The following is a 1,039,790-nucleotide window of genomic DNA, read 5'->3' on the forward strand; positions in this document are numbered from 1 at the left end:
TTGGAGCACCCTTTAAAGATGGCACCCAAACCTCTGTGGAGTCAGCCTTGCCGGCTCTATCAGGCCCCACCCCACCAGAGTGACGGTGCAAAGCACGCCCCCAGTTTTTCTGTGCACTGAGTGCCAGAAAATATGGTCTTAAAACTCAGCTGTGCATCTGGATGGATACATGCCAGTTTTCAGTCAAAGCCTGACACTCTGACAAATTTTGGTAAAAGTCCACCCAAAGAGCCCAATCATCTTGGTTATCTGTGATGATCCTCGAAAAGAGCAACTTACCCAGTCCCTCTCCATCACCTTCTTCCTGTAAACCTACAAATTCCTCATCTTCAAATAATGATCCAAATCTCTTTTGAAAGGCATGTTTAATCTGCCCCCCATACCACCACCACACACACACACACACACACACACAGGCCGTGCATTCCAGTTCTGCATAGAAAAAGATTTCCTTCAAGTCACTCTTGCTACTTTTCCCAATCTCTTTAAAATCGGTGTTCTCTGGCTCTCAACCCTTCCACCAACGGGAACAGTTTCTCTCTATCTACTCTGTGCAGACCCCTCAATTTTGAAAAACTCTATCAAATCTCCTCTCAACCATCTCTTCTCCAAGGAAAATTATCCCTATTTTTCCGAACTATATTCATAACTGAAGTTCCTCATCCCCCAAACCATTCTTGTGAATCTTTTCTGCACCCTACCTATTGCCTTCACATCCTTCCTAAAGTGTGGTGCCCAGAACTGGACACAATACTCCAATTGAGGCTGATCTTGCATTTTAGAAAGGTTTAATATAACTTGTTTTTGTAATTAAAGCAGCAATTTATTTTGGATCCCATATGCTTTATTAACCTTGCTCTCAACCTGCCCTGCAACCTTCAATGTGCAGTGGGTCCTCCGGGACCCTTTGTTCCTGCAGCCTCAAGCAGCACTCCCAGCCCCAGACTGACCCCCCACCCCCACCCCCACCCCCACCCCCCACCCCCCACCCCCCACCCCCCACCCCCACCCCCACCCCCTCCAGGAAACAGACAGAACTGTGAACATCCTGCAGCCCCCATCAAGATGACAGTGTGACTCCCTTTAAGGGTTTTACTTGCTGTTCAGGCAGTATTACGGAGAATATACACAACCTTCCCAATCAACTCCGAGACCCAGCTTCAGTTTACCCTCATGAGCTTCCTCCCACCCCATCAGCATATCGATAGAACCCATTCACCCATTCCCTACAGTGCAGAAGGAGGCTATTCGGCCCATCGAGTCTGCATCGACCCTCTGAAAGAGGGTCTATCCCCGTAACCTCACCTAACTTGGACTGTGGGAGGAAACACATGCAGACACACAAATTCCAGTCAACCAAGGCCTGAATCAAACCTGATCCCTGACCCTGTGAGACAGCAATGCTAGTCTCCCTTCAAAATGTATTTATAAAATTTGTCTCAGCCACTCTATACGGTACTATCGCATGCTAATCTTACTCTGGATTAAGAGAACTACCCTGGCTGGTCCAAGCCCTCTCCCCCAAACCACCTGCCCCGCCCCTTGTTAGGTTCACTTACCCAGATTGGGGAGGTGACGGAGGGTGTCTCCATCCACCCCTAGCTCCTCGACTCTGCACACTTCAGCATCCGAATTACCCTGGGTGAGGGGCGTGGATCTCTTCTGGAACATCTTCCATAACCGAGCTGGGACAGGCCTGGGATCAGAGGGCTGGGGTCTGCTCCACAAACCCAATGCTTTTAGAAAGGCCTTTTCCTGAACCTGAGCATCCAGCAGCTCACACAGTCCGACAGAGCAAAAGAAAATCACTGTGAAACATATCGTGAGCTGACCCAGAGGAGCCATTGCTGGCTTCCACACTCAAGGAGTGATAAAGAACAGAGAGAGACCTGGACCCAGCTCCTGTTACAAGCCAGGACCAGTTTCAACAACCATGCTGATTGGTGATTAAATCTCTCTCTCTGCAATTACCATTTCAATAGGGAGCTCCCAAGCAGCCTCACATTGAGGGGCAGGGAACTTCCCGCCCTCCTTCAAACAGATGAAATCCTGACTGTTGGTGTCCCTGGGCCTGAATGTCTGAAATCAGCTTCCAACAGACATCAATCCTCACTTGTGGTTAGTTTTCAGTGGCACTTCAAAGGAGCTGAATGAGAGTGTTTGCATCTGAAAGGATTTCCCTCCTTATCCCAGACGGTCACTGCTGGACTTGATGTCCACATCCTAAGCTCCCCTTTGACTTCGACGCCTCCTGTGGCTTCTCCCAGACTGAAGTGTGTATTCCTGACATTCTTGAGGGAATGGGGCTGCTAGGAGAACTTTCAAATCAGAAGAGAAAGAACAAAAAGAGATCAGAGTATTTTCTAAATGATGAGAAATTAGGAGCTGTGAAGGAGCAGAGAGATTTAAGGAATCCAAGTACAAAAATCACAAAGTTAATGAGCAGAGACAAAAAAAGTCAAAAGATTAATGGAATGTTGAGCATTATCTTAAAGAGGCTGCAGTGGAAAGGGGTGGAAGCGATGTTAGTTACATCATTAATAAAAACAGACAATGCTGCATGAACTCAGAAGATCAGAAGGGGCAGCACGGTAGCATTGTGGATAGCACAATTGCTTCACAGCTCCAGGGTCCCAGGTTCGATTCCGGCTTGGGTCACTGTCTGTGCGGAGTCTGCACATCCTCCCCGTGTCTGCGTGGGTTTCCTCCGGGTGCTCCGGTTTCCTCCCACATCCAAAGATGTGCAGGTTAGGTGGATTGGCCATGATAAATTGTCCTTAGTGTCCAAAGTTGCCCTTGGTGTTGGGTGGGGTTACTGGGTTATGGGGATAGGGTGGAAGTGTTGACCTTGGGTAGGGTGCTCTTTCCAAGAGCCGGTGCAGACTCGATGGGCCGAATGGCCTCCTTCGGCACTGTAAATTCTGTGATAATCTGGCGGCATCTGTGGCGAGAGAAACAAGTTAACATTTCGAGTCTGGCTTCTTCAGAACTGAATTATATCAATCTCTGGTTAGACCAACTACTGTCAGGTCTGGCCACAGAAAGGATAAATCGATCTGGGAGGGGACTTGGCAGATTCATCAGAAAGATAACCTGGCCAAAAGGGTTAAAATTCTGTGAGCTGGTTGCACAGTCTAGGTTCATATTTCCTTGCCTCTTGAAGATCGAACTATTTCAGGGTGGCAGCCTAAACTAGTGGAGTGCCACAGGGATCAGTGCTGACGCCACAATTATTTACAATTTATGTTAATGACTTGGACGAGGGAAGTGAATGCACTATTTCCAAGTTTGTCGATGAAACAAAAATTGGTGGGAAGGCAAGTGGTGAGGTTACATGAAGAGTCTACAGCGGGATATCGACAGGTTAAATGAGTACATTACATACATAGAACATACAGTGCAGAAGGAGGCCATTCGGCCCATCGAGTCTGCACCGACCCACATTAATCCCTCACTTCCACCTTATCCCCGCAACCCAATAACCCCTCCCAACCCTTATGGACACTACGGGTAATTTAGCATGGCCAATCCACCTAACCTGCACGTCTTTGGACTGTGGGAGGAAACCGGAGCACCCGGAGGAAACCCACGCACACACGGGGAGAACGTGCAAACTCCGCACAGACAGTGACCCAGCGGGGAATCGAACCTGGGACCCTGGCGCTGTGAAGCCACAGTGCTAATCACTTGTGCTACCGTGCTACCCTACTGGGCAAAAACTTGGCAGATGGAATATAATGTAGAAAAATGCAAAGTTATGCACTTTGGTAAGAAGAATAAAGGAGCTGAGTATTATTTAGGATGGTATTTTCCGATTACCCCGCCACGTGTTTTGCGGTAGGGGAGGCAGCCCACAAGCGGGATCTACCGGTCCCAACATTTACAACAGGATTTTCCGTTGAGAGCATCCCTTGTGAAGCGCAACAATTACTCACTCAAGTCGAGAAGAGATGAAATCAATCGAGGCTTTAATAAGCAAGACATGTTCCCCAGCAGCTCAGTTACAGAATGCGGCTGCTGGGAGAACTTGAGCTCTTCTCCTCCGCCTTCAGGGCGGAGCCAGCAGGCGGCAGATCCAACCAGGACCCGGGACCTGTCAGCCAATAGCCTCTCGGTCTGGAGGAATTTGCGGAGGTTGGCGTCGTGGTCCTGCTGGTCATGGCCGCAGATGGTTACATTGTCGAAATACGGGAATGTGGCCCGCAACCCGTGCTGATCAACCATTCGGTCCATCTCCCGTTGGAAGACCGAGACCCCGTTCGTGATGCCGAATGGGACCCTGAAGAAGTGGTAGAGCCGCCTGTCTGCCTCGAAGGCCGTATACTTGCGGTCACTCGGGCGGATGGGGAGCCGGTGGGATGCGGACTTGAGGTCCACGGTGGAAAAGACCTTGTACTGTGCAATCCGATTGACCATGTCGGATATGCGGGGGAGAGGGTACGCATTGAGCTGCATGTACCGACTGATGGTCTGACTATAGTCTACGACCACCCTCTGCTTCTCCCTGGTCTTCACAACTACCACCTGGGCTCTCCAGGGACTATTGCTGGCCTGGATTATGCCTTCCTTCAGCAGTCGCTGGACTTCAGACCGGATAAATGTTCGGTCCTGGGCGCTGTACCGTCTGCTCCTAGTGGCGACGGGTTTGCAATCCGGCGTGAGGTTCGCAAACGAGGAAGGCGGTTCAACCTTGAGGGTCGCGAGGCTGCAGATAGTGAGTGGGGGTATTGGGCCTCCGAATTGGAAAGTAAGGCTCTGGAGGTTACTCTGGAAGTCTAACCCCAAGAGAGTGGGAGCGCAGAGTTGGGGAAGGACATAAAGCCTATAATTCTTAAACTCCCTCCCTTGCACCGTTAGGTTCACGATGCAGAACCCTTTGATCTCTACTGAATGGGACCCCGCAGCCAGGAAAATCTTTTGGGTACTCGGACGAATAGAGAGAAAACAGCGTCTTACTGCGTCCGGGTGGATAAAACTTTCCGTGCTCCCAGAGTCGATTGGGCATGGCGTCTCGTACCGTTGACCAGCACCGTTGTCGTTTGGAGCGTCCGGGGCCGCGATTGGTCCAGGGTCACCAAAGCCAGTCTAGGTTGCAGCACCGTGGCGTTTTCTTCCGACCCCGTGGAGCCGTCTATGCTGGGGTCCTTGGCTATCAGCCAAGAAGGCGGCGTCCATGGATCGCACGTGGCCGGGGGGTCACAAGATGGCAGCGCCCATCCTTCCCTTGTGGTGTCCGGGGCCCAAAATGACAGCGCCCGCGGGCCGCACATGGAGCGCTGGGGGGTTTGAGTCTGCTGTCCCCGTTCTCCCCCGGAGATTGCGGTGACCCCCCAGGACTGGCACACCGCTGCGTAATGCCCCTTTTTGCCGCAGCTTTTACAAATAGCTGCGCGGGCCGGGCAGCGCTGCCGGGGGTGATTCGCCTGCCCGCAAAAATAGCAGCGGGGCCCACCGGGATGGTCTGGTGCTCTAGCCGCGCAGGCTTGTGGGGAGTGCCGGGGAGTTGGTCGCAACGGGGGTCCACGGAGCCCAAGGGGCTGCCGCGCGGTCGGGCCGTAGGCACGGGCATTTTGTGAGGCCACGTCGAGGGAGGCCGCAAGGGTCCATGCCTCTGAGTCCTAATGAGTCTCTCTCTAACAGTCTTTGGCGAATTTGAGAAGAAGTCATACCTGCCACAAAAGCATCCCTGATTAGGAGTTCCGTATGCTCGTTTGCGCTCACCGACGGGCAGTTGCAGTTCCTTCCCAGAATCAAGAGCGCGCTGTAGAACTCGTCGAGCGATTCTCCGGGGATTTGCCGTCTAGTCGCGAGTTGGTGACGTGCGTAGACCTGGTTTATGGGCCGAATGTAGACAGCTTTCAGCATGGCGAGCGCCGTCGGGAAATCCTCCGCATCTTCGATGAGCGTGTAGATCTCCGGGCTCACCCTGGAATGCAGGACCTGCATTTTCTGATCTTCCCTGGTCCGGCCGGGGGCCATTCGAAGGTAACCTTCGAAACATGCTAGCCAGTGTTTAAACACGGCTGCCGAGTTTGCTGCATGGGGGCTGATTCACAGACACTCCGGGGCGATCCGGAGCTCCATAGTCTTTTAAGCTTGCTTAATAAATTGTAGCGCAACAATTACTCACTCAAGTCGAGAAGAGATTAAATCAATCGAGGCTTTATTAAGCAAGACTTGTTCCCCAGCAGCTCAGTTACAGAATGCGGCTGCTGGGAGAACGCAAGCTCTTATACTCCACCTTCAGGGCGGAGCCAGCAGGTGGCAGATTCAACCAGGACCTGGGACCTGTCAGCCAATAGCCTCTCGGCTTCACAGGTACCATACTACCCCTAATACATACCACCACACCTTGTCACCGCGAAACCTGTGCACGGCGTGGGACCAGAATGTGCCGCTGGCGTGAACAGTTGGTAAATACTGCCTTTAAATTAAGACTGCAGAAAGCTGCAGCACATAGAGATTTGGGGACCCTCGTGCATAAATCACTAAAAGCTAGCATTCAACATCAGCAGAAATTCAGTAATTAGGAAGGCAAATAGAATTTTAGCCTTTATTTCGAAGGGAACGGAGTATACAAAGAACAAAGAACAAAGAAATGTACAGCACAGGAACAGGCCCTTCGGCCCTCCAAGCCCGTGCCGACCATACTGCCCGATTAAACTACAATCTTCTACACTTCCTGGGTCCGTATCCTTCTATTCCCATCCTATTCATATATTTGTCAAGATGCCCCTTAAATGTCCCTATCGTCAATATATCAATAGGGAGTCTTGCTAAAACTATACAAGGCACTAACTAGTTAGAACACACCTGGAATACTGTGAACAGCTTTGGTTCCCTTATTTAGGAAAGATATACTGGCCGTTGAGGCAGTCCAGAGAAGGTTCATTAGGTTCATCCCAGGTATGGAGGGATTTTCTTATGTGAGTTAGGTAGTTTTAGCATGTACTCATTGGTGTTTAGAAGAATGAGAGATGACCTTATTGAGACATTTAGGATTCTCAGGGGGCTTGACGAATAGATGCTGAGAGGATGCTTCTTTTGTGGGAAAGTCTAGGACCAAAGGGCATAATCTCAGAGTATGGGATCACCCATTTAATACAGAGATGAGGAGGAATTTCTTCTCCGAGGGTTGTGAATCTGTGGAACTCTTTACTGCAAAGGGCTGTAGAGACTGGGTTGTTCAGTACGGTCAACACTGAGATCGACAGATTTTTAATCAGGAAGGGAATCAAGGGTTTTGGGGATAAGGGAAAGTAGAGATGAGGATTATCATTTCAGATCAGTCATGATCTCATTGAATGGCAGAGCAGACTGGATGTGCCAAGTGGCCTACTTCTGCTCCTGTGTCTTATAGTCTAATTGAGATATTTAAATGATTAAATGACTTAATAGGTTAGATAGGGAGAAACTATTTCTTGTTACAGGGGAATCCAGAACAATACAGCATAACCTTAAAATTAGAGTTACACCATTCAGGAATGAAGTTGGGATGTCTTTTTTCATAAAGATAGTGGAATCTAGAATTCTCTCCTCAGAAAAGCTGTTGAAACTGAGATGGGTAGTTTTTGTTAGATAAGGAATACAGAACCAACACAGGTAAATGGAGTTAAGGTACTGATCAGCCTTGATCCAATTGAATGGACTTGATGGGCTACCGCAAATTCCTAATCTAGAAAATAAGTCCCTATCACAGTGATTCCTCCCCTTGAGCAGTGCAAATGAAAAGTTTGGTTGCTAGCAATTGTGCAATTCATGTACCAGGTGCTAACACGATCAGTGACCATTAAGGGCATTCATATAGTCATTGGATAGACATATGGACGATAAGGGAATAGTGTAGATGGGCTTTAGCGTAGTTTCACAGGTCGGTGCAACATCGAGGGCCGAAGGGCCTGTACTGCGGCGTTATGTTCTATGTTCTATCTGGGATAGCCAGAAAACACCTTTCAGATGCAAACACTCTCATTCAGCTCTTTGAAGTACTGCTGAAAACTAACAACAAATGAGGATTGATGTATGTTGGCAGCTGATTTCAGACATTCAGGCCAAAGGGACACCAGCAGTCAGGGTCTCATCTGTTTGAGGGAGGGAGGGAAGTTCCCGGCCCCACAATGTGAGGCTGACCCTGGGAGCTCCCTCAAATGGTAATTGCAAAGAGAGAGAGCTTTAATCACCAATCAGCATGGTTGTTGAAACGAGTCCTGATTTGTAACAGGAGCTGGGTCCAGGTCTCTCTCTGTTCTTTATCACTCCTTGAGTGTGGAAGCCAGCAATGGCTCCTCTGGGTCAGCTCACGATATGTTTCACAGTGATTTACTTTTGCTCTGTCGGACTGTGTGAGCTGCTGGATGCTCAGGTTCAGGAAAAGGCCTTTCTAAAAGCATTGGGTTTGTGGAGCAGACCCCAGCCCTCTGATTCCAGGCTTGTCCCAGCTCGGTGCTCCACTGGCCCAGTCACCAGCGCACAGAAAATGCCAGCTTGGCATGTCGGCAGTGCCAACCTGGCACATGGACAGTGCCACATGGGCACCTTGGCAGTGCCAGACTGGCACCCAGGTAGCACTAGGCTGGCACTGCCAAGGTGCTCAGGTGGCACGCCACCCTTCCCAATGGGCATGCACCTGGGGCTTCCGATCCCCCGGGAGACCCCGATGAGTACCATTCCATCTGGTCCCCATTTGTACTGAGGCAGTTCAGAGGTTGATTCCAGGGATGAAAGAGTTGACGTATGAGGAGAGATTAACCAGTTTGGGCTTTACCTCGCTGGAGTTTAGAAGGATGAGAGTGGATCTGATCGAAGTGTATAAGATACAAAAAGGGATTTATAATGTAAACGTAGACCAAGCATTCCCCCTTGTGGGGCAATCGAGAGGTCGTAGATATAGGTTGAGAGGCGGTAGATTTAGAACTGAGATGAGGAGGTACTACTTCTCACCGAGGGTGGTGAATTTGTGGAACTCGCTGCCCCTAGTGCGGTGGAGTCAGAGTCATTAAATGGTTTAAAGAAGGAGATAGATATATTTCTGTTGAAAAATGAGTTAAAGGGATATGGGGAACAGAGAGGGAGGTGGATTTGAGACCAGGAAGAGGTGGTCTGATTGGTGGAGCAGGCCCGAGAGGCTGATTGCTTACTTCTGCTCCTAATTCCTATGTTCGAGGACTAGTGGGGCGGCACAGTAGCACAGTTGCTTCCCAGCACCAGGGACCCAGATATGATTCCCGGCATGGGTCACTGTCTGTGTGGAGTCTGCACGTTCTCCCCGTGTCTGCCTGGGTTTCCTCCGGGTGCTCCGGTTTCCTCCCACAAGTCCCGAGAGACGTGCTTGTTAGGTGAATTGGACATCCTGAATTCTCCCTCCGTGTACCCGAACAGGCGATTAGAGAATTTTCACAGTAACTTAATTGCAGTGTTAATGTAAGCTACTTGTGACACAAATAAAGATTATTATTGTTAGTATTAATTTTAAAATGGCAACTATGAAGGCATGAAAGAGAGAGCTAGCTAAAGTGCCCTAGGCGCAACTATCTTCATCTGCTTCTTCATTGTCCTTCCTTCCACGACAAGGTGAAAGTGGGGATGTTCGCTGCTGATTGCACAATGTTCAGCACCATTCATGACTCCTCAGACATTGAAGCAGTCCACATGCAAATGCAGCAAGACCTGAACAATATCCAGGCTTGGGCTGACATTTGCACTACACAAGTGGCAGGCAATGACCATCTCCAACAAGAGAGGATCTAACCATTGCCACTTTACACTCAATGGCATTACCATCACTGAATCCCCCACTATCAGGATCCTGGGGGTTACCATTGACCAGAAACTGAACTGGACTATCCATATTAATACTGTTACTTAGAGCCATGAATCCGACAGCGAGTAGCGCACCACCTGGCTCCCCAAATCCATAGGCTGGATTCTCCGATTCAGGGGCTATGTCCCCACGCTGGGGTGGGGATGGTGGCGTTTTACGCCAGAAAAACTGGCGCAAAACGGCCACCCTGTTTTGCTGGGGGCTAGCAGGACGGCAGTGTGGAGCACCCGGCTCTAGCTGCCGATACGTTCTGGAGAATTGCCGGATCTGTGGCCACGTAAGGCGGCGGCCTACAGTGGCCGTGCCGTGCTACATGGCGGATGCAGCCCGTGGACCGGGCCTGTGAAATAGTGCCCCCCCTTTGGCCGGCACCCCCCCCCCCCCCAGAGTGCCTGTGAAATAGCGCCCTAGAACACCCCCCCCACCACAGTTCCCATAGCCCCGAATAATGTCTCCCCTGCCCATGGATCGGCCCTCCCCCGACTGTGGCGGCGCTGGACTGAGTCCGCAACGGCTATGCTGAATTGCCGACGGATGAGACCATGAGAGACCCACGGCGTCAGTAACTCAGCCGGTCGGGGACGGTGCATCGGGGGGGGGGGGGCCTCAGGCAATGTCCTGAGGCCATCGATACCTGGTGTGGTGTACTCCTAAAGAGGCTAATGTGGAGGGGGCGGAGCATCGGAAAAGCAGCACCGCCCCGATTTGGTCGTAAACTTGGATTCTCTGGCCGTTTGCCGAACGCGATTTCAGTGTCTGCAACTGGAGAATCCAGCCACTTTCCTCCATCTACAAGGCACAATTGAGGAGTGTGATGGAATACTCTCCACTTTCCTGGATGAGTGCAGCTCCAACAATACTCAAGAAGCTCAACATCGTCAAGGACAAAGCAGCCCACTTGATTGCTCCCCCTTCTACAAACATTCACTCTCTCCACCACCGACGCACAGTCTGTACAATATACAAGATACACCACAGGAACTCATCAAATTTCCTTTGGCAGCACCTTCCAAACCCACGACCACTACCATCTCGAAGGAAAATGGCAGCAGATACATGCTGCCCCCCCCCCCCCCCCCCCACACACACACACACACACACATACTCCTCCAAGTCACTCACCATCCTGACTTGTAAATATATCACCGTTCCTTTTCTGGTGCTGGATCAAAATCCTGGAATTCCCTCCCCAACAGCACTGTGGGTGTATCTCAACCAAAGGGACTGCATGGGTTCAAGAAGGCAGCTCACCACCACCTTCTCAAGGGCAACTAGGGGTAGGCAATAAATACTGGCCTAAACTGCGAAGCCCATATCGTGTAAATGAATAAAAAACTGAACTGGCAAATTAGGTTAAGGGATGGGTTAATAAACAAACAATTTTTAAAAAAATTTAGAGTACCCAATACATTTTTTCAAATTAAGGGGCAATTTAGCGTGGCGAACTCTGCACATCTTTTGGGTTGTGGGAGCGAAACCCACGCAAACACAGGGAGATAGTGCAAACTCCACAAGGACAGTGACCCAGAGCTGAGATCGAACCTGAGACCTCGGCGCCATGAGGCAGCAATGCTAACCACTGCACCACCGTGCTGCCCATTGATAGACATACAATGGCAGACATTTAAATGGATATTTCAAATTACACAATAGATACATTCCAATGATAAATACAAATTCCAAGGGGAGGACCCACCTTCCATGGTTAACTAAAAAAGTTAAAGATAGTATCATACTTAAGGAAAACGCATATAATTGCGCAAGGATAGGTGGCAGGTCAGAATATTAGACAGAATATAAAAAATGTCAAAGAATGACTAAAAGATGAATAAAATTACAATCACCAGGGAAGTGATACTCGGCCAATAGTTAGAGCTGTAGGCTGACCAGTCCCTGGCTCCTGATGGACTTCTCTCTCTGGTCTTAAAAGAAGTGGCTCGTGAAATAGCTGGTTTTAATTGTCCAAAATTCCCTAGATTTGGGAAAGGTTCTATTAGATTGGAAAATAGGAATTGTGACTCCTTTATTCAAAAAGGGCGGGAGACAGAAAGCAAAAACTACAGACCAGTTATCCTAACATGTGGCATAGGGAAAATGTTAGAATTTCTTATTAAAGATGTTATAGCAGGGCACTAGAATAAATTCAGGGTAATCAAGCAGAGAGTCAGCATGGTTTTGTGAAAGGGAAATCATGTTTAAACAAGATTGTGGTGTTGGGTGCTCTGGTGCACAGATGAGCCAACACAGTTGTATGTGGTACAACTCTATTTTATTATAACTCTTATAATACAGTTCGTTCTGGATACTCTGCACGTGCTGTCTCCCTGAGTGTCTTTGGCAATAGCTGTGTCCTGGTTCTCCTCTGCAGCTCTTACTGACTACCAGGGGTCGTGTCTGTGCTTTTATATCTTTCTGTCATTGGTTGTGGTGTTGTGTGTTCTGATTTGTCTGTTGGTGTGTCTATCATGATGTGTGTGTTTGAATATCATGACATCCCCCCTTTTTTACAAAGACAAGTGCCTACGTGGTTATAAATATAATTGTGTCGTGAGTGCATCTAAGAGTGTGCATTTGTGTTGTGTACAGCGTGTGTTTATGACGTAACTATTTACATGGGGCGATGTCGGGTGCGTCACACTAACAAGGTTGTACCATAACAAAACTTGGATGCGAGAGAAAAAAAAACTTGAACATTGGTCCGGTCAGACGATATCTGGAACAATAAACAACAACAGGTTATAATACAGAAGTGTTTGACTTTTTGAACGTATTAACAGCGTTATAAGTCCAGTCTAATGGGTGACCGCCTCAAGAATGGGCTGGTCCTCAAGCCGGTTCAGCTGTGGAGATTTGGGGTCACACTGGTTCACCTTGGACTGTTGGAGGTGATGCTGTTGCCGAAGTCTCTACTTTACCATTTGTTGTACTTCATGCAGTGCTTGGTTTTTTTCATTCTTGCAAATATAACATTCAACATCTTTGTTAGTGGTGCCCTGGCTGTGGTTTGGTTCTGGTGGCGATGGAAGGGGCATGATCCGTGGCATCTCCACGAAGTCATCCTTGGGAACCAGTGGAGGATCCGGCGTGTGCGTACGGTGCAGTTGCGAGCGTGGAAGGCGGCACAAAGCCCGCTGATTGCGCCTACGCACCAATTCATCCGCCCTGCATGCCAGGAACAAGGTGGAGTCTGTTTTCTTTTTATGTTTGTGGTGGACGGCATCTTGTAGCCGATGGGTCGTTGCCATCGAAGTAGCACCATCACTAATATCATGCAAGGCGATGACTGTGCCAGATGTGGAAGTTGGCCAAGACCGTGTACGCTGGTTCCGGCCTTCTGCTGTGCCGGAAGGGCGACTCCGCAGAGAAACGTCGAAGTATGTCGCCTTGGAGAGAGAATTGTTGCTCGCATCAACGTCTGGCGATGGCGCGAATTGGTGTGTCCATCTTGGACCGCCGGTGCTGGTTGCCACTGCCGACCCAGTGGGACTGCCACGCGATCCATTCCCTGTCGCCGTGGCATCTGCCGTCACCCTGAGCGTGCCATCACCGAGGCCGCGACACCGCCCGTCCGGAGCAAGGTCTGGCGTGCGCAAATCAGAGTCGGCGCTTGGCTGCTCCCCATCTGGAGTCCGGTCTGCCTTCCGCCGATGCCCCCCGTCCGGAGTCCCAACAGGTTCACTGGAGGCAGCCGAGATTCCCTGAAGCTGCACTTCTGGAGTCGGAACATGCAGGAATGCACCAACCAGTGGAGAGGCTCGAGCCATCGAGGGTGGAAGCGGTGCGCCGCCACCGCAGTCGTCAGTGGTCCCACCGTGATCGTTGAGTGCCTCGGTACGCACTAGGCGAGGTCTGTCACCTTGCACCTTTTGCATGGGAAGTGGGATGCTGTCGTCACTCGTCTCACATCCCGTGGATAGATCGTCATTAGCAGCTTGCTGTTCACTAGGGTTGGGTAAATTGTCAGAGTTTTCATCTGGTGGTGCACACCATGTCGGTGGACTGTCATTGTCTTGCCATTGTCCTTCATTTGGGCTTTTCTTCTTTGGAACTTTAAATCTTCCCCCAGACATTGCAGAACCTTGTTTATTACCCCCAAATTCTCCCATATGTATGGTCTTGAATATAGGATCCACTGTTTCTATCGACATTGTACCATTTTCCAAAGAACATTCCGTTTCACTTTTCTTCTCAGGTACCTCATATGTAACTTTGTTTAATGTACATGCCTTCATGGTCTCTGGGTCTGATTTTGCTGGGACTGGCATGGTCACGGTCTCTCTTTTACTGTTCTCAATTGCCCACATTATACTCCCCATACATAACTGCTTAATCACTGGGGTTAGTGTGGTACAATGGACAATCGGGTCGACCTTATCTGCATCTTCACCATTAGTGGAAAGCACACTTGGTTCACTTGAAACTGCTGTAGGTTTTAAATTCGTTATCTGGCTACTCGATGTCGGTGTCCTCAGGATTCTTGCTCCAATGTTCTGCTCAATAATCAGTGGAGTGTGTATAGGTTCAATGCAATTAATGTTCCCCTCCAGGTTTGAAGAGTCATTACTGACTAACTGCTGGTCTCCGAAGTTGGGATTTTGCGGCATTGTGTTGAAGGGAGACATTTGTCCCTGCTGTAGATATGATTCAGGTTGTGTTATTTCCATTACCTGAGGATCAATGTCTTGTCCATTTTTTCGATCCGTACTAAAACACTGGCAATTCTCAGTCTGCTCCTTGCAAGTTAAACATTCAATTAATTTTGTTAGCAAATCCTCAGCATCCTTCTGTGGCCGTGCAGCATTATTAATCTCTGTTCGGCTACAATGATCCTGAAGGTCAGCGCATAAACCTTTTTTCTTCGGCCTTGGACGAGGCGATTCCTTTGGCTTGTCTTCAGTTGGGCTTGAACAGTCTTCAGCGCTGTGCCCTTTATTGTAGCATGAGAGACCGTCATGGTCATGCTGCTGTGTAGTGGAGCATGGTAGGCTGTTATAGCCTTCTTGCTGTTCACGGGAGCATGGCAGACTTGCATCGTCTGCCGCTGGTTGGTCAGGAGAGGTTGCTAGACCCTCATGGTCTTGTTCCTGCAAGGACTGCGCTCTGGAGTCTTGCGTTCCTTCCATCGTGGAGTCCGTCCACGAGCTCTCTGTGGAGGCTTGTGACACTGGAGTCACTTCTTGTTCGTGCAAGGACTGCGCTCTGGAGTCTTGCGTTGCTTCTATCGTGGAGGCTGTCCACGAGCTCTCTGTGGAGGCTTGTGACACTGGAGTCACTTCTTGTTCGTGCAAGGACTGCGCTCTGGAGTCTTGCATTTCTGCAATTGTGGAGTCTGTCCACGAGCTTGCTGTGGAAGCTTGTGACACTGGAGTCACTTCTGGTTCATGCGAGGACTGCACTCTGGAGTCTTGCATGTCTTCTTTCATAGAGTCGGGAACGTTGAGCGGGACGTGGACCACGCTCTGTGTGGCAGCAGGGCACTCTCCGTGTGCTTGCACCGCTCCCTGTCTGTTAATGTCAGGCTGCAGCATCATCCGGTACTGATAAGTTGGAACGTCATATCTGCTGGATTGAAGATCCTCAAATCCGAAAAATGAATCCGCATCTGCGTCGGATTCAATGTGGGGGCCGCCAATGTGCAACACGAAAGGTTCGTCCGAGTCATAGTCATATAGGACCACGGAGCTATCATTGGGCTCGCGAGGTCCGGAAACACTGTAAAAATCGTCATCGAAGTATTCAAGGTCGGAATCATCGGCTTGTGCGTAGGTAACTGCTTGTCGGAGGGTTCTTCGGAGGTTAAATTCATCTCCTGGGTCAATTTGCGGCACTGTGCTGTCATTCCAGGTGAAGGAAGGTTGTTTTACAGCTTTAACAGATTTTTGTTTTTTTGATTTGGGACGTTTCCCTTTTAAATTGGATTTGGGACATTTCCTTTTTAAATTGATCCAATCTTGGGCCTCTGACATCCTGACGCTCGGTATGTAGCACGTAGGAAGCGACTGCACATGCTCAGATCGCTGTTCCTTTACCGATGGTCGTTTTCTTGACTGCGCATGCGCAGCATCTCGCGCATGCGCAAACGAAACTTCCGGTTCTGCGCACTTCTCGCGCAACTGTGCTAGCGTTATACCTTTAGCAAGATGGCCGCCGACCTCGACCCAGCCTTTTCTCAGGCCCGGGATTTCGGGCTCCGGGATCCCAGCCACGAGGTGAGTACTGCAGCTTTTCTTACCTTTAAGTCCCCATTGGATTGCGTATTCTTGACAGTACTTGCCGAATTTGCCCATGACTGCCTGGTAATCGTGCCTTTGCTGCCTCCTGAAGAACCTGAACCTTCTGAACATTGCTCTTGCCCTTGCACCGGCGACGGTGAGGAGAAATTCAATTTTTTCCTTATCATCCAGGTCCTTGAGTTCAGCTGCCGCCAGGAACAACTCGAACATTTGCCGGAATCGCCGCCAGTTTTCGTGGAGGTCGCCGTCGCACTGGAGCGCCTGCGGAACCGGGAGCTTGTACATCATGCCTGGGCACTGCTGGTTGTCTGTGTACACTGAGGTATGCCGGCAGGTATCGATCCACTCCTGTACCATGTGGTGTTGGGTGCTCTGGTGCACAGATGAGCCAACACAGTTGTATGTGGTACAACTCTATTTTATTATAACTCTTATAATACAGTTCGTTCTGGATACTCTGCACGTGCTGTCTCCCTGAGTGTCTTTGGCAATAGCTGTGTCCTGGTTCTCCTCTGCAGCTCTTACTGACTACCAGGGGTCGTGTCTGTGCTTTTATATCTTTCTGTCATTGGTTGTGGTGTTGTGTGTTCTGATTTGTCTGTTGGTGTGTCTATCATGATGTGTGTGTTTGAATATCATGACAAAGATGTGGAGATGCCGGCGTTGGACTGGGGTGAGCACAGTAAGAAGTCTTACAACACCAGGTCAACGTCCAACAGGTTTGTTTCAAACACTAGCTTTCGGAGCACTGCTCCTTCCTCAGGTGAATGAAGAGGTAGGTTCCAGAAACATATATGTAGACATCTATATATATATGTTTCTGGAACCTACCTCTTCATTCACCTGGAGTGTCGAAACCTTTAGGTATTTTAGTGGAGCAGATGTTTTTTTTAATAATCAATGACCATTTCATGATCACCATTACTGAGACTAGCTTTATATTCCAGATTTATGAACTGAATTTCAATCCACCAGCTGCGGTGGCATTTGAACCCCTGCTCCTCCCAACTCCTGGGTCTCTAAATTTACTAGTCCAGTGACATTACCACTGTGCCACCATTTTCCCACTAAACTGAGCCACAACTGGCAGGGACATCCTTCTATTTAAACTAAAGAAAAATCAGAAGAAAGTTAGGTCTGACAAGAGTGTTTTAAACCTACTCCGAGCTATAACATTGGTGTAACACCCCTGTTCCAGATGAGTTATGGTGACCTTTACAGGACACGAGGAAAGGGTTTTCACTTCATTATGTTTCTACCTTGATCACTTTGTATGATAGCGTCTAATTAGCAGGTTCCGAGTTACAAATCATATGTTGCAGTAATCTACAAAAGTCAACAACAGTTTTGGCTTTAATAATCTTATCAAATCTCACCTTTACTGCACATGCGATAGGAAACTTTATTATGCAGTCACATGATGGTGGTAGTGTTCTGCTGCCCTTGATCTACTAAGTAGTTGAGGTCGTGTGTTTGGAAGGTGCTCTGGAAGGAGCAGGTCCTTTGTAATGAATGAGGCAAGAACATTAATGTCCTTTCCTTTCACTACCAAGTAACTCCCCAGCTCCACTTCAAAACAGTGCCTCTGATGCCAACCTGAGAGGGCAGATAAGGGCCGGAATTCGCCGGACGTTCACTGACGTCGGTATTCTTTGGTTTCCTGGTGGCATGGGTTGGCTTCAATGGGAAATCCCACTGACCGAGGCGGGAGCAGAGAATCCCACTGCCAGTGAACAGCTAGCCACCTAGAAACACGTGTCTGGGGGGCCAGAGAATCCAGCCCAAGGCCTTGGTTTAGTGTCTCATCTGAAACACGGCACCTCCAACAGCACAGCACTCCCTCAGTATTGGAGTGCTAGTTTGGGTATTATAGTCAATTACCTGGTTTGAGATTGAGGACAGTTTTCCAACAGAAGTGGTGAAATTCACTATCCTCACTTTATAAAGCGAATTTTGGTCTGAGTGACTAGCATCTACAAAATAAATTGTGCAACAAATTAGTAATGAATGGGTCATTGACCAGTTTTTCCCTATCTGTCCTGTCCAAACCCCTTGTGATTTTGAATGCCTCTCAGCATTCATTTCTCTCAGGAAAACAGTCCTAACTTCTCCAATCTATCTTCATAACTGAAGTTCCCCATCCCATTCTTGTGAATCTTGTCTGCACCCTCTCGAATGTCTTCACATCCTTCATAAAGTGAGGCACCCAGAACAGGACTCAACACTCCAGCTGAGGACAAACTAGTGAATTGTACATGTTCAACACAACCTCCTTGCTCCTAATCCATGCCCAGATTAAAAATGCCTAGAATACTGTATGCTTTATCTTCGACTCTCAGCTGTTTCCCAAGTTGCAGCTATGGTCGTTGCACCTGGGGGAACCACAGAATAGTTGAGACCCACCCACAGGAAGGGGAAATGACCTGAGTGGCAGTGCCTGCTGCAAAACAGTCAGCAAATCAGGAAACATCTGGAAAGGGAGGCCTAACCCTTCATCTGGCCAAGCAAAGTCGGAAACAGCTTCCTTTCTCCACAGGGGCTGCCAGGCTGGCAGAGTGTTTCAGCATTGACTGTTTGAATTGCCTGGCGCCTGGTTTGTTGCAGGAACTAGTTGTGGAGTGCTGAACACACATATTAGGGGCTAAGTGTGTTGTCACTGATGTTGCACTGTGTGTGGAGGTTTCAGTTGGGTGGCTGTAACATTAGTGGTAGAGAGGGTATGGGAGCCGCACTCTCACAACCTGGATTCCCATTGCTCTAGTTGAATTCAGAAAATCTGGTAATTTGTAGACTCTAACATGACCAAGAAAGCTGACGAGTTGTTGTAAAACCCTAACTGGTTCACTCATGTCTTTCAGGGATACCCTTGATCTGGTTTGATCTGCACATGACTTCAGTCCCACGCTGCATAGTTGACTCAGTGCTTCTTGGACAAGGAGGGATGAATATTAAATACCACCCTTACCAGTGTCCCTCACCTCCCAAGATGCATTTGTTTTAAAAGGGAGGCATTTGTTGGCAGGAAATTAAGGTCAAGATGTAAATACTGAGATGGGTGGTTTATTGAAAAGCATGGGAATATTCAGAGCAGGCTTGTACAGGGAAAAGTGTGTGTGGCGAATCAGTTAAAGTGGCCAGTTTAATAAACCTTTCACTGAAAGATGTAAAATACTGGATGACAGAAACATGAGGAGGCCTCGACCAATGCACGTTCGGGCATTGAACTCTATCCGCCATAACTTTGCCAACCCACTTAGTTGTCTTTGCCTCTGGCTCTCATGCACACAACTTCCTGGATACCCTTTAAACACTTTTTAAGATCCCATTCTTAATGTTACAAGCCAACGCAGAGTGGACAGGGCAAGCCCTTAATCCATCTCATTACTTGCTCCAAAAACCAATTCAAATTCAATTAAATTCATGGTCTCCACAAGAGAGACATACAAGATCCAAGCTGACAAGAAAAGGCATTGCACCTCATCTTAGGCTTGATCTGATGCTTGAGCTTAGCCAAAAGGCTGAGATGTCACCCTCACATATAGAACAAAGAACGATACAGCGCAGTACAGGCCCTTCGGCCCACGATGTTGCACCGAAACAAAAGCCATCTAACCTACACTATGCCATTATCATCCATATGTTTATCCAATAAACTTTTAAATGCCCTCAGTGTTGGCGAGTTCACTACTGTTGCAGGCAGGGCATTCCACGGCCTCACTACTCTTTGCGTAAAGAACCTACCTCTGACCTCTGTCCTATATCTATTACCCCTCAGTTTAAAGCTATGTCCCCTCGTGCTAGCCATTTCCATCCGCGGGAGAAGGCTCTCACTGTCCACCCTATCTAACCCCCTCATCATTTTGTATGCCTCTATTAAGTCTCCTCTTAACCTTCTTCTCTCCAACGAAAACAACCTCAAGTCCATCAGCCTTTCCTCATAAGATTTTCCCTCCATACCAGGCAACATCCTGGTAAATCTCCTCTGCACCCGCTCCAAAGCCTCCACGTCCTTCCTATAATGCGGTGACCAGAACTGTACGCAATACTCCAAATGCGGCCATATGGAAAGTAACGCCATAATTCCATGCCATGGCAAAACGCTGGTCCTCACAAACAAGTCAACTAGGATTACATCAAGGGCAGCACAGTGGCGCAGTAGTTAGCACTGCTGCCTCCAGCGCTGAGGACCCGGGTCCCTGTCTGGAGTTTGAACATTCTCCCCATGTCTGCGTGAGTTTTACCCCCACAACCCAAAGATGTGCCGGTTAGGTGGATTGGCCATGCTAAATTGCCCCTTAACTAGAAAAGAATAATTGGGTACTCTTAATTTATTTTTAAAAATTAGGATTACACCCAGCCAGTTGGAGACTGCTCTCTTTATCCTGAATCTTCTCAACAATTGACCAGAAATGGGATTTTCATGAACTCCCACCTGCCTCAAGCAACATTTACCTTTGCTGTCCTGCGCATATGCACATGGGAAATGCAAGAAGGAAGTCTCCACCCATTCTTGACTGTGCTGTGAGATTGTCAATGGATTCCAATGGGAGCTACAGGTGTCCATCCCCTGCCTGAAAAGAGGGAGTAAAATAGATCAGGAGGAACTGATCTCCAGTGAGTTTAACATTCCATTATAAGTCATCTGTGCATAATGGGGAGGAAGATCATCCCCGTAATCTCATTTGCTCAGCTCATTTCAGCAGCCACAATTGGAAGTCAGCTTCTTCTCCTTTGGGGCCTTCAGTGCATGATCTCCAAAGGCCTGCCAGGGAGAATGTCAGTGACAGTGGTGCAGGGTGTGGAAGTTGATGGTGGTGGATGGGCTGCCTTTCAAGTGGCCTGCAGGGTGTTGAGTATTATTGGAGCTGCACTCATCCCGGCAAGTGGAGAGTATTCCATCAAACGCCTGACTTGCGCCTTGTAGATGGTGGATAGGCTTTGGAGAGTCAGGAGGTGAGTTACTCACACAGAGGGCGGGATTCTCTCAGCCCGGGGCCGGGCCGGAGAATCTCCTCGACCGGCGAAAATCGTGCCATGCTGCCCCAACGCCGGGACGCGATTCTCCGCAGAGCAGAGAATCGGCGTCATTGGCGCCAGCGTGGTCGGCGCGGCACCGGCCAGGGGCCGCTCTACTGAGCTCCCCCAGCGATTCTCGGGATGGGCCGAACGGCCGTGTCAACAAACCCGAGTCCCGCCGGCGCCGTTCACATCTGCTCTCAGCCGGCGGGAACTCGGCGTGGAAGGGTCGGGGGCAGCCTGTGGGGGGGGGCTCCGACCCCGGGGGGGGGGGGGGGGCCCTCCGATGTGGCCTGGCCTGCGATCGGGGCCCACCGATCGGCAGGCCGGCCTCTCTGGCAGAGGGCCTCCTTTCTTCCTCACCGGCCCCGTAGCCCTGCGCCATGTTGCATCGGGGCCGGTGCGGAGAAGGGAGACATCACGCGTGCGCACGTTGGCGTCGGTGCTACTACACATGCGCGGGTTGGCGCCGGCCCCACTGCACATGCGCGGACCCTGCGGCGCCCAGTTCACACCAGGATCAGCAGCTGGAGCGCCGAGGGTCGCTCCAGTGCCATGCTTGCCTCCTGTAGGGGCCAGAATTGCTGATCCTGAGGCTGCGTGGAAGCCGACGAGAAATGTGATGGCGTTTCCGACGGCATCAACATTTAGCCTCAGGATCAGAGAGAATCCCGCCCAGAATTCCCAGCCTCTGACCTGCTCTTGTAGCCACAGTATTTATATGGCTAGTCCAGTTCAGTTTCTGGTCAATGTTAAGTCCCAGGATGTTAATTCTCTTGTGTTGGCAATGGCCATTGCCTGACACTTCTGTGGTGTGAATCTTACTTGCCATTTAGTTCATTGTTCTACCAAAAGCTGTGACAACAGCAAACATTGTGCACCCAGTATTTTAAGGACATATTTGCTTCTAGATAGAAGGATAGCGCTGAGCAATTGGTTGGTTTTCTGGTACCATGTCGAGTTAAGTTGCAGCTCAATGGTGGGAATTTCACTGGGTTAGTCAGACTACATTGAAGGGCTGGAGTGTGCAAGGTTGGTGATGTGGCTCTCGGCTGGGTACCATGCCATCTGCTGCCTCACGGCACGAAATGTCAGGTGCTCATTATCCCCCCAACCACTACAATGTCTTTTGTTCAAAAGTGAATGAGCGACCAATGAATTTTGTTTACATAAAAATCATCAAGCATGATATAGTTATCACCTCTTGTGTCACAGGAATATTATCAACTCTCCAACGCACGTTTTGGAAAGTTGCTTCATGTGAACTCAGTTAGTTATTGACATTTGCACTAATCTAAACAGTGCTGATATCTTTGGAATGCCATTAACTCCTGTCATTAACGCAATTGGTTAGAGCTCTGTGTCACCACTTCACTGCTATAAAATATTGCTCAGTTTCTCCACCCTCCCCCAACTCCTTCATTTGTTCCACTTGATATCGGCCCATTTAGAACAATAACTGTTCCACTTGACATCGGCCAATTTGGAACAGTAACTGGGGAAAATGGCTACCTTCAATGAAAAGAAGACATGCAGCCAGCGCATGGAAGGTTTCAGACGCTTTCTCTGGAATCCAGACACAAAAGAGTTAATGGGACGGACACCTAAAAACTGGGGTATGTGAGACCTCGAGACAACTCGTGGGGTTGGACGGCATCCGGGAACAATTGAGTTTATTTATTTTTTATAAATTTAGAGTGCATAATTCATTTCTTCCAATTAAGGGGCAATTTAGCTTGGCCAATCCACCTACTCTGCACATCTTTGTGTTGTGGGGGTGAAACCCACGCAAACACAGGGAGAATGTGCAAACTCCACACGGACAGTGACCCAGAGCCGGGATCGAACCTGGGACCTCGGCACTGTGAGGGAACAATTGAGTTAACAAACTCTCAGAGGGCACAGAGTGCAGGATGAGAGAAGCAATGATGAGTTTATACAGAGCATTGCTTAGTCTGCAGTTAAAGGACTGTGGCCTGTCTGTTATAGAAAAGACATTTAAAATATTTATTGAGAGTGTACGGCATAGATTCACCACAATAGTGCCAGGGAAAGGAAAATATAGTTTTCAGTAAATAATTGAAATACTGCAACTAATTCTGGGACTGTGGAGGATTGTTTAGGATTGATTGGGGGGAGAGTGGAGCAGTGGGATTAGTTTTGGATTGATACCAGACTATGTGGAGAGAGCGGGGCTGTGAGATAAATTTGGGTTTGATACAGGGCTGTGAGAAGAGAGTGGGACAGTGAGATTAGTTTGGAGTTGATACAGGGCTATGTGGAGAGAGTGGGGCAGTGGGATTCATTTGGGGATTGATACTAGGCTATGGGGAGAGAATCGGGCAGTGAGATTAATTTGGGTTTGATATCGGGCTATGGGTAGAGAGTGGGACAGTGAAATTAGTTTGGGGATTGATACAGGGCTATGGGTAGAGAGTGGGCAGTGGGATTCATTTGGGATTGATACAGGGCTATGAGAAGAGAGTGGGACACAGATTAGTTTGGCGTTGATACAGGGCTATGAGGAGAGAGTGGGCAGTGGGATTCATTTGAGGATTGACACAGGGCTATGGTGAAAGAGTGGGGGCAGTGGGATTAGTTTGAAGGTTAATTCAGGACTATGAGGAGGAAGTGGGGCAGAGCTATTAGTTTGTGATTGATACAGGGCTACGGGGAGAGAGAGGGAAGAGGCATTAGTGTGGGATTGATACAGGGCCTGGGGAGAGAGAAGGGCAGTGGGATTAGTTTGGGATTGGTAAAGGGCTATGGGGAGAGAGTGGGGCATGGGGATAGGTTGGGATTGTACTAGTCTGGAAAGAATTGGCACAGTCACATTGGGCCAAATTGTGCTGTAATATTCGTTGGTTTGAATTACTTTTCAAAAATTGCTGATCTTTCAGTGTTTTGCACATCTGTCTGTAAACCTTTTAAGGTAAGGTAGCCTTCCAATCCATTCTGCATAGCAGGAAATTTAACAAGAAATAATCTCAAACTTTCAATTGATAATCAGTTACAATTCCAGGTAACAGCCTCTAAATGTTTCCATTAACTGTGCAGATAATGTATATCTATACAAATCCGACAAGTAACATAAAAGTTTGTAAGTGTGATCAATAAGGACTGATTTTAAATTTTTTTTAAAAAAAATTTAGTGTACCCAATTAATTTTTTCCAATTAAGGGGCAATTTATCGAGGCCAATCCACCTACACTGCACATCTTTGGGTTGTGGGGGCGAAACCCATGCAAACACGGGGAGAATGTGCAAACTCCACATGGACAGTGACCCAGAGCCGGGATCGAACCTGGGACCTTGGCGCCCGGAGGCCGCAGTGCTAACCCACTGCACCACCGTGCTGCCCATAAGGGCTGTTTTTGGCACCCTTTCATATAAGAGAAGATATTTCATGAGAGGAGTTCATTTTCTGCAACAATGCAAGAGAACTATTCTTGATCTTCTATAAAAATCTGGGGTGGATTCTCCGTCCCGCCGTGCCACATTTCTGTTTCACCTCGCCGGCGGAATGCTCCGTTACGTCAGCTGGTCAATGGGGTTTCCCATTGTGGTGCAGCCTCATGCCATCGGGAAACTCCCGGGCTGCCGGCAAAATGGAACATCCTGCCGGCGGAGAATCCAGACCATGATCTATTTATGGCCTGGAGCTTTTTGTCAGCAGCGATACCGCTTCTAACTTTGGAGAGAGCTGCCCATAAAGATTTAGCGGCACCATATTTCCCCCGATTGTGACATTAATTTGATTCTGGCACACCACCTTTGGGGATCTCTGGTTGCCCTGCAAGCAGGCTGTTTGGCCAATCAGAATGAAGAACTCTTAGACAGCAAACCACAAATAAAAAAAAACAAAACATTGCCATTCATTTTTGTATAATTTTACAGAGAGTGAACGAAAGTTTGGGATACAGAGCACGGGGTTATTGGTAGAATCCGAAGTATGAGCAAACATGCATGATTTTTAAAATCATTGGAATGTTTATCATGGAATGGAGGGGGTGATAGTCCAGTCTTCTAAGACTAGTGTTTCCAGGCCAGCGAGAATGTTGAGCAGTAACTGTAACTTCAGTGTTAAAGAACCTCATTAGTGGTGCACTGGTTAGCACTGCTGCCTCACGACACTGAGGACCCAGGTTTGATCCCGGCTCTGGGTCACTGTCCTTGTGGAGTTTGCACATTCTCCCCGTGTCTGCGTGGGTTTCACCCCCACAACCCAAAGATGTGCAGGCTAGGTCGATTGGCCACGCTAAATTGCCCCTTAATTGGGGAAAAGAAAAATTGGGGACTCTAAAATTTTTTTTAAAAACTCATTCAGCTTAACCTTTTTAAAAACAACATACTGTGGATTCTGGAAATCAGAAATAAAAGAAAGGGAAGGTCTGTGATTCGGTGGAGAGATTTCATGACCAAACAGTTCATGATGCAGGATGAATGGCAACGCAGCTGCCATCAAAAAGCAGAGAAAAAGACAGACAAGGGAAAAGCTAAAACAAGCAATAAGAAAGGAAGCAAAATTGAAGCAGACAGTAGTATCTGTAATTGTTGACCTCCGTGTTGAGTCCAGAAGGCTGCAAAGTATCTAGTCAGAAGATGAGATGCTGTACCCTGAGCTTCCCTCCAACTTCATGAGATGAGCGCAGGACGCTGCCAGAGAGGGATTTCCAAAACGTTTGTATTTGTTTTTACATCTGGAACAATGGGGGCTGGTTTAGCCCAGTTGGCTGGGTGGCTGGTTTGGCATGCTGAGCAAGGCCAGCATTGTTCAATTCCCTGTGTTGGTTGAGGTTCTCCATGAAGGCACCACCTTTAAAAAAAAACATTTTATTAAGGCATTTATGGTTTTATAACAATAAACGATACAAATACAAATGTAAACATAGTTCAGTGCGTAACCCAACCCTCCATCTCCCACTGTTCCCACCTACTCGAAACAAAAAATAGCCTAACTCCGCCCCTACACCCCTTTATTCCCCCCCCCCCTTATTGAATCTGCTGACAGTTTAGTTTTCTCCGAAGAAGTTGATAAACGGCTGCCACCTCCGAACGAACCCTAATGTTGATCCTCTCAGGGCGAACTTCATTTTCTCAAGCCAAAGAAACCCAGCTATGTCACTAACCCAAACCCCTGATTTTGGGGGCTTCGAGTCCATCCATGCTAGCAATATCCATCTCCAGGGTACCAAGGAGGCAAAGGCAAAAATGTGAGCTTCTCTCGTCCCCTGGACTCCCGGATCTTCCGACACTCCAAAAATCACCACATCTGGACTTGGCGCCACCCTTGTTTTTAACACTATGGACATGACATCCGCAAATCCCTGCCAGTATCTCCTAAGCTTCGGGCATGCCTAAAACATGTGGACATGATTTGCGGGCCCTCCCGCGCACCTCACTCACCCATCCTCCTCCCCAAAGAACTTGCTCATCCGGGCCACCGTCATGTGTGCCCGATGAATCACCTTGAATTGCATCAGGCTGAGCCTGGCACAAGATGAGGACGTGTTGACTCTGCTCAGATCATCCTCCCACAGACCCGCCTCTGCCTCCCCACCCAGCTCATCTTCCCATTTAGCCTTAAACTCACCCATCTGGGTTTCCTCCCACTCCATAAATCCTTTATAGATTGAAGGCCCCGCCTTTTTAACCTTGTCACTCGCCTTGAGGTGTTGTGATCCTCAGGTAAAATCACCCCCAGTCAATTCTCCCCCCTAAAAGGGGAAAGCAGCCTATGGTCATCTGGGACTATGGACACTTTACTTTATTACTTACATCTGGAACAAAGTTCACATCAAATCACAGCTTCTGCACTGATTTGATCAGCGAAGGTTGTAGAAGTGATCCAAGGGGAGAAGCAGCTTCTAATTGAGAGCCAAACCAGCATTTTCACTTTAAATAAAAATCCAATTAAGGGCAATTTAGTGAGGCCATCTTTGGGTTGTGGGGGTGAGACCCAAAGAGAACGTGCAAACTGCACACAGACAGTGACCTGGAGCCGGGGTCAAACCCGGGCCTTTAGTGCTAATCACTGCACCACCATGACGCCCAGCACTTTCACATTCAACTGATTGTGCCGACACTGGACGTTGCCGTCAGTTTCGCACAGTAATGACACTGAACACTTACAGTTTAAGAGTTAATGTGAGCACAAATTCCAGGCCATTAAAGACCGCAAGTGTCTTGTCCTACCAGATTCGAAGGAGCTGTGGAATTTCAATTGGATGTTTTTAGAGTTTGAACAAGGTTAGAGGATCAAGGATAGAGAAGCTTATGTGGGAGAAGGGAATACAGAGTTAAACTGACAGATTCAATGCTGGGAGGAGGCTTGAATGGAGCAACAAGGAGTAATTTTGGGGCCAGCGCCGTATATCCATATCTAATTCTATACATCGTTTTGTTTCTCCTATCCCAGTTTTCATCAGTCTGTACTATGCGGCCTTCTACGTTGTAATGTGTGCATTGTTCGCACTGTCCCTCTTTGTGCTGTTGTACACGACAGATCCATACACACCAACATATCAAGACCGGCTCAAAACACCAGGTAAGGTGCAAGGTTCAAACATTAAATGGTCAGTGTGTCTCACTGTGATATTCAGCACTGTGTAATGGTCAGTGTGTCTCACTGCGATTCTGAAACTGGGTAATTATAGCGTGTCTCAATGTGATTCTCATCAATCTTTAATTGTCAGTGTCTCTGAGTGTGTGGTTCTCAACACTGTCAAAAGGCCATTGTGTCACGCTCTGATTCTGAGGCCTGTTTAATGGTCAGTGTGTCTCACTGTGTAATTCTGTGCACTGTGTAATGGCCAGAGTGTCTCTGTATCTTTCTCAGCACTGTGCAATGATCAGAGTCTCGCTGTATTTATTAGGATTGTATAATGGTCAGTGAGGCAAACTGTGATTCCCAGCACGGTGTATTGGTCAGTGAGTCTCACTGTGCGATTCTCAGCACGGTGTAATGGTCAGTGAGGAGAACTGTGCGATTCTCAGCACGGTGTAATGGTCAGTGAGGAGAACTGTGCGATTCTCAGCACGGTGTAATGGTCAGTGAGGAGAACTGTGCGATTCTCAGCACGGTGTAATGGTCAGTGAGGCGAACTGTGTGATTCTCAGCACGGTGTAATGGTCAGTGAGGCGAACTGTGTGATTCTCAGCACGGTGTAATGGTCAGTGAGGCGAACTGTGTGATTCTCAGCGCTGTGTATTGGTCAGTGTGTCTCACTGTGATTCTCAGCGCTGTGTAATGGTCAGTGTGTCTCACTGTGATTCTCAGCACTGTGTAATGGGCAGTGTGTCTCACTGTGATTCTCAGCACTGTGTAATGGGCAGTGTGTCTCACTGTGATTCTCAGCACGGTGTAATGGTCAGTGAGTCTCACTGTGCGATTCTCAGCACGGTGTAATGGTCAGTGAGGCGAACTGTGTGATTCTCAGCACGGTGTAATGGTCAGTGTGTCTCACTGTGATTCTCAGCACTGTGTAATGGGCAGTGTGTCTCACTGTGATTCTCAGCACTGTGTAATGGGCAGTGTGTCTCACTGTGATTCTCAGCACTGTGTAATGGGCAGTGTGTCTCACTGTGATTCTCAGCATGGTGTAATGGTCAGTGAGTCTCACTGTGCGATTCTCAGCATCGTGTAATGGTCAGTGAGGCGAACTGTGTGATTCTCAGCACGGTGTAATGGGCAGTGTGTCTCACTGTGATTCTCAGCACTGTGTAATGGGCAGTGTGTCTCACTGTGATTCTCAGCACTGTGTAATGGGCAGTGTGTCTCACTGTGATTCTCAGCACGGTGTAATGGTCAGTGAGTCTCACTGTGCGATTCTCAGCACGGTGTAATGGTCAGTGAGGAGAACTGTGCGATTCTCAGCACGGTGTAATGGTCAGTGAGGAGAACTGTGTGATTCTCAGCACGGTGTAATGGTCAGTGAGTCTCACTGTGCGATTCTCAGCACGGTGTAATGGTCAGTGAGGCGAACTGTGTGATTCTCAGCACTGTGTAATGGGCAGTGTGTCTCACTGTGATTCTCAGCACTGTGTAATGGTCAGTGTGTCTCACTGTGATTCTCAGCGCTGTGTAATGGTCAGTGTGTCTCACTGTGATTCTCAGCACTGTGTAATGGTCAGTGTGTCTCACTGTGATTCTCAGCACTGTGTAATGGTCAGTGTGTCTCACTGTGATTCTCAGCACTGTGTAATGGGCAGTGTGTCTCACTGTGATTCTCAGCACCGTGTAATGGTCAGTGTGTCTCACTGTGATTCTCAGCACTGTGTAATGGGCAGGGTGTCTCACTGTGATTCTCAGCACTGTGTAATGGTCAGTGTGTCTCACTGTGATTCTCAGCACCGTGTAATGGTCAGTGTGTCTCACTGTGATTCTCAGCGCTGTGTAATGGTCAGTGTGTCTCACTGTGATTCTCAGCACTGTGCAACTGTCAGTGTGTCTCACTGTGATTCTCAGCACCGTGTAATGGGCAGTGTGTCTCACTGTGATTCTCAGCGCTGTGTAATGGTCAGTGTGTCTCACTGTGATTCTCAGCACGGTGTAATGGTCAGTGTGTCTCACTGTGATTCTCAGCACTGTGTAATGGGCAGTGTGTCTCACTGTGATTCTCAGCACTGTGTAATGGTCAGTGTGTCTCACTGTGATTCTCAGCACCGTGTAATGGGCAGTGTGTCTCACTGTGATTCTCAGCACTGTGTAATGGTCAGTGTGTCTCACTGTGATTCTCAGCACCGTGTAATGGTCAGTGTGTCTCACTGTGATTCTCAGCGCTGTGTAATGGTCAGTGTGTCTCACTGTGATTCTCAGCACTGTGCAACTGTCAGTGTGTCTCACTGTGATTCTCAGCGCTGTGTATTGGTCAGTGTGTCTCACTGTGATTCTCAGCGCTGTGTAATGGTCAGTGTGTCTCACTGTGATTCTCAGCACGGTGTAATGGTCAGTGTGTCTCACTGTGATTCTCAGCACTGTGTAATGGTCAGTGTGTCTCACTGTGATTCTCAGCACCGTGTAATGGTCAGTGTGTCTCACTGTGATACTCAGCGCTGTGTATTGGTCAGTGTGTCTCACTGTGATTCTCAGCACCGTGTAATGGTCAGTGTGTCTCACTGTGATTCTCAGCACCGTGGAATGGTCAGTGTGTCTCGCTGTGATTCTCAGCACCGTGGAATGGTCAGTGTGTCTCACTGTGATACTCAGCGCTGTGTATTGGTCAGTGTCTCTCACTGTGATTCTCAGCACGGTGTAATGGTCAGTGTTTCTCACTGTGATTCTCAGCACCGTGTAATGGTCAGTGTGTCTCATTGTGATTCTCAGCGCTGTTTAATGGTCAGTGTTTCTCACTGTGATTCTCAGCGCTGTGTATGGGTCAGTGTGTCTCACTGTGATACTCAGCACCGTCTAATGGTCAGTGTGTCTCACTGTGATTCTCAGCGCTGTGTATTGGTCAGTGTCTCTCACTGTGATTCTCAGCACTGTGTAATGGTCAGTGTTTCTCACTGTGATTCTCAGCACCGTGTAATGGTCAGTGTGTCTCATTGTGATTCTCAGCGCTGTGTAATGGTCAGTGTTTCTCACTGTGATTCTCAGCACGGTGTAATGGTCAGTGTGTCTCACTGTGATTCTCAGCACTGTGTAATGGTCAGTGTTTCTCACTGTGATTCTCAGCGCTGTGTATTGGTCAGTGTCTCTCACTGTGATTCTCAGCACTGTGTAATGGTCAGTGTTTCTCACTGTGATTCTCAGCATGGTGTAATGGTCAGTGTGTCTCACTGTGATTCTCAGCACTGTGTAATGGTCAGTGTTTCTCACTGTGATTCTCAGCGCTGTGTATTGGTCAGTGTCTCTCACTGTGATTCTCAGCACTGTGTAATGGTCAGTGTCTCTCACTGTGATTCTCAGCGCTGTGTATTGGTCAGTGTTTCTCACTGTGATTCTCAGCACTGTGGAATGGTCAGTGTGTCTCACTGTGATTCGCAGCACCGTGTAATGGTCATTGTGTCTCACTGTGATTCTCAGCACTGTGTAATGGTCAGTGCGTCTCACTGTGAGTCTCAGCGCTGAGTAATGGTCAGTGTCTCTCACTGTGATTCTCAGCATTGTGTAATGGTCAGTGTGTCTCACTGTGATTCTCAGCATTGTGTAATGGTCAGTGTGTCTCACCGTGATTCTCAGCACCGTGTAATGGTCAGTGTGTCTCACTGTGATTCTCAGCACTGTGTAATGGTCAGTGTGTCTCACTGTGATTCTCAGCACTGTGTAATGGTCAGTGCGTCTCACTGTGAGTCTCAGCGCTGAGTAATGGTCAGTGTGTCTCACTGTGAGTCTCAGCGCTGAGTAATGCTCAGTGTGTCTCTGACAGTGATTCTCAGCACCGTGTAATGGTCAGTGTGTCTCACTGTGATTTTCAGCATTGAGTGATGGTCAGTGTGTCTCACTGTGAGTCTCAGCGCTGAGTAATGGTCAGTGTGTCTCTGACAGTGATTCTCAGCACCGTGTAATGGTCAGTGTGTCTCACTGTGATCCTCAGCGCTGTGTAATGGTCAGTGTGTCTCACTGTGATTCTCAGCACGGTGTAATGGTCAGTGAGTCTCACTGTGCGATTCTCAGCACGGTGTAATGGTCAGTGAGGAGAACTGTGCAATTCTCAGCACGGTGTAATGGTCAGTGAGGCGAACTGTGTGATTCTCAGCACTGTGTAATGGGCAGTGTGTCTCACTGTGATTCTCAGCACTGTGTAATGGTCAGTGTGTCTCACTGTGATTCTCAGCGCTGTGTAATGGTCAGTGTGTCTCACTGTGATTCTCAGCACTGTGTAATGGTCAGTGTGTCTCACTGTGATTCTCAGCACTGTGTAATGGTCAGTGTGTCTCACTGTGATTCTCAGCACTGTGTAATGGGCAGTGTGTCTCACTGTGATTCTCAGCACCGTGTAATGGTCAGTGTGTCTCACTGTGATTCTCAGCACTGTGTAATGGGCAGTGTGTCTCACTGTGATTCTCAGCACTGTGTAATGGTCAGTGTGTCTCACTGTGATTCTCAGCACCGTGTAATGGTCAGTGTGTCTCACTGTGATTCTCAGCGCTGTGTAATGGTCAGTGTGTCTCACTGTGATTCTCAGCACTGTGCAACTGTCAGTGTGTCTCACTGTGATTCTCAGCACCGTGTAATGGGCAGTGTGTCTCACTGTGATTCTCAGCGCTGTGTAATGGTCAGTGTGTCTCACTGTGATTCTCAGCACGGTGTAATGGTCAGTGTGTCTCACTGTGATTCTCAGCACTGTGTAATGGGCAGTGTGTCTCACTGTGATTCTCAGCACTGTGTAATGGTCAGTGTGTCTCACTGTGATTCTCAGCACCGTGTAATGGGCAGTGTGTCTCACTGTGATTCTCAGCACTGTGTAATGGTCAGTGTGTCTCACTGTGATTCTCAGCACCGTGTAATGGTCAGTGTGTCACACTGTGATTCTCAGCGCTGTGTAATGGTCAGTGTGTCTCACTGTGATTCTCAGCACTGTGCAACTGTCAGTGTGTCTCACTGTGATTCTCAGCGCTGTGTAATGGTCAGTGTGTCTCACTGTGATTCTCAGCACGGTGTAATGGTCAGTGTGTCTCACTGTGATTCTCAGCACGGTGTAATGGTCAGTGTGTCTCACTGTGATTCTCAGCACTGTGTAATGGTCAGTGTGTCTCACTGTGATTCTCAGCACCGTGTATTGGTCAGTGTGTCTCACTGTGATTCTCAGCGCTGTGTAATGGTCAGTGTGTCTCACTGTGATTCTCAGCACGGTGTAATGGTCAGTGTGTCTCACTGTGATTCTCAGCACTGTGTAATGGTCAGTGTGTCTCACTGTGATTCTCAGCACCGTGTAATGGTCAGTGTGTCTCACTGTGATACTCAGCGCTGTGTATTGGTCAGTGTGTCTCACTGTGATTCTCAGCACCGTGTAATGGTCAGTGTGTCTCACTGTGATTCTCAGCACCGTGGAATGGTCAGTGTGTCTCGCTGTGATTCTCAGCACCGTGGAATGGTCAGTGTGTCTCACTGTGATACTCAGCGCTGTGTATTGGTCAGTGTCTCTCACTGTGATTCTCAGCACGGTGTAATGGTCAGTGTTTCTCACTGTGATTCTCAGCACCGTGTAATGGTCAGTGTGTCTCATTGTGATTCTTAGCGCTGTTTAATGGTCAGTGTTTCTCACTGTGATTCTCAGCGCTGTGTATGGGTCAGTGTGTCTCACTGTGATACTCAGCACCGTCTAATGGTCAGTGTGTCTCACTGTGATTCTCAGCGCTGTGTATTGGTCAGTGTCTCTCACTGTGATTCTCAGCACTGTGTAATGGTCAGTGTTTCTCACTGTGATTCTCAGCACCGTGTAATGGTCAGTGTTTCTCACTGTGATTCTCAGCACCGTGTAATGGTCAGTGTGTCTCATTGTGATTCTCAGCGCTGTGTAATGGTCAGTGTTTCTCACTGTGATTCTCAGCACGGTGTAATGGTCAGTGTGTCTCACTGTGATTCTCAGCACTGTGTAATGGTCAGTGTTTCTCACTGTGATTCTCAGCGCTGTGTATTGGTCAGTGTCTCTCACTGTGATTCTCAGCACTGTGTAATGGTCAGTGTTTCTCACTGTGATTCTCAGCATGGTGTAATGGTCAGTGTGTCTCACTGTGATTCTCAGCACTGTGTAATGGTCAGTGTTTCTCACTGTGATTCTCAGCGCTGTGTATTGGTCAGTGTCTCTCACTGTGATTCTCAGCACTGTGTAATGGTCAGTGTCTCTCACTGTGATTCTCAGCGCTGTGTATTGGTCAGTGTTTCTCACTGTGATTCTCAGCACTGTGGAATGGTCAGTGTGTCTCACTGTGATTCGCAGCACCGTGTAATGGTCATTGTGTCTCACCGTGATTCTCAGCACCGTGTAAGGGTCAGTGTGTCTCACTGTGATTCTCAGCAGTGTGTAATGGTCAGTGTGTCTCACTGTGATTCTCAGCACTGTGTAATGGTCAGTGCGTCTCACTGTGAGTCTCAGCGCTGAGTAATGGTCAGTGAGTCTCACTGTGAGTCTCAGCGCTGAGTAATGCTCAGTGTGTCTCTGACAGTGATTCTCAGCACCGTGTAATGGTCAGTGTGTCTCACTGTGATTTTCAGCATTGAGTAATGGTCAGTGTGTCTCACTGTGAGTCTCAGCGCTGAGTAATGGTCAGTGTGTCTCTGACAGTGATTCTCAGCACCGTGTAATGGTCAGTGTGTCTCACTGTGATCCTCAGCGCTGTGTAATGGTCAGTGTGTCTCACTGTGATTCTCAGCATGGTGTAATGGTCAGTGTGTCTCACTGTGATTCTCAGCACTGTGTAATGGTCGGTGTCTCTTACTGTGATTCGCAGCACTGAGTAATGGTCAGTGTGTCTCTGACAGTGATTCTCAGCACCGTGTAATGGGCAGTGTGTCTCACTGTGATTCTCAGCACTGTGTAATGGTCAGTGCGTCTCACTGTGATTCTCTGCACTGTGTAATGGTCAGTGTCTCTCACTGTGATTCTCAGCATCGTGTAATGGTCAGTGTGTCTCTGACAGTGATTCTCAGCACCGTGTAATGGGCTGTGTGTCTCACTGTGATTCTCAGCGCTGTGTAATGGCCAGTGTGTCTCACTGTGATTCTCAGCACTGTGTAATGGCCAGTGTGTCTCACTGTGATTCTCAGCACTGTGTAATGGCCAGTGTGTCTCACTGTGATTCTCAGCGTGGTGTAAGGGTCAGTGTGTCTCACTGTGATTCTCAGCGTTGTGTAAGGGTCAGTGTGTCTCACTGTGATTCTCAGCACCGTGTAATGGTCCGTGTGTCTCACTGTGATTCTCAGCACTGTGTAATGGCCAGTGTGTCTCACTCTGATTCTCAGCACCGTGTAATGGTCAGTGTGTCTCACTGTGATTCTCAGCGCTGTGTAATGGCCAGTGTGTCTCACTGTGATTCTCAGCACCGTGTAATGGTTAGTGTGTCTCACTGTGATTCTCAGCACCGTGTAAAGGTCAGTGTCTCTCACTGTGATTCTCAGCGCTTAGTAATGGTCAGTGTGTCTCACTGTGATTCTCAGCGCTGTGTAATGGCTAGTGTGTCTCACTGTGATTCTCAGCACTCTGTAATGGTCAATGTGTCTCACTGCGATTCTCAGCGCTGTGTATTGGTCAGTGTGTCTCACTGTGATTCTCAGCACCGTGTAAAGGTCAGTGTCTCTCACTGTGATTCTCAGCGCTGAGTAATGGTCAGTGTGTCTCACTGTGATTCTCAGCGCTGTGTAATGGCTAGTGTGTCTCACTGTGATTCTCAGCACTCTGTAATGGTCAGTGTGTCTCACTGTGATTCTCAGTGCTGTGTAATGGTCAGTGTGTCTCACTGTGATTCTCAGCACTGTGTAATGGTCAGTGTCTCTCACTGTGATTCTCAGCGCTGTGTAACGGTCATTGATTCTCACTGTGATTCTCAGCGCTGTGTAATGGCCAGTGTGTCTCACTGTGATTCGCAGCACCGTGTAATGGTCAGTGTGTCTCACTGTGATTCTCAGCACCGTGTAAGGGTCAGTGTGTCTCACTGTGATTCTCAGCGCTGAGTAATGGTCAGTGTGTCTCACTGTGATTCTCAGCGCTGTGTAACGGTCAGTGTCTCTCACTGTGATTCTCAGCACCGTGTAATGGGCAGTGTGTCTCACTGTGATTCTCAGCACCGTGTAAGGGTCAGTGTGTCTCACTGTGATTCTCAGCGCTGAGTAATGGTCAGTGTGTCTCACTGTGATTCTCAGCGCTGTGTAACGGTCAGTGTCTCTCACTGTGATTCTCAGCACCGTATAATGGGCAGTGTGTCTCACTGTGATTCTCAGCACTGTGCAACTGTCAGTGTGTCTCACTGTGATTCTCAGCGCTGTGTATTGGTCAGTGTGTCTCACTGTGATTCTCAGCGCTGTGTAATGGTCAGTGTGTCTCACTGTGATTCTCAGCACGGTGTAATGGTCAGTGTGTCTCACAGTGATTCTCAGCACTGTGTAATGGTCAGTGTGTCTCACTGTGATTCTCAGCACCGTGTAATGGTCAGTGTGTCTCACTGTGATACTCAGCGCTGTGTATTGGTCAGTGTGTCTCACTGTGATTCTCAGCACCGTGTAATGGTCAGTGTGTCTCACTGTGATTCTCAGCACCGTGGAATGGTCAGTGTGTCTCGCTGTGATTCTCAGCACCGTGGAATGGTCAGTGTGTCTCACTGTGATACTCAGCGCTGTGTATTGGTCAGTGTCTCTCACTGTGATTCTCAGCACGGTGTAATGGTCAGTGTTTCTCACTGTGATTCTCAGCACCGTGTAATGGTCAGTGTGTCTCATTGTGATTCTCAGCGCTGTTTAATGGTCAGTGTTTCTCACTGTGATTCTCAGCGCTGTGTATTGGTCAGTGTGTCTCACTGTGATACTCAGCACCGTCTAATGGTCAGTGTGTCTCACTGTGATTCTCAGCGCTGTGTATTGGTCAGTGTCTCTCACTGTGATTCTCAGCACTGTGTAATGGTCAGTGTTTCTCACTGTGATTCTCAGCACCGTGTAATGGTCAGTGTGTCTCATTGTGATTCTCAGCGCTGTGTAATGGTCAGTGTTTCTCACTGTGATTCTCAGCACGGTGTAATGGTCAGTGTGTCTCACTGTGATTCTCAGCACTGTGTAATGGTCAGTGTTTCTCACTGTGATTCTCAGCGCTGTGTATTGGTCAGTGTCTCTCACTGTGATTCTCAGCACTGTGTAATGGTCAGTGTTTCTCACTGTGATTCTCAGCATGGTGTAATGGTCAGTGTGTCTCACTGTGATTCTCAGCACTGTGTAATGGTCAGTGTTTCTCACTGTGATTCTCAGCGCTGTGTATTGGTCAGTGTCTCTCACTGTGATTCTCAGCACTGTGTAATGGTCAGTGTCTCTCACTGTGATTCTCAGCGCTGTGTATTGGTCAGTGTTTCTCACTGTGATTCTCAGCACTGTGGAATGGTCAGTGTGTCTCACTGTGATTCTCAGCACGTTGTAATGGTCAGTGTGTCTCACTGTGATTCGCAGCACCGTGTAATGGTCAGTGTGTCTCACCGTGATTCTCAGCACCGTGTAAGGGTCAGTGTGTCTCACTGTGATTCTCAGCACTGTGTAATGGTCAGTGTGTCTCACTGTGATTCTCAGCACTGTGTAATGGTCAGTGCGTCTCACTGTGAGTCTCAGCGCTGAGTAATGGTCAGTGTGTCTCACTGTGAGTCTCAGCGCTGAGTAATGCTCAGTGTGTCTCTGACAGTGATTCTCAGCACCGTGTAATGGTCAGTGGGTCTCACAGTGATTTTCAGCATTGAGTAATGGTCAGTGTGTCTCACTGTGAGTCTCAGCGCTGAGTAATGGTCAGTGTGTCTCTGACAGTGATTCTCAGCACCGTGTAATGATCAGTGTGTCTCACTGTGATCCTCAGCGCTGTGTAATGGTCAGTGTGTCTCACTGTGATTCTCAGCATGGTGTAATGGTCAGTGTGTCTCACTGTGATTCTCAGCAATGTGTAATGGTCAGTGTCTCTTACTGTGATTCGCAGCACTGAGTAATGGTCAGTGTGTCTCTGACAGTGATTCTCAGCACCGTGTAATGGGCAGTGTGTCTCACTGTGATTCTCAGCACTGTGTAATGGTCAGTGCGTCTCACTGTGATTCTCAGCACTGTGTAATGGTCAGTGTGTCTCTGACAGTGATTCTCAGCACCGTGTAATGGGCTGTGTGTCTCACAGTGATTCTCAGCGCTGTGTAATGGCCAGTGTGTCTCACTGTGATTCTCAGCACTGTGTAATGGCCAGTGTGTCTCACTGTGATTCTCAGCACTGTGTAATGGCCAGTGTGTCTCACTGTGATTCTCAGCGTGGTGTAAGGGTCAGTGTGTCTCACTGTGATTCTCAGCGTTGTGTAAGGGTCAGTATGTCTCACTGTGATTCTCAGCACCGTGTAATGGTCCGTGTGTCTCACTGTTATTCTCAGCACTGTGTAATGGCCAGTGTGTCTCACTGTGATTCTCAGCACCGTATAATGGTCAGTGTGTCTCACTGTGATTCTCAGCGCTGTGTAATGGCCAGTGTGTCTCACTGTGATTCTCAGCACCGTGTAATGGTCAGTGTGTCTCACTGTGATTCTCAGCACCGTGTAAAGGTCAGTGTCTCTCACTGTGATTCTCAGCGCTTCGTAATGGTCAGTGTCTCTCACTATGATTCTCAGCGCTGAGTAATGGTCAGTGTGTCTCACTGTGATTCTCAGTGCTGTGTAATGGTCAGTGTGTCTCACTGTGATTCTCAGCACTGTGTAATGGTCAGTGTCTCTCACTGTGATTCTCAGCGCTGTGTAACGGTCAGTGTTTCTCACTGTGATTCTCAGCGCTGTGTAATGGCCAGTGTGCCTCACTGTGATTCGCAGCACCGTGTAATGGTCAGTGTGTCTCACTGTGATTCTCAGCACCGTGTAAGGGTCAGTGTGTCTCACTGTGATTCTCAGCGCTGAGTAATGGTCAGTGTGTCTCACTGTGATTCTCAGCGCTGTGTAACGGTCAGTGTCTCTCACTGTGATTCTCAGCACCGTGTAATGGGCAGTGTGTCTCACTGTGATTCTCAGCACCGTGTAAGGGTCAGTGTGTCTCACTGTGATTCTCAGCGCTGAGTAATGGTCAGTGTGTCTCACTGTGATTCTCAGCGCTGTGTAACGGTCAGTGTCTCTCACTGTGATTCTCAGCACCGTATAATGGGCAGTGTGTCTCACTGTGATTCTCAGCACCGTGTAATGGGCAGTGTGTCTCACTGTGATTCTCAGCACCGTGTAATGGTCAGTGTCTCTCACTGTGATTCTCAGCGCTGTGTAATGGTCAGTGTGTCTCACTGTGATTCTCAGCACTGTGCAACTGTCAGCGTGTCTCACTGTGATTCTCAGCGCTGTGTAATGGTCAGTGTCTCTCACTGTGATTCTCAGCGCTGAGTAATGGTTAGTGTGTCTCGCTGTGATTCTCAGCATCGTGGAATGGTCAGTGTGTCTCACTATGATTATCAGCGCTGTGTAATGGTCAGTGTGTCTCACTGTGATTCTCAGCACCGTGTAATGGTCAGTGTGTCTCACTGTGATTCTCAGCACCGTGTAAAGGTCAGTGTCTCTCACTGTGATTCTCAGTGCTGAGTAATGGTCAGTGTGTCTCACTGTGATTCTCAGCGCTGTGTAATGGCTAGTGTGTCTCACTGTGATTCTCAGCACTCTGTAATGGTCAGTGTGTCTCACTGCGATTCTCAGCGCTGTGTATTGGTCAGTGTGTCTCACTGTGATTCTCAGCACCGTGTAAAGGTCAGTGTCTCTCACTGTGATTCTCAGCGCTATGTAATGGTCAGTGTGTCTCACTGTGATTCTCAGCGCTGTGTAATGGCTAGTGTGTCTCACTGTGATTCTCAGCACTCTGTAATGGTCAGTGTGTCTCACTGTGATTCTCAGCGCTGTGTAATGGTCAGTGTGTCTCACTGTGATTCTCAGCACTGTGTAATGGTCAGTGTCTCTCACTGTGATTCTCAGCGCTGTGTAACGGTCAGTGTTTCTCACTGTGATTCTCAGCGCTGTGTAATGGCCAGTGTGTCTCACTGTGATTCGCAGCACCGTGTAATGGTCAGTGTGTCTCACTGTGATTCTCAGCACCGTGTAAGGGTCAGTGTGTCTCACTGTGATTCTCAGCGCTGAGTAATGGTCAGTGTGTCTCACTGTGATTCTCAGCACTGTGTAATGGTCAGTGCGTCTCACTGTGAGTCTCAGCGCTGAGTAATGGTCAGTGTGTCTCTGACAGTGATTCTCAGCACCGTGTAATGGTCAGTGTGTCTCACTGTGATTTTCAGCATTGAGTAATGGTCAGTGTGTCTCACTGTGAGTCTCAGCGCTGAGTAATGCTCAGTGTGTCTCTGACAGTGATTCTCAGCACCGTGTAATGGTCAGTGTGTCTCACTGTGATTTTCAGCATTGAGTAATGGTCAGTGTGTCTCACTGTGAGTCTCAGCGCTGAGTAATGGTCAGTGTGTCTCTGACAGTGATTCTCAGCACCGTGTAATGGTCAGTGTGTCTCACTGTGATCCTCAGCGCTGTGTAATGGTCAGTGTGTCTCACTGTGATTCTCAGCATGGTGTAATGGTCAGTGTGTCTCACTGTGATTCTCAGCACTGTGTAATGGCCAGTGTCTCTTACTGTGATTCGCAGCACTGAGTAATGGTCAGTGTGTCTCTGACAGTGATTCTCAGCACCGTGTAATGGGCAGTGTGTCTCACTGTGATTCTCAGCACTGTGTAATGGTCAGTGCGTCTCACTGTGATTCTCAGCACTGTGTAATGGTCAGTGTGTCTCTGACAGTGATTCTAAGCACCGTGTAATGGGCAGTGTGTCTCACTGTGATTCTCAGCACTGTGTAATTGTCTGTGTGTCTCACTGTGATTCTCAGCACTGTGTAATGGTCAGTGTCTCTCACTGTGATTCTCAGCATCGTGTAATGGTCAGTGTGTCTCTGACAGTGATTCTCAGCACCGTGTAATGGGCTGTGTGTCTCACTGTGATTCTCAGCGCTGTGTAATGGCCAGTGTGACTCACTGTGATTCTCAGCACTGTGTAATGGCCAGTGTGTCTCACTGTGATTCTCAGCACTGTGTAATGGCCAGTGTGTCTCACTGTGATTCTCAGCGTGGTGTAAGGGTCAGTGTGTCTCACTGTGATTCTCAGCGTTGTGTAAGGGTCAGTGTGTCTCACTGTGATTCTCAGCACCGTGTAATGGTCCGTGTGTCTCACTGTGATTCTCAGCACTGTGTAATGGCCAGTGTGTCTCACTCTGATTCTCAGCACCGTGTAATGGTCAGTGGGTCTCACTGTGATTCTCAGCGCTGTGTAATGGCCAGTGTGTCTCACTGTGATTCTCAGCACCGTGTAATGGTCAGTGTGTCTCACTGTGATTCTCAGCACCGTGTAAAGGTCAGTGTCTCTCACTGTGATTCTCAGCGCTTAGTAATGGTCAGTGTGTCTCACTGTGATTCTCAGCGCTGTGTAATGGCTAGTGTGTCTCACTGTGATTCTCAGCACTCTGTAATGGTCAGTGTGTCTCACTGCGATTCTCAGCGCTGTGTATTGGTCAGTGTGTCTCACTGTGATTCTCAGCACCGTGTAAAGGTCAGTGTCTCTCACTGTGATTCTCAGCGCTGAGTAATGGTCAGTGTGTCTCACTGTGATTCTCAGCGCTGTGTAATGGCTAGTGTGTCTCACTGTGATTCTCAGCACTCTGTAATGGTCAGTGTGTCTCACTGTGATTCTCAGTGCTGTGTAATGGTCAGTGTGTCTCACTGTGATTCTAAGCACTGTGTAATGGTCAGTGTCTCTCACTGTGATTCTCAGCGCTGTGTAACGGTCAGTGTTTCTCACTGTGATTCTCAGCGCTGTGTAATGGCCAGTGTGTCTCACTGTGATTCGCAGCACCGTGTAATGGTCAGTGTGTCTCACTGTGATTCTCAGCACCGTGTAAGGGTCAGTGTGTCTCACTGTGATTCTCAGCGCTGAGTAATGGTCAGTGTGTCTCACTGTGATTCTCAGCGCTGTGTAACGGTCAGTGTCTCTCACTGTGATTCTCAGCACCGTGTAATGGGCAGTGTGTCTCACTGTGATTCTCAGCACCGTGTAAGGGTCAGTGTGTCTCACTGTGATTCTCAGCGCTGAGTAATGGTCAGTGTGTCTCACTGTGATTCTCAGCGCTGTGTAACGGTCAGTGTCTCTCACTGTGATTCTCAGCACCGTATAATGGAAGTGTGTCTCACTGTGATTCTCAGCACCGTATAATGGGCAGTGTGTCTCACTGTGATTCTCAGCACCGTGTAATGGTCAGCGTCTCTCACTGTGATTCTCAGCGCTGTGTAATGGTCAGTGTGTCTCACTGTGATTCTCAGCACTGTGCAACTGTCAGCGTGTCTCCCTGTGATTCTCAGCGCTGTGTAATGGTCAGTGTCTCTCACTGTGATTCTCAGCGCTGAGTAATGGTCAGTGTGTCTCGCTGTGATTCTCAGCATCGTGGAATGGTCGGTGTGTCTCACTGTGATTATCAGCGCTGTGTAATGGTCAGTGTGTCTCACTGTGATTCTCAGCACCGTGTAATGGTCAGTGTGTCTCACTGTGATTCTCAGCACCGTGTAAAGGTCAGTGTCTCTCACTGTGATTCTCAGCGCTGAGTAATGGTCAGTGTGTCTCACTGTGATTCTCAGCGCTGTGTAATGGCTAGTGTGTCTCACTGTGATTCTCAGCACTCTGTAATGGTCAGTGTGTCTCACTGCGATTCTCAGCGCTGTGTATTGGTCAGTGTGTCTCACTGTGATTCTCAGCACCGTGTAAAGGTCAGTGTCTCTCACTGTGATTCTCAGCGCTATGTAATGGTCAGTGTGTCTCACTGTGATTCTCAGCGCTGTGTAATGGCTAGTGTGTCTCACTGTGATTCTCAGCACTCTGTAATGGTCAGTCTGTCTCACTGTGATTCTCAGCGCTGTGTAATGGTCAGTGTGTCTCACTGTGATTCTCAGCACTGTGTAATGGTCAGTGTCTCTCACTGTGATTCTCAGCGCTGTGTAACGGTCAGTGTTTCTCACTGTGATTCTCAGCGCTGTGTAATGGCCAGTGTGTCTCACTGTGATTCGCAGCACCGTGTAATGGTCAGTGTGTCTCACTGTGATTCTCAGCACCGTGTAAGGGTCAGTGTGTCTCACTGTGATTCTCAGCGCTGAGTAATGGTCAGTGTGTCTCACTGTGATTCTCAGCGCTGTGTAACGGTCAGTGTCTCTCACTGTGATTCTCAGCACCGTGTAATGGGCAGTGTGTCTCACTGTGATTCTCAGCACCGTGTAAAGGTCAGTGTCTCTCACTGTGATTCTCAGCGCTTAGTAATGGTCAGTGTCTCTCACTATGATTCTCAGCGCTGAGTAATGGTCAGTGTGTCTCACTGTGATTCTCAGTGCTGTGTAATGGTCAGTGTGTCTCACTGTGATTCTCAGCACTGTGTAATGGTCAGTGTCTCTCACTGTGATTCTCAGCGCTGTGTAACGGTCAGTGTTTCTCACTGTGATTCTCAGCGCTGTGTAATGGCCAGTGTGCCTCACTGTGATTCGCAGCACCGTGTAATGGTCAGTGTGTCTCACTGTGATTCTCAGCACCGTGTAAGGGTCAGTGTGTCTCACTGTGATTCTCAGCGCTGAGTAATGGTCAGTGTGTCTCACTGTGATTCTCAGCGCTGTGTAACGGTCAGTGTCTCTCACTGTGATTCTCAGCACCGTGTAATGGGCAGTGTGTCTCACTGTGATTCTCAGCACCGTGTAAGGGTCAGTGTGTCTCACTGTGATTCTCAGCGCTGAGTAATGGTCAGTGTGTCTCACTGTGATTCTCAGCGCTGTGTAACGGTCAGTGTCTCTCACTGTGATTCTCAGCACCGTATAATGGGCAGTGTGTCTCACTGTGATTCTCAGCACCGTGTAATGGGCAGTGTGTCTCACTGTGATTCTCAGCACCGTGTAATGGTCAGTGTCTCTCACTGTGATTCTCAGCGCTGTGTAATGGTCAGTGTGTCTCACTGTGATTCTCAGCACTGTGCAACTGTCAGCGTGTCTCACTGTGATTCTCAGCGCTGTGTAATGGTCAGTGTCTCTCACTGTGATTCTCAGCGCTGAGTAATGGTCAGTGTGTCTCGCTGTGATTCTCAGCATCGTGGAATGGTCAGTGTGTCTCACTATGATTATCAGCGCTGTGTAATGGTCAGTGTGTCTCACTGTGATTCTCAGCACCGTGTAATGGTCAGTGTGTCTCACTGTGATTCTCAGCACCGTGTAAAGGTCAGTGTCTCTCACTGTGATTCTCAGCGCTGAGTAATGGTCAGTGTGTCTCACTGTGAATCTCAGCGCTGTGTAATGGCTAGTGTGTCTCACTGTGATTCTCAGCACTCTGTAATGGTCAGTGTGTCTCACTGCGATTCTCAGCACTGTGTATTGGTCAGTGTGTCTCACTGTGATTCTCAGCACCGTGTAAAGGTCAGTGTCTCTCACTGTGATTCTCAGCGCTATGTAATGGTCAGTGTGTCTCACTGTGATTCTCAGCGCTGTGTAATGGCTAGTGTGTCTCACTGTGATTCTCAGCACTCTGTAATGGTCAGTGTGTCTCACTGTGATTCTCAGCGCTGTGTAATGGTCAGTGTGTCTCACTGTGATTCTCAGCACTGTGTAATGGTCAGTGTCTCTCACTGTGATTCTCAGCGCTGTGTAACGGTCAGTGTTTCTCACTGTGATTCTCAGCGCTGTGTAATGGCCAGTGTGTCTCACTGTGATTCGCAGCACCGTGTAATGGTCAGTGTGTCTCACTGTGATTCTCAGCACCGTGTAAGGGTCAGTGTGTCTCACTGTGATTCTCAGCGCTGAGTAATGGTCAGTGTGTCTCACTGTGATTCTCAGCACTGTGTAATGGTCAGTGCGTCTCACTGTGAGTCTCAGCGCTGAGTAATGGTCAGTGTGTCTCTGACAGTGATTCTCAGCACCGTGTAATGGTCAGTGTGTCTCACTGTGATTTTCAGCATTGAGTAATGGTCAGTGTGTCTCACTGTGAGTCTCAGCGCTGAGTAATGCTCAGTGTGTCTCTGACAGTGATTCTCAGCACCGTGTAATGGTCAGTGTGTCTCACTGTGATTTTCAGCATTGAGTAATGGTCAGTGTGTCTCACTGTGAGTCTCAGCGCTGAGTAATGGTCAGTGTGTCTCTGACAGTGATTCTCAGCACCGTGTAATGGTCAGTGTGTCTCACTGTGATCCTCAGCGCTGTGTAATGGTCAGTGTGTCTCACTGTGATTCTCAGCATGGTGTAATGGTCAGTGTGTCTCACTGTGATTCTCAGCACTGTGTAATGGCCAGTGTCTCTTACTGTGATTCGCAGCACTGAGTAATGGTCAGTGTGTCTCTGACAGTGATTCTCAGCACCGTGTAATGGGCAGTGTGTCTCACTGTGATTCTCAGCACTGTGTAATGGTCAGTGCGTCTCACTGTGATTCTCAGCACTGTGTAATGGTCAGTGTGTCTCTGACAGTGATTCTAAGCACCGTGTAATGGGCAGTGTGTCTCACTGTGATTCTCAGCACTGTGTAATTGTCTGTGTGTCTCACTGTGATTCTCAGCACTGTGTAATGGTCAGTGTCTCTCACTGTGATTCTCAGCACCGTGTAATGGGCTGTGTGTCTCACTGTGATTCTCAGCGCTGTGTAATGGCCAGTGTGACTCACTGTGATTCTCAGCACTGTGTAATGGCCAGTGTGTCTCACTGTGATTCTCAGCACTGTGTAATGGCCAGTGTGTCTCACTGTGATTCTCAGCGTGGTGTAAGGGTCAGTGTGTCTCACTGTGATTCTCAGCGTTGTGTAAGGGTCAGTGTGTCTCACTGTGATTCTCAGCACCGTGTAATGGTCCGTGTGTCTCACTGTGATTCTCAGCACTGTGTAATGGCCAGTGTGTCTCACTCTGATTCTCAGCACCGTGTAATGGTCAGTGTGTCTCACTGTGATTCTCAGCGCTGTGTAATGGCCAGTGTGTCTCACTGTGATTCTCAGCACCGTGTAATGGTCAGTGTGTCTCACTGTGATTCTCAGCACCGTGTAAAGGTCAGTGTCTCTCACTGTGATTCTCAGCGCTTAGTAATGGTCAGTGTGTCTCACTGTGATTCTCAGCGCTGTGTAATGGCTAGTGTGTCTCACTGTGATTCTCAGCACTCTGTAATGGTCAGTGTGTCTCACTGCGATTCTCAGCGCTGTGTATTGGTCAGTGTGTCTCACTGTGATTTTCAGCACCGTGTAAAGGTCAGTGTCTCTCACTGTGATTCTCAGCGCTGAGTAATGGTCAGTGTGTCTCACTGTGATTCTCAGCGCTGTGTAATGGCTAGTGTGTCTCACTGTGATTCTCAGCACTCTGTAATGGTCAGTGTGTCTCACTGTGATTCTCAGTGCTGTGTAATGGTCAGTGTGTCTCACTGTGATTCTAAGCACTGTGTAATGGTCAGTGTCTCTCACTGTGATTCTCAGCGCTGTGTAACGGTCAGTGTTTCTCACTGTGATTCTCAGCGCTGTGTAATGGCCAGTGTGTCTCACTGTGATTCGCAGCACCGTGTAAGGGTCAGTGTGTCTCACTGTGATTCGCAGCACCGTGTAAGGGTCAGTGTGTCTCACTGTGATTCTCAGCGCTGAGTAATGGTCAGTGTGTCTCACTGTGATTCTCAGCGCTGTGTAACGGTCAGTGTCTCTCACTGTGATTCTCAGCACCGTGTAATGGGCAGTGTGTCTCACTGTGATTCTCAGCACCGTGTAAGGGTCAGTGTGTCTCACTGTGATTCTCAGCGCTGAGTAATGGTCAGTGTGTCTCACTGTGATTCTCAGCGCTGTGTAACGGTCAGTGTCTCTCACTGTGATTCTCAGCACCGTATAATGGAAGTGTGTCTCACTGTGATTCTCAGCACCGTATAATGGGCAGTGTGTCTCACTGTGATTCTCAGCACCGTGTAATGGTCAGTGTCTCTCACTGTGATTCTCAGCGCTGTGTAATGGTCAGTGTGTCTCACTGTGATTCTCAGCACTGTGCAACTGTCAGCGTGTCTCACTGTGATTCTCAGCGCTGTGTAATGGTCAGTGTCTCTCACTGTGATTCTCAGCGCTGAGTAATGGTCAGTGTGTCTCGCTGTGATTCTCAGCATCGTGGAATGGTCGGTGTGTCTCACTGTGATTATCAGCGCTGTGTAATGGTCAGTGTGTCTCACTGTGATTCTCAGCACCGTGTAATGGTCAGTGTGTCTCACTGTGATTCTCAGCACCGTGTAAAGGTCAGTGTCTCTCACTGTGATTCTCAGCGCTGAGTAATGGTCAGTGTGTCTCACTGTGATTCTCAGCGCTGTGTAATGGCTAGTGTGTCTCACTGTGATTCTCAGCACTCTGTAATGGTCAGTGTGTCTCACTGCGATTCTCAGCGCTGTGTATTGGTCAGTGTGTCTCACTGTGATTCTCAGCACCGTGTAAAGGTCAGTGTCTCTCACTGTGATTCTCAGCGCTATGTAATGGTCAGTGTGTCTCACTGTGATTCTCAGCGCTGTGTAATGGCTAGTGTGTCTCACTGTGATTCTCAGCACTCTGTAATGGTCAGTCTGTCTCACTGTGATTCTCAGCGCTGTGTAATGGTCAGTGTGTCTCACTGTGATTCTCAGCACTGTGTAATGGTCAGTGTCTCTCACTGTGATTCTCAGCGCTGTGTAACGGTCAGTGTTTCTCACTGTGATTCTCAGCGCTGTGTAATGGCCAGTGTGTCTCACTGTGATTCGCAGCACCGTGTAATGGTCAGTGTGTCTCACTGTGATTCTCAGCACCGTGTAAGGGTCAGTGTGTCTCACTGTGATTCTCAGCGCTGAGTAATGGTCAGTGTGTCTCACTGTGATTCTCAGCGCTGTGTAACGGTCAGTGTCTCTCACTGTGATTCTCAGCACCGTGTAATGGGCAGTGTGTCTCACTGTGATTCTCAGCACCGTGTAAGGGTCAGTGTGTCTCACTGTGATTCTCAGCGCTGAGTAATGGTCAGTGTGTCTCACTGTGATTCTCAGCGCTGTGTAACGGTCAGTGTCTCTCACTGTGATTCTCAGCACCGTATAATGGGCAGTGTGTTTCACTGTGATTCTCAGCACCGTGTAATGGGCAGTGTGTCTCACTGTGATTCTCAGCACCGTGTAATGGTCAGTGTCTCTCACTGTGATTCTCAGCGCTGTGTAATGGTCAGTGTGTCTCACTGTGATTCTCAGCACTGTGCAACTGTCAGCGTGTCTCACTGTGATTCTCAGCGCTGTGTAATGGTCAGTGTCTCTCACTGTGATTCTCAGCGCTGAGTAATGGTCAGTGTGTCTCGCTTTGATTCTCAGCACCGTAGAATGGTCAGTGTGTCTCACTGTGATTCTCAGCGCTGTGTAATGGTCAGTGTGTCTCACTGTGATTCTCAGCACCGTGGAATGGTCAGTGTGTCTCACTGTGAGTCTCAGCACCGTGTAATGGTCAGTGTGTCTCTGACAGTGATTCTCAGCACTGTGTAATGGTCAGTGTGCCTCTGACAGTGATTCTCAGCACTGTGTAATGGTCAGTGTGTCTCACTGTGATTCTCAGCACCGTCTAAAGGTCAGTGTGTCTCACTGTGATTCTCAGCACTGTGTAAGGGTCAGTGTGTCTCACTGTGATTCTCAGCACCCTGTAATGGTCAGTGTGTCTCACTGTGATTCTCAGCATCGTGTAATGGTCAGTGTCTCTCACTGTAATTCTCAGCGCTGAGTAATGGTCAGTGTGTCTCACTGTGATTCTCAGCATCGTGTAATGGTCAGTGTGTCTCACTGTCATTCTCAGCACCGTGTAATGGGCAGTGTGTCTCACTGTGATTCCCAGCACGGTGTAATGGTCAGTGTGTCTCACTGTGATTCTCAGCATCGTGGAATGGCCAGTGTCTCTCACTGTGATTCTCAGCATCGTGTAATGGTCAGTGTCTCTCACTGTAATTCACAGCGTTGAGTAATGGTCAGTGTGTCTCACTGTGATTCTCAGCATCGTGTAATGGTCAGTGTGTCTCACTGTGATTCTCAGCACCGTGTAATGGGCAGTGTGTCTCACTGTGATTCCCAGCACGGTGTAATGGTCAGTGTGTCTCACTGTGATTCTCAGCATCGTGTAATGGTCAGTGTCTCTCACTGTGATTCTCAGCACTGTGTAACGGTCAGTGTGTCTCACTGCAATTCTCAGCATCGTGTAATGGTCAGTGTCTGTCACTGTGATTCTCAGCACTGAATAATGGTCAGTGTGTCTCACTGTGATTCTCAGCACCGTGTAATGGGCAGTGTGTCTCACTGTGATTCCCAGCACGGTGTAGTGGTCAGTGTGTCTCACTGTGATTCTCAGCATCGTGTAATGGTCAGTGTGTCTCACTGTGATTCGCAGCATGGTGTAATGGCCAGTGTCTCTCACAGTGATTATCAGCATGGTGTAATGGTCAGTGTGTCTCACTGTGATTCTCAGCACCGTGTAATGGTCAGTGTGTCTCACTGTGATTCTCAGCACCGTGTAAAGGTCAGTGTCTCTCACTGTGATTCTCAGCGCTGAGTAATGGTCAGTGTGTCTCACTGTGATTCTTAGCGCTGTGTAATGGCTAGTGTGTCTCACTGTGATTCTCAGCACCGTGTAATGGTCAGTGTGTCTCACTGTGATTCTCAGCACCGTGTAAAGGTCAGTGTCTCTCACTGTGATTCTCAGCGCTGAGTAATGGTCAGTGTGTCTCACTGTGATTCTCAGCGCTGTGTAATGGCTAGTGTGTCTCACTGTGATTCTCAGCACTCTGTAATGGTCAGTGTGTCTCACTGCGATTCTCAGCGCTGTGTATTGGTCAGTGTGTCTCACTGTGATTCTCAGCACCGTGTAAAGGTCAGTGTCTCTCACTGTGATTCTCAGCGCTATGTAATGGTCAGTGTGTCTCACTGTGATTCTCAGCGCTGTGTAATGGCTAGTGTGTCTCACTGTGATTCTCAGCACTCTGTAATGGTCAGTCTGTCTCACTGTGATTCTCAGCGCTGTGTAATGGTCAGTGTGTCTCACTGTGATTCTCAGCACTGTGTAATGGTCAGTGTCTCTCACTGTGATTCTCAGCGCTGTGTAACGGTCAGTGTTTCTCACTGTGATTCTCAGCGCTGTGTAATGGCCAGTGTGTCTCACTGTGATTCGCAGCACCGTGTAATGGTCAGTGTGTCTCACTGTGATTCTCAGCACCGTGTAAGGGTCAGTGTGTCTCACTGTGATTCTCAGCGCTGAGTAATGGTCAGTGTGTCTCACTGTGATTCTCAGCGCTGTGTAACGGTCAGTGTCTCTCACTGTGATTCTCAGCACCGTGTAATGGGCAGTGTGTCTCACTGTGATTCTCAGCACCGTGTAAAGGTCAGTGTCTCTCACTGTGATTCTCAGCGCTTAGTAATGGTCAGTGTCTCTCACTATGATTCTCAGCGCTGAGTAATGGTCAGTGTGTCTCACTGTGATTCTCAGTGCTGTGTAATGGTCAGTGTGTCTCACTGTGATTCTCAGCACTGTGTAATGGTCAGTGTCTCTCACTGTGATTCTCAGCGCTGTGTAATGGCTAGTGTGTCTCACTGTGATTCTCAGCACTCTGTAATGGTCAGTGTGTCTCACTGCGATTCTCAGCACTGTGTATTGGTCAGTGTGTCTCACTGTGATTCTCAGCACCGTGTAAAGGTCAGTGTCTCTCACTGTGATTCTCAGCGCTATGTAATGGTCAGTGTGTCTCACTGTGATTCTCAGCGCTGTGTAATGGCTAGTGTGTCTCACTGTGATTCTCAGCACTCTGTAATGGTCAGTGTGTCTCACTGTGATTCTCAGCGCTGTGTAATGGTCAGTGTGTCTCACTGTGATTCTCAGCACTGTGTAATGGTCAGTGTCTCTCACTGTGATTCTCAGCGCTGTGTAACGGTCAGTGTTTCTCACTGTGATTCTCAGCGCTGTGTAATGGCCAGTGTGTCTCACTGTGATTCGCAGCACCGTGTAATGGTCAGTGTGTCTCACTGTGATTCTCAGCACCGTGTAAGGGTCAGTGTGTCTCACTGTGATTCTCAGCGCTGAGTAATGGTCAGTGTGTCTCACTGTGATTCTCAGCACTGTGTAATGGTCAGTGCGTCTCACTGTGAGTCTCAGCGCTGAGTAATGGTCAGTGTGTCTCTGACAGTGATTCTCAGCACCGTGTAATGGTCAGTGTGTCTCACTGTGATTTTCAGCATTGAGTAATGGTCAGTGTGTCTCACTGTGAGTCTCAGCGCTGAGTAATGCTCAGTGTGTCTCTGACAGTGATTCTCAGCACCGTGTAATGGTCAGTGTGTCTCACTGTGATTTTCAGCATTGAGTAATGGTCAGTGTGTCTCACTGTGAGTCTCAGCGCTGAGTAATGGTCAGTGTGTCTCTGACAGTGATTCTCAGCACCGTGTAATGGTCAGTGTGTCTCACTGTGATCCTCAGCGCTGTGTAATGGTCAGTGTGTCTCACTGTGATTCTCAGCATGGTGTAATGGTCAGTGTGTCTCACTGTGATTCTCAGCACTGTGTAATGGCCAGTGTCTCTTACTGTGATTCGCAGCACTGAGTAATGGTCAGTGTGTCTCTGACAGTGATTCTCAGCACCGTGTAATGGGCAGTGTGTCTCACTGTGATTCTCAGCACTGTGTAATGGTCAGTGCGTCTCACTGTGATTCTCAGCACTGTGTAATGGTCAGTGTGTCTCTGACAGTGATTCTAAGCACCGTGTAATGGGCAGTGTGTCTCACTGTGATTCTCAGCACTGTGTAATTGTCTGTGTGTCTCACTGTGATTCTCAGCACTGTGTAATGGTCAGTGTCTCTCACTGTGATTCTCAGCATCGTGTAATGGTCAGTGTGTCTCTGACAGTGATTCTCAGCACCGTGTAATGGGCTGTGTGTCTCACTGTGATTCTCAGCGCTGTGTAATGGCCAGTGTGACTCACTGTGATTCTCAGCACTGTGTAATGGCCAGTGTGTCTCACTGTGATTCTCAGCACTGTGTAATGGCCAGTGTGTCTCACTGTGATTCTCAGCGTGGTGTAAGGGTCAGTGTGTCTCACTGTGATTCTCAGCGTTGTGTAAGGGTCAGTGTGTCTCACTGTGATTCTCAGCACCGTGTAATGGTCCGTGTGTCTCACTGTGATTCTCAGCACTGTGTAATGGCCAGTGTGTCTCACTCTGATTCTCAGCACCGTGTAATGGTCAGTGTGTCTCACTGTGATTCTCAGCGCTGTGTAATGGCCAGTGTGTCTCACTGTGATTCTCAGCACCGTGTAATGGTCAGTGTGTCTCACTGTGATTCTCAGCACCGTGTAAAGGTCAGTGTCTCTCACTGTGATTCTCAGCGCTTAGTAATGGTCAGTGTGTCTCACTGTGATTCTCAGCGCTGTGTAATGGCTAGTGTGTCTCACTGTGATTCTCAGCACTCTGTAATGGTCAGTGTGTCTCACTGCGATTCTCAGCGCTGTGTATTGGTCAGTGTGTCTCACTGTGATTTTCAGCACCGTGTAAAGGTCAGTGTCTCTCACTGTGATTCTCAGCGCTGAGTAATGGTCAGTGTGTCTCACTGTGATTCTCAGCGCTGTGTAATGGCTAGTGTGTCTCACTGTGATTCTCAGCACTCTGTAATGGTCAGTGTGTCTCACTGTGATTCTCAGTGCTGTGTAATGGTCAGTGTGTCTCACTGTGATTCTAAGCACTGTGTAATGGTCAGTGTCTCTCACTGTGATTCTCAGCGCTGTGTAACGGTCAGTGTTTCTCACTGTGATTCTCAGCGCTGTGTAATGGCCAGTGTGTCTCACTGTGATTCGCAGCACCGTGTAATGGTCAGTGTGTCTCACTGTGATTCTCAGCACCGTGTAAGGGTCAGTGTGTCTCACTGTGATTCTCAGCGCTGAGTAATGGTCAGTGTGTCTCACTGTGATTCTCAGCGCTGTGTAACGGTCAGTGTCTCTCACTGTGATTCTCAGCACCGTGTAATGGGCAGTGTGTCTCACTGTGATTCTCAGCACCGTGTAAGGGTCAGTGTGTCTCACTGTGATTCTCAGCGCTGAGTAATGGTCAGTGTGTCTCACTGTGATTCTCAGCGCTGTGTAACGGTCAGTGTCTCTCACTGTGATTCTCAGCACCGTATAATGGAAGTGTGTCTCACTGTGATTCTCAGCACCGTATAATGGGCAGTGTGTCTCACTGTGATTCTCAGCACCGTGTAATGGTCAGTGTCTCTCACTGTGATTCTCAGCGCTGTGTAATGGTCAGTGTGTCTCACTGTGATTCTCAGCACTGTGCAACTGTCAGCGTGTCTCACTGTGATTCTCAGCGCTGTGTAATGGTCAGTGTCTCTCACTGTGATTCTCAGCGCTGAGTAATGGTCAGTGTGTCTCGCTGTGATTCTCAGCATCGTGGAATGGTCGGTGTGTCTCACTGTGATTATCAGCGCTGTGTAATGGTCAGTGTGTCTCACTGTGATTCTCAGCACCGTGTAATGGTCAGTGTGTCTCACTGTGATTCTCAGCACCGTGTAAAGGTCAGTGTCTCTCACTGTGATTCTCAGCGCTGAGTAATGGTCAGTGTGTCTCACTGTGATTCTCAGCGCTGTGTAATGGCTAGTGTGTCTCACTGTGATTCTCAGCACTCTGTAATGGTCAGTGTGTCTCACTGCGATTCTCAGCGCTGTGTATTGGTCAGTGTGTCTCACTGTGATTCTCAGCACCGTGTAAAGGTCAGTGTCTCTCACTGTGATTCTCAGCGCTATGTAATGGTCAGTGTGTCTCACTGTGATTCTCAGCGCTGTGTAATGGCTAGTGTGTCTCACTGTGATTCTCAGCACTCTGTAATGGTCAGTCTGTCTCACTGTGATTCTCAGCGCTGTGTAATGGTCAGTGTGTCTCACTGTGATTCTCAGCACTGTGTAATGGTCAGTGTCTCTCACTGTGATTCTCAGCGCTGTGTAACGGTCAGTGTTTCTCACTGTGATTCTCAGCGCTGTGTAATGGCCAGTGTGTCTCACTGTGATTCGCAGCACCGTGTAATGGTCAGTGTGTCTCACTTTGATTCTCAGCACCGTGTAAGGGTCAGTGTGTCTCACTGTGATTCTCAGCGCTGAGTAATGGTCAGTGTGTCTCACTGTGATTCTCAGCGCTGTGTAACGGTCAGTGTCTCTCACTGTGATTCTCAGCACCGTGTAATGGGCAGTGTGTCTCACTGTGATTCTCAGCACCGTGTAAGGGTCAGTGTGTCTCACTGTGATTCTCAGCGCTGAGTAATGGTCAGTGTGTCTCACTGTGATTCTCAGCGCTGTGTAACGGTCAGTGTCTCTCACTGTGATTCTCAGCACCGTATAATGGGCAGTGTGTTTCACTGTGATTCTCAGCACCGTGTAATGGGCAGTGTGTCTCACTGTGATTCTCAGCACCGTGTAATGGTCAGTGTCTCTCACTGTGATTCCCAGCGCTGTGTAATGGTCAGTGTGTCTCACTGTGATTCTCAGCACTGTGCAACTGTCAGCGTGTCTCACTGTGATTCTCAGCGCTGTGTAATGGTCAGTGTCTCTCACTGTGATTCTCAGCGCTGAGTAATGGTCAGTGTGTCTCGCTTTGATTCTCAGCACCGTAGAATGGTCAGTGTGTCTCACTGTGATTCTCAGCGCTGTGTAATGGTCAGTGTGTCTCACTGTGATTCTCAGCACCGTGGAATGGTCAGTGTGTCTCACTGTGAGTCTCAGCACCGTGTAATGGTCAGTGTGTCTCTGACAGTGATTCTCAGCACTGTGTAATGGTCAGTGTGCCTCTGACAGTGATTCTCAGCACTGTGTAATGGTCAGTGTGTCTCACTGTGATTCTCAGCACCGTCTAAAGGTCAGTGTGTCTCACTGTGATTCTCAGCACTGTGTAAGGGTCAGTGTGTCTCACTGTGATTCTCAGCACCCTGTAATGGTCAGTGTGTCTCACTGTGATTCTCAGCATCGTGTAATGGTCAGTGTCTCTCACTGTAATTCTCAGCGCTGAGTAATGGTCAGTGTGTCTCACTGTGATTCTCAGCATCGTGTAATGGTCAGTGTGTCTCACTGTCATTCTCAGCACCGTGTAATGGGCAGTGTGTCTCACTGTGATTCCCAGCACGGTGTAATGGTCAGTGTGTCTCACTGTGATTCTCAGCATCGTGTAATGGCCAGTGTCTCTCACTGTGATTCTCAGCATCGTGTAATGGTCAGTGTCTCTCACTGTAATTCACAGCGTTGAGTAATGGTCAGTGTGTCTCACTGTGATTCTCAGCATCGTGTAATGGTCAGTGTGTCTCACTGTGATTCTCAGCACCGTGTAATGGGCAGTGTGTCTCACTGTGATTCCCAGCACGGTGTAATGGTCAGTGTGTCTCACTGTGATTCTCAGCATCGTGTAATGGTCAGTGTCTCTCACTGTGATTCTCAGCACTGTGTAACGGTCAGTGTGTCTCACTGCAATTCTCAGCATCGTGTAATGGTCAGTGTCTGTCACTGTGATTCTCAGCACTGAATAATGGTCAGTGTGTCTCACTGTGATTCTCAGCACCGTGTAATGGGCAGTGTGTCTCACTGTGATTCCCAGCACGGTGTAGTGGTCAGTGTGTCTCACTGTGATTCTCAGCATCGTGTAATGGTCAGTGTGTCTCACTGTGATTCGCAGCATGGTGTAATGGCCAGTGTCTCTCACAGTGATTATCAGCATGGTGTAATGGTCAGTGTGTCTCACTGTGATTCTCAGCACCGTGTAATGGTCAGTGTGTCTCACTGTGATTCTCAGCACCGTGTAAAGGCCAGTGTCTCTCACTGTGATTCTCAGCGCTGAGTAATGGTCAGTGTGTCTCACTGTGATTCTTAGCGCTGTGTAATGGCTAGTGTGTCTCACTGTGATTCTCAGCACTCTGTAATGGTCAGTGTGTCTCACTGCGATTCTCAGCGCTGTGTATTGGTCAGTGTGTCTCACTGTGATTCTCAGCACCGTGTAAAGGTCAGTGTCTCTCACTGTGATTCTCAGCGCTATGTAATGGTCAGTGTGTCTCACTGTGATTCTCAGCGCTGTGTAATGGCTAGTGTGTCTCACTGTGATTCTCAGCACTCTGTAATGGTCAGTGTGTCTCACTGTGATTCTCAGCGCTGTGTAATGGTCAGTGTGTCTCACTGTGATTCTCAGCACTGTGTAATGGTCAGTGTCTCTCACTGTGATTCTCAGCGCTGTGTAACGGTCAGTGTTTCTCACTGTGATTCTCAGCGCTGTGTAATGGCCAGTGTGTCTCACTGTGATTCGCAGCACCGTGTAATGGGCAGTGTGTCTCACTGTGATTCTCAGCACCGTGTAAGGGTCAGTGTGTCTCACTGTGATTCTCAGCGCTGAGTAATGGTCAGTGTGTCTCACTGTGATTCTCAGCGCTGTGTAACTGTCAGTGTCTCTCACTGTGATTCTCAGCACCGTATAATGGGCAGTGTGTTTCACTGTGATTCTCAGCACCGTGTAATGGGCAGTGTGTCTCACTGTGATTCTCAGCACCGTGTAATGGTCAGTGTCTCTCACTGTGATTCTCAGCGCTGTGTAATGGTCAGTGTGTCTCACTGTGATTCTCAGCACTGTGCAACTGTCAGCGTGTCTCACTGTGATTCTCAGCGCTGTGTAATGGTCAGTGTCTCTCACTGTGATTCTCAGCGCTGAGTAATGGTCAGTGTGATTCGCTGTGATTCTCAGCACCGTGGAATGGTCAGTGTGTCTCACTGTGATTCTCAGCGCTGTGTAATGGTCAGTGTGTCTCACTGTGATTCTCAGCACCGTGGAATGGTCAGTGTGTCTCACTGTGAGTCTCAGCACCGTGTAATGGTCAGTGTGTCTCTGACAGTGATTCTCAGCACTGTGTAATGGTCAGTGTGCCTCTGACAGTGATTCTCAGCACTGTGTAATGGTCAGTGTGTCTCACTGTGATTCTCAGCACCGTCTAAAGGTCAGTGTGTCTCACTGTGATTCTCAGCACTGTGTAAGGGTCAGTGTGTCTCACTGTGATTCTCAGCACCGTGTAATGGTCAGTGTGTCTCACTGTGATTCTCAGCATCGTGTAATGGTCAGTGTCTCTCACTGTAATTCTCAGCGCTGAGTAATGGTCAGTGTGTCTCACTGTGATTCTCAGCATCGTGTAATGGTCAGTGTGTCTCACTGTCATTCTCAGCTCCGTGTAATGGGCAGTGTGTCTCACTGTGATTCCCAGCACGGTGTAATGGTCAGTGTGTCTCACTGTGATTCTCAGCATCGTGTCATGGCCAGTGTCTCTCACTGTGATTCTCAGCATCGTGTAATGGTCAGTGTCTCTCACTGTAATTCACAGCGTTGAATAATGGTCAGTGTGTCTCACTGTGATTCTCAGCATCGTGTAATGGTCAGTGTGTCTCACTGTGATTCTCAGCACCGTGTAATGGGCAGTGTGTCTCACTGTGATTCCCAGCACGGTGTAATGGTCAGTGTGTCTCACTGTGATTCTCAGCATCGTGTAATGGTCAGTGTCTCTCACTGTGATTCTCAGCACTGTGTAACGGTCAGTGTGTCTCACTGCAATTCTCAGCATCGTGTAATGGTCAGTGTCTGTCACTGTGATTCTCAGCACTGAATAATGGTCAGTGTGTCTCACTGTGATTCCCAGCACGGTGTAATGGTCAGTGTGTCTCACTGTGATTCTCAGCATCATGTAATGGTCAGTGTGTCTCACTGTGATTCGCAGCATGGTGTAATGGCCAGTGTCTCTCACAGTGATTATCAGCATGGTGTAATGGTCAGTGTGTCTCACTGTGATTCTCAGCATCGTGTAATGGTCAGTGTGTCTCACTGTGATTCTCAGCATCGTGTAATGGTCAGTGTGTCTCACTGTGATTCGCAGCATGGTGTAATGGCCAGTGTCTCTCACAGTGATTATCAGCATGGTGTAATGGTCAGTGTGTCTCACTGTGATTCTCAGCACCGTGTAATGTTCAGTGTGTCTCACTGTGATTCTCAGCACTGTATAATGGTCAGTGTGTCTCACTGTGATTTCCAGCACGGTGTAATGGTCAGTGTGTCTCACTGTGATTCTCAGCACGGTGTAATGGTCAGTGTGTCTCACTGTGATTCTCAGCACCGTGTTATGGTCAGTGTGTCTCACTGTGATTCTCAGCATGGTGTAATGGTCAGTGTGTCTCACTGTGATTCTCAGCACGGTGTAATGGTCAGTGTGTCTCACTGTGATTCTCAGCATGGTGTAAAGGTCAGTGTGTCTCACTGTGATTCTCAGCATGGTGTAATGGTCAGTGTGTCTCACTGTGATTCTCAGCACCGTGTTATGGTCAGTGTGTCTCACTGTGATTCTCAGCATGGTGTAATGGTCAGTGTGTCTCACTGTGATTCTCAGCACGGTTTAATGGTCAGTGTGTCTCATTGTGATTCTCAGCACGGTGTAATGGTCAGTGAGTCTCGCTGTGATTCTCAGCAGGGTGTAATGGTCAGTGTGTCTCACTGTGATTCTCAGCACGTTGTAATGGTCAGTGTGTCTCACTGTGATTCTCAGCACCGTGTAATGGGCAGTGTGTCTCACTGTGATTCGCAGCACCGTGTAATGGTCAGTGTGTCTCACTGTGATTCTCAGCACTGTGTAATGGCCAGTGTGTCTCACTGTGATTCTCAGCGTGGTGTAAGGGTCAGTGTGTCTCACTGTGATTCTCAGCGTTGTGTAAGGGTCAGTGTGTCTCACTGTGATTCTCAGCACCGTGTAATGGTCCGTGTGTCTCACTGTGGTTCTCAGCACTGTGTAATGGCCAGTGTGTCTCACTCTGATTCTCAGCACCGTGTAATGGTCAGTGTGTCTCACTGTGATTCTCAGCGCTGTGTAATGGTCAGTGTGTCTCACTGTGATTCTCAGCACCGTGTAATGGTCAGTGTGTCTCACTGTGATTCTCAGCACCGTGTAAAGGTCAGTGTCTCTCACTGTGATTCTCAGCGCTTAGTAATGGTCAGTGTGTCTCACTGTGATTCTCAGCGCTGTGTAATGGCTAGTGTGTCTCACTGTGATTCTCAGCACTCTGTAATGGTCGGTGTGTCTCACTGCGATTCTCAGCGCTGTGTATTGGTCAGTGTGTCTCACTGTGATTCTCAGCACCGTGTAAAGGTCAGTGTCTCTCACTGTGATTCTCAGCGCTGTGTAACGGTCAGTGATTCTCACTGTGATTCTCAGCGCTGTGTAATGGCCAGTGTGTCTCACTGTGATTCGCAGCACCGTGTAATGGTCAGTGTGTCTCACTGTGATTCTCAGCACCGTGTAAGGGTCAGTGTGTCTCACTGTGATTCTCAGCGCTGAGTAATGGTCAGTGTGTCTCACTGTGATTCTCAGCGCTGTGTAACGGTCAGTGTCTCTCACTGTGATTCTCAGCACCGTGTAATGGGCAGTGTGTCTCACTGTGATTCTCAGCACCGTGTAAGGGTCAGTGTGTCTCACTGTGATTCTCAGCGCTGAGTAATGGTCAGTGTGTCTCACTGTGATTCTCAGCGCTGTGTAACGGTCAGTGTCTCTCACTGTGATTCTCAGCACCGTAAAATGGGCAGTGTGTCTCACTGTGATTCTCAGCACTGTGCAACTGTCAGTGTGTCTTACTGTGATTCTCAGCGCTGTGTATTGGTCAGTGTGTCTCACTGTGATTCTCAGCGCTGTGTAATGGTCAGTGTGTCTCACTGTGATTCTCAGCACGGTGTAATGGTCAGTGTGTCTCACTGTGATTCTCAGCACTGTGTAATGGTCAGTGTGTCTCACTGTGATTCTCAGCACCGTGTAATGGTCAGTGTGTCTCACTGTGATAGCGCTGTGTATTGGTCAGTGTGTCTCACTGTGATTCTCAGCACCGTGTAATGGTCAGTGTGTCTCACTGTGATTCTCAGCACCGTGGAATGGTCAGTGTGTCTCGCTGTGATTCTCAGCACCGTGGAATGGTCAGTGTGTCTCACTGTGATACTCAGCGCTGTGTGTTGGTCAGTGTCTCTCACTGTGATTCTCAGCACGGTGTAATGGTCAGTGTTTCTCACTGTGATTCTCAGCACCGTGTAATGGTCAGTGTGTCTCATTGTGATTCTCAGCGCTGTTTAATGGTCAGTGTTTCTCACTGTGATTCTCAGCGCTGTGTATTGGTCAGTGTGTCTCACTGTGATACTCAGCACCGTCTAATGGTCAGTGTGTCTCACTGTGATTCTCAGCGCTGTGTATTGGTCAGTGTCTCTCACTGTGATTCTCAGCACTGTGTAATGGTCAGTGTTTCTCACTGTGATTCTCAGCACCGTGTAATGGTCAGTGTGTCTCATTGTGATTCTCAGCGCTGTGTAATGGTCAGTGTTTCTCACTGTGATTCTCAGCACGGTGTAATGGTCAGTGTGTCTCACTGTGATTCTCAGCACTGTGTAATGGTCAGTGTTTCTCACTGTGATTCTCAGCGCTGTGTATTGGTCAGTGTCTCTCACTGTGATTCTCAGCACTGTGTAATGGTCAGTGTTTCTCACTGTGATTCTCAGCATGGTGTAATGGTCAGTGTGTCTCACTGTGATTCTCAGCACTGTGTAATGGTCAGTGTTTCTCGCTGTGATTCTCAGCGCTGTGTATTGGTCAGTGTCTCTCACTGTGATTCTCAGCACTGTGTAATGGTCAGTGTCTCTCACTGTGATTCTCAGCGCTGTGTATTGGTCAGTGTTTCTCACTGTGATTCTCAGCACTGTGGAATGGTCAGTGTGTCTCACTGTGATTCTCAGCACGTTGTAATGGTCAGTGTGTCTCACTGTGAGTCTCAGCGCTGAGTAATGGTCAGTGTGTCTCTGACAGTGATTCTCAGCACCGTGTAATGGTCAGTGTGTCTCACTGTGATCCTCAGCGCTGTGTAATGGTCAGTGTGTCTCACTGTGATTCTCAGCATGGTGTAATGGTTAGTGTGTCTCACTGTGATTCTCAGCACTGTGTAATGGTCAGTGTCTCTTACTGTGATTCGCAGCACTGAGTAATGGTCAGTGTGTCTCTGACAGTGATTCTCAGCACCGTGTAATGGGCAGTGTGTCTCACTGTGATTCTCAGCACTGTGTAATGGTCAGTGCGTCTCACTGTGATTCTCAGCACTGTGTAATGGTCAGTGTGTCTCTGACAGTGATTCTAAGCACCGTGTAATGGGCAGTGTGTCTCACTGTGATTCTCAGCACTGTGTAATTGTCTGTGTGTCTCACTGTGATTCTCAGCACTGTGTAATGGTCAATGTCTCTCACTGTGATTCTCAGCATCGTGTAATGGTCAGTGTGTCTCTGACAGTGATTCTCAGCACCGTGTAATGGGCTGTGTGTCTCACTGTGATTCTCAGCGCTGTGTAATGGCCAGTGTGTCTCACTGTGATTCTCAGCACTGTGTAATGGCCAGTGTGTCTCACTGTGATTCTCAGCACTGTGTAATGGCCAGTGTGTCTCACTGTGATTCTCAGCGTGGTGTAAGGGTCATTGTGTCTCACTGTGATTCTCAGCGTTGTGTAAGGGTCAGTGTGTCTCACTGTGATTCTCAGCACCGTGTAATGGTCCGTGTGTCTCACTGTGATTCTCAGCACTGTGTAATGGCCAGTGTGTCTCACTGTGATTCTCTGCACCGTGTAATGGTCAGTGTGTCTCACTGTGATTCTCAGCGCTGTGTAATGGCCAGTGTGTCTCACTGTGATTCTCAGCACCGTGTAATGGTCAGTGTGTCTCACTGTGATTCTCAGCACCGTGTAAAGGTCAGTGTCTCTCACTGTGATTCTCAGCGCTTAGTAATGGTCAGTGTCTCTCACTGTGATTCTCAGCGCTGAGTAATGGTCAGTGTGTCTCACTGTGATTCTCAGCGCTGTGTAATGGCTAGTGTGTCTCACTGTGATTCTCAGCACTCTGTAATGGTCAGTGTGTCTCACTGTGATTCTCAGTGCTGTGTAATGGTCAGTGTGTCTCACTGTGATTCTCAGCACTGTGTAATGGTCAGTGTCTCTCACTGTGATTCTCAGCGCTGTGTAACGGTCAGTGTTTCTCACTGTGATTCTCAGCGCTGTGTAATGGCCAGTGTGCCTCACTGTGATTCGCAGCACCGTGTAATGGTCAGTGTGTCTCACTGTGATTCTCAGCACCGTGTAAGGGTCAGTGTGTCTCACTGTGATTCTCAGCGCTGAGTAATGGTCAGTGTGTCTCACTGTGATTCTCAGCGCTGTGTAACGGTCAGTGTCTCTCACTGTGATTCTCAGCACCGTGTAAAGGGCAGTGTGTCTCACTGTGATTCTCAGCACCGTGTAAGGGTCAGTGTGTCTCACTGTGATTCTCAGCGCTGAGTAATGGTCAGTGTGTCTCACTGTGATTCTCAGCGCTGTGTAACGGTCAGTGTCTCTCACTGTGATTCTCAGCACCGTATAATGGGCAGTGTGTCTCACTGTGATTCTCAGCACCGTGTAATGGGCAGTGTGTCTCACTGTGATTCTCAGCACCGTGTAATGGTCAGTGTCTCTCACTGTGATTCTCAGTGCTGTGTAATGGTCAGTGTGTCTCACTGTGATTCTCAGCACTGTGCAACTGTCAGCGTGTCTCACTGTGATTCTCAGCGCTGTGTAATGGTCAGTGTCTCTCACTGTGATTCTCAGCGCTGAGTAATGGTCAGTGTGTCTCGCTGTGATTCTCAGCATCGTGGAATGGTCAGTGTGTCTCACTGTGATTATCAGCGCTGTGTAATGGTCAGTGTGTCTCACTGTGATTCTCAGCACCGTGTAATGGTCAGTGTGTCTCACTGTGATTCTCAGCACCGTGTAAAGGTCAGTGTCTCTCACTGTGATTCTCAGCGCTGAGTAATGGTCAGTGTGTCTCACTGTGATTCTCAGCGCTGTGTAATGGCTAGTGTGTCTCACTGTGATTCTCAGCACCGTGTAATGTTCAGTGTGTCTCACTGTGATTCTCAGCACTGTATAATGGTCAGTGTGTCTCACTGTGATTTCCAGCACGGTGTAATGGTCAGTGTGTCTCACTGTGATTCTCAGCACGGTGTAATGGTCAGTGTGTCTCACTGTGATTCTCAGCACCGTGTTATGGTCAGTGTGTCTCACTGTGATTCTCAGCATGGTGTAATGGTCAGTGTGTCTCACTGTGATTCTCAGCACGGTGTAATGGTCAGTGTGTCTCACTGTGATTCTCAGCATGGTGTAAAGGTCAGTGTGTCTCACTGTGATTCTCAGCATGGTGTAATGGTCAGTGTGTCTCACTGTGATTCTCAGCACCGTGTTATGGTCAGTGTGTCTCACTGTGATTCTCAGCATGGTGTAATGGTCAGTGTGTCTCACTGTGATTCTCAGCACGGTGTAATGGTCAGTGTGTCTCATTGTGATTCTCAGCACGGTGTAATGGTCAGTGAGTCTCGCTGTGATTCTCAGCAGGGTGTAATGGTCAGTGTGTCTCACTGTGATTCTCAGCACGTTGTAATGGTCAGTGTGTCTCACTGTGATTCTCAGCACCGTGTAATGGGCAGTGTGTCTCACTGTGATTCGCAGCACCGTGTAATGGTCAGTGTGTCTCACTGTGATTCTCAGCACTGTGTAATGGCCAGTGTGTCTCACTGTGATTCTCAGCGTGGTGTAAGGGTCAGTGTGTCTCACTGTGATTCTCAGCGTTGTGTAAGGGTCAGTGTGTCTCACTGTGATTCTCAGCACCGTGTAATGGTCCGTGTGTCTCACTGTGGTTCTCAGCACTGTGTAATGGCCAGTGTGTCTCACTCTGATTCTCAGCACCGTGTAATGGTCAGTGTGTCTCACTGTGATTCTCAGCGCTGTGTAATGGTCAGTGTGTCTCACTGTGATTCTCAGCACCGTGTAATGGTCAGTGTGTCTCACTGTGATTCTCAGCACCGTGTAAAGGTCAGTGTCTCTCACTGTGATTCTCAGCGCTTAGTAATGGTCAGTGTGTCTCACTGTGATTCTCAGCGCTGTGTAATGGCTAGTGTGTCTCACTGTGATTCTCAGCACTCTGTAATGGTCAGTGTGTCTCACTGCGATTCTCAGCGCTGTGTATTGGTCAGTGTGTCTCACTGTGATTCTCAGCACCGTGTAAAGGTCAGTGTCTCTCACTGTGATTCTCAGCGCTGTGTAACGGTCAGTGATTCTCACTGTGATTCTCAGCGCTGTGTAATGGCCAGTGTGTCTCACTGTGATTCGCAGCACCGTGTAATGGTCAGTGTGTCTCACTGTGATTCTCAGCACCGTGTAAGGGTCAGTGTGTCTCACTGTGATTCTCAGCGCTGAGTAATGGTCAGTGTGTCTCACTGTGATTCTCAGCGCTGTGTAACGGTCAGTGTCTCTCACTGTGATTCTCAGCACCGTGTAATGGGCAGTGTGTCTCACTGTGATTCTCAGCACCGTGTAAGGGTCAGTGTGTCTCACTGTGATTCTCAGCGCTGAGTAATGGTCAGTGTGTCTCACTGTGATTCTCAGCGCTGTGTAACGGTCAGTGTCTCTCACTGTGATTCTCAGCACCGTAAAATGGGCAGTGTGTCTCACTGTGATTCTCAGCACTGTGCAACTGTCAGTGTGTCTTACTGTGATTCTCAGCGCTGTGTATTGGTCAGTGTGTCTCACTGTGATTCTCAGCGCTGTGTAATGGTCAGTGTGTCTCACTGTGATTCTCAGCACGGTGTAATGGTCAGTGTGTCTCACTGTGATTCTCAGCACTGTGTAATGGTCAGTGTGTCTCACTGTGATTCTCAGCACCGTGTAATGGTCAGTGTGTCTCACTGTGATAGCGCTGTGTATTGGTCAGTGTGTCTCACTGTGATTCTCAGCACCGTGTAATGGTCAGTGTGTCTCACTGTGATTCTCAGCACCGTGGAATGGTCAGTGTGTCTCGCTGTGATTCTCAGCACCGTGGAATGGTCAGTGTGTCTCACTGTGATACTCAGCGCTGTGTGTTGGTCAGTGTCTCTCACTGTGATTCTCAGCACGGTGTAATGGTCAGTGTTTCTCACTGTGATTCTCAGCACCGTGTAATGGTCAGTGTGTCTCATTGTGATTCTCAGCGCTGTTTAATGGTCAGTGTTTCTCACTGTGATTCTCAGCGCTGTGTATTGGTCAGTGTGTCTCACTGTGATACTCAGCACCGTCTAATGGTCAGTGTGTCTCACTGTGATTCTCAGCGCTGTGTATTGGTCAGTGTCTCTCACTGTGATTCTCAGCACTGTGTAATGGTCAGTGTTTCTCACTGTGATTCTCAGCACCGTGTAATGGTCAGTGTGTCTCATTGTGATTCTCAGCGCTGTGTAATGGTCAGTGTTTCTCACTGTGATTCTCAGCACGGTGTAATGGTCAGTGTGTCTCACTGTGATTCTCAGCACTGTGTAATGGTCAGTGTTTCTCACTGTGATTCTCAGCGCTGTGTATTGGTCAGTGTCTCTCACTGTGATTCTCAGCACTGTGTAATGGTCAGTGTTTCTCACTGTGATTCTCAGCATGGTGTAATGGTCAGTGTGTCTCACTGTGATTCTCAGCACTGTGTAATGGTCAGTGTTTCTCGCTGTGATTCTCAGCGCTGTGTATTGGTCAGTGTCTCTCACTGTGATTCTCAGCACTGTGTAATGGTCAGTGTCTCTCACTGTGATTCTCAGCGCTGTGTATTGGTCAGTGTTTCTCACTGTGATTCTCAGCACTGTGGAATGGTCAGTGTGTCTCACTGTGATTCTCAGCACGTTGTAATGGTCAGTGTGTCTCACTGTGAGTCTCAGCGCTGAGTAATGGTCAGTGTGTCTCTGACAGTGATTCTCAGCACCGTGTAATGGTCAGTGTGTCTCACTGTGATCCTCAGCGCTGTGTAATGGTCAGTGTGTCTCACTGTGATTCTCAGCATGGTGTAATGGTTAGTGTGTCTCACTGTGATTCTCAGCACTGTGTAATGGTCAGTGTCTCTTACTGTGATTCGCAGCACTGAGTAATGGTCAGTGTGTCTCTGACAGTGATTCTCAGCACCGTGTAATGGGCAGTGTGTCTCACTGTGATTCTCAGCACTGTGTAATGGTCAGTGCGTCTCACTGTGATTCTCAGCACTGTGTAATGGTCAGTGTGTCTCTGACAGTGATTCTAAGCACCGTGTAATGGGCAGTGTGTCTCACTGTGATTCTCAGCACTGTGTAATTGTCTGTGTGTCTCACTGTGATTCTCAGCACTGTGTAATGGTCAATGTCTCTCACTGTGATTCTCAGCATCGTGTAATGGTCAGTGTGTCTCTGACAGTGATTCTCAGCACCGTGTAATGGGCTGTGTGTCTCACTGTGATTCTCAGCGCTGTGTAATGGCCAGTGTGTCTCACTGTGATTCTCAGCACTGTGTAATGGCCAGTGTGTCTCACTGTGATTCTCAGCACTGTGTAATGGCCAGTGTGTCTCACTGTGATTCTCAGCGTGGTGTAAGGGTCATTGTGTCTCACTGTGATTCTCAGCGTTGTGTAAGGGTCAGTGTGTCTCACTGTGATTCTCAGCACCGTGTAATGGTCCGTGTGTCTCACTGTGATTCTCAGCACTGTGTAATGGCCAGTGTGTCTCACTGTGATTCTCTGCACCGTGTAATGGTCAGTGTGTCTCACTGTGATTCTCAGCGCTGTGTAATGGCCAGTGTGTCTCACTGTGATTCTCAGCACCGTGTAATGGTCAGTGTGTCTCACTGTGATTCTCAGCACCGTGTAAAGGTCAGTGTCTCTCACTGTGATTCTCAGCGCTTAGTAATGGTCAGTGTCTCTCACTGTGATTCTCAGCGCTGAGTAATGGTCAGTGTGTCTCACTGTGATTCTCAGCGCTGTGTAATGGCTAGTGTGTCTCACTGTGATTCTCAGCACTCTGTAATGGTCAGTGTGTCTCACTGTGATTCTCAGTGCTGTGTAATGGTCAGTGTGTCTCACTGTGATTCTCAGCACTGTGTAATGGTCAGTGTCTCTCACTGTGATTCTCAGCGCTGTGTAACGGTCAGTGTTTCTCACTGTGATTCTCAGCGCTGTGTAATGGCCAGTGTGCCTCACTGTGATTCGCAGCACCGTGTAATGGTCAGTGTGTCTCACTGTGATTCTCAGCACCGTGTAAGGGTCAGTGTGTCTCACTGTGATTCTCAGCGCTGAGTAATGGTCAGTGTGTCTCACTGTGATTCTCAGCGCTGTGTAACGGTCAGTGTCTCTCACTGTGATTCTCAGCACCGTGTAAAGGGCAGTGTGTCTCACTGTGATTCTCAGCACCGTGTAAGGGTCAGTGTGTCTCACTGTGATTCTCAGCGCTGAGTAATGGTCAGTGTGTCTCACTGTGATTCTCAGCGCTGTGTAACGGTCAGTGTCTCTCACTGTGATTCTCAGCACCGTATAATGGGCAGTGTGTCTCACTGTGATTCTCAGCACCTTGTAATGGGCAGTGTGTCTCACTGTGATTCTCAGCACCGTGTAATGGTCAGTGTCTCTCACTGTGATTCTCAGTGCTGTGTAATGGTCAGTGTGTCTCACTGTGATTCTCAGCACTGTGCAACTGTCAGCGTGTCTCACTGTGATTCTCAGCGCTGTGTAATGGTCAGTGTCTCTCACTGTGATTCTCAGCGCTGAGTAATGGTCAGTGTGTCTCGCTGTGATTCTCAGCATCGTGGAATGGTCAGTGTGTCTCACTGTGATTATCAGCGCTGTGTAATGGTCAGTGTGTCTCACTGTGATTCTCAGCACCGTGTAATGGTCAGTGTGTCTCACTGTGATTCTCAGCACCGTGTAAAGGTCAGTGTCTCTCACTGTGATTCTCAGCGCTGAGTAATGGTCAGTGTGTCTCACTGTGATTCTCAGCGCTGTGTAATGGCTAGTGTGTCTCACTGTGATTCTCAGCACTCTGTAATGTTCAGTGTGTCTCACTGCGATTCTCAGCGCTGTGTATTGGTCAGTGTGTCTCACTGTGATTCTCAGCACCGTGTAAAGGTCAGTGTCTCTCACTGTGATTCTCAGCGCTATCTAATGGTCAGTGTGTCTCACTGTGATTCTCAGCGCTGTGTAATGGCTAGTGTGTCTCACTGTGATTCTCAGCACTCTGTAATGGTCAGTGTGTCTCACTGTGATTCTCAGCGCTGTGTAATGGTCAGTGTGTCTCACTGTGATTCTCAGCACTGTGTAATGGTCAGTGTCTCTCACTGTGATTCTCAGCGCTGTGTAACGGTCAGTGTTTCTCACTGTGATTCTCAGCGCTGTGTAATGGCCAGTGTGTCTCACGGTGATTCGCAGCACCGTGTAATGGTCAGTGTGTCTCACTGTGATTCTCAGCACCGTGTAAGGGTCAGTGTGTCTCACTGTGATTCTCAGCGCTGAGTAATGGTCAGTGTGTCTCACTGTGATTCTCAGCGCTGTGTAACGGTCAGTGTCTCTCACTGTGATTCTCAGCACCGTGTAATGGGCAGTTTGTCTCACTGTGATTCTCAGCACCGTGTAAGGGTCAGTGTGTCTCACTGTGATTCTCAGCGCTGAGTAATGGTCAGTGTGTCTCACTGTGATTCTCAGCACTGTGTAATGTAATGGTCAGTGCGTCTCACTGTGAGTCTCAGCGCTGAGTAATGGTCAGTGTGTCTCACTGTGAGTCTCAGCGCTGAGTAATGCTCAGTGTGTCTCTGACAGTGATTCTCAGCACCGTGTAATGGTCAGTGTGTCTCACTGTGATTTTCAGCATTGAGTAATGGTCAGTGTGTCTCACTGTGAGTCTCAGCGCTGAGTAATGGTCAGTGTGTCTCTGAAAGTGATTCTCAGCACGGTGTAATGGTCAGTGTGTCTCACTGTGATCCTCAGCGCTGTGTAATGGTCAGTGTGTCTCACTGTGATTCTCAGCATGGTGTAATGGTCAGTGTGTCTCACTGTGATTCTCAGCACTGTGTAATGGCCAGTGTCTCTTACTGTGATTCGCAGCACTGAGTAATGGTCAGTGTGTCTCTGACAGTGATTCTCAGCACCGTGTAATGGGCAGTGTGTCTCACTGTGATTCTCAGCACTGTGTAATGGTCAGTGCGTCTCACTGTGATTCTCAGCACTGTGTAATGGTCAGTGTGTCTCTGACAGTGATTCTAAGCACCGTGTAATGGGCAGTGTGTCTCACTGTGATTCTCAGCACTGTGTAATTGTCTGTGTGTCTCACTGTGATTCTCAGCACTGTGTAATGGTCAGTGTCTCTCACTGTGATTCTCAGCATCGTGTAATGGTCAGTGTGTCTCTGACAGTGATTCTCAGCACCGTGTAATGGGCTGTGTGTCTCACTGTGATTCTCAGCGCTGTGTAATTGCCAGTGTGTCTCACTGTGATTCTCAGCACTGTGTAATGGCCAGTGTGTCTCACTCTGATTCTCAGCACCGTGTAATGGTCAGTGTGTCTCACTGTGATTCTCAGCGCTGTGTAATGGCCAGTGTGTCTCACTGTGATTCTCAGCACCGTGTAATGGTCAGGGTGTCTCACTGTGATTCTCAGCACCGTGTAAAGGTCAGTGTCTCTCACTGTGATTCTCAGCGCTTAGTAATGGTCAGTGTGTCTCACTGTGATTCTCAGCGCTGTGTAACGGCTAGTGTGTCTCACTGTGATTCTCAGCACTCTGTAATGGTCAGTGTGTCTCACTGCGATTCTCAGCGCTGTGTATTGGTCAGTGTGTCTCACTGTGATTCTCAGCACCGTGTAAAGGTCAGTGTCTCTCACTGTGATTCTCAGCGCTGAGTAATGGTCAGTGTGTCTCACTGTGATTCTCAGCGCTGTGTAATGGCTAGTGTGTCTCACTGTGATTCTCAGCACTCTGTAATGGTCAGTGTGTCTCACTGTGATTCTCAGTGCTGTGTAATGGTCAGTGTGTCTCACTGTGATTCTCAGCACTGTGTAATGGTCAGTGTCTCTCACTGTGATTCTCAGCGCTGTGTAACGGTCAGTGTTTCTCACTGTGATTCTCAGCGCTGTGTAATGGCCAGTGTGTCTCACTGTGATTCGCAGCACCGTGTAATGGTCAGAGTGTCTCACTGTGATTCTCAGCACCGTGTAAGGGTCAGTGTGTCTCACTGTGATTCTCAGCGCTGAGTAATGGTCAGTGTGTCTCACTGTGATTCTCAGCGCTGTGTAACGGTCAGTGTCTCTCACTGTGATTCTCAGCACCGTGTAATGGGCAGTGTGTCTCACTGTGATTCTCAGCACCGTGTAAGGGTCAGTGTGTCTCACTGTGATTCTCAGCGCTGAGTAATGGTCAGTGTGTCTCACTGTGATTCTCAGCGCTGTGTAACGGTCAGTGTCTCTCACTGTGATTCTCAGCACCGTATAATGGGCAGTGTGTCTCACTGTGATTCTCAGCACCGTGTAATGGGCAGTGTGTCTCACTGTGATTCTCAGCACCGTGTAATGGTCAGTGTCTCTCACTGTGATTCTCAGCGCTGTGTAATGGTCAGTGTGTCTCACTGTGATTCTCAGCACCGTGCAACTGTCAGCGTGTCTCACTGTGATTCTCAGCGCTGTGTAATGGTCAGTGTCTCTCACTGTGATTTTCAGCGCTGAGTAATGGTCAGTGTGTCTCGCTGTGATTCTCAGCATCGTGGAATGGTCAGTGTGTCTCACTGTGATTATCAGCGCTGTGTAATGGTCAGTGTGTCTCACTGTGATTCTCAGCACCGTGTAATGGTCAGTGTGTCTCACTGTGATTCTCAGCACCGTGTAAAGGTCAGTGTCTCTCACTGTGATTCTCAGCGCTGAGTAATGGTCAGTGTGTCTCACTGTGATTCTCAGCGCTGTGTAATGGCTAGTGTGTCTCACTGTGATTCTCAGCACTCTGTAATGGTCAGTGTGTCTCACTGCGATTCTCAGCGCTGTGTATTGGTCAGTGTGTCTCACTGTGATTCTCAGCACCGTGTAAAGGTCAGTGTCTCTCACTGTGATTCTCAGCGCTATGTAATGGTCAGTGTGTCTCACTGTGATTCTCAGCGCTGTGTAATGGCTAGTGTGTCTCACTGTGATTCTCAGCACTGTGTAATGGTCAGTGTCTCTCACTGTGATTCTCAGCGCTGTGTAACGGTCAGTGTGTCTCACTGTGATTCTCAGCGCTGTGTAATGGTCAGTGTGTCTCACTGTGATTCTCAGCACTGTGTAATGGTCAGTGTCTCTCACTGTGATTCTCAGCGCTGTGTAACGGTCAGTGTTTCTCACTGTGATTCTCAGCGCTGTGTAATGGCCAGTGTGTCTCACTGTGATTCGCAGCACCGTGTAATGGTCAGTGTGTCTCACTGTGATTCTCAGCGCTGTGTAATGGTCAGTGTGTCTCACTGTGATTCTCAGCACCGTGTAATGGGCAGTGTGTCTCACTGTGATTCTCAGCACCGTGTAAGGGTCAGTGTGTCTCACTGTGATTCTCAGCGCTGAGTCATGGTCAGTGTGTCTCACTGTGATTCTCAGCGCTGTGTAACGGTCAGTGTCTCTCACTGTGATTCTCAGCACCGTATAATGGGCAGTGTGTTTTACTGTGATTCTCAGCACCGTGTAATGGGCAGTGTGTCTCACTGTGATTCTCAGCACCGTGTAATGGTCAGTGTCTCTCACTGTGATTCTCAGCGCTGTGTAATGGTCAGTGTGTCTCACTGTGATTCTCAGCACTGTGCAACTGTCAGCGTGTCTCACTGTGATTCTCAGCGCTGTGTAATGGTCAGTGTCTCTCACTGTGATTCTCAGCGCTGAGTAATGGTCAGTGTGTCTCGCTGTGATTCTCAGCACCGTGGAATGGTCAGTGTGTCTCACTGTGATTCTCAGCGCTGTGTAATGGTCAGTGTGTCTCACTGTGATTCTCAGCACCGTGGAATGGTCAGTGTGTCTCACTGTGAGTCTCAGCACCGTGTAATGGTCAGTGTGTCTCTGACAGTGATTCTCAGCACTGTGTAATTGTCAGTGTGCCTCTGACAGTGATTCTCAGCACTGTGTAATGGTCAGTGTGTCTCACTGTGATTCTCAGCACTGTCTAAAGGTCAGTGTGTCTCACTGTGATTCTCAGAACTGTGTAAGGGTCAGTGTGTCTCACTGTGATTCTCAGAACCGTGTAATGGTCAGTGTGTCTCACTGTGATTCTCAGCATCGTGTAATGGTCAGTGTCTCTCACTGTAATTCTCAGCGCTGAGTAATGGTCAGTGTGTCTCACTGTGATTCTCAGCATCGTGTACTGGTCAGTGTGTCTCACTGTCATTCTCAGCACCGTGTAATGGGCAGTGTGTCTCACTGTGATTCCCAGCACGGTGTAATGGTCAGTGTGTCTCACTGTGATTCTCAGCATCGTGTAATGGCCAGTGTCTCTCACTGTGATTCTCAGCATCGTGTAATGGTCAGTGTCTCTCACTGTAATTCACAGCGTTGAGTAATGGTCAGTGTGTCTCACTGTGATTCTCAGCATCATGTAATGGTCAGTGTGTCTCACTGTGATTCTCAGCACCGTGTAATGGGCAGTGTGTCTCACTGTGATTCCCAGCACGGTGTAATGGTCAGTGTGTCTCACTGTGATTCTCAGCATCGTGTAATGGTCAGTGTCTCTCACTGTGATTCTCAGCACTGTGTAACGGTCAGTGTGTCTCACTGCAATTCTCAGCATCGTGTAATGGTCAGTGTCTGTCACTGTGATTCTCAGCACTGAATAATGGTCAGTGTGTCTCACTGTGATTCTCAGCACCGTGTAATGGGCAGTGTGTCTCACTGTGATTCCCAGCACGGTGTAATGGTCAGTGTGTCTCACTGTGATTCTCAGCATCGTGTAATGGTCAGTGTGTCTCACTGTGATTCGCAGCATGGTGTAATGGCCAGTGTCTCTCACAGTGATTATCAGCATGGTGTAATGGTCAGTGTGTCTCACTGTGATTCTCAGCACCGTGTAATGGTCAGTGTGTCTCACTGTGATTCTCAGCATCGTGTAATGGTCAGTGTGTCTCACTGTGATTCGCAGCATGGTGTAATGGCCAGTGTCTCTCACAGTGATTATCAGCATGGTGTAATGGTCAGTGTGTCTCACTGTGATTCTCAGCACCGTGTAATGTTCAGTGTGTCTCACTGTGATTCTCAGCACTGTGTAATGGTCAGTGTGTCTCACTGTGATTTCCAGCACGGTGTAATGGTCAGTGTGTCTCACTGTGATTCTCAGCACGGTGTAATGGTCAGTGTGTCTCACTGTGATTCTCAGCACCGTGTTATGGTCAGTGTGTCTCACTGTGATTCTCAGCATGGTGTAATGGTCAGTGTGTCTCACTGTGATTCTCAGCACGGTGTAATGGTCAGTGTGTCTCACTGTGATTCTCAGCATGGTGTAATGGTCAGTGTGTCTCACTGTGATTCTCAGCATGGTGTAATGGTCAGTGTGTCTCACTGTGATTCTCAGCACCGTGTTATGGTCAGTATGTCTCACTGTGATTCTCAGCATGGTGTAATGGTCAGTGTGTCTCACTGTGATTCTCAGCACGGTGTAATGGTCAGTGTGTCTCATTGTGATTCTCAGCACGGTGTAATGGTCAGTGAGTCTCGCTGTGATTCTCAGCAGGGTGTAATGGTCAGTGTGTCTCACTGTGATTCTCAGCACGGTGTAATGGTCAGTGTGTCTCACTGTGATTCTCAGCACCGTGTAATGGGCAGTGTGTCTCACTGTGATTCGCAGCACCGTGTAATGGTCAGTGTGTCTCACTGTGATTCTCAGCACCGTGTAAGGGTCAGTGGGCGAAATTCTCCCCCAACGGCGGGATGCCCGCCGACTGGCGCCAAAGCCGGCGCAAATCAGACGGGCATCGCGCCGGCAAAAAGGTGCGGAAGTCTCCGCATCTTTGGCGGCCTAGCCCCAACATTGAGGGGCTAGGCCGACGCCGGAGGGATTTCCGCCCCGCCAACTGGCGGAAATGGCGTTTGTTGCCCCGCCAGCTGGCGCGGAAATGCGGCGCGGGAGCGTCAGCGGCCGCTGTCAGTTTCCCAGCGCATGCGCGGGAGCGTCAGCGGCCGCTGTCAGTTTCCCGCGCATGCGCAGTGGGGAGAGTCACTTCCGCCTCCGCCATGGTGGAGACCGTGGCGGAGGCGGAAGGGAAAGGGTGCCCCCACGGCACAGGCCCGCCCGCGGATCGGTGGGCCCCGATCGCGGGCCAGGCCACCGTGGGGGCACCCCCCGGGGCCAGATGGCCCCGCGCCCCCCCCCAGGACTCCGGAGCCCGCCCACGCCGCCTGGTCCCGCCGGTAAATACGAGGTTTGATTTACGCCGGCGGGACAGGCAATTTCTGGGCGGGATTTCGGCACATCCGGGCCGGAGAATCCAGCGGGGGGTCCCGCCAACCGGAGCGGCCGGATTCCCGCCCCCGCCCAATCTCCGGGCGCGGAGACTTCGGCGGGTGCGGGGGCGGGATTCACGGCGGCCAACGGCCATTCTCCGACCCGGCGGGGGGTCGGAGAATGACGCCCAGTGTGTCTCACTGTGATTCTCAGCGCTGAGTAATGGTCACTGTCTCTCACTGTGATTCTCAGCACCGTGTAATGGGCAGTGTGTCTCACTGTGATTCTCAGCGCTGAGTAATGGTCAGTGTGTCTCACTGTGATTCTCAGCACCGTGGAATGGTCAGTGTGTCTCACTGTGATTCTCAGCACGGTGTAATGGTCAGTGTGTCTCACTGTGATTCTCAGCACCGTGTAATGGTCAGTGTGTCTCACTGTGATTCTCAGCACCGTGTAATGGTCAGTGTCTCTCACTGTGATTCTCAGCGCTGTGCAACTGTCAGTGTGTCTCACTGTGATTCTCAGTACCGTGTAATGGTCAGTGTGTCTCACTGTGATTCTCAGAATCGTGTAATGGTCAGTGTCTCTCACTGTGATTCTCAGCGCTGTGTAACGGTCAGTGTGTCTCACTGTGATTCTCTGCACGGTACAACGGTCAGTGTATCTCTGACAGTGATTCTCAGCACCGTGAAATGGTCAGTGTGTCTCACTGTGATTCTCAGCACCGTGGAATGGTCAGTGTGTCTCACTGTGATTCTCAGCACGGTGTAATGGTCAGTGTGTCTCACTGTGATTCTCAGCACCGTGTAATGGTCAGTGTGTCTCACTGTGATTCTCAGCATCGTGTAATGCTCACACGGAGAGACACACTGACCATTACACGGTGCTGAGAATCACAGTGAGAGACACTGACCATTACACGATGCTGAGAATCACAGTGAGAGACACTGACCATTACACCGTGCTGAGAATCACAGTGAGAGACACTTACCATTACACGATGCTGAGAATCACAGTGAGAGACACTGACCATTACACAGTACTGAGAATCACAGTGAAACACACTGACCATTACACGGTGCTGAGAATCACAGTGAGACACATTGACCATTACACCGTGCCGGGTATCACAGTGAGAGACACTGACCATTACACGGTGCTGAGAATCACAGTGAGACACACTGACCAATCCACGGTGCTGAGAATCACAGTGAGACACACTGCCCATTACACGGTGCTGAGAATCACAGTGAGACACACTGACCATTACACGGTGCTGAGAATCACAGTGAGACACACTGACCGTTACCCAGTGCTGAGAATCACACAATGAGACACACTGACCATTACACAGTGCTGAGAATCACAGTGAGACACACTGACCATTACACCGTGCTAATAATCACAGTGAGACACACTGACAGTTGCACAGTGCAGAGTATCACAGTGAGACACACTGACCATTACACAGTGCTGAGAATCACACAATGAGACACACTGACAATTACACAGCGCTGAGAATCACAGTGAGACACTGACCATTACACCGTGCTGAGTATCACAGTGAGACACACTGACCATTACACAGTGCTGTGAATCACACAGTGAGTCACACTGACCATTACACAGCGCTGAGAATCACAGTGAGACACACTGACCATTACACCGTGCCGGGTATCACAGTGAGAGACACTGACCATTACACGGTGCTGAGAATCACAGTGAGACACACTGACCATTACACAGTGCTGAGAATCACAGTGAGACACACTGCCCATTACACGGTGCTGAGAATCACAGTGAGACACACTGACCATTACACGGTGCTGAGAATCACAGTGAGACACACTGACCGTTACCCAGTGCTGAGAATCACACAATGAGACACACTGACCATTACACAGTGCTGAGAATCACAGTGAGACACACTGACCATTACACCGTGCTAAGAATCACGGTGAGACACACTGACAGTTGCACAGTGCAGAGAATCACAGTGAGACACACTGACCATTACACAGTGCTGAGAATCACACAATGAGACACACTGACAATTACACAGCGCTGAGAATCACAGTGAGACACTGACCATTACACCGTGCTGAGTATCACAGTGAGACACACTGACCATTACACAGTGCTGTGAATCACACAGTGAGTCACACTGACCATTACACAGCGCTGAGAATCACAGTGAGACACACTGACCATTACACGGTGCTGAGAATCACAGTGAGACACACTGACCATTACACCGTGCTGAGAATCACAGTGAGACACACTGACCGTCACACCGTGCAGAGAATCACAGTGAGACACACTGACCATTACACAGTGCTGAGAATCACAGTGAGAGACACTGACCATTACACCATGCTGAGAATCACAGTGAGACACACTGACCATTACACAGTGCTGAGAATCACAGTGAGAGACACTGACCATTACACGATGCTGAGAATCACAGTGAGAGACACTGACCATTACACCATGCTGAGAATCACAGTGAGACACACTGACCATTACACGGTGCTGAGAATCACAGTGAGACACACTGACCATTACACGGTGCTGAGAATGACAGCGAGACACACTGACCATTACACGGTGCTGAGAATCACAGTGAGACACACTGACCATTCTCAGCATCGTGTAATGGTCAGTGTCTCTCACTGTGATTCTCAGCACGGTGTAATGTTCAGTGTCTCTCACTGTGATTCTCAGCACTGTGTAATGGTCAGTGTGTCTCACTGTGATTCTCAGCATGGTGTAATGGTCAGTGTCTCTCACTGTGATTCTCAGCACTGAGTAATGGTCAGTGTGTCTCTGACAGTGATTCTCAGCATGGTGTAATGGTCAGTGTCTCTCACTGTGATTCTCAGCATGGTGTAAAGGTCAGTGTGTCTCACTGTGATTCTCAGCACTGTGCAACTGTCAGTGTGTCTCACTGTGTGATTCACAGCACTGTGTAATGGTCAGTGTGTCTCACTGTGATACTCAGCACGGTGTAATGGTCAGTGTCTCACTGTGATTCTCAGCGTGTGCAACTGTCAGTGTGTCTCACTGTGATTCTCAGCACCGTGTAATGGTCAGTGTCTCTCACTGTGATTCTCAGCGCTGTGCAACTGTCAGTGTGTCTCACTGTGATTCTCAGTACCGTGTAATGGTCAGTGTGTCTCACTGTGATTCTCAGAATCGTGTAATGGTCAGTGTCTCTCACTGTGATTCTCAGCGCTGTGTAACGGTCAGTGTGTCTCACTGTGATTCTCTGCACGGTACAACGGTCAGTGTATCTCTGACAGTGATTCTCAGCACCGTGAAATGGTCAGTGTGTCTCACTGTGATTCTCAGCACCGTGTAAGGATCAGTGTGTCTCACTGTGATTCTCAGCACCGTGTAATGGTCAGTGTGTCTCACTGTGATTCTCAGCATGGTGTAATGGTCTGTGTGTCTCACTGTGATTCTCAGCACGGTGTAATGGTCAGTGTATCTCACTGTGATTCTCAGCACCGTGTAATGGTCAGTGTCTCTCACTGTGATTCTCAGCACCGTGCAATGGTCAGTGTGACTCACTGTGTGATTCACAGCACTGTGTAATGGTCAGTGTGTCTCACTGTGATACTCAGCACGGTGTAATGGTCAGTGTCTCACTGTGATTCTCAGCGCTGTGTAATGGTCAGTGTGTCTCATTGTGTGATTCTCAGCACTGTGTAATGGTCAGTGTGTCTCACTGTGATTCTCTGCACTGTGCAACTGTCAGTGTGTCTCACTGTGATTCTTAGCACTGTGTAATGGTCAGTGTCTCACTGTGATTCTCAGCATGGTGTAATGGTCAGTGTGTCTCACTGTGATTCTCAGCACTGTGTAATGGTCAGTGTTTCTCATTGTGTGATTCTCAGCACTGTGTAATGGTCAGTGTCTCTCACTGTGATTCTCAGCACCGTGTAATGGTCAGTGTGTCTCACTGTAATTCTCAGCACCGTGTAATGGTCAGTGTGTCTAACTGTAATTCTCAGCACCGTGTAATGTTCAGTGGGTCTCACTGTGATTCTCAGCACGGTGTAATGGTCAGTGTGCCTCACTGTGATTCTCTGCACGTTGTAATGGTCAGTGTGTCTCACTGTGATTCTCAGCACCGTGTAATGGTCAGTGTCTCTAACTGTGGTTTTCAGCACTGTGTAATGGTCAGTGTGTCTCACTGTGATTCTCAGCATGGTGTAATGGTCAGTGTGTCTCACTGTGATTCTCAGCATGGTGTAATGGTCAGTGTGTCTCACTGTGATTCTCAGCATGGTGTAATGGTCTGTGTGTCTCACTGTGATTCTCAGCACGGTGTAATGGTCAGTGTATCTCACTGTGATTCTCAGCACCGTGTAACGGTCAGTGTGTCTCACTGTGATTCTCAGCACTGTGCAACTGTCAGTGTGTCTCACTGTGTGATTCACAGCACTGTGTAATGGTCAGTGTGTCTCACTGTGATACTCAGCACGGTGTAATGGTCAGTGTCTCACTGTGATTCTCAGCGCTGTGCAACTGTCAGTGTGTCTCACTGTGATTCTCAGCACCGTGTAATGGTCAGTGTCTCTCACTGTGATTCTCAGCGCTGTGCAACTGTCAGTGTGTCTCACTGTGATTCTCAGTGCTGTGTAATGGTCAGTGTCTCTCACTGTATTTCTCAGCACTGTGTAATGATCAGTGTGTCTCACTGTGATTCTCAGCACTGTGCAACTGTCAGTGTGTCTCACTGTAATTCTCAGCGCTGTGTAACGGTCAGTGTGTCTCACTGTGATTCTCAGCGCTGTGTAATGGTCAGTGTGTCTCATTGTGTGATTCTCAGCGCTGTGTAACGGTCAGTGTGTCTCACTGTGATTCTCAGCACTGTGTAATGGTCAGTGTCTCTCACTGTGATTCTCAAAGCTGTGTAACGGTCAGTGTGTCTCACTGTGATTCTCAGCGCTGTGCAATGGTCAGTGTCTCTCACTGTGATTCTCAGCGCTGTGTAACGGTCAGTGTGTCTCACTGTGATTCTCAGCGCTGTGCAATGGTCAGTGTCTCTCACTGTGATTCTCAGCGCTGTGTAATGGTCAGTGTGTCTCACAAAAATTCTCAGCACTGTGCAACTGTCAGTGTGTCTCACTGTGATTCTCAACACTGTGTAATGGTCTGTGTGTCTCACTGTGATTCTCAGCACGGTGTAATGGTCAGTGTGTCTCACTGTGATTCTCAGCATGGTGTAATGGTCAGTGTGTCTCACTGTGATTCTCAGCATCGTGTAATGGTCAGTGTCTCTCACTGTGATTCCCAGCATCATGTAATGGTCAGTGGGTCTCACTGTGATTCTCAGCACGGTGTAATGGTCAGTGTGTCTCACTGTGATTCTCTGCACGTTGTAATGGTCAGTGTGTCTCACTGTGATTCTCAGCACCGTGTAATGGTCAGTGTCTCTAACTGTGGTTTTCAGCACTGTGTAATGGTCAGTGTGTCTCACTGTGATTCTCAGCATGGTGTAATGGTCAGTGTGTCTCACTGTGATTCTCAGCATGGTGTAATGGTCTGTGTGTCTCACTGTGATTCTCAGCACGGTGTAATGGTCAGTGTATCTCACTGTGATTCTCAGCACCGTGTAACGGTCAGTGTGTCTCACTGTGATTCTCAGCACTGTGCAACTGTCAGTGTGTCTCACTGTGTGATTCACAGCACTGTGTAATGGTCAGTGTGTCTCACTGTGATACTCAGCACGGTGTAATGGTCAGTGTCTCACTGTGATTCTCAGCGCTGTGCAACTGTCAGTGTGTCTCACTGTGATTCTCAGCACCGTGTAATGGTCAGTGTCTCTCACTGTGATTCTCAGCGCTGTGCAACTGTCAGTGTGTCTCACTGTGATTCTCAGTGCTGTGTAATGGTCAGTGTCTCTCACTGTATTTCTCAGCACTGTGTAATGATCAGTGTGTCTCACTGTGATTCTCAGCACTGTGCAACTGTCAGTGTGTCTCACTGTAATTCTCAGCGCTGTGTAACGGTCAGTGTGTCTCACTGTGATTCTCAGCGCTGTGTAATGGTCAGTGTGTCTCATTGTGTGATTCTCAGCGCTGTGTAACGGTCAGTGTGTCTCACTGTGATTCTCAGCACTGTGTAATGGTCAGTGTCTCTCACTGTGATTCTCAAAGCTGTGTAACGGTCAGTGTGTCTCACTGTGATTCTCAGCGCTGTGCAATGGTCAGTGTCTCTCACTGTGATTCTCAGCGCTGTGTAACGGTCAGTGTGTCTCACTGTGATTCTCAGCGCTGTGCAATGGTCAGTGTCTCTCACTGTGATTCTCAGCGCTGTGTAATGGTCAGTGTGTCTCACAAAAATTCTCAGCACTGTGCAACTGTCAGTGTGTCTCACTGTGATTCTCAACACTGTGTAATGGTCTGTGTGTCTCACTGTGATTCTCAGCACGGTGTAATGGTCAGTGTGTCTCACTGTGATTCTCAGCACCGTGTAATGGGCAGTGTGTCTCACTGTGATTCTCAGCGCTGTGTAATGGTCAGTGTGTCTCACTGTGATTCTCAGTACCATGTAATGGTCAGTGTGTCTCACTGTGATTCTCAGCACCGTGTAATGGGCAGTGTGTCTCACTGTGATTCTCAGCACCGTGTAATGGTCAGTGTCTCTCACTGTGATTCTCAGCGCTGTGTAATGGTCAGTGTGTCTCACTGCGATTCTCAGTACCGTGTAATGGTCAGTGTGTCTCACTGTGAATCTCAGCACCGTGTAATGGTCAGTGTCTCTCACTGTGATTCTCAGCGCTGTGTAATGGTCAGTGTGTCTCACTGTGATTCTCAGCACTGTGCAACTGACAGCGTGTCTCACTGTGATTCTCAGCGCTGTGTAACGGTCAGTGTGTCTCACTGTGATTCTCAGCGCTGTGTAATGGTCAGTGCCTCTCACTGTCATTCTCAGCGCTGTGTAACGGTCAGTGTGTCTCACTGTGATTCTCAGCACTGTGCAACTGCCAGTGTCTCTCTCTGTGATTCTCAGTGCTGTGTAATGGTCTGCGTGTCTCACTGTGATTCTCATCGCTGTGTAATAGTCAGTGTCTCTCACTGTGATTCTCAGCGCTGTGTAATGGTCTGTGTGTCTCACTGTGATTCTCAGCGCTGTGTAATGGTCAGTGTCTCTCACTGTGATTCTCAGCGCTGTGTAATGGTCAGTGTGTCTCACTGTGATTCTCAGCTCTGTGCAACTGTCAGTGTGTCTCACTGTGATTCTCAGCACCGTGTAATGGTCAGTGTCTATCACTGTGATTCTCAGCGCTGTGTAATGGTCAGTGTCTCTCACTGTGATTCTCAGCGCTGTGTAATGGTCAGTGTGTCTCACTGTGATTCTCAGCACTATGCAACTGTCAGTGTGTCTCACTGTGATTCTCAGCGCTGTGTAATGGTCAGTGTGTCTCACTGTAATTCTCAGCACTGTGCAACTGTCAGTGTGTCTCACTGTGATTCTCAGCACCGTGTAATGGTCAGTGTCTCTCACTGTGATTCTCAGCGCTGTGTAATGGTCAGTGTGTCTCACTTTGATTGTCAGCACTGTGTAATGGTCAGTGTGTCTCAGTGTGATTCTCAGTGCTGTGTATTGGTCAGTGTGTCTCACTGTGATTTTCAGCGTTGTGTAACGGTCAGTGTGTCTCACTGTGATTCTCAGCACTGTGTAATGGTCAGTGTGTCTCACTGTGATTTTCAGCACCGTGTAATGGTCAGTGTCTCTCACTGTGATTCTCAGCGCTGTGTAACGGTCAGTGTGTCTCACTGTGATTCTCAGCGCTGTGCAATGGTCAGTGTCTCTCACTGTGATTCTCAGCGCTGTGTAATGGTCAGTGTGTCTCACAAAAATTCTCAGCACTGTGCAACTGTCAGTGTGTCTCACTGTGATTCTCAACACTGTGTAATGGTCTGTGTGTCTCACTGTGATTCTCAGCACGGTGTAATGGTCAGTGTGTCTCACTGTGATTCTCAGCACCGTGTAATGGGCAGTGTGTCTCACTGTGATTCTCAGCGCTGTGTAATGGTCAGTGTGTCTCACTGTGATTCTCAGTACCATGTAATGGTCAGTGTGTCTCACTGTGATTCTCAGCACCGTGTAATGGGCAGTGTGTCTCACTGTGATTCTCAGCACCGTGTAATGGTCAGTGTCTCTCACTGTGATTCTCAGCGCTGTGTAATGGTCAGTGTGTCTCACTGCGATTCTCAGTACCGTGTAATGGTCAGTGTGTCTCACTGTGAATCTCAGCACCGTGTAATGGTCAGTGTCTCTCACTGTGATTCTCAGCGCTGTGTAATGGTCAGTGTGTCTCACTGTGATTCTCAGCACTGTGCAACTGACAGCGTGTCTCACTGTGATTCTCAGCGCTGTGTAACGGTCAGTGTGTCTCACTGTGATTCTCAGCGCTGTGTAATGGTCAGTGTCTCTCACTGTGATTCTCAGCGCTGTGTAACGGTCAGTGTGTCTCACTGTGATTCTCAGCACTGTGTAATGGTCTGTGTGTCTCACTGTGATTCTCAGCACTGTGTAATGGTCAGTGCCTCTCACTGTCATTCTCAGCGCTGTGTAACGGTCAGTGTGTCTCACTGTGATTCTCAGCACTGTGCAACTGTCAGTGTCTCTCTCTGTGATTCTCAGTGCTGTGTAATGGTCTGCGTGTCTCACTGTGATTCTCATCGCTGTGTAATAGTCAGTGTCTCTCACTGTGATTCTCAGCGCTGTGTAATGGTCTGTGTGTCTCACTGTGATTCTCAGCGCTGTGTAATGGTCAGTGTCTCTCACTGTGATTCTCAGCGCTGTGTAATGGTCAGTGTGTCTCACTGTGATTCTCAGCTCTGTGCAACTGTCAGTGTGTCTCACTGTGATTCTCAGCACCGTGTAATGGTCAGTGTCTATCACTGTGATTCTCAGCGCTGTGTAATGGTCAGTGTCTCTCACTGTGATTCTCAGCGCTGTGTAATGGTCAGTGTGTCTCACTGTGATTCTCAGCACTATGCAACTGTCAGTGTGTCTCACTGTGATTCTCAGCGCTGTGTAATGGTCAGTGTGTCTCACTGTAATTCTCAGCACTGTGCAACTGTCAGTGTGTCTCACTGTGATTCTCAGCACCGTGTAATGGTCACTGTCTCTCACTGTGATTCTCAGCGCTGTGTAATGGTCAGTGTGTCTCACTTTGATTGTCAGCACTGTGTAATGGTCAGTGTGTCTCAGTGTGATTCTCAGTGCTGTGTATTGGTCAGTGTGTCTCACTGTGATTTTCAGCGTTGTGTAACGGTCAGTGTGTCTCACTGTGATTCTCAGCACTGTGTAATGGTCAGTGTGTCTCACTGTGATTTTCAGCACTGTGTAACGGTCAGTGTGTCTCACGGTGATTATCAGCACTGTGTAATGGTCAGTGTCTCTAACTGAGGTTTTCAGCACTGTCTAAGGGTCAGTGTGTCTCACTGTGATTCTCAGCACGGTGTAAAGTTCAGTGTGTCTCACTGTGATTCTCAGCACTGTGTAATGGTCAGTGTGTCTCACGGTGATTATCAGCACTGTGTAATGGTCAGTGTCTCTAACTGTGGTTTTCAGCACTGTGTAAGCGTCAGTGTGTCTCACTGTGATTCTCAGCACCGTGTAATGCTCAGTGTGTCTCATTGTGTGATTCTCAGCGCTGTGTAATGGTCAGTGTGTCTCAGTGTGATTCTCAGCACTGTGTAATGGTCAGTGTGTCTCACTGTGATTCTCAGCACCGTGTAAAGGGCAGTGTGTCTCACTGTGATTCTCAGCGCTGTGTAATGGTCAGTGTGTCTCACTGTGATTCTCAGTACCATGTAATGGCCAGTGTGTCTCACTGTGATTCTCAGCACCGTGTAATGGGCAGTGTGTCTCACTGTGATTCTCAGCACCGTGTAATGGTCAGTGTCTCTCACTGTGATTCTCAGCGCTGTGTAATGGTCAGTGTGTCTCACTGCGATTCTCAGTACCGTGTAATGGTCAGTGTGTCTCACTGTGAATCTCAGCACCGTGTAATGGTCAGTGTCTCTCACTGTGATTCTCAGCGCTGTGTAATGGTCAGTGTGTCTCACTGTGATTCTCAGCACTGTGCAACTGACAGCGTGTCTCACTGTGATTCTCAGCGCTGTGTAACGGTCAGTGTGTCTCACTGTGATTCTCAGCGCTGTGTAATGGTCAGTGTCTCTCACTGTGATTCTCAGCGCTGTGTAACGGTCAGTGTGTCTCACTGTGATTCTCAGCACTGTGTAATGGTCTGTGTGTCTCACTGTGATTCTCAGCACTGTGTAATGGTCAGTGCCTCTCACTGTCATTCTCAGCGCTGTGTAACGGTCAGTGTGTCTCACTGTGATTCTCAGCACTGTGCAACTGTCAGTGTCTCTCTCTGTGATTCTCAGTGCTGTGTAATGGTCTGCGTGTCTCACTGTGATTCTCAGCGCTGTGTAATAGTCAGTGTCTCTCACTGTGATTCTCAGCGCTGTGTAATGGTCTGTGTGTCTCACTGTGATTCTCAGCGCTGTGTAATGGTCAGTGTCTCTCACTGTGATTCTCAGCGCTGTGTAATGGTCAGTGTGTCTCACTGTGATTCTCAGCACTGTGCAACTGTCAGTGTGTCTCACTGTGATTCTCAGCACCGTGTAATGGTCAGTGTCTCTCACTGTGATTCTCAGCGCTGTGTAATGGTCAGTGTCTCTCACTGTGATTCTCAGCGCTGTGTAATGGTCAGTGTGTCTCACTGTGATTCTCAGCACTATGCAACTGTCAGTGTGTCTCACTGTGATTCTCAGCGCTGTGTAATGGTCAGTGTGTCTCACTGTAATTCTCAGCACTGTGCAACTGTCAGTGTGTCTCACTGTGATTCTCAGCACCGTGTAATGGTCAGTGTCTCTCACTGTGATTCTCAGCGCTGTGTAATGGTCAGTGTGTCTCACTGTGATTCTCAGCACTGTGTAATGGTCAGTGTGTCTCAGTGTGATTCTCAGTGCTGTGTATTGGTCAGTGTGTCTCACTGTGATTTTCAGCGTTGTGTAACGGTCAGTGTGTCTCACTGTGATTCTCAGCACTGTGTAATGGTCAGTGTGTCTCACTGTGATTTTCAGCACTGTGTAACGGTCAGTGTGTCTCACTGTGATTCTCAGCACCGTGTAATGGTCTGTGTGTCTCACTGTATTTCTCAGCGCTGTGTAGTGGTCAGTGTGTCTCAGTGTGATTCTCAGCACTGTGTAATGGTCAGTGTGTCTCACTGTGATTCTCAGCACTGTGTAATGGTCAGTGTGTCTCACGGTGATTATCAGCACTGTGTAATGGTCAGTGTCTCTAACTGAGGTTTTCAGCACCGTGTAAGGGTCAGTGTGTCTCACTGTGATTCTCAGCACTGTGTAATGGTCAGTGTGTCTCACTGTGATTCTCAGCACGGTGTAAAGTTCAGTGTGTCTCACTGTGATTCTCAGCACTGTGTAATGGTCAGTGTGTCTCACGGTGATTATCAGCACTGTGTAATGGTCAGTGTCTCTAACTGTGGTTTTCAGCACTGTGTAAGGGTCAGTGTGTCTCACTGTGATTCTCAGCACCGTGTAATGCTCAGTGTGTCTCATTGTGTGATTCTCAGCACTGTGTAATGGTCAGTGTGTCTCACTGTGATTCTCAGCGCTGTGGAATGGTCAGTGTGTCTCACTGTGATTCTCAGCGCTGTGTAACGGTCAGTGTGTCTCACTGTGATTCTCAGCACTGTGTAATGGTCAGTGTGTCTCACTGTGATTTTCAGCACTGTGTAACGGTCAGTGTGTCTCACGGTGATTATCAGCACTGTGTAATGGTCAGTGTCTCTAACTGAGGTTTTCAGCACTGTGTAAGGGTCAGTGTGTCTCACTGTGATTCTCAGCACGGTGTAAAGTTCAGTGTGTCTCACTGTGATTCTCAGCACTGTGGAATGGTCAGTGTGTCTCACGGTGATTATCAGCACTGTGTAATGGTCAGTGTCTCTAACTGTGGTTTTCAGCACTGTGTAAGCGTCAGTGTGTCTCACTGTGATTCTCAGCACCGTGTAATGCTCAGTGTGTCTCATTGTGTGATTCTCAGCGCTGTGTAATGGTCAGTGTGTCTCAGTGTGATTCTCAGCACTGTGTAATGGTCAGTGTGTCTCACTGTGATTCTCAGCACCGTGTAAAGGGCAGTGTGTCTCACTGTGATTCTCAGCGCTGTGTAATGGTCAGTGTGTCTCACTGTGATTCTCAGTACCATGTAATGGTCAGTGTGTCTCACTGTGATTCTCAGCACCGTGTAATGGGCAGTGTGTCTCACTGTGATTCTCAGCACCGTGTAATGGTCAGTGTCTCTCACTGTGATTCTCAGCGCTGTGTAATGGTCAGTGTGTCTCACTGCGATTCTCAGTACCGTGTAATGGTCAGTGTGTCTCACTGTGAATCTCAGCACCGTGTAATGGTCAGTGTCTCTCACTGTGATTCTCAGCGCTGTGTAATGGTCAGTGTGTCTCACTGTGATTCTCAGCACTGTGCAACTGACAGCGTGTCTCACTGTGATTCTCAGCGCTGTGTAACGGTCAGTGTGTCTCACTGTGATTCTCAGCGCTGTGTAATGGTCAGTGTCTCTCACTGTGATTCTCAGCGCTGTGTAACGGTCAGTGTGTCTCACTGTGATTCTCAGCACTGTGTAATGGTCTGTGTGTCTCACTGTGATTCTCAGCACTGTGTAATGGTCAGTGCCTCTCACTGTCATTCTCAGCGCTGTGTAACGGTCAGTGTGTCTCACTGTGATTCTCAGCACTGTGCAACTGTCAGTGTCTCTCTCTGTGATTCTCAGTGCTGTGTAATGGTCTGCGTGTCTCACTGTGATTCTCAGCGCTGTGTAATAGTCAGTGTCTCTCACTGTGATTCTCAGCGCTGTGTAATGATCTGTGTGTCTCACTGTGATTCTCAGCGCTGTGTAATGGTCAGTGTCTCTCACTGTGATTCTCAGCGCTGTGTAATGGTCAGTGTGTCTCACTGTGATTCTCAGCACTGTGCAACTGTCAGTGTGTCTCACTGTGATTCTCAGCACCGTGTAATGGTCAGTGTCTCTCACTGTGATTCTCAGCGCTGTGTAATGGTCAGTGTCTCTCACTGTGATTCTCAGCGCTGTGTAATGGTCAGTGTGTCTCACTGTGATTCTCAGCACTATGCAACTGTCAGTGTGTCTCACTGTGATTCTCAGCGCTGTGTAATGGTCAGTGTGTCTCACTGTAATTCTCAGCACTGTGCAACTGTCAGTGTGTCTCACTGTGATTCTCAGCACCGTGTAATGGTCAGTGTCTCTCACTGTGATTCTCAGCGCTGTGTAATGGTCAGTGTGTCTCACTGTGATTCTCAGCACTGTGTAATGGTCAGTGTGTCTCAGTGTGATTCTCAGTGCTGTGTATTGGTCAGTGTGTCTCACTGTGATTTTCAGCGTTGTGTAACGGTCAGTGTGTCTCACTGTGATTCTCAGCACTGTGTAATGGTCAGTGTGTCTCACTGTGATTTTCAGCACTGTGTAACGGTCAGTGTGTCTCACTGTGATTCTCAGCACCGTGTAATGGTCTGTGTGTCTCACTGTATTTCTCAGCGCTGTGTAATGGTCAGTGTGTCTCAGTGTGATTCTCAGCACTGTGTAATGGTCAGTGTGTCTCACTGTGATTCTCAGCACTGTGTAATGGTCAGTGTGTCTCACGGTGATTATCAGCACTGTGTAATGGTCAGTGTCTCTAACTGAGGTTTTCAGCACCGTGTAAGGGTCAGTGTGTCTCACTGTGATTCTCAGCACTGTGTAATGGTCAGTGTGTCTCACTGTGATTCTCAGCACGGTGTAAAGTTCAGTGTGTCTCACTGTGATTCTCAGCACTGTGTAATGGTCAGTGTGTCTCACGGTGATTATCAGCACTGTGTAATGGTCAGTGTCTCTAACTGTGGTTTTCAGCACTGTGTAAGGGTCAGTGTGTCTCACTGTGATTCTCAGCACCGTGTAATGCTCAGTGTGTCTCATTGTGTGATTCTCAGCACTGTGTAATGGTCAGTGTGTCTCACTGTGATTCTCAGCGCTGTGGAATGGTCAGTGTGTCTCACTATGATTCTCAGCACTGTGTAATGGTCAGTGTCTCTCACTGTGATTCTCAGCACTGTGTAATGGTCAGTGTGTCTCATTATGATTCTCAGCACCGTGTAATGGTCAGTGTGTCTCACTGTGATTCTCAGCACGGTGTAATGGTCAGTGTGTCTCACTGTGATTCTCCGCACGTTGTAATGGTCAGTGTTTCTCACTGTGATTCTCAGCACGGTGTAATGGTCAGTGTCTTTAACTGTGGTTTTCAGCACTGTGTAATGGTCAGTGTGTCTCACTGTGATTCTCAGCACTGTGCAATGGTCAGTGTGTCTCATTGTGTGATTCTCAGCGCTGTGTAACGGTCAGTGTGTCTCACTCTAATTCTCAGCACGGTGTAATGGTCAGTGTGTCTCACTGTGATTCTCAGCACTGTGTAATGGTCAGTGTGTCTCACTGTGATTCTCAGCGCTGTGTAATGGTCAGTGTCTCTCACTGTGATTCTCAGCGCTGTGTAACGGCCAGTGTGTCTCACTGTGATTCTCAGCACGGTGTAACGGTCAGTGTGTCTCACTGTGATTCTCAGCACTGTGTAATGGTCAGTGTGTCTCACTGTGAGTCTCAGCGCTGTGTAATGGTCAGTGTCTCTCACTGTGATTCTCAGCGCTGTGTAATGGTCAGTGTGTCTCACTGTAATTCTCAGCACTGTGTAACGGTCAGTGTGTCTCACTGTGATTCTCAGCACTGTGCAACTGTCAGTGTGTCTCACTGTGATTCTCAGTGCTGTGTAATGGTCAGTGTGTCTCACTGTGATTCTCAGCGCTGTGTAATGGTCAGTGTGTCTCACTGTGATTCTCAGCATCGTGTAATGGTCAGTGTGTCTCACTGTGATTCTCATCACTGTGCAACTGTCAGTGTGTCTCACTGTGATTCTCAGCGCTGTGTAATGGTCAGTGTCCCTCACTGTGATTCTCAGCACTTTGCAACTGTCAGTCTGTCTCACTGTGATTCTCAGTGCTGTGTAATGGTCAGTGTGTCTCACTGTGATTTTCAGCACTGTGCAGCGGACAGTGTGTCTCACTGTGATTCTCAGCGCTGTGTAATGGTCAGTGTGTCTCACTGTGATTCTCAGCACTGTGTAATGGTCAGGGTGTCTCACTGTGATTTTCAGCCCTGTGTAACGGTCAGTGTGTCTCACTGTGATTCTCAGCACCGTGTAATGGTCTGTGTGTCTCACTGTAATTCTCAGCACTGTGTAATGATCAGTGTGTCTCACTGTGTTTCTCAGCACTGTGTAATGGTCAGTGTCTCTCACTGTGATTCTCAGCGATGTGTAATGGTCTGTGTGTCTCAGTGTGATTCTCAGCACTGTGTAATGGTCAGTGTCTCTCACTGCGATTCTCAGCGCTGTGTAATGGTCAGTGTGTCTCACTGTGATTCTCAGCACTGTGTAATTGTCAGTGTCTCTCACTGTGATTATCAGCGCTGCGTAATGGTCAGTGTGTCTCACTGTGATTCTCAGCACTGTGTAATGGTCAGCGTGTCTCACTGTGATTCCCAGCGCTGTGTAATGGTCAGTGTGTCTCACTGTGATTCTCAGCGCTGTGTAACGGTCAGTGTGTCTCACTGTGATTCTCGGTGCTGTGTAATGGTCAGTGTGTCTCACTGTGATTCTCAGCGCTGTGTAATGGTCAGTGTGTCTCACTGTGATTCTCAGTACCGTGTAATGGTCAGTGTCTCTCAATGTGATTCTCAGCACTGTGTAATGGTCAGTGTGTCTCACTGTGATTCTCAGCACTGTGTAATGGTCAGTGTGTCACTGTGATTCTCAGTGCTGTGTAACGGTCAGTGTGTCTCACTGTGATTCTCAGCACTGTGCAACTGTCAGTGTGTCTCACTGTGATTCTCAGCACCGTATAATGGTCAGTGTGTCTCACTGTGATTCTCAGCATCGTGTAATGGTCAGTGTGTCTCACTGTGATTCTCAGCACTGTGTAATGATCAGTGTTTCTCACTTTGATTCTCAGCGCTGTGTAACGGTCAGTGTGTCTCACTGTGATTCTCAGCACTGTGCAACTGTCAGTGTGTCTCACTGTGATTCTCAGCGCTGTGTAACGGTCAGTGTGTCTCACTGTGATTCTCAGCACTGTGCAACTGTCAGTGTGTATCACTGTGATTCTCAGTGCTGTGTAATGGTCAGTGTGTCTCACTGTGATTTTCAGCACTGTGTAACGGTCAGTGTGTCTCACTGTGATTCTCAGTGCTGTGTAATGGTCAGTGTGTCTCACTGTGATTTTCAGCACTGTGTAATGATCAGTGTGTCTCACTGTGATTTTCAGCACTGTGCAACTGTCAGTGTGTCTCACTGTGATTCTCAGCGCTGTGTAATGGTCAGTGTGTCTCACTGTGATTCTCAGCACTGTGTAATGGTCAGTGTGTCTCACTGTGATTCTCAGCACTGTGTAATGGTCAGTGTCTCTCACTGTGATTCTCAGCACTGTGTAATGGTCAGTGTGTCTCACTGTGATTCTCAGCACTGTGCAACTGTCAGTGTGTCTCACTGTGATTCTCAGTGCTGTGTAATGGTCAGTGTGTCTCACTGTGATTTTCAGCACTGTGCAACGGTCAGTGTGTCTGACTGTGATTCTCAGCGCTGTGTAATGGTCAGTGTGTCTCACTGTGATTCTCAGCACGGTGTAATGGTCAGTGTGTCTCACTGTGATTTTCAGCACTGTGTAACGGTCAGTGTGTCTCACTGTGATTCTCAGCACCGTGTAATGGCCTGTGTGTCTCACTGTAATTCTCAGCACTTTGTCATGGTCAGTGTGTCTGACTGTGATTATCAGCACAGTGTAATGGTCAGTGTGTCTCATTGTGATTCTCACCACTGTGTAATGGTCAGTGTCTCTCACTGTGTTTCTCAGCACTGTGTAATGGTCAGTGTGTCTCACTGTGATTCTCAGCGCTATGTAATGGTTAGTGTGTCTCACTGTGATTCTCAGCGCTGTGTAATGGTCAGTGTCTCTCACTGTGATTCTCAGCGCTGTGTAATAGTCAGTGTGTCTCACTGTGATTCTCAGCACTGTGCAACTGTCAGTGTTTCTCACTGTGATTCTCAGCGCTGTGTAATGGTCAGTGTGTCTCACTGTAATTCTCAGCACTGTGTAATGGTCAGTGTGTCTCACTGTGATTCTCAGCACCGTGTAATGGTCTGTGTGTCTCACTGTAATTCTCAGCACTGTGTAATGGTCAGTGTGTCTCAGTGTGATTCTCAGCACTGTGTAATGGTCAGTGTGTCTCACTGTAATTCTCAGCGCTGTATAATGGTCAGTGTGTCTCACCTAATTCTCAGCACCGTGTAATGGTCAGTGTGTCTCACTGTGATTCTTAGCATTGTGTAATGGTCAGTGTGTCTCACTTTGATTCTTAGCATTGTGGAATGGCCTTTTGTTTTTTATTCTTTCGCATTTGATTGGCGTGTTTGGCAATAAATGTTGCTTTTGCCAATCTCTAATTGCCCTTGCGAAGTTGTTGATGAGCTTCTGCCTTTACCATTGTCATCCATGTGGTCTCGGTATACCCGTCGTGCTGTTAGTGATGGTGATCTTAGATTTGGCATTGTGACTTAGAATGAACGGCTGTATAGTTCCAAGTCAAAATCGTACGTGACGTGCCTGGGTACTTGCAGCTTGGTGGTCTCCCTGTTTTTTCTGCCCTTGTCTTTCTAGCTTGAAGAGGTCACGGGTTTGGATGGCGCTGTGGAAGATGCGGTTGTTGCAGTGTATCCTATATATCGTACATGTTGATGCCGCTATGTGTCAGTTGTCAATTGGGTACCAGTCAAGCAGGCTGCTTTGCTCTGGATGGTGTCAAGCTTGACAGTTGTTGGAGCTGCTCTCATCCAGACTAGTGCTTCCATCACACGCCTGATTTGTACCTTGTAGATGGTGGACAGCCTTTGGGGAGTCGGGAGGTGGGTTACTCCTCAAAATTCCCAGTTTCTTGGATCCATGGAGATTTGGGCACCCGAGGGTGAAGGAGTTCTCCTTCTACTCACACGTGCATAAAATGTACTCCCGGATTGATTTCTTTATTTTGAGCAGGGCCTTTCTGGCTGGGGTGTGGACACGGGGTAATCGGCGATTACAATCTCAGACCATGCACCGCACTGGGTTGACCTGCAGGTTAGTAAAGACGTTAACCAGCGCCCGCACGGGAGGTTGGATGTGGGACTCATGGCGGATGACGGGGTGTGCGAGCGGCTGAGGAAATGCATTCCGAGCTACATTCAGGTCAATGACACGGGGGAAATTTCAGCAGTGGTGATGTGGGAAGCACTGAAGGCGGTGGTCAGGGGGGAGCTGATCTCGATCCGGGCTCATAGGGAGAAGATTGACAGGGAATAGACGGACCGACTGGAAAAGGAGATATTACAGATTGATAGGATGTATGCGGAGACCCCAGGGGCAGGGTTTTTAAGGGAACGGCGGAGGTTGCAGGCGGAGTTTAGCTTGCTGACCACAGGGAGAGCGGTGGAGCAGCTGAGAAAGGTGAGAGGGGTGATTTATGAACATGGAGAGAAGGCCAGCAGAATGCTTGCACAGCAGGTTGGGACGAGGAAGGCAGCTAGGGAGATAGGGAAAGTAAAGGACGGAGATGGGAACCTGGTTGATGATTCGGTAGGGGTGAATAAGGCGTTTAGGGATTTCTACAGCAGGCTGTACAGGTCGGAACCCCCTAGGGGGCCAGAGGGGATGAGGCACTTCTTGGAGGGGATGAATTTTCCAAAGGTGGACGGGGAGCGGGTAGAAGGGCTGGGGGCCCCGATCGGGTTGGAAAAGATAGTGGAGGGCTTGAAGGCCATGCAGGCGTGTGAGGCCCCGGGTCCGGACGTATACCCAGTGGAGTTTTATAAAAAGTTCTCGGGGATACTGGGGCCAGTGTTGTTGAGGATGTTCAATGAGGCAAGGGAAAGAGGGGTGCTGCCCCCGACGATGTCACAGGCAATGATTTCGCTGATTCTTAAATGGGACAAGAACCCGGAGCTGTGTGGGTCCGACAGGCCGATCTCCCTGCTGAATGTAGATGCCAAGTTGCTGGCCAAAATCTTGTCCTCCAGGATTGAGGATTGTGTTCTGGACGTTATTGGGGAGGACCAGACGGGGCTTGTTAAGGGTAGGCAGTTCATGGCCAATGTAAGAAGGCTGTTAAATGTGATCATGATGCACCCGGAAGGTAGGGAGGTGGAGGTAGTGATCGCAATGGATGCAGAAAAGGCAATGGCTGCAGATCGGGTAGAATGGGATTATCTGTGGGAGATACTGGGACGGTTCGGATTCGGGCAAAGCTTTATTGACTGGACCAGGTTACTATATCAGGCTCCTGTGGCAAGTGTACAGACGAATAGGACAACTTCGGACTATTTTAGACTGCACAGGGGGATGAGACAGGGATGCCCCCTCTCCCACTGTTGTTTGCACTGGCTATAGAGCCATTGTCAATTGCTCTGAGAGCCTCAAGGGGCTGGAGAAGACTGGTCCGGGGGGGCTGTGGAGCACAGGGTTTCGCTATATGCGGATGATCTGCTTCTGTACGTTTCGGACCCAGTAGAGGGGATGGAAGAAATCATGAGGATTCTAGGGGAATTCGCCGGCTTTTGGGATATAAGCTAAATCTGGAAAAGAGTGAGATGTTTGTTTGTCCAGGCGAGGGGACAGGGGGGGCAACTGGGAGAGCTGCCATTTAGGTCAGCAGGGGAATGTTTTAGGTACCTGGCATCCAAGTGGCGCGGGAATGGGAGCGGTTACATAAATTGAATCTGGCCCGGCTAGTGGACCAAATGAAGGACGATTTTCGGAGATGGGACGCGCTTCCGTTGTCTCTGGCCGGGAGGGTGCAAACGGTGAAGATGATGATCCTCCCGAGATTCCTATTTGTATTTCAATGTCTCCCCATCTTTAGTCTGTGGTCCTTTTTTAAGCGGATCAACAGGGTGATCACGGGCTTCGTCTGGGCGGGCAAGACCCCGCGGGCAAGGAAGATAATGCTTGAGCGGAGCCGGGGAGAGGGCGGGCTGGCGCTGCCAAATTTTAGCAACTATTACTGGGCGGCTAACATAGCCATGATCAGGAAGTGGGTGGTGGGGGAGGGGGTCGGCATGGGTGCGTATGGAGGAGGCTTCTTGCAAGGGCACCAGTCTGGGGGCGTTGGTAACTGCACCTCTGCCGCTCCCACTAATACGGTACTCCACCAGTCCAATGGTGGTGGCGGCCCTGAGAGTTTGGGGCCAGTGGAGGCGGTATGTGGAAGCAGTGGGAGCATCGGTCTGGGCCCCAATTTGTGATAATCACCAGTTTGCCCCGGGGAGTATGGATGGGGGGTTCCGGTTATGGCGGAGAGCAGGGATTGAGAGGATGGGGGATATGTTTATAGAGGGGAGCTTTCCGAGTATGAGGAAATTAGAGGAGAAGTTTGGGCTGGCGAGGGGAAACAAATTCAGGTATCTGCAGGGGCGAGACTTCCTTCGTAAACAGGTGTCAACCTTCCCGCTCCTACCGCTGAGGGGGATTCAGGACAGGGTAATTTCCAGAGGGTGGGTAGAGGAGGGGGGCGTCTCGGACATCTATAAGGAACTTATGGGGTCGGAGGAGACGCGGACCGAGGAGCTGAAGCGCAAGTGAGAGGAAGAGCTGAGAGGTGAGATAGAGGATGGTCTATGGGCGGACGCGTTGAGTAGAGTCAACGTGTCTGCAACATGCGCCTGGCTCAGCCTGATACAATTTAAGGTTGTTCACCGGGCTCAAATAACAGTGGCCCGAATGAGCAGATTCTTTGGTGTGGAGAACAGGTGCGCAAAATGAACGGGAGGACCAGCGAACCATGCCCACATGTTTTGGACATGTCCAAAGCTTAGGGGATTTTGGCAGGGGTTTGCAGATGTCATGTCCACGGTGTTAAAAACAAGGGTGGTGCTGGATCCAGAAGTGGCGATTTTCGGGGTGTCGGAAGATTGGGAATCCAGGAGGAGAAAGAGGCAGACGTTCTGGCCTTTGCTTCCCTGGTAGCCCGGAGACAGACACTATTAGCATGGAGGGATTCAAAGCCCCCGAAGTCAGAGACCTGGCTATTGGACATGGCTAGCTTTCTCTGTATGGAGAAAATCAAGTTCGCCTTGAAAGGGTCACTGTTAGGGTTCACCCGGAGGTGGCAACTGTTCGTCGACTTCTTTGCGGAAAATTAATCTTCAGCAGACGGGGGTGCGGGGGGGGGGGGGGGGGGGGTGGGAGTAGTTTAGGTTAGAGTAGGGGGTAATAAGGGTGGGGCCTGTGTCATAATATGCACATCAGTATATGATGGTGCAGAGACACACACTGACTGACACACTGCAAGACCAATCAACACACACAACACAGCAGCCAATCACCAGTTAGGGCACGGTCACTATAAAGACTGAGGGCACTAGTTTTCCCGCTCATTCGGGATGCAGCCTCAGAGACAGACAGAGCCCGCAGTCAGTAGCACAAACATCCACCATGTGCTAGCAGTATAGGCTGGTCAGGTTAGGCATAGGTCTTCAGTCAATCTAACATAATGTAGACCCACAGTGCAAGTATGTTTAACAGCTCTTAGTTAAATAAATAGAGTTGTACTATTGCAAGTGTTGGTAGCCTGTCTATGTTACTGCTAAGGTAAACACAGTCTCCACAGATGCAGAGTACCCAACACAGCAACCTGTACGAAAGGTAAACGGCTTTTGCACTATGTTTATGGTTTCATGTATATTGTTTATTTTGTTGTTGTTACTATACCAAAAATACCTCAATAAAATGTTTATTTTTATTTTTTTAATTCCCAGTCTCTGATCTGCTCTTGTGGCCACAATAGTTATATGGCTCGCCCAGTTCCTATTCCATCTAGTTGTTTAATTGTCCACCACCATTCACAACTGGATCTGAACTGCTGATTGTGGAATCACTTAGTTCTGACTATCATATGTTACTTCTGCTGTTTGATGCACCTGTAGTCCTGAGCCATCGCTTGACCAGATTGAGTGTTTTGCACACTCCTTTTGTGTGCTGTCCTATACTTCCTCCATTGTTCTTGCAAGTAACATCTTTTACAGCCTTCTTTAAGAATATTTGTGGGCAGTTTTTAAAAAAAAGCTAATACAATTAGCAAAAAATCTTAATCCACTTTTCCTGGTAAAATTTAGATATATTGAATTCTTCATGGTGAAATGGTGGAAGATGATCGCTCCCTTTGGGGGCATTGCCTGTTTTATCATCTGCAATAGTTTTACACTGTGTCCCATTCAACTCTGGCCTGTTTCAGGTGTGACAGTACAACCACAACCGAAAGATTTGAAGATCTCCTTTAATATATCAAATCCAAAATCCTGGAAGTATTATGTCAATGCTCTTCAAGATTTCCTTTCAGGTAGGAACAAGTGCACCTGTCCGAACAACATGTGAGTAAATAATTGGAAGTTTGGATTGATTTAGCTTTTGGCCAATTTTAGGCCAAATGTCTGACACAACTTCAATTGTTAATTTGGATTGGCATTGTTCCTCTGACGGACTTACATATAAACAGACCAGGTCTATACACCCTGTACTCCTGTATTTTCACTGTTTTCTCTCTATGAATTACACTCTGAGTTGAATCTCAAAACCTAGACTATCATTAGCACGATGGCAATCGTTCACTCATCTTTGCTCTGCCATGCAGGACAGAAAGAACAGTAATGAGTCATTTTCTCTCTTCTTTCTTACTTCAAACCAGCTTCTTTACATCCTTCACCTCGGTCCAACCATTGCCCAATCGAGCGATCCATGTGGAATTGTTTTCTTCATCCCCGTCCCATTCCAAAGCCCTTTGGCGTTTTTTGTGCCTGACTTGGACATATCTCCCAATTATTGACAGTTCCAGAGTTATTATTGAAGTCATGACAGTACTGAAGGAGGTCATTGGGCCCCTTGACTCAACTCCTATCTCTGTTCTAATTTGGTTTGCTCTCTTCCAAATCTGAAGTGTCAACAGACAGGATGATCTGGTCCAAACTCATTTGCATAATCCCCACAAACTCAAAGGAGTACAAATTCAAAGGAGTGACACTGGTGAAAGGAGGGGAGAGTTGATTGGCGGGGTATTGTAAAAGGGATGGGAACAATTTAGAGGGCAGCATGGTGGCACCATGGTTAGCACTGTTGTCTCACGGCATCGAGGTCCCAGGTTCGATCCCGGCTCTGGGTCACTGTCCGTGTGGAGTTTGCACATTCTCCCCGTGTTTGCGTGGGTTTCACCCCCACAACATAAAGATATGCGGGGTAGGTGGATTGGTCATGCTAAATTGACCCTTAATTGGAATAAATGAATTGGGTACTCTAAATTTATTTTACAAAACTCACCCCCACCCCCCCGCCGACAATGACCAATTCCTTAAAGTGCAATATAAACGGATGCCATTAAGATAGAACCCATCAATTGACCCCTCACAGTGAACTTTACCTTTTCGAGGTACAGAAGCTCCATCAAGCCACCTAGCAGGCTGAGACATGAGGTGGTGCCGCCTGCCTCAGCGTAATCCGCCACCGAGTAATCAACAAGGTGAATGCCAGGGCATCCGTCCCCACACCTGTCCTTAACTCTGACTGGTCCATCACCCCGAATATATTTACTAATGAACAAGGCTCTAACTCAACATTGAGGATTGCCAATATGGTGCAGAGAAAAGACCCCCAAAAACCCACCAATTTGGGATAGGACCAGAACATGTGCGTGTGGTTTGCAGGCCCTCTCGAACACTGCTCAGACCTATCCTCAACCACTGCAAAAAATCGGCTCATCCTGGCCTTGGTGAATTGTGCCCTAAACATCACTTTGAGCTGTACCAAACTCAACCTCGCACAGGATGATGGAGCATTCACCTTGTGGAGGGACTCCTCCTTCAGAATGGGTCCCAGCACCTCCTCCCACCTGGCATTCACTTCTTCCACCGAAGCTGGCTCTTACCCCAAGATCCATCTATACATCCCAGGCGTGCTGCTCGCTTTCGACCCCGCACAGGAGAGTACCCTCTCCAATAAAATAGATGGTGGCGCTACCAGGAATGTCGAAAATGACCGCCGTACAAAGTACCTGAACGTATCCGCCTGCCCAAGTCCTGCTTTCTCCTTCAACTACTCCAAGCTGGCAAGCCGCCCCTCCAAAAACAAATCCCTCACCCTCTCCAGCCCCCTTACTTTTCCACCCCCCAAATGTATTCGCCGGGTCAAACAAAGGATTCCTGCAGTTAGGAGCCCATCTTGACACTGCCCCCAGCTTAAAATGCTGACTGAGTTGCCGCCACACTTTCAAAGTGGAAACAACCACCGGGTTCAAAGACTATTTCACTGGGGCAAACGGCAGAGATGCTGTCACCCTGCCACCATCCACACCCAAGAAACATCCTATCCCCACACCACCCCAACACCTTCTCCGCATTCACCGCACAATAAAACATCAAATTCGCAGGAACCCCCCCCCCCCCCCACCGCCTGCCTATCCCTCTGTAGGACACCCCTCCGAATCCGAGTTCTCCCTGCCCATATGAAGACTGATATGAGCCGCTCCAGCCCCCGAACAAACAATTAGGTAGACAAATTGGGAGTCATTGAAATAAGAACACAAACCATGGCAAGATATTCATCTTAATGGATTGAACCCTCCCCGCCAATGATAGGGGAAGGCTGTCCCACCTCTATGGATCCGCCCTGACCCTAGGCTAGTGTAACTCAAATTTGCAAAGCTGCATACAATCCTGAGCCACCTAGACCCCCAGATACCGGAAACTAGTCCCAGCCAAACGGAACGGCAGACCCTCAGCCCAGCTCCTCCCCCTGAATGGCTAACCACAAAATATTTGCTCTTTAGTTTATACTAGCGTTTAATTTATACCCCGAAAAGGAGCCAAACCTCTTCAATATACCCATGATATCCCGTATAATTGGCCCCCGGATTCCTTACGTACAACAAAAGGTCATCCGCACACAGGGGCACCCTATGTTCTACCTTACCCCTCACAATTCCTCTCCACTTATCTGAGGCCTTCAAAGCGATAACCAAAAGAGGAGACATAGGACAACCCTGCCTCATCTCCCTATGCAGCCTAAACAACCCCAAATTCATGGTGTTAGTACACAGACTAGCAGACGGAGCTTCATATAACAGCCGCACCCATGACAGAAACCCAGGACCCATCCCAATCCTCTCCAGGACCGTAAAAAGATAGCTCCACTCAATCCTATCAAATGCTTCTTCTGTATTCAGAGACATGGTTATCCCAGCTCTGTCCCTGCTGCCGGTGTGGATCTTCATTGAAGTTGCGTTCCACAATGTAACTCGGACTTCTACAGCTCTCTGTGAACTCTCGTAAATCCCAAATCAAACAGCCCAGGGTCAGGATTTGGTTAAGTGGTAGGGACAGGGTTTGTTAAATGTGTACACCTATCTTCTGAATGTAGTAGCACATCTGTTTTTTAAAATAAATTTAGAGTACCCAATTATTTCTTTTTCCAAATAAGGAACAATTTAGCGTGGCCAATCCACCTAACCTGCACATCTTTGGGCTGTGGGGGTGAAACCCACGCAGACACGGGGAGAATGTGCAACTCCACACAAACAGTGACCCAGGGTCGGTATCAATCCTGGGTCCTCAGCGCCGTAGGTAGCAATGCTAATCACTGTGCTGCCCCCATAGCATTTCTGTTAACCACCAAGCCATCTTCCCTGGCTCTGATTCCTCTCTTTCCGCCTCAGCATATAACGAGTCCGTGCAGGCTAAAATCAACCGGAACTGCACCAGTGGGAACTACACCATCCAGTCAGGATATGGACCAAAGTCAAAGTTCGCTTGCCAGTTCAATCGGGAGATGCTGAAGAACTGCTCTGGGCTCGAAGATCCCACCTTTGGATACAAGACTGGTCAACCCTGCATCCTAATTCGAATGAATAGGGTATGTCTTATGGTCTGGTTGCAAAGAAAGAATTAGCATTTCTGTAATACCTTTCATAGCCTCGGGACATCCCCAAGCACTCCAAAGCCAATGAAATACTTTTTGAAGTGTAATCAACCATGTGAAGTCGGGTTCACAGCAGCCAATTTGGGCACAGCAAGCTCCCACAGACAGCCGTGAGATAAATGAGCAAATCATTTGTTTTGAAGATGTTGGTTAAGGGATAGGAATATTGCACAGGTCGCTCAGGGTTTTACTTAGAAATACTGACACGGGACCTCTTTCCAACTACTGGAGTGGGACATTGGCCTTCAGTTTAATATCTCGCCAAAAGACAGCACTCCCTCAGTACTGCACTGGGGTTGCAACCTGGACTCAGGCCTCTGGAGTGGAACTTGATGATGTAGGATATTGCCCGATTGGCTGAAGATCCTCTGAAGGGAGAGGGTGAACAACCACTGGTCATGGTCCATATCGATACCAAAAATGTGGAAAAAGGGGATGAGATCATTTGGCAGGATTTAGGAAGCTGGGGGAGAAATTTAGCAAGCAGGACCTAAAAGTTAGTAAATCTGCAGATTACCCCCAGAATCAAGAAGTAGTGAGTGTAGAAGTCGGAGAATAAAGCAGATTAATGTATGGCTGGAGCGCTGGTGCAGGAGGGAGGGCTTTAGGTTCCTGGAACATTGGGACAACTTCTGAAGGAGACAAGACCTGTATTGTGTTAAATCCATTAATAACATATGGTGGAGGAATAAGTCAGAAGCCTGTCGGGGTGGCATGGTGGAGTCGTGGTTAGCACTGCTGCCTCACAGCGCCGAAAAGCCGGGTTCGATCCCAGTCCCGGGTTACTGTCCATGTGGAGATTCTCCCCGTGTCTGCGTGGCCCCACAATCCAAAGGGGTGGCACAGTGGCATAGAGGTTAGCACTGCTGCCTCACAGCTCCAGGGACCTGCATGGAATTCCGGCCTCGGTTGACTCTCTGTGTGGTGATTGCATTTCCTCCCCGTGTTTGCATGGGTTTCCTCCGGGTGCTCCGATTCCCTCCCACAGTCCAAGATATGCAGGTTAGGTGGACTGACCATGCTAATTTGCCCCTTAGTGTCCAAAACGATTAGGTGGAATTATTGGGGTACGGGGATAGGGTGGAGGCTTGGACTTAAGTAGGGTGCTCTTTCCATGGGCCAGTTCAGACTCAATGGGCCGAATGGCCTCATTCTGCACTGTAAATTCTATGATTATATGTGCAGGTAGGTGGATTGGCTAAATTGTCCCTTAATTGGAATTTTTTTAAATGTCTGAAGCCTGCCTTTGACCTTAAGAAAGTTGACTCTCAGACCAGCGGAACACCAGCCGCATAGACATACGTGCTGAGTGGGAAAGACAAATAGCACAAAAGTAAGAAATACAAAGGTTTTAGGTGGGGGCAGATTGAGAAGAAATGTTATCAAACCTGAATTCATGTTACTGTACACAATAGTGAATGGGCAGAATGTGGGAAATAAGGTTGGTGATCGAGCCACATGCACTAAAAACAGCGTGGGATGATGTTCGAGTGATAATGAAGACCTTGTTCAAAGAAGGACAGGGCTAAAATTCCTGGATACAAGGTGTTCAAGAAAGGAAGAAAAGGAGGAGGAGTGGCCATATTGAGTAAGGTGAACATCTACAGTGCTGGAGAGAGAGGATGGCCCAATCAAGGACACAATCTATTTTATAATAATAATAATCATTATTAGTGTCACAAGTAGGCTTACATTAACGCTGCAATGAAGTTATTGTGAAATTTCCCTCGTCGCCACATTCCGGCTCCTGTTCGGGTACACTGAGGAAGAATTCAGAATGTCCAATTCACCTAACAAGCACATCTTGCGAGACTTGTGGGAGGAAACTGGAGCAACCGGAGGAGACCCACGCAAACACGGGGAGAACGTGCAGACACCGCACAGACAGTGACCCAAGCCGGGTATCGAACCTGGGACCCTGACACTGTGAAGCAACCATTGTGCTACCGTGCTGCCCTACAGCTAAGGAACAAAAAAGGTGCAAGTATATTGCTCAGTGTAGTCTATAGGCCACCGACTAGTGAGAAAGATATAGAAGAACAAATTTGCAAAGAAATTAAGAACAGGTACAAGAATTATAGAGTAGTTATAATGGGCCTCTTTATTTATCTGAAGGTAGACTAAGGTAGCAATAGTGTAAAGGATAAAGAGGGACAACAGTTCCTGGAGTGTGCTCAGGATAATTTCTTTTTTACATCTGTATGTTTCCAGTTGGACAAGAAAGGAGGCATTACTGGATCTCGCTCTGGGGAACAAGGCGGATCAGTAGCATTCTAAGGTTTAGGTTGGCTACAGAAAGGACAGGAGATATCAAGAGTAAAAATCTAATTAGGAGGGGGGAGCAATTTCAGTGGAATGAGAATGGATCGAGCCCAGGCTAATTGGAATCAAAGATTTGCAGGCAAAACTGTTACTGAACTATGTGCTTGATTAAAAATAAATTTAGAGTGCCCAATTATATTTTCCCAATTAAGGGACAATTTAGCATGGCCAATCTACCTACCCTGCATAGCTTTGGGTTGTGGGGGTGAGACCCTCGCAGAAACGGGGAGAATGTGCAAACTCCACATGGACAGTGACCCGGGGCTAAGATCGAATCCGGGACCTCGGCGCCGTGAGGCATCAGTGCTAACCACTGTGCCACCGTGCCACTCTACTGAACTATGTGCTGCCTTGAAAAAGGAGTTAGTTTGGGTACAGTCAAGGGACATTCCCACATGGAGGAAAGATAGGGCAAACAAATCCAGAGCTCCCTGGATAGCGAAAGCGAGAGCGAGCAAAATGAAGCAAAGGGTGAGAACCAGATGGAATTTGGAGTTTAGAGGCGAAGTGTGGAAACAAATAGAGACTATGAGATATGATTGGCAACTAACATTTAAAAAATCACAAATTCTTATAATAGAATCATAGAATTTACAGTGCAGAAGGAGGTCATTCAGCCAATCGAGTCTGTACCAGCCTTGGAAAGAGCATCCTACTTCAGCCCACACCTCCACCCTATCACCGTAACCCAGTAATCCCACCTACCCTTTTTGGACATTAACGGGCAATTTAGCATGACCAATCCACCTAACCTGCACATCTTTGGACTGTGGGAGAAAACTAGAGCACCCAGAGGAAACCCACGCAGACACTGGGAGAACGTACAAGTTCCACACAGACAGTCACCCGAGGCCGGAATTGGACCCGGGGCCCTGGAGCTGTGAGGCAGCAGTGCTAACCACTGTGCCACCCTTCTAAGAGTATAGAAATAGAAACAGCATTGTAAATGGAAGAGTTGGGCTATTTAGGGACAAAAGGGGGCTATGCATGGAGACAAAGTGGTCTGGTTGAGGTACCATCTGAGTACTTTGCATCTGACTTTACCAAGGAGAAGATGTTGCCTAAATCATTGTGAAAGATGAGATAGTTGAGACACTGGATGGGTTAAAAATTGCTAGGGGTGATATAATAAATGCTATATATACTTAAAGTTGATATGTCATTAGGACCAGACGCGATGCATCTCAGCATACTGTAGGAGGTAAGGATGGAAATTGCAGAAGCACTGGCCATTTTCCAATCTTCCTTAGATACGGGGTGGTGTCAGGGAACAGGACAATTGCAAATATTACACCATTGTTCAAAAAAGTGTTGAAAGGATAAACACAGTTACGACAGGCCAGTCAGTTTAACCCCTGTGGTGGGAAAGCTTTGGAAACAATAATTTGGGACAAAATTATCAGACACTGGACAAATGTGGATTAATTAAGGAATGTTAGCATGGATTTATAAGAGCACATTGGGTTTAACTAACTTGCTTGAGATGTTTGATGAGATAACAGGGAGGGTAGATAAGGGTAGTGTGGTTGATGCGGTGTGCATGGACTTCCAAAAGGCATTTGATGAATGTTACATAACAGGCTTGTCAGCAAAGCTAGAACTCATAGAATAGAAGGGCACAAAATTGACAGAGTGTTAAGAAGCAGTGGTGAATTGGTTGTTTTTCCAAACCGAAGGAAAGTGGTTCCCAGGAGATCAGCGTTCTGACCTCTGCTTATCGTGATATACATTAATGGCCCAGACCTTAGCACACTGGGTTAAATCGCTGACTTTTAAAGCAGACCAAGGCAGGCCAGCAGCATGGTTCAATTCCCATACCAGCCTCCCCGAACAGGCGCCGGAATGTGGCGACTAGGGGCTTTTCACAGTAACCTCATTGAAGCCTACTTGTGACAATAAGCGATTTTCATTTTTCATTTGGGTGTACAGGACACCAGATCAAAACTTGCGGATGACACAAAATTTGTAAGTATTGCGAGCTGTGAGCAGAATAGTTCTAAACTTCAAAAGGACTGAATGGACAGACTGATAGAATCAGATAACGGATGCAATTTAAAATAGAGAAGCGTGAAGTGATTAATTTTGGTAGGAAGATCAGGGAGAAGCAACATAAAATAAAGGGTACAATTTTAATAAAGGTATAGGAACACAAGTGGCAGGGCAAGTTGAGAAAGCACGTAATAAACTCCACTGGATCCTGGGCTTTATAAATGGGAGCATAGAGTACAAAGGCTAGGATTAAACTTTTATAAACACTGGTTCATCCTTAACTGGAGTATGCATCCAATTCTGGGCACCGTACTTTAGGAAGCATGTGAAGGCATTGGAGAGAATGCAAAAAAGATTCACATGAAAGGTTTTGGGGATCAGGAACTAGTTATGAAGATAGATTGTGGAAGTTAGGACTGTTTTCCTGGGAGAAGAGAAGACTGGGAGGAGATCTGATCGAGGTGTTCTAAATCATGAGGGGACTGGACAGAGTGGATAGATAGAAACTATTCCCATTGGTGAAGAGAACGAGAGGGCACAGATTTAAGATAATTGGCAAAAGGACCAGTGACATGGGGAAAAACACATGTGCAGCAAGTGGTAAGCATCTGGAATGCACTGTCTGAGGGTGTGTTGGAGGCAGATTCACACAGCAAGTGGTTAGGATCTGGAATGCACTGTCTGAGAGTGTGGTGGAGGCAGATTGACACAGCAAGTGGTTAGAATCTGGAATGCACTGTCTGAGGGTGTAGTGGAGGCAGGTTCACACAGCGAGTGGTTAGGATCTGGAATGCACTGTCTGAGGATGTGGTGGAGGCAGATTGACACAGCAAGTGGTTAGAAACTGGAATGCACCGTCTGAGAGTGTGGTGGAGGCAGATTTAATTGTGGCTTTCAAAAAGGGAATTGGGTCATAATCTGAAGAGGAACCAGTAGAGAAGAGGTGGGATGGAGGGGTGTGAAATCAGAGAGCTGTCATGGACATAATAAACTGAATGGCCTCCTTCTGTGATGTAACCATTTTATGATTCTCTCAACATAGTGAGCAGAGTTCTACCAATAGAGCCAGAACTGATAAATGTCGATTAAATCGGTGGAATATATCCAATTGTTCATAACCGTTGAATAATCAGCAACTTTATTCAGATAATGTTTGCGAACGATAAAGTCCAACTAACTAGTTTTTTATTGGAATTTCAGATTATCAACTTATTGGTTGGAGAAGGAACCACTCCAAATGTGACATGTGCTGTTCTGGTGAGTTTAGGCGGGAAGGGGTTGTTGTTTGTGGATTTGATGAGGCCAGACATTTTCTGGGGACTGCTTTTGCTTTGCAGCCTGGCATTCAACATTACTACGGCAGAATTCTTAACGCATGTGCATACGAGATTTCGGCTGCCACTTCCAGTGGAGTTACACCAGCGGAGCTGGCAGGAAATATAGCCCAAGGAAAAAGGAACCAATTAAAGCTTAAAAAAATTTTTTTTTGTAATTTGGAGGACCCAATTTTTTTTTCCAATTGAGGAGCAATATTAACGTAGCCATTCGCCAACCTTGCACGTCTTTTTGGGTTGTGGGGGTGAGGCCCGCGCAGACATAGAGAGAATGTGCAAACTCCACACGGACAGTGACCCGGGGCCAGGATTGTACCCGGGTCTTCGGTGCAGTGAGGCAGCAGTGCTAACCACCGTGCTGCCCCAAATGAAAGTGTTTGTGTAACCCACCAGCAGCGATATCAGGAAATCACACTTGCCAATGTCCAAACATTATCAACCTGGAATGTTTGCAGGAGTTCTTTCATTATCCTCCATAGTTCTGAAATAGACAGTTCTAGTTCCTGATGGTAATGCCATTGACATCAAGGGGAGATGATCAGATTCCCTCTTATTGGATACAGTCTTTACCTGACACTTGTTTGGCATGAATGTTATTTACCACTTATCATCCCAAGCCTGAATGTTGTCCATGTATTGGTGTATGTGGGCATGGATTACTGCAGTATGTGAGTGAGGAATCGCGAATGGTTTTGAACACTGTGCGAAAATCAGTGAACACCCTCTTTCTGGCCTTATGCTGGAGGGATGATCACTGACAAAGCAGCTGAAGATGATTGGGTCTAGGACACCTTGAGGAAATCATGCAGCGATATGCTGGGACTGAGACGATTGTCCTCCAACAATCTTCATTTGTGTTGAGTATGACTCTAGCCATTGGAGAGTTTCCCCCTGATTCCCATTGACTCCAGTTTTGCCATGGTTCCTTGATGCCACATTTGGCCTTGATGTCAAGGGCAGTGACTGTCGCTTTAATATAATGTCTCGGTTTTTCAATTCTCTTCCTCAGGAGTTGGACCCAGCTTTTGATATGAGTTTGTTAATCTGCACTGCTACATTTGATCCATTTGCTCACCTCCCCCATCAGATTTTTTCCCCCCCAGGATAAGAGGCTCCTAATTCCTCCTACCAAAATTTACCCCTCAAATTTATTTATACTGAAATTCATTTACCATTAACATGGTTATTTTTGCAAGTTTATTAATACGTTGTGTCTTTTCCCAATATTCCTTACTGCCATTACATGATTTTTCCTTTTCTTATATTTTAAGTTTGTAGATCCTTTCATATTTAATCTTTTGTTTAAGGATTCCATTATATTTCCCACTCTTAACTATTGACCCCCAACTTGATGTAATCACAAATTTTAAAATTGTATTTCTGATTCCCAAGTCCAAGTTTTTTCTGTAAATAATGAACAACAATGGTCCCAGCACTGACGCTTGTGGAACACCACTTCCCATCTTCTAGTAGTCTGAATAACTACCAGTTTCCTGATCTATAGCTTGCTCTCCAGTCTGCTACATGTCGCTGACTCCACAAATTCTGACATTAGTCTGCTGTGAGGTACCTTATCAAAGACCTTCTAGGAAGCCTTGTGGCGCAGTTGTAGCTCTGGGTTCGAGTCCAATGGCAGGACCTGTTAGCCACAGAAGGACCATTCATAATGTGGTTCACTGGGCTGATAATCAGCTCAGGAATCCTTACACCGCTTGCCCCACTATTCCCCTAAAGGTACAAAAACAGTTTGGGTGTGAAGATAGGCTTAAAAAAAAGACCTTCCACAAGGCCATAAATATCACATCCACTGCGTTACCCATATTCATATTACATTGTTTTGGTTTATTAATATCTTGTCAATTACATTGTTAATGTTAAGAGAAGCATATGATGAGTATTGATTGTCTTTGAACTGGGTGGCACAGTGATTAGCACTGCTGCCTATAGCGCTGAGGACCTGGGTTTGAATCCCTGGATCACTGGGATCCCTGGGTCACTGTCCGTGTGGAGTTTGCACATTCTCCCCGTGTCTCCAGGGGTTTCACCTCCACAACCCAAAGATGTGCACGGTAGGTGGATTGGCCACGCTAAATTGCCCCTTAATTAGGAAAAGAAATTGGGTACTCTATTGTCTTTGAGCGCATATAAATAGGGGATGGCTGGGACACTGGGCTCTATTGGAGGAGCACTGTGAGACTGAACAAGTTGATAAACTCTCTCAATATAATACAGCTCTGTGTCTTGGCTTTGGCTTGAATTCATTTAACAATTCATTCTTTTGGTTTCTTCAAGGAATTCAGTAAGATTGTGAAGCATGAATTTCCTTTTGGTATCCGTGATGGCTACTCTTTCTTACTTTTTAAGTTTTGAGATATCTTTCTGAATACAAAAGCGGGTTAAAGGGAAAAGGGGAAGAGGCGGGGAGGTGGATTTGAGGCCAGGAAGAGATCAGCCATGATCTGATTGAATGGCAGAGCCGTCTCAAAGAGCTGAATTGCCTACTTCTCCTAATTCTTTGGCTCTGTGGCATCTTTTGAGTAAGGATCTGATTATCTTTCAGACCATTGACATTAGGTAAATTACAGAGAACTGTAGACACATCTTCCTTTTTACTTTAGGGAATAGCTTTTCTGTCCACTAATCCTCAGGTCCACTATTCCTTTTGGATAGACTGGAAGTCATTTGTGATTGTCATTGTCCACATTGGAACTGCCCGCATGCAAAAGGTGGATGTTTGGCCAGGTATGATCAGTCAGCAGAGAACCTGATGCATTTCCAGTTCTGCAAAGGTCAAGTTGGGCCTCGGGAATTTGCCCAACTTTCCCCATATCCCTGCAACATTTGCTCGGGGTATTGTTGCTTATTTATATTTGTTAGAATCATTAAACGGATCATTATCTATTTGTTGAAGTCTCATAAAGACCTGTGTGGTGTTATGGTTGAACTTGGTGCTGTATATTTTCATATTGGGGGGGGGGGGGGAGGGGGGGGGGGGTGCAGGGGTAAAGTCCCTACCAGTTTTCACTCTCCCAGATCAATTAATTGGGAATTTGCTACAGTTCAGAACAATTGCTTCCCGACTAGAAATTCCTCTCGACCACTTCCTCGGTATCATCTATAAAGAGGCTTCAGACAGTAGACTACCGTCAAAGAGTTAGTTATGGTACAAAGGGAGACCATTCAGCCCATTGAGTCCATGCCAGACCTCCATGGAGAAATCCAGTCAGACCTGTCCACCCCGCTCTATCTTTGCTGCCCTGCAAGTACCCAACCAGTTTCATTAAAAATCATTGATTATCTCCACTTCCATTGCTCTCATAGGCAGCAGGTTCCAGCTTATTAACACTCACTGCGTAAAAATGTATTTCCTCACATCACACCACGTTCTCTTGCCCAAAGCCTCAGCTAATGGGAGCAGCTTTGCTGTCTCTACTTAATCTAAACCTCTCATGATCTTGTTCACCTCAATTAAATCTCCCCGATGTCTCCTTTGCTCCAAGGAAAACAACGCAACTTCTCCAACTTAGCTTTGTAACCAAAAACCCCCAAATCCCAGGAACAATTCCGGTAAAGCTTCCTCCGCAGCCTCTCAAGGAACCTCACACCCTGCTGAAGTTTGCGGACCAGAACTGGACGCAATGTTCTAGTTGTGGCGGCATGGTGGCACAGTGGTTAGCACTGCTGCCTCACAGCGCCAGGGACCCAGGTTCAATTCCGGCCTTGGGTGATTGTCTGTGTGGAGTTTGCAGATTCTCCCTGCATCTGCGTGGATTTCGTCCGGGTGCTCCGGTTTCCTCCCACAGTCCAAAGATGTGCAAGTTAGATGGATTGGCCATGATAAATTGCCCTTCAGTGTCGAAAGGTTAGGTGGGATTTGGAGATAGGACGGGTGTGCGGGCCTGGGTGGGTGCTCTTTCGGAGGGTTGGTGCAGACTCGATGGGCCGAATGACCTTCTTCTGCACTGTAGGGAGTCTATAACCAGAATTTTATAAATGTTCTGCATAGCTTCACTTATCATAGCCAATACCTCCATTTATGAAATGAGTCCCTCACTGGTTTAGCACAGTGGGCTAAACAGCTGGCTTGTAATGCAGAACAAGACCAGCAGCGCGGGTTCAATTCTCGTACCGGCTTCCCTGAACAGGCGCCGGAATGTGGCCACTTGGCGCTTTTCACAGTAATTTCATTGAATCCTATTTGTGACAATAAGCGATTATTATTCTGTTTCCTGTCAGTTGCCACTTCTGACCCAACCTCCCAGTGATCATGTCCCTGTATACCTTTATGGGCTTTTTGAAATTTACAACTCAGGATTTTCTGTATGTCAAAGGACACTGGCCAAATGTCTAGGGCCAGGGCCCAAGTGAATTACCAACCATTTATAAGTGATCGGTCACATGTGAGTAAATGCTATACCTCAAAAGAAAATTCCATTTTCAAATCTTAATTGATCATTTTGCAGAGAAATACATGGAATTAAAGTCATGCTAATCAAAGATTTTTATTAACAATAGCATGCCTACCCGGAGAGTATTGGAAATATGGCATTTTACCCTGAAAATGGCACCTTTGACCTGTCATATTTTCCTTACTACGGTCGACAACCGCAGGTATGACATCTCATTCTATTTCAAATGGTTTTTACATTTATTGTCCTCCTCTTCTTTGCCTATTGAATACCACAATCCTTTATATTTCTGTACAGCCAACCTACACCAATCCTTTAGTTGCAGTGAAATTTTTGACTCTGAAAAAGAACAGAGAACTTGAAATTCAGTGCAAGATTAACGGACCCGGAATCATCAGTGACAACCCGTACGAAAAGTTTGAAGGAAGAGTGATCTTTCATCTGGACATCAAAAAATGAAGATGAGCTTCACGGAGGAAGTTTCATGTGGCACTTCATGTGTTTTCTGTATATTTATATCATTGGCTGTGCTGCAAGGAATATAGACAATGTTATAGATTATGTACTTGCACTATCTATAGTTAAACATTATTCAACATTATCTCTGTAATAATGCAAATGTATTACACATATATAGAAACATGCATGTGCCAAGTGTATATTAAGAGTGATGAATGACTTGGCACTATCTTCGGCACACTGCAGTACTTGTTACGCTTGCAGGTGGCATTGTTGTGTGATTTATTTTCAAAGTTAAATGTCACCTCACCCTTTCTTCATCCCCTTGTTCTTGTCCTCTTTCGCTCCTTCTAAACCATCTACATTCAGCCTGGTTGTCATTTGTATTAATCACCATCATACACACCCTTTTCTGCTTCAGCTTGCTCTCTCTTTTGTCATCCAAGGAGCTCTGGCATTGTTTAATGTACCTTTCCTCTCATCGAATGTACCTTGACTGTATCTGAATGATCTCTTTAAATACAACCCATTGGTCAGGTCTCCCCTCAGCCTCTGTCTTTCTAACAAAAATAATCCGAGTTTATTGAACCTTTCCTCATAACTAACAACCTCCAGATCAGGCAACCTGGTAAACCTTCTTTGCACTCTCTCCAAAGCATCCACGTCCTTCTAGTAGTGTTGCGACCAGAAATGCACGCAATATTCCAAATGGCCGAAATACTTTCCTTTCTGGATGTCACTTTTTTTAAAATTTAGAGTACCCAATTTTTTTTTTTTTCCAATTAAGGGGCAATTTAGCGTGGCCAATCCATCTAACCTGCCCATCTTTGGGTTGTGGGGGTGAAACCCATGCAGACATGGGAAGAATGCAAACGCCACACTGGATGTCACTTTTAAGAGTTCTTTTTGTCCTTACAATTCCAAGAACCTCTTCATTTGTCTTTTGGTCTGTACATAGAATTTTTTAGCACATGTCTTAGCCTTGTCTTATGAAGAGATATTGAGCAGTTTAGACCGATACTCTCCTGAGTTTAGAAGAATGAAAGGAGATCTAATTGAGGTATATAAGATGATCGTAGGTATTGACAAAGTAGACATAGAGCAGATGCTTCCTCTTTGGGGAAACCTAGAATGAGATGTCATAGTTTTAAGATGGGAGTTAGCAGATTTAAAACAGAGATGAGGAGAAATCACTACACCAGAGGGGAGTAGATTTCAGGAGGAGATGGACAGATTTTTAATTCAAAATGGGTTGAAGGGTTATGGGGAACGGGTAGTAAAGTGGAGTTGACGCCAAGAGGAGATCAGCCATGATTGTATAGAATGGCGGAGCAGGCACGAGGGGCTGAATTGTCTACGCCTGTTCATATCCATATTACAAAGCCTTGATTTTCTTCCATAGGTCTTTATTTAGTGTCCAGGTTTCTGAGGCAGATAGGGAAGTGGATAAAATGTAGCATCTTATTTCCTTGTTACAAGCTTGAGTTTTCTTGTTGTTAACACATCCTTCATCTTCACAAAATTACTTCTGGCTATCTCTAACCTTCTAATTTTGACATTGCATCTACCATTATCAGTTAACATTTGTCCCTAAATACGAACACCTACTTGTTCCAATGTGACATCATCCACTTCACTCATCTAGTGTATTCCTTCTAACTACCATTATTTTGTCATTTTGGTGTTCATTCTCAGTCCACATTCCAAACTTCTAGATCTTCATCTCTGATATTTTGTGGGGCGTCTTCTGATTCTGAAGTTGTGCTGTGTTGTCAGAGTACCGCCAGTGTGTTATGCTCTTGCCTCCAGGAAGTACAATTCTCCGAACATTTGTTCTGTGTACAGATTGGATAATTTTGCCGACAGTGCACAGCCTTACTGTACTCCTCTCTTCTTCACTTGAAACATATTTCATTGTCTGTCAGCATGTTGCTCACTATCTGGTCCCAAAATAGGCTGTGGATAATTCTCACATCTTTCCTGTCAATGTCACATTTCAACAACATGTCTATTAGCTTTGGATGTTAAACATGATCGAATTATATTTTACTAAATATTTATGGAAGATTGTTCTGAGGTTAAATGTTCCCTCACTTGTTCCTACCCTAGATCTAAATCGAGACTGATTCACCGATTTCTGCTTCAAATGTACTATTTCTTTCTGTTTCGATTTTCAAGATGAATGAGATGACTTATTCAGATTATAGTTCTAAAATGATTGCACTCCTTGCTTTGATTTTTTTTGGGTAATTTGATAAATAATGAATGTTTCAAGAGACTTGGCATATATTTGATCACAAATTTCTGTTATCACTTCTAATTCTGTTTCTCCAAAGACGTTTAGATGTTATATCATCTATGCCTGGATTGTTTTCTCATCAATTATATGATGATCAATGTTCCCCTACCGGCACTTGACCCACATCATTCCCTAGCACCAGAAAGGAAAATAATGTGCAAAGACAGATGGAGTCCCATGACATCGCCTCAGGAGTTCCTCAGCGTAATATCCTATGCCCTACCAAATTCAGCTGCTTCATCAATGATCTTCCCCTCCACGCTAAGGTCAGAAGCGTGGCTGTTCGCTGATGACTGCATAATATTCAGCAGCATTTATAACTTTTCAGATACTGAAGTAGCCCATGCCCAAATGCAGCAAGACCTGGACAACATTCAGGCCTGATAAGGGGTAAGTAACAGTCATGCAACACAAAGGTGTGCAGGGTAGGTGGAATTGGCCATGCTAAAATTGCCCCTTAGTGTTCAAAGATGTGTAGGTTAGGTTGTGGGGATAGGGCGGGGTAGTGGGCCTAGATAGTTGTGGGCCTAGGTAGAGTGCTCTTTAGGAGGGTCGGTACAGACTTAATGGGCCAAATGGCCTCCTTCTGCACTGTAGGGATTCTATGGATTCTCTGAACACAAGCCAGGCAATGATCATCTCCAACAAAAGAGAATCGAACAATTTCCCTATGACTTTCAATGGCATTCCTATTGTTTAATGCTCCACTATCAGCACCCTAGGGGTTACCATTGACCAGAAACTGAACTGGACGAGCCATATAAATACTGTGGCGACAAGAGCAGATCAAAGTCTGGGAATTGTATTTTTTTAAGCATTTATTCAGAATTTTTTTTCAATTATCACAGACAGAATAGTCACGCAAATTGATAGACTTTTATAAAAAAATCCCTCCTCCAACCCCCCCTCCCGCCTATCCAGCCCCCCTTTATTTGCTGATGACAACCACCTTCTTAAAGACGGTAACGAACGGCATCCACCTCGAGTAGAACCCCTCCTCCGATCCCCTCATGGCATACTTATTTTTTTCCAATTGCAGAAGTTCTGACAAATTCCCCAACAAAACCGGCACCTTGAGTGGCATCGGTGCGCTCCTTCCGAGCAAGACTCACCTCCAGGCTCTCCCTGCAACCCCGGCAAAGTGTGACACTCCAAAGATCGCCACCATTGGGCACGTCTCCACTCTAACTTCCAAAACCTCCGACATGTTTCGAAGAAGGAAACCCAGAACTTAACCAGCTTGAGGCAAAACCAAAACATGTGCAAGTTGTTCACCGGTCCCTTTGAACAACGCTCGCATCTATCCTCTACCCCTGGGGAGAACCCACTCATATGTGGCCTGGCCCTGTGCAACACTTCATTTCTTTTTTATAAATTTAGAGTACCCAATTCTTTTTTCCCACTTATGGTACACTTTAGCGTGGTCAATTTACATACACTGCACATCTTTTTGGGTTGTGGCAGTAAGACCCACGCAGACACGGTGAGAATGTGCAACCTCCACCTATGCAACACTTTAAACTATTAAACTTAATCCCGCACTGAGGAGGTAACATTAACCCTTTGCACAACCTCGCTTCACACACCCCGCCCCCCCCCAAAACCAAACCTACCTCTTCCTCCCATTTCCCCTTTACTTCCTGCAGCAAAGTCTTCTCCATCGCCACCATCTGCCCATATGTTTGCTATTTTTCCCTATCTTATCAAGAGACAACACCTTATCCATAAATGAAGGCGTCGGCAACGCAGGAAACGAAGAGAGTTCCTTACAAAGTTTTGCACCTGCAAATACGTAAACTCATTCCCTCTCAGGAGTTGGAACTTCTCCACCAATTCCTCCAGTGCAGCAAACCTACCCTCCATGAATAAATCTCAAAACTTCTCAGACCCTTCCCTCTTCCAGATCTTATAGGTCAAGACCATCCCAGCCGATACAAACCTATAGGGCGCTATTCTCTCCCCCCATGCCGGGTGGGAGAATCACCGGAGAGCCGCGCGAATCGCGCCACGCCGCCCCGACCCCCGCACGCGATTCTCCCACCCCCTGGAAACCAGTGGCGCGCGATTTGCACCGGGCCGGTCGGAGAACCGGCGATTCTCCGGCCGCTACGACACGACAGGTTCCCGCCGGCGCCGTCCACCCCTGGCCGCTGCCGGCGGGAACTCTGCGGGAACGCTGGGGGGGCAGCCTGTGTGGGGGGGAGGGGGGGCTCCTTCACCGGGGTGGCCTCCAGTGGGGTCTGGCCCGCGATCGGGGCCCACCGATCGGCGGGCCGGCCTCCCCCCCCCCCCCCCCCCCCCCCACGGGCCTACCTCCTTCCGTGCGCGGCCCCAGAACACCGATGCCATGTTGGTGAGGGGCCGGCATGCGTAAGACGTTCCCCGCGCATGCGCAGGATGGCGCGGCCCAACTGCGCATGCGCAGGATTGGGCTGCCCCAACTGCGCATGCGTGGGTTGGCGCGGCGCCCATTTGGCACCGCATAAGGACGCTGGAGTGGCGTGAACCGCTCCGGCGCCGTGCTGGCCCCCTGCGGGGGCCAGAATAGGTCATGCCCGGGCCCTGTTCGCGCCGTCGTGAAACGCAACGACGTTCACGACGGCGCGAACACTTGGACTCCATATCGGAAAATCGCCCCCATGGTTCCCATAGATCGATGCCTGCAGCGACATAAACACTAATTTAACGTGCTGTCTGAATTGATTTCATATTCTCACTATCACCACTGGGCTCGAAGAGAACCTACCCGAAGAGAACAGAAGAGGAGCAGTAACAAATGCCATTAAGCTCAAACCTATACAAGAAGCCCGGATCCTTAAACCCAGCCCCCCGCTTTTTCAATGTTTGCTGCCCAGTAATAATTAGGTCATGTCAATCCCCCTGACTGCCTATCCTTCTCCAAGAAACCTTTTGAATCAGGAGGATGTCTTACCCGCCAAATAAACTTCAAAATCAACTTGTTGACCCTACTAAAAAAAGACTTGGAAGAAAGACTGGGAGACATTGAAACACAAGCAAGAACCTTGGAAGAAATGTTCATCTTAACCGTCTGCACCCTTCCCACCAAGTGTCATGATATCCATATTAACATATCATGGTGCATTCACACACACACACTGATGGACAGGTCGACGGACCAATCAACACACACGCAACATCACAGCCAATCACCAGTGAGAGCACACCCACTATAAAACCGGGAACACCACAGTTCCTGCTCATTCCACCAGGAGACAGCTCAGAGCACAGAGCTAACAGCGTGCCACTCAGACATACACCATGTGCTGAGTGCCTCTCTAAGATAGTGCTAGGACTGGGTCCACAGGTTAACTGGTGAAGTACGAACTACAGCCAGAAGCTAACAGTTGTTATTGTACAGAATAATAAAACAGTTGTACCATCCACAACCGTGTTGGTTCGTTTGTATATCGGAACACCCAACACGACACCAAGGTTAAAGGGACGGATCTGACCTCTTCAAGTCTGCTTTCATCCCCTCTACCAGACTAGCCAGGTTCAACTTATGTAATGAAGACCAGTCATGAGCCACCCGCACTCCCTGATACCTAAAACTAGTCCTGGCCAGCCAAAACGATAGCCTCTCCAGATCTGCTCCCATCCCCAGAGGGTTCACCGGAGAAACCTGGCTCTTGCCCATTTTCAAACTATATCTGGAGAAGGAACCAAACTTTTTAAGCATCTCCATTATCCTCCCCACATTAGAGAGTGGATCTTTGTCATATAACAACAGATCGTCCACACACAGGACACCCTATGTTCTCTATCACCCCTCTCAATACCCTTCCTCGGCCGATGACCAAAGTGCAATGGCCAGCGGCTCAATCCCCAAAGTCTTGCCTCCCTGCCTTGTACCCCTATATAACTGCAAGTACCCCAAACCCAGTCCATTGGTTGGATGTTTGCAGTGGGGATCTGGTACAAAATCCAAATCCATTAAATAAATTTAAGTCCAAAGCCGAATCGTCCCAATACCTCCAAAAGGTACACCCACTCCACCCAGTCGAATGCTTTTTCCATGTCCATGGAGATGATTACCTCTGGATCGACCCCCAATGAGGGCGACAACACCACATTCAGCAGTCTCCTAATGTTGGCCGACAACTGTCTTAACAAAACCTGTCTGATCCTCAGAAATTACCCCCAGCAGGCACTCCTCCAAATGGGTTTCCAGCACCTTGGCCAGCAACTTTGCATCTGTATTGAACAGAGAGATGAGCCGATATGACCCACACTCCTTGGGATCCTTATCCTTTTGCAAGATCAACGAGATCGATGCCTATGCCAGTGTGGCCCATAATATCCCCGGGACAAAGAATCATTAAACATATTCAACGGGTGTGGTCCCAACACAGTCACGAACCGTTTGTAAAATTCCACAAGGAATCCGTCCGGGCTCGGTGCCTTGCCCGATTGCATTGAACAAATACATTTCATAATTTCCTCCAACCCAAGCGATGTCTCCAGTACCTGCCTTCTTTCCCATTCCACCCCAACCCATCCAGAAACTGTATCATAGACTAGTCTTCCTCCGGAGGCTCAGACTTGTACAGACCCAGTAAAAGATCTCAAACACCCTGTTGTTTTTTTCCGGCTCAAAAACCAACCCCCCCCCCCTCCGAGTCCTTAACCTGGACTATAACCAAGAGGCTGCCTGATGCCTCAACTGGTGAGCCAATAAATGGCTAGCCTTCCCCCATACTCATAAAATGTCCCCCTCGCACGACAAAGCTGGCCCACCGCAATCCCCGTCGACACCAGCTTAAAGTCCATTCTTCCTCTCTGCTAACAGCTCCGCCATTGGGGCACTAAAATCTTGGCGGTCCACCTCAAGGATGGAATCCACCAACCTCTGCCTCCCCAGCTTACCAGAATTATCTCTATGGGCCTTAAATGAAATAATCTCCCCCTTAATGACTGCCTTCAGTGTTTCCCAAAATGTGGAAGGTAAAACCTCCTCATTCTTATTAAAATCCACATAAGTTCCAATTGTAGAAGTTATCCTCTCACAAAACCCTTTGTTCGCAAGCAGTCCCATTTCCAATCTCCACGGGGGTCTCTGAAAGTTGCCCGTCTCCAGCCAAATATCCACATAGTGTGGGGCATGATCTGATATTACTATCACCGAATACATCGCCCCTACAATCCCAGAGAGTGACGACATCCCCACTACAAAGAAATCAATACGGGGGGAGACCCGATGCACACTCAAAAAGAAAGGTAGCTCCTTCTCCCTCGGATATCTAAATCTCTATGGGTCCCACCCCCCATCTGTTCCATGAATACTAGCATCTTCTTAGCCACCCCCAGTGCTGTAAATAATTTGGAGCTCAACCTATCTAGACTGGGGTCTAACAGGGAATAAAGGTCTCCCACCTCCACCGTGATTAACTGATGAGTCAAGCTCGGGATGGCCGCCAGCCAATGTCATCCCAGTTTGGCTCGTATACGTTCACCAAGACCACCAGAGCACCTGCCAATACCCCACTCACTATCATATATCTTCCCCTTAAGTCCACCAAAATATTAGCCACCGAAAGGGCGCCCTCCTATTAATCAGCACCACGGTACCCCTCTAAGCTCGTTAACTTAATGAACAAAAAAACAAGAAACCTCCCCCCTCCAGGTAACCAGCCGCAGCTCTCTCCCTCACTTTGCTTCCATTAACTACCATAACTGTTAGCAGCATGACCCCCACCTGAGGAAAAATCAAAGTTATAAACCCAATGAATCAGTAAACAGTCCCCCTACCCGAACCCAACTTTAATGACAAACATCTAGGAAGATAAACTCTCTCCCCCCCAACAATACCAACAACTTCCAACAATACAATAATAAACGTAACACCAATAATTCAGAAAAAATACAACAAAATAACAGAAACATTCGGTTGTAGCCAACAACTTAATTCAGTCCTCCCCAGTCCATGCTTCTTTACAAAGTCATTCGCCTCCTCTGGCATATCAAAATAATGATTCCTGACTCTGAATGTGACCAGAAGGTGAGCCGGGTACACCACTCCAAACCGCACTTTGCACTTGTACAGGGCCGCTTTGACCTTATTAAACCCAGCATGCCTTTTTGCCAGTTCTGCCGTAATCGTAGAATTCATAGAATTTACAGAGCAGAAGGAGGCCACTCAGCCCATCGAGCCTGCACCGGCTCTTGGAAAGAGCACCCCACCCAAGGTCCACACCTCCACCTTATCCCCATAACCCAGTAACCCCACCCAACACTAAGGGCAATTTTGGTCACTAAGGGCAATTTAGCATGGCCAATCCACCTAACCTGCACATCTTTAGACTGTGGGAGGAAACCGGAGCACCCGGAGGAAACCCACGCAGACACGGGGAGAATGTGCAGATTCCGCACAGGCAGTGACCCAAGCCGGAATCAAACCTGGGACCCTGGTGCTGTGAAGCAATTGTGCTATCCACAATGCTACCGTGCTGCCCCCAAATGTCCTGATAAATTCTCACATGGTGGTGTTCCCATCTACATTCTCGAGTGTCCTGCGCTCACATTGGGATCATTTCCTTATCCAAAAACCTGTGGAATCAGACGACGATGGGCTGTGGTGGCCCTCCAGATCTGGGCTTCTGTGCAACAACTGGTGGGCCCGGTTTACTTCAGAAGGGTCCACGAAGACCCCCTCGCCCACCAGCTTCCTAAACATCTTTGCCACATAATCTGTGGCACTCGCACTTTCAATGCCCTCCAGCAGCCCAATGATCCTCAAGATTTGGAGTGTGGAGCGATTCTCCAGGTCATCGGCCTTGGCCTTCAATATCTTCTGCCCCTTCGCCAACATCGCCATCTCTGCCTCCAAGGAGGTGATCCAATCATATGGTCCATGACTGTCTCCTCCACTTCTGAATCGATGAACCATGCACTTCCAGTCATTGTTCCAGCCTGTCCAAAGTTACATGAATGGGTGCCACCTCAACCGCCTTCACCAGGTCATCTGTTTCTTAAACTCCTCCGTTAGGAATTCCATCAGCCTCTCAGTTAACCACTGAGAGGACAACGGCAACACAGGGGCCTCCGCCATTTTCTCTGTTCTGTCACCTTCCAAGTCAGATGTGGACCCCTTATTCAACTTGTTCCTCGTATTATTATTTTTTTTCCCCAATTAATTGGCAATTTAGCGTGACCAATCCACCTAACCTGCACATCTTTGGGTTGTGGGGGCAAAACCCACGCAAACACGGGGAGAATGTGCAAACTTCACACGGACAGTGACCCAGATCCGGGATTCGAACCCAGGACCTCAGCATCATAGGCAGCAGTGCTAACCACTGTGCCACGTGCCGCCCCTGTTCCTCGTATTATAACCTCCAGATATCACATGCCAGAGGAGGAACCAAAACTCTCAAACTACACCACTTTTCTTCCTAAACAGCACTCGTTAAATGGGCAAAGAGGTCCAAAATCTGAATCCCCAAGTAGGTGCCATCTTATGTGTGACCGTTCACCTCATGGCCACCACCAGATGTCAGAGTCTGAGAATTCTAATGGGAAACAACACACCACTTGACTCCATAAAATCTTTACCACTGATGCACAGTGGCAGCAATGTGTGCCACAGCCAAGGTGCACTGCAGAAACTCACAAAGACTTGTTTGACAGAATCTCCCAAACTTGCAACCTGTACAAGAGGAACAGACGCAGGAGGCACCACCACCTGCAAGTTCCCCTACAAATTACACACCAACCTGACGTAGAAATATATCACCATTCCTTCAATGTCACTCAGTAAAAATATTGGAACTCCCTTTCTAATAGCACTGTGAGTGTACCTACAACTGGCGCAGAGTAGCAATTCAAGAAGGCAGCTGACTACAATCTTCGCAAGGGCTATTAGGAATGTACAAATAAATTACAAAAATTGTCAAAGGGATATTCCTATCCTGTGAATGAATCAAAGGACATTGGGTGCGATTTAACAGATATGAAACAGAGGCCCATTTTGTGTACGTTTAGGTACCTCCAGCGCGAACATATTGAAGTGAGATTAACTGCAAACGTAAATATGAAAATCTATGTCCCATGCATTGAGGGTGCTACCCAGATTGCAACGCTTTGTGAGATCTAGTTAGATGTTGTGAAGCATAACAAACTTTGTGAATCTCCTAAGACTGGCCCCATCGCATCCCGAATTTGAGGGAACATAGCTTTAAATTGAGGGCAGATAGATATGACAGATGTCAGAGGGTGATTCTTTACTCAGAGAGTAGTAAAGGCATGGAATGCCCTGCCTGCAACAGTAGTGGACTCGCCAACACTAAGGGCATTCAAATGGTCATTGGATAGACATATGGACGATAAGGGAATAGTGTAGATGGGATTTAGAGTGGTTTCACAGGTCGGCGCAACATCGAGGGCCGAAGGGCCTGTACTGCGCTGTAATGTTCTATGTTCTATGTTCAAGCCACTCGGTTCAAGAGCAATTAGAGATGAATAACAATTAGAGATGAATGCCAGCTGGCCCAACCAGTGGCAGAATGAATGACAAAGAGGGTCTTGAACTGCCAAATTCATCGAGACACTACAGTGCAGAAGGAGACCATTCAGCCCATTGAGTCTGTACCAACCCTCGCTTGGCCCACACCCCCACCCGTTCCCAGTAACCCCACCTAACCTGCACGTCCCTGGACACTAAGGGATAATTTAGCATGGCCAATCCTGCTAGCCTGCACATTTTGGACTGTGCAAGTAAATCGGAGCACCTGGAGGAAACCCACACATAGGAGAGCGTGCAAACTCCACACAGTCACCCAAGGCCGGAATTGTTCTATGTTCTATGAATCAGGCATGGCAGGGCCATTAGATTGTGCCCATATTATCATTCACAAAGGCACCCAGGGGGAAGGTGACACAAGACTAGAAAGGACAGCATAGCTTGCTACAAATGTAACAGACAGTGACAGAGTTATAACATTAGAGAGCAACACCGTTGTAACATTAGAGAGCGACACCATTGTAACATTAGAGAGTGATAAGTTATAACATTAGAGATACGGTTATAACATTAGAGATACAGTTATAACATTAGAGATACAGTTATAACATTAGAGACACAATTATAACATTAGAGACACAATTATAACATTAGAGATACAGTTAAAACATTAGAGATACAGTTATAACATTAGAGATACAGTTATAACATTAGAGAGCGACACCATTGTAACATTAGAGAGTGATAAGTTATATCATTAGAGATACAGTTATAACATTAGAGACACAGTTATAACATTAGAGACACACTAATAATATTAGAGATACAGTTATAACATTAGAGATACAGTTATAACATTAGAGATACAGTTGTAACATTAGAGACACAGTTATAACATTAGAGATACAGTTATAACATTAGAGATAGTTATAACATTAGAGATACAGTTGTAACATTAGAGACACAGTTATAACATTAGAGATACAGTTATAACATTAGAGACACAGTCAAACATTGGAGATACAGTTATAACATTAGAGATACAGTTATAATATTAGAGATAGTTATATGAGAGATACAGTTATAACAGAGATACAGTTATAACATTATAGATACAGTTATAATAGTAGAGATACAGTTATATCTTTAGAGATATAGTTAGAGAACCCCAAAGTGTATCATGGAGTTCACCTGACCCACAACTTTTAATAGATTGTGGTATAGGGAGCACACGGCCCACTCTACAGGTGTGGTACAGCAGAAATGGAAAAGTATTTTTTAAAACAAAACAATGTTTATTCTATGACCTCAAGTTAACCTTTTTAAAACATACAGTGAACATCTTAGCAACCATTAATTCAAATATAACCCCCAAAGACTACAACACTAAGTAAACCTTTAAGCTTTCCTTTTTTAACATCCAGAAGACTTAAAATAAAACCTTTAAACAGAAGCACATTAGGTTAAAGTCACTTCTGTTCTTAGTTTTAAATCACCAGGATCGGTTTACAGTCTTTAGATTACAGAGAGAAACTCATACACCTTCTGGCTGTGACTGCAGCTATCCAGCTCTGAAAACGAAACTAAAACACACCCTGCAGCTTGCTCAAAAATGAAAGTGAAAAGCTGATAGGACAGCCCAGCTCCACCCACACTCAGACATCACTGCAGTAATATGAGCAGCCAAACATTTCTTAATTCTCATGACACTTCCCGCCAAGACAATAAAAATAAACCATCAACTTCAAGATGGTTTCATTTTTCACCTTTTCACCATTCTTTAAGAAATGCACACAGTAAATATACTTTTTCGTTTCAAAAAACAACACACGCAAACAGGTATAATAAGATAGTCCATTTTGTTTCCCGTACTTCCTCCAACTGAATCCTTCCTGATTGACAGTCTCTTTGAACAAGAAGGTCTCTGTAAGATCCGCCCATTTCTCTACACCTCGGCATTTCTCTTTAGAATCAGGGGCGAGATTCTCCGACCCCCCGCCGGGTCGGAGAATCGCCGGGGGCTGGCGTGAATCCCGCCCCCGCCGGTTGCCGAATTCTTCGGCACTGGATATTCGGCGGGGGCGGGAATCGCGCCGCGCCAGTTGACGGCCCCCTCCCCCCCCCCGAACCGCGGGCGGGCCTGTGCCGTGGGGGCACTCTTTTCCTTCCGCCTTCGCCACGGTCTCCACCATGGCGGAGGAGACTCCCTCCACAGCGCATGCGCAGGGATGCCGTGAGCGGCCGCTACCGCTCCCGCGCATGCGCCGCCCGGAGATGTCATTTCCACGGCAGCTGGCGGGGCACCAAAGGCCTTTTCCGCCAGCTGGCGGGGCGGAAATTAGTCCGGCACGGGCCGAGCCCCTTAAGGTTGGGGCTTGGCCCCCCAAGATGTGGAGGATTCCGCACCTTTGGGGCGGCGCGATGCCTGACTGATTTGCGCCGTTTTGGGTGCCGGTCGGCGGACATCGCGCCGATACCGGAGAATTTCGCCCCAGATACTTTAGTTCAATCTGATCACAGAGTCCCTTGCAATTCTTCAACACATGTGCATTGGTTATCACAGCTTTCAGGCAGTCAAATGCCTGTTGAAACTCTGCTGTCCATTGAAATTTTCGACGTTTCTTCAGCAAATCCATTAGTGGAGCAATCATGCTACAAAACGTTTTCACAAATGTTCGATGAAATCCACTCATGGCATTGTTTCCCTTTGTCTTGAGGGTATCGGAAACTCCTCAAGAAAAGTGACTTGGGCTTTTCCAAATTCACTTTTGGCTAGGTTTATCACCAAACCCGCCTCCTGAAGTTGATTGAATAACCCCATCAGATGTTTCAAATGTTCTGTCCATATCTGGCTGAAAATTACCAGATCGTCGATGTATACCGCACAATCCTGAAACAACTTTGTTAGTTAACCGTTGAAATGTGGCTGGTGCGTTTTTCATGCCAAATGGCATAACTTTGAATTGGTATATACCATCTGGAGTCCGAAAGCTGAAATCTCCTTCGCCCTTTCGGATAAAGGTACCTGCCAGTAACCTTCAAGTAAATCCAGTTTAGAAATAACAGCTGATTGTCCCACTTTCTCAATGCAATCCTCCAAACGTGGGATAGGATAAGAGTCCGTTCTTGTAACTGCATTAACATTTTTATAGTCCACACACAACCGTTGAGTACCGTCTGGTTTTGGTACCATCACTATGGGTGAGCTCCATTGGCTGCAACCCACTTCAATTATGCCATTTGTAAGCATACTCTCAATCTCTTTGTTAACCTGTCCCAATTTTGAAGGGTTAAGTCTGTATGGATGTTGTTTGATCGGAACAGCATTTCCCACATCTACATCATGTATAGCCATTTTAGTACTTCCCAATTTATCTCTACAAACTTGCCCATGTTATATCAATAACTCTTTCAGGTCAGTTTGTTTTTCCTCTGGAAAGTAACTCAACAATTTATCCCAATTTTGAAGAACATCCTCATTTTTCCAATTTAATTTGAGGTATGTTAAATTCACAGTCATCTAGATTTGGTTCAACGCTTTGAGTTAGAATCATTAAAACTTCCTCCTTTTTCTCTCCTTCACTTTCAAAGTACCTTTTAAACATATTCACATGACACACTCAGTGAGTCTTCCTTCTATCTGGTGTTTTTACCACATAATTCACCTCACTTAATTTCCTTTCAATCTGATAAGGTCCACAAAACCTAGCTTTTAAAGGTTCACCTACCACTGGTAACAATATTAAAACTTTATCCCCACTGGCAAAACTACGAACTTTGGATTTCTTGTCCGCTACCCGTTTCATCACATTTTGTGCAAATTTTAAATGTTGTCTAGCCAATTCACCTGCTCTGTTTAATCGTTCCCTAAAATTTGACACATAATCCAATAATGTAATTTCCGATTTCTCACTCACCAATTTTTCCTTAATCAATTTAAGTGGTCCTCTTACCTCATGACCAAAAATTAGTTCAAAAGGACTAAATTTGGTTGACTCATTAGGTGCGTCCCTAATTGCAAACAGTACGAATGGAATTCCTTCATCCCAATCCTCTGGATAACCATGACAATAAGCCCTCAACATTGTCTTTAATGTCTGATGCCACCTTTCTGAGGCTCCCTGCGATTCTGGATGGTACGCAGTTGATTTAAATTGTTTTATTCCTAAACTATCCATAATTTCTTTGAATAACCTTGAGGTAAAATTTGATCCTTGATCCGATTGTATTTCTGTGGGTAGTCCATATCTAGTAAAGAATTTAAGTAACTCCTCCACAATCTTTTTAGCTGTAATATTACCTACTGGAATGGCCTCTGGAAACCTAGTAGACACATCCATTATAGTCAAAAGATATAGATTCCCACTTTTCGTATTAGGAAACGGTCCTACACAATCAATTAGGATCCTTGTAAAAGGTTCCTCAAATGCTGGAATGGGTATTAAGGGCACTGGTTTTACCACTGCTCGAGGTTTTCCTATCACTTGACATGTGTGACATGATTGACAAAATTTAACTACATCTTTATGTAGTCCAGGCCAATAAAAATGTTTTGGGATTTTAGCTTGAGGTTTCCTTATCCCCAAATGACCTCCCACTGGTACCTCATGTGCAACTCGCAACACCTCCTTTCTATACCCTACTGGGAATACTACTTGATGAACTTCTGCCCACTTTTCATCCGCCTGCATATGTACGGTAATAACACTTTGGTATACATGCAGATTCCTCTTCCGTGTATGCTTTCTGATACATCCGTTTTATTTCTATATCTTTTTGTTGTAACTCCACCAATTTTCCTGAACTAAAAATATCTGCCTCATCCTCCACCTGTTCTTGTTCTTTTTTTTAAAAAAAATATTTTTATTCTGTTCCTTTTTCACATTTTCTCCCACATTTACACCCATCAACAATAAACAATAATCAGCAAGATATGTCAATCCCCATAATAACAACGATCCCATCCGCCCACCAACCCCCAAACATCAGCCCGCATGTTTACATAAACAAATGACAAAAGGGAATCAGGGATTACCCATAGTCACCCCCCCCCGCCCTCCCCACCCCCCACCCCACCCCCACCCCCACCCCCAACTAATGTTCGATGTTATCCAGTTCTTGAAAGTGCATAATAAATAGTGCCCATGACTTGTAGAACCCCTCCGAGCTTCCCCTCAGTTCGAACTTAACCTTCTCAAGGGTCAAGTATTCCAACAGGTCCCCCCGCCACGCCAGGGCACTGGGTGGAGAGGCTGCTCTCCATCCCAGCAGGATCCGCCTTCGGGCGATCAACGAGGCGAAGGCTATGATATCTGCCTCCGCTCCCGTTTCCAACCCTGGCTGGTCCGACACCCCGAATATGGCCTCCTGGGGACCCGGGTCCAGTTTCACACGCACCACCTTGGAAATTACCCTAAACACCTCCTTCCAGTACTCCCCTAGCTTTGGACAGGACCAAAACGTATGAACGTGACTTGCGGGCCCCCCTCGCAACGCTCACACACATCCTCTACTCCTTCAAAAAATCAGCTCATCCTCGCCCTCGTGAGGTGCGCTCTATATACCACCTTCAGCTGTATCAGCCCCAACCTCACACATGAGGTGGAGGCATTCACTCTCCAGAGCACCTCACACCAGACCCCCTCCTCTATAACCTCTCCCAGCTCTTCCTCACACTTTGATTGATCCCTTCCAGTGGTGCCTTATCCTCTTCCAGAATAGCTCCGTACACCGCTGACACTGCCCCCTTCTCCAGTCCCCTTGTCGTCAACACCTCCTCCAGCAATGTGGAGGCCGGTTCCTCTGGGAAGCTCTGTATCTCCTTCCTGGCAAAATCCCGAACCTGCATGTACCTAAACACTTCTCCCTGCTCCAGCCCATACTTCGTTTCCAGCTCCCTCAATCCTGCAAACCGACCCCGAAGAAACAAATCTTTTAGCGTCTTAATCCCCTTCTCTTCCCATTTCCGAAAACTTCCATCCCACCTCCCTGGCACAAATCTGTGGTTCCCCCGAATCGGCATTTCCCTTGACCCTAAACCCAACCCGAAGTGTTGGCGAAACTGCCCCCAGATTTTCAATGAAGCTATTATTACCCGACTCCCTGAATATTTCCCCAGAGCTATCAGGAGCGGCGCTGTTGCAAGTGCCTTCAGCCCCGACCCCCTGTACAAACTCTCCTCCATTCTGACCCACTGAGAATCCGACCCTCTGACCCAGCTCCGCACTTTCTCCACATTCGCCGCCCAGTAGTAGTACAACAGGTTCGGGAGACCCAAACCCCCTGCCTGCCTTCCCCTCTGTAGCAGCACCTTTCTCACTCTGACGACCTTCCCTCCCCATATGAATGAGGTAATCTTTCCCTCAATCTCCCTGAAAAAAGACTTTGGCAGGAAAATCGGTAGGCATTGAAAAATAAACAGGAATCGCGGCAACACATTCATGTACCCGACCCGCCAGTGACAGGGGAAGGCCATCCCACCTTGCCAGATTGGCTTTCACTCTCCCCACCAAACTAGTGATGTTGTACCTGCGAAGCCTCCCCTACCCCCGGGCAACCTGCACCCCCAGATACCTAAAATGAGTCCCTGCTCTACGGAATGGCAGCCCCCCCACCCCTGCCCCCACCCCCGGCCGAGACACCACACTGGGGCTGTTTAGCACAGGGCTAAATCGCTGGCTTTGAAAGCAGACCGACGCAGGCCGGCAGCACGGTTCGATTCCCGTAACAGCCTCCCCGAACTGTGGCTACTAGGGGCTTTTCACAGTAACTTCATTTGAAGCCTACTTGTGACAAGAAGTGATTTTCATTTCATTTTTTTCACAAAGTACTCACTCTTGTCCAGGTTCAACTTGTACCCCGAGAAAGACCCAAATACCCGCAGTAGCTCCAATATTCCTCCTATCGGCGCACTCGGCTCCGACACATACAGCAGCAAGTCGTCGGCATATAAGGCCACCCTATGCTCTATCCCCTCCCGCACTATTCCTTTCCATGCTCCCAAACTTCTCAATGCGATGGCCAACGACTCAATCGCAAGTGCAAACAGCAGGGGGGACATAGGGCATCCCTGTCTCGTCCCACGGTGGAGAGAAAAGTATCTCGAACTGATATTATTTGTGCGAACACTCGCCTTCGGTTCCTTATACAATAGCTTTACCCAGTTCACAAACCTTGGTCCAATCACAAACCACTCCAGCACTGCCATCAGGTACCCCCATTCTACCCGGTCGAACGCCTTCTCGGCGTCCAATGCCACAACTACCTCTGTTTCCTTTCTTTCTGCCGATGCCATAACAACGTTCAAAACACTCCTAATGTTCGAAAGCAGCTGCCTCCCTTTCACGAACCCCGTCTGATCCTCCCCTATCACCTTCGGAAGGCACTCCTCCAGCCTACCCGCCAGTACATTCGCCAACACTTTTACGTCCACATTCAGAAGGGATATGGGCCGATACGACCCACACTCCGTCAGATCCTTATCTTTTTTTAGTAACAGGGAAATCGATGCCTGCCCCAAGGTTTGCGGCAACACCCCCTTCCCTATCGTCTCCTCAAACATTCCCACCATCAGGGGTGCCAACCTATCCTTAAATTTTTTATAATATTCCACCGGAAACCCATCCGGCCCTGCCACCTTCCCCGACTGCATCCTCTCAATCGCATCCTTTATCTCCTGCTCCACTACTGCTCCTTCTAATGTAGCCCTGTCCACCTCCCCTAGCCTCGGGTACTCCATCCCATCTAGAAATTCCTCCATCTCACGGTCTCCCCCGAGTGGCTCTGACTTGTACAACCTCTCATAAAACTCCTCAAAAACCTTGTTAATCAGCACTGGGGCCACCACCAACTACCCTACCCTATCCTTCACCTGAAGAATTTCCCTTGCCGCTGCCTCCCTCCGGAGCTGACCTGCTAACATACGCCTTATCTCCATGTTCATAAACTGCACCCCTTGCTCGTCTCAGTTGGCGCACCGCCTTCCTGGTGGACAGTCGGTCGAAGCTCGCCTGTAGTTTTCCTTCCTCTTTTCCAGCTTTGCCGGGTCCCCATCCTCTGCATACCTCCTATCTACCTCCAACATCTCATCTATTACCCTCTGCCGCACCAACCTCTCCTCTTTATCCACCCTGGCCTTAAACAAAATTACCTCACCTCTCACCACCGCCTTTAGAGCCTCCCAGACGACTGCCTTCGACACCTCACCCGTACAATTGAAACCTACATATTCCTTAATTACCTTTTCAATTTTTTAAGCAGAACACTTGGTTCCCCAAAAGTCCCACATCCAGTTTCCACCCCGGTCTCTGCGCTGCCCCCTTCTCCAGCACCATATCCACCCAATGTGGAGCGTGATCTGACACTGCAATTGCAGAGTATTCCGACCCCTTGACTCCAGCCAGCAAAGCCTTCCCCACCACAAATAAATTGATCCGCGAGTATACCTTATGGACTGCTGAGAAAAACGAATACTTCCATTCCCTTGGGTGCAGGAACCTCCAAGGGTCCACCCCTCCCATTTCCACCATTAGCCCAGCCAGCACCTTCGCCCCCCCCCGATGGGACCAGCGAGCACGGCCGTGATCTGTCCAACCTTGGCTCCTGCACCAAGTTCCAGTCCCCCCCCACAATCAGCTCATGCGTGTCCAAGTCAGGAATAGCCCCAAACACATTCCTCGCGAATCCCACATCGTCCCAATTGGGACCGTATACACTTAACAGCGCCACTAATCTCCCCTCCAGTGCCCCTGTCACAATCACATATCTACCCCCCTGATCTGCCACCACCTTCTCCATCTGGAAGCGTACCCTTTTGCTGACCAGCACCGCTACCCCTCGAGCCCTTCCATCAAATCCGGTGTGAAACACTTGGCTAACCCAGCCCTTTTTAAGTCTCACCTGGTCCTTCACCCTCAAGTGAGTCTCCTGCAGCATTGCTACATCGGCTTTCAAACTTTTAAGATGTGCAAGCACTCTTGACCGGACCTCCTAGCCCTCTCACGTTCCACGTGACTATCCTATCTGGGGGTCCCTCACCCCCTCCCCCCCCCCACCTTTCTTATCCACCATCACCATACCACCGGGCCCTGCCCCATAAGCCTGACCCGCCCCTGTCCATTGTTAACATCGAACCCCTTCCCCCCCTCCCAAGAACCCCCCCTACAAAACCACCCCCCAACATCCATCCCTCCACACCCTCTTGCTCGCCTCGTAGGCCCATTGAAGCCTGCTATCCAGGCTCCAACATCCGCAGTCAAAGAACAAAGAACAAAGAAATGTACAGCACAGGAACAGGCCCTTCGGCCCTCCAAGCCCGTGCCGACCATGCTGCCCGACTAAACTACAATCTTCTACACTTCCAGGGTCCATATCCCTCTATTCCCATCCTATTCATGTATTTGTCAAGATGCCCCTTAAATGTCACTATCGTCCATGCTTCCACCACCTCCTCCGGTAGCGAGTTCCAGGCACCCACTACCCTCTGTGTAAAAAAGGTCCTCCTCTCACCTCACCCCCGTTCACTAACTGACTTTAGTTAGCTAGCGTGGGTGGCTCCCCCTGCCAAGACCTCTCGCCCCCTTCCACCCAGTCCCAGAGAAAGAAACACCAAAACAAACCCAACAATCCAACCACTACAATTCACTAACATAACATTTAACCGTCGCAACACAGAACGCCATTAACTTGAACTCTGTAACAATGCAAAGAGAAGTAAATTTCAATACAAATCAGTAAAAAGAAAGTTGTAACATTTGTACATTTTCCAGCCGCTCAAACACAGTCCACAGTCTCTCTTCCAGTTCCGCTCTTCACGTCTGTCCCAAGCCTTCTGCCCTCACGAACGCCTCAGCTGCCTCCGCTGTCTCAAAATAAAAGTCTTTGGCGTTATATGTTACTCTCAACTTCGCCGGGTATACCACACCAAATCGCACCCCCTTCTTAACAAAGCCGCCTTCACTCGCCCAAACGCCGCTCGTCTTTTTGCCAACTCCACCGTCAAGTCCTGGTAGATCCAAACCGCAGTACCATCCCACCGCACCTCACGCTCCTGCTTCGCCCAGCTTAATACTTTCTCCTTCATGCAAAACTTATGGAAGCAGATAATTACTGCCCTTGGCGGCTCGTTCACTTTGGGCTTCGGCCTTAATGACCGATGAGCTCGGTCTAGCTCGTACAGGGTGGGGTTCTCACCCTCCCCCATCAGCTCCGCCAACTTCTTAGTGAAGTATTGCGTTGGCCTGGGGCCCTCTGTCCCTTCGGGCAAGCCCACAATTCTCAAACTGTGCCGCCTTGGGCGGTTTTCCAAGTCTTCCAGCTTTGCTCGGAGCCCTCTGTTAACCTCCACCACCCTCCGCAGCTCGTCTCCCATCGAGGTGACCTGGTCGCTGTGTCGTGTCACGGCCTCCTCCACCTCCTTCATCTTCTCGCCCTGCTCTCTCACCTCGGCCGATGCCTTTGCCACCGCCACCCTCATCAGGCCGATTGCCTCCTCCAACAATAACCTCAACACGACCGCCATCTCTTTCCTCAAGGCTTCCATATGCCTCACCAAATGTTTTTCCAGCTCCACCGCCATCACCTCGATCATCTTCTCCACCGTTAGTGCGGCCCCGCCTTGCAGTTCAGCTTCCGCCATCCTGTCAACACTTTTGCTCATCTTCTCCTTCGGCGGCGAACCCGCGTTTCCTCCTTTCTTTGACGCTGCTCTTCGCATCCTTTAGCGGCTTATTGGTTCTTATCTTCTTTCTTTTCTTCTCTCGCCCCCATCACCCTCCTGCCCTTCATCAATCTGACATTCTTGTTTTTTGAGAAAAAAAAAGGGGGAGAGAGAAAAAAAAACTTTCACCAAACTTCCTTAAATCTTCTTTCTCCTCTGCATTCATCTGGGACCAGGCTTCAACCTTCTTTCTTCTTCCTAGGTGGGAACCATCCGACGTGGAGCACCCTCCCTACATGGTGCCCTGGCCTCGGGCCTCCTCGTAGCTCTGCCCCCGCTACTCTGACCTGCCGCGCTGGGCCCGGCGCCTCAGCCCCCCGCCGCCCGACACCCACGCGTGGTTCTTCGACGGTTTTTAAACCGGCCCCGCTGGCTGCTCGTGGCGGCCCCAAAGGCCGACGATAGTCGGGGGTGCGTGGAGACTCGGGGATTTCCCTGAAATCGCTGCGAATCGCGGCCACCGGCGGGAGCTCTTGTTGCTGCGGCCACCCTGCTCGCCCACGCCACTGGAAGTCTTCTTGTTCTTTTTCAACCATCTGATCAAAAATTGTGCCTGATAATTGCAATTCCACTTCATCTACACTCTTTGATTTCTCCTCTTGTCTTAACCTGTGACTTTGCGACATTGTTACTTCACAATCCGGAAAAATCCCAGGATATTTGTCCTTCAACCCTCAGTTGTCTGATTTTCCACTGGCTTATCCACCACAGTAGGCATCACTCCCACCTGCGATCCAGCTATATCATTACCCAAGATAAACTGTGTTCCTGGACAAGATAGTTTCTCTATTATTCCTACTACCACTTCACCACTATTCACTGGACTTTCCAACCTTACCTTATATAATGGAACACTACTCCTCTCACCTTGAATTCCACATATTACCGCCTTTTCTGGCAACATTCTTCCCAAACAACATAACACCTCATCTCTTACCATTAAAGATTGACTGTTAAAGATTTACACAACAATAAAGCAATATAAATAACAGTGGCCAGTTTTAAACAAATAAATAAATAATATATAAACAGAAACAGAAACAAAACTGAATGGCAACTGCCTTGTCCAAAATAAATACTCTCCAAAAATACAATCCAACAATCCGATTCCCACCCACCCCCCCCCCCCCCCCCCCCCCGCCCTCCCCCCTGGGTTGCTGCTGTTATCTACTTCTTTTCCATTCCCTCTATCTTTCTGTGAGGTAATCGACGAACGGTTGCCACCGCCTGGTGAACCCCTGAGCCGAACCCCTTAACACAAACTTAATCCGTTCTAACCTTATAAACCCTGCCATGTCGTTTATCCAGGTCTCCACACCCGGGGGTTTGGCTTCCTTCCACATTAACAATATCCTGCGCCGGGCTACTAGGGACGCAAAGGCCAACACGTCAGCCTCTCTCGCCTCCTGCACTCCCGGCTCTTCTGCAACCCCAAATATAGCCAACCCCCAGCTTGGTTCGACCCGGACCCCCACCACCTTCGAAAGCACCTTTGCCACCCCCTCCCAGAACCCCTGTAGTGCGGGCATGACCAGAACATGTGGGTGTGATTCGCTGGGCCTCTCGAGCATCTCGCACACCTATCCTCTACCCCCAAAAATTTACTAAGCCGTGCTCCAGTCATATGCGCCCTGTGTAACACCTTAAATTGTATCAGGCTTAGCCTGGCACACGAGGACGATGAGTTTACCCTACGTAGGGCATCAGCCCACAGCCCCTCCTCAATCTCTTCCCCCAGCTCTTCTTCCCATTTCCCCTTCAGCTCATCCACCATGATCTCCCCCTCGTCCCTCATTTCCCTATATATGTCCGACACCTTACCATCCCCCACCCATGTCTCTGAGATCACTCTATCCTGCACCTCCTGCGTCGGGAGCTGCGGGAATTCCCTCACCTGTTGCCTCGCAAAAGCCCTCAATTGCATGTACCGAAATGCATTCCCTTGGGGCAACCCATATTTTTCCGTCAGCGCTCCCAGACTCGCAAACGTCCCATCTACAAACAGATCTCTCAGTTGTACTACCCCAGCTCTTTGCCATGCTCCAAATCCCCCATCCATTCTCCCCGGAACGAACCTATGATTGTTTCTTATCGGGGACCGCACCGAAGCTCCCGTCCTTCCCCCATGCCGTCTCCACTGCCCCCAAATTTTCAATGTAGCCACCACCACCGGGCTTGTGGTGTATTTCTTTGGTGAGAACGGCAACGGTGCCGTCACCATTGCTTGTAGGCTAGTCCCCCTGCAGGACGCCCTCTCCAATCTCTTCCACGCTGCTCCCTCCCCTTCTCCCATCCACTTACACACCATTGAAACATTGGCGGCCCAGTAGTACTCACTTAGGCTCGGTAGTGCCAGCCCCCCCCTGTCCCTACTACGCTGCAAGAATCCCCTCCTCACTCTCGGGGTCTTCCCAGCCCACACAAAACTCATAATACTCTTCTCGATTCTTTTGAAAAAAGCCTTCGTGATCACCACCGGGAGGCACTGAAACACAAAAAGGAATCTCGGGAGGACCACCATTTTAACCGCCTGCACCCTACCTGCCAATGACAGGGACACCATGTCCCATCTCTTAAAGTCCTCCTCCATCTGTTCCACCAACCGCGTTAAATTAAGCCTGTGGAATGTACCCCAATTCTTGGCTATCTGGATCCCCAAGTACCGGAAGTCCCTTGTTACCTTCCTCAACGGTAAATCCTCTATCTCTCTGCTCTGCTCCCCTGGATGCACCACAAACAACTCACTTTTCCCCATGTTCAGTTTATACCCTGAAAAATCCCCAAATTCCCCAAGTATCCGCATTATCTCTGGCATCCCCTCCGCGGGGTCCGCCACATATAGCAACAAATCATCCGCATACAGAGATACCCGGTGTTCTTCTCCCCCCGAGTACTCCCCTCCACTTCCTGGAACCCCTCAATGCTATGGCCAGGGGTTCAATCGCCAGTGCAAACAATAACGGGGACAGTGGACATCTCTGCCTCGTCCCTCTATGGAGCCGAAAATAGTCAGACCCCCGTCCATTCGTGACCACGCTCGCCATCGGGGCCCTATACAGCAACTGTACCCACCTGATAGACCCATCCCCTAAACCAAATCTCCTCAGCACCTCCCACAAATAATCCCACTCCACTCTATCAAATGCTTTCTCGGCATCCATTGCCACCACTATCTCCGCTTCCCCCTCTGGTGGGGGCATCATCATTACCCCTAGCAGCCTCCGTATATTTGTATTCAGCTGTCTCCCCTTCACAAACCCAGTTTGGTCCTCATGAACCACCCCCGGGACACAATCCTCTATCCTCATTGCCATTACCTTGGCCAGAATCTTAGTGTCCACATTCAGGAGGGAAATGGGCCTGTAGGACCCGCATTGCAGCGGGTCTTTTTCCTTCTTTAGGAGGAGAGATATCGTTGCCTCTGACATAGTCGGGGGCAGCTGCCCCCTTTCCCTCGCCTCATTAAAGGTTCTCATCAGTAGCGGGGCCAGCAAGTCCATATATTTCCTATAGAATTCAACTGGGAATCCGTCTGGTCCCGGGGCCTTCCCCGCCTGCATGCTCCCAATCCCTTTCACCACTTCCTCCGTCTCAATCTGTGCTCCCAGTCCCACCCTCTCCTGCTCCTCCACCTTAGGAAATTCCAGCTGATCCAGAAAGCACATCATTCTCTCCTTCCCATCCGGGGGCTGAGCTTCACATAATCTTTCGTAAAATGCCTTGAACACTCCATTCACTCTCTCCGCTCCCCGCTCCATCTCTCCCTCCTCATCTCTCACCCCCCCTATCTCCCTCGCTGCTCCCCTTTTCCTCAGTTGGTGGGCCAGCAACCTGCTCGCCTTCTCCCCATATTCGTACTGTACACCCTGTGCCTTCCTCCATTGTGCCTCTGCATTACCCGTAGTCAACAAGTCAAATTCAACATGTAGCCTTTGCCTTTCCCTGTACATTCCCTCCTCCGGTGCCTCCGCATATTGTCTGTCCACCCTCAGAAGTTCTTTCATCAACTGCTCCCTTTCCCTACCCTCCTGCTTTCCTTTATGTGCCCTAATAGATATCAGCTCCCCTCTAACCACTGCCTTCAGCGCCTCCCAGACGACTCCCACCTGTACCTCCCCATTATCATTGAGTTCTAAGTACCTTTCAATACACCCCCTCACCCTTAAACACACCCCCTCATCTGCCAATAATCCCATGTCCATTCTCCAGTGTGGACGTTGTTGTTTTTCTTCCCCTATCTCCAGGTCCACCCAATGTGGAGCATGATCCGAAATGGCTATAGCCGTGTACTCCGTCCCCGTCACCTTTGGGATCAGTGCCCTTCCCAAGACAAAAACATCTATTCGTGAATAAACTTTGTGGACATAAGAGAAAAACGAAAACTCCTTACTCCTAGGTCTACTAAATCTCCAGGGGTCTACTCCTCCCATCTGCTCCATAAAGTCCTTCAGCACCCTAGCTGCAGCCGGCCTCCTTCCGGTCCTGGACCTCGATCTGTCCAGCCCTGGGTCCAGCACCGTATTAAAATCTCCACCCATTACCAACTTCCCCACTTCTAGGTTCAGGATTCGTCCTAGCATACGCCTCATAAAGTTGGCATCATCCCAATTCGGGGCATACAGGTTCACTAATACCACCGCCTCCCCTTGCAATTTGCCACTCACCATCACGTGTCTGCCCCCACTATCCGCCACTATAGTCTTTGCCTCAAACATTACCCGCTTCCCCACTAGTATGGCCACCCCCGTTTTTTGCGTCTAGCCCCGAATGAAACACCTGCCCCAGCCATCCTTTGCGTAGTCTGACCTGGTCTATCAGCTTCAGATGCGTCTCCTGAAGCATAACCACATCTGCCTTAAGTTTCTTTAGGTGTGCGAGTACCCGTACCCTCTTAATCGGCCCGTTCAGCCCGCTCACATTCCACGTGATCAGCCGGGTTGGGGGGCTCTTTACCCCCCTTGACGACTAGCCATCTCCTTTTTCAATCCAGCTCCTCACCCAGTTCCCACGTAGCCGTATCTCCCCCAAGCGGCGCCCCCCCGCCCCGACCCCCCCCCCCCTATACCAGCTCCCCCTTCTCCCCAGCAGCAGCAACCCAGTTAACCCCCCCCCCCCCCCCGGCTAGATCCCAAACTAGCGTAATTGCACCCCCCATGTTGCTCCCAGAAGTCAGCAAACTCTGGCCGACCTCGGCTTCCTCCTGTGACCTCGGCTCACACTGGTAGGAGGAGCGAGGCCCCCTCCTACCTGCTTCCCTGTTCCCGCCGTGATTACCATCGCGCGGGAACAAAGCCCGCGCTTCCCTTTTGGCCCCGCCCCCAATGGCCGGCGCCCTCAGCTCCTCATCCTCCCTCCCCCCCTCCCCCACGACATGGGGAAGAGAGAAAAGTTACAGGGTCGCAGGATTAACAACTTGGGAAGTCATCTCTTCCCTCTTTTCCCCCCCTTCATCCCACATATTCACCCCCCCCCACTTTGTCCCAAATGTTCTTTTTCTGGCCCGCTCACTCGTTTCTCCTCGACAATAAATGTCCACGCCTCATCTGCCGTTTCGAAGTAGTGGTGTTTCCCTTGATGTGTGACCCACAGTCTTGCAGGTTGCAGCATTCCAAATTTAATCTTCCGTTTGTGCAGCACCGCCTTGGCCCGATTAAAGCTTGCCCTCCTTCTCGCCACCTCCGCACTCCAATCTTGATATACGCGGATCACCGCGTTCTCCCACCTACTGCTCCGAGTTTTCTTTGCCCATCTGAGGACCATCTCTCTGTCCTTATATCGGAGAAATCTCACCACTATGGCTCGAGGAATTTCTCCAGCCCTCGGTCTTCGCGCCATAACTCGATAGGCTCCCTCCACCTCCAGCGGACCCGTCGGGGCCTCCGGTCCCATTAACGAGTGCAGCATCGTGCTCACATATGCCCCGACGTCCGCCCCTTCTACACCTTCGGGAAGACCAAGAATCCTTAAATTCTTCCTCCTCGCATTATTCTCCAGCACCTCCAGCCTTTCCACACACCTTTTGTGTTGTGCCTCGTGGATCTCCTTTTTCACCACCAGGCCCTGTATGTCATCCTCATTCTCAGCAGCCTTTGCCTTCACGACCCGAAGCTCCTGTTCCTGGGTCTTTTGCTCCTCCTTTAGCCCCTCAATCGCTTGTAATATCGGGGCCAACAGCTCCTTCTTCATCTCCTTTTTGAGTTCTTCCACGCAACGCCGCAGGAACTCTTGTTGGTCAGGGCCCCATATTAAACTGCCTCCTTCCGACGCCATCTTGCTTTGTGCCTGCCTTCCTGGCCGCTGCTCTAGAGGATCCACCGCAATCCGGCCACTTTCCTCTCTTTTTTCCATCCGTGTCCAGGGGGGATTCCCTTCTGGATTACCGCACAGTGTTTTTTGCCGTTAAAATTGCCATTGGGGCTCCTATCAAGAGCCCAAAAGTCCGTTCCACCAGGAGCTGCCGAAACGTGCGACCTAGCTGGTCATCGCCACACCCGGAAGTCCGGATTTCTTTTTTAATCTGAGGTACACTCTCCTTATTATCTGCCATCAGATCACCTTTACCTTTAGCACTTGAGTATTTCTCATGTCCCCAGTTTCTATCCCTCACAGGCTGAAACTGATGTCGGAAACGAAGCTTTGATTTATGAACTAATTCATAATCATCTGCTAATTTCTGCTGCTAATCTCGCAGTTTTAACCCTCTGTTCTTCCACATGACTTCTCAATACATCAGGAATTGAATTTTTAAACTCCTCCAAAAGCATAATTTCTCTGAGCTTCATACGTTTGGTCTATTTTCAAAGCCCTTATCCACCGATCAAAATTACTCTGTTTGAGCCTTTCAAACCCCATGTATGTTTGACCAAATTCTTTCCTTAAATTTCTAAACCTTTGTCTGTAGGCGTCAGGCACTAGTTCATATGCACCCAAGATGGATTTTTTCACCTCCTCATACGTCCCAGATACCTCCTCCGGTAGTGATGCAAACACTTCACTAGACCTACCTACCAGCGTTGTTTGAATCAGTAATACCCACATGTCCTGTGGCCATTTTATTTGTTTAGCTACCCTCTTAAATGAAATGATAAAGGCTTCCACTTCCTTCTTGTCAAACCTTGGCAATGTTTGGACATATTCAAATAGATCCCCACCAAGCCTTTGACTTTGACTCTCTTTCTCACTATCCTCATCACTATCATCCAACTGTACGTTTCCCTTTACGTCTGCCAATTTTAACTGACTGTCATGTTTCATGGCTATTTTCTGAAGTTCAAACTCTCTGTCTTTTTCCCTTTCCTCTCTATGTCTTTCCTTTTGTTCTGCTAGGGCTATTCTTTCTTTGTTTCTTTCTTCTCTCTCCTTTTCTTTTTCTCCGATCTGTATCTCCCTCGCTCTTTCTTTTTCTCTCATTGCATATTCAAACTGCTTTAATTCTTTTTCATGTTCAAGTTGCTTCATCTGCAACTGGATGTTTGCCATTTCTAATGAGTCAGACTGTATCTCAGGCAACTTTAAATGCTTAACCACCGCCATAATTACCTCATCTTTTCGCATTTTGTCAGGTAATGTTAATTGCAATGTTTTTGCCAAATCTAACAGTCTGCTTTTAGTCTCTGTCCGTAAGGTACTGCGTGTGACCGTCTCTACCCCCAAAAACCTCTGAGCCTCTGAAAGAGCCATTGTCCGCAACACACTCCCCACTTAAACTAAAATACCACACCTGAAAAGCAACCACAATATGCTCACACCTCACTGTCTTTAAGTTCACTCAGCCAATCCAATAGATAGACTTTTATCCCCCTCATGCCCCCAATTGTTATGGGCCAGGGTTTAGAGAACCCCAGTTTATCATGGAGTTCACCTGACCCACAACTTTTAATAGATTGTGGTATGGGGAGCACACGGCCCACTTTACAGTTGTGGTACAGCAGGAATGGAAAAGTATTTTTTTAAACAAAACAATGTTTATTCTATGAACTCAAGTTAACCTTTTTAAAACATACAGTGAACATCTTAGCAACCATTAATTCAAATATAACCCCCAAAGACTACAACACTAAGTAAACCTTTAAGCTTTCCTTTTTTAACATCCAGAAGACTTTAAAAAAAAACTTTAAACAGAAGCACATTAGGTTAAAGTCACTTCTGTTCTTAGTTTTAAATCACCAGGATCGATTTACAGTCTTTAGATTACAGAGAGAAACTCATACACCTTCTGGCTGTGACTGCAGCTATCCAGCTCTGAAAACGAAACTAAAACACACCCTGCAGCTTGCTCAAAAATGAAAGTGAAAAACTGATAGGACAGCCCAGCTCCACCCACACTCAGACATCACTGCAGTAATATGAGCAGCCAAACATTTCTTAAAGCACCATTCTGACACATTAGAGATAGTTATAACATCAGGGACACAGTTATAACGTTAGAGATAGTTATAACATTAGAGACACAGTTATAACATTAGAGATACAGATATATCATTAGTGATCCAATTATAACATCAGAGATACAGTTATAACATCAGAGACACACTAATAACATTAGACATAGTTATAAAATTAGAGATAGTTATAACATTAGAGACACAATTATAACATTAGAGATACACTAATAATATTAGAGATACAGTTAGAACATTAGAGATACAGTTATATCATTAGAGATACAGTTATATCATTAGAGAGACAGTTATATAATTAGGGACACATTATAACATTAGAGACACAATTATAACATTAGAGATAGTTATATCATTAGAGATAGTTATATCATTAGAGACACATTATAACATTAGAGATAGTTATAACATTAGAGATAGTTATAACATTAGAGATAGTTATAACATTAGAGACACAGTTATAACATTAGAGATATAGTTGTGACATTAGAGTGACACAGTTCTAATAATAATAATCGCTTATTGTCACAAGTAGGCTTCAATGAAGTTACTGTGAAAAGCCCCTAGTCACCACATTCCTGCACTTTTTTGAGGAGGCCGGTACGGGAATTGAACCCGCGCTGCTGGCATTGTGCTGCATTGTTCTGCATTACAAGCCAGCTGTTTAGCCCACTGTGCTAAACCAACAATAAGAGTGATTCACTTATAACATTAAGAGTGGCAGAGTTATATCATTAGCGAGTGATACAATTAGGACATGGGGGAGTGACTATGTTTTAACATTAGAGAGTGATATGTTTATATCATTCGTGATTGACAGCGATATAAAAGGAAATGCACAGAGGAGACAGGAATTACTTGGTGTGGGAATTATTTATAAGTGGATAATGTCTTTATTTAAGATGTTGACTCAGGATTATTTCTGTTGCTGCTATTCGTTCTTTCTAATAAAGTCGGACAAGCATTGGGTGAGATTAAGATTAAGGGAGCTGAGAGAGTGTAATATGAATCACACTCTGGGCTCAGTCAGGCATGTCAGTGGCACAGACAGTCATCAGATTTCCTCTATTACTTTGAGTTGGTTGGATGTTGAGCATGCTGTAGTCTCTCAGACCTTTGGGATCTCCAGGAGTTTGCTGCTCCGTGCTGTTAGTATCATTTGTCTCATGTTTTCACTCTGTTTGAAGTGAATCAGCAACAGAAGAGATCAGGATGGATTTGGGAAGTCTGGAAACAGTGGTGGCTAACTCTGCCTACATCTCCGCCCGGGGCAGTTTCGATGGGAGCTCCAATGTGCAGATGACTAGAGATAAAAAATATCGAGCCAAACTCAAACTCCCTCACATCACACAGAGCGAGACCCTTAAAGACAAGATTGACTTGGAGTTTGAAAGCATCTGTGTCAAACAGCCCATTGGGAAGAAGTTATTCCAGCAGTACTTAGACACGGTGACAGAGTACCAACCGGCCTATGAGCTCTGGAAGGCCATTGAAGATTACGACACAGCAGAAGATGATGAGAGGCTTCAGAAAGCTCAAAGTGTGGTTAGCAAGTTCTTGGAGTCAGGGGCTGAGTTTTTCTGTAGTTTTTTGGAAGAGAAATGTGTCTTGCGGGTCAAGGAAGACTACGTGAATGTCAGAGAGGATCTATTCAAGAAATGCAAGGAAGCTACCATGATATTTTTAAAGGGTGGCCATCCCTTTGAGGGCTACAAAGAGAGCATGTATTTCATGAGGTTCTTGCAGTGGAAGTGGCTAGAAGCTCAACCCATCGGAGAGGACTGGTTCCTGGACTTTCGGGTCCTGGGGAAGGGAGGGTTTGGGGAGGTGTCTGCCTGTCAGATGAAGGCGACCGGGAAGTTATACGCCTGCAAAAAGCTGGACAAGAAAAGACTGAAGAAAAGAAAAGGAAATCAAGTAAGATCGAGTTGCGTTAAATCTAGAACTTTACTGTACCAGAGAGCAAAATGAAATTGATGTTGAGATCCTTTGCAGAATGTGGGTTAGAGTAATTGGATAAAGGGTCATGATAACCTCCTGAAAGGATCATCTCAATAACCTTCCTGTGAACCTGACCTCGGAACAGATTAGCTGGTTGTCAGATTCAGATGCCTCTGCAGCTTTTTGTCATTTCAAATGCAACACACAAACTTAATTTAGTGGCAGGAACCGATGCAGTTTGTAGATAAATTGATCAACGCAAGTAGAAATGATAATTTTCAGAATTCTACATAATTGCTCGAATGACACTTTGTAAAAAAAATATTTTTATTGGTTGTACAATTATTCATATTAACATTTGCCAGGGTAGGGCGGCACGGTGGCGAAGTGGCTAGCACTGCTGCCTCATGGCGCTGAGGAACCGGGTTCTATCCCAGCTCTGGGTCACTGTCCGTGTGGAGTTTTCACATTCTCCCCGTGTCTGCGTGGGTCTCACCCCCACAATCCACCGATGTGCAGGTTAGGTGGATTGGCCACGCTAAACTGACTCTTAATTGGGAAAAAAAATAATTGGGTACACTAAATTTAAAAAAAACACGAGCCAAGACTATCACACAATAGTGAGGGGAAATCGGTATACAAAAAAGAAAAACATAGAAGACAGACAAACAGGTGTACATCCAAAATTAACATACGTAGAGATGTGGGGCCTCAGTTTTTGGGCCCCAGTGATTGGTTACTGCAACCGTACTGGTTTAATTCTGTACACGAAGCCCTCTGGTATTAGAACATGCCGGGGGTGCGTTTGGTGTCAACCGGGAGCGTCTTGGTGTTGCGGATGTGGTCGCACCCATGTGTTCATCGTCACTTGTCCTTTCTGGCCCCTCTGTCGCCAACCCGCCCAACCCCCCACCCCACACCCTTGCTCTTTTTCTTTCAGTTGTCTGTCCCCCCCCCCCCCCCCCCCCACATTGGTTGAGTCACAAAACAAGTCCTGGAACACGCAGGTGCATAGTTTCCACGTGTTGTGCAAGCCTTCCTCCGATCCCCGAATGGAGAATTTTATTTTTTTCCAATTTAATGAATACTGCCAAGTCAGACAGCCAGCCTGCGGGCTAGGGTGGTGCTGCTGATCTCCACTCGAGCAAGAGTCTCCGGCGGGCGATCAGGAAGGCAAAGGCTAGGGGCGTTTGCCCCTTTCCCCATAAAGAGTTCTGGCTGTTTTGATACCCTGAAGCCCGTGACCAGTGGGCACGACTCAACCCTCACCTCCACAACCCTGGACATGGCCTTGAAAAAGGCAGTCCAGTACCTGACAAGTCTGGGACAGGGCAAGAACATGTGGGTGTGGTTGGCTGGGCCTCCCTGGCACCGTTCACATTTGTCCTCCACCTCCGGGAAGAACTTACTCATTCGGGTTCTGGTTAAGTGAGCTGTGTAGGGGCAGCACGTGGCGCAGTGGTTAGCACTGGGACTACTGTGCTGAGGACCTGGGTTCGAATCCCGGCCCTGGGTCACTGCCCATGTGGAGTTTGCACATTCTCCCATGCCTGTATGGGTTTCACCCCCATCACCCAAAGATGTGCAGGTTTGGTGCATTGGCCATGCTAAATTGCCCCTTAATTGGAAAAAAAAATAATTGGGTGCCTTAAATTTAAAAAAAAGTGAGCTCTGTGTTCCACTTTCAGCTGCATTACGTTTAGCCTCGTGCAAATGGAGGTTGAGTTGATCCTGTGCAGTGGTTGGCAGCACGTTCATCTTGATTGTTTGCACTCTCCTTGCCAGGAAGAGTGCGAGCAAGTCCCACCTCCACAGGTCCCTCTTTACCTTTCCACCAGATCTGACAGGTTCCATTTGTGGGGCGGGATTTCTCCGACCCCACGCCGGATCGGAGAGTCGTCGGGGGCTGGCGTGAATCCCGCCCCCGCCAAATTCTCCGAAGGGTGAAAAGTCGGCGGGGCGTCAACCGCGCCGCCCACCTCGGAGAATGGCAGGGGCGGGCGGGAGACAATGGACTCCGGGGCTGCCCATATTCTCCCGGCCGGATGGGCCGAAGTCCCGCAGAGTGCTGATGGTTGACGCCATCCAGCGTGGAAGTAGGTCACGGCCTGGGGGGTGGCCGCAGGAGAGGTGATGGCGTGGCCGCAGTCTGTGTGTGTGGGGGAGAGGTGTGTGTGGGTGTGTGTGCGGCATGGGGGGGGGTGAGTGCCAGGGGGGGGGGTGAGTGCCGGCAAGGGGGGTGGGGGGATGAGTGCCGGGGACGGGGGATGCGAGGGCAAGGGAGTTTGTCCGCCTGGCCAGGTGCCATCCTCCAACAGTCGAGCCCATGCAGCCCATGCCACCTGGCTGGGGGGAGGTGGGGTACGGGCAATGATGACATGTCATCGTTTCCGCCCCCCGTCATTTTTTCTGATCAGCCAGCGATGTTGGCCGCCGTGGCGGCAGCCGCTATTCTCCATGTTGCCCTGGAGGAGGAGGAGGAGCGTGCCAGAGAAGCGGCGCACGCTGCTGCAGAGGGGCAGGCGGCAGCTGCCTAGGCTGGAGGGACACCCGCCCAAAAGGACGAGGAGTAGGAGCACGTAGGAGGAGGACGTCGCGGCGCCATGGCAACGGAGGCACCGGAGGAGGCCCCGTGTGTACCGGCCCCGGCTGTCGTACCAGGACCTCACGGACCAGGAATGCAGGAGACTCCGGATAAGCCGGGAAACCGTGGCACTCATCTGCCACATGCTGGCACACTTGGCACCGCGTGGCACTGGGGGGGGACACACCCTCTCCCCGTGTCCGTCAAGGTTACGGTGGCCCTGAACTTTTATGCCACGGGGTCATTCCAGACGCCAGGTGGGGACCGGTCCGGCATCTCGCAGACATCGGTGCATCCGGGCAGTGACAGACGCCCTATATGCCATTGCAGACCACTACATCTGCCTCCCTGTGGACCGGGACAGCCAGGGTGCCCGGGCCGTGGGCTTCTCTGCCGTGGCCAGATTTCCCATGGTCCAGGGCGCGATCGATGGGATGCACGCGCCGTGCGGCCATCTGCAGATAACAGGATGGAAGGGGACCTATTCCATGAACATCCAGGTGGTCTGCGATCACCGCATGATTATCCTGCACGTCTGCGCCCGGTACCCGGGAAGTGTACATGTCTCATACGTGTTGTCGCGGTCTTACATCCCCGGCATGTACGAGGGACGCCACCCCCGGCTGAGGGGCTGGTTGCTGGGCGACAGGGGTTACCCGTTGCGATCGTGGCTGATGACGCCTATACGGAGGCCACGCAATGAGGCGGAGAACTGCTACAATGGTGCCCATGGAGCGACACGGGGTGTGATAGAGAGGTGCTTTGGCGTGCTCAAAATGCGTTTCAGGTGCCTGGACCTCTCTGGGGGCGCCCTCCAGTATCCGTCACATAGGGCCGGCCGCATCGTTGTGGTGTGCTGCGTCCTGCACAACATAGCCCAGCAGAGGGGCGATATTCCGCAGGCAGAGGAGGGCGGAGTGGAGGAGCAGCAGGAAGAGGCGCAGAGCTCCCCAGATGAGGGGGATGGGGGCAATGGTCAGGCCAGACGGGCTAGACGTGGGCGGGTGGCTGTCCACCGTTACCGGCTGGGCCAGCGGGCACGGGACAGGCTGATAGCCGCCCGCTTCACTGACTAGGGGGCGTGGGAATCGGCGAGTATGGCCGCATACCACACACCATGGCAACACCCGAACACGCTCACCCCCCCCACCCAGCCAGCACCCTCACCCCCAACTACACCCACCCCACCCGCATGCACACCACCCCTCCATTGCAGATCCACCAGCGGCACGACGGTCGGGCTCTCACGGGCACGGGTGGAAGCGTGTCTATTGCAGGCCATGGAGGATGATGACAACCCGCTCTACAATGAGCTCCTGGCTCCACATCGTTGGACTATGTCTGACCCATGGCCACAGTACCACCATCCACCCGGACCATCCCTGCATGCGGCTGTGACACTGCAGCGCACAGTCCCATCCTCTGCCCGGGGGGATGGTGAGGGCGGCCCATGGGGAAGGGGGCAGACTCACCTGAGGCCGACGTAAGACCACCCCTCACACACACACTGGCGCTCAACGTACATGACACCCCCGCATGCTTTGGACAGAGCACAAAGGCAGCTTCTGTAGGTGTTAAAGTGATTTTAATAACAAACAGTGCATACACGTGCCCCAGCCCCTATAACTAATCTGTGCCCTGCACCCGTGCCAACTTGGTCAGTGTCTAATTGTTTGGCCTTGACTACGCCTAGGTGGTTCCCCAGACAGTACAGCAGAACTGGAGGTGGACTCCTGCAATTCCTGCCCTCTGTCTTGGGATCCCTTTGGCGGCCGTTTCCTGGGGTGTCCTGGCCTAGATGGGCCAGGCTGCGGCCCGGGCGACTGGGATGGCGAGCGGCCAGCCTGTCCTGCCCGTTGCCCACCCGATGCACCTGGGACGGAAGGTGGGGGTCCGAGGTGCTGCAGTGTTCCTGGACCTCCCCTACAGGGGGACCAGGGACGGGCGCCAGCAACTCCTCCTCCCTCGGGGTGTCCAATTGCCTCCAGGCCTCTACATGGGCCGGGGGTGCGAACGGACCGGCCATCCGATGCCCCTCCGACACCTGGCGCTGCCAGTCCTGGAGGCCCGTGCTGGTATCGACAAGGGTCTGCAGGTTTGCAGCCATGGAGCTCAGGGAGTTGGCCATCCCTGTCTGTGACTGTGTGACGCCGGCTAGCACATGGGCAATGGCGCCGATGCCCTCAACGATGCCTGCTGAGACTGGGCCATGGCCTGCAAGGATTGGGCCATTGCCTGCTGAGACAGGGCCACGGCGTTGAGCGCCTCTGCCATCTGCCGCTGGCGCTGGCTCATGGCCTCCTGTTCGAGGGCAGCCATGGCCTGGGCCACAGACGCCGCCTGCACGGAAAGCCCCAGGCCTCGCAAACCGCTCCCCATGTCTGACACCGCCGCACCCATTGCCTCCACTGTGGACGCTACCCATGCGGTGTCGGTCTGGGTGGCACGCATGACCGGCACCACTCCCAGCTCCTGGACGCGGGTGCATTCCTCCACCTGCGACTGCAGCCGCTGCAAGCCGGCCGTCACCCTCTTCGCTCGTCCCTTGTTCGGTGGTTGCATCGGGGCTATGGGTGGGTGTGGTAACTCAAGGAACCCAGGATCCATCTGGGCGGCAGATGTTCGCTTGCGCTAGGATGCCCTCCAACCCCCCGGCCCCTCTGCTGCTCCGACCTCCACCTGCTGTACCTGTACGGCTGTGTTGTGCGCACCAGTGAGTGTACCAGACGCCTCATCACTAAAGTGCCCAACCGAGGTGAGTGTCTCTGCGATGGTGGATGGTGTTGGAGACAGCAGTGGCGTTGTGTCGTGTGCATCGTCCGACTCTGAGTCCATGGCACTTTGGGGTGGGGGTTCGTCTCCACCCATCCACTCTGTGTCACTGTCCTGTATTTCGGTTTCCTGGGTAGGGGTCTCCTGGGTAGGGGTGTCCTGGGTAAGGGTCTCCTGGGTAGGGATGTTCTGGGTAGGTGTCCTGGGTAGGGGTGCCCTGGGTACTGGTGTTGTGGGTAGGGGTGTCCTGAGTAGGGGTGTCGTGGGTAGGGGTGTCTTGGGTAGGAGTGTCCTGCGTAGGGGTGTCCTGGGTAGGGGTGTCCTGGGTAGGGGTGTCCTGGGTAGAAGTGTCCTGGGTAGTGGTTTCATGGCTCAGCTGCGACGGGGGCCTGTGGCTGCCCCGCTCGTCGCTGGGTGGCACACGCCTGCGTCGCCGCAACCGCACGAGACGGGGGCGTCGTCTCCTTATTGCTCCAAGTCTCTCCGTCTCCCGTGGTCGCCCTGGGGCATCCTGCGGGCGTCGCGTGCCAGAGGGTCCGGGTCTCGCTGTATCCCGTGGTCGCCCTGGGGCATCCTGTGGGCGTCGCGTGCCAGAGGGTCCGGGTCTCTCCGTATCCCATGGTCGCCCTGGGGCATCCTGCCGGCATCGCGTGCCAGAGGGTCTGGGTCCTCTCTGTATCCCGTGGTCGCCCTGGGGCATCCTGCGGGCGTCGCGTGCCAGAGGGTCCGGGTATCTCCGTATCCCGTGGTCGCCCTGGGGCATCCTGCGGGCGGTCGGCATCTGCGGGGATGGATGCCTCGACGTTTGCTCCTGCAATACACAATGAAGCATGCATGGTTAGACACGCAGGCGGTGATCAGGTGATACGGGGGAGGGGGGATATGGGGGAAGGGGGATATGGGGATATGGGGGAAGGGGGATATGGGGGTAGAGGGATATGGGGGAGGGGGTATATGGGGGAGGGGAGATATGGGGGATATGGGGGAGGGGGGATATGGGGGAGGGGGGATATGGGGACGGGCTGTTGGTGGCTCACTTGTTGGTGGGCCCCCGACCTATACATCGGCAACCTCCCGGTCCTCAGGTCCGCCAGCCAGTTCCAGGGCCCTTTCCTCATGTACGGTCAGTTGCCTCTCATCGGCTGGGCCCCCTCCAGTCCTCTCATGCTCCCTCTTGTTGTGTGCGCACTTCGCCTGTGGGGGCAGGTGGATGGCAGGGGTAAAGGGCAACATTGTTAGACAGTTATGTGAATGCACGCCATCGGTTGTGCGTACAGTGCAGAGGTTAGGGTTAGGGTTGGTTTCACCTGGGGGTGTGCCGCACATTGGGCGGGGGGGGGGGGGGGGGGGGCGACGACTCACCCTGGCTGCCCTGACGAGGTTGTTCACCTTCTTGTGGCACTGGGTTCCTGTCCGTGGTGTCAGAGCCACAGCGCTGACGGCCTCTGCCACCTCCCTCCACAGACGACGGCTGAGGCATGGGGCGACCCTGCGGCCGTGTCCGGGGTACAGGGACTCCCTCTTCTCCTCCACTGCGTCCAGGAGCGCCTCGATGTCGCGGTCCTGGAACCTCGGGGCTGCACGGCGGGCGGCCATCCTGTCGGGTCTTCTGGGGTGGGGGGCGCGTCTTTTGAACCTTCACGCCATGCGGCGTCATCGCACAGCGTCACAGTCCACGTCGGGTGACGCCATCGCGGGTCCCGGACATCGCGCCAGTTTTCGGAGAATCACGCCCGTGGTTCCGTGTCCAATCGTGGGCTATTTAATTTGGACATTCTCAATTTTCCCTCTGTGTACCCGAACAGGCGCCGGAATGTGGCGACTAGGGGCTTTTCACAGTAACTTCATTGCAGTGTTAATGTAAGCCTATTTGTGACAATTTGAATGGCAGCTTCCCAGCTCTGATCCTCCCCCTAGTGGTTCACGAGGAACATCTCACTGTTGCTCAGGTTAAGTTTGTAATCTGAGAAGGCTCCAAACTCCTTCAGGAGTTTCATTATTCCTCCCATGCTGGCTAGGGGATTCAAGACATAGAGGAGAACCCACTGGATGCCTCTCCACCCATTTGCTGATCTGAGAGTGATAGCCAGCGACTCAATTACCAGGGCGAATAGCAGTGGGACAATGGGTATCCCCGCTTCATGCCTCTGTGCAGTTGGAAGTATTCAGAGCTGGTGGTGTTCATCCATACGCTCGCCATGTACAGTAGTCTCACCCACGAGGTGAATCCTGGCCCAAACCCAAATCGTTCCAGTACCTCCATGAGGTACCTCCATTTGACTCTGCCTTCTCTATGTCTGGAGATAATCACTCCTGGTGTCTCCTCCTTGGGTGGGGTCATAATCACATTCAGCAGGCGCCTGATGTTCGCCATTAGTTGCCTGCCCTAGACAAAGCCCATCTGATCCTCTGCGACTACCTCCAGCATGCAACGCTCCAGTCGCCTCGCCAGGGCCATCGCCAGTACTATGGCATCAGTGTTCAGGAGTAAGTTGAGTCTGTATGACCCCCACTGCTTCGGGTCTTTGTCTTTTTTAGGGATGATGGGGAGATGCCGGCGTTGGACTGGGGTGAGCACAGTAAGAAGTCTTACAACACCAGGTTAAAGTCCAACAGGTTTGTTTCAAATCGCTAGCTTTCGGAGCACTGCTCCTTCCTCAGGTGAATGAAGAGGTAGGTTCCAGAAACATATACATATGGATAAAGTCAAAGATGCAATACGATACTTTGAATGCGAGCCTTTGCAGGTAATTAAGTCTTTACAGATCCAGCGAGAGGAGTAATCCCAGGTTAAAGAGGTGTGAATTGTCTCAAGCCAGGACAGTTGGTGGGATTTTGCAAACCCAGGCCAGATGGTGGGGGGGTGAATGTAATGCAACAAAATCCAAGGTCTCGGTTGAGGACATACTCATGTGAGCAGGAACTTGGTTATAAATTTCTGCTCGGCAATTCTGCGTTGTCGCACGTTCTGAAGGCCGCTTTGGAGAACGCTTACCCGGAGATCGGAGGCTGAATGCCTTGACTGCTGAAGTGTTCCTCAACTGGAAGGGAGCATTCCTGCCTGACGATTGTTGCGCGATGTCCGTTCATCCGTTGTCGCAGCGTCTGCATGGTCTCGCCAATGTACCATGCTTCGGGACATCCTTTCGTGCAGCGTATGAGGTGGACAACGTTGGCCGAGTTGCACGAGTATGTACTGCATACCTGGTGGGTGGTGTTCTCACGTGTAATGGTGGTACCCATGTCGATGGTTCTTTTTTAGGGACCAGTGATATCGGGGCCTGAGCCAGCGTGGGTGGCAGGGTCCCTCTCGATAGTGAGTTGTTGAACTGGCTAGGTCATAGAAGGCAGAGAGTAGCAATGGTAGGGTGCTTTTCTGATTGGAGGGCTGTGCCTTGTGGTGTTCCGCAGGGATCAGTGCTGGGACCTTTGCTGTTCGTAGTATAGAAAATGATTTGGGGGAAAATGTAACAGGTCTGATTAGTAAGTTTGCAGACGACACAAAAGGTTGGTGGAATTACAGATAGTGATGAGGGCTGTCAGAGAATACAGCAGGATTTAGATTGTTTGGAGACGTGGGCGGGGAGATCGCAGATGGTGTTTAATCGGACAAATGTGTGGTAATGCATTTTAGAAGGTGTAATGCAGGTAGGGAATATACAGTGAATAGTAGAACCCTCAAGAGTATTGACAGTCAGAGAGATCTAGGTGTACAGGTCCACAGGTCACTGAAAGGGGCAACACAGGTGGAGAAAATAGTCAAGAAGGCCTACGGCATGCTTGCCTTCATTGGCCGGGGCATTGAGTAGAAGAATTGGCAAGTCATGTTGCAGCTGTATAGAACCTTACTTAGGCCACACTTGGAGTATAGTGTTCAATTCTGGTCGCCACACTACCAGAAGAATGTGGAGGCTTTAGAGAGGGTGCAGAAGAAATTTACCAGGATGTTGCCTGGTATGGAGGGCATTAGCTATGAGGAGAGGTTGAATAAACTCGGTTTTTTCTCACTGGAACGACGGAGGTTGAGGGGTGACCTGATAGAGGTCTACAAAATTATGAGGGGCATAGACAGAGTGGATAGTCAGGGGCTTTTTCCCAGGGTCAATTACTAGGGGGGCAAGGTTTAGAGCAGATGTACGAGGCAAGTTTTTTACACAGAGGGTATTGGGTGTCTGGAACTCGCTACCGGAGGAGGTGGTGGAAGCAGGGACGATAGTGACATTTAAGGGGCATCCTGACAAATACATGAATAGGATGGGAATAGAGGGATACGGACCCAGGAAGTGTAGAAGATTGTAGTTTAGACGGGCAGCATGGTCAGCACAGGCTTGGAGGGCCGAAGGGCCTGTTCCTGTGCTGTACTTTTCTTTGTTCTTTGTATCTCCCACAGGTGCGGGACCAGTGCTGTCACAAGTTTTTTATAGAAGTCTACCGTGTATCTATCCTGACCAGGTGCCTTCCTCAACTGCATGGAGTTACTACTCTCCATGACCTCCCCCAGTTCTGTTGATGCTTCCAGACTCTGTTTCTTTTCCTATCCCACCACTGGTATGTCCAACCCATCGAGGAACCGTCTCATCTCCGAGTCCCCCTTCAGGGGCTCGGAGGCGTACAGCCCTCAGTAGAAAGTCACAAAGGACTCAGTGATCTTGTCTGACGCTGTGACTAGCTTGCCGCACCTGCCTTTCGCCTGCGCTTTTCCCCTCGTTGCTGCCTGCTTTGTCAACTGGTGAGCCAGCAGGTGGCTGGTCTTGTTTTCAATTTCACTAAAGGTCCCCCGTATCTGGCAGAGCTGGTACTCTGCTTTCCCGGTGGAGAGCAGGTCAAAGTCCATTTGTAATTTTTTCCCTCTCCGCCAGTAGTTCAATGGCCGGGGCTGTGGAGTATCGCCGGTCCACCTCCAATACAGAGTCGATCAACTGTCGCCTAGCCACCCTCTCCTTCCTGCCCCTGAGTGCCCCGCATACTATTATTTCTTTTGAAAAATATTTTTTATTGGGAATTTATAGTAAAAAGATTTGTATATATAAGAAAGAAACGAGGCAACAATTGCTGCATATCCATCTGGACAAACAGTTGTCACGTTGCCTGTGACCAATGTTCCTGTGCTCGCATTCTGTTGTTTACATTCATAATTACAGTCCATGTCGGTACTCTTGGTTTTCTTTATATGTGCATTTGTTCTGATGGGGGAGTCCTTTTTCCCTATTGTGTTCTCGAGGCCGGTTAGTATAACCCACCTCCCCGGTTTTCCATGTGGGGGGAAAGGGGCCGGAGGGGGGGACGGGACTGTCCCACCCTGGCTAATTGCCTCCTTCCCCGTCTCTCATCTGCTGCATGCAAGCTCCCTTCTGTCCCCCCCCCCACACTCCTTCTCCATTTCTGACCCCCCCCCTCCTCCCTATTTGCACCATCCTCTTCTCGTTAGTTTATGTTCGCGAACAGGTCCTCAAAGAGATTTGTGAACCTCTTGCAAGTGTCATGACATTTCTCCTTGGACTCCCAATCGAGAATCATATCTTTTCTAATTTCAGGAACCTGTCAGCTCTGAGAGCCACTCCAAGGCCCTAGGTGGCACTGCCGACTTCCAGCCTAGCAGAAATCTCCGCCTGGCGATCTGTGAGGCGAAGGCTAGGGTGTCCGCCTCCTTCCCTGTCCAGAGCTCTTGATGCTTTGACACCCCGAAGGCCATCACAAATGGGCACAACTCCATCTCGACCCCCTGGACATGGCCTCAAAAAAGGCCGTCCAGAACTCGCCAAGTCTGGGGCAGGATCAGAACATGTGGGTGTGGTTGGCCGGGCCTCCTCCGACACCGCTCACACATATTCTCCACCTCCGGGAAGAACATGCTCATGCGTATCTTAGTAAGATGTGCTCTGTGCACCACCTTGAGTTGGCTCAGGCTAAGCTCGGCGCAGGAGAAGGTGGAGTTGATCCTGTGCAGCGCCTCGATCCAGAGTCCTCCCACTATCTTCATGCCCATCTCCTCCCCCCATTTCCGTTTGGTCTTGTCCAGTGGGGTCTTGACGCTCATGACATCATGGCCAGGATTCTCCGAGCCACCAGCCGCAATTGCGCTAGGTGCGGGGGCGGAGAACATAGAACGTACAGTGCAGAAGGAGGCCATTCGGCCCATCGAGTCTGCACCGACCCACTTAAGCCATCATCCACCCTATCCACCCGGTAACCCACTAACCCCTCCTAACCTTTTTTGGTCACTAAAGGCAATTTATCATGGCCAATCCACCTAATCTGCACATCTTTGGACTGTGGGAGGAAACCGGAGCACCCGGAGGCAACCAACGCAGACACGGGGGAGAACGTGCAGACTCCACACAGACAGTGACCCAGCAGGGAATCGAACCTGGGACCCTGGCGCTGTGAAGCCACAATGCTAACCACTTGTGCTATCGTGCTGCCCATCAATGGGACGTCGGACCCGATCGCGGGTTCGACGCCTTCCCGCAATTCTCCGGTGACCAGAGAATCGCCGGCAGTTGTGCATGCGCAGTCGACGCGGCGCCGGTTGGGGGCTGTTGAAAGAGGCGTGGTTCACGTATGGTTCCAACCGGCGGGAGCTTGGAATCACAGCTGCGGTAGGCGTCCTGGTGGGGGGGGGCGGGGGGATCCGTCACCGGGAGGGGGGGGGGGGCTCCAAGACGGCCAGGCCCGCGATCGGGGGCCACCGATCGGCGGGCGCGCGTGATCCGGGGGGGCCTATTTCTCACGGGTGCGGGGACATAGCCCCATTATTGGAGAATCCGGCCCCTTGTGTCAGCAGTTCCATCCACTGCCCTGTCGGTGGGTGGGTCGGCGTTTGTGTTGGTGATCTGCTCGGTCCGCATGTCTGCAGTCTGGATTTTCCTCTCCAGACTCTTGCTACTCTTACTGTCTTTATGGTTCCTTGGCTGATTTGAGGGCATTTCCTCAGGTGATTGTTGCTACAGTGTGAGGGTTTGATGGTTTAGTGATCAATTTTGAGGTTAAAAGGGCCTAAGTTGAAATTTCCAGGGGAGAGCCACCTTTCATGCGGCTGCACAGCACATTCCTGCCATCGGAAGTAGTCGAATAACACTTAACATCCAATGCATATGGTGGAAGAATCACAATAAAACAGTAAATCGCTTTCAGTGTAAATGTAAGATACGGCAGTGGTTAGCACTGCTTCCTCACTGCGCCAGGGACCCGGTTCAATTCTGGCCTTGCGTGTCTGTGTGTGGTTTGTATGTTCTCCCTGCGTCTGCGTGGGTTTCCTTCAGATGCTACGGTTTCCTTCCACAGTCCAAAGATGTACTGGTTAGGTGGATTAGCCATGCTAAATTCGCCCTTAGCGTCCAAAAGGTTTGGTGGGGTTAGGGGGGGTCAGAACTAAGGGAGTATGACTTTGAAATTAGCTTGACAGTTCAGGGATGCTGTTCAGACCAATCGCTTCTTAACCTAATGGGTAGAATGAGAATTGAGAATGTTCAAACTGAGATTGATCAGATTTTTGCTGGGCAAGGTTATTAAGGATTACAGAAACAAAGCAGGTATATGGAATTAAGATACAGATCAGCCATGATCTAATTAAATGGTGGAACAGCTAGGCTGGAGTGACTTACACCTGTTCTGAAAACCTTATGCTCTTTGAATATGTTCGATTGCTGAGGAAATACCCTTTCCGGACTCCTAATGACACTCTAAGTGAGGGTGTTCGCAATTGTATAGTGCGGCCAGTTGCCCAAAATATTTTGTGGGCCCCACCTGCTCTTCCCAAAAGTGGGCCAGCTTGGTTCCATTGTCCCTGAAGTTTGCCTGAATGAGCACTGCACAAAATAGCAATCAGTATCCGATTTGTTTCACAGGACCTTGGATTCCATATTAACAGGGGCTGTAGTGCTGGGAACAGGAAACAGTTTGGATACGCAGCAGGAAGCTTCTTTCAAAATGTATTGCAGGCATATATAGAACGTACATCTATTACTAGCCTTGGCTCAGTTTGGCTGACACATTCTGAGCTGGCTCCATATACATGTGAGCTCCTTTCTACTGAACCAAAAGCACCTGTTGAATCGCAGCTAGTCTCCGGTGAATCCACCAGCAGTAGACCCCTTTGCCGAGCTCGGTTCAGCTTTGTGCTCATTATAGAATTGTGCTCATTATAGAGTGCAGAAGGAGGCCATTCAGCCCATCAAGTCTGCAACGGCTCTTGGAAAGAGCACCCTACCCAAGCCCACACCTCCACCCTATCCCCATAACCCAGTAACCCCACCCAACACTAAGGGCAACTTTGGACACTAAGGGCAATTTATCATGGCCAATCCACCTAACCACATCTTTGGACTGTGGGAGGAAACCGGAGCACCCGGAGGAAACCCACTCACACACGGGGAGAACATGCAGACTCCGCACAGACAGTGACCCAAGCCGGGAATCGAACCTGGGACCCTGGAGCTGTGAAGCAATTGTGCTAACCACCATGCTACCGTGCTGCCCAATTATATTTGGCTGCAAACGTTTAACAAGACTTACCACAAGGTGTAGTCAGCATCAGCAAGTTCTGCTGACATGGTCTGTTCGGAAATATAAATCATAGAATGATAGACTTCCTACAGTGCAGAAGGAGCCCATGCAGCCCATCGAGTGTGCACCGACCCTCCAAAAGAGCACCCTACCTAGGCCCATTCCCCCACGCTATATCCATAACCCTATCTAAACTGCACATCTTTGGACACTGAGGGGCAAATTATCATGGCCAATTCACTTAACCTGCACATCTCTGGACTGTGGGAGGAAACCAGAACATATGTTCTTCAGATGTTTTCGGACTGTTGCATGCTTCTTCTGGTGGTTGCATCACAAACGGTTGCCATGCTTTGAGCAAAGCTCTTCTATTCCTTCTCAAGACAACACCTTCATATGTAACAATTAGATACAAGTTTGGACCTGCTTGTTGAAGTACCTTCACCTGCTTAGACCAACCATTCCCTTTGGAATCTTCTACTCTCACCGTATCCTCTGGTTGCAGAGGTTGATGTCTATTGGCAGACCTATCATAGAATCCCTTATGCCTTCTTTTCTGAGAGGTTAATTATCTTGCTGACGGGTGGTTCACTAGCTCTTGAGGAATACGAGGTAAAGTCGTTCGCAGTTGCCTGTTCATGAGCATCTGAGCAGGCGAGAGTACATTGACTGGTGGCACCGAATGATAGCTTAGGAACGTGAAATAGGTGTCATCTTGGCTGTCTAGTGCTTTTTATAGGAGCTGTTTAACGATATGAACTCCCTTCTCCACCTTGCCATTCGACTGAGGGTATTGCAGGCTGGAAGTAACATGTTGGAAATCATACAGCCATACAAATTCTGTCCATTCAAAGCAGTCAAAACAAGGACCATTATTGCTCATGACAACATTTGGAATGCCGTGGCGCGCAAAAATCTCTGACATTCTTAATGACATATCTGGCCGTAGAATTGGACAGCTGTGCTATCACCGGGTAGTTAGAGAAATAGTCTATGACCAGAAGGTACTCCTTCCCATTGAAATGGAACAGATCCATGCCAATCTTCTGCCACGGAGTTGTGACTGTCTCGCCCATCATTTTAATTGAAATGTATTAATCTTTCTTCTAAAGTTTTGTTTTTTGTTACAGTTCCCCTTTACTTTATTTTTAAAATAAATTTAGAGCACCCAATTTTTTTTCCAATTAAAGGGCAATTTAGCATAGCCAATTCACCTACCCTGCCCATCTTTGGGTTGTGGGGGTGAAACCCACGCAGACACGGGGAGAATGTGCAAATTCCACATGGACAGTGACCCGAGGCCGGGCTCGAATCCGAGTCCTCGGAGCTGTGAAGATGCAGTGCTAACCACTGCCCTCAATGCACCTTTGAAAGGTCTTTTAATTTGTTAATCGGTTTTACTGGTAATTTATTTTATTGGTTTGAAAAGAGCATATAAATAGGGGAACCCTGGGATGAGTGGATGGCGCAGTGGTTATCACTGTTGTCTCACAGCGCCAGGGACCCGGGTTCAGTTCTGATCTCGGGTGACTGTCTGGAGTTTGCACTTTCTCCCCATTCTGCCCTTTTCTCCCCGTGTCTGCGTGGGTTTCCTCCGGGTGTGCCGGTTTCCTCCCACAGTCCAAAGATGTGCCATGTGGATTGCCCATTCGAAAGTGCCCCTTAATGAACAAAACGTTGGGTTGGGTTACGGGAATATGGTGGGGGCCTGACCCTAGCTTGGGTGCTCTTTCAGGGAGTCGGTGCACACTCGATGGGCCGAATGGTCTCCTTCTGCACTATAGGGATTCAATGTGTGGGAAGAGAGTTATGAGACTGATCAAGTCAATAAACTCTGTCCACATAGCAAACAAAGCTCTGTGTCTTGGTTTTGGCTTCACCAGCTGTTTGGATCCTATTACGATGCCCATCCATGGCTTTGCGACCTGTATTTTTAACTGTCTCTGTCTTGTCCACACATCATTCTTTGCATGTTGACCTACATTAGCTCCTGATCTGGCAACACCCCAAGTTTTAAAATCCTTGCCCTCGTTTTCAAATCCCTTCTGGCTTCGCCCCTTCCTTCCTATCTCTGTAATCCCCATCAGCTCTGTAAGAGCTCAGCATTCTAATTCTGGCCTCTTGAGCATCCCCGATGTTAATCGCTCCACAGCCAGTGGCTGGGTCTTCAATTACCACGGATGCTGGCTCTGGAATGCTCTCCTTTCCGCCTCTCGATCAATCTCTTTGCTTTCATTTCAACTTCATCTTTGATGTCAAAGATGGTCTTTTTTTCTACTGTGCATTACACACCTTGGAGCAATTTGCTATTTTAAAACCACTTTCCAAATGCAAGTTGTTGTTTCTGAGACTTCTTCAAAGAATTCATTCCGGCTGGTCTATCATAACCTTTCCTTGTGAAATCAGGTCTAATTCTGCTTCGTTAGGTCTTCAGTCTCCGAGTTAGATCTCTGAGGATCGGAATCTATTATCTTTCTTGCCGTCAGAAACCCAATGCTCTGGTCATTGAAATTCTTGGTGCCTCTCACTGCATCAACCGGTTATCTCAAGGGAGTCACAAACTATTGCAACAGAAGGTTTGCCTTATCACCCAATAACCAGCCATGCTCATAGTGCGGACCTCAGAGCTCTGCAAAATAAAAGTCTCATTAGAACTGTATTATGACAGCTCCTTGGATTTTTTTTTAACTCTTTCATGGCTTGTGAGCGTCGCAGGCTGTGCCAGCATTTATTGCCCATCCCTAATTGCCCATGAGGGGGCAGTTAAGAGTCAATCACATTGCTGTGGGTCTGGAGTCACATGGAAGGTCGGCAGATTTCTTTACCGATAGGACATTAGTGAATCAGATGGGTTTTTATGACAATCAACAATGGTTTCATGGCCTTCACTAGACTTTTAATTCCAGAATTTTTTAAAATTTAATTCAAATTTCCCATCTCAGTGGCGGGTTTTGAACCTTGGTCCCCAGTGCAATACGACTGATTTACTAGTCTCGAGCCAATACCACGGTGTCACTACCTCCCCCAGGATAGCAGGCATTTAGCAGCCTATGGTCAGAGGCAAGCTGTACATTGAGGGAATGAAATGCCTTCTTTGCATCTAAATGGGGCAGTGGTCTAGTGGCCATGTCACTTGATAGAGCCCCAGTTTAATGCTCTGGGGGATATGGATTCAAATCTCACCACAGCAGCTTGTGGGAATTAAATTCAAGTAATAAAATCTGGAATATAAAGCTAGTCTCAGTAATGGTCTCCAATTCCCCATCTGATTCCCGAATGCTTTCTGGGAAGGAAAACTGCCATCCTTACCTGGTCTGGCCTACATGTGACTTCAGATCCCACAGCAATGTAGTTGACTCTTAAATAAACTCTGAAATGGTCAAGCAAGCAGAGGGCAGTAAGTGGAGCTGCTGATTGGCTGTTGCGGGGGAAATTTGCATACGTCCGTGTGCTCACCCTAACTTGAAGGTGTACCTCAGCAAGAGACCCTAGCTGTTCAAGTGAAGACAAGCATCCAGAAGAGGGCAGTAGAGCGGAGCTGCTGATTGGCTGTAGCGGGGAAATTTGCATACGTCCGTGTGCTCACCCTAACTTGAAGGTGGTTTGTGGAGGAGCTGTTGTCAAGTGACACTTAAACCCGAAACACTTCTTCAGTGTTTCCCTCCCTAACCCCTCCTCTAACTAAAAAAAAAACAACCGCTGTAAAGATCAAGAGGAAGGCTCGAGGGCAGGTAGAAGTCGAAAGAAGTTGAACTGTGACATCACAGCCTGCAGGTAAGGGACTGGCTGGTAAGTAGTTTTTATTTTATTTTCCCTCAGGTGTTATCGTGTGGGGCGCAAAGGTTGCTGAGTGAGTGCTTGATGAGAAGGGGAGTGAATAACAGGTAAGCTCTTTTTCTTTTTTTTATCTAGAGGGGATGGCAGGGAAGGTAGTGCAATGTTCCTCCTGCAGAATGTTTGAGGTGCAGGACGCCGTCAGTGTCCCTGCTGACTTCATCTGTGGGAAGTGCACCCATCTCCAGCTCCTCAGAAACTGCATTAGGGAACTGGAGCTGGAGCTGGATGAACTTTGGATCATTCGGGAGGTAGAGGTGGTCATAGATAGAAGCTTCAGGGATGTAGTTACTCCGAAGAATAAAGATTAGATGGGTGACGGTGAGAGGGGCTGGGAGGAAGCAGTCAGTACAGGGATCCCCTGTGGTCGTTCCCCTTAGTAACAAGTATACCGCTTTGGATACTGTTGGGGGGGGGGGACTTACCAGGGGTAAGCCATGGGGTACAGGTCTCTGGCACAGAGTCTGTCCCTGTTGCTCAGAAGGGAAGGGGGGAGAGGAGTAGAGCATTAGTTATTGGAGACTCCATAGTTAGGGGGATAGATAGGAGATTCTGTGGGAACGAGAGACTTGCGGTTGGTGTGTTGCCTCCCAGGTGTATGATGTCTCGGATCGTGTTTTCGGGATCCTTAAGGGGGAGGGAAATCCATTTCTCGCTTGTGGTATAGTACCTGGCCAATACTTCTTAACATCTTAACAGAGTGTTATCGACTATTTCAAAATAGAAAATATTACCACTCAAACTATCCATTGACTCGGGTGGGGGTGCAGAGGTGATTCACCAGGATGTTGCCTGGGATGGAACATTTAAGTTATGCAAGGAGGTTGGATAGGATTGGATTGTTTTCACTTGAGTAGAGAAGTTTGAGGGGCGACCTGATCGAGGTGTACAAGATTATGAGGGGCATGGACAGGGTGGATAGGGAGCTGCTGTTCCCCTTAGATGAAAGGTCAGTTCCAAGAGGACACCAGTTCAAGTGAGGGGCAGGAGGTTTAGGGGGGGGATTTGAGGAAAAGCGTTTTTCCCCAGAAAGTGGTGATGGTCTGGAATGCATTGCCTCGGAGGGTCGTAGAAGTGGGTTGCCTCACATCCTTTAAAAATTACCTGGATAAGCACTTGGCCCATCATAACATTCAAGGCTAAGTGCTGGCAAATGGGATTAGGTAGGCAGGACCGGTGACTTTCATGCGCGATGCAGACTCGATGGGCCGATTCTGCAATTCTGTGATTCATTACATTAAGGTAATCGAGAGTCCATCAGTGGTTCCATGGAGATTTGATTTACAATATTTTTGCGTATATGTATATGCTGACAACAGCAATGCCCATTTCTGCATCCGGCTCGCTGCTAGAGATGGAATAGTAGCAAGGCTAAGTTTGGATCAAAGTGTGTCAGGATTTCTGACTTTAGTAATGCCTCCGTAGCTTGTACAAAGGCCTTCCTGCACTGACATAATGCCAAATGGAAGATTTTTATATCTGAATAGTCCTTTGTGTGTAACGATTGTTAAATATTGTCGTGAATCTGGATCCGAGATAAGAGTGACTAAGGTCAACTTTACTGAAATGCTGGCCTCCAGTCAACCCAGTCAATAAATCAACAATTAAAGGCAGAGTACTGCTCTGCACACAGTACTGGATTGATAGTGGCTTTAAAATCACCACATGTGTATACCGAACCATCTTTCTTCATCACGGGTACAATTGGTGTGGCCAAACACTTACATTAACAAATTTGAGGACCTCTATCGTGACCCGTCTCTCTAATTCTGCCTCAACCTTAGGCCTGATGGTGTATGACACTGACCTAGCCTTCAAACATCTTGATTGGCTTGCATCCTCAATCTTTAGCTGGGTTAGCTTCCCAGTTCTCCATTAAAGACTATAGCAATTTCCTGTCTTCTGCCTCCCTCCCTTCTTAAACAGTGGTGTTCCATTAGCCACTTTCCAGTCCCCTTGGACTCTCTCTGCCTCCAGTGATTCTTGAAAAATCACCACCAATGCCTCCACAATTTCCTCAGCTATCTCTTTTAGAACCCTAGGGTGTAGTCCATCCCGTCCAGGTGAGTTATCCATCTTCAAACCTTCCAGCTTCCCCAGCACCTTCTCCTTAGTGATGGCCACTACACTCACCTCTACCCCCTGACACTCTTGAAATTCTAGTATGCCACTGGTGCCTTCCACTGTGAAGACTGATGCAAAGTGCTTGTTCAATTCCTCTGTCTTTTATTTATTTTCTATCACTTCTTCTCCAGCCTCATTTTTCAGTGGTTCATTCTTGCCTCTCTTACCTTATATCTATTGAAAAAATCCTTGTGATCTTCATTTATATTACTAACTAGCTTACACTCATAGTTCATCTTCTCCCCCCCTATTGCTTTTTTAGTTGTCCTCTGCTCACTTTTAAAGGCTTCACAATCCTTTGGCTTCCCACTAAGGTTCGCCACATTGTATGCTTTTTCTTTTGCTTTTCTGCTGTCCTTGACTTCTCTCGTCAGCCATGGATGTTTCCTCCTCCTCGGGATGAATTTCTGTTGTGCCTCCTGAATGACTCCCAAAAATTCCTGCCATTGCTGTTCCACTGTCTTCCCTGCTAGGCTCTACTTCCAATCAACTCTGACCAGTTCCTCCCTCATGTCTTTGTAATTACCTTTATTTAATTGTAATACCGTTACATCTGATTGCAGCTTCTCCCTCTCAAACTGCAGGGTAAATGCTATCATATTATGGTCACTGCCCCCTAAGGGTTCTTTCACCTTAAGCTCCCTAATCAGGTCTGCCCCATTACACATCACCAAATCCAGAATTGCTTCTTCCCTTGTGAGCTCAACCACAAGCTGTTCCAACCAAAAACATCTCATAGGCATTCCACAAATTCCTTTTCTTGCGAACCGCTACCAACCTGATTTTCCCAGTCCGTCTGCATATTGAAGTTCCCCCATCATTATTGCAATATAGCCTTTCTTATATGCCTTTTCTATCTCCTGATTTATTTTCTGCCCCACATCCTGACTACTGCTAGGGGGCCTGTACATAATTCCCATCAGGGTCTTTTTTCCTTTGCGATTCCTCAACTCCCCCACACAGATTCTATGCCTTTCGACCCTATATTGCTCACATTTAGGTACAACACCCTCAGTCCTGCATTGGCCGCCCTCTTCATATAGTTCTCCCTTTATTGAGTCTGCACCGGCCCTTGACAAGAGCACCCTTCTTAAGCCCACGCCTCTACCCTATCCCCATAACCCAGTAGCCCTATCTAACCTTTTGGACATTAAGGGGCAATTTACCATGGCCAATCTACCTAACCTGCAGATCTTTGGACTGTGGGAGGAAACCGGAGCACCCGGAGGAAACCCACACAGACACGGGGAGAAAGTGCAAACTCTACACGGACAGTGACCCGAGGCCAGAATCGGACATGGGTCCTCAGCACCGTAGGCAGCAGTGCTAACCACTGCTTCACCATGCCGCCTAGGTTTTTAACATCTTAATCGTTTTTGGATGACTGCGATGTGGATTGAAAATTTTTCTTACTCCACTGGATTTCTGTCTGCAGTTCATTTTCTGATTTTGCAGTGTGGATTCTCATCTCATCGCCAGTTTTCTTTGAGGAATTTTTAAAGGATAGGCTTGCAGAATACGAAAGTACAAACAAACAAGAGCTTTATTGGAAAGGTGTCGCCTCACAGGCTGCAGATTAGACTGGTTGTTAGCCCGCCTAAACTGCCGATGATGTCATTAATCTGACACGTGCTTGAACTCCTACAGTGACCTTATTCGAACTATGAACCAACATAAATACACAAGAATTAAGCTTATTCCAAAATATTACATTGATGTTTACATCACAGATCTCTGTCACAATCATCACATCAAACATGAAGGCTGTTAAGAGTCAAACGCATTAGTGTGGGTCTAGAATTACATGCAGGCCAGACTGGGTAAGGACGGCAGATTTCCTTCCCTAAAGGACATTAGTGAACCAGGAGGATTGAAAAAATTCATTCAGAGGATATGGGCATCGCTGGCTCAATCAGCATTTATTCTCCATCCCTAATTGCCCTTGAGAAGGTGGTGGTGAGATGACTTTCTGAACCACTGCAGTCCATGTGGTGTAGGTACACCCACAGTGCTGTTAGGGTGGGAGCTCCAGGATTGTTTTTTTTTCTTTTTTAAATTTAGAGGACCCAATTATTATTTTTTTCAATTAAGGGGCAATTTAGCGTGGCCAATCCACCTAACCTGCACATCTTTGGGTTGTGGGGATGAAACCCACACAGTCATGGGAGAATGTGCAAGCTCCACACGTACAGTGACCCAGGGCCAGGATTCAAACTCGGGTCCTCAGCGCTGCAGTCCCAGTGCTAACCACTGCGCCACATGGAGCCCCAGGATTTTAACCCAGCGACATTGAAGCAAAGGCAGAATGCACTATAACTCAGTCAGGGCGTGCAGTGTGTACCTGAATTGTTGTATACTTTATGTCAGTCACTGAATACATAGGGTAGCAGGTTTGTTGTCCACTGTAACTCAGTCACTGTGTACAGAGTGTCGCTGGGTTGTATACTGTAACCCAGTCATTACATCCAGAGTCTAGCTCGGTTATTGTATCTTGTAACTGAGTTACTGCATCCAGAATGTAGCAGGGTTGTTGTATATGGTAACTCAGTCTCTGTGCAGAGTGTAGCCGGATTGGTGTACACTGCAACTCAGTCACTGTGTATGGTGTGCAGCTTGGTTATTGTACACTGCAACTCAGTCACTATATACAACATATAGCTCTGCTGTTGTGTACTGTAACTCAGTCACTGTGTACACAGTGTAACTGGGTTGCTGTATACCAGAACTCAGATGCCGTGTATAGAGTGTAGCTGGTTTGTTGTATGCTGTAACTCAGTCCATACATACAGTGTAGCTGGCATGTTGTGTACTGTAACTCAATCATAGTGTACAGACTGTAGCTGGGTTGTTGTATACTGTAATTCAGTCACTGAGTATGGAGTGTAACTGGGTTTTTGTATACTGTAACTCAGTCACTGTGTGCAAAGCATAGCTAGGTTTTGCTATTGTGTAACCCAGTCACTTCGTACAGCGTGAAGCTTTGTTGCATACTGTAACTCAGTCACTGTGTAGCTGGGCTGCTGTGCACTGTAACTCAGTCACCTGTACAGAGTGTAGCTTGGTTGTTGTATACTGTAACTCAGTCACTGTGTACAGTCAGTAGTGGGGTTGTATCCTGTAACACAGTCGCTGAGTAAAAAGTGTAGCTGGTATATTGTATACTCTAACTCAGTCAATGCATTCACAGTGTATCTGGCATTTTGTATACTGTAACTCAGTCAATGCATACACAGTATATCTAGCATTTTGTATCCTGTAACTCAATCATTGTGTACAGACTGTAACTGGGATTTTGTATACTGTAACTCGGTCACTGTGTACAGAGTGTAGCTGGGTTGTTGTACACAGTAACTCAGTCATTGCGTACAGAGTGTAGCTGGGTTGTTGTATACTATAACGAATCACTGCAGACAGCATGTTGTTGCATATGGTAACTCAGTTACTGTGTAGAGTGTAGCTGGGATGTTGTACACTGTAACTCAGTCATTACGTACAGAGTGTAGCTGGGTTGTTGTATCGTAAACTCAGTTACTGTGTAAAACGTGTAGCTTTGTTCTATATGTTTTGTTATGCTCTTGACGTTGCATAAGCTGCTTCCTTGTTGTACACTCTGACAAAGGAAGGTTCAGACTTGGAGACAGCTTTAACACATTTATTGAACTGTTAACAATTATCCTACTTGGATTCGACTCTCCTGTTAATCCTGCTATAGCTACTCAGACTAACTAACCAGTTTGCTACAATCCACGTGGTGGGTGTAATGTGTTTCAATCAATCCTGTCTGTACTCACTAAGTGTCTCCACTGGAACGAGACTGAGCATGTGTGCTGTGTCCTTTTATATGGGTAGTCACCTCTGTGTGTGTCTTGAATGCCCATTGGTCGTGTCCTATCTTACTGACCCATTGGTTGAATGTCTGTGTGTCATGATGTCTCTGGTGCTCCCTCTAGTGTCTAGCTAGGTGTAGTGTATATAAATTAACCCCTTGTGTATTTACAGTGATGCATATCACCACATCCCCCCTTTTCTCGTGTTACATATTTTCTGTACACGATTAAAGAAAATTGAACAAAATAGATAGATAAATGATGATATGTTCAAATCCTGACAGTGATTATGAAACAATAAGTCCAAATCATATGTATGAGTCCAAAGTTCATTAATTAATATGGTCGAGTGGCTTTCTTGTTTGGTTGGTGAGTTGGTGATGTTGATGGTGGCATTGCTTTGTAAACGCCATCAGTGTCCCTGTGCTGAAGGAACCAAGAAGTGGTCAAATCACTTTGTTGTCTGATTTGGACTCTTTTTTTCTTTCAATGTTTGTGGTGGCGATGTATGCAATCTGTGTCGTCCTGCCATGGTATGTCATTGTACTGAGCTGAGCAGTAACAGTGTCCCTCATGGGCAGAGTTGTACCATGTCGCACCAGTCATAGTTCCATTGGTGTTGTTTTTGTCATGCTTGTTGTCGACGCTGTTGCCTTTGGTATGCTTGTTGTTATTGTCTTTGATGTTGTTGTTGTGTTGGTTGGTTTTGTTGCCGTGTTTGCTGTGCTGAAGGACCACTCTGTGGATAATACGAGTCCTTCACATAGTTACTCGTGTCAGCTTCCTTTGTGGCATCTGCTGTGAACTTGAGCGTGTTGTCACTGAGTTCGCGGCGCACCCCATCTGGAGTCATGTCCGGCTTACTTGAATCAGCTTTGGCTTGTGGATGCTCCCCGTCTGGAGTCGTTTCTGGTTCACCTGTGTCAGCTGCGTTTCTTGATGCTCCCCGTCCGCAGTCATTTCAGGTTCACTTGAGTCAGCCGAGGTATCTTGATGCTCCCCGTCCGGAGTGAAAACGTTCAGGAATGCATTTGCTTATGGAGAGGCTCGAGCGAATGAGGTTTGAATTAACGTGGTGTCATCGGAGTCACCAGTAGTCTCACTGTGATTGTTGAGTGCCTCTGTACACAATAGCTGAGGTTTGTCACGTTGTACATCTTGTGTGGGAAGTGGGATGCTGTCGTCACTTGTCTCACATACAGTGGGTAGAGCCTCAGTGTCTTCTTGTCTTTCACTTGAGCTGGGTAGACTGTCAGAGTCTTCTTCTGGTGGCTCAAATAATCTGGGTGGACTGTCATAGTCGCTTTGTTGTTCACTTGAGCGTGGTAGACTGTCATAGTCTTCTTGCTGTGCACTTGAGCGTGGCAGATTGTCATCGTCTGCTGCTGGTTGCTCAAAGGAGGTTGCTAGACCCTCATGGTCTTGTTCATGCAAGGACTGCGCTCTGGAGTCTTGCGTTCCTACCATCGTGGAGTCTGTCCATGAGCTCGCTGTGGAGGCTTGTGTCACTCCCTCTGTGGAGTCTTGCAGCGTTCCCTGTGTGGAATCGTGCATTGGTCTCGCTGTGGAGACTGTCATCACTTCTTGTTCATGCAAGGACTACGCTCTGGAGTCTTGCATTGTTTCTATCGTGGAGGCTGTCCACGAGCTCGCTGTGGAGGCTTGTGTCACTGGAGACACTTGTGTGGAGACGTGCAATTGTCTCGCTGTCGAGTCTTTCATCGCTTTCTGTGTGGAGGCTTGGACCCTTCGTGGTGCATGGACCACTCTCTGTGTGGCAGAAGGCCGCTCTCTGTGGGCTTGGAACACTCTCTGTCTCTTGGCATCAGGCCGCAGCATAATCCTGCACTCACAAGTCGAGATGTCATATATGCTGGGCTGAAGATTCCCCAATCCGAAGAACTCGTCGTCAACGTACAACACCTCGAGTTGCGGTTCGGATTTGGTACTGGAGTCGCCGCGTCCAATGATGAAATCTTCGTCTGAGTCGTAGTCTTCTAGGACCATATCGTCACTTTTTGTGTCGGAGCTGGCATTGGGCTCGCGGTGTCCAAAGAAGAAATCAAGATCTGAGTCGTAGTCTTCAAGGACTGCAACATCTCTTTGGGCTGTGCTAACTGCTTGTTGCAGAGTTCTGCAGAGGTTACTTTCAGCTTCTGGTCGAAGTTCAGGTATTGTGCTGTCGTTCCAGGTGAAAGAATCGTGTTTTACGGCTTTAAATCTTTTTTTCACTTTTTTCGGGCGTTGCCCCTTTAAGTGGGCGTGGTCCGGGGCCTCTGACATCATGACACTGGTGATGTAGAGTGTAGGAATGGATTGCGCATACGCAGATCGCTGTTCCTTTACTTTGCGCCCTTCTCTCAACTGCGCATATGCGGCACCTTTTCCAAGATGGCCGCCAATCAAAATTGTTGTTCGTTGCTCGCCTATCTCGGCCTCGTGGTTAGTATTGGCGCCTCTTTTACCGTTTTCTGGGGATTTTTTTGTGTTTTCCTCGCAATATTGTTCGAACTTGTCCAGGATTGACTGGAAGTCACTCTTGTGTTGCCCTTTGGAGAACTTGAATGTTTTGAAGATTCCTTCTGCACTTGCACCCGCAATTGTGAGCAGAAGCTCTGTCTTTTCAACATCGCCCACGTCTTGTAGGTCGACTGCTACCAGGAAGATCTCAAACCTTTGCCTGAATGCAAGGCAGTTTGCACTGAGATTGCCGTGGCATCTGAGCCGCTGTGGAACCGGAATCTCGATCATCTTGCCTGGGTGCTGTTGCTGGTTGTCACTGTTTGCTGAGTTGTAACTATATGGATTTAAACAAACACTCACTGGTACCATGTTTTGTTATGCTCTTGACGTAGCATAAGCTGCCTCCTTGTTGTACACTTTGACAAAGGAAGGTTCAGACTTGGAGATAGCTTTAACACATTTATTGAACTGTTAACAATTCTCCTACTTGGATTCGACAGCTACTCAGACTAACTAACCAGTCTGCTACAATCCACGTAGTGGGCGTGATGTGTTCCGGTCAACCCAGTCTGTACTCACTAAGTGTCTCCACTGGAAAGAGACTGAGCATGTGTCCTTTTATTTGGGTAGCCCCCTTGTGGTAGTGTCACCTCTGTGTGTGTCTTGAATGCCCATTGGTCGTGTCCTATCTTACTGACCTATTGGTTGAATGTCTGTGTGTCATGATGTCTCTGGTGCTCCCTCTAGTGTCTAGCTAGGTGTTGTGTATGTACATTAACCCCTTGTGTATTTACAGTGATGCATATCACCACACTATACATTTACTCAGTCACTGTGTATGGAGTGTGTGGTGATATGCCTCTGGGCTATATCACAGTTGGGTGGTGTGTGACCTCCAACCAGCAGGTGGCGGTACAGACACACCATAAGGATTCGAGACCAATGTCATGTGACCTGTGACTTGGAGATAAAGGGAGACACATCTGACCACCTTGACACGAAGATTGAGAGGGTAATAAAACACACATGCGAATGGTCAGTGCCAGGTGCAAGTTCCAGAAGAGTAGTTAGCAGACTCCAGGATGACATGTTCTGTATCATTTTGCTATCTTACCACGCGAGACTCAATAAAAGATTCTGGTTTGGACAAGTCCAAGTGTTTAGTGAGTTCCTTCATGAAATACAAAGGACCAAACACAACAGAGTGTATCTGGGTTTTTGTAAACTTAACTCAGTCACTGCGTACAGAGTGTAGCTGGGTTGTTATATACTGTAACTCAGTCACTGTGTACAGAATGTAGCTGCAGTGTTCTTTACTGTAACTCAGTCACTGCATATAGAGTGTAGTTGGGTTGCTGTATACTGTAACTCAGTCACTGTGTACAGAATGTAGCTGGGGTGTTGTTTACTGTAGCTCAGTCACTGTGTACAGAATGTAACTGGGTTGTTGTCTACTGTAGCTCAGTCACTGTGTACAGAATGTAACTGGGTTGTTGTATACTGTAACTCAGTCACTGCGTACAGAATGTAACTGGGTTGTTATGTACTGTAAATCAGTCACTGTGTATAGAGTGTAGCTGGGTTGTTGTGTACTGTAAATCAGTCACTGTGTATAGAGTGTAGCTGGGTTGTTGTGTACTGTAAATCAGTCACTGTGTATAGAGTGTAACTGGGTTGTTGTGTACTGTAAATCAGTCACTGTGTATAGAGTGTAGCTGGGTTGTTGTGTACTGTAAATCAGTCACTGTGTATAGAGTGTAGCTGGGATGTTGTGTACTGTAAATCAGTCACTGTGTATAGAGTGTAGCTGGGTTGTTGTGTACTGTAAATCAGTCACTGTGTATAGAGTGTAGCTGGGTTGTTGTGTACTGTAAATCAGTCACTGTGTATAGAGTATAGCTGGGTTGTTGTGTACTGTAAATCAGTCACTGTGTATCGAGTGTAGCTGGGTTGTTGTGTACTGTAAATCAGTCACTGTGTACAGAGTGTAGCTGGGTTGTTGTGTACTGTAAATCAGTCACTGTGTATAGAGTGTAGCTGGGTTGTTGTGTACTGTAACTCAGTCACTGTGTACAGAGTGTAGCTGGGTTGTTGTGTACTGTAAATCAGTCACTGTGTATAGAGTGTAGCTGGGTTGTGTACTGTAAATCAGTCACTGTGTATAGCGTGTAGCTGGGTTGTTGTGTACTGTAAATCAGTCACTGTATAGAGTGTAGCTGGGTTGTGTACTGTAAATCAGTCACTGTGTATCGAGTGTAGTTGGGTTGTTGTATACTGTAAATCAGTCACTGTGTACAGAGTGTAGCTGGGTTGTTGTGTACTGTAAATCAGTCACTGTGTAGAGTGTAACTGGGTTGTTGAATACTGTAACTCAGTCACTGCGTACAGAATGTAACTGGGTTGTTATGTACTGTAAATCAGTCACTGTGTATAGAGTGTAGCTGGGTTGTGTACTGTAAATCAGTCACTGCGTACAGAGTGTAGCTGGGTTATTGTGTACTGTAAATCAGTCACTGTGTACAGAGTAGCTGGGTTGTTGTTTACTGTAACTCAGTCACAGCATGCAGCATATAGCTGTGTTGTATACTGTAAATCAGTCACAGAGTGTAGCTTTTTTTTACATTCATTTATGGGATGTGGGTGTCGCTGGTTAGGCCAGCATTTAATGCCCATCCCTAGTTGCCCTTCAGAAGGTGGTGGTAATTTGTCTTCTTGAACCGCTGCAGTCCTGGAGGTTTAGGTACACACACTGTGCTGTTAGGGTGAAAATTCCAGGATGTTGTCCCAGCGACAGTGAAAGAACGGCGGTATATTTCCAAGTCAGGTGGTGAGTGACTTTGAGAGGAACGTGCAAGCGGTGGGGTTCCCAGGTATCTGTTGCTCTTGTCCTTCGAGATGGCAGTGGTCAAAGGGTTTGGAAGATGCTGTCTGAAGAAGCTTGGTAAGTTACTGCAGTGCACCTTGTAGATGGTACACACGGCTGCCACAGTTTATCGGTGGTGGAGGGTTTGAATGTTTGTGGAAGGAGGAGCAATCAAGCGGGCTGCTTTGTCCTGGATTGTGTCGAGCTTCTTGACTGTTATTGGAGCTGCACTCAGCCAGGCAAGTGGAGAGTATTCCATTGCACTCCTGACTTGTCACTTGTAGATGGTAAACAGGCTTTGAGGAGGCGGGGGGGGGGGGCCTCAGGAGGTGAGTTACTTGCCATAGGATTCCGAGCCTTTGATCTGCCCTGATAGCCACGGTATTAAATGGCTTAGTTTCAACTTAGTTTCTGATCAATGGTAACCCCCAGATGTTGATTGTGGGGGATTTGGTGATGGCAATGTCATTGAATGTCAAGGGGTGGTTAGATCCTCTCTTCCAGGAGATGGTCATTGCCCAGCACTTGTGTGGTGCAAATGTAATTTGCCACTTGTCAGCCCAAGCCAGGATATTGTCCAGATTTTGTTGCATTTAAACATGGACTACTTCATTATCTGAGGAGTCGTGAATGGTGCTGAACATTGTGTAGTCATCCGCAAACATCCCCATGTCTGACCTTATGATGGACGGCAGGTCATTGATGAAGCAGCTGAAGATGGTTGGGCTGAGGACACTATCCTGAGGAACTCCTGCAGTGATGTCCTGGAGCTAAGATGATTGACCTCCAATCACCACAACCATCTTCCTTTGTGCCAGGTATGACTCCAGCCAGCAGAGAGTTTTCCCCTGATTCCCATTGACTCCAGTTTAGCTAGGGCTCCTTGATGCCATACTCGGTCAAATGCTGCCTTGATGTCAAGGGTACTCACTCTTACCTCACCTCTGGGTTGTTGTATACAATAACACAATCACTGTAAGCAACATGTAGCTGTGTTGTTGTACGCCGTAAATCAGGCACTGGGTACAGAGTGTAGCTGGGTTGTTGTATACTGCAAATCAGTCACTGTGTACAGAGTACAGCTGTGTACAGCTGGTTGTTGTATACTGTAAACCAGTCACAGCGTGTGGAGTGTAGCTGCGTTTATGTGTATGGAATGTAGCTGTGCAACACGGTTGCATAATGGTCATCACTATGGCTTCACAGCGCCAGGGTCCCTGGTTCGATTCCCGACTTGGGTCACTGTCTGTGTGGAGTCTGCACATTCTACCCGTGTCTGTATGGGTTTTCTCCAGGTACTCCGGTTTCTTCCCACAAGTCCTGAAAGAGGTGCTGTTAGGTAGTTTGATATTCTGAATTCTCCCTCTGTGTACCCGAACAGGCACCAGAATGTGGCGACTAGGGGCTTTTCACAGTAACTTCATTGCAGTGTTAATGTAAGCCTACTTGTGTCAATAAAGATTATTATTATACTGTAACTCTTTCACCACATACAGCATATTGTTGTATACTGTAAATCAGTCACTGCATACAGAGTATAGATGGTTTGTCGTACACTGTAACACAGTCCATGCGTACATAGTGTAGCTGGGATTTAATATATTGTAACCCGATCACAAGTACAGAGTGTAGCTGGGTTGTTGTATACTGTAACTCAGTCACAGCATGCAGCCTATTGCTGTGTTGCTGTATATTGTAAATCAGTACTGTAACTCAGTTACTGCGTACAAGAGTGTAGCTGGATTGTTGTATACTGCAAATCAGTCACTGTGTCTAGAGTGCAGCTGGTTTGTTGTATATTGTAACTCAGTCAATGCGTACAATGTATAGCTGCTAATTTTTATATTGTAACTCAGTCACTGCATAGAGTGTAGCTGGGTTGTTGTACACTGTAACTCAGTCACAGCGTACAAAGTGTAGCTGGGTTGTTGTATACTGTAACTCAGTCACGGCGTACAGAATGTAACTGGGTTGTTGCATAGTGTAGCTCAGTCTCTGCGTATAGAGTGTAGCTGGGTTGTTGTATACTGTAACTCAGTCATTGTGTACAGGGTGTAGCTGTGCTGTTGTATACTGTAACCCAGTCACTGCGTACAGAGTGTAGCTGGGTTGTTGTATATGTCATGATATTCAAACATACATCATAACACATACATAATGATAGACAGACCAACGGACCAATTAGCACACATAACATGACAGCCAATCACAGACAAGAGCAGACACAGTATAAGACAAGAAACACAACACTTCCTGGGCAGTCCATCTGGAGACAGCACAGGGCCAGGACCTCATAGCAAGACACTCACACAGTCACAACGTGCTGAGTACCAAGTCAGATGTATAAATAGTTAGATGGAATAAAACTGCGTTGTACCAATCACAACCGTGTTGGTTCGTCTGTTCCTCAGAGCACCCAACACCTCATGATGCCAGGAGTGAACTCAGTCACTGTGTACAGAATGTAGCTGGGTTGTTGTATACTGTAACTCAGTCACTGTGTACAGAGTGTAGCTGGGTTGTTGTAGACTGTAACTCAGTCACTACATACATAATTTGGCTGTGCTGTTATAATATTATAAAGAACATAAGAACTATGTTCTTATGGCTGGGAACAGACGAAGCCTGTGTGGAATATAAGGAAACTAGGAAGGAACTTAAGCAAGGAGTCAGGAGGACTAGAAGGGGTCACGAAAAGTCATTGGCAAATAGGGTTAAGGAAAATCCCAAGGCTTTTTACACGTACATAAAAAGCAAGAGGGTGGCCAGGAAAAGGGTTGGCCCACTGAAGGATAGGCAAGGGAATCTATGTGTGGAGCCAGAGGAAATGGGCGAGGTACTAAATGAATACTTTGCATCAGTATTCACCAAAGAGAAGGAATTGGTAGATGTTGAGTCTGGAGAAGGGTGTGTAGATAGCCTGGGTCACATTGAGATCCAAAAAGACGAGGTGTTGGGCATCTTAAAAAATATTAAGGTAGATAAGTCCCCAGGGTCTGATGGGATCTACCCCAGAATACTGAAGGAGGCTGGAGAGGAAATTGCTGAGGCCTTGACAGAAATCTTTGGATCCTCACTGTCTTCAGGTGATGTCCTGGAGGACTGGAGAATAGCCAATGTTGTTCCTCTGTTTAAGAAGGGTAGCAAGGATAATCCAGGGAACTACAGGCTGGTGAGCCTTACTTCAGTAGTAGGGAAATTACTGGAGAGAATTCTTCGAGACATGATCTACTCCCATTTGGAAGCAAATGGACGTATTAGTGAGAGGCAGCATGGTTTTGCGAAGGGGAGGTCGTGTCTCACTAACTTGATAGAGTTTTTCGAGGAGGTCACAAAGATGATTGATGCAGGTAAGGCAGTGGATGTTGTCTATATGGACTTCAGTAAGGCCTTTGACAAGGTCCCTCATGGTAGGCTAGTACAAAAGGTGAAGTCACACGGGATCAGGGGTGAACTGGCAAGGTGGATACAGAACTGGCTAGGTCATCAAAGGCAGAGAGTAGCAATGGAAGGATACTTTTCTAATTGGAGGGCTGTGACCAGTGGTGTTCCGCAGGGATCAGTGCTGGGACCTTTGCTGTTTGTAGCATATATAAATGATTTGGAGGAAAATGTAACTGGTCTGATTAGTAAGTTTGCAGACGACACAAAGGTTGGTGGAATTGCGGATAGCGATGAGGACTGTCAGAGGATACAGCAGGATTTAGATTGTTTGGAGACTTGGGCGGAGAGATGGCAGATGGAGTTTAATCTGGATAAATGTGAGGTAATGCATTTTGGAAGGTCTAATGCAGGTAGGGAATATACAGTGAATGGTAGAACCCTCAAGAGTATTGAAAGTCAGAGAGATCTAGGAGTACAGGTCCACAGGTCACTGAAAGGGGCTACACAGGTGGAGAAGGTAGTCAAGAAGGCATACGGCATGCTTGCCTTCATTGGCCGGGGCATTGAGTATAAGAATTGGCAAGTCATGTTGCAGCTGTATAGAACCTTAGTTAGGCCACACTTGGAGTATAGTGTTCAATTCTGGTCGCCACACTACCAGAAGGATGTGGAGGCTTTAGAGAGGGTGCAGAAGAGATTTACCAGGATGTTGCCTGGTATGGAGGGCATTCGCTATGAGGAGAGGTTGAATAAACTCGGTTTGTTCTCACTGGAACGACGGAGGTTGAGGGGCGACCTGATAGAGGTCTACAAAATTATGAGGGACATAGACAGAGTGGATAGTCAGGGGCTTTTCCCCAGGGTAGAGGGGTCAATTACTAGGGGGCATAGGTTTAAGGTGAGAGGGGCAAGGTTTAGAGTAGATGTACGAGGCAAGTTTTTTTACACAGAGGGTAGTGGGTGCCTGGAACACCCTGTGGTGGAAGCAGGGACGATAGTGACATTTAAGGGGCATCTTGATAAATACATGAATAGGATGGGAATAGAGGGATACGGACCCAGGAAGTGTAGAAGATTATAGTTTAGTCGGGCAGCATGGTCGGCACGGGCTTGGAGGGCCGAAGGGCCTGTTCATGTGCTGTACATTTCTTTGTTCTTTGTTATTCTAGGAGAAGGCCTACAAGCCTGCTCTGCCATTCAATAAGATCACGGCTGATCTTCTTATTGTGGACTCAGCTCCACTTCCCCGCCCGCTCACAGTAACATTTGATTCCTTTACTGTTCAAAAACCTATCTGCTTTACCTTAAAAGTATTTAACGAGGTTGTCTCAACTGCTTCACTGGGCAAGGAATTGCACAGTTGTATACTGCAAATCAGTCACTGCCTACAGAGTGTAGCTGGATTGTTGTATACTGTAAAACAGTCGCTGTATATAGAGATTAGCTGGGTTGCCATATACAGTTAATCAGCCATTGTGTATGGAGTGTGACTAGGTTTTTGTATACTGTAACTCAGTCACTGCAGGCAGCATATGGTTGAACAGTTGCATGTTGTAAATCAGTCACTATGTACAGAGTACGGCTGGTTGGTTGTATATTGTAACCAGACACTGTTCATACAGATTGTGGCCGGGTTGTTGTCGAGTAACTCTGTCACAGCCTGCAAAGTGTAGCTGGGTTGCTGTATACTATAACTCAAGTCACTGCATGCAGAGTGTAGTTGGGTTGTTGTATACTGTAACTCAGTCACTGTGTATAGAGTGTAGCTGGGTTGTTGTGTACTGTAACTCAGTCACTGTGTACAGAGTGTAGCTGGGTTGTTGTGTACTGTAACTCAGTCACTGTGTATAGAGTGTAGCTGGGTTGTTGTGTACTGTAACTCAGTCACTGTGTATAGAGTCTAGCTGGGTTGTTATATACTGTAACTCAGTCACTGTGTATCGAGTCTAGCTTGGTTGTTGTATACTGTAAATCAGTTAATGAGTATGGAACGTAGCTGGGTTGCTGTATACGGAACTCAGTCACTGCATGCAGCATACAGCTGTATTGTATACAGTAAATCAGTCAATATGTACAGAGTGTAGCTGGGTTGCTGTATACTGTAACCCAGTCACCGTGTATAGAATGTAGCTGGTTTGTTGTATACTGTAATTCAGTCGATGCGTACACGGTATAGCTGCTATTCTTAATAATTCAGTGAGAGCGTACAGAATGAGCTGGGTTGTTGTATACTGTAACTCAGTCACTGCGTACAGAGTGTAGCTGGATTGTTGTATACTGTAACTCAGTCACTGTGTACAGAGTGTAGCTGGGTTGTTGTATACTGTAATTCAGTCACTGTGTACGGAATGTAGCTGGGTTGCTGTATACAATAACCCAGTCGATGCGTTCAAGGTATAGCTGCTATTTTTAATACTGTAACTCAGTGAAGCCGTACAGAGTGTAGCGAGGTTACAGTCTACGATAACCCAGTCACTGTGTACAGAATGTAACTGGGTTGTTGTATACTGTAAATCAGTCACTGTGTACAGAGTGTAGCTGGGTTGCTGTATACTGTAACTCAGTCACTGCAAACAGAATGTAGCTGGAATGATGTATATGGTAACTCCGTTTCTGTGCACAGAGTGTAGCTGTGTTGTTGCATATTATAAATCAGTCACTGTGTACGGAATGTAGCTGGGTTGCTGTATACAATAACCCAGTCGATGCGTTCAAGGTATAGCTGCTATTTTGTAACTCAGTGAAACCGTACAGAGTGTAGCGAGGTTACAGTCTACGATAACCCAGTTACTGTGTACAGAGTGTAGCTGGGTTGCTGTATATAGTAATCAGTCACTCTACAGAGTGTCGCTGGGTTGCTGTATACTGTAACTCAGTCAGCGTGTATGGATGCAGCTGGGTTGCTGTATATAGTAATCAGTTACTCTGTACAGAGTGTCGCTGGGTTGCTGTGTACTATAACGCGGTTGCCATGTACAGAGTGTAGCTGGGTTGCTGTATACTGTAACTCAGTCACTGCAAACAGAATGTAGCTGGAATGATGTATATTTGTAACTCAGTTTCTGTGTTGTTGCATATTGTAAATCAGTCACTATGTACAGAGTATAGTTGGGTTGCTGTCTACGATAACTCAGCCACTGGGTACAGAATGTAGCTGCGTTGCTGCCTACAATAACCCAGTCACTGGGTACAGAATGTAGCTGGGTTGCTGCCTACGATAACCCAGCCACTGGGTACAGAATGTAGCTGGGTTGCTGCCTATGATAACCCAGTCACTGGGTACAGAGTGTAGCTGGGTTGCTGTCTACGATAACCTCAGTCACTGCGTACAGAGTGTAGCTGGAGTGCTGTCTACGATAACCTCAGTCACTGGGCACAGAGTGTAGCTGGGTTGCTGTCTACGATAACCCAGCCACTGGGTACAGAGTATAGCTGGGTTGCTGCCTACGATAACCCAGCCACTGGGTACAGAGTGTAGCTGGATTGCTGTCTACGATAACCTCAGTCACTGGGCACAGAGTGTAGCTGGGTTGCTGTCTACGATAACCCAGCCACTGGGTACAGAGTGTAGCTGGAGTGCTGTCTACGATAACCCAGTCACTGGGTACAGAGTGTAGCTGGATTGCTGTCTATGATAACCCAGTCACTGGGTACAGAGTGTAGCTGGATTGCTGTCTATGATAACCCAGTCACTGGGTACAGAGTGTAGCTGGATTGCTGTCTACGATAACCTCAGTCACTGGGCACAGAGTGTAGCTGGATTGCTGTCTACGATAATCCAGCCACTGGGTACAGAGTGTAGCTGGGTTGCTGCCTACGATAACCCAGCCACTGGGTACAGAATGTAGCTGGGTTGCTGCCTACGATAACCCAGTCACTGGGTACAGAGTGTAGCTGGATTGCTGCCTACAATAACCCAGTCACTGGGTACAGAATGTAGCTGGGTTGCTGCCTACGATAACCCAGTCACTGGGTACAGAGTGTAGCTGGATTGCTGTCTACGATAACCTCAGTCACTGGGCACAGAGTGTAGCTGGGTTGCTGTCTACGATAACCCAGCCACTGGGTACAGAATGTAGCTGGGTTGCTGCTTACGATAACCCAGTCGCTGGGTACAGAGTGTAGCTGGATTGCTGCCTATGATAACCCAGTCACTGGGTACAGAGTGTAGCGGGATTGCTGTCTACGATAACCTCAGCCACTGGGCACAGAGTGTAGCTGGATTGCTGTCTACGATAACCCAGTCACTGGGTACAGAGTGTAGCTGGGTTGCTGTCTACGATAATCCAGCCACTGGGCAGAGTGTAGCTGGGTTGCTGTCTACGATAATCCAGCCACTGGGCACAGAGTGTAGCTGGGTTATATGCTGGAGCTCAGTCAATGTGTGTAAGGTATAGCTGCTATTTTTTCTACTGTAACTCAGTGAAAGCTTTCAGAGTGTAGCCGGGTTGTTGTATACCCTGACTCAGTCACTGCGTAGAGGGTGTAGCTTGGTTGTTGTATACTGTAACTCAGTCACTGTGTATAGACTCTAGCTGGGTTGTTGTATACTGTAACTCAGTCACTGTGTATAGAGTCTAGCTTGGTTGTTGTATACTGTAACTCAGTCACTGTGTATAGAGTGTAGCTGGGTTGTTGTATACTGTAATTCAGTCAATGAGTATGGAGTGTAGCTGTGTTATTATATACGGAACTCAGTCACTGCATGCAGCATATAGCAGTGTTATATACAGTAAATCAGTCAATATGTACAGAGTTTAGCTGGGTTGCTGTATACTATAACCCAGTCAATATGCATAGAGTGTAACTGGTATGTTGTATACTGTAATTCATTCGATGCGTACAAGGTAGAGCTGCCATTCTTAATAATTCAGTGCGAGCGTACAGAGTGAGCTGGGTTGTTGTATACTGTAACTCAGTCACTGCGTACAGAGTGTAGCTAAGTTGTTGTACACCAGCTCAGTCACTGTGTACAGAATGCAGTTGGGTTGTTGTATACTATAACTCAGTCACTGTGTACAGAGTGTAGTGGCTTGCTGTACACTGTAACTCATTCACCGTGTACAGAGTGCAGCTGGGTTATTGTAAAATGTAACTTAGTCACTGCAAACAGAATGTAGCTGGAATGATGTATATGGTAACTCCGTTTCTGTGTACAAGAGTGTAGCTGTGTTTCATATTATAAATCAATTACTGTATACGGAATGTAGCTAGGTTGCTGTCTACGATAACCCAGTCACTCTATACAAAGTGTAGCTGGGTTGCTGTGTACTATAACACGGTCGCCATGTACAGAGTGTAGCTGGGTTGCTGTATACTGTAACTCAGTCACTGCGTACAGAGTGTAGCTGGGTTGTTGTATACTGTAACCCAGTCACTGCGTACAGAGTGTAGCTGGGTTGTTGTATACTGTAACCCAGTCACTGCGTACAGAGTGTAGCTGGGTTGTTGTATACTGAAATTCAGTCACTGCGTACAGAGTGTAGCTGGGTTGTTGTATACTGTAACCCAGTCACTGTGTACAGAATGTAGCTGGGTTGTTGTATACTGTGAATCAGTCACTGTGTACAGAGCATAGCTGGATGGTTGTACGCTATAACTCCGTCACCATGTACAGAGTCTAGCTGTGTTGCTGTATACCTGGCATTTCAAAGTATAGCTCGCGTAGCCGTCCATCGCGGCGTTCCCGATCACGGGAATTCACGCGCAACGGCCGCAGCAGCTGGCATTTAACAATGCCGGCTGCGAGCGGCTTTAAAAATGACAGCCGCAACCAAGTAAAAAAATGCGGGCGCACTGTGCATGCGTGCCCACTTATCAGTGCGCATGTGGTCCGAGAGTGTTGGGACCTGAACCCGGGGTGAACGTCCGATAACGGATTGGTGGCGGCTGACTGCATGGTGATCACCGATGATGAACAAGGCTATGTCCTTGATCTGTTTTGAATCCCTAAACATCGATCTGGAGAGAGTATATATTCCTCATGGTTTAATCATGGACAGAACTGAATGTTTGTCAAGGGATATAATGAAAGCCATGGGAAATCATCACATCTCACCCTCTGTGTACTGAAGGGTGGCTGTAAGTTTTTTGCTGACCTTTTAGACTACATTAAAGCATTGAATTTAAACAGTGACCAGTCAATCCCAATGACGGTGGACTTCATCCGCTTGAAGAGTTACAGTAATGATCAGTCAACAGGGGAGCTACTCGGAGTGTAGGAAATCCACGCTTTCCTCCTCGAGAAATTGTCCTCTCTGGCTGATTCGTTTGCTGATGAAACTTGGATGCTAACTATGTCTTACCTCTTCTCCTGTGAATCTGATTGGAGTGAGATCGTGAGGACCAACCAAGCTCATCTCTCTCATTAAAGATAAGAGAAAATGGTGGATCCTGAAGGTTGGCCGGATGGTAAAAATGGGTCCCCGGAAAAAAAGTTTGAAAAATACTGCTGTATACTATAACTCCGTCGCCATGTACAGAGTGGAGCTGGTTTATTATATACTGTTACTCAGTCAATGCATACATGGTATAGCTGCTATTATATACTGTAACTCAAGCATACAGCGTGTAGCTGGGTTGTTGTGTACAGTAAATCAGTCACCGTTTATAGAGTTTGGCTGGTTTGTTGTATACTGTAACTCAGTCAATGTGTACAAGGTACAGCTGTTCTTTTTTATACTGTAACTCAAGCGTACAAAGTGTAGCTGGGTTGTGTATACTGTAACTGAGTCAGTGCGTACAAGGTATAGCTGCTATTTTTTGTACTACAACTCCGTCACTGTCTTACAGAGTGTAGTTGGATTGCTGTATACTGTATCTCAGTCACTGTCTATAGAGTGTAGCTGTGTTGTTGTACACAGTAATTCAGTCGCCATGTGGTGCACGATCAGTGACCACTAAAGCGAGGTTGTAGTCCAACTGAAGGCTTTAATAAGCTAGATGTTTCCCCTGCAGCTCAGGTACAGAATGAAGGACACTGGAGCGACACGGGTTCTTATACCCCGCCTAGCAGGGCGGAGCTATCATACATTCTAACCAATAGAAAGCATACAGTTTCCACCAATGGTTCTTTAGCCTATCAGGTACTGTAATACCTATAATACCACAGTCACCACCTGTTAAAAAGAGTCCGGCGGGGGTGGTGGCCTGAAACTACAAAACATGGCAACGTAGTAGAATTAGTTCTGGAGGTACCATAATACCTCCATACAGTGTTTTGTAACTATTTACAATTCTGATAGCTATGTACATTTGCTGGTTTATATTTACAGTTTATAATTAAAATGAAGCAATCATCGATTGGGGGCCCTGGTCGTCCTCTGTGATCGTCGGAGCTTCGATGGTGACTCCGGTGGAGGCTCGGGCGTCTGTGACTCTGGGAGCGTGGCTTTGATCTCCATGGCAGCTTCGTCACCCCTAGTTGGCGCTGGTGGGGAAAACGGTTGACCTGGGAAGGGAGCACCTGCGGGGGGCGTCAGTGGATGGGGGGGCCTAGACGGGGCCGACGGAAGGACCGATCCTCCTGTAAGGTGTCCCGGTGGAAGGGAGGGTGGGACTGGTGGCTGGGATGTGCATGGGGTTCCGGCGGGCGCCAGGTCCCATAGGGAGACCAAATCTTGTCGGTCGTCGGGGTACGCCACGTAGGTGTACTGGGGGTTAGCATGGAGCAGATGGACCCTCTCGACCAACGGGTCCGACTTGTGCGCCCGCACGGGTTTTCGGAGCAGGATGGGTCCGGGAGCTGCCAGCCAGGTTGGGAGCGAGGTCCCAGAGGAGGACTTCCTCGGGAAGACAAGGAGACGTTTGTGAGGTGTCTGATTGGTGGTCGTACAAAGCAGTGACCGGATGGAGTGGAGGGCATCCGGGAGGACTTCTTGCCAGTGAGATACTGGGAGGTTCCTGGGCCAGTAGGACAGTCTTCCAGGCTGTTCCGTTCTCCCTCTCTATCTGTCCATTACCCCTGCTCGAGGCGATGCCCTTGCTGAGCAGGAATTGACACAGTTCATCGCTCATAAAGGAGGACCCCCTATCACTGTGTATGTAAGCGGGGAACCCGAACAGTGCAAAGATGCGATGGAGGGCCTTGATGTTGGTGGTTGCAGTCATGTCGGGGCAGGGGATGGCGAATGGGAACCGGATGTACTCCTCAATCACGTTCAGGAAGTACGTGTTGTGGTCGGTGGAGTGGGGGAAGCCTTTGAAGTCCATGCTGAGGCGTTCAAAGGGACGGGAAGCCTTTATCAGGTGCGCTTTCTCTGGTCGGTAGAAGTGCGGTTTGCATTCCGCGCAGATTTGGCAGTCCCTGGTGGCTGTCCTGACCTCCTCGATGGAGTAGGGCAGGTTGCGGGTCTTGACAAAATGGAAAAAGCGAGTGAACCCCGGGTGGCAGAGGTCCTCGTGGAGGGCTCGGAGGTGGTCCACTTGTGCGGTGGCACATGTGCCGCGGGACAGGGCGTCACGAGGCTCGTTTAGCTTCCCGGGACGATACAAGATCTCGTAGTTGTAGGTGGAGAGTTCGATCCTCCACCGCAAGATCTTGTCGTTTTTTATCTTGCCCCGCTGTGCATTATCAAACATGAAAGCAACCGACCGTTGGTCCATGAGGAGAGCGAATCTCCTGCAGGCCAGGTAATGCCTCCAATGTCATACAGCTTCTACTATGGCCTGGGGCTCCTTTTCGCCTGAGGATTGGCGGATTTCGGAAGCATGGAGGGTACTAGAGAAGAAAGACACGGGTCTGCCCGCTTGGTTGAGGGTGGCCACCAGAGCTACGTCGGACGCATCGCTCTCGACTTGGAAGGGGAGGGACTCGTCGATGGCGTGCATCATGGCCTTTGCAATGTCTGATTTGATGCGGCTGAAGGCGTGGCGGGCCTCTATCGACAGGGGAAAAGCTGTGGATTGGATCAGGGGACGGGCCTTGTCCGCGTAGTTGGGGACCCACTGGACGTAGTAGCTAAAAAAAACCAGGCAACGTTTCAGGGCCTTGGACCAGTGAGGGAGGGGGTACTCCATAAGGGGGCGCATGCGTTCAGGGTTGGGGCCTGTAACTCCATTTCGTACTACGTAGTTGAGGATGGCTAGGCGGTGGGTGCTAAACATGCATTTATCTTTGTTGTATGTAAGGTTAAGGATTTTAGCGGTCTGGAGAAATTTTCGGAGGTTGGTGTCGTGGTCCTGCTGGTCATGACCGCAGATGGTGACATTATCGAGATACGGGAATGTTGCCCGTAAACCGTACCGGTCAACCATTCGGTCCATCTCGCGCTAGAAGACCGAGACCCCGTTGGTGACACCGAAGGGAACCCTTAAGAAGTGATAGAGCCGCCCATCTGCCTCGAAGGCAGTGTATTTGCGGTCACTAGTACGGATGGGGAGCTGGTGATAGGCGGACTTGAGATCCACCATGGAGAAGACCTTATAATGCGCGATCTGTTTACCAGGTCGGATATGTGGGGGAAAGGGTACGCGTCCAGCTGCGTAAACCTGTTGATGGTCTGACTGTAGTCGATGACCATCCTATGCTTCTCCCCGGTCCTTACCACCACTAGTTGAGCTCTCCAGGGACTGTTACTGGCTTCAAAGACCCCTTCCCTCACTAGCCTTTGGACCTCTGACCTAATAAAGATCCGATCCTGGGCACTGTACCGTCTGGTCCTGGTGGCGACGGGTTTGCAATCCGGGGTGAGGTTCGCAAACAGGGAAGGCGGGTCGACCTTAAGGGTCGCGAGGCCGCAGACAGTAAGGGGGGGTATAGGGCTGCCGAATTGGAAGGTCAGACTTTGAAGGTTACACTGGAAGTCTAAACCCAGGAGTGTGGCCGCGCAGAGGTGGGGAAGAACGTAGAGACGGAAATTTTTGAACTCTCTTCCCTGGACTGTGAGGTTTGCTGCACAAAACCCCTTTATCTCCACTGATTGGGAACCGGAAGCCAGGGAGATTTTTTGATTAATGGGGTGGATGAGGAGAGAACAGCGCCTTACCATGTCAGGGTGTATGAAGCTCTCCGTGCTCCCAGAGTCAATTAGACAGGACGTCTCGTGACCGTTGATGAATACGGTCGTCGTAGCAGTTGAGAGTGTTCGGGGCCGAGACTGATCCAGAGTCACCGAGGCTAATCACAGCAGTTGAGAGTTCTCTTCGGGCAGTGCGTGGTTAGCCGAGCTGGGGTCCTGGGGGTTCATCCAAGATGGCGTCTCCCATTGGTCGCACATGGCTGGGGGTGCACAAAATGGCACCCATCCCTCCAACATGGCGTCCGCGGAACAAGATGGCGGCGCCCGGGGTCCGCACATGGCCCTGGAATATGAAGATGGCGGCGACTGCTGGCCGCACGGGGCCCGTGGAAAAGTTTGTGGTTGTGGTCCGCATTCGCCGCCGGAGACCGCGCAACCGCACAGGCCTGGAATACCCCCACGAAATGGCCCTTTTTACCGCATCCCTTGCAGGTGGATGCGTGGGCCGGGCAGCACTGGCGGGGGTGCTTGGCCTGCTCGCAAAAGTAGCAGCGGGGTCCCTCGGGGTTGCCAGGCCGCCTTGCAGCGCAGGCCTGAGGGGGAATGGGGGAAGTCTCGGGGTCGGCCGCGGAAGGGTTCCACGCTGCCCAGGGGGCTGCCGCGCGGTCGGGAATGTAAGCGTGGGCGTTCCTGGAGGCCACGTCCTGGGAGCTGCAACGGCCCGTGCCTCCCTGAGACCCAGGTTGTCCTTCTCTAACAGATGCTGGCGGATTTGTGAAGATAGCATACCTGCTAAGAGAGCGTCCCGGACTAAGAGTTCCGTGCGTTCGCTCGCCGAAACTTGCGGGCAGCTGCAGCTTCTTCCCAACACCAGGAGTGCACGGTAGAATTCCTCCAGCGATTCCCCAGGGGTTTGTCGCCTTGTTGCAAGCAGGTGCCGGGCGTAGACCTGGTTTACCGGGCGAATATAGTGTCCTTTTAGCAGCTCTATTGCTGCATCGAAGTCTTCCGCTTCCTCGATGAGGGTGTAAATCTCCGGGCTCACCCTTGAGTGCAGGACATGCAGTTTCTGCCCTCCCGTGGGTGCGTTTTCGGCCGTCCTGAGATACCCTTTAAAGCACGCCAGCCAGTGCTTAAAGATTACCGCTGAGTTCGCCGCGTGGGGGCTAAGTTGCAGACACTCCGGCTTGATTCGGAGCTCCATCCCTTCTTAAAAAACTAGCTTATTAAATTGATGCACGATCAGTGACCACTAAAGCGAGGTTATAGTCCAACTGAAGGCTTTAATAAGCCAAATGTTTCCCCCAGCAGCTCAGGTACAGAATGAAGGCTGCTGGGGCGGCACGGGTTCTTATACCCTGCCTAGCAGGGCGGAGCTATCATACATTCTAACCAATAGAAAGCATACAGTTTCCACCAATGGTGCTTTAGCCTATCAGATACCGTAATACCTATAATACCACACCGTGTACAGAGTGTGGCTGGTTTGTTGTATACTGTAACTCAGTCAATGCGTACACGGTATAGCTGCTATTTTTCATACTGTAACTCAGTCACTGTCTTAAAGAGTGTAGCTGGGTTGCTGTATACTGTAATTCAGTCACTATAGAGTGTAGCTGGTTTGTTATATACTGTAATTAAGTCAATGCGTACAAGGTATAGCTGCTATTTTGTATATTGTAACTCAGTTACGGCATACAAAGTGAAGCTGGATTGTTGTATACTGTAACTCCCCCACTGAAAGCTGCTATTTGAATTGACAGTCACATCCCTCCCAACAGTGTGCTCTGTGGCATAAGCCATGATGCCATTTTGATGGACTTGGCTAGCAGCCAATCCCCTCTTCTTAAATTCTGAGACTTTTCTTTTTCGATTGCAATTGCTGGAGCCCATCAGAAGCTTTTTGAAGATTCTAGAGAACCCAGGCAGGTTCCATTTTGACTTTCAGTTTCTGCTTAAGACCTGGAAAGCAGCACACTGCAGGGCTGAGCTCTCTTTATCACCTCTCTGCCTAGCAATTTTACATGCTTCCAATCAGCGTTTGAGAAGTTCTACTGGAAGCTGTAGCAGATCTCTCTCAGCTGAGGGCCTGTGGTAAAAATATCTTCCTCTCTCTCTGCACAGCTTGGTAGCAGTGGACAATTAATAAAAGGATAAAAGCAAATTACTGCGGATGCTGGAATCTGAAACCAAAGAGAGAATGCTGGAAAATCTCAGCAGGTCTAGCAGCATCAGTAGGGAGAGAAAAGAGCTAACGTTTTGAGTCCAGATGACCCTTTGTCAAAGGAGTCTCAGCAGTGGACAATTAGTTATTTCTCTTCTGATTAGGCATCGAGAGAAGCCAGAAGCAGGTTTAAAAACACTCCATCTATCTAGCCAGACCCGTGCAGGTAACTTCTGATTAAAAGGTATGGGAGCTAAATCTGATTTATTTCTGCTGATGGCCTGTGTTTAAAGACTTTTCAGTTCAACCTGTGCGAGGGTCCAGTCCAGCGTCCCCTGCAGGATAAAGGGGTTGGTTAAAATCCCAGTGACATCTTCAGGTGAAGAATTCTAATAGTATCTCAGTGAATCTGGCAGCCAGTCTGGTGGAGGTCTTTCAACTGAAAGTGTCTCCCTAGAAATAATTCTACAGCTTGCATGCTCTAATTGAAGACAACCATTTGAAGATCCAAACCAACCAATTATTTGAACACTCAACATCCTTGGGAGATCACTAACCACAGAGACTACAGCCTCAGCAGCAAAGATTAATCTCTCATACCCAATTAAATCTTGTTATTATGAACCTTTCCTACCCCCTCCCCATGTGTCTGTCTTGTGTGTGTCTGGGGTGACAGTGGGATGGGATATGGGGAATAGTTAGATTAGTAGAGCATTGCTCTATTATTTCGATTACATGTTTATCTTCTGTTATAATAAACAGTTTTTAAATGTTGTACTTACAAATCTGGAGCCTGGAAGTCATTCGAGCAGTCAAGGGTCAAATATTTCAGGAAATACAAATTACTGGTTAACTCAATTATGTTGGGGCTCTAGGGTCTGTGGGGCTGGAATTTACCGCGGACTCGCACAGGGTTTCGTAACATAAATTGGGGGCTCGTCCGGGATTGGAAATGTTAGACAGCGAATTTGTGGTGTAAATTAATAAAGAGACACCAGAGTTGCAGTAATATAACAGGATGTGTATGGAAGCTTCTAAAAATTTTCTCCAGGTTGCAAACTTGACTGGTTTACTTATTGAGGCTTAATAAAGACAAACCCGTTGAGTTGCTAGATGAATTGCAAATGGTGGCACTAGCTAAAGCTACAAAGGCCGAAGCAGTTAATGTGATTGCTAAACATTTACATTTGATGCAGGTGCCAGGAGTCCAGGGAAGCCGACGAGCAAGTGTAGCATCATAGACGTCTTCTGGTGGGGAAACGGAGCGGGCTAAAACTCAGATGCAGTTAGAGCGTGAAAGGGAATTTTTAAAAAAGGAGATGAAACTGAAAAGAGAGGGAAGAGAGAATTAGGAAAGGGAATGGGAAAGAGAGAGAGAGGAACGTGAAAGAGAGAGAGAGTTCCATCCTGCAGGACAGCACGGTGGCGCAGTGGGTTAGCCCTGTTGCCAAACGACGCCGAGGTCTCAGGTTCAATCCCGGCTCTGGATCACTGTCGGTGTGGAGTTTGCACATTCTCCCCGTGTTTGCATGGGTTTCACCCCCACAACCCAAAGATGTGCAGGCCAGGTGGATTGGCCACGCTAAATTGCCCCTTAATTGGAAAAATGAATTGGGTACTCGAAATTTTTATTTTTTTTAAAAGAGCTCCATCCCGCAGTACTGAAAAGGAGTGGGAAGCTGCCTCATCCTAGAACATAACTCAGCGAAGAGGTGATATGTTTAAGTTTATGCAGGCTCTTCCAAAATTTGTAGACAAGGAAGTGGAAACAGTTCTTGAATAGCAACCCACATGGAGCGGCTAAAAGAGAAGTGGAAATCACCCCTGCAGAGTAAGTTCGCAGGGAGGGCACAGGATGTTTTTTTAAAATATATTTTATTCAAATCATTTTCATGTAAGCAAAGAAAAGCAGAAGAACAACAAAGCAACTTTATAAATAGCTAACACACACGCCCTCCCTGCTCCCCTAATACCACAACATTCTCACATCCCATTCCCCATTTTAATCCCCCCTCCCCCACCCACTGACCTTTCAACCTCTTGAACAAAATCAATAAACTGCTTCCACCTCCAGGTGAACCCATTCGGCGACCCCCTCAAGACGAACTTGACCTTCTCCAGCCACAGGAATTCCACCAGGTCGCTCGCCCACACCCCCACTTTTGGCGGCTCCGAGTCCCGCGACCTGAGCAAAATCAGTCTCCGGGCTATCGGGGAGGTAAAGGCCAAAAGATCGGTTTCTATCACCCCCCCTGGACTCCCGGGTCTTCCGACACCCCAAATATCGGCACCTCTGGACTGACCACCACAGCCATAACCGCGGACATCACTTCTCAGAACCCCTGCCAAAACCCCCTCAATCTTGGACACACCCAGAAGGCCCCACGCACCGCCCACACATATCCTCTACCCGCTCAAAGAACCTGCTCATCCTTTTTATTTCCAATTAAGGGGCAATTTAGCGTGGCCAATCCACCTACCCTGCAGATCTATGGGTTGTGGGGGTGAGATCCACGCAGACACGGGAAGAATGTGCAAACTCCACAGGGGTTGTGACCCAGGGCCGGTATCAAACCCGGGTCCTCAGCACTTTGAGGCAGCAGTGCTAACCACTATGCCACCATTCTGCCAGAACCTACTCATCCTTGCCACCGTCATATGTACCCTCTGTGTCACTTTGAACTGTGTGAGGCTTAGCCTCAAACATAATGAGGAGGCACAAGGTCTCAGCCCTCCCCTCCCCTCACAGCATCTCCTCCCACTTATGCTTATTGTCCCCCACCAGGGTTCCCTCCCAATCTATCAACCCCTTGCAGACATCGGACACCTTCCCCTCCCCTATTTCATCCCTTGACAGCACCTTGTTTTGCAGCCCAGGAAAGGACGCCATCTCTCTCCTTACAAAGTCTGAGACCTGCAGGTATCTAAAGCCATTCCCCCTGGTTAACTCGTACTCCTCCAACTTCACAAATTTGCCAAGCCGCTCAATCCCTGCCTGCCGAAACTTTGCATAAAACCCGCCCCCCCCACCAGCACAAACCTATGGTTGTCGCAGTTCGGTGCCCACACCTAGGCACCCTCCAGCCCCAAATGCCACCTCCACTGCCCCTACACCCTTAGGGCTGACACCACCACTGCGCTCAAGGAGTACCTCGTCAATGAGAATGGCAGAGGAACTGACAACAAAGCCCTCAAACATGTTTCCCCACACGCCACCGCCTCCTCCATCTGATCCCACGCCAATCCCTCCCCCACAACCCAGTTCCTAACCATAGAAATGCCGCCCAGTAGTAATTTCATCATATTCGGCACCGCCTGTGCTCCCCCCCACCCCCCACCCCCCCCCCCCCACACCCCCCACACCCCCACTCCCCCTTGCCCCATTCCAAGAAAGTCCTCCTAATCCACGGGGTCTTCAGCGCCCACACAAATCCAAGGATCAGCACACTGCCTTCTTGAAAAAGACTTTGTGGCAAAGATAGGGAGGTACTGGAACACAAACATAAACCTCAGCAGCACCGTCATTTTTACTGTCTGCACCCACCCCGATAGCGGCAGCGCATCCCATCTCTTGAAATCCACTTTCATCTGCCCCACCAGCCAAGCCAGGTTCACCTTGTGCAGCCCAATCCCGAGTCACCTGGATGCCCAAGTATCTAAAGCTCACCCCCACCACCCTAAACGCAATTCGCCTAACCTCCTTTCCCGCCCTCTAGTCTCAATCGGGAACACCTCGTTCTTCCCCATATTCAACTTGTATCCCGAAAACCGGCCAAATTCCTATAAGATCCCCATGATGTCTCCGATACTGCCCAATACAGCAACAGGTCATCCACATGCAATGAGACCCTGTGCTTGATGCACCCTCCCCTCTCCCGCTCAATCGCTCTCCAGTCCCTCAACACCCGAAGCACCATTTCCAGCGACTCTATTGCCAAGGTGAAGAACAACTCGAAGTACCCCAAACTCACTCGGTTCGTCCGCAAACTCTCGACTGGCAGCTTATATAGTAACCGGACCCAATTGACAAACGCTTGCCCGAACCCGCACCACCCCAACACCTCCAGTAGATTCTCCCACCTCACCCAATTGAACGCCTTCTCCGCATCCATCACCGCTACCTCCACCTCCTGCCCCTCTGAAGGCATCATGATTACATTAAGCAGCCTCTTCACCACCACACTCAGGTCACAAGCACCATAACATTTAATGCTTGAACCATTTCTAATCTCTCAGATATTTTGTGATTTCTTCTAATCGGCTGAATTTGTAGATTTTTAAAATCAGTCATTCTGATTAAATTGGCTTTGGCACCAGTGTCTAACTTGAATTGGAGCACTGTACTGTTCACTTCAAGTGGTAGCAGCCATTTGTCCTCATTAACCACATTTATTTTAAATGGAGCATCAGTTAGCATTTTGTTAAGTGCTGGAGAATTATTTGATGTCTCCAAAAAAATATTCTTCTCTGTTATTACTCCAACAAACAGTGATGTTTCATCACTGGAGACTGGGTCTTCCACTGTGCTGACTGATCTGGGGTTGAGCTTAGAGTAACAATTCTGAGCAAAGTGATTGTTTCCTTTGCATCTGGAACAAAACTTGCCAAATGTTGGACACTGCCTTAATTTGTTCCTTTGACCACATCTTTTACACAGAAATACATTATCCTGATCTTTAACCTGTTTGTTGCTGTGTGAGGAGCTGCAGGAACTTTCTTGCCTATTTTGGGAAGTTTCCTGTCCTTTTGGACAAAGGACAGTAACCGGAGTGCTTTTCTCCAAGAAGACGCCATCATTACTGAGAAACATTTTAGAATGCTGTGCTGCTTGCTCGTGAGCCTGATAAACCTTAACTGTTAGTTCCAAAGACAGCTCCGATTCCCTCAGCAACCGTTCCCTCAGCTTATTTTCATTCACACCAAACACAATCTAGTCCCGGGTCATGGAAGATTCCACCGCAGAAATATGACAATTTTTAACTTTAAATCAGTGATTAAATGATCTATGGACTCTTCTGTATTCTGTAAACATGATCTAAACACATAACGTTTTTTTTAAATTCTGGGAGTGCAATCTGCTCAAATCTTTGAATTGCTTCGTTAAAATTTTTACTATCTTCATCTTTTGCAAATTTAAACGTATTAAACACAGCAATTGCTTCCGGCCCTGCCGCTGTTAGGAGAATCGTTATCTTACATGAATCTGATTGATCTTCTAAAGTCACTGCTGTAAGAAACAGATTAAATTGCTGTTTAAACACACACCAGTTGCTGTCCACATTACCATGAAATCTGAGACTCATTGGTGGCTTCAACGACTCCATGTTGTTAATTCTGGCAGCCTGCAAAATCTTCAAATCTCTGTGGACTTTGTGGCAGACTGATAGTTTTTTCTCAGTGTTTAATACCATCCAACCCTGGTACTGTGTAATGGCCTGATTTATAGTACAAGAACACTTGCAGCTAAAACTATAAATAATTTATTGACATTAACTGTGGGTAAAATATATACAAAAGAACTGATGAATAACAGTATGATCATGCACAAGCAACCTCTCTTTTCAGTTTCCTCTAGCCAGTCCAAGGGGTCACCTGACTCGAGCAATCACTTATATACTAGTGAGACGCCTAGTGGTCAGTTGGTGAATTACAGCACAACCATGATGTCACTACAGTCTTCTGCTTGTCCCTCTGGTGGAACAGGGTGTTCGTGATGACCAGCGCATGTTCTAAACATTTTGTCAGGAGGAGGACTAGGTTGGCGTTTGTTTTCCCCACACCTTCCCTGCCTAGCATGCCTTTTCAAAGGTTTGTCTCCTTCCCGACTTTAGCATTGAAATCGCCAAGAAGAATCGGCTTGTCTCCCTTTGGGATGCGGGTCAGCGATTGGCCAAGACGGGAGAAGAATGCCTCTTTGTCTCATCCGTTACATCTAAGGTTGGGGCATAGGCACTGACGGCTGTGATGTGCTGTTTCTGGGCCAGGGTGAGCAGTAGGGCCAAGAGTCGCTAGCTCACTCTGCAGGGGGGGGTTGTAGAGACATCCGACCAATTTGTTTTTTGCAGTAAAGCCGACCTCGTACAGATGGCGTTCTTCTTCTGTTTTGCCTTTCCAGAAGAAGGTGTATCCGCCACCTTGTTCTTTAAACTGGCCTTTCACTACTGCGATAACACAAACACTCATCCTCCGCTCAAATGCCTGTCAGTGATATTACATTTAAAGCAGGACGTTTCACCTCTGCTGCTCCTCTCCCCCCGCTGCTGCACCCCTCTCCCCGCTACTGCTCCTCTCTCCCCGCTGCTGCTCCTCTCCCCCGCTGCTGCTCCTCTCGCCCCACTGCTGCACCCCTCTCCCCGCTGCTGCTCCTCTCTCCCCGCTGCTGCTCCTCTCCCCCACTGCTGCTCCTCTCCCCCCGCTGCTGCACCCCTCTCCCCGCTGCTGCACCCCTCTCCCCGCTGCTGCTCCTCTCCCCCCGCTGCTGCACCCCTCTCCCTGCTGCAGCACCCCTCTCCCCGCTGCTGCTCCTCTCTCCCCGCTGCTGCTCCTCTCCCCCCGCTGCTGCACCCCTCTCCCTGGTGCTGCTCCTCTCTCCCCCGCTGCTGCACGCCTCTCCCCGCTGCTGCTCCTCGCCCCCCGCTGCTGCACCCCTCTCCCCGCTGCTGCTCCTCTCTCCTCCGCTGCTGCACCCCTCTCCCCGCTGCTGCTCCTCTATCCCCCGCTGCTGCACCCCTCTCCCCGCTGCTGCTCCTCTCTCCCCCGCTGCTGCACCCCTCTCCCCGCTGCTGCTCCTCTCTCCTCCGCTGCTGCACCCCTCTCCACGCTGCTGCTCCTCTCTCCCCCGCTGCTGCACCCCTCTCCCCGCTACTGCTCCTCTCTCCCCGCTGCTGCACCCTCTCCCCGCTGCAGCACCCCTCTCCCCGCTACTGCTCCTCTCTCCCCGCTGCTGCACCCTCTCCCCGCTACTGCTCCTCTCTCCCCGCTGCTGCTCCTCTCTCCCCGCTGCTGCATCCCTCTCCCCGCTACTGCTCCTCTCTCCCCCGCTGCTGCTCCTCTCTCCCCGCTGCTGCTCCTCTCTCCCCGCTACTGCTCCTCTCTCCCCGCTGCTGCACCCTCTCCCCGCTACTGCTCCTCTCTCCCCGCTGCTGCTCCTCTCTCCCCGCTGCTGCATCCCTCTCCCCGCTACTGCCCCCCTCTCCCCGCTGCTGCTCCTCTCTCCCCCGCTGCTGTACCCCTCTCCCAACAGCTGCTCTTCTCTCCCCCGCTGCTGCACCCCTCTCCCCGCTACTGCTCCTCTCTCCCCGCCGCTGCACCCCTCTCCCCGCTACTGCACCCCTCTCCCCGCTACTGCTCCTCTCTCTCCCGCTGCTGCACCCCTCTCCCCGCTACTGATCCCCTCTCACTGCTGCTGCTCCTCTCGTCCTGCTGCTGCTCCTCTTTCCCCGCTGCTGCACCCCTCTCCCTGGTGCTGTTCCTCTTTCCCCTGCTGCTGCACCCCTCTCCCCGCTGCTGCTCCTCTCTCCCCGCTGCTGCTCCTCTCGTCCCGCTGCTGCTCCTCTCTCCCATGCTGCTGCACCCCTTTCCCCACTACTGCTCCTCTCTCCCCTCTGCTGCTCCTCCCTCCCTGCTGCTGCTCCTCCCTCCCTGCTGCTGCTCCTCTCTCCCCGCTGCTGCTCTTCTCTCCCCGCTGCTGCTCCTCTCTCCCCGCTGCTGCTCCTCTCTCCCCGCTGCTGCTCCTCTCCCTCCGCTGCTGCTCCTCTCGCCCCGCTGCTGCTCCTCTCCCCCCGCTACTGCTCCTCTCCCCCGCTGCTGCTCCTCTCCCCCACTGCTGCTTCTCTCTCCCCGCTGCAGTTCCCTCGCCCCACTGCTGCTCCTCTTTCCCCGCTGCTGCTCACCTCGCCCCGCTGCTGCTCACCTCGCCCCGCTGCTGCTCCTATCGCCCCGTTGCTGCTCTACTCTCTCCCGCTGCTGCTCCCCTCGCCCCGCTGCTGCTCCCCTCGCCCCGCTGCTGCTCCCCTCGCCCCACTGCTGCTCCTCTCTCCACGCTGCTGCTCCTCTCTCCCCATTGCTGCTCCTCCTGCCTCGTTGCTGCTTCTCTCTCCCCGCTGCAGTTCCCTCGCCCCACTGCTGCTCCTCTTTCCCCGCTGCTGCTCACCTCGCCCCGCTGCTGCTCACCTCGCCCCGCTGCTGCTCACCTCGCCCCGCTGCTGCTCCTATCGCCCCGTTGCTGCTCTACTCTCTCCCGCTGCTGCTCCCCTCGCCCCGCTGCTGCTCCCCTCGCCCCGCTGCTGCTCCCCTCGCCCCACTGCTGCTCCTCTCTCCACGCTGCTGCTCCTCTCTCCCCATTGCTGCTCCTCCTGCCTCGTTGCTGCTCCTCCCCCCCCGTTGCTGATCTATTCTCTCCCGCTGCTGCTCCCCTCTTCCCAAACAACAAAAGAACAAAGAAAAGTACAGCACAGGCACAGGCCCTACGGCCCTCCAAGCCCGTGCCGACCATTCTGCCCGACTAAACTACAATCTTCTACACTTCTGGGGTCTGTATCCCTCTATTCCCATCCTATTCATGTATTTGTCAAAATGCCCCTTAAATGTCACTATCGTCCCTGCTTCCACCACCTCCTCCAGCAGCGAGTTCCAGGCACCCACTACCCTCTGTGTAAAAAACATGCATCGTACATCTACTCTAAACCGTGCCCCTCGCACCTTAAACCTATGCCCTCTAGTATTTAACCCCTCTATCTTGGGGAAAAGCCTCTGACTATCCACTCTGTCTATGCCCCTCATAATTTTGTAGACCTCTATCAGGTCGCCCCTCAACCTCCGTCGTTCCTGTGAGAACAAACCGAGTTTATTCAATCGCTCCTCATAGCTAATGCCCTCCATACCAGGCAACATTCTGGTAAATCTCTTCTGCACCCACTCTAAGGCCTTCACATCCTTCTGGTAGTGTGGCGACCAGAATTGAACACTATACTCCAAGTGTGGCCTAACCAAGGTTCTATACAGCTGCAATCGACACACCCTTCTCCAGACTCAACATCCACCAATTCCTTCTCTTTGGTGAATACTGATGCACAGCACGGTAGCATTGTGGATAGCACAATTGCTTCACAGCTCCAGGGTCCCAGGTTCGATTCCGGCTTGGGTCACTGTCTGTGCGGAGTCTGCACATCCTCCCCGTGTGTGTCTGGGTTTCCTCCGGGTGCTCCAGTTTCCTCCCACAGTCCAAAGATGTGCAGGTTAGGTGGATTGGCCATGATAAATTGCCCTTAGTGTCCAAAATTGGCCTTAGTGTTGGGTGGGGTTACTGGGTTATGGGGATAGGGTGGAGGTGTTGACCTTGGATAGGGTGCTCTTTCCAAGAGCCAATGCAGACTCGATGGGCCGAATGGCCACCTTCTGCGATGTAAATTCTATGATAATCTATGAAGTATTCATTTAGTACCTCGCCCATTTCCTCTGGCTCCACACATAGATTCCCTTGCCTATCCTTCAGTGGGCCAACCCTTTCCCTGGCTATCCTCTTGCTTTTTATGTACGTGTAAAAAGCCTTGGGATTTTCCTTAACCCTATCTCTCTCTCCCGCTGCTGCTCCCCTCGCCCTGTGTGGTGAATGTAAATACAGTTAATTCACCAGTTATGTTCTATGTTATTGACCCTGTGGGTTTTATCTGTGGGCCATTGTATGGCTTCACCCACAGTGGGAGATGCTGGAGCATGTACGGACTCAACCCATGGCTCCACCCCTTTGAAGAAGTGTAAGAGTAGCTGGCCTGTGGGACACACTGTCCTCAGTATGTACCAGTCGCAGGCAGGCAAAGTTGATAGTTAATTAAAACCACTGTTTTACTCCGACACAAGTCCATGAGTGAATTGATGGTCGCATCACCCTGCTGCTGCTCCTCTCTCCCCACGGCAGCTACTCCCTCCCTGCTGCTGCACCTCTCTCCCTGCTGCTGCTCCTCTTCCCCCGCCGCTGCTCCTGCCCCCTGGTGCTGCTCCTCTCTCACCGCTGTTGCTCCTCTCCCGCAGCTGCTGCTCCTCCCTCCCCGTTGCTGCTCCTCCCTCCCCGCTACTGCTCCTCTCCCCCGCTGCTGCACCTCTCTCCCTGCTGCTGCTCCTCTCTCCCCGCTGCTGATCCTGCCACCTGGTGCTGCTCCTCTCTCACCGCTGTTGCTCCTCTCCCGCAGCTGCTGCTCCTCCCTCCCCGCTGCTGCTCCTCTCCCCCGCTGCTGCTCCTCTCTCCCCGCTGCTGCTCCTCTCTCCCCGCTGCTGCTCCTCTCGTCCCGCTGCTGCTCCCCTCGCCCCGCTGCTGCTCCCCTCGCCCCGCTGCTGCTCCTTCCTCCCTGTTGCTGTTCCTCTTCCCCCCACTGCAGTTCCCCTCCCCCGCTGCTGCTCCTCTCTCACCGCTGCTGCTCCTCCCTCCCCGCTGCTGCTCCTCTCTCCCCGTTACTGCTTCTGTCTCACTGCTGCTGCTCCTCTCCCCCCGCTGCTGCTCCTCTCCCACAGATGCTGCTACTCTCTCCCCACTGCTGCACATCTCTCCCCGCTGCTGCACCTCTCTCCCCCGCTGCTGCACCTCTCTCCCCCCGCTGCTGCTCCTCTCTCCCCGCTGCTGCTCCTCTCTCCCCACTGCTGCTCCCCCCACCCCGCTGCTGCTCCTCTGTCCCCGCTGCTGCTCCTCTCTCCCCACTGCTGCACCCCCCACCCCGCTGCTGCTCCTCTTTCCCCGCTGCTGCTCCTCTGTCCCCGCTGCTGCTCCTCTCTCCCCCGCTGCTGCACCTCTCTCCCCCCGCTGCTGCTCCTCTCTCCCCGCTGCTGCTCCTCTCTCCCCACTGCTGCTCCCCCCACCCCGCTGCTGCTCCTCTGTCCCCGCTGCTGCTCCTCTCTCCCCACTGCTGCTCCCCCCACCCCGCTGCTGCTCCTCTTTCCCCGCTGCTGCTCCTCTGTCCCCGCTGCTGCTCCTCTCTCCCCACTGCTGCACCCCCCACCCCGCTGCTGCACCTCTCTCCCCCGCTGCTGCTCCTCTCCCCCCGCTGCTGCTCCTCTCTCCCCGCTGTTACTCCTCTCTCCCCGCTGCTGCTCCTCTCTCCCCACTGCTGCTCCCCCACCCCGCTGCTGCTCCTCTCTCACCGCTGCTGCTCCTATCACCCCCTGCTGCTCCTCTCTCCCCGCTGCTGCTCCTCTCTCCCCGCTGCTGCTCCTCTCTCTCCGCTGCTGCACCTCTCTCCCCCGCTGCTGCTCCTCTCCCCCCGCTGCTGCTCCTCTCTCCCCGCTGTTACTCCTCTCTCCCCGCTGCTGCTCCTCTCTCCCCACTGCTGCTCCCCCACCCCGCTGCTGCTCCTCTCTCACCGCTGCTGCTCCTCTCACCCCCTGCTGCTCCTCTCTCCCCGCTGCTGCTCCTCTCTCCCCGCTGCTGCTCCTCTCTCTCCGCTGCTGCACCTCTCTCCCCCGCTGCTGCTCCTCTCCCCCCGCTGCTGCTCCTCTCTCCCCGCTGTTACTCCTCTCTCCCCGCTGCTGCTCCTCTCTCCCCACTGCTGCTCCCCCACCCCGCTGCTGCTCCTCTCTCACCGCTGCTGCTCCTCTCACCCCCTGCTACTCCTCTCTCACCGCTGCTGCTCCTCTCTCCCTGCTGCTGCTCCCATCCCCCCGCTGCTGCTCCTCTCTCCCCGCTGCTGCTCTTTCCCCGCTGCTGGTGTTCTCGCCCCGCTGCTGCTCCTCTCTCCCCGCTGCTGCTCTTTCCCCGCTGCTGCTCCTCGCTCCTTCGCTGCTGCTCCTCTCTCCCCGCTGCTGCTCCTCTCTCCCCGCTGCTGCTCTTCTCTCCCCGCTGCTGCTCCTCTCTCCCCGCTGCTGCTCCTCTCTCCCTGCTGCTGCTCCCCTCCCCCGCTGCTGCTTCTCTCTCACCGCTGCTGCTCCTCTCGCCCGGCTGCTGCTCTTTCCCCGCTGCTGCTGTTCTCGCCCCGCTACTGCTCCTCACTGCTTCACTGCTGCTCCTCTCACCCCGCTGCTGCTGCTCCTCTCTCCCCGCTGCTGCTGCTCCTCTCCCCGCTGCTGCTCCTCTCCCCGCTGCTGCTCCTCTCACCCCGCTGCTGCTCCTCTCGCCCTGCTGCTGTTCCTCTCGCCCCGCTGCTGCTCCTCTCTCCCCGCTGCTGCTCCTCTCCCCCGCTGCTGCTGCTCTCCCCCCGCTGCTGCTGCTTTCCCCCCGCTGCTGCTGGTCTCGCCCCGCTGCTGCTGCTCTCGCTCCGCAGCTGCTGCTCTCCCCCTGCTGCTGCACCTCTCCGCGCTGCTGCACCTCTCCCCCCGCTGCTCCTCTCCCCCCACTGCTGCTCCTCTCCCCCCACTGCTGCTCCACTCCCCCCGCTGCTTCTCCTCTCTCCCCGCTGCTGCACCTCTCCCCCCGCTGCTGCTCTTCACTCCCCCCGCTGCTGCTCCTCTCCCCCCAGCTGCTGCTCCTCTCTCCCCGCTACTGCTCTTCTCTTCCCGCTGCTGCTCCTCTCCCCGCTACTGCTCCTCTCTCCCCGCTGCTGCTGCTCTCTCCCCACTGCTCCTCCTCTCCCCCCGCTGCTGCACCTCTCCCCGCTACTGCTCCTCTCTCCCCGCTGCTGCTCTTCTCTCCCCGCTACTGCTCTTCTCATCCCGCTGCTGCTCCTCGCTCCTTCGCTGCTGCTCCTCTCTCCCCGCTGCTGCTCCCCTCCCCGCTACTGCTCCTCTCTCCCCGCTGCTGCACCTCTCCCCGCTACTGCTCCTCTCTCCCCGCTGCTGCTCCTCTCTCCCTGCTGCTGCTCCCCTCCCCCCGCTGCTGCTCCTCTCTCAACGCTGCTGCTCCTCTCTCCTCGCTGCTGCTCTTCTCACCCCGCTGCTGCTCCTCGCTCCTTCACTGCTGCCCCTCTCACCCCGCTGCTGCTCCTCTCGCCCCGCTGCTGCTCCTCGCTCCTTCGCTGCTGCTCCTCTCGCCCCGCTACTGCTCCGCTCGCCCCGCTGCTGCTCCTCTGTCCCCGCTGCTGCTCCTCTCGCCCCGCTGCTGCTCCTCTCCCCCCGCTGCTGCTCCTCTCCCCCCGCTGCTGCTCCTCTCTCCCCACTGCTCCTCCTCTCTCCCCGCAGCTGCTCCTCTCGCCCCGCTGCTGCTCCTCTCCCCTCGCTGCTGCTCCTCTCCCCCCGCTGCTGCTCCTCTCCCCCCCGCTGCTGCTCCTCTCCCCCGCTTCTGCTCCTCTCCCCCACTGCTGCTGTTCTCGCCCCGCTGCTGCTCCTCTCCCCCCGCTGCTGCTCCTCTCCCCCCGCTGCTGCTCTCCCCCCGCTGCTGCTCCTCTCCCCCCGCTGCTGCTGCTCACCCCCCGCTGCTGCTCCTCTCCCCCCACTGCTGCTCCTCTCTCCTGCTGCTGCTCTTTCCCCGCTGCTGCTCCTCGCTCCTTCGCTGCTGCTCCTCTCTCCCCGCTGCTGCTCCTCTCTCCCCGCTGCTGCTCTTCTCTCCCCGCTGCTGCTCCTCTCTCCCCGCTGCTGCTCCTCTCTCCCTGCTGCTGCTCCCCTCCCCCCGCTGCTGCTTCTCTCTCACCGCTGCTGCTCCTCTCACCCCGCTGCTGCTCCTCTCGCCCCGCTGCTGCTCTTTCCCCGCTGCTGCTGTTCTCGCCCCGCTACTGCTCCTCACTGCTTCACTGCTGCTCCTCTCACCCCGCTGCTGCTGCTCCTCTCCCCGCTGCTGCTCCTCTCACCCCGCTGCTGCTCCTCTCGCCCTGCTGCTGTTCCTCTCGCCCCGCTGCTGCTCCTCTCTCCCCGCTGCTGCTCCTCTCCCCCGCTGCTGCTGCTCTCCCCCCGCTGCTGCTGCTTTCCCCCCGCTGCTGCTGGTCTCGCCCCGCTGCTGCTGCTCTCGCTCCGCTGCTGCTGCTCTCCCCCTGCTGCTGCACCTCTCCCCGCTGCTGCACCTCTCCCCCCCGCTGCTCCTCTCCCCCCACTGCTGCTCCTCTCCCCCCACTGCTGCTCCACTCCCCCCGCTGCTTCTCCTCTCTCCCCGCTGCTGCACCTCTCCCCCAGCTGCTGCTCTTCACTCCCCCCGCTGCTGCTCCTCTCCCCCCAGCTGCTGCTCCTCTCTCCCCGCTACTGCTCTTCTCTTCCCGCTGCTGCTTCTCTCCCCGCTACTGCTCCTCTCTCCCCGCTGCTGCTCTTCTCTCACCGCTACTGCTCTTCTCATCCCGCTGCTGCTCCTCGCTCCTTCGCTGCTGCTCCTCTCTCCCCGCTGCTGCTCCCCTCCCCGCTACTGCTCCTCTCTCCCCGCTGCTGCACCTCTCCCCGCTACTGCTCCTCTCTCCCCGCTGCTGCTCTTCTCTCCCCGCTACTGCTCTTCTCATCCCGCTGCTGCTCCTCGCTCCTTCGCTGCTGCTCCTCTCTCCCCGCTGCTGCTCCTCTCTCCCTGCTGCTGCTCCCCTCCCCCCGCTGCTGCTCCTCTCTCAACGCTGCTGCACCTCTCTCCTCGCTGCTGCTCTTCTCACCCCGCTGCTGCTCCTCGCTCCTTCACTGCTGCCCCTCTCACCCCGCTGCTGCTCCTCTCGCCCCGCTGCTGCTCCTCGCTCCTTCGCTGCTGCTCCTCTCGCCCCGCTACTTCTCCTCTCGCCCCGCTGCTGCTCCTCTGTCCCCGCTGCTGCTCCTCTCGCCCCGCTGCTGCTCCTCTCCCCCCGCTGCTGCTCCTCTCCCCCCGCTGCTGCTCCTCTCTCCCCACTGCTCCTCCTCTCTCCCCGCAGCTGCTCCTCTCGCCCCGCTGCTGCTCCTCTCCCCTCGCTGCTGCTCCTCTCCCCCCGCTGCTGCTCCTCTCCCCCCGCTGCTGCTCCTCTCCCCCCGCTTCTGCTCCTCTCCCCCGCTGCTGCTGTTCTCGCCCCGCTGCTGCTCCTCTCCCCCCGCTGCTGCTCCTCTCCCCCCGCTGCTGCTCTCCCCCCGCTGCTGCTCCTCTCCGCCCGCTGCTGCTGCTCACCCCCCGCTGCTGCTCCTCTCCCCCCACTGCTGCTCCTCTCTCCCGCTGCTGCTCCTCTCCCCCCATTGCTGCTCCTCTCCCCCCGCTGCTGCAGCTCTCCCCCCGCTGCTGCTCCTCTCCCCCCGCTACTGCTCCTCTCCCCCGTTGCTGCTCCTCGCTCCTTCGCTGCTGCTCCTCTCGCCCCGCTACTGCTCCTCTCGCCCCGCTGCTGCTCCTCTGTCCCCGCTGCTGCTCCTCTCGCCCCGCTGCTGCTCCTCTCCCCCCGCTGCTGCTCCTCTCCCCCCGCTGCTGCTCCTCTCTCCCCACTGCTCCTCCTCTCTCCCCGCAGCTGCTCCTCTCGCCCCGCTGCTGCTCCTCTCCCCTCGCTGCTGCTCCTCTCCCCCCGCTGCTGCTCCTCTCCCCCCGCTGCTGCTCCTCTCCCCCCGCTTCTGCTCCTCTCCCCCGCTGCTGCTGTTCTCGCCCCGCTGCTGCTCCTCTCCCCCGCTGCTGCTCCTCTCCCCCCGCTGCTGCTCTCCCCCCGCTGCTGCTCCTCTCCGCCCGCTGCTGCTGCTCACCCCCCGCTGCTGCTCCTCTCCCCCCACTGCTGCTCCTCTCTCCCGCTGCTGCTCCTCTCCCCCCATTGCTGCTCCTCTCCCCCCGCTGCTGCAGCTCTCCCCCCGCTGCTGCTCCTCTCCCCCCGCTACTGCTCCTCTCCCCCGTTGCTGCTCCTCTCTCCCCGCTGCTGCTGTTCTCGCCCCGCTGCTGCTCCTCTCCCCCCGCTGCTACTCCTCCCCCCCGCTGCTGCTCCTCTCGCCCTGCTGCTGCTCCTCTCGCCCCACTGCTGCTCTCTCCCCGCTGCTGCTCCTCTCTCCCCGCTGCTGCACCTATCCCCGCCTCTGCTGCTCCTCTCCCCCCGCTGCTGCTCTTCTCTCCCCCCACTGCCGCTCCTCTCCCCCCGCTGCTGCTCCTCTCCCCCAAGCTGCTGCTCCTCTCCCCCCGCTGCTGCTCTTCTCTCCCCGCTGCTGCTCCTCTCTCCGCTGCTGCTTCTCTCCCCCCACTGCCGCGCCTCTCCCCCCGCTGCTGCTCCTCTCCCCCCAGCTGCTGCTCCTCTCTCCCCGCTACTGCTCTTCTCTTCCCGTTGCTGCTCCTCTCCCCGCTACTGCTCCTCTCTCCCCGCTGCTGCTGCTCTCTCCCCACTGCTCCTCCTCTCTTCCCGCTGCTGCACCTCTCTCCCCGCTGCTGCTCTTCTCTCCCCGCTGCTGCTCTTCTCACCCCGCTGCTGCTCATCGCTCCTTCGCTGCTACTCCTCTCTCCCCGCTGCTGCTCCCCTCGCCCCGCTGCTGCTCCTCTCCCCCGCTGCTGCTCCTCTCCCCCCGCTTCTGCTGTTCTCGCCCCGCTGCTGCTCCTCCCCCCCGCTGCTGCTCCTCTCGCCCTGCTGCTGCTCCTCTCGCCCCACTGCTGCTCTCTCCCCGCTGCTGCTCCTCTCTCCCTGCTGCTGCTCCTCTCCCCCCGCTGCTGCTCTTCTCTCCCCGCTGCTGCTCCTCTCTCCCCGCTACTGCTCTTCTCTTCCCGTTGCTGCTCCTCTCCCCGCTACTGCTCCTCTCTCCCCGCTGCTGCTGCTCTCTCCCCACTGCTCCTCCTCTCTCCCCGCTGCTGCTCTTCTCTCCCCGCTACTGCTCTTCTCATCCCGCTGCTGCTCCTCGCTCCTTCGCTGCTGCTCCTCTCTCCCCGCTGCTGCTCCTCTCTCCCTGCTGCTGCTCCCCTCCCCCCGCTGCTGCTCCTCTCTCAACGCTGCTGCACCTCTCTCCTCGCTGCTGCTCTTCTCACCCCGCTGCTGCTCCTCGCTCCTTCACTGCTGCCCCTCTCACCCCGCTGCTGCTCCTCTCGCCCCGCTGCTGCTCCTCGCTCCTTCGCTGCTGCTCCTCTCGCCCCACTACTTCTCCTCTCGCCCCGCTGCTGCTCCTCTGTCCCCGCTGCTGCTCCTCTCGCCCCGCTGCTGCTCCTCTCCCCCCAGCTGCTGCTCCTCTCTCCCCGCTACTGCTCTTCTCTTCCCGTTGCTGCTCCTCTCCCCGCTACTGCTCCTCTCTCCCCGCTGCTGCTGCTCTCTCCCCACTGCTCCTCCTCTCTTCCCGCTGCTGCACCTCTCTCCCCGCTGCTGCTCTTCTCTCCCCGCTGCTGCTCTTCTCACCCCGCTGCTGCTCATCGCTCCTTCGCTGCTACTCCTCTCTCCCCGCTGCTGCTCCCCTCGCCCCGCTGCTGCTCCTCTCCCCCGCTGCTGCTCCTCTCCCCCCGCTTCTGCTGTTCTCGCCCCTCTGCTGCTCCTCCCCCCCGCTGCTGCTCCTCTCGCCCTGCTGCTGCTCCTCTCGCCCCACTGCTGCTCTCTCCCCGCTGCTGCTCCTCTCTCCCTGCTGCTGCTCCTCTCCCCCCGCTGCTGCTCTTCTCTCCCCGCTGCTGCTCCTCTCTCCCCGCTACTGCTCTTCTCTTCCCGTTGCTGCTCCTCTCCCCGCTACTGCTCCTCTCTCCCCGCTGCTGCTGCTCTCTCCCCACTGCTCCTCCTCTCTCCCCGCTGCTGCTCTTCTCTCCCCGCTACTGCTCTTCTCATCCCGCTGCTGCTCCTCGCTCCTTCGCTGCTGCTCCTCTCTCCCCGCTGCTGCTCCTCTCTCCCTGCTGCTGCTCCCCTCCCCCCGCTGCTGCTCCTCTCTCAACGCTGCTGCACCTCTCTCCTCGCTGCTGCTCTTCTCACCCCGCTGCTGCTCCTCGCTCCTTCACTGCTGCCCCTCTCACCCCGCTGCTGCTCCTCTCGCCCCGCTGCTGCTCCTCGCTCCTTCGCTGCTGCTCCTCTCGCCCCGCTACTTCTCCTCTCGCCCCGCTGCTGCTCCTCTGTCCCCGCTGCTGCTCCTCTCGCCCCGCTGCTGCTCCTCTCCCCCCCGCTGCTGCTCCTCTCCCCCCGCTGCTGCTCCTCTCTCCCCACTGCTCCTCCTCTCTCCCCGCAGCTGCTCCTCTCGCCCCTCTGCTGCTCCTCTCCCCTCGCTGCTGCTCCTCTCCCCCCGCTGCTGCTCCTCTCCCCCCGCTGCTGCTCCTCTCCCCCCGCTTCTGCTCCTCTCCCCCGCTGCTGCTGTTCTCGCCCCGCTGCTGCTCCTCTCCCCCCGCTGCTGCTCCTCTCCCCCCGCTGCTGCTCTCCCCCCGCTGCTGCTCCTCTCCGCCCGCTGCTGCTGCTCACCCCCCGCTGCTGCTCCTCTCCCCCCACTGCTGCTCCTCTCTCCCGCTGCTGCTCCTCTCCCCCCATTGCTGCTCCTCTCCCCCCGCTGCTGCAGCTCTCCCCCCGCTGCTGCTCCTCTCCCCCCGCTACTGCTCCTCTCCCCCGTTGCTGCTCCTCGCTCCTTCGCTGCTGCTCCTCTCGCCCCGCTACTGCTCCTCTCGCCTCGCTGCTGCTCCTCTGTCCCCGCTGCTGCTCCTCTCGCCCCGCTGCTGCTCCTCTCCCCCGCTGCTGCTCCTCTCCCCCCGCTGCTGCTCCTCTCTCCCCACTGCTCCTCCTCTCTCCCCGCAGCTGCTCCTCTCGCCCCGCTGCTGCTCCTCTCCCCTCGCTGCTGCTCCTCTCCCCCCGCTGCTGCTCCTCTCCCCCCGCTGCTGCTCCTCTCCCCCCGCTTCTGCTCCTCTCCCCCGCTGCTGCTGTTCTCGCCCCGCTGCTGCTCCTCTCCCCCGCTGCTGCTCCTCTCCCCCCGCTGCTGCTCTCCCCCCGCTGCTGCTCCTCTCCGCCCGCTGCTGCTGCTCACCCCCCGCTGCTGCTCCTCTCCCCCCACTGCTGCTCCTCTCTCCCGCTGTTGCTCCTCTCCCCCCATTGCTGCTCCTCTCCCCCCGCTGCTGCAGCTCTCCCCCCGCTGCTGCTCCTCTCCCCCCGCTACTGCTCCTCTCCCCCGTTGCTGCTCCTCTCTCCCCGCTGCTGCTGTTCTCGCCCCGCTGCTGCTCCTCTCCCCCCGCTGCTACTCCTCCCCCCCGCTGCTGCTCCTCTCGCCCTGCTGCTGCTCCTCTCGCCCCACTGCTGCTCTCTCCCCGCTGCTGCTCCTCTCTCCCCGCTGCTGCACCTATCCCCGCCTCTGCTGCTCCTCTCCCCCCGTGCTGCTCTTCTCTCCCCCCACTGCCGCTCCTCTCCCCCCGCTGCTGCTCCTCTCCCCCAAGCTGCTGCTCCTCTCCCCCCGCTGCTGCTCTTCTCTCCCCGCTGCTGCTCCTCTCTCCGCTGCTGCTTCTCTCCCCCCACTGCCGCTCCTCTCCCCCCGCTGCTGCTCCTCTCCCCCCAGCTGCTGCTCCTCTCTCCCCGCTACTGCTCTTCTCTTCCCGTTGCTGCTCCTCTCCCCGCTACTGCTCCTCTCTCCCCGCTGCTGCTGCTCTCTCCCCACTGCTCCTCCTCTCTTCCCGCTGCTGCACCTCTCTCCCCGCTGCTGCTCTTCTCTCCCCGCTGCTGCTCTTCTCACCCCGCTGCTGCTCATCGCTCCTTCGCTGCTACTCCTCTCTCCCCGCTGCTGCTCCCCTCGCCCCGCTGCTGCTCCTCTCCCCCGCTGCTGCTCCTCTCCCCCCGCTTCTGCTGTTCTCGCCCCGCTGCTGCTCCTCCCCCGCTGCTGCTCCTCTCGCCCTGCTGCTGCTCCTCTCGCCCCACTGCTGCTCTCTCCCCGCTGCTGCTCCTCTCTCCCTGCTGCTGCTCCTCTCCCCCCGCTGCTGCTCTTCTCTCCCCGCTGCTGCTCCTCTCTCCGCTGTTGCTCCTCTCCCCCACTGCCGCTCCTCTCCCCCCGCTGCTGCTCCTCTCCCCCCAGCTGCTGCTCCTCTCTCCCCGCTACTGCTCTTCTCTTCCCGCTGCTGCTCCTCTCCCCGCTGCTGCTCCTCTGTCCCCGCTGCTGCTCCTCTCGCCCCGCTGCTGCTCCTCTCCCCCCGCTGCTGCTCCTCTCCCCCCGCTGCTGCTCCTCTCTCCCCACTGCTCCTCCTCTCTCCCCGCAGCTGCTCCTCTCGCCCCGCTGCTGCTCCTCTCCCCTCGCTGCTGCTCCTCTCCCCCCGCTGCTGCTCCTCTCCCCCCGCTGCTGCTCCTCTCCCCCCGCTTCTGCTCCTCTCCCCCGCTGCTGCTGTTCTCGCCCCGCTGCTGCTCCTCTCCCCCCGCTGCTGCTCTCCCCCCGCTGCTGCTCCTCTCCGCCCGCTGCTGCTGCTCACCCCCCGCTGCTGCTCCTCTCCCCCCACTGCTGCTCCTCTCTCCCGCTGCTGCTCCTCTCCCCCCATTGCTGCTCCTCTCCCCCCGCTGCTGCAGCTCTCCCCCCGCTGCTGCTCCTCTCCCCCCGCTACTGCTCCTCTCCCCCGTTGCTGCTCCTCGCTCCTTCGCTGCTGCTCCTCTCGCCCCGCTACTGCTCCTCTCGCCTCGCTGCTGCTCCTCTGTCCCCGCTGCTGCTCCTCTCGCCCCGCTGCTGCTCCTCTCCCCCGCTGCTGCTCCTCTCCCCCCGCTGCTGCTCCTCTCTCCCCACTGCTCCTCCTCTCTCCCCGCAGCTGCTCCTCTCGCCCCGCTGCTGCTCCTCTCCCCTCGCTGCTGCTCCTCTCCCCCCGCTGCTGCTCCTCTCCCCCCGCTGCTGCTCCTCTCCCCCCGCTTCTGCTCCTCTCCCCCGCTGCTGCTGTTCTCGCCCCGCTGCTGCTCCTCTCCCCCGCTGCTGCTCCTCTCCCCCCGCTGCTGCTCTCCCCCCGCTGCTGCTCCTCTCCGCCCGCTGCTGCTGCTCACCCCCCGCTGCTGCTCCTCTCCCCCCACTGCTGCTCCTCTCTCCCGCTGCTGCTCCTCTCCCCCCATTGCTGCTCCTCTCCCCCCGCTGCTGCAGCTCTCCCCCCGCTGCTGCTCCTCTCCCCCCGCTACTGCTCCTCTCCCCCGTTGCTGCTCCTCTCTCCCCGCTGCTGCTGTTCTCGCCCCGCTGCTGCTCCTCTCCCCCCGCTGCTACTCCTCCCCCCCGCTGCTGCTCCTCTCGCCCTGCTGCTGCTCCTCTCGCCCCACTGCTGCTCTCTCCCCGCTGCTGCTCCTCTCTCCCCGCTGCTGCACCTATCCCCGCCTCTGCTGCTCCTCTCCCCCCGTGCTGCTCTTCTCTCCCCCCACTGCCGCTCCTCTCCCCCCGCTGCTGCTCCTCTCCCCCAAGCTGCTGCTCCTCTCCCCCCGCTGCTGCTCTTCTCTCCCCGCTGCTGCTCCTCTCTCCGCTGCTGCTTCTCTCCCCCCACTGCCGCTCCTCTCCCCCCGCTGCTGCTCCTCTCCCCCCAGCTGCTGCTCCTCTCTCCCCGCTACTGCTCTTCTCTTCCCGTTGCTGCTCCTCTCCCCGCTACTGCTCCTCTCTCCCCGCTGCTGCTGCTCTCTCCCCACTGCTCCTCCTCTCTTCCCGCTGCTGCACCTCTCTCCCCGCTGCTGCTCTTCTCTCCCCGCTGCTGCTCTTCTCACCCCGCTGCTGCTCATCGCTCCTTCGCTGCTACTCCTCTCTCCCCGCTGCTGCTCCCCTCGCCCCGCTGCTGCTCCTCTCCCCCGCTGCTGCTCCTCTCCCCCCGCTTCTGCTGTTCTCGCCCCGCTGCTGCTCCTCCCCCGCTGCTGCTCCTCTCGCCCTGCTGCTGCTCCTCTCGCCCCACTGCTGCTCTCTCCCCGCTGCTGCTCCTCTCTCCCTGCTGCTGCTCCTCTCCCCCCGCTGCTGCTCTTCTCTCCCCGCTGCTGCTCCTCTCTCCGCTGTTGCTCCTCTCCCCCACTGCCGCTCCTCTCCCCCCGCTGCTGCTCCTCTCCCCCCAGCTGCTGCTCCTCTCTCCCCGCTACTGCTCTTCTCTTCCCGCTGCTGCTCCTCTCCCCGCTACTGCTCCTCTCTCCCCGCTGCTGCTGCTCTCTCCCCACTGCTCCTCCTCTCTCCCCGCTGCTGCACCTCTCTCCCCGCTGCTGCTCTTCTCTCCCCGCTGCTGCTCTTGTCACCCCGCTGCTGCTCCTCGCTCCTTCGCTGCTGCTCCTCTCTCCCCGCTGCTGCTCCCCTCGCCCCGCTGCTGCTCCTCTCATCGCGCTGCTGCTCCTCTCTCCCCGCTGCTGCTTTTCTCACCCCGCTGCTGCTCCTCGCTCCTTTGCTGCTGCTCCTCTCTCCCCGCTGCTGCTCCCCTCGCCCCGCTGCTGCTCCTCTCTCCCCGCTGCTGCTCCTCTTCCCCCAGCTGCTGCTCCTCTCGTCCCGCTGCTGCATCGCTCTCCCCGCTGCTGCTCCTCTCGTCCCGCAGCTGCACCTCACTCCCCGCTGCTGCTCTTCTCTCCCCGCTTCTGCTCCTCTCGTCCCGCTGCTGCACCGCTCTCCCCGCTACTGCTCCTCTCGTCCCGCTGCTGCTCCTCTCGCCCCGCTGCTGCTCCTCTCGCCCCGCTGCTGCTCCTCTCGTCCCGCTGCTGCACCGCTCTCCCCGCTGCTGCTCTTCTCTCCCCGCTGTTGCTCCTCTCGTCCCGCTGCTGCTCCTCTCGCCCCGCTGCTGCTCCTCTCGTCCCGCTGCTGCTCCTCTCGTCCCGCTGCTGCACCGCTCTCCCTGCTGCTGCTCCTCTCGCCCCGCTGCTGCTCCTCTCGCCCCGCTGCTGCTCCTCTCGCCCCGCTGCTGCTCCTCTCGTCCCGCTGCTGCACCGCTCTCCCTGCTGCTGCTCCTCTCGTCCCGCTGCTGCTCCTCTCGCCCCGCTGCTGCTCCTCTCGTCCCGCTGCTGCTCCTCTCGTCCCGCTGCTGCACTGCTCTCCTCGCTGCTGCTCCTCTCGTCCCGCTGCTGCACCGCGCTCCCTGCTGCTGCTCCTCTCGTCCCGCTGCTGCTCCTCTCGTCCCGCTGCTGCTCCTCTCGCCCCGCTGCTGCTCCTCTCCTCCCGCTGCTGCTGCTCTCTCCCCGCTGCTGCTCCTCTCGTCCCGCTGCTGCACCTCTCACCCCGCTGCTGCTCCTCTCGCCCCGCTGCTGCTCCTCTCGTCCCGCTGCTGCACCGCTCTCCCCGCTACTGCTCCTCTCGTCCCGCTGCTGCTCCTCTCGCCCCGCTGCTGCTCCTCTCGCCCCGCTGCTGCTCCTCTCGTCCCGCTGCTGCACCGCTCTCCCCGCTACTGCTCCTCTCGCCCCGCTGCTGCTCCTCTCATCCCGCTGCTGCTCCTCTCGTCCCGCTGCTGCTCCTCTTGCCCCGCTGCTGCTCCTCTCTCCCCGCTACTGCTCCTCTCGTCCCGTTGCTGCTCCTCTCTCCCTGCTGCTCCTCTCTCCCTGCTGCACCTCACTCCCCACTGCTGCTCTTCTCTCCCCGCTGCTGTTCCTCTCGCCCCGTTGCTGCTCCTCTCTCCCTGCTGCACCTCACTCCCCGCTGCTGCTCCTCTCGTCCCGCTGCTGCACCGCTCTCCCTGCTGCTGCACCTCACTCCCCGCTGCTGCTCTTCTCTCCCCGTTGCTGCTCCTCTTGTCCCGCTGTTGCACCTCACTCCCCGCTGCTGCTCCTCTCTCCCCGCTGCTGCACCTCTCTCACCGCTGCTGCTCCTCTCACCCCGCTGCTGCTCCTCTCTCCCCGCTGCTGCTCCTCTCACCCCGCTGCTGCTCCTCTCACCCCGCTGCTGCACCTCTCTCCCCGCTGCTGCTCCTCTCGCCCCGCTGCTGCTCCTCATCTCATCCCGCTGCTGCTCCTCTCGTCCCGCTGCTGCTCCTCTCGCCCCGCTGCTGCTCCTCTCGCCCCGCTGCTGCTCCTCTCGCCCCGCTGCTGCTCCTCTCGTCCCGCTGCTGCACCGCTCTCCCCGCTACTGCTCCTCTCGCCCCGCTGCTGCTCCTCTCGTCCCGCTGCTGCTCCTCTCGTCCCGCTGCTGCTCCTCTTGCCCTGCTGCTGCTCCTCTCTCCCCGCTACTGCTCCTCTCGTCCCGTTGCTGCTCCTCTCTCCCTGCTGCTCCTCTCTCCCTGCTGCACCTCACTCCCCACTGCTGCTCTTCTCTCCCCGCTGCTGTTCCTCTCGCCCCGTTGCTGCTCCTCTCTCCCTGCTGCACCTCACTCCCCGCTGCTGCTCCTCTCGTCCCGCTGCTGCACCGCTCTCCCTGCTGCTGCACCTCACTCCCCGCTGCTGCTCTTCTCTCCCCGTTGCTGCTCCTCTTGTCACGCTGTTGCACCTCACTCCCCGCTGCTGCTCCTCTCTCCCCGCTGCTGCACCTCTCTCACCGCTGCTGCTCCTCTCACCCCGCTGCTGCTCCTCTCTCCCCGCTGCTGCTCCTCTCGTCCCGCTGCTGCACCGCTCTCCCTGCTGCTGCACCTCACTCCCCGCTGCTGCTCTTCTCTCCCCGTTGCTGCTCCTCTTGTCCCGCTGTTGCACCTCACTCCCCGCTGCTGCTCCTCTCTCCCCGCTGCTGCACCTCTCTCACCGCTGCTGCTCCTCTCACCCCGCTGCTGCTCCTCTCTCCCCGCTGCTGCTCCTCTCACCCCGCTGCTGCTCCTCTCACCCCGCTGCTGCACCTCTCTCCCCGCTGCTGCTCCTCTCGCCCCGCTGCTGCTCCTCATCTCATCCCGCTGCTGCTCCTCTCGTCCCGCTGCTGCTCCTCTCGCCCCGCTGCTGCTCCTCTCGCCCCGCTGCTGCTCCTCTCGCCCCTCTGCTGCTCCTCTCGTCCCGCTGCTGCACCGCTCTCCCTGCTGCTGCTCCTCTCGTCCCGCTGCTGCTCCTCTCGCCCCGCTGCTGCTCCTCTCGTCCCGCTGCTGCTCCTCTCGTCCCGCTGCTGCACCGCTCTCCTCGCTGCTGCTCCTCTCGTCCCGCTGCTGCACCGCGCTCCCTGCTGCTGCTCCTCTCGTCCCGCTGCTGCTCCTCTCGTCCCGCTGCTGCTCCTCTCGTCCCGCTGCTGCTCCTCTCGCCCCGCTGCTGCTCCTCTCGTCCCGCTGCTGCTGCTTTCTCCCCGCTGCTGCTCCTCTCGTCCCGCTGCTGCACCTCTCTCCCCGCTGCTGCTCCTCTAGCCCCGCTGCTGCTCCTCTCGTCCCGCTGCTGCACCGCTCTCCCCGCTACTGCTCCTCTCGTCCCGCTGCTGCTCCTCTCGCCCCACTGCTGCTCCTCTCGCCCCGCTGCTGCTCCTCTCGTCCCGCTGCTGCACCGCTCTCCCCGCTACTGCTCCTCTCGCCCCGCTGCTGCTCCTCTCGTCCCGCTGCTGCTCCTCTCGTCCCGCTGCTGCTCCTCTTGCCCCGCTGCTGCTCCTCTCTCCCCGCTACTGCTCCTCTCGTCCCGTTGCTGCTCCTCTCTCCCTGCTGCTCCTCTCTCCCTGCTGCACCTCACTCCCCACTGCTGCTCTTCTCTCCCCGCTGCTGTTCCTCTCGCCCCGTTGCTGCTCCTCTCTCCCTGCTGCACCTCACTCCCCGCTGCTGCTCCTCTCGTCCCGCTGCTGCACCGCTCTCCCTGCTGCTGCACCTCACTCCCCGCTGCTGCTCTTCTCTCCCCGTTGCTGCTGCTCTTGTCCCGCTGTTGCACCTCACTCCCCGCTGCTGCTCCTCTCTCCCCGCTGCTGCACCTCTCTCACCGCTGCTGCTCCTCTCACCCCGCTGCTGCTCCTCTCTCCCCGCTGCTGCTCCTCTCACCCCGCTGCTGCTCCTCTCACCCCGCTGCTGCACCTCTCTCCCCGCTGCTGCTCCTCTCGCCCCGCTGCTGCTCCTCATCTCATCCCGCTGCTGCTCCTCTCGTCCCGCTGCTGCTCCTCTCGCCCCGCTGCTGCTCCTCTCGTCCCGCTGCTGCTCCTCTCGTCCCGCTGCTGCACCGCTCTCCCTGCTGCAGCACCTCACTCCCCGCTGCTGCTCTTCTCTCCCCGTTGCTGCTCCTCTTGTCCCGCTGTTGCACCTCACTCCCCGCTGCTGCTCCTCTCTCCCCGCTGCTGCACCTCTCTCACCGCTGCTGCTCCTCTCACCCCGCTGCTGCTCCTCTCTCCCCGCTGCTGCTCCTCTCACCCCGCTGCTGCTCCTCTCACCCCGCTGCTGCACCTCTCTCCCCGCTGCTGCCCCTCTCGCCCCGCTGCTGCTCCTCATCTCATCCCGCTGCTGCTCCTCTCGTCCCGCTGCTGCTCCTCTCGCCCCGCTGCTGCTCCTCTCGCCCCGCTGCTGCTCCTCTCGCCCCTCTGCTGCTCCTCTCGTCCCGCTGCTGCACCGCTCTCCCTGCTGCTGCTCCTCTCGTCCCGCTGCTGCTCCTCTCGCCCCGCTGCTGCTCCTCTCGTCCCGCTGCTGCTCCTCTCGTCCCGCTGCTGCACCGCTCTCCGCGCTACTGCTCCTCTCGTCCCGCTGCTGCTCCTCTCGCCCCGCTGCTGCTCCTCTCGCCCCACTGCTGCTCCTCTCGTCCCGCTGCTGCACCGCTCTCCCCGCTACTGCTCCTCTCGCCCCGCTGCTGCTCCTCTCGTCCCGCTGCTGCTCCTCTCGTCCCGCTGCTGCTCCTCTTGCCCCGCTGCTGCTCCTCTCTCCCCGCTACTGCTCCTCTCGTCCCGTTGCTGCTCCTCTCTCCCTGCTGCTCCTCTCTCCCTGCTGCACCTCACTCCCCACTGCTGCTCTTCTCTCCCCGCTGCTGTTCCTCTCGCCCCGTTGCTTCTCCTCTCTCCCTGCTGCACCTCACTCCCCGCTGCTGCTCCTCTCGTCCCGCTGCTGCACCGCTCTCCCTGCTGCTGCACCTCACTCCCCGCTGCTGCTCTTCTCTCCCCGTTGCTGCTCCTCTTGTCCCGCTGTTGCACCTCACTCCCCGCTGCTGCTCCTCTCTCCCCGCTGCTGCACCTCTCTCACCGCTGCTGCTCCTCTCACCCCGCTGCTGCTCCTCTCTCCCCGCTGCTGCTCCTCTCACCCCGCTGCTGCTCCTCTCACCCCGCTGCTGCACCTCTCTCCCCGCTGCTGCTCCTCTCGCCCCGCTGCTGCTCCTCATCTCATCCCGCTGCTGCTCCTCTCTCCCCGCTGCTGCTCCTCTCTCCCCGCTGCTGCTCCTCTCTCCCCGCTGCTGCTCCTCATCTCATCCCGCTGCTGCTCCTCTCTCCCCGCTGCTGCTCCTCTCTCCCCGCTGCTGCTCCTCTCTCCCCGCTGCTGCTCGTCTCTCCCCGCTGCTGCACCGCTCCCCCGCTGCTGCTCTTCTCTCCCCGCTGCTGCTCCTCTCGTCCCGCTGCTGCACCTCACTCCCCGCTGCTGCTCTTCTCTCCCCGCTGCTGCTCCTCTCTCCCTGCTGCTGCTCCTCTCGTCCCGCTGCTGCTCCTCTCGTCCCGCTGCTGCACCGCTCTCCTCGCTGCTGCTCCTCTCGTCCCGCTGCTGCACCGCGCTCCCTGCTGCTGCTCCTCTCGTCCCGCTGCTGCTCCTCTCGTCCCGCTGCTGCTCCTCTCGCCCCGCTGCTGCTCCTCTCGTCCCGCTGCTGCTGCTCTCTCCCCGCTGCTGCTCCTCTCGTCCCGCTGCTGCACCTCTCACCCCGCTGCTGCTCCTCTCGCCCCGCTGCTGCTCCTCTCGTCCCGCTGCTGCACCGCTCTCCCCGCTACTGCTCCTCTCGTCCCGCTGCTGCTCCTCTCGCCCCGCTGCTGCTCCTCTCGCCCCGCTGCTGCTCCTCTCGTCCCGCTGCTGCACCGCTCTCCCCGCTACTGCTCCTCTCGCCCCGCTGCTGCTCCTCTCATCCCGCTGCTGCTCCTCTCGTCCCGCTGCTGCTCCTCTTGCCCCGCTGCTGCTCCTCTCTCCCCGCTACTGCTCCTCTCGTCCCGTTGCTGCTCCTCTCTCCCTGCTGCTCCTCTCTCCCTGCTGCACCTCACTCCCCACTGCTGCTCTTCTCTCCCCGCTGCTGTTCCTCTCGCCCCGTTGCTGCTCCTCTCTCCCTGCTGCACCTCACTCCCCGCTGCTGCTCCTCTCGTCCCGCTGCTGCACCGCTCTCCCTGCTGCTGCACCTCACTCCCCGCTGCTGCTCTTCTCTCCCCGTTGCTGCTCCTCTTGTCACGCTGTTGCACCTCACTCCCCGCTGCTGCTCCTCTCTCCCCGCTGCTGCACCTCTCTCACCGCTGCTGCTCCTCTCACCCCGCTGCTGCTCCTCTCTCCCCGCTGCTGCTCCTCTCGTCCCGCTGCTGCACCGCTCTCCCTGCTGCTGCACCTCACTCCCCGCTGCTGCTCTTCTCTCCCCGTTGCTGCTCCTCTCGTCCCGCTGCTGCACCGCTCTCCGCGCTACTGCTCCTCTCGTCCCGCTGCTGCTCCTCTCGCCCCGCTGCTGCTCCTCTCGCCCCACTGCTGCTCCTCTCGTCCCGCTGCTGCACCGCTCTCCCCGCTACTGCTCCTCTCGCCCCGCTGCTGCTCCTCTCGTCCCGCTGCTGCTCCTCTCGTCCCGCTGCTGCTCCTCTTGCCCCGCTGCTGCTCCTCTCTCCCCGCTACTGCTCCTCTCGTCCCGTTGCTGCTCCTCTCTCCCTGCTGCTCCTCTCTCCCTGCTGCACCTCACTCCCCACTGCTGCTCTTCTCTCCCCGCTGCTGTTCCTCTCGCCCCGTTGCTGCTCCTCTCTCCCTGCTGCACCTCACTCCCCGCTGCTGCTCCTCTCGTCCCGCTGCTGCACCGCTCTCCCTGCTGCTGCACCTCACTCCCCGCTGCTGCTCTTCTCTCCCCGTTGCTGCTCCTCTTGTCCCGCTGTTGCACCTCACTCCCCGCTGCTGCTCCTCTCTCCCCGCTGCTGCACCTCTCTCACTGCTGCTGCTCCTCTCACCCCGCTGCTGCTCCTCTCTCCCCGCTGCTGCTCCTCTCACCCCGCTGCTGCTCCTCTCACCCCGCTGCTGCACCTCTCTCCCCGCTGCTGCTCCTCTCGCCCCGCTGCTGCTCCTCATCTCATCCCGCTGCTGCTCCTCTCTCCCCGCTGCTGCTCCTCTCTCCCCGCTGCTGCTCCTCTCTCCCCGCTGCTGCTCCTCATCTCATCCCGCTGCTGCTCCTCTCTCCCCGCTGCTGCTCCTCTCTCCCCGCTGCTGCTCCTCTCTCCCCGCTGCTGCTCGTCTCTCCCCGCTGCTGCACCGCTCCCCCGCTGCTGCTCTTCTCTCCCCGCTGCTGCTCCTCTCGTCCCGCTGCTGCACCTCACTCCCCGCTGCTGCTCTTCTCTCCCCGCTGCTGCTCCTCTCTCCCTGCTGCTGCTCCTCTCGTCCCGCTGCTGCTCCTCTCGTCCCGCTGCTGCACCGCTCTCCTCGCTGCTGCTCCTCTCGTCCCGCTGCTGCACCGCGCTCCCTGCTGCTGCTCCTCTCGTCCCGCTGCTGCTCCTCTCGTCCCGCTGCTGCTCCTCTCGCCCCGCTGCTGCTCCTTTCGTCCCGCTGCTGCTGCTCTCTCCCCGCTGCTGCTCCTCTTGTCCCGCTGCTGCACCTCTCACCCCGCTGCTGCTCCTCTCGCCCCGCTGCTGCTCCTCTCGTCCCGCTGCTGCACCGCTCTCCCCGCTACTGCTCCTCTCGTCCCGCTGCTGCTCCTCTCGCCCCGCTGCTGCTCCTCTCGCCCCGCTGCTGCTCCTCTCGTCCCGCTGCTGCACCGCTCTCCCCGCTACTGCTCCTCTCGCCCCGCTGCTGCTCCTCTCATCCCGCTGCTGCTCCTCTCGTCCCGCTGCTGCTCCTCTTGCCCCGCTGCTGCTCCTCTCTCCCCGCTACTGCTCCTCTCGTCCCGTTGCTGCTCCTCTCTCCCTGCTGCTCCTCTCTCCCTGCTGCACCTCACTCCCCACTGCTGCTCTTCTCTCCCCGCTGCTGTTCCTCTCGCCCCGTTGCTGCTCCTCTCTCCCTGCTGCACCTCTCTCCCCGCTGCTGCACCTCTCTCACCGCTGCTGCTCCTCTCACCCCGCTGCTGCTCCTCTCTCCCCGCTGCTGCTCCTCTCACCCCGCTGCTGCTCCTCTCACCCCGCTGCTGCACCTCTCTCCCCGCTGCTGCTCCTCTCGCCCCGCTGCTGCTCCTCATCTCATCCCGCTGCTGCTCCTCTCTCCCCGCTGCTGCTCCTCTCTCCCCGCTGCTGCTCCTCTCTCCCCGCTGCTGCTCCTCATCTCATCCCGCTGCTGCTCCTCTCTCCCCGCTGCTGCTCCTCTCTCCCCGCTGCTGCTCCTCTCTCCCCGCTGCTGCTCGTCTCTCCCCGCTGCTGCACCGCTCCCCCGCTGCTGCTCTTCTCTCCCCGCTGCTGCTCCTCTCGTCCCGCTGCTGCACCTCACTCCCCGCTGCTGCTCTTCTCTCCCCGCTGCTGCTCCTCTCTCCCTGCTGCTGCTCCTCTCGTCCCGCTGCTGCTCCTCTCGTCCCGCTGCTGCACCGCTCTCCTCGCTGCTGCTCCTCTCGTCCCGCTGCTGCACCGCGCTCCCTGCTGCTGCTCCTCTCGTCCCGCTGCTGCTCCTCTCGTCCCGCTGCTGCTCCTCTCGCCCCGCTGCTGCTCCTCTCGTCCCGCTGCTGCTGCTCTCTCCCCGCTGCTGCTCCTCTCGTCCCGCTGCTGCACCTCTCACCCCGCTGCTGCTCCTCTCGCCCCGCTGCTGCTCCTCTCGTCCCGCTGCTGCACCGCTCTCCCCGCTACTGCTCCTCTCGTCCCGCTGCTGCTCCTCTCGCCCCGCTGCTGCTCCTCTCGCCCCGCTGCTGCTCCTCTCGTCCCGCTGCTGCACCGCTCTCCCCGCTACTGCTCCTCTCGCCCCGCTGCTGCTCCTCTCATCCCGCTGCTGCTCCTCTCGTCCCGCTGCTGCTCCTCTTGCCCCGCTGCTGCTCCTCTCTCCCCGCTACTGCTCCTCTCGTCCCGTTGCTGCTCCTCTCTCCCTGCTGCTCCTCTCTCCCTGCTGCACCTCACTCCCCACTGCTGCTCTTCTCTCCCCGCTGCTGTTCCTCTCGCCCCGTTGCTGCTCCTCTCTCCCTGCTGCACCTCACTCCCCGCTGCTGCTCCTCTCGTCCCGCTGCTGCACCGCTCTCCCTGCTGCTGCACCTCACTCCCCGCTGCTGCTCTTCTCTCCCCGTTGCTGCTCCTCTTGTCCCGCTGTTGCACCTCACTCCCCGCTGCTGCTCCTCTCTCCCCGCTGCTGCACCTCTCTCACCGCTGCTGCTCCTCTCACCCCGCTGCTGCTCCTCTCTCCCCGCTGCTGCTCCTCTCACCCCGCTGCTGCTCCTCTCACCCCGCTGCTGCACCTCTCTCCCCGCTGCTGCTCCTCTCGCCCCGCTGCTGCTCCTCATCTCATCCCGCTGCTGCTCCTCTCGTCCCGCTGCTGCTCCTCTCGCCCCGCTGCTGCTCCTCTCGCCCCGCTGCTGCTCCTCTCGCCCCGCTGCTGCTCCTCTCTCCCCGCTACTGCTCCTCTCGTCCCGTTGCTGCTCCTCTCTCCCTGCTGCTCCTCTCTCCCTGCTGCACCTCACTCCCCACTGCTGCTCTTCTCTCCCCGCTGCTGTTCCTCTCGCCCCGTTGCTGCTCCTCTCTCCCTGCTGCACCTCACTCCCCGCTTCTGCTCCTCTCGTCCCGCTGCTGCACCGCTCTCCCTGCTGCTGCACCTCACTCCCCGCTGCTGCTCTTCTCTCCCCGTTGCTGCTCCTCTTGTCCCGCTGTTGCACCTCACTCCCCGCTGCTGCTCCTCTCTCCCCGCTGCTGCACCTCTCTCACCGCTGCTGCTCCTCTCACCCCGCTGCTGCTCCTCTCTCCCCGCTGCTGCTCCTCTCGTCCCGCTGCTGCACCGCTCTCCCTGCTGCTGCACCTCACTCCCCGCTGCTGCTCTTCTCTCCCCGTTGCTGCTCCTCTTGTCCCGCTGTTGCACCTCACTCCCCGCTGCTGCTCCTCTCTCCCCGCTGCTGCACCTCTCTCACCGCTGCTGCTCCTCTCACCCCGCTGCTGCTCCTCTCTCCCCGCTGCTGCTCCTCTCACCCCGCTGCTGCTCCTCTCACCCCGCTGCTGCACCTCTCTCCCCGCTGCTGCTCCTCTCGCCCCGCTGCTGCTCCTCATCTCATCCCGCTGCTGCTCCTCTCGTCCCGCTGCTGCTCCTCTCGCCCCGCTGCTGCTCCTCTCGCCCCGCTGCTGCTCCTCTCGCCCCTCTGCTGCTCCTCTCGTCCCGCTGCTGCACCGCTCTCCCTGCTGCTGCTCCTCTCGTCCCGCTGCTGCTCCTCTCGCCCCGCTGCTGCTCCTCTCGTCCCGCTGCTGCTCCTCTCGTCCCGCTGCTGCACCGCTCTCCCCGCTGCTGCTCCTCTCGCCCCGCTGCTGCTCCTCATCTCATCCCGCTGCTGCTCCTCTCTCCCCGCTGCTGCTCCTCTCTCCCCGCTGCTGCTCCTCTCTCCCCGCTGCTGCTCCTCATCTCATCCCGCTGCTGCTCCTCTCTCCCCGCTGCTGCTCCTCTCTCCCCGCTGCTGCTCCTCTCTCCCCGCTGCTGCTCGTCTCTCCCCGCTGCTGCACCGCTCCCCCGCTGCTGCTCTTCTCTCCCCGCTGCTGCTCCTCTCGTCCCGCTGCTGCACCTCACTCCCCGCTGCTGCTCTTCTCTCCCCGCTGCTGCTCCTCTCGCCCCGCTGCTGCTCCTCTCGTCCCGCTGCTGCTGCTTTCTCCCCGCTGCTGCTCCTCTCGTCCCGCTGCTGCACCTCTCTCCCCGCTGCTGCTCCTCTAGCCCCGCTGCTGCTCCTCTCGTCCCGCTGCTGCACCGCTCTCCCCGCTACTGCTCCTCTCGTCCCGCTGCTGCTCCTCTCGCCCCGCTGCTGCTCCTCTCGCCCCGCTGCTGCTCCTCTCGTCCCGCTGCTGCACCGCTCTCCCCGCTACTGCTCCTCTCGCCCCGCTGCTGCTCCTCTCGTCCCGCTGCTGCTCCTCTCGTCCCGCTGCTGCTCCTCTTGCCCCGCTGCTGCTCCTCTCTCCCCGCTACTGCTCCTCTCGTCCCGTTGCTGCTCCTCTCTCCCTGCTGCTCCTCTCTCCCTGCTGCACCTCACTCCCCACTGCTGCTCTTCTCTCCCCGCTGCTGTTCCTCTCGCCCCGTTGCTGCTCCTCTCTCCCTGCTGCACCTCACTCCCCGCTGCTGCTCCTCTCGTCCCGCTGCTGCACCGCTCTCCCTGCTGCTGCACCTCACTCCCCGCTGCTGCTCTTCTCTCCCCGTTGCTGCTCCTCTTGTCCCGCTGTTGCACCTCACTCCCCGCTGCTGCTCCTCTCTCCCCGCTGCTGCACCTCTCTCACCGCTGCTGCTCCTCTCACCCCGCTGCTGCTCCTCTCTCCCCGCTGCTGCTCCTCTCACCCCGCTGCTGCTCCTCTCACCCCGCTGCTGCACCTCTCTCCCCGCTGCTGCTCCTCTCGCCCCGCTGCTGCTCCTCATCTCATCCCGCTGCTGCTCCTCTCGTCCCGCTGCTGCTCCTCTCGCCCCGCTGCTGCTCCTCTCGTCCCGCTGCTGCTCCTCTCGTCCCGCTGCTGCACCGCTCTCCCTGCTGCAGCACCTCACTCCCCGCTGCTGCTCTTCTCTCCCCGTTGCTGCTCCTCTTGTCCCGCTGTTGCACCTCACTCCCCGATGCTGCTCCTCTCTCCCCGCTGCTGCACCTCTCTCACCGCTGCTGCTCCTCTCACCCCGCTGCTGCTCCTCTCTCCCCGCTGCTGCTCCTCTCACCCCGCTGCTGCTCCTCTCACCCCGCTGCTGCACCTCTCTCCCCGCTGCTGCTCCTCTCGCCCCGCTGCTGCTCCTCATCTCATCCCGCTGCTGCTCCTCTCGTCCCGCTGCTGCTCCTCTCGCCCCGCTGCTGCTCCTCTCGCCCCGCTGCTGCTCCTCTCGCCCCTCTGCTGCTCCTCTCGTCCCGCTGCTGCACCGCTCTCCCTGCTGCTGCTCCTCTCGTCCCGCTGCTGCTCCTCTCGCCCCGCTGCTGCTCCTCTCGTCCCGCTGCTGCTCCTCTCGTCCCGCTGCTGCACCGCTCTCCCCGCTACTGCTCCTCTCGTCCCGCTGCTGCTCCTCTCGCCCCGCTGCTGCTCCTCTCGCCCCGCTGCTGCTCCTCTCGTCCCGCTGCTGCACCGCTCTCCCCGCTACTGCTCCTCTCGCCCCGCTGCTGCTCCTCTCGTCCCGCTGCTGCTCCTCTCGTCCCGCTGCTGCTCCTCTTGCCCCGCTGCTGCTCCTCTCTCCCCGCTACTGCTCCTCTCGTCCCGTTGCTGCTCCTCTCTCCCTGCTGCTCCTCTCTCCCTGCTGCACCTCACTCCCCACTGCTGCTCTTCTCTCCCCGCTGCTGTTCCTCTCGCCCCGTTGCTGCTCCTCTCTCCCTGCTGCACCTCACTCCCCGCTGCTGCTCCTCTCGTCCCGCTGCTGCTCCTCTCTCCCCGCTGCTGCTCCTCTCTCCCCGCTGCTGCACCGCTCTCCCTGCTGCTGCACCTCACTCCCCGCTGCTGCTCTTCTCTCCCCATTGCTGCTCCTCTTGTCCCGCTGTTGCACCTCACTCCCCGCTGCTGCTCCTCTCTCCCCGCTGCTGCACCTCTCTCACCGCTGCTGCTCCTCTCACCCCGCTGCTGCTCCTCTCTCCCCGCTGCTGCTCCTCTCACCCCGCTGCTGCTCCTCTAACCCCGCTGCTGCACCTCTCTCCCCGCTGCTGCTCCTCTCGCCCCGCTGCTGCTCCTCATCTCATCCCGCTGCTGCTCCTCTCTCCCCGCTGCTGCTCCTCTCTCCCCGCTGCTGCTCCTCTCTCCCCGCTGCTGCTCCTCATCTCATCCCGCTGCTGCTCCTCTCTCCCCGCTGCTGCTCCTCTCTCCCCGCTGCTGCTCCTCTCTCCCCGCTGCTGCTCGTCTCTCCCCGCTGCTGCACCGCTCCCCCGCTGCTGCTCTTCTCTCCCCGCTGCTGCTCCTCTCGTCCCGCTGCTGCACCTCACTCCCCGCTGCTGCTCTTCTCTCCCCGCTGCTGCTCCTCTCTCCCTGCTGCTGCTCCTCTCTCCCCGCTGCTGCTCCTCTCCCCCAGCTGCTGCTCCTCTCGTCCCGCTGCTGCACCGCTCTCCCCACTGCTGCTCCTCTCGTCCCGCTGCTGCACCTCACTCCCCGCTGCTGCTCTTCTCTCCCCGCTGCTGCTCCTCTCGTCCCGCTGCTGCACCGCTCTCCCCGCTACTGCTCCTCTCGTCCCGCTGCTGCTCCTCTCGCCCCGCTGCTGCTCCTCTCGCCCCGCTGCTGCTCCTCTCGTCCCGCTGCTGCACCGCTCTCCCTGCTGCTGCTCCTCTCTCCCCGCTACTGCTCCTCTCGTCCCGCTGCTGCTCCTCTCGCCCCGCTGCTGCTCCTCTCGCCCCGCTGCTGCTCCTCTCGTCCCGCTGCTGCACCGCTCTCCCTGCTGCTGCTCCTCTCGCCCCGCTGCTGCTCCTCTCGCCCCGCTGCTGCTCCTCTCGCCCCGCTGCTGCTCCTCTCGTCCCGCTGCTGCACCGCTCTCCCTGCTGCTGCTCCTCTCGTCCCGCTGCTGCTCCTCTCGCCCCGCTGCTGCTCCTCTCGTCCCGCTGCTGCTCCTCTCGTCCCGCTGCTGCACCGCTCTCCCCGCTGCTGCTCCTCTCGTCCCGCTGCTGCACCGCTCTCCCTGCTGCTGCTCCTCTCGTCCCGCTGCTGCACCGCTCTCCCTGCTGCTGCTCCTCTCGTCCCGCTGCTGCTCCTCTCGTCCCGCTGCTGCTCCTCTCGCCCCGCTGCTGCTCCTCTCGTCCCGCTGCTGCACCGCTCTCCCTGCTGCTGCTCCTCTCGTCCCGCTGCTGCTCCTCTCGCCCCGCTGCTGCTCCTCTCGTCCCGCTGCTGCACCGCTCTCCCTGCTGCTGCTCCTCTCGCCCCGCTGCTGCTCCTCTCGCCCCGCTGCTGCTCCTCTCGCCCCGCTGCTGCTCCTATCGTCCCGCTGCTGCACCGCTCTCCCTGCTGCTGCTCCTCTCGTCCCGCTGCTGCTCCTCTCGCCCCGCTGCTGCTCCTCTCGTCCCGCTGCTGCTCCTCTCGTCCCGCTGCTGCACCGCTCTCCCCGCTGCTGCTCCTCTCGTCCCGCTGCTGCACCGCTCTCCCCGCTGCTGCTCCTCTCGTCCCGCTGCTGCTCCTCTCGTCCCGCTGCTGCTCCTCTCGCCCCGCTGCTGCTCCTCTCGTCCCGCTGCTGCTGCTCTCTCCCCGCTGCTGCTCCTCTCGTCCCGCTGCTGCACCTCTCTCCCCGCTGCTGCTCCTCCCTCCCCGCTGCTGCTCCTCTCGTCCCGCTGCTGCACCGCTCTCCCCGCTGCTGCTCCTCTCGTCCCGCTGCTGCTCCTCTCCCCCCGCTGCTGCTCCTCTCGCCCCGCTGCTGCTCCTCTCGTCCCGCTGCTGCTGCTCTCTCCCCGCTGCTGCTCCTCTCGTCCCGCTGCTGCACCTCTCTCCCTGCTGCTGCTGCTCTCTCCCCGCTGCTGCTCCTCTCGCCCCGCTGCTGCTCCTCTCGCCCCGCTGCTGCTCCTCTCGTCCCGCTGCTGCACCGCTCTCCCCGCTACTGCTCCACTCCCCCAGCTGCTGCTCCTCTCACCCCGCTGCTGCTCCTCTCGTCCCGCTGCTGCAGCGCTCTCCCCACTACTGCTCCTCTCGCCCCGCTGCTGCTCCTCTCGTCCCGCTGCTGCACCTCACTCCCCGCTGCTGCTCCACTCCCCCCGCTGCTGCTCCACTCCCCCCGCTGCTCCTCTCTCCCCGCTGCTGCTCTTCTCGTCCCGCTGCTGCCCCTCACTCCCCGCTGCTGCTCCACTCCCCCCGCTGCTGCTCCACTCCCCCCGCTGCTCCTCTCTCCCCGCTGCTGCTCCTCTCTCCCCGCTGCTGCTCCTCTCTCCCCGCTGCTGCTCCCCTCCCCCTGCTGCTGCTCCTCTCTCCCCGCTGCTGCTCTTCTCTCCCCGCTGCTGCTCCTCTCGTCCCGCTGCTGCACCTCACTCCCCGCTGCTGCTCCACTCCCCCCGCTGCTGCTCCACTCCCCCCGCTGCTGCTCTTTCCCCGCTGCTGCTGTTCTCGCCCCGCTGCTGCTCCACTCCCCCCGCTGCTGCTCCTCTCCCCCCGCTGCTGCTCCCCTCCCCCCGCTGCTGCTCCTCTCTCCCCGCTGCTTCTGGAGTCATTGATCGAGCATCAACTTATTGGACTAGATTTTAAAGAATGGAGCTCCGAATCAAACCGGAGTGTCTGCAACTCAGCCCCCACGCGGCAAACTCTGCGGCAACCTTCAGACACTAGCTGCCGTGTTTCAAAGGGTACCTCAGGACTGCACCCATGGAGGACCAGAAGATGCAAGTTCTCCACTCAAGGGTGAGCCCAGAGATATATACCCTCATCGAGGATGCGGACGATTTCGAGGCCGCGATGGCCCTGTTGAAAGGACACTACATTCGCCCAGTAAACCAGGTTTACGCCCGACATCTGCTAGCGACAAGACGACAAATCCCGGGGGAATCACTGGATGAATTCTACCGTGCGCTTCTGGTACTAGGTAGGAACTGTGACTGCCCGCAAGATTCAGCCAGCGACCACACAGAACTTTTAATCTGGGACGCATTCGTTGCAGGTATGCTGTCCTCCCAAATTTGTCGGCGGGTGCTGGAGAAAGAGACACTAGGCCTCAAGGAGGCAAGGGCCCTTGCTAGCTTCCTAGATGTGGCCTCCCGAAACGCCCGCGCGTACGTCCCCAACCCGCGGCAGCCCCTTGGGCAGCGTGGTACCCACCGGCGGCCGACCCCAATACATCTCCCATCCCCCCACAAGCTTGTGCCGTGCGACTACCAGGCAACCCCGGGGCGCCCCTCTGTTATTTTTGCAGGCAAGCCAAGCACCTTCGGCAGTGCTGCCCAGCCCGCTCCTCCACCTGCACTGTGGCAAAAAGTGCCATTTTGTGGCGGTATGCCAGGCCCGGGTGGTCGCCGCTGTCTCCGGGAGCGAACCAGGGCCACCACCACAACTCTCTCCATGGGCCACGGGCGCCGCCATCTCCATTTTTCCGAGCCATATGCGGTCCCGGGCACCGCCATCTTGTTCCCCAGGGGCCACGTGCGATGCGTGGGCGCCGCCATCTTGCCCACACCCTGCCATGTGCGACCCGTGGGCGCCGCCATCTTGGCTGGAGTCTCAGGACCCCGATTCGGATGACCACACACCGCCCGAGGAAAAGCTTCAACTTTTACCACGACTCGCCTCGGTGATCGTGGACCAGTCTCGGCCCCGACCGCGACGGCGACCGTGCTCATCAACGGGCGCAAAACATCCTGTATGATCGACTCTGGGAGCACAGAGAGCTTCATTCACCCCAACACAGTAAGGCGCTGTTCTCTTCCCATACATCCAGTTAACCAAAGAATCTCCCTGGCCCTCACTCCATAGAGATCAAGGAGTTCTGCGTAGCGGACCACACCGTCCAGGGAAGAGAATTTAAAAATTTCCGACTCTACGTCCTCCCTCACCTCTGCGCTGCCACGCTCCTGGGATTGGACTTCCAGTGCAACCTCCAGAGCTTAACCTTTAAATTCAACGGCCCTATACCCCCCTCACTGTCTGCAGCCTCGCGACCCTCAAGGTCGACCCGCCTTCCCTTTTTGCGAACCTCACCCCGGATTGCAAACCCGTCGCCGCCATGAGCAGACGGTACAGTGCCCAGGACCGGACCTTCATTAGGTCAGAGGTCCAGCGGCTACTGAAGGAAGGTATTATCGAGGCCAGCAACAACCCCTGGAGAGCCCAAGTAGTGGTTGTAAAGACCGGGGAGAAGCACAGGATATTCATCGATTATAGTCAGACCATCAACAGGTATACGCAGCTCGACGCGTACCCTCTCCCCCGCATATCTGATTTGGTCAATCAAATTGCACAATACAAGGTCTATTCCACGGTGGACCTCACATCTGCCTACCACCAGCTCCCCATCCGCCCGGGTGACCGCAAGTACACTGCATTCAAAGCAGATGGGCAGCTCTACCACATCCTAAGGGTTCCCTTCGGTGTCACAAATGGAGTCTCGGTCTTCCAACAGGAGATGGACCGAATGGTTGACCGGTACGGTTTGCAGGCCACATTTCCGTATCTCGACAACGTCACGATCTGCGGCCACGACCAGCAGGACCACGACACCAACCTCCGCAAATTCCTCCATACCGCAAAAACCCTTAACTTAACCTACAACAAGGACAAATGCATGTTCAGCACCGACCGTCTAGCCATCCTCGGCTATGTAGTGCATGATGGAGTCATAGGCCCAGATCCCGAACGCATGTGCCCCCTCATGGAGTTTCCCCTCCCCCACTGCTCCAAGGCCCTGAAACGTTGCCTGGGATTTTTTCCATATTACACCCAGTGGGTCCCCAACTATGCGGACAAGGCCCGCCCACTAATCCAATCCTCGGTTTTCCCCCTGTCGGCAGAGGCCCGCCAGGCCTTCAGCCGCATAAAGGCCGACATCGCAAAGGCCACGATGCACGCAATCGATGAATCCCTTCCCTTCCAAGTCAAGAGCGACGCGTCCGACATAGCTCTGGCGGCCACCCTCAACCAAGAGGGCAGACCGTGGCCTTCTTCTCACGCACCCTCCATGCTTCAGAAATCTGTTATTCCTCAGTTGAAAAGGAGGCCAAGGCCATAGTAGAAGTTGTGCGGCACTGGAGGCATTACCTGGCTGGCAGGAGATTCACGCTCCTCACTGACCAACGGTCGGTAGCTTTCATGTTCGATTATGCACAGCGGGGCAAGATATAGAACGATAAGATGTTACGGTGGAGGATAGCACTCTCCACCCACAACTATGAGATCTTGTATCGTCCCGGGAAGCTAAATGAGCCTCCTGATGCCCTATCCCCTGCCGTGCGCGGCACGTGCCAACGCACAAGTAGACCAGCTCCGGGCCCTCCATGAGGACCTCTGCCACCCGGGGGTCACTCGATTCTTCCATTCTATCAAGACCCGCAGCCTGCCCTACACCCTCGAGGCGGTCAGGACAGCCACCAGGGACTGCCAAATCTGCGCGGAGTGCAAGCCGCACTTCTACAGGCCAGAGAAAGCGCACCTGATAAAGGCTTCCCGTCCCTTTGAACATCTCAGCATGGACTTCAAAGGGTCTCCCATCCACCGACCGCAACACATATTTCCTGAACCTGATTGACGAGTACTCCTGGTTCCCATTCGCCATCCCCTGCCCCGACATGACCGCAGCCACCGTCATAAAAGCCCTCCACAGTATCTTTACACTGTTCGGGTTCCCCACGTACATACACATTGATAGGGGGTCCTCCTTCATGAGCGATGAACTGCATCAATTCCTGCTCAGCAAGGGCATCGCCTCGAGCAGGATGACCAGGTATAACCCCCGGGGAATCGGACAGGCAGAGAGGGAGAATGGAACGGTCTGGAAGACCGTCCTACTGGCCCTACGGTCCAAGAATCTGCCAGTCTCCCGCTGGCAGGAGGTCCTACCCGATGCACTCCACTCCATCCGATCACTGCTGTGTACCACGACAAACGAAACACCTCATGAACGTCTCCTTGTCTTCCCTAGGAAGTCCTCCTCCGGGACCTTGCTCCCAACCTGGCTGGCAGTTCCTGGACCCAATCTGCTCCGCAAACACGTGCAGGCGCACAAGTCGGACCCATTGGTAGAGAGGGTCCACCTCCTTCATGCTAACCCTCAGTATGCCTACTCAGTACCCCGATGGCTGGCAGGATACGGTCTCCCTACGGGACCTGGCGCCCGCTGGATCCCCCCCCCACCAACCCCACGCTCCCTCCCACCAGCGCACACAGCGGCTTCCCCCATTCCCAGATGGATCGGCTCTTCCACTGGTCCCACCCAGGGGTGATGAAGCTACCGAAGAAGCCAAAGTCATGGTCCCAGAGTCACGGATGCCCGAGCCGGCGCCTGCATCATGTAATAAGGCAAAACACTGTACCACCGACGGGTACCACCAGAACCTCTACCACTGTATGACGCGAGACGACCACCCCCGCCGGACACTTTTTTTTAACAGGGGGTGAATGTGGTTGTCGGTATTAGGGGTATTATGGTACCTAGGTTGAGGCTGTAAGGTCATCCCCGCTGCTGCTCCTCTCTCCCTGCTGCTGCTCCCCTTGCCCCGCTGCTGCTCCTCTCTCCCCGCTGCTGCTCCTCCCTCCTGCTCCTCCCCACTGCTATCCTCTACCCCCGCTGCTACTCTCTCCCCGCTGCTGCTCCTCTACCTGAGACAGGAAGATTATTAGTGAACCTGCCTGCTGGTTCCGCCCAGTAAGGCGGAGTATAAGAGTCTGTGTCTCCCTAGCAGCTGCATTCTGTACCTGCGCTGCTGGAGGAACCATCTAGTCCAATAAAGCCTTCAATTGTCATCCAAACTTGCTTCTCGAGTCATTGACCAAGATCACTGCTGCTCATCTCTCTCCCGCTGCTGCTCCCCTCGCCCCGCAGTTGCTCCTCTCTACCCGCTGCTACTGCTCTTTCCCCCCTGCTGCTCCCCTCTTCCCGCTGCAGCTCCTCTCTCCCCACTGCTGCTCCTCTCCCCCCGCTGCTGCTGCTCTCCCCCCGCTGCTGCTCCTCTCTCCCCGCCGCTGCTCCTCTCTTCCCGCTGCTGCTCCTCTCTCCCGCTGCTGCTCCTCTCTCCCCGCTGCTGCTCCTCTCTCCCCGCTGCTGCTCCTCTCTCCCCGCTGCTGCTCCTCTCTCCCCGCTGCTGCTCCTCTCGCACCGTGGCTGCTCTTCTCACCCCATTGCTGCTCCCCTATCGTTGTTGCTGCTCCTCTCTCCCCACTGCTGCTCCGCTATCCCCGTTGCTGCTCCTCTCGCCCTGCTGCTGCTCCTCTCTCCCCGCTGCTGCTCCTCTCTCCCCGCTGCTGCTCCTCTCTCCCCGCTGCTGCTGTTCTCGCCCCGCTGCTGCTCCCCTCGCCCCGCTGCTGCTCCCCTCACCCCGCTGCTGCTCCTCTCGCCCCGCTGCTGCTCCCCTCGCCCCGCTGCTGCTCCCCTCACCCCACTGCTGCTCCCCTCTCCCCGCTGCTGCTCCCCTCACCCCACTGCTGCTCCCCTCTCCCCGCTGCTGCTCCCCTCACCCCGCTGCTGCTCCTCTCGCCCAGCTGCTGCTTCTCTCTCTCCCGCTGCTGCTCCTCTCTCTCCGCTGCTGCTCCTCTCGCCCAGCTGCTGCTTCTCTCTCTCCCGCTGCTGCTCCTCTCTCCCCGCTGCTACTCCTCTCATCCCGCTGCTGCTCCTCTCTCCCCGCTGCTGCTCCTCCCTCTCTGCTGCTGATCCTCTCTCCCCGCTGCTGCTCCTCTCTCCCCGCTGCTGCTCCTCTCTCCCCGCTGCTGCTCCTCTCTCCCCGCTGCTGCTCCTCTCCCCGCTGCTGCTCCTCTCGCCCCGCTGCTGCTCCTCTCTCCCCGCTGCTGCTCCTCTCTCCCCGCTGCTACTCCTCTCCCCGCTGCTGCTCCTCTCCCCGCTGCTGCTGTTCTTGCACCGCTGCTGCTCCTCTCTCCCCGCTGCTGCTTCTCTCTCTCCCGCTGCTGCTCCTCTCTCCCCGCTGCTACTTCTCTCATCCCGCTGCTGCTCCTCTCTCCCTGCTGCTGCTCCTCCCTCCCCACTGCTATCCTCTCTCCCCGCTGCTGCTCCTCTCCCCCTGCTGCTGCTCCCCTTGCCCCACTGCTGCTCCTCTCTCCCCACTGCTATCCTCTCTCCCCGCTGCTGCTGCTCTCTCCCCGCTGCTGCTCCTCCCTCTCTGCTGCTGCTCCTCTCTCCCCGCTGCTGCTCCTCTCTCCCCGTGCTGCTCCTCTCTCCCCGCTGCTGCTCCTCTCTCCCCGCTGCTGCTCCTCTCCCCGCTGCTGCTCCTCTCTCCCCGCTGCTGCTCCTCTCTCCCCGCTGCTGCTCCTCTCTCCCCGCTGCTACTCCTCTCCCCGCTGCTGCTCCTCTCCCCGCTGCTGCTGTTCTCGCACCGCTGCTGCTCCTCTCTCCCCGCTGCTGCTTCTCTCTCTCCCGCTGCTGCTCCTCTCTCCCCGCTGCTACTTCTCTCATCCCGCTGCTGCTCCTCTCTCCCTGCTGCTGCTCCTCCCTCCCCACTGCTATCCTCTCTCCCCGCTGCTGCTCCTCTCCCCCTGCTGCTGCTCCCCTTGCCCCACTGCTGCTCCTCTCTCCCCACTGCTATCCTCTCTCCCCGCTGCTGCTCCTCTCTCCCCACTGCTGCTCCTCTCTCCCCGCTGCTGCTCCCCTCACCCCGCTGCTGCTCCTCTCTCCCTGCTGCTCCTCTCCCCCCGCTGCTGCTCCTCTCTCCCCGCTGCTGCTCCCCTCACCCCGCTGCTGCTCCTCTCTCCCTGCTGCTCCTCTCCCCCCGCTGCTGCTCCTCTCTCCCCGCTGCTGCTCCCCTCCCCCCGCTGCTACTCCTCTCTCCCCGCTGCTGCTCCTCTCTCCCTGCTGCTGCTCCTCTCTCCCCGCTGCTGCTCCTCTCTCCCCGCTGCTGCTCCTCTCTCCCCGCTGCTGCTCCTCTCTCCCTGCTGCTGCTCCTCTCTCCCTGCTGCTGCTCCTCTCTCCCCGCTGCTGCTCCTCTCTCCCTGCTGCTGCTCCTCTCTCCCTGCTGCTGCTCCTCTCTCTCTACTGCTGTGTGTTGCTGGGTTGTTGTGGACTGTAACTCAGTCCCTGTCTACATGGTATAATTGGGTTGTTGTTTGGGTGTCACGATAGCATAGTGGTTAGCACTATGGCTTTACAGTGCCAAGGATCCAGGTTCAATTCCCGGCTTCGGTTGCTGTCTTTGCGGAGTCTGCACGTTCTCCCGGTGTCTGCGTGGGTTTCCTCCGTGCACTCCGGTTTCCCGGCAAATTGGACATTCTGAATTCTCCCTCAGTGTACCTGAACAGGCGCCGGAATGTGGTGACTAGGGGTTTTTCACAGTAACTTCATTGCAGTGTTAATGTAGCCTACATGTGACACTGTTAAAGGGTATTATTGTACTGTAACTCACAGAGTACAGAGTTTAGCTGGGTTTTGTATCCTGTAACTCAGTCACTGTGTACAGAGTTTAGCTGGGTTGTTGTATATTGTAACTCAGTCACTGTGTACAGAGTATAGCTGGGTTTTGTATACTGTAACTCAGTCACTGCTTACCGGAACAGCGCGGGATGTGGTGAAGAGCACTTTCAAAGGGACGGTGCAGACTCGATGGGCCGAATGGCCTCCTAGGGGCTGGTTTAGCACAGTGGGCTAAACAGATGGCTTGTAATGCAAAACAAGGCCAGCAGCGCTGGTTCAATTCCCGTACCGGCCTCCCCAAACAGGAGCCGGAATGTGGCAACTAGGGGCTTTTCACATTAACTTCATTGAAGCCTACTTGTGACAATAAGCGATTATTATTTTTATTATATTATTATTCTGCATTGTAGGAATTGTCTGGAATTGTATTCTAAGTACAGTGACTGAAACCCATGGGCTAATCAGGTTGGTCTTTATTTTCCAGGGTGCTATGGTGGAAAAAAGGATCCTTGCCAGGGTACACACTCGATTTATTGTCTCCCTAGCTTACGCCTTCCAGACCAAAGCAGAGCTGTGCCTAGTGATGACCATCATGAACGGAGGAGATTTGAGGTAAACACTCTCCTCACTCAAACAAGGTCTAAGAAACAGGAATAGAGAGGAAATTCATGTCACTGGGTCATCGCAGAGCTTCACAATTAATCAATGTTCTGGAGACAAACAGAGCATCCAATTAGCACAAAGCAAGGTCCCACAAATAACCAATGAAATGACTGAGCTGCTAATCTGTTTTAGTGGTGCTAGCTGAGGGGTGAATATTGGCCAGGACAATATTCTTCTTTTTTTCCTTGGGATGTGGACGTCACTGGCAAGACCAACGTTTGTTGCCAATCCTTGATTGTCCTTGAACTGAGTGTCTCGCTCGGCCTTTCAAAGTGTGTAAAGAGTCAACCACTTTGCAGGGTGGCATGGCCACACAGTGGTTAGCACTGCTGCCTCACAGCCCCAGGGCCCTGGGTTCGATTCCGGCCTTGGGTGAAGGTCTGTGTGGAGTTTGCACGTTCCCCCCATGTCTGCATGCGTTTCTCCAGGTGCTCCAGTTTCCTCCCACAGTCCAAAGATATGCAGGTGAGGTGAATTGTCCATACTAAATTGCTCCTCAGTGTGCAAAGGTTAATTGGGGTTGCGGGGATAGGGTGGGGGTGTTGTTTCAAACGGTCGGTGCAGACTCGATGGGCCGAATGGTCTGCTTCTGCACTGTAGATATTCTATGATTCTATGTTGTGGATCTGAAGTCACATGTAGGACAGACCAGGTAAGGATGGCAGATTTCCTTCCCTAAAGGACATTAATGAATGAGATGGATTTCTATAACAATCGATGATAGGTTCATGGCCACCATTAATGACTAGCTTTAAATTCCAGAGTTATTTATTGAATTTGAATTCAGCGAGTTGCCGTGGTGGGATTTGATCCCATGTCCCACTCCAACATCATTAGTCTGCTCAACAGTGCTTTATAACTGCAGGACAGGTCGACGTGAAGCATGACAGCTCCATGCTGACATGGTTTTCGGGGGGTGCCCCATCCATCCCCTAATTATTCCAACCTATGTTCCCACCCAGCTTGAATTTCACCTGCAGACAGCAATTTATTGGAGATCAGTCACTGAACAAGGAAGGATGAGAAAGCAGAAAATTGGGGCATGTTCCAGTAGTCCTGGGGCCGACTGGGAGGGAACAAGGACAGGAACCTGGTGTGTATAAAATGCGCACTATCGGATAGGCCGTCCATGATGCACCCATTGGCTTCAGATACTCCCGCTGAAGTAAATTGTTCCCACAGAAAGTGCAGACCACAACGGGCTGACAGGATTCCAACTCCAAGCACCAGGCCCAGTCGGGGAAAAACAGAATGGAAAACAAATGACAACAAAACATGACCAGAAACTGTCAGCAAAAGCAGAAAGGTGGACAGGAACTGATTGATAAATGATTGATTGATAGGAAAACTCAGACCAATTTGTGCAACTAATGAGAAGACTTCAATTTATAGTGACCCCTATGGCTTCAAGCTATCTCCAATTTGTTCACACTGTAGAAACAAATGGATAGATGAGGATAATGCAGTGGATGTAATATAATCTTTATTATTGTCACAAGTAGGCTTACATTAACACTGCAATGAAGTTACTGTGAAAAGCCCCTAGTCGCCACATTCTGGCACCAGTTTGGGTGTGTTCTGGGAGTGCCCCATTTCATGGCTGTGCTGATGTGATATTGAACAGAAGCAGTTCAAACCAGTCCTTCTGGACAGCATGGCAAGTTAAGGATAAATGACGGAATTCTCCGCTCCTGAGACTAATGTTGACACCGGGGCAGGATTCGTGGAGCACCGTACCTGGAAGATTCAGTGACTGTGGGGGGGCTAGCACAGGCGCCACATGGAACACAATTGATTCCAGGGAGAACTCCGGGTCCATGATTGACTCATGGGAGGCTGACAAGCTGCAGCCACATATACACACTTCACTCCCCACACACACACCAACCCAGCCAACAAGATGGCACTTGTTATGCTGAAGTTCCCCCAATCCCACTGATGAGTCGGCTGGGGCCAGAGGGAACCAAGGAGGGGTGCCCTGGGGGAAACCCATGCGACCAATGGCCGTAAGTTTATAGTGGGCAGTCAGCGGCATGTGCAGCTGCATGGCTGCCTTGCAGGTTGCAGCAAAGGTGTTCCATGCCTGTCCACCGAAATCCCACAGCCCACCCCCTGGCCACATCCCGCTACTCACCCCAGCTCCCTGGCCAGCGGCACAACTGTCAGCAAGCTATGGCAATGTTGGACACTTTCCGTTGTTATGGGCCAGGGTTCAGAGAACCCCAAAGTGCAGCATGGAGGTCACCTGACCCACAACTTTTAATAGATTGTGGTATGGGGAGCACACTGACCACTCTACAGGTGTGGTACAGCAGAAATGGAAAAGTATTTTTTAAAGCAAAACAATGTTTATTCTATGAACTCAAGTTAACCTTTCGAAAACAAACAGTGAACATCTTAGCAACCATCAATTCAAATACACCCCCAAGAATACAACACTAAGTAATCTGAACTAAAAAAGCAGAAGTAGAGCTCAGCTCCACCCACACTCTGACATCACTCCAGTAACATGAGCAGCTCCATTTCTTAAAGGTACATTTCTTAAACACCCATTTCTTAAAGGGTACTCTCACATGACAAAGCTAATAGCGTGATTATTAACAACATCTGGAAACCAAAATACAACAAGAACACACAGCATACATGGACTTCCAAAAATGTTTTTAAAATGGTAAAACATCTCAAATCACATCACAGTACTGTTCATGATAAAATATTGAGGAAACACTGTGACAAAATAAATGGGAAAATATAAATAAGCTTTCAGTTGGGAGACTAAATAACAAATCGATTTCCCTATGGAAAAGCATACGGCAGCACATTTTTAAAAATAAATTTACAATACCCAATTTTTTTTTACAATTTGGGAGGAAAAATATGGAGGCTCCTATTCCTTGGGAAGTAAATGGACATGAGCTTCCCAAATTATTTGAGGTATTGAAGAAGGTTAACAAATCCTGAAAATGTGTAAACCGAGTGTTTCACATTCAAAGACAGCATTGCTTTCTCTTTTTTTTAAAAATAATTTTTATTAAAGGTTTTCATAAAATATCAATAACAAAATGAGAAAGAAAAAAGAACCCAACAGGGTTAAGTACAAAACACAATCTAAAAAAGCAACCCCCCAAACCCCTCCCCCCGTACATAAATAATAAATTAACATTAACACCCCGACTTAACACAACAGGTGTATACACCCCCTCAGACCCTCCAGTGTAAATAACATAAACAAAAATAAAGTAAACCCCCCCCCCACCCCCCGAGCTGCTGCTGCCATTGACCAATGTCTAGACAGCATTGCTTTCTCAATGAGCGCCTCTACTGAGTTGATGGTTGACATGTTGCATCTCAAAACCCAAACATCCTCCTTTTCATAATGAATAAAAGATCCAGACATCCCCCTTTTCCTAATGAACGGAAGACTCATTAGCATGCTCAGTCATGTGTAACGGTGAGTTAACCAAGTTATGTATTATTCTCATGCATTGAATTGAAAGTCTCCATAGTCCCAGATGACCATAGGCCGCTTTCCCCTTTGAGCGAGAGAGCTGACTGGTGGTGATTTAACCTGAGGGTTGCCACACCTCAGGCAAGGGGAAAGGTTGACAATGCGGAGCTTTCATGAATAACCTCAGCCGGTACTGGAATTGAGCTGTGGATTTGTTGATTGTGTCAATGCAAATCAGAATGCAAAGTACATGTGTGTTATATGCCTGGAAGTACTGGTAAATGAAAGTTTAAAACCCTCAAAACTTCAAAGGCATTTGAAGACTAAGGATGGTGAGTTCAAGGACAAGCCTCTTGATATTTTTAAATGGATGCAGTGATAACTTAAATCATCAGCTGAAGTCCTTCGAAGAAATGTAACATCGAGTGACAAAGTAAGTGAGATCGTGAAGCCCAAGCAGGCTCATCTGACATATTAAAGAGAAGAAATAATGGCCGGTCGGTGTGGGTCATGAAGGTTGGTTGGCATGGGTCATGATGGTCAGTCGGTGTGGGTCGCGAAGGTCGGTCAGTGTGGGTCGCGAAGGTCGGTCAGTGTAGGTCGCGAAGGTCGGTTGGTGTGGGTCGCGATGGTCGGTCGGTGTGGGCCGCGACGGTCGGTCGGTGTGGGTCACGAAGGTCGGTCGGCATGGGTCATGAAGGTCGGTCGGCATCGGTCCCGAAGGCTGGCCAGTTGGTATAAGTGGGTCACGGAAAAAAAAGTTTGATAAACACTGATATAGAACTTTAATTCTTCCGTCTTTCCATTGCATTGGACCCTCAGGCTAATTTGTTCTCTCGGGTGTGAATATTGTGCCATCGTGTAGCCTCAACTTTGCTTGTGAGTGCTTCATTTTCAGATCACCAAGTTCAACTACTTTGCACAGGTCTGTGGCGGTCATTATGTTGCATGACGCACCAGTGCCACTTGACACTCTTCCAGTTATCATTGTAACAGTGACAAACCATTTGCCACCCATAGGCTTTACGAAACAGCACGGTGGCACAGTGGTTGGCACTTTTGCCTCACAGCACCAGGGACCAGGGTTCAATTCCGCCTTGGGTGACTGTGTGGAGTTTGTACGTTCTCCCCGTGTCTGCGTTGGTTTCCTTCGGGTGCTCCAGTTTCCACCCACAGTCCAAAGATGTGCTTGTTAGGTGTCTAGGGATGTACAGGTTAGGTGGATTGGCCATGCTAAATTGCATCTCAGTGTTTAGGATGTACAGGTTAGGTTACAGGGCTAAGGCGAGGAATTGGGCCTAGGTGGGGTGCTCTTTTGGGGGATTGGTGCAGACTCGATGGGCCAAATTCCAGGGTTCTTAATTCTATGGAACCGACCTATTCTATGGTGTGCAGTGCTCCATCAGATCCTTCTGCTGATAGTCACTGGAGAGCTATCTATTTCGGCTTGCTTAGCTTTTTTCTCGCCAAACACTTGTGTGTGAATTATTTTGCTTCCTGCAGTTAAAACATTGCTTTCCTCAAGCTGAACAGCCCTGCTTTTCCTTTGTACTATGTCCTTTGCAGTATTTGCATCCTCCCCTTCGTCTGTGATAGCTCTGCTCTTTCAGCCTGCTATGTCTCTCAGCATAACGTATTTCCTGGTCTGCTCTGCCATACCTGAGTCCTAACTGATTTAATTTAATTTTAATAATCTTTATTGTCACAAGCACGCTTACATTAACACTGCAATGAAGTTACTGTGAATAGCCTGTAGTCGGCAGACTTGGTGCTTGTTCGGGAACACAGAGGGCGAATTCAGAATGTCCAAATTTCCGAACAGACACGTCTTTCGAGACTTGTGGGAGGTTTGGGCAGCACGGTAGCACAAGTGGATAGCACTGTGGCTTCACAGGGCCAGGGTCTCAGGTTCGATTCCCCGCTGGGTCACTGTCTGTGCAGAGTCTGCACGTTCTCCCCGTGTCTGCATGGGTTTCCTCCGGGTGCTCCGGTTTCCTCCCACAGTCCAAAGAGGTGCAGGTTAGGTGGATTGGCCATGATAAATTGCCCTTAGTGACCAAAAAGGTTAGGAGGGGTTATTGGGTTATGGGGATATGGTGGATGTGAGGACTTAAGTGGGTCGGTGCAAACTCGATGGGCCGAGTGGCCTCCTTCTGCACTGTATGTTCTATGTTCTATGAAACCGTAGTACCCGGAGGAAACCCATGTAGACATGGGGGGAACGTGCAGACTCCGCACAGACAATGACCCAAGCCGGGAATCGAACCTGAGGCCCTGGCGCTGTGAAGCAACAGTGCTAGCCACTGTGCTATCGTGCCGCCCTAGGGTTGTAGTTTGGATTTCTGCTTTCAAAGTTAATTTTTCAGTGATTTTCATGATTTTGTCAGAGGAAACAGTAAAACGTTATGTTCCGTACACATACACATCACAGATACATGCATATGCACATACATATATAATACATACAAACAAACACGTACCAATAGAACACCTTCAGCTTGCTCACTCTTGCCCCTTTCTTTTTCTGGCACGTTCTCTTCGAGACTTGATTCCTCAGATGAGCACTCCATAACTGAACCCTCCGGTCCAAAACACATTCAAAGTCTTCTCCATGTTTTCTCTATTTCATTAAAGCTCCCAATTGATACCACTGGCTGCTCCTTTCAACCTTGTGCAACAGTCTGGATTAGTTATGATGGCATATGCCGTTTAAAAAACTTTCAGCACCGTTCTATATCTGGATATTTTGAAGATTATCCCGGCATGGAGAGCAAGGAGTCAATCAGAAGAGGATTATACAGTGTGCATCTGAAACTTTTTAAACATCTCTAGTCTGAGAGAGGGCCAGGAACGTGACAAACTCTGAACCTGCACAACAGTGAATGTTCATGTTTTTCTGCAGAATGTAATCTGTTTTGGGTATTTTAAAGTTAATCCAATCATGCTCCTGCTTTTATCTCCCTGCAATGATGTTATCGCTCTAACTTCATTTGGAAATGGCTGGTTTGGAAACACCTGCTCTGCATTTCTGGGGCATGTATGTTTAATGAGGTTAGACAAGAGCCTTGCATTTAGTCTTTCACACTTTCCGCTTGCATCCCATTTCAGCACCAGTGAAAATTGTGTTCAGCAAGATATTATTAATGTTTTGCACTAATATGGTTACATATTACCAACTAACTTTCAAAAACTGTGCATGCAAGACAATAAAGTGGCACGGAATCATATTGTACAGCATTAACTACCGTGTGTCATGCTGTACTTCAAATGCCATTTTATTCTAATTTCCAGTTAATTCCTTCATGCATCCAGGAAAACCCCGAATTCACAGTGAGCACTTTAACCTATTGAGAAAGGTGACCAGACAGATTATTCACTCATTGTGGGTCTGAAGTTTCATTACCTTTTAGCAAGTGCCACCCTTTGACACTGAAACTTTGATCATGGAACAGCAACCTGTTCTACACACTGCTATACTGATCAAAAGCTCAACCTGAAAGACAAGTTACAGCCCTGTAGGTGAACCGTCACCACCTTTTCTTCCATAAGTCAGCTGATACTGTATTCATACAACCTGCCTCTCTCTCTGAGCTTAGGAAGAGAAACCATTGTCGAAGATGCTGTGAAAGGGTGTAGGTTTGATAGGAGAGAGTGAAGCATTAAATTCTAAGAAAGGTAGGCACTGATTTTCATGCAACATCATGTTCAAAACTTTGGAGAGGAAAGGGAGATGGAGCATAACGTTCATGAATTGTGGGGTCTAAGCTGGATGATGGATCTAGGCTGGGTGGTTACGCTGAGGAAGGGAAGAATACATGAAGCATGGCATTCATTTCCATTGGCTATGGTGGGTAAAGAAAAGGGGGGGGCGGGGGAACGGCAGAGGCAGCTAAGCAGATGATCTCAATCTTAGTCACAAAGATGTCCATGAGCTCCTTGCACTTATTGTTGGTGATAATAATAATTTTTCCCAATTAAGGAGCAATTTGACGTGACCAATCCACCTAACCTGCACATCTTTGTGTTGTGGGTGTGAAACCCACGCAGACATGGGAAGAATGTGCAAACTCCACATGGACAGAGACCCAGGGCCAGGATTCGAACCGGGTCCTCAGCACCACAGTCCCAGTGCTAACCACTGCGCCACATGTCGTCCTATAATTATTATTATAATAATAATCTGCTACCCACTGTGCTACCAAGCTGCCTATGAGGCTGCAGGGGCCAAGGGAGAGAGAGGAATTTAAGTAGCCAGTTAGCATTGGAGTAGGGAAGTCAATGATTATCTTTTCTCTGCAGGATGTTCCTGGAACAGTAGACTAGACCAGTTGTAAACCTTATGTATTCTGGTTTACTCTCTTGAACTTGAAGGAGTGAAGGTGGAAAAGACTGGGATTGGAGGCAGTAAATATTTTGATGGGAACAATGGTATCAAGGGTAGAGTAGAATTGCTACAGAGATAGTATGAATGGAAGTCCAAAGACCAGGCACTTGGGAGCTTGAAAGTGCAACTGTAAGTAACTTGCAGGAGAATTTTTTCTCGGGGAGATGAGAAAGTAAGTGGATTTGGAAAGTGGAATGGAAATGAGTGATGACAGATACAAGATAGTAGTCAAGATGGTTTTGTCTGTGATCACAACCATGCGTGTAGAGAGGTTACATGGGGTGGCAGTACCGAGGGGTGGCTGAGAATATAGGTAGCAAGGTTGAAACAAACAAAGGAGAACAGGAGTGGAGTGAAATCAATGCAAGGTGGGGTGAGAAGAAGCTGACATCGCCAAGGCCTATCAGCGTGAAAGCTGAAGGATAATATCCTGTGGAGAGACACAGGAAAGAGGTTGGGGAAGTACTAGATACCACAAATTTTAAAGGAGAGGCAACAGTGATGTAAGAAGCCAAACTTTGAAACAAGAGAATAAAGTGTCAGATAAGCTGGGGAAGGCAGCAAGATGCAATTTGGTGATAAAGGCACCCTGCCAACATGGAAGTTTGGGGAGGACAGGTGGAGGAAAGTATAGCTGGGGAGAAACTTTAATTATGGATAAATGCCACAAACCAGTCAACCAAGGTTTAGAAAGAGAAAATGCTGGAAAATCTCAGCAGGTCTGGCAGCATCGAAAGGAAGAGAAAAGAGTTTTGAAAAAGAGTAATTGGACTCGAAACGTTAGCTCTTTTCTCTCCCTACAGATGCTGCCAGACCTGTTGAGATGTTCCAGCATTTTCTCTTTCGTTTCAGATTCCAGCACCCGCAGTAATTTGCTTTTATTTTTTTTTCAACCAAGGTTTAGTCAAAGTATGATATCAATGCAGTCAAGCACAATAAGGTCAGGAATGGTCTTGTTTTACAAGCACTGTATTTAGACACACGTCAACCATTTTCCTGAGCCTAAGTTTCTCCACTTTTAGGAGATTTTCTCCCACTAAGCGCTCTCAAATGCCTAAAGAGTATTCCATTTTTCATCCGATCATCTTTGAGCTGTCCAAATTCACATGATTCTGCTTACTGTGTTACTGCAGTGACATGCTGTTCAATGGGTTATCTTTTCCCTTGAACTCTTGTGTTGAACGCAGAGCATTCCATCAAGGCTTTCATAATCTCTGTTGTCTGTTTTCTTTGTTTGTTGGATAGATTTAGGGTGGTAGCAGTCACTCCCAGCAGTGTTACAAATATGGCTATTCTTATCAGTTCTGGCTTGTTAATCAAACCTGTTGCCAGCTCGTAGTTTTGCCATTGCAAGTGAAAAACTACCAGTTCTGCCACATATCAGCTTTCATTTTGACAGGAGCTGGGAGGGAGAAGTTGAGAGCCATGTTAACTCACCCACCGTTTTACTTGTAGCCTTGCATTCGGTATGCGTTTGCTTCTCCTTGCCCTTTTTTTAAGCAGATTTTTTCAACCAGATTTGAACATTTCATTTTTTAAATAAATTCAGAGTATCCAATGGCGCCGTGAAGCAACCGTGCTAACCACTTGCGCCACCGTGCTGCCCTGAACATTTCTGTGTGCCCTTCTGAAGTGTGTCTTCTCTGCAGATTTCCAGGATTTCAAATCTGTATTTCATCTCCACTTCCTGAAGTGAGCGTAGGGTGGCAGTTTACAGAGCTTAGATCATGACCAAGGTCACATGACTACAGCAAGCCAGATAGATCATGTAGTTTTGCTGCATTGTAAAACCCAAATATGTTCTTTTTCATAATGAATAAAAGATCCAAACACAGCTCATTGTTAATTTTTAGAGCAATAAAATTGAAAAGCCGAGAGATTATGTTAAACATATGAAGACTTTGGTTAGACCACATAGAGTGCTGTGCATAATTCTAGTCTCGATATTATATGAAGGACAGTGCAAAAAACGATTTAGAAAGATGATAGGAACTGAACTGAGGGATTACAGCCATCAGGAAGACTTAACTGGTGGGAACTTTTCTACAGAAGAGACTAATAGGTGACCTGGTAGAGATCATTAAAATGATGAAGAAGTTTGATGGAATAAACATAGAGTAGGTATTTCCATTTCATGGGGGGGCGACTCCAAGACCAAGGGCCACAGAGGAGAGGTTCCCCAACTGTGGTTCATGACTAACAAACAATTGGGGCCATGGGCTCCAAGGCAGCGATGGCGGCTAATGGAGGCTCAGATTTGACAGTCCTGGGATTGTCTTTTTTAAATTCATTTATGGGATTTTGGCATCGCGGGTTGGACAGCATTTATTGCCAATTCCCAGTTGTCCTTCAGAAGGTGGTGGTGAGTTGCCTTCTTGAACCACTGCAGTCCTTGATGTGTAGGTACACCCACAGTGCTGTTAGGGAGGGAGTTCCAGGAAGTTGCCCCAGTGACAGTGAAGGCACGGCGATATATTTCCAATCAGGATGGTGAGTAACTCCCGGTGGTGGGGTTCCAGGTATCTGCTGTTCTTGTCCTTGTAGATGGTAGTGGACGTGGGTTTGGAAGATGTTGTCTAAGGAACCTTGGTGAGTTACTGCAGTGCAGCTTATAGATGGTAGACACGGCTGTTCATCGGTGGTGGAGGGTTTGAATGTTTGTGGAAGGAGGAACAATCAAGCGGGCTGCTTTGTCCTGGATGGTGTCGAGCTTCTTGAGTATTGTTGGAACTGCACTCATCTAGGCAAGTGGAGAGTATTCATTACACTCCTGACTTGTGCCTTATAGATGAAGGATAGGCTTTTGGGGGATAAGGAGGTGATTACTCGCCGTAGGATTCCTAGCCTTTGACGTGCCCTGGTAGCCACAGTATTAATGTGGCTAGTCTAGTTCAGTTTCTGATCAACGATAACCCCCAGGATGTTGATTGTGGGGGATTCAGCGATGGTAATGCCATTGAATGACAAGAGGCGGTGGTTAGATCCTCTCTTGTAGGAGATGGTCATTGCCTGGCATTTGTGTGGTGCAAATGTAACTTGCCAATTGTCAGCACAAGCCCTATTAAACGTGCACAATCTTTTTTTGCCAATGGGCGTGGTCTAGTCCAATGATTTGGAGTCCCAATTGCTGACACCAGCAGAGCCTGCAAAATGGTAGGTTCTTTATTGCTCTTTTTGTGTCTGTACGCCTGCTGTTGAATCCTGCCTGCGCCACCCCCCCCCCCCCCCCCCCCCCCCCCCCCAACCCCCCGCCCCCCACTCCGTTATGAAACTGCTCTCCCAATTCTCCCTATGGGCTCACACCAAGTGTGAAACATAAAAAAGGAGTCACAGCATAGAACAGTATGAGAAGCACTGCCATTGTGAAAAGACAGTAAGTAGTTAACGATTCAAATAAGCTAATAAATTTAAAATGCCCAATGCAATTGGGTAGCACCTCATCTTCTCCACCTTCATCCCTTTTTATTTCTATCCATTTATTTTCATTTCTTCCATCGACCTGTTTTTCCTCACCATTGTCTTCCCTGCCCCCACCCCACCTATGAGGGCCAATTTTTCCCTGTTTCAAGTTGTCCTTTGACACATGCTTATCCCTGTTCTGCCATTGACACATTCCGATCTCTTAATATGCCCCCATCAGCAACCTTCTTAGTCATTATCACCACCATTTACATTCCCTTTGTCTTTCTCAATCTCCACTATTTGCTGGCCCTCTATCCAGTCTCACTTCTTCACCTCCCCCCTGAAAACCACCCCCTCCCCCCACAACAGTACAAAGCTCGTCCTATTCCAGCTCTCTCCAGCTTTGACAAAATGTCATCCCGACTCAAAACGTTAGCTCCCTTCTCTCTCCACAGATACTGTCAGACCTGCTGAGACTGTCCAGCATTTTCTGTTTTTGTTTCAGGTTCCAGCATCCGCAGTAATTTGCTTTAATCTTAAATCCAATAAGGAATTCAGAGGAAATTTCTTTACATAGAATAGCAATGTTTTTGAATGAGGAATCTAGCACCCTCAGCTAATGTTCACGTGGATATGTCAATATAGGGACTGGGAGAAGTTAAATTCAATTCATTAAATGAAAAAGCTAGTCTTGGTAATAATGGTAATTACACTATCAGCGATTGTTGTAAAAACCCATCTGGTTCACTAATGTCCTTTAGGGAAGGAAATCTGCCATCCTTAGCTGGTCTAGCCTACGTGTGACTCCAGTGAGGTTAACAAAGAACAAAGAAAAGTACAGCACAGGAACAGGCCCTTCGGCCCTCCAAGCCTGCGCCGACCATGCTGCATGCCTAACCAAAAACATTCAGCATTCCGGGGTCTGTATCCCTCTATTCCCATCTTATTCATGTATTTGTCAAGATGCCCCTGAAATGTCACTATCGTCCCTGCTTCCACCACCTCTTCCGGTAGCGAGTTCCAGGCACTCTGTGTAAAAAACTTCCCTCGCACATCTCCTCTAAACTTTGCCCCTTGCACCTTAAACCTATGCCCCCTAGTAATTGACTCTTCCACCCTGGGAAAAAGCTGCTGACTATCCACTCTGTCTATGCCCCTCATAATTTTGTAGATCTCTATCAGGTCGCCCCTCAACCTCCATCGTTCCGGTGAGAACAAACCGAGTTTTTCTATCATCTCCTCATAGCTAATACCCTCCATACCAGGCAACATCTTGTAAACCTCTTCTATACCCTCTCCAAAGCATCCACATCTTTCTGGTAATATGGCAACCATAATTGAACACTATATTCCAAGGTTGACTTATAATTGCCCTCTGAAATGGCCACTCAATTGGATCAAATTGCTCTAGAAAGGTTAAAAAGGAAGAAAATTAGATGGGCCACTCGACATGGGCCTAGTACTGGAAATGACAAAGATACACTATGCCAGCTGACCCTGCAAGTTGCCTTTATCAACACCTGGGGGTGGGTTGGCACGGTGACGCAGTGGTTAGCACTGCTGCCTTACGGCACCGAGGAGCCGGGCTCAATCCCGGCCCTAGGTCACTGTCTGTGTGGAGTTTGCATATTCTCCTCGTGTCTGCATGGGTCTCATCCCCAAGACCCAAAGATGTACAGGGTAGGTGGATTAGCCATGCTAAATTGCCCCTTAATTGGAAATAAAAAATTGGGTACATAAAATTTTTAAAAATCAACACCTGGGGGCTTGTGCCGAAACTAGGACTAATCGAGTAACATAGTACCCAATTCATTTTTTTCCAATTAAGGGCCAATTTTAGCATGGCCATTCCACCTACCCTGCGCATCTTTGGGTTGTGGAGGCGAAACCCACTCAAACACGGGGAGAATGTGCAAACTCCACACGGACAGTGACCCAGAGTCGGGATCGAACCTGGGACCTCGGCGCCGTGAGGCAGCAATGCTAACCACTGCGCCACCGTGCTGCCCCTAATCGAGCAACATAATCATTGTCATGGAATCATATCTTACAGACAATGTCCCAGTCATCACCGTCACTGGGTATGTCATGTCCCACTGGCAGGACAGACCCACCAGAGGTGAAATGAAAATCGCTTATTGTCACAAGTAGGCTTCAATGAAGTTACTGTGAAAAGCCCCAAGTCGCCACATTCCGGCGCCTGTTCGGGGAGGCTGGTACGGGAATTGAACCGTGCTGCTGGCCTGCCTTGGTCTGCTTTCAAAGCCAGCAATTTAGCCCTGTGCTAAACAGCACCTGGTGGGCGGCACAGTGGTATACCATTCAGATGGAATGGTCCTGGGAGTCCTCAGCATTGCTTTTGGACTCCATGAAGTCTCCTGGCCGAAGGTAAATCATGAGAATCATAGAATTTACAGTGGCAACCATAGAGCCCATTGAGTCTGCACCTGCCCCTGGAAAGAGCACCCTACTTAAGCCCACACCGCCACCCTATTCCTGTAACCCAGTAACCTTTTTAATTTGGACACAAAGGGCAATTTATCACAGCCAATCCACCTAACCTGCACATCTTTGGATTGTGGGAGGAAACCGGAGCACCCGGAGGAAACCCACGCAGACACGGGGAGAACTTGCAGACTCCGCACAGATAATGACCCAAGCCAGAATCGAACCTGGGATCCTGGAGCTGTGAAGCAACTGCGCTAACCATTGTGATACCGTGCTGCCCACTGTGCTGTCGTGCCGCCCATTGTGCTACCGTGCCACTGTGAAACCTCATGCTGATTTTCATTAACAGCCCCACCCCATCAGCTGATGTGTCAGTGCTCCTCCATGTTGAAAATCAATTGGAAGGGGCACTGAGGGTGGCAAAGGCACAGAATATACTTACAGAATTATACAGTACAGAAGAAGCCCTTCGGCCCATCAAGCCTGCACCAACAAAAAAACTTACTCTAATCTACACTCGTCCTACTTCCCAGCACTTGGCCCAAAGCCTTGATTGTTATGACATTTCAAGTACTCATCCAAGTACTTCATAAAGATTGTGAGGTTTCCTGCCTCAACTACCCTCCTAGGCAGTGCATTCCGGATTCCCACCGCCCTCTGGGTGTAAAACGTTTTCCTCAAATCCCTTCTAAACCCCCTGCCTTTTACCTTAAAATTAAGCCACTTTGTTATTGACCCTTTAGCTAAAGGGAACAACTGCTTTCCTCCCACCCTGTCCATGTCCCTCAAGCTTATACACCTCAGTCTGGTCCCCCCTAAGCCTTTTCTGCTCCAAATAAAAACAATCTGAGCTTATCCAGCCTCTCTTCATAGCTAAAATGTTCCATCCCAGGCAACATCTTGGTGAATTTCCTCTGCACCCTCTCCAATGCAATCACATCCTTCCTATAGTGCGGTGACCAGAACTGAACACAGTACTCCAGCAATGGCCTAACCAAAGTTCTGTACAGCTGCAACATAACCTCCCCGCTTATATCTGTGACATGACTGATTAAGGTATGTGTCCCGTTTGCCTTCTTAACTACCCTATTAACCTGTCCTGCCGCCTTCAGGGATCTGTGGACAAGCACGCCAAGATCTATCTATTCCTCTGAGCTTCCTAGTGTCCTGCCATTCATTGACCACTCCCTAGTCGTGTTACTCCTTCCAAACTGCATCACCTCACGCTTTTCAGGGTTAAATTCTATCTGCCACTGATCTGCCCATTTTTGTTTTATTCATTCATGGAACATAGGCATCGCAGGCTGGCCAGTGTTTATTGCCCACCCCTAATTACCCTTGAGGGGGCAGTCAAGAGTCAACCATCTGATCAATCTGTCTATATCCTCCTGTAAGCTAGGACCTTCTTCACTGTCAATCACCTGACCAATCTTCATGTCATCTGTAAACTTACATAACACCCCCTCACATTTTCTTCTATATTGTTTATATATAATCACAAACAAAAAGGGACCCAGCACAGATCCCTGCGGTGAGCCACTGGACACCAGCTTCCAGTCGCACAAACATCTACCGTCACCCTCTGTCTCCTCTGACTAAGAGATTTTGGATCTAACTTGCCACCTCACCCTGGATTCCATGCGCTTTTACCTTCTTTGTCAGTCTCCCATGTGGGACCGTGTCAAAGGTTTTGCTGAAATCCATATAAACTGCCCTGCCCCCATCTACATACCTGGTCTCCTCCTCACAAAAATCAATCAAATTTATTAGGCATGACCTCCCTCTGACAAAGCCATGCTAACCATCCCTGATCAAACTTTGCCTCTCCAAGTGGAGATTTTGTCCGTCAAAATTTTCTCCAATAGAATCATAGAATCATAGAATTTACAGTGCAGAAGGAGGCCATTCGGCCCATCGAGTCTGCACCGGCCCTTGCAAAGAGCATCTACCTAAGCCCATACTTCCACCTGAAACCACACCTTCACCCTATCCCCGTAACCCCACCAATAGTTTCCCTACCACTGACATATAGTTCTCTGGTTTATCCCTACTACCCTTCTTGAAAAGTCAAACCTATTAGCCATTGTCCAGTCCTCTGGTATCTCCCTGTGGTCAGAGAGGAATTCAAAAATTGTGTTCCAGCCCCTGTAATTTTCTCCCTTGCCTCCCACAGCAGCCTGGGATACAATTCATCTGGATCTGTTGATTTGTTCACTTTTAAGCCCACCAACAATTCCAGTACCTCCTCACTCCCTATGTACAACTGCTCAAGAACTTCAGTTTCTCTGTCTGAATTCAGCACCCATATCCTCCCTCTCCAACTTGAAGACCAATGTGATGTACCCATTTACAACCTACCAATGTCATCCAGCTCAACTCACAGATTATGCCCTTGGTTCCTAAAGGAACATACTCTTTCCCTAGTTATCCTCTTTCCCTTGATATACTAATGGAGTATCTTGGGATTTTCCCTAATCTTAGCACCAGTGATTTTTCATATCTCCTCTTTGCTCTCCAAATTGTTTTTAACACTCCATGAGGGCCTTTGTAGATTTGCTCCCTTTGTACCTGTCAAAAGCCTCACTTTTCCTTTCCATCCAGTCCTGAATATTCCTAGACATCCAGAGTTCTCTGGATTTGTTACTCCTACATTTCATCAAAAGGGGACATGTTGGACCTGTATTCTCGCCATGCCCCCCACTGTTCTGCTGTCGATTAACCCAGAGGTAGCTGCTCCCAGTCTACTACTCTGGCCAGATTCTCCCATATTTTAATAAAATCAGCATTCCCCCAATCTAAAACCTTCCCCTACTCTGGGTAGGGGTTGTCAATGTCCATCACCAAGAGTGGCTCGGTATCACCACGATTGACTGGGCTGGCTTAATCTGGAAGGACGTAGCCTGCGGCAGGTGGTAAGGGTTAAAGCTTGTAGATTACCCAGTCAAATGTTCGAAAACCATGCTGCCCACCATGTTATGTTCTTCTTTTCGATATAAATGTGCAATTATACAACAAGGACGAGTAAAATAATAATCTGGGTTCTTTATTTGAAAATAAGACTATATACAAATATAGGAGGCTTGAATATACATGTTTGACTTCTCCCATCTATTGCTGTAGACTGAATATAAATTCAGCAGATATTTGGGAACCCCACCACCTAGAGTTTCCCCTCCAAGTCACTCACCATCCCGACTCGGAAACATACCGCCGTTCCTTCACTGTCGCTGGGTCAAAATCCTGGAACTCCCTCCCCAAATAGCCCAGTGGGTGTACCTGCACCTCAGGGACTGCAGCGGTTCAAAAAGACAGCTCACCACCACCTTCTGAAGGGCAATTAGGGACGGGCAATAAATCCTGGCCTAGCTGACGACGTCCACAACCCTTGAAAGAATAGAAGAAAACACAGAGTGCAACCTTCTTCTCATGTGTGACATGTTGCACTGTGGCTTGTTAAGTGGATTCCCTTAACGTCTACCACTAATTCTGGGTGGCTGCATTCATTCGTAATGTGGGGAACCGTCTGGTCGAGGTGACCACAGCCACAGTCTGGGGGAGTCCTTGATACCCTGTTTGTGGAGGAGGTCTGTTGTCCTTGCATGGAGAATGTGGATCACTGTTTACAAGGGAGGTCGGAGCCTGGAGGTTTCACTGTTGGATCCCTCACCCGATTTTACTTGTCATATGTAGCAGTGGTTGGAATATAGAAATCCTTGTTGCCAGGAGTAGTCGAATCAAATAACAGATAGATTTAAAGGGAGACTTTAAAAAAAAGGCATGAGAGAGAAACAAATCGTAGATTTTGTTGATCTGGTGAGCTGAAGGAGGATAAGAGGAGGCTGGTGTGGAGCACAAACACCAGGTTAGACCAGGTGGGCCAAAGGGTCTGTTTTTGTGCTGAAAATTCGATGCATTTCTCTGTAATCCTGTGAGTTGCCCTTTCTTGAATGTTATTTTGTCAAACAATGCCTGTGCTATTGCTCCTCTCACTTGCTCTCTCTCCAGATATCACATCTACAATGTTGATGAAGACAACCCGGGTTTTGATGAGGAGAGAGCCTGTTTCTACGCAGCCCAGATTGTCTGTGGCATGGAGCACCTTCACCAGTCCAGGATTATTTATCGGGACCTGAAGCCAGAAAACGTGCTCCTCGATAACGATGGTGAGCTGTCACCGGTGTGGGGGGTGGGGGGGGGATGGTGTGTGTGGAGTTTGAACCACGAGAGAATTCCATGGGGAGCGAGGGGGGGGGGAGCGAACTGGTGGCTCTGGTTGATTGATTAGACGCCATCAGGGTCAGAAACCACTCCGATTAGAAAGTGTATTTGAACTTTGACCTTGAACACTGAGGTTTAGAGGGTCACTGTGGATGGTGTGCAGTGGTGATGCAGCAGTGTGCAGAGATCACCACAAGAACACAAGGGTTAGGAGCAGGAGAATACTCACCACTTGCCTGGATGAGTGCAGCTCCAACAACACTCAAGAAGCTCAACACCATCCAGGACAAAGCAACCCACTTGAACAAATATTCACTTCCTCCACCACCGGCACACAGTGGCACCATGTAAACCATCTACAAGATGCACTGCAGGAGCTTACGAAGTCTCCTTACACAGCACCTTCCAAACCCACGACCACTACTATCTAGAAGGACAAGGGCAGCAGATACATGGGAATCCCACCACCTGGAGGCTCCCCTCCAAGTCACTCACCATCCTGACTTGGAAATATATCGCTGTTCCTTCACTGTCGCTGGGGCAAAATCCTGGAACTCCCTCCCTAACAGCACTGCGGGTCAAAGGTGTGCATGTGTTGGGGGGAGGCGGGGGGGGGGGGGGGGGGGGGGGGGGGGGGGCAGTTTATCAGTCGGCTTTGTTTCAAGATATTAGGGGATGAGGGTGGAGACATTGTGAAGTATTCGGCGAAGTGGAATGGGAGACTGCAGGATGTGGGTTCAGAGGGTTGAACGAGGTGAGATTGGGCTGGGGCGGTCAGCGGGGGAGCTGAGCATCGAGGGGCGCTCAGAGTTGGAGTAGTGCTCAGGTCTGGGGTGGCTTAGGGTGGGTGGTTGCTGAGGGTAGGGGTTGCGCTCAGGGTGGGGTGGTGCGCTCAGGAGCTGCTTAGTGTGCAGGTTGGCTCGGCTCAAGGTGCGGTGTGCTCAGTGTGGAGGAGGATCAGGGTGGAGGAGGCTCGGTGTGAAGGAGGCTCTGGGTGGAGGAGGCTCAGGGTGGAGGAGGCTCAGGTTGGAGGAGGCTCAGGTTGGAGGAGGCTCAGGGTGGAGGAGGCTTAGGGTGGAGGAGGCTCAGGGTGGAGGAGGCTCCGGGTGGAGGAGGCTCGGGGTGGAGGAGGCTCCGGGTGGAGGAGGCTCCGGGTGGAGGAGGCTCGGGGTGGAGGAGGCTCGGGGTGGAGGAAGCTCCGGGTGGAGGAGGCTCGGGGTGGAGGAGGCTCAGGGTGGAGGAAGCTCCGGGTGGAGGAGGCTCGGGGTGGAGGAGGCTCAGGGTGGAGGAGGCTCGGGGTGGAGGAGGCTCGGGGTGGAGGAGGCTCAGGGTGGAGGAGGCTCGGGGTGGAGGAGGCTCCGGGTGGAGGAGGCTCGGGGTGGAGGAGGCTCCGGGTGGAGGAGGCTCCGGGTGGAGGAGGCTCGGGGTGGAGGAGGCTCAGGGTGGAGGAAGCTCCGGGTGGAGGAGGCTCGGGGTGCAGGAGGCTCAGGGTGGAGGAGGCTCGGGGTGGAGGAGGCTCGGGGTGGAGGAGGCTCAGGGTGGAGGAAGCTCCGGGTGGAGGAGGCTCGGGGTGGAGGAGGCTCAGGGTGGAGGAGGCTCAGGGTGGAGGAGGCTCAGGGTGGAGGAGGCTCAGGGTGGAGGAGGCTCAGGGTGGAGGAGGCTCGGTGTGAAGGAGGCTCGGGGCGGAGGAGACTGGGCGAGGAGGAAACATGAGCTCCATTCTCTCTCCACAGATGCTGTCAGACCTGCTGAGATTATCCAGCATTTCCCGCTTGTGTTTCAAATTGCAGCATCCGCAGTCATTTGCTTTTATTAGATTTGAGAAAGTTGATGCTCCTCCCAACATCTTTTTTCACCCTGACCAGATAAGGGTACCCTGAAGAGCAATAACACAGACTTTAATATAATTAAATGTCCCATTGGAACAACAATTTAAGAGACCGCGACACAAAAGGAGATATTAGGTCTGATGACCAAAAGCTTGTCAAAGTCGTGGGTTTTAAGGAGAGTCTTTAAAGATCGAAAGTGAGATGGAGATGTGTAGGGAGAGAATTCCAGAGCCTGAGACCGAGGTAACTGAAGGTGTGATTATAATCACAGATACTCCAAAGGCCAGAATTAGGGAGACTCAGCGATCGTGGAGTATAATGGAGGAGATTACAGAGGTAGGGAGGGGCGAGGCCCTGAAGGGATTTGAAAATGAGAATTTTAAAATTGAGGTGCAGCTTAACTGGGAGTCAATGTAAAGGGAACAGGATTGTTGTGATTCAGGACGTAGGCAGCAGGGTTTTAGATGAGCTCAGGTTTATGGAGGGGAGAATGTGGGAGAACAGCAAGGAGAAGGTTGGAATAGTCGGGTCTGGAGTAAACAAATAAATGGATGAGGGTTTCAGCAGCGGGTGTGCTGCCACGGGGGTGGAATCGGACCCTCCGGTACAATCTGCATTTTACAGAGCAGCCATCCAGTCACCATGCCACCCACCCTCCCAGTCACAAAAGAACATAAGAACTAGGAGCAGGAGTGGGCCATCGGGCCCCTCGAGCCTGCTCCACCATTCAATGAGATCATGACTGATATTTTGTGGACTCAGCTCCACTTTCCAGCCCGAACACCATAACCCTTAATCCCTTTATTCTTTAAAAAACGATCTATCTTTATCTTAAAAACATTTAATGAAGGAGCCAAAACTGCTTCACTGGGCAAGGAATTCCATAGATTCACAACCCTTTGGGTGAAGAAGTTCCTCCTAAGCTCAGTCCTAAATCTACTTGCCCTTATTTTGAGGCTATGCCCCCTAGTTCTGCTTTCACCCGCCAGTGGAAACAACCTGCCCGCATCTATCCCATCTATTCCCTTCATAATTTTATATGTTTCTATACGATCCCTCCTCATCCTTCTAAATTCCAATGAGTACAGTCCCAGTCTACTCAACCTCTCCTCGTAATCCAACTCCTTCAGCTCTGGGAAATTACCTAGTGAATCTCCTCTGCACACCCTCCAGTGCCAGTATGTCCTTTCTCAAGAAAGGAGACCAAAACTGAACACAATACTCCAGGTGTGGCCTCACTAACACCTTATACAATTGCAGCAGAACCTCCCTAGTCTTAAACTCCATCCCTCTAGCAATGAAGGACAAAATTCCATTCGCCTTCTTAATCACCTGTTGCACCTGTAAACCAACTTTTTGCGACTCATGCACTAGCACACCCAGGTCTCTCTGCACAGCAGCATGTTTTAATATTTTATCATTTAAATAATAATCCCTTTTGCTGTTATTCCTACCAAAATGGATAACCTCACATTTGTCAACATTGTATTCCATCTGCCAGGCCCTAGCCCATTCACTTAACCTATCCAAATCCTTCTGCAGACTTCCTGTATCCTCTGCACTTTTTGCTTTACCACTCATCTTAGTGTCATCTGCAAACTTGGACACATTGCCCTTGGTCCCTAACTCCAAATCATTTATGTAAATTGTGAACAATTGTGGGCCCAACACTGATCCCTGAGGGACACCACTAGCTACTGATTGCCAACCAGAGAAACACCCATTAATCCCACCTCTTTGCTTGCTATTAATTAACCAATCCTCTATCCATGCTACTACTTTCCCCTTAATGCCATGCATCTTTATCTTATGCAGCAACCTTTTGTGTGGCACCTTGTCAAAGGCTTTCTGGAAATCCAGATATACCACATCCATTGGCTCCCCGTTATCTACCGCACTGGTGATGTCCTCAAACAATTCCACTAAATTAGTTAGGCACGACCTGCCCTTTATGAACTCATGCTGCGTCCGCCCAATGGGACAATTTCCATCCAGATGCCTCGCTATTTCTTCCTTGATGATAGATTCCAGCATCTTCCCTACTACCGAAGTTAAGCTCACTGGCCTATAATTACCCGCTTTCTGCCTACCTCCTTTTTTAAACAGTGGTGTCACGTTTGCTAATTTTCAATCTGCCGGGACCACCCCAGAGTCTAGTGAATTTTGGTAAATTATTCACACACCCTCTAACCCACCCAGTCACCATGTCACTCAGTCACCATGTCACCCACCCACCTACCCTCCAACACACCCAGTGTCAACAACCCAGTCACCCAACCACAACCCAGTCACTCGCTCAGTCACCTACCCACAACACAGTCACTCACTCAGTCACCCACCCACAACCCAGTCACTCGCCCAGTCACCCACCCACAACCCAGTCACTCGCCCAGTCGCTCGTCCGTTCAATCATTCACTTGCCCAGTCACATAGAATCATAGAATTTACAGTGCAGAAGGAGGCCATTCGGCCATTCGAGTTCGCACTGGCCCTTGGAAAGAGCACCCCACTTAAGCCCCTCACTCATGCACTCATCCAGTCACTCGCCCAGTCACCTGTCATGTCAATTATTCACCCACCCAGTCACTCGCCTAGTCACTCGCCCAGACACACGCCCAGTCACTCATTCACCCGCTACGACACATGCCCCGTCACTCATTCACTCGCCCAGTCACTCGCCCAGTCACTCATCCATTCACCCGCCAGTCTCTCACCCTGTCACTCGCCCAGTCTCTCACCCAGTCACTTGTCTAGCCACTTATTCACTCGCCCAGTCACTCATTTACCTGCCCAGTCACCCGCCCAGACACTCGTCCATTCACTCGCCCAGTCTCTCACCCAGTCACCTGTCTAGTCACTTATTCATCTGCCCAGTCACCCTCCCAGTCAGTCATTCACCCGCCCAGTCACCTGCCAGTCACTCCAACAGTCACCCTCTCAGTCAGTCATTCACTCGCCCAGTCACTCTCCCAGTCAGTCATTCACTCGCTCAGTCACCCTCCCAGCCAGTCATTCACTCGCCCAGTCACCCTCCCAGTCAGTCATTCACCCACCCAGTCACTCTCCTAGTCACTCGCCAAGTCAGCCATTCACCCGCTGAGTCACTCATCACCTGCCGAGTCACCCTCCCAGTCAGTCATTCACCCGCCCAGTCACCCGCCAGTCACTCCCACAGTCACCCTCCCAGTCAGTCATCCACCCGCCCAGTCACCCACCTACAACCCAGTCACTCGCCCAGTCACTCGCCCAGTCTCTCACCCAGTCACCTGTCTAGTCACTTATTCATCTGCCCAGTCACCCTCCCAGTCAGTCATTCACCCGCCCAGTCACCTGCCAGTCACTCCAACAGTCACCCTCTCAGTCAGTCATTCACTCGCCCAGTCACTCTCCCAGTCAGTCATTCACTCGCCCAGTCACTCTCCCAGTCAGTCATTCACTCGCTCAGTCACCCTCCCAGCCAGTCATTCACTCGCCCAGTCACCCTCCCAGTCAGTCATTCACCCACCCAGTCACTCTCCTAGTCACTCGCCAAGTCAGCCATTCACCCGCTGAGTCACTCATCACCTGCCGAGTCACCCTCCCAGTCAGTCATTCACCCGCCCAGTCACCCGCCAGTCACTCCCACAGTCACCCTCCCAGTCAGTCATCCACCCGCCCAGTCACCCACCTACAACCCAGTCACTCGCCCAGTCACTCGCCCAGTCATTCATTCACCCGCCCAGTCACCCTCCCAGTCAGTCATTCACCCTCCCAGTCACTCGCCCAGTCACCCGTCTAGTCACTCATTCACTCGCCCAGTCAGTCATTCACCCGCCCAGTCACTCGCCCAGTCTCCCGGCCAGTCACTCGTCCAGTCACCCGATCTTACTGGTACTGGGTGAAAATGAGCTTGTGGTTTACTGATGTTTTTAAGACGATAATGGAACTAAATTTTAGCAAGGAATGATCCTATTAATGAATGTAGAACATTGAGATTGAATTGCTGATTTGAACCGTCTATGAAGTGAAATAGAATGAAGGCTGATCCAGTGAGTCTGACTGATCAGCAAAGTGTAAAATGGCGACTGCTACCTCTAGCTGAAATGAGAAAAAGAGAGATTTGCATTTATTTAGCACCTTTCACACCTTTGGGACATTCCCAAGTGTTTTATAGCCAATAATTAACTTTTAACATAAGAACATAAGAACTAGGAGCAGGAATAGGCCATCTGGCTCCTCGAGCCTGCTCCACCATTCAATGAGATCATGGTTGATCTTTTGTGGACTCAGCTCCACTTTCCGGCCCGAACACCATAACCCTTTATCCCTATATTCTTCAAAAAACTATCTATCTTTATCTTTAAAACATTTATTGAAGGAGCCTCAACTGCTTCAATGGGCAAGGAATTCCATAGATTCAGAACCCTTTTTTAGTTGGTTGCAATGTAATAACATAACAGCCAATATGCATACAGCAAGATCCTAGAAGCAGCAACGAGATTGTCATGGAAATTATAATAAAGACTAATGCTTCGAGCTTTGATTCAGGAAATTTATTTGTCACAAATTTGCGGAGAGGGCCGTGTTTGGCTAAATAGCCATTCCACAGTACTCAGAATTATCCAGTTGAAAACCATTATATTTATAGTGTGAAATAAACAGTTATAAAGAAATAAAACCTTGGGAACATACGCAAGAGGAAATACGAATATTTTTCCCTTTGTTTAAAAACAATTCTCGTACTCCTTTGTTATCCTTCGGGAGGACAATCATAATAAGGCCAGGAACAAAATATTACGGAGTATCTTATTCCGTCACCTGACCTTCTAAATTTTGTTCAGAAGCAGTGTTAAAAAAAATATAGTATAACAATCCTATCATGCTTTAAAGTGCCGATTCCTTTAATAGCAACTAGATATTAATGTATGCTCTAAGTGGGCAACTAATCCTCACATTAATTTCCCTTCCACAGAGATGAATTATTGGATAATGGGTTTGAGGTGTTGGCTGAGGGAAAAATATTGACCCGAGGGCAGAGGAGAGCTGCTGACCTCTTCTCCAAATAGAAAGGGAGCAACTTGCAGGCACCAGACAGTGACTTAAAAACACAGAACACACCCAAACCAACTTTCCAAACTCTCCTTGTGCTAATGTGAGGAGTTCAGAATGTTGTGAAATAAGCCTTACAATAGGAGAGAATCTGCAAAATTGGCTTGATGACAGAAAGCAAAGGGATGTTGTAGAGGGTTGTTTTTCAAGCTGGAGGCCTGTGACCAGCGGAGTGCCTCAGGGATCTGTGATGGGTCCACTGTTATTTGTTATTTATATTAATGATTTGGATGAGAATTTAGGAGGCATTGTTAGTAAGTTTGCAGATGACACGAAGATTGGTGGCATAATGGACAAGAAGAAGGTTATCTAGGTTTTGTGAGGGCCACGAAGAATCCAGCACGGGTTTTAAGGATACAAAGTAATAACATTTATTTACAATAACATATATATAACAGCAGCAGCAACTTCCCTTGCTGCACACTCCTTCCTGCTGGTTCCAAACTGGCCAGCTTTATTTATACTAGGAGTTTACTAATGGTTTCTCTGGCCCCCTCATTGGGGAAGCTCATACTCCCACAGGACTGTGGGATTGTCATTAGTCCCCAGCCAATGGTAAGTAGGCAGGTTATAACACTAGGATTGCAACAGAATCTTGATCAATTGGGCCAGTGGGCCGATGATTAGCAGGTGGAGTTTAATGAGCTGATGCATTTTGGGAGATCGAATCGGGGCAGGACCTATTCAGTTAATGGTAGGGTGTTGGAGAGAGTGTTCGACGGAATTAAGGCTGAGTTCTAGAGACTGTGATGAGCTTCAAGGAAAAGTCTTTATTGTTTCACATGCATGTGGGAGACAGAGAGAGCTCGGCCCTGAACGATGCAGGTCCCCCGAGTCAGTGTTTCTCCCAGATTGTACATCGCAAGATCAGTTATACTGTTCAATGTCGTAAGGTTCCGTATTGATATGGTAATTGTTTACTGAATACAGATAGTTTGAAAAACTTCGCAAAACCTTATACTAACATATTGATTTGTTTTACTGAATGCCGGATGGTTCACATAATCTTGTTAAATACAGACATTGTTTGAAACAGTCCCGATAATCGCATCTCCGGACGATTTCTGGCCCTCATTTAGCATGTCAAAAGGAAATTTCAGTTATGAGGAGGTGTTAACGGCCTTCCCTACCTGAATGTCCGAGGATAATGATCTTTCTTGGAGTCTGGCTGTCTCCATGTGGTATCCCTAATTGTGTTGCTAATGAAAATTGGTTTCCCAGACTTTTGCCATTGTGGGTGCTGATGGCCTGTGTGATTGCTGCCTGCCTGGATGTCTTGAGTTAACCCTTCCCTGTTTTCTAGTGAGGTCTGACTTGCTTTTGTGCATTTGTGCCTTTAATTGTGCGATTTAGACAGAATATGAACAGACATGGGAATAAATACATATATCTAAAAGCATGGTCGCCGATATTCCTACAACAAGAGTTATAGAACAAAGAGATCTAGGAGCACAGGTTCATGGCTCCTTTAAAGTGGAGCCACAGGTGGACAGGGTGGTGAAGAAGGTATTCGGCATGCTTGGTTTCATTGGTCAGAACATTGAATACAGGAGTTGGGACGTCTTGCTGAAGTTGTACAAGACATTAGTAAGGCCACACTTGGAATACTGTGTTCAGTTCTGGTCACCCTATTATAGAAAGGATATTATTAAACTAGAAAGAGTGCAAAAAAGATTTACAAGATGCTACCGGGACTTCATGGTTTGAGTTCTGAGAGGCTGGATAGACTGGGCCTTTCTTCCCTGGAGCCTGGTGGCTTAAGGATGAACTTATAGAGGTCTTTGGTCTATAAAATAATGAGGGGCATAGATTTTTTTTAAAAATTTAGAGCACCCAATTCATTAGCGTGGCCAATCCAACTACACTGCACATCTTTGGGTTGTGGGGGCGAAACCCACGCAAACACGGAGAGAATGTGCAAACTCCACACGGACAGTGACCCAGGGCCGGGATTGAACCTGGGACCTCGGCGCTGTGAGGCAGCAATGCTAACCACTGCGCCACCGTGCTGCCCCATGAGGGGCATAGATAAGGTCGATAGTCAACACCTTTTCCCAAAGGTGGGAGAGTCTAAAACTAGAGGGAATAGGTTTAAGGTGAGAGGGGAGAGATACAAAAGGGTCCAGAGGGGCAATTTGTTCCACACAGAGGGTGGTGAATGTCTGGAACGAGCTGCCAGAGGCAGTAGAAGAGGCGGGTACGATTTTGTCTTTTAAGAAGCATTTAGACGACTTCCGGGTGCGGCGATGACCAGCTGAGTCGCACGTTTCGGCACCTCCCGTTGGAACGGACTTTTGGGCTCTTATTAGGAGCCCCAACGGCAATTGAAACGGCCAGAATTACTGTGCGGTAAACTAGAAGGGAATCCCCCCGGATACACATGGAAAAAGGAGAGGATAGCGGCCGGATTGCAGAAGATCCTCTGGAGCAGCGGCACGGAAGGGAAGCTCGAAGCAAGATGGCGTCGGAAGGCGGCCGTTTGTTATGGGGCCCAGAGCAACAAGAGTTCCTGCGGTGCTGTGTGGAAGAGCTGAAGAAGGAGTTGAAGAAGGAGCTGTTGGCCCCGATATTACAGGCGATTGAAGGGCTAAAGGAGGAGCAGAGGACCCAGGAGCTGGAGCTTCGGGTCGTGAAGGCAAAGGCTGCTGAAAACAAAGATGAAATACAGGGCCTGGTGGTGAAGACAGAGACGCACGAGGCACAGTACAAAAGGTGTGTGGAGAGGTTGGAAGCACTGGAGAATAATTCGAGGAGGAAGAATTTAAGAGTCCTGGGTCTTCACGAAGGCGCAGAGGGGGCGGACGTCGGGGCATATGTAAGCACGATGCTTCACTCGCTAATGGGATCGGAGGCCCCAACGGGCCCCTTGGAGGTGGAGGGTGGTTATCGAGTTCTGGCGCGAAGACCAAGGGCTGGAGAAATACCCCGAGCTATAGTGGTGAGGTTTCTCCGCTACAACGACAGAGAGACGGTCCTCAGATGGGCGAAGAAGACTCGGAGCTGTAGGTGGGAGAACGCGGTGATCCGCGTATACCAGGATTGGAGTGCGGAGGTGGCGAGAAGGAGGGCAAGTAAGTTTCAATCGGGCCAAGGCGGTGCTGCACAAAAGGAAGGTTAAATTTGGAATGTTGCAGCCGGCGAGACTGTGGGTCACACACCAAGGGAAGCACCACTACTTTGAGACGGCAGAAGAGGCGTGGACATTCATTGTGGACGAGAAGTTGGAATAGTCTGGCGAGAGAAAGAGCTTCTGGGATAAAGTGGTGGGGTGATTATGTGGGATGAGGAAGGGGAAGGGGGGGGATAATTTTTTCAATTTGTTAATCCTTCGACCCTGTGACTTTTCCCTCTTCCCCTCGTTGGGGGGGAGGGGGGAGCATGAGGAACTGTGGGCGCCGGTGGGAAGGAAAGGGGAAGGAGAAGGGAAATGCGCCATTAGGGGCGGGGCCGAGTGGGAAACGCGGGCTTTGCTCCCGCGTTATGATAATTGTGGTGGGAACAGGGACGCAGGAAGGAGGGGGCCTCGCACAGTGGGGGGCCGAGGGCAAAGGGGGAAGCCGAGGTCAGCCAGAGTTCGCTGACTTCTGGGAGCAACATGGGGGGTGCAACTACGCTAGAGGAGGATCTAGCGGAGGGGGGAGGGGGAGTTAACTGGGTTGCTGCTGCCAAGGAGAAGGGGAGCTGTTATGGGATGGGGTGGTCGAGACGGGGGGGCACCGTCGGTGGGATATACAGGTACGTGGGAACCGGGTGAGGAGCTGGTATAAAAAAGGGGATGGCTAGTCGACAAGTGGGGGGGGGTAAAGAGCCCCCCAACCCGGCTGATCAAGTGGAACGTGAGAGGGCTGAACGGGCCGATTAAAAGGGCACGGGTACTCGCACACCTAAAGAAATTAAAGGCAGATGTGGTTATGTTGCAGGAGACGCACTTGAAACTGATAGACCAGGTCAGACTACGTAAAGGATGGGTGGGGCAGGTTTTTCATTCGGGTTTAGATGCGAAGAATAGGGGGGTGGCTATCCTAGTGGGGAAACGGGTATTGTTTGAGGCAAAGACCATAGTGGCGGATAGTGGGGGTAGATATGTGATGGTGAGTGGCAGATTGCAAGGGGAGGCAGTGGTTCTGGTGAACGTATACGCCCCGAACTGGGATGATGCAAACTTTATGAGGCGAATGTTGGGGCGTATCCCGGACCTGGAGGCGGGAAAGTTGGTAATGGGGGGGAGACTTCAATACGATGCTTGATCCAAGGCTGGACTGGTCGAGGTCCAGGACCGGGAGGAGGCCGGCAGCAGCCAGGGTGCTCAAGGACTTCATGGAGCAGATGGGAGGAGTAGACCCCTGGAGATTTATTAGGCCTAGGAGTAAGGAGTTCTCATTTTTCTCCCATGTTCACAAGGTATACTCACGGATAGACTTTTTTGTCTTGGGAAGGGCACTGATTCCGAAGGTGACAGGGACGGAGTATACGGCCATAGCCATTTCGGACCACGCTCCACATTGGGTTGATCTGGAGGTAGGAGAGGAAAAAGAACAGCACCCACTCTGGAGAATGGATATGGGCTTATTGGCAGATGAGGGGGTATGTCTAAGGGTGAGGGGGTGTATCGAAAGGCACTTGGAGCTTAATGAAAACGGAGAGGTTCAGGTGGGAGTGGTCTGGGAGGCGTTGAAGGCAGTGGTCAGAGGGGAACTGATATCCATAAGGGCACATAAAGGGACGCAAGAGGGTAAAGAAAGGGAGCGATTGTTGAGAGAACTTCTGAGGGGGGACAGGCAATATGCAGAGGCACCGGAGGAGGGACTGTACAGGGAAAGACAAAGGTTACATGTGGTATTTGACCTGCTGACCACGGGTAAGGCAGAGGCACAGTGGAGGAGGGCACAGGGTGTACAGTATGAGTATGGAGAGAAGGCGAGTCGGCTACTGGCCCACCAATTGAGGAAGAGGGGAGCGGCGAGGGAGATAGGTGGGGTGAGAAACGAGGAGGGAGAGATGGAACGGGGAGCGGAGAGAGTAAACGGGGTGTTCAAGGCATTCTATGAGAGTTTATATAAGGCTCAGCTCCCGGAAGGGAAGGAGGGAATGATGTGTTTCCTGGATCAGCTGGAATTCCCGAAGGTGGAGGAGCAGGAGAGGGCGGGGCTGGGAGCACAGATTGAGATGGAGGAGGTGGTAAAGGGGATTGGGAGCATGCAGGCGGGGAAGGCCCCGGGACCGGATGGGTTCCCGGTGGAACTTTATAGGAAATATATGGACCTACTGGCCCCGCTCTTGACGAGAACCTTTAATGAGGCCAGGGAAAGGGGGAAGTTGCCCCCGACTATGTCGGAGGCGACGATATCGCTACTTTTGAAGAAGGAAAAAGACCCACTGCAGTGTGGGTCCTACAGGCCAATTTCCCTTTTGAATGTAGATGCTAAGCTCCTGGCCAAGGTGATGGCGACAAGGATAGAGGATTGTGTCCCGGGAGTGGTCCATGAGGATCAAACTGGGTTCGTTAAGGGGAGACAGCTGAACACGAACATACGGAGGCTGCTAGGGGTGATGATGATGCCCCCACCAGAGGGGGAGGCGGAGATAGTGGCGGCGATGGACGCCGAGAAAGCATTCGACAGAGTGGAGTGGGATTATCTGTGGGAAGTGTTGAGGAGATTTGGCTTTGGAGAAGGGTTTATTGAATGGGTACAACTGCTATATAGGGCCCCGGTGGCAAGTGTGGTCATGAACAGGCAGAGGTCTGACTACTTCCGTCTTTATAGAGGGACGAGGCAGGGGTGTCACCTGTCTCCGTTACTGTTTGCATTAGCAATTGAGCCCTTGGCCATAGCACTGAGGGGCTCCAGGAAGTGGAGAGGAGTACTCAGGGGAGAAGCACATCGGGTATCATTGTATGCAGATGACTTATTGCAGTATGTTGTGGACCCGGTGGAGGGGATGCCAGAGATAATGCGGACACTCAGGGAGTTTGGGGAATTCTCGGGGTATAAATTGAATATGGGGAAGAGTGAGTGCATTCGGGGGAGCAGAGCAGGGGAATAGATGATCTACCGCTGAGGAAGGTAGCAAGAGATTTCCGGTACTTAGGGATTCAGATAGCCAGGAGTTGGGGAATCTTACATAGGCTTAATCTAACACGATTGGTGGAACAGATGGAGGAGGATTTTAAGAGATGGGACATGGTGCCCCTGTCACTGGTGGGTAGGGTGCAGGCAGTCAAAATGGTAGTCCTCCTGAAATTCCTTTTTGTGTTTCAGTGCCTCCCGGTGATGGTCACGAAGGCTTTTTTCAAGAAAATCGAGAAAAGTGTTATGAGTTTTGTGTGGGCTGGGAAGACCCCGAGAGTGAGGAGGGGGTTTTTGCAGCGTAGCAGGGATAGGGGGGGACTGGCACTACCGAGCTTAAGTGAGTACTATTGGGCCGCCAATATCTCAATGGGAGTAAGTGGATGGGAGAAGGGGAGGGAGCGGCGTGGAAGAGATTGGAGATGGCGTCCTGTAAAGGAATCAGCCTACAAGCACTGGCGACGGCGCTGTTGCCGTTCTCCCCGAAGAAATACACCACAAGTCCAGTGGTGGAGGCAACACTGAAAATTTGGGGGCAGTGGAGACGGCATAGGGGAATGACGGGAGCCTCGGTGCGGTCCCCGATAAGAAATAATCATAGGTTTGTCCTGGGGAGAATAGATGGGGGATTTAGAGCTTGGCAGAGAGCTGGGATTGTGCAACTGAGGGATCTGTTCTTAGACGGGACGTTTGCGAGTCTGGGAGCGCTGACGGAAAAGTATGGGTTGCCCCAAGGGAATGCATTTCGGTATATGCAACTGAGGGCCTTTGCGAGGCAACAGGTGAGGGAATTCCCGCAGCTCCCGACGCAGGAGATTCAGGATAGAGTGATCTCGGGGACATGGGTGGGGGATAGTAGGGTGTCGGATATATACAGGGAAATGAGAGACGAGGGGGAGATCATGGTGGATGAGCTGAAGGGAAAATGGGAAGAAGAGCTGGGGGAAGAGATTGAGGAGGGGCTGTGGGCAGATGCCCTACGTAGGGTAAACTCTTCGTCCTCGTGCGCCAGGCTTAGCCTGATACAATTCAAGGTTTTGCACAGGGCACATATGACCGGAGCAAGGCTCAGTAAATTTTTCGGGGTAGAGGATAGGTATGGGAGATGCTCGAGGAGCCCAGCAAACCACACCCACATGTTTTGGTCATGCCCGGCACTGCAGGGGTTCTGGGTGGGGGTGGCGAATGTGCTTTCGAAGGTGGTGGAGATCCGGGTCGAGCCAAGCTGGGGGTTGGCTATATTTGGGGTTGCAGAAGAGCCGGGAGTGCAGGAGGCGAGAGAGGCTGATGTTTTGGCCTTTGCGTCCCTAGTAGCCCGGCGAAGGATATTGCTTATGTGGAAGGAAGCCAAACCCCCGGGCGTGGAGACCTGGATAAATGACATGGCAGGGTTTATAAAACTAGAACGGATAAAGTTTGTACTAAGGGGTTCGGCTCAAGGGTTCACCAGGCGGTGGGAACCGTTCATTAACTACCTCGCAGAACGATAAAGGAAATGGGAAGGTAACAGCAGCAACCCGGGGGGGAGGGGGGGCTCAGGTGGGTCCTCAGGGGTGTTTTTGTATAGATATTTGTACTTGGTTATGTATACTGGATTATTTGATTTTATTATTTGGGAGAGCTATTATTTTTGTTATGGCAGTTGCCATTTAGTTTATATATTATTTATCTATCTGTTAAAAAACGGTCACTGTTATTTATATTGTTTTATTGTTGTAAAAAGGAAAAATCTTTGTATGGTTTTGTTTGGCCGAAAAATTTGAATAAAATATATTTTTTTTAAAAAGAAGCATTTAGACAGTTATTAGGAAAGATGGTTGTAGAGGGATATGGGCCAAATGCGGGCAAATGGAACTAGCTTAGTGGTAAAAACTGGGAGGCTTGGACAAGTTGGGCCGAAGGGCCTGTTTCCATGCTGTAAACCTCTGTGACTCTAACAGTTCTGCTGTAACTGGTTATGTTTCAGGTCATGTGAGAATCTCTGACCTTGGACTCGCTGTGGAATTGGCCGATGATCAAACCAGGATCAAAGGTTATGCAGGAACTCCAGGTGCACATCATAATTCTTCCTCTGCAGTGGGAATGCAGGAGAGCAGGGGGAGGGAGAGAGAGAGGGTGGAAGAGGAAGGGCAAGAGATGGAGGGGAGAGAGGGAATGGAGGGGGGGGGGGAGATGGACAAGAGGGAGACAGATGGTGAAGAGGAGAGGAGGAAGAGAGAGAGAGATGGAAGGAAAGAGGGAGAGAGAAGCGGAGAGAGATGGGGGAGAGATGGAGAGAGTGAGAGATCGGATCAGAGGAGGGAAAGGGAGGGAGGGGAGAGAGGGAGTGGTAGAGACAGAGGGAAGGTGAGAGGGAGATGGAGAGGGGGGCGATGAAGGGAAAGAGGGAGAGAGCAGGAGAGCGAGATGAGGGAGGGTGAGAGACGGAAAGAGTGAGACATCAAGAGAGCAGGAGGTAAAAGGAGAGAGAGCAGTAGGAAATAGAGAGAAAGGGAGAGGGAAGAGAGAGGGAGGCGTGGTGTGGGGTTTGGTGGGTGTGGGTGACCATGTTTCCAGATCTTTCTGGGGTTTCAGCAGTTAGAATGGTGGATTTCCATTGGGTAATGATCTGTTATGTTTCAATTTCAGGTTTCATGGCGCCAGAGTTGCTTAAAGGTTTGGAGTACGATTACTCTGTTGATTATTTTACGTTGGGAGTCACATTGTATGAGATGATTGCAGCCAAGGGTCCATTCAGATATCGGGGGGAACATGTAAGGACATCGTAAGATAATCTTTAGTTAACCCTGTGTCATGGGAGTGTCCCTTTAAGAAATGTTTTGCCTTATCACATGGCTTCAGTGATGCCATTGTGTGGGTGGAGCTGGGCTGTGGTCCTGGGTTTTACCTTCGCTTTGGTTTGGGGCTGTTTTGTGGCTCTGAGATTTTTGCTTTTGTTTTCACATATGGCTGCTGAATTCAATCAGAGAAGTCTTGTCCTCTCTCTCTCTGCATTTTAAAAGCTGTTTCCAGATTACTTGATAACTTGAAAAGAAATAATTGTTATCTGGAAGAAATTCAAACCTACTGTTTTGGAAAGGACACAACAGCATCTAAACCAGGTCTTGAGTGCTGTGTGCTGAGTCACACCTTTGAAAAGGGTTTTCTGGTTTATGGGATCTTGTTATTAAATTGGAACAGTTTAAGGGGGAAATTTATTAAGGGTTATATACAGAGTACTGTAACAGTGTGGGGTATTTATGCTTGTAGTTGATAAAAATGCCTACTGAGTGTGTTTATAAAAATGTTAACTAAATTCTTAAAATAAACTTTGTTTTTGATTAAAAATGCTGAAAGGCCTCTGTTGGATAACACCTGAAAGACAGGCTCTTGTGCTCCTCGGAACCAAAATTAATGAACAGTTGTAGGTCAGGTGAACTCCATAATATACTTTGGTGTTTTCTAAACCCTGGCCTATAACACCTGCTACATAAAACCCTGTTACGTACAAACCTCCATTACCCACAACCCATTATACAGAAATCCCTGTATGCATGACCCCTATTACACACATCCCGTTATACAGAAACTCCAGTTACACACAACCCTCATTACTCAGAAACTTCAATGTGTTCGTGATTTGAATGCCACATTTCTGACTGCCTCTCCCGCCCCATACCTGTTGACTCTCTAACTCAGCCTTGAATAGCTTCAATGACCCAACATTCACTGTTCTCTGAGGTAGAGAAATCCAAAGGTTGAATGACCCTCTGAGAGAATAAATTCCTCCTCGTTTCCATCTGTCGTGATTTTAGTCCTTATTTCAAGAATAATCAGGACAAAAGTAAACATTGCAACTGTCCTTTATTGCTTCAGCAATCGAACAAAAAGCATGGATCCTGTGACCCCATAATGCAATGGTTTGCAAAGTACAGTAAGACATACAACATATTCCTCCCCCCTTCTCACAAATGTCAGTTTAACAAAACATTTTCTGAATTGTGGAAATGGATAGACTGCCTTAAGGTTCACCTTAACTATTTAGTTCCATTGTATGGGCCGGGATTCTCCGAAATCCCGGCCAAGTGTTGACGCCAGCGTCAAAACCGTCACGGGTGACGCTGGTGTCAATGGGCCTCCAGGCCCAGGCATTCACCCCTTCCTCGGGGGCTAGAACGGCGGCAGAGTGCTGTGCGCTGCTTCGGCACCGAAAGCTGGCGTGCCACGGCCCGCGCGGGTCCACGTATACGCTAGCCATGGCCGGCGTGGGTCCACGCATGCGCGTCACGGCTGTCGCCGCACCGTCCCCCGGGCAATATGGCGGAGCCCTACAGGGGCATGGCGCGGAGAAACATAGGCTTCCCCCGGAATGAGCCCGCCAGCCGATCAGTTTTCCCCGATCGCGGGCCTGGCCATCGTAGATGCCCCCCCCGGAGTCGGCTCCCCCCGCCCCCACGAGGATGGCCCCCACAGCCAGAATGACGTGGTCCTGCCAGGTAGGACCATACGCAAACGACGCCGACAGGCACTCGGCCCGTCGAGCGCGGAGTATCGCTGGGGGGGGGGGGGGGGGCGCTTTTAATGGCCCCGACCGGCGCTGTGGCGGAGATTCTCTGGTCGCCGGAGAATCGGCGGACCGGCGGCGGAGCAGTGTGGCTGGATTTACGCGCCTCCCCGACTCCTTTCTTTGGCCAGGTCTGTCTCTGGTGAAGTGTTGATTTTTTTATAGTTCTGTAATTCTCCTGCTGTGCTCCTTCTTGGATCTTTCATTGCCCTCCTTTTGGGGTCTTTTGTAGTCTCCTTCTGTTCCTTAATCTATAGAATCAATATAGCGCAGAAGGAAGCCATTCGACCCAACGAGTCTGCAACGACCTTCCAAAAGAGCACCCCACCCAGGCCTACTCAACTACCATATCCCCCTAACCCCACCTAACCTTTTGACACTAAGGGGCAAGGTAGCATGGGCAATCCACCTAAACCACACCTCTTTGGACACTAACGGGCAATTTAGCATGGCCAAACCATGTAACCTGCACACCTTCGGACTGTGGGAGGAAACTGGAGCACCTGAAGGAAACCCTTCGCAGACATGGGGAGAAAGTGCAAACTCCAAACAGTCACCCGAGGTCGGAATTGAACCCAGGTCCCTGGTGCTGTGAGGCGGCAGTGCTAACCACTGCGTCACATTAGGGTAAACAAGGAAAAACTGTTTCCGATGTTGGATGGGTCAGAAAGCAATGCAGCATGGGGAAACGTTAATTTTTACCCCATAAGTTGCTGTGATTTGGAATGGGCAGCCTCAAAGATTGAATAATAGCTTTCTAAAGTACATTGAATAAATATTGGAAGGGTAAGAGATTACAGAGACATAGGGAAACACCACAGGAGTGGGAATCATTGGTACCTCTGTCAAAGATGGATTATGTTGTACTTTGCACAATTATCTCGGTTTTCTGTCCTGTCACCAGGTTGAGAACAAGGAGGTGAAGCGGCGGATTTTGAATGACCCGGCGACTTATAGTGAAAAGTTCAGCGAGCCGAGCAAATTATTTTGTGAGGCCTTGCTGGAGAAAGATCCTGAAAAACGCCTTGGATTTAAGAATGAAGGTTGCGATGAAATAAAGGCCCATCCTTTCTTTAAGAATATTAACTGGAGAAAACTTGAAGCTGGTAAAGTATAAAAATCAACTTCTTTAATTCTGCAATTTTGTGAGGCATTGGGATCACATTTTTATGAGAGCCCTAGTCTAGAACTTCCTCCAATAATATTCCAAAATACGGTTCAGAATCTATCCTGTGAATGTCGGACTGTTTCACCTTGACACAAGCCCACATTTGCGTTAACTGAGGCAAGAGGTGCCAAGGATAAAATTTGTGTTTTCTTACTAAAGGCCCAAGAAGTGAAGACAATTCAGAATGAGGTACAGCAAAGATGTCAGGAATGTGTGTGGGCGTATGGGTATATGGAACCGGATATCCCAGCTATGATAGTGGGAGAATAACTATATTGGACTTTCTCAGTTTTGGCACTAGTTAATGAGGAGCACTTTTCCAGATCAAATGGATTGTGTATGTATTTGTCGCATCCAAATTCAATGCCTACATCAGTGACGAGTGCTCCTTCTGGTTTTATTAGAACGCAAGAGCATTTCAGGGGGAGTTAAGTGTCAGCCACATTGCTGTGGGTCTGTAGCCATGTATAGCCCAGATTGGATAAGGACGACTGATTTCTCTTCTTGAAGGATATTAGAACTATAGAACCATAAAAAACATTTGTCGCAGAAAGAGGTGTTTGTGTCTGTGCCAACTAAAAAGAAACTAGCTGTATCATTCTAATCCTACCTTTCAGCGCATGGTCCATAGGCTTATGGGTTACAGCACCTTGAGTGCAGATCCAGGTACCCTTTCAATGAGTTGAGAATTTCTGCCTCAACTACCAATCCGGGCAGTGAATTCCAGATATCCACCGCCCTCTGGATGAAAAAGTTTTTCCTAATTCTTGGGTTCTTAATAAGTCCAAAGATTTGCAGGTTAGGTGGATTGGCCATATTAAATTGCCCCTTAGTGTCCAAAAGGGTAGCTGGGGTTATGGGGATAGGGTGGGGATGTGGGCCAAGGTAGGGTGCTCTTTCGGAGGGTCGGTGCAGACTCATTGGGTTGAATGACCTCTTTCTGAATTGTAGAGATTCTATGGTCCTATGATTCTAATATCCCCTCCAATCCTTCTACCAATCACCTTAAAGCTGTACCTTCTGGTAATTAAGCCCTTCCCTAGCAGGGGGGGGAGAGGGGGGGTGGGGGGAGGGGGGGGGGAGGAGAGCAGGGGGGAGGGCGTGGGAGGGGAAGTTGGGGGTGGGGAGGGGGTGGATTTCAGCAGCTCTGGCATCATCTGAGAGATAAACTGGAGACTGGATTCTCCGCCCCACATTTTTGTCCCGACCCGCTAGCGGGATTCTCCGTTACGCCGGCCGGTTAATGGGGTTTCCCATTGTAGGGCAGCCCCACGCCGTCGGGAAACCCCCGGGTGCTGGCAAAATGGAGAATCCTGCCCAGGGTCTAGAAGCATCTGTGGAGAGTGGAACAGAGTTTTTGAGTCCAATAGTCAAATCCATGGACGTGAATCCTTAACTTTGTTTTCCTTTTCACAGATGCTGCCACCTAGTGAGGTTTTCCAGCATTTTGTTTTTATTTCATATTTCCAGCATCTGCAGTATTTTGCTTTTATTATCTATATCTGTCTGTTAAATAGCAGCTGAAGTTATTAGATAGAGCCCAGTATCAAGATCCTAAAGGATATATAGTTTGTAACACTCCTATCGAGGTCAGATCATGGGCAGCACTGTGGATAGCACAATTGCTTTACAGCTCCAGGTTCCCAGGTTCAAATCCTGACTTGAGTCACTGTCTGTGCGGAGTCTGCACATCCTCCCCGTGTGTGCGTGGGATTCCTCCGGGTGCTCCGGTTTCCTCCCACAGTCCAAAGATGTGCGGGTTGTGGATTGGCCATACTAAATTGCCCATAGTGTCCAAAATTGCCCTTAGTCTTGGGTGGGGTTACTGGGTTATGGGGATAGGGTGGAGCTGTGGACCTTGGGTAGGGAGCTCTTTCCAAGAGCCGGTGCAGACTCGATGGGCCGAATGGCCTCCTTCTGCACTGTAAATTCTATAATTCTATGATCATTAAGCACAAGATTCAGCCCTAGGCCTGAATTGAATGGGAATTGTTGGCAGGAGAAACAATGGCCAGGCATCACAATTGCAGACAATAAGGTTTGCAGCTGTGGAGTGTTTGTTCTGTAAAAGAAGTTTAACAATATTCACACATAAATGTATTTATATTGTGTACAGAATAAAGACACAAAGGCCCTACATTTATATAACATCTGAGAAATGTCTCAAGGTAACTCCCCCAAATTGCTTTAGAATTGTAGTCCCTGTTGCTATGTGGGCTAAACGCCAGCAGCTAAATGTTACACAGCAAGCCTCCACAACAGCAGTTCAATTGTTTCACTTGTTGGTGCTGGTTGAAGAAGGGGCAGTGGACCAGAAAACTGGGAGAACTCCCTCTAGTGGAACTTTGGAATCTTCAGAGAGCCCAGGCCAAAAGCTCTGGTACTCAGGGCAGTACTCTCTCGGAGTTGTACGGGACTCTCATTCGAAAGGGGAAGTGTAGGATTTTCAACAGGAAAATCATGGGGTGTATTAATGTTGATCACTGTTGATTCTTTGCCCGGTCCCTTGCAGGTATACTCCTACCTCCATTTACGCCAGACTCTAAAACAGTGTATGCAAAGGACATTCAAGATGTGGGCGCTTTCTCAACTGTGAAAGGCATTAACCTTGAAGACGCAGACAAGGTTTTTTTTGATGAATTTGCGACTGGTAACATCCCTATCCCGTGGCAAGAGGAGATGATCGAAACTGGCATCTTTGATGAGCTCAATGTGTGGGGGGTTAATGGTGTATTACCAAATGATCTAAGGAGAGAATCCATTCTGGAGGCACCGCCCTCCAAATCAGGAGTGTGTTCCATTTCTTAAACGGGCAAATACATTGTTGCAGGTTCTACATTTTAAAGAATAGCGGGCTAAGATGTACAAATTGAAGCATAAGTCAACAGATCCTGTTAAAAGTTTGATATCTCTGTAATACTGTAGTGAGCCTCAGGCATTGTTCGTTAAATTGTCAGATCCTAGTATTAGTTTAAACTAATCACTGGGCACGCAGGTCAATCAGGAACATTGGCAAAATATTGTGGCCCAATCCCAGTAGCCGTGATGGTCAATTTCCTCATCCATTAATCCCATCTTGGCTTCTATATTGCTCACTCCATGTTTCCTCTAGGGCTTGCACTAAACTGTGGGCCACCCTCTTTACCTCCCCCCAAGTCCTTTAACTTCATGCTCTCTATTGTGAGAATGAATCCTAGCAACATCACAAAGATCATTACCAAAAGGCCAGTATGGGTGGCGGGATTTGGGGTGATGTTTTCAGCCTCCGTTTTATCAAGGAACCTTATCATTCAAAGATTTCAAAAATAATCCTGTTGTACAAAAGATAAGTTTTGCCGGTAAATAGCCTGGTAACATTTTAATAGTGGTTTAAAATCTCTGCTTTACTTGGAAGAACAATGTTTTAATTAAAAGCCTCAATCTGGATTTAAAGCAGATAAATTATTACATTTTTTTAAATTTAGGAATTCAGGAAGATTTTTTTTACACGCAAACCTGAAGTAATGTTGCACGCAATCGTTTCATTCCAAGAATTGCTTTGGGAAGCGATTGCTACAGCTAGGGTTAGAGACAATGTGCATGATTAAATATGTCTGAAGACTTTCCATATCTGTATCATTCTTATAATCTTAAAGGTCTGAGGTTTGGAAATCTGGCTAATGTTGTAGCCCGCATCTCACCGGCCCTCCTACATGTCTAGTGAGGCTCCGATCTCGAGCCGAAATGGATTATCTTTTGCCCTTGTTGGACTACAGTTAACTGTGGGAATGAAAGACTGTCACAATCAGGGGAATCGAATTACTGAGATCAAATGGTAGTGGATAATGCAAGATCATTCAATGTGGTCAGAGGGCAGTTGTAACTAGATAGATTACTTGCCCACTTATTAAGATTAATTTATTTGTTATAATGGATTAATAGAATGTGGAGGGCATAATTAAAACCAAATATAATAGGAAGGCATTGAATTCTAAAGCACTGTAAATCTTTTGTATTTCAATGGAAGACAGATAATATTTCTATGGAAGACAGAGAATAATGTGTCTGTGTTAAAAGGACTTCTGACCTTCAATAAAAGCTATTCTGCATGGACCGATTGTATATGATGTTTCAAACAGTAGAACTTGGATGCAGGCTTTTCAGACTGCACTGGGCCTCACTCATAAAAAAATCTGTCCAGGGTGGCAGATGGAAAAATTGTCGAGAGTTCACCGTCGGTACTAAACTGACAGCAGCTGCGGGAATCTTCAGGCTAGTTCAATGGCAGGTGGTCCATTTGGTTTTATTCTTTTTCAACCTTTTGGTGGGAGTTTAGTAGAATTGAGTGACCTGCTGGGCCATTGCGGAGGGCACTTCAAATTCACCCATATTGCTGTGTATCTGCAGTCACATGTAGGCCAGACCGGGTAAGGACAGATTTCATTCACTGAAGATTAGTGAACCAGGTGGGTTATGACAATCTGGTAGTTTCTGGCCATTTTAACTGAGACAATAGCTTTTTATCCTCGGTTTATTAATTGTTTGCTTGAATTCAAATCCCACCAGTCGCCACGGTGAGGTAAACTGGTGTCTCCTTGCCCCATATCGTACTTGTCTAGGAACAGTACCATTATGCGACCATCGCCACACATTCACGTTGTGCAAGGTTAAACAGGTTCATACTTGGAGAGGGAGAGTACTGTATAGTTCTGGCCGATATATTATGAAAAGAGGCACTTGAGAAGGTGCAAAATATATATATTTACTAGAATACCAGAACTGAGATTATACCCATCAGGAATGACTGAATACTTTGGAACTCTCTTCTCCTGTAAAGACTTGAGGAGAGACCCGTTGGAGGTTAACATTATGAAGGGTTTCATGAGGTACATGTAGAAATGTTTCACTGTGCAAGTGCAAAAGTAGGGGCCATAAATTCAAGATCGTCACTAATGAATCCAATGAGGAAAAGAGTAACTTCTTTCCCGAAGGTGATTAGAATGTGGAACTTGCCACAACATGGAATGGTTGAGACAATTAGCCTAAAATGAGACAATAATCAGGGGGCATAGGTTTAAAGTAATTGGTAGAAGGGAACAAGAGGGGGCGGGGATGGAAGAGACACTTACTCACTGAGGCCAGGAATAAACTGCCTGGAGAGTGGTAGAGGCAAAATCATCCTACCTGGAAACATTGTGACCTTGAGTTGGAAAGTGGGATTAAGAGGTCATCAAGACAATGTGTGCACCATCATCAATTTTCAATTTTTCTATTTGTTTAAAGCGAAGCTGGATAAACACACAAGGGAGAATAGGCTGTGTCAGAACTAGTGGGTGGCACAGTGGTTAGTACTGCATCCTCAGCGGCAGGGACCCGGGTTTGATTCCGGTCTTGGGAGATTGTGTGGTGTCTGAATGTTCTCCCCATGTCTGTGTGGGTTTCCCCCCTCAGTCCAATTGTGCAGATTAGGTGGGGTTTCGGGGATAGGGCGGGGGAGTGGGCCTAGGTAGGGTGCTCATTCAGAGTGGCCTACTACCAGCAAGTTTTTTCTGAAGGAGCTCTATTTTAAAAAAACATGAAGACAGGTCTCGTAGAGCATGAATAGTTAGGCCAAAGAGGCCTGTTTGTGTGTGACATATTCAACGTAATTCTGGGCTATATTCTCAAGCAATGATAGATTTCAAGGATAAAGGCAGAGACAAACAGGTTTAGCCACACAAAATCAGGTAGCAGCAATGGGGTACAAAGTATCTATGAATCAAACAGATGACTATCCGGTCATTTCATCTTTCTCAATACATTGTTACTGGAAAGAGGTCAACCTTGTGCTGCTTCAACATAGGTCCCCAGCAAGTTACATGAACGAGGAGAGCACCTCAAAGCTGACAAAATGCTGGAACATTTCTGTGAAGCAACATTAGGAAAACAAAAGTCCTACTACACAATTCTTGATTATTCGGCAAAGAAACAATATCCAGCTAGCGGCCTCAGTTGCCATGGAATGTGCATGGCAGCCAAGAGGGAGGCAGCAATATTATGTTCTTGGCTGCTTTGCACAGTGTGGCAATGTGCTAGGCTGGAGCACAAACATGAGTTGCAAGGTTTCATTACAGGCACAAGACGAATGCAGAGGAAGAGAAATTAACTGAAGGCAAGTTTCCCAATGCTGAAGGAATGAACTACTGTGGGCAGCACGGTAGCATAGTGGTTAGCACAATTGCTTCACAGCTCCAGAGTCCCAGGTTCGATTCCTGGCTTGGGTCACGGTCTGTGCGAAGTCTGCAGGTTCTCTCCATGTGTGCATTTCCTCCAGGTGCTCCGGTTTCCTCCCACAGTCCAAAGATGTGCAGGTTAGGTGGAGTTACGGGGATAATGTGGGGGTTGGGCCTAGGTAGGGTGCTCTTTCAGAGGGTTGGTGCAGACCCAATGGGCCGAATGGCCTCCTGTAATGTAGGGATCCTCTGAGGAGAAAGAAATATATGTATATACTGTTGGGTCTAGATGAAGGATTGGAGGAAGCTTGCATGGAGCAGAAATACCTATGCAGTTACTGTGCTGTAAATACTATACAATGCACTCCACCAAGACATACAGATGGTTAGTGAAATTTTCTCAAGGTCTAACATATAGACAAACCAGCTTACACCATATTTGCCACTGCGTCATGGCAATAAAAATGACGCGGTCTCCAACCAGGCAGATATTAAAATAAACAACCTGTTTTTCCTATTCAAAAGAACAGTACCCCAAAAGCACTACCTTGTGCCCAAATATCTGCGGGTCAAGAATCTTCCTGCTCAGTCACCTGAAGGAAGACCCATGGCAGAAACTCACAACTCTCGAGTAGGCATCATCCTCGAACTGAGAGACTGCTGCTGTGGACCACCCCAAATCACTTACATATTTCTTGGCTTAACCAGTTTGAAATGATCATCCACTCCTGATGAGACTTTTGAGTTATACTTGCACTTTAGTAATGATATGCACCCACATCATAATGGCCCAACAGGAAAGTGGCAGCATCAATACGACCCAAGTCTTATAGGAGATAGAGTGATAAACCGTGACCTCTAGCTCATAATGAAATCAGCTAGCCCAATATAAACTTGCGTGATGTCTCCAGCATTTTCGTCAAATTGGCAAAACAAGATTCAGTCTATTGGCACTTTGCTGAAAGAGGCTTGAGAGATTTTGGTTGCTGCTTGACATTGTCTGTGCCCAAGCCCAGGATCTTTGCTCGTGTCTGTGCCCAAGCCCAGGATCTTTGCTTGTAACACTTTACTCAGTCGGCTCCATTTTGATATCTTCATAATTCAACATCTAAAATTATCCTTCCTTAATTGTCTCATTGCTGAAAGACAGAACTGAAATCTCAGATTAACCTGGGGCCCATCACAACTTGCTCTTTATTCTGTGACGTAAAATGGAGAACAAATAGGAAGCTAAGACACAAGGAAAGGAAAATCGCAGGGTATCATTCTAGTGCACAATTTGCTACGCTTGGTGAATCTGCCCATGCAAAGTGGCAAATCTATTAGAATTCATTGGGACATTACACAACAAACTTACAATTATACTGTATCTCGTCCCGAGTCACTTCACAGGAGCTTTAATCAAATAAAATTTGACACCAAGCCACATCAGGAAATTTGGGCAGATATCCTAAAGCTTGGTAAGAGAATCTTTTGTCATAGACCAATCGGACTATGCATTTAATATAAACTTAAAAACATGTTTGGCAGACAGAATAGAAATAATTTTATTGGTGCACAAGTACAAGTCAGGAAAATTTTCATCTCAAACATCAAACTAGATTACAGAAACAAAAAAACTCAAAAAAGCAAAGTACAAAAAAGAAATGGAACAGAGTGCAAACAGGTCAAATCAAGCAAGTCATGTAAAAACTGAGCAACTTGCAATGTTGATGAAAATATTTCTTGTAAAACAAAACAGCTCTAAATATGCTGCAGGAAATCATACAAGCATAACTTCAGACTTGATGTAGTTACATGGTCAAGAATGTTTGCCTCCTCCTTCCCAATACAAAGAGTTCTAACCAGATGCAATCTTAGAAACTGACTTTCTCCACAGCAAATGATCAACACTTGGTAAGTGATTGTGCGACAAAAGATTCCCTTTGTTATCCTATCAGGAGAGTTGGCCAAATGCCTTTAACAGAAGAAGGTAAACCAGCACATAGCCCTTTGAGAAACAAATTCTTTATTAGCACGGTTATAGGCAATGCATACACCTTATGTGCCAAGTCTTCAGTCAACAGTCCCAAACAAGCTCTTAAGCACGATTGGCAGGCTGAAATTTCTTTATACGGTAAGACATGCCTGAAAAAGTGCAGTCACAAAAAAACGCACACGGTTTAATTGATTAAAACAAAAGGGGGAGAGTGCCAGCTCCTAACCATTTGCAGAGCACCCAATCAAGATCACCCAAAAGCATAAATCAACAGCTTAAAAATATAACCCAAGAAAAAAGTTAAGTACCATAAACCAGATTTAAAACAGGTGGCCATCAAGTTAAACCAAGCTTAAATTATATTTATATTGAGAGCATTGGTGAGAACAGTGCATGCTAAATGCGCTGGGGTAAACTTTAGTCCAACCAAGTTTACAGATCAAAGTTCACACAACACGTATATGAGATGACTACCATTTGAACTAGTTTGAACCCTAGATTTGATTCACATTCAGCTGGGTTAATCTATCAGTAATTAGTGAAGCTGTTTCAGGTTTAACACTGATTTATACAGAAAAAGCTGCTCACACCCAATGCACTTTGTTTTATATCCATACAATCACTGTGAATGGTAACAACAGTGAAAGGCTACCAAGGTGAGAGCAATGTTATGCTTTGCTTCGCAAAAAGGTCAAACACTGCGACACAATCTACACCAAGGTGTATTCTTTCTTGAAGGGGGAAAAATGTCAAGGAGCAGATGACAAGTCCTTTCCTAAAGGTATCATTCCAATGATTAAAGAATACGCAACGCAAATTTAAATCTACAAATGGCAACTATTGTAACTTATTTATAATGCTATTTTAATTTGGGGGGGTGGGGTGGGTGGGGGGGGGGGGGGAAGAGAAGAAAGAGGATGGGAGCATAATTAGCAAATAGCCTAATTTACAGGCACACGTGTTTGTGTATGCATATATACACCCCTATGGAAAGGTTACCTCTAATTAACCAAAAAAAATCACGTTCGCACAACACACCGTTATTTTTGTAAAGCAGAAATTAACACTCAGTTACACAGAAGTGTGAAATGTTATTAATTTACTTGCAAACAGTCCTTTTCCTAAGGTGTTTTTGCAGTATAGTAGCATAGCCTCTGCTAAAAAACTGGTCTCTTTTGGTTGGCTGCACTTTATAATATAAACAAGCCCAGTCTCTTTCCCTTGCCCACAGTGCATCTGCTCTTGGGATAAAGGAACCAGTTGGAGAGCAGAACTGTGGAAAGTTGGCACCCGGTTGCCACTCCCTCACAACCCAAATTAAGTGTGCAAACCTTCCTGGAAACACTGCATTTTCTAATTGGGGTAGGTCTTGGGTTTCAGTTTACATTTAACTACCATGTATTTATTTCCCAATTGGGACACCTACCCCAGAGTTGGATGCTGGATTGATTATACCCCATCTTAAGGTCTAGGGGTGATGGGGCAAGGGCGTGTTGGGAAATGATTAAAACATACAATGTTAGAAGCAAGTTGTCAGGCAGAGGACTCCATTTGTCAGTAAACGTTTTTCTCTTAACTCCCTTTAACGCAGGTCCATGCCCAAGATTCCAGAGAGAATGTGTGTGCATTTCTTTGAAAAAGAATTAGTTACAGAGGTGGAATAGCTAAATCTATGTGAGGTTAGATGGTTTGATATCCAGCGTGGCTCCTCTTCCTTCCAATCAGATAAGCAATCAACACAATCAGCACAAGGCCAGCAAGAGCTGCACCAACAATGATTGGGATCAACATATTATCTTTATCCATTTGGCATTCTTCAGCTGTTAAAAAAACAAAAAGAGTTAACAATTAATTGCTTAAAGCTACCTTCAGAACCTTGAATAATGCAGAAGACACAAAGTAGTTAAAATGCATGCATTTAGCACCATGGTCAATGCATCTTTCATTTCTATACACCAAGCTAATTGAGGCCAATATGTTATATTTTATAGTGCAATTGAACACTTCTGCTACCAACTTAGCATTAAATCTTCATAAAATTATTTGAAGATATGCATGACCAAAATGTCTAGGAGATAGTCTCTTAACTACCATGTCTAGGAACACAAAACGTGATGTAAAGGGGAGATCAGAAAGTACACAATTAATTACATACCACTTGCAACACAGCAAGCTGCACTTCTGTTCACATGATGCAGTTAGCAAAGTATTAACATCTTAAAACTGAACCTACCAGTTGCATATTTTGAGTCGTTTACTCTGAATGGCTGAACTTGGATCTCAAATGCATTGATGGAGAAGTTTGGGTTCACCTGCAGTGTCTGCTCAGAACGGCACACATAAGATTTGCCTAAAGTCGTCTGTAGATAGTTCAGGCTTTCATTTTTGGCCATAAAAGGCTTCCCTAAATGTGAAAATCAAAGGAACAAACTTCAGGCTGTTGCAATGTCAAGGGAGGCAATAGAAAGTGAAAAATAAAAATGTTCCCATAGTAAACAGTATCAAAGTTATGAATATTAGCCTTCCATTTGGGGCAATTGAGGAATGACAACTTATTTCATACCGAGCCCTGTACTGGAGTTGTTTTGAGATCAGTGACATTGGCATTTTGTTGCCCATTTCTAGTCATTGAGGATATTAGGGCTCAAGCACAGAGTGGTGCTAAAGTTACATGTAGGTCAGATGCCCTGAAATACATTTTGTGAACTAAATTGGCTTTTAAAGTTTATGATTTGTTTTTCCTGGTGCTGATCGACATGTTACCAGAGGTTTACAGAATTCAATTTTCCAAATGGCCCCGGTAGGATTTGGAACTAATTTCTGGATTATTTGTCCAGTACCACATCAATTAAGACACCATCCGAATTATTTCCTCCAGTCGACAAGTTATAATGATTAGTTTGGATTAAGCAAGAATCTTAAATAGAGGTACAATCTCAATTTCGACCAACATCAAAAAGTAGGAAGATGAAAAATAACTAAGTTCAAAACAAAGGTTTCTCACTGCAGATAAATCTTTCCCTGCATATATCGGTTCTTCTTGTACAGTTCACGAGCCTTCGATTTCTTGAGCGAATCACCATTACTCAACCAAAGGAGATAACCTGCCCCGTTAAACTAACCGTTATAAATTTTCAAAACTTTGAATGTTAGATCTTTCCTATTTCTGTAATGATAGTATACTGTCCGTAGTTTGGGTTGCAACTAGAGCTTAACTAATATTTTACCATAACTTGTATAAACAGGGGAATAGATTACAAGTGAAAGGAAGTTACTTTTTATAGCTTTATCCTCCTCGGCACACCCTGAATCACATCTTTCCATTGAGGATATTCCTCTAAACACCCCCACAACTCCCCAATATAAATTACCTCACTCCTCCACAGTAAATTGTACTGTCACCTGCTTCCTTTTGCATTCACCACAATATAGGTCAAAGTCTGTTACAATACTCACCATCAGTTTGCCAGTACCCGTGAAAAGCACAGGAGAATACATATTGGCAGAAGAGATAGGGAAAGGCAACACACAAGAGAAAAATGGCACAGTTCTAAAGTGGTGTAGGGGCAGCAGAACTTGGAGATAAATCTTAGTATGGGGTCGTTAAAAAAAAATTGAATGCAAACAAAGATTTTGAACAACATTTTGCTACTAATTAACAATTATAAACATTGCTAACATAGATGAAACCAGGAAAGAATAGTGCAGCTAGGAACATGTCCTTGCAGTGTACTTGTTGCTCAAACACTAGAAATTCAGCAGTGAGCCAAATATGACATCACATCCCTCAGTTTTGTCACAACAGAGATCCTCCTCCAGACTAATGAATCCCCCCCACCCCACATGCTGCTAACTCCCAGCAGTCAAATTGCAGGACCCAGTTGCAAGTTCTACAAATATTCTCAATAACATTTTGCAACTTCTGAAATTGAGTGACATTGCATATCCATTAATTTAAGATGCATTAAATAGAAGCCTGGTAGTAACATATCACTGTCCCATCTATAAATATCTTGCCCAATGTTTAAGTGACAGCTCCTTCTAGAAGATTTTGAGTTTTTCAAATCCAAATAGCGTACACCTTGGTCAATCTGAATAATAGAAAACTACCTACCATTTCAACTGCACCAGGATGCATTTTCAGAAAGTTGAAACTTACCCCGAGCAGCAGGCAAATCAATGGAAACGGAGAGCTCCTTCAGATAAAACTTGCTGGTGGTAGCATTCTGAACAAAAAAAGATACCAGATTTCACATGACAAGCTGGGTATCATTCTGCAGTCACATTTGAGTAACAGAGAGCTAGTTCTTTACAAAGCCAGTGGGCATTATTTTGAAAAGACTTTGTAGAAAATAATAGTAAAGTCAGCAATTCTTTGCACAACAGAATATTGCCTCAAGTAGAATATCAATTTAAATGAATAGAACCAGTACAACATCAGTTACAATCCTTCATCCACAGAGAAAGGACAGCGTTGTACATTTAAAACTTAATAGGGCAAGACAATGTTGAGGCAGGCTAACCCAATTTGCCATTTAAAAAATATATATTTTTATTGAAGCATTTGTAATTTTCACAGTTTTAACAATTTAACATTTCTTAAACAACCAAGCGGGGCGACACACGCAACAACACTAAAATAAAATACCAAACCCTACTACCCCCTTCCCTATCTCCTGACCACCCTTATGTTAAGTTCCCTGTCCTTGTCTTACACTACTATGCCCCAATTTGCCATTTAATGGTTCATTTATAATGACTGGAGAAGATTACTTATTCTCGATCCCTTGGTCTCCAAATTCAATGTATCTATTACATACCCATGGACTGAAGTTAAACTCCTGACCAATTGAGGGAGGAAATCAGCCGTCAATCTTTACTCAGTTTTAGATTTATTCACATTTATTCAGAGTGAAATTTAGCAATTTACTGCTAACTCTACCAAAGAGAAAACACTGGAAAATCTCAACAGGTATTATTTTTTTACTCCTACCTCTACTCCCCCACTAGTGTCAATAAGTGTCTCTATGGATAACTACTTGAGCATATTTAATCACCTGTATATACTTAACCCTAATTTATAACCGCCCAACCCCCTGCCAAGGACTACATAACTGACAATCCAAAAACTGAAATGGATAACTCTATTATTGTGACTCCATTTAACTGAATTTGAAAAGTTGTTTTATGACCAAGGATTCAGGCTATTTCAGTAGAAGGAGCCAATGGATCTGCAGGTAAATATATATATGTGCAGACCTTATATGATACAGGCCATATAAAGTCCTAAATAGGTTCCTTGTCTGTAATCAGTTAGTAATTCCTATCGTGGGGTGCAGAAGGGGAACTATGATTGTCTCAACAATTTCACGATAGGTAGAAAGTTAATAATTTCTTAATACTATCTGATGATTCCAAGTGGAGCTCCAGAATCAGCTGAAGCCAAGGAAGGCCTGAGCTCTAATGCTCCAGAAATTGGTAATGCACGGAAATTGGGCGGCACTGTAGCACAATGGTTAGCACTGTTACTTCACAGCGCTAGGATCCCAGGTTCGATTCCCAGCTTGGGTGGAGTCTGCATGTTCTCTTTGTGTCTGCAAATTCCTCCAGGTGCTCCGGTTTCCTCCCACAAGTCCCGAAAGACGTGCTGTTAGGTGGATTAGACATTCTGAATTCTCCCTCTGTGTACCTGAGCAGCCATCAGAATGTGGTAACTAGGGGAGTTTCACAGTAACTTTATTGCAGTGTTAATGTAAGCCTACTTGTGACAATAAAGATTTTTTAAAAATTTTAAATTTAGAGAACCCAATTATTTTTTCCAATTAAGGGGCAATTTAGTGTGGCCAATCCACCTATCCTGCACATCTTTTGGGTTGTGGGGGCGAAACCCACGCAGACACGGGGAGAATGTGCAAACTCCACACGGACAGTGACCCAGGGCCGGGATTCGAACCCAGGTCCTCAGCGCCGTAGGCAGCAAAGCTAACCACTGTGCCACCGTGCTGCCCTGACAATAAAGATTATTATGCTTATTTTATGTTCATGCATGAAGAAAGATCAAAGGCAGCTTAACCAAATAGAGCACCGCCAATGGATTTTACTCAACACAAAGCTATCACTTTAACAAGAGGCAGGGAAATGGGAGAAAACCCCACGGTTTCTTCCAAAAATACAAAATGAATTTGTATAATGTATATATTTAATTCAGAACATCCATAACTCACCACAACAAATACAAAATTCAGCTTGGTCAGGCCATCTGTCAATTGAAGAGATGCATGATCACTGGTGCAGTTTCCATCTGCACCTGTTGAGTTTGGCTGGATGTTAAAAACTTTCAATGCAGTCTATTGAGAAGAAAATAGACACATTCACATTCTACTCTGCAATAATGCAGGTAGTTATTATAACAAGTAACCAAGCATGATTTTACTTCTTCCATTTTTTTCTCCAAGATATTAACACCCCCGTTCATATGTAATTCCTCCATCTCCACCGCCGTTCTCAACCCTGCGACCACCGTCAAGTCATGGATGAGTTACAACCTCTGAACATAAGACCAAACACCACCATAAACCCCAATGCAGTTTGTGCCTTTCTGATTCAGGGTCTGCATAAGGAAATCTTTTTGCACAACAACTGAATGACCCGCAGCATAACACATGACCCTGGAGTCTCTAGAAAGGCTGTATCTCAGAGCATCCTCAGGCCAACACACACACCTAAAGCATATTATCAATATTTAAATAGTGTATTTTCCAAGAACTCTGGTTGAAGGACTATTTTAGTTGATGTCATTGGCCACAGATGTAAAGAGTAGGCTCGATTTCTCAGCACCTACCCAGCCGAGTGCCATTTCTGTTGAGAGTAGAAGCACGAATTTGCCAACAGCAGCAGCTAGGATAGATAGCAAGTGATGTGATGATGCCAGTCTATCACCATGGGTAGGTCGAAAGGGAAAACAACTCCCTTGGCTGTTGTAGAGTTGTTTATTACACTTGACACATGCCAAAGCTCTTTGGAATTTTACATCTGCACAGGCCACCCTTTATGCAAGATTATGTATCAACAAATCTTCAATTGTTACACAGATCAGAGGGGATTTCCAATACTGTCATCTCCCCACCTCCAAAAAGAATTGTAGATTTGTTCCTATCTCCGACAAGACAAAAGGCGGCTCCCATTCTGGCACCATTTCCCTAACAAATTTAATAAAAATATGATTGATATATATTTATTAATATGCCAGAGGATACAACTCGTGCCTACCACAGTTGTGCATGGCACTATAGCTCTCACAGGAATAATATCAAACACAGCTATCTGATTTGGTGAGATAAAACAACAACATGAATTTCAGTACAGTGGCTAAGAAGTTAAACGCTGCATCCTCTGACAGCTTGCACTTGATTCTTAACAAAGGACAGTCACTGTAACACTCTTGGTGAACTGTCACCCACTGATCATTTCAGCAACAGAGCTCATCTCTCTACTTGCAGTAGCAGCCACAAGGGTGTGGGTTCCACTGCCAAGCCCAGCATTTGTTGCCCATTCCCAATTCTCCTTGCGGGTCAATTTCAGAGGGCAGTTAATAGTCTGACATATGAACATATGAATTAGGGGTAAGCCACTCAGTCTTCAAGCCTGCTCTGCCATTCAATACATAGCACATCTGACTGTAAACCTCAACGCCACATTCCAACCTGTCCCCAATAACCTTTCACCCCTTGCTTATAAAGAATCTATCTACCTCTGCTTTAAAAATATTCAAAGACTCTGGATGGAATTAATGGAAATATTTCTACGCTCAAAATAAATTCCAGCAAAAATGGACAATCGCACATGTTCCCACATTATGGGCACGATCCTTTTGCAGCCTCCTTATATGCTCTTCACATCTTACTTTCCTATCTATCTTTCTCATCGGTAAATTTAGCAATCATGCCATCAGTCTGCATTGCTGAGAGTCTGGAGTCACAAGTAGGCCAGACCAGGTTATTAATGGTGGAACCCTGTTACAATGAAGTGCATGCTTTAGTTTGTAAGTGAGAGGGCGGCACAGTTGTTAGCACTGTTGTCTCATGGCGCAGAGGACCCGGGTTTGATCTCGGCCCACTGTCCGTGTGGAATTTGCACACTCTCCCCGTGTCTGCGTGGGTCTCACCCCCACAAGTGTGCAGGGTAGGTGGATTGGCTACGCTAAATTGCCCCTTATTGGAAAAAATAATTCGGTACTCTAAATTTATTTTTTAAAAGTTTGTAAATGAGAACAGCTGTTACTAATTGGGGAAAGATTATGGAATTATGCTCAAGTATGGAAGGAAAAGGAGTCTACACCAGTGCTTTGCTGGTTTGTAAATAAGGACTAGACTGTCTCCATGTCATCCTTTACTCAATGAATGAACACCGAGTTGTAAACACAGCTAAGGAAGGCAGGTTTTGATCTCTAAAGACATTAGTGAGCCAGATTGTTTTAAAAAACGACAATTGATAAGAGTTTCATGGTCACCATTTCTGAATTTCCCTTCAAGTCCATTCTTTTATTAATTAATTGAATTTAAGTTCCACTAGTTCCCATATCCTAGAGGATTAGTCTGGGCCTCTGAATTACATTACCTGCCATCATCTCCTGCAGGGTTTATACACCCAGCAGCTAAATTCAAGAATGTCATTTTGAGTGTTATAAATGGAATTTAACACAAAACAAAGAAGTTATAATTAGGCTATAGGTAGTGTACATAGTTTTGGACACTCCATTAGGCGCAATTTCAAGGAACTTGGTGAAAATGGTCTGTCTATTTAAAATCTGGAATGGGTTAATTATAATTTAAGCTCTCTCTTTAAACCTTCTGTTCAAGACAAAAAAGTAATTTCATGCGGAATACTCCATACATTATCCTGTCTGCTTTGAAAAGGTGGATGATGCCACACCATCAGACCAAGATACAGAAACAAAATCTAATTTCCACAGAAACTGAGTAACCACAAAAATATTAAATCAATATTTAGAAAACGAAGACCGAGTCTGTCCACAAGGTTTAAAATGACTTAGCTGGACTGTAGTTAATACACAGTCTGCTAAAGCTCAAACAGCAACTCCTTAAAGAATGTATAACCACTGAATAGAAGGTAATTCAGCCATTTTGAGTCTGTACCGGGACTCTTAAGAGCAACCCAGTTAACACCATTTAGTGCCTCTTTCCTTGAATCTTTCTCCTTTAAAATATTTTCAATTCCCTTTTGAATGCTGCTTCTACCACCTATCATTCCAAATCCTGACCACTCGTTGCAAAAACAATGTTCCTTTGCCTCTAGTTTTAAAGTGTTACAGATTAATACTCACAACTACTGCTCATCAACCTAGATTACATATTTACATTTGTAGAGTGAGGCATTACGTTTTTGCTCAGGTGCAAGAGTACAACCAACAAAAACATGGCCTAAGCAAGTGTTGCTGTGAAAACTAATGTTAACATGGTGCAAGCAATATTTATAAAATTTAACAACACTGCTAAATTACACAAATGTTGATCTACAATAGATGTGAAGACAATATAATGCATTTTAATAAAATGCATGAATCTAAGTTCTGTTAATTAAATAATTAGTTTCAGGCACCTGTAACAAAGAATATTCCATATTTATACAGTCATTCAATCGATGAGCTGAACCCATGAATGCAGATGTGAAACAGTTCCAAAATTACTACATATCATATGCATTCCCCCAAACAGCTGATGATAAAGTTATTTGACTAAAAGGGAAATAGTCTCAACAAGTTTATTTCATACATTTACCTGGTATCTGCTCAAAGCTAATCTACATTAGATCAGTCCATGGAATATTTGATTTTATCCAACCAAATTACAGTAAACAGCACATTATCCATAGAACCATATGTGCAGCATAGAAAGAGGCCATTCAGTCCACCGTGTCTGTCCTGGCAGACTTAGTCCATCTGCAACTTTGCATCTGATCAGGTACTTCCTTCCCAAGGAACGTTAGCTCGGATGGACTGCATATATTTTGGGGCCAACAAACATGACCCAAATCATTCTATATGGTGCATAAACCCAATGGACTCCCTCTGTGCTATAATGACTTTGTATGCAAGCCATGAAATAAGGCAATCCCATGATCGAGTGAGTACAGGACACGCTCATCCAAGTAGACTGATGCAGTTGTCCATGCTATGGTGAAATGGGCTTGATTATACTACAATCATTCCGTAGGTTACAGATTAATTCTTTTCAAAATTACATATTGGATGCTCAGAGGTTTTCCTTTGTAGGAAAGATTAGAACTACGGGACACAGTTTAAAAATAAGCGGTGTTCCATTTAAGACAGAGATGAGGATAATTTTCTCTCAGAATTCTCTTCCACAGAGACCAGCGAAGGCTGGGTGATTTGAGTATTTTTTAAGATGAATTGGACAGATTCTTGATTGACAAGTCAAAGGGTATAGAGGGTAGACAGAAAGATGGGAGTTGAGGTCACATTCAGTTCAGGCAGTGTCTTATTAAATAGCCGAGCAGGCTCAAGGGAAATAGTGGCCTGTCCCTATGGCAAAACACGGAATTACCTCCCGCTTTAGAACATAGAACATTACAGCGCAGTACAGGCCCTTCGGCCTTCGATGTTGCGCCGACCTGTGAAATCACTCTAAAGCCCATCTACACTATTCCCTTATCGTCCATATGTCTATCCAATAACCATTTGAATGTCCTTGGTGTTGGCGAGTCCAATACTGTTGCAGGCAGGGCATTCCATGCCCTTACTACTCTCTTTGAGTAAAGAACCTACCTCTGATATCTGTCCTATATCTATCTCCCTTCAATTTAAAGCTATGTCCCCTCGTGCTAGACATCACCATCCGAGGAAAAAGGCTCTCACTGTCCACCCTATCCAATCCTCTGATCATCTTGTATGCCTCAATTAAGTCACCTCTTAACCTTCTCTCTAACGAAAACAGCCTCAAGTCCCTCAGCCTTCCCCCATAAGATCTTCCCTCCATACCAGGCAACATTCTGGTAAATCTCCTCTGCACCCTTTCCAATGCTTCCACATCCTTCCTATAATGAGACGACCAGAATTGCACGCAATACTCCAAATGCGGCCGCACCAGAGTTTTGTACAGCTGCAACATGACCTCATGGCTCCGAAACTCAGTCCCTCTACCAATAAAAGCTAACACACCATACGCCTTCTTAACAACCCTCTCAACCTGGGTGGCAACTTTCAGGGATCTATGTACATGGACACCGACATCTCTCTGCTCATCCACACTACCAAGAATCTTACCATTAGCCCAGTACTTAGTCTTCCTGTTATTCCTTCCAAAATGAATCACCTCACACTTTTCTGCATTAAACTCCATTTGCCACCTCTCAGCCCAGCGCTGCAGCGTATCTATGTCCCTTTGTAACTTGTAACATCCTTCCGCACTGTCCACAACTCCACCGACTTTAGTGTCATCTGCAAATTTACTCACCCATCCTTCTACGCCCTCCTCCAAGTCATTTATAAAAATGACAAACAGCAGTGGCCCCAAAACAGATCCTTGTGGTACACCACTAGTAACTGGACTCCAGTCTAAACATTTCCCATCAGCCACCACCCTTTGTCTTCTTCCAGCTAGCCACTTTCTGATCCAAACTGCTAAATCACGCCGAATCCCATGCCTCCGTATTTTCTGCAGTGGGGAACCTTATCAAACGCTTTACTGAAATCCATATACACATCAACTGCTTTCCCATCATCCACCTGTTTGGTCACCTTCTCAAAGAACTCAATAAAGTTTGTGAGGCACGACCTACCCTTCACAAAACCGTGTTGACTATCTCTAATCAAATTATTCCTTTCCAGATGATTATACATCCTATCTCTTATAAAGCTTTCCAAGACCTTGCCCACAACAGAAGTAAGAATCACTGGTCTATAGTTACCGGGGTTGTCTCTACTCCCCTTCTTGAACAAGGGGACAACATTTGCTATCCTCCAGTCTTCTGGCACTATTCCTGTAGACAAAGATGACTTAAAGATCAAAGCCAAAGGCTCAGCAATCTCCTCCCTAGCTTCCCAGAGAATCCTAGGATAAATCCCATCTGGCCCAGGGAGACTTATCTATTTTCACACTTTCCAGAATTGCTAACACCTCCTCCTTATGAACCTCAAGCCCTTCTTGTCTAGTAGCCTGGATCTCAGTCTTCTCCTCGACAACGTTGTCTTTTTCCTGTGTGAATACTGACAAAAAATATTCATTTAGCACCTCTCCTATCTCCTCGGTCTCCACGCACAACTTCCCACGACTGACCCTACTCTTACCCTAGTCATTCTTTTATTCCTGACATATCTATATAAAGCTTTAGGGTTATCCTTGATCCTATCTGCCAAAGACTTCTCATGTCCCTTCCAAGCTCTTCTTAGCTCTCTCTTTAGGTCCTTCCTAGCTAACTTGTAACTCCCGAGCGCCCTAACTGAACCTTCATGTCTCATCTTTACATAAGTCTCCTTCTTCCTCTTGACAAGTGTTTCGACTGCTTTAGTAAACCACGGTTCCCTCGCTCGACCACTTCCTCCCTGCCTGACAGGTACATACTTATCAAGGACACGCAGTAGCTGTTCCTTGAACAAGCTCCACATTTCCATTGTGCCCATCCCCTGCAGTTTTCCTCTCCATCCGATGCATCCTACGTCTTGCCTCATCGCATCATAGTTGCCTTTCCCCCAGATATAACTCTTGCCCTGCGGTATATACCTATCCCTTTCCATCACTAAAGTAAACGTAATTGAATTGTGGTCACTATCACCAAAGTGCTCACCTACCTCCAAATCTAACACCTGTCCTGGTTCATTACCCAGTACCAAATCCAATATGGCCTTGCCTCTCGTTGGCCTATCTACATACTGTGTCACAAAACCCTCCTGCACACACTGGACAAAAATGGACCTATCTAAAGTACTCTAACTACAGCGTTTCCAGTCAATATTTGGAAAGTTAAAGTCCCCCATAACAACTACCCTGTTGCTTTCGCTCCTATCCAGAATTATCTTTGCAATCCTTTCCTCTACATCTTTGGAACTTTTCGGAGGCCTATAGAAAACCCCTAACAGGGTGACCTCTCCTTTCCGGTTTCTAACCTCAGCCCATACTACCCCAGTAGACAAGTCCTCATCAAACGTCTTTTCTACCACCGTAATACTGTCCTTGACTAACAATGCCACCCCTCCCCCTCTTTTACCACCTTCCCTGAGCTTACTGAAATATCTAAACCTCAGCACCTGCAACAACCAACCATTCCTGTCCCTGCTCTATCCATGTCTCCGAAATGGCCACAACATCGAAGTCCCAGGTACCAACCCATGCGGCAAGTTCACCCACCATTTTCCGGATGCTCCTGGCATTGAAGATGACACACTTTAAACCATCTTCCTGCCTGCCGGTACACTCCTGCAACTTTGAAATCTTACTCATGACCTCACTACTCGCAACCTCCTGTATACTGGAGCTACAATTCAGGTTTCCAATCCCCTGCTGAACTAGTTTAAACCCTCCCGAAGAGCATTCGCAAATTTCCACCCAGGATATTGGTACCCCTCTGGTCCAGGTGTAGACCATCCCGTTTCTAGAGGTCCCACCGACCCCAGAATGAGCCCCAATTATCCAGAAATCTGAAACCCTCCCTCCTGCACCATCCCTGTAGCTTTATACTACTTCAAATGTAAAGAATCAAATTGATGACCTTATTATCTGGGGTTGTGTACGTAATGTTGAGCTGTAGTCCCATCTTGGCAAGCAAACAGATCCCATTGCTATCGGTGACATTATAATTTCCGGTCATAGGATTCTGAGGTGTTGGAGGTGCTGCCGTAGTTGGAGTCAGGGTCGTAACCAGCGTTGTTGTAGGTCCAGTTGGAGTCACATCAGCAGGACATTGCGTTTCTAAAAGTAAAATCGATCTGATTATAAATACATGAAAGAAATTCAACTACCGTCAAACATTATTTAGTTGAAAAATTTGATACTGTGTCAAAGCCGAAAATGCTTACTTACCATTTTTACTGAAATTATTATTTGGTGGAAAAGCTTCCATTCGAACATGGCTCAAAGTTAGGTTTACATTATTCATGTGCATGGTAGAATCACTTGTACACTTATATGTTGTATTTATTTTTGCACTGATGTCCATCGACCTTGAAGATTTTATCAAAAAACCTGGAAATGTTTTCAAAACAGTAATTTTACAACAAAAATAACTTAGCGGAATCATGAGAAATCATAGAATGTTATCAAAGCACAATTCAAATTTTCAATCCACAATAAAATTAAAAAGGTCACATTATTGAACTTGATTTTGTCCTTCAATGGTCCTCATTACGCACTTGCAGAATGATTTATGTAATTTTTAGCGTGAACATATATGGTCACTTACCAAACAGGAAATACAAAGGGTAGACATTCAATAAGACCATGGTTGATCTGAATGTGACCGTAACTCCACTTTCCTGCCTGCCCCATATAACACTGGACTCCCCTATAGATCATAAATCTGTCCAACTAAGCCTTAAGTACATAAAATACCCTCTGATCTCCAGGTGACAGAATTCCAAAAATGAAACACCCTCAAGAGACAAAATTCCTTTTCATCCCCATCTTAAATAAGAGACTCATTTTCTGAAACTTTGTCCCCTAGTTCTAGATTCTCCAACAACGGGAAACAGCATACGTACTACAGCATTCTGCAGTCTCTCTCCATTTAAATAATATTCTGCTTTTTTATTCTTCCCAATAAAGTGGACAGCCTCACATTTTCCCATATTATACTCCAACTGCCAAATGTTTTGCCCACTGTAACCTATCTATATCACTTTGCTTAATGATAATATGCTGGCACTGCCTCAGCAGAGCCTCTTCCAGTTCACACCATAAACTGCCAAAAGCATTTTATCCAATAAGCCACATCCACTCCATTACATTTGCTCAAGATTAATTCTTCAAACAATTCAGTAAGGGTGTCATAACCTATAGAAGTCCATTGACAATCTCGTTCAGTTGCTATTTCTCTAAACGTCTGTGATTCCACTCTGTATTGTAGGCTTGTAATTTATGAAATGAAAGCCAACTGGAGTATAATTTCTAGCCTTATTTAAGAGATCTTCATGTTTACGGTCCTTTGGCACCATTTTCCTTTCCAAAGGAGTTTTGGAGAATTAATCAAGTTGTTCTTTCAGCCTACACTTTCCACGTGATCATTAGCATCAGATTAATGTATATCTGAGTCACCAACAATCCCACCTTATTAAGGTTTTAAAATGTCAGCACCCACCACTGCTGTGAAGAGACAGCATTTGTGATTGTCAATACACATCTGTCTAATTTAATCAACTTTAATTCTACTGCCTGTTAGCAAAGTGACTGATGCTTTGCAATCCCCCAGCTCAATCAAAATAAATTCTACCTGTTCTCCCCATTTAAATCTGGATATTTTAGCTTTATCCTACTGTCTGAAACACCACTGCTCTTCGTTTTCCACCTCTACAATCAGTAAAGTGCCATCCTGACCTAGCCATAGGAATGCTCCAACCGTCAAAATTGCATTAATCTGTATGTCTGAAGCATCTATAGTTACAGATAATAACTTACCTTTGGAACTTGCATTTGGAAAATGTGTATGGTCACTCCAATTGCAAGAAATAGTTAGTACATCCATTTTGTATGATGTGTTGACCCTAGAGAAATTCATGCTGAGAGAATGACCACCCTCAAAGCTGATTACCAGTAATGGTGCAGTCATGTTGTTACAATTACTGCGGTTGCTTACTTGTGCATCCTCTGGGAGGGAAAACAAAACAGTAGCCTGAAAGAGAAAAAAAATTGTTCCAACAACTCTTCAAAGATTTAAATCATTCAGCAAATAATTCTGCATAAATGGTTTTATCCTCCATATCAAATATTTGTTCAAAAACATGTTCATTATTGTGCATTTGGTTTTGAAAATTCTGCCGTGCGTGAAGTCATTTCAGTAATTTCCACAGCTTTACTGTGATCATAATTTACTATAATTCTTAAACTTATTTCAATTCTTTATTCATAGTTGAAAATAAATGTACTAAAACTTACTCGAGACTTCACTCTCCATTTTGTCCGATACAGTAAAACTGCTAATCCTGCAGCTAATAATATACACAATGCAAAAATGTTTCAAAGTATACGTAGCTAGCATTTTATAGATTTCAGTTAGCTACAGCTAACACGTCCTTCAGTGGCTGAGGGACTCATTGTTTCCTCACATCAAGACAACTTATTTCATTTCTAGTTTACCTGTGAACCACAGGGCTATTTTTAATGCAGTTCTCCATTTATGGATCCAAACCAAATCGCAGTTCACAGATTCAAGATTAACCAAAGCAAAAGCAGATTTCATCAAGCCAACTGGACTAGACATAGTGCCTACCCTCTACAGCAAACATAATCAATGATGAAATTCAAAAATCTAGGTAGAGAAAATGGCCCAACACTTAAAAAGAGGTCATGTGGGTTAGCCCTGCTGCCTCACAGCGCCGAGGTCCCAGGTTCGATCCCGGCTCTGGGTCACTGCCTATGTGGAGTTTGCACATTCTCCCAGTGTTTGCTTGGGTTTCGCCCCCACAACCCAAAGATGTGCAGGCTTGGTGGATTGGCCACATTAAATTGCCCCTTAATTGGAAAAAAATGAATTGGGTGCTCTAAAAAAAAAAAAAAAGAGGTCATGTCTCTTGCGGAGGTAAGATTGAGGAGTCACTTCAAACTCAGCATATCTGAAAACCATGGCCTGCAAGGCAAGATTAATCTCTTGATATTCTTGAAATTAATGAAACAGAGAAAGCAAGTATAAAAATAGTCAGTCTCCAAAAGGAGACTATGTTCACCTGCCCAGAGCTTGGTTGATCTGATCCACATACGCCAGTTATCTGAATTACGTGAAGTAATGTTGACAGCAGAGGGAAGCATCTCTTCCAGCAAGTTTCAGGGGGAAAATTCTTTCAACTCGCACAAAGGAAGATGGTTGTGGTGGTTGGACGTCAATCAGCTCTGTCCCGGGTCATCACTGCAGAGATCCTCAGGGTAGTGTCCTACGCCCAACTATCTTCAGCTGCTTCATCCTTCCATCGTAAGATCAGATGTGGGGATGTTTGCTGATGATTGCACAATGTACAGCACCATTTGCGACTCCTCAGACACTGGAGCAGTCCACGTGCAAATGCAACAAGACCTGGACAATATTCAGTTTTGGACTGACAAGTGGCAAGTAACATTTGCGCCACACAAGTGCCAGGCAATGACCATCTCCAATAAGAGAGAATCAAACCATCACCCCATGACATCACCAACACTGAACCCCACAATATCAACATCCTGGGGGTTACCATTGACCAGAACTGGACTAGCCAGAGCAAGTCAGAGGCTAGGAATCCTGTGGTGAATAGCTCACCTCCAATGGGGATCCTATTGATGTAGTACATCTGGACTTCCGGAGGCATTTGATAAGCTGCCGCACAGAAGATTAATTCAAAAAGTGAGATCATACGGGATTAGGGGTAATTTATTAGCTTGGTTAGAAGACTGGCTGACGGACAGGAGACTGAGTTGGGATAAATGGGTCTTTTTCTTGATGGCAAGATGTAACTAGTGGGGTGCCACAGGGTTCGGTCCTTGGGCCCTAGCTATTTACAATCTATATTAACGATTTGGATACAGGGATAGAAGGTTCGATAGCCAAATTCGCAGATGACACAAACCTTACAAATAGATAGGTTAGGAGAGTGGCCCAACATGTGGCAGATGTGGATGTGTGGGAGGCAATGCATTTTGGTCAAAAAAATGGAAAGGCAACTTATCTAAATGAGGAGAGACTTCAGAGTGCTCCAATGCAGAAGGATCTGGGTGTCCTTGTGCATGAGTCACAGAAAACTAGCATGCAGCAGAGAAGGAAAGCAAATGGAACATTGGCATTTATAGCGAAAGGAATGGCGTACAAATATAAGGAAGTATTGTTGCAACTATACAAGGCATTGGAAGACCACACCTGGAGTATTGTTCAGTTTTAATCCCCTTAGTGAGGAAAGATGTAGTGGCATTGGAGGCAGTTCAGAGGAGGGTCCCGAGATGAGGGGTTTGTCGTATGAGGAGAGATTGAACAGTTTAGACCAATACTCTCTGGAGTTTAGAAGAACGAGGGGAGATCAAATCGAGGCAGGATACAAGATGCTAAAAGGAAAAGTAGACGTGGAGCAGATGCTTCCCCTTGTGGTGCATTCTAAAACGAGAGGTCATAATCTTAGAATAAAAGATAGCAAATTCAAAACAGATTTGAGGAGGAACTACTTCGCCCAAATGCGTGTGAATCTGTGGAATTCGCTACTCCAGAGTGCACTGGATGCAGGGGCAGTGAGTAAATTTGAGGAGTTAGACAGACTTTTAATTGGTAATGAGTTGAAGGATTATGGAGAATGGGCAGGACAGTGGAGTTGAGGCCATGATGGGATCAGCCATGATCACATCGAAGGTGTTTAGGCTCAGGATGCTAAATTGCCTACTCCTGCTCCCAAGTCATGTGTTCTAGGGAGGAGATGCTCTGGCTGATTTTGCAATCCAGCTCTTGGTCTGTAGCATTGTGGGTAACAAATGAGGAACATATCAGCCATGATAGAATGGCGGAGCAGACTCAATGGGCCGAGGCCTAATTCTGCTTCTATATCTTATGAACTTAAAAACACACAAAAAAAGTTTGAAAACTAGTGAGTGTAGAACGTTGTTTTCCAGACTGCACAAAACATGGTCTGTCCATCAGCACTGGGAGGTAGAGTACCAGGGGAAATCCAACAGATAAACAACCGAGGCAAGATGCACTTGCCTACCAAAAGATTTCCTCAGAACAATTGATTAGCCTATTCAACATCAGCAATGTGCAACAGATGCTAAATAACCCCATGAATCCCAGCATTCAAGTTATAAATATGCTAGGAAGAACAGCACGGTGGCGCAGTGGTTAGCATTGCAGCCTCACGGCGCTGAGGACCCAGGTTCGAATCCCGGCTCTGGGTCGGTGTCTGGGTGGAGTTTGCACATTCTCCCCGTGTTTGCGTGGGTTTCACCCTCACAACCCAAAGATGTGCAGATAGGTGGATTAACCACGCTAAAAATTGCCCCTTAATTGGATAAAATTAATTGGGTACTCTAAATTTATTTTTAAAATAAATATGCTAGGAATGAGAATGTCCAAAGACAAAAAGGTCTGAAGTTTATTTGCAACAAGTAGTATATAATTATGGCACTTCATTGATCTGTGGTAAAATGCCAATGTTTCTAGGCCATTTTAAAGAGGTGGAATTATTAAACTTTAAGTGGGTAGTTTTCCCTTTGTTGCCCTTTTATCAACACTGTGGACCAATGCATTTCTACAAAATCACCAAAATTCAGCATTTAATGTAGTTAGTGCATGTAATGCAGGATGAAGTCCACATGAACAAAGGATCATGATCTTGCTGGGTACGCATTGACAAAGTCAAGCAAAGGATTACGGCACTGCTTTGTAAATGATTTCCCAATGTGACCCCATTTTAACTCACCACCACCTTCTCAAAGGCAATTAGGGATGGACAATATATGCTGACCTTGCCAGAGATGCTCACATTCCATGAATGAATAGAATAAAAGCTCTGAAAGTTACGTCACCACAAATACCAGTAAAAACAAGCAAGGAAATAGCCCAATAACTTTCAGTATATTAAAGTTCATGTGTTGTTTTTAATAACAAACACTATCTCATAAATATCTCAAATCTGTTTTCAAATTACATTGCAGAAATTATTTTATATGCTCATGTTTCAGCTAAGTTCTCCATGTTCTCTGGAGGCAGGAGACAGTAAAAAATATCTTCCACCCACCCTCACTGTAATCAGCCCATCTCCTGCACCACGTTCTTCCCAACACCCACCCCCCTCACTCAGCAGCCACTCTTCCCAACACCATCCCCTCACTCAGCAGCCTCGCTACCCCTCACTCAGCAGCCGTTCTTCCCAACACCAATCTCCCCACTCAGCAGCCCTGCTTCCCTCCTCACTCAGCAGTTGCTCTTCCCAACACCACCTCCATCCCAAACTCCCTCCCCCCTCTGAATCATTCAGCAGTCCTTCTCCTCAACACCCCCATTTTCTGCACTCTCACGGTTCCTAAACCAGCCACCACCTCGCAGACTTTGAATTCATTGCTCCCTACCCCCTGCTGCCCCACTGTGGCCCGTCAAACCATGCGGATCCACCAAGCATCCAGCAGAGGAGCGCACCTCCCAGTGTGACATGTGACAGCAGCTAGATCCAGGGTGACGGGAGACTGAATCGAAGCTCCCTCGTGTCCTGCTCCTAGCCTCATTAGAGGATTTTCCAGACATAGGCCATCTGCTGAAGGCTTTGGCTACATGGAGGCAGCTGCAGATGAGGGGCGGCAAAGGTCAGAAAAAAAAGTTGGAATTTTACTGAATGGCAGAAATTTCTCATTTCAGAATATGCCCATTTTAACAATAACTTTAGAAAATTTTCAGTATACAGGCTCACCATTATTTTATTTTATTATTATTTTTTCTGAGTTACAAAGCCAGGGCTCAGAGTGTAGACAGGGGCGAACCCCTAATCCAGCTCCTTGCCTGTTCCAAAAACCAATTCAAATTGAATCCAATTCATAGTCCCACAAGAGACATATCAGATCTGAGCCAAAAGGCAGAGCAGATACTACACTTGATCTTAGCCAAAAGGCCGAGAAGCGACGGGCTCACCATTATTGAGGAGTATACTGGATTGCAACCACTGACGCCCACACTTGCAGTTTAGAAACTTTTTTTTTCTTCATTCATTCTTGGGATGTGGGCGTTGCAGGCAAGGCCAGCATTTGTTGCCTGTCCCTAGTTGCCTTGAACAGAGTGGCATTTTACGAGACAACCACATTGCTGTGGATCTGGAGTCACATGTAGGCCAGGCCGGGTAAGGACGGGAGATTTCCTTCCCACAACAGACATTTGCGAACCAGCTGGGTTTTACGACAATCAACAATGGTTTCATGGTCATTAGATTTTTAATTCCAGATTTTTTATTGAATCCCACCTGCCGTGGTGGGATTCAAACCCGGATCTTCAGGGCATTACTCTGGCTGTCTGGATTACCAGTCCAATGATAATACCACTACGCCATCGCCTCCCTGCCTTAAATGCAGAATCCCAAAAACTGTCTGATTTTCGCTCCTCTTCATCAAGTTATGCTCTTTCCATGTGATTTGGCGCTCAAACACATGAAGGTGTGAAGTTGCGGTACATATCCACTGGATATTCATCAAACATGCCAGAAACTGTTGAGGCTAGTGCATTTTGGTTGTTAGTGTATTTTTTATTAAATTCAATAAATTTTAAATATTGCCAAACAGCCTCTCCAGATTTACAAATTTATTCTTTGTGCAGGTACTTTAGATTTTAAGCAATAGTGAAGATATTTTAAAAAGCTTTAATTTTTTCCCTTTGTCTCATCACTATCAATCCTGCCTTCCCCTCTCTTTCTTTTGCTTTCTCTACATGATTTTACATGAAATGCTCTAACTTGCATTACCTGGTATAAATTGCATGCTTCAGCAAAGATTTGGAGACACATGGTTGCTTGCTTCGTACATACATGCCCAGATCGCCTTAGGGAACATATTTACTGACTTAACAATTGGCATGAAAGCCCGCAAAAAGTGTTTGGACAGCTGTAGGTGGATTGGTGGGTGTGAGCTGTTTGTTAATCTGGGCCATTATTTAGACCGTAATAGACTTTAACATTTAAAAAGATTTTCTCTTTTAGACAATTTAGAAAACTAAACACCAACGTGAGAGATAAGAAGGAATTATTTTCCAATGTAAAGAGCTTATATCGTCACCAGTGTTGGAAAGCACATTTACTGGAGGAAAATATCAAGCTTGCATTACTCCGGGTTCACCATTGCTTTGAATGCTGAACTGTAAGGCTGTTGTTTGACCAAACAGGATCACGGTGCATAAAAGAGAAAGCACATGTTATGCAGACAGAAATGATTTCCAATTCTCATCATCTGTCAATAAGTTTACTTCCTCTTTCCTGTCAAAAGGTCATATTCTCCTTCTGCTGCAGCATTAACACAACTTCAAGCCTTATTCCTCTCAATTTTAATTAAAAGCTCTGCACTGAAATTATAGCCACACAACACAGGATAGCTATTTATACCGAACCCTTGCTCGGTCAGGCACAACAGTGCTGGTCCTTGTGGTAGGTACATGATTAAATATAGACCCAAAAGAGATTGCACTCTATCCATGTGACCCAAGTACCAGTCAACTGTTCACTCCATCCAATGTTTACTCCATTCTGCTCTCTCAAACTAAACGAAACGCCTCTCTCTCTCTCTCTTCTGAGTTCTAGAGTTGTAACAACCTCAAATATGTTCTCAGGGTTTAATGTTTCCATAACAGTGAAACTTCCAGAATATCTCCTAACAGCTTGTTTTTCTCTGCTATAACCAATCTCAAGACTTTCCACCTCTCCTCATAGCTCAGATTTCTTTACAAAGAACAAAAAAATGTACAGCACAGGAACAGGCCCTTCGGCCCTCCAAGCCCGTGCCGACCATGCTGCCCGACTAAACTACAATCTTCTACACTTCCTGGGTCCGTATCCTTCTATTCCCATCCTATTCATATATTTGTCAAGATGCCCCTTAAATGTCCCTATCGTCCCTGCTTCCACTACCTCCTCCGGTAGCGAGTTCCAGGCACCCACTACCCTCTGCGTAAAAAACTTGCCTCGTACATCTACTCTAAACCTTGCCCCTCTCACCTTAAACCTATGCCCCCTAGTAATTGACCCCTCTACCCTGGGGAAAAGCCTCTTGACTATCCACTCTGTCTACGCCCCTCATAATTTTGTAGACCTCTATCAGGTCTCCCCTCAACCTCCTTCGTTCCAGTGAGAACAAACCGAGTTTATTCAATCGCTCATGATTAAATTTAGCTTGCAATCAGTCTGGTTGTCGTCTATGGTACAATTTCCAATGCCGGGATATCCTTGCTGCGGCATTTGGAACTGGACACAGGTGGAGCTGTACCCATACCTGTGCAGATTAAGCTCTGAAGGTAGCAAAGCAGTCAATAAGGTATATAAAATTCCCAGCTTTCTAAGGCAGAGTATAAAAGTTAGAATAAAATAGAATCCCTATAGTACAGAAAGAAGCCATTTGGCCCATTGAGTCTGCACCGACCCTCCAAAAGACTACCCTACATTGATCCTATTCCCGGCCGGTAAACTCAACCCAAGGGGAATTTAGCATGTTATGCTAAACGTGTAAAAACACTAGTTTGCCCCCAGCAGGGGTACTGCATCCAATTCTGGACAGCACACTTCAGGAAGAATGTGAAAACATTAGAGACCATACAGAAGAGATTTACTCAGATGGTTCCAAAGGATGAAGACTTCCAATTAAATGGAAAGTTACAAAGCGTAAATAAAAAGAATGGCTGAGTGGGCAATAACTAGAGGACACAGATTTAAGGTGAAGTGATTAAGATTTGGAATACATTGTCTGAGTAGTGGACACCGATACAATAGCAGGACATGCATGAATGAGAAAGATTGCAGGGATATGGGGGAAAAGAGAGGTGGAGATAACTAACTTGGTGAGCTGAGTGTCCTCCTTCCATGCTGTAGTATTATTTAATCCAATGATTAGGACCTAGAGGATTTATTACTCTATTTCACCAACTATAAGTGAAAGATTCAACTGTCTGTTCAACACTGCATGCTGCATTTCAGTAAGCTATCCACCAATATCCCATGGACTCGTGTTGCCTTTTGTAGCCTCTGGTCAATTAGTTTCTAATTATCATTCCTCCTGTTAATATTTCCCAGAAAGTACTCAATATCTGAAGAGAGCCAAGCGCATCAAACTTGCCCTGAAGGTAAACACAAACAGTTCAGCAAGTCAAAGGACATTTCAGTTAGTTGAAGTGCAATCCAAGCAATTGGTTAGATTTTAAACACTATCCAGTACTGCACATTAATACTCAATTCTGTTATTTTCAAAACACAGAATATCGCTCTGTATCCACTTTGACAAAAATCAAATTAATTTTCTGTTCACCAACACCTTTTGTGAGCTTTTGTTACATTTTGTGTAGGCGATTAGTGGATGTGAATTTTAATCATCTTGAGAGCAGGAGACAGAGATTGAGAGCCAAATGGAAGTAATTATGTTACTCACCTCCTTTTTAGCAGTGGTTTCGTAGTTGACGGAAAAGTTGGCTGATAATTCAGCCAGCAAGCATATTTTACTTCCATCTTTCACCTCAAATCTCTTCACTAATGCAACCTGTAAAAAACCTGCACAAAGAACATTTTGCAATTAAAAAAGGAAAACATTGAAACACTCACTAGAAACAAATACTTGCTAACGTTCACTCAATAGAAAGTAACATATTTGAGGAAAGTTGTTGTGATGTTGATGGCAGTTCAGAGGAAGTTCACTAGGTTCATTCCAGAGGTGAGGGGTTTGCATATGAAGAGATATTGAACAGTTTAGGCCTAAACTCTCTAGAGTTTAGAAGAATGAGGGGAGATCAAATTGAGGTATACAAGATAATAAAAGGTATCAATAAAGTAGACGTGGAGTGGATGCTCCCCCTTGTGGGGCATTCTAACAAGAGGTCATAGTCTTAGGATAAGAGGTAGCAAATTTAAAAGAGTTGAGGAGAAACTACTCCCAAAGGGTTGTGAATCTGTGGAATTTGCTACCCCAGAGTGCAGTGGGTGGGACAGTGAGTAAACTTGAGGAGTTAGACAGATTTTTAATTGGTAATGGGTTGAAGGATATTGGAGAACGGGAAGAACGGTGGAGTTAAGCCAGGTTGAGATCAGCCATGATTGAATGGCAGAGCAGACACGATGTGTCAAATTGCCTAATTCTGCTCCTATATTTTATGAATTTATGGACTTTTGAAACCCAGATCTGCTGTAAACACCGAAGGTTCAGTAACACCACCGCTTTATTTCTAAAAGGAGATAACTCACACGGTCCTCTCATCTGCTCGGACAACAGTACAACCCAACAATCTTACAATAGAATCCCCGTATGACCTAAAATGGACAAGTGTAATATTTTATGTGACTGCTTCTTCAATTTCTCTAAACAGTTAACATTTTGCAAAGCACATAACAAATTATTTCACAGCAAACATGTACCGACCACGAATGGATTGTTTAGATGACTTAAACAAGCCTCCTGTTACTTCAGAATATGAGCCAATGATAGAATTCTAATACACCATAATCAGTAACTGCTTAGTCTGACTATTGTCACAAGTAGGCTTACATTACCACTGCAATGAAGTTACTGTGAAAAGCCCCTCGTCGCCACATTCCGGCCCCTGTTCGGGTACACAGAGGGAGAATTCAGAATTCTCAGCTGGTACAGGAATTAAACCCGCGCTGCTGGCATTGTACTGTATCACAAAACCAGCTGTCTAGCCCACTGAGCTAAGCCAGCCTTCTATAAATATGATGGATGGAATACTCTCTTGCCTGGAAGGGTGCAACTCCAACAACATTTAAGAAGCTCAACACTATCCAGGACAAAGCAGCCCACTTGGTTGGCACCCATCCACCATCTGTACAATGGCTACAAAATGCACTGCAGCAGCTCTCAAAACTCCTTCGACAGCATCTTCCAAACCTGCAACCTCTACCACCTAGAAGGGCTAGAGCTGCAGATGCATAGCAGCTGCGAGTTCCCCTCCAAGTCACACATCGTCTTGACTTGGACATATATTGCCATTCCTTCACTGGTGCTGGGTCAAAAACCTGGAACTCCCTCCCTCACCACAGTGTAGATGTATCCACACACAATGTGGTAGATCATGATGGCAGCTCACTAGCACCTTCTCAAGAGCAATTAGGAATGGGCAACACAGTAAATGCCGGCCTTGCCAGTAACGCTTGCATCCTGCAACTGAATTAAAAAGAATTTCAGACTTTGTTTTCCTGAAATATTTACAACTCTCTTCAAAACTAATTGCCTTCAGTCTTCTCAGTTCAGAGCCCGTCTCTACCTGTACCTCTCATTCCTTTCTGCCCCCACCTTCAGAGAAAACAGCAATCAAAAACCCTGATGAAATGTTGGCCCTCATCTTAGACAAGCTGGATTACAATAGAGAGGAAGCTATTCTCTGGTTGTATAAAGTCTTGGTCGGACCTCATCTGGAGTACAGTACTGGATTACACCTCAGGAAAGATATAATAGCAATGGGAGTGTGTGCGCATGTTCAGCTTAGATTCACCAAATACCATTGGTTAGAAATAACATTGTGAGAATGGGTTGTTTACAGTAGTTTGATTTCCCTGTAGTAAAGAAGATTGAGAAAGTGATCTAGTCAAGTTGTTGAAAATGTTTAAAAATTTAATAGGGGGTGGATATATATATATTCTAAAAACAAATTGCCATGACCAGACCAAGGTGAAGAATATTAGAGCCAGGACATTTAGGGCTTGGGCCATTTCATTACATTAAAGGCGCTATATAAATATAAGTTGTTGTTGTTCATTTATTAACTGCCCTCTAACCTCAGATCTTATTTTATAAAAAAGACAGCATTCATTAATTTCCTGGCAAATCTTCAGTAAGAAGATTTAGCTTGTACCCTCCTATTTCTCATCTATATGCTACCCCATCATCCAAAATCATTGTATTATTTTTCCTCTCACAGTGATGACACCCAGCTCTTCCTCGCCCCAACTCTCACGACCCTTCCATTATTGCTAGATTCTCAGACTTCTTTTCCAACATCTAGTACTGGATAAGCATAAATTTCTCCCAATTTCTCTTTCCAAGGGTGAGTGAACTGTAGGAATTCTATGAATTAACTACTTGGAAGGCTGAAGCCATTGTTTTTGGTCCCTATTCCAAAGTTCATTCCCTAGCTACCAATTCCATTCCGCGCCCCCCCCCCCCCCCCCCACACCACCCCACAATCTCAAACTATTCTTAATTTTAGTACTGCATTGACCCTGAGATAAGCTTCTGATTTTATATGTTATTTCGTCAAAGGTGTTGTATAAATATAAGTTGCTGTTGATGAAAGTCAAAAGATCCTCAAACGCAAGTATAATGTTTGCCAGGAGAACAATTCAAAACACTGCTCTACAGCAAGTTGTATATGGAAACATTAAACAGAAGGCAATAACATACTGTGAATCAAGTGGAACCGTGATTAGCCAACTTACATGGATGGTTTGTCACAATGACTTCCTTGAAGAAACTGTTGAAGAGATTGTCATCCTTACAAATGGTAAATAACTTGTACTTGGTGTCTGCAACAGTGGGATCCAAAGGCTTTACAAGGAAGAATTATTTAGACTGTCAAGTCGGAATACTTTAAGGTTGCAGAAGAGTAGCAAAACAGGTAGTTAATGATACCTGTTGTGATAAAGAGGAAGTGTAAGGAGTGATGGCCATTTTACTAATGATAGAGAGAAAGCCAGAATCTGTAAATTGAAAGGCGTTAGGATGGAGCTCTAGGTGAGTCACTGAGGGATTTGTAACAGAGCACGAGGATTTTAAAGTCCAATGTTGAAGAACAGGATGTCAGTGAGAGTGACGGTCAAATTCGACTTTAAAATGTAGCCAGCAGAGTTTTGGAGTTTTTGCAATTAGTGTAGGATGGAGTTCAGGAGGATAATGAAGGTGGCACAGGAAAAATAGAGCTTATGTTAACCAAAGCATGGATAAGTGTTGCAACTACGGGCAGCACTGCTGTCTCATGACGCCAAGGATCCGGGTTCGAACCCGGCCCCGGGTCACTGTCCGTGTGAAGTTTACACATTCTCCCAGTGTCTGCGTGGGTCTCACCCCCACAACCCAAAGATGTGCAGGGTAGGTGTATTGGCCATGCTAAATTGCCCCTTAACTGGGAAAAAAATGAATTGGGTACTCTAAATTTTTTTTTAAAGTGTTGCAACTATAATGGGAGCATATTATAAAGGTAGCCTTAGTTTGCTCAAGATCAAACAGTACACAAGAAGTTTTATTGAGCTCTACTTCAGCAGCCAGACAACCACGGAATGGAATCAGCATCTAGGCAGTTATTGCAGATGCTAGTAAGACATCGTTAATCTTTCCAGAATTTAATTGTCTCATCAACAACTTGATAACTATGCCCATGCATTATCTCATGAACAATTTGAAATTAGGACATGCAGATATTGTCACAATGCCAGAGAACCAACATTTCTCCATGGCTAATAGGGAGCTAACATTCTCCAGCCAGAGAATCTGGAAAGCAGTAGTAGAAAAAATTTGTCTCACATGAGAAGTTTTTGAATATCTGAACTCTGCAACTGATATGCCTGCAATGAAAACCTAAGAGAAATACTGAAAAAAACAGCAAATGGCCTGAATGCATAAAGCAATCAAAGGACAAGTTTTTCCTCGCATGATTTCAAAACACTGCTTCCATGATTACAAGATTTACAGAAGATGCACAACCAGTGGCATTTTGCTAAATTTGAAACTGGAGGGATTTTCTTGGTGAAAATAAGACAACATTAAAATATAAAAGCAAAATACTGCCAGAAATCAAAAACAGAATATGTAGTAAATACTCAACAGGTCAGGCAGCATCAGTAGAGAGAAAAACAGACGTAATGTTTCAGGTGGATGGCCCTTCAACAGGACATCAAAATGGATGTTCTTGAGATCCACACAGCTAAGCCGTCATCAGGAATAAATGGCTGAAGCAGAAAATATTCTGAGGGAGCTTGGCAGGTAACATGTTGAGAAGATATTTTCTCTTGTGGATGAATCTAGAACCAGTTTCAAAATAAGGGGTCTCCAATTTAAGACAAGAGATGAGGAGGAATTTCTACTCTCAAGGACTGCTAAACTTTGGAATTCTCTTCCCCAGACGGAAGGGGAGGCTGGCTTATTGAATATATTCAAAGCTCGAGTTAGACAGATAAAAAAATATATATCTTTATTCAAGACCTTTTACATGTACACATGAAAATATCAGAAGACCAACACATCAACATGAACAGAAACCACAAATCCCCAACCTCCCCGATACCAACACCCCACCTTTCTAATCTTATCCCCTTATCCCACCGCCCCCCCAGCTGACCTCTCAATCCATTTGGAAGAAATCAACCCCCTTATCCCACCGCCCCCCCAGCTGATCTCTCAATCCATTTGGAAGAAATCAATGAACAGTTTCCACCTCCGGGTGAACCCCTCCTCTGATCACCGCAAAGCAAACATGACCTTGGAGGTCACTCACCCATAACCCTGCCTTCGGCAGCTCCAAGTCCCACCAACAGAACAAAACCCGTCTCCAGGCTTATCAGAGATGCAAGGGCCAATACAATAGCCTCTCTCCCCAGCTGGACTCCCAGATCTGCCGACACACCGGATGGGGCCACCTCCGCACCCAGAATCTCAGACATAACATCAGAGAACATCTTTTTTTTTCTTTTCTTTTCATGTACTTAATGATCTGTTGAGCTGCTGGCATGAAAATACTTTTCACTGTACCTCGGCACACGTGACAATAAACAAATCCAATCCAATCTAACACCTGCCAGAACCCCCTCAGCTTTGGACACGCCCAAAACATGTGGTGTGATTCATGAGCCCCCCCGCCTGCACACCATCCACACCGATCCTCCAACCTGCAAAGAACCGGCTCATCCTCGCAACCTTCCTGTAGACCCTATACACCTCCGTAAACTGGATGAGGCTGAACCTCACACACGACAAGGACACGTTGACCCTCTGCAAGGCCTCTTTCCAAGTCCCTCACATCCCCTCCCAACTCCTCCTCCCATTTGCGCTTAATCTCCTCCAATGGGAAACCCTCCCTTCCCATCAATATATCATTCTCCGACGACAACCTGTCCTGCAACATTGGAAGCAACAGCCCCAGGAAGGACAGCATCTCTCTCCTCACGAAATCGCTCACCTGCAGATACCTAAAACCATTCCCTCTCGGCAACTCATACATTTCCTCCCACTCCTCCAGATCTGCAAACTTGCCCCCTATGAACAAGTCCCTAAGTACACTATCCCGACCTGCCACCGCCCTTGGAACCTCGCAGGCACAGATCTATGGCTGTCACATATCAGTCCCCACAGCGACATGCCCTCCAGCCCGAAATGCTGGCTACTGGCTCCACACTCGCAAAGTCGAAACCACCACTGGGCTCACGGAGTGCCAGCGAGAATGGAAGAAGCGCCCTCAAACTCATCACCCTACAAAACAACGCCTACATCCGCCCCCACACCGATCCCTCCTCCACCTTTCATTTCCTCACAATTATAATGTTCGCCGCCCAATAACAATTTATCAAATTCGGCAACACCAGCCTCTCCCCCCCCCCCCTCCATAAACACCCACCTCACCCATAGGGTCTTCCCCAACCACACAAACCTCCAGATTATCCCGTTCACCTTCCTGAAAAAGGACTTGGGAACAAAGATCCATTGCAGTTCGGCTATCACCGGAACCGGTCCACAGCAAATGCTATCTCCCTGGCTCTACAATAAACACTCGAACACCTCGACAACAAGGGCACCTACGCGAGACTGCTGTTCATAGACTACAGCTCCGCCTTCAACACCATTATCCCGACAAGACTTATAACCAAACTCTGCAATCTTGGACTTGACCCCTCCCTGCGCAGCTGGATCCTTGACTTCCTCACCAACAGACCGCAATCTGTGAGGATAGGCAACAGCATCTCCTCCACAATAGTCCTCAATACCGGGGCCCGCAAGGATGTGTGCTCAGTCCTCTTCTGTACTCCCTATATACACATGACTGTGTGGCACGATTTAACTCCAACTCAACCTATAAGTTCGTGGATGATATGACTGTGGTGGATCGTATCTCAAACAACGACGAATCAGACTACAAAAGGGAGATAAATCATTTGGTTGCATGGTGTACCGAAAACAACCTCTTGCTAAATGTCGGAAAGACCATGGAACTAATCATTGGCTTCAGGAAGCGTAGCACAACAACCCCCCTCCCCCCGCATCAATGGTTCCGAAGTTGATGCAACAGTCAAGAAAGCCCAACAACGTCTCTACTTCCTACGGAAGCTAAAGAAATTCAGCATGTCTGTATCGACTCTCACAAACTTCTACAGATTTGCCATAGAGAGCATCCTATCCGGCTGCATTACAGCTTGGTATGGCAACTGCTTGGCCAAGATCACAAGAAACTGCAGACTTTGGTTAACTCAGCCCAACGCATCACACAAGTTTGCCACCCGCATATTGATTCTGTTTACACCTCCCGCTGCCTCAGGAAGGCAGACAGCATTATCAGAGACCCCTCCACCCAGGCTTTGTCTTCTTCCAGACTCTTCCATCAGGCAGAAGATACAGAAGTCTGAAGACCCGCACATCCAGACTTAGGAACAGCTTCTTCCCCACAGCTACTAGACTCCTCAACGACTATCCCTCTGACTGATCTGTTCCCTGTAAGACACTATTCACGTACGCTGTTCTTGCTCATGTATTTGCTTTGTTTGGCCCCTTTCCTCACTGTAACCAATCACTGTTTGTCGATGTACCATTTGTCAATGTACTCTGTCGATTATTCTTTTTTTTGTCTACTATGTACTGTGTACATTCCCTTGGCCGCAGGAAAATACTTCTCACTGTACTTCGGTACATGCGACAATAAATCAAATCAAAATGGGAAGTTCTGGAATACAGCCATGAACCTGAGCAGCATTGTCATTTTCATCATCTGCAGGCGTCGCGCCCAGCCAGTGACAGCGGCATCACATTCCACCTCATGGGCTGCACGGTAGCACAGTGGGTAGCACAGTTGCTTCACACCTCCAGGGTCCCTGGTTCGATTCCCAGCTTGGGTCACTGTTTGTGTGGAGTCTGCACGTTCTCCCTGTGTCTGCATAGGTTTCCTCCGGGTGCTCCGGTTTCCTCCCACAAGTCCCGAAAGGCTGTTAGGTGAATTGGAGTTTCTGAATTCTCCCTCTGTGTACCCGAACAGGCGCCGGAATGTGGCGACTAGGGGCTTTTCACTGTAACTTCATTGCAGTGTTAATGTAAGCCTATTTGTGACACTAATAAACATTATTAAAATCCACCGTCACACCCTCCACCAGTCGTGCCATGTTCAATTTGTGTAGCTGGACCCAGCTCCGCTCTACCTGGATTCCTAGATACCGAAAACTCACCACCACCATCCAGAATGGCAACTCCTCTAACCTCCTCTCCTGCCCTCGATCATATATCAGGAACACCTCGTTCTTCCCCATGTTCAATTTGTACCCCGAAAAACGGCCAAATTCCCTCAGGATCTTGGTGATTTCCTTCATTGCTGCCCACCAGGTCCGAAATGTGCAACAACAAATCGTCCGCATAGAGCGAAACTGTGCTCAACATCTTCTCCCCCCTCCCCCACCCCTTGCTCAATCCCTTTCCAACCCCTCGATGACCTCAGTGCCATTGCCTTCCCAAATCCCATCTGCTCTTCCCCTATTACCGTCGGCACACAGTCCTCTATTTGTTATGCCAGCACCTTCGGCAACAACTTTGCAAAGACATTAAGCAGTGATATCGGGCGGTACGATCCACACTGCTCCGGGTGCATATCTTTCTTCAAAATCAGAGCGATGGAAGCCTGCGACAATGTGGGGGGTGCTCCCTCCTATCCCTTGCCTCATTGTGCATCCTCTCTAGCAGCTACACACCAAACATTTTGTAAAGCTGGGAACCCGCTCTCCCCAGGGCTTCCCCTGCCTGCATTGCTCCTACGCCATCCATCATCTCCCTCAACCCAATCGGGACCCCCAGTCCCTGCACCCTCTCCTCCTCCACCTTGGGGAACTCCAACCCGTTCAGGAACCCCCCCCCTCCCCCAACCAGGCAGGGGCTCCAACTCGTACAGCCTCCAATAGAAGGCCCCAAACACCCCATTCACCCCCTCTGGGTCCGTCACCACCGTACCGCTCTCATTCCTCATCCTGCCAATCTCCCTTGCCGCTGCCTGCTTCCTTAGATAATGGGTCAGCATCCTACTTGCCTTTCCCCCGTACTCATACACTGCCCCTCTGCAACCGCCCTACCACCTTTCCCGTAGACACTAACCCTAACTCCAGCTGGAGCCATTGCCTCTCCTTCAACACCCCATCTCTGGCGCCACCGAGTAACTCCGATCCACTCTCAGTATCGCCTCTACCAGCCTTGTTTTCTCCTCTCATCCCACCCTCTCCCTATGTCACAGAATTTACAGTGCAGAAGGAGGCCATTCGGCCCATTGAGTCTGTATCGGCCCTTGGAAAAGAGCACCCAGCCTAAGCCCGCACCTCCATCTCACACTCCCACTCTATCCCCGTAACCCCACCTTACGTTACCTTTTTTGGACGCTAAGGGCAATTTAGCATAGCCAATCCACCCATGCCTGCACATCTTTGGACTATGGGAGGAAACCGGAGCACCCGGAAGATCCCCACGCAGACACGGGGAGAACGTGCAGACTCCGCACAGACAGTGACCCAAGCCGGGAATCGAACCTGGGATCCTGGCGCTGTGAAGCCATTGTGCTAACCACCATGCTACCGTGCTGTCCAAATGTGCCAGGATCGAAATAAATTCACCCTTAATTAACTGCCCCCACAGCGTGGCAGCTGTGACCTCAATCAGCTCCACATAGCCCCAAACGGCAGCCCTCACCCTCATCAGCTAACAGCCCCAAATCTAACCGCCATTGTGACCATTGGGCCTCCCCCCGAACCACCCAATGAGGCGCGTGGTCAGAACCATAAATCGCCGAGTAATCCAAGTCTACCACCTCCACCTTATCCATCACAAAGAAATCGATCCGGGAGTACACCCGGGCAACATGTGAGAAGTACAAGAACTCCTTCTCCCTCGCCTCCCAAACCTCCACGGGTCGGGTCACCGCCACTCCCCTCAATATGATCCATGAATCCCCGCAACTTCCTAGCCACTGCTGACAACATTGATGACCGGTCCAACCTCAGATCTAGGACCATATTGGAATCCCCATAACCAGCCTGTGTGTCTTCAGGTCTAGTATCCGCCCGAACACCCACCTCATGAAGTCCACATCATCCCAATTCAGGGCATAAACGTTCACCAGGACTACCTCACCTCCAATTTCTCACTGACCATCACATACCTACCCCTGGATCAGCCACAATGCCCTCCCACCTCAAACGCCACTCCTTATTAACCAACACCACCACCCCCTCGTCTTCATATCTAACCCAGAGTGAAATACCTACCCCACCATCCCTTCCTCAGCCTCGTCTGATCCCCCAACTTCAGGTGCATCTCCTGCAAGAACACAACGACCGCCATCAAACTCGTCAGATGCGCAAAAACACGTGGTCAATTAACCGGTCCATTCAGTCCTCTCACGTTCCACGTGACCAGCCTGGCCAGGGGGCTCCCCGCCCCCCTCCCCTGCCAATCAGCCATACACCTTTTTAAGCCGATCCCCAGTTTGCTCATGTACCTCTCCAGGCTCACCCCCAGATGTCCGCCGCCATCTCTCCTTTCCTAACTGCGCCACACCAACCACACGCATGTCAGCAACATCCCCCTACGACACAGCCAAACAAAGAACCAAACCGTTTCCTCTCCTCCACATCTTCCTCCTGACAACCCCCCACTTTACTCCCGTTAACTAGCCCGCCCAGGTAGCATGGTGACCCCTGCCCAAGGCCTCTGACTTCCCCTCACCATCCACCCCTCTCCTCCCAACCACCAACAAAGAAAAACAAAAGGCACACTCACCATCTCCGCTCCCCCATCATGACCTGTCCCAATCCTCCACCCAAAATGCACCACAATTTAACATAGAACTCCTCTCCAAAATCCTCACACTCCTCCCAGTCCACGGTCTCTCATAAAGTCGATCGTCTCCTCCGGCAAGTCAAAATAATTGATGCGATATCCGCAAGCGGGCAGGGCACAACACCACGAACTTCACCTCCTTCTTGTAGAGGTCGGCCTTTATCCGATTATACCCGGCCCTCCACTTGGCCACCTCTGCACCCAGGTCTGGTAAATCCACAGCTCACTCCTCTCCCAGGTGCACTTTTTGGTCTGCCTCACCTACCTCAAGATCTTCTCTTTTTCCAGGAACCGATACAGCCTCGCCCCCATCGCCCTCGGCAGCTCTCCCACCTGCGGCCTCCTCCTCAGCACCCTGTGCGCCCGATCCACCTTGAGGGGACGATCAAAGGCCCCCTTCCCCATCAGCTTCTCCAACATGCTCGTCAAAAACGTGGTGGCCTCCGCACCTTCGGGCATTCCAACGATCCTCAAATTCGGTCTCCTGAACCGGTTCTCAAGCTCCTCCAGCTTCTCTCCCTGCCTTTTCTGGCTGCTCATCACCATCCCCATCTCCAGCGAGGTCAGCCAATCCTCATGCTTAACCACCAACTCCTCCACCTTCTGAATCGCCAGGCCCTGAGCCTCTGCTCCACCCGCTCGATCACAGTCCTAAGCGGCACCGGCATCATGGCCAAATAGGCCTCTTTCCTCTGCTGCTGGAATTTGCCATTTAGGAATTCCACCAGCTGCTCCATTGACCACTGGGAGGGCACCACTGCCCCCTTGTCCTCCGCCATTTTCACCTGTGGCGCTTCGCAAAAACATTCCTGCTCTAGTTGCTCTCTCTTCCTTGTGGCACTCCTCGTCCGATGAACCATACACCAGCCCTACCAGATAAGTATTACCTTCCCTGGGCACCTTTTGCCCTCAAACACCACACAATTTGGGTGGGGAAGGACTGAAACAATCATAGATTTATCAAACTGAAGATCAGATAGCATTCTCCCAGTTCTCAACAGGATCACATAAGAGAATCAGATACATTTCCATTCCTGAAACGATTGCTTGGGTAAACAATTTTGACTTCTGTGAACACCTATTTAACTAACATGAAGACCATCATGAATATTGACCCGAGTGACCAGATACCAGAGGGTAATGGATATATGTAAAATTGCATCATAAGATGTTAACAGTCAGAAAATGTATTGACAGGGAATTAACATAAAATGTATATAGTATTGTTAGTTTACACAAAGGTAAATTAGCATCAAAACAGAGACTCAGGAGATTGAGTACTGGTTCGTATTACTACATGGTTCAAAATGGAGGTGTTACAACGGAGCATTAAACCAAATTGAACCCAATTAAGTCTGTTTTTTGATCCAATTTTTTCTTGGCACACTATAGATCTTTAACCTTCAAAGGTATCTGTCTCTGCAAGCTTATACGAAATATAATTTAGCATGAACGCCTCTTATACTGTACTTATCCCAATTTAAGTTTGTGTTTTACCTACTCACTTCTGAACTGGATTGTTACAGAATAGTGCAGAAGAGGCCCTTCAGCCCATTGAGTCTACAATGACGCATAAAAAACTGACCTGCCTACCTAATCCCATTTGCAGCACTTGGCCCATAGCCTTGAATGTTATGACGTGCCAAGTACATTTTAAAGGATGTGAGGCAACCTGCAATAATACAATTCCTGAGCTTGCGATATCCCAGAATTCTGTTAAATTTATAATTTCACACTCTCAAGATCCGAAGTACACATTTATGAAAGGCATTTATCCAGCTCAGCAAGAACAATTGCTCTTCTGACCATGTAGTTAACAATACCTCACTCGTGATCGCTGTGCTTGTTTGTCAAATAATGGTACAATGTTTCATGGAGAAATTTCTCACACAATTGGTTAAGACAGTCTCCAGCTTCTGAACTTCAAACTACCGATTGTGTACTTAACGGCAACAAGGTCCGTTATTAGCAAATGCTCAGCATTAGAAGTACAACTTAGAGGTGAAAACCATTACATTACAAATAACCATTTGCAGTGCCCTAGATAGAAAAACAAACTCCTTAGAGTAAATGAGAAAGCGAAAAGCCTAGAACTAAAGCCAGAAACAAAAAACTCCAGCAAGTTAGTTAAACACAATTTATCCCTCAAGAAATCCAGGCTGGCATTTCTTAATTAACCAGCATTTATTCATGTGACTATTAATGTTGTCCCTAACACTGAAGTTAAACCTATTGGCCTATAGTTGCTGGGCTTACCTTTACCCCTTCAAATTTTGTAATTTTGCAGTCCGCTGGCACCACCCAAGTCTAGGGAAGTCTGAAAAATTATGGTCAGTGCACCTGCAATTTTCACTCTCACTTCCCTCAGTAGCCTTGAACGCTTCTCATCAGATTAACTTTACGTATAAATGACCTACCAAGTATCATCTCCTCATCAACCCATCTAGTGTCTGAATCACCTCATTTTTAATAATAATAATCCTTTTTGCCATGTTTTGGGTCCAGACAGATGCCAAGCCCTCTATCTACACATGTAAATCCCCTTTTTGGTCCCTAATAGGCTCTAGAGCCATTTGTTAATACCGTTTTGCTATTTAAATGACGTGGAAGCTTGTGAGATTCCCTTTTACATGAGCTGCAAGGCACTTTTCATACACCCTCCTAGCTTCCTCACCTCCCCTCTGAACCTTCAATATTCAACCTGGTTCTCAAAGTTCTGAGAACGACACAGGGTATCAGGATTCCCTAGCCATCCAAAAGGACATCGGGAACAGGGGCTCCCCCTCCATATCACACCGGGTTTAAGGTTCCCCTCCCACCCACTCCCAGATCACACCAGGTGTAATGGTTTCTCCCTCCCCCAGATCACACTGGGTATGATGGCTTGCCGTCCCTCCCAGATCACACTGGGTGTAATGGTTCCCCCTCGCCCCCCCCAGATCACACTGGGTGTGATGGCTCCCACTCACCCCCAGATCACACTGGGTGTGATTGCTCCCCCTCCACCCCGGATCACACTGGGCGTGATGACTCCCCCTCCCTCCCAGATCACACTGGGTGTGATGGCTCCCCCGCCAGCCCCGATCACACTGGGCGTGATGACTCCCCCTCCCTCCCAGATCACACTGGGCGTGATGGCTCCCCCTCCACCCCCGATCACACTGGGCGTGATGGCCCCCTCTACTCCCCAGATCACATTGGCGTGATGGCTCCCCCTCACCCCCAGATCTCACTGGGAGTGGTGACTCTCCCTCACCCACAGACCACACTGGGCGTGATGGCTCCCCGTCCCCCCCAGATCACACTGGGCGTGATGGCTCCCCCTCCACCCCCCGATCACACTGGGCGTGAAGGCTCCCCCTCCACCCCCCGATCACACTGGGCGTGATGGCTCCCCCTCCCTCCCAGATCACATTGGACGTGATGGCCCCCCCTCCCCCAGATCACATTGGACGTGATGGCTCCCCCTCCCCCAGATCACATTGGGCGTGATGGCTCCCCCTCCCCCCCAGATCACATTAGGCGTGATGGCTCCCCCTCCACTCCCCGGTTCACATTGGGCGTGATGGCTCCCCCTCACACCCAGATCACATTAGGCGTGATGGCTCTCCCTCCACCCCCGTTCACACTGGGCGTGATGGCTTCCCCTCCCGCCCAGATCATATTGGGCGTGATGGCTCCCCCTCCCCCCCAGATCACATTAGGCGTGATGGCTCCCCCTCCACCCCCAGATCACATTGGGCGTGATGGCTCCCCCTCAGATCACACTGGGCGTGATGGCTCCCCGTCCCCCCCCAGATCACACTGGGTGTGATGGCTCCCCGTCCCCCCCCAGATCACAGATGTGATGGCTCCCCCTCACCCCCAGATCACAGATGTGATGGCTCCCTCTCCTCCCCCGCCCCCCCCCCCCCAGATCACACTGGGCGTGATGGCTCCCCCTCACTCCCAGATGTGATGGCTCCCCTTCACCCCCAGATCACAGATGTGATGGCTCACCCTCCCCCACCCACCAGTTTACAAGAGGTCTGATGTCCCCCTTCCCCAACAGACACCCAGATCACACCAGGTCTGATGTCCTCCCTCAGGCCAAGATCATACCGGGCGTGATGGTTTCCCCTACACCCCCTCACTCTCAGCTTACACCAGGTGTGATTGATCCTCCTCCCATCGTCACACCAGGTGTGATGGATCCTTCTCCCCCTCCTTCCCCAATCCCAGAGCACACCGCGTCTGTTGTAATGTCCTTCGCTCTGGATGGTTCCAGGCCTCACGTGACGAACATCTCACGTGACCACTGGTAACGGTCAGTCCTCGCGCAGCGCTCCCTCCCCACCCCACGCGCGGGGACAGCTCGAGCGGTGCGTGACGCACCCTCCAGCCCTGCTTCTCAACGGAACCTCCGACCGCTCCAGAAGGCCAGGCCGAGGCCTGAAGCCTTTTCTTACCCAGCAACAGCAGAGGGGCCAACAGGCGGTACGAGCTCATGGTGACAGTGGCTGCGGGCAGGGGTGTCGGCGTCTGCACTCTCTCGGGGGTCTCCTCTCCCGTGGGTATCTCGTTCTCCGCTCCCGGCCTCTGGCTGCTCTCTGCCTCGGATCCAGTCCCAAACGCTGCTTGCTCATGTGACCGATTGCATCAGGAGGGGCGGGGCGGCCTCCTGTCAATCACCCAATTTACCGGCCACGCCCCTGCCCAGGCAGCCTGGCCACGCCCCCTTCCCAGAGGCCATTCAGCCCACCCCACCCCTGGTTGCCCCTCTCGCGAAGAGAATCACGCAGCCGGTCTCATTCCCCTCCCTCCAACTGAACATGCCCAAGAACCAGGGCGTCACCCATTTAAAATCACGGGCGAAAAGGGAAAGTGATGTGAGAGAAAAATAATTTTCACGGGGGTGTGGGTGTGGGTGGGGATGAAGTTTGGAACGAACCTCGCACAAGGACGTGGAGGCGGATTCGATCGAGGACTTGGAAAGGAAATTGGGTTGCTAGCTGGAAACACCGTGCAAGATTCTGCAACTAAGGCAGGGGAGTGGGACTAGGTAGGATGCCATTTCAGAGAGCCAGTACAGACTCGACAGGCTGAATGGCCTCCATCTGCACTGCAAAAAATCTGTGATTCATAGTCTAGTTGCTCCCTGCTCTCTCAACCTGTTTAAACTGAATATGCTATAGCGAGACATTCGGCCCGTCCTGTCCCTGCTGCCTCCCTGCAAGAGAGTAACATACCTGGTATGTTGCTCCCTGCCCTCTAATCCTGCTTAACCCAAATATTGCACTTAAGAGAACAGAATCATAGAATGGTTGCAGCACAGCCCATCCTGTACCAGCAAGAGAGTGATTCACCTGGTGCCCCTCCTCACCCTCAAAATCCAATTATTCCCTGCTCACTAATCCTGTTTAACCTCAATACTGTCTCTCTCTCTCTCTCGCTGTTCATGTACCATGCCCGAAGAGAGCATTGGCAAATGCGGACTTGCATGTGTTGGGCCACGGTTATGCTTGGCAAAGTACTACAGTGGTGTGCCATCGCTTCCTGTAGGTTCTGGCTCACTAGGGAACTCTCCCGCTCCTTTCCATAGGCATAAGACTATAGGACCATAAGACATAGGAGCAGAATTAGGCCACTCGGCCCATCAAGTCTGCTCTGCCATTCAAACATGGCTGATATATTCGGATCCCCATTCTCCTGCCTTCTCCCCATACCCCTGATCCCCTCATTAATCAAGAACCTATCTATCTCTGTCTCAGTGACACTCAGTGATTTGGCCTCCACAGCCTTCTGCGGCAAAGAGTTCCACAGATTCACCACCCTCTGGCTGAAGAAATTCCTCCTCATCACTGTTTTAAAGGATCGTCCCATTAGTCTGAAATGGTGTCCCCTGGTTCTAGTTTTTCCGACAAGTGGAAACATCCTCTCCAAATCCACTCTATCCAGGCCTCACAGTATTCTGTAAGTTTCAATAAGATCCCCCCTCATCCTTCTAAACTCTAACGAGTACAGACCCAGAGTCTTCAACTGTTCCTCATATGGCAAGTTCTTCATTCCAGGAATCATTCTTGTGAACCTCTGGAGCCTTTCCAAGGCCAGCACATCCTTCCTTAGATACGTGGCCCAAAACTGTTCACAGTACTCCAAATGGGGTCTGACCAGAACCTTATACAGCCTCAGAAGCACATCCTTGGTCTTGTATTCTAGCCCTCTTGAAATGAATGCTAACATTGCATTTGCCTTCTTAACTGCCGACTGAACCTGCACGTTAACCTTAAGAGAATCGTAACAAGGACTCCCAAGTCCCTTTGTGCTTCTGATTTCCTGAGCATTTCCCCATTTAGAAAATAGTCTATGCTTAAATTCCTCCTTCCAAAGTGCATAACCTCATACTTTTCCACATTGTATTTCATTCTCCTAGCTTGTCCAAATCCTTCTACAGCTCCCTTACTTCCCCAATACTACCTGTCCCTCTACAGATCTTTGCATCATCTGTAAACTTAGCAACAGTGCCTTCAGTTCCTTCTTCCAGATCATTAATGTATTTTGTAAAAAGTTGTGGTCCCAGCACAGGCCCCTGAGGTACACCACTAGTCACTGGCTGCCATCCTGAAAAAGACTCCTTTATCCCCACTCCCTGCCTTCTGCCAGTCAGCCAATTCTCTATCATTGCCAGGATCTTACTCTTAACACCATGGGCTCTTAACTTATTTAACAGCCTTCTATGTGGCACCTTGTCAAAGGCCTTCTGGAAATCTAAGTAAATCACGTCCACTGGTTCTCCTTTGTCTAACTTCCTTGTTACCTCCTCAAAGAAATCTAACAGATTTGTCAGACATGACCTCCCTTTTGACAAAGCTGTGCTGACTCAGTCCTATTTTACCATGCACTTCCAAGTACTTCACAATATCATCTTTAATTTTTTTTTTTTTTAAATATTTTTATTCTCCTTTTTCACATTTTCTCCCACATTTACACCCATCAACAATAAACAATAATCAGCAAAATATGTCAATCCCCATAATAACAACAATCCCATCAGCCCACCAACCCCCAAACCTCAGCCCACATGTTTACATAAACAAATGACAAAAAGGAATCAGGGATTACCCATAGTCACCCTTAACCTACACAGCCCCCCCCCCCCACCACGCCCCCCCCACCCCCCCAACTAATGTTCGATGTTATCCAGTTCTTGAAAGTGCATAAGAAATAGTGCCCATGACTTGTAGAACCCCTCCGAGCTTCCCCTCAGTTCGAACTTAACCTTCTCAAGGGTCAAGTATTCCAACAGGTCCCCCTGCCATGCCAGGGCACTGGGTGGAGAGGCTGCTCTCCATCCCAGCAGGATCCGCCTTCGGGCGATCAACGAGGCAAAGGCTATGATATCTGCCTCCGCTCCCGTTTCCAACCCTGGCTGGTCCGACACCCCGAATATGGCCTCCTGGGGACCCAGGTCCAGTTTCACACGCACCACCTTGGAAATTACCCGAAACACCTCCTTCCAGTACTCCCCTAGCTTTGGACAGGACCAAAACATATGAACGTGATTCGCAGCCCCCCCCCCCCCCCACCCGCAACGCTCACATCCTCTACTTCTTCAAAAAATCGGCTCATCCTCGTCCTCGTGAGGTGCGCTCTATATACCACCTTCAGCTGTATCAGCCCCAACCTCGCACATGAGGCGGAGGCATTCACTCTCCGAAGCACCTCACACCAGACCCCCTCCTCTATAAACCTCTCCCAGCTCTTCCTCCCACTTTGCTTTGATCCCTTCCAGTGGTGCCTTATCCTCTTCAAGAATAGCTCCGTACACCGCTGACACTGCCCCCTTCTCCAGTCCCCTTGTCGTCAACACCTCCTCCAGCAATGTGGAGGCCGGTTCCTCTGGGAAGCTCTGTATCTCCTTCCTGGCAAAATCCCGAACCTGCATGTACCTAAACCCTTCTCCCTGCTCTAGCCCATACTTCGCTTCTAGCTCCCTCAATCCTGCAAACCGACCCCGAAGAAACAAATCTTTTAGCGTCTTAATCCCCTTCTCTTCCCATTTCCGAAAACTTCCATCCCACCTCCCTTGCTCAAATCTGTGGTTCCCCCGAATCGGCATTTCCCTTGACCCTAAACCCAACCCGAAGTGTTGGCGAAACTGCCTCCAGATTTTCAATGAAGCTATTATTACCGGACTCCCTGAATATTTCCCCGGAGCCATCGGGAGCGGCGCTGTTGCAAGTGCCTTCAGCCCTGACTCCCTGCACAAACTCTCCTCCATTCTGACCCACTGAGAATCCGACCCTCTGACCTAGCTCCGCACTTTCTCCACATTCGCCACCCAGTAGTAGTACAAGAATTTCGGGAGACCCAAACCCCCTGCCTGCCTTCCCATCTGTAGCAGCACCTTTCTCACTCTGGCCACCATCCCTCCTCATATGAATGAGGTAATCCTTCCCTCAATCTCCCTGAAAAAAGTCTTTGGCAGGAAAATCGGTAGGCATTGAAAAATAAACAGGAATCGCGGCAACACATTCATTTTAACCGCCTGTACCCAACCTGCCAGTGACAGAGGAAGGCCGTCCCACCTTGCCAGATCAGCTTTCACTCTCCCCACCAAACTAGTGATGTTGTACCTACGAAGCCTCCCCCACTCCCGGGCAACCTCCACCCCCAGATACCTAAAATGAGCCCCTGCACTACGGAATGGCAGCCACCCCCACCCCTGCCCCCACCCCCGGCCGAGACACCACAAAGTACTCACTCTTGTCCAGGTTCAACTTGTACCCCAAGAAAGACCCAAATACCCGCAGTAGCTCCAATATTCCTCCTATCGACGCACTCGGCTCTGACACATACAGCAGCAAGTCGTCGGCATATAAGGACACCCTATGCTCTATTCCACCCCCCCCCCCCCCGCACTATTCCTTTCCATGCTCCCGACCTTCTCAATGCGATGGCCAACGACTCAATCGCAAGTGCAAACAGCAGGGGGGGACATAGGGCATCCCTGTCTAGTCCCACGGTGGAGAGAGAAATATCTCAAACTGATATTATTTGTGCGGACACTCGCCTTCGGTTCCTTATATAATAGCTATACCCAGTTCACAAACCTTGGTCCAATCCCAAACCGCTCCAGCACTGCCATCAGGTACCCCCATTCTACCCGATCAAATGCCTTCTCGGTGTCCAATGCCACAACTACCTCTGTTTCCTTTCTTTCCGCCGGTGCCATAACAACGTTCAAAACCCTCCTAATGTTCGAAAGCAGCTGCCTCCCTTTCACGAATCCCGTCTGATCCTCCCCTATTACCTTTGGAAGGCACTCCTCCAGCCTACCCGCCAGTACCTTCGCCAACACTTTTACGTCCACATTCAGAAGTGATATGGGCCGATACGACCCACACTCCGTCGGATCCTTATCTTTTTTTAGTAACCGGGAAATCGATGCCTGCCCCAAGGTTTGCGGCAACACCCCCTTCCCTATCGCCTCCTCAAACATCCCCACCATCAGGGGTGCCAACCTATCCTTAAATTTTTTATAATATTCCACCGGAAACCCATCCGGCCCTGCCACCTTCCCCGACTGCATCCTCCCAATCGCATCCTTTATCTCCTGCTCCACTATTGCACCTTCTAATGTAGCCCTGTCCCCCTCCCCTAGCCTCGTGTACTCCAACCATCGAGAAATTCCTGCATCTCACGGTCTCCTCCGAGTGGCTCTGACTTGTACAACCTCTCATAAAACTCCTCAAAAACCTTGTTAATCAGCACTGGAGCCACCACCAACTTCCCTGCCCTATCCTTCACCTGAAGAATTTCCCTTGCCGCTGCCTCCCTCCGGAGCTGACCTGCTAACATACGCCTTCTCTCCATGTTCATAAACTGTACCCCTTGCTCGTCTCAGTTGGCGCACCGCCTTCCTGGTGGACAGTCGGTCGAAGCTCGCCTGTAGTTCCTTCCTCTTTTCCAGCTTTGCCGGGTCCCCATCCTCTGCATACCTCCTATCTTCCTTCCACATAAGTAGGATCCTTTGCCGGGCTATCAGGGACGCAAAGGCCAGAATATCGGCCTCTTTCGCCTCCTGCACTCCCGGCTCTTCCGCTACCCCAAATATAGCTAACCCCCAGCCTGGCTTGACCCGGACCTTCACCACCTTTGAGATCACCTTTGCCACTCCCCTCCAGTACTCATCCAGTGCCGGACACGACCAGAACATGTGTGTGTGGTTCGCCGGGCTTCCCAAGCACCTCCCACACCTGTCCTCCACTCCGAAGAACCTGCTCAGTCTTGCTCCCGTCATATGTGCTCTGTGTGGAACCTTAAATTGTATCAGGCTAAGCCTGGCACACGAAGACGAGGAATTTACCCTGCTTAGGGCATCAGCCCACAGACCCTCTTCAATCTCCTCTCCCAGCTCTTCTTCCCATTTTCCCTTCAGCTCCTCTACCAGCACCTCCCCCTCGTCTCTCATCTCCTGATATATTTCGGACACTTTGCCCTCCCCGACACATACCCTGGAAATCACTCTATCTTGGATCCCCTGTGTCGGGAGCAGCGGAAATTCCCTCACCTGTTGCCTTGTAAACGCCCTCACTTGCATGTATCTAAAATTGTTCCCCTGGAGCAACTCATATTTTTCCTCCAGCGCTCCCAGGCTCGCAAACGTCCCGTCTATAAACAAATCTCTCAGTCTTCTAATTCCTGCCCGTTGCCAGCTCTGGAACCCTCCGTCCATCTTTCCTGGGGCAAACCTATGGTTGTTCCTGATCGGGGACCACACCGAGGCCCCCGTCACCCCCCTGTGTCGCCTTCACTGCCCCCAGATCCTTAAGGTTGCCACCACCACTGGGTTCGTGGTATACCTTTTCAGGGAGAGCGGCAGCGGCGCCGTCACCAGCGCCTTTAGGCTCGTTCCCTTACAGGACGCCATCTCCAGCCTCTTCCACGCCGCCCCCTCTCCCTCCCTCATCCACTTACAAACCATCGCCACATTGGCGGCCCAGTAGTAGTCGTCCAGGTTCGGCAACGCCAGTCCCCCTCTGTCCCTGCTATGCTGCAGGAACCCCTCCTTACCCTCGGGGTCTTCCCTGCCCACACAAAGCTCATAACGCTCCTGTCTATTTCCTTGAAAAAGGCCTTTGTGATCAGAATGGGGAGACATTAAAACACGAAAAGAAACCTTGGGAGAACCATCATTTTTACCGCCTGCACTCTGCCCGCCAGTGAGAGCGGCAGCATATCCCACCTCTTGAAATCCTCCTCCATCTGCTCCACCAGCCGCGTCAGATTAAGTTTGTGTAGAGTTCCCCAGCTCCTAGCTACCTGGATCCCCAAATATCGGAAGCTCCTTTCCACTCTCCTTAACGGCAGGGTGTCTATTCCTCTTCCCTGGTCCCCAGGGTGTATGACAAAAAGCTCACACTTCCCCATATTTAGCCTGTATCCCGAAAAATCTCCAAACTCCCTCAATATCTGCATAACCTCTGTCATCCCCTCTACAGGATCCACCACATATAGCAGTAGGTCATCTGCGTAGAGTGACACTCGATGTTCCTCTCCCCCTCTAACCACCCCCCTCCATTTCTTAGAGTCTCTCAACGCTATGGCCAGTGGTTCAATTGCCAATGCGAACAGTAATGGGGACAGGGGACACCCCTGCCTTGTTCCCCTAGGTAACCGAAAATACTCCGATCTTTGCCGGTTTGTGACTACACTTGCCACTGGGGCCCCATATAGGAGTCTGACCCAACTGGCAAACCCCTCCCCGAACCCAAACCTCCTCAACACCTCCCATAAATACTCCCACTCTACCCTATCGAATGCCTTCTCCGCATCCATCGCCACCACTATCTCTGCCTCCCCCTCCGCTGGGGGCATCATTATCACCCCCAACAGCCGTTGCACGTTGACATTCAGTTGTCTCCCCTTTACAAACCCTGTCTGGTCTTCATGCACCACCCCTGGGACATAATCCTCAATCCTCGTCGCCAGCACTTTTGCCAGCAGCTTGGCGTCTACATTTAGGAGTGAGATAGGCCTATATGACCCGCATTGCAGCGGATCTTTATCCCGCTTCAGGATCAGTGATATCGTCACCTCCGACATTGTCGGGGTAGAGTCCCCCCTTCTCTGGCCTCGTTAAAGGTTCTCGCCAGCAGCGGGGCCAACAAGTCCACATATTTCCTGTAAAATTCCATCGGGAACCCGTCTGGTCCCGGGGCCTTCCCTGCCTGCATATTCCCCAGCCCTTTAGTCACCTCATCCACCTCAATTGGCGCCCCCAGACCTGCCACCTCCTGCTCCTCCACCCTCGGGAACCTTAGTTGGTCCAGAAACTGTTCCCTCTTTTCCCTCCGGGGGTTGGGACTTATATAGCCTCTCATAAAAGGTCTTAAACACCTCATTTACCTTCCCTGCTCTCCGCTCCGTAGTTCCCGTTTCATCCCTAACTCCCCCAATCTCCCTCGCCGCTATCCTCTTGCGCAGTTGGTGGGCCAGCAGCCGGCTCGCCTTTTCCCCATACTCTTATCTCACCCCTGTGCCTTCCTCCACTGTGCCTCTGCCTTTCCTGTGGTCAGCAGGTCAAACTCCGTCTGAAGTCTTCGCCTCTCTCTATATAGTCCTTCATCCGGGGCCTCCGCATATCTTTTATCCACCCTCCGAATCTCCCCCACTAATCTCTCCCTTTCTTTGCCCTCCTGTTTCTCCTTGTGAGCTCTAATGGAGATCAACTCTCCCCTAACCACCGCCTTCAGCGCTTCCCATACTACCCCCACCTGGACCTCACCATCGTCATTGGCCTCTAGGTACCTCTCAATACATCCCCGCACCCTTCCACAGACCCCCTCATCCGCCAATAGTCCCACATCCAGTCGCCAGAGTGGGCACTGCTCCCTCTCCTCTCCTAATTCCAGATCCACCCAGTGCGGGGCATGGTCTGAAACGGCTATGGCCGAGTACTCCTTTCCTGCCACCTTCGAGATCAGTGCCCTAAGCAGAACAAAGAAATCTATTCGGGAGTATACCTTGTGGACATGGGAGAAAAAGGAGAACTCTTTGGCCAACGGCCTAGCAAATCTCCACGGATCCACTCCCCCCATTTGCTCCATGAACCCCCTAAGCACCTTGGCCGCTGCCGGCCTTCTTCCGGTCCTGGATCTAGACCGGTCTAGCCCTGGATCCAGCACAGTATTGAAATCGCCCTCCCCATTACCAGGCTTCCCACCTCCAGGTCCGGGATACGCCCCAGCATTCGCTTCATAAATCCCGTGTCATCCCAATTCGGGGCATATACATTTACCAGCACGACCTCCTTTCCCTGCAATCTACCACTCACCATCACATATCTACCCCCGTTATCCACCACTATATTCCTAGCCTCGAACGACACCCGTTTCCCCACCAATATCGCCACCCCCCTATTTTTCGCGTCCAACCCTGAGTGGAACACCTGTCCCACCCATCCTTTCCTTAACCTAACCTGATCCGCCATCTTCAGATGCGTCTCCTGAAGCATAACTATATCCGCCTTCAGTCTTTTTAAGTGCGCAAACACTCGGGGGCCCCCTTAATCGGCCCATTCAGTCCTCTCACATGCCACGTGATCAGCCGGATTGGGGGGCCACCCCCCCCGCCCCCACCGACCAGCTATCCCCTATTCTAGGCCAGCCCTCCGTCCGGGTCCCGCGCACCCACCCATCCCCCAGGCAGCGCCTTCCCGTACCGACCACCTCTTCTCTTGCCAGCTTCCCCTTGCTCTCAGCACCAGCAACCCAGTTACCCCCCCCCCCACCCCGCTAGATCCCCATCTAGCATGGTTACTCCCCCCATGATGCTTCCGAAAGTCAGCTAACTCTAACTGACCCCGGCTTCCCCCGTTCTCTCCTTGACCGCCCTGTGCGTGGAACTCCCTTCCTGCGCCTACCTTCCCGCCATCATCTCCATAGCGCGGGAAAAAAAAACACGCTTTCCTATCGGCCCCGCCCCCTATGGCACAGCTCCCTCATTCCCCATCCCCCCTCTCCGTCCCTTTTTCCACCGTCACCCACATTTCTCCGTGTCCCCCCATCAAGAGGAGAAAAATTCCCCGTCTATCGTTTCAATACTATAAACCTCCCATTCCCCAATTTTCATTTCTGTACTACAACCTCGTTGTCTCCCCCCCAACATCAGTCTCTCAGTTCTAGTCCAGTTTCTCTTATTGGATGAAGGTCCATGCCTCATCCGCCGTTTCGAAGTAATAGTGCTTGCCCTGGTGCATGACCCACATTCGCGCCGGCTGCAGCATCCCAAATTTTATTTTCTTCCTGTGAAGCACCGCCTTGGCCCGATTGAAGCTCGCCCTCCTTCTTGCCACCTCCGGCCTCCAGTCCTGATACACTCGTATCACCGCATTCTCCCACCTGCTACTCCGTACCTTCTTGGCCCAGCTCAAGACAGCCTCTCTGTCCGTGAAGCGGTGAAATCTCACCACTATCACCCTTGGTAGTTCTCCAGCCTTTGGTCTTCTCATAAGGACCCGGTGAGCCCCTTCCACCTCCAGGGGGCCCGAGGGGGCCTCAGCTCCCATTAGCGTATGGAGCATCGTGCTCACATAAGCCCCAACGTCAGCTCCCTCCATTCCTTCGGGGAGACCTAGAATCCGGAGGTTCTTCCTCCTCGAGCTGTTCTCCAGGGCTTCGAGCCTTTCGATACACCTCTTATGTAGCGCCTCATGCGTCTCCGTTTTTACCACAAAGCCCTGTATCCCCTCCTTTTCAGCTGCCTTTACCTTCACCCCACGGAGCTATATCGCCTGGGCCTTTTGTGTTTCTTTCAGCCCATCGATTGCCAATAACATCGGCGCCAGCACCTCCTTTAGTTCCTCCACACACCGTCGGAGGAATTCCTGCTGGTCCGGGCCCCATGTCGTCTGGGCTCCATCTGCCGCCATCTTGCTTCTTCTCTTCTCTGCCACTGCTCCAGTGGATCCTTCGCAATCTGGCCACTGCCACTGGTCTTTTCCATACACACCCGGGGGGACACCTTCCTTCGTCACCACACACTGGGTTTGGTCTGAAAAATGTTCTGTTGGGGCTCCCGAAAAGAGCCCAAAAGTCCGTTAGAACGGGAGCTGCCGAAACGTGCGGCTTAGCAGTGCATCGCCGCAACCGGAAGTCTCTCTCTTACCTTTTATATATTGAAAGAAACTCTTCCTATCTTCTTTTATATTACAAGCTAACTTTGATCTTCTCTCCCCTTATTGCTTTTTTAGTTGTCCTCTGCTCGCTTTTAAATTATTCCCAATTCTCTGGCTTCCCACTAATCCTTGCCACTTTGTATGCTTTTTCTTTTACTTTTATGCTGTCATTGACTTCCCTCGTCAATCATGGATGCCTTGTCCTGCCATTAGCATGTTTCCTCCTCCTTGGGATGAATTTCTGCTGTGCCTCCCGAATAACCCCCCAAAACACCGGCCATTGCTGTTCCACTGTCTTCCCTGCTAGTCTCTTTTTCCAAACAACTCTGGCCAGCTTCCCTCATGTCTTTGTAGTTACCATTATTTAATTGTAATACCGTTACATCTGACTCAAGCTTCTCCCTCTCAAACAGCAAGGTAAATTGTATCATATTGTGGTCACTGCTCCCTAAGGGTTCCTTCACCTTAAGATCCCTAATCAAGTCTGCCTCATTACACATCACCAAATCCAGAATTGCTTGTTCCCTCGTGGGCTCTACCACAAGCTGCTCCAAAAAAACATCTCTTAAACATTCCACAAATTCCTTTTCTTGGAATCCACTACCATATTAGAAGGATTTACAGATTGACAGTCAACCTGCTTAGCCATGCCACAAACATATCTTCCGTGACATCAAATCCTGGGGTGGGACCCGAACATGGAGTTTCTGGTTCAGAGGTAGGGGCACCACCATTGAACCACCTGACCTAATCTGTAATCTGCATTTAGAGAATAGAATCAAAGAATGGTTACAGCACAGGAGGACATTCAACCTAACCTGTCCCTATCACTTCTCTGCAAGAGGGTAACTCATCTCGTGCCAACCACTCTACTGCCTTTTCCCCATAGCCCTGCAAAATTATTTCCTCTTCAGATAATGATCCAATTTCTCTTTTGAAAAAACATAATTGAATCTGCCTCTACCACACCCTCAGGAAGAGAACACTGGATCCTCATTCTTCCTCCAAATGTTTTGTTTTCTTTATTCTTTTATGCAATGTGGGTGTTGCAGCAGTAAACTTCATGGAATGCCCGGTAGGCTGGATAAGAACAAGGTTTATTTACTCTATACACAATAACCACAAGTGTGACAACTCCTCAGCCCGAATGGACATCTTCCCCGACCTGCACCCAGACCAGGGTTTATACACTGTGAAGCTTCTGCCAGTCAGGGAGAGGCTCCACCCCCTAAATTACCAGGGAGTTCATATAAGAAGAAGAATCTTTATTAGTGTTACAAGTAGACTTACATTAACAATGCAATGAAGCTACTGTGAAAAGCCCCTAGTTACCACACTCCGGCGCCTGTTCGGGAACACAGAGGGAAAATTCAGTATGTCCAATTCACCTAACAAGCACGTCTTTCAGGACTTGTGGGAGGAGACCTAGTCCCCAGAGGAAGCCAACTCAGTCCCGGGAGAACGTGCAGACTCTGCACAGACAGTGACCCAAGCCGGGAATCGAACCTGGGTCTCTGGTGCTGTGAAGCGACAGTGCTAACCATATTCCAAGGTGTAGGAGGGAAATCGGATGCTACATAGTGCTTAGCACCTGAGGGAGTCGTAATACTACTTCCCCCTAAGTCTGGAGAAATGTCCATTGCCTCAGGCGGCGGTAGAGGTCCCCTCATCCACTTGGGGAGCAGACGGTGGTCCTTTGATGGTAAGGCCAGCCCGGGAGACATGTAGCTTCCTGGTGATCGCCGTTTCCGTGTAGATCATCAAGGTGAGAGTGGCCGGGCCGGTAAAGGTGCTGGTGCCAAAGGTGCCTGGATGCTGTCGGGCGGGCCGGTGTCCATGCCGTCGTCGGATGGCCCTGAGTGTGTGTTGGGCACTTCAGCCTCAACAGTTAGAATCTAAAAGTAGCTTTTCATGTTGAGGTTACCTCTTTTTGTCAATCTCTTTAAATTAGTGACCTCTGGTTCTTGGACCTTGCACTAATGGGAATAGTTTCTCTCTGTCTACTTCTCCAGACTCCTCATGATTTTGAATACCTCTATCAAATGCCCTCTAATCCTTCTCTTCTCCATAGAGAACAGTTCCAGCTTTTTCAACCTATCCATGCAAGTGAAGTTGGTGCAGAATATTGAATTGGGCGTTTGGCCAGACAATGGCCTAATAGAACAAAATTAAGAAATATGACATTCAGGTTAAATTCCATAGAATCCCAACATTGCAGAAGGAGGCCAATTAATCCCTTGTAACATTCTCATATCATTTCTGTACCCTCTCCATTGCTTTCACACTCTTCCTAAAGTATGGCTGTGAGAGGGAGAGTGTCAAGTCAACGCGTAACCCTCAACTGTGACCAATTCCACTAGAAACCAATAAAAAATATTTTTATTGATAAAAGACGTATTCTCGCTCAGATAGTAACGTGCGGGGGGGGGCCTTGAAAATAAAAGAGAAATATATCAACAACCAACTGTGCTTTTCTAAACTCCTCATACCTTATTAAGGATTGCTTTGTACTCTTTGAGCTGGAGAAACAAATTCATGATACAGGTTTTAAGGTTATATAATAAAAAGAAACTGCAATTCTTTAGTCTATCTCAATTTCTGGACATCCCAAAGCACTTTGGATAGAACATACAGTGCAGAAGGAGGCCTTTCGGCCCATCAAGTCTGCACCGACCCACTTAAGCCCTTGCTTCCACCCTATCTCGTAACCCAATAACCCCTCCTAACTTTTTTTGGACACTAAAGGCAATTTAGCATGGCCAAACCACCAAACCAGCACGTCTTTGAACTGTGGGAGGAAACCGGAGCACCCGGAGGAAACCCACGCAGACACGGGAAGAACGTGCAGACTCCGCACAGACAGTGACCCAGCAGGGAATCGAACCTGGGACCCTGGCGCTGTGAAGCCACAATGCTACTCACTGTGCTACCATGCTGCCCAATGAATTGCAGTAAATGCAGTTAATGAATTACTTTTTAAGTATTGTTACTGTTGTGATGTAGAAAATGTAGCTGCCAATTTATGCACAGCAAGTGCCCTCAACCAAACCAACAATAAGATAAATAACCAGGTAATCTGCTGCAGTCAATGGTTGAGGGATAAATGTTGCTCAGGACACCTGGGAGAGATCCCCATTTTTTTCCTCAGAGTAGCCTCATGTGATCTTTCACACACATCAGAGACGCCAGAGAGGATCGCAGTTTCATATCTCATCTGAAAGATGGGACCTCTGACACTGTATCTGGGGAGTGATGGCATAGTGGTATTGCCATTGGACTAGTAACCCAGAGACCATGGGGACCTGGGTTTGAATATCACCACAGGAATGGTGAAATATTGACCACAAAACCATTGTTGAGTGTTGTAAAAATCCATCTGGTTGACTAATTTCCTTTGGGGCAGCATGGTGGCACAGTGGTTAGCACTATTGCCTCACAGCACCAGGGTTCTGGGTTCAGTTCCGGCTTTGGGTGACTGTGGGGAGTTTGCACCTTTTGGGTGTCTGTGTGGGTTTCCTCCGGGTGCTCCAGCTTCTTCCCACAGTCCAAAGATGTGCAAGTTAGGTGGCTTGGTCATACTAAATTGCCCCTTAGTATCCAAGGATGTGTAGGTCAGGTGGTGTTATGGAGTTAAGGTGGTGTAATGATTTGCACCAGCAATTCTGTATAATTAATATGTTAGACCGCCAACCAACAGGTGGCAGTAGAACTACGCCATGTGACACTTACAACCTCGAGGGATCTGAGTGAGGATAGTCATGTTTTGTATTAGCTCCCGTATTCTAGTTGTTAACAGTTTACAGTTCGTTAGTAGTATTAGTATTGTTTTCTACCCACGTTATTGTAATTTAATAAAACTTAACTTGTCAAAAACTAGATGTTCTTTGGTGCACTGACTCAATCATTGCAACGCACTAGAACGTAACATGGTACCAGAAGTGGTGATCTATGAATTGAAGATCTGAAGTAAAGAACTTAGGAAGCGGTACTACTAAAAGAAAAATCAAGTAATCGATGAAGAGCATCAATAGAACACATCTCAATGCTCAACTGGTCACCGAAGATAAATATGAATAGCTTGGAAACACTACAAAGTCTTTGTGTAACTGGTAACGTAGATGCAAATTGGCACGCTTTTAATGACCATGCTAAATTGCCCTTAGTGTCCAAAAAAAAAGGTTAGGCGTGGTTACTGGGTCACGGGGATAGGGTGGAGCTGTGGGCTTAAGTAGGGAGCTCTTTCCATGGGCCAGTACAGACCCAATGGGCCGAATGGCCTCCTTCTGCACTGTAAAGTCTATGATTCTATGAGAAGTTTAGGCACGGAAATTGGGAATGGAGCCAACGCCATAAACATGACGTACCAAAAAGTAAAACGTGGTCTCAACAGCAGCAGCCATTTTAAACGATTGCCAGATGCCACCATTTTGTGTAAGCGGTGTGGAAATACACACTTACAGAGGCAATATCCTGCCTTCACCAGACGTGAGAGAGGCAGTAATATTGTTGACTGTGGAGCATATATTTATGAAGTGATAAAAAGCCCCCCGCAGCCCCCGGACACTAACATTTTTGAACAATTGGTAACCCTAGTGGAGCAACACTTCAATTCTAAACCGTCCATAATAGTGCATAGATACCGTTTTAGTACGGCAGAGAGGACCCCTGAGAGTCCGTAACCATGTTTTTCACAAGGTACGAAAAAAGCCAAATTTTGTGAATAGGGAACTTTCCTTTCCGAAATGTTGTGCGACCATTTGGTCTGCGGCATAAGTAACATGGCTACTTAGAGAATGTTGTTAGCCAAATCATCCCTAAACCTTCAGTAGGCCTTACAAATTTTGCATTCTCGCAAAAGCACCGAGAGAGGAGTGCAGGAGATTCAGGGAATGGAGGTAAACATCCTAGGACGTGCTCCCTACTGGTGAGATCCCCCCCCCCACAGACTGATACCCCGCCCTGGACCAAATGCCGTAGGGGCCAAGTCCTTGGTCAAAGACCGAGTCATCCCAATGGGATACCTACCCTGAGTCTATAGAGGGAGAGCAAGACGTTGTACTAATAATAATGATTATTATTGTGGGGTATGTAGGCACAGAAGCCAAAGGTAGCATAAGGCACAAGGCAACCAGAGGCCCAGGCAGCCTGGCAAGGCAGGCGCTAATTATGGGCTTGCACTTTCACCTGGACCAGCCAGAGGAGGCGTGTATGCAACTGAATTGTGTTATAGCATCCTGAGTGGCCCCCATCAAGATAACTGTGTAGGTTAATGGGCATCCATTAGACATGGAGCTAGTATGGCGTATGTCAGGTTCACCAGTAGCTACCACCAGCCACACCCCTTCACCCATAGGAATGGCCAGGTTGCAGTCATATGCCGTCTTTGCTGGCCTGTTTCAATTATGCTGAAAAATTGTGCTTCTCCTTCAGTACACATACCCCAGAGGTGTTGGTTACCGACAATAAAACGCCTTTCACAAGTGAAGGGTTTTCAGGATTCCTGAAGGTTAATGGGGTGTGGCACATCCATATGGCCCCATATCACCTGGCTTCAAATGGGCTGGTGGAAAGGGTGGTACAAGTGTTCAAACGTGGACTAAAAAAGCAGACTTCTGGATTGATGGACACAAGACTGGCCAGGTTCTTGTTCTGCTATAGGACCAGTCAGCATGCCGTGACCCAGGTGGCACCGGCTGAATTGCTAATCGGCCGGAGGTTTCAAACCCAGCTTAGTATGGTTTTCGTTGATATAGGTGGGAAAGTACCCCACTGCCAGCAGCTGCAAGGGGGTTGCGCTGTTTGACGAAAACCACCCAGACTTGTAGCAGGTGATACAGTCTATGTTTGAAACTTTGCAGACGGCGGCCAATGGATCTCTGGGACGATCGTCCACCAGACAAGGCTGGTACCTATCAATTTCAGGCACAAGGGTCACTTCATGAGAAAGCACCTTGATCGCATAAGGTCCAGACGACCAGTTCTGTGCAAAGTTCCTCGGGAGAGGAAAGTTACAGTCAAACCAAATGCGAGGAGGCTAGAGAATTACCCAAGATGGCGAAATGAGAGAGGTGGTCGATATGGATTCTAACATGGAAACTCAGGTGTTTGAGGTCTCCGACAGGGAGCAAGCAGCGCAGCAGCCTCAGACAGTGCATCCACCACGACATTCCAATCGGAAGCGGCGATCACTGTCCAGACATACACTGTCAGATCCAGCACCACGAGCACAAGAAGCACAGCCAAGTGCAAAGAGAATCCCACCTGCTCCTTTCCCTCCTCCGCTGTCGTCAGAAGAGTCTTCCTGAAGTGGGGGTGTCTCACCTAATACGAGCTCCCCTGCTAAGGTGGCAGAGAGCCCTAGATCATTCATGGTTAAGATCTGTACAAAGTTGGCCAGGTCTGGAACCAACAGAGCAGACCCAGCTGGGATCTGATGCATATTGTAAATATAATTGTTTTGAAATAAACTTGCCTTCAAACAACTACCTAACTTCAAACAGACGATTGTTCGCAGCAAACTGCCTAGCCTTTAGGAGCACAGCAATCACGACACCACACAACCCTGGCACAGCAACCTCTACAAGACATGCCGGATCATCGGCATGGATACTACCATCCCACGTGAGAACAACATCCACCAGGTACATGGTACAGACTCATGCGATGTTGCCAACATTGTTTACCTCATTTGTTTACCTGTAAAGACTCACATTCCAACCATTCTTCACATTCCAATCTGTAATTATCTTGCAATTGTGCCTCTGCTTATATATGCTGTGTTTGTGAACCTGCCTCCATTTCACCTGATGGAGGAGTAGCGCTCTGAAAGCTTGTGATTTCCAATAAACCTGTTGAACATTAACCTGGTGTTGTGAAACATCTTACTGCGGCCACCACATCCAGCGCTGGCGACTCCACATCATGCAATAAACCAAGTTTTCTGTTGACTAACTTAGTTCAGACTCATTTGTGGTCTACAAAACTATCTATGTCCCTTTGTAGACTCTTTATATCCTTTTGCCAACTTACTTTCCTACCTATCTTAGTGACATCAACAAATCTATCTGTCATACATTCGGACCCTTCATCCAAGTCTTCATAGAATCCCGAAAGTGCAGATGGAGGTCATTCAGCCCATCGAGTCTGCACTCACCCTCTGGATAGAGCACCCTACCTCGGCCCACTCCCCTGCTCTATCCCATAACCCCACCTAACCTGCACATCTTTGGACTGTGGAAGGAAACTGGAGCACCTAATGAAACCCACATCATTGATATAGTTAGTAAATAGTTGAGACCCCAGCACTGATCATTGTGGCATTCCACAAGTTAGATATTGCCAACCCAAAATGATCCTTTTATCCCTGCTTTCTGCATCCCGTTAGTGAACTGTTATAACCTGCCTACTTACCATTAGCTGGGGACTAATGACTATCCCACAATCCTGTGGGAGTATGAGCTTCCCCAATGAGGGGGGGCGGAGAATCCACTAGTAAACTCCTAGTATAAATAAAGCTGGCCAGTTCAGGAACCAGTAGGAAGGAGTATGTAGCAAGGGAAGTTACTGCTACTGTTATGTATATATGTTATAGTAAATAAATGTTATTACTTTGTATCCTTAAAACTCGTGCTGGATTCTTCGTGGCCCTTACAAAACTGGCGACGAAGGTTAAAGTGAATAGCTGTCTACACTGCTGAAGCCACCTCCCTGGATTTTTGTTGGATACAGGTTGGAAGTTGTTTTCTATTATACCATGCCTCTGTACGGACGTTTGGATGTTTTTGATGCTGCGCTGGAAAGCTGGAACCAGTACACACAACGGATGCGTTACTATTTCCGGGCAAACAATATCACCGAAAACGAGCGCCAGGTGGTCATATTGCTCACCGCCTGCGGCCCGCATACGTTTGGGGCGATTAGGAGCCTTACGTACCCAGCTGCGCCGGACACCAAAACGTTTGATGAACTTGTGAATATAGTGGGGCAACATTTTAACCCAACCCCATCCACGATAGTCCAGCGTTACTGGTTTAATACCGCTGAGAGGACCCCTGGAGAATCCCTTGCCGATTTGCTATCCAGGCTACGCAGGATTGCGGAGTACTGTGACTATGGTGAGACCTTGTCAGAAATGTTACGCGACCGTTTGGTTTGCGGTATTAACAATGCGGCCACCCAGAGAAAGTTGTTAGCGGAGCCAACATTGACTTTTCAACAGGCCATTCAAATAGTATTGTCCCGAGAGAGCGCAGAGCGAGGAGTACAGGAGCTACAGGGAATGGAAGTGCATGCCTTGGGGCGCAACCCCTTCCGTCCGAAAACGTCCCCCTGCACTCCTGCGGTACCTTGGGCGAGGCAACGTCCGGACCGACGCCAGTGGCCGTCGGTCATTCCTCCCCGAAGGGAGCCTTCTCCAGAGCCAATGGATGAGGAGCCATGTCCGTGTCAGACTTGTAGGCGCCGACCCCGTCGTGGACGGCGGTCCTGGGGGCGCCAGAGGCGCCATCGTTCCGACCGAAACTGGGACCAGCCCAGGGGCCGTAACTGGGACCAGCCCAGAGGCCGTACCTTCCATGTGGATGAACCTGTGGCGACTACTCCTGAGGACGTGGAGACGGAGGACGACTGCCTGCAGCTGCATTGTGTGGCAGCTCCCTGTGTGGCCCCCATTAAGGTGTCAGTACGGGTCAATGGCCACCCGCTTGAGATGGAGTTGGATACTGGCGCAGCGGTCTCCGTGATCGCCCAGAGGACATTCGACCGCATCAAGCAGGGTATACAGACCCTTACATTAACCGACTCACAGGCCAGGTTGGCCACCTACACGGGGGAACCACTGGACATTGCAGGAACTACAATGACCCCTGTTGTCTATGGACGCCAGGAGGGGCGTTTCCCAGTTATCATGGTGCGCGGCCATGGGCCCAGCCTGTTGGGTCGGGACTGGTTGCGCCATTTGCGGTTGCAATGGCAGCACATCCTCCAAACAGTTTCTGAAGGGTTGACTGAGGTGCTAAGACGATACCCAGATGTATTCCAGCCTGGTTTGGGGAAAATAAAAGGGGCCGTAGCCCGTATCCAAGATGAACCAGGAGCCACGCCGCGCTATTTCCGGGCACGCCCAGTGCCTTACGCCTTGCTCGAGAAGGTAGAAGGGGAGCTCACTCGTTTGGAGAGTTTGGGTATTATCAGGCCCGTCCGTTTTGCTGACTGGGCAGCACCAATTGTACCTGTAATAAAGCCAGATGCCACAGTTCGCTTGTGTGGCGACTATAAACTTACAGTGAATACGGTTTCCCGACTCGACCGATATCCAATGCCTCGCATAGAGGATCTCTACGCGAAACTTGCAGGTGGACTCTCGTTCACAAAATTAGATATGAGTCACGCCTACCTGCAGTTGGAGCTGGACCCTGCCTCCCGGCCATATGTAACGATTAATACACACCGCGGCCTGTATGAATATACACGGTTGCCCTTTGGAGTATCCTCTGCCTGCGCAATTTTTCAACGTGTTATGGAGGGCATTTTGAGAGGTTTACCACGTGTGGCTGTCTACCTAGATGACGTTTTGATTACAGGGACGTCGGAGCAGGAACATTTGGAAAATCTGGAGGCTGTCCTTAGACGTCTTTCGGAGGCTGGAGTCCGTTTACGTCGCACAAAGTGCATATTTCAGGCAAAGGAAGTAGTCTACCTAGGTTATCGGGTGGACCGCGAAGGTCTGCACCCCATCGCAGAGAAGGTGCGTGCAATTCAACATGCCCCCGCCCCGACTGACACTTCGCATCTTTGTTCTTTTCTCGGTCTCGTAAACTATTACGGGAAGTTCCTCCCCAATCTGGCAACTACACTGGCCCCTTTGCACCTTCTGCTAAAGAAAAATCACACCTGGGTTTGGGGTCAGCCGCAAGAAACCGCTTTCCGGCGGGTAAAGCAACAATTGTCGTTGTCTGGGTGACTAACCCACTATGATCCTGGAAAGCCTTTGCTCGTCACATGTGATGCATCCCCGTATGGTATTGGGGCCGTCCTGTCCCACAAGATGGAGAACGGGGCCGAGCGACCGATAGCTTTCCCCTCCCGCACATTGACTGCAGCGGAGAAAAAATACGCGCAGATCGAGAAGGAGGGCCTGGCAGTGGTTTTTGCGGTGAAACACTTCCACCAGTACGTGTACGGCCGCCATTTCACTATTGTGACTGATCATAAGCCCCTGCTGGGACTTTTCAGAGAGGATAAGCCAATACCGCCCATTGCTTCTGCACGGATCCAGCGCTGGGCTTTGTTGCTTGCTGCATACGAGTATTCTCTGGAGCACAAACCAGGTACGCAGATAGCAAATGCCGACATTGAGAAGGTGGCCCAAAACTGCTCCATTTGCCAGGAGCATCAGAAGCTTCCGCCAGCCGCACCCCTACATCACTGGGAATGGCCAGGGCAGCCTTGGGCACGCTTGCATGCAGATTTCGCAGGCCCTTTTCAAGGACCCATGTTCCTTCTACTAATTGACGCCCAGTCCAAATGGCTAGAGGTGCATAAGATGCAGGGGATAACGTCCTGCACAACAATTGAAAAGATGCGTTTATCGTTTAGTACGCATGGCCTCCCCGAGGTGCTGGTCATGGATAACAGCACTCCATTCACGAGTGAGGAGTTTGCGAGGTTCACGAAGATGAATGGCTTCAAATGGGTTGGCAGAGCGCGCAGTGCAGACATTCAAAAGAGGCCTAAAGAAGCAGTCTTCCGGATCAATGGACACGAGACTGGCTCGCTTTTTGTTTACGTACAGGACCACCCCCCATGCAGTGACTGGGGTAGCTCCCGCAGAACTCCTAATGGGCCGGAGACTTCGCACCCGCCTTAGTATGGTTTTCCCGGACATTGGCGCAAAAGTACACCGCACACAAGAACGGCAGGGACAGGGATTTTCTCGGCATCAGCCAATTCGGCAGTTTGCGCCCGGTGACCCAGTGTTCGTTCGGAATTTTGCTGGTGGTGCCCAATGGGTTCCTGGTGTAATCTTTAGCCAAACGGGCCCTATATCTTACCAAGTGCAAGCCCAGGGTTGTCTCCAGCGAAAACATGTAGACTACGTTCGGTCCATAAGACCATCCCCTCAAACGATTCTCCGCCCCTGGAGCTCATTTCAACAGCCGCAGAGACCAGAGACAAGGGAAGGTACTCCTCACAATCTTCCACTGGTGCCTCACTCGAAGCCTGCGCAGGTCGTTACGGGACCGAATGGAGATAGAGACGCTGACATGACGGAGCCAGCAGACTCTGACTGCGAGATGGAGACACAGGATGCATCAGAGGGGGAATCCTCGGGTCCACGGGCCGTGGATGTACAACCGCGCCGTTCATCACGGAAGCGCCGGTCTCCGTCTCGTTACACGCCGCCTGATCCAGCGCCGCGTGCAAATGGTGTCCGGCCTGCGGCCAAACGAGTCCGACGCCCTCCTTCGCCAGGGTCTTCGGTGGATTCCTTGGACTTTGGTGGGGAGGGATGTTATAACCTGTCTACTTACCATTGGCTGGGGACTAATGACTATCCCACAATCCTGTGGGAGTATGAGTTTCCCCAATGAGGGGGGCGGAGAAACCATTAGTAAACTCCTAGTATAAATAAAGCTGGCCAGTTCAGGAAGGAGTATGTAGCAAGGGAAGTTACTGCTACTGTTATGTATATATGTTATAGTAAATAAACGTTATTACTTTGTATCCTTAAAACTCGTGCTGGATTCTTCGTGGCCCTTACAAAATGAACCAAACCTCTGTCCATGCTATTATGATACCCCTACACCATGAGCTCTTTTTTTATTTGGTAACCTTTGATGTGGCACCCTGTCAAACACCTTTTTGGAAATCCAAAAACAGCACATTCACAGGGTTCCCTTTTATCCATCTTGCTTGTTAGTCCCTCAAAGAATGTTAACAAATTAGTCAAATACAATTTCCCTTTAAAACCATGGTTGACTCTGTCTAATTGTATTACAATTTTCTAAAAGTCTTGCTACAACCTATTTAATAATGGATTCTGGCATTTTCCTTATGACAGATGTTGGACTAACCCAGGGGTTCCCTAACTGAGGTCCGTTGACTTCAGGGTTCCGTGATTGGTCTCCAGGGGATCTGCAGGGTGAAGCTGGTGGCTGTCATCTGACCGAAAAACACAAGTTCAAACGCACAAAATGAAAGACTTAGAGGAATCAAATGGGCCAACCAGAGAAAGGCCTCTCGGAGCTCTGGATGCTTATGGGCTGACTAGTTTATTCCATTTCATCATCTGCTGGGCAGAATAGTTCACGGCCAACAGCAAGGCTGAGGTGAGGCAGGATCTGGCAGGAGGTGAATCGGCCAGAGGCTGGGCGCCGGCAGTAAGGAAAGGCTACAAGAAGCTGGGCCTCAGGAAAGGAGTTGGTGGGGTTCGGGCCTTGAGAAAAGAGCTGGTGGAGTTCGGGCCTTGGGCATGGAGCTGGTCTGGTTCGGACCTCGGGAATGGAGTTGGTCCGGTTCGAGCCCGGGGAAAGGAGCTGGTCTGGTTCGAGTTGCGGGAAAGGAGCTGGTGAGCTTTGGGCCTTGGGCATGGAGCTGGTCTGGTTCGGACCTCGGGAAAGGAGCTGGTCCAGTTCAGGCCTCGGGAAAGGAGCTGGTCCGGTTCGGGCCTTGGGAAAGGAGCTGGTGAGGTTCGGGCCTCGGGAAAGGAGCTGATGGGTTTGGGTCCCGGAAAAGGAGCTGGTGGGTTTGGGTCTCAGGAATGGAACTGGTGCGGTTCGCACCTCGGAAAAGGAGCTGGTCCGGTTTGGGTCTTGGAAAAGGAGCTGGTGAGGTTCGGGGCTCAGGAAAGGACCTGGTGAGGTTTGGGCCTCGGGAAAGAAACTGGTCCGGTTCGGGTCTCTGGAAAGGAGCTGGTGGGTTTGGGTCTCAGGAATGGAACTGGTGTGGTTCGGGCCTCAGGAAAGGAGCTGGTCTGGTTCGGACCGCGGGAAAGGAGCTGGCCCGGTTCGGGCTTTGGGAAAGGAGCTGGTGCGTTTCGGGCCTCGGGAAAAGAGATGGTCCGGTGCGGGTTTCGGGAAAGGAGTTGGTCTGGTTCGAGCCTCGGGACAGGAGCTGGTCCGGTTTGGGGCTCAGGACAGGAGCTGGTCCGGTTTGGGGCTCAGGAAAGGAGCTGGTGAGGTTCGAACCTCGGGACAGGAGCTGGTCCGGTTTGGGGCTCAGGAAAGGAGCTGGTGAGGTTCGAACCTTGGAAAAGGAGCTGGTGCGGTTTGGGCCCTCGGGAAAGGAGCTGGTCCGGTTCGGGCCCCGGGAAAGGAGCTGGGCTGGTTCGGAGCTCAGGAAAGGAGCTGGTGAGGTTCGAACCTCGGGAAAGGAACTGGTGAGGTTTGAACCCTCGGGAAAGGAGCTGGTCCGGTTCGGGCCTTGGGAAAGGAGCTGGTGCAGTTTGGGCCTCGGGAAAAGAGATGGTCCGGTGCGGGTTTCGGGAAAGGAGTTGGTCTGGTTCGAGCCTCGGGACAGGAGCTGGTCCGGTTCGGAGCTCAGGAAAGGAGCTGGTGAGGTTCGAACCTCGGGAAAGGAACTGGTGAGGTTTGGGCCCTCGGGAAAGGAGCTGATCCAGTTCGGGTCTCGGGAAAGGAGCTGTTGCAGTTTGGGCCTCAGGAAAGGAGCTGGTCTGGTTCGGACCTCGGGAAAAGAGCTGGTCCGGTTCGGACCGCGGGAAAGGAGCTGGCCCGGTTCGGGCTTTGGGAAAGGAGCTGGTGCAGTTCGGGCCTCGGGAAAGGAGCTGGTGCGGTTCGGGCCCTCAGGAAAGGAGCTGGTCCGGTTCGGGCCCCGGGAAAGGAGCTGGTCTGGTTCGGAGCTCAGGAAAGGATCTGGTGAGGTTCGAACCTCAGGAAAGGAACTGGTGAGGTTTGGGCCCTCGGGAAAGGAGCTGGTCCGGTTCGGGTCTCGGGAAAGGAGCTGTTGCAGTTCGGGCCTCGGGAAAGGAGCTGGTCTGTTTCGGACCGCGGGAAAGGAGCTGGCCCGGTTCGGGGCTCAGGAAAGGAACTGGTGCGGTTTGGGCCTCGGGAAAAGAGATGGTCCGGTGCGTGTTTTGGGAAAGGAGTTGGTCTGGTTCGAGCCTCAGGAAAGGAGCTGGTCCGGTTTGGGGCTCAGGAAAGGAGCTGGTCTGGTTCGAGCCTCGGAAAAGGAGCTGGTTCGGTTCGGGCCTTGGGAAAGGAGCTGGTGCAGTTCAGGCCTCGGGAAAAGAGATGGTCCGGTGCGGGTTTCGGGAAAGGAGTTGGTCTGGTTCGAGCCTCGGGACAGGAGCTGGTCCGGTTTGGGGCTCAGGAAAGGAGCTGGTGAGGTTCGAACCTCGGGAAGGAACTGGTGAGGTTTGGGCCCTCGGGAAAGGAGCTGGTCCGGTTCGGGTCTCGGGAAAGGAGCTGTTGCCGTTTGGGCCTCGGGAAAGGAGCTGGTCTGGTTCGGACCGCGGGAAAGGAGCTGGCCCGGTTCGGGCCTTGGGAAAGGAGCTGTTGCCGTTTGGGCCTCGGGAAAGGAGCTGGTCTGGTTCGGACCGCGGGAAAGGAGCTGGCCCGGTTCGGGCCTTGGGAAAGGAGCTGGTGCAGTTCGGGCCTTGGGAAAAGAGATGGTCCGGTGCGGGTTTCGGGAAAGGAGTTGGTCTGGTTCGAGCCTCGGGAGAGGAGCTGGTGCGGTTTGGGGCTCAGGAAAGGAGCTGGTCTGGTTCGAGCCTTGGAAAAGGAGCTGGTGAGGTTCGGGTCTCAGGAAAGGACCTGGTGAGGTTTGGGCCTCGGGAAAGAAACTGGTCCGGTTCGGGTGTCTGGAAAGGAGCTGGTGGGTTTGGGTCTCAGGAATGGAACTGGTGCGGTTCTTCAGGTCTTCAGGGGATGTCCCGGAGGACTGGAGAATAGCCAATGTTGTTCCTCTGTTTAAGAAGGGTAGCAAGGATAATCCCGGGAACTACAGGCCGGTGAGCCTTACTTCAGTGGTAGGGAAATTACTGGAGAGAATTCTTCGAGACAGGATCTACTCCCATTTGGAAGCAAATGGACGTATTAGTGAGAGGCAGCACGGTTTTGTGAAGGGGAGGTCGTGTCTCACTAACTTGATAGAGTTTTTCGAGGAGGTCACTAAGATGATTGATGCAGGTAGGGCAGTAGATGTTGTCTATATGGACTTCAGTAAGGCCTTTGACAAGGTCCCTCATGGTAGACTAGTACAAAAGGTGAAGTCACACGGGACCAGGGGTGAGCTGGCAAGTTGGATACATAACTGGCTAGGCCATAGAAGGCAGAGAGTAGCAATGGAGGGATGCTTTTCTAATTGGAGGGCTGTGACCAGTGGTGTTCCACAGGGATCAGTGCTGGAACCGTTGCTCTTTGTAGTATATATAAATGATTTGGAGGAAAATGTAACTGGTCTGATTAGTAAGTTTGCAGACGACACAAAGGTTGGTGGAATTGCGGATAGCGATGAGGACTGTCGGAGGATACAGCAGGATTTAGATTGTCTGGAGACTTGGGCGGAGAGATGGCAGATGGAGTTTAATCCGGACAAATGTGAGGTAATGCATTTTGGAAGGTCTAATGCAGGTAGGGAATATACAGTGAATGGTAGAACCCTCAAGAGTATTGAAAGTCAAAGAGATCTAGGAGTACAGGTCCACAGGTCATTGAAAGGGGCAACACAGGTGGAGAAGGTAGTCAAGAAGGCATACGGCATGCTTGCCTTCATTGGCCGGGGCATTGAGTATAAGAATTGGCAAGTCATGTTGCAGCTGTATAGAACCTTAGTTAGGCCACACTTGGAGTATAGTGTTCAATTCTGGTCGCCACACTACCAGAAGGATATGGAGGCTTTAGAGAGGGTTCAGAAGAGATTTACCAGAATGTTGCCTGGTATGGAGGGCATTAGCTATGAGGAGCGATTGAATAAACTCGGTTTGTTCTCACTGGAACGAAGGAGGTTGAGGGGAGACCTGATAGAGGTATACAAAATTATGAGGGGCATAGACAGAGTGGATAGTCAGAGGCTTTTCCCCAGGGTAGAGGGGTCAATTACTAGGGGGCATAGGTTTAAGGTGAGAGGGGCAAGGTTTAGAGTAGATGTACGAGGCAAGTTTTTTACGCAGAGGGTAGTGGGTGCCTGGAACTCGCTACCGGAGGAGGTAGTGGAAGCAGGGACGATAGGGACATTTAAGGGGCATCTTGACAAATATATGAATAGGATGGGAATAGAAGGATACGGACCCAGGAAGTGTAGAAGATTGTAGTTTAGTCGGGCAGCATGGTCGGCACGGGCTTGGAGGGCCGAAGGGCCTGTTCCTGTGCTGTACATTTCTTTGTTCTTTGTTCTTTGTTCTTTGAAAGGAGCTGGTGAGGTTCGGGTCTCAGGAAAGGAGCTGGTCTGGTTCGGGCCTCGGGCCCCGGGGCTCGGGAAAGGAGCCGGTCCGGTTTGGGCCCTGTGGAAGGAGCTGGTACAGTTCGGGCCTCGGTAAAAGAGCTGGACCGGTTCGGCCTCGGGATAGGAGCTGGTCCCGTTTGAGCCTCGGGAAAGGAGGTGGTCCGGTTCAGGTTCGGGAAAGAGGCTGGTCTGGTTCGGGGCTCAGGAAAGGAGCTGGTCCGGTTCGAGCCTCGGAAAAGGAGCTGGTGGGATTGGGTCTCGGAAAAGGAGCTGGTGGGATTGGGTCTCGGAAAAGGAGCTGGTGGGTTTGGGTTTCAGGAATGGAACTGGTGCGATTCATCTCTCGGGAAAGGAGCTGGTCCAGTTCGGGTCTCGGGAAAGGAGCTGGTGTGGTTTGGGCTTCGGGAAAGGAGTTGGTCCGGTTCAGGACTCGGGAAAGGAGCTGGTCTGGTTCGGGGCTCAGGAAAGGAGCTGGTCCGGTTCGGGCCTCGGAAAAGGAGCTGGTGAGGTTCAGGCCTTGGGAAAGGAGCTGGTCCAATTTGGCCCTTGGGAAAGGAGTTGGTCCGGTTTGAGCCTCGGGGAAGTAGTTGGTCCGTTTCGGGTCTCGAGAAAGGCGTTGATCCGGTTTGGGCCTCGGGAAAGGAGCTGTTCTGGTTCGGAGCTCAGGAAAGGAGCTGGTCTGGTTCGAGCCTCAGGAAAGGAGCTGGTGCGGTTTGGGCCTCGGGAAAAAAACTGGTGCGGTTTGGGCCTCGGGAAAGAAACTGGTCCGGTTCGGGTCTCGGGAAAAGAGCTGGTGGGTTTGGGCCTCGGGAAAAAAACTGGTGCGGTTTGGGCCTCGGGAAAGAAACTGGTCCGGTTCGGGTCTCGGGAAAAGAGCTGGTGCGGTTTGGGCCTCGGGAAAAAAACTGGTGCAGTTTGGGCCTCGTGAAAGAGCTGGTCTGGTCCGGTTCGGGCCTTGGGAAAGGAGCTGGTGAGGTTCAGGCCTCTGGAAAGGAGCTGGTCCAGTTCGAGCCTCGGGAAAGGAGTTGGTCTGGTTCGGGCCTCGAGAAAGGAGCTGTTGCAGTTCGGGCCTCGGGAAAGGAGCAGGTCTGGTTCGGACCTCGGGAAAAGAGCTGGTCCAGTTCGGACCTCGGGAAAGGAGCTGGTCCAGTTCGGACCTCGGGAAAGGAGCTGGTCCAGTTCGGACCTCGGGAAAGGAGCTGGTCCAGTTTGGACCTCCGGAAAGGAGCTGGTCTGGTTCGGAACTCGGGAAAGGAGCTGGTCCAGTTCGGACCTCGGGAAAGGAGCAGGTCTGGTTCGGACCTCGGGAAAAGAGCTGGTCCGGTTCGGACCTCGGGAAAGGAGCTGGTCCAGTTTGGACCTCGGGAAAGGAGCTGGTCCAGTTCGGACCTCGGGAAAGGAGCTGGTCCAGTTCGGACCTCGGGAAAGGAGCTGGTCCAGTTCGGACCTCGGGAAAGGAGCTGGTCCGTGCGGGTCTCGGGAAAGGAGCTGGACCGGTTCGAGCCTCGGGAAATGAGTTGGTCCGGTTCGGGGCTCAGGAAAGGAGCTGGTGGGATTGGGTCTCGGAAAAGGAGCTGGTGGGTTTGGGTTTCAGAAATGGAACTGTTGCGATTCGTACCTCGGGAAAGGAGCTGGTCCGGTTCGGGTCTCGGGAAAGGAGCTTGGCCGGTTCGGGTCTCGGGAAAGGAGCTTGGCCGGTTCGGGTCTCGGGAAAGGAGCTGGTGCGGTATGGGCCTCGGGAAAGGAGTTGGTCCGGTTCGGGCCTCGGGAAAGGAGCTGGTGAGGTTTGGGCCCTTGGGAAAGAAACTGGTCCGGTTCATGTCTCGGGAAAGGAGCTGGTGAGGTTCAGGCCTCGGGAAAGGAGCTGGTACAGTTCAGGCCTTGGGAAAGGAGCTGATCCGGTTCGAGCCTCGGGAAAGGAGCTGGTCTGGTTCGGGGCTCAGGAAAGGAGCTGGTCTGGTTCGAGCCTTGGGAAAGGAGCTGGTGAGGTTCGAACCTCAGGAAAGGAGCTGGTGAGGTTTAGGCCCTCGGGAAAGAAACTTGACCAGTTCAGGTCTCGGGAAAGGACCTGTTGCAGTTCGGGCCTCGGGAAAGGAGCTGGTCCAGTTCGGGCCTTGGGAAAGGAGCTAGTCCGGTTCGAGCCTCGGGAAAAGAGCTGGTCCGCTTCGGGCCTCTGGAAAGGAACTGGTCTGGTTCGGGCCTCGGGAAAGAAGCTGGTCTGGTTCGTGCCTCGGGAAAGGAACTGGTCTCGTTCCGGCCTCGGGAAAGGAGCTGGTCCGTTTCGGGCCCCGGGAAAGGAGCTGGTGCGGTTTGAGCCTTGGGAAAGAAACTAGTCCGGTTCAAGTCTCGGGAAAGGAGCTGGTGTAGTTCGGGGCTCAGGGAAGGAGCTGGTGGGTTGGGTCTCGGGAATGGAGCTGGGGGAGTTCGGACCTTGGGCATGGAGTTGATGTAGGTCGAGCCTTGGGCATGGAGCTGATTGATGTGGATCTCGGGAATGGAGCTGGAGGGGTTCAAGCCTTGAGAAAGGAGCTGGTGGATTTGGTCATCGGACATGAAACTGATGTGGGTCATGCCTTGGGCATGGAGCGAGTTTGGTTTGGGCCTCGGGAAAGGAGCTGGTCTGGTTCGGGCCTCGGGAAAGGAGCTGGTGCGGTTCGGGCCTCAGGAAAGGAGTGAGCAGGGGTGGTTCGGGCCTCAGGAAAGGAGTGAGCAGGGGTGGTTCGGGCCTCAGGAAAGGAGTGAGCAGGGGTGGTTCGGGCCTTGGCAAGAGGTATGTGAGTGTGTTTGTGTGAGAGTGGGTGTGTGTGAATGTGAGAGAGACGCGAGCGTGTATGAGGCTGAATTAGATATGAGCGTGTGTGAATATGAGACAGACGTGATTGTGAATGTGAGCGAGAGACGTGAGTGTGTATGAGTGAGGGCGAGGAAGATGTGAGTGTGCGTTGTGTGTGAATATGAGACAGAGACATGAGCATGTGTGTTAATGTGAGAGAGACGTGAGCGCGTGTTGTGTGTAAGACGTGAGCATGTGTTGTGTGTGAATGTGAGACAGAGACATGACGTGTGTGAAATGTGACAGATGTGAGTGTGTGTGTGAATGTGACAGATGTGAGTGTGTGTGAATGTGAGAGAAAGACGCGAGTGTCTGAATGTGAGACATGAGTGTGTGCGAATGAAAGACGCGAGTGTGAGTGAATTGAGAAAGATGTGAGCATGTGTGTGAATGAGAGATGTGAGCGTGTGTCGTGTGTGAATGTGAGACTGAGACATGACAATGTGTGTGAATGTCAGAGCAGTGAGTGTGTGTTGTGTGTAAATGTGAGAGACATGAGTGTGTGAATGTGATTCCAGCTAGCTCAAGGCAACAAACTCAGATATCTGCATCTTAAAAACTTTGTACGGAAGGAGACAAGGAAATACCCCTTGACCACCACGACAGACACTATTAGAAGAGCTACTAGGTGCAGACATCCTAGGCAGAGGGAACTGTAGTGACATGTACGAACGACTGATAGAGAGGGCCGACACTGAACTGGACATGACAAGGAGGAAATGGGAGACTTGGGATTCGAAATAGGGTGGGGACTCTGGAGCGAAGCACTGCACAGGGTCAACTCTACCTCCACATGCACGAGGCTCAACCTAACGCAGCTAAAGGTGGTCCAGAACCCAAATGAGCAGGTTCTTCCCGGAGGTGGAGGATAGGTGTGAGCGGTGCCAAGGAGGCCCGGCCAACCATGCCCACATGTTCTGGTCTTGCCGCAGACTTGCTGGGTACTGGACAGCCTTCTTCGAAGCAATGTCCAAAGTGGTGAGGATGAGGGTGGAGCCATGCCCGAAAGTGGCGGTCTTCGGGGTATCAGACCAGCCACATTTTCATGGGGAGGAGGGCGGACGCCCTTGTCTTTGCCTCCCTGATCGCCCGCCGTTGAATCCTGCTTGGTTGGCGATCAGCAGCACCACCCAAAGCTGCAGACTGGCTGCCCGACCGATCAGAATTTCTCCAAATGGAGAAAATCAAATTTACCATCCATGGGTCGGAAGGAGGCTTCCACAAAACATGGGAGCCATTCACCCGGCTGTTCCGAGACCTGTTTGTGGCCAACACATAAATAAATAAATAGCCAGTAGCCAGGGGGAAATAGCCGGGACAAGATAGAATGAGGAAAGCGAGGGAGGACCGGGGAGAGGTGGGGGTGGGGGAGCAAGGCGAGGTAGCAAAACCCGGCAAGAAAAAATGGGGAACAGCAGTGAAAAAGAGGGGCAGGTAGGGGGGAGTCAAGGGGCGAGGAATTGGGGGGGTGGGGTGGGGGGCTAGGGAGGATTGTAGGCTGTGACAGCCAGGCGGCAACAGACTGTAAATAGAGAAACCTAAGAAGGAACCTTGGTGACTGTACAATAAATGAAAACAAACAGCAATGTATATAATTTTGAAAATGCCAATAGATTTTTTTTAAAAAGTGTGTGAATGTGAGAGACGTGACTGTGCATGTGAATGAGAGATGTGAGTGTGTGTGAATGAAAGACATGAGTGTGTGTGTGTGAATGTGAGAGACATGAGTGTGAATGAGAGTGTGTGTGTGTGTGAATGAAAGACATGAGTGTGTGTGTGTGAATGTGAGACATGAGCGTATGTGTGAATGAGAGTTGAGAGTGTGTGTGTGAATGTGAGAGACATGAGTGTGAATGAGAGTGTGTGTGAATATGAGACAGAGACATGAGCATGGTGTGAATGTGAAACGTTAATGAGTGTGAATGTGAGAGCAACATGGGCATGTATGTGTATGAGAGACAGTGAACATCGGTGTGAATGTGAGATACGTGAGCATGGGTGTGAATGTGAGAGACATGAGTGTGTGTGGGAGATACATCAGCGCGAGTGAATGTGATAGACGTGTGTTTGAATGTGAGAGCTGAGTGAGTGTGTGAGAGACGTGAGTGTGTGTGTAAGTGAGAGACGTGACTGTGTGTATGTGAGAGACTTGAGAGTGTGTGAATATGAGAGACTCGAGTGTGTGTGTGAATGTGAGACGTGAATGTGTGTGAATGTGAGTGTGTACGTGAGAGACGTGAGAGTGTGTGAATGTGAGAGAGAGAAACAGTGTGTGTGAATGTGAAAGAGACATGATAGTGTGTGAATGTGAGAGACGTGGGAGTCTGTGAATGTGGGATGTGTGTGAATGTGAGGGAGATGTATGTGTGTGTGTGAATTACAGACGTGAGCATGTGTGCGTGTGAATTATAGGCATGAGTGTGTGTATGTGAGAGACACGAGTGTGTATGTGAGACGTAACTGTGTGTATGTGAGAGACTTGAGTGTGTGTGTGTGAATGTGAGACGTGTGTGAATGTGAGAGGCGTGAATGTGTGAAATATATGAGAGTGTGTATGTAAGAGACGTGAGTGTGTGTATGAATCTGACAGTGAGAGACGTGTGTTTGAATATGAGAGTGTGAATGTGAGTCGTGCATATTTGAATATGAGAGACGTGTGTTTTTGAATATGAGAGAAGTGTGTGTGAATGTGAGAGTGTGTGAATGTGAAAGAGACGCGAGTATGAATGTGAGAGACGTAAGCTTGTGTGTGAATGTGAGAGATGTGAGCATGTGTGAATGTGAGGGACGTGAGCATGTGTGTGAATATGAGAGTCTGTGTGAATGTGAAAGAGACGTGAGAGTGTGAATGTGAGAGACGTGAGCTTGTGTGAATGTGAGAGATGAGCGTGTGTGTGAATGTGAGAGACGTGTGTGTGAATATGAGAGATGTAAGCGTGTGTGAATGTGAGGGACGTGAGCGTGTGTGTGAATGTGAGACGTGAGTGTGTGAATGTGAGGGACGTGAGCGTGTGTGTGAATGTGAGACGTGAGTGTGTGAATGTGAGCTTGTGTGTGAATGTGAAAGACATGAGAGCGTGAATGTGAGAGACGTGAGCTTGTGTGTGAATGTGAGAGATGTGAACTTGTGTGTGAATGTGAGACATGAGCGTGTGTGTGAATGTGAGAGTCTGTGTGAATGTGAAAGAGACGTGAGAGTGTGAATGTGAGAGACGTGAGCTTGTGTGTGAATGTGAGAGATGTGAGCTTGTGTGTGAATGTGAGGGACGTGAGAGCGTGAATGTGAGAGACGTGAGCTTGTGTGTGAATGTGAGACATGAGCGTGTGTGTGAATGTGAGAGACGTGTGTGTGAATATGAGAGATGTGAGCGTGTGTGAATGTGAGGGACGTGAGCGTGTGTGTGAAGGTGAGATTCTATGTGAATGTGAAAGAGACGTGAGAGTGTGAATGTGAGAGCCGTGAGCTTGTGTGTGAATGTGAGAGATGTGAGCATGTGTGAATGTGAGGGACGTGAGCATGTGTGAATGTGAGAGTCTGTGTGAATGTGAAAGAGACGTGAGAGTGTGAATGTGAGAGACGTGAGCTTGTGTGTGAATGTGAGACATGAGCGTGTGTGTGAATGTGAGAGACGTGTGTGTGAATATGAGAGATGTGAGCGTGTGTGAATGTGAGGGACGTGAGCGTGTGTGTGAATGTGAGAGTGTGTGAATGTGAAAGAGACGTGAGAGTGTGAATGTGAGAGCCGTGAGCTTGTGTGTGAATGTGAGAGATGTGAGCATGTGTGAATGTGAGGGACGTGAGCATGTGTGTGAATGTGAGAGTCTGTGTGAATGTGAGACTTGAGAGTGTGAATGTGAGAGACGTGAGCATGTGTGAATGTGAGAGTCTGTGTGAATGTGAAAGAGACGTGAGAGTGTGAATGTGAGAGACGTGAGCTTGTGTGTGAATGAGAGATGTGAGCTTGTGTGTGAATGTGAAAGAGACGTGAGAGCGTGAATGTGAGAGACGTGAGCTTGTGTGTGAATGTGAGAGATGTGAACTTGTGTGTGAATGTGAGACATGAGCGTGTGTGTGAATGTGAGAGACGTGTATGTGAATATGAGAGATGTGAGCGTGTGTGAATGTGAGGGACGTGAGCGTGTGTGTGAATGTGAGACGTGCGTGTGTGAATGTAAAAGATGTGAGCATGTGTGAATGTGAGGGATGTAGCGTATGTGTGAATGTGAGAGTGTGTGTGAATGTAAAAGAGATGTGAGAGTGTGAGAGTATGAGACAGAGATGTGAATATATGTGAGGGTGTGTGTGAATGTGTGAATATGAGACACGTGAGAGTGTAAAATGTGAGATGTGACAGTGTGTGAATGTGAGAGACATAAGCGTGTGTGTGAATGTGAGAGATGCGAGCGTGTGTGAATGTGAGAGGCGTGAGCGTGCGTGTGAATGTGAGATGTGAGCATGTGTGAATGTGAGAGATGTGAGCATATGCGTGAATGTGAGACGTGAGCGTGTGTAAATGAGACACGTGAGTGTGTAGATGTGAGAGTGTGTGAATGTGAGAGACACGAGTGTGTGAATATGTGAGACGTGAGCCTGTGTGTGAACGTGAGACACGTTTGAGTGTGTATGAATGTCAGAGAGATCTGAGGGGGGGGTGTATTTATGAGAGAGAGATGTGAGCGTGTGTGAAGTGGGAGAGAGATGCAAGTGTGCCAATGTGAGAGAGAGAGACATGAGTGTGTGTGTGAGGGAGAGAGAGAGAAATGCGAATGTGTGTGAATGTAAGATGTGAGCGTGCGTGTGAAGTGGGAGAGAGAGATGCAAGTGTGTCAATGTGAGAGAGAGACGTGATTGCGTGTGCGCGAGGGAGAGATGTGTGTGTCCGACATTAGAATTTTTTTACCAGCATAATTCCTCCCATTAAAAATGACAAAAGGTAAAGCTTATATATTTTTAATCAAACTTGTTTACATTTGATTACTGTGCTCGCACCTATTTGAGGCAAAGTGAAGGGTACCGACATGATAAGAATGCTTGGGGTTTCCCGATGCTCTTGGTAGTTCGCTAGAGATTCCACGGCTTGAAAAATTTGGGAAACCCTTGACTAACTGACCTATAGTTTCCTGCTTTCTGAACCCTCCTTTCTTGAATAATGGTCTTGCGTTGGCTATTTTCCAATCCTCCAGTATCCAGAGAATTTTGGAAGATTACAACCAATGCTCCTAATATATCTACAGCCATTTCTTTTAACACTATTTGGTAAGAGACAACAGGTCAGCGGACTTGTCAACCTTTAGTGCTAATAGTTTTTTCCAATCCCTTTTCCAAGTGATTGTTTTAAGTTCCTCCCCTTGTCCCCCACCTTTTACCTCTTGGGTTTCAAGTGTTCTTGGTATGTTTTTTGTGTCTTCAACAGTGAAAACAGACACAAAATATCCATTCAATACTTCTGCCATTTCCACGTTTCCCATTATTAATTTCCTATTCTCATCCTCTAAGGGACCAACACTCACTTTAGTTACTCCTTTCCTTTTTAAATACTTGTAGACACTCGTGCCGCCTTTTTTTTATATTTCTCATGAGCTTTCTCTGGTATACTAAGTTTTCCCTCATTATTCTTTTAGTCATTCTTTGCTGATTTCTAAAATCATTCCATAATCTTGGCAGTGTTGTTTGCCTTTACTTTCAATTTTATATTGTTCTTAACTTCTTTAGTTAACCAGGGATAGTGCATCCTTCTCACAGAGTCTTTCTTTCGCAATGGAATATATTGTTGCTGAGAGTTATCTCTTTAAATGTCTGCCACTGCTTCTCTACTATCCTACAATTTAACCTACTTTCTCAGTCCACTTTAATCAACTCTGTCCCCATACCCTTGCAATTGCCTTTATACTCAAGTTAAACCCACACTTCTCACCCTCAAACTGAATATGAATTTCTGTCATATTATGATCACTGTTGCCTAGAGGCACATTTACCATGAGGTCATGAATTCTTTCTCATTACATATTGCAGGGTCTAAGATAGCCTGCTCCCTAGTTGGCACTAGAACATAATGTTCTAAGAAACTGTCCCCAGATGCACTCTGAACTCATCTTCCAAACTGCCTTTGCTAATCTGATTCATCCAATCCATATAAAGATTAAAATCACCCATGATTATTGCAGTGCCCTTCTTAAAAAAAAACATTATTTCTTCCTGCTCACTGTCCCAGAGTGTGACTATTGTTAGGGGGGCTGTAAATTACTTCCACAAATGACTTCTTACCTTTCTTATTTCTTATTTCTATCCAAACTGATTATACAAATTGATCTTCTGAACTAAGGTTCATTCCTGTATTAATGTCATCCATAATTCTCAAAGCCATCTTTTCCTAGTTTCCTTTCCTTCCAAAATACCAGTAACCTTGGATATTTAAATCCCAGCCTTTGTCACCTTGCAGCTACATATCTACAATAGCTATCAAGTCATATTTATCTTTATTTGTGCTATCAATTCATTCATTTTGTTATGAATGTTGTGCTTTTTCAGATACAGATACCTTTAATTTTGATTTGTTGCCATTCTTGCAAACTCTGTCCTCAGCTGTCAGTGCACTTTTAAGTGTATACGCTCTTTCCCTTCCTGCCAGACACTGGTCATCATTATCCAAGTCACTACCCTGCTCTATCGCCTTGCTCCTACTCTTAATTTCACCTCATCTCCCCTCACGTGATCCCTCAACTCCACTATTTAGTTTAAAGACCTCTCTACCACCCTGTTATACGACTGTCCCAGCAGGTACAGTTGAAGACTGTCCCATCGGTACAGCTCCCAATTTCCCCAATACTGGTAGCCAGTGTCGTGTTAATCGAAACCCATTTACGCCATACTTTGAGACATGCAGTCACTTCTGTAATCTTATTTAACCTACGCCAATTCACTCACGGCTCAGGTAGTAAACCAGAGATGATTACCTTTGTGGTTCTGCTTTTTCATTTAGATCTGAGATACTCAAAATCCATAAACAGAGAATCTTTCCCAATCCTATCTATGTCATTGGTACCCACATGCATCACGACCGGGCAGGCAGCCCAGCCATCTGGACTCCCACTCTCGGCTGTAGAGAACTGTGTCTATCCCCCAAACCATACAGTTCCCTGCTACCACTACATTTCTATTTACTCCTTTAATACCTTCCTGTACATGGTGCCATGGTCAATTTGCTGGCTGTTTGTGCAACAAAACTAGTAGCTGAAGTATTGGTTAAATGGCTGAATGTCAGCCTGCAAGTAATTGGCAGGAATTTAGCACAAGGTCAAGCAGAGAAGCTGCTTTTCAGGGGACACCCAATCCGAATGACATATCACTTTACGACCGAACATTCAGAAACCAAAGAGGGAGGCTTTCACAGCAATTTACAAGTCAGTGAGTGTTGGCATTTCTTTCCGCTCTTGCAGTGATTGTGTCACTTTTGTATCGGAACCTGATTTCACACTCTGTATTCCATGAATTGATGAGGAAGCAGCAGCTTCCTCTTTCTACAGTCCCACCGCAACTTGGCACAATCCTCTCGACAACTTCCTTCAAACCTCCATCGGGATGATCCCGGAGCCAGGTTGTGCCAGTCAGGTTGGCAACCACTGTCCCAGCTTTCTCAGCATCCTGTTGCAAGCTGCCAGGCAGATTTGACAGCTTGTACAAGAGTGGCCGGTTGCACTGGAGGTACTGACCATCTCTGTAACCTCTGCACTGGAGCTGGATCAAAAAGGAGGCACGGTCAGAGGTGGAAAACTGGAACACCTGCTCTATTCCTTCGTCAATAGCCACAGGATCCCGCACACTCCGCACACCGTAAAAGCTTGCATTGCACTGATACATGTGAACCTCTTTAAAAATAAATTGGAAGCAGTGTGTTTCATTGGTCTTCAAATATTCAGCTAAGGAAATGAAGGTGTCACAATGAAGGCTCAGAAACAGAGGCTTATTGCATAAGAAGGGATCAAACTCAACCAGCGACAGGAGGCGCGCCTTCACACCAGAGTCAAAGGAACTGCATCCAAAGTCTTCAGTCGCCAAGATCCTTCTGAGTTCCTTTGCAACATTCTGTTTGTCCACGCATCTTCCATGTTTTGATATCACTTCATTGGACTGATAGTCCTGGAGCCGTTGAAGAATGTCAGCAGTTTTCAGACAGATGTGTGTGAATTCTCCAGCTAGCAGCTCCCGGTTCCCACAGTTTGTCCTTTCCTCAGTCATGGGCAGTATAGATTTGGGTTGAATCACTTTCAGAATGATCCTTGCTGGAAGTCCTGGAACAAACACATATGGACTGAAATCTCAGGCAGCCAAATACAAGGTTAATAATTTCTCCACCAGTCTGTACAATGAATAAGGACAGAAGCAAATTACTGCGGATGCTGGAATCTGAAACTAAAGAGAAAATGCTGGAAAATCCAGGATTTTCCAGCATTTTCTCTTTGGCAATGAATAAGGACAGCAGTTTGTGCTGCTGGATTCCTGCTCACTGCCTTCTATGTGCTGCATACAACAACTTGGATTTAAACAGTGTCCTTATTGTTATAAAATATCCCAAGGAGCTCCCCAGGAATATTATCAAATGAAGTTTGGCACCAAGGCACGATGGATGATAAGATATGTAATCACTCGTCTCAATGATATTTAAAGAAGGAAAGAGACGGAACTTCCGGTGGCGGCATGTAGGTGGAGTTCGCACATTGGGTGGCTCCTGATAGAGTCTTCGATTTTTGGACCGTCATGCGCAGTCTCAGAGGTACTTTTTGGATGATCTGGTGTGGGAAGTTCTAAGTAATCAGTGGAACGTAGAAGTTCCAGAAGAAATGTCAGAGAAGGAAGGGGGCGAGCGAAAGGCCAGCAGGAGGGAAGATGGTGGGTGCTGGTTCATCAGGTGGGGCTGCTCCTACGCTCCAGTTATGATTGAAACTCTGGCCGAGGTGGTATCTGGGGAGTTTGAAAGGTTGATGGGGGAGGGGGAAGAGCCCTCCCTCTACGAGCTAGACAGGGCCCATTAGTAGCTCTGGTTGAAACCTAAAATGAATGAATGAATGGGCTGTGATAGTCTGCTTCCACGGTTATCTGGTGAAGGAGAAGGTTTTGAACTGGGTGAAGCAGAAGCGAGATGTGAGGTGGCAAGGTGTTATACGTATATACCAAGATCTTATGGCGGAGTTGGCGATAAGGCCTTTGTATTGGCCTTTGATCGCGTGAAGGCGGCGTTGTACAGCAGCAACCTGACGTTTGGAGTGGTCTACCAGGCGAAGCTGAGTGTGACTCACAATTCAAAAGACTTTTATTTTGAGATAGTAGAGGTGTTCGTGAAGTCTGAAGGACTGGGACTGGATTTGGACTTTGATGGTGTGGACTGGGATCTTTTTTCTTCGATTTTTTTAACTGTTTTTTGTTGTTTCTTTTCTTTTTTGGTTTTTCAGATGTTGTATTCTCCCCACTCTGGTGGGAGTGGAGGGTGGGGCCTTGGAGGGTTTTGGGCATGGGGTGGGTCGGGTTGCTGATTGTGTTTCTGGGAGGAGGAGGGGCTCTGCCAGGGAGAGGAACGATACTGGGTGAGAGGAAGTGGTTGGCGAGATTCTGGGAAGGGGGGGGTTGTGGGTTGACAATGACTAGAGGAAGGTGTGGGTCCCGCGGATGGGCGGGCCTGGAGTAGTGGTGTTGGTGGATAGAAGAGCCGGGGTGTGTGTGGGGGCGGGGGGGGGGTTTGAGAGGCCCCGGTCAGAATGGTGACGTGGAACCTGTGAGGGTTTGGGGGGACCAGTGAAGAGAGCCAAGTTTTCTTGTATTTGAAGAGTTTGAAAGCTGCTTTGGTGATGCTACAGCAGACCCATCTGAGGTGAAGGACCAGATGAAGCTTAGAAAGGGATCGGTGAGCCAGGTATTTCACTCGGGTTTTGATCATTTTGCATTTTGGAGAGCAGTTAAGGGGGGGGGGTCTTCTTGTGTTGGGGGTTTAATATGTTGGGCATGTTTTTGTTATTGTAAAATGCTGAAAATTGGAAAAAATACTTTTTTTAAAAATAGAAGGAAAGAGACGTGAAGAATTCAGGAGGGAATTTCAGAGCTTAGCATTTAAAAAATAAATTTAGAGCATTTATTTTGATTTTTTTCCAATTAAGGGGCAATTTAGCGTGGCCAATTCACCTACCCTGCACATCATTGGATTGTAGGGGCGAAACCCACGCAGACACGGGGAGAATGTGCAAACTCCACACGGACAGTGACCCGGGGCCAGGATTGAACCCGGGGCCAGGATTGAACCCGGGTCCTCAGAGCCGTGAGGCAGCAGTGTTAACCACTGCACCACCGTGCTGCCCGAGAGTTTAGCAGTTAATGAGGTATTAGAGCTGGAGGAGGTTACAAAAGGATGAGACTGTGGAGGCACTTGGAAACCAGGTTGAGAATTTTAAAATTGAATGTTGCTGGACCAGGATTCAATGTGAGCACAGGGGGAATGGAAATAGGTGGGCGAACAAGGTACATTCAGCAGAGAGTTGGGGGAGCTCAGATTGATGGAAAGGTCAAGTTGCAAGGCTTGCCAGGAGAATAATCAATTTTGTCGGTAACTAAAGCCACTTACATCGCCTTTTCAGCAGCAGATATTCTGAGACAAGGGTGGAGGCCAGCAACATTGCAGAGGTGGAAGTAGGTTGTTTCGGTGATAGAACGTAGAATCCTCAAAGTGCAGGAGGCCCTTCAGCCCATCGAGTCTGCACCAACACTCTGAAAGAGCACCCTACCTAGGTCCACTCCCCCGCCATATCCCCATAACCCCACCTAACCTGCATATCGTTGGGCACTAAAGGGCAATTTAGCATGGCCAATTAACCTAACCTGCACATCTTTGGCTGTAGAGAATATGGGAGCGGAAGCTCAAGCTCGGGATCAAGCAGAATACCATGGTTGAGAACAGGCTGGTTCAGTCTCAGGCAGTTGTCAGGAGAGGGATGGGATTGATGGCTAAGGAATAGACTTTCTGGAGGGACACTGAAGATAATGGTTTTAGTCGTCCTAATTAATAGAAGAAAACATGCTGATCTAGAGACAGTGGAAGGGTTAAGGGAGTTGGTGATGTTGGTGCCTTCCGTGGTATATACAGAACCTGACATTGTGCTTGTGGATGATGTTGCTGGGGGCAGCATGTAGAAATAAGTGAGGGCCATGGATAGATTCTTGAGGGATGCCAGAGGTAACAGTGCAGAAGCAGGAAGAGAAATAATTGAAGGCCATGTCTGGATAGATATGAATGGAACTACAAACTGAAATCTATTCTCCTCGCAATGGGTCCTGAGGCCAAGGGTGTTAGGGGGCAGCGTGACATCACATAGATGGGTTACCTCTAGCACTCTGCCCACCCCCGACCACATGTCTTTTTACAGTGGGGCAGGCAGGGATTAGGACAGAAAGCCCTCCTTTGCCCTACTAAGGCCCTTAAATGACCACATAAAGGCTTTTTCACACCCGCCCTCAATTTTCAGGCCGTCGGGCACCCTATTACTGATGGTGGAAAATAGAGAAAGTTCTCACCTTCGTTGTCGGGGGTGGGAGGGGGGCTCCATCAGATTTCTTATGACTGAGAGCACCCTCCCCTCATGGACAGGAGATCACTGGATCTCCCAATCCACCAACAACGAGATAACCCCCCCGCTGCAGTACCCATTCCAGCCACTGCAGCACTGTAACTGATTGCGTGCTGTCGGCTCCAAGCCAGGACTTCCTTCCATGTGAAATCCCGCCTGCTGTCAATCAGCACTAATTTAAGTGTGAAATGGCAGTGTGGGAATACAGCCTGCTTCCATTACAGACAATAAGTAGCATTGTAATGCCTGCCATTCAGTCCTCCCAGCACTGGTGGTGCTGAGCCAAGTCATTCACACAACCTGCTATTTTGTTTTGCTGTTTTTAAAAAAAAGGTAGTTAAGCTTAAAATTCTTTAGTTTACATAATTTCATTAATTTGTTCAACCACCATCATATTCCATAGTGACTGCTCCTATCCGCCCAACTTGATCCTCACTGCCAATCCCAGCTCCAATTTGCATTTTTTAATATATCGTTCCCAGATTTCCTCATGACTGTCGGAACCCAATCTCCAGGCCCCCTCCTTCAATTAAAGCTTCCACCCGGGGGAATTTACCCTGCAGCTCAGCCCACTGCGGGGGACTCCACTATCCGTGTTCTCCATCACATGACCACCTCAAAGTTGCAACTGCTCACCCTCTGAGACCCCTCACTTGTCCCCAGTGCATTGGTACACATACCCTGCCCCATCTCTACTCCTGACCCCCACTGTCCTTCTTGCCAAATTCCTGGATCTAAATCTTGTACTCCCTTAATCTCCCATCACAATTCTGCTGACAAATCATTGTCCCCATATCCCTTCTGTCCAAAACCTGAGGCTAAAGCCCCACCGGATACAGAAAGGGTAGCTGACTGCAGAATATCTCCTTTGTACATCTTTAAGAGAATGAAATAAAGATTTTCATCCACCTTGTGTTTTCCACAACCTCAGATGTCTCAAAGCGCTTTAAAGCCAATCAGGTACTTTGGAAGTGTAGTCTCTGATGTAATATAGAAAACGTGGCAGCCAATTGGTATACAGTACGATCCCAGAAACAATAATGAGATAAAAATCATATAATCTGATCTGTTTTAGTCATGTTGAAGGATAAATATCGGCCAGGATACTGTGGAGAATGTCCCTGCTCTTTTTCCAGATAGTACTATGAGATCTTTTATGTCCACCTATATAGGCAAACGGATACTTTGTTTAATATAACATCCAGAAGACTCAACTTTGACAGTGCAGCATTCCCTCAGTCCTACACTGGAGGGTCAGACTAGTTTATGTGTTAACCTTCTGGTTCGGGCAAGATTGCTACCACTGCACTACAGTAGATTCAATGATGTTGGACTGTTAGAAAGACTGGAATATAGAACATATAGACTGGTTTGTTACGGAAACTATGAACAGGAGTGTTGAACATTATTGCTTCCTAAAGACAGCTTTTGGAAGGAAACTACTCATTACCTTTAAAGCTGGTAATTCGTTTCACTGCTCGTGGGTGGCAACGATAAACACCACTCCGGACAGGAACTGCATCAAATTCCACCGAGTCCACGAAAGGGAAAAGATCTCTGACAAGCTGAGCAGTAAATGGAATGCTCCTGCGGAAGGTTTCAACTGTTCCCTCTGTCCAGAGCTCGGCCAGTTCCTTGAGGATTGTCACATCCACACGGCCATTCCTTTGCAGCCTCTGAAGGCATCCCATGACATCCAGGGTTGATACCTCAGAAGCGTCTTCTTCTACTTCAGCCAGGCAATCCCTCAGAATGAAAAGACAGATGCTGCTGAAGTGCTGAGTGAATTCTTCACCATGGTGACAATCGTCCAGCCCACTTTGAAGAAGTTTCAACAACAATGCCGCTCGTCGTGACAGGAACAAACCTGAGGAGGGGAACAAAGAACAGGAGAGTCCATCACCCTGAATAAACTTGCCAGCATTTCTGATGCATGGAGATGCAGTTGGTTCAATGGAATAAAACTCCCATCATGCTGTGATGCTGCACAGTGCCTGCAGGGAATGGCCATCATGAAATTATAAGCAGTCAGCCCACGACTAATCTTCCACTGGAGGTAGTGGATGGAAAATCACAAGCTCTGATCTTGCCATTGTGTGATGTGTGCTACAGGTGGCATTTGCGGGAGTTTTAACCCATTGTACATTCTGCTGTTATCTTGAATGTTAGATTGTACAGGCAACACGGTAGCATAGTGGTTAGCACTGTGGTTTCACAGCGCCAGGGTCCCAGGTTCAATTCCCTGCTGGGTCACTGTCTGTGCGGAGTTTGCACATTCTCCCCGTGTCTGCGTGGGTTTCCTCCGGGTGCTCCGGTTTCCTCCCACTGTCCAAAGGCATACAGGTTAGGTGGATTGGCCATGCTAAATTGCCCTTAGTGTCCAAAAAGGTTAGCAGTTATTGGGTTCGGGGGATAGGGTGGAAGTGAGGGCTTAACTTGGTCGGTGCAGACTTGATGGGCCGAATGGCCTCTTTCTGCACTGTATGTTCTATTCCAAAATACTGTAGTTCCCTTCAGTACATTAAACATACAAATAGAGCGAGGGATTCCAGACAATCTCGTCTAATGATTTCAACTTGTGTTGGATATTACAGGATCTGGGAGTTCTGAAAGTCTTTTATTGGGTAAATTCAGTGTTCCCAGCAAGGTATTAAGAGGCCCTCAGCAAGATAGCAAGCAGAAATAGAGGTGGGAAGAGAGTTAACGTTTCAGGTCAATGACCTTTTGACAGACCTGCAAAAGGGAAGAGATGTTAGCTGGTTTTAACAAGTACTGAGGTAGGGACAGATGGCAACAGAGGAAAGAACACAAGGTGTAAGGTTTGTTCCCTGTTTAGTTCCTTATTCGCCTTTCTTTTATTTTTACCACTACATTCTTGATCCATGGAGATTAATGGACCTCTAACCTTAAGGCACAACTTGTAAGTGGCCTGTGCCTTTAAATTCAAGCAGAGGATTGCAGCAGCTGGAGAGATCAGTGATGACTTGATTTAATTGATTTAGCTGATGGCTAATATATTGCCTAAAGGAGCGGTGCTCTGCCTGGTAACAGTGAAGATTGGGGACTTCCGGGTGCGGCTATGCAGAGCTAGGTCGCATATTCGGTAGCTCCCGCTTGGAACGGACTTTTGGGCTCTTTTACAGGGCCCCCAACGCATTTGTTTGACATTTCCTGGTGTGGGAAGGAGACTGCAACATTCCCCTGACAGTGTCCCCCAGGAATGGGATGTCTTTTGGTTACCAGACCCGGCAGAAACAGTAAAAGATTTGGCTGCAACTGCAGGATAAACAGGGCCTCTTCCAGCATGCAGGCAGGGGAAGGGCAAGCTTAAAGCTGCAAGCTGACCTGAGGGCCTTTATCAAAGGTGAATTCTAGCAGCAGAGGGAACAACTGTGAAAAGATCTCACCAAGGCCACTGAAGAAGCGGGGACGAGGCTTCCGGTGGTGGCCATGGAGGAGTAGGTCGCGCATTCGGCAGCTCCCGTCTGGAACGGACTCTTAGACCTTTTTCAGGAGTTTCCACAGACATTTTGGGGCAGATTGGTGAAACGAACACTGCCAAAAGGATTCCCTCCCGCAAAAACGGACTTTTGGGCTCTTTTCAGGGCCCCCAAGGGCACTTTTTTGACGTTTCCCGGTGTGGGAAGGAGTTAATAATAGCTCCCCGTCAGTATATGGCCTTAACTAGGAGCGGGGCGACAAAAAAGGTGGTGGTGGACCAGAAGAAGGGAGGGAAGAAGGACAAAATGGCGGCGGGCGGAGACCAGGCAGCGTGGAGGCAGTGGGCAGAGGAGCAACAGGAGGGTATCCAGCGCTGCCTCGGAGAGATTAAAACGGACCGGCTAGAGCCGATGAAGGCTTCTATTGATAAGCTGCTGGAGACACAGTCGGCCCAGAGGGTGGCGATCCGAGAGGCTCGACAAAAGATCTCTGACAATGAGGACGAGCTCTTAGGCCTGGCGGTAAAGGTGGAGGCGCACGAGGCGCTCCACAAGAAATGGCAGGAGCGGTTCGAGGAGATGGAGAATCGGTCTAGGCGGAAGAATCTGCGGATTCTGGGCCTCCCGGAAGGGCTGGAGGGGCCGGACGTGGGGGCCTATGTGGTCACCATGTTGAACTCGCTGATGGGAGCGGGGTCCTTCCAGGGGCCCATAGAGTGTTGGCGAGGAGGCCCAAGGCTAACGAGCCTCCGCGGGCGGTGCTGGTGCGGTTCCATCGGTTCGTCGATCGGGAATGTGTGCTCAGGTGGGCCAAGAAGGAGAGGAGCAGCAGGTGGGAGAACGCGGACGTTCGGATATATCAGGACTGGAGTGCAGAGGTGTCGAAGAGGAGTGCCGGGTACAATCGAGCGAAGGCGGTGCTGCACAGGAAGGGGGTGAAGTTTGGCATGTTGCAGCCGGCCCGACTGTGGGTTACCTACAAGGACCGGCACCATTATTTTGAATCTCCGGAGGAGGCGTGGGCCTTTGTTCAGGCCGAGAAGATGGACACAGACTGAGGGTCGGGATCGGCGATTGGGGACTGCGGTGGATATGTTGTGCCTATTTTTGGTTCGGGGGGGGCCTTTGCATTGTTTTGGGTTTCTTTTTCTCTGTGTTTTTCTCTTTCGGGTTGGGGAGGGTGGATGGGGTGGGTTGGGCACTGTTTTGGTTGGTGGCGGGGCCTGGTCGGTGGAGAGCGCAGTCTTTTTTCCCGTGCCGAAGACTGGGCGGGGCCGGGTCGGGGAAGTGAGGATTGTTTCCCGCGCTTAGAACGGAGGGGGGAGGGGGAGAGCCTGTGAATGGGGAGCGGGAGAGGAGGGTGCGCCACACAATGGGAGGAGTTGAAGGGGAAGCGGGAATGGCCAGGGTCAGCAGGGGTCAGCTGACTTGAGGAAGTACAATGGGGGGAGTAAACCAGCTAGGATGGGTCCTAGCCCGGGGGGGGGGGGGAGGAGGAAATCGAGTTGCTGCTGCTAAGGTCAAGGAGGAGCTGGAGCGAGTGGGGGGGTTGAGACGGGGGTATGCCGCTGTGGGGAACGGGCCCGGTGTGGGCGCGTGGCTGGCCGAGGAGGGGTCGTGGCTAGTCGGCGGGGGAGGGGAGTGGGTAGCCCCCTGATCCGGCTGATAACCTGGAATGTAAGGGGACTGAATGGGCCGGTTAAGCGGGCCTGCGTGTTCGCGTACCTGAAGGGGCTCAAGGCGGATGTGGTTATGCTCCAGGAGACACACCTGAAGGTGGCAGACCAGGTAAGACTGAGGAAAGGGTGGGTGGGTCAGGTGTTTCACTCGGGGCTAGATGCCAAAAATCGAGGAGTGGCGATCTTGGTGGGAAAGAAGGTGTCATTCGAGGCGTCGAGCATTGTGGCAGATAATGGCGGTAGGTACATAATGGTAAGTGGTAAGTTGCAGGGAGAGAGGGTGGTACTGGTCAATGTGTATGCTCCGAACTGGGACGATGCGGGTTTTATGCGGCGTATGTTGGGTCGGATCCCAGACTTGGAAGTAGGGGGCCTGATAATGGGGGGCGACTTTAACACGGTGTTGGATCCTGCACTGGATCGCTCCAGGTCTAGGACGGGTAGGAAGCCGGCGGCAGCTAGAGTGTTGAGGGGATATATGGACCAAATGGGAGGGGTGGACCCTTGGAGATTTGCAAGGCCGGGGCTAGGGAATTTTCATTCTTCTCACATGTCCAAATGGCTTATTCTCGAATCGACTTTTTCATTTTGAGTAGGGCGCTGATAGCGAGAGTAGAGGATACTGAGTATTCGGCAATAGCCATTTCGGACCACGCCCCGCATTGGGTGGACTTGGAGATGGGGGAGGAGAGGAACCAGCGCCCGCTGTGGCACTTGGAGGTGGGGCTGTTGGCAGACGAGGAGGTGAGGGAGCGGGTCCGAGGAAGTATAGAAAGGTACTTGGAGACCAACGACAACGGGGAGGTCCAAGTGGGGATGGTATGGGAGGCACTGAAGGCGGTGGTAAGTGGAGAGCTGATCTCCATTAGGGCCCACAAGGAGCGGAGGGAGCGGGGGGAGAGGGAGAGGCTGGTGGGGGAGATGGTGAGGGTAGACAGGAGGTATGCGGAAGAGCCTGAGGAAGGATTGTTGAGGAAGAGGCGCAGTCTCCAGGCCAAATTCGACCTGGTGACCACCAGGAAGGCGGAGGTGCAGTGGAGGAAGGCCTTTGCCAGATGGCAGGTGGTGGAATTCCCGCGGCTACTCGGGGGGGGGGGGGGGGGGTGGGAGTGGGGAAGATCTCGGAAACTTACCAGGTGATGCAGGAGGAGGAGGAGGCCTCGGTGGTGGAGTTGAAAGGTAAGTGGGAGGAGGAGTTGGGAGAGGAGATCGAAGAGGGGACGTGGGCAGATGCCCTAGGGAGGGTGAACTCTTCCTCTTCATGCGCGAGGCTCAGCCTCATACAGTTTAAGGTGCTGCACAGGGCACACATGACCGGGACAAGGATGAGCCGGTTCTTTGGGGGTGAGGACAGGTGTGTTAGGTGCTCAGGGAGCCCAGCAAATCACACCCATATGTTCTGGGCATGCCCAGCGCTGGAGGAATTTTAGAAGGGCGTAGCGAGGACGGTGTCGAGGGTGGTAGGATCCAGGGTCAAACCGGGCTGGGGGCTCGCAATATTTGGGGTGGCAGAGGAGCCGGGAGTGCAGGAGGCGAAAGAGGCCGGAATCCTGGCCTTTGCGTCCCTGGTAGCCCGGCGAAGGATTCTCCTTCAGTGGAAAGATGCGAGGCCCCCAAGCGTGGAATCCTGGATCAGCGATATGGCAGGGTTCATTAAATTGGAGAGGGTGAAATTCGCCTTGAGAGGGTCGGTACAAGGGTTCTTTAGGCGGTGGCAACCGTTCTTAGACTTTCTGGCAGAACGATAGACATTGGTCAATGGCAGCAGCAGCTCGGGGAGGGGGGGGGGGGTTACTTTATTTTTGTTTATGTTATTTACACTGGAAGGGTCTGAGGGGGTGTATACACCTGTTGTCTTAAGTCGGGGTGTTAATGTTAATTTATTATTTAGGTATGGGGGGGAGGGGTTTGGGGGATTGCTTTTTTAGATTGTGTTTTGTACTTAACCCTGTTGGGTTCTTTTTTCTTTCTCATTTTGTTATTGATATTTTATGAAAACCTTTAATAAAAATTATTTTTAAAAAACAGTGAAGATTGGTTCTGATTGGAAGATTGGTTATGGGCAGCACGGTAGCATTGTGGGTAGCACAATTGCTTCACAGCTCCAGGGTCCCAGGTTCGATTCCCGGCTTTGGTCACTGTCTGTGCGGAGTCTGCACATCCTCCCCGTGTGTTCGTGAGTTTCCTCCGGGTGCTCCGATTTCCTCCCACAGTCCAAAGATGTGCAGGTTAGGTGGATTGGCCATGATAAATTGCCCTTCGTGTCCAAAATTGCCCTTAGTGTTGGGTGGGGTTGCTGGGTTGTGGGGATAGGGTGGAGGTGTTGACTTTGGGTAGGGTGCTCTTTCCAGGAGCCACTTCCAAATTCGAAGTGACTTAACCACTCCGGGAGAACCCAAAAATTTGAATTAGAAATCCAATTGGGAACAGAAAAACCACAAGTGTTCAAGCAGTTCTGATCAATCCTTGTAATTCGGAAGTGTGTTAATGCATGCGTAACTAACAGGGCTATGAGGTAAAACTGATAGATTTTTGTGGCGAAAAACTGTCGGAGTTTGTATTCCGGAAAATAGTGAAAGCCGTACCCGTAATTACAGCACCGCCTTGGTACCCCTCGTTCCAAATTTTAAGAGAGTATTTAGAGAGGAAAGATGGCAATGCAGGCAATGCAACGCCTCATGAACCCTGAAGGATTCGTGGTCGCAGCGACCAGCAGCAGAGAAGGACCGTGTCCCGTTTGGGGACTGCGTTCTGATCACTTGGATCGATTTCTCCAATACTGGAGTTGTTCCCTGATCGCTGGGCGGTCCCTAAATGTCCGTTGGCCGCCCTTTGTCTTGGCTCCTGCTGACGCCGAGGAGTCTGGCTTGGCCTTATTCACCTGAAGTGTATCAATTGTGCCTGGGAATCGCTCATTACTATGCAGATGGCTGCTGGTTTCAGTGCTGTCTGGTTTTTGCAAGTTCCAATACACAGGATTTCTGCACTTGCTCGTTTTTGCCTGTGTTGGCTGAATTTCCCTTTAGTCTTTGCGGTTCTCCATTTTAAGTCGGGAAGTGGCCAACCCAGGTGGCTACAGCTCTCTCAGGTAGATTTCATGTCAGTATTTGAAGTCAAGGAGAGGAAGGTGCCTGGCTAAAATTGATCCTATAACCAACATTACTAAAACAGATTATCTAGTCATTTATCTTAATGCTGCTTTTAAGAACTTGCTTAATTCAATTTAGTGAATATGCTTCACTTCAAAATCCACTTCAAAATCATTTTGTTAATGTGAAATGTGTTGGGCAAGCTGATATTGCGAAATACTCTATATAAATACAACTTTGTCTTTCCTTTTCACTAACAGTCGTGACACATAACATGGGCAGCAATTTGAACCATGCAAAATGTCACAAAATACTGGGTGGGATTTTCCAGCCCTGCCTGCCACTGTGCCCGTCCGGTCCCACTGAAAGTCAATGGACTTTGGTAGGGCCACCTCCTGTAGCGGGTCTGGAAAACCCTAACCATCGTCTTTGCAATCTACAGGATTATGAGTATCTGGTCTTACGATATCTGTTAGCAGAAGCCATCTTTTGCCTGAGTCTCTCCTCATCATTGGTTTTTTCCATGAAGATATGGATCACCGCAGCAAGCTGGTGAAAATCTTCGGCACTTTCCAGCTCGAACAGGCAGTCCTGGACAACCTTCCGTGGTAGTCCCAGCAACAGGCCAAATTCACAAACATTTACCGACATGCCCCTGCCAGTGCCCAACTGAAGCAATGTTAATGCGTCTCTGACGAGCTCTAAATGAAGAAAAATCAACAAGAATAAAGGTGAATGAGCTGGTGTGTGGGTTTGAACCAAACTCTTATGACAGAAATTCCTCCCTCATTGTTGGATATTACAATCCAATGTGATAAGGTCACAGTGTAAGAATGGCATGGGCTTATGGCAACCTAATCCTGGACTTCCTGGCACTATGTTTGCAGTCTCACTCATACAGACCACAGAAGATATAAAACACAGAGGGATTTACATATGGGGAGCGGGCTCGAAGGGCTGAATTGCCTACTCCAGCGCCTAGTTATAATGTTCTTATGCTGACATTTTATGAAGCACAGAAACCAAGAGTAGGACATTCAATTCCTCAAGCCTGTTCTATCACTTTACTTGATAATGACTAACTGAGTGAACATTGACAAAAAATATATACACTGTCATTATATGGGTAAATAAACCAACATAGAGCTTTGTTATATAGGTTAAACTAGCATTCAGGTGCAGCAGGTAATAAAGAAAGCGAATGGAATGTTGGCATTTATAGCTAAAGGAATAGTGTTTAAAGGTAAAGAAGTATTGTTGCAACTATACAAGGCATTGGTGAGACTGCACCTGGAGTATTGTGTTCAGTTTGGTCACCTTATTTGAGGAAAAATGTGGTGGCATTGGAGGCAGTTCAGAGGAGGTTCACTAGATTGATTCCAGAGATGAGGGATTTGTCTTCCATAGATACAGAAACACAGAAAATAGAAGCAGGAGGAGGCCATTCGGCCCTTCGAACCTGCTCCTCCATTCATTATGATGATGGCTGATCATCAAATTCAATACCCTGATCCCACCGCCCCCCCCCCCCCCATATCCCTTGGTTCCTTTAGCTCTAAGAGCTATATCTAATTCCTTCTTGAAATTACACAGCGTTTTGGCCACAACTACTTTTTGTGGTAGAGAATTCCACCGATTCACCACTCTCTGGGTGAAGAAATCTCTCCTCATTCAGTCCGAAAAGGTTTACCCCTTATACTCAAACTATGACCCCTAGATCTCGACCCCCCACCGTCATTTTTTCTGAATCTATCCTGTCTAATCCTGTTATAATTTTGTAAGTTCCTATGATATCCCCTCTAAACTCCAATTAATATAACCCTAATCGCCTTAATCTCGCCTCATATAACAGTCCTGCCATCCCAGGAATCAGCCTGGTAAACCTTCACAGCGTTCCCTCCACTGTAAGAATATCCTTCCTCAGATAAGGACACAAAACTGCACACAATACTCCAGGTATGGCCTCACCAATGCCCTTTCATCATTTTCACCATACAAAAGCGAAACAGAAACGAAACAACCCCAACAATATAAAAATGAAAACAGTCCCCCCTGATGCACAATCAATAACTACTAAAACGAGGTTGTAGCACAACTGAAGGCTTTAATAGACTAGAACTGTTCCCCAGCAGCTCGGTGTACAGAATGAGGGCTGCTGGGACGGCACTGACTCTTATACCCCGCCTATCAGTGGTGGTTGGGGTGCGCGTGGGGTTCCGACGGGCGCCAGGTCCCGTAGGGAGACCGTATCTTGTCGGCCGGGTCGACCTTAAGGGTTGCAAGGCCGCAGACAGTAAGGGGGGGTATAGGGCCGCCGAATTGGAAGGTCAGACTTTGCAGGTTACATTGGAAGTCCAACCCCAGGAGTGTAGCCGCACAGAGGTGCGGAAGGACATAAAGGCGGAAATTGTTGAATTTCCTTCCTTGGACTGTGAGGTTTGCTAGACAGAACCCCTTTATCTCCACTGAGTGTGAACTGGAGGCCAGGGAGATTCTTTGATTTACAGGGTGGGTAAAAAGTGAACAGCGCCTTACCGTGTTGGGGTGTATAAAGCTCTCCATGCTCCCAGAGTCGATCAGGCAGGATGTCTCGTGGCCGTTGATGAAGACCGTCGTCGTTGCTGTTGAGAGTGTTCGATGTCGAGTTTGGTCCAGAGTCACCGAGGCCAGACGCAGTAGTTGTGAATTTTGATCGGGCAGTGTGTAGTTGGCCGGGCTGCGGTCCCATCCAAGATGGTGTCTCCCATGGGTCGCACATGATGGTCGGAGATGGACAAAATGGCGGCGCCCATCCGTCCAGCGCGGTGTCCGGGGACCAAGATGGTGGCGCCCGTGGGTCGCACGTGGCCCTAGGATACGGGGGTGGCGGTGACTGCTGGCCACCTGGGGCCCGAGGAGAAGTTCGCTGTGGCAGTCCGGAGTTGCCGCTGGAGAACACGACCACCGCTCGTGCCTGGCAGACCCCCACAAAATGGCCCTTCTTGCCGCACCCTTTGCAGGTGGATGTGCGGGCCGGGCAACGCTGGTGGGGGTACTTTTCCTGCCCGCAGAAGAAACAGCGGGGCCCATCAGAGTTGGCGGGCAGCCTTACAGCGCAGGCCTGCGGGGACACGGGGAAGGTCTGTGGGGCTGCCGCTGCGGGAAAAGGGTTGTAGCGTTCCTGGTTGCCTCCAGGAACGCAGTCGGGCGTTCCTGGAGGCAACGTCCATGGACCCTGCCAGGGCCCGTGCCTCCCTAAGTCCCAGGGTGTCTTTCTCTAAAAGACGCTGGCAGATCTCTGAGGAGCTCATACCTGCTACGAAGGCATCCCGGACTAGGAGTTCCGTGTGTTCGCTCGCCGAAACTTGCGGGCAGCCACAGCTTCTGCCCAGCACCAGTAGCGCGCGGTAGAACTCCTTCAACGATTCCCCGGGGCTTTGTCGTCTCGTTGTAAGCAGTGACGTGTGTAGACCTGATTTACTGGGCGGATATAATGTCCTTTTAAAAGTTTGATTGCTGCATGAAAGCCTTCCGCCTCCTCGATGAGGGTGTAGATCCCAGGGCTTACCCTTGAGTGCAGGAGATGCAGTTTCTGCTCCCCCGAGGGTGTGCCTCCAGCTGTCTCAAGGTAGCCTTTGAAACACGCCAGCCAGTGCTTAAAAATCGCCGCTGAGTTCGCCACGTAGGGACTGAGTTGCAGACACTCCAGCTTGATTCAGAGATCCATCCTTTCTACTGAAGTCTAGTCTATTAAATTGATGCACGATCAATAACTACTAAAAGAGGTTGTAGCACAACTGAAGGCTTTAATAGACTAGAACTGTTCCCCAGCAGCTCGGGTACAGAATGAGGGCTGCTGGGACGGCACTGACTCTTATACCTCGCCTATCAGTGCGGAGCTACATACTATACAGCCAATGGTAAACCCCCAGGTAAACCCTTCAGCCTCTCGGGTACTGCAATACCTGATAATACCACACCCCCTCAAACCCAGCCCTCCTCCCACCCTCAACAATCAACGGCAACCAACTCCCGAAAATGCATAATAGACAAACACCAGGAATTGTAGAACCCCTCCTTTGGCCCCCTCAGCTCAAACGTCACCTTCTCCAGGGTCAAAAACTCCAACAGGTCCCCCTGCCACGCCGAGACACAGGGTGGAGCAACTGACCTCCACCCCAAAAAGACCCGCCTATGAGCGATCAGCGAAGCGAAGGATAAACATCTGCCCCCAAATCCGCCTGCAACTCGGGCCGGTCCGACAACCCGAAAATGGCTTTAGGCAACCAGACTCCACATCCATGTGCAAGTCTCCACATCCATGTGCAAGACTCCTGAGAGTGTGCTAAATACTGCCCTCCAAAACCTTTCCAGCTTCAGACAGGACCAAAACATGTGAACGTGGTTTGTGGGGCCCCTCCCACATCACTCACAGACACCCTCCACTCCCTCAAACAGCCGGCTCATCCTTGATTTAGTGAGGTGCGCCCTATGCATGACTTTCAACTGTATCAGCCCCAACCTCGCACACGAGGTTGAAGCTTTTACCCTCCACAGCACCTCACACCACAATGCCTCTTCCATTGCACCCCCCCTAGCTCTTCCTCCCACTTTGCCTTAATCCCCTCTATAGACAGCCTGTCCTCCTCCAGGATCCTCCCATAGATTGCCAAAACAAACCCCCTTCCCAGCTCTCCTGCTGACAACACCGCCTCAAACAATGAGGTGGCCGGGACAGAAGTCCACTTTCCCCTTGCTTAGCCGGCCAGCAGTGCTATCTGGCTGTAGAGCAGGTTGGTGTGAAGCATGTGGGCTCCACACCAACGTCACTTCTGGAGGCGAAGCATATAAAGCATTATATGGATCAATAAACCATTGTATATTGTCAGTAAATGGGTAATTATATCACAATAGACTGTCATTATATGGGTAAATAAATCATTATAGACAATTATTATAAGGGTATTGAGCCACTATAGAACATCTTATACCTAGGTTCAATTCCCCGCTGGGTCGGAGACTGCACGTTCTCCCCTTGTCTGCGTGGGTTTCCTGCGGGTGCTCCGGTTTCTTCCCACAGTCCAAAGACGTGCAGGTTAGATGGATTGGCCATGATAAATTGCCCTTTGTAACCAAAAAGGTTAGGAGGGGTTATTGGGTTGCGGGGATAGGGTGGAAGTGAGGGCTTAAGTGGGTCGGTGCAGACTCGATGGGCCGAATGGCCTTCTTCTGCACTGTATGTTCTATGATATTAACTTGAGTTCAAAGCCTATCACAAATGTATCTAAGTTGTATAGAGCGTGAATATGTAAAGGATGTTCAGTTCAATCTAACATTGTACAAATAGAAATGGGGAACACTTTGTGATTTATATTTTAAGTGAAAGACGCTGCTAAGGATTTGATTAGAAGAAGTCTTCCTAGTGAAACTCTAACAGCAGAGGCAGTTTGTTTAAAATTGATTTGGCCTTAGATTTACAGTTGCTATGGTACTTGGTAGAGCATTTAAACTTTATGTACCACTTTGATTTAATTTGGTGAAAAGCTTCTATAAGTACATGTCATGCAAGAGTGCCTTTAAGAAATGGATGTGTAAGCAATGTACCTTTAAGAAAACAGTGATGTCAGAGAGTGGGTGGAGCTCAGCTCAGGTCAGCCATTTTGCAGGTTTTTAGTTTCAGTTTAAAAACTGTGTGTGTGTGTGTGTGTGTGTTTCCAGAGAGCTGCAAGTTTTGAAAAGAGCTGGGTGTGGGTCGGTGTTTTGCAGTGAACTGGATGTCTGCCATGAACGACTATCTCTGGATCATTTGGGTGATTTAAAGTAAATCCTTTAACCTGATGTGATTCTGTTTAAAGGTGTTAAGTCTCTTGGAAGTTTGAAGGAACATTTTAAGGAATTATTTACTGCTGCAATATTTTCTGAGTTATCTTTGAAGTAAGGGGTGTTAAGAGATCCAATGTTTATTTAAGGCGTTAAGTTGAGTTCATGGAATAAACAGAGTTTTGTGTTTAAAAACCCACGTGTCCATAATTGTAATACCACACCTAGGGAAAAAGCCGTGTGCTCGGAAAAGCAACAAAATCCATTAAAGGGTTGGTTGAACGCCATGATACATTTTGGGGTTCTGAAAACGCCTCGCCCATAACAACTGGGGGCTCGAGGGAGATAAAAGTCTATCTATTGGATTGGCTTTTGTGAACTTAAAGACAGTGAAGGATTGTTGCTTTTCCAGTGTGATATTTTAGTTAAAGTGGGGAGAGTGTTGTGAACAATGGCTCTTTCAGAGGCTCAGAAGTTTTTGGGGGTGGAGAATGTTACACATAGTACTTTACGGACAGAAACGAAACGCAGACTGTTAGATTTGGCAAGAACATTGTCATTATCTGACAAAATGCGAAAAGATGAGGTAATTATGGCGGTGGTTAAGCATTTAAAGTTGCCTGAGATAGAGTTTGACTCATTGGAAATGGCAAAAATTCAGTTGCAAATTAAACAAATGGAACATGAGAAAGAATTAAAGCGGCTGGCATACGAGAGTGAGAGAGAGGAAAGAGAAAGAGAGAGGGAGGAAAAAGAAAGAGAAAGAGAGAGAGAGCGAGGAAAAAGAAAAGGAGAGAGAAGAAAGGAGAAAAGAAAGAATAGCCCTAGCAGAACAAAAAGAAAAAGAAAGGGAGATACAGATCAGGGAAAAAGATAAAGCGAGGGAGTTTGAACTTCAGAAAATGGCCATGAAACATGACAATCAGTGATAATTGGCAGATGTAAAGGGAAACGTACAGTTGGATGATAGTGATGAGGATAGTGAGAAAGAGCATCATAGTCGAAGGCTTGGTGGGAATCTATTTAAATATGTCCAAACATTGCCAAGGTTTGATGAGAAGGAAGTGGAAGCCTTTTTTCATTTCATTTGAGAAGGTAGCGAAACAAATGAAATGGCCACAGGACATTTGGGTGTTACTGATTCAAACAAAGCTGGTAGGTAGAGCTAGTGATAGTGAAGTGTTTGCATCACTACCGGAGGAGGTATCTGGAACGTATGAGGAGGTGAAAAAATCCATCTTAAGTGCATATGAGCTAGTGCCTGAAGCTTACAGACAAAGGTTTAGAAATTCAAGGAAAGAATTTGGTCAAACATACATGGAGTTTGAAAGGCTCAAACAAGAGTAATTTTGATAGGTGGATAAGGGCTTTGAAAATAGACCAAACGTATGAAGCTCTTAGAGAAATTATACTTTTGGAGGAGATTAAAAATTCAATTCCTGATATAGTGAGAACTCATGTGGAAGAACAGAGGGTTAAAACTGCGAGATTAGCAGCGGAAATGGCAGATGATTATGAATTAGTTCATAAATCAAAGATTGGTTTCCAACATCAGTTTCAGCTGGTGAGGGATAGAAACTGGGGACATGAGAAATACTCAAGTGGTAAAGGTAAAGGTGATCTGATGGGAGACAATAAAGAGAGTGTACCTCAGATTAAAAAAGAAATCCAGGAGGGTGAAAAAGAAATGAAAAGTTTCAGATGTTTTCACCGTAATAAACTAGGCCATGTAAAGTCACAGTGTTGATGGTTGAAGAAAAGCACTGGGAAGGCTGATATGGTAAAACAGGATAAGACAGCGGGTTTTGTTAGAGTGGTAAAGGAAGGCCCAAGGGAAGCGAAGGAGGTGCAAACGATTGTACAGCCTGTTCAAGAAGTAATTGTTAAGAAGGTGCCAGATGTCTTTAAAGAATTTACTTGTGTGGGTAAAGTTTACTCATGTATATCAGGAGGAGCAGGTAAAGAAGTCACAATTTAAAGAGATACAGGAGCTAGTCAATCTTTAATGAGAAGAGATGAGGAGTTATGTAGTTTGGGAAGAATGTTGCCAGAAAAGGTGGTGATATATGGAATTCAGGGTGAGAGGAGTAGCGTTCCATTATATAAGGTAAGGTTGGAAAGTCCAGTGAAGACTGGTGAAGTGGTAGTAGGAGTAATAGATAAACTATCTTGTCCAGGAATACAGTTTATCTTGGGTAATGATATAGCTGGATCGCAGGTGGGAGTGATACCTACTGTGGTTGATAAGCCAGTGGAAAATCAGTCAACTGAAGTGTTGAAGGACGAATATCCTGGGATTTTTCCGGATTGTGTAGTAACAAGGTCGCAAAGTCACAGATTAAGACAAGAGGAGAAATCAAAGAGTGAAGATGAAGTTGAAGTGCAATTACCAGAAATGATTTTTGATCAGATGGTTGAAAAAGAACAAGAACAGGTGGAGGATGAGGCGGATATTTTTAGTTCAGGAAAATTGGCGGAGTTACAACAGAAAGATGTAGAAATAAAACGGATATATCAGCAAGCATATACGGAAGAGGAATCTGAGAGTATACCAGAGTGTTAATACCGTAAAAATGATGTCTTGATGAGAAAATGGAGACCTGTACATATGCAGGCGGATGAAAAGTGGGCAGAAGTTCATCAAGTAGTATTGCCGGTAGGGTATAGAAAGGTGGTGTTGCGAGTTGCACATGAGGTACCAGTGGTAGGTCATTTGGGAATAAGGAAAACTCGAGCTAAAATCCAGAAACATTTTTATTGGCCTGGACTACATAAAGATGTAGTTAAATTTTGTCAATCATGTCACACATGTCACGTGATAGGGAAACCTCAAGCAGTGATAAAACCAGCGCCCTCAATACCCATTCCAGCATTTGAGGAACCTTTTACAAGGGTCCTAATCGATTGTGTAGGACCGCTTCATAAACAAAAAGTAGGAATCAATATCTTTTGACTATAATGGATGTGTCTACTCGGTTTCTAGAGGCCATTCCAGTACGTAATATTACAGAGGATTGTGGAGGAGTTACTTAAATTCTTTACTAGATATGGACTACCCACAGAAATACAATCAGATCAAGGATCAAATTTTACCTCAAAGTTATTCAAAGAAGTTATGGACTGCTTAGGAATAAAACAATTTAAATCAACTGCGTACCATCCAGAATCGCAGGGAGCGTTAAAAAGGTGGCATCAGACATTAAAGACAATGTTGAGGGCTTATTGTCAAGATTATCCAGAGGATTGGGATAAAGGAATTCCATTCGTACTGTTTGCAATTAGGGATGCACTTAATGAGTCTACCAAATTTAGTCCTTTTGAACTAATTTTTGGTCATGAGGTAAGAGGACCACTTAAATTGATTAAGGAAAAATTGGTGGGTGAGAAATCGGAAATTACACTATTGGATTACGTGTCAAATTTTAGGGAACGATTAAATAGAGCAGGTGAACTAGCTAGATAACATTTGAAAGTTGCACAAAATGTAATGAAACGGGTAGCGGACAAGAAATCCAAAGTTCGTAGTTTTGCCAGTGGGGATAAAGTTTTAGTGTTGTTACCAGTGGTAACAACCAGAGCCTTTAAAAGCTAGGTTTTGAGGACCATATCAGATTGAAAGGAAATTAAGTGAGGTGAATTATGTGGTAAAAACACCAGATAGAAGGAAGACTTACCGAGTGTGTCATATGAATATGCTTAAAAGGTACTTTGAAAGGGAAGGAGAGAAAAAGGAGGTTTTAATGATTCTAACTCAAAGTGACGAACCAAATCCAGATGACTGTGAATTTGACATACCTCAAATTAAATTGGAAAATGAGGATGTTCTTAAAAATTGGGATGAATTGTTAAGTTACCTGCCAGATGAAAACAAACTGACCTGAAAAAGTTATTGATATCACATGGGCAAGTTTGTAGAGATAAATTGGGAAGTACTAAAATGGCTATATATTATGTAGATGTGGGAAATGCTGTTCCTATCAAACAACATCCATATAGACTTAATCCTTTAAAATTGACACAGCTTAACAGAGAGATTGAGAGTATGCTGAAGAATGGCATAATTGAAGTGGGTTGCAGCCAATGGAGCTCACCCATAGTGATGGTACCTGAACCAGAAGGTACCCAATGGTTGTGTGTGGACTATCGAAAGGTGAATGCAGTTACAAGAACGGACTCTCATCCTGTCCCACCATTGAAGGATTGCATGGAGAAAGTAGGACAATCTGCTTTTATTTCCAACTTCCAGACATGGAAAGAACATTTAAAACATCGTATGGAGTTCTTCGATCGACTTCAGGAGGTGGGTTTGGTGATGAACCTAGCCGAAAGTGAATTTCGAGAAACCCGAATCACTTTCCTTGCGGAGTTTTCGTTATCCTCAAGACAAAGGGAAATAATGCGATTTCTTAGCATGAATGAATTTGATCGAACCTTTGTGCAAAAGCTTTGTGGCGTGATTACTCCACTGATGGAATTGCTGAAGAAACGTAAAAAAATTCAATGGACAGCGGACTTTCAACAGGCATTTGACTGCCTGAAAGCTGTGATCACCAATGTTCCTGTATTGGAGAATTGCAAGGGAGAATTCTCCAAGAGAAATGCTGAGGAATGGATGGATCGTGCAGAGACTTTGTTCAAAGAGACTGTCAATCGAGAAGGATTTTGGTTGGAGGAAGAACAAAGAAAAATGGACGATATTATTATGCCTGTTTTCGTGTGTTTTTTTTTTGTGAAACGTAAAAGTATTTTTACTGTGTACATTTCTTAGTAGATGGTGCAAAAGTGAAAAATGAAACCATCTTGAAGTTGATGGTTTCTTTTCTTTTCTTGGGGGTACGTTCTGTACCACTTTGATTTAATTTGTTGAAAAGCTTCTATAAGTACATGTCATGCAAGAGTGCCTTTAAGAAATGGATGTGTAAGCAATGTACCTTTAAGAAAACAGCGATGTCAGAGAGTGGGTGGAGCTCAGCTCAGGTCAGCCATTTTGCAGGTTTTTAGTTTCAGTTTAAAAACAGTGTGTGTGTGTGTGTCTGTGTGTTTCCAGAGAGCTGCAAGTTTTGTAAAGAGCCGGGTGTGGGTCGGTGTTTTGCAGTGAACTGGATGTCTGCCATGAACGACTATCTCTGGATCATTTGGGTGATTTAAAGTAAATCCTTTAACCTGATGTGATACTGTTTAAAGGTGTTAAGTCTCTTGGAAGTTTGAAGGAACATTTTAAGGAATTATTTACTGCTGCAATATTTTCTGAGTTATCTTTGAAGTAAGGGGTGTTAAGAGATCCAATGTTTATTTAAGATGTTAAGTTGAGTTCATGGAATAAACAGAGTTTTGTGTTTAAAAACCCACGTGTCCATAATTGTAATACCACATCTAGGGAAAAAGCCGTGCGCTCAGAAAAGCAACAAAATCATTAAAGGGAGAGGTTGGTTGAATGCCATGATACATTTTGGGGTTCTGAAAACGCCTCGCACATAACATACATAAAAGGGAAGAGTCGCTAAAGTGATTGTTAGTTCCTTGGAAGATAAAACCAGAGAGTTAATAGTGGGGAATACAGAAATGGCGGATATGATAAATCAATATTTTGCCTCTGTTTTCATGGTGGAGGACACTAGTACCATTCCTATAGGAACGGGCAATTCAGAAGTAATAGAAAGGGTGGAACTTAGAGCAATCAGCTTTCAGTAGGGAATCGGTACTGAAGAAACTATTGAGTTTGAAGGCAGACAAGTCCCCAGAGCCCGATGACCTACGTCCTGGGGTATTAAAGGAAGTGGCAGTGGAGATAGTGGATCCATTGGTTATAATATTCCAAAATTCCCTGAACACAGGAAAGGTTCCAGTGGATTGAAAAAATGCTAATGTAACCTTATTCAAAAAGGGGGGGGGGAGGCAGAATGGGGGCGCACAATATCACAGTGGTTAGCACCGTTGCTTCACAGCGCCAGGGACCCGGGTTTGATTCCCAACTTGGGTCACTATCTGTGCGGAGTCTACACATTCTCCCCATGTCTGCATGGGTTTCCTCCGGGTGCTCCGGTTTCCTCCCACTGCCCAAAGATGTGCAGGTTAGGTGGATTGGTCACGCTAAATGGCGGACCCACACCGTGGGCCCGACAATATAGGTTCCCCCCGAGACCACGGCACGCCCTCCGATCAGTGGCCCTCGATAGCGAGCCTGGTCGTCCTGGAGGCCCCCCCCCCAGTGACAGATCCCCCCCCCCCCCGCCCCCCCACCAGGGTGGCCGCGGACTGAGTCCATAGCTGCCATTCCGAGCTTCCACCATGGAACCATGAGTGAACCACACCGGCAGGAACTCGGCCAGTTGTCAGCAGAGAATCGCCGCGGGGGCCTCTTCCAATGGTCCCCGACCGGCGCTGCATCGATCGCGTCGCATCCGGTCGCCGGAGAATTGCGACCCGGCATCGTGGGCCATCTCAGCGTCATCTCCGATTCTCCAAGCTGGCGCAGGCTCAGAGAATCCCGGCCCATAAGTTTCTATGAGATTTCCTCTCACTCTTATAAACTCCAATGAATATAATCATAACCGACTTAATCTCTCCTCATATGACAGTCCCACCCCATCCCAGGAATCAGCCTGGTAAATCTTTGCTTCACTCCCTCCATAGCAAGAATCACTTTCCTCAGATAAGGACATCAAAACTGCACAGAATACTTCAGGTGTGGCCTCACCAACGCCCTATACAAATCCAGGGAAACATCCCTTTTCCTGGACTCAAATCCTCTCATTATGAAGGCCAACATACCATTTGACAGAGGCATGGTTATCTGTAGTGCTGATCTGAAGCTAAATAATTGAAAGAGGATGTTAGCTTGGCTCTGTGTGAATTCTGTTACCTCATTAGATGTCATGGATTTCAACATTGCTCCAAAACTGATGTTAAAAAATAGAATCAGTTGCTAAGCCAGTGGTTCTCAAAGTATTTTGACCATGGTCCACTTAGACGGGGCATAAGACCTCACGGACAACCTGCAGGTCTTATCCCACGTAGTTTTGCTCATCACTGCAAATAATTCATTTGTATTAATGGGAGGAATGGGTGACACCAGTGAGGTGACACCTGGTTCCAGGCTAGAGAATTTCAGTCTCATGGTGGACCCCACATTCAGCTTTGTTCTTCTTCGTTTTCAGTTACTCATCCTTTGAATATTTGGACTGTACCTGGAGCCAAATGTCCATCAAATGTCTGGGCAGCATGGCAGCACAAGTGGCTAGCATTGTGGCTTCACAATGCCAGGGTCCCAGGTTTGATTCCCCGCTGGGTCACTGCCTGTGCAGAGTCTGCACGTTCTCCCCGTGTGTGCGTGGGTTTCCTCCGGGTGCTCCGGTTTCCTCCCACAGTCCAAATACGTGCAGGTTAGGTGGATTGGCCATGCTAAATTGCCCTTAGTGACCAAAAAGGTTAGGAGGGGTTATTGGTTATGGGGATAAGATGGAAGTGAGGGCTTAAATTGATCAGTGCGGACTCGATGGGCCGAATGGCCTCCTTCTGCACTGTACGTTCTATGTTCTAAATCTTTCTCGTTGAATACCACCTTCAGTGATTTGCATTTTGGCCCAGCTCGCAGAATGGCTACAGATCAAATGTTGGAAAATGGGATTAGAATAGATGGGTGTTTGATGATTGGTGCAGACACGATGGGACGTAGGACCTCTTTCTGTGCTGTAAAGACCTATCACTCTATGACCACCTGTGTCGTGGAAATAAGATAGTCAGATGCTTCTAGCTTCGTTTCAGGTAATTTATTTGGACACGAATCGTGGAGGGGTTGAAATGATCAGAAGGCCACTCCAAAACCAATATTAAGAGCATATATTTGTACCATGAAATAAACAATCTCAAGGACAAAAACAGGAGGCGGGATTCTCTGATCCTGAGGCTAAGTGTTGACGCCATCGTAAACGCCGTTGCGTTTCCCGACGGCGTCAACATGGCCTCAGGATCGGCAATTCTGGCCCCTACAGGGTGCCAGCATGGCACTGGAGCGACCATGCCGCTCCAGCTGCTGATCCTGGCGTCAACTGAGTGCCGCGGGGTCCGCAAATGCGCAGAGGGAACGGCGCGATTTCCGCGCATGCGCGATGTCTCCCTTCTCTGCGCCGGCCCCGACACAACATGGCGTAGTGCTACAGGGGGAGGTGGCGGGGAAGAAAGGAGGCACCCAGCCCAAGAGGCCGGCCCGCCGATCGGTGGGCCCCGATCGCGGGCCAGGCCACAGCGGAGGCCCCCCCGCAGGCCACCCTCGGATCCTTCCACGCCGAGGTCCCACCGGGTAAATCCAGGTTAGAACGGTGCCGGCGGGACTTGGGTCTTTTGGTACGGTCGCTCGGCCCATCCTAGGTGGAGAATCGCCGGGGAGGGCCCCGTAGAGCAGCCTCCGACCGGTGCCACGCCAATGGCGCTGATTCCCCACTCTCCTGAGAATCGCGTCCCGGCATAGGACGGCCTGGCGCAATTCACGCCGGTTGCGGCAATTCTCCAGCCCGGCCCCGAGCTCAGAGAATCCCGCCCAGGCTTCTGCGGGCCATGTTTACACAAAACAAACCTTGGGGAAGTTCCTCAAAAGTTATCTGGTATGTTTTCTGTCTCTGGCTAAAACAATTTTAAAGCAGATTATCAGCAGAAAAATAGTGCAGCTGTAGCATTTGTTTACATTATTCTACCTTCCAAGAGTTTGTAGAGAAGCAGAGAAAAATATAGCCAAGTATCCCATCATGCTTTTAGCAAGTGCCTTTTCTGATAAAATATAGCCAAGCAACTAGATATTAATGAATGCCCTTAAGCGGGCAACTAATCCTCACACTAAATTCCCTTCTGCAACCTGGAAGATCCTGACAGACCACACTTTGAGAGCCACTGCATCAGGCTCAATCATTCCTCATCAGCCTTCACCCTGCTCAAGCAAATAGGACAAGTACACATTGTTCCCCAGACATCATAACTCAAATGGTATATGAGTATTGCTGAAGCAAGGCTACAACTTTCAAATTCCACTGTAAATGTCTGACTCGGTGATGCTTCCCTCTCCCTGGAAAGCAAGGGTGTTCTCAACACTTTCTTCTGCCCCTCTGAAGTGCAATGGCCTGTGTCCTGGGCGCTGAACCCTAAAGCATTAAAGACACTGGGGAAGCCTCCATCAGTAGGTGTGGAAGGAGCTGTACAGTTGCCCACTTCAATACACTGCCCTCATCTACTCGGCATCACCTGTGGCAATTTTTGAGACATTGTATACCCTGCCACGCACTGACCTTTCTCCTTTTGCTGCAGCTGAATTTCTTTGTCAAATCCACACTCCAGCTTCAAATCTTGCAACACTGAAAGATAATAAATGAAAAATAAATTTCAGAGAGAGCTGGGCTGACACTGTCTGTGGTTATCGCTCACATCACTGATGATATTTGACACAAATCTCTACACTGCACGAAAGAAAATGAGTGTTTACCAGAATCACAGAACTATTACGATATAGGAGACCATTCGGCCCATCATGCCCGCACCGGCGCTCCAAATGAGCATTGTGACTTGGTGCTATTTTCCTGCTTTTTCCCTTGCTCTTGCACCCCTATTAATAAGCTCTCAGTAACCACTGACCTTCTATTCTGCTCCAGACCCTCTTAAACAGTACATAATTCATCACATTTCTCCCTCTCTTTAACTCTGAAGAAGAGTCCAACGGACTCGAAACGCTAACTCTGTTTTGTCTCGACAGAGGCTGCCGGTCCTGCATTTTTCAAGCATTCTCTGTTTTTGTTACCCTATTAATAAAATCCAGGATACTATATACTTTATTAACTGCCCTCTCCACCTGTTCTTCCACCTTCAATGATCTATTTACAGATTACACCCACGTCCCTCTGCTCCTGCACCCTCTGAAGAACTGTACCCCTATATTGTGGCGACTAGGGTTTTTTCACAATAACTTCATTGAAACCTACTTGTGACAATAAGCGATTATTATTATTATTATTATTGTCTCTCCATGTTCTTCTACCAAAAAACATCATGTCACCCTTCAAAATTTCAGTCCTGAATGTGAATCATTGGAATCTCAGCAGAGTGCAGACTGGACAACTCACACAGGACGATCACTGAGCAGCTGGAAAGGTTCAGCAATGCACCCAAATAGTAACCTTAACACAAGCCTATTGTCCCAAACCTGCCTTCATGCTCATGTGTGGAACATGGAATGCAGAGGAAACAAAATATCTGCCTTCAGCATAGTTTCAGGACTTCCCAATTAATTACCTTCTCAAGTGCTGGCAATTTTGGAGCATCCATGACAATTCACTGAACAAATCAATGAGTAGTCAACCTGGATGCTGTTGGTGGAGGAAGGAATGATCCCTGGGAATGTTCTTCTTTGAATGGAGTCCTGGGATCATTTCCGTTGTTCTGAGCAGGCGGACAGGATCTTCCTTGGCCATTCTACCATTGAAGTTCTTCCAATGCTAGATAATCCTATCTTCCCCATCAGTGGTTGAGCCTTTATTCCGTGATCGTACTCTCTGGAATTCTCTCCCTAAATCCTTCATTCGTGTTGCATCTCTCTTCAAATGCTACTTGAAAACCGGCCATAGTCACTCTTCAAAGAATCCATAGGGCAGCACGCTGGCACAGTGATCAACTGTCTTATAGCGCAAGGGACCTGGGTTCAGGTGATTGAAGCATGCGCAGTGAGGGTGATGGCAATCGAGAAGGGCTGTGTCTTCACATCCGAAATTGGCTTTGCGCAAGTGAAGGAGACACAGCCGGAGTGAGATATATCCAGATGGGAATTTGGAACTTGGTAATTTGGTGCAGTGAGGTAATTCGATGCAGAGTGGGAGAAGGTGCTTTTTCCCTACTGTTTTGTTCTCTCGTTTTCTTCTGGCCTGTAACTTTTAATCTGCAGGGAGAGAACCAGAGAGCATCTGAGACCCTCGGAAGGTAAGAAAGTGATTTTTACTCATTTTTACTTTTATTGCCTTTTCAAATTGTGTGTGGGGGGTGGGGGGGGGGGGGCAGGAACTGAAGTGACATCACAGAAAAGCTGTGACCTGATTGGCTGGTTGAGAATCTACACTACATTAAAAAAATTAAGCATTGTAAACTAATTAAACATAATTACTTAATTATAATTTAGAGGGGTACCTAAGCCAGAGATCGGAGAGTACTGTATTTAGCTTTCACATTTATAGTAGAAATCTAGTGCTAGGAAACACATAGTTAACAGTAACTTTTTTTTTAAACTTTAAATTTAATTTACTAATTTATTGACACAATGTCAATTAGAGGGGTGCAGTGCTCTGACTGTGAGATGTGGCAGGTCCGGGGGGCTTCCAGCATCCTGGATGGCTTTATCTGCAGAAAGTGCACCCAACTGGAGCTCCTCACAGACCGCATGGTTCGCTTGGAGCAGCAGTTGGATGCTCTTAGGAGCATGCAGGCGGCGGTAAGCGTCATAGATCGCAGTTATATAAATGTGGTCACACCAAGGTGCAGGCAGAGAAATGGGTGACCACCAGAAAGGGCAGGCAGTCAGTGCAGGAATCCCCTGTGGTTGTCCCCCTCTCGAACAGGTATCCCCCTTTGGATACTGTCGGGGGGGATAACCTATCAGGGGAAAACAAAAACAGCCAGAGCAGTGGCACAACGGCTGGCTCTGATGTTCAGAAGGGAGGGTCAAAGCGCAGAAGAGAAATAGTCATAGGGGACTCTATAGTCAGGGGCACAGATAGGCGCTTCTGTGAATGTGAAAGAGACTCCAGGATGGTATGTTGCGTCCCTGGTGCCAGGGTCCAGGATGTCTCCGAACAGGTAGCAGGCATCCCGAAGGGGGGAGTGCAAACAGGCAGAGGTTGTTGTACATATTGGGACTAACGTCATAGGCAGGAAGGGGCATGAGGTCCGGCAGCAGGAGTTCAGGGAGCTAGGCAGAAATTTAAAAGACAGGACCTCTAGGGTTGTAATCTCGGGATTACTCCCTGTGCCACGTGCCAGTGAGGCTAGAAATAGGAATATAGAGCAACTAAACATGTGGCTAAACAGCTGGTGTAGGATGGAGGGTTTCCGTTATCTGGACCACTGGGAGCTCTTCCGGGGCAGGTGTGACCTATATAAGAAGGACGGGGTGCACCTAAACTGGAAAGGCATAAATATCCTGGCCGCGAGGTTTGCTAGTGTCACACGGGAGCGTTTAAACTAGTATGGCAGGGGGGTGGGCACGGGAGCAATAGATCAGAAGGTGAGTGCGTTGAGGGAGAACTAGGGAATAGGGCCAGTATGGCTCTGAGGCAGAGCAGACTGGGAGAAGTTGCTGAACACAGCGGGTCTGGTGGCCTGAAGTGCATATGTTTTAATGCAAGAAGTATTATGGGTAAGGCAGATGAACTTAGAGCTTGGATTAGTACTTGGAACTATGATGTTGTTGCCATTACAGAGACCTGGTTGAGGGAAGGGCAGGATTGGCAGCAAAATGATCCAGGATTTAGATGTTTCAGGCGGGATAGAGGGGGATGTAAAAGGGGTGGCGGAGTTGCGCTACTGGTTAGGGAGAATATCACAGCTGTACTACGGGAGGACAGCTCAGAGCGCAGTGAGGCTATATGGGTAGAGATCAGGAATAAGAAGGGTGCAGTCACAATGTTGGGGGTTTACTACAGGCCTCCCAACAGCCAGCGAGAGATAGAGGAGCAGATAGGTAGACAGATTTTGGAAAAGAGTAAAAACAACAGGGTTGTTGTGATGGGAGTCTTCAACTTCCCCAATATTGACTGGGACTCACTTAGTGCCAGGGGCTTAGACGGGGCAGAGTTTGTAAGGAGCATCCAGGAGGGCTTCTTAAAACAATATGTAGACAGTCCAACTAGGGAAGGGACCTGGTATTGGAGAATGAGCCCGGCCAGGTGGTAGAAGTTTCAGTAGGGAAACATTTCGGGAACAGTGACCACAATTCAGTAAGTTTTAAAATGACAAGGATAACAGTGGTCCTAGGGTGAATGTGCTAAATTGGGGGAAGGCTAATTATAACAATATTAGGCGGGAACTGAAGAACCTAGATTGGGGGCGGATGTTTGAGGGTAAATCAACATCTGACATGTGGGAGGCTTTCAAGTGTCAGTTGAAAGGAATTCAGGACTGGCACGTTCCTGTGAGGAAGAAGGATAAATACGGCAATTTTCGGGAACCTTGGATAACGAGAGATATTGTAGGCCTCGTCAAAAAGAAAAAGGAGGCATTTGTCAGGGCTAAAAGGCTGGGAACAGACGAAGCCTGTGTGGAATATAAGGAAAGTAGGAAGCAACTTAAGCAAGGAATCAGGAGGGCTAGAAGGGGTCACGAAAAGTCATTGGCAAATAGGGTTAAGGAAAATCCCAAGGCTTTTTACACGTACATAAAAAGCAAGAGGGTAGCCAGGGAAAGGGTTGGCCCACTGAAGGATAGGCAAGGGAATCTATGTGTGGAGCCAGAGGAAATGGGCGAGGTACTAAATGAATACCATGCATCAGTATTCACCAAAGAGAAGGAATTGGTGGATGTTGAGTCTGCAGAAGGGTGTGTAGATAGCCTGGGTCACATTGAGATCCAAAAAGACGAGGTGTTGGGCGTCTTGAAAAATATTAAGGTAGATAAGTCCCCAGGGCCTGATGGGATCTACCCCAGAATACTGAAGGAGGCTAGAGAGGAAATTGCTGAGGCCTTGACAGAAATCTTTGGATCCTCACTGTCTTCAGGTGATGTCCCGGAGGACTGGAGGATAGCCAATGTTGTTCCTTTGTTTAAGAAGGGGAGCAAGGATAATCCAGGGAACTACAGGCCGGTGAGCCTTACGTCAGTGGTAGGGAAATTACTGGAGAGAATTCTTCGAGACAGGATCTACTCCCATTTGGAAGCAAATGGACGTATTAGTGAGAGGCAGCATGGTTTTGTGAAGGAGAGGTCGTGTCTCACTAACTTGATCGAGTTTTTCGAAGAGATCACAAAGATGATTGATGCAGGTAGGGCAGTGGATGTTGTCTATGTGGACTTCAGTAAGGCCTTTGACAAGGTCCCTCATGGTAGACTAGTACAAAAGGTGAAGTCACACGGGATCAGGGGTGAGCTGGCAAGGTGATACAGAACTGGCTAGGTCATAGAAGGCAGAGAGTAGCAATGGAAGGATGCTTTTCTAATTGGAGGGCTGTGACTAGTGGTGTTCCGCAGGGATCAGTGCTGGGACCTTTGCTGTTTGTAGTATATATAAATGATTTGGAGGAAAATGTAACTGGTCTGATTAGTAAGTTTGCAGACGACACAAAGGTTGGTGGAATTGTGGATAGAAATGAGGACTGTCAGAGGATACAGCAGGATTTAGATTGTTTCGAGACTTGGGCGGAGAGATGGCAGATGGAGTTTAATCCGGACAAATGTGAGGTAATGCGTTTTGGAAGGTCTAATGCAGGTAGGGAATATACAGTGAATGGTAGAACCCTCAAGAGTATTGAAAGTCAGAGAGATCTAGGTGTACAGGTCCACAGGTCACTGAAAGGGGCAACACAGGTGGAGAAGGTAGTCAAGAAGGCATACGGCATGCTTGCCTTCATTGGCCGGGGCACTGAGTATAAGAATTGGCAAGTCATGTTGCAGCTGTATAGAACCTTAGTTAGGCCACACTTGTATGGTGTTCAATTCTGGTCGCCACACTGCCAGAAGGATGTGGAGGCTTTAGAGAGGGTGCATAAGAGATTTACCAGAATGTTGCCTGGTATGGAGGGCATTAGCTATGAGGAGCGGTTGAATAAACTCGGTTTGTTCTCACTGAAACGACGGAGGTTGAGGGGCAACCTGATAGAGGTCTACAAAATTATGAGGGGCATAGACAGAGTGGATAGTCAGAGGCTTTTCCCCAGGGTAGAGGGGTCAATTACTAGGGGGCATAGGTTTAAGGTGAGAGGGGCAAGGTTTAGAGTAGATGTACGAGGCAAGTTTTTTTACACATAGGGTAGTGGGTGCCTGGAACTCGCTACCGGAGGAGGTGGTGGAAGCAGGGACGATAGTGACATTTAAGGGGCATCTTGACAAATACATGAGTAGGATGGGAATAGAGGGATACGGACCCAGGAAGTGTAGAAGATTGTAGTTTAGTCGGGCAGCATGGCCGGCACGGGCTTGGAGGGATGAAGGGCCCGTTCCTTGTTCTTTGTTCAATTTTGGCATTGGGTGACTGTGTGGAGTTTCAATGTTCTCCCTGTGTCTGCGTGGGTTTCCTCCGGGTGCTCCGGTTTCCTATCACAGTCCAAAGATGTGCAGGTTAGGTGGCTTGGCCAGGATAAATTGCCCCTTTGTATCCAAAGATGTACAGGTCAGGCGGGGTTATAGGAATAGGGCGGGGAAGTGGGCCTTGGTAGGGTGCTCTTTTAAAAAAATAATCTTTATTGTCACAAGTAGGCTTACATTAACACTGCAATGAAGTTACTGTGAAAAGCTCCTAGTTGCCACACTCCGGCGCCTGTTCGGGTACACTGAGGGAGAATTCAAAATGAGGTGCGAGGGGCAAGGCAGCAATCCAAGCCGGGAATTGAACCTTGGACCCTGCCGCTGTGAAGCAACAGTGCTACCCACAGCTATCGTGCCACATAGAGCATGCTCTCTCGGTGTGTCAGTGCAGACTCAATGGGCTGAATGGCCTCCTTCCGCACTGTAGGGATTCTATGATTCTATAGTCATTTGGAGCTGTTGATCAAACTGTGAATAATAGGAACCCTACTGCAATAATGAACCAGCCCAAATCCAGTATTGGTACTCCTGAAGCTTATGTCATCAAGTGAAATAGAAGACAATCCTTTTTTAACAATCTAGCCTATTTACTTTTAAATAGTTAAAGGGCAGAGTTTGAAGTGCCGTAACACCTTGACATCTCCCTTTGACAGTTCACCTTGACACTTTTCACAGTAGTTTTTGACGGTTCCAATGAGCTTCACAGTTCCAATGAGTTTAGGAGCTTTTTACTCACCTTCATGCCTGCTTTTAGAATTTAAAAGGGCATTGTACCTTTACCATAGGTGTCGCAGGATCATATCCAAACAGGTACCGTACCTATTCAAAAAGGAATACTGGCTATCCAAATAGTTCCATGAAGTTCAGACCTGCTCCTTCACCTCTAATCCGCACACACTGGGTTTTAGAGACCAAAATCTCACATGAGTGGAGGCATCTTCAGATTCCCAGGGAAAGGAAAGCTAGGCCCGGAGCTCAGCAGAAGAGGCCTGGGTCCGGAAGTCCCTCCCTCACAAAAAATGTTAGGTACTGAGTTTGGGTTGCCAGGGGGTGGAGGGCGGCCTCAGTTACCATTCGTTACTTTCCCCATCAATGATGCACATTGAAGAGACTGGGAAAAAGTATGTCCGCGACACATAATTATGACCCAGGCAATCATTACAGAACGTCTTTACTCACAGAATGATACTGGCTGTGTTTCCTCTTGTGGAGTAGGAACAAGAGATGATAACAAAGGAGGATGTTCTGTATCTGCAAGGGAAGAAGTGAGAGCTGCTAGCTTCACAAACACAAGTACACCAGAGCAATTACAAGCCAAAGGACTATACACCTTTATCATACACCTACCCTCCTTGCAGGAAAACATTGCTCACAGGGAATGTTTTCTTTGAAATTCTGCATACGTGCTGGGCATTTGACTTGGACATGGAATTACAGGGTGAACTTCTCATTGAAGAGCTGGTCTACATATTGTGACCCATGATATATCTCCTTTACAATGTCAATTCTTAGTTATTTTATTTGTCATTTCCTAAAGAGCTGCAGCAATCCCTGGTTGCCAGGACATGTGTACACAAGTTGGTGACAGATATTGAGTTAGGTGCTGTTGCTCGTTGTGTCTTTACTTAATTTGCTCTGTTTTATAACCTTTTCTCTAGAGTCGCCAGGTATCTTTATGATACCACCACGAGGCTCAAGTTCAAGTACTGATCAATAACTCAATACACCAGTCAGTAAGTTTCAAATCAAAACACATTTATTATACAAGGTCAATCACTACTCATGTATAAAACTCCACTTACTAGACTATCTCTAACACTAAAAGGCCTATACTTAGCTTTGGAACTGGCCCACCAGGTCAGGGGAACAAATGGCCTTTCGTTCGATTCTGAGTCTGTAGGCTTCAAAGCTGGTATAGACTGGTGGCTAGGAGCGCCTATCTCGTAGCGTCCGTTGACTGGAGACTTACTTGGATGGTGCAGCTGCTGGGCAGGTCACGGTCAAGGGTTGTTTCGAGCTGCTGACAGGCCCTGCCAAGAAGGACGAATTGAACTTGGGGACTCTATTTTATAGTTTTTTGGGCGTTCCCCGTACCTGGTTCCAAGTGATTGGACTACGTTCCGATCACTTGGATTGATTTCTCCAATACTGGAGTTGTTCCCTGATCGCTGGGCGGTCCCTAGGTGTCCGTTGGCCTTCCTTTGTCTTGGCTCCTGCTGGCGCCGAGGAGTCTGGCTTGACCTTGTTTAGTCTAACTGTTTCCAATTGTTCCCGGGGATCGCTCATTAATATGCAGATGGTTGTTAGTTTCATTGCTGTCTGGGTTTCTACAAGTTCTGATACACAGGAAACTTTGCACCTGCTGGTTTTGCCTGTGTTGACTGAATTTCCCTGCATTCTTTGCGGGTCTCTATTTTAAAGTCGGGAAGTGGCCAACCCAGGTGGCCACACTGCATTCTTAGCGGATCTCCATTTTAAAGTCGGGAAGTGGCCAGGTGGCTACAGTGCTTGAGGTTGATTTAATTGGTGTATGCTGAAAGGATTCAGCAGGGTTAATTCAGAAATGAATTCCTGTGGTAGGGGAGTCTAGAACAAAGAGGCACAATCTCAAATTTAAAGCTGGGTGTGAAATCGGGAAGGTTTGTTTCTACACAAAGGGTGGAGGAAATCCCTCTCCTCCCCCTCAGGAACACCCTCCCCTGACGTCAAGTCAATCCAATCCCTCACTCCTTTCTTCTTGGAGTACTCTTCCCCCCCATCTAGGAAACACTCTGCCCCTCACTCTTTCCATTACCCCCCACCCCCACCCCAATCCTTAGGGACATCCCATCATTCCCCTCCATGCACCCGCTCCTCACTACACTTCTCCCCCCTTTTCAATGCCAAACCACACGGGATACTTCCTTGTTCCCCTCGGGGACACTCCCTTTCCTTACCCGGGCTGGCCATCCAGCTTTGGACACTTTATACTCCGTGGGACATGTTCTCTTCCCTATTCCAGCTCCCTTTCTTTCCCTCACCATCTGCCTTGGGACACTCCCTCTTTCATAAGAACATACGAGATAGGCGCAGGAGTAGGATGCTCAGTTTGCCAACCTGAAAATGACCCGATTATCCCGACTCTCCGCTTCATACCAGTTAGCCAATCATCTATCTATGTTAATACAGGTATATTACCCCCAACACCAGGAGCTCCCATCTTGTGCATTAACATTAAAAAAAATTTTTTTTTTTAAATTAAAGTTTTCACAAAATATCAACAACAAAATGTAAAAGGAACCCAATAGAGTTAAATACAAAACAAAACAAAACAACCCAGTGCCCCCCTCACCCCTATGCATAAATAATATATTAACTCCAGCCGAAACACATAGCAAACAGAGCAAGTATATACACTCCCTCAGATCTCCCAGTATAGACATACAAAAATAAAATAGAACCCACCCAACCCCCTCCCACTCGGGTTGCTGCTGCTGCTGGCCATTGTCTACCGTTCTACCAGCAAGTCCAAGAACGGTTGCCACCGCCTGAAGAACCCTTGCACCGACCCCCTCAAGGCAAATTTCACCCTCTCCAATTTAATAAACCCCATCATATTGTTGATCCAGGATTCCACGCTTGGGGGCCTCGTATCCTTCCACTGAAGAAGAATCCTTCGCCGGGCTACCAGGGACGCAAAGGCCAGAATACCGGTCTCTTTCGCCTCCTGCACTCCCGGCATCTCTGCAACCCCAAATATTGCGAGCCCACAGCCCGGTTTGACCCTGGATCCTAACACCCTCGACACCGTCCTCGCTACGCCCTTCCAAAATTCCTCCAGCGCTGGGCATGCCCAGAACATATGGGTGTGGTTTGCTGGGCTCCCTGAGCACCTAACACACCTGTCCTCATCCCCAAAAAACCGGCTCATCCTTATCCCGGTCATGTGTGCCCTGTGCAACACCTTAAACTGTATGAGGCTGAGCCTCACGCACGAAGAGGAAGAGTTCACCCTCCCTAGGGCATCTGCCCATGTCTCCTCCTCGATCTCCTCCCCCAACTCCTCCTCCCACTTACCTTTCAGCACCTCCACCGAGGCCTTCTCCTCCTCCTGCATCACCTGGTATGTTGCCGAGATCTTCCCGTCTCCAACTCACGCCCCCGAGAGCACCCTGTCCTGTACCGTGCGTGGCAGCAGCAGCGGTAATTCCACCACTTGCTGCCTGGCAAACGCCCTTACCTGTACATACCTAAAGGCGTTTCCCGGGGGGAGCCCGTACTTCTCCTCCAGCTCACCAGGGCTCGTGAACTTCCCATCCACAAACAGGTCCCCCAACCTTCTTATCCCTGCCCTGTGCCACCCCGAAAACCCTCCATCTATTCTCCCTGGGACAAACCGGTGGTTCCCCCGTATCGGGGTCGACACCGAGGCCCCCACTTCACCCCTGTGCCGCCTCCACTGCCCCCAAATTTTGAGGGCAGCCGCCACCATCGGGCTCGTGGTATACCTCATTGGAGGGAGCGGCAGCGGTGCCGTTGCCAGCGCCTCCAGACTCGTACCCTCACAAGACGCCGTCTCCAGCCTCTTCCATGCCGCCCCCTCCCCCTCCATCATCCACTTGCGCACCATCGCCGCATTGGCAGCCCAGTAGTACCCACAGAGGTTGGGCAGCGCCAGCCCCCCCCATTCGTACTCCGCTCCAGGAACACCCTTCTCACCCTCGGAATCCCTCGCGCCCACACAAACCCTGTTATGCTCCTGTTGACCCGTGTAAAGAAGGCCTTTGGTATAAGAATGGGGAGGCACTGGAACAGGAACAAAAACCTTGGGAGCACCGTCATCTTGACTGACTGCACTCTACCCGCCAGGGACAGCGGCAACGCGTCCCACCTCTTAAACTCCTCCTCCATTTGCTCCACCAGCCTCGTGAAATTAAGGACCCCCCAGCTCCTGGACCCCCAAATACCTGAAGCTCCTCTCCACCCTTTTTAGTGGGAGCTCGCCAATCCCCCTCTCCTGGTCCCCTGGGTGAACCACAAACAACTCGCTCTTCCACATGTTGAGCTTGTACCCTGAGAAATCCCCGAACTCCCTGAGGATCCTCATTACCTCCGGCATTCCCCCCACCGGGTTCCCCACATATAGCAGCAAATCGTCCGCATAGAGCGACACCCTATGCTCCTCCCCACCCCGCACCAGCCCCTTCCAGTTCCTAGACTCCCTCAGTGCCATAGCCAGGGGTTGAATCGCCAGCGCGAAGAGCAGGGGGGACACGGGACACCCCTGCCTCATCCCTCGATGCAAACGAAAGTATTCAGACCTCCTCTTGTTCGTGGCCACACTCGCCATCGGGACCTCATACAACAGCCTAACCCACCTGACTAACCCCTCCCCAAACTCAAACCTCTTCAGCACCTCCCACAAATACCCCCACTCTATATCCTATCGAAGGCCTTCTCAGCGTCCATCGCTGCCACTATCTCCGCCTCCCCCTCCCTCGCCGGCATCATAATAACGTTCAGGAGTCTCCGCACATTCGCGTTCAACTGCCTCCCCTTCACGAACCCCGTCTGGTCTTTGTGGATGACCTGCGGCACACAATCCTCAATTCTCCTGACTAAGACCTTTGCCAGCACCTTGGCATCTACATTTAACAATGAAATCGGCCTGTAAGACCCACACTGCAGGGGATCCTTGTCCCCCTTCAGGATCAAGGATATCAGTGCCCGGGACATTGTCGGGGGCAACGCCCCCCCCTCCCTTGCCTCATTGAAGGTCCTAACCAGCAACGGGCCCAACAGGTCCACATATTCTTTGTAAAATTCAACCGGGAAACTGTCCGGCCCCGGTGCCTTTCCCGCCTTTATGCTCCCTATCCCTTTGGTCAGCTCCTCCAACCCAACCGGGGCCCCTAATCCCGCCACCAGTCCCTCCTCCACCTTCGGGAACTTCAGTTGGTCCAGAAAGCGGCCCATCCCTCCCTCCTCCAGTGGGGGCTCGGACCGATACATTTCCTCATAAAAGTCCCTGAAGACCCCATTGATGCCAACCCCACTCCGCACCACACTCCCTCCCCCCCCCCCACCCCCCCTTAACTCCCCCAATCTCCCTAGCTGCGTCCCGCTTCCAGACCATCCCCACTCGGACCTCCCCCCCCCCCCATCCTTAACTCCTCCAATCTCCCTAGCTGCGTCCCGCTTCCAGACCATCCCCACTCGGACCTCCCCCCCCCCCCCCCCCCCCCCCCATCCTTAACTCCCCCAATCTCCCTAGCTGCGTCCCGCTTCCAGACCATCCCCACTCGGACCTCCACGTTATCGTTGGCGTCCTGGTATCTCTCTATGCTTCTTCGGACCCGCTCGCTCACCTCCTCATCCGCCAATAGCCCCACCTCGAAGCGCCATAACGGGCGCTGGTCCCTCTCCTCCCCCAGCTCTCGGTCTACCCAATGTGGGGCGTGATCCGAAATGGCTATCGCCGAGTACTTGGTATCCTCTACTCCCGCAATCAGCGCCCTGCTCATAACAAAAAAGTCGATCCGGGAATAGGCCTTATGAACGTGCGAGAAGAATGAAAATTCCCTAGCCCCCGGCCTTGCAAATCTCCAAGGGTCCACCCCTCCCATCTGGCCCATAAACCCCTCTCAGCACTTTAGCCACCGCCGGCCTCCTACCCGTCCTAGACCTGGAGCGATCCAGTGCCGGATCCAACACCGTGTTAAAGTCCACCCCCCCCCCCCCCCCATTATCAGGCCCCCCACTTCCAAGTCCGGGATCCGACTCAACATGCGCTGCATAAAACCCGCATCGTCCCAGTCCGGGGCGTACACGTTGACCAGCATCACCCTCTCCCCTTGCAGCTTACCACTTACCATTACGTACCTGCCGCCATTGTCTGTCACAATGCTCAACGCCTCGAACGACACCCTCTTCCCATCAAGATCGCCACCCCCTGATATTTGGCATCTAGCCCCGAATGAAACACCTGGCCTTCCCACCCCTTCCTCAATCTTACCTGGTCTGCCACCTTCAGGTGTGTCTCCTGGAGCATGACCACATCCGCCTTCAGCCCCTTCAGGTGTGCGAATACCCGGGCCCGCTTAACTGGCCCGTTCAGCCCCCTTATGTTCCAGGTTATCAGCCAGATCAGGGGGCTACCCGCCCCCCTCCCCCGCCGACTAGCCATAACCCCTCCTCAGCCAGCCACGCGCCCGCACCCCACGCCTGGCTTGTTCCCCACGGCGGCAGACCCCCGTCCCAACCCCCTCTACTCGCTCCAGCTCCCCCTGGACCATACCAGCAGCAACCCGGTTCTCCCCCCCCCCACCCCCACCGACCAGCTAGGACCCCTCCCAGCTGCATTGCTCCCCCCATTGCACTCCTGCACGTCAGCTGACTCCAGCTGACCCTGGCCGCTCCCGCCTCTTCTTCGACTCCTCCCATTGTGGGACTTCCCCTCCCCCTCCATTACCCACCAGCAGACTCTCCGCCTACCCCTTCCATCCCAAGCATGGGAAAAAACCCGCGCTTCCCAGCCCGGCCCCGCCCCCTCCAGTGCGGGAAAAAGCCCGCGCTTTCCACCTGCCCGGTCCCACCTCCTTTGTCGCAGCTCCTTTTACAGACCCAGTCCCCTGACCCCCGACCCGGGCCTCCCCTTGAAATGAAAAATGAAAATTGCTTATTGGCATAAGTAGGCTTCAAATGAAGTTACTGTGAAAAGCCCCTAGTCACCACATTCTGGCGCCTGTTCGGGGAGGCTGTTACGGGGCTCCCCCACGAGGCCCCATCCCCCCTACCGGCCATCCACCCCCTACTCCGTTTACTTGCCCCCCTCCAAGAGCTCACCCAACAGACCCAATCAAAACAGTGCCCAACCCACCCTAACCACCCACACCGAACCAAAACTAAACAAGAACAAAGAACCCCCCTCAAAATCTAACACAACAACACAATCCCCGACCATCCCCACGTCCGACCCCCCATCCCGACCCTCAGTTTGTGTCCAGCTTCTCGGCCTGAACAAAGGCCCACGCCTCCACCGGGGACTCAAAATAATGGTGCCGGACCTTGTAGGTGACCCACAGTCGCGCTGGCTGCAACATGCCAAACTTCACCCCCTTTCTGTGCAGCACCGCCTTCGCCCGGTTGTATCCGGCCCTCTTCTTCGCCACCTCCGCGCTCCAGTCCTGATATACTCGAACCTCCGCATTCTCCCACCTGCTGCTCCTCTCTTTCTTGGCCCACCCGAGTACGCACTCCCAATCAGCGAACCGATGAAACCGCACCAACACCGCCCGCGGCGGCTCGTTAGCCTTGGGCCTCCTCGCCAGCACTCTGTGGGCCCCTTCCAGCTCCAGGGGCTCCTGGAAGGACCCCGCTCCCATCAGCGAGTTTAACATGGTGACCACATAGGCCCCCACGTCCGACCCCTCCAGCCCCTCCGGGAGGCCCAGGATCCGCAGATTCTTCCACCTCGACCTATTCTCCATCTACTCAAACCATTCCTGCCATGTCTTGTGGAGTGCCTCGTGCGCCTCCACCTTTACCGCTAGGCCCAAGATCTCGTCCTCGTTATCTGAGATCTTTTGTCGGACCTCGCGGATCACCACCCCCTGGGCTGTCTGGGTCTCCAGCAGCTTATCAATAGAAACCTTCATCGGCTCCAGCAGGTCCGCTTTGAGCTCCCTGAAGCAGCTCTGGATAACCTCCTGCTGCTCCTGCATCCACGCTGCCTGGTCCCAGCCCACCGCCATCTTGCTCTTCTTCCCTTGCACTTTCTTTGGGTTCACCACCACTTTTTTAGTCACCCCACTCCTGGTCCAAGCCATACACTGTCGGGGGAATGTTGCAGTCTTCTTCCCACACCGGAAAATGTCGAAAAAATTCCATTGGGGGCCCTGAAAAGAGCCCAAAAGTCCGTTCCAAGCGGGAGCTGCTGAACGTGCGACTTAGCTCTGCATAGCCGCAACCGGAAGTCGAGCATTAACCTTTTAAGCAGCACTTTATTGAATACCTTCTGGAAAACCAATTACACTACATCCTGGTTCTCCTTTATCCACCTTACTTTTCACATCCTCAAAGAACGATAAATTGGCCAAACTCTATTTCCCTTTCACAAAACCATGTTGACTTTGCCCGATTATGATTTTCTAAATCTCCAGCTATTACTTTCTTCCTAATGGATTCTAGCATTTTCCCAATGACAGACATTAGGTTCATTGGCCTATTTGCTGCTCTTTTCCTCCCTCCTTTTCTGAATTGAGATATTACATTTGCAGTTTTGCAATCTGCTGGGACCTTTTCAGAACCTAAGGAATTTTGGAATATTACAATCAACGCAGCCAGGACATACTCCATCTCTCTCCCTCTGTTGTCCACCTTTCTTTCTCTCTCTGGGACACACTCAGTCTTCTGGCAGTATCGTTCTCAAGGGCACTCCCCCCACGCACCCCCCCCCCCCGATCCTCCCCACTCCCCCCCAACCCCCCACTCATTCAGGGACACTCACTCTCTTCCACCAACGTTCCGACCTGTTCAGGGTCATTTTTCCACCCCTCAAAGATGGTTCCTCTCTCCATCCCCATGCTAGAGTTCAACGGGAGCATGCTTCATGGACTGGCTGTTGTATTGATCAATTTTGAGGTTGAGTAGGTTAACCTGAATTTCAGCTCCTCCAATAGCAGTCTGAAGAATACTGAATGCAGCTTACATGTAATAAGGAAAACTCAGGTACTTCTCAACTGTAATATTTTCCTGGCTGGACGTATGAGGGATTACATTCAACACAAATACAACTGGGGAGACAAACAATATAGTTTGTAAGTTATACCACTCCCTTCTGTTGGTCTCCAGTATTGTATAGTATTACAAGAATGGAGATCAGTGAAAGGTATGCAAACATGACAGTGGAATCATTGCAAACTGTAAATCGCATCAATACTTCACTATGGGACAAACAGTGGGACAAGGAACATCACTGTGGTCTGCAACGTACTACCAACATTGCAGCATTGGGCGAACAATTTTGACATACATTCTGTAAATAACTAACCCTGCTGTTGTCAGGTATTTTGTGTAGAGCTCTCCTACCTTGCTGTAGCTGGATTGGAAATGTTGGCTCCCTCTCATTAAAAACTGCTGTAAAGAGAGAGAGGCAAAATTATTCACAAACTTTCAAGATTGGGATTGGGTCCAATGACATGCTGATTCCACATGATCATGTGCTTAATGACATCACCCACCTCTGGGATAGGCTGGCTGTTCAAAAACATCACCCACCTCAGGGACCGTGAGACTGTTCAGAGGCAACAATCACTTCAGGGATAGGCCATATGATCAAAGACAATAATCACCTCAGGGATAGGCTGAATGTTCACAGACATCAACCATCTCAGGGATAGGTTGAATGCTCAGTGACAACTTACAATTATATAATGCCTTTGAAGTAATAAAACATTGAAAAACACTTTACAAGAGTACCATAAGGTAAACTGAGACCGAGCCATACAAGGTGATATTAGGGCGAATGGCCAAAAACTTGGTCGAAAGAGGTAGGTTTTAAGGAGCATCTTAACAAAGAAAAATGAAGTTTCAGAACATAGAACATAGATTTAGCAAGGGAATTCCAGAGCGTAAGGTTTCGTGAGCGATGGAGCAATTAAGAAAAGGGAATGGGTGGAGCAAATAAAAGAAAGGAATGCTCAAGAGGCCAGAATTAGAGTCAAGGTATCTCGGGGGGCTCGAAGGTCGGCGGAAATTACCTTGGTGGGATCAGAAACAAGGAGTCGAGTTTTAAAAATTGTGGGGTTGCTTAGCCAATGTAGGTCAGTAAGCACAGGCAGATGTTGCGAGAAAGCACTTAGGCAGCAGAGTTTTGGATGACCTCAAATTTGCATAGGCTAAAATGTGGACGCTTCTCAGGAGTGCATTGGCATAGTCAAGGCTAGAGGTTACAGAAGCATGGGTAATGGTTTTGGCAGCAGATAAGCTGAGGCAAGCATGGAGTTGGACAAATGTTGTCAGGGTGGAAATGGCTGGGGGGGGGGGGAATTGACTAGCCACCTTGCCCGCCAAAGTCGACGGCGATTTACATTCCTCAACAGTGTTAGGATCATCTTCAGCGGGATCCTCTGGTCCCGCTGGCAGTATGGGCTGGAGAATTCCCCCCCAGGGTCCTAGTGATGGTGCAGATATGTGATTCGAAATTTAATTCGGGAGACAGATATATCACCAAGATTGGAGACAAGGCGGGTTCAGCCTCAGACAGTTGCTCAGGAAACGGATAATGTCTTTGGCGAGGGAATGGAGTTTATGATGGTCTGAAGATAAAATGGCCCACATCTTCCCAATCTTTAGTTGGAGGAAATTTCTGCTCATCCATGGATGTTGGACAAGTAGTCTGATAATTTAGAGTCAGTGGTTGGATTAATAGAGTTGGGAGTGGGGAAGTGCTCGGTGTTATCAGCATACATGTGAAAACTGATGCTCTGTTTTCAAATTGTTGAGGCACATTGGAGTGTGTACTCATCGGAGTTTAGAAGAATGAGGGGCGGCCTCATTGAGTCATATAGGATTCTCAGGGGGCTTGACAGGTAGCTGCTGAGAGATTGTTTCCTCTTGTGGGAGAGTCGTGGACCAGAGGGACAAAAACTCAATTTAAGACAGACTTGAGGAGGAATTTATTCTCTCAGAGGGTAGTGAATCTGTGGAATTCTTTACAGGCCGTATTAACTATGTTCAATGTTGAGACAGACAGATTTTTAATCAGTAAGGGAATTAAGGGTTTTGGGGATAAGGCACGAAAGTGGAGTTGAGGATTATCACATCAGATCAGCCATCACCTCATATGAATGGAGGATAAGACTCGATGGGCTGAATGGCCTACTTCTGCTCCTATGTTTTTTGCTCTTATGGCAGTTAAGTAGAGAAATAGGACGGGATCAAGGATGGATAATTTGGAGATACCAGAGATAATGGTTTGGAGTGAAAAGAGAAGTCATTGATGGGTGATTCTTTGGCCACAACGAGATAGACAAAACAAAAGCAGGCGATGTGATAGAAAAGAGAACATGAAAAGGCAGCTGGAATGGGCGGATACATGGCCGGTGAAATTTAATGCAGAGAAGTGTGAAGTGATGTGTTTTGGTCAGAAGAATGAGGAGACACAATATAAAACAAAGGTACAATTCTAAAGGTGGGTGCAGGAGAAGACACATGTCCACAATTCATTATAGGTTTCAGGGTAGATTGAAGAAGCAGCTCAAATTTTATGGGATTCTAAGCTTTATAAATAGAGGCATAGAGTACAAAAGCAAGGAAGTTATGTTGAACCTTTATAAAACAACTGGTTTGGGTGGCACGGTGATGCAGTGGTTAGCACTGCTGCCTCAAGGCGCCAAGGACCCAAATTCGATCCGGCCCCGGGTCACTGTCCCTGTGGAGGTTGCACATTCTCACTGTGTCAGCATGGGTCTCACCCCCACAACCCCAAAGATGGGCAGGGTAGGTGGATTGGCCACGCTAAATTGCTCCTTAATAAAAGGAAGTTATAGAAAAACGAAACAACTGGTTCAACCTCAATTGGAGTATTGTATCCGACTCGGTGCACTGTCCTTTAGGAAGGATGTGAAGGCTTTAGAGAGGATACAGAAAAATTCCTGAGAAAGATTCGAGGGATGAGGGATTTCAGTTACATGATAAATGGGTCAGGACTCCCTACTGGACAGATTATTAACCGCGGGCGAACTAGGGGATGGTAACTACGCTGACTTGTACGGACGACTATTAGGGGTGGTATGGTCACCATGGATGAGACAAGGGAGAAATTGGAGGAAGAGCTAGGCATGGAGATAGAGGAGAACTCTGGAGTGAGGCACTGCCGAGGGCGAACTCCACCTCCTCGTGCGCAGGCCTGAGCCTAATGCAGCTGAAAGTAGTGCAAACTGTGCACTTGACAAGAATACGCATGAGCGGGTTCTTCCCGGAGGTGGAGGACAAATGTGAACAGTACCAAGGAGGCCCGGCTAACCACACCTACATATTCTGTTATTGCCCCAGACTTGTCGGGTACTGGACTGCCTTCTTCAAGGCCATGTCCAAGGTTGTGGGGGTGAGGGTGGAGGTGAGGGTGAGGGGGTGCCCCAGTGTTGGTCTTTGGAGTATCGGAATAGCCAGAACTCTTTTCGGGGAGAGGGGCAGCCGCCCTAGTCTTCGTCTCCCTGATCACCCGACGGAGACTCCTACGCGGCTGAAGATTCACAGCATCACCCAAGGCCATGGACTGGCTGGCTGACCTCGCAGAATTGCTCAAATTGGAAAAAAATAAAATTTTCCACATGGGGATCGGAGGAAGGCTTCTATTACACGTGGAATCAATTCACCAGTCTGTTCCAAAACCTATTTGTAACCGACAACCAATAGGGAGTGGGGGGGGGCGCCAGACATGCTCCATGGTATGTTTTAATACCAGGGGGTGACACATACAAAGTAAGTCTGTCATGGAGGGGCTAGTCGATGACGGGAGACCTGAAGCCAGGGCCCCATATCTGTATCTATACACATGCTATCATTATATACATACTAGTGTAAGCTTCTATAGTGATGTTTTTTCATTTTTCTTTCTTCGCTATTGTATATATTTATGTATATTATATATATATATTATATACCTATTCTGTAGATATCTCTACATTACTGGACAATGTTCCTTACAATGTTACTATAAATGCAAACCAATAAATATACTTCACAAAAAAGTGAGAATCTGGTGTTGTTCTATTTGTAGAAGGGGAGTTTGAGAGGAGAATTGATGGAATTGTTCAAAATCATGAGGGATTGAGACAGAATTGATAGAAACAGTCTCAGGAAGCATGTGAAGCCTTCAAGAATAGTTCCTGGGGGGACTTTGGTAACATGGATGGATTGGAGAATCAGGGCTGTTCTCCTTCGAGGCAAGAAGGTTGAGAAAAGAATTTGCAGGAATGTTCAAAATTATAAGGGGTGCAGACAGAGTGGAAAGAGAGAAACTGTTCCCATTGCAGAAGGGTCTCAAACCACAGGTCACAGATTTAAACAGATTTAAAAGAACCAAAAGCGACGTGAAGATAAACCTTTTGTGGATGGTTTTCATCTGGACTGTAGAGTTTGGTGGAGGCAGGGCTTTTAAAGGGGAATTTAGCAAGTACGTACTGAAGGGGAAAAGCTTTGTCGGACTGTGGGGAAAGGGGACTAGCTGAGTCGCTATTGCAGAGAGTTGGTATGGATTTGACAGGCCAAGTGACCTCCTTCTGTGATTCTATGCCGGTGGAGAGGTATTGGAACAGAATTTTGTTCATTGACTATCTCCACCTCAGAAATAGGCAGGTTACTCAGTGACATCCTCAGGCACCCTCCTCGGGCATCATGTGACTGTTGACATTGCTTGTAGCCATTTCCTAGGTTAGTGACCCTGTCGACAATGCCCAAAAGTCCAAGAGCCGGAACCTAACTCTTTAATAGCAAAAGCATTTTTTTGGTTCAGCTCATTTATAAGAACTCAAAGATACCTCATGGTGCACAATCAAAATCTTTAACGACCGAATATTCACTGTGACTTCTTTCCTGCATCTTAACTTGGTATTGATACTCTCCATCTGTGACCCCCAGGCCAACTCGTATTTAGCTAAACAATGCAACATACCCTCACCATCGATGTCTTCCGCCAGGATTGTGTCTTCTTCATGTAGAGCCTCATAGAGTTTCTGGCAGGAACGTTCTCCTTTCTGCAGGCAGATATTAATCAATCGCTGGGCTTGACAGTAAAGTGTAGTCTCCCCCTGCACAATGTCTAGCTCGTACTGTGAAATCATTTCATTGGAGAATAACCTCATGGCGATGGGAATAACCAGGTGCCCAAGCCGTTGACACACAACATTTGCTTGTTTTTGTAGTTTCTGCTCTACAGAGATACAAATTTACCCAGGTTACAGACTTATTCACGCTAATGTTATTCCGTCTACAAGCGGTGCTCTGCAAAGCAAATGGAAAAACAGGAACATGCTCTTTAAACAAGCTATCATCACAACCTCACTGCCAGGGCCCCCTCTAGAGAAGGGTAACATCGATATCATTCTCCCACACATTGGTTGTTCTATCATCAATGGGTTCCATTTATTGAGGTCCCCAGCAGCATCAGAACATCTGGATAATACGTTCCTTGCCAAAGCAGGCATGAGATAACAGAATAAAAGCAAATTGCTGCGGATGCTGGAATCTGAAACCAAAGGGAAAATGTTGGAAAATCTCAGCATGTCTGGCAGCATCTGTAGGGAGAGAAAAGAACTAATGTTTCGAGTCCAGATGACCCTTTGTCAAAGCTAAAAGACTTAGAAAGTGGGAAATATTTATACTGTGGGGTGAGAGAATGAAAGATGAGTCATAGCCACAGAAACCAAGGGAACAGAGTGCTAATAGCCACAGAAACCAAGGGGAAAGAGTGCCTAACCGGAAAATGAGATGTTGTTCCTCCAGTTTGCGTAGAGCTTCACTGGAACATTGCAGCAGGCCAAGGACAGACATGTGGGCATAGGAGCAGGGTCTTGTATGAAAAGGCAAGCAACGGGAAGGTCAGGATCCTGAATGCGTACAGACCGAACGTGCTCAGCAAAGCGATCACCCTGTCTGCGTTTGGTCTCTCCGATATAGAGGAGACCACATTGGGAGCAGCAAATGCAATAGACCAGATTGAGAAAGGTGCAAGTGAAACGCTGCTTAACCTGGAATGAGTGTTTAGGGCCTGGGATATTAAGCATGGAAAATGTAAAGGGGCAGATGTTACACCTTCTGTGATTGCATTGGAAGGTGTCATGGGTGATGGGAGAAGTGTTGTCTATGGTGGAGGAGTGGACTAGATTATCCTGGAGGGAACGGTCTCTGCGGAATGCTGACAGAGGAAGTGAAGGGAAGATGTGTTTGGTGGTGGCATCACGCTAGAGTTGGCGAAAATGCCGGAGGATTATGCTTTGCAGAACAGAAGAAGTGTGACTCTTCCTACGGTACTTCACTCATTCTAGAAACCTCAACTATTGCAAGTCTTTCCCAACCAACCTTCCACCTTGCACCCTCTGTAAAGTTGAGCTCATCAGTAGCTCACTAGATAACAATCTTGCCTATAAGTCACAAGGTTGGGGGCACAAATCCCACTCCAGAGACTTGAGCACAAAATCCAGGCTCACACTTCAGTGCGGTATTGAAGGTGTGCTGCACTTCTCTTTTATTCTTTCATGGATTGTGGGCATCGCTGGTTGGGCCAGCATCTATTGTCCATACCTAATTGCTCTTCAGGGGGAATTTTAAGAGTCAACCACATCTGGAGTCACATGAAGGTCAGACCAGGTAAAGTAGGCAGATTTCCTTCCCTAAAAGACATTAGTGAAGCATATGGGGTTTAGCAACAATCGGCAATAGTTTCCTAGTCATCATTGGACTTCATCCAGATTCATATTCAATTCAAATTTCACCATCTGCAGTGGTGAGATTTGAACCCGGGTCCCCAACTTCGGTCTCTGGAATAGTAGTCCAGTGACAATATCATTACGCCACCACTTCCCCAGGATGCAGTGGAGGAGCCATCTTTTGGATGAGGTGTGAGAGGTGGGGGTCCTATCTACCCTCTCAGATGTAGAAGATCTCATGGCACAGTTTCAAAGAAGGGCAGAGGAGTTGACCTGACGAAAGTTTATCCCTCAACAGCACTGAAAAGAAACCAGAGGTCATGATCTAATTGCTATCTGTGGGAGCTTGCTGTGCGCAACGGCTGTTGTGTTTTCTACATCACACCAGTGATCACACTTTTAAAAGAACTTCATTGGCAAAGCATTTTGTGACGTGTTAAGTCCTAACAAGGTAAATAAAGACACATCTATCTCCCTTCTCACCCAAAACTCTGCTACCCATCCCACACAAAGTCCCATTCACCATCGCCCCTGTAACCACCGACCTGCATGAGCCTTGGGTCCAGCAATACCTTGAATTTGAAATTCTCATCCTTTTCTTCATATCCATCCATGGCCTTGCCAGATATCTGCACTTCTCCAATTCTGATCACTTGCAATCCCAGGTTTCCTTTGCTCCAACACTGACAGTTGTGCCTTTGTCTGCCTGGGCCTGAAGCTCTGAAATTCTGCCCCTCAACCGTCTCTGGCTGTCTCTCTCTCTCTCCAGCTAGTACGGGAATTGAAGCTGCGCTGTTGACATGCTCGGCATCACGGGCCAGCTGAGCTAACCAACCCCCATTTTCCCTATATGCTTTGTCAAAACTCCTAGTAACTTTGAATGCCTCTATTAAATTTCCCTTTAACCTTCTCTGCTTTAAGGAGAATGATCCCAGCTTCTCCCATCACTTCCCATAAACAAAGTCCCTCATTCCTGGTGTAATCCAGGTAAGCCTCTCCACAATCTTCTCCAGATGTGTGGGTGCCAGAATTATATACAATGTATCAATTGAGGCCTCATCAGTGATGCGTAAAGGTGCAACATGACTTCCTGGTTTTGTATTCAATGCCCCATTTATAGATCGTGTCTCCGATAAGCTTTCACAACGCCTTATTAATGTATTATTTAAAGACTATAAATTTGCAGTACAGGCACAATATAAATGCAAGTTATTGATGGGCCTGGAGGCAACAATAAAGTTAAAAATGTGAACAATAAAATTCCAGTAAAAATCAGTAACACTGGCACCGGCAATACTGGAGTTTCATTTTAAGGTATTCAAGACCAGTTCGGATGAGTTCCACTGGTAGCCTTTGTTTAACAGGTGCATCCATTTACTGAATCAGGCAACAGAATACATCTTGAGATTCACAATTGTTTTATTGCTGTACTATAGTTCAGTACAAATACCACCTTCCACTCTTCCCTTCTGCACCCTCTCCCTGTCCAGAAACACCTCCCTCTACTGCGTAAAAAACACAGCTCTTAAATACAAGCTTCAATCAACATCAGCTGCTGTCAACTCACTCTGAAGATAGTGCCTGGTTTACTCTTCAAGGGGCTGGCATTTCTAACATTGTTGCCCTTCATTTCCAAGTTTTATTGGTTTTCCCTTCTTCAGGCTCTATCAGCGATAGCACAGAAATTCCCCATACCTTTTCTTTTCGCAATTTATTAAATATTAGGGCAGATGACCAAAAGCTTGGTCATGGAGGTGGGTTTTCACACACATCTTTGGGGAGGTAGAGAGAGATGAAGAGGTTTAGAGTAGATATTCCAACCAGAGCACCTTGGCAACTGAGGCCTGGCAGCCAATGGTGGACAGATGAAAACCATAGAAACAGGAGTAGGCTATTCAGCCCCTCAAACCTGCTCCACCATTCAATGAGATCATGGTTGATCTGTGGCCTAGCTCCATATACCTGCCTTTGGCCCATATCCATCCCTTAATACCTTCACTTGACAATATTTATCTTTCTCAGATTTAAAATTAACAACTGATCTAGCATTAAGGAGTGCATGGGGGAACTGCAACAATTGTTTCTTCCTTTCTGGCACAAAAGTAGAATGGGAAAGGTGGCCAATCCATGGCTTACATGGGAAATTAGAGATAGTATTTGATTCAAGGAAGAAACATACAAATTGGCCAAGAAAAACAACAGGTCTGAGGATTGGGAGCAATTTAAAATTCAGGAAAGAAGGACCAAGGGATTGATTAAGAAGGGGAAAATGGAGTACAAGAGTAAGCTTACAGGGAACATAAAACTGACTGTAAAAGTTTCTATAGGTACTTGAAGAGAGAAAGATTGGTGAAGACAATTGTAGGTCCCTTACAGTCAGAAATAGGGGAATGCATAATAGGGGATAAAGAAATGGCTGAGCAACCAAACACATACTTTGGTTCTGTCTTCACAAATGAGGTCACAAATCAGATACCAGAAATGTTGGAGAATGCAAGGTTTAGTGAGCGGGAGGAACTGAAGAACAGCAATATTAGTAAAGAAATGGTGTTGGACAATTCATCAGCCTGTTCAAAGACCTGTTCGAGGCCAACAGCGACTAGGAAAGGGGGATGGGGTGGTGAGGGAGGAGGACAAGGGAAGGTACACACAAGAGAAAGGGGCAGAGGGGGGAAGGGAAGGGAAGGGAACCCAAAGGAAGGACTAAACGAAGCATGGGAACAAGGGAGGAGGGTAAGGGCCACGCAGATTCCCCCCTCCCCACCCAACAATAAAAACTAAAAACCCCAGCAGAAAGAAGCAGAGCACAATAGCCCAGGGCAAATGACAACTCTAAGAGGGGAACTAAACTACCAATGAGGGGAGGGGAGGGGAGGGAGGGGGGTCCTCATGTATAAGACACAAACTTGTTTGTAAATACCACATACACATGAGCTGTTACGCTGTAAAAAAAACACCATTAAATATATTTAAAAAAAAGAAATGGTATTGGGTAAATTGATGGTTGATAAATCCCCAGGGCCTGATAATCTATCCCAGAGTACTTAAGGAAATGGCTCCAGAAATAGTGGATGCATTGGTAGTCATCTTCCAGGATTCTACAGACTCTGGAACAGTTCCTGCAGATTAGAGGGTGGCTAATGTAACTCCGCTATTTAAAAAGGGAGGTAGAGAGAAAACAGGAAATTATAGACCAGCAAGCCTGACATCAATGGTGGAGAAAATTATAGAATCCATTATCAAAGATTTTATAGCAGAGTACTTTGGAAATAGTGGGCGGATCGGCCAGAGCCAGCATGGGTTTTTGAAGGGGAAATCATGCTTGACAAAACTGTAATTCTTCGAGGATGTACAGTTACCGGGGGGGGGGGGCAGTGGATGTGGTATATTTGGACTTTCAGAAGGCTTTTGACAAAGTCGCGTATAAGAGATTAGTGTGTAAAGTTAAAGTGCATGGGATTAGGGGTAGTGTATTGAGATGGATAGAAAACTGGTTGGCAGACAGGAAACAAAAGGTAGGAATTAACAAGTCTTTTTCAAATTGGCAGGCAGTGACTAGTGGTGTATTGCAGGGGTCTGTGCTAGGACCCCAGCTATTCATAATATATATTAATGATCTAGATGAGGGAACAAAATGTCATATCTCCAAATTTTCAGATGACACCAAGTTGGGTGGGAGGGTGAGCTGTGAGGAGGTTGCGTAGACCCTTCAGTGTGATTTGGACAAGTTGAGTGAGTGGTCAAATGAATGGCAGATGCAGTATAATTTGGAGAAATGCAAGGATATCCACTTTGGTGGCAAAAACGAGAAGGCAGACAATGATCTGAATGGCCATAAATTAGGAGAGGGGAATGTGCAATGAGACCTGGGTGCCCTCATACACCAGTCACTGGAGGTAAGCAGGCGGTAAAGAAGGCAAATGGTATGCTGGCATTCATTGCAAGATGATTCGAGTAGAGGAGCAGGGATCTCTTGCAGCAATTATACAGGGCCTTGGTGTGGCCACACCTGGAACATTGTGTGCAATTTTGGTCTCCTTATCTGAGGAAGAATGTTCTTGCTCTGGAGAACGTGCACAAAGGTTTATCAGATTAATTTCTGGAATGGTGGGACTGACGTATAAGGAGGGATTGAGTCGGTTAGGATTGTTTTCGCTGGAGTTCAGAAGAATACATAGATACGTAGATACACAGAAGATAGGAGCAGGAGGAGGCCTTTTGGCCCTTCGAGCCTGCTCCGCAATTCATCACAATCATGGCTGATCATCCAACTCAACAGCGTAATCCTGCTTTCTCCTCATAGTCTTTGATCCCATTCTCCCCAAGTGCTGTATCCAGCCGCCTCTTGAATATATTCAAAGTTTTAGCATCAACTACTTCCTGTCGTAATGAATTCCACAGGCTCACCACTCTTCGTGTGAAGAAATGTCTCCTTATTTCTGTCCGAAATGGTTTACCCTAAATCCTCAGACTGTGACCCCTAGTTCTGGACACACCCAGCATTGGTAACATCTTCCCTGCATCTACCCTGTCTAGTGCTGTTAGAATTTTATAAGTCTCTATGAGATCCCCCCTCATTCTTCTGAACTCCAGCGTGAACAATCCCAATCTAGTCAATCTCTCCTCATATGACAGTCCCACCACCCCTGTAATCAGTCTGGTAAACATTTGCTGCACTCCCTCGAGAGCAAGAACATCCTTCCTCAGAGAAGGAGACCAAAACTGCACACAATACTCCAGGTGTGGTCTCACCAAGGCCCTGTACAATTGCAGCAACACATCCCTGCTTCTATACTCGAAACCTCTCGCAATGAAGGCCAACATACCATTAGCCTTCTTTACCACCTGCTGTACCTGCATGCTTACCTTCAGCGAATGCTGCACAAGGACACCCAGGTCCCGTTGCGCACTCCCCTCTCCCAATTTACAACCATTCAGGTAGTAATCTGCCTTCCTGTTTTTGCTTCCAAAGTGAATAACCTCACATTTATCCAAATTATACAGCATCTGCCATTGATTTGCCCACTTGCCCAACCTGTCCAGATCATGCTGTCGGATCCCTGCATCCTCGTCACAATTCACCCTCCCACCTAACTTGGTATCATCTGCAAACTTTGAGATGTTATATTTTGTTCCCTCATCCAAATCATTAATATATATTATGAATAGCTGGGGTCCCAGCACCGATCCCTGTGGTACCCCACTAGTTACTGCCTGCCAATTTGAAAATAACCCATTAATCCCTACTCTTTGTTTCGTCTCTGCCAACCAGTTTTCTGTCCATCTCATACATTTCTTCAAATCCCATGCGCTTTAATTTTGTACAATGATCTCTTATGCGGGACTTTGTCAAACGCCTTCTGAAAGTCCAAGTATACCACATCGACTGGCTCCCCCTTGTCAACTGTACTGGTTACATATTCAAAGAATTCCAACAGATTTGTCAAGCATGACTTTCCTTTCATAAATCCATGTTGACTCTGACTGATCTTGCCACTGCTTTCTAAATGTTCCGCTATAAAGTCCTTGATAATGGATTCAAGCATTTTCCCCACTGCCGATGTTAGGCTTACTGGTCTATAATTAACTGCTTTCTCTCTATCTCCCTTTTTGAATATCTGAGTGACGTGAGCTATCCCCCAATCTGCAGAGACAGTTCTAGAGTCTATAGAATCCCGGAAGATGACCACCAATGCATCCACTATTTCCAGACCCACCTCCTTAAGCATTCTGGGATGCAGATTCTCAGGCCCTGGGGATTTAGTCGTCTTCAATCCCATCAATTTTCCCAGCACCATTTCTGTACTAATGTCGAAACCTCAGTTCTTCCCTATCTCTAACCTTTCATTCTCCAACATTTCTGATATCTGATTTGTGTCCTCTTTTGTGAAGACAGCATGTATTCAATTGCTCAGCCGTTTCTTTGTCCCTTATTATGCATTCCCCTGTTTCTGTCTGCAGTGGGCCTACATTTCTCTTTACCAATGTCTTTCTCTTCACATATCTATAGAAACTCTTAGTGTCAGTCTCTCCCTGCAAGCTTCCTTTCATACTGTACTTTCCCCTTCTTAATCATTCCCTTCGTCCTCCTTTGCTGAATTCTAAACTGCTCCCAATCCTCAGACCTATTATTTTTCTTGGCCAATCTGTATGCTTCTTCCTTGTATCGGATACCATTTCCAATTTCCTTTATAAGCCATGGATTGGCCCTCTTACCCCCTTTGCTTTTGTGCCAGACAGGAATGAACATTTGGTGTAGTTCCCCCATGCGTTCCTTGAATGTTTGCCATTGTCTATCCACTGTCATCCCTTTAAGTAACTCCCCCCAATCTATCAAAGCTAACTCATATCTTCATAGTCCCCTTTATTAAGATTCAGCACCCTAGTCTCCGAATCAACTACTTCACTCTCCAACTTGATAAAAAATTCTATCATGTTATGGTCGGTCATCCCCAAGGGGTCTTGTACAGCCAGATTGGCAATGACTCCTTTCTCAGGGAGGGAGGATCTCCTAGAAACCTATAAAATTCTCACAGAATTAGACAGAGTAGATGCAGGAAGGATGTCCCCAGTGGTTGGGGTGTCCAGAACCAGGGGTCACAGTCTGAGGATACGGGGTAGACCATTTAGGACAGAGATGAGGAGAAATTTCTTCACCCAGAGAGGGGTTGGCTTTTGGAATTCATTATCACAGGGAGAACTGGGGCTCAAACATTGCATGTTTTCAAGAAGTAGTTAGATATAGCACTTTGGGCGAAGGGAATCAAAGGATATGGGTGGGGAAGGCGGGATAAGGCTATTGAGTTGGATGATCAACCATGATCATAATGAATAGCGGAGCAGGCTCGAAGGACCAAATGGCCTCTTCCTGCTCTTATTTTCCATGTTTCTATCAATTTCCGTTTGTGGAAGAAAATTCCAAAGCTCTACCACCCTTTGTGAGTTGAAGTGCCTCTTCACTCTCCCCTGAATGATCGGGCTCTAATTTTTAAACTATGACCCCTCGTTCTAGAATCTCCAAACAGTGGAAGCAGTTTATCTTTATCTACTCTGTCTTTACCTATTACCTTTAAGTCTTCTATCAGATCGCCCCTTAACCTACTGAAGTCTAGAGAAAACAGGCCTAATTTGTATAATCTCTCCTCGTAACGTAACCCCTGATGTCCAGGTATCATTGTTGTAAACCTATGTTGTACTCCCTCCAAGGCCAAACCAGTGCACAAGTGACCTGATAGTGTAAAACTGCAGGTATTTTGGAGGGTTGTGGGGCTGCGGGAGGTTGCAGAGGTAAGGAGAGGGTGGAATGTGGAATGTGATACTGCGTATTCCAAAGATATTGCCGAGCGGAAACATGTTAAAATATCTAACAAGTGTGTCATATCCCACACGGGGCTTACAGGGTGGGAATGATTATCTTTCCCGTGGTTCTCGCGGAGTATGAGCTGCCCCGCTGAAGGGTGGGGTAACGCCCTTCAGCTCTGTATAAAAGGTTGGCCAGTAAGGCACCGACCATGATGAGGTCCGTAGGGATTTACCGGGAGTTATATTTAACGTAACTGTAAATAAACCAAAGTTCTTTATTCTTACTCGGTGTGGACTCCCCGTGTCCTTATTAATGATTTATTTGGCACAGTGGTTAGCTCTGCAGCCTCACAGCGCCGGGGTCCCAGCTTCGATCCCGGCTCTGGGTCACTGTCCATGTGGAGCTTGTACATTCCCCCCATGTTTGCGTGGGTTTCGTCCCCACAACCCAAAGATGTGCAGGGTAGGTGGATTGGGCACGTTAAATTGCCCATTAATTGGAAAAGATTAATTGGGTACACTAAAAAAAAATAATTAATGATTTATTAGGGGGGATGGTGCCAACCAGCACTAGCACAGACACCTGGAGTGGCAGCCACGGACAGGAGCATTACGTTTGCAGCTCAACCCCCATCATAACCCAGCTTCACCTTTACTCACGTTAGCCTATCCCTGCAGTTTGAGCGACATGATAAGACAACATACCTGTCGGTCCACGTATGATACCTGTAAAGATAGAAAACACATTCTCGAATCAATGAGTAATACAAGCTCAATTACTAGTTACTCCAGTCTCAAACGAGATCGCACAAAATCAAATTTACCAGAGGAGCTACCCGAGTGTGACAGGGTGGGGGAAAGCACAACAAGATGTCTTAAAGGAATTGACATCAAACAGGAAGCATACGCAGTTGCAAGATTTTTGAAGATAGACAAGAAAGGTATAAAACAAAAAAACCTCAATAGTTTATTACAGCACATAAGACCATAAGATCATAAGACAGAGGAGCGGAAGTAAGGCCATTCGGCCCATCGAGTCCACTCCACCATTCAATCATGGCTGATTTCAACTCCATTTACCCGCTCTCGCTCCATAGCCCTTAATTCCTCGAGAAATCACGAATTTATCAACTTCTGTCTGAAAGACACTCAACGTCCCGGCCTCCACCGCCACGTGAGAAACTGTGAAATGCATTGCAGTCCCAGCCAACCATATCCACAGCGTTAGTTGCTTGAGCAACATTGGCTCTGAGTTGCTGAGCTGGGGTATGAATTGAAGACATTCCAGGGCATTGGGGAGGGAGGAGAGTTACTGTGATATGTCTTCCAGGGGGCAGCCACATTCCCAGGTTAGGCACAATTTTAGAGCTGGTCACTGGTTAGGAACAGGAGGACGTGACTGTGAGTCAGGCAGTATGGGGATCCAGTGCATTGTGATGGCGGAACCTCAGCCCTTAACTTTGACCAACAAGTAGGACGCATCTGTACCTTTGTGAATGAGAACAAGGGCGACAGGTTGGATGAGCACCATGGTGCAGGATGCATTTCAAGTGATGGGATGAGGAGGAATACGGTAACAATAGAGAACAATATAGTCAGGGAGATAGATACTGTTCTCTGCAGCCATGACTGGGGACTCCAAAGGTTGTGTTGCCTGCTTGCTGCCAAGATTAAGGACATCTCCCCTCGACAGACCTGGAGTGGGGGTGATACAGGTCCACGTAGCAACCAATTACATCGGTAGAATGAAGAATGATGAGAGAGTTCAAGGAGTTAGGATGCAAATTAAATCACAGAACCTCAAAGGTAATATTTTCTGGATTGCTAGCTGAGCCATGTGCCAATCGGCTTAGGGTCAAGCAGATTAGAGATTTAAATGCTGCGGCTCAAAAAGTGGTGTCAGGTTTCCATTCATTGGTCACTGGCACCAGTACTTGGGAAAGAGGGATCTGTTCAGTTGAGCTGGACTCCACTTAAACTAGGCTGGAATCAGGCTCATAAAATCACAGAATCCCTATGGTGCAGAAGGAGATATTCAGCCCATCGAGTCTGCACCGACTCTATGAAAGAGCATCCAAACCTTAGCCCACTTCCCCACTCTATCCCCATAGCCCCATTATGCCACTTAACCATTGGACACTAAGGGGCAATTTTAGCATGGCCAATCCACCTAACCTGCATATCTTTGGATTGTGGGAGGAAACCGGAGCACCCTAAGGAAACCCACGCAGACACGGGGGGAACGTGCAAACTCCACACAGTGACCCAAGGTCAGAATTCAACCAGGTCCCTAGTGCTGTGAGGCAGCAGTGCTAACCGCTGTGCTACAATGTCACCCTATGATTCATTCAACTGAGATTGCATATGGGGCTTTAAACAAAGAGCAGGGCAGGGGTCAGATGTGGGGAGATTTAGAAATCCAAAGAGAAAAGTCAAGACAATACAATGCGAGTAAAGACAATCAGAGTGGGACAGGAAGGAACTAATACACTGAAAAAAGAGTGGGAGGAGGCCTAAGTTCAATAAGGTATGAGCATGAATGTAGGTATAAGTTGCAGAGGGAGAAGCAGGTGCTGCTCTACATAGTTTTTTCAGCCTCCAGAAGCTGATGAATGTTCAAGGCTTTAATCAGATGAGCTGGTAGGGGATTGGTGATTTTTAAAAAAGATATTGGCCAGGATTCTCCGTAGCCCGACGCCGAAATCGAGACCAGCTGTCTGGCGGAGAATGGAAACCAGGGGCAGCGCCGGTTTGACTCCAGTTCACCATGCTCCGCTCCCTTCAAACTGCCATCATTGTGCCATGGGCCGCGCACCGTTTCTTTTTAAAAAAATATGTTTTATAGAAATTTTTTTCCCAAACAACAATTTTTCCCCCCTTACAAGGCAAACGCAACAATAACAATACAGAAATTTTTAACAAAACACAAGTAACAAAACCCCTTTATCTTTGACCTAAACTAAACTAACCCCCCCCTCCTCCCCCTCCCACCCCCCCCCCCCTTCCCCCTGGGTTGCTGCTGCTGGTCATCTGTCTTCCCTCTAACGTTCCCCTAGGTAGTCGAGAAATGGCTGCCACCGCCTGGTGAACCCTTGAGCCGATCCTCTCAGGGCAAACTTTATCTGCTCCAGTTTAATGAACCCCGCCATATCATTTACCCAGGCCTCCAGTCCGGGGGGTTTCGCCTCCTTCCACATGAGTAGGATCCTGCGCCGGGCTACTAGGGACGCAAAGGCCACAACGTCGGCCTCTTTCGCCTCCTGCACTCCCGGCTCTTCCGCAACTCCAAATAGAGCTAACCCCCAGCCTGGTTTGACCCGGGCCTTCACCACCCGCGAAATCACTCCCGTCACTCCCTTCCAATACCCTTCCAGTGCCGGGCACGCCCAAAACATATGTGCGTGGTTTGCCGGGCTCCCGCCACACCTCCCACATTTGTCCTCCACTCCAAAGAACCTGCTCAATCTTGCTCCCGTTATGTGTGCTCTATGTAGCACCTTAAATTGAATCAGGCTAAGCCTGGCGCATGAGGAAGAGGAATTTACCCTGCTTAGGGCATCAGCCCACATACCCTCCTCTAACTCCTCCCCTAGTTCTTCTTCCCACTTTCCTTTTAGTTCGCCCACCGACTCCTCCCCCTCTTCCCTCATCTCTCGGTAAATCTCTGACACCTTGCCCTCTCCGACCCACACCCCTGAAAGCACCCTGTCCTGTATCCCCTGTGTCGGGAGCAACGGAAATTCCCTCACCTGTTGTCTAGTAAACGCCCTCACCTGCATATATCTCAAGAAATTTCCCCGGGGCAACTTATACTTTTCCTTCAATGCTCCCAAGCTCGCAAAAGTCCCATCTATAAATAAATCTCCCACCCTCCTAATTCCCAACTGGTACCAGCTCTGAAATCCTCCATCCATTCTTCCTGGGGCGAACTTATGGTTGTTCCTGATTGGGGACCCTACCAGGGCTCCCCGCACCCCTCTCTGTCGCCTCCACTGTCCCCAGATATTCAATGTTGCCGCCACCACCGGGTTCGTGGTAAACTTTTTAGGTGAGATCGGTAGCGGCGCCGTCACCAGTGCCTCTAAACTCGTCCCTTTACAGGACTTTCTCTCCAGTCTTTTCCACGCCGCTCCCTCACCCTCCATCATCCATTTACGTATCATTGCCACATTGGCGGCCCAATAGTAATCGCCCAAGTTCGGTAGTGCCAATCCTCCTCTGTCCCTACTACGCTGAAGGAACCCCCTCCTTACTCTCGGAACTTTCCCTGCCCACACGAAGCTCGTGATGCTCCTGTCTATTTTATTAAAAAAGGTCTTGGTGATTAGTATAGGGAGACATTGAAATACAAATAAGAACCTCGGGAGGACCATCATCTTAATTGCTTGCACCCTGCCCGCCAGCGATAGAGGCTGCATGTCCCACCTCTTGAAGTCCTCTTCCATTTGTTCTACCAACCGTGTCAGATTAAGTCTGTGCAAGGTTCCCCAGCTCCTAGCGATCTGAATCCCCAGGTATCGGAGGTTTCTTTCCACTTTCCTTAGAGGCAAGCCTTCTATCTCACTACTCTGGTCCCCTGGATGTATCACAAATAATTCACTCTTCCCCATGTTTAGCCTATACCCCGAGAAATCCCCGAACCCCCTCAAAATTCTCATAACCTCTATCATGCCCCCCGCTGGGTCCGACACGTATAACAATAGGTCATCCGCGTATAACGAGACTCGGTGTTCTTCTCCCCCTCTAATCACCCCTCTCCATTTCCTGGAGTCTCTCAACGCCATGGCCAGAGGTTCAATTGCCAACGCGAACAACAATGGAGACAGCGGGCATCCCTGTCTTGTTCCCCTATATAGTCGGAAATACTCCGATCTATGTCGACCTGTAACTACGCTTGCCGTTGGAGCCCCATAAAGAAGTCTAACCCAGCTAATAAAACCGTTCCCAAACCCAAACCTCCTTAACACTTCCCATAAATACTCCCACTCCACCCTATCAAATGCCTTCTCTGCGTCCATTGCCGCCACTATCTCTGCCTCCCCCTCCACTGGGGGCATCATTATCACCCCTAATAGTCGTCGCGCCGCGCACCGTTTCAACAGCATGAGTGCGTCATTGACCGGCCCACCCGTGATGCTCCACCCCTGATGGGCCTAATTCCTGATGGCGTAGGCCCCGTGTGGTCCCAACCGTGTTGGAGCCAACGGCATGCCGGGTGCGGACTGTGTCCAGCACCGCCACAGTTGGCCTTGATCCATGCCGCTGGCTGGGGGTGGCTTCTGCTATGGCTAGGGAGACTGGTGGAGGGTGGCCAGGAGGTGGGCTGTGGGGTCACGGTTGGCGGGTTGGGGTCGCACATGGCCAGCGCCATGTTGTATTGTGCGACTGGTGCAGGTTGTCAGCCGTGCGCATGTGCGGCCCGGGACCCGACCATTTTCCGGCTGTTTTCGGCGGAAGTTTCAGTCAGCGCCGGTGCAAACCCCTCACTCGTACCGGAATCGGTGAGGGTTTTCTGCCGATTTTTTGGTTGTGAAAGACCACACATGCTCCGCTGGCATCAGCACTTAGTCTCCCAAACGGAGAATCCAGCCCATTATCCCTCTAAATGGGAGCAATAGTTTAAACTACAACTGGGGAGATAGAACTACTGCATCCATTTTAGAGCTTAACTAGGTAAACTACTGGGTATAACTACAGGCAAAAGTTGAGTGAAACTTAATTCAATAAATTAAACACATTAAATGCCAGGGCAGGTGATGTGTTGCGGCTGTAGTGTTTGGGTGCTGGTAGAACTAATATGATGCACTGCAATCACATCCACAATAAGTGTCTTCAGGTCAAAGAACTCTGGCTCCAAAGTGATGAGCTGCAGTCCGAGGTTCAGACATTGTGATGTCTCAGGGAGAGAGAACGTTACCTGGACACTTTATTCCAGGAGGCTGTGTTGGTCAGACTTGGTCAGGGGTCAGGGACAGGAGGATATGACTTTGAGTGAGGCAGATATGATGTAGAAGAGATTCAGCCTTTGCAATTGGCCAACAGGTTTGAGATTCTTCCAACTTGTGCTGCCAAGAGTGAGGACTGCGGGGAGGATGAGCAAACTGGCCATGGCACTGTGGTGTGGGAGACCATTCAAATGGGGGAGTGTAAAAAGGAACATAGTTGTAGTCGGGGAGATGGATATTGTTTTCAGGAGCCGAAAGCACGAGTCCCGAAGGCCTTGTTGCCTGCCCAGTTCCAGAGTTAATGACATTGCCTCAGGGCTGGAGAGGAACTTAGGAGTGGGAGAAGAACGATATAGTTGTTGCGGTCCACCTGGGTATCAATGACATGGGTAGGACTAAGTGTCATGGATCTGCCTAGTAATAGTAGTAAAATAAATTTAACAAGGTATGAGAGGATGCAATCTGCCAGCAACAGATGGAAATCTGCCTTGCAGAGACTTCTGGTGGCGGCATATAGGAAGAAATCGTACGTTGGGTGGCTCCTGCTAGATACTTGATTTTTTAAAGAATTTAATGCCTGGACCCAGGGGCAATTTTTCATGAAATAAGTGCAGCAAGACATAAGGAAGGAGGATGCCCAAAAACGAAAAGAAAGCCGCTGTGAAGAAGGGGGCAAGTGAAGGTTCACCGTTGAGTGCAAGGGTCTGCTTGGCAACTGGAAAGAGGGCGGAGGCTGGGTCGCTGGGTGGGGCCGCACTGTTCACGGCAAAAAAGCTGACCGAGGTGATGGTTTGGGAATTTAAAAAACAGTTTGCAAAGCACATGGAGACGATGAGGAAGGGGATGATGGCAGCATTGAAGGTACTGGTGGAGGAGGCAACTGCCCCGGCGAAGGCGGCGGTGTCAAAGACATTGGTCGAGGTGCGGGAGCAGGGTGAGAAACTGAAGGGAGTGGAGGAGGTCTTGTCACAATTCAACGATCAGCTCACCTTGATTGGTGAGGCGATGCAGAAGGTGGTGGAAGCCAACAAGGGTCTGCGAGCTAAAGTGGAGGACCTGGAAAACAGATCTAGGCAGCAAAATTTGAGGATCATGGGCCTGCCTGAAGGGTCGGAGGGCCAGAGGCTGACAGAGTACTTTGCTAAGGTGTTGGCAGAGCCATTGGGGGAGGGGTAAGATCCCTCCCGGTACAAACTGGATCGGTCTTATAGGTCGTGGAGGCCTAAACCATAGGTGAATGAGCCACCAAAGGCAGTGATTATTTGTTTCCATAGGTACCACGTGAAGAAGAAGGTCCTGAGTTGGGCAAAGCAGAAACAGGAGGTGCAGTGGACTGGAGCTGGTAAACGTATATACCAGGACATAACCGTGGAGTTGGCAAGGAGGAGGGCGGCTATCGGCCAAGTGAAACGGCATTGTATAACAGCGGTGTGCGGTTCGGCGTAGTGTACCCAGCTAGGTTGGGAGTGACCTACAACTCCAAAGACATTTATTTTGAGACGGTGGAAGCGGCGGAGGCATTGGTGAAGGCAGAAGGACTGGGGCAGAAGTGAGAAATGGGACTGAGGATTGATCTTGGACTGAGGGTAAGGAGGGGTTTGGAAGATTTTATAAAGTTCTATTTTTTATTTCATGTTGTTATATGTGTTAAATGAGGTGAAGTTGCCTATTTGGACAAGGTAGGAGTTGGGATATTTTACAATGATAGTTTTTTGAGGTTTGTTTGTTTGCACTAGGTTTGTGTGTTTGAAGGGGGTTTCTTTGTTTTCAAGCGACCAGGTGAGGAGAGGGGATTGGAGGGGAGTGGGGCCTGGGCAGGGACCGCCACACTGGCAAGCTCAAGCTGGCTAGTGAACGGGAGTGTGGTGGCAGGAGGAGCTGCGGTCATTGAAGTCTGGTAGAACAGGTTTCGATGGGCCTAGGTGTGAAAAGTTGGGGGAGAGGACCGATACTGGGTGAGGTATTTTCGAGGGGATGGGGGATTCTGGGAAGGGGGAGGGGTTCCATGGTAACAATGGGATGGAGCAGGCCAAGCTCAGTGGCAGGGCCTGGAGTTATGATGATGGCAGATAGGAGGGGCGGGGGTGGTGAGAGACCCCAGTCTGGACAGTTACATGGAATGTGAGGGGTTTGTTGAAGGGAGGTTTTCAGTGTCATCTTGGAGGTAGTGCTCTTAAACTTGGAACCAGGGCCCTCGAGAAGCCATTTTCAGAGTATTAATCATAGAATTTCTTTACAGTGCAGAAGGAGGCCATTCGGCCCATTGAGTCTGCACCAGTTCTTGGAATGAGCACCCTACCCAGGCCCCCCCCCCACCCTATCTCCATAACCCAGTAACCCCACCCAATACCAAGGGCAATTTTGGACACTAAGGGCAATTTAGCATGGTCAATCCACCTAACCTACATATCTTTGGACTGTGGGAGGAAACCCGAGCACCCGGAGGAAACCCACGCACATATGGGGAGAACATGCAGACTCCGCACAGACAGTGATCTAAGCCGGGAATCGAACCTGGGACCCTGGAGCTATGAAGCAATTGTGCTGCCCACTATGCTACCGTGCTGCCGGTATCGGACCGGCTCGGGCTGCGGGCGATCAGAGGTTTTAGCCTTCGCCTCGCTGATTGACCGGAGGCGGGTCCTGTTAGGTGGAGGTTAGTTTCTCCACCCTGTGCCACGGCTTGGCGGGGGGACCTACTTGAATTTTTTGACTCTCGAGAAGGTGAAGTTTCAGCTGAGGGGGATGAAGGAAGGGTTTCACAATTCATGGGGGCTGTTTATTATGCACTTCCGTGAATTGGTTGCGATTGAACATTGCGGGGGACTGGGGGGCGTCAGGGTTATTGTTGTCTTTGATTTTTTTAAATTTAGTCTGGTATTATTTAGCATAGTGGTAGTGCCACACAACACAATGGAGGGTATCCTCAGTGTGAAGACAGGGCTTTGACTTCACAAGGACTATTTGGTGGTCACTTCTACTGATACTTCACATATCATTGTTCTTAACGGAATGAGCCCTAACCTTCCATGATCTTTGAATCTGCAGCTGTGTATATGCACCATAATACATTCCATCCTGTGTTCCAATTCCTTTTAGAGGTGAAGCAGTCAACGGGCTCCCTTCCTTCAATGTGCTGCTGCGAAATCCAGCATATCCCCCACTCTACCATTACCACCAAGCCAGGGGATCAACCCTGGTTCAATGAAGAATGCAGGAGAGCATGCCAGGAGCAAAACCAGACACACCGAAAAATGAGGTGTCAACCTGGTGAAGCTGCAACACAGGACTACTTGTGTGCCAAACAGCATAAACAGTATTTGACAGAGCCAAGCGATTCCACACCAACGCATCAGATCTAAGCTCTGAAGTCCTGCCACATCTAGTCGTGAATGGTAGTGGACTACTAAACAACTGACTGGAGGAGGAGGCACCGCAAATATCCCCATCCTCAATGATGGGGGAGCCTAGCACATATGTGCAAAAAACAAGGCTGAGGCATTCGCAACAATCTTCAGCCAGAAATGCCGAGTGGATGATCCACCTCTGTCTCCTCCAGAGGTCCTCAGCATCACAGATGTCAGTCTTCAGCCAATCTGATTCACCCCATGCGATACCAAGAAATGGCTGAAGGCACTGGATACTGCAAAGGCTATGGTCCCTGACAATATTCCAACAATAGTACTGAAGACCCGTACTCCAGAACCTGCCACACCCCTAGCCAAGCTGTTCCAGTACAGCTACAACACTGGCATCTACCCAGCAATGCAGAATATTGCCTAGTTGTGTCCTGTACACAAGAAACCAACCCAGCCAATTACCGCCCTATCAGTCTACTCTCCATCATCTGCAAAGTGATGGAAGGAGTCATCAACAATGCTATCAAATGGCACTTACTCAGCAATAACCTGCTTACAGATGCTCAGTTTGGGTTCTGCCAGGGTCACTCAGCTCCTGACCTCAATACAGCCTTGGTTCAAACATGGACAAAAGAGCTGAATGCCAGAGGTGGGGGTGAGAGTTACTGCCGTTGACATCAAGGCAGCATTTAACGTGTATGGTATCAAGGAACCCTAGTTAAACTGGAATCAATGGGAATCGGGGGGGCAACTCTCCGCTCTTTGGAGTCATACCTGGCACAAAGGAAGATTGTTGTGGTGGTTGGAGGTCAATTATCTCAGCTCCAGGACATCACTGCAGGACTTCCTCGGGGGAGTGTCCTAGGCCCAACCATCTTCAGCTGTTTCATCAATGACCTGCCTTCCATCATAAGATCAAAAATGGGGATATTCGCAGATGACTGCACAATGTTCAGCACCATTCACTCCTCAGATAATGAAGCAGTCCATTGCAGCAAGACATGGACAATATCCAGGCTTGGGCTGACAGGTGGCAAGTTACATTCGCGCCACACAAGTACCAGGCAATGACCATCCCCTACAAGAGTGGATCTAACCATTGCCCATTGACATTCACTGGCATTACCATTGCTGAATCCCCCACTATCAACATACTGGGGGTCACCATTGATCAGAAACTGAACTGGACTATCCACATTAATACCATGGTGATGAATCCTATGGCATCTAACTCACTAACTCACCTCCTGACTCCCCAAAGCCTGTCAACCATGTAAAAGGCACAAGTCAGAAATGTGATGGAATACTCTCCACTTGCCTTGATGAGTGCAGCTCCAACAACACTCAAGAAACTCAACACCATCCAGGACAAAGCAGCCCGCTTGATTGCTCCTCCTTCCACAAACATTCAAACCCTCCACCACCGAACAGTGGCAGCCATGTGTACCATCTACAAGATGCATTGCAGTAATTCACCAAGGTTCCTTGGACAACACCTTCCAAACCCACGACCACTACTATCTAGAAGGACAAAAGCAGCAGATACCTGGGAACCCCACCACCTGGAGGTTCCATTCCCCTCCAAGTCACTCACCACCCTGACTTGGAAATCGAGAGCCATTCCTTTGCTGTCGCTGGGCCAAAATCCAGGAATTCCCTTCCTAACAGCACAGTGGGTGTACCTAACCAGAAGGACTGCAGTGGTTCAAGAAGGCAACTCACCACCACCTTCTGAAGGGCAACTAGGGATAGGTAATAAATGCTGGCCTAACCAGCGATGCCCGCATCCCGTAAATGAACTAAAAAAGACAGGGCTTTGTCTCCACAAGGACAAAACTGATACTGTCATGAACAAATGCATTTGTGGCCGGCAGGCAGGATGTCAAGTATATTTTCCCCTCTTGTTGGTTTTCTGACCATCTGCTGCAGTCCCAGTATAGCAGCTATGTACTTTAGGACCCAGCCAGCTTGGTCTGTATTACATGAATAGGATGGAAATAGAGGGATACGGACCCAGGAAGTGTAGAAGATTGTAGTTTAGTCGGGCAGCATGGTCGGCACGGGCTTGGAGGGCCGAAGGGCCTGTTCCTGTGCTGTACATTTCTTTGTTCTTTGTTCTTTGATGGTCCCCCACCCATTTTCTGTGCCCTTGTCACCCTCAGTGCTTCTTCCAGGTGGAATTTACACGGAGTAGTACTGATTCATCAGCTGGGGGGCATTGGTATGTGGTGATCAGCAGGTTTTCTTGCCCATGTTGACCTGATGTCATATGACTTCATGGGGTCTAGAGTCAATGTTGAGGATTCCAAGGGAAATTCCCTCCTGACTGTATACCACTGTGCCGCTACCTCTGCTGAACGTATCCTGCCGGTATTTCAATAAGCATGACTATGATAGCTTGACCAGTCTATCAGACATATCTCCCAATTATGCCACTATCCCCCAGATGATCGAGCACGGCGCAGTGAGGCCGATAGAATCCGGGAGACTCCGCTCCCATGATCTACCCGGCTCTCAATGCCTCGCGAGAACTAACCCGATCTTGTGAGACGTTGCAATGTAAACCCCTCCCATTGTGCGCGAGATCACTTTTTGGCGAATCTGCACATTAAAGCGAGACAGCTAGTAAGAAGGACGTTGCAGGATCGATAGGCCTGACATGTAATTTCTGGTGCCATGGTCAATGCTGGGTGGTCTGTCCAGTTTCATCCCTTGCAGACCTTTCAGCAGTTTGATACAACTGAGTAGCTTACTAGGCCATTTCAAAGGGCATTTAAGAGTCAACCTCATTGGTGTGGGTCTGGTGTGACACGTAAATCAGATTTTCTTCCTTAAAGGGTATTAAAGTGAACCAGATGGGTTCTGTACAACAATCAACGATGGTCATCATTGGGCTTTTAATTAAAGTTTTTATTGGGAACCCGGGTCTCCAGAGCATTACCCTGGGTCTCTGGATTACTAGTCCAGTGACAACACCACTATGTTTCTGGCTCCCCCTATTAGCAGGGATGTGAGACTTCAGTTTCCAGGAGAGATTGGAAAAGTTAGAACTGTCCTCTATGGCAATCTGATATAGGTTTCTAAGATGCAAAGGGGTTTTGACAGATCACCTTGAGAAAAACTATTACAGGGCGAGGTACTAAATGAATACTTTGCATCAGTATTCACCAAAGAGAAGAAATTGGTAGATGTTGAGTCTGGAGAAGGGTGTGTAGATAGCCTGGGGGTCACATTGAGATCCAAAAAGACGAGGTGTTGGGTGTCTTAAAAAATATTAAGGTAGATAAGTCCCCAGGGCCTGATGGGATCTACCCCAGAATACTGAAGGAGGCTGGAGAGGAAATTGCTGAGGCCTTGACAGAAATCTTTGGATCCTCACTGTCTTCAGGGGATGTCCCGGAGGACTGGAGAATAGCCAATGTTGTTCCTCTGTTTAAGAAGGGTAGCAAGGATAATCCAGGGAACTGCAGGCCGGTGAGCCTTCCTTCAGTGGTCGGGAAATTACTGGAGAGAATTCTTCGAGACAGGATCTACTCCCATTTGGAAGCAAATGGACGTATTAGTGAGAGGCACCATGGTTTTGTGAAGGGGAGGTCGTGTCTCACTAACTTGATAGAGTTTTTCGAGGGGGTCACTAAGATGATGGATGCAGGTAGGGCAGTGGATGTTGTCTATATGGACTTCAGTAAGGCCTTTGACACGGTCCCTCATGGTAGACTAGTACAAAAGGTGAAGTCACACGGGATCAGGGGTGAGCTGGCAAGGTGGATACAGAACTGGCTAGGTCATAGAAGGCAGAGAGTAGCAATGGAAGGATGCTTTTCTAATTGGAGGGCTGTGACCAGTGGTGTTCCACAGGGATCAGTGCTGGGACCTTTGCTCTTTGTAGTATATATAAATGATTTGGAGGAAAATGTAACTGGTCTGATTAGTAAGTTTGCAGACGACACAAAGGTTGGTGGAATTGCGGATAGCGATGAGGACTGTCAGAGGATACAGCAGGATTTAGATTGTTTGGAGACTTGGGCGGAGAGATGGCAGATGGAGTTTAATCCGGATAAATGTGAGGTAATGCATTTTGGAAGGTCTATTGCAGGTAGGGAATATACAGTGAATGGTAGAACCCTCAAGAGTATTGAAAGTCAGAGAGATCTAGGAGTACAGGTCCACAGGTCACTGAAAGGGGCTACACAGGTGGAGAAGGTAGTCAAGAAGGAATACGGCATGCTTGCCTTCATTGGCCGGGGCATTGAGTATAAGATTTGGCAAGTCATGTTGCAGCTGTATAGAACCTTAGTTAGGCCACACTTGGAGTATAGTGTTCAATTCTGGTCGCCACACTACCAGAAGGATGTGGAGGCTTTAGAGAGGGTGCAGCAGAGATTTACCAGAATGCTGCCTGGTATGGAGGGCATTAGCTATGAGGAGCGGTTGAATAAACTCGGTTTGTTCTCACTGGAACGAAGGAGGTTGAGGGGAGACCTGATAGAGGTCTACAAAATTATGAGGGCGATAGACAGAGTGGATAGTCAGAGGCTTTTCCCCAGGGTAGAGGGGTCAATTACTAGGGGGCATAGGTTTAAGGTGAGAGGGGCAAGGTTTAGAGTAGATGTACGAGGCAAGTTTTTTACGCAGAGGGTAGTGGGTGCCTGGAACTCGCTGCTGGAGGAGGTGGTGGAAGCAGGGACGATAGTGACATTTAAGGGGCATCTTGACAAATACATGAATAGGATGGGAATAGAGGGATACGGACCCAGGAAGTGTAGAAGATTGTAGTTTAGTCGGGCAGCATGGTCGGCACGGGCTTGGCGGGCCGAAGGGCCTGTTCCTGTGCTGTACATTTCTTTGTTCTTTGTTCTTTATCTGGCGAGTGAGTCAATAACTAGAGATGCAGCGACCTGAATCATTAACTCTGTTTCTCTTTTCATTAACGTCACCTGCTAGACGGACATAATTTCCTGTTTATATTCATGGCCCCTATGTTCTGACCCCTTGTAAGGTGAAACATTGCGCATACGCAACATCGAGAGCCGAAGGGCCTGTACTGCGCTGTAATGTTCTATTGATCGAACGGCTATGCTGCGCCAAGGCGCAGCGTGGCCGATAGAAGCTGGGAGACCCCGCTCCCGTGATCTATCGGCTCGCAACGCCTCGCGAGAACTAACGCGATCTCATGAGACTTTGCAATGTAAACCCCGACCACTGTCTCGCTTCAATGTACAGATTCCTGAGTTACCCGAAGCGTGGGATCAATCTCCTTTGCCTCGGAGACCTCGGGCGAGCGTTGTTCAGTACTGATCTCCACAAACGGGGACCAGACGGAACGGCACTCGTGGGAGTCTCCCAGGACTTCTATAAAGTTATCTCTCAGTCATTTATTTTCGAGATAAAACAGCCCCAGCCTGTTCAATTGTTCCAGATGGTTGCACTCTCTCAGTTTTGATATCATCCTTGTAAATGCCTTTTTTTAAATAGAATTTACAGTGCAGAAGGAGGCCATTCGGCCCATCGAGTCTGCACCGGCTCTTGGAAAGAGCACCCTACCCAAGGTCCACACCTCCACCCTATCCCCATAACCCAGTAACCCCACCCAACACTATGGGCATTTTTGGACACTAAGGGCAATTTATCATGGCCAATCCACCTAACCTGCACATCTTTGGACTGTGGGAGGAAACCGGAGCACCCGGAGGAAACCCACGCACACACGGGGAGGATGTGCAGACTCCGCACAGACAGTGACCCAAGCCGGAATCGAACCTGGGACCCTGGAGCTGTGAAGCAATTCTGCTATCCACAATGCTACCGTGCTGCCCTTTTTCAATGCTGCTTTTCAATGCTGCTATATTCTTCTTACAATATGGAGAGCAGAACTATTCATGTTCAGTATGATCTAACCAAGGTGATGTAGAGTTGAACAAACTTCTCTGGTTCTCAATGCTATTTCCTCTAGAATTGAGCCACAGTCCTTGGTATGCATGTTTTATCACCTTGTTAACCAGTTTATTGAACATGTTTTGACATCTTAAATTACTGTAGCTTCGTTTCAATCAGGACACAAAACTAACCAGTGTCTCCTGCCAGCCAGTCTTTCAGACGGGGGTAGTGGTGTTTGCATCTCCTCAGGCACTCTACAAATAGCCGCACATCATTTTCATTCATCTGAAGCTGCACAATCTCCAGCAGCTTGCGTGCTTTCTGGGGTGGGATCTTCTCAGTTCGAATTTCGTAGTAATTCTCATGGGTTAATAGCTGTGAAGCAATCATTTGGTCGAGTAGTGGGTCTATGTTGTACAGTGCAGACACCAGGGCATCGTGTGAGCTCTGGAGGTACATCTTCATGGCGTCTCTAGCCTTTCCTGTAGCAAAAGGGCAAAGAAAATAATGATGTTTGGCAGAAGTAACAACTTCTCGAACTTGAGAACAGAAGTTGAGTAATGCTGATAAAAGAGACATGCTGTCAAGTTTTTTTTCTTGCACTCATCAGGACAGATGACAAGATTACCAACAGTAAAGGGAACAACAGTTTATGCTGCATGAGAAGAATGTGCTGATAGGTTGGCAAGAGGACTCTCATTGGTAGAGATATAAGAATATATCCAGGCGTTGCACCATTTTCAACTAAACAAAAGCTTGGGATACAACCATTCTCTGGTTCATTCCCCATGGCAATGCCTTGACCAATCAGAGTTGATGTGCCTGATTTGAATTTGAACAAAAGCTAGCAGTTAACTGTCCCCTGCTGCCTTCTCCATAGCAATGCCTATACCAATCAGAGTTCTCTTGCCATCCAATCCGCACTCTCTCCTCATTCAATACAAATTGTTGTTTCTTTTACTGTTGGTAATTTCTTTTGAACTGTCCTGATGATTGGAAGATGAAAAGCTTTGACAGTATGTCTCTTTTTTTCAGAAATACCTTGTTTATTCTTTTCAATATACCATCATTCCAACTGGAGCAAATCATGAGAAGGTTGACCTTGTAGGGAAAATTGTTTCTCAAGGCTCTGCTGCCTTAGCCTGAGACACTGCCCAGTGCAAAACCTGAGAGCACTGGGACATGAAGGAAAAAAAACATAGTGTCACCTCAGCTTCTGGCAGTTACAGTACTGTCACAGCCACAGATGTGAGGTTATGAGGTTAGGTGGGCCTTCTCAAGCCCAATGGTCTTCTGAAGATCATCTGACACTTGGGGAGGCTTATCCACAGCCCCTGTCTGTTGTAGGGTTTGCAAACCCTCCAGGATTCTCCTGGACTCTCCAAGGATTGAAGTTTAAATGCCAAGGAATTAGTGGGAGCAACCTGGGAGAAAAATACAATTATGGGGACTTTTCACAAAAAAAGTCTTGCAAGACTTTTATTTATTATGTCCAAAATTGTGAGGTGTTTGGATGATTAGAAAGAAAGAAACTGTTCCCTTTGGCAGTAGGGTGAAGAGCACTGATTTAAGGTGAATGGCAGAAGAACAAAAGGCGACATGAGGAATACATTTTTCTAAAACACAGTACGTAGTTAGTATCTGCAATGCGCTGCCTAAGAGTGTGATGGAGGAAGATTCAATGACGGTTTTCAAAATAGAATTGGATAATTATCGGAAGAGAAATAAAATTACAAGGCAAGGGTGAGTGAGTGGGACCAGATGAGTTGCTCTTGCAGAGAGTCATGAAGTGTCAAACACAGTCATGAAGGGCTGAATGGCCTCCTTTTGTGCTGTAACCAATCTATAATTCAATGTTGGGAGATGGAGATGTGTTTGAATGCCAGTCGAGGATCCTATAATCAGGTAATGAGGAAACTGTTCACTTTCCAGTTGGCACGAGAAGGTGGAGCACCGCGAGGTTGGGTGTACCGAGTGAATGATGGGGTTGTGGGGGGGTGACTGTCATGTGATGGGACCTCCAGGAATACATCCAATCAAATTGGCAACTTGCAAGGCCTACACCGCTGATTTTGTTTTGGACATCACATACAACAGATACCAGAACAATCCCCTCAGATGCCGCAATGGATGTGCAAGAGGCAAGACCAGTGGTCCATTTCAATCCAGAATTTTTTTTTCTTTTGGAACTGTAGTCATCTGGGATGGCCACTTCCAACTAGGTACAGAGAAACTCGCAAAGCCTGGCGGGTAAAATGGACAAGTCAAGACTCAGGCAGGCTCAGAGCTGAAATACATTTTTGTAAGCAAGAAGTCCAGACGGTATCGAAACTCCGTCCAATTAGCATTTTAATGGGGCCGATTAGCATTTGATGGCCCAGCTTCACCAAAACAAAGGACTGGTACTCAAGCAACCGGGACATCCCCAGACATTTCGGCGCCACTCCCTGTCCAAGTGAAACGCAAACAACGGGGTCAGTGACCGCTTGGGACACGCCCAGCCATCCAGATCCCCGCCCACTTATTGGCTAAGGAATCGAACTGAGTGATCAGGGATCACCCAATTAGTAAGGCCCAAATCGAAGGACCACCCAAAAGAGCGCGAAAACTCCCCAAGTATAAGAAGAAGAGTTCGCCATATGTTCGCTCTCTCTTGGTCCTGGTACCGTGGTCATGGCCATCGCCAAGTGCAGCAACACCAGAAGCAAGTCCAAGTTCAACGCCTACTACCAGACCAGACAGATGAGCAGCAGTTACTCCTTCAAACCCGATAGATCCAGAATCGAACAGCGGCCACTGTTTTCTGACCTAAGCCGGGTGCCCGAAGTTAAGTACAGGTTGTCTTAGTCGATAGGTGTAGTTAACTAGTAGTGTTTATATTGCATTACTAATTGTGTGTAAATAAAGTACACTTGACCTTGAACTAACTAACTTGTGTTTGACTCTTGTGGTGGTATCATTTGATACCTGGCGACTCTAAGCATTAGGACATAGATAACATAGAAAGAAGGGTAAATTCACTGATTGCCATAATTGGAACAGAGCCACAGAAAAGACAAGTAAAAGAAAGCACAACAGAACAAAGGAGATTATTGGACAATCAGTCGAGATGTTCAAAATTATTATTATTTTTTTAAATTTAGAGTACCCAATTCATTTTTTTTTCCTATTAAGGGGCAATATAGTGAGTCCAATCCACCTAGCCTGCACGCCATTGGGCTGCGGGGGCAAAACCCACAGACAGGGGCACAATGTGCAAACTCCACATGGACAGTGACCCAGAGCCGTGGTCGAACCTGGGACCTCGGCGCCGTGAGGCATCAGGGCTAACCCACTGCGCCACCATGCTGCCCTAGGTGTTCAAAATTCTGATGGGATGGGGCAGAATTGATTGGAAAAAAAAGCCTGTTCTCGGTGACTGAAGAATCTGGACTGAAGGGCCACAGACAGTAGATTAAATGTGAGAGATTTAGAGTAAAATGGTGAAAAGGTTCCAAAAAGTGATGATAACATTAAATACCAAGAGCCATGGAGATACAAAAGGTGTGGTGAATAAAAATTACAAATTACATGTGGGAGGAGCAGTTTGTCAGTGTACCTGTCTGGTAAATTTATATGAGGAAGAAGTCATTTTGAAATAAAATGCACCAACTTACCTGCAAGCGGAACCCCTTCAAATTGTGCCATTATTCAGCTGAAAACAGCTTTAATCTCTCTGTAAAGGTAAAAATGAAGTCACAAAACCATGGAAATAAGAGAGAAGTAAACAAATTATTTCTGAGACTCTGGCCCCAGATAGAATCAGTTACATGAGAGTTATTATTTTGTAGTCTGAGGTCAGCTGAATAAGGGAAAGAAAATACTTTCATCTATACAGCAATTGTTCACCAATGTCCAAAGATTGAACAGCCACTGAAGTACTTCTGAAGGGTAGTACTATGACTGAGTCATCGGACTTGAAACGTTAGCTCTTTTCTCTCCCTACAGATGCTTCCAGACCTGCTGAGATTTTCCAGCATTTTCTCTTTCATTTCAGATTCCAGCACCCGCAGTAATTTGCTTTTATACTTCTGAAGGGTCACCACTGTTGTAATGTAGGAAATGAGGCAGCCAACATGAGCACAGCAAGATCCCACATCAGCAATGTGATAATGACCAGTGCGTGGTCATCCATTTTGGACAAGAAAAGAATAAATCGCAGTAATTTGTACATGGTGAAAAGCCAGGAATAGTGGAGGTTCAAACAAATGCAGGATCCATGTACTCATATCAATAAAATGTAGGCATTGGTTGTGGAAACACATGTTAGGGTTTAATAGAGCCTGTCGGAGTAGACGAGGAGGCGGGCAGGCCAGCATCATCATGGGGGAGACTGGGCAGCCCATTCATGCCAGTGGGAAAAATGACTCCCTTCCCATTTATTTAGCGGTGGGAGCGGATTGATGTGGGGCGTCTGTCCGCCAGCTAATCATGTTTATTATTGAGCCACTTATAGACCTCTTATCGTTGAGCCCTTGAATGTTAAAAAATGTCGGGCTGTGTCTTTCTACGATAAAGGAATGGAAGCAGAATCAGTGTGATGGTAAAATTCTCAAACAATTGGGCAGTGTGTACTTTTCACCCACACCATCAAGATATAACCTGTGACCTTGCACAAGTTTCCCATGCCTCCTGAAGGGCACCCAGAAATTTCTATCAGCTGGCTTCCAAAGGGGAGGGAGAACTGGGGGGGGTGTTCCCTCTTAGTGCCCCGTGACCCAGCCCTCAATCTGTCTCCAGTGATGATACCTGGTGAACGCCTGGCTCCCTGGTGACACTGCCTGTGTTGTAGATCTGTTAGCCTTTGATTGGCCAGCTGTTTGCAGGGGGTCACATTTCCATCCTACTGGGGACTTAATTCTGAGGGAGGCCCAACACTTAAGTGCCTGATTGCACTTAAGTAACCCTGGGTACCCTTGGAGATGTGACACAGGATTCCCACCGATGGGATGAACCTTCATCACCTACACTAAATTCTGCCGATGAGTCTGATCTGATATATGTCAGTGTTATAAAAAATCTATAAAGATCCAGGAACTAATTGTTATGTGAATCGATATTCCAGCGTTCCACATTTTACTGCTGCACTGCAATCACGTGCCGAGTAACAGTGGGCAGGATGTTCCAGCCCTTTCCATCGGTGGGATTGTCCAGTCCTGCCAAGGCGCTCCCTCGTGGTGGAATCCCCCACAATGTGGCCAGCGGGCAACACAAATGGCTTCAGCAGGAGCAGAAGCTTCTACCGGCAGCTAATTGGGAGCTGTCTCCGCTGCCGGAAAAAAAAGCAGCGGCAACAGGGAGGGGCGAAAGAGTCCGGAAAATCCCGACCAATGTCTATCACTTCACCCGCTACACAGAAAGAAGCAATAAAAACACTCGATGAAGCTCCAGCATTTTGGGTCAAAGTGTGATTATTTCTAACCTATGCGAATCAGAACACAGTGGTCATTGACCTGAAACATTGGACGTGTTTCTCCCTGCACAGATATTGCCAGGACTTGGGCCAGAATTTTTCAGCCCTTCACGCTGGTGGAATCTTCCTGTTCGCTGATGTTACATGCTCCTAAGTGCATCCAATTGCTGCTCGCTGGAAGCCTCCCGGACCTGCCACATCTCACAGTCAGAGCACTGCACCCCTCTAACTGACATTGCGTCAATTAATTAAAATTAAAAGTTTAAAGATTTTTAAATTATTTAAAAATTTTTTTTTTTTAAAGTTACTGTTAACTATCTGTTTCCTAGCACTAGATTTCTAATATAAATGCGAAAGCTAAATATAGTACTCTCCGATCTCTGGCTTAGATACCCCTCTAAATTATAATTAAGTAATTCTGTTTAATTAGTTACCAATGCTTAATTTTTTAAATTTTGTGTAGATTCCCAACCAGCCACTCAGGTCACAGCTTTTCTGTGATGTCACTTCAGTTTTCCCCCGACACACACAATTTGAAAAAGGTATAAAAGTAAAAATGAGTAAAAATCACTTACTTACCTTCTTACCTTCTGAGTGTCTTAGATGTTCTCAGGTTCTCTCCCTGACAGAGACTGCTCCTCCTCCTCCGAATGGCTCCCGAAACTAGTCTGCGATCTTTTAAAATATCCGCTCTGACTCGCAGCTCCTGCGCTTTTTAAATCTCCAGCGCTTTTAAAATCTCCCGGCTCTCTTTCCTCTCGCGATGTTTTCAATGTCCCGGCTCTCTTTCCTCCCGTGCTTTTTAAATCGCCCGCGCTTTTTAAATCTCCCGGCTCTCTCTCCTCCCGCACTTTTTAAATCTCCCGGCTTTCTCTCCTCTCGCGCTGTTTTCAATGTCCCGGCTCTCTCTCCTCCCGCGCTTTTAAAATCTCCCGGCTTTCTCTCCTCCTGCGCTTTTTAAATCTCCCGGCTCTCTCTCCTCCTGCGCTTTTTAAATCTCGCGGCTCTCTCTCCTCCTGCGCTTTTAAAATCTCCCGGCTTTCTCTCCTCTCGTGATGTTTTCAATGTCCCGGCTCTCTTTCCTCCCGTGCTTTTTAAATCGCCCGCGCTTTTTAAATCTCCCGGCTCTCTCTCCTCCCGCACTTTTTAAATCTCCCGGCTTTCTCTCCTCTCGCGCTGTTTTCAATGTCCCGGCTCTCTCTCCTCCCGCGCTTTTAAAATCTCCCGGCTTTCTCTCCTCCTGCGCTTTTTAAATCTCCCGGCTCTCTCTCCTCCTGCGCTTTTTAAATCTCGCGGCTCTCTCTCCTCCTGCGCTTTTAAAATCTCCCGGCTTTCTCTCCTCTCGTGCTGTTTTCAATGTCCCGGCTGTCTCTCCTCTCGTGCTGTTTTCACTGTCACGGATTTCTCTCCTCTCGTGCTGTTTTCACTCGGCCCGGCTGTCTCTCCTCTCGCGCTGTTTTCAATGTCCCGGCTGTCTCTCCTCTCACGCTGTTTTCACTCTCCCGGCTGTCTCTCCTCTCGCGCTGTTTTCACTCTCCCGGCTGTCTCTCCTCTCGCGCTGTTTTCACTCTCCCGGCTGTCTCTCCTCTCGCGCTGTTTTCAATGTCCCGGCTCTCTCTCCTCCCGCGCTTTTAAAATCTCCCGGCTTTCTCTCCTCCTGCGCTTTTTAAATCTCCCGGCTCTCTCTCCTCCTGCGCTTTTTAAATCTCGCGGCTCTCTCTCCTCCTGCGCTTTTAAAATCTCCCGGCTTTCTCTCCTCTCGTGATGTTTTCAATGTCCCGGCTCTCTTTCCTCCCGTGCTTTTTAAATCGCCCGCGCTTTTTAAATCTCCCGGCTCTCTCTCCTCCCGCACTTTTTAAATCTCCCGGCTTTCTCTCCTCTCGCGCTGTTTTCAATGTCCCGGCTCTCTCTCCTCCCGCGCTTTTAAAATCTCCCGGCTTTCTCTCCTCCTGCGCTTTTTAAATCTCCCGGCTCTCTCTCCTCCTGCGCTTTTTAAATCTCGCGGCTCTCTCTCCTCCTGCGCTTTTAAAATCTCCCGGCTTTCTCTCCTCTCGTGCTGTTTTCAATGTCCCGGCTGTCTCTCCTCTCGTGCTGTTTTCACTGTCACGGATTTCTCTCCTCTCGTGCTGTTTTCACTCTCCCGGCTGTCTCTCCTCTCGCGCTGTTTTCAATGTCCCGGCTGTCTCTCCTCTCACGCTGTTTTCACTCTCCCGGCTGTCTCTCCTCTCGCGCTGTTTTCACTCTCCCGGCTGTCTCTCCTCTCGCGCTGTTTTCACTCTCCCGGCTGTCTCTCCTTTCGTGCTGTTTTCAATGTCCCGGCTGTCTCTCCTCTCGCGCTGTTTTCACTCTCCCGGCTGTCTCTCCTCTCGCGCTGTTTTCAATGTCCCGGCTGTCTCTCCTCTCGCGCTGTTTTCACTCTCCCGGCTGTCTCTCCTCTCGCGCTGTTTTCAATGTCCCGGCTGTCTCTCCTCTCACGCTGTTTTCACTCTCCCGGCTGTCTCTCCTCTCGCGCTGTTTTCACTCTCCCGGCTGTCTCTCCTCTCGCGCTGTTTTCACTCTCCCGGCTGTCTCTCCTCTCGCGCTGTTTTCAATGTCCCGGCTGTCTCGCCACTCGCGCTGTTTTCAATGTCCCGGCCCTCTCTCCACTCGCGCTGTTTTCAATGTCCCGGCTCACTCTCCATTCGCGCTGTTTTCAATGTCACGGCTTTCTCTCCTCTCGCGCTGTTTTCACTGTCCCGGCTCACTCTCCACTCGCGCTGTTTTCAATGTCCCGGCCCTCTCTCCACTCGCGCTGTTTTCACTGTCCCAGCTCACTCTCCTCTCGCGCTGTTTTCAATGTCCCGGCTTTCTCTCCACTCGCGCTGTTTTCAATGTCCCGGCTCACTCTCCACTCGCGCTGTTTTCAATGTCCCGCCTTTCTCTCCTCTCGCGCTGTTTTCACTGTCCCGGCTCACTCTCCTCTCGCGCTGTTTTCTCTGTCCCGCCTTTCTCTCCTCTCGCGCTGTTTTCACTGTCCCAGCTCACTCTCCTCTCGCGCTGTTTTCAATGTCCCGGCCCTCTCTCCACTCGCGCTGTTTTCGCTGTCCCGGCTTTCTCTCCTCCCACCCTTTTTAAATCTCCCGCTCTCTCTCCACTCGCGCTGTTTTCAATGTCCCGGCTCACTCTCCACTCGCGCTGTTTTCACTGTCCCGCCTTTCTCTCCTCTCGCGCTGTTTTCACTGTCCCGGCTCACTCTCCTCTCGCGCTGTTTTCACTGTCCCGGCTCACTCTCCTCTCGCGCATTTTTCGCTGTCCCGCCTTTCTCTCCTCTCGCGCTGTTTTCACTGTCCCAGCTCACTCTCCTCTCGCGCTGTTTTCAATGTCCCGGCCCTCTCTCCACTCGCGCTGTTTTCGCTGTCCCGGCTTTCTCTCCTCCCACCCTTTTTAAATCTCCCGCTCTCTCTCCACTCGCGCTGTTTTCAATGTCCCGGCTCACTCTCCACTCGCGCTGTTTTCACTGTCCCGGCTTTCTCTCCTCTCGCGCTGTTTTCAATGTCCTGGCGTTCTCTCCTCTCGCGCTGTTTTCACTCTCCCGGCTGTCTCTCCTCTCGCGCTGTTTTCACTCTCCCGGCTGTCTCTCCTCTCGCGCTGTTTTCAATGTCCCGGCTCTCTCTCCTCTCGCGCTGTTTTCAATGTCCCTTCTCTCTCTCCACTCGCGCTGTTTTCACTGTCCCGGCTGTCTCTCCACTCGCGCTGTTTTCAATGTCCCGGCCCTCTCTCCACTCGCGCTGTTTTCACCGTCCCAGCTCACTCTCCTCTCGCGCTGTTTTCAATATCCCGGCTCACTCTCCACTCGCGCTGTTTTCACTGTCCCGGCTTTCTCTCCTCTCGCGCTGTTTTCACTGTCCCGGCTTTCTCTCTTCTCGCGCTGTTTTCAATTTTAGACTTTCACCTAGAGGTTTGAGGTGGTTGTTTTTGACCAGCGCAGACGCGATGGGCCGAAGCGCTTTTTCTGTGCTGTATAGCTCCATGACTCTAGGGTTGTGTTATAAAGTGGAGAAATTGTTTTTACACCTACACTAAGCCCTGGTTACACTGGGCGCGATCAATGGTCATGCTGCGCTTGCAAAGCAGCTCACGCAGTGGTAGAGTGGTCGAAACAAGCCGGGAGATTCCACTCCTGGGATCTACCCAGCTCGTAACGCCTCGCGGGATCCAACACGATGTAAATCTCGCCCATTGTGGGCAGGATCACTTTTTGGCAAATCTGCATATTAGAGCGAGACAGCTGGCCTCATTCTAATGTGGAGATTCCCGAGGTACCTGAGGCTTTTAGATTCATCCCCTTTGCCTGGGAGACCTCGGGCAAGTGCTGTTCAGCACTAATCCCCACAAACGGGGACCAGATGGAATAGCACATGTGGGGGTCTCCCAGGGGATTGGAGCTGCATGACTTTTGGGCAGGGTGGTATGCTGGTGCCAGGTTGGCCTGTCAAGGTGCTAAACTAGCATATTTTGTGTGATTAGGCTGGGAGTGCCCTGTGTGTGTGTGGGTGAGCTTCCAACAACATACCCAAGCCAGCAGCGAGGTTGCTGTCATCTATCTCTGTAATATCGCCCAACTCTGGCCTTGCCTCACCTCATCTGCTGGTGTATCCCTCACCCAGGCCCTTGTTATCTCCAGATTTAAAGATTCCAATGCTCTCCTGGTCAGGTTCCCATCTTCCATAACCTGAAGTTCACCAAGTCCAGTTCTCGCTGACTGACACAGGTTTCCAGTCAAGTAATGGCACAATTTTAAAATTCTCAACCTTTTTAATCCATGACCTTGCCCCTCCCTAGCTCTGTACCTCCTCCAGCCTTACAATCTTCCAAACACTCTGCATTCCTCCAATTCTGGTCACCTGGTGAGATAAGTATTCCCAGCTAGGATTGCACTGGGAGTGAGATGCTGCGCTATGCAAACCCTTATAAATATTTGTAAATGTATCTTTAAAACATTCAGTGTCAGCCTCCTCTGCGTCATTATAAGGGGTTAAAAGAGATTGATAGGATATAGAGGGAAATAGTTTCCTTCGCGCGCAAGACTAGGACAAGGGAACATACCAGCTAAATTAAAACCAACCCAGTTAGGAGACAAGTTAGGAAATTCTTCATGCAGAATGTGGTGGAAAAAATGGAACTCTCCCTCACAAGAAGCCAATGTTCAATTTATAATTTTGGGTGGGGCAGCATCCAATTAAACACAAGATTTGATCCAGCAGTTCACTCAGGACAGCTGCAGTGGATTCATTGCTGGACCTGACCAAAACAGTTTTTATACCTCTCGACTACTTTAAGTGACTTACTCTCAGATAAGGGGCAATCTCTCATAGCTATCTCGCTTATTTGAAATGGAGCATATTCTGCAATCGCAACCCTTACCTTCCCGGAATGTCACTGAACATGCAAGACAGAAAGGGAACAGCTGTTGTTCAACTTCCTTGTCAATGAGTTTGAATTTAGGTGGACAACCAAAATCACGCCCAGGACAAAAACTTGAGACATGTTCAAACCTCGGCTGTGCACTCAGAATTGTCAGATCAACCTGCAAATCTTTGCACTGCTGCATATTCCCCAGGAGAGAATGTGAAAATAACTACTCTCACTGTATTCAAATCCACTGAACTTTTCTGGCGTAGATCCAAATGCCTTGGTTGCAGTACTCTGGTTCTGTGGTTTACTAACTGTGTAAGCCCCCCCACCCACCCCATGTACCCAACCCTTGTCTCGACAGCAGGCAGCGTAGTGGCCCATCTTGCCACAGCGGAGGCATTGTCGGTTTTTTGCTGGACATAGCCGCTTTAAATGTGCGGCTCCGCAGTTGCCGCACGTCGTGACGTCATGCCGTTCATTGCGCCACCGCGCATGCGCAGAGCGGTCTTGCGTCGAGCGCGCCTGCACATCACGTCCTTCTGTGTCGATGTCTTTTTTGGCGCGCACAAACGCGGGAGGCCGCGGAAAGCGCGCAAAATGGACGCCCTCGTCCGGGCTGCGGGCCAGGAGGAACTCGCTCGCCTGGACCCGTTCGGCCTCGTAGGACGCCTGCCTTGCCGATCCGGCCGCGTAGGACCCCCGCCGCGCCGATTCGGCCGCTTGAAATTGGGAGTAGTGGCTAGTCGCGTCTTCATGAAGGACACAGGCTTCGATTGTGGAGGCTAGGATGAGGCCTTTAATTTTGAGGAGCTGCTGGCGTAGGGTGCCCGAGGTGACCCCAAAAACAATCTGGTCCCGAATCATTGAATCGGAGGTGGTGTCGTAACCGCAGGACTGCGTGAGGATATGGAGGTGTGTAAGGAAAGATTGAAAGGGCTCATCCTTATCCTGAAGGCGCTGCTGGAAGAGATACCTCTCGAAACACTTGTTTGCCTCAACGCTGAAGTGTTGGTCAAGTTTGAGAAGGACCTTCTTGTACTTGGTCTTGTCCTCACCTTCCGCGAACACCAGGGAGTTGTAGACATGGATGGCGTGTTGACCTGCCGTGGAGAGGAGGGCGGCGATTTTCCTGGTGTCTGAAGCGCTCTCCTTTTCGTTGGCTTCCAGGAAGAGCTGGAAGCGCTGTTTGAACAGCTTCCAATTGACGCCAAGGTTTCCAGCGATTTGTAGCGGCTGCGGCGTGCTGACGGTGTCCATGGTGCAGGATGGCAGATTCCTGAGGATTCGTAGGTAGGTCTCACAGTTACCGGGTTCCAATCCTGGTACTATGATGTGTTGGGTGCTCTGCTACACAGAAGAACCAACACAGTTGCGGATGGTACAACTCAGTTTTATTACTAACATTTATTTACAGTGGTAAACTGGTTACTGTGGTTCGATCATAACCCTTGAATCTGTGGACCTATTCCTAACACTATCTTGGAGTGGCACTCAGCACATGGTGGATGTCTGAGTGGCTTGCTGTGAGCTCTGTGCCCTGAGCTGTCTCCTGCTGGAATGAGCGGGAAGTGTTGTGTTCCCCGTTTTATAGTGTGTATGCTCTTGCCTGTGATTGGCTGTGGCGTTGTGTGTGTATTGATTGGTCCGTTGATCTGTCCATCAGTGTGTATGTGTGTTTGCACCATGATGTTTACCTGAATATCGTGACACATGGAGTTTGCACTTTCTCGCCGGTCTCCATCGGTTTCCTCCCACAGTCCAATGAAGTGCAGTTTAGGTGGATTGACCATGCTAAATTGCCCCTTGGTGTCCAAAGATGTGCAGGTGAGGTGGGGCTAAGGCATTATGGGGATAGGATGAAGGAGGGGGCCTAGGTAGGGTGCTCTTTCAGAGGGTCAGTGCAGACTGATGCTCGATCAATAACTCATGAGACGAGATTGGAGACAATTGAAGGCTTTATTTATTGCACTAGATGTTTCCCCCAGCAGCGTAGGTACAGAATGCAGCTGCTGGGGAGAGTCAGGCTCTTATACTCCGCCTTACTGGGCAGAACCAGCAGGCAGGCTTCACCAATGAAAACAGCAGTCTCATATACTTCCCACACCAATGGTCTTACAGCATTATTCAGGTTACCGTAATACCCCTAATACCAACTACCACATTCACCCCCTGTTAAAAAAAGAGTCCAGCAGGGGTGGTGGTCTTGCGTTATACAGTGGTAGAGGTGTAGGTTACGGTGGTACCCGGTATACATTAGCACAGTGTTTTGCCTCATTACATGTCTCAACTATTTACAATAATTATTTACAGTCAGAACGAAGCAATTAGTCAATCGGGGGCCCTGGTCGTCCTCTGCGATCATCGTAGCTTCGGCGGTGATGCAGGCACTGGCTCGGGCATCCGTGGCTCCGGGAGCGTGGCTTCGGCTTCTTCGGCAGCTTCATCACCCCTCGATGGGACCAGTGGAAGGACCGATCCACCTGGGAAGGGGGCAGCTGTGGGGTGCGCCGGTGGGAGGGAGGATGGGGTCGATAGTGGAGATGTGGGTGGGGATCCAGCGGGCGCCAGGTCTTGTAGTGAAACCGTATCCTGTTGGCCGTTGGGGTACGCCACATAGGCGTATTGAGGGTTAGAGTGCAGGGGGTGGACCCTCTCGACCAATGGGTCCGACTTGTGTGCCCGCACGTGTTTGCGGAGCAGGATGGATCCAGGAGCTGCCAGCCAGGTTGGGAGCGAGGTCCCGGAGGAGGACTTCCTAGGAGACGTTCATGAGGGGTTTGGTTGGTCGTGGTACACAGTAGTGATCAGATGGAGTGGAGTGCATTCGGGAGGACCTCCTGCCAGTGGGAGACTGGGAGATTCCTGGACCGTAGGGCCAGTAGGACGGTCTTCCAGACCGTTCCATTCTCCCTCTCTACCTGCCCGTTTCCCCGGGGGTTGTAACTGGTCGTCCTGCTCGAGGCAATGCCCTTGCTGAGCAGGAATTGACGCAGTTCGTCGCTCATGAAGGAGGACCCCCTAGCGCTGTGTATGTAGGCGGAGAAACCAAACAGTGTGAAGGTACTGTGGAAGGCTTTTATGACGGTGGCTGCGGTCATGTCGGGGCAGGGGATGGAGAATGGGAACCGGGAGTACTCGTCAATCACGTTCAAGAAGTACGTGTTGCGGTCGGTGGAGGGGAGGGGCCCTTTGAAGTCCATACTGAGACGTTCAAAGGGACGGTAAGCCTTTATCAGGTGCGCTTTCTCTGGTCTGTAGAAATGCGGCTTGCACTCCGCGCAGATTTGGCAATTCCTGGTGGCGGTCCTGACCTCCTCGATGGAGTAGGGCAGGTTTTGGGTCTTAATGGAATGGAAGAATTGAGTGATCCCCGGGTGGAGAGCCCGGAGGCGGTCCACTTGTGCGTTGGCACATGTGCTGCAGGATAGGGCATCAGGAGGCTCGTTTAGCTTCCAGGGACGATACAAGATCTCATAGTTGTAGGTGGAGAGTTCGATCCTCCACCGTAAGATCTTATCGTTCTTTATCTTGCCCCGCTGTGCATTATCGAACATGAAAGCAACCGACCGTTGGTCAGTGAGGAGAGTGAATCTCCTGCCGGTAAGGTAATGCCTCCAGTGCCGCACAGCTTCTACTATGGCCTGGGCCTCCTTTTCAACTGAGGAATGGTGGATTTCTGTAGCATGGAGGGTGCGTGAGACGACCACGGGTCTGCCTGCTTGGTTGAGGGTAGCCGCGTCACTCTCGACTTGGAAGGGGAGGGATTCGTCGATTGCATGCATCGTGGCCTTTGCGATGTCCGCTTTGATGTGGCTGAAGGCCTGGTGGGCCTCTGCCGACAGGGGGAAGACTGAGGATTGAATTAGTGGGCGGGCCTTGTCTGCATAGTTGGGGACCCACTGGGCATAATACGAAAAAAATCCCAGGCAGCGTTTCAGGGTCTTGGAGCAGTGGGGGGAGGGGGAACTCCATGAGGGGGCGCATGCGTTCGGGATCTGGGCCTATAACTCCATCATGCACTACATAGCCGAGGATGACTAGACGGTCAGTGCTGAACACACATTTGTCCTTGTTATATGTTAGATTATGGATTTTTGCGGTAGGGAGGAATTTTCGGAGGTTGGTGTCGTGGTCTTGCTGGTCGTGTCCGCACATGGTGACGTTATCAAGGTACGGAAATGTGGCTCGCAAACCGTACCGGTCCCCCATCTCCCGTTGGAAGACCGAGACTCCATTTGTGACACCGAAGGGAACCCTTAGGAAGTGGTAGAGCTGCCCATTTGCTTTGAATGCAGTGTATTTGCAGTCGCTAGGGCGGATGGGGAGCTGGTGGTAGGCGGATTTTAGATCCACCATGGAAAAGACCTTGTATTGTGCAATCTGATTGACCAGATCAGATATGCGGGGGAGAGGGTACGCATCGAGCTGCGTATACCTGTTGATGGTCTGACTATAATCGATGACCATCCTATGCTTCTCCCCGGTCTTGACAACCAGTACTTGAGCTCTCCAGGGACTGTTGCTAGCCTCAATAATACCTTCCTTCAGTAACCGCTGGACTTCCGACTAATGAAGGTCTGGTCCTGGGCACTGTACCATCTGCTCCTGGTGGCGACGGGTTTGCAATCCAGGGTGAAGTTCACAAACAGGGAAGGCGGATCGACTTTGAGGGTCGCGAGGCTGCAGACAGTGAGGAGGAGTATAGGGCTGCCGAATTTAAAAGTTAAGCTCTGGAGGTTACATTGGAAGTCTAACTCCAGGAGCGTGGCAGCACAGAGGTGAGGAAGGACGTAGAGCCAGTAATTTTTAAACTCCCTTCCCTGGATCGTGAGGTTTGCAATGCAGAACCCTTTGATTGCTACCGAGTGAGACCTGGAGGCCAGGGAGATTTTTTTGGTTGACTGGGTGGATAGGAAGAGAACAGCGCCTTACCGTATTGGGGTGTATGAAGCTCTCTGTGCTCCCGGAGTCGATCAGGCAGGATGTTTTATGCCCGTTGATGAGCACGGTCGTCGTTGCAGTCGAGAGTGTTCGGGACCGAGACTGGTCCAGGGTCGCCGAGGCAAGTCGTGGCAAAATTTGGGTGTTTTCCTCGGGCGGTGTTTGGTCATCCGAGTCGGGGTCCTGAGAGTCCAGCCAAGATGGCGGCACCCACTGGTCGCACATGGCTGGAGGTGTACAAGATGGCGGCGCCCAGCCGTCGCACGTGGTCTGCGGGGGACAAGATGGCGTCGCCCGGAGGTCGCACATGGCCCTGGAGAAGGAGGATGGGGGCGCCCGCTGGCCGCACGTGGCTCGTGGAGAGGGTTGTGGTGGCAGTCCCGGTTCGACTCCGGAGACCGCGGCGACCGCCTGGCCCTGGCATACTGCCACGAAATGGCCCTTTTTGCCGCACCCTTTGCAGATGGATGAGCGGGCCGGGCAGCGCTGCCAGGGGTGCTTGGCTTGCCCGCAAAAATAGCAGCGGGGCCCCCCGGGGTTGCCGGACAGTCTCGCAGCACAAGCTTATGGGGGGATGGGGGATGCATCGGAGTCGGCCGTGGGGGTGTTCCACGCTGCCCAAGGGGCTGTCGTGCGGTCAGGGACGTATGCGCGGGAGTTTCGGGAGACCACATCCAGGGAGCTAGCAAGGGCCCGTGACTCCTTGAGGCCTAGCGTCTCTTTCTCCAGCAATTGCTGCCGGATTTGGGAGGACAGCATATCTGCAACGAAAGTGTCCCGGATCAAAAGTCGCTGGCCGAATCTTGCGGCCAGTCACAGCTCCTCCCTAACACCAGGAGCGCACATAGAACTCCTCCAGCGATTCCCCGGGCATTTGTCACCTCGTCGCTAGCAGATGTCGGGCGTAGACCTGGTTTACAGGGCAAATATAGTGTCCTTTCAGCAGGGTCATTGCCACCTCGAAATCGTCCGCATCCTCGATGAGGGTGTAGATCTCTGGGCTCACCCTCGAGTGGAGAACGTGCAGTTTCTGGTCCTCCATAGGTTCAGTCGTGGCCTTCCTGAGGTACCCTTTGAAGCACGCCAGCCAGTGTTTGAAGGTTGCCGCTGAGTTTGCCGCGTGGGGGCTGAGTTGCAGACACTCCGGCTTGATTCGGAGCTCCATGCTTTAAAATCTAGTGCAATAAATTGATGCTCGATCAATAACTCCTGAGATGAGATTGGAGACAATTGAAGGCTTTATTGCACTAGATGTTTCCCCCAGCAGCGCAGGTACAGAATGCAGCTGCTGGGGAGACTCAGGCTCTTATACTCCGCCTTACTGGGCGGAACCAGCAGGCAGGCTTCACCAATGAAAACAGCAGCCTCAGGTACCTCCCACACCAATGGTCTTACAGCATTATTCAGGGTACCGTAATACCCCTAATACCGACTACCACACAGATATGGGGGGCTGAATGACCTCTTTCTGTACTGTAGGAATGCTATGGTTCTATGGACGTTCCCAGGTAAGGGTTTACCCAGCAATTGTCCAGAAGCGCTAACCTCCCCTGGACAATTGCACTGGGCTGGAAACCATTCAATGAAGCAATTTAAATTGTTAACTTTGGATGATTCTGTCAGCATTACACAAATAATTATTCTGAAAGAGTTAGAAGAAATGAAAGCATTTCTATTTTCAGTGTAACTATTTGAAAGACCCAGACCAGTTCCCAAATGGGACACCCCGAACACTCCAGAGTCCCCAGGGGACTATCCCAACTTAGCACCCCACACCCCCATGGTATTCCTCATCTACATAAGATTCCCCACCCCCCCTGACCTGACCCCCCCCCCTTGTCTGGCTCCCCTATCCTCCATGTCCGACTCCCTGACCTCCCGATATTCCGCCAATGACCAACCTCTCCATCCTCGCAACCCCATCCAGATACCTTAGATACTTACTTGCTCCCTGGCCTGTAACTTTCAAAGGGACCTTTAAACTCACCTGTTTTTCGGTAGCTAGTGTCATGAAAAAGGGGACATGTCCTCCATCACGCCACTTCTTTTGGACTTCAACGCTTGAGCTGGGGATGCGTTCCCCTGCTGAATCCCATCCGGTCCAAGTGAGGAAGGTCAGGGGAGACAGGTACTTCAGAGATTTAGTGGATACAGAGTGGCAAACCGATGCTGATTGCCACTCTGAGGAAGTTTTGGCCCCTCATATCCTTGAAGCAACGAGGGGTTCAAGGACATGATTCAAGGTTCGATTTAGCAATGTGACAAGTTTAGTTTACAACCTAAAAGTGGGTGAACATTTAATCATAAAACAATCAAGGTCGTGTTTATAAGTGCAAAACAGTTTCTCGGATTCTAGAGTTCAGCCACGATGATTTTAATGTGATGATTTAGAGACTATCCGCAGTAAACTGGACAAATTTATTAATGGGTAAATTGACAATGGATCATTGAGAATTGTTCAGAAAAAAAACTTACCATGATGCGGAGACATGCTATACTCTTGGGGAGCAAGAGATTGACTTGCTAAAATAATAGCCATGGACAACTAACAACTACAGAAAGAGATAGCATCAAACCAAAAGAAAAAGTAAAATAACCATGCAGAATATAGCACAGATCCTGGAAAGGAGAGACGCAGAGAACAGTAAAATAAAGGCAACAGGAACAAATATTTTGCAATTCTATTAGGAACAAGAGAGAAGACAGGAGCAGCGCTGACCCATTGAAAACTGATAATGTTGATGTTGGCTGAAATTCTCAGTTTGGGAGAACATGTTCTCCTGCAGGAGATAGAATCCCTACAGTGTAGAAGGAGGTCATTTGGCCATCAAAGCAGCACCAACCCTCCGAAAGAGCACCCCACCTAGGCCTGTTACCCCACCCAACCTTTGGACACTAAAGCGCAATTTAGCATGGTCAATCCACCTAACCTGCACATCTTTGTATGATGAATCGCAACGGATTTGAGCTTATGCTGGGAGTGCAATTCCAGAAGTGATTTACTATTCCTTTCCATGCAAATCTATGCATGGCGGCAATTGCGAGGGTTACCCATGAATCCCGTTAACAGTCAGCCATTTTGTTAGTCTGCAGCACGGCCTCCGCCACAACCCAATTCTGCAACCCCCCCCCCCAAGATTTTCTCGGTCACCCTTGATGTGTTGGGTATGCCGGGTCTGCGAGGGTTGCGTTTACTGCAGCAGTGAGAGAGACAGGCTTCCAACACTTGAAGCAATGCGACTCGATTTTAATGAACTCTTAACTATCATACATACTTTAACTGTGGGTTGACACTATGCCGACTTGACTGGAGGCCTGAGGCTAACCTGACCAGACTATCTTACTACCACATGGTGTATGTTCTAGTTGCTACTCATGGGCTCTGACTGTCTCAAAGGCTGGATCCCCAGAGAGCGGGAAAACTAGTGCCCTCTGGCTTTATAGTGGTCATGTCCTGTCTGGTGATTGGCTGCTGTGTTCTGTGTGTTCACTGGTCATCCTGTGTGTCAATCACTGCCTGTCTGTGCACCATCATATACCTGTGTGTATATTATGACAACCCTCTCCCCTCACGACTCCCCACCAGAGACCCCCATGAGAGAGACCCCCACCAGAGACACCCCATTACAGAGAGCCCCACCAGACACCCACCAGGAAAGAGAACCCCACCAAAGACTCCCCAATTACAGAATCCTTCACTAGGGACACCCCATGAGAGAGAGCCCCATCAGAGACACTTCATGATAGAGACCCTTGCCTGGAAACCCCCCATAAACCCAGCTGATGTTTTTCGCTTTCCAGAAATTGGCAGGTGCGGCTTCCTCTGCCTGAGCAAGCAGGTGACTTTTAAAGCAATGATTTGTTCCACTGCCTCTGCTTGGACTGCTCTCTATCTTCCAGGCAAGGGTCTCTCTTATGGGGCTTCCAGGCAAGGGTCTCTCCTGTGGGGGGCCTCTTGGCAGGGGTCTCTCCTATGGGGAGTTTCCAGGCAGGGTTCTTTCTTATGGGGGGTGGTCTCGCTCATGCATGGTCTCTGGTGGGGGTCTCTCTCATGGGAGTGTCAGGGTCCTTCCTGTAATTCAAAAGTTACAGGAGATAACACTCTGTTAATCTCTGCTAGTTTGAACAGAAGCTTCAGACTTTTCGGCACCAGAGAGCGAGTTGGGGTGCGACTCATTCGACTGATTGGCTGATGGCCAATGAATTGGCCAAAATGTCATACACTACCCAGTAACAGGTGGTGATTGGATCCTATCCCATTGCGATGGTTCTCAGAGACTGAGGGGGCAGTTTGACACCTGAAAGCAGAGAGACAAGGGCTATCTCTCTCCTCTCTTTCTCCAGAAAGGCTGTGAGTGCTGTATTCATGAAGTTGCAGATAACCTGAACAAATGAATCTACAGGGAAACCACAGCAGGCTGCAAGCAAAAACCAGGACTCTCGCTCTCTCCAGAAAGGCTGTGAGTGCTCTATTCATGAAACTACAGAGACCTGAAGGAATCTAGTTAAAACTTCAAATTGAAAGCAAAGTTTGAAGGGGAGTCAGGTGCTAGAAACACCCATCTGAAACAAAGACTTTTTTCTCTTTTGCTTATTTTTTTTACCCCTTTCCTCTCCCCCGTGTTTGACTGTCTTGTGTATGTGTGCAGAGGGTGGGGGCAAATTAAAATGGGGAATTAGGAATTAGATAATAGTTAACCAGTTGTATTTTCTGCATATTTTATTAGTGTTTTTGTTATAAATAAACAGTAATTGTGTTTAAACTTACACACCTGGTGACTGTAATTATTGGTCAGTTAGGGGCCAAAGACTTTGGGTATTTTTTCTATGAATTATTGGTTACTTTTTGTTAAAATGTATTTATTATTGTAGCCATTTGAGATGACCACCTGCGAAGGACCATGGGGATTATGGGCAACCCAGGACTCAGACAGATACAGAGCTCCTGTGTATTTGAAACGCAGGTAGCTAGACCTGATCAAAACCCCCACTCATTTGCATTTTAATGGCCCGTTTCCCAGAACAATTGGACTCCAATCAAGAAACCGATACAGCCATAGGCTGATCGGCACCACTCCCTTTACTCAGAGAGCCCAACTGCCAAGGTCAATGACCGCTAAGGACCCGCCCAACCACCAAGGCACCCGCACCTTTATTGGCCGAAATTGAAGGAAGTGATCAGAGCCCTGTCGAACTATCGGGTCCAAGGTTAAGGACCGCCCCAAAGAGCACAAAATCCCAGAGGGATTTTGGTTCCGGCCTGTGCCAGCCTCCTTTGAATACGGCCTGTGCCAGCCCAACTGCAGCATAATGACCAGACAGCCAAGTTCAAGACCAACGATCGCTACCTGACGGATGAGCTCAGCAGAGACAGAGCCACTTCTTCAAACCAGCCATGTGATCAAGATAAAGGCCTTAGCCACTTGCACAGTGCCGGTCGCCTGAAGTTAAGTATAGGTTATTGTAGTTGATAGGTGTAGTTTAACTTGTAGTATATTGTGCTTGCATGTCGAAGTAACCCTTGTGTGTAAACAGACCACCTTTGAACTTGAACTGACTAACGGGTTGTGTGGTCATTTGACCGATATACGGGAAAGCCTTGTGGTTCAGTAAGAGAAATAGAAACACCCACAGTATTGGCGACGCTGTTGGGACATAACATCATATCATAAAAAGAGCCTCAGTATCATATCGGCGACTCTAAAGAGCAACATTATTATAGTATTCCATTAAATTGGCAACATTACAAACATGTATCAAAACAGGTTACAGCGAACAAAAACCCCGGGAAACATAGTTTCAAACAATCAACTATACAGTTTTTATCGATTTTTCCTCTTTTTCACCCCCTATCCCCCGCATCAAACACCCCCCACCTTTCCTCAAACCCCCTGAAGAGCCCTTTAACTCATACTTTATCTTCTCTAATCGCAGGAAGTCGTACAGGTCACCCAACCAAGCCGCTACCCCCGGTGGCGATGTCAACCGCCACTCCAGCAAAATTCGCCGCCATGCAATCAGAGAGGCGAAGGCCAAGTCATCTGCCTTCCTCCTCTCCATCAGCTCCGGCTTCTCTGAAACCCCAAATATCGGCACCGAAGTATCCAAGTCCACTTCCTCCTCCACTATCCTGGCTAAGACCGCAAACAATCCCACCCAGATTCTTTCCAATTTTTCGCAACCCCAAAACATGTGCGTGTGATTCGCTGGCCCCTGCCCACACCTCTCACACTCATCTGCTACCATTATTGGTTAATTCACGTGTTGTGGCTCCAGCCCAAGTGGGACTGGAATTGACCACGCACTAGCCCAGGGTGCGTTACATAACTTGGGGCTCGTCTGGGATCTTTGGAACGATTAACGGCAAAGTTTGGGTACAGTATAATTTTTAAAAAAGAGTCGCCAGGCTTGTTGTGATATAACAGGATGGCTCTGGAAGCCGATAAGGGTTTTCTTCAGGTGGACAACTTATCTCTGGTTTATGTAAAAAGACAAGCTAGTTGAATTGGCAGGGAAACTAGGGAAGCTAGAAAGGTGGAGATAACGGAAGTGATTGCTCAACATTTAAATTTGAAAGCGGTGTTAGGAACACAGGAGGGCTCACAAAGTAGTGAAGTGTCAAAGACCTTTTCTGGTGGGAAAATTGAGCGCGAAAGAATTTGGTTGCAGTTCGAGCATGAAAGGGAATTAAAAAGAATAGAAAGACAAATGGACATGCAGCAAAAGGAAATGGAGATGCAGCAAAAAGAAAATGGAGATGGAAATGAGGGAGTTGGAATTAGAGAGAGACGAAAAAGCAAAAGAGAGAGAGTTCCAGCAGAAGGCACTGGAAATTAGAGGGGAGCTGCCAGAAATTAGACAGGAGCTTTAACTTAGAACAGAACCTAGTGGTGATCTGTTGAAATTTATACAGGCCCTTCCAAAATTCAAAGAGAAGGAGATAGAAACCGTTTTAGGGCTTTTGAGAAAATAGCTCAACCTGCTCAGCAGCGATAGTAAAATTGTGGTTTTGAGACTTCTCCCCACTTTTCCTGAACCTGGTTCCCTTGATCAGACACTGGGTGTATTTGATCAAGGGGTCTGCCCTGGAAGTTTGCAAGCAACCTCCTACAGGATTTTCTTCTCGGGTTTCCTGCATAGCGAGAGCCCAGTCCCTGTTGGGTGAATACCAGCAGCGACAACAATGAGACTCTTAAATAGGAATTACTTACCCACTGAAGGGGCCCAATGGCAAGAGAGCAGAAAGGCCATTTACAGGTCTTCCCATGTCATGGACTTAATTGGTGCCAATGCGGGATGGCAGCGGGGTTCCCACCCACCTGTGCACCCAATCACCTGCATCCCATCAGAAAATGCACCATGGGGGGAACCATTCAATTCTGTCTCTTTTGGGTCCTGCTAGTGTCAGTTAAAACCGCTCACTATTCCAGGGTCATTCTCTCGACTGCAAACTGTCTCCTTGAACCCCTCTTCCCTTCACCCTCACACTCAATAATTAGGTGGACCTCATGGACATGTCACTAAGATTGAGACGATCTGACCAGTTGCCTCCCCCACACTCCCTCCTCAGTCCTGAACTCACACCTTTCTCCAGTTTCACTCCTATCCACCTTCTCGGAGTTCAGCCTATGCATGAATCCACCTCCTGATCATTCTATGCTATTTCCACTAAACTGCTGGTCAAAGCTTCTCCTCCTGGTCATCTGTTAAGTTGATATTGTAAATGGTTCTATTCAGCTGTTGTCCCTCTCTCATTTACATCTTCCAGCCTCAGCCCTTTTGTTCATTTAAAAAAAAAACTTTGATCCCCATCCCCTGCCGTCCTTGTAAACTAACATTCCATCTCTCACCTCCCTTTCGCTCCAAAGTCTTTGAACATGTTGTTGCATCCCAAATGCAGCCATCTTTCCTGGAACATCATATTTGAATTCCTCCAGTTTTCCACCCATCACATTATCAAAATCGCTCTGATCAAAATCACAAATTGTACCCTGTATGACAAAGGTGAACATTGCCTCTTGACCCGTCTGCAGCCTTTGACACGGTGACCACAATATCCTCCTCCAACATCTCTCCACTCTTATCCAGCAGTGGGTCTGCTCTCACCTGGTTCGATTCTTATCTACCTAATTATAGCTTAATTCTTATCCACCTAATCATGTGCAATGGCTTCTCTCCCACACCGATGCATCTAGTGTCCCCAAGTATCTAGCCTTTGCCTACAGACAGACAGCGGGAAAAATAAAGTTTGGGTTGCCTCTGTTCCCTGTCCACATCGGCTGCCACTGTGCATCGGTGGTGGAAATGAAATGAAAATCGCTTATTGTCACAAGTAGGCTTCAAATGAAGTTACTGTGAAAAGCCCCTAGTCGCCACATTCCGGCGCCTGTTCGGGGAGGCTGTTACGGGAATTGAACCGTGCTGCTGGCCTGCCTTGGTCTGCTTTCAAAGCCAGCGATTTAGCCCTGTGGGTTGGGGGGACAAGGGAGGGAGTGAATGTTTAAGTTGGTGAATGGGGAGCCGATCAAGCGAGCTGCACAGTCCTCGATGGCATCGAGCTTCTTGAGCATTGTTGGGAGTTGCACTCATCCAGGCAAGTGGAGAGTGTTTCATCACACTCCTGACTTGTGTCCTGTAGGTGCTGGACAGGCTTTGGAGAGTTAGGAGGAGAGTTACTCACCTCAGAATTCTCTCTGAATGTTTGATGTTGCCACAGCATTTATATGGCTGGTGCAGCAGGTTTCTTGTCAATGGTGATCCCCCAGGATGTATATAGTGGGGGATCCAGTGATAGTAATTTCATTGAATGTCAAGGAGAGATGGTTAAATCTACTCTTGTTGGAGATTGCCATTGCCTGGCACTTGTGTGGTGCGAACGTAACCTGCCACTTGCCAGCCCAAGCCTGGATATTGTCCAGATCTTTCTGCATTTGGACATGGGCTGCTTCATTATCTGAGTCTTGAATGGTACTGAACATTGTACCATGGAATATTGAACAGACTCCTGAATGACCCTCTTATGAACTGAACTGATCTCTCCACATATCTTCTCTATTGAGTAATAATACTCTGTATGCTTCACCCGATGTCTATGTATTTGCATTGTGTATTTCTTGTATGTCCTATGTTTTTTCATGTATCGAACAATCTGTCCGGACTGTATCCAGAACAATACTTTTCATTGTACCTTGGTACACGTGACAATGTCTGGGGGGGGGGGGGGTTATGGGGGTCTGGGGAGGGGGGGTTGGGTGGGTGTCTGGGGATGGGGGGTTGGGTGGGTGTCTGGGGAGAGGGGGTTGGGTGGGTGTCTGGGGAGGGGGGGTTGGGGGGGGTGTCTGGGGAATGGGGGTTGGGGGGTCTGTGGAGGAGGTTTTGGGGGGGTCTGGGGAGGGGGGTTAGGGGCAGTCTGGGGAGGGGGAGTTTTGGGGTGATCTGGGGAGGGGGGGTTGGGGAGGGGGGTTTGGGGAGGAGGGGGGTTTGAGATGGGGGAATTTGGGGTTGGGGGGATTTGGGGGTGTCTGGGGATGGGGGGTTGGGGGTGTCTGGGGATGGGGGGTTGGGGGTGACAGGGCAGGGGGGTGACAGGGGAGGGGGGGTTTGGGGGTGACAGGGGAGGGGGGGTTTGGCGGGTGACAGGGGAGGGAGGGTTTGGGGGACAGGGGAGGGGGGTTGGGGGGGACAGGGGAGGGAGGGAGGGGGGTGGGGGGGACAGGGGAGGGAGGGAGGGAGGGGGGTTGGGGGGGACAGGGGAGGGAGGGAGGGGGGTTGGGGGGGACAGGGGAGGGAGGGAAGGGGGTTGGGGGGGACAGGGGAGGGAGGGAGGGAGGTTGGGGGGGGCAGTGGAGGGAGGAAGGGGGGTTGGGGGGACAGAGGAGGGAGGTTGGGGGGACAGGGGAGGGAGGGAGGGAGGGAGGAGGACAGGGGAGGGAGGGAGGGGGGGTTGGGGGGGACAGGGGAAGGAGGGGGGACAGAGGAGGGGGCACAGGGGAGGGCGTTGGGAAGACAGGGGAGGGAGGGGGGTTGGGGTGGACAGGGGAGGGAGGGAGGGGGTTTGGGGGGGACAGGGGAGGGGGACAAGGGAGGGGGGTTGGGGGGGACAAGGGAGGGTGTTTGGTGGGGCAGGGGAGGGGGGCAGGGGAGGAGGGTTTAGGGGGGACAGGGGAGGGGGGGTTTAGGGGGGACAGGGGAGGGGGGTTGGGGAGGGGGGAATTTTGGAGGTCTGGGGAGGGGGGGTGTTTGGGTGGGGAGGTGTTTGGGTGGGGGGTCTGGGGAGGGACAGGGGAGGGGGGGACAGGGGTTGGGGGTTTGGGGAGGGACAGGGGAGGGGGGGTTGGGGGGGACAGGGGAGTTGGGGGGGGACAGGGGAGGGTGGGTTGGGGGGGACAGGGGAGGGGGTCTGGGGGGACAGGGGAGGTTTTTTGGGGGGGCAGGGAGGGAGGGGGGTTGGGGGGGACAGGAGGGGGGGTTGGGGGGGACAGGAGGGGGGGTTGGGGGGGACAGGAGGGGGGGTTGGGGGGGACAGGAGGGGGGATTGGGGGGACAGGAGGGGGGGTTGGGGGGACAGGAGAGGGGGGGTTGGGGGGACAGGAGAGGGGGGGTTGGGGGGACAGGAGAGGGGGGGTTGGGGGGGACAGGAGAGGGGGGGTTGGGGGGGACAGGAGAGGGGGGGTTGGGGGGGACAGGAGAGGGGGGGTTGGGGGGGACTGGAGAGGGGGGGTTGGGGGGGACAGGAGAGGGGGGTTGGGGGGGACAGGAGAGGGGGTTTGGGGGGGACAGGAGAGGGGGTTTGGGGGGGACAGGAGAGGGGGGGTTGGGGGGGACAGGAGAGGGGGGGTTGGGGGGGACAGGAGAGGGGGGGTTGGGGGGGACAGGAGAGGGGGGGTTGGGGGGGACAGGTGAGGGGGGGGTTGGGGGGGACAGGGGAGGGGGAGGTTGGGGGACAGGGGGGTTGGGGGGCACAGGGAAGGGAGGGAGGGTTTTTTTGGGAGACTGGGGAGGGAGGGGGTGGGGGGGGACAGGGGAGGGAGGGGGGTGGGGGGGGACAGGGGAGGGAGGGGGGTTGGGGGGACAGGGGAGGGAGGGAGGGGGACAAGGGAGGGAGGTTGAGGGGGACAGGGGAGGGGGCTGGGGGGACAGGGAGGGGGTTGGGAGGGGACTGGGGAGGGAGGATTTCAGGGGTCTGGGGAGGGGGGGTTGGTGGGGTGGGGTCTGGGGAGGGGGGGTTGGTGGGGTCTGGGGAGGGGGGGTTGGTGGGGTCTGGGGAGGGGTGGTTTGGGGGGTCTGGGGCGGGGGGCGTGTTTGGCCGGGGTCTGGGGAGGGGGTGTGTTTGGCTGGGGTCTGGGGAGGGGAGTGAGGTCTGGAAAGGGGGTGGTCTGGTGGTTTGGGTGGGGGGTTTGGAGGGGTCCAGGGGGCTTTGGGGGTGTCTGGGAAGGACGGTTTGGAGTGTCTGGCGAGAGGGGGGTTTGGGGGTTCTGGAGGGAAGGGGAGATTTGGGGGTTGTCTGGGGAGGGAGAAGGGTTTGGGGGGATCTGGGGAGGGTAGGTGGGTTTGGGGGGGTTTGGGGAGGGGGATAGTTTGGGGGGTCTGGGGAGGGTTGGGAGGGTTTGGGGGGGCTGATGAGGGGTGCTGTTTGGCTGGGGGGGGCTGTTTGAGTGGGGGTCTGGGGAGGGGGGCAGTTTGGGTGGGGGTCTGGGGAGGGAGGCTGTTTGGATGGGGGGTCTGGGGAGGGGGGGTGTTAGTTTGGGTGGGGGTCTGCAGAGGGGGGTCTGCAGAGGGGGGTGTGGGGAGGGGTGGGGAGGAGTGGGAGCGGCCACTCAGCGGGGGGGAGGGGAGACACGCACCAAACCGCATCTCTAATTTCTCTTTCCTCACCCTGAGCTGCACCGGGATTTCCGTCAGTCCCGGATGTGGACGTTACCCCGGCAACCGGTCAAACATGGAGCAAGAACTTGGTGAGTTAAATATCGAGTGAGAGGAAGCGTGTGATAAAAAGTGTGAGTGAGAGCGGAAAAGTGTTTGTGAATGAGAGTTTGTAAGAAATTGTGTGAGAGTGAATGAGAATGAGTGTGAGAGAGAGAGAGAGAGTATGAAAGAGTGAGTGTGTGGCTGAGAGTGAGTGAGTGGGTGAGAGTGAGTGGGTGAGAGTGAGAGAGAGTGAGTGAGAGTGAGTGAGTGAGAGTGAGTGAGTGAGAGTGTGTGGGTGAGAGTGAGTGGGTGAGAGTGAGTGAGTGAGAGTGAGTGGGTGAGAGTGAGTGAGTGAGAGAGAGTGAGTGAGAGAGAGTGAGTGAGTGAGAGTGTGTGGGTGAGAGTGAGTGGGTGAGAGTGAGTGAGTGAGAGTGAGTGGGTGAGAGTGAGAGAGAGTGAGAGTGAGTGAGTGAGAGTGAGTGGGTGAGAGTGAGTGAGTGAGTGAGAGTGAGTGAGTGAGAGTGTGTGGGTGAGAGTGAGTGGGTGAGAGTGAGTGAGTGAGAGTGAGTGGGTGAGAGTGAGTGAGTGAGAGAGAGTGAGTGAGAGAGAGTGAGTGGGTGAGAGTGAGTGAGTGAGAGTGTGTGGGTGAGAGTGAGTGGGTGAGAGTGAGTGAGTGAGAGTGAGTGGGTGAGAGTGAGTGAGAGAGAGTGAGTGAGAGAGAGTGTGTGGCTGAGAGTGAGTGAGTGAGTGGGTGAGAGTGAGTGAGTGAGAGTGTGTGGGTGAGAGTGAGTGAGTGAGAGTGAGTGGGTGAGAGTGAGTGAGTGAGAGAGAGTGAGTGAGAGAGAGTGTGTGGCTGAGAGTGAGTGAGTGAGAGTGAGTGGGTGAGAGTGAGTGGGTGAGAGTGAGTGAGTGAGAGTGTGTGGGTGAGAGTGAGTGGGTGAGAGTGAGTGAGTGAGAGTGAGTGGGTGAGAGTGAGTGAGAGAGAGTGTGTGGCTGAGAGTGAGTGAGTGAGAGTGAGTGGGTGAGAGTGAGTGAGTGAGAGTGTGTGGGTGAGAGTGAGTGAGTGGGTGAGAGTGAGTGGGTGAGAGTGTGTGGGTGAGAGTGAGTGAGTGAGAGTGTGTGGCTGAGAGTGAGTGAGTGAGAGTGTGTGGCTGAGTGAGAGTGAGTGAGTGAGAGTGAGTGAGTGAGAGTGTGGCTGAGAGTGAGTGAGTGAGAGTGTCTGGGTGAGAGTGAGTGAGAAGTACGCAAAAGAGTGTGCACTGGGCCGGAAAATGAGAAATAGAAAGCATGTCCAAGAGAGAGGGATTAAGTATGTCTGAGGGGGTGAGTGTGTGAGAAGGGTGTGAGGAGGGAGAGTGGAAGTGTGCAGGTAGTTCTCGATATTGACATTCGAGTTACAACAAACTGCACTTACACTGCTTGTCAAGTGACACCCTGGGCGTGATTCTCCACTCCCGCGCCAGTTGGGAGAATCGCCTGGGCCCCCAGAATTTCCCACGACGCCGGTCCGTCGCCCTCCCGCGATTCTCCCAAGCGGCGAGAACAGCCCCGTCGAGCTCCGCGCGGCGCAGGCCGGAGAATCGCCCGAGACACCCAAAATGGCGATTCTCCGGCACCCATGCTATTCTCAGGCCCGGATGGGCCGAAGTCACGACGGCGTGACCCCAGTTCACGCCGTCGCCGTTCACACCTGCTTTTGATTGGCTGACGCTGAGCAGGGAGGTGGTGAGCGGACTGTTGCGCAGCGCCTGGAGACCGGGTCGGCTTACCCGAGAAGGCTGCGGCCAAAGGGGGGGTGCGGGAGAGTGTGCAGGGGGGTGGGGGTGGGAGAGTGTGCAGGGGGGTGGGGGGTGGGAGAGTGTGCAGGGGGGTGGGGGGTGGGAGAGTGTGCAGGTGGGGGGGGGGTGTGCAGTTGGGAGGGGGGGTGCGGGAGAGTGTGCAGGTGGGGGGGGGGGAGAGTGTGCAGGTGGGGGGGGTGGGAGAGTATGCAGGTGGGGGGGTGGGAGAGTGTGCAGGTGGGGGGGGGAAGAGTGTGCAGGTGGGAGGGGGAGGGGGTGTGCGGGAGAGTGTGCAGGTGGGGGGGGTGGGAGAGTGTGCAGGTGGGGGGGGTGGAGAGTGTGCAGGTGGGAGGGGGAGAGTGTGCAGGTGGGAGGGGGGGTGGGAGAGTGTGCAGGTGGGAGGGTGGGTGGGAGAGTGTGCAGGGTGGGGTGGGAGAGTGTGCAGGTGGGAGGGGGGGTGCGGGAGAGTGTGCAGGTGGGGGTGTGTGTGTGGGAGAGTGTGCAGGTGGGAGGGGAGGTGTGGGAGAGTGCAGGTGGGGGGGGTGGGAGAGGGTGCAGGTGGGAGGAGGGGATGAGGGAGTGGCGTGCAGGTGGGAGGGGGGTGAGGGAGAGTGTGGATGGTATCGTCCATCCGCGGATGCCACAGGTCAGCCGCCCTGATATGGCAGGCCGGTGATGAGGACACGGCCGCAGGGTGCGTGTGGCTGATGGGCACAGGAGAGTGGCACACTGGTGAGTAGTACGGTGTGAACTGACCGTTGGGCGCAGACAGTGACCAGGTTTGCCTTACGTCTACCACTACGTCTAGGTGTGTTCCCAGATGGTACAGCAGGAGTGGAGGTGGACTGCTGTGAGTCACGCCCTTCGGCATGGCTCCCCGTCGGCACGCGTTTCCTGGGGCGGCCCGGCTTCGATGGGCCAGGCTGCTCGGGCGTGCTGGATGGCGTGATGCCACCCTGACCTGCCCGCTCCCCACCAGATGCGCCAGGGACGGAACGGGGAGAGAACCTCCTCCTCCCTCGGGGAGCCCGGTGGCCCCCGGGCCTCACAGTGACCCGGGAGCCTCATCACTTATCTGCCCAACCGAGGTGGGTGTCTCTGTGATGGTGAACGGTGTGGGAGACAGCAGTGCCGCAAGCTCGAGGTCACCATCCGTCAAGAGGTCTGGTGTGTACTGGTCCCCCTCATGGCCTGGCGCAAGCTCCATGCGGGCCATGTCGTCTTGACCTCCAGTTCGATCCAGCGGGTGTGTGGCCGTGATGTGGGCTTCGGCAAGACTGTCCACCCTGTGCCCCTCACTAATGTCTGTCCCGGAGGTCTCAGCGTCCCGGTCCTGTGTCCCAGACTGTGGGGTCTGCCCTCCTGTCCGACCGACTGCCAACCTCTTGCGTGCGTCCTTGGGTGCAGTTGCGGTGGGCGATGTTGCGCTGCTTCCTGGGCGAGACGTCCCTGAAGGTTCGGCGGATGGCCCTAGAAAAGATTCGGGATTCGTTAGACACGGTGGCCCGGGTGTATGGTGGTGGTGGGTGCACAGTGTGAGGGGGGGGAATCGGGGGTGCAGTGGCCAGAGTGTGAGGGTGGATGGGATCGGGGGTGCAGTGGCCAGAGTGTGAGGGGGGATGGGATCGGGGGTGCAGTGGCCAGAGTGTGAGGGGATTGGGGGTGCAGTGGCCAGAGTGTGGGGGGGAGGGGATCGGGGGTGTAGTGGCCAGAGTGTGAGGGGGGGCGATGACGGGTTGGGGGTGGGGAGGACATGCAGGGTTCTCTCACTTGCTTCTGCGCCTCCGACCTGGCATGGCGCGACCTCCCGGGTGGCGGATCCCCCAGCGAGGTCCAGGGCCCTCTGCGCGTGAACAGTTGGGGGGTGCAGGACCGGAGAACCCCCTCCGGTTCTCATGCACTCACACTGGTTGTGCGCTGTCTTGTCCTTGGGGGGGGGGGGGGGGGGGGGTGGCGGTTGGATAAAGCATCATCATCAGACGGGTATCATCAGGGCTTGCAGATATAGACAACATTGTTGCTGGTTCAGGAGACAGCACGCCATGGCTTCGCTCCAGGGGGGTCCCGGGGCTCATGTGTGGGTCGAGTAGATAGTTGGGCACCGTGACCCCCCCAAACATCGCCCCTGATGCCCCAGTCCCCCCCAACACTCACAACCGCTCCTGGTCCCCCCCCCCCCCAGCACTGCCGCTGATGCCCCAATCCCCCCAACATTCCCAACCCCCCCCCCCCGTGCGGGGGGGGGGGGGCGCTGGGGGCACCCTCATGGCACTTAGCCTGGCAGCCCGGGTGAGGTCTTCTTGCGGCACTGCTCCCCCGTCCGGGGGGTCTGCCCCACAGCACTGACTGCAGTGCCCACCTCCCGCCAGCCGCGCCTCACCGGGCTGGATGGCTGGCGATGCCCGCGTCTTGGGCAGAGGGTGTCCCTTCTCCGTTCCACCTCATACACCAGGGTGTCCAGGTCCGTGTCCCGGAACCTGGGTGCGGCTCTTCGGGGCTCAGCCATCTCCTCTCGTCTCCTCCGGGTCCTCTGTGCGCGGATCGCGCAATTTATGACGCAGCGCTGCACCATTTGGGCGTCGCGCGGTGACGACGCGGCCTTCGCGGCACGCCCCCCGAGGTTCTCGCGGCCCCGATCCTAGCCCATTTTCGGGCCCTGAATCGGTCGGGATCGGGGCCGTTTCACGACGGCGTTCACGATGGCGTGGGCACTTCGGCGCGTGAGTGGAGAATCCCGCCCCCTGTTTCGGATTTAAGACATTGATTCAGACTTTACGACTGTGCCAGCTCATTTATATTTGTATTATATGTATATACTTCTCGTCGTAAATGCAGCCTTGTCTGAAACAGAGTAAAATAATCCAACATCTGGTCAATGGGTTGCTGAAGCAGAAAGAGTGGTTTAAAGACAGGGAGGAGTAACCCCATTATAACCTAAAAAGGAATGAATTTTAAATATTTTCCCAAAACAGGTTTGGGGGGTGGAATTCTCCGGCGTTTACGACGGCGTGGACACTCTGCCGCGGGATTGGAGAATCCTGCCCGGGATTCTCCGGGCCCCTAGGCGCGTGTTTCTCGGTCGCGCACCGTTCGCTTGCAGCAGGATTCTAAAGTTCCGCCGCTTGTCACTGGGATTTCCCATTGAAACCATTCCACACTGCCTGGAAACCCGTTGGTGGGAGCGTGCTGCCAGCGGGAAAAGTGAATCCTGATGGCTGAAGAATTATGACCCTGGTTTTTCGGATGTGAAGAGTTCACACTTGACTGACTCAGCTCAGAGCTGTGCCGTGCTATCCAGTGGCTGTGTGATGGTGCCAGGCCCTCAAAATATTGCAGGTTATAAACTTTCACACTAGGGGCGAAATCTCCATTCAAAAAGGACAAGGAGCATCACAATGTAACACTGCTAGGGCCACGGTACATCAGGGATGTTGGATGACTGGGTCATCCTGATTTTAATGTAGTCGATACCTGGAAATGTGTGAAAGTAGACTGCGTGAGCATGGTTTAGTAGATTATGTCCTTTGTTGATTGTTACAATACATCAGATTTCCTCCTTTTTCTGTTTGTCAAAATAAACAGAGAAAAAAGATGATGATACAGCCTTTGAGACCCAAGCTTCTGATGATTTTGATTACCTGCAAGATGAAAATTATGCGCAAGAAGCTGAAACAGCAGCTCCAATTGAAGAAGGAGGTGAGAAACCAGGACCATTGTGTCTATGTCTTTTCAGATTTTTTGTCATGCTTCATTGCAGGAGTCTGTACACGTTTATTCAGTCTCTTCTTTTCAAAATACCCTCGTCCTTTTTTCAAGACCCTCCTGGGCTTTGTCCCTCCCTAACTCTGTAACCTTCTCAATCCATGAAACCTCTGAGCTCCAATTTGGGCCTCTGGTGCATCCTTCATTTCAATTGCTCCACCCTTGGTGGCCATGCTTCAGGTGCCTGACCAGAAATCTCTCCCGCTCTGACTGCTAGCTGTTAGCGCGTTTTGGATGGATTTTGCAGGTTGATAATCCACCTGGTTTGCTGCTATATGAACCCATCTTCCTTGACCACCAAGTCCTGGGGTAGGAGCCGAACTTGAAGCTTCTGGCTCAGAGGCAGGAACACTACTCACTGCACCACAAGACCTATCAGTAATAGTACTGAAGGGGAAAAAAATTGGCACAACAGCTTACGGCAACAAATGTATCTCCAGATAAAAGAAAATGTAGGAGATAGGTTAAGATCTTTCTGAAATGCAAAAAAATACTGTGACCTCATCCAGGAACATTGGAACACAAGTTGGCGATTCAGGTTCTTTAGCCAGTTCTGCCATTCGGTCAGATCAATGCTAATCTATACCTCAGCTTCATTTCCCTTCCATTGATCTATATCGTTAGGTATTCTTTATCAGATTTTTTTTTTTTAATTTGGAGTAACCAATTAATTTTTTCCAATTAAGGGGCAATTGAGTGTATTCAATCCACCTACCTTGCACATCTTTGGGTTGTGGGGGCGAGACCCACGCAAACATGGGGAGAATGTGCAAACTCCACACGGACAGTGACCCAGAGCTGGGATTGAACCTGGACCTCGGCGTCGTGAGATTGCAGTGCTAACCACTGCACCACCGTGCTGTCCTCTTCTTTATCAGATATGACTATCTTTATCTGCTCATTGTCACTGAAGAGCTCTGGGCACCCATTCTGTCACAGTGATTTGAAGATTACATCCAACATCCAGATTTCAATTTCCAGAACATCCTCCCCTACAATGATTGTTTAAATGGCGTAGTGGTATTATCGCTGCACTAGTAATCCAGAGACCCAGAGTCATGCTCTGGGAACCTGGATTTGAATCCCGTCATGGCAGAGGGTGAAATTCGAGTTCAATAAAAATCTGGAATTAAATGTCTAACGGTGACTGTGAAACCTTTGTCGATTGTCGTAACAACCCAACTGGTTCACTAATATCCTATAAAATATTATAGAATCATAGAATTTACAGTGCAGAGGGAGGCCACTTGGCCCATCGGGTCCGTACCGGCTCTCGGAAAGAGCACCTCACTTAAGCACTCACCTCCACCCTATCCCTGTGAACCAGTAACCCCACCTAACCTAAGAGCAATTTAACATGGCCAATCCACCTAACCTGCATATCTTTGGACTGTGGGAGGAAACCGGAGCACCCGGAGGAAACCCACGCAGACAGGGGGAGAACGTGCAAACTCCACACAGACAGTGACCCAAGCCGGGAATCGAACCTGGAGCTGTGAAGCAACCGTGCTAACCACTGTGCTACCGTGCTGCCCTGGTCTGGCCTACATGTGACTCTTAAATGCCCTCCGGTATGGGCAATAAATGTAGGCACAGCCAGCGTCACCCACATCCCATGAACGAATGAAGAAAAGTTAAATTGTCTGTGGCTTGATCTAAATGCTGGATCTCCATGACCGCAAACTGCATCTAATGTAATGTGAATGGAATTCTGACAACTCCCGTCTCCACCCAGTTTTCCAGTTGCAATCGTCTGATTTGCGTGAATAAATCCGATGAACTCAGGAAAATCCCTCCATATCTACTTGTTGCCATGTTGTTTTTACATTTATTCCTGGTGTTTTTGGCAGAATGGGCAGCACAGTGGCCTCACAGCGCCAGGGACCAGAAGTCGATTCCAGCCTTGGGTGACTGTCTGTATGCAGTCTGCATGTTCTCCACGTATCTGCTTGGGTTTCCTCCAGGTGCTCCAGTTTCCTCCCACAGTCCAAAGATGTGCAAGTGTTGCATGGATTGGCCATGTTAAATTGCCCTTTGGTTAGGTGGGGTTACTGGTTTACGGGGTAGGGTGAGGTGAGGTGCTCTTTCCAAGAGTCGGTGCAGACCCAATGGGCCAGGTGGCCTCCTTCTGCACTGTAAATTCTATGATCTATGAAAGTTAAAGAAAAAAAAGCAGCATTTGTGAGTTTCGTCTGAATGACTATCATACTTACCAGGTGAAATTAAAGAAACTTATTTGCAAGGTAGATTGAAGATCAAGGTCGGAAAGCTGATGCATTGTGAGGAGAGGTGGGAGAGAAGCTGGGACTGGTAGAGAATGGCAGGGAAACTGTGAACTGGGTGCTAAGAAGTGTGAAAGAGCAGAAAACTGTGGAAGTCATGAGTTGGTTCAAAAACAGATTCAGGAACTGAAAGATCATTTGAATCAACGGCAGAGCCTTCTGTTTGCTGTAATGGGTCAACAGGTGGAGAATAGAAAAGATCAGGGGCGGGATTCTCCCATTCGGTGGCAGAGTGTCCACACCGTCTGAAACGCCATCGCGTTTCACGACGGTGTGAGCGGGCCACTGGGAGTACCGATTCTGGCCCCTACAGGGGTCCAGCACGGCGCTGGAGAGGTTCACGCCGCTCCAGCCTCCCATCCCGGCGCGAACTGTGCGCCGTGGGATCCGAGCGTTCGCAGTGGCGCCGGCGCCAACCAGTGCATGCGTGGTGGCCTCGCTCAACGTGCTGGCCCCGCGCAACATGGTGCGGCAGTTCAGGGGCCGGCGCGGAAGAAAATAGGTCCGGGGAGCGAGATGCCGGTCTGCCGATCGGTGAGCTCCAATCGCGGGCCAGGGAGAATCCCGCCCAAGGGGAGGAAATAGAATATACTGAAATATGGATTTGGATTTTGTTTATTGTCACGTATACCGAGGTACAGTGAAAAGTATTTCTCTGCGAGCAGCTCAACAGATCATTAAGTACATGAAAATAAAATAAAAGAATAGAAATACATAATAGGGCAACACAAGGTATACAATGTAACTACATAAACACCGGCATCGGATGAAGCATACAGGGGTGCAGTGTTAATGAAGTCAGTCCATAAGAGAGTTGTTTAGGAGTCTGGTAACAGCAGGTAAGAAGCTGTTTTTGAGTCTGTTCGTGCGTGTTATCAGACTTTTGTCTCCCCTGCCCGATGGAAGAAGTACAATATTATTCAGTATGGCTGTAAGGTTCAGGATTTTGAAGTACAAAACCCTTCTAATTAAGACAAACTCTTCAATCTGAATGCTTTATTCCCAACACTAGGTTCCTTAGCTGTGTTAGACCTTTACAAGGTACCAATAATTGGTATTTATGAATCAAGTGGAATTTATTAAGCAAGATTTTACATATACTTAATAAAAAGCAGTGAAGACAACATAGAAGTTTCTCATAGAAAACCTACAATGCAGAAGGAGGCCATTCGGCCCATTAAGTCTCCACCCACTCTCTGAAAAAGCACCCTAACCAGGCTCCCACCCAATCCCTGCAACCTCATACCCCAATTTAATCCACACATCCCTGGACACGAAGGGACAATTTGGCATGGCCAATCCTCCTAACTTCCACACCTTGGACTGTGGTAGGAAACCGGAGACCTCCGAGGAAACCCACGCAGACACGGGGGGAATGTGCAAACTCAACACAGTCATCCAAGGCCAGAATTGAACCCGCTCCCTGGTGCTCCATTGTGCCTCCATGCCGTCCATTCTCATCTCTCAAGATCCCTGGAAAGCTTGGTGTTGTCAGCATAGGCGATGTCTCTCTTCTCTGTCTTTGAAATGATGTTGAACTGTGTCTAGAAGAGTCATTCCCCAGAAGCCATGGTCATACTATGTCAATGGGTACTCTAATTCCCTAACTTTTATCCTCACAACTCACTATCCGGCACTCCCTTTTTTGGAGATGGTCTAAAGTTCACTCCTTCTATTGGCTTTAGGATGCAATTCACCTTGTGATACCCCACCTTTGCAACATCCTTACTTTTTGGGCCATAAACTCCAGAAGAAACTATTCCATGACAAACAAGTGGCATGTTTCCTCTTGATCGCAAACAGAGATAAATAAAAGGGGTGATTTAATGGCCACATCGCCCTCGAGTGAGAGTGCGGCGCGGCCGTTAGATAGCGAGTGCAGCCAAAATCAGGAACCGTGCAGGGTGCCAATCAGTTTGGGATCTAACCGGCTCGCTCCTGTTGGCAAGATGAGGATCCCGCCACGACATGGCGAGAAACCAGTAATCACCAATTAAAGCCAATTTCCATACAATTAACAGGATTGGCACCCTATCTAACGGCCTCCGTGAACTAACTGCCTTCCTCCGCAAGTGGTCATGTGGGTGCTGATTAACACCTTTTTAAAAACGTGAAGCTAGCAGAGAAGCTACTATGGCGATCCGAGGAGGTGAGTAGCCATCGCCGCTCCCGACTGGGGTTGTTGGTCCAGCGCTCGGGGCGGCAGGGGTGGGTGGGGAAATACAACAGGACGGGACAGGGTGGGAGGAAAGAGGGTGAATATCCCAGGAGGGGACGAGGCCGTGGTGGGGGCGGGGGGTTATGGGACTGGGGCGAAGAGCCCCTGAGTGCAGAACAGGGGTAGCCTGGGTGGGGGGTTATCCCTGGGCAAGGGGTGGGTGGGTGGGGCTCCCTACACCATAGGTCCACCGTGCCACCTCCTGGATCGTTCGTATGCCTAATGGGGCAGCTCTAGCTACTGCCTATCTGTCCCACTGACCTCCCATCATAACCCACACTGACCATGGTGGCCTACGGGCACACAGCTGAGGGCTATGCCAATAGGGAATTGGCAATCGTAGTAATGTGAGCACTTCACAACCCCCAAGTGGATTCCTGTGGGTAGATGTGCCATGTTGCATGTGAGAGTTACTGTCCCGCATCCAAACCAGACCGTGAGGCCTGAACACGCCGCCTGAACATCAGAGGCTTCAGTACCACAGAGGCAGAAGCCAACATCCAACACCCCAGAGCTGGGCCTCAGCACTGGCGACATCCCTGCAAACAGAGGGTGGGTGTGTGGACTGGGGTGTGAACTAGTGCCCGGTCCAGGTAATGTTATCAGCGGGTGTCTGGGGTCCGGAGTCAGGTGCCGGGGGCTCCCGCTGTGTCCGGGGACTCGTGTGCAGGGCGTGTTGGATGGCACCCTGAGGGATGGCAAGGGATGTGAGGTTGGTGGGGGAGGGGATTGGGGTGGTGGTGGTGGGGGAGGGGGGGGGGGTGGAGCCGTGGGGGAGGGGGGGTGGAGCTGTGGGGGAGGGAGGGGGTGGAGCCATGGGGGACTGAAGAGTACTGGCCTGGAAGCCATAACTGATCCTCACCCTTGTCCATGCCTTACAGATATTACACGAGATGGATGATATCTTGGATCCTGCCCCTGCAGAAGCTGCCCTCACAGTGCTGGTGGCAGGCGAGACCGGACACCAGAGAAGGCAGAGGCAGCAGCGTCAACAGAGGCTTGAGGTGGTGGCTCATGTGCACGGGCCTGTCCCGGACCCTCAGGACCCGATTGCCCATCAGGCCAGGGAGGAACCCAGAGGGGAAGGCCGGCGACGGCCCAAGGTGTACGAGCATTGCTGGTCCTTCGAACAGATGACAGATAACATGTGCTGCAGGAGGCTCTGCCTCAACAAGGGGATGGTGCAGCACCTGTGCCATGTCCATGTGGAGGAGGAGGATACCCGCTCCCAGTGGCCGTCAAAGTCACCACAGCCCTGAACCTTTACACCTCGGGTTCATTCCAGGGCTCGGGTGAGGACTGTGTGGCATATAAGGGCAGCACGGTAGCATAGTGGTTAGCATAGTTGCTTCACAGCTCCAGGGTCCCAGGTTCGATTCCCGGCTTGGGTCACTGTCTGTGCGGAGTCTGCACATTCTCCCCATGGCTACCTGGGTTTCCTCCGGGTGGTCCGGTTTCCTCCCACAGTCCATAGATGGGCAGGTTAGGTGGATTGGCCATGTTAAATTGCCCTTCGTGTCCAAAAAGATTAAGTGGGGTTCCTGGGTTACGGGTGTGGGCTTAAGTGGGGTGCTAATTCCAAGGGCCAGTGCAGACTCGATGCACTGTAAATTCTAAGATTCTATGATATCCCAACCAACAGCCCACAAGTGCATCCGTGAAGTCATGGATGCCCTGTTTGCCAGGGCAGTTAACTATATTAACTGTGACCTGGACCAAGCCGAACAGGCTGCCCGGGTAGCAAAATTCTCCACTGAAGCCGGAATGCCTGAGGTCAAGGGGGTAATAGATGGCGCGCATGTACCCTTCATCAACAGAAACTGGTTCTACTCCCTGAATGTTCAACTTGTGTGCGACCACCATTTGAAGATCATGTACAAGTGTACACGCTTCCCAGATGGTATGCATGACAGTAGTGCATGGGGCAGTTGGAGGTCCCCGGCATTTTGAGGGACACCCCAGGGTGACCAGTTGGTTCTTGGGGTGTAAGGGGTACATGCTGAGGACCTGGCTAATGACGCCAGTGCGGAGGCCAGAGACTGAGGAAAAGACCCGAAAAAATTAGGCCTATGTGGCCACCCGGTCTGCCATTGAGCGGTGCATCAAACTGCTTAAAATTTCTTTCCGATGCCTCAACCAATCCAGTGGTGCACTGCGGTAATTCCCCCCAGAAGATCCCCCGCTTTGTACTGGTCTGCTGTGCCCGCCACAACCTGAGTCAGCAGTAGAGATGGAGGAGGAGGGACATATGGCCTCATCAGAGGAGGACGAGGATGAGCTGGACCAGGAGGGACTGGAAGACGAGCCCAGAGAGGACCCACAGGACCAGCCGGAGGATGGAAATCAGGCTGCGGTAGCAAGGATCTGGCATACCTGGAGGGCCAAAGAGGCCTCATCCACCCCGCTTCACATAAGATGCTACTTTGTCTGTCATCTCACTCTCCCCACCCCTCTGCTACCCACAGTCCCAACACACCCATGCCCCCATCACCTGCCTGGCCCACCTCAGCTTCCTGCCCCCCCACCCATTCCCCACCCCCCAACTGCCGTGTTTCACCCTCCCAGGGTTTGTGTTACATCACTCCATGGTAATGGTCTGTGTCGGCACTGTCAGCGTGTCCATGTCAAAGGCAGGAGTGTGATGATAACCCACTGTGAGCTCAGCATTGGTGCTCGACTCTCTATGAAATAGTCTGACTCCGGTCTATCTGCTAAGTGCACGCTCAGGCCCGTCACCTGCACGTGGTGGAGGGGAGAGGGAGTTGAATAACGTGCCAGAGGCTTCACATGTCTCGGGTGCAACATCTTTTATTGTTGTACACTTGTGACCCCAACTGTTCCAAACCCCGATGGTGTGGCTCCCCTTCCACCCCCGTTCCTTCCCTACAGCACACCCCTCCGCCTTCTCTACCTAGGTGCCCTTTCATCGATCCTCTAGCTGTTTGGCCCTCCGTGCAAAGTCGCTACATCAGTGATGGAGGCAGCTTGCTGCTTACCACGTCCTGTGGCCTTTGATGCCCCTGGCACATGTCCTCTTCAGGCATTGGGGCCGGAGCGCTCCAGCCCATCTACCAGCGGTACATGCCCTACTGTGCCACGTGTTCTGGACGCTGACTCTGAGACGCATGTTTGTCAGGTGGGGGAGACTTGGGGGGAGCGCAGGTGCTGGAGCCGCTGTTGCCACCCCATAGGGAAGCTCCAGGTTGGCATCAGCTCTCCCTCCCCCCGGTCGGTGACTGTAGGGTCCTGGGGGTCACCTTGAGATGGAGGGGCAGCTGAATTGAGCTCCAGATGTCCCTGCATCATCTGGCTCTGCCAGCCCTGGTGGATCCCCCATGTCTGCACCATGGTGTCGATACCTTCAATGGTGCCCCTCTGTGAGCAGGTCATGCTCTGCAAAGCCTCGCCAATGTCCACCTGCACCTGGAACATGGTCCTCAGCGATTGGGACATGCTCTGGAGCGCCTCAGCAATGCCCACCTGAGAATGGGACTCTGCGCAGCGCCTTGGCAATGCCCACCTGAGGCAGGAACATGCTCTGCAGCACCTTGGAAAGGTCCACGTGTGTCAAGGACATGCACCCCAACAACTAGGACATACTGTTGAGGCGCTCAGCCATAGCCGTCACTGACTGAGCCATGCCTTGGACACCACCCCTGTGAGGGTGCAGGTCAATCATTATATTCTGTTCATCCATGTATAACTCCGGCAGTGGCCACCACACTGCGGAGGCTGCCCCACTGTCAGCACTCTGATTTGACCGGCAACTTTGGGAGTGGGCCACTCTCTTTAATAGGATGGTTGGCCCGGCAGCAGGCGCCTAATTGGGCTTCCAACCCTGGCGGAGGGACTTCACCTAGGCAAAATTGAGGCCTAATAGTAAACATTGCTACTTTATTATTTTTTAGGCTGTAGACTCAAGGTGATCCAGCTAGTAGGTTAACACAATTGAAAATACATAAACTAGAGTTCAGAAAGATGTGCTGCATTGGATGAGGTGGGGAGGTTGGTGGTGCATTGGAAATTTCAGAATCTGCTTTTGTCATTCTCGCTAGTCAAACCATTTTCAGCTTTTCAAATCATCCATTTTAGGTTGTTCACATCCTAAGTGTGGTGAACCACTGTATTATATTGTACTTACTGTTCTTACTTATTGTACTTACTGTTCTTACTGTTTGTTACATGTCTGGGTTTGTCCCTGCTGGCTCCGCCTGTGGCTCCGCCCCTTGGGCTCAAGTATAAAGGTGGCTAACCCCCAAGCCCTGCCCTCATTCTGGGACCGGCTGCTAGCCGGTATCTTTTAGCTGATTAAAGCCACAGTTTACTCTTCCGACTTTCGTCTGTTGTCATTGATGGTACATCAATTTAATCAGCTAAAATTTTAAGATGGATCCATCGCTCAAGCCTGATCGCCTGGAGCTGGACTCCCAAGCAACCGACGCCACTGCCACGTTTGAACACTGGCTAAGCTGCTTCGAATCTTACATTGATTCCTCCGCCGCCGCCGTCGCTGAGACCCCCAAGCTGCGAGTCCTCAACTCCTGGGTGAGCCCGCAAGTTTTCCTTCTTATCAGGGACGCTTCCTCGTACGAGGATGCGATAACGCTGTTGAAGGGGCAGTATGTTAAGGAAGTCAACGAGGTGTACGCTAGGCATCTCCTTGCCACGAGTCGACAGCGCCCCGGAGAATCGCAAGCTGAATTTCTGCGTGCCTTGCGGGTACTCGGCCGGAACTGCAGTTGTAAGACGGTATCGGCTGTCAAGCACACCGAATTGCTGATCCGGGACGCCTATGTCGCAGGCATAAAATAGAATTACATCCGCTAGCGTCTACTAGAAGGGGGTACACTCGACCTCCAAGACACAGTACAGCTCTCGGACCCGTTGGAAGTGACCTTCCATAACATGGATGCCTACACCTCCGATCACGCGGCACCCTCGTGGACGTCGTGGGCGCCGCCATCACCCGACCCAGGGGTGCCGCAAGCCTGTGCCGCGCAGCTACCCGCCAACTCCGGAGGCCCAAAATGTTACTTCTGTGGCCAGGTTAAGCATCCCAGACAACGCTGCCCAGCAAGGAGGGCGATCTGCAACGGGTGCGGAAAGAAGGGCCACTTCTCGAAAGTCTGCCAGGCCCGACCTGTTTCTAAACCCAGCAGCGCTGCGTGTAGCCCGTGGGGACTGCCCCCATCTTCCACGTCATCCGCCACGTGCGACCCGTGGGGGCTGCCATCTTCGACGCCACATGCGACCCGTGGGGGCCGCCATCTTGGCTGCCATCTTCGACGTCACTCACCACGTGCGACCCGTGGGGCCGCCATCTTCGACGCCACCCGCCACGTGTGACCCGTGGGGGCCGTCATCTTAGAATCACCCCTCCGCCTCCCAGAACCCCTGCTCACCAGATCGTACGCTGGCCTCCGCTATCCTCGATCAGCCCACCCACCTTCCGAAGCTCGCCTCCATCACCCTCGACCAGTCTCAACCTCTACCACTTCCTCAGGGTCCCCTTCGGCGTCACCAATGAGGTCTTTGTCTTCCAACGGGAGATGGACCGAATGGTTGACCAGTACGGGCTGCGGGCCACGTTCCTGTACCTGGATAATGTCACCATCTATGACAATGACCAGCAGGACCATGACGTTAACCTCCAACATTTCCTCCACATTGCCAAGCTCCTTAACCTCACAAACAATAAGGAGAAATGCATTTTCCGCACAACCCGCCTTGCCATCCTTGACTACATTGTAGAAAACGGAGTCCTAGAGCCCGATCCCGACCGCATGCACCACCTCCTGGATCTTCCACTGCCCCATGGCCCTGAAGAGATGCCTGGGGTTCATTTCCTATTATGCCCAGTGGGCCCCAATTATGCGGACAAGGTCCGCCCACTCATTAAATCCACCATTTTCCCCCTGACGGCTGAGGCCCGCCTGGCCTTTAACCGCATCAAAACAGATATTGCCAAAGCCACAATGCACGCAGTAGACGAGTCCATCCCGTTCCAGGTGAAGAGCGATGCGTCTGACTCAACCAGGCGGGCAGGCCCGTGGCTTTCTTCTCCTGAACCCTCCAGGGCTCCGAAATTCGACACTTCTCCGTCGAAAAGGAAGCCCAGGCCATTGTGGAAGCTGTGTGACATTGGAGGCATTACCTGGCCCGCAGGCGATTCACTCTCCTCACTGACCAACGGTCGGTTGCCTTCATGTTCAATAACACACAGCGGGGCAAGATCAAGAATGACAAGATCCTAAGGTGGAGGATCAAACTCTCCACCTATAATTATGATATCTTGTATCGACCTGGGAAGCTCAATGAGCCCCCAGATGCCCTATCCCGCGGTACATGTGCCAGCGCACAAGTAGACCGACTCTGGGCCCTCCACAATAACCTCTGTCACCCGGGGATCACCCGTTCTTTTCATTTTATCAAGGCCCGCAACCTGCCGTACTCCATCAAGGAGGTCAGGACCATGATCAGGGACTGCCAGGTCTGCGCGGAATGCAAAGCTTCTATTGGCCGGATAGAGCACACCTGGTAAAGGCCTCCCGCCCCTTTGAGCGCCTCAGCATCGATTTCAAAGGGCCCCTCCCTTCCACTGACCGTAATGGGTACTTTCTCAACATTATTGATGAGTACTCACGTTTCCCTTTCGCCATCCCGTGCCCTGACATGACCTCTGCCACACATCAAGGCTCTGCACGGCCTCTTCACCTTGTTCGGTTCCCCACTTACATCCATAGCAATCGGGGTTCCTCCTTCATGAGTGATAAGCTGCGTCAGTTCCTGCTTACCAAGGGCATCGCCTCAAGCAGGACTACCAGTTACAACCCCCGGGGAAACGGACAGGTGGAGAGGGAGAACGCGATGGTCTGGAAGGCTGTCCTTCTTGCCCTACGGTCTAGAAGTCTCCCTGTCTCCCTCTGGCAGGAGGTCCTTCCCGATGCGCTCCACTCCATCGGGTCGCTCCTGTGTACCGCCACCGATGCGACACCTCACGAGAGATCCTCAGAAATCTTTGGATCCTCGCTGTCTTCAGGGGATGTCCCGGAGGACTGGAGAATAGCCAATGTTGTTCCTCTGTTTAAGAAGGGTGGCAGGGATAATCCCGGGAACTACAGGCCGGTGAGCCTTACTTCAGTGGTAGGGAAATTACTGGAGAGAATTCTTCGAGACAGGATCTACTCCCATTTGGAAGCAAATGGACGTATTAGTGAGAGGCAGCACGGTTTTGTGAAGGGGAGGTCGTGTCTCACTAACTTGATAGAGTTTTTCGAGGAGGTCACTAAGATGATTGATGCAGGTAGGGCAGTAGATGTTGTCTATATGGACTTCAGTAAGGCCTTTGACAAGGTCCCTCATGGTAGACTAGTACAAAAGGTGAAGTCACACGGGATCAGGGGTGAACTGGCAAGGTGGATACAGAACTGGCTAGGCCATAGAAGGCAGAGGGTAGCAATGGAGGGATGCTTTTCTAATTGGAGGGCTGTGACCAGTGGTGTTCCACAGGGATCAGTGCTGGGACCTTTGCTCTTTGTAGTATATATAAATGATTTGGAGGAAAATGTAACTGGTCTGATTAGTAAGTTTGCAGACGACACAAAGGTTGGTGGAATTGCGGATAGCGATGAGGACTGTCTGAGGATACAGCAGGATTTAGATTGTCTGGAGACTTGGGCGGAGAGATGGCAGATGGAGTTTAACCTGGACAAATGTGAGGTAATGCATTTTGGAAGGGCTAATGCAGGTAGGGAATATACAGTGAATGGTAGAACCCTCAAGAGTATTGAAAGTCAAAGAGATCTAGGAGTACAGGTCCACAGATCACTGAAAGGGGCTACACAGGTGGAGAAGGTAGTCAAGAAGGCATACGGCATGCTTGCCTTCATTGGCCGGGGCATTGAGTATAAGAATTGGCAAGTCATGTTGCAGCTGTATAGAACCTTAGTTAGGCCACACTTGGAGTATAGTGTTCAATTCTGGTCGCCACACTACCAGAAGGATGTGGAGGCTTTAGAGAGGGTGCAGAAGAGATTTACCAGAATGTTGCCTGGTATGGAGGGCATAAGCTATGAGGAGCGATTGAATAAACTCGGTTTGTTCTCACTGGAACGAAGGAGGTTGAGGGGCGACCTGATAGAGGTATACAAAATTATGAGGGGCATAGACAGAGTGGATAGTCAGAGGCTTTTCCCCAGGGTAGAGGGGTCAATTACTAGGGGGCATAGGTTTAAGGTGAGAGGGGCAAAGTTTAGAGTAGATGTACGAGGCAAGTTTTTTACGCAGAGGGTAGTGGGTGCCTGGAACTCACTACCGGAGGAGGTAGTGGAGGCAGGGACGATAGGGACATTTAAGGGGCATCTTGACAAATATATGAATAGGATGGGAATAGAAGGATACGGACCCAGGAAGTGTAGAAGATTGTAGTTTAGTCGGGCAGTATGGTCGGCACGGGCTTGGAGGGCCGAAGGGCCTGTTCCTGTGCTGTACATTTCTTTGTTCTTTGTTCTTTGAGAGAATGTTTGTCTTCCCCAGGAAGTCCACCTCAGAGGTCTCGCTCCCGTCCTGGCTGCCGGTTCCAGGGCCCGTCCTCCTCCGGAAGCATGTGAGGAGTCACAAGTCGGATCCCCTGGTCGAACGGGTCCTTCTCCTCCATGCTAACCCCCAATATGCCAACGTGGCACACCATGACGGGCGGGAGGACACAGTCTCCTTTTGGGACTTAGCACTCGCAAGTTCCCCAGCGACCATCACCACTACCCCCGACTCTACACTGTTTCCCTCCGTTGCTACTCACGACTCTACACCGTCTCCCTCTGTTGCTACTTATCCGGAAGACGACGACACTCCTGGACACGCAGGCCTCAACACTTCATCTGACACCAGTGTCCTCACCACAGCTGGGACTGAGGCGATCACAGCGGAAGGTCAAAGCCCCCGACAGGCTCGATCTCTAATTCAACCCGTCCACTTCACCCCCGCCCGGACTCTTTTTTAACAGGGGGTGAATGTGGTAAACCACTGTATATTGTACTTGCTGTTCTTACTTATTGAACTCACTGTTCTTACTGTTTGTTACATGTCTGGGTTTGTCCCTGCTGGCTCTGCCTGTGGCTCCGCCCCTCGGGCTCAAGTATAAAGGTGGCTAACCTCCAGCCCTGCCCTTATTCTGGGACCGGCTGCCAGCAGGTATCTTTTAGCTGATTAAAGCCACAGTTTACTCTTCTGACTCATGTCTGTTGTCATTGATGGTACATCACTAAGACGTTGATAAACTAAAATTGGTTTAAATATCACAGTTTGACAGTAAGAATAGGGGACGTCTAGTAGATAAGTAGCCAAGACATCTGTTCTTTGTATCATTGAAACAGCTATTATTTTGTTGCCTGGAATTTTGTGTGGAAGAATCTCAGTTTCTTACACATTGCTGAGCATCAGGTGACAGAACGTGATGTCAAAGGAGAAGGTTCAGGACTCAGTGGGAAGGCTAAGTAGCGTTTCCCTAGAATAGTGAGGGCCAAATCGACACAGGTGGTCAGAAGAAAAACTCCTACAGAACTCACCTGATCATCTTGGGTCTGCAACAGGAGGTCTAAGTTTATTTTGTAACCATATTAATTACTGTATTGGTGAAAAAAGAGACGTGCTTTTGAATCTTTTTGTCCAGCTCTCAGGACAGATTCACAAGAATACCAAATCACAAAGCAAACAACAGTTTATAATGTGTGAGAAGAGTGTTAGCAGGTGGAGGCTTTGCCATAGGGAATGTACCAGAGAATAGTTAACTGCCAAGCTTTTTAAATTCACATTTAAATTTGACTCTGGTCAAGGCATTGTCATGAAGATTGAATCAGGGAATGGTTGTCCCCCATTACTGAGTAGTAAACTTGTATTTGGACAGTATATACTCAAGTTTGATCCCCTCAGAACCATTTAACTAATCAAAGGAGAGTTTCTTACACCAGGACACTTGAAAGCAGGTTGCTAATGCTTTGACTCATTTAAACAGCTGTGGCAAAGCCCACTCTTGCAGAAATTTGGTTTCTGACCTTCTACAAGTTTGACTGTTTTCATAGAATTTATCATAGAATTTACAGTGTAGAAGGAGGCCATTTGGCCCATCGAGTTTTGACTGGCAGTCTGATTTAAAAATTCCACCCAATTCTAGTCTGTGTCAGGAACTTGTGCTCATTATTCGATAGATGTCTCGATTATGTAAGCGGAAGTGTACAGTTAACTGAAATAACTATATGAGCACTGCTTGCAAAAGAACCAAACATGTGGTGTTGTTTTAACTACAGTGGAAGCTGCAGAGAAGGAGGGTGCAGACAAGGCAGGAAGCAGAAAACCATTAGAAAGAGTTCTTTCAGCTAACTTTTTCTACGAGTATGAAGATGTATACTCAAAACCATTCATCACCCCGGACTCCGAAATTCCGGAAGATCTCCTCACCTTTTCGTATCCTTCAATAAAACAGCAAAAATGCTTCACATTCTGCAGAAACATTTTCTGTCAGAACATTATATCCTAATGTAGAATAATTAAAATTTATTCCCCAATTAATCCCAGTGTACAGTGAATAGTACATTCTGCTATTTCCCAAATTAATATGTGTAAATATTTGTCAAATTCTCAGTGTACACTAAATGTAATTGATGGTATGGTTAGTTGACTATATTACAGTTTGTTTCCCCCTTCCAACTTCCTTTGACTCTTGTCTTGCTTAACTATTTCTGACCCCCAGATATTCTTTTGGCTACGACTGCACTCGGCGTGTGAACATTCAACTCATAGATGAGCAAACCATATTGTTTGTGGCTGGTAACCGGGTAATCCTCATGGATATTAAGACCAAAGAGCAAAGAAATGTCCAAAGCAGCACCGGAGGAGGCATTGGCATTGTGATGGTATGTTAGAGGGTCAGCTGTGGCTCAGTCACAAGATTCCAGTCCAAATTCTGTTCCAGGACCTGAGCCTGAAATCAAAGTCCAGTACAGAGGGAGCGTTGTACTGTCAGAGGGGTCATTTTTGGATGAGACATCAAGCTGAGGCCTCATCTGCCTGCTCGGGTGGATGGAATAGGTCCCATTGCACTATTTCAAAGAAGAGCATGGCAGTAATCCCAGGTGTCCTGGCCAATATTTACCCCTCAGTCAAAATAACAAACATGCTTTCTGGTCATTGTGACATTGCTGTTTGTGGAAGTTTGCATGAGCAGCTGGCTGCTACATTCCTGACATTAGAACAGTGACTACACTTCAAAAATGCTTCATTGGCTGTGAAACAATTTGACATGACCAGTGGTAGTGAAAAGTGCTTTGTAAATTAAAGGCTTTCCTTTTTTAGTCTCACTTAATCTCCCCAACAACATAAATAAAACAATAACACCAATAATAATAATGCATTATAACCTCTTCAAACTGGAATGTTTGGGACCAAAATTTTTCTCGTGTCTGCGTGGGTTTCCTCTGGGTGCTCTGGTTTCGTCCCACAGTCCAAAGATGTGCAGGTTAGGTGGATTGGCCACGCTAAATTGCCCCTCAGTGTCCAAAAGGCTAGGTGGGGTTATGGGGATCGGGCGTTGTTCTGGGTGGGGCGCTCTTTCGGAGGGTCAGTGCAGACTCAATGGGCCAAATGGCCTCCTTCTGCACTGTTGGGATTCTATGAATACAGAATGACCTTAGAATGCCTAACTCCAAGTGTGTGAATTGGAAAACACTGTGGATATAAATATTTACCTGAGACATAAAACAGTGCTAAAATATTATAAAGCAGTGATTAAAAAATTGTTCACTTTATCCAAATACTACATCTTCCCTGTTTCCGCTCCCAAAGAACAGTGGCAGAATTGTGAGAGATTGAAGAACTCTGAGGTGCAGAGAGATCTGCGTGTCCTGGTACATGAATCAAGAAAGATTAGTATGCAGGTACAGCAAGTGATTAGGAAGGCAAATGGAACGATGCCGTTTATTGCAATGGGAATGGAATATAAATGTAGGGAAATTTTGCTCCAGTTGTACAGGGCATTGGTGAGACCACATAAGACCATAAGACATAGGAACAGGAGTTGGCCATTCAGCCCTTCAAATGTGCTCTGCTATTTAATAAGATCATGGCTGATCTAACACTCCACTTTCCTGCCTTCTCTCCATAACCCTTAATTCCCTTCCTGATTAAAAACCTATCGATCTCAGCCTTGAAAATGTTCAAGGGCTCAGCCTCCACAGCATCCTGGGGTAAATAATTCTAAAGATTCACCACTCTTTGAGAGAAGAAACTCTTCCTCAAATCCGTCTTAAATCTGACTTATTCTGCAACTGTGCCCTCCAGTTCTACATTCACCTGTGAGCAGAAACATCATTTCCTCCCAACAGTCCAAAGATGTGCAGGTTAGGTGGATTGGCCATGATAAATTGCCCTTGGTGACCAAAAAGGCTAGGAGGGGTTATTGGGTTACGGGGATAGGGTGGAAGTGAGGGCTTAAGTGGGTCGATGCAGACTCGATAGGCCGAATGGCCTCCTTCTGCACTGTGTGTTCTATGCTCTGACTTCCCTCACCCATTTGTATCATCTGTAAATGTGTTCCTTCCTCCAAACAATTAATATATATAGTGAAGAGCTGTGGTCCCAACACTGATCCCTGTGACATTCCACTGGTGACTGCCCTCTAATCTGAGAAAGACTCCCTTATCGCTACTCGCTGCTTCCTGTTTGTTAGCCAATCCTCTGTCCATGCCAGAATATTACCTCCAACACCATTAGCTCCAACATTGCTTAGTAGCCTTTTGTGTAGCACGTTTTCAAATGCCTTTTGAAAATTCAAATATACAACATTGACTGGTTCTGCTCTCTCTACTCTGGCTGATACCACCTCAAAAATTTGTCAGACGTTATTTCCCCTTCATGAAACAATGCTGACTCTGCCTGATCAGATTATGGGCAGGATTCTCCGTCAATCGACGCCGGAACCGGGAAACGCGATTGGGTGGAGAATTCGTTCCGACACTGAAACCTCGGCAGGTGCCGTTTTCATGTCAAACCGCAATTCTCTGTCACCTCGACAGCGGCGTCAATGCTTTGCAGAATGCATGTACAGTAAACGGCGTTGGCATATCATTAGCGGGCCTGACCCAGTATTCTCTCGGGCCCCCGCAATTCTCCGCCGGACTGGACTCCCAACGCCTCCCGATGGCGAGATTCACTTGTGCTTTTAACAGTTGTGAAACTGGCGCCGTGGCTGATAAGAGAGAGAGGAGGTAGCCATCTTGCAGTGCACCCCACTGACCACCCACATTGGCCCTTGGTTCTGCAGAGTGCCTCCGGCCGCACGGGTGCTCCCAACCCAGCATCCACTCTACCATCCCCCACCCTACCACCCCATACTCCACCGCCACCATCCCTGCACCCTACCCTCCGCCCTACCCCCTCCCTAACTGGCCTCCATCCGCCGCAGGGCATCAGGCAGCAATGCCCACTGTAGCCACTACAGGGGGGGCAAAGGACGGGGGCCACGGAGCTTACCGCTGGCAAGGGCATCGCCAGCCGACAGTACCCCTGCAGCACCGACAGGTGCCAGGACCAGAGGCCCCCACAGTTCCCGCCACCGACAGAGCAAGGGCTGCAGATTTTGGGGGGGTGGGGGGGAGAGACATGTGAAGTCAGGGTTCGCAGTGCCAACCGGGGGCACCATGTAGCCCTTTGGACCTCGTTGGGCATGGGGGTATGCACCATGCTAACATGTCAGCCTGTCACCCCCTGCAGACAATGGATATTGGAATACAACCAGCAAAAGTGGCCTTCCTCCTAGTCGCCACAGACCTGGGGGATGCCTTGCGGTTGTACAAGCTGGAGCCGCTTGAGGTGGAGGAGGAAGCTCCAGCATCGGAACATGCAGCAGTGGAGCGAGCAGCAGTGGAATAGAAGACAGCCACTGAGGATGGAGAGCCAACCGCCCAACAGGCCAAGGAGGGGGAGATGCAAAGGAGTTGCCGCATGAGATCTTGCGTATATCGGCAGCGCCTGTCATTCGAGGACCTGCTGGAACAGGCATGTTGTCGAAGACTCCGGCTGAGCATGGGGACAGTCCGACATATCTGCCAGATCATGGTGAACCTGGCACCACGGGGGCCGACACCAGCTCCGTCAAGGTGACGGTCACCCTGAACGTTTACGCAACAGGGTCCTTCCAGGCACCGATTGTTCAGGGTCTCACAGATCTCGGTGCACAGGTGCAACCGTGCTGTCACGGAGGCCCTACGTGCCCAGTCAGCACAATACACTCATTTCGATGTGGACCAAGCCCATCAGGATGCCCAGGCAGCAGGGTTCGCCACCATCCCCCGGGTCCAGGGTGCGATCGATGGGATGCATGCCAACCTACGATCACCTGCAGATGACAGGCTGCTCTATACAAACCGAAGACGGTTCCACAAGATGAACGTGCAGCTGATATGTGGCCATCAGCTGTGCGTCATACATGTCTGCGCCCGATATGCCAGCAGTGTGAACGACGCCTTCAACCTGGCACACTCGACGATCCCCGATCTCTTTGAGACGACACGATCGCCTCCAGGTTCACTGACTTGGTGATGGGGGGAATTGGCCAGGGGCACGGACACCGCATCCCACCCTCACCCGCCCTCCTCCCGGCCACCTGAAATCCACTCCGTGATACATACCAGCCGCACCACAGGGGCGTGGGCCCTGGGTCGGCAGTACCAATGGCTGTGATCCATGGGATGGAGGATGATGACAACCTGCTCTGCGATGAGCTATGGTGCTCCACATTGTTTGACAATGCCTGACTCCTGCCCACGGTAGCACTTCCGACTATCCACCTGGGTGATTCCAACATGCGAGCTGACCATTCCATCACACGTTCCCATCGAATCCCTGGGTTGGCGGAGGTAGGAACAGTCAACGGGACGAGTGGGGAGCCCAGCCCACCCACAACCCCCGCCCATTCCCCCCCCCGCATACCCTCTCTAGCCAGCCCAGACCAGCCCACTACTCACACCCATCTGACAGAGCACCGAGGCAGGTGGTAACAGTGTGAACAGGTGTTTAATATGAAAAAATATATACAGATCGGCGCCCTAGTCCCTATCACTATACCGTACCAACTTAACTAGTGTCTAGCTTTACTGGCCTTATGGGCCCTCACTCTATATCTAGGTGGATCCCCAGACGATACATCAGGTGTGTAGGCAACCTGCTGTGATTCAAGCCCTGCGACCTGGGTCCCCTTTGGTGGCCATCTTCTGGGCGACCGGGCCTGGATGGGCTCAGCTGCTGTTCAGGTGCCCCAGGTGGCATGATGCCAGCCTGTTCTGCCCACTGCCCACCAGATGCGCCAGGGACAGGAGGGAGGGAGTCTAAAGTGCTGCGGTTTTCCAGCACGGGCCCCATCACCTCCTCCTCCCTCGGGAGTCACCGGCATGGGTACGTGCCCCATCATCTCCTCCTCCCTGGGGGTGCCCAATGGCCCTCCGGCTACTCCATGGGATGGGGCTGACTAGGCCACCTCCCTCTGTGTCTGTGCCACGTCGGATGGCACCTAGGTAATGCCACTGATGCTCTCAGCCATGGCCCGCTGTGACTCCTCCATGATCATGAGCGCTGCTGCAATGTTATGGTGGCTCTGGCACATGGCTGCATGTGAGAGGAAGAGAAAATGCACAGTGTTCTGTGCGAGACAGTCCGACGCATGCAGACCAGAGGGTGGGTAGCTGGTTGCCTCAGTGGCCAGGCCACCATGCCATGTCGGCCGATATAGGTGCCAACATATGGTGGGGTGGGGCGGTGCTCGGCTGCCCTCCAGGTCGGCGGGGGGAGGGGTTATGGGTGTGTGGGACAGGGGTTAGTACCAGGGTCACTGTGTTGCCTACTCACCCTGACCCCCTGAGGAGGTTGTGCAGTTTTTTCCTACACTGCTGGCTGGTGTTACCCATGGTGCTCACCGCCTCTGCTAACTGCGCCCAGGCCCGGTGAAAGGTGGCGGCTGGCAGCCTCTTCCAGGGCCGTGGTTCAGTGTGGCCTGCCCCTCCTCCATGGTGTCCAGGAGGGTCTTGAGCTCAGTGTCTTTAAAATGTGGGGCCATGCGTCTTGCTGCCATCTGATTGGTTGGGATAGTGTGTGTGGGGAGTGAACTTTGTATATACTGCAACTGCAGTTCATCAGCCTCCTCAGTGTCAATCGTGAATCCGGCACTGTTTCTCATTGTAATCAATTGTGTTCCACGTGGCACCAGTGCTAGCCCCTTAATAGTCGCTGAATCAGTCCAGGTGTGGCACCAATTTTGCTGTTGTGGAAGTCCACGAATCCTGCCTCGGCGTCAACACTTAGACTCAGGAACGGAGAAGCCCGCCCTATGACTTTCCAAATACACTGCTACTCTCTCCTGTATGGAACCTCTTTTAAACCCTTCTCTGACCCTTGTTTCCCCTTTTTAATTCCTGCCTTGCTGGTTCAATTCTGCAGACTTTGGATTTAAACTACAACTTTTGATTTTTAAACTTCAGACTTTGGTTTTTAAACTGAAACACCCCTGGTTCTATATGCTGTTTGAACTGGTCCAGACACAGCCCTTGATCCAGTGTGCTCCCTGACAGGGTTCTGTGATGTCATTTTGATGGACTTGGCTAGCAGCCAATCAGCTCTTCTGGAATTCTGGGATTCATTCTATTCTTGATTTTGATTGGTAGACCCCTTCAGAATTTTCTGCAAACACAGGCAAGCTCCATTTTGCAGAGCTGAGTTTCAGTTCTGTTCTGTGTAATCTGTGGAGGAAGCAGGTTCGGCTTAGATCTGAAGAGCAGCAAGAAGTCGTTTAAAACACTTCCTCTATTAGCTCTCTGCCTGACGGTTTAAATGCTTCCAACCAGCCTGGGAAAGTTCTACGCTTGATCAAGAGGCTTGGAAGATATATCAGATCGCTCTCATTTGATGACTTAGGACAAAATACCTTCTTCTTTCTGCACAACCTGGGAGGTGTTGGCAAGTAGTTATTTCTATTCTGACCAGGCAACTATGAAGCCAGAGCTCTGAATTCTCTCTTACCTGATGGATTCTTCTTAAAGGGTCAGGATAACCTGCATGAGGGTCCAGTCCAGCGCCACCTGCAGGCAGAGGGGCTGTTTGAAAAACAATTTACAACTCTTGAGAACTTTAGATTGACTCAGTGAGACTGGTATTCCATCTGGTGGTTACAAATTAGAATTGCACAGACCTGAGGGGAATCTTCTGTGTAAAAGCCCAAGTAAGTCAGTGGAAGTGAAGATGACTCCCCAGCCTTATAGCCTGAGTGTTCCAGTTGAATGTTCCAGCTAGAAATTCCAACCCAGCTGGTGGTTTCAACACTTCGTGTCCCAAGAAGTTCATGGTCTATAAAGACTCCAACCTCAGCACCGAAGATCCTCAAATCTCTCGTTCCCAGTTTAATCCCTGTTATTTTTGATCTTTTGCTAAGCCCCACTGTGTGTCTGTCTTGTGTGTGTGGGTGGAGGGAGGGACGGTGTTAGGGGAATAATTGGATTAGCAGACCGTTCTACTTTTACCATTACATGTTTATCTCTTCTCTTGTTGTAATAAACAGTTTAAAAAAAAAAATGTTTCCTTACAAATCTTGTGCCTGTACATCATTGGAGCAGTCAAGGGTCAAAGAACTCAGGAAAATAAACAAGTAGGGAGTTGGGGAGAGTTATGGAACAAAGAGGTACAGCTTCATGGCTCCTTGAAAGTGGAGTCACAGGTGAACAGGGTGGTGAAGAAGGCATTCGGCATGCTTGGTTTCATTGGTCAGAACATTGAACACAGGAGTTGGGATGTCTTGTTGAAGTTGTACAAGACATTCGTAAGGCCACACTTGGAATACTGTGTTCAGTTCTGGTCACCCTATTATAGAAAGGATATTATTAAACTAGAAAGAGGGCAGAAAAGATTTACTAGGATGCTAACCGGGACTTGATGGCTTGAGTTATAAGGAGAGGCTGGATAGACTGGGCCTTTTTCCCTGGAGCTTAGGGGTGATTATATTGAGGTCTATAAAATATTGAGGTCTATAAAATATTGAGGGGCATAGATGAGGTAGATAGTCAATATCTTTTCCAAAAGGTAGGGGAGTCTAAAACTAGACGGCATAGGTTTACGGTGAGAGGAGAGAGATACAAGAGGGTCCAGAGGGGCAATATTTTCACACACAGGGTGGTGAGTGTCTGGAACGAGATGTCAGAGGCAGTAGTAGAGGCAGGTACAATTTTGTCTTTAAAAAGCCTTTAGACAGTTATATGGGAAAGCTGGGTATAGAGGGATATGAGCCAAATGCGGGCAATTGGGACTAGCTTAGTGGTAAAAACTGGGCGGCATGGAAAAGTTGGGCTGAAGGGCCTGTTGTCATGCTGTAAACTTCTATGACTCTATTGGTTAATTCACTTATGTTGAGACTCCGGAGTATGTGGGGCTGTAATTGACCGCACACTTGCCCAGGGTGTCATAACACTCCTTAATAATCTATCCTAATATTTTGCAAATAACTGAAGTTAGACTAACTCGCCTGTAGCTTCCTGCATTTTGCCGCCTTCCTTTTTTGAACAAAGATACCACATTGGCAGTTTTCCAATTCTTTGGCACAGTTCCAGAATACCAGGATTTTTGGAAAACGACTACCAATGTATCCATGTTCTCTGTAGCTACCTTATTTTAAAATCCTGGGGTACAAACCATCAAGCCCCTGGGAACTTGTCAGCCTTTAACCCCATTAGTTTACTTAAAACTAATTATCTGGTGATGGTGACTGTATTTAATTACTCCCTTGTATTTTTTTTACTTTTTCTCTGGATGCCCGTAATATCCTCCACAGTAAAGACTGATACAAAATATATATTTAACTCCTCTACTATTTCTTTGTTCACCATAATTACTTTACAAGTTCCATTCTCCAAGGGGACAATGCTTTATTTTATTTCTCTCTTCCTTTTAATGTACTTAAAAAGACTCATTGTCTGTTTTTATGTTTTTCACTAGCTTGCCCTCATAGTTTATTTTCTCCTTCCTGATTTTTTTTTTGTCCATATTTGCTGCATTCTGAATCTGTTCCATTTTTCTGGCCTACCACTAACATTTGTCACCATAAATGTTTCCATTTTTAACTTAATGCCCTCCTTAACGTCCTTGGTCATCATGGCAGGTTCTTCCCACTCTTAGAGTCTTTCCTGCTCATTGGGATGTATTTTTGCTGTGAGTCATGAATTATCTCACTAAATGTCTGCCATTGCTCATCTTGAATATTGTGTACCGATTTGGTTTCCTTATTTAAGAAAGATTATGGGCGCAATCTACCAGCTGCATTGCGCCCGAAAGGCGGTGCGGCCGGTCGATGCCGGGAGATTCCTTTTCCAGGATCTACCCGGCTCGCCACGCATCGCGAGATCTGACACCGTCTGAATCTTGCCCATTGTGGGCGGCATCACTGAGACAGCTAGTCTCACTCTGTTATGCTCTCCCCTGATCAGCCTGAGGCATTGGGATATAACCCCTTTGCTTTGGAGACCTTGGGAGTGCACCGTTCATTGCTGGTCTCCACAAATGGGGATCAGATGGAACGACACTCGTGCGGGGCCCCCAGGGGATCGGAGGCATCAGATGCTTGCCCTCTGGGCAGTACCACCTGGGTGCCAGCCTGGCATTGACAAAGTGCCCAGGTGGCACCACCAGCTGGCGAATGCACTGCCAAGGTGCCATGATGGCACTGCCAAGCAAGCATTTTTCCTGTGCCAGGGATCGGGCTCAGGGATGCCTGCACATGTGAGGTGGGGTACAGGGAAGCCCAAGGACCCCCTTGTAGGTGAGTTGGGGCTTTTGGTAGTCCGGGAGTTGTGTCAGATGGCGTTCCAATATCTTCCTGCACTGAGGAGTTCTGGTGAGCAGAGCTCCTCAGTGTAGGAAATGGGACTAAGTGCGACCTTGTTGGGGTGTTCCCCGCTGAGGCCCTGAATTGAACCAGAGTCCTGGTAGATAGCTCATCAGGGAACTCTGTTCCAATTTGATTAGAAGTTTAGGGGATCTTAAATATTTAGCAGAATACGGCAGCTCGAGCGGTAAAAAGCCTGTGTGGCTCCTGTGCTGATTCCCTTCACTGCTCTCAGTGAGGATTCCTGCGCTGAAGAGTTCTTTGAATTGTGGATTGGAAGGTGGAGTCTCTTCAACATAGGCAGGTAAGTGGCTAGTTTTCTGACTGAGCAGTGTTGGACACAGGGGTTCTGATTCTGATTGGGAAATTTGAGGTCGGTATGTTTGCAAAACGGTGCAGATGATGTCAAACAGATGCTTGTTTCCCTGTAAAGATTTCTTACCAACTGATGTTTCCGGTCCTCAGATTTCAATATCATACAAAATGCTTCATTTATAAGCTTATAGCCAGCTTGGTCATCACTGCTGTTGAAATAAGTTAAAGTATTTGTTTAGTTAATGCTGTGATCGCTACCAGTGTTTCTATGGTGCTTTATCACTTTGGAGTCAGTGCAGGAATCCCCTGTGGTTGTCCCCCTCTCGAACAGATATACCCCTTTGGATACTGTCGGGGGGGATAGCCTATCAGGGGAAAACAGCAGCAGCCAGAGCAGTGGCACCACGGCTGGCTCTGATGTTCAGAAGGGAGGGTCAAAGCGCAGAAGAGTAATAGTAATAGGGGACTCTATAGTCAGGGGCACAGATAGGCGCTTCTGTGGACGTGAAAGAGACTCCAGGATGGTATGTTGCCTCCCTGGTGCCAGGGTCCAGGATGTCTCCGAACGGGTAGAGGGAATCCTGAAGGGGGAGGGCAAACAGGCAGAGGTCGTTGTACATATTGGTACTAACGACATAGGCAGGAAGGGGCATGAGGTCCTGCAGCAGGAGTTCAGGGAGCTAGGCAGAAAGTTAAAAGACAGGACCTCGAGGGTTGTGATCTCGGGATTACTCCCTGTGCCACGTGCCAGTGAGGCTAGAAATAGGAAGATAGAGCAGACAAACACGTGGCTAAACAGCTGGTGTAGGAGGGAGGGTTTCCGTTATCTGGACCACTGGGAGCTCTTCCGGGGCAGGTGTGACCTGTATAAGATGGACGGGTTGCATCTAAACCGGAGAGGCATAAATATCCTGGCCGCGAGGTTTGCTAGTGTCACACGGGAGGGTTTAAACTAGTATGGCAGGGGGGTGGGCGCGGGAGCAATAGGTCAGAAGGTGAGAGCATTGAGGGAGAACTAGGGAATAGGGACAGTGTGGCTCTGAGGCAGAGCAGACGGGGAGAAGTTGCTGAACACAGCGGGTCTGGTGGCCTGAAGTGCATATGTTTTAATGCAAGGAGCATTACGGGTAAGGCAGATGAACTTAGAGCTTGGATTACTACTTGGAACTATGATGTTGTTGCCATTACAGAGACCTGGTTGAGGGAAGGGCAGGATTGGCAGCTAAACGTTCCAGGATTTAGATGTTTCAGGCGGGATAGAGGGGGATGTAAAAGGGGAGGCGGAGTTGCGCTACTTGTTCGGGAGAATATCACAGCTATACTGCGAGAGGACACCTCAGAGGGCAGTGAGGCTATATGGGTAGAGATCAGGAATAAGAAGGGTGCAGTCACAATGTTGGGGGTATACTACAGGCCTCCCAACAGCCAGCGGGAGATAGAGGAGCAGATAGGTAGACAGTTTTTGGAAAAAAGTAAAAACAACAGGGTTGTGGTGATGGGAGACTTCAACTTCCCCAATATTGACTGGGACTCACTTAGTGCCAGGGGCTTAGACGGGGCGGAGTTTGTAAGGAGCATCCAGGAGGGCTTCTTAAAACAATATGTAAACAGTCCAACTAGGGAAGGGGCGGTACTGGACCTGGTATTGGGGAATGAGCCCGGCCAGGTGGTAGATGTTTCAGTAGGGGAGCATTTCGGTAACAGTGACCACAATTCAGTAAGTTTTAAAGTACTGGTGGACAAGGATAAGAGTGGTCCGAGGATGAATGTGCTAAATTGGGGGAAGACTAATTATAACAATATTAGGCGGGAACTGAAGAACATAGATTGGGGGCGGATGTTTGAGGGCAAATCAACATCTGACATGTGGGAGGCTTTCAAGTGTCAGTTGAAAGGAATACAGGACAGGCATGTTCCTGTGAGGAAGAAAGATAAATACGGCAATTTTCGGGAACCTTGGATGACGAGTGATATTGTAGGCCTCGTCAAAAAGAAAAAGGAGGCATTTGTCAGGGCTAAAAGGCTGGGAACAGACGAAGCCTGTGTGGCATATAAGGAAAGTAGGAAGGAACTTAAGCAAGGAGTCAGGAGGGCTAGAAGGGATCATGAAAAGTCATTGGCAAATAGGGTTAAGGAAAATCCCAAGGCTTTTTACACGTACATAAAAAGCAAGAGGGGAGCCAGGGAAAGGGTTGGCCCACTGAAGGATAGGCAAGGGAATCTATGTGTGGAGCCAGAGGAAATGGGCGAGGTATTAAATGAATACTTTGCATCAGTATTCACCAAAGAGAAGGAATTGGTAGATGTTGAGTCTGGAGAAGGGGGTGTAGATAGCCTGGGTCACATTGTGATCCAAAAAGACGAGGTGTTGGGTGTCTTAAAAAATATTAAGGTAGATAAGTCCCCAGGGCCTGATGGGATCTACCCCAGAATACTGAAGGAGGCTGGAGAGGAAATTGCTGAGGCCTTGACAGAAATCTTTGGATCCTCGCTGTCTTCAGGGGATGTCCCGGAGGACTGGAGAATAGCCAATGTTGTTCCTCTGTTTAAGAAGGGTAGCAAGGATAATCCCGGGAACTACAGGCCGGTGAGCCTTACTTCAGTGGTAGGGAAATTACTGGAGAGAATTCTTCGAGACAGGATCTACTCCCATTTGGAAGCAAATGGACGTATTAGTGAGAGGCAGCACGGTTTTGTGAAGGGGAGGTCGTGTCTCACTAACTTGATAAAGTTTTTCGAGGAGGTCACTAAGATGATTGATGCAGGTAGGGCAGTAGATGTTGTCTATATGGACTTCAGTAAGGCCTTTGACAAGGTCCCTCATGGTAGACTAGTACAAAAGGTGAAGTCACATGGGATCAGGGGTGAACTGGCAAGGTGGATACAGAACTGGCTAGGCCATAGAAGGCAGAGGGTAGCAATGGAGGGATGCTTTTCTAATTGGAGGGCTGTGACCAGTGGTGTTCCACAGGGATCAGTGTTGGGACCTTTGCTGTTTGTAATATATATAAATGATTTGGAGGAAAATGTAACTGGTCTGATTAGTAAGTTTGCAGACGACACAAAGGTTGGTGGAATTGCGGATAGCGATGAGGACTGTCAGAGGATACAGCAGGATTTAGATTGTCTGGAGACTTGGGCGGAGAGATGGCAGATGGAGTTTAATCCGGACAAATGTGAGGTAATGCATTTTGGAAGGGCTAATGCAGGTAGGGAATATACAGTGAATGGTAGAACCCTCAAGAGTATTGAAAGTCAAAGAGATCTAGGAGTACAGGTCCACAGGTCATTGAAAGGGGCAACACAGGTGGAGAAGGTAGTCAAGAAGGCATACGGCATGCTTGCCTTCATTAGCCGGGGCATTGAGTATAAGAATTGGCAAGTCATGTTGCAGCTGTATAGAACCTTAGTTAGGCCACACTTGGAGTATAGAGTTCAATTCTGGTCGCCACACTACCAGAAGGATGTGGAGGCTTTAGAGAGGGTGCAGAAGAGATTTACCAGAATGTTGCCTGGTATGGAGGGCATAAGCTATGAGGAGCGATTGAATAAACTCGGTTTGTTCTCACTGGAACGAAGGAGGTTGAGGGGCGACCTGATAGAGGTATACAAAATTATGAGGGGCATAGACAGAGTGGATAGTCAGAGGCTTTTCCCCAGGGTAGAGGGGTCAATTACTAGGGGGCATAGGTTTAAGGTGAGAGGGGCAAGGTTTAGAGTAGATGTACGAGGCAAGTTTTTTACGCAGAGGGTAGTGGGTGCCTGGAACTCACTACCGGAGGAGGTAGTGGAAGCAGGGACGATAGGGACATTTAAGGGGCATCTTGACAAATATATGAATAGGATGGGAATAGAAGGATACGGACCCAGGAAGTGTAGAAGATTGTAGTTTAGTCGGGCAGTATGGTCGGCACGGGCTTGGAGGGCCGAAGGGCCTGTTCCTGTGCTGTACATTTCTTTGTTTGTTCTTTGTTCCTTGAATATTAAATGCTTAATTTGATATGTTTTAGTATAATGAGGTAATGAGGCATTAAGTAATTGTACCATTCAGAGACTAGAGCACCTAATCCAGTTGACACTCCCAGTACTGTACTGCATCTTTCAGATGAGAGTCACTTAATAATCTCCCAATCCACTTCCTTATCCAATCCACCCACCACACCAACCTTGGCAATACGAAAGGTGGGCACGGTGGGACAGTGGTTAGCACTGCTGCCTCGCAGCTCCAGGGACCCGGGTTCAATTCCGACATTGGGTGACTGTGGAGTTTGCTTGTTCTCCCCGTGTTTGCGTGGATTTTCTCCGGGTGCTCCAGCTTCCTCGCACAGTCCAAAGTTGTGCAGGTTAGGTGGATTGACCATGATTGGCATCTGTTCGACATCATCTGCATCGTTTTACAAACATACCGACCTCAAATTTAGGGTTACGCGGATAGGGCGGGGGACTGAGCTTCATGAGTGCTCTTTCAGAGGGTTGCTGCAGACTCAATGGGCTGAATGGCGGCCTCCTGTACTGTAGGAATTTTATGGATTCTATGCCCATAAATGCTACCATGGCACTATTTTGAAGAAGTGTATAGGAATTCTCCCGGCACCATGGCTAATATTCATTCGTCAATCATTGTCACCCTCTGGAAAACAGATTAGCTGCTGATTTATCTTATTAATGCTTCTTAGATCTTGTTGTTCACAAACTTGTGACCACTTTTCCATACATCACAACAGAAACTGCACTTTCAAGATTGTTCTTGGTTGCGAAGCACTTTGTGACGTTACTTGCCCTAGAAATGATCCCAATGTGTCTGGAATTTGTTTCATCTTGAGTTCAATTCCTGAATGAGTTTCTTGAGGTTTTGACTGTTAACTGCTGACAATCATAATACTAGGGTCTTCTTAAAAAGCATCACTTGTTTACATATATACATTTCATTGCTGTACACGAGGTTCCACTTCTGTTTCCCACCAGTTTCAGATACTTTAACCATATGACGCTCCATCACAGTCACATCAATTATATTAGTATCAGGTGCTTCTGATGTTAATCCTTCACTCCACATCTTCTCCAAAGTCTCTATGTTAACTGTATACATCCTCCTATATATCCTCCCAAAGTCTCAGACTTTACAGTATTAGTCATTGAAGTGCTTTGACCTGATCTGATCCTGATTCTGTTTCAAGGTTAAGGATGGACAGTTCTCTCTCATCTTTCAAAAAGCGTGTCTTCCATATAGAGTCTCTACTTGTTTCTGGTTCCTTGTCTCCATCTGGATCTAAATAATATGTTCAGGGTCCATTGCTTTCCTGCCTAATGATATCAGGCTCTTTGCTTCCTTCTGATATTTGCCTTGTCAGTTTCAGTTCTATAAGATCTCAGATGTGGGGCTCTTTCTGTTACAATTCCTTCTTTTTGTTGAGCTTGTATTCACTTTCTCTTTCTGAGCTATAGCATTTTAAAGTCTTGTGCTCTATGCCTTGTGTTGAACTTAAGAGCTTGACTGTCTCTATGTTGCTCCTTACGCTTTCTAACTTTCTCATGATCATCTGAGGTAGTGTTAGACTGCAGTGTTTGTTGTAGAGCTCGAAGTTGTGTTCGCAGCCATAGTTGCCATCAGCATTGGGTTGCCACTCTGAGAACAATTATTTACATGAACCTTCTTCCATGCCTGTCTCGCCTGACCTCGAAACCATCAGAATTTTGCGATTTAAAAATGCACTTTTGGATTATTCAGAGCAGGGCACTTGCCCAAAGGAAATTTGAACTTCTGAGCATCTGCCATACACATGCTTACCTGTGAAGTTCCGAGAGGGATTCCTCAATACACCTTTGGGTAACCCCCCCATCCCAAGGCTGGGGAACTCTGAAGGTACGGCCCATTAATTCCTGGATTGTTCAAACTTTTTTTGCTTCTTGGTTTGATTGGAATACCTAGATGAATGAGTCACATGCATGAACCCATATTCTTGTGCAAAGTTAAGTAATAATTTGTTGCAAACCGAGGACCATTGTCTGACACCACTACATCTGGGATGCTATGTGTTAAGAATATTTTTTTCAATGATGCAATGACTGTCTCCACATTGATGTGTGGTCTGGTCACTTTAAACCATCTGGAATAATAATCAGTAACAATGGTAACTTCTCCTTTAAACTCGAAAACTCAAATAAATCCATTCTGGGTTCCTCACATCGCCTTGTAGAAAAGGTAGGTGGGTGCAAGTGGTTTGTTCTGTTGTTGGCTATGCACTGAACACTAAGGTAAATTGTGATTAACGCGTCAATGGAGTTACTGATGGTTACTGTTGGGGCTCTTGCTTTGCATTTCACTATTCACAAATGACCTTGGTGGGTTCTTTGTAGAATGCGTAGATTTTGAGATAATTAGCCTGTCATTGAAAACTAAATAAGAGGTTTTACAACACCTCGTTAAAGTCCAACAGATTTGTTTTGAATCACTAGCTTTCGGAGCGCAGCTCCTTCCTCAGGTGAAACTTTTCTCCTTAGCAGAGGGGTCAATGACCAGGGGGACATAGATTTAAGGTAAGGGACAGGAGGTTTAGAAGGGATGTGAAGAAAAACTTTTCATGCAGAGGGTGGTGGGAGTCTGGATTCCACTGCCTGAAAGGGTGATGGAGCCAGAAACCCTCATAACATTTAAGAATTATTTAGATGTGCACTTGCGATGCCAAGACATTCAAGGCCAAGTGCTGGAAAATCGGATTAGAATAGTTAGGTGGTTGATTTTGGCCAGCACAGATGCAATGGACTAGGGCCTTTTCTGTGCTGTAGACCTCTATGATTAGGTTCCAAGAAATGCCCATGTGATTTGAAGTTGCCATGGGGATGAATAAATGAGGAAAAAGAAAGGCAATTGCAGTGGTGTTGGCGGGGGGGGGGGGGGGTTAGTGTCAACCTGTGTTTCCTGTTTGGCTGTTTAGAACATACAGATTTGGGTAAGAATAAACAAGGTTTTCTCTGAATGGAAAAGTTTACTTATTTGGTAATTTTGGAACAGGTCCTGGTGTTGAGGCAGGTCTCTAATAATAGACCAGAGACAGCCTGCTTCACAGTGGTCCTGACCTATTTCACAGTGAGATAAAATACTGCAGATGCTGGAAATCTGCATTTGGAGTATTGTGAGCAGTTTTGGGCCCCGTATCGAAGGAAAGATGTGCTGGCCTTGGAAAGGGTCATGTTATTGCTTTAACAGGTTATCGTTCAGGACCTCTTTGGCACCTGATATTTTCCAAAGGTTACCCTCCTTAACCAAAATGAAATTGTAAAAAATGCTGCCGATTACTGATTAATGAGATATGATTCAGATACTGAGTACACCCAGGGAAAGAACCGGATGGCTGAGAATTCTTAACAAACTGGAAAATTTAAATGTTATTGATCCAAGTGGAACATATACCTCACTCATTACAGGGAGGTTTGTGAAAATGACCCCTGACCCCGGGAATGAGGAGCTTGTCAATTGAGCAGTTGAAGACTCTGGGTCTGTACTTTTGGAGTTTAGAAGGATGATGGAAGATCTTATTGAAACTCACAGTATACTGAGAGGCCTAGATAGAGTGGACGTGGAGAGGATGTTTCCACTAGTAGGAGAACTAGAACCCGAGGGCACAGCCTCAGACTGAAGGGATGATTCTTTAAAACTGAGATGAGGAGGAATTTTTTCAGCCAGGTGGTGGCGAATCTATGGAGCTCTTTCCCCGGAGAAGACTGTGGAGGCCAAATCACTGAGTGTCTTTAAGACAGAGATAGATAGGTTCTTGATTAATAAACGGATCAAGGGTAATGGGGAGTAGGCAGGGGATGAGAAAAATATCAGCGATGATTGAATGGCGGAGCAGACTCGATGGGCCAAATGGCCTAATTCTGCTCCTATGTCTTATGGTCTTATGAAGTAAAACTGGTACTGGAAATACTCAGCAGGTCAGGCAGCATCTGTGCAGAGAGAAATCATAGAAGCTACACGGCGCAGGAAGAGGCCACTTAGCTCATTGTGTCTGCGCTAGCCACAAAACTCGAAAAACATAAGGGGTGGGATTCTCGCAGCCCAGGCTGGGCCGGAGAATCACCAGGCCGGGCGCGAATTGCACGACGAGTGCCCCCCCCCCAGGCCATTCTCCACCCGGGATGGGCCGTCCCCGTGCATCCATCCGGGGCAGCCTGTTGGGGGGGAGGGGTGGTCCGACCCTGGGGGGGGCCCACCGCTGTGGCCTGGCCCGCGATCGGGGCCTACCGATTGGCATGCGCAGACCCTCGGTGCCCATTTGACGCCGGTATCGGCAGCTGGAGCGGCGTGGGTCACTCCAGTGCCTTGCTGGCCTACTGAGTGACTCGGAATTGCTGCTCCTGGGGCCTGTTGACGCCGTCGTGAAACACGACGGCATTTACGACAGCGTCAACACTTAGCCTCAGGATCAGAGAATCCCGCCCAAGGTTTTGAGTCGAATATGACACTTGTTCAGAACTACCTCACCGTGATCCAGGTCCACTCCATGTCAACTCTGGCCTGCTTCACAGTGATTGTAACTGAAAGCAGAGAATATTGCTGAATCAAAGAGCAAAATATCGCAGTTGCTAGAAATCTGTAATAAAACTGGAAAGACTCAGCAGCTCGGGTAGCATCTGTACGGAAAGAAACAGAGTTAATGTTTCAGGCCAATGACCTTTCATCAGAAATGTTCTCCCCTTGGGCAATTAAAAATTCAGCCCATTACATGTGAATCCACAGGAATATTGTACAGAAGAACACAAAAGTATATCATGGAGTTCACCTGACCCACAACTTCAAATAGATTTTGGTTATGGGGAGCACAAGGGCCCACTTTACAGGTGTGATGCAACAGAAAGCTAAAGTATGTTTAAAACAAAACTATGTTTATTATATGAATTCAGTTAACACTTTATAAACACACAGTAAACAGTTTATCAACTCCCAACGCTGATAATCCCCACAGATACAATCATCTATAGGTAACCCTTAATAACTTTCCGAACAACATCCATAAGTCACAAAGACCCCTTTTAACAAAGACAGCAGGTTTGAAATCTCTACAGAAAGCAGGTATCACTTTTAAATTATCAAGTAATCTGAACACCTTTTTAACATACAGAGAGAGAGAGAGAGACTCCAACATCCTTGTAGTCTGAATACAGCTTTCAACTGAAAACAAAACGAAGACACACTGCAGCTGCCAGCTCAAAACGAAAGTAAAAAACAGAATCACATTCCAGCTCCACCCACACAATGACATCACTGCAGCTATTTGATAAACACCCATTTCTTAAAGATACACTCCCATGACACCTCCCCCCCCCCCCCCCCCCCGCCCAAGAAAAAAAAAAATTAACTTTAAGATGGTATCATTTTTCACCTTTTCACTTTCCTTTAAGGAATATTGACGGTAAATATACTTTTTTTTTAACAAAACAAAACACGCAAACATTTATAAAAACATAGTCCATTTTAGTTCTTCTTCCTGCAACTGGAATCCCTCTTGATTGACAGTCTCTTTGGACAAGAAGGTCTCTGCACGATCCATACATTGCTCTGCGCCTCGGCATTTCTCTTTAAGGTCAGATACTTTAGTTCAATCCGATCATAGAGCACCTTGTAATTCTCCAACACAGGAGCATTGGTTATCACAGCCTTTAGGCCTTCAAATGCTTGTTGAGACTCCGCTGTCCACTGAAATTTTCGACGTTTCTTCAACAAATCCGTCAGTGGAGCGACCACACTGCTAAAATTCAGCACACATTTCCGGTAAAATCCCCTCATGCCAAGAAATCGCATTATTTCCCTTTGTCGAGGGTTTTGGAAACTCCCCAATAACTTTTGTTTTCACATCCCGTGGGACCATTCGATCCTGTCCAATTGTATGGCCAAGCAAAGTGACTTGGGCTTTTCCAAATTCACTTTTGGCTAGATTTACCACCAATCCCTCCTCCTGAAGTTGATCGAATAACTCCATCAGATGCTTTAAATGTTCTTTCCATGTCTGACTGAAAATTACCAGATCGCCGATGTCCACCGCACAATTGGGTAATCCTGAACCGTTAGTTAACCGTTGAAATATGGCTGGGGCGTTTTTCATGCCAAATGGCATAACTTTGAATTGGTATAGGTATATACCATCACAAAAGCTGAAATCTCCTTTGCCCTTTCGAATAAATATACCTGCCAGTAATCTTTAATTAAATCCAGTTTGGAAATAAAAGCAAATTGTCCCACCTTCTGAATGCAATCCTCCAAGCGTGGGATAGGATACGAGTCCATTCTTGTAACTGCATTAACATTTCTATAGTCCACACACAATCGTTGGGTACCGTCCGGTTTCGGTACCATCACTATGGGTGAGCTCCATTGGCTGCAATCCACTTAATTATGCCATTTTTAAGCATACTTTCAATTTCTTTGTTAACCTGTGCCATTTTAAAGGATTAAGTCTATATGGATGTTGTTTAATTGGAACAGCATTTCCCACATCTACATTATGTATAGCCATTTTAATACTTCCCAACTTATCTCCACAAACTTGCCCATGTGATATCAATAACTCTTTCAGGTCAGTTTGTTTTTCCTCTGGAAGGTAACTCAACAATTTATCCCAATTTTTAAGAACATCGCCGTTTTCCAATTTAATTTGAGGGATGACAAATTCAAAGTCATCTGGATTCAGTTCTTTACTTTGTGTTAGAATCATTAAAACTTCCTCCTTTTGCTCTCCTTCCCTTTCAAAGCACCTTATAAGCATATTCACATGACACACTCGGTGAGTTTTCCTTCTATCTTGTGTTCTTACCACATAATTCACCTCGCTTAATTTCCTTTCAATCTGATAAGGTCCACAAAACCTTGCTTTTAAAGGTTCACCTACCACTGGTAACAATACTAAAACTTTATTTCCACTGGCAAAACTACAAACTTTTGATTTCTTGTCATCTACCCGCTTCATCACATTTTGTGCAATCTTTAAATGTTGCCTAGCCAATTCCCCTGCTCTATTTAATCATTCCCTAAAATTTGACACGTAATCCAATAATGTAAGTTCCGACTGCTCACTCACCAATTTTTTCTGAATCAATTGAAGTCGTCCTCTTACCTCATGATCAAAAATTAGTTCAAAAGGACTGAATTTGGTTGACTCATTAGGTGCATCCCTAATTGCAAACAGTACGAATGGAATTCCTTTATCCCAATCCTCTGGATAATCTTGACAATGAGCCCTCAACATTGTCTTTAATGTCTGATGCCACCTTTCTAACGCTCCCTGCGATTCTGGATGGTACGCAGTTGATTTAAATTGTTTTATTCCGAAGCTATCCATAACTTTTTTGAATAACCTTGAGGTAAAATTTGATCCTTGACCGATTGTATTTCTGTGGGTAGTCCATATCCAGTAAAGAATCTAAGTATCTCTTCCCCAATCTTTTTAGCTGTAATATTTCATACTGGAATGGCCTCTGGAAACCTAGTAGACACATCCATTATAGTCAAAAGATATTGATTCCCACTTTTCGTTTTAGGAAGCGGTCTTACTCAATCAATTAAGGCCCTGGTAAAAGCTTCCTCAAATGCTGGAATGGGTATTAAGGGCGCTGGTTTTATCACTGCTTGAGGTTTCCCTATCACTTGACATGTGTGACATGATTGACAACATTTAACTACATCTTTATGTAGTCCAGGCCAATACAAATGTTTTTGTATTTTAGCTTGAGTTTTCCTTACTCCCAAGTGACCTCCCACTGGTACCTCATGTGTTACTAACAGCACCTCCTTTCTATACCCTACCGGCAATACCACTTGATGAACTTCTGCCCCCTTTTCATCCGCCTGCATATGTAAAGGTTTCCATTTTCTCATCAAGACATCACTTTTACGGTAATAACATTCTGGTATACACACAGATTCCTCTTCGTGTATGCTTTCTGTTGTAACTCCGCCAATTTGCCGGAACTAAAAATACCCGCCTCATCCTCCACCTGTTCTTGCTTTTTTCCAACCATCTGATCAAAAATCGTTTCTGATAATTGAACTTCAACTTTATCTTCACTCTTTGATTTTTCCTCTTGTCTTAACTGTGACTTTGCGACCTTGTTACTACACAATCCGGAAAAATCCCAGGATATTCGTCCTTCAACACTTCAGTTATCTGATTTTCCACGGGCTTACCAACAACAGTAGGCATCACTCCCACCTGCGATCCAGCTATATCATTACCCAAGATAAACTTATTCCTGGCCAAGATAGTTTCTCTATTTACTCCTACTACCACTTCACCACTCTTCGCTGGACTTTCCAACCTTACCTTATATAATGGAACACTACTCTTCTCACCCTGAATTCCACATATAACTACCTTTTCTGGCAATATTCTTCCCAAACTACATAACTCCTCATCTCTTACCATCTAAAATCGACTAGCTCCCATATCTCTTAAAATTGAGACTTCTTTACCTGTTGCTCCTGGTACGCATGAGTAAACTTTACCCACACAAGTAAATTCTTTAAAGAAATCTGGCACCTTCTTATCAATCACCTCTTGATCAGGCTGTACAACCTTTTGTACCTCCTTCGCTTCACTTGAGCTTTCCTTGAGCATTTTAACAAACCCCACTGTCTTATCCTATTTTACCACATCAGCCTCTCAGTGCTTTTCTTCAGCCACCAATAATGTGACTTTCCATGGCCTAGTTTATTACAGTGAAAACATTTGAAACTTTTCACGTATCTTCAACCCTCCCGGATTTCTTTTTTAATCTGAGGTACACTCTCCTTATTATCCCCGATCAGATCTCATTTACAACTACCACTTGAGTATTTCTGTTTTTTCCAGTTTCTATCCCTAACAGGCTGAAACCGATGTCGAAAACCAAACTTTGATTTATGAACTAATTCATAATCATCTGCCATTTCGGCTGCCAACCTCGCAGTTTTAAGCCTCTGCTCGTCCACACGAGTTCTCACTGCATCAGGAATTGAATTTTTAAAATCTTCCAAAAGTATAATCTTTCTGAGAGCTTCATATGTTTGATCTATTTTCGAAGCCCTTATCCTCCTATCAAAGTTACTCTGTTTGATCCTTTCAAACTCCATATATGTTTGACCAGGTTCTTTCCTTAAATTTCTAAACCTTTGTCTGTAGGCTTCAGACACTCGTTCATCTGCACCCAAGATGGATTTTCTCACCTCCTCATACGTCCCAGATACCTCCTCTGATAGTGATGCAAACACTTCACTAGCTCTACCTACCAACTTTGTTTGAATCAGTGAAACCCACATGTCTTGTGGCCATTTCATTTGTTTAGCTACCTTCTCAAATGAAATGAAAAAGTCTTCTACCTCCTTCTCATCAAACCTTGGCAATGCGTGGACATATTTAAATAGATCCCCACAATTATGGTCCAGGGTTTAGAGAACCCCAAATATATCATGGAGTTCACCTGACCCACAACTTTAAATAGATTTTGGTTATGGTGAGCACAAGGGCCCACTTTACAGGTGTGGTGCAACAGAGAGCTAAAGTATGTTTAAAACAAAACAATGTTGGATGGGGTTACTGGGTTATGGGGATAGGGTGGAGGTGTGCGGTTGGGAAGGGTGCTCTTTCCAAGAGCCGGTGCAGACTCGATGGGCCGAATGGCCTCCTTCTGCACTGTAAATTCTGTGAATCTATGAATGTTTATTTTATGAATCTAGTTAACATTTTATAAACGCACAGGAAATAGTTTGTGAGCTACCAACACACGTAACTCCACAGATACAATACTTTATAGATAACCCTTAATAACTTCCCAAACAACATCCATACGTTAAATCCTTTTTAAAATAAAGACAGCAGGTTTAAATGCTCTACAGAAGCAGGTATTACTTTGAAATCATCAATGATCTGGAGACATTCCTTATTTTATAGAGAGAGAGATCATTATACAGCTGCTTGCTTTGAATGCAGCTATCCACCTCTGAAAATGAAACCAAAAACACACTGCATCTGCCAGCTCAGAAACGAAAGTGAAAGACAGACAGCCCAGCTCCACCCACACACTAATATCATTGCAGCTATTTGATAAACACCTATTTCTTAAAGGTACATCCACCTGACACCACCAAGCCTTCGACTATGCCGCCAACGCTCATTATTGTCATCACTCTCCTCAGACCGTACGCTTTTCCTTCCATCCGCCAATTTTAACTGACTGTCATGTTTCATGGTCATTTTCTGAAGTTCAAATTCTCTCTCTTTTTCCCATTCCTTTCTCTCCTTTTCTTTTTCCTCTCTATCTCTTTCACCCTGTTTTTCTTTTTCCCTGATCTGTACCTCCCTTTCTCTTTTTGTTCTGCCAGGGCTGTTTTTCTCTTTCTTCTCTCTCCTTTTCTTTTTCCCTGATCTGATTTCCTTTTCTCTCTCTTTTACTCTCATTTCGTATTCAAGCTGCTTTAATTCTTTTTCATGTTCAAGTTGCCTGATTTGTAACTGAATGTTTGCCATTTCCAATGAGTCCGACTGTATCTCAGGCAATTTTAAATGCTCAGCTACCGCCGTAAGTACCTCATCTTTTCGTATTCTGTCAGGTAATGTTAACTGCAATGTTTTTGCCAAATCTAAAGCTTGTTTTTAGTCTTTGTCCGTAAGGTACTGCGTTTGACCTTCTCCACCCCCAAAAACTTGAAAGCCTCTGAAAGAGCCATTGTCCACAACAGACTCCCTACTTCAACTGGAATACCACACCTGAAAAGCAAATACAAACATGATCACCCCTCACTGTCTTTAAGTTCACTAAGCCAACCCAATCACGAAAGATAGACTTTTATCCCTGCCGAGCCCCCAATTTATAATGGGCCAGGGTTGAGAGAACACCAAAGTATATCATAGAGTTCACCTGACCCACAACTTCAAATCGATTTTGATTATGGGGAGCACAAGGGCCCACTTTACAGGTGTGATGCAACAGAGAGCTAAAGTATGTTTAAAATAAAACAATGTTTATTCTATGAATTCAGTTAACACTTTATAAACACACAGTAAACAGTTTATCAACTCCCAACACTGATAAACCCCACAGATACAATCCTCTATAGGTAACTCTGAATAACTTTCCTAACAACATCCATAAGTCACAAAAACCCTTTTTAACAAAGACAGCAGGTTTGAAATCTCTACAGAAAGCAGGTATCATTTTTAAATTATCAATGATCTGAACATCTTTTTAACATGCAGAGAGAGAGACCCCAACATCTTTGTAGTCTGAATCCAGCTTTCAACTGTAAACAAAACTAAGACACACTGCAGCGGCCAGCTCAAATTGAAAGTAAAAGACAGAATCACATTCCAGCTCCACCCACACAATGACATCACTGCAGCTATTTGGTAAACACCCATTTTTAAAGATACACTCCCATGAGATCTTGATACTTGAATGGTAATGCAGCTTCCTCCACACAGTGGTGCTTTCACCTTTAAACACTGTCGCTGGAATTTTCCAAGCTCAAATTAGGATGGAATGGAGACAGGAGGAAAAACAAAATGACCACTGGGCAACACAGTCAGATATTCCGTCTCCATTTCCAGCCTTTACCAGATTTAAGGTAATTGGCTAAAGAAGCAATGGTGACACGAGGAAAAACTTCACGCATAGCAGTGGTGAGGATCTGGAAAGCTGCCTGGGAGTGGGATTGAGGAAGCAGGTTCAGTTATGGCACAAAGGAAACTGTGCAGGGCTACGGGGAAAAGGAGGACGGTTGGCTGGAGATGAACTGCTCTTACAGAGGGCCTGCACCAACAAATGGGGTCTGGATTGTCTCCTGTGCTGTGACCATTCTAGGATTGTTCAACATAAAATTGGATAATAGAATGGGAGAGGAGGGATGACTTTTGATGGTCTGAATGACTTTTTCTAATGTTCTACATTCTTTTTACAGCTTGAATCGATTCTTCTCCTAGCATTGTCCTCTTGAGAGCAAGTCTCTCTTTATTGTGCGAAATGAAAGAAGAAAGACAAACACAAGAAAACTCTACAAGAGTAGCCGTTTGGCAGGTACTTTTATTCATCCAGTTTATGTGGCTAATTCCTGTGTTATTGTTCACCATTATAGGTTCATCCAAGCGGAAACTATTTTGCTGTCGGTGAAAAGGGCATTAATCCCAACATAATTATTTACGAATATCCTTCCCTGAAACCATACAGAATCATGCGAGGTGAGTGCCATCCTGTGAGGCCAGTACAGGTCATTTGCACATCCACCTATCTTATCAGTCCACCTTTGGCCATATATATATCTGCCTGCCCTCTAAGTTCTCTAATTCCCTCCTGTAACATCTCCACCTTCTGACATCTCCCTCCTCCTTCTACTCATTCCTTATCTAGTTGGTGTCACACCTTGTCAAATGTAATTCCTGTGAAGCATCTTGGGGAAATTTTCCTTTGTTAAAGGCATTTTTCAAAAAACATGCAGTTGTGGGCAGCACAGTGGCACAGTGATTAGCACTGCTGCCTCATGGCGCCGAGGACCGGGGTTCGATCCTGGCCCCGGGTCACTTTCTCTGTGGAGTTTGCACAATCACCCCTTTTCTGCGTGGGTCTCACCCCCACAACCCAAAAAGATGTGCAGGGTAGGTGGATTGGCCATCCTAAAATTGTTCCAGAATTGGAAAAAACGAATTGGGAACACAAAATTTATTTTAAAAAAGACATGCGGTTGTTGCTCAGTTTGAGCTAACCACAAGGATTGGGGCGAGGAGATAGGAAGGAAGGCTCATATTCTCCCTGCACATGAGCACAAATGTAGCCTATCATCATTGGTGGCTCCACGCCCTTATGTTGTCTAATACCACAGCCCACTGTGATGCCCCTTGGCCACAGCCCACTGTGATGCCCCTTGGCCACAGCCCACTGTGATACCCCTTGGCCACAGCCCACTGTGATGCCCCTTGGCCACAGCCCACTGTGATGCCCCTTGGCCACAGCCCACTGTGTTACCCCTTGGCTACAGCCCACTGTGTTACCCCTTGGTCACAGCCCACAGTGTTACCCCTTGGCCACAGCCCACTGTGTTATCCCTTGGCCACAGCCCACTGTGATACCCCTTGGCCACAGCCCACTGTGATACCCCTTGGCCACAGCCCACTGTGATACCCCTTGGCTACAGCCCACTGTGATACCCCTTGGCCACAGCCCACTGTGATACCCCTTGGCCACAGCCCACTGTGATACCCCTTGGCCACAGCCCACTGTGATACCCCTTGGCCACAGCACACTGTGTTACCCCTTGGCCACAGCCCACTGTGATACCCCTTGGCCACAGCCCACTGTGATACCCCTTGGCCACAGCCCACTGTGATACCCCTTGGCCACAGCCCACTGTGATACCCCTTGGCCACAGCCCACTGTGATACCCCTTGGCCACAGCCCACTGTGTTACCCCTTGGCCACAGCCCACTGTGATACCCCTTGGCCACAGCACACTGTGTTATCCCTTGGCCACAGCCCACTGTGTTACCCCTTGGCCACAGCCCACTGTGTTACCCCTTGGCCACAGCCCACTGTGATTCCCCTTGGCCACAACCCACTGTGTTACCCCTTGGCCACAGCCCACTGTGATTCCCCTTGGCCACAGCCCACTGTGTTATCCCTTGGCCACAGCCCACTGTGATACCCCTTGGCCACAGCCCACTGTGATACCCCTTGGCCACAGCCCACTGTGATACCCCTTGGCCACAGCCCACTGTGATACCCCTTGGCCACAGCCCACTGTGTTATCCCTTGGCCACAGCCCACTGTGTTATCCCTTGGCCACAGCCCACTGTGTTACCCCTTGGCCACAGCCCACCGTGATACCCCTTGGCCACAGCCCACTGTGATACCCCTTGGCCACAGCCCACTGTGTTACCCCTTGGCCACAGCCCACTGTGATACCCCTTGGCCACAGCCCACTGTGTTATCCCTTGGCCACAGCCCACTGTGATACCCCTTGGCCACAGCCCACTGTGATACCCCTTGGCCACAGCCCACTGTGATACCCTTGGCCACAGCCCACTGTGATACCCCTTGGCCACAGCCCACTGTGTTACCCCTTGGCCACAGCCCACTGTGATGCCCCTTGGCCACAGCCCACTGTGTTATCCCTTGGCCACAGCCCACTGTGATACCCCTTGGCTACAGCCCACTGTGTTATCCCTTGGCCACAGCCCACTGTGATACCCCTTGGCCACAGCCCACTGTGATACCCCTTGGCCACAGCCCACTGTGTTATCCCTTGGCCACAGCCCACTGTGTTATCCCTTGGCCACAGCCCACTGTGTTATCCCTTGGCCACAGCCCACTGTGTTACCCCTTGGCCACAGCCCACCGTGATACCCCTTGGCTACAGCCCACCGTGATACCCCTTGGCCACAGCCCACTGTGTTACCCCTTGGCTACAGCCCACTGTGATACCCCTTGGCTACAGCCCACCGTGATACCCCTTGGCCACAGCCCACTGTGATACCCCTTGGCCACAGCCCACTGTGATACCCCTTGGCTACAGCCCACTGTGATACCCCTTGGCTACAGCCCACTGTGATACCCCTTGGCTACAGCCCACCGTGATACCCCTTGGCCACAGCCCACTGTGATACCCCTTGGCCACAGCCCACTGTGATACCCCTTGGCCACAGCCCACTGTGATATCCCTTGCCCACAGCCCACTGTGATACCCCTTGGCTACAGTCCACTGTGATACCCCTTGGCTACAGCCCACTGTGATACCCCTTGGCTACAGCCCACTGTGATACCCCTTGGCCACAGCCCACTGTGATACCCCTTGACCACAGCCCACTGTAATACCCCTTGACCACAGCCCACTGTGATACCCCTTGGCTACAGCCCACTGTGATACCCCTTGACCACAGCCCACTGTGATACCCCTTGGCTACAGCCCACTGTGATACCCCTTGGCTACAGCCCACTGTGATACCCCTTGGCTACAGCCCACCGTGATACCCCTTGACCACAGCCCACCGTAATACCCCTTGACCACAGCCCACCGTGATACCCCTTGGCCACAGCCCACCATGCAACTCACTCGACAATACTGAGTGTGCTACCCACTCGCCGCAGCCCACCAGGCTACCTCCGCGCGGCCCTAATTATCATAGACAACCGCACTGCCCCATCGCCACAGCTGCCCCATCGCCACAGCTCACCGTGCTACCCCATCGCCACAGCTCACCGCGCTGCCCCATCGCCACAGCTCACCGCACTGCCCCATCGCCACAGCTCACCGCACTGCCCCATCGCCACAGCTCACCACACTGCCCCATCGCCACAGCTCACCGTGCTATCCCATCGCCACAGCTCACCGCACTGCCCCATCGCCACAGCTCACCGCACTGCCCCATCGCCACAGCTCACCGTGCTGCCCCATCGCCACAGGTCACCGCACTGCCCCATCGCCACAGCTCACCGCACTGCCCCATCGCCACAGCTCACCGTGCTGCCCCATCGCCACAGCTCACCGCGCTGCCCCATCGCCACAGCCCACCGTGCTGCCCCATCACCACAGCTCACCGTGCTGCCCCATCGCCACAGCTTACCGCACTGCCCCATCGCCACAGCTCACCGTGCTGCCCCATCGCCACAGCCCACCATGCTGCCCCACCACCATGCAACTCACTCGACAATACTGAGTGTGCTACCCACTCGCCGCAGCCCACCAGGCTACCTCCGCGCGGCCCTAATTATCATAGACAACCGCACAGCTCACCGTGCTACCCCATCGCCACAGCTCACCGCGCTGCCCCATCGCCACAGCTCACCGCACTGCCCCATCGCCACAGCTCACCGTGCTGCCCCATCGCCACAGCTCACCGTGCTGCCCCATCGCCACAGCTCACCGCACTGCCCCATCGCCACAGCTCACCGTGCTGCCCCAACGCCACAGCTCACCGCACTGCCCCATCGCCACAGCTCACCGCACTGCCCCACCTCCACAGCTCACCGTGCTGCCCCAACGCCACAGCTCACCGTGCTGCCCCATCGCCACAGCTCACCGTGCTGCCCCATCACCACAGCTCACCGCGCTGCCCCACCTCCACAGCTCACCGTGCTGCCCCAACGCCACAGCTCACCGTGCTGCCCCATCGCCACAGCTCACCGTGCTGCCCCATCACCACAGCTCACCGCACTGCCCCATCGCCACAGCTCACCGTGGTGCCCCATCACCACAGCTCACCGCGCTGCCCCATCGCCACAGCTCACCGCACTGCCCCATCGCCACAGGTCACCGCACTGCCCCATCGCCACAGCTCACCGCACTGCCCCATCGCCACAGCTCACCACACTGCCCCATCGCCACAGCTCACCGCGCTGCCCCATCGCCACAGCTCACCCCACTGCCCCATCAGCACAGCTCACCGCACTGCCCCATCACCACAGCTCACCGTGCTGCCCCAAAGCCACAGCTCACCGTGCTACCCCATCGCCACAGCTCACCGCGCTGCCTCACCGCACTGCCCCATCGCCACAGCTCACCGCACTGCCCCATCGCCACAGCTCACCGCACTGCCCCATCGCCACAGCTCACCGCATTGCCCCATCGCCACAGCTCACCGCACTGCCCCATCACCACAGCCCACCGTGCTGCCCCATCACCACAGCTCACCGCACTGCCCCATCGCCACAGCTCACCCGGCTGCCCCATCGCCACAGCTCACCGTGCTGCTCCATCGCCACAGCTCACCGTGCTGCCCCATCGCCACAGCTCACCATGCTGCCCCAACGCCACAGCTCACCATGCTGCCCCAATGCCACAGCTCACCGCACTGCCCCATCGCCACAGCTCACCGCACTGCTGCATAGCCACAGCTCACCGCACTGCCCCATCACCACAGCTCACCGTGCTGCCCCATCGCCACAGCTCACCGTGCTGCTCCATCACCACAGCTCACCGCACTGCCCCATCGCCACAGCTCACCGTGCTGCTCCATCACCACAGCTCACCGTGCTGCTCCATCACCACAGCTCACCGCACTGCCCCATCGCCACAGCTCACCGTGCTGCTCCATCACCACAGCTCACCGTGCTGCTCCATCACCACAGCTCACCGCACTGCCCCATCGCCACAGCTCACCGTGCTGCCCCATCGCCACAGCTCACCGTGCTGCCCCAATGCCACAGCTCACCGCACTGCCCCATCACCACAGCCCACCGTGCTGCCCTATCACCACTGCTCACCGCACTGCCCCATCGCCACAGCTCACCGCACTGCCCCATCGCCACAGCTCACCGTGCTGGCCCATTACCACAGCTCACCGCGCTGCCCCATCGCCACAGCTCACCGTGCTGCCCCATCGCCACAGCTCACCGTGCTGCCCCATCGCCACAGCCTACCGTGCTGCCCCATCAGCACAGCTCACCGTGCTGCCCCATCGCCACAGCCTACCGTGCTGCCCCATCAGCACAGCTCACCGTGCTGCCCCATCACCACTGCTCACCGCACTGCCCCATCACCACAGCTCACCGTGCTGCCCCATCGCCACAGCTCACCATGCTGCCCCAACGCCACAGCTCACCGCACTGCCCCATCGCCACAGCTCACCGCACTGCTGCATAGCCACAGCTCACCGCACTGCCCCATCACCACAGCTCACTGCACTGCCCCATCGCCACAGCTCACCGTGCTGCTCCATCACCACAGCTCACCGTGCTGCCCCATCGCCACAGCTCACCGTGCTGCCCCATCGCCACAGCTCACCGTGCTGGCCCATTACCACAGCTCACCGCGCTGCCCCATCGCCACAGCTCACCGTGCTGCCCCAACGCCACAGCTCACCGCACTGCCCCATCGCCACAGCTCACCGTGCTGCCCCATCGCCACAGCTCACCGTGCTGCCCCATCGCCACAGCCTACCGTGCTGCCCCATCAGCACAGCTCACCGCACTGCCCCATCACCACAGCTCACCGTGCTGCCCCATAGCCACAGCTCACCGTGCTGCCCCATCGCCACAGCTCACCGCGCTGCCCCATCGCCACAGCTCACCGCACTGCCACATCGCCACAGCTCACCGCACTGCCCCATCGCCACAGCTCACCACACTGCCCCATCGCCACAGCTCACTGCGCTGCCCCATCACCACAGCCCACCGTGCTGCCCCATCACCACTGCTCACCGCACTGCCCCATCGCCACAGCTCACCGCACTGCCCCATCGCCACAGCTCACCGCGCTGCCCCATCGCCACAGCTCACCGCGCTGCCCCATCGCCACAGCTCACCGCGCTGCCCCATCGCCACAGCTCACTGCACTGCCCCATCGCCACAGCTCACCGTGCTGCCCCATCGCCACAGCTCACCGTGCTGCCCCATCGCCACAGCTCACCGTGCTGCCCCATCGCCACAGCTCACCGTGCTGCCCCATCGCCACAGCTCACCGTGCTGCCCCATCGCCACAGCTCACCGTGCTGCCCCATCGCCACAGCTCACCATGCTGCCCATCGCCACAGTTCACCGTGCTGCCCCATCGCCACAGCTCACCGAGCTGCCCCATCGCCACAGCTAACCGCGCTGCCCCATCGCCACAGCTCACCGCGCTGCCCCATCGCCACAGCTCACCGCACTGCCCCATCACCACAGCGCAACGTGCTGCCTCATCGCCACAGCTCACCGTGCTGCCCCATCGCCACAGCTCACCGTGCTGCCCCATCGCCACAGCTCACCGCACTGCCCCATCACCACAGCGCAACGTGCTGCCTCATCGCCACAGCTCACCGTGCTGCCTCATCACCACAGCTCACCGTGCTGCCCCATCGCCACAGCTCACCGTGCTGCCTCATCGCCACAGCTCACTGTGCTGCCCCATCGCCACAGCTCACCATGTTGTCGCATTGCCACAGCTCACTGCACTGCCCCATCGCCACAGCTCACCGTGCTGCCCCATCGCCACAGCTCACCGTGCTGCCCCATCGCCACAGCTCACCGTGCTGCCCCATCGCCACAGCTCACCGTGCTGCCCCATCGCCACAGCTCACCGTGCTGCCCCATCGCCACAGCTCACCGTGCTGCCCCATCACCACAGCTCACCGTGCTGCCCCATCGCCACAGCTCACCGTGCTGCCCCATCGCCACAGCTCACCGCTGCCCCATCGCCACAGCTCACCGTGCTGCCCCATCGCCACAGCTCACCCTGCTGTCCCATCCCCACAGCTCACCGTGCTGCCCCATCACCACAGCTCACCGTGCTGCCCCATCACCACAGCTCACCGTGCTGCCCCTTCGCCACAGCTCACCACACTGCCCCATCACCACAGCTCACCGTGCTGTCCCATCCCCACAGCTCACCACACTGCCCCATCGCCACAGCTCACCGCTCTGCCCCATCGCCACAGCTCACCGCGCTGCCCCATCGCCACATCTCACCGCACTGCCCCATCGCCACAGCTCACCGCACTGCCGCATAGCCACAGCTCACCGCACTGCCCCATCGCCACAGCTCACCGCACTGCCCCATCGCCACAGCTCACCGCACTGCCCCATCGCCACAGCTCACCGCACTGCCCCATCACCACAGCTCACCGCACTGCCCCATCACCACAGCTCACCGCACTGCCGCATAGCCACAGCTCACCGCACTGCCCCATCACCACAGCTCACCGCACTGCCGCATAGCCACAGCTCACCGCACTGCCCCATCGCCACAGCTCACCGTGGTGCCCCATCACCACAGCTCACCGTGCTGCCCCTTCACCACAGCTCACCGCACTTCCGCATCGCCACAGCTCACCGCGCTGCCCCATCGCCACAGCTCACTGCACTGCCCCAACGCCACAGCTCACCGCTGCCCAATCGCCACAGGTCACCGCGCTGCCCCATCGCCACAGCTCACCGCTCTGCCCCATCGCCACAGCTCACCGCTCTGCCCCATCACCACAGCTCACCGCTCTGCCCCATCGCCACAGCTCACCGTGCTGCCCCATCGCCACAGCTCACCGCTCGGCCCCATCGCCACAGCTCACCGCACTGCCCCATCGCCACAGCTCACCGTGCTGCCACATCGCCACAGCTCACCGTGCTGCCCCATCGCCACAGCTCACCGTGCTGCCCCATCGCCACAGCTCACCGCGCTGCCCCATCGCCACAGCTCACCGCGCTGCCCCATCGCCACAGCTCACCGCGCTGCCCCATCGCCACAGCTCACCGTGCTGCCCCATCGCCACAGCTCACCGCGCTGCCCCATCGCCACAGCTCACCGCGCTGCCACATCGCCACAGCTCACCGTGCTGCCCCATCGCCACAGCTCACCGTGCTGCCCCATCGCCACAGCTCACCGCGCTGCCCCATCGCCACAGCTCACCGCGCTGCCCCATCGCCACAGCTCACCGCACTGCCCCATCGCCACAGCTCACCGCACTGCCCCATCACCACAGCTCACCGCTCTGCCCCATCGCCACAGCTCACCGTGCTGCCCCATCGCCACAGCTCACCGTGCTGCCAAATCGCCACAGCTCACCGTGCTGCCGCATCGCCACAGCTCACCGCACTGCCGCATCACCACAGGTCACCGTGCTGCCCCATCGCCACAGCTCACCGCACTGCCGCATCACCACAGGTCACCGTGCTGCCACATCGCCACAGCTCACCGCTCTGCCCCATCGCCACAGCTCACCGCACTGCCCCATCGCCACAGCTCACCGCACTGCCCCATCACCACAGCTCACCGTGCTGCCCCATCGCCACAACTCTCCGCGCTCCCCCATCGCCACAGCTCACCATGCTGCCCCATCGCCACAGCTCACCGTGCTGCCAAATCGCCACAGCTCAACGCACTGCCGCATCGCCACAGCTCACCGCACTGCCGCATCACCACAGGTCACCGTGCTGCCACATCGCCACAGCTCACCGCTCTGCCCCATCGCCACAGCTCACCGCACTGCCCCATCGCCACAGCTCACCGCACTGCCCCATCACCACAGCTCACCGCACTGCCCCATCACCACAGCTCACCGTGCTGCCCCATCGCCACAACTCTCCGCGCTCCCCCATCGCCACAGCTCACCGTGCTGCCCCATCGCTACAGCTCACCGTGCTGCCCCATCACCACAGCTCACCGTGCTGCCCCATCGCCACAGCTCACCGTGCTGCCCCATCACCACAGCTCACCGTGCTGCCCCATCGCCACAGCTCACCGTGCTGTCCCATCGCCACAGCTCACCGTGCTGTCCCATCACCACAGCTCACCATGCTGCCCCATCGCCACAGCTCACCGTGCTGCCCCATCGCCACAACTCTCCGCGCTCCCCCATCGCCACAGCTCACCGTGCTGCCCCATCGCTACAGCTCACCGTGCTGCCCCATCACCACAGCTCACCGTGCTGCCCCATCGCTACAGCTCACCGTGCTGCCCCATCACCACAGCTCACCGTGCTGCCCCATCGCCACAGCTCACCGTGCTGTCCCATCACCACAGCTCACCGTGCTGCCCCATCGCCACAGCTCACCGTGCTGCCAAATCGCCACAGCTCACCACACTGCCGCATCGCCACAGCTCACCGCACTGCCGCATCACCACAGGTCACCGTGCTGCCACATCGCCACAGCTCACCGTGCTGTCCCATCACCACAGCTCACCGTGCTGCCCCATCGCCACAGCTCACCGTGCTGCCAAATCGCCACAGCTCACCACACTGCCGCATCGCCACAGCTCACCGCACTGCCGCATCACCACAGGTCACCGTGCTGCCACATCGCCACAGCTCACCGCTCTGCCCCATCGCCACAGCTCACCGCACTGCCCCATCGCCACAGCTCACCGCACTGCCCCATCACCACAGCTCACCGCTCTTCCCCATCGCCACAGCTCACCGTGCTGCCCCATCGCCACAGCTCACCGTGCTGCCTCATCGCCACAGCTCACCGCACTGCCCCATTGCCACAGCTCACCATGCTGCCCCATCGCCACAGCCCACCGTGCTGCCTCATCGCCACAGCTCACCGCACTGCCGCATAGCCACAGCTCACCGTGCTGCCCCATTGCCACAGCTCACCATGCTGCCCCATCGCCACAGCTCACCGCACTGCCCCATCGCCACAGCTCACCGCACTGCCCCATCGCCACAGCTCACCGTGCTGCCTCATCGCCACAGCTCACCGCACTGCCCCATTGCCACAGCTCACCATGCTGCCCCATCGCCACAGCTCACCGCACTGCCCCATCGCCACAGCTCACCGTGCTGCCCCATCGCCACAGCTCACCGTGCTGCCCCATCGCCACGGCTCACCGAGCTGCCCCATCGCCACAGCTCACCGTGCTGCCCCATCGCCACAGCTCACCGTGCTGCCCCATCGCCACAGCTCACCACACTGCCCCATCGCCATAGCCCACCGTGCTGCCCCATCGCCACAGCTCACCGTGCTGCCTCATCACCACAGCTCACCGCACTGCCCCATTGCCACAGCTCACCGTGCTGCCCCATCGCCACAGCTCACCGCACTGCCCCATCGCCATAGCCCACCGCACTGCCCCATCGCCACAGCTCACCGTGTTGCCCCATCGCCACAGCTCACCGTGCTGCCCCATCGCCACAGCTCACCGCACTGCCCCATCGCCATAGCCCACCGTGCTGCCCCATCGCCACAGCTCACCGCACTGCCCCATCGCCACAGCTCACCGTGCTGCCCCATCGCCACAGCTCACCGTGCTACCTCATCGCCACAGCTCACCGTGCTGCCCCATCGCCACAGCTCACCGTGCTGCCCCATCGCCACAGCTCACCGTGCTGCCTCATCGCCACAGCTCACCGCTCTGCCCCATCGCCACAGCTCACCGTGCTGCCCCATCGCCACAGCTCACCACACTGCCCCATCACCACAGCTCACCACAGTGCCCCATCGCCACAGCTCACCGCACTGCCCCATCGCCACAGCTCACCGTGCTGCCCCATCACCACAGCTCACCGTGCTGCCCCATCGCCACAGCTCACCGTGCTGCCCCATCGCCACAGCGCACCGTGCTGCCCCATCGCCACAGCTCACCGGGCTGCCCCATCGCCACAGCTCACCGTGCTGCCCCATCGCCACAGCTCACCGCTGCCCCATCGCCACAGCTCACCGCTCCCCCATCGCCACAACTCACCGCACTGCCGCATAGCCACAGCTCACCGTGCTGCCCCATCACCACAGCTCACCGTGCTGCCCTATCACCACAGCTCACCGTGCTGTCCCATCGCCACAGCTCACCGCACTGCCCCATCGCCACAGCTCACCGTGCTGCCCCATCACCACAGCTCAGCGCACTGTCCCATCGCCACAGCTCACCGTGCTGCCCTATCACCACAGCTCACCGTGCTGTCCCATCGCCACAGCTCACCGCACTGCCCCATCGCCACAGCTCACCGTGCTGCCCCATCACCACAGCTCACCGTGCTGTCCCATCGCCACAGCTCACCGCACTGCCCCATCGCCACAGCTCACCGTGCTGCCCCATCACCACAGCTCACCGCTGCCCCATCGCCACAGCTCACCGCTGCCCCATCGCCACAGCTCACCGTGCTGCCCCATCACCACAGCTCAGCGCACTGTCCCATCGCCACAGCTCACCGTGCTGCCCTATCACCACAGCTCACCGTGCTGTCCCATCGCCACAGCTCACCGCACTGCCCCATCGCCACAGCTCACCGTGCTGCCCCATCACCACAGCTCACCGTGCTGTCCCATCGCCACAGCTCACCGCACTGCCCCATCGCCACAGCTCACTGTGCTGCCCCATCACCACAGCTCACCGCACTGCCCCATCGCCACAGCTCACCGTGCTGTCCCATCACCACAGCTCATAATTATGTACACCACAATGCACCTGAAAAGGAACTAATAGGAGCGACTTATGTACTGAGATGGAAAGAGACCAAAAGGAACAGTTAATGAGAGAGGTGGAAGAAAAAGGAGACGGACAGATGAGAAGAGAGAGTGTAACACAATGACAGTAGTGACTGATTAGAGGGTGTCCATATTCTTGCATGTACACGGTTGCATTTTGAAGGTGACTGGAATATTTCCGATTCCTACCCCACATCGAGTCTGTGGAGGTGACAACACAATTTCTAAGTTTTCAGCTGTCTTTTGCCTGGACGTGTATTTTGTACCCAACTCAGGGCGTCGGGTGGGTGCACGAGGCTGGATGTGAGATATGGAGGGATAATTTAAAAGGCAAACATCAACCAGGACTGTGTTTGCAACTCCTTTACAAATCGATGAGCTGGGAGAGCAGAATTTGGGCAGCTGTCTCTGCTGGTCAAACATTTCACTTGATGCCACCTTTGAACCCCTGATTGAGGCAGTGGCAGACAGGACAGTTCCATTCCTCCAGCTGGAAGAAGAGAATACAGGGATTCAGACCCAGCCAGCATGGCTGGAGGTAGCCAGAAGTTCCTCTCGACCGTCCAAACATTCTCTCCTCGGAAAAGCAACCCTTCAGCTCGAGCGATGGTGACTGTGTACCACTGTGTGAGCAACTGAGTTTCACTCTCTCATGTGATTTTTTTCCCCCCACACTTCACTAATGCCTCTCCACCCACTGTTCCTGACAGGTGTGCTCAAACCTGCCTCTGTCCCTCCAATGTTTCCTCTGCTTCCCATTTGAAAAACTCCAACTGTTGCTCCCCATACTCTTTACAAGCTTTACAACGATGGACAATTAATTGGAAACATGTGAGTTGCGTGCGCTCCCTCTTGCCCTCCCTTTGGGAATTGGTGGCGCCTTCCCAGTGGGTGATTTTCCAAGCCCACTTGCATCGGTACTCCTCCCCATGGGCGATTGAAAATTCAGCCCGCTGCTTGGAAAGCCGCAAGTCTAGTGTACTTGTTCTTGAGATCCTGATATTTTAATGATAGTACATTTTCTTCCACGGGATGGCACTGTCAACACTTAAGGACTGTGGCCAGACTTTTCCAGTCAGGAATCAGGACGGAATGGAGGCAGGTCGGCAAAAAATGATTACCGCGCAGCATGGCCAGAAATCCTGTTTCTGTTTCCACCCTTAATCAATGTGCACAGCACTGGAAGCACTAGACCCTTTCCTATTGAAGCATCCATTAGGTTTCCTGAGGTCACATTAAAAGTCCTCATTTCAGACCCCACACAATTTTCCGGGAGGTGGCTGAGAATCAGAAGCCTTCAGCAAGCATGCCGAGTGAATGGAAGCGTAAACAATAATGGAGGCGGCTCAATCTGCATGGGACGTTTTGGAAACTGGATTTGAATTGTTAGAACTGGCAGAAATGTCTCACTGCAAATACTGAGAATTGGAGAAGCCTTTCTGAAATTGGGCCCTTTTGTCTTGGACTCTAGACGTGGGCCTTGGTTCTCAGATACAGACTGTAGTCGTACTCTGGCAACTGCTTAACACTTGTTTATTAGTATTACTTCAAAACAGATTACAGAGTAAGGACTCGAGAGAGGAAGTGTCTGACACTTGACTGACTTGTGTCAGTGGCACATCACCATCATCTGTGTCATACATTAGCATCTGTTAACTCTTTATCCTATTTCCATTGCATTTCTGTAACTCCTTTTCTGCAACTACTGATGCTAACTCCAACACCCCTTCTGCCCCTCCCCCTCATAGTTTTCGGGGATTCAATTTCCCTCGGTATTCTCGGCCCTTAGGGAAGACATCTTGGAGACAAAGTATTTTGCAGACAGAAGGGTCATGTCCACACTTTGCACCTTTTTCACCTAACAGGGAACAGGCACTCCCTGGTTAATTTCCCAGGGCAATGTATTGGTTACAGAGTAGGCACAGAGCTCTTAGACATGTTTGCAACCACTGTCTCGAATCTAACATAAGGCTGACTAGCGTGAGTGGTATGTCATCATTTATGTCATACAATAGCATATCACATCTGTGAATCCTTTATGTACAGAGCTCATCATGGTAGGGTGGTGAGGAATGGATGAGGTCTCTGCTGTCTCAAGGACTGGCAACACATCTGCTGTTGCTTAGGCATTGAATCAGTCTGCTAGGATATCTGGACAACAGGAACGGTGAAGCTGAAAATGGCACTTGCTCCAGCACACACACAGGCCATTGAGGCATTGCATTAGCAACATGCCCAGTGAGAAAAGGGCCTCCAGCATCAAGACTACAAAGCCATGAAAGAGAGACTGCCAGAGTGCAAGATATATCAGAACAGGTGAAGGTACGTGGACAAGCCATAAAGGCAGTGCCAAGAGAGAGAACAACTCTCCAGGGGGATGGTCACAGATATCTATGCCCTTGTCAATGAGGATCTCACATCTCGATCCACTCATAGCCAGGCCCTGCCAAAGTAGTCAAGGGCGCCATGGTCTTGAACTTCTTTGCCTTTCATGCATTTCGCGGTTCAGTGCCAACCGCTACAGCTTTTCACAATTGCTGTACATAGCAGGGTCACAATGCTCACATATTCCCTCTTTTACCAGAGCTGGACATTATATCACTAATGGGGTCTCTCAGACTCAGAAGACACTTGGAATTTCCACAATCACTGGATTCCCACTAGTTGACTGCACCCACCTAGCCATCAAGTGGCAGGCCAGAGAGGTCCATTAACAGGAATGCCTTCCCACTCAAAGAACGAACAATACAGCACAGGAACAGGCCCTTCAACCCTCCAAACCTGCACCGATCATGATACCTGCCTAAAATCTGCAGATTTGGGGTTCATGTCCCTCTTGTCCCATCCTATTCATGTATTCAGCAAGCTGCAGCTATCGTATTTGCTTCCCCCACCTTTCCCGGCAGCACTTCCCAAGCACTCAACACCCTCTGTGTAAAATACCAGCCTCGCATATCTCCTGTAAACCTTTCCCCTTGCACCTTAAACCTATGTTCCCTGGTAATTGACTTTTCCACCCTGAGAAAAAGCTCTATCTATCCACTCTGTCCACACCACTCATAATTTTGTAAACCTCTGTTAGGTCGCCCCTCAACCTCCGTCATTCCAGTGAAAAACAATCCAAATTCATGCAATATCTTCAAGAATGTAACTAGAATAGTTGACGAGGGGGAGCCAGTGGATGTGGTAAATTTGGACTTTCAGAAGGCTTTTGACAAAGTCCCATATAGGAGATTAGCGTGTAAAATGAAAGTGCGCGGGATTAGGGGTAGTGTATTGAGATGGGATATAAAACTGGTTGATATACCGGAAACAAAGTAGGAATTAACAGGTCTTTTTCAAATTGGCAAGCAGTGACTAGTGGCATACTGCAGAGATTGGTGCTCGAACCACAGATATTCATAATATGATCTAGTTGAGGAAACAAAATGTAATGCCTCCAAATTTGCAGATGACACCCAAGTTGTGGGGAGGGTGAGCTGTGAGGAGGATGCAGAGATCCTTCAGTGGGCGGCACGGTAGCCCAGTGGTTAGCACTGTTGCTTCACAGCTCCAGAGTCCCAGGTTTGATTCCCGGCTTGGGTACTGTCTGTGCGGAGTCTGCACATTCTCCCGTGTCTGCGTGGGTTTCCTCCAGGTGCTCCGGTTTCCTCCCACAGTCCAAAGATGTTCAGGTTAGGTGGATTGGCCATGCTAAATTGTCCTTAAGTATCCCAAAATGTTATAATAATCATAATCTTTAGTGTCACAAGTAGGCTTACATTAGCACTGCAGTGAAGTTACGTGAAAAGCCCCTAGTCACCACATTCCGGCACCTGTTCGGGTACACAGAAGGAGAATTCAGAATGTCCAAATGACCTAATAGCACATCTTTTGGGACTTGTGGGGGGAAACTGGAGCACCCGGAGGAAACCCACACAGACACGGGGAGAATGTGCAGACTCCGCACAGATAGTGACCCACGTCGGAAATCAAACCTGGGACCCTGACACTCTGAAGCAACAGTGCTAACCACTGTTACTGGGTTACGGGGATAGGGTGGAGGTGTGGGCTTTAGTGGGGTGCTAATTCCAAGAGCCAGTGCACTGCAAATTTTACGATTTCGTAAGCTTTAGACAAGTTGAGTGATTGGACAAATGAATGGCTGATGCAGCTTAATTTGGAGAAATGCAACGTTATTCATTTTGGTCGCAAAATCAAGAATACAGATTATTATCTGAATGGCCATAAATTAGGAGAGAGGATTGTGCAACGAGACCTGGGTGTCCTCGTACACCAGTCACTGAAGGCAATCACTGAAGGTGCAGCAGGCGGTAAATAAAGCAAATGGTATGTTGGCCTTCATAGCGAGAGGATTCGTGTACAGGAGCAGGGAGGTCTTGCTGCAATTATACTCTATCTTTATCTGAGTAAGAACGTTCTTGCTCTAGAGGGCATGCAGCAAAGGTTTGCCAAACTGATTCCTGGGATGTCGGACTGACGTATGAGGAGCAATTGAATCGGTTAGGATTGTATTTGCTGGAGTTCAGAAGAATGAAGGGGGAATCTCCTGGAAATCTATAAAATTATAACAGGACTAGACAGGGTAGATGCAGGAAGGATATTTGTCATGGTGGGTGGGTCCAGAACCCGGGGTCACAGTCTGAGGATACGGGGTAAACCACTTAAGGCCAAGATGAGTAGAAATTTCTTCACCCAGAGAGTGGTCGGCCTGGGGAATCCGTTATCGCAGGAAGTAGTTGAGGTCAAAACATTGCCTGTTTTCAAGAAGCAGTTAGATATAGCACTTAGGGTGAAGGGGATCAAAAGATGTGGGAGTAAGTGGGATTAGTCTATTGAATTGAATGGTCAGCCGCGATCATAATGAATAGTGGAGCAATCTAGAAGGGCTGAATGGCCTCCTATTTTCTATGTTTCTCTCATTAGAGTCATAGAGGTTTACAGCATGGAAACAGGCCCTTCAGCCCAACTTGTCCATGCCGTCCAGTTTTTAACCACTAAGCTAGTCCTAATTGCTTACATTTGGGCCATGCCCCTCTTATACCCATATTACCCATATAACTATCTAAATGCTTTTTTAAAGACAAAATTGTACCCGCCTCTACCCACTGCCTCTGGTAGCTCGTTCCAGACACTCACCACCCTCTGTGTGAATAAATTGCTCCTCTGGACCCTTTTGTATCTCTCCCCTCTCACTTTAAACCTATGCCCTCTAGTTTTAGATCCCCTTATAACTAATACCCTCCAGACCAGGCAACATTCTGGTAAACATCCTCTATACCCTCTCAAAAGCATCCACATCCTTCTGGTAGTGTGGCGACCAGAATTGTATGCAATATTCCAAATGTGGTCTAACCAAGGTTCTGTACAGCTGCAGCATGACTTGCTAATTTGTATACTCAAAGCCCTGACCAATGAAGGCAAACATACCGTATGCCTTCTTGACTGCCTTATCCACCTGCGTTGCCACTTTCAGTGACCTGTGGACCTGTACGCCCAGATCTCTCTGCCTGTCAATACTCCTAAGAGTTCTGCCATTTACTCTATAATTAGTACCTGTATTAGACCTTCCAAAATGCATTGCCTCACATTTGTCCGGATTAAACTCCATCTGCCATTTCTCCGCCCAAGTCTCCAACTGATCTATATCCTGCTGTATCTTCTGACAATCCTCTTCACTATCTACAACTCCACCAATTTTTGTGCAAACGTACTAATAGGACCAGCTACATTTTTCTCCAAATCATTTATATATACCACGAGCAACAAAGGTCCTAGCACTGATCCTGCGGAACACCACTAGTCACAGCCTTCCACTCAGAAAAACACCCTTCCACTGCCACCCTCTGTCTTCTATGACTAAGCCAGTTCTGTATCGATCTTGCCAGCTCTATTCCCTGTGACTTCGCCTTTTGTACCAGTCTGCCATGAGGGACCTTGTCAAAGGCTTTATTGAAGTCCATGTAGATAAAACCCACTGCCCTTTCTTCATCAATCATCTTCGTCACTTCCTCAAAAAACTCAATCAAGTTAGTGAGACATGACCACCCCTTCACAAAACCTTGCTACCGATCGCTAATATGTCCAGCCCCAGGTGTCTGCCCATGTGGAGTTGTACATTCCCCCCTGTCTGCATGGGTCACACCTCACACCCTAAAGATGTGCAGGGTTGGTGGATTGACCACACTAAATTGCCCCTTAATTGGAAATATTTAAAAAAAACTCAAGTAAGCAGATTGTTCAAACTTTAATTGTCTTTTCAGGGTACACTGAAAATTTAAATATACTTTGGCTCAAGGTCCTGTGGCAGTCAGTAGTAAGTAACTAGTATTTACCCCTCTTAAGGTTGATTAGCATCTGATAACGTATGTGCCTACAATGTGAGAGATAGGTGGCTACTGCTAAATTGCAACAACTATACTGAGCACAGGTTCCCTTGTTATGATGAATAAGATTACTGTGGAGAACAATCATTCTGTGTATTCTTCCTTCCTAGGAGGAACCGAGCAGTCTTATGCTTTTGCTGACTTTAATGCATCAGGTAATCTGCTGGCCAGTGTGGGGGGGAATCCAGATTACATGCTCACCATCTGGAATTGGAAGCAGGAAAAAATAGTGCTGCGCTCGAAAGCTTTTTCGCAGGATGTTTATCGGGTCACCTTCTCGCCAGAAAATGAGGAACAGCTAACGACCTCCGGGACAGGACATATCAGGTCTGTGACCAAACCAAGTTGTCATCAATTCTGGATTGCATCCCCTGTTAGTATCTTGTGCTTTAATAGTTTTCTGATTGTGAATTGAGTAAATTAAGAAGGTTGGCTTGGGAACAAAGTGTGCATGGGAATGTCTATGCTGCTGCTCCCCACTCCCAATAGGGAACCATGCTTGCATGAAGTGCAGGTCAGAGAAACATTGCAGCATTGTAATACTGAGAGTGCGGGTGTAGTTAGCTACTTCAACAAATTATGTTGAGGGTACTTATGTTCCTAAGTGCTTTGGGTCTTAGCGTAGAATTATAGATTAGTTACAGCGCAGAAAGGGGCCATTTGGCCTGTGGTATCCATGGTGACTGTCCAGAGCAACTCACCTAGCCCCATTCCCTAGCTTTTTCCCTGTAGAACTGCAACTTGTTTATTTTCACATCATGATCCAATTCTCCTTTGAAGGCCCAAATTGAATCTGCCACCACCACATTCTTCAGTGGTGCTGTGGAAAAGTGTTTTTCCTCACGTCGCTATTTCTTCTGTTGCTAAGCACCTTAAATCTATGCCCTCTGGATCACAAAGGTTCTGCCAATGACCAGTTTCCCCCCATCCACTCTGTCTGGATCCCTCCTGATTTTGAGCACCTCTATTAAATTTTCTCTTCACCAAAGTAGTACAGTCCCAGCTTCTCCAATTTGAAATGAAATGAAATGAAAATCGCTTATTGTCACAAGTTGGCTTCAATGAAGTTACTGTGAAAAGCCCCTAGTCGCCACGTTCCGGCGCCTGTTCGGGGAGGCTGTTACAGGAATTGAACCGTGTTGCTGGCCTGCCTTGGTCTGCTTTCAAAGCCAGCGATTTAGCCCTGTGCTAAACAGCCCCTCAATTTAACCATGTAGCTGAGGCTCCATATCCCCGAAACCATTCTTGTGAATCTTTTCTGCACCCTATCTTAACGCCTTCAAATCCTTCCTAAAGTGTGGTGCCCAGAACTGGACACAATACTCAAGCTGAGGCCGAACTAGTGTTTTATACCGGTTTATCATAACCTCCTTGCTTTTGTACCAGAATCCGTAGAAGTGCAGAAGGAAACCATTTGACCTATCAAATCTACCTAGGTCCACTCTCCCATAATCCACCTTTGGACCAAAGGGGCAATTTAGAATGGCCTATCCACATAACCTGCACATCTTTAGACTGTGAGAAGAAACCGGGGCACCTGGAGGAAACCCACGCAGACACGGGGAGAATGTGCAAACTCCACACAGACAGTGACCCAATGCCGGTATCAAACCTGGGTCCCCGGCCCTGTGAGGCAGCAGTGCTAACCACTGTGCCACTGTGCTACCCAACTGTCCACTTTGAGCCCTATTGACTCTTATGCTCCAATTTATAATATCCAGGATGCTGCATGCTTTATTAACTGCTTTCTCAACCTGCCTTGCCATCTTCAATGATTTATGTACAGATCTCCCCAGTTACTCTGGCTCCAGCACACACTTCAGAATTGATTCCTCTATTTTATGTTGTCTCTCCTCATTCTTCCTACCAAAATGGATACTTCACATTTCTCTGCATTAAATTTAATCTGCCACATATCTGTTCATTAAACAAACCTAAATATGTTTTCTTGAGGTATATTTGTATCCTCCTCAGATCACAATACTTACAAGTTTTGAGTATCTGCAGATTTTGAAATTGTACCCTGTACGTGCAAGTCTAGGACATATATTTAGATATAATATAGTATTGATATCAAATGATCATTACTAATTTGGGTATTCCACCTGCATGATTCCCACGGGAGGAAAATTGCTCTAATATAGTAAGATTAGCTTAAATTGTGCTATGGGCCTCCATGTTTCCAAGGTAGATGCAAAGAGTTGTAGAATTGCAACTCATCACTGACAGTTCAGCGGGTGCCTCATTTTATGTACAAAGTAAACTGTGTTTTCTCATTGCTTTTATTTTATTGGAGACAGTGACTTTGTTTCTACAAGACAGCATAATGTACAGCGACAGTGAGAAGTCAACTTATGCTGTTTTTAACATGATCTTGCAGTTAACATAAAGAGCAAAGGTATAGTTGGATGTGATTGTCTCCAAATAATACCCAGCAAGGGTATATACTGGCATATAGTCAGAAGAATGTTCTACTGACACATTTGTGTTATGAAGTCATCTCCATTCTGGACGGGAATAGTGATGTTGCTATATGCAGCCTCTGTAGTATTACAACTTTGCAAGAAGGCACATGCAAAGCATGCAACCTGTGGAGATTCTCAACTCATTGTTTGGTTTCTTAATGTCTCCAGGTTTTGGAAGATGGTGGAGACCTTCACTGGGCTGAAACTGCAAGGTGAACTTGGCAGGTTTGGCAAAACTGCGCTGACAGACATTGATGGTTATGTAGAGTTACCAGATGGAAAGGTACTGTTGGCAATTTTCTACCCCGAGTTAGGAAGATAACATTCAGGGAAGATAACATTCAGTTTTTCAAGAAGAGATGTGATGATGAAGGAAAATTTAGACGATTTTCTATTATTGATTTCAAAGTATCGTTGTATTTTGGAATTATTCTTGTGTCACATCACCTGTCACACCAAATACAAATATAAACCTTTACCTGCATTTTCTGATAGAAAAGTTTTGCAAGGAATCAGGCAAGCAGTATCTAAGAACATCCTCATTAAAGAAAGCTAAATGCAGAGTCAAGATTTATACTAGAAAGTGGGACAGAGGAGACTAGAACAGAAGATTAGGTAAATCATGAAATGGTAGTCAAGTGATTGAATTTAAAATTGTTAAAGGCAGAGAGCACTGAGTGAGATAAGTTCCCAAACGTTGAGATCTTGGGAGACAAAATGAATTTGGAGATGGTTCCACACGTCTTCATTTTAACGCAGTGAAAATGGAGCAAGATTATAGATCACAGAGAATGGGAGGAATCTTCTGTAGATACATTCACGATATGAGGATGCAAGAAAGAGGAAGATTGCGTGGGATGTCTGAGTGAGATGTACTCGTACTTTTTTTTTAAACAAAGGATTGATCACTTTTGATATCAATTATAAGCGGCGGAATTCTCCAGTTCCCCCAGTCCCATGTTTCTCGGTAGTGGCGTTCGCTGGTGGTGGGATTTTCTACTCCCACCGCTTGTCAATGGGATTTTCCCATTGAAGCCACCCCATGTTGCCGGAAACCCACGGACAGGGTTGGGGTGCTGGCGGGAAAACAGAATCACAATGTCCAGAGAATTCTGGTCCATGGTTGTCACAGACACTGTATTTGATTGTTGGAAGGAAAAACCTCCATTTACACAGCACCTTATAATGTGTCTCAGCATTTCAAATGCAGGCTGTGAAGGGAGACGGAGAGATAGGTTGGAAGTAGAAATTAAGAGAAGGCTTGCTATTCAGATAGGTTGCTGGACTCTCCACCAGCAGGATTCTCCATTGTGCAGGAAGTGCACTCACGCCCGCGGGTTTCCCAGCGGTGTGGGATGGCCAAAATGGGAAATCCCATTGGAAGATGGCAGGAATAGAGAATCGTGCTACCAGGGAGGGCGCGCCATCCAGGAAAACATGGCGGACGGAGAATCCCGCCCCCAAGATGTTTAAAAAAAAAAAAATGAATTTAGAGTACCCAATTCATTTTTTCCAATTAAAGGGCAATTTTAGCATGGCCAATCCACCTACCCTGCACATCTTTGGGTTGTGTGTGGGGGGGGGGGGGCACGCAAACATGGGGAGAATGTGCAAACTCCACACGGTGGACAGTGACCCAGAGCCGGGATCAAACGTGGGACCTCGGCGCCATGAGAGAGCAATGCTAACCACTGCGCCATCGTGCTGCCCTTCAAGATTTTTTTCCTGGTGTCCTGTTAGGAACGGAAGATGTCTGATTTGCAATATCAACGAGGTACTGATTGAGAGGCATTAGCTTTTGGGATACACTTGATCGAATGTGAGGTTTTCCAACCTTCTGTTTCCTAAGGTGCCCAGAACATAAAACTCGCAACTTGCCTGCATAGGCACAGCACGAGTCTGGGTTACACATTCATAGAACATAGAACATAGAACAATATAGCACAGAACAGGCCCTTTGGCCCACGATATTGTGCCGAACCTTTGTCCTAGATTAATCATAGATTATCATTGAATTTACAGTGCAGAAGGAGGCCATTCGGCCCATTGAGTCTGCACCAGCTCTTGGAAAGAGCACCCTACTCAAGGTCAACACCTCCACCCAACACTAAGGGCAATTTTGGACACTAAGGGCAATTTATCATGGCCAATCCACCTAACCTGCACATCTTTGGACTGTGGATGGAAACCGGAGCACCCGGAGGAAACCCACGCACAGACGGGGAGGATGTGCAGACTCCGCACAGAAAGTGACCCAAGTCGGAATCGAAACTGGGACCCTGGAGCTGTGAAGCAATTGTGCTATCCATAATGCTACCGTGCTGCCCTTAAGAACACATTAATCTACACTATATCATTCTACCATAATCCATGTACCTATCCAATAGCTGCTTGAAGGTCCCTAATGTTTCCAACTCAACTACTTCCACAGGCAGTGCATTCCATGCCCTCACTACTCTCTGGGTAAAGAACCTACCTCTGACATCCCCCCTATATCTTCCACCATTCACCTTAAATTTATGTCCCTTTGTAATGCTTTGTTCCATCTGGGGAAAAAGTCTCTGACTGTCTACTCTATCTATTCCCCTGATCATCTTATAAACCTCTATCAAGTCGCTCCTCATCCTTCTCCGTTCTAATGAGAAAAGGCCTAGCACCCTCAACCTTTCCTCGTAAGACCTACTCTCCATTCCAGGCAACATCCTGGTAAATCTCCTTTGCACCTTTTCCAAAGCTTCCACATCCTTCCTAAAATGAGGCGACCAGAACTGTACACAGTACTCCAAATGTGGCCTTACCAAAGTTTTGTACAGCTGCATCATCACCTCACGGCTCTTAAATTCAATCCCTCTGTTAATGAACGCTAGCACACCATAGGCCTTCTTCACAGCTCTATCCACTTGAGTGGCAACTTTCAAAGATGTATGAACATAGACCCCAAGATCTCTCTGCTCCTCCACATTGCCAAGAACTCTACCGTTAACCCTGTATTCCGCATTCATATTTGTCCTTCCAAAATGGAGAACCTCACACTTTTCAGGGTTAAACTCCATCTGCCACTTCTCAGCCCAGCTCTGCATCCTATCTATGTCTCTTTGCAGCCATCAACAGCCCTCCTCACTATCCACAACTCCACCAATCTTCGTATCGTCTGCAAATTTACTGACCTACCCTTCAACTCCCTCATCCAAGTCATTAATGAAAATCATAAACAGCAGAGGACCCAGAACTGATCCCTGCGGTACGCCACTGGTAACTGGGATCCAGGCTGAATATTTGCCATCCACCACCACTCTCTGACTTCTATCGGTTAGCCAGTTCATTATCCAACTGGCCAAATTTCCCACTATCCCATGCCTCCTTACTTTCTGCATAAGCCTACCATGTGGAACCTTATCAAATGCCTTACTAAAATCCATGTACACTACATCCACTGCTTTACCTTCATCCACATGCTTGGTCACCTCCTCAAAGAATTCAATAAGACTTGTAAGTCAAGACCTACCCCTCACAAATTCGTGCTGACTATCCCTAATCAAGCAGTGTCTTTCCAGATGCTCAGAAAATCGTAGGAGCAGAATTAGGCCACTCAGCCCATCGAGTCTATTCCATCATTCAATCGTGGCTGATATGCTTCTCATCCCCATTCTCCTGCCTTCTCTCCATAACCCCTGATCCTCTTATTGATCAAGAACCTCTGTCTTAAAGACACTCGGTGATTTGGCCTCCACAGCCGTCAGTGGCAAAGAGTTCCATAGATTCTCCTCAAACATGGCCACAAACAGCCCCACCTTGCCTTGAAGCACTCCCCTGAACCCCTCAGTTCATACTTGATTTTTTTCCAAACGGGAAAAATCATATCAATCTCCTAGCCAGGCTACACCCCCTGGTGGTGTCGCCAACTGCCATTCCAATAAAATTCTTTGTCGGTCAACCAGAGAAGCGAAGGCCACAGCAATGGCCTTCCTTCCCTCCATCAACTCCAGCTTCTCCGATATCCAGAAGATTATCATCATAGAGTCCGGCCCGACCTCCTCCCCCACAATCTTTGCTGTGTTATGAAAACTTCCGCACAGTATCTCTCCAATTTCTCGCAGCCTCAGAACATATGCGCGTGATTTGCTGGTACTCGCCCACACTTCCTCGCTCGAGTCATTTGCACCCTATGTACTACCTTGAATTGTATCAGACTCATCCTCGCACATGAGGAGGTCAAGTTTACCCTGCGTAGTGCCTCACTCCATACTCCCCAATTTATCTCCCGTCCCAGCCCCCCTCCCAATTCTACTTAACATCCACCACCCGCTCACCTCCCTGCTCTCCCAACCATCCAAAACTGTCCACAATCCTGCCCTCCTCTTCCAAGTCCGAGAGCAGCAGCCTCTCTACTCGGCCACACTTCGGCAGCTTGGGGAATCCTTTCCAGACCTTCCGTGCAAAGTCCCTTATCTGTAAATATCTAAATTCACATCCTGTTGGGGGTTCTACCCTCTCCTTCAGCTCCTCTGTGCTTGTGAACCTCTCTTCCAGGTACAAATGCCTCACCCTCACCAGCCCCACTTCTCTCCACTTCCTATACAGAACATCCGTCCCTCCCGGTTCAAATCTGTGGTTCTCACATAGTGGTATTAACAGCGACATCCCCTCTGTCCTAAAATGCCTCCTCAGCTGGTTCCACACCTTCATCGTGGACTGTACAACTGGGCTCTCCGTATATCTCCTTGGCACCAGCAGCAAAGGTGCCGTCATCACAGCCCTCAGGCTGGACCCCCTACAGAATGCTTCCTCCATCCTAACCCATTCCATCCCCTCTCCCTCAAGCCACCACCTCACCTTTTCCACTTCGCCACCCAATAATAATGCAACAGGTTTGGCAACACCATCCCCCCTTCTGCCTCTGCCTCTGCAACAGGATCCTCTTTACCCTTGGTACCATCCCCGCCCACACAAACTCTGAAATAACTGTATCCAACTTCCGGAAAAAGGCCTTTGGTAGAAAAATTGGGAGCATCTGGAATATGAATAAGAACCTTGGCAGGGCATTCATTTTCACCACTTGGACTCTCCCTGCCAGAGTCCGGTGCAGTGTATCCCACCTCTTAAAATCCTCCCTAATCTCCTCAATCAGCTTTGTGCCTCCGAAGTACATCCCTGCTCTTGTACTCTAGCCCTCTCGACATGAATGTTAACATTCCATTTGCCTTCCTAACTGCTTGCACGTTAACCTTAAGAGAATCTTGAACTAGGACTCCTCAGTCCCTTTGTGCTTCTGATTTCCTGAGCCTTTCCCCATTTAGAAAATAATCTGTCCCTCCATTCTTCCTACCAATTTGCATAACCTCACACCTTTCCACATTGTATTCCATATGCCACTTATTTGCCCACTCTCCTAGCCTGTCCAAGTCCTTCTGCAGCCACCCCCCCTCCCCGGCTTCCTCAATACTACCTCTCACTCTGCATATCTTTGCATCATATGCAAACGTAGCAACAGTGCCCGCAGTTCCTTTTTCCAGATTATTAATGTATATTGTGAAAAGTTGTGGGCCCAGCACCGACCCCTGAGGCACACCATTAGTCACCGACTGCCATCCTGAAAAGGACCCCTTTATCCCAACTTTCAACACCAGTATGGCATATAGGTTCCATGAAAACAGGGCAGCACGGTAGCATTGTGGATAGCACAATTGCTTCACAGCTCCAGGGTCCCAGGTTCGATTCCGGCTTGGGTCACTGTCTTTGCGGAGTCTGCACATCCTCCCCGTGTGTGCGTGGGTTTCCTCCGGGTGCTCCGGTTTCCTCCCACAGTCCAAAGATGTGCAGGTTAGGTGGATTGGCCATGATAAATTGCCCTTAGTGTCCAAAATTGCCCTTAGTGTTGGGCGGGGTTACTGGGTTATGGGGATAGGGTGGAGGTGTTGACCTTGGGTAGGGTGCTCTTTCCAAGAGCCGGTGCAGACTCGATGGGCCGAATGGCCTCCTTCTGCACTGTAAATTCTATGATCTGACTGAACTATAAATACGATGCATCCCTGATTCTCTCGAGATAAATCTACTCGGTGAACGGGATCATAATTCAGGCGTAAGATCCTGGGAATGATTTTTCAGTAGAGTGCATCACGAAGCCTCGGGGTACTTGTGCAGGCTTGATAATTGTGAATTCTTGAGTGCTGCACAGTGATGAAGGCTGCAACCTCCTGAAGTTTTTTTTGGGTAATTGTGGCCTATTTAGTAACATTAGCTTAGTCTAATGGAAATAAATTATTCCACAAAGAAAAATGGTTGAAACTAAACCGACGCAAAAGAGGAGCTACAAATTATTTTTCCGGTCTCTGGATATCCCTAATTTTCACAGCCAATTAAACAATTTTGACATATAACCGTTGTTTTGCAGGCAAACCTGGCTGCCAATTTATGCAGAACAACTTTATATGAACAAACAGTGAATCTTGCTTTTAGTCATATGAAATGAGAGATCAGAGTTGACCAAGGCAACGTTCACCCATTCTACGGAGCAAGTGCTCGAAAATGGGATTAGAATAGATAGGGAGGGCAGCATGGGGAACAGTGGTTAGCACTGGGACTACAGTGCTGGGGACCTGGGCTCGAATCCCGGCCCTGGGTCACTGTCCATGTGGAGTTTGCACACTCTCCCCGTGTCTGCATGGGTTTCACCCCCACAACCCAAAGATGTGCAGGTTAGATGGATTGGCCATGCTAAATTGCCCCTTAATTGGAAAAAAAATAATTGGATACTCTAAATTTATTTAAAAAAAAAAAAAAGAATAGGTAGGTGTTGATGGCCGGTGCAGAGTGGATGTGCTGAAGGGCCTCTTGCTGCGGCGTAAAACTCTATAATCTGTCTAATTGTATTTGTGTCCTCCTTTCTTGCAGGTAGTGTCTGGCTCTGAATGGGGCAATATGTTGTTGTGGGATGGTGGTCTTATCAAAGTGGAACTCTGCAGAAGGGATGGCAAGCCGTGTCATCATGGACCTATAAATCAGTTTGTACTGGATGAGGGAGAACTTATCACTGTTGGAGCTGATGGATGTGTGCGGGTGAGTAGTAACAGGTATTCAACCCTATAGCTGAACAAATTTCACTCCAGTCTGAACATTAGAGTGGGCTATCATATTTCATTTGCGATGCACTTTATTCCTGTCACAGACAAAACGACAATGCCGACAAGCCAGTTTTTTCTTTTTAAATTTTGAGGTTGTGGTTTCCTGAACTGATTCATTTAATTAGACAATGTGGAAATCTCCAGTACAGCAATCATTAATGGTCGCCCGTGTACTTAGCATCATAAGAACTGCAGTTATGGCATTGTCAGAGCATGACATGAAGAAATTCTGAAGTGGCAATCCCCACAACTTGACTGTGTTGGCGAATCTCTGCCAATATCTTATTCATTTTTGGGTGCCCTCCATCCCCACACATTGGACTGTACAATACCAAGTAAGTGTAAACCCTGTCCTCAGTACTTACCCAACATCACAGCCATATTTATTCTGCAAGTTATTTTTATGAGGAAAACACAAATCTTTCAGCCCACAGTTTCTATTTTTTCCATAATTTCTAATGCACATGAATTATTCAGATAAGGTTGTATCATTTTTCTGCTCTCTGGCTTTTCCAATTCAAAATTTGTCTTCACATTTTGCCTCCTTTATCACACAAAACACAAGGAAACACTATTTATTGTCAATTTTAGTATAACTTCATTACCTTTATATCCCAAAGCTTCTATGAAAAATTAAAGCGTGAATGTGTGTGCATGAGGGATTGGATCGGTGAGGGGTCAGGATAGCAGGTGGGTAGGGTGGCAATTCGGTGAGTGGGTTGGTGGGTAAGTGGGGTGGTCAGGTCAGGAGGCAGTGTCAGGCTGGGGGCCAGTCTGGTCACCTTTGAGGCTAGTCAGGTTGGGCCAGGCATCACAAGGTGGAGACAGGCCACGGAGTTGGAGGGGAATAAGAGTGGTCTGAGGGTAGTCGGAGGGATCAGTGTGAATGATTAGGGGGTTAGTTCTGTAGTTACCCTTGTCATGTGAGAGTACCTTTAAGAAATGGGTGGTTAAGAAATGGACCTTTAAGAAATGGGTGTTTATAAATGGGTGTGTATATAAATATCTGTAGTGAGAGTACCTTTCAGAAATAGGTGTTTATTACTGCAGTGATGTCAGAGAGTGGGTGGAGCTGGGCTGTCTGTTAGCTTTTACTTTCATTTTAGGCTGTTTGCTGCAGGGTGTGTTTTAGTTTCATTTTCAGAGCTGGATAGCTGCAATCACAGCCAGAAGGAGTATCAGTCTCTCTCTCTGTAATCTAAAAACTGTAAATCGATCCTTTGGTGATTTAAAACTTAACAACTGCCCTCAGTAGTGACTTTAACCTGATGTGCTTCTGTTTAAACAACTTCCCTCAGTAGTGACTTTAACCTGATGTGCTTCTGTTTAAATTTTTTTTTGAAAGTCTTATGGATGTTAAAAGGACAGCTTAAGGATTACTTAGTGTTGTATTCTTTGGGGGCTGTATTTGAATTAATGGTTGCTAAGATATTCACTCTATGTTTTAAAAAGATTAACTTGAGTTCATAGAATAAACATTGTTTTGCTTTTAAAAATACTTTTCCATTTCTGCTGTCCCACCCCTGTAGAGTGGGCCGTGTGCTCCCCATACCACAATCTATTAAAAGTTGTGGGTCAGGTGAACTCCATGATCCACTTTGGGGTTCTCTAAACCCTGGCCCATAACAAATTGGGGGCCCGAGGGGGATAAAAGTCTATCTATTGGATTGACTTTGTGAACTTAAAGACAGTGAGGGGTGAGCATATTGTGGTTGCTTTTCAGGTGTGGTATTCTAGTTTAAGTAAGGAGTGTGTTGTGGACAATGGCTCTTTCAGAGGCTCTGAAGTTTTTGGGGGTGGAGACGGTCACATGCAGTACCTCACGGACAGAGACTAAAAGCAGACTGTTAGATTTGGCAAAAACATTGCAGTTACCATTACCTGAAAAAATGCAAAAAGATGAGGTAATTATGGCGGTGGCTAAGCATTTAAAGTTGCCTGAGATATAGTTTGACTCGTTGGAAATGGCAAAAATTTGGTTACAAATTAAACAAATGGAACATGAGAAACAATTAAAGCAGCTTGAATACGAAAGAGAGAGAGAGGAAAAAGAAAAGGAGAGAGAAGAAAGGAGAAAAGAAAGAATAGCCTTAGCAGAACAAAAAGAAAGACAAAGGGAGATACAGATCAGGGGAAAAGATAAAGAGAGAGAGTTTGAACTTCAGAAAATAGCCATGAAACATGGCAGTCAGTTAAAATTGGCAGATGTGAAGGGAAACGTACAGTTGGATGATAGTGATGAGGATAGTGAGAAAGAGCGTCAAAGTCGAAGGCGTGGTAGGGATCTAGTTAAACATGTCCAAGCATTGCCAAGGTTTGATGAGAAGGAGGTGGAAGCCTTTTTCATTTCATTTGAGAAGGTAGCTAAACAAATGAAATGACCACAGGACATGTGGGTATTACTGATTGAAACAAAGCTGGTAGGTAGGGCTAGTGAAGCATTTGCATCATGACCGGAGGAGGTATCTGGGACGTATGAGGAGGTGAAAAAATCCATCTTAGGTGCATATGAACTAGTGCCTGAAGCCTGCAGACAAAGGTTTAGAAATTTAAGGAAAGAATTTGGTCAAACATACATGGAGTTTGAAAGGCTCAAACAGAGTAATTTTGATAGGTGGATAAAGGCTTTGAAAATAGACCAAACATATGAAGCTCTCAGAGAAATTATACTTTTGGAGGAGTTTAAAAATTCATTTCCTGATGTAGTGAGAACTCATGTGGAAGAGCAGAGGGTTAAAACTGCGAGAGTAGCAGCAGAAATGGCAGATGATTATGAATTAGTTCATAAATCAAAGCTTGGTTTCCGACATCAGTTTCAGCCTGTGAGGGACAGAAACTGGGGACATGAGAAATACTCAAATGGTAAAGGAAAAGGTGATCTGATGGGAGATAATAAGGCGAGTGTACCTCAGATTGAAAAAGAAATCCAGGAGGGTGGAAGAGACATGAAAAGTTTCAAATGTTTTCACTGTAATAAACTAGGCCATGTAAAGTCGCAGTGTTGGTGGTTGAAGAAAAGTACTGGGAAGGCTGATTGGTAGAACAGGATAAGACAGTGGGGTTTGTTAGAGTGGTAAAGGAAAGCCCAAGTGAAGCAAAGGAGGTGCAAAAGATTGTACAGCCTGATCAAGAGGTGATTGATAAGAAGGTGCCAGATGTCTTTAAAGAATTTACTTGTGTAGGTATCAGGAGGAGCTGGTAAAGAAGTCACAATTTTAAGAGATACGGGAGCTAGTCAATCTTTAATGGTAAGGGATGAGGAGTTATGTAGTTTGGGAAGAATGTTGCCAGGAAAGGTGGTAATATGTGGAATTCAGGGTGAGAGGAGCAGTGTTCCATTATATAAGCTCAGGCTGGAAAGTCCAGTGAATAGTGGTGAAGTGGTAGTAGGAGTAATAGAGAAACTATCTTGTCCAGGAATACAGTTTATCTTGGGTAATGATATAGCTGGATCGCAGGTGGGAGTGATGCTTACTGTGGTTGATAAGCCAGTGGAAAATCGGACAACTGACGTGTTGAAGGACGAATATCCTGGGAATTTTCCGGATTGTGTAGTGACAATGTCGCAAAGTCACAGGTTCAGACAAGAGGAGAAATCAAAGAGTGAAGATGAAGTTGAAGTGCAATTATCAGAAACGATTTTTGATCAGATAGTTGAAAAAGAACAAGAACAGGTGGAGGATGAGGCGGATATTTTTAGTTCAGGAAAATTGGCGGAGTTACAACAGAAAGATATAGAAATAAAACAGATGTATCAGAAAGCATACACAGAAGAAGAATCTGCGTGTATACCAGTGTGTTATTACCGTAAAAGTGATGTCTTGATGAGAAAATGGAGACCTTTACATATGCAGGCGGATGAAAAGTGGGCAGAAGTTCATCAAGTAGTATTGCCGGTAGAGTATAGAAAGGAGGTGTTGCGAATTGCACATGAGGTACCAGTGGGAGGTCATTTGGGAATAAGGAAAACTCATGCTAAAATCCAAATTTTTATTGGCCTGGACTGCATAAAGATGTAGTTAAATTTTGTCAATCATGTCACACATGTCAAGTGAGTTTCCCTAACCTCAAGCAGTAATAAAACCAGCGCCCTTAATACCCATTCCCGCATTTGAGGAACCTATTACAAGGGTCCTAATTGATTGCGTAGGACCTTTCTTAAAACAAAAAGTGAGAATCAATATCTTTTGACTATAATGGATGTATCTACTAGGTTTCCAGAGGCCATTCCAGTACATAATATTACAGCTAAAAAGATTGTGGAGGAGTTGCTTAAATTCTTTACTGGATATGGACTACCCACAGAAGTACAATCGGATCAAGGATCAAATTTTTACCTCATGTTTATGCAAAGAAGTTATGGATAGCTTAGGAATAAAACAATTTAAATCAACTGCGTACCATCCAGATTCGCAGGGAGCGTTAGAAAGGTGGCATCTGACATTAAAGACAATGTTGAGGGCTTATTGTCAAGATTATCCAGAGGATTGGAATAAAGGAATTCCATTTGTACTGTTTGCAATTTGGGATGCACCTAATGAGTCAACCAAATTTAGTCCTATTGAACTAATGTTTGGTCATGAGGTAAGTGGACCACTTAAATTGATTCAGGAAAAATTGGTGAGTGAAAAATCGGAACTTACATTATTGGATTACATGACAAATTTTAGAGAACAATTAAAAAGAGCAGGTGAATTGGCTAGACAGCATTTAAAAGGTGCACAACATGCGATGAAATGGGTAGCGGACAAGAAATCCAAAGTTCGTAGCTTATCCATTGGAGATAAAGTTTTTGTGTTGCTACCAGTGGTAGATGAGCCTTTAAAAGCTAGGTTTTGTGGACCTTATCAAATTGAAAGGAAATTAAGTGAGGTGAATTATGTGATTAAAAACACCAGATAGAAGGAAGACTCACCGAGTGTGTCATGTGAATATGCTTAAAAGGTACTTTGAAAGGGAAGGAGAGAAAAAGGAGGAGGTTTTTAAGATTCTAACTCAAAGTGACAAACCAAATCCACATAACTGTGAATTTGACATACCTCAAATTAAATTGGAAAATGAGGATGTTCTTAAAAATTGGCATAAATTGTTGAGTTACCTTCCAGAGGAAAAACAAACTGACCTGAAAAAGTTAGTGATATCACGTGGGCAAGTTTGTCGAGATAAATTGGGAATACTAAAATGGCTATACATGATGTAGATGTGGGAAATGCTGTTCCAATCAAACAACATCCATACAGACATAACCCTTTAAAATTGGCACAGAGATTGAGAGTATGCTTAAAAATGGCATAATTGAAGTGGGTTGCAGCCAGTAGAGCTCACCCATAGTGATGGTACCTAAACCAGACGGTACCCAGTGGTTGTGTGTGGACTATAGAAAGGTTAATGCAGTTACAAGAACAAACTCTAATCCTATCCCACATTTGGAGGATTGCATTGAGAAAGTGGGACAATCAGCTTTTATTTCCAAACTGGATTTACTTAAAGGTCACTGGCAGGTACCTTTATCCAAAAGGGTGAAGGAAATGTCAGCTTTTGTGACTCCAGATGGTATATACCAATTCAAAGTTATGCCATTTGGCATGAAAAACGCCCCAGCCACATTTCAACTGTTAACTAACAAAGTTGTTTCAAGATCACCCAATTATGCGGCATACATTGACGATCTGGTAATTTTCAACCAGACATGGAAAGAACATTTAAAAGATCTGATGGAGTTATTCGATCGACTTCAGGAGGCGGGTCTGGTGATAAACCGAGCTAAAAGTGAATTCGGAAAAGCCCAAGTCACTTTCCTTGGCCATACAAATGGACAGGATCGAATGGCATGTGAAGACAACAATTATTGAGGAGTTTCCAATACCCTCATCACAAAGGGAACTAATGCGATTTCTTGGCATGAGTGGATTTGATCGAACATTTATGCAAAAGGTTTGTAGCGTGATTGCTCCACTGATGGACTTGCTGAAGAAACGTCAAAAATGTCAGTGGACAGCGGAGTTTCAACACGTATTTGACGGCTTGAAAGCTGTGATAACCAATGCTCCTGTGTTGGAGAATTGCAAGGGACTCTGTGATCAGATTGAACTAAAGTATCTGACTTTAAAGAGAAATGCCGAGGCGTAGAGAAATGGATGGATCGTGCAGAGACCTTCTTGTTCAAAGAGACTGTCAATCAAGTAGGATTTCAGTTGGAGGAGGAAGAAGAAAAAAAAGAGGACTATATTATTATACCTGTTTGATTGTGTTGCTTTTTGAAATGAAAAAGTATATTTACTGTGTGCATTTCTTAAAGGATAGTGAAAAGGTGAAAAATGAAACCATCTTGCAGTTGATGGGGTTTTTTTTCTTGGGGGGAGGTGTCATGTGTGAGTACCTTAAAGAAATGGATGTTTAAGAAATGTACCTTTAAGAAATGGGTGTTTATAAATGGGTGTGTATACGACCTGTTGACCACGGGGAAAGCAGAGGCATAGTGGAGGAAAGCGCAGGGGGCTACGTATGAGTATGGGGAGAAGGCAAGTTGGCACATCAGCTTCGTAATGAGGGAGGCAGCGAGGGAGATTGGTGGAGTTAAGGATAGAGGGGGGAATACGGTGCGGTGAGAATAAACAAGGTATTTAGGGACTTCTATGGGGATCTGTACAGGTCTGAGCCCCCAGCGGGGGAGGAGGGGATGCGACGATTCCTAGATCAGCTGAGGTTCCCAAGGGTGGAGGAGGAGGAGGTGGTTGGTTTGGGGGCGCCGATTGGGCTGGAGGAGCTGGTTAAAGGATTGGGGAGCATGTAGGCAGGGAAGGCCCTGGGGCCAGCTGGGTTCCCGGTTGAATTCTACAGGAAATACGTGGACCTGCTGGGCCTGTTGCTAGTGAGGACTTTCAATAAGGCGAGGGAGGGGGGGACCTTGCCCCCGATAATGTCTAGGGCGCTGATTTCTTTGATCCTGAAGCGGGACAAGGATCCACTGCAATGTGGGTCGTATAGACCGATCTCGCTCCTCAATGCTGATGCTAAGTTGCTGGCGAAGGTGCTGGCTACGAGAATTGAGGACTGTGTCCCGGGGGTGATTTATGAGGACCAGACGGGATTTGTGAAGGGTAGGCCATTAAATACAAATGTGCGGAGGCTCCTCAATGTGATTATGATGCCCCGGTGGAGGGGAAAGTGGAGGTAGTGGCAGCTATGGACACGGAGAAGGCCTTTGACCGGGTGGAGTGGGAGTATCTTTGGGAAGTGTTGCGGAGGTTTGGGTTCGGGGAGGGGTTCATCAGCTGGGTCAGGCTGCTATATAGAGCCCCGGTGGCGAGTGTGGCTACGAATCGGCGGAGGTCGGAGTACTTTCGGCTGTACCGGGGGACGAGGCAGGGTGCCCCCTATCCCCCTTGTTGTTTGCACTGGCAATTGAGCCTCTGGCCATGGCACTGAGGGAGTCCAGGAAATGGAGGGGACTGGTCCAGTGGGGAGAGGGACACCGGGTGTCGTTGTATGCTGACGACCTGTTGCTGAATGTGGCAGATCCAGTGGAGGGGATGGCGGAGGTCATGCGGATACTAAGGGAGTTTGGGGACTTTGCGGAGTATAAACTCAACGTAGGGAAGAGTGAGCTCTTTCTGGTGCATTCAGGAGACCAGGGAAGGGGGAAAGATGAGCTACCGCTGAAGAGAGCGGAAAGGAGCTTTTGGTATCTAAGGATCCAAGTAGCCAGGAGTTGGGGGGCCCTGCACAGGCTCAATTTGACGCGGTTGGTGGAGCAGATGGAGGAGGATTTTAAAAGATGGGATATGCTTCCACTCTCGCTAGTGGGTAGGATGCAGTCGGTCAAAATGACGGTCCTCCCGAGGTTTCTCTTTGTGTTTCAGTGCCTTCCCATTATGATCCCCAAGGCCTTTTTCAAACGGGTAAGTAGGACCATAATGGGTTTTGTGTGGGCGAATAAGACCCCGAGGGTGAAGAGAGTGTTTCTGGACGTAGCAAGGGGGGGGGGGCTTGCGCTGCCGAATTTGTGCGGCTATTATTGGCCAGCCAATGTGGCGATGATCCGTAAGTGGGTAATGGAGGGAAAGGGAGTGGCGTGGAAGAGGCTAGATATGGCGTCCTGTGTGGGCAGGAGCCTGAGGGCGCTGGTGACGGCACCGCTGCCTCTCTCGCCGACAAGGTACACCACGAGTCCGGTGGTGGAGGCAACGCTGAAGATCTGGGGGCAGTGGAGGCGACACAGGGGCGAGGTTGGAGCCTCGGTTTGGTTACCAATTCGGGAGAATCATCGGTTCGTCCCGGGAAGGATGGATGGGGGGCTTCGGAGCTGGCATCGGGCAAGGATTAGAAGTATGGGGGACCTGTTCATCGATGGGACGTTTGCGAGCCTAGGGGCGCTGGAGGAGAAGTTTGGGCTACCCCCGGGAAACGCTTTCAGGTACATGCAAGTGAGGGCGTTTGTGAGTCGGCAGGTGAGGGAATTCCCGCTGCTCCTGGCACAGGGGATTCAGGACAGGGTGATTTCGGGTGTATGAGTTGGAGAAGGCAAAGTTTCGGCGATCTACCAGGAGCTGACGGAAGAGGAGGAGGCTTCGGTGGAGGAGTTAAAGGGCAAGTGGGAGGAGGAGCTTGGGGAGGAGATAGATGAGGGTCTATCTGTGGGCTGATGCCCTGAGTAGGGTTAATTCTTCCTCCTCTTGCGCCAGGCTCAGCCAACTGCTTGTTGGTGGGGTGTAAATCCTGAAGAAAATGTGAAAATGGAGAATAAAAATATTTTACAAAAAAAAACTGTAGAATGTTTGCAGCACAAAATGAGGCCATTTAACCTGTTATGTCGGGCTGCCTCTTTGCAAGAGACAACCAATGCCACTCCCCGGAAAATCTTTCTTTTTTAGAAAATGATCGTTTCCCTTTTAAAAGGCTCGACTGAATCTCCCTCCATCACCCTTCTAAGCAGTGCGTTCGGATCCTAACCTCTCACTCCATGAAAATGTCTTTCCTCATGTCACCATTGTTTTTTTTGCCAATTACAGTAAATGTGCGATCGCCGGTTGATTCTTCCATCAATGGGAACAACTCATCTCTCTATCTACTCTGTCCAGAGCCCTCAGGATTTTGAACCCCTCTATCAAATCTCCTCTCAAGCTTTTCTTCTCCAAAGAAAAAAGTCCCTACTTCTCCACGTAACTGAAGTTCCTCATCCTTGGAACCATTCTCATGAATCTTTTCTGCATCTTCTGCAATGCCTTCACGTCCTGAAGTGTGGTGCCCAGAATGGGACACACAGTCCTCCAGTAGAGGCTGCACCAGTGTTTCATTAAGGTATATCACAGCTTCCATGTTTGCGTACTCTGTGACTAGAGAAAATAAACTGGATTTGATTTGATTTATTGTCACATGTACCGAAGTACAGCAAAAAGTATCAGCTGCTATCTATAATCTCAATTTGCCAGGTTGAGGATAGCATGTTTGAAATCAAGAACTTGTAAAATTGCGAATGGCTGTGTGGAATGGGCTAAGGCTTCTTATTGTTGGTAAGAAATGCCTGAAGTGACTTCCGGGTGCGGCGATGACCAGCTAAGTCACACGTTTCGGCACCTCCCATTTCAACGGACTTTTGGGCTCTTATCGGGAGCCCCAACAGAAATTTTCAAAGGCTAAACCCAGTGTGAGGCGACATAGGAAGGAGTCCCCCCGGGTGTGGATGGAAAGAAGTGATAGTAGTGGCCAGATTGCGGAGGATCCTCTGCAGCAGCGGCAGAGAAGAGAAGGGAGAAGCAAGATGGCAGCTGAGGGAGCCCAGTTGGTATGGGGCCTGGAACAGCAGGAGTTCCTCCGGCGATGTGTGGAGGAGCTCAAGAAGGAGGTGCTGGCGCCGATGCTGCAGGCGATTGAGGGGTTGATGGAGACGCAAAAGACCCAAGAGATGCAGCTCTGTGGAGTGAAGGCAAAGGCTGCCGAAAATTAGGACGAGATACAGGACTTGGTGGTGAAGACGGAGACGCACGAGGCACTTCACAAGAGGTGTATGGAGAGACTGGAAGCCCTGGAAAATAGCTCGAGGAGGAAGAACTTAAGGATTTTGGGTCTTCCCGAAGGGGCAGAGGGAGCGGACGTTGGGGCGTACGTGAGCACGATGCTCCATACCTTAATGGGAGCTGAGGCCCCGACGGGCCCCCTGGAAGTGGAGGGAGCGTACCGGGCCCTCGTGAGAAGACCAAAGGCAGGGGAAATACCACGAGCAATAGTGGTGAGATTCCACCGCTACAAGGACAGGGAGATGGTCCTGAGATGGGCTAAGAAGACACGGAGCAGCAGGTGGGAGAATGCGGTGATCCGCGTGTATCAAGATTGGAGTGCGGAGTGGCGAGAAGGAGGACGAGTTTCAATCGGGCCAAGGCGGTGCTCCACAGGAAGAAAGTGAAATTCGGAATGTTGCAGCCGGCAAGGCTGTGGGTTACACACCAGGGCAAACACCACTACTTCGAGACGGCAGAGGAGGCGTGGACATTTATTCAAGAGGAGAAGTTGGACTAGATTTGGGAAAGGATGTTTGAAATTAAGTAGCGAGGTGGTGGCAAGGAATTGTAAATCAGATGGGGGAATTTTTTCCCCCTCGAGGGGGGGGACATGAAGAAATGTGGGCGCCGGTGGGGAAGGGGATGGGGAAGGAGAGAGGGAGATGCGCCATTAGGGGCGGGGCCGAGAGGGAAGCGCGGGCTTTGTTCCCGCGCTATGGAAACTGTGGCGGGAAAAGGGAGCGCAGGAAGGAGGAGGCCTCACACGCAGGGAGGCTAAGGATAAACAGGGGAAGCCGAGGTCAGCCAGAGTTTGCTGACGCCCGGAAGCAATATGGGGGGAGCAATCAAGCTAGAGGGGAGTCTAGCAGGGGGGGGGATTAACTGGGTTGCTGCTGCTAAAGGGGAGCTGTTACGGGATGGGATGGTCGGGACGGGAGGGCGCCGTCTGGGGGACAAGCGGATGCGTGGGAACCGGGCGAGGAGCTGGTTTAAAAAAGGGGATGGCTAGTCGATGATGGGGGGAGGGTAAAGAGCCCCCCAACCCGGTTGATCACGTGGAACGTGCGAGGTTTGAATAGGCCGATTAAGAGGGTAAGGGTGTTTGCGCACCTAAAGAAGCTAAAGGCAGACGTGGTCATGCTTCAGGAGACGCACCTGAAACTGGCGGATCAGGTCAGATTAAGAAAAGGATGGGTGGGACAGGTATTCCACTTGGGCTTGGATGCGAAAAATAGAGGGGTGGCAGTACTGGTGGGGAAACGGGTGTCGTTTGAGGCAAAGACCATAGTGGTGGACAGTGGGGGTAGGTACGTGATGGTGAGTGGCAGGTTGCAAGGTGAAGCGGTGGTGCTGGTGAACGTATATGCCCCGAACTGGGATGATGCGAACTTTATGAAGCGTATGTTGGGGCGCATCCCGGACCTGGAGATGGGAAAGTTGGTAATGGGGGGGGACTTCAACACGGTGCTGGACCCAGGGCTGGACCGGTCCAGATCTAGGACCGGGAGGAGGCCGGCAGCGGCCAAGGTGCTTAAGGGCTTTATGGAGCAGATGGGAGGAGTGGATCCCTGGAGATTTACTAGACCGAGGAGTGAAGAGTTTTCCTTCTTCTCCCACGTCCATAAAGTGTACTCCCGGATAGACTTCTTTGTCCTGGGAAGGGCGCTGATCCCGAAGGTGGCAGGAACGGAGTATTCGGCTATAGCCATTTCAGATCATGCCCCACATTGGGTAGATCTGGAACTAGGTGAGGAAAAGGAGCAGCGCCCACTTTGGAGATTGGACATGGGACTGTTGGCGGACGAGGGGATATGTGGAAGGGTGAGGGGATGTACTGAAAGATACCTAGAGGTCAATGATGACGGAGAGGTCCAGGTGGGAGTAGTCTGGGAGGCGCTGAAGGCGGTGGTTAGAGGGGAGCTGATCTCCATAAGGGCCCATAAGGGGAAACAAGAGGGTAAAGAAAGGGAGAGACTGATGGGGGAGATTCTGAGAGTGGATAGGCAATATGCGGAGGCTCCGGACGAAGGGCTATACAGGGAAAGACGGAGACTACACACGGACTTTGACTTGTTGACCACGGGTAAGGCGGAGATGCAATGGAGGAAGGCACAGGGAGTGCAGTATGAATATGGAGAGAAGGCGAGCCGACTGCTGGCCCAACAACTTCGGAAGAGGGGGGCGGCGAGAGAGATCGGAGGGGTTAGAGATGAGGAGGGAAGGATGGAACAGAGAGCGGAGAGGGTGAACGGGGTGTTTAAGGTATTCTATGAGAGGCTGTATAAGTCCCAACCCCCGGAAGGGAAAGAAGGAATGATGCATTTCCTAGTTGGAGTTCCCGAAGGTTGAGGAGCAGGAGATGACAGGACTGGGAGCGCAGATTGAGGTGGAGGAGGTGGTAAAAGGAATCGGGAACATGCAGGCAGGGAAGGCCCCGGGACCAGATGGGTTCCCGGTGTAATTTTATAGGAAATATGTGGACCTGCTGGCCCCACTTCTGACGAGAACCGTCAATGAGGCTAAGGAAAGGGGGTCACTACCCCGACGATGTCGGAGGCGGCGATATCACTGATCCTGAAAAGAGACAAAGACCCGCTGCAGTGCGGGTCATACAGGCCTATCTCCCTCCTGAATGTAAATGCCAAGTTATTGGCCAAAGTGATGGCAGCAAGGATGGAGGACTGTGTCCCTGGGGTGGTGCATGGTGACCAAACAGGGTTTGTTAAAGGGAGGCTGTTGAATACCAATATACAAAGGTTGTTGGGGGTGATGATGATGCCCCCACCGGAGGGGGAGGCGGAGATAGTGGTGGCTATGGATGCAGAGAAGGCATTTGATAGAGTGGAGTGGGACTACCTGTGGGAGGTACTGAAGAGATTTGGATTTGGAGAGGGGTTCATTAGATGGGTTCAGCTCCTGTACGGGGCCCCGGTGGCAAGTGTGATTACAAACAGGCAACGATCCGACTTACTCCGACTATATAGGGGCACAAGACAGGGGTGCCCCCTGTCCCCGTTACTGTTTGCGTTGGCAATTGAGCCATTGGCTATAGCGCTGAGGGGCTCTAGGAAGTGGAGAGGGGTACTTAGAGGAGGAGAAGAACATCGGGTGTCATTGTACGCGGATGATTTGCTGTTATATGCCGCGGACCCAGTGGAGGGGATGCCTGAGATAATGCAGACACTCAGGGAGTTTGGAGAGTTTTCGGGATACAAATTGAATACGGGGAAGAGTGAACTGTTTTTGATGCACCCCGGGGAACAGGGCAGGGGAATAGACGATCTGCCGTTGAGGAGGGTAACAAGAGATTTCCGGTATTTAGGGATCCAGGTGGCCAGGAACTGGGGAACCTTGCATAAGCTTAACTTGACACGACTGGTAGAGCAGATGGAGGAGGACTTTAAGAGGTGGGACATGGTGCCCCTGTCATTGGCGGGCAGGGTGCAGGCGGTTAAAATGGTGGTCCTCCCGAGGTTTCTTTTTGTGTTTCAGTGCCTCCCCATACTGATTACAAAGGCCTTTTTTAAGAAGGTGGACAGAAGTATCATGAGCTTTGTGTGGCCGGAAAGACCCCAAGGGTAAAGAGGGGGTTCCTGCAGCGCAGTAGGGATAGAGGGGGTCTGGCACTGCCGAGTCAGAGTGATTATTATTGGGCCGCCAACGTGTCAATGATATGTAAGTGGATGAGGGAAGAAGAAGGAGCGGCGTGGAAAAGGCTGGAGATGGCGTCCTGTAGGGGAACTAGCTTAAAAGCACTGGCGACGGCGCCGTTACCGTTCTCCCCGAAAAAATACACCACAAACCCAGTGGTGGTGGCGACTCTGAAGATTTGGGGGCAGTGGAGGCGACATAGGGGAGTGACGGGTGCCTCAGTGTGGTCCCCGATAAGGAACAATCACAGGTTCATCCCGGGAAGGATATATGGGGGATTTCAATCTTGGCAGCGAGCAGGAATTGCGAAACTGAAGGACTTGTTCTTGGACGGGACGTTCGCGAGTCTGGGAGCACTGACAGAAAAATACGGGTTGCCACCTGGGAATGCATTTCGGTATATGTAAGTGAGGGCATTTATGAGGCAACAGGTGAGGGAATTTCCGCAGCTCCCGGCGCAAGGGATCCAGGACAGAGTGATTTTGGGGGCATGGGTGGGTGATGGTAGGGTGTCCGATATATACAGGGAAATGAGAGACGAGGGGGAGACGATGGTAGAGGAGCTGAAAGGAAAATGGGAGGAGGAGCTGGGGGAAGAGATTGAGGAGGGGCTGTGGGCAGACGCCCGAAGTAGGGTAAATTCCTCGTCCTTGTGTGCCAGGCTCAGCCTGATCCAATTCACGGTTCTACACAGGGCGCATATGACGGGAGCAAGATTGAGCAGGTTTTTTGGGGTGGAGGATAGGTGTGGGAGGTGCGCGGGAAGCCCGGCGAACCACACCCACATGTTTTGGCCATGTCCGGTATTACACGGGTTCTGGGTGGGTGTGGCAAAGGTGATTTCAAAGGTGGTGGGGGTCCGGGTCGAACCAAGCTGGGGGTGGGCTATATTTGGGGTTGCAGATGAGCCGGGAGTGCAGGAGGCGAGAGAGGCCGATGTTTTGGCCTTTGCGTCCCTAGTAGCCCGGCGAAGGATTCTACTTATGTGGAAAGAAGCTAAACCCCCGGGTGTGGAGGCCTGGATAAACAACATGGCAGGGTTCATAAAATTGGAGCGGATAAAGTACGCACTAAGAGTTTCGGCTCAGGGGTTCACCAGGCGGTGGCAACCGTTCCTCGACTATCTTGCAGAGCGATAATGGAAAATAGGAAAGATAGCAGCAGCAACCCAGGGGGGAGGGGGGTGCATTTGGGCCTTCGGGGTTTTTTTGTGTGTTATATATTAGTTGTCCATATTTATTTTCTCAATGTTATTATTTCTTTTTGTTTCTTATTTGTGTTGGCACTTGCCGTTAGTTAATATATTATTTAAAAAACGATCAATGTATATATTGTTACAAAGTTGTAAAAATGGAAAATTTTTGGTTGATCGAAAAACTTTAATAAAATATATTTTTTTTAAGAAAGAAATGCCTGAAGTAACAGATACCCTTAAAGTAGAAAAAGATATGTCACATGAATGCTCCACTCAGATTTGGTGTAGGATTCTCAGCTGTATGTATAGAACAATACAGCACAGGAACAGGCCCTTCAGCCTTCCAAGCCTGTACCGGTCATGACACCACCTTTGGCCAAAACCCTCAGCACTTCTTAGTGCCGTATCCCTCTGTACCCATCCTATCCATGTATTTGTCAAGATGCCTTTTGTACGCTGTTAATGTACCTGCTTCCACAACCTCCCCTGGCAGCGCATTCCAGGCACTCACCACCCTCTGGGTAAATTTAGCAGGTTGGATCAGAAATTGGCTAGCTGGAAGAAGACAAAGGGTGGTGGTTGATGGGAAATGTTCAGACTGGAGTCCAGTTACTAGTGGTGTACCACAAGGATCTGTTTTGGGGCCACTGCTGTTTGTTATTTTTATAAATGACCTGGAGAAGGGCGTCGAAGGATGGGTGAGTAAATTTGCAGATGACAGTAAAGTCGGTGAAGTTGTGGACAGTGCGGAAGGATGTTACAAGTTACAGAGGGACATAGATAAGCTGCAGCGCTGGGCTGAGAGGTGGCAAATGGAGTTTAATACAGAAAAGTGTGAGGTGATTCATTTTGGAAGGAATAACAGGAAGACAGAGTACTGGGCTAATGGTAAGATTCTTGGCACTGTGGATGAGCAGAGAGATCTCGGTGTCCATGTACATAGATCCCTGAAAATTGCCACCCAGGTTGAGAGGGTTGTTAAGAAGGCATAAGGTGTGTTAGCTTTTATTGGTAGAGGGATTGAGTTTCGGAGCCATGAGGTCATGTTGCAGCTGTACAAAACTCTGGTGCGGCCGCATTTGGAGTATTGCGTGCAATTCTGGTCGCCGTATTATAGGAAGGATGTGGAAGCATTGGAAAGGATGCAGAGGAGATTTACCAGAATGTTGCCTGGTATGGAAGGAAGATCTTATGAGGAAAGGCTGAGGGACTTGAGGCTGTTTTCATTGGGGAGAAGAAGGTTAAGAGGTGACTTAATTGAGGCATACAAGATGATCAGAGGATTAGATAGGTTGGACAGTGAGTGCCTTTTTCTGTGGATGGTGATGTCTAGCACGAGGGGACTTAGCTTTAAATTGAGGGGAGATATAGGACAGATGTCAGAGGTAGGTTCTTTACTCAGAGAGTAGTAAGGGCGTGGAATGCCCTGCCTGCAACAGTAGTGGACTCGCCAACACTAAGGGCATTCAAATGGTCATTGGATAGACATATGGACGATAAGGGAATAGTGTAGATGGGCTTTAGAGTGGTTTCACAGGTCGGCGCAACATCGAGGGCCGAAGGGCCTGTCCTGCGCTGTAATGTTCTATGACCCCTAGTGACTGACCCCTCCACCCTGGGAAAGAGTGCCTGCCCTTCCAATCTGTCCATGCCCATCATGATCTTGTAGATTTCCATCAGGTCGCCTCTCAACCTCTGTCGTTCTAATGAAAACAGTTTGAGTCTATTCAGGCTTTTCACATAGCTAACACCCACCAGACCAGGCAACATCCTGGTAAACCTCCTCTGCACCCTCTCCAAAGCCTCTACATTCTTTTGGTAGTGTGGTGACCAGGGGCGCAATTCTCCCCCAACGGCGCGATGTCCGCCGACTGGCGCCAAAGACGGCGCCTATCAGATGGGCATCGCGCCGGCCCAAAGTGCGGAATGCTCCGCATCTTTGGCGGCCTAGCCCCAACATTGAGGGGCTAGGCCGACGGCGGAGGGATTTCCGCACCGCCAGCTGGCGGAAATGGCGTTTGTTGCCCCGCCAGCTGGCGCGGAAATGCGGCGCATGCGCGGGAGCGTCAGCGGCCGCTGTCAGTTTCCCGGCGCATGCGCGGGAGCGTCAGCGGCCGCTGTCAGTTTCCCGGCGCATGCGCGGGAGCGTCAGCGGCCGCTGTCAGTTTCCCGCGCATGCGCAGTGGGGAGAGTCTCTTCCGCCTCCGCCATGGTGGAGGCCGTGGCGGAGGCGGAAGGGAAAGAGTGCCCCCACGGCACAGGCCCGCCCGCGGATCGGTGGGCCCCGATCGCGGGCCAGGCCACCGTGGGGGCCCCGCGCCCCCCCCAGGATCCCGGAGCCCGCCCATGCCGCCTGGTCCCGCCGGTAAATACCAGGTTTGATTTACGCCGGCGGGACAGGCAACTTCTGGGCGGGACTTCGGCCCACCCGGGCCGGAGAATCCAGCGGGGGATCCCGCCAACCGGCGCGGCCCGATTCCCGCCCCCGCCCAATCTCCGGTACCGGAGACTTCGGCGGGGGCGGGGGCGGGATTCACGGCGGCCAACGGCTATTCTCCGACCCGGCGGGGGGTCGGAGAATGACGCCCCGGGTTCTACACAACTGTAACATGACTTGCCAATTTTTAAACTTGATGCTCCGTCCAATGAAGGCAAGCATTCCATATGCTTTCTTGACTACCTTGTCGACTTGTGTTGCCACGTTCAAAGATCTGTGGACCTGTACACCCAGATCTTTCTGACTTTCTATATTCCTAAGTGTTTTGCCATTTTCTGTATATTTCCCCTCTATGTTCGACCTACCAAAATGCATTGCCTCACATTTGTGCGCATTAAACTCCATTTGCCATTTCTAAAACTAAACTATTTCAATTGATCGCAGGTCTGGGATTTTGAAACCATTGACACAGCGGAGTCTTATGATGAGGATTCTCAAATCGAGATGGAACCAATGAATGAATTGAATGTTGGAAGGAATGTTAACCTGCAGTTCATGGTGAAGTTCAAAGACTCAAACTTCATTTGGTGTGCTCAGGTATTTTAAAAAGATATTTGTTTCTAGAAGAAAATTCTTTCCATACATTGCACAGAGAAACCATAATGTGGGTACAAAGAAGAATCAGAAATTCAACAACTATAGTAGCTAGGGCATCAACCTATATTAAAAGTCTAATTAATGGACCATTTATTTCCTGTAATAGTCATTGCAACAGTTGAATAGCTCAAAATAATAGAAAAATGATTTTGGGCTGAAAATGTAAGGAACGTACAAATCAAAATGAGAAGAATGACATTGGTTGTTTTCGGAAGTGTTACTAGTTTCCATATCGGATGATGAAATGAGCGGTAATTCTTTAAAAAATTGATTTAACAGGGCCTGGGTGTCGCTGGCCAGGCCAGCACTTTTATTGCCCATCCCGAATTGCCCTTGGGAAGTTGAAGCATTCTAAGTACTTCTTGAAAAAATGTTGTTCCATTTTTTCTTTGACCATAATTTCTCATGTACTGAATAAGATATTAAACAAGCAAAAACGTCAAATAATTTTACATCTAACAACAGAAGTACTAAATTGAACAATGGAGTTGTTTTTTTAAAAGTCTTTTAATACCCTTATTGAACTACTTGCTTTAAAAATCAGTCAGTTTCAAAAACCTTTGTATTTTATTGAGTAGAACATGGAGGAGTTACCAGATCCTGAACAGCTACAGGTTCCAAAATTTCCCAGTCTGCATCCGCGGGTCTGAGTTGAAGTAAAAGCATGATTGAATCTGCCTCCACCACTCTCTCAAGCAGTGCATTCCAGATTCTAACCACTTGCTGTATGAAAAAGCTTTCCTTCAAGTCACCATTGCTTCATTTGTCAATGACCTTAAATCTTTGTCCTCTGGTTGTTCATCCTTCCATCAGTGGAAACAGTTCCTATCTACTCTGTCCAAACTCATCATGTGCTTGAATACCTTCGCTATTGAGTACCTGTGCAATTAAAGATAAAGGGCAGTAACATCCACTTGGGAAGATTACTGCTCTAGTTTTGATGGGACTTCAGGGACTTTGTGCGATAATTATGAGCAAACTTATAGATAAAATATTTGTGGATTTTTGCCTGAGTTGGCAGCCTAAAGGAGAAGAGTTGCTACTGCAAGGCTGGGGTGGAGCAGCGATCTGACGTGATTGGCTGTCGCATTGGCAACCAGAGAAGAGGGCACTGAATCGTTAAAACTTCAGGAAGGCTTCAGCCTTTCGAGCCTGAGTTGCTGTGGTGTTCATGCCATTAATACTTTGTGCTGTGATTTTCCATCATTTGAATATTCTTGCCCAGATTTAGCCTTTATTTCCCACTATCATATCTCAGGACAAATTCTGCAAGTATCAGTGGAATGCGGGAATGTTGCAGACTGGCTCTCTGTCCAACCTTCTGTTCCTGAATCGAAGAAATCTCTTAGGGAATTGCTGTAAATCCAAGTAAAATCTGCATTTTTAGAAACTTCAGAATAAGCAGTGGCTTTCATTACAAAACATTGATGTTTGAGTTTGCTAAATTAACGCATTATTAAAGATGAACACCTTTGATTTTCCATAGGATGCCAGTGGCAGAATCTGGAAACTTGATCTCTCTTTTTCAAATATTGTAAGTTCAAGAAATTGTTTTTGATTAATTAATGTGGCATTTTGCTCCTTTTCCCTTTATTGCCTATGGTAGCTCTGTCTTCTCTCTGTATCCTACCTCTTACCCCACTACCTCTTCATTGTCTTATCACTGGTCTGTATTATTCACATTTTTTTTCTCAATTTTAGTTTTTAATCTTATCTGATTTTCCCCTCCATCTAGATCTATGAAAATCGCACACATGCCTCCATTTCCAATTATTTGTATTTTCTGCTTCCCATATCTTCCTAATTTCAATTGCCTGCTGTATTTTTTTTTAACAATGCTTGAATATATTGCCTGGAATTTATTTGTTTGTTCTCGGGGTGCATGTGAAACATGTCATATTTATTGCTAATCCTTAGTTGCCCCAGAAGGTGGTATTAATATATTTCCATGAAAGCCTGCCACTCTTGTGAAGATGGTTCTATCACAATGGTGCAAAGTAGGTAATTTCATGATATTAATCCATGAATGATGTAGGTTGTACATGCTGTAATTACAGTGTGCTGAGGGTGGATATTGAGTTCAAAGTCTTGGACACTCATGAAGTAATTTGTTCAATTACGGATAATCACAAGCCTTTCTACAGTTAATACTCTCTATTCTTCAAGGCAACTTATAAGCATGTCAAATTAACATGCAGAAGGAAACAAATTAACCCGTCTTGTCCCTGCTAGAGCAATCCAAAACTAATCCCATTCCTCTGCTCTCTCCCCATAGCCCTGTATCTTCATCAAATTCAAATGTAAAACTACTTTTCTCTTAAAAGGTGTTATAGTCTCTGCCTCAACCTCACCCAAAGTGACAAATGTATTTCATGCTCTGGCAACTCCTTTTAGTTTCTGAGGAAGCCAGCGGTAGTGGAACAAGGGTTATTGAACTATGTACAATACTCTGCCCAGAGCAGTAACTCTCTCCTAATCCCCAGTCCCTGCTAGGACAACCAAGCTCTGGGTCCTAACCTTTTACTTTATTCTCAGTGGTGCTTTTCACAGTAACTTTGCAATGTAAGCCTACTTGTGACAATAAAGATTATTATTATTATTATGATTGTAAATCAGTGATTCCTTATCATTCATTTCCCCAATCAAAGGAAATAGTCTTCATTCTATTAAAACCTTTCACAGTCTGAAAACATCTATTGCACCTTCATTGCTGCAGTGGAAATAGTCATAGTATTGTAACAATTAAATAACTATGATTTCCCACACTGTCATCATTCTGGTGAATCTGTGTTGACACAAAGGTAACTTTGAAGTCTTGTCCATTATGGGGCCAACCATTCTCTAGCAATACTCATTTATCTGCCATCTGCCTGTTTCCCATCTGCCAAGCAACAATGCTATTATACTTCCTCTCCCACAATTTTCTGTCATAATATTTCCTGTTATACCAAATGCTTGAATTGTTCTAACAAACTTCTACAGATTTATAAGCATAACATCAGCTTCATTCCTTTTATCAATCCAAACCGTCACTCCTTGGGGAAAAAAAACTGCCAGATTTACCAAACACAACTTGCCTTTCTCTTATATAAAAGCAAGCTAATATGGATGTGGGAAGTCTGACATAAAAACTGGAAATACTTGGCAGGCCTGGCCGCATCTGTGGTGAGGGAAACAGAGTAACATTTCAGGTCAATGATCTCTAGTCAGAACCTTTTGTCTTCATGCTGGGTGGTACAGTGGTTAGCACTGCTGCCTCACAGCGCCAGGGACCCTGGTTCATTTCCACCCGTGGCTGACCGTGCAAAATTTGCACGTTTTCCCCCTGTCTACGTGGGGTTTCCTCCCACAGTCCAAAGATGTGGCTATGCTAAATTGCTTCATAGTGTCCAAAACAAAGATGTGTAGATTAGGTTAAGGGGTAAATGGGATAGGGCGGGGAGTGAGCTTGGGTGGAGTGCTCTTTCAGAGGACTGGTGCAGACTTGATGGAATGAATGGCCTCCTTCTGCATGTACGATTTCTCTGGTCTAATACAGGGTGGCTGCCTTGATTAACCTACCCATTTCTAAACGTTCACTAGTTTTGTTTTTTGAATTATGGATTCTAAGAGTTTGCCCACAACTAGTGTACGGTTGTCAGGTTTATCCTCTCTCTCTTCTTGCTCTCCTTACTTAAGGATGCAATGTGCATATTGGTTTCTGACACCTTTCAGATGCAACCAGCAGGGTCTGGTGATGTCTCTATCTTGAGTTTCACTGATTTTGTCAGAATCAATTCCTTTTCTACAATTATCTCAATTAATTGTTCTGGTTCCTCCTTCAATATACCCATGTTGATATCCATGGCACTGTCATTTGGAAAACCTATTTATTTAATATATCTCTCATCCCCTTATCCTTCACAATTACACTCCCTCCATCACACGTACGAACATACGAGTTAGGAGCAGTAAGCTAATCGGCCCCTCGAACCGGCTCCGTCATTCAATAAGATCATGGCTGATCTGATTGTGGTCGCAACTCCACATTCCTTCTGCCCCCAATAACCTTTGACCCTCTTGTTAGTCAAGAATTAGTCTACCACTGCCTTAAAAATATTCATTGATTCTGTCTCCACCGCTCTCTGAGGAAGAGAGTTCCAAAGGTTGACAATGTCTGAAAGAAAAATTTCTTATCATCGCCGTCATAATGGGAGACCCCTTATTTTTAAACTGTATCCCCCGATCACTAGTCGCTCTCACAGGGAAACATCCTTTCAGCATCCACCCTGTCAAGCCCCCTCAGGATCTTTACTGTTTCAATAAGATCACACCTCATTCTTCTAAACTCCAATGGATACAGACCCTTCCTGGCCAATCTTTCCTCATAAGATAACCTCCCCCATCCCAGGTGTCAGTCGAGTGAACCTTCTCTGAACTATTTCCAATGAATCTATGTCCTTTCTTAAATAAAGAGACCAAAATTGTACAGTGTCACAATATGCGGATATTGCAAAGCACAGAAAGGGTTAATGTAATATTACTACTCTAGTCACTAGATGGTGCTATAGAGAAACCATATAAATATCACATGCCTCTTGACTTCTGGGAGTCAGATGGAAGAGAGCAAGACAGAGTAGTTGTGAGATAGTTGAACTAATAGTATAGTTAATAGTGTAGATGGGTAGTGTAATCTTTACTTAACTAATTCCTTCGTAATATCTTCAAATCTAATTCAGTATAGTGTAATAAATTAGCTTTGTTTCTTAAACACAGTTTGAACAAAGAACAAAGAACAAAGAAATGTACAGCACAGGAACAGGCCCTTCGGCCCTCCAAGCCCGTGCCGACCATACTGCCCGACTAAACTACAATCTTCTACACTTCCTGGGTCCGTATCCTTCTATTCCCATCCTATTCATATATTTGTCAAGATGCCCCTTAAATGTCCCTATCGTCCCTGCTTCCACTAACTCCTCCGGTAGTGAGTTCCAGGCACCCACTACCCTCTGCGTAAAAAACTTGCCTCGTACATCTACTCTAAACCTTGCCCCTCTCACCTTAAACCTATGCCCCCTAGTAATTGACCCCTCTACCCTGGGGAAAAGCCTCTGACTATCCACTCTGTCTATGCCCCTCATAATTTTGTATACCTCTATCAGGTCGCCCCTCAACCTCCTTCGTTCCAGTGAGAACAAACCGAGTTTATTCAATCGCTCCTCATAGCTTATGCCCTCCAGACCAGGCAACATTCTGGTAAATCTCTTCTGCACCCTCTCTAAAGCCTCCACATCCTTCTGGTAGTGTGGCGACCAGAATTGAACACTATACTCCAAGTGTGGCCTAACTAAGGTTCTATACAGCTGCAACATGACTTGCCAATTCTTATACTCAATGCCCCGGCCAATGAAGGCAAGCATGCCGTATGCCTTCTTGACTACCTTCTCCACTTGTGTTGCCCCTTTCAATGACCTGTGGACCTGTACTCCTAGATCTCTTTGACTTTCAATACTCTTGAGGGTTCTACCATTCACTGTATATTCCCTACCTGCATTAGCCCTTCCAAAATGCATTACCTCACATTTGTCCGGATTAAACTCCATCTGCCATCTCTCCGCCCAAGTCTCCAGACAATCTAAATCCTGCTGTATCCTCAGACAGTCCTCATCGCTATCCGCAATTCCACCAACCTTTGTGTCATCTGCAAACTTACTAATCAGACCAGTTACATTTTCCTCCAAATCATTTATATATCCTACAAAGAGCAAAGGTCCCAGCACTGATCCCTGTGGAACACCACTGGTCACAGCCCTCCAATTAGAAAAGCATCCCTCCATTGCTACCCTCTGCCTTCTATGGCCTAGCCAGTTCTGTATCCACCTTGCCAGTTCACCCCTAATCCCGTGTGACTTTGCTGTTCTTTATTAGCACTACAACCTTCTCCATCCTGAAAGAACTAAAACAAAAACACAACATGATACTAGGAGTGATTGCTAACAGTTTTTAGTTAGGTTTAGTTAGATTAGCAGGAAGATTGGCGAGAAAAAAAATTAGTCGAGAGAAAATAAATCTTCGTGAGAAAAAACCCATCGCACTCTACAAGCCAGTCGCATCTAGTACAGAGTGAAACAAGAAGAGATGGAATGTCTGCAGACTCCCAAACACTTCAAAACTTCTGGTAAACTAGATATAAATTGGAGATGTTTTAAGCAACAATTTCAGTTGTATCACTCTGTTTCAGCTCTAGAGTCAGCCAGTGACCAGCGGAAAACTGTGCTGTTTCTCACTGTGGCTGGACCACAAGCATTAGAACTGTTTAATTTATTTTGCTTTGAAGATAGTGATGACAAGAAAAACTTTAATGCAGTAACGGAAAGATTTGATCTGCATTTTAAGGCTCAAAATAATGAAACATATGAAAGATATATGTTTAAAAAACGGATACAAAAAGAAGGCGAATCAGTCGATTCTTTCATCACGAGTCTCCATTTGAGAGCACAGACTTGTAACCTTTCTATGCTGACAGATTCCCTCCTCCGTAACCAAATCGTGTGTGGTACTAAAAATGAAAAACTTTGTGAGCGTTTGCTTAGGCAGCACAATTTATCGTTAGAAGATTCAATAAGTTTTTATGTTGAGCGAGTCAGTATGCAGAAATGCGATCCTGGGAAAAAGGCGCAAAAGAATTCAACGTGGCTGACGCCATTAATGCTGTGGCTCAGTTGAACAAACAGCACACTGCAGCTGGTGGCCATTTTACTGATGATGTAAGCAGCGTGGTGACGTGTGCATGTTGTGGCCATGCCCACCAGAGAAAAAAATGCCCAGCCATCGGGAATGTATGCACGAAGTGTGGCAAACTTAATCATTACGCTTCACAGTGCCATTCAAGTAACAAAAAAGCCTCAGATTAAAACAAAAAGTTCTTTTAGCAATGTTATGAAGATTCGATGTGTGCAAAATGGATCAATTAAAGAAAACATTTCTCATTCCGATGTTGAAGCACAACAATACGATTTAGATGACACATTCTTTGTTGATGCAGTCAACGAGATTGATAATGATGAAACACAACATTTAAAGCAGATATCATCTGTTCATATGAAGAAAAATTGGAATGTACCATCAAGAGTACCATCAAAATATTTTTCAAGTTGGATATGGGAGCTCATGCTAATTTGATCACTGATTTAGACCTCTCTAAATTACAGTGTCCTCCTCGAATTAAAGCTACTAAATGCCAATTGAGGGACTTCAATGGCAACATTATTAGCACAAGTAGTGTTGTCTCACAGTAAGCATCCACCTGCCAGTACAATTTGAAATAGTTGATGCCAATACATTGTCTCTACTAGGTGTTGATGCTTGTTTAATGCTGAATCTTGTGAAAAGGATTCACAGCGCCAGTCGATGTGTTGGTTCACAGCAAGATGACATAGAAGACATTCCTGCTACGTTTTCAAATGTGTTTACTGGTATGGCAATGTTACCGTTTACCTATAAAATATCGCTTAAAGAAAATGCTACACCAGTAATACATCCTCCGAGAAGAGTACCAGCCCCTCTCAAAGAATGTCTCAAGCAGGAACTTGGTCGTATGCAGCAACTGAACATCAGATCCAAGGTAGCTGAACTGGCGGATTGGGTTAGTTCTATGGTATGTGTCGGAAAGCCTAATGGTGATCTCCAAATATGTATAGACCCAAAGGATCTGAACAAGAATATCAAGAGAGCACTATCCAATTCCTAAACTCAAAGAGATTACAGGAGAAATGGTACACGCAAAAATATTCTTGAAGTTACGTGCCTCAAAAGGATTTTTGCAGCTACAACTTGATAAGTCTTGCAAAAAGCTCGGTACTTTTAATATGCCGTATGGAAGATACGTTGTTTCAATCGCATGCCCTTTAGAATCATCTCAGAAATTTTCCATAGAGCAATAGAAACCATTACAGAAGGCATTGATGGGGTCGGAGGGAAGGCGATGATATTATCATCTGGTTTGCAACACCAGAAGAGCACAATTCAAGACTATTACAAGTGCTAAAACTTTCTTGGCAAATTTATTCCGAATATTTCGTCTAGGATGTCAGCTCTTTTGACAATTGATCAAGAAAAATGCTTCTTCTTCTTGGACTTCACAACATGATAATGAATGGTCCGACCTCAAATCCGCACTGACCACAGCCCCAGTTCTCGCATTTTTCGATCCGCCAAAGAAGACAAAGATCTCGACGGATGCGAGTCAAAATGGGATAGGTGCTGTCCTTCTACAGAAGACTTCAAATGGTTTGTGGAGACCGGTAGCATATGCTTCTCGAGCCATGACGCCCACAGAACAACACTACGCACAGATTGAGAAAGGATGTTTTGGTCTGTTGACAAGTGTTGAAAAATTTCACTATTATGTTTATGGTCTACTTACATTTGTGATTGAGACTGATTGTAGGCTGCTTGTGCATATAATTCACAGGAGTCTAAATGACATGTCAGCCTGATTGCAAAAAATGCTAATGAGACGAAGCAGATATTGTTTTTGTCAAGCGTATACTCCAGGAAAAGATCTGATCATTGCAGACCTTATCACGTGTTACTGAACATGAAGATAAGATTCCAGATCTTGTGCAGGCGATAGAAGCTCAAGCTGACATGCTAGCTGACACACTACCCATTTCTGATGTCAAATTAAGACTAATTAAAGAAGAAATTGCAAAGGATGAAGTTTTGCAGCAAGTGATTCATCACATGACTGATGGATGGCCAAATGCAGCTCTTCCAGTTTCAGAAATGTTAAAGATGACCTCTCTGTGGTGAGGCAAGATCAATTTGGCTGGAGACGAAGTTGAATTCAAACTGAGGCTTTATTAGTATCTGAAGTGTGGCCTCCTACAGCAGCTGACGAAATGGCTGCTAGCTGAAGGCCACGCATATTTATAACCCGGCTCCCGGGCGGAGCTAGCATGCAGGGGCCCAGGTGAACCTGTAGTGCAGGTTCTACCGTATAACCCTTAATATAGGAACACAGTGGTTTACCACATGTGGTAAATGGATTTTTACTCAAACTGGATAGAATAGTCATTCCTACAAAGTTGAGAAGACAGATGCTTACCCAGACCCATGAAGGACAGCAGGGTATTGAGAAATGTAAGCGACGCGCAAGGTAACCCGGGTATTGGTTTGTCAATACTGGCATCTACCAGCAATGGGAAAAATTACCCAAGCATGTTAAATCCCTGCCAATTACTGCCTCATCTGTCTACTCTCAATCATCAGTAAAGTGATGGAAGGCAGCACTGTCTCAGCAATAACCTGATCACGGACGCTCTGTTTGTACTCCGCCAGACTCGCTCTGCTCCTGACCTCATTACAGCCTTAGTTCAAACATGGACAAAAGAACTGAACTCCAGAGGTGAAGTGAGAAGAACTGCTCGCATATGGCATCAAGGAGCCCTAGCAAAACTGGATTCAATGGAAATTGGGGGGAAACCCTCTGCTGGTTGGGGTCATACCGAGCACAAAATAAAATAGTTGTGGTGGTTGGAGGTCAATCGTCTCAGCCCCAGGACATCACTACAAGAGTTCCTCGGGGTAGTCTCCTCGGCCCAACCACCTTCAGCTGCTTCATCAATGACCTTCCTTCCAACATTAGGTCAGAAATGAGGATGTTCGAGGATGACTGCACAATGCTCAGCACCATTTGCAACCCCTCAGATACTGAAGCAGTCCATGTCCAAATGCAGCAAGACCTGGACAATGTCCAGGTTTGGACTGACAAGTGGAAAGAATTTGTGCTACACTAGTGCCAGGCAATGACCATCTCCAACAAGAGAGAACCTAACCATCCGCGCTTGACAATTGATGGCATTACCATTGCTGAATTCCCCCACTCTCAACATCCTGGGGGTTACCATTGATCAGAAGCTGAATTGGATTAGCCAAATAAATACTTTTACCACAAGAGAAGGCCAAAGGCTAGGAATCCTGTAGCAAGTAACACACCTCCTGACTCGCCAAAGCCTGTCTACCATCTACAAGGTACAAGTCAGGAGTGTAATAGAATACTCTCCATTTACCTGGATGAGTGCAGCACCAACAACACTCAAGAAGCTCAACATCATCCAAAACAGCTCGCTTGATTGCTGCCCCTTGCACAAGCATTCACTCTCTCTGCTACCAACACACAGTAGCAGCAGTGTGCACCATCTACACGATGCTCTGCAGGAACTCACCGAGGCTCCTTTGGCAGCACCTTCCAAATCCACGACTACCACCACCTAGAACAAGTGCACCAGATTCCTGGGAACTCCAACATCTGGAGGCTCCCCTCCAAGTTACTCACCATTATGACTTGGAAATATATCGCTGTTCCTTCACTGTCACTCGGTCAAAACCCTGGAACTCCCTCTCTAACAGCACTGTGGGTGTACCTACACCTCAGGGACTGCAGCGGTTCAAGAAGGCAACTCACCACCACCTTCTCAAGGGCAAATCAGGATGAGCAATAAATGCTGATTTAGCCAGCATTGTTTAGCCTACATCCTGTAAAATGAAGTTTTAAAAATGTTCCCAAGCCATGAGTTCTTATTTTGCACAGTAGGTGCCCTACCCTCTCAAAGTATTCTTTTACTTTCTGGACCGTTTCTATGAGCTCTTCTTATTTCCCTTTATGTAATCTGCTGGTGCCTTTCACATTCCCTTTTAGCCCTTCTCTTTCCACTTCTATGTGACATTTTCTATACCCCTCAAGGTTGTTTTTCGTATTGTTAACTCTGAACTGTATCAGAATTCTCTAAATTGGCTACAAATCTAACTTTTCCACCAACCAGCAACCTCTGATCTATTCTCATTAATGTTAACATTTCTTGTTATTTCTTAACTCTAGCAGGCAAACATTGAGCACCACCATCAATACAAATTGTCCTTGGTACAGTTGTTCATGTCTTTGCTTTCGCATCTTTTCAGAGAACTTTGCAACTGGGAATATTTAGTTAGTTATTACAGTTAAACTGAGTTTTTGCCAATATTATAACATGGTGCCTCCCCGTTCTAATTAGTACCTTTCCAGTGGTTTCCAATTGGAACATTCCCAGTTGGAACATTCTGTCATTCATAGTCCTCCTTCACCTTTCCCCTTGAGTTCTGTATGATTTGTTTTGCAATGTTTCTCCATCACCTGCCCTAGTATCCAACGTGCTGTGATATGATGTACATGTACCTTTAAAAAGGGGGGTGTACCTTTAAACTGCTGTCGATCACTACCCACAATGAGACAGGATGTGATGTATAATCCCATGACTCTGTACGCAGACATAGCAGCAGTCAGATGTGTCTATGTAACCTCCCAGTTACCAGGCTTCTTGTGTATCATCAAATAAAGAACCTACATTATTGTTTTGCTAACCCTTGTTCTATGATTGATATGTTTGCGATGGACAGAAGAATTCACCACATCTTCAAGTATTGAATTCTTAACCCCTCATATGGGCTCAGCTTATTCCATACCACGGGTGCGATTCTCCGCTCCCGCGACTAAGTGCCCACGCCGTTGTGAACGGCGTCTAGATTCACGACAGCGCGAAACGGCCCCGATCTCGACCGATTCAGGGCCCGCAAATGGGCTAGGATCGGGGCCGTGAGAAACTCGGGGGGGGGGTGTCACGAAAGCAGCGTCATCACCGCGCAACGGCCGAATGACGTGGAGCTGCGCCATAGATGGCACGACCCGCGCACGGAAGGACCCGGAGTAGGAGAAGGAGTAGCGATGGTTGAGCCCCGACGAGCCGCACCGAGGTTCCGGGACACGGACCTGGACACCCTGCTAGATGAGGTGGAGAATAGAAGGGCCACCCTCTGCCCAAGATATGGGCATCGCCAGCCATCCAGCGCAGTGAGGCGCGGTTGGCGTGATGTTGGCACCGCTGTCAGTGCTGTGGGGCAGACCCCCCCGGACCGGGGAGCAGTGTCGAAAGAAGCTGCACGACCTCACTCGGGCTGCCAGGGTAAGTGCCATGAGGGTGCCCCCGGCCCCCCCACCCCCGGGCACGAGGGGCGGAAGTGGGGTGGGGGGCGGGGGTCGGGGGGGGTTTGGGGGGTCAGGGTGAAGAACGATTTACTCGACCCACATGAGCCCCGGGACCCCCCCTGGAGCGATGCCATGGCGTGGCTCCAACTGTCTCCTGAGCCAACATAAATAAATGTAGTTTATATCTGCACGCCCTGATGATACCCGCCTAATTGTGATGCTTTATCCAACCCCCCCCCCCCCCCCCCCCCCCCCCCCCCCCCCGCCAGGACAAGACAGCTCACAACCAGCGTGAGCGTATGAGAACCGGAGGGGGTTCCCCAGTGCTGCACCCGTTAAATGTCCACGAGCAGAGGGCCCTGGACCTCGCTGGGGGCTCCGCCACCCAGGAGGTCGCGACATGCCAGGTCGGAGGAGCAGAAGCAAGTGAGACAACCCTGCATGTCCTCACCGCCCCCCCCTCAACCCGTCATCGCCCCCCTCACACTTTGCCCACTGCACCCTCGATCCCCTCCCCCCCACGCACTGTGCCCCCACCACCACCATACACCCGGCCCACCGTGTCTAACGAACCCCGTATCTTTATGTTCCCCAGGGCCAGCCGCCGAACGTCCAGGGACGTCTCGGCCAAGAGACAGCCGACCATCTCCAACGTCAAGCGCACCCAAGGACTCACCCCAGAGGGTGGCAGTCGGTCGGACAGGAGGCCCATCCTCTCAGTATGGGACGCAGGACGGGGACGCTCAGACCACAGTCAGAGACAATACTGAGGGGCACAGGGCGGACAGTGCTGAAGACGCACACGTCACGGCCACACACCCCGTGGATTCACCTGGAGGTCAGCACGACATGGCCCGCATGCAGCTTGCGCCGGGCCATGAGGGGGAGCAGCACACACAAGACTTCCTAACGGACGATGACCTCAAGCTTGCGGCACTGCTGTCTCCCGCACCATCCACCATCGCAGACACTCACCTCGGTTGGGCATATAAGTGATGAGGCTCCCGGGTCACGGTCTGGTGCGCACCCCACATCTGACCCGGTACAGAAAATGGAGTTTGGAGCAGCCGAGGGGCTGGACGGTCGGAGGGAAGCCCAGGCCCAGCAAACAGCCGCTGCCTAGACGGTTCCCGGGTTCCTGGATGTACTTGACCCACCCGGACAACCAATGCATGAGGACACCGAGGGACTGAATAACGGGAAGAGGGCCATCTTCCAGGACCTGCACATGCAGTTGGAGGAGTCCATCCACGTTCAGGAGCAGGGAGTGGTGCCGGTCATCGCAGCCACCCAGGCCAACACCGCACGGGTGGCGTCGCGGTGGAGGCAATGGGTGAAACGGTTTGGCCATGGGTCAGGTTCTGCAAGGCATTGGGCTTAACATGCACGCGTCATCCATGGCCCAGGAGAGGGCTGCCCTCACAGGTAGCCATGCGCCAGAGCCAACACGACATTGCCGCCGCTCTCCGGGCCCTGTCCGAGTCTCACCATGCCATGGCCTGATCCCAGCAAGCGGTGGCACAGTCCCAGCAGTCAGTCGCAGAGAGCATTGACCGCCTGGCGCACGTGATGGATGGCGTCGCGCACTCACAGGTTGAGATAGCACAGTCCCTGGTAGGAATGTGCGCACTCCCTGGGCTCTGTCTCTGCGAACATTCGGACCGTGGTCGATCCCGCTGCAGGCCTCCAGGACTGGCAGCGCCAGGCGTCGGTGGTGTGACGGGGCATGTCTCCGATCGCATCTCCGTCCCACAGTGAGGCCCGGGGGCCACCGGGCTCCCCGAGGGAGGATGAGGTTCTGGGGCCCGTCCCGGTACCTCCTGCAAGGAACGTCCTGGAACACTCGGCCTCCCCCCGTTCCGTCCCTGGCGCATCTGGTGGGCAGCGGGCAGGTCAGGGTGGCACAACGCCATCCAGCACGCCCACCGAGCAGCCTGGCCCATCGAAGCCGGGCCGCCCCAGGAAACGCGTGCCGACAGGGAGCCATGTCGAAGGGCATGATTCTCAGCAGTCCGCCTCCACTCCTGCTGTACCATCTGGGAACACACCTAGATGTAGTGGTAGGGACAATAAGGCAAAGAAGTTAGGCACATAAGAAGTTGGCACGGGTGCAGGGCACAGTTTAGTTATAGGGGTAGGGCATCTGTATGTTAATCTCACAAATAAACTCACTGTTGAATTTGACTTGTAAGTCTCTGTGCTATGTCCGGTGCCAGGGGGCTCGTGAGGGTGCCCGAGTGGAGTAGTGGTATACGAGCGGTTCAAGGTCTGTTCCGGATGTGCTGTCACTTTCCCCACTGCCTCCCGAAATCGGACACCGTTGTCCTCGGTACACCCACGGGCATGTGGTGAAATATCCGTCTCGAGGGCTCTGACCACCCGAGTTCATGGTTCAGCTGTAGCCATGAGTCAGACTTCGGCTGGCAAATCTGAGCACACAGCTCATCGCAGAGCGGGCTGTCATCATCATCATTCAACATGGCACTGATCACACCCGCTTACCCAATCATCAATGTAGTGCAATCCCGTAGTGCCGCAATGGTAAGGTGAACGCGGTGCCGGGGGGGGGGTGGGTGGGGTGGTGAGTGCTGTGTGGTGCCCGTGTACAGGAGTGACGGTGCAAGTGGCAGTGTTCAGTGAATCCCACCCCCACAGTGCGTGAACTGTGCGGCCACCAACGCTTCACGTGCCCGCTGTCCGCGGCGGTGCCATCGTGCAGCCTCCTGGACGTATCCAGCACCCGGGCAGTGTCTCTGTCCTGCGCCCCTCCCCCCACCCTGATGCACGCCATCATCCTCCTCCTCCGCATCCTCCTCTTCCCCATCCCCCTCGTTTGCGTGAGCGTCGGTGCTGTCGGGTCCTCCCTCCAACTCCTCCACCAGGGCATCTCCCCTCTGCATGGCTATGTTGTGCATCGCACAGCAGACCACAACCATGCGACCGACCCTGTCGGGTTGGTACTGCAGGGCCCCTCCAGATCGGTCCAGGCATCTGAAGCGTATCTTCAGCAGGCCGAAGCACCGCTCCACCACACCCCTGGTTGCTGCATGGGCCTCGTTGTATAGGTTCTCCGCGGTGGTCTGAGGCCTCCGTATTGGCGTTATCAGCCATGACCTCAACGGATAGCCCTTGTTGCCCAGCAACCAGCCCCTCAGCCGGGGGGGGGCATCCATTGAACATTGCGGGGATGAATGACTGTGCCAGAATGTAGGCGTCATGCACACTCCCGGGGTACCTTGCACACACGTGCATGATCTTCATGTGGGGGTCGCACACCACCTGAATGTTCATTGAGTACGCGCCCTTCCTGTTCATGAACACTTCACTGTTGTCTGCAGGTGGGCGCATGGGGACGTGCACACCATCGATGACACCCTGGACCATCGGTATCCCAGCCACCTTGGCGAATCCACGTGCCCGTGCTTCCTGATGCCTTTGGTCATCAGGGAATTTTATGTACCTGTCCGCGATGGCGTACAAGGCGTCGGCCACAGCCCTGATGCACCTGTGGACCGATGCCTGTGAGATCCCGGATAGGTCCCCACTCGGCGCCTGGAAGGAACCGGTCGCATAAATGTTTAGGGCCACCGTCACCTTGACGGAGACTGGCATCGCGTGTCCTCCACCAGTTCCAAGTGGTGCGAGGTGCGCCACGAGGTGGCATATATGTGCGACCGTCTCCCTGCTGAACCGTAGTCTCCTCCTGCATGTGATGTCCGTTAGGGCCTCGAACGACATTCTGTCACGGTACACCCTCGGCCTTGCTGGATGCCTGTGGCGCCCTGGCACCACCATCAGTGGATGCTCCTGCTCCTCCTCCTCCTCATCCTCCTCCTCCTCCCCCCCCCCCAAGCACTTCCTCTGCATTCCTCGCCGTCGGGGGGTCAATGTTCTCTTCGGCATCCCCCTGTACATTCGGGGCCTGAGCGCCTGCGGCCTGCGTGTTGACGACGGGCCACTCCGCGGCCATCCCCTCTGCTGCACCGGCAACCGCTGCATCTGCAGCCACTGTGGGCCGTCCGACTCTATGCTGCCGGATGGCAAACTCCAGAGCTGCGGCTCCAACCACGGCAGTAAACATCGCTGTCTGGTTGGCATACATGGTGACCTGCAGGAGGGTGGTGGGGGGCAGAGAAACGACATGTTACATGGAGGTTCTTCCACACCTCGTCAGCCGGGTTTCATGGGATACCTGTGTGCCCCGGTGGGATGGTCGCGCTGCAGATACGCAGCTAGCCTGGTCACTGTCTGCGTCCAACGATCAATTCACACCATACTGCTCACCAGTGTGCCACTCGCCTGTGCCCATCAGCCACATGCACCCTGCGGCCATGTCCTCGTCACCGTCCTGCCATATCAGGGCGGCTGACATGCAGCATCCGCGGATGGACGATACCATCCACACTCTCCCTCACCCCCCTCCCACCTGCACTCCGCTCCCTCACCCCACCCCCGCACCTGCACTCCGCTCCCTCACCCCCCCTCCCACCTGCACTCTTCTCCCTCACCCCCCCTCCCACGTGCACACTCTCCCTCACCCCCCTCCCACGCTCCCGTTGGCCTCAGCCTTCTCGGGGAAGCCGACCCGGTCTCCAGGAGCTGCGGAACAGTCTGCTCACCTCCTCCCTGCTCAGCGTCAGCCAGCACGACTGGCTGACGACTTTAAATAGCAGGTGTGAACGGCGACGGCGTGAACTGGGGTCACGCCGTCGGGATTTCGGCCCATCCGGGCCTCAGAATAGCGGGGGTGGCGGAGAATCGCCATTTTGGGTGTCTCGGGCGATTCACCGGACTGTGCCGCGCAGAACTAGATAGTGCCGATCTCGCCGCTTGGGTGCATCGCGGGAGGGCATCAGACCGGCGTCGCGTGAAAAAATGGCGCCCCAGGCAATTCTCCCAAACCGTGCGGCATCGGAGAATCACGCCCCACGTGTTATTCTCCCCCTTCAGAAAGGTGGTGAGTGTCAGTGAGTGGGGATAAGGTTACTCTTTTGTTCTGTTCCAAACTGACAACTTTGTTGTTTATGCAAGATGTGATCGGGTTCTTCATTCCTCAGGACTTATTGATGAGGATCAAAATCTATTAGATGAAGGGAAAATTCCATGTGAACATTGCACACTTTATAACTGTTACTTTCAGTGATCAATCTTTCCTCCGTATATTTATAGTTCTTCTGAATCTTTGCAGACCCAAGACCCTGAGTGTATGTTTTCTTTCCACTCTGGTGCGATCCAGGCTATGGACCTTTCACCACTCACCTACCTGATGGCGACAACAGCACTTGACCGTAGGTTGACTTCTTAAATAAAATATAACTAGATGTAGCTGCAGTTTATTCAGCTTTTTTTCCACAAAAGATTAATATCGTCTCTTGGATTTTAATAGAATAAATTTTAGACAAATAAACTGAAAAAAAATAGTAACTAGTCTGATATGATTTCATAGGATGCGAGTACTGGCAAGGGAAACATTTATTGTCTATCCCTAATTGCCATTGAGAAGGTGGCGGTGAGCCGCCTTCATGAGGTACTGCAGTCCATATGGTGTAGGTATAGGCACTGTGCTGTTGGGAAGGGAGCTTTGGATTTTGACCCAGTGACAATGAAGAATCGGTGATTCATATAGTTTCAAGTCAGGAAAGTGTATGAATTGAAGGGTCACTTTCGGATGGTGCTGTTCCCTTGTTTCTGCTGCCCTTATTCTTCTAACTGGTAGAGGCTGCAGGTGTAGAAGGTGCTGTCAAAGGAGGTTTGGTGAGTTACTGCATTGCATCTTGTAAATGGTACACATGTTGCCACTATGTTAGAGGGTCATTTTATGACACAGATGGAGGCTATTTGGCTGATCAAATACATGCTGGCCCTCCTGAACAAGTCTGTCCCATTCCTCTTGTTCAATTCCCTTGGCCCTGCAGGTTTATTTTCTTCAAGTGCCCATCCAATTTCCTTTTGAACTCATTGCTAGCAGGAATTAATACTTAAGGTAATGGATGAAGTGCCGATCAAGCAGGCTGCTTTATGCTGGGTGGTGTTGAGCATCTTCAGTGTTGTTGGAGCGGCACTCATCCAAGCAAGGAGAGAGTGAGACACGATCAACTTGGCTGGAGACGAAGTTGAATTCAAACTGAGGCTTTATTAGTGTCTGAAGTGTGGCCTCCTACAGCAGCTGACGAAATGGCTGCTAGCTGAAGGCCACGCATATCTATGACCCGGCTCCTGGGCGGAGCTAGCATGCAGGGGCCCAGGTGAACCTGTAGTGCAGGTTCTACCGTACAACCCCTAATGTAGGAACACAGTGGTTTACCACAGAGAGTATTCCATCACACTCCTGACTTCTGCCATGTAGATGCTGGACTGGCTTTGGGGAGATAATATAATCTGCAAAGCAATTTTTTTTCGACTAATAGCAAAACGATGCACCATATTACATACTTGATATAATTGCGAAAAGTGTTATTTGTGGTGGATTTCGATTGGATTGTAGCCGGCGAGTTCCCCATTGCTATCTAATGCCACTTAGTCACTTTTTTGGGCCCTGGGAAGTTTCTCACTGGTTTAGCCCACACTTAGGATTTTTTTCAACAGTGGGGAGCTGAACTCCGAGATCGGGCCGCCATTTTGAAAGGGTGCCCCAATCTCTATAAATGAACTAGTGGGTCTCCCATGTCACTACCCCCCCCCCCCCCCCCCAAACACACACACACACACACACACAAATGGGCATTACCCCATACCCCCAAGTAAGGGCACTCTGCTGTGGGGTCTCTGGGGGATCCCCTCTTCAGGCCCCCCATACTCCCTTACTGACCCCACATCAGAACTCCCACCCATCACCCCCCAACCTCCAGAGGCCCCTTCCTATCTGCCCTGAACACCCCACACTTCATAACACCCCTACCCTCCTTGGGCCCTGACCCTTGGCAGTGCCACCCAGGCACCCTTGCACTGACACCCTGGCAGTGCTCCTGCCAGCTTGGCTGCGCCAAATGGGCACCTTGGCAGTGTCAGCGTAGCATGTCAAGATGTCAGCCTGGTAGTACCAAGGGAGGGGGGTGGCGGGAGCTACCCTGCCCTGTCCCTGGCCACCAAGGGGCGTCCGATGGCCTGGGAGACTTCCTGGATACCTTTCCGCCTAGTCCATGTTTGTGTGGACCAATACTGAATGGCATCCGGCTGGGAACTCCCTGGGAAGGCCTGTGGATCCCAGGAGGCTGGTAGATACTGGGTAAGTAAGCCTTAAGTAGGTTTAAGGCCTTCTTATGTGAGCGCGGCTTGGTCCTATCCATTGTGGGCGGGTTCCTGATCCTACACTTTGTGAGATTTGCGTAGATTCTGCGAGGCTTCGTGGCTGTCAGGAAGCCTGAGGGAAGCTTCACCCAGGACCAGCAAGCCAGGTAGTGTTCCATTGGGGCGTAATCTGGCTGGGAGCTCGCGACCGTTGTTTGAAATGTTTTGTTTGATGGCTCTCTACCCCTGTCCTGCCCTGCCCTGCCCATTCCCACCAAGCCCTTGGTGTTATCCTATATATATTTGAATATTTGGTATATTTAAATCAATTTGATGGAGGCCAATCATCTCAGCTCCAGCACATCACTACAGGAGTTCCTCAGGATAGCTCCTGGAACCAGCCATCTTTAGTTGCTTCGTCAATGATCATCCCTCCAACAAAGACCAGAAATGGGGATGTTTGCTGATGATTGCACAGTGTTCAGTACTATTTGTGACTCATAAGATACAAAAGTAGCCTGTGTCCATTGCTGCAAGGTCTAGCTGGGCCAAGGAACATTCATGGCATGGTGGCACAGTGGTTAGCACTGCTGCCTCACAATGTCAGGGACCCGGGTTCAACTCCGGCCTTGGGCCACTGTCTGTGTGAAGTTTGTACATTCTCCCCATGGATGCGTGGGTTTCCTCCGGGTGCTCCGGTTTCCTCCCTCAGTCCCAGTCCAAAGATGTAAGGGTTAGGTGAATTGGCCATGCTAAATTGCCCCTTAGTGTCCAAGTTAGGTTAGGGGGGTAGGGAGAAGTGGTTGGGTGAGCGGATATGGGTAGAGTGCTCGTTCGAAGGATCAGTGCCGACTTTATGGGCTGAATGGCCTCCTTCTGTACCGTAAGGATTCTATGCCAGGCAATGACCATCTCCAACAAGAGAGGATCAAACATTTCTGTGTTAAATTTCATCTGCCATGATATCCAATAGCATACCGTCGCTGAACCCTAGTTGGACCAGGCATACTGTGGCTACAAGAGTACATCAGAGGTTCTGTCACCGTCGCCAAGACACAATTAGGAATGTGCTGGAATATTCTCCACTTGCCAGGATATGTGACTCCAGGAAATTTCAAGAAGTTCGGCGCCAGCTAGGAAAGATCAGCCTGCTTGAATAGCCCCCATCCACCACCTTCAACATTTACTCCCTCCACCACCAACGCAAAGTGAGAGAGCAGTGTTCATCACCTTCAAGATGCACTGCAGCAACAGCTCAACAACACTCTTTAGAAAGCACCTTCCAAACCTGCCACCTCTATCACCTAGAAGGTAAAGGGTAGCATGTGAACACCACCACCCACAAGTTCCCCTCCAAGCTACACACCATCCTGACTCGGAAATATATCATCACTGTCACTGGCACAATGTCCTGGAACTCTCTCCTGAACAGCACTGTGGGTGTACCTACCCCGGTGGATGTATACAGGAGTTCAAAAAGGTGGCTCACCATCAACTTCTCATCTCAGTGACAATAAATACTGGCCAGTGACACTCACACCCCATGAAAAAATAAAGAAAATCATGACCTCAAGTTTTGGATTCCAAGTTTGATGTATATATCAATTTTCAAAATGTGTTTGTAAAGTGCTACATAATAGATGTATCAGCAAAATTAAAGCCAATGGGATTAAAGGGACAATGGCAGCATGGACATATAATTGGTTAAGGGGCAGAGAGTAGGGGTGAATGCCTTTTTTCAAGCTGGGGGGAGGTACACAGTTTTCTGGGATCAGTATGAGGACCACTGTTCTTTGTGTGGTAATGACCTGGACTTGGGTATGCAGGGCATAATTTCAAATTTCTAATTTAAAAGCAGATGATGCAAAATTCAAAAAATCGTGTAAACATTGTGGTGGATATGTAACAGAGTTAAAGAGGCCTTCAACAGCCTGGTTAAATTGATTGACACATGGCAGATGAAATTTAACACAGAAATGTGAAGTGATACATTTTTGGTCGGAAGAATGAGGAGATGTGATATGAACTAAATGGTACAATTTTAAAGGGGCGCAAGAACAGAGACATAGGCAGGTGGAAGCAGAAGTAGGCCATTCAGCCTCTTGAGCCTACTTTGCCATGCGTGGATGGACATACACAAATCTTTGAAGGTGGCAGCACAAATTTGGAAGACTGTTAAAAAAGCATAAGGAATCCTAGATAACAGAGGAATATGGTACAAAAGCAAGGACACTACTATGAAGCTTTATGGTCCATTGGCGAACCACTGGTTAAGCCTCAGTTGAAGAATTTTAGGCACCGCACTTTAGGAAGGATGGCAAGGTCTTTGAGAGAGTGCATACGAGATCTACCAGTTTGTTTCCAGGGATGATGGACTTCAGTTATCTGGAAAGACTGGAGAAAACTGGCGTGGTGTTCTTCCTAGAGCAAGGAAAGTTGAGGGGAGATTGGCAGAGGTGTTCAAAATCATGACTGGTATTCATAGAATCACAGAATTTACAGTGCAGGAGGAGGCCATTCCGCCCATTGGGTCTGCACTGGCCCTTGGAAAAGGCACCCTACTGAAGCCCACACCTCCACCCAATCCCTGTAACCCAGTAACCCCACAGAAACCTTTTGGACACTAAGGGCAATTTAGCATGCCCAATCCACCTAACCCGCACATCTTTGGACTGCGGGAGGAAACCAGAGCATCTGGAGGAAACCCATGCACACACGGGGAGAAGGTGCAGACTCCGCACAGACAGTGACCCAAGCCGAGAATTGAACCTGGGAACCAGGAGCTGTGAAGAAACAGTGCTAATCACTGTGCTACCGTTTACAGGGAATGGGAGGATGGGAGATAGAAAGGAGAGAACAGTCATGTGTGGAGGAGACAAAAGATGAGGGCTGCACTGGTAGAGGGAGAGACACGGGCCGCGAGTTAATGGAAACGTTTCTAAGTGTGTTAGCGAGCGAGATCTGCCGCAAGCTTTCTGCGCTTCGCCCTGCGATGCCGTCACCGGTATCAAACGTTAATTGGTCCATTTAACGGGGCTCCACGGGCATCAAGCTGCAAATGACTGTCTCACTGGCTGATTTGCCGGGACTGTGCTCGCCAACACTCCGCTAACATGGGAGAGCAGCACTTAAACCAATTCTTCAGAGCAAACCCCACACAGCTCGCAGCCAATCCACAGAGGAGACCAGCCTCACGATTCAGAGCTGCCGACCTGGCAAGACTGTTGGACGCAGTCAGGATCAGACAGGATTCCCGAGGGTCTAGGAGGGTCAGGCCCACGCAGCCAGTGCTGCCTGGGTGGAAGTGGCAGTGGCGTCGGCTCGGGAAGCGTGACCAGGTGGACCGGCACCCAGTGTCGTAAGAAGATCAATGACTTTCACCGGGCAACACGGGTGGGTTGGCACCGGCGCCCTGGCACTGCCCTCGGCCGCCCATCCGCCTTCCCCCCCCCCCCCCCCCCCCCAACAAGCATGCACCTGGCATCACCCCTGCCTAGCACCATACCATGCCCCTGTCTCTTGTCCAGCAGTGCCGTCCACGCCGCCTCCCCCATAGTCCACATCTCGCTCCACCGCCCCAACCCTATGATGAACAAAGCGTGCGGCTCATGATGCACCGACTGTGTCCCTGCAGGAGATGTTGGTCTTGATGCACCGACTGTGTCCCTGCAGGAGATGTTGGTCTCCAACAGATAGGAGAGTCCCAGACAGGAGGAGAGAGCACCAGATATCCGAGTTCCCACCCCCTACAATGAATGGGTCCTGGAGGTCGCGGAATAGCCAAGGACAGATCTGTGACTGACGTAGAGGTTGGCGGATGGCGTTGAGGTGAGGATCCAGTGGACCCCACCCAAATGACCTGTCACATGTAGGTTGTTAATCCCATACAGAATGACCTATCCCTCCCACTGATGAGCCATGTCCATTCTTCCGCAGGATCTCCATCCGACGGTGCCGGGCAATCTGGGGTGGTTTCCCCCCATGCCTCCCATGAGAACACCTTGGATGGGAGCTCTGAGGAGACCACCCTACTCGCAGCAAAGCTGTGATCCTCACCCTCCACCAGAGCAGAAACACACCCCCGGTGGGCGATAGCAGTGGGACAGGCTTCTGGGGCACATTCTGGTGAGCACCACACAGTTGCTGATGCTCATCAGGTGGAGACAGGAAAGCCCAGGCAAGATAGCAACGGGAGGTTTGCTGGATCCCAGGACCCAGCTGGGTCCTAGACAGACGCTGAGCCTCTGGACCAGGTATACCTGGAGCTGATGCAGTCGATATGGTGCGGCCGTGATATTTAGAGGAGATGTCAGCAACAATCCAACAATCCATCGCCGATTGGAGGAGTCCCAGAGGCCCTGGAGATAGCGCTGGCAATGAGTGACACCTAGGCCAACACTGCTAGGGTGGCTACTGCAATAAAGAGCCTGTAGCATGATGTCAGCAGCATGAGTGGAGGTAATGGCTATGGCTCAGCGCCTCGACAGCATGTACCAGTCGCTGGGGAGTGTGTCTCAGTCCCATGTGGACCTTGAGTAGGTGCTGCGGGATCTGTCCCAGTCTCAGGTGGGCATTACCGTGGCACTCTAGAGCATGTCCCGGTCGCTGAGGGACGTGTCCCAGTCACAGGTGGGCATTGCCGGGGTGCTCCAGAGCATGTCCCAGTCACTGAGGAGCATCGCCTCGGGCGTCATCGCCATAGTGCAGACTTTGGGGAGCCGTCAGGGCTGGCAAAGCCAGATGACCCAGGGGAAGCCGGGGCTCGATCCAGGTTAACCACAGGGCCCTTTGGGCACCAACAGGGGGAGGGCTGCTGGGTGCCACCCGGAGCCACCCTACGAAGTGGTGGTGCAGCCCCCAGCTCCCCTGAGTTCCACCCCCTTAACAAGGAAGCGTCTCAGATTCAGCACCCGGAACAGGTGGCGTGATGGGGTATGTGCCGCCGGCAGTGACCCGGGGCCCTCCAGCCCCAGGGCCCTCACAGGACATCCACCAGGGACATTGAAGGCCACAGGACATGATAGGCAGCAGGCTATCTCCACCTTTGATGTGCATCCTGGGGACTCACCTGGGCGCCGTGACAGAGCACAGAAGGCTAAGCAGGTTGAGGGTCCTCTGAGAGAGCACAAGGGGAGGGCTGGGAGAGGGTAAGGCATGGATGGGTGCATTGGGGAGGGTGTGGGAGGGATGAGGAGAGTGGGGCAGCACCATCAGGGGATTGGGGCAGTTGGGGACACGTGTTCTCCACCCCCCTCACCCCCCCCCCCCCCCCCCCCCCCCCCCCCCCCCACCCCGCCCCCCTTACCCAGGCACACCACGCGCAGGCGATGGGTGTGCGCGAGTACTCAGGCAGACAGGCAGGGGTCAAACTGTGGCATAGATTGAGGGAGCAGCAGAGCTCAACTCTCAGCGGGTTATCATCACCCCACTGTCATCAACAGTAACCCGCTGACAGTGCCGACACAGTCCCAAACACCCTGGAGTGCTGTTACACAGACCCTGCGAGGGTATAGAACATGGTGGGGAGGGGGAAAAGGGAGGGGGGGTAGGGAGAGGGCAGGGAAAGGGGAGGGGGAGGGGGAGAGGAGACAGGAGGGGGAAAAGGATGGTGAGAGAAAAGGGAAAGGGATGGGGAAGGGAAAGAGGGAGGGGGAGGGAAAGGGGTGGGATGGGGAAAGGGGGAGGAGAAAGGGAGAGGGGAAAGAGGGAGAGGGGGAAGAGGGAGGTGGAAGGGAGCGGGATAGGGAGGGGGAAAGGGAACGGGGTGGGGAGGGGAAAGGGAAAGGGGTGGGGAGGAGAAAGGGAGAGGGCTGGGGAAGGGAAAGAGGGAGGGGAGAGGGGGAAGAGGGAGGGGGAAGGAGCGGGGATGGGAGGGGAAAGGGAATGGGGTGGGGAGGGGAAAGGGAAAGGGGTGGGGAGGAGAAAGGGAGAGGGAAGGGAAAGAGGGAAGGGGAAGGGAGGGGGAATGATGGAAGAGGACAGGTCCTATATGAAGCAGGTGAAGATGAGGGCCTCCCTGGCCCTCTGGACTTGCCGGACCTTCGCTGCTGCCCCCTGTCCTCTATCCTCTGGCTGGCCCTGTGTAATATAGAGTTAATTCAGTTTTCTTCAAGTCTTACCTTGTTATAAGTCCTGTTACAACTTAATGCTATTCTAACAGTTTTACTATTACAGTATTAACATTAACAACATTCTCGCTATCACATCTCTCCCTTCAAGACCTTGAAGTTAGATGCTCGGGCAGACTGGAGGATTATAAACCCTTTCACATCTCGTTTGCCATTCTGTCAGGAGAGTGTTAAGTTCTGGTGGTTCTCGTTCTTGTTGTTGGCCTGGAGATTGGACTGGTATTTGGGTTTGGTTTTATCTGTTTCTTCCATTGCTTGATGCTAAACCACACCTGGTTGTTACTCTTGATCATTTCTTGTGCAGTGGACAAAATTTGTATTTGTCTCCTTGGTGGTGTTTTGTCATCTGGAAGCTTGCTGAGGCTGAGGGAGAGCGTCCCTGTGGTAAGAAGGTCGAGTAGCATGCTTACCTCAGCATTTGCGCACCAACAACAACAAAAGCAATCAGGTTTCAGCATCGCTTGTGGTTTTGACAGGCTGGAAGTTGCTGTGTGTGCACAGTGACTGGTGTGTCTACCGACTGTACCAACATTGTAGTTGGAGGTAGAGGCTCCTCAGACTGTTGATCCTTCTCTGGCACCACTTCTACCGGAGGTGCTATAGTCATTCTGTGTGCGGAATGTTGGTCTGACCATTGGGGACTTTCCAGGATATGGAATGACGATTGACAAAACCAGCTCTGCAAAAACAGATGAGAGATCGCAGGTGAAATTAGATTCTGAATATTTTAGTGTTTGAGGACTCAAGATTGTGCTGTTCTGGCCAACTAATGACTGTGATAGTCTTGCCATCTTCCGCCAGCTGCTCAGAAGAGAGAGCAGCTGATTGTGGGCGATGTACATCAGCTCAAAGATTTGTTTGTTATCATACATCAGTGGTTCAAAGGTCATGCCGATGACTGGGAGTTGAATAACTCCTGCTCCATACAGTGGAGTGTCTGTCTTTCAAATCCAAAGGCATTGGACCATGTTTCCTTGTCTGACAGAACTGCCACACTATCACTTGAATCTAATTTAGTATTTGTTAGATGACCATTAATCAGGACACTAGCACTCCGTAACGAAAAATCACACTCTGATGACTGGGCAATCTTCTGGATCTTTGCTCTCATCCTCGTGGATTACCTTTGGGATGTGTGTGCGGTGCTGGGACTTTGACTTGCAGAGTTTACCAAAGTGTCCCTGTCTGTTACAGTGGAAGCATTGGGCTGTACTCACAGAACACTGATCTCTCTTGTGAAGGCAGTTTACACCACAGCACTGGTAAGGTCGCTGTTCTGGGTGGTTCAGGGAAAGTTCTGCTTTCCCTGACTTGGGTAGTGTGGTAATACCAGGTATTGCGGTACCTGAGAGGTGGATGACCATTGGCTAGACCCAGGAGTCTACCATTGGCTGATGTACATAGCTCCATCCTGAGAGGCTACGTTTGGTGTATGCTTGATCATTTAACTGCATCGTGCTGCAGTCCGTGTTACCCCAGGGTGAATAACACGACATGATACCAGGAATGGCTACTGCTTCTAAGTAATTTACCTTCGAAAATTCACTGACGGCCAGCAACTGCCTTCCAGCGGCATGGAAAGGATCCAGGCACCTCCACAATTCCAGATCTCCGGGAACCTTGGTGCCAACTGGCGGGTCTTCAAGCAGAAATTCAGTCTATACCTTGAGGCCTCGGGCCTTGAAAGTGCGTCCGATGCCCGAAAAATCGCGCTGCTACTGTCGACTGCGGGGGACCAGGCCATCCAAATCTTCAATTCGCTCACTTTTGCCGACAGTGAGGACAAGACCAAGTTCCAGACCGTTAGCCAAATTCGACAGTCACTGTGAGGTCGAGCCGAGCGAAAGCTTCGAGCGTTATGTCTTCCAGCAGCACCTACAGGGTAAGGATGAGCCTTTCCAGTCTTTTCTCACTCATCTTCGCATTCTAGCGCAATCCTGCAACTACGGTGACACCGCTGACTCCCTCATCAGGGATCAGATCGTGTTTGGCGTCCACTCCGACGCCCTGCGGGAGCAGCTCCTAAAAATAAAAAATATGACCCTGCCAGTGGCCATCGAGACGTGCAAAGTCCACGAACAGGCGAAAAGTCGCTATTCCCGCCTTAAGTCAGCAGAGCAGGACAAACTTGCCTCCCACGAGGCTGAGTGTGTACAGGCCATCGCCCGAATGCGGCGCCTGAGCATCGATGAAGGCGGCCATTTTGCGCGCCTTTCCAGGGATCCCACGCATGCGCACCACGGTCGGGAGAACGAAGCGGCTGAAAACTACACTGCGCAGGTGCGAGAGGCGGCTGACCGCACTGCGCAGGGGCGACAACGCACCGGGTGTCACGACGTCGATGTGATGACGTGCCCCAACTGCGGCACCGCCCATTTAAAGCGGCAATGCCCTGCAAGAGGCAGGGGATGTCTCAACTGCAAGAAGCTTGGCCATTATGCGGCTTTGTGCAAGTCTGCACCTCCGATCGCGGGCCAGCGATCCCTGTTCCAACGCAGACGTGTTTGAAGTGTGCAGCAAGGGCTGCTGGATTTGGAACCTGATCCCGTCACGGATCCAGAGGACGACTGCCCGGAGTCCCCATATCGAGTGGGCATCATCACCATGCATGACAAGGCCTCCTCGCATTCAGCAACACACACACACCCATCCTCAATCTGGATTATGCGGACGAGTGGCGTGCCACAATACAAGTCAACGATTGTAGCATCCGGTTCAAGCTGGACACCGTTGTGCTTCGGCCAATCTAATATCCCAAGCAGATCTTGCTCGTATCCAAAGGCAGCCAACAATTCGTCCGCCGGCCTGCCAGTTGCTCGACTACGATGGAAATGCCATCACTGCGTTCGGGTCACATGCACCTGTCACCTGCATGTATCCAACAAGGCCATCAAGGCCACTTTGCGGTTTGACATCGTCAAGCCCGGCAAGGCTTCTCTGCTTGGTGCCCATGCATGCAAGCTACTCCATCTCGTCCAGCGTGTACATGCCATTTCCTCTGCCAATAGCACTCTTCAGGCCGACATTGAGGAGCTACTATTGCAATACCCGGATGTATTCAGTGGGATGGGTACGCTGCCCTACCGTTATAAAATTCTGTTCCGGCCTGATGCCACGCCTGTCATCCATGCGCCACGCCGGGTGCCGGCGCCCCTAAAAGACTGTCTAAAGGTGCAGCTGCAGGAGCTCCAAGCTCAGGGAATAATATCCAAGGTGACGGAACCAACTGACTGGATCAGCTCGATGTTCTGTGTCAAGAGGCCCTCTGGAGAACTGCGCATTTGTATCGATCCCAAGGATCTGAACCGCAACATTATGAGGGAACACTACCCGATCCCGAAGCGGGAGAAGCTGACGAGTGAGACGGCGGATGCCAAATTCGTCACGAAGCTAGATGCATCGCGTGGCTTCTGGCAGATACAACTGGACAAGTCCAGCAGGAAGCTCTGCATGTTTAATACACCCTTCGGCAGATATTGCTACAACCGCATGCCGTTTGGTATTGTTTCGGCCTCCAAAATCTTTCATCGAATAATGGAGCAAATGCTAGAGGGCATTGACGGTGTGCTGGTCTATGTTGACGACGTCATCATATGGTCCACGACCCCGGAGGAACATATTTTTCGTCTGCAACAAGTCTTCAGGCGCATACATGCCAATGGCCTGAAATTAAATAAAACCAAATGCTCCTTTGGCATGTCGTCAATTAAGTTTCTGGGTGACCAGATCTCCCAGCAGGGCGTGCAACCAGACTCGGACAAAGTCAAGGCCATCAACACAATGAAGACCCCAGAGGACAAGGTCCTCCACTTCCTGGGGATTGTAAATTTTTTGGGGAAGTTCATTCCCAACCTCACGTCACACGCCACGGTCCTCGGGCACCTGGTGAAGAAGTCCATCACTTTCCAGTGGCTCCCCGCACATCAAGCAGAGTGGCTTGAGTTGAAAGAGAAGCTAACCACTGCTCCTGTTCTAGCTTTTTTTGACCCAGCGAGAGAGACTAAAATCTCCATAGACACCAGCCAGGACGGCATTGGGGCAGTGCTCCTCCAGAAGGATGACACCTCGTCCTGGGCCCCAGTGGCCTACGCATCAAGGGCCATGACCCCCACTGAGCAACGATATGCTCAAATAGAGAAAGAATGCCTGGGCTTTCTCACTGGCATTGTGAAATTCCACGATTATGTCTATGGTATCCCAACCTTTACAGTAGAGATGGACCACAGACCCCTAGTGCACATTATACACAAGGACTTTAATGACATGACACCCAGGCTCCAGCGCATTCTCCTTCGACTCTGCAGGTATGATTTTGAACTGGTTTACACACCTGGAAAGGAGCTAATCCTGTCGCGTGCCATCACCTTGCCATGTGAGCAGGTAGACGTCATGCACGACATCGAGGCGCAGGTGAAACTGTGTACCAGCACCCGACATCCGACGAATGACTCGTCATCATTCGAGAAGAGACCGCCAAGGACCTTTTTCTGCAGCGGGTCATACATCACCTCATGAATGGCTGGCAGAAAGGGCAATGCCCCCAATACTATAATGTAAAGGATGACCTAACTATTGTCGAGGGAATCCTCCTGAAATTGGATCGCACCGTCATCCCGCGCAGCCTCCAGAGCTTGGTGCTCACGCAGATACACGAGGGACACCTCGGTATTGAGAAGTGCAGGCGCAGGGCCCGGCAGGCTGTCTATTGGCCCGGCATCAATGAGGATATATCAAACATGGTCCTCAATTGCGCGACCTGCCAGCGCTTCCAGCCAGCTCAGCCCAAAGAAACGCTCCAGCAGCACGAGATCGTGACCTCTCCGTGGTCTAAGGTCGGAGTTGACCTTTTTCACGCCAACGAGTGTGACTAGGTCCTGATAATTGATTACTTCTCCAGTTACCCCGAGGTAGTGAAACTGTCTGACCTAACATCCAGGACTGTCATAAAGGCCTGCAAGGAGGCATTTGCCAGGCATGGAATCCTGCTCACGGTATGAACGACAACGGTCCCTGTTTCTATAGTCAAGAATGGTCCAACTTCGCAAAGCAATACCACTTCCAGCACATTACCTCAAGCCCGCATTACCCACAATCTAATAGGAAGGTCGAAAAAGGGATCTATATCGTGAAGCAGATGCTCTGTAAGGCTGCAGACTCAGCTTCGGACTTTAATCTTGCTCTTCTGGCGTACAGAGCAACTCCTCTGTCCAACGGTATGTCTCCTGCACAGCTCCTTATGAATCGTAACCTGTGGACGACTGTTCTGGCCATTCATGTACGTGACCTGGATCACCTTCCAGTGCTGCAAAAGATGCAGCAGATCAGAACCCGGCAAAAGCTGACATATGATGCTCATGCTACTGATCTGCCCATGCTCTCTCCGAAGGACGCTGTTCGCGTCAAGTTGCCTGGTGGAGGCTGGTCAGCTCCAGCTGTTGTTGTTCGACAGGCTGCTCCCAGGTCGTTTGTGGTTCGCATCGCTAATGGATCTATTGTCCGGCGCAACAGAAGGGCACTACGCAAACTTGCCGGCCCACAACCGGATCTCACATTTCCAGATGTCGTTCTGCCTTATCCGGACACCTCGCTCCCCAAGGCCACCAATCTGGCTGCATGCCAACCTGTCAAGACACCATCATCCCCGCTGCCACCTCGCAGGCGGTCCACAAGAATCCGACGACAGCCCCAACGACTGGACTAATAAATAGTTCCTTTGTATATATACTGTTATGTTTCTGCACGCTAGACATCTTACATGTACATATCCATTCACTCACCAATTGTTCTATATAGTTTTATAAATATGTTGTATATGCTCTAAGCAGCCGACAAATTTTTTTAAAAAGGGGGGATGTCATAATATGCATCCATGCACATCATGAGGTAAAAGCAGGCAGTGACAGACACCCAGGTGAGCCAATCAACATACAGAACAGAACACGACCAATCACCAGACAGAACACCAGAGGGGGGCTTCCAACTATAAAATACACGAGGCATCAGCACTCTGCCTCTTGCCACTGGTGACAACTGTAGTGACAGTCAGGGTGTACAAATCATTCAACACCTTCTACATGTGGATCAGAGCTAGCCTGGTCTAGATAGTTAATGCTAGTTGACTTAGAGTAGTAGAGAGTCAACCCACAGGCAGCTGCGTGCTTCGTTACAGAAGTTCAATAAATTTAATTGAACCAACGCCTACGTTTGGTGTATGCTTGATCATTTAACTGCATCATGTTGCAGTCCATGTTACCCCAGGGTGAATAACACGACAGGACTTACAAGAAGGTTGCAACCGAATAAAACCTCTTCCTTCCTTCTTTATAGGCTCCATGCTCCTCTGTCACCGGAACTTTTTCATTGTTTTTTTTCTCCTGGTGAGTTTTCTCAGCACCTGTAGTTTCAGTTGGAAGTTGGGTTCAGTGTAGAATATGTGAATATTTCCTTCTTCTTAGTTTTTCAGCATTGTTGTGAGGGTGAGGGTTTTTACTCTGATGCTGTCACCTTAAAGAATCCTGCTTCAGACACCATCAAATGGGCTTTGTCTCTTGAGTACATTAACAGCAAGTCTTTATTACCAACTTATCCCAATGTACATATTTATAGTAGAGGGTATAGGTATGAAGCTGACTCCAGTCTGGGCCTTTGCCTATCTCTGACCATCTCAATACTGGCTCTGGGCCATGTGCCTTCTTACATCAGTGTGGGCGGTATTTTACTCAGTCCCACATCAACCCTTTGCGTACCAGACCCTGCTACTTCAATTGAGAGAGCAGATGTTGGTTTCATGCAGAGTTAGTAGATTAAGTGAGTGCAATTACTGCAATGCTCCAGTAATGCCCAACACAAACTGGAAGAACAACACCTCGGGCTGGATTCTCCGTTATTGGGACTATGTCCCCTGAAAAACTGGCGTGAAAGGGCCACATATTCCTAGCCCTGCAGGAGGCTATCAGGGACCCGGCATTGATCTAGCAGCTTTTGCTGCAGCTATGGACCCCTACATTTCCGGGTTGGAGGCCGCGCATGCACATGGTGGTGGCCTCCAGCGACCGAGCCGTGCATCATGGCAGATTCGGACCACCGAGCTGGACCCTGAAAGTAAACCCCCCCATCGGCCGCGCTCCCGACCCTGACCACCCACACAAACATTGACTGGTATAAGGCCCCCCCCCCCCCGCCCTCAGACTGGCCTGCCCCAGACCAGGGAGGCCACGGACCGAGTCCGCAGCCGCCATGCTAGTTTCCCGTCTGGTTGGACCACATTTGATCCATGTCGTCGGGACTTCAGCCGGTCGGGGGGCGGAGAATGGCGGAGTACGCCGATTTTCAGGGCCAACAAAATCGGGGAACCGGCGCCAATCCCGATTCCGTGCTGGGAAATTGATTCTCCACCCCCACGCTGGCCACAATTTCGGCGGTGGGGTGCAGAGAATCCAGCCCCTCTTCTCCCAACTAGGTATGTTACAGCTTCTATATTGAGTTTTATTTTTCGACAATAAACTTCCCCCTCCACCTTAACACCCCCCCCCCCCCCCCACCTTTTGGAGTTTGTTGTCCGTTGTTTTATTTAACTCATTGGCCTGCCCCATACAACCCCACCCTCGCTCACTTGGCCACCTGTTCCTGGCTGCTTAGTTGCTCCCATTAACAGATTCTGCTATCTCTCATTCCTTAATGGCACCATTAACACTCCTATGTCTTATGTCCATGACAAACTTGTTGGTGAGCTGCCTTCTCGAGCCGCTGCCATCCCTGAGGTGTAGGTATACCCACCGTGCTGTCAGGGAGGAACTTCCAGGATTTTGACCCGGTGACAGTGAAGGAACGGCGATATGTTTTCAAATTAGGATGGTGAGTGACTTGGAGGAGATCTGCCAGGTGGTGGTGTTCCCAGATATCTGCTGCCCTTGTTCTTCTAATGGTAGTAGTTGTGGTTTTGGTAGGTGCTGCCTTACTGAGATCCTGTAGTGCATCTTGCAGATGTTACAGACTCATTTACACTTCTCCTTTGCCAAAATCCCTATTTATGTGTGAGAGCAGATCTTGATTTTAAATGTGTGAAATATGTGCAAGTCCTTTCTATAAACATTGGTGTAAAAGTGAGGGTTGCTTTCTTTGATGCTACATAACTGGTTGTTGGTGAGAATTATATGTCGAGCATTGCTAGTTTAGAGTTTTTGTCAGGAAGTCAATGCTAAAATCTTTCTCATGTTTTTCTTCTTCCTTGACAATTTCAGGCACGGTGCGCATCTACGACTTTGTGAGAAATAAAACAATGGCCATTGTGAAATACAGTCAAGGTGGAACAGCACTAGTTTGGGCACCTCTTGTGGTATGTGCGGTCACACTGCAGTTGCTTGTTACTACTAAGGGAACAGGTAGCCTTCTCAAGTTTAAAGATGGGAGATGGTAACGAATTTGGCAAGAATGCACTGGTGGTGTGGTGCATGCCTGCAACTTTCTTACAGATTCAAAGTGCATCCCTGGAAAATGTAGGCTGAAATTTGTATGAGAAAGACTCATAATGGGGCAAATCTTCAACTTGGAACATTGGGCATCCAATTGGATTGGAGCCAGCCTCTTGTTAAAAATCATGGCTGGGATTCTCTGGTCCCCCAGCCGCTTGTTTTTCGGTGGCATGCCGTTCGCTCTATACTCCCGTCACTTGTCAATGGGATTTCCCATTGAAACCACTCCACGCCATTGCGAAACCCACAGGCGGGGGTGAACTGTCAGCGGGAAAAGTGAATCCTAATGACTGGAGAATTCCGGCCTATGTTTCCTTACCTCTCAAGATTTTCTGTCTCTCCGTTTTCTCTCCATCTTTCCCTATGGAATAAATTCAACAGCCTTCAAAACTTGGCATGGTAATCGCAGTGAGGGATTAGCCCGCACCAATTAACTGCAACACAGGCTACATACAAATGTCACACTGCTGATTGTTTTTAAATGATTTCAGCATCCATCCAACACTAAATATTAGAGACCATCACATATCGGATTGAGTTCATACCTGGTTTCGTGGATTGTTTTCAAGTTTAACAAGTGACTGGGTCCCGGAAACAGGAGAAGCACTAAGGACCATAATTTTCTTTTCCGGGTCATGACTGGTGCCTTTGTACAGGAAAGGAGAAATGCCCTGTATGTGCAGGAGACTATCTAGATAAACACTCAGAAAACAATGGGATCAGATAGCCTTGGAAGGCAATGGGATCTGATAGCCATGGAAAGTAATGGGATCAGATAGTCATGGAAGACAATGGGATCTGATAGCCACGGAAGGAAATGCCAGTAGTTAAGTCCCAAGGAGTTGGATGTTGTGCCCCAAGAAGTTCAATTGCCACATAAGTGGATGAGTTTTCAAATGCTACTTCCTACCAACTGCACCCCTAACTTCAAACACTGTTCAACTTGCCACATCCGATCATTCACTTATTGACAATCTCGCTCGCTCAAACTGACGTGCGTATGCCGCATTACACCCTGACACACTTGGCACCACCTCACATTCACACCTCAAGGCTTGGATATCCAGCTATTCAACCATGACAGCTACATCAGCCTGGCAGATGCACAGCACTCGTTGGCACATTTCCCTCTCTTTTACAGATTAGGATGGTGCACAACCAGAGGCAGCAGAAAATAACTAGAGGGCAACTATGTCTACATATTCTGATCCTCATGGAGGAGTTAGTGCCCTCTATACCGGAATGCCCATGAATGGGGAGACAGTGGCATAGTAATCATAACATTTCTACAGTGCAGAAGTAGGCCATTTGGCCCATCAAGTCTACACCGACCCTTCGAAAGAGAATCCTATCTAGGCCCATTCCCCCTCTCGTAACCCCAGCTAATCTTTGGACACTAAGCGGCAACTTAGCATGGCCAATCCACCTAATCTGCACATTTTTGAACTCTGGGAGAAAACCGGAGCATGCAGAAACGGGGAGAAAGTGCAGACTCCACACAGTCATCCAAGGTCGGAATTGAACCTGGGTCCCTGGCGTGTGAGGCAGCGGTGCTAACCATAATGTCACTGGACAAGTAATTCCAGGAACATGCATTCGAATCCCACCATGGCAGCTGGTGGAATTTAAATTCATCTAATAACACCTTGAATTGAAAGTTAGGCTGGAATTCTCTGGGGAGGGGACGGGGGAGAGGGGAGGAGGGGAGGGGGAGGGGGAGGGGTAGGGATGGGGGTGATGAGGGGGGATGGGGAGGAGGGGCGGAGGGGGGAGGGGGGGGGACGGGGAGGGGGGGGACGGGAAGGGGGAGGAGGGGGGTAGGGGGAGGAGGGGGGGAGGAGGAGTGGGGGGGGAGGGGGAGTAGAGGAGAGGGGGAGGAGGGGAGGGGGGGTGGGGGGGGAGGGGGAGTGGGGGGAGGGGGAGTAGAGGAGAGGGGGAGTAGAGGAGAGGGGGAGGAAGGGGGGAAGGAGAGGGGGAGGGGGGGGAGGGGAGGGAGGGGAGGGAGGGGGGAGGAGGGAGGGGGAGGGGGAGGGAGGGGGGGAAGGGGGGAGGGAGGGGGAGGGGGGGGAGGGGGGGGGGTATCAAACTCGGATCAGAGAATCCTGGCCTTAATCTCAGTAATACTGACCATGAAACTATCATCAATTGTAAGAACCCATCTGGTTCACTCATGCCCTTTACGGAAGGAAATCTGCCACTTTTACCTTGTCTGGCCTCACATGTGACTCCAGACCAACAGCAATGTGGTTGATTCTTAACTGCCTTACGAAATGGCATAAAAAACTAATCAGTTCAAGGGTACTGAGGGATGGGCAACAAATGCTGTCCTTGTCAGTGACACCCACATTCCATGAGAGAATGAAGAGGTAGAGGTACTAAGCCATCGGAAATGAGGGTATCCTCATACTTAATGCACCTTTTCATATCCCATCGCCCTCTCATCCCACACTCATAGAATCTTAGAAAAGTTACAGCACAGAAGGAAGCCATTCAGCCTATCTTGTTCATGCCAGCCCTAGGACACCAGGCTCTTTCTAATGCCACCTTCCTGCACCCGGTCCATAACCCTGTAGCTTACAGCACTTATGGTGTAGATCCAGGCACCATTTAAAAGAGTTTAGGATCTCTGCCTCCATCAGGGCAGCGAATTCCAGACTCCTACTACCCTCTGTGTAAAAAAAGTTCTTCCTCATGTCCCCTCTACACCTTCTGCCACTTATCCTGAATCTATGTCCCCTGGTTCTAGAATTCACCACCAAGGGAAACAGTTTTTTCCTGTCCACTCTATATCTTCCCCTCATAATTTTGTACGCCTCAATTAAGTCACCATCAGCCTTCTTTCTTCCAAGGAAAATAACCCCAACCCATCCAATCTCTCCTCGTAGCCACACTTTTCTAGCCCTAGCAACATTTTTGTAAACCTCCACTGCACTCTCTCCAGAGCAATAATGTCCTTCCTGTAGTGTGGCGACCAGAACTGCACACACTATTCCAGTTGTGGCCTCACCAGTGTTTTATATAATTCTAACATTAAATCTTTACTTTTATATTCTGTGCCTCTGCCAATGAAGGAGAGCATTCCATATGCTTTCTTAACAACCGTGTCTACTTGAACTGCTGCCTTTAGGGACCTGTACACATGTACGCCAAGATATCTCACTTCATCTACCCTCTTAGTATACTCCCGTTTATTGTGCACTCCCTACAACTGTTCGACTCCCCTAAATGCACAACCTCACGCTTCTCTGTGTTAAATTCCATTTGCCACTTTATCACCCAACTCCATCAATTCATCCATATCGTTTTGAAGGTTATAGCTTTCCTCAACACTGTCCACTCAGCCAATCTTAGTGTCATCTGTAAATTTCCCAATCATGCTCCCTACGTTCACGTCTAAATAGTTAATATATAACACCGAGCCATGTGGAACACCACTTGAAACAACATTCCAATTGCAAGAGCAGCCATCGACCATTACACTTTGTCCCTGTTACTCACCCAAATTTTTATCCAGTTCACCACATTGCCGAGTATCCCATGGGCTTTCATTGTCTTGACCAATCTGCCATCTTTTAAAAAAATCTTTATTCTTGTCACAAGTAGGCTTACATTAACACTGCAATGAATTTACTGTGAAAATCCCCTAGTCGCCACACTCCGGCACCTGTTCGGTTTCATAGAGGGAGAATTCAGAATGTCCAATCCACCTAACAAGCATGTCTTTCGGGACTTGTGGGATGAAATCGGAGCACCTTGAGGAAACCCACGTAGAAATGGGGAGAACGTGCAGAGTCCGAACAGTGACCCAAGCGGGAATTGAACCTGGGACCCTGGCGCTGTGAAGCAACAGTGCTAACCACTGTGCTACCATCTGGGACATGTCAAATGCCTTGCTAAAATCCATGTACACCACATCCACTGCACTATCTTCATCAACCCTTCTTGTCACTTCCTCAAATAATTCAATCAAATTTGACCTTCCTTTAAGAAATCCATGTTCACTATCCCTAACTAGTCCATGCCTTTCTATGTGACAGTTAATCCTATCTCTCTGGATTTATTCTACTAATTTGCCCATCACTGACGTAAGACTAACTGGCCTATAATTGTTCAGCATTTCCCTCGATTCCTTATTAAACAATGGAACCGTGTTTGCATTTCTCCAGTCCCCCGGTACCTCTCCTGTGTCCAGTGAGGCTTGGATTTTTTGATTTACAAGCTGCAGATGGTGTCAGCATGAACCTCCTACTTTCCTTCCCTCCACCACAGACTTACCCTGGTGCCTTTTCCTTTGGCCAAGTGTGCAACCTGATTAGCCAATGGAGGACCAGCAAGGAGACAGTGAATGTGAAGATACAGCACGGTCACTCACAGTCACCATCTCAGATATTGATATTGTGTCATTTAGAGGCTAGAATAGGGACAGGAACTGCATGTGCTGAGCCACCGGCATGGGAGCGGGGCAGGGCTTGGGGGAGGGTGGGGGTGGGGGGGGGGAGGGGGGGGCGGGTGGAATTACAGATACCAGCTCGCCAGAGGGCGAGGTTAAACAATTTCTGCTGCGGAGGACTCAGATGGACACGTCAATGGGCCAATCGACAGTAAGGCTGAAAGGCATGCACAATGAAATGCTTGGTGCATTGGGAAATCTGCCAGAATGCCTCTGGTCATTGTGTTTTTTTGAACTATTTTTATTTGCCATATTTTCATCATTTTCACCATACAAAGGAAAAACAAGAACAACCCCAACAATATATAAAAAGAAACAATCCCACCCAAAGCCAAGAAACGGCATCCTCCTCCCCCCGATTTTGCACCCCAACAATCAATGGTAACCAATTCCCGAAAGTGCATAACAAACAAACCCCAACGATTATAGAACCCCTCCTTCTCCCCCCTCAGCTCAAACTTCACCTTCTCCAGGGTCTAAAACTCCAGCAGTTCCCCTGCCACGCTGAGGCACAGGGTGGAGAGATTGACCTTCACCCCAACAGGACTTGCTTACGAGCGATCAGCAAGGCGAAGGCTAAAACATCCGCTCGCGCCTGCAACTCGGGCCAATCCGACACCCCGAATACAGCTTCTAGGGGACTGGGCTCCATATCCATATGAAAACCCCCCGAAATTGTGCTGAATAACATCCTCCAAAATCTTTCCAGGTTCAGGCAAGACCAAAACATATGAACATGGTTTGCGGGGTTCAGCCCACATCGCTCACAGTCATCCTCCACCCCCACAACAGCCGACTCATCCTTGCTTTTGTGAGGTGCGCCCTATGTATGACTTTCAGCTGTATCAGTCCTAGCCTCGCACACAAGGTCAAGGCATTCACCCTCCGCAACACCTCACACCACAATCCCTCTTCTATCGCCCCCCCCCGTAGCACCTTCCTCTCCCCGCTTTGCCTTAATCCGCTCCATAGACACCAAAACAAACCCCCTCTCCAGCCTTCCCACTGACAGCACCGCCTCGAGCAACAAAGAGGCTGGCTCTATCGGGAAGGTCGGGAGACCTTTCTTGCGAAATCCTGAACCTGCAGATACTTAATCCCTTCCCCCTGTGCCAGTCCATACTTCTCTCCAAGGCTCGCCCCTCAAGGAACAAATCCTTAATTTCCTTGATTCCTCCTCTCATCCCTTCTCCGAAATCTCACATCTATCCTCCCAGCCTCAAACTCATGGGGCGGGATTCTCCTTTCCGGGGACTAAGTCCCCACGCCGGCGGAAAACCGGCGCGAACCACTCCGGCGTCAACAGCCCCCGAAAGTGCAGAATTCTCCGCACTTCCAGGGACTAGAAGGACGCCGGAGGGGTTGGCGGCGCGCCAGCCGGCGCCGAAGGGACTGCGCGAGTCCGCGCACTCGCCAAAGGGCCTGCGTGATCCCGCGCATGCGCGGAACCGCCGGCGAGTTCTGGCGCATGCGCAGGGGCTCTCTTCTCCGCGCCGGCCATGGCGGAGCCCTGGGGCCAGCGCAGAAGGAAAGAGTGCCTCCGGGGCACAGGCCCGCCCGCAGATCGGTGGGCCCCGATCGCGGGCCAGGTCACCGTGGCCCCCCCCCCCCAGGGTCGGATCCCCCCGCGCCCCCCCCGAGGACCGCCCCAGCCGACTTAACTGCCAGGTCCCGCTGTGTGGGACCATGTCGAATCCACGCCGGCGGGACTGGCCAGAAACGGACGGCCGCCCGGTCCATCGGGGCCTGGAGGATTGCCGGGGGGGGCCGCTGCCAACGGCCCCCGACCGGCGTGGTGTAAACCCCGCCCCTGCCCGAAAACCGGCAGCGGTGAATACGGCAGCCGGCATTGGGGCTGTGGGGCGGGATTCACGACTCCCCCTGGGGATTCTCCGACCCGGCGGGGGGTCGGAGAATCCTGCTGATGATTTCCCCTAATTGGCATCCTCCCTGACCCAGCCACCAGCTTAAAATGTTGCTTGAACTGTCTCCAAATCTTTAATGTCACCACTACCACCGGACTCACCGAGTACTTTCCTGGAGCCATTGGAAGTGACGCCATTGGCAGCGCCAGCAACCTGACCCCCTGTACGAGCCCATCTCCATCTTAACCCACTGGGCCTACCCATCCTTACTCCAGCCCTGCACCTTCTCCACATTCGTAATAGTACAACATGTTTGGGAGGCTCAGCCGACCCCCCCCCCCCCCCCTCCCCCACCTGGCGCCCTCTTTGCAGGACCACCCTCCTAATCCTGGCTACCTTCCCTCTCCCCAGACAAACGAGATCACCCCCCTGATGAAAGACTTTGATAAAAAGACCGGCAGGCATTGGAATAAAAAGAAGAATCACAGCAAAACGTTCATTTTAATTGCCTGCACCCGGCACACCAACGACAGAGAGAGGTTGTCCCACTTTGACAGATCGGACTTCACCCTCCCAACCAAACTAGTAAAATTATATTTTTTGAGTCCTCCCCAATTCCAGGACACCTGCACCCCAAGTACCTAAAGTGAGTTGCCGCCAAACAGAATGGCAGCCTCCCCCCTCCGCGCGCCCCCCCCCCCCAACACTCCTGGCTGGGAGACCATAAAATATTTGTTCTTGCTTAGTTCAATTTGTACCCCAAGAACATCCCTAATCTTTGAAGCAGCTCTATTATACTCCCCACCAATGAGCTCAGTTCCGAGATATACAATAGCAGATCAACGGCATATAAGGACACATTATGTTCCCCGCCCTTCCGCATGTTCGAACAGCTGTCTTCCATTCACAAACCCTGTCACTTCTCCCCAATCACCTTTGGAAGACATCCCTCCAACCTTGACGCCAGCACATTTGCCAATATCTTGGCATCTACATTCAGTAGGGATGTGGGCTTTTATGACCCACACTCCACTGGATACATGTCCTTCTTTAGCAGCAGCGAAATTGAAGCCTGCCCCATCGTTTGCGGCAAGACACCCTTGCCTATCACATCCTCAAATATTTCCACCATTAGCAGCGCCAACATATCCTTAAATTTCTCATAGAATTCAACTGGGAACCCCATCGCCTTCCCTGCCTGCATCCCCCCCAATCATCTCCTTCACCTCCTGCTCCCCACCAGGCCCTCCAAGCCTGCTCTATCCCCCTTAACCAGCCTCAGATACTCCAACCCGTCCAGGAACTCCCTTATCTCCTGCTCCTCCCCCGGTGGCTCCAATCTATATAAATCGTTAGAAAACTCGTCAAATACTTTATTGATCTGCTCCGGGCCCACCACCAGCGTCCTCCTCTTATCCCGTCCCTGAACTATCTCCTTCGCCGCTGCCTCGCTCCGGAGCTGGCCAGCCAACATACTGCCCTGCCTTCTCCCCGTGCTCGGAAACCGCGCCCCTCACCCTTCTCAACTGGTGCACCGCATTCCCTGTGGACAACTGGTCGAACCCCGCCTGCAACTCCTCCCTCTTGTCCAAGAGACCCAGGTCAGGGTCCCCCAAATACCTCCCATCCACCTCCAGAATCTCCTCTCTCATTTTTTGGCGCTCCTCTATCTCCTCCTTGTCCACCTTTGCTTTAAACAAGATCACCTTCCTCTTCACCACTCCCACCGTCTGCAAAACCTTCCCCGTGCAATTAAACCCCACATATTCCTCGATCACCTTCCCAATCTTATCACAAAAGCTCCGGTCTGCTAACAACCCCACGTGCATTCTCCACTCTGGCCATACCCTTCTCCAAAACCACATCCAACCAATACGGAGCATGGTCCAAAATCAATATTGCTGAGTACTACAACCTCCAAATCCCAGCCAATAGTGCCTTCCCCACCAGGAAAAAGGTCTATCCCCGAGTAATCCTTGTGTACCGGGGAGGAAAACAAATATGCCCGTTCCCTTGGGTGTAAGAACCTTATGGGTGCACTCCTCCCATCTCCCTCAGGAGCCCAGCCAGTGCCTTCGCCCCTCCTGACTGGGCCAGCGAGCGTGACTGAAACCTAATTTCCTTTGGTTCCTGCACCCTATTCCAATCCACCCCCCCACTATTAACTCGGGGGCATCGAAATCCAGGATGGCACCCAGTACCCTTTTCACAAACCCCACATCATCCCAATTGGGGCCATACACACTCGCCAGTGCCACCAACCTCCCCTATATCACCCCCATCACTATCATGTACCTGCCCCCCTGGTTCGCCACCACCTTCTCCATCTGAAACATCACCCTCTTGCCCACCAATACTGTTACCCCCCCGTCGAGCCTTGCTATCGAACCCCGAGTGGAAAATCTAACTCACCCAATCCTTCCTAAGCTTCACCTGATCCTTCACCCTCAGATGGGTTTCCTGCAGCATCGCCACATCGGCCTTTAAGCTCTTTACAAAGAACAAAGAAAAGTACAGCACAGGAACAGGCCCTTCGGCCCTCCAAGCCTGCGCCGACCATGCTGCCCGTCTAAACTAAAATCTTCTACACTTCCGGGGTCTGTATTCCTCTATTCCCATCCTATTCATGTATTTGTCAAGATGCTCCTCAAACATCACTATCGTGCCTGCTTCCACCACATCCACCAGCAGTGAGTTCCAGGCACCCACTACCCCCTGTGTAAAAAAACTTGCCTCGCACATCTCCTCTAAACCTTGCCCCTCACACCTTAAACATCTGCCCCCTAGTAATTGACTCCTCTACCCTGGGAAAAAGTCTCTGACTATCCACTCTGTCTATGCCCCATATAATTTTGTAGATCTCAGGTCGCCCCTCAACCTTCCTCGGTCCAGTGAGAACAGACCAAGATTTTCAACCTCTCCTTATAGCTAATGCCTTCCATACCAGGTCACATCCTGGTAAATCTCTTCTGCACCCTCTCTAAAGCCTCCACATCCTTCTGGTAGTGTGGCGATCAGAATTGAACACTATACTCCCAAGTGTGGCGTAACTAAGGTTCTATACAGCTGCAACATGACTTGCCAATTTTTATACTCAATGCCCCGGCCAATGAAGGCAAACATGCCGTATGCCTTCTTGACTACCTTCTTCACCTGTGTCGCCCCTTTCAGTGACCTGTGGATCTGTACACCTAGATCTCTCTGACTTTCAATACTCTTGAGGCTTCTATCATTCACTGCATATTCCCTACCTGGATTAGACCTTCCAAAATGCATCACCTCACATTTGTCCGAATTAAACTCCATCTGCCATCTGGCCGCCCAAGTCCCCAAACAATCTAAATCCTGCTGTATCCTCTGACAGTTCTCATCGTTATCCACAATTCCACCAACCTTTGTGTCGTCCGCAAACTTACCAAACAGACCACTTCCATTTTCTTCCAAATCATTTATATATACTACGAACAGCAAAGGTCCCAGCACTGATCCCTGCAGAACACCACTAGTTACAGCCCTCTAATTAGAAAAGCACCCTTCCATTGCTAGTCTCTATGACCTAGCCAGTTCGGTATCCACCTTGCCAGCTCACCCCTGATCCCGTGTGACTTCACTTTTTGTACCAGTCTACCATGAGGGACCGTGTCAAAGGCCTTACTGAAGTCCATATAGACAAGATCCACTGCCCTCCCTGCATCAATCATCTATGTGACCTCCTCGAAAAGCTCTATCAAGTTAGTGAGACACGACCTCCCCTTCACAAAACCGTGCTGCCTCTCGCTAATACGACCCCTTGCTTCCAAATGGGAGTAGATCCTGTCTCGAAGAATTCTCTCCAGTAATTTCCCGACCACTGACGTAAGGCTCACCAGCCTGTAGTTCCCTGGATTATTCTTGCGACCCTTCTTAAACAAAGGAACAACATTGGCTATTCTCCAGTCCTCCGGGACATCACCTGAAGACAATGAGGATCCAAAGATTTCTGTCATGGCTCAGCAATTTCCTCTCTTGCCTCCTTCAGTATTATGGGGTAGATCCCATCAGGCCCTGGGGACTTATCCACCGTAATATTTTTCAAGACGCCTAGCACCTCGTCTTTTTGGATCTCAATGTGACCCAGGCTATCTACACACCCTTCGCCAGACTCAACATCCACCTATTCTTTCTCTTTGGTGAATACAGATGCAAAGTATTCATTTAGTACTTCGCCCATTTCCTCTGGCTCCACACATAGATTCCCTCCTCTGTCCTTCAGTGGGCCAACCCTTTCCCTGGCTACCCTCTTGCTTTTTATGTACGTGTAAAAAGCCTTGGGATTTTCCTTAACCCTATTTGCCAATGAATTTTTGTGACCCCCTTTAGCTCTCCTGACTCCTTGCTTAAGTTCCTTCCTACTTTCCTTATATTCCAAACAGGTTTTGTCTGTTCCCAGTCTTCTAGCCCTGACAAATGACTCCTTTTTCTTTTTGACGAGGCCTACAATATTCCTCGTTATCCAAGGATCGCAAAATTTGCAATATTTATCCTTCTTCCTCACAGGAACGTGCCGGTCCTGAATTCCCTTCAACTGACATTTGAAAGCCTCCCACATGTCAGATGTTGATTTACCCTCAAACATCTGCCCCCAATCTATGTTCTTCAGTCCCTGCCTGATATTGTTATAATTAGCCTTCCCCCAATTTAGCACATTCACCCGCGGACCACTCTTATCCTTGTCCACCAGCACTTTAAAACCTACTGAATTGTGGTCACTGTTCCCGAAATGCTCCCCGACTGAAACTTCTACACCTGCCCGGGCTCATTCCCCAATACCAGGTCCAGTATAGCCCCTTCCCTAGTTGGGCTATCTATATATTGTTTTAAGAAGCCCTCCTGGATGCTCCTTACAAACTCTGCCGAGCACTAAGTGAGTCCCAGTCAATATTCAGGAAGTTAAAGTCTCCCATCACAACAACCCTGTTGCTTTTGCTCCTTTCCAAAATCTGTCTACCTACCTGCTCCTCTATCTCCCGCTGGCTGTTGGGTGACCTGTAGTAAACCCCCAACATTGTGACTGCACCCTTCTTATTCCTGATCTCTACCCATATAGCCTCGCTGCCCTTTGAGGTGTCCTCCCGCAGTACAGCTGTGATATTCTCCCTAACCAGTAGCACAACAACTCCATCCCTTTTACCTCCCCCTCTACCCACCTGAAACATCTAAATCCTGGAATGTTTAGCTGCCAATCCTGTCCTTCCCTCAACCAGGTCTCTGTAATAGCAACAACATCATAGTACCAAGTATTAACCCAAGCTCTAAGTTCATCTGCCTTACCTGTTATACTTCTTGAATAAACATGTGCACTTCAGGCCACCAGTCCCGCTGTTGTCAGCAACATGTCCCTGTCTGCTCTTCCTCAGAGCCATAGTGGCCCTATTTCCTAATTCTTTCTCAATTTTTTCACCTTCTGACCTATTGCTCCGGTGCCCACCCCCCCACCATACTAGTTTAAACCCTCCCGTGTGGCACAAGCAAACCTCGCGGCCAGGATATTTATGCCTCTCCAGTTGAGATGCAACTCGTTTTTCTTATACAGGTCACACCTGCCCGGACGAGCTCCCAGTGGTCTAAATAACTGAAACCCACCCTCCTACACCAGCTGTTTAGCCACGTGTTTAGCTGCTCTATCTTTCTATTTCTAGCCTCACTGGCACGTGGCACAGGGAGTAATCCCGAGATTACAACACTTGACGTCCTGTCTTTTAACTTTTTGCCTCGCTCCCTGAACTCCTACTGCAGGACCTCATCCCCCTTCCTGCCTGTGTCGTTAGTACCAATATGTACCATGATCTCTGCCTGTTTGCCCTCCCCCTTCAGGATGCCCGCTACCCATTCTGAGACATCCTGGACCCTGGCACCAGGGAGGCAACATACCATCCTAGAGTCTCTTTCATGTCCACAGAAGCGCCTATCTGTGCCCCTGACTATAGAGTCCCCTATGACTAATGCTCTTCTGCGCTTTGACCCACCCTGCTGAACATCAGAGCCAGTCGTGATGACACTGCTCTGGCTGCTGCTGTTTTCCCCTGATAGGCTATTCCCCCGACAGTATCCAAAGGGGTATACCTGTTTGAGAGGGGGAAAACCACAGGGGATTCCTGCACTGACTGCCTGCCCCTTCTGGTGGTCACCCATTTCTCTGCCTGCACCTTGAGTGTGACCACATTTATATAACTGCTATCTATGACGCTTTCCGCCACCTGCATGCTCCTAAGTGCATCCAACTGCTGCTCCAACCGAACCATGCGGTCTGTGAGGGGCTCCAGTTGGGTGCACTTTCTGCAGATGGAGCCATCCGGGATGCTGGAAGCCTCCCGAACCTGCCACATCTCACAGTCAGAGCACTGCACCCCTCTAATTGACACTGCGTTAATTAATTAGTAAATTAAATTTAAATTTTAAAAAAAGTTACTGTCAACTTAATGTTTCCTAGCACTAGTTTTCTACTATAAATGTAAAAGCTAAATACAGTACTCTCTGATCTCTGGCTTAGATACCCCTTTGAATTATGATTAAATAATTAATTAATTATGTTTTTGTTTTTTTTAAATAAATTTAGAGTTCCCAATCCATTTCTTCCAATTAAGGGGCAATTTAGCGTGTTCAATCCACCTACCTTGCACATCTTTGGGTTGTGGGGGTGAAACCCGCAGAATGTGCAAACTCCACACGGACAGTGACCCAGAGCCAGGATCAAACCTGGGACCTCGGCGTCGTGAGACTGTAGTGCTACCACTGCACCACCGTGCTGCCCTAATTAATTATGTTTAATTAGTTTAACAATGTTTAATTTTTAAATTTAGTGCAGATTCCCTATCAGCCAATCAGGTCACAGCTTTCCTGTGACATCACTTTTCAGTCCCCCCCCCCGGTTGGATCACTCAGAATAGCAGAATATCCCCAGCTCTCTCTCTCCCTCTCCCGGGAATGAAAGCCGCTGGAACCTGGGGGTAAGTTTTTATATCACTTACCTGTTCACAAGCTGCTCTCTGTCTCTCGCTCCTGAAAATGAAGGCCGCTGGAAGCTGGGGGTAAGATTTTATATCACCTACCTTCCCAGGGTGCTCCCTGGTTTTCTCTCTGCTTCCCGGAATGCACTCTGGATCTCTTACTGCTGATTACCAGTTACAAAGCCAAACAAAGGAAACAGAACAAAACGGGAAACAGCACCTCCTCCCACTCCGCGCCGAATTACCACACTGCCCGAATTACCAAGTTCCAATTCCCACTCTGGCTGTGTCTCACTCACTCAGGATGTGTCTCCTTCATCTGCGTAAAGCGTCTAAGTGTTTAAGTGTCTAAGAACTCTTGATCCCTTCACCGGTCCACTCTAACCCCCTCACATTTCATGTCACTTTCTGACTGGGGTCTCTCACCCCTCCCCTCCTATCCGCCATCTTCATAGCCCGGGCCTTGCCCTTCGGGCCTGATCCGCCCCATCCCTTTGTTACCATCAAACCCCTCCCCCTCCCAGAATCCCCCCCATCCACATCCTCTTGAAAACACCTCTCCCATTATCGATCCCACCCTCACCTTTCACACCTCCCCGACCAGGTTCCAACGATCGCGGCCTCGCCCCCCCACTACACTCCTGTTCACTAGCCAAGCTTTGCTTGCTAGTGTGGAGGCACCTGCCCAGGCCCTAAAAACAAAGACAATCAAACAAAGCCAGTGCAAAATCCATGCCCCAGAAAACCGCCATAACCCCAAAGCCCAATATAATTTGAACCAACTGTAGACTATAACAAAGATAAACTACTCTTCCCCATTCAACTAACCCAAGAACCCAGCTCTTCCCCCCACAAATACAGAACAAAATACAACACAAAATGAGAGATAAAACATAGTCCCCATCCCTTCAGTCCAAGTCCCAATCCCAGTCCCATCCCTCATTTCAGTCCCAATCCTTCGGCCTTCACGAATGCCTCTGCCACCTCTACCGTCTTGAAGTAGAAGTCTCTCGAAATGTAGGTTACCTTCAGCTTCGCTGTTACTGTGGAGGGCCGCCTTCACCCATTTGAAGACCGCCCACCTTCTCGCCAGCTCCACCACCGAGTCTTGGTGTATTCGAATACCAATTCCTTCCCACTTCACCTATGCCTTTGCTTTGCCTAACTCAGGACCTTCTCCTTGACCTGAAACTTGTGAAAGCAAATTATAACTGCCCTCGGTGCTTGTTTGCTTGTTTCGACTTGGGCCTGAGCGACCAATGAGCCCTGTCCAGCTCATGTCAGGAAGGTTCTTTCCCCTTTTCCAACAAACTCTGCCAGCATCTTCGTGAAGTCCTCAGTTGGCTTCGGGCCCTGCAGCCCCCCAGCCAGGCCCACAATTTGTAGATTCTGCCGCCTTGACCTGTTCTCCAGATCCTCCACCTTGACTCTGAGCACTTTGTGCTGCCGTTGTTGCCTTCCTGTCAGCCAAACCGAAGAGTAGTCAAGATGTTCGAGTCCGCCAATTCCTCAAGACATGGCGCTGTTCGAGGTCATCCTGCAAAGCCATCTACAGTCTCTCCCACTGAAAATCAGCAGCCTTCCACCAGCCAAGCTGCAGCCACTGGAGTAGCACAATGTAGGTGCACCAGGATAGACAAAGATAGAGAGAAGACAGACACTAAGGGAATGCGCAAGGTGATTATGGCGGAATATTCCGCTTTCCTCACACCTGGCAGCAGAGACCGCCCCATCATGAAAAAGTTGATATAAGCGAATACACCGGAGAAAAGGAGAATTCCCCCCCCCGCCCCCCCCCCCGGGTGCAAAAACCACCACGGATCCGCTCCACCCATCTCCTCATAAACACCGTCAGTACCTTTGCTACCCCGAAAAGGCCAATGGCTTTGGCTCAGACCGGTCCAACTTAGGATTCAAAACGCAATTCAAATCGCCCCCCAAGATCAACTGGTGCATGCCCATATCTCGTATGGCAGCCAACATCCTCTTCATAAAAGCTACATCTTTCCAATTTGGAGCGTACACACTCACCAAAACCATTGACTTACCTTCTCGTCCCTGTAACTATGACATACCTACCACTGCTACCACCTTCCCTATCTGAAACCAAACTCTTTTATTTCCCACCCCCCGGGCCCTGCTATCAAAGCCCGAGTAGAACACCTGATTCACCCAACCCTTACGGAGCCTAATCTGGTCCATCACTCGCATGCGGGTCTCCTGCAAAAGCACCACATCGGGCCTCAAACTCTTCAACTGTGAGAAAACTCTCGTATGCTCAACTGGACCCCCGCAAACCCCACACATTCCATGTAACCAATCTAATTGGGGTTCTCTCACACTCCCCCCACCCCCTTAAGCCAGCCATTTCCACTGCGAGGAATTCCAAACTCCCACCACCCTCGGTAAAAACATTTTCCTCACATCCCCTCTAAACCTCCTGCCTCTTACCTTAAATCAATGCCCCCTGGTCATTGATCCCTCCACCAAGGGGAATCACTTCTTTCTGTCTGCTCTATCTATACGCCTCATAAGTTTATACATCCCAATCATGATCCCCCTCAGTCTCTCTGCTCCAAGGAAAACAATCCAAGTCTATCCAATCTCTCTTCATAACTAAAACTCTCCAGCCTAGGCAACATCCTGGTAAATTTCCTCTGCACCCTTTCCAGCACTATCACATCCCTCTTATAATGTGGATTTCAGAACTGCACACAATACTCGAGCTGTGGCCTAACCAACGTTTTATACAGTTCCAGCATAACCTCCCTGCTCTTAAACTCTATGCCTCGGCTAATGAAGGCAAGTGTACCATATGCCTTCTTAACCACTGTATCCACCTGCTCTGCTACCTTCAGGGATGGGTGTACATGCACACCAACATCCCTCTTATCCTCAGTGCTTCCCAGTGTCCTGCCGTTTATCATGTATTCCCATGCCTTGTTTGTCCTGCCCAAGTGCATAACCTCACACTTATCCGGATTGAATTCCATTTGCCACTGATCAGCCCATCTGACCAGCCCGTCTATATCCTTCTGTAATCGAAGGCTATCCTCCTCATTATTTACCACCCCACCAATTTTCGTATCATCCACAAACTTACTGATCAACCCACCTACATTCATGTCTAAATCATTTATATAAACCACAAACAACAAGAGCCCCAACACCGACCCCTGCCACTCAGCCAATTTGGGATCCAATTTGCCAAATTTCCTTGAATCCCATGGGCTCTTACCTTCGCGATCAGTCTTCCGTGTGGACCTTATCAAACGCCTTGCTGAAGTCCAAGGAGGCTACCTCAAATGCATTTCCCTCGTCCACACGCCTGGTCACCTCTTCAAGTTGGTCAGACATGACCTCCCCTTAACATACCCATGCTGATTGTTCTTGATTAATCCCTGCCTCTCCAAATGCAGATTAATTATGTTCCTCAGAATTGCTTCCAATAGTTTTTCCACCGCTGAGGTTAGATTGACTGGTCTGTAGTCTCCTGGTTTATCTCTTCTTCCCTTCTTGAGTAAAGGTACCACATTGGCTATTTTCCAGTCCCCCAGCACCACTCCCCTCTCCTGAGGTCAAGGAGGCATTGAAAATTATTGCCAGCACCTCTGCTATTTCCTCCTTTGCCTCACTCAACAGCCTGGGATACATTTCATCTGGTCCTGAAAATGTATCTACTTTTCAGTCTGCCAGATCACTCAGAACCTCCTCCCTATCCAGAGCTGCAATTTTTTCACACAGAGGGTGGTGAGTGTCTGGAACAAGCTGCCAGTGGCAGTAGTAGAGGCGGGTACAATTTTGTCTTTTAAAAAGCATTTACACAGTTGTATGGGTAAGATGGGTATAGAGGGATATGGGCCAAATGTGGGCAATTGGGACTAGCTTAGTGATAGAAACTGGGTTGCATGGACAAGTTGGGCTGAAGGGCCTGTTTCCATGCTGTAAACTTCTATGACTCTATAACTAATATGCTGGGTTCTGCCATAACTGGGAATGGGGAATTTGTGGAGGCTTCTTCTTTGATTAGTTATTTAATTGTCCACATCCATTTAAGGCTGGATGTGATCATCCCGTGATCAGTAAAGAGCAACCCCTAAGAGGGTACCCCTTACCTTCCTGCCCTTTAAACAGGTAAATTAAAAAATCAGGCTTCCTGCTTCCACCCGGTTGCCCATGCCAATCGTTTCATTGTGCTGGAAGCATATTATCAGGGAGAGTTGGCTTGATACCAACTTAATTAACCCTTAATTATTTATTTAAATATGGCGGATGGGCTGCCCGCGCCTCTGTATTATGGTGGTAAGCTCGGGTGAGCGGGAAGATGATGGGATGGGCGTTCACCCTATTTTACGTGCCCTCCCCTTTTGCAGGAAACACACCCTCTGGGGCATGTAAAATTGAGCTCCACTAGTCTTCATCTTGTCTCCATTGCCTGGGCAGGGTGCCGTTCTTGGGTACCTGATAGAAAAAATGAACACAGGTAAAGTGATGGTGAGGGAAGACAAGGAAGTCAGAACAGAAAGGAAAAAGGACTTGCATTTGTATAGCACCTTTCAAGACCCAATGATTTCGCTTGTAGCTAATAAAGTTTCTTGTAGCAGCAGGAAAAGCTGATTTGATCCTCTGCTCCTCCCTCACTGTACAACACTGAGCCTCTCAAAATATCCTTCCTCCTTCTGTCATGGGAGTGTCCCTTTAAGAAATGTTTTGTCTTATCACATGGCTTCAGTGATGTCATTGTGTGGGTGGAGCTGGGCTGTGAGTTTTTACTTCCGTTTTGAGTTTTGGAGCTGGGCTGTGGCTCTGTGGGTTTTACTTTCGCTTTGATTTTGGACTGGTTTTGAACTGCACAGTTTGGAAAAAGTGTTTCTCTATCTTCATTTTAAAAGCTGTTTTCAGACTGCTTGATAACTTAAAAGAGATAATTGCTTTCTGGAAGGAATTCAAACTTGCTGTTTGGAAAGGGGAACAAGAGTATCAATAACAAGTCTTATAACAGTAAGAATGCCATGTGCTGGGCCACACCTTTGACAAAGGGGTTCAGGTTTTACTTGGATTTTGTTATTGAATTGAAACAGTTAAGGAGGAATTCATTAAGGGTTATACATATTATTACTGTAGCTGTGTGGGGTATTTATGTTTGTAGTTGATAAAAATTCTTGCAGTGTGTGTTTATATAATGTTAACTAAATTCTAAGAATAAAGCTTGTTTTTTTTGATTAAAAGTGCCTTGAATAACACGTGAAAGTCAGGCTCTTGTGCTCATCGTAACCAAAATCAATAAACAGTTATAGGTCAGGTGAACTCATAATATACTTTGGAGTTTTCTAACCCCTAATCCATAACACTTCAAACTTACTTTTTTTCTGTGGGACCACGTCCGGGCCAGTGTGATGTGCTGATCTTTCAGCCAACACTATTGATGCACCTGGATATTTATTGTACTGTTGCCCAGTTCTGCTGTTCCTATCACCAATCAAAACATCTCTTTGCAATTGATTTTCCCCTCCTACCGGCAAGTTTAAAGTGCTGATTTTATTCCTGTATTTTTGTTCAATTTATGTGAAATTTTAAAATATAGAACATTTTTTGCTTTGCAGCTCGACCCAAAGGGAAACATGATTGTTGCAGGCTTTGAAGATGGTGTTATCCGCATCTTAGAAATATATAACCCTCAAGACCTTGCTCATGTTGCTGGCCGATCAGAGGTTGGTGAGGTTGAGATTCGACTAAAACAGGCCTTGAAGCCACACACAGCAGATGTCACTGCAATTGCTTATGATTACAACGGAGAAATGCTTGCAACAGGTGTAAGTATGTACAGATAGCACATTTAAAGGACGTTGCTAATTCCTCTGGACCTGAGCTATTCCACTGCTGTTCTGTCGGACTTGGCTCTCCATGTCACTCCTCCCATCGTCCCCTTGAGACACGCAGCCAGGCTCCTGCATCCTCATTACTGCTATGCGGTGGAGCATTTATGATGTCACTGGCATGGTACCAGGAAGCTTCAGGCTCCTCCCCCCCCCCCCCCCTTCTGCCTGGGCTGTTTCCTGAAAACGGTGAAGAAAGTCTTAAATGCTCACTCATGGAATGAGCCGTCCCACCGATCTCCCCATGAACTGCTCCTGATGCTGGGACATGCTGCAAAGTGCATTCGGCGACGATAAGGTTGCATAGTGGTAATGTCACTGGCAGCTGATGGAATTTGAATTAAATTAATAAATCTGGAATTAAAAGCTACTCCCAGAAATGTTGACCACAAAACTATCAGCAACTGTTGGAAAACCCCCAGCGGGTTCGCTATTGTCCTTTAGAGATGGAAAATCTGCCATTCTTGCCAGTCTGGACGACATGTGACGCCAGACCCACACCAATTTGATTGACTCTTAACTGCCCATTGAAATGATCTTAGAAGCTGCTCAAGGTCTATTATTTACACACAAATTTAGAGTACCTAATTATTTTTTTCCAATAAAGGGGCAATTTAGCGTGGCCAATTCGCTTGCCCTGCACATATTTTGGGTTGTGGGGAAGAGACCCACACAGACATGGGGAGAATGTGCAAACTCCACACGGACAGTGACCCAAGGACGGGTTCGAATCCGGGTCCTCGGTGCCGTGATGCAGTAGTGCTAACCACTGCACCACCGTGTTGGTCTTGCTCAAGGACAATTAGGGGTGGACTGTCCTTGCCAGCGATGCCCACACCCCATGAAAGAATAAGGAAAAGAAAACTGCACATACTATGAATACACAAATTTGATTGAAAACTCACACTGATGCCGAGAAGAATGTCTAATCAAAACTGATTTTTTTGAAAAAGGGCGAAATACAATGACCAATTAAGACACGATAAGAAAAGTCAAAATGTACATTTAATATAAATTGAAATATGCTATCCTAAGATTTTTGAATTCTGTTTAAATTCTTGCATTGAAAATGTACTTAGAAATTCAGTTACTGAGGAACAAATGTGTCAGAAGTCATCTGAAAGTTGCCAAATTGTTTAATATCATCGTCAAATAGAAATTGAATAATGACCTGATAATCTGTTTTTTTGTGCTGTTGATTGAGGAATAGATATTGGCCAGGACACTTAAGAAGGCAGCTGAGATCTTAGTTTACCATCTCATTCTAAAGATGTAGTGCAGCAGGACCCTCAGGAATGCACTGAGTGTCAACTTGCATGTTTGTGCTCAAGTCTCTGGAGTGGGATGAAAATCCACAAACCTCTGATGTAGAGTCGGATGTGCTACCCACTGAACTGTGACTGACATGTCTACAGAACTACAACAATGATTATTTATTTAGTAGTAAACATCTCAAGATATTTCATAGAAGTGTTAGCAAGCTACTGTTCATAGGCTGTCACATTAATAGGAAGATCCAATTAAAAATGAGACGGTCTGCATCATCAGATCTCTGTGGAATTATTATGGAAAATCCATAAGCACCTTTGAGACAGGAGTTTGACAGGGGGTGGGGAAGTGTCAGGCAGCCTACCCATTCCTGAGTCCATTGAAGCTCTTAACTGGCCAATTAAGCCCAGCAGCTTTAGGTGAGGGCAAGGTGCTGAGGACCTTCTTTGCAGGCTCCTTGGGGGCATCAGTAGCCAAGAACCCCCCCCCCCCCCCCCCCCCCCCCCCCCACTCTATGTCTTCACTGAGAGATCTAACCACAGACTTACATCTATACTTCATTGCTCTGGGAGTGCCTGTAGCCCCAGCAGTTGCCGCAACTCCCAGCTGACCCTGTTGGGACTACAGAGCCACTGGTCAACCTGATTAGATGTGGCTCCCTGAGGCAGGACACCCTGCTGAGATAGTGGACCGAGGTTTTGCTTAAAGCAATTACACTGCTCCAATCATGTTACATTGCTGTGGGGCAGTTGTCAGGATCGTGGGCAGGCTGCCCCTTAATTTCTAAATGAGGGTAGTGGGGACTGTGGCACCTTGTAAAATTCAGCCCCATGTGTGACAATTTAAAATGAGGGTGCTCATGGTCACAATGTTTTGTTTCTTCCCTCATAGAGCAAAGACAACACGGTGTTTTTCTTTCTAACTGGGAATAAATATGCACCAGTGGGATTCATCAATGTACCAGGACCAGTTGTGAGCTTGGAGTGGTCTCCACCTACCCATGTATGTACTTTACAACACTGTTATGGAGTGAAATGTAAAACTGATTTCATGCCGGTGGATGGAGTGTATTTAATAGTCAGATGAAGATTGTCACAAAACCTTTCTACAAAGTTTTATGAATGCCTTGACAAAGTATACCTGTGACTGTATTTTTGTGTCTGTTTCTGTGCCTGTACTTGGTGTGTACGCTTCTGTGTCTGTATTTGTGAGTAGATTTCTGTGTCTGTATTTGGGTATGCATTTCTGCATCTGTATTTGTGTGTTTCTGTGTATGTATTTGGTCCGTGTGTTCCTGTATCTGTTTTTGTGTGTCTGTATTTGTGTGTCTGTTTCAATGTCTGTATTTCTATGTCTATTTCTGTGTCTGTATTTGATGAGTCTGTTTCTGGATCTGCATTTGGTGCACATTATTCCAGGCCTGTATTTGATGTGCATTATTCTGGGTCTGTATTTGATGTGCATTATTCTGGGTCTGTATTCGGTGTGCATTATTCTGGGTCTGTATTTGCTGTGCATTATTCTCTGTTTGTATTTGGTGTGCATAATTCTGGGTCTGTATTTGGTGCGCACTATTCTGGGTCTGGGCCGTATGGGAGAGTCATTGCCAAGCATCCCAATCACACCTTGATGCCTGGACACTGTGTCTGAACACTGCGGGAGGCAACACCACACACGCAGCAGCCGTCCCGAGCACCCAGGGGAAGGGACAGAGCTCCGGGGACAAGACCATGGGCGGAGGGTGGGTGGGTGTAAGGGGGAGGGAACCAGCACCCGGCTCTGGTGACGCTACGAGCTGGTGTCCGGGGTACAGGGTCTGGGGTCCGGTTACGGAGGGCCGCTGCGGCCAGGAGTGCGTGGGCAGGGCGTTCTGGGTGGGCTGAGGGGGGATCTTATTGAAACTTACAAGCTACTGCGAGGCTTGATAGAGTGAACGTGGAGAGGATGTTTCCACTTGTAGGAAAAACTAGAAGCGGAGGATACAATCTCAGACTAAAGGGACGATCCTTTAAAACAGGGCTGAGGAGGAATTTCTTCAGCCTGAGAGTGGTTAATCTGTGGAAATCTTTGCCGCAGAAGACTGGAGGCCAAATCGCTGACAGGTTTTTCATCAATAAGGGGATCAAGGGTTATGGGGAGAAGGCGAATGGGGATGAGAAAAATATCAGCCATGATTGGATAAAGGCAAATTACTGCGGATGCTGGAATCTGAAACGAAAGAGAAAATGTTGGAAAATCTCAGCAGGTCTGGCAGCATCTGTAGGGAGAGAAACGACCTAACGTTTTGAGTCCAATGACTCATTTTCTCTTTCGTTTCAGCCATGATTGAATGGCGGAGTAGACTCGATGGGCCGAGGGCCTAACTCTGCTCCTATGTCTCATGGTCTTTTGGGTGGGGGAATCAGTGGTGGAATGGAGGGTCCCGTGATGGGAGCCACCCTCTCCCAATTCCTTAAAGATATTGAACGCTATGGCAGGGATTTTGGACCCAGAACTTGCCCTAGTGGTGTTGCTGCTTGGCTGGGCAGCTAGGCGGCGGAGACAGTGGCAGCAGCATCGTCTGCAGATGCTCAAGGCGGCGACCCACGTGCCGTACCCCACCCCACACTTTGAGGACCCTGCCACCCATCAGGCCAGGGAGAGACCCAGAGGGGGAGTCCTGCGACGACCGAGGGTGTACAGACGCTGCTGGTCGTTTGAACAGATGACGGACAGCAAGTGCCGCAGGAGGCTCCGCCTCAGCAAGGAAACAGTGCGGCACCTATGTCATGTCCTCTCGGACCTGGCACCACATGGAGGATGAGGACACCCACCCCCGATGGCCATCAAGGTCACTGCAGCTCTGAACCTTTGCGCCTCAGGATCATTCCAGAGCTCCAGGTGGGGCCTGTGTGGTATCTCACAGGCCACAGCCCACATGTGCATCCGACAGGTCATGGATGCCCTGTAATGTCCAAAACTACATTATCTTTGACATGGACTAAGCCCAGCCAGATGCCATTGCAGCAGGTTTCTCTGCCATCACCAGGATGCCCCTCCAGGGGGTCATAGATGCCACGCATATCGCCTTGCGCTCACCTGGTTATCTGGGAGTGTCCTACGTTAGCAGAAAGAGGTTCCACTCCCTCAACATACAACTTGTGTGTGACCACCAGATGTAGATCATGCACGTGTACGCCCGCTGTCCTGGGGCAGTCGGTCATCCCTTCCTCTTCGACGAGCACCCCAGGATGGGTGGCTAGCTCTTGGGGGATAAGGGGTATCTGCTGACCTGACTAATGACGCCAGTATGGAGGCCGGAGAATGAAGCAGAGACCCGGTACAACGAGGCCCATGCAGCCACCTGGGCTATGATTGAGTGGTGCTTGACTTCTGAACATGCGGTTCCAATGCCTCAACCGATCTGGTGGTGCCCTGCAGTACACCGTCCGGAAGGTCACCCACTTTGTGGTGGTCTGCTGTGCCCTCCACAACCTTGCACAGCTGCATGGTAATGAGCTGGAGGTTGGTGTTGAGGAACATGTGGCCACCTTAGAACAAACAAAGAACAAAGAAATGTACAGCACAGGAACAGGCCCTTCGGCCCTCCAAGCCCGTGCCGACCATGCTGCCCGACTAAACTACAATCTTCTACACTTCCTGGGTCCGTATCCCTCTATTCCCATCCTATTCATGTATTTGTCAAGATGCCCCTTAAATGTCACTATCGTCCCTGCTTCCACCACCTCCTCCGGTAGCGAGTTCCAGGCACCCACTACCCTCTGCGTAAAAAACTTGCCTCGTACATCTACTCTAAACCTTGCCCCTCTCACCTTAAACCTATGCCCCCTAGTAATTGACCCCTCTACCCTGGGGAAAAGCCTCTGACTATCCACTCTGTCTATGCCCCTCATAATTTTGTAGACCTCGATCAGGTCTCCCCTCAACCTCCTTCGTTCCAGTGAGAACAAACCGAGTTTATTCAACCGCTCCTCATAGCTAATGCCCTCCATCCCAGGCAACATTCTGGCAAATCTCTTCTGCATCCTCTCTAAAGCCTCCACATCCTTCTGGTAGTGTGGCGACCAGAATTGAACACTATACTCCAAGTGTGGCCTAACTAAGATTCTATACAGCTGCAACATGACTTGCCAATTCTTATACTCAATGCCCCGGCCAATGAAGGCAAGCATGCCATATGCCTTCTTGACTACCTTCTCCACCTGTGTTGCCCCTTTCAATGGCCTGTGGACCTGTACTCCTAGATCTCTTTGACTTTCAATACTCTTGAGGGTTCTACCATTCACTGTATATTCCCTACCTGCCTTAGACCTTCCAAAATGAATTAGCTCACATTTGTCCGGATTAAACTCCATCTGCCATCTCTCCGCCCAAGTCTCCAAACAATCTAAATCCTGCTGTATCCTCTGACAGTCCTCATCGCTATCCACAATTCCACCAACCTTTGTGTCGTCTGCAAACTTACTAATCAGACCAGTTACATTTTCCTCCAAATCATTTATATATACTACAAAGAGCAAAGGTCCCAGCACTGATCCCTGTGGAACACCACTGGTCACAGCCCTCCAATTAGAAAAGCATCCTTCCATTGCTACTCTCTGCCTTCTATGACCTAGCCAGTTCTGTATCCACCTTGCCAGCTCACCCCTGATCCTGTGTGACTTCACCTTTTGTACTAGTCTACCATGAGGGACCTTGTCAAAGGTCATACTGAAGTCCATATAGACAACATCCACTGCCCTACCTGCATCAATCATCTTTGTGACCTCCTCGAAAAACTCGATCAAGTTAGTGAGACACGACCTTCCCTTCACAAAATCGTGCTGCCTCTCACTAATACGTCCATTTGCTTCCAAATGGGAGTAGATCCTGTCTCGAAGAATTCTCTCCAGTAATTTCCCTACCACTGAAGTAAGGCTCACCGGCCTGTAGTTCCCGGGATTATCCTTGCTACCCTTCTTAAACAGAGGAACAACATTGGCTATTCTCCAGTCCTCCGGGACATCGCCTGAAGACAGTGAGGATCCAAAGATTTCTGTCAAGGCCTCAGCAATTTCCTCTCCAGCCTCCTTCAGTATTCTGGGGTAGATCCCATCAGGCCCTGGGGACTTATCTACCTTAATATTTTTTAAGACACCCAACACCTCGTCTTTTTGGATCTCAATGTGACCCAGGCTATCTACACACCCTTCTCCAGACTCAACATCTACCAATTTCTTCTCTTTGGTGAATACTGATGCAAAGTATTCATTTAGTACCTCGCCCATTTCCTCTGGCTCCACACATAGATTCCCTTGCCTATCCTTCAGTGGGCCAACCCTTTCCCTGGCTACCCTCTTGCTTTTTATGTACGTGTAAAAAGCCTTGGGATTTTCCTTAACCCTATTTGCCAATGACTTTTCGTGACCCCTTCTAGCCCTCCTGACTCCTTGCTTAAGTTCCTTCCTACTTTCCGTATATTCCACACAGGCTTCGTCTGTTCCCAGCATTTTAGCCCTGACAAATGCCTTGTTGGAAGATGAAGATGATGAAGTGGCGTAGGACCAGCAGGGGTCCTGAGGACCAGCTGGAAGCTGCAGGACACGGACAGCGATGAGGGTCCGGCAAGCCTGGAGGGCCACGGAGGCCCTCATACTCACTCGATTCACTTAGGACGTGGCATGTTCCATCACTCTGCCCCCCTCACTCTCATTTTCCACCCTCCAAGGATATGTGTCACATCACTCAAGGGTGCTGAGATTGTGTCGGCACCATCAGCAGGTCACTGCCAAGGGCAGGGGGGTGATGATAAATTGCAGAGAGATGAGCGCTGTACTCCTCAATCTATGCCATAGTCTGACCCCTGCCTGTCTGCTGAGTGCTTGCTCACACCCATCACTTGCATGCGGTGCACCCGAGAATGGGGGGATGCCTGGAGAGATGGATTAAGGGTTTGGTGGTGTTATATTACTGGGTTTAAGTAGTATATGTCGTTACTAACTGTAGATGATGTTGAAGAACACTCGAGTCTTCAAAGTAAACTGAAAGAATTTATCAAGCAACGATAAAACAAATAAATGAGTTTGACACTCCACTGAACTAACTCTAGCAATAAAGTAAGGATAATTAACTGTACAAACTGTGTCTAAGCTACACGTGGTGGCTAGGCTGAGATCCTCTCTACTACACTGCTGTTCTCATGTAACTCCTGCTGGAAAGAGAGCCTCAGGGAGCTCTTATAATACAGTGGGTCTTGTAATGCGCTCTCGTGGTCATGCCACAGCTAGGTGTTGTGAATAATCCTTTAGTTACATTTCTATCTACATATGATATGTATGACTTATATACACAGCAAATATATGAAAATAATGTTCATAAGTTCAGTCCTTTAGGTCTCAGTCTTGTTCTCTGACCTTCTTAGAAGTTGCAGTGGAGACGTCGATGTTTTGATAGTTTTTTTAAAATATTTTTATTCTCCTTTTTCACATTTTCTCCCAAATTTACACCCAACAATAAACATTAATCAGTAACGAAACAATGTTAATCCCCATACGAATAACAACGATCCCATCCTCCCACCAAACCCCAAACATTAGTCTGCATGTTAACATAAGCAAATGACAAAAAGGAATCAGGAATCACCCATAGTCATCATTAACACATACAGTCCCCCTCCTCCCAGAGCAACCCCCCTAATTCTCGATGTAATCCAATTCTCGAAAGTGAATAATGAATAACGCACATGAATTGTAGAACCCCTCCATCCGTCCCCTCAGTTCAAATTTGACCTTTTCAAGCGTCAAGAATTCCAGCAGGTCCCCTCGTCACGCCAGGGTACAGGGTGGAGAGGTAGATCTCCACCCTAACAGGATCCGCCTTCGTGCGATCAACGAGGCGAAGGCTGCAACATCTGCTTCCGCACCCGTTTCATACCCCGGCTGGTCCGACACCCCGAATATGGCCTCCCGAGGGCCCGGGTCCAGTTTCACGTGCACCACTTTAGAGATTACCCTAAAAACCTCCTTCCAGTAATCCGCCAGCTTTAGACAGGACCAAAACATACGAACGTGGTTTGCGGGGCCCTCTTGCAACGTTCACACACATCTTCTACTCCCTCCAAGGGCCGGCTCACCCTCGCCCTTGTAAGGTGTGCTCTCTACCAGTGTTCTTCAAACTTTTTTTCTGGGGACCCATTTTTACCAACCAGCCAACCTTCGGGACCCAACCTGGCCAACCTGCGACCCACGCCGGCTGAGCTTCGCGACCCACGCCGGCCGACCTGCGCGACCCACGCCGGCCGACCTGCGCGACTCACGCCGGCCGACCTGCGCGACCCACCATTTTCTCTTACCTTCTTTGCTGCTGACAAAAATGGAGGAAATGATTTTGGGTCCCATTGGCCCTCGTACATTCCTCCAATGAGCCAGACTTGATTAAAGATCTTGAAGTAAGGGAGCACTTAGGAGGCAGTGATCATAATATGGTAGAAGTCAATCTCCAATTTGAAAGAAAGAAGGTAGAATCAGATGTAAAGGTGTTACAGTTAAATAAAGGTAACTACAGGGGCATGAGGGAGGAACTGACAAAAATCGACTGGGAGCAGAGCCTAGTGGGAAAGACAGTAGAACAGCAATGGCAGGAGTTTCTGGTAGTAATTGAGGACACAGTACAGAGGTTCATCCCAAAGAAAAGAAAGGTTATCAGAGGGGGGATTAGGCAGCCATGGCTGACAAAGGAAGTTAGAGAATGCATCAAAGCAAAAGAGAAAGCCTATAATGTGGCAAAGAGTAGTGGGAAGTCAGAAGATTGGGAAGGCTACAAAAACAAACCGAGGATAACAAAGAGAGAAATAAGGAAACAGAGGATCAATTATGAAGGTAGGCTAGCCAGTAACATTAGGAATGATAGTAAAAGTTTCTTTAAATACATTAAAAACAAACGGGAGGCAAACGTAGACATTGGGCCGCTCCAAAATGACGCTGGTAATCTAGTGATGGGAGACAAGGAAATAGCTGAGGAACTAAATAAGTACTTTGCGTCAGTCTTCACAGTAGAAGACATGAGTAATATCCCAACAATTCAGGAGAGTCAGGGGGCAGAGTTGAATATGGTAGCCATCACAAAGGAGAAAGTGCTAGCGAAACTAAGAGGTCTAAAAATTGATAAATCTCTGGGCCCAGATGGGCTACATCCTAGAGTTCTAAAGGAGATAGCTGAAGAAATAGTGGAGGCGTTAGTTATGATCTTTCAAAAGTCACTGGAGTCAGGGAAAGTCCCAGAGGATTGGAAAATCACTGTTGTAACCCCCCTGTTCAAGAAGGGAACAAGGAAAAAGATGGAAAATTATAGGCCAATTAGCCTAACCTCGGTTGTTGGCAAGATTCTAGAATCCATTGTTAAGGATGAGATTTCTAAATTCTTGGAAGTGCAGAGTCGGATTAGGACAAGTCAGCATGGATTTAGTAAGGGGAGGTCGTGCCTGACAAACCTGTTAGAGTTCTTTGAAGAGATAACAAATAGGTTAGACCAAGGAGAGCCAATGGATGTTAGCTATCTTGACTTCCAAAAGGCCTTTGATAAGGTGCCTCACGGGAGACTGCTGAGTAAAATGGTATTCGAGGCAAGGTACTAACATGGATTGACGATTGGCTGTCAGGCAGAAGGCAGAGAGTTGGGATAAAAGGTTCTTTTTCGGAATGGCAACCGGTGATGAGTGGTGTCCCGCAGGGTTCAGTGTTGGGGCCACAGCTGTTCTCTTTATATATTAACGATCTAGATGACGGGACTGGGGGCATTCTGGCTAAGTTTGCCGATGATACAAAGATAGGTGGAGGGGCAGGTAGTATTGAAGAGGTGGGGAGGCTGCAGAAAGATTTAGATAGTTTAGGAGAGTGGTCCAAGAAATGGCTGATGAAATTCAACGTGGGCAAGTGCGAGGTCTTGCACTTTGGAAAAAAGAATAGAGGCATGGACTATTTTCTAAACGGTGACAAAATTCGTAATGCTGAAGTGCAAAGGGACTTGGGAGTCCTAGTCCAGGTTTCTCTAAAGGTAAACTTGCAGGTTGAGTCCGTAATTAAGAAAGCAAATGCAATGTTGTCATTTATCTCAAGAGGCTTGGAATATAAAAGCAGGGATGTACTTCTGAAGCTTTATAAAGCACTAGTTAGGCCCCATTTAGAATACTGTGAGGGCCTCACACCTCAGGAAGGACATACTGGCACTGGAGCGATTCCAGCGGAGATTCACACAGATGATCCCAGGAATGGTAGGCCTAACATACGATGAACGTCTGAGGATCCTGGGATTATATTCATTGGAGTTTAGGAGGTTGAGGGGAGATCTAATAAAAACTTACAAGATAATGAATGGCTTAGATTGGGTGGACGTAGGGAAGTTGTTTCCATTAGCACGGGAGACTAGGACCCGGGGGCACAGCCTTAGAATAAAAGGGAGTCACTTTAGAACAGAGATGAGGAGAAATTTCTTCAGCCAGAGAGTGGTTGGTCTGTGGAATTCATTGCCACAGAGGGCGGTGGAGGCCGGGACGTTGAGTGTCTTTAAGACAGAAGTTGATAAATTCTTGACTTCTCGAGGAATTAAGGGCTATGGAGAGAGAGCGGGTAAATGGAGTTGAAATCAGCCATGATTGAATGGTGGAGTGGACTCGATGGGCCGAATGGCCTTACTTCCGCTCCTATGTCTTATGGTCTTATGGTCTTAATGGAACCTGCTGGATGAAGGTGAAGCCATCTGATGTCGGAAAGCATAGAGTCTCCATCTGTCCAAAGTTCTGCATTTTTTTCTTGTAAAATTTTATCAAATAAACCCCCCTGAACTTGTAAAAAAAAAACTAAAATTAAATGAATAAAATAAATGAAAAAAATAAAAATTAAATGAATCAAATAAATGAATAAAAACCCCCAGAACTTGTAAAACAAAAAGCTGCGGCCGTTTAAAAAAAAAAAGCGGCCGCACTGCGCATGCGTGCCCGATGATCTGGCACACATGCACAGTGCGGCCACAATTTTTTTACATGTTCGCGGCCATTTTGAATGCCGCTTGCAGTCGGCGTTATTAACAGCCGGCTGCTGCGACTGTTGCGCACAGATTTGCGCGATAGGGAGCGCCGCGACGGACGGCTCCGCGACCATCCTGACACCCGCCCGCGACCAACCCGTGGGTTGCGCCCCCGAGTTTAACAATGCCTGCTCTATACACCGCGTTCAGCTGCATCAACCCCAACCTCGCACACGAGGGAACGCGTTCACCCTCCGGAACACCTCACACCAGAACCCCTCCTCCATACCCTCCCCCAACTCTTCCTCCCACTTTGCCTTGAGCCCTTCCAGCGGCACCTTCTCCTCCTCCAAAATAGTCCCGCAAACCGCCGATACTACCCTCTTCTTCAGTCCCCCTGTCGTCAGCACCTCCTCCAGCAATGTGGAAGCCGGCTCTACTGGGAAGCTCTGTATCTCCTTTCTGGCAAAGTCTCGAACCTGCATGTATCTAAATTCTTCCCCCTGCTCCATACTTCGGTCCCAGCTCCTTTAATCCCGCAAACTGACCCCAAAAAACAAATGCTTTAGTGTCCTAATTCCTTTCTCCTCACATCTCCGAAAATTTCCATCCCTGGCACTCATCTATGGTTCCCCCGAATCGGCATTTCCCTTGACCCTGCCCCCAACCCGAAGTACTGGGGAAACTGCCTCCAAATTCTCAACGAAGCTATTACTACCGGACTCCCTGAGTATCTCCGTCGGGGGCGGCGCTGTCGCTAGCGCCTTCAATCCCGTCCCCTACACAAACTCTCCTCCACTCTGACCGATTGGAAGTCAACCCCTCTGACCCAGCTCTGTACCTTCTCCACATTTGCCACCCAGTTATAATATATCAGGTTCGGAAGACCCAAACCTCCTGCCTGCCTTCCTCTCTGTCGTAGCACCTTTCTAATTCTGGCCACCTTCCCTTCCCATATGAACGAGGTCACCATCCCTTCAATCTCTCTAAAAAATGCCTTTGGCAGGAAAATCGGCAGGCATTAGAAAATAAACAGGAATGGCGGCAGCACATTCATGATGTTTTGATAGTTGTGTGTGAATCACAACTAGCAGAGTTGTTGGTTATGGTGTCCCAAAATATTTCTTCAGTAGACGACACTTGAGGAAAAACTGGTTGTGGGCATGTGAGTTTTTGAAGTGCCCTTCGATTTCTGCGAATGATGTTGCCATCAGATGTTTTTAAAATGTAGAATCTGGGTGCAGCTTGTCGAATGATGACAGCTGGAGCCGACCAACCTCCATTAGGTATATTGATTCTGACAGTATCTTCTGGAGATAACAAGTCCTGATCGGTTGCATATCTGTCGTCGTAATATTTTTGTTCATCACAAAGCTGTTGCATCTTCTTTATCACTGGTAGGTGATCAGGATTACGTAGTTGTGGAGCCGGAAGCGTTGTTCTCAGATCCCTGTTCATCAGAAGTTGAGCTGGTGACATGCCAGTCGATGATGTAGTAGCACGATATGAGAGTAGTGCAATGTGAATGTCAGATGCTGAATCCGAGGGTTTGTTGATTAACTGTTTGACTATGTGCACCCCCTTTTCAATTTTGCCATTGGACTGCGAGTAGTGCGGTCTAGAGGTGACGTGCTTAAAGTTGTAGCATTTTGCAAATGCAGTCCAGTCTTGACTGTGAAAGAACGGTCCGTTATCAGTCATAACAGTATTCGGTATGCCGTGATGAGAGAAAGTTTCTTTGCTTGCTCTGATCACGGGCTTTGAGGTGAGGTCAGACAGCTTCAGTACTTCAGGGTAGTTTGAGTAGTAGTCTATAAGGAGTATGTAGTCACGACCATTAGAGTGGAATAGGTCAATGCCTACCTTGGACCAAGGAGAGGTTTCCAAGACGTGTGGTTGAAGAGTCTCCTTACACTGCGCTGGTTGGAACTTCTGACAGGTCTCACAACCCAAGACTATGTCTGTGATGTCCCTATTGATGCCAGGCCAGTAGACGGCTTGTCTAGCCCTTCGTTTAAATTTTTCTATTCGAAGGTGTCCCTCGTGAATTTGACAAAGTACCATAGGCCTGAGACGTAGTGGAATGACTATTCTGTCCAGCCTCAGCAGTATACCATTAATCATCATTAAGTCGGCTTTAACATTGTGGAATTGCGGACATTGCCTTTTCGGCCACCCATTGTTGAGGTTATGAATGACTCATTGCAGCAATGGATCTTTTTTCATTTCTTCTCTGATGAGAATTATTTTTTTGTCCGTTGCAGGAAGGTTGTCTGCACACATTTGTACCTGAGACTCAATGTGTTGGATTATCTCTAGTGGTTCACTTGGTGAAGTAACTGAACAAGACAATGCGTCTGCAATGATTAGAACTTTGCCAGACGTATATACACGATTGAATCACATCTCCGAATCACATCTCCGAAGTTTGAATAGTATTCTTTGTAATCGAGGAATCATATCATTTAGGTTCTTTTGGATGATGTGCACCAGCGGTCTATGATCCGTTTCAACAGTGAATGTTGGTAGGCCGTAGACGTAATCATGGAATTTTAAAATTCCGGTGAGAACACCTAAACACTCCTTTTCAATTTCAGCGTAACGAGTCTCCGTCGGTGTCATTGCCTGTGATGTATATGCTACTGGAACCCATGACGAGGTGTCATCTTTCTGTAACAACACTGCTCCAATTCTATCCTGACTTGCGTCAGTCGAAATCTTGATTTCACGATCTGGATCAAAGGACGCTAAGATGAGTGCAGTTGTGAGTTTTGCCTTTAACTCCACCCACCTTTTTGATGTTCCGTCGTCCACTCAAACAAGGTTGATTTCTTGATTAACTTTCTTAGAGATGTTGTGTGGTTGGCCAAATTTGGGATAAATTTGCCTAAAAAATTCACTACTCCAAGGAAGCGAAGAACTGCTTTCTTGTCCTCAGGGACTTTCATTGCTTCAGTAGCTTTTATCTTGTCTATGTCCGGTCGTACACCGTGTTCCGATATCTGGTCACCCAGGAACTTGAGCGTGGACGTTCCAAAGCTGCATTTGGATTTGTTTAGCTTGAGGCCATGCGCGTGTATGCATTTGAAGACTCTCTGCAGTCACGACACATGTTCCTCTGCAGTCGAAGACCAGATGATAACATCATCCATGTAGACGCGGACTCCGGCTATTCCTTCCATCATCTGTTCTATGATGCGGTGGAATATTTCAGACGCCGAGATGATCCCAAATGGCATTCGATTGTAACAAAATCTGCTGAAAGGTGTATTGAAGGTGCAGAGCTTTCTACTGGATTCTTCTAGTTGTATTTGCCAGAATCCTTGGGATGCATCTAGCTTGGTGAAGATGCGCGCATGTGCCATCTCGCTTTTGTAATCTCTTCTCTTTTTGGGATCGGGTAGTGTTCCCACATGATGTTTCTGTTTAGATCCTTGGGGTCGATACAAATTCTTAAATCACCCAAAGGCTTTCTTATGCACACCATCGAACTGACCCAGTCAGCCAGTTCCGTGACTTGGAGATGATGCCTTTCTTCTGTAGACTTGCAAGTTCTGATCTTAACCGTTCCCTCATTGGAGCAGGAACTCTCCTTAGTGGGTGAACTACTGGTTTCGGATCGGCATGCAATAAAATGTTCTATTCAAATGGAAGTATGCCCATTCTGCTGAAGACATCTGGGTATTGATCCAGTATTCCTCCAATTCTGATCTGAAGAGCTTGATGAGACAACGTCAATGTGTAAATTCTTTGAATAAGGATTTTGCACCTAAGAGCGACGACTTGTCTGATTGGACAATCTCAAATCTCAGGCTCGTCTCTGTGTTTGTTGGACACTATTAAATGGCATGACCCCAATGATGAGATTGCGTTGCTATTGTAGTCCTGAAGTTTGCAGGCAGCTGGAAGGAGTTTGGGAGCTTGCTTGAGCTTCGTGAAGTCGAGCTTCAAAACCAGGTTAGCGGAGGCACCTGTATCCAGCTTGAATTTAATCGGGCATCTGTTCACATCCAACACTATGTTCCATTCAGCTTCGGAATCAATGGCATGGATTGATTTTGCTTGCGATGGTATTCTCTGTGGAATTTTCAAACTTTTTAATAATTCCCAGTTGGAATGTTTTATCCAGGCAATCATCTTCTGGATCCGTTGCACTATCTTGATCTGACTCATCTGTTTTGAGTTGTATACTTCTAATGCGACTCTGCTTTAAATTCTGTCTTTGTCTTTTAAATTGTACTGCAGATCTGCACTGAGCAGCATAGTGGTTTAGTCTCCCACATTGGAGACATTGTTTGCCTTTTGGAGGGCATTTTTTTCAAAAGTGGGCGGTTCCACACCTCGTGCACGTCATCGTGTCAACGTCATGACATTCCGTGCATCTTCGCGCATGCGCAGTATGGTTGCAAACTGCGCGTGCGCAGGGCCCAAGTGTGCGCGCGCAAGATGGCTGCCGCTGGAAACATGGAGCCTCTTCAATTGTGACACTGCCTGGATACACTCAACCTCGTGGAGGGTTTTGGCGCCACTTTCACCAATCTTGTACTGTAAGTATTGAATTTTGGACTGTTATGCACCAAACACGTTTCAATAGCGATTTCAAGAGTCAAATCTTTTTGCTTAAGTAATCTCTCTCTAAGGTGTTCATCAGTTATTCCAAATACTATCTGGTCTCTGATCATTGAGTCATTTAGTGCAGCAAAATTGTAGGATTGAGCTAACAGTTTAAGGTCAGTAAAAGAGCTGTTAAATGATTCCTCTTTCTCTCGCATCCTTTTTTTAAAGATGTAGCGCTCAAATATTTAATTTGTCTGTACCTTACAGTGGCTATCAAATTTTTCAAGGATAGTTTCATACTTCGTTTTATCCTGACCTGTGTAGGTAAAAGAGTTGTAGATCTCTTTCGCGTGTTGACCAGCCGTAGTCAGTAAAAGAGCATCTGTTGCGTTTGTTAAGTCAGACGCTTCTAAATACAGTTGGAATTGTTGTCTAAAAAACCGCCAGTTAACATTAAGGTTACCGGAGATCCTGAGGTGACGAGGAGCTTGTGGTCTGTCCATCGTGCCTGGAATCAGCAGGTTTTGTTCTGAAGGCGGTACTTCTGTTGTCGAATAGCTGTCTATTCTTCTCTCTCTGTACTCACTAAATTTAACTAGGTAGATTCAGTGGTCACTCCGATACCATGTTATTACCGGGTTTAAGTAATGTATGTTGTTACTAACTATATGATGTTGACGAACACTCAAGTCTTCAAAGTAAATTGAAAGAATTTATTAAGTAACGATAAAACAAATAAATGAGTTTGATACTCCACTGAACTAACTATAGCAATAAAGTAAGGATAACTAACTGTACAAACTGTATCTAAGCTACACGTGGTGGCTAGGCTGAGATCCTCTCTGCTACACTGCTGTTCTCTGGCAACTCCTGCTGGAGAGAGAGAGCCTCTGGGAGCCCTTATTATATAGTGGGTCTTGTAATGCCCTCTAGTGGTCATGCCACACTAGGTGTTGTTACATGTCTATCTACATATCATTACAGGTGGTGGGCCCACATTGCGGAAGAAAGTGACAGACATCATACTGGTTGTGCACAAGGTGTTCAATGTGTAATACAATTACCCACTCTCATGATGGTGCCGCCCCCCCCCCCCCCACTCCCCACTCACCCCCTACCTAACTCCCTCCCCCCGTCTCCCTTCGCCTGGTGCATCAGTGATCTTTAATGTGCTTTGCTTTTCTAGCTCTACCATTAGGTGTCTCCACAGGATGCACATCAGAGGTAGCGGCAGCCAGCTGCTTAGCTCGTCCCATGGCCTTCGATGGCTCACTTGTCGAAGGCACACGCACAGCCATGCCGCCCCTATTTCGAGCCCCAGCTGCCCCTGCATCAGCTGGCTCTGCCAGTTCTGGCGGTACTCCATGGTCTGCATCATTGTGTCAACGTTCTCGGTGATGCTCAGTGACTGGGTCATGCCTAGCAGCGCCTCAGCAATGCCTACCTGTGACTGGGACAAGCTCCGCAACGCCTCGGGCATTCCCTTCTGAGTGCGGGTCATGTCCCGCAGCACATCATCAAGGTCAGCCTGGTACTGGGTTACCTTCCCCATCGAGGCGGACATTCTGTCAAGACCCTCGATGCCTTCGACATCTTCACTAATGGTGCCAATGTCGTGCACCAGGCTCTCCACTGTCACCACCCTACCAGTGTTGGCCTCAGTGCCATGTATTGCCGGCGGCATCTCCTGTGCCCCAGCCACTGGGATTCCTCCAAGCGGCTATGGATCTACTGGAGTGTCGTTGACATCTCCCCTCAATGTCCTGGCCGCTCCCTAACGTCTCCATCAGTTCTGGGTATACCTCTTCCGCAGGCTCAACATCAGGCTGGGACCCAGCTGGGTTCTGAGATCCAGCAGACCACCAACAACTGACTCGCTTGGCAGTTCCTGCCTCCACCTGCTGTACATCAGCAGCAGTGTGATGCTCACCAGATTGTGCCCCAGAGGCCTGACCACTAACATGTCCCACCGAGGTATGTGTATCTGCGCTGGTGGAGGGAGGGGATGACAGCTTTGACCCAACTATTACACAGACATCCTCGGAGCTTTCCTCCGAGGTCGTTTCCTGGGAGGCTGGGGATGGGGCCATCTGTGATGGGCCAGTGCCATTGGCTGGAGGACCTGCGGGAGAATGGACATGTGGTCAGTGGGAGGGATGGGTAAGTCAGTAAGGCAATAAAAACTCACATTTGCCAAGACTTCCGGGTGGAGCCCAGTAGTTCCTCACAACTGCGGCGTCCGCCAGCCTCCACGTGGGTGACCGCCCTGTCCTCGGCCACCCACCGGTCACCTCCAGAGCATGCTCCTCGAAGGTGGTGGGGATTCTGATGTCTTGGCACCTTTCCACCAGTCTGAGCCCTCTCCCGGTGATTGTGGGAGAGCTTTTTGTGAGGAGACACAAGCATGTTTCACAGTGGTGGGAGGGGATGTGTGAAGGCAGGGTGGGGGGGTTTGAAGAGAGGGGGTGGAGGGAAGGTTGGGGGTCGCATGGAGAGTTGGGGAAGGTGGATGCTCCCGTGGGGATAGATAGGTCCCAGGGTGGGAGAGGGGGGGGGGGGGGGGGGGGCGTTGGTGTCTCTCGTGCTGCCCGGTGTACGTCAGTAACCTTCTTCCGGCACTGGGGGCCAGTCCTTCTGGTCACGCTGCCAGTGCTCACAGCTGCTGCCACCTCGTCCCAGGCAGCACCGGCTGCTCTATGGCTGACCCTTTGGGACCCTTGGGGGAACAGGACATCCCTCCTGGCCTTCACTGCATCCAGGAGCCTGCCCCAGGTCAGTGTCCTTGAATCTCAGGGCCAGTCTCCTGGGCGCCATTGTTGCGAGCTGGCTGGGGTTGGCTGAGCAAGTGCAGCCTTAATTGTTGCTCGACCTTGTTAGCGGGGGGCTGCCGAATGCGGTGCTGGTGAATCAGCTGGAGAGTCTTCATTTGTGGTGAAGAGCCCATGAGGCCTCGTTAAGTGGACAAATTAATGTTGAATAGCGTTGCCAGCCTCACTGGGCCAAGCGCCGGGAAGCTTGCAACAATTCCCGCTTGCTTCAACACTTAGGGCGGGAATCTCCGGCTACGTTCGCCTAGCGACCAGAGAATCCTACCTGAGGTCAATGGATTTTTCCATTCTACGCGGCTCACCCATGGTCTTGCGACGAACACGATGTCTGTCTAGAGACTCGCGCCCTATGTTTCTGGGTCTGTATTTTTGCATATGTTCCTTGGTCTGTAGGTGGTGTGCAATAGGCAGACAGGCGAATATAGCAGGAACAGTGCCAACTAAGGATATCCATGATGTGGAGATGCCGGCGTTGGACTGGGGTGAGCGCAGTAAGAAGTCTTACAACACCAGGTTAAAGTCCAACAGGTTTGTTTCGATGTCACTAGCTTTCAGAGCGCTGCTCCTTCCTCAGGTGAATGAAGAGGTGTGTTCCAGAAACAAAAATATAGACAGATTCAAAGATGCCAGACAATGCTTGGAATGCGAGCATTAGCAGGTGATTAAATCTTTACAGAGCCAGAGATGGGGTAACCCCAGGTTAAAGAGGTGTGAATTGTATCAAGCCAGGACAGTTGGTAGGATTTTGCAGGCCAGATGGTGGGGGATGAATGTAATGCAACATGAATCCCAGGTCCCGGTTGAGGTCGCACTCGTGTGTGGAACTTGGCTATAAGCTTCTGCTCGGCGATTCTGCATTGTTGCGCGTCCTGAAGGCCGCCTTGGAGAACACTTACCCGGAGATCAGAGGCTGAATGCCCTTGACTGCTGAAGTGTTCCCCGACTGGAAGGGAACGTTCCTGCCTGGTGATTGTCGCGCGATGTCCGTTCATTCGTTGTCGCAGCGTCTGCATGGTCTCGCCAATGTACCACAATGTACCAATGGCCAACGTCGTCTATCTCATACGCTGCAGAAAAGGATGTCCCGAAGCATGGTACATTGGCGAGACCATGCAGACGCTGTGACAACGAATGAACGGACATCGCGCGACAATCACCAGGCAGGAATGTTCCCTTCCAGTCGGGGAACACTTCAGCAGTCAAGGGCATTCAGCCTCTGATCTCCGGGTAAACGTTCTCCAAGGCGGCCTTCAGGACGCGCAACAACGCAGAATCGCCGAGCAGAAGCTTATAGCCAAGTTCCGCACACAGGAGTGTGGCCTCAACCGGGACCTGAGATTCATGTCACATTACATTCATCCCCCACCATCTGGCCTGCGAAATCCTACCAACTGTCCTGGTTTGACACAATTCACACCTCTTTAACCTGGGGATACCCCATCTCTGGATCTGTAAAGATTTAATCACCTGCTAATGCTCGCATTCCAAGCATTGTCTGGCATCTTTGAATCTGTCTATATATATGTTTCTGGAACATACCTCTTCATTCACCTGAGGAAGGAGCAGCGCTCTGAAAGCTAGTGACATCGAAACAAACCTGTTGGACTTTAACCTGGTGTTGTAAGACTTTGTACTGAACTAAGGATATCAACTAAGGAGCAGAAACCTGACAGAAGCAAGTCGGGGCATGTCATGGTTTATACCTTTACTGACATGTGGTAGTTGATCACTTTACAGACTCTGTATAAGAGAAGGGCTCTTGCAAGAAGGAAAAATGCAAGCGTTACAGCTTAGGAACCATTGTTACAGAAGGATGAGCTTGAGCTCGGAGCTTAGAGAGGGGGAACAACCATTCAGAAGAGAAGATATCCATATTGGATGACTGAATCCTAGCCAGCTCCCTCACCAGTGCGGGTAATAAAGTAAAGTTGTCATACTCCCTGATGCCCATCGGCTGCTTTCCTCTTTGCGGGGGAGAGCTGACTGGTGGTGATTTAACCTGAGGGTCACCACATCTTTGGTGAGGGGCAAGGCTGAAAATAATTTCTACCTGTATGGGAATTGAACCCGTGCTGTTGGCCTCACTCTGCAACTGAGCTAAACCCTCCCTAGTGCGAGCAATACCTCGATCTCAGAAGTGAGCCTGAGTTCTCTCTATTATATTCTCAGGAATCACGATTAAGCTAGCTCTTACGAATAAAGCTGAGTTGTACTAAATTTAGGTGTCTTTATTGTGTCTACCTAAGCCAACTGAGCAGGATCTTGGTCAACATTTTGGTCTTCCCAGATGAGACTCGATTAAAGTGGTCGCCTGAAAGCCACATTCAAGCCGGAATCCCCGAAAGCTTGGTACACACAACGGGGCGAATACTGATATGAGGTACTCTTGAAGTACCTACAAAGAAAATGGCCGCAGTGCACAAAGTTTCTTGAACTCCCTCTGGAGAAGTGTTTTTCAAACATTTTTTTCCTGGGACCCACTTTTGGCAACCAGCCAACCTTCGGGACCCATGCCGGCTGACCTTCATGACCAATACTGGCCTTTGCGACACACGGTGATCTACCTTCGCGACATGCTGACCGACCTTCACACCACACGCCATGTTTGCTTATCATTTAATGTGAAAGGGGAGCATGCTTGGTCCTTACAACCTCACTTGAATCAGGTTCACAGGAGGAGAGGGCAATGCATATATCAGGTGCAGAGTTCAGCCAGTTCCTTTGTGCCGTCTTCATCTTTATGAAAACGGAACATCCAACACACTTGTAGGTCTTTGTGAAGGGCAATAACAATAAAATGTGCGTTTTACTCAGCACTGGATACTCCTGCGTGATGCTACACCAGAATACTGACAGCCTCGAGGGCTTTTGCCGTGTTTTTAATGTGATATTACAGGGAAACTGCAGCAGTGTAGTATTTTCATTTGGAGTCAGCTCTAAGTTAACAACTGACTCTGCAGTCTCAACCTGAAAAGGAATTTTTTCACACACCACTTTATTTACAAAACCATACCTCAAGAAATCATCTTTGTTACTTCTTTGTCCTGAGTTACATTTATTTTTTCAGGGCCATTAACCAGAGACCCTGGAGTTCTAACACTACCATTGCTCTGCCCTCGTGTGGACACTCCTAAGCAGCTCTCTCCAGCAGATTCTATTGTGAGATCCTGTCCAACATGTAAATTACCTGTTTGAGTCTCTGGCCGTCTCTTACTTTTAAGAAAACTATTGATCTTCACAGTTCACTTGCTTTGCTTGCTAGCAGCTACAAAATCAAAACAACTCTGCTCCCTGCTTTGGCGCCTAAAGCATGTATCTGGATGGCGTTTCATGTCAATTCTACGTGCAGGGTGCGTGACCTGCTCTCTGCTGCTGCTTCTGGCTGGAAGACTCCACACAGCCTAATGTATCTCTTAAAAGGTGGCAGCAGCCACAATTCTTGATGTGAAAGCCGATAGCGGTTGTTGGGCACCTCTTCCGTGATTGCGATCCTGACTTCGAAAAGTAAGAAACAGCTAAGCAAGAAGGCCATTTAAGGTCAAAAGGCCTTTGGCAATTGCTTGCTCGCTCAGTCTCTCCATGAGGCTGAAAAGGAAAATAAAATCTTCCAGAAGTGGAAAGACATCCTTTTGAGGCGAGTTGCTGAATTAAGAAAACAACTGAAAGTGGAAGTAAAGAAGGATGAGATAAATGTGATGCTCATGACCTAGTTCCAAAGTTAGTGTGAAAAGATTTACTAAGAAAAGGAACAGGCAGTGAGAGGAAAAAATGTCAGGATCTGAGGTCTGTCAGTTAACCCATGAAAACATGGATCTTAAAGTGGTAGTTAAGGTCAAAAATCAGAACAATCAGGATCGCCACCAATCACACAAAATGCAGTAGAGAAATAGAAAGGTTGAGATCACAGATATCATTCCAGGGAGCGATGATATATGAATATGGGATGTTGAAGGTGTTAATTAATGGGTTAAGAGACATTGCAATTAGTTGCCTCATTTATGTTAAGTATCCATTAATTGACACTGATTATGTAAAGGGGCTTCAGGTGGCCTCTGTCAGGTGATGTATGGTGAGAGTTTTGTGCGAAGGCTGTTGGAATGAAATAAATGGGTGTTTGTGAAAAAGGAACAGAACTTTAGACTCTTCATATCACAGCAACTAAAACATATAACAGAAGGAGCCACGGGCGATGATGTGCACTGGGGGAGTTTAGTGGAAGAGGCATTTGAATATGGACCCCCCCGCCCCTAGTCGTGGGGCCCTATACAGCAGTCTCACCCAGTGATAAATGTTGGATCAAACCCAAATTGTCCCAAGTCCTCGAACAGGTACCTCCACTCCAGTCGATCAGAAGCCTTCTCTGCATCCATGGAAATGATTACCTCTGGCATCTGCTCCATAGAGGACCTGTCCACATTCAAAAACCTCCCGCTGTTGGACGACAACTGTCAGCCCTTGACAAACTCTGTCTGGTCCTCAGATCATCCTTGGCAAGCATCCCTGCAGACACTTCGCCAGAACCTTAACGATTCTTTTCACATTAGTATTTAACAGTGAAATAGGCCTGTAAGGCCCACACTCCAGGGAATCTTGTCTTTTTCGGGATCAGAGAGATCGATGCCTGTGCCACCATGGTCGACCGTATCCCCGTTGACAGAGAGTCATTGAACATTCCCAGTAAATGTGGCACCAACAAGGCCATGAACTGTGTGTAAAATTCCCCCAGAAAACCATCTGGACCCAGTGCTTTCACCAATTGCCTGGAACCAATACAATCCGTAACTTCCTCTATCTCTTGTCTCTTCACCCTTTCCATTACTGGGAAGTCCAATCCATCTGAAAACTGTTCCATCTCTGAGCCATCCTCTGGTGGTTCAGACTTGTACAGCCTCCGATAAAAAGCCTCAAAAGCTCCATTAATTTTGTCCAGAGCAGTAACCAACCTGTCACGATATCCACATTAACATATCATGGTGCAATCACACACACACACTGATGGACAGGCAGTTGGACCAACCAACACACACATAATATCGCAGCCAATCACCAGTGAGAGCACACGCACTATAAAACAGGGAACACCACAGTTCCCGCTCATTCTACCAGGAGATAGCTCAGAGCTCACAGCGTGCCACTCAGACATACACCATGTGCTGAGTGCCTCACTAAGATAGTGATAGGGCTGGGTCCACAGGTTAGCTGGTGAAGCACGTACCCAAGCCAGTAGTTAGTTGTTAGCGTTGTTTAGACAATAAAACAGAGTTGTACCATCTACAGCCGTGTTGGATCATTTGTGCATCAGAACACCCAACACGACACAACCCACCCCCTCATCTTTCACCTGGCCTATCTACCATGTGGCTATCTTGATGGACTAATAAACGGCTGACTTTGTCCCCAAGTTCATAAAACACTCCTTGCGAGAGGCAAAGCTGGCTTACCGCCTACCCCATCAATTGAAGCTCAAACATTGTTTGTAGCCTCTTTCTTCCTGCCAAACATTCTGCCACTGTTTAGGACGCGGTGGAGGCCAGGAGGGATGATCTGTTCCCAGAGGGTGAGCCACAATGCAGCCTGTTCTGCCTGGGATGAGGTAGGCAGCTGGCTTCCTCCACCTCTGATGTGCATCCTAGGGACACAACTAGACGTAGTGGTGGAGCTAGGAAGGCAAAGCACATCAAGGATCACTGAGGGCGACGGGGTAGGTGAGGGGTGGGGAAGGGATGCATCATCGGGAGAGTGGGGGGAATATATTAAACAATAAACACCCTTGTGCACAACCAGTAGGAAGCCTCTGTCGCTTTCTTCAGCAATGCATTCCTGATGCATTTAAGATGCATCTAGACAGATATATGAATGGGCGGGGAACAGAGGGAAGTAGATCCTTGGGAAAATAGAAGACAGGTTTAGATAAAGGATCTGGATCAGCGCAGGCTGGGAGGGCCGAAGGGCCTGTTCCTTTGCTGTAATTTTCTTTGTTCTTTGTTCTTTACAGTAGGTGATGGGTGTGAGCGAGCACTCAGCAGACAGGGAGGGGTCAGTCGATGGCATAGATTGAGGAGCACCAGCACTTAACTCTCTGCGGGTTATCATCACCTCCCTGCCCTCGACAGTGACTTGCGGACACTGCCGACACAGTCCCAGCACCCTGGAGTGTTGTGACACATACCCAGGGAGGGTAGGAAATGGGGGTGGAGGATGGGTAAGAATGTGACAATGGACCCGGCCACTCCCTCGATGAATTGAGCCAGTATAAGGACCTCTGGCTGGGCCTCAGGTTCCTCCCTGGCCTCGTCCTCCAGCCTGTGCTAGTCCGGTGCCTCATCATCATTCCCCCCCCCCCCTCCTCCGAACTGGCCACATGTTCCTCGTCACTAACCTCCGGCTCGTCACCCCGCTGCTGTGCGAGGTTGTGGTGGGCACCTCCGGAGCGGTCGAGGCATCGGAACCACATCTTGAGGAGTCCGATGCACCGTTCAATGACAGTCCGGGTGGCTGCATGGACCTCGTTGTAGCAGGTCTCTGCTTCAGTCTCCCGCCTCCGTACTGGCGGCATAAGCCAGGTCTTCAGCGGACATCCCTTATCTCCCAACAGCCAGCTGTCCATCCTGGGGTACTCCTCGAAGAGGGCAGGGATGACCGACTGCTCCATGATGTAGCTGTCGTGCACACTCCCCGGGAAGCGGGCACACACGTACATTATCTGCATCTGGTGGTCGCACACGAGCTGTATGTTCAGGGTCTGGAACCTCTTTTGGTTAACATAGGGCACACCCTGATGGCTCGGTGAGGGCAGGGCAACGTGCATGGCATCTATGACTCCCTGGACCTGGGGCATCCCGGCGATGTGGAGAAACCTGCTGCCCAGGAATCCTATTGAGCTTGGTCCATGTCAAAAACGATGTAGCCTTCCGCCCGGGCATGCAGGGCATTCGTGACCTGTCGGATACTCCTGTGGGTTGTGGCCTGTGAGATACCACACAGGTCCCCTCTCGAGCCCTGGAATGAACCCGTGGCATAAAGGTTCAGGGCTGCAGTGACCTTGAAGGCGCACCATCTCCTTCTTGAGGTGGAGCCTCCTGCGGTACGCGCTGTCTGTCATTTCTTCAAATGACCAGCAGCACCTGTACACCCTGGGCCGTTGTGGGACTCCCTCTCTGGGTCCTTTCCTAGCCTGATGGGCAGCCGAGTCCTCAGGGTATGGGGTGGTGCCCGGCACATCAGCCACTATCTCGGGCATCTGCAGACGCTGCTGCTGCCTTGATACACCACCAATAACTCACGACGAGTGATGAACGTAACTGCAGCTTTAATACACTGAACAGCAAGCCTCCTGCCTCTGGACCTGAATTGGGTCGGAGGCGGAGACTTGCCGTCTTTATACATCAGCCCGAGGGGAGGAGCCACAGGCAAAGCCAGCCTGGACAAGCCCAGGCATGCACAATACAATACAATGCAATACCGTGGTTTACCACATTCACCCCGTTTAAAAAAAGTCCGGTGGGGGTGAAGTGTTCTTAAAGGTCAAGTCTGTTGGGGGGCCTTGACCTTCTGCCGTGATCGCCTCAGACCCGGCTGTGGTGTGGTCGCCGTGTCGAGACCTGCGCGTCCGGGAGCGTGTTGTCGTCTTCTTCTTCACCCAGATGTTGAGTCGGCGAAGGGGGGGGGGGGTGCGGTGTATGGGCAGAGGTGATGGTGCTAGTTCATGAGGGAGGTGGGCAGGGGTGGGGGAGGACAGTGTAGGGTGGAGGGGGGGGGGGGTGGTGATGGTCGCTGCGGAACCTGCAGGTGCCAACTCCTGAAGGGACACCGTATCCTGCCGCCTGTCCTGGTGTGCCACGTAGGCATATTGTGGGTATGCATGGAGGAGCAGGACCTTCTCCATGAGGGGGTCAGTTTTATGGCTCCTCCTTGCATGCTGCCGGAGAAGGACGAGCCTTGGGACTGTCAGCCAGGACGGAAGCGAGACCCCCGAGGATAATTTCCTGGGGAAGGCAAACATACGTTCATGAGGAGTCTCATTAGTGGCTGCACACAGGAGCGACTGGATGGAGTGGAGCGCGTCAGAGAGGACCCCTGCCAGTGGGAGACCTCTAGACTGTAGAGCCAGAAGGACGGCCTTCCAGACCATCGCGTTCTCCCTCTCCACCTGTCCGTTTCCCGGGGGTCGTCCTGCTGGAAGCGATGCCTTTGCTGAGCAGGAACTGACGCAACTCGTCGCTCATAAAGGAGGAGCCCCGATCACTGTGGACGTAGGCAGGGAACCCGAACAAGATGAAAGGACTGTGCAGAGCCTGGATGACGGAGGCAGAGGTCATGTCAGAGCAGGGGATGGCGAAGGGGAATCTTGATGTTGAGGAAGTACACGATACGGTCAGTGGATTAGAGGGGCCCTTTGAAGTCGATGCTGAGGCGCTCAAAGGAGCGTCCAAGATGGCGGCCCCCATGGGTCGCACATGGCGGTGGCACGGCAGCTGGGGGCGGCCCTGACAGACAGCAGGCAGCGCTGCTGGGCCTAGAAGATTTAGGCTGGGGGTCGGGCCTGGCAGGCTTTTGCAAAGTGGCCCTTCATCCCACAACCGTTACAAGTTGCATTCCGTGCCGGGCAGCGTTGTCTGGGGTGATTACTCTGGCTGCAGAAGTAGCGCCTCGGGCCTCCGGCGTTGGTGGGCCGCTGCGCGGCACAGGCTTGCGTCGCACCTGGGTCGGTTGATGGCTGCACGCACGAGGGTGCCGCGCGGTCGGAGGTGTAGGCCCCCATGTTCTGGGAGGCCACCTCCAGTGAGTTGGAGAGTTGTACTGTCTTTGGGAAGCCGAGTGTCCCCCCTTCTAGTAATCGCTGGCAGATATAGTTAGAGTTCATGCCCGCGACATAAGTGTCCCTGATCAGCAGCTCCGCGTGCTGGGTAGCCGATATCGTCCGGCAGTCACAGTTCCGACAGAGTATGCGCAAGGCACGCAGGAATACTGCAAATGATTCCCCAGGGCGTTGCCGTCTCGTGGCGAGGAGGTGCCTAGCATACACCTCGTTAACGGATTTCACGTATTGTCCTTTTAGCAGCGTTATTGCCTCCGCGTACGAGGGGGCATCCCTGATGAGGAGAAAGACTCTTGGGCTCACCCATGCGTGGAGGATCTGCTGCTTCTGGAGGTCTGTGAAGTCTCCGGTGAAGGATGCGAGGTACGCTTCGAAGCAGCTTAGCCAGTGTTCAAACGTTTCTGTAGCGTCGGCTGCCTGTGGGTCCAGCTCCAAGCGATCACACTTGAGTGATGAGTTCATCTTTAGGAGTTTAGTGTATTAAATTGATACACGATCAATAACACACGACGAGTGATGAACGTAACTGAGGCTTTAATACACTGAACAGCAAGCCTCCTGCCTCTGGACCCGAACTGGGTCGGAGGCGGAGACTTGCCACCTTTATACATCAACCCGAGGGGAGGAGCCACAGGCGGAGCCAGCCTGGACAAGCCCAGGCATGCACAATACAATACAATGCCATACAATGCAATACCGTGGTTTACCACATGCTTTCTCCGGCATCTGCCCACATCACGGAGCAACAGCATCACTAGAGCAACTTCTGTGTCCAACATCCTGCCATAGGGTTCAATATCTGTAAGGCATTGGGAAAGGGTGTTAGACTGACAAACAGCAGTGGCTCCCACCCTGGGACCCTCCATTACCCCATTGATTCTCCCCCCACCACCCTACTCAGAACACCCTCTCCACATACCCCATCCTGCTGTGGGCCCCCCTCACTGGGCCCCAGACCCTGTACCGCGCACAGCCGCTCACAACACCACCCGGATTGGGTGTTGGCCTCCTCCCCGTGGCACTCATCCACCCTCCAGCTGTGGACATGTCTCAGGAACTGTGCCCCATCCCCTGAGTGTTCGGATGTTGGCTGCTGCGTGTGTGGTGTTCCCTCCCGCAGTGTTCAGGTATACTGTCCAGGCATTACGGACTGTTTGGGATGCCTGGCAATGACCCACATGCTACATGGCCCGCCCACCCACGGGAAGACACTTCAGTTACACTTCAGTTGCGTGAAGTGCTCAGTTAACCATGGTTGCCAATTCCCTATTGGCAATAGCCTTCAGCTGGACCACCCATAACCCCACCAGAGACCTCGGCAGCTGGTGGGATTATGGGTGGTCCAGGGGCAGACAGGCAGGGACAAGGGTTGCCCTGGGAACGGGTACACATGATCCAGGGATTGGCATGATGGTGCAGCGAGCAGTGTGTCCCAGTTGCCCCCCACAAGCGCCAACCCCACCCTCCCATGGCTGCCCACCCCTGCGGAAGGTCCCCTTACCCCAGCCGAGGATCCCCCATCTTTGCAGGGCAAGAGTTATAGCTGGGGGAAGGGCAATTATGATGCCATTAGACGTGACTTGGGGGGGATAAGGTGGAGAAGTAGGCTGCAAGTGTTGGGCACACTGGATAAGTGGGGCTTGTTCAAGGATCAGCTACTGCGTGTTCTTGATAAGTATGTACCGGTCAGGCAGGGAGGAAGGCGTCGAGCGAGGGAACCGTGGTTTACCAAGGAAGTGGAATCTCTTGTTAAGAGGAAGAAGGAGGCCTATGTGAAGATGAGGTGTGAAGTTTCAGTTGGGGCGATGGATAGTTACAAGGTAGCGAGGAAGGATCTAAAGAGAGAGCTAAGACGAGCAAGGAGGGGACATGAGAAGTATTTGGCAGGAAGGATCAAGGAAAACCCAAAAGCTTTCTATAGGTATGTCAGGAATAAGCGAATGACTAGGGAAAGAGTAGGACCAGTCAAGGACAGGGATGGGAAATTGTGTGTGGAGTCTGAAGAGATAGGCGAGATACTAAATGAATATTTTTTGTCAGTATTCACTCAGGAAAAAGATAATGTTGTGGAGGAGAATGCTGAGCCGCAGGCTAATAGAATAGATGGCATTGAGGTGCGTAGGGAAGAGGTGTTGGCAATTCTGGACAGGCTGAAAATAGATAAGTCCCCGGGACCTGATGGGATTTATCCTAGGATTCTCTGGGAGGCCAGGGAAGAGATTGCTGGACCTTTGGCTTTGATTTTTATGTCATCATTGGCTACAGGAATAGTGCCAGAGGACTGGAGGACAGCGAATGTGGTCCCTTTGTTCAAAAAGGGGAGCAGAGACAACCCCGGCAACTATAGACCGGTGAGCCTCACGTCTGTAGTGGGTAAAGTCTTGGAGGGGATTATAAGAGACAAGATTTATAATCATCTAGATAGGAATAATATGATCAGGGATAGTCAGCATGGCTTTGTGAAGGGTAGGTCATGCCTCACAAACCTTATTGAGTTCTTTGAGAAGGTGACTGAACAGGTAGATGAGGGTAGAGCAGTTGATGTGGTGTATATGGATTTCAGCAAAGCGTTTGCTAAGGTTCCCCACGGTAGGCTATTGCAGAAAATACGGAGGCTGGGGATTGAGGGTGATTTAGAGATGTGGATCAGAAATTGGCTAGCTGAAAGAAGACAGAGGGTGGTGGTTGATGGGAAATGTTCAGAATGGAGTACAGTCACAAGTGGAGTACCACAAGGATCTGTTCTGGGGCCGTTGCTGTTTGTCATTTTTATCAATGACCTAGAGGAAGGCGCAGAAGGGTGGGTGAGTAAATTTGCAGACGATACTAAAGTCGGTGGTGTTGTCAATAGTGTGGAAGGATGTAGCAGGTTACAGAGGGATATAGATAAGCTGCAGAGCTGGGCTGAGAGGTGGCAAATGGAGTTTAATGTAGAGAAGTGTGAGGTGATTCACTTTGGAAGGAATAACAGGAATGCGGAATATTTGGCTAATGGTAAAGTTCTTGAAAGTGTGGATGAGCAGAGGGATCTAGGTGTCCATGTACATAGATCCCTGAAAGTTGCCACCCAGGTTGATAGGGTTGTGAAGAAGGCCTATGGAGTGTTGGCCTTTATTGGTAGAGGGATTGAGTTCCGGAGTCGGGAGGTCATGTTGCAGCTGTACAGAACTCTGGTTCGGCCGCATTTGGAGTATTGTGTACAGTTCTGGTCACCGCATTATAGGAAGGACGTGGAGGCTTTGGAGCGGGTGCAGAGGAGATTTACCAGGATGTTGCCTGGTATGGAGGGAAAATCTTATGAGGAAAGGCTGATGGACTTGAGGTTGTTTTCGTTGGAGAGAAGAAGGTTAAGAGGAGACTTAATAGAGGCATACAAAATGATCAGGGGGTTAGATAGGGTGGACAGTGAGAGCCTTCTCCCGCGGATGGAAATGGCTGGCACGAGGGGACATAGCTTTAAACCGAGGGGTAATAGATATAGGACAGAGGTCAGAGGTAGGTTCTTTACGCAAAGAGTAGTGAGGCCATGGAATGCCCTACCTGCTACAGTAGTGAACTCGCCAACATTGAGGGCATTTAAAAGTTTATTGGATAAACATATGGATGATAATGGCATAGTGTAGGTTAGATGGCTTTTGTTTCGGTGCAACATCGTGGGCCGAAGGGCCTGTACTGTGCTGTATTGTTCTATGTTCTATGTTCTATCCCTCATCCCCTAGTGAGCACAAGGGCAGCAAGCCCAGCACCCCCGGGCCCTTTGCCTGTGAGCAGAGATGGCTACTCAGCTCCCTACAGAAGTTCTTCCATCAGGTTCACGTTTTTAAAAAGGAGGACTAATCGACGCCAGCGTGAGCACTTGCTGGGGAGGCCGGTGAATGACAGGGGGCCGTTGGATGACGGGTCACTCTAGTTAATTGTATGGAAATGGGGCTTAAATGCTGATAATTAATTTCTCACCACGCTACGGCGAGATTCCGAATTTGCTCAAGGGAGCAGGCCGGTTACATCGCAAACTGTTTGGCGCTTGGCGTGGTCCCCATTTTTGGCCTCTCTTGCTATTCACTGGTCTCATGAGATGAGCGTAATGAGGCTGGAAGATCGTGCCCAGTGTTATAAGATCAGCCACTCATTATATCTAGTGAGGGATATCCAGTTGCCTTCCAGTCAATGGATTCTCTGTAGAACATGGAGCCTATTTTCTATCAGCTGGTTTTGTACCACTGCCCGAACTGAATTTCTAGCCTGTGCTTCTTTATTCTTAAAGTGTGTAAAAGTCTTGCCTGCTTATAGTCCAATGCAATGTTCTTGTTTAACTGTATTTATTTTCTATTGTTAGGAGACAACTACATTGCTCATATTTTGTGAAAATGGTTATGTTGTTCAAACTGCATATCCAGACCTTGAGGACCTAGATACAACTTTAACATTTGAGATTCCCATACTGAAGAAATACTTCCGTTTCAAGAGCATCAGGTCTAGCATAGAGGTAATTTTGTATCACTTGTTTCACCTATTGCCACCTCATCAAACTTTGAAAATAGCTGCTCTGTAACAACACACAGGGCCAACATGCAGATCGACGGGAAGAAGGTCCTTCAACTCATTCATGTCAGGGGTTACGCTGATATCCGGCATCTTCCTCTCAAAAGTTCAAGAGTATGTAGCTTGTAATTTTCCGGCCATTCAATTAAATTTTCTATGCATAAATTGAATTCTATAGGCACATTTTAAACTTCTCGTAACTGATCTGATAGACACAAACTAAGTTTAACAAAATTAATACATCAGCAAAATACTGGAAATCTGAAATAAAGGCACAAAATGTTGCAAAACACAGCAGGTCTGCAGCATCTGTGGCGAGAGAAACAGAGTTAAAGTTTTGAGTTCAGCTCTAAAAAAGAGTCATAGAAATTGAAAAGAATCGTTGGACTGCAATGAAAACAAGAACACAAGAATTAGGATCAGCAGCCAGGTCAATCAGCCCCTCAAGCCCGCTCCACCGTTCAATAAATAAATGGCTGATTCTCGTTGTGGCCTTGATTCAATTTTCCTATCTGCCCCCCTCCGTTGTCGACCAAACATCGATCTAACTCCGCCTTCAATGTATTAAATGACCCTGCAGACACTGCTCTTCAGGGAAGAAAATTCCACAAACCAACAACCCTCCGAGAGAAAAGAATTCTCCTTCCCAATAGTCTTATGGAGAGGTTAAATTTTTAAACTGTGTTCCACTCGTTCTAGATTCCCCCACACAGGGAAGGATCCTCTCAGCATCTTCCCCGTCAAGTTCCCTCAGGATCTTATATGTTTCAATGTTTCAATAAGATCACCTCTCATTCTTCGAAACGCCAATGAGCACAGGCTCAACCTGTTCCTATTCAACCTTTCCTGAGAAGATAATCCCTTCATCCCAATAATCAGTTGGGTGAATCGTCTCTGAACTTCTTCGAATGCAATTATATGGTGGCACGGTAGCACAGTGGTTAGCACTGTTGCTTCACAGTCTTCGATTCCCGGCTTGGGTCACTGTGCGGAGTCTGCATGTACTCCCCGTCTCTGCGTGGGCTTCCTCCGGGTGCTCTGGTTTCCTCCTACGTTCCAAAGATGTGCAGGTTAGGTGGAATGACCATGCTAAATTGCCCTTAGTAACCAAAAAATGTTACTGGGTTACGGAGATAAGGTGGAGGTGTGGGGTTAAGTGGGGTGTTCTTTCCAAGGACCGGGGTAGACTCCATGGGCTGAATGGCTTCCTTCCGCACTGTAAATTCAATGATCTGCGATCCTTTCTTCAGTAAGGAGACCAAGGTGGCATGGTGGTACAGTGGTTACCACTGCTGCCTCACAGCAAGGAACCGGGCTCGATCCCGGACCTGGGTCACTCTCCGTGTGGAGTTGGCACAATCTCCCTGTGTCTGCATGGGTCTCACCCCCACAACCCAAAGATGTGCATGGCGGTGGATTGGCCACTCTAAATTACCCCTTAATTGGAAAAAAAATAAGGGGACCAAAACTCTACATAGTGCTCCAGATGTGGTCTAACCAAGGCCCTGATCAGCTGTAGCAACTTCAATTTGAATTACCCCAGTTGTCTTGGTGGGATTTGACCTCATCCAACCGGAGCCTTCGCCAGGTCTTCCATTGAATCCATACAGTGCCGAAGGAGGCCATTTTGCCCATTAAGTCTGCACCGACCCTCCAAAAGAGCACCCTACCTAGGCCCACTCCCCTGCAACCCCCTAACCCCACCTAACCTTGCAAACTAAGGGGCAATTTTTCATGGCCAATCCACCTGACCTGCACATTTTTGGACTGTGGGATAAAACCGGAGCACCCACGCAAACATGGGGAGAATGTGCAAACTCAACACAATCACCGAAGGTTAGAATTTAACCTGGGCCCCTGGTGTTGTGAGTGCCTAGTCCCTCCCTAGTTGCCCTTCAGAAGACGATGGTGAGTCCTTCTTGAACCACTGCAGTCCCTGAGGTGTAGGTTTTTTTGGATATGATTTTTATTAAATGTTTAACCTTTCATAGAAAAGAATACAAAACATGCGAACTATAACAAGCATTCTTTTACAAGATTCCATTAAGAAACATTTTTTACAAGGAGTCTTCCCCCCCCCCCCACCACACCCACCGGTAAACAAGTAACCCCCCTCCCTTAAAGCGACCAATTCTTTGAAGTACACTGAGCGACCGTCATGTTCGATAAAACACCACAATTCCCGTACCAGCCTCCCCAAACAGGTGCCGGAATGTGGCGACTAGGGGCTTTTCACAGTAACTTCATTGAAGCCTACTCGTGACTATAAGCGATTTTCATTCATTTCATTTCACAATTGACCCTCTCAAGGTATATTTGACCTTGAGGCGCACAAACTCCCTTAAATCACCGAGCCACATCCAAATCTTTGGAGGTGCCGCCATCCTCCATCACAGTAAGACACGCCTCCATGCCACCAACGAAGCAAAGACCAGCGCGTCCACCCCTGCTCCCACTGCACTTCTGGCACATCAGAGACCCCAAAAATCGCCACCAGGTGGCAGAGCTTCACCCGCACATTCAGGATCGACGACGTGGTGTCAAAAAAGGACCCCCAAAACTCCACCAGCTTGGGGCATGACCAGAACATGTGTGTGATGTGCAGGCCCTCTTGAACAAAGCTCGCACCCATCTTCTATCCCTGCAAAAAAGCAGCTCATCCTCGCTTTAGTGAGGTGAGCTCGAAAAATTACCTTTAACTGAATGAGGCTGTTTACCATGTTAGCTAATGGGAAGAGAGCCACAATGGCATTGTAAACAGAGCAGTTGAAGCATGTAACCTCGATGCGAACCTATACACCTCTTGCCTACCCTGTTTGCCCCATATACCCTACTCAAGCTACCATTTATTGGGGCTGGTTTAGCACAGGGCTAAAGAGCTGGCTTTTAAAGCAGACCAAGGCAGGCCAGCAGCACGGTTCAATTCCTGTATCAGCCTCCCCGAACAGGTGCCAGAATGTGGCGACTAGGGGCTTTTCACAGTCACTTCATTTGAAGCCCACTTGTGACAATAAGCAATTTTCATTTCATTTTCATTTCAAAGTCGAGGTCCAGTCATTTTCTCCCTCCTCACAACTTGCTTTCCTACCTTTCGTAGTATCATCACTATCAAACACTCTGTCCCTTCGTTCAAGTCATGGAAATAGAAATAGATTGTACAAATTTGAAGCCCCAGCATTGATCCCTCTGGCACTCCATTGGTTTACAGTTTGCCATGCTGAATATGACTAATTTATCCCAACTCTCTGGACAAGCTCCCGAGGGCTGGGTCAGATTTGCTTCCTAATGTATTCACACCATTGGGCAATTTTACTGACCATGGGACCAGATGCTCGGAGGCTATATGCTTCAAGGAGGTTGACAGCCAAGATACAAAACTAAAAGCCCAAAATGCGGCCTTCGGCATTTTGTCATCAGCAGGGTTACCTGCCCCTCTACATGGGGTAGCCTTTCTCTAAACAGAGGCAGCCTTCCTGTCTAGGGAAGCGGGGGTTGTCAAGGCTCCAGGGCCAAAGAAAGGGGCTGCAAGCAAGGATGGCAGCAAACCCCCCCTGGAGGGGTTTGCTATCCAGCAATTTTTTAAAGTTGCCTCTCGGAGGCTCTCTGTCTCCTGCATTTTTCAGCATCGACGCCTCTCCCTATTGGCACTGTTGAGGCTTCAGAGCTGTCTGCCTTCTGATTGGACTGCCTTCTGAGGAACCTGCCAGCTGTCAGGCACACGCACAATCAATTAGGAGGTTACCCGTCATAAAATTTCTGACTAGCTCTCATTGCCGGGCTCAGGACCCACTTTTTACCAGGATATTGAGATTCCCGCACCTCGCGTAAAATTCAACTCTCTATTTCCTGTTAGTTAGCCAACCCTATATTCATGTTAATAATATATTAATATCAACAATATGAACTCTGATCTTGTACAGTAACCTATTATATGGCAATTTATCAAATGCCCTTTGGAGATCAAATACATTACATCTGGTGGTTCCCCTTTATCCACCCTGCTTGTTAAATCCTCAAGAACTCAAATCAATTTGTCAAGCATACTTTCCCTTCCACTAAACCGTGTTGATCCTGTTTGATTGTACTATATTTTTGTTTAAATACCCTGTTACTACTTAATAATGGATTCCACCATTTTCCCAGTGGCAGTTATTAGTTACCTGGCCGAAGGTTACCTGCTTTCCGTCACCCTCTTTCTCAAATAGATTTTCTAATCTGTTGGAGCCTTTCCAGATTCTAGGGATTTTTGGAAGATTAAATCCACAATCCCCGCATTCACTTAGTTTCAGACCCTAGGATGCAGGCCATCATGATCACTTTATTATTACATTCAGCTCCACAGTGTAATTGGATGCCTGATATAATTTTCCATCTCCGGAAACTCAGCAGCAAATAGGAAAATGGAGCAGTCTGAAAGTGTACTTGACAAATTGATTTCAGTTCTTGAGGATTTAACAAGCAGGGTGGATAAAGGGAAACCACTAGATGTAATGTATTTGATCTCCAGAGGTAATTTGATAAATTGCCAGGTGAGTGCTTTTTATAATATTGTTCTGAGCCAGGATAGCCAAGAAATCTTTCCCTGTCCCTCTCAAGCAAATTGTGAATGCCCCTTCTCCAGGTTGTGCCTGCACCTCCCCTCTGCCCCCCATTCCCCAACTAATGGCCACCCCACAATCATCATTGTGAGGCACCATTTTCAAAAGGTCCCCAATTGTAGACTCCTGCTGCTGGTTTCCTTGCCACCCAGTCAGCCAATCTGTCAATTTATTCAACTGTGATGTGGGAAACAAAAGATAAGAAGCAAAATGAGGCTCTGATGTCGCCTAAATATATTGGGACCATTGGGTCGACTCACCATGTCTTTTGGACAAATAGTAATGGACTTTGTAAGTGAAACAGAGTGAAAACTGAGCCAAGGGTGGTGTTATCGTTTGGTGATGAACTGAGACTGTAATTACTTCTAATCACAATCTGGAATCCACATTACAGGAGGGATACGATAGCACCAGAAAGGGTGCAGAGGAGATTTACAAGATGTTGCCGGGCTGGAGAGTGTTAGTTTTGACGAGAGATTGGATAGAACATAGAACAGAACAGTACAGCACAGAACAGGCCCTTTGGCCTTGATGTTGTGCCAAGCAGTGTCCGAAACCAAGATCAAGCTATCCCACTCCCTGTCATTCTGGTGTGCTCCATGTGCCTATCCAATAACCGCTTCAAAGTTCCTAAAGTGTCCGACTCCACTGTCACAGCAGGCAGTCCATTCCACACCCTAACCACTCTCTGAGTGAAGAACCTACCTCGGACATCCCTCCTATATCTCTGAGATGCCCTCAATTACGAGAAGATTGATAATTCAAAGGCTTTAATTACCAGAGAACCAGACAGCTGCCGGGAAGTGTGCTCACTGCACGCTGCGATATGAACGTAACATTATATACAGTTCCCTGGGAGCGGAGCCGGAGGCGGCGTCCCCCAGGGTTCCAAACATGGTCTTAAAGGGGCCTACGCATTAAAGATACATGTGTATACAGATATCATTCATCACATTCACCCCCTGTTTAAAATAAAACGCATAGTACGTCGGGGGTGAAGTGGAATTACTTGTTCAGTCTTTTGGGTGGTCTGATTGTCCGTGTCGACCTTCTCAGCTCTGGTGATGGTGCGGTGGATATGGTCGTCCTTGGTGGTGGTATATCCGGGAGCACGGTTGTCTGAGCCTTTGCCCACGTTGGAGCAGGTGGGGTATCCGGGGTGACTAGGGTGATTGATGCCGGCGCCTGCCTGGGGGGGGGTGCTGTTGGAGTCGGCAGCCGGTGCAGGGAGGGGAGCGTCGGTAGAAGGGGGGGGGCGTCGGTGGGAGAGCCAGCGGGTGCTAGGTCTCGCAGGGGAACGGTGTCTTGCCTGCCGACGGGGTGCTCGACGTAGGCGTACTGAGGGTTTGCGTGTAGTAGATGGACCATCTCGACCAGCGGATCTGTCTTATGGCTCCTCACGTGCCTCCGGAGTAGAACTGGTCCCGGAGTCGTCAGCCAACGTGGAAGCGAGATCCCAGAGGTGGACTTCCTGGGGAAGACAAACAAACGGTTGTGAGGGGTCTGATTCGTGGCCGTACAGAGGAGCGACCTAATGGAGTGTAGGGCATCGGGTAGGACCTCCTGCCAGTGGGCGATTGGGAGACTTCTTGACCGTAGGGCTAGAAGGACAGCCTTCCAAACTGTCGCCTTCTCCCTCTCCACCTGCCTGTTTCCCCGCGGGTTATAGCTGGTCGTTCCGCTCGAGGCGATGCCCTTGTTGAGCAGATATCGACGCAGCTCATCGCTCATGAACGATGTACCCCGGTCACTGTGGTTATAAGCGGGGAAACCAAACAGCGTGAAGATGCTGTGCAGTGCCTTGATTACAGAGGCTGAGGTCATATCGGGGCAGGGGACAGTGAAGGGGAAGCGGGAGAATTCATCGATGACAGTGAGGAAATAAATATTGTGGTTGGTGGACGGGAGGGGCCCTTTAAAGTCCACGCTTAGTCACTCAAAGGGCCCAGAGGCCTTTACCAGGCGGGCCCTGTCTGGTCTGTAGAAGTGCGGTTTGCACTCCGCGCAGATCTGGCAAGCCTTGGTCATGGCCTTGACCTCCTCGGTGGAGTAAGATAGGTTGCGGGACTTGATGAAATGGGCAAGCCGGGTGACCCCCGGGTGGCAAAGGTCATCGTGGATGGCCCTCAGGCGGTCTTTTTGCACGATGGTGCACGTGCCACGGGACAGGGCATCTGGGGACTCGTTGAGCTTCCCCGGACGATATGTAATATCGTATGTGTAGGTGGAGAGTTCGATCCTCCACCTCAGAATTTTATCATTCTTTATTTTGCCCCGTTGTGCGTTATCAAACATAAAGGCGACCGACCGTTGGTCGATGACGAGGGCAAACCTCCTACTGGCTAGGTAGTGCCTCCAGTGCCGCACGGCCTCCACAATGGCTTGTGCCTCCTTCTTGACTGCAGAGTGTCGAATTTCCGAGGCGGTGAGGGTTCGGGAGAAGGACGCTACTGGTCTGCCCGCCTGGTTGAGGGTAGCAGCCAGGGCGACTCTGATGCGTCGCTTTCTACCTGGAAGGGAATGGTTTCGTCCACCGCGTGCATGGCGGCCTTGATAATATTGGCCTTGATACGACTGAAGGCCGACTGAGCCTCAGCCGTCAGGGGAAAAACCGTGGTCTTAATGAGTGGACGGGCTTTGTCCGCATATCTGGGGACCCACTGGGCATAGCAGGAAAAGAGCCCGAGGCACCGGTTGAGTACCTTAGGCTACGGAGGAGGGGAAGTTCCTTAAGGGGGCGCATGCAGTCAGGGTCTGGGCCTAGGACCCTGTTTTCCACGATGTAGCCGAGGATGGCTAGCCGGGTTGTGTGGAACACGCATTTCTCTTTGTTGTATGTCAGATTGAGGGCCCGGGCGGTCTTGAGGAACTTCCTCAGGTTTGCGTCAAACAAAGAACAAAGAACAAAGAAATGTACAGCACAGGAACAGTCCCTTCGGCCCTCCAAGCCCGTGCCGACCATGCTGCCCGACTAAACTACAATCTTCTACACTTCCTGGGTCCGTATCCCTCTATTCCCATCCTATTCATGTATTTGTCAAGATGCCCCTTAAATGTCACTATCGTCCCTGCTTCCACCACCTCCTCCGGTAGCGAGTTCCAGGCACCCACTACCCTCTGCGTAAAAAACTTGCCTCGTACATCTACTCTAAACCTTGCCCCTCTCACCTTAAACCTATGCCCCCTTGTAATTGACCCCTCTACCCTGGAGAAAAGCCTCTGACTATCCACTCTGTCTATGCCCTCATAATTTTGTAGACCTCTATCAGGTCTCCCCTCAACCTCCTACGTTCCAGTGAGAACAAACCGAGTTTATTCAACCGCTCCTCATAGCTAATGCCCTCCATACCAGGCAACATTCTGGTAAATCTCTTCTGCACCCTCTCTAAAGCCTCCACATCCTTCTGGTAGTGTGGCGACCAGAATTGAACACTATACTCCAAGTGTGGCCTAACTAAGGTTCTATACAGCTGCAACATGACTTGCCAATTCTTATACTCAATGCCCCGGCCAATGAAGGCAAGCATGCCGTATGCCTTCTTGACTACCTTCTCCACCTGTGTTGCCCCTTTCAATGACCTGTGGACCTGTACTCCTAGATCTCTTTGACTTTCAATACTCTTGAGGGTTCTACCATTCACTGTATATTCCCTACCTGCATTAGACCTTCCAAAATGCATTACCTCACATTTGTCCGGATTAAACTCCATCTGCCATCTCCCCGCCCAAGTCTCCGAACAATCTAAATCCTGCTGTATCCTCTGACAGTCCTCATCGCTATCCGCAATTCCACCAACCTTTGTGTCGTCTGCAAACTTACTAATCAGACCAGTTACATTTTCCTCCAAATCATTTATATATACTACAAAGAGCAAAGGTCCCAGCACTGATCCCTGTGGAACACCACTGGTCACAGCCCCCCAATTAGAAAAGCATCCTTCCATTGCTACTCTCTGCCTTCTATGACCTAGCCAGTTCTGTATCCACCCTGCCAGCTCACCCCTGATCCCGTGTGACTTCACCTTTTGTACTAGTCTACCATGAGGGACCTTGTCAAAGGCCTTACTGAAGTCCATATAGACAACATCCACTGCCCTACCTGCATCAATCATCTTAGTGACCTCCTCGAAAAACTCTATCAAGTTAGTGAGACACGACCTCCCCTTCACAAAACCGTGCTGCCTCTCACTAATACGTCCATTTGCTTCCAAATGGGAGTAGATCCTGTCTCGAAGAATTCTCTCCAGTCGTGGTCCTGCTGGTCATGGCCGCAGATGGTGACGTTGTCCAAGTATGGGTATGTAGCCCATAAGCTGTACTGGTCCACCATTTGATCCATCGCCCTTTGGAAAACGGAGACTCCGTTTGTGACGCCAAAAGGGACCCTGAGGAAGTGGAAGAGCTGACCGGCTGCTTCGAATGCCGTATAGGGGCGATCCTCTGGGCGGATAGGGAGTTAATGAATGCAGATTTTAGGTCGACCGTGGAGAATACTCGATACTGGGCGATTTGGTTAACCATTTCTGCTATACGGGGAAGGGGGTACGCATCGAGTTGCGTAAAGCGGTTTATGGTCTGACTATAGTCCACCACCATACGTTGTTTTTCTCTGGAGCGGACTACCAGTACTTGTGCCCTCCAAGGGCTGTTGCTAGCCTCTATGACCCCTTTTAGTAGTCGCTGAACCTCTGACTTAATGAAAGACATGTCTTGGGCACTGTACCGCCGACTCCTGGTGGCGACGGGCTTACAGTCGGGAGTGAGGTTCGCGAAGAGGGGGGGTGATGCAACTTTGAGTGTCGCCAGGCTACATACCGTGAGTGGGGGCAGGAGTCCGCCGAACTTCAGTGTCAGACTCCGGTGGCTGTACTGAAAGTCCAGACCGAGCAACAGTGGGGCAAAGAGGTGAGGGAGGACATAAAGTTTAAAACGGGCGTATTTGGCGCCTTGAATAGCGAGGTTCGTGACACAAAACCTCGTGATTTGGACCGAATGAGACCCAGATGCGAGGGCGATAGTTTGGGAGGCGGGATAGGTGCACAGGGAGCAGTGTCTTTCTGTGTCTGGATGGATAAAACTCTCTGTGCTCCCAGAGTCAAAAAGGCAGGGGTGTCGCGGCCGTTGATTTGAACCTGCATCATTGAGTTTCGCAGGTGCTTCGGCCGAGATTGATTGAGCGTGGTCGCTCCTAGTTGTGGGCAGTCAGAGTCCTCGGTTGAATCGGACTCGCAAAATGGCCGCGGCCGTCGGTCGCACTTGTTGGGTTTTGAAGATGGCCGCTGCCAAGATGGCCACCCCATGACTCGCACGAGGCCGATGACGCGTCGGAAGTAGGCATGCCCGGCCACCGCGCGGCCACATTGCGGGGCCTGTGGTCCCGGGAGTTTGATTTCTGGGTCCAATGAGACTTTTGTTTCTGGCCTTTGGGCCCAGCCAGGTAGACCTTTGCGAAGTGCCCCTTCTTTCCGCACTCGTTGCAGATAGCGGAGCGGGCCGGGCAACGCTGGCGTGGGTGCTGGCCTTGCCCACAGAATTTTTTGACGATACACATAGGGACATGTACCTCGTTTATCGGCTTTACGAAGCGCCTCTGCAGGATTTCGACCGCCGTCTCGTACGTCGTAGCTTTCTCGATCACGGAGGATAGTCGGTGGCCCACCCGGGCATGTAGTAAGCTCAGCTTGCGAGGTCCGTCAACTTCAGTCTCTGAGGAATTCAGATAGGCCTCAAAACACCGGAGCCAATATTTAAAAATGTCAGTGGCCTCCGGCGACCGAGCGTCCAAATTGAGCTTCTCCGGCTTTAGACCGCTGTCCATCTTGATGTATTCTGGAAATTAAATTGTGATACCCTCAATTACGACTCAGGAGAGAAGATTGATAATTTAAAGGCTTTAATAACCAGAGAACCAGACAGCTGCCGAGAAGTGTGCTCACTGCACGCTGTCCACTGAACGTAACCTTATATACAGTTCCCTGGGGGTGGAGCCGGAGGCGGAGTCCCCCAGGGTTCCAAACCCGGTCTTAAAGGGGCCTATGCATTAAAGGTACATGTGCATACAGATATCATTCATCACAATCTCCCACCCTGAATCTTAAAGTTATGCCCCCTTGTAACAGCTTCATCCACCCGAGGAAATAGTCTCTGAACATCCACTCTATCTATCCCCCTCATTATCTTATAAACCTCTATTAAGTCGCCTCTCATCCTCCTCCGCTCCAAAGAGAAAAGCCCTAGCTCCCTCAACCTTTCCTCATAAGACCTATCCTGCAAACCAGGCAGCATCCTGGTAAATCTCCATTGCACCCTTTCCAATGCTTCCACATCCTTCCTATAATGAGGTGACCAGAACTGCACACAATACTCCAAATGTGGTCATCGGCAAATTTACTGACCCACCCTTCAGCCCCCTCCTCCAAGCCATTGATAAAAAGCACAAATAGCAGAGGACCCAGCACTGATCCCTGTGGTACACCGCTGGTAACTGGTCTCCAGTCTGAAAATTTTCCATCCACCACCCTCTGTCTTCTATGTGATAAGCAGTTACTTATCCAATTGGCCAAATTTCCCTCTATCCCACACTTCCTTACTTTCTTCATGAGCCGACCATGGGGAACCTTATCGAACGCCTTACTAAAATCCATGTATACAACATCAACTGCTCTACCTTCATCTACACACTTAGTTACCTCCTCAAAGAATTCCGTCAAATTTGTGAGGCAAGACCTACCCTTCACGAATCCATGTTGGCTATCCCTTATTAAGCTGCATCTTTCCAAATGGTCATAAATCCTATCCTTCAGGAACTTTTCCATCATCTTCCCGACCACCAAAGTAAGACTAACTGGCCTATAATTACCAGGGACATTCCTATTCCCTTTCTTGAACAGAGGAACAACATTCACCACTCTCCAGTCCTCTGGCACTATCCCTGTGGACAGCGAGGACCCAAAGATCAATGCCAAAGGCTCTGCAATCTCATCCCTTGCCTCCCAAAGAATCCTTGGGTATATCACATATGGCCCAGGGGACTTGTCGACCCTCAGGTTTTCCAAAATTGCTAATACATCCTTCCTCAGAACATCTACTTCCTCCAGCCTACCTGCCTGAATCACACTCTCATCCTCAAAAACATGGCCCCTCTCCTTTGTGAACACTGAAGAAAAGTATTCATTCAACGCCTCTCCTATTTCTTCTGACTCCATGCACAAGTTTCCACTACTGTCCTTGACCGGCCCTACCCTCACCCTGGTCATTGTTTTATTTCTCACATAAGAGTAAAAAGTCTTGGGGTTTTCCTTGATCCGACCCAGCAAGGACTTCTCATGCCCCCTCCTAGTTCTCCTAAGCCCTTTTTTCAGCTCATTCCTTGCTACCTTGCAACCCTCAAGCGACCCTACTGAACCTTGTTTTCTCATCCTTACATACTCTTCCTTTTTCCTCTTGACAAGACATACAACCTCTTTTGTGAACCATGGTTCCCTCACACGGCCATTTCCTCCCTACCTGACAGGGACATGCCTATCAAGGACACGCAGTATTTGTTCCTTGAACAAGCTCCACTTTTCATTTGTGCCTTTCCCTGACAGTTTCGTTTCCCATCTTATGCTCCCTAATTCTTGCCTAATCGCATCATAATTACCCCTCCCCCAATTATAAACCTTGCCCTGCCGTAGGGCCCTATCCCTCTCCATTGCAATAGTGAAAGACACCGAATTGTGGTCACTATCTCCAAAGTGCTCTCCCACGAACAAATCTAACACTTGGCCCGGTTCATTACCCAGTACCAAATCCAATGTGGCCCCCCCCTCTTGTCGGCCTATCCACATATTGTGTCAGGAAACCCTCCTGCACACACTGTACAAAAACTGCCCCATCCGAACTGTTCGACCTATAGAGGTTCCAATCAATATTTGGAAAGTTAAAGTCACCCATGACAACTACCCTGAGACCTCCACAGCTATCCATAATCTGTTTTGCAATTTCTTCCTCCACATCTCTATTACTATTTGGGGGCCTATAGAAAACGCCTAACAATGTGACCGCTCCTTTCCTATTTCTAACTTCGGCCCATATTACCTCAGTAGGCAGATCCCCGTCAAACTGCCTTTCTGCAGCCGTTCAACTATCCTTGATTAACAATGCTACTCCTCCACCTCTTTTACTACCTTCCCTACTCTTACTGAAACATCTAAACCCCGGAACTTCCAACAACCATTCCTGTCCCTGTTCTAACCATGTCTCCGTAATGGCCATAACATCGTACTCCCAAGTACCAATCCATGCTCCAAGTTCACCTACCTTATTCCGGATGCTCCTTGCATTGAAGTAGACACACTTCAACCCACCTTTCTGTCTGCCGGTACACTCCTGCAACCTGGATTGTTTTCCTTGGAGCAGAGGAGACTGAGGGGGGACATGATTGAGATGTATAAAATTATGAGGGGCACAGATAGAATAGACAGAAACAACTTCTCCCCTTGGAAGAGGGATAAATGACATGGGGGCATAGATTTAAGGTAAGGGCAGGAGGTTTTAAAGAGATGTGAGGAAAAACATTTTTACCCAGGGAGTGATGAGAGTTTAGAATTTGTTGCCTGAAAGGTTGGTGGAGGCAGAGACGGTCATAACATTTAAGAAGTATTTAAAATGTGCACCTGCGATCCCAGGGCTGGAAAATGGGATTAGAAGGGTTAGGTGGTTGTTTTTGACCGGCACAGACATAATAAATTTCTGGGCCTTTTCTGTGCTATGTGATTCTATGACTCTAATACAATTATATCTGCTTTGTTGTGGCAGAGAAATGCAGAGATAAGTCAGAGGCAGAAGATAAAGGATCAAAAAGAGAAAGAAAAGCAAGAAAGGCTGCAAAAAAAGAAAGAAATGGCAGAAGAGAATCCAGAATTGGCTACTGAGGAGGAGGAAGAAGATGAAGAGGAGGAAGAGGAGGAAGAGGAGCCACTCCCAATGATCTACATTCCTGCCGAACCAAATGCAATATTTTGTGGTTTCTACTCAGATCCAGGGCAATTCTGGCTGTCTGTCGTAAGTTCCAACAAACTAAGAGACAAACAAATTTCTACAGTCTTAGATGCCCAATAATTAAACATTCAGGCATTGAGAAAGGCCTCAACGAGGGTGCAGAGGAGATTTACAGCAATGTCACCAGGGATAAGTAAGAGGGGTAAAAAAACATCCATGGCTAAACAGGGAGGTCAAGGACAATATAAAGACAAAATTTAAGGTAGACAATGTTGCAAAGGCCAGGGGCAGGCTGGAAGATTGGGAAACTTTGAAACATAAACAACTGTAATAAAAAGAACAAAGGTAAATTACAAAAGAAAACTAGTGTCATCGCTGAGGTGACACCTTAGGCAGCACGGTAGCATTGTGGATAACACAATTGCTTCACAGCTCCAGGGTCCCAGTTTCGATACCAGCTTGGGTCACTGTCTGTGCGGAGTCTGCACATCCTCCCCGTGTGTGCGTGGGTTTCCTCCGGGTGCTCCGGTTTCCTCCCACAGTCCAAAGATGTGCAGGTTAGATGGATTGGCCATGATAAATTGCCCTTAGTGTCCAAAATTGCCCTTAGTGTTGGGTGGGGTTAGTGGGTTATGGGGATAGGGTGGAGGTGTTGACCTTGGGTACGGTGCTCTTTCCAAGAGCCGGTGCAGACTCGATGGGCCGAATGGCCTCCTTCTGCACTGTAAATTCTATGATAATCTATGAATGGTGGTCCTTTGGAGATGAAACCGGAGAGTTAATAGTGTGGAACACAGAAATGGCGGAGATGCTAAATCAATATTTTGCCTCAGTTTTCAATGTGGAGGATACAAGTACCATTCCTATAGCAATGGGCAATTCAGAGATAATAGACAGGGTGGAACTTAGAATAATCAGCATCAATAGGGAAACAGTACTCAGCAAACTATTGCGATTGAAGGCAGACAGTGTCCCTGGGCCTGATGCCCTACACCTTACGGTGTGAAAGGAGGTGACAGCAGAGATAGTGGATCCATTGGTAATCAGATGTAACGGTATTACAATTAAATAAGGGTAACTTCAAAGACATGAGGGAGGAGCTGGCCAGAGTTGATTGGAAAAGGAGCCTAGCAGGGAAGACAGTGGAACAGCAATGGCAGGAGTTTTGGGGAGTTATTCGGGATGCACAGCAGAAATTCATCCCAAGGAGGAGGAAACAAGCTAAGGGCACGACAAGGCATCCATGGTTGATGAGGGAAGTCAAGGACAGCATAAAAGCAAAAGAAAAAGCATACAAAGTGGCAATGATTAGTGGGAAGCCAGAGGAAAGGGAATCTTTAAAAGCGAGCGGAGGACAAATAAAAAAGCAATAAGGGGAGATAAGATAAAATATGAGTGCAAGCTAGCTAGTAATATAAAAGAAGATAGGAAAAGTTTCTTTAAATATATAAAAGGTAAGAGAGAGGCAAAAATAGACATTGTACCACTGGAAAACGTGGCTGGAGAAGTAATAATAGGAAACAAAGAAATGGCAGATGAACTGAATAATTACTTGGCATCAGTCTTCACGGTGGAAGACACCAGTGGGATGCCAGAGCTCCAGGAGAATCAGGGGGCAGAGGTGAGTGCAGTGGCCATCACTAAGGAGAAGGTTCTGGGAAAACTGAAAGGTCTGAAGGTGGATAAGTCACCTAGACCAGATGGACTACATCACAGGGTCCTAAAAGAGATAGCTGAGAAGATTGTAGAGACATTAGTGGTGATCTTTTAGGAATCACTGGGGGCAGGAAGGGTTCCAGAGGACTGGAAACTGGCTAACGTAACACCACTGTTTAAGAAGGGTGAGAGGCGGAAGACGGGAAATTGTAGGCCGTTTAGCCTGACTTTGGTCATTGGTAAGATTTTAGAGTGGTTATTAAAGATGAGATCGTGGAGTACTTGCAAGTGCATGGTAAAATGGGACTGAGTCAGCAGGGCTTTGTCAAAGGGAGGTCATGTCTGACAAATCTGTCAGAGTTCTTTGCGGAGATAACAAGGAAGTTAGACAAAGGAGAACCAGTGGACGTGATTTATTCAGATTTCCAGAAGGCCTTTGACAAGGTGCCGCATAGGAGACTGTTTAATAAGTTAAGAGCCCATGGTGTTTGGGGTAAGATCCTGGCATGGATAGAGAATTGACTGACTGGCAGAAGGCAGAGAGTGGGATAAAAGGGTCTTTTTCAGGTTGGCAGCCGGTGACTAGTGGTGTACCTCAGGGGTCTGTGCTGGGATCACAACTTTTCACAATATACATTAATGATCTGGAAGAAGGAACTGAAGGCACTGTTGCTAAGTTTGCAGATGATACGAAGATTGTAGAGGGATAGGTAATATTGAGGAAGCAAGGAGGCTGCAGAAGGATTTGGACAGGCTAGGGGAGTGGGCAATGAATTAGCAAATGAAATACAATGTGAAAAAGTGTGATGTTATGCACTTTGGAAGGAGGAATTTAGGCATAGAATATTTTCTAAATGGGGAAATGCTTAGACAATCAGAAGCACAAAGGGACTTGGGAGTCCTTGTTCATGATTCTCTTAAAGTTAATGTGCAGGTTCAGTCGGCAGTTAAGAAGGCAAATGCAATGTCAGCATTCATGTCAAGAGGGCTAGAATACAACACCAGGGATGTTCTTCTGAGGCTGTATAAGGCTCTGGTCAGACCCCATTTGGACTTTTGTGGGCAGTTTTGGGCCCCGCATCTAAGGAAGGATGTGCTGGCCTTGGAAAGGGTCCAGAGGAGGTTCACAAGAATGATCCCTGGAATGAACAGTTTGTTGTATGAGAAACGGTTGAGGACTCTTGGTCTGTATTCTTTGGAGTTAGAAGGATGACGGAGGATCTTATTGAAACTTACAGGATATTGCGAGGCCTGGATAGAGTGGAATTCGAGAGGATGTTTCCACATGTAGGAAAAACTAGTACCAGAGGACACCATCTCAGACTAAAGGGACGATCCTTTAAAACAGATATGAGGAGGAATTTCTTCAGCCAGAGGGTGGTGAATCTGTGGAATACTTTGCCGCAGAAGGCTGTGGAGGCCAAATCACTGAGTTTCTTTAAGACAGAGATAGATAGGTTCTTGATTAATAAGGGGTTATGGGGAGAAGGAAGGAGAATGGGGATGAGAAAAATATCAGGCATGATTGAATGGCGGAGCAGACTCGATGGGGCGAGTGGCCTAATTCTGCTCTGATGTCTTATGGTCTAATATTCCAAAATTCCCTCGACACGGGAAAGGTTCCAGTGGATTATAAAAATGCTGACGAAATGTCCTTATTCACAAAGGGAAGGAGGCAGAATGTGGGAAATTACAGACCAGTTAGTTTGACAGCTGTTGTTGGGAAATTGTTAGAATCCATTATTAAGGAAGTATCATTAATATCAGGACATTTGGAACGTCAAAACGCAATCCATCAGAATCAGCATGGTTTTATAAAGGGCAAATCTTGTTTGACTAATTTGCGAGAGCAGTTCAGAAATGTAACAAGCCAAGTGGATAATGGAGATTCTGTAGATGAAAGGTAGGATTTAATGGCTGCGTTACGCTTAAGAGAAATAACAACGAGGCTGTTAGATTGCGGGAGATGCCGAAACCAAGAACTGGGCGCCGATCTGTTTGCGATCTAACCCGCCTGCCAGATGGTGAAATCCTGATCCCGCTGTAAGGTGGCGAGAAACCGATAATCACCACTTAAGCCCAATCCCCATACAATTAACGGAGCGGCCCCCTGTCTAATGGCCTCCCGTGATCTAATGGCCTCCACAGTAAGTGGTCACACGGGCACCGATTAGTACGCCTTTTTAAAAATGTGAAGCTGGCGTAAGGGCTGTTTGGGTAACTGAGGAAGTGAGTTCCGGGGAGGTGAGTATCCATATTTGTTCCAGGGCAATGAGCCTGGGGGCACTGGGGCTGCTGCCCAGAGCTCGGAGGGGGATGGGGGAGGGCCAGCCTCGGTCGCGGTGGGCCACCATCGGGAGAACAGGAGGTGTGAAGCAAGGGGTGGCCAGCCATAACCTTGACTGGGAGGGGTGGAATGGGTAGATGAGTGTATCAGCACCTGCGGGTCTACCATGCCGACCCCAGGATTGTGTGTTCCCATACTTGGGGTAGCCCCAACCCACCAGTCCCACCGACCATCCATAACTCCCATTGACTGCGGAGGCCTAGGGCTGTGTTGCTGAAGGCTATTGCTAATACAGAATTGGCAATCGTAGTTAAGTGAACACTTCACAACTCCCAAGTGGGTCCCCATGGGTACGTGTGCCATGCAGCATTGTGGAGTTATTGCTTAGCATCCCAATCTGACCTTGGTGCCTGAAAACTGCGGGAGACAACACAATGGACTCAGCAGCCAACATCCGAACACGCAGGGCTGAGCCCCACTGGGGACATTTCGGCGACCAGAGGATGGACTGTGCACTGGGAAGGGGACCTGACCCCCGTCCAGGTAACGTTACAAGCGGGCATCTGCATTACAGGGTGTGGGGGTCTGGTGAGCAAGGGCCCCCGCTGCGGCCTGGTGTGCATGATAAGGGCGTGTCGGATGGCAGGCAATGTGGAGGGGCAGGTGAGAGAGCAATTGGGAGGGGGGCAATGGGGGGCTGGAGATGGGAGCAATGGGGGCTGGGGGTGGAGGGGAGGGAGGGGCGGAAGATCTCCGCGTCCGAGGAGATAGGTGTTGGTGCTCAACCCGCACTGTGGAAGAAAGTACCAGAGGTGTCACATTGATCAAAGTCAACAATCTTTAATAATTTACACATGTGTCCCCAACTGCCCCAATCCCCTGATGGTGCCCACCCTCCTTACCCCTCCCAGACCCTCCTCCCATCCGATGACAAAGAGTCATCGGACTCGAAACGTTAGCTCTTTTCTCTCCCTACAGATACTGCCAGACCTGCTGAGATTTTCCAGCATTTTTTCTCTCCTCCCCTCTGAGACTGGGACATACATAGATACATATAAGATCGGAGCAGGAAGAGGCCTTTTGGCCCTTCGAGCCTGCTCCGCCATTCATCACGATCTTGGCTGATCATCCAACGCAATAGCCTAATCCTGCTTTCTCCCCATGGCCTTTGAGCCCATTCTCCCCAAGTGCTATATCCAGCCACCTCTTGAATATATTCAAAGTTTTGGCATCCACTACTTCCTGTGGTAATGAATTCCACAGGCTCACCACTCTTTGTGTGAAGAAATGTCTCCTTATCTCTGTCCAAAATAGTTTACCCTGATCCTCAGACTGTGACCCCTAGTTCTGGACACACCCATCATTGGTAACATCTTCCCTGCATCTACCCTGTCTAGTCCTGTTAGAATTTTATAAGTCTCTATGAGATCCACCCTCATTCTTCTGAACTCCAGTGAGAACAATCCCAACCTAATCAATCTCTCCTCATATGACAGTCCCGCCATCCCTGGAATCAGTCTGGTAAACCTTCGCTGCACTCCCTCGAGAGCAAGAACATCCTTCCTCAGAGAAGGAGACCAAAACTGCACACAATACTCCAAGTGTGGCCTCACCAAGGCCCAGTACAATTGCAGCAACACATCCCTGCTTCTATACTTGAAACTTCTTGCAATGAAGGCCAACATACCATTAATCTTCTTTACCGCCTGCTGTACCTGCATGCTTACCTTCAGTTACTGGTGCACAAGAACATCTAGGTCCTGCTGCACACTCCCCTCTCCCAATTTACAACCATTCAGGTAGTAATCTGCCTTCCTATTTTTGCTTCCAATATGAATAACCTCACATTGATCCAAATTACACTGCATCTGCCATTGGCTTGCCCACTCGCCCAAACTGTCCAGATCTTGCTGTAGGATCTCTGCACCCTCATCACAATTCACCCTCCTCTGCAGTATCTCATCAAGGTCCACCTGATACTGGGCCACGTCCCCCAGCGACTGAGACACGCCGCCAAGGTACCTATCCATGGTCATCACCAATTGAGTCACACCTTGGATGCCTCCACTCATGCTGCCAACGTTGTGCACCAGGCTCTCCACTCCGGTCGCCACCCCAGCTGTTTTGGCTCAGTGCCACACATTGACGGCGCCATTTCCTGTACCCCTAGGTGCTAGGACTCCTCCAAACGGCTATGGATCTGCTGGAGGGTCATTAACATTCCCCTCTGAATCTTATGGCTGCACCCTAGCGTCTGGTCCTGAGGCTCTGTATCTGACTCAGACCCAGCTGGGATCCAGCAGACATCCGACTGCTTGTCTGGGCATTCCTTTTTCTTTAATAAATTTAGAGTACGCAATTCATTTTTCCCAATTAAGGGGTAATTTAGTGTGGCCAATCCACCTACCCTGCACAACTTTGGGTTGTGGGGGCGAAACCCATGCAAACACGGGGAGAATGTGCAAACTCCACACGGACAGTGACACAGAGCCAGGATCGACCCTGGGACCTCGGTGCCATGAGGCAGCAGGGCTAAACCACTGTGCCACCGTGATGCCCTTGTCTGAGCATTCCTGCCTCCACCTGATGTGCATCAGCAACTGTGTGGTGCTCACCACAATGTGCCCCAGAAGCCTGCCACTACCATTGCCCTCTGACTATCCTCTGCACAGGTGGAGATTGGGGATGACAACTGTGATGCATCGTTGGTGGCATCCTTAGCTCTCATCTGAGGTGTTCCCATGGGGGCAGTCAGGGAGGACCACCCCGGATGTGCCAGCATCGTCAGAAGACGATGCTGCGAGAGAATGGACATATGGTCAGTGGGAGGGATGGGTCATTTTGCCTGGCATTAACAACTCGTGTTACAGTTCATGTGGTTGGGGACCGGTGGATTCTCACCTCTGCGCCGCACGCCGACCTCTACATCAATGACCTGTCATCGTCCGCCCCCGTGATCTCCAGGATCCTTTCCTCGGAGGGGGTGTGCACTGTAATGCCCGGCAACCCGTCACCCATCTAGGCCCTCTCCCGTCTCTTGTGGGCCAACGTCTCCTGCGGGGACACAGAGGTGGCATCATTAGCCGCACGCGTTGTTCATCACGGGGGTGGGGTGGGGGTGTTTGGGGAGCTGAGGAGGATGGGGAGTAGGGGTGGGGATGAGGGTATGGGGATGTGTTTGGGTGGGGAAGGGAAGTGGGGTGGTATGGGGAGGACTTGGGCGGCATTGCTGGACATTGGTGGGCGGGGGTGCTGCCAGATGCATTCTCATCGGGGGGGGGGGGGGCGTTGCAGTTCAGGGGCCCGGTGCCAACCCACGTGCGTCCTGGTGGAGGTTGTTGATCTTTTACGACAGTGGGTACCAGTCCTCCTGGTCATGCTCCCTGAGCTGACAGCCACTGCCACTTCCTCCAAAGTGATACTGGCTGCCCTGTGGCTCACCCTCTGAGACCCTTAGGGGAATAGGGCATCCCGCCTGTCCTCAACCGTGTCCAATAATCTGCTCAGGTCGTCATCCCCGAATCGTGGGGCAGGTCTTCTCAGAGACATGGCTGCGAGCTTTGTGGGGTTGGTGCGCCGGAGCGGTTTAGTTGCTGTTTTCCTTTGTTAGCAGGGTGCTGGCAAGCATGGTACCGGTGAATCAGCTGTTGGACCATAATTTGCGGCGTGAAGCCCGTTGAGTCGACCAGCACACTGGGCTAAATCGCTGGCTTTTAAAGCAGACCAAGGCAGGCCAGCAACATGGTTCAATTCCCGTACCAGCCTCCCCAAACAGGCGCCGGAATATGGCGACTAGGGGCTTTTCACAGTAACTTCATTGAAGCCTACTTGTGACAATAAGCGATTTTCATTTAATTTCAATTGATGTTTTAAAGCGGTAACAGCCTTGCCTGTCTGAGTGTCAGGAAGCTCGTGGCAGTTCCCGCTCGCTACTACACTTAGAAATCCTTTGGTTAAATTGCGCCTGTGGTATATCTGAACTTCCGGAAGGCATTTGCTCAGGTGCCGCACAGAGTGTTAGAACAAGGTTAGATCACATGAGATTTGGGGTAATTTATTAGCTTGGATAGAAGACTGGCTGATGAACAGAAGACAGACAGTCAGGATAAATGGGTCTTTTTCTGGATGGCAAGATATAACTAGTGGGGTTCGGTCCCATACAACATAGGAGCATTTGGCCCATCGAGTCTGATCTGCCATCCTATCATGGCTGATATGTTTCTCATTTCCTTTCTCCCGCCTTCTCCCCATAACTCCTGACCCCCCCCCTATTAAGCAAGAAGCTATCTATTTCTGTCTTAAAACATTCAGTGATTTGGCCTCCACAACTTATGTGGCAAAGAGTTCCACAGATTCATCACCCTCCTCATTTCAGTTTTAAAGGATCATCCCTTCAGTCTGAGGCTGTGCCCTGGGTTTTAGTTTTTCCTACAAGTGGAAACATCTTCTCCACGTCCACTCTATCTAGGTTCCTCAGCATCCTCTAAGGTTCAATAAGATGCCCCCTAGAGCGGCACGGTGGTTAACACTACTGCCTCACAGTGCTGGAGTTTGCACATTCTCCCCTTGTCTGCGTGGGTGTCACCCCCACAACCCAAAGATGTGCAGACGAGGTGGATTGGCCACGCTAAATTGCCCCTAAATTGAAAAAAAAAAGAATTGGGTACTCTAAATTTATATTAAAAAAAGATGCCTCCTCATCCTTCTAAAACCCCAACGAGTACAGACCCAGAGTCCTCAACCGCTTCTCATATGACAAGTTCCTCATTCCAGGGATCATTCTTGTGAACCTCCTCTGGACCCTTTCCAAGGCCAGCACATCCTTCCTTAGATTTAGGGCCCAAAACTACTCACAATACTCCAAATAAGGTCTGACCAGAGCCTTATAGAGCCTCAGAAATATATCCCTGCTCTTGTACTCTAGCCCTCTCGACATGAATGCTGACATTTGCCTTCCTAATTGTCAACTGAACCTGTACATTAACCTTCAGAGAATCTTGATCAAGGGCTCCCAAGACCCTTTGTGCTTCTGATTTCCTAAGCCTTTTCCCATTTGGAAAATAGTCTATGCCTCCATTCTTCCAAGCAAAGTGCATAACCTCAACTTTTCCACATTGTATTCAATCTGCCCCTTTTTTGCCCACTTTCCTAGCCTGTCCAAGTCATTCTGCAGCCCCCTTGTTTCCTCAATACTACCTGTCCCTCTGCATATCTTTGTATTATCTGAAAACTTAGCAACAGTGTCCTCAATTCCTTCATTGGCCGGGGCATTGAGTATAAGAATTGGCAAGTCATGTTGCAGCTGTATAGAACCTTAGTTAGGTCACACTTGGAGTATAGTGTTCAATTCTGGTCGCCACACTACCAGAAGGATATGGAGGCTTTAGAGAGGGTGCAGAAGCGATTTACCAGGATGTTGCCTGGTATTGAGGGCATTAGCTATGATGAGAGGTTGAATAAACTTGGTTTGTTCTCACTGGAACGAAGGAGGTTGAGGGGCGGCCTGATTGGGGTTTACAAAATTATGAGGGGCACAGACAGAGTGGATAGTCAGAGGCTTTTCCCCAGGGTAGAGGGGTCAATTACTAGGGGGCATAGGTTTAAGGTGCGAGGGGCAAGGTTTAGAGGAGATGTACGAGGCAAGTTCTTTTACACAGAGGTTAGTGGGTGCCTGGAACTCGCTGCCGGAGGAGGTGGTGGAAGCAGGGATGATAGTGACGTTTAAGGGGCATCTTGACAAATACATGAATGGGATGGGAATAGAGGGATACGGACCCAGGAAGTGTAGAAGATTTTAGTTTAAACTGGCAGCATGGTCGGCGCGGGCTTGGAGGGCCGAAGGGCCTGTTCCTGTGCTGTACTTTTCTTTGTTCTTTGTTCTTTGTCTTAAGTTATGTGGAGAAACCAGAGAAACAATTGTTCTCCTTGGAGCAAAAACAGTTCAGGGGAAATAAAGTAGCGATGTTCAAAATTGTGAATGATTTTTATAGAGTATATAAGGAGAGAGAAAGTATTGTGGTACAGTGGGTCACGTTTCTACCTCTGGGCCAAAAGCTCTGAGTTCAAGTCCTTACTCAAGACTTAATGGCCATTGAAAGTATGTGCATAACCTGGTCAAACAGGTTAACCATCAGCCTGTAAATCCTTCCAATATGCTTGATAGCAGGCAGTAAAGAGTGGAAGAGTTTTGTGGTCAGCCATACTGCAGAAGGCAACAGCAAACCACTGCAGCACTTTGACAAGCATGATCGTGGACCAATCCAGTGGAAGCCCATTATGCCAATGCCCCTTTTAGCACATTGTACCTGAAGCAGCAAAGAAGAAGAATCTGTTTCCCGTGACAGAACAGTCAGTAACCAGACGACTCAGCTTTATGGAACCTGGCAATAACTCTCTTTCAAAGAGTTGTCACAGTCATGAGGAGCTGAATGGCCTCTTGCTGTAAGATTCTCTGATTCTATTTACTGCTATGTTTGTTGCCACTGCTGAACATTGTTTTGGGGATTGCTAAGTTCCCAGTCCTTGAACTAAATGGCTCTCTTGACCATTTCAGAGGGCAGTTAAGAGTCAATCACATTGTTATGTATCTGGAATCACATGTAAGCCAGACCAGGCAAGGGTGAGAGATTTCCTTCCCTAAAGGACATTAGTGAACCAGATGGATTTTTATAACCATCAGTATTAGTTGTCACGGTGGCTATTACTGAGACTGGCTTTACATTCCAGATTTATTAGTTGAATTTAAATTCCTCCAGTTGCTGTGCTGTGAATCCACAATCCCCGAGCATTGGGATTACAAGGACAATAGTATTTCCACTGCAACACCATCTCCCCACAGAAATGTTTTAGAGCCATACCTGGGACCGCACTCGGCGCCCCCCTCCCCCACCCCACTAACAAGGTTAAGCAGCACTTGCACAGCCAATCCACTCAGCTGGCAGCCATGGCCCCACGATTCTGGTCCCCCGACGTCGTGGAGGGTGAGCCACAGAAGAGGCAGCGGCCATCAGCTTGGGAAACTTGACCAGGAGGACCAGCACCCAGTGCCGTAAGATGGTCAACGACCTATACCGGGCCACATGGGTGAGTTGGTAACACCTTCCCACACCCCGCATGAGCCTGCACCTGGCAATGCCCGCGCCCATCATCGTGCTGTTCCCTGGCCTGCTCATGCTACCCCCAAAATCCTCACTGAAATATTCTCCCCCCCACTCCACCCCAACCCCTCTCCCCAACCACACTCCCCAACCCCCCCATCCCCTCCCCATGCTGAACCACTCATGCGGCTGATGATGCCCTCTCTGTGTCTCCGCAGGAGAAGCAGTCCCACAAACATCGGGATAGGGCCCAGACTGGGTGCCAATCATTAGCATCCTCACCACCTTCGAGGAATGGGCCCTGGAGGTTCCAGGGGGGCTGGGGACAGAGCAGTCACCAACGCACAGGTCAGTGCATAACACAGATGTGAGGATCCACCGGGCCCCACCCAAATGGACTGTTGCATGTGAGTTGTTATTGCTATACTGACTGACTCATTCCTTCCACTGACCACTGTCCATTATCCTGCAGGTCCGCCAGCCAACCTCCGCCAGCCAATGTTCCGGGATGGCCCCATTCCCTGCCTCCGATTAGACTACCTCGGAGGAGAGTGGATGCCACCATTGATGCTTCACAGCTGTCATCCAACCCGCCACCAGCGCAGATACATGCACCTTGATGGGAACGTTAGTGGACAGGCTTCTGGGGCAAGATCTGGTGTGTACCACACAGTTGCTGATGCACATCAGGTGGAGGGAAGAATGCCCAGGCGAGACAGCAGTCGAAGGTCTGCTGGATCCCAGGTTCCAATTTCGTCCCAGTCAGATGATGAGTCTCTGGACCAGGTTATCCCAGAGCTGATGGAGAAGTTAGGATGCGGGCGGGATGTTCAGAGGGAGATGTCAGCGACACTCCAGCAAGTCCATAGCCGATTGGAGGAGACCCAGAAGGTACAGGCGCAGGAAATATCACCGGCAATGTGTGGTACTGAGGCCAACACCGCTGAGGAGGCGACCGCAGTGGAGTGCATGGTGCACAATGTCAGCAGCATTAGTGGAGGTGTCCAAGGCATGGCTCACATGGTGACAGCGTTGGCTGAGGGCCTCGGCAGAATGTCCGACTTGCTGGGGGAGGTGTGCCGGTACCAGGCTGACCTTGATGAGGTGCTGAGGGACATGTCCTGGTCTCAGATGTGAGTGGCCGAGGCGCTGACGGAGCATGTCCCAGTTGCAGGTGGGTATTGCCGAAGCACTGCAGAGCATGGCCCAATCACTGAGGAGCATCGCCGAGGCCGTCGACACCATGCTGCAGACAATCGGGAGCCACCAGGGCTGGCAGAACCAGATGATGCAGGGGCAGCGGGGCTCAATCCAGTTGCCCCCCATTCCGTGGTGATCCCCAGGGCCTTAGGGGCAGCCAGCGGGAGGAGAGGACGCAGGGGGCAAATCGTACCATTGCTATGGACTGGCGAGGTTGGCCACCAGCTCCCCCGAGTTCCACCCTTCTGATGAGGCCACGCTCTCGCGCGAACAAAATGAGGCCAGCGAATAGCGGGAGAGGCCAAAAAGAAGAACCAGGCCAGGCACCAAACAGTTTGCGATGCAACCAGCCCGCTCCCGTAGGTGAAATTGTGATCCCGTCGTAGCGGGGCGCGAAATCAATTATCACCACTTAAGCCCTAATTCCATACAATTAACAGGAGCAACGGCCTCCCGTGATTCAGCGGCCTCCTCAGCAAGTGGTCACGCTGGCGCCGATTAGGACTACTTTGTAAAAACGTGAACCTGGCAGAAGGGCTTCTCCGGGAGCCGAGGAGGTGAGTAGCCATCTCTGCTCACAAGCAAAGAACCCGGGGGCACTGGGCTTGTTGCCCCAGTGCTCAGTGGAGGGTGGGGCACCCTCAGCTGTGGGGGGGGGGGGGGGGTGAGGGGCACTGGGTGCCAACCGTGCTGGGGTGGCCACCGCACGTGGCTCCACCATATTAAACCCAGGAACATGTGTAGCACAGTGGTTAGTACTGTTGCTTCACAGCGCCAGGGTCCCAGGTTTGATTCCCGGCTTGGGTCACTGTGCAGAGTTTGCACGTTCTCCCAGTGTGTGCGTGGGTTTCCTCCGGGTGCTCCGGTTTTTCCCACACGTCCCAAAAGATGTGTTTGTTATGTGAATTGGACATTCTGAATTCTCCCTCAGAGAGGTGGATACTCAGTGAGACCTTGATATCCTTGCATATCAATCGCTGAAAGTAAGCGTGCAGGTACAGCAGGCAGTAAAGAAAGCAAATGGTATTGTCATGTGAGAGTACCTTTAAGAAATGGGTGTTTATAAATGGGTGTGTATATAAATATCTGTAGTGAGAGTACCTTTAAGAGATGAGTGTTTACTACTGCAGTGATGTCAGAGAGTGGGTGGAGCTGGGCTGTTTGTCAGCTTTTTACTTTCGTTTAAGGCTGTTTGCTGCAGGGTGTGTTTTAGTTTTGTTTTCAGAGCTGGATAGCTGCAGTCACAGCCACAAGGTGTATGAATCTCTCTCTGTAATCTAAAGACTGTAAATCAATCCTGGTGATTTAAAACTAATAACAGTAGTGACTTTAACCTTATGTGCTTCTGGTAAAAGGTGTTTTAAGTCTAATGGATGTTAAAAAGGAAAGCTTAAAGGTTTACTTAGTGTTGTAGTCTTTGGGGGTTGTATTTGAATTAATGGTTGCTAAGATGTTCATTGTATGTTTTAAAAAGGTTAACTTGAGTTCATAGAATAAACATTGTTTTGCTTTAAAAAATACTTTTCCATTTCTGCTGTACCACACCTGTAGAGTGGGCCGTGTGCTCCCCATACCACAATCTCGTAAAAGTTGTGGGTTCACCAGTCAGGTGAACTCCATGATACACTTTGGGGTTCTCTAAACCCTGGCCCATAACGGTATGTTGGCTTTCATATCGAGAGGTATAGGAATAGAGATGTTTTACTGCAATTGTATAGGGCATTGATGAGGCCACACCTGGAGTATTGGGTGCAGTTTTGGTATCATATGAGGAAGGGTGTTCTTGCTATGGAGGGAGAGCAGCGAAGATTTACCAGGCTGATTTCAGGAATGGCGGGACTGTCATCTGAGGAGAATCTGAATCGGTTAGCATTATATTGGAGTTTGAAGAGTGAGAAAGGATTCATAGTAACTTATAAAATTCTAACAGGATTAGACATGGTAACTTCAGAAAGAATGTTCCTGATGCTGGGGAAGTCCAGAACTAGGGGTCATAGTTTGAGGATAAGGGGTAAACCTTTTTGGACTGAGGGAGGAGAAATTTCTTCACCCAGAGAGTGGTGAATCGTGGAATTCGCTATCAGAAACTAATTGAGGCCAAAACGTTCCGTGGCCTTCGATGTCCCTGGTGCTGGTGCAGTGCCCCTGCCAGCCTATGTCAGGGCCAAGGCTGGTAGTACAAAGACCGGATGCCAGAGGGAGAGCCAGGGGGCCATCCTGCCCGCCCCCCCGACCATCCAGGGGTCTCTAATGGCCTGGGAAGTCCGTCCCCCCCCCCATTGCCCTGGGTGCCGTTGTGCCTAGTCCAGGTCTGTGTGGACCAGTACTAAACAGTACCTGATCTTGGCCTTGCTGAAGAGGCCATTAATTCTCGGGCCCCAGGAGAATACGGCGCAGACATATTTAAATGAGCCGAATGGCTGGACGAGATCCAGATCACGACATCTCGTGAAATTTGGATGAGTCTCAGAAGAAGTATGCAGGAAAGTGGGACTAGCTTAGTGATAGAAACTGGGCAGCATGGACCAGCTGGGCCTGTTCCATACAGTAAATATCTGACTCTATGATGTCTCACAAGGGGCAAATCTGAAGAGAGGCTTCTCGCGAAATTCAACGGCCTGGTCGTGTCACCAAGTCGGGCGCAACGAGGTCAGAAAATCACACCCTTAGTCTACTTACACAGTTGCTGCTAATTGCAGACTATACTAGATTTTGCAAGAACAAGATTAAAACTTTAACCTCCCATTCACCAAACTCTCAGGTTTGCACGCAGTTCCTCAACCTCACTTCTTTATTCCATCCTGCTGTCCAACTGTAGGATGAATGAGATGGCCTCCTACCCTTCGGGGATACTAATGTTCTGGATTGTCATTGTGATGATCCCAGTGTGCATTTATCCCCTGGTCCCTCTGTAAGAGATATACCTTGGGGGCTTATTTTACTATGACCCCCTCGTCACCTATAGGCTTGAGGACTTCCAGCTTTTTCATTCATTGTTCTCTCAGATGTTACATTGCAATGTCCAAGGAGCTCTGTGTGTTTAGACCTGGACATCTGTCAGCAAGTTTTTACTGACTTTTCTACTTTATATCCTTCTGCTTTAATGACCTTCTCTGCATACCATGTTTTGGTCCGGGTAGTTTTGAATGGGCAGGTCGTTGTGCATCGCGACATGGAGTTGATTGAACTTTGCATTACTGTGTTGCTTGATCTGAGTGCTTTCACTCAACGGTTCTGATATTGGCTGGTTGCAAGAAATGGCTTTGTCACACCATTTCTCAATGTGGAGCATGGCGAGGTGATCCTTGAAAATGGGATAAACTCTTGGTCACAGACTGGAAAGGGACATTATCCTCCCTCAGGGAGACAACTAAATTTTCTGTGTTTTGTGAGGGCCACGAAGAATCCAGCACGAGTTTTAAGGATACAAAGTAATAACATTTATTTACAATAACATATATATATAACAGTAGCAGTAACTTCCCTTGCTGCATACTCTTTCCTGCTGGTTCCTGAACTGGCCAGCTTTATTTATACTAGGAGTTTACTAATGGTTTCTCCGCCCCCCTCATTGGGGAAGCTCATACTCCCACAGGATTGTGGGATTGTCATTAGTCCCCAGCCAATGGTAAGTAGGCAGGTTATAACACTGTGAATGGCATTCTGCTTCTTTGCTCTCTTTGTTTGACTGCAGGATCCCTGAGAGTCCAATGGGGGAACAGTTCAGAGGCTCCTGCAAAAAGGAGCAAATATCGACATTGGTGTGAGGCTGTGCTTCTGGGTAACACTGGGAATGCTGCGAGCAGCAACCATGAGTGGATTTGCATGCACTTTGGGCTATTTCACTCTTATTGACATTCTCTAATGTGTATTTTTTCAGGCTGGTTATGATTGCGGGTATCTTTACCATTGTCGGTTCGCAGAAGAACAGAGATTGAATGAGGATGATCCCATTATGATGAACGAACCATTTGCTTTCTTAGCCGTTGAAGATGCAAGTGAAAACCCTATCAGACAAATGGCTTTCAAGTAGGCCAGTTTTTATGTTGAAATATAATTTGGCCGTTAAGTATATTAGTGCCTCAACATCTTATAGTGTGTAACCCAAAACTGTGCATAGTATTTCAAGTGCTTTTACTCAGATATTATCCAGGTTCACCACTTTTATATTCTGCAATCAACACCAACATTTATTTCATACCTTTCACAGCTTAAAGAATTTCAAAGTACTCCACAGGAGTGTTTCAAACAAAATTTAACACCAGTCACAGAAGATGATATTAGGACAGCTGAATAAAGTCTTGGCCAGAAGGTAGGTTGTAAGGAAGGCTTAGAGCAGGAAAGATGTTTAGGGAGGAATTTCCAAAGCTTGGGGCCTACAAGTGGATTTCGAAATTGAGTTTTTTCCATATTGGGAGTCAATTCAGGTCAGTGAGCACAAGGACAATGGACAAACAGGATTCGGACAGCAGAGTTTTGGATGTGATTAAGTTTATGGATGTGTAAAGTAGGAGGACAATCAAGAAAGCATTGGAATAATTGAATCCAGAGGTTATGGATTAGGATTTTAGCAGGGGCAGAGGCAGACAATTTTAGGGAGTTAGAAATTGGTGGTCTTTGAAATTAGAGAGGATATGTGGTTGGAAGCTCTCCACACTTCATAACCTTCTCTACTATCTCCGGTTTGATACCTTGTCAAAACCTTTCTGAAAGTCAACATGCACTACATCTGCAGTAAGGTGAGGGTGACTGCCCTTGACATCAATGCAATATTTGACCGAGTGTAGCATCAAGGAACCCTAACAAAACTGGAGTCTATTGGGAATCGGGCGAAAACTCTCCACTGGCTGGAGTCATACCTGGCACAAAGGAAGATGGTTCTGGCTGTTGGAGGTCAGTCATCTCAGATCCAGAGCATCATTCCTAAGTTACAGGAGCAGAATTAGGCCATTTGGCCCATCGGGTCTGCTCCGCCATTCGATCATGACTGATCTCACCCTGGCCTTAACTCCACCGTCTTGTCCGTTTTCCATAACCCTTCAACCCATTACCAATTAAAAATCTGTCTAACTCCTCCTTAAATTTACTTGCTGTCCCAGCATCCACCGCACTCTGGGGTAGCGAATTCCACAGAATCACAACCCTTTGGGTGAAGTAGTTTCTCCTCAACTCTGTTTTAAATTTTCTACCTCTTATTCTAAGATTATGACCTCTCGTCTAGAATGCCCCACAAGAGGAAGCATCCACTCCACTCCTACTTGATCCATGCCTTATATCATCTTAATTACCTCAATTTGATCTCCCCTCATTCCTATAAACTCTAGAGGATATGCCTAAACTGTTTAATCGCTTTTTATAGACAAATCCCTCATCTCTGGAATCAACCTAGTGAACCTCCTCTGAACTGCCTCCAATGCCATTACATCTTTCCTCAAATAAGGGGACCAAAACTGTGCACAATACTTCAGATGTGGTTTCACCAATGCCTTGTATAGTTGCAACACTTCCTTACCTTTATACTCTATTCCTTTAGATATAATGCCAACATTCCATTTGCTTTCTTTATTATCTGCAGTACCTGCATGCTAGTTTTCTGTGACTCATGAACGAGGACCCCCAGATCTCTCTGCATCAGAGTCCCTCAGGGTAATATCCGAAAGCCAATGCATCTTCAGCTGCTTCACCAATGACTTTGACTTTATGGGCGGCAGGGTAGCACAGTGGTTAGCACTGTTGCTTCACAGCGCCAGGGTCCCAGGTACGATTCCCGGCTTGGGTCACTGTCTGTGCGGAGTCTGCACGTTCTCCTGTGTCTCCTGGTTTCCTCCAGGCGCTCTGGTTTAACATAGAACATAGAAAATACAGCACAGAACAGGCCCTTCGGTCCATGATGTTGTGCCGAACTTTTGTCCCAGATTAAGAAGAAATCAATCTACACCCCAGCATTCTACCGTAATCCATGTCCCTATCCAATAGCCGCTTGAAGGTCCCTAATGTTTCCGACTCAACTACTTCCACAGGCAGTGCATTCCATGCCCCCACTACTCTCTGGGTAAAGAACCTACCTCTGACATCCCCCCTATATCTTCCACCATTCACCTTAAATTTATGTCCCCGGGTTTTTTCCACCCGAGGAAAAAGTCTCTGACTGTCTATCTATTCCCCTGATCATCTTATAAACCTCTATCAAGTCGCCCCTCATCCTTCTCCGTTCTAAAGGCCTAGCACCCTCAAGCTTTCCTCGTAAGACCTACTCTACATTTCAGGCAACATCCTGGGAAATCTCCTTTGCACCTTTTCCAAAGCTTCCACATCCTTCCTAAAATGAGGCGACCAGAACTGCGCACAGTACTCCAAATGTGGCCTTACCGAGGTTTTGTACAGCTGTATCATCACCTCACGGCTCGTAAATTCAATCCCTCTGCTAATGAACGCTAGCACACCATAGGCCTTCTGCACAGCTCTATCCACTTGAGTGGCAACTTTCAAAGATCTATGAACATAGACCCCAAGATCTCTCTGCTCCTCCACATTGCCAAGAACCCTACCGTTAACCCTGTATTCCGCATTCATATTTGTCCTTCCAAAATGGACAACCTCACACTTTTCAGGGTTAAACTCCATCTGCCACTTCTCAGCCCAGCTCTGCATCCTATCTATGTCTCTTTGCAGCCGACAACAGTCCTCCTCACAATGCACAACTCCACCAATCTTCGTATCGTCTGCAAATTTACTGATCCACCCTTCAACTCCCTCATCCAAGTCATTAATGAAAATCACAAACAGCAGAGGACCCAGAACTGATCCCTGCGGTACGCCACTGGTGACTGGGCTCCAGGCTGAATATTTGCCATCCATCACCACTTTCTGACTTCTATCGGTTAGCCAGTTCGTTATCCAACTGGCCAAATTCCCCACTATCCCATGCCTCCTTATTTTCTACATAAGCCTACCATGGGGAACCTTATCAAATGCCTTACTAAAATCTATGTACACTGCATCCACTGCTTTACCTTCATCCACATGCTTGGTCATCTCCTCAAAGAATTCAATAAGACTTGTGAGGCAAGACCTACCCCTCACAAATCCGTGCTGACTATCCTTAATCAAGCAGTGTCTTTCCAGATGCTCAGAAACCTATCCCTCAGTACCCTTTCCATTACTTTGCCGACCACCAAAGTAAGACTAACTGGCCTGTAATTCCCAGGGTTATCCCTATTCCCTTTTTTGAACGGGGCACGACATTCTGGTCCAATCCCCTGGTACCACCTCTGGGTTTTTTTTTAAATATCCCCCCGCCAACAAGAAAAAGAAACAAAAACACAACAAGCAGAAATTATACATTGGATTTCCCCCAAATACAATAACCCCCCATATAACAGTAGAAAACACAAATAGGGAAACCCCCCACCTTAACCCAAGCACCACCCCAACCCCCCCCCCCCCCCCCCCTCCCCTGGGCTGCTGCTGCTGACCTCCTCCTAACGCTCCGCGAGATAGTCTAGGAATGGTTGCCACCGCCTGAAAAACCCTTGCACAGACCCTCGCAAGGCAAACTTTATCCTCTCCAGCTTGATGAACCATGCCATGTCATTGATCCAAGCTTCCACACTAGGGGACTTCGCATCTTTCCACAGTAACAAAATCCTCCGCCGGGCTACCAGGGACGCAAAGGCCAGAATACCGGCCTCTTTCGCATCCTGCATTCCGGTTCGTCCGATACCCCAAATAATGCGAATCCCCAGCTCGGCTTGACCCGGGCGTTCACCACCTTGGACATAGTCCTCGCAAAATCAGGGGGTTAGATAGGGTGGACAGTGAGAGCCTTCTCCCGCGGATGGAAATGGCTAGCACGAGGGGACATAGCTTTAAACTGAGGGGTAATAGATATAGGACAGAGGTCAGAGGTAGGTTCTTTACGCAAAGAGTGGTGAGGCCGTGGAATGCCCTACCTGCAACAGTAGTGAACTCGCCAACATTGAGGGCATTTAAAAGTTTATTGGATAAGCATATGGATGATAATGGTATAGTGTAGGTTAATTGGCTTTTGTTTCGGTGCAACATCGTGGGCCGAAGGGCCTGTACTGCGCTGTATCGTTCTATGTTCTATGTTCTATGTAAACCCCCTCCAAAACCCATCCAGCACGACCAGAACATATGGACGTGATTTGCTGGGTTCCCCGAGCACCTCCCACATCTGTCCTCCACCCCAAAAAACCTACTCATCCTCGCCCCTGTCATATGCGCTCTGTGAGTAACTTTAAACTGTATTAGGCTGAGCCTGGCGCAAGAGGGGGAAGAATGAACCCTACTCAGGGCATCAGCCCACAGACCCTCATCTATCTCCTCCCCAAGCTCCTACTCCCACTTGCCCTTTAACTCCTCCACCGAGGCCTCCTCTTCCTGCAGCTCCTGGTAAATCGCCGAAACCTTGAATTCTCCAACCCATACACCCAAAATCACCCTGTCCTGAATCCTACTTGCTGGAAGCAGCGGGAATTCCCTCACCTGCCACCTCACAAACACCCTCACTTGCATGTCCCTGAAAGCATTTCCCGGGGGTAGCCCAAACTTCTCCTCCAGTGCCCCACGGCTTGCAAACGTCCCATCGATGAACAGGTCTCCCATTCTTCTAATCCCTGCCTGATGCCAGCTCCAAAACGCCCCATCCATCCTTCCCGGGATGAACCGAGGATTCTCCCGAATCGGGGACCAAACCGAGGCTCCCGCCTCGCCCCTGTGTTGCCTCCACTGCCCCCAGATCTTCAACGTCGCCGCCACCACCGGACTCGTGGTGTACCTTGTCGGCGAGAGCGGCAGCGGTGCCGTCACCAGCGCCCTCAGGCTCGTGCAAACACAGGATGCCATCTCTAGCCTCTTCCACACCACCCCCTCTCCCTCCATTACCCACTTACGGATCATCGCCCACACAAATCCCATGATGCTCCTACTTACCCGTTTGAAAAAGGCCTTGGGGATCAAAATGGGAAGGCACTGGAACACAAAGAGAAACCTCGGAAGGACCGTCATTTTGATCGACTGCACCCTACCCGCTAGTGAGAGTGGCAGCATATCCCATCTTTTAAAATCCTCCTCCATCTGCTCCACCAACCGCGTCAAATTGAGCTGGTGCAGGGCCCCCCAACTCCTAGCTACTTGGATCCCCAGGTACCGAAAGCTCCTTTCCATCCTCTTCAGCGGTAGCTCGTCTATCCCCCTTCCCTGGTCCCCTGAATGCACCACAAAGAGCTCACTCTTCCCTATGTTGAGTTTATACCCCGAAAAGTCCCCAAACTCCCTAAGGATCCGCATGACCTCCGCCATCCCCTCCACTGGATCCGCAACGTACAACAACAGGTCATCAACATACAACGACACCTGTTGTTCCTCTCCCCCTCAAACCAATCCCCTCCATTTCCTGGACTCCCTCAGTGCCATGGCCAGCGGCTCAATTGCCAGTGCAAACAACAAGGGGGATAGGGGTGTTTAAAGGGTGTTAAACCCTGCCTCGTCCCCGGTACAGCCGAAAGTACTCCGACCTCCGCCGGTTCATAGCCACACTCGCCACAGGGGCTCTATATAGCAGTCTGACCAACTGATGAACCCGTCCCTGAACCCAAACCTCTGCAACACTTCCCAAAGATACTCCCACTCCACCCGATCAAAGGCCTTCTCCGCGTCCATAGCTGCCACTACCTCCGCTTCCCCCTCCACCGAGGGCATCATAATCACATTGAGGAGCCTCCGCACATTAGTATTTAGCTGCCTACCCTTCACAAATCCTGTCTGGTCCTCATGAATCACCCCCGGCACACAGTCCTCAATTCTCGTAGCCAGCTCCTTCGCCAGCAACTTAGCGTCAACATTGAGGAGCGAGATCGGTCTATATGACCCACGTTGCAATGGATCCTTGTCCCGCTTCAAAATCACAGAAATCAGCGCCCTGGACATTGTCGGGGGCAAGGTCCCTCTCCCCCCTCCCTCGCCTTATTAAAAGTCCAACAATATGGCCCCTCTCATTCGCAAATACTGAAGAAAAGTACTCGTTCAAGACCTCTCCTATCTCTTCAGACTCAATACACAATCTCCCGCTACTGTCCTTGATCGGACCTACCCTCGCTCTAGTCATTCTCATATTTCTCACATATATGTAAAAGCCCTTGGGGTTTTCCTTGATCCTACCCGCCAAAGATTTTTCATGCCCTCTCTTAGCTCTCCTAATCCCTTTCTTCAGTTCCCTCCTGGCTATCTTGTATCTCTCCAGCGCCCTGTCTGAACCTTGTTTCCTCAGCCTTACATAAGTATCCTTCTTCCTCTTAACAAGACATTCAACCTCTCTTGTCAACCATGGTTCCCTCACTCGACCATCTCTTCCCTGTCTGACAGGGACATACATATCAAGGACACGTTCCACAGTTCAATTGTGTCCTTCCCTGACAGCCTGTATTCCCAACTTATGCACTTCAGTTCTTGTCTGACAGCATCGTATTTACCCTTCCCCAATTGTAAACCTTGCCCTGTTGCACGCACCTATCCCTCTCCATTACTAAAGTGAAAGAATTGTGGTCACTATCTTCAAACAAGTCCTGAAAGACGTGCTTGTTAGGTGATTTGGACATTTTGATTTCTTCCTCTGTGTACCCGAACAGGTGCCGGAGTATGACGACTAGGGGATTTTCACAGTAACTTCATTGCAGTGTTAATGTAATGTAAACCTACTTGTGACAATAATAGAGATTATTATTATTTCCTTCCATCATAAGGTCAGATGTGGGGATGTTTGCTGATGATTGCACAATGATCAGCACCATCCACAACTCCTCAGACACTGCAGCAGCCCATGTCCGAATTTAGCAAGACCTGGAAAATATCTAGGCTTGGGCTGACAAGTGGCAAGTAACATTTGAGCCACGTAAGTGCCAGGCAATGACTATCTGCCTTGACATTCAGTGGCACTGCTATCGCTGATTCTCCCACTTTCAATATCCTGGAGGTTACCATTGACCAGAAACTGAACTGGATCAGCCATATAAATACTGTGGCTACAAGAGCAGGTCAGAGACTAGGAATCATATGGTATATAACTCATCTTCTGACCCATCCAAAGTCTGTCCACCATCTCCAAGGCACAAGTCAGGAGTGTGATGTAATGCTCGCCACTTGCCTGGATGAGTGCAGCTCCAACAACACTCAAGAAGCTCAATTTCATCCAGGACAAAGCAGCCCGCTTGATTGGCACCCCTTCCACAAGCTTCACTCCCTCTACCACCGATACAAAGAACAAAGAAAAGTACAGCACAGGAACAGGTCCTTCGGCCGTCCAAGCCCGTGCCGACCATGCTGCCTGTCTAAACTAAACTCTTCGACACTTTCTGGGTCCATATCCCTCTATTCCCATCCTATTCATGTATTTGTCCAGATGCCCCTTAAATGGCACTATCGTCCCTGCTTCCACCACCTCCAATGGCAGCGCGATCCAGGCACCCACTACCCTCTGTGTAAAAGAACTTGCCTCGTACATCTCCTCTAAACCTTGCCCCTCGCACCTTAAACCTATGCCCCCTAGTAATTGACCCTTCTACCCTGGGGAAAAGCCTCTGAGAATCCACTCTGTCTATGCCCCTCATAATTTTGTAGACCTCTATCAGGTCGCCCCTCAACCTCCGTCATGCCAGTCAGAACAAACTAAGTTTATTCAACCGCTCCTCATAGCTAATGCCCTCCATACCAGGCAACAACCTGGTAAATCTCTTCTGCACCCTCTCTAAAGCCTCCACATCCTTCTGGTAGTGTGGCGACCAGAATTGAACACTATACTCCAAGTGTGGCCTAACTAAGGTTCTAGACAGCTGCAACATAACTTGCCAATTCTTATACTCAATGCCCCGGCCAATGAAAACAAGCATGCCGTATGCCTTCTTGACTACCTTCTCCACCTGGGTTGCCCCTTTCAGTGACCTGTGGACCTGTACACATAGATCTCTCTGACTTTCAATACTCTTGAGGGTTCTACTATTCACTGTATATTCCCTACCTGCATTAGACCTTCCAAAATGCATTACCTCACATTTGTCTGGATTAAACTCCATCTGCCATCTCTCCGCCCAAGTCTCCAAACGATCTAAATCCTGCTGTATCCTCTGACAGTCCTAATCGTTATCCGCAATTCCATCAACCTTTGCGTCGTCTGCAAACTTACTGATCAGACCAGTTACATTTTCCTCCAAATCATTTATATAGACTACGAACAGCAAAGGTCCCAGCACTGATCCCTGCGGAACACCACTAGTCACAACCCTCCAATTAGAAAAGCACCCTTCCATTGCTACTCTCTGCCTTCTATGACCTAGCCAGTTCTGTATCCACCTTGCCAGCTCACCCCTGATCCCGTGTGACTTCACTTTTTGTACCAGTCTACCATGAGGGACCTTGTCAAAGGCCTTACTGAAGTCCATATAGACAACATCCACTGCCCTACCTGCATCAATCATCTTTGTGACCTCTTCAAAAAACTCTTATCAAGTTAGTGAGACACGACCTCCCCTTCACAAAATTACTAATACGTCCATTTGCTTCCATATGGGAGTCGATCCTGTCTTGAAGAATTCTCTCCAGTAATTTCCCTACCACTGATGTAAGGCTCACCGACCTGTGGTTCCCTGGATTATCCTTGCTACCCTTCTTAAACAAAGGAACAACATTGGCTAGTCTCCAGTCCTCCGAGACATCACCTGAAGACAGTGAGGATCCAAAGATTTCTGTCAAGGCCTCTGCAATTTCCTCTCGAGCCTCCTTCAGTATTCTGGGGTAGATCCCATCAGTCCCTGGGGACTTATCTACCTTAATATTTTTCAAGACGCCCAACACCTCATCTTTTTGGATCTCAATGTGACCCAGGCTATCTACACACCCTTCCCCAGACACAACATCCACCAATTCCTTCTCTTTGGTGAATACTGATGCAAAGTATTCATTTAGTACCTTGCCCATTTCCTCTGGCTCCACACATAGATTCCCTTGCCTATTCTTCAGTGGGCCAACCCTTTCCCTGGTTACCCTCTTGCTTTTTATGTATGTGTAAAAAGCCTTGGGATTTTCCTTAACCCTATTTGCCAATGACTTTTTGTGACCCCTTCTAGCCCTCCTGACTCCTTGCTTAAATTCCTTCCTACTTTCCTTATATTCCACACAGGCTTCGTCAATCCCCAGCCTTCTAGCCCTGACAAATGCCTCCTTTTTCTTTTTGACGAGGCCTACAATATCTCTCGTTATCCAAGGTTCCCGAAATTTGCTTATCCAAGGTTCCCGAAATTTGCCGTATTTATCCTTCTTCTGCACAGGAACATGCCGGTCCTGAATTCCTTTCAACTGACTTTTGAAAGCCTCCCACATGTCAGATGTTGATTTACCCTCAAACATCCGCCCCCAATCTAGGTTCTTCAGTTCCCGCTTAATATTGTTATAATTAGCCTTCCCCCAATTTAGCACATTCACTCGAGGCCCACTCTTATCCTTGTCCAGCAGCACTTTAAAACTTACTGAATTATGGTCACTGTTCCCGAAATGCTCCCCTACTGAAACTTCTACCACCTGGCCAGGCTCATTCCCCAATACCAGGTCCATTACAGCCCCTTCCCTAGTTGGACTGTCTACATGTTGTTTTAAGAAGCCCTCCTGGATGCTCCTTACAAACTCTGCCCCGTCTAAGCCCATAGCACTAAGTAGTCCCAGTCAATATTGGGGAAGTTGAAGTCTCCCATCACAACAACCCTGTTGTTTTTACTCGTTTCCAAAATCTGTCTACCTATCTGCTCCTCTGCACAGTGGCAGCAGTCTGTACTATCTACGAGATGCACTGCAGGAACTCACCACCACTCCTCAGACAACAGATTCCAAACCCACGACCATCTAGATGGACAAGAGCAGCAGACACATGGGAACACCACCACTGGAAGTTTCCATCCGAGTCACTCACCATACTGACTTGGAAATATATTGCGTACTTCATTGTGGCTGGGTCAAAATTCTGGGACTCCCTCCCTAACAGCACTGTGTGTGTACCTACACCACATGGACTGCAGCGGTTCAAGAGGCTCCTGCTCACCCCTCCCACTTGCTAAACCCCCTGACATGGAGATCACCCCTCCCACCCCCCGACTTCCCAGGATGTCCCTGGTACTTACCTGAAGTGCGATCCCAGGACTTAGGTTCTGGCATGGCACTACAATCCCTCTTTTGGTCACTGCGATGCTGTGCCTAGAGTAGTGAGAGAGTTGTCGTCCAATCTGATTATTTGACAGCTCGTCTAGGCGGGACTTTTGTCCTAGGGTGAAGCCCCACTGACTGCTAATCAATTCTCAGTTGAACGTAAAATGGCAGTGGGCCTATTAGAGTTGGTGGGGACGCATTCCCCAGCAACTCAGGATGGCAGGTGCTGAGTGCTCGCCATCCAGCAAATTTAGCCCTATGACTAACTTGCTGCTTACACCCATATGCTGCAGACTTGTGGATACTGAGAATCATAGGATCCCTCAGTGCAGAATTTGGCCGATTGGGACTGCGCCAACCCTTTGAAAGACCACCCTACCTAGGCTAAATCCGCTGCCCTATTCCTGTAACCCCACCCTGAGGGCAATTTAGCATGGCTAATCCACCTAACCTGCACACCTTTGGATTGTGGGAGGAAACTGGAGCACCCAGACGAAACTGAAACCCATGCAGACATGGGGAAAATATGCAAACTCTACACAGAAAGTCACTCGAAAGTCAGAATTGAACCTGGGTCCCCGGCACTGTGAAGCAGCAGTGCTAACCATTATTCCACTGTGGTTCCCCTCCAGGACTGAGAATCTGGGGTTACTTGTAGTCCCTGTCTTGGCCACTGCGCTACTGATGCTGCTGGGTCTACAGAGCTGCCAACCAATCGCATTGATGGGCAACTCTCTAAGATGGAACTTTCTGCCGAGTGGGGGGGGGGGGGAGTAGAAGCCCGATCTCCAGCCTATTAATGCTCCTTGGAGCGGTAAATAGCTTCAGGGAAGCGCCAACTCTTCAGGTGGCGAGACGGGAAACACTGCCAACAGAAAAATCCTGCCTTAAGCGTGGAACCTCTGGTCAATTCAGTTGATTCCCCATTGATTGTAATTTATGGGACCACTGGTCAAACATAGGATCACTGACAGCGACCTTGAGATTTCCATGCTATTCTGCACACACATAGACTACAGATATTGCTGCTAGTTTCTGTTGTGTAATGCTGGCAGATTCACTATCACAACCACCTTAAAATCTCGACCAATAAATTTAAGTGTTGAGGTTTGTGGGAACGATAGTGGGGGGAGGTTTGAACAAATAGCATTTGTGGATTTTGTGAGAGCAGAAGATAGTGCATCGGAGAAATTAATTCTCGAGGTGATGAGAATGTGAATGTTCAGTAGCTGTGGGGTGAACTCAAGATGGAACAGGTTGTGAAGGTGAAGGTAAACAAATGGTAATGAATTGGACTTAATGCTCAGTGCTGAACAGCACAGAAGGAAATCCAGGATCTCAGGTTTTTCAGCAGAGGGACCAAGCATAAGATGATGTAGTTGTGTTTTGGCAGTGTTTCGCTAGGGCGATGTCCATGGTACTCAAAACACAGGTGGTGCAGAGTCCAGAGGTGGCGATCTTTGGAGTGTTGGAAGAGCCGGGAGTTCAGGGGGTGAAAGAGGCTGATGTTTTGGCCTTTGCCTCCCTGGTAGCCCGGAGACAAATCTTATTAATGTGGAGGGACTCGAAGCCCCCCGAGTGTAGAGAGCTGGGTTAGTGACATGGCTGGGTTTCTTAGCCTCAAGAAAATAAAGTTCTCCTTAAGAGGGTCAAAGGTAGGGTTCACCCGGAGGTGGCAGCCGTTCATCAACGTTCTTGGGAAAAATTAAAATGTCAGCAGAAGCAGAATTCAAAAAGCGGTGGGGGGAGAGGGCCAGACTGTTGTTTTATTGTTGGGGGCTGATAAGATTGTGATGGGTGTGGAAATGTTTATTGTACCATGTTTTTGTTGCCATTATTGTTATTATTATAAAAATTGCAAATACCCTAATAAAAAAAAGAATTTGTGTAAAGCACGACTTCTCTTCTAACGTGCCATTGACCTCCTGATCACTGCTCCCTGATGTGCTGAAAGTTTCATCATTTTAAGGGAACAAAAATCAGAGAGTATGCTGTGATGTATCTCCCATCGTCCTCTCCACAATAACATTCACATGTGGCTCTCTCAACCTTTGCTTGAAATGTAGCCTGAGGAGATCTGAATGAGGTAGAAGAAAATGACTCAGAAGCATGTTTGCCGACCAGCAGCAGACATTGCACACATGGATTCACCGTGAGGTGAATAAAAGGTCTTGATTAAGTAATAGGGTATGGCATCAGTGCAAATCAGCTGCAATTCATTTTCTATTGATTGGCCACCATGCCTTTGACAGGAACCCCCAAATAGATGTGTAATTGGGGTTCTTGCCAATCTGGCAGCATCTGTCGAGAGAGAAAAGAGCTAACGTTTTGAGTCCAATGACTCTTTGTCAAAGCCATTGGACTCGAAACGTTAGCTCTTTTCTCTCCCTACAGATGCTGCCAGACCTGCTGAGATTTTCCAGCATTTTCTTTTTGGTTTCAGATTCCAGCATCCGCATTAATTTGCTTTTATTCTTGCCAATCTTTTGCCATGTTTAGAAGAATGAGAGGGCTTTCCAGGTTAGATACTGAGTGGCTGTTTCCCATGGCTGGGGAATCGGGAACAGGGAGTCACTGTCTCAGGGTAAGAAGTCAGCCGTTAGAACTGAGATGAGGAGGAATCCCTTCATTCAGCACTTTCAAGCCGAGCATTGATAGATTCTTGTGCACCACATAAATCAAGGGATATGGGGATAGTGAAGTTGATGTAGAATTATCTTTGTGAATGGTGGAGGAGGCTAGAGGGGACAGTATGGCCTGATCCTACTCCTATTTCATGTGTTTTATGAGGTACCATGGCTGATCAGAAGCGCCAAGGAAATTCAGGGCCTTGCTTCAGTAGACCACTCAACAAAAATAGTGCAACTTCCTTCCTTTCAATATTTCTGCTTGTTATTTTCAGAATGTCATGACGGAATCATTTTTTAAAGTATTTCTGGTAAATCGTAAACTCGATGGTTTGATTGTAAGTCAGTTGAAATGTTTAGCAATTCGCGGCACTTTATATTTGCTATCAAATGTACATTTCGCATATTTGAGATGCAAAATCTTGTTTGTCAGCCCATACCTTTAGATTAAATGGTATCTCCCAAAGCCAACATCGTAAATATCTAGCTGATTCTGTCTCCGATTTTCGTTGCCATGGGTATAACTTGCAGCCTCTATGGTGCACAATAAGCAGATATACCTTCCTGAGAGTACAAATGGCATTTCGCAACATTGATGAGTCAATATGAGCTCCCCTGGTTTTGTTTAAAAAATACACAACTGCATTGACTTGGGGTGTGGTCTTTGTTTTTATGGTGTGGTGACTTTATCCATGCTTAGTTGATGGTTTGAAACTAGGCTCAAGCTGAAAAAGAAAAGCAGGTTTTATAGCCTCCCTAGAGTGCAGAAGGAAGCCATTCGGCCCATCAAATCTGCCCTCACCCTTTGAAAGAGCACCTAGGCCCACTCCCTGCCCTATCCCCCTAACCCCAGCTGACCACATCTTTGGACACTAAGGGGCAATTTAACATGGCCAGTCCACCTAATCTGCACATCTTTAACTCTGGGAGGAAGCCGAAGCACCCGGAGGAAACCTACGCAGACACAGGGAGAATGTGCAAACTTCACACAATCACTCAAGCCTGAATTGAACGCGGCTCCCTGGTGCTGCAAGACAACAGGCTGCCCACTGTGCGACCCTCCTGTGTCAGTATTAACATCTCAAATTTTGGACTTGTAAAAAATAGTCCATGCACAAAAACTGCATTTTGTGACCTTGTCATCTAATCCTTCTGTGAGTGTTACAGCGCGAGAAAGAGAACTTGCAACTGGCCCAAAGTCGCTCACTTACTCTTCTTGTTTTGCAGTTCAGAAGGAAACCTTCTATTTTGTGGGATGGAAAATGGAGCTGTGCGTATCTATCCTCTTTCCTTCAATGATTACGATCTGAAATCTATGCAAATATACTGGAGCCTCAGTATTCATGACAATGATAATGGACACATCAAACGAATCTGCATCAGTTATGATGATCAGTTTTTGGTGACATGCGGGGCTGATGGCAACATCTTTGCTTTCAGTATACTTCCCCAGGAGGACATTGCAGAATTAATGAGAGGAAGACAAGCCCGGGTGCCATCTCCCAGGGTGAGCATCCCAGAATGGATTGTAGATATGCACTAGAACTCATAACAATCTCACTGACTAAATGGATAATTTATTAAACTATTTTCTACCTGAGCACGTGGGATGTTGGTTCATTCCTACAGAAGGTTCGGGGATGGCAGTGGCTTAGCGTATTGTCGCTGGACCGAAATGTACTGCTCTGGGAACCCAGATTCGAATCCCACCATGGAAAATGGTGAAATATGAATCCAATAAAATCTGGAATTAAAAGCCTAATGATGAACATGAAACAATTGCCAATTGTTCTAAAAAAACATCTGGTTCACGAAAGCCCTTTAGGGAAGGAAATCTGCAATCCTTACCTGGTCATCTTTATACGTGACTCCAGACCCACAACAACATGGTTGACTCTTAAATGCCCTTTGAAATAGCCTCAGTTCAAGGGCAGTTTGGTGATAATAAATGCTGGCCCAGCCACATCCCATGAATGAATTTGTAAAACTTTTAAGCGGAGCAGCCTTTGAATGGCTCGATCCCTTGCTTTGCTACATCACATCTTCAGTTTAACATAAATTTTCAATACTGCTTCCCCATCTCCTCATAGGCAGACTTGGTGCAGATTTTGTGTTTACTTCTTTTTAGGAATAGCAGCACACCATTCAGGCCAAGCCAAACCCGTCCTCAGTAGTCTCCTTCTCAAACATGACTAGCCCAAAGGGCTTTAGTCACGATATGTGGTTAAGTGTCACCTCATGCTGATACAATCTCTGTCTCCAGTGAAGATTAGAATGAAAGGAAATATTGGATTGGATTGGATTGGATTTGGTCATTGTCACATGTACCGAGGTACAGTGAAAAGTATTTTTCTGCGAGGAGCTCAAACAGATCATTAAGTACATGAAAAGAAAAGATAAAAGAAGAAAATAAATAATAGGGCAATTTAAGGTGCACAATGTAACTACATAACACTGGCATCGGGTGAACATAGAACATAGAACAGTACAGCACAGAACAGGCCCTCGATGTTGTGCCGAGCATTGTCCGAAACCAAGATCAAGCTATCCCACTCCCTGTCATTCTGGTGTGCTCCATGTGCGTATCCAATAACCGCTTGAAAGTTCCTAAAGTGTCCGACTCCACTATCACAGCAGGCAGTCCATTCCACACTCTAACCACTCTCTGAGTAAAGAACCTACCTCGGACATCCCTCCTATATCTCCCACCCTGAATCTTATAGTTATGCCCCCTTGTAACAGCTACATCCATCCGAGGAAATAGTCTCTGAACATCCACTCTTATCTATCCCCCTCATTATCTTATAAACCTCTATTAAGTCGCCTCTCATCCTCCTCCGCTCCAAAGAGAAAAAGCCCTAGCTCCCTCAACCTTTCCTCATAAGACCTATCCTGCAAACCAGGCAGCATCCTGGTAAATCTCCTTTGCACCCTTTCCAATGCTTCCACATCCTTCCTATAATGAAGTGGCCAGAACTGCACACAATACTCCAAATGTGGTTTCACCAGGGTCATGTATAGTTGCAGCATAACCCCGCGGCTCTTAAACTCAAGCACCCTGTTAATTAACGCTAACACACTATAAGCCTTCTTCATGGTTCTATCCACTTGAATGGCAACCTTCAGAGATCTGTGGACATGAACCCCAAGATCTCTCTGTTCCTCCACATTCCTCAGAACCCTGCCGTTGACCCTGTAATCCGCATTCAAATTCAAAAACCAAGTAAAGTGCATCGACAGGCTGCCCTTTATCCACAGTACATATTACTCCTTCAAAAAATTCCAATAAATTGTTTAAACATGATTTCCCTTTCACAAAACCAAGCTGATTCTTCCTAATTACTTTGAATTTTCTAAGTGCCCAGCTATAACCTCCTTAATGATTGATTGTAACAACTTCCCCACGACAGATGTCAAGCCATCTTGCCCATAGTTTCCTGTTTTGTGTCTGCCTCTCCATTCTTGAATAGAGGGTTATATTTGCTGCTTTTCAGTCTGATGGAACCTATTATAAGGTTTCGAAAGGAGTCCACCCGGAGCCAAACCGATTGAGTCAAAGAAAAAGGTTTAATGCAACAGAACAAGAGCAGTTACCCTACTACATGAGCCAGCTCACAGTTCATGGCCCTCTGGTTTTACACAGAATGTAGAAGGGGGCGCCCCGCCCCTCAGTGGGGGAATGTGTATTCCCCATAACCTTTGGGAATATCAAATCCCCAATCTCATAATTGTCCCATAACCTGCTTAAGGTTTCATTAGTGTCCCCATGACCTGCTGAATGCCAGGTTATGAAAAACCTTTCCAGAATCTAGAAAATTTGGAAAATTAACACCGACATGTCTACTATCTCTTTTAAGACCCGAGGATGGAGTTCACTTTGGCTCTGGTTCAATTTTAGAAATCTTTAATACATAGTAACCGGTGTACAACGACAAGTTGTCATTCTTGAAACTGCAATATCTCCTGACGCTTTACACACATCCAAAGTGTTTGCAATCACAAATGGTAGACTACAGGGGACAACACGCCTGTGCCTCCATAACAGGTCAACCCAGCCGTCACGTTTACATTAGATCCTCTGTTGGTAATACTGTAAATTCTTAGGCACAATGTTCTGGTATCTGGCGTTTGAGCACATAATCTAGACTGATAAAAAAGCTATCTTGAGCCTTTTTGATTGTCTTGTTTCTATCTATGTATTAGCTATTAGTGATCTTTGTACACGGGAACCCAACGCCCTTTGTTCCTAGTCCCTGTTGAGAAATGTTCTTGATTTTCTGTTGAGAACAATTTCTGATTTATCTTTTGTGGATCCAAACTTCACCACATTGAACTCTGCAGGGGGTGAAATTTGCCTGCGGCAGCAGTGCAAAACAAACTTGGAACATATTGCCAATTGTTAAAATTACAAACCATGTAAAAGTGACAGTTAATTAGGAAATCAGTCTCCAAATAGAGTTTGAACTATGATTTTGTGATCTTCTGTGGAAAAAAGATCAAGTACAGTGAAAAATTGGCAGCCAATTCATTGCAAGCCCATTTTGTACTGCTGCTTGGAGAGCAATTTAGCCCTTATCTTTCACTGTTTTGCCCACACACTTAATCAGTTGATGTCCCTTTATACTTCCTGTTCCCATCTACAGAAATTGCTCCTGTCTCCTGACCTAGTGTCATCTGCAAACTCGAATATATAACTCACTATTCATTCATCAAAGCAATTGATATACCTATTGCACAAAATTTTGAGGGGAATAGATAGGGTGGACAGGATAACATTGTTCCTCTTGATGGAGAATTCTAGAACCAGGGGACATAGATGCAAGTTAAGTGGCAGAAGGTGTAGAGAGGACATGAGGAAGAACCTTTTTAATGCAGAGGGTAATGGGTGTCTGGAATTCGATGCCTGGGTTAGTAGTGGAGACAGAGATCCTAAACACTTTTAAAAGGTACCTGGATCTGCACCTTAACTACACTAAGCTACAGGACTATGGATCAGTTGCAGGGAGGTGGGATTAGAAAGGGCACCTGGGTGTCCTCAGGCTGGCATTGCCAAGATAGGCCGAATGGCTTCCTTCTGTGCTACAACATTTCTATGATTCTACCTGGTGAAAAGTTGAGACTGTAGTACTGACCCCTGTGGAATATCACTTGTCACATCTAATCAATCAGAGTATGTTTGCTTATATCTCTATCTCCCACCTCCCAACCAATTCCAACTCATGCCAAAAGGCTATACCTCAACTCCATTCATATTTTTCCAATAATCTCTGCCACAGAATTGTGGTGTTGGGTGCTCTGAGGTACAGATGAACCAACACGGTTGCGATTGGTACAACACAGTTTTATTCCAACTTGTTATTTACAGATCTGTCTTGGTACTCCGCAAGTGGTGACTCTCTGAGTGTCTTGTTAATCAGGTCCTGTCCTTGTCCTTGTCTCCAGATGGACTGTCCACCAGGTGTTGTGTTTCTTGTCTTATACTGTCTCTGCCCTTGTCTGTGATTGGCTGTCGTGTTATGTGTGCTAATTGGTCTGTTGGCCTGTCTATCATGATGTGTATGTTTGAATATCATGACATCCCCCCTTGTTTACAAGATTATGTGCCTACGTGGTTATAAATATGAATGTGTCATGAGTGCAGCTAAAGGTGTGTGTGCGTGATATTTACAGCATGTACATGTGGCGTAACTATATACATGGGGCGATGTCAGGTGTGGCATGCTAACGAGGTTGTACCATAACAAAAGAAGAAAAACTTTGAAGTGTGGTCCGGTCAAGCGAGATCTGGAACGATAAAACAGTAACATGTTACAATACAATAGTTGCTAAACTTTGACGTGTGAACAGTCTCATAAGTCCAGTCTAGTAGGTGGGCGACGAATTCGGGTTGACCGCCTCAAGGGTGGGTCGAGAATCACCGGCTGAGGTGCGAGCCTGGCCACGGGTGGCGATAGAAGGGGCATGGTATATGGCAGCTCCACGAAGTCACTGTCAGGAACCAGTGGAGGATCCGGTGTCTGTGTATGGTTCCGTTGCGAGCGTGGAAGTAGGCGAAGGGCTCGCCGATTGCGCCTACACACGGATCCATCCGGCATGCATACCAGGAACGAGCGGGGAGCCACGTGTCGGAGAACATCGGCAGGTGCTGACCAGCCACCATCTGGTAGATGAATGCGGACTTTGTCTCCAGGGGCCAGGGGGGGAAGATCAGTTGCCCTTGTGTCGTACGAGCTCTTCTGGCGATCACGCTGCAGTTGCATCTTATGCAGTACCGGAGCATGGTCTGTTGTTGGTGCCAGGATGGAGGGCACAGTTGTTCTGAGGGCGCGACCCATCAGCAGCTGTGCTGGCGAGAGACCCGTGGCTAGCGGGGCCGAGCGATAGGCCAGCAGAGCGAGGTGAAAGTCCAATCCGGCAGCAGCAGCCTTGCAGAGGAGCCGCTTGGCAATGTGAACATCCTTCTCCGCCTTTCCATTGGACTGGGGATGCAGAGGGCCGGACATCACGTGTGTGAAGCCATACGAGGCGGCAAAGGACGACCATTCATGGTTGGCAAAACAAGGCCCATTGTCCGACATGACAGTCATCGAAATGCCGTGGCGAGCAAAGGTGTCTTTGCAGGCCCTGATGACAGCAGACGACGTCAGATCGTGTAGGCGTATGACTTCTGGGTAATTGGAGAAGTAGTCCACTATGATAACATAGTCCATGCCAAGCACGTGAAATAGGTCGACACCCACCTTCGCCCAGGGGGACGTCACCAGCTCATGGGGCAGAAGCATCTCAGGAGGTTGCGCCGGCTGAAACCTTTGGCAGGTTGTGCAGTTGAGCACCATGTTGGCAATATCGTCACTGATGCCCGGCCAGTATACCGCCTCTCGGGCCCTCTGTCTACACTTCTCGACCCCCAAGTGGCCTTTGTGTATTTGATTGAGAACCAGCTGGCGCATACTGTGCGGAATGACGATCCTGTCTAGCTTCAGAAGGATCCCATCAATGATGGCTAGGTCGTCCCGTACATTATAGAACTGCGGGCACTGCCCTTTGAGCCATCCTCCCGTCATGTGGCGCATCACTCGCTGTAAAAGGGGGTCGGCCGCTGTCTCTCTGCGTATGCGGGCCAGACTGGAGTCGTCAGCCGGCAGATTTGCCGCTGTCAAGGCCACCTGTGCCTCGACCTGACATACGAACCCCTCCGCATCTGGTGGTGTACTCACTGCTCGGGATAGGGCATCCGCCACGTTGAGGTCCTTCCCTGGAGTGTAGACCAGTTGGAAGTCATACCTCCTGAGTTTAAGTAGGATGCGCTGGAGGCGAGGGGTCAGGTCGTTCAGGTCCTTGTTTATTATGTTGACCAGGGGGCGGTGGTCAGTTTCGACTGTGAATCGTGGAAGACCATATACAGAATCGTGGAACTTGTCCAAACCAGTTAGCAAGCCCAGGCATTCTTTTTCGATTTGCGCGTAGCGCTGCTCTGTGGGGGTCATAGCCCGTGATGCATAGGCAACCGGGGACCATGACGACGTGTCATCCCTCTGCAGGAGCACTGCTCCAATGCCGGATTGGCTGGCATCAGTTGAGATTTTGGTGGGACGAGACGTGCCGAAGAACGCCAACACTGGTGCCGTGGCAAGTTTGTGTTTGAGCTCCTCCCATTCCAGCTGGTGTGCATGTTGCCACTGGAACTCTGTAGATTTTTTTACGAGATGGCGCAGAGCCGTTGTGTGGGAGGCAAGGTTGGGAATGAATTTCCCTAGGAAGTTGACCATGCCAAGGAATCGTAGGACAGCCTTCTTGTCGGCCGGCCGCGGCATGGCTGTGATGGTGCTCACCTTGTCTGCATCTGGATGTACCCCTGACCGGGAGATGTGGTCCCCCAGGAACTTCAATTCGGTCTGGCCAAAGGCGCACTTGGCTCGGTTGAGGCGCAGGCCATTTTCCCGTATGCGGGCAAAAACGCGTTGGAGACGATGTATGTGCTCCTGCGGTGTGGTGGACCAGATGATGACACCGTCCACATATACGCGCACCCCTTCGATGCCTTCCATCATCTGCTCCATGATTCTGTGGAAGACCTTGGATGCCGAGATGATGCCAAATGGCATCCGGTTGTAGCAGAATCTGCCGAAAGGGGTGTTAAAGGTTGCATAGCTTTCGGCTGGACGGGTCCAGTTGGATCTGCCAAAACCCTTTAGAAGCATCCAGTTTGGTGAATATCTTGGCTTGGGCCATTTCACTGGTGATCTCCTCCCGTTTATGTATGGGATAATGTTCCCGCATAATGTTATTATTTAGGTCTTTAGGGTCTATACAGATGCGGAGCTCGCCAGAGGGCTTCTTGACACACACCATGGAGCTGACCCATGGCGTGGGCTCCGTGACCCTGGATAGGACCCCTTGGTCCTGGAGATCCTGCAGCTGCAGCTTGAGGCGGTCTTTAAGTGGTGCAGGAACCCTGCGAGGTGTGTGAACGACCGGGATGGCGTCCGGTTTGAGGCGAATACGGTATGTGTACGGCAGTGTTCCCATGCCTTCGAATGCCTCCTGGTTGTGGGCGAGGAGCGATTGGAGCTGTGCGTTGAACTCAGCATCCGGGAAGTCAGATGTGTCGTCTGGAGAGAGAGACAGAATTCGCTGTACAAGGTGGAGAGCCTTACATGCCTGTGCGCCCAGCAGGGAGTCCTTCGATGAGCCAACTATTTCAAACGAGATTGTGGCCGTGTGTGTTCTGTGTGTCACCTGGAGCTGGCAGGATCCCATGGCCGGGATAACGTTCCCGTTGTAGTCGACCATCTTGCACCGGGGCGGCTGGATAGGTGGTCTGACCTTCATGGCATAGAATGCTGAACATGCTATGAGGTTGGCGGATGCGCCAGTGTCCAGGCGGAAAGTGATCGGCGATCGGTTGACCGTCAGGGTGGCACTCCATTCATCGGCCGGATTGATGGTGTTGACCCGGTTCACATCAATGACCGCAACCCGGAAGGCATCTTGGTCATCTGTGTCGTTGGGTTGGATGTCCTGATGTGTAGGCTGGACGGTTCGCACGTGTCTGCGAGGTTGTCGGAGATGTGGAGGATCCATCGGTTGAACCGCTCGACAGTAGGCAGCGTAGTGGCCCATCCTGCCGCAGCGTAGGCATTGTCGGTTTTTTGCAGGACATTGCCCTTTTAAATGTGCAGCTCCACAGTTGCCGCACGTCATGACGTCATGGCGTTCGTTACGCCACTGCGCATGCGCAGTTCGGTCTTGCGTCGGGCGCACCTGCGCAGTGCGTCCCTCGATGTTGCCGTTGGTTTTGGCGCGCACAAGCGCGGGAGACCTCGAAAAGCGCGCGAAACGGCCACCCTCGTCCGGGCTGCGGGCCGGGAGAAACTCGATTGCCTGGATGCGTTCGGCCTCGTGGGCGGCCTGGCTTGCCGATTCGATCGCTAGGGACCCCCTCCGTGCCGATTCGGTCGCCTGAAATTGGGCAAAGCGGCTGGTCGCATTTTCATGGAGGACACAGGCTTCCACCGCAGATGCTAAGGTCAGGCCTTTAATTTTAAGAAGCTGCTGGCGTAGGCCACTGGAGGCAACGCCAAAAACGATCTGTTCCCGGATCACGGACTCTGAGGTGTTGCCGTAACCGCAGGACTGCGCGAGTATGCGGAGGTGCGTCTGAAAGGGTTGAAAGAGCTCATCCTTACCTTGCAGGCGTTGCTGAAAGATATACCACTCAAAGCTTTCATTTACCTCAACGTTGAAGTGCTGGTCGAGCTTGAGGAGGACCGTGTCGTGTTTAGATTTGTTCTCGTCTTCCGCGAACACCAAGGAGTTGTATACATCGATGGCGTGCTGACCTGCGGTAGTGAGGAGCATGGCAATCTTTGTTTCGTCCGAGGCACCCTGTTTTTCGTTGGCTCGCATGTACAGTTCAAATCGCTGCTTGAAGAGCTTCCAATTGGTGCCCAGGTTCCCAGCGACTTGCAACGGCTGCGGTTTGTTGTTGATGTCCATGGCTCAGGATGGCAGATTTGCTGGCAGGTATCGATTCACTCACTGGTATCATGTGGTGTTGGGTGCTCTGAGGTACAGATGAACCAACACGGTTGCGATTGGTACAATGCAGTTTTATTCCAACTTGTTATTTACAGATCTGTCTTGGTACTCCGCACGTGGTGACTCTTCTGAGTGTCTTGTTAACCAGGTCCTGTCCTTGTCCTTGTCTCCAGATGGACTGTCCACCAGGTGTCGTGTTTCTTGTCTTATACTGTCTCTGCCCTTGTCTGTGATTGGCTGTCGTGTTATGTGTGCTAATTGGTCTGTCTATCATGATGTGTGTGTTTGAATATCATGACAAGAATGTTATCAAATACCTTTTGATACTTTCTATGTAAGAGTTATCCAGCCACAAGTGAGGATCTGTCCATACGTTATCACCCCTTAGCCTGTGTACACAGTTTCCATTGTGCACACTGACAGCACATTCTCAAATCACTCACACACACATACTTAACACATTTCACATTTGTGTGCACAGGCACAGACATTGACACACACAAACACAACAACAGAATTTGTTACAGCTTGTCAAACTAAACACTATCCAGCGGTCGAAAATTGACCCGATATGCTTATTTTTTTTCTCCAACAGAGAGATCTTGCAACAGACAAAATAGCAGATGATATTGATGACCCAAATGCCTACAGGTATGTTGGCATTTAGAAAATAACAAATATGAAACTGTAGCCTGTGGATGTAGCTGTGAAGATGTACAGATTTGAATTTGTTGGTGCAACCTGTTCATCAGGCCCCCCAGAATTTTGTGGCAGCATATAAAGCTCGCTTTTGTAGGAGTATGGAACTGTGACAGGTCGATCCAGGTCTGAGGAGATTAATAAGTGTATTTATGTGGAGTAATTATCAGTTTCCTTGCCTGGAAAAGTTGAATTCTTATGCTTGTTTTCAAATTCCTTTTTGGCCACACCTCTCTGTAACCTTTTCCAGCCCCACATCCCTGTGAGATTTCTGTGCTTCTCCAGTTTAGCCCTGAGTTGCATTGCTAATTTTCGTTGCTGCACCATTTGATGGCTGTACCTTTAGCTGCCGGGATCCAATTTTTGCAAATTCATCAACTCCTTGCAATATCCCTGCCTTACTCTGCTCCTTGAAATTGATCCTTTAAACCTACCTCCCTCATCCAACTCTTAGTCGCCTGTTGTCTTTATATAGCTCCATGCCATATTTTGTTTGATTACACTCCAATGAAGCACCTTGTGATGTTTTAATATGTCTTATTTAAATATAGATTGGTTTTATTGGAGAATTATCTGGTGGAGCAGATCATCACCTGTTGTAGAACTCGGCCTCCTCACATCCCATTGGCATTTAAAAAAAATTCTTTCACGGGATGTGGGCGTTGCTGACTCTGCCAGAATTTATTGCCCCATCCCTTAATTACCCTTGAGAAGGTGGAGATGAGCTGTCTTCTTGAAACGCTGCAATCCATGAATGAATAGATTAGTAATCAGATGGGTGTTTTAAAGTTTAGGTTATCTGTTCTATTAGATTACTGCCCTTTATCTTCTGTTCCATCATTCCAATAGATCACCTTAACTCCACTTATCCGTCTTGGTTCTGTAATCTTAAATAGCCATACAAAACAAGGAGTTCTGAATACAGTTTTGGTCTCCTTATTTGAAAATAAATTGTGTTGGAATTTCCGATGACGGGGATGTGCTGAGCAGTTGTTCATCAGGTGGCTCGCCTCCAAAAGACAAGAAAGTAGACACTTTTAGCCAAAATTAGCCCACAGACATCGAACTAAAGCATCCCCTCACCCTCAAACAGCAAAGAGACCAGGAAGCAACAATTCCAGAGGCCGCAGTGACACCAGAAACGGTGGCAAAGGACAGGAGCGGTGAGCGAGCGGGTGAACGAATCCACGAGGCGAGGGGTCCCGGGCCATTCCCGAGAGAGAAAGACCAGCGACCCAAAAAACGAGCCCCCCCCCCCCCCCCCCCCCCCCCCCCCCCCCCCGCCTGCCCCGCCCTCCCAGGATGGATGGAAGATGTTCCTCACGAGAAAGCTGAAAGAGATTAAAGAGGACATAAAGGTAGAAATCAAGGCAGCAGTCAAATTGGCAGTGATGGAGCCGCTGGCCACCATGCAGGTGGCCCCCGCCAAAATTGGAAAGAGATTGGAGGCACAGGGGAGCACGATATAGGAGCTGGAGGAAGCCTTGATGGATCAGAGCGATCGAATCATCACCCTGGAGGCAGAAAAAGAGGTTGGTGGTGACTCGGGGAACCTGAAGGGGAAGGTGCAGGACCAGGAAAACTGTTCAAGACGTCAGAACATCAGGATAGAGGGCCTGCCAGAAAGAATCGAGGGCAGCGACCCAACCGACTATGTGGCCGAGATGCTGGGGAATCTAGTGAGGAGAGACAGCTTCCCCAAGCCGCCGGAGATCAACAGGGCCCATAGAATGCTCCAGCCAAAACCCAACCCGGGGGAGCTGCCGAGACTGATCATTGCCAAGTTACACTGATACCAGGACCAGGAAAGAATCCTTCCCTGGGCAAGGCAAATGAAGCTCTGCAGCTGGCAGGGGCATAGGGTCAGAGTTATAAAGACTTTGGGGAAGACCTGGCAAAGCACCGGGCAGAATTTAACAGGGCGAAGTTGGCCCTGTGTACCCTGTGCAAGAACCGTATCAAATTTGGGATGCTGTACCCAGCCAGGCTCTGGGTAACGTATCAGAACAGAGGACATTATTTTATTGCCCCTGCAGATGTGGACGGGTTCATCCAAAAAAACGGACTGGATAAGCAACAAAGGAGGTGGACACAGAGGAGGCAGAGAAAATTAATGGACACTTTGCGTGGGACTGTAACGCCTCGCTCTGAACCGGGGAACTAGTTCGTAGAAAAGAGGGGGCAAGTACAGCAGAGTGCAGGAGAGGGTGAGGAGGAGACAGAGGGGAAATCGACATAGCGGGCAGAGGAGGGGGTCAGACCGACCCTAGGAGTGAGGCTACCACACTAGTGGGAAAGCTTGCCCCAGGAGATGCGAGTGAAAGGGGGTCGCAGAGCATCTCTCGCCGGGGAGCGAGTGCCTGGTGAAGTCGGGGGGCTTACCACCAAGGGGGGAAACCAGAGGGGCACGTGGGGAGGGAAGAGAGGGGGGCAACAGTGGGTTGGGGGATAGCAGAAAGAAGGGGAAACAAAACCCGAGAGGGAACAAAGCCGCAGTGGGGAGAAAGGCTCTTGACTGGCTTCAACTGGTCACTCGTGGTAACGTGGAACAAGGTGGCAAGGTATACACAGTTGACGGCCATGTTGGGTGGCCCTTGAACAAAGGGAAACCCTGGAACGCAGGGCCCCGGCCTCATGGGCAGCAAGGTAGCACAGTGGTTAGCACAATTTCTTCACAGCACCAGGGTTCCACGTTCGATTCCTGGCTTGTCTGTGTGGAATCTACACATTCTCCTCGTGTCTGCATGGGTTTCTTCCGGGTGCTCCGGTTTCCTCCCACAGTCCAAAGATGTGCAGGTTAGGTGGAGTGGCCATGCTAAATGACCCTTAAGAGTCCAAAAAAAGGTGAGGTGGGTTACTGGGTTACAGGGATAGGTTGGAGGTGTGGGCTTAAATGGTGTGCTCTTTCCAAAGGCTGGTGCAGACTCGATGGGCCGAATGGCCTCCTTCTGCACTGTAAATTCTATGTTCTATGGATGGCCCCCAAACAAAGGGAAACCCTGGGGCGCATCCACAAGGTAAGTATGGTTGATCCCGCAGGAAGAGGGGAACAAAAGCCCCCCATCAGAATAGTCACCTGGAACGTCAGGGGACTTAACGGCCCAGTGAAAAGATTCAGAGTCTGCGCCCACCTGAAAAGTATGAAAGCTGACATAGTGTTCCTCTGACAGACACACCTGAGGGAGAAGGCCTGACTGCGGGTAAATAAAGAATGGGTGGGACAGACCTACCATTCATGTTATAGGACGAGAGCTAGGGGTAGCCATACTACTGAGCAAGAGGATGGCATTTAATGCGACAAAGACGATTACAGACCCAGGGAGATGGTACGTCATGGTCAGCGGTGTGCTGGACGGGGCACCGGTTGTCCTAGTCAACATGAAGGCGCCCAACTGGGATGACTGATCATGGGGGCGGGGGGGGGGGGGGGGGGGGGGTCTTTAACTGTGTACAGGACCCACTGACGGACAGGTCAAACCCCAAAATGGTGAAAACGGCAAGCATGGCTTGAGAACCAGGGACATTTATGCAGCAGATGGGGGCGGTGGAGGTTCATGCACCCTGGTGAGCAGGAGTTCTCATTTTTTTCACAAGTGCACAAAGTCTCTATCCATATCGACTTCTCTGTAGTGGGGCAATTGGTGCTTCCAGGGATAGTGAGGGCAGGAAGTCAGAAGGTAGTAAAGAGGGGACAGAAACAAAAGCTAGTAAGGAGAAAAGTGGAAGGCAGAGAAACAGATTGAATTGCCTAGTATGGCAGGGAGGTAGGAACCAGAGCAGTAGGTCAGCGGGAGAAATAACTGAGGGAGAGCTACACACTAAGGCCAGTAAGACTAAGAGGAAGAGCATGCAGGGAATTGTTGGTCAGTGCAGCGGGGCTGGTAGGCTGAAGTGCATTAGTTTCAATGCGAGGAGTATTTCAGGTAAGACAGCTGAACTTAGAGCTTGGATTAGTACGTGGTATAATGATGTTGTTGCTATTATAGAAACCTGGTTGAAAGAGGGACTGGATTGACAATTAAACATTCCAGGATTCAGCTGCTTCAGGCTGGATAGGGGGTATGCAAAAGGAGTGGGGGAGTTGAATTATTGGTGAAGGAGAATATCACGGGCGCGATTCTCCGAGGCTGCGCCGGTTGGGAGAATCGCCGGCCGCTCCATTATATTGCGCGACGCCGGTCCGACGCCATCCCACCATTCTCCCAACAGGTGAGAACAGCCCCGTCGAGTTCTGCGCCGTGCCAGCCGAAGAATCGTCCAGACACTCACAATGGGGGCGAGAGAATAGGGGGCTGGGATCAGGCTCTGACGCCGGAGTGAAACACTCCGGTTTTCACTCTGGCGTGGGGACTTTGTCTCCCTATGGGAGAATCGCACCCACCAGCTGTGCTGAGGGAGGACACCTTGGAGGATTCAGGCAGCGAGGCAATATGGGTAGAGCTCAGGAATAGGAAAGGTGGTGTCACAATGTTGGGGGTGTACTACAGACCTCCTAACAGCCAGCGGGAGATATGCAGGCAGATCTTTGAAAATACATAAACAATAGGGTTGTTGTGGTGGATGATTTTCACTTTCCCTATATTGACTGTGGGACACTGACTGCTAGAGGCATGGATGGAGCAGAATTTGTAAGGAGAGTCCAGGAGGGTTTCTTGAAACAATATATAAATAGCCCAACTTGGGAAGGGCCATATTAGACCTGGTGCTACGGAATTAGATCATTTCGGGAACAATGATCATAATTCAATAAGTTTTAAGCAGCTTATGGAAAAGGCGAGAGTGGTCCTCAGGTGAAGGTGTTAGACTGGGGGAAGGCAAATTACAACAACATTAGGCAGGATCTGGAGAGTGTTGACTGGGCGAGGCTGTTTGAGGGAAAATCAACATCCAGCATGTGGGAGACTTTCAAATGTCTGTTGATTAGAATTCAGGACCAGCATGTACCTGTGAGGACGGAAGATAAGGGTGGCATGTATAGGGAACCCTGGATAACGAGGGATATTATGAACTTTGTCAAAAAGAAAAAGGAAACATTCATAAGGTCTAAAAGGCTTAGGAATATAAAGCAAGTAGGAAGGAACTTAAGGTAGGAGTTAGGAATGCGAAAAGGGGTCATGAAATGTTGTTCGCAAACAGGATCAAGGAAGATCCTGAGGTGTTTTATATATATGTAAAGAGCAAGAGGGTAGCCAGAGAAAGGGTTGGTCCATTCAAGGATATTGGAGGGTATCCATGTATGGATCCAGAGGAAATGGGAGAGATACTAAATGAATACTTTGCCTCAGTATCCACCAAAGAGAAGGACTCGGTGGATGAGGAGTATAGGATAGAGTGTGTAGATATCCTGAGTCATGTTGATATTAATAAAGAGGTGTTGGGCATCTTAAACAGCATTAAAGTAGATAAGTCCCCAGGCCTGATGGGATCTACTCCAGAATACTGAGGGAGGCAAGGGAGGAAATTGCTGGGGCCTTTACAGTAATCTGTGTATCCTCATTGGCTACAGGTTAAGTTCCAGAGGACTGGAGAGTAGCCAATGTTGTTACATTGTTTAAGAAGGGCAGCGGGGATAATCCAGGAAATTATCGGCCGGTGAGCCATATTCAGTGATAGGGAAATCATTGGAAAAGATTCTTAGAGATAGGATTTACTCACATTTGGAAACAAATGGATTGATTAGTGATGGTTTTGTGAAGGGGAGGTCGTGCCTCACTAATTTGATTGAGTTTTTCGAGGAAGTGACAAAGATGATAGATGAGGGAAAGGCAGTAGATGTTGGATACATGGACTTTAGTAAAGCCTTTGCCAAGATACCTCATGGTAGACTGGTACAAAAGGTGAAGTCACATGGGATCAGAGGAAAGCTGGCAAGTTGTATGCAGAACTGGCTTGGGCACAGAAGACAGAGGGTAGCAGTAGAAAGGTGCTTTTAAGAATTGAAGGCTGTTCCACAGGGATCAGTTCTGGGGCCTTTGTTGTTCGTGATGTATATACATGATTTGGAAGAAAATGTAGCTGTTCTGATTAGTAAGTTCGCAGGCGACACAAAAATTGATGGAGTTGCGGATAGTGAAGAGGATTGTCACAGGATCCAGCAGGATCTAAATTGGTTGGAGTCTTGGACGGTGAAATGGCAGATGGAGTTTAATCCGGACAAGTGTGAGATAATGCACTTTGGAAGATCCAATGCATGTAGGAATTATGCAATAAATGGTAGAACTCTTGCGAGTACTGACAGGCAGAGAGATCTGGTCTTGCATGTCCACCGATCACTGAAAGTGGCAACGCATGTGGATAAGGTGGTCAAGAAGGCATACGGCATGCTGGCCTTCATCGGTCGGGGCATTGAATATAAAAGTCGGCACGTCATATTGCAGCTGTACAGGACCTTAGTTAGGCCTCATTTGGAATATTGTGTACAATTCTGGTCGCCACACTACCAGAAGGATATGGATGCTTTGGAGAGGGTACAGAAGCGGTTTACTGGGATGTTTCCTGGTATGGAGGGCACTAGCCACGAGGAGAGGTTAGAGAGGTTCTCACTGGAACGACGGAGGTTGAGAGGTGACCTGAAAGAGACAAGATTAAGAGTGGCATATCTAGTACATTTCTGCTCAACCCTAACAGCATTTGGCAAAACTGCTGTTCAACATAACATCCTCTAACAGATTAGCAAAACTACAGCCAGACCTCGCTCCTCCCATTAATCACATCATCTGTATCCCACTAAGCTCCATGACCTGCTTAGCTAGGACTAAATACAATCCCTCATAAATTATCTACTCTCCAAGGAATCTCCAGCAATCATAACAATATCCCATTAGCCGTTTATCTGTAACCAAGTAAGTGGTTTGAATGAATGATTACCTCACCTTTTGCAACTCTTTAATTACAGATTTATCAGACACACTGTATGTATTTTAAACCAGGGATTTTAATAATACTACTGCAACCAAATATAAAACATAATATCTAACAATTTCTACATTCATCACATGGCCGCACAGGTCCCTTAACAAGCTCATCAAGGGGCCATTAATTGGTAGTGAGTGAGTTCCCCTCTTCCTGCCAACGCTTTGAAAATTTAAAACTCAGGAGGTTTTGAGACCCTGAGGCAACCTCCTGGAGAGCAGCTTTGAAACCCCGCCTGCAGCAGGTCATGATCATATGGTCCTTTGAAAATTGATCCTTTTCATCTCAATCTCTACTTGCCACTGACCTGCTGAGTATTTCCAGCACTTGCTGTTTTTTATTTTGGGTTTCCAGCAGCTGCAGTATTTTGCTTAATCTTTAATGTTTAATTCATTGCAACTTCTCCTCTCGGACTTCCCACCTTGATGTACTTGACTCCTCTTTGGGGTTCATATAAAACATGAGCCTGACTCTCCTCCCATCATAGATGTTGCCTGACCTCCCTTATTTCAATTACTGAGAGTGTTTGCTTACTGTCCCGTGTTTATTCAAGGCTGGTGGAAAATGTCAGAAGTATTAGCATTAAATTCCATTTGCCATATATTTGTCCAATTGCATTAAATGATCGAAACCATCTTTTTCTTGAGGTGGATGAACCATCTGCCCTCTTGTGGGGATTTGAAAGATCCCTTTACCAAATTAGAAGAAAAGTACAGAGTTGTCCTAGCCAATACTTATCCCTCGACTAAGGTTATCAAACTGACAATATGCTCTTTGTGGGATCTTGGGTGCAAATTGGTTGCCACATTTCATGCTTTAAAAGTACTTCAGTAATTATGAATCTTTTTCCGGCAACTTGAGGCCCTAAAATGGAGCTATACAAAAATTTCTACCTTAAATCCTTCAATGTTGTTAGGCTCTGTGGCCCTTCTGCATTCCCTACATGAACAGTATTTGCAAGCAAGATGTAGGACCACACAACAATCAAATTGCAAAGGATGAAATTATCTTATTTTAAGGAGACATCCTTACTCTATCTTGAACTGTGCCCAAATGGACAATTGGAGCTCTGGGAATTGACACAGCTTAGTCCAGGCATCACAAGTCACAGTATCACAGTATGGGACTTGTGGCAGGAGCCTGGTCTCAGTTTGCTGATTCAGCATATCGCTGTGATATCACAATGACTGAATATGTGAGCTTGGCAAGGTGGGTGTTAGGGCTAACACCCACTGGCAGAACACTGCCCAATTACTACCTGTTGGCAGCAGATTTTCATCAGTCGTTATTTCTTTAATGTGAAATGTTAAGTCCGTTTCTCACTCCAGGTGCTGTCTGGCCGGCTGAGTATTTCCAGTCTTTTCTGTCTGTATTCATCTTAATCTGTCTTTTGGGTTTGTTTTGTTGTGAACAGATGCTGAATTTTATTACATCTTTTTATTCTTACATTCCATTTAGCCTTGAAAATGCTAAAAAGAAAGCAGAGATGGACCTGATAATGAAACTGGCAGAGGAAAAGAAGGCCAAAAAAAGACATGAGCTCCATGACTTGCAAGACGAGTTTAGAGAACTTCAAGTAAAAAACGCTGAACTACCTGAGCATGTCCAGCTCAAGAAAGAGGCATGTCTTAATAGTAACATTTATTGTAATAACTACATTGTCTTCAATAGTCCCAGATGACCTTTGAGGGGGAGAGCTGACTGGTGGTGATTTAACCTGAGGATCACCTCAGGTGAGGGACAAGGTTGAGAAGGCAGGGCCTTCATGAATTACCTCGGCCAGTATGGGAATTGAACCTGTGCTGTTGGCCTCGCTGCACCACAAACCAGCTGTCCAGCAAACTGAGCTAAACCGTCCCCCCTTATTGTATATAATAAGGCTGACTTCCCTGAGAGCCTTGGAGTGGACGATGGGGGTGGTGGGTGCGTGGTGTGACGTGGAGGGACTGGCAAAGGAGTCAACTGAGTGTGGCACTCATGCTGTGTGTTTGCACATCAAATCAGTTTGGGAGTGCCAATTTTCTGGACCCCATGAGGGGGATGGCCAAATTACATTCACCATTTGGAGGCATACTGATAACGTCGCAATGCGACAGACTGAGTTTTGGATTTGCCGTGAATCCCTGGTCCACATTCATTGCAGTGCAATCATTTATGTACTAATTGGGGTTGAGAGATGCCTTCCTTACCCTGAAGTTGCTCAGAGCTAACTTCATTCACAATCAGTTAGTGCGGTGGCAGTCTTGTGCTTAGACCCTCAGTGTTTAAAACCAGAAATAATTTAGACCCTCACCTTTCGGATGAAAATATTGTAATAGAAAGTAGATCAAAGGATATGGGGCGCGATTCTCCACTCCCACGCCGGTTGGGAGAATCGCCTGGGCCGCCAAAAGTTCTGGGGACGCCCTCCCGCGATTCTCCCAAGCGGCGGGAATGGCCCGGTCGAGTTTCGCAGGCCGGAGGATCGCCGGAGACACCGAACATGCCGATTCTCCGGCACCCCCGCTATTCTGAGGCCCGGATGGGCCGAGCGGCCAGGCCAAAACGGCGGGTTCCCCCCGGCGCCGTGCACACCTGGTCGCTGCAGTCGTGAGCGGTGCGTGAACGCTGGGGAGGGCGGCCTGTGGGGGGGCGAGGGGGGATCCTGCACCGGGCTTTACCTGAAATGTGGGGTGGCCCGCGATCGGTGCCCACCGATCGTCGGGCCGTCCTCTCTGAAGGAGGACCTCCTTCCTTCCACGGCCCCGCAAGATCCATCCCCCATCTTCTTGCGGGTCGGACTTAGAGAGGACGGCAACTGCGCATGCGCGGGTTGGCGCCGGCCAACCCGCGCATGCGCGGGTGACGCCCGTTATGCCGCGCCGGCCGCGTCATCTATGCCGCGCCGCTTTTACACGGGCGACAAGGCCTGGCGCGTATAGATGACGCGGCCCCGATCCTGGCCCATTGTCAGTGCCTGAATCGGTCGGGACCGGGGCCGTTTCGCGCCATTGTGAACCTCGACGGCGTTCACGACGGCGCGGCCACTTCGGCGTGGGAGTGGAGAATCGCGCCCAAGGTATTGGGACTTGAATTGGACAGGAGTGGGATGTGTTCCTGGGTATAGGATTTTCAGGACCGAAGGAATGAAGGCAATACATGGCAATGTTAGTAAAGGATTCTATTGCAGCATTAGGATTGAATTACATTCTGGGAGTGCATTAAGACTGTGGCAATTCAAGCCGGAGGCTCACTAACATAAATTCAGGGTAATAAGTGGTTAAAGTAAACAAAGCTGCTTCAGGATTGCCTGCAACCCAGGTACAAGTGATAAAGTGAAATTCTTGATCTGTTTATCTGTTATTCACAGAGGAATGGCTGTTGATTGGGGCACCAGTAGAACTTCCTAAACTTTGTCCAAAAATGCTATGGTATTGTGGAATGTATAATTACTGATAATTCACCAGTGCACTGTGTTATGTTATTAACCCTGTGGGCTCTACCTATGGGCCATTGTGTGGCTTCACCCACGGGGGATATGTTGGGGCATGTACGGGCTCCGCCCATGGCTCCACCCCCTTTACAGGAAGTATAAGAGCTGCTGACCTGCAGGGCTGCCTTCAATGTTGTACCGGTCACAGGCAGGCTCAGTTCTAAGCTGATTAAAACCACGGTTTACTTCTCCACGTGTCTTCGAGTGAATTGATGGTCGCATCAGGTATCTTTCAAACCACCAGAACAGACAGGCCTTTCAGTGAATGCAGCACTCCATCAGTATTGCATCAGTACTGCACTAAAGCATCAGGCTCAGCTTGATCCCACTGACTTCAAACTTTGAGGTAGAAGTACAATACTGCGCAAAGACAATCACTCAATAAGACCATAAGATATGGAAGCAGAATTAAGCCATTTAGCCCATCGAGTCTGCTCTGCCTTCCAATTATGGCTAATATGTTTCTAATCCCATTCTCCTGCCTTATCCCCGTAACCCCTGATCCCCTTATTAATCGAGAATCTAACTATCTCTTAATGACGCTCAGTGACTTGGTCTCCATTACAATGACTTCCACTGATTCACCAACCTCTGGCTGATGAAATTCCTCCTCATCTCTGTTTTAAAGGATCGTCCCTTCAGTCTACGGCTGTTCCCTCGGGTTATAATTTCTCCGACTGGTGGAAACATCCCCTCTATGATCACTCTATCTAGGCCTCTCAATATTCTGTAAGTTTCAATAAGACCCCCCTCATCCTTCTGAACCCCATTAAGTACAGACTTAGAATCCTCAATTGCTCCTCATCTGACAAGCTCTTCATTCCAGGGATCATTCTTGTGAACCTCCTCTGGACCCTCTCCAAGGCCAGCACATCCTTCCTTAGGTACGGGCCCCAAAACTGCTCACAGTACTCCAAATGGGGCCTGAGCAGAGCCTCAGTAGTAGATCCCTGCTCTTGTATTCTAGCCCTCTCAACATGAATGCTAACATTGCATTTGTCTTCCTAACTGCCAACTGAACCTGCATCTTAACCTTAGACTGTTCAGATTTCCAAAAGCTTTTCCCATTTAAAAAATAGTCTATGCCTCCATTCTTCCAACCAAAGTGCATAACCTCACACTTTTCCACTTTGTACTGTATCTGCCACTTTTTTGCCCACTCTCCTCGCCTGTCCAAGTCCCCCTACAGCCTCCCTGCTTCCTCAGCACTACCTGTCCCTCCACATATTTGTGTATCATCTGCATACTTAGCAACGATGCCCTCAGTTCCTTCTTCCAGATCATTAATGTACATTGTGAATAGTTGTGGTCCTAACACTGATCCCTGCGAAACACCACTAATCACTGGCTGCCATTATGAAAAAGACCCCTTTATCCCACTCTCTGCCATCTGTCAAGTAGCTAATCCTCTATCCATGCTAGTCCCTTGCCCCTAACACCATGGCCTCTTATTTTATTTTGCAGCCTCCTGTACAGCACCTTGTCAAAACCTTCTGGAAATTCAAATAGATCACGTTCATTGGTTCTCCTTTTCTCCTTTGTCTAACCTCCTTGTTACCTCCTCAAAGAATTCTAACAGATTTGTCAGGCATGACTTCCCCTTGACAAAGCTGTGCTGACTCAGTCCTTGCGCTTCCAAGTATTTCACAAGCTCATCCTTAATAATAGACTCTAAAATCTTACCAACAACCAAAGTTAGGGGAACCGGCCTATAATTTCCCATCTTCTACACCGCTCCCTTCATAAACAGGGGTGCTAAATTAGCCATTTTCCAGTCCTCTGGGACGCTTCCTGCCTCCAGTGATTCCTGAAAAATCACCACCAATGCCTCTACAATCTCCTTAGCTATCTCTTTTGGAACCCTGGGCGTAGTCCATCTGGTCCAGGTCATTTAGCCACCGTCAGACCTTTCAGTTTCCCCAGATCCTTTTCCTAGTGAACCCCATTACACTCACCTCTGCCCCCTGATTCTCCTTAAGTTCTGGTGTGCCACTGGTGTCTTCCACTGTGAAGACTGATGCAAAATATCTGTTCAGTTCCTCTGCCATTTCTTTGTTCCCCATTACTACTTTTCCAACCTAATTTTCCAGTGGTCCAATGTCTATTCTTGTCTCTTTCTTACCTTTTATATATAAAAAAAAACTCTTGTAATCTTCTTTTATATTACTAGCTATCTACACTCATATTTCATCTTCTCCCCCTTATTGCATTTGAGTTGTCCTCTGCTTGCCTTTTTTTAGAAAATATTTTAATAAGGCATAATTTTAATAATTTTAAACATTAAATTTCAACAAAAACACAATAATATAACCAACAAACCCCAGCCAACATGGCTTACACAAACAATGCCACCTTCCCCAATCCCCTCCGTTGGTTCTCCTATCTTTACTCATCTCCCCCATGCCCACTCCCCACGGACAGCTTAATTTTTCTCAAAGAAGACGGCTACCACCTCCGAGCAAACCCCTGCAACGAGCACCTCAAAGCAAACTTAATTTTTTCAGTCTGAGAAATGCCGCCATGCTGCTAACCCACTCCCCTGACTTTGGGGGCCCAGAGTCCCTCCACCCTAGTAATATCCCTCTCCGGGCCACCAGAGAGGCAAAGGCCAGGACGTTGGCCTTTCACTCCCTGGGCTCCCGGGTCTTCCGACACACCGAAGATCGCCATCTCTGGACTCGGCACCACCCTCACTTGTAAGACATAGACCTCTGACATGACGTCAGAAAACCCCTGCCAGAAATTCTTCAGCCTCAGACACACCTATAACATATGGACATGGTTCGCAGGCCCCCCGCACAGCGCCCTCACCTATCTCTCACCCCCTCAAAGAACCTGTTCATCCACACCACAGTCATGTGTGCCCTGTGGACCACCTTAAACTGTATCAGGCTGAGCCTGGCGCATGACGAGGATGCATTAACTCTCCTCAGGGCCTCCTTCCAAAACCCAGCCTTCAACTCCCAACCCAGCTCTGCTTCCCACTTTCTCTTCACCTCCCCTATCGGGGCCCCATCCCATTCCATTAGCTCCTTATAGATCTCTGAGACCTTCCCCTCTCCTACTCCTGTACTTGACACCACCTTATCCTGTAACCCCTGGGGCGGCAGGTACAGGAAGGTCGTAACCTGCCTCCGCACAAAACCCCTCACCTGCAGATACCGGAACCCATTCTCCCCTGGCAACTCAAACTCCTCCTCCAGCTTTTCCAGGCTCGGGAAACCCTCATCAATAAAGAGATCCCCAAATCTCTCGATCCCTGCCCGTAGCCACCTCCGAAACACCCCGTCCAGACCCCCGTCAATTTCAATGTGTGCAACAAGCTTATTTACCTTGTTTCGTAGACTGCATGCATTTAGGTACAACCCCCTCACCCCTCAATCCTGCGTTGCCCCCCCCCTTCTCATATTTGTTCCCTTTTTTGCTGTGCCTGAAGTTAGATTCCTTCTGCTTTCTATACTCACTGTGCTATTACGTGTTCTAGAAACTTTACTAACCTCTCTTGAGCGCCTCCCCCGCCCGCCCCCCCCCCCCCCCACCACAACAACTGAACCCTCCCTCCCACTATTTATTTAAAGCCCTGTCTACAGCCTTAGTTATGTGATTCGCCAGGACTCTGGTCCCAGTATGATTAAGGTGAAGACTGTCCCATCGGAACAGCTCCCTCCTTCCCCAGTATTAGTGCCAGTGTCCAATGAATTCCAATCCATTTCTCCCACACCAACCTCCTGCTACTGCTCCTGTGTTGTGTCCTGTAGCTGAGAGCCATTTAGTTTATATCCCCATTTGGATTTCCCTTTCTTAGCTTCATTTAGCCTTACACATGTCCACCTAAAATTTGCCAGTTATTACTGACCTTCCCAATTTACCATGATTCCATCGTATTTGATATTGCCATTTGCCATGCTTACTTTTCGTAGGATTTTGAGCTGGATCGCCAGATTCGAAAAGATATTGAGAGACAAATAGCTCATCGGATTGAATTAGTTTATAAAGAAATGGCATGGGAACGGGAAAAGTATCACATTGGCCTCCAAAAGCTCCAAGCCAGGTAAATTGTTGAATATGAGTATCAATTTTCCAATGTTCATAACGCCAACATTAATCAGTCTATGTGTCAGCATGTTAGAATTATTAGTGGAATCCTGCTTTTCACAGTAACTTCATTGCAGTGTTAATGTAAGCCTACTTGTGACACAAATCAAGATGAGAGATCCCAGTAATGCGATGAAGGGCTACTTGTATTCTCCATGAGCATGGTGTATGTCACTGTTTGTTTCTTGCCTGAGTTATTGAATTGGAGTGGCGCATACAGGCGCATCCCATGCCTGCAGCAAAGTCAGTGAATGTACCAGCTCATAACGTCAGTGACCTGTCTGCGCTGACAGAGGATACCAAGTGTGATTATGGCAGGACGCATCTTTATTATTTACTCCTGAAACAACAAGCATTATGAAACAAGCTGCACCTTGTTCTGAAGCTATGTAAAGGGCCACTCAAGAAGTTACCACTGCGTTTTACTGAGGCAAAATGTTTGGAAGCATTATCATGTACTGCTGGAACAATTTTGAAGTTTTTTGCTGACTACAGGATGAGAAGAAATAATATGCCTTGCATCGGTATGGGGCAGTAGTTGCAGTGCCACCTTCTCTACAACATGAGGAGGCGGGGGAGAGAGGGATAAGCGTACAAAGAAGAAGGGGGAGGGGCTCTCCACAGAAGGCCGACTCACAAGGGGCACCTGGGAGCCTTAGTCCTACACAGCAATGAGCCAGAAGCGCCTGAGGAGGTTATAACTCACAAAGGAATTCGTCATTGAGTTCTACCACCTTTTTGCTGACCTTAAACCTCAAACCAGGGTGAGGACAGCCCTCCGAGTGGCTGTGAAGGTCACTGTCACCTTTGCATTCTACACCACTGGATTCTTCCAGGTGGGATCATCAACAATATATGCTGAATTATCAGTGTGGTTCATAGAGACCTGTACAAGAGGAAAACGGATTGCATGCTCTTGTCCCTGAAGAGGGAACACCAGGATGGAACCACCCATGGGATCACCAGGGTAATAAGCCTTCCAATGATGGAGGGCACCTTCAACTACATCCATGCGGTTCTGCTCCCACATCAACCGGGAGCAATACAGGAAATTGAAGAGCTACTGTTCTTTGACTTGCAGTTAGTGCGCGACCACACCAAGAAATTAATCTTCTGACAGCATCCACAAAACTCTTTCTGTGCCATCTTGCAATATCAACAGTTTTCGGACTTCATGACTATTAGAGGCTGGGGCAACCCACACACAAGGCTTAAGATTCTCTTCTACCATTCTACTATGTGGGGGTCAGAGAACCTTCAATGAATGCATGGAGCTTCCCCCAACATCATGAAGCAAAACATCGAGATCCTTAAACAAATGCTCTGCTCCTTGCATCTCTCCGTGTTATCTCTGGTAGCAATAAATGAGGCGGTAGAAAAGACGTCGGAGACAGTGCGGCAGAATGGCGAAGTGTTGAAAGGGTGGAGAATATACTTTCGTGGCATAGCGATCAGTTGGCCTCGTTAGATGCTGAGCTTCATAGGGTAGAAGAACATAATAAGGGCCTGAGAGCAAAGGGCAACGATCTGGCAATAGGTCAAGATAACCTTAGAATCTTGGGGCTGCTTGAGGGGGTGGAGAGTCCGAGGGCCACTGAATACCTTGAATCGATGTTTGGAAGTTGCTGAGGGAGGAGGATCAGCGTCCCTTGGTCGAGCTTGATCGGGCCCACCAGCCGCTTAGGGCGAAGCCACGGGTGAATGAACCACCATGAGCGGTTTTAACGTGTTTTCACAGCTATTGGTTGAAGGAAAGGGTTCTAATGTGGGCCAAGGAGAATCAGAAGGGACTAGGAAGGCAGCAGTATCCGCATCGATCAAGACATTGCAGCAGAATTGGCAAGGAGGTGGGCAGCCTTTAACAGGGCAAAATTGCCGCTCTACAAGAATGTTGTGCGATTTGGCGTGGAGTACCCAGGAGGCTGAGGGTTTTGCACAAGGCTAAAGATCATTTTTTCGATTTGGCGGAGGAAGCGGAGGCATTTATCAAAGCTGACGGACTTGGACTGGACATAAGGGGCTGGAAAGAAATTGGTTGATGGTTGGGAAGGGTCTGCATATGGACTTTGTAGAAGCAACTGTGTATGTACTTATATTTTTGTTTCTCTTGTTCACTCTCCGCCTCTCTTTGCTTTTGTTTGGTGATAATTGAAATTGTTGCAGGTTTGCTTGGGGGTTCTTTATCTTTGTTATTTTTTGTATTAAGGGGTGCTTGAAGTTTGGAGAGACTGTTTAGATAGGGGAAATGTGTAGGGGTGTTGGGCTGTTTTGGATGGTAGAAGGCAAGGGTGGGGAGTTTTGGTTAGAAGTCTGGCTTTTGTCTTAGATGGTTTATTTGAGTATGTTGGGCTCTGGCGGAGGGGGCTACCTTGCTAGCTGAGTGATATTGAACAGGAGCGAAATGAAGGAAGGGGATGTGGCTTGCGGGACCTGTTTAAGCATGCACCCTTCAGCCTAGAAGTTGTGAATGTGGGGAGAGGAGAGAGGTAGCAGTTCGAGAGGAAGTGGTTGGGGGATTTCTGGGAGGGGCGCTAGAGTGTGCACAGTGACTGGTTTAGGACATTGTCCCATTTGTGGGATGGAGCAGGCGGCTATCTTGTGTGCACTCTGGTTGCAGGAGTATGGTGGACAGTGCAGGTGAGCCCTCGAGATAGAAATCGTTGATTTGAAGTGAGGGGGTGAGAGAACCCGATTCGATTGGTTATGTGGAATGTGCAGGGCTTGAGGGGCCCAGTGAAACGTGCGAGAATGTTCTCATTTTAAAAAGTGTGCAGGCCCATGTGGTGCTTTTGCAGGAGACCCACCTGTGGGTAAGGGACCATGTTATGCTCTGTAAGAGTTGGGTTAGCAAGGTGTTTTGCCACTCCCCCTGGCCTTTGATAGCAGGGCCCAGGGTGGGGGTGGGGGGGGGGGGGTGGGGGGCCAATACTTATTAATTGAATAGGCTGGTTCCAGATGATAAGGTGGGAGCGGACCAGGGCGGCAGGTACGGCATAGTTACGGGGACATTGGAGGGTAAGTCGATAGTTTGAGTGAGTGTGTATGTCCCAAATTGTGATGATGTGGAGTTCATGAAGAAGATGCTGACTGCGATACGTGATATAGGGCACGATTCTCCGGTCGCATTGTGCTCTCGCTTGAGTGCAATGCGGCCAGAGAATACCGGGAAAGGCCCCCAGCGAGCCTCCCATCAGACTCCCCGCCTCCCGGGATTCTCAAAAGTTACACAAGACATCGGAATCGGAACCCCGTCCCAAATGGGCAGGACCGAATGACGCTCGTGGAAGTAGGTTGTAAATCTACTTAAGACCAACCTGTGTGAGGTCTACCGGCCTCCTTCGATTCTTCAGCCTCTCCTGCATGTACATTTAGATATTTGCAGGTGCGTGACTTCGCGAAGAAGATCTTTCCGATGTTCCTGGTGGTCACCCTTCCTCATTGCTGAAGAGGGTTTTGTCACTGGCAGGGATGGAGGCAGTGATTACCTCGAGGATTTATGGGAGGCTTATAGCGGAGGGGGCAGTATCCTTGGAAGGGTTTAAGGCCAAGTGGGAGGAGGAGTTGTGGTCCGAACTGGAGGAGGGGGCATGGTGTGAGATTCTGCGTAGGGTGAACGCAATGTCGTCATGTACAAGGTTAGGGCTGATGCAGTTAAAGATAGTGCATAGGGCCATTTGACCAAATTCAGGATGAGTAGGCTATTTGCGGGAGTGGAGGATGAGTGTGAGCATTGCGGGAGGGGCCCGGCTAACCATGTACACATGTTCTGGTCATGTCCTAAGCTCATGGGGTCCTGAGTCTCCTTTGGCACCATGTCGGCGATCCTACAAATTGAACTGAAGCCTTGTTCCATCGGGGCCATATTCGGGGTATTGGAGCTGCTGGGGCTGATATTCTGGCCTTCGCCTCGCTGATTGCTTGAAGGCAGGTGCTGATGGCTGCAGCTCACTTTCTCTACCCAACTCCTCGGTATGGCTGGGGGATCTTATGGAATTTTTGCATCTCGGGAAAATTACGTACACCGTGAGGGGCGTAACTGAAGGGTTCTATCGAAGATGGCAACCGTTTATATTGTCTATATATTTAGCTGGTCACCGTCAGTTTTTAGAGGGGAAGGCTTGGTGGGATGTCTGTTTGACTTTTTGGAGGGGGTGGAGGCTTCGGAGGGGAGTTTGTTATTATCTATTATTGTTTTTGTTGCGTAGAAAATTGAAAAAGTTGAATAAAATATATTTTTAAAAGTTAGCTGTTGATATATCCACAGGTTTCGAAATGCGGTGGAGTTTGACTCCATCATTGTGCGTTGCTTTGAAAGTGATCATAAAGTATCAACATATCGGGTAACGTCTTTGTCTGAAAAGTATCACAAGTTGAGGATTGACATGTTGAGGAGGAGCCTGATACAGACTGACCCCAGAAGCATAGACACCCTTTATAAGGAAAGCAGATCGGCAGGTAAAGTCCTTCCCAGGAATACTCAGTGACCCATCCTTTTGATACCATGCCCTTAGTAAATGATATCATACGCCTCACAGCAAATTGCTAATCATTTTTATTTGCAATGCCTCATGTATTTGCATACAAACTATTCAAATCTGTTTTTCTTTTCAACTTGCTTACTCCCTAATATGTTAGTTTCATTTCTGCTTCTTTGTTTTCCCCTTTGTTTTCCCCTTCCTCTTCTTTCAACTTGCTCTCCCCACAGGACTAATAACCCTCCCAGTAAGACCTCTTGTGTAAGTCCAGCCCATCTATCCTTTGCAGACTAATTCTGTCCCAGAATTGGCTCCAGTGGTGTGGCGTAGTTGTCGACTTTTTCCACTTTGCGGTTACTGCAGCACTAAACAGCTTTGGTTTGTGTGGATCTGTTTCTGGAGTGACTCTCTTGCGAGGAAGCAAAGGTTGCAATGTCATCCCATAATTTTTCCTCTTGAGGGTCCAAGGCTCTGTGAGCTGCTCTTGATGATTCCCCATATTTCATGTTGAGGCTTCGACCTAGTGAGAGAAAACTTATTGTCTGGTAAATTACTGCTCGACTTTCTTTAGGCTTAGATAAGGGTGTGGCTGCACAACAAGACTTAGATGTTGACCTGTTGAAAGGTTCTCAACACCCACAAGCAAAAATGAATGTTGGAGTGAGACAAACTGACAGACTGCAGAATTTGATGACTAAAGCAGAGAAGGCAAAGAACAAAATTGACCAGAGGAAAAAAGAATGGAAAGATCTGTGAGTGATTGTTTTTCATGCCTCTTTTAACTATTTAAATGTTTTTCCTTTTCAGTGAAAGAATGAAGGAAAGTAAGACTGAAAACCTTACCTGGTGTATTAAACTGCATGTATTCTATGCAAATCTCTGATTCCATCGCCCTATCATTGATGACCATGCCTTCAACTACCTACATCCTAATCTCCAGAACTCTCTCCTTAAACCTTACTATTACTCAACCTTATTCCCCTCCTTTAACATGCTCCTTAAAATCTAACTCTTTTACCAAAACTTTGGTTAACTATTCTAGTTTGCCCTTAGATGGCTCATGTTAAATTTTATTTGATAATGTGCCTGTGAAGTTTCTTGGAATGTATTCATACATTATTGCTGAGGTATAAATGGAAATAAAAGCTAAATACTGCGGACACAGGAGATCTGAGAGAAAGACAGAAAGTGTTGTGGAAGAATTCAGCAATTCTGGCAACATTTGTGGAGAGAAAAAACAGTTAATGGGCGGAACTTTCCAGCCGTTTCCACCGGCGGTGAAGCCCACCACAGATTTTCCAATGGTGGTGGTGGGGGAGGGGGGCACATAAAACAGGAAACCTGTGGTGGGACCAGAAGATTCCATTGCAGGCCAGTGGCAGGCAACCTCCACGCAGCGGGATGTCTTGAGTCCAATATGAATGTTTGGACTTTTTTTTCAATACTTAAACATTTTTTTCCCCTAATTACTGGGCAATTTAGCATGGCCAATCCACCTACCCTACACATCTTTGAGTTGTGGTTGTGAGACCCACGCAGGCAAGGGGAGAATATGCAAACTCCACAAAAACTATGATCCGGGGCCGGAATCGAACTCAGGTCCTCGGCACCGTGAGGCAGCACCGTGCCGCCCTTACTGTTCAGACTTGAAATGTTATATGCGATTCTCTGGCCTCATTGTGCTCGAGTGAGAGCGCAACGAGGCCAGTGAATAGGGCAGAGGCCAGAAACGTGAACCGTATCAGGCGCCAGTTTGCGATGCAACTGGCCCGGTGCCATTGGCCAAATTGGGATCCCGACATAGTGTGGCGAGAAACCAATTATCACCACTTAAGCCCTATTTCCATACAATGAACAGGAGTCACCCCATATCCAATATGTGGCCTCTCCAGCAAGTGGTTACGCTGGTGCCGATTAGTGCTTCTAAGCTGAGGAAGCTGAGGAGGTGAGTAGCCATCTTTGCTGGTCTTGCTGCCCCAGTGCTCGGTGGGGGGAGGGGTGGCATGGATTTGGATTTGGTTTTATTGTCATGTCTACCGAGGTACAGTGAAAAATATTGTTCTGCAAACAGTCCAGACAGCTTGTTCCATACATGAAAAGCATACGACATATGATTAGTACACAATATAAATACATAGACAGAGACACCAGGGGAAACATACGGAGTGTAGTGCTACTCAGTAGAAAAGATGCGTAGAGAGGTCAGTTCAGTCCATAAGAGGGTCATTCAGCCGTCTGGTAACAGTGGGGAAGAAACTGCGTTTGAATTTGTTAGTATGTGTTCTCAGACTTTTGTATATCCTGCCCGATGGAAGAAGTTGGAAGAGAGAATAACCTGGGTGGGAGGGGTCTTTGATTATGCTGCCCGCTTTCCCAAGGCAGCGGGAGTTGTAAACCGTGTCAACGGATGGGAGGCGGGTTTGCATGATGGACGGAGCTGTGTTTACGGTCTTGGGCCGCGCAGTTGCCATACCAGGCTGTGATGCAGCCAGATAGGATGCTTTCTATGGTGCATTTATAAAAATTGGTAAGAGTCAATGTGGACATGCCGAACTTCCTTAGCGCGTGTCTCCACCATGCCAAACCCTGGATTGTGGGCGGCAGGATGATGCAGTGGTTAGCACAGCTGTCTCACGGTGCTGAGGACCCAGATTTGATCCTGGGTCACTGTCCGTTTTGAGTTTGCACATTCTCCCTGTGTTCATGTGGGTTTCACCCCCACAACCCAAAAGATCTGCAGAGTAGGTGGATTGGCCGTGCTAAATTGTCCCTTAATTGGAAAAAAATAATTGAGTACTCTAAGTTTATATAAAAAACAACCTGGATCATGTATATCCATTCCGAGGGAAACCCTTGTCCCTGCTCGGCTGTACCAGCTACCATCCGTAACCTCCACCGCCTGCTGAGGCCTATGGCCATGCAGCTGAAAGCTATTGCTGAATTGCCAATTGTGGTTAAGTGAGCACTTCACACATACCAAGTGGATTCCTGCATAAGCAGGGCATTCCGGGTGTAGGGGAGATGGGCCAAGTTTTCGGAGGTCGGCCTGCAATGCGGACAAAAGTGACAGAGGCGTCATACTGGTTGTGGAGAAGGTTTTTTTTAATGTTTCACAGTGTCCCACTCTCACGATGGTGCAACCCCACTCTCCCCAACACCCTTTCACCCCCTACCTATCCCCTTCTCCCCCCTTCCCCCGTGCCCTCTCAGTGATCCTTGACTTGCTTTGCCTTCCTTGCTCTACCATTACACCTAGGTGTGCCGCGGGATGCACATCAGATGTGGAGACAGCTAGCTGCTTACCACATCCCGTAACCTTCGATGTCTCTGGCGGGCGTCCTCGGGGGCTCAGGCCGGAGCGTCCTGGCGCACTAGTCGGTAACACCTGCACAACCCTGCCATCCTGTCCTATATGCTGATTATGAGACGCGGCCTCAGCAGACGGGTGGAACTCGGGGGAGCTGGTGGCCACCGTCGCCACTCCATGGGACGGGTCCGGGTTGGCACCCAGCACCCTCTCCTCCCGCTCAGTGCCCATAGGGCCTGGGGTTCACCTCGGGACAAAGGGCAGCTGGTTCGAGCCCCGGCTGCCCCTGCGTCATCTGGCTCTGCCAGCCCTGGCGACTCCCCGAAGTCTGCACCCTGGTGTCGACGCCCTCGGCGATGCTCCTCCGATTGGGACATGCTCTGCAGAGCCTCGGTAATGCCCACATGCGACTGGGACAAGCTCCGCAGTGCATCGGATGTTCCCATCTGAGACTGTGACATGTCCTGCAGCACCTCATCAAGATCAGCCTGGTGGTGGGTAACGTCCCCCAGCGAGTCAGACATTTTTCCGAGGCCCTCAGCCATGACCGGCACAAACTGCGCCATGCCTTGGATACCTTCACGAAAGCTACTGACATTGTGCACCATGCTCTCCAGTGCGTACCCACCCTAGTAGTGTTGGCCTCCGTGCCACACATTGCCGGTGACATCTCCTGTGCCCGTAGCCTCTGGGACTCCTCCAATCGACAGTGGACTTGCTGACATCTCCCTCTGAATGCGTCGGCCGCTCCCTGAAGTATCGATCAGCTCCCAGATAGCCTGGTCCATAGACTCAGCATCTGGTTGGAACCTGGGATCCAGCAGACCTCTGACTGTTGTTTTGGCTGGGCATTACTGCCTCCACATGATGTACATCGGCAACTGTGTGGTGCCTACCAGATCGTGCCCCAGAAGCCTGACCACTAACATGGCCCACTGAGGTGTGTGACTCTACGCTGATGGAGGGTGGGGATGACAGCTGTGACATGTCGATTGTGGCATCTTCGGAGCTCTCTTCTGAGGTGATTTCATGGGAGGCAGGGGAGGGGGCCACCCCGGATGGGCTGGCAATGTCGGCTGGAGGACCTGCAGGAGAATGGACATGTGATCAGTGGGAGGGAAGGGTCAGTGTTTCTGACAATAACAACTCATGTTTGACAGGTTCTCCGGGTGTGGCCCGGTAGATCCTCACCTCGCTGCGTGCGCCAACCTCCACATTGGTGACCACTCTGTCCTCAGCCAGCCCCGTATCCTCCAGGACCTGTTCCTTGAAGGTCATGAGGATTCTTATGTCCGGCACCACTCTGCCAGTCTGGGCCCTCTCCTGGCGATTGCAGGAGAGCTTTTCCTGCGGAGACCCAGAGAGGGCATCATTAGCCACACACGTGGTTCACAGTGGTGAAGGAAGGGTTTGGGGGTGAGTTTGAAGGGAGGAGATGTGAAGGGAGTGTTTGTGTCCGCATGGAGGGTTGGGAGAGGGGATGCTTGATTGGCGGCGGAAAGGTCTGGCGGGGGGATTATGAGGTTGGTGTCAATTCACCCGTGCTGCCCGGTGTAGACCGTTAACCTTCTTGCGGCACTGGAGGCCAGTCCTCCTGGTCACGCTTCCTGAGCTGACAGCCGCTGCTACTTTGTCCCAGGCGGCACTGGCTGCCCTGTGGCTCATCCTGCATGGCCCTCGGGGGAACTGGGCATTCCTCCTGGCCGCGGCCGCATCTGGGAGCCTTCCCAGGTCCTTTTCTCCAAACCTTGGGGCTGGTCATCTCGGCGTCATGGCTGTGAATTGAGTGGGGTTTGTTAGACGTTTTAGTTGCTGTGATATGAAGAGTCTAAAGTTCTGTTCCTTTTTCACAAACACCCATTTATTTCATTCCACAGCCTTTGCACAAAACTCTCACTATACATCACCTCACAGAGGCCACCTGAAGCCCCTTTACATATCAGTGTCAATTAATGGATACTTATCATAAATGAGGCAACTAATTGCAATGTCTCTTAACCCATTACTTAACAGGGTTAGTTGAGCAAGTTCTGTTTAAGTGCTATTCAACGTTCTGAACGCAGTCCCGACAAATCGGCTGGCGAGCCTTCATTAGCGGCAAGGGGCTGTTTAGCACAGGGCTACATCACTGGCTTTGAAAGCAGACCAAGGCAGGCCAGCAGCACGGTTCAATTCCCGTGCCAGCCTCCCCGAACAGGCGCCAGAATGTGGCGACTAGGGGCTTTTCACAGTAACTTCATTTGAAGCCTACTTGTGACAATAAGCGATTTTCATTTTCATTTCATTTTCATTAAGTGGACCAATTAACGTTATATTGCGTTGCCTGCCTCGCCAGGCCGAACACTGGGAAACTCGTGGCAATTCTCACTCGCTACCACACTTAAAAGCTTTCTGGAAAATCACGCCCGTTAGTCTGTTTCTCTCTCCAAAGATGCTGCCAGACATGCTGAGTTTTTCCAGCAGTTACTTGGTAGTGATTGAATTGATTATAATCAACTCCTTTTTAAAGGTCCAGCAGTTAGTTTGATCTTACATGATTAGTGATGAATGATTAATGGATTACCTGTAAATGTACACAGAGCATTATTTTTGTTCTTAACGCACTTTCATCTAATCTTTGTGTTAACCATTCCCATCACACATCAGTGCTTTGTTGTTGGAGCAATGATGTTGCGGAGGGGGATATCATTTAAATTACCCTGTGCCCATCTCCATTTATTGGGAATATTTGAATATTACAGGGGACAGCTCAATGAGTATTTCAAATTCACCAGCTAATGACAGCCATCCGTAATCTGATTCCTGCGATTTCAGTGACAGTAATCTGAACACTCGCACCAAAGAGGAGGCTATGACTGATCTTCAGGCCTCAAGTGCAAATGGATGCGCACTGGCCTCCAGTGCGAACGGAGCTGCCATACCATCCAGGATTCTTGCATCAAACTCACATGATGTATGTATGGCCTGCACTCACCACCACTTAATTATCATGTGAGACATTCCCGGACCATTTGCATGGTCTACACACATGTTTTGATAGCATCCTTTAAAAGCTGAGATTTGAATTCTCTGAGAACAGGCCGGCATGGAGGCAGAATGGTTAGCACAGCTGCCTAACAGCACCAGGGACCCAGGTTCAATTCCCACCTTGGGTCACTGTCTGTGTGGAGTTTCCTCTGGGTGCTCCAGTTCCCACCCACAATGCAAAGATGCACTGGTTAGGTAGACTGGCCATGATAAAATTACCCTTTAGTGTCCAAACCTTCTTGGCGGTCAGCTGTGGTTATGGGGATAGGGTGGGGAAATGGGCCTGGGTAGGGTATTCTTTCAGTCATTGGTGCAGACTTAAAAATTTTTTTTTTTAGAGTACCCAATTCATTTTTTCCAATTAAGGGGCAATTTAGCATGGCCAATCCACCTAGCTTGCCCATTTTTGGGTTGTGGGGGCAAAGCCCACAAAAACACGGGGAGAATGTGCAAACTCCACACAGACAGTGACCAGAGCCGGGATCGAACCTTGGACCTCGGTGCCGTGAGGCCACAGTGCTAACCTACTGCGCCACCGTGCTGCCCTGTTGGTGCAGACTTGATGGTCCAAATGGCCTCCTCCTGCACTGTAGGGATTCTATGGATCGACATCTTATGAGTGGTATGGCAGCAGGATGATTAAGTAGCAGGATGATAAGCAACCAGATTCAGTAGCCCAGAGGCCTGGACTAACGATTCAATGATTATCAATTCAAATTTCATCAAAACAGCTGCAAATTTAAATTCAATTAGCTCAATGGAACTGGAATCAAAATTAAATTGTAAAAATCTATCTGGTTCACTAATGTTCTTTAGGGAAATAAACATGGTGCCCTTAAACGGTCTGTCCCCTATCTGACTCCAGACTGACAGCAATTCAGTTGACTCAACTGTTCCCTCTATTTTTCAAGAACACAGCTCACTCCCATGTTTTCAAGGGCAGCTTTTCCAGCTATGATTGTATCCAATGAAAGAAAAAAATGACCTTTGGTCACCTGCATCATCTAAGCTGTCTCCCCAGCTCTTCCAGCCCATCTGTACTTTGTGCCCACTTCCTGACTCACTTTGCAGTGCCCTTGTTGAGTGTCTCTGGGCTGTCGAATGACAGGGAATGTGAGATTGAATTTGCATTTGAAGATTGCCTACATGTGGAGCATGATCTTCATCCTGCTCCTCCTCTGTTTGCAGTGCAACATCGAGGAAAGGTTAAGGAGAATAGAGGTAGCTATGAGTGACTAGTATAATTTATCACATATGAAGGGTAGCTCGTAAAACACCGCCCTTAACCGGTGCAACTGTCCCATCGCCTTCCCCATAGAAAAAATCTCAAACTCCACTGAGAGCTTATTTCTCTCCTTCAAGAACTCCTCAGAGGCTGCTGAGTACATCCGATCTACAACTAAAATTGCTTCCACCAACCTCTGCCTTTCCAACGCTCCACCTTATTTCTATGTGCCTTGATCAAAATGAGCTTCCCCCTAAATTATCGCCTTCAACGCCTCCCACAGCATGGAGACAGAAACCTCCTCACTTTTATTAAGCTCCACATAGGTACATATAGCCACTCTTATCTTCTCACTTGCCCCCAGATCGACCAACAACCCCACATCCAGCCTCCACTGTGGCTGCTGGAAACCCGTCCTTCTACACACAAATCCATGAAATGCAGCACATGGTCCGACACCACAATTGTCAAGTACTACACCCCAACCACCCGGCCAACAATATCTTGTCCATGACAAAAAAGTCGATTCGGGGAAACACCCGATGCACTTGCGAGAAGAACGAAAATTCCTTTGCCCTGGGTCGCCCAAACAGCCACAGGTATACCCCCCCAACTATTTGCTCATAAACCCCAACAATGCCCTTTCCATCGCCGACACCTTCATGGATTTGGGGCACGACTGATCCAGCCTAGGATCAAGAACAGTATTAAAATCCACCCCAATAATCAACTGATGCATGCCTAAGTCCAGAACCTTTGCCAACACTCTCTTTATGAAATCCATATTGTCCTTGTTGGGGGTGTAATCATACACCAGCATCATGGCGCTCCCTCTAATCTCCTACACACCATAACATATCTACCCCTATGTTCCCCGCTATGCCATTCGTCGATAACACCATCCTCATATAAATTAACACCGCAGTCCCCGAGCCTTCATATCCAACATCGAATTAAACACTTGCCCCACCCAACCTTTCCTCAACTTCGTATGGTCTTTAATCCTCAGGTGCGTCACCTGCATAAAAAAAACATCTGCCTTCAAACTCTTTAAATGAGTGAAAACACCGGACCTCTTGATCGGCCTATTCAGTCCCCTAACATTCCATGAGACCAATCTGGTCAGGGGTTCCAAGCCCCCCTCCCACTCCGATCAGCCATATCCAAGTTCCAATGGACTCCCCGAGACCTCGTCTTGCCCACCACATCGGTTCCCTCAAGATGGCTACCACCATCTCCCTCCAACCACCTCCTCCAAAAGGAAACCATTGATGTCAGCAGCTCCCCCACCCCCTGCCTGCACCCCAATCAAAGAAAGCACCACCCACCAGGCTCACTATCCCAACCCACGTCAAGAACAAAGAAACCAGGAAAAACAACCTCCATCCCCTCCCCCACCCCCCCACAATTCTCCCCCCACCTTTGTTTCCGTTAACTAGCAGACCTGCTAGCAGGGTAACCCCCACTCGAGACAAAGGACACACTTCCTTTGGATCAAAACCCCCTTTTTGCACCTCTGCCCGACCTTGTCCCTGCATTTCCCCAAGCTACTTCGTCCCCACCCTTCCTTCCTCCCTCCCCGCGCTCCCCACCACACTCCACACATTTTAATATCCCCATCATCAATACCCCTGAACTAGGGGAGAAAACTGCTATAAAATTCTTCTTCCACATAATTAATGATACAGAATAGAGAATGCTAACAGGAACAAACAACAAGCGCACTCAAAACCATATCATCCCTCAACCCCCTGAGTAAAATTCCTCAAATTCATTTCGCAGGTGAACCCACCCAAAATCCAAAGTCTTTAAAAGTCCCCAGATCATGGTCCCTTAAAAGGTTACTCGCCTCCTCTATGTGCTATCCACTTGTGCTATCCACTTGTGCTACCGGCAGCAGGTTCGATTCCCTGCTGGGTCACTGTCTGTGCGGAGTCTGCACGTTCTCCCCGTGTCTGCGTGGGTTTCCTCCGGGTGCTCCGGTTTTCTCCCACAATCCAAAGAGGTGCAGGTTAGGTAGATTGGCCCTGATAAATTGCCCTTAGTAACCAAAAAGGTTAGAAGGGCTTACAGGGATACGGGGATAGGGTAGAAGTATAGGCTTAAGTGGGTCGGTGCAGACTCGATGGGCTGAATGGCCTCTTTCTGCACAGTATGTTCTATGTTCTATATTCCTCCAGCAAATCGAAGTAATACTCCTTTCCCCATACGTGACCCACAGACAGGCAGGGTACAGCACCCCAAACCACACCTTGTTTCTGAATAGGGCTGCCTTGGCCTTATTGAACCCGGCCCTTCGCTTGGCCAGCTCTGCTCCCAAGTCCTGGTAAATACCGACTGTGTGGCCTTCCCAAATGCATTCATTCTGAAAACCGAGCCAGCCAGGAGTCGAACCTGGAATCTCCTGATTCGTAGTCAGACGCGTTATCCATTGCGCCACTGGCCCACACGGGTCCCAAATGTATTCGTAGAATCAGAGAATTCTTACAGTGCAGAAGGAGGCCAGTTGACCCATCAAACCTGCACCAGCCCTTGCTCTGATAGAGCACCCTACCTAGACCAAACCCGTGTCCATATCCCTTTAACTCCACCTAACCTTTTAGGCAGTATTAGGATAGTCAATCCACCTAACCTGCACATTTTTGGACTGTGGGAGGAAACCGGAGCACTCGGAGGAAACCCACACAGGCACAAGAGAAAGTGCAAACTCCACAAACAGTGACCAAGGTCGGAATTGAACCTGGGTCCCTGGCGCTGTGAAGCAGCAGTGCTAACCACTGTGCCACCATGCCGTACTTCAAAAGTACTATTGCAGTGTGTTGGTCAGTCACTGTTGCACTGAAGTTCAGCATGAGTTGCTATGATGACAAATTCTATGTGCTGCGCTAGAAGGCAGACCAACCCTACAGCTGGCACCTGTCTTACTTCTGCTAACCCCCCAACTCTCTGCAAGTTCTCAGCTCTCTACCTGCACTCCCACTAATGCATGCAGTTGTTGGGGACAGGGGGGCTGCACATAGGATAAGGGACCAGTTTCTACTGCATGAGAAACTATGAATATCCACTGTTTTCCATGATATGTAATCCCATGCAGCTGACTATGGGGCTGTGAACTGGCACATGGAGCAAACAGGTGCCCAGGTGAGAGTTGCAGTGTGGCCATTCTGTGCAGCTGGGAGAGAATGGCACAATGTGGGAAGAGACGGAAGAGGTGTTCCGGGCTTTGCAGGGCACCCTGAATATTGCAGCTTGACAGGTCACTGAGGGGAAATTGTGAACCATTTGGCCCAACAAGATACCACAGCTGCTCTCGTGAGATAACTGGAGGTTTTTTTTGACAGCACAGTGGCACAATGGTTAGCATTGTTGCCTCACAGCACCAGAGACCCGGGTTCAATTCCGGCCTTGGGTGATTGTCTGTGTGGAGTTTGCACTTTCTTCCCGTGTCTGCGTGGGCTTCTTCCGGGTGCTCCGGTTTCCTTCCAAAGCCCAAAGATGTGCAGGTCAGGTGGATTGGCCATGCTAAATTACCCTTGGTGATCAATGTACAGCGTTATGGAGATAGGACAGGGGAGTGGGTAGGCTGCTCTTTCGGAGGATCAGTGCAGATTTGATGGGCCAAATGACCTCCTGCACTATATGAATTCAATGATTCTGTGATTAAGCAGAGCGAGGAGCTATGGATTATTACAATCTCAGCTCAGACCCCAACAGTGGCCAGGATACTGGACAGAAACCCCAATATTTTATTTAAATTTTGTGAGACTGAGAGGAAAGTGTGCCATGCTTCAGGAGTGAAAATAGGGATATGGTATATTGAAACAAGCTTTATTACTAACACAATGTTAAAATATCTTTAACATCACATGGGAAATTAGCTTACAATTACCCCATGACAATGCTAATCAATACAGTCAATACAATACCCTTAACTGCTATCTTTATTCCCATTCAATTAACAAGAAAAACCATCTCAGCTCTCAATCCACAGTTAAAATACCTTCAGCACTCAGGAATACCTGCTTTTCAGAGATGTCTGAATTATCTACTTTGAAAAAGAAATATATTTTGACACTGCTTTAAAGAAAAGATCTAGCTCCTGTTCAGAAACTTTGGCTATATTTCTTCAGAAGCTGTTTCTGATGTTTTGTTCATCTTTCCAACCACACTGCTGACTGTCCAGACATATCTTTTAACTGAACTGCAAAGCAAACTGCTTGACCTCTGTTCACATCTTCATCTAACTCGCAACTGAACTTTTCTCTGCAAAATGCCTGATAACCTCAGCTCCACCCAGTAATGACATCATGTTACCAAGCTGAAATCGAATTAACTCCACAGGGAATCCTTCTTAATCCAAACAAAACTACATTAGCCATAGTTTGTTTACGATGGCTTAATTGCACCCCCGGCTCCCAAAACTTTTGTCGTCTTTCAAACGAGGAATTCTTTTCAAATGTGACTGCAGCAGTCATACACATATCAACCAAAGTCTTACTCTTACTGCGCCAAATACATACAATACAATACATCTGAAATTCCTACATTCATCATGGGATGTGGCCACCTCTCTTTAAATGGATGCCTACAACTGGCCCCAAATATTTGGTCCCACCTCTGGCTTATTTGAGAGTGACATTCAACAATTAATGAGCCTGAGAATGTTTTGAATTCTGTGTATTGGATTGTCCCTCGTTGATATGGTGTCCCCAAACATTTTAAGGTTCCTGACCTGCTCCTTGAAGGTGTAGTGACAGGAAAACCATTGCAATGTTGAGGTATCCTGCCATTTCCCATCTCCTCCTTTCCCCTCACAATTGTCCTGTCAAAGACGAGCACCCACTGCCAGGAATTTTACTGCTGGATTATGGTGGTGAGCCTTCCTACCCCAGTGGAGGCCTAGCGGCTGGTTTAGGCCTTTGCAGCAATATTGTGTAGATAGGCTTACCTCTTGCCACTATTTCTGTTGGATTTTCCTTTTAGAAACATGATTGTAAGAGGTGGAAAAGGAAGGAAATTCTCCCAATTAAATTTTTGATATAACTACACACAGTGATTATAGGGCCTCGGTCCTCACATCTGATGCCCATTGGATGCCTGTTGTTGCTGTTGTTATGGAACAGGGCTTAGAAAATCCAAAGTATATTATGAAGTCCACCTGACCTACAACCTTTATGTTGAATTTGGCTAGGATGGGCACAAGAGCCTTCCCTTCAGGTGTGATTCAACAGTCTTCCCAGACACTTTAATCAAAACAAGCTTTATTCTAAGAACTTAGTTAACATACATATATAAACATACAGCAAGAATTTTTATCAATTACAAACATAAAGACACCCCAGAGCTACAATAATCTATGTACAACACTTAATGAATTCCCCTTTAACTGTTCCAATTCAAAAAAAACAAAATCCCATAAACCAAAAACCCTTTTTCAAGGGTGGGGCCCAGCACTCTGCATTCTCACTTAAATAAGATTGGCTTTCCTGAGATTCTGACCCCATCCCACCAGCAGGTTTAAACACTTCCGGAAAATATATTTTAAGTTACCAAAGCAGGTATAATCAATGTTTTTTTTCTGGAACAACTCTTTAAAATGAAAATAGAGAGAGACAGGCCTAAACACTTATTTTCTCTGTCTGCAGTCCACTGCAGTTAAAACTGATAGCGAAAGTAAAACCCTCACAGCCACAACTCAACTCCACCCACACAATGACATCACTGACGCCATGTGATAAGACTAAAATCTTTCTTAAAGGGTCACTCCCATGTGTTGCTAACTTTTGGTTGGTTCAGTTGGCTCTGTTTTATAACCTTTGCTCAAGAGTCGCCAGGTATATTTATGATACCGCCACGAGGTTCAAGTTCAAGTAATGATCAATAACTCAACACACCAATTAGTAAGATTCAAACCAATACACATTTATTATACACAGTAAATCACTACTCGTGCATAAACTCTACTTTCTAGGCTATTCATATAACTAACAGGCCTATACTTAGCTTCGGACTGGCCCACCAGGTCAGGGGAACAAATGGCCTTTCGTTCAGGTCCTGAGTCTACGGGATTCAAAAGCTGGTATGGACTGGGAGCTAGGAGCGCCTATCTCGTAGCGAGCATTGACTTGAGACTTACTTGCTTGGAGGCCACAAGACAGGTCACTGTCAAGGGTTGGTTCAAGTTGTTGAGTGACCCTGCCAAAGAAAGGTGATTTGATCTTGGGGGCTTTACTTTATAGTCCCCAAGGGCTTCCCGCACTTCGGGGCGGACCCCGTACCTGGTTCCAAGTGATTGGACTACTTTCCGATCACTTGGATCGATTTCTCCAATGCTGGAGCGGTTCCCTGATCGCTGGGCGGACCCTAAGTGTCCGTTGGCCTTCCTTTGTCTTGGCTCCTGCTGGCGCCGAGGAGTCTGGCTTGGCTTTGTTTACCTTAACTGTTGCCATTGTGCCTGGGAATCGCACATTACTATGTAGATGGCTGCTACATTACTATGCAGATGGCTGCTGGTTTCGGTGCTGTCTGGTTGTTTTGCAGGTTCCAATATACATGATTTCTGTATTTGCTAGTCTTTGCCTGTGTTGGCTGAATTTCCCTTCAGCCTTTGCGGTTCTGCATTTTAAGTCGGGAAGTGGCCAACTCAGGTGGCTACGCATGACACTGTCAACATCTCCCGTTGAGCACATCACCTTGTTTGGAATTTGCAACAATTGTAGATCATATAATCCCTACAATGCAGATTAAGGCCATTTGGCCCATCATGTTTGCACTGACCCTCTGTTAAGAGCACCCTACCTCAGTCCACTCGCCCACCCCATCCCGGTAACTCCACCCAACCTGCTCATCCCTGAACACTAATTGGAAGTAAACTGGAGCACCCAGAGGAAACCCGTGCAGTCATGGGGAGAACGTGAAGACTCCACACAGTCACTCAAGGCCGGAATTGAACCCTGGTCCTGGTTCTGTGAGGGAGCAATGCTAGCTAGCCACTGTGCCACTAAGTGAGCTGTATCTCTGTGTCAAAACCGAATGCTGAATCAAATTTGTGTGGCATCAGGCAAGCGGTTTCAGTTAAGTCAAGTCATGCCTCCTGAAACTAATTTGTATGTGTCTATCTTCCATCTTACACAACCTTGAGCAATTCCAAAACTCTGCTGCCCATTTCACATTATTGCCCCTCTGCTTGTCAGCCTACATTGGCTCCAGGCTCACTAACACCAAAATTTAAAATCCACATTTCTGGTGTCCTTCCATATTTCTATCTTCCTCCAGCCCTACAATCCCCCAAGAAATCTGCGTTCTTCCTACTCTAATTGTATACATTTCTAACTTCATTTTTCATTGCTGGCCTTGCCTTCAGCTATCCAGGCTCCTCCCTTCCCATTCACCTTTCTCCTTTCCACAAAGCTGTTGAAAATTTACCTCCTTGAACAAGCTTATCATATTGTCTCCTTTGGCTCGGTGTTAATCCTTGCCTGGTAGCACTCCTGTGCAGCATTTTGAGATAAGTTACTACACTAAATAAATGCAAATTGTTGCACATTGGAAAAGAAAAATAATGTATTTCTATAGTAACTTTCACATTCATAGCACAGCCATATGTGTCTTGCAGCCAATCAGTTGTTAGTGAAGTGTAGTCAATGTCATAAGGTAGAGAAACACAGCAACCAATTTGGTACCAAAAGCAGCAATGAGGCAATGACGAGAGATGGGGATCACTGAAAATCTGATCCATTTTCCTTGGAGTGCTTATTATGGAAGGGACATACGCGACATCCAAATCCTTGCTGGTCTGAGACCTTAGATATTTCATCCAATTTGGTCCTTTTGATAGATTTTTGTTAATAAGAGATATTGAAGATGACAATTTTCCTTTGACAGCATCTTCCAAGCTTGTGACCTCCACCATCTAGAAGGGCAAGGGCAGTAGATACTTGAGAATACCACCACCTGCAGGTTCCCCTCCAAGCCACTCACCATCCTGACTTGGAAATATATCGTCGTTCCTTTGCTGTCGCTGGCTCAAAATTCTATATCTCCCTCCCTGACAGCACCCTAAGTGTACCCACACCTCATGGATAAGCGGTTCAAGAAGGCAACTTACCACCACCTTTTCAAGGGTAATTAAGGATGGGTAACAAATGCTGGCCTAACCAGCGACACCCACATTCTGTGAAAGAATAAAAAATACATAATGAATAAAATAAAGTTGAAGTACAGATCAGCCATGATACTGTTGAATGCTGATAAATGGACCTAAATGGGCCATTGCTGTTGCATGTTTCTTATGGCTGAGGATGAGAAGCCTGAGCATCATGTCTACAACAGAAGCACCACAGGATTTCTTACATTACTGTTCTTTCCTCTGCAGTTACACAAGCAGGCCCGATGATAACTACGAAGATCCAAATGATGTCGCGGCGATTAAAGAAGCTCAGGAGAATATGGGCGATTTCAAGTTAAAGACCGCTGCTGACTATACTGTACCAGAACATCTGCGTATTAACGCAGAGAAGAAAAGGAATCAACTTATTCACCTCGAGGAGCTGGTAGGTATCAGATGGGATTTGCTGTAGATCAGGTATGTTCACCACTTCTACATGGATTGAAGTCCCGAATCTGTGACTCCCCTGCTGCTTTTGAGGAGCACAGGATTGATAAATTACTGTGAATGTCATTCTAAGTAAGAACAGTATGTAGTAGAACATCTGTCCAGCACAACAAAAATTGTCTGAACATCCTGGTTTAATTAATTGATCAGTTATGCATGCACACTGGGTGGCAGGAGATCAAGGGAGTTTTGGATGCAGAGACACGCGTAACAGTTACAGCATGGACCATGGGTCATTTGGCTTGACCAGTGTCTCTGTGCTGATCCACTGTGTTAATAAACAGATAAACATACCTACACGCCCTATTCTTATTGAGTTGGTTTTTAAAGGACTGCAGCAATTTTATATTTAATAATAATCTTTAATAACAATAATCTGTATTGTCGCAAGTAGGCTTACATTAACACTACAATGAAGTTACTGTGAAAAGCCCCTAGTCGCCACATTCCGACATCTGTTCGGGTACACTGAGGGATAATCAGAATGTCCAAATTACCTAACAGCATGGGACTTGTGGGAGGAAACCGGAGCACTTGGAGGAAACCCACGCAGACACGGAGAATGTGCAGACTCCGCACAGACAGTGACCCAAGCGGGAATCGATCCTGGGACCCTACAGCTGTGAAGCAACAGTGCTACCCACTGTGCTACCGTGCTGCCTGTATTTACCACATATCACACTCTGCGATAGTTGAGAAATTCCATTGGAAAATATGTATTACCTTGAGGGTGGCACAGTGGTTAGCAGTGCTGCTTCAAAGTGCCAGAGACTCAAGTTCAATTTCAGCCTTGGGTGACTGTGGTGTTTGCATTTTCTCTCCATGTCTGTGTGGGTTTCCTCCGGGTGCTCCAGTTTCCTCCCACAGTCCAAAGATGTGCAGGTTAGGCGGGGTTGCAGGGATAGGGCAGGGTAGGGCCTAAGTAGGGTCGGTGTAGATTTGATAGACCAAATTACCACCTTCTGTATTGGAGGGATTCTATAAATACCGCACAGTGTTGCACTGTTGCGCTGTGACTGAAGTGGCCCACGGGGTCAGTACACTAAAACAATGTAATGAGAGATGTGAACAAAGTCATTCATATAACACATTGTACAGTGTATTGAGAGATATATCCAGAGCTATTTATATAATATTCAGCCTGTAAGTGTGATATTTGAATGTTTTATATCTCTGAATTGTGTGTGTCCCTTAAATTTCATCAACTGCAGTTAATTCCACTATTTGGCACATTTCTGAAACCAGACAGGAGAATCCATGCCTGTAACCTGTGACTTGCAATGGACAGGTTTGTTAACTAATGTTGCAAGCGAGTTTCTGACATCAGCCTATGGTTGGATAGTTATATAATACATAAAACGTCAATGATCAGGGTATTCTATTTACACCCATCCAACTTAATGAGATTTTTTTAAACCATCTTTTATAGATTCATGAATTCAAAGTTGAAATGAGCAGCAAGGTAGTTGATCTTCGTGACGCAAAGATTGATATCATTGAGCAAATCACCAGCTTGACCGAGGAGTTGAGGTCAATACAAACCATGCTCGATCCTTCACAACATCTTCCCATTCCCACAGTCCCAAGTCTGTACCCTGATGAGATGCCTGAGAAGTTGTTCCAAATTGACCAGGAAAAGGTGCTAGAATTCAGAGAAGAACGCAGTTCCATCAAGAAACGCAAGGAAATGTCTCAACAGCTCAATGAATTTGGAAAATCATCTGAAACACCAAACATATCAAAAGCTAGCTCAATGCAGCAACTGGAACGGAATACTGTAAAATCACCAGTGATTGAGATGATAAAACCATCGCAGCTGGAGGATGAAATCAAAATCATCGAAGAGAAAACAAATTTATATTTGCAAACTGCAGTCCTTAACGAGGTATGTAGCATATTACACTGATAATAGAAAGTAGCATGTGAATCCAAGTTGAAACATTCATTGGATTTTAGTTACCCCATTGAAATATCCCATATGGTTTTACTGAAAGCTCAAAACAAAATCCACTGATGATTGTGATGTAGAATGAATTAGGTATGTCTGATCAGTACTGAGTATTTTACCACCTTCACTAACATCACAGCCTGGCATCAATATGACATTGAACATAATCCATTCATGGTCCGTGATATGAAGATGTAGATTAAAAGATGACTGCAGGTGCAGCAAGCAATCAGGAAGGTAAATGGTATGTTGTCCTTCATTGTGAGGTGATTTAAGTATCATCATAGAATCCTAGAATTTACAGTGCAGAATGAGGCCATTCGGCCCATTGAGTCTGCACCGGCCCTTGCAAAGAACACCCTGCTCAAGCCCACGCCTCCACTCTATCCCTGTAACCCAGTAACCCCACTTAACCTTTTTGGACACTAAGGGCAATTTATCATGGCCAATCCACCTAACCCGCACATCGTTGGACTGTGGGAGGAAACCGGAGCACCTGGAGGAAACCCACGCACACACGGGGAGAACGTGCAGACTCCGCACAGACAGTGACCCAAGCCGTGAATCGAACCTGGGGCCCTGGAGCTGTGAAGCAATTGTGCTAACCACTGTGCTACCGTGCTGCCCTATAATTTGTTATGTTGTAGGCGTAACATAAGCGGCTTCCTTGTGGTGCACTTGACAAAGGAAGGTTCAGACGTGGAGATAACTTCAACACGTTTATTAAACTATTTACACTTCTATTACTCGGGTTCGACACGACTGCTAATCCTACTATAGCTACCCAGACTGACTAACCAGTTGCTGCAATCCAGGTGGTGGGTGTAATATTGAATCAACCCTGTGTCTGTACTCACTGACTGTCTCCACTGGAAAGAGGCAGATCATGTGTGTGGTGCCCTTTATTTATGGGTTGGTGTAATGCCCCCCCGTGGTCGTGTCACCTCCTTGTGTATCGTGAATGTCCATTGGTTGCGTCCTATCTAACTGATCTATTGGTTGAGTGTGTGTGTGTGATGTCACTGGTGCTCCCTCTAGTGTCTAGCTAGCCTACATGCATTTACATTGATGCTCATCACCACACCCTACATGAGTAAGAATGTCTTGCTTCAGTTATGTAGAGCCCTGGTGTGACAAAAGCTGAAGTATTGTGCACGGTTCTTGCCCCATTATCGTAGGAAGGATAAACTTACTTTAGAGAGAGTGCAACACAGGTTCATCAGGTTAATCCCTGAGATGGTGGCATTGTCATACAAGGCGAGATTGAGGAGACTAGGAGTTGGATTCTCTAGTCCCCCAGCCCAATGTTTCTCGGCGGCGTGCCATTTGCTCGTGGCACACCGCTTAGCAATGGGATTTCCCATTGAAACCACTCCACTCCTCCGGAAACCCGCGCTGCCAGTGAGAAAAGAGAATCCCAATGGTTGGAGAATTCTGGCCTAGGTCTTTATTCCCTCGAATTTCGAAGAATGAGGGGTGATCTCATTAAAACTTAGAAAATGTTTAAAGGGCATGACATAGTGAATATAGATAAGGGTGGGATTTTACGCCCCTGGGACACCCAGAATGCATTCCCCGATGAGACAGAGAATCGGGGGTAAATCGGGTTCAGTGCCGGGCTCACGCCATGCTCTGACCCCCCACTGGTGGCATGAACAAGGTCCAAGATGCGCGCCGAAATAAATGCAAATGGGTCTGAATATCCTATTTGCATCTATATAACAGGCTCGCGCATATCCTCCAGCCTTCTGTGATTCTCCGGTCCCCATGGCACTAAATGAATTCCAATCACACAAGCGTGTGAATTCATTGCACTTATCTCTCTTTGATGTGATCAATGTTTACAAACATTGGGGTTTCACCACTGAGGCCACTGAAGTGTGGAGAGATATGAATGGGTGAAAGCAGCAAATGGTTTTTATGAGCTGTCAATCACAGACCACTACTTAAAAGCTATGAATGGCTTGCAGATAGTGGATCTGTGGGAACCAGACTCAGGCACAGCTACTCTCCTTCGAGGAATGGATACATGGAGCTGCATGGTAAATAATACAACAATAAAGCTTCCCACTGCCTGTCTTCACTACTTTGTAGCTTCCATAAAGGGGCCCCTTCTCTTGGGGAGGGGGGGGGGAGAGAGGGGGGAAGGGCGGTGGGGGGAAATGTCTGTGAGGGGGATCTGGAGTGGGGGTGGGGATCTGTTGAGGGGTTCCTTGAGGTGGTGAATCCCTGTAGGGGGCTCCCCCTATTTCAGGGGTCACTGTGAGGGGGTCCCCCTATTACAGGGGTCCCTGTGGGGTTTCCCTTATTACAAGGGTCCCTGTGAGGGATCCCCCGATTGCAGGGGTCCCTGTGAGAGTTCCCTTATGACAGGGGTCCCTGTGGCGGGATTGCACTATTACAGGAGTCCGTGTGGGCCGCGACCCTGTATTACAGGGGTCCCTGTGGGGTGTGTCCCTATTACAGAGGTCCCTGGATGGGGTGTTGGGTCACCATCATACTTGAGGGAAGGAGGAGTACCCAGACAATCCGGGGGTGCGGGGCTGCCGCGCATTGGTGGGGAGTTCGGGTCGATTTGTGGTGGAGGGTACGGGGCTGATGTGCGGGGGTGGAGGGTTCGGGGCTGATTTGAGGCGAGGGGGGGGGGTTCTGCGGGCCGCGGGATCTTGCTATCTGGCCGTCCGCTCAAGATGGTGGCCCGATAGTGGGATTTCCTGGGAATTCCTTGTATTCCACGCCATAAATTTCACCTCGCTTTACGACCGTAAGACTGGTGCAATTCAGCTCAGGCACGAGAACATTGGACGGGATTCTGCGTCTGCCGACGGCAAAAGCGGGAAACGCGATTGGGCGGAGAATCAGTTTGGACCGAAATCGCGGCAGGCGCCGATTTGACGCAATTCTCCATCACCTTCAGAGCGGCGTCAATGTGGTCCGGAAATCATGTACAGTAAACAGCATTTGCTTATCATTAGTGAGCCTAACCTGGTATTCTCCGAGGGCCACATTCGCCTCCAGTGAGCCGAGTTCCCGATGGTGTAGTTTACTTGTTCTTTTAAAAATCGTGTGCACGACGCCTTCATCCTGGCACACTCGACAATTAATGACATGTTCGAGGCAACCCCCACACCCCCTCCAAACCCCCAGCTTATCCACTGTGGTCTTGGCTAATGACACCTATCCGGATGGCACAGACTGACGCGGAGACCCACTACAACGACACCCATGCGGCAATCAGGAGCGTGATCATAGAATCATAGAAGTAACAGTGCAGAAGGAGGCCATTCGGCCCGTCGAGTCTGCACCAGCTCTAGGAAACAGCACCCTACGTAAGCCCACTCCTCCTCCCTATCCCCGTAACCCAGTAACCCCACCTAACTTTTTTTGGGACACTAAGGGCAATTTAGCATGGCTAATCCACCTAGCCTGCACATCTTTGGACTGTGGGAGGAAACCGAAGCACCCGGAGGAAACCATCGCAGACATGGGGAGGATGTGCAGACTCCGCACAGACAGTGATCCAAGCCGGGAATCGAACGTGGGACCCAGGAGCTGTGAAGCAACTGTGCTAACCACTGTGCCACCGTGCCCCCTGAGCGGCGGTGCTTTGGCCTCCAGAAGATGTGGTTCAGGTGCATGTACCGCTCTGGAGGGGTCCGCATCGTGGCAGCCTGCTGCGTCATCCACAATATCACGCAGCAGAGGAGTGACGTGCTGGAGGAGGAGAATGAAAGCCAGGCCTCGTCCCACGAGGAGGATGTCATGATATTCAAACACACACATCATGATAGACAGACCAACAGACCAATCAGCACACATAACACGACAGCCAATCACAGACAAGAGCAGACACAGTATAAGACAAGAAACACGACACCTGCTGGCCAGTCCATCTGGAGACAGGACAAGGCCAGGACCTCATTAACAAGACACTCACACTGTCACCACATGCTGAGTACCAAGTCAGATGTGTAAATAACTAGTTGGAAAAAACTGCGTTGTACCAATCGTAACCGTGTTGGTTCGTCTGTACCTCAGAGCACCCAACACCACATGGTACCAGTGAGTGAATCGATACTTACCGGCAAATCTGCCATCCTGAGCCATGGACACCCACAACAAACCGCAGCCGTTGCAAGTCGCTGGGAACCTGGGCACCAATTGGAAGCTCTTCAAGCAGCGATTCGAACAGTTAGAATCATAGAATTTACAGTGCAGAAGGAGGCCATTCGGCCCATCGAGTCTGCACCGGGTCTTGGAAAGAGCACCCTACCCAAGGTCCACACGTCCACCCTATCCCCATAACCCAGTAACCCCACCCAACACTAAGGGCAATTTTGGACACTATGGGCAATTTAGCATGGCCAATCCACCTAACCCGCACATCTTTGGACTGTGGGAGGAAACCGGAGCACCCGGAGGAAACCCACGCACACACGGGGAGGATGTGCAGACTCCGCACAGACAGTGACCCAAGCCGGAATCGAACCTGGGACCCTGGAGCTGTGAAGCATTTGTGCTATCCACAATGCTACCGTGCTGCCCTTTTCAGTGTGAAAAGCCCCTGGTTGCCACATTCCGGCGCTTGTTCAGGGAGGCCGGTAGGGGAATTGAACCCGCGCTGCTGGCATTGTTCTGCATTACAAGCCAGCTGTTTAGCCCGCTGTGCTAAACCAACCCCAGTTCATGCGAGCCAACGAAAAATAGGGCGCCTCGGACGAAACAAAGATTGCCATGCTCCTCACTACCGCAGGTCAACACGCCATCGATGTATACAACTCCTTGCTGTTCGCAGAAGGCGAGAACAAATCTAAATATGACACGGTCCTTCTCAAGCTCGACCAGCACTTCAACGTTGAGGTCAATGAAAGCTTTGAGAGGTATATCTTTCAGAAGCGCCTACAAGGTAAGGATGAGCTCTTTCAGCCCTTCCTGAAGCACCTCAGCATACTCGCGCAGTCCTGTGGTTACGGCACCACCTCAGAGTCCATGATGCAGGACCAGATCGTTTTTGGCGTGGGTTCCATTGGCCTACGCCAGCAGCTTCTAAAAATTAAAAGCCTGACCTTAGCATCTGCAGTTGAAGCCTGTGTCCTGCATGAAAATGCGACTAGCCGCTATGCCCAATTTCAGGCGACCGAATCGGCACGGAGGGGGTCCCAAGCGATCGAATCGGCAAGCCAGGCCGCCCACGAGGCCGAACGCATCCAGGCAATCAAGTTTCTCCCGGCCCGCGGCCCGGACGAGGGCGGCTGTTTCGCGCGCTTTTTGAGGCCTCCCGCGTTTGTGCGCGCCAAAACCTACGGCAACACTGAGGGACGTGCTGCGCAGGCGCTCCCGACGCAAGACTGAACTGCGCATGCGCAGTGGCGTAACGAACGTCATGACGTGCGGCAACTGTGGAGCTGCACATTTAAAAGGGCAATGTCCTGCAAAAACCCGACAATGCCTACGCCGTGGCAAGGTGGGCCACTACGCTGCCTACTGTCGAGCGGCTCAACCTGTGGATCTTCCACATCTCCGACAACTTCGCAGACACGTGCGGACCATCCAGCCTCCACATTACGACATCCAAACCGACGACACAGATGACCAAGACGCCTTCCGGGTTGCGGTCATTGATGTGAACCAGGTCAACACCATCAATCCGGCCGATGAATGGAGTGCCACCCTGACGGTCAACCGATCGCTGATCACTTTCCGCCTGGACACTGGCGCCTCTGCCAACCTCATAGCATGGTCAGCATTCTATGCCATGAAGGTCAGACCACCAATCCAGCCATCCCGGTGCAAGATGGTCGACTACAATGGGAACGTTATCCCGGCCATGGGATCCTGCCAGCTCCAGGTGACACACAAAACACACACGGCCACGCTCTCGTTCGAGATAGTTGGCTCATCGAAGGACTCCCTGCTGGGCGCACAGGCATGTAAGGCTCTCCACCTTGTGCAACAAATTCTCTCTCTCTCTCCAGACGGCACGTCTGACTTCCCGGACGCAGAGTTCAACGCACAGCTCCAATCGCCCCTCGCCCACAACCAGGAGGCATTCGAAGGCATGGGAACACTGCTATACACCTACCGAATTCGCCTCAAACCGGACGCCATCCCGGTCATTCACGCACCTCGCAGGGTTCCTGCGCCACTTAAAGACCGCCTCAAGCTGCAGCTGCAGGAACTCCAGGACCAAGGAGTCCTATCCAGGGTCACGGAGCCCACGCCATTGGTCAGCTCCATGGTGTGTGTCAAGAAGCCCTCTGGCGAGCTCCGCATCTGTATAGACCCCAAAGACCTCAATAATAACATTATGCGGGAACATTATCCCATACCCAAACGGGAGGAGATCACCAGTGAAATGGCCCAAGCGAAGATATTCATGAAACTGGTGCTTCTAAAGGATTTTGGCAGATCCAACTGAACCCATCCAGCCGAAAGCTATGTACCTCCAACACCCCTTTCAGCAGATTCTGCTACAACCGGATGCCATTTGGCATCATCTCGGCATCCGAGGTCTTCCACAGAATCATGGAGCAGATGATGGAAGGCATCGAAGGGGTGCGCGTATATGTGGACGATATCATCATCTGGTCCACCACACCGCAGGAGCACATACATCGTCTCCAACGCGTTTTTGCCCGCATACGGGAAAACGGCCTGCTCCTCAACCGAGCCAAGTGCACCTTTGGCCAGACCGAATTGAAGTTCCTGGGGGACCATATCTCCCGGTCAGGGGTCCGTCCGGATGCAGACAAGGTGAGCGCCATCACAGCCATGCCGCAGCCGGCCGACAAGAAGGCTGTCCTACGATTCCTTGGCATGGTCAACTTCCTAGGGAAATTCATTCCCAGCCTTGCCTCCCACACAATGACTCTGCGCCACCTCGTCAAAAAATCTACAGAGTTCCAGTGGCAACACACACACAAGCTGGAATGGGAGGAGCTCAAACGCAAACTCACACGGCACCAGTGTTGGCGTTCTTCGACACGTCTCGTCCCACCAAAATCTCAACTGATGCCAGCCAATCCGGCATTGGAGCAGTGCTCCTGCAGAGGGATGACATGTCGTCATGGGCCCCGGTTGCCTATGCATCGCGGGCCATGACCCCCACAGAGCAGCGCTATGCGCAAATCGAAAATGAGTGCCTGGGCTTGCTAACCGGTTTAGACAAGTTCCACGATTACGTCTATGGTCTACCACGGTGTACGGTCAAAACTGACCACCGCCCCCTAGTCAGCATAATAAACAAGGACCTGAATGAGATGACCCCTCGCCTCCAGCGCATCCTACTTAAACTCAGGAGGTACGACTTCCAACTGGTCTACACTCCAGGGAAGGACCTCATCGTGGCGGATGCCCTAACCAGAGCAGTGAGCACGACGCCAGATGCGGAGGGGTTCGTATGTCAGGTCGAGGCACAGGTGGCCTTCCTTGACAGCGGCAAATCTGCCGGCTGATGACTCCAGTCTGGCCCGCATCCGCCGAGAGACAGCGGCCGACCCCCTTTTACAGCGAGTGATGCGCCACATGACGGGAGGATGGCTCAAAGGGCAGTGCCCGCAGTTCTATAATGTACGAGACGACCTAGCCATGATTGATGGGATCCTTCTGAAGCTGGACCGGATTGTGATTCCGCACAGTGTGCGCCAGCTGGTTCTCGATCAAATACACGATGGTCACTTGGGGGTCGAGAAGTGCAGACAGAGGGCCCGAGAGGCGGTATACTGGCCGGGCATCAGTGACGATATTGCCAACATGGTGCTCAACTGTACAACCTGCCAAATGTTTCAGCTGGCGCAACCTCCAGAGACGCTTCTGCCCCATGAGCTGGTGACGCCCCCCTGGGCGAAGGTGGGTGTCGACCTATTTCATGCGCTTGGCATGGACTATGTTATCATAGTGGACTACTTCTCCAATTACCCAGAAGTCATACGCCTGCACGATCTCACGTCGTCTGCTGTCATCAGGGCCTGCAAAGACACCTTTGCTCGCCACGGCATTCCGATGACTGTCATGTCGGACAATGGGCCATGTTTTGCCAGCCATGAATGGTCGTCCTTTGCCGCCTCGTATGGCTTAACACACGTGACGTCCAGCCCTCTGCATCCCCAGTCCAATGGAAAGGCGGAGAAGGGCGTTCACATTGCCAAGCGGCTCCTCTGCAAGACTGCTGCTGCCGGATCGGACTTCTACCTCGCCCTGCTGGCCTATCGCTCGGCCCCACTAGCCACGGGTCTCTCGCCAGCACAGCTGCTGATGGGTCGCGCCCTCAGAACCACTGAGCCTTCCATCCTGGCACCAACAATAGACCATGCTCCGGTACTGCATAGGATGCAACTGCAGCGCGATCGCCAGAAGAGATCTTACGACACAAGGGCAACTGATCATCCCTCCCTGGCCCCTGGAGACAACGTCCGCATTCACCTACCAGACGGCGGCTGGTCAGCACCTGCCGAAGTTCTCTGACGCGTGCTCCCCGCTCGTTCCTGGTACGCATGCCGGATGGATCCGTGCGTAGGCGCAATCGCCGAGCCCTTCGCTTACTTCCACGCTTGCAACGGAACCATATACAGACGCCGTGTCCTCCACTGGTTCCTGATAGCGACTTCATGGAGCTGCCATATACCATGCCCCTGCTATCGCCGTCCGTGGCCAGGCTCGCACCTCAGCCGGTGGTTCTCGACCCACCCTTGAGGCGGTCAACCCGAATTCGTCGCCCACCTACTAGACTGGACTTATGAGACTGTTCACACGTCACATTTTAGCAAATACTGTATTGTAACATGTCACTGTTTTATCGTTCCAGGCCTCGTTTGATCGGTCCAAATTTCAACATTCTTCTTCTTTTGTTATGGTACAACCTCATTAGCATGTCACACCTGACATCGCCCCTTGTATATAGTTACGCCACATGTACATGCTGTAAATATCACGCACATACACCTTTAGCTGCACTCAGGACACATTTATATTTATAACCACGTAGGCACATAATCTTGTAAAAAAGGAGGGATGTCATGATATTCAAACACACATCACAACACACACATCATGATAGACAGACCAACAGACCAATCAGCACACATAACACGACAGCCAATCACAGACAAGAGCAGACACAGTATAAGACAAGAAACACGACACCTGCTGGCCAGTCCATCTGGAGACAGGACAAGGCCAGGACCTCATTAACAAGACACTCATACAGTCACCACGTGCTGTGTACCAAGTCAGATGTGTAAATAACTAGTTGGAATAAAACTGCATTGTACCAATCGTAACCGTGTTGGTTCGTCTGTACCTCAGAGCACCCAACACCACAGAGGATGCGAGGGAGAAGGTCATGGGGCCCAGGCGGACATGGGAGGCCACACGATGTGTCCAGCAGGGCCAATGCACAGGGGACACTCTGGTCATCTCCAGGTTCAGTTACTGGGGTGGGGGCGGAGTAAGGAGAACTGGCCAGTGACATGGAGACCACATCCCCCCCTCCAACCCCCCCTGCTGCAACCCTTTCCTACCTGCCACACCCATCTGACAGAGCACCGAGGCAGGTTGTAACAGTGTGTTTGATGTGACAATGTATATGCAGATTTGTGCCTGAGCCCCTATCACTAAGCTGTGCTCTGCACCCATGCCAACTTAACTGGTGTCTAACTTCTGGCCTAACAGGCCCTACGTCTTGGTAGGTCCCCAAATGGTACAGCAGGAGTGGAGGCGGTCTGCTGTGATTCTCCCCCTGGGTCCCTATTGGCGGCAGTCTTCTGGGCTGACCAGGCCTGGACGGGCCTGGCTGCTGCTCGGGTGTCCCCAGTGGCATCGTGCCGGCCTGTTCTGCTCGTTGCTCACCAGATGCGCCAGGGACAGGAGGGGGCGGTCCGAGGTGCTGCGGTGTTCCGGCTCCTCCCCTGCAAGCTACTTCATGGGACGGGGGTGCGCGCGGAGCTATCGCCTGTGAGGCGGCACTGGGGCTGGTTTAGCACAGTGGGCTAAACAGCTGGCTCATAATGCAGAACAAGGCCAGCAGCGCGGGTTCAATTCCTGTACCGGTCTCCCCGAACAGGCGCCGGAATGTGGCGACTAGGGGCTTTTCACAGTAGCTCCATTGAGCTACTTGTGACAATAAGCGATTATTATTAATATTATTATTATTATTATAATGATGTATAGAACTGGAAGGGTTCCATACAGTTTCCAATCCCTTGGTGTAGCATGGCTTAAAGATACAGCAGATTGCTAATAATTCATTACTAGCCATGCAAAATAATTCTTGTAAAAGATTCCTGCTGGTTTCAATGTCCCAAAGCAGAGTTTCTGCTGGGTTTCACTGCCCCACAGGACAATTTCTACTTGGTTTCACAGTCCCTCAGCACAGTTTCTGCAGGGTTTCACTCTCCCACAGCACAGTTCCTGCTGGGTTTCACTCTCCCGCAGTACAGTTTCTGCTGGGTTTCACTCTCCCACAGTACAGCTTCTGCTGGGTTTCACTTTCCCACAGTACAGTTTCTGCTGGGTTTCACTCTCCTGCAGTACAGTTACTGCTGGGTTTCACTCCCGCAGTACAGTTCCTATTGGGTATCACTCTCCCGCAGTACAGTTTCTGCTGGGTTTCACTCTCCCACTGCACAGTTTCTGCTGGGTTTCACTCTCCCGCAGTACAGTTTCTGCTGGGTTTCACTCCCCTGCAGTACAGTTTCTACTGGGTTTCACTCTCCCACAGTACAGTTTCTACTGGGTTTCGCTCTCCCGCAGTACAGTTTCTGCTGGGTTTCACGCTCCAAATGCACAGTTTCTGCTGGGTTTCACTCTCCCGCAGAACAGCTTCTGCTGGGTTTCACTCTCCCGCAGTACAGTTTTTGCTGGGTTTCACTCTCCCGCAGTACAGTTTCTGCTGGGTTTCACTCTCCCGCAGTGCAGTTTCTACTGGTTTTCACTCTCCTGCAGTACAGTTTCTGCTGAGTTTCATTCTCCCACAGTACAGCTTCTACTGGGGTTCACTCTCCCACTGCACAGTTTCTGCTGGGTTTCACTCTCCCGCAGTACAGTTTCTACTGGGTTTCACTCTCCCACTGCACAGTTTCTGTTGGGTTTCACTCTCCCACAGTACAGTTTCTGCTGGGTTTCACTCCCCGCAGTACAGATTCTGCTGGGTTTCACTCTCCCGCAGCTTTTTCCTAGAGTGGGGGGTGTCAATTACAAGGGGTCACGATTTCAAGGTGAGAGGGGGAAAGTTTAAGGGAGATGTGCGTGGAAAGTTTTTTACGCAGAGGGTGGTGGGTGCCTGGAACGCTTTGCCAGCGGAGGTGGTAGAGGCGGGCACGATAGCATCATTCAAGATGCATCTAGACAGATATATGAACGGGTGGGGAACAGAGGGAAGTAGATCCTTGGAAAATAGGCGACAGATTTAGATAAAGGATCTGTCGCCTATAAAGGATCGGCGCAGGCTGGGAGGGCCGAAGGGCCTGTTCCTGTGCTGTAATTTTCTTTGTTCTTTGGATTTCACTGCCCTAGAGCACAGTTTCTACTGGGTTTCACTCTCCCACAGTACAAACAAAGAACAAACAAAGAAAAGTACAGCACAGGTACAGGCCCTTCGGCCCTCCAAGCCCGTGCTGACCATGCTGCCCGACTAAACTACAATCTTCTACACTTCCTGGGTCCGTATCCCTCTATTCCCATCCTATTCATGTATTTGTCAAGATGCCCCTTAAATGTCACTATCGTCCCTGCTTCCACCACCTCCTCCGGTAGCGAGTTCCAGGCACCCACTACCCTCTGTGTAAAAGACTTGCCTCGTACATCTACTCTAAACCTTGCCCCTCTCACCTTAAACCTATGCCCCCTAGTAATTGACCCCTCTACCCTGGGGAAAAGCCTCTGACTATCCACTCTGTCTATGTCCCTCATAATTTTGTAGACCTCTATCAGGTCGCCCCTCAACCTCCGTCGTTCCAGTGAGAAAAAACTGAGTTTATTCAACCACTTCTCATAGCTAATGCCCTCCATACCAGGCAACATTCTGGTAAATCTCTTCTGCACCCTCTCTAAAGCCTCCACATCCTTCTGGTAGTGTGGCGACCAGAATTGAACACTATACTCCAAGTGTGGCCTAACTAAGGTTCTATACAGCTGCAACATGACTTGCCAATTCTTATACTCAATGCCCCGTACAATGAAGGCAAGCATGCTGTATGCCTTCTTGACTACTTTATCCAGCTGTGTTGCCCCTTTCAGTGACCTGTGGACCTGTACACCTAGATCTCTCTGACTTTCAATACTCTTGAGGGTTCTATCATTCACTGTATATTCCCTACCTGCATTAGACCTTCCAAAATGCATTACCTCACATTTGTCCGGATTAAATTCCATCTGCCATCTCTCCGCCCAAGTCTCCAAACAATCTAAATCCTGCTGTATCCTCTGACAGTCCTCATCGCTATCCGCAATTCCACCAACCTTTGCGTCGTCTTCAAACTTACTAATCAGACCAGTTATATTTTCTTCCAAATCATTTATATATACTACAAACAGCCAAGGTCCCAGCACTGATCCCTGCGGAACACCACTAGTCACAGCCCTCCAATTAGAAAAACATTTTCCATTGCTACTCTCTGCCTTCTATGACCCAGCCAGTTCTGTATCCACTTTGCCAGCTCACCCCTGATCCCGTGTGACTTCACCTTTTGTACTAGTCTACCATGAGGGACCTTGTCAAAGGCCTTACTGAAGTCCATATAGACAACATCCACTGCCCTACCTGCATCAATCATCTTTGTGACCTCCTCGAAAAACTCTATCAAGTTAGTGAGACACAACCTCCCCTTCACAAAACCATGCTGCCTCTCACTAATACTTCCATTTGCTTTCAAATGGGAGTAGACCGTGTCTCAAAGAATTCTCTCCAGTAATTTCCCTACCACTGACGTAACACTCACCGGCCTGTAGTTCCCTGGATTATCCTTGCTACCCTTCTTAAACAGAGGAACAACATTGGTTATTCTCCAGTCCTCCTTCTCTTTGGTGAATACTGATGCAAAGTATTCATTTAGTACCTCACCCATTTCCTCTGGCTCCACACAAAGATTCCTTTGCCTATCCTTCAGTGGGCCAACCCTTTCCCTGGCTACCCTCTTGCTTTTTATGTACTGTTTCTGCTGGGTTTCACTCTCCCGCAGTACAGTTTCTGCTGGGTTTCACTCTCCCATATTACAGTTTCTGCTGGGTTTCACTCTCCCATAGGTACTGTTTCTGCTTGGTTGTGCTTTCCCACAGCACAGATTCTACTGGGTTTCACCCTCCCACCGCACCGTTTCTACTGGGTGTTGCTGTACCACAGTACTGTTTCTATTAGCTTGTACTTTCCCTTGGCATAGTTTTTTACTGAGTTTCACTCTCCCACAGCACAGTTTCTACTGGTTTCTCAAGTTCATAAGCTATAGGAGCAGAATTAGACCATTCGACCAATTGAGTCTGCTCCTCTATTCTATCTTAGCTGATATGTTCCTCATCCGTTCCCTGCAATGTTACAGGCCAAGAGTTGGACTGCAAAATCAGCCAGAGCATCTCCTCCCTAGAACACATGACCCAGGAGCGGGAATAGGTAATTTAGCATCCTGAGCCTAAACACCTTCAGTGTGATCATGGCTAATCCCATCCTGGCCTCAACTCCACCGTCCTGCCAGTTCTCCATAACCCTTCAACCCATTACCAATTAAACATTTGTCTAACTTCTCCTTAAATTTACTCACTGTCCCTGCATCCACTTCACCCTGTGGTAGCGAATTCCACAGATTCACAACCCTTTGGGAGAAGTAGTTTCTCCTCAACTCTGTTTTAAATTTGCTACCTCTTATTCTAAGATTATTACCTCTCATTTTAGAATGCCCCACAAGAGGAAGCATCTGCTCCACGTCTACTTTATCCATACCTTTTAGCATCTTGTATACCTTGATTTGATCTCCCCTCATTCTTCTAAACTCTGGAGAGTATAGGCCTAAACTGTTCAATCTCTCTTCATACGCCAATCCTCTCATCTCTGGAATCAACCTAGTGAACCTCCTCTGAACTGCCTCCAATGCCACTACATCTTTCCTCAAATAAGGGGACCAAAACTGTGCACAATACTTCAGGTGCTATCCAGGTGCCTTGTATAGTTGCAACAGCACGTCCTTACCTTTATACGCAATTCATTTTGCTATGAATGGCAACAGTCCATTTGCTTTCCTTATTATCAGCAGCACCTGCATGCTCATTTTCTGCGACTCATGCACGAGGGTACTCAGATCCCTCTGCATCAGAGCACCCCAAAGTCTCTCCTCATTTAGATAATAAGTTGCCTTTCCACTTCTTCGACCAAAAGGCATGACCTCACACGTATCCACGTTAAATTCCATCTGCCACATTTTGACCCATTCTCCTAACCTATCTACATCCATTTGTAAGGTTCTTATTTCCTCATTGCAACTTACTGTCCCACCTATTTTTGTGTCATCTGCGAATTTGGCTGTAGAACCTCTATCCCTGTATCCAAGTCATTAATATAGATTGTAAATAGCTGGGGCCAAAGGACCGAAGCCTGTGGCACCCAATCTTGCCATTCAGAATATGACCCATTTATCCCGTCTCTCCATCTCCTGTCCGTCAGCCAATCTTCTATCAAAGCTAATAAATTAACCTAATCCCATGTGATCTTACCTTGTGAATTAACCTTCTGTGTGGGACCATAGCACATTTCTGCTGGGTTTCACTCTCTCTCAGCATAGTTTCTGCTGGGTTACAATGCCCCACAGTACAGTTTCTACTGCATTGTATTTTCCCTCAGCACATTTCTACTGGGTTTCACTCTCCAACAGCAGTTTCTGCTGGGTTTCACTGTACCACAGCAATTTCTGCTGGGCTTCACTCTCCCACAGCAGTTTCTGCTGGGTTTCACTGTCCCACAGCAGTTTCTGCTGGGTTTCACTCTCCTACAGCAGTTTCTGTTGGGTTTCACTGTCCCACAGCAGTTTCTGCTGGGTTTCATTGTCACACAGCACAGTTTCTGCTGGGTTTCACTGTCCCACAGCAGTCTCTGTTGCGTTTCATTGTCACACAGCACAATTTCTGCTGGGTTTCACTCTCCAGCAGCAGTTTCTGCTGGGTTTCACTGTCCCACAGCAGTTTTTGTCAGGTTTCACTCTCCCACAGCAGTTTCTGCTGGGTTTCACTGTCCCACAGCAGTTTGTGCTGGGTTTCACTCTCCCACAGCAGTTTCTGCTGAGTTTCACTGTCCCACAGCAGTTTCTGCTGGGTTTCATTGTCACACAGCACAGTTTCTGCTGGGTTTCACTGTCCCAAAGCAGTTTCTGCTGGGTTTCATTGTCACACAGCACAGTTTCTGCTGAGTTTCACTGTCCCACAGCAGTTTCTGCTGGGTTTCATTGTCACACAGCACAGTTTTTGCTGGGTTTCACTGTCCCACAGCAGCTTCTGCTGGGTTTCATTGTCACACAGCACAGTTTCTGCTGGGTTTCACTCTCCAACAGCAGTTTCTGCTGGGTTTCACTGTCCCACAGCAGTTTCTGCTGCGTTTCACTGTCCCACAGTAGTTTACGCTGGGTTTCATTGTCACACAACACAGTTTCTACTGGGTTTCACTCTCCCACAGCACAGTTTCTACTGGGTTTCACTCTCCCACCGCACAGTTTCTGCTGGGTTTCACTCTCCCACAGCAGTTTCTGCTGGGTTTCACTGTGCCAGAGCACAGGTTCTACTGGGTTTCAGTGTACCGGAGCGCTGTTTCTTCGGTGTTTCACTGTGACACAGCATGACTTCTATTGGGTATTCTAGGCCCCTTCAAAGGTTATGTCCACCTGCAATGGGGGTCCTGCCATCACTACTTAACTGCTGCGGGCTCTTTGCCTATCTCCATATATTCTTTATTTACCCTAATGGTCTTCATCAATGGTGTTCCACCTTCACTCCAGGCCACTCTGGCCTGTTATACACTCGTTTCTCTAAAATCCAGAAGGAGATAGAGATAGTGGGCCAGGCAACATCTCTGGAGAGAGAGTTAACTTTCATCAGAACCCGACGGCGTTGGGCAATTTTGGTTTTTAAAATCATGCTCCAGCCCCCATTATAGTTATTTTACTTCAGTATTTCAGTGTGAATCATAGAATCAAGAGAATCACAACAGTGCATAAGGAGGCTATTCGGACCATCGAGTCAGTAGCGACTCTCTGAAAGAGCACCCTACCTAGGCCTATGCCCTACCCCAAAACTCAGTCAGCTCACCTCATCTTCTGGACACTAATTTAACATGGCCAATCCACCTAATCTGTACATCTTTGGACTGTTGGAGGAAACTGGAACACCCGGAGAAAACCAACACAGACACGGGGAGAATGTGCAAACCCCACACAGGCAGTCACCCAAGGTCGGAATTGAACCAGGGTTCCCGGTGCTGTGAGACAGCTAACCACTGTATCATCGTGCCACCCTTTTGGTGGTTCTCGCTTCTTCTCAACAATAGAAGTTCTATCTCCAAAGGAGAATGTGGCACAGGCCAAGTTAGTGTGGGGCTGAACCTAGGTCGGAATCATCCTGCTATGGTGTCATGGCTAATCCTCCCTTCCGAGTATGAGGAGGCTGAATGTATTTGAAAGAGTTGAGAAAACACTCAAGTAAAGTGAGCCACCGACCACTCTTTACTTTTAAATTAAATTCAATCATTTGAAAACAAGAGGAACTATGTACTGAAAGTTTAATATAACCATGGAATCGCAGGAGTTCTTCATTAGGATGTATGGCCAATTTCCTGCAGCTACTAGACTTAATCTTTAATGAAATTCTCTCTCCAGATCAGTGATTTGATCAAGAACTTTGATGCTGAACTTCGGGTCATTTGTCACCAGAAATGCAAGCTGGACATTGCAATGAAGATGTCTGACCTACGGCATGTTACACTATTTGAAGAGGTTCTTCTCTTGAAGGAGTTTGAAAAGAGTGAGGATATTTTGCAGGAACGGGTCAACCAACGGATTACTGAACGGCTGGAAACACAGGCGAGCAACCAATTAGTTTCTCTTTGGTCTTGTGGAGAATAAAGCTTTTCCGGAGGGAGCTACCTTAATTTTTGAACTTTTGAATCTTAATATTTTATTCTATATTTACAACTAAAGGTGGTGACTGTTAATATTTCCATAGAACCCATACTGCCCTCATTCACTGGATGCATTCTGGAAGTGAAAAAGAGATTACTCTTGGGCGGCAAGGTAGCACAGTGGTTAGCACTGTTGCTTCACAGTTCCAGGGTCCCAGGTTCGATTCTCGGCTTGGGTCACTGTCTGTGTGGAGTCTGCACGTTCTCTCTGTGTCTGTGTGGGTTTCCTCCAGGTGCTCCGGTTTCCTCCCACAAGTCCCGAAAGACATGCTATTAGGTAATTTGGACATTCTGAATTCTCCCTCTGTGTACCCGAACAGGCGTTGGAATGTGGCGGCTAGGAGCTTTTCACAGTAACATCATTGCAGTGTTAATGTAAGATGCCTTGTGACAATAAAAATTATTATTATTACTCAGAGAGTAATGGTCAATGGATATTTTTGGACTGGAGGAAGGTTTGTAGTGGAGTTTCCAGGGGTCGGTATTTGGACCCTTGCTTTTCCTGATATATTTTAAAGATCTACATTGTGGTATTCAAAATTTGCAGATAACACTTGGAAGCTGGGTGGAGGACAGTATAGAACTTCAAAAGGACATAGACAAGTTGGTGAAATGAGCAGATAGGTGGCAGATGAAGTTCAATGCAGAAAAGTGTGAGGGGAAGCATTTTGTTAGGAAGAACATGAACAGACAATATGAAATGAGAGGGGGGCAGGAGCAGAGGGACTTGGGTGTATCTGTGCCTGGATCATTTATGGTAGCAGGTGGAGAGTGCAGTTAATAAAGCATATAATATCTGGGTTTTATTAATAAGAGCTTAGAGAACAAGAGCAAGGAGGTTATGCTGAATTTATACAAGACACTAGTTAGACCTCAGCTGGAATATTGTACACAGTTTTGAGTGCCACACTATAGAAAGGACGTGAATGCATTGGAGAGAGTACAGAAGAACAAAGAAAGGTACAGCACAGAAACAGGCCCTTCGGCTCTCCAAGCCTGTGTCGATCATGATGCCCTAACTTAAAACAAAAACATTCTGCCCTTACTCGGTCTGTATCTCTCTATTTCTATTCATGTACCCATCCAGATGCCTCTTAAATGTTGCTCATGTGCCTGCTTCCACCATATCCTCTGGCAGCGCGTTCCAGGCACCCACCACTCTCTGCGTGAAAAACATACCCCGCACATCTCCTTTAAACTTTCCCCCTCTCACCTTGAACTTGTGCCCCCTTGTAATTGACATTTCCACCCTTGGAAAAAGCCTCTGACTATCCACCCTGTCTATGCCTCTCATAAATTTGTAGACCTCTATCAGGTCTCCCCTCAACCTCCGTCTTTCCAGTGAAAATACAGCCCTACTAAAGCCCATATGAATTACAGTCCTTCCCTCATCAATTTTCTTTGCCACCTCTTCAAAAAACTCAATCAAGTTGGTGAGACATGACCTTCCCCATACAAAACCATGCTGCCTGTCACTAACTAGTCTATTTTCCTCCAAATGTGCACATATCCTGTCCCTCAGTATCTTTTCCAAAAGTTTCCCCACCACTGAGGTCCGGTTCACCAGCCTATAATTTGCTGGATTATCCCTCCTTCCTTTCTTAAACAAAGGAACAGCATTGGCTATTCTCCAGTCCTCTGGAATCTTGCCTGTGGTCAAAGAGGATGTGAAGATATCTGTTAAGGCCCAAGCTATTTCTCCTCTTGCCTCCTGCAGGAAGCTGGGATAGATCCCATCTGGTCCTGGGAACTTGTCTACCTTAATGTGATACTCAACACTTCCTCCTTTGATATATTGACGTTCTCAAGAGCATCCACACACCTATCCCTGACCTCAACATCCGTTATGTCCTTTTCCCTGGTGAATACCGATACAAAGAACTCATTAAGGATTTCACCCACTTCCTATGGTTCCACATATAACTTCCCTCCATTGTCCTTGAGTGGGCCTACTCTTTCTCTTGCTACCCTCTTGCTCCAAATATTTGCATAAAAAGCCTTGGGATTCTCATTGACAACATTTGCTGAAGACATTTCATGGCCCCTTTTAGCCCTCCTAATTCCACGTTTAAGTTCCTTCCTACTTTCACTCTACTCCTCAAAGGTTTTGTTAGTTTTTAGATGCCTAGACCTATCATATGCTTCCTTTTTCCTTTTACTAAGCTAATAATGTCCCTTGGCATCCATGGTTCCCGAATCCTGCCATTTCTCTCCTTCATTGTTGCGGGGACATGCCTGTCCCGCACTTCAATTAACTGGCCTTTAAAAGCCTCCCACATGTCACATGTAGATTTGCCCTCAAATAGCCTCTCCCAATCCACATTCCCCAGTTCCTGGCTAATTTGGATGTAATTGCCCCTCATCCAGTTAAGCACCCTCACCTGTGGGCCACTCTTGTCCTTATCCATGACTACCCGAAATCTTATGGAATTATGGTCGCTAAGCCCAAAATGCTCCCCCGCTGAAACATCTATCATCTGGCCTGGTTTATTCCCCAATACCAAGTCTAGTATGGCCCCTTCCCCAGTTGGACTGTCAACATACTGTATCAAAAAGCCCTCCTGGACACCTCTAACAAATTGCTCTCCATCCGAGTCCCTGGCTGTAAGGGATTCTCAGTCAAGACGAGAACAGTGGTTTTAATAAGCTAAGAAGTATGCCAGCCTGCTGCTGCTCCCGCACTGAGAGCTGGCCACAGGTCTGCCAATTATATACCTCCCCCGATGGGCGGAGCCACAGGCGGAGCCAACAGAAGCATCAACACAACAGCAGTAAGTAACAGTGAATAAGAACAACTGTGAACATATATACAGTGGTAGATAACAGTAGGACGAATAACGAATAACGGTAAATGTATATATAGTAGCAATACATGGTTCACCACATTCACCCCCAGTTTAAAAAAAATCCAGCGGGAGTGAAGTGGACTCACAGGTTGAATCTGATCAGAGCCTTGATCTTCCGCCGTGATCGCCTCAGCCCCGTCTGCGGTGTGGGTATGGGTGTCGGGACCTTCGACTCCGGGAGCGTGTCGTCTGCAGCTTCATTGCGATGTGTTGACGGAGAGGGAGATGGTGTAGGGGCGGGGGTGGTGGTAACGGCCCCAGGGAGGGCTGCCGGTGCCAAGTCCTGCCACATTCGACTGATGGTGATAGGCGGTGTAGGGGTGTGCGCGTTGGTGATGGTTGCTGGGGAACCTGCAGGTGCCAAATCCCGGAGGGAGACTGTGTCCTGCCGTCCATCGCGGTGTGCCGTGTATGCATACTGAGGGTTTGCATGGAGGAGCTGAACCCTCTCGACCAGGGGGTCGGACATACGGCTCCTCACATGCTTCCTGAGGAGGACAGGCCCTGGTGTTGTCAGCCAGGACGGAAGCGAGACCCCGGAGATGGACTTCCTGGGGAAGACAAACAAATGTTCGTGAGGGGTCTCGTTAGTGGGGGTGCAGAGAAGCGACCGGATGGAGTGGAGTGCCAGCGGAAGACTGGGAGACCTCTAGACCGTAGGGCAAGAAGGACGGCCTTCCAGACCGTCGCATTTTCTTTCTCCACCTGCCCATTTCCCCGGGGGTTGTAGCTGGTAGTCCTGCTTGAGGCGATGCCCTTACTAAGCAGGAACTGACGCAGCTCATCGCTCATAAGAAAGGAGCCCCGATCACTGTGGATGTAGGTGGGGAAACCGAATAAGGTGAAGATGCTGTGTAGGGCCTTGATGACAGTGGCCGAGGTCATGTCTGGGCATGGGATGGCAAAGGGAAAACGGGAGTACTTGTCATAGATGTTGAGGAAGTACACGTTACGGTTAGTGGAGGGGAGGGGTCCTTTGAAATCGACACTGAGGCGCTCAAAGGGGTGGGAGGCCTTCAGCAGGTAAGTCCTATCTAGCCGATAGAAGTGCGGCTTGCACTCCGCGCAGACTTGGCAGTCCCTGGTCATGGTCCTTACCTCCTCGGTGGAGTAGGGCATGTTGCGGGCCTTGATGAAATGGAGAAGCCGGGTGACCCCCGGATGACAGAGGTCATTGTGAATGACCCGAAGTCGGTCTTCTTGCGCGCTGGCGCATGTACCGCGGGACATGGCATCTGGGGGCTCATTGAGCTTCCCAGGACGATACAAGATATCATAGTTATAGGTGGAGAGTTCGATCCCCCACCTCAAGATCTTGTCGTTCTTGATCTTGCCCCGCTGTGTGTTATTGAACATGAAGGCAACCGACCGTTGGTCAGTGAGGAGAGTGAATCTCCTGCCGGCCAGGTAATGCCTCCAATGTCTCACAGCTTCCACAATGGCTTGAGATTCCTTCTCGACAGAGGAGTGTCGAATCTCGGAGGCATGGAGGGTACGAGAAAAGAAAGCCACGGGCCTTTCTGCCTGGTTGAGGGTAGCAGCCAGGGCAAAGTCCAACACATCGCTGTCCACCTAGAACTGAATGTACTCGTCCACAGCGTGCATCGTGGCCTTGGCAATGTCTGTCTTGATGCGGTCGGAGGCCAGGCAGGCCTCAGCCGTCAGGGGAGAAATGGTGGATTTGATAAGTGGGCGGGCCTTGTCCGCATAATTGGGGACCCACTGGGCATAGTAGGAAAAGAGCATCTCTTCAGAGCCTTGGGGCAATGGGGGACGGGATGTTGCATGCGATCGGGATCAGGCCCTAGGACTCCGTTTTCGACGACATAGCCAAGGATGGCTAGTCGGGTTGTGCGGAAAACGCATTTCTCCTTGTTATAGGTCAAATTAAGGAGTTGGGCGGTGTGGAGGAATTTCTTAAGGTTAACGTCGTGGTCCTGCTGATCGTGGCCGCAGATGGTGACATTATCCAAATACGGGAACGTGGCCCACAGCCCGTACTGGTCAACCATTCGGTCCGTCGTTCGTTGGAAGACCGAGACCCCATTGGTGACGCCGAAGGGAACCCTGAGGAAGTGGTAGAGGCGGCCGTCTGCCTCAAAGGCAGTGTAGTGGCGTTCCTCCGGGCAGATAGGGAGCTGGTGGTACGCAGACTTCAAGTCTACCGTGGAGAAGACTCGGTAGTGCGCAATCTGGTTGACCATGTCAGATATGCGGGGAGGAGGGTACGCATCGAGTTGCGTGTACCGGTTGATCATCTGACTGTAGTCGACGACCATCCGGTTCTTCTCCCCGGTCCTGACAACCACCACTTGGGCTCTCCAGGGGCTGTGGCCTCAATGATCCCTTCCCGCAAGAGTCGCTGCACCTCCGACGTGATAAAGGCCTTGTCTTGAGCACTGTATCGTCTGCTCCTGGTGGCGATGGGCTTACAGTCGGGGGTGAGGTTCGCAAAGAGCGAGGGAGGGGCGACCTTAAGGGCGCGAGGCCTCAGACGGTGAGGGGGGCAGGGGTCCACCGAACTTCAAGGTCAGGCTTCGGAGATCACACTGGAAATCCAGTCCTAATAAGAGGGGAGCCCAGAGATGGGGGAGGACGTAAAGTTTAAATTTGGCGTACTCAACGCCCTGCATCACAAGGTTTGCGACACAGTACCCACGGATCTGCACGGAATGTGATCCGGAAGCAAGGGAGATTGTTTGGGACACGGCGTGAAGGCATCCAAACTCTAGAATGCTACCTCTGATAGATAGCTGTACCGTGTCCTTGAGGTCGAGGGCACCCCTTTCGAGCAGTCGTTGCCGGATACAACTGGACTGGACTCCGGCCACATCGGTGTCCCGGATCATGAGTTTCGTGTGTTGCACTGCCGTAACTGCCTGGCAGTTACAATTCCTGGCGAGTACCCTCAGGTCACGCAGGAATTCTGCCAGTGATTCACCAGGGCGCTGACGCCGCGTGGTGAGAAGATGTCGAGCGAACACCTCATTCACCGGCCTCACAACTGTCCTTTCAACAGTGCAACCGCCTCTTTGTACGAGTCCGCGTCTTTGATTAATAGGAAAATGTTGTGGCTCACCCGAGCGTCGAGGAGATGCAGCTTGTGCGCCCCGGAGACGTCGTCAGTTGAGGAGTCGAGGTAGGCCTCGAAACAACTTAGCCAATGCTCAAAGATTGCAGTGGCTTCAGCTGCCTGCGGGTCGAGTTCAAGTCACTCAGGCTTAAGAGCAGCGTCCATTGTGATATCTGAGCTTATTAAATTGATGGACCATCAATTCACACAAGTCGAGTTGTAGAAGAGAACAGTGGTTTTAATAAGCTAAGAAGTTTGCCAGCCTGCTGCTGCTCCCACACTGGGAGCTGGCCATAGGTCTGCCAATTATATACCTCCCCTGGGGGCGGAGCCACAGGCTGAGCCAACAGAAGCATCAACACAACAACAGTAAGTAACAGTGAATAAGAACAACAGTGAACATATATACAGTGGTGGATAACAGTAGGATGAATAACGGTAAATATATATATACCAGCACGGTAGCACAAGTGGATAGCACTGTGGCTTCACAGCGCCAGGGTCCCAGGTTCGATTCCCCACTGGGTCACTGCCTGTGCGGAGTCTGCGCGTTCTCCCCGTGTCTGCGTGGGTTTCCTCCGGGTGCTCCGGTTTCCTCCCACAGTCCAAAGACGCGCAGGGTAGGTGGATTGGCCATGATAAATTGCCCTTAGTGACCAAAAAACTTAGATGGGGTTATTGGGTTACGGGAATAGGGTGGCGGTGAGGGTTTAAGTGGGTCGGTGCAGACTCGATGGGCCGAATGGCCTCCTTCTGCACTTTATGTTCTATGTACGTGGTTCACCACAGGCACACAGCATTATCAGAGAGCCCTCCCACCCAGGCATTGCCTTCTTCCAGACCCTTCCACCAGGCAGAAGGACAGAAGTCTGAAGACCCGCACATACAGACAGAGGAACAGCTTCTTCCCCACTACAAGACTCCTCAACGACTCTCCCTCAGACTGATCTGTTCCCTGTAAGAACACTATTCACGACGCTATGCTGATCTTGCTCATGTATTTTGCTTTGTTTGGCCCCTTGTTCCGCACTGTAACCAATCACTGCTTGTCGCTGTAGCATTTGTCAATGTTCTCTGGTGATTAATCTTTTGTCTACTATGTACTGTGTACATTCCCTCGGCCGCAGAAAATACTTTTCACTGTACTTCGGTACATGTGACAATAAATCAAATCAAATCACCCATTACAACTGCCCTGCTTTTTTCACACCTTTTCAGTATCTGACTACACAACTGCTCCTCTGTGTCCTGCGGACTGTTGGGAGGTCTATACATTCCCAACATTGTGATTTCACCCTTCTTATTCCTGAGCTCCATCCATAATGCCGGAGGACAAGACCCCTCCAATGTTTCCTCCCTCAACACAGCTGTGATCTGTTTCCTAATTAGCAATGCAACGCCTCCGCCTGTTTGTTTCCCCTTCTGTCCCGTCTAAAACAACAAAATCCCAGAATGTTAAGCTGCCAGTCCTGTTCCTCCTTTAACCATGCCCCCGTGATTGCAATTACATCGTAGTAATGCAGTAATCCAGGCTCCCAGTTCATCTGTTTTACCTGTTGTACTTCTTGCATTGAAGCAAACGCACTCCAGACTACAGTCCCACTGAGCCCTGCGGCATTCCTCTCACTGCTCTTACTCTGCGCTATGTTTATGGAAGAGGTTTGCAAGAATAGTTCCAGCGATGAGAAACTTCAGTTATGAAGATAAATTGGAGAGGTTGGGACTGTCCTCCTTAGAGAGAAGAAGACTAAGAGGAGATTTGATAGAGGTGTTCAAGATCATGGGTGAAGGTGGGGGGAGGGTGATGGACAGAGTAGATAAGAAGAAACCATTGCCGTTTGTAAAAGGATCAAAATTTAGACAGCAGACACTTAGTGATTTGCAAAAGGAGCAAATGAGTTGTGAGAAAAACCTCTTCACACAGCGAGTGGCTCAGGTCTGGATGCACCACCTGGAAATATGGTGGAAGCAGGTTCAATTGAAGCATTCAAGAGGGCATTAGATGATTATTTGAATTGAAACAATGTGCAGGAATATGGGGAAAAGGCAGGGGAACGGCACTAAGTCATGAGTTTCGTGTGTTGCACTGCCGTAACTGCCTGGCAGTTACAATTCTCATTAATTTTGGGGCTATGTCCCCACGCCCGCGTAAAAACCCGGGCAAATCACTCCGGACTTTCCTGAAGAAGGTCGGGAGCAATTCACCTACCTGAAGGGGGTAGCAGGGTCCCGGAGTGCTCCTCGCAGCTTCGGCTGCGAATAAGGGGACCTGCACTTCCGGTCGGGGGTCCGTGCACGTGCACGGTGGCAGCCGCCCCGCGTGACATCGCGGACCGGCACCAAAAACATAGGCCCCTCCAGATCGCGCGTGCCAGTGGATTGGTGGCCCCCGATCAGTAGCCTGGCCGTCCTGGAGGCCCCCCCACCCCCGGTGAAGGATCCCCCATCCCCTACCAGGGCGGCAACCGACTAAGTCCGCAGCCGCCACGCTGAGTTCCTGATAGTTGGGACCAGGAGAGAACTACGCCGTCGGGAACTCAACCAGTTGACGTTGGAGAATCACAGCGGTGGCCTCTTTCAATGGCCCCCGACTGGCGCCGCGTAGACCGCGCGCACTCGATTCGTGCTGATTCTCCAGGGTCCGGAGAATCGCGGGAGTGGCGTCAGACCCAATCTCGGGTTTGACGCCCATTCTCCGCCCCCGCGCCGGTCGCAATTTCGGCACGGAGGCTCGGAGAATCCCGCCCCAGGTTTCCTGATTTTCCATGCCCCTCACCCGTGACATAATGATCCTGATCCAAGATGGTGCCGGACGTGGCGACTCTCTGCGAGCTCTCCCAAACAGATCCTCTTTTTAACTCAATGCATTCTATGCTCAGTTCGAGCAGGAAACCATCAATCTACTGTCAAGTGCCTCAGCAGACCAAAACACACCCATACCCCACCGTCACAGCTTTCAAGTCAGATTGGCCTTCCTGAAAGTGAACCCTCGGAAGACGATGGGTCCGGACGGGATCCCTGGTCGTGCACTCAGAGCCTTTGCGGACCAGCTGGAAGATGTGTTCGCGGACATCTTTAACCTGTCCCTACTCTGCTCCGAGGTCCCCACCTGCTTCAAGAAGACCACCATCATACCGGTGCCAAAGAAGAACCAGGCAACGTGCCTCAATGACTACTGTCCGTGGGCCTGACATCAATCGTAGTGAAGTGCTTCGTGAGGTTGGTCATGAATCACATCAACTCCATACTCCCAGGATGACTAGATCCACTGCTATTAGCATACCGCCGCAACCAGTCTACAGCCATCTCCCTGGCCCTATCCTCATCCCGAGAGCATCTCGACAACAAGGACTCCTATTCATTGACTACACCATAATCACAGCCAAGCTCACATCAAAACTCCAAAACCTAGAACGTGGCTCCTCACTCTGCAACTGGATCCTTGACTTTCTGACCCACAGACCACAATCAATAAGAATAAACAACAACACTTCCTCCACGATAGTCCTCAATACCAGGGCCCTGCAAGGCTGTGTACTTAGCCCCCTACTATACGCCCTGTACACACACGACTGTGTGGCAAAGTTTGGTTCCAATTCCATCTACAAGTTTGCTGACGACACGACCATAGTGGGCCAGATCTTGAACAACGAGTCAGAATGCAGGAGGGAGATAGAGAACCTAGGGAGTGGTGCAACGCCAACATTCTATCCCTCAATGCCAGCAAAACTAAACAGCTGGTCATTAACTTCAGGAAGCAAAGTACTGTACACACCCCTGTCAGCATCAATGGGGCCAAGGTGGAGATGGTTAACAGCTTCAAATTCCTAGGGGTGCACATCACCAAAAATCTGTACTGGTCCACCCACGTCGACGCTATCACCAAGAACGCACAACAGCACTTATACTTCCTCAGGAAACTAAGGAAATTCGGCAAGTCCACACTGACTCTTACCAACTTTTACAGATGCAGCATAGGAAGCATCCTATCGGGCTGCATCACAGCCTGGTATGGCAACTGCTCGGGCCAGACCACAAGAAACTTCAGAGAGTCATGAACACAGCCCAGTCCATCACACAAACCTGCCTCCCATCCATTGACTGTATCTACACCTCCCGCTGCCTGGGCAAAGCGGGCAGCATAATCAAAGATCCCTCCCACACGGCTTACTCACTCTTCCAACTTCTTCCATCGGGCAGGAGATACAGAAGTCTGAGAACACGCACGAACAGACTCAAAAACAGCTTCTTCCCCGCTGTTACCAGACTCCTGAACGACCCTCTTACGGACTGACCTGATTAATACTACACTCCTGTATGCTTCACCCGATGCTGGTGTCTATGTATTTACATTGTGTACCTTGTGTTGCCCTATTATGTATTTTATCTTTCTTTTCATTTACTAAATGACCTGTTTGAGCTGCTCGCAGAAAAATACTTTTCACTGTACCTCGGTATACGTGACAATAAACAAATCCAATCCAATTTGAATGTCATTCCCGCCAAGGGAGGTCGGGAACCTCATTTAAATACATAAGACCAAAAGATATAGGAGCAGAATTAGGCCACTCGGTCCATCGAGTCTGCTCCGCCATTCAATCATGCCTGATATTTTTCTCATCCCCATTCTCCTTCCTTCTCCCCATAACCCCCAATGCCTTTATTAATCGAGAACCTATCTACCTCTGCCTTAAAGACACTCAGTGAATTGGCCTCCACAGCCTTCTGCGGCAAAGAGTTCCACAGATTCACCACCCTCTGGCTGAAGCAATTCCTCCTCATCTCAGTTTTAAAGGATCATCCCTTCAGTCTGAAGCTGTGCCCTTGGGTTCTAGTTTTCTTACTAGTGAAAACATCCTCTCCACGTTCACTCTATCCAGGCCTCGCAGTACCCTGTAAGTTTCAATAAGATCCTCCCTCATCCTTCTAAACTCCAATGAGTGCGGACCCAGAATCCTCAACCGTCCCTCATGCGACAAGCACTTCATTCCAGGGATCATTCTTGTGAACCGCCTCTGTACCCTTTCCAAGGCCAGCACATCCTTCCTTAGATTCGGGGCCCAAAACTGCTCACAATACTCCAAATGGGGTCTGACCAGAGCCTTATATAGCCTCCGAAGTAAATCCCTGCTTTTGTATTTTAGCCCTCTCGACATGAACGCACACATTGCATTTGCCTTCCTAACTGTCAACTGAACCTGCATGTTAATCATAAGAGAATTGTGAACAAGGACTCCCAAGTCCCTTTGTGTTTCTGTACATCAATGTATAATCAGCGAGCCGTCCTGCAGGGTTTTCCCTCCTCACTAAATATTCATTAGGCACCAGTACGACATCACTTTCATGCAATTTACAACAGGTGTGCAAAAATGAGAACCTGATGACTTCACCTCCGAATGGGATATCGGAGGTGTGCGCTCAGGTTGTCGTCACCCTTCAGGGTGTCAAATGGCGAGGTGGCACTGGAGAGGACCTGTGGGACCCAGATAAATGAAACACGGGGCTGGGGCGGTTCAATCGTGGTATTTCGGGAGTGGGGGTAGGCTCGCAAGCCTTAGCGGCTCGTCATTGCTGTGTCTCTAGGTCTCAAAAGGTTTGGCGGCTGGTTTGCAGTTAGCGCTTCTTGGGTTCCCCCTTGCTGGGCTTCTGACGATATCTGCATAGTACAACCTGAGGACATGAGCTGTCTGAAAGTGAAAAGTCACAGTTTATGGTGGCCAGGCTATCAGGGATGAAATAAAGGCTGTTCAGATTGGCAGGCTCATTTAATCCAAGGTGCATGAGAGTTGGGGGAATGAGGGTGCCATGTAAGGATGAGGCTGACTGCAACTTGCAGTGTCAGCATTATTCAAGTGTACCTCGGCTGCCGCAGGGGAACTCAGTTGCCGAATCAGCTCCCTAACCCTTCCTTGCTAAGTCAATTGTGCCTTCCTTTGTCAATATTGCAATGCCTTTGGGGGCCACAGGTTGACCCCCAATGGTTAACCCTGGACCCCCTCCAGGAGGAGTGCAAGCATTTCACCTAGAACAGGACCAGCCTCCTTTACTTGGGAGTCATCTTTGCCCTGCTAAGGAATCTAGGCCAACAAATTGGCAGGAGCTGGAGGCCAAGGTCACCACGTGCCTGTGAAGCTGGACAAGACTGTTCCGAGTTCTGTATTACAGAGGTCGAGTTCTGGTCATAAACCAGCTGACTGACTCCATGTCACTTTAACCCCTCCCGCTGGTTTTGTTACAGAAATCCAGAAAATGCCGTACAGTTTTTCTGGGACAAAAGACTGCACTGGGTAGCTGCTGAGGTTCTGCGTCTACCGCTTAAAGGGTGGTGTGCCTCTGCACTCGGGTGGCAACGTTCTGCCTTCTGACCCTGCAGCGATACATCTACATCAAACCTCAACCAGATTGGTGTGCTCTGGTGATGTATTTTTTCTGCCAGGTGCGTGGCCTGAACTATGATGTGCAGCTCCTGTTCATGGACCTGAGAGATCTTTGTAACTCCTTATAGGCATTGTCTGTCTTTTAGGAGGATCTACTCAAAGTCTGGAACATGGTTACCTTGCCCCGCAGCTCTCTTCCATCAGGGAGCCACTGCTCAGCAATCCGCACCTCCACCAATACCATTTCCAGCGGTGGCAGAGGGACGGGCTGTGACCAGGATCAGGGAAGTGCTGGCTGGCGGAGGAGTGGACTCAATGACACCCACGAGTTGGCACATTGTGTGGTGGTGCATCTCCAGCAGCCAATGTTGCGATCTGGAGACTCAAAACGGTCTGGCTAGGATCTGATGGCACTCATGGTCTCGAGGAGGCGCAGGTGTGCAATGAACTCCCATCTGAGTGCATCTATCTCGGAGGGATCTCGCAAAGTGAGCAGGAGTGAAATTAACATAGAGGTGTGAGGTGTATTTTAGGGGGTGCTAGGAAAAGGCAGACTTGCCCGAGCCGCATGAAGAAGGTCATTTATCTTCTTCCGGCACTGCAGCCCTGTCCTCTTATGCAGTGAGCTGGCACTCACATTCGCAGCCACATCCACCCAGGCAGGGTTGGTCACCTTGCTGGCAGGACGTCTGGCCGATCGAGAGTAGCGGGTCTCCCTCTGCTGGACCCTATCCAGAAGCTTACAGAGGACTCTCTCAATAAAGTGTGGTGCAATCTTTCTGGCTGCCATTCCCCCCCGATTGAACTTGGAATAAGTGCTGTGGAGTGCTGGATAGGCGATTAAATGGTGTACCCCGCTGATTGCTGTGATTAATTTGTAATAGGGCAAGCGAATCAGAGGAAGGCTCCCATCGGCGCAGCATGAAAAGCATAAAAAATAATTTTTCTTAATGAGGCTGAATATAATGCTTGTTTTTATGCCGCCGGGATTCTCCCTGATTTTCTCACCAGGGCTGGTGCTTAGGGGGAAAAAATGGTAAGTACCACCCTCAGTACCAATTCATTATTTATCCCGTTGTGTGATGCGAGCTCTCTGTAAGAACTATTCACTTGGTACCAGATAATTGGCAAAACTGCAAGAGGAATTACTTTTACTCTTATGTTTTTATGATCTGTAACACATTATCTTAAAGGGTGGTGGTAGCAAGGATGGCATGGTGGTACAGTAGTTAGCTCTGCTGTCTCACAGCACCAGGGACCCAGGTTCAATTCAGGCCTTGGGTGACTGTGTGGAGTATACACATTCACCCTGTGTCTGCGTGGGTTTCCTCCGGGTGCTCCGGTTTCCTCCCACAGTCCAAAGATGTGTAGGTTAGGTGGGGTTACAGTAATGGGGCAGGGATTGGGCCTAGATGAGGTGCTCTTTCAGATGGTCAGTGCAGACTTGATGGGCTGAATGGCCTTCTTCCCCACTGTACGGGTTCTATGGATTCAATATTGAATGGCAACTTTCAAAAGGGAATTGGGCATGTACATGAAAGGAGAACATTAGCAGAGAAAGGACAGAAGAATGTGACTAAGCAGGTAGTTTTTTCTGAGACCTGGTAGACCCCTGAACGCTGCCTTCTGTTCTGTTTCACTCTGATGATTCCATAAACCTGCTCCACAGCTTCACCTGTGTGGCTGAAAGAGAGAATCAGTCACTGTCAGTCACTGTCCGCTATGTTGGAAACTCCCAATAAAAATGTGACAGACAGATGTTACCAATTGTGAACAGCAGCACGGTAGCATTGTGGATAGCACAATTGCTTCACAACTCCAGGGTCCCAGGTTCGATTCCGGCTTGGGTCACTGTCTGTGCGGAGTCTGCACATCCTCCCCGTGTGTGCGTGGGTTTCCTCCGGGTGCTCCCGTTTCCTCCCACAGTCCAAAGATGTGCGGGTTAGGTGGATTGGTCATGATAAATTGCCCTTAGTGTCCAAAATTGCCCTTAGTGTTGGGTGGGGTTACTGGGTTATGGGGATAGGGTGGAGGTGCTGAACCTGGGTAGGGTGCTCTTTCCAAGAGCCGGTGCAGACTCAATGGGCCGAATGGCCTCCTTCTGCACTGTAAATTCTATGAAACATAGCTAATGTGGGGGAAAAAAATCCATTACTGTTTTTGACATAGGACTTTTGAATGGAACTAAGACTCCAAAGAATCATAGAACCTAGAATCCCTACAGTGCAGAAGGAGGCCTTTTCCCCATCGAGTCTGCAGTGATCCTCCGAAAGAATACCCTACCTACACCCACTCCTCGTCCCATCCCTGTAATCCCGTAACCCCATCTAACCTTTGTACATTAAGGGGCAATTTATCATGGCCAATCTACCTACCCTGCACATCTTTAGACTGTGGGAGGAAACCGCAGCACCCAGAGGAAACCCAAAACAACAGCAATAAAGTGCAAACTCCACACAGATGGTCACCCAAGGCCGGAATTGACCCCGGGTCCCTAACGCTGTGAAGTAGCAGTGATAACCATTGTGCCACCATCCCACCCATTCAAAATATCATAATGAATAATATACTAAAGACCATAAGACATGGGAGCAGACTTAAGCCATTGGCCCACCGAGTCTGCTCTGCCATTCAATCATTGCTGAAATGTTTGGTGAGTTCTTTTGTAAAGTACAAAGGACCAAACATAACATGGTACCAGGTGTCTTGATAATTTGAAGATAGCGACGGCAGTGACAACGTTAGGCATTCGGCTTGAAGACCGGTCTGGTGAACTGCAATCTGAGGTGACCCAATGCGTAAGAAAATACTGGAGCTACAGATGGACAAGGTTAGGGGACCCTGCCACCTCCACCTCATGTGTAACATAGAACAAAATTGGTGCTTCTTTAACCAGCAATTCCGACTCCACCTTTTAGCCCAAGGTCGTGAACACAAAAGTCTATCAGTTGTACTCACAGCAGCTGATATCGTTCATTGATGAACCACAAATCATTGGCTGCACAGACTGCACAAGCTACTGGAGGGAAGGAAAAAATGTAACAGTGAGAACCATTGAAACAAAACCAAAGTACAGGGATGGGAAAACTACACCAGCGACTGGAACCATATCCAATGAATCGTTCTTCGACTTCTTCATTTCACAAGGTGGAATTTTAAGCCAAGCTTTGGCGGCCAAACGAAAGGTTGATTTTGAACTTGGTGCTCTATTTCGAAAACTAATAATTCTGTATGCAAAGTTATACTTTTCAGGTGAAGTTACTGACAATGATGAAGGTGAGATAAATGGCAAACACTATGAGATGCTTGTATATCTCTTCTCCAGCAGCAGAGATGAGGCTCCAGCGGCACGGCTCCGGTAGTCTGCAAGCAATGACGCGGTGGTCATGGGGGATACCCAGGCCGCCCTGGACACTGTGGAGTGTGGAAGTCTTGAGATGGCGCAGGCAGAAAAAAATAACGACGGAACAGTGCCAGATTCTGCAGAAGAGAAGCACTTAACCTAGAACAAGCTAGTCACTGAAGGCATATAGGGGCAGCACGGTAGCATTGTGGATAGCACAATTGCTTCACAGCTCCAGGGTCCCAGGTTCGATTCCGGCTTGGGTCACTGTCTGTGCGGAGTCTGCACATCCTCCCAGTGTGTGCGTGGGTTTCCTCCGGGTGCTCCGGTTTCCTCCCACAGTCCAAAGATGTGCAGGTTAGGTGGATTGGCCATGCTAAATTGCCCTTAGTGTCCAAAAATTGCCCTTAGTGTTGGGTGGGGTTACTGGGTTATGGGGATAGGGTGGAGGTGTTGACCTTGGGTAGGGTGCTCTTTCCAAGAGCCGGTGCAGACTCGATGGGCCGAATGGCCTCCTTCTGCACTGTCAATTCTATGATAATTCTATGATAATCACACCCTGCGATAGTTGAGAAATTCCATTGGAAAATATGTATTACCTTGAGGGTGGCACAGTGGTTAGCAGTGCTGCTTCAAAGTGCCAGGGACTCAAGTTCAATTCCAGCCTTGGGTGACTGTGGTGTTTGCATTTTCTCTCCATGTCTGTGTGGGTTTCCTCCGGGTGCTCCGGTTTCCCCCCACAGTCCAAAGATGTGCAGGTTAGGTGGATTGGCCATGATAGGTAGTGTTGGGTGTGGTTACTGGGTTTTGGGGACAGGGTGGAGGTGTTGACCTTGGGTAGGGTGCTCTTTCCAAGAGCCGGTGCAGACTCGATGGGCCGAATGGCCTCCTTCTGCACTGTAAATTCTATGATAATCTATTGGTCCGATTATGCAGAAGTTGACTCCAGAGATGGACGGTGACACATATCATGCATACGTGTTGATTCCAGTAGTGACCCCCCCCCCACTACATGAAGCCAGCCCACTGTACGATGAGCTCAAAGAGCAAATGATTTTCAGAAGACAGTTACACAACTATGGGTGACGCGTTCATCCGGCCACAGGATGAAGATGAGCCATTACCGCCCTCTTCAGATGCAGATGGCCTGTTGCCTTTTTTACTTGCTATAAATATGGCAGTCAATAAGGTTGCCCTTCTTTTATCTAGATAGTGATATGATATGCTCTCAGAGTCGCCAGGTATCAAATGGTACCGCCACAAGGTTCAACCGGGTATCGATCAAAGAGCCAAACAACCAGTTAGTTAGTTCAAGATCAGTGGTACTTTATTCACACACAAGATTAACTTACACATGCAACATAAACACTACGAGCTAAACTGCACCTAACAACTATGACAATCTGTACTTAACTTCAGGCACCCGGCTTAGGTCAGAGGAACAGTGGCCTTTGTTCAAATCTGGATCTACTGGGTCTGGAGAAGTAACTGCTGTTCAGCTGGGCTCATCCGTCTGGTAGCGAGCATTGAACTTGAACTTGCTTCTGGTCGTGGTGCTGCGATTGGAGATGGACGTTGCCAGAGCGCCAGGTCCAAAAGACATAGATCACATGGCAGTATCTCTCTTTATCCTTGGGGGATTTTGCGCTCTTTTGGGCGGTCCTTAGATTTGGACCCCATTAATTGGGCAGTTCTCGACCACTGCCTTCGATCTGAGCCAATAAAGGGGCGGGTGCCTTGATGGCTGGGCGTGTCCTAAGCGGTCATTGACCTTGCTGTTTTATGCTTCCAGAGTAAAGGGAGTGGTGCCGAAATGTCTGGGATTGTATTGGTTACTTGAGTATCAATCCTTTGTCTTACATAGATGGGCCATTAAATGCTAATCAGTTGGGGGTTTCGATGCTGTCTGGATTCTCTGCTCACGAATATACATGCAGGCTCTGTGCCTGCCTGAATCTTACATTGTCCACATTTCCCTTTATGCTTTGTGAATGTCCCTGTTTCTTGTTGTAAGTGGCCATCCCAGATGGCTACAGACCCAAGAATCATCAGTTTCAAATGATGGGGGCCCATCACCTGCAGCTCAAGTGCAAGATACGGGGAGACGGGGACAGTACCCAACATTGCAGGTGAGGTGGAGTCGACAGAGACATTACAGCCAAGCTGCGAGACGCTGCAGATAGTTGCTACGCTGAAGATTTCAACAGACCTGCACAGCTTACCATGTCGGCATGACATGTTCAAGAGGTATCAATGCAGACAGACCCGCCCATATTGCAGGCCAGCAGCATTAAATCAAGTGCTCCAAAAACATATAGAAAAAAGAAGGGCACTGGCAAGTGTACTCGCAGAGTACTTTTAAATAAAAAAATCGAAGAGGAAGAGACGTACAGTGAGTGATGATACCAAGAATGTAGACATTAGCCCGGCTGGAGCCTGTGATGTTCATCCAAAAAGCAGAGGCATCTCCAGTGATGACAAGCAAGTCACCAATACTCCAGCATGGCAAGAAATGAAAATGAAATGAAATGAAAATCGCTTATTGTCACAAGTAGGCTTCAAATTAAGTTACTGTGAAAAGCCCTTAGTCGCCACAGTCTGGCACCTGTTCAGGGAGGCTGGCACGGGAATTGAACCATGCTGAAGAGGTGAGGTGAAACCGCTAACCCTGGTTCCATCCTCCATGCTGGCACTAGAAACCAAGGTGATCCAGGATGCCAATGAGGCTGCAGATGATGAGATGCCTAAACCTCTGCAAACAACTCAACACACAACGGCAGCCAGTGCCACGCCAGAGGCTGGTACAAAGAAAAGAAACAAAACCAAGAGATACACCAAAATACATCACCGTATCCTAAAACTTAAAAGACAAAAGAGGAGAAGACTGGGAAAACTACCTAATCCCACCAGCCAACCAATATCGAAAGCAGTCGCAGGTAGCAAGCAACAGTATGCAAGAAAATGGAAGAGAAAGCGACTAGTAACGCAAACATGGCAATCTTGGACACAGGTCTTTCAAAGACACAGGACGAAGCATAAGAGAAGCAAGAAGCCGGCAAGCAAACCAGGCTCTGAGAGGTGGGCAACAACTAGCCAGAATGAGATTTGCACAAAGGAAATGGACACTTGTCCGGCACAGCGTGTAAATGGACACTTTAGGAAAACTTGCTCACTCTACCAGCTATATATGTATGAATGTATAAAGTTTAATGTTACCTGTAAGAAAAATTATCTTACTGTTTTGTGAGGAAGGGGGATGTGGTGATATACCTATGGGCTGTATCATAGTTGGATGGTGTGCGACCTTCAACCAGCAGGTGGTGGTACAGCCGCATCAGGCGGTCTCTAGACCAAGGCCATGTGACCTAGGACTCAGCTATAAAGGGAGACACTTCCAGCCATCTGGAGAAGAAGATTGAGAGATTAATAAGACATACATGTAAATGGTTAGTCCTAGGTATAAGTGCAAGAGGAGTAGTTAGCAGACTCCATGATAACATGCTTTTTATCAGATTGCTATCTTACCGAGAGTCAATAAAAAGGAGTTAGGTTTTGACAAGTCAAAGTGTTGGGTGAGTCAAAGTGTCGTAATGTACAAATGACCAAACAAAACATGCCGCTCCCCTACTTACTCCATACTGCCTGTTCCTCTCCATATTTTTGTATCATCTGAAAACTTAGCACCATTGCCCTCAGTTCCTTCTTCCAGATCGTAATGTATATTGTGAAAAGTTGTGGTCTCAACACCGACCCCTGAGGCACACTACTAGTCACCGGCTGCCATGCTGAAAAAGATCCCTTTATTCCCACTCCCTGCCTTCTGCCAGTCAGCCAATCCTCTATCCATGTCAATATCTTATCCTTAACACATTGACTTTTAACTTATTTAACAGACTCCTATATAGCACCTTGTCATAGGCCTTCTGAAAATTACGCCCACTAGTTCTTCTTTGTCAAACGTCCTTGTTATTTTTGTATTCATTTACGGGATTGGGGCGTCGCTGGTTACGCCAGCATTTATTGCCCATCCCTAATTGCCCTTCAGTAGGTGGTGGTGAGTTGCCTTCTTGAACCGTTGCAGTCCTTGAGGTACAGGTACACCCATTGTGCTGTTAGGGAGGGAGTTCTAGGATTTTGACCGAGCAACTGTGAAGGAACAGCGATATATTTCCAAGTCAGAATGTTGAGTGACTTGGAGGGGGACCTCCAGGTGGTGGGTTCCAAGAATCTGCTGCTCTTGACCTTCTAGGTGGTAGTGCTTTTGGGTTTAGAAGGTGCTGTCGAAGGAATCGTGGTGAGTTACTGTAGTACATCTTGCAGATGGTACACACGGCTGCCATTGTTCATCGGTGGTGGAAGGGTTTGAATGTTGTGGAAGGGATAGCAATCGAGCGGGCTGCTTTGTCCTGGATGGTGTTGAGCTTCTTGAGTGTTGTTGAAGCTGCACTCATCCAGGCAAGTGGAGAGTATTTCATTACAGTCCTGACTTGTAGATGGTGGACAGGCTTTAGGGGGGGGAGGGGGGGGGGGGTCACAGGTGAGTTACTCGCTGTAGGATTCCTAGCCTTTAACCTGCCCTGGTAGCCACAGCATTAATCTGGCTAGTCCAGTTCATGATTGACATGGGGAGGGTGGTGGATGTTGTTTACATGGACTTCAGTAAAGCCTTTGACAAGGTGCCTCATGGCAGACTGGCACAAAAGATGAAGTCACACGGGATCAGAGGTGAGGTGGTAAGATGGATACAGAACTGGCTTGGTCACAGAAGGCAAAGGGTAGCAGTAGAAGGGTGTTTTTCTGAATGGAAGGTTGTGACTAGTGGTGTTCCACAGAGTCCTGTGCTGGGGCCTCTTTTGTTTGTAGTGTACATAAACGATTTGGAGGAAAATGTAGCTGGTCTGATTAGTAAGTTTGTGGATGACACCAAGATTGGTGGAGTGGCAGATAGTGTTGAGGATTGTCAGAGGATACTGTCATGGAGGTTTGTTAAGTCTTTTGGATGTTAAAAGAACTGCATACAGATTACTTAGTGTTGTATTCTTTGGGGGGGTGTATTTGAATTAATGGTTGCTAAGATATTCACTGTTTGTTTTCGAAAGGTTAGCTTGAGTTCATAGAATAAACATTGTTTTGCTTTAAAAGTTACTTTTCCATCTCTGCTGTACCACACCTGTAGAGTGGGCCGTGTGCTCCCCATACCACAATCTATTAAAAGTTGTGGGTCAGGTGAACTCCATGATACACTTTGGGATTCTCTAAACCCTGACCCATAACAATTGGGGGCTCAAGGGGGATAAAAGTCTATTGGATTCGCTTTGTGAACCTAAAGACAGTGAGGGGTGAGCATATTGTGGTTGCTTTTCAGGTGTGGTATTTTAGTTTAAGTGGGGAGTGTGTTGTGGACAATGGCTCTTTCAGAGGCTCCAAGGTTTTTGGGGGTGGAGACGGTCACACGCATTACCTTACGGACAGAGACTAAAAGCAGACTGTTAGATTTGGCAAAAACATTGCAGTTAACATTACCTGATAAAATGTGAAAAGCTGAGGTAATTATGGCGGTGGTTAAGCATTTAAAGTTGCCTGAGATAGAGTTTGACTCATTGGAAATGGCAAAAATTCAGTTGCAAATTGAACAAATGGAACATGAGAAAGAATTAAAGCAGCTTGAATACGAAATAGAGAGTGGAAAGAGAAAAGAAAGAATAGCCCTAGCAGAACAAAAAGAAAAAGAAAGAGAGATACAGATCAGGGAAAAAGATAAAGAGAGTTTGAACTTCAGAAAATGGCCATGAAATATGACAGTCAGTTAAAATTGGCAGACGTAAAGGGAAACGTACAGTTGGATGATAGTGATGAGGATAGTGAGAAAGAGCGTCACAGTCGAAGGCGTGGTGGGGATCTATTTAAATATGTCCAAGCATTGCCAAGGTTTGACGAGAAGGAAATGGAAGCCTTTTTCATTTCATTTGAGAAGGTTGCGAAACAAATGACATCCACAGGACATGTGGATATTACTGATTCAAACAAAGCTGGTAGGTAGGGCTAGTGAAGTGTTTGCATCACTACCGGAGGAGGTATCTGAGATGGATGAGGAGGTGAAAAAAATCTATCTTGGGTGCATATGAACTGTAGCCTACAGACAGAGATTTAGAAATTTAAGGAAAGAATTTGGTCAAACATACATGGTGTTTGAAAGGCTCAAACAGAGTAATTTTGATAGGTGGATAAGGGCTTTGAAAATAGACCAAACGTATGAAGCTCTCAGAGAAATTATACTTTTGGAGGAGTTTAAAAATTCAATTCCTGGTGTAGTGAGAACTCATGTGGAAGAGCAGAGGGTTAAAACTGTGAGATTAGCAGCAGAAATGGCAGATTATTATGAATTAGTTCATAAATCAAAGCTTGGTTTCCAACATCAGTTTCAGCAATTTAAATCAACTGCGTACCATCCAGAATCGCAGGGAGCGTTAGAAAGGTGGCATCAGACATTAACGACAATGTTGAGGGCTTATTGTCAAGATTATCCAGAGGATTGGGATAAAGGAATTCCATTCGTACTGTTTGCAATTAGGGACGCACCTAATGAGTCAACCAAGTTTAGTCCTTTTGAACTAATTTTTGGTCTTGAGGTAAGAGGACCACTTAAATTGGTTAAGAAAAAATAGGTGAGTGAGAAATCGGAAATTACATTATTGGATTACGTGTCAAATTTTAGGGAACGATTAAATAGAGCAGGTGAATTGACTAGACAACATTTAAAAGATGCTTGCCTTCATTGGACAGTGCATTGAGTATAAAAACTGGCAAGTCATGCTGCAGTTGTATAGAACGTTGGTAAGGCCGCACTTGGAATATTGCGCACAATTCAGGTTGCCACACTACCAGAAGGATGTGGAGGCTTTGGTGAGGGTGCAGAGGAGGTATACCAGGATGTTGCCTGGTCTGGAGGGTGTGGCAGGTTGAATAAATTGTTTTCATTAGAATGTCGGAGGTTGAGGGGTGACCTGATAAGAGGTCTACAGGATTATGAGGGGCATGGATAGGGTTGATGGGCAGTCATTCTTTCCTAGGGTTAGCACGGGGCAGCACGGTGGATTAGTGGTTAGCACTGTGGCTTCAGAGCTCCAGGGTCCCAGGTTCGATTCTCAGCTTGGTCACTGACTGTGCGGAGTCTGCACATTCTCCCCGTGTGTGCGTGAGTTTCCTCCGGTTGCTCTGGTTTCCTCCTACAAGTCCCAAAAGATGTGCTTGTTATGTGAATTGGACATTCTGAATTCTCTCTCTGTGTACCCGAACAGGCGCTGGAATGTGGCAACTAGGGGCTTTTCACAGTCACTTCATTGCAGTGTTAATGGAAGTCTTCTTTGACAATAAAGATTATTATTATTAGGGTGTAGTGGTCAGTCACCAGGGGGCATAGGTTTAAGGTCCATGGGGCAAAGTTTAGAGGAGGTGTGCTTGGCAATTTTTTTATGCAGAGGTTGGTGAGTGCCTGGAACGCATTGCCTGGGGAGGTTGTGGAAGGCGATACATTAACGGCATTCAAAAGGCATCTTGAAAAATACATGGATAGGATGGGTATAGGGGGATACGGCACAAGGAAGTGCTGAGGGTTTTAGCCAAGGTTGGAATCATGAGCCTTACAGGCTTGGCGGGCCGAAGGGCCTGTTCCAGTGCTGCATTATTCTTTGTTCTTTTTTGTTTACCGCTGCTATCTAGAAGGGCAAGTGCAGCAGATGCCTGAGAACCCAACCACCTGGAGGTTTCCCTCCAAGTCACTCGCCACCCTGACTTGGAAGTATAACGCCACTCCTTCACTGTCACTGGGTCAAAATCCTGGAACAACCTCCCGTACAGCACGGTTAGTGTACCTATACCTCAAGGACTGCAGCGGACCAAGAAGGCAACCCATCTTCTGAAGGGCAACTAGGGATGGGCAATAAATGGGGCCTAACCAGTGACGCCCACATCCCGTAAATGAATTGAAAAAAAGAATGTAACTTGCCACTTGTCAGCCCAAGCCTGGATATTGTCCAGGTCTTGCTGCATTTGGACATGGACTATTTCATTATCTGAGGAGTCATGGATGGTGCTGAACATTGTGCAGTCATCCGCAAACATCCCACTGCTGACCTTCTGATGGAAGGGAAGTCATTGATGAAGCAGATGATAATGGTTGGACACTACTCTGAGGAACTCCTGCAATGATGTCCAAGAGCTGAGATGATTGTCCTCCAACCACCACAACCATCTTCCTTTGTGCCAGCATGACTCCAATCTGCGGAGTGTTTTCCTCCTGATTCCCTTTGACTCCAGTTTATTTAGGGCTCCTTGATGCCATACTCGGTCAAACGTTACCTTGACGTCAAGGACAGTCACTCTCACCTCACCTCTAGCATTCAGCTCTTCTGTCCATGTTTGACCAAGGCTGTAATGAGAACAGGAGCTGAGTGACCCTCCTTGAAGAATTCTAACATATTTGTCAGACATGACCTCCCCTTGACAAAGCCATGTTGACTCAGTCCTATTTTATCATGCACTTCCAAGTTCACCACAATCTCATCTTTAAGAATGGACTCTATAATCTTACCAGTGACCGAAGTCAGGCTAACCACCCTATAATTCCCATCTTCTGCCTCCCTTCTTAAACAGGGTGTCATTTTCCAGTCCCCTGAGACCCTCCCCGTCTCCAGTGATTTCTCAAAGATCACCACCAATGTCTCTACAAATTCCTCCACTATCTCCTTTAGAATCCTTGCGTGTAGTCCATCCGGTCAAAGTGATTTATCCACCTTCGGACCTTTCAGTTTCTCCAGAACCTTCTCGTTGGTGATGGCCGCTACATTCACCTCTCTCCCCTGATTCTCCTGAAGTTCTGGATGTCTTACACCGCGAAGACTGATTTAAGTAACTACTAAGTTCCTCTGCCATTTCTTTATTTCCTATTACTACTTCTCCAGCATAATTTTCCAATGTCTATTCTTGCCTCCCTCTTACCTTTTATATATTGAAAAAATCTCTTGCTATCTTCTTTTAATAATAATAATCTTTATTGTCACAAGTAGGCTTACATTAACACTGCAATGGAATTATTCTGAAATACCTCTAGTTGCCGCATTCCAGTGCCTGTTCGGGTACACGGAGGGAGAATTCACAATATCCAAATTACCTAACATCACATCTTTCGGGACTTGTGGGAGGAAACCGGAGCACCCGGAGGAAACCCACACAGACACAGGGAGAATGTGCAGACTCCGCACAGACAGTAACCCAAGCTGGGAATCGAACCTGGGACCCTGGTGCTGTGAAGCAACAGTGCTAACCATTGTGCTATCGTGCTGCCCATTGTATGACTAACTGGCTTATACTCGTATTTCATCTTCTCCCTCCCTTATTGCGTTTTTAGTTGCCCTTTACTTGCTTTTACAGGCTTCCCAATCCTTTCTAATCCCTCGCCACCTTGTAAGCTTTTTCTTTTGCTTTTATGCTCTCCTTGACTTCCCTTGTTAGCCATGGATACCTCATCCTCCTCTTGGCATGTTTCCTCCTCCTTGGGATAAATTTCAGTTATGCCTCCCAAATAACCCCCAAAAGCTCCTGCCATTGCTGGTCCACTGTCTTTCCCTGATAGGCTCCCCTTCCAATCAACTCGGGCCAGCTTCTCACTCTGAAACTGCAGGGTGAATTCTATCACATTGTGGTCACTGCCCCCTAAGGGTTCCTTCACCTTAAATTCCCTAATCAGGTCTGTCTCATTACACATCACCAGATTTAGAATTGCCTTTGCCGAGTGGGCTTTACCACAAGCTGCTCCAAAAAGCCATCTCTTAGACATTCCACAAATTCCTTTTCTTGGGATCCACTACCATCCTGATTTTCCCAGTCCACCTGCATGATTATTGTAATATTGTTTTATCTTATATGCCTTTTCTAGTTCCTGATTTTTTTTACTGTTCCCCATCCTGACTACTGCCTGGGGGCCTGTACATAACTCCCATCAGGGTCTTTTTACCTTTGCGACTCCTCAACTGTACCCTCAAAGATTATATGCCCTCTGATTCCATATCGCTTCTTGCTAACGATTTAACTTCATTCCTTACTAACAATGCAACCCCGCCCCCTTTGCCCATCTGCCTGTCCTTTCGATAGGACACATATCCTTGTATATTTAGATCCCAGCCCTGATCCCCTTGCAGCCATGTCTCTGTGATGCCCACAACATTGTACCGGCCAATTTCACGATGTGCAACAAGCTCATTTACCTTGTTCCCATATACTGCGCGCATTTAGATACAACATCCTCAGTCCTGCATTGACCACCTCCCTTATCATATTTGTCGCCTTTTTTGCTCTGCCTGAAGTTAGATTCCTGTCACCTTCTATACTCTCTGTTCTACTACCTGTTCTGGAAACTTTACTAATCTTTCCTTTAACTTTGACTTTCTAATTCTCCATACACCTAAAGCCTAACCCACTATTTAGTTTAAAGCCCTATCTAATTGTCGAGCTCCTGTGGCAACATAAGAATGAGTCAGAGAATTGTCTGCCATATATGATGTGTACACTGACTGGGCCACAGATGGTGCAATCATTCGTATTCATTAGTTTCAAACTGCTAAGCAATGATGTTGATGTATCGTTGCACAATCTCAGCATGCTAACTGCTATAATTGGAAACATTATAAATGGATATTTATATTCATAAATATCCGTGAATCAACATTTTAATATCAAATATTAAGCAAACAAAACTAATAAAATTCATTTCTAATATTATGGAATTAAAAGATATGAATGGAAATGTTTTAAAATATTGAACGGTTGAGAATGTTTATTGGTATTCATTGAATCATCAATTTTAAGGTTTCTACTTGTGAATATTTATTATGGAATCTACCATTTTATAGCTAATTCTCCTCTCAAGGATAGCTGATTGTAAAATGTGAAAAACCACCAGGGAGAGGCCACAGTGGGGCTGGAGAAGTTGGTGTAGCTTTGACTGGCTATGTTGTTCAGGACTGATGGGGTTTGGAGCGAGGTGGGGTAAAAGTCGCCATAGTCCCAGTGAGAGAGAGCTGATTGTTAGTGATTTATCCTGAGGGGCACCACTCCTCGGGCAAGGTTGAGAAGGCAGGGGCCTTCATGAATACCCTCAGCTGGTACGGGAATTGAACCCGCGCTGTTGGCGTCGCTCGGCATCACAAACCAGCAGCCCAGCCACATGAGTTGAACCGAGGTAACATGTAGTGATATCTGAACTCAGCAGAAAGATAGTAACCCTCCTGGAGCCTGAAAGAAGTCATTGATAGTTGGAACGATGTTATAACGGTGCAAGAGAACGTTGGTTGACCTTGGATGTCCAGGGTAATGGCAGCTGAGGGTTGCATGGATTCTCACTTTCTTGCACAAAAGGACTTGGTGCTGTGCCAAAATGTGGGAAATTAATAACCTTTCTGCAGGAACAGAATGGTGAAAATCATACAAGAACATACCATGGAGGCCCAGCCATGGGTTTCACAGGAGCTGCCATTCAGGACTTGAGAACCACACAAGTGGTTGAAATAAATTATCCTCAAATAGGGACAATTAAAAGCTTTGGGTAGCATTTTAAACATGCAAAAGCATTGAAATGCCTCCTCCTGAGATCAGATGGAAGCTTGAGAAGGCACTGGATCTCTCCAGAATTGATATTCAGGGCTTGAGAGGCTGGCAATGGTCTGAGGATCGAAACATTAAAAGTTTAATTTACCAAATGTATTTTTAGAAGACAGCTTATGTTGGGTTTGACGTGGAGGGAAACTTGGAGGTGCTGTACCTTCACCAGACTTTTTGATTGTTTGCTGACTGTGCTGAGGGCCAGTGTTACTGAGCATGCTTTACCTGAACCCCACACTTAATTCGTGTTGGAAAGTTTGACCAGGCTGCAGGTGTAGACGGGCCTTCTTATCGGGCCATCGTCTTTGACAGACATGCAATATTGGGATAAATATGAAGAAATGCAAATAAATAATGGGTTGCATCCATGGTAAATGAAGAATGGTGATTGCACTTCGAAAGGTAGTTACATGGTTGTAAAGCTCTTTGAACCTTAAGATGTGTTGAGATATGAAATAAGCCCAGGTTCCCATTAGGTTGAGTGGTTTTTGCTGTTGATCTGATCATTCTTGGCTCATACTTAGTCACCAAGTACTCCTTTATCCTTCAGCATCAAACCATCAGTCCTTAACTCTGGCACAAACTACTGTACTTTCTGTTACAGGTTAAATCAGAGGAATGTTTGCAGCAATTAGAAAGCAAAAAACGAGATGTTGTTAAACAACAAGAGAAGGAGAAGGCCCTTCATGCCACCTTCCTGATGTCTCTTGGTGAAAACAACAGACATGCTGACTTTCTCACCAGAGTCTTCAAGAAGAAAATCAAACGGAGAAGAAAGAGTGAAGCAAAGATCTCAGCAGGTGTGCACACTAAATGAGATTCAGGAAATTAATGATGAATTCAGTCTCATATTCTTTTCCATCAATGTTTTTGAGGAATATTCCTTTAAATCAGAATTTTAATTTGGATTAAATAAGAATGGCAACACTAGAAACTCTCCTGAGAACTAGAAGTTGATTGTTTCTATTATATGATAACCACAGTGAAACAATGACTGCTCGTGGAGTTTTTAATCATTGCCCAATCCTACCATTTCTGTCATTGACCATCCCGAGTTACCCTGTGCTGCTTCAGTCCATGGTGAGAGTGCTCCTACTATGGAGTCAGTTAAGTGATGTGGGATTTTGACCCAGCAAGGAATGATAATATATGTCCGAGTGAGGATGATTTCACTAAGATTGCATAAGATATACGATGCAGAAACAGGCCATTCGGCCCATCCACTCTGTGCCATCTGTTTATGCTCCACAAGAGCCTCCTCCCATCTTTCCACTCATCTAAATCTATCGTTGTTACCCTCTAATCCCTTTACCCTGTTATATTTGTCTACTTCCCCCTCAAATGCTTCTATACTATTCCATTCAACCACTCTCTGTGGTAGCGAGTTCCACATTCTCTCCACTCTCTGAGTAAAGAAGTTTCCTCTGAATTCGCAAATGGATTTCTCGGTGACTATCTTCTATTGACAGCCTCTAGTTGTGCCCTTCCCCGCAAGAGGAAACATTTGGCGCGATTTAACAGAAATGAAACAGTCCCGTGTCGGGCGTGTTTAGAATGGTGTTTCCTGGCGCTCGAGGCTTCTTGGAGCCTCGACTATTAACGCCCTTCCGAGACGGCACTTAGTCCCATTTCGTGCACTAACGAGCTCTGCTTGCCAGTGCAGAAAGAGATTTTTAAATGGCACTCCAATCGCTAGAGCCCCCACCGCGGCCTCTGACCCCCCCCCCCCACTGCCCCACCTATAAGGGGCTCCTAGAGCCCACCCACACCCACCTCAAAGGTACAGAGCACCCGGGTGTGAACAATTGCCACCCAGGCAGCTTGGCACTGTCAGCATGGCAGTACCCCCTGCCCCCCCTATTGACTCTCTCTTCCCCCCACACACTCACCCCTCTTCGACCCTCTCTTCCAAGTTCACTCCCCCATCCCCAACGTATAGGCTGGGATCCTCTGGTCATTGCAATTCAGTTTTCTCGCCGGAAGTGCAGCTCCACCAATGGTTTTTGCAGTGGCATGGGGTGGTTTCAATGGGAATTCCTGTTGACAATCAGCAGGGAGATCAAATCACGTGGCTGGCGGACCGGATAATCCCGCCAAAACACTCTCTACCCCCCATCAACTTTCTCTTCCCTCCCCCCCACGCACTCTCATTCACTCTCTCCCCCTTCTCGATCCTATCTTTCCCCCTCACACTCTCTTCAACCCCCCCCCACACACACATACACTCTCATTCTCCCCCCTCTCAACCCTATCTTCCTCTCATGGTCTCCTACCACCCCACACATACATTCTCTCTCTACCCCATCTCATCCTCTCTTCCCCCCACACTCTCCTCCCCCCCCCCACACACATTCTCTCTCTCCTCCACTCGATCCTCTCAAACCTCTCTTCCCCCTCACACACACTCCTCCACCCCCCCCCCCCCCCCCACACACACACACACATTCTCTCTCTCCTCCACTCGATCCTCTCAAACCTCTCTTCACTCCTCACACTCTCCATATGCCCCCCCACACACACACACTCTCTCTTCCCCTGCCCCTCTCTTCCCCCTCACACTCTCTGTCTCCCCGGTCTCACTCTCCCACCCCCCTCACACAAACATTCTCTCTCCCCCCCTTATAACCTTCACAACGCACATTCTCTTCTCCCTCTCGATCTTCTCGGCTCTCTCTTCCCCATCTCACTCTCCCAACCCCCCCCACACACACATACACACAGTCCCACTCTCCCTTCAACCCTCTCTTCTCCCTGACACACATACATTCTCTCACTCCTCTCGACCCTCTCTTCCCCTCACACTCTTTTCACCCCTCAAATACACACTCTCTCTTCCCCCTTGATCCTCGACCCTCTCTTCCCCCTCGCACTCTCTCCATCCCACACATATACTCTCTCTCTCCCCCCTTTCCAATCCTCTCAACCTGCTCTTCTTCCCTCACACTCTCCGCACCCTCCCAGACACATACACTCTCACCACTCTCTCCCCCCTCTCGCCCCCCAATCAACACTATCTTCCCCTCTAAACACACATGTTCTCTCATCCTCTCAACCCTCTCTTCCCCCAAACTCTCCCCACCCCCCCTTACACCACCCCCCTCACACACAGACACTCTCTCTCTCCTTCCCGATCCTCTCGACCCTCTCTTCTCCATTCACATTCTCACCCCCCACACACACACACTCTTTCCCCCCTTCCTCCGTCTCGACCCTCTCTTTCCCCCACGCTCACCCCACCCTCCCAAACACATACACTCTCTCTCTCCCCTCTCGACCCTTTCATCTCCCTCACTCTCTCCCCACCCCCCAAAACATACACTCTCTCTCTCCCCTCTCGACACTTTCATCTCCCTCACACTCTCCCCACCCCCCCAATACATATACTCTCTCTCTCACCTCTGGATCCTCTTGACCCTCGCTACCTCTTCACACTCTCAATCCCCCCCACACACTCTCTCTACACCTCTCTTGACCCTCTCTTCTCCCCCCTCACACTGTCACACCCCCACACATATACACTCTCTCTTCCCCCACACACTGTCGTCCTCAACACTCTCTCACTGCTCCCCCCCCCCCCCCCCCCCCCCCCACACACACTCTTGTTCTCACACAGTTTCCACTGTGATAAATGTAGGAATTTCAGGTCTATTATAGGTATTTGGTTCAGTAAGGATTAAACGCCTGGGTTACTGTGTGTTTGACTGTTGCATTCATGTTTTAAGTATATTTTGGGAGCCATGGGCGCAATTAAGCCATCGTAAAAAGTTTGGACTCATTGAGTTTTGTTTCAAGAGGATTCTCTGCGGAGTTAATTAGATTTCACCTCAGTATGGTAATGTATTACTGGGTTTGTGGGCTCCCAGATCCTCATGTCCCTATTTGTGACCTCCACGCTCTTCGTGGGCTCCCCAAGCCCTAAACATTCTGTTGTTTGCTGCTCCTCCAATCACCAAGTGTTTCTCTCCCACATTCAGTACTGATCCTATCAGCAGTAGATGCAGGAGGAGCAGCTCCATGCAGAATCTCCCATTCAAACTCACCTTTGTGAACAGGATTTTAGAAACTGCCTCTGGGGGACTCTTAGAGGCACTTCGTGGACTGCACATTGGACAAGGCTCGCCTAGATGTTCCCTTGCTTTTACTGCTCCTATCTGCTCTGGCTAATTCCCCATCATTAAATCCAATTGTGAATCATCCCTTGTTGGAACTTTTACACATTGGATATAGAAACAGTCCTGTACACATTGTAGATATTCCATTCCTTTAACATCCTTACTGCCCTCTTCTGTCCAATTAATACCAGGGTAGTTGAAATCTCCATGATTATTATTCTACATTTACTCCCAAAACATTGCTCTTTGGTAGGGGACAGGGAGATGGTTCAAGTATTCTTGGTGAATTTCTGCAGTGAATCCTGCAGATCCTTCGCACTGACTACACAATGGGCTGGTTGTGGAGGGTGTGGATATTGGGTTCAGAGGGGCCGACGGAGGAAACCGCCATGTCCTCGATGACATTGAGCTTTGAATCTTGAGTGCTGAGTATCCAATCACACACCTCATTGACCTTGGTAGGGTGTGGGATTTAGCTTCTGAAAAAGCAAATGTGGAGATGAACATATGTTGCTATGGTGTTTTACCAACAGGGAAATTGCTATTGCATTCTAATATTTAAATAACTGTTTCAGTTTTCTTCACACACACTAACATTCTATATAACTGTCCTTTTCTCATCGGTTGATAGAGCTGTGCATTACCATCCTTTTCTCCTGCACTAATTTTATTGTCTGTTGCTGTACTCTCCTTCATATATTAACACTGATAGCTATGGCAGTAATTCTGAAGCTACTATTATTTTATTCTGATATGACTTTTTGTCCATAGAGTCCGATGAAGAGAGCGATGAAGAATCGGATGAGGAATCGGGCTACAGTGATGAGGATGAATCAGATGCTGATGATGGTGGAGTGGATGACTCTGCCTGTCCAGAGAGTAAGAAATATATCCGTGTCTATCTTATGTGTCATTGAAAGAATCAGTACCAATAATTTATTTAGGTAACTGGAAATAAGAAAGTACTTTTATTTTTACATAATCTATCTCACTTTGACTCCTTGTTCCTTCTGTCACTTGTTTTACACCCATTTTCACATGCATACATACTTACAAGCCCCGACATACATACTGGGTGAAATTCTCCACCTCGCGAAGCCGCAAACGTGAACAGCGACCGGGTGGATAATCAGGTGTCCGGCCAAAATCAAGGTCTGTGCCTGGTGCCGATTTGGACGCCATGCTCCAGTCCCTCACTGGTGGTGATAACGAGGTTTGCTCTCTGCCCCAGCGGCATTTGCATGCATTTAAATGTTGAACACAGTGTGCTCTACCCTTCTGCGAAGCTGCACTCCTCTCAGGTAGAGGTCTTGTGGGCATGAATTATGACAAGTATTTACAAACGTGGACTGGGCACCATGGCTGCGGAAGAGGAGCGGAAGGCTAAAGAAACACTGAAAAACCATTGAAAGCTCTCTGCCTTGCTGGGGGGCGGTTTGCGGGCCGGGAGGAGTAGCGGGTAGTGACCTGATGCAAAGTCCATGGATCAGGGTGGCCTTGCTCAGACCGCCAATGCTGCAGCCTGTGTTTTAAACGCATCCCTTTGGTGCTATTTTTAGGCTCCTGGCTGCTCACACTGCCAAGTGCTGCCTGTGTCCTTTAAATGCTTGGAAGACCTCTGGTCAACTGGGAGTCCAGCCAGACCGCCCCTCTGGACACCCTCATACCCCAGCTGTATCATCATGGGCCAAGCTCAATTAGGGGCCCACCAGGTGTTAGAAATCTTCAGAAGAGCTGTCCCATTGCAGAGGAAGCAGTTGATCAGTCGAGCTCACCCCAACCAGAGAATACCTGCACCGCAGACTTTGGAATCCTCCCTGGTTCTCTGCCCCTTTCACTGGTGACCCACACCCCTCCGGACGACCAGCTGTTTCCTCCTGGTGGGACTGGCAGTGCTGTATGCCTCTGCCACCACCTCCCAGGCAGTGTTCAGGATGGCAGACTTGTGTCTGCGGACTACCCTGGAAAGAGGGTGGCTCTCTGCTCCTCACTGGCATGGTGCTGTAGGTCTACCTCGCACTCCTGGCCTGGGGAGCAGGTCTTCTCTGAGCCATCTCGGTGACTGCAGTGAGTGCGTGGAAAGTGGAGCTCTTTAAAAACTGCTCCAGCTACCAGGCTCTTTGGCGCTAACTCATGCCCCAGCAGTTAGAACGCGCACTGAGCCGTGAATCACTTGCAGTTTCTGCTAGCAGAGTGCTGACCCATTAACATGTCCTGAATTGCTCACCGAATAGCCCCAGCGGTATCGTGAACCACACGCAATTCGGTCCTGGAGTCAACGCTAAGTCTCCCAAATGAAAGGTTTTGCCCACAGTCTCTGTTTTAAAGGCAGTACACAATATGTACCTTACCTTGATAAGCTTCTGAAATTCATCCTTTTGCTTCCTTCAAAATAAATAGCTGGTTTAAAATCTGTTAGAAGCTGATGAAGAATTAACACAGCACATTGCATAGGCTCAGATTTCACAATCCAAATTCAGAGTCCCAGTCAAAATATCAAATCCAAGTCGAGGCTTTTGGGAAAAGTAATAGGTTTCAAGTTAAAAGAAAATTTAGTGGGTGTAAACATTGTGCTGCAAGGTTCACTCGACTAACTCATAGGATGGGGAGGTTATCTTTTGAGGAAATGTTGGCCAAGCTGGGCCTGTATCCATTGGAGTTTAGAAGAATGAGATGTGATCTTATTGAAACATCTAAGATCCTGAGGGGCTTAACAGGGTGGATGCTGAAAGGATGTTTCCCCTTGGGGGAGACACTAGAACTAGGGGCGACAGTTTAAAAATAAAGGGTTGTTGCTCTATAATAATGTTGGTGACCCACAAGCCTTCCCTTATATCGATCAAATGACCACACAACCAGTTAGTTGGTTCAAAAGATGGTTTATTTACATACATAAGAGTTATCTCAACATGCAAACACAATATCTATTACGAGTTAAACTACACCTATCAGCTACAATAACCTATACTTAACTTCAGGGCAACCGGCACTGTGCAAATGGATAAGGCCTGTATCTGGATTTCACTTGGCTGGTTTGAAGAAAGTGGCTCTGTCTCTGCTGGGCTCAGCCGTCAGGTAGCGATCGTTGGTCTTGAACTTGGCTGACTGTTCCTGCTACGATTGGGTTGGCACAGGCCGGATCCAAAAGAGACAGAACACATGGACAGGACACAGAACACAATAAGGGAGAGTATCAAATTGAAGGAAAAAGCATACAAAGTGGCAAAGTGGGAGACTAGAGGACTGGAAAATCTTTAGGGGGCAACAGAAAGCTACTAAAAAAGCTATAAAGAAGAGTAAGATAGATTATGAGAGTAAACTTGCTCAGAGTATAAAAACAGATAGTAAAAGTTTCTACAAATATATAAAACAAAAAAGAATGGCTAAGGTAAATATTGGTCCTTTAGAGGATGAGAAAGGAGATTTAATAACGGGAGATGAGGAAATGGCTGAGGAACTGAACAGGTTTTTTGGGTTGGTCTTCACAGTGGAAGACACAAATAACATGCCAGTAACTGATAGAAATGAGGCTATGACAGGTAAGGACCTTAAGAGGATTGTTATCACTAAGGAGGTAGTGATGGGCAAGCTAATGGGGCTAAAGGTAGACAAGTCTCCTGACCCTGATGGAATGCATCCCAGAGTGCCAAAAGAGATGGCTCGGGAAATTGCAAATGCACTAGTGATAATTTACCAAAATTCACTAGACTCTGGGGTGGTCCCGAGGGATTGGAAATTAGCAAACGTGACACCAATGTTTAAAAATGGAGGTAGGCAGAAAGCAGGTAACTATAGGCCAGTGAGCTTAACTTCGGTAGTAGGGAAGATGCTGGAATCTATCATCAAGGAAGAAATAGCGAGGCATCTGGATGGAAATTGTCCCATTGGGCAGACGCAGCATGGGTTCATAAAGGGCAGGCCATGCCTAACTAATTTTGTGGAATTTTTTGAGGACATTACCAGTGCAGTAGATAAAGGGGAGCCAATGGATGTGGTATATCTGGATTTCCAGAAAGCCTTTGACAAGGTGCCACACAAAAGGTTGCTGCATAAGATAAAGATGCATGGCATTAAGGGTAAAGTAGTAACGTGGATAGAGGATTGGTTAATTGAAAATGAAAATGAAATGAAATGAAAATGAAATGAAAATCGCTATTGTCACGAGTAGGCTTCAATGAAGTTACTGTGAAAAGCCCCTAGTCGCCACATTCCGGTGCCTGTTTGGGGAGGCTGGTACGGGAATCGAACTGTGCTGCTGGCCTGCCTTGGTCTGCTTTAAAAGCCAGCGATTTAGCCCAGTGTGCTAAACCGGCCCCAATTAATAGAAAACAAAGAGTGGGGATTAATGGGTGTTTCTCTGGTTGGCAATCAGTAGCTAGTGGTATCCCTCAGGGATCAGTGTTGGGCCCAAAATTGTTCACAATTTACATTGATGATTTGGAGTTGGGGACCAAGGGCAATGTGTCCAAGTTTGCAGACGACACTTAAGATGAGTGGTAAAGCAAAAAGTGCAGAGGATACTGGAAGTCTGCAGAGGGATTTGGATAGGCTAAGTGAATGGGCTAGGGTCTGGCAGATGGAATACAATGTTGACAAATGTGAGGTTATCCATTTTGGTAGTAATAACAGCAAAAGGGATTATTATTTAAAAGATAAAATATTAAAACATGCTGCTGTGCAGAGAGACCTGGGTGTGCTAGTGCATGAGTTGCAAAAAGTTGATTTACAGGTGCAACAGGTCATTAAGAAGACTAATGGAATTTTGTCCTTCATTGCTAGAGGAATGGAGTTTAAGACTAGGGAGGTTATTCTGCAATTGAATAAGGTGTTAGTGAGGCCACACCTGGAGTATTGTGTTCAGTTTTGGTCTCCTTACTTGAGAAAGGACCTACTGGCACTGGAGGGTGTGCAGAGGAGATTCACTAGGTTAATCCCAGAGCTGAATGGGTTGGTTTACGAGGAGAGGTTGAGTAGACTGGGACTGTACTTGTTGGAATTTAGAAGGATGAGGGGGGATCTTATAGAAACATATAAAATTAGGAAGGGATTAGATAGGATAGATGTGGGCAAGTTGTTTCCACTGGCGGGTGAAAGCAGAACTAGGGGGCATAGCCTCAAAATAAGAGGAAGTAGATTTAGGACTGAGTTTAGGAGGAACTTCTTCACCCAAAGGTTTGTGAATCTATGGAATTCCTTGCCCAGTGAAGCAGTAGAGGCTCCTTCATTAAACGTTTTTAAGATAAAGATAGATAGTTTTTTGAAGAATAAAGGGATTAAGGGTTATGGTGTTCGGGACGGAAAGTGGAGCTGAGTCCACAAAAGATCAGCCATGATCTCATTGAATGGCAGAGCAGGCTCGAGGGGCCAGCTGGCCTACTCCTGCTCCTAGTTCTTATGTTCTTATGGCTGTGTCCTCTTTTATCCCTCTGGGATTTTGCGCTCTTTCGGGCGGTCCTTAACCTTGGACCCAATAGTTCGACAGGGCTCTGATCACTGTCTTCGATTTCGGCCAATAAAGGGCGCGTGGCTGGGTGGGTCCTTAGCGGTCATTGACCTTGGCAGTTAGGCTTTCTGAGTAAGGGGAGTGGCGCTGATCAGTCTGTGGCTGTACCGGTTGCTTGATTGGAATTCTATTGTCCTGGGAAAATGGGCCATTAAAATGCAAACGAGCAGGGGTTTCGATCAGGTATGGTTATCTGTGTTTCAGATACACATAGGCTCTGTATCTGTCTGAGTCCTGGGTTGGCCATAATTCCCATGGTCCTTTGCAGGTGGCCATCTTAGATGGCTACATTCCGTCCTCTTGATTCTGAACGCGAAGCGTGGTGGATCACACTATTGATCCCTGTTCATCCTTGGTGGACCGGTCACTCTTGGTCAAGGCAAGGGTTTACTCTACTCTAGCTTATGGTTTGGGACGTTTACCTAATATTCCATTAATACATTCATAAATTAATTCATCTCTAACGGTCACTATAATTTAGGTCACTATGAAACATTTAATTTATCTGCATAGTTGATCTCTAGCTAACACTATCTAAGCCAATCTCTTGCTGCTGGTGAATATCAAAGAACTTATATACAGTACAAAATTAAAAACAGCAGCATCACATTTCTACTTAATCCTAATAAAGTTAACGAGGTACATGGTTTATTTTTAGCAGTGATTGTTACATGAGTTAATTTTATTGAATTCCAAAGAAGGGGGCTCGGACTGTATATATCGGGGAGCGGGAGGCTTTTGCGGAGTCGGAGTGTCTGAATGACACTGCAGATTATTGCGATTACTAGAAGGGCCTCTACTATGTATGAAAGGGTGTTCCATTTGGCAATGTTTTCGTACCAAGTGGGGGTTTCGATGTCTGTCTTTATGTGTGGTGGCCTGTTGTGTGGTAGTGTTCGGGGCTGGTGTGGGGTTTGTTAAAACAGTCCGTTGCGCGCTCAGTTGCAGAAGTCCAGCAATGATCCAAACGCATGTCAGCAGTCCTTGCTTCATCCTGTGTTTTCTGTTTTCCGTGTAATCCTGGGGGTGCAAGCATAGTATCTGTTATTATCTTTGGTTAATATCTTGTTTTATTAGTCTTTCTCTCCTTACTCCAATTGCCCGTTATGATTGTCACCATGTGTGACTCCCTCATTTAAAAAAAAAAAAACCATTTTGGAGAGACGAGAAATGCAAATTTCTAAAGTACAGAGACTCTCACAGCTTGTGGTCGATGCGGGGAGTGGGCAGACAATTTCTCCGACCAGTCTTTTCGTTACTTGCAACCAGTGGTGGTTGAGGCTTATCTTAACCAGCCGAATTTCATGGTGGCCAGTTTTATAGAGTTTCGGCCCAGGGTTCAAAGGTAGTTCCGGGTGTAGCAGCATGTATAGCAGCAGTGATTAGCAACCAATTGTGTCACATGTGTAAATAGCAGGAGGTAAAGAAAAGAAGGGGTGAGCGTACAGAACGTGGCAAAATGCATTCTTTATACCACAACCAAAGGGAGAATAGAGAACGTGAAACTAAGGCCTGCCAAAGTTAGTGCAGAGTGTAGAGAACCATTCCAGAGCGTATGAAGTGACGGGAACATGAGGTGCGTGTGGGCCGCTGCGGAATAAGAATGGGTGGAATCCCCGGGTAGGGCGGGGGTTAGTGCCGTTACTCCACTACCCGAGCTTAACTGACTGGATGCATTTGGGGTCCTCAGGTAGGGCGGGGATCAGTGCTGTTACTCCCTACCTGGGTGACCTGGGTGGGTGGTAAGAGTTTGTACTCGTGTGGAAACTTGTCGTAAAGACTGGGAGAACAGTGATCTGTTTCTCAACAAACTTGTGCCCCTAACTGACATTGAGTATCGTACCCTCGAATCAGAAGAGTAATTTTGTGTCGGGCGACATGAATTAAAACCATGTAGTAGAAAAACGAAGGAAAAAGGCGGGCAGGCTCCATCAGAACTTTGGACACCTTAATACTTAGGCGGTGTCTCTTTCTCATCATCTGGACACCTCAGGGTTCTGTACCAAACAGTGTTGTAAAAGCATTACCGAAACGAGAGTCAATATCTGAATCATCACCATCTCCCGGTTACCAGACTCGTGTCTGCCGTTTCTGTGCCTTGGCCGCGTCATGCCTTACTAGTCTGCAAAGAGTTGTCGCGGTGCCAAAGAGAGTCTTGTTTGTCGTGAGGCGTAGGGGCGGTGGGAGTGGAGGGCAAGTTACTGTGGTCGGGTGGTGGCTGGCGGTGGCTGGGGGAGGGCATATAGGGAGTCAAAGATATCTAAGTCATGGTTCCGGGGGCTGGGGTGACTGGGGGCAGAGAGATGGCGCCAGTGTTCAGGGATAGTAATCAAATCCGGGAGGCTCTCGCTGCCGTGGGAGTCAAGTTCAAGGTGAAAGTCTGTGCCTGTGGGCGGAGACAAGTTCGGGTCTGTGGGCGTGGACGAGGGATAAATGCCGGCATGGCTGGGGGAGGGTTGGACTACGTTGTCGATGGGCGGGGCGGGATCGTCTCCTATTGCCAGAGAGATGTGATGGGAGTGGCTGCATTGGGATCCGTAGACTTTGAATTGGTTGGTGTGGAACCAACCAGTTTTACCGTTGGGATACGTTATCTTGTACACGGAGGGGCTCATTTTGTCGGAAATGGAGTAGGGTCCTGCAAATTTGGGGGGGGAGGAAAGAACTGGGGTTGTAAAGTGAAACCATTACTTGCTGACCGTCTGTGTACTCTACGGGATGGACGGTTTTGTCAAAGCCAGGCTTTACTCTGCTTCCTTCTAGCGCCTAATCGGGCAGCTGCAGCGAGTTGTGCCACTTTAATGTTATCTGTAACCTGTTGGACTGCTTTTTCGTGGGTGAGGGTGGTTACTGTAGGACTTGTCAGATCGAGGCCTAATAAATATTCACAGTAAGAAGTCTTACAACACCAGGTTAAAGTCCAACAGGTTTGTTTCAGACACTAGCTTTCGGAGCACTGCTCCTTCCTCAGGTGAATGTAACCTGGTGTTGTAAGACTTCTTACTGTGCTCACCCCAGTCCAACGCCGGCATCTCCACATCATAAATATTCAATACCCTTCATGGGCCGTCCGGTCATGAGAGTGTGGGGGGTGAAACCTGTGGAACTGTAAATGGTGTTCCGAATAAACATGAGAGCAAATGGGAGGACTGTGTCCCGCGTGGTATTGTTCTGTTGCACCACCTTCCTAATGGTCGCTTTTAAAGTTTGATTCATTCTCTCGACCATGCCGCTGGATTGGAGGTGATATGCTATATGGAACTTCTGCCTGATCCCAAAAATTGTTAAAACATTTTGCATGACTCTGCCGGTGAAGTGGGAACCTTGGTCTGACTCAATGCTGCGGGGGAGACCCCAGCGTGTGAATATCTGTTGGGTCAGCACTGTGAAATATTTTGCCTGTTCTCCCTGTTTGAGCATGGTCGCGGGACTTGTGGCAACAGTGGGGGATGCTAAAGGGTTACATTATTAAGTTCTCGGTAGTCGATCGTTAGTCGCCATGAACCATCGGGCTTTTTTACGGGCCAAATTGGGGCATTATTTGTGGACGCTACGGGTTGAATAACTCCTTGGTCTAACAAACTGTTAATAACCTTCAAAATCTCACCCTCGGCTTGCTGTGGGAAACCGTATTGCTTTTGCGGCTTTGGATCGGGACCTGAAATCTTCACTGTACCTGGGATCTTCCCACAATCGTGTTTGTGGTGTGCGAACGAAGCTTTGTGTTTTATGAGGACCTCTCTAATCATCTGGTCTGCACTAATTGTTTGCAGATTAAACCAATATTCCCCTACTGAGCAAATCCTGTTTTCATAATCCCCTACTATGAGCGTAGCGGGAACCCTAGCTGTTTTAGCCATTCGTCTTACACATTTGTTTACTGGGTCAAACGAAAGGTTATGGGAGCTCATAAAATCAATGCCTAAAATGTGTTCTGCGGTTTGGGGTAAGTCAACTAAAACGACGGGGTGTTTGGTGCTAATGTTTCCTTTCCGGATGGGTATGGGAGCTGTGATATATCCTTGTTGTATGTGGCCTGTGAATCCACTCAGGGTCATGGTGTCTGCGGTGGGCCATTTGTCCTGTTGGAACATGGTGGAGGAGTTCAAAGTGATGCGGGATCCTCCTGTGTCCCAAAGAAAATCGATTGTATGTCCCCGGACTGTGCCTGTAACTACTGGTCTGCCTGATTTATCCCAGCGTGTGTCAGACCCAAGTTGGGGAGTCCGAACATCGTCAATCTGTGGAGTTAAACGCTAAATCGTCTGAACGGGCGCTAACATTATGCATGGGCCTAACATTGTTCCTAGGTGGGGGGTTGGTATCGTTGCTGGTTCGGGGGGTTTCGTCGGCAGTCGCGGGCGTAATGTCCCATGTGGCCACAATTGTAACAACCTTGTGGCTGTGCTCTGGGGTGCTGTCCCTCGTGTCTACCCTTGTTTATCCATGCTGGGTCCTGGTTAATCCTAACTGGGTGCATGTTTGCTTCTATCTCTGCGGTGATATACATCATTGTAAGTACACAAAGGGTTAATTTACATACACTGCACCTAGCTAGACACTAGAGGGAACTCCAGAGACATGACACACAGACAGTCAACCAATAGGTCAGTAATATAGGACACGGCCAATGGGCATTCACGATACACATAGAGCTGACACCACCACAGGAGGGCATTACACCAACCCATATAAAAAGGACACAACACATATGATCTTCCTCTTTCCAGCAGAGACTCTCAGTGAGTACAGACACAGGGTTGATTGAAACACCTCACTCCCAGCAGATTGTAGCAGACTGGTTAGTCAGTCTGAGTAGCTATAGCAGGATTAACAGTAACGTCGAATCCAAGTAGGAGAATTGTTAATAGTTCAATAAACGTGTTGAAGCTATCTCCAAGTCTGAACCTTCCTTGGTCAGAGTGCACATCAAGGAAGCAGCTTATGGTACAACAAGAGCAGAACAAAACAATCTCGTCCTGATCTGTCTGTCGGTGAAGGGTTTGTTCCCATGCTCTAGAAAGTCATTTCAATACCCAAACTTCATTGTGTGTGTGGTCTGCGGGGTCGTAGTTTACACAAGCCTTTTGACCTGTGTCTGTGGCATGCAAGACTAAGGTGCGGGACCATTTACTGGTGTCCTCCTCATTTAGGTGTGCACGGTTCAATTGTCCATAGACTGCCATGACATGAATCCATAGACGACCAGCAAACGCGGTCGGATGCTCTCCCTTCTTTTGCCTGCAGTGATTTAAACCCTCGACTGAATCGCCTTTGTTATACCCGATGTCATCTAATATGGCTGTTTTCATTTCCTGTAGTGTTCCTCCTGCTACATTTTGGGGTTCTGGCAAAGCTGATCTCACGGACTGGCTCATAACTATTAGCTATGTTGGCACACCTCCTCAAAGAAGCTGTGCGGGTCTGCAGTGGGCTGGAATGGACTAATTTTCGTGCAAACTTCTCTTGATTGGGTTATGGGTAGTGGGGTGGTGTAAACGATATCAGGCTCCTCCTGATCCAATGACCTGCGTTGTGTGGTAACCGGATTCATGGGGGTCGAATTGTGAGTGGGGGTGTGTGCTGCCTGTGCAGTCGGTGCTGCGGGTGCTTTTCTTTTTGGGGCATGGGGGGTTTGATTTTGATTTCCCGCGTCCTCTACGTATCTTTGGGTGCTTTTGTTTAATTCTTGCCAATCGGGAGCATCTTCCTCATCTAAATCCTGCCCGAAAGTGTACCTGAAGCCATTCTGTACTGAGAGTAGTGATTGTAACTTTTCTATCTTCTGTCGGCATTTACCAGGTACTCTGCCTCTGTTCCTTAGTGGAGTTGTGGAGCGCTCTCAAAGCTGCTTTTAAATCTGCGCATTTGCTAGTTAGCTGGGCGACCTGTTGTTCTGTTTCCTCTCTTACCAGGACTGCGCACTGTGTATCTTGGTAGGCTTTATCGTACTGGGTCTGGAAGCTACTAAGGTGAAGTAGACAAGATTGATGTGCACATTTTACATCGGCCATTTCCTTATCCTTAGCTGCTAACTGTTCCCGGAATTGCTCAATTATCTTCTCGCTCTCGTTACTGTTTCCCTCGTTCTTTTCTTCCTTCTAGTTATATAAATGTGGTCACACCCAAGGTGCAGGCAGAGAAATGGGTGACCACCAGAAAGGGCAGGCAGTCAGTGCAGGAATCCCCTGTGGTTGTCCCCCTCTCGAACAGGTATACCCCTTTGGATACTGTCGGGGGGGATAGCCTATCAGGGGAAAACAGCAGCAGCCAGAGCAGTGGCACCACGGTTGGCTCTGATGTTCAGAAGGGAGGGTCAAAGCGCAGAAGAGCAATAGTAATTGGGGACTCTATAGTCAGGAGCACAGGTAGGCGCTTCTGTGGACGTGAAAGAGACTCCAGGATGGTATGTTGCCTCCCTGGTGCCAGGGTCCAGGATGTCTCCGAACGGGTAGAGGGCATCCTGAAGGGGGAGGGCAAACAGGCGGAGTTCGTTGTACATATTGGTACTAACGACATAGGCAGGAAGGGGCATGAGGTCCTGCAGCAGGAGTTCAGGGAGCTAGGCAGAAAGTTAAAAGACAGGACCTCCAGGGTTGTAATCTCGGGATTACTCCCTGTGCCACGTGCCAGTGAGGCTAGAAATAGGAAGATAGAGCAGCTAAACACGTGGCTAAACAGCTGGTGTAGGAGGGAGGGTTTCCGTTATCTGGACCACTAGGAGCTCTTCCGGGGCAGGTGTGACCTATATAAGAAGGACGGGTTGCATCTAAACTGGAGAGGCATAAATATCCTGGCCGCGAGGTTTGCTAGTGTCACACGGGAGGGTTTAAACTAGTATGGCAGGGGGGTGGGCACAGGAGCAATAGGTCAGAAGGTGAGAGCATTGAGGGAGAGCTAGGGAATAGGGACAGTGTGGCTCTGAGGGAGAAGTTGCTGAACACAGCGGGTCTGGTGGCCTGAAGTGCATATGTTTTAATGCAAGAAGTATTACGGGTAAGGCAGATGAACTTAGAGCTTGGATTAGTACTTGGAACTATGATGTTGTTGCCGTTACAGAGACCTGGTTGAGGGAAGGGCAGGATTGGCAGCTAAATGTTCCAGGATTTAGATGTTTCAGGCGGGATAGAGGGGGATGTAAAAGGGGTGGCCGAGTTGCGCTACTGGTTAGGGAGGATATCACAGCTGTACTACGGTAGGACACCTCAGAGGGCAGTGAGGCTATATGGGTAGAGATCAGGAATAAGAAGGGTGCAGTCACAATGTTGGGGGTTTACTACAGGCCTCCCAACATCCAGCGGGAGATAGAGGAGCAGATAGGTAGACAGATTTTGGAAAAGAGTAAAAACAACAGGGTTGTGGTGATGGGAGACTTCAACTACCCCAATATTGACTGGGACTCACTTAGTGCCAGGGGCTTAGACATGGCAGAGTTTGTAAGGAGCATCCAGGAGGGCTTCTTAAAACAATATGTAGACAGTCCAACTAGGGAAGGGGTGGTACTGGACCTGGTATTGGGGAATGAGCCCGGCCAGGTGGTAGAAGTTTCAGTAGGGGAGCATTTTGGGAACAGTGACCACAATTCAGTAAGTTTTAAAGTGCTGGTGGACAAGGATAAGAGTGGTCCTAGGGTGAATGTGCTAAATTGGGGGAAGGCTAATTATAACAATATTAGGCGGGAACTGAAGAATCTAGATTGGGGGCGGATGTTTGAGGGCAAATCAACATCTGACATGTGGGAGGCTTTCAAGTGTCAGTTGAAAGGAATTCAGGACTGGCATGTTCCTGTGAGGAAGAAGGATAAATAAGGCAATTTTCGGGAACCTTGAATAACGAGAGATATTGTAGGCCTCGTCAAAAAGAAAAAGGAGGCATTTGTCAGGGCTAAAAGGCTGGGAACAGACAAAGCCTGTGTGGAATATAAGGAAAGTAGGAAGGAACTTAAGCAAGGAGTCAGGAGGGCTAGAAGGGGTCATGAAAAGTCATTGGCAAATAGGGTGAAGGAAAATCCCAAGGCTTTTTACACGTACATAAAAAGCAAGAGGGTAGCCAGGGAAAGGGTTGGTCCACTGAAGGATAGGCAAGGGAATCTATGTGTGGAGCCTGGGTCACATTGAGATCCAAAAAGACAAGGTGTTGGGTGTCTTAAAAAATATTAAGGTAGATAAGTCCCCAGGGCCTGATGGGATCTACCCCAGAATACTGAAGGAGGCTGGAGAGGAAATTGCTGAGGCCTTGACAGAAATCTTTGGATCCTCACTGTCTTCAGGTGATGTCCCGGAGGACTGGAGAATAGCCAATGTTGTTCCTCTGTTTAAGTAGGGTAGCAAAGATAATCCAGGGAACTACAGGCCGGTGAGCCTTACGTCAGTGGTAGGGAAATTACTGGAGAGAATTCTTCAAGACAGAATCTACTCCCATTTGGAAGCAAATGGACGTATTAGTGAGAGGCAGCATGGTTTTGTGAAGGGGAGGTCGTGTCTCACTAACTTGATAGAGTTTTTCGAGGAGGTCACAAAGATGATTGATGCAGGTAGGGCAGTGGATGTTGTCTATATGGACTTCAGTAAGGCCTTTGACAAGGTCCCTCATGGTAGACTAGTACAAAAGGTGAAGTCACACGGGATCAGTGGTGAGCTGGCAAGGTGGATACAGAACTGGCTAGGTCATAGAAGGCAGAGAGTAGCAATGGAAGGATGCTTTTCTAATTGGAGGGCTGTGACCAGTGGTGTTCCGCAGGGATCAGTGCTGGGACCTTTGCTGTTTGTAGTATATATAAACGATTTGGAGGAACATGTAACTGGTCTGATTAGTAAGTTTGCAGACGACACAAAGGTTAGTGGAATTGCGGATAGCGATGAGGACTGTCAGAGGATACAGCAGGATTTAGATTGTTTGGAGACTTGGGCGGAGAGATGGCAGATGGAGTTTAATCCGGACAAATGTGAGGTAATGCATTTTGGAAGGTCTAATGCAGGCAGGGAATATACAGTGAATGGTAGAACCCTCAAGAGTATTGAAAGTCAGAGAGATCTAGGTGTACAGGTCCAACGGTCACTGAAAGGGGCAACACAGGTGGAGAAGGTAGTCAAGAAGGCATACGGCATGCTTGTCTTCATTGGCCGGGGCATTGAGTATAAGAATTGGCAAGTCATGTTGCAGCTGTATAGAACCTTAGTTAGGCCACACTTGGAGTATAGTGTTCAATTCTGGTCGCCACACTACCAGAAGGATGTGGAGGCTTTAGAGAGGGTGCAGAAGAGATTTACCAGAATGTTGCCTGGTGTGGAGGGCATTAGCTATGAGGAGCGGTTGAATAAACTCGGTTTGTTCTCACTGGAACGACGGAGGTTGAGGGGCGACCTGATAGATGTCTACAAAATTATGAGGGGCATAGACAGAGTGGATAGTCAGAGGCTTTTCCCCAGGGTAGAGGGGTCAATTACTTTGGGGCATAGGTTTAAGGTGAAAGGGGCAAGGTTTAGAGTAGATGTACGATACAAGTTTTTTACACATAGGTTAGTGGGTGCCTGGAACTCGCTACCGGAGGAGGTGGTGGAAGCAGGGACGATAGTGACATTTAAGGGGCATCTTGACAAATACATGAATAGGATGGGAATAGAGGGATACGGACCCAGGAAGTGTAGAAGATTGTAGTTTAGTCGGGCAGCATGGTCGGCATGGGCCTGGAGGGCCGAAGGGCCTGTTCCTGTGCTGTACATTTCTTTGTTCTTGTTTACAATTAACTGCCCATGGAGCGTCTTCACGACCTCCTCTGTGCCTCGCAACTGTGCTGAATAGGACATTATTGCCATCGGCTTTCTGACTTTCCCTACATTTTTCTTGTGGACCTCGCTTAGGTTCTCCCACCAAGTTTGTCCTATCTATCCTGGACCTGACTCATCATTTGCGCAAAAATTCGACCAAAGGGGCCATCTTCTTCCCTTTAAGTATCTCCTTAATTCTTCCTCCCATATGGGGCATTGCTCTGCTCTGTTGGTCGCTGCGACCTCAGGTTCCTGTGGATTCATCAATCTTTCCATTGCTGTAGTGGCCATTTCTTCTCTTATCTCTTTCTCTACTTTTAATTTGGGACAGGGGAATAAGGCGCCGATTTGAACAACGGGTATGGTCTAAGCTATCTTCCGGCTCACAATCCCTCGATAGTTGTACACAATTCTCACGAGTTTACCTTACTCTTCCTGTTAGATACGCATGCGGGTTAGTACACACTTCCGAAATTCGGTTATTTGGTCGATATGGTTCTTTCTCTTTCTCGCAATTGGATTCAAGGTTTGTGGGTTATCTCGGAGTGACAAAGTCACTTTTAATCGAGTCCCGGCGGAGTTGCCAATAATGTTGCTCTATAATAATGTTGGTGAACCACGAGCCTTCCCTTATATCGATCAAATGACCGCACATCCAGTTAGCTGGTTCAAAAGATGGTTTATTTACAAACACAAGAGTTATCTCGAAATGCAAACACAATATCTACTGCGAGTTAAATTACACCTATCAGCTACAATAACCTATACTTAACTTCAGGGCGACCGGCACTGTGAACAAAGATCGAAGCAAAGTACAGCACAGGAACAGCTCCTTCAGCCCTCCAAGCCTGCGTCGACCATGCTGCCCGTCTAAACTAAAATCTTTTACACTTCCAGAGTCCGTATCCCTCTATTCCCATCCTATTCATGTATTTGTCAAGATGCCCCTTAAACGTCCCTGCTTCCACCACCTCCTCCGGCAGCGGGTTCCAGGCACCCACTACCCTCTGTGTAAAAGACTTACCTCGTACATCTCCTCTAAACCTTGACTCTCGCACCTTAAACCTATGCCCCCTAGTAATTGACCCCTCTACCCTGGGAAAACGTCTCTGACTATCCACTCTGTCTATGCCCCTCATAATTTTGTAGACCTCTATCAGGTCGCCCCTCAACCTCCTTCGTTCCAGTGAGAACAAATCAAGTTTGTTCATCCTCTCCTCATAGCTAATGCCCTCCATACCAGGCAAAATCCTGGTAAATCTCTTCTGCACCCCCTCTAAAGCCTCCACATCCTTCTGGTAGTGTGGCGACCAGAATTGAACACTATACTCCAAGTGTGGCCTAACTAAGGTTCTATACAGTGCAACATGACTTGCCAATTTTTATACTCAATGCCCCGGCCAATGAAGGCAAGCATGCCGTATGCCTTCTTGACTACCTTCTCCACCTGTGTTGCCCCTTTCAGTGACCTGTACACCAAGATCTCTCTGACTGTCAGTACTCTTGAGCGTTCTACCATTCACTGTATAATCCTTACCTGAATTAGACCTTCCAAACTGCATTACCTCACATTTATCCGGATTAAACTCCATCTGCCATCTCGTCGCCCAAGTCTCCAAATGATCTAAATCCTGCTGTATCCTCTGGCAGTCCTCATCGCTATCCACAATTCCACCAACCTTTTTGTCGTCCGCAAACTTACTAATCAGACCAGTTACATTTTCCTCCAAATCATTTATATATACTACGAACAACAAAGGTCCCAGCACTGATCCTGCGGAACACCACTAGTCACAGCTCTCCAATCAGAAAAGCACCCTTCCATTGCTACTCTCTGCCTTCTATGACCTAGCCAGTTCTGTATCCATCTTGCCAGCTCACCTCTGATTCCGTGGGACTTCACCTTTTGTACCAGTCTGCCATGAGGGACCTTGTCAAAGGCCTTACTGAAGTCCATATAGACAACATCCACTGCCCTACCTGCATCAATCATCTTTGTGACCTTGTCGAAAAACTCTACCAAGTTAGTGAGACAAGACCTCCCCTTCACAAAATCATGCTGCCTCTTGCTAATACGTCCACTTGCTTCCAAATGAGAGTAGATCCTGCCTCGAACAATTCTCTCCAGTAATTTCCCTACCACTGACGTAAGGCTCACCGACCTGTAGTTCTCTGGATTATCCTTGCTACCCTTCTTAAACTAAGGAACAACATTGGCTATTCTCCATTCCTCCGGGACATCACCTGAAGACAGTGAGGATCCAAAGATTTCTGTCAAGGCCTCAGTAATTTCCTCTCTTGCCTCCTTCAGTATTCTGGGGTAGATCCCATCAGGCCCTGGGGACTTATCCACCTTAATATATTTCAAGACGCCCAACACCTCGTCTTTTTGGATCTCAATGTGACCCAAGCTATCTACAGACCCTTCTCCAGACTCAACATCTAGCAATTCCTTCTGTTTGGTGAATACTGATGCAAAGTATTCATTTAGTACCACGCCCATTTCCTCTGGCTCAACACATAGATTCCCTCCCCTGACCTTCAGTGGGCCAACCCTTTCCCTGGCTACCCTCTTGCTTTTTATGTACGTGTAAAAAGTCTTGGGATTTTCCTTAATCCTATTTGCCAATGACTTTTTGTGACCCCTTTTAGCCCTCCTGACTCCTTGCTTAAGCTCCTTCCTACTTTCCTTATATTCCACACAGACTTTGTCTGTTCCCAGCCTTCTCGCTCTGACAAATGCCTCCCTTTTCTTTTTGACAAGGCCTACAATATCTCTTGTTATCCAAGGATCCCAAAATTTGCCATATTTATCCTTCTTCCTCACAGGAACATGCCGGTCCTGAATTCCTTTCAACTGACATTTGAAAGCCTCCCACATGTCAGATGTTGATTTACCCTAAACACCCGCCCCCAATCTACGTTCTTCAGTTCCCACCTAATATTGTTATAATTAGCCTTCCCCTAATTTAGTACATTCATCCCAGGACCACTCTTATCCTTGTCCACCAGCACTTTAAAACTTACTGAAATGTGGTCACTGTTCCCGAAATACTCCCCTACTGAAACTTCTACCACCTGGCTGGGCTCATTCCCCAATACCAGGTCCAGTCCAGCCCTTTCCCTAGTTGGATTATCTACATATTGTTTAAAGAATCCCTCCTGGATGCTCGTTACAAACTCTGCCCCGACCAAGACCCGAGCACTAAGTGAGTCCCAGTCAACATTGGGGAAGTTAAAGTCTCCCATCACAACAACCCTGTTGCTTTTACTCTTTTTCAAAATCTGTTTACCTATCTGCTCCTCGATCTCCCGCTGGCTGTTGGGAGGCCTGTAGTAAACCCCCAACATTGTGACTGCACCCTTCTTATTCCTGATCTCTACCCATATAGCCTCGCTGCCCTCTGAGATGTCCTCCCGCAGAACAGCTGTGATATTCTCCCTAACCAGTAGCGCAACTCCTCCACCCCTTTTACATCCCCCTCTATCCCGCCTGAATCATCTAAATCCAGGAATGTTTAGCTGCCAATCCTGTCCTTCCCTCACCCAGGTCTCTGTCATGGCAACAACATCATAGTTCCAAGTACTTGCAAATGGATTAGGCCTTTATCTGGATTTCACTTGGCTGGTTCGAAGAAAGTGGCTCTGTTTGCACTGAGTGCTGAATTTGGTGCTTTTTGAGTGCGATAGTGAGAGTTTGGTGACCGAGGGAGTATAAGGCTTCATTTTTATCCTCAGTTTAGTCTTTCTTTTATTTAGTTAATTAACTTAAAAGTTGCTGTTTGGTTTAGAAGAAGGTGAATTTTCAATCAGCTTTAAACAGGCTTCTACTTCTAGGCACTTGCAGCTGGAGCTTGTTAATTAGTTAATTGGATTAGGCCAGTTTTCAGAGGCTAGATTCACAGTATAAAAGTGATCCCCTACACTGCAGACTTTGTTTGCACTGAGTGCTGAATTTGGTGCTTTTTGAGTGTTATAGTAGGAGTTTGGTGACTGAGGGAGTGCTGAATTTGGTGCATTTTGAGTGCGATAGTGAGAGTTTGGTGACCGAGGGAGTTAGGTGAGGAGGGAGTAAGGTGCTCCTTTCATTTTGTTTCCGACATTTCCGCAAAGAGTGCGAAGAGAGCCAGGAGTTTACAGGAAGTGTAGCTGACTGGGAGCAGAGTCGGAAGGCGGAGATCTAGTTAGTCCACACAGCAGCTATATTCTGTGAGGTAAGAGGGGATGGAGGCTAGGCCAATTACATGCTCCTCCTCTAGGATGTGGGTGGTGAGGGATACCACCGGTGTCCCCACTGACTATACCTGCGGGAAGTGCACCCAACTTCAGCTCCTCAAAGACCGTGTTAGGGAACTGGAGCTGAAGCTGGATGAACTTCGGATCATCCGGGAGGCAGAGGGGGTGATTGAGAAGAGTTACAGGGAGGTAACCACACCCAAGGTACAGGACAAGAATAGCTGGGTTACAGTCAGGGGGAAAAAAAAACAAACAGGCAGACAGTGCAGGGATCCCTCGTGGCCGTTCCCCTTCAAAACAAGTATACCGTTTTGGATGCTGTTGGGGGGGATGACCTACTGGGGGAAGGCCCTAGCGGCCAGGTCTCTGGCACTGAGTCTGGCTCTGGGGCTCAGAAGGGAAGGGGGGGAGAATAGAAAAGCAATAGTTGTAGGAGATTCAATGGTTAGGGGAATAGATAGGAGATTCTGTGGTCGCGAGCGAGACTCCCGGAAGGTATGTTGCCTCCCGGGTGCCAGGGCCAGGGATGTCTCGGATCGTGTCTTCAGGATCCTTAAGCGGGAGGGGGAGCAGCCAGAAGTCGTGGTGCACATTGGTACCAACGACATAGGTAGGAAAAAGGGTGTGGAGGTAATAAACAAGTTTAGGGAGTTAGGCTGGAAGTTAAAAGCCAGGACAGACAGAGTTGTCATCTCTGGTTTGTTGCCGGTGCCACGTGATAGCGAGGCTAGGAATAGGGAGAGAGTGCAATTGAACACGTGGCTGCAGGAATGGTGTAGGAGGGAGGGCTTCAGGTATTTGGATAATTGGAGCGCATTCTGGGGAAGGTGGGACCTGTACAAGCAGGACAGGTTGCATCTGAACCAGAGGGGCACCAATATCCTGGGAGGGAGGTTTGCTAGTACTCTTCGGGAGGGTTTAAACTAATTTGGCAGGGGAATGGGAACCGGATTTGTAGTCCAGCAACTAAGGTAGCCGATATTCAGGACGCCAAAGCATGTAATGAGGCAGTGGGGAAGGGAACACTGACAAAGGAGAGTATTTGCAGGCACGGAGATGGGTTGAAGTGTGTATACTTCAACGCAAGAAGCATCAGGAATAAGGTGGGTGAACTTAAGGCATGGATCGGTACTTGGGACTACGATGTGGTGGCCATCACGGAAACTTGGATAGAAGAGGGGCAGAAATGGTTGTTGGAGGTCCCTGGTTATAGATGTTTCAATAAGATTAGGGAGGGTGGTAAAAGAGGTGGGGGGGTGGCATTATTAATTAGAGATAGTATAACAGCTGCAGAAAGGCAGTTCGAGGAGTATCACCCTATTGAGGTAGTATGGGTTGAAGTCAGAAATAGGAAAGGAGCAGTCACCTTGTTAGGAGTTTTCTATAGGCCCCCCAATAGTAGCAGAGATGTGGAGGAACAGATTGGGAAACAGATTTTGGAAAGGTGCAGAAGTCATAGGGTAGTCGTCATGGGCGACTTTAACTTCCCAAATATTGAGTGGAAACTCTTTAGATCAAATAGTTTGGATGGGGTGGTGTTTGTGCAGTGTGTCCAGGAAGCTTTTCTAACACAGTATGTAGATTGTCCAACCAGAGGAGGGGCAATATTGGATTTAGTACTGGGTAATGAACCAGGGCAAGTGATAGATTTGTTAGTGGGGGAGCATTTTGGAGATAGTGACCACAATTCTGTGACTTTCACTTTAGTAATGGAGAGGGATAGGTATGTGCAACAGGGCAAGGTTTACAATTGGGTGCAGGGTAAATACGATGTTGTCAGACAAGAATTGAAGTGCATAAGTTGGGAACATAGGCTGGCAGGGAAGGACACAAGTGAAATGTGGAACTTGTTCAAGGAACAGGTGCTACGTGTTCTTGATATGTATGTCCCTGTCAGGCAGGGAAGAGATGGTCGAGTGAGGGAACCATGGTTGACAAGAGAGGTTGAATGTCTTGTTAAGAGGGAAAAGGTGACTTATGTAAGGCTGAGGAAACAAGGTTCAGACAGGGCATTGGAGGGATACAAGATAGCCAGGAGGGAACTAAAGAAAGGGATTATGAGAGCTAAGAGAGGGCATGAACAATCTTTGGCGGGTAGGATCAAGGAAAACCCCAAGGCCTTTTACACATATGTGAGAAATATGAGAATGACTAGAGCGAGGGTAGGTCCGATCAAGGACAGTAGCGGGAGATTGTGTATTGAGTCTGAAGAGATAGGAGAGGTCTTGAATGAGTACTTTTCTTCTGTATTTACAAATGAGAGGGGCGATATTGTTGGAGAGGACAGTGTGAAACAGATTGGTAAGCTCGAGGAAATACTTGTTAGGAAGGAAGATGTGTTGGGCATTTTGAAAAACTTGAGGATAGACAAGTCCCCCGGGCCTGACGGGATATATCCAAGGATTCTATGGGAAGCAAGAGATGAAATTACAGAGCCGTTGGCAATGATCTTTTCGTCCTCACTGTCAACAGGGGTGGTACCAGGGGATTGGAGAGTGGTGAATGTCGTGCCCCTGTTCAAAAAAGGAACTAGGGATAACCCTGGGAATTACAGGCCAGTTAGTCTTACTTCGGTGGTAGGCAAAGTAATGGAAAGGGTACTGAAGGATAGGATTTCTGAGCATCTGGAAAGACACTGCTTGATTAGGGATAGTCAGCACGGATTTGTGAGGGGTAGGTCTTGCCTTACAAATCTTATTGAATTCTTTGAGGAGGTGACCAAGCATGTGGATGAAGGTAAAGCAGTGGATGTAGTGTACATGGATTTTAGTAAGGCATTTGATAAAGTTCCCCATGGTAGGCTTCTGCACAAAGTAAGGAGGCATGGGATAGTGGGAAATTTGGCCAGTTGGATAACGAACTGGCTAACCGATAGAAGTCAGAGAGTGGTGGCGGATGGCAAATATTCAGCCTGGATCCCAGTTACCAGTGGTGTACCGCAGGGATCAGTTCTGGGTCCTCTGTTGTTTGTGATTTTCATTAATGACTTGGATGAGGGAGTTGAAGGGTGGGTCAGTAAATTTGCAGACGATACGAAGATTGGTGGAGTTGTGGATAGTAAGGAGGGCTGTTGTCGGCTGCAAAGAGACATAGATAGGATGCAGAGCTGGGCTGAGAAGTGGCAGATGGAGTTTAACCCTGAAAAGTGTGAGGTTGTCCATTTTGGAAGGACAAATATGAATGCGGAATACAGGGTTAACGGTAGAGTTCTTGGCATTGTGGAGGAGCAGAGAGACCTTGGGGTCTATGTTCATACATCTTTGAAAGTTGCCACTCAAGTGGATAGAGCTGTGAAGAAGGCCTATGGTGTGCTCGCGTTCATTAACAGAGGGATTGAATTTAAGAGCCGTGAGGTGATGACGCAGCTGTACAAAACTTTGGTAAGGCCACATTTGGAGTACTGTGTACAGTTCTGGTCGCCTCATTTTAGGAAGGATGTGGAAGCTCTGGAAAAGGTGCAAAGAAGATTTACCAGGATGTTGCCTGGAATGGAGAGTAGGTCTTACGAGGAAAGGTTGAGGGTGCTAGGCCTTTTCTCATTAGAACGGAGAAGGATGAGGGCCGACTTGATAGAGGTTTATAAGATGATCAGGGGAATAGATAAAGTAGACAGTCAGAGACTTTTTCCCCAGTTGGAACACACCATTACAAGGGGACATAAATTTAAGGTGAAAGGTGGAAGATATAGGAGGGATATCAGAGGTAGGTTCTTTACCCAGAGAGTAGTGGGGGCATGGAATGCACTGCCTGTGGAAGTAGTTGAGTCGGAAACATTAGGGACCTTCAAGCAGCTGTTGGATAGGTACATGGATTATGGGAAAATGATATAGTGTAGATTTATTTGTTCTTAAGGGCAGCACGGTAGCATTGTGGATAGCACAATTGCTTCACAGATCCATGGTCCCAGGTTCGATTCCGGCTTGGGTCATTGTCTGTGCGGAGTCTGCACGTCCTCCCCGTGTCTGCGTGGGTTTCCTCCGGGTGCTCCGGTTTCCTCCCACAGTCCAAAGATGTGCGGGTTAGGTGAATTGGCCAATGATAAATTGCCCTTAATGTCCAAATTGCCCTTGGTGTTGGGTGGAGGTGTTGAGTTTGGGTAGGGTGCTCTTTCCAAGAGCCGGTGCAGACTCAATGGGCCGAATGGCCTCCTTCTGCACTGTAAATTCAATGATAATCTATGATTAATCTAGGACAAAGGTTCGGCACAACATCGTGGGCCGAAGGGCCTGTTCTGTGCTGTATTTTCTATGTTCTATGTTCTATGTTTCTGCTGGGCTCATCCATCAGGTAGCGATCGTTGGTCTTGAACTTGGCTGGCTGTTCCTGCTATGATTGGGTTGGCACAGGCTGGATGCAAAAGAGACAGAACACATGGCTGTATCCTCTTTTATCCCTCTGCGATTTAGCGCTCATTGGGGCGGTCCTTAACCTTGGACCCAATAGTTTGACAGGGCTCTGATCACTGTCTTCGATTTCGGCCAATAAAGGGGCGGGTGCCTTGGTGGCTGGGTGGGTCCTTAGCGATCATTGACCTTGGCAGTTGTGCTTTCTGAGTAAGGGGAGTGGCGCCGATCAGTCTGTGGCTGTACCGGTTGATTGATTGGAATTCTATTGTCCTGGGAAAATGGGCCATTAAAATGCAAACGAGCGAGGGTTTCGATCCGGTCTGGTTACCTGAGTTTCAAATACACATAGGCTCTGTATCTGTCTGAGACCTGGGTTGGCCATAATTCCCATGGTCCTTTGCAGGTGGCTATCTTAGATGGCTACAGGGTGTCCCATTTAAGGTGGAGATGAAAATATTTTTTTCTCAGAGGATCTGGGACACTCTTTCCCAGAGACATGATGCACATAGAACATAGAAAAATACAGCACAGAACAGGCCCTTCGGCCCATGATGTTGTGCCGAACCTATGTCCTAGATTAATCATACACAGTGCAGAAGGAGGCCATTCGGCCCATTGAGTCTGCACCGGCTCTTGTAAGAGCACCCTACCCAAAGTCAACACCTCCACCCAACACTAAGGCACATAAAACTATCAATGTCAAAAGTGGCAGAAAGCAAACATTGAATGAGGGCTATGCGGAGGTGGGCACTGAGATTAGTTTGGGATTGATGCAGGGCTTTTGGGTAGAGAGTGCAACAGTGGGATTAGTTTGGGATTGATACATGGCTATGATGAGGAAATGGGGCAGGGGAAATAGTTTGCGATTGACACAGGGCCATGTGGAGCGAGTGGAGCGTTGGGATTAGTTTGGGATTGATATAAATCTATAGGGAAACAGTGGGACAGTGGGATTCATTTTGGATTGATACAGGCCTATGGGGAGAGAGTGGAGCAATGAGCTATGGAGAGAGAATTGGGTTGTGGCATTAGTTTTGGATTGATACAGGGTTATGGGGAGAGAGTGGAGCAGTGAGCTATGGAGAGAGAGTTGGGTAGTGCATTAGTTTTGGATTGATACAGGGCTAGGAGGGGAGAGTGGGGCAATGGGATTAATTTAGGATTCATACAGGGCTATGAGGAGTGGGGCAGTGGGATTAGTTTTAGAGATTGATACAGGACTATGGGGAGAGAGTGGAGCAGTGGATTCAAGCAAATTACTGTGGATGCTGGAATCTGAAATGAAAGAGAAAATGCTGGAAAATCTCAGCAGGTCTGGCAGCCTCTGTAGGGAGAGAAAAGAGTTAACATTTTGAGTCCGATGACTCTTTGTCAAAGCTAACAGACAGAGAAAGTGGGAAATATTTATACTGTGGAGTGAGAGAATGAAAGATGAGTCATAGCCAAAGAAACCCAGGGAAACCGGGTGCTAATGGCCACAGAAACCCAGGGGAAAGAGTGCTAATGGCAGTCCCCAGAGAGGACAAAAAATGTGAAAGGTCAAACAGAGAGAAACTAACATTAGAGGGTGAACTGCAGATGTGGGGGGAAGGGAAGGGGGAAGCAAAGAGGAGAAAGGGTAACGAAAGGTGGGTAAGATGGGGGGAGGAGGTTAATATATATTAATAAAGACAAGAAAGAAATGGTAAAAGACAGCTAAAATGAAATGGGATGAAAACAAATGGGTTGAGGTGGTGTAGATTTCATCATCTGAAGTTGTTGAATTCGATGTTGAGAACGGAAGGCTGTAGTGTGCCTAACCGGAAGATGAGATGTTGTTCCTCCAGTTTGTGTTGAGCTTCATTGGAACATTGCAGCAGGCCAAGAATAGACATGTGGGCATGGGGCCAGGGGGCGGGATTCTTCGGAAACCAGTGGAGCGGGCAACTCCGGCGCAAAAAGGTGGCGTGAACCACTCCGGTGTCAGGCCGCCCCGAAGGTGTGGAATCCTCCGCACCTTCAGGGGCTAGGCCAGCGCCGGAGTGATTTGCACTGCGCCAGCCGATGCGGAAGGGGCTTGGCACCACGCCAACCGGCGCCGAAGGGCCTCCGCTGGCTGGCGCGAATTGGCGCACGCGCGGGAGTGCCAGTGTGTGCTGGCATCATCCCAGCGCATGCGCAAGGGGGGTTCATCTCCGCGCCAGCCATCGCGGAGCATTACACCAACCGGTGCGGAGGAATAGAGTGCCCCCACGGCACAGGCCCGCCCGCGGATCGGTGGGCTCTGATCACGGGCCAGGCCACCATGGGGGCACCCCCTGGGGCCAGATCCCCCCTCGCCCCCCCGAGGACCCCGGAGGCCACCCGCGGAGCCAGGTCCCGCCTGTAAGTACCTGTCATAACATACGCCAGCGGGATCCGCCAAAAATGGGTGGCACTCGGCCCATCGTGGACCGGAGAATCGCCGGGGGGCCGCAACCGCCGGCCGGCGCAATTCCCTCCCCCGCCAAATCCCTGGCGCCAGAGAATTCGGCAGACGGTGGGGACGGGATTCACGCCGCACCCCCGGCGATTCTCCGACCCGACGGGGGGTCGGAGAATCCCGCCTACGGTCTTTTGTTGAAATGGCAAGCAACGGGAAGGTCAGGGTCCTGAATGCGCACAGACTGAAGATGCTCAGCAAAGCGATCACCCCGTCTGCGTTTGGTCTCTCCGATATAGAGGAGACCACATTGGGAGCATCGAATGCAGTAGACCAAATTGGAAGAGATGCAAGTGAAACGCTGCTTAACCTGGAATGAGTGTTTTTGGCCTGGGATGTTAAGCATGGACGAGGTAAAGGGGCAGGTGTTACACCTTCTGCAATTGCATGGGAAGGTGCCACGGGTGATGGGAGAGGTACTGGGTATGGTGGAGGAGTGGACTAGATTATCTCAGAGGGAACGATCTCTGAGGAATGCCGACAGAGGGAGTGAAGGGAAGATGTGTTTGGTGGTGGCATCACGCTGGAGTTGGCGAAAATGGCGGAGGATTATGCTTTGCATACAGAGGCTGGTGGGATGAAATGTGAGAACGAGGGGACCCTATCCTTGTTCTGGGAGGGAGGGAAGGGTGGCGAGGGTAGTGGAACGGGAGACGGACCGCACACTGTTGAGGCCCCTGTTAACAACTGTAGGTGGGAAATCGCGGTTGAGGAAGAAAGAACACCTTTTCGAAGTACCATTTTGGAAAGTAGCATCATCAGAACAAATGCGACGGAGGCAAAGGAGTTGAGAGAAAGGGATGGAGTCCTTGCAGGGTCTAGGGTGCGAAGAGCTGTAGTCCAGATAGCTGTGGGAGTCAGTGGGCTTGTAGTGGATATTAGTAGATCGGCTATTGCCGGAAATGGAGACAGAAAGATCAAGGAAGGGAACTGTCTGAGATGGACCAGGTGAAAGTTATGGAGGGGTGGAAACTGGAAGCAAAGTTGATGAATTCTTCCCGGTCCGGACAAAGTACCTGTCATAACATACGCCAGCGGGACCCGCATCAAAATAGTCATCAATGTATCAGTAAAGGAGTTGTGGGAGGGGAACCGGGTAGGCCTGGAACAAGGAATGTTCCACATATTCCATAAAAAGGCAAGCGTAGCTAGGACCCATGCGGGTACCCATTGTTACACCTTTGATTTGGAGAAAGTGGGATGAGTTAAAGGAGAAGTTGTTGAGAGATAGAACGAGTTCAGCCAGGCGGAGGAGAGTGGTGGTTGATGGGAATTGTCCGGGCCTCCTTTCGAGAAAGAAGCAAAGAGCTCTCCGGCCATCCTGGTGTGGGATGGAGGAGTAGAGAGATTACACGTCCATGGTGAATAGAATGTGGTTAGGGCCCACGAACTGGAAGCTGTAAATTTGACGCAGGGCATCAGAGGAATCCCGGATGTAGGTGGGGAGGGAATGGACCAGAGGAGTGAGGATGGAGTCAAAATAAGAAGAAATAAGTTTGGTGGGGCAGGAGCATGCTGACACAATAGGCCTGCCGGGACAGTCCTTTTTGTGGATTTTGGGAAGTAGGTAAAAGCGGACAGTCCGGGGTTGGGAGACTATGAGGTTGGAAGCTGTAGGGGGAAGGCATCCGGAGGAAATGAGGTTGCTAACGGTGTTGAAGATAATGGCTTGATGTTAATTGGCCTGGTTATGGTCCAGGGGGAGGTAAGAGGAAGTATCTGAGAGTTGGCTCTCAGCCTCTGCGAGGTAGACGTCAGTGCACCAGATGACAACAGCACCCCTTTTGTCGGCAGGTTTGATGACAATGTCGGAGTTAGACCTGACGGAGTGAAGAGCAGAAAGTTCAGAAGGAGACAGGGTGGAATGGGTGAGGGGGGCAGAAAAAATAAAACGGCCAATGTCCCGTCGGCAGTGCTCAATGAAAAGATCAAGGGCAGGTAATTGTCCCGGCGGAGGGGTCCACTTGGAAGCAGAATGTTGAAGGCACATGAAAGGATCAGTGGAACGGGGGGAGGATTCTTGCCCAAAGAAGTGGGCAAGAAGGCAACAAAAGAAGAGTTCAATATTATGTTGAGCCCGGAATTCATTGAGATGGGGACGTAAGTGTACAAAGCTGAGAACAGCATGCTCAGCCTCAGAGAGGGGAAGGTCGGAGGGTATGGTGAACACGTGGCAAGGGCTGGGGCTGGGAGAACTGGGGTATTAGGGATTGGGACTGGTGGAGGGCCTAGGATGGCCAGTGGTGTGGATACTGGGAGAAATAGAGTACGAGGGATTGGGACTGGTGGAGGGCCGAGGATGGGCAGTGGTGTTGATGAGTTTTTGAAGCTTGCGTTCCTTAATATCTGGAAGAAACAGGAAAAGATTCTTGTTAAGGCGTCAAATGATGCGAAGGATGAAATGAAACTGGGGACAGGGACAGCTTTGAGAGAGAGTAAGATGGCGCTGCTGGAGAGAGATGTTGAGTGTCTTTATGTGGCGGCGCATGGCACTGAGTGTAGCTTTCAGGAGACGGCGAGAGCAACCGTTGGAAGAATGTTGGGTAGTGGGATTAGTTTGAGATTGATACAGGGCTGTGGGGAAAAAGTGGGATTAGTTTGGGATTGATACAGGGCTATGGGGAGAGAGTCGGATAGTGGGATTAGTTTGGGATTGATACAGGGCTATGGGGAGAGAGTGGAACTGGGGGATTATTTTGAGATTAATACTGGGCTATGGGAAGAGAGTGAGACAGTGGGAAAAATTTTAGATTGCTATCCCAATGAGTTGCATAGACGCAACGGGCTGTAAGGCCTGGTTGTGTGTTATAATCCACTTTGGTTCTTGGACGCATCTTCTCCATTGAGGTAATTAGCTATCATTGAGCCATTCTGATAAATTTGGTTTAAAAAATGGTAGATCTTGTGACATCTGTCACCTGCCTTGTTTACACAGCTTGTGACCCAGCACTATTTGAAAACACCCTTCAACTTCGGGAAAAAAGACTGGATATTGAGGAAGCCTTGGCTGAAGAGAAAAAATCAGTGGAATTATTAAAGAAAGAATATGATATGATTGCCAAGAAGGTTCGTGACTTAAGTCTTCTTAAACTGTTTAAATAAGAATATCTAAATCTATCTTAAGCAACTTTTCTTTTAGATAAATAGAACATATAAAGTTTGTTTAGTTAGGAAGCAGTGGAACAACAGAGTAAATTACAATGACACTTTCAGAGGATCAGAAGGGTGATAAGTCTGGGGTTGGTTTAGCTCACTGGGCTAAGTAGCTGGCTTTTAAAGCAGACCAAGGCAGGCCAGCAGCACGGTTCAATTCCCGTACCAGCCTCCCCGAACAGGCGCCGGAATGTGGCGACTAGGGGCTTTTCACAGTAACTTCATTGAAGCCTACTTGTGACAATAAGCGATTTTAATTTCATTTCATTTCATAAGTAATAAAGGAGAGGCAGTGATGTAGTGGTGTTGTCACTGGACCAGTAATACCGAGACCCAGGGTAATCCTCTGGGGACCTGAGTTCAAATCCCATCATGGCAGATTATGAAATTTGCATTCAATAAAAACCTGGAATTCGAAGTCTAATGGTGACTATGCAAACATTCTTTTAAAGATCCTACTGGTTCACTAATGTCCTTTTAGAAAGGAAATCTGCTGTCCTTACCTGGTCTGGCCAACATGTGAAGGCAGACCAACAGCAATGTGCTTGACTCTTCAATGTCTTCTGAAATGGGCATTCAATTCTGGGGCAATTAGAATTTTTTAAAAAATGCTCTCCTTAGGGTCTAGTCATGAGTTGTTTCTCTTGGTGATTTGCATCACCGTGCAGTTACCTGCATGAAAGCCCATTGGCTGTGTCTTATACTGAGGGTACCTCATACGAACATAGGAAATAGGAGCAGGTGTGGTCAACTCGGCCCCTCAAGCCTGTTCTGCTGTTCAATAACATGATGGCTGATCTGATTGTAACCTCAACCCCACATTCCTGCCTACTCCCTGACCTCCTTGGTAATCAAGAATCCATCTAACTCTACCTTAAAAATATTCAAAGATTCTGCCTCCACCTGAAAGGGTCTGAGAAAGGGTGAACAAATTTGCATAGCCAGGTTGCCTGCTTTAGATTTTCAGGCAATGGTCCTTTAATTAGTATGAGATGAGACATCTGCCCATTTTAAGGAGGCCATGCTGCCTCATAGAGCGGCAAGTCAACCCTCGGCAGCTCTGCACACAGGGTGCACCAAGCAGAAATGGTGGCCACTGCAGGTACTGCAGATAGGACAGTGATGATCGTGGACATTTATTACTGACCATACTCAACCAGCTTGTGCTTGCAAAACATGGGGATTTTCCATACCTCACCCCTCCCTCCTGCCATAGTGTTTCTCAGCAGGGGGAGGCCCGTCGTTGACTGCCATTGGGATTGTTTGGTCCTTCCGCAGTCAATGGGAATTCCCATTGAATCTACCCCCACCACCGTGAAACCCACATCTGTGGCCAGCCATCCTGTCATACTGAAGCAAGTCAGTAGAGCATTGAGGCATGGCTTTCTTTACTTTCGTTTGTGAGTCAAAACACAGCAGAAATGATTCTCTCGGTCCCACAAGGAAAGTTAGGCCTCCATACTTCCCTCTTCTCTCCTCTTCTTTGCCTATTTTTCTCCCATTAAACCTTCTGAAGTCTCCTCTCTCCACCTAAGGCCAGTTCGCTCCTGCTCTCACAGGATCTTCGCCATGATAGAGGCCTAGTCTGTGCAGATGAATGTAGGAATTTCAGATAAATTGTATTATAAACATTTTGTGCAGTATGGGTTAAAAGCCTGGGTTAGAGTGTGTTTGACTGCTGCAGTTATGTTTTAAAATAAATCCTAGTTTGAAAGGCAAGGATATTTTAGGAGCCAGAAATGCAATTCGCCATTGTAAAAAGCTTGGGATAATGCAGTTTTGTTTCAATTAAGGGGATTCCCTGGTAGTTACTTAGTTTTCTGCTTGTTGAGATGATGTCATTACTGGGTGAAGCTTTTTGGGAACGCATTTTCAGTTCAGTTCTGATCTGGCTGAAACTGAGACCACAAGTAAGGCACTGTGTTCTCACAGGTGAATTAAAAGAGATTAGCAGTATTTAAAGCCGCTGAAAACAGATTTTGAAGACATACAGGTAGAGTTTCTGCTTGGGTCTGGCAGGAGTCAGATCTATTCTGTAAAACAGTGTCAAAAGATCTCTTTCTCAGAGGATATCTCTGTAAAACAAGTATTCATCTGTTCCATTGGTATTTACGGTGGTTTGAGAACTGAGATTGTTTTTTCTTGTTGTTTAAATGGGAATAAAGGTAGCAATTAAGTGTATAGTATTCATTGTATTGAGTAGTATTGTTTAAGGGGTAATTGTATGTTATTTTCTGGTGTGATAAAGATTTTAATACTGTGTTGTTATAAAGTTTGTTTTAATATACCATATCCCTATTTCTTTGAAATCTCTCCTGGAGCAAGGTATCCTTTCCTCACAGTCTTACAAAATAAAATAAAATATTGGGGTTTCTCACTAGTATCCCAGCAACTGGTCTGGTCTGGGATTATAATACGTGTGTAAATCGTAAACCAATTAGGAGCTAAAATTATTCCTTAGATAGTTGGCTGCAGGGCGGCATGATTGCGCAAAGGTTAGTACTGCTGCCTCACAATGCCGAGGACCCGGATTCAATCCCGGCCCCGGGTCACTGTCCATGTGGAGTTTGCACATTCTCCGTGTTTCTGCATGGGTCTCACCCTCGCAAGCCAAAGATGTGCAGGATAGGTGGATTGGCCAAGCTCAATTGCCCCTTAATTGTAAAAAAAAGAATTGGGTACTTTGAATTTATAAAAAAAAGAAAGCTGTCTGCAGGTGAAAGTATGCTAACTACGATGAAATTTATGAAGGTGCTATGTGAGACAGTCACTTGCAAAAGTAGATTAATTAGGAAAGCTAGCATGCACTTTTCAAGATTAAATCTTGCTTAACTAACTTGTTTGAGTTTTTTAAATTAAGTAACAGAGAGGGTTGATGAGGGTAATGGGCTTGATATGATATACATGAACCTCCAAAGGTGTTCAATAAAGTGCCACATAATAAACTTTCCAGCAAAGTTAAAGCCTATGGAATAAAAGGGAAAGTAGAGCAAGGACACAAAGTTGACAGAGTGTCAGGAAACAGAGAGTCGTGGTGAATGGTTGTTTTTTGAACTGGATGAAGGTGTACAGTACAGTGGGTTCCCCAAGGGTCAGTGCTAGGACCACAGCTTTTCTTGATTTGTATTAAATACCTAGATTTAGGTGTAGAGGGCGCAGTTTCAAATTTGCAGATGTCGTGGCAAAACGTGGAAGTATTATGAACTGTGAGGAGGAGAGTGATGGAGTTCAAAGGAGCAGACAGGTTGGTGGAATGGATATATGTGACAGATAAAATTTAATAAGAGACACGTGAATTGATTCAATTTTTAGAAAGGATAAGGAAGACTGTATAAAATAAAGGGCACAAAAATAAAGGGCACAAACCTAAAGTGTATGTGCATAAATCATTGAAGGTTAAGAAAGTGGTTAAGAAGGCATCCGGGATCCTCGACTTTATCAATATGGACAAAAGTAAAGAAGTTAGGACGAACTTATATAAAGCACTGGCTCGGCCAGTATATAGCAGAAGAAATTCACAAGAATGGCTCCAGGGATAAGGAGACTTCAGTTATGAAGATGGATTGGAGAAACTGGAGCTGATCACCCTGGAGCGAAGTAAGTCAACAATTGATAGAGGTATTCAAAATCATAGGGGTCTGGACAGAGAGATAGAGAGAAACTGTTCCCATTAATGGAAGGATCAAGAACCTGAAGACACCAATCTAAGTGATTGCCAAAAGATTGGCAAAGGTAACTTGAGGAGTAACCACTTTATGCAACAAGTCATTAGGAGCTGGAATATGCTACCTGAGAGTGTGCTGGAGGCACCTTCAATTGAGGCTTTCAAAAGAAACTTGCATCATTATCTGAAGAACATTGATTTATGAATCTATGAGGGGAGACCAGGGGAGTAGTATGAGATGCTTTGCTCTTGCATAATGCTATCTCTGGAACAACAAACTGAATGGCCTCTTCCTGTGGTGTAACTATTCAATAAAATCATTACCATTGCCAACAGGCTTTAAATTCTGAAAGGAAATGGGTGGGAGGATTCGGGGGACAGGGTAAATTCAAAAGCATCATAAGAAATGTCCAGGCTGTGGAGCAGAGTAACAACTTGGGTAAAAATGAAGTCAGAAGGAAAAGAGAGCTCAGCAAAGGTAATGGGGTATCAGTGAAGGGTGACATGAGGAAAAATAGAATAAAAAGCTAACAGCACTATATTTGAACGTGCAGCACAATCTCAGCTAAATAAATAAATTAACAGGTATAAATGAATGTGTTTATAACCATTATGGAGAATGGCATGCCGTGGTTGGGAATCCAAAATTCTCCAGCAACCTGATTTTTAGAAGGGATCAGCAAACTGGAAAAGTAGGAATGTTTACTATTGAAGGTGGGATGAAAACAGTAAGGATCTTAGCTAAGAAATCAAAATGTAGAATTGGTTTGAGTGGAGCTAAGAAACAGCAAGAGGAAGAAAACATTGGCGGGACCCCCTGTTCTAGAAAGGAAGGAGAGGGAGAGCAGAAAAGTATCAGCCAGTTAGCCTGATGCCAGTGACAGGGAAAATTATTATTTTCTATTATTAGGGATGTAATAAGAGCACACTTAAATAATGGCTAAATTATCCACTCCGCCCCGCCGGTAGCAGAGTTACCGATGAGGCGGGGATTCCAGCGGTAGTAAAGAAAACGGGATCAGCGCCGGGCGCCGACCCGTCTCTGATGCTCCGGTCCCCCGCAGGTTTCAGATTCAAGGTTCACGCCCCATGTCAGGGGGAGGTTGCAAGTGAGTCATTGAGACACATTTGCATCCAGTTAATGGGCCAGACTTTAAGGGAGTTGCCCCCGAAGTCCATCCGAGGGCCACACTGCCCACCCCACCCCCTTGAAATCCTCTAAATAAGAATCAGTGCTTGGGCCAGAGCTATTTACAATCGATATAATTAACTTGGATGAGGTCCTCCCACAAGTCCCAAAAGACATGCTGTTAGGTATTTAGGACATTCTGAATTCTCTCTCTGTGTACCCGAACAAGTGCCAGAATGTGGCGACTAGGGGTTTTTCACAGTAACTGCATTGCAGTGTTAATGTAAGCCTATTTGTGACAATAAAGATTATTATTATTATAAACTCAAATGTAATGGGCGTGATTCTCTAATCCCGCGGCAGAGTGTCCACGTCGTCTTAAACGCTGTCGCGTTTTACGACGGCATGAACGGGCCGAGCCGAGGACTAATTCTGGCCCCTACAGGGTTTCCGGCCGAGCCAGGCTGAGCATCGGGAAGCTTGCAGCAGTTCCCGCTCGCTACCACACTTATCTGGAGATTTGCGCTCAAAATACTTGAATATAATGAGTATTCATGGCATACAATTGTATTCCAAGTAGGAACCCACTACAGGTCGATGTGAAGCCTGACTCGCTTCAGAAACACCACTGACTTCATCTCTGAATTTTAACCTGCCATCGTGAAGGCAAAGTTTTAACTCCTGCCTAATTAAGTCGCACCGTCTACCTGCCACATTTCTTGCTCATACTGTCCCCATAATCCCTGCCCCTCCCCACACCATGTGCAAAAGGCTTCCCAGGTTGGGATCTCTTTAGGGCCACTAAAATATTATGGGCTGGATTCTCCGTTGGCTGACGCCAGAATTGCGAAACGCGATTGGGCGGAGAATAGGTTCCGACGCTGAACTCGTGGCAGGTGCTGATGTGATGCCAAATTACAATTCAATGCGGTCCAGAACACGTACAGCAGACACCGTTTGCATATCATTAGCGGGCCCGACCTAGTATTCTCCAAGGCCTCCGCGATACTCCGCCTCCGATGGGCGAAGTTCCCGATGGTGCGGTTAATGTGTGCTTTTTAAAATTGTGAAACCGGCGTCGTGGCTGCTGAGAGAGGGGGAGGAGGTATGGAAAGTGCCCAACATCGTCATAGTTTGCTTATAATTGTGCTTGTGCTGCTGGCCGGGGAACTTCTGCCAGGGCCAGAGGGAGTAGCACGGGGTGGCCAGGAGATAGGCTGTGGGGAAGGGGTGGACGGGCACAGAACACCGTTGCCGCAGCCGGCATGGCAGCCATGCAGCTGCACACACTGCTGACAACCCACTGTGAGGGCCCTCTGGCCCCAGCCGACCCATCAGCTGTATGCTCCAGCACAATCTTGTTGGCTGGGAAAAGTGTGTGTGGAAATTGTAATGTGTATATGCAGCTGCAGCTTGTCAGCCTCCCAAGTGTCAATAACGGACCCGGCGAATCCCACACCATTTTCCATTGGAATCGATTGTGTTCCACGTGGCGCCGGTTCGAGCCCCTCCGCAGTTCTGAATCGATCCAGGTGCGGCACCAGTTTTGCTGTCGTGAAAATCCACAAATTCTGCATCGGCATCAACACTTAGTCTCAGAAACGGAGAATCCCTCCCAGTATTTCTGCCTGCACATTATTTCCATGTGCTAATGTGGATTTAAGCTTGAAAAAAAAATTCCCTTGGGTAGTTTGCGACTGTTGGTGGAAGTCTACTGGTGAGTCAGGAACATTCTGGATTGTAAGTGCCAAATGTTTTGGCACCTTCAAATGTCACTATTAGATCTGTTTTGTAATGTGGATGCTTTTATAATGCAGTTATTCATCATAGGGATCAGTTTTGTAAGAGTAAGCTAATGCTTTCATTGACCAGCATTCTGCAGTTGGCATCATGTATACGTTTTCTATTGCCGTTATGCATAAAAAAAGATTTTAAAAGTCCCGTAAGCCTCCGCCATCATATGTTGTGCTGTGACTTAAATTGTCCAACTAGCTGTTTAAAAAAACACTTCTGCTTTTCAGAATTGAAAAAGATCTCTGAACCTGCTCCTCTTCATTGATTGATAGGAACTCTGTTTTGAAATGGAAATGGGACACCATTCTGTCCTTAGGTTTCAGGAAATGGAGCTAGTAACCTTTGTCTCTCATTTAAGATAATAATATAATCTAATATAATCTTTATTAGTGTCACAAGTGGGCTTATATTAACAATGCAATGAAGTTACTGTGAAAATCCCCTAGTCGCCACATTCCGGCGCCTGTTCGGGTACACTGAGGGAGAATTCAGAATGTCCAATTCACCTCACAGCACGTCTTTCGGGACTGTGGGAGGAAACCGGAGCACCCAGATGAAACCCACATAGACACTGGAAGAACGTGCAGACTCCGCACAGACAGTGACCCAAACTGGGAATTGAATCCGGGTCCCTGGTGCTGTGAAGCAACAGTGCCATCCACTGTACTAGTGCCGTTATTTGATATTGGCTACCTATTCTTGAGGCACATTGAGAGCATACCTATTAACATTTATAAAGTAATCTTGAACAGATGAGGACAAGGAGAACAATGAAATGAAATGAAAATCGCTTATTGTCATAAGTAGGCTTCAAATGAAGTTACTGTGAAAAGCCCCTAACGGCAATGATGTGGCCTTACCAATACCCTGTGTAGTAGGTGGAGGTGGGGTGGGAGTTATTTTCTCTCAGACGATTTTTGTCTTTAGAATTCACTACCCCAGGGAGCAAGGGAATCTGGACATTGATTATATTCAAGGCAGAGTTAGACAGATATTTGATCGACGAGAGAGTCGAGGGGTATGGGGGACAGACAGTAAAGTGGAGTTAAGACCACAGTCAGATCAGCCATTATCTTATTGAATAGTGGAGCAGGCTCAAGGGGCCACATGACTGACATCTTGTTATATTTCTTTGTTGTTGCAAAGATAAAAGGTAAGGAGGCGTCCACACACTGGATTCCTGTAAAACATGATGAGAGGTTTATTAAGAGGTGTTGCCCATGAGCCCAAAGTCCATGCAAACACTCTGCTGATATCACTACACATCATGTGACGCAGCAGGAATGTATTCTTTGATACACAACACTTCTGCTTCCATTTCTTGTGTTTCTATGAAATTCTTAAGGGCCTTGCAGTGTAGGTGCTGAGAAAATGATCCCCCTGGTTGTGAAAGCCAGAACTCATCATCTCAGAGTAAGGGGTTGGACATTTCCGATAGAAATAAGTAATTTTTTCTCTAAAAAGGTTGTGAATCTTTAGAATTCTGTATTCCAGAGAGTTGCGGATGCTCCGTGATCAAGTATACTTAATGCAGAGGATGGTACTTTGGATATTCAGGAATACGGGAATAATGCAGGAGAATGGTATTAAGGTCGAAGATCAGTCATGAGCTTACTGAAAGGCAGAGCAGCATCAAAGAGTCTTTTGTTCTTACTTTCCTAGTGGTCCAGATAACTATGTAATTGCACTGTTACCACAGGTGAAAATTATCGAGGGAAATGTAAAGTCTGCGAAGAAAGACCTGGAAGTATTGCAACGAGAGAAGCAGCAGAAACTGAATGAGCTGTATGTGGTTGTTCCTTTGAAACTCCATCAGGTAAAAAGGTGGATTTAAACTGCTTTGTTAGAAAACAACATTTTAAAAGCCATTCATTGCAAACAAACGTGCAGGCCCCAAGAGAAAGACAGCAAAACATCATGCGCTCATTTTCATTTTGATATTGGCTACATATTCTTGCAGCACATTGAGAGCATACCTACTAAAATTTGGACAGTCATCTTGAGCAGATGAGGACAAGAAGAACAATGGCAATGGTGAGGCCTCACCAATACCCTGTGCAGTCATAGTAAGGGTTCACTCGTCTTATTTTCCAATTCCTATGTGAAAAAACTACATACCTTCAATAAAAACAACAAATTCTGGTTCGCCATTATTTCCTGAATGCTTTTGTCGTCTACAGTGAAGACAGATACAACGTATTTGTTTAATGTCTCCATCATTTCTTTTTCCCCGGTACAATTTTATCTATCTCTGCCTCCAATGGACCATCTAATCTCTACCTATTTACCTACCCATGGAAACATTTAGAATCTGTTTTATGTCACTTGCTAGTTTACTCTCATCTTTCCTTATCAGTTTCCTGCTCCTCCTTTGCTGTATTCTCAAACTCTCCCAGTCCTCAGGCTTACTGATTTCATTGGCAAGAGAGAAGAATCTTGCCTTGATTTTAATGCTTCTTGTTCGCCACAGTGGAACCATTTTTACTGTGGGCTTTCTTTTGCCTTGAGGAAAATATATTTGGTGCAAATAATGTATTAAATCTTTAAATGCTAGCAATTGCTTGACTACCATAATAATAACATCTGACGTAGGTGTAAATGTATTCAAATGTAGTTTCCCAACTTGCCTGTCATAGCTATGTCATGGCTGTGTTTCACTTTAAGACCTCAGTTTCAGCCACAGCTATGTAATTTCCAAACTCAATGCCATCAAATTATGGTCACTCTTCTCGAGAAACCTGTTTACTACACAGTTGTCAATTAACCCTTTCTCATTACACAAGATTAGATGCAAAATTGCACATTCCCTAATTGGTGGGCATTCCGGAGAATCTTAAATCATAGACACAAATGACATCCTTTGCGACTGTACCAAAGGTAAATTTTCCTATCTCATCCTTCTCAAGCTATCTGCAGCCTTTGACAGGGTGACCATACCATCCTCCTCCAAAGTCTCTCCACTGTTGTCCAACTGGATAGGACTGTTCTCGCCAGATTCCATTCTTATCTTTCTATTCAAAGCCACAGAATCACTTGCAATGGCTTCTCTTCTCTTGTACCTCTGGTGGCCCCTCCTATTTCACATCTACATTCTGCCCCTTGGGGGGCATCATCTGAGGGGACAATATTAGTTTTCGCATGTACATTGACAACACCTAGCTCTACCTCACCACCATCTCCCTTGACTCCTCCAATCTTGCAAACTTATCAGATTGCTTATCTGACACCCAGTACAGGATGAGCCATTGTTTTTGATCCCCACACCAAACTCTGTTCCCAGCAATCTACTCTATCTCTCTCCCAGGCAACAGTCTGATATTAACCCAAGATTGTTGTCACATTTCACCCCAAGATGAGTTGCAAACACATATTGGTATCATCATTAAGACTGCCCATTTTCTCCTCTCTCTAATATCACCCAACCTCATCCCTATCTCAGATTATCTGCTGCTGATACCCTCTTCGCCTTTGCTACCTTCTTCGCCTTTGCTACCTCTAGTCTCAACTGTTCCAATACAGTCCTGGCTCGACTGGCACATTCTCACCTCCGATTTTGACTTCCTGTCTCTCCAATGCAACTCACTGTCAGAATTTGTTTAATAATACACTCAGGGATGTTTTATTACATTAAAGGTGCTGTATAAATAAAAGTTGTTGCTTGTCTTTGTCCTTTTTGTGCGGGCCATGAAGAGTCCAGCACGAGTTTGTATAGTCAAACAGAAAGTGGGCAGGATTTACCAGCTGTTCATGCATCGGGAAATTCCGGTCCCACTCTGGCGCATGGGTTTCCTGGGGACGAGGGGTGCTGTCAATGGGAAATCCCTTTGACAATGGTGGGACCGGTAGATATGCCTCTGGCGAGCCACCTCCCCTGCTAAAAAACACACGGTGGTGTGGTTGGTAAATCCTGCCCAGTCACTTTTATTTACAACAATATTTACACAGCACCAGTAGTTCATACTGGTTCTCTCTCTCCAGCCTGTACCACACTGGACAGCTCTATTTATATAACTGAAAGGTTAATGATTGCCCCTCTCCCCCTCATTGGGGGATCTCATATTCCTCAAGAGTCATGGGGTAACCAATTGTCCCCAGCCAATAGGATCTGGGCACGTTATAACAGTGCCAGAGTCGCTAGCAATCTAATACTATACCCACTGTAGGTTTGTTTCTGTCTCAACGTTTTTCAGTAATTGGAGAATATTGCACAGTTGTTCTTGTCATTACAGGTGGAGTACATTGTCAATGGAGACATGCCGAATGACCTTGTACTTGGGCTGATTTTCACCAATCCAGCTTTAATGTTGCTGCAAAAGCGAATCAAAGAACTGCAGGTGGAAAAGGATGAGCAGCGAGAGCTGTATAAACAAGCGCGGCAGAAACATGTTCAGCTTCTGCGGGACAAAGCTGAGATGGAAGCTGAAATAGCAGGTAATTGCTGCATATGCAGAGTGGAAGGTTATTGTCAGAAGTCACCATGTTGTCTTGTCCTTGATACATACAGAACTGCTGATGACTTAGAATGATGATTTATTAGTTAACATGTGGAAGGATAAAATACAGAATCTATTACATACTGGGTTCTCTGGAACTACCTTTATGTGCAACTGTCCTGGTGTATGCCTTACAACCTTCTGCCCGTAGCCGGATGCTACATGACTGATTTCTGATGCCACCTGCTGGTGGGAGGTTGCATTGCTGCGTGTGTGCAATATTATTCACGGGCATATCACCACATCCCCCTTCCTTTGGAGATGTTGATCTTTATATACAAACATGATTAATATATTTATTTTACATATGTGGCTTCTGTATAACAAATTTAACTAATGTGTCCATACACATGATATGCCTGCTAGGTGTGTGTCCCTTGTGCACGGTTCATTGTGCCTCCCTCGAAAGATCACCCTGCTGGTCGTCTGGACTGTTACCACCTTTTTTGAGAACTGGTTTCCGTGAAGGTCTTTTATGTTTGAGCCTTTTTAGACGATGCGCCTTGACACCTGGTATTCTTGTAGGCCATCCAGGTGTCTTCAGCTTCTTCCGTTTCTTTGCTTGTGCTGTTAGCTGCTGCATTGCTGTGTGGTCTTGCGCTGCTCTCTGCTGCTGGTCTGTTGCGTGGTCTCCGGCCTGTCAGTCACATTGTCGATGTCTCCTCTCTTTGTGTCCCCCCACTCTCCTTCTCTTCCTCTCTTTTGTTTTCAGTGCCACTTTGCGACCGCTCCGTTGATCCTTCTTGCGAGCTACCTTTTGAGTGCTTTGGTTTGGCTCTGGTGGACCCATCTTGTTGCTGGCCTGCGCCATGGAATCAATGCATTGTGGGTTGTCTGTAGCAACGTCTCGTGTTGGCAGGCTTCCAAGGGACTGTGCGGCACCTTCAGCGACCAGCTGCAGAGCCTCATCCTCCGGTAACTGCGATGGATTACCTTCATGTGTCTAGATCGCCTCACATTCTGGTATCTGGATAGGATTAGCATCATCAGCACTGGGCACTATGCCTTCATCTTGTGCTTGAGCCCCCCAAGTGCTGGCTCCTCGTCAGTCAATATCACTATGTACACCTCATCTTTTTCAGATAGCCCAGGTGGGGACTCATCCTCATCGTGTGATAGTATGTATGTGTCATCCAACGCAGTGGAACTGCATCCCGATTCAGTATCAGCTGTCGTTGTGGCGCTGCATACGGATGCAGGCCATGGTTCATTCCTGCCCTGGATTATGATGTATGTATCGCCCGTTGCCGTGGAACTGCATACGGATACCATCATTTTCTCTTTGGACTCCCCCTGCGGTGGAACGGCCTCATGTCTCGGGGAATCCACTACCAGAACTTCTTCATGGGGCTATGATAGCTCCCCAAATGCTTCTGGAACTAGTTTCTCTAGAATTGGTGTGCCATCTTTCCCGCGAAACAGCTTCACTAGCGTTTCATATTGGTCCAGCTCCAGCTCATCATCCAAAACCTTTGCTGACTTCATCGTTAGTATAATTTTCATAGGATTCATCAATGTACTCATCTTCAGAGTCAGTTTCACCAGTAAAAATTTCTCCTGTAAAATACGACAATGTACATGGATTTCTGTTTTCACACAGGATTCGACCAATTTCAAAGTCAGCACAAGTCTCCCTGCAGAGCGTCTATTTAACCTTCCATGCTGCAGAGCTTCTGGAGGACAGGAGAAATTGAAGAATGAATCATTTGGTACATTTTTCGGAACCGTTTTGAAAGTGCTCCGACCGTTACGCTTCGGCTTTATTTTAATGGTCTTCACTGTAACATTTTTTCCTGTCTTTCAGTCAATCCGACACCCGGTGCATCCCGTGATTTCAGGCCACGATTCCAGCCAGAATGCTTTCGTAATTACTTCATTTATAAAGTACTCATTTGGCTCAAACGTAAACTCCTGAGTGAAGCTCCTCGGTGGTATATGCTCTGAACATTTTTTAAAATAAATTTAGAGTACCCAATTCATTTTTTCCAATTAAGGGGCAATTTAGTGTGGCCAATCCACCTACCCTGCACATCTTTGGTTTGTGGGGGCAAAACCCACGGAAACACGGAGAGAATGTGCAAACTCCACACGGACAGTGACCCAGAGCCGGGATCGAACCTAAGATCTCGGCGCCGTAAGGCAGCAGGGCTAACCCACTGCGCCACCGTGCTGCCCCCTTGCTCTGACCATTTAACGTTCACATCTTGTAGCTGCTTTAATATGGACTCATCATGCTCCTATATCATGCCATTGAGTATATAGGCCTTCTTGAAGACTGTTAACCAGAAGCCTGGAATTCCCTTTGGCTTTTCCTGCACCTCATTGGAATTGTCGTCTTTCACCTGGACCTTCACTTGCTTCTCATCGGGTGAGTGTACCAGTATATCTCGTTGCAACTCGCAGTAACCGTCTGGCCACTCGGTGTCTGGATCATACAGCCGCTCACGACTATTCAGAAGGATTTATTCACTTGTTTCGGTTAGACCGCTCTGGTCCTTTTCTGAAATTCGATCAATAAAGAACTGAGCCAGCAAGTGTATTGCCCAGGTGAGTGTTAATGCAATGAATTCTTTCACTGCTTCTTTCTGGACTGCTTTCTCACTTCCAGACGAGGGTCCTCTTCTGGGGGGCTTTTCGACAAGGGTCTCTTTTCTGGGGGGGGGGGCTCCATATTTAGGGCGTGTCTGTGGGATTTCTGTATTTAGGGGGCTCTGGGGAATATCTTTATTTAGGGGTCTCTGTGAGCGTGTCTCTTTATTTAGGTGTCTCTTGAGGGCGGGTCTCTTATTTAGGGGGGTCTCTAGGGGGTGGGGTGGGTCAAGGCTACCCATACTAAGGGGAGGAAGGAATCCAGAAAATCCGGGGGATGGGCGAGGGAGGATTGACCAGACATGGGACCTCGTTATCAGACCACCCACTCAAAATGGCAGCCCAGTAGCAGCATTCCTTCATTCGCTCCCAGTGAGAGCGCGAATCAGGTGTACTTTATAATAATCTTTATTGTCACGAGTCGGCTTATATTAACACTGCAAAGAAGTTACTGTGGAAAGCCCCTAGTCGCCACACTCCGGCACCTGTTCGGGTACACAGAGGGAGAATTCAGAATGTCCTAAATTCACCTTAAATAAACACAATGTCCCAATTCACCTTACGAGCACTTCTTTTGGGACTTGTGGGAGGAAACTGGAGCACCCGGAGGAAACCCACGCTGACATGAGGAGAACGCGCAGACTCCGCACAGACAGTGACCCAAGCCGGGAATCAAACCCTGGGACACTGGCGCTATGAAGCAACAGTGCTAACCACTGTGCTACCGTGCTGCCCATATTTCAGCTCCAGCGGGAGAACATAATCTCCTAAACAGACAATTTTGCCCCTAATGTTTAGGTCTGCCTCTTGGGTCGACTACCTAACTAGTGCAAATAGTTTCTCCTAATCCACTTAGTCCCCTTCATATATTGAAAATTTCAATCAAATTCCCCTCTTAGCCATCTAAACTCCAGGGACTACAACCCTAGTTAGTTTTATCTCTGCCCTCCCCACCCCAATTAGATTACCCCTTGGAGCCCAGGTATCTGATAAATCTATGTTGCAATCTTTCAACACCGATGTATCTTGTAGGTGCGATGCCAGAACTGCTCACAGTATTCCAAATGCCCGACAACAGAATCATGAAATGGTTCCATTTGGCCCTTTCATTATCTGCTGGCTCTTTACCATTAGACATAGGAGCAGAATTAGGCCACTTGGCCCATCGAGTCTGCTCCACCATTCAATCATGGCTGATATTTTTCTCATCCCCATTCTCCTGCCTTCACCCCATAACCCCTGATCCCCTTATTAATCAAGAACCTATCTATCTCTGTCTTAAAGACATTCAGTGATTTGGCCTCCACAGCCTTCTATGGCAAAGAGTTCCACAGATTCACCAGCCTCTGGCTGAAGAAATTCCTCCTCATCTCTGTTTTAAAGGAATGTCCCTTTAGTCTGAGATTGTGTCCTCTGCTTCTAGTTTTAACTATAAGTGGATACTTCCTCTCCACGACCACTCTATCCAGGCCTCGCAGTTTCCTGTAAGTTTCAATAAAATCCCCCCTCATCCTTCTAAAGTCTGCAGCGTGTACAGACCCAGAGTCCTCAACCCTTCCTCATAGGACAAGCACTTCATTCCAGGGATCATTCTTGTGAACCTCGTCTGGGCCCTTTCCAAGGCCAGCACACCCTTCCTTATATATGGGGCCCAAAACTGCTCACAATACTCCAAATGGGGTCTGACTACAGCCTTAATAAGCCTGAGAATTACATCCCTGCTCTAGTATTCTAGTCCTCTCAACATGAATGTTAACATTGCATTTGTCTTCCTAACTGCCGTCTGAACCTGGACGTTAACCTTAAGAGAATCGTGAACAAGTACTCCCAAGTTTCTGATATCCTAAGAATATCCCCATTTAGAAAATAGTCTATGCCTCCATTCCTCCTTCCAAAGTGCATAACCTCACACTTTTCCACATTGTATTCCATTTGCACCTTCTTTGCCCACTCTCCTAGCCTGTCCAAGTCCTTCTGCAGCCCTCCTGCTTCCTCAATACTACCTGTCCCTCTACACATCTTTGTATCATCTGCAAACTTAGCAACAGTGCCTTCAGTTCCTTCTTCCAGATCATTAATATATATTGTGAAAAGATGTGGTCCCATCACAGGCCCCTGAGGCACACCATTAGTCACCAGCCCCATCCTGAAAAAGACCCCTTTATCCCCTCTCTCTGCCTTCTGCCAGTCAGCCAATCCTCTATCCATGCCAGGATCTTACACTTAACACCATGGGCTTATATAACTTATTTAACGGTCTCCAATGCGGCATCTTGTCAAAGGCTTTCTGGAAATCTAAATAAATCACATCCACTGATTCTCCTTTGTCTGGCTTCCTTGTTACCTCCTCAAAGAATTCTTAATAGATTTGATATGGAGATGCCGGCGTTAGACTGGGGTGAACACAGTAAGAAGTCTTACAACACCAGGTTAAAGTCCAACAGGTTTGTTTCAAATCACTAGGTTTCGGAGCACTGCTCCTCCCTCAGGTGAATGAAGAGGTGGGTTCCAGAAACATATATATAGACAAAATCAAAGATGCAATACAATCTTTTGAATGCATTTGTCAGTCATGACCTCCCCTTGACGAAACCATGCTGACTCAGTCCTATTTTACCAGCACTTCCAAGTACTTCGCAATTTCATCTTTAATAATGGACTCTAAAATCTTACCACTGATCAAAGTCAGGCTAACCGGCCTGTAATTTCCCATCTTACAAGAGCAACTCAGCAATCCTATTCCTTGCCATTTCCCCATAGCCCTGAATCTTTCTTCTTTTCAGGTGCTTATTCAATTCTCTTTTCAGGGTGGCACGGTAGCATAGTGGTTCGCACTGTTGCTTTACAGCTCCAGGGTCCCGGGTTTGATTCCCGCTTGGGTCACTGTCTGTGTCTGCATGTTCTCCCCGTGTCTGCGTGGGTTTCCTCCAGACGCTCCGGTTCCTCCCACTGTCCAAAGATGTGAAGGTTAGGTGGATTGGCCATGCTAACTTGCCCTTAGTGTCCAAAGAGGGCTGGGTGGGGTTACAGGGATAGGGTGCAGGTGTGGACTTAAGTGGGGTGTTCTTTCCAGGGGCCAGTGCAGACTCGATGGACCGAATGGCCTCCTTCTGTACCATAAATTCTGTGATTCTATGAGAGGTATAATTGACACTATCTTCTCCACACTCTCAGGCAGTACATTATTTGATGTTCTGAATTCTCCCTCAGTGTACCCAAACAGGCACCGGAGTGTGGTGACCAGGGGATTTTCACAGTAACTTCAATGCAAGTTAATGTAAGCTCACTTGTGACACTAATAAAGATTATCATTATTATTATTATTCCAGACCCTAACCACCCATTGTGTAAAACAGCATTTCCTCATGGATTCCTTTGTAAATCTGTGGTCTGATTTTATAGTCTTCCAACACTGGGAATAGTTTCACTCTATTTACTCTATAAAGGCTCCCTCAACTCTTTTCTCAACCTTCCCTGCTGTAAAAAGAACAACCCCAATTTGTCCAATCCACCCACGCAACAGAAGTATTCAGCACCATTCTTGACCTCTTTCATGATGGAGAAGTCTGTATGCCTTCATGCAGCAAGCCCTGGACAGCATTCAGGTTTGAACTGATAAGTGGGAAGTAATAAGACTCAACGTTCAACGCCACCCAGGCCAATAGAGCCCACTTAATTGCTGCCCCTCTCATTGGTTCTTTCCTGGCTGCTTTTCTCCTCCATTCTGATTTGAGCCAGTCACCAAAAGCTGTCTCAGTGTGCTGTCTGACTCACAATGATCACATGGCAGAAGGATCTCCAGACATACCACTTTTTAATTCTAGATTTCTTGTTGACGGATGTTGGCAGAATAATCATAGTACGCATTTGAAAACTACAGCCGAGATTGTGTTATTACAGAATTGGAAGAAGTCTGTTATCAAGAAATGATCCGCAAGTTTGGCCGTGTGGTCGATCTGGAAGCGTTGCAAACTCTGTCAGTGAACATGACCCTGGAGGAGCTGAAAGAAAAGATTGGTGGCAATGACACAAGATTCAAAAGAAGAATCAAACGTAATGATGTAAGTAATGACACAGGGTATTAATTGGATGTCAAGTTTACTGTGAAGGGAACTATTGAGGTGGTGATCAGTTGTTGTTTAACCATGGAATGAATTTTATATTTGGTACAATTGGCACAGCAGGATCCCAATGGAAATTTGACCAGAGGTCATTTAAAAATTTTTTTAGAGTACCCAATAATTTTTTTCTAATTAAGGGGCAATTTAGTGTAGGCAATCCAGCTAACCTGCACATCTTTGGGTTGTGAGGGTGAAACCCATGCAGACATGGGGAGAATGTGCAAACCCCACACAGACAGTGACTCGAGGCCGGGATTGAACCTGGGTCCTCAATGCTGTAGGCAGCAGTGCTAACCACTGTGCCGCCATGCCGCCCGTGACCATAAATCATGACACTTCACCTCTACGCTTGCTGACCTTAGTTGGCTCCTTATCAGGCAACGCCTCCATTTTTGAATGTTCGTCCTTGTGTTAAATCCTCCATCTCTGCCTTTCTCTATCTCTGTAACCTGCTCCATATATCATCTTCAGTGGCTCCATGCCAAGTTTAATCTGTGAAGCACCTTATGGGACATATTTACTATCTTTGAGATTTTAAATAAATACAAGTTAATATTAGTGAGTTTAACAGTTCTCCATTTATGTGCAAAAAATGACACAGACCGTGAAGAAAACCTACACTTGCTGGTGCACGCTGATGTTGTGCAAAGCTCAGTGTTGGAATGCCTTGATAGTTAGCTTCAGATATCTTAACTAGTCTGAGCTTTCAGAAGTGCAAATAAAAAGGTGTTGCCCATAATATAAAAAGCAAGCAAAGACCAGGGTGCATTGGTCAATTTTTGTACTTTTGTATACAGGTAAAGAGACAATTTTTCAACTCCGTAAGGAAACATATTCCCAAAGAGCTGATCTCTTTCCAATCGAGTGTAATCAACCTTTCCTTCTCTTCGCTGTGCTCTATAGGGGCCGTTTGCACAAAGGGCATTCTTTAGCTAAGTGGTGGTGTTCTACAGATTGTCGGAGGTTAGTGGTTATTGTTGCCTCAGATTTGGAATTAAATGGGAGAGCCAACAGTGTGAAACACATGAGCAATAGGCAGTTTGATAAGTTAGATGGCAGAATGTCCAGAAATGTGTCCCATACATGAAGACCTGGAGTACCTCGTGGTGAGGTGTTTTGTATCATGAGTTAAAACAGCCAGCAATATCAGGCTGCAACTGCAAACTGATTCTGAACAATATGGGACTACGTCAGGAAGCGGGGGTGATTGAATAAGAGAGTAGTAGGAAGGAGGTCCTCTTCCCAATGGAGGAGCAATGGGTTCCAAGACACATCTGTCAAAGTCGAGAGAGGCAGTAAAAAATGCCAATGATGCCAACCTATTGCCAGGATCTAATCTGATCAAGGTAAAACACCCTTTCACATCTCATTCTCCACATGGCCCCCGCAGAGTCCTACTTCCCCAGTAAAGCCAATCCTTCCTCAATCCCCATGGTCCCCGACAGTCAGCAGGGAACCCCCCTGCCCCTTCTCAAACCCTCAGTACCTCCAACTGAGCTCACAATCCTCATCCGACTTGAGAATAGCAGCATGAAGGAAAAGTGAACCGTGTTTAGGAATACGACACACACAGAAAACAGAACAGATCCAGGGCAGTAAAAAAGGAAGGTGAACTGGAAAGTAGCCAGTGTGGGCAACAACGTTAAAGTAGAGAATTGCAAAGAACTTTGTTGGGTGGGAGTGGTGTATGGACAATAAATCCATATGGATCTGGGGTGAGTGGGGCAGCACAGTGTCACAGTAGTTAGCATTGTTGCCCACATTGCCAGGGACCCGGGTTTAATTCTGACCTCGGGTGACTGTCTATGTGGAGTTTGCACTTTCTCCCCATGTCTGCATGGGATTCCTCTGGGTGCTCCGATTCCCTCCCACAGTCCAAAGATGTGCAGGTTAGGTGGATTTGTCATACTATATTGCCCCTTAGGGTGGGGTCGCTGGAATAGGTCAGGGGATTGTGCCTAGGTAGGGTGGTCTTTTGAAGGGTCGGTGCAGACTCGATGGGCCGAATGGCCTCCTTCTGCACTGTAGGGATTCTATGAGTGGGAGAGCACACAAACCAGGAAAGTTTCATTTATTTCTTTAGCAATTGAAAGTATAGACTGAATTAGGCAACAAAATCAAAAGGTACAATATCAGAGGGTTGTTTTTGTACTTCAGAACCGTGCATTTAAAAAAATCATTTTATCACAAAGTGAGGGCTTTCTGAATAATCATGAAGCACGCATCATCCGAGAATAGTAATGCATCATTGGTTTGTACATTTTGCCCCAATGTAGGAGAAAATCTTGGAGTTACAAGCTGAGCTTACAGATTTCACCAGACAATACACATGTCGACTGGACCAGATGAATGCGATGACAGTAGAAAAGAGGAAAATTGAAACCCAATTAAATGGCCAGCAGAAGAAAATGGTAATGTTTTAAAACCATATCTAGTACTCAAATATATGTTCTCATTCTAGAGGAGTGATAATGAGTTTTAAACCTTGGTTTCTACTTTTAATGTGGCGTCCACCATTCATTCGCGCTTCCCATACATACCACGTGGTATTCAAGTTAATTGATAGGCTGCAAGGTCGGCTATTTGCTTTGGTGAATTCCGAACACCTTGGGCCAATATTTGTTCTTTAATGTTTGCAACCCAAACCATGATAACAAAACCAATCCGAGTATTAAACTAATCAAACTATTCCAGCTGCTGGAATATTCTTGTCCACTTTGAAACATGTAATAATGCAAAAATACAAAGAGGCAATGCACAATTTTCCCTATTTGTAACACATGATTCCTTTGAACCTTTTCATCCTACTTTCAGCTTCACGTTTTATGTGCAATCACCTATTCAAGGAAAGATGTAAATGCATTAGAAGCAGTTCAGAGAAGGTTTCCCAAACTAATACCTGGAATGGGTGTGTGGTCTTATGTGGAAATTAACGACAGGTTACGTTTGTATCCATTGGAGTTTAGAAGAGTAAGAGGCGACTTCATCCAAACATATAGGATGTGATTCACCTGCCTCGTTGCGCTCTCACTCAAGCGAAACAAGGCCAGTAAATAGTGGGAGAGGTGAAAAACAAGACCTGCGCCGTTGCCAAGCCGTTTGAGATGCAACCGTTCCGTTCCCATAGACAAAATCGAGATCCCACCATAGCGTGGCGAGAAGCCAATAATCACCACTTAAGCTCTATTTCCATACAATTAACAATGCCACCCATATCCAACGACCTCACGTGATTCTGCACATTTCCAGCAAAATGTGAACCTGGCAGATGGGCTGCTGCGGGGAACCGAGGAGGTGAGCAGTCATCTTCGCTCAAGAGCAAAGAGTCCGGGGGCACTGGGCATGCTGCCCCTGTGCACTGGGGGTGTGGGGGTGGGGGGGGGAGCTCAGCCCCGGTTGGGGATGGGCCGCCATGGGGAGCTGGGGGTATTGGGGCAGTGGGGGGTTTGGGGGGACGGCATCATCGGGAGTGGGGTATTGTACAGCATATTAAACACCTTTTTGCACAACCATTATGATGCCTCTGTCACTTTCTTCTACAATGCAGACTGACCTCCGGACCCTTTGCCCATCTCTCCGGGCATCCCCCCCCCCCTCCCCGTGATGCTCACCCACCCTTCCGTCGTGGACATGTCCCCAGATCTGTGTCCTATCCCTTGGGTGTTCGGATGTTGCCTGTGTGGTGTTGCCTCCCACAGTGTTCAAGCAGTGTCCAGGCATCAGGATGTGATTGAGATGCTAGGCAATGAATCCCACATGCTACATGGCCCGCCCACCCACAGGAATCTGTTTGGCATCTGTGAAGTGCTCACTTAACCACGATTGCCAATTCCCTATCAGCAATACCCTTCAGCCGCCAACCAGAGGCCTCAGCAGTCGGTGGGGGATATGGGTGGTTGGTGGGGCAGACAGGCAAGGTCGAGGGTTGTCCCCAGAAAGGGTACACATGATCCAGGGGTTGGCATGGTGATGCCGTGAGCAGTTGCCCCCCCCCCCCGTGCCTCCGCCCTCACCCCCCATGGCGGCCCACCCCTAGGAGGGCCCCCACCCGCCACTGAGCACTAGGTGGCAAGCCCAGCACCCCCAAGCTCTTTGCCTGTGAGCAACGATGGCTATTCAGTTCCTCAGCCCCCCGCAGAAACCCTTCCGCCAGGTTCAGGTTTTTAAAAAGGAGTACTAATCGACGGCAGTGTGAGCACTTGCTGAGGAGGCCACTGAATGATGGGAGGCCGTTGGATATGGGGTCGCTCTCGTTAATTGTATGGAAAAGGGGTTTAAGTGGTGATAATTGGTTTCTCGCCATGCTACAGCAAGATCCCGATTTCACTTATGGAGGCGGGCCGGTTGCATCGCAAACTGTTTGCCGCCTGGCACGGATCTCGTTTTTGGCCTCTCCCGCTATTCACCAACCTCGTTACGCTTGAGCGAGAACGTAACAAGGCCAGAGAATCACGCCTTTCACCTCCTCCCTGCTCACTATCCAAGGGTCGAAACACTCTTTTCAGGTGAGGCAGCGCTTCACGTGCACCTCCTTCAATCTGGTCTATTGCATTTGCTGCTCCCAATGTGGTCTACTCTACATTGAAGAGACTAAATGCAGATGGGGTGACCTCTTTACAGAAAACTTTTGGTCTTTCCGCAAGCAGGACCCAGACTTCCTGTCGCTTGCTATTTCAGCTCACCGTCCTGATCTTATGTCCACATGTCCGTCCTTGGCCTACTGCAATTTTCCAGTGAAGCCAAACCCAAACTGGAGGAGCAGCACCTCATCTTCTGATTAGGCACATTACAGCCTTCCGGATTTAACATGGAGTTCAAAAACCTCAGACAGTGAACTTCACCCCCTTTTTATTTCTATCAATTTATTGTCATTTCTTCCATCGATCCGTTTTTCCCTCACCATTGTCTTCCCCCCTCCCCCCATCCCATCCCACTAGGTCCATCTGTTCCCTGTTCCGAGCAGTCCTTTGACACACCGTTTATCCCTGTTCTGCCATTAACACATTCTGATCTCTTAATGTGGCACTATCAGCACCCTTCTTTGTCATTATCATCACCATTTACATTTCCTTCGTCTTTTTGTCCATGACACCTTGTCAATCTCCACCTATCGCTGTCTCCCTATCCAGTTCCATTGCTCTATGTCACCACTTCACCCCCCCACCCCCGCAACACACACAACGGTATAAATCTGATCCTATTTCCAGTTCTCTCCAGCTTTGAAAAAAAGTCATCCAAACTCAAAACGTTAGCTCCCTTTTCTCTCCACAGATGCTGAGATTGTCCAGTTGTTTTTGGTTCTGATTCCAACTTTCACAGTAATTTGCTTTTATGACAAAATGTATCCATTCAGTTATCTTTTATAACTTTTCAGGACTAACATGCTGCCCTTAAGCTGGGTGTAGACATGCCAGAGACAAAGTTCAGGGTCAGTGAACAGGATTTACACTTGCTTTGTGTTCTCTGATAGGGTGGGACAGAGTGCCATTGGAGAGTTTGCTTGGGAAATGTAGATGTAGGACTTTGCTGCTGCTGTATTCCGACTTATGGCTGCACTCTATCAACCCTGTTGACTTAATAGCTGGGGTAAAGCACCATCCCCACAGGAACATGTTGGGTTTTGTGAAGTTGATGCTTTTGAATTCCTGCCATTGTACGATTAGTTTCTTTTTAATTTAATGTTTACAAGATCCCTTTCATTGGGTTTCAACTCTGGTCTGGATCATTCACAGCATTTGCTGTGTAAGTATAGAGCTGCACATTACAAATGAGCTTTGGGGAGAGTTGAAGTCTAATTTAGCTGTTTACTGACTTTATTAAAGATTTTGCTTGAAGTTCTCCTAAAAGTCAAGACATGGACTAGGTATTTTTCCTCCGAGCTGCTATATTGTGATTTGAAGCTGTAGAACCTAGTTTGAACATGTGTGGAACTGTACTGTCTCCCAGCATGCATCTGTAGCATTTTATTAACCCAAAGGCGTTTGATTTTCTATCTACTGATTCTTTTTAAATGATTTGAAGAAAAGTTTGAAGGCAAATCTTTACAATTTTATTCCAGTTTAGATAGAATTTTGTTTAAAAGCAGTTGCTGCAATTGGAAAGAAGATTACAGAATATAAACGTTCAGTTTAAACGTCACAAACCACTGATTACCTCGAGCATGGATGTTTGTGTTTTAATTATGAACATTCTCTAAAGTTATTTAAAACAAACATCCAGCTCAAAGATCTCCACCTTCTGTTCCCGAAGGCCTTGTATGTGTCAAAATCCAGGCCCATCTTTGCCATAACTCCAAGTTTGAACCTCCCAATTAGCTTTCCAAATTAGTGCAACGAACAGCTCCTTAAAATTGAAACAGATTTGCTGCCAAAGTCACAGTGGTTTGTGCCTTCTCTTAATAGCTTCTTCTCCACATGTGTACTGTGTCCCCTTCTCAAAAAAAAACACGTTGACCTCTCTGCTTGCAAACTACTGCCATATATCCAACCTTCCTGTCTTACACCAAGTTGATGGACAACAGATGCCTTAAAAATCTGTCCCCACCTTTCTTACATATTCCATGTAAAGTCAGCACTGTAATATACTGCAGCATGACTTTTGGTGCTGTCAGCTGGATAAAACCCAACTCGTTCCTCTCAGTCCTTCAGGGAAAGGAACTTGCTATCCCTACTTAGTCTGGCTTACGTGTTGCTCTATCCCTGCAATATGCGGTTGACTAAATGCCCTGAGGGCTCCACAACTGGGCAGTAAATGCTGCCCAAGAACATTAATAATATACCACCTGAGGAAGGAGCTGTGCTCCAAAAGCTAGTTATTCAAAACAAACCTGTTGGACTTTAACCTGGTGTGGTAAGACATCTTACTGTGCCTAGTCCAGTCCAACGCCGGCATCTCCACATCATGATTTCCAATGACTGACAGAGGTCTGAGACCCTGTGCTTTCCCAATGGCTGCCAGAGGTCTGAGACCCTGTGCTTTCCCAATGGCTGCCAGAGGTCTGAGACCCTGTGCTTTCCCAATGACTGCCAGAGGTCTGAGACTCTGTGCTTTCCCAATGACTGCCAGAGGTCTGAGACTCTGATTCAGCACAAAAGACAAAAAGTAACAATCGGGAATACTATTTACATGATATGTAAAATGTATTTGTTTATATTCTCGTCTATCTCACTCTCTTACTTTTTATTAATAATCTTTATTGTCACAAGTAGGCCTACATTAACAATGCAATGACGTTACTGCGAAAAGCCCCTAGTTGCCACATTCCGGCGCCTGTTTGGGCACACGGAGGGAGAATTCAGAATGTTCAATTCACCTAACAAGCACGTCTTTTGAGACTTATGGGAGGAAACTGGAGCACCCGGAGGAAACCCACGCAGTCATTGGGAAAACCTGCAGACTCCGCACAATGACCCAAGCCAGGAATCAAACCCAGGATCCTGGCGCTGTGAAGAAACAGTGCTAACCACTGTGCTACCGTGCCGCCCACAAGTTTTCCCAGTTTATAGTCTGATCTCATTACAGTCCACAGTATGTCCTGAACACATTTTGAAGTCATGCGGAACTGATTGTGAACATAATTGTTCTTGTTTCAGGGAGTGGAGCTGCAGAAGCAGAAAGCTAAACTGGAAGAGAAGCAGAACCTGATTCAACTTGTGGAGAGACAAGCGAAGGAAATAAACAAATTGAAAGATGATATCAGTTTGCTAACCCGGAAAGGAGGTCACATCCTTCCCCCCTCCCAACCACCTTTACCATAATGAACTCTGCAACACCCTGAAACATTTGCTTTGGGTATTGTTTCCCTTGTATGATTTCAAACAAGCCTGACAATAGTCAGTAATAAATATTTAGTATGTTCCTGACTTGGCTGTTTTCATTAATGGAAGGCACAGGAGCTGTCCCAAAGAGTTTGTATTGTTAAATCCAAGACGTCTTCAAGAAGACCTGATGGTCACATACATCCATTCTGCAGCAAGATGTCCCAGTCGTATTGGTCACAAATACAATGCTGGTGGTAAAATGTGGCACTTCATTTCATCATCCACCGGAGCTGACAGCAAGGTATCATGTGTGAGGTTACTCAGAATGTGACCCTAAAATGCTTCTGAAATCCTATCCAATATATAAATAATACAACTTCTTCATTTGCTTTAAAGCAATGACTGAGGTCGTTAGCCTTTATTCAGGATTCACTCCGCCAGTTATTGTTGGATTTTGTTTTCAGCTGGTTCTGGCACTCAGTTTTTCCTAATTTTTGTAGGTGTTACATGTGGCAGGAATCAAATTAACGAAAGACTGAAGAAATCTCCCGAATATGGACCATTTGCATTAACATACCAGCCCCAGGCCAATGCAGCTTTTGGAGTGTGGCAAACCACTGTGTTCTTATATTAAGGGTTGTACGGTAGAACCTGCACTCCAGGTTCACCTGGGCCCCTGCATGCTATTTCTGCCCAGAAGCCGGGTTATAAATATGCGTGGCCTCCAGCTCGCAGCCATTTCGTCAGCTGCTGTGGGAGGCCACACATCTGATACTAATAAAGCCTCAGTTTGGATTCAACTTCCTCTCCAGTCAAATTGATCGTGCCTCAAGGAGGTGCAGGCCAGTGACTCCACTGTCTGTGTTTTGACCTTTGCTCCAGCTTCTTGTTCTCACTCTGCAAGTTCGAGACCGAGAAGCCCAAAAGGTACATGCTGAGGCTCATCCCATGAAAGAGGTTCTTAGCATCCTCTGTGCCTGCACCTTCAGAACAGCCTCATTTCCCCATGTTCCTAAAGCCCTAATATTAACCCTGCCTACCTACTCAGGTAAGGGAAAAGTGGTTAGAATAAAGTTGTGGAATGGAACGTGGCCCGTGTTTCGCTTACTCCCCGTCCTCTCTGTTCCCCCGGGAATGGAACGTGGCCCGGGTTTCGCTTACTCCCCGCTCCTCCCTGTTCCCCCGGGAATGGAACGTGGCCCGGGTTTCGCTTACTCCCCGTCCTCTCTGTTCCCCCGGGAATGGAACGTGGCCCGGGTTTCGCTTACTCCCCGCTCCTCCCTGTTCCCCCGGGAATGGAACGTGGCCCGGGTTTCGTTTCCCCCCTCCTCCCCCTGGAATGGAACGTGGCCCGGGTTTCGCCCCCGTGAATGAAACGTGGCCCGGGTTTCTCCCCCGGGAATGGAACGTGGCCCGGGTTTCGCCCCCGGGAATGGAACGTGGCCCGGATCCACTGGCGCGCGCACTGCAGCTGCACTCCCGTTTCCCAGCCTCGCCTCTTCAAGCTTCCCTTAAGGAGGGAAAGGCAAGACGGCCAAGCAGTCACTGAATTTGAAAGGATTTTCTTTCAGGGCGGCGGCATTTTCAGGGTGCGTTGTATCCCGGCGTTGGTACATTCCGCCCGAAACACGCAGGCACCGAGCTGGCAAATGTCACTCAGGTAGAGTGACGGGAGCGCACTGTGGTTTAAAAATCTTGAATTGTGCAGGGTGCATTTATCTCAGGCGCAGCTTCAGGTTTTTTAATGGACGTACAGTCAGCAGCAGTCCTGCATGCTGCCCGTAAACGCTTTCACAAAGTTGACAGTTCCATAGATTTTATTAAAGGGTCCCTTAAAAAGAAGCGTGCGTATTTCCACTGCACAATAGCGAGTTTCTTTCAAAATCCTATATGCTTTCACCACTCTGTGGTTATGCAACCATGTGAGCGACATGTTCAGGCTTAATAACAGCCCTTTATAGCTAGCGACTATGACAATGATACACTGAGATTGCTAGGGACAGGGACCCTATTTCACATCATGATTGATGACAAGCAATTTTTTTTGGACAGCTATAGTGGAAACAGTATGAGGGCGTTTTCCAGCTACAGTTTGTGTGCATAATCTTAAATTATATTTGAAATCCGAGGTGTGCTGTTACAAAATCAGGACAGCTCCGGTTTCATGGTGTCAATTGTGTGGGAACAGGAGCAGGCCATTCTGCCCCTCCAGTCTTTCTGTTCGTCAATCAGATCATGGCTTAACTCTACTTACTCGCCTTCATTTCATATTCATTGATACACTTACCTAACAAAAAAAATCTATCACTCTCATTTGACTGGGGGGGTTGAGTTGTCGATATCCAGCATATGTGAAAAGTGCTTTCTGAGTTCACTCCTGAATGGCCCTGCTCTAACATTATCAGCCAGTATCATTCTGGTGAAATGGTCCTTTTCAAGGTCAAAGGGGTCGCACAGTGGTTAGCCCTGCTGCCTCACAGCGCCAGGGGCCCAGATTCAATTTCGGCCTTGGTGACTGCGTGGATTCTCCCCATATCTGCATGGGTTTCCTCTGGGTGCTCCGGTTTCTTCCCACAGTCCAAAGATGTGCAGGTTAGGTGGATTGGCCATGCTAAATTGCTCCATAGTGTCCAGGGGTATGCGGGTTAAGTGGGGTTACAGGGTTGCAGGAATAGGGTGGGAGCCTGGTTAGGATGCGGTGCAGATTCAATGGGCTGAATAGGGATTGTATGATCTAATATGAGGATCAGTGTCATAAACAGATTTTACATTAAATTTGGAAGGGACCATTTTTCCACTTTAATATGGTTTGAACCATAACCCTTATTACCGAATCAGGGATGAGAGTGCATATATTCTATGAATTCGATCTGTAATATAATCATACAGCTTTACAGTACTGAAAGAGACAAAAAGTGCATCACTCTTTACTCTTTGAATGGATCAGTGTACACACCCATGCATTCTATTTGCCTTGGCAATAACCGGTCTACTGTGCTGCAGGAATTTTAGCATTTAGCCAGAAGGCACACCCTAATCTTTTTCCTGTTGCACCTTATTCAACAATATAGTTCTGATGGTTTAATTGCATGTATGTTTCTTAGCACCAAAACAGTCCTCAATATTAAACCTTAGTTGACTTCCATCTGTCTGGGGTAAACTGTCTTTTTTAATAATACCCTCCTTTCTCACACTATTTAGTATTACCCACAGCCTTTGTCATTCTGATTACAATACCATAAGTATCACAAACAGTCCTCGTCCCTGGGATGTCAGCATTCAGTTAAACTTGTATTACTGGCACTTGGTTCAAATTATTCCATAGCTTCCTCCAGGAGTCTGTGAAATTCTCTGTAAAAGGATATTTTTTGATATCTTCTGGTAAAGATGAAGGTAATATCATATGAAGGTAAAATGGAGTCCTAATAACTCTAAGTTATCGGGACAGGTTACCTGCTCAATATCTCGTTGCTTTGTGCAATCTGACTGCCACCTTTCTCACATTGCAACAGCAACTACACTTCAAAACATGTTAGCTGTAAACTAATTTGGGACATCCTGGGATTGTGAAGGGCGTGATGTAAATATAAGGCTTTCTTTCTTTTGAGTCAAACTGTTGGAAAAGCTTTGGGCTATCAAGATTGGAATTTACTTTGAATCGTGATAGGGGTAAGTTGAAGGGGAGGTTAAAAAAAAAAGAATAAAGTTGGGTTCTACCCATTTTGCATTCTCAAACTGCACCCTACAATAACTGACAACCGCTTCCATTTCTATCCACACCATGACCCACTCATTCAAATTCCTTGAGGACATTACGAATGCGGTGGACAACGGGAAACCAGTGGATGGTGTATCTGGATTTCCAGAAGGCATTCGACAAGGTTCCACACAAAAGGCTGCTGCATAAGATAAAGGTGCATGGCGTTACGGGTAATGCATTAGCATGGATTGATGATTGATTAACTGACAGAAAGCAAAGAGTGGGGATAAATGGGTGCTTTTCTGGTTAGTGATCAGTGGCTAGTGTGCCTCAGGGATTAGTATTGGGGCCACAATTGTTCACAATTTATATAGATTTGGAGTTGGAGACCAAATTATTGTCAAAGTTCGCAGATGACACAAAGATGAGCGGTAGAGCCAAGTGTGCAGGGGACACTGAAAGTCTGCAGAGGGATATAGAAAGTTTAAGTGAGTGGGCAAGGGTTTGGCAGATGGAGTTCAATGTTGATAAATGTGAGATCATCCATTTTGGACGGAATAACAGCAAAATGGACTATTATTTATATAGTTAAAAATTGCAGTATGCTGCTGTGCAGAGGGACCTGGGTGTCCTTGTGCATGAATTGCAAAAAGTTGGTTTGAAGGTGCAGCAACTAATTAGCCAGGCAAATGGAATTTTGTTCTTCATTGCCAGAGGGATGGAGTTTAAAAGCAGGGAGGTTATGTTGCAGCTGTTTGGGGTGCTGGTGAAGCCACACCTGGAAAACTGTACAGTTTTCGTCTCCTTATTTGAGAAAGGATGTACTGGCACTGGAGGGTGTGCAGGGGAGATTCGCTAGGCTAATTCCGGAGTTGAGAGGATTGGCTTATGAGGAGAGACTAAGTAGACTGTGAGTATACTCATTGGAATTTTGAAGAATGAGTGAGGATCTTCCAGAAACATATAAATTATGAAGGCAATAGATAAGATAGAAGCAGGGAGATTGTTTCCACTGGTGGGTGAAACTAGAACTAGGCATAGCCTCAAAATAAGGTGGAGCAGGTTTGGATTGAGTTGAGGAGTAACTTCTTCACCCAAAGGGTCGTGAATCTGTGGAATTCCCTACCCAGTGAAGCAGTTGAGGTTTCCTCATGAAATGTTTTTAAGCAAAGATAGATAGAGTTTTGAACAGTAAAGGAATAAAAGATTATGGTGAGCGGGCAGGAAAGTGGAGCTGAGTCCACAAAAGATCAACGATGATCTTATTGAATGGGCCAGATGGCCTATATCTGCTCCTAGTTCTTGGACGGGATTCTCCCCCAACCGGCGGGCGGGCCGTACCGGCGCCAGAGTGCTGTGAACCACTCCGGCGTCGGGCCGCCCAGAAGTTGTGGAATCCTCCGCACTTCCGGGGGCTGGGTCGGCGCTGGAGTGACTGGCGCCGTGCCAACCGGCGCTGAAGGGCCTCTGCCACGAGTTGGCGCATGCGTGGGAGCGCCAGCATGTTCTGGTGCATACACAGAACCACTGGCGTGATCCCTGTGCATGCGCAGGGGGCTTCTTCTCCGCGCCGACCATGGCGGAGCTTTACAGAGGCCGGCGCGGAGAGAAAGAGTGCCCCCACGGCACAGGCCCGCCCGCAGATCGGTGGGCCCCGATCGCGTGCCAAGCCACCATGGGGCCCTTCCCCGGGGCCGGATCCCTCTGCGCCCCCACGAGGACTCCGCAGGCCGCCCTCAGAGCCAGGTCCCGCCGGTATGGACTTTGTGTATTTGGCGCCGGCGGGACTGACCCATCGGGGCCCGGAGAATCGCTGAGGGGAGGGGGGAGGGGCAGTGCCAACGGCCCCCCACCGGCACGAGGTGATCCCTGCCCCTGCCAAAAAACTGGCGCCGGAGAATTCCGTAGCCAGCGTCGGAGCGGGATTCACGCCGCCTCTGGGCGATTCTCTGACCCGGCGGGGATTGGAGAATCCCGCCCCTTATTTCCCCAGCTGGGGGCCATCTCGAACATACCAGGAATCATCGAGTGTGTCAGGATGAAGGCGCCATGCGCACTGCTGGGGTATCGGGTGCAGACGTGCATGATGTGCATCTGATGGTCACATATCAGCTGCAAGTTCATCGAGTAGAGTCCCTTTCGGTTTGTGTAGAGCGGCCTGTCATATGCTCTTAGGGGGACATGCAGAGGGGGCATGTTGATCACCCCCTGGACCTGGGGCATCCCGTCTTTGGCAGCGATTCCCATTGCCCGGGCATCCTGATGGACTCGGTCCACATTGAAATGGATGTATTGAGCCGACTGGACATATAGGGCCTCCATGATGACGCGGATGCACCTGTGCACTGAGGTCTGTGAGATCCCGGACAGGTCCCCACTCGGCGACTGGAAAGATCCCGTGGTGTAAAAGGTCAGGGTGACCTTTGCCTTGACGGCCACCGGGAGTTGGTGTCCTCCCCCATTCCCATGGTGCCAGGTGCGCCATCATCTGGCAGATATGTCACACTGTCTCTCTGATCAGCCAGAGTCTTTCACGGCATGTCCAGTCCACAGGTCCTCGAATGATAGGTGCTGCCGGTAAACACGAGGCTTCATGCAGCGCCTCCTTTGCACCTCCTCAGCCTGTTGGGCGGCTGGCACTCCACCCTGGGCAGCTGCCTCCTGTCCCTCTGGGGCATGTTCCGCTGCTGCAACATCCTCCTACTCCAGCAGTGCCAGCTGCGCTATCTCCCAGGGCTGCGGCAGCTAGCGGAAAGGCCGCTATTGCTGGTTGAATTCCAATATCCATTGTCTGCAGGGATAAAAGGCAGACGTGTTAACATGGTGCATATCCCCCCCATTTCCGCATTCCTGGCCATGTTGGCGGCTGGCACCCTGGGGGCCTCTGCCCCTGGTGCCCATCCCGTCGGCTGGTGCTGCTCTTGCCAGCAGTATGCTCTGCAGCCCCCGCCCAGCACCCCGCAAGAGCTACAGTGGACTTTTCCCTGTGTGGGCCATCTGATGCCCCGCCAGCGGGTGGTGGCGCGGAGGGTGGGGTGCGGGGTGGGAGCTGGGGTGCACAGGTGGGGGAATGGGGGCACCCATATGGCTGGTGTCACTCTGCAAAGGTGGGGTGCTCAGCAAAATGGCTGCCTTGAAGGTCGCGACAATGGTGGTCCGTGCCTGGACACGCCCCAATCCTGCAGGGTTGGAGGTCACCCCGACCACTCGGCCTGTTCCCCTGTCATCCCGCAGTCCCCCACCCCCGCCAGACAGTGTCCGGCCCGGCAGTCTGCAGTCGCGCCCATCTGTGTTGTACCTCCTCTCGCTCTCTCTCATCAGCCACGATGCCGGTTCCACGATTTTTAAAAGCACAAGTGAACCTCGCTGTCGGTAATTCGGCCCATCAGAGAGGGAGAATTGCGGCGGCCCCAGAGAAAACTGGGTTAGGCTCGCTAGTGATATGCAAACGGCATTGAACCAGGCACTAGAAATGACAACGGCAAACCCAGCCCTGCCGACCCTGCAAAGTGCTCCTTACTAGCATCTGGAGGCTTGTGCCAAAGTTGAGAGAGCTGTCTCACAGACTAGTTAAGCAACAGCCTGACATGGTCATACTAACAGAGTCATACCTTACAGACAATGTTCCAGACACCCTATCACCATTCCTGGTTATATCCTGTTTTACCGGCAGGACAAATCCAGCAGAGGTGGCAGCACAGTGGTTTACAGTCGGGAGCGTGTTTCCCTGGGAGTCCTCAACATATGCTGTGGACCCCATGAAGCCTCATGGCTTCAGGTTATACATGGGCAAGGAAACCTCCTGCTGATTGCCACATACAAGCCACCATCAGCTGTTGAATCAGTACTCTTCCATGTTGAACACAACTTGGAGGGAGCACTGAGGGTGGCAAGGATGCAGAATATGCTCTGGGTGGGGGACTTCAATGTCCATCACCAAGAGTGACTTGGTGGTACCACCACAGACCGAGCTGGCAGGGTCCTAAAGGACATAACAGCTGGATTGGGACTGCAGCAGGTGTTGAGAGAACCAACAAGAGGAAAAACACACTTGACCTCATCCTCAGCAATCTGCCTGCTGCAGATGCATCTGTCCATGACAGTATCGGTAGGAGTGACTACCGCACAGTCCTTGTGGAGACAAAGCCCACCTTCACATTGAGGATACTCTCCATTGTGCTGTGTGGCTCTACCAATGTGCTAAATAGGATAGACTTCGAACGGATGCAGCAACTCAAGACTGGGCGTCCATGAGACACTGTGGGCCATCAGCAGCAACAGAATTGTATTGAACAACAATCTGCTACCTCATGGCCCGGCATATTCCCCACTCTACCATTACCAACAAACCAGGGGATCAACCCTGGTTCAATGAAGAGTGCTGGAGAGCATGCCAGGAGCAACATTACACATACCAAAAAATGAGGTGTCAATCTGGTAAAGCTATAACACAGGATTACTTCTGTGCCAAACAGCATATGCAGCAAGTAATAGACAGAGCTAAGCACCTCCACAACAAAGACATCAGCTCTAAGCTCTGCACGTCCTGCCACATCCAGGCATGAATGGTGGTGGACAATTAAACAACTCACTGGAGGAGGAGGCTCCACAAATATCCCCATTCTCAATGATGGAGGAGCCCAGCTCATATGTGCAAAAGACAAGGCTGAAGCATTTGCAACCATCTTCAGCCAAGTGGATGATCCATCTTGGTCTCCTCTGGAGGACCCCAGCATCACAGATGTCAGTCTTCAACCAATACGATTCACTCCTTGTGATTTCAAGAAACGGCTGAAGGCACTGGATACCGCAAAGGCCCTGACAATATCCCGGCAAAAGTACTGAAGACTTGTTCTCCAGAACTTGCCACACCCCTAGGCAAGCCGTTCCAGTTCAGCTACAATCCTGGCATCTACCCGGCAATGTGGAAAATTGCCCAGGTGTGCCCTGTACACATGAAACAGGACTAATCCAACCCAGCCAATTACTGCCCTATTAGTCTATTCTCCATCATAGAATTTACAGTGCAGAAGGAGGCCATTCGGCCCATCGAGTCTGCACCGGCTCTTTGAAAGAGCACCCTACCCAAGCCCACACCTCCACCCTATCCCCATAACCCAGTAACCCCACCCAACCCAACACTAAGGGCAATTTATCATGGCCAATCCACCTAACCTGCACATCTTTGGACTGTGGGAGGAAACTGGAGCACCTGGAGGAAACCCACGCACACACGGGGAGGATATGCAGACTCCGCACAGACAGTGACCCAAGCCGGAATCGAACCTGGGACCCTGGAGCTGTGAAGCAATTGTGCTATCCACAATGCTACCGTACAATGCTACCGTGCTGATTTGATGGGGTTTGTGTGCTCAAGAAGGTCAAATACACCTTGAGAGGGTCTATTGAGGGGTTTTAACAAAGATGGTGACTATTGATCGTATATTTCAAAGAATTAGTCACTGCTACAGCTTAATGGGGGAGTGGAGCATACTTGTTTATGGGGGTGGGGGGGGGGGGGGAGAGCGGGGGTCGTTGGAGATGAGAGTATTTGTAAAAAGTGTTTATTGATGGAACCTTGTTAAAGAATATTTGTTATGGTTCGTGACTTTTATATTTGTTTGTATGAAGGGTTCAAAACTTAATAAAAATCATTTCCAAACAAAATTTGTCACCCAGAATATTTTCCCAACAGTCTTATTTGCTCAAACTCACAAATAACCACCCTTTGAGGCAACAGTCCCCATACATAATGCAAGCATAAAATTCTTATAAACTATAACATATCTGGAACAAACACGCATCTCTGGGTGGCTGAAGAAAGCTTCACTTTGCTTCTTTCACAGTTTGGTCCAGCACAGCACCCTTCAGGATCTACATGACCCACCTAGCAAATCATTAACCCATTTTAAAAATATATTTGTTCTCTATCATCATTTCCCAATTCTCTATCCTTTGAAGTTTACCATTCACAGAATATGAAAATCTTTTATGTTCTCTTTTGGTCACTACTTTTGGGTGAAATAAAATTTAATAACATTGCCTTATTTATTTTGACTTTTGTTAGGTTGTAAATTCCTTCTTACCTCCCTTTGAAATTGAAAATAGCCAAAAATCCAAATCCCCACTTATCTCCTAATGTAAATGTCTATTAATGTTGTGTTTACTTGTAGAATATCCAATTTGGACCAATTCACTTCAAATGCTTGCTTTTCACAATTAGTCCTTTGATGGTCTCAATTCTATATATACTGTGTTCAGTTAATTGATTCTAATGCAACTGCAAACATTTATGACCAATCCTGGATTCTTCCACCTCTCCTCATAGTTCAGATTTCTTAAAGCTACTTAGTTTATTTTTATTTATTCAATAGATATGTGTCTCACTAGCTAGGCCAACATTTATTGCCCATCCCTAATTGCTCTTGAAAAGGTGGTGGTGAGCTGCCTTCTTGAACCATACTGTACATTCTCCAAACCCATGATCTTCTTGAACCATAGCGCACATTCTCTGACCCCCATGGATGTTCTTGTTTTACGGTAAGATCAATAATTGCTGTTCCAGTGTCCTTGTTTACACCCAGTGACCTAGATTTGAACAGGGTGCTGGAATGGCTGGGCATAAAATTGGTATGGTTGAGCAACACCAAGAATTCACACACTCACCACAGGGGCACAATGCTTGCTTTCTGGGACATAGATTTTCTGAAGGGCCTTCCCCACCCATGGGACACATGGATGAAGATACTCCTCTGCCTGTTGATTACATTTGGGTCACATTGCAATATCTCTGGCTGGTAAATCCTGGTATACCTTGGAACAAGTTCAAAATTGTAGCAGTAAATTGTTGACAGGAATTATTCTGTGGAAAATGGTCACCATTTAAGGCCATTGTTTCTACAGATGTTCCTGAACTCACCTCACCCACACTTTTGATTGTACCCAGCCCTGCTGCAAACTCTGACACTGATATTTCAGACTTCTGCTTAATACATAGTGCCACCTGCACCAGCCAATGTACTGAGGAGCTTTTGGAGTTGTCGCTTTTATTGAATGTGAGGGAATGGATAAGGATGCATTTACCAGTTGCTGGGCAACCTGCTTGATTATTTTAGCATAATCACATTGGATTAGAGGTCACCCGAATGATTTGGGAGGCTCAAAGTTCTTGGCTCAGGAAGATTGGGATTTGGTTTGGGAGCGGTTAGGTCAGGAGCAATGGGGGTATTGTTATACTCAGAATAAATATTTTATGGGGGAATAGCATTAAAGATTAGATAATAGTTTAAATTAATTTATATTTGTTTTGTGATAGAGGTACGATATAGCTTTAAGCAAGCTTAATTTGTGCTTCTGCGTTAATAAAGGGTTATGAACTTCAATTTAGTTTCACTTTAAACTGTTCCTTCATTGTAATGGTGTTTTATGACTCAAAAGCATACGCAGGGTGTAAAAAAACTGGGCTGTTGCCTAGTAACAGAGGTCACAGAGGAACAGAAAGCAGTTTGACTCGAGTTGAAATAAGATAACCCAGACGCAAGAAGCTTTATATGGAAACTGCTGGAACAGGAACATGAAGGATTGGATTGGATTGGATTTGTTTATTGTCATGTGTACCGAGGTACAGTGAAAAGTATTTTTCTGCGAGCAGCTCAAGAGATCATTAAGTACATGAAAAGAAAAGGAAATAAAAGAAAATACATAATAGGGAGGCTTGTTTTTAATTAAATTTTGCTGGATGTGGGAATTGCTGGTTAGGTCAGCATTTATTGCCCATCCCTAGTTGCCCTTCAGCAGGTTGTGGTGAGGTGCCTTCTTGAATCGCTGCTGTCCTTGTGGTGCAGGTATGCCCACTGTGCTTTTTGGGAGAGAGTTCCAGTATGTTGCCCCAGAGATAGTGAAGGGACGGCAATGTATTTCCAAGTGGGGGTGGTGAATGCCTTGGATAGGAACCTCCAGGTGGTGGGGTACCCAGGTGTCTGTTGCTCTTGTCCTAGATGGCAGTGGTTGTGGGTTTAGGAGGTGCTGTCTAAGGAACCTTGGTGAGTTCCTGCAGTGCATCTTGCAGATGGTACACATGGCTGCCACTGTTCATCAGTGTGGAGGGTTTGAATATTTGTTGAAGGTGGAGCAATCAAGCGGGCTGCTTTTTCCTGGATGGTGTCGAGCTTCTTGAGTGTTGTTGGAGCCGCATTCATCCTGGCAAGTGGAGAGGCACTCCATTACACTCCTGACTTGTGCCTTGTAGAAATGAGTTACTCACCGTAGGATTCCTAGCCTATGGCCTGTCCTGGTAACCACAGTATTAATATGGCTAGTCCAGTTCCGTTTCTGATGAATGGTAACCCCCTCCCAGGATGTTAATTGTGTGGGATTCAGTGATGGTAATGCCATTGAATGTCAAGGGCGATGGTTAGATCCTCTCTTGTAGGAGATGGCCATTGCCTGGCACTTGTGTGGCATGAAAATAACTTGCCACTTGTCAGCCCAAGCATGGATATTGTCCAGATCTTGTTGCATTTGGCATGGACTGCTTCATTATCTGCGGAGTCGCAAATGGTGCTGAACATTGTGCAGTCATCCTTAAACATCGCCATTTCTGACCTTATGATGGAAGGGAGGTCATTGATGAAGCAGCTGAAGATGGTTGGGTCGAGGACACTATCCTGAGGAACTCCTACAGTGATGTCCTGCAGCTGAGATGATTGACATCCAACCACTACAACCATATTTCTTTGTGCCGATTATGACTTCAACTAATGGAGAGTTTTCTCCCTGACTCCAGTTTAGCTTGGGCTCCTTAATGTCATACTCAATCAAATGCTGCCTTAATGCTGCAAGGGCAGCACGGTAGCATGGTGGTTAGCACAATTGCTTCACAGCTCCAGGGTCCCAGGTTCGATTCCCGGCTTGGGTCACTGTCTGTGCGGAGTCTGCACATTCTCACCATGTGTGCGTGAGTTTCCTCCGGGTGCTCCGGGAGTTTCCTCCCACCGTCCAAAGATGTGCAGGGTTTCACCTCCACATTCAGGATCGCTGACGTGGTGTCAATAAAGGACCACCAAAACTCCACCAGCTTGGGGCATGACCAGTACTTGTGCGCGTGACATGCGGGCCCTCTTGAACAACGCCCACACCTATCTTATATCCTCTCAAAAAAGGTTCTCACCTTGGCTTTAGTGAGGTGAGCTCGGAAAACTACCTTTAGCCGAATGAGGCTCAGCCTCGCACTAGATAATGTTGCAGTCACCCTCCTCAAAGCCTCACACCACACCCCTCCGTCTAGTATTGGCCCCAACTCTTCCATCCATTTCATCTTCATCTTCTCAACCGAACACAACTCCTCCCTCACCATACACTGGTACATCCCGGACGTACAACCATTCACAGACCCTGCGCAGGATAAAATCCACTCCGGCAAGGTGGGTGGCTGGTTATGTACAGGCTAGATCCCCTCCGAACCACTGCTGGGCCTGCAGCTGCATCAAAGTGTCTGATTCTAACAATGTCATCTGCTGTTAGAGGTTTCAGTGGTTTTGTGTGCATGTCATAATAACGTTGTTGTTTTTCACGCTGCTGTTGAATTCTTTTCAGCACACCCAGTTGATCTGGATCAACAACTTGAAGTTTCGGTAGGGTTATTCTAATTTCACAATTGTACAACATTTGAGCTGGAGATAAACCTGAATTTAATGGAGAGGCTCTGTATGACAGTAAAGCCAAGTAAAAATCCGATTGCAAATGTCTTGATTTGCTCATCAATTGCTTCACAATAAGTTCACCTTTCTCCACTATTCCGTTTGATTGAGGAAAATGGGGATTTGAGGTAATGTGATTGAAGTTACATGTTCTGGAAAATTCCGTCCACTCCCAGCTTGCAAAGCACGGACCATTATCTGACATAACAGTTTGCGGAATGCCATGTCTCGCAAAAAATTCCTTACATGCTTTGATCACTGCTGTAGAGATGAGATCAGGTAGTCTCATCGCTTCTGGAAAGATGGAATAATAATCAATGATAAGAACATAGTCTTCTCTACTTGCATGGAACAAGTCAATGCCTACTTTCATCCATGGTGACGTAGCTATGTTATGCTGTTGTAGTGTTTCTTTGCATTGTGCTGGTTGATGTCGTTGACACATTGAACACAACATGATCATCTCTACGATATCTTTGTTTATTCCCGGCCAATACACAGCTTGTCTAGCTCTTCTTTTTCACTTCTCGGTGCCGAGATGTCCTTCATGAATTTTGCTGAGCATTTCTGACCTGAGATTTGATGGAATGACAATCCTGTAATTTTGTAATAGTAAGCCATCTACCACAGTAAGTTCTGCTTGAATACTTTGATACTGAGGACAGTGTCCTTTTGGCCATCCATGCTGTAGATGGTTGATAACTCTAAGCAAGGTTACTTTCATGGGGGGGGGGGGGGGGGGGGGTGGTTGGTGCTTACCTCCTTGCAAACTTATAACTCCGCAAAGAAAAATCCCCCTCATTGTCCGGCAATACTCAATAGCCATACTCTCCAACCTCTGCAGATAGGTAATTTGTATTCTAAATTCTCCCACTGTGTACCCGAACAGGCGCCGGAATGTGGCGACTAGGGGATTTTCACAGTAACTTCATTGCAATGTAAGCCTACTTGTGACAAGAAAGATTATTATCTTTTGTGTTTCATCACGGTATCTGCTTCAACTTTTCATCTGATGCAGGAAGTGTTTCTCTATATAACTGCAGTTGAGCTTCTACATCATTGATGGATTCAAACAGTAGATTCTCAGTATTTATAGATCTTGGAAGTGTATCTGCAATTACGCGATCTTTGCCAGTATAGATTCATGTAAAATCATACCTCCTCAACTTCATCATCATTCTCTGTAATCTTGGTGTCATATCAATGAGGCTTTTCTCTATGATATTTACTCGAGGTCGATGATCAGTCTCAACTATGAACTTGAGTAGACCATACACATACACATAGTCATGAAACTTAGTGATGCCTGTTATTAGTCCTAGACATTCTTTTTCTATTTGCGCATACCTGCACTCTGTGGCGAATGCCACAGGAATCTAGAAGCAAATGCTACAGGAATCTAGTTTGTCTGGTTGTCTTGCTGAAGTAAGACTGCACCAATTCCATCTTGACTTGCGTCTGTCGAGATTTTTGTGGGTTTGGTTGGATCAAAGAAATTTAAACATGGAGCTTTTATTAATTGCTCTTTGAGGTCCGGCCATTCTGCCTGGTGGCGTGGAGTCCACTCAAACTCAGTATTCTTTCTGATCAAGTGACGTAGAGCAACAGTTCTTGGAGATAGGTTGGAGATGAATTTCCCGAGGAAATTTACGAATCCAAGAAATCTAAGTACAGCTTTCTTGTCTTTTGGTTGCTGCATTTTCTGTATGGCTGATACCTTTTCTTCATCGGTCTGACACCTTTAGCTGAAATTGTATCACTTAAAAAATTCAACGAGGTAGTAAATGTGCATTTAGATTGGTTTAATTTTAAACCATATTGATGTATTCGGTGAAATACTTTCCTTAGCCTTGCAATATGCTCTTCCTCTGTAGTTGACCATATAGTGATGTCGTCCACATAGACTCTAACACCATGTAGGTTTTCTGTCATCTGCTCCATAATTCGGTGAAAAAACACTGTGGCGGAGATGGTCCCGAAGAGCATTCAAATAAAACAGTACCGTCCAAATGGCATGTTGAACGTACAGAGTAGCTTGCTGGAGTCATCGAGCTGCATGTGTCTAACTTTGTAAAAATGCGTGCGTTTGACATTTCAGAAGTAATTTCTTCTCATTTGGGTGTAGGGTAGTGTTTCCTATGGATGTTCTTACTTAGATCTTTGGGATCCATACAAATTCTTAGATCTCCCGAAGGTCTTTTGACATAAACCAATGAGCTGACCCAGTCAGTGGGTTGTGTTACTTTGGAAATTATGCCTTGAGATTGTAATCTCTGCAATTCAGCTTTTAATCTCTCTCGTAGAGGTGCTGGAACTCTTCTTGGCAGGTGCAAGATGGGTTTTGCATCCTTTTTGAGCAAAATCTTGCACTGGTATGGCAATGTGTCCATACCACGAAATACATCAGGGTATTCACTTAGTAATTGTTGGATGTCTTCCTCCAGTCGTGATGTCTCATTTGTGTGCATGATGATTCTTTGAATTAACTGCAACTCCTTGCATTTGCATGCTTGAGTACCTAATAAAGAAGCTTTGTGACCATCCACAATTTCAAAACAAAGTGTTTTCTGCACTTCTTTGTTGACAACTTTTAAATGGCACGATCCATGTGACACAATTTGGTTACCATTATAATCTTTTAATTTGCATGCCGCAGGTACAATCTCATAATCTCCTTGGGTTATGAGAGATCTATGCAACTCATCAAGTTGGCTGAAGCACCAGTGTCAAGCTTGAATAATATCAGGCTGTTATTCACATGTACTGTCGTTGTCCATTCATTGTTGTTGTCAAGTTAATTCAATGAGGAGCCTTTAATGTTGATTGAAGATCCTTTGAAGTTGATTGACGATCCTTTGATGTTGATTGAAGATCCTTTGAAGTTGATTGACGATCCTTTGGAGTTGATTGAAGATCCTTTGAAGTTGATTGAAGATCCTTTGAAGTTGATTGAAGATCCTCTGATGTATCAATGATGCCAACAAAAACGTATTTCCCAGAGAAATATTTATCATCATCTTCTGAGAAATTTCTTGTGAATTTTAGTTTTCTGTTTTATCGATGGATCGAACATTGAAATGCTTTTTCCTGTTGTATTGGGATAAATTGCTGTTGATTTACACTGAGAAGCGAAATGGTTAAGTTTTGAGCACTTTAAACACCGTTTTACAGGAGCAGGACAATTCCCCTTTAAGTGGGCTTTACCACATCTGTAGCACATCATGCCGTCGTCTCTCTGACTCATGAGTGACGTTCGCACATGCGCAGACTTCTTCTGTTGAGTCTCGCATTTTGAACGAACTGCGCATGTCCCGAGCTGTAGTCATCTGCCATCTTGAACGTGCTTCTTTGCTGACTGCAACACCATCCCAACCTCATGGTGGACTTTTGCGCCCTTTTCTCGGTGATAAAATTCCAAGTATTGATTTCTACTCTGCTCATGTGAAATGCATTTTCCTATTGCTATTTCTGTCTTAGTAATGCGACTCTTAGGCTTTCATCATTTAGTCCATTAACGATTTGATCTCTTATTAAAGAGTCGTGTAAATCAGCAAAATTACATGTCTGTGCTAGTAGTTTTAAGTCGGTGACAAAGCTTGTGATAGGTTCGTCATTTTTCTGTAACCTGTTACGAAACCAGAAACACTCCAGTATTTCATTTGGCTGCATCTTGCAATGGTCATCAACCTTTGCAACAATCACACCAAATTTGCTTTTGTCTTTGCCTTCGGCATATATATTTCTATAGCTTGCTGACCTGCCATTGACAGCAGCAATGCTACTCTTCTAGCTTCAGAGGCTGTATTTAAGTCATGAGCTTCCAAATTGAGTTGGAACTGTTGTTTAAATAATTTCCAATTTAAAATTAAGTTACCGGTAGTTTTCAGCTGCCGTGGAGCTTGAACGTGGTCCATCGAGTTGATTTGTTGTTGAGGATCCATTTGCTGCAAGGACTTCCGCAGTCGAACAGTTGGTATCAGAACTTTTTCTTTTCTTTCCTAATCGTACTAGTTGTTCTTAAGGCTTTTTTGACCTGGTACCATGTTGTATTACAGAGATGTAACATAGCTATTACTCATTTGTCTTGCCGAGTGTATTTAACTTGATGATAAATGGTTGGAGTCTTCCAGTTGATGACAAAGTATTTATTGAGTAACGAAATAATATACTTTGTGAGTTTTCACTTGGTCACTTCTATCCTCCAGCTGCAATACACACACACTAACGCTAAGAAAGAGCGGGAAACTCCTTCTATAGTTCCTGTTAGTGTTGCCATCTAGTGATCATCTGACTGTACTAATTGCACAGTAACTAATCATGTATTAATATATACAGAGATTACTGCATCAGCAACCCAGAGGGAAAAGGCTAGCAGACGTGAGAACAAATTTGTTCCTCTAATCAACCACCTTCACCCCCAAGCCCATCACCTGTGAGGCACTCAGACCCTACTTGGAACTCTAACCCCAGCACCTGGAGTTTCCATCCATCCTGTTGAAGTACACCATGTTGTACCCCTTTGATCCCCTTGTTTGTGAGCTTTTCATGCAGGCTTTGCAAGGTTGAGCTCCCTCCACCCCTCCCAGTCTTCCCTCTGCCTTCCATTGTTCGTCTCCTTCATCTACTTCCTTGTCCTTTGCCTACCATCTTGCCTTTCCTGCCGCTTCTTGCACAGCCCTCCTTCCACGCTGCCCCCGCCTTGTCATTGTTAGGCCATTGTTCCCGCCTCACCTCGCACTAACTTTGGACCTCTGTTGAAGTGACTGCACGAATCCTGCAGCAGAGTACTATCCAGACACTGGTGTGAGGCACAAGGGAAGGAGATCCCTGTACTCTCCACCTATTACTGGGCGCATTACTGATCCAACTCAGTGACACAGGTGGGTCCCTGGGTCCAGCAGCACAATGCTGTCCATGAAGATCAGCTCAGCATGGAGATGGAGGACAGGAACTGGTTTGCCGTGGCAGAGAAGTGAACAGTACACCAGGAGCAGTGTAGCACAATAGCAGAAAGGCTTTATTTTATTTTTTTCAATGTATTTTATTACAAACATTTATCAAAGCAGGTTACAGCAAATAAACACCACATGGAACATACTTCCCAACAATCAATTATACAGACTGTACAGATTTTTCCCCTTCTCCCCTCCCTGCGACAAACATCCCCCACCTTTTCTCAACCCCCCCTGAAGAGCCCCTTAACTCATATGTTATCTTCTCCAACCAAAGGAAATCGTACAGGTCGCCCAACAATGCCGCTACCCCTGGTGGCAATGCCAACCGCCACTCCAGCAAAATTTGCCGCCGTGCAATCAGAGAGGCGAAGGCCACGATATCGTCCTTCCTCCTCTCCATGAGCTCCGGCTTCTCTGAAACCCCAAATATTGCCACTAAAGGGTCCGGGTCCACCTCCTCCTCCACTACCTTGGCTAAGACCACGAACACTCCCGCCTAGAATCTTTCCAATTTTTCGCAACTCCAAAACATGTGCGTGTGATTCACTGGCCCCCCGCCCACACCTCCCACACTCATCTGCTACCTTCTGAAAGAACCCAATCATTCTCGCCCGAGTCATATGCATCCTGTGCACCACCTTAAATTGTATCAGGCTCATCCTTGTACAAGAGGATTACCCTTCACAGTGTCTCACTCCATACTCCCCAATTGATCTCCCCTCCCATCTCCACTTCCCATTTCTCCTTCATCCTTACCACCCGCTCACCTCCCTACTCCCCCAGCCACTAGTATATATCCCCAATTCTTCCCTCCCCTTCCACATCCGGAAGCAGCCGTCGCTCCAGCAGGATGTATCCTGGCAACCAAGGAAACCCACTCCAGACCTTTTGCGCAAAGTCCCTAACCTGCAGACACCTGAACTCACTACCCCTCGGCAGCTCTACCCTCTCCCTCATCTTCTCCAGACTGGCGAACCCTTCCTCCAAATACAAATCCCTCACCTTGACCAGCCCCACTTCCCTCCACCTCCTGTGTATGCTATCCCCCCGCCCCCCCCCCCGGCTCAAACCCATGATTCTCGCACAGCGGCGTTAGCACCGGCATCCCTTCCACCCTAAAATGCCTCCTCAGCTGATTCCATATCTTACCGTTGACTGCACCACCGGGCTCCTTGCATACCTACTTGGAGCCATTGGCAACACTGCCATCAACATAGCCCTCAAACTAGACCCCTTTCAAGATTCCTCCTCCATCCTAACCCACTCTACCCCTTCTCCTTCCCACCACCGCCGCACCTTGTCCACATTCACCGCCCAATAATAATGAAGCAAGTTCGGCAACTCCAACCCCCCCTGCTGCCTCTCCCTCTGTAGTGGAGTCCTCCCCACCCTCAACACCTTCCCCGCCCATACAAAGGCCAAGATGATCGTGTTCACTTTCCGAAAAAAGGCCTTTGGTATAAAGATCGAGAGAGCTTGAAAGATAAACAAGAACCTCGGCAGAATATTCATTTTCACCACTTGGACCCTCCCCGCCAACGTTAAGTGCAGTGTATCCCAACTCCTAAGATGCTCCCTAGCCTCCTGCACCAGCTTTAACTTCCTCTTATGGAGCCCCGTCTACTCCCTCGCTATACGAATCCCCAAATACCTGAACCTATTCCTAGCTACCGTAAATGGCATCCCCCCTAAATTAGCCCGCTGTCCCAGCTCATTCACTGGGAATACCTCGTTTATCTTATAGATCTTATAGAAACATATAAGATTATGAAGGGAATAGATAGGATAGATGCGGGCAGGTTGTTTCCACTGGCGGGTGAAAGCAGAACTAGGGGGCATAGCCTCAAAATAAGGGGAAGTAGATTTAGGACTGAGTTTAGGAGGAACTTCTTCACCCAAAGGGTTGTGAATCTATGGAATTCCTTGCCCAGTGAAGCAGTAGAGGCTCCTTCATTAAATGTTTTTAAGATAAAGATAGATAGTTTTTTGAAGAATAAAGGGATTAAGGGTTATGGTGTTCGGGCCGGAAAGTGGAGCTGAGTCCACAAAAGATCAGCCATGATCTCATTGAATGGCGGAGCAGGCTCGAGGGGCCAAATGGCCTACTCCTGCTCCTAGTTCTTATGTTCTTATATCCCTACATTGTTTGTATCCGTACAACCCTCCAAACCTCCCCAACAGGCCCATAATCCTTCCCATACTCTCCAACGGATTCAAAACATACAGCAAGAGGTCATCGGCATAGAGTGACACCCGATGCTCCCTCTGTCCCCTCATTATCCCCTGCCACTCTGCCAACCCCTTGAGAGCCATCGCCAACGGCTCGATGGCCAGCGCAAACAGCAGCGGGCACCCCTGCCTCGTACCCATGTGTAAGTCAAAGCTTTGTGAGCTCATATCATTCGTCCTCACCCTCGCTCTTGACGCCACATACAGCAACCGCACCTATGCCATAAATCTCGGCCCAAACCCAAACCTTCCCAAAACCTCGAACAAGTACCGTCACTCCACCCGATCAAATGCTTTCTCCGCGTCCATGGACACTACCACCTCTGGTACCAGAGCCCCCGACAGATTCATCACCACATTCAACAGCCGCTTTATATTACGCTGCCTGCCCTTCACGAAGCCTGCTTGATCTTCTGCAACCACCCCCGGGACACAGTCCTCCAACCTCCCCACCAACTTTCACATCCGTGTTCAATAGCGATATGGGCCTAAGTCACCCACATTTCACCGGGTCCTCCCCCTTTCCCAGGATTAGTGTGATTACATCCTGCGTCATCGTCTCCGGCAACTCCCCCTTCTCCAGTGCTTCATTAAACGCCCCCAACAGATGTGGTGCCAGGTCCATCGCAAATTCCTTATAAAATTCCGCTGGGTACCCATCCGGCCCAGGGGCCTTCCCGACTTCATACCCCTGATACTATCCAGCACTTCCCTCAGCCCCAGGGGTTCCTCCAATACCCGCCTCTTTGCTTCCTCCACCTGGGGAAATTCCAGCTCATCCAGAAACCGCCCCATGTCCCCCTCCTCTCCCCCAGGTCCGCCTCGTAAAGTCCCTGGTAGTACTCCCTAAACGTCTCATTTATCTTCCCTGGCACTGACACCACAGCCCCAGCCCCAGTCCGTACTTTCAATATTTCCCTGGACGCAGCCTGTGCGGCTCGCCTTCTCCCCATACTCGTATTGCACCCCTCTTGCCCTACGCAATTGCCTCCCTCTTGCCCTATGCAGTTTTCCTACCGCACTCCCCATTGTCAGCCTGTCAAACTGCGCCTGCAACCTTTTCCTCCTCGCCAATCCCTCCATGGTGGGTGCCCTCGAATATTCCCTGTCCGCCTCCACTACCTCACTCACTGGACGGTCATATTCCGCCCTCCTTTCCTTATCCGCATGAGCCGTAAATAAAATAATTTCTCCCCGGACCACTGCCTTCAGTGCTTCCCAAAATATGCCCGCAAACACCTCCCCATTCTGATTAACTCCACATACTCCTTAATCGCGCCCGCTTCCCGGCACCTTATCACAAAAAACTCCACCATCAACAACCCCGAGTCAAACTTCCACCCCGGCCTCTGCTCTAGTCCCACTCGAAACCGAATATCCAGCCAGTGAGGTGCAAGGTCAGAGATAACTATCCCTGCATACTCTACCCCCTACACCTCAAACAAAATCTCCCAACTCACTACAAAGTAGTCAATCCTCGAATACACCTAATGGATGTGTGAAAAGAAGGAATACTCTTTCTGGGTTCTGAAAGCGCCATGGAACCACCATACCCATCCTCTCCATAAACCACACCCCTGCTCCCTCGCCATTCGTACCCTACCCATCGACCTGGGGCTCGATCTATCCACCCTCGGCTGCAGGACACAGTTAAAATCTCCTCCATGATCAACTGGTACGTGGCCAAATCCGGGATTGCTGCCAGCAACCCCCTCATAAAACCCACATCATCCCAATTTGGGGCATACACATTTACCAACACTACCGGTGCCCCTTCCAATACCCCACTCACAATCACGTATCTTCCACCCGGATCCCTCACCTCCTTTGCACTCACAAATCCCATTTTTTGCTCATTAAAATCACCACTCCCCTCGATTTCAAATCAAACCCCAAGTGAAAAATCTGCCCGACTCACCACTTCCTTAACCTGGTCCTTCACATGGAGGTGCATTTCCTGCAGAAAGATCACCTGCACTCAAGCCTCTGAGGTGCGCGAACACCTTTTAACTGGCCCGTTCAGTCCCCGGACGTTCCATGTTACCAGCCTTAACGCCTAAAATCCCCTCCACCGTCCATCATCTTCCCTACTTAACTCCCGCCCCCTTAATTCTACCCTATACCTAACCCATCCCAAATGGCCCCTTTCTCCACCCCTGGCCATGTCATCTCCCACTCCGTCACGTCGCAACAAACTCCCTCCCCCCTTTCCCCTCCCACCAGCCACCCCGCTTGGCCTTCTCCCCCACCGCCTCACGTCCGTTCACCAGCATAACCTGCTAACGGGGCCGCTCCTGCCCCAAGGCACCTTCCAATGATCACCCTCCCCCTCCCCCCCCACTCCTCAGCTCAAAGAAGGCGGCTTCCTGCTGGCCTTACACTCCCCCACCCAAACAAGTTCTCCTGAACTCCAGGCAGCCTTTTCCAAAAACAAACTAATGAATATGAAACACAAACAGTCCCAGAAAACAGGAGGGGGGATGGGAACATCCATCCCCACAAACTTTTCACCCGTCCAACTCCTTACAATCTCAACATTAAACAGCAACCCCCCCCCCCCAAAAAAACGAAAATTCCCCAATCCCTACACCCATTTCAAACATGCTCCCGACCATTACATAGTGCCAGCACCCCGGTTCCCAAGCATTGTCCACTCAGTTCTTCCCCAGTTTATGCTCAATGAAGTCTTCGGCCGCTTCTGGGGTCTCGAAACAATACTCCCGGCCTCCGAACGTCACCCATAATTTCGCCGGGTAGAGCACCCCAAACCTGATCTGCCGCTGGTACAGCACCGCCTTGGCCTTGTTGAAACCTTCCCACCACTTTACCATCGCATCTCCGATAGATTCAGACGTTATTCCCCTCCTAGTCGCAGCTACGGTTCTCCCTGGCCCACCGTAGAATTTTCTTTCTCCACAAATTTGTGGAGTCTCATAGTCACCTCCCGCGGCGGCTCCCAAGCTCTAGGCTTCTGCCTCAGAGACCTATGCGCTCGATCCACTCCAGGTGCCTTATCTAGCACCCCCCCTTCTGCCACCAGCATCTTCGAGACGTACCTCGAGGCATTCTCCTGCTCCTCTACCTTTGCCCTCAACGTTTTACACAGGTTCCCTAGGAGCCCCATCTCTGCCTCCAGAGCCACCATACAATTACTGTGGTCCGAGATCACTCCTTCAATCTCCTGAATCTGTGACCCCTGCACCTCCAAACACCTCTCCACCCGTTCCAGAGAACACTTCAGGGGTGCCACAGCTTCTTTTATGGCCTTTGCGCAATCCTCATATATTTCCTTCCTCTGTTGATGGAATTTTGCCTTGATAAAAGCCATCAGCTCGTCCACCTGGGGCCTTCCAGCTTTCATCAGCTCTTCCCCTGCCTGCATGTGTTAACTGCTGGTGATGCAGTACAAGCTTGCTCCAACTTTTCAGCCAAATCTGTTTTCTGCCGGGTCTGGTAACCAGCAGACATACCACTCCCGGGGGAAACTACTCCTCCAACATTCACCTACGCCTTTTCATCAAAATTCCACCCAGTATTGGGTAAAAAGAGCTCTTTTTGTGACTTTAAGCAGGAGCTGCCTTGTATGTGACCACTCATTCCATGGTCACATCCGGAAGTCCCAGTAGAAAGGCCTTTATTGCACTCACCCCGTAGTCTCCGGCTAACCGAGGGCCACCTTTCACATGGCATTATTAATGCAGTTTTAGACAAACGTAATGTCATGCAAAATTTGAAAGCCTGATGGGATGCCAGCAGGCAGCTGTTTTTATGAGCATTCATGAGATGCAAATGGCATTCATACCACCAGCCAGTGGGAAGACCGAATCACCATTAACACGCCATGGGAGAACTGCAACGTGACTTTATGCCAGTTAGACTTCTGATTTTTTGGTTCCGGCAAGAGTCTCCGTAGACGGCTTGAGAGAATTCTGCCCACGGCTTTGGTTTAATTTTGTTCTTTATTCCATTCTTTGCACGGAATTAGACAGATTTTTAAATACATGTAACCATATTTATTTATAAATAATCCAGATTTACAAACTTTCATAAATACTACAATGGTGAGAAATCTTATATAAATTGATCAATGACTACATCAAGCTCTGTTAATAAAAGTGCCAACTTTTGATTATTGCTTTTTGCAGCATCGAAGTGCCAGGGAAGCTAGGCACAGCACAAAGCCATTCAACTCATCTATAAATGAAGCAGCAATACCTTCATCTATACCAGAGCATCACTGAACCCAGAGCACAGCCACAGTCCATCTGTCATTGGGTGCAATACTTGAGCCTGTACTGGAGTGCAACTAACCGAGAGCAGAGCTGGAGTCTGTCCATCACTGGATGACAGACTGGAGCCTGCACTGGAATGTCACTATACCCAGAGCGGAGTCAGAGTCCGTCCATCACTGGGTGGCCTGTACTGGAGTGTCACTATACCCAGAGCGGAGTCGGAGTCCATCCATCACTGGGTGAGAGACTGGATATCCTGCAGGCCCAGCACTGACGAGAATTTAATTTCACCTGATCAAATATTACTGATATCAAAAATCATGGTGGAAATTCCCCATTTGGTGAGTAATTAAATAATTCTATTTAACATATAACAGATAGAAATTAAAAGTGAGATTTTAATTAATTCAAACCCCCGTAGAGTTAAACTCTTGACTCATTTTTCAAATGAAAGTAAATAAAATTAATGAATAAGATTGTGAATTGACCAAAACCAATCTGAATGCACAAACAATCCTTCATTTAATAATCCTGTTCTAAATCTGAAACAACAATGTCATATGTTGCTGCGGTTCATGTTAATGCATGTGATTTCACAGTATGTACAGAAGAGCCAGGCAATTCTTTGAAAAGTGATATATATATATATATACAGCTTCTATTTAGCTCAACGTCAAGAGGGGAGCTAACTGGTAAATTCAGCCCTGTTCTCCGATTGAGGAATGTTATGAAGTCTTCAAGGTCCTGAGGTATTAAATATTCCAGAACTGAGCCAAGCAAATCAAATCTGACCATCAATTGTAGCCCTGCTCCACTCGCGCAGTTTTGTGATTGTTGCTAGGGGCAACCTTCCAGGTTCACTGAATATTTTCTATAGAAAGTTGGTGCAAAAGGTAAGAGAGAGTTCATTAATTATTGTCATCATGAAAATAAGTTAGTTCACAGAGATTGACACAGCATTTAGCAAATTACAATGGGTGCTGGAAATCTGCCCATATTAAAAACTAGAATTACTGGAAATACTCAGCAGGCCAGGCAGTATCTGTGAAGATAAAACCAAAGTTAACAAGATGAATTTTCCAGGATTATATCCCCCCCTTCCCCCCCCCCCCCCATACACTTCCTGTTACAAATGATCAACTTTTTAAAAAGCCATCCTGCTGAGATACACACTGCTGCCAGTCTAATCCATCAGAGTGGGACGTCTGCCCTTCTGTGGGTGTCCCACCCTCAAGAACTCTCAGCAGGATGGGAACTCGGTAGCAGGCACTGTTGGTAGCTTCATCAAGAGGAATGGATACTGAAGGACCTGGTCAAGATAAGTCCAGGATCATTTTGGGTGGGGAGGTGTTTGGCACCCTTGGGAGGCGGAAGAGGGGTTCTGGAGTACAAAGATACTCCTGTTGCGGATGGGCACCCCAGCCTACCCAAAAGATTAAGCCCCTCTTCCTTTTCACCTCAGATGGTAGACTCCCCACTCTTGCTCCCCTGACCAACCACATTATGGCATAGGCCAATGTCAATTGGCATATTAGCAAGCTCTTTGATATTTTTTAAATGGTTGACGAGCTGCCAATTTTGGCGCCGACTCACCTACTATATTATGGGAAACCAGTGTATTATGGTGGGCATGATGCTCCCAAATTCACTCGAAGTGCTGCTGCCAGGGTGAAAACAGTTTCCCGTTGGCACAGGCAGTGCTACTCAGGTGGGATTCAATGGCACTTACCTGAACAGAGGCGTGTTTTGTGCTGGTCTTGAGAGGGTCTGAACTCGCAAACAGGTCCCACTCCTCAAGAGATCGGGGTACCAATTTTAAAGGGCACTCCAATCTCAGAATAATATTGCAGCTCCTCCCGGCCCAAGCGCTGGCACAGCCCCCCAGCCCTCAAGTGAGCGACACCCCGTCATGGGTTTGTCAAATGCATTCCCCCTTTAGAACGCCTCCTCAGTGTCACCCTTTGTATCCCCCTTCATGCCCCATCCCGTGGCAACTTACCTCCAGGATGCCAAGGAGGGTCCTTCGGGAGAATGGGGGTGTGGGGAAACTTGGGCTGGGGCGGAAGGCCTTAAGTTAGGGGTATTTCCCAGAATGGGTGTCATGTGACAGGTCTTCCCTCTGTAGCCTTGAAACACTTTGATGTCTCCCCCAGCATACCAATATTAAATATCTGTCAGTTAAAGGTAACATTTTCCCTTTGATGTGTTGGAAACCTTTGAAATGCTTCTTTCACATTCAATTTCATTCCCCTTTAACTTTTTCAACCCTCGGCGGCACGTGGCGCATTGGTTAGCACTGGGAATCCTGGCCCTGGGTCACTGTCCGTGTGGAGTTTGCATATTCTCCCAGTGTCTGCGGGGGTTTCAACCCCACAACCCAAAGATGTGGTTAGGTGGATTGGCCACGTTAAATTGCCCCCTTAATTGGAAAATAAATAAATAATTGGGACTCTAAATTTATTTTTTAAAAGTAGAAAAAGAAAATAATAACTTTTTCAAACCCCTGTGCATGCTCTGAAGCATGAACGCCTTGAACTGCATTGTTTAGATTCAATTTCACAGTCCGTTACTTTTTACTAGTTTCTTGATTGACAGGTCCAGGCTATTTCAATGGAGGATGTAGCATAGTTTGTTTTTATAGCTCTTCGCAGTCCATTAACTCTGAAGTGCTTTCTCTTTTGAGCAGGCGTTCTTTCTAACCGCAGTTTTTTCAAAGAGGTTATTTCTTTGTTCTGAAGAGCTTTCTAGAAAGAGCAGGCACTCGCTTGGCAGCAGGGTAGCACAGTAGTTAGCACTGCTACTGCACAATGTCAGGGACCTGGGTCCGATTCCCAGCTTGGGTCACTGTCTGTGCGGAGTCTGCACATTTTCCCCGTGGGTTTCCTCTGGATGCTCCGTTTTCCTCCCACAAGTCCCAAAAGATGGGCTTCTTAGGTGAATTGGACATTTTGAATTCTCCCTCTGTGTACCAGAACAGGCACCATAGAGTGGCAACTAGGGAATTTTCACAGTAACATCATTGCAATGTAAGCCTACTTGTGACACTAATAAAGATTATTTCAAAGAAACATATCAGTACAAAGGATCCATGGCGCCAGGTCCCCACTTGTCAAGACCTGCACTAACTTCTGGAGTGACATCTGGAGGGCGGCATTGGGAGCCCCGGAGGAGGTCATAAATCTGGCTTCCAGCCCGTTAATCACATTCAAATGAATGTAAATTAGAATTATCATGTTCCATTGAGTGAGACTGATGGAGTAGAAGTGTGGACAAGGGGGACTTTATCACACAGGATAATTTGGTTAAGTGTGAAGATGCAGTATAATTTGGATAAGTGTGAGGTTATTCACTTTGGAAGCAAAAGCAGGAAGGCAGATTACTACCCGAATGGTTGTAAATTGGGAGAGGGGAGTGTGCAGCGGGACCCAGATGTCCTTGTGTACCAGTCGCTGAAGGTAAGCATGCAGGTGTAGCATGCGGTAAAGAAAGCTAATGGTGTGTTGGACTTCATTGCGAGAGGTTTCGAATACAGAAGCAGGGATGTGTTGCTGCAATTATACAGGGCCTTGGTGAGGCCACACCTAGAATAGTGTGCGCAGTTTTGGTCTCCTTTTCTGAGGAAGGATGATCTTGCTCTCGAGGGAATGCAGTGAAGGTTTACCAGACTGATTCCACGGATGGGGGGGACTGTCATTTGAGGAGAGATTCACTAGGTTAGGATTGTTCTCGCTGGAGTTCAGACGAATGAGGGGGGATCTCATAGAGACTTATAAAATTCTAACAGGACTAGAAGGTGTTACCAATGATGGGTGTGTCCAGAACCAAGGGGGTCACAGTCTGAGGATTTAGGGTAAACCATTTCGGACCGAGATGAGGAGACATTTCTTCACCCAAAGAACGATGAGCCTGTGGAATTCATTACCACACTAAGTAGTTGATGCTAAAACATTGAATATATTCAAGGGGTGGCTAGATATCGCACTTGGGGAGAATGGGATCAAAGGCTATGGGGAGAAAGCAGGATTAGGCTATTGAGTTGGATGATCAACCAAGATCGTGATAAATGGCGGAGCAGGCTTGAATGGCCAAAAGGCCTCATCCTGCTTCTATCTTCTATATATCTGTGGCTCGAGGAGGGAAGGGCAGGAGTGCAAAAAATAGAACAAGACATTGTCCAGGACCAGCTAATCAGGATGGAGAGGAAACTCTCTTTCTTTATCTTCTTCCCTCCCTCCCTCTTTCTCTACTTCTGTATTCACTTTAAACCTGTTACAACTCCAACTTCTTCCAGCTTTAGTGAAAAGGCATCAATCTGAAAACATTAACTCTGTTTCTATCTTCACAGTCACTGCTTGAACCTCTTAAGTATTTTCAGAGTTTTCTGTTTTTATTTTCATCCAGAGTTTTCCTGGTTATAACATGTAGAATTAGACAGATACCGTGACAAAATCAGGTCATTCGGTCCAACAAAAACTACTGGCAACTGGATTTCCAGCCAATTTTCCAGTACCATTGCATCAAGAATTAATATTCTCACTGTAATAGATTTATGGAAATAGGCTTTTCAGTCCAATCAGTCCATTGTGCTGTATCTTTGAGTGGCCATCCTCAGTCCATGTACTCGCATTGTTCCAGTATCCCTTACTCCCTATTCACGTTTCCTTCAGTCATCTATCTAATCTAGTAACACTAATGTTGGCATTTTTGGGCAGCATGGTAGCACAAGTGGCTAGCACTGTGGCTTCACAGCACCAGAGTCCCAGGTTCAATTCCCGCTGGGTCACTGTCTGTGCGGAGTCTGCACGTTCTCCCCGTGTCTGCGTGGGTTCCCTCCGGGTGCTCCGGTTTCCTCTCACAGTCCAAAGATGTGCAGGTTAGGTGTATTGGCCATGATAAATTGCCCTTAGTGACCAAAAAGGTTAGGAGGGGTTATTGGGTTTCAGGGATAGGGTGGAATTGAGGGCTTAAGTGCGTCGGTGCAGAATGGATGGGCTGAATGGCCTCCTTCTGCACGGTATGTTCTGTGTTCTCTGCTTCAGTTGCTCTGTATGGTCAGGTATTCCAGTCTCACAACCCTCTGCGTAGAAATGGTGACTATAACTCTCAGTCCCAAATGGTTTCCATTTAATTTTATATCAAAGTCACCTTACTGTTAAACTGCGGAGACACAGAAAACACACAGTCCTAGGCAAACTCAGCTGATATCCATCAGAGTTGGTGGACATGAGGATTAATAATAACATGGGACAACTTGGATCATAGGGCACGAGCTCAGGAGGAATGTCCTTGCACCTTGTGTGAGTGGAAGCGACACAAAGGGTTGAATGGTCTGATCCCGTTATGCTCCACAATAGAATATGGAATGGTGAACACCCATGGTCTCCCTTTCCTCACATCTCCTTCTGTGATAAGACAAATGGGATACTTATCTTTATTAGCCAAAGCATAGAATACAAAACAGGGAAATCATGCAGGAACTGTATAAAACACTGATTGGACCACAACTACAGTACTGTGTACAGTTCTGGTCACCACATTATAGGAAGGATGTGATTACATTGGAGAGGGTGCTGAGGAGATCTACCAGGATACTGCCTGGCTGGAGGGTTGAGGAGAGATTGGACAGTCTGGGGCTCTTTTCCTTGGAGCGGTGAAGATAGAGATGTATATGAAATTATGAGGGGCATAGTGTCATGTGAGAGTACCTTTAAGAAAATAGCTGTGGTGGGTGTACCTTTAACATAGAACATAACAGCGCAGTACAGGCCCTTCGGCCCTCGATGTTGCGCCGACCTGTGAAACCACTCTAAAGCCCATCTACATTATTTCCTTATCATCCATATGTTTATCCAATGACCATTTAAATGCCCTTAATGTTGGCGAGTCCATTACTGTTGCAGGCAGGGCATTCCACGCCCTTACTAATCTCTGAATAAAGAACCTACCTCTGACATTGTCCTATATCTATCTCCCCTCAATTTAAAGCTATGTCCCCTCGTGCGAGACATCACCATCCGAGGAAAAAGGCTCTCACTCTCCACCCTATCTAATCCTCTGATCATCTTGTCTGCCTCAACTAAGTCACCTCTTAACCTTCTTCTCCCTAACGAAAACAGCCTCAAGGCCCTCAGCCTTTCTTCATAAGATCTTCCCTCCATATCAGGCAACATCCTGGTAAATCTCCTCTGCACCATTTCCAATGCTTCCACATCCTTCCTATAATGCGGCGGCCAGAATTGCACGCAATACTCCAAATGCGGCCGCACCAGAGTTTTGTACAGCTGCAACATGACCTCATGGCTCCGAAACTCAATCCCTCTACCAATAAAAGCTGACACACCTTACGCCTTCTTAACAACCCTCTCAACCTGGGTGGCAACTTTCAGGGATCTATGTACATGGACACCGAGATCTCTCTGTTCATCCACACTACCAAGAATCTTACCATTAGCCCAGTACTCTGTCTTCCTGTTATTCCTTCCAAAGTGAATCACCTCACACTTTTCTGCATTAAAGTCCATTTGCCACCTCTCAGCCCAGCTCTGCAGCTTATCTATGTCCCTCTGTAACTTGTAACATCCTTCCGCACTGTGTACAACTCCACCGACTTTCGTGTCATCAGCAAATTTACTCACCCATCCTTCTACAGCCTCCTCCAGGTCATTTATAAAAATGACAAACAGCAGTGGCCCCAAAACAGATTCTTCTGGTACACCACTAGTAACTGGACTTCAGGCTGAACATTTTCCATCAACCACCACCCTTTGTCTTCTTCCAGGGAGCCAATTTCTGATCCAAACTGCTAAATCACCCTGAATCCCATGCATCCGTATTTTCTGCAAAGCCTACTGTGGGGGAATCTTATCAAACGCTTTACTGAAATCCATATACACCACATCAACTGCTTTACCCTCTTCCACCTGTTTGGTCACCTTCTCAAAGAACTCAATAAGGTTTGTGAGGCACGACCTACCCTTCACAAAACCGTGTTGACTATCTCTAATCAAATTATTCCTCTCCAGATGATTATACATCCTATCTCTTATAAACCTTTCCAAGACTGCCCACAAGGCTCACTGGTCTATAGTTACAGGGGTTAAGAAATGGGTGTTTATTACTGTAGTGATGTCAGAGTGTGGGTGGAGCTAGGCTGTCTGCTACAGGGTATGTTTTAGTTTTGTTTTGAGAGCTGGATAGCTGGAGTCACAGCAAGTAGGTGCATTAGTCTCTCTCTCTCGCTGCAATCTAAAGACTGTCTCCAGATCCTTTGGTGATTTAAAAATAATACCGGTTTCTGCAGAGAAGTTAAACCTGATGTCTTTCTGTAAAAAGTTTTTTTTTGTCTTATGGATATTGCAAGGAAAGATTAAGAGTTATTGATAGAAAACTGTATCCTTTGGGGGATTTTGAAAGTTAAGATGTTTACTGTTGGTTTATAAAGTGTTAACTGGTTTCATAAATAAACATTGTTTTAATTTAAAAGTACTGTAGATCTTTGTTGCATCACACCTGCAGAGTAGGCCCGTGTGCTCCTCATAACCACAATCTATTAAAAGTTGTGGGTCAGGTGAACTCCATGATACACTTTGGGGTTCTCTAAACCCTGGCCCATAACAATAGATAGGGTGGATAGGATGGCACTTTTTCCATGAGTAGAGGGGTCAATAATCAGTGGGTATAGATTTAAGGTAAGAGGTAGAAGGCCAAGAGGGGCGTGTTGAGGAGAAACCTTTTCACCCAGAGCGTCGTGGGAGTCTGGAACTCCACTGCCTGAAAGGATGGTTGAGTCACAAACTCTCATAACATTTAAGAAGAGTTTAGATATTTAATTATGCTGTCATGGATGGGCCAAGTGCTAGGAAATGGGATAAATGTAGTAAGACCTTTGTTGACCTGTAAACGATGGGCTGAATGGCCCCCTTATGTGCTGTAAACATCTATAAATCTGTGACTTGACATTAATATTGTTGGACTACACCAGTGGGAAGCACCCTGAGATGTTGCCCAGTGTTAAAGTTGCTAAATGAACACAGGGCTTAGGAACTGGTTTAGGCCATTCACATCTTTCGAGACAACTCCACCATTCCATAGATCATGGCTGTGGTCTCAACTCCACGTTCTTGTCTGTCCCCATAACCTTTAACTCCTGGTCTATAAAAAATATGTCCAGTTCAGCCTTGAATAAAGTCAATGGCCCAGCCTCCACTGCTCTCTGTGGAGTGAGAATTCCACACATGAACGACCCCCTGAAAAAAAAGATTTATCTTCACCTCAGTCTTAAACAATAGACCTCATTCTTAAACGGCGTTCCCTTATTCTTCCAGCACCCACCCTGTCAAGTCCCCTCAGAATCTTGTGTGTTTCAATAAGATTACCTCTCATTCTTCTAAACTCCAATGAGTACATGCCCAATCTGTTCAACCTTTCCTCATAAGATGATCTCTCAGGAATGAGTTTAGTGAAACTTCTCTGAAATGCTTCTAACACAAGTGCTTTTTATTTTTTTCATGTGCTTTGGGCATCGCTGGCTTGGCCAGCATTTGTTCCTCATCCCTAATTACCCTTGAACGGAATGGTTCGCTCGGTCATTTCAGATGGCAGTAAAGAGTCAACCACATTGCTGTGGATCTGGAGTCACATGGAGACCAGATCAGAGACGTCCTGCAGATTTCCTTTCTTAAAAGGTCATTAGTGAACCAGCTGGGTTTTTACGACAATTGACAATGGTTTCATGGTCACCTTTAGACTTTTACTTCCAGATTTTTATTGAATTCAAATTTCACCATCTGTCGTAGTGGAATTCGAACCAGGGTCCCTCGAGTCATTACTAATCCAGTGACAATACCACTGTGTCACCGTGCCCCCCTTCCCCTTCAATTGTTGTTCATCTACTCCTTGCATCCACAGACTCAAGTGGAAAAGGCTCAGAATTCAACATTTTGTTTAATCAGTGCATGAACAATTCAGGACAATTTTAGACGATGCACCCAAATTCTAGGAATAACAAACTCACCTGCATAAAGACGTGACAATCTTTGACCAGGGCCCCATGTGTGATCTCTTTGAACTTCTCACAGACAGCAAGGAAATTGTTCGCTTCCAAGATGGAAGCCTGGTGGTATTTTATTAACGTCAAGGCCACTCGAAATGTGACTTTAGACCCTTCATAGAACAGACAGTCCCAAATCCGAAGAACAGTCTAACAGTGAAATAAACATTTCTCAATATATTAGATGGTGGAAAGCAAAATATCAAAATTACACAATTAAAATAAATATATGGGGAAAGACAGCTAAAAGCAACAGGTGAACAAAGGAGGGGGTGTTGCAATGGCAAGGCTCATTTACTGATGGTTATACAAATGTAGCAGGATCACAGATGCTGGGGAGTGACAAAACTACCCTAAAGTCCATAATTTGAAACGTTTCAGTGGACTGCTGATGGCCTGGCACAATTTACTCAGTCTAAACATTTCAATTTGCTAATGGGAAGCACATTTTGAGAAACAAGGTCAGGTCTAACCAGGTCATTCCCACCGTCCTGAGCATCCTGAAGAATAAAAGTAATGTCGCCATAGTCCCAGATGACCATTAGCTACTTTTGTCTTTGAGGGGGGAGCTTACTGGAGGTGATATAACCAGAGGATCACCACACCTCAGGTAAGGGGCAAGATTGAGGAGGCGGGGCCTTCATGAATAACCTCAGCCGGTATGGGAATTGAACACACGCTGCTGGCATCATAAACCAGCTGTCCAACCAACTGACCTAAACTGTAAAGCCTTAAAAAGACACTTCAATCGTTTGGGAAGAAAATGAACTCAATGGAGAGTACACAAGGGTGGCGAGGTTTGTAAAACTGTGAACCGTGTTCGCAACAACAATGGGCCTTTCAGCTCCATGGCTTACCTCCACAGGAAGAATGTCAATAAACAAACAGATGAACCATCGCCCCACAACCAAGGTCCACATCACATTGTGCTTTTCCATTAGTGCAGCCACTGCTGGGACCTTCATCCTCACCAGCTGAGACAGAACCTCCTGATCTGTTTTCAGCCCGATCATCGTTGGACAATAGAAATCTGGCAAAAAGAAACAGTAGACAGAGGTTCAGCTGGAGGGAAATTGCTGCTCGCTCTTAGCAAACAGTTTTAGATGTTTCAGAAATTAACTGAACTGTTCAAACTAAATCTTCCCCTTTGCTCATTTACTGATCGCACCCAGGAGGTGGGTGGGGCTGGTTTAGCACAGGGCTAAATCGCTGGCTTTTAAAGCAGACCAAGCAGGCCAGCAGCACGGTTCAATTCCCGTACCAGCCTGTCCGAACAGGCGCCGGAATGTGGCGACTAGGGGCTTTTCACAGTAACTTCATTTGAAGCCTACTCGTGACAATAAGCGATTTTCGCTTTCACATCCTTTACGATCTGGAGTTCACTCCCGATAATCCCATTAAACAACTGTGTAACCTACGGATGTAACATGCGCTACTTGTTACATTTCCTGGATACTAGTCCTCCATGTGTTACTACATCTTTTGTCTGGTCTTCATGGGAGGTGGAATAAAAAAGATTCTGGGGCGCGATTCTCCGACCCCCCACCGGGTCGGAGAATCGCTGGGGGCCGGCGTGAATCCGGCCCCCGCCGTGTCCCGAATTTTCCACCACCGGATATTCGGCAGGGGCGGGAATCGCGCCGCTCCGGTCGGCGGAAGTCCCCCAGCGATTCTCCGGTCCGCGATGGGCCGAAGTCCCGCTGCTGTCAACCCACGCCAGCCAGCGTGGATTGAACCACCTTTCGAACGGCAGGACAAGGCGGCGCCCGGGGTCGGCGCGGGGTGATCTGGCCCCGGGGGAGTGCTCCACGGTGGTCTGGCCCGCGATCGGGGCCCACCGATCCGCGGGCGGGCCTGTGCTGTGGGGGCACTCTTTTCCTTCCGCCTTTGCCATGGTCTCCACTATGGCGGAGGCGGAAGAGACCCCCTCCACTGCGCATGTGCGGGGATGCCGTGAGCGGCCGCTGACGCACTCGCGCATGCGCCGCAAAGTCATTTCCGTGCCAGCTGGCGGGGCACCAAAGGCCTTTCCCGCCAGCTGGCGGGGCGGAAATCAGTCCAGCGCGGGCCTAGCCCCTCAAGGTGAGGGCTCGGCCCCCCAAGATGCGGAGAATTCCGCACCTTTGGGGCGGCGCGATGCCGGACTGATTCGCACCGTTTTTGGCGCCGGTCGGCGGACATCGTGCCGATTGCGGAGAATCCCGCCCCAGATGAGGTGAACCAAGACCAAAGAAAAATGAAATAAAGAATGAAAGTGAATATCAAAACCTTTCCAGTGAGTAGGAATCTTGTACCATAAAAAATATGCAACCTTTCCACAACTTTATAACTGACATATCTTGCCAGATAATTGTCTCTTTAAAGGACAACAGGAAATATGTGACCATTTGCCGGTTTGTGCTACTTGGACTGTCTTCACCCTCACCAGTGAAAGGAATCTCTCTTGTCCAAATCATGTGAATGGACAAAAGCACCCAGCCATTGGCCTCTTATTTATTTATGTGATGTGAGCGTCGCTGGTTAGGCCAACATTCATTGCCCATCCCTAATTAACCTTGAGGTGGTGGTGGTGGTAAGATGCCTTCTTGAACCGCTGCAGTTCCTGACATGTAGGTACACCCACAGTGCTGTTATGGAGGGAGTTCCAGGATTTTGACCCAGTGACAGTGAAGGAACGGCAATATATTTCCAAGTTAGGATGGTGAGTGACTTGGAGGGGAACTTCCAGATGATGGGGTTCCCAGGTATCTGCTGCCCTTGTCCTTCTAGATGGTAGAGGTCACAGGCTTGGAAAATGCTCTCAAAGGAGCATTGGCAGTGGTCGATGTGATGTCAATCAATCGGGCTGCACTGAATTACGTTAAGCCTCTGAAGTGTTGGAGCTGCACCCATCCAAGCAAGTGGAGAATATTCCATCACGTCCTGACTTGTACCTTGTAGATCGTGGACAGGTTTTGAGGTGGGGGGGGGGGGGGGGGGGGGATGTCAGTAGTTGAGTTACTCGTCACTAGATTCCTAGTCTGTGACCTTCTCTTCTCGCCACAGTATTTATATGGCTGGTCCAGTTCCTGCTTTTTGTACGTAAGACACATATCTTGGAAATGTTTCACATGAATCACTGAGGTGCCGGTATTGTAGCTGAATGGGAATCACCTTGGCTATGGGCATAGCTAATGCAGGGATAGTGCATGGAGCACAAATCTTGAGCACGGTTGCGTGTTGTGCCTTCAGCCGTTCCTTGATACCGCGTGAAGTGAAACAAATTGGCTGAAGGCTGTCATCTGTGATGCTGGGGCCTCAGGAGGAGGCAAAGGTGGATTATCCACTCGGCCCAACTGGCTGAAGATGGTTCATCTGTTTTTCTCTTTTATTATTTGTCAGTGATTTGATGTAGGACATTTCAGAGGGCAGTTAAGAGTCCTACACAGTGCTGTGGTCAGGAGGTTACAGGTTAAGACAGCGGAAGAGCAGATTACATTTTTAAAAAATTTCATGGGATGTGGACGTTGCTGAATGGGCCAGAATTTGTTGCCCATCCCAATTGCCCCTGACCAGAGTGGCTTGTTAGACCATTTCAGAGGGCATTTAGTAGTCAACCACATTGCTGTGGATCTGGAGTCACACATTGGCTAGACCAGGTAAATGTTACAAAAGCCCGCTGATGTTATCATCATAGAATTCCTAGTGTAGAAGGAGGCCATTCGGCTCATTTGAGTCTGCACTGACCCGCTGAAAGAGCACCCCATCTGGGCCTATTCAACAGCCCTCTCCCCGTAACCCCACCTAACCTGCATATCATTGGGCACCAAGGGGCAATTTAGCTTGGCCAATCCACCTAACCAGCACATCTTGGGACTGTGGGAGGAAACCGGAGCACCCGGAGGAAACTCACGCAGACGCGAGGAGAATGTGCAAACTCCAGAAAGTTACCCAAGGCCAGAAAGGAACCCGGATCCCTGGTGCTGTAAGGCAGCAGTGCTAATCACTATGCCACCGTGCCATGCACATATGTTGTAACCTGAAAGACTGGTTTTGTGCAGTGTTTTTCTTTGGGATATTGGTGAGAAATGTTTGTGAAAACAGTGAGAACTCAAACCACTTTTTCATTAAATAACAATTAAAGTATTTATTAATGTAATAGAAAGATAATGAAACACGACAAATAACAATCTTATACTTCGATATATTAACAGTAAACACTTAGTCACTCAAAGACTCGAAACCCAAAAGCATCGGTTTTCCCCGTAATCTTAAACTTTACTGAGGCCCCGCCGTTTTCCAAACAACAACCATAAATCTATTGATCAAAACTAGTGACTACCACACCGTACAGCCCAAGTGACCAGGACGTCTGAAGCGAATTGATCTTTTGCACAAACTGGCTTTTTGCCTAACGCACTCCATCTCTAGCTGAGCGGTTTCCTGAGGTAGGCTGCCCTTCTCTCTCTCTCTCTCTCTCTTGCGCCTTCATTACCTCATCTGTGACTAGCTTGCTTCCTGGCTCATAGCACTCTGACTACTAAATATATCAATTGCAAAGAACACCCTGTTCCCTATTCTTCCCTTTTTCTTAGTTTCTGCCCAGATATGGACAGAGTGGTGTCCCGCAGGGTTCAGTGTTGGGGCCACAGCGGTTCTCTTTATATATTAACGATCTAGATGACAGGACTGGGGGCATTCTGGCTAAGTTTGCCGATGATACAAAGATAGGTGGAGGGGCAGGTAGTATTGAGGAGATGGGGAGGCTGCAGAAAGATTTAGACAGTTTAGGAGAGTGGTCCAAGAAATGGCTGATGAAATTCAATGTGTGCAAGTGCGAGGTCTTGCACTTTGGAAAAAAGAATAGAGGCATGGACTATTTTCTAAACGGTGACAAAATTCATAATGCTGAAGTGCAAAGGGACTTGGGAGTCCTAGTCCAGGATTCTCTAAAGGTAAACTTGCAGGTTGAGTCCGTAATTAAGAAAGCAAATGCAATGTTGTCATTTATCTCAAGAGGCTTGGAATATAAAAGCATGGATGTACTTCTGAAGCTTTATAAAGCACTAGTTAGGCCCCATTTAGAATACGGTGAGCAATTTTGGGCCCCACACCTCAGGAAGGACATACTGGCACTGGAGTGGGTCCAGCAGAGATTCACACGGATGATCCCAGGAATGGTAGGCCTAACATACGATGAACGTCTGAGGATCCTGGGATTATATTCATTGGAGTTTAGGAGGTTGAGGGGAGATCTAATAGAAACTTACAAGATAATGAATGGCTTAGATAGGGTGGACGTAGGGAAGTTGTTTCCATTAGCTGGGGAGACTAGGACCCGGGGGCACAGCCTTAGAATAAAAGGGAGTTACTTTAGAACAGAGATGAGGAGAAATTTCTTCAGCCAGAGAGTGGTGGGTCTGTGGAATTCATTGCCACAGAGGTCGGTGGAGGCCGGGATGTTGAGCGCCTTTAAGACAGAAGTTGATAAATTCTTGATTTCTCGAGGAATTAAGTGCTATAGAGAGAGAGTGGGTAAATGGAGTTGAAATCAGCCATGATTGAATGGTGGAGTGGACTCGATGGGCCAAATGGTCTTACTTCCGCTCCTATGTCTTATGGTTTACAAAATACATTGTAGTTGGATTTTATTTGTACAAAAAATATATATATATTTCTTTTAACAGCATCCTACCATTGTCTGACATATAGATGGCAAATTTCCTCCCTTAAACGGCATTGTCTGAAAGGACAATGTTTCATGCCACCATTACTGAGACAAGTTTTATTTTCCAGATTTATGAACTGAACTCGATTTCCACCAGCTGCCATGTTGGGATTTGTACCCGTGTCCTTTAGGCATTAGCCCATGCTTCCAGGTTACTTGCACTGTGATATTACCACTACAACATCATCTCCCCTCCATTCCCTGAAGGCGAGTTTTAAAACAATTCACGGTCACCATTACAGATTTTTATTCCAGATTTGTTTCTATTATTATAAATTATATTTTTGTAATTAACCATTTTTAAATGCCTTATGTCGTGGTGGAGTTTGAACTGATGTCTCCGCATCACTAATATAAAATATGAAGAGAAAATGCTGGAAATGCTCAGCAGATCTGGCAGCACCTGTGGAGAGAAACTAGTTAACGTTTCAGAGTAATGCATTGTGTTCTGATGAATGGTTGCAGAACTGAAACGTTAACTCAGTTTCTCTCTCTGCAGATGCTGCCTGACCTGCTGAGAATTTCTAACATTTACTGTTTTGATCTCCAGCTCCTGCAGTATTTTGTCTCTAGGCTTCTGAACCCAGCAAGAACGGGGCTCCTCTTTCCATTTGGCCCTGAAGACAGTCTTAATTCATTATACACAAGTAAAGAGGATTTGTAGCTGGGATATTTCAATGTAGACAGCTAGAATCCCTGCTCTGGATCTCTCAGTAACATTCTATTTTGTCACACTGAGTATGTAATGTTCGGCCCCAAAAATGCTGCTTTTTGGAGATGCAAAAGATGTGACAAAATTCAACTACAACAGACCCAATAAAACCCAAATTGTTGATGATAAACTGTGCATGTTTTCTGGAATCCAGAGCTGATGGATCATCATTTTATTGTTTGGCTTTACCGAGACTAGGATAGTGCGGTTATAATGCTGGAATTTTGTCCCAGGGGTCAGTCAGGTTTACACACAGCTATGTCACACAACACCCAAACGTTTGCTGCAGCACAATCTGAGGGAGCATGGGACTGTGCTACACTTATCCAAATGAAACCGCATTTAAAAGGAAGTGTCCTGCCTTGACATATCTCTGTCACGGGAGATGGATCCCCTGGGATATGGCCTGCTCAAAACAGCTGCTACATCCCCACAAATGGTGCCGGAATTTACAATTCCAAACATAGATGTATACATAATTCTTCTTTTAAGAGCAAAATAAATTGCAATGGGTGGGGTTAAAAGGGACCAATGGAATTCAATGTCCATAGTTGAGAGGAAAAATTTGGTACACAAAAACTTTATACAATCCAACTTAATAAGAAACTTTTTTGTAGCCAGAAGAGAGGAGACCTTCTATCTCATCAACAAGGATGTGTAGGTTAGGTGGGGTTATGGGGATAGGATGAGAGAGAGGGCCTAGATAGGGTACACATTCATAGGGTTAGTGCAGACTTGATGGGCCGAATGGCTTCCTGCTGCACTGTAGGGATTCTATGAGACTAGGCTTGAGGTTTAGAGCGTGCTAATACGCTTCGATATGCTGTTTCTTCAGCTCCGCACATTAATTATGATAATCTTTCTCAGAACATTATAAGCCATTAATCAGATAATTTGAAGATAAAGATTAAATAAGGATAAAGAATATGACCTTGGTGCTAGCTGTACATAGCTGCAGGAGGAGATTCATTGAATATTGCCACTAACATGGGTGGCAGATCGAGTTAGTGGGCATCTGTCACTTCCCAAACATTAATGAATTTCTACTGAGGTATTTTTTGCCCTCAGCATCATTGGTTTTCCAAAAGGGAGATGCCCAAACCAGTGATTCCCCAATCTGAAGACTTTTTTAAAATGTATTTTATATCAAACTTATTCACAGAATACAAAAACATAAATAATCCAGGGAACAAACACCCCAACTTAGTTTTACAGTCTGTACAAGTTTTTCCCCTTTTTCGGCCCCCCCTGTTGCTAACTTTCTCCTTGGTTCAATTGCTCTGTTTTATTACCTTTCCTCTCGAGTCGCCAGGTATCTTTATGATACCGCCACGAGGGCAAGTCAGAGTAATGACCAATAACCCAATACACCGATTAGTAAGATTCAAATCAAAGCACATTTATTATACACAGTGATCGCTACTCATGCACAAATTCTACGTCTAAGCTACTTCTACAACTAACAGGCATATACTTAACTTCGGACTGGCCCACCAGGTCAGGGGAGCAAATGGCCTTTCGTTCGGGTTCTGAGCCTGCGGGATTCGGAGTTGGTACGGATTGGTAGCCAGGAGCGCCTATCTCGTAGCGAGCGTTGAATTAAGACTTACTCGTTCGGCGGTCACTGCACTGGTCACGGTCAATGTTGGTTCGTGTTGCTGGGTGACCCGTGCAGGACGAAGAGGTGAAGAGAGACTGATTTGAACTTGGGGCTCAACTCTTATAGTCCCCAGGGGCTTCACGCCTTTTGGGGCGGACCATGTACCTGGTCCCAAGTGATTGGACTTTGTCCCAATCGCATGGTTCGATTTCTCCAATACTGGAGCGGTTCCCTGATCGATGGGTGGTCTTGAGGTGCTCGTTCACCTCCTTTGTGTTGGCTCCTGCTGGCACCGAGGAGTCTGGCTTTGCTTTGTGTCCAAAATGTTACTTATTGTTCCTGGGGATTGCTCATCAGTATGTAGATGGGTGCTACATTGTTATGCTGATGGTCGCTGGTATCGATGTTGTCTGGCCTTTGCAGAGGTAAATACACAGCAAACCTGCACCTGCTGCTAGTTTCTGTCTATGTTGGCTGACTTTCCCATCAGCCTTTGCCGTTCGCCATTTTAAATCGGGAGCTGGCCAATTTAGGTGGCTACATTCCCTCCATGTGATGCGAAGCGTGAAGGGTCGCATAACTACGTTGCTTTCCATTCCCTGACCTGGTGGCACTTCTTTCATGGCCTCTACACTGACCATAACTATGCAAACACTTTTTAAACTGACAATTCTAAGGGGCGCTATGTCAAACAGGGGCATGCATTACAAAACAAAAACAAAAAAAATGGGAACCTCTAACTATCCTTAATACACAACACTCACTTTAACATTTCATCACTCTAACTTCCTCAACCACACAAACAAAATCATAGCAGTTTATACACGTGTTTCCTGGCTTGGCAGTCAAGCTCAGTATCGTACAATTGCTCATGAACAGTTCTTTATTTACAACAAAAACGCAAACGAATGCTCTTTATTATAGATCGCGGGGGTCGGGGGTCTGGTCGTATCTGAAAATAGGGGATCAGATCCTATATACCGGGGTGCGAGCGCGGTAGGCTCTCCTTCTCCATTTTCTCAGACGCATAGTCTGCACGATGCAGCAGAGTATCACCAATACCAATAGGGATTCTATCACGTAGGACAGGGAATACCAGGTTATAAACCTGTCACACCAAGATGGTGTGGTGTCGCTGGTGATTGGGCTCTGGGTACTGTGGGGAAGTGAATCATTAACGGCTGGGGGGGGGGGGGTTGAGGTCATGGGGTTCGCGTTTACGCGCAACCAAATGTCCATTACCACGATGCACAATCCGGAGGTAGTCCTCACGGTGCGTCTTCTTTCACTTCTCTTCTCCGGTCCTGGAGCTTCTGGAGTTCTGTGGAAACAAGCATAGTGTCTCTAACTATCTTTGTTTAATATCTGGTACGCTAGTGTGTCTGTCCTGTAGTGCCAATTACTCCCTTTATAATTGGTCACTATGTGTGACTCCCTCATTTTTTTATTTTTTTCCCCAAAAACCGAATTTTAGGACAAGACACACTTTCAAATAATGAACCAGTGCGAGCCGTCTCGCAGACTGTGCGGTTTTACCATCCAAATGTTTCAGGATGTAAATAGCATGCGGTTGGCAACCTAAGGGTTACCTGAAACAAAACAAAACTTGTTGAACAAAACTTTCCAAAATGAGGTGCGTATGGGCCGCGACGGGTAAGAGTTGGATGGAGTCCCCGGGTAGGACGGCGACCAATACAGTGTCTCCCCTACCCGAGCGTAGTTGACCAGAGGGGGGGTTCCCAGGCAGGGCGGGTCCCAAGCCGTTTCTCCACTGCCTGAGCAACCGACAAGAACGGGCCAGAAATGTAGTCATCGTGGAGGGGCTGCCATAGTGGTTCTTCCCTCGAACCAGAAGGGCAGTTATGAACGGGCGTGTGGTATCTGTCGACAGAAGAGTTCCGCTGAACTGGCGTCTGGGACCTTAACAAGTCTCTGCAGACAAGTCCTCAGAGGTTTCGGCCGAAAAGGCGTGGGGCCGTGGAAAAAAAAATTCCGGTCTGACATACAACATTTAACAAAACAGTACAAACAACGTAAAACATGCTGCAGGTTCCATCAGAAAGGACACTGTTTCTCCCAAGCGGTTCTTTTAAAACATCATCTGGCCACCTCAGTCATCGGTTGCGAACAGGGTCGCAAAGGGGTTCTCGTTTTGGGAGTCAGACTCAAGGTCGTCATCTTCTCCCGGGTGCCAAACTCTTGAGTGTATCAGGGCTGAAAGGGCTGCTTGGTATGATTTTGGATCGCTCTCGTCATTCCGGACGAGTCTGAACGAGTTATCTCTGTGCCAATAGGTGGTGTCTAGTTGTGTGGGGACAGAATCGGGGTCGTCAGTGTAGGTCGGTGGTGGGGTTTGTTCAGGAAAGTGATCATGAAGGGATCACTCGAATAGTGGTCAGATTCGCTGGGTGTGGGTCCTGTTGCATGAGGTTAGTAGGGAGGCGTGCTGTGGCTATCGTCAGAGTCACAGTCGCTGTCTCTTCTGCTGCAGTCTGTGGGCGTTCTGGGCAGAGTGTATATTTAGGGGGTGGAGTCGAGGTCGAGTCCGTGGCTGGGCTGGACGTGTTGGGGGATGGTAGGGTTACGTTGGCTGTGGGCGGGGTGTGGTGTGCTGCGTCGAGCATGACGTGGTGCGAGTGGTTAGATGGTGCTCCACATGCCTTCAGCTGGTTGATATGGAACCACACAGTCTTTCCGTTGGGATACTTTATCTTGTATACGGAAGGGCTTACTTTGTCTGCAATGGAGTGCGGACCCGAGTACTTTGGTGACAGGAATGTGCTGGGGTTGTATACGGAGAGCATGACTTGCTGTCCTACACTGTACTCAGTCGCATGCACTGTCTTGTCGAAACAGGCCTTGCTCTGTTTCTTCCTTGTGCCCAATTTCACTGCGGCTGCTAGCTGAGCCGTTTTGACATTATCCACTAATTGCTCTACTGCTTTCTCGTGTGTGAGGGCCGTCACCTCGGGGCTGGTCAAGTCTAAACCTAATAAAAATTCTGTGCCTTTCATGGGGCGTCCGGTCATGAGGGTGTGTGGGGTGTAACCTGTAGAAGTTGAAACTGTATTACGCAAAAACTTCAGTGCAAAAGGGAGGACTGAGTCCCAAGTGGTGTTGTTTTGCTGGACCATTTTTCTGAGGGTGGATTTTAGGGTCCGATTCATGCGCTCCACGATACCACTCGACTGTGGGTGGTATGCTATGTGGAATTTTTGGGTGATGCCAAATATCGCGAGGACATTCTGCATGACACGTCCCGTAAAATGGGAACCTTGGTCGGATTCAATGCTGCGGGGGAGTCCCCATCGTGTAAAGATGTGGTGGGTCAGAATTTTGGCTGTGGTCTTTGCAGTGTTTGTTCTGGCTGGGAATGCTTCTACCCATTTTGTAAACATGTCTATCACCACGAGTACATATTTATAACCATTCCTGCAAGGGGGCAATGGTCCTATAAAATCAATCTAGAGGTTAGTCCAGGGGCCATTAACGGGTCGGGTGTGACTGAGTTGAGCCTTTTTGGCATATCTGACCGGATTATTCTGGGCACAGATAAGACAATTCTCGATGTAGTGATTTACATCGTCCTTTAAATTCGGCCACCAACAAAGCTGCTTGAGGTGGGCTGTAGTGGGATCGATTTCCTGATGTCCATGACCGTCATGGAATAAACAAATCAGTTGATTCCTGTCCTGTTCAGGAACCACATAAAGGGTGTCTTTTAACACCACACCGTCATGTGTGGTCAGTGCATTTTAAAATCTCTCGTAGGGTGCTGGATAGTTTCCTTTTAAAATCTCCGAGATTGCTGTCCTGCTTCTGGGCCCCCACTAGATCCTCGATCCTAGTCTGCGAGATGTGAACTGCATTCACTGGTGCGCTTTCGGGGAGTGTCCAAAAATATCCATGCCTGGAACCTGTTTTAGCCAGCGCGTCGGCTTTCACATTTCCGGGGGGGTGGGGGAGCGATGGTGACTTCGAACTCTGACTATCCCAAAAGTTCTGTTCTGTGCTCTCTCTAAAATGCGACGGAGCAATGGGGCTGAGGGGAGAGGTTTTCCGTCTGCGGAAACAAATCCTCTTGCTTTCCACAGGGGCAGGAATTCCATGAGGCTGTTGCAGACATAGAGGCTGTCCGAGTATATGTCTGCTGGACTGGGGAAGGAATCTGGGTGTTCCACTATATATGCGATGGCCGCGAGCTCTGCTGCCTGCGCGCCCAAGTGTCCTGGAAGTTTTATTGCTATTTCTTCTAGGGCGCGTCTTCGACATATATACCGCAACCTGTTATGCGCTTCCCATCCAATACGGTGGAAGATCCATCCACATATATCCTTATGGGCCCACGCGTGTCTGCGTGCTGGGGGCTCTGGGTTGAACTACCTATCTTTCGGGGGGGTGTTTTCGCAATAAAGGTGCCTGTGTTGTGGTGTGGAGAGATAATTTCACATTCATGGGGGGTTCCGGGGTACTGTAAGTTGTCGGCTAAAAAAGTGTGGGTCTTTGTCCGTTTCACAGTGATGGCCCGTCTCTGCAAAAGAAGGGTCCATCTAGATGCTCTAGTCGGACCAACTGTACCGTCCTGGAGTCGTCCGTCCAGTAAAAGTTGGGTGGGGGGGTGTTCTGTGAGGATTGTGATGGGGTTCAGTCCGGTAATGTACAAAAAATACTGAACTGCCCAAACTACTGCGAGCAGGTGCCTCTCACAGGCTGAAAATCCCTGCTCCACAGCATCTAAAATTCTGGAGGCGCAAGCTACGGGCCTTAACTGTTCGTGCCGTTCCTGGAGGAGCACGGCCGAAAGGGTGTGGTCTGTGGTTGCTACCTCTATAGCGTGTCTGGAACTTGTAGTGCGGGGGCTGCTAGGAGTGCCTGTTTTAAAGAGTCCACAGCATCCGTATGCTGCGGAAGCCATTCCCAGGGGGCTCCTTTCTTTAGGAGGTCTGAGAGGGGTGCTGCCTTGCTGGCGAAACCGTCAATGTGGTTTCGGCAGTAGCCAACCAGTCCTAAAAACGACCGGAGGGCTGAAACGTTCTGGGGAAGGGGCAATTTAGCAATCGAGTCAATCCTTTTATGCTAGATCTCGCGTTTACCATGTGTGATAATTGTTCCCAAATATATCACCTTATCTTCCAAAATCTGGGCCTTTTTGGGGTTAACTTTACAACCAATTGAGTGTAAGAGTTCCAGGAGTTCGGACAGAAGCTCAATGTCCTCTTCCTTGGTGTCTGTCTGCAGTAGTAGGTCGCCTACGTACTGGACCAGACATTTGGGGCGAGAGAATTTGGCTAAACCATTTGCCAGCTGTCGGTGGAAACTGGAGGGGGAGTTGTGGAATCCTTGTGGCAGGCATGTCCACGTGTACTGCTGATTTTTAAAAGTGAAGGCAAATTTGTACTGGCACGCCTTTGCCAATGGAATGGACCAGAATCCATTACTGACATCCAAAACCGTAAAGAATCGGGAATGGAGTCCCTGCTTGAGCATGGTCTCGGGACTTGTTGCTACTGTGGGGGCTGCTGCGGGGGTGATTTTGTTAAGTTCCCGGTAATCGTTGGTCAGTCGCCATGATCCATCGGGCTTTCTCACTGGCAAAATCGGGGCATTATTAGTGGAGGCTACTGATCCAAGTACGCCCTGCTCTAATAAGCTGTCTATTACCGTTGAGATTTCTCCCTCTGCCTCTTGGGGAAATCCATAGTTTTTGGGGTCTAGGGTCAGGTCCTGTGATCTGTATGGGGCCAGTCATCCGGCCAGTCGTGTTTGTGGGTCGCGAATGCTGCCCTGTTCTTTTGCAGAGCTGCCCTAACCTGCTTGTCCGTACTAAGCGTGGTCGGGTTGAACCAAAATTCGCCTACTGCGCTAATTTTGTTCGTGTATTCTCCTATGTTGAGTGTTGCGGGGGCTCTTGCAGACTTTGCCATTTTCCAGACACACTGGTTGACTGGATCAAATGAAAGATTGTGGGAATTCATGAAGTCTATTCCCAGAATGTGTTCTGCTGTGTGGGGCAGATCGATTAAAACTACGGAGTGCTTGGTGGTGATGTTACCGATTTGAATGGGTACAGGGGCTGAGATGTGTCCCTGCTGTGAGTGGCCTGTTAAGCCGCTGAGGGTGATGGTGGCTGTAGTGGGCCACGTGTCTTCTTTAAACATGGTGGAGGAATTTACTGTGGTGCGGGACCCTGTGTCCCATAGAAACTCGATGGGCTGTTCCCGAATTTTCACTGCAACTACCGGTCATCCGGACCTATCCCAAAGGGTGTTGCAGACCCAACTGGGGGAGCCCGAACACAGTCAGCCCGTTCCGGTCAGGTCAGTCTGATCTGAACGGGCGCTAACACAATGAATGGGCTCTGTCTTTTTCTTACTCAGAGTGCCCGTCTGCTGGGCTCTCTGTGGCTTTCTGGGGGCATTGCACTCTCTTGCGAAGTGTCCCAACTGTCCACAGTTGTAACACTCCTGTGACTTGGGTGGGGGGGGCTGTTCTTTCCTCCATTTACCCATGCGGGGTTCTGGTGTGTTGTAACTGCCTGTATATCTGCATCGGCCTGCTTTTCTTTGGGAATTTTAACAGCGGGTTTGCTTTGTACAGACTGCTCCCAGGCACGGGACAATCTTTTTACTACCCACTTCTCGTTATGAGCCTCCTCTGAGGGATCATAATTCGCGCACGCTTTCTGTCTTGTTTCTGTGGCATGGGAGATAAGGGTGCGGGTCCATTTGGCCATGTTGTCTGGGGACAAATGGGCGCGGTGCAAGTCTCAAAAAACTGCTGCAAAGTGGATCCACAGGCGTCCAGCAAACGCTGTGGGGTGCTCGGTCTTCTTTTGCCTGCATTTGTTGACGCCATCTACAGGGTCACCCCGGTTATACCCGATCGCATCCAGGATCGCGGTATGCATTTCTGCAAGGGTGCCTCCTCCAACATTCTGTGGGTCGGGAAGGGCTGCTGCGACTGAAGGATGTAAACTTAAAACTGTGAGCTTCACATGCTCTCGCTCATCCAGGCCATACATGGTTGCCTGCTGCTTTACTCTGGCAAAGAAATGGTGGGGGTCTGAGGTGGGGAGGAATGGTTTGATCTGATCGCACGCGTCCCGTAATTGGGTCACTGTTAAGGGGGTGGAGTATAGAAATTCCGCATCGTCCGATGTGGCTGTGCGGTGGGTGGTGAATGCGTTCATTGGAGCCTGAACTATCTGCTCTGTGGGGGGTTGGGGCGCTTTCCTCTTTTGTGGCTTTCCCTGCGCACATGTTCCCTGAACATATCTCTGCGCTGTCTCGTTTAATTCTTCCCAATCAGGGCCATCTTCCTCATCTAACTTTGCTCCAAAGGTTTCCTGGAGTCCTTTCTGAACTGAAAGCAGAGATTGCAGCTCTGCAATCTGCTTCCAGCACTTTGCGTGTTCTAGTGAGCTTTGTCTTTGCTGTGGTGGCAGCATTGAGTGCTCTTAACGTTGCCTTCAGGTCACCAAACTGCCTTTGCAATGTTTCTACCTGCTTCTCTGTTTCTTCACGTACCAGGACTGCACATTGCGTGTCCTGATAGGCCTTTTCATATTGGGACTGGAAGCTGCTTAAGTGCGCCAGACAAGACTGGTGTGCCCTTTTGGCATCCTCCACCTCTCAGTCTTTTGCTGCCAACTTCGTTCTCAATTCTAAGTTCTCTTTTTCTACCTCGCTTACATCGACCTTACTCATTCGATGTATGCCTTCTATTTCTTTCCGGAGCGTCCTAACGACCTCCTCTGTGCCTCGCAATTGTGCCAAGCAGGACACGATTGCCATCGGCTTGCGAGCTTTCCCCAAGCTCTTCTTGTGGATCTCGCTCAGGTTCTCCCACCAAGTATGTCCTATACTCCCGGGGCCTGATTCCTCGTTGTCACAGAATTCGCTCCAAAGGGGCCATCCTTTCCCTTTGAGGTACTTCCTGATTTCTTCCTCCCAAATGGGACATTGTCCCACTCTACTGCTGCTGGTCGCTGCGACCGCAAATTCCTTGGGGTTCATGAGGCATTGCATTGCCATCTTTCCTATCAGAATGCTGCTCTTCAAATTTGGGACAAGGGTATTAAGGCGGTGCTGTAAATACGGGTACGGCTTTCGCTACTTTCCGAAGTACAAACTCCCGACAGATTTTTTTTGTTGCGACAAAACTATCAGTTTTACCTTATCGCCCTGTTAGTTACGCTTGCATACACACACTTTTGAATTATGAGTATTGATCAGAACTGCTTGAACGCTTGTGGTTTTCTGTTCCCAATTGGATCTCTAATTCAAATTCTTGGGTTCTCCCGGAGTGGTTATGCCACTTCTAGATCGGGTCCCGTCAGATGTCGCCAAATAATGTTGCTAACTTTCTCCTTAGTTCAATTGCTCTGTTTTATTACCTTTCCTCTCGAGGCGCCAGGTATCTTTATACTGCCACAAGGTTCAAGTCCGAGTAATGATCAATAACCCAATACACCGATTAGTAAGATTCAAATCAAAGCACATTTATTATACACAGTGATCGCTACTCATGCACAAATTCTACGTCTAAGCTACTTCTACAACTAATAGGCCTACACTTAACTTCGGACTGGCTCACCAGGTCAGGGGAACAAATGGCCTTTCGTTCGGGTTCTGAGTCTGCGGGATTGTGGAGTTGGTACGGATTGGTAGCTAGGAGCGCCTATCTCGTAGCGAGCGTTGAATTAAGACTTACTTTGTTCGGCGATTACTGCACCGGTCACGGTCAATGTTGGCTCGTGTTGCTGGGTGACCCGTGCAGGACGAAGAGGTGAAGAGAGACTGATTTGAACTTAGGGCTCAACTCTTATAGTCCCCAGGGGCTTCACGCCTTTTGGGGCGGACCCTGTACCTGGTCCCAAGTGATTGGACTTTGTCCCAATCGCATGGTTCGATTTCTCCAATACTGGAGCGGTTCCCTGATCGATGGGTGGTCTTGAGGTGCTCGTTCACCTCCTTTGTGTTGGCTCCTGCTGGCGCCGAGGAGTCTGGCTTTGCATTGTGTGTCCAAAATGTTACTTATTGTTCCTGGGGATTGCTCATCAGTATGTAGATGGCTGTTACATTGTTATGCTGATGGTCACTGGTATCGATGTTGTCTGGCCTTTGCAGAGGTAAATACACAGCAAACCAGCACCTGCTGGTTTCTGTCTATGTTGGCTGACTTTCCCATCAGCCTTTGCCATTTTAAATCGGGAGCTGGCCAATTTAGGTGGTTACACCGCAGCCCCCCCCCCCCCCCCCCCCCCCCCCCACCCCCCGACGGCGGACAACTCCTCGAACGTGGCCATGAACAATCCCCACCATGTCTCAAACTCCTCCACTGAACCGCTCAATTCAAACTTAATCCCCAACCAGAGGAAGTTGTATAGATCCCCTAGCCAGGCTGCCACCCCCGACAGCATAGGTGACCGCCATTCCAGCAAAATTCTTTGCCGGGCCACCAGAGAGGAGAAGGCCATGACGTTGGCCTTCCTCCCCTCCATCAGCTCTGGCTTTTCTGATATCCCCAAAATCGGCAGCATAGGGGCCAGACCGACCTCAACCTCCAGTCTTTGAACACATCTTGATCTCCTCCTAACGCTCCGCGAGATAGTCTAGGAACGGTTGCCACCGCCTGAGGAACCCTTGCACAGACCCTCGCAAGACAAACTTTATCCTCTCCAGCTTGATGAACTTTGAACTGTATTAGGCTGAGCCTGGCGCAAGAAGAGGAAGAATTAACCCTACTCGGGGCATCAGCCCACAGACCCTCATCTATCTCCTCCCCAAGCTCCTACTCCCACTTGCCCTTTAACTCCTCCACCGAGGCCTCCTCCTCTTCCTTCAGCTCCTGGTAAATCGCCGAAACCTTGCCTTCTCCGACCCATACATCCGAAATCACCCTGTCCTGAATCCCACGTGCCGGAAGCAGCGGGAATTCCCTCATCTGCCGCCTCACAAACGCCCTCACTTGCATGTACCTGAAAGCGTTTCCCGGGGGTAGCCCAAACTTCTCCTCCAGCGCCCCTAGGATCGCAAACGTCCCATCGATGAACAGGTCCCCATTCTTCTAATCCCTGCCCGATGCCAGCTCCGAAACCCCCCATCCATCCTTCCCAGGACGAACTGATAGTTCTCCCGAATCGGGAACCAAACTGAGGCTCCCATCTCGCCTCTGTGTCGTCTCCACTGTCCCCAGATCTTCAGCGTCGCCACCACCACCGGACTCGTGGTGCACCTTGTGGGCGAGAGCGGCAGCGGTGCCGTCACCAGCCCCCTCAGGCTCGTGCCCACAGAGGACGCCATCTCTAGCCTCTTCCATGCTGCCCCCTCACCCTCCATTACCCACTTACGGATCATCGCCACATTGGCTGCCCAATAATAGCCGCACAAATTCGGCAGCGTCAGCTCCCCCATCCCTGCTGCGCTCCAGAAACACTCTTCACCCTCGGGGTCTTATTCGCCAACAAATCCCATGATGCTCCGGCTTACCCGTTTGAAAAAGGCCTTGGGGATCATAATGGGAAGGCACTGGAACACAAAAGAAAAACCTCGGGAGGACCGTCATTTTGACCGACTGCACCCTACCCGCTAGTGAGAGTGGCAGCATATCCCATCTTTTAAAACCCTCCTCCCATCTGCTCCACCAACCGCGTCAAATTGAGCTTGTGGAGGGCCACCCAACTCCTAGCTACTGGATCCCTACGTACCGAAAGCTCCTTTCCACCCTCTTCAGCGGTTGCTCGTCTATCCCCCTTCCCTGGTCCCCTGAATGCACCACAAAGAGCTCACTCTTCCCTACGTTGAGTTCATACCCCGAAAAGTCCCCAAAATCCCTAAGGATCCACATGACCTCCGCCATCCACTCCACTGGATCCGCCACATACAACAACAGGTCGTCGGCATACAACGACACCTGGTGTTCCTCTCCCCCCCGGACCAGTCACCTCCATTTCCTGGACTCCCTCAGTGCCATGGCCAGCGGCTCAATTGCCAATGCAAACAACAAGGGGGATAGGGGGCACCCTGCCTCGTCCCCCGGTACAGCCGAAAGTACTCCGACCTCCGCTGGTTCGTAGCCACACTTGCCACTGGGGCTATATATAGCAGCCTGACCCAACTGATGAATCCCTCCCCGAACCCAAACCTCCGCAACACTTCCCAAAGATACTCCCACTCCACCCGATCAAAGGCCTTCTCCGCGTCCATAGCTGCCACTACCTCTGCTTCCCCCTCCACCGAGGGCATCATAATCACATTGAGGAGCCTCTGCACATTTGTGTTCAGCTGCCTACCCTTCACAAATCCCGTCTGGTCCTCATGAATCACCCCCAGGACACAGTCCTCAATGCTCGTAGCCAGCACCTTAGCGTCAACATTGAGCGAGATCGGTCAATGCGACCCACATTGCAATGGATCCTTGTCCCGCTTCAAGATCAAAGAAATCAGCACCCTGGACATTGTCGGGGGCAAGGTCCCCCCGCCTTATTAAAAGTCCTCACTAGCAACGGGCCCAGCAGGTCCACGTATTTCCTGTAGAATTCAACCGGGAACCCATCCGGCCCCGGGGCCTTCCCCGCCTGCATGCTCCCCATCCTTTAACCAGCTCCTCCAGCCCAATCGGCGCCCCCAAACCAGTACCTCCTCCTCCTCCACCCTCGGGAACCTCAGCTGATCTAGGAATCGTCGCATCCCCTCCTCCCCCGCTGAGGGCTCAGACCTGTACAGATCCCCAATTGTGGATAGCACAATTGCTTCACAGCTCCAGGGTCCGAGGTTCGATTCCGGCTTGGGTCACTGTCTTTGCGGAGTCTGCACATCCTCCCAGTGTGCGCGTGGGTTTCCTCTGGGTGCTCCGGTTTCCTCCCACAGTTCAAAGATGTGCAGGTTAGGTGGATTGGCCATGATAAATTGCACTTAGTGTCCAAAATTGCCCTTAGTGTTACTGGGTTATGGGGATAGGGTGGAAGTGTGGACCTTGGGTAGGGTGCTCCTTCCAGGAGCCGGTGCAGACTCGATGGGCCGAATGGCCTCCTTCTGCACTGTAAATTCTATGAAATCCCCATAGAAGTCCCTAAATACCTTGTTTATTCTCACCGCACTCCGCACCGTATTCCCCCCTCTATCCTTAACTCTACCAATCTCCCTCGCTGCCTCCCTCTTATGAAGCTGATGTGCCAGCATCCGACTCGCCTTCTCCCCATACTCATACGTCGCCCCCTGCGCTTTCCTCCACTGTGCCTCTGCTTTCCCCGTGGTGAACTGGTCGAATTCCGTCTGGAGGTTCCGTTGCTTCCTAAGTAGCCCCTCCTCGGGGGCCTCTGCATACCTCCTGTCTACCCTTAGAATCTCCCCCACCAACCTCTCCTTCCCCTCTCGCTTCTCCGTGGGCCCTAATGGAGATTTGCTCTCCCCTGACCACCGCCTTCAACGCCTCCCAGACTACTCCCACCTGCACCTCCCCATTGTCGTTGGCCTCTAAATATCTTTCAATACACCCCCGCACCCGCCCGCACCCCCCCCTCATCTGCCAACAGTCCCACATCGAGGCGCCACAGCGGGCGCTAGTCCCTCTCCTTCCCCAATAACCTGCATATCTCTGGACTATGGGAAGAAACCGAATCACCCAGAGAAACCCCACACAGACACGGGGAGAAAATGCAAACTCCACCCAGTCACTCAAGGCCAGAATTGAACCCAGGTCCCTAGAGATGTGAGGCAGCAGTGCTAACCACTGTGCCAGCCCCGATTGCTGTGTCTTACCCCCGACACTTTCCAAACAGACAAGTCAGGTACAAAACCCCTCTGGTGCTATCTAAAGAAGGTGATTACTCTCTGCCGTCTCAGACAATACTTTAAAAAAAATCTTTTTATTGGTATTTTCAAAATTATATACATTGCCATTAGTTTTCATTTATTGTACAGCACAAAAAAGGCTTCTCCTTAGGTTTCTCGTTCAAGTCTGTCGACGTCTGACTCAGCCTACAATCTTCCCCCCCCCCTCAGCTCCCCTCTCCCGAACACCCCCACCCCCCTGATGTCCTCCCTTTTTTTATATAAATGTTTTAAAGTACAGTTTTGTACAAGTTATGGATACAGGTATATACCTTGCAAGGCAAAACATATAGGCTCTAGGAAATAAAACCAGACGGGAGGAGTCTTTCCATCCCTCTAATAATAATAATAATAATAATCTTTTATTGTCACAAGTATGAAGTTACTGTGAAAAGCTCCCAGTCACCATATTCCGGCGCTTGTTTGGGTAAGCTGGTACGGGAATTGAACCCGCACTGCTAGCCTTGTTCTGCATTACAAACCAGCTGTCTAGCCCACAGAGCTCTCTTCTATTTTTTCCTTTATACCGATCATCTAACCCGATCATCCCGGACAATATTTAACCAAATGAAAGCTATCATCCTGTCCATACACGTTACTGTCTGTCAGAGTTTGCTGTGAGCAAATTGGTTGCCATTTTTACCATATTACAACAGTGACTACAGTAACTACTACATGGAGTGAAGTTTAAAGCACTTTGGGGTCCTTCATGTTTCAATAGAGAAACTACTTTCTCCAGTTATCATGCAGCATTGCAAGTTAGCTGTGGCCTGAAACACTGCTTCTCTTTGTGAGATAACAGTGATCAGTGCTTGACCTGTGACACAAGTTCACCTGCCCATAGCAGCATTCTCATTCTGGCCATTAGGTGCTGCACTGCTCTGTCAAATTAGAGTGCATTTGGGGTTTTCTGCCCCATCATTTCTCCACTTTGCCTCGGTCTCTATTTGGCCTCAGCAAAGCCTGCTAATGGGTTAACCAGCCTTTTGAGGCTTACACACAAGTTTCACTGTTCTTCATCGTAAGTATACGCCATATTCCAGCCCATATTTTCAAGGCAGAGATTGACGATTGCTTATTTGGGTAAAGTTATTAAAGGATGGCGAACAAAGGCAGGTAAATGACATTGAGATTATCGAATGGTGGAATAGGCTTGAGGAACTGATTGGCTTGTGCCCCTGAAGCAATGCAGTTGAGCAGATTAAGCTTACACAGGGTAGCTTTCTGCAAGAGATGCCAACATCTTCAGGCATTTGGTGAAAACTCAAATCATGAGGGAACACTGAACGACAAATCTATTGGTAATCATGCCCCTGAAATTAAACAGAACTTTCAAAGCTACCAGCTTTCTACATGCTAGTATTTGTTTTTTCAAATCGGTGGTTGACAGATGATTCCTCACACGCACCCAAAAGGAGTACCTACCCCACTCCACCCTCCATGGGACCATGGGGAGAGTGCCCCCAACCCCCACCCTTCCCATTGGGCTCCATTTGCTTGTTTATGTTAGTGCCTCGTGATGCAACTGACTTTTTTGTCATGTAGGTCGATTTCATGGATCTAAGCTGCAGAAACATTGCAACCTATGAGCAGTGATTCAATATAGAAAGCAGGATCTGTTTCACAGAAATTCTCTCATATCTGGAAGCCTCCCTCTTCTGCGATTAACCCTAGGGTTCTGTTTTGAATGTCGAATGATCCAGGAGACGCTGTTTGCAGCTTTGTTTTGACAATTTCAAGTATTTACTGCTGCACATTTCGAAGAATCAGGTCAAAGTCGAGCAGATCTAATCAGGGGAGGGATTTCTGAGCAGTTAATGTGCTGTGTCAGGGCAGCTAGTTACTCCCGGCTAGTCACATGCTCTCAGCAGATACAACTAATCCCTGTGCCTCCAGCTACAACAGCTGCCAAACCAAGCCAGAGCACAATTAGTGGCAGATCATGTTAACATATTGCTCACAGATTGAGGTAAGAAGCTACAACGTATACCGGGAATACAGGAACAGCAGCAACCGTTCAAACCAATTCCATTCAATGAGATTATGGCCATTTGTGACCAAATTCCAACTTTTGCCCTATAATCCTGAATACCCGTGATTAACAAAGCTAAATATCAGGCTTAATTTTAAAATGAACAATTAATTAAGTATCAATTGCCACTAACTTCTAACACTCTACAACTGTTTGCTAATTTCACGCCGGAAAGGTTTGGCACTAATTTTTAGACAATGTAGCCAATCCAAGACTCCCCAACCAGCAAAAAGCTAGTTTATCTCTATCCACCCTGTATCTTAAAAACTAATGATGAAGTCACCCCTTAACCGTCTAAATTCGAGGAAACATAAGCCAGATAGTATAATCTCTCCTTGGAGTCCAGGTACCATTCCAGTTAATTTCTGCTTCATTCCCTGCAAGGCCAGTGAATCATTCCTAAGATGTGACGCACTGAATTGCTCACAGTCCTCCAGATGTGCGATGTTGCTTTGCAGTTGAACTAAAACAGTGACCATGAAAACAAATAGCTCCAAATTGCCACCAAAATATAAAATGGGATCTTGAACTGCTTTGTGATATCGTGAAAAGGCTAGATAGGCCAAATGGCCTACCTTGGCTCCTATGTTAATTACACAAGAGGATGGGACACTTAGATAATATTCCACTATTTCCCCATGGGAAGCAAAGTAACACCAGCAAAGCTGAAACTGCCAACAGGGTACATTAGCAATTGTGTTGGCTGAATACAATGACTCACTCTGTACCCTTACTGAATCTATCTCAGTCCTTTTTAGTGAACATTTCTCGCTCTCTCTTTCTCAGCCTGCTCAATTACTAGCTGAATATATTCATTTCAACCAACCTATTTACTTGCTGAATATATCGATTTTAAATCTTTAATTGCCCAGTTTAATGATACAGGGTGGCACGGTAGCACAGTGGCTATCACTGTTGCTTCACGGCCCCAGGGTCCCAGGTCACTGTCTGTTCGGAGTCTGCACTTTCTCCCAGTGTCTGCGTGGGTTTCCTCCGGGTGCTCCGGTTTCCTCCCAGTCCAAAGATGTGCAGGTTAGGTGGATTGGCCATTCTAAATTGCCCTCAAGTGTCCAAAAAAAAGGTTAGGTGGGGTTGCTGAATTGCGGGGATAGGGTGAAGATGTGGGCTTAAGTAGGGTGCTCTTTCTAAGGAAAACAACAACTTTATACGATATGAGAAGACGTTGCTCATTAATTGGCACGTGGACTCTGACTGGTTGTCATGGAAATGCACCAGTTAATTATCACCGACAGCTACCAAGCATAGTTTGAAAATTTAAACGAGGCAGATTGACGCTGATTGGTCAAGGGTTGCTTGAGAAAGGAACCAGCGAATGGCTGGTGAACATACTGCTACTTTGCAGTAGCAACACAAGTGGTTTTCATTATCAACAGGATGCTGTAGTCAGGCCAAAAAGGCTTTCTGCTTATCACACAATTGAGTAATGCAATTTCAGTGCCAGTGTGATGATAGGAATGTAGGCTGTACATCCCAAAGACTGGCAGATTGCATCAAACAGCATGTCCCTTTCGCTGTTCGCAACACACAAGGTATTGAGTGTACCCAACCAGCCCATGCTAACAAAACTCAAAACAGTGTCCAACATCAGATGTGATTCCATGATTAGACAACATTTGCCAAATAATCCCCAGTGTGCTAATAATTAAGCTGATAATCAACTTAAGATAGTCAGTCGGGCTCGGAAGGTGGAGTATTTGTGTGAGCTTGAAGTTACATATATTAATACACAGGACCCTGTTCTTTGCAGACAGGAAGAACAACACACATTGCACCTGTTTCAGCTGAACAAAATAAGTGGTTATCACATTAACACAATACTGCACAAGATAAAGATTTCAGAATGGTGTTTCCCCAAAACACCAAGGTAAAAGATTCAGAGAAGGTTCAATGATACCTTTACTGTTGAAGTTTCAAAATGATTCAGAACCTAGAATTCTTCTCCCATGTCGATGGCCTATCCGGAAATAATTCATAATCTATCAGCCAGAGTGGCCTTGCACCCACAGTGATTACAGAATCATCAACTAGAACAGCCCAGAAGGAGACATTTGTCCTACATTTGCTCTGCCTTTTTTGAAGGGCAATCTAGTTGACCCCACTCTTTTTCTCCATTTCCCTGCAATTTTATTCCCCTTTAAGGAAATGTTTTCCCTTTCGGATCTACAGCTTGAAAAACAAAACTTTCCAAATGTTAAGCATGACAGTGTTTCAGAAGTTCACGTGAAATTTCCCTCTGTTATTGTAACGATACTCGCCCCTCCAATGTAAACAGGACAGTATTTCAGGTAAAATAGCAAAAATCTTCGACAAAACATTATATGCAGCTGTATTAAAAGAGCTCAGAGTTTGATCACAATTTTTGAAAGCCTGTAAGTATTTCTACAATGCTTTTTACAATCTCAAGACTCTCCAAATATCTTTAGAGTCAATTGTGTTCATGTCTAACCAACTCGTAGTAAACATCAGGACATTTCTTTAAAAATACAAGCTCCCCTCCTGTTGAACACATACTAGTCTTTACTAACCCAATCAAGATGCAATAACTTTGTCTTGACCATGGTCCTACCTGCTCCCCCACCCTCTGCATCTGTGCAGAGTAAACAGATAAACTAAAACTGCTCTTCATCTCCCTCCTTAACCTAAGTGTTCAGGTTTGGGTTCCCTCTCCTGATCGTTATCTGACAAGAATAGCGCCATGAGATCCCCAACACTCCAGGTAGCTATTATGAATATCTTTTCCAAAAGGCAGCACAACATTCCCTCAGTGCTACATCAAATTGTCAACCCCAGTTACAACCTCATACCCCAAATGGAACTTGAAGACACAATCTTCTGATTCAAAGCTGAAAGGGTGGACTAAATGAGTTACTGTAAATCTCATTCTATTATTCGTTAAGTTCTTCTGACAGACACCCCAGGGTCATCATCAGGGAATGGAATGGTGAACAGCCTTTATGCCTCAAATCTCTGGTATTATATGTTGAGGTGCCCCTCCCTATTTGGTTACAATGGCCCAGATGAGGCTGGTTAACTTTACACTAGTGCCCAGGCATGGGGTAGCAATAACCATCTCTCCTTCGGGTGTTCAAAGTTACAACTCTTACCAACAACTGCAGACCTGGAGAAACTCTTGCTGTTTCTATGGAAATAACCCGAGCATCCCGCCAAAGGTGAAGGAGTAGGAGTGGCTGCAGTTGCAGTACCCTGAGGCATGGGCCCCCATTCAGCCATATCGAGCGAGTACCCGAGTACCTTATAGCCCATCAACCTTGACTAAACTGAGTTTTAATCCCAGTACATACTGGATAAGTTCCCAAACGGAATTCAATCCAGAGAAGCGATAGGTAATCCTTTTGCAATGTGGAGAAAAGGCAAGGGAATACGGAGAGGTATAGAGGGACCCAGGGGTGTATGTCTACAAATCCTTGAAGATTGCTGTACAGGTAGAAAAAATGGTCAAAGGGATACTTTCCTTTATATTGCAAGCTGGAGAGTACAAGAGCAGGGAGGCTCCGCTCGAATTATATAAAACACCCATTAGACCGTATCTAGAGTATTGTGTGCAGTCTGGTCACTGCATTACAAGAAGGATATGATCACACTGGGGAGAGTAAAGATTTACCAGGATATTGCTGGCAAACTGGAAAGTGCTGAGGTTAATAAAGATTATATTTTGATTGAAAAATGCAATGAGAAGAGAAAGGAACTATACATATGTAAATACATGACAATTTGTATTCCAATAAAAATATTTCAAAATAACAATAAAAAGGGGGCCAGAGGGTTAGGGAGCTTGGGTTTTGGAGGTTACTTCCCACAATGGTATTGTCCAATAAAGGCATTTTGAACAGGGACATTTCTAGTGTTTTATAAGTAGCATTGTTATGTGCTTAAAAAGAACAGACAAACTGATTCAGGAATACCTGCACCATTGCAATGTAGGGCAACACATTTGCAGCTGACATACCCGGTACTATCTTTGCAATCAGGGCGTCTAACAACCAGAAGGACTTCTCTTCATCCTTGGTCACTATTAGTAAATAACCAGCAATGAAATTCATCCCCTGAAAAATGGAAGAAAAATAATGAATCAAGAGATGATTTTTTTTTTCCTGAAAAGATAAGGTGAGAGAAAAGAGACATAATGGAGAAACTCCAGCTGAATGCAAGACCATGATTTGAATTATTCACAAACCCGAGGAAGGGTAACAAATGGAAGCAGCAGATACTATTCTCTAGATGCTGAATGGCCTCTTTCTGCACTGTAAATTCCAATCCTCCTACCCTCACCTTCCTCTCAATCCAAACCGACCTTTTCTTTTATTATGGGCATCACTGGCTGGGCAAGCATTTATTGCCCATCCCTCAATGTCATAGAATCCCTACAGTGCAGAAGGAGGTCATTTGGCCCATTGAGACCGCACCAACACTCTGAATGAGAACGCTACCTAGGCCCAACCCCTGTCCTATTCCCATAACTCCACCTAACCGTTGGACACTAAGGGGCAATTTAGCATCTCCAATCCACCTAACCAACAGATCTTTGGACTGTGGGAGGAAACCGGAGCACCCGGAGGAAACCCACGCAGACACAGGGGGAAAGTGCAAACTCCATACAGATAGTAACCCAAGGCTGGAATTGAAACCAGGTGAGGCAGCAGTGCTAACCACCTTGCCACAGTGTCCTAAGCCAAATAAGAGTCAACCACATGCTGTGGATTTGGAGCCACATGCAGGCATATTTCTTTCCCTAAAGGACATTAATGAACCAGTAGGGTTTTTACAACAATCTACAGTGGTTTCAGGCCATCATTAGACTTAATTAATTCCAGATTTTTATTGAATTCAGATTTCATCATCTACCATGGTGGCATTCAAACCTGGGTCCCCAGAGCATGACCCTGGGTCTCTAGTTTACTAGTCCAGTAACAATAATCCTCTAGCAATGCCTCCCCTCTAACTGTGCCTCTTTTCCTTGAGGTGGATCTCCCAGTTCTGGAGTTTGTAACTACCTCAAATAAGTTTTCAGCGTTCAGTTAAATGTTTCCAGAAGAATAGTGAAACTTCCAGAATATCTCCTACTAACCAATCTCAAGTCCATTCACCTCTCCTCATAGTTAGCTTAAGATACGAGCTATCAACCTGGTTGCCTGCCACTCCTTTGCCTGGATATTCTTGCTGTTACATTTGGAACTGAACACCGGTCTGGCTGGATCAGATTATCAACAACCTGTTATTTACATCTGAGGCCTTTCTTGTCACCGCAGAACACAATGGCAGCACAGGCTTTTCCACATGATTCACTGCTGTGTAGCTCGAAACAGAGGCTTCCAAAGTACTAGGCTCATGCCAGACCAACAGAGAGACATACAGAGAGTGGGCAGCACGGTAGCATAGGTGGGCAGCACAGTAACATAGTGGGCAGCACAGTTGCTTCACAGCTCCAGGGTCCCAGGTTCGATTCCCGGCTTGGATCACTGTCTGTGTGGAGTCTGCATGTTCTCCCAGTGTCTGCGTGGGTTAACTCCGGGTGCTCTAGTTTCCTCCCACAGTCCAAAGATGTGCAGGTTAGGTGGATTGGCCATTCTAAATAACCCTTAGTGTCCAAAGGTTAGGTGGGGTTACTGGGTTATGGGGATAAAGGGGTTAAGATGGAGGCCTGGGGCTTAAGTGGGGTGCTCTTTCCAAGGGCCGGTGCAAACTTGATGAGCTGAATGGCCTCTTTCTGCACTGTAAATTCTATGATTCTACGGCGCACACAGACAGACACAGTTGCTGTTTATCAAATGCAACCCCTTAGAGAGCATAGAATCAGTGAAATGTAATAATCTTTATTGTCACAAATAGGCTTACATTGCAATGAAGATACTGTGAAAAGCCCCTAGTCGCCACATTCCAGCACCTGTTCGGGTACACAGAGGGAGAATTCAGAATGTCCAAATTACCTAACAGCACGTCTTTCAGGATTAGTGGGAGGAAACTGGAGCACCCAGAGGAAACCCACGCAGACACGGGGAGTGTGTGCAAACTCCGCACAGTGACCCAGCCGGAAATTGAACCTGGGACTCTGGCGCTGTGAAGCCACAGTGCTAGCCAATTCACCTACCTTGCAAATCTTTGGGTTATGGGGGTGAGACCCACGTAGACACTGGGAGAATACTCAAAGGGTGGCAGACCGCTCTTTGTTCCAGGCGGTTGAAAGCCACAACAAATCTGCAACAACGCCACTGCTGCCTCACGGCGCTGAGGACCCGGGTTTGATCCCGGCCTGGGTCACTGTCCGTGTAGAATTTGCACATTCTCCCAGTGTCTGCGAGGGTCTCACCCCCACAACCCAAAGACGTGCAGGGTAGGTGCATTGGCCATGCTAAATTGGCCCTTAATTGGGGGGGAAAAAAATAAATTTTAAAAAGAAATCTGCAACAGCGCACAGCTTCCAACTCTCGACTACGAACAGATAGAAATTCCCACTCAGCACACCAACTGGATGTCTATCCAATATGTTGAAATGATTCAATAGAGTAGTGTTGTTCCATGCTCGAGGTGACATATCGGATATCCACACTTAAAGTGGAGGTGAAGAAAAGTGAACACAAGTCTGTGTCCAGTACCACCTACTTCCAGTCAAAAAATGGGGAGACATGGACCTGCTGCCTGCAGTTAGATGGAATGTCAATAGTCAGCAGGGCAGGTTATGATACATCGGCCATTTGTAAGGGCCCTTCTTGCTGATTCTCTTATTTTCCCATTTTTTTCTTTTGCCATTCTCATTCTGATCCATAGTTGCTTAAATCGAGCAGGGGCAATGAGGAATTCAAAAGTTACAAAAGAAACTGCTAGCTTTGGATGGCAAAACTCAGACTTTTCAGCACCCAAGAGATCAATGAGATTTGATTTGAATAGTAGACTGGTGGCCAATGAATTGGCCAATAGGCCATATTCTGCCCGGTAATGGATGGTGATTGGATCCAGCCTGAATGCAATGATTTCCAGAATCCAGTAAAGCAGAGTTGGAAACCTGGATTCCGAGACAAGGACCTGCCATCTCTCGCTCTCTTTTTCTCTTGGTTTTTCTCCAGAAAAGCTACTGTACTTCAGAAACTGCAGAGACCTGAATGAGTCTACAGTGAAAACCATTACAGACTGGCAAGCAGAAATCTCAACCTGAAAGCCTAGTTTAAAGGAAAGTGTGTTTAAAGACAGCCATCGGAAACAAAGACTCTTTATCCTTTTGCTTATTATTTTCACCCCTCTCTTCCATTCTTGTGTTTGTTTGTCTTGAGGTGTGTGTGTGTGTGTATATAAATGAATAAAAGAGGGTGGGGCAAGTTTAAATGGGGGGGGGGGGGGGGGGAGGGGGGTTGAAATTAAATAATAGTTAATCTGTTGTATTTGCTGCATATTTAGTTATAGCTATTATCAATAAATTTAATTGTGTTTAAATTTACAAACCTGAGGATTAGTTACTGGGCAGCTAAGGGCCACGGACTTCAGCTGTTTTTCTAAGAATTATTTCTTAATTTGAATTATGTTGCGACTCCGGGTCAAGTGGGGCTGGAATTGACCGCACACTTGCCCAGGGGTCATAACACTTTCCTGCCTGCTCCCCAGGCTGGGACTCCCTTATCGTTCAAAAAACTCTGTCTCTCTCATCCCCAAATTTATTCAATGAGCCAGCCTCCACTGCTCTCTGGGGATAAAATTCCAAAGATTAATGACCCGCTAAGGAGAAAACTCCTCCTCCATTCAGTCTTAAACAGAGACCCCTTATTTTCAAACTGCGCCCCCTAGTTCTAGACCACACCCCACAAGGGGAAACATCCTCCCAGCATCCACCTAGTCTAATCCCATCAGAATTTGACATTTCAATAGGATCATCTCTCGTTCTTGTAAACTCCAACAGATACAGTCCCAGCCTGGTCAACCTTTCCTCATAAGATACTGCACCATCCCAGGTATCAATTGAATGAACCTTCTCTGAACAGCTTCAAATACAATTATATCCTTTCTGAAATAAGGAGGCCAGAACTGGGCATAGTATTCCAAGTGTTGTATCACCAACACCCTGTACATAACCCTCTGTAAACGAATGTCTCCTCCTTGGGCGGCATGGTGGCACAGTGGCACTGCTATCTCACAGCGCCAAGGACCTGGGTTCAATTGCGGCCTTGGGTGACTGTGGGGAGTTTGCACTTTCTCCCCGTGATTGTGTGGGTTTCATCCGAGTGCTCTGGTTTCCACCTGCAGTCCAAAGATGTGTGGGTTAGGTGGATTTACCATTCTAAATTACCGCTTAGTGTCTAAAGGTATGCAGGTTAGGTGGGGTTTGGGGGATAGAGTAGGGGAGTGGGCCTAGGTAAGGTGCTCTTTCAGAGGGTTGATGCAGATTTGATGGGCCGAATGGCCTCCTTCTGCACTGTAGGAATTATATGAAATCTATGCCCTCATTTTGGTCCTAAATAGTTTGTAATTATGTCCTCTGGTTCTAAATCCTCAACCAAGGGAAACATCTGCACCTGCATTCTACCCTGTCTATCCCTTCAAGAATTTTGTAGATTTCAATGAGATTCATCTTTCATTTTTTAAAACAATAGAGAATACAGGCCCGGTTTGGCCAATTTCTCTTCAGAAGACTGTCCCACCATCCCCAGAACAAGTCATGTGAACCTTTGTTGCACTCCCTCTATGGCAATAATATCCTTCCCAAGATAAGGGGACCAAAACTGCACACGGTATTCCAGGTGTGGTCTAACCAAGGTTCTACGATTGCTGCATCTGTAGCAGAAATTCTCTACTTTTATCCCCCTTGCAATAAATGACAACATTCCATTTGCTTTCCTAACCAGTTGCTGTACTGGCATACTAAATTATTTTGATTTCTGTACCAGGACACCCAGATCCTTCTGTATTGCAGCATTCTGCAATCATTCTCCATTGAAATAGTATTCTGCTCTTCTTTTATTCCTGCCAAAGTGGAAAACATCACATTTTCCTAGGTTATTACTCCATCTGCCAAATATTTGCTCACTCACTTTATCTATATTCCTTTGCAGACTCCTTATGTTCTTTTCAAAACTTACTCTTGTACCTTTCTTTGTGTCATCAGCAAATTTAGCAACCATACATTTGGTTTCTTCATCCAGGTCAATGATGTAAATTGTAAAAGGTTGAGGTCCCAGCACTGATCCATGTGGTACACCACTGGTCATATCTTGCCTACCCAAAAATGACCCATCTCTGCTTCCCATTAGCTAACCAATCTTCTATCCATGCTAATACATTATTCACTACACCATGAGCCCTTATTGTTTGTGCTAACCTTTGATGAGCAACCTTATCAAATGTCTTTTGGAATTCCAAGTACAGCACATCTACAGGTTTCGTCTTTATCTACATTGCTCGTCACTTCCTCTGCATGTTACTTCCTCAAATAACTAATAAATTAGTGAAACACAAATTTCTCTTTCACAAAACAATGTTGACCCTGCCTTATTGCATTGAGATTTTCTAAGTGCCCTGCTATAATCTCCTTAATAGATTCCATAATTTTTCCTATGATAGAGATTAAGCTAACTGGCCTGTAGATTCCTGCTTTCTGTCTCCCACCTTTCTAGAATAGATGAGTTATATTCATTATTTTCTAATCTGAAGGGAGCTTTGCAGAATCCGGAGAATTTTGGAAAATTACAACCAACTCATCTATTATCTCAGAAGCCACTTCTTTTAAGACCCCAAGATCATAGAAATTACAGTGCAGAAGGAGGCCATTCGGCCCATCGAGTCTGCACTGGCCCTTGGAAAGAGCACCCCACTTAAGCCCACGCCTCCACCTTATCCCCGTAACCCCACTTAACCTTTTTGGATACTAAGGGCAATTTAGCATGGCCAATCCACCTAACCTGCATATCTTTGGACTGTGAGAGGAAACTCCGGAGCACCTGGTGGAAACCCACGCAGACGGGGAAACGTGCAGACTCCACACAGGCAGTGACCCAAGCCAGGAATCAAACCTGGGACCCTGGAGCGGTGAAGCAACTGTGCTAACCACTGTGCTACCCGTTGTAGGCCATCAGGTCGTGGGGACTGCTCAGCCTTTAGATCTAATAGTTTGAAGGCAGATACAAAATATCTGTTCAACTCTTCTGCATTTCCTTATTTCCCAGATACATTCTCTCGAGTACCAATGCTCACTTTAGATACTTCTTTCCTTTTTAAATACTTACAAAACAGATAAGAGGTTCTACATTTCTAGCTAGCTTTTTCTCCTATGTATTCTCTAATTTTTTTAAGCCATTCTTTGCTGGTTTTTAAATTCGGTCCAATCTTCTAACCTACCATGAATCCCTGCAGAATTGTACTCTTCAACTTGCTTAGTTAGCCACAGATGGAGCATCCACCTCCTAAAGTCATGCCTTCTCATTGGAACATTTCTTTATTGAGCATTAAATGTCTGTCACTGCATCTCGACTGTTCTACCCTTTAACTAAATTTCCTAGTTCACTTGAACCAATTCTTCATATTGTCCTTATTTAGTTTGAAACACGAGTCGTAGATCCACACTTCTCGCCCTCAAACTGAATGTGAAATTCAATCATGCTATGATCGAGGCTTTTTTACTGTGATGTCACTAATTAATCTATCTCAATACACATTATCACGTCTAGAATAGTCAGGATGGCTACAGAACATGCTGCTCTTAAGAAATTGTCCCCAAAACACTCTACGACAATCTCCCCTAGTCCTAGCTACGTTATTGGTGTTTACGCAAACCACAACAACTGGATCTTCCCCCTTCCACTGCAAGTTCCTCTCCAGCCCCAGGCAGACAACACAGCCTCTGGACTCATACTTTTGGCAGCAGAGAACTGTGTCTATCCCCCCGACTATACTGACCACTTCATTCCTATTTATTCCAACCAATAGATAAGTCACCTGGGCCGGATGGGATTTATCCTAGGATTCTCTGGGAAGCTAGGGAGGAGATTGCGGAGCCTTTGGCCTTGATCTTTAAGTCATCTTTGTCTACAGGAATAGTGCCAGAAGACTGGAGGATAGCAAATGTTGTCCCCTTGTTCAAGAAGGGGAGTAGAGATAACCCACCTGGTAACTATTGATCAGTGAGCCTTACTTCTGTTGTGGGAAAAATCTTGGAAAGGTTTATAAGAGATAGGATGTATAATCATCTGGAAAGGAATAATTTGATGAGAGATAGTCAACACGGTTTTGTGAAGGGTAGGTCGTGTCTCACAAACCTTATAGAGTTCTTTGAGAAGGTAACCAAACAGGTGGATGAGGGTAAAGCAGTTTGTGGTGTATATGGATTTCAGTAAAACATTTGATAAGGTTCCCCATGGTAGGCTACTGCAGAAAATACGGAGGCATGGGATTCAGGGTGATTTAGCAGTTTGGATCAGAAATTGGCTAGCTGGAAGAAGGCAAAGGGTGGTGGTTGATGGGAAATGTTCAGACTGGAGTCCAGTTACTAGTGGTGTCCCACAAGGATCTGTTTTGGGGCCACTGCTGTTTGTCATTTTTATAAATGACCTGGAGGAGGGCGTAGAAGGATGGGTGAGTAAATTTGCAGATGACACTAAAGTCGGTGGAGTTGTGGACAATGCAGAAGGATGTTACAAGTTACAGAGGGACATAGATAAGCTGCAGCGCCGGGCTGAGAGGTGGCAAATGGAGTTTAATGCAGAAAAGTGTGAGGTGATTCATTTTGGAAGGAATAACAGGAAGACCAAGTACTGGGCTAATGGTAAGATTCTTGTCAGTGTGGATGAGCATAGAGATCTTGGTGTCCATGTACATAGATCCCTGAAAGTTGCCACCCAGGTTGAGAGTGTTGTTAAGAAGGCGTACGCTGTGTTAGCTTTTATTGGTAGAGGGATTGAGTTTAGGAGCCATGAGGTCATGTTGCAGCTGTACAACACTCTGGTGCGGCCGCAGTTGGAGTATTGCGTGCAATTCTGGTCGCCGCATTATAGGAAGGATGTGGAAGCATTGGAAAGGGTGCAGAGGAGATTTACCAGAATGTTGCCTGGTATGGAGGGAAGATCTTATGAGGAAAGGCTGAGGGACTTGAGGCTGTTTTCGTTAGAGAGAAGGTTAAGAGGTGACTTAATTGAGGCATACAAGATGATCAGAGGATTGGATAGGGTGGACAGTGAGAGTCTTTTTCCTCGGATGGTGATGTCTAGCACGAGGGGACATATATCTATCTCCCCTCAATTTAAAGCTAAGACAGATGTCAGAGGTAGGTTCTTTACTCGGAGAGTAGTAAGGGCGTGGAATGCCCTGCCTGCAACAGTAGTGGACTCGCCAACACCAAGGACATTCAAATGGTCATTGGATAGACACATGGACAATAAGGGAATAGTGTAGATGGGCTTTAGAGTGGTTTCACAGGTCGGCGCAACATCGAGGGCCGAAGGGCCTGTACTGCGCTGTAATGTTCTATGTTCTAATAAATGGCTCCCTGCAGCATGGTCAGTTCACTCATCCACCGTGCAGCCAACACTCTCATCTACTTAGCCCAAGAATACCCTCATCTTACAGATTTACCTCATCTTAAGATGTCAAAGCAAGACAACCATTTCAAATCATTGCCTTGGATTTATCTTCAACAGAATACTGCAATGTGGGGCAACAGTGAGCTCCAACTCCTCCAGGCAGGAGAATATGCCAAGAGACACACTTTACAACAGTTGCCACGTAACAAAGGTACTTGAGCACTAGACATTATGAAATTTGTGGTCCCTGAACACAAACTACTAGTCAAAACAGTCAAGTTTCTGTACACAGTGCATGGAAAAAAGATAAATGTGTGCATGTTAATTAAGTTGCAGCTCCTTCCCTTTAAAGAAACATTAGGTCAAATTGATAACATTTGGCACTGGGTGACTTCCTGAGCAAGCACAATTCAAAACAATACCAAGCATAAAAGGACGGTGCTAAGAACCATTCAATCATTACATAACACTCATCTAGTGTTATGTAGATAAAAATAACCTTAAATGAAACTCAGGAACTCTTCCACAGAATCCATAAAATCCCTACAGTGCAGAAGGAGGCCATTTGGCCCATCGAGTATAGGAGGGATGTCCGAGGTAGGTTCTTTACTCAGAGAGTGGTTCGGGTGTGGAATGGACTGCCTTCTGTGATAGTGGAGTCGGACACTTCAGGAACTTTCAAGCGGTTATTGGATAGGCACATGGAGCACACCAGAATGAAAGGGATGGGATAGCTTGATCTTGGTTTCGGACAATGCTCGGCACAACATCGAGGGCCGAAGGGCCTGTTCTGTGCTGTTCTATGTTCTAGAGTCTGCACAGACCCTCTGAAAGAGCATTTTACCAAGGACCGCTCCCCTGCCTACCCCCATAACCCTGCACATTGATACTAAGGGACAATTTATCATGGCCAGTCTGCTCAGACCCTCCGAAAGAGCATTTTACCAAGGACCACTCCCCCGCCCTACCCCCATAGGGGTACTGGGGCTGGTTTAGCACACTGGGCTAAATCGCTGGCTTTTAAAGCAGGCCAGCAGCACGGTTCAATTCCCGTACCAGCTTCCCTGAACAGGCGCCGGAATGTGGCGACTAGGGGCTTTTCACAGTAACTTCATTGAAGCCTACTTGTGACAATAAGCAATTTTCATTCATTTCATAACCCTGCACATTGATACTTAGGGACAATTTAGCATGACCAGCCTGCACGGACCCTCCGAAAGAGCATTTTAGCAAGGACCAATCCCCCACCCTACCCACATAACCCTGCACAATGATACTAAGGGACAATTTAGCATGGCCAATCCACCCAACCTGCACACCTTTGGACTGTGGGAGGAAACCCAAGCAGCCATGAGGAGAATGTGCAACCTCCACACAATCACCCAAGGCCGGAATCGAGCCTGGGTCCCTGGTGCTGCAAGGCAGCAGTGCCAGCCGCGCCACCCTCTTGGGCCCACAAAGTTTGAAAAATTAACTGACCGATTTTACATTAATACAGTGCCTTTCATAGCCTCAGGATATTCCAAAGTATTCACAGGCAATGAAGTACCTTTGTAACGTGGCTACTGTTGTAAAGTCGGGAAATGTGGAGGCTAATGCGTGCACAGCAAACTCCCACAGAGATAAGGGGCAAAATTCTCCCCCAACGGCGCGATGTCCGCTGATTTCCGCCCCGCCAGCTGGCGGAAACGGCCTTTGTTGCCCCGCCAGCTGGCGCGGAAATGACATGTCGGGGCGGCGCATGCGCGGGAGTGTCAGCGGCCGCTGACAGTTTCCCGCGCATGCGCAGTGGGGAGAGTCTCTTCCGCCTCCGCCATGGTGGAGGCTGTTGCGGAGGCGGAAGGGAAAGAGTGCCCTCACGGCACAGGCCCGCCCGCGGATCGGTGGGCCCCGATCGCGGGCCAGGCCACCGTGGGGGCACCCTCGGGGTCAGATCGCCCCGCGACCCAGGACCCCGGAGACCGCCCACGCCGCCTCGTCCCGCCGGTAAATACCTACTTTAATTGACGCCGGCGGGACAGGCAATTTCTCGGCGGGACTTCGGCCCATTCGGGCCGGAGAATTGGACGGGGGGGCCCCGCCAACCGGCGCGGCCCGATTCCCGCCCCCGCCCAATCTCCGGTACCGGAGACTTCGGCAACCAGCGGGATTCACGGCGGCCAACGGCCATTCTCCGACCCGCTGGGGGGTCGGAGAATGACGCCCCAGATGTATGAACAGGGTTTAGTGATGTTGGTTGAGGGTAAAACATTGGCCCCAGGACACTGGGGAGAACTTTGCTTCTCTTTCTGCAATAATGGGCATGGGATCTTTCCATCTAGTCAAGAGATATCTCAATTTAATTCCTCAGCTAGAAAGCAAAATGAAGATAATTTAGCCACATGCCAAAATTCCCCACTATTATCCTACATAAGCCAGTGCCTTGGGAGTTAAGTTCTTCACCAATATCGTAACTGCCAACACAGAGCCTGCAGTAGTTAGCTTAAACGGTACTGGAGACAGGCCTTCATCTCACAGGAAAAGGAAGTGTGATAAAACTGGTGACACAGCCCAACCGCTGTTCTGAAGTGATAATCAGACAAAAATACACAAGCTATCTGAAGACTAGGAGCATTGCAGCAACTGCCTGTTGGAACCAAAGCTTGTCCAAGGGCTTTGTCATCAAATGTAAGTGCTGGAGGATCACCATGCTAGACTTGGCTACTCCATCTTTGTGTGGGAGAGCAGATGGGACCGAGACTTGGTCAAGTTGAGAACTAGGTCTCCCTAACACAATAGAGGATGATGGTATTTTCCAACATTTCTACTCTCGTCAGGGAAGATGGAGCAAAAGCATTTCCAGGCATGCTGGAAAAGATGCAGACCCTCTGTCTACCTGCTCAGTATTTGGAGCAGAACAATGAACATTTTTATTCGGATTACAGCCAAGGCAGCAGTGCCAGCCACGCCACCCTCTTGGGCCCACAAAGTTTACAACAGTAGCCACGTTACAAAGGTACTTCATTGCCTGTGAATACTTTGGAATATCCTGAGGCTATGAAAGGCACTGTATTAAATGTAAATTTTTATTTGGATGTACCCCAGTAGGTTCGCCTGCTTGAATATAATTCTGCAGGCCCCAGCGGTGTCAGTGTCACCTCCACTCCGGCAATAACACCTCATTTTCATTTGTGTGTTTCAAGCTGAAAATAGAGAGTGGAACGCATGAAGAGCAGGAATAAGGAGGAAGAAAGGAGATGGACATAAATGAGAAACAGAAAAAGAATTTTAAAATAAAATCTGAAAAGAGAGGCAAATACACACAGACACCAAGGATAGGAGCATTCCCAGAGAATGAGTGTGAGAGAACCAGTCGGCATGCGTAAGTGGATAAAAGGAGAGAGGGACAAGAGCAAGACTGCCCACGAGCAAGGATGAGGGGGCGCAAAGAGAACGAGGACGCCAAAGAGAGGGGTGACGGATGGAACCTCTGTAGCTAGGAGAGAAGGAATGAAAAGGTGTAATGACATTGATGCAGTACATACACCACCAACTGGTGGAAGGGAGGGAGGAGTCCTGTTGGAGGTCCAGCTTGAGGGCCATGGTGACGGCATCACTTCCACTGGCGCTAGGGAGGTACATGATTAGCCTGGTGGTACAGTCTATGATCAGGGTGTGGAACCAGTTGAGGAGAAACTTTAGGATGGAGGGGATGTCGGTGCGGAATTCACAGGTTTAAGCCAGGGGAGATGAATGGCATGTATGGGAAGTGGAGGGAGATGGGGCTGGTGAGGGCGACGGATTTGTACGTGGAAGAGAAGCTTGCAGGTCTGGAAGAGCTGCGGGAGAGGGTGGAGTTGCTGAAAATAAATTAATCCAGGTATATGTAAGTGAGGGATTTCGCACGGAAGAAATGGAGTTTCCCAAGCTGCCGGAGTATATCATGCTGGAGCAGCTGTTGCTCCCAGATGTGGAGGGGAGGGCAAAATTGGCGATATATATGGTTGGCTGGGGGTGCAAGTGGGAGGATCAAGAATAAATGGGAGGAGTTTGGGGGGAGGGAAAGAGATAGGATGGGGAGAGTGGAGTGAGGCAATGCACAAGGTAAAATCAACCTCTTTGTGCGCAAAAATTAGCTTGATTCAATTCAAGGTGGTGCACAGGGTGCATATGACCCGGGCAAGGATGAGTGGGTTTCCAGGAGGTGGCATACAAGTGTGAGAAGTGTGGGCGAGGGTCAGCAGATCATGCGCAAGTGTTCTGGGGCTGAGGGAAGTTGGAAGCGGTGTTCAGGACTCTATCGACGATGGTGGGGGTAGAGGTCAGGCCAGGCCCTTTGGGGCGTCAGAAATGTCGGAGATGATGGAGGGGAGGAGGGCCGATGCAGTGGCCTTCGCTGCTCTAATTGCCCGGCAAAGGATATTGCTGGATTGGCAGTCGGTGCTGCCGCCAGGGGTGGCGGCCTGACTGGGAACCTGTATGGCTCCCTTCAGCTGGAAAAGATTAAGTTTGAGTTGAGGGGATCAGCGGAGGGCTTTGAGACACGATGGGGACTGTTCATGACAATGTTTGAGGAATTGTTTGTCGGGGGGGGGGGGGGGGGGGGGGGGAGAAAGAGAGGAGGGGGTGAAAAAGGGGAAATCATAAAACAAACTGAACTGTGGGAGTGTTTTGAGAATATTATTGATTTGTGTTGTTGTATTTTTGAATAAGCCTGGAATAAGATACATGTAATAAAAACTAGTGGGAGGGATGTAGAGAACAAATTTGCAAATAAATTACGGAGGCGGCGTGGGGGTAGCCCGGCGAACCATGTAGATATGTTTTGGTCATGTCCGAAATAGAGAGGATTCTGGCAGGGATTTCTGGACGTTATGTCAGAAATCCTGGAAGGGAGGGTAACTGAGTCCAGAACTGGCAATATTTGGAATATCGGAAGATCCGGGGGCCAATGTGGGGGAGGGAGGCCGATGTCCCAGCCTTCTCCATCTGATGGACCGGAGACGGATTTTGCTGGAATGGAGGGACTCGGAGCCCCCGAAGTCAGGAGTGTGGGTCAGCGATATGGCAGGGTTTCTCAGTCTGGGAAAAAATCAAGTTCGCCTTGAAAGGATCAACTCAGGGATTCGCCCAGAGATGGCAACCGTTCATCCATTTCTTCAAGGAAAATTGAACATCAGCAGTAAGGGTTGGGGGGGGGGGGGCGGGGAGAACAAGAGGCATGGCAATGTTAGATAAGGACAGAGAACTTAGTACGGGTAATTAATGAATAGGGTGGGGGTAGTAGGGGACGTTGTTTTCTGTTCTTTTAGATGTTTTGCGTGTGTCGGTCCGCACGGTTTTCTAAAAAAAAAATTAGAGGTGCAAGAATTATACAGTAAGCAGCTTGGGGGACTTTAATTATCCAAATATAGATTGGGTTAGGAATAGTGCAAAAGGACAAGAGGTGTGAGAGTTGCCAAATGTGTTCAAGATTATTATCTGGAGCAATTTAGAGGGCAGGCACTGTTGGACGTGATTCTGAGGAATGAATTGGTCCAATGGATCATTATATCAATGGGAGAGCATTTAGGAGATGGTGAGCATAGTATCTTAAAGTTTAGGTTGGCTATGGAAAAGGACAAGAAATAACCAAAGCAGAGATAATTATTTGGGGGAAAGCCAACTTGGATGGAATGAGAATGCATCCGTGTTGAGTGGGCTTGAATCAAATGTTGGCCGAAAAGATAGTGATGGAGCAATGAGGCATCTTAGTATTGGAGGCAACGTCAAAGGGGAAAGGCTTTTAAAGGCATCCCAATTCTCTGGCTTTCCAGTAATCATCACCACTTTGTATGCTTTTTCTTTTGTTTTTATGCTGTCCTTTGTCCTTGAAGGGGAAAGGTAGGACCGAGAAATCTAGAACATCCTGGATGACGGGAGAGATGGAGGTGAAGGTGAAAAGGAAGAAGTTCCCGTATGACAGATGTCACATAGAAAATACAATGGAGAGACAGTCTGAATATTGAAGGACCAGAGGGGAAGTTAAAGAAACTAATCAGAAAATTAAGGAGGGAGTCTAAAAGGAAATTAGCAGCTAACATAAAAGGGAATGCCAAGGTCTTCTATAAGTGTGTAAAAGGGTGGTAAAATAGAGTGGGGCCAATTTGGGATTTTCTAAAAAGGGGACTTGCATGTGGAGATAGTAAACAAGTACTTTGCCTCTGTCTTTACAAAGGAAGAATATGTTATCCAGACCGAGGTGAGAGAGACAAAGTAATTGGTACGTAGGACCTGCAATCGTTCAAGAAGGGAGCTCACCACTACCTTCTCAATGGCAATTAGAGCTGGAAAATAAGTACTGGCAAAGCCAGCAATACCCACATCCCAAGAATGAGTTTTTAAAAACTCAAAAAGAATTTATAATTGAGAAGGAAGAGGTGTCATAAAGGCTATCTTTCCTGAGAATTGATACGGTACCAGGACCGGTTGAGATGAATCCAAGGATAATGAGGGAGGTGAGGGTGGAGATTTCAGAGGCACTGGCATGGTCCCGGAGAACTAGAGAATTGCGACCATAGATTAACATAGAATTTACAGTGCAGAAGGAGGCCATTTGGCCCATTGAGACTGCACCGGCTCTTGGAAAGAGCACCCTACACCAAAGGTCAACAACTCCACCCGATCCCCATAACCCAGTAACCCCACCCAACACGAAGGGCAATTTTGGACACTAAGGGCAATTTATCATGGCCAATCCACCTAACCTGCACATCTTTGGACTGCGGGAGGAAACCGGGGCACCCGGAGGAAACCCACGCACACACAGGGAGGATGTTCAGACTCCGCACAGACAGTGACCCAAGCTGGAATCGAACCTGGGACCCTGGAGCTGTGAAGCAATTGTGCTATCCACAATGCTACCGTGCTGCCCATTTAAAAAAAAAAAAATTCAATGACCCTGCATCTAGCGCTCTCTGGGAAAGAGAGTTCCACAGTCTCACAACCCTCAGAGAAGCAAATTCTCTTCATCTGTCTTTCAAACATAGATTATATAGATAAACATAGACCATAAGACATAGGAGCAGAATTAGGCCACTCAACCCATCGAGTCTGCTCCGCCATTCAATCATGGCTGATATTTTTCTCATCCCATTCTCCTGCCTTCTCCCTATAACCCTGATTCCTCTTATTAATCAAAAATCTATCTATCTCTGTCTTAAAGACACTCAGTGATTTGTCCTCCACAGCCTTCAGCGGCAAAGAGTTACACAGATTCACCACCCTCTGGCTGAAGAAATTCCTCCTCATCTCCCTTTAATCTGAGATTGTGTCCTCTGGTTCTAGTTTTTCCTACAAGTGGAAACATCCTCTCCACGCCCACTCTAGACAGACCTCGCAGTATCCTGCAAGTTTCAATAAGATCCTCCCTCATTCTTCTAAACTCCAACGAGTACAGACCCAGAGTCTTCAACTGTTCCGCATATGGCAAGATCTTCATTCCAGAGATCATTCTTGTGAACCTCTTCTGGACCCTTTCCAAGACCAGCACAGCATTTCTTAGATATGGAGCCCAAAACTGCTCACAATACACCAAAAGGGGTCTGACCACAGCTTCATGCAGCCTCAGAAGTACATCCCTGCTTTGTATTCTAGACATGAATGCTAACATTGCATTTGCCTTCCTAACTGCCGACTAAACCTGCACGTTATCCTTAAGAGAATCGTGAACAAGGACTCCCAAGTCCCTTTGTGCTCTGATTTCCTAAGCATCTCCCCATTTCGAAAATAGTCTATGCCTCCATTCCTCCTTCCAAAGTGCATAAGATCACACTTTTCCACATTGTATTCCATCTGCCACTTCTTTGCCCACCCTCCTAGCCTGTCCAGGTCCTTCTGCAGCCCCCCTGCTCCCTCAATACTACCTGTCCCTCTACAAATCTTTGGATCATCTGCAAACTTAGCAACAGTGCCTTCAGTTCCTTCTTCCAGATCATTAGTTTATAATGTGAAAAGTTGTGGTTCCAGCACAGACCCCTGAGGCACACCACTAGTCACTGGCTGCCATCCTGAAAATGACCCCTTTATCCGCACTCTCTGCCTTCTGCCAGTCAGCCAATCCTCTATCCATGCCAGGATCTTACCCTTAACACCATGGGCTCTTAACTTATTTAGCAGTCTCCTATGCGGCACCTCGTCAAAGGCCTTCTGGAAATCGAAATAAATCGTGTCCATTGGTTCGCCTATGTGTAACTTCCTTGTTACCTCCTCAAAGAACTCTGACAGATTTGTCAGGCATGGCCTCTCCTTGACTCAGTCCTATTGAATCATACATTTCTAAGTACTCTGCGATCTCATCTTTAATAATGGATTCCAAAATCTTACCAATGACCGAAGTCAGGCTAACCTGCCAATGATTTCCTGTCTTCTGCCTCCCTCCCTTCTTAAACAGCGGTGTTACATTAGCCACTTTCCAGTCCTCTGGGACCCTCCCTGCCTCCAGTGATTCCTTAAAGACCACCACCAATGCCTCCATAATCTCCTCAGCTATCTCTTTTAGAAGCCTGGGGTGTAGTCCATCAGGTCCAGGTGATTTATCCACCCTCAGACTTTTCAGTTTCCCCAGAACCTTCTCCATAGTGATGGCCACTGCACTCACCTCTGCCCCCTGATTCTCCTGGGGCTCTGGCGTCCCACTGGTGTCTTCCACCGTGATGACTGATGCAAAGTAACTATTCAGTTCCTCTACCATTTCTTTGTTTCCTATTATTACTTCTCCAGCCACATTTTTCAGTGATCCAATGTCTATTTTTGCCTCTCTTACCTTTTATATATTGCAAAAAACTCTTCCTATCTTCTTTTATATTACTAGCTAGCTTGCACTCATATTTCACCTTCTTCCCCTCTTATTGCTTTTTTAGTTGTCCTCTGCTCGCTTTTAAAGGCTTCCCAATTCTCTGGCTTTCCAGTAATGATCGCCACTTTGTAGGCTTTTTCTTTTGCTTTTATGCTGTCCTTGACTTTCCTCGTCAGCCATGGATGCATGTTTCCTCCTCCTTGGGATGAATTTCTGTTGTGTCTCCCTAATAACCCCCAAAAACTCCTGTTCCACTGTCTTCCCTGCTTGGCTCCTTTTCCAATCAACTCAGGCCAGTTCCTCCCTCATGTTTTTGTAGTTACCCTTATTTAATTGAAATACCGTTACATCTGATTCCAACTTCTCCCTCTCAAACTGCAGGGTAAATTCTATCATATTGTGGTCACTGCTCCCCAAGGGTACCATTCGTTCTCTAATCAAGTCTGCCTCATTACACATCACCAAATCCAGAATTGCCTGTTCCCTAGTAGGTGCTGTCACAAGCTGCTCTGAAAAAAAATCTTATAAATTCCACAAATTCCTTTTCTTGGGAACCTGATTTTCCCAGCCCACCTGCATATTGAAGACCCCCATGATTATTGTAATATTGTCCTTTTTACATACCTTTTCTATCTCCTGATTTATTTTCTGCCCCACATCCTGACTACTGCTAGGGGGCCTGTACATAACTCCCATCAGAGTCATTTTACCTTTGCGATTCCTCAACTCTACCCACACAGATTCTATGCCTTCTGATCCTATATCACTCCTTGCTAACGATTTAACTTCATTCCTTACCAACAATGCAGCCCTGCCCCCTTTGCCCATCTGCCTGTCCTTTCGACAGGACACATATCCTTGTATATTTAGATCCCAGCCCTGATCCCCTTGCAGCCACGTCTCTGTGATGCCCACAACATTGTACCTGCCAATTTCAACGTGTGCAACAAGCTCATTTACTTTGACCCGTATGCTGCACGCATTTAGGTACAACATTCTCAGTCCTGCATTGATCAGCTCCTTTCTCACACTTGTCACCTTTTTTGCTCTGTCTGAGGGTGATGGTGTTCTCTTATTTTTGTTCTCTATTTCCCCTTTATTGTCACAAGTAGGCTTCAATTAAGTTACTGAGAAAAGCCCCTAGTTACGGTGGTAATGGAGGTGGTTGATAAGGGCAATGCTATTGGTGTGGTGTATATGGATTTTCAAAAGGCATTTTCACAGTTCCACACAACAGGCTGAGCAAAGTTCTAGCTGATGGAATAAAAGGCACATAGATAAGAAATGAGCTGAATGACAGGAAATGGAGAGTAGATATATAGATACATAGAATATAGGAGCTGGAGGAGGCCTTTTGGCCCTTCGAGCCTGCTCCGCCATTCATCACGATCATGGCTGATCATCCAACACAATAGCCTAATCCTGCTTTCTCCCCATAGCCTTTGATCCCATTCTCCCCAAGTGCTATATCTAGCAGGCAGCACTGTAGCACAATTGGATAGCACTGTGCCTTCACAGCGCCAAGGTCCCAGGTTCGATTCCCCGCTGGGTCAATGTCTGTGCGGAGTCTGCACCTTCTCCTAATGTCTGCGTGGGTTTCCTCCGGGTGCTCCGGTTTCCTCCCACAGTCCAAAAAAAGACGACCAAACAAAGGTTAGGAGGTTACTGAGTTACGGGGATAGGGTGGAAGTGAGGGCTTAAGTGGGTCGGTGCAGACTCGATGGGCCGAATGGCCTCCTTCTGCACTGTATGTTCTAGTCACCTCTTGAATATATTGAACGATTTAGACTTCTGGTTGCAGCTATGGACTTCCGGTTGCGGCTATGCGGAGCTAAGCCGCACGATTCGGCAGCTCCCGCGGACTTTCGGGCTCGCTAGAGGAGCCCCAACGGAATTTTTTTCACAGACAACCCGTGGGGAAGGGAAGAGAGAGGTCCCCTACCAACTTTTATGGACCGGACCCGAAGCGCAACGGCCAAAAAAGCAGCATTGGAGCAGCGGGAGAAGAGAGGGAAAAAAAGCAAAACGGCGGCGGCCGGGGACAAAGAGGAGATGCAGGAATTAATCAAGCGCTGCTTCGAGGAGCTGCGCAAGGAGATGCTGGCGCCTATGCTGGTGGTAACTGAAGGACTAGGGATAACCCAGAAGGCCCACAAGGTGAAGATCCAGGAGGTCCAGAAAAGAGTGAATGAGAATGAGGACGAGCTCTTGGGCCTGGCGGTGAGAGTGGAGCGGCACGAGGCGCTACACAAGAAGTGGGAGGGAAGACTCGAAGACCTGGAGAACAGGTCGAGGAGAAATAATCTGAGGATCCTGGGTCTCCCAGAAGGAGTGGTGGGGGCCGATGCCGCGGCATACGCGGGCACGATGATCGGGGCGATGATGGGCGTGGAGGCCCCTTCGAGGTCGCTGGAGCTGGACGGGGCGCACCGGGTGCTGGCGAGGAAGCCCCAGGCAAATGAGCCGCCAAGGGCGACGGTGGTGAGATTCCACTGGTTTACGGACAGAGGGTCCTGAAATGGGCCAAGAAGGAGCGGAGCAGCAAGTGGGACAATGCAGAGATCCGAATATACCCGGACTGGAGCACGGAGGTTGCTAAGCGGAGAGCGGGTTTCAACCGGGCCAAAGCGGTGCTGCATCGGAAAGGAGTGAAATTTGGAATGCTGCAGCCAGCGCGACTGTGGGTTACATACAAGGACCAACACTACTACTTCGAAATGCCTGAAGAGGCGTGGACCTTTATACGAACTGAAAAGTTGGACTCTAACTGAGGGTTTGTGAGGGTGGGGGGGGATGTTTTGGGGTTTGATGTGTGATGGTTGTTGTATATAGGGGGTCAATCACGCGCAGGAAATGTCATATGGGCTGGGGGAGAGAGAAAGGCCGCGACAGGAGCTGTGCCAGCGGGGGCGGGGCAGGCTTTGGAAAGCGCGTTTTTTTTTCCCCCATGCGCGGGAAGAAAGGCGGGAAGGGGAACGAAGGAACGTATATTGATTGGGAGACTCCCACACGGGGAGGTCAAAGGGACGGCGGGGGAAGCCGGGGTCAGCTGACTTACGGGAGTGATATGTGGGGGGGGGGGGGGAAGGTAAAAAGCTAGACAGGGGTCTAGCGGGGGGAGGGGGGGGGGGGGGGGGTGGAAGGGTTGCTGCTGCACTGGCCGAAAGGGAATGGGACACAGAAGAGGTGGTCGGGACGGAGGTCCCGCGGCTGGGGGACTGGAGGGTGAGGGTGGCGCGGACACGGGACTGGCCCAGAAAAGGAGATGGCTAGTCGGCGGGGGTGGGGTTGGGGGGGGGGTGAAAGCCCCATCAATCCGGCTGATAACGTGGAACGTGAGGGGCTTGAATGGGCCGGTGAAGAGGGCTTGAGTGTTCGCGCACTTGAAGGGACTGAAGGCAGACGTGGCAATGCTCCAAGAGACACACCTGAACGTGGCGGACCAGGTCAGGTTAAGAAGGGGATGGGTAGGACAGGTATTCCACTCGGGACTGGACGCAAAAAATAGAGGGGTGGCAATTTTGGTGGGAAAGCATGTGTCATTTGAGGTCAAGACTATCGTAGTGAATAATGGAGGGAGATATGTGATGGTGAGTGGTAGGTTGCAAGGGACGTGGGTGGTGTTGGTAAATGTATACGTCCCGAACTGGGATGATGCTGTATTCATGAAGCGCATGTTGGGGCACATTCCAGACCTGGAGGTAGTAGGCCTGATAATGGGAGGGGACTTCAATACGGTGCTGGACCCAGCACTGGACCGCTCCAGATCAAGGACGGAAAAGAGGCCGGCGGCTGCCAAGGTGCTCAGGGGGTTTATGGATCAGATGGGGGGAGTGGACCCATGGAGGTTTGCAAGACCTCATGCCAGGGAATTTTCTTTCTTCTCCCACGTGCACAAAGCCTACTCCCGGATAGATTTCTTTGTTCTGGGCAGGGCGCTCATCCAGAGGGTGGAGGGGACAGAGTATTCGGCCATAGCCGTTTCGGACCACGCCCCGCACTGGGTGGAAATAGGGCTGGGAGAGGAGAGGGACCAACGCCCGCTGTGGCGGCTGGATGTGGGAATGCTGGTGGACGAGGTGGTGTGTGGGAAGGTGAGGGGGTGTATCGAAAGGTACTTGGAGGCCAACGACAATGGGGTGGTGCGAGTGGGGGTGGTATGGGAGGCGTTGAAGGCGGTGATCAGGGGAGAGCTAATCTCCATCAGGGCTCATAGGGAGAAGACAGAGGGCATGGAAAGGGAGAGGTTAGTGGGGGAGATTTTGAGAGGGGACAGGAGATGCGCAGAGGCCCCAGAGGAAAGATTACTGGGGGAAAGACGGCAGCTCCAGACGGAGTTTGACCTGTTGACCACGGGGTAGGCGGAGGCACAGTTGAGGAAGGCGCAGGGGGCGACCATACGAGTACGGGAAAAAGGCTAGTCGGCTCCGTAAGAGGATGGCAGCGAGGGAAATAGGGGGAATCAAAGATGGAAGGGGAGCCACGGTTCGGAGTGTAACGAAAATAAACAAGGTATTCAAGGCCTTCTGTGAAGAGCTGTACAGATCCCAGCCCCCAGTGGGGGAAGAGGAGATGGGACGATTCCTAGACCAACTGAGGTTTCAGAGGTTGGAGGAGCAAGAGGTGGCTGGTTTGGGGGCACCAATCGGGTTGGAGGAGCGGAGCAAGGGTTTGGGGAGTATGCAGGCGGGGAAGGCCCCGGGGCCGGACGGGTTCCCGGTGGAGCTCTACAGAAAGTACGTAGACCTGTTGGCCCCGCTACTAGTGAGGAACTTTAACGAGGCAAGAGAGGAGGGGACCCTGCCCCCGACAATGTCGGAGGCGACAATTTCCTTGATTCTAAAGCGAGACAAGGACCCACTGCAATGTGGATCGTACAGGCCGATTTCGATCCTCAATGTGGACGCTAAGTTATTGGCAAAAGTGCTGGCCACGAGGATTGAGGACTGTGTCCCGGGGGTGATTCATGAGGACCAGACGGGATTCTTAAAGGGCAGGCAATTAAATACTAATGTGGGCCACTCTTAAATGTGATAATGATGCCATCGGAGGGAGAGGCGGAGATAGTGGCAGTTATGGACGCGGAAAAGGCCTTTGACCGAGTAGAGTGGGAGTACCTCTGGGAGGTGCTGCGTAGGTTTGGGTTCGGGGGAGGGTTTATCAGCTGGGTTAAGCTCCTTTACAGAGCCCCGGTGGCGAGTGTAGTGACGAACCGGCGGAGGTCGGAGTACTTTCGGCTGTACCGAGGAACGAGGCGGGGTGCCCCCTGTCCCCCGTTATTCGCATTGGCGATCGAACCAGTGGCCATATCACTGAGGGAGTCTAATAAATGGAGGGGGGTGGTCCGAGGGGGGAGAAGAGCATCGGGTGTCCCTATATGCGGATGACCTGTTGCTGTACGTGGCGGACCCAATGGAGGGGATGGTGGAGGTCATGCAGACTCTGAGGGAGTTTGGGGAGTTCTCGGGCTATAAGCTCAATGTAGGGAAGAGTGAGCTTTTCGTATTACAGGCAGGGGATCAAGAAAGAGGGATAGGGGACCTACCGCTGAGGAGGGCGGTGGGGAGTTTTCAGTATCTGGGGATCCAGATAGCCAGGAGTTGGGGGGCCCTACATAAACTGAATCTGACGAGGTTGGTGGACCAAATGGAGGAGGACTTCAGAAGATGGGACATGTTACCGCTCTCGCTGGCGGGTAGAGTGCAGTCGGTCAAAATGGTGGTCCTTCCGAGGTTTTTGTTTGTGTTTCAGTGCCTTCCCATCGTGATCACCAAGGGCTTTTTCAAGAGAGTAGGTAGGAGTATTATGGGGTTTGTGTGGGCAAATAAGACCCCGAGGGTAAGGAGAGGGTTCCTGGAACGCAGTAGGGGCCGAGGAGGGTTGGCGCTGCCAAACCTAGGGAGCTACTACTGGGCAGCAAATGTGGCGATGATCCGCAAGTGGGTTATGGAGGGAGAGGGGGCGGCATGGAAGAGGATGGAGATGGCGTCCTGTAAAGGAACGAGCTTGGGGGCGTTGGTGACGGCACCGCTGCCGTTCTCGCCATCAAAGTATACTACGAGCCCAGTGGTGGCGGCAACGTTAAGGATCTGGGGCCAGTGGAGACGGCACAGGGGTGCGGTGGGAGCCTCGGTGTGGTCCCCGATCAGGGGTAACCACCGGTTTGTCCCGGGGAAGATGGACGTGGGGTTTCAGGGCTGGCATCGGGCGGGGATTTGAAGAATGGGGGACCTGTTCATTGACGGGACATTTGCGAGCCTAGGGGCACTGGCGGAGAAGTTTGAGTTACCCCCGGGAAATGCATTTAGATATATGCAGGTGAGGGCTTTTGTGAGGCGACAGGTCAGGGAATTCCCGCTGCTCCCGGCACAAGAAATTCAAGACAGGGTGATCTCGGGTGTATGGGTCGGGGAGGGCAAGGTTTTGGGAATACACCAAGAGATGAAAGAAGAGGGGGAAGCGCTAGCAGAAGAGTTGAAGGGTAAATGGGAGGAGGAGCTGGGGGAGGAGATTGATGAAGGTTTGTGGGCTGATGCCCTGGGTAGGGTTAATTCCTCCTCCTCATGTGCCAGGCTCAGCCTGATACAATTTAAGGTGGTTCACAGAGCACACATGATGGGGGCAAGGTTGAGTAGGTTCTTTGGGGTAGAGGACAGATGTGGAAGGTGCTCAGGGAGTCCGGCGAACCATGTCCATATGTTTTGGTCATGCCCGGCACTGGAGGGGTTCTGGAGAGGAGTGGCGGGAGCAATATCTCAGATGGTGAAAGTCCGGGTCAAGCCAAGCTGGGGGCTAGCAATATTTGGAGTAGTGGACGAGCCGGGAGTGCAGGAGGCGAAAGAGGCCGGCATTCTAGCCTTTGCGTCCCTAGTAGCCCGGCGAAGGATCTTGCTAATGTGGAAGGAGGGGAAGCCCCCTAGTCTGGAGGCCTGGATAAACGATATGGCTGGGTTCATAAAGCTGGAGAGGATTAAGTTTGCCTTGAGAGGGTCTGCACAGGGGTTCTACAGGCGGTGGCAACCGTTCCTAGACTATCTCGCGGAGCGTTAGAGAAGATCGGTCAGCAACAGAAGCAACCCTGGGGGGAAGAGGGGGGGGAGAAAAGAGAGAATGGGGGATTGCTTGGGGGGGATGGATGAGCAGGAGATAACATGAAAGGCGGGGGAAACTGGCACGTGCGGGAGAGAGCCAGTGTATAAAGCTATGTAAATATACCATTTTGCCATGTATATATCTTGCTCAGTGTTTTCATGTTATTGTTTGCAAGGGGAAAAAATTGTGTTGGTAAAAACTTTAATAAATATATATATTTTTTTAAAAAGAATATATTGAACGATTTAGCATCAACTACTTCCTGTGGTAATGAATTCCACAGGCTCGCCACTCTTTGTCTTCTCATCTCTGTCCGAAATGGTGTGCCCTGAATCCTCAGACTGTGACCCCTGGTTCTGGACAAACCCATCATTGGTTACATCTTCCCTGCATCTACCCGGTCTCGTCCTGTTACAATTTTATAAGTCTCTATGAGGTCCCCCCCCTCATTCTTCTGAACTCCAGCGAGAACAATCCCAACTTAGTCAATCTCTCCTCATATGACAGTCCCGTCATCCCTGGAATCAGTCTAAGTAAGCCTTCGCTGCACTCCCTCGAGAACAAGAACATCCTTGAAATAAATAAATGAATTAATAAAAACAGTGTTGAGACCCTTGTACTTCCTGATATATATCAGTGACCTAGACGGGGGTGTGCAGGACGTGATTTCAAAACCTGGGGTGGGGGGGGGGGGGGGGGGCAGAAGGAATGTGGGATGGGGTTGGATGGAGGGACAGAAAAATATTGGGTATTTTATGTTGTACATGAATTATTGAAGCTGTCCAATGTTACCAATCTTCAAAAATTTGCTATGGACACCAGAACACAAAGATTTGGAGGGGTAATGGGTGACACTCACCCACCCTCTAGCTCATCCTCCCACAGATATCCAATATTCCAAGTGCATCTTTAAAGAATCGAGTTTATGCTTCCACTCTCTACTCCTGATATTGATCACTCTGTAACATACTACTTGAAATCAGGCCCGGGTTTATGAAGACAGTGGTAGATTTTGGAAGTAAGGTTGAAGGAAGGGCCTATATTTCAAAAGTGTCTGGCCTGCGCATCGATCAGATGATACTACTTCCTCGTTTTTTGGGTTTTTTTGGTTACGAGGTGTGGGGGGGGGTTATTGTTTGTAAGGGAGAAAAATTGTGTTAAAAAACTTTAATAAATATATATATTTTTTAAAAAGATGATACTACTTATCGAATCACCCAACACATACCTGGCAATAGCCGATAATTTTGTTATGGTTTCCATATGCAACTAAAATGTTGAAAAGTGCATCCTGTAAGGAGGGGTTTGCAGTCCTGCGAAAGTGTACATTGTCAGGAAACGTTCTGTTGATGTCTGAAAATTAAAGCAAACAATTTAGCTTTTAAATCTCAGCATAAAATGATTAAAATGTCCCAATGCATCATGAAATGGTTTGTGTTCAGTGATTCCAGCTTAAACACCAACTTGTTTTTTCTCTTACACAAATCTATTCCTCACCCTGTCACAGTCACACCGAGACTTCGAAAGACAGGATCTGGATTACTGGATTACATGTTTCAGCGTCTACAATACTTGTTCACAATAAGTTTTTTTTAAATCCAGTTCTCACCTAAATCAAAAAACTGTGGCTTCAAAGCAAACAGTCACAGAGGTTATTAGGTGAGTCAGAATGTACGTCAAATGACTAACTCATGAACTATGTGATCATTGCATCACTCAAAAAAAAATCTTTACTGGGAAACCGTCCGGACCTGGGGCCTTCGCTGCCTGCACTGCCCCCATACCCTCCAGCATCTCCACCAATCCAATGGGTGCTCCTAGCCCCTATTCAAAATTTAAAAAACAAGCTACAATGAAAAGCATTCAATAAAAATGAAATGTGCAGGAATTAATGACTGAGAATCCTTAGTCCTGCCAGACCAAGAGCTGACTTGATACATTTAAAGGGAAATTAGATAAGTACATGAGGGAAAAATAAACAATCAAAAGATATGCTGATGGGGTGAAATTAATTAAGGTGGGAGGAGGCTGAGCTACTCTATAAACTCACTGAGCTGAATGACATTGTTCATAGAATTTACAGTGCAGGAGGCCATTCAGCCCATCGAGCCTGCACCGGCTCTTAGAAAGAGCACCCTACTTAAGCCCACACCTCCATCCTATCCCCATAACTCCACCCAACACTAATAGCCAATCCATCTAACCTGCACATCTTTGGACTGTGGAGAAAATCGGAGCACCCGGAGGAAACCCACACTGGGGGGGGGAGACTCCGCACAGACAGTGACCCAGCCTGGAATCGAACCTGGGACCCTGGAGCTGAGAGGTAGCAGTGCTACCCACTGTGCCACTCAGGGTTGTGAATTTTACATGCATAGCATGGGTGGGTGAAACATAGAAAATTGGAGCAGTAGGAGGCCATTCGGCCCTTCGAGCCTGCCCTGCCATTCATATGATCATGGCTGATCATCCAATTCAATGTTTTCCCATAGATCTATGAAGGCAGAAAGGCAGGTTAATAGGTGGTGAAAAGGGCATACAGGACACTTTCCTTCATCAATCAAGACATAGATTACTAGAGCAGGGAGATCATGTTGGAGTTGTATAGAACTTTGATGAGGCCACAGCTGAGTGCCGTGTGCAATCCACTTTAGAGGAAGGAGGTGATAGCACTGGAGGCGGTGCAGAGGATATTCAGCAGGATGTGGCCGGAGATGGAACATTTAAAGTTATGAAGAGAGGTTAGAGTGGCTTGGGTTTTGTTTTTGTTGGAGCAACTGAGGGGCGAACTGATCAAGGTGTAAAAGATCAGGGGCATGCTCATGGTGGATAAGGAGCAGCTGTTTCCCTTAGTTGAAGGGTCAGTTACGAGGACACAGGTTCAAGGTGAGGGGCAGGAGGTTTAGGGGAGATGTGAGGAAAAGCTTTCTTATCCAGAGGGTGGTGACGGTCTGGAATGCATTGCCTGGGAGGATGGCAAGTCATAACATTCAAGGCTGTGGGCTAGATGCTGGCAAATGGGAATAGGTAGGTAGATCAGGTGTTTTTCATGCACCAGTGAAGACTCAATGGGCCGAATGGCCTCTTTGCACTGGATTATGTGACCGTCACTTCCCTTGCTAGTCTGTCATGCTCCTCCATCCATAATCTTTAATCGCTCCCAATTTCTCATCCACATATCCTCTGCTGTGCATAGTCTTCCTCATTCAGCACCCAATTTCAATGAGTTAACGACTGCTCATCCCCATTTCATTTAAAATCCACATCTCAGTCCACAAATCTCTGCACGGTTTGGCCTGGTATGGGCCCACTCAATCACTAACTTCCCCAAGCCTGATATGCCCGTCCAAATGGGCCATTCTATGCACTTTTTGTCCCCTCCTCAGTGCACCCTAACTGCCCCAGTGGTGGAAATGCCTGTGACTGATTTTGCCTAGCTGCTAGAATTCTTGCCCTAAGCCTCTCCACCTTACTCTCCATTTCAAATGCCTTCTCAAATTCCAACAGGCGGGAAAGTGGAATCAACCATGGTCTCAATGAATGGCAGAGAAAGTTTGGGGGGCCTTTGTTCACTGCTGTTTCTTATTCCTATGTTGACTTCAACCAAGGATTCCGTCACCCTGCTGTCTGACTGCCCATTTTCCTCGTGAACCACCTTGGTACACTCTTTTCAGCTAACAAGCATTAAATAGCTCTGATACAGAAAAGCAAAGCCCATCAGCAGGGGAAGCTGTGAGCTAACTGCATTAACACCTGCTTGCTCAACAGTAACCAATGGGAAAACCACTGACCATCTGATCAAAGATAATTGACCGGAAACATTAACTCCATCTTTATCTCCCAAAATCCTGCCTGATCTGAGTATTTCCAACATTTTCTGTTTTAAGAGGAAAGGCCTATGGACCAATGGGACTATAAATCAGCACCAAATATTGAGGATAATTGTCCAATATTAGAGGGCACAGATTATTATAATTGGCTGCTCATTGGCAGTACCGGGAAACACATAGCTATTCAACGCGACTCACTTTGAATAAGGGACCTAATCAGGGAATGCGCGGCAGAGGCCGCTCATAGCCCTATTTCTAACAATGGGGAGCTCCGTTCGCAGGAACTCCCTGTTGGAGCAAGAGAATGGCGTCCCGATCTCCAAGGCCCACAAAAAAAATTCCCGACCTTCCCCCTGCCCGAACACTACATGGGAGGGTCCCCCGGCACTCCATGCAACCTCCAACACCCACATCGGGCAACCAGATGCCAGCTTGGCATCAGCAGGCTGGCACTCTAGCCATGTCCCTGGCAGTGCCATCGGGCACCTTGGCAGTGCAAGGCTGGCACACAGGTGGCACTGCCAGGGTGCAGGCTGGCAGTGCCAAGGTACCAGGCTGGCACCAGTGCCAGGACACCACATTGCCCAAAGGGCAAGCAGCTGGGCACCTCCGATCCCCTTCGAGCCCCCCACGAGTGCCGTTCTGTCTAGTCCCCATATGTGGGGTCCAGTACCAAACGGTGCTTGCCCAAGGTCCCCGAGATGAAGGGATTGAATCTCAAAGTCTCAGGTACCTCGGGAATCTGCACATTAGAATAAAGCTTACTGCCTCTCTCCAATATGAGGATTTGTCAAAAACTGATCCCACCCATTGTGGTTAGGATTCCATTTGCAACGTCTCAAGATTGCGTTGAATCCAGCGAGGCGCTGCGAGCCGAGTAGATATCGGGAGCGTGGTCTCCCGGCTTTCACCGGCCACGCTGTGCCAGAAAAGCAAATCCAAGCAGAACACAGGTACAGACTCCCTTCTCCCCCTTCAGGTGGATACCAGTTCTTATATATACACTCAAGAATAGTGCCCTAATCTTTCCCCAATTCTTAACAACTGATCTCACAACCAGAGCATTCATTGTGACAGGATTGCTACATTAACACAGGTAGTGAGGTCAATCTGTAATATCAGAGGGTTGATGATCACGTGAAAATAATTAACCCATTTACTAACATTTTTCAACCTGTGGATAGAATTTTAAACCAGTAAGACAGGGGGAGGAATCTGATAGAAATAACAGCATATTAAAGGTCAGCGAGATGGAAGGAAAGGTCAAATCATGAGACAGAATAAGGGTAAAATAAAATAAAAAGTCAGGAAACAAATAAAGTTGCAGTATAGAGAAGGAAGAAGGGGAAGACTGGCTTCACGAATTAGAGATAATGTAACAGCAGCAGATAAAAGGACAGAACCAACATTAAGTTAGGAACAGAATCCATATGGATTGAGTTATAGGATAAGAAGGAATTGATCATGTTCGTACACTACCGAACGCTTAATAATGAAAGAAACTGGAGGGAGAAATATGTAACTCTTTGAAGTGAATAAAATACACTGAAGAATAACCATGGAATATTTCAACCAAATAAACTGCAAAAAGAACTAGGGCAGCTTTTCCCAAATGTATTGATGAAATCCTTAATGTTGAAAAGTTAAAGCACACTTTGTTTGGCAACTATAGTGCCTCAATTTCTTTTACCAGCAGGCTCATCAAGCATGCATGTTACAATGTCTTTACAGCGAGGCATGATCAGATTTTCGCTGCACTTGTGCGCTTTGCCCTGAAGTGAAATGCGGTAACGTGCTTTGCAAGATGCCTCTGTTGTGCTTTCATTATCGGCTTAGACAGTTTCGGACATCAAAGTTTTACAGTCTGTAAGTGTCTTTAGCACTTGGTCCATAGTCTTACAAACTTAGGTCTTTAACTTTATTTTGGGAATAATTTGTTTGCAAACACATCCGCAGTTTAGCAGGTGCCATAGAACTGTTGGATAATATTTTATAGCACATCATGCACTGTGCTTCAGGGGAATCTTTTTCTCCAATGTGCATAAATCCAAAAGTCAAATAACTCTCATCGTACTTGCGTTTATTTCCTGCTCCCGATTCAATCGATGTGGGTAGCGATCACTTCATTGTGGAAAGATCATTTTCTGATTTTTCGACAGCGATTGGCTGAAGTCTTCCACCTTCACTACTAATTATTATATCAGGAGAACTTGCTTTTCAATTCTTTGAGATCTCTTCCTTTAACCACCAACCCATAGCCAATAACAGGCAGTCCTCGACTTTACGATAATCGAGTTACAACAAACGACACTTACGATTTTTAAAACTGGACATCCTGGGCTGGATTCTCCGTTCCTGTGGCTAAGTGCCAACTCGAATGGAGAATCCGCAGGAGATCGAAGCGAAGAAAATCGGAGTGAACTCCTCACCAATTCCAGTGAGGGGCTAGCGCGGGCGCCGATCAAAACTCCCGCCTCCTGTGCCGAAAGAAAACGGAGAATGGCTGGGTCCCGGGCCACGCAAGCGCACAGCTGACGAGCTGCAGCAATCGTGCCGTGCAACATGGCGCCAGCTGTGCGCTGATCAGACCCGCAAACTGCGACCTCGCAGCCCACCTCCCACCAATTCCCCCAGACTTCGCTGAAGCCTCTCCAGACAACAGCGCAGATCCCGGCCGTGTGTGGCACCGCTAGACAGTCCGCAGCTGCTATGCCGGGAACTCGGCCCATCAGGGGCGGTGCATTGCGAATGGACCAACCGATGAAGCACCAACTGCATTGCGACTGCGCGCGCTGCACGTCACGATGACACGGGTTTTGGAGGAGGCGGAGGGCGGAGATTCGCAAACCGGCATCCAAGTGGCGTCAGCACCGATTCCGCTGTTGGAATCAATTACGATATCGGGCGTCAGGCAACGGAGAATCCCTCCCCGTTTTGAATTTATGACGTCGGTTTTGAGTTTACGATGTCGGTTTTGAGTTTACTATGCCGCCAGCCATCTTTTATATTCTTAGAAAAGCATTTATAAATTTATATGTTTTGAAGGAGCCCAGGGATATTTGGAAACCTCCCACCAAAACACCAGACATCCTGCAACCTTCACTCACCAGGTCGTAAGCAAGGAGATCGTTAGAGGACGGTTGCTGTGGAGGGGAATCTGCAGATGGTGTCCACAAAATTCAAACTGTCTCTTCCAGATCTTGGTCAGCAGAGGTCTTTTGCTCTCAGATTTCACCAGCACCTCTTCATTGATAATGTGACTTGACCAAGATATCTTCATTAATCAACTCAAAAACCAGAGCTTTGCAGCCTCAGTACTTCTCTGCATTGCTTCACAGATTGTCCAATACTCAGTTCTCCATGTCAAAATTTGTGTGATGGAGCAGTCTAGGATTCTGGGCTTTGATTTCAAGGCTGATTTTGAGTTGATCATAATCTATTCCATTTTATGAAATGCATCTTTGGCAACCCCAATCCTTTGTTTTAATATAGAAAGTAGTTAGGGTAATACAGCGAATGCAGTACACATGGGCTTTCAAAAGGCCTTTTACCAGGTAGGTTTATAACTATGTCCGGACATGTGGAGTCAGGGGACAATCAACAGAATAGATAACAAGTTGGTTAGAAAACAGAGAGTAAGTGGATGAAAGCAGTTATTTAAACTGCCAGAACGTGGTGTTCCACAAGGATTAGTGCGACAACCATGATTTGTTTTTTAGATAAATACGTAAATTAGTTGAAGAATCAGAAATATCAACATCTGCAGATGACATCAAACTAGGAAATACAGTTAATATTGAAGCCTATGACAAAACACTAGACAATATTAACAAATTTGCAAAATGCAAATAAGTTTCCATCCATATCAATATAAATTGGTGCATTTCGATAGGGAATAAGGAGGTCACTTGCACCTTGGAAAATAAGTTTAATTTGGGGTAGAAACAGAAGAGAATATATGGTCACTGTCGCTGGGTCAAAACCCTGGAATTCCCTCTATAACAGCACTGTGGGTGCACCTACACAACATGGACTGCAGCATTTGAAGAAGGCAGCTCACCACCACCTTCTCAAGTGAAATTAGCGATGAGTGATAAATGCTGGTCTGACCAGAAACATCCACGTCTCGTAAAAGAATAATGGAAAAAAAATCTGGACAGTAATACAGAACCCCGTTATTCAGGTAGCAAACAGAAAGTTTAAATTGTTGCCAAATGGAATAGTTGAGACAAATGGTATAAATTTGTTGAAAGGGAAGCTAAATAAACATGAAAGAGAACAAAATTGAAGCAATTAGAGAGGGCAAGATGAAGTAAAGTGTGAGAGGGTGATGTTGTTGAGCATAAACACCAAGCACCTTGTTTCTGTGTTACTAATTCTAATAACCAGAAATATTGGTTATATACACACACATGTAACTGATCAGTGACGATTTCCTGATTTTACTTTTAAATGTATTTCGACAGTAGTTGTGTAACATTCACAAAGCATAAGCCGGTTTCCTTTGATGCAACCTCTGTCATTTGTAGTTCCTATCTTTCTGATACAATGAGTGTCCCCTCCATTAGCTCACTGCCTTTCCTCCTTATTTATAGCAGAGCTGGAGAAAGGGGTGACACGGTGGTTAGCACTGCTGTCTCACAGCACCAGGGACCCAGGTTAAATTCCAGCCTTGGGTGACTGTGTGGAGTTTGCACTTTCTCCCTGTGCCTGCGTGGGTTTCCTGCCACTGTCCAAAGATATGCAGGTTAGGTGAACTGGTCATGCTAAAATTGCCCCTTCGTGTTCAAAGGTGAGGTGCGGTTATGGGTTGGAGGGGTGGGCAGGGTGCTCGTTGAAGGGTCAGTGCAGACTTGATGGACCAAATGGCCTGTTTCTGCATTGTAGGGATTGTATGAAACCTCTTCACACAGAAGTGAAAGACTGACGTTCACTCTTAGGATTGCTGGCATTGGATAAGTAGGTGAAAGGAAAGGATGTTAAGGGATATCGGAAGAGCATGGATAAGTGTGATTTGAACCTTTTGGTCATGTGGAAAGTGACAGCTGACAGGGGCATGTTGTAATTTCTATGCATTTCTGTTCCTAAAGGCAGCTAGCAGGTCAGTTCAGTGTCCTACGACAATGTCCTTACTCCCCTCCAAGTCCAGCAGGCTGGTACGCCCTGCTCTTAGCAACGGAAGGATAGAAGAGTTGGTAACTTAGAACTTGAAGCAACACTTCAGAAGGCACTCAAATAGCAAGAGTTCACAGGTTGGCTGACTGTGAAACATTTCTGAGCCAGAGCGGACTGCGGTTCGGATGCAAGAGGAGAGCTCTGTGAAATTGGAGATCACAAGGCTTCGAATTTAAAATGTCTGGAGTTAGTAGATGAATGATTTTCCTGAGGCCTGGGTTGTCAACTCTAACATAGTGTGAAAGATAAACGGACAGAATCAAGTACCCCAAGCGGGGAAAACAGAAAAAAAAATTCTGGTTGATTCTTAAACCAAGTGGCAAGTTTCAGAGAAAGCACAAGGCTGCAAACAATTACATTTAGAGTCGATTTATTGAAGTGACTCAGTTGAAGGATTCATCAGCTCCAGGTGTCCTTTCAAGATAAAAACAATTCAATTTCCTTGTATTCCACAATTTATTAGCTGCAAATAAGTACCAACCATTCAAATTTCCAAATGCTTCTCCACCCCACCTTACAATCTCTACTTCATTGCTAGATTGCTTCATTGGAACATTGTTAGAGCAGAGAATGTTTTACTACAAATAGCTACTGAGGCACTCACCTTGCGTACTCAATCCCAAGTAATGCTAAAATAGGCAAAGTACTGTCAGAAATCGGAAACAAAAACAGAAAATGTTGGATAAACTCAGCAGGTCTGGCAGCATTTGTGGCGAGATCTTCGGGCTGCCTATACGGGCGGGATCTTCCAAGGTTTCCCGGAAATGGGAAAACCTATTGAAGTGGCGGGACCAGAAGATCCCGCCACGGACCTGCCGAAAAACACGCCGTGGGGAGGCCAGAGAATCTCGCCCAACGCTGCGAGTCTAAATGACCTGTAAAAGGCTAACTTAGGCTCCCAACATTAACTGTGTTTCTCACTCCACAGATGTTGCCAGACCTGCTAATTTATCCAGAATTTTCAGTTTTTACCCCAAGTAATGCTAATCACTAGGGGGGGGGGGGGGGGCGCAAAATGGCAATTTTAGGAGAAACTTGGAAATGGACCCTCCCTCCCCCCACACACACGCCAATTCCCCACAGAGGATTCAGGCTACATAGGACACGTTGGTGATATAAAACAGTGTTTCCGTGACAAACAGCCTCTTACAGAACTGTGCAATGCTCGCAAACCACAAACTTCACTGTCAAAATAATTAAAGGTCTTGCATCCTGATTACACCCGTTGCATCACACCATTAATTAACTGAAACACGTGATGGACTAAATGGGACTCAAATCAGGAAACATTAAAAACAAAACAACCATGAATAACCAGTACAGAACTAATTAAAATCACTCCACTTTCTTCCACAAATTTGATCAGGTTACTCAAAAGACATTTGCTGTAACCTCTTCCAGTGGTGAGGTTGCTTTTTAGGTCACTGATCATATAGGTTAAAAAATTAAAACGAATCTTAATAATCAGTCATTAAATATATAAAATATATATTTAAAAAATCTATCTGAGGCAGCATGGTGGCTCAGTGGTTAGCACTGCTGCCTCACAGCGCCGAGGTCCCAGGTTCGATCCTGGCTCTGGATCACCGTCCGTGTGGAGTTTGCACATTCTCCCAGCGTTTGCGTGGGTTTCGCCCAAAGATGTACAGGGTAGGTGGATTGGAAAAAATGAATTGGGTACACTAAATTTCTATTTTAAAAAAATCTATCTCTAATCCTAAAACTGGATTGACAGCTGTATGTTTCTTTTCTTGTTGTTTAATGGGAAATTGAGTAGTAGTGTTAAGAGGAACTGAAAGCTGATCTCTTTCGTGAAGCTTAATATTATATTCTAATAAATTTTTGATTTAGAAATACCAGAAGTCCTATAGTTTTTTCATGCTATCACTCCTTGATCACAAATCATTCTTTCTGCACAGTCTTAAAATAAACTAAAGTATTGGAGTTTCGGTCCAGAATCCTAGCCACTGTTGGGGTCTGATCTGGCACCATAATACAATCTTACAGTTTCTGGTCATCTTCTTTGTCTCCTAACCCAGTTCCACATAAAACATTGCAGGCCGAAGCCACAATTATATGCGGCAGGTAATCAAGAGAACACATGCAACTAAAACAATGGACTGGATTTTGCATGTTCCCCTGCTGGGCATGTTTTGGCAAGTGGGCAAGTAAAATAGGATGGGTGCCCAACACCCCCCCCCCCCACCCCCCCCACCACGGGCTCATCCCCATACCAAGGTAGGTGGATTTTGGCTGATATCAGCAGTCCACCTATGTTTAAAGAAATAATCAAGGGTCAACTGAGCTAATTAACAAGCCAACCGACCCCAACAATACACTGCCCGTGCCATAGCACCGTTAGTGTGGGCAGTCAGGCAGCAGTGGCCATCCGCTCCCACCCTTGCTGCCTGTAATATGTACCCATATCCCGCCAAAGTAACAGCCAAAGGCTACTACTGCAATACCCAGCAACAATATGATTATCTTAAATGCGTCAAAATCTACATCGCACCCCATTCCTTCACAAACCTATCCCCATCCTGTTTCCTGTACATACAGACCCTGAATCCCCAATTCCATTGCTCACATAGAACACACAGGCCAGTTCTAACATTCCCAGTGATAGATTATTAATTCATTCAAAGGTGTAAGAACTGAAGAGGAAATAGAGAACATAAATAAGAGAACAACATCACCCTGTCTCCTCAAACGCAGTGGTTTGAAGTGTATTTCCTTCAAAGCCACAAGTATAGCAGGTAAGGCAGATGAACTTAGAGCACTTATTAGTATTTGGAATTATGATGCTGTGGCTATCACAGAAACATGGTTAAAGGAAGGGCAGGATTGGCAGCTGAATGTTGGAAGATACAGATACTACAGGAGAGATAGTGGAGGATATAAAAGGGGTGGGGGAGTAGCATTGCTGGTTAAGGAAAATATTATAGCCGTACTGTGGGAGGACACCTTGGAGGACTCATACAATGACGCAATCTGGGTAGAGCTCAGGAACAGGAAGGGGGCAATCGCAATGTTGGGCATTTATTACAGGTCCTCCAACAGCCAGCGAGAGATAGTGGAGCAGATAGGTAGAAAGATTTTGGACAGGTGCAAAAGTAACAGGGTTGTTGTGGCAGGGGATTTTAATTTCCCCTATATTGACTAGGGCTCACTTAGTGCTAGGGGCTTGGATGGGGCAGAGTTAGTAAGGTGTATCCAGGAAGCCTTCTTGATGCAATATGTAGATAGTCCAACTAGGGAAGGGGCAGTACTGGATCTGGTATTGGGTAATGAATACCTCTTCATTCACCTGAGGAAGGAGCAGCGCTCCGAAAGCTAGTGACATGAAACAAACCTGTTGGACTTTAACCTGGTGTTGTAAGACTTCGTACTGTGCTTACCCGTAATACTTCTTGCATTAAAACATATGCACTTCAGGCCACCAGACCCGCTGTGTTCAGCAACTTCACCCGGTCTGCTCTGCCTCAGAGTCATACTGTCCCTATTCACTAGTTCTCCCTCAATGCTCTCACCTTCTGACCTATTGCTCCCATGCCCACCCCCCTGCCATACTAGTTAAAACCTCCCGTGTGACACTAGCAAACCTTGCGGCCAGGATATTTATGCCTCTCCAGTTTAGATGCAACCCGTCCTTCTTATATAGGTCACACCTGCCCCGGAAGAGCTCTGTGGTCCAGATAACAGAAACCCTCCCTCCTACACCAGCTGTTTAGCCACATGTTTAGCTGCTCTATCTTCCTATTTCTAGCCTCACTGGCACGTGACACACGGAGTAATCCCGAGATTACAACCCTAGAGGTCCTGTCTTTTAACTGTCTGCCGAGCTCCCTGAACTCCTTCCTGCCTATGTCATTAGTACCAATATGTACAACGACCTCTGCCTGTTTGCCCTTCCCCTTCAGGATGCCCTCTACCCGTTCGGAGACATCCTGGACCCTGGCACCAGGGAGGCAACATACCATCCTGGAGTCTCTTTCACGTCCACAGAAGCGCCTATCTGTGCCCCTGACTATAGAGTCCCCTATGACTATGACTCCTCAAAACCCTTGAGGAGTAGAAAGAAAGCAGGAAATTAGGAAGGCGAGGAGGGGTCATGAAAAGTCCTTGGCAAGTAGGATTAAAGTGAATCCCAAAGCTTTATATTCATATGTAAAAAGTAAGAGAGGGTGGCCAGGGAAAGGATTGGACCACTTAAGGACAGGGTGCAGAAGAGGTTTACCAGGATGTTGGGTGGTCTGGAGGATGTTAGCTATGTTGAGAGGCTGAATAGACTCAAACTGTTTTCATTAGAAAGATGGAGTTTATGAGGGGCATGGATAGAGTGGACGGGCGGGCAGGCAGTCTGTCCCAGGGTGGAGGGATCAGTCACCAGAGGACATAGGTTTAAGATCGGGGGGGGGGGGGGGGGGGGGAAAGTTTAGAGGAGATGTGCGAGACATTCTTTTTTACGCAGAGGGTTGTAACTGCCTGGAACACGTTGCCAGGGGAGGTTGTGGAAGCAGATACATTAACAGCGTTCAAAGGGCATCTTGACAAACACATGGATAGGATGGGTAGAGAGGGATACGGCACAAGGAAGTGCTGATGGTTTCAGCTAGGTTGGGATCATGACCGGTACAGGCTTGGAGGGCTGTATTGTTCTTTGTTCATGGTTCTAGGTGCTAATTGAATGAATAGCAAAAGAGTGAAACTATTAAAAGTGTCTTTATGGAAATGTAGACATTGTTTCAGTGAATGTTTCATACAATGAATTAACTATTGTATTTCAGCGTATTCAGCAATAAGAATGTATCAACTAATTAGTTACAGCAAGGTCTAGGGTCAGCGGTGGCGTGAGAAACCTATTTTCCTGAGACTGTGCAGGTAGACGCTGAGCTAACTTTGATGGACACCAGTCAATCTTAAGTAATGGCCAATGTTTGATTAATAAATCATCCTCTAAGTAACAGACATCCATTTGAATAAACTAGGAGGTCTCAGCTGATAATTAGAAACCAATGAGAGTAAATGAGGGATTAGACCATAGATAAGGATTCCTTAAAAGTAGTACCTCGTGAATTCTTGAACCATCTGTCCATTTGTTTGTTTTAAAGTGATTTCTTTATGTATTTATGTTTAATGCTTTGTTGCCATGTTTTTGACCCATTTATGTATTGTTTGAGAGTGCATTAAAGTGAATAATTAGCAATAATGTTGCATTTTCGATACCTCCAATCAATTGAACAATCGACTCTTATTAGAAGAAGGTAAAACAAGAGTCCCAACACCCAGAGACACAGGTTTATATCCGGAGGTGTTGGGCTAAACCTGTAAGAAAAGTGAAAAGGAAACAATACAAACAGACAGAGACGGGGAAAGACAAAGTGGAGAAAGAGCTGGAACAGTGTATATAGAACACCCTATAAGATACCAATCAAGAGTTACACACATGTGAAGAGATAGGGACAAGAAGAGACTTAAAGATAAGGTTACAGAAAGAATTGGACATCTGAAGAGACAAAGCAGGCGGATACTTTTTTCCCCATGAGATGAGATGAACTAATTATAATAAGGGCATCTCCTGTAACACCACCCTTGGATAAAGAGAAAATAGCACATCATTTTACAGGGCTGGATTCTCCCGGCCCGTTCGCCGCAAGAACACCACAGGCGAGGTTGCATTGACCTCGGGCAGGATTCTCCGGCCGGCGGGCGAACGCGGTCGGAGAATCCCGCCCATGGGGTTTGTAGAGGGAGAGGAGAAGTTGCAGGCTCGCCTGTGAAAAACGCAGGTCTGTTTTTTTTTTTGTAAAGTCAGAAGGGTTCCATGCCTTAGCCAAAATGGTGGCGGAGTCTCAATTCTAAAAGTGTGTTTGTGATCAAACAGAATAAAACTTAATATTGCCATTTCTTAAACGTTTTAGGCATTTAAACAACCGTTCTAAAGCTGCCGGAGTTATTTGGAGAGGTCAGGTGCCCCTTTGGCATTATTAAGCGTAGATCTGTAGGTGCGTAAAAAAGTGGATAAGCTTCGTGCAACGGTCAACCTGTCAAGTCATTTAAATGCGCAGGCCCATTAAATTTTGGAAAAATATTCAGCCTGCAGTTGAACTAAATCGATGTTTGCTATTTCACTATTTGTTGATACAAGCCTGGGGGTCCTCATTATAGGATTAGTGTCATTTAGCTACTTCCACAACCTACCATTATCACAGTGGGGCAGTTGTAAATTCACAATGTGATTAACAGATCCAAGTGATTGTAAAGAGATTAGCTGTCTTTTATAAGGGATTATGAATATAAATGTTTGTTTTTATAAGAGATTAAGTACTTGAGGGGAATTAAATATCAATGAGTGTATTTATTTTAAATAGTTAAGTCTACAATTGACACTTCCAACTTTATTCTATTTCATCTGTCCATGACTCCCTCGACTGTCCATGGTGAATGCTGAATGATCTGGCAAGGAGGGTGTAAGGGCAGGGGTGGCATGGTGGACAGTGGTTAGCACTGCTGCCTCACACCGCCGAGGACCCGGGTTCGATCGCGGCCCAGTTCACTGTCCATGTGGAGCTTGCACATTCTTCCCATGCCTGCGTGAGTCTCAGTCCCACAACCCAAAGATGTACATGGTAGGTGGATTGGCCATGCTAAATTGTGACTTAATTGGAAAAATTAAGGGAAAAAAGGAGGGTGTAAGGGCAAAGGATGGTGGGTGGTGGCATGTGTTGGCACTAGGTTAGTCCTACGTAGGGTCATAGCCATATAGGGTCACGCTACGACCAAGAAAGCACAACAGCGCCTATACCTCCTCAGGAAACTAAGGAAATTCGGCATGTCCACACTGACTCTTTTGCAGATGCACCATAGAAAGCATCCTATCTGGCTGCATCACAGCCTGGTATGGCAACTGCCCAGCCCAAGACCGTAAGAAACTGCAGAAAGTCGTGAACACAGCCCAAACCATCGCACAAACCCACTTCCCATCTACTGACTCTGTTTACACCTCCCACTGCCTTGGGAAAGCGGGCAACATAATCAAAGACCCTTCCCACCCGGGTTATTCTCTCTTCCAACTTCTTCCATCGGACAAAAGTCTGAGAACTCAAAAGTCTGAGAACACGCACTAACAGGTTCAAATACAGCTTCTTCCCCGCTGCTACCAGACTCCTGAATGACTCTCTTATGGACTAAACTAATCTCTTCACACATCTTCTCTACTGAGTAGTACTACATTCCGTATGCTCACCCAATGCCTGTGCCTATGTTGTTAAAATGTGTATTTATGTATGCCCAATGTTTTTTTTTTAAATGTATGGAACGATTTGATCTGGACTGTATGCAGAACAATATTTTTCACTGTCCATAGGGATTAGTTGGGGTATGGGTTGGCATGGAGGCTATGAATTGCCCTGGGGGGATGGCTGGAACAACATAGGTTGACACAGAGGTATGACATAGCATGATGGGTTATGTGCATGATGGCATGGATGGGGCGTGAGGAGTATGTCATTGGGGGGGGGGGGGGGGAAAGGTTAGTGGGCGAGGCATAGAGGGTTGTTTTTTTATGTAATTGATCTAGAGTACGAGGAAGGGGCTTTTATCCACAGCACTCAACAACCATTGTGACTATCTGCCTCCAAACTCTTTCCAGGGTCTGCACACCAGGGGCGAGATTCTCCGACCCCCCGCTGGGTCGGAGAATCGCCGGGGGCTGGCGTGAAACCCGCCCCCGCCGGTTGCCGAATTCTCCACCACCGGAGATTCGGCGGGGGCAGGAATCGCGCTGCGCCGGTTGGCGGGGGCCGCCCCCCCCCCCCCGCGATTCTACGGCCCGGATGGGCCGAAGTCCCGCCGCTAAAATGCCTGTCCCGCCGGCGTAGATTAAACCACCTACCTTTCCGGCGGGACAAGGTGGGCTCCGGGGTCCTGGGGGGGGGGGCGCGGGGCGATCTGGCCCCGGGGGGGGTGCCCCCACAGTGGCCTGGCCCGCGATCGGGGCCCACCAATCCGCAGGCGGGCCTGTGCCGTGGGGGCACTCTTTCCCTTCCGCCTTCACCACGGTCTCCACCATGGCGGAGGCGGAAGAGACTCCCTCCACTGCGCATGCGCGGGAATGCCGTCAGCGGCCGCTGACGCACCCGCTCCTACGCCACCCAGAGATGTAATTTCTGCGCCAGCTGGCAGGGCACCAAAGGCCTTTTCCACCAGCTGGCGGGGCGGAAATTCGTCCGGCGCGGGCCTAGCCCCTTAAGGTTGGGGCTTGGCCCCCAAAGATGCGGAGCATTCCGCACCTTTGGGGCGGCGTGATGCCCGGCTGATTTGCACCGTTTTGGGCGCCAGTCGGCGGACATCGCGCCGTTTCCGGAGAATTTCGCCCCAGATTCCCGTTAGCAACTGCACAGCCACAGCCCCAGAACGAAAATCCAAAGATTCGGGGCACGTTCGCCTAATTTGGGTTTGCAGGATTGGGAATTTTCCCCGACTGCGCTCCCACATTTGGAGCAAAGATTGAGCTCTTATTATCATATTTTGATTGCAGTGCAACTCACTCCTTATGGATTGAGGCATTACACTGTAACCAACTATTAGATGAGTTAATATGAAATACGAATCATAATTTTTAAGTAAAATCATAAGAGAAGTTTTCATTATTTAATTGCAAGCATGTTTAATATTGGTAGACTTTGTATGAAAGAATTTTGTCCAGTAAAAGTAGTGGATTGCAACTTATGAACAGACACTAACATACACTAATAATCCCTTTTGATATAAACAGACCTTGTGCCAACATAATAAGTATGGTTTAGATCTCTAGGGTGTAGGCTGAACAAAACTGTATTATTTTTCAATATACGTTCATGGGATGTGGGCGTTGCGGTCATGGGCATCATTTATTACTCATCTCTATTGGGTGTTGGTGAGCCACGCTCTTGAGCCACTGCAATCCTTATGATGAAGGTACTCTCACAGCTGTCTGGGTTAGCTTCAATGGATTAGTTGTAAACTGACAGTTCTTTCATGGTCAAATGCCTGCTAGCTGTAATGTGTCAGGAAGGTGTAGATTGACAAAAAAAGAAATACTTGCATTTATATAGCACTTTCCACAAACAGTGGGCATATCAAAGTGCTTTCAAGCCAATGAAATACATTTTTCGAAGTGTATTGACTGTTATAATGTGGCAAACAGCGGCCAACTGGTGCACAGCAAGTTCCCACAAACAGTAATGTCTGAAAGATCATTCTGTTGCTTATTCTACAATTGAAAGGCCAGCAGGTCAGCAAATGACATCATCAATTAAGTCTGAAGCACAACACCCAATCGTTTCTGTTACACACAAAAACAACTAACTTCTCAAAGTTACAGTTACCAAAAGAATGTCTCATTTGATAAGAGAAAAACGTCCATTGTTAGGGAATCTTTGTCCGTTCATTCATTTTCTGCTGAACTTGGCAGAATACTTTGTAAACAATGGCAGGATTGGACAGAGTCAGCATGGATATAGGAAAGGGAAATCATGCTGGACATATCTACTGGAATTCTTTGAGGATGTAACTGGTAGAGTTGATGAGGGTGAGCCAGTGGATGTGGTTTATTTGGACTTTCAGAAGGCTTTCGACAAAGTCCCACATAAGAGATTAGTGTGGAAAATGAAAACACATGGTATTAAGGGTAATATATTGAGATGGATAGATAATTGGCTGTCAGACAGGAAACAAAGAGTAGGAATTAACGGGTCTTTTTCCAATTGGCAGGCAGTAACTAGTGGGGTACCGTAGGCATCGGTGCTGAACCCCAGCTGATTTAGATGAGGGAACAAAATGTAATATCGCCAAATTTGCAGATGACACAAAGTTGGGTGGGGGGGTGGTGAGCTATGAGGAGGATGTAGAGATCCTTCAGTGTGATGTGGACAAATTGAGTGAGTGGGCAAATGAATGGCAGATGCAGTATAATTTGGATAAATGCGAGGTTACCCACTTTGATCGCAAAAACAGGAGGTCACACTATTATCTGAATGGCCATAAATTAAGAGAAGGGAATATGTAACGAGACCTGGGTGTCCTCGTACACCAGTCGCTGAAGGTAAGGATGCAGCAGGCAGTAAAAAAAGGCAACTGGTACGTTGGCCTTCATAGCAAGAGGATTAGAGTACAGGAGCAGGGATGCCGTGCTGCAATTATACAGGGCCTTGGTGAGGCCACATCTGGAATATTGTGTGCAGGGTAGCACTGACCTCTCGGTGCACAACCTGTAGTACGCGGGAAACGGAGAATGATTGCCCAATGTCCTGAATAACCACATATGCAGGAAACATATGGCAGGCTGGGGACAGTTCCAGTCCCCAGGGTCAGCATGTGTGCAGGAAGTGTCTCCAGTTACAGCCCCTGGAAGCTTGAGTTTCAGAGCTGGAGCGGCGGCTGGAGACACTGTGGAGCATCCGCGAGTCGGAGAGCATCGTGGATAGCACGTATAGAGAGGTGGTCACACCACAGGCTCAGACTCCGCAGGCAGGAAGGGAATGGGTGACCACCAGACAGAGCAAGAGAGCGAGGCAGGTAGTGTAGGAATCTCCTGTGGCCATTCCCCCGCAGAACAGATACCGTTTTGGATACTGTTGAGGGGAATGGCCTCTCAGGGGAAAACAGCAAAAGCCAAACCTGTGGCACCATGGTTGGTTCTGCTGCAGAGGGGAGGAGTAATAAGTGTGACAGTACAATAGCTTTTTTTTTTTAATAAATGTTTTTATTCTCCATTTTCACATTTTCCTTCAAAATTTACACCCCACCCACAGATCCTATCCTCCCACCACCCCAAACAACAGTCCACCTGTCAATATATGCATCCAATAAAACAAACCCTCCCACGGTGGCAACAAAAAACAAAGGAGAAAAAGAAAAAGGAGTCCGGGACTGCCCATGGTCCCCATTGACCTATAGAGTCCACCCCCTCTTCCCCCCCGCCCCCCCCCCCATACTCAACGCCATCCAACCTCTGAAAGAGTACCGTACATGATACCCAAGAGTTGTACCACCCCCCGCCCCCCCAGTCTCCAATTCCACCCGTCCACTGCCTCTTGTAAAACTCCGCCCCCCCCCCCCCCAAAACCTCGGTTCCTTCCCCCCAACTTTCCACCCCGGCTAGACCACTCGGACCCTGTTCTGCCAAACTCCGATGGCCGCCACCCCTCCCCCCCACCTCACTCCAGTTCACTGGCCGGCTTAAACCGGCCAGCGTGGAGGCCCCCGCCCGGGTCCCTTTCCCCCTTGCCCGGCCCCAGGAAAGCCCAGAAATCCCCTTTTAGCACACAAACCCCACATATCCACCTTCACCCCAAAGAGCCCTCATTTCGAGTGAAAGTCCCATCACTTCCCTTGTCCAAATATATACAACATTGGCTCCTTTAGCTCATACACCTGCACGGTGAAACAAAAAAAAAAATAGTCAGCCATGAGGTCACATCGGCACATGGCCATTTCTTAATTTCTCAGTTCTGCCACAGTCCTTCTGCCTTCACAAACTCCTCCGCTGCTTCTGCCGTTCCAAAATAAAAGTCCCTGAGCTTGCAAGTCACCGTCAGCTTCGCTGGATACACAATGCCGCACTGCACCTTGCTAATGTACAGTGCCCTCTTCACCCGGTTGAAGGCAGCCCGCCTCCTCGCCAGCTCCACCGTAAAGTCCTGGTATACACGTATACCAGCTCCAGCCCACTGCACCACCCTCTTCTGCTTGGCCCAGCTCAGGACCTTCTCCATCACACTGTACCTACGGAAGCACAAGAGTCACTACCCTTAGCGGCTCACTCGCCATTGGTACAGGCCTCCACGACCGATGAGCCCGATCCAGTTCATATCAGGAGGGATCCTCCCCCTCCCCCAATAGTTTCGCCAGCATCGCGGCAAAATACTCAATCGGCTTCGGTCCTTCAACTCCTTCGGGCAGCCCCACAATCCTCAAATTCTGTCGCCTGGATCTGTTTTCCAGGTCTTCCATTTTTCCTCGCAGATCCTTGCTAATGTCCATCACCTTCCGCATCTCCATCCCCATCGAGGCAAGTTGATTATCGTGCTTCAATAATGTCTCCTCCACTTCCTTCAGCGCCTCCCCTTGCTCTCGCACCTCCGCCACTGCCGTCATGACCGGGGAAATCGCCTCCTCCACCTGCGCACTCAAAACCTCTCTCATCTCCTTCCTCATTGTCTCCATGTATCTTGTAATCTTTCTTTTGAATTCCGCAGCCATCACCTTAGTTATTTCTTCAGCCATAAGCAATGCGGCCTCCACTGGTGCTCCAGCCTCCATTTTCCTTGGTGACCCCGCGGTGACCTTCCACTCCCCGACGGACCTTCAGCTGTTTTCTTTACAGACGATTTTTTGCTTACCCTCGACATTCTTCTTCACTGTGCCTTTACTGTTTCTTCCTGCTTTTGCCGCCTCCGTGGACCCTGGGACCGGGCTTAAAGCCCCGAAAATGCCGTTCCCGAACGGGAGCCCTCCATTGTGCGGCCGCCTCCCGCCCGCCGTCACCGGAAGTCGACAGTGCAATAGTTATAGGGGATTCAATTGTAAGGGGAATAGACAAGCGTTTCTGTGGCTGCAAATGAGACTCCAGGATGGTATGTTGCCTCCCTGGTGCTAGGGTCAAGGATGTCTCGGAGCGGGTACAGGACATTCTGGAGAGGGAGGGTGAACAGCCAGTGGTCGTGGTACACATTGGTACAAACGACATAGGTAAAAAAAGGGATGAGGTCCTAAAGGCAGAATACAGGGAGCGACGATGGAAGTTAAGAAATCGGACCTCAAAAGGTAGTGATCTCAGGATTACTACCAGCGCCACATGCTAGTCAGAGTAGAAATGACAGGATATATAGGATGAATACGTGGCTGAAGAGATGGTGTCAGGGGGAGGGTTTCAGATTCCTGGGGCATTGGGACCGGTTCTGGGGTTCACAAAGGGTAGGTTGTGTCTGACTAATTTGGTAGAATTTTTTGAGGGCGTTACCAGTGCAGTAGATAACGGGGAGCCAATGGATGTGGTATATCTGGATTTCCAGAAAGCTTTTGACAAGGTGCCACACAAAAGGTTGCTGCATAAACTAAAGATGCATGGCATTGAGGGTAAAGTGGTAGCATGGGTAGAGGATTGGTTAACTAACAGAAAGGAGAGAGTGGGGATAAATGAGTGTTTCTCTGGTTGGCAACCTGTAACTAGTGGGGTCCCCCAAGGATCAGTGTTGGGCCCGCAGTTGTTCACAATGTACAGAGACGATTTAGAGTTGGGGACCAACTGCAATGTGTCAAAGTTTGCAGACGACACTAAGATGAGTGGTAAAGCAAAAAGGGCAGAGGATACCGGAAGTCTGCAGAAGGATTTGGATAGGTTAGGTGAATGGGCTAGGGTCTGGCAGATGGAATTCAATGTTGCCAAGTGTGAGGCTATCCATTTTGGGGGGGGAATAACAACAGAATGGATTATTATTTAAACGGTAAGATGTTAAAACATGCTGCTGTGCAGAGGGACCTGCGTGTGCTGGTGCACGAGTCGCAAAAAGTTGGTGTGCAGGTGATTAAGAAGGCTAATCGAGTTTTGTCTTTCATTGCTAGAGGGATGGAGTTCAAGACTAGTGAGGTTATGCTGCAATTGTATAGGGTGTTGGTGAGGCCGCATCTGGGAGTATTGTGTTCAGTTTTGGTCTCCTTACCTGAGAAAGGACATATTGGCACTGGAGGGAGTGCAGAGGAGATTCACTAGTTTGATCCCAGAGTTGAGGGGATTAGATTATGACGAGAGGTTGAGTAGACTGGGACTGTACTCATTGGAGTTTAGAAGGATGCGGGGGGATCTTATTGAGACATATAAAATTATGAAGGGAATAGATAGGATAGATGCAGGCAGGATAGATGCAGGCAGGTTGTTTCCACTGGTCGGGGAAAGCAGAACTAGGGGGCATAGCCTCAAAATAAGGAGGTAGATTTAGGACGGAGTGTAGGAGGAACTTCTTCACCCAAAGGGTTGTGAATCTCTGGAATTCCTTGCCCAGTGAAGCAGTTGAGGCTCCTTCTTTAAACGTTTTTAAGAAAAAGATAGATGCCTTTCTAAAGAATAAAGGGATTCGGGGATATGGTGTACGGGCCGGAGAGTGGAGCTGAGTCCACAAAGATCAGCCATGATCTCATTAAATGGCGGAGCAGGCTCGAGGGGCCAGATGGCCTACTCCTGTTCCTAGTTCTTATGTTTCTTATGTTAGGTGGGACCTGTACAAACTGGATGGTTTACACCTGGGCAGGACTGGAACTGATGTCCTAGGGGGGCTATTTGCTAGAGTGGTTGGGAAGGGTTTAAACTAATATGCCAGGGGGGTGGGAACCTACGCAAGGAGTCAGAGAAAGAGAGAGCAAGGACAAAAGCAAAAGATAGATAAGTGAATAAGAAAAGTGGTATGTGGAGAAACCAAGGACAAAATTCAAACAGGGCAGTAGAGAAAAGTATTGGGAGCAAGACAAGCATTGTGAAAAAGACAAACTTAAAGGCTCTGTGCCTTAATGCACAGAGCATTTGCAATAAAGTGGATGAACTAATCGCGCAGATAGATATAAATGGGTATGATAGAATTGGGATTAGGGAGACATGACTGCAGGGTGAACAGGGATGGGTACTGAATGCCCCAGGGTTCTCAGTATTTAGGAAGGGTAGGCATAAAAGAAAAGGTGGTGGCGTGACAATGTGGAATCTGTATGGGTAATTTGAGAAATAGCAAGGGACAAAAAATATTAGTTTGTGTCATATATTTTCATAGAATTTACAGTGCAGAAGGACCCCCATATAGACCCCAAAACTGCACTGGTGAGGTTGGGAATGGCATTAAACAAGAAATTAGTGATGCATGTAATAAGGGAATATCGGTGATCATGGGTGATTTAAATCTTCACATAGATTGGGCAAATCGAATTAGCCACAATGCCGTAGAGGAGGAATTCCTGGAGTGTATACAGGATGGTTTTCTTGACCAATAATTGGAGGAACCAACTAGAGAGCAGGCCATCTTAGACTGGGTACTGTGTAATGAGAAGGGAATTATTGCCAAGCTGGCTGTACGAGACCCCTTGGGGATAAGCGACCATAACATGTAGAATTTCTTATCAAGCTGGAGAGTGAAGTAGTTGAATCTTAATAAAGGGAACAATGAGGATATGAGGCGTGAGTTGGCCTTGATAGATTGGGAAAAGTTACTTAAAGGGATGACAGTGGATAGACAATGGCAAACATTAAAGGAACGCATGGAGGAACTACAGCAACTATTCATTCCTGTCTGGCACAAAAGCAAAGGGGGTAAGAGGGCCAATCCATGGCTTACAAAGGAAATTAGAAATAGTATCTGATCCAAGGAAGAAACATACAGATTGGCCAAGAAAAATAATAGGTCTGAGGATTGGGAGCAGTTTAGAATTCAACAAAGGACGCATGGATTGATAAAGAAGGGGAAAGTACAGTATGAAAGGAAGCTTGCAGGGAGAGACTGACACTAAGAGTTTCTACAGATATGTGAAGAGAAATGTAGGCCCACTACAGACAGAAACAGGGGAATGCATAATAAATGACAAAGAAATGGCTGAGCAATTAAATACATACTTTGGTTCGGTCTTCACAAATGAGGACACAAATCAGATCCCAGAAATGTTGGAGAATGGAAGGTTTAGTGAGAAGGAAGAACTGAGCGAGATCAACATTAGTAGAGAAATGGTGCTGGGAAAACTGATGTGATTGAAGGCGGATAAATTCCCAGGGCCTGAGAATCTGCATCCCAGAGTGCTTAAGGAGGTGGCTCTGGAAATAGTGGATGCATTGGTGGTGATCTTCCAGGATTCTATAGACTCTGGAACTGTCCCTGCAGATTGGAGGTTAGCTCACGTCGCTCCGATATTCAAAAAAGGAGGTAGAGAGAAAGCAGTTAATTATAGACCAGTAAGCCTAACATCGGTAGTGGGGAAAATGCTTGAATCCATTATCAAGGACTTTATAAGGGAACATTTCGAAAGCAGTGGCAGGATCAGTCAGAGTCAGCATGGATTTATGAAGGGAAAATCATGCTTGACAAATCTGTTGGAATTCTTTCAGGAGGTAACCAGTACAGTCGACAAGGGGGAGCCAGTCGGTGTGGTATATTTGGACTTTCAGAAGGCGTTTGACAAAGTCCCGCATGAGAGATTATGGTGCAAAATTAAAGCACATGGGATTGGGGGAAATGTATTGAGATGGATAGAAAACTGGTTGGCAGAGAGGAAACAAAGAGTAGGGATTAATGGGTCCTTTTCAAATTGGCAGGCAGTAACCAGTGGGGTACCACAGGGATCGGTGCTGGGACCCCAGCTATTCACAATATATATTAATGATTTGGAGGAGGGAACAAAATGGAACATCGCAAAGTTTGCAGATGATACCAAATTAGGTGGGAGGTGAATTGTGACGAGGATGCAGAGATCCTACAGCAAGATCTGGACAGGTTGGGCGAGTGGGCAAACCAATGGCAGATGCAGTATAATTTGGATAAGTGTAAGGTTATTCATTTTGGAAGCAAAAACAGGAAGGCAGATTACTACCTGAATGGTTGTAAATTGGGAGAGGGGAGTGTGCAGCGGGACCGGGATGTCCTTGTGCACCATTCGCTGAAGGTAAGCATGCAGGTGCAGCAGGCGGTAAAGAAGGTGAATGGTATGTCGGCCTTCATGCAAGAGGTTTCAAGTACAGAAGCAGGGATGTGTTGCTGCAATTGTACAGTGCCTTTGTGAGGCCACACTTGGGAGTATTGTGTGCCGTTTTGGTCTCCTTCTCGGAGGGTGTTCTTGCTCTCGAGGGAATGCAGTGAAGGTTTACCAGACTGATTCCACGGATGGGGGGAACTGTCATTTGAGGAGAGATTGACTAGGTTGGGATTGTTCTCACTGGAGTTCAGAAGAATGAGGGGGGATCTCAGAGACTTATAAAATTCTAACAGGACTAGACAGGGTAGATGCAGGGAAGATGTTATCAATGATAGGTGTCCAGAACCAGGGGTCACAGCCTGAGGATTCAGGGTAAACTATTTCGGACAGCGATAAGGAGACACTTCTTCACACAAAGAGTGGTGAACCTCTGGAATTCATTGCCACAGAAAGTAGTTGATGCTAAATCATTGACTATATTCAAGAGGCGGCTGGATATGGCACTGGGGAGAATGGGATCAAAGGCTATGGGGAGAAAGCAGGATTAGGCTATTAAGTTGGATGATCAGCCATGATCGTGATGAATGGTGGAGCAGGCTTGAAGGGCCAAAAGGCCTCCTCCTGCTCCTATCTTCTATGTATCTATGTATCTATGAAGCGTTGCCAACTGCACCAGCTCAAGTTGTGGGTTTCGGAACTTGAGCAGTAACTGGCAACATTGTGCTACAACATGAAGTTGAGAGCTTCATGGCTATCACATTTATAGATGTGGCTACCCCATAGCTTAAGAGCAAGTAGGGAGACTTTGTTTGCTTTCAAAATTCAACTTTTCAAAAAAGAACAAAAAAAAAAAAAATCAGTCTTCCCCAATTCACCATCTCCAGCCGGGACTAAAAGCACAGATAAACAAAGGAAAAGAAGGGGAATAAGGAAAGCGAGACAGAAATAATCGGCCGCATAAAGACAGCAGTCGGGTAGCTCTGCTTGTGCGCACCAAAGAGCACAGTTATGGGTGGCCACCAGCCAATCAAGAAGAAAAGCTAGGTCATGCAGGAGCCCCGAGTGCACTTCACTCTCCAATCAATTCTGAATGCTGAACTGCTGATTCATTTGAAGTAGCAATCAGAGCCAAGTCCATGTCTCAGTTGAAGCAACTTGCGAAAGAAAAGCATTATATTGCAGACACTGGAAGGAAAGTCTGTGAAAGGCTGGGGGGAGTTACTGGAGAAACGTAGTCCTAAGCAGCTTTCTTCCCATCCAGTACCCCAGCTCCTTGCACATTCGTTAGCCCTGCTTTTGCCACTTTCTCCTACCTGTTTAACCCATTTCCTCCCTTACTGTATTCCCTCTTTGCACAAATCGATCAACAATCCATATCCCTCAAACGGTGGCTGGCGAGGCTCCCTCAATATCAACCTACTCAATTCTGTTTTTATAAAACAAAAAAGTCAGAAATGGTCTTCCATAATTCACCATCTTCAATCAGAAAGAAAAAACAGTCAAAGAAAGAGAATGAGAAAAGAGAGACAGAATCAACAGCATAAAGACAGCAGTCAGGTAACTCTGCTTGTGCACACTACAGTAATTTATATGTATGTACTTGAGAAGTGTGACACTTGCACACACCTTTACCACTTGACTTCTTGCTGTCACTTGTTTTTCATTATAAATTGCTAAGTCTACATTTACAATGCAAAACTCCATGTAAATTCATCATTCAGATTGCAGAAACTGGTTTTCAGGTTCTCACCAGCCCCAAGTAATGTCATTTTCCTTCAGTTTCTAAAATTTCAAACAACTAAATTGTGCGTATAGCCAAAATTAAATTCGTTGAGCGCTTCGCAATACACTAGCCAACAGCAATGAGGTCATGTTTCGGAGTTATTATTGCTCCAATGGAATTGTGTTACCTGTTTTAATAGCATCAATCAACTTTGTATCTTCCTCCATTTCCAGTAGTTTCTTATAATAAGCTGGATTTCTTTCCATCTGTGCTTGGGCTCCACTAACAATCATCCAGATAAGACTACGATATTCGTTCGGAATGCCTTTTCTGATGTACCGTTTCACTGTTACAGGAATAAAAGTAGTTAAAATGTAAAACATAAATTTCCCAATTGCTGGCAAATCACATCAGTGAGTGGTCTAGAGAAAGTTTATCTACCCTGATTAGGGGTGTACTTTATTTCTATATCTTCAATTCTTAGTATTTTAATACAACTCTTCAAAGTGATCAAGACAATGCTATCCATTTTAGCCGATTTATCATGTTTGTATCCTGGTGGAATCAGGGAACTGCTTGTGGAATTTAGAGCACAGGTAGGTGCTAACTATCAGGTCATCATTTACTAAGATTACATGATTATCCAAAACCAACTTCACTGAGCCAGCCATGTGCTTAGGATGTCAGAGTCCCGACTTCCAAAGCAAATCTTCTTTGCCCAGCTAAAGAAAGAGAAGGACAAAGGAGGCTCTTCAAAGACACCTTGAAGGCTTACCTCAAAAATGTAACATTGGTGTCAATGCGTGGGAGACCATTGGTCGAGGGAGGGAGGGAGGAGGGGAGAGGGAGGGAGGGGAGAGGGAGGGAGGGGAGAGGGAGGGAGGGGAGAGGGAGGGAGGGGAGAGGGAGGGAGGGGAGAGGGAGGGAGGGGAGAGGGAGGGAGGGGAGAGGAGAGGGAGGAGAGGGGGGAGGGAGGGGGGAGAGGGAGGGGGGGGGAGGGAGAGGGAGGGGGGGGGGAGGGAGAGGGGGGGAGAGGAGAGGGAGGGAGGAGGGGAGAGGGAGGAGAGGGAGGGAGGAGGGGAGAGGGAGGAGAGGGAGGGAGGAGGGGAGAGGGAGGAGAGGGAGGGAGGAGGGGAGAGGGAGGGAGGAGGGGAGAGGGAGGAGAGGGAGGGAGGAGGGGAGAGGGAGGAGAGGGAGGGAGGAGGGGAGAGGGAGGAGAGGGAGGGAGGAGGGGAGAGGGAGGAGAGGGAGGGAGGAGGGGAGAGGGAGGAGAGGGAGGGAGGAGGGGAGAGGGAGGAGAGGGAGGGAGGAGAGGAGAGGGAGAGAGAGAGGGAGGGAGGAGGGGAGAGGGAGAGGGAGGGAGGAGGGGAGAGAGAGGGAGGGAGGAGGGGAGAGGGAGAGGGAGGGAGGAGGGGAGAGGGAGAGGGAGGGAGGAGGGGAGAGGGAGAGGGAGGGAGGAGGGGAGAGGGAGAGGGAGGGAGGAGGGGAGAGGGAGGGAGGGAGGAGGGGAGAGGGAGGGAGGGAGGAGGGGAGAGGGAGGGAGGGAGGAGGGGAGAGGGAGGGAGGGAGGAGGGGAGAGGGAGGGAGGGAGGAGGGGAGAGGGAGGGAGGGAGGAGGGGAGAGGGAGGGAGGGAGGAGGGGAGAGGGAGGAGGGGAGAGGGAGGGAGGGAGGAGGGGAGAGGGAGGGAGGGAGGAGGGGAGAGGGAGGGAGGGAGGAGGGGAGAGGGAGGGAGGGAGGAGGGGAGAGGGAGGGAGGGAGGAGGGGAGAGGGAGGGAGGGAGGAGGGGAGAGGGAGGGAGGGAGGAGGGGAGAGGGAGGGAGGGAGGAGGGGAGAGGGAGGGAGGGAGGAGGGGAGAGGGAGGGAGGGAGGAGGGGAGAGGGAGGGAGGGAGGAGGGGAGAGGGAGGGAGGGAGGAGGGGAGAGGGAGGGAGGGAGGAGGGGAGAGGGAGGGAGGGAGGAGGGGAGAGGGAGGGAGGGAGGAGGGGAGAGGGAGGGAGGGAGGAGGGGAGAGGGAGGGAGGGAGGAGGGGAGAGGGAGGGAGGGAGGAGGGGAGAGGGAGGGAGGGAGGAGGGGAGAGGGAGGGAGGGAGGAGGGGAGAGGGAGGGAGGGAGGAGGGGAGAGGGAGGGAGGGAGGAGGGGAGAGGGAGGGAGGGAGGAGGGGAGAGGGAGGGAGGGGAGAGGGAGGGAGGAGGGGAGAGGGAGGGAGGAGGGGAGAGGGAGGGAGGAGGGGAGAGGGAGGGAGGAGGGGAGAGGGAGGGGAGGGAGGAGGGGAGAGGGACGTGGAGGGGAGAGGGGAGAGGGGAGAGGGAGGGGAGAGGAGAGGTGGGGAAAATCCTGTTTTGAACAGGTGCAGAGCAAAAGGCTGTAAAATTCGACTAGGTCGGTCATGAAAGTTGCCATTGAGGCAGGCTTTGCAAAAGGGTTCTGAACAAATGTTCCTAATGAAGAAAACTTGCTTCATAAATGCAAGAATTGCCTTAGCCGGTGAAAGTCACATGAGAGCGGCATGTCCTGTCACAGTGTTGTTTAATAGTGCATTAAGGTTAAGAAACTGCATGTAACTTCTTATTGTTAGGGTTGAAGTTTAAAAGTTTAACTATTGTTTTCTTTTCATAAAGTTTGTTTATAAAATAACTAAGCAATATTTCTTATATCATCATTCCTGGGACAAATTGATCTTTCCACAATGTTAAAACTTTTTTAAAATGATGGCTCCTGATGCAGTGTTGTAACCACGGTTGAGAGCTGAGCAGGGATCTGTAACAATGACCATCAGTACTCACACAGAAAGTAACATATCCCAAATATTTCCAAATGGGGTAGCAGGCTCCCACTTCTAATTATCCATTAGGTTTTCACTTAAGAAAAACATAACTCAGGTAAAATATCTAAAAAGCATATAAAAAGGTGATTAATCATAAAATCATAGAATTTACAGTGCAGGAGGCCATTCGGCCCATTAAGTCTGCAGTGGCCCTTGGAAAGAGCACCTGACATTCACCCACGCCTCCACCATATTTCCATAACCCAGTAACCCCACCTAACCTTTTGGACACTGAGGGGCAATTTAGCATGGCCAATCCACCTATCCTGCACATCTTTGGACTGTGGGAGGGAACCCGGAGGAAACCCACGCAGACTCGGGGAGGAAGTGCAAACTCCACACAGACAGTCACCTGGGGCCGGAATTGAACCCTAATCCCTGGAGTTGTGAGGCAGCAGTGCTAACCACTGTGCCACCGTGCTGCCCTCACTATTATGTCTTCCTCACTAGAAAACTCTCTTGAAGAATCTTCAGCTTCCCCACCTTCAAAAGCCCCTGAAGAGTCTTTATTCACTCAATCAAATCTCACTCTTCACTGCTCTACATGGGGGAAGATTGTAGTAAAGTTGCAAGACTGAAAATTGAATTGGTTTCTCAGTTACAGTGCACATGACAAAACATCTTCATTCACTTACATGTTTATCTTTTGGATGAACTAGCCCTTCAGTTAGAAGTTAATTACTCATTCAATGTCTTTATTCACTTCCTAAAATACTCAATTAAAACACAAGCTTTACTGTTGGCTGTACAGGCTAATTCTCAGAGATTCAGACTTGATTAAAAATGGTCTAATTACATAATTTTAACGCTCAACTGATGCAACATAGACATTTTTTTTAAAAAGCATTATATCGCAGACACTGGAAATCTGAAATACAAACAGGAAATCCTGGCAATACTCAGGCAGCATTTCTGGAGAGATTAATAGAGTTAACATTGCAGATCGCTGATCTTTCATGAGCACTGGAGCAAGTCAGAGGGGTAACAGAGTTTTAAGAAAATACAGGAAGTCAAAAGAGAGCAAATGACAAAAGGGATGACAGTACAAGGCAAAAGGAAATGGTTTTGGGGTAAGTAAAGAAACAAAAAGGTGGATTCATACAGGATGTAAATGGGAATAGCAGGTCAACAACAGTTGCCATCCGAGGTTATGATCTGAAATTGTTGAATTTCACTAGAATCCAGAAGGCTGCAAAGTCCTTAAATTAAAGGATAGGTGTTGTTCCATAACTGTGTCAGAAGTCTAAGGCATAGAGGTGAGAATGAGCAAGAGGACTTTGCTTTTGTCCCTAGCTTTGGATTCACCCACATTGGGTGGGGCAAGGTCCTTTATCAAGTCTTCTCTTTTCCAAAGGAAACACAGCCCAACCTCTTCAACCTGTGCTAACAGTTGTAATCTCTCAATTCTGGCACCATCCTTGTAATCTTTTCTGCAAATTTCTCCTGTGCTTCAATGCCCTTTTTATAATTGGGAACAAGAACTGGATATCATGGGGCAGCTAGGAAACGCAGTGGATAGCACTGAGGTCCCAGGTTCAATCCCGGCTCTGGGTCACTGTCTGTGTGGTGTTTGCACATTCTTCCGTGTTTGCGTGGGTTTCGCCCCCACAACCCAAAGGTGTACAGGGTAGGTGAATTGACCACGCTAAATTGCCCCTTAATTAGAAAACATGAATTGGGTACTCTAAATTTATTTAAAAAAAGAACTGGATATAATAATCATAAATCCTTTGTTCGAATTGCGACATACCCAGGACTTGGCAGCACAGTGGCAAAGTGGTTAGTACTGCTGCCTCACAGCACCAGGGATCCGGGTTCAATTTGGGCCTTGGGTGACTGTCTGTGTGGAGTTTGTACTTTCTCGTGACTCCGTGGGTTTCCTCCGGGTGCACCAAAATCTCTTAACTCTTCTTCACTTTTATACAAGAGGATCATCTCCAGACCCTCCCCACTCGGTTTCCTCACATTCTCTCTCCCTGTGTTTCCTCACTCTCTATCCCCCCTCCTCCCAGTGTACCCTCACACCCTTTCTCTCCTCTCTGTGCATCCTCACTCTCTCTCCACCCTGTGCATCCTCACTCTCTCTCCACCCTGTGCATCCTGACTCTTTCTCTCTCCATTCCCTCCACTCCGTGTACCCTAACTGTCTCTCCCTATTCTTTCTCTTCCCTGTGTATCTGCACTTTTCTCTACCTCCATTCCCACTCTTCTCTGTGTACCTCCATCTCCTGCATCCCCTTACACCCCTCTCCTTCTGTGTATCTGCATTCTTTGTCCCTCTTTACATCCCTTCCTGTCTATCTGAATTGTCTCTCTATATCTTCTCCCTGTGTAAGGTGTTTGACAAATTTGCTAGAGTTCTTTGAGGATGTAACTAGATGTTCTGATCCCAGCTGATGTTCTGATCCCAGCTGATGTTCTGATCCCAGCTGATGTTCTGATCCCAGCTGATGTTCTGATCCCAGCTGATGTTCTGATCCCAGCTGATGTTCTGATCCCAGCTGATGTTCTGATCCCAGCTGATATCACCACTGAACAAGTCAGGTGCCAGAGTGAAACCTGGTTTGATAGATCCTAACATTTTTTTAAACCATGAAGGAAAGTTACTGCACAAATTCTCAGGAGTCTGCTGATGAAAGTTTAACATAAAGAATAAAACATTTACTAAACAAGAAAAAAATGAACTATATTACAGCAGACTAAACATTGGAAAGATAGCAATGCAAACATAAGAAAATGATTCAAATATTCACGATTCCTTCACTCTAGCTATCTCTTTACAGCCAGATACAAATTCAGAAAGATAAAACAATTTACCATATCTATCTCATACTCCAACATTCAGGGTAAGGAGAGGGAAAGTGGGGGGAGGGGGGAGGGTGAATGCAACGGGTAGGGGGAGGGAAAGATCACTTGGATAGCCCCCAAACAAAGGGAAACCCCACAGTGCAAATGCACATCCACAAGGTGGGAGGGGAGGGACAGAAACTCCCCATCAGAATAGTCACTTGCAATGTCAGCCCAGTGAAAAGATTCAGGGTCTTCGCCCATCGGAAACGTTTGAAAGCCGACATAGTCTTTCTCCAGGAGACCCACATGAGGGGGGGCACGGTAGCACAGTGGTTAGCATAGTTGGTTCACAGCTCCAGGGTCCCAGGTTCGAATCCCGGCTTGGGTCGCTGTCTGTACAGAGTCTGCACGTTCTCCCTGTGTTTACGTGGGTTTCCTCCGGGTGCACCGGTTTCCTCCCACAGTCCAAAGATGTGCAGGTTAGGTGGATTGGCCATGATAAATTGTCCTTTAAGTGTCCAAAGATGCCCTTATTGTCCAAAGATGTGCAAGTTAAGTGGGGTTATGGGGATAGGGAACGGGTGTGGGCCTGGATAGAGTGCTCTTTCAGAAGGTCGGTGCAGACATTATGGGTTGAATGGCCTCCTTCTGCACTGTAGGGATTCTATGGTTTAAAAGAAAAGATTTTGAACAGCTCTGATGAGCACATTACATGGTAAGAAGTCTTACAACACCAGGTTAAAGTCCAACAGGTTTGTTTCGATGTCACTAGCTTTCGGAGCGCTGCTCCTTCCTCAGGTGAATGAAGAGGTATGTTTGGAACATACCTCTTCCAGAATCACCTGAGGAAGGAGCAGCGCTCCGAAAGCTAATGACATCAAAACAAATCTGTTGGACTTTAATCTGGTGTTGTAAGACTTGTTACTGTGCTCACCCCAGTCCAACGCCGGCATCTCCACATCATACATTCCATGGGGTAGAGAGAGGGCAGTAAGATTGACTGCACAACACCGTAGTCACATTCACACCCTACATCACCAGAATGTACTGTCAGCAGTTTGTCCCGTATTGGAAGTACGCAGCACCTTTGATAGAACCTTCCAAACCCCCAAGGCTGTTATCAACTAGAAGAACAAGAACATGAATCAGGAAACGGCAACACCTGCAGGTTCCCCTCCAAGCCACGCACCATCCCGGCTTGGAAATATATCGCCGTTCCTTCGCTGTCACTGGGTCAAGATCCTGGAACTCCCTCCATAACAGCACAGTGGGGGTACCTATACCTCAGGGACTGGAACATTTCAAGAAGGCAGCTCACCACCACCTTGTTGAGGGCAATTCGGGTTTGGCAATAAATGCCAACAATTGTTACTTTCCTTGATAGGGTAAAAGGAATAGCAGGCACTGGAGTTCCTAGCTAATCAGCTGTTCTTTATAAGAATATAGAAAAAGGAAGAGTAGACTACATGGTCCATCGAGTCGGCTCCTCCATTCAATACAATCAAGGCTGATCCGGGGGTTCAACTCTATTTTCCGCCCACTTCCCCATATGGCTTAATTCACCGACAATCTGTCTATCCAAGCCTTAAATATATTCAACGGTGGAGCACCCACAGCCATCTGGGGTAGAAAATTCCAAAGATCCACAATCATTTGAGTGAAGAAACTTCTCCTTATCTAAATCTTAAATGTTCGGCCCTTATCCCGAGACTGTGCCCACTGGGGAGGAAGGATAGTGGTGTTGTCACTGCACTAGTAATCCAGAGTCATGCTCTGGGGAGTCTGGTTCGCATCTCGCCATGGCAGATGGTGAAATATGAATTTAATAAAAATCTGGAATTAAAAGTCTAATGATGACCATGAAATCATTGTCAATTGTTGTAAAAACCCATCTGGTTCACTAATGTCCTTTAGGGAAGGAAATCTGTCATCCTTTCCTGGTCTGGCCTACAGGTGACTCCAGATCCACAGCAATAAGGATCTTAAATACCGTCAGGGTTGGGCAACAAATGCAGGCCCAGCCAAACGAATTTTAAAAAATGTTTTAGATTCCCCGAGTAGCAAAAACAAACTCTCAGCGTCCACCCAGTCAAACCCCTTCAGAATATTGCAGTTGTCAATCAGATCTCCTCTTTCTCTTTAAACAAGAATATAAATCCAATATAGACCCAGCCTGTCATCATAGGACAATCCCCCTAATCCCAAGGGCCAATTTAGTGAACATTTGCTGCACAGAATCCAGTACACGTGTCACCCTACTTAAATGTGGAAACCTAAACTGCACACTGCATTCCAGATGCTGTCTCACCAAAGCACTGTACAGTTCTAGCAAGAATTCTTTATTCTAGTACTCCAATCCCCTGGCAATAAGACCATTTGCCTTCTTATTACTTGCTGAACCTGAATGCTAATTTTCTGCATTTCACCAATCTCTTTGAACATCAATACTTGAAAGTTTCACTCCAGAAAGCCAACTCTGAAAATACAAACTGCGCAACGATGAAGCATGCCGACATACATTTATATAGTGTCCGTAACATAGTGTCCGTAACATAGTAGAATATCCCCACAACACTTCACAGGAACGATATTCAAACAATATTTGACCAAAAGGAACTCAGATGGGCGCACAAGGAAAATAAACTTGCGGGTTAGGGAGAAGTGGCTGGGAATGGGACTGATTGAGTTTCTCTACAGAGAGCATGGAAACAATGGACTGAGTGGTCTCCTTCTGTGCTGACTCTGACTCAAGCAAAATAACACTAGCCATTTATTTCAATAATTCCAGCCAAGATGTTTATTGTACACACCATTTGATAATCCTCGAAACAGGTGTATGCTCTATAATGTGTGAATTGTAACACCAGCCTTTATCCACGTTATGAAAGTCTAAACCTATCCCAGGACAGTAACGTTAAATCCTGTTTCACTAATTCCAGATGTAAATAGGCAAACAACCGTGCAGGCTAAGTGCATCCCTGGGGAGGGGTGTCAGGGTTCAGTTGCCAGGGTCTGGGGGGGGTGGGTTAGGGATCAGTTGTGAGGATCTGGGGAGGGGGTCACGGGTCAGTTGCCAGGATCTGGACAGGGGGTCACGGGGTCAGTTGCCAGGATCTGGGGGAGGGGGCTAGTAGTAAGTTGTCAGGGACTGGGAAGTGTGTCACGGGTCAGTGTCCAGGGTCTGGGAAGGTTAGGGGTCAGTTGCCAGGGTCAGGGGGAAGGGGCTTAGGGGTGCATTGCCAGGGGAGGGGGGTCACAGGTTAGTTGCCTTGATCTGGGGAAGAGGTTAGGGGTGAGTTGGCAGGGTCTGGGGGGGAGGGAGTTGGCAGGGTCGGGGGGGGGAGGGAGTTGGCAGGGTCGGGGGGGGAGGGAGTTGGCAGGGTCGGGGGGGGGGGAGGGAGTTGGCAGGGTCGGGGGGGGGGGAGGGAGTTGGCAGGGTCGGGGGGGGGAGGGAGTTGGCAGGGTCTGGGGGGGGGGGGGGAGGGAGTTGGCAGGGTCTGGGGGGGGGGGGGGGAGGGGAGAGTTGGCAGGGTCTGGGGGGGGGGGGGGAGAGTTGGCAGGGTCTGGGGGGGGGGAGGGAGAGAGTTGGCAGGGTCTGGGGAGAGGGGGTTAGGGAGAGTTGGCAGGGTCTGGGGAGAGGGGGTTAGGGAGAGTTGGCAGGGTCTGGGGAAAGGGGGCTAGGGTGAGTTGGCAGGGTCTGGGGTAGTTGGCAGTGTCTGGGGAGAGTTGGCAGGGTCTGGGGGGAGAGAGTTAGGGTGAGTTGGCAGAGTCTGGGGTAGTTGGCAGGGTCTGGGGAGAGGGGGTTAGGGTGAGTTGGCAGGGTCTGGGGGGAGGGGAGTTGGCAGGGTCTGGGGAGAGGGGGTTAGGGCGAGTTGGCAGGGTCTGGGGGGAGGGGAGAGTTGGCAGGGTCTGGGGAGAGGGGGTTAGGGTGAGTTGGCAGGGTCTGGGGTAGTTGGCAGGGTCTGGGGAGAGGGGGTTAGGGCGAGTTGGCAGGGTCTGGGGGGAGGGGAGAGTTGGCAGGGTCTGGGGAGAGGGGGTTAGGGTGAGTTGGCAGGGTCTGGGGTAGTTGGCAGGGTCTGGGGAGAGGGGGTTAGGGTGAGTTGGCAGGGTCTGGGGTAGTTGGCAGGGTCTGGGGAGAGGGGGTTAGGGTGAGTTGGCAGGGTCTGGGGGGAGGGGAGAGTTGGCAGGGTCTGGGGAGAGGGGGTTAGGGTGAGTTGGCAGGGTCTGGGGGGAGGGGAGAGTTGGCAGGGTCTGGGGAGAGGGGGTTAGGAGTCAATTGCCAGTGTCTGGCTTTTTTCGTACTATTCTCCATTAGCTGGTCCCCGGCTTCTCACTCACTTTTCAGGCTCCGCTCCACCCGGCTGCCCTGCAGCAATTTGCGCCATTTGATGGCCCTGCGCCTCAGCACTGACCCGTAATCCGACACCTGCTCCCGGGGAGGCGCAGAGCCCGCCGGCTGCTCGAAACCGTACTGGTCCGTCCTGGGGAAAGAGAAGAGCGACTTAGCCCCGACTGAGGACCCGAGACCCAGACTCCCACCTCTCCGCGATCCGCCCAAACCGTCCCCACAGTACCTGGTCTCCCGCTCCGGCGCGGAGCACAGCTCCACCGTCTCCATGAGCAACAGAAGCGCAGCCGCTCCGCCTCCGCAGCCCTGCTCAGACCCGGCCGCAGGTAGTCAGCGAGGCTGGGGCGGGGCTTAGCGGAACCCCGCCCCTCACCTGTCAATCACACCCGCCCTCACACCTGTCAATCAACACGCCCTCACACCTGTCAATCAAACTTCGCCCCTCATCTGTCACTCAAACCCGCCCTCATCTGTCAATCCAATCCCGCCCCCACACCTGTCAATCAAACCCCGCACCTGCCAAAATCAAACCCCACCCCCACACATGTCAATCAAACTCTGCCCATCACCCTGTCAATAAACCCACCCCCACACCTGTCAATCAGCCGTATCCCCTTGGTCGTCAGTCAGCGAGGGACAAGCCTGCCCACCTCACCTGTCAACAAACATTTGAAACAAACTTGTGTTTTTTTAATAGTGCAATATTTCAAATATGCTTGAGTTAAAGGGCTTTGCTTCTCGGATATGCCTATCTGAAATTTGGGCAGAAGCTCCCCAGGGACATAATCAATGGGTTATATTTCTTTAGAAATAAGAATATATCATGCAGTGTTCTATACAAAAATTAAATAGTCACTTGGTACTACAGAACTTGAGTATTGCTAAAAAAAAATAGACATGCTTTCGAAGTTTTTCATCTTGCACTCATCTGGACAGATTCGCAAGAATACCAAATCTCAAAGAGCACAAAAATATATACAGCATGGGAAGAGAGTGCTGGTTGGTTGGCAAATGGACTCTGAGTAGTAGGGACATTGCCGTGGAGAATGCACCAGGGAACGCCTAGCTTTTGTTTAAATTCAAACTAGGCAGATTGATTTTGATTGGTCAAGGTATTACCATGGGGAATGAACCAGGGAATGGCTGTTCCCCAAGCTTTGGCTTAGTTTAAAAAGGCACAATGCGTGAACATGCTCCTTCTGTTTGTAAAGGAAAACAAAGACCAGTCAGAGTCCACTTGCCAACCAATTATTCCTCTCTTCTCATCCAGTTTAAATTGTTGTTCCCTTTAGAATTGATATTCTCGTGAATCTGTGTGCTGAGTGCAAGGTGAGAAGTTTCAAAAGCATGTCCGTTTGTTCAGCAATCTATAAAAATTGTTCAGCTTGAAATATGGAGCAAGAGATTTTGAAGTGAATATACATTAGCCCGCATTTTCACATAAACAAATGACAAAAAGGAATCAGGAATCACCCATAGTCACCATTAACACACACCGCCCCCTCCCCTCAACCCCCCCCCACCAACTAATGTTCAGTTATCCAGTTCTTGAAAGTGCATAATGAAGAATGCCCATGAATTGTAGAACCTCTCCATCCTTCCCCTCAGTTCAAATTTAACCTTCTCAAGAGTCAAGAATTCCAACAGGCCCCCCCGCCACACCAGGGCACAGGGTGGAGAGGTTGCTCTGAGCCCATCAGGATCCGCCTTCGTGCGATCAACGAGGCGAAGGCTACAACATCTGCCTCCGCACCCGTTTCCAACCCTGGCTGGTCCAACACCCCGAATATGGCCTCCCGGGGGCCCGGGTCCAGTTTCACGTGCACCACTTTACAAATTACCCTAAAAACCTCCTTCCAGTAATCCTCTAGCTTTGGACGGGACTAAAACATATGAAGGTGATGAGCGCCCACCCCTCCCACGACGTTCACACACATCTTCTACTCCTTCAAAGAATCGGCTCATCCTCGCCCTCGTGAGGTGTGCTCTGTATACCACCTTCAGCTGTATCAGCCCCAATCTTGCACACAAGGTGGATGCATTCACTCTCTGGAGCACCTCACACCAGAACCCCTCCTCCATATCCTCTCCCAACTCTTCCTCCCACTTTGCTTTGATCCCTTCCAGTGGTGCCTTCTCCTCTTCCAAAATAGCCCCGTAAACCGCTGACACTACCCCCTTCTCCAGTCCCCCTGTCGTCAGCACCTCCTCCAGCAATGTGGAGGCCGGCTCCGCCAGGAAACCCTGTATCTCCTTTCTGGCAAAATCTCGAACCTGGATGTATCTAAACATTTCCCCCTGCTCCAGCCCATACTTCGCTTTCAGCTCCTTCAGTCCTGCAAACCGACCCCTAAGAAACAAATCTTTTAGTGTCTTAATCCCCTTCTCCTCCCATTTCCGAAAATTTCCATTCCACCTCCCTGGCTCAAATCTGTGGTTCCCCCGAATCGGCATTTCCCTTGACCCTGCCCCCAACCCGAAGTGTTGGCGAAACTGCCTCCAAATTCTCAATGAAGCTATTATTACCGGACTCCCTGAGTACTTCCCCGGGGCTATCGGGAGCGGCGCTGTTGCTAGTGCTTTCAATCCCGACCCCCTGCACAAACTCTCCTCCATTCTGACCCACTGGGAATCAACCCTTCTGACCCAGCTCCGCACCTTCCCCACATTCGCTGCCCAGTAGTAATGCATCAGTTCGGAAGACCCAAACCCCCTGCCTGCCTTCCCCTCTGTAGCAGCACCTTTCTAACTCTGGCCACCTTCCCTCCCCATATGAACAACGTAATCCCTCCCTCAATCTCTCTGAAAAAAGCCTTTGGCAGGAAAATCGGAAGGCATTGAAAAATAAACAGAAATCGCGGTAACACGTTCATTTTAACCGCCTGTACCCGACCCGCCAGTGACAGAGGGAAACCATCCCACCTTGCCAGATCAGCTTTCACTACTCTCCCCACCAAACTAGAAATGTTGTACCTGCAGAGCACCACCCCCCCCCCCCCACTCCCGGGCAACCTGCACCCCCAGGTACCTAAAGTGAGTCCCTGCCCTATGGAATGGCAGCCCCCCCACCCCTGCCCCCACCTCCGGTCCGAGACACCACAAAATACTCACTCTTGTCTAGATTTAGTTTGTACTCCGAGAAAGACCCAAACACTCGAAGCAGCTCCAATTTTCCCCCTTTCGACACACTCGGTTCCGACACGTATAACAGCAAGTCATCGGCATATAAGGACACCCTATGCTCTATCTCCCCCCCGCACTATTCCTTTCCATACACCCAAACTTCTTAATTCGAAGGCCAACGGTTCTATCGTGAGTGCAAACAGCAGGGGGACAAAGGACATCCCTGCCTAGTCCCACGGTGGAGAGAAAAGTATCTCGAGCTGATGTTATTTGTGCGGACACTCGCCCTCGGCTCCTTATATAGTAGCTTTGCCCAGTTCACAGATCTTGGTCCAATCCCAAACCGCTCCAGAACTGCCATCAAGAACCCCCATTCTACCCGGTCGAACGCCTTCTCAGTGTCCAATGCCACAACCACCTCGGTTTCCTTCCCCCCTGCCGGTGCCATAACGACGTTCAAGACCTTTGTAACGTTTGAAAAGAACTGCCTCCCTCTCACGAATCCCGTCTGATCTTCACCTATCACCTTCGGGAGGCACTCCTCCAGCCTACCCGCCAGTATCTTTGCCAATACTTTTGCGTCCACGTTCAGAAGCGACATGGGTCTATACGACCCACACTCCGTCGGATCCTTATCTTTTTTTAGCAACAGGGAAATCAATGCCTGCCCCAAATTTTGTGGCAACATCCCCTTCCCTATCACCTCTTCAAACATCCCCACCATCAGGGGTGCCAGCTTATCCTTGAATTTTTTATAATATTCCACTGGAAACCCATCCGGCCCTGCCACCTTCCCCGACTGCATCCTCCCAATCGCATCCTTTATCTCCTGCTCCACTATCGCTCCTTCTAATGTAGCCCTGTCCCCCTCCCCTAGCCTCGGGTACTCCAACCCATCTAGAAATTCCTGCATCTCACGGTCTCCCCCTAGGTGTCTCTGACCTGTACAACCTCTCATAAAATTCCTCAAAAACCTTGTTAATCAGATCCGGAGCCACCACCAACTTCCCTGCCCTATCCCTCACCTGCACAAGTTCCCTTGCCGCTGCTTCCATCCGGAGCTGCCTTGCTAACGTATGCCCGTAAACTGCACCCCTAGTTCGTCTCAGTTGGCGCACCACCTTCCTGGTTGATAGTCGGTCAAAGCTCGCCTGTAGTTCCTTCCTCTTTTCCAGCTTTGCTGGGTCCCCATCTTCTGCATAACTCCTATCTACCTCCAACATCTCATCTATTACCCTCTGCCACTCCAACCTCTCCTCTTTGTCCACCCTGGCCTTAAACAAAATCACCTCCCCCTCACCACCGCCTTTAGAGCCTCCCAGACAACTGCCTTCGACACCTCATCCGTACAGTTGAAACCTACATATTCCTTAATTACCTTTTCAATTTTGTCACAGAACACCTGGTCCCCCAAAAGTCCCACATCTAATTTCCACCTCGGTCTCTGCGCTGCCCCCTTCTCCAGCACCATATTCATCCAATGCGGAGCCTGATCTGACACTGCAATTGCCGAGAATTCCGACCCCTCAACCCCAGCCAGCAAAGTCTACCCCACCATGAAAAAGTCGATCCGCGAGTATACCTTGTGGACTGCTGAGAAAAACGAGTACTCCCGCTCCCTCGGGTGCAGAAACCTCCAAGGGTTCACCCCTCCCATTTCCACCATTAGCCCTGCCAACGCTTTCGCCCCCTCTGATGGGACCAGCGAGTGCGGCCGTGACCTGTCCAACCTTGGCTCCTGTACCAAGTTCCAGTCCCCCCCCATTATCAGTTTGTGTGTGTCCAAGTCGGGGATGGCCCCAAACACCTTCTTTGCGAATCCCATATCGTCCCAATTGGGGCCGTATACACTTAACAGCGCCACTCCTCCCCTCCAGCGCCCCTGTCACAATCACATATCTACCCCCCTGATCTGCCACCACCTTCTCCATCTGGAAGCGTACTCTTTTGGTGACCATTACCGCTACCCCTCGAGCTCTTCCGTCAAATCCAGAGTGAAACACCTGACTAACCCAGCCCTTTTTAAGTCTCACCTGGTCCTTCACCCTCAAGTGAGTCTCCTGCAGCATTGCTACATCGGCTTTCAAACTTTTAAGATGCGCAAGCACCCTTGACCTCTTGTCCGGACCTCCTAACCCCCTCACGTTCCACGTGACTATCCTAACCGGGGGTTTCTCACCCCCTCCCTTCTTATCCACCATCATCATACCACCGGTCCCTGCCCCATGAGCCTGACCCGCCCCTATCCATTATTAACATCGAACCCCTTCCTCCCCTCCCAAAGCCCCCCCCCCCCCCCCCCCCCCCCCTACATTTCCTCTCGAAAAAACATCTCCCAGCATCAATCCCTTCCCCCCCTCGCTCGCCTCATAGGCCCATCGAAACCTGCTAACCAGGCTCCAAGGTCCGCAGCCCTCCTCTCACCTCATCTCCATTCACTAGCCGACTTTAGTTAGCTAGCACGGGTGGCTCCCCCCGCCAAGATATACCGTCCCCTCCCACCCAGTCCCAGAGAAAGAAAAAACAAAAACAACAATCCAACCCATACAATTCACTAAACTAAGATATAACCGTCGCAACACACAATGCCACTCAACCCAACCAATAACTTGAACGCTGTAACAATGTGAAGAGAAGTAAATTACAATGTATAGCATTTATGCATTTTCCAACTCCCCAATCATAGTCCACAGTCTCTCTTCCAGCTCCGCTCCTCACGTCTGTCCCAAGCCTTCTGCCCTCACAAACGCCTCAGCCGCCTCTGCTGTCTCGAAATAAAAGTCTTTGGCACGATACGTCACCCTCAGCTTCGCCGGGTATACCATACCAAATCGCACCCACTTTGTGCAGTGCCGCCTTCACTCGCCCGAATGCCGCTCGTCTTTTTGCCAACTCCACCATCAAGTCCTGGTAAATCTGAACTCCAGCACCTCGCGCTTCTGCTTCGCCCAGCTTAACATCTTCTCCTTCATGCAGTATTTATGGAAGCAGATAATTACTGCTCTTGGCGGCTCATTGACTTTGGGCTTCGGCCTTAATGACCGATGAGCTCAGTCCAGCTCATACCGGGAGGGGTTCGCACCCTCCCCCATCAGCTCCGCCAACTTCTTAGCGAAGTACTCTGTTGGCCTTCAGCCCTCTGCCCCTTCGGGCAAGCCCACAATTCTCAGATTGTGCCGCCTCGAGCGGTTCTCCAAGTCCTCGAGCTTTGCTCGGAGTCCTCTGTTGACCTCCACCACTCTCCGCAGCTCGTCCCCCATCGAGGTGAACTGGTCGCTGTGCTGCGACACGGCCTCCTCCACTTCCTTCATCTTCTCACCCTGCTCTCTTACCTCGGCCGATGTCTTTGCCACAGCTACTCTCACCAGGGCGATTGCCTCCTCCACCAATGACTTCAATGCGACCGCCGTCTCCTTCCTCAAAGCCTCCATGTGCCTCGCAAACTTCTTTTCCAGCTCCACTGCCATCACCTCGGTCATCTTCTCCACCGTAAGTAGTGCGGCCCCACCATGCGGTCCGGCATCCGCTATCTTGCCAGCACTTTTGCTGGTCCTCTCATTCAACGGCGAGCCCTCATTCCCTCCCTTCCTCAACGCTGCTTTGTGCATCCTTTAACGGCTTATTATTTTTCCTTTTTCTTTTTGTCACCCTTCCTTCCTTCTTCAATCTCTTTTTTTTTTTTAAATAGAAAAAAAAATTAAAACATTTTCCTTCAAAAAAAAAGGGGGGAAAAAAACTTTCACCAAATTTCTTTAAAACTTCTTTCTCTTCTTTTTTGTATTCCTCCAGAATTTCCCTAGAACCGGGCTTCAGTCTTCTTACCACATTCTAGGCGGGAGCCATCCGATGTCGGACATCTCACCTATATCGCGCCCTGGCCTCGGGCCTGCCACCTCCGCCTCTGTTTTGCTCCGCCCCCGCTGCTCCTTTCAAATTTTCAGGAGAGAAAAAAAAAATTCTCTCCGTGCTCTTTGAGCTCTCCGGCTTTCAGGTTGTTTCTTAGGGATCAAAGTCGCGATCCCCGCTCCTCCTCCACGTGCAGCCGCTCCACCGAACCCACCGGGACCAGTCTGTCCTCTCCCGCCCTTCCAACCCTCCGGTTCCGTGAAACGGAGCTTTGACGCTTTAACAGGGCGAGGGAGGCAGGGCTGACCCTGGAGCAGTTTAATTTTTTTTATAAACCAGCGGGGCACCCCCCAAAAAAGACCGCGATATCGCGGACCGGCGAGAGCTTCTCCTTAACGCGGCCGCTCCGCTTGCGAACGCCCTTCCTCCGGATTCTTAAGTGTCAACCATGGCTCAGTTGGCAGCACTATAGCCTTGTGGGCTCAAATCCCACTCTGGAAATTTGAAGCACTGATCAGAAATGACACTTCAGTGCAGTACTGAGGGAGTGTTGCACTGTCGAGACACCACTTCTCAGGTGAGGTGTCTAGTAACTCAGCCTTGCTGCCTTGTCGAGAAATTTATATTTATATATTTATATAAATTAATCGCTTGCCTGAACCTCAATCTTTAGTTTCCTTCCAAGTAACTGTTAGAAAAAGTGTTGTTGAAGCTGTATTCCACGTTCTCCAACAAGCTCAATGAAATCCGAAGAGTTGATGTAAAGGGAGTAAAAAGAATCTGAAAATAAACTAGCCAGAAATATAAAAACAGATTTCAAGAGCATCTGCAAGAACGCAAAAGTAAATGTGGGTCCCTCGAAGGCTGAGGCAGGAGAAATTATAATGGGGAATAAGGAAATAACAGAGACCTTAAAGGAGCGTAATATGAATGAATATTTGTGTGCCATTGTGTGCTTATCTGAGGAAGGATGTTCTTGCTATGGAGGGAGTTCAGCGCAGGTTTACCAAGCTGATTCCTGGAATGGCGGGACTGTCATATGAGGAGAGATTAAGTTGGTTAGGATTATATTCATTGGAGTTTAAAAGAGTGAGAGGGGGATCTCATAGAAACTTATAAAATTCTAACAGGATTAGACAGAGTAGATTCAGAAAGAATGTTCCCGATGGTGGGGAGTCCAGAACTAGGAGTCATAGTTTGAGGACAAGCGGTATACCTTTTAGGACTGAGGTGAGGAGAAATTTCTTCACCAAGAGAGTGATGAACCTGTGGAATTCGTTACCACAGAAAGTAGTTGAGGCCAAAGCATTGGGCTGGATTCTCCAGTCCGCCAGCCGCATGTTTCCCGGTTGTGCGCTGTTCGCTGGCGGAGGGATTCTATCCTCCTGCCGATTGTCAATTGGATTTCCCAATGTAACCACCCCACGACGCTGTGAACCCACGGGCAAGGTTACGCTGCCAGCAGGAAAAGTGAATCGCAACGAGCGGAGAATTTCAGCCATTGTGTAATTTCAAGAAGGAGTTAGATCTTAGACTTTCAATGCCTTCGTGTGAGGAACAGGTAGAGCGGGAATTCGGACCTTGTTGATTACAGCAAACTGATCAATGGAGCAATGAGAAGCTCCTTAGAAAAAGGGCAGCACGGTAGCATTGTGGATAGCACAATTGCTTCACAGCTCCAGGGTCCCAGGTTCGATTCCGGCTTGGGTCACTGTCTGTGCGGAGTCTGCACATCCTCCCCGTGTGTGTGTGGGTTTCCTCCGGGTGCTCCGGTTTCCTCCCACAGTCCAAAGATGTGCAGGTTAGGTGGATTGGCCATGATAAATTGCCCTTAGTGTCCAAAATTGCCCTTAATGTTGGGTGGGGTTACGGGGTTATGGGGATAGGGTGGAGGTGTTGACCTTGGGTATGGTGCTCTTTCCAAGATCCGGTGCAGACTCGATGGGCCGAATGGCCCCCTTCTGCACTGTAAATTCTATGAAATTCTATATAGCTCTTGGGACTAAAAGATCAAGGGACATGGGGGTAAGGCAGGATCAGGATATTGAATTTGATGATCAGCCATGATCATAATGAATGGTGGAGCATGCTCGAAGGGCCGAATGGCCTCCCCCTGCTTCTATTTTATATGTAATTTATATCAGTAAAGGAAAATTGCTGGAAAAATTAATGGACTGAAAACAGACACATGGAACCTGTGACCGACATTCTAGGGTCCCTCAAAGACGTGGTTGCAGAGATACTGGATGCATTGGCCGCAATTTTCCAAAATTCTCCTGATTCTGGAGTAGTTGGGAGGCAGCAAATTCAGATTCAAGAAGGGTGGGGCGGGAGAGAAAATGATTTCAGTTGTCAGAAAAAATGATGAAATCCACCATTGAGAAAGTGGTAACTGGGCACTTAGAATATAAAATGAAATGAAATGAAAATTGCTTACTGTCACAAGTAGGCTTCAAATGAAGCTACTGTGAAAAGCCCCTAGTTGCCACATTCCAGCGCCTGTTTGGGGAGGCTGAAACGGGAATTGAACCATGCTGCTGGCCTGCCTTGGTCTGCTTTCAAAGCCAGCGATTTAGCCCTGTGCTAAACCAGCCCTTAGGCATCATTTTATGAAATCAGGGTTTAACAAATCTGAGTTTTTTGAGGATGTAACCAGCAGGATAATTAAGGGGGAACCTGTCTATGTACTATATATGGATTTTTAAAAGACATTTGATGAAGTATTTAATGTGGGGAAATGTGAGGTTATTCACTTTGGTAGGAAGAATTGAAAAATGGAATATCATTAAGTGATGCACAACTGTTAAATGTTGGTGTTTAAAGGAATTTGGGTAATATATATATACTATATTCATTGTATATAGGGGCAGTAGTGGCTTAGTGGTATTGTTGATGGGCTAGTAATCAGAGACCCAGAGGACCTGGGTTTAAATCCCACCAGAGCATTTGGCGGAATTTGAATTTTGGGCAGCATGGTAGCATAGTGGTTAGCACAATTGCTTCACAGCTCCCAGGTTCGATTCCCGGCTTGGGTCACTGTCTGTGCGGAGTCTGCACGTTCTCCCCGTGTGTGCGTGGGTTTGCTCCGGGTGCTCCGGTTTCCTCCCACAGTCCAAAGATGTGCAGGTTAGGTGGATTGGCCGTCCAAAATTGCCCTTAATGTTGGGTGGGGTTACTGGGTTATGGGGATAGGGTGGAGGTGTGGGCTTGGGTAGGATGCTCTTTCCAAGAGTCGGTGCAAACACGATGGGCCGAATGACCTCCTTCTGCACTGTAAATTCTATGAAAAAATATAGAAGATATCTTCTATATATGGACAAGAAATATAGAAAATTATCATACAGGTACAGCAAGCAATTAAGAAGGCAAATGGTGTGTTGACCTTTATGGCGAAGGGCTTGGATACAAATGTAAGGAACTCTTGCTGCATAGGGGCCATGAGACCACATCTGGAGTACTGTGCGTAATTTTGGTCTCTGTTCCAAAGAACGATATACTTGCCTCAGAGGATACACTAGATTGATCCTGGAATGAAAGGTTTGTTCTATGCGAGAGATTGAGTAAAGCAAGTCTCTCACCTTTTAAATGAGAGGTGATCACCTTGAAACATATAAGATTCTGAGAGACTTGACCAGATAGATACCAAGAGGCTGGCGAGTGTAGAATTAGGGGGAATGGTGTCAGGATAAGCAGATGACCATTTGGGACTGCGATGAGAAAAATGTCCTCCTGGAGGACTGTGAATATAAAGAACAAAGAAAATTACAGCACAGGAATAGGCCCTTCAACCCTCCAAGCTTGCCCCGACCATTCTGCCCGTCTGAATTAAAACCCCTATCCTTCCGGGGACCATCCCTCTATTCCCATCCTATTCATGTATTTGTCAAGACAGCCCTTAAACGTTACTATCGAATCTGCTTCCACCACCTCCCCTGGCAGCAAGTTCCAGGCTCTCACCATCCTCTGGGTAAAAAACTTGCCTCCATAGGGCTGCTGAGCAGGGGAGGGGATAAGAGGTTAAGGAGGGGATGAAGCTTGGGGTGTTGTTTCCTGCTCATCTGTGGGTCACAGGATCAGGAGTTTTATTTTGATATGCCGGAGGAGGCGAGGGAGTTTATGAGAGACCATGGCCTGGAAGGAGTGTGAGGACACTGAACTGTTGAGATGTTAAATGTGGGGAATTTGGACTCACAGGATGAGTGGATTGGTGAATATAAGGAGAATGGCAGTGGAGAGGGTGAGTGTGCTTTCTTCAAAAAATAAAATAAATAAATAATCTTTACTGTCACAAGTCGGCTTACATTAACACTGCAATGAGGTTAATGTGAATTCAGAATTCTCAGCTGGTACGGGAATTGAACCCGCGCTGCTGGCCTTGTTCTGCATCACAAACCAGCTGTCTAGCCCACTGAGCTAAACCAGCCCTATGTTTAGGTTTCAGGGTGTGGGTGGTGAAGGGTGGATTTGGGGAAGGAGTGTAGGCACAGGCCCCAGGTGTGGTACCATGCTAGCTGGTTGGCTAGTTAATGGGAGTGAAGTGGGGTGTTGACAGGAGGAGGGGGTGGGGAAGGGTTGATGGGTTGTTTTTTTTGTTTGGTTATGGGGGTAGGGGAGGATTGTGGAGGGATGCTGACGTGGGAAATATTGGAGTGGCGCGGTTGGGTAAGGAGAAATGGCGGCGGACCTCTTGAGGAGGGACCAAGGAGTGCGGGGTAAGGCCCATGGGGGAGCTTGGTAAAGAAGGGACATGGCTGACTGGCAAGGAAGGGGGGGGGCGGGGAACACCCCCAACCCGGTTGATTATGTGGCGTGTGCAGGGGCTGAACATGCTGGTTAAACGGTTGCGTGTTTTTCCACACTTAAGGAGTTCGAAGATGGAAGTCGTATTTCTTCAAGAGACAGACTTGAAGCTGGGAAATCAGATGAGGCTGAGGAAAGGATGGGGGGCAGGTATTCCACTTGGGGTTGGATTTGAAGACAAGTGGGGTGACAGTGCTGGTTAACAAGAGGGTGGCCTTTGAGGTCGGCAGTATCGAGGTCGACATGGGAGGCAGGTACGTTATGGCTAGTGGGAAGTTGAAGGGGACACCTGTGGTGCTGGTGAATGTTTATGCCCCAAACTGCGATGATGGGGATTTTGTCCGGTGAATTTTAGGGAAGATTCCGGTCCTGGACACGCATTGGCTGATTATGGGGGGAGATTTCAATACGGTTCTGGAACCTAGGTTAGACCAGTCATGCCCTAGGTCCCTGAAAGTTTCGGCCACTGTAAGAGTTGATGGGGTTTATGGGGCGTATTTTTCACATGCACACCTGGTGTACTCCCGGATAGATTTAGTTGGAGGGGATAAGGCGCTGCTGGCCGGAGTGGATGGTTCGGAGTATACGGTGATTGTGCTTTCTGACCACGCGCCGCACTGGGTGGATCTGCAGGGGGAGGCTCAGCGGCCACAGTGGAGATTGGATGTTAGATTGCTGGCAGAGGGTGAGGGCGGCCATTAGAATTTGTATGGAGCTGAGTAAGACAGGGGAGGTCATGGCCTCCACGCTGAAGCCGGAAGTAAGAGAATAATTTATTTTGATTCGGGCACATAGGGAGAGAGTGGAGAGGCTGAGGTTAGTTGAAGACATTGAGGGTGGACCGGAGATATCAGTTGGCTCCAGGGGAGGCGTTGCTAAAGGAGAGGCTCCGGAAGGAGTTTGGGATGGTGTCCTCGGGGAAGGCAGTAGGGCAGTTGTGGAGGGCCAAAGGGACGGTCTATGAGTATGGAGGAAAAGTGAGCCGGATGTTCATGCATCAGTTGAGGAAGCAGGTGGTGGCGAGAGAGATTGGAGGGTGAGGGATGAGAGAGGCATGGTGGTGTCGGAGTCAGAGGGGTTGAATGGGGTCTTTGAGGCCTTCTATCGAAGGCTTTATGAATCGGAGTCTCCGACCGGGGAGGAGGGTATGTGGCAGTTCTTGGACAGACTGGAGTTCCCAAGAGTGGAGAAGGAGAATGTGCAGGGATTAGGCGCCCCGATTGGGCTGAGGAAGGTGATGCACTGTGTGGGTTTGATGCTGGTGGGGAAGGCACCAGGTACAGATGGGTTTCCAGCCAAAGTTTATAAGATGTTTGGGATGGAGCTGCGGCCTCTACTCGTTGGGATGTATAATGAGTTAATGGCAAGGGGGGAACTCCCCTCCCCATTTGATCGCAGGTGTCCGTATCGCTGATCATAAAGAAGGATAAAGACCCGAAGCAGTTTGGGTCATACCATCCGACTTCACTGTTAAATGTGGATGTCAAGTCACATTGTCTACACTGGTTTCAATGCATCATGGGTAGAGGGGTGTGTGTCGGGTGTGATAGGAGAGGACCAGACGGGGCTCGTGAAGAGGTAACAGCTTTCAGCGAGTGTAACAAGCTGCTACACAGGGCGTTATCTGGACGAATAGGATTAGTTCGGAGTACTTTGGGCTACACCGGCAGACGAGACTGGGGTGACCACTCACCCCGCGTTTAGGGCGTCAAAAGGGTGGAGGGAGATTGAGCGGGGAGGGGTCGAGCACAGGGTCTGTCTATGTGCAGACAATCTCCTGTTGTACATTTCCGACCTGGTTGGGAGTTCTGATAGGATCATGGAGACTCTGAGGAGTTTGGTTGTTTCTCAAGGCACTGCTGTTGGCGTCCCTTCCCCTCTTGCTGGTCCGATACTCCATGAGTTTGGTGGTGCATTAATGGTTTGGAACCAGTGTAGACAATGCTTCAGACTGGAAGGCATGTCTCTGTGGGCGCCGAAATGTGACACTCATAGGTTTGTGCCAGCGGGGCTGGAAGCGAGGGTCTGGGGGTGGTGGCATGTGGGGTTAGAGCACTTTGGGGACTTAATTTTGGGAGGAAAATGTTGCAGGCCTGGAGGAGCTGCATCAGTTGCCTAAGGGAAACAGGTTCAGGTACCTGCAGGCGAGGGACTTTGTTAGAAAAGAGGTGCTGTCCTTTCCAGTGCTGCAAGACAAGTTGTTGTCCCAGGATGACATTGGGCAGGGGAGAGTGGCGGATATATATGGACAGCTGATGGATAGATAGGATGCGCCTGTGGAGGAGGTCAAACGCAAGTGGGAGGAAGAGCTGGGGATGGAGTTTGGAGCTGGGGTGAAGGGAAGCCCTGCGCAGAGTGAATGCTTCCTCATCGTGCGCGAGGTTAAGCCTTATCCAATTTAAGGTGGTGCATAGGGCCCAGAGGACGGTATCGAGGATGAGCCGGTTTTGTTCGGGGGTGGAGGATAGGTGTGGGAGGTGTGCAGGGGGGCCAGTGAACATGTGTGGGTGTTCTGGGTATATCCGAGATTGAGGGGGTTTATGCAAGGGGTTTTCAGATGTAATGTCTGGAACTTTGTAGGGGTGCCTCCGAGTCCAGAGGTGGCGATAAATCGGAATGTCAGAAGATCTGGGAGTTCAGGTGGGGAGAGAGGCCGATGTCTTGGCCTTTGCCTCCCTGATAGTCCGTATGTTGTGTTTGGTCCCTGGTACTTTTAAGATGAACTCACCAAACACTTTAATCTGTCAAACCAAGATCCTTTTATTGTGTCTCGTGCAGTAGGATGGCAATCTGATACAAAGCACATTATCATGCAGTCTTGCTACTCCTCTGGAACTTACACCTTCTGTTGACCTGTTACATGTACGTCTTATTACCCTCTATCTCGTGTTCTTCTGGAGATGTCCAGATGAGCCTCTCACTATATTAAGGTCCCTGGTCACGTGACCTTGGTCTTGAGACTGCATGATGTGCCTGTACCGCTACCTGCGAGTTGCAGGTCTCACACTATCCAGCTATGATATGGCCCATAGACATATTGCCACACCGGAGACGGATTTTGTTGAGCTGGTGGGACTCGGAACTGCCAAAGGCGAGCGTATGGGTGAGTGACCTGGCAGAACCTGAAAAAAGTTAGGTTTGACATACGTGGAGTGGAAGAGGGATTCAACCTGAGGTGGAAGCCATTTATCGACTTCTTTAAAGTGAATTAAGGCATCAGAGGTAGGTGGAGGGCACTATGGCGGTTTTGTTTGTTTGGGGAGTATTAGAGAAAGGGAAAAAAACGGAGGTGGGCTTGGGGTGGCAGAAGGTCGAGGGTTGGAGGGTGGGGGTGTGGGGGAGATGGAGCGGTTGAACTGTTAGTTTTGTTACCCATTGCCGAGGTTTGGCTAGTGTATTTTTGTATATCTGAAAAGTGCCTTCAATAAAAATATTTTGAAAAAAAAAGTTTAATATATGCTTTTGGTTTGTTTCCAGAACGTGCTCCTCCAAGAATTACAGAAACATAGCGCGCAATCTAACGGAACAGTTTCTAAGTGTGGTAGCAAGCGGGAACCGCCAGGTGTTTCCCGATGGCCGACCAGGCAAAGCGTCACCGGTAGCTAATGTTAATTAGGGCACTTAATGATGCCCCACCGGCTTCATGCCAGAACAGATTGTCCTGCCAACTGATTTGCCTGGACCGCACTCGGCAGCTCCCCACTAATAAGAGGGAACAGCTCTTAACCCGATCCGGCAGAGCAAACCCCAGATGGCACAGAGCCTTGCCACTTAGGAGACCTGCACCACATTTTGGTGATGCCCACCCCTGGAGATTGCAGGGGTGGCTGAGGATAGATTGGTCACTTACATCGAAATTGGCCTGTGCCGCAGAGTTGATGATCCATCGGTTCCCACCCAGATGTCTTGGCACATGTGAGTTGTCCATGCCAAACATAATGATCCTTCCCTCCCACTAACCACATTCTCCATCCGATGGTGTCTGCCCATCCGGGATGCAACCCCCTCCTCTGCCACCCAAGAGAACACCTCGGAGGAGAGCTCCAAGGATGCCACTGTCGAGGCGTCACAGCTGCAATCCCCACCCTCCACCAGTACAGACACACACCTTGGTGGGCAAAGGTAGGGGCCAGGCCTCTGGTGCAAAATCTGATGAGCAACACACAGTTGCTGCTGCTCATCAGGTGGAGGCAGGAACGCCCGGGGGGACAGTCTGAAGTCTACTGGATCCTAGGACTCAGCTGGGTCCAAGTCAGATGCTGGGCCTCTGAACCCGGTTATCCTGGTGCTGATGCAGAGACTAGGGTGCGGCTGTGATATTCAGAGGGAGATGCCAGCGACACACTAGCCGGTCCATAGCAAATTGGCGGAGTCCCAGAGGCTATGGCACCAGCAATGCATGGCACCGAGGCCAAGTCTGCGAAGGTGGCGACTGCAGTGGAGAGTCTGGAGCATGACGTCAGCAGCATGAGTGGTGGTGTCCAAGGGGTTGTTCAGTCAGTGATGGCCATGGCTGAGGTGACGGGGTGACGTGTCCCTGACGCAGGTGGGCCTAGCCAAGGTGCTGTGGAGCATGTCGCAATCTCAGGTGGACGCTCCAGAGCAGATCCCAGTTGCTGAGGAACGTGCCCCAGATGCAGATGAACATTGATGAGACTCTGCAGAGCGTGGCTCGGTCACAGGGGGGCATTGTTGTGGGCATTGACACCAGGGTGCAGACAATAGGGAGTTGCCAGGGCTCACAGAGTCAGGTGACACAGGGGCCTCTGGAGCTCAATCCAACTGTACCTGGATCCCAAGGTGACCCCCAGGGCTCAATGGGCACCAACCAGAAGGAGGGATCTCTGGAGCCAACCTGGAGCTACCCTACAGGGAGATGATGGTGGTCACCAGCTCTCCTGATTCCCCCCTCCTAACAATGGCGCATCTTGGTCTCTCGAGTCCTCCAGCCCTTACGGCGGCACGTCTTGTGGTCAGGTGGCACATGCCGTGGCATGTGCCACCGGCAAGTCGACCGGGGCCCTCCGGGTCCAGGCCCTCTAGAGCACGCATGCCAGGGACATCAAAGGCCACAGGGCACGCTAAGCAGCAGGCTGCCCCCATCTCTGATGTGCATCCTGGGGACACACCTAGACTTAGGACAGAGCACAGAAGATGAAGAAGATTGAGGATCACTGAGAGGTACTGGGGCGGCGGGGGCACCACCATTGTTACCTAGGGACAGTTACGATTATGATTGTGCACCATTAAAACATGTTACACGCGAGACATGTGAAGCCTCTGTATGTTCTGCACTGCGGGCCGGTCTGCACCCCCCTCCCCCAGTTGCCCACCTCCCCGACCTTTGCCCCGCGCTGCCCCCGGGCACAGTGGTCCTAGATCTGGGCCCCCGCCCAAGGCAAATCACATGCAGGCGATGGGTGTGAGCACAACTCTGCCTCAACTAATAAAGGCAAGTATCCTATCAGCCTTCTTAACCACCTTATCTACCTGCTCTGCTGCCTTCAGGGACCTATGGACATGAACCCTAAGGTCCCTCTGGTCCTCTGTACTTCCTAGCATTCTAGCATTCATTGTATGTTTCATTGCCTTGTTAGTCCACCCAAAATACAGCATCTCACACTTTTCAAGATGAAATTCCATTTGCCTCTGTTCTGCCCATCTGACCAGCCCGTCTATTTCATGCTGTAATCTCAGGCTTCCTTCCTCGCTATTTACCATGCTACCTTTTTGTGTCATCTGTGAACCTACTGATCATACCTCCCACATTCCCGTCTAGATCATTAATATACACTACAAACAGCAAGGGACTCAGCACCGATCCCTCCGGAGCACCACTCGATACAGGCATCCAGTCACAAAAACAACCTTTGACCCTCACCCTCTGCCTTCTGCCACAAAGCCAATTTGGGATCCAATTTGCCAAATTTCCCTGAATCCCATGGGCTCTTACCTTTTTGATCAGCCTCCCATGAGAGATCTTGTCAAAAGCCTTGCTGAAGCCCATGTAGACTACATCAACTGCACTGCCCTTATCTACATACTCAGTCACCTCTTTGAAAAATTCAATCAAATTTATTAGACATGATCTCCCCCTGGCAAAGTCATGCTGACTATCCTGATTAACCCTTGACTCTCCAAGTGGACATTAATTCTGTCCCTCAGAATTTTTTCTAAACATTTCCTAGACTCACTGGCCTGTAATTATCTGTTTTTCCCTCCTTCACTTCTTGAACAATAGTACCACATTAGCTGCCCTCCAGTCCTCCAGCACCTCTCCTGTGGCCAGAAAAGATTTGAAAATTGGTGTCAGAGCCCCTGCAATCTCTCCCTTGCCTCACACAGCAGCCCAGGATGCATCTCATCTGGGCCTGTGGGTTTATCCACTTTTAAGCCTGCTAAAACCGCTAATACTTCCTCCCTCTCACTGCTAAACTGTTACCTAATCCTGGTTACCCTCTTGCCCTTAATATACCTGTGAAACACCTTGGGATTCTTTTTTATTTTGCCTGCCAGTATTTTTTCATGCCCCCCTTTGCTCTCCAAATTTCATTGTCACGTAACCCCCCCCACCACACACTTTCTATTCTCCTCTAGGGCATTGGTTGTTTTCAGCCCCCTGCATCTGCCATAAGCCTCCCTTTTTTTGCTGATCAAATCCTGTATTTCCCTTGACATCCAGGGTTCTCTAGACATTTTGGTCCCACCCTATACCTTTAGGAGAACATGTTGGCCCTGTACTTTCTAATTCCTTTCTGAATGACTCCCACTGCACTGATGTGGATTTTCAAGTAGCTGCTCCCAACCTACTTTGTCCAGATCCTGACTTATCCTATTAAAATCGACCTTCCACCAATTCAGAACCTTTATTTCCGGTCCATCTTTGTCCTTTTTCATAACTACCTTAAATCTTATTGAGTTATGGTCACTGTCATCATGATGTTACCCCATTGACACCTGTACCACTTGCCCGGCCTCACTCTCTAAAATTGGGCCCCTTGTAGAACTTTCTAAGTGCTAGCTCAAAAAGCTCTCCTAGATGTACTTGAGAATTTCACACAGTCTAAGCCTTTCACATTCTACCTACCCCAGTCAATATTGGGGAAGGTGAAAGCCCCTACTATTATTATTGCAGTACCCTCAATAATGACACGAGTGTGTAGAATGGTAAATGAAGGCTTTAATAAGCAGAGAACTAGTCAGTGACCGAGACGTGTGCTTACTGAGTGCCACCTACAGGGCATCGTCACCTTATATACGGCTCCCTGGTGGGCGGAGCCAGAGGCGGAGTCCCTCAGGATTCCAAACCCGGTCTTAAAGGGGCATCACCTACACGGTGTTAAGGGTACAGTAACCATTCATCACAATTGTTTTTACACTTCTCTGATAAAACTATCTTGAAAGAATTCTCTGAACTCCTTATCCAGGCTACTCGTGCTAACCTGATTTTTCCAGCTTATGTGTAGATTAAAGTCACCCATGATTATTGTTATCCCTTAATCACAAGCACCCAATTTTTCTTCATATATATTTTGTTCTAGATTGTGGATACTGTTAGGGCGTCAATAGAACACTCCCACTAGTGACTTCTTTCCTCTATCCCCCACCTCCGCCCAAACTGATTCCAAATCGTGATCTCCTGAACCAAGGTCAACTCCTGCACCAAATCCATCCTCGATCAGTAGTGTATCCCCCCCGATTCTTCTGCCTCGCCATGTCACCAAGTCAGGCGCAACGAGGCCGGTACATTGCTCCCTAGGTGTTCCCACTGGGACTGAATGGTGTGCAATTTGCATTTCTGTTGGTGGCGCTCTTTGGTAAGCGAGTCAGGGCATGCAAATAGGCCAGCACTCTGCTGGTGCAAATTGAGTGCAATTCCCAGAATTTCCCGGCAACTGCCCCGACCCAGGAAGCCCGACAATCTTTTGAGGCTTTAATAGAATTTATTTAGCCTCCACAGATCCACACAAACATGAAACATGTCAGGGCCTCTGGGGGGGGGGGGGTCTCCCAGGTCATTGGAGGCCCCCAGGTGCTCGAGCATTGGCCAAGGTAGCACCATGGCACTCCTTCTGGCACCCAGGCATCTTGGCACTGTTAGCGGGCGTTGTAACTGCTGGGGCCGGAATAAGCGCTAAAGAGCTTGACAGCTGGAGTTGATTTTGAGCACTCCACTTACCACACACTCACCAAAACCATGAAGATGGCTCACAGAAGACCTGCACCCCCCTCCCACCCACCGAGGTTGAGGTGGACCCACACCTCCATGCGAGTGAGGAGAGAATGGATACTCTCTTCCCCAGGGCAGGTCGCAGACTCAAGCCCGCCTCCTGAGCAGTGCCTGAAAGGTGGTGGCAGAGGCAGTCAATGCTGCCAGCCTCCCAAGGAAGAGACACCTCGTGATCCTGAGGGATGGGGGTCACTGGTGAGGCCTCTGCCATCAGAGGGGCAGAGATCAAGGGAGTGTCCTCAGGCTGGAGTGAGCATTGCTGATCCCCTGCTTTCTCTGCAGTCAGGCAGTGCTTCTGAGGAGTGCCAACATCTGGTAGGTGTCTGATCGAGCTTTACCATGCCCATCCCCTTGATGATACTGCTGGGGTATGAGGGTGTCCAGAGGGACTGCCTGGCTGGGCTTCCAGATGACCAGAGGCCTTCTGAACATTCAAAGGGCACAGGCAACACTCAGCAGTGTGAGCAGGCAGGAGCCTATAAATAGCATCAAAGGGGTAATTTTAAAAGTCAGACTGCAGCAATGGTGGTCTGAATCAGGCCACCCCGATCCGGAGGGAGACACCCCAAGTCCACAGGCTTGGCGCCATGTTGCTCCCGGCTACTGCCCCGACCCAGAAAGCCCGACAATCTTTGAGACTTTTGTAGAATTTATTTAGCCTCCCTTTCCCCCCTCTGCAGACACGGCACCCAGTCAGCACTTGTCAGCACTTTCACTAATTCACACCCACGAGACCTCAGCCTAAGAGGGCCAGAGTATCGTGGAGGGGTGGAACATGACGTATCCAAGCCATTAATGATATCAAAATACTTTTCACTGTATTTCGGTACACGTGACAATAAACAAATCGAATAAAATCCATGCAAATGTAAGTTTTGCATGGATGTGCTGGCGCAGGGCGTAAACCTCGATATCACCGGCAGTGAGGGACCAGAGCATGACCTCAGAATTGGTGCCGGGTACAAAACGGATTTATTCCATTTTGCACAATTCTCCACCTGACTGCAATCTCGCTTCTGGCATCGCAAAACAGAAAATCCATCCCTTTATCTCTCTATCCCTTCCTGCTATTCTATGAACCTCATTTCCCATATTATCATCTCCTGCCTTGAATCTTACCCCTTGATTTGCTACGGCTATCCAAGATCGATCCCTCACCTCCCTTGTTTAGTTTAAAGCCCTCACTACTTCCCTAGTAATGCAATTCACAAGAACATTGGGCCCAGCACAGTTCAGGTGTAGACCCTCCCAACAGTACTGCCCTTACTTTCCCCAGTGCCCCCAAAACGGAACCCACTTCTCCCACACCAGTCATTGAGCTACGCAATCATTTCTCTAATCTTATTTGCCCTCTGCCAATTTGCACATGGCGAAGGTAATAATCCAGAGATTGTTACCTTTGAGACTCTGCTTATTAATTTGTTACCATCTTCTCCTGTTGACTACACAGAACCACTTTCCTTGTACTGCCTATGTCAGTGGTGCCTTCATGGACCATGGCTATTGGATCCCCCCCCCCTTCCATTGCAAGTTCCTTTCCAGCCTTGAGCAGACATTCCCGAACTCTGGCACCGCAGGCAACACAACCGTCTGGATTCCCATACTTTACTGTAGAGAAGAATGTCAATCCCCTCACTATACTCTCCCTTTCTATAACTATATTCCTTGTTGCTCCCTCCATGTGAACGGCTTCCAGTAGCATGTATCAAGGCCAGCCTGCTCACCCACCTTACCGACCTCCCTTTTGTCCACACGGTTGTGAGCACCTCAAACCTGTTTGACAATTGCCAAGTCTAAGGCACCCCTACTACTGTCTACTCAGTCCCTTTACCTGCATCACTCAAGGCCACACCCTTCTGCCCCTCACTGATGACTAAAACAAATGACTTTATTCTCAGAGGTGTGACTGTTTCCTGGAACTAAGTGACCAGGTATTTTTCCCCCTCCCTTATGTTGCCCAGTGCCTGAAATTCAGCTTCTTGATCAATAATCCTGACCCGGAATGCCTCTAACTGCTTCAACTTTCTGCGGCTGTGTTTGTCATGGATCACCTCCACCCTAAACTTCCACATTCCACAGCTGCAACATAACACCTGCCCTGCCACTGCTACTTATGTTATTTAGTTAACTTAATTTAATTACTCACTTAATTAACTTAGAAAAATTCCTCTGTATACCACATGTCTTTCCCTCTGCATCGAATTTCCACGCGAACCTAATTTGCTCCTCACTCAGTCTCGGTCTCACTCTGGCATAGTCCTCTGTCTCCTCAGTGCCTCTTATTGATCATGAGGTTTGAAAAGCCTGTCTTTTTTTTTCAGACTCTCTGTTGAGTCACTCGCTAGTTTAGCTTCATGCTGCACTAATTCGCACAACATGAACAAACTGCTTTCAGGTGATGACAGATAACTGCCACTCCAGGAAGTTTCCTACTTAACAAGCCAGCTTAATTTACTTGAGGTTTAGTCATGTGTCAAATTAAAGGTTTAGGGTCATGCCTTTATCAAACTCGTTCATAGGCCATACCACTGACAAAAGGGAATCAAGGTGAAATGGTGAGTTCTGAACCAGTGGAATTAGAACATAGGCCGGAAGATAATTGGCTAAGGAGAGAGAAGCGGAGAGTGGGACGGGGAGCAAGAGCTAAAAGTGGGAACATGAAGGATTGGAGTGAAGGAAGGTAGGGAGCAGAGGGGTGGGGGTGTGGAATGGAGGGAATGATGAAAATGGTGTGAGGGAACAAGAGCAGGGATATTAGGGGGGGAGGGGGGAATAAAACTGTCAGTGGTCCAAGGGGCACATAAGACCAATGGAGGAGGGGGTGGTGTGGAGGAGAGATGACAGGAAGGCCTCTGGGTTGGGTTGGTGTATAGAAGCCAGTAAAACATCGCACCGGCGAGGGGTAAAAAAAAAACCCAAGGAGCTGGATAAAATTCATCAAACAGTTCATGATATGTCCACATCAGGAAAGGGAAATAGTTGGGTGATAAATACATCCAGAGGAGGAATGGGTGGGGTGAGTCATTATTTATACATGACTTTTTATTATGTTCACAAGCTCCCTTTTCACTGAAATAAGTTAAACATAGAGGTGACAGGAAGGTTGCAATGGAAGAGAGATCTGCATATAAAGCACTGCAGAGACTCCTGGAGGCCAGAACCTGGAACTGGATCTAAGTTCACAACAGGATTGTTAACGAGGTTAATGATGACAATAACCTCCAGTCTCTTAATATTAACTGTGACTCCCTCTTGAGGGACCTTTTGAGCAAAGTTTTTCTTGAGAGGTCTAGTCACTTTAGCAGTGGGCATTTTGGCTGCTCTATACCACAGTGAGTTGTGCTTCCCTGTTGGTCCCATCAGGACAACCATCACACGCTGGCTACGGTGGGATGATGGCAAAAGTAACTGGACCAGAATATCCAGATGATTGCCGGGCTAACAATGGCACCCAGTGAGATCGACACCCGCTCACTGGAATCCAGCAACAACAACTTGGCTGTGAGAGGGATTGCGACCACCCGCTGACCTGGCCACCTTCGCCTGCCAACCCGACATCCCTCACCCCACCCCAACATCTCCCACCCTGACATCCCTCACCCCATCCCGACATCCCTCACCCCACCCCAACATCTCCCAACCCGACATCATCGGTCCGTGTGCTCCTAGAGGGGTTTGCGGTGCATTGAGATGATTCTTAATTCTTCTGTCTGTGTACAGAATAAAAGGGTGCATAATGTCTGGGAGCACTAAAAGAAGTCTCTGACCTCCGCATGTTGATCCCTGGAGAGGAGGAGATGATCAACCTGACTGAGAAGCAAGGTGGATACTCAGTTACAGATGATGAAGTCGGACTCCATCACAGAGTGAGCCGAATGGCCTTCTGCACTGCAGGGTTTATGTGGTGTTTTGTTAACTGTGTGGTAGGTAACATGTGCTACTCAAACCTTGGTTAGTGATGAGGTCTTCTGAATCTCGATGAAGAAGACTCAAACTCGTCCAGTAGTAACAAAAGGTTTATTGAGTAACTATAACAATAATTGCATGAGTTCTTTACTTTAACTTTGATACTAGTAATAAGATTAACAAGATCTAACTACGGTAACTATACGTAACTCCACTAGCCATCTGAACTAGTCTGCTGTTGCCCTGGTCACAGTGCACCCAAGAGAGAGCGAGAGACCCAATATGGTTGCTTTTTATACCCCTGTTGGTCCGGCCCTCTAGTGATCATGTGGTGCTACTGATTACACATTAACCCCTTGTGTACATGCACATATAGAGATCACTACATCCCCCTTTTTTCATGTTACATATTTTCTGTATGTTGTAAAGAAAATTGAACAAACATAATGGATGCAGTTTGCAAATGCATTACATAAAATCAATGAGTTAGTCCGCCAAATGTGAATACATTTAGTCTCTTAGGTTTTTTCACTTGCGTGAAATAGGTCGACAAATGATGTTATGTACAAGTTGTGATGATCTTGATGATTATACAAAGCCAATTAATATTTATGAGTCCAATCTGAATTTTAAAAATTTGTGAGTCCAAACTTTATGAATTTGTTCGGTTGAGTTGCTTTCTTCTTCTGTTGCTGAAGTGGTGATGTTGATGTCGCTATTTCTTTGTGAACGTCGTCAGTGTTCTTGTGTTTAAGTGACCATAAAGTCGTCATGAGGTGGTCGAATGGTCGAATCACTTTGTTGTCTGATTTAGATTTTCCTTTTTTTTCTATACTTGTGGTAGCGATTCTGTGTTACACCGTTGTCTGACCTGGACTTTTTCCTGTGCTTACGGTATTGATTCTGTATGTCATCTTTGTCGTCTGATCTGGACTTTTTCCTGTGGTTGCAGTTTTGATCTGGTGTGTCATCTGCCTTGAAAGCTGGTGTGCTTGCTTGTTCTGGAGCAGATGTGAGTTTGTGAGATTCTTTGTCATGCCTTGGCATGTTTGTAGTCTTGAAATTGTTTTGCAGTGTGCTGTGGCATTGTCCTTCATGTGCAGAGTTGTACCATGTTGTACAGGTCGTTGTTGCATTGTTGTTGGTTCTGTCGTGTCTGTCTGTTTTTGTTGTCGTTGTTTTTGTCGTTTCTGTCTTGGTCCTTTTCGTTGACGTTCTTGTTGTTGTCATTCTTCTTGTTGTTTGTTGTTGTTGTTGTCGTGCTTGTTGTTTCTGGTTTTGTTATGCTTCTTGTTGGTTTTGTTGTTGTTCTCGTAGTTTTTGTTGTCGTGCTTGAGGTTTTTGATGTTGCTGTCGTTGTTGTTTCTGCAGTGCTTCTTATTGCTGTTGTTGCTCTTGTTGCGCTGCATGTTGTTTTCGTTGTTGTTCTTGTTTCTGCTGTGATTCTTGCGGTTTTTCTTGTTCCTGTTGCGCTCAATGAGTGTTCCGTGTGGATGATGTGAGTTATTGTCACAGTTATTGGTGTCAGTGTCCTTTGTGGTATCTGTTACATTGAGCATTTCTTCTTGAGAATTGTGAGAATGATCTGATGTTGCATTGATGTTGGTGACATCAGTCATTTGTGGTGGATTTGATTCCTCTTCTTGCTTCCTTGGTACTCCCCTTCTAGAGTCATTTCTGGTTCACTTGAATCATCTGTGATCTCTTTGTGCTCCTCTTCTGGAGTTATTTCTGGTTCATTTGAATCACCTTTGGTTTCTTGGTGCTCCTCTTCTGGAGTCAAAATCTTCACGATTTCTATTGACGTGGTCTCTCTGGACTCATGAGTAGCCCTCCTCTGATTATTGAGTGCTTCTGTGCAGACGAGCTGAGATCTGTCAGTCTCGCTGTGATCCTGCACATCCTGTATGGGAATTGTGATTTCTTCGTCACTTGTCTCACATACAGTGGGTAGACATTCAGTGTCTTTTTGTTGGTTAAATGAGCTGGGTAGACTTTCATAGTCTTCTTCTGGTGGCTCAAATAAGCTGGGTAGATTGTCATAGTCTTTTTGTTGTTCACGTGAGCTTGGTAAACTTTCATAATCTTGTTCATGCATGGTGTTCGCTATGGAGTGTTTGCTTGCTTCCATTTTTGAGTCTGTCACCAAGCTGTCTGTGGAGGCTTGCATCGCTCTCTTTGTGGAGGCTTGTGTCGCTCTCTCTGTGGAGTCTTTCATTGTTCTCTCTGTGGAGTCTTTCATCGCTCTCTCTGTGGAGTCGTGCAGTATTCTCGCTGTAGAGTCAGTCTGTGCTCTCTCAACGGAGTCGTTTTGTGCTCTCTGTGTGGCGTCGTCTTCTTCTTGGGTATTTGACAGGTTGCTGTCATCCAATGTATCGACGATCTGCCATGGCATCATGGTATTGGAATCATCTACCATGAGTAGAGTCGTGTTGAGCTTTGCAACCGTGTTGCTGATGCTGTGATCAGCATATCCGAATAACTCAGCCATGTCTGAGTAGTATTGTGTGTATTGTTCGGTAGACAAATCATCTCTTTTTGTTTCGGAGTTGTTATCGTTCTCTTCATGTTCAATGAACAAATCATCTTCTTGGGTTTCAAATTTGTCATTGTACTCGTCACTTTGTTTGGTGCAGACTGCTTGTTCCAGGGTGTTGTGGAAGTTATTTTCAATTGCTGGTGGAATTATTTTCAACTGCTGGTGTAAGTTCGGGCATTGTTCTGTCTTTTGAGGTAAGAAAATTGGGTTTTGCAGCTTTAAATTTCTTTTTGTTCATTTCTGTGCATTTCCCTTTTGAATGGGCATGGTCCGTGTCCTCTGACGTCATGACGCTCGTGACGTCATGCGTAGGACTCGAGTGCGCATGCGCAATCAGAGTTTCCTTGCCTGTGCGTTCTTTCCGCAACTGCACATGCGCTGCTTCTCGCGCATGCGCATAACACTGTTTTGCCGATTTGCATCTTTTAGGGAAGTGCGCATGTGCGGACTGGTCAGACTGCACGTGCGCAAGATGGCTGTCGCTCAGAACTTCCGTCTTCTTAAATTTCAACCCTGCCTCTGCCTCGTGGTGAGTATTTGTGCCATTTTTAGCGATTTTGTTTTCTAGATACTGATTCTGTGTTTGTAAAGACTCACAGTATTGATTTTGTTTTTGTTCATAAGGAAGGCATTTTTGTATAGCAGTTCCTAGAGTTAGATACCTATCTTGTGAAAGTTCTTCCTTCAAATTTTTGTCCATAAATTAACTGATCCATTATCATAGTGTCTCTGAAATCAGCATAATCACAGCCTTGTGGTATTAACTTGAGATTTGTAATAAAATCAGTGATCGGCCCTCCATTTCTCTGGCATTTATGACAAGATTTAAAACTTCCAGCATCTCACCCGACTGACTCTTAAGTATTCATCAAACTTTTTGAGTATTACTTCTAATATGGTGTTGTCTTCACCTTCTAAGTAAGTAAAGCAATTATAGATTTTTCTAGCTTCATGCCCTCCTATTGAGAGTAGTAGTGCTATTTTTGTTGCGTCAGAGACTGTGCTTAAGTCATTAGCAGCGATGAATATCTGTTCAAATCTTCTCCATTCATAACTTAAATTACCGGTTGTTTCCAGCTGCCCCAGAGGTCCAATGAGTCCCATAGTTAGTCGTCGAGGATCCATTCGCTGCCAAGTCTTCCACAGTCGAAAATCTGGTCTGAATTTTCTTCTCTTTTTGTCTAACCTAATCTAACTAGTTCTGTTAAAGCCAACACCCCTGGTACCATGTTTTGTTACCTGTGTGGTAGGTAACATGTGCTACTCAAACCTCGGTTAGTGATGAGGTCTTCTGAATCTCGATGAAGAAGACTCGAACTCGTCCAGTAGTAACAAAAGGTTTATTGAGTAACTATAACAATAATTGCATGAGTTATTTACTTTAACTTTGATACTAGTGATATGGTTAGCAAGATCTAACTACGGTAACTATACATAACTCCACTGGCCATCTGAACTGCTCTGCTATTGCGTTGGTGCACCCAAGAGAGACCCAGAGACTCAATGTGGTTGCTTTTGATACCCCTGTTGGTCCGGCCCTCTAGTGATCATGTGATGCTACTGATTACACATTAACCCCTTGTGTACATGCACATATAGAGATCACTACATATGGATTCTAAGAACTCTGCTTACACTGAGACACACATGACATTCCACTGTGAAATGGGATTGTGCATTAAGCTAAGTTTTTGTGTTCTCCACTGCAGGTCCTCGCAGTTAGAAGACATGTTGCCCATAAAGCCCAGTTTAGCTCAGGATGCAGAGTGAGGTCAACAGTGTGGGTTCAGTTCCCATACCAGCTGTGGTTATTCATGAAGGCCCCATCTTCTCAACCTTCCCTTGGCCTGAGGAGTGGTGACCCTCGGGTTAAATCACCACCCGTCAGCTCTCCCCCTCAAACAGGAAAGCAGCCTATGTTCATCTGGGACTATGGCGACTTTACTTACAGCAAATCAGAAGCTCACCTCTGAGGATGAGGAGTCTGAACAGTCAGGCGATGGGCACTATCACATCAACCCCCTCACCCTTCACCAGCACAAGGACACTCACCTTGGTGGAAATACCTTCGCAATTCGGATGTGGGTCACAATCTGGTGAACCCATCACTGCAGCTGATGGAGGGTGTGACACTGGAGGTTTCTAACAGTCTGAGGATGCATTGCTGGAGACCAGGCCCAATGCAGAGCCCCATGCTGAAGACGTGCCTTTGGGAACAACTGCACAAAACGGCTGGAGATTCAGAGGCTGGCAGGGGGCCGCCAGAGGTTACACGCAGCCTTGCGTGAACAGTGGAGGGGGCCACCCAAACCATGAGTTCTGCTGTGACTCAGGCGTGTGAGCACTATCAAGGAGAACATTCAAGGACTTTGGTGAAAAAATGGGAGATAAAGGTTAGTGGTAGGTCTGTAAGGGCAAAGAGATTTACTAATGTGAGCAAATCATAGCCTCCAGGGTTGTGGGCAATATTTCTTGAAGGGTACCCCAAAGATGCACCAGGGAGCACTGCACCCCACCACACCCCCTTGCCCTCCTCCCCTCGCTGCACCCCTCCCCGCCCTTCCAAACTCCCAGAGGTTCCCAGGAAGGATAGCGCATCAATTTCCCGGGACGTTCAAACACCTGTTGCGCAATAACCCTGCACTGGGAACCATTCAAAGCTCCAAATTAAATTGCAAACTTCAGATAATTCCAACTGTTTTACAGGAATTGATACTCAGAAAAAGTCAGAAGACTTAAACGCACTCCTAACTTCTGAGTAACTATAGGGCTGACCCACCCTGACACCTCCACGAGCCCCCTGGGGCTACCTAACACCACACCCTGACTGTGCAACCCACCCCCAGCTACAACACCCCCCCCCCCCCCCCCCAACTATATACCACTACACACTCATGACCCACTGACTGTGCTCCACACCCCCTGATCTCCTTCCCCATCCTCTTCCTTGACTACACTCCCAACTCCCCACCTGCTCTTCCTAGCCCCCCGACCACACTCCCATACCCCCAACTGTCTTCCCCCCCCCCCCGAGTACACACATACCCTCTCCGACTGAACCCCTACTATCCCCCCTCCCCACCCACTGTGCTTCCCATCCCCCAATTCAATTGCCGCTCCACTGGAATTTCCGAATGAATGATTGGCAGAAACCATTTTCCATTTTAATTTTAGGGGTCTGACTCGAGCAGCAGCTCCCAGCCTGTGGCTTTCCTCCTTCTGGGTTCAGATACCTAGCATAAAATCTAATTGGGAGCTTAAATAAAATTATCCGACTTCATGCACAGCAGGCCGAAATCTCAAGGGCCGGATTCTCCGTCAGCTGACACCGGAATCGGGAAACACCATTGGGCGGAGAATTCGTTCTGACGCCGAAATTGTGGCGGGTGCCGGTTTCACAGCAAATCGCAATTCTCTGGTGCCTTGACAGTAGTGTCAATACGCTCCAGAACGCACGTACAGTAAACACCCCTGGCATATAATTAACGGGCCTGACCTGGTATTCTCCGGGGCCTCCGGGGGTGCTCCGTCTCCACTGGGGCGAATTCCCGACGGCGAGGTTCAGTTCTTTTAAAAATAGTGAAATAGGTGCCAAGGGAGAGGGCGTACAGAAAGTGTTCAATATCACCATAGTTTGCTGACATTTTGTGCTGCTGGCTGGGGGGCATCTGCCAGGGCTGGGGGGAGTAGTAGGGGGTGGCCAGGAGATGGGCTGTGGGGTCGGGGTGGACCGGCATAAAACACCATTGCCGCAGTCTGCAAGGCAGCCATGCAGCGGCGCTCACCGCTGACTCTGGCCACTGTGAACTTAGGACCACGGGTCGCATGGGTGTCCCCCCAGGCCACCCCCTAGGTGCCCTCTGGCCCTAGCTGACTCATCAGCGGGATGGGCGTGTTCATCCAGTGTCATCTTGATGGCTGGGATGAGCGTGTGTGGGGACTGTAACGTGTATGTGCGACTGCAGCTTGTCGGCCTCCCGAGTGTCAATCACGGACCCGGCAAATCAGGCACTGTTTCTCATTGGAATTGATTGTGTTCCACGTGGCATGGTGCTAGACACTCCACAGTCGCTGAATCGGTCCAGGTGCAGTGCAAGTTTTGCTCTTGCAGAACTCTTATGAATCCTGCGCCGGCGTCAACACTTAGTCTCAAAAAGGAAGAATCCAGCCCCATGAATTCGGTCAAATTGTTTCTATATAAATCGCAGATTCAGAGGAGTGCAATGGAGTCTGGGTTGGATGGTTCTGTTTCAGGCTGGAATATAACCAAAATATTTAGGATGCTTTATATTTAGAATAACCTTACTCTGAAGTAGACAAAGCTGGTATCTGATCAAGAGATTAGTATGGTTTTGTACAGGATAGTAGGTCACCCAAGAGAGAGTTCCAATGCATTCAAATGATTTATACTGAGATTCGTAATAGCCAGGTTTGAGTTACAGCTTAAATCTAACACACTGGTTTAGGTGGTTTATATATAGAACCAACAGACTCACTGAAGCATGTTGCAAGCGTCATTTGATCACAAGTTAAATTTCACTTGGGGCCCCATTGTTGTAAAGGGCTCCAGATTTTCCTGAACTGATGGGACTGCTGCTGACTTCCAATGGGTCCCTCAGCCACAGAATTAAGGCATGGGGGGTATGGTAGCACAGTGGTTAGCACAGTTGCTTCATATCTCCAGGGTCCCAGGTTCGATTTCCAGCTTGGGTCACTGTCTGTGCGGAGTCTGCACATTCTCCCCGTGTCTGTGTGGGTTTCCTCCGGATGCTCCGGTTTCCTCCCGCAGTCCAAAGATGTGCAGGTTAGGTGGATTGGCCATGCTAAAGTGCCCTTAGTGTTCAAAACGGTTGGGTGGGGTTACTGGGCTACGGGGATAAGGTGGGAGTTTGGGCTTAGGTAGGGTGCTCTTTCCAAAAAGGCAGGTGCAGACTCGATGGGCTGAATGGCCTCCTTTTACACTGCAAATTCTATGATCTACGTTTCCCCATGGTCCTCCTGGTGGTTGTCGCAAGTGGGTTAGTTAAATCACTCTCGCTCCCTGTTACAGAATGGCTGCCTCAGGTACGGGAGTGATTCACTTGGATTATTTTTTTAAACTGCCAACAAAACACAAGTTGGCTTCAAAATGCCACTTCTTATTTGAAAATATAACTAATAGAATCATAGAATCAACAGTGCAGAAGGAGGCCATTCGGCCCATCGAGTCTGCACCGGCTCTTGGAAAGAGCACCCTACCCAAGGTCCACACCTCCACCCTATCCCCATAACCCAGTAACCCCACCTTACACTAAGGGCAATTTTGGACACTATGGGCAATTTAGCATGGCCAATCCACCTAACCCGCACATCTTTGGACTGTGGGAGGAAACCGGAGCACCCGGAGGAAACCCACGCACACACGGGGAGGATGTGCAGACTCCGCACAGACAGTGACCCAAGCCGGAATTGAACCTGGGACCCTGGAGCTGTGAAGCATTTGTGCTATCCACAAGGCTACCGTGCTGCCCAATATGAGTAACACTAAGCGAATAAAGATGCACTCTCTCCCTCTTCCTTGGCCCTGCACCCCCGCCTCCATCTCCATACATCCGGCCCCCCCAATAGTGACTTGAGTGTTAAGTGTTGCAACAAAATGAAAGCGCCACCACGAGGCCTGACTGAATGTTTCCTCAGGGAATTAGATCAACTCCCAGACTCGGACTGCATAACCTTGGAATCACACTCCAGGCAAAAGTATCAAGTTTAAACCCAGGCAATGGGTGGCAGTTTAAGAATTCAAGTATAAACTGTAGTGAAGGTATTAAAAACACAAAAGGCAATTCGATGGATGCATTGAATCATGCCTTTGCCGAAGCCTTTGCATATATTTTGTGCGTTAATATACCTAGTAACAGGCGTCACAATTTCAGTTTATTAACCTCGTTTCTTTCCTTTCAAAATGGGGAAAACATGCACCCTGTCCATTTCGTGGTCCGACGTGTTTGTTTTGACATTACATTGTAAAGGTGGGCACCAGCAACAGCTGAGAAACATTGGCAACTTTCAAAAATAGATTCAGTTTGCAGAGAGGCCGCAGAGTACACGGGGCGGGATTCTCCAGTCCGCCAGCCACATTTCCCTGTGCGCGCACCGCTGCCAGCAGCAGGATTCTCCGTTCCCGCAGCTGGCCGATGGGCTTTTCTGTTGTGGCCACCCCACGCCATCAGGAAACCCATGGGTGTGAGTGAGCTGCTGGCGGATGGGAGGATCCTGCCAATGGAGAATTCCACTGATGGTGTTTGTGCCAGCCATACCAATGGAGAATGTGTTAGAACATGCAGAGTAGCGGGTGGAAGCACCCTGCCATCTCACAACCTCCTCCCTGAGAGGGCATTGGCAACCATGGACCTCCATTGGTCCGTGGTCCATTACCTTCTGCAGCCTGATTGACCAGGAATCTCTCCCACTCTTACTGTCTGCCATCAGGGTTAATGGAAGGATTTTCAGGCTGATAAACAACCTGTTTGTCCATGCTATGAATGTACCTTCCAGGACTTCCTGTGGCGGTATGTAGGGGGAAGATGTAACAAGGTGGATCCTTTTAGGGTACTGTATTTTTAACCCTTTTTGCCCAGTTTCTGGGAATATTTTTGCTTAAAATCCCACTTGAGTGATGGTATAAGGTGCACACATAAGAGAAATGTCCAGGAGGACCAGGGTAAAGAAGGTTGAAGGCAGAAGTTCCTCAATGGAATCGGAGGCTTCTCTAGTCTCTTTGGTGGGGAAAGTGGTGGAGGCTGCTACTGGGACTCTGGCCACTCCACTAACAGCCGAGATGCTGGCATCTTGGCGGCGGTATTCGAGAAGCAACGACGGGTTGTATCTGGCGGTGACTACAGATTTTTATTTGTTTTTTCTTGCTGGTGGGTTTGTCGGCCATCTTGGGTGGGCCTGGTGCCTATAATCTCTAAGCAGTTGGTGAATGATCCCTTTTGGTGGAAATGGCTGACTCCAGATCGAGGGGGGGTGGGTGGGAGCGGGAGCCCGGGTGGGTGGGAGCGGGAGCCCCCAAATTCGGTTGGTCACCTAGAATGTCCGAGGGTTAAATGTCCAGTGAAAAGGTCAAGGTTATTTGTTCAGCTTAAAAGTTTGAATGGTGGTGTGGTGTTTCTGCAGGAGATTTATTTGCAGGTAATTGACCAGACAAGATTGTGGAAGAGGTGGATGGGTCAAGTATTTCACTCGGGCTTCAACGGTAGGGCCTGGGTGTTGGCAATTGTGATCAATAAAATGGTTCAATTTTCGGCTGCTAAGATCTTGGCGTATCCTAATGACAGACATGTGATTGTCAGTGGGTCCTTCGCGGGCACCTCGGTAGTTCTGGTTAATGTCTATGCGCCAAATTAGGACGATATGGGTTTTATTAATAAATTGCTAGTCTCCATTCCTGATTTGGATTCTCATCAGCTAATTCTGAGGGAGGAGATCTTAAATCGTGCATTAGATCCGAGGTTGGACTGATCCAGGCCCAAATCTCCATCAGGTGTGGCAAAAGCATTGTTGGCTTTCATGGAACAGATCAGGGGGAAGATCCATGGCATTTTTTGCACCCCAAGGATAAAGATTTTTCTTTCTTTTCTCATGTCCATCAGGTTTATTCACGTATTGACTTTTTTGTGTTTGGTAGGTCTCTCCTCCCTTGGATGAAGACGGAAGGATATTTGGTGGTGTGATTTCAGGTTATTCCCCATATTTTGTTGATTTTGCACTGGAGTCCGGTCCCTCCCAAAATCCTCCATGGAGATTGGATGCAGTGTTGTTGGTGGACAGAAGATTTTGCGAACCCATGTCCTCCATCATTGGGGAATACATTAAATTTAATAAAAGTGAGTCCATCTCACCTTCTACACTGTGGGGAGCACTTTAGGTGGTCATCAGAGGGGAGCTAATTTGCTACAAAGCACACATGGAGAGGACTGCGAAGGTGGAGCGGCAGAGGCTGGTGGACTCCATCCTTGAGTTAGACCATCAGTACTCACTTGCCCCAACCCCTGAGCTGTTTGCGAGCAGGAAAAATCTGCAGGCGCAATTTGAATTACTATCAACAGGTAAGGCAGTGAGCCAGCCGCGATGCTTGAGGGGAGTATTTTATGAACACGTGGAGAAGGCCAGTCGCCTTTTAGCTCATCAGCTGAGGCAGCAGGCTACTTCGCGGGAGATTGTGCAGAGAAGGGACTCGGGCAGTTTGGTTCCTGACCTGATGAAGGTCAACATGGTTTTTGAAACATTCTTTCAGGATCCCTATTGGCCGGAGCCCCCGGAGGAGAGCTTGGCCTGATGGAGTTTTTGGATGGGTTATCCTTCCCATTGGTGGAGAGGGGAGGCGGGATGAGTTGGAATCCCGGTTAGGCCCTGAAAAAATTATGAAATAGGTGGCACGGTGGCAGTGGTCAGCACTGCTGCCTCACAGCTCCAGTGACCCGGTTCAATTTCAGCTTCAGGTGACTGTCGTGTGGAGTCTGCACATTCTCCCCGTGTCTGTGTAGGCTTCCTCCGGGTTCTCTGGTTTCCTCCCACAGTCCAAAGATATGCAGGTTAGGTGGACTGGCCACACTAAATTGCCCTTAGTGTCCAAGAAGTTAGGTAGGGTTATGGGGATTGGTTGGAGGTATGGGCTTAAGTAGGGTGCTCTTTCAAGGGCCAGTGTAGACTCAATGGGCCGAATGGTCTCCTTCTGCACTGTAGGGATTCCATGATTCATCAAATGCATTGGGTTAATGCAGATGGATAGAGCTCCCAGCTCTGATGGAGTCCCCATTGAGTTTTATAAGATAGTTGCAGGACAGTTGATCCCTTTAATATTAGATATGTTCAATTACTCCTTGTCCTATGGTTCATTACCAGTTACACTTGCGCAGTCCTCTATTTCCCTGATCCTGAAGAAGGATAAGGACCCTATGGAATGTGGATCATATCAACCTAATTCGCTTTTGAATGCAGATGCTAAGTTAATCGCAAAAATGCTGGCACTGTGGTTGGAGTTCCCTGCCTCCCAGAGGTGACCCTGTAAGATCAGGCAGGCTTCGCCAAGGGTTGACAATTATCAGACAATATATGTCGGCTGTTAAATATATTCCTTTCCCCCTCTCAAGTCCCTGAACGGGAGGTGATTGTTTCCATGGACACGAAAAAAGCATTTGATAAAGTGGAGTGGGGATGACTCTTTGAGATTCTCGGGAGGTTTGGTTTCGGTCAAAGGTTCAGATTCTGGATTTGTTTACTCTACAGGGCCCCCACTGCTAGGGTTTGCATAAATGTCTTGAGCTCTGGTTATTTCCCGCTGATTGGGGCATGAGGCAGGGATGTCCATTGTCTCCACTTCTATTTGCTTTAATAATTGGACCACTGGCCATTACATTAAGATTTTACAGTAAGAGGAAGGGGATAAATCAAGGAGGGAGGGTGTCCTTGTACGCAGATGATCTGCTTTATGTTATAACCCAGTTTCCACTATGGATGAGATAATGAAACTAATTAGGAGTTTTGACTCCTTCTCTGGGTACAAGTTGAATTTGTACCAGAGTGAATACTTCCCAGTTACTCCCCCAGGGAGGGGAGCCAATCTGGAGATGTTACCTTTTACCTTGCCAGATCTAGCTTTCATGATGTGTATATCTGGGTGGCCCACAATTGGGCCTCACTCCATAAATTAAATGATTCTAGTCTGGTGAAAGGGTTTAAATCTGACTTGCAGAAGTGCGATGACCTCCCCCTGTCCTGTTGGCAGGGTCCTGATGATTAAAATGAATGTTCTCCTGAGGTTTTTATTTCTTTTTCTGTGTATCCCGACTTTTCTCCCTAAATCCTTTTTTGTTAAGAGTTAGCAAATGACTGTCCTCTTTTATCTGGGCGGGGAAGACCCCAAGGATCTGTAGGGTCTTCAGAGAGGTAGACAGCTGGTTTAGCTTTACCCAATTTGTTATTTTGTGATTGGGCTGCCAATACTGAGGAAGTATTGGGTGGCTTAGTGACCCGAGTTCCGTATGGGGGCAAATAGAGGCGAGTTCTTGTTGGGGCTCTAGTTTGGGTGATTCAGTAACTGTGTCGCTTTCATTCTCTCCTGCGAGATTTTCTTTGAATCCAGTGGTGGTGTCCACCCTGAGGATCTGAAGCAGTTCAGTCAACATTTAAAATTTAGCTCCATGCCATTTTTGGCCTCTATCTGTGGTAATCCTCTCTTTGTGCTGGCGAGTTTGGACTCGATGTTTAGGTCATGGGAGGGGAATGGGGTTTGGAGAGGGTTGGGGACCTGTTCGTGGAGGGAAGGGTTTGCCAGCTTTGAGGAGCTGTCGGAAAAATTTAAACTCCCTGGGGCCAATTTATTTGATATTTCCAGATTTCCGATTTTTTTTTGTGCGGAAGACGTTTCCTTCACTTTCCTCGGCACTTCCGTCCTCCCTGAAGGAGAGGATTTTATATTTGGCCGGGTCTGATGGCGGGGGTATTTTGGATATCTATGGCCTGGTCCTATCAGTGGAGTCAGCTCCATTGGATGAGGTGAAGGTGAAATGGGAGGGTGAATTGGTCCCATTTTGGATGATGAGGTGTGGAGAGACACTCTTCACATGGTCAACTCTACATCCTCCTGTGCTCGGCTGAGTTTGATCCAGTTCAAGGTGGTGCACAGAGCTCATCTAAACAAGGCGAGGATGAATGGGTGGATGACAAGAACAAAGAAAAGTACAGCACAGGAACAGGCCCTTCAGCCCTCCAAGCCTGCGCTGACCATGCTGCCCGTCTAAACTAAAATCTTCTACACCTCCGGGGTCCGTATCCCTCTATTCCCATCCTATTCATCTATTTGTCAAGATGCCCCTTAAACGTCACTATCGTCCCTGCTTCCACCACCTCCTCCGGCAACATGTTCCAGGCACCCATTACCCTCTGTGTAAACATTTTGCCTCGTACATCTCCTCTGAGCCTTGCCCCTCGCACCTTAAACCTATGCCCCCTAGTAATTGACCCCTCTACCCTGGGAAAATGTCTCTGACTATCCACTCTGTCTATGCCCCTCATAATTTTGTACACATCTATCCGGTTGCACCTCAACCTCCTTCGTTCCAGTGAGAACAAACCAAGTTTATTCAACCTCTCCTCATAGCTAATGCCCTCCATACCAGGCAACATCCTGGTGAATCTCTTCTGCACCCTCTCTAAAGCCTCCACATCCTTCTGGTAGTGTGGCAACCAGAATTGAACACTATATTCTAAGTGTGGCCAAACGAAGGTTCTATACAGCTGCAACATGACTTGCCAATTTTTAATACTCAATGCCCCGGCCAATGAAAGCAAGCATGCCGTATGCCTTCTTGACTACCTTCTCCACCTGTGTTGCCCCTTTCAGTGACCTGTGACAGTTGTGAGCGGTGTTCTCAGGGGCTGGCTAATCATACTTATATGATCTTATATGTTCCAAGTTATTCAGGTTCTGGATCTACTTCTTCAACACCATGTTGAAGGGCGGTACGGTGGCACAGTGGTTAGCACTGCTACCTCATAGCGCCAGGGACCCGGGTTCAATTCCAGCCTTGGATGACTGTCTGTGTTGAGTTTGTACATTCTCCCTGTACCTGCATGTGTTTCATCTGGGTGCTCCGGTTTCCTCCCACAGTCCAAAGGTGTACAGGGTAGGTGGATTGGCCATGCTAAGTTGACCCTTCGTGTCCAAAGATGTTAGGTTATGTGGGGTTACGGGTATAGGGTGGGGGAGTGGGTCTAGGTAGGGTGTTCTTTTGGAAGGTGGGTGCAGACTCAATGGGCTGAATGGCCTCCTTATGCACTGTAGGGATTTTATGGTCATTGTCTGGCACTTTTGCGAATGTTACATGCATCTCCAAAAGGAGCTGTGGAGATTAGCTATATTGCAAGGAAATTACTTAGTGAGGACCCATGAACTGTGCCCTGAGACGTTACAACACCCAAGAGGCTAGGTGTGCTAGCTGAAGATAAGGACTCCATACACCAAGTTGACAGGATAACAACTAGCTTTATTTACTCTAAAAACAAATACTACAATTACAGTTCTCCTCACCCTGCAGGGTCACCCTCCCCCACCTGCTCCCAGGTTCGGGTTTATATCCTGTGAGCTTCCTCACAATTAGGAGGCTCTGCACTCCCTCACCATCACCTGGCGAGTTTATATTTCAAGGTGTAGGAGGAGAACCTTATACAGTAAAGGTTTTGGCCCCTGAGGGGGTTGTAATACTCCTTACCCACCACCCCTCCAAGTCTGGAGAAACATCCATTGCTTCTGGTGGTGGTTCCTTAGACCGCTTGGGAAGCTAACGGTGGTCCAGTGGCAGTAAGGTCCGAGAAGCGTGTAGCCCACTGGTGACCGTTTTCAAGAAGAAAGCTGAGGTGGGAGTGGCTTTTCCAACAAAGGTGTCGCTGCAAACGGCGCCAGGATGCTGTCATCGGGCGACTCGGTGTCCATGTTGAAGCCATCGTCGTTGTCATCACCGTTGGATTGCCCCAAGGGTGCATCGGGTACCTCTGCTTACCGATGTCTGACAGGAGGCAGCGATGGTGAGCAATGCTCTTGACCCGGCGGTGCCTCAGGGGTCCTACTAGGCTGTAGGGGCGATTGTGCCCGGACCCGGGCGACTTAATTCTAGCGGTCCTCGAGGATGCATTGGATATAGCGAGATTCTCTATGTTCCTTTTCGGAGGTGCCTGTAATTAGGACGTAATCGAGGTATTCGGCCACCCTTGGATGTCTTCCATGATGCGCTGGAAAATCATGCAAGCTGAGGAAAACCCAAATGGCGACAAGGAACACTCATATAGCTCCCCATGGGTGTTATTCGTTCCAAATTTTCAGAATCCCTGATCCAGTACCGCTGCAAGAATGCGTGGCTCATATCAAGCTTCGTGAACATCTTGCCCCGTTGAGCTTAGAGTATAGGTCCTGGATATGTGTACTGGGAAACGGTTGAGGTTGGATACCCAGTTCACTGTCATTTTGTAGTCGTATGGATCTGTCGGGCTTCAATCCGGTGATCACTGGTATGGACCAATCGCGAAGTGGATGGAACGGATGATTCCCAAATGTTCAAAGTGGCCCAGCTCGTTGTCGACCTTTGGGCACAGTGCGCAAGGTACTGGGCGGGCACGAAAATACTGGGGCTCAGCATCCTCATCCACGCTGATCCTGGCCATCGCACTCTTTCTGGTACTGAGGCCCTTGGTGAAAGCTTTCGGGAACTTGGCCAGCAATCCTTCCGGCTTGGGGGGGGGGGGGGGGGGGTACATCTGACATGCACGCTGCCTGTCCAACCGCAGGTGATGTAGCCAATCGTGGCCCAGCAAGCTGGGTCTGTCACCACCAATGGCTAGAGCCATATATGACGCTAGTCCCCATATACTACAGGCAAATGGGCAGTGCCCTCAATGGACAAAGGTTCCCCAGTGTAAGTGAAACCGCTGCCCTGGTGTTGAGTTCCTTCTCGGTAGGGTGCCCATTTACCTGAAGCGTGAACCGGATAGACGCAGTCCTGAGGCCGTACCACAGTTCCTCGGTCGTCCACGTACTATGACCTCTCGGGATGGGGGGCTGGTGGGAATTTGAATGGTCTGTTGCCAGGGAACAGCATCCCCATGTGAGCTCCAGGAGTCTCGCTCTTGGTCACGGCATCGCGCTTGATTTCAACGGCTGCCTTCCTGGAATGTTGGGTCGGAGGAAACTCTCTGGTCATTCAGGGGCGAGTCGCGGCGACGGCCGTGGAACCTGCGGTGAGTTCCTCCTTGCGAAAGTCCCGGCTGATCACTTCCGGTTGCGGCTGGCCAGCGGTCCTGTCAATGACCAATAGTGAGAACCACTAGGCCCTGGAATCCCGAGAGGTCACGCTTGGCACTCTCCCTGGAGAGTGCGATCACTACTGCTCTCTGGAGGGTCAGGGGAGTCGCCATCAGTAATTTCTGTTGCATCTCTTGATCCCGAAGCCCACAGACAAAATGGTCCCGCAGAGAGTCAGCAAAGGTGGCCCCAAATTCGCAGGGGGTGCACACGTCCTCAGGCGCACCAGAAAAAACCCCGTTGGATTCGGTCGGGGCCTGTGAAGCCATGTGGAAACGGTACTTCAGGACCATGATTGGGGTCTGTGGATTTAAGTGTCTTTCGACCAAGTCACCGAACATTGTGAATAGAAGCTTGTCTGGCCTGTCGAGGTAGGCAAGGCTTTTGATTAAAGCATAGTTTGGGCCGCCGATGGTGGTTAGCAGTGTGACCATCTGCCTTTCATCGCCCGTGATGGCATTTGTCTGAAACAAAAGTTGTACCCGCTCGACGTGTTGGGCCCAATCATCGGTGTCAGCGTCAAATGGTTCCAGCTTACCATTGAGTGCCATTGCTCTGCTCGGGGCAGAGGCCTGTACAACACAGATGGAGCTGGTCGGTGACAAAAAATCCGGTGGCTGCAGCAGCTCCATTTCATCCTTGTTGCCAGTGTGATAGCCGAACGTAAAGACTTCACACGACACCAGATAGGCAGGGTACAACTAGGTTTATTTACTCTATTCATAATACTACAATTACACTACTCCTCGCCCTGCAGGATCACCCTCCTTGACCTGCTCCCAGGGACTGGGTTTATATCCTGTGAGGTTCCTACCAATTAGTGGGGAGGCTTCATGCCCCCCCCCCCCCCAATCACCTGGGGAGTTCGTACTTCAAGATATACGAGGTGAACTGTATACAATATAAGTTTTGATTCCTGAGGGGATTGTAACTCGAGGCAACCCACACCAATTCAGGAAAACTCTGCTGTGTGGCAGAAAGATGAAAAAAGATCAGTAGCCCTGATGGGGGTGAAAGGAGCCCTCGGGAGCAAGGTGGCTCTTCAAAGGTTATCTGGATTCAAGAAGGTGGTGATTAGGCCAGAAATGATTTTCTTTAAAAAAAAATGTATTAAAGTTTTCTAACAATTTTTCTCCCTTACAAACAATAACCCCTCGTAACAAAAAAAAAAGAAATAGCGCAGAGCAAGATATATACATGGCAAAATGATACATTTACACAGCTTTGTACACTGGCCCTCACCCGTACGTGCCAGTTTCCCCAACCCTTCATGTTATCACTTGCTCATCCACCCTCCCAGGCAGTCCCCTCTTTCCCACCCCAGGTTGCTGCTGCTGCTGACCGACCTTCCTCTAACGCTCCGCGAGATAGTCTAGGACAGAAATTCTTTTCAAAGAAGCCGCAACCAAGTTGCAGAAATCTGGAGACGGGTAAGAATCCCAGAAGGGTAGGTCAGCACTCACAGATCTCGGGCAAGAGCTGCTCTAGGGTAGCAAGGCCAAAGCCAGGTCAGTAAAATTAAACTGGTCCAGAGAAAGCCCCATGAATCTGAAGTAGATTCTCCAAATATTCCTAAAGTTAAATAGGGGCACGGACAGTTCCCAGGCCCGGACAACAAATTTTAAAAGGGAACCTGTACCCCTTCGGGGAACAGGCAGTCTGTCTGTCCGAAACCTTCTTTTCACTTTTAGGAGAGGGATGCCATGAAAGTCCCCGGATAGACCCCGTTGGTGAGAAATTTACCTTGCCCAGATTTCAACCAAAAGTGAGCCGACATCCCTCCTGGGTGAGCAGTTCTGGCTATCCAAACCCACCTTTCCGAATTTGGAGGGAGACCCAAAGGATTCCCAAATACCTGGTGAGGAAACTGCCTCCTCCAGTCAAAAAGCTGCCAGGGAAACCAGCTGTGGTTGTACCTCCATTAGAGGGCAATGGTGTTCCAGAGAACCTGGAACCTGTTAGGAGCACATCAAGGGGCTGTTTAGCACAGGGCTAAATCGCTGGCTTTGAAAGCAGACCAAGGCAGGCCAGCAGCACGGTTCGATTCCCGTAACAGCATCCACGAACAGGCGCCGGAATGTGGCGACTAGGGGCTTTTCACCGTAACTTCATTTGAAGCCTACTTGTGACAATAAGTGATTTTAATTTCATTTCATTTCATCACCTCCAAAGCCAAAGACCCTGGAAGCCAGAGATTGAGTTTGCTGACCACTTTGCCTTAAATATGGAGCTGAAGTGTTCCCAAATTCACACAGAAAGAGCGAGGGCGTTGCCTCACCCTGTTGATAATAATAATCACTTATTGTCACAAGTAGGTTTCAATTAAGTTACTGTGAAAAGCCCCTAGTCGCCACATTCAAGCGCCTGTTCGGGGAAGCCAGTACGGGAATTGAACCCGGGCTGCTGGCCTTGTTCTGCATTACAAGCCAGCTGCTTAGCCCACTATGCTAAACCAACCCTTGTTGATAAGTCACCAGGAGGTACAGCAAGAGCTGACCATCCCCCAGAGGGCAGCAGTGTCCCAAAAGACACTGAAACCATCACTCAAGTCACCAGCAGGGGGAACCCAACCAGATTGGACCTGTGTGTACCCCACCTGTAGCTCTGTAACCTGGAACATCCTCCCTAACCACACTGTAGCTGTACCTACACCACTGGGACTGTAGCTGTTCAAAAAAGCAGCTCCTACCACCTTCTCAAGGGCAATTACGGATGGGCAATAAATATTGGCCCAACCAGTGACGTCCACACACCTTGACTGAATTTAAAAATCCAGACTTTGCCAGAAGGCCATCTTCCCCGAGGTCCCAGGTTTTATCCCGGCTCTGGGTCACTGTCCATGTGGAGTGATGTGTTGGGTACTCTGGATCTCTGGAGACTGCATTTACCTTAGCAGTAACATAGACAGGCTACCAACACTTGTAATAGTACAACTTTATTTTATTTAACTAAGAGCTGTTAAACATACTTGCACTGTGGATCGTCTCTGGAGACTGCATTTACCTTAGCAGTAACATAGACAGGCTACCAACACTTGTAATAGTACAACTTTATTTTATTTAACTAAGAGCTGTTAAACATACTTGCACTGTGGATCGACACTATGTTAGATTGACTGAAGACCTATGCCTAACATGACCAGCCTATACTGCTAGCACATGGTGGATGTTTGTGCGACTGACTGCGGGCTCTGTCTGTCTCAGAGGCTGTAGCCCGAATGAGCGGGAAAACTAGTGCCCTCTGTCATTATAGTGACCGTGCCCTAACTGGTGATTGGCTGCTGTGTTGTGTGTGTTGATTGGTCTTGCAGTGTGTGTCTCTGCACCATCATATACTGATGTGTATATTATGACATGGAGTTTGCACATTCTCCCCGTGTTTGCGTGGGTTTCGCCCCCACAGCCCAAAGATGTGCAGGGTAGGTGGATTAGCCACGCTCAATTGCCCCTAAATTGAAAAAAATGAATTGGGTACTCTAAATTTATTAAAAAAAGAAGGCCATCTTCCTATCATCCCGGCCCCGAAGGCTGGCCCGAGTTCAGGGGCAACTGCCTGTCTGTTGCTCTACCCATCAAAAGCCCCTAGCACTGGAACTCTCCAATTGTGTTCACCCCCAAACTGGAATCCCCGAAAGGACACTATTGTAGTCAATGAAGAGTCCCAAAAAGGTGAGTCAAAAGTAGTTTATTTCCTACTCGTAGCTAGGAAATACAGAAACTAAGCAACAGTTCAAGTCCCAGCTGGGACCATCCTGAGAGCCGGCTTTAATTTTGGGGAATTAATGGGCCCCACTATTGTGCCTCCACCCCTCAGCGGGGAACTCGTATTCCACAAGCCCCATGGGGAGGTTGGTCGGGTCGTCCCTGTGGGTCTCATGGGAGCTACAGCAGGCCCAAGGACCCTTCCATTCTCCTGCCCTTTAACCAAACCCCAGTTGTTGGGTCCACAAAACCCCCGGGTTACCCATGTGAACAGATGCTAAGCTGGACAAAACTAGCTCAGTCCTATGATGCCAAGGCCTGGCACCCCCATAGTGAGATGTCCAGCACTCCCCTGTGCATCGCAAAGAGCAACTTGACCAACACACCACCTTGAAGTGTTCTTCAGCATCATGTACAACACCCAAACCCGTTTGGAGATACTTAAATCAGGAGGTTGGAATGCCTGAGCCTCAACAGAGAGAAGTGAAGTCAGGCTTCCTCAGGCAGATGAATTTCAAATCCTCGCAAGTCACCCAAAACTTCCCAAATCCCAGGACCGGACCACGTTCTTGCTGACGCCCTAACCAGGGTTAGGCAACTGTTTAATTATGTGTTATATGTCTCTCCGTTAGCCGGATTGCTTTATGAAATTAATTTCATTGCTCTGTTTTTCAAAATGAACAACTGCTGGGCTGATAAAATGGCTCCAACTCATCACAGACTAGCTTCTGGAAATTTCTGAGCAGTTTTAAATTGAGCAAAGGCTAACAGCTCAAATGCCCTGGAATGTAAAATTCTTTGCCTCGTATAAACATTCAAGCCAAGCCAACTCAATGGTCTAGCAGATGATCTGTCTGTCCCAGCCAGCTATGAACAAAGGCAACTCCTAGTCTCTAATCTGGTGCTAATGGCCCAAGTGTTACCTGCTCTGACACAGAATGTTTTTCAACCAGGGGCCTCGTTTAGTCACCCTGAAATCAATGTTTCCAAGAACAGGAGGAATCCTGACTCTTATTAGACACCTCAAGACTCCTGCCTTGGGAAAATACATCCAACATCTAGGAGAAGTAGTGGGAGGTATGTCACATAACCTCCCACAAGCTGGGCGTACTCGTAATATTCCCATGTGGACCTGAACTTTGGCCTCTGAGGAGAACCAGTCTCCAGGTTGCAGCCTACACATGGTACCATGTGGATAGATAGCAGCAGGAAGAACTCTGGCCTCACCAAAACTGCAAACTACTGGAACATTGGAACTTGGGCTTCACGACTATCTCAACACTATGTTAGACGTTTTAGTTGCTGTGAAATGAAAGTCTAAAGTTCTTGTTCCTTTTCACCAAACACCATTTATTTCACTTCCACAGCCTCTGCACAAAACTCTTAACAACACACCACCTGACAGAGGCCACCTGAAGCCCCTTCACATATCAGTGTCAATTAATAGATACTATTAATACGGTGGCACAGTGGGTTAGCCCTGTTGCCTCACGGCGCCGAGGTCCCAGGTTCTATCCCGGCTCTGGGTCACTGTCCGTGTGGAGTTTGCACATTCTCCCCGTGTTTGCGAGGGTTTCACCCCCACAACCCAAAGATGTGCAAGCTAGGTGGATTGGCCACATTAAATTTCCCCTTAATTGGAAAAAATGAATTGGGTACTCTAAATTTAGGGGTTGGTTTAGCACAGGGCTAAATTGCTGGCTTTGAAAGCAGACCAAGCAGCATGGTTCAATTCCCGTAACAGCCTCCCCGAACAGGCGCCGGAATGTGGCGACTAGGGGCTTTTCACAGTAACTTCATTTGAAGCCTACTTGTGACAATAAGTGATTTTTTGAAGTCAAAGAGATCTAGGAGTACAGGTCCACAGGTCATTGAAAGGGGCAACACAGGTGGAGAAGGTAGTCAAGAAGACATACGGCATGCTTGCCTTCATTGGCCGGGGCATTGAGTATAAGAATTGGCAAGTCATGTTGCAGCTGTATAGAACCTTAGTTAGGCCACACTTGGAGTATAGTGTTCAATTCTGGTCGCCACACTACCAGAAGGATGTGGAGGCTTTAGAGAGGGTGCAGAAGAGATTTACCAGAATGTTGCCTGGTATGGAGGGCATTAGCTATGAGGAGCGGTTGAATAAACACGGTTTGTTCTTACTGGAACGAAGGAGGTTGAGGGGAGACCTGATAGAGGTCTACAAAATTATGAGGGGCATAGACAGAGTGGATAGTCAGAGGCTTTTCCCCAGGGTAGAGGGGTCAATTACTAGGGGGCATAGGTTTAAGGTGAGAGGGGCAAGGTTTAGAGTAGATGTACGAGGCAAGTTTTTTACGCAGAGGGTAGTGGGTGCCTGGAACTCGCTACCGGAGGAGGTGGTGGAAGCAGGGACGATAGTGACATTTAAGGGGCATCTTGACAAATACATAAATAGGATGGGAATAGAGGGATACGGACCCAGGAAGTGTAGAAGATTGTAGTTTAGTCGGGCAGTATGGTCGGCATGGGCTTGGAGGGCCGAAGGGCCTGTTCCTGTGCTGTACATTTCTTTGTTCTTTGTTAACTTAACATAAATGAGACAACTAATTGCAATGTCTCTTAACCCATTACTTAACAGTCTCCCCTTCCTTGGAGAAAAAAAATAATTAGGTAAAAACAAAATTTCAAGAAACTCAAAAACACACACATGATGTCGTCGTCCCCCTTTTTTTTTTGTTTGGACGAGAAAGAAAAAAAAAAACAGTCACAGAAACAAGCGCCCTTCATTAACAATATCCAAAAGTTTCTGTGACCTCGCCCCTCTTTTCGTAAAACAGTCTGACAGTTGATAGCTCCTGTCGACCCATTTAACGTCTCAGCAGCCAAAGTGCTTTTTACCACTCTCCTTATTTTCTTTGTTTCCCACACAAGTGGGCAACATTTACTATTGTTCCCCAAAAGGAAAATTATAAAACCTTCTCCGCTTGAAACCCCATCACATAAATTTGCGTAGGACGCATCACTATAAACTATGAGTTTCAAGTGCTTAAGGTCACCTAAAACCGGGAACTTCAAAACACACTCCTGCATTTTTAGTTTGGCCAATGCTTTATTTGCTCTTATTATGTCTTCCACTTTGGGATCATTCATTTTTGTACTCAACTCTAAGACATCAAAACTCACATCCGGTCTAGTCTGTCTACCTAACCAGTTCAGTTGCCCAATTAAACTTCGCAGTTGCTCTTTTTCTATCTTTGAAACCATTGCGTCTTTTTGTGAAACTCGGCCACGACGAATTGCTATTGGGGTGATGCTCTCAAAATAAGATTGCTTTTTTAAAAATAAATATTTTATTGAAAATTTTTGGTCAACCAACACAGTACATTGTGCATCCTTTACACCATATTATAACAACACAAATAACAATGACCTATTTTATAAACAAAAAATGAATAAATAATAAATAACAAAAATGAAAACTAACCCTAATTGGCAACTGCCTTATCACAAGTAACACTCTCCAAAAATATAATTTAACAGTCCAATACATAATTATCTGTCGCAACGACCTATACATATTATACAGTATATATTAACAACCCTGAGAGTCCTTCTGGTTCCTCCTCCCCGCCCCCCCTCCCCCGCCCCCGATCCTGGGCTGCTGCTGCTGCCTTTTTTCCATTCCATCTATCTTTCTGCGAGTTATTCGACGAACGGTTGCCACCGCCTGGTGAACCCTTGAGCCGACCCCCTTAGAATGAACTTAATCCGCTCTAGCTTTATAAACCCTGCCATGTCATTTATCCAGGTCTCCACCCCCGGGGGCTTGGCTTCTTTCCACATTAACAATATCCTGCGCCGGGCTACTAGGGACGCAAAGGCCAAAACATCGGCCTCTCTCGCCTCCTGCACTCCCGGCTCTTGTGCAACCCCAAATATAGCCAACCCCCAGCTTGGTTCGACCCGGACCCCATCTACTTTTGAAAGCACCTTTGTCACCCCCATCCAAAACCCCTGTAGTGCCGGGCATGACCAAAACATATGGGTATGATTCGCTGGGCTTCTCGAGCACCTCGCACACCTATCCTCCACCCCAAAAAATTTACTGAGCCGTGCTCCAGTCATATGCACCCTGTGTAATACCTTAAACTGAATCAGGCTTAGCCTGGCACACGAGGACGACGAGTTTACCCTGCTTAGGGCATCTGCCCACAGCCCCTCCTCGATCTCCTCCCCCAGCTCTTCTTCCCATTTCCCTTTTAGTTCATCTACCATAGTCTCCCCTTCGTCCCTCATTTCCCTATATATATCTGACACCTTACCATCCCCCACCCATGTCTTTGAGATCACTCTGTCCTGCACCTCTTGTGTCGGGAGCTGCGGGAATTCCCTCACCTGTTGCCTCGCAAAAGCCCTCCGTTGCATATACCTGAATGCATTCCCTTGGGGCAACCCATATTTCTCGGTCAGCGCTCCCAGACTCGCGAACTTCCCATCCACAAACAGATCTTTCAGTTGCGTTATTCCTGTTCTTTGCCACATTCGATATCCCCCATCCATTCCCCCCGGGGCAAACCTATGGTTGTTTCTTATCGGGGACCCCCCCAAGGCTCCAGTCTTTTCCCCTATGCCGTCTCCACTGTCCCCAAATCATCAGTGTAGCCACCACCACCGGGCTTGTGGTGTAGTTCCTCGGTGAGAACGGCAATGGGGCTGTCACCATAGCCTGTAGGCTAGTCCCCCTACAGGACGCCCTCGCTAATCTCTTCCACGCCGCTCCCTCCTCCTCTCCCATCCACTTACTCACCATTGAAATATTAGCGGCCCAATAATACTCACTTAGGCTCGGTAGTGCCAGCCCCCCCCTATCCCTGCTACGCTGTAAGAATCCCTTCCTCACTCTCGGGGTCTTCCCGGCCCACACAAAACCCATGATGCTCTTTTCAATCCTTTTAAAAAAAGCCTTCGTGATCACCACCGGGAGGCACTGAAACACAAAGAGGAATCTCGGGAGGACCACCATCTTAACCGCCTGCACCCTCCCTGCCAGTGACAGGGATACCATATCCCATCTCTTGAAATCCTCCTCCATTTGTTCCACCAACCGCGTTCAATTTAACCTATGCAATGTGCCCCAATTCTTGGCTATCTGGATCCCCAGGTAACGAAAGTCCCTTGTTACCTTCCTCAATGGTAGGTCCTCTATTTCTCTACTCTGCTCCCCTGGATGCACCACAAACAACTCACCTTTCCCCATGTTCAATTTATACCCTGAAAAATCCCCAAACTCCCCATGTATCCGCATTATTTCTGGCATCCCCTCCGCCGGGTCTGCCACGTATAGTAGCAAATCGTCTGCATACAAAGATACCCGGTGTTCTTCTCCTCCTCTAAGTACTCCCCTCCACTTCTTGGAACCCCTCAACGCTATCGCCAGGGGCTCAATCGCCAGTGCAAACAATAATGGGGACAGAGGGCATCCCTGCCTTGTCCCTCTATGGAGCCGAAAATATGCAGATCCCCGTCCATTCGTGACCACGCTCGCCATCGGGGCCCTATACAACAGCTGCACCCATCTAACATACCCCTCTCCAAAACCAAATCTCCTCAACACCTCCCACAAATAATCCCACTCCACTCTATCAAATGCTTTCTCGGCATCCATCGCCACTACTATCTCCGTTTCCCCCTCTGGTGGGGCCATCATCATTACCCCTAACAGCCTCCGTATATTCGTGTTCAGCTGTCTCCCCTTCACAAACCCAGTTTGGTCCTCGTGGACCACCCCCGGGACACATTCCTCTATTCTCATTGCCATTACCTTGGCCAGGATCTTGGCATCTACATTTAGGAGGGAAATAGGTCTATAGGACCCGCATTGTAGCGGGTCCTTTTCCTTCTTTAAGAGAAGCGATATCGTTGCTTCAGACATAGTCGGGGGCAGTTGTCCCCTTTCCTTTGCCTCATTAAAGGTCCGTCAATACCGGGGCGAGCAAGTCCACATATTTTCTATAGAATTCGACTGGGAATCCATCCGGTCCCGGGGCCTTTCTCGCCTGCATGCTCCTAATTCCTTTCACCACTTCTTCTACCTCGATCTGTGCTCCCAGTCCCACCTTTTCCTGCTCTTCCACCTTGGGAAATTCCAGCCGATCCAAGAAGCCCATCATTCTCTCCCTCCCATCCGGGGGTTGAGCTTCATATAATTTTTTATAAAATGTCTTGAACACTCCATTCACTCTCTCCGCTCCCCGCTCCATCTCTCCTTCCTCATCCCTCACTCCCCCTATTTCCCTCGCTGCTCCCCTTTTCCTCAATTGGTGTGCCAGCAACCTGCTCGCCTTCTCCCCATATTCGTACTGTACACCCTGTGCCTTCCTCCATTGTGCCTCTGCAGTGCCCGTAGTCAGCAAGTCAAATTCTACATGTAGCCTTTGCGTTTCCCTGTACAGTCCCTCCTCCGGTGCTTCCGCATATTGTCTGTCCGCCCTCAAAAGTTCTTGCAGCAACCGCTCCCGTTCCTTACTCTCCTGCTTCCCTTTATGTGCCCTTATTGATATCAGCGCCCCTCTAACCACCGCCTTCAACGCCTCCCAGACCACTCCCACCTGGACCTCCCCATTATCATTGAGTTCCAAGTACTTTTCAATGCACCCCCTCACCCTTAGACATACCCCCTCATCTGCCATTAGTCCCATGTCCATTCTCCAGGGTGGGCGCTCTCCTGTTTCCTCCCCTATCTCCAAGTCTACCCAGTGTGGAGCGTGATCCGAAATGGCTATAGCCGTATACTCCGTTCCCCTCACCTTCGGGATCAACGCCCTTCCCAGCACAAAAAAGTCTATTCGCGAGTAGACTTTATGGACATAGGAGAAAAACGAGAACTCCTTACTCCTAGGTCTGCTAAATCTCCACGGGTCTACACCTCCCATCTGCTCCATAAAATCTTTAAGTACCTTGGCTGCTGCTGGCCTCCTTCCCGTCCTGGACTTCGACCTATCCAGCCCTGGTTCCAACACCGTATTAAAATCTCCCCCCATTATCAGCTTTCCCATCTCTAGGTCCAGAATGCGTCCTAGCATCCGCCTCATAAAATTGGCATCATCCCAGTTCGGGGCATGTACGTTTACCAAAACCACCGTCTCCCCCTGTAGTTTGCCACTCACCATCACGTATCTGCCCCCGTTATCCGCCACTATAGTCTTTGCCTCGAACATTACCCGCTTCCCCACTAATATAGCCACCCCCCTGTTTTTCGCATCTAGCCCCGAATGGAACACCTGCCCCACCCATCCTTTGCGTAGCCTAACCTGGTCTATCAGTTTCAGGTGCGTTTCCTGTAACATAACCACATCTGCCTTAAGTTTCTTAATGTGTGCGAGTACCCGTGCCCTCTTTATCGGCCCGTTCAGCCCTCTCACGTTCCACATGATCAGCCGGGTTGGGGGGCTTCCTACCGCCCCCCCCCCTTGTCGATTAGCCATCCCCTTTTTCCAGCTCCTCACCTGGTTCCCACGCAGCTGTATCTCCCCCAGGCGGTGCCCCCCCGCCCATCCCCTCCCATACCAGCTCCCCCCTCTCCCCAGCAGCAGCAACCCAGTAATTCCCCCCTCCCACCCCCCCCCCCGCTAGATCCCCCGCTAGCGTAATTACCCCCCCCCATGTTGCTCCCAGAAGTCAGCAAACTCTGGCCGACCTCGGCTTCCCCCCGTGACCTCGGTTCGCACCGTGCGACGCCCCCTCCTTCCTGCTTCTCTATTCCCGCCATGATTATCATAGCGCGGGAACCAAGCCCGCGCTTCTCCCTTGGCCCACCCCCAATGGCCAACGCCCCATCTCCTCCACCTCCCCTCCTCCCCCCATCACCATCTGTGGAAGAGAGAAAAGTTACCACATCGCAGGATTAGTACATAAAACTCCTCTTTCCCCCCTTTTTAACCCCCCTCTTCGCCCCCCACATTCGCCCCACCACTTTGTTCAAACGTTCTTTTTAATAACCCGCTCATTCCAGATTTTCTTCCACAATAAAAGTCCACGCTTCATCCGCCGTCTCAAAGTAGTAGTGCCTCCCTCGATATGTGACCCACAGTCTTGCCGGTTGCAGCATTCCAAATTTTATCTTCTTTTTATGGAGCGCCGCCTTGGCCCAATTAAAGCTCGCCCTCCTTCTCGCCACCTCCGCACTCCAGTCTTGATAAACGCGGATCACCGCGTTCTCCCATTTACTGCTCCGAGTTTTCTTTGCCCATCTAAGGACCATTTCTCTATCCTTAAAACGGAGGCATCTCACCACTATGGCTCTGGGAATTTCTCCTGCTCTCGGTCCTCGCGCCATCACTCGGTATGCTCCCTCCACCTCCAATGGACCCGCCGGGGCCTCCGCTCCCATTGACGAGTGCAGCATCGTGCTCACATATGCCCCGACGTCCGCTCCCTCCGCACCTTCAGGAAGACCAAGAATCCTCAGGTTGTTCCTCCTTGCGTTGTTCTCCAGTGCCTCCAACCTTTCCACACATCGTTTCTGATGTGCCTCATGCGTCTCCGTCTTCACCACCAGGCCCTGTATGTCGTCCTCATTTTCGGCTGCCTTTGCCTTCAGGACCCGAAGCTCCCGCTCCTGGGTCTTTTGTTCCTCTTTTAGCCCTTCGATCGCCTGTAGTATCGGGGCCAACAGCTCTTTCTTCATTTCCTTTTTGAGCTCTTCCACACAGCATTTCAAGAACTCTTGTTGTTCAGGGCCCCATGTTAAACTGCCACCTTCCGACGCCATCTTGGTTTTTGCTTGCCTTCCTTGCCGCTGTTCTAAAGGATCCACTGCAATCCGGCCACTTTCTCCTTTTTTCATCCGTATCCAGGGGGGATTCCCTTCTGGTTTACCGCACAGTGTTTTTAGCCGTCAAAATTGCCGTTGGGGCTCCTATCAAGAGCCCAAAAGTCCGTTTCACCGGGAGCTGCCGAAACGTGCGACTCAGCTGGTCATCGCCGCACCCGGAAGTCCCAAAATAAGATTGCTGACGTAAAGTTGCCCCTAACTTAGTCTGTCCAATTTCCAGTCCAATATATTTAAATGCACCGGAAGCCTGACTTCCAACCCTGAATTCTTTCCTCAAACCAGAGTTTACAATAGCTTCAAAATCACTAGTCCCTCCCCACAAAAAATCATCGACATGCATCATAAAAATGCCAGAAAGATTTCCTTTATAGTGCCAGTAAAACATTGCAGGATCTGCTTTCAACTGGCAACAGCCTAACTTTAACAAAACTGACCTTACTGAGAAATACCAGACTCTAGATGCATCATTTAATCCATATACACATTTGTTCAACTTCCAGAGTACCCTTCTGTGTTAGCTGCTTCTTTAGGAGGACGGAGAAAAATGTCTCTCTGGAGCTGATGCTCCTGCAAAAAGGCAGCTTTTATATCTATAGATTTGCATTCCCATGCCTTTGTGGCTAATAGAGCCAAGAAGATATTTAAAATAACCTTTCCTGCTGTAGGTGAATCTACCCTTAAATCCTGATCTTCTAAGTTTTCTTCAAATCCCCTTGCCACGAGCCTGGCCTTTGCCTTATAAGTTCCATCCGGAAGAACCTTTTCTGTGCAAATCCATCTGTGGGATAGAGCTCTTTGTCCCCTATCCGGTACTTCCAGTGTATACCCCAAATTCACTCCAACTATGCAAGTCTTGCTGTTTAGCTTCTTTTTTCATCTAATTTATTTGAAGCCACCAAAATCTCACGTGCATGTGGGCTTTTACTCCTATTAGTATTCGTAGTCTTACTCATGTTCCGAGATCTTGACAAACTACGTCCCCTCTCCCGCCTGGTATCTCATTCTGTACTGCTACTGCTTGATCTTTCCCTTCTGCTGTGGGATGTCCTTTCAATACTTCTCGACCTTTTCCTGCGGACCTGTTCACTATCCAATGTACTATCTGAACTGGCACTGCGTTTCTGTTCCCTCCATTTTTGAACTTAGTTTTCCCAATCCATTGTCTTGACTCCTTCCCCTGAATGCTGTACATTCAACCAATGTTTATTCTTTCCAGTGGCCTTCCCTGCTCTACTATTAACAGTTGCATCCTTCCATTGACTTAGACCCTTCAGGCAAGTATGTCACTTTTGTACCAACTTTTGGCAGTTGCCCTTTTGGAAAAATGGCCTGTTCTAATTCACCAGAAGTGTTGTGTTCCTCCACAGAAACCCTGTCTATATCAGTTAATTGGTCCTCATAGTTCTGTAACACATGCGTACCAGATGACTCTGGTTCCTCGTCATGTCTGTTTGCTCTGTCTAAATTTGAAAATTTGTAATCTGTACCCATTATCCTTGATGAATGGACCCTAACAGTTTGATTACCATGTTGCAAAGTAATTGTTTTGCCATCTGTGCCTATGATCTTCCCTGGGCCTTTCCATTCATTAGAATTGTCTCTCTTATAGTATACCATGTCTCCGTGCTGAAAAACGGCATCTGATGGCCGTACGTTATGTCTTAAAGCTCTGCGAATTCTTTCAGAGACTTATGCTTCCAAAAAAGCTTTTCTACCGCTATGTAATGCATTTAAATGTTCAGCAAAACCAGAGATAATTGTAGTCCCCTCCCAAGCTGGAGGCTGGTCATCCAAAATGGACGGAATTTTAGGATTTCTACCAAACGCTAATTGATAAGGACATAGCCCCCAATCATCTGCAATGAATTCTTTGCATGTACTGCCCATGCTAAAGCTGAATTTAGCCTGCAATTTGGTCGATCTGCCAAAATTTTCCGAAGCATGTCATCGATGACAGCATGATTTATTTCACAGACACCATTACTAAATGGGGTTTCTGCAGCCGTATTCATAACTCTGATATTCATGTTTTCACACATATTCCTAAACTCAACATTAGCAAATTCTCCCCCATTGTCCGTAAGGAATTTTCCCGGTGGACCCATTCCTGTCCCTATCCATTTTTCCCCGATTTGATCCAGAATTACTCTCTCCTTTGCTTCGTACAATCGTTGATTGACTAAATCTGGTTGCTAAATCTACAAAATGCAAAATAAATATATTATTTGCTTCATCCCAGATCTTAAGGTCCATGGCCACAATGTCGTTAAAATCCCTGGCCAAAGGTAGGGTTACAATCGGTCGTGCTGGTGTCCTTCTGTACTTCCTACAAACTTCACAGCGGTCACTAACCTATTCTATCAGTTTAGTATAGTCGTCATCCCTTACCCCTGCATCCTTTAATAAATTTTTCAGCCTCCGAGGAGACGGATGTGCAAATTGCCTATGCAGTTTTAATACCACAAGCTTTTTATCAGCTAAAGTCCCATTTTCAACTGCCATTAACACATCCTTAACCACTCTACTTGAAAAATTATTTGTCAGTAATGGAATACAATAGTGTCCCGACTGTGTAAATTGTAGTCCACAGTCTTTCCAAAAACTGTTGCCTTATCCTGTTCCATATCCAGTTTCATGTGTGCTTTCTTCATCGATGGTCTGCTCAGAAGCAAAGGTATCTCACTTGATACAACATCCATGCTAATGAAATGATTCACTCCGGCAATATTGCAAGGGATCACCACTCTTTTCAGCCCAAACCTGAAACTTGTGGAACTTTCAAATTCCTTAACCTTATGATTTTCAGCATTCAAAGAGTCCAGGTAACATTTTAGCCAGTCAATTCCACACACAGTAGATGTGCAGCCACTGTCCAATACAGCACAGTTGAAGGATTCTGCAACCAACACCCTCATTACCGGCGTAAAACTGCTTGTCAATAGGACAATGCCTTCTTTCTGGTCACTATCTTTTTCCTCTTCTGACTCTTCCGTGTCATGTGTCGCTTCAAACTCTCTATCATAACGAGTTTGACAGTTGAAAGCATAATGGTATTGAGAGTCACATCAATTTATCATGCCCCATGCATTTCTGGGGTTCATCTTCCTATTGTAGGTTCTAACTGGGTTTCTGTCTTCATAATTTCCTTGTCTCGGTCTCCATCTATAGTCTTGAGCCCTGTTCGTAGCCATACGATTTTGCCATCCTGTTAGTAGTGTATCTTCCATATTCTGCCTTATTGCAGGCTGACCTATTTGGGTCATCAGAGCCATCGGAATCGAATGTTTCCCCAGAAACTTTTGTAAAGCTTTTGTCATCTGTTCGAATAAGGTATCCTTATCAGTAAACTAAACTCCTGTCAAAACCAGGAGCCTATCCATATTGCTCACTCTAGCACAGTCAAGTAATTTAAAGGCTAACACAGACTATGGAAATTCCAGATTGTGTTTCTGCAGCCTTTTATATAGTCTGCCAAATTTCATTATATAGTCTTCCATGGAGATATCCTCCATTTTCCGGAACTTATAAAAATCCGACCATGCTTCATACGCACTTAACAAGTCATCTTTCTTATAAATCTTATCCATATAATGTAATAAAGTCTCCAGACCTTCTTCTGAGTCTAACTCTTCCAATTCCAGCTCAGAAAGCACTTTGTTTTGGATTTTACTGCCATATGGTAGAGAAAGAGCCAATGCCATACCTTGTTTTCTCTTTCCCAAGGCAGTTACTTTAGTCCACATAACTACTGCACTTCTCCATTGGTCGTACGATTCCCTTTCAGAAAATAAGGGAGGATAGTCATATCCAGCCATCTTTATCTAGGTTCAGCCATGTATCTTTTTTTATTTTTCCTTCTCACTCACTCCTTGGTTTGATCAGGAGAAGTTGTATCTTTCAAACCTTCACATTTGCACAGCAACTATCCTCTGCTACCATTGTTAGACGTTTCAGTTGCTGTGAAATGAAGAGTCTAAAGTTCTTGTTCCTTTTCACCAAACACCCTTTATTTCACTTCCACAGCCTCTGCACAAAACTCTTAACAACACACCACCTGACAGAGGCCACCTGAAGCCCCTTTACATATCAGTGTCAATTAATGGATACTTAACATAAATGAGACAACTAATTGCAATGTCTCTTAACCCATTACTTAACACTCTACTTGTCTTCTTCCCTTGTGGAAGTGTCGCTTCTGGCAAGACAGATTATCCGACAATAGTCAATAGACAATACCCGACTCAAACTCCCTCCAGGGAAGCACAGTGGTACAGTGGTTAGCACTGCTGCCTCATAGCTCCAGGGTCACGGGTTCGATTTCGGCCTCAGGTGACTGTGTAGCATTTGTACTCTCCTGTGTCTGTGTGAGTTTCCTCCGGGTGCTCCAGTTTCCTCCCACAGTCCAAAGATGTACAGGTTAGGTGGATTGCAAAATTGCCCCTTAGTGTAAAAAAGGTTAGGTGGGGTTACAGGGATAGGGTGGAGGTGTGGGCTTAAGTATGGTGCTCTTTCCAAGGTACGATGCAGACTCGATGGGCCAAATGGCCTCCTTCTGCACTGTAGATTCTATGATTCTCTATGATTGTATAATTCTGAAGGAACTATAAGGCCATAGGAGCAGAATTGGGCCACTCGGCCCATCGAGTCTGCTCCGCCATTCAATCATGGCTGATATTTTTCTGTTCCCCAGCCTCCTACCTTCTCATAGTCCCTGATTCCCTTATTAATCAAGAACATTACATTAGACTTTTGATATAGGACTCTGGAAACACACAACTTGTATTTTATGGTTCTGAACCCCCCTCCTTATCTCTTTCATGTTATATGAGTGAAAGGGTGTATGTGTTTGTGCGTGTGCGTGTATATGTGTCTGCATGTGTGAGTGTATATGCCAACTGATCCCATCCATCATACTGTACCACACGTGTGTGGTGCAAGTCATGTCAAGAGGGCTGGAACACACTGGCATTAGGGTTGGGGAGAATACACCACAGATGGGTAGGGAACAGAGAAATCAGGGCTGTTTAAATTATCCCCTCTCCCATCCTTAACACAATATGCCCAAATATGATCTAATCATACACATAGAAATTGTCCTCGCGCACACCAAGATCTTGACCATTAATATATATCAGGATCCCAATACCGACCCCTGGGCATCTCCACTACAAGCCTGCCTCCAGCCTGAAAAATCACCATTGACCATTATTTTCTGCTTCCTATTACACAGCCAATTTTGTATCCAAGGTGCTTGATGCGACCATCAATTCACTCAAAGACACGAGGAGAAGTAAACCGTGGTTTTAATCAGCTTAGAACAGTGCCTGCCTGCGACTGGTACAATACTGGGAACCGCCTGCAGGTCAACTGCTCTTTATACTTCCTTTCAAGGGGAGGAGCCATGGGCGGAACCTGTACATGCCCCAACATATCCCCCTGTGGGTGATGCCACACAATGGCCCATAGGTGGAGCCCACAGGTTAACAACATAACACAACAGTAGAACATGATACAAATGCACTGGTGAATTATTAGCACTATACACTCACCACATTCACCCCCGTTAAAAAAAATGAAGTCCGGCGGGGGTGACGGACTCATAAGTTCAGCCGGTGCGACGCACGGATCGTGCGCTGTGATCGCCGAAGCACTGATGTTGCCGCCGGTCCGAGTGGCTGTGGAAGTGGGTCCGGTGCGGGCACAGGCGTGGACTCAGGGAGCGTCTCTTCTGGAGCTTCATTCCTGTGGACCGGTGTGGCGGGCGGGAGGGAGCGCGGGAGCCATTTAGGGGTGGGGGACCTGGACATGGTAGGTTGGACGGGATATAGTGTGGGGGCTGCTGTGGTGGTGGTGGTGGTGGCTGCGGGCGCCAGGTCCCGGAGGGAGACGGTATCTTGTCGGCCATCGGGGTGTTCGACATAAACATATTGGGGGTTGGAGTGTTGGAGCTGGACCCTCTCTACCAGGGGGTCGGTCTTATGGCTCCGAACGTGTTTTCGGAGGAGGACTAGTCCCGGTGTCTTCAGCCAGGACGGAAGCGAGGCCCCTGAGGTAGCTCCCCTCGGGAAAACAAACAAGCGGTCATGAGGAGTCTGGTTTGTGGCCGTGCAAAGGAGGGACCTGATGGAGTGGAGTGCATCGGGGAGGACCTCCTGCCAGTGAGAAACTGGGAGATTCCTGGACCGCAGGGTCAGTAGGACGGTCTTCCAGACCGTCGCATTCTCTCACTCCACCTGCCCGTTTCCCCTGGGGTTATAACTGGTCGTCCTGCTCGCGGCGATGCCCTTACTGAGCAGGCACTGGCGCAGTTCGTCGCTCATGAACGACGAGCCCCGGTCACTGTGGACATAACTGGGGAAACCAAACAGTGTGAAGATACTATGCAGGGCTTTAATGACAGTGGGAGTGGTCATATCGGGGCAGGGGATGGCAAATGGGAAGCGGGAGAACTCATCTATGATCTTGAGGAAATATGTATTGCGGTTATTGGAGGGGAGGGGCCCTTTGAAATTGATACTGAGGCGTTCAAAGGGCCGGGATGCCTTTACCAAGTGGGCCTTATCCGGTCGATAGAAGTGCGGTTTACACTCCGCACAGATTTGGCAGTCCCTGGTCATAGCTCTGACCGCCTCGGTAGAGTAGGGCAGGTTGCGGGCCTTGATATAATGGGTGAGCCGGGTGACCCCCGGGTGGCAGAGGTCATCGTGGATAGCCCATAGTCAGTCATCTTGCGCGCTGGCGCATGTGCCACGGGACAGGGCACCTGGGGGCTCGTTGAGCTTCCCAGGACGATATACTATATCGTAGTTATAGGTGGTCGATCCTCCACCTCAAGATCTTATCGTTCTTGATTTTGCCCCGCTGCGTATTGTCGAACATGAAGGCTACCGATCGTTGGTCGGTGACGAGGGTAAATCTCCTACCAGCGAGGTAGTGCCTCCAGTGCCACACGGCTTCCACGATGGCTTGGGCTTCTTTTTCGACCGAGGAGTGTCGAATTTCAGAGGTGGTGAGGGTGCGTGAAAAGAACGCTACCGGTCTGCCTGCTTGGTTGAGGGTGGCTGCGAGAGCGACCTCTGATGCGTCGCTTTCCACCTGGAAGGGGACGGACTCATCCACCGCGTGCATCGCGTCTTTGGCGATGTCCGCCTTGATGCAGCTCAAGGCCTGGCGGGCCTCAGTTGCCAGTCGAAAAATGGTGGTCTTGATTAGTAGGCGGGCTTTGTCCGCATTCTGGGGGACCCACTGGGCGTAATAGGAGAAGAACCCAAGGCATCTCTTCAGGGCCTTGGGACAGTGAGGGCGAGGGAGTTGCAGGAGGGGGTGCATACGGTCAGAGTCGGGCCCTAGGACCCCGTTCGCCATGACGTAGCTAAGGATGGCTAGTGTGGTTGTGCAGAAAACGCATTTCTCCTTGTTGTACATAGAACATAGAACATAGAACGATACAGCGCAGTACAGGCCCTTCGGCCCACGATGTTGCACCGAAACAAAAGCCATCTAACCTACACTCTGCCATTATCATCCATGTGTTTATCCAATAAACTTTTAAATGCCCTCAATATTGGCGAGTTCACTACTGTTGCAGGTAGGGCATTCCACGGCCTCACTACTCTTTGCGTAAAGAACCTACCTCTGACCTCTGTCCTATATCTGTTACCCCTCAGTTTAAAGGTATGTCCCCTCGTGCCAGCCATTTCCATCCGCGGGAGAAGGCTCTCACTGTCCACCCTATCTAACCCCCTGATCATTTTGTATGCCTCTATTAAGTCTCCTCTTAACCTTCTTCTCTCCAACGAAAACAACCTCAAGTCCATCAGCCTTTCCTCATAAGATTTTCCCTCAATACCAGGCAACATCCTGGTAAATCTCCTCTGCACCCGCTCCAAAGCCTCCACGTCCTTCCTATAATGCGGTGACCAGAACTGTACGCAATACTCCAAATGTGGCCGTACCAGAGTTTTGTACAGCTGCAACATGACCTCCTGACTCTGGAACTCAATCCCTCTACCAATAAAGGCCAACACTCCATAGGCCTTCTTCACAACCCTATCAACCTGGGTGGCAACTTTCAGGGATCTATGTACATGGACACCTAGATCCCTCTGCTCATCCACACTTCCAAGAACTTTACCATTAGCCAAATATTCCGCATTCCTGTTATTCCTTCCAAAGTGAATCACCTCACACTTCTCTACATTAAACTCCATTTGCCACCTCTCAGCCCAGCTCTGCAGCTTATCTATATCCCTCTGTAACCTGCTACATCCTTCCACACTGTCGACAACACCACCGACTTTAGTATCGTCTGCAAATTTACTCACCCACCCTTCTGCGCCTTCCTCTAGGTCATTGATAAAAATGACAAACAGCAACGGCCCCAGAACAGATCCTTGTGGTAGGTGAGGTTGAGTTTTTGGGCGGTTTGGAGAAATCGTGGAGGTGGGCTTCGTGGTCCTGCTGATCGTGGCCGCAGATGGTGACATTGTCCAAGTACGGAAATGTGGCCTGCAGCCCGTACTGGTCCACCATTCGGTCCATTGCTCTTTGGAACACCGAAACCCCATTCGTGACACCAAAGGGGATCTGGAGGAAGTGGAAGAGGCAGCCGTCTGCCTCAAAAGCCGCGTAGCCCTCCGGGCGGATTGGGAGCTGGTTGTATGCAGACTTCAGATCCACCGTGGAGAACACGCGGTAGTGTGCGATCTGATTTACCATGTCTGCAATTCGGGGAAGGGGGTATGCATCGAGTTGCGTATACCGGTTAATGGTTTGGCTGTAATCAACCACCATCCGGAACTTTTCCCCGGTCTTGATGACCACCACCTGAGCTCTCCAGGGGCTATTGCTGACCTCGATGACTCCCTCCCGCAAGAGCCGCTGGACCTCGGACCTAATGAACGTCCTGTCCTGCATGCTATACCGCCTGCTCCTGGTGGCGACTGGCTTGCAGTCGGCGGTGAGGTTTGTGAAGCGAGGGGGAGGGTCGACTTTTAGGGTCGCAAGGCTGCATATAGTGAGTGGGGGCAGGGCCCCCCGAACTTCAGAGTTAGGCTCCTGAAGTTACATTGGACGTCGAGTCCCAATAGGAGAGGTCTGGGATCACTTATAGTTTAAAATTAGCATACTCGGCGCCCTGTATCGCTAGGGTTGCAGTAGTGCACCCTTGGATTAGCGCCGAGTGCGACCCAGAGGCGAGGGAGATGGTTTGTTGCGTCGGGAAAATTGTGAGCGAGCAGCGTCTTACCATGTCCGGGTGAATGAAGCTCTCTTTTTGAACAACAGCGTCATGTCAGCAATTCTCCAATCTTCTGGCACCTACCCTGAGTCTGGGGAGGACTGGAAGATTATGGCCAGTGTGCCTGCAATTTCCACTCTTCCTATCTTAATTTCTATCCCCTCTTTCATCCAGGGAGCTCTGGGTTTGTTTGCCCTGCCTTTGCCTTTTGAGGGAATATCATAGCAGAATAGAATCCCTACAGTCAGAAGGAGGCCATTCAGCCCATCGAGTCTGCACCGACCGTTCGAATGAACACTCTACCCATGTCCACTCCTCCATCCAAACTACAATCCCATATCCTAATATGCACACTACTGGACACTAAGAAGCAATTTAACATGGCAAATCCACCTAACCTGCACATCTTTGTGCCTTGACTGTGCCCAGAAGATTTCTGGTTTGAAGGTGACCCATTTTTCATCCATAGTTTCCCCACTTGTCCCATTTGTTCCAGTCTAACCGGCCTAACTCCGTTATTCCGCCACTGAAGTCAGCTCTTCCCCCGTTAATTATTCTTACTTGGGATGACCTTTTTTCCTTTTCTATCATTATCCTAAACCTTGCGCTACAATGATCATTGTCTCCTAAGCATTCCCCGACTGAGACCTACTTGGTGATCCTCATTTCCAAGAACCAGCTCCAACTGTGTATCCTTTCTTGTTGGACTGGACACAAACTACTGTGGATAATTTCCCTGAACACAATCTAAGAACGTTTGGCCCTCCCTGCCCTTTGCACTATCACTGTCCCGGTCTACATTCAAGTAATTCAAGTTCCCCATTATAACCACCCTATAATGTCTGGATCGCTCTGTAATTTCCTTGCAGATTTGTTTCCCGACATCCTTCCCACTAGTTGGTGGTCTATAGACTACACCGAGCAATGTATCTGCATCCTTTTCTATCCTTGGCTATCGGCAAATTAATTCTGTCCTTCAATCTTCTGAGGCCCCCTCCAGCACTGCAATGCTGTCCTTAACCAAAACCGTCATCCCTCCCCCTTTCCTTCCTATGCTATCCCTTTCTCAACACCTTATACCCAGGAATATTAACACCCAGTCCTGTGCTTCCGTTAACCAGGTCTTTGTTATCACCACACCATCGTAATTCCATGTGGCAATCTGTGCCTATAACTCCCCAATCCTCCTATTTCTGTACTCACATACCTGTAGCACCTGGGGTAATCCAGAGATTACTACATTCAAATTCCTGCTCGCTCCTTTTCTACCGAGCTTTCCAAATTCTGATTGCAGGACCTCATCCACCTTCCTACCTAAGTCATTGGTACCAATGTGGGCCAGAACCTCTGGCTGTCCACCCTCCCCCAAGGGAATGTCCTGCAGCCACTGGGTGACATCCTTGACACTGGCACCAGGGAGGCAACATATCATCCTGGAATCATGTCTCAGACCACAGAAATGTCTATCTGTAATCTTAGTTAATAAATTCCAGGTCATCTTTCCCTTTCTTCTTCCTTCTCTCATTTACAGCTGAACCGTTCAAAGACAAAGAACAAAGAAAAGTACAGCACAGGAACAGGCCCTTCGGCCCTCCAAGCCTGTGCCGACCATACTGCCCGACTAAACTAAAATCTTCTACACTTCTGTGGTCCGTATCCCTCTATTGCCATCCTATTCATGCATTTGTCAAGATGCCCCTTAAACGTCACTACCATCCCTGCTTCCACCGCCTCGTCCGGCAGCGAGTTCCAGGCACCCACTACCCTCTGTGTAAAAAAACCTGCCTCGTACATCTCCTCTAAACCTTGCCCCTCGCACCTTAATCCTATCCCCCTAGTAATTGACCCCCCTACCCTGGGAAAAAGTCTCTGACTATCCACTCTGTCTATGCCTCTCATAATTTTGTTGACCTCTATCAGGTCACCCCTCAACCTCCGTCGTTCCAGTGAGAACAAACTGAGTTTACTCAACCTCTCCTCATAGCTAATGCCCTCCATACCAGGCAACATCCTGCTTTGCGCAGGTCAAGGTGACACAGCCGGAGTGAGACACATCCAGAGTGGGAATTGGAACTTGGTAATTTGGTGCAGTGAGGTAATTCGGTGCAGAGTGGGAGAAGGTGCTTTTTCCCTACCGTTTTGTTCTCTTCTGGCCTGTAACTTTCAATCTGCAGGGAGAGAACCAGAGAGCATCCTGGGAAGGTAAGTGATTTTAATTTTTAATTTTTATTTTTATTACCTTTTCAAATTATGTGGGGGGGAAAAATGAAGAAACATCACAGTAAAGCTGTGACCTGATTGGCTGGTTGGGAATCTACACTAAATTTAAAAATTAAACATTGTTAAACTAATTAAACATAATTACTTAATTATAATTTAGAGGGGTATCTAAGCCAGAGATCAGAGAGTACTGTATTTAGCATTCACATTTATAGTAGAAATCTAGTGCTAGGAAACATATAGTTAACAGTAGCTTTTTTTTTAATTAATTTTTTTTTTAATATACTAATAAATTAACGCAATGTCAATTAGAGGGGTGCAGTGCTCTGACTGAGATGTGGCAGGTCCTGGAGGCTTCCAGAGTCCCAGATGGCTTCATTCAGTTGGAGCAGCAGTTGGATGTACTTAGGAGCATGCAGGTGGCGGAAAGTGGCATAGATAGCAGTTATATAAAGGTGGTCACACCCAAGGTGCAGGCAGAGAAATTGGTGACCACCAGAAGGGGCAGGCAGTCAGTGCAAGAATCCCCTGTGGTTGTCCCCCTCTCAAACCGGTATACCCTTTCGGGGGGGGGGGTTAGCCTATCAGGAGAAAACAGCAGCAGCCAGAGCAGTGGCACCAGGGCTGGGAGGGTCAAAGTGCAGAAGAGCAATAGTCATAGGGGACTCTATAGTCAGGGGCACAGATAGGCGCTTGTATGGACGTGAAAGAGACCCCAGGATAGTATGTTGCCTCCCTGGTGCCAGGGTCCAGGATGTCTCAGAACGGGTAGCGGGCATTCTGAAGGGGGAATGCAAACAGGCAGAGGTCGTTGTACATATTGGTACTAACGACATAGGCAGGAAGGGGTATGAGGTCCTGCAGCAGGAGCTCAGGGAGCTAGGCAGAATGTTAAAAGACAGGACCTCTAGGGTTGTAATCTCGGGATTACTCCCTATGCCACGTGCCAGTGAGGCTAGAAATAGGAAGCTTGAGCAGCTAAACACGTGGCTAAACAGATGGTGTAGGAGGGAGGGTTTACGTTATCTGGACCACTGGGAGCTCTTCCGGGGCATGTGTGACCTGTATAAGAAGGATGGGTTGCATCTAAACTGGAGAGGCATAAATATCCTGGCTGTGAGGTTTGCTAGTGTCACACGGGAGGTTTTAACTAGTATGGCAGGGGGGTGGGTACCGGAGCAATAGGTCAGAAGGTGAAAGCATTGAGGGAGAACTAGGGAATACGGCCAGTATGGCTCTGAGGAAGAGCAGACAGGGAGATGTTGCTGAAAACAGTGGGTCTGGTGGCCTGAAGTGCATATGTTTTAATGCAAGAAGTATTACGGGTAAGGCAGATGAACTTAGAGCTTGGTTTAGTACTGGGAACTATGATGTTGTTGCCATTACAGAGACCTGGTTGAGGGAAGGCCAGGATTGGCAGCTAAACGTTCCAGGATTCAGATGCTTCAGGTGGGATAGAGGGGGATGTAAAAGGGGTGGAGGAGTTGCGCTACTGGTTAGGGAGAATATCACAGCTGTACTACGGGAGGACACCTCAGAGGGCAGCGAAGTTATATGGTAGAGATCAGGAATAAGAAGGGTGCAGTCACAATGTTGGGGGTTTACTACAGGCCTCCCAACAGCCAGCGGGAGATAGTGGAGCAGATAGATAGACAGATTTTGGAAATGAGTAAAAACAACAGGGTTGTTGTGATGGGAGATTTTAACTTCCCCAATATTGACTGGGACTCACTTCGTGCCAGGGGCTTGCACGGGGCTGAGTTTGTAAGGAGCATCCAGGAGGGCTTCTTAAAACAATATGGAGTTAGTCCAACTAGGGAAGGGGCTGTACTGGACCTGATATTGGGGAATGAGCCCGGCCAGGTGGTAGAAGTTTCAGTAGGGGAGCATTTTGGGAACAGTGACCACAATTCAGTAAGTTTTAAAGTGCTGGTGGACAAGGATAAGAGTGGTCCTCGGGTGAATGTGCTAAATTGGGGGAAGGCTAATTATAACAATATTAGGCGGGAACTGAAGAACCTAGATTGGGGGCGGATGTTTGAGGGTAAATCAACATCTGACATGTGGGAGGCTTTCAAATGTCAGTTGAAAGGAATTCAGAGCCGGCATGTTCCTGTGCGGAAGAAGGATAAATACGTCAAATTTCAGAAACCTTGGATAACGAGAGATATTGTAGGCTTCGTCAAAAGGAAAAAGGAGGCATTAGTCAGGGCTAGAAGGCTGGGAACAGACAAAGCCTGTGTGGAATATAAGGAAAGTAGGAAGGAACTTAAGCAAGGAGTTAGGAGGGCTAGAAGGGGTCACGAAAATGCATTGGCAAATAGGGTTAAGGAAAATCCCAAGGCTTTCTACACGTACATAAAAAGCAAGAGGGTAACCAGGGAAAGGGTTGGCCCACTGAAGGATAGGCAAGGGAATCTATGTGTGGAGCCAGAGGAAATGGGTGAGGTACGAAACGAATACTTTGCACCAGTATTCACCAAAGAGAAGGAATTGGTGGATGTTGAGTCTGGAGAAGGGTGTGTAGATAGCCTCGGTCACATTGAGATCCAAAAAGACGAGGTGTTGGGCGTCTTGAAAAATATTAAGGTAGATAAGTCCCTCGGGCCTGATGGGATCGACCCCAGAATACTGAAGGAGGCTAGCGAGGAAATTGCTGAGGCCTTGACAGAAATCTTTGGATCATCACTGTCTTCAGGTCATGTCCCGGAGGACTGGAGAATAGCCAATGTTGTTCCTTTGTTTAAGAAGGGTAGCAAGAGGACTTCCGGGTGCGGCGATGACCAGCTAGGTCGCACGTTTCGGCAGCTCCCGGTGGAACGGACTTTTGGGCTCTTGATAGGAGCCCCAACGGCAATTCTAACGGCAAAAAACACTGTGCTGGAATCCAGAAGGGAATCCCCCCCTGGACACGGATGGAAAAAAGAGAGGAAAGTGGCCGGATTGCGGTGGATCCTCGAGAGCAGCGGCCAGGAAGGCAGGCACAAAGCAAGATGGCGTCGGAAGGAGGCAGTTTAATATGGGGCCCTGACAAGCAAGAGTTCCTGCGGCGTTGCGTGAAAGAACTCAAAAAGGAGATGAAGAAGGAGCTGTTGGCCCCAATATTACAAGCGATTGAGGGGCTAAAGGAGGAGCAAAAGGAACAGGAGCTTCGAGTCGTGAAGGCAAAGGCTGCTGAGAATGAGGACGACGTACAGAGCCTGGTGGTGAAAACGGAGATGCACGAGGCACAACACAAAAGGTGTGTGGAAAGGCTGGAGGTGCTGGAGAATAATGCGAGGAGGAAGAATTTAAGGATTCTTGGTCTTCCCAAAGGTGTAGAAGGGGCGGACGTCGGGGCATATGTGAGCACGTTGCTGCACTCGTTAATGGGATCGGAGGCCCCGACGGGTCCGCTGGAGGTGGAGGGTGCCTATCGAGTTATGGCGCGAAGATCGAGGGCTGGAGAAATTCCTCGAGCCATAGTGGTGAGATTTCTCCGATTATAAGGACAGAGAGATGGTCCTCAGATGGGCAAAGAAAACTCGGAGCAGTAGGTGGGAGAACGTGGTGATCCGCGTATATCAAGATTGGAGTGCGGAGGTGGCGAGAAGGAGGGCAAGCTTTAATCGGGCCAAGGCGGTGCTGCACAAACGGAAGATTAAATTTGGAATGCTGCAACCGGCAAGACTGTGGGTCACGCATCAAGGGAAATACCACTACTTCGAAACGGCAGATGAGGCGTGGACATTTATTGTCGAGGAGAAACTGGAGTGAGCGGGCCGTAAAAAGAACGTTTGGGACAAAGTGGGGGGGTGAACATGTGGGATGAAGGGGGGGAAAAGAGGGAAGAGATGACTTCCCAAGTTGTTAATCCTGCGACCCTGTAACTTTTCTCTCTTCCCCATGTCGTGGGGGAGGGGGGGAGGGAGGATGAGGAGCTGAGGGCGTCGGCCATTGGGGGCGGGGCCAAAAGGGAAGCGCGGGCTTTGTTCCCGCGCTATGGTAATCATGGCGGGAACAGGGAAGCAGGAAGGAGGGGGCCTCGCACAGTGTGAGCCGAGGTCACGGGGGGAAGCCGAGGTCGGCCAGAGTTTGCTGACTTCTGGGAGCAACATGGGGGGTGCAATTACGCTAGTTTGGGATCTAGTGGGGGGGGGGTTTAACTGGGTTGCTGCTGCTGGGGAGAAGGGGGAGCTGGTATGGGGGGGGTGGTCGGGGCGGGGGGGCGTCGCTTGGGGGAGATACGGCTACGTGGGAACCGGGTGAGGAGCTGGATTGAAAAAGGAGATGGCTAGTCGTCGGGGGGGGGGGGTAAAGAGCCCCCCAACCCGGTTGATCACGTGGAATGTGAGAGGGCTGAACGGGCCGATTAAGAGGGCACGGGTACTCGCACACCTAAAGAAACTTAAGGCAGATGTGGTTATGCTTCAGGAGACGCATCTGAAGCTGATAGACCAGGTCAGACTACGCAAAGGATGGGTGGGGCAGGTGTTTCATTCGGGGCTAGATGCAAAAAACAGGGGGGTGGCCATACTAGTGGGGAAGCGGGTAATGTTTGAGGCAAAGACTATAGTGGCGGATAGTGGGGGCAGATACGTGATGGTGAGTGGCAAATTGCAAGGGGAGGCGGTGGTATTAGTGAACGTGTATGCTCCGAACTGGGATGATGCCAACTTTATGAGGCGTATGCTAGGACGAATTCCGGACCTAGAAGTGGGGAAGTTGGTAATGGGTGGAGATTTTAATATGGTGCTGGATCCAGGGCTGGACAGATCGAGGTCCAGGACCGGAAGGAGGCCGGCTGCAGCTAGGGTGCTGAAGGAGTTTATGGAGCAGATGGGAGGAGTAGACCCCTGGAGATTTAGTAGACCTAGGAGTAAGGAGTTTTCGTTTTTCCCCTATGTCCACAAAGTTTATTCACAAATAGATTTTTTTGTTTTGGGAAGGGCACTGATCCCAAAGGTGACGGGGACGGAGTACACGGCTATAGCCATTTCGGATCATGCTCCACATTGGGTGGACCTGGAGATAGGGGAAGAAAAACAACAGCGTCCACCCTGGAGAATGGACATGGGATTATTGGCGGATGAGGGGGTGTGTTTAAGGGTGAGGGGGTGTATTGAAAGGTACTTGGAACTCAATGATAATGGGGAGGTACAGGTGGGAGTGGTCTGGGAGGCGCTGAAGGCAGTAGTTAGAGGGGAGCTCATATCTATTAGGGCACATAAAGGAAAGCAGGAGGGTAGGGAAAGGGAGCGGTTGTTGAAAGAACTTCTGAGGGTGGACAGACAATATGCGGAGGCACCGGAGGAGGGACTGTACAGGGAAAGGCAAAGGCTACATGTAGAATTTGACTTGTTGACTACGGGTAATGCAGAGGCACAATGGAGGAAGGCACAGGGTGTACAGTACGAATACGGGGAGAAGGCGAGCAGGCTGCTGGCCCACCAACTGAGGAAAAGGGGAGCAGCGAGGGACATAGGGGGGTGAGAGATGAGGAGGGAGAGATGGAGCGGGGAGCGGAGAGAGTGAATGGAGTGTTCAAGGCATTTTACGAAAGATTATATGAAGCTCAGCCCCCGGATGGGAAGGAGAGAATCATGTGCTTTCTGGATCAGCTGGAATTTCCTAAGGTGGAGGAGCAGGAGAGGGTGGGACTGGGAGCACAGATTGAGACGGAGGAAGTGGTGAAAGGGATTGGGAGCATGCAGGCGGGGAAGGCCCCGGGACCAGACGGATTCCCAGTTGAATTCTATAGGAAATATATGGACTTGCTGGCCCCGCTACTGATGAGTACCTTTAATGAGGCGAGGGAAAGGGGGCAGCTGCCCCCGACTATGTCAGAGGCAATGATATCGCTCCTCCTAAAGAAGGAAAAAGACCCGCTGCAATGCGGGTCCTACAGGCCCATTTCCCTCCTGAATGTGGACGCTAAGATTCTGGCCAAGGTAATGGCAATGAGGATAGAGGATTGTGTCCCGGGGGTGGTTCATGACGACCAAACTGGGTTTGTGAAGGGGAGACAACTGAATACAAATATACGGAGGCTGCTAGGGGTAATGATGATGCCCCCACCAGAGGGGGAAGCGGAGATAGTGGTGGCGATGGATGCCGAGAAAGCATTTGATAGAGTGGAGTGGGATTATTTGTGGGAGGTGCTGAGGAGATTTGGTTTTGGGGATGGGTATATCAGGTGGGTACAGTTGCTGCATAGGGCCCCGATGGCGAGCGTGGTCACGAATGGACGGGGGTCTGACTATTTTCGGCTCCATAGAGGGACGAGGCAGGGATGTCCTCTGTCCCCGTTATTGTTTGCATTGGCGATTGAACCCCTGGCCATAGCATTGAGGGGTTCCAGGAAGTGGAGGGGAGTACTCAGGGGGGGAGAAGAACACCGGGTATCTCTGTATGCGGATGATTTGCTGCTATATGTGGCGGACCCGGCGGAGGGGATGCCAGAGATAATGCGGATACTTGGGGAGTTTGGGGATTTTTCAGGGTATAAACTGAACATGGGGAAAAGTGAGTTGTTTGTGGTGCATCCAGGGGAGCAGAGCAGAGAGATAGAGGATTTACCGTTGAGGAAGGTAACAAGGGACTTCCGGTACTTGGGGATCCAGATAGCCAAGAATTGGGGTACATTACACCGGCTTAATTTAACGCGGTTGGTGGAACAGATGGAGGGGGACTTTAAGAGATGGGACATGGTGTCCCTGTCATTGGCAGGTAGGGTGCAGGCGGTTAAAATGGTGGTCCTCCCGAGATTCCTTTTTGTGTTTCAGTGCCTCCCGGTGGTGATCACAAAGGCTTTTTTCAAAAGAATCGAGAAGAGTATTATGAGTTTTGTGTGGGCTGGGAAGACCCCGAGAGTGAGGAGGGGATTCTTGCAGCGTAGTAGGGACAGGGGGGGGCTGGCACTACCGAGCCTAAGTGAGTATTACTGGGCCGCCAATGTTTCAATGGTGTGTAAGTGGATGGGAGAAGGGGAGGGAGCAGTGTGGAAGAGATTGGAGAGGGCGTCCTGCAGGGGGACTAGCCTACAAGCAATGGTGACGGCACCGTTGCCGTTCTCACCAAAGAAATACACCACAAGCCCGGTGGTGGTGGCTACATTGAAAATTTGGGGGCAGTGGAGACGGCATAGAGGAAGGACGGGAGCTTCGGTGCGGTCCCCGATAAGAAACAATCATAGGTTCGTTCCGGGGAGAATGGATGGGGGATTTGGAGCATGGCAAAGAGCTGGGGTAGTACAACTGAGAGATCTGTTTGTAGATGGGACGTTTGCGAGTCTGGGAGTGCTGACGGAAAAATATGGGTTGCCCCAAGGGAATGCATTTCGGTACATGCAATTGAGGGCTTTTGCGAGGCAACAGGTGAGGGAATTCCCGCAGCTCCCGACGCAGGAGGTGCAGGATAGAGTGATCTCAGAGACATGGGTGGGGGATGGTAAGGTGTCGGACATATACAGGGAAATGAGGGACGAGGGGGAGATCATGGTAGATGAGCTGAAAGGGAAATGGGAAGAAGAACTGGGGGAGGAGATTGAGGAGGGGCTGTGGGCTGATGCCCTACGTAGGGTAAACTCATCGTCCTCGTGTGCCAGGCTAAGCCTGATACAATTTAAGGTGTTACACAGGTCGCATATGACTGGAGCACGGCTTAGTAAATTTTTTTGGGTATAGGATAGGTGTGCGAGATGCTCGAGAGGCCCAGCGAATCACACCCACATGTTCTGGTTATGCCCGGCACTACAGGGGTTCTGGGTGGGGGTGGCAAAGGTGCTTTCGAAGGTGGTGGGGGTCCGGGTCGAACCAAGCTGGGGGTTGGCTATATTTGGGGCTGCAGAAGAGCCGGGAGTGCAGGAGGCGAGAGAGGCTGATGGTTTGGCCTTTGCGTCCCTAGTAGCCCGGCGCAGAATATTGTTAATGTGGAAGGAAGCCAAACCCCCGGGTGTGGAGACCTGGATAAACAACATGGGAGGGGGGGGGGAGGGGGGGGAGGGAGGGAGGGGGGGGGGGGAGGGAGGGAGGGGGGGGGGAGGGGGGGGAGGGGGGGGGGGGGAGGGGGGGGGGAGGGAGGGGGGGGGAGGGAGGGGGGGGGGGAGGGAGGGAGGGGGAGGGGGGGAGGGAGGGGGGGGGAGGGTGGGGAGGGGGGGGGAGGGGGGGGAGGAGAGGGGGGGGGGAGAGGGGGGGGGGGAGAGGGGAGAGGGGGGGGGGGAGGGGGAGGGGGGGGAGGGGGGGAGGGGGGGAGGGGGGGGGAGGAGGAGGGGGGGGAGGAGGAGGAGGGGGGTGTGGTGTTGGGTGTTCTAACACACAGAAGAGCCAACACAGTTGCATATGGTACAACACTTGTTTATTTAAACTTGCTACTTACAACTTGGTCTTTGCACTCTGCACGTGGGGGGCTCCCTGCTTGTGGTGTTTCAACAGCTCTTTCATGCTTCCTTCTCCCCAGACCTACTGACCTCCAGGTGTCGTGCTCGTGCTTTTTATGTGGTTGGTGTTCTTGTCTGTGATTGGTTGTGGTGTTGTGTACTCTGATTTGCCTGTTAGTGTGTCCATCATGATGTGTGTGTTTGAATATCATGACATCCCCCCTTTTTACAAAGATATGTGCCTACGTGGTAATAAATATGATCGTGACGTGAGTGCATCTAAGAGTGTGTGTGTGTCGTGTGCAGCATGTGTCTATGACGGAACTATGTACATGGGGCGATGTCGAGTGCGTCACATGAATCCAGTTGTACCATAACATAACAGAAATGCGAACGAGAGAAGAAGAAAAAAAATTTTGAACAGTTGTCCAGTCAGACGACATCTGGAACGATAAACAACAACAGGTTATCATGTAAAATTGTCCAACTTATTAAACATATGAACTGTATTATAAGTCCATTCTAATGGGTTTGCGACGAATTCGGGTTGACCGCCTTAAGGGTGGATCAAGAACCACCGGCTGCTGTGCAGGCATGGCCATGGGTGGCGATGGAAAGGGCGTGATGTGCGGCAGCTCCACAAAGTCATCCTCGGAAGCCTGTTGAGGATCTGGCGTGTTGTGTGGCTGTGAACGTGGAAGTCGGCGAAGGGCGCGCCGATTGCGGCGACGCACGGAACCATCCGGCATGCGAACCAGGAACGAGCGGGGAGCCACTTGTCGGAGGACTTCGGCCGGTGCTGACCAGCCACCATACGGTTGATGGACGCGTACTTTGTCTCCGGAGGACAGGGGGGGCAGGTCCGTCGCTCGTGTGTCGTACCGACCTTTCTGGCGATCACGCTGCAGTTGCATGTCCCGAAGAACCGCCTCATGGTCTGTTGTCGGTGCCAGGACGGAAGGTACCGTCGTCCTGAGGGAGCGACCCATTAGTAGCTGCGCTGGCGAGAGGCCCGTGGATAACGGGGCCGATCGATAGGCCAGCAAGGCAAGGTTAAAGTCCGATCCGGCATCAGCCGCCTTGCACAGGAGCCGCTTTGCGATGTGGACACCCTTTTCAGCCTTCCCGTTCGATTGTGGATGCAGAGGGCTGGATGTCACATGAGTGAAACCATATGCTGCGGCAAAGGACGACCATTCACGGCTGGCAAAACAAGGTCCATTGTCTGACATGACAGTCCTTGGAATGCCATGGCGAGCAAACGTTTCCTTGCAGGCCCCAATGACTGCGGACGACGTCAGATCATGGAGAGGCATGACTTCCGGGTAGTTTGAGAAGTAGTCTATAATAACAATGTAATCTCTGCCGAGCGCGTGAAATAGGTCAACACCCACCTTCGCCCAGGGGGACGTCACCATCTCGTGTGGTAGAAGTGTTTCCGGAGGTTGCGCCGGCTGAAACCTCTGACAGGTTGTGCAGTTGAGCACCATGTTGGCTATGTCTTCATTAATACCCGGCCAATATACCGCCGCCCGGGCCCTTCGTCTGCATTTTTCGACACCCAAGTGGCCTTCGTGTAGTTGACGAAGAATCATCTGGCGCACACTGTGTGGAATGACGATCCTATGCGATTTCATAAGGACCCCGTCTATATTGGTGAGATCATCTCGCACATTGTAAAACTGGGGGCACTGCCCTTTTAGCCACCCTTCCGTCATGTGGCGCATCACTCGCTGCAGCAGAGGGTCAGTCGCCGTCTCTGCGCGTATGTGGGCCAGACAAGGATCATCAGCTGGCATATTTGCTGCTGTCAGAGTCACGTGTGCCTCAATTTGACGCACGAACCCCTCCGCATCTGGTGGTGTGCTCACTGCTCGGGAAAGAGTGTCCGCCACTATGAGTTCCTTCCCCGGAGTGTAGATCAGTTCAAAATCGTACCTCCTGAGTTTGAGTAAGATGCGCTGGAGGCGAGGAGTCATGTCGTTCAGGTCTTTGTTAATGATGTTGACCAGGGGGCGGTGGTCAGTTTCGACCGTGAATCGTGGCAGGCCATACACATAGTCGTGGAACTTGTCCAGTCCAGTTAACAAGCCCAGGCATTCTTTTTCGATTTGCGCGTAGCGCTGTTCGGTAGGGGTCATGGCTCGTGAGGCATACGCAACCGGGGCCCATGATGACGTGCTGTCTTTTTGCAGGAGTACCGCTCCAATACCAGATTGGCTGGCGTCTGTTGAGATCTTTGTAGGGCGAGTCGCGTCAAAGAAGGCCAGCACTGGTGCCGTGACCAGTTTGTGCTTGAGCTCCTCCCATTCCTGCTGATGCGACTGGTGCCAGTTGAATTCCGTCGATTTTTTTACGAGATGGCGCATGTTTGTTGTATGAGAAGCCAGGTTGGGAATGAACTTCCCAAGGAAGTTGACCATGCCCAGGAATCTTAAGACAGCCTTCTTGTCAGCCGGGCGTGGCATGGCTGTGATGGCGCTAACCTTGTCTGCATCGGGACGGACCCCGGACCTTGAGATGTGGTCCCCGAGGAATTTCAGCTCCGTCTGGCCGAAAGCACACTTCGCACGGTTGAGACGCAGGCCATTTTGCCGTATGCGGGTGAAGACACGTCGAAGACGATGCATGTGTTCCTGCGGAGTGGTGGACCAAATGATGATATCGTCCACATATACACGTACCCCTTCGATGCCTTCCATCATCTGCTCCATAATGCGGTGGAATACTTCAGATGCCGAAATGATGCCGAATGGCATCCGGTTGTAGCAGAATCTGCCAAAAGGGGTGTTGAATGTGCATAGTCTTCGGCTGGCCGGGTCCAGTTGGATCTGCCAGAATCCTTTGGACGCATCCAATTTAGTGAATATGTTGGCTCGCGCCATCTCGCTGGTGAGGTCTTCTCGTTTTGGGATGGGATAGTGTTCCCGCATGATGTTGTTGTTCAGATCTTTTGGATCTATACATATACGGAGCTCGCCAGAGGGCTTCTTTACACAGACCATGGAGCTGACCCATGGCGTGGGCTCCGTGACCTTGGATAGGACCCCTTGGTCCTGAAGAATCTGCAGTTGTGCCTTGAGGCGGTCTTTGAGAGGCGCAGGAACCCTGCGAGGTGCGTGAACGACAGGGATGGCGTCCGGTCTGAGTCGAATCTTGTACGTGTGTGGCAATGTCCCCATGCCTTCAAAAACCTCCTGGTTGTGAGCGAGGAGGGAATGGAGATTCGCGTGGAACTCAGCATCCGGGAAGTCGGATATCTCATCTGGAGAGAGAGACATGATGCGCTGTACCAGGTGAAGGACCTTACACGCTTGTGCGCCCAGTAACGAGTCCTTTGATGAGCCCACAACTTCGAAGGGGAGTGTGGCCGTGTACCTCTTGTGAGTCACCTGTAGCTGGCAAGATCCTACGGACGGGATAACGTTCCCGTTATAGTCAACCATCTTAAGCCGGGATGGTGTGATGAGTGGTTTGACCTTCATGGCCTGGACTGCAGAGTAAGCAATCAGGTTGGCGGATGCGCCGGTGTCCAGACGGAAGGCGACGCGCGATCGGTTGACCGTCAGGGTGGCACACCACTCATCGTCTGGATTGATGGCATTGACCTTGTTGACATCAATGACGGCAACTCTGAAGTCATCCTGGTCATCTGCATCACTTAACTGGAAGTCTTGATGCGTGGGCTGGACGGTCCTGACTCGTGTGCGAGGTTGTCGAGGATGCGCCGGATCCATGGGTTGAGCCGCACGACAGCGGGCTGCGTAGTGGCCTATCATGGCACATCTGTTGCACTGTTGGTATTTTGCAGGACATTGCCCTTTTAAGTGTAGACCTCCACACTTGCTGCACGTCATGACGTCACGGCGTTCGTTGCGCCACTGCGCATGCGCAGTGCGATCTTGCGGTGGGCGCGCCTGCGCAGTGCGTCCCTCGTTGTGGCCGTTATTCTTGGCGCGCACCTGCGCGGGAGACCGCGAAAAGCGCGGGAAGCGGCCGCTGTCGTCCGGGCCGTGGGGCGGGAAGAAATCGACGGCCTGGATGCGTTCAACGTCGTGGGCGGCCTGGCTTGCCGATTCGACGGCTGGGGACCCCCTCCGTGCCAACTCGGACGCCTGAAATCGGGCAAAACGGCAGGTCGCATTTTCATGGAGGACACAGGCTTCCACAGCAGACGCTAAGGTGAGGCTCTTTATTTTAAGAAGCTGCTGGCGTAGGCCACTGGAGGCAACGCCAAAAACAATCTGGTCCCTGATCATGGACTCTGTGGTGGTGCCGTAACCGCAGGACTGCGCTAGAATCCGGAGGTGCGTCAAAAAGGGTTGAAAAAGCTCCTCCTTACCTTGCAGGCGTTGCTGAAAGATGTATCTTTCGAAAGTTTCGTTTACTTCAGTTTGAAAGTGCTGGTCCATTTTGAGGATGACCGTGTCATATTTGGCCTGGTTTTCGCCTTCCTCGAACACCAGTGAATTAAAGACATCATTTGGGTGGGGGCCTGCGTAGAAGAGGAGCATTGCAATCTTCGAATCATCCGAGACATTCTGTTTTTCGGTGGCACGGATGTACAGGTCAAATCGCTGCCTGTAGAGCTTCCAGTTGGTGCCTAGGTTCCCCGTGACTTGCATCGGCTGCGGTTTGCCGGTGTGGTCCATGTCCAGAATGGCAGGTTGGTAGGCAGGTATCGATCCACTCCTGTACCATGTGGTGTTGGGTGTTCTAACACACAGAAGAGCCAACACAGTTGCATATGGTACAACACTTGTTTATTTAAACTTGCTACTTACAACTTGGTCTTTGCACTCTGCACGTGGGGGGCTCCCTGCTTGTGGTGTTTCAACAGCTCTTTCATGCTTCCTTCTCCCCAGACCTACTGACCTCCAGGTGTCGTGCTCGTGCTTTTTATGTGGTTGGTGTTCTTGTCTGTGATTGGTTGTGGTGTTGTGTACTCTGATTTGCCTGTTAGTGTGTCCATCATGATGTGTGTGTTTGAATATCATGACAGGGGGGGGGAGGAGGAGGGGGGGGGAGGAGGGGGGGGGGAGGGGGGGGGGGGGAGGGGGGGGGGAGGGGGGGGGAGGGGGAGGGGGGGGGGGGGGAGGGGGGGGGGGAGGGGGGGGGGAGGGGGGGGGGGAGGGGGGGGGAGGGGGAGGGGAGGGGGGGGGGAGGGGGGGGGGGGGAGGGGGGGGGAGGGGGTGGGGGGGGGGAGGGGGTGGGGGGGGGGAGGGGGTGGGGGGGGGGAGGGGGTGGGGGGGGGGAGGGGGTGGGGGGGGGGAGGGGGGGGGGGGGAGGGAGGGGGGGGGGAGGGGGGGGGGGGAGGGGGGGGGGAGGGGGGGGGGGGAGGGGGAGGGGGGGGGGGGGAGGGGGGGAGGGGGGGGAGGGGGGGGGGGAGGGGGAGGGGGAGGGGGGGGGGAGAGGGGGGGGGAGGGGGGGGGGGGAGAGGGGGGGGAGGGGGGGGGGAGAGGGGGGAGAGGGGGGGGAGGGGGGGGGGGGAGAGGGGGGGGAGGGGGGGGGGGAGAGGGGGGGGGGAGAGGGGGGGGGGGGGAGGGGAGGGAGAGGGGGGGGGGAGGGAGGGGGGGGGGGGGGGGGAGGGGGGAGGGAGGGGGAGGGGGGGGAGGGGGAGGGGGGGGGGAGGGGGAGGGGGAGGGGGAGGGAGGGGGGAGGGGGAGGGAGGGGGGGAGGGGGGGGAGGGAGGGGGAGGGGGGGGAGGGGGAGGGGGGGGGGGGGGGAGGGGGGGAGGGGGGAGGGGGAGGGAGGGGGGGAGGGGGGAGGGGGGGGGGGGGAGGGAGGGGGGGAGGGGGGAGGGGGAGGGAGGGGGGGAGGGGGAGGGAGGGGGAGGGGGGGAGGGAGGGGGGGAGGGGGGGAGGGGGGGGGAGGGGGAGGGAGGGGGGGAGGGGGAGGAAGGGGGGGGGAGGGGGAGGGAGGGGGGGGGGAGGGAGGGAGGGAGGGGGGGAGGGGGGGGGGGAGGAGGAATCAAACGGACTCTCAGAGATGTTATAGTATATGTATAATATGTATAGGTCGTTGTTATAGGTAATTGTATATTGGATTGTTGGATTGTACTTTTGGAGAGTATTTATTTTGGACAAGGCAGTTGCCATTCAGTTTTGTTTTTGTTTATATATTATTTATTTACTTGCTTAAAACTGGCCACTTATTTATATTGCTTTATTGTTGTGTAAAAGAAACACTACGTACTGTTATGTTTGGCCAAAAATCTTGAATAAAATATTTATTTTTTTCAAAAGAAGGGGAGCAAGGATAATCCAGGGAACCACAGGCTGGTGAGCCTTAGGTCAGTGGTGTGGAAATTACTGGAGAGAATTCTTCGAGACAGGATCTACTCCCATTTGGAAGCCAATGGATGTATTAGCGAGAGGCAGCATGGTTTTGTGAAGGGGAGGTCGTGGCTCACTAACTTGATAGAGTTTTTCGAAGAGGCCACAAAGATGATTGATGCAGGTTGGGCAGTGGATGTTGTCTATATGGACTTCAGTAATGCCTTTGACAAGGTCCCTCATCGTAGACTGGTATAAAAGGTGAAGTCACACGGGATCAGGGGTGAGCTGGCAAGGTGGATACAGAACTGGCTAGGTCATAGAAGGCAGAGAGTAGCAATGGAAGGGTGCTTTTCTAATTGGAGGGCTGTGACTAGTGGTGTTCCACAGGGATCTGTGCTGGGACCTTTGCTGTTTGTAGTATATATAAATGATTTGGAGGAAAATGTAACTGGTCTGATTAGTAAGTTTGCAGATGACACAAAGGTTGGTGGAATTGCGGATAGCGATGAGGACTGTCAGAGGATAGAGCAGGATTTGAATGCTGAATCAGTAGCTGAATGGTACACTGACTCTAGAGCTAGGCAACTGTGTTCAGTTCTGGAATCAACATTATTGGAGGGATGTGGTAGCACTGGAAAGGGTGCAGAGGAGATTTACCAGGATGTTGTCTGGGCTGGAGAGTTTTAACTACGAAGAGAGATTTGATACACTGGGGTTGTTTTCCTTGGAGCAGAGATGACTGAGGGGGGACATGATTGAAATGTATAAAGGGGCAGGAGGTTTAGAGGGGATATGAGGAAAAACCTTTTCACCTAGAGGGTGGTGGGAGTCTAGAACTCAGTGGAGTCTAGAAAGAGTGGTGGAGGCAGAGACCTCCTAACATTTAAGAAGAATTTAGATGTGCACTTGTGATGCCAAGGCATACAAGACTATGGGCCAAGTTCTGAAAAATGGGATTAGAATACTTAGGTGGTTGTTTTTGATCAGCAGCAGACACAATGGGTCATAGAGCATTTTCTGTGCTGTAGACCTCTGTGACTGTGACTCTCATTGTAAGTGGAATGTGGCTGATGCACTCTGGAGCCACAGACTGGTCTGAATTGGATTTGACCACTCTTTCTGTGGTGATTACTGCCTCCAGGTCCTCTTTTCACCCATTCTTCTCTGTAGTGGTTAATGTCTCCAGGTCCTCTTTTCACCCGCTGTAGAGGGGTATGCCTTAAGGGAATAAATACTGAGATCAATGCAGGGTTTTGGATACATCAGTTCATAAGTATTTGGTGCAGTATGGGTTAAAAGCCTGGATTAGTGTGTGTTTGACTGCTGCAGTCATGTTTTTTAAAAAATCTTGTTTGAAAGACAAAGCTTTTAGCAGCCGGAGGTGCATTTAACTATCGTAAGAGCTTGGGATAAGGCAATTTTGTTTTGATTAAGGGGATTCCCTACGGAGTTAATTCATTTTCAGCTTGGTGGGATGATGTCATTGCTGGGTGGAGCTAAGGCATCATACATTTTGAGAAAGCATTTTCAATTGAGTTCTGATCTGGCTGAAGCTGGACCAAGTGAGGCAGTTTTTCTCACGTAGGTCAGTTAAAAGTTTAAGGGCATGATTTAATAACAGCATTGTGCCCGACTCAGATCCGGGCGCACTGGTAAAATAGCAAGAGAGTCCAAAATTGGGATCTGTGTCAGGCACGAACTGGTTCACAATCTAACCGGCCCGCTCCTGGTGGCGAGTACTGATCCCACCAAAACATGGTGAGATACCAATTGCCACCAAATAAGAACAATCACCATCTCATTAGCAAGATGTAAGTCCAATCTAACAGCCTCCTGGGAACCAACCAGCTTCTCAATGAGAGATCACATGGGTGCCATTTAGCGCTGGTGCACAGATGCAAGAACCAGCCATGACAGCACCTGGAGGGCCTCCCAGGCCATTGGAGACCTCTGGGCAGTCGTGGACAGGGCAGGGTGGCAGAATGGCTCACTCTCTGGCACCTGGACGCATGGCCTTGCTATTCTGCCATTGCCTAGGTGCCCCGGTGGCACTGCCAGAGTGCCAGGGTGGCACTGCCTGGGTGTCCAGTTGGCACTACCGGGGCCAGGGCATGAGGGGTACCATGCCCATGAAAAGGGGCATGAGGGGGTATGAAGGGTTGGAGGGGGCAAAGGACAGGTTGGGGGGAGGTGAGGAGGAGGGGTCCTGAAAGAGAGGGCCGAAAGGGTGGGGGTGGAGGCCTGAAAATGGTGACCCCATAGCAGGGTGTCCTCACTTGGGAGGGTGTGGGGTAATGCCCATGTATATGGAGGGTGACATTGCCTGTGGGTGGGAGGTATGGTGGATCCTCAAGTTCACTTAGAGATCGGGGCAATCTTTTAAAATGGTGGCCCGATCTCTGAGGAGTCAGTCTCACCAGTGCGTTGATCTCCCCACCGCTGAAACAATTTTGAAATGTGGGCTAGACCCGGAGAAAGTCCCATGGCCCAAAAAATTATTAATAAATATCGGTGTGGATCTCACCAAATAAGCCGGTGGGAAATACACCACCAAACCCGCCTAAAATGATACTTTGAAGTTTTTCTGTTAATCGCATCCTAAATGTATTTAAAGCAGTGCAGACTTGTCTGAGGATAAGGGGAAGCTGCAAAATGACAGTTGAAACAGCTTTTGAAGACATTCATCCAGAATTTCTTCAGGGGTTCAAACCAGAGTCATATCTGTTCTGTAAAGCAGTGTCAAAATATCTATTTCTCAACGAATAACTCTGTAAAGCAAGTCTTACTCTGTGCCACTGGTATTGAAGGTGGAAAGTCTCCTCTAAACTTTGCCCCATGGACCTTAAACCTATGCCCCCTGGTCACTGACCTCTCCACCCTGGAAAGAGTGCCTACCCATCTACTCTATCCATGCCCCTCATGATCTTGTAGACCTCTATCAGGTCACCCCTCAACCTCCGCCATTCTAATGAAAACAGTCCGAGTCTATTCAGCCTCTCCACATAGCTAACACCCTCCAGACCAGGCAACATCCTGCCAAACCTCCTCTGCACCCTCTCCAAAGCCTCCACATCCTTCTGGTAGTGTGGCGACCAGAATTGTGAGCAATACTCCCAAGTGCAGCCTTACCAAGGTTCTATACAACTGTAGCATGACTTGCCAGGTTTTATACTCTATGCCCTGGCCAATAAGGCAAGCATTCTGTATGCTTTCTTGACTACCTTGTCTACTTGTGTTGCCACTTTCAAATATCTGTTCGTCCAGATCTTTCTGACTTTCTATATTCCTAAAAGTTTTGCCATTTACGGTATATTTCCCCTCTATGTTAGGCCTACCAAGTAGAATTGGGCATCGCCCTGGGAAGGGGACAACTACCCGGGACCCCCAAAGAATGATACTGAGATCATCTTCCTTCACCAGATAAGGTTGCATGTTGGCTGAGTGTTGTCCTTGGACTCCGCTGTTGGGATCATCTGCTTCAATTTGGACAGTGTTGGGTCCTTTTGTGCCCAGACCTTGATTTGCCGTCCAGACACTGGTAATGTCTCTAAACAAATTAGGGTCACCGTGACCTCTTCCAATACTGGCAAGGGAGCCGGGCTTGTGGGCAGCAGGAGGCGACTCAAGGCATCAGTGCTATTCACGATCCAGAGTAGCTCTCAAAGAGATATTCATCAGCTACAAGTATCGGGGTCAATATTGTCTGTGGGTGGATGGAGGTAGTAGGAGGGATTGTCTTCTCCTCCTTAAAAAGTCCCAATAAGAGCTTGTGGTTCGTCACATTTGTAAAACACTTGCCATTGATGTACAAGTGAAATCTTTTCACACCAAACACGACCACCAAGCCCACCTCTTCAATTTGAGAATACCTCCGCTCAGCATCCTAAAAGCGTAGGCGATTGGTCTTTCTGTCCTATCATTCCAGTGATGTGAAAGTACTGCCCAATCCTCAGGAGGAGTTCCCTTTAGGGGTCCAAATGGGCCAATAAATTGTACGACAGCAGCTGTTGTTTTACTTTCTTGAGGCCTCCACCTGTGGCGCCTCCCAAGACCATTTTGCGGTAGTATGTGTAGTGGAGACAGCCAGGAAACCAATTTCAGATAAACTTCCCATAGTAATTGACTAGTCCTAGGAAGGATTTCAATTCCGTGGTGTTTCTTGGAGTTGGTGCTTCCCTGATGGCCCTCATCTTGCCATCCACTGGATGTAACCCTCTTTTATCCACGCAATAGCCCAAATAGATCACTTTGCTCGCTTGGAAAATGCATTGCTCTAATTTTAGAGCTTTCAAAAATCGCAGCCATGCCTCCTCTAGATTTGTCAGGTGCTCTCATTCTGAATTCCCCGTGATCAGAATGTCATCCAAGTACTCCGCCACTTTAGGTAACTCTCGGAGTATGTTCTCCATGATCTGTTAGAATATGGCACACGTTGACGCGACCCCAATGGGCAAGTGAGTATACTCACATAGGCCCTTGCTGATCGTAACGTATTTGTGGGAAAGTTTGTCTAATTTGAGTTGAAGGTAGGCGTGCTCCGGTTTCCTCCCACAAGTCCCGAAAGACATGCTTGTTAGGTGAATTGGACATTCTGAATTCTCCCCTGTGTACCCGAACAGGTGCCGGAATGTGGCGACTAGGGGATTTTCACAATAATTTCATTGCTAATGTAAGCCACTTGCGACACGAATAAAGATTATTATTATTATTATTATGCAACAGTGTGATCTCCCATCAGCAAGTGGCCATGTATGCAGCAGTGTGACCTCCCACCAGCCGGTGGCCATGTATGCAGCAGTGTGACCTCCCACCAGCAGGTGGCCATGTATGCAGCAGTGTGACCTCCCACCAGCAGGTGGCCATGTATGCAGCGGTGTGACCTCCCACCAGCAGGTGATGTCAGATACATGTCAGAGCAGATCTGGTGAAGGTTGTAAGACATACATGAGGACAATCGTACATGCGGGTAGTTCCAGGGGAGTCGAAAGAAAGTCTATGATAACTTGCTCTGTATCTGATCACCACCTTACCACATGGACATTAATAAAAATCCTGCTTTGGACAAGTACCAGCAGTTCTGTAGATTCCTTGCTGGACATCAAACACCGAACACAACATGGTATCAGAGTTCTGAAGATCTGAAGGTAACGACAGCAGTGACAAAGTTGAAATTTGACGGACAGACCAACCTGCTGAACTGCAACCATTGGTGACTCAACGCGGTAAAAGACACTGAAGCTCGAGAGAGACAGACTGAAATCGTCCCACCAGCTTCAAGTATCGGATAATGTGGACGAAAACTGGCGACTCTTCAAGTAGCAGTTCAAACTCTATGTATCAGCCTTAGGCCTGCAGGCCCAGCCTAATGAAAGGCGAATTGCGTTGCTGCTAACGGTGTCAGGTCCACAAGCAATTGAAATATATAATACTTTTGATTTTGACAATGAGGAGGACAGCAAAGAGATACGATAAAGTCATTAGGTACTGTGATCAACATTACTCCCCCCCCCCCCCCCCCCCAAAATGAAACATTTGAGAGATACCTGTTCTGTACGCATACCTGAAAACCTGATGAATCATTCAACAGTTTTGTCACTGACTTGAATCTGAAGGCCCAGTCATGCAACTTCAATAGCCTGAAATGTTCTCTGATCCGTGACCAAATTGTCTTTGGTGTAGCTACTGATAAGCTACGTGAGAGATTGCTGCGGGAAGAAGATTCAGTATCGGAACAAGCAATAAAGATTTACCAGGCGAGCGAGGTAGCTGTCAGCAAATCAGCACACTCTACTCAAAACGTTTTGACGCCAACACAGAGGAAGACGCCAGTGCCATTAGTGCTGGCGTGGTCTCAGTGCGGGCGGCCATTTTAAGCAGCCGACAGGAGCCACCACCTTATGCCCAAAGTGCGGCAATCGACATGGCCCAGGGCAATGTCCGGCCTTTGGAAGAGTCTGTTCCAGGTGCAGCAGTGTAGGCCATTTCACAAGGCAGTGCTTTGTGCGTTCTACAGTGGATCAAAGCAGATCTGTCAACCAGATGGAGTCGATAAATACACTTAATGAGATGACCCTTGATGAATTATTCTTTGTGGATTTAATCTCGACCAAAGACACGATGGGTCCGAAAATGGACGAGGCAGATGTTTTGATAGCCGATTGGGACGACAGTTACAGCCCAGCTGATACCATCGGAAGCAGATAGACCATTCCAGTGATCTTAAACAACACGATGGTAAATTGCAAACTTGACACAGGAGCGAAGGCAAACCTCCTCTGCATTGCCTGCGAGTGCCGCCGAAAGTCATAACCCGGCCAAGAACGCTGGTCGACTACAGTGGCAATGTGTTTGAGACATTGGGGGAATATGTCTTAGAAGCTTGGGTGCACAACAAAAGACATATTGTGCCGTTCTCCACTGTGAACACGAAACATGAGTCTATCCTAAGAGTGGATGCGTGTGAGGCCCTGAACCTGGTGGAGCTGCTCTTTGACCCAATCAGCGAGCTGACAAAAAATTGGACCGATTCGCAACCTGGTACAGTGGTGAAATTATCCAATGAGATACGAGCTGCAGTGAAAGTGGAGGAAGTGTTTTGGGGTTGTGAAAAATTGGGAAGATTCTGCGCGGGAGTGTTCGCAGTCTTAGCCAGGATAGTGGAGGAGGGAGTGGGTGATCCCTTTGGTAGTGATATTTGGGGTTTCAGAGAAGCCGGAGCTCATGGAGAGGAGGAAGGCCAATGTCTTGGCCTTCGCCTCTCTGATTGCACGGCGACAAATTTTGCTGGAGTGGCGGTCGACATCGCCACCGGGGGTAGCAGCTTGGTTGGGTGACCTGTACGACTTCCTGCGGTTAGAGAAGATAAAGTATGAGTTAAGGGGCTCAGCAGGGGAGTTTGAGAAAAGGTGGGTGATGTTTGTGACCGTGTTTGAGGAGCTGTTCATCGCAGGAGGGGGGGGGGGGGGGGGGGGGGGGGGGGGGGGGTGAAAAAGGAGAAAAATCTGTACAAACTGTATAGTTGATTGTTGGGAAGAAATGTTTCCCGGAGTGTTTATTAGCTGTAACCTACTTTGATACAAGTTTGAATACAATGCGTTTTTTACAAAAAGAAAGTGGAGGAAGATCAGCCAGCGACGGAAAGTGAAATTCCGAAAGGCACGGCAGAGTTATGGTTATCTGTTTTGGAAAATGAGGACAGGCTCAGCCACATGATACAGAAGCTTGATGAGCCCATATTAAATCATCTACAGCATATGGCAATACGTTTTCAGCCACTGAGTTTCACTTTTGAATCGAATGAGTACTGCACGAGCAGAGTGTACTTCACGGGACAGCACGGTAGCACAAGTGGTTAGCACAATTGCTTCACAGTTCCAGGGTCCCAGGTTCGATTTCCGGCTTGGATCCCTGTCTGTGTGGAGTCTGCCTGTTCTCCCTGTGTCTGCGTGGGGGTTCCTCCGGGTTCTCCGGTTTCCTTCCACAGCCCAAAGACGTGCAGGTTAGGTGGAAAGGCCAAGCTAAATTGCCCTTAATGTCCAAAAAAGGTTAGGTGGGGTTACTGGGGATACAATGCGGGGATAGGTTGGTAAGTCTGAGCTTAAGTGGGGCGCTCTATCCTAGGGCCGGTGCAGACTCAATGGGCCGAATGGCCTCCTTCTGCACGGAAAATTCTATGATTCCGTGATCTAAAAACATAGCGATGGAGTCGCGGCCTGATGGGGCAGGCTTCTTCATATTCACAATTACGGGACGCACGGGCTGCCACATTGACTGTAAGAATGAAAACATTTCACAATGAAGACCATGAGACTCAATCAGTCGCATGAGGCTCGGGCTGCTCGTTAGGTAGTCACGAAAACTGTGCTCGACAACAGACACCGAACACAACATGGCCCACTCCTACTCTCCTTACAGGGAGAATGCAAATGAGCAAAATGAATGTGCTATCCAGGTTCCTATTCCTGTTTAGATCCCTCCCGATCTACATCCCCAAGGCCTTTTTCAACACAGTCGACAAACTAATCATGGTGTTTGTGTGGCAGAAGACCCGAGATCCAAAAGAAGGTCCTACAAAGGAAAAGAAACGTGGGAGGCCTGGCCCTCTTGAACCTACAGTTCTACCACTGGGTGGCCAAAACAGAAAGAGTGAGGAGATGGGTGAAGGAACCGGGAGCAGGATGAGTGAAGATGGAGGAGAGTTCCTGCATAAGGACATTCCTCCATGCCCTAGCCAGAGCCGCTGTCCCATCCTCCCCCCCCCCCAAACACACGAGGAGCCCAGTGGTAGGGGCCATACTCCAGCCATGGTGTCAAATGAGACAACACTTCGGCCTAACCAAAGTGTCCACAATGGCCCCATCTGCAACAACCAGGGCAGCACGGTAGCATAGTGGTTAGCACAGTTGTTTCACAGCTCCAGGGTCCCAGGTTCGATTTCCAGCTTGGGTCACTGTCTGTGCGGAGTCTGCACGTTCTCCCCGCGTGTGCGTGGGTTTCCTCCGGGTGCTCCGGTTTCCTCCCACAGTCCAAAGATGTGCGGGTTAGGTGGATTGGCCATGCTGAATTGCCTTCAGTGTCCAAAAAAAAGGTTAAGTGGGGTTACGGGGATAGGGTGGAGGTGTGGGCTTGGGTAGGGTGCTCTTTCCAAGAGCCGGTACAGACTCGATGGGCCGAATGGCCTCCTTTAGCACTGTAAATTCTATGATGTCATGATCTATGAACCACAGGTTTACTCCTGCAATAAAGGATGCCCCCTTCAAAAAGTGGAGACAGGACGAGAGGATACTGACGGTTAGGGACATGTGCACGGAGTAGCGACCCTGAGGGATCTCACGGAGAGGTTCTAGTTACAAAGATTAAAAACTTCCTCCGTAAGGAAACATCAACATACCCCCAGATACCAGGACACTCACTAGCAGAAGAACTGCTGGACATGGGCGACCTAGGGAAGGCAAACTGCGCGGTCCTGTACGGGCGACAGTTGGGGGAGGTACTCTGGATTGAAGCATTGCACAGGGCGACTATACCTTCACGTGCCTAGGGCTGAGGCTATCGTAGCTAAAGGTGGTGCACAGAACGCAACTGACCAGAACCTGAATGAGTGGGTTCTTTCCAGAGGTGTGGGACAAATGTATACAGTGCCAGGGAGGCTCGGCCAACCACATCCACGTGTTCTGGGCTTGCCCCAGGCTTGTCGGGTACTGGACAACCTTCTTTGAAGCAATGTCCAGATTGTGGGAGTGAGGGTGTGGGCCATGCCCATAAGTGGCAGTCTTTGAGGTTTCAGATCAGCCAGAACTCTTTATAGGGAGGGGGCGGGTGATGCCCTAGCATATGCCTTTCTGACAGTCCACTGGAGAATTCTGCTCTGCTGGCAATTGGCAGCACCACCCAAAGCTGCAGACTGGCTGACCGACCCTGGCGGAAATTCTCAAGCTGGAGAAATTTTTTTTTGCCATCCGTGGGTTGGAAGAGCGTTTCCACAGGATGTGGAAGCCATTCACCAACCTGTTCCAAGATCTGTCCGGAGCCAGTAACCAGTAGAGTAAGGGAGGGGGGAAGGTGAGGGGGGGGGGGGGGGCTGGAAGAGAGGAGACACAAACGAGCTACAGGACAAAAAGGAAAAGAACAGGGTGTGGTATTATCATAACTATCAGCATTGCAAGGGTTAGTGTTGTGTCAAGAGATGCCACTAGAGGGAGCTACAGTCACAACTATATAAGGCGGTGATGCTACACCTTAGCGGAGGAGTGTATATAGGAGTTAGCTAGTGAAGGTCAGAAGAATAGATAGTGCAAGTGAGAGTAGTTAATAGTTCAAACCAGTAGTGAGATTAGCTGAGAAAAGTGTAGTGTAGATGTTATTAGTCAACTGTGTATTCTTCAGGAGTACGTGTTTTTTGTAAGGGCCACGAAGAATCCAGCACGAGTTTTAAGGATACAAAGTAATAACATTTATTTACTATAACATATATACATAACAGTAGCAGTAACTTCCCTTGCTACATACTCCTTCCTGCTGGTTCCTGAACTGGCCAGCTTATTTATACTTGGAGTTTCTCCGCCCCCCTCATTGGGGAAGCTCATACTCCCACAGGATTGTGGGATTGTCATTAGTCCCCAGCCAATGGTAAGTAGGCAGGTTATAACAGTGTTGAATCCAAGTTAGTCGTGTAAATAAATTAGTAGCTTTGTTTAAGTTAAAGCTATTTTGTGGCCTTTGTGAACACTACACCAAGCATCCTGAAATAAGCAACACAACAAACACCACATGCTACCAGGAGTCTATTTCTTGTAAGAAACAACAATTAGATTAAAAAAGAATAGCATCAGGAGATTGAAGAAGCAATCCAGAAGCTACAACTCAGAAAGAATCTACGACAAACATCAGAAGATGGAAGGTCTCAAGAAGACTAACGACTTCAAGACACACGGTAAACTATGTCAGAGCCAGGCTTTCTTTAAGCAGCAGTTTGAAGTTTTTATTTCTGCCTCCGCGCTTGAAAATGTCTAAGACCAACGCAAAATAGCACTCCTATTAAATTTCGTTGGACCACAAGAATTAGAACTATTTAATTTGTTTGAAGTGCAGATGAGGATAAAAATAAGTACAGCATGGTGCTTCAAAAGTTTGATACACACCGTAAGAAACAAGTGAATGAGACATATGAGCACTACATGTTCTGGAAAAGGCTGCAGTTAAGAGGCGAGTCCGTAGATTTCTTCATCATAGCTCTAAAGTTGCGAGTGCAGTCCTGTACTTTTTCCTCAGCCTCCAGTACTATGCTGCGTGAGCAGGTTGCATTCGGGATAAAGGGTGAACATTTGTGTGAGAAAATGCTAAGATGACCGGTTTTATCGACTGAAGACGCTATTAATATGTGCAAGGCCAGCGAACAGGCATTGAGCAAATATGCAGAGTTTGTGGCAAAAGAAAAGAACGTGATGTCAGGAAACGTGGCTGACGCCATTAATGCTGTGTCGCAGCAAAGAAAACTGTACAACGGCCGACGGCTATTTTAAAGTGACGACGTGCACACGCTGTGGACACGCCCACAGTAAAAATCATTGTCCGGCGAAGGCAAACAATGTTCCAATTGTGGCAAATTTAACCACTTTGCAACACTGTCGTTTATCAGCAACCGTCCAATAACCAAATTTAAAAAGTTCTATCGTGATTTCAGATGGATCCAACGCGTGCAGAATGCAGAGAAAAATCCAACATCGTAGCGGATAGGGAGGATTGCTCACCATATTCACTTTTGGATACCTTCATGATTAATTTACTGGATCGAGATGACAGACCAGTAAATGAGCTTTGAATATAATTAAGGAGTGGACTGTCTCATTAGAAATAAATTAGAATTAATACCATTTAAAATTGACACAGGAGCGCACGCAAATATTATCACCTACCGATCTTTAAAGCAAGTTAGTGATAAACCACTAATACAGCAATCCACTTGTAGGCTCGAAGATTACAATGGTAACAAGATAGTGACAAGATAGTCACAAGAGGATCCTGCTTGTTGTTAGGAATGGGAACATCGAGATACCCATCGACTTCAAGGTAGTAGAGGATGAGAAATCACCATTAATTGGAGTGTATGCTTGTGAAATATTGCAGCTAGTTGAAAGGATTCACTCAACCAGTATTTCAGCTGACCAAGATGAAGAGTCAAGGGAAGACTTAGGTGTTGTGAACAACCTTTCCAAAGCTACCACTGATGCTGAAACATCAGAACCCGAGATAGTCCAAATAGTGGAATCTCAAGCTCGTCTATTTACCGAGATATTACCAGTGTCTGACCGAAAACTACAGACAATGAAAGCCGAAACTGAAAAGGATTTGACGCTCCAGAAGGTGAAAAAATACCTAAAAGAAGGATGGCCTGCTGGATGTTGATCTGCCTTTCGAGATATTGAAGATGATCTTTCTGCTATAGATGGTGCCCTGCTCAAGGGATTCAGGATAGTGATACCTGCCAGTTTACGTTTAAGGATTCTGCAGCAGATTCATGAGGGTCATCAAGGCATCGAAAAGTGACGTAGGCGAGCCAGGCAGTCGGTGTATTGGGCGGGATTAAATAGAGATATTGACCAGTATGTTCAAGCATGTACTATTTGCCAGATGCATCAGCCAGCACAGAGCAAAGAAACCATGCAATAGATGGAAATCGTTACTAGTCCATGGAGCAAAGTGGGCATGGATCTATTCTATTTCCAGGGTCATGACTACCTGATAGTCAGATACTATTACTCCAACTTTCCAGAGGTGATGCTGCTGAATGATTGGACTGCCAGATCAGTGACAAAGGCAACAAAATCAATTTTTGCACGCCATGGGATACCTCTCAATGTTGTCTCTGACAATGGTCTGTGTTCCTCGAGTTGGGAGAGGACACAGTTTGCAGAGCAATATAATTTCAATCATATTACTTCCAGCCCATGTTGGAAAAGCAAAGAAAGGATAGGGATAATAAAGAAATTATTCCGCAAAGTGAGTGAAGATGGTCAAGACCTACCGTTGGCATTGTTAGCGTACAGAGTGACACCAATTCAACTGGTCTATCACCTGCTCAAGTGTTAATGGGTAGATGTCTAAGAACCACATTACCAGAGATCAGCAGTCCTGAAATGGATAATAAAGAGATACGTGAACGAATCACAGCAACGAAACAGAAGCAGCAGGAGGTCGACAATAGACAAACCAAACTTTGTTTGAATTTCGGGACGGTGACTTTGTGAGAATCCAGAATCCAGAAGGAGGATGGCAACACATTGCGAAAGTTCTGAAACAGGTAGCACCTAAGTCATACTTCGTACAAACAGAACCGGGATCGCTGTTCAGGAGAAATCGACAGGCATTGCTGCGTGTCAAGCACAAGGTTCAACCTCAGATTTCAAATGTTGTACCACGTGATAACATTCAAGGACATTGCCTTTCCAGATCCTTACTTAGTGCAGACACAGAAAGAAAATGTGGCAGAGCAATCCGACACCTTGAACATTCCACTGAGACCATCTACGAGATGAAGACAACCGCCAGAGAGACTTAATTTGTGATGACTGTATAATATTTTTGCTCATCTAAGTGATGTAACAGTTATTACGAATTAACGTAATGTATTCTAGTGAGTTTATGATGGTTACTAGCTAACAGTCAGAATTACACCTGTAAGGAAAGGGTTAAAGAAAATATCACAACCAATGTTATAATAATTGTCTTTTACAAAGGGGGATGTGGTATTATCAGAGCTATCAGCATTGCAAGGGTTAATGTAGGATCGAGAGTAGCCACTAGAGGGAGCTACAGTCACAACTATATAATGCAGTGATGCTAGATCTTAGGGGAGGTGTGTATACAAGAGTTAGCTTGTGAAGATCAGAAGAGCAGATAGTGCAAGTTAATAGTTCAAACTAGGAGTGAGATGAGGAAGGGGAGGCAAATGGGGGTGGGGGGAGGGACGAAGGTACGCAAAGAGAGCGACAAGGGACAAAGCCACAGTTGACTGGTCCGCGAGCAAGCGCAGCTCAAACTAAACTGTAAACAGACACCTGTGCTCTGGCCATACTGGGGTTTGTAACATATGTTTGCCGGCTAAAGGGGGGCCCACAACCACAGTGGGAGGGAAGGCAATGGCCTGTAAATATATGCACTGAACTATATTTGTCTTACTTATTTTCCTTTTTTGTGCGCTTTTGCAATATGTAACTTATGAATTGTGAAATATAAGGGGCTGGATTCTCTGTTGATGGGATCTTCTGTTTCGCCGGCAGCGCACTCACACGTGCGGATTTCCCGACAGCATGGCGGTGCCCACAATAGGAAACCCCATTGGCTGGCAGGATGAAGGATTCCGCTGCCGGCAGGGGTGCGCTGCACCAGAAAACGGGTGCGGCGGGACGGAGAATTCCACCCAAGATGTGAAAACCCAATAAAAACACTTTTTATAAAAAAACAATTGCCAACGATCTATTTTGGTGCTGTAATTTTTTTAATCTTTCTTTAATCTCTGACTTCTATATCTGATGTGCTCTTGAAGCCGCAGAATCATTAACGTTGGTTTAGGAAGAATTGATCTTTGACTTTGTTCTGTAGAGTGTCTGTTGCCAACTGTTTGTGGACAAGGTGCTCAATGAGGACAGGGCTGCCCTGGGAAAATCCTTCTTGGAGCTCTGCATCTGTCATGTTGACAAGATTGTGGATGCTGGAAATCTGAAATCAAATCTGATGTGTTGAAGCTTGCTGCAGGATTGGACTGTGATAAACTTCCTCCAGTAATTGGTGCCACAAGAGATTTGCCTAATTGCAAGCCTGAACCATTCCAGAAATGTGATTTCTGCAA

The 1,039,790-nt window shown here is 49.0% G+C and overlaps 7 protein-coding genes and 2 non-coding genes across 10 annotated transcripts in view; 3 read left to right on the plus strand and 6 right to left on the minus strand.

Annotated features, from left to right (window-relative positions):
• The window catches only part of LOC140428185 (protein DVR-1-like), a 15,771-nt gene extending 13,730 nt beyond the window's left edge, over positions 1-2,041 (minus strand). The window contains exon 1 of the mRNA XM_072514356.1: positions 1,560-2,041. Coding sequence (XP_072370457.1) covers positions 1,560-1,845 — 286 coding nt within the window. The 5' untranslated portion in view covers positions 1,846-2,041. The remainder of the gene's footprint in view (positions 1-1,559) is intronic.
• Positions 2,042-22,495: 20,454 nt separating this feature from the next.
• Positions 22,496-112,907, plus strand: LOC140428187 (potassium-transporting ATPase subunit beta-like). The gene is made up of 7 exons (XM_072514358.1): positions 22,496-22,685; positions 27,488-27,616; positions 96,449-96,553; positions 99,914-100,110; positions 105,688-105,744; positions 110,337-110,432; positions 110,528-112,907. Exons 1-7 carry the CDS (start codon positions 22,574-22,576, stop codon positions 110,687-110,689), a joined length of 858 nt encoding a protein of 285 aa, XP_072370459.1. The 5' UTR covers positions 22,496-22,573; the 3' UTR covers positions 110,690-112,907.
• A 28,767-nt stretch (positions 112,908-141,674) lies between these two features.
• On the plus strand, positions 141,675-272,047 carry grk1a (G protein-coupled receptor kinase 1 a). Its single transcript, XM_072514357.1, has 7 exons — positions 141,675-142,500; positions 231,181-231,308; positions 249,047-249,204; positions 264,211-264,294; positions 264,873-264,997; positions 267,692-267,893; positions 270,468-272,047. Exons 1-7 carry the CDS (start codon positions 141,796-141,798, stop codon positions 270,761-270,763), a joined length of 1,698 nt encoding a protein of 565 aa, XP_072370458.1. The 5' UTR covers positions 141,675-141,795; the 3' UTR covers positions 270,764-272,047.
• A 3,621-nt stretch (positions 272,048-275,668) lies between these two features.
• LOC140428188 (lysosome-associated membrane glycoprotein 1-like) lies at positions 275,669-315,695 on the minus strand. Its single transcript, XM_072514359.1, has 9 exons — positions 315,507-315,695; positions 300,418-300,536; positions 291,769-291,982; positions 290,179-290,340; positions 289,868-290,067; positions 282,349-282,471; positions 280,284-280,350; positions 278,358-278,528; positions 275,669-277,944 (listed from the first exon to the last, which is right to left on the minus strand). Exons 1-9 carry the CDS (start codon positions 315,544-315,546, stop codon positions 277,805-277,807), a joined length of 1,236 nt encoding a protein of 411 aa, XP_072370460.1. The 5' UTR covers positions 315,547-315,695; the 3' UTR covers positions 275,669-277,804.
• Positions 296,737-296,927, minus strand: LOC140428968 (U2 spliceosomal RNA). Its single transcript, XR_011948964.1, has one exon. It is a non-coding gene; the product is annotated as a U2 spliceosomal RNA (small nuclear RNA).
• A 34,692-nt stretch (positions 315,696-350,387) lies between the features above and the next one.
• Positions 350,388-436,148, minus strand: LOC140428189 (uncharacterized). The gene is made up of 11 exons (XM_072514360.1): positions 436,075-436,148; positions 428,876-428,934; positions 425,411-425,701; positions 410,744-410,764; positions 400,984-401,241; positions 396,396-396,443; positions 387,507-387,578; positions 380,342-380,407; positions 365,732-365,968; positions 358,510-358,926; positions 350,388-353,741 (listed from the first exon to the last, which is right to left on the minus strand). The coding sequence occupies exons 2-11, from the start codon at positions 428,904-428,906 to the stop codon at positions 352,855-352,857; spliced, it is 2,328 nt and encodes a 775-aa protein (XP_072370461.1). The 5' UTR covers positions 428,907-428,934; positions 436,075-436,148; the 3' UTR covers positions 350,388-352,854.
• Positions 436,149-452,851: 16,703 nt separating this feature from the next.
• On the plus strand, positions 452,852-824,090 carry LOC140428191 (cilia- and flagella-associated protein 44). 2 transcript variants are annotated; one of them, XM_072514361.1, is made up of 34 exons: positions 452,852-452,960; positions 458,274-458,387; positions 473,255-473,411; positions 473,698-473,860; positions 499,277-499,379; positions 517,523-517,739; positions 520,046-520,160; positions 526,769-526,933; positions 544,724-544,876; positions 546,423-546,470; positions 562,126-562,225; positions 578,533-578,627; positions 597,668-597,877; positions 600,101-600,211; positions 629,748-629,897; positions 643,351-643,596; positions 659,654-659,802; positions 673,836-674,115; positions 683,245-683,300; positions 691,719-691,881; positions 697,653-697,783; positions 702,092-702,282; positions 702,874-703,054; positions 718,236-718,413; positions 719,905-720,360; positions 737,265-737,468; positions 765,465-765,660; positions 769,744-769,851; positions 798,221-798,351; positions 806,725-806,841; positions 809,255-809,456; positions 816,008-816,168; positions 818,505-818,639; positions 823,821-824,090. In XM_072514361.1, the coding sequence occupies exons 1-34, from the start codon at positions 452,945-452,947 to the stop codon at positions 823,983-823,985; spliced, it is 5,367 nt and encodes a 1,788-aa protein (XP_072370462.1). In that variant the 5' UTR covers positions 452,852-452,944; the 3' UTR covers positions 823,986-824,090. The 2 variants fall into 2 exon arrangements, with proteins under 2 accessions (XP_072370462.1, XP_072370463.1); XM_072514362.1 differs by lacking the exons at positions 452,852-452,960; positions 458,274-458,387; positions 473,255-473,411; positions 473,698-473,860 and adding an exon at positions 478,897-480,210.
• On the minus strand, positions 712,235-712,307 carry trnar-acg (transfer RNA arginine (anticodon ACG)). Its single transcript has one exon. It is a non-coding gene; the product is annotated as a tRNA-Arg (tRNA).
• Positions 824,091-848,560: 24,470 nt separating the features above from the next.
• LOC140428192 (growth hormone-regulated TBC protein 1-A-like) lies at positions 848,561-946,943 on the minus strand. The gene is made up of 8 exons (XM_072514363.1): positions 946,793-946,943; positions 946,557-946,699; positions 936,792-936,950; positions 910,404-910,528; positions 884,724-884,820; positions 858,709-858,881; positions 857,816-858,001; positions 848,561-849,673 (listed from the first exon to the last, which is right to left on the minus strand). Exons 1-8 carry the CDS (start codon positions 946,834-946,836, stop codon positions 849,584-849,586), a joined length of 1,017 nt encoding a protein of 338 aa, XP_072370464.1. The 5' UTR covers positions 946,837-946,943; the 3' UTR covers positions 848,561-849,583.
• Between the last annotated feature and the right edge of the window lie 92,847 nt (positions 946,944-1,039,790).

Source organism: Scyliorhinus torazame, chromosome 8 (genome assembly GCF_047496885.1).
Source record: "Scyliorhinus torazame isolate Kashiwa2021f chromosome 8, sScyTor2.1, whole genome shotgun sequence".
Classification (NCBI taxonomy): Eukaryota; Metazoa; Chordata; class Chondrichthyes; order Carcharhiniformes; family Scyliorhinidae; genus Scyliorhinus; species Scyliorhinus torazame.

Coding starts and splice junctions, on each gene's coding strand:
- LOC140428187 (XM_072514358.1), top strand. CDS start 22,574: ATGGCTACCTTCAATGAAAAGAAGACATGCAGCCAGCGCATGGAAGGT. Junction 22,686..27,487: donor ACGGACACCTAAAAACTGGG/GTATGTGAGACC, acceptor CTCCTATCCCAG/TTTTCATCAGTCTGTACTAT. Junction 100,111..105,687: donor TCCTAATTCGAATGAATAGG/GTATGTCTTATG, acceptor TTGGAATTTCAG/ATTATCAACTTATTGGTTGG.
- grk1a (XM_072514357.1), top strand. CDS start 141,796: ATGGATTTGGGAAGTCTGGAAACAGTGGTGGCTAACTCTGCCTACATC. Junction 249,205..264,210: donor CGTGCTCCTCGATAACGATG/GTGAGCTGTCAC, acceptor GTTATGTTTCAG/GTCATGTGAGAATCTCTGAC. Junction 267,894..270,467: donor CTGGAGAAAACTTGAAGCTG/GTAAAGTATAAA, acceptor GGTCCCTTGCAG/GTATACTCCTACCTCCATTT.
- LOC140428188 (XM_072514359.1), bottom strand. CDS start 315,546: ATGAGCTCGTACCGCCTGTTGGCCCCTCTGCTGTTGCTGG. Junction 291,983..300,417: donor AAACCACTGCTAAAAAGGAG/GTGAGTAACATA, acceptor TTTCTCTTTCAG/GCTACTGTTTTGTTTTCCCT. Junction 280,351..282,348: donor TGAATTTTGTATTTGTTGTG/GTGAGTTATGGA, acceptor TTTTTTGTTCAG/AATGCTACCACCAGCAAGTT.
- LOC140428189 (XM_072514360.1), bottom strand. CDS start 428,906: ATGGCACAATTTGAAGGGGTTCCGCTTGCAG. Junction 365,969..380,341: donor GCTGCAGCAAAAGGAGAAAG/GTCAGTGCGTGG, acceptor TTCTTCATTTAG/AGCTCGTCAGAGACGCATTA. Junction 358,927..365,731: donor GGCTTCTGCTAACAGATATC/GTAAGACCAGAT, acceptor TCCCCTCCTCAG/GTTTGTTCCTGTCACGACGA.
- LOC140428191 (XM_072514361.1), top strand. Junction 473,861..499,276: donor GAGGCATTGGCATTGTGATG/GTATGTTAGAGG, acceptor TCACCATTATAG/GTTCATCCAAGCGGAAACTA. Junction 683,301..691,718: donor GATGACCCAAATGCCTACAG/GTATGTTGGCAT, acceptor CATTCCATTTAG/CCTTGAAAATGCTAAAAAGA.
- LOC140428192 (XM_072514363.1), bottom strand. CDS start 946,836: ATGGAGACGGTGGAGCTGTGCTCCGCGCCGGAGCGGGAGACCAG. Junction 858,882..884,723: donor GATTGCAAAGATAGTACCGG/GTATGTCAGCTG, acceptor TCTTTTTGCCAG/ATTTCTATTGTCCAACGATG. Junction 849,674..857,815: donor ATTGTCACGTCTTTATGCAG/GTGAGTTTGTTA, acceptor AACTTTCTATAG/AAAATATTCAGTGAACCTGG.